The sequence below is a fragment of the Pseudorca crassidens genome, chromosome 10 (assembly GCF_039906515.1).
Source record: "Pseudorca crassidens isolate mPseCra1 chromosome 10, mPseCra1.hap1, whole genome shotgun sequence".
Taxonomy (NCBI): domain Eukaryota; kingdom Metazoa; phylum Chordata; class Mammalia; order Artiodactyla; family Delphinidae; genus Pseudorca; species Pseudorca crassidens.
The window spans coordinates 32,933,693-34,080,461 of record NC_090305.1 but is presented as its reverse complement, the minus strand read 5'-3'; the positions used below and the strand labels follow the sequence as shown (position 1 = coordinate 34,080,461).

At 46.7% G+C, this 1,146,769-nt stretch overlaps 24 protein-coding genes, 3 long non-coding RNA genes and 4 pseudogenes across 91 annotated transcripts; 16 read left to right on the top strand and 15 right to left on the bottom strand.

Annotated features, from left to right (window-relative positions):
* The first annotated feature begins 37,328 nt into the window (after positions 1-37,328).
* On the top strand, positions 37,329-88,342 carry FOXP4 (forkhead box P4). Of its 3 annotated transcripts, none has more exons than XR_010946834.1 (17): positions 37,329-37,806; positions 56,007-56,235; positions 67,816-67,911; positions 73,931-74,053; positions 74,540-74,626; positions 76,197-76,314; positions 76,442-76,652; positions 76,928-77,032; positions 77,789-77,876; positions 78,931-79,014; positions 79,117-79,324; positions 79,405-79,481; positions 80,268-80,369; positions 83,789-83,910; positions 85,318-85,499; positions 85,780-85,949; positions 86,388-86,524. XR_010946834.1 is itself a non-coding variant. In XM_067753013.1 (17 exons), exons 2-17 carry the CDS (start codon positions 56,023-56,025, stop codon positions 86,533-86,535), a joined length of 2,019 nt encoding a protein of 672 aa, XP_067609114.1. In that variant the 5' UTR covers positions 37,334-37,806; positions 56,007-56,022; the 3' UTR covers positions 86,536-88,342. The 3 variants fall into 3 exon arrangements, 2 of the variants coding, with proteins under 2 accessions (XP_067609114.1, XP_067609115.1); XM_067753013.1 differs by having other exon boundaries at positions 37,334-37,806; positions 85,318-85,384; positions 86,388-88,342; XM_067753014.1 differs by having other exon boundaries at positions 37,335-37,806; positions 79,153-79,324; positions 85,318-85,384; positions 86,388-88,342.
* A 33,900-nt stretch (positions 88,343-122,242) lies between these two features.
* MDFI (MyoD family inhibitor) lies at positions 122,243-137,944 on the top strand. 9 transcript variants are annotated; one of them, XM_067753005.1, is made up of 6 exons: positions 122,243-122,494; positions 124,022-124,041; positions 131,197-131,374; positions 133,974-134,139; positions 134,447-134,671; positions 137,204-137,942. In XM_067753005.1, the coding sequence occupies exons 1-6, from the start codon at positions 122,275-122,277 to the stop codon at positions 137,604-137,606; spliced, it is 1,212 nt and encodes a 403-aa protein (XP_067609106.1). In that variant the 5' UTR covers positions 122,243-122,274; the 3' UTR covers positions 137,607-137,942. The 9 variants fall into 9 exon arrangements, with proteins under 9 accessions (XP_067609106.1, XP_067609107.1, XP_067609105.1 ...); XM_067753004.1 differs by having other exon boundaries at positions 122,244-122,494; positions 124,022-124,108; positions 131,192-131,374; positions 137,204-137,940; XM_067753007.1 differs by having other exon boundaries at positions 122,245-122,494; positions 124,022-124,108; positions 131,192-131,374; positions 134,106-134,139; positions 137,204-137,938.
* Positions 137,945-161,752: 23,808 nt separating this feature from the next.
* TFEB (transcription factor EB) lies at positions 161,753-183,232 on the bottom strand. 3 transcript variants are annotated; one of them, XM_067753000.1, is made up of 9 exons: positions 183,088-183,232; positions 167,969-168,191; positions 167,634-167,888; positions 166,980-167,057; positions 165,330-165,450; positions 165,183-165,239; positions 164,600-164,675; positions 163,842-163,989; positions 161,753-162,845 (listed from the first exon to the last, which is right to left on the bottom strand). In XM_067753000.1, exons 2-9 carry the CDS (start codon positions 168,173-168,175, stop codon positions 162,357-162,359), a joined length of 1,431 nt encoding a protein of 476 aa, XP_067609101.1. In that variant the 5' UTR covers positions 168,176-168,191; positions 183,088-183,232; the 3' UTR covers positions 161,753-162,356. The 3 variants fall into 3 exon arrangements, with proteins under 3 accessions (XP_067609101.1, XP_067609102.1, XP_067609104.1); XM_067753001.1 differs by having other exon boundaries at positions 183,067-183,178; XM_067753003.1 differs by lacking the exon at positions 183,088-183,232 and adding an exon at positions 182,916-183,054.
* Positions 183,233-211,232: 28,000 nt separating this feature from the next.
* PGC (progastricsin) lies at positions 211,233-219,800 on the bottom strand. The gene is made up of 9 exons (XM_067755829.1): positions 219,742-219,800; positions 217,676-217,826; positions 217,152-217,269; positions 216,071-216,189; positions 215,236-215,435; positions 213,844-213,966; positions 213,138-213,285; positions 212,255-212,353; positions 211,233-211,522 (listed from the first exon to the last, which is right to left on the bottom strand). The coding sequence occupies exons 1-9, from the start codon at positions 219,798-219,800 to the stop codon at positions 211,367-211,369; spliced, it is 1,173 nt and encodes a 390-aa protein (XP_067611930.1). The 3' UTR covers positions 211,233-211,366.
* Positions 219,801-240,452: 20,652 nt separating this feature from the next.
* FRS3 (fibroblast growth factor receptor substrate 3) lies at positions 240,453-255,254 on the bottom strand. Of its 3 annotated transcripts, none has more exons than XM_067752981.1 (7): positions 255,141-255,254; positions 247,409-247,552; positions 246,296-246,384; positions 245,215-245,401; positions 243,037-243,198; positions 242,046-242,203; positions 240,453-241,763 (listed from the first exon to the last, which is right to left on the bottom strand). In XM_067752981.1, exons 3-7 carry the CDS (start codon positions 246,359-246,361, stop codon positions 240,849-240,851), a joined length of 1,488 nt encoding a protein of 495 aa, XP_067609082.1. In that variant the 5' UTR covers positions 246,362-246,384; positions 247,409-247,552; positions 255,141-255,254; the 3' UTR covers positions 240,453-240,848. The 3 variants fall into 3 exon arrangements, with proteins under 3 accessions (XP_067609082.1, XP_067609081.1, XP_067609083.1); XM_067752980.1 differs by lacking the exon at positions 255,141-255,254 and adding an exon at positions 249,172-249,369; XM_067752982.1 differs by lacking the exons at positions 247,409-247,552; positions 255,141-255,254 and adding an exon at positions 249,172-249,369.
* Positions 249,735-255,812, top strand: PRICKLE4 (prickle planar cell polarity protein 4). Of its 8 annotated transcripts, none has more exons than XM_067752987.1 (8): positions 249,735-250,102; positions 251,191-251,502; positions 252,084-252,230; positions 252,740-252,847; positions 253,546-253,683; positions 253,977-254,180; positions 254,757-254,961; positions 255,434-255,812. In XM_067752987.1, exons 3-8 carry the CDS (start codon positions 252,096-252,098, stop codon positions 255,805-255,807), a joined length of 1,164 nt encoding a protein of 387 aa, XP_067609088.1. In that variant the 5' UTR covers positions 249,735-250,102; positions 251,191-251,502; positions 252,084-252,095; the 3' UTR covers positions 255,808-255,812. The 8 variants fall into 8 exon arrangements, with proteins under 8 accessions (XP_067609088.1, XP_067609086.1, XP_067609091.1 ...); XM_067752986.1 differs by having other exon boundaries at positions 249,736-250,102; positions 251,191-251,647; XM_067752985.1 differs by having other exon boundaries at positions 251,191-252,227.
* A 497-nt stretch (positions 255,813-256,309) lies between these two features.
* TOMM6 (translocase of outer mitochondrial membrane 6) lies at positions 256,310-257,701 on the top strand. Its single transcript, XM_067752999.1, has 3 exons — positions 256,310-256,518; positions 257,062-257,166; positions 257,385-257,701. The coding sequence occupies exons 1-2, from the start codon at positions 256,310-256,312 to the stop codon at positions 257,156-257,158; spliced, it is 306 nt and encodes a 101-aa protein (XP_067609100.1). The 3' UTR covers positions 257,159-257,166; positions 257,385-257,701.
* Positions 257,702-298,935, bottom strand: USP49 (ubiquitin specific peptidase 49). The gene is made up of 6 exons (XM_067752979.1): positions 298,860-298,935; positions 270,365-271,747; positions 268,832-269,036; positions 265,807-265,915; positions 265,045-265,250; positions 257,702-264,105 (listed from the first exon to the last, which is right to left on the bottom strand). The coding sequence occupies exons 2-6, from the start codon at positions 271,700-271,702 to the stop codon at positions 263,915-263,917; spliced, it is 2,049 nt and encodes a 682-aa protein (XP_067609080.1). The 5' UTR covers positions 271,703-271,747; positions 298,860-298,935; the 3' UTR covers positions 257,702-263,914.
* Positions 291,815-296,650, top strand: LOC137231999 (uncharacterized). The gene is made up of 3 exons (XR_010946833.1): positions 291,815-292,146; positions 294,728-294,812; positions 295,269-296,650. It is a non-coding gene; the product is annotated as an uncharacterized lncRNA (long non-coding RNA).
* Positions 298,860-342,042, bottom strand: MED20 (mediator complex subunit 20). 3 transcript variants are annotated; one of them, XR_010946832.1, is made up of 5 exons: positions 341,886-342,042; positions 338,667-338,821; positions 334,622-334,875; positions 332,601-332,871; positions 298,860-298,933 (listed from the first exon to the last, which is right to left on the bottom strand). XR_010946832.1 is itself a non-coding variant. In XM_067752997.1 (4 exons), exons 1-4 carry the CDS (start codon positions 341,897-341,899, stop codon positions 332,656-332,658), a joined length of 639 nt encoding a protein of 212 aa, XP_067609098.1. In that variant the 5' UTR covers positions 341,900-342,042; the 3' UTR covers positions 330,910-332,655. The 3 variants fall into 3 exon arrangements, 2 of the variants coding, with proteins under 2 accessions (XP_067609098.1, XP_067609099.1); XM_067752997.1 differs by lacking the exon at positions 298,860-298,933 and having other exon boundaries at positions 330,910-332,871; XM_067752998.1 differs by lacking the exons at positions 298,860-298,933; positions 341,886-342,042 and adding an exon at positions 341,607-341,858 and having other exon boundaries at positions 330,910-332,871.
* Positions 342,043-342,109: 67 nt separating this feature from the next.
* BYSL (bystin like) lies at positions 342,110-352,119 on the top strand. Its single transcript, XM_067752983.1, has 7 exons — positions 342,110-342,712; positions 345,916-346,066; positions 348,658-348,796; positions 349,124-349,257; positions 349,846-350,006; positions 350,112-350,214; positions 350,711-352,119. Exons 1-7 carry the CDS (start codon positions 342,445-342,447, stop codon positions 351,054-351,056), a joined length of 1,302 nt encoding a protein of 433 aa, XP_067609084.1. The 5' UTR covers positions 342,110-342,444; the 3' UTR covers positions 351,057-352,119.
* Positions 352,120-352,718: 599 nt separating this feature from the next.
* On the bottom strand, positions 352,719-433,924 carry CCND3 (cyclin D3). 4 transcript variants are annotated; one of them, XM_067752995.1, is made up of 5 exons: positions 433,718-433,924; positions 358,596-358,811; positions 355,131-355,290; positions 354,399-354,535; positions 352,719-353,929 (listed from the first exon to the last, which is right to left on the bottom strand). In XM_067752995.1, the coding sequence occupies exons 2-5, from the start codon at positions 358,764-358,766 to the stop codon at positions 353,762-353,764; spliced, it is 636 nt and encodes a 211-aa protein (XP_067609096.1). In that variant the 5' UTR covers positions 358,767-358,811; positions 433,718-433,924; the 3' UTR covers positions 352,719-353,761. The 4 variants fall into 4 exon arrangements, with proteins under 4 accessions (XP_067609096.1, XP_067609093.1, XP_067609094.1 ...); XM_067752992.1 differs by lacking the exon at positions 433,718-433,924 and adding an exon at positions 359,682-360,027; XM_067752993.1 differs by lacking the exon at positions 433,718-433,924 and adding an exon at positions 358,944-359,108.
* Positions 433,925-435,022: 1,098 nt separating this feature from the next.
* TAF8 (TATA-box binding protein associated factor 8) lies at positions 435,023-453,812 on the top strand. Of its 3 annotated transcripts, none has more exons than XM_067752975.1 (9): positions 435,023-435,149; positions 435,927-436,083; positions 438,414-438,512; positions 438,859-438,921; positions 440,295-440,419; positions 442,700-442,847; positions 444,296-444,438; positions 451,355-451,494; positions 452,254-453,812. In XM_067752975.1, the coding sequence occupies exons 1-9, from the start codon at positions 435,105-435,107 to the stop codon at positions 452,312-452,314; spliced, it is 981 nt and encodes a 326-aa protein (XP_067609076.1). In that variant the 5' UTR covers positions 435,023-435,104; the 3' UTR covers positions 452,315-453,812. The 3 variants fall into 3 exon arrangements, with proteins under 3 accessions (XP_067609076.1, XP_067609077.1, XP_067609075.1); XM_067752976.1 differs by having other exon boundaries at positions 451,799-453,812; XM_067752974.1 differs by lacking the exons at positions 451,355-451,494; positions 452,254-453,812 and adding an exon at positions 446,304-450,371.
* A 14,674-nt stretch (positions 453,813-468,486) lies between these two features.
* On the bottom strand, positions 468,487-493,800 carry C10H6orf132 (chromosome 10 C6orf132 homolog). Of its 2 annotated transcripts, XM_067752972.1 has the most exons (6): positions 493,656-493,800; positions 484,480-484,563; positions 483,763-483,869; positions 476,186-476,261; positions 470,988-474,129; positions 468,487-470,356 (listed from the first exon to the last, which is right to left on the bottom strand). In XM_067752972.1, exons 1-6 carry the CDS (start codon positions 493,798-493,800, stop codon positions 470,239-470,241), a joined length of 3,672 nt encoding a protein of 1,223 aa, XP_067609073.1. In that variant the 3' UTR covers positions 468,487-470,238. The 2 variants fall into 2 exon arrangements, with proteins under 2 accessions (XP_067609073.1, XP_067609074.1); XM_067752973.1 differs by lacking the exon at positions 484,480-484,563.
* Positions 493,801-493,861: 61 nt separating this feature from the next.
* Positions 493,862-514,881, top strand: CIMIP3 (ciliary microtubule inner protein 3). 2 transcript variants are annotated; one of them, XM_067752977.1, is made up of 2 exons: positions 493,862-493,992; positions 510,934-514,881. In XM_067752977.1, the coding sequence occupies exons 1-2, from the start codon at positions 493,903-493,905 to the stop codon at positions 511,261-511,263; spliced, it is 420 nt and encodes a 139-aa protein (XP_067609078.1). In that variant the 5' UTR covers positions 493,862-493,902; the 3' UTR covers positions 511,264-514,881. The 2 variants fall into 2 exon arrangements, with proteins under 2 accessions (XP_067609078.1, XP_067609079.1); XM_067752978.1 differs by lacking the exon at positions 493,862-493,992 and adding an exon at positions 509,258-510,053.
* A 3,740-nt stretch (positions 514,882-518,621) lies between these two features.
* GUCA1A (guanylate cyclase activator 1A) lies at positions 518,622-524,870 on the top strand. The gene is made up of 4 exons (XM_067755828.1): positions 518,622-518,963; positions 523,666-523,815; positions 524,179-524,272; positions 524,589-524,870. The coding sequence occupies exons 1-4, from the start codon at positions 518,763-518,765 to the stop codon at positions 524,759-524,761; spliced, it is 618 nt and encodes a 205-aa protein (XP_067611929.1). The 5' UTR covers positions 518,622-518,762; the 3' UTR covers positions 524,762-524,870.
* A 523-nt stretch (positions 524,871-525,393) lies between these two features.
* Positions 525,394-544,783, bottom strand: GUCA1B (guanylate cyclase activator 1B). Of its 2 annotated transcripts, XM_067752971.1 has the most exons (6): positions 544,307-544,783; positions 537,198-537,528; positions 530,463-530,612; positions 528,948-529,068; positions 528,066-528,239; positions 525,394-527,364 (listed from the first exon to the last, which is right to left on the bottom strand). In XM_067752971.1, the coding sequence occupies exons 2-5, from the start codon at positions 537,402-537,404 to the stop codon at positions 528,112-528,114; spliced, it is 606 nt and encodes a 201-aa protein (XP_067609072.1). In that variant the 5' UTR covers positions 537,405-537,528; positions 544,307-544,783; the 3' UTR covers positions 525,394-527,364; positions 528,066-528,111. The 2 variants fall into 2 exon arrangements, with proteins under 2 accessions (XP_067609072.1, XP_067609071.1); XM_067752970.1 differs by having other exon boundaries at positions 525,394-528,239.
* A 145-nt stretch (positions 544,784-544,928) lies between these two features.
* MRPS10 (mitochondrial ribosomal protein S10) lies at positions 544,929-555,223 on the bottom strand. 3 transcript variants are annotated; one of them, XM_067752968.1, is made up of 7 exons: positions 555,102-555,223; positions 552,330-552,394; positions 552,169-552,241; positions 550,085-550,221; positions 549,001-549,109; positions 547,786-547,875; positions 544,929-547,319 (listed from the first exon to the last, which is right to left on the bottom strand). In XM_067752968.1, the coding sequence occupies exons 1-7, from the start codon at positions 555,147-555,149 to the stop codon at positions 547,236-547,238; spliced, it is 606 nt and encodes a 201-aa protein (XP_067609069.1). In that variant the 5' UTR covers positions 555,150-555,223; the 3' UTR covers positions 544,929-547,235. The 3 variants fall into 3 exon arrangements, with proteins under 3 accessions (XP_067609069.1, XP_067609070.1, XP_067609067.1); XM_067752969.1 differs by having other exon boundaries at positions 552,169-552,238; XM_067752966.1 differs by having other exon boundaries at positions 552,330-552,983; positions 555,102-555,182.
* Positions 555,224-561,252: 6,029 nt separating this feature from the next.
* Positions 561,253-856,749, bottom strand: TRERF1 (transcriptional regulating factor 1). 19 transcript variants are annotated; one of them, XM_067752932.1, is made up of 19 exons: positions 856,504-856,749; positions 839,191-839,382; positions 788,267-788,336; positions 679,698-679,780; positions 624,342-624,456; positions 597,541-599,202; positions 596,066-596,112; positions 595,021-595,171; positions 593,667-593,969; positions 589,871-590,255; positions 588,385-588,451; positions 587,200-587,339; positions 586,962-587,065; positions 585,377-585,452; positions 577,667-577,755; positions 575,531-575,644; positions 568,305-568,508; positions 565,368-565,615; positions 561,253-561,797 (listed from the first exon to the last, which is right to left on the bottom strand). In XM_067752932.1, exons 6-19 carry the CDS (start codon positions 598,942-598,944, stop codon positions 561,473-561,475), a joined length of 3,657 nt encoding a protein of 1,218 aa, XP_067609033.1. In that variant the 5' UTR covers positions 598,945-599,202; positions 624,342-624,456; positions 679,698-679,780; positions 788,267-788,336; positions 839,191-839,382; positions 856,504-856,749; the 3' UTR covers positions 561,253-561,472. The 19 variants fall into 19 exon arrangements, with proteins under 19 accessions (XP_067609033.1, XP_067609034.1, XP_067609035.1 ...); XM_067752933.1 differs by lacking the exons at positions 788,267-788,336; positions 839,191-839,382; positions 856,504-856,749 and adding exons at positions 708,375-708,484; positions 762,099-762,184; positions 762,604-762,994; XM_067752934.1 differs by lacking the exons at positions 788,267-788,336; positions 839,191-839,382; positions 856,504-856,749 and adding exons at positions 708,375-708,484; positions 762,099-762,184; positions 762,812-762,994.
* LOC137231982 (uncharacterized) lies at positions 662,602-667,225 on the top strand. Its single transcript, XR_010946830.1, has 3 exons — positions 662,602-662,746; positions 665,006-665,072; positions 667,075-667,225. It is a non-coding gene; the product is annotated as an uncharacterized lncRNA (long non-coding RNA).
* Positions 777,837-780,027, top strand: LOC137232901 (small ribosomal subunit protein uS3-like; annotated as a pseudogene).
* A 21-nt stretch (positions 856,750-856,770) lies between the features above and the next one.
* Positions 856,771-972,676, top strand: UBR2 (ubiquitin protein ligase E3 component n-recognin 2). Of its 6 annotated transcripts, none has more exons than XM_067752922.1 (47): positions 856,774-857,152; positions 866,484-866,743; positions 891,484-891,562; positions 893,632-893,745; positions 900,299-900,429; positions 902,377-902,515; positions 903,246-903,308; positions 907,559-907,679; positions 909,471-909,578; positions 909,924-910,012; positions 911,112-911,210; positions 916,373-916,536; positions 916,626-916,725; positions 918,770-918,898; positions 921,606-921,789; positions 922,905-922,966; positions 923,840-923,950; positions 925,032-925,097; positions 926,395-926,517; positions 926,655-926,718; positions 927,663-927,787; positions 930,061-930,113; positions 931,004-931,106; positions 932,339-932,387; positions 933,160-933,314; positions 935,031-935,133; positions 938,172-938,281; positions 938,388-938,468; positions 938,811-938,989; positions 939,723-939,922; positions 941,940-942,033; positions 942,840-943,001; positions 944,517-944,617; positions 945,322-945,400; positions 948,234-948,382; positions 948,793-948,848; positions 952,279-952,375; positions 952,633-952,700; positions 953,938-954,073; positions 954,487-954,577; positions 955,940-956,070; positions 962,997-963,105; positions 965,268-965,324; positions 965,646-965,723; positions 966,442-966,612; positions 968,889-968,990; positions 970,442-972,676. In XM_067752922.1, the coding sequence occupies exons 1-47, from the start codon at positions 857,075-857,077 to the stop codon at positions 970,581-970,583; spliced, it is 5,265 nt and encodes a 1,754-aa protein (XP_067609023.1). In that variant the 5' UTR covers positions 856,774-857,074; the 3' UTR covers positions 970,584-972,676. The 6 variants fall into 6 exon arrangements, 5 of the variants coding, with proteins under 5 accessions (XP_067609025.1, XP_067609023.1, XP_067609022.1 ...); XM_067752921.1 differs by lacking the exon at positions 911,112-911,210 and adding an exon at positions 910,943-911,041 and having other exon boundaries at positions 944,514-944,617; XM_067752920.1 differs by having other exon boundaries at positions 856,775-857,152; positions 944,514-944,617.
* Positions 972,677-977,059: 4,383 nt separating this feature from the next.
* On the bottom strand, positions 977,060-991,137 carry PRPH2 (peripherin 2). The gene is made up of 3 exons (XM_067752961.1): positions 990,557-991,137; positions 980,122-980,368; positions 977,060-977,272 (listed from the first exon to the last, which is right to left on the bottom strand). The coding sequence occupies exons 1-3, from the start codon at positions 991,135-991,137 to the stop codon at positions 977,060-977,062; spliced, it is 1,041 nt and encodes a 346-aa protein (XP_067609062.1).
* An 18,177-nt stretch (positions 991,138-1,009,314) lies between these two features.
* TBCC (tubulin folding cofactor C) lies at positions 1,009,315-1,011,697 on the bottom strand. 2 transcript variants are annotated; one of them, XM_067752958.1, is made up of 2 exons: positions 1,011,380-1,011,697; positions 1,009,315-1,010,763 (listed from the first exon to the last, which is right to left on the bottom strand). In XM_067752958.1, the coding sequence occupies exon 2, from the start codon at positions 1,010,686-1,010,688 to the stop codon at positions 1,009,657-1,009,659; it is 1,032 nt and encodes a 343-aa protein (XP_067609059.1). In that variant the 5' UTR covers positions 1,010,689-1,010,763; positions 1,011,380-1,011,697; the 3' UTR covers positions 1,009,315-1,009,656. The 2 variants fall into 2 exon arrangements, with proteins under 2 accessions (XP_067609059.1, XP_067609061.1); XM_067752960.1 differs by lacking the exon at positions 1,011,380-1,011,697 and having other exon boundaries at positions 1,009,315-1,010,976.
* BICRAL (BICRA like chromatin remodeling complex associated protein) lies at positions 1,010,927-1,116,199 on the top strand. Of its 7 annotated transcripts, none has more exons than XM_067752948.1 (13): positions 1,012,244-1,012,990; positions 1,034,129-1,034,390; positions 1,082,243-1,082,288; positions 1,082,703-1,082,751; positions 1,082,840-1,082,908; positions 1,086,404-1,088,083; positions 1,102,460-1,102,565; positions 1,103,409-1,103,509; positions 1,104,573-1,104,634; positions 1,106,139-1,106,284; positions 1,107,376-1,107,470; positions 1,110,193-1,110,295; positions 1,112,365-1,116,199. In XM_067752948.1, the coding sequence occupies exons 3-13, from the start codon at positions 1,082,248-1,082,250 to the stop codon at positions 1,113,150-1,113,152; spliced, it is 3,240 nt and encodes a 1,079-aa protein (XP_067609049.1). In that variant the 5' UTR covers positions 1,012,244-1,012,990; positions 1,034,129-1,034,390; positions 1,082,243-1,082,247; the 3' UTR covers positions 1,113,153-1,116,199. The 7 variants fall into 7 exon arrangements, with proteins under 7 accessions (XP_067609051.1, XP_067609049.1, XP_067609054.1 ...); XM_067752951.1 differs by lacking the exon at positions 1,012,244-1,012,990 and adding an exon at positions 1,064,190-1,064,250 and having other exon boundaries at positions 1,034,351-1,034,390; XM_067752950.1 differs by lacking the exons at positions 1,012,244-1,012,990; positions 1,034,129-1,034,390 and adding an exon at positions 1,010,927-1,010,975.
* Positions 1,056,485-1,081,574, bottom strand: LOC137231983 (uncharacterized). Its single transcript, XR_010946831.1, has 3 exons — positions 1,081,058-1,081,574; positions 1,069,751-1,069,828; positions 1,056,485-1,056,759 (listed from the first exon to the last, which is right to left on the bottom strand). It is a non-coding gene; the product is annotated as an uncharacterized lncRNA (long non-coding RNA).
* LOC137231978 (mitochondrial inner membrane protease subunit 1 pseudogene) lies at positions 1,066,453-1,067,235 on the bottom strand (annotated as a pseudogene).
* LOC137231979 (histone-binding protein RBBP4 pseudogene) lies at positions 1,104,662-1,106,132 on the top strand (annotated as a pseudogene).
* A 5,789-nt stretch (positions 1,116,200-1,121,988) lies between the features above and the next one.
* Positions 1,121,989-1,127,090, top strand: RPL7L1 (ribosomal protein L7 like 1). 2 transcript variants are annotated; one of them, XM_067752964.1, is made up of 7 exons: positions 1,121,989-1,122,310; positions 1,122,920-1,123,028; positions 1,123,703-1,123,863; positions 1,124,978-1,125,115; positions 1,125,787-1,125,896; positions 1,126,030-1,126,244; positions 1,126,667-1,127,090. In XM_067752964.1, exons 1-6 carry the CDS (start codon positions 1,122,270-1,122,272, stop codon positions 1,126,236-1,126,238), a joined length of 768 nt encoding a protein of 255 aa, XP_067609065.1. In that variant the 5' UTR covers positions 1,121,989-1,122,269; the 3' UTR covers positions 1,126,239-1,126,244; positions 1,126,667-1,127,090. The 2 variants fall into 2 exon arrangements, with proteins under 2 accessions (XP_067609065.1, XP_067609064.1); XM_067752963.1 differs by having other exon boundaries at positions 1,121,992-1,122,310; positions 1,123,700-1,123,863.
* C10H6orf226 (chromosome 10 C6orf226 homolog) lies at positions 1,126,584-1,143,529 on the bottom strand. The gene is made up of 4 exons (XM_067752965.1): positions 1,142,817-1,143,529; positions 1,134,622-1,142,614; positions 1,130,592-1,132,193; positions 1,126,584-1,127,542 (listed from the first exon to the last, which is right to left on the bottom strand). Exon 1 carries the CDS (start codon positions 1,143,486-1,143,488, stop codon positions 1,143,156-1,143,158), a length of 333 nt encoding a protein of 110 aa, XP_067609066.1. The 5' UTR covers positions 1,143,489-1,143,529; the 3' UTR covers positions 1,126,584-1,127,542; positions 1,130,592-1,132,193; positions 1,134,622-1,142,614; positions 1,142,817-1,143,155.
* On the top strand, positions 1,134,790-1,139,744 carry LOC137232899 (mitotic checkpoint serine/threonine-protein kinase BUB1 beta pseudogene; annotated as a pseudogene).
* Positions 1,143,530-1,146,769: the final 3,240 nt, after the last annotated feature.

The following is a 1,146,769-nucleotide window of genomic DNA, read 5'->3' as shown; positions in this document are numbered from 1 at the left end:
TAACCGATCCACACAGCCCCATGGGGTTAGGGACCTTGGGCTTCTTCGGCTCCATATGTGTCACCTGGCAGTTCACGTCCCCTGTCTTGGCCTCAGTGTCTTCCCCCTTTGACATGGGAGATCTGGGGTAGAGCAAATCTACTCTCCTTGGGTCAGACTCCTTTGAGAATTTACTGGAAGTTCCAGAGCACCGGCGTAGAGCAGTTCATGTGCCTATACTCACACACTCCATTTCACAAGTGTTTTCAATAGATTTAGCAACTCCTAAAACTTATCCATGGGCGTCTTAGGGATTCCAAGACCCCCCAAGTGAAGACCTTCTGCCCTAAATGGTTTCTACATTCACCAGCCATTGGTAAACCCACCTGGTGACCTAGAAATGAGGAACCACAGAGCATCCCTTTGGACCCCCTTGGCTCCCTTTGGGGGTTTTCTGTTTTTTTGTTTTCTGATTTTTTTGCGGTACGCGGGCCTCTCACTGTTGTGGCCTCTCCCTTTGCAGAGCACAGGCTCCGGACGTGCGGGCTCAGCGGCCATGGCTCACGGGCCCAGCCGCTCTGCGGCATGTGGGATCCTCCCAGACCAGGGCACGAACCTGTGTCCCCTGCATCGGCAGGCGGACTCTCAACCACTGCGCCGCCAGGGAAGCCCCTTTGGGTTTTTTTTTTTTTCCACAGAGGAGTCAGGAATTCAAAGTCCTTTGGTCTTTTCTTTCTTGATCCTTTATATCTGGAGTTGTCACAGGCTAGGAAGAGACAGGAGGCATCCCAGTAGGGCCAGGGGAACACACCTGTGTGCTCTGACCATAGAGTATGTGTGAATAACATGCCACTGGACACCTCTGACTTGGATTGGGGAACCTCCCCTATCCCACATCATCATCATCATCATAAGAATCATAAGCCGCACCTTTCCTGTTCTGAGCAGCCCCCAGAGACCATTCCAGCTCATCACAGCAGGACTATAGGCTAAGCGGAGAATGGGGCCACGTCACAGAAGGAGCAGATTGGGGCCCAGAGTGGTCCTGTGCCTTGCTCAGCATACACACTGAGTAAAAAACTGAAAAGTGGGGAGATTCCAGGTTTTCCCATCCCTTAGCCCAAACCTCCTTTTGGTCCATAAATAATTATGGTGTGCCTGCTGTGTGCAAAATACTGTGCTGGAGGCTGTAGGGGTAGAAAAGTGGAGAATTCAGCAGAGGATGCCTTTGGTACCTCGCCCCGTATCCCCTAGGCCTGCCTCTTAGTTCATCTGAAGCTGTGGTGACAAGGGGACAGTGAGCCTGGAATTGTCCAACCCAAGGAAGCTTTCTGCTTCTCACCTGCACAGTTTCTGCTGTGCAGGGCCCACTCGAGGTTTACTCAGCCCACAGGACAGCTGGGAAATGCCAGGGACAACTTTCACTAATGAGGGGCAGGAGTGGGTGGAAAAATACCCCAGCTGCCCCGACCTGTGTAGGACAATGCTGTGAGGTATCGTCACCGTGCTTTAGCAAGCCCCCACTCTTCCTTAACCACCCCGCCCTTCATTGGCTCTTCCCCCTCCCCAGCCTGTCTCACCTCCCCTTTCCCCACCTCCGGCCTCCAGGGACCACCTTCCAAATAAACCACCTGCACTCAAGTTTTTGTCTCAGAGTCTGTTTTCAGGGGACCCAAACTAAGACAGACAGACACACACAAACACACATGCTTACACGCACATGCACATATGCACGTCTCAGTGAAAAGACAGGGCACAGGGAAGTGTGCTGTCCAGTGTGGGTAGCACCAGTAATAAACGCTGACACGGCGCTCTTGGACTGTGCCCCTCATGCCCCTCACTTTATAAGCACATACTATACTCACCTCACTTACTCCTCACAACTGTGCCATAATTATACCTATTTTACAGAGTAAGAAACTGAGGCTGGCACATTAACCTGCCCCAGGTCCCTCTGCTCAGCGGTAAAGCCCAGCTGTACTGTACACCCAGACCTGTCCACCTCCGGTAATGACCGCGCTGGGCAGCTCCCAGTGGGCAAGGCTGTAGGAATGAGCCCGGAGAGGTCCAGGAGGACTAGGGCCGGGGAGACTTCCTGGAGGAGGTGGGGCTTGGCTTGGGCTTGAAAGATAGGGTAGGCTTCAAACTGACCGGATGGAAAGGAAGGAAAGTTCTGGGCAGGGGGTGAAGAACTTTGGAAACAACAGAGAGGAGCCGGGTCTGGTTGCCCCGGGATGTGTGTCTGGGGATTGGAGCAGGTTGAGGCCGGGCTGTGAAGGCAGCCTCTTCCTCCCCACTCCCCACAGCTGGCCTGTGTCAAAGGGAGCTCACCCCGAGCTCTCTCCAGGAGCAGGGGCAGAGGAGGTAGGGGACTGGCCAGAGGAGGCCTGCTCAGGTGTGGGGCACAGAGGGTTCCCACCTGGCCCAACCCTGTTTCGTGGCCAAGCACTCCTGGACTCAGGCATCCCCCCGCCCCGTTTCCAAGTAGTAAATAGATGTAAGAGCAACCATTTCCATTTAAAGCTCTAAAGACGGTGGGGAGGAGGGCCTGCAGGCCATCTGGGCCCTTGTTTGGCAATGTTTGTGCTCACAACAAACCTGACGGATTTATCGCCGTTTTCATTAGCTGGGGGTGGTTTGGTTTGCTGCCTTTCCACCACGGCCCCCACCCCACCCCATACACGCACCCTCCAGAGTTACAGATTTATGGTGAGTGACGGGCCAGGGGCTCCAGGAGAGGGGAGGGAAGAGGCTGGGAGCGAGGTGTGGGCTTGGGGCAAGGGTGGGAAGGAAATCGGGGGCACTGGAGGGTGGGATGGCCAGGAGCAAACCAGCAACAGAGAAAGGAATGAGGAAGGGAACGTGTGTGCGTGTGTATCAGGGAGTGGCCAGACACCTGCGGCTACGCTCCCTACCCTACGCGTGCACACGTGCGTGCGCACACATGTCGCAGAATCACCATCATGGGCGAGCACTGAAGCTAGAGAAATTCTAAGCCATCACTACTCTAAGCCATCACTACCAATGCTAGGTCAGAGGTCAGGAAAGATGCACAACTTTGGCGACCTCAGGGTCCTCCCCGGTCTGACCATATTTAACAAAGTCTCACGCAACATTCCCCATGTGCCAGACACAGCTCCGTACACTAACTCATTTCACCCTCTGAACGACGCTCTGAAGTAGATACCATTGTTATTACTACTTCCTGGATGCTGGTTCTTACCCTTCCCCTGGCAGCAGGGTATACCCCACCCTTCTGTAGGAAGGAACCTGGACGTGTGTTCCCAGTTGTGGCAGAAATCATCTTTACCCCTTGATGCACCTGTGAAGTTCCCATGGATGCCACCTGGGAACCTCTTTCTTAGGCGGCGCTTTTCACCTCCTTTCATGTATATCTCCTCCATTCCAGCCAGGCTGGTCGCACCTGTGTCAACCTTGCCCTTCCCTGTCTCTGCATCTTTTCTCACATCCTGCCTCCTGCCTGGTGTGCCCTTCGCACACCTCCACCCATCAGAATCCTTCTAGCCTTCAAGTCCACCTGACTTCCTTCATGAGGCTGTTCCTGAGGTTTCTCAATGTGGTTCAGGCCTTACCATCAGAGACACTTAGAGCTGCCCTGGAAAAGAAGAGAAAGAAGATAGAGTGTGGTTTCCCTACCTCTCAGAAGCAGAGGAGCTCTGCTGTTCGCACCAGAGTCCAGTGCTGAATGGCATTAGAACTCCAGGTCCCATGGTTAAAAGGAAAAAAAAGGTTTCACCCAGTGATCAATACTAACTTTCTCATTTTATGGATGAGAAACCAAGATCAGAGAGGGCAAGTGACTTGCCCAAGGTCACACAGTAGGCTCACATCAGGGCCAGATGGCAGGCCTCAGCTGGTGCTCTTTCCATGTGAAGCTCCCGCAGTGTGTGTATCCATCGTCCTATGAGATTGTAAGCTCTTGAGGGCAGGGGCCAGAATCAAATGTCGCTGTCTCCACTTGACAAGCAAGTGATGGCTGAGTATCGCTTCATGGGCTTTTGCTCCCCAAATTGGGCAGCTTTCCAAGGAGCCCAAGTCACCAGGGTTGTAGAGGAGAAGGAGCAGCTCCTTGTCCCTATAGAATCCCCTCTAACTAGAAACCGTACTGCCCCAAAAAACCTCTGTCTCAGAATTTCCAAAACACAAAGTACCTTCCTTTCCAGACCCACCCATAGCCCTTGTCCCTTGAAAAGAGAGGGTTATTTTGTTTGCTTGTTTTTTGCCTGGAAAGTCCTCAACTATAATCTGAAGGAAAACAAAAGAACTTCCTCTCCCTGACAAACCAGATCTTAACCCCGCCATCAGCCTGCTAAGTGCCTGCAATCCTCCCATCTTCAAAGTGTCTCTATTGGGACAGGGCGTTGTCTCCAGAGGGTCTAAACTCTATTCCGCAGGAGTATCACAGGAGCTCCAAATAAGGCTGGATTCCTCCTGGGAAAGAGAGTGGACTCCAGCCACTCGTTCTTAGTTGCTGGTCCTGGCTCTGTAACTTATTTGCTGAGAAATCCTGACCCAGTTACTTAACCTCTCTCTGCCCCAGTCTCCCCATGTACAAAATAGGGATCCTAACATCTGGAACAGAGTTTCTAGGATTATCTAAAAGGATTAAATGAGATGGTGAGTTTAGGGCACTCAGCAGAGTGCTGGGCCCATTCTCGCCCACTGACATCTTCCTGTGAACTACAGCCTCAAGGATTTGCAAGTGCGGTGTTCCCTGGTGGCCTAGTGGTTAGGATTCCGGGGTTCCACTGAGATCCCGCAAGATGTGTGCAAGTGAATTTCTTGGCCAGGCTTCCAGGGAATGGGAGGATGGAGAAGGTGGAGCTTGAAGAAATAGCAGATAGCTTTTGTGGGGGGTCGCTAGAGGGGGTTAGGGGGAGGCACAGCCCGATCACTGAGTGACTCCGCATGGGGAACTTCGAAAGTGGGAAGAAAAAGATCTGGCACGAAAACCAACTTTGACTCCTTCCTTGATGTGCCAGGAGCTGCCCCTTAGCTTGGCTTAAAAGTTCCCTCAAAGGGACCATTTTATGTGATAGTAATAACAAATGTTTTACAGCACTAACTACACGCCAGATGCTCACTGCATCTTCCCCGAATACCCTGTGAGGTGGGGGTAATTAGGGATCATCTTCATTATCCTGTCCTACACGAACCACGCAATCCTAAAGAGCAGAGGTGGGCTGTGAACGGGGCCATCTGTGCCTGGAGTCCCTTCTCCTAACCCCTGGGCCCCAGTCCGTGTCCTCCCCAATCCCTGCCCAGGCCACACCATCCAAAGGCCTCTGCAGTTGCCTGACCAACCTTTCCCCCCTGGGGCCACAGCAAGCCCACATATCTCACTATCAGGCCGGGATCTGATTCTCTTTCCAGTTGGATGGAAATTACCAAGGCCCAGGGGCCCGGGGATGGGGGACGGAGGAGGGAGGGTGAACAAGGCAAATAAGACATAATCCTGGCCCTGGGGAGTTTTCCACTCACCCCTCCTGGACCAGGCAAAAGTACAAGTGGAGGCCCACATTCCATATGTCTAAATATTTAAAAGTTATAAATCAAGTTAACAAACTGTTAAATAAAATATGTTCTATTCTCCCAGGCTGACACATATACTTTCTAAAGATCTGGAAGGCCAGGTTGAAATTTAGAGTTCCCAGGCTTCTTGGAGTTCTGTTCAGGACAGGGCAGGGAGATTGGGCCTCCGTGCTCCCCCAGCCCCCGCCCCCAGCCAGCCTCCCCTCCCTTCCCATCCTCAGCTTCACCTTCAGCTGGGAAGGGCTTTGGGAGCATCACTCGGCCACCCCAGTCTGCAGGTCCAAGCTCTGTGTAATCCCCCATGCAGCCTGCAGCCCCGGCACCTTCACCCTGGAGGGTGGACCTGGGGAGGCAGCCTGCACAGACCCTGCACGTGAGAATTTAGGGGGCCTGGGTATCTGGAGAGTGATCTGGAAGGAGGGCGGTCCCGGTGGGCTCTATAGACTTCTTGCCCTGTGAGGAGGGCCTTAAGTGAGGGGGCCCTCATCCCAGTCTAAGGGCACGGGAGCTGATCAAGGATCACTCTTTGTTCTTCGTTTTCTATGCCTTTTTATCCTATCAGCCATCGCCTGAACATCCTGGCAACTTTCCATCCGGGCTCCTGTGGTCCAGGCCACTCCCATCTGTCACCAGGTCAGCCTCCTAACTGGCCTCCCAGCCCCCAGTCCTGCCCCTCCCCGCCCTCCATATTCAGAGTGACCTTTGTCCAGCACAAATTGGATGGGGAAGCGGTCAGGCTTGACACCCTTGGTGGCTTCCTGCCGCCCGCTGAAGGAAGCCCAAACTTTTCAACTAGGCTCTCACCCTTGGTATCCAGCTCTTCATCCTCTCCAGCTCTCCAGCCCCAGGCTACACCACTCCCTGACTCTAAATGATGCTCTGGCCTGTCTACCTGCTCCCAGCTCTTCACAACGTGTGAAGCTAGCACCTCAGCACTTCCTGTCCCCTCTAGCCTATCTCCCATCTCTTGTCTGGACCAATTCCTCCTCATTTAAGATTCAGCTCTGTGATCAAACCTCTAGCGATCCTTGACTTGTGCTCTCATAACAGAGTGTCTACACTGTATTATAATGATCTCTAATCTGACTACTTCCCAATACCCCAACCATCACCAGCTCTTGCTGGACTATTGCAGTAGCCTCCTAACTAGTCTCCCTACTTCTCCTACTGCCTCCACTCCAGGCTGCTCTCCATCAGCAGCCAAAGTGAGCCTTTTAAAACATATACTTGGACTTCCCTGGTGGCGCAGTGGTTGAGAGTCCGCCTGCCGATGCAGGGGACGCGGGTTCGTGCCCCGGTCCGGGAAGATCCCACATGCCGCGGAGTGGCTGGGCCCGTGAGCCATGGCTGCTGAGCCCGCACGTCCGGAGCCTGTGCTCTGCAACGGGAGAGGCCACAACAGTGAGAGGCCCGCGTACCGCAAAAATCAAAAAAAAAACATATTTGTTCATATTACTCCCCGCTCAATATCCCCAATGGTCCCATCTCATTCTAGAATCCAAAGTCCTTGCTGAATCTACAGCCCCTGTCATGATCCGGCCCCTGTTCCCTCTGATTCATCTCATCTCTTTCCCTCACTCATTCTTTTTTTTTTTTTTTTAATTTTTATAGGAGTATAGTTGATTTACAATGTTGTGTTCATTTCAGGTATACAGCAAAGTGAATCAGTTACACATATACATACACCCACTCTGTTTTTACATTCTTTCCCATTTAGGCTATTACAGAGTATTGAGTAGAGTGCTATACAGTAGGGCCTTATTTGCTATCTATTTTATATATAGTATTGTGTGTATGTCAGTCCCAATCTCCCAGTTTATCTCTCCCTGCCACCCCTCACTCATTCTTCTCCAGTTACACTGGCCTCTTGCTCCTCCTTGAACACACGGACAGCAGCCCTGCCTCAGGAACTTTGCACAAGCTGCTCCCTCCCTCCACTCAGGTCTCTGCTCAAATGGCCCCACCTCCAAGATCCTTCTCTTCCCCCTGTTTTGTTTCCCTTCACTCAGGAATCTCCATCCCGCAGTTTACATATCTCTCTGCTTACACGTTGCTGCTGTTTCTTCTTCCACCGTATAAGGTCCGTGAGAATGGGAACTTTATCTGTTTTGTTTGTGTCCCTAGAGCCTAGGGCAGCATCTGGCACATAGTAGGACCTCAACAAATTTTTGGCAAAGAAATTCATCTGTTCGTATTTCTATGTTCTACCTAGAATGTGTCATCCTGAAAGCGGGGCCCATGACTTATTCGTCCCAGCGTCCCCACTGCTGAGCCTGATGATGGGCACGTAAATAGATGTCTCCGTTGGATGGCGGAGGAGTGCAGGGCAAGAGCACAGCATGTGAAAAGGCACAGGGGTGGGATGGCATTAAGGTGATGTGGGCCAAATTATGCGGGCGCAAAGGCTGCAGGGAATATTTGACCCTATCTGATATGGAGCATTGTGGGATCTTGAGCCAGAGAGAAGAATTTTGTATAAAAACCAGAATCTGGGGGAAGAGTAATCAGAAAAGCGTGGAGAGGTGGAACTGACTTAGAGGTTGCAAAAGCCCCTCGTGCCCCTATAGCAGAAGATCCCAGAGGAACAGCATCAGCTTTGAGTCAGATACCCCCAGAGTTGTTGTCTGACCCTTCTGGGCCTCCTTACCTTGGGTTAGTCTGAACTCTGAAAATTGGTCATAAACACACCTGCCCTGCTGGGATTTGCATGAGAAGGTGTGTGAGAGAAGGATTAGATGTGAGGAGTTCCCTGGAGGCAAGGGCTGGGGAAAGGACAGGGAAATTTCAGTTGCTCTGCTACCTGGGGACAATCGAAGGTCCCTTTTCGGCCTCACCCCTGCTGCAGACCTTGCTCGCCAAGAAAGGCCTGGGAAGCAAGGCGACAGAGTGTCTCGCGTCTCCCCTCCCCCCTGCCCACTCCCCAGGCTTTACTCTGGGTCAGTTGGAGCCTGAAGTGGCTTTTAAGCAATTAGACTGAGTGCTGGGCACTTGCAAATCTAATTGTTTCAAAAGCCCTTGAAGGGTTTGAGTCTGAGCTCTTAAAATGCCAGAGAAGAGGGAAACCAGTGATGGCGGGAGGTGTAGGGACCCTGGCTTCTCTTCCCCTACCCGGTTTTCTGCTCCCCATCTTCTGGGGGGTGGGGAAGGGTCCAGTTCAGGACAGTAAGGACCCTCCTCACAAGCTCTAAAGGCTGTCCCTCCCCCACCCTAATTCAGTTCTCCATGTAACCGTCTAATCAAACTCAAGGCCTTCCCCAGCTGACTTGATGAGAACTAGGGCTGTCCAGTAGGCAGACCCTCCCACAACCATGGGCAAAGCGTCTCACCTTCACCCCAGAAAACATGTCACCAGCTTCAGTGTGACTGCACACCTACTCACGGGCTGGATGCTTGAAATGAAAGACGCCCTGACCTCAGAGAGCTCAACGGTCTGGTGAAGGAGAAAAGACCTGCTTCACGAGCAGAAATGCAAGGGAAGTTGACCCTAAGAGAGGTGCAAAAGCAGCCGGCTCTGGGAACACCGACGGGGCTGGGCGTGGAGCCAGAACTGCGTGAGAGAATTGGGGCCTGCCCCGTGAGGAAGTGGCCTTTGAGCTGAGGCTGGCGGCAGGTGGGATTTTGCAGGCCAAGTTGGAAAGGAAAACACATCATGATTTAGGGAAAGAACGCGAACCCAAAGCAGACCATGGAGGTGGAGGACTCTCATTAGGGGCCACCGTCTTCCCCGTCATGCTCTGACTCAGTTTACTTGTCTGTAACATGGATCACTGAACTAGCTCAGTGGATTCTATTGGGTTGGCCAAAAAGTTCAGATGAGTTTTTCCATAACATCTTATGGAAAAACGCCGAATGAATTTTTGGCCAACCCAATATATGTGTACTTCAAGCTTTGGGACTCCACGGGGGACCTTTGGACCACTGAAAAGGTAATTGGGGAAACAGAGTATGTAGGATCCAGCTTCCCACTTCAACTAGAGCTACAACTCCTAGTTGTTTTATATTTGGGGTTTCAGCGTAAATTAAGTTTATTAAAAGGCTGTACTACTTTTAAGCCACTCTAGCTTCTATAAACTAGACTAGAGGATTCTTTGGGTCCCTTCCAGCTCTGAGCTCAGAGTCTTCTCCTAATAGCTCACAGTCAGCTCTTTCTCTCCTGAGGACAGAGAGAGAAAAACGAATCCAGAGCCCTGATCGACAGTGGCCCCCTTTGGAAATTCCATCCAGGGTCTGATGTCCTGGATGGGCTCCTGCCCAACTGCCCTAAGAAACTCAGCGCAACGACCAAACTAAATAGACTGATTGGTTGATACCTGGAAATGTCCTATTAAAGCACCATCCTTTTTCTTTTTAATTGAAGAATAGTTGATTTACAATGTTTTGTTAGTTTCAGGTATACAGCAAAGTGATTCATTTATATAGATAGATAGACAGACAGATAGATAGATAGATAGATAGATAGATAGATAGATAGATAGATAGATAGAGATAGAGATATATGTTCTTTTACAGACTCTTTTCCCTTACAGGTTATTACAAAATATTGAGTATAATTCCCTGTGCTATATGTCCTTGTTGGTTATCTATTTTTTATATAGTAATGTGTATATGTTAATCCCAAACCCCTAATTTACCCCTCCCCCTCTTTCCTGTTTGGTAACTATAAGTTTGTTTTCTATGTCTATGAGTCTATTTCGATTTTGTAAATAAGTTCATTTGCATCTTTTTTTTTAGTTTCCACATACAAGCAATATCATATGATATTTCTCTGTCTGCCTTATTTCACTTAGTATGATAATCTCTAGTTCCATCCACGTTGCTGCAAATGGCATTATTTCATTCCTTTTTATGGCTGAGTAATATTCCATTATATATATATATATATATATATATATATCACATCTTCTTTATCTATTCATCTGTCAATGGACATTAACTTTGCTTCCATGTCTTGGCTATTATAAATAGTGCTGCAATGAACGTTGGGGTAAAGCACCACCTTGTTTATTTAAAGCAAAGTCCCCCAAACTTTTTTCCGTGAGAGTGAATTACCTTTACTTTCACTGTATTGTGAAAAAGAGAGCTTGGGTTTCTGCCAATATACCTAGATGTTGTATAAGAGGGTAGGGGTGTCATTACTGGCAAAGCCCAAACTTGGACAGTAGCCCACCAAACAGCTCAGAGATGGCCCAGATAAGGCTTTCAGATGGGATGGAGGGTCCCCAGGAATGTCCAAGGAAATTGTTGAGTAAATCAGAGAATGAATGGACAAAGAGGCCGTTGCCCAAATGCACTTCTCTCTCGAAAGGGTGGCTGTGGAAGCTGCTCTCGATCACGTTTACCTTGCTGTGAATGACGTATCTTAAGAGCAAGAATTGCTAGGTGGGGAGGGAAGGTTTTAGAGACTGGGTGTCCCAATATAAAAAAATAATACAAAAAGAAAGGTGATGAGTGCAAGACAGTCACATAACTTTGTCCTAGCTTGGACTACCCCCTACCTCCTCATCTTACCTCACCCCACCTCTAACCTCCCCATCACATTCTCCCCCTTTCTTCCCTGGAAGCCCAGCCCAGGACAAGGCTCAGGTGCTGAAAAGTACTTTCAGGGTGCTGGGAAAGGCTTTTGGCTCAGAGCAGGCGGATGAGGGAAGGGGTGTCAGTCTGTGCCATCCTGAGGGGTGTGGCCCGTCAAGTGTAAACACGGAGGAGGGGCAGTGGCTTCCGGCCTGAGCGCAGGCCCGGGAAGGAGTGGAAATTCCTACCTGCGTTCCCGTCCCCACCTGCCGCAATAGCCCCTTCACTTCACAAACAAAGCACAGACGGAAGTCAGCCGAGTCTTTGCAATGACATCCGCCCCTGCCCAGGGCCTCTGCCCTGGCCCACTTCCCTGGCCCCATTCTCCTCTTAGGAGCAGCTTCTATCTACAAAAGCCCAGGTAGGTTTAAAAACAAAAACAAAAACAAGAAAACCTCCCATGGGTCTTTCACATTTACAGGCTGAGAAGTCAGGTGTGTAACTTACAAGGCCACTCAGTCTTTCTTCTTCAGTGGACAAAATAAATGTGAAGACAGCTTGAAAAGTATAAAGCACCTTTCAAGGGTCAGGAATACATATTAGGCCATTTAATTGTGGATTCAAATCCACAGTTTGAATTTGGTCTTAGGCAAGTTAGTAAATTCCTGGTGCCTCTGTTTTCTCATCAGAGGTGCTCACAAGATGTGTCTCAAAGCTTTGGGAAGTAGAGTAATGAGAAAATGTATGCAACCCACCCAGCCCGTGCCCACAGGTGGTAGAGATTCGTTCTCTATTTCTATACTTTCTCAAACCTAAGATTGTAAGATGCACCATTACTTTATGTTCCACTAAAAAATATTGCTGTCAGTGGATTGTGAGACATATCTCAGACGTCAAAGATGTGTGTACCTTAGAATTGATGAAATGCTATGCTACTGGGAAGACGAGGAGGGGGCAAGGAGTACGTCCATCTCTATAACGGTAGCTCTCTGCTCGGGATATATTTTAGAATATGTTGCCCGGACTGCACCCCTATTAAACCAAAACCTCTGGGGTGTGGCTCAGTAATCCTCTGTGCCTTGGTTTCCCCATCTGCAAAACTAGGATAATTACAGGATCTACTTCTAGGCCTGCTGTAGTTAATGAGTTAATTCAGCTAAGCAATTTAGAACAGCGCCAGGCCGACAGAAATGCTGAGGTAGAGGTTAACGATTACTCAACTCTGTAAGCCCAGGTCCCAGCACACACTAGGTGCTTCCTAAATGTTGGTCGAATACAAGATTAAATATTGTCATGTGACTGCTGCCCTGCGTCCCTGCCCTCACCTCCTCCAACTAGGGGAGGCCCACTCGGGCCTCTGTCCGGGGCTGGGGGCCCCAGAAGAGGCTCACCTGCCCAAGGGCCTTCCGTCCAAAGTTCAAGGGAGCCCCACCCTGCCGGGCGCCGCACCCTGCCCCCTCGGGCTGCAGTGTGATGGGTGCTGCGGTACTAGATCTGCCATGGCCTCCTGGAGTCAAAGACAAGAACCAAACTTCTCCCTCAGTCTCTACCCCTCCCCTTTCCTGCTTTTCCTATTTTCTTTTCCATAAAGATTAGTCTGTGTTGCTCGTCTATCAAGGCCTGGAGGATAACACGTGGTCCGGAGGATAAACCACGTGCCTCCACCCCAGTAGCATAAACCCAGAGCTTTTAAGCAAGGAATGGTTTTCAGTAAATCTCTCCTATCAGCAGAAACCTCTGAAAGAGTTTGTTTAAAGGCCAGGGAGATAAACAGCAAGGAGAAGTGTTTGTTTAAGATGTATGTTCTGTGTGGCCACTCTGGGGCCCAGATTCACATCCCAGGGAGAGGAGCCACTCAGAGACCAGAATGGGGGCCTCCCAGGGGCGCCCAGGGGTGCCCAGGGCCCCTGGGTGTGGACTCCAGGCCAGGCAGGGACCAGTTCTCAGGGGAGGGAATCCAGTCAGACTGCACCTGCAAACCCCTCCCCGGCTGGGGCTTGGGAGAGGTGCTGAAAGGAGCCGCAGGAAGAGGAAGGAGGGAAGGGGGACCCAGAAGGACCCGCTGGTGGGCGTGCAGGCAGAAATCCCCCAGGAAACCAGCTGCTCTCCCCCCTGCCCACCAGGCCCGACTTAGAGCCCCATACTCAGCAGTCCCAAATGAATGAGGGCTTGGATCTAGGTACCACCAGCTCTGTGACCTTGGACAAGCCACGTAACCCATAATTAGAGCCCTAGTTCCTCTTCGTTGTAAAACTAACACGCCTGGCTTTTAAGTATTCCCCCCACCCATTTGACAAATACGCATCAGTCACCTGCTTTTTACCAGGCAGGGTTCTAAGTGCTGGGACACAACAGTAAACAAAATAAACAAAGTTGCTGCCCTTTGGGAGGTGAAAGTGGAGGAAAATAGGCAACGAGCCTAATGATGAACAAATTATATACTGTGTTAAAAGGTGATAGGAACTGTGGGAAGAGACGGAGCGGGGTACAAGGAACTGGGAAAGGATGGTTAGGGCTGGCATCACTGAGAAGGTGGTCTTGAAGGAGACACAGATCTCAGAGGGGAGAGGGGTCCAGGTAGAACCTGCAGCCAGGGAGAATGCCTGGGGAATTGAATGAAATGCCCTCCTTTAGAACATTACAAGCTCTGGAGCGTGGTCCTGCGGTCGTAAATAATTGCTGGTGCTGTCATTAAAGCAGTTACTGAGGGCAGGGGAGCTTTCCGGGAGGAAGCAGGACTCGAGATGGATTTCCCCTGGAATTCCTTCTCCCTGCCAAGGAGAGAGGAGAGAAGGCATCCCTGGAGCGAAGCATCTTGGAGGTGGGGAGACAGGCAGAGCAATGACAGAGTTCGGGGTGCTTGCTGGGGCTGGGGGCAAAGGCAGCTGGATGCTCAAAGAAAGCCTCACCGGGATCAGGAGTCTGGGTTCCCATCGTGGCTCTGCCCCTCTGCCACTGGGTCATCTGGGGCGAGTGACTTGCAGCTTCCTGGGTCTTTTTTTTCTTCTACAGTAAAATGGGAATAACATATCCTCTCCTCACTAGACAGGATGAAGGGAAGTGCGGTGGGTGTTTGTGCCTGGAAAGTAGTAGATGCTCAGTAAACGCTGGACTAGTGTTTCAGGTCTTCCTTCGTCCTTTGAGATTCCTTTTCGGCTCTTCCATGGGAGGGTGAGCTGGATGGTGATGGGCCCACTGGGTCCCAGAAGCGAAGGAGAAGGTGTTGGGCATTGTGTCCATGTAGCTAAAGGCTGCCCCACTGGAGAAAGTTTAGATTCGTCCCTCCGCTCCAAGGGGAGATAGGAAACAGATTTTCACTCTACTCAGGAGGAATTTTCCAGGAGTCGGTGGTGTTTAGTGCAGAATGGACCTCTCTAGAGTTGGAGAGAAGTGGAGCAGAGGGGACCCCTGCACTGAGAGGAGTTTGGATCTGCTGGTTTGGGGATCCCTCCCAGCTAGGAGATTTGGGGATCTATTTCCATTCCTTCCCTGGCTTTACAGTCTATAGCGATCTGCCCACAAAGCGGACTTTCTCTATTACCTTGTGAAAACTTGCCTGACCTGCGTCCTTAGGGTTTAGGGTTCTACCATGTGACAGGCCAGCATGTGTGACAGATAAATCCATGCTAAATTTGGAGTGGTCACAGATTAGCATATTAGTCCTGCCAAGTAAATAACCCAGGGGCAGTTTAACAGGATCTAGGATGTATTAACTCAAAGATAGGAGGAATAGAGGAAATTCAGGCCCCAGGAGAGAGAGCAAGGGACAGATAGATGTGTTTGGGGAAACACGTGTGGGTGGTTTAGTGAATAAATTGTAGTATCCTCTAAACCCTAACCTACAATAAGATTAACTTTAGCGAAGATCACAGACCACGCACGGCTCAGAGATTTAAAGGGCCGAAGTGTCCACTCTAACACCCCCTCGGGACCAGCGGAAGTACAGGGGGAATCTCTGGACATCTCTCCCTGCCCCACAATGCCTTGCCTAGGAGAACCCACTCTCCTGGCAGCTGGAAGCCAGCACTTTTCTTTTCAAAGCCTCTGTATCTCCTTCCCCTCCTCCTCCTTCCTTCCCGCCTCCGCCCCCCAAAAAAGGAGGATGCCCCTTCTGTTGAGTACACAGCCTGTAATTTTACTGTCAGATCTCAGCCAGGAGGTCAGTGTTGTGACTGACTGTGTAAGGATCGCTCCCTTAAGGGTAATTACACTCAATTCCCCTCTGAAGGACAGCTCTCTCTGGATAGAATACAAGAAAACCCCGCATCCCCCATTCACAGAAATTCATGATTTCTGTTGCTGTCACTGGCACCCTGGCAGCGAGGCACTTCCAGGCACTGTAACTACTTAGAGCTGAGTCTGCAAGGAGGCAGGACCCAGGCGAGGGGAGGGCGTGGTAATGGATGGCCCAGCAGCAAGGGGAGGGGCATCCAGAGGGGCCCCACTGGGACCTGGGGCCCTGAGTGGCCAGTGGGAACTGGACCAGAGCCAGGAGCATCTCCACACTGAGCTGGGAAATTCACAGCCTGAACTGGGGAAGCAGGAAGGGCCCCCGCTGACATCTACCCCAGGAAAGGAGACCCCTCGACCTTCACTTTGTTTTCACAGGCTGGCTTTGAGCACACATCACCTGCCCTGCGCCGCACTAGGCACTGAAAGGGGATGCCAAGATGGGCAGCAGCCCCCTCCGGAAAGAGCTAGAGGGCCCTCGGGCAAACCAAAGCACTCACACGTGGGAGGCAAATCACTATCCAAGTTCCCCACCCGAGACCCAGACCCCGCCAGAGGGGCGATGCCCTGAGCCTTGCCCCCATCCACCCCAAGGGAAGATGGCAGAAATGACCAAGACCTTCAGATCCAGCATCCGTACCTCGGTAGCCCCTGCGCTGGAACTTCTCCGCACCCCAGGGAGACCCTGAGAGAGTTGGGGAGTCACTCACCCACGACAAACAGTTAAAAGGAAGAAAGCGGGTCTGGCGATATCAATGCACTTTGATAACAATAAACTCTGCTTTTAATTTATGCTAATGTGTAGGGCTGTGGTGACAGTAAGAACTAAATTACAGAGTGGCTTTCGAGCTGGTAATTATCCCTCCATTTTTCGCTGCTCTGGAAGATGGACACACAATTATGCTCTCTTGCTGTATATTAATACAGATTCTTGACATCTTCAGCAGACCTGGAGCTGTCATCGAGCTTTTTGTCTCCTTTAATTGAAAATTAATGGTTACTGGGTTGCCACGGAAACAGAGGCCACAGACGCCAATGGCGCTCACGTCTCACCAAGGGACTGGCGGCGTCAGGAGTCCGGAATGACCTTGAAAGTTAAAAGAAAAAAAAACTTAAAAAAGAAGGGGAGAGGAGGGGAAATGAGGACAGGAGGGTGGGAGAGAGTGTCGGAGCTGAAAGAGAGAAGAGAGAAAGGGGGAAGAGGGAGAAAAAGAAGAGGGAGGGAAAGAGAAAATAAAAAAGAGAAAACTGCAGGAGGTTGGGGGCATGGACGCTTGAGGGGGGAAATTAAATTAGTAAGTTTTATCTCTCCATTTTTGTCTCTTACCTCTCATTCATTTTAAAGACCCATTGAGAAATGGGGATCTGGGTGTCAGCTCCAAAATCCATAATTCTACAAATCTGTACTAGGAAGAATGACAGCATCTGCCCAGAGCCAGCGGGGTGGAAGAGACAAAGGCTCCTTGGTGCCTCGGGAGGTGGCGGGCAGAGCAGGGGGCAGGGTTGAGGTGTGCCCTGTGGGCACTTCCCAGGGGCCAAGGGGCTGTGCTGTGAGAAATGGGGGCCAGAGAGGGGGCTGCTTCATGGGGAGCCCAGCAAGTTACCACATTACTCCAGTAGTAATGAGCAGGTGAAAGGGCTCTGTCGGCTAGGCCTTCAGCTTGAAGACACAACAAAAGGACTCAAATGAGTCAGATGTAGGGGGGTGTGCAGGGCGAGGCAAGTTAGGTTTGCCCAGGAAGATAAAGGGAGGCAGTTCAGCGAGGCTCCGGGATGGACAGTGGCTCTGGGCTCGGAAATGATTTTTTTCCTAGAAGTTGGCGGACCCAACATAGGGCGCTGGGGAGCCCTGAGTGTTCTAGCAGGGAAGGTGGGCTCCCTCTTGATCAGCCCACCATCCCAGTCCCTCAGTCCAGAGCACAAGCTCCAGAAATGCAATGCAATTCAACAATTACTGGATGTCTACGAGGAACCGGGAGTGAGGTTTGCGAATAGGATGCAGAGCCGGCCCTGGAAAGTCTCACACTCTGGCCTGAGGGGAGACAGACCAATAAACAATTGCAGAGTTAGCCACCCCCTCAAGAATTTCTCTACAATGATGTTTGTTGCAGTGTTGCTTATAATAGCAAACATCTAGAAACATTCTGGATGACCAAAATTTGAGGATGGATGGAAGTATATGCCTTACAACACACTCAGGAGATGGAGCACTGTGCGGTCATTTTATTTTTTAAATAAACTTATTTATTTGTTTTTTGGCTGTGTTGGGTCTTCGTTGCTGCGTGCGGGCTTCCTCTAGTTGCGGCGAGAGGGGGCTACTCTTCATTGCCATGTGCAGGCTTCTCATTGCTGTAGCTTCTCTTGTTGCGGAGCACGGGCTCTAGGCTCACAGGCTTCAGTAGTTGCAGCGCATGGGTTCAGTAGTTGTGGCGGGCAGGCTTCACTAGTTGTGGCTCGCGGGATCTTAGAGCGCAGGCTCAGTAGTTGTGGTGCAAGGGCTTAGTGGCTCCAAGGCATGTGGGATCTTCCTGGACCAGGGCTCGAACTCATGTCCCCTGCGTTGGCAGGCAGATACTTAACCTCTGTGCCACCAGGGAAGTCCTGTGCAGTCATTTTATTTATTTTATTTAATTTATTTATTTATTATTTATTTATTTATTTGCAGTACACGGGCCTCTCACTGTTGTGGCCCCTCCCATTGCGGAGCACAGGCTCCGGACACGCAGGCTCAGCGGCCATGGCTCACGGGCCCAGCCGCTCCACGGCATGTGGGATCCTCCCAGACCGGGGCACGAACCTGCGTCTCCTGCATCGGCAGGCGGACTCTCAATCACTGCGCCACCAGGGAAGCCCTATGTGCAGTCATTTTAAAGGATGCTGCAGGAGAATATTCAATGACATGGGGGAAAGTTTCTCAATATTTTATTTAATGAAGAAACCAGTTTTACGAAACTGTATTTCGCAAATGTATTCATGATTCCCTGATGCATTTCTACATTTTTTGAGATATAGGTACATCAAGTGCATTATGCTATAATAAATACACATGTGTGTAAACGTGTGAGTGTGTGAATACGTGTGTGAGTATACGAGTGTGAATAGATGTGTAAATGTTCATGAGTGTGTGTGAAAGTGTGTGTGTGTACTTTAAAAAACTAGGAGATACTGGAAAATCTTACCACGGTTATTTCTGAGTGGTGGGATTATGGTTGAACTTTATCTCCTGTTTTATGCTTTTCTGTATTTTCCAAATTTTCTACAATAAATATACATAAATTTTATTGACAGGTTGTTTTTTTTAAAAAAAGAAGTTTTTGAAATTACGTTCTCCAGAAACCAGTCCCCTAGAGATAAAATCCCCAACCTGGAGCACCCCACCCAGCCCTGCAGAGACCAGGCCGCCTGGCCCAGTGCTTTCCCCCAGAGCTCAGACTCAGCAGACCCTTTCCTCAATTACTGGTACCCATCCCAAGCTCTCACTCCTACCCAGACACTTCTCTACACCCAGCCTGCAGCCAGGGCGCCCAGAGATGGGGAGAGGGGCTGAGGAACCCCAAGAGGAACTGCAGCGTGGGGCAGCGTGGGCCCTGTCTTTGAAGCCCTGGAGGAGGCCAGGAACGAGCCCTCCTGTCTTCCTGTGTGAATCTTTATCCCGTGTCACAGACCAGCCCAGAGAGGCTAATTGACTTGCTCCAAGTCACACAGTTGGTCAGTGGCAGAGCTGGAACCCAACCCACTGGGACCATCTGCCACCAGGTTTGTAGTCTCTGCATGTTTCTCTATTTGTCTTGTCCCTCACCAGGTCCAGAGAACACAGGTACAACTGGAAACTTCTCTGAATGGCTTGGGTTTCTGAAATATGCCCCATTCTGGAAAGGTCACGGTGATCAACAGCGTCTTTTCATGGTCTTTGCACCCCAGGTTCGCCCTTGGCAGGACTGGGAGAGAGTAGTCATGTTACCCCTAGTTAGAGCAAGAACTTTGGAGAAAGACTGGCCAGGAGTGGGTCTCCCGGAAAACAAGCCCTTTCTACCTCTCTCCAGACACATCCTTAAATCCCCGCCCCCCTCAGGCCCCATACTCGCCAGGCAAACAGGGGCTCTGTCCCTCACCCCCAATTCACTCGTCCGTTCACTCCTTGTCAAGCCTCAGCCTCCGAAATCAGAGTACACAGTCCCTTCCTCCAGGAAACTTTTGGGTGATTGACTTTGGATTATCACTATTATTCCTGTCCTCTGCCCCCAAAATAAATGCGACTGCCCTTATCACATCCATCCCCTGTGGCAGGCCCTACCCCAAGCACTGCTCGTGTGTTCACTCCCTTCATCTTAACAGCCTTAGGAGGGGACGCTACCATTTTCTGCCACCAAGGCGTAGAGAGTTTAGCTGATGGTCACACAGCAAATCAGTGGCAGAGCCGCAATTCAAACCCATGCCATCTGAGACCAGAGGCCACGCTCTTAACCCCGCCAGTGACAAGGCAAGGGTCTGAGGCTTCACTAGAATTCTGTTGCAGTGGCTGACCCGGAACTCAGTAGCCCATTTGGCCAGGCTCTCGTGACAGTTCAGTGACGAGGCAGGTCGGAGTGAAGGCCTTTCCGTAGAACAGAGAGCTTGCATTTGTAGGCAGGTGGAAACAGGCCTGTCCCCTTTCTGGAGGCTGTATCACATCTGCCATGTTGGCCTGGGAGCCTCTCTCAGAGTAAGAACAATTCTGTCCTCGCGGGTCCTGCCACCAACACTCAGGACAGGCTCTGCACACGGGGGAGGGTTAACAGGGCAGCTGCTGGCTGCCCCAGGACCAACTGGGGACAATCGGCAGGGAAGGGTCCCAGGCGAGGACCACCATGTCTCTGCCCAGCCCTTCACTGAGTCCTGACGACCAGAGAATAGTCGCCTCCTGTCCCCTGCCTACCCGTCTCCACCTCTCCCCCTGTCCTCCCCCCCCCACCTCCCTGCCTCACCCCTGCCCACTTCCCTCTCCACCCACTTTCCCAGAGAACAAGCAAGAAGACAAACCCAGCAGCGGAGGAGGCCGCGGTGGCAGCAGGAAGGGGAGCGGGGAACTTGCCTTCATTTCCCTGGCTTCCCTGATCCCGACCTTAATCCCCGCTCAGCATCCTGTCAGCCAGGTTGTTCTCAAGCTGACGTTGCTGCAGGCGCCTTCTTGGCAGCCTTTCCTCAGATCTGCCTCCTCCGGGGACTCCTAAAGGGAAGCCCGAGGTTTCTCTGTTACAGCCGGCTTCTCTCGCTGCCCTCAAGCAAAGCCCGGGCTCCCAGGGGGCCGTGGGAAGAGGGGGCTGCAGGGGGGCAGTGCCAGGCCTGCCGCTTCCGAGGAAGAGGGGAGGGTGGAGGCGGCCGGAGGCTTCCAGAGTGAGGGGCAGACCTGGGGCAGGGCTGGCGGTCTCCTCAAAGCAGGGGGAGCCTTGCTCAGGATTGTGGACCTGAGAGGCAGAGGGAAACTGAGTCTGGAACCCAGGGAATTCAGGCTGGTGCTAGTTCTGGCTGTAGCAGAAGCAGAGGGGTCTGCGATTTTCTGAGTTTGCCATGAGATCACAGCTCAGGGTGGGTTTGGAGAAAGGGGCAGCTGGGGCCTGTGCTGACTGTGTGTGAAAGAAAACCCACGTAGGCACATGAATGGGTTGACTTCCTGAATGCGAACTCGGTGCCAGGTGCTGGGAGAGAAACAGGAATGGCAGCCCGGCAATAGGGAGGAAGCATCCGAATCCCAGTCCTGCTCTGTCACATACTGGCTGTGTGGCCTCAGGCCAGTCACTTGGCTTTTCTGAGCCCCGTTTTTCTCATGTCTAAGGTTAGGGGGTGGTTATAATAAAAGCTTCCTTGCAGGATCAATGTGAAGTTTAGAGACAAGGTGTGCAGAGCCTGTGGGGTTTAGGTTGATTTTTACTATTTATGTCACTGTCCACAGGGGACATCAGAGGCCAGAGCTTTGTCTGGGTCTTCATGAAAAGGGGCCCTGAGTGCAGTGGAATCACCTGAGAGCATGTGTGTGTGCAGGTGAATGTTTGTGGGGGGCGGTCTGGGCAGGACCCCTGGGAAACTGCCGTGAGTCCCTAAGTTTGAAATCAAGATTCGCCTGCAGCCTGAACACACGCCCAGGGCAGGGGCTCTGGCCAGCCCTGCCCCTACCCGACACTCCCCCTCTCTAGCTTGTGACACACCCATCCTGCCAGGGAGACAGGGATGCACAGGGCTCCTGGAAACCTAGGCAGGGGTGCTCCTTGAGCCCCCCTCACATGGCCCCTCTCTCCTGGGACCCCCTCAGAACCTCAAGTGCTCCCAGGACTAAATACCAGAGCCCCCGGGGGCCTTAGCTTCCTGTCCTGGGCATTTGCCTGCAGGCAGAAAGCTCTGAGGCTGGGATGCAGGCTGGGTGGGCTTTGTGAGGGTCCATAGGGCCCCAAAGGCAAGGACTTGCAGGAGTAGCAGAGAGGTCACCTCCCCATTCCTCCGGGGGGAGGGGGAGGGAGAGGGGGGAGGGAGGGAGTCTTGGAGAGAGGGCTGCAAAGCAGGTTCTGGATTAAGTTACTCTAGCTCCCCAACAGGAGTCCTCCCCAGAGCAGTGAAAAGACCACTAACTCTTCCTATGGCCAGGATTTGCATAGCTGGGTGGCCTTAGATAAGTCTCTGAGCCTTGATGTCCTCCTCAGTAAAATGGGAATATTATTGCCTGTCAGGGCTGTGGTGCCGTAAATATCAAACTACATATATAAAGCATTTAAAACTGCCTGCTCTGTAGTGTGTGCTCAAAGGTGTGCAAACTGCTTGGCTGATACGAAAAGTTTTGACTCAGGGTAAGGTGGGTGTTTCTGTGTCAGCATTACCTGGTAATAAGAATAAAATGTTGACAGTGTTTTAGGTTTCAGACATGGGTATAGATGTCAAAAAGTCAAAGCAGACAGATCCAATTGTCATATAACTGTGTTTGGTACCTAACTGGTGTGGGTAAATTCTCATTTCCCTTCTTCCTTCCTTCCTCCCTCCCTCCCTCCCTTCCTCTCTCCCTTTTTCCAACCAAACCAATTTTATCATTCTTCTGACCAGTTTATTCCCACTCTTTGGGGAAAGTCAGATTTCCTCCTGACCATAATGCTTCCTTCTCATTTTGGGGGGCAGGGGGGTGCCTCCGGAGCCCACTGAGGGCTCTACTGTCTCCAAGCCTTTGGGAAACCACCCGTCTCAGAATTCCCAAGACCTTGTCAACCATGCCGATTCCTGGATGCTCTCCACCTGTTGAATTAACACCCAAGGGCAAGCCTAGGCATCAGCATTTGATAAGCTCCCTTGTGACTCTGACACCCATTAAATTTGAAAACCACCTCCTTCGTGCTTTTTCTCTTTTTCACTGAGTCTTCACTGTGTCTTCTTTTTTTTTTCCACACACACACACACACACACACACTGTATTTTATTTTTGCAAGAGATAAACTGACACCAGGCATTGTAAATGGATGACCACGACAAAAGCAGCAATGATTGTAATTACCAAACATGAAACACACTCATACTATGTCATAATATTGACATTCAGTCCAGTAATCCTCCACTGTTCACTGTGTCTTCTTATGCTTGTCAGACAGTGTTCAAAAGTCCTTGTCTTAGGAATGTGTCCGCTTCTCCCACCAGCCAGGAGATCCCTGTGGGACAGTCCCCGAAAGAATCCCTGAGGCCACCAGGCAGGACTGATCCCATGTCACCTGTACACACACACAGGCAGAGTCTGCTGGAGTTGGGGGCTTCCCAGTCCATCCTCCACAGTAGACTCTGCCTTCCTTAGAGGTTGGTGCCTCGGGGGTTTCCTCAGCAGGTGACCTGGGACCCTACTGAGGCTGCATGTCAAACAAGGCATGGGCTCCCTGCCCCGGCAAGAGACAGGCTCCAAGGGGACAGGTTGTCTTTAAACTTCCCAAGGCCCTCTTTGCACTGGGGGTTGGGAAGCAGGACCACTTCCTGCTGCTTCTTCCCCCCATGGAGCGTCCCTCAAAGGATGCCCACCTTAGTGTTGGGGGAAGGACAGGAGGGGGGCCCTCTCACTTCTCTGACAACTCATATCCCCTGCATTCCAAGTCCCCACACCCTTGTAACTACTCCCACCTGCCTTAGTGTATGTTAAGTTGACCAGAACTCCTCTGAGGGAGGCGCCCTGGGAGAGGAGGGACAGTGGGATGGGTGAGTTTGAAGTCCTGGCTCTTCACAACCAGCTGAGCAGACCAAAGCCAGTCCCCCCGATCCCTGTTCCTCAATCTCGCACCTGGGAAGGAACAGCTGAGACCACGGACGCGAAAGTGCTACGTGGACACAAGGCGTGGATCTATTATTCATATTTTATAGAAGGAATCCCTTTGCTCCCTCCCGCCTTACAGGTGCAGGCTACCTGGGAAGCCCCTTGTTGCACCTACTCCTCTCAGGGAGTCCTGGCCTCGAGCTGTGAGGCTCTTAAAACAAGCCCCTCTGTTTGAGGGGTTTCACAGGCAGCTGGGAGGGGGCCCCAACCACCCCGACTCCTTCGAGATCGGTGGAGTCAGAAAACCCGGTTCTAAGGCAGCCTTGAACTGTGATGTCTGCCCCAGAGCTGTCGCTGTCGGGGGGAGCCAGGGAGGGGAGGCACCAGAGGAAGAGGACTCTGGGAACCAGATCCCGAAACTCCCATGGGCGTGAGATCAGAAACCCAAACCCCGGCCCCCCACCCCGCCTCCCAAGCCACTGTCCGGAAAAAATAAACTGTTTCCTGCAACCAGCTCCGAAACAAAGTCTGTGAGTGAGCTGTGACACATGTTACATAAATAGAAGCCACAGAGGGGAAAAGCCTGTTTTCTCTTTCATTATTTATCACTCTCTAACCATATCCAGCTGGGTGAGTAAACAGGCGCATTGGCCCATAATGAGGAACAGACTGCTGCCGTGGGGCTGCCAGAGGGGCGCGGGGGTGAGCGTGAGAGCGCGTGTGCATGTGTCCATCTGTCTGTCCGCCGCAGGGAAGGAAGAGTGGGAGTCTACGATGGAGAAGGCTTGTGGGAGGCGCCTCATCCCAGCCATCAAGGGGCTCTTCACCTGGTGCCACGGCTGGGGTGGGGCAGGGTGCCCTCCAGGCTGGCTGCTGCCTCCCCGCCCTGAGGGTAGCTTGGGCATCCGGTGGGCTGGATGGAGAAGGAGTCAGAAGGGGAGGGACTGTGGGTGGAGAGGGTGTGAGAGGTACAAGCCAAGTGTGGGCCTCGAGCATGACCCTCACGGGGTGGGCTCTGAGCGTGGCAGGGGTGAGGGGGACGATGTGTGGGAGACAGGCTGGGGCACGCGGGCATGTGAAGGAGTCACTGTGACGGGTGCGGTGCCGTGCGTAAGACGGGGAGACGGAAGGAGAGGGAGTGTCTGTGAGCGTGCGTGTGGGTGTGGGTGTGTGATCCTGGTGGCATATGTCGGTATGTGCGATTTTGTGACTACAAGAACGTGTGAACATGTGTCTGTGTGACTTTGAGTGTATACATCTGCGTGTCACTGTGGGAGTATGATAGGCACATGTGAGATTTTTATGGCCATAAGGTGTTGTCAAGGGTCAAATGTGTCCCTGCCCAAAAAGATACACTGAAGTCCTAACTCCCAGTACCACAGAATATGACCTTACTTGGACATAGGGTCATTGCACGTGTAATCAGTTCAGATGAGGCTGTACTGGAGTAAGCTGGCCCCTCACACAATGACTAGTGTCCTGATAAAAAGATGTCCGTATGGAAGACACAGACGTGGAGAATGGACTTGAGGACGTGGGGAGGGGGAAGGCCAAGCTGGGATGAAGTGAGAGAGTGGCGTGGACATATATACACCACCAAATGTAAAACAGACAGCTAGTGGGAAGCAGCCGCATAGCACAGGGAGATCAGCTCGGTGCTTTGTGTCCACCTGGAGGGGTGGGATAGCGAGGGTGGGAGGGAGACGCAAGAGGGAGGGGACATGGGGATATATGTATATGTATGGCTGATTCACTTTGTTATACGGCAGAAACTAATACACCATTGTAAAGCAATTATACCCCAATAAAGAGGTTTTAAAAAAAAGAAAAAAAAAGATGTCCATGTGGAAACACAGAAACACATGTCCACGTGAAGATGGAGGCAGAGATTGGAGCGAGGCACCTTCAAGCCAAGGAATGCCTGAGGCTGTCAGAAGTTAGCAGGTAGCAAGGAAGGATCCACCCTACAGGTCTCAGACAGAACCTTGGTTTTGCGCCTCTAGACTCCCAAACAGTGAGACAATAACCAAGTTCTGTTGTTTTCAACCACCCAGTGTGTGGCACTTTGTTACAGCAGCCCTAGGAAACTAATACTGGTGTGTATGAACGTGGGGTGTGAGCTTGGGTGTGTGTAAGTAAGTGTAGGAAACCATTGGAGTGTGTGTGTGTATGTGAGATCCTGGTAGTGAAGATAGGCGTAGGTGTGACCATCTGCCTATGGGAGTGCGTAAATCAGTCTGTGAGATCAGTGTGTGTGTGTTTGTACCTGCGCTCACACACTTGGTATCCCTATATCATCATCCTGGAAAAGACCCCAGCAACCATCCTTCACCTCTGGCTGCCTCTGCCCACCCCCAGACCCTTCTGTGACCTTGGGCAGCCCTGCCTGAGGCCAGGTCAGCCCTGGAGGAGGGGTGAGACAGTCCTGCTGAGGGCTGCCCACAACCTGCCCCCACCCTGGGGTCATCCCAACATCAAAGTTTAAACTCCACCCTAGGGATTTCCTGGGATGTCCAGTGGTTAAGACTGTGCTTCCAATGCAGGGGGCGCAGGTTCGATCCCTGGTCAGGGAACTAAGATCCCACATCCTCTGTAGTACGGCCAAAACCAAAATCTATAAACCCCACCCTGGCCCGCAGGATGAGAGCGCTCATCAGGGACTGAGATGAGGCCAGACCTGGAGGCTGGAGGCCATAAGGTGAGGGGTCAAATTCGTTGTTTGTGTCCCGGGCATTCTTACCTGAAGCCTAGCTCAGGGGTACTGAGCTGGTACCACCTGTCCTGCTTGGGAGACAGACCTAAGCCCAGATGTTCTTGAAACAGAGCTGGGTTCCTGAGCACCTGTGTTGACCACGCCCATCCCAGTGGACCACTGGATATCACAGAGCCTGCCACAGACCTAGCCTCCTAGGACATGTCCAGACCAGCCTTTACTCCTGCTGGCCCAGCCTCTGCCCTCCAACCAGGGGATGCCAAAACTGTTCAATTACTCACTCAGCAAAGCACACGTCCCAAAGCCCATGCCTTAGAATATCCTCAAACATATCCCAGAGAGGCCTTGCTGGGAAACCTCAGACAAGTCACTTTTCTCTGAGCCTCTTTTCCCCTCTGTAAAAAGGGTACAACCACCCTTGCCCTGCCTATGTTACAGGGATGGCGTCAGGATTAGGAGGCCTAATGGACGTGAGTTTGTCTTATAAAGACATGTCTGATAAAATGCCCCCACAGCCTGACTCTGAATGGTGTGTCACAAAGGCAGCTCCACATCCAAGGCCCTCTGGAACTGATATCATCTCCACCATCAGGGTGGTTTGCCGTCTCCTTCTCCAGCTTCCCACAGTCTCTTCCCTTAGCTTGATAATGGTTTGATATAATTCAGGGGAGGAGTCTGCAAACTATGGCCCCCGGACCAAATCCTGCCTGTTATTGTATGGTCTGTGAACTAAGAATAATTTTTTAAAGATATTTATTTATTTATTTCGGCTGTACCAAGACGCAGGATCTTCATTGCGGCATGGGGGTCATTAGTTGCGGCATGCGGACTTCTGAGTTGCAGCATGAGGACTCTCAGTTGGGCTTCTTAACTGCAGCATGCGTGAGGGATCTCGTTCCCCGACCAGGGATCAAACCCAGGCCCCCTGCATTGGGAACGCAGAGTCTTAACCACTGGACCACCAGGAAGTGCCAAGAATAATTTTATTTTTTTTAAGAATAATTTTTATAGATGAACATTTGTCATCGATCTGATGGCAAGGAGCATTAACTTTGAACTCCAATTAAGCAAAATGTTATCCCTCCCACCCTTACCAAAAAAATCCCATTCTTCTCATTAGTAGACCTTTTATTACCAAAAAAAAAAGTACTCAATTATTATTGTAATTCCATCAATAAAAATTTTGTGGAAATTTGTTTTCTGTCTTGTTATGCATAATATCTCTTGTCGCTACATAATATCCTTGATCTTGCCTCAGCCCAGAAAGCCTAAAACATGTACTATCTATCCCTTTACAAAACAAGTTTGCTGGTCTTTTGCCTCCACTACTGAACTCTGCCATTACAGAAATAAGTTGGCCAGAGTTTGCCAACTGCTGAAGTAAAACGTCCTAAGCCTTTGGACATTCTGATTGGTCTGGAGAGGGGCAAGCAAATCCCTAGACAGGTCCCAACAAGCCAGCATTTGCTTGAACAGTTCATTGGACTGAACTGGGCAGAATGTGAGTCTGAAGCTATAGGACTGCCTCCAAGGACTCTGAAGTCCACCCAGGGTAAGGCAGAGTTAGCAATGCAGAGACCGCAACGGCATCATTTTTTTAAGCCCCTAGATCACACATCACCTGTAGCAAGCCCTACCCCTTGATGTTTCAGTTACACAAGTCAATCTATTACTATTGTTATTTAAGTCCATTTGCAGTGAATTTTTTGATGCTTGCACCAATACAAGAGCACAAAAGAAGAGTGCCTAACCCAGCTCGGAACATTCAAGGAAAACTTCTGAGGAGAGGTGTCATCTAAGCTGGGTCTTCGAGTCAACTGTGAAAGCAAGTGGAAGAACAGGTATTCCAAGCAGAGGACACCGCATGAGAGGAAAAAGCACAGCACACACCAAAAGACGGAAGCGGCAGAGCTGGGAGTGGCCAGGGATGGAATCGAAGGTTCAAGAAAGGATACCTTGTGCTCTGTGTACCAGACCAGCATACTTGAAATTGGCCCTGTGGGAATGGGTCTTGAACAAAGCATGACAAGTTCAAGTTGGCACTGTAGGTGGAACTCTTTGACCACTGTGGAGGATGGACTGGAAGGAGGTACGGGGAGGGGATCAGGTTGGAAATGGGAGTCAGTTAGGAGGCTACTGGAATAACCCGGGTAGAAGATGATGCGGGTCCAGCCAACGGCAGTAGGAATGGGGATGGAGAGGAGGGAATAACTGAGAAATATTTTAGAAACCACATCCACGGGACTTGGTGACTGATTGGATGTGAAAGAAAGGGCTAGGGAGAGTCAAGGGCGACTTCCAATAGTTTCTACATGACTGGGTGGATCGTGATGCCACACTGAGGAGAAAGGGCAGAGCTGGGGCACATCTTTGGATACAGATGATATTGAATGACTTGGGTCTGGGACATGTTAGCTATGCCATCACTGGAGGGTCAGAGACATGGGGGTGGGAGCGAGGTCCAAGAAAGTGATGGTACTTGGACCAACTCACAGATGCCAGTTAAACCCATGAGAGTACATGGGATTGTCCAAGAGGACATGTAGCTTGAGGAGAGCCATGGGTCAAGGCTGAAGGCTTGGGAACCCGAAGCGTTTAAGAGGGAGATGACACAAGCTCACAAGGGCACGTGGAAAGGAGAAGTCAAGGAGGACGGCAGAGTGTGGCAGGTGCTGGCGTTCTGCCTATGCCTCTCGGCACTTACCTCCAAACGGAGAAGGCTGCTTACTGCCAACACCTACCCTTTGCCTGAGGGTTCTTTTTTTTTTCTTTTTCTTTTTTTTTTTTTCCTCTGGCCATGGAGATGCCCTTGGCTAGACTCAGGACAAGCTGGAAGCGCTGGAGAGTTAATGTGCCTGGAAGCAGCCCTCCACCAATGGCAAAGAGGGAGTTGGTGGATAAATACCCCAGCTTCCTTGCCCCCATCATATGGACAACTTGAGGCATGCCTCAAACATATTCCGGGGTTCGCCAGCAGGCCTGCGCCCCTCTCACTCACAGTACATGCTAACACTCCCTATGTGGGCCTCCCGCCCACCCACACCCCCGCCCAGCCCCCCACTTTCCCACTCCCAACTCATGCTTGAATCCTTGCGTCAGAGTCTGCTTCTGAGAGAACATAAACTAAGTCAAGGATGTCGTGAAAACCAACCAAGTAGAAAATGGCAAGATGTTCTCTCCGTGTAACTTTTGTCTTTGAGGGGGTCAGGTCATCCCCACGCTGTGCCCACCTCCACACTCATAGAAGACGCTGGCCGATTTCTCCCCTGGGCCTGAGGTTCCCAGAAGGGGACTTTCCAGAGCCCAAGTCTGAGCAAACTCCACTATCAAGAAATCCTCTCCTAGCTCTCGCCCTGGCTGCACGCGGGGAAGTCTGATCACAGGCCCTCGTATAACGCAAAGGCTTGGAGAGCTTCCTCAGCCCCAAGTCCATCCCTCCGGGTACCCCTGACTCTGTCCTCTCCTTCTCCAGCACTCCGAGTAGCATTCACTTTTTTCTGTTCATCCTATGTCCAGTCCTGTGGGTGGTCATTGCTTCTCTTTCTGTCTGAGATCCAAGAACTGGCTCTGACTCCTGGCCTGGGACCCACGGGGAGGCGGGGAGAGCTGGGTGACCTGTAAACACTCCCCACTTCCGGCCAGTGTACGCCCGACCCACCCTGCTCTTCATCTCTCACCTCTCAAGGCAGGAAACCAGGGGCAATGGCCTTGAACAAGACTCTGGGGGCAGAGGGGGAAGGGCCTTCGAGAAGGCGTCCGGGAGAGCGATGAAGTGGACATTCTGCTGTCTAACAAGCCAGGGTGTGAATGCAGGTACTTCGCTTACATAATTGTGGAACTGTGTGTGAGTTTCAACGTCCCGGAGCTTTGGTCTTGTCATCTGTAAAATGAGGATGAGAACGGTACCCACCTGACTTAGGCTGGGTTCCTCCAGAAGCAGGCCCTGAGACAACGATTCCAGTACACATGGTTGATGGAGGAGGTAAAGGAAACACCAGGAGAGAAGTGGGGAAATAAGATAAGGGAAGGAAGGAAAGCGATCGAGTTGGTTATCAAGCTGGCCCTTGGGTGGCTCAGTCCTGCTGGGGAAACCCTGTGAGCGCATGGAGAGCACACACCTCAATTATTTACACACCAATGCTCATCAGTCATGGGTGCGGGGCTCTCCTGGATGGTGTTAATTCCCCAGCACTTCTGGTCTCCCAATAGTGACAAAGCAGAGTCCAATGCCCAGAGGAAGCCCCCAGGCAAAGATAGGCAGGTAGGTGATTGGAAGCCTTAGGGGTATAAGTGGTCAGGTTGAGGGCACACAGACAGGGCACTCACAGCATCTGCTATATCATCTCAGAGGGCTGGTGGGAGGTGAAATGACGTCATGAAATGACGTCATGAATGAAGAGTGCTTAACAGTTGGTTCTTCTCTAATCAAGATCCAGCCTCACTCCAGCCTTCAGATGCCTGGTTCCAGGGACTTCCTGCTACCCAGCAACCATGAGAGAGGTCTTTGGGGCTGGAGGGCCAGGGGTCAAGGGCACAGGGATCTGGAAGAGAGAAGGCCAGAAAGAAGAGAGGGTGCAGGAGAACTGGGAAGGAGGTGGGCGCTGGAGTCCAGGCCCAGCACGGAACGGACTCAAACCAGTGTGAAGGAGCCCAGGAAATGTGTGAGCCCCACTCCACAGGCCTTGCCAGACACCACACACAATCAGAGACACATAAAGACTCTCTCTTCTCTCCCCTTATATCCACCCTACCTCGATTGCCTCTGCCATTTCGGGCACTGCCTTCTCTTTAAAAATAAACAAACAAAAGAATCAAACATTAGGACTACTGTGGAGATCAGAGATACATATGAGAAGTGCCTGGTATACAGCAGGTGCTCAATAGGTGGTAGCTATTTCCAGTGTGAGGCCACCTTGGCTTTGACTTTCCTCCTTCACATCCCACCTCACCCTCCAGTGCCACTGGCCGAGACCCCAAAACGCAGGCCTTCCAGGTTCCCTGAGGAAGGAACGCTTCCCTTGTTGAGCGCAGAGCTCTGAAGGTATCCCCCGTGGACAAGCAGAAAACGTGCAGGGAGCAGTCATGAGAAGAATGGGGGGCACAGCCCTCTGGCAGGAGGCGGCAGCCCCGAGGGAGTGAGGGTGCTGCCTTGTCCCATTTTCCATCCAAGTCCCCACCTTGACCCCCAGCTCTTTCCCTCCAATCACTGAAGACACAGTTTTACTGCATAGCTCCTAAAACTCCGCACTCCGCCCCCCCAGCCCCCCTCACTGTTACCTGCAGGGCACCAACTTGCCCTGAGGTGTCAGGCTATTTTTTTTAACTAAGCATCAAATTACAATCAAACCGATTCAACATGCATTTACTGTGCAAAGCACACTGGGCTGCAAGAGGAAATCCCAAAATGACTAAAATCATGGGCCCCGACTTCAGTTTATTATCTAGTTAAAGAGATGAGGCATACGTGGTTAAACAGTGAACAAACAATACAATGTATTAAAAGTGACTTGGCGCTTATGAAATAAAAGTTAGCCAACAACACATTGTAAAATCAACACCAGCCAGCTAAGAAGGAGCCGGAAAGAGGTGGAAGTGGGCTGGAGCATCAAGAGATAATGATCATGGCTCTGAGCTAGGAGATGCCTCGCCAGGGGAAGAACCCTACAGGTGTTACACTCACTCACTCACCACCTCTGCTGGACCCTCATCTTTCTCCCTCTTCTGCCATTGAAGAAACTGAGATTAAGCCCTCCTGCTTCAGGGTTTCAAGCTAGAAAGCGACAGAACTGGGATTTAAATCCAAGCGTGTTTCTGAGGAAGGATGACTTCGGGTAGCTCTTGAAGGCTGAACCGCATGAAGGGAGAAGGGGCGCTCCTCTCTGTGCCCCTGCTTGGCCTTTCCTTGTCCCTGGGCACGGCCTCCCCCTGCCCCCTCGGTGAATGGCTGGGTGTGATGCATGGGATAGGGAAAGGGTGCCGAGTCTGCTCTCTTGGCCTATCCCAGCCTGTGTCCTGCTCTCTCCTTGCTCGGAAATCCCTCCACGGAGGGGGTCTCATTTTACCCAAAGACACTGTGTTCTAATGGATGGAAAATTGTTCACTGCTTGTCAGGTTAGTGTTCATTTCCCGATCCTTAATGAATGATTTTCCACCAATCAGCCTGGAGTCCCATGCCCACCACCCCGTGGACAAGGCCTGAGTCTCTGAGGCCCTAAAAGTGAGGTCTGTAAACATCTCCCAGGGCCCAGCCCCTGCCACCAAGAGGGGTAACCAGGCCCCACCCCCAGGCCTGGGTGCCCTCCCCTCCTCCACAGTCCCCAGGGACAGCTCTCCACACTGCATGGTCCTCTACTCAGGGCAATATGGTAAACTGATAAGCCTCCCCTCAAGAGTAGGAGCCCCCCTTAAAAAGGGGGAGAGTCTGGAGAGTGCCTTAGAGGTTCCTGGCACAGTTCATTAAGATACCAACCCTTAATGAAATATTTCTTTGTTAAAATCGTCATTTATCTTGGAGAACAGGGGCCTTTGTGGCAAAGAAAGAGGCTACCCCCTTCCATCCCTCCCCCACCTCCACCCAGCACAGATCCTCGGTCTTTCTGAGTCAGAAAGGTTGGGAAGCAGGGTGGGGAGGGGCAGCTGGGAGATGGGGAGGAGAGAAGATGCCAGAGTGGAGGAACCACAAAAGGAAAGGGGGTCAGCTTGACTGGTCAGGAGGCAAAGGAGGAGAGAGAAGCAGAAGGCCCTGGGTGGCTGGGTGGAGAGACGCTGCTCAGAAGGAAGCCCACTGCCGTGTGACCACAATAGCCAAACATTGGAAACAACCCAACCGTCCATCACTGGGAGGCTGGGTCAAGAAATGGCAGTGAACTGATGTGACAGAACGCAAGCCTTTTCAATGAATGACCTAGAGATGCACATAGCAAACCTGATTAATGTCAGCAACATGAAATTTAGTAAATGATACCACCAATAAATCGTGAAAGCAAGGAGCAGAAGGATAGTTTTTATTTAAAATTTCGAGACCCCCGAGCCACACTAAATGTTTAAGAGCGTAAAACTTACTTGGGAAGGCTACCTCCCAGCTTCTGGAAACTGGCTACCTCTGGCAAAGGAAGGATGGAGAAAGGGAGGGAAGGATATGGAAGGTTCTTGACTTTATCAGCAACAATTTGTAGGCTTTTTTTTTTTGAAAGCATAAAGAAAGGTGCACAGATCATAAGGGTACGCCAGCTCAATTGTCACAAAGTGAACACACCCACATAACCAAATCCCCAATTCAAAAACTACAGAACATTCCCAGTCCCCCAACAACCCCTACTTACTCGCCTGCCTAGAGTAGCCACTCTCCGGAGTTCTAACACCTCGATTTTATTCGACCGATTTTTGAATTTCAGATAGGTGGAATTTCTCTCTCACGACTGGCTTTTATGCTCAACATTCTGTTTGTGCGACTTCTCTCTGTTGCTGTGTGGCAATGGCCTGTTCATTCTCATTACCAAGCACTAGCCCATGCATGAGAATACCAGCATTTATTCACCCATTCCACTGTTGATGGTTATTTGTGGAATGGCCGCTAAGACCATTCTAGTGTCTGTCTTTTGGTGAACACATTATGCATTTCTGTTAGTATATACTTAGGTGTTGAGACACTACATCATGCTGGAAAAGTTTTATTCCTTAATTAACTAAAAAACGGTTTGGTTTTTTTGACTTTTTTTTTTTTTTTGGCCACGCCACGGGGCTTGTGGAGTCTTAGTTTCCCGACCAGGGATGGAACCAGGCCCATGGCAGTGAAAGCACTGAGTCTTAACCACTGGACCACCAGGGAATTCCCTTAAAAAACGGTTTTGAAGAGGGAAAAGAAGTAAAATTCAAGCAATCGGATGACTGGAAACATAAAATACCTGGGTCTAGATGTGTTGGGACTGTGAGAATAAAAGGACTGACGAATGTTTCTGGACATACACACACACCCCGTGCCAGGCCTGGTACTAAGAACAAGCTCACCCACTAACCCACTGCATCCCCACAACAGGGAGGCAGCTGACCCTGGGAAAGGGCAACTCTTCAGAGCAGGAAGACCTGTGAGTTAGTCCTTGCTGTACCATCTTCTAGCTGTGTGACCTGGGGCAAGTTGCCTCACCTCTCTGAGCTTGAGTACCTCACTGTAAAATGAGAAAAGCCTCTATGCCAGGGGCGATGCAGCCAAATAGCACGTGAATCAAGTACCTGACACACCGCAGGCGCTTACTAAGTATCAGCTGCAGATGTATGTATGCTTTGCAGTTTTGTGAAGTCGGTATTCTCACTTTTAGGTGAGGAAACTGGAGCTCACAAAACGGAAAATGAGTGTTTATGGAAAGTATCTGATGAACAGGTCACAGAGCTAGATGCTTTGCCCAGGCTTTTTCATGTCACCCTCCCAACCCCCCAGGAGGCATTCTCCCAATGTCGTGGATGAGGAGACTGGCTCCATCCTGTAACTTGCCCGGATCACACACACAGTTGGTAAGTGACAGACACTGAAGTTCAACCCTAGGCTGTCTCACTCCAGTCTCTGTGCTCTCAACCACGGCCTCCATAGTAGGACAGGCCATGGGTCCCGGTTCTTGCCACACCACAGCCTAGACCTTTTGAAGGAACAAGGACAGAAAGAGGACCCTCCTGCCTGTTCCCAGGCACTCTGGTTCAGGAGCCAAGGGCCACTTTTTTGAACCTTTTCCTAGAGGTCCTGCATCAGAAGGAAGGGCTTTGGACTGGCTGCTTTAATTTTGGGGTGTGTGCTCTGTATCTTTCTTTGGTTTTATGCTCAACATTCTGTTTGTGAGACTTCTCCCCGTTGAGGCTTTGCTTCCTCATTAAAATGCCCTTTAGGTGAGGCCCAGACAGGATCCTTTGCCTCCCTTGGGCCCCCCACTGTGACTCACAGGGTGCTGGGAACTGAACTGGCCTGGAGATGAGGGTAAGCTGAAATGAAAGCCAAAGGATTTCCTAGGGAAATCCCTTTGGGCACGTGAATCCACGTGTGAGGTATGGAGGGCTGCCGCAGGAAGGTGATGGTAAAGGATGCAGTGGGCATGACAGCCAGCCAGAGAAGCCCACTGGAGGTCACCTCATTCCTTCCTTTGTATTGAAAGTCCCTAGTTCTCACCTGACCTGAAGCCTCTGTAGGATGGATGGAAAGGAGACCTGAGGGGCATGGCGTGGTCATAATCCAGCCGGGCTTACACAAGAACCTGCCAACTCCAGGCCATGCCCAGGCCTGTCCACACACCCTGACTCCCACCAGCGCTGACTCTCCATAGAAAATAAATAGAGTCACACCACCAAAGGCTTCCTTTCTCCCAAACTATACTCCTCAGGTCACCCACAAGCAGGCAGTACTGCTTTAAAGGCCTCACAGAAGTAGCTCTGGTTGAAATCCTGCTTCATCACTTACCAGCCGGGTAAGCCTGGACAGTGACTTAACCTTTTTGGAAAATGGAGGTAATAGTACTATCTACTTATAGGGTTACTGTGAAGATGAAATGAGTCCTATGCCTGGCATGTGGTACGACTCAAAGGTTAGCTGTGGTTATTTTATTCTTATTGCTTCTGCTCTGGCTACACTAGAAAGGACCCTGTGGTATCCACATAAATGGTGCTTAGGGTCCTCCTCCCAACAATTTGACACTAGCTATTTGAAATACTCCAGCAGAAGCTGAATATGCCCGTCACACCTGCCCTGTGTAGGGCAATACATAGGATCTAGACCTGGACAGATAGCACTGACATTACAGCTCCTTCTGGCTATTTGTACCCACAGAAAAGGGATGGAATAAGGGATGGAGAACCCGAGGGGGAGCCTCCTCTCTTTTTCTTCCAAGCCCCATTGGAGAGGCTTCTCCTCCAAGAAATCCTCTCTCCCCAGGCCACAGCCCTGGCATACCCTAAGCTCCGATCCCTAAAGCACCCCCAGCCCACATTCCACAGGATCATCCTGTGTCTGCCCGTCTCCACCTGCCTCGGGTGATTTGGGGCAGGAGAGCCTTCTAGAGCCACGGCCTTCCTGCCCAACCCCACAGCTGGGTCCTCCCTTGGTCATGGGCACTCCTTGACAACCCCTGAGGTGTCCCTCACCCCTCCCCACTGCAACAGACCGGAGATGTTTTGGGGGGTGGAAGGCGGGGGAAGGATTTATTCAGGCTTCCACGGGTCTCTGAGTGGGGCGCCTGCTACCAGCACAGCCCTCCCCCCTTGGATCTGGGGCCTTTCCTCATCAGACTTCCCCCTCCCGACCCAAATACACACCTTGGCTACCGCCACAATCCCTCCGATTCCTCCCCGCACCCTACCCCGCCCTCAGGCAAAAGACGTTGAGTTTTGTTTACAATCTAATTTGTCTGGATAATTGCTTCTACTTTGCACTCCGCTCTGCCCGCGTGGGTCCAGCTTTGGGCCCTTTCTTCACCGGTTCGCAGAGCACTTTATGGGAAATTCCCCTTCCGGAGAGGGAGGCGGCGCGCGCCCGGGGTGACCGTTCACAAAGCCCAGAAGGAGCCTTCCCACCTCCCCCACCCCCCGGTTCAAGAGCCCACCCCCAGCCCCACGCAGTGGGGCGCAGAAGGGAGAGGAGGAAGGACACCGGCTCCGGGCTCTGGGCCCCCCGGCCACTCCCTGCATAGGGCGCAGCCCGCCGGGAACCAATGAACCGTGTGGGAGCAGGGCTTGGCCGTACCTCCAGACTCCAGGGAAAAGCTGGAGTTTGCAAAGCGCGCCAAGGGATTCGCAAGGCCAGTGTGAATCCCTGGGGTCTCTCCACCTCCCCCCCCCTTTTTACAGGATCGCAGCCCTACGTCTTCTCCCCAGATCCCCATCTTTTCTTCCCCTAAAGTTTGGTCCACGTGGTCTCCTCTCGCTCACGACTTGGCTGCCGGGCAGGGTGAAAGTTGCTGCACCTGCTTTAGGTGAATTATGGTAGCGCTAGAAGTTGGTCTCCCTCCCTCCGCTGCTCGCTCGCTCGCTCCCTCCTCCTTCGCTCTCCGCGCGCTCCCTCCGTCCCCCTCCTCCCCGCCCCCTCCCGCCCCGCCCGCGCGCCGCCCGCTCGCAGCCACTCGCTGCCCGGGCTCAGTCGCAGCCCCTCGGAGTCCGGAGCCGGCCGCCCCTGCGGACCGGACTGTGCGGCCGGCGGCCGGGACGTAGCCCCCAGCCCGCGAGGAGGGCGCGGCGCAGGCGGCGGCGGCGCAGCGGGGAGGAGCCCGGGCCGGAACCAGGGCTGGGCCGGGGGCGGGGACGCCGGGGTCCCGGAGCCCCGGCGCCCGAGCGAGCGAACAAGCGTCGCGGGAGGATCGGGAAGGAGGAGCACAGCCGGAGCAAGCCGAGCTGCCCCCAAAGTGCGATGCCCCGGCGAGGGTAGGGCGCGCGGCGGCCGGCCGGCGCGGCGCGGAGGGAGGACGCCCGGGAGCTGCGCGGCGCCGAGCGGCGCGGAGGGGCAGTCCCAGCGGGCGGCGGCGGGCCCGGGCGGCGACCGGAGCGAGCCCCATGCCCCGCGCGGGTTGACGGGCCGGAGCCCGCACGGAGCGGCCGGGCCGGACAGGTAGGTGGCTGGCCGAGCTCGGGGACGCGGGTGGGGGCTGGGCCGGCGACCAGACCAACTCCCTCGCTCGCGCACTCTCTCGCCCGCTCACTGGCTCACTTTGTGTTTGCAAACTGCCCGCGGGAGACGCGCCGGGAGGAGCCGGGCCCAGGCCGGCGCACTTTGTTCCAGCCGGGGCCGGCTGCGGCGCCCTGACCCAGCGCAGCCGCGACACCCACCCCGCCCTGGCTCAGGCCCCCGTGGGCCGGAGCTGCCTGGGGAACAGGTGGGGGCTACGGCGCGGCGCCGGGGGGGCGGGCAGAGGAGGTCGGCAGGGGTTGGGGGGGCTGGAAAGGCTACTAAGGCCCGCCCTCCCCCCAAGAAGCTAGGACCGGCCTCCTCCTGGCCTGGCCGCGAGGAATGGGGTGTCTGGGGGCGCGACCACCCCCCCGCCCCGAGTCAGACAAAGAGTACTTCCCAGCCCGGACTTTCCTGAGCCGGGGAGGGAAGTGGTGAAGTGGGCTCCCCCAACCCCAGTCTGTCCAGGACTCCCCAAGACGCGCCGGAGGCAGATAGATTGGGGGGGGGCACCGCGGTCCTATCCAACGCGTCGCCTTAGGTGAGGAGGGGACTTGGTTTGCCTGGGGTCGCACCTCGGAGGTTCCGGGGCCAGTCAGCGCCTTTCCGCCATACCTGGGTCGGCTGGGAGATAGAGCGGAAAACTTCTTGGGGACTTGAGAGCGTCTGGAAACGGCCCCTTGTGATTTTGTGCGCCGGTGCTGGCGGGTGGGGGGTTGACCCGGCCGATACCTTCATTCACCCCATTTGGGGAGAGCCCCGCCTCACCATGTAGTGGGGAGAGAAGGCGGCAGCAGGGTTCGGAGGCCGCCAGGGACGAGTGCCCCAGGATAACCAAGCAAGACCCCCCTCAGATCCAGGACTGTGGCCTCTCCCCTGGACAGCCTCCTGGCAGACACCTCTCTTTGAGAGGCGGTCACCTCGGCAGCTCTCGAGTCTTGCGCTCCCCATCAACGCCAAACTAACTAACTTGAGCTGAGCCCAGCTACAGCTCGAGGCGCTAGAATGCGGGGCGCCCTGAGCGACCTGGGGTCCCGGCGTCCGCGGCAAAGGACTCTGCGATTTCGCGGGAGGCGGATTCTGAGTCAGAGGCCCTGACGGCTGCGGATTCCTTCTTTCCAACTGGGGCGACCTCGTGAACACATCGGCGTCTCACCCGGACTGTCTAGGTTAGGGGAAGAGGATACGGGAGCGCAGAGACCCTGAGCCCGTAGAACACCCGGCTCGTCCCTTTGCACCGCGGGCCTCTCTTGCCATCCCCCGCCTGACTGATTTCCTCGCTCACTCCGTGCCTGGGGTTTAAAACAGGCGTCTGGAGATCACCGCGTGTCTCGCACCCCAGCGCCGGGTCTCCCTGCTGATTGACCTCGGAGCCTGGAGCAGGGGTTGGAGGTGGGGTACCCGGAGGAGAAAACCCAAGTCTGAAGCTGTCATCCCCGTGGTGGCTGAGAAAGCCCAGGAGCATTTTGGCCAATGCGGGTTTTCACTTGAACTTCAGCATGTTCATCCCGTGTTAAAGCGGACGCCTGGATTGTCCCAGGGCGAACTGTGCTGGGTCTGGGATTGAGGGCCTTGGGAGCGCAGTTTGAGAGGCAGCTAGGGTCGGAGCTGGAGGCTCACCTGGGTGCCCCCTTCTCCCACCCAGAAGGAAGGAGCTGTGGGATCATCTGTACCGCCAGTAGCCATGGGAGGGTCTGACCGGTCCCATTGTGGAGCACAGTGGGTAATGGAGACCTCGACACCAAGAATTTGAACCCAATAGCTCACTTCTGGGACGGAGCGCTGCTGGCGCTGGGCATTTCAAGCCGATGACCCTCCTGGTGAGCTAGCGGGTGGGTGCAGGGGCCGAAGGCCCAACAAGCGGGCCAGGCCCCAGCTGCCCTAAGGAGACCCCCCCACCTCAGACAGCCTTGCCCCAGACAACCCCTGCCCAACCTGGCAGAAAACCGCTGCAGGGGATGGGAGATCCACAGGCTTATTTTGTTTTCATTTTTGTTTTAACTTTGTCTTGCCTGGGTTCTGGGGCTCTTTGTCACCTGGCAGGAGGGAGGGAGGGCCCTGAGACTGTGCTGCGGGCACCTGGCCAGCTTGCTCACTCTGGCACCCTTAGATCTGAGGCTCTCAGAAGCAGGGCTATGTCTCGTGGGGCTCCCCATTTGGCGTCACTCCCCCCTCTCATCAGTGGGGCAACGTGGCAGGGGAGGAGGTGGCTCTAGAGAGTGTTCCCCGCCACCTCAGGACCGCTGTAAGATGTGAATCTCTCCTGGATCCCCCCCCCACTACCTTAGCCCCATCGCAGTCTTGACACTAAACTGGGGGGAACCATGGGAACCTTCTCTCCTGGCACTAAGTGCTGGGCCCCTGGGTGGGGTTTTCTGTCCTTCTCCCAGTCCTGGGCAGGTTTTGCAGGAGTTATGGAGTTGGTGAACCCGTGAGCCCTGCGGGGAGAAAGGCCTGACACCAGTGCTGGGGGGTGGGGGGAGGGCAGGTTGGGCCTAACTTGAAAAAGGACCTGTCCCTGTCCCTTTCTGTGTAGGTACACTTCTCACACCTAGACATCCCTACCCCAACCTCCTTCCCTGTGCCTTTAGCCAGAAACTTCCTTTCTGGCTGCTGGCAGGTAGATCCCTTCTTGCCAGGAATGTGCATATCCTGCTGGGCCCCTACTCCAAACACACCTCTTCCTTAGGGGCAGGAAAGGAGGGGGGAATCCTTTCATCCATTAATTCCCCAAAGGTTTGCTGAGCCCCTATTCTGTCTGGGCAGGTCCCAGGCTGGGCACTGGTGTGCCCAAGCAGTGAAGGCTGGGGTCTGCACATTGTCAGGGTAGGAGAGGCAGATAAGATATCACATTAGAGAGAGGAGGGTGGGAGCAGCGTGTCTGTTTCAGAGGAAAGGTATGAGGTGCAAGGGGGGAAGGGCCATCTCCCCAAGAAAGCTTCCCTGATCTTCCACACCTGGAGTAGCTGCACCCTCCTTCCCTACATCCTAATCCTTTGCTGCCCCACTGCCTTGGTGGCTTTCCTGTCTCTCCAGCTGAAATACAGACCCCTCCGTGCCCATCCCAAGCAGGCACAATGTCTTTACTTTTCTAATAACCCAAACTGTGCAAAGTAATAATTTCTTCCATCCAAGGAGCTCCGCACAGTTTCCTTTCAAAATCTCCCAGCTTCCCAGACCAAGGCAGGGCAGGCACTGTTTCTGACAGGATTCTGAGGCTCCGATGGCTGAAATGACTTCCTATGACTTGGTTCCAGAACCCTGGAACCCAGGGCAAGGAACTCAGGCCTCCCCAGGGCAGAACATGGGTCACAGGGGAAAAGCCTTTGGAACTTGCCAGTGGTGGTGGGTCTCTGGAGAACTTAGTTAAGCTATTGGAACCTCAGTTTTCTTATGTGTAAGGTAGGTCAGTGATAACCGTTTACAGCCTGGTTGGGAGCAGGACGGAAGAGCAGACGTAAAGTACCTAGCATAGTGCCTGGCGCAGGGTAGTACTGACCAAGGGGTGGCTTTTATTATTAGATTCCCAGCACCGCCAGGCCACATGCTGGACTGAATACTGGAAATTAATCTCCATTTTAGGGGTTTGGAAAATGAAGCCCAGAGAGAAGAAGCAACTTGTCTGAGGTCACACAGTTAGTTAGTGGTAGGGCTGGGACTAACATGTGGGGCTCCTAGGACTCCCAGTGTAACCGGTAGGGCTTGAGCCTCTGCTGTGGGGAAGGGAGAAAGGAGGGGATGGGAGGGCCTGCCACTCCCCATCCCTTCTTCAAAAGCTCAGGCCTGCGTCCCCCTCAGCCCTCCGACGAGAGGGCTGGGTTTCCTCCTCCTGTCTTCCCTTCAAGGGAAGGTCTGGGCTCAGAACTTGACATTTCCCACCTGCACGTGACCCTGGAAGGTCCAGTCATCCCCCCTCCCCACAACATCCTAAGGTGCTCATGGAAGCAGAAATGGGAGGGATGGTTCCCTAGAACACAGAGGAGGAAACATGGCCAGCACCACCTTTCTCCAAAAAGGGAGACTTTTTATGGTTTGGAACCCTGGCTTATGCAGCGTTATGGAAGACAAGCTTGGCAGGCAGTCTCAGATCAATCTGGGACCTACTCCTGGATGGATCATCTTAAAGAAGCAAAAAGAAACTTCCCTTGAGTGTGAAGTTTCCGCCTCTTTCAACATTGCCTCCCTGGATTCTCCATGAAAATGCACACCTTCACCCACGGCCAGTTCTGCCCTGCTGGGGTTACAGCAGGAACCCTCTACTCCAAACCCTGAGGCTTGCAGACGCAGTGGTCTTGTGAGACGGCGTTTCGTGGGCCCTGTGCAGAGCCTGGACTCGGGGCATGCCTGCCTGAGCTGGAAATGAAGAGCTCCTAGCACAAAAGGTGCCCAGAGCATCTGGTCCCTCAAAGGAGTGAGCCACTCAAGCCTGGGCCGGGCTGATGCCCTTCCTTCCTTTGTGCCTTGTCCCAGGATGACTCCTCCCAGGATCTTTACCTGGCTGTCCCTTGCTCCAGTGCAGCCCGGTGCCTTTCTTCTCCCCAGCCCTGGTCATAGCCATGCAGCCTGTTCCCCAAATCCCAGCAGCTCTGCCCACCTCCCCAGGCCCCATCCTCTGCCCAGCTGAAGCCTCCCAAGCTGGGGGGACCTGAGGGTGCGTGGAGTCGTTGGTGGTGCAGGGCATGGGGAACGTCCTCTCTCCTACTTGGAGTTTTCTCATGGCACCTGACCTGGGCTACGGTGCAAATGGGAGGGAGGGGAGGGGAGATGGTTTTTCCTCAGACAGTGACAAAGTGAGGTGTGTAGACCAGTGACCCTCTGCATGTGTTCAAGGTAGGCAGGGTCAGCGGGTGGAAATTACCCAGAATTCCCCCCGGCAACGAGGGAGGAACAAATGGTGGTGACAGGAGGGCAGGGTGGATCCGGGCATGGAGACCGGGACTCCTGCTCTCCATTCCACAAACATGGTGGAGCCATCGCTGTGTGCAGTGGCCCGCAGGAGTCTAGGTGAAGAGGTTTAATAAGAGGGGACTCGCTTACAACTTGGAAAATCAGAAATGGAGCAAGTGCCCCAGGGAGGATCTTTCCCACAGGTTCTGGTGACTGGAGGCAGGCTCCGGTCCTCACACTCCACAGCCGGCACAGGATGCAGGTGCTGGCCCTGAGAGCCTCCAGGAGGGCTGAGCTGTGTGAAGGGAAACTGGCTCGTGGGCTGGTGAAGGGGCTTCTGTTCTTGTTTCTTCAACCGGGCGTGCTGGAGGGCGGACTCCCTGGGATTCATTTTCCCAGCTCTGGAGCTCAGGCTTCCAGGAGACCCAGGCCGAAAGAACTTGGTCCAAAAGAGGGTAGCATATACTTCCTCCTTTCACTCCTTCAGGGGGTTCTTTGGGCAGATGTGTATCACACCCTGAAAGAAAAGGGCGGGCACAGCTGAGGAGAATTTGGGGGAGAGATGGGAGCTCAGGATTTGCAGGAGACCGAGGGAGCGGCGGCTACTGTAAGTGGTTGGGCGCAGTGCTCTCTGGAGTCGTCCACATCTCTGGGTTGGAGCCGGAGGCACAGAGGCACTTGTGAAGGTCAGATGCTGAGGGTGCACAGTTGGTCCACTTGGGAGAATCCTTCCTTTAGGAAGCCTCCGGGGTTCTCAGGAGAGCCAGGGCTCCCGGTCCTTGCCCCCCAGCTGCGGGCACTCACTCTGGGTTACTAGCCTGGCCAGTGTTACCCTGAGCCTCCGCGAGCACATCTTTGCGAGGTGCGGGGAAGCGCACATGCCGGATGTCTTCGGTCCTAAGATGCTGGGGTTTGGGGGTCCAGGGAACTCTGGAAGAGGGAGCGGGTGGCCTCTTTTAGCTACAGGGAGGGTCTCCCACGCTGCGTGCTGACCTCCTTGAGCTTGGGGATGACTTCGCCCATCTGGGTCGCGTGGGTCTGGGACTCACCCTTGAGGGGCACCAGTAAGCGCACTGCTACCAGCTTCCTCATTCCCTCTGTGACCTTAGGCATGACAGTCTTCTCTCTGGGCTCTGGTTTTCATAACTGTGCAGTTGGTGAGGGAGCACCCACACTCAACTCTCCCTGCCCCCGCCCTTCCCTGCAGCTGTGGGCTGGTGGCGGGGAGGAGGGAGTTGGGCGTTGGGTGAGAGGAGACTGGCCCGCTTTGTTCCACGCATCCGGAGCTCACTGCCTCCGCGTGTCCTGCCCGAAAGGGGCGCTGTGGAGCGTGGGGCAGACGACCAAGCGGCCCAGGCAAGTCTCCTTCTCCCCAATTAGGCAGCGGAGCCTGATTAGAGGGGGCGCTGCCCGCCGCCTCCCACCCGATCCCCATCTACGAGATTTCCCTTCATCAGAATCTCACATCCTCCAGAAATTAATTTGATGCCTCTTGTTATCAATTAATTGAATCTCGTTGGGAGAGAGAGCTCAGCGAGGCGGGCTGCAGCTTGGCCCACTTGTACCACCATTCCGCCCTCCCCCTCGCACCAGGACAGCCTCACCCCTTCCCCATTTATCTTTTTCTGCTTTGCTTTAAATTTCACTTGTTTTCTAAAATAAAACCACTGCTATGGGCCCTTTAGACCAATTTGGTTTGGATGGATACCCATGGACTGGGCACTGCCTGAGATTCACCCTTTTGAGCTGGGCACTGGGGGGTGGGGGCGGGGGTTTCCTTTCCCCTGGGCACTGGTTGATCCCTCGGTAAATCAGCAGAACCAAACCCTTTGGGAATTTGGCCATGACCCTGACTCTGTGCTGCGGGGGCTGCTGGTGAGAAACTTGGAGAGGAGAACTGGGGGAAGGAGAGCTGTGGACAGAGCCACATACACAGACACACACATATACACACCCTAGTTGGGGGAGGGGGACACTGAAGGACCAGGCTAGGGACCTGTCAGTCATCAAGATTTTGTTCTTGTGAAAGTTCTGTCTTTTTTAGAAGAGGCATTTAAGATCTGTTGCACCCACCAGGGCTAATCCGTTAAATGTAGGGCAGAGAGCATAGGTGTGTACCTCCTAGCTGCCCAGCTGCCACGTCAGGCATTTGTAGGAACAAGCCCTCAGCATTGCCAAGGACACCTGGAAGCCCAGACTCTGCCTTCTGCATGGAAGATGGAGGAAGAAGGTTCTAGAAGACATCCGAAGTCTGGGAAGGGATTATGGCAGGTACAGAGTAGAACTAGGTGGTCACCAGACCCTGACTGAGGAACTGTGCTTTGCCATTTCACATACCTCCTTGTTCTTGTTTGACAGGTGAGGTCCCCAGGCCCAGAGAGGTGATGTAACTTGTCCAGGGTCACACAGCTGACTGGAACCTGCCTGTCTAGAATGCTGACCATAAGGGCTGAGGTCACAAATGGACTGACTTCACCCCTTATGTGTTTTGTTGGCTCACACAAAGTTTATTACGGTGGTAAATTTCACATAAATATCCCCACTTGGCTGCTTTTGAAAAACCCAAACCCTATCAAACACGGAGCCTGCATTTCTGTGGGGTAAAGATAGACAGGGATTGAGTACCCTCCACTTCCCACTTGGCCCGCTTGGGGACCCGCCTAGCCCCTGAGGGCGTTTCAGTTAGCAACTTTTTTTTTTTTTTTTTTTTAGCGGTGCGGGCTGTGGCCTCTCCCGCGGCGGAGCACAGGCTCCGGACGCACAGGCTCAGCGGCCATGGCTCACGGGCCCAGTCGCTCCGCGGCATGTGGGATCCTCCCAGACCGGGGCACGAACCCGTGTCCCCTGCATCGGCAGGCGGACCCTCAGCCACTGCGCCACCAGGGAAGCCCTCAGTTGGCAACTTTTTCATGGAGATTTTGCCCATCCTCAGTATTCTAGGAAGAGCTGGGGGGGTGGGCAGGTGTCTGAAGGACTTTGCAGGGTCTGTACGAGAGCTCAGAGAAGACCTTTAGGACACCCTGACCCAAATCTAATTCTTGCATAGCTGCTTAAGAACTGATGGTGGTGGGTGATTTCTTTTCCCCTTCCTTCTACCACGGAGGGAATTACAGGGTCTTGTGTTTTGAGGGGTCTGTTCCAAGCTGAAATCAGCCCATCCCTGCCCAGGTGAGCCCCTTTGTGAAAGTCATCACGCTCTTACCTGCCCCCCCCCCCGAAATGTATGTACTTTTTGTTGGGGATGGGGAGACTTTCTTCCGAGAATGGCACCACAGGTGGGGATTAGAGAAGCACTGGGAGCAATCACCTTTCCAGAATTTATCTTGGAACAGGGAGAGGGATGTGGAAGGATGCTGAATCTTGCAATTCGAATATGGGTGTGTTTTTTGGATGCCCCTGAGTTGGTACCCAAGATCCCTGTGAATGCCACCCCTAGATATCATCAGGAGAGACAAAGGAAGGGGCCAGGGCATGTCAGAGGCGGGCTGGGCAGAACAGCCAGGGCCCCAGAGAAGGCCAGACTACTGGTCTGTCCCAGCCCAGCTGGAGCCCCCTGGTGCCAAGGGCACTACCAGAACCAGGCTCCAGATGGCCACTTGGGCCCGGGATGAGTACCCCACCTCTTAACCAGCGGGCCCCCCACGAAAGACGGCACTATTTAATTAGCCGTCTCTGATTAACCAAACTTGGCATTCGGCTCCTTTTGCCCTCATCTTTCCCAGCTCCGAATCAATGGCTTTGATATGCTAATTAGGGAGTAATTTAATTTCAAAAGGCCGCAATTAACAAGGGTGTTGTGGACATGCTGTAGTTAAGCGGAGTAATCTAATTTGCATTAGTAACAAGCAGGGACTAATTAGAAGCTTAATTAGACACTTAGATGGCTCTTATGTTTACTTTCTTAATGAGATGGAGTGGGATCTTTGGTTCTCTTTTTTTCTTTTTTTTTTTTTTTTCTTTTTGTTAGTTCTTCCTTTTGGTCATGGTACTTGGAAGGCGTGTAGAGGGAGGCCACCTTGCAAGGGCCTGCTGGGAGCATTTTGGGGCCAGAGCCAGTGAAAGTGCGCTGGGGTGTGGTGATGGTGGTGGGGAAAGGTTCAGATTCCAGGGAAATTCCAGAGTGACCGCCCTCTGGGCCTAGCCACGTCTGAGGTGGAATTCTGGGGAAGAGCACTGGTTTGGGAGTCAGAAGAGCTATAGGGTTTCAGTTTGGCTCAACCTCCTAGCAGCCAAGTGACCTTGACACATCACTAAACATCTTTGAAGTATGGGTTCCTTCATCTGTCAGAGTGCAGGTTGTGTGTGACAGGGTATGGGAAAGAACTTTCAAGGACTCTGAGTGGAATGGTTGTTATTAAAATATATTCACAAATTGTGTGCCCAGGCTTCACTTCCATAAAACTCAGCTCAGAAGTCACCTCCTACAGGAAGCCTTCCCGGAGCACCCCCACTCCCTCTAGGCACCCATAGCTAGCAACCACGCCACCCCCCAGTATCTACTTAACATTTGTAAAGTTGTGTGTGTTTTGTAGGGCAGAGGTTCTCAACCCTGGCTGTACTTGAAGTTTAGAATACTTGGAAGAACTTTTTAAATTATCCATGCCTGGATCCCAGATAATCCAATTAAATTGATCTGGGGTGGAACCTAGGTATGTTTTTTTTTAATTTTTGGCCCCACTGCATGGCATGTGGGATCTTAGCTCCCTGTCAGGGGATTGAGCCCACGCCCCCTGCAGTGGAAACTCAGAGTCTTAACCACTGAACCGCCAGGGAAGTCCCAGTATGGGTATTTTTAAATGCGTGTGTTCGTCTGTATGTCTTCCTTTCTCCACCAAACTATAACCCACCCCCTCCAAAGCAAGGGCTGTGTTTTATCCCCCTCTGTGTGTCCAAATGCCAGTACCCACTGTGCCCAGTGTCAGTTGCAGGCAGAGGCCCATCACCCAGCTATGTGCCCAGATTTGACAGGGTCGGTAGTGTTGGGTTCTCAATACCATAAGCAGAATCTGAGGATCCTCTGAAGAAGGAGCTGAGGAGAATGGAGGAAGATAGCTTAAAAAAAAAAGGCTTGTGAGTCCTCTGGGACAGGGGTGCATTGCTGAAGGTAGGGCAAAGTCAGCACACATTGTATGGACATCAAGGAATAGATGTATCAAGAGCCTTAAAAACATGCAATTCCACCTAAACCTGTATCCTAAGCAACTAGAAATGGAGAATATTCTGTTCACGTGAGGGTGTTTATTAGTGTCATAGTGAAAACATAGGCAGCAGCCTGGATATCCAGCTTTAGGGGATTTGCTAAATAAATTCTGGAACACACAGCCCATTCAAACGACTCTGTGACCACTGAAAACTGTTAATTAAAATATTTGATGTCATGTGGAAATGGTTATGACCATAAGTGGTGAGTGGGAAAACAGAAAAATTCAAACCATGTACAGATTATGAGCCCAAGCTCACGTTTTACATGTTTATATGCCCAAAGAGGGCGAAAATGGATGAGACTGGAAGGGGTGGATCCCAAAAGGATCTTATAAGGTACTTATAAGTCTCCTTACTTTTTCTTCATACTTTTCTACCAGGACGTCTTACTTTTATGATTAGAAAATAAAGTTATTGAAATTTGGGGGAGAGGACTTCCCTGGTGGCACAGTGGCTAAGAATCCGCCTGCCAACGCAGGGGACACGGGTTCGATCCCTGGTCCAGGAAGATCCCACATGCCGCAGAGCAACTAAGCCTGTGTGCCACAACTACTGAACCTGTGCTCTAGAGCCCACAAGCCACAACTACTGAAGCCCACGCACCTAGAGCCCTTGCTCCGCAGCAAGAGAAGCCACTGCCATGAGAAACCCGCGCACCGCAACGAAGACCCAACGCAGCCATAAATAAATAAACAAACAAACTTGGGGGCGAACCTGGAACAGACAGCCCAGGATGGTGGGTCCCCTTCCACATCAGAGGTTGCTGCAGCCTTTTAGAGATGTGTCCTCACCCTGCCACGTGCACTAGCTCCTTGGGCTTGGAAGTTTTGTGCCAAGAAGAGGCCTTGAATGGTCCCTAAAGTTGGACCAGATAGCTCCTAGTGTGTCATTTAGGGAGACTCTCAGGCTGAAGTGGGAGTCTTAGGGAGAAAACCGAGGGTGCCAGCCTCTGACCCACACAAGGGAGAGTCCCCGAGTACAGGGAGGGCATGGGCCTGGAGAGGGTTTGAGCTTGTTCTGGAACTCTGACAGCCCCATCTGCTTGAGGAGAGACACTGCCGGGCTGATCAGAGAACCAAGCGGTCATGTGACTCACATCACCTGCTCTGGTGTGGGGACCCATTTTGGGGCTACAGAGACATTCTAACCCTTGGGTTCTGTCTCACTTTCCTCAAATGCCAAACCCTAAGGCTAGGATGAGGGGATGGGATCTGGACTTGCTGGGTCCCCATAACTGTAGTTAATACCCTTCTCTGAACACCTTCTCTGGCAGTGTATTTTATTTGATACCACAGCAACCCTGAAAGGAAGGGTTATTGGTATTAGCTTCGTATGGTAAACAGGGAAACCAAGGCTCAGAATGGTGACCTCACTGCTCATGTTCTAATTACAGAGGTAATAAGAGATCAGAGCAGGGTCAGCAGGTAGGATGCCAAATGAGGGGCTGATAAGAAAGGCTGAGGCCCAAAGTGGCTCCTGCCTGAGCCCTCCCTCACCTGGTGGCCTGAAGCCAGTGGGCCTTTGGGGCCTGAGCTGAATGGGGAAGGGGATCCCTGGGTCTTGGGATGACAGATTGGGAAGTATCCCAAGTTACTTGAAATGCCAGTGCTCATTGCTCTGAAAAGCCCTCTGCTTTACGTCCCTTGACACAAGTAAGAGCTGATAGCAGGACAGCTAGAAAGAAAGGAAAAGAAAGAGAAAGAAGGAAATAAAGAGCATCCGCATGCTCTGTTCTGTGTGGTACCCACTTAGGTGTCTTTTTATATAATCTAGAAATGTGTCCATTTCAAAGACGTTTTGCTCCGAAGAAAGTCTGAAACCAGTGACTTCTCTTGTAAAATAAGGGCGTTTGCATATGCTGGTCCCCTGCATTCAGTGTACACTTTACCTGACCCGTACCTGCTCATTCTTTTCTAAGTATAGATGCCATTTTAAAAGGAAGCCTTCCCTGTCCCCGTGTAAATTAGATCCCCCTGTTTATTCCCTGCACTCATATTTGATAGAATTTATTTTATTTGAGCTTATCTGTTTGTGTCCTTATTTATCATCTGCCTCACCTCCTGGGAACATTAGCTCCAGGAGAGCAGGGCCTGTGCCCTGTTCTCTTCAGGTCTGCACACACACAGCCTGGCACATGGGTAAGTGCTTAAATATTCGTTGAACCAATGAATGGATGAAGGGTCATTGCCGGTGAAATATTCTCCTGGCCAGCGTCAGAGGAGAGAGAAGAATGACTTTGTTCATGACCATAACTCCACTAGTGGCTAAACTTTCGAAAAGGCAAATGCCAGATTTACCCAGGAAAAAAAGGGAGGGGGAATAGGACCTCCATTATTACCAGTTGCCCTCAAAGCAGCCAGGACACCTGTACTGGCTTGTTTGTGTTTTGTAAGCCTGTAGGGGTCCAGGACCGAATTTCAGTTTCCTGCAGATAGGTCTTCAGTGCTTAGCTTAATGGGGCACTAAATCCATGTTGAATGAATTAATGGTCTTGGAGGTAGATCATCTCGTTTTGGCCACCAGGAAGCTCATAACCGAAAGCCAGTGCTCATCGTTGAAGCCCTGTTGTATTGGACAGACAGCATCAGCATCACCTGGGAACTTTTTAGAAATGAATTCTCAGGCTCATTCCAGAGACCTAAAATCAGAAGCTCCAGGCCTGGGGCCCAGGAATCTGTATTTTAACAAGCCCTCCAAGGTGATTCTGATGCACTCAAGTGTGAGATCCTCTGGCTTAAGATCTTGGCCTATTTATTCTCCCTTCCTACTACCCCATGATACTATATTTTAAGTAGCTTTATCTTTTATTGCAGTCTGCTTCCCAGTCTTTCTTGGAAGTTGATAGGGGTGTGCATTATAAATTGGTAGTTACATCTAGTCTAGTTTCCCCCATCATACAGAGAAGAAAAGGGGAGAACTAACTTGGCCCAAGTCGCACAGCAAGTTGGTGATAGAGCTGGGGCTAGAAGCCAGTTTCCCAACTTCTAGTCTCAGGCTTTCAGCTGTCTCTCCAACTAGGTTCTAGGTTTCCAAAAGGGCTGTGCCTGCTATTTCAACTCAAATCACCACTATTGCTCTGGGTACAGGTTACCTGTGGTCACGCCCCCACCCGCCGTGCTCCCCTAAGAGCTGGGGGTGCGCCCCATCTCAGGCCGAGCGCATGCACGTGTGCGCCCTGCGGGACGCGCGCCGGGAGAGAGAGCGCGCTGGGGACTGCCCCGCCCCTTCCCTCCTTCCCTTCCTCCCTCCCTCGCGGGTAAACTCCGGGCATCCATCAGTCTGTTAATTGCACTAATTAGAGATCGCGGAGGTGTTAATTGGAAAACCCTGGTATTGTGCCTGTTTGGGGAAGAAAACGTCAATAAAAATTAATTGATGAGTTGGCAGGGCGGGCGGCGCGGGTTCGCAACGAGGCGTAGGGTGTCGTGGCAAATGTTACGGCTCAGATTAAGCGATTGTTAATTAAAAAGCTACGGTAATTAATACTCCGTACACCATATGGGCCCGCGGAAAAGGCACAAAAAGTTTCTACGCGTGTGGGGCTCCCCCGTCCTTTTCCCCTCCCCCGAGAGCACCCTAGCCCTTGGGTCCTCCCTTTGGCCCCAAGGTAGGTGGAACTCGTCACTTCCGGCCAGGGAGGGGACAGAGGCGGACCCGGGCGCGTTCTGAGGCGGCCCTCGTTGCGAGCCCGCGTTCTTCGAAGGGCCAGGAGCCTCGGGAAGTGGGACCCCCACACACACCCTCCCCCCCGGCGGCCCGCAGACTCCCCCGGAGCGGAAGAGGCGGCTGTGGCTTTGACCCTGCTTGCTTGCTTGCTTCCTTTCTTCCTCCCTCCCTCCCTCCCTCCCTTCCTCCCTCCCTTCCTTCCTTCCTTTCGACGGCGTCGTCTGCGGGAGCGTCGGGGTACTGGCCAAAGGCTCCGAGGTGCCCTGGCTCCCCAAGGGAACCCTGATAGACCGAAGACCAGGACCTACCCAAGGACAGGACCAAGCGCCCCAGACAAAAAATCCTAGAGCACAGGAAATGACTCGGCCTCTGCCCCCAGCGCAGCGTAGGAGAGGGTGCAGGGAAGGCTGGGGTGGGCCTCAATTTTAGCAAATCCTGGAAAGGCCTTCTAATTTCCTCTCCTTACTTGCTGGTATGAGCCCAGTGACTTGCCCAAGGTCACACAGCTGGCCCTTGAAACCTGATGGTCTCATTCCCAGAGCGCCTCTCCACTTCTGCTGGTAGTCAGCAGCTCTTTGCTGAATAAATGGGTGCCTGGGGCGGGAGCGCGGATTGGCAGGATAGGAGTGTGTGGAGAGAGGCGGAAGGGTGGGAATGAATGGAGGAGGGGGCTCTTGGAGGGTCCCCCTCGGTACCAGAGCAGGCAGCCCCGGTCCCCATTGGGAAATTTGAGGCATACATTTCCCTTTGGGAAAGGGACAGCTGTGATTCAAGTGGAACCTCGGTGGCTCTCACCAGCCGCTAGAACACGGGGGCTTCTTGTGTACATACTGACTAGGGGTTTTTCCTCCTCGAGCTTCCAAGTCAGAAGAGACCTTCAAGACCACTTCTCCATGTAGGGATGGGGAAATGGAGGCCCAGAGAAGGAGGAGGACAGAGAAGTCACAGCTGGTTGTGACTGAGCTCAGGCCCCCTGACACCCAGTCCCCTGCCTTCTCTAGCCAGAGTCCAGGCTCCCACGGACTCTGCCTTTCCCCCCTCCAGCCCGCACCCTTGTGGTGGGTGCAGGGCACGGATATCAAGGCCTGCCTCCAGTACCCCACTCCACCCCACCCCATCCCTACGTGGCCGGGCGCCAGGCACGCAGAGCCTGCTCACCCACAGTGCAGGGAGCACCGTGGTGCTGTTGCAACACCTGCAGAGAGACAGGCAAGGAGGCTTGAGGCTGCCGCTGTGCTCCTCCTCAGGAGGACAGGTGTCTCAGGACAGAGGTGAGGAGAGTCCTGGGAGCACCCACCTGCAGATTTGGATTGGTATTGGTGGACAGGCAGGCGCGAGCCTGGAAGGAGGTGAAGGCCCCGGGAGGGGGCAGAGCAGTGCGCCACGTGGGAATTAATGCCGTTCCGTTCGTACAGCCTGCGGAAATGACTTTTCAAATGCATATAATCCCGAGCATGCAGATGAGAGGCTGGCTTCACCCTGTTTAATATGAATGATCCGGCCCTTGAATAGCTGTTATTACAGCCACATTGCAGCAATTACGTTGTTCACTGGGTGTCGCTCTGTCGCCCCCCCCCCCCCAAATAAAAAGAAAAGAAAAGGGCACCTCTGTTTGCGTCCTCCTTCCTTTTTTCTCCCTTTTCCAAACTTGCTGTCTGAGCAACTTTATGGTGTGTGTGAATGTTGGAAGGGGGCACTCTCCCTTACCCCAAGAAGAAACTGCTGGATTCTCTCTCCTTTCTCCTGTGCACACACACCCCTGAGGCTCTGGTCTTTGTCCCCTGGGGCCCAGGAGTTTTCAGATCTCAGGGAAGTAGACTTGGAATCGGGGCAGGCAGCTGCTCTCCACCCCCAGCAGGGCCAGGGTCAGGCAGAGGGAGAGAAGAGCGGCCCCTGCTGTCTCCCCATCCCCCTCGTGTAGCTGGGGCCCAGGCCTGAGTGAGGGAAGGTGCTCTGTGGGCTGCTGGGAGGGGTCCGGGTGGGCGGTTGTGGGGAGGGGCTGGAGCCCTGTGCTCTGGCGGATGGAGGACGGTGCCCACCCCATCCATCATTTGGTAGCTACTGGCCCTGGAGCTGACACGACCATTAAGGCCAGAGACCAAGTGCTCAGTCTCTTCTGAACCGTTGCCCCCAACCTTGCTCTTGCCCCTAGCCCAGCTCCTCGCAGAACCCAGGATTGGGAACAGCAACTGGCGGGTGGGGGAGCAACAAGCCCTTGGGAACACAGAGAAATGCACAAACTCCAGCAGCACAGGGTCACCCAGGAGGCCACACAGGTCCACTGGGACAGACACCTAGAGTCACAAGAGCAGGGCAATATGGCATACACGTGAACTAGTGGCCTCCCCACGGGCCTTTCACAGCGCTCTGTCCCCCCAACCCCCCACGCACACCTAGATACTCTCGCTATCTTCCCCACTCTGCTGACAGCAGGGACAAAAACAGCAAGTGACCCAACAGAGTGAGGAGAAAGAGTTCTTCAAGAGTGAAGGAGAATTGGGGAGCTGCCACCTCGGAGAAGGAACTCGGGAAATAATCCTTCCAGCAGTTTCTCTATTAAGGCCCTCCTGCACCTATTTATTGGGTCAGGGACACCGTGTGGTTGTGGGGTCTGCCAAGGCCGAAAGGTAATCAAGAAGGAAGGAAAGAACGCTGGCTGGCTTCCAGCCCGATCGCTGTGTGATCTGGGCCAAGTCTTTGACCTCTCTGAGCCCAGGGTGTTCACCCTTACAAATAGGGCAGGTGAAGAAGGGACACATCATTATTGGCGCTTACTCTGCCAGGTGGTTTGCATGTGCTATTTTATTTACTCCTCACAGGATCTGAGAGGCTTGGAGTAATTACTTATACAAACAAAGAAACTGAGGTTTAGGGAGTTTAAGACTTCTGTCAAAGCTCCGTGGGGAGTACCAACTGTGTCCTGTTTGGCTGAAACTTTTGTTCCTCTCAGGGGGCTGTGAATCTGACGATAGCTGGAGACCCCAGACTTTGAGAACAGCTCTGCATGCTGAAGTCCCCCATCTGCTTCGTAGTCTGTGTACGAGCCCCTGAGATAGTACAGCCTCCGTGAGTTGTAGAAGGAAACCCAAGCCTCCTCCTCGCTAAGCATAACCATCCCAGTCATACCCTCCCTCTTTCTGAGCATGTTTCAGCCACTCTTGAGAGGCAGTTGGGGGAGATGGGGGAAGATACAGGATTCAGGCCTTGACTCTGCCTTGGGTAAATCCTCTGTCTGGACCCTCAGTTTCCCATCTGTAAAATCAAGATGATAATAACCATCTCCCGGGACTTCCCTGGTGGCGCAGTGGCTAAGAATCCACCTGCCAATGCAGGGGACACAGGTTTGAGCCCTGGTCCAGGAAGATCCCACACGCCGTGGAGCAACTAAGCCTGTGCACCACAACTACTGAGCCCACGTGCCACAACTACTGAAGCCCGCACACTTAGAGCCCGTGCTCCGCAGCAAGAAGCCACTGCAATGAGAAGCCTGCGCACCGCAACAAAGAGTAGCCCCAACTCTCCGCAACTAGAGAAAGCCCTTGTGCAGTAACGAAGACCCAACGCAGCCAAAAATAAATACATTTTTTAAAACCCCCAAAAAACTATTCTCCCACAATTCTTGTGAGAAGGGATCTTGCTGCCTGTAGAGACAGTAAATATTGAGTGTCTGCTTTGGGCCAGGTGCTGGTCTGAAGGCCTTAGAATGGAAGGTCAGAGAAGTCGGACCACCAGCTGCCTTCGCTCCACAGCTCCAGGCCCAGCAGAGGGTCTGGCACCCAATAGTTGCTGGGAAAATGGCAGCGGCTTTTGCTGTGTGTGTTGGGGGGGGGGGGCGTGCGGGAAGGAGGCCCTGCTCTTGGGGAACTCCCCATCTAGCGGGGGAACTCCCCATCTAGGGGGGGAACAAACACAAAGGCCATCACAGGTGCATATGGGTGGGGGCGGGTCGGGGAGGGGGGCAATATGGTGGTTCTGGGGACTAGCTCACCTGCTTTCAAGTCCTTGCAGGACCCCCACCCCCACCCCCGCTCTGCCCTACACACTAGCCTGGAGGGAGAGGCCTGAACCGGTTTGGGTGTGGGGGGGGTTGGGGGGGTAGCGCCTCCTCGAGGAAATGTGGGGGAGGGGGGCAACGGGGCGGCCTCCAATTCAGTCTGGAGCTGCCCTTGCCTGGGGCGGAGGGTGACCTTAGGAGGGAGGGTCTGCACCGCAACAGGGGTCCCAGGATCAGCCTCCAGGAAGCTGAGAGGGAGAAGCCGCCCCAGGACTTGGTGGGGGTTGTGTCGTTTGGGGATGGGGTGTTGAGGGGCACCGCCTGCTTCCCCGGGTGGAACCCGCCCTGCCTGTCCAGCCTCAGCCCCTCCCCCGTGTCTCTCCTCCCCCTCCAGGTCCCGCTAGAGCGACATGATGGTGGAATCCGCCTCGGAGACAATCAGGTCGGCTCCGTCTGGTCAGAACGGCGTGGGCAGCCTCTCCGGGCAGGTGGATGGCGGCGGCGGCGGCGGCAGTGGTGGCGGGGCCCCCGCCGGAGGCAGCGCAGGCAGGGATGCGGCCGCGGGCCCAGACAGCAACGGCGAGATGAGCCCTGCGGAGCTGCTCCACTTCCAGCAGCAACAGGTAGGCGCTGGTGCCTCTTCCCAGCAACCCAGGAGAGGGGAGAGGGGCGCCAGGCCTCTTCCCACTACACCCTGGCCACCTGGGGGCCACCGCTCCCTGCCACGCAGCCTCACTTTAACATTCTTGAGAAGGTCCAGCCTGCAGGGACCCCCTGTGTGCGCTCCCATTCGAGTGGTCACTAAGGCAGGGGGAGAGCAGCCCTCCCAGAAAGAGAAGTGGGGCTGGGTGCCCTGAGATCATGGACCTTAGAACAGCCTCAGAAATGCCCACAAGGGCAGACAGACGCCTGGGCAGCAGGCTTGAGGGTGTGCGTCTTGCGTGGGTGGGCGCCTGGGCTCTCCTCCCGCACCCCTGCCAAGTTAACAAACAGGGTTGGGGTAGGGAGACCCTGCTCTAGGTGTGTGCTCTTTGGGGGAGGGGGGCTGTGCACAGTGGTATCTTCATTTTATTTGTATTATGAAATGTTCCCCACCTCCACCTCTGCCTGGGCCCCTGATGCAGGCTAGCTGTGAGATTAAACTTCCAGGCACCAAGGGTCAAGGCAGCTGGGAAAAGGTCCAGAGCAGTAGGCAGAGGCAGGCCTCCATTTTCAGTGCTCAGACTGGAAGCCCTGTCTGCGTCCCCCGCCCTCTTCCCCTTCATCATTCCCACCCTAAACTGCAGAGTTCAGGAGTCCAAGACCAGCCTCTCTGAGGATCCAGAGGCCTTAGGGGGTGGGGAAGCCTAGCTGGCTTATGACAGAGCAGGGGCCCCAGGTCCTGTCCCCACCCCGGGGAAAAAGGGAGAATCGTGCTTGACAAGTTCAGGAGAACCGGCCCAGCCAGCCCTGGCCTTGGGATGCTCCTCTTATTTGACTTTGCTCCTTGAATCACTGCTGGTGGCATTGCCCCTTGGGGGCTCTGCTGGGAATGTGGAAAATTCGGGTACTGCATGTTCCTCCCTGCCCGTACCCCACCCCCGCCTCGTGCACACAGGTGTGTGTACCCACATCGCCCTCATGCTCTCTCCCAGGTTTGCCCTGGGGCTCCTTCCCCGACTCCATAGCCCCTAAGGGGCCCTTTACCACCACACTTCTTGAAGCTAGAGGTCAGACTGGAAGCAGCACCGTCAGAAGCCCAGCCCCGCGCTCTGCGCTGGGCTGGTCAGCCAGCACTGATGCAGGAACTGAACAAACCCAGGTTAAGCCCCAGCCTGCCCCTTCCCAGCTGTCAACCTTGGCGAGTCCTGGGCTCCCCTTACCTCTTGGCACCTAAAGTACAGGGGTTGTTAGGATCAGATGCAGTTTGGGTGTAAAATCCCTGGTCAGTACGGATGTGAACAGAATTGAGGACTTTAGAAAATTCCTTCCTCTTGCAAACAGTGGGAACTTGAGCAGTAAGGGCCTGTCTCCTTTCTCTAGGGAGATGGTCTTTGGGAGTTTGCTGGTATCTCCCAAGCCCTCCTAAACAGGTTCTCTGGGGAAGAGACCCACAGAATCTGTCCCACCTGCGGGGGACAGAGGGTCAAAGGGCAGAACCCTGCCCTTCATCAAAATAATAACAGAACACACCCCACCAGAAATCTCTAAGGCCACCCATTTTGTATGGGTGAAAACTCTTCCCCTCCTGCACCTCTATGCAGACAGAGCTGTGAAAAATTTTGACTGTCGGGGGAGGGCTGGGAGGAATACTGAAACTGGAAAGTTTCTTGAAAAAAATTATTTAAAGAGAAGACTGAACACAGATATCAGGATAAGTGGGGAGAGGTGTGGGGTGGGGAGGGACAGAACTGTCTGTACCGATCAGGTTTCTCTGTTCTGCGTTGCGCTCAGGCCACGTTCTACCATCTATATTCCACGTTCCAGTTATCCCTGTTTGTTTTGGTGAATATCCCAAAGTCCTGGAAAATCCTGTATCTGTTTCACAAATAAACTGGGGTGGAGATTTGGAGGCGGGCGGAGGGAGGGCTGTTTTATCCATTTGGGCTCACTATGGGCGTAGTGCCTGGGGCCAAGGAAAATATTTGAGACTTAAAAAAGGTTTTCTTGGCTCCAAACTATGAAAAGAACCCTGCAAAATTAAAATTACAAAATTTTCAATTAAAAGGAAACAGCCTGTGGGCTGTCCTTCTCCCTCCAATATATGAGCGAGGCTTTGGGGGGAGCTTGAGGGTAACACTTTCTGGTCCCCCCCCCAACAAGTGTCTCTGACTGTTTGTGGGGTAGAGTGAATGTAGGAAAGAGGGCCGTGGCCCAGCGAGTGCCCCCTCCTCCTCGACCCCCACCAGGAAGTCCTTTGAGGACAAACAAACACCTTACCTCTGTTTGATGCTTTGGGTCTTTACTTGCTTCACCATCCTGGGGAGATGGGTGTTATTATTCCCATATCACAATGAGGGGGCAGCCAGAGGTAGCACTGACTTGTCCAGGTGACACGGGAAAGGCTAGATCTCAGGTCTCCCGGTTCTTAGTGCAGGGCTCAGCTCCCACCACACTCACAGTCCCCTGAGGGAAATGGAGGCAGCAAGGCCTGGCGCCTAGTAGGTGCTAAATTAACCACTGCTGGTGAGTGAGTGAGAGCACTCCACTCCCAATCTAAAAGCGCTCTTAAAACAAACCAACAAAAGCAGCAATGGCCCCTGGCTCTAAGTGGCCACTCCAGAGGCAGAGGGTGTGAGTGGGTCTTCGGGCAGCGCCCGGGTCCCCCCTCCTCGTGCCTCCGCGGCTCCTCTTTGTCCGTCTGTCGGTTGGTCTGTTAGTCCCTGCCCCTCTGCTCTGGATAAACAAGCCCTGGAAATGCAGTCTTGGCCTTTGGGAGTAATGAGTTGACAAAGGAGAGAGAGAGATAAACAGGGCGAGTCAGAAGTCAGGCTGGTGACAGGACTTTAGGCTGAAACAAACAGTGCTGAAGAGGGCAGCCACGTCACTTTGGAACAAGAGCAGGCGCCTGTTTCCATGCAACAGCAGGCCGGGAGCTTGTTTAAACAGAGGCGGGGTAGGGGAGACAGGGCTCAGCTGCCAGGCTCTGTCTGACTGGAGAGAGGGTCCCCCTCTGGCTGCCCCATTTCAGCAGTCAAGGCCCCAGCTTCCCGCTCCCTCCTCCCAGCCCTCTTTTTGGTGAGTGACAGAGCCACACCGCCTCCACTCTGTCCTTGGGGCTTTCATCTGGTCTCCAGTCTCCTGGAGACTCACCCCTGAGAAGGAAGCGTGGAGAGGAGAGCGCTGTGGGCCCTGGAGCGTGCATTCACTCAGCAAACACGCATCGAACCTTATTTTGCACCTGGCACCCTGCTGGCCCGCTGGAGTTGGTGATCCCCAGCTGCTGTTAAAGAATGCCTTGAACCGAACAGGCGTGCCAGCTGCCCGCCAACCCCCTCCCTTCCTTCACCAAGACAAAGTCTCCTTCCTCAGTGGCCCCCGACCGCACATTTCCCCTCTAGGATGGCTTTTTTCTTTGAAGGGCGGCCCTGCATTTTCTCCTAATCTAATTTCACCTGTATGAAAATGTTCCCAGTGTGTAGGGCTTTCCCCATAGACTCCACAAATATCCGTAATGGGGGGCAGCCAGGGCTGGGAGAAGTGTGTGCCAGCTCGGGGGAGGTGAGGGCCTGGGGAGGTTTTGGGGACCAGGCTGGATGCTCGCCGGACTTGGGGCCAGGAGGACTGGGCCAGACAGTGAGGGCGGGCAGGGCTGCCGGCTCTGCGGCTGAGCTGAAAGGCGTCCTGGGCCTCCGGAGCCTGCACTCCTATTGTCTTCTGGTTGCGGGGGTGACAGGTCAGCGGGGGTCACAGGAGGGTTGCCTAGCGTCTGGGAACTCCCACCGCAGTTGCCTTGGCAACTGGGGCCAAATCCCACCCTGTTCACATCCTGTGAGGAGATTCAAAATGGTTTGGGGGCTCTGCACATTCATGGGCTTTTAACTCACCCCCCTCCATAGAGATGGAGCGAGGGGAGTGTCAGGGAGCTGGGGAAAGAATGGAAGAGATTTTTGTTCTCCTCCCCCATCTGGCTCTCCTCTAGGGGGATGGGGTGGAAAGGGGAGGCTTCAGAGGTGAATTAGCCCAGACACCTCACACACGCGTTTCGTCTTCGGGTCTGGGGCCCATTTCTTCAGTCTTTGGGACTCCCACCCTGCTGCCCCAGATTCTGCTCCTTCATCTCTAGTCCTACACCCTCCAAACTCCCCTCTTCTTTCCGTAGAATGAGCCCCTTCCCAGGAAGTACTGGGGGCCTGGAGGGAGAGCTGGGACCCGAACTCCTCAGAGGCGAGACTTAGAAAGTTCCCGTGGGTGAGGTCCCTGACCCGGGACAGTCGTGGGGTAGTGTTAGAAACGACCGACCTCTCCCTCCTGCTTGGGAACAGAGCAGGTGAGAGGTGGGCCCAGGTAGTAAGGTGACAGGCAGGGTCCTGAGAGGATGCCTCAGGGGAGAGGACCTAACCCCCCCTTCTCTCTCTCTTTTTTTTTTTTGTGGTACGTGGGACTCTCACTGCTGTGGCCTCTCCCGCTGCAGAGCACAGGCTCCGGATGCGCAGGCCCAGCGGCCATGGCCCACGGGCCCAGCCGCTCCGCGGCATGTGGGATCCTCCCAGATCGGGGCACGAACCTGCGTCCCCTGCATCGGCAGACGGACTCTCAACCACTGCGCCCCAACCACTCTCAACCGTAACCCCCCTTCTCTTACCCTTCCTGGGTTACTAAACCAAAGGCCACCCTGTTTTGTGTGTCTGCCCCCTAGTCCAACAAAAAAGGAAGTTTCCCTAAGAGGGGAGAGAAAGGTCAAGGAGAGGGCCTAGGGCCTGGGAAAGGGCTGCTCAGGCCCCTGTTTCCTTGGGACTAGGGAAGAGCAAGTCCACTGTGCTCCCAGGTTTCCCTTCTGCTGTGGAATTCTGACACCCCCTCTTTTTTCCCCCTCTCACCCCCTTTTTATTACCAGAGTTCTTGTACTTACTGATAGGAGTTTGGGGACTGGGGAGAATTGGGGAAAGGGGGTGAGTGTTTCCGCAGGTGAGCTAGGTTTTCTCCTACTGGAGCCCCTTCATTCTGAGGAGCCCCTGTGGGAGTCAGTGGGGAGGGAACTGCATGCCCCCACAGTCCCCACTCTAAACCCCACACTTACAGCCCCTGCGGAACAGCTAGCGTGAGGGTGGCGCTGAACCCAGGCCTGGGAATAGAACTCCTTCTGGAGAACTCCAGTTACTGGGACGCATCTGGGAGGAGTCTCTCTGAGGGGAAGCACCACCATCCCGCGACTGCCCCGCACTATTTCAGCTCCTTCCCGGATGCCACTGCTGGACCTTTCTGGTGGAGCCGGTTTGGGCCCAGAGGGGCTGGATGGGCCTGGGGCTGCTCCCCACTGGGGGCCCGAAGGGAGGGAAGGAAGGAGCCTCTGGGGAGGGCCTTGCCCTTTGGGGCACTGTTGGGTTCATTTGTTAATTCTGTTCTGTGGAGAGGAGGCATTCTCAAGACGCTCGCTTGGCGGTGAAGGGGTCCTAAAACCGGTCTGTGCATCTCCCACCCACGTGGGCCTGTCTGTATCTGCGCGTTGCTGGTTTTCATTTTAATGGTTCTAATTTGAGAATGCGCCGATGTCATTTTTACGAGGTTGGTGTAAAAAAAATTTACAGCCTTTTCCAAAAAGCTTTTTTTTTTTTTCCAAGGGAAGAAGGTGTAGAATCACTTCGGGGGGTTTATGATCTCCTCTCCCCCATCCTCCTGGCCCCCCTTCTCTGTGTAATTTCATTTTTATGTCTCTTTGCTGGAGGATAGAGCCTGGCTGGTGGAGAACCTGGATCTCCCCAGGTCAGCACCCTTAGTGGGGGGGGCCCCTGACCCCTGACCCTTCTCCCTGCACCCCTTCCCTCCACACTCTGGTCCCAGAGGACTTGTATTTCAAGGGGTAGATGGAGAGACATTTCCTGTTTAATTCAAGTCAACAAATACTTATTAGGTACCTACTGTTTACTAGCAGTGGGTTAGGTATCTCCTCTCAAGAGATTGTATCCATTCCTGCTTAAAATCCTCCAGCAATTTTTCCTTGAGTGTAGAAGGCAATAAAAAGCCATCGTCCCAGTGATGTGGCCGCTGCTGACCCCTGGGACTTCTTCTCAGGCCGCTCAGCTTGGCCACACTGGCCTTTTTGGTTCGTGATGCTCCAACCTTATATGCCCACCTCCGGGCTCTGGCACCAGCTCCTTCCAACCGTGACTACCCTCCCCTGAAAGAGTAGCCCCCTCATCCGAAATGCGTCCTCGGAGAGGCCTTCCCTGGCCACACAACCTAAGTAACCAGCCAGCCGTCCTCTGCGTAACGCTGGCCACCATCTCACAGCTCGCTTCGCTTCGTTGTAGGGTCTGTCTCATCCCATTAGAACGTGAGCTCCATTAATGCAAATACGCCATGGCCCCAGTGTCTAGGACCGTGTGAGTGCCCTGTGGGGCTTCACAAATACTCGCTGAATTATAGATAAATGAATCAAAAGTCCTATTCCGGGGGGGGGGTGGGGGGCAGGTGATGGGCCTTCCTGGGAGGGCTTTTCAGGTTTGGGGTGGGCCGGCCCACCACACACCCTTCTAGGGCCCCTTCCCCTAAATGGAGCCAGCTCCCAGTTGAAATTATCAAGACAGTTGAGATCCCAGTTTTGCCAAAATTAGCGAGATGCAGACAAAAGAAGTTTGGGTTTTGTTTATTTTGGTTCCTCTTCACCACCATCGGGATTAGACCAGAGTTTGCTGGGGCGGGGGTTCCTCCATCCTGTCTGCCCAGCTCCTGGCTCCTCGTCCCTGTGCAGAGCCCCGTGTCAGGCCCAGGGGGACTCAGGTTCTGCTTCTGCGGCTGTGTGACTTTGGGGCGCTTTACTGCCCCTCTTCGGATCTCCGTTTCCTTATCGATAAAGTGAACTAGATAAGTGTTTCACAGACCTTTTTGCTGGAGATCTGCCGTAAGCAATGCCTTTTATTTGGAGTGGCAGCACACAAGAGTTTCACGAAACAATGCTATGCTTACCTAGTAACTCTGATGTTTTCGTGTGTGTGTGTGTGTTTGTGTGTGTGTATTTTTTCCTATTTTTTTTGACCTTCTAAATTGATATTGTATGACCCACCATTAGCTCACGACCAGCAATTGGGAAAACACTAGACTAGATACCCTCTAACACTCCAGCTCACCAGGTCTGTGACCTGCGTGACTCTGCTTCTCTGTTTTCAAAGTTCAGCCCTTCGTCTTGTCTCTCCCTGAGCACCACGTCCCCGCCCTCCCAGACGCACAGAGTAAGGCTGGGACCCCGACACAGACCTGGAATCCTCCAGCCTGGAGAAAGAACCAGTAAACAGCCCTGCACCTGGCCTCCACAGAGAGGATGCTGGTCCTCCCCCAAATTCTCCAAGACAGAAATGAGGGTGTAGTCTCATCCTGCAGATGAGAGATGCATCTGCCCCAAGACTTGTTTTTCTTTTCGTAGCAGCTCCCTGTTGCCCTCAAAGCACTAGCTTCATTCCCCTCCAACCCTGCCGCCCTCCCTGGATGCCATCCGTTATAAGCCATTTGTTCCTAATTGTGAAGCTCCTGCTAATGACTTCTGAATGGGCGGTTGGGGGAGGAGAGTTCGGCTTCATTAGCGAGACTGAGTTCTTAGGCTTGAGGGGGAATGGGGGTGGGTGTAGATGGAAAAGGGCTTGGTTAACAAGTCCTTCTGGGTGGCACTGGACAAATGATCAGGAGCTGCCTGGGCAGGTGAAAGATCAGTAATCACAATCACAAGAGTTAATGTCCATCCAGGACCCACTGCCAGCACTGTGCTGGGTACTCCGTGTACACTGTCACATGTGTTCTTCACAGCAAACCTGTGAGCTGACTACAGGGTTATTCCCATTTTACACAGGAAGAAACTGAGGCTCAGAGCAGTGATGTGACTTACCCAAGGTCACTCAGTATTTGGTGGAGCCAGGATTTGGACCCAGATCCCTTTGGCCAGGGTCCAGGCCCTGAATGGACCAGTACTGCTTCCTTTAGAGGAAAACTAGACTTCATTCCCCAAACCACAGAGCTGGGCATTTGGTTTTCAGTCTGAGGGGTGGAGGGAGCAGGAAAATATGGTATAAAAGGCCAAATGGCTCCCAATTTCCCATTCTGCCCTGAGCACCCCCATGCCTTCTCCCCGGTGGGATTCTCAATGCCTCTTCCTACTCAAAGCTGTATCTGGCCCACAAGGAAGAGAAACTGAACCCCGTGTATCAGGCCCCAGCCACGGCAGGCAGTGCAGACACATGCCTGGTGTGCCAGAGCGGCGACTGTGACTCGGGGCTTTAGAAAGTCTTAGATCTACCTGATCCCTTGGGTGACCACCCTGGAGGAGGACATCCTAGGCCAGAGGGCCTCCCCCGCCCCTCCTCCCAGAGCACCATCCCTGGCTAGGGGTCCAGATGGGGGTGGGGGATGGCGTAGCATTACAGGGCACTGAGCAGTCAGTGACATGTCCAGGCCATCTGGGGAGGGGAGATTGGGCCCCAAACCCAGGGTCTGCCCATCACCCTCACCCCTGGGCACCTATAGGGTGATCTTTAGGTGGTACCAAGTCCCTAATTGGGTCAAGGCTGGGCTGTAAGCAAAGTCCATGAAATGAGCGTGTGCTGCCCACTGTCACCTCCCCTTCTTCTCCAAGCCAGTTTGAGGTGGGTGGCCATGAAAGTGAATGAAGGAATGAGTGAAGGATGAATGAATGAAGTGCCTAGAGGAGCAGACCCCTTGGGCTCCTCCAGCCTCTCTGGCTACTGACCTCCAACACAGCTCAATTTTCTGTCCCTGCAAGTGGTTTCCAGGCCCCCAGACTCACCGGCTATTTCAGTCGTCTGTGGTATGAGGGTCGCTGCGCCTGGAACGCCCTGAACCCTTCACCCTTCTGTCCACTTGGTGAGCCTGCCCTTCCAGCCTCCAGTCAGTGTTGCCACCTCGTCTGGGCCCTGGTGCTGGTGTCCATCTCCATCCACCTCAGTCTGTGACGGGCATCTCATCACAGCACAGGCCCTGAGCCCTGGGGCAGGGCCAAGTTCTGTTTCTCTGTGTCCCCAGCACCTAGCACCGTCCCTGGCACGTAGGAAGCGGAAGGAAGGAGTGTGGGGGGAAGGGTGGGAGGTCAGAGGAGGTGACAACCTGGCCAGGCCTAGAGTCGCACCTGATCCCGTCACCTGGCCTAACGGGGGAGGAAAGGCTCAGAGTGATGGGAGGGGTGGGGCCTGTCGCAGGGAGGTCTCACAGGAATGAGATTGCAAGGCCCTGTCATTTTTTTCCTGTAAATCTTGTAATTTCATGCTCCAGGGGACCACCAAGTAAGTGAGTCAGTGGGGAGAGAATCCAGCCCCCCAGGCCACTCCCCCCACCAGGAGACTGCTCGGGACTCCCTCCAACTTCCCCTGGAAAACCCTCCCCTGTGGCTCCCCTCTTCCCACCAGGGATTGGGTGGGGGGGGCTTCCTCCCCCCACCCTGACCAGCATCCCCTCTGGGTCACCTGAGCTGCCCGCCCCTCTGAGCCATCCTCTTCACCCACCTTGCCCCCTGATCTCTGACCCCTCTACCCCATCTCTACCTTTGGAGGACAGAGAGCATCTGTCCAGCCCGTGTCATTAGACCTGGGTGGGGGGGGGGTCCCTAAAAACGAGGCACATAGAGGCAGGGCCCCTTCCGGATGAGCAGCTGGCCACCTCCTTCCCCTTCTTCACCCTGCACCTCCTCCCACAGCCTCTCAGAGCCCTTGACTCAGGTCAGATTTCTACTTTCTGATGTGAATCTTGAAGAGAAGCAACCGCGGGCCACTCCTCCCAGTGTGAGGTCCCGGGGAGGAGGGGTGTGGAGGAGGCCTGGGATCTGGGGCGCTGGTGAGGGGCACGCCAATCTGGACGCCAGGTCTGCCCGGGACACGCTCCCATAGATACACCGGGGGTGTTTAGGTACTGTCCTAAGGTAAACTAGGTTTAGGCCTCAGGGGGGCTCAGCTATTCAGTGAAAGGGCTGCGAAGGGGGTGTGTATATAAGCTTGGTGTACAGTGGGCGCCCCCTAAGTGTTTGCTGAGGGGCGGGGTGGGGGGCTATGAGTGCATCCGTGTCCCACCTTATAGGTCTGCCTTGGTGGTGCTCGCGGTGGGTAGGAGAGTGGAAGTCCACGTGAGGACAGACAAGTGTGTGTGGATTGATGTGCGAGGAAGCCGCAGGTGGCCTGTTGCTTTTAATAGGTGCGCTGGGGAGAGGCTGGAGGAGGTGAGAGATTCAGGATACGGGAGGGAAGGAAGCCGTTGCTCCTCGAATGCCGACCAAGTGCCAAGCATTGGTCCTTTAACACCCCACCCCCACCCGCACGTATTTCAGAGTTAGGTAGTGGCCCAGTTTTGCAGAGCAGACTGGAACACAAAGATAGGGGATAACTTGCCCAAGGTCACACTACCGGTAGGCGGCACAACTGGGCTTCAAACCCAGGTCTGCCTGATGCCAGGCCCCCCTGTCAAAAGCCTGGACACAACTGCTCTGGCCCCCAAGGAAATCTTTGAGGAACCTGGGTATATTTTGTGCTCCTGAAATGTGGATTCAGGACAGGTCCCCACATCCCCTGCCTCTGAGCCCCTTACTGACCTGGAGTGGCCGGGGATGGAGGGCTTGCTTGGCTGACCTTACAGAGAACTTCCTGGCCTCTGTCTCCTACCTGACCTCTCCTGCTCAACCTCTCACTGCTCGTCCGCCCACCTCCTAGGCCCACTGCCTGGCCGGAGAGGCTGCTCCTGCAGACTCCATGCATCTCCCATTCTCATGATCCCACCAGCTGAGAGCCCAGTCTGAGCCACCGTGGCCTCCAAGCCCCGACCACTACAGTCAGTGTAACTCACTGATAGCTCACACACTCCCTTCAGGACTTGATCCAATTCCCCCAGTGCCACAAGGCCCTGCTCCCAGACCTCCTGCCCTGACTCATAAAGCCACGTAGGGCTCAGACCCTGAGACTCCACCCTCATCCCTCCAACCGTGTGCTCTGACTCCAAGTGAACGCTACTCCCATAGCCCCCAGACCGACCACCTAGTAAGGCAGATGGCCTTGGAGCCAGGCTTCTTGGCCTCAAATCCTGGCTCTGGCGCTTCCTAGCTGTGTGACCTTGGGCGTATTACTTATCTTCCGTTTCCTCATCTGCAAAATGGGACTGATAATCCCTACCTCACACCCTCCCAGGAGAGGATTAAATGACATCTTGCCTGTAAAGTGCCTGACACATGTAGATGCTCGACAAACTGGACCTACTATTAATAGGCTGAGTCCACCGCTGTACTTTCTCCTGGGTCCTTGTTTTGACCACTGACCCATTAGCTGACCCCATTGAGTCCCAACAAAACCTCACCAGGTCCCTACAGGTTCTGATCCCCAAAGCCTGGCAGCTTCTCTCAGTGACTCCTACCTCTATCCTTATCCCCTAGCCCAGGTGGACCCTGTGACCCTCTCACTCATCCCCAAGACCTTCTACATGACCCTGACCTCCTCCCCTTTATTCTCTCCAAACGCTCCCTGAATCCAGGATCCTGCACTGACCCTTGCCCTCCCACGGAGCACTGATTCCTCCCTGTCTTGCAGGCTCTTCAAGTGGCCCGGCAGTTCCTGCTGCAGCAGGCCTCGGGCCTGAGCTCCCCAGGGAACAATGACAGCAAGCAGTCGGCCTCTGCCGTGCAGGTGAGGAGGATGCCCTGCTGTACTGGGCTGGGCTGGGGCCGGGTCGGAGGGTGGGCTTGGCACCGAGGGAGGGGAAGGACCGGCTGGGGAATTGCTCTGGCCCCATCCCCAGTGCCAGGGAGGGGGCGGCTCTCCAGAGGGGATTGCAGTCACTGCAGGGGCAGGAGAAGAAACACCACCTTCTCATCTGCACCTGACCGCCCAGCCCTTCCTCTACCAAGCCTCACATCTGTCGCTCAGAGTTTGAGTCTGCTTGAGCCCTCTGTCTCTGTACCTGTCTGCCTGCCTCCTCTTCCCTGGCTCTGCGCCCAGGGCCTCTCCCTGGCACTTCCGGGTCACTGGGCCCGTCCCTCTCTGCTCCCCTCCAGGCTGTCTCACTTGCTGAGACCACCACGCCCTCCCCCCACCTCCTCGTCTCTCACCCACCAGCTCTCTCTGTCTCCCCACGTTTCCTGTCTCTTGGTGTCTCTGTGTCTCTTTTGTTTTCCTTTGCACAGTCTGCCCTTTTTGTCCCCCTCTCCCTTCCCCGCAGCGTGCCGGCCCATCTGGCTGGCTGGGGGAGGGGAGGGGAGATGGGGTTGGGGGCGGGGGGGGGGGGTAAGCCAGGCCTTCTGTTTACCTTTTGTGTCACAAAGAACTTGGGAGAATTGCCGTCTGAGTCGGGGTGGGTCACAGCTCCGCCGGCAGCCCGCTCCCCTCCCCCTAGCTCCCCTCCCTCCCTGGCTCCCCTCCCCCTCCCACCCCCCACAGCCGGGCTTCCTCGCTCTCCCCACCCCTCTTGGGGGGGGGCGGGGGGGAGAGGGGTGGTGGCTCCAAATTGGGGAGGGGACTAAGCGGGGCTTTGGAAGGAAGTTTATCTAAGGGAGGAAGGGTGAGCACGATCCGATCCGCAAAGCGCTGAAGCCTGAAGGGTGGGGTGCTGAGGGAGTGGGGCGACGAGAGGAGCAGGGCAGGGAGGGGGTACAGGGTGGCCGGAGAAGGACCCGGGACTGGGTTTGTCCTGGGGCAGATTCCAGTGCTCTGTGGCTCCACGGGCACATCTGGGTTTTCTGTGAAACAAGCTTACATTCCGAAGGTACTTTCCAGAAGTTGAAGGTGCTGGACAGGACAGTTGTGGGGCCTGAGCAGTGACCCTCTTTTAAAAGTCTCCAACCTAATGAGACAGCCCTCAGGGGGAGGAGTTGGGCAAAGAGGGGTAGTGGCCTGGGCGGGGAAGGGGAGGACAGTTCGGATAAGCCACTAACGGGAATGAGGTAGTAGGTTCTCATGCCCCCGTAGTGTCAGGACTGGGTCTCTTTGAATTCGGGAGCCCCCCATATACTCCCTGGGTCTGAAGTGGCCCTCGGGCTACTGTTCTGAATCTGTTCTGAATTTTCTACCCTGGGCCCAGCCTAGTACCTGCTTCTAAGAACAGGGAAGGGTAGGCTGGGGAACAGTAGGAATGTTCCCCAGCCCAGAGAGGATCTCCAGACCCAAGTAAGAGGGAGGGAGCTGGATGGTGGTTGGAGGGACTGAGGTCAGACATCAAGAAGGACTTTGCAGCAGGGTAAGAAGGGTAGGATCTGAAATAATTAAGAAAGGAAAGGAGGCTGTGGAATCTTCCTTCGGAGATCACCCCCACCCCCAAAAAACGAGAGGGGTCGCTCAACAAACACTTACTCAGTACTTCCTAAACTGACAACGTTTGCAGAGTGCTTACCATGTATGATGGGCTGGGAGGAGCAGGGATGGTACCTGACACGGAGGAAGCTTATTTCGAGGCTGAGGGTTGGGATGGATACAATTTGGTGCCAGCATCAAGGACCCAAACTCAACCTCTTAAGTATGGGGATCGGGGTCCCTGGGTGTGTGGGGAGACTAGGCCAGAGCTTAGTTTAGGTTCAACTCCCTTGCAAATGACCAGAAGGTAGTCCTCAGTCCTGGCTGGAGCTGCAGCAAGAAAGATCGTGGTGAGACACCAAGAAGAACTTCTAGAAATGGCAAGGGGGCTGAGAAGATGAGACGAAGACTGGGCACAGCTAAGGGGCCTGCCCTAGCCAACCTTCTGCCCAAACTCCCAGCTACCTGTGCTGCCTTCTGTGACTGAGCTCTCCCTGCCCGGGGCCCAGGCGCCAGGGACAAACCAGGCAGTCTCCAGGCTGGAGCTGGAGACCTAATATGGTTTTAGAAACTCTTCTGAAGCTGGCTCTAAGAGAGGGGTGGTGAACATGGCTGGGAGGTGAGTGGGCAGGCAATCCTGCCTTGAGTTGGGGACCACTGGGAAAGAGGCTGCCATCGATCTGCATTACCCACTTGATTCAGGCCCCAGATCAACAAAATATGCTCTCCCCTCTCCCACCACCAGCCTTGAGTTCTTAGAAAAGCTATTTCTAGGCCCGGGACCCCATACGGGGTCAGAAGCCCCACTTCCTTGGAGATTATGAACCTGAGGGTGGGGATGAGAGGCAAGGAAGGTATCCAGGGTTGGGGCTCCAGGCTCCTGGAGAAGTTCAGACATGGCCCCAAGAACCCCCATCTCCCCAAGCCCGGAGAACCATCGGGCCAGGGCTCTGTACTGGGGACTGCAGTTCACTACTATGCTAAGCACGCGGCAGCCTCACAGTGTATGCAGGAAGGTGTGAGTTCTGGAGCTGGTTGTTTGGGTTAAAATCCTGGCTCTGCCCCTTGTCAGCTGTGTGACTTTGGACAAGTTTCTTAACCTTTCTGGGCCTGAGTTGCCTCATCTGCAAAATGGGGCTAATAACAGCATCTATCCCCTAGGATGGTGAGGATAAAACGAGATGATTTTGTAAATGACCTAGTGTCTGCCCCACGGTGATGATTTACATGGTGGTCGGAGGGCTCCAGGCCTGAGCAGGGTCCCCGAGGGAGGGGCTGGAGGCAGCTGTCGGCATTTTGCCCGGGGCTCACACTGCCAGGGCTTTTGTAAGCATTTAGCTGCCCTGGCCGCCCTCCAGATGGTGACTCACGGGCCTCGCTGGGCTGACTAGCTGACGGTGCCCATCCTGACACATCCCAGCCTGGTGAGGGGTCAGTGGGGACACCAGGGGAGCTCCAGCTCACTCCTCAGAACCCCCAGGGATGTGAGGGGAAGGGATGGGCTCAGCCAGCTCGGGAGATAGCAGGCAGCCGCCACCTCACTGACCTTTCTTGACCCTGCTGGGCCACCTTCAAGACAAGTACACACAAGGTAATCCATCCAGATTACCGCAGCCGCCTCTCCAGCCTGCAGCTCAGCCAACTGGCAGGAGCAGCAGGGGCCAGGGAGGCCTTCCAAGGTCATCTCTTCCATTCCCCTGCCTCCAAGTAGGAAAGCCCCAAGGAAGGAAATACCGCATCCTTTCCTGCAGGCCACTCGCGGTGACTCACACCCCTGGTGCCTGGAAAGACCTCCTGGGTGTCTAGGCTCAGTCTCCTCGGCTGGGGGCCCTGTCCATCTCCTCTAGTTCAGTTCTCACAGCCGTGAGCATGGGAGGCCCAGAGCTTTTGCCCAAAGTGACCCTTGCCACGTAACGGCCCTGGGGCCGGAACGTTGGGGCCCTGGCGCGCCTAAGGTGCACTCGTGGAGGAGGGGAGGGAAAGAAGGGGAAAGGAAAATCCAGAATGTTTTAAAAAGTAATTTTCTTTACATTTGTGTAGAATTTCATGGCCATACAAATCACTTTCACTTACTTCTTCCCCCACTGTCCCTCTAGGCCTCGGTTTTCTCACCTCTAAAATGGTGACGATGATGGTACCCTCCTCCCAGGGCTGCGGTGAGGATTCGGGGAGATAATACACATAAAAGGCTTAGCCAGGCACCTGGCACGCCTGGCATGTAGTCAGCCGCCACCAACATGATCTTGAGTAGTCCTGTGGAGCGGGGAGGGCAGCTGTGCCAAAGCCCAGTTAGCAGATGCAGAAAGTGAGGCAATTTCAAAAGATAGTCAGTGTCGGGGACAAGAACCTGGGTCATCTGACTCAGAAATCCAGGGCTCTGAGCTCCACCATGTTGGGGGCCCCCGTGTCAAAGGACAGGCAGCTGCCTCGGGGGCACCCAGCAAAGGATACAGGCTGGCTCTGCAAGGGGGGGCTGGATGTGTGCCACGGCCTGCCCCTCCGAGAGTGGGAACCAGAGGAGCCCTGCAGCCTGGCTTTCCCGAGCCTCCCCAGGAGACAGTTGTAAAGAGAGGTTGGCCCTTGGGATCTCTAGCCTCATCGAACCCTTGAGCTCCCTGGATGGTTCCATTTCCACACACTCTCCTAACCCTTCTCAAGACCTGCTCTGAGCGGCGGGGGGACAGGCGGTGTGGGATGTGGGAACATAGGGAACTGCAGAGCACACAGACCTGCACCTGAGTCCCAACGCTGCCGCTTAAGGCTCGTCGTTAGAGGCCCCTCAGAGCCTTCATTCACACGGTGTGGCCGTGGCTAAAAAGCTAGGTGCCCCTTCCAGGGATGTTTGCACAGAGATGGCTGCAATAAAGGAGGGGAGCCCAGGGCTGGGGCTCAGCCACTAGTGAAGGGGGGGCAAGAAGAGGTGGGGGCAGTGAGACTTACCGATGTCCCTGGAGCCACTGCACTTCCCCCCGTTGCTCCTCTGCCTGGGGATGCCCTCACTGGTGGCTTGAGGCTGAGCCTTGCCCCTGCCAGGGATCCTGAATGGAACCAACTCCTCCTCTTCTGCCCCGCCTGTGGGGCTGGGGGAAGGTGAAAGGGCCCAGGAATCCACTGGGGACATAACCTGTGCTGTCCTGACCAGGACAAGTCTCTGCAAGACACTCCCCCTGGACTGGCCCACCGGCACCCCTCCCTCCCTGCCCCAGGGTTGATCTGCCAAGAAGGTAACTCAACTCAGGGGAGCACACACTTGGTGAGTGCCTGCCATGTGCCAGCTCTGCTAGGGCTGGGGAGTGAGACGGGAGATTACAGACTTGTGCACACGGAGCTTGAAGCGCGATGGGGGTGGCCGATCGCCCTGTCAGGACACCTGTCCTGCTAAAACAGGGCATCAAGACAGTGCTGCAGCTTGGACCACCCAGGCTATGACTGCACAGGCTAGGGGTTTCAGGGGAGGTGGGAACTGGGAAAAGAATGATGATACTGCTTTTCCCTGAACCTTTTGCCTGTAGCTAGATTCTCTGGGCCTCCTACAGAGGCCTCACCCAGGGCAGGGGGCAGACAGCTGCCCTACTATGAGAATCCTGCAAGTTCCTGCTGGAAGGAGGCATCTCTGTTTTATGGTGGAGGAAACTGACACCTCAGAGACAGCCAGTGAATGGCTGGAGGTCACTTGGCAAGTTCATTGCAGAGCGAGGAGGAGCAGCCCGCCTCTCCCCGCGTCTCTGCATGGCGTTCTTTCCACCCCACTGGGACCTAGTTAGGTGATGACACGTACACACTCACACAGGGTGGCCCTCACGGTGCTCCCTGGGCGTCAGCTCCCGGTCACTGTGTGTGCCGTCTAGACAGGTGTGCTGGAGCACGTGACACGCATGTGAGAGGGGCCAAAGTCCAGGTCCTCATGCCATGTGGGCTACAGTTTGAAACCTTCCCATCCATGGCTGCAGGCTGCCCTCCTGGCCAGGCCCACCTTGTGGGTCGTGTTCTCAGAACAGACTGAGCTGGAGTGAGCAGTGGCTAGGTGCTGCCCCTCCCCATCACTGGGGGAGAAACCCTGCAAAGCATGGGTTCTACTAACCAGTGTCGCTGGGGTCTAATCTTTGTGCACCAAAGACAGCACATCCTGCAATAATGTCCAACCGCTTGCAGGCTCTGTTCTAAGTACTAACTCATTAGCCCTCGTGATGACCTTAAGAGGCAGGCACTATCGCTACTTCCATTTCAGAGACGAGAAAACCAAGAACAAGGGAGGTGAGTCACTTGTCCAGAGACGCACAGCTAGCAGGTGGCAGAGCCAGAATGTGAGCCCAGGCAGCTCACTGCGGAGCTGCTCTGCCCTGCTGTGGGCAGGGGCTTGGGCGCGGACCCTCCCCGGGGTGGGGCAGAGGTGAGGGGCTGACGCGGCCGAATCTCACAGGTGCCCGTGTCGGTGGCCATGATGTCGCCGCAGATGCTCACCCCCCAGCAGATGCAGCAGATCCTGTCGCCCCCACAGCTGCAGGCCTTGCTCCAGCAGCAGCAGGCGCTCATGCTGCAGCAGGTGAGTCTGGCCCCGGGGCCGCCCAGGAGATAAGGGAGAGGAGGGTGAGGTGTTCCAGGCACTGGCCTCCCCACTCCCACCCTGTTTACTACCAACATCACCAAAGGCCAAAGCAGTGGCAGAAACCAGAGAGACCGCTCCGGCCGGACTGACCTGCATTCCTCCAGGACAGCTGGGGAGGGGTCAGAGGTCAGGCCTCGCCCACACACCCCCATACGGCCTCACAGCGCCCCACCTGTATCTCCAAACCCCAGGGGAGGACAGAGAACATGCTGGTACTTCATCCTCACCCACCAAGGGAGGGGGAGGCTCCCCTCTCCCCTCTCCGTCCAGGCTCTGCTCTGGGAGAGCCTCTCTCGGAGCAGACATCTCCCTGCTGGACCATCTGTTTCACAGCAGCCCAGTCACGAGAGGGTTGGCCGTTGCTTTGGGGTCAGCAGTCCCCCGCCTGTGCTAACCCACTCCCACCCTGCTGTCGACCCCCAGCTGCAGGAATATTACAAGAAGCAGCAAGAGCAGCTCCACTTACAACTCCTCACGCAGCAGCAGGCTGGGAAGCAGCAACCCAAAGAGGTAAGGGGCTCGGGCAGGGCTGGATGTGCCCCTCAAAGGACCCCCGCCCCTCGCCTGCAGCGCCAGCCCTCTCCTAGCCAGGGGCTGGGAGTCCCAAAGTGGTCAGGACAGAATGGTCTTGTGGGGATAGTAGAAAAACCAGGAAAGGCTGGGGGACCGGATGGGGGGATGGAGGCCCACATTCCACCACCTCCCCTCAACCCCATTCAGACCTCCTCTCCTCGCTCTGTGTTGTTGGATTAGGAGAGCAGAAGGGCTGAGCCCTGTGTTACCTGAGCACATACGCGTAGACGGGTATGTGAGTGTTGGATGGTCCGCACTCATGACCGGCTGCCTCGTGGTCATGCCCTCTTCCTGCCTGCTTGTCTGTTAGTGACCCAGCACCTCAGCCCTCTAGCCTGGTTCTGAAAATCTTTCAGTCCCTCCCCTCAGCCCTGCCCCAACTTCTGTTGCTTCTTGTAACATCCTGCCCTGCATCTCCAGAGAACTCCCCAGCCTGCACCCCCTGCCCCGTCTGGGCCACAGTGCCTTCTGAGCTTCCATACCAGGCCCTGCAGTGCCCCCCACCCCGTGTCCCAGACACGCACTTCCCTCCTGCTGGCCAAACCACAGCCAAGTTCGAGTTGCCTCTTCCCAGGAGGCTGCCCTGCTGACCCCCAGTCATTCCCTCCCGCCCTCAGCCTCCCCCTCAAAGGTCTCCTCTTTGCTTCCTTCTCTGCATTGTCTCTAGGCTGAATAGCCAGCCCACCACCCCACCTCCAGGGCAGGTGGGCTGAGCCATCCCTGCCTCCAGAGCCCGGGACAGGCTCAGCTCCTGGGGCTCAGAAAAGGCTTGCTGACAGACTGACTGCCAGTGCTTGTGTGAAGTACTGAATCTGGGGGTGGGGGGGCGGGGGGAGCAGGGCCAGAGCAGGAGAGAGGGAGCCACTAAGAGCAGAGTGAGCAAGTGCGGGCAGGCGGCGGGCACCTGGGCAGCAGTGATGTGACTGTTCCCTAGCCTGGGTCCTGATGACCTGTCGATGCTGATCTTTGAAAGTCCCGTCAGACGCCTTGATTCTCTGTATCTAAGAAGCAAGAGAGGAGAGGAGCTGGAGGGGAGAAGGCCCCCTCCTCAGAGCGGAAGGGGGGCACCCCGGGCATGTGGGAAGGGTGCCCGCCAGGCGGGAGTGGCCCCTGGAGTCTGACAGGCTCATCCATCATTGTGATGAGAGCCCCCCGCGCCCCCCAGGCGAGCACAGCTGTGGTGCGGGAGCCGAAGCAGCGGAAGGAGGGAGGCGGGAGCGGGGAGGGCGTCGTGCTGCGTGTCTGGGTCTGGCCGTGTGTGTCTGCGCGCGTGCGTGCGTGCGTGCGTGCGTGTGTGTGTGTGTGTGTGCGTGCGTGTTTCCTGCGAGGAGGCATGCAGCCCTATGGAAGCTGGGCCGGGAGCAGGGAGGCTGCAGCTGCGGACACCACCACGACAGCTCCGGGGGCCGACAGGCCCTGGGAGGGGGCGGCCGCAGGGTGGGGGCCAGATGGCACGCCTGAGGCTGATGGTACCCCTCTCTGCCCGCCCCCTCGGGCCCCCCACCAGGCCCTGGGGAACAAGCAGCTGGCCTTCCAGCAGCAGCTCCTGCAAATGCAACAGCTGCAGCAACAGCACCTGCTCAACCTGCAGAGACAGGGGCTGGTCAGCCTGCAGCCCGGCCAAGGTGAGTGCCCGCCCCTCAGCCAGCCCCAGCCCCACACCCTCGCTGTCCCCGCTCCCGGGAGTGAGGTGGGGGCCCCGTGCGTTCCTGGGGCCCGGCCAGCCTCCCCTCTCTCTCCCTCCCATCGCAGCCGTGTGCCCGACGGACCTGCCCCAGCTGTGGAAGGGCGAGGGTGCCCCCGGGCAGCCCGCCGAGGACAGCGTTAAGCAGGAGGGGCTGGACCTCACCGGCACGGCCACCACCGCTACCTCGTTCGCCGCCCCCCCCAAAGTCTCACCCCCCCTCTCCCACCACACCCTGCCCAACGGACAGCCCACCGTGCTCACACCTCGGAGAGACAGGTATGGGGCTCCGGCTGGGAGGAGGTGCTGCAGACCTGCCCGGGGACTGGCCTTGACCCTGAGGGCTAGCACCTGTGGTAGAGGCTGGGGTGGGGTTGTGGAGCTCAGGGATGGGCAGGTTTGCCTCTCCCGGGGCACGCACAACTGTGCCTGGCCTCTGGGGAACCTGTATTAGGGACAGAAACGTCATCAGTAGGAGAGCTGGGACTGGGCGGGACCCAGGGCTGCCAGGGTCTTCAGGGTCCCTGACCACCATCTCCCTCCTGCCCTCCCAGCTCCTCCCACGAGGAGACGCCCGGCTCCCACCCCCTCTACGGACACGGAGAGTGCAAGTGGCCAGGCTGTGAGACCCTGTGTGAAGACCTGGGCCAGTTTATCAAGTAGGTGTCAGCCCCACTCTCCTTTGCCCCCCAGCCTGCCTCCCCTAACAGGGCCCCTCATCCCCCAGCCTGCCACCCAGCTTGTCACTTCTTGCGCCTTCAGCCACCAGCTGTCCTGCCATCCTCACCCCGGGGGGGGGGCCTCGTTCCTTCTCTGCCCCCCATCAACTCCCCGGTCACTCCTACCCCGTCTGCGGTCTGTATTTCCTGGGCCAGCAGCCTCCCCACCCCAACCCCAGGCTGCTGAGCCCAGCAGGTTGGGGGTGTGAGGAGAAGGAGAAGACTTCCCCCACTGCCCTCCCCGGCTTCCCCCAGCCCCAGCCCCGGAGAGCGACGGCCTAGTGACGGCCTTCGGGCCTGGCGGACAGGCGGCTGGCAGCAGGCAGCCAGCTGCCGTAGCCGTGCCAGGCTCTGTCACTGACTGATTAACTCCACTGTCTCCCAGACCCTCGCAGCATCAGGGTCAAACAAATTGTTTTCACGCTTCGTCAGAGGTTTACTTAATTAGTTCATTTGCAGTTAGATCTCTCTGTAGCTGGGGTTTTAGCAAAGACATCAAAGGAGGCTGACGAGAAGGCGGCTTCCTCCGATGCCCCGTTTTTGTTTTTGTTTTTTTCCCCATCCCTTTCCCTTCTTTGTATCTCTTGGTCTGTCTGCTTTCCAGGCTGTGGGCGGGATTAGAGGGTGGGTTGGGGTGGGTGGTGACAGCAGAACCAGGGCCAACTTTCTCTTCTCCACCCCCTCCTCCCCCGGAAGACACCTCAACACAGAGCACGCCCTGGACGACCGGAGCACAGCCCAGTGCCGCGTGCAGATGCAGGTGGTGCAGCAGCTGGAGATCCAGGTGTGGCCTCCGGCTGCGGGAGAGGGGCGTGGGGGGCTCCCACCCCTGCCTCACCCACAGCACTGACTTTCCAGGAGGGACTTAGGGGGTCTCATGGAAGGGTCATCGAATGCTTTCTAGGTCCTCGTTACCATGGTTGTAAGGTGAGGGCAGCCAGATTCTGAGGGGGAAACCAGGGCTGGGGGCCTCTCTGATGCGAGGTCCTGAAGAGACTCATACTAACACAAACAACAAAAATGGTGTGCATAGCTAACATACTGAGCCCTTACCTTGTGCTCTACTAAATACCTATGTGACTCAAGGGATCCTCTGAACAACCTTATATGGTTGGTAGCTGCTATTATTATGCCCAATTTACAGATACAGAACACAGAGGCATAGAGAGGTGAAGTAACTTGCCTCTGATCACTCAGCCAGTGGGTGGCAGAGCTGGGATTGGAACCAGGGCAGTCTGGCCCCGGAGTCTACACTCTGCAGCACGGGATACTCAGGAGGCTGCTCAGGACAGGCCATCAGGCAGCCGATCGATGTTTACCCCTGTCCCTCTGGCACCTCGCAGAGCTCCCTGCGTGAGAGGGTGGTTGTAAAAGATCTATTGAATTTATGAATGGGGGTGAATGAATCATTCATCCATTCCTGCCTCTCCATTCAGTGCGTGAGGGCACCCTCACACACAGGTGCCACTGAACTTGGGCGTTGTTCAGCCACAGCCTCTGCTCTTGATCGGGAGGCAAGGCGTGTGCTGTTGGGAAGAAGGGCCCCCAGAGTGCAGCGGCTGTGCGGGGGTCTAGGCTGGGGACACACAGTCTGGAGAAGCGGGGAGGGCTTCATGGAGCAGGCAGCCCCCAGTCCTGGCTTTGCGGGTGTGAGGGGCCAGAGGGGCAGGGAGAAGCCGAGGTCTTCCAGGAGCAAGGGACGGAGGGAGCTGGGGTACCAAGGGCGGGGGCGCATGGTGGTGACGGGCTTGGTATGTGGAGGAGGAGGGCCCGACTGCCCCCCTCGCCCCCTCCCCGCCACCAGGCACAATCCCTGCTCACCTCCCGCCTCTCCACAGCTCGCCAAGGAGAGCGAGCGGCTGCAGGCCATGATGGCCCATCTGCACATGCGGCCCTCGGAGCCCAAGCCCTTCAGTCAGCCAGTGAGTGACTCTCCCCTCCCTGCGGCCCTCCAAGAACCCGCCCCACCACGGGACCCCTCATCCTGTCGGCACTGGTCTCAGCATCCTCCCCGTTGCTCACAGCTGAACCCAGTCCCCGGCTCCTCCTCATTCTCCAAGGTGACCGTCTCCGCAGCGGACTCGTTCCCAGATGGTCTCGTACACCCCCCCACCTCGGCCGCTGCCCCTGTCACCCCCCTACGGCCCCCTGGCCTCGGCTCTGCCTCCCTGCACAGTGGGGGACCCGCCCGGCGGAGGACCAGCGACAAGTTCTGCTCCCCCATCTCCTCAGGTAAGGGCCGTGGGGAGGGGTGTCTTTCCCCACGCTGGACCCCACTTCTGGCTACCTCAGCCTCTGCCTGTCTCCCCCAGAGCTGGCCCAGAATCATGAGTTCTACAAGAACGCCGACGTCCGGCCCCCCTTCACCTACGCCTCTCTCATCCGCCAGGTGAGCGTGGGAAGGTAGACGGAGTCCGGGGGGTGGGGGTGGGGGTGGGAGGCACACAGTCTGCACCCTTCCCTCAGGGTCCCGGGACCAGAGAACGTAACTTTCCATCTCACACTTGTCTTCTCCCACTCACACCTGCGTTTTCCTTCTCAGCCAGACGGCCCCTCACATGGGCTTCAGCTGAGCCATCCTGCTGGTCACGCAGGCCTGTCTGTGGGAGCACACACACTGTTGATGCCACTTACACCCCCCGTGTCATCCATACCCTCATTTCCACGTACACACACTCCCATGAGACAATTTTCTGATAGACTTATGGTCACTTGTAGTCTGTCTCCTTTTCTCTGTCTCTCTCAGATGCGCGCGCACACACACACACACATCCACATGCCATCTCATGTTTAGGGTGCCCTTTACAAAAACCAGGATAAATTCCAAACAGTCCCCACCCCCGGACCTCTTTCTCCCAAGAATACTGCTTTCCTTCCCAGTCTAGGGCAGGGGCCCTTGGAGCCATTTTCCCTGCAGCAGAAGTTCACGTGCTCCTCGCACAAGTGCACGGCCCTCGAGGCTCGTGTTCCCTTTGGCCTCTGGCTGGGCCGTAACCAGCCTGCCCCTCTCGGGACCATGAAGCACCCCCAGTCTTGTCCACATGCTTCCGCAGCGGGTCTTCTCTGCTCTCAGATGAGTTAAGGGCCAGGCTGAGGGGAGCTGGGGCAGAGCACACAGGCCTGTGGCCCTTGCAGGCCCAGACTGAGAGTCTCTGTACTTCTTCCTTGTCCACAGGCCATCCTGGAAACCCCCGACAGGCAGCTGACCCTGAATGAGATCTATAACTGGTTCACCAGGATGTTCGCCTATTTCCGGAGAAACACGGCCACCTGGAAGGTGAGGCATGCCCGTTCCTCCTTGCCAGGGCCCCAGGCGGCCTTGGACATCTCCAGATCCCTTTGAGACCAAGGCTGCCTAACAGTCCCCTCAGGGTGGCAGTTCTATAGACGTGGCCCCACCAGGCCCCAGGCTGGGCCCTGGGCCCCTCCACCTCCACCTCTCTGGAGCGCTCCCCCCATGGGCCCAAAAACCCTAGCCCCCTGAAGTAGGGCCTGCGGGAGTCGGTAGTGCCTGAGCCTGGTAGGGAGGCCTGGGTTACATTCACAGGAGACCCTCAGGGTTCAGAGTCCTCGGCTAAAGGCGCATGCTCTGAAGCCCAGGATGGGTGGACGGAGGGGGCTCGCAGGCCTGGACACGTGGGTGGACCGAGATCCTGGACTGTAATACACTGGGGCACAAACACAAACGCTCACACTCTCCCCAGCTCTGCCATCAGTACCAGGAAGATAATTGTCTTCATCCAATTAGTCATTTTAACACCTTCAGCCATAAGAGTTTTCCTGGGGGATCAGAAACAGACAAGGGAGGGAACCTAGGAAAATGGGACACAAGAGTTGTGGGCTGGGACGCTAAGCCATTTTGTTTTTCTAGAGCCAGCATGGGGGGTACGAGTCTGGCTGTCTGATGGGTGAGAATATTAGGTTCTGTGCAGCAGGGTGGGAGGGGGTGAGGGGAAGGAGAAGGGAGTGTGGGTGCCCTGTGGGAAAGGACGGACACCCGGGAAGGAGTCCCCCACATCTCAGGACCTGAGTTGGATCCCTGGCTCTTGAGTCCCTCTGCTGGCCAGTGCAGAAGCTGCAGTTAAACAGCCTACCTCCCCGATCCCACCAGGTTTCAACAAGTGTCACTAGGGCCCCCTCCCTACCAGTGACCAGGACAAGGTGGGGTCTGTACAGGGCCCAGCCTTCTCTGCCTTCTCTGTGCTAAGTGCAGCAGGAGAGACTGCTCCGTGGCCTTCTGTATCCCCGTGCCCAATTCCCAAAGCTTGGCAAAGAGGCTGCAAGGCTGGGACAGCTGCTGTGATTGGCTGCGAGTGATGTCATTTCCTGCCAACCACAGTCCTGCCCTCTCTCTGAGCCCTCAGGGCCTTCTTGGAGCCACCTGGTTCAGTCTCCAACCTGCAGGCCAGTTTGGATACCACGTTTCGTAAATGATAGAGTCCTGTACAAACTTTAGGGATCATTACAATTGTTATGTAATGTTTACTTTAATATTGTATATTAATCCTCTACCTTTAGGGGAGTCAATGTGGAGCCTCACTGCCCTAGACAACCTCCTCCTTGGGGGCAGAGTGCCTCTCATCCACCTACCCTCCTTTCTCGTTCTCTCTTAACTGCATCACCCTCTGCAATCTCTACTTCTCTCCTTTCTTGAGGTCGGGAGGAGCTAGTTTAGGTGACTTTCTTAAACCCCTCGATGACCATCATGAAGCCACCTCTCCTGTAGCCCAGCCCCCTTGGGCCTTCATACCACCTTCGACTGGTGGCCCAGCCTTGGTCATCTCAGCGGCGTGTCTCCCTCCCAGGTCTTCACCTCCATCTCCCCTCCCCTAGTCTAGGTCCCAGCAAGCAGCCAGCTCATTGAGTGACCTTCCCATTTAACTGTGCTCTGCTGTTGCTTCTGTCACTGGGGGCACTGCCTGCGCCCTCCCTGTGGCCCAGCAGAATCCACCTCAGCTTGCGGTCCACTCTGACCTTCAGGATTTTTTGCCGCCAAGCTTCCATTCACGTCACTTGGGAAATGCACCCTGTGTACTCCCAATTCTATTTTCTTTTCCACCCCCACTTCCGACCCGTTTATCTGCCCCTTGAGGTCCCTCCTCTTCTCCTCAACTATTTCAGCTTCCTTTCCTTCCTCCTCCTTTACTCTCTTGGGCCCCCACCCTGGGATGCTGTCCACTCCAGACCAGGGCAGAAGGGTTGGGAGCTGGCGTGGGCCAGGCCAGCTGCCGTTCATCCGGGGACAGAGCTGCCATCTGCCAAGCTGATGGTACTCGCCAGCCCTCCCCCCGTGTCTGTCCCCTCCCAGGGCCCATGTTGTGGGCCTGTCCTTTTGTTTACGCAGCCCCTGCCAGACCCCTTAAATTGCCGTTAATGTTTCAGCGTAACGAATTAGTCTCTCATCACGAATCAGGCTTCGAAATGAGGGAAAAAAGCCCCAGTGAGGCCATCCTCGGAAATTGGGGTCATTCTCATTTGCAAAGCAGAGGATCGGAGCCCCGTAATGCGGGCAAATTTATTCCAAGGCAGGAGCCCCGGCGTGATTAGGCCCTTTGTAATTATCGCTCCAAGAGATTCCACTCCAGCCGCCCGCCTCCCTCGTGGATTAGCAAGCGAGTCGGAAAAATACACAGGATTTAATTAGAGGCAAATTAAAATTGGTAATGAAATCGGGCCAGTTGCAAGTGGCAAGAGTTGGAAGGGAGAAAGGGAGAGGGGATCGATCTCCAGGGGCATGGGCTGCCTGCCCAGCCTGCTTTCCTCCCCGTTTAGAAATGTAAAGAGGAGACAAGGATGGAGATGAGGTGCGGGAGGCTGAGGGGGGACAGGTAACAGGGACAGGGACGGCTGGGGCTGTGAAGTTGAGAGAGGAGAGCGTGGGGACAGAGTGAGGCACATGGTGGGCGGTGGTGGGGTGGATTAGGGCCCTAGCCCAGGTTCCCGGGGTGCGGGGGGAATTGGGCCAAGCACCCCTGCCCCCACCCAAGTGTCCTACAAACCGGATGACCTCAATTCCTGAAGTTATCCTGCTGGGAGGAGGCGGGACCGACAAGGTGACTTGTCCCTCCTCTTCTTGCTGTACAGTCACTAAACCCAGGCTCTCCTTCCTCTCAGCTTCCTTATGTTAACAAGTATGTACTAGGCCTCTGCTGTATACCTCATGCTCTCAGTAAGCCGTCTGTTCTGAGCCACGGCCCAAAGTCAAGGCTCCCACGCTCCAAGGTCAAGGAAGGTTGCAGTGAGGCTTCCTGAGTTATTCCCAAAACTTTCAAAGGCTTAATGGGAACTCTGTGTGCACCTGAGGTAAGGTGTCCCAGGCTCACTGAGGTGCCAGGACCTGAGTGTGGTCTCGTGCCGCTCAGAAGCCCTAACAGCTACGTGCATCGGACTAACGATGTTGAGAAAACAGATTATCGCTAACGAGGTATCATTCACTTGGTAGACAAGAGTTTTCCAACACGTGGCAGGGAGAAGGGAGCAGACAATACAAAGGGCTGGCGGTGGTGAGGATGCCGGAGCCCCTGGCTCTAAGGGCCCAGAGGGGTCTTCCCTCGGCTCCAGCGGCATCTTCTCCTGCCCAGCCCTCCCCTGGCTTGTTGCTGGGGAAGGTGGGACTTGAGGACCCTCCTGTCTGTGCTCCCCCGAGTGGAGGAGGGGCCACCTCTGAGCGTCTGCTTCTTGTCACTGCGCCCCCAGAATGCAGTGCGACACAACCTCAGCCTGCACAAGTGCTTCGTGCGCGTGGAGAACGTCAAGGGCGCCGTGTGGACTGTGGACGAGCGGGAGTACCAGAAGCGGAGACCACCAAAGATGACGGGGTACGTGGGCCCACCCCCCCCAGACCTCTCCAGGGTACCTCTCTGCCCCGGATCCTTCCCACTGTGGGGTCGGGGGTCGGGGGAGGAAAGGGGTGAAGGAGCCCAGGAGAGCCTGGGATCTCAGATGATTAGGAAGAGGGCATTTCTGTTTTTTGCTTCTGACTGAGGGAAGGAGCTGAGGGGAACCTGGCACCAGAGAGAGACAGAAGCCCAAAGTAGCCCCGGCCGGAGCCGAGGCGTGGGCAGGTGGCCGCCAGTGTGGCCGTTGGGGAGGGGGCTGCCATCCCCAGGGCCACTCTCCCCCATCTTATTGCAGGATGAGCCAGTCTGTGAGATCTCCAGGCCCCCCCCCTCTTCATTTTACAGGGAGAGGAGGCCCAGAGAGGACAAGGGGCTGGAGGGTGGTCACACAGCAGATTCCTGGCAGAGCTGGGTCTCTGACCTCTACCATGTAGCACTTCCAGTGGAAACTGAGGAACCTGGGGGAGGTTTCCTCTTTCAGCCTCCCTTCCAGCACCACCACCTCCCCGCACCGAGCACCCCACATGGGCTTGCCTGCGCATCTTGGGCCTCTGAAGCAAGTTAGATGGCTCTCTGTGGGCGCCTGTGCCCCTCAAAGATTCCTTCACCCCAGACAAGAGCCTCTCTACCCTCAGACAGCTGTGGGTGCTGGGGCAGGGCTGGGACCCGAAAAGGAAAGCCATTCCCTTCTGAGTGTCCCCACGTGCCAGGCACAATGGTTGGAATCTTCCTGTCCCCTTATCAGCTTGGAATCAGAAGACCTGGGTTCGAATTACACCTCTGCTTCTCACCAGCTGTGTGACCTCGGGCCAGTTCCTTAACCTCTCTGAGACACTCTCTAAACTGGGGATAGTCACTGTGGAAGGATGGCCTTAAGCCATTGCTTTTCCTGACCCAACTCCTAATCACTTTTTTGTGCAGAAAAGCCTTTGGTGTGGAGCATGTGGGGACAGGCTGAGCACACAGCTTATTGGATGTCCCAAAATTCAGGATGGCAAGAAAGTGGATTTTATAGTAGGGGACTATGGAGGTTATCACTCGGACCTTGCCAGACATCGGGAAATCTAGACTGGAGCGAAAATACTGGGCCACCTGACGTGGAGACAGACACTGGGAGGGGTCTGGGTCCTACTTCTCAGCCCTGAGACCCTGGGCACATTCCAGGGCCCCTAGGAGCCCCGGCAGCTCACCTGTGAAGGGGGCTTTCAGTCCCAGATGTGCCAGGTCAGTGGGAGGATTGAATAAGATGGGGCACAGCCGACTCTGGCCTCCCAGGATTCATGAATGGGACAGTCCCTGGCATAGAGCACGCCCTCAGTTAGGGTCCAGACCTGAGTGAGGAACAAGCGAATGAATGAAGCAGACGCTGCCGCCTTTCTCCTCCAGGAGCCCCACGCTGGTGAAGAACATGATTTCGGGCCTCAGTTATGGAGCACTTAACGCCAGCTACCAGGTAGTGGACTGGTCCCTGCCCAGTGTCCTCCCACCCCCTCACGTTCCCTCCAGCACACTGGTCTTCAGAAGAGACATTCCCCCACCCTCCCTGGCAGAGACGGGGCACAGAGCGGGTAGGTTGGCATAGCCAGTGGTGATCCCTTCGCTGGCTTACAGATCTGGGGTGGCAGCGGGGGCAGGGGGTGGGGGTCCTCTGTCTCCCAGGAAGGGAAGAAGTCAGGCCCAGGTTCTCAGGAAAGCTGGGAGGCAGCTCAGCTTCGGAGCGCTGGCCTTGGGAGGGGGTGCCAGAGATCTGCCAGCCCGTGGACACACGGGAGGCTCTCTAGGGCTGGGGAAGGGACAGTACTTGACTGGGTGGAGCCCGCTGACAGGCCCCAACTCTGTGCCCTCCAGGCTGCCCTGGCCGAGAGCAGCTTCCCCCTCCTCAACAGCCCTGGCATGCTGAACCCTGGCTCCGCCAGCAGCCTCCTGCCTCTCAGCCATGACGACATGGGCGCCCCCATGGAGCCGCTGCCCAGCAACGGCAGCAGCAGCCCCCCTCGCCTCTCCCCACCCCAGTACAGGTGAGCCCATGGCATGGACCCCAGCCCACAGCCGTGCCCCCCGCAAGCATCAGGAAGGCAGAATCTTCTCCCCCTGCAGCTGGGATCCCCATCTTGTCGCCTTCAGCACAGCTCTCTTCCCAGGGCAGGTGGCCCCTCTCTTCCTTCTCATTGCTCCCCTCCCCGCCCTACACTCTTTATTTCCCTCCCTTCTCCATCCTCTGTCATCTCCCTTCCTCTCTCCTTCCCAACCAAAGGCAATCTCTGTTCATCCCAAGACCTCCTTTCCTTTGAAGGGAGACCAGACCTGAAACGTCAGGCCTCAGCGGCTCAGAGATGAGGGGGTCCTGGGGAGGCAAACTCTGGACACATCCCTGCGCCCCCAGATCCTGGATGCATTTTGGGCTGGGCCGGCAGGAGAGGACCTCCAGGGTGTCCACATTATCCCTTCTGTCACAGCCACCAGGTGCAGGTGAAAGAGGAGCCAGCTGAGGCGGAGGAAGACAGGCGGCCGGGACCCCCCCTGGGGCCCCCTAACCCCAGCACCTCGGGGCCTCCAGAAGACAGGGACCTGGAGGAGGAGCTGCCGGGAGAGGAACTGTCCTAAGGGCCTCTAGGAGCAGGCAGGGCAGGGGTGAGACCCCTCCCTCCCCCGGAAGCCAGGCCCCACCTACCCCGACTCCTCGCCCCGCCCAACTTCAAGGCACTTCCAGGACTCAGATGGGGGGGCTGGGCCAGCAACTCCCAAGGTGACCTGACCTACGACGACGCTCGCTCGGAGTGGGGGGGGCAGGGACCGGCCGCCCCCGAGGGGACACAGAACCCCTGGTCTGGGACTGGCAGAGGACACGGAGGGCCCAGACCCCTCCTCAGACTCCCCCGCCCACATCCGAATCCCGCCTCCGCCGCCCCCCAACCACCAGCAGCAGCAGCAGGGCCCTCCTCCCCCACCAGCTCGCCCCCGCAGGGCCCCTCAGTGCCATGGAGACCCGCAGGCGGGGCTGAGCCACCCTCTCACACCCAGGGCCCCCCCATCTTGCTCTGGCAGTACTCTCTGGCCAGAGGCCCCCGTTTCCCTAATTTGTGCTCCCTTCCACCTTCTTGTCCTTACTGTGAAGAAGTAGCTCACCCCCCGCTCCTACCCCTGCCCTGGCCTGGGTTGGGGGCAGCTAAAGTCTCAGAGCAGCCCCAGAAAAAACCTGCCCCTCAGCTGTGCCCGATCAAGAGGCACAGCTGGCGAGGGGGGACAAGTGGAGTGCCCTGGGGGCTCCGTGGGAGCAGGGCTGCCTGGTTCCAGGTCCCCCCCAGGCCGAACTGGGCCTCCACTCCCGTTTGCTGGGTGCTGCCCCCCAGGCCAGGGAGCATAGGAAAGTGGCCCGGTGCCCACCTCCTCCACAGAGGCCTGTACCCGGTGCACTCGTAGAGGTGGACCCGCTGAAGGCGGCCGAGCTGCCCTTGAGGCTGGAGTTGGGGCCCCAGGTGGCGCCAGGACTGCGGGAAGCACCTGCCTGTGTCCTGGGAAAGGCCAGGCTGAAAGCAGGCTTGAGGGGCGGGTGGGATGAACACGGCGGCTGCTGTGACCCGACAGGACTCCCACCCCAGCCTTCAGGTGCCCCGTCGCAGTCTTCCCTCACCCGCCCTCAGCACCCCTTCCCTGCGCCCCCACCCCCCAGTTACACAGATGACCAAAGACCTTTCTTATGCCGGAAGCAAAAACCAAAACTTTTTGTTGGCTTTTTCCTTTGTCGCCTCCCGTACCCCCTGCTCATCCCGCTTCCCATCCCGGCCCCAGGCTGGAAGCCCTCCCCAACTTAAGTTATTGTTTTAAACCAAAGTTTACAGTGTCTGTTGGTGGCCAAGACCCTCTCTCTCCAGCCTCCCTCCACCCCACCCTGAGGACCCTGGGACTCAGTAGAGGTTGGCGGCCCTGCTCACCTCCCCTCTGCTCTTGCCCGGCCCGGGGGAAGAAAAGCAGGCAGAGGGGAGGAGGTGGGCAGCCCTTGGCACCCCGCGGGGTTCTTGGCCCCTTGGGCGGTGGGCACGGGAGCCCTCTTCCCAACCCTGGGCTGCTCACTGGGGGCTCTCCAGACCCCTCTCTCCAGGACCAAGTCCCCCATCACACTGGGAGTGTGGATTCCAGCGAAGGAGCTGGAAGAAAAGTGAGACTCTCCACAGACCCCCTATGGGGGACCCCAACTTAAGGCCAAGGACTGGGTGTATTTGATGCTTATGACACCCCAGGCCAGGCCCCTTTGCTGAGAAGACTCCTTGGACTATTTCCCAAGAATCCCCCACATACACCCCTTCACAAGGCACCCCTCCCAAGAGGCAGGGGGCCCTCCGCCCCCTCCCCTATGTACTCCCCACCTGTGTTCTGTTTGACCAGCACAGAAATATTAAACGTCCTCTATTCACAGGGCCCTGCGTGTGTCAGCAAGGGGAGGGAGGGCAGGGGCGTGAAAGCACAAGGATGGCTCTGGACAGCTGGGGGCTCCTGAAAGGGCACTTCCTGCAAGTACGGGAGTGGGCTTGAGCCCCGGGCACCGACACCTCCACGTTCATCCCAGCCAGGGCTCTGGCTCCTCTCTGCTCCGCCTGGCCCCCTTTTCCATCCGTCATCTTAGCATTCTCGGAAATTTCAAACCAGGTCTCTCCATCTTTCTCCTGTTTTCTCTCAAAGTCACAGCTCCTTGCCCCGGTTCCTTCGTGGGTTTGAAATCCAGGTTCCTGGCCTGGATGTTTTCATCAGGGAGTAGATTTCCTCTGGGGATGGAGAGAGTTCCTGCTGCAGGACCGCATGCCCAGGTGTCCTCTGGGCCCATCACCGGTGCCTTCCTGGGGGCTACCTGGATAGGTGTGTGTGTGGGGCATTGAAATGCTCGCCCACCCCTGTGTGCAGCGTCATAGCACTGGTGGGCTCAGGTCGAAAAAGGTTATTCTAGCCCATGCAGTCTGGACCCCGACAGCTGGGGGAGGAAAAGGGGCAGGCTGTTAAAGGGGTAGGGTGGGGGGCATCACCACACCAGCCCACATTAAGTCCTGGCTCCCCATCTGCTGCCCCACCCCAACAAGGGAGCCCCCTCCGCCTTCCTCAGACCCCAGTGCCATTACTGGGTTATCGGCCAGTCCCCTACTCCGCGCACTGTGTTCACCTTCCAGACACTCCCTCGTCCAGAGCAGGGCGCAGGAAGGAGTGTGTGTACTTGGCGGAAGTGCGGAGAGAGGGGGGAAGACGTTGAGAAAGTAGCAGAACTGGAATCAGTAACCCCACACATCACCAAACTGCTGGAACTTTCCGAAAGCCAAGCTTGAGGGAAGTAGAGCAGAAAAGAGCCAGCAGGAGCTGGAGATGGAGTCTCCGCTGACTTATGGGTCTCAGGCCTTTCCTACTCCTTTCAGCCATCATCTGTGTCCTGTCTCACTCTCCCCACTTTCTGTCCACCCTGCCTCCTCCCCCTGCTCTAATCCTCTGGACATTGTTGGAGAGCCCAGGGTGAATCCCCTGTCCCTCCTTTCAGAGGGCATCTCAGGAGGGGCCCGGCTGGGTCAGGCCGGGGAGCTCAGCCTGGGGGCTCAGAATCCCCACCGTCCACCCACCAGCTCGCCCACCAGACGCTATGAGCAAGTGGCACTGATAATAATCTGCCCCACCTTGCCCTCCGTGGAGGCCGCCAGGGCTCTGTACGGTAGAACTATAATTGGTGTGGACGACGGCATTCTCTACAACGCCATAAAGCAGTCACCCTCAGCTTCACTGCAGCCGCCGCTTCCCCTCCCCCCCTTCCCCTTGGAACCCACCAGCCTTCTAGAAAATCCAGAGGTGTTGGCTGCCAAACTCCCTACTCCACCCACGGAAGAAGATTTGTTTTCTAGGCTGGCCCTGGGAGCATCCTTCCCACATGGGAGACTCTAGAGGGACAAGGATACACCCAGCCTCACTTCCAGGACAGTCCTTCCAGTGATCTAACTCCTGCTTCAAACTTGAGTCCATTGTTTTGATTCCGTCCCACAGGGATCCGGCAAATGTCTGGTCAGTACATTTGGACATGGGGTGAAGATCTAACCCAGGTGTTGGCAGAGAAGAAGGTCTTACGATCTGAGAAACAGGAGGCTGCTGTGGGCCTCCGTCTTCTGAGTACAGACTCCATAATTATTTCCTTTCTGATCTGACAGATCCCACGCGGGACACTCCTCCCCATCATTACCTCGTTACCTTCTTCTAAATAAGCACCACCTCCCACATCCCGACCCCGATCATGTTTTGCTGTCAGGAAGTTCTGCATGCTGTCTAGCTGCTCTCCTTCCTCCTCTTCTGTGCAGCTGTTGGGGGGCAGGTGGTTAGCTCTGGCTGGCTGCTTGCCCTGGTCTATTTCAGCATTTACCAGGGGAGAGAGAAGCTGTTTTTGGAAACTGTTCTCAGGCTGGTTAAAAAAAAAAAAAAAATACTCCAAGCCAGGCATTTTGAGGGTGAGAAGGCGGCACTGTGGGCTGTGCATCGGACAGAAGTCCCCTTCCCTTCGCATTCAGAAGGCTCTGCTCTCTCCCAACCTTCTATTTAACTCGTTGCCCTTGACCAAGGCCTTCGCCGATGGCCAGCAGAGGGCGCTTCAGACAAAGCCGAGCTTCTGCTCCTCTTTGGGCAAACTTGCCGTCCAGGGGAGGATGGGAGGTGGGGGTGTGGGGAGAGGGCGCTCAACTTCCTGTGACAACCACGGCCCTACCACCTCATGTCCCCGAGAGCAGTCTCTAACCTAGGGCAGAAAAGCGTTCCTCCTGCTGTTTGGGAGCTTCCAGACCCCCTCCAACTTGTGACGTATGAAGCACCCTGAGCAGAAACAGGAGAAGAGAGATGAGCGGGATCTGGAGAGATGACGCCTCTGGAGCCTAGTACACTGCGCGCCACAGTGGACTCAGTAAAGATTTTTAATGGTAACAATAATGACTAACAATGTTCTTATCGCATACCACACACTATTCTAGAAGCCCTATATTCTGTGTAATCCTAACAACAGCTCTGAGTTAGATGTTGTTATTATCCCCATTTGACAGATGAGGAAACTGAGACTCAGGGACTCAGAGGCTAACAGATGAAGCATTATGAGTGAGGAATCTGGTTTGCAGTGGAGGAAGGGAAGACAGCGGCTCCGTGCCTTAGTCTCAGCTTTCTAGCGACGCTGTACACTTTGGCTTGCCTCCCACCCCTTGTTGGAGGCTCCCAAAGGGGAAACTGAGGTACAGAGTGCCTCAGAGCCAGGAATCAGGCCCTGAATTCAGAGTTCCCCAGATGCTGTTCTTCTCTAGGCAGAATGAGGTAAGTTGGGGCTTGGAATGTCACTAAGGGACAGAGGGAACCAGAGAAAGAAGGCTGAAACGCTCTATAAAACTAATCAGGCTGGTAGGGGGGTACTGGGGGGCCTTCTGCTGGAAAACGGAGTGAGTCTGAGCAGTGAAGGCAAAGAGGCCCCTGGGCAGGGGTGGGAGTGGGTGCAGAGTCACAAGGTGCGCGCGCGCGCACACACACACACGCACACGCACACACGCACACGCACACACACACACGCACACACACGCTGCTAATTAGCTAGCTACGTTTACACCAAGAGGTCCCTTCCATCTTGAAAGCCTGCAATTATCCTGTGGCCAGCCAGGGCAGGGACACATACCACACGGTAGTCACAGTGACATCCCATCACACAGGCCCAGGTCCCCTCCACGCCTGCGGTCTGCCTCCACCTCAGGTTCAAAAGTTTAGAAAAACAGCCCCTCCCAAGAAGGGGGTCACGGTGGCAGCCACGGCTGAAAGGCCCTCTGTCCTACCCAAGAGGGGCCACTGGCCACCTTTGGGAGATGGGTCAAATTAGCAAGATGGGTGCAGGGTGGGGCGGGCATTCTGGGGCTCCTGGCCCTGAGTAGAAGGCTTCTACCCCTGCTAGGGGTCAGGGCCCTTCCTGCTCTCAGACCTGGAACTCAGACTGTCTCCATAGGGCACCGCCTGGGCTCAGGAGCAGGCCAAACGCAGGAACACGGGTGGGCAGACGCCAGAGGCGCACGGGACTCGGCTCTCAGAGGGCTGGTTCTCTGGCTGGGAAACTGACGGTGGTCAGCCAAGTGCCGAGGACGGCAGGGGAGAAAACTCAGGGCCTGCAGGGGTTCAGATCCTGCCTCTGCTACTTGCTGACTCTGTGGCCTTGGGAAAACGTCTTGACCTCTCTGGGCTTCAGTTTCCTCGTCTGTAGACTGGTGTGGGGCGATCATCACTGGCTTGTTGAGAAGACTAATTATACAGCATATCAAAACATGTCTAGTGCATAGTAGGCCCACAGCACATAATAGCTGTTAACAAAATGTGGTCTTGGATGCCAGTCACCATGGGGGTGAGGGGACCGGTGCGCTCCTGGAGGACTCCCTGGAAGAGAGGCTGCAGCTGGGAGGGGGAAACTTGGGTAGGAAGCGGGGAGAGAAGAAACGTTCTAAGCTTGTAGGTAGACCTAGATGGAGCTTTGGGAAGGTTCACGTGGCAGAAAACAAAGGGCTGAGTGAGGAGAGAAAGGCAGGGGCAGAGAAGCCAGTGGACTGGCAGAAACCCAGCCCACCGCTGTCATTGCCGCCCCACACTCACCTCCTCTGGCACTGGGCTAGACCCCCGGCACGTGAACTGTGGTGCAGTGTCCTTATCTATAAAGTGGTCATCAGAATCCCTGACTCCTCAGGAGATCGAGGGGAGAATTAAATGGAATCGTGGATGTGAAGCACGCAGACGGGCCCACGCCTCCTGATACGCTGTCAGCAGCGATGCTGATGAAGATTCAAACTTGTGGCCCGTGTCACCGAGGAGCTTACATCAGAGGGGGACAGTCTGGTACTTCAATAAATACATAAGTGAGCTTGGCAGGGGCGAAATCCGTGATTCCATCACGCCATGCTGTGGCCTGCAGAGGTGTTCAGAGGAGGCTTCTCAGAGAGGACACGGCACTGTAGTAGCCTCGAGGGAAAGATAAGGCTCAGCAGGAGAGCCTGGCAAGCGGGGCAACCACCTAGAGAAAGCAGGGGCGGGATGGGTTAGGGCATTTAGGGGAGAGTCAAGAAGGCCAGAGAGGCTGCAGGACTGGGAGATGATACTGGAAAGCCAGTGGGAGTGACTGACTGTTGGAGGGTCCAAAGGCAAGCTGGGAGTCCAGGCTGGGGGCCAGGGGCAGCGCTCAGGAGAGGGTTTAGAGCAGAGGGGAACCGACTGACATCAGGTGCGGGGAGAAAGTAGCTGTGGGGCGAGTGGGCTAAGCTGGGGCTGCGGGGGCCATTAGGTGGCTACTGGGGTTGTCCAGGTGATGGGCGAAGGAGTCCCAGATAGGGAGGTTGCTTTGGAAAATGACATCAGGAAGCTTTTTGAACAACAGAGTAGAAACTGGGACCAGGTGACTGCACGAGAGAAGAGAGGCCCAGAATGACCTCAGCTGAGTGTTATCTGAAATGTCTATTCACAGGATGGGGAGACGTCAAGTGTGGCACATTTTCACAATGGAATATTAGACTGCGGAGAAAAGGGATACAGCAGAGCTACTTGTCAGCAGCAGGGTACATTTGAAGGGGAGAAGATGGAAGAAAGATACATAGTGCTGCCATTTACATAATGCTTAAAGCCATGCATATGAGAGCTATATATCATGTAAGGCACATGCACATGTAGCGAACATTTAAAGAATTTGTAGGAATGATAAATAACAAATTCAGGATGGTGGCTGCCTCTTTGGGACAGGGGAGATGCGATGAGGAGGGGCGCTCAAGGGGCTTCAAGTGTATCGATAATGGTTTATTCCTGAGCCAGCTGCTGGGAACACAGGGGTACTTTCCATTATTCCCTGTACCTTTGTGTGGCTGGAATATTTCATTTAAAAACAAAAGAGGAATGATTCCAAGGTTTGGGTCCTGGGCCAGAGGAAGAAATCTCATGCTTTCAGCCCCTCTGGGCTCAAGACAAAGCCAAGGAAGAGGTTCGATGTTCAACTGGGCCTGCAGGGAGGGGCAGGATGGCCAGCTGGCCCTGTGCAGAGGGGCTGGAGAGGTGGACCTTGGTGAAGCACATCTGGACCCACATCTGGTCATGGGGCAAGAGGCGTGGCTGTGAAGGAAGACAGAGATGGTCAGGGGGCAAGGAGGGAGGAGAGCTGGTGAGAGGGGGTCCCGAGGCCAAGGCAGGGGCTCTGCAGGGGCGGGGCTGCAGTGCTCACGGAAGGCAAGGCCAGGGACAGCTTCGGTCTCCATGCCACCGACACCAACGTGGACTGGGCAACAGGAGGCCCCTGGCACCCTAGGACAGCATAGTTTCCGAGGAGAGGAAGAGCACAGGAGAGCTGCATGAAGGAGTCCCTGTGTGGAGCAGAAACAGAGGCGAGGGGGGAATCTCTCTCTCACTGAGTTTAGCAGCAAAGGGAGAAAGAGAAGAAGGACCCCAGAGGTGGAGGGGAGGAGACACCGCCATGGAATGTCAAGAAAAGGTTTTGCTATCAGTTTTCTCGGCTGTAATGATTTTGTGTTTTCTGATACTTATTTAAGCGGGGTGGGGAGAGGGCAGCAGAGGTTCAGGTTGATTCTCCCATGAGTGCCTGTGAGTGGACCCTCCTTGCTCCATCAGTTTAGGTGTTTCTCACATCTCCTTTCTCAGTATCTCCCCCAGGACTCGACCACAGCTGCTCAGGAAGAGGGGTGGGGCCCCCTTTGGGAGGGAGAGTCTGGAATTGGTCATGGGACTCACCAGGGGAGGGAGGGAGGGGAGGGGAGGAGGGAGCAGGGAAGATTCAGCAGCAATGAAGTTGAAGGTGGCTCTGATGCCCACACTACAAAGTGGGGCTACGGAGGCGAACGGGAGGCAGGGGAGTGGGGGGACCGGGGCTGGTCAGCCCCTAGAGTGAAGAAATTGCCCTGAGGCCTTGAGCCTGGAGGCCTTCCCACCCACTTAGCTCCTCCCCCATTGCACTGGCCACCTCCCACCCCACTGCCACTCGCTTCACACACATTCCTCTCCTCCCTCCTTCCTCATCTCCCTCTTCTCCCTGCTTCCTAAAGAACACTTGGCTGTGATGGGCTGTTCCCAGATGCCTTCTCCCATGGTCCACACTGGTCCTTGCCATCTCCCTCCTCCCAGGCCTGACCCAGGCCCAGCTGGGCTTCCCGATTTCGCTTCCACATCAGAGAGTCACGCCAGACTGGCCCACTTATCCTCCCCGACCTCAGAGCACACGCGGTCCATCTACAAATCTTCTCTGAGCCCCTACTCTCTACCTAGGCTGGTGCTCGGTGCTATGGAAAATGCTGGAAGGAAGAGCTAGGCACAGGCCCTGCCCTCGGGAGGCTTACAGAGCAGCTGGAGAAAGAACACGGAGATGTAAAGAAGTTAAATAATAAATGAAGCTAGGCAACACGCAGAAAGAACATACTCTCTTCCCTTTTGCTGTGAACAATCTTTGGTACAAAGAAGGTCCTTCTAATGACACTTGCAGGGAGTTTAATTATTAAAACGATCTTCCTATCAAAGGGTTATTAATATGGTGATAATGAAGGCAGCAGCATAGAAAAGAATAGACACAAATAATGCAGTGTAACTATAAAGTCGATCATTCATACATTCAACGTTTATTGAGAACTCAATGTATACCAGGCACCAAGCTAAGCCCTGAATGTACAAGATGGATAAGACACAGTCCCTCCCCTCAGAGAACCCCAAAGACAAACAGATATGTAAGCCGAAAAATGGCAATACAGGACTCCCCTGGTGGTCCAGTGGGTAAGGCTCCGCGTTCCCAATGCATGGGGCCCGGGTTCGATCCCTGGTCAGGGAACTAGATCCCACGTACATGCCGTCGCTAAGAGTCCGCATGCCTAATTAAAGATCCCGCATGCCGCAACTAAGACCCGGTGCAGCCAAAATAAATAAATTAATTTAAAAAAAAAAGAAAAAAAAATGGCACTAGGACATTCGACTTGAGGTTGGGAACACAGAAGAGGGTGTTGGCAACTTCCCCGGGATAACTTGTGAAGCTTTGTGTCAGAGGCAGCATTTAAGCTGAGTCTTGAAAGGTGTGCAGGCAGAGGGAACAGAGTCAGGAAGGGCCAGTGTGTTCAGAGTGACCGTAACCATGCCCAGCGGTCCTAGCAGGACTATGAGGCCAGGAGAGGCAGATAGGAGTCATATTGTAGAAACTCCCCTACCTAACTCAGAAATTGGCACTTTTTGCTCTAGACAAAATATTTTTGAGCCGTGAATGACATGACCATGGCAAGTTTGTTTGAAGACATTTCGTAGGTTAAACGTGAAGGGAGGATGCTTGGAGATCAGTAACAGGCCGTTCCTTCAGGCCTGGGTGTGAGACGCTGGATCTGGCCACCTCTGTGAACAGAGGAGGGGAAATGGGAAGGACACCAGAGGGGAGACTAGTTTCATGAACAGGAGGCAAGGGACGCACGGGTGCGGAGAGGACCCTATGGTGTTAAGCCTTAGGTAACAGAGCAGCGGAAGCCACTGGCAGAAATCAGAACCTACTAAGAATCTCCTAAGAGAAGGAGCTTATTTTGCAGGAGAAGATGGGGCGGGTGGGGGAGGGGTGTCTGGGTCAAGTTGAATTGGAGGTGACAACAGAAAATCCAGCTGGAGCAGCTTCTAATTAAAGGTGGCCAGTTGAGCTCATGCGTTTCCCTTCCAGCCATCTGAAGCCCCACTAAACTACAGCAGAGGGACTTGTTTTAGGGTGTAGACTCATAGAAACGAATAGAATAGAACAAGGGAGGGAATTCCCTGGCAGTCCAGTGGTGAGGCCTCTGCTTTCACTGCAAGATCCCTGGGTTCGATCCCTGGTTGGGGAACTAAGATCCCCGCAAGATGCACGGCACAGCAAAAAAAAAAAAAAAAAAAAAAGAACAAGGGAGAAGACAACAGCAAGTTTCAGAAGCTGGAGAGAGGATGGGCAGAGAAAGCTGAGTCCTCAGCCAGTGAAGAGGGCAGCTGAGAGGCAATCTCCCTGCCTCCCCCCGCTCCACACTCAGGGCCCAGAGCTCAGGGCAGGATTGGCATGGGTTACCTTGGTTACCTCTAGAGCTAGGGATAAAGGTGCTTTTTTTTTTTTTTTTTTTTTGCGGTACGTGGGCCTCTCACTGCTGTGGCCTCTCCCGTTGCGGAGCGCAGGCTCAGCGGCCATGGCTCACGGGCCCAGCCACTCCGTGGCATGTGGGATCCTCCCGGACTGGGGCACGAACTCGTGTCCCCTGCATCGGCAGGTGGACTCTCAACCACTGCGCCACCGGGGAAGCCCTAAAGGTGAATTTTAAAAAGTAAAATGTAGGTGGTTGCCAGGGGCCGGGAAGAGGGAGGGATGAATAGATGGAACACAGGATTTTTAGGGCAGTGAAAATACTCGTTGTGAGACTGTATGGTTGATACTTGTCTTTATACATTGGTCCCAACCCAATGGGACCATGGAATGTTCAACGCCAAGGGTGAACCCTGCACGTAAACTATGGACTTTTGGGGACAATGATATGTCCCTGTAGGTCCATCAGTTGTAACAAATGTCCCCTGGGCTGACGATGTGGATGACGGGGGAGACTGGGTATGTGTGGGGCAGGGGGTATATGGGAACTCTCTATACTTTCTACCCAATTTTGCTGTGAACCTAAAACTTCCCTAAAAAATAAAGTCTATTAAAAAAAAAAAAGCAAACTAGTTGAAAGTCAGTTTAAGGAGCAGTTAGTCCTCCAGATCCCTCCCCTACTCTGTGCAGGCAGCTCCCTTCCCCTCCCTGTAGCACTGTAGATGATGGGAGATGCATATTCTGGAGTGAGTAAAATGGAGGGCCTTTGGGCTGGAGGAAACACTGATGTAGGAGAGGCAGGACCACTACAGGGGACTGGGTGAAGGACTCGGACATCAAGGGTTTCTAAGTTGCAAAGCTTTTAGAGTTCCATGCTTCAGCAGAAACACAGGGACTTCCCTGGTGGCGCAGTGGTTAAGAATCCGCCTGCCAATGCAGGGGACATGGGTTCAAGCCCTGGTCCGGGAAGATCCCACATGCTGTGGAGCAACTAAGCCCGTGCGCCACAACTACTGCTCTCTAGAGCCCGCGAGCCACAACTACTGAAGCCTACAAGCCCTAGGGCCCGTGTGCCGCAACTACTGAGCCTACGTGCTGCAAGTACTGAAGCCCATGTACCTAGAGCCCATGCTCCACAACAAGAGAAGCCACCACACCGCAACATGGAGTGGCCCCCACTCGCTGCAACTAGAGAAAGCCTGCGTGCGGCAACAAAGACCCAACACAGCCAAAAATAAATAAATAAACTAAAAAAAAATCCAGAAACCCAAAGATTCACAGACATATAAGGAAAGCATCTAATGTGAAAAACAGAGGTCAAAACAGATGAAAGCAACTTGGAGGAAATTGTTATGCAGACAGAAAGAAACTTTTAAAAAAATTATTTATTCTCAGAGAAATGTGATATTGCATCCATGAAATAAGAATAAGATGCTATAAAAATGAACGTTCAGAGAACAAAATGAGGTCTCAGCAGTTTAAAACGTAAGAGGAATGAAAATTAAACAGGAAGACTGGCAGTTAAAGATATCCTCCCAAACTGTAGCAAGCAAAGAAAGAAACAAAAACAAAGAAGGAAAACAGAAAAAACAGAGGAGAGAAAATCCCTTAAAAAGTGCTTCAAGAACATTTCCCAGAATTGATGAACATGAGTTCCAAACGGAACAGGCCAATGAGCATATAAAAATGTACCCTCACCAAAGCACAGCATCATGGAATTTCAGAACTGGAGACACAGATGCTACAAACTTCTAGAGAGAAAATGAGTCACATAAAAGGATCAGGATTCAAAACACCACTGGTTATTCAACAGCACAGTCATAGAAGATGATGGAGCATTGCCATAGAAGTTCTAAGAGATTTTTTTCCAACCTAAAATTCCATACCCTGCTAAACTATTAATTTGTAAAATAAAAACATGTTGAGACATGCAAATTCTCCCCAAACTGCAACTCTCATTTACCGTTTCTCACAGCGGGAGGGTGGAGGATGTGTTCCCTCTCCCAAACACAAGAAAAAGAAAGCAGAAAATCAACATAAGAGAGAGGTTAGGATCCGTGCCAGGAGGAGAGAGCAAGCAGGTCCTCCTGGAGAAGTGAAAGGGCTCTGGGAGAGATTTTTTCAAGAAGATGACATGCACAGAATGCCTAAAATTTGGACATATTGAGATGAGATCCACACTCCCAGGGAAGATTTAGAGATTGAATCACTAATATGTATGAGGAAAACTAAGCAAATAAAAAAGGGCAGCTCACTCTAGAGAGAAAAAAATGTTGAAATAGTAATAATATACTAACTACATGGTTTAGCTATAAATAACATTCAGTCATAAAAATGAAGACACTGAGATCGCATTTAACCAAGAGGATGATGTAACCATATTGGGAGAATGGGGAGACGAGAAGGGGTTCTTGGGGAAGGTTATAATGGGGAGGGTGGATAAAAGGGAATTTAATCTACATCTTATAAAGTGAGAACTTCATTGGCACTTAAAACTGAAAAGTCGGGCTTCCCGGGTGGCGCGGTGGTTGGGAGTCTGCCTGCCGATGCAGGGGACGCGGGTTCGTGCCCCGGTCTGGGAGGATCCCGCGTGCCGCGGAGCGGCTGGGCCCGTGGGCCATGGCCGCTGAGCCTGCGCATAACGGGAGAGGCCACAGCAGTGAGAGGCCCGTGTACCACAAAAAAAAAAGAAAACAAAAAAACAAAAACTGAAAAGTCAAAAAGTAGCGATGCAAGTCTCTTTTCTACAGATATGTATGATGCTAAAACTCAAAGCAATCATCTAAAAGAATTGAGAGTGGGGGGACTGGGGGTGGGGTGGAGGGGTGGAGGTGGGGGGCAGGGAGCCAGGACACTGATGTTTTCTTCACAAGACTGGTAGAGCTCTATTCTTTCAACCACGGCACAGCACATAGCCCTCTATGGTTTAATTCCGTGCTTATTCACCTGCCTGTCTTCTAGAAGGTGAGCTCTGCAAAAACCAGGCCCCATTCATCTTGTTGCCCCAGCACCCAGCCCAGTACCTGTCAGACAGCAGACCCTCAATTACGTGTTTGTAGAATGGATCATCGTAGGTTCAAGCTGGGAGGGAACTTTCATTTCAACCCTATCATTTTACAGGTTAGAAAACCAAGGCCCACAAAAGAAAGGGCGTGTTCCCCAGGGCTCAGGTGGTGAGTGACAGCTCCAAGGCTACACTGTCAACGTCTGGATTCTTTGTCCATCCTCCTGCAAGCCCAGGGGCACCTTTGAATGTACAGAATAAGTGACAGTTTGGAAACTGAGCTGCTCTCATGGGGAGAGGATTGAAAGAGGGAGGAGAGGTAATAAGAAGAGAGAAGACAAGCGTCCAGGCAGAGGGAGGTGTGGCTCCTACCAGAAAGGTGTGGCCCTGCCCAAGTCAGGAGAACGACCTCTCCCAGGAGAGGAGGTGACTACCTGGGACCCACCAGGGACTTCTCCCTCTGAGGCCCCACTGGAGCACAGAGTTCAAGATCACACCCCATGGCTGCCATCCAGGGATCAGGAAGCTACTACTGCTTCTGCCAAACCGGCCTCTCAACACCCAGGAAGCTACAGAATGGCCCCTGGGAGGCTGCAGCAGAAAAATGGCCCATTTCCTGCACGTTTCCTGGGAGCCAAAGCAGCCCAAAAGGGCATTCACTGCTGCTTCCAAATACCACCCAGTAAACCTACATTAGGGGGAAACTAATTTGCACCCGGACCCCTATTGCCAGCGAGGTCTGAGAAATGTGGCTTTCAGCTCTCTGACGTCTCCAGAGAAGGGTGGACTGGAGGTTGAGAGCGACACTCCACAGTCCCCTCTGTTGATTTCACATCACTCTTCTCCTGTCTCGCTCTGTCCCAGGCTATGGCACCAGAAACATCCCTTCTCTTCCCAGGCCTCCAAGGAATGCCCACCTGTCTGTTAGTAAATTCATGCAAACGGATGCCTGGAGGGACCCCTGGGCACCCAGCTCTGAATCACAGTGCGGGCTCTACGGGCCTGAGGAGATACTAGTGTCGTTAATGTCCCCTCTCGGCCATATAAACATCCAGGATCAAGGGGGGGAGGGGAATTTCAGGTTTAGTTTGTGACATGAAAAGATTATTTGGCAGGATGCCAGCAGACAGGCAGGCGGGACCTCTGTGCCAGGGAAATGCCCACAGTGGGCAGCCCCGTATCCATCACAGCATGGGCACTGGGTAGCAGGAGGCTGGCCACGTGGGTCCCGGGGTTGGCAAGCTGGACAACCAGGAGACTGTCTCAGAGATAGTATCCAATTGGGACCATGTGAAGTCTGGTGGTGTCCCAGGCAGCGTGGGGGGCTAGGATCCATCTGAGTCAAAGAGTTCCTGGTCACGGAGCCTCTTTCTCCCCACGTTAACCCCCAGTGCAGAACCTGGCCTCCTGTTCCATCTTGCAGTGCCCCCCTCAGCTGGCTGCACTCTGGCCAGGGCACCAGAACGGTCCTGGACGAGAGCAAGTTGGGCGGCACCTCTTTCTCCCTCCTGGCATGGGAACACAGGTTCTCCCCCGGTCTCCCAGCCAGCCCCTTGTCCTGCCCATCTTGGAGTTGGACAGACTAGGTCCAGCCTACACTCCAGCACTTTCTAGTTGTGAGACCGCGGGCATGGTGATGTCACCCTCCTGAGCCTGGGTTTTCCCATCCGTAAAATGGAGCGAAAGGTAACATTTCTCCCAGGGATGCTGGAAGGATTAATAACATGTGTAAGGCTGTTGGCGGTGCTTGGCATATGGCCAGTTGCCCACTGTTGTGTAAAAACTGCTCCAAAACATAGTGACTTAAAAGAACAGCTATTTACTTCTCATGATTCTGGGGGCTCAGCTGGGCAGCACCTGTGCTCCTTGTGGCGGTAGTGGGGCACTCATTTGGTTACATTCAGCTGCAAGTTCAACTGTGGTGGCTGGACCTCCTTCTCCAGCAAAGTGGGCTTCTCGCATGGCAGCCCAGGGCCCCAAGGAGTCCAGGCAGAAGCCGTCAGTTCATGCCTGGGCTAGAACTGGCACACTTTGCTTCTGGTGCATTCTGTTGTTCAAGGTGAGTCCCAAGGCCAGCTCAGACTCACGGGAGTGGAGATAGCCTCTGTCTCCTGGTAGGAGGAGCGACATGGCACAGAGATGGGAGAGATTGTTGGGGGCGGTCTTTGGAGACAAGGTACCAGCACATAACGTTAGGTCAGTGGTAGATGGGGAAGTCTGGCTTGACCACTCGGCTTTGCACCCTCAGGAGTCTGGCCCAGAGCAATGTTTCCCAGACGATGCGGGCTGTATCACTGGTGTCCCAGAGATGATTTGATGGCAAAAAGTAACTTTTCTTGGGACTTCCCTGGTGGCGCAGTGGTTAAGAATCCGCCTGCCAATGCAAGGGACAAAGGTTCAATCCCTAGTCCAGGAAAATCCCACATGCCGCAGAGCAACTAAACCTGTGTGCCACAACTACTGAAGCACGAGCGCCACAACTACTGAAGCCCACGCACCTAGAGCCCATGCTCTGCAACAAGAGAAGCCACCACAACAAGAAGCCCACACACCACAACAAAGAGTAGCCCCCTCTTGCTGCAACTAGAGAAAGCCCACACACACAGCCAAAATAAAATAAACAAACATAGCCAAAAATAAATTAATTAAAATATATTTTAAAAAGTAACTTTGCACTTTGAGTCTTTTTTAATCCTTTTGATACCATCAAAGAGAAAGCTGTTGGCTTACTGCTAGCCTGTGTCTAACACGCTCTACAGCTAGCTATTGCTGGCCCGGCATTAGTGGTATCTGGCGGGCAAAGTATCTTGCCAGAACGTAGTATGTTGCTTTGTTTCTCATGCATTTATTTATTTATTTTAATAAATTATTTATTTTTTTGCTGCATTGGGTCTTCGTTGCTGCGAGCAGGGACTATTCTTCGTTGCAGTGCACAGGCTTCTCATTGCGGTGGCTTCTCTTGTTGCGGAGCATGGACTCTGGGCGTGTGGGCTTCAGTAGTTGTAGCACGTGGGCTCAGTAGTTATGGCTCACGGCTTTAGAGTGCAGGCTTAGTAGTTATGGGCTTAGTTGCTCCACGGCATGTGGGATCTCCCCGGGCCAGGGCTCAAGCCCCTGTCCCCTGCATTGGCAAGCGGATTCCCAACCACTGCGCCACCAGGGAAGGAAGCCCTCATACATTTATCTTTACAATCATCAAGTGAACTGGCTTTCCACTCCTGAGGGTAATAGAACATTGGCTGAAGTAAGGAGAATCATCTCAACAGAGTGGTCAGAACCCAATTGCTTTCCAGCTCCAGGCTACAAGCTCTCTCCTGATAACCCTACTTCCAGTGAGTCTGTTGTCCCCAGAAGAAAAGCCCTCAGCATCCCCACCGCCCTTACCTCCTTCACCCATTAAACTTTCCTCCTGTACATTAAATTCCACTCCCACAGACATTCCTTGGCATCTTTACAGACCTTTTTCAGAAACTCCTCTGTGTTTTATTCTTTTTTCCACCCTACTGAAATATAGTGGGAATCGATTTATTTATTTATTTTTGAATACAGTATTTTGTTTATTTATTTATTTTAATTTTTTTTCCTTTTGGCCATGCCTCACGGCACGCGGGATCCCAGTTCCCCAGCCAGGGATCGAACCCATGTCCCCTGCAGTGGAAGTGCGGATTCTCAACCACTGGACCACCAGGGAAGTCCCATTATTTTATTTATTTTTTAAATTAATTTTATTGGAGTATAGTTGATTTACAGTGTTGTGTTACTTTCTGCTGTACAGCAAAGTGAATCAGTTATACATATACATATATCTACTCTCTTTTAGATTCTTTTCCCACTTGGTCTTTACAGAGTATTGAGTAGAGTTCCCTGTGCTATAGAGTTGTGCTTTACTCTTCCCCAATACTCTCCCCGTTCTCTACTAGCAGGCAGTATGGTGCAGTGGGGAGCACTTGGGGTCAGACCACTTTGGTGAGGTCTGGGGTCTATCACCTCCTAGACACAGCCCCACATTTCATGTTTGCAGCCCAGGGCAAGAGTGCAGAGGAGACTCCCCAGTTCCATAACTTGAGAGTTAAAAGCTGCAAATAAAGCTAACAAACCATTACATTAAAAAAGTTCTAGCTTCCCAGGTTGACAAATACATCTTCCTTAAAACCAAAAACGCGTAAGCGTGTGTACACAGAGCTATGCTTTTTCTACGATGACAGACAGAAAAATATAAAAGTCACTGAATTTTGTGTAATTTTATAATAAGTCTTGAAATCAGTATAAGTCTTCCTACTTCTTTTCAAATTTGCTTTGACTATTCCAGATCCCAGTTTTTCTAGGTCTGAGAAAGTCTAGGTAGGTTGCCTTCATTTTGAAAGATATTTTTACTAAGTATAGAATTCTAGGTTGATGGTTTCTTTCTTTTCTTTCATTTTTTTTTTTTTTTTTTTTAGTACTTTAAGGATGTCTCTCCATTGTCCTATGGCTCGCACAGGTTCTCACGAGAAATATGCTGTCACTCTTTTTCTTTGTTCCTCTGTCTGAGATGTGTTCTTTTCCCTCTGGCTGCTTTTACAGTTTTCCCTTTCTCACCGGTTTTCAGCAATCTGATTATGATGTCTTCTTATGTGGTTTTCTTTGTTTCTTCCGCCTGGGTTCATTGAGCCACTTGGCTCTGTTGTTTTTAGTTTTCATCAAACCTGAAAATTTTTTTATCATTATTTCTCCTTTGGAGAAATATATATTTTTTATTTCCCTGCCCCAATCTGGGTCTCCAATTTCTCATACGTTAGATGACTTGGTAGTATCTCAAATGTCACTGATGTTCTATTTATGTTTTTTTCCCCCTCTTCTTTTTGTGATTTTTATTGCTGTAACTGCATATTCACTGATCATTTCTTCTACAGTGTCTAATCTGTTCTTAATCACATCCAGTGTATTTTTTTGTTTAAGATATTATATATTTCACTTCTGGACATTACAACTGGATTTTTTTTATAACTTCTGTTTCTCTCCTGATCATGTTCATGTTTCTCTACCTTCTTGAATACATGAGACATATGAGTGAGGCACAATTATATTATCTCAGTGTCTTCCTCTGCTAATTACTTCATCTCTTCATTTCTAAATCTGTTTCTACTGATTGATTTTTCTCCTGATTGTGGGTCATACCTTTCTACTTGTTAGCATGTCCTTTTGTTGTTGTTGTTTGTTTCTAGTTGTTGTTGTTGTTTTTGCCCCTCTGCACAGCTTGTGGGATCTTAGTTCCCCTGACCAGGGATTGAACCCAGGGCCATGGCAGTGAGAGCACCGAGTCCTAACCACTGGACCACCAGGGAATTCCCTGTTTCTAGATGTTCTTTATCAGACTGAGGAACTTTCCCTTTTATTCCTAGTCTTCTGAAAGTTTTTAACAGGAATGGATGTTGGATTTTGTCAGTTTTTCTACATCTATTAAAATGATCCTATGGTTTCCCTTTCTTCATTTGTTAATATGGCGAGTTCAATTGATTGGTTTTCAAACATTAAACCAACTTTGCATTCCTGAGATAAACCCCACTTTGTCATGATGTATTATTACCCTTTTTATATATTGTTGGATTTCTTCTTTTTTTTTTTTTTTTTTTGCGGTGGTACGTGGGCGTCTCACTGTTGTGGCCTCTCCCGTTGCGGAGCACAGGCTCTGGACGCGCAGGCTCAGCGGCCATGGCTCACGGGCTCAGCCGCTCCGCAGCATGTGGGATCTTCCCGGACCGGGGCACGAACCCGTGTCCCCTGCATCGGCAGGCGGACTCTCAACCACTGCGCCACCAGGGAAGCCCCCATATTGTTGGATCTGATTTGCTAAAGTTTTGTTTCGAATTTTTGCATCTATGTTCGTGAGGGCCATTGGTCTGAAGTTTGATTAGATGCTGGACATCGTGAATTTTCCATTGTTTGGTGTAGGAGTTTGTTGCATTCCTTTAAGCAGGGTTGGGCTTTGTTCTGGCACATAGCTAACATACTTGAAGTAAGATGTATACTTTTGAGGCTTGCTTTTAAGATTTTTAGGACAGATACAGAGTAGCTGTTGGTCGAAGGTTCATTTAGACCTCTGCTAAGGGGATACGCTTCTGAGGACTGTATTCAATACCCCGTGTATTATGAGGTCTTTCCACTCTGCCTGATGGGAACACAAACTAATCCCTGCCCTGTGTGAGCTCCAGGCATTGCTCTGCCTTCAGTGGCTCTTTTCCTAGCCTTTCCTTTCATGTGTGTGCAAATCAGTGCTCAGCCAGACCCAGGGAGACACCTCTGCAGATCGCTGGATATATGTTCAGCTCCACTTCCCTGGGACTCTGGCCTGTGAATTTCTAGCACCTTTCTAAATCTGTCTTCTCAATCAGCAAGACATCCAAGCTCTGTTTGCATTCCCTCCTCCCTGCACTGAAGCCTGGAAGCTGCCTGGGGCGGGGAGCTGGGCTAATTACAGGGCTCACCTCATTTGTTTCCCTCTCCCCAGGGACCAGTCCCGTGTTGCCTTTGTCCAAAGTCTGAAAATCATTTTTTCAGCTATTTTGTCTGTAGTCCTAGTTTTTTAGGGCAGGAGAGTAAACCTAGCCCCTGTCACTTCATGATGGCCAGAGGCTGAAGTCTCATTCTGTTAGTAAATTTCTTTTCCCACGTGGCTGTGACATGCAGAGCCTTCGAAACTGCAGATCCCTGGTCGGAGGCCCCTTTGCCTAAGTCTGAGATCACTAGTAACTAGATGTGTTACTTTGGGCCAGTTACTAGTCCTCCTGGTGCCCCCATTCTCATTATGGTCAGATGGAGGGGACAATAATTGTATTGACTCTGAGGACTGTTGTGAGACATGGGTAAGATCTTATATGCTTAGCACCCCTAAAACAGTGCCTGACACATAGTGAATGGGTGTTTAATAAATGTGGATTATTTCAGGGACAATCTAGACCCCCCAGCTAGGGCTCCCTCAATCTCTCAATCTCCTCCCACCATCTTCACTCAGAGAAAGAGGAATCCTTCCTTTTTTTTTTTTTTTTTAAGGCCATCATATCCCCTGTCTGATGAGTTAAAAAGATCCTTCCTGGACATATTTTCTCCTGATTTCCCAGCCTGTCTCTCTTTCCACAGACTCTTTTTCCTCCGACTAAAACATATTCCTGTCTACTGCCTTCTAAACACCAAGGAACACAAACGTTCCCTCTCGTCTCCCTCCCCCTCACGCTCCCTTCCTCCGGCTTTATTTCCTTTCTCTGCCAAATTTCTTGAAAGAGAGCTCTGTGCTCTCTGCCTCCCATCCCTCACCTCACACTCACCCCACATCTCTGCACACCCCGCCCTACACAGACTCCGCTCTCACCAAGCCCAGGGCCACCTTCTCGGGCAGTGGCCTTTTCTTAATCCTGTTCACTCAACCTCCCTGGAGAATGTGACATCGGAGGAAACCTCTTCTTAGGGCTTCCATAATTGTCTGCAAAATGACCTTTAGACCCAGACAACCAGAGTCCTTGACAGAATAAGGAGTTCATGAGGCCAAAGAGCATGCCCCCCGCCCCCGCCCGGAGCACGTGACTTGTCTTCTAGGCCACGCTCCAGGTACCCAATATTTGGGCATCTTTGCCCAAACAGCTCAAGGCCCACTTCTAGAGCCTGCAAGGGCTTCCTGCCTTGGTTTGTCCTCTTGAGGGTGAAGCATGACGGGTGCGTGTGCCCAGGCCCTGAGGGGCAATTACAGGCAGCTGTTTGCAGGTGGAGAGCACGGACGGAGCTGGGGTTTATGGTTGGAATGTGCATGCATTCCATTAATAGGAGACCCTCACTCTGCAGGACAAGCTGAAAGTGTGAAAAGAAAGGGGGAGGGGCAGGCTGGGAGCCAGGAGCCATTTGCATTTCCCAGGCCCTGCAAATGTCAGGGGTGGGCTTGATTTTGCCCCCTTGGCTCTCCTGCAAGCTCTCTGACCACCTTGCCCTGTCTCCTTCGCTGACTTTGCTCCATCTCCCATCCTCCTGGAAAAGGTTTCCCAGGAGCCGGCCTTTGGCCTCCACACTCCCTCCTCTGCCCATCTCTCAGGTGCTCACTGTACAGCAAGGGGATTCAGCATCTGCATGTCTGCCTTCTCCAGATGGGAGCTCCTCGAGTCCCCTTGTTTCCCCTAACCCAGAGCTGGCACCCAGTTGGTGCTCCATCCATGTTTGTTGAATGACCAAGGGAATGGATAAATGAAGCTCACTCATTCTCGCCCATGAGCGTCTGCACTCACCCTGCTAAGCTTGCATTTCCCCAGCAGACGTGATGAAAAGACCAAAAACAGGAGCTCTGGAGTCAGACTGCCAGGCTGCAAACACCCCTCTCACCACTTGTAAGCTCGGTGTGTTCCAGGGCAAGTCATTTAACTGCTCTCTACCTCAGTTTATTCTTCTGCAAAGTGGGGATAATAATAGTACCTACTCCATGGGCACCCTGTGAGGAGTAAAAGGTCTAACCCACAGCCTCCACTTCTCTTCCTCTATGCCTTTGCTGGTGCTTTTTGTCCTACCTGGAATGCCACTGGCATCATCTCTGCTTAGTGAAGCCTACTTATTCTTCAAGACCCAACTTAAATGTGCCACCTCCTTGCAGCCTTCCTGGATTCCCACATCCTGGTGCCTCCTCCCCAGTTAAACACCTATGACATGCTTCCTGAAGGCCACAGTCCTACTCTGCCCAGGTTACAATTATGCCAGTCCAAGGCCCACTCTCCCTCATCGGGCTGGAGCTTCTAGAGGGCAGGGGATACTTGGTGCTTAATGGATACTTATTGAATGAATGAATGAATGCCTGCAGGATATTCCAGATGCTCTGGCAATGTCTGATACATCTACCAGGACCCTGAACCAAGGCCTGTAAGATAGCAAACACATCTCCTCTAATTGACCCCTTGGATTGAAAGGGACTTTGACTTACTGAAAATCCACTTCCAACTTGTAAAGAGTTAATTATTAGCAGGGAGCTGACCCAGGAATGAAGAAGGGCAGAAGATCCTTGCATCTGTCTGTTCTGTAAATTTGGAGACAGCATGGTGCGGTGTGAAGATTAAACGACACAGTGTTCTAAAAGCCCCAGCAGAGTGCCTGGGGCGCAGCTGGCCCCCAAGAAATGGCAGCATCAGCACCAATGTTTTTTTGGTGGTTGTTGTTATTGTTCTGGAAGAACTGAGTTCACAGGGTAAGAGGGCCAGAAAGCTGATTCGTTTGCAGTTAGTAAGCAGCAATTTCTGCTCGAGGACTATATTTCCACTTCCAACCCCGTGCTTGTCGGTACACGTATTAGTTTCCTATCGCCGTCTTGACCAACGTCAGCAGCTTTAAATACTGTAGGTGTATCACCTCATGGTTCTGTAGATAGGAGGTCCAACACGGGTCTCATGGGGCTAAACTCCAGGCGTTGGCAGGGCTGCACGCCTTCCTGGGGTCTGGAGCCCTTCCCTCCACCTTCAAAACTGGCAACAGTAGGTCAAGTGCTTATGCTGCCATCTCTCTGACCCTCTGCCGTCCATGTCACAAGCCACTGACCTTGTGTACCTTCTCTCTGTACTTTTATTTTTTAATAAATTTATTTATTTATTTTTGGTTGTGTTGGGTCTTCGTGGCTGCGCACGGGCCCTCTCCATTTGTGGCGAGCGGGGGCTACTCCCCGCCGTGGTGTGTGGGCTTCTCATTGCGGTGGCCCCCCTGGTTGCGGAGCACGGGCTCCAGGCGCGCGGGCCTCAATAGTTGCAGCACGCTGGCTCAGTAGTTGTGGCTCGTGGGCTCCAGAGCACTGGCTCAGCAGTTGCGGCACACGGGTTTAGATGCTCCGCGGCATGTGGGATCCTCCCGGACCAGGACTCGAACCTGTGTCCCCTGCATTGGCAGGCGGATTCTCAACCGCTGCGCCACCAGGGAAGCCCTTCTCTCTGTACTTTTAGCCAGGAAAGCTTCTCCACTTTTAAGGATCTATGTGATTAGATTGGCTCCCCTGGATGATCCAGTTTAATCTCCCCATCTCAAGGTCCATACCTTTAATCACATCTGCAAAATCCCTTTTGCTATGTAAGGCAACGTATTCATAAATTCCTGGGACATCTTTGGAGGGTAGGGGGTCATTATTCTGCCTAACCCAGCATACCGTCTTCCAAGTTGCCCTGAGTATGTTTTCTGTGGGGGGACCATCCAATCTCCTCTTCAGAGGGTCTCCCTATCGTCATCATAACAGCAAATCGTTCAGAAGAGTTACCCCATGCCAGGCACTGTTCTGAGGAGCATGTATTTCTGCACTGATTCAGTCTTCACAAATTCCTTATGAGGTTCCCCACTCCTTAAGCGTGGACTGGGCACAGCCACTTCCTTCCCAAGAGCACAGCCAGGAGAGAGGGAGGGACTTCACAGCAGAGAAAGCTGACAGCCACCACCTCAGCCAGGTGGTCAGTCATAAGTCATGTTGATAGGATGTAGTATTGAGACAACACGATGAGAAGGGTGCTTTACCCCTGTGACCTTCTCCTCCTCAAATCTAGAATCCCAGTCCAATCACGAGAAAAAGTCAGACACATTCCAGTAAAAGGGCATCCTGCAATATACCTGACTAGTACTCCTAAAAACTGTCAAGGTCATCACAAGCAAGAAAAGTCTGAAGGCTTCCCTGGTGGCACAGTGGTTAAGAATCCGCCTGCCAATGCAGGGGCACGGTTCGAGACCTGTTCTGGGAAGATCCCAGATGCTGCGGAACAACTAAGCCCGTGCGCCACAACTACTGAGCCTGCGCTCTAGAGCCCGTGAGCCACAACTACTGAAGCCCACGTGCCGCAAGTACTGAAGCCCATGCACCTAAAGTCCGTGCTCCACAAGAGAAGCCACCGCAATGAGAAGCCTGCGCACCGCAATGAAGAGTAGCCCCCACTCGCCATAGCTACAGAAAGCCCGTGCGCAGCAACAAAGACCCAACACAGCCATAAATAAATAAATTTATAAAAAAAGAAAAGTCTGAGAAACTGTCACAACCAAGAAGAGCCTAAGGAGCCATGACAACAAAATATACTGAGCTGTCCCGGATGGGATCCTGGAACAGAAAAAAGACCGCAGGTAAAACTAAGGAAATCCGAATAAACTATGGGCTTTAGTTAATAATAAAAAGTATCAGTGTTGGGTTATTAATTATAACAAATGTTAATAACAGAGAAAACTGGCATGAGATATACGGGAACTCTGTACTAGCTTCTCAATTTTTCTGTAAACCTAAAACTTTTCTAAAAAATAAAGTCGATCATAAAAACAAATAAATAATAAATAAATAATTTTACAGAACTCTACAACATAGGTGCCATCATTATCCCCATCATACAAATAAGGAAACTGAGGCTCAAAGAGGTAACTTATCCTATTAATGGTGGAGCCAGGATTTGAATACTGGATTCTGGCTTCAAAGTTCAATGCTCTTAACCACCATGTTTTCCTGTTTCTCTAGGGGCTGTCTAATCTCCCCCATTAGACCAGAAGTTCCCCAGGGTCAGGATCTGTCTCTTCCCTCAGACTAGGGCCAGTATTGTGCCTCCCTCCTCAAGGGGCAGGACTATATTTCTGCCAGACTGGGCACCATCTCCTGGCCACTGGCCATGTCCAGGGTAGAGATACAACCTGAGTTTTGGGGATAGACCATTGCTTTTTTTTTTTTTTTTGGCTGCGTCGCACAGAATCCTATTATCTGGTCAGGGATGGAACCCGGGCCCTTGGCAGTGAGAGCATGGAGTCCTAACCACTGGACTGCCAGGGAATTCTGACCATTGCTTTTCAACTGGAGCGCTTCCCTCTACCCTGCCCTGGGGACACTTGGCAATGTCTGGAGACATTTTCAGTTGTCGCAACTTGAGGAATGCATCTAGTGGGTAGAAGTCAGGGATGTTGCTAAACATCCTACAGTGCCCAGGACAGCCCCAAAACAAAGAATCCTCTGGCCCCCAAGTGTCAAGAGTGCCAAGACTGAGAAACCCTGAGACAGACCCTATTTCTAACACTCTCTCCCATTTTCCTCATAAAGACAGTCATATGTGTCTAACCACATGTACCAATTTTTGGTTTGGGAAATCTTGTCCCTTTAAGTATAGCAGAGACTCTGCGATGGAGAGCTCCACCCTGGGGAACAGAGGAGGGAGGGTCCCACGCAGGGTCCCGCTCCTGCCTCTTCCAGCCCCTGTCTCCATTGACTAGCCTACCTGACTTCCAGCGTGGCCCGTTTGGCAGAGAGGTGCCAGGATGCCCTATTTCCTGGGGCAGGAGGAAGTTCCCAGCCCTGAGGAGGTCACAGCTGAGTCAGCCCTTCTTGGCTTCAGCTCTGAGAGCACTTGTAGACCTGAAAGAGACATCCACATCACAGCTTGCTCTGGGCAGCCAGACCGGAAGGCGTGGCGGGCAGTGGGGCGCCGACAACTGCCAAGTCAGGCCTGTCCTCGCCCAAAACCTTCCCGAGACTTGTCGGACAGGCATGTCATGGCAGCTGGGTCTCTTTGGGCAAGTCATGACTTTCTGGACCTTGCCTCCTTTATACACTGAAAGCGGAGAACACTCACTCTGTCTCCGTGGGAGGATAAAATGGTCAGGGAAAACAGCTTTATGGAGCACTGACTCAGGTACCCCATTCAAGGTGCTGGAGAAAGTGTGGTGGACAAACAGCACCCTGTCTTTAAGGAGGGCACCCCAGGGGAGGGGAGACAGAAAATTCAGTGGTCCACATGGGTCTGTTTCTGGCGGAGTCTGCAATGGCTGCTGTGACTTGCTGGTGCTCTGTTGGCTCCCAGCTTCATGTCCTCCCTTCTGTGTTCTGCAGGTGCTGGAAGCTAGCAAACTACATTTCCCAAACTCCAGTTAGGTTCTGCGAATGGGAGGGACCGGTGAGAGATGGGAAGGCACGAGGGAGGGAGAAGCAGAGTTCTCTGCTTCCGCAGGTTACTTCTGAATTGGCAGCAGCAGCGTGGGCACCTGGGGTAGGCACTTCCTTAGCATCAGTGGGCAAGAAGGGTCCCTGCTTGCTGCTCAGTGGCAGCTGTTCCAGTGGCAACACTTCCAGCTACTCAACCCCGAGTGTGGGTTCCAACCCAGGGATGGTAGCAGCTTCCTAGCCTCTGAGCATCACCTCCTCCCTTCTAAGACATTTGTGACCAATTCCCAGTATTAAACCCCCTTCTGCTAAAAGCACCTAGAATGGTTTCTGTTTTCCTGTTTGGACACTAATTGATACGAATGGCAATAAGTGAGATGATAGTGAGAATGTGAAAATGGCTTGCTTCTTATTACTGCAAGGTCCAAAACAGAAAGGAAACCCAAATGCAAACTCGCCGTGATTTTCCCCTTAGTGAGAATCTGACATTATCCCACCCATCAGCTTGGCGACTTTAAGCCAGACTGTCTATCACCCCAGTGGGAGTCCATGGGCATCTTCAGAGGCCAGGATACACAACCCCCCACCCAACAACCTCCCTTCCACTCCTACCACCACCTTCATCACCTGCAGTTCTGTTTTATTCTCTCGGCTCTTCAGAAGCACTTTCTGATTATTGGATGCAACTCCAATCTCCATATATTTTGCTTTGTTTGTTCTCTTCAGCAATGTCAGGCTATCCTAAAAAACCCATAGACTCAGAAACAGGGCTGCGGAGGTGAATAAAATTCTTTCTCCCCACCTTCAAATGTCACTTTATGCAGATATCTGAAATTCCACCGCTGAAGCAGTCCTTCAGATTAAGGCAAGTCATCTTAAATGAGGCTTTCTGGGCTTCTGTGGATCTCCCAAACTTGTATTGGAAATGCTATGTTTATTGGAGGGAAGTTTTTTTTGGAGAGTGCCCATAATTTTCATCAGATCGTCAAAGAAATATGAGATCCTGAGAAAGTTACAACCAGGAGGTTAAGGCAAGGCCGTCTGTCAATCACATATATTCTTTCAGGAAGAGCGGTACCTCATTGTCTCCAAAACGGGATTCACGAAGAAACGCTTATTTATATTTACTTCATTTATGTTGGATTCATTCCTATTTACGCCTTGTCTCACCCTTTCACTTTTAAGCATATTTATTATGTACACTATATATAACACAATAGCACAGGTATATAATTTATAAGTAAATGACACACATGGGGATTGATGGGCAATTTTATTTTGTTTTGTTTTGTTTTGTTTTGCGGTACACGGGCTACTCACTGTGGTGGCCTCTCCCGTTGCAGAGCACAGGCTCCGGACGCGCAGGCTCAGCGGCCATGGCTCACGGGCCCAGCCGCTTCGCGGCATGTGGGATCTTCCCGGACCGGGGCACGAACCCGTGTCCCCTGCATCGGCAATTTTAAAAACTTGATATAGGTGCACTGTCAAAATACTTAAGAGGAAGCAGGGCTTGAACACTAATGTTCATTGTAGCATTATTCAGAGTAGCCAAAAGATGGAAACAACCCAAGTGTCCATCAACATATAAATGGATAAAAAAAAAATGTGGCATATCCATACAATGGACTATTTATTCACCCATAAAAAGGAATGAAGTTCTGATCCATGCTACAACATAGATGAACCTTGAAAATATTATGCTAAGTGAAATAAGCCAGACACAAAAGGACAAGTATTTTATCCCACTTATCTAGGATAAGCAAATTCATAGAGACAGAAAGTAGATTACAGAGTGCCAGGGGCTGGGGGAAGGGAGGAATGGGGAGCATTACGGGTTACATTATGCCCCCCACGAAAGATACATTGAAGTCTTAACCCCCAGTACCTCAGAATGTGATGTTATTTGGAAATAGAGTCTGTGCAAATTGAACAAGGTTAAGATGAGGTCATTTTAGAACTGGCCCTGATCCAGTATGACTGGTGTCCTTTGGACACAGAGACAGACATACACAGAGGGAAGGTGATGTGAAGACACAGGGAGAGGATGGCCATGTGACTGGAGTGATGAATCTACAAGCCAAGGAACTCCAAGGATTGCCAGCAAACCCTAGAAGCTAGAGGAAGCAAGGAAGAATTCTCCCCTAAAGCCGTCAGCGAGAGCATGACTCTGCTGACACCTTGACCTCAGACTCCTATCCTCCAGAACCGTGAGACAAGACATTGCTACTGCTTTAAGCCATCTAGCTTTTGGTATTTTGTCATGGCCAAGCTAAGAAACTAGGGAGTCACTGCTTAGCAGTTGCAAATTTCTATTTAGAGTGATGAAAAAGATTTGGAAATAGATAGTGGTGATGGAGGCACAACATTTTGAATGTAATTACTGCCACTGACTTGTACACTTAAAATTACTAAAATGGAAAAATGTATGTTATAAATGTTTTACCATAATTTAAAACAATTAGTAATGTAATATACCAAAACCTACTAAATCGTACACTTTAAATGGGTAAATTGTATGGTATGTGAATTATATCTTCATAAAGCCGTTAAAAAATGGTTTGTATATGGAGGGGTGAAAGACCCAGAGTACCCAACACATTATTGAAGAAAAACAAAGTTGAATAACTGACACTACCCAACATTAAGACTCACTATAAAGCTACAGTAATCAAGAAAGTGTGGTATTGGCAAAGAATAGAAAAATAGATCATTAGAACAGAATAGAGAGCCCAGAAATACATAAATAGAGTCAATTGATCTTTGACCAAGGAGCAAAGGCAATCCAATGGAGCAAAGACACTTTTTTCAACGAATGGTGCTGGAACAATTGGACATCCACACACAAAAAAATAAAAATAATCTAGACACAGACCTTACAGTCCTCACAAAAATTAACTGAAAGTGGATCACAGACCTAAATGTAAACACAAAACTATAAAATTCCTAGAAAATGATGTAAGAGAAAACTAGATGACCTGGCAGTTGTCCATGACTTTTTAGATATAATACAAAAGGCCGGGCCCATGAAAGAAATAATTGATAAGCTGGACTTAAAATTTAAAACTTTTGCTCTGCAAAAAGCACTTTGAAGAGAATGAATAAACAAGCCACAAACTGGGAGAAAATATTTGCAAAAGACATATCTTTTTTTTAATTTTAAATTTAAGTTTTTTATTTTTTAAAAATTAATTTATTATTTTTTGGGGGCTGCGCTGGGTCTTCATTGCAATGTGTGAGCTTCTCATTGTGATTGGCTTCTCTTGTTGCAGAGCACGGGCTTTAGGCATACAGGCTTCAGTAGCTGCAGCACGCGGGCTCAGTAGTCATGGCGCAAATGTTTAGTTGCTCCACGGCATGTGGGATCTTCCCGGACTAGGGATCGAACCCATGTCCCCTGCATTGGCAGGCTGATTCTTAACCAGTGAGCCACCAGGGAAGTCCCACAAAAGATGTATCTGATAAAGGACTGTCACCCAAAATATACAGAGAACTCTTAGAATTCAACAATAAGAATATGAACCACCCAATTTAAAAATGGGCAAAAGGGGCTTCCCTGGTGGCGCAGTAGTTGAGAGTCCGCCTGCCAATGCAGGGACATGGGTTCGTGCCACATGCCGCGGAGCGGCTGGGCCCGTGAGCCATGGCCGCTGAGCCTGCGCGTCCAGAGCCTGTGCTCTGCAACAGGAGAGGCCACAACAGTGAGAGGCCCGCATACCGCAAAAAAAAAAAAAAAAAAAAAAAGGGCAAAAGACCTGAACAGACACGTCACTGAAGATGATATACAGGTACAAACAAGCATATGAAAAGATGCTCAGCTTCATATATCATTAGGGAAATGCAGTTTAAAGCAACAATGAGATACTACTACACACCTATCAGAATGACGAGAATCCAAAACACTGACAACGTCAATGCTATTGACGTCAAGGATATGGAGCAACAGGAACTCTCATTCACGGCTGGTGGGAATGCAAACTGGTACGGCCTCTTTGGAAGACAGTTTGGAACTTTCTCAGAAAATTAAACATACTCTTACTATATAATCCAGCAATCATGCTCCTAGGTATTTACCCAAATGAGCTGAAAACTTACGTCCAACAAAAACCTGCATACAGATGTTTATAGCAGCTTTATTCATAATTGTCAAAACTTGGAAGCAACCAAGATACCCTTCAATTAAAAAAATGGATAAAGAAACTGTGGTACATTCAGATAATGGAATATTATTCAGTGATAAAAAGAAATGGGCTATCAAGCCATGAAAAGACCCGGAGGAACATTAAATATATATTATTAAGTGAAAGAAGCCAATCTGAAAAGGCTACATAATGTATGATTCCAACTACACAACATTCTGGAAAAGGTAAAACTATGGAGACAGTTAAAAATATCAGTGGTTGGGACTTCCCTGGTGGTATAGTGGTTAAGAATCCTCCTGCCAATGCAGGGGACATGGGTTCGATCCCTGGTCCAGGAAGATCCCACATGCCGCGGAGCAACTAAGCCCGTGCGCCACAGCTACGGAGTCTGCGCTCTAGAGCCCGTGAGCCACAACTACTGAGCCTACATACCGCAACTACTGAAGCCTGCGTGCCTAGAGTCCGTGCTCCGCAAGAAGAGAAGCCACCACAGAGAAGGCCGCGCACAGCAAAGAAGAGTAGCCCCCACTCGCCACAACTAGAGAAAGCCCGAGAAAGCCCACGCACAGCAACGAAGACCCAATGCAGCCCAAAAAAAAAAAAAAAAAAAAAAAAATCGGTGGTTGTCAGAGGTTAGGGGGAGGGAAGGATGAATAGGTGGGGCACAGAGGATTTTTAGGGCAGTGAAAATACTCTGTACGATACTATAGTGGTAGATGCATGTCGTTATATGTTTGTCAAAACCCACAGAATGTACAATGCCAAGAATGAGCCTGAATGTCAGCTATGGACTTTGAGTGATAATGATGGGACAGAGCAGATCCATCAGTTGTAACAAATGTAGCACTCTGGTGGGCATGTGGGTGATGGGGGAGGCTGGGTATGTGTGGGGCAGGGGGTGCACGGGAACTCTCTATACTTTCCACTCAATTTTGCTGTGAACATAAATCTGCTCTAAAAAATAAGTCTTTTTTTTCCTTTAAGACTGGCACTGTCCAGAAAATTTTAAGAGGTTTACTTATAATTGTTATAAAGTTGAATTACTTAAAAAAAAAAAAGTTTGGAGGCCAGTGCATAAGGGCATTTATACTTGATTAACAGCAGCTCAGAATTCATTAACTTCCCTGGGGGATGGAGAGGATCTATCCAGTAGAGGATCAGCCCTGAGACCCCTCCCTCCCCCCAGGGAAGATGGTGCTGAAGGGAAGGCTGTGAGGCTTAAGCAAGTTGCTGAACCTCTCTGTGCTTCTGTTTCCTCACCTGTGAAATGGGGGAAATATTGGTACTTAATATTAATTGATATTTAATGTTGTGACTATTAAACTGGTTAATTCGTGTAAAGTGCTGTGAACTGTGCCTGTCGCACAGTGAGCACCAGGTAAGGTGCTGGACACATGCCGTGTGAGGCTGCCCTTGCTTGCTGCTGGGTAAGCGTCAGGGAGGGCAGACCCGGGCAAGGGAGCTACCATTTACTGAAGCCTCTGGTGTTGTACCAGGTGCTCACTTAATTTCTCCCAATTGTGAAGTGGGAACCATCCTCCTGGGTTTACACAACAGAACTGGAAGCTCAGAGAGTTCAAATGACTTGCCCCAAATCACAGACCCAGGTAGAAGTGAGTGAGCCAGGATGCAAACGGGGTCTCCACGATACCAAACCAAGCCCCACTCTTTCTACGCTGCCAATTACCGATGAGACAGAGGAGGGGGGCCAGGGCCATGCCTCCATCTCCAGCAGCCAGCTTGGAGGTGGGGGACACATCCCGAAGAATATCACAGTTCTCTCTCTGTGCTAAAGGCCATGTCAGGGATTGGAATGAGCACTGCAGTGGGCTTCAGAAATGTGGTACAAGGGACTTCCCTGGCGGTCCAGTGGTTGAGACTCCGCGCTTCCACTGCAGGGGGCATGGGTTCAATCGCTGGTCAGGGAACTAAGATCCTGCAAGCCACACAGCACAGCCAAACAAATAAAAAAAGAAATGTGATACAAGTCCCAGCTGCAACCCATACTAGTTGTGTGGCCATGGGCAAGTCACTTCACCTCACTGCGCCTCAGCTTCCTCACCTGTAAAATGAGGATAATAGCTTTCCGGACTGTGTGGGTATTAAAGGAAGCAACATGGGAGGGAGACGCAAGAGGGAGGGGATATGGGGATATAAGTATATGTATAGCTGATTCACTTTGTTATACAGCAGAAACTAACACAACATTGTAAAGCAATTATACTCCAATAAAGATGTTTAAAAAAGTAAATTTTAAAAAAAGAAAAGAAAGGAAGCAACAAATCTAGAACTATCCAACAAGGGGCTGGCATATAGAACATACCCAACTCATGTGCACTGAATGTGACACACCACCGTCTTCTGATCACCAAGAATAGAAGAAAAGAAGAGAATCAGGCCTGGGGCCCAGAGCTGCCCTCCCACGGTCGCATGCCATGTCCTTGAGGAAGGGGGGATTACAGCCCCATTCTCCACTCTGCTCATTATGGAGGGTGTTCCTATCTAGTTGTTCAGTTCCTATCCAGCATCCCCCTCCCCCCACTAGACACAAACACACCCCCTTCAACACAGCCCTCTGCAGGGAGGTCGCGCCACAATGGCCTGCTCCCCATTCTCCAGGGTATGGAGACCAAAGCTATGGTCCAGCTGCGGAACCCAGCCCAGCCACTGACCAGCCCTGTGCCACAGACAGGAAGCCAGGAAGAGCTGTGCCTGCCTGTTGGACACTGGAGAGGGGTGGACGCCGGGGACTGGAGCCTGGCCAGGCTCTGTAATCACATTGTGTGGAAGGGAGCGTACAGGAGAGCTGTGCAGGGTCACCCTTCGCTGTCTGGAGGGCTGTGGGGGTAGGGGGTGAGGATAAGCCCCAGGAGGCAGGAAACAGCACTGAGCTGGGAGCCTGGAACCATGGGATTTAGTAAGCTTTTGCCACCAACTCACTGCGTGACTTGCTAATGCCCCTTCCCCTCTCTGGCCCCTTGTTTTCCATCTGTGAAACGAAATATTTATTGAGCTCTCTGGGTCAGACCCAATTCTAGAGAATACCCTAGCAGACAAAGCAAAGTCTCCTCTCTCCTGGAGCTTTCATTCTACTAATCAACAAGAGGTGAAAGGTTTATGAAGAATAATCAAGTGGTGGGAAGGGACAGAGAGTGAACGGTCTGGGATGCCCTCTCTGAGAAGGTGACATAAGTAGAGGAAACAAGGAAGGGGGCCAAGTGAATATCTAGGGGAAGCACATTCTGGGCAGAGGGAAGAGCAAGTGCAAAGGCCCTGAGGCAAGCACATGGGGCAATTTGAAAAAACAAACTCAGGGAGCAGCAAGCTGGAAGGAAATGAGTGAGGGGAGATGAAGGCGAAGGCAGGTCGAGCCCAGCTCTTGGAGCCTGAAGGCCATTGCAAGGACTTTGCATTTGACTCTGAACTGATCAGTGGGCCCCAGGAAAGCTGGGCCTGGGCTTGAATGCAGAGCCTACCTGGCGTTGAGGGGGGTGGTGAGGGGGATGGAAGCATCTTCAGCCTCCCGCTCATTTACTCTGGGATCCTAGCCAGGTCCTTCAGGAGAAGACAGTAATAGGCCAGGGACAACGGCGAGGTGTGTAAGGCCTAGAGTGAGTGAGGCTCAGGTGCAAAACCTAAGGGAGCATCAGAAAACTCGGTAATTACAATTACTCGGTAATTACTCGGTAAACAATATTTTCCTGCAATATATCTAAAAATCAAAATTAATGCAAAAAAATCTATAATGAACAAAATGCCAATATTTTAAATAAAGACAGGATCTACCCCTGAACTTGCATGATCCCACCTCACTGGCTTCACCCTAATCCTGTCCCTGTTTCCAATAAAACTTTATTTATAAAAATAGGCAGCTGGGGAATTCCCTGGTGGTCCAGTGGTTAGGACTCGGAGCTTTCATTGCTGAGGGCCTGGGTTCAATCCCTGGTTCCATCCTTGGTCAGGGAACTAAGATTTCACAAGCTGGGACTTCCTTGGTGGCACAGTGGTTAAGAATCCGCCTGCCAATGCAGGCGACACGGGTTCGAGCCCCGGTCCAGGAAGATCCCACACGCCGCGGAGCAACTAAGCCCGTGCGCCACAACTACTGAGCCTGCGTGCCACAACTACTAAAGCCCACGTACCTAGACCCCGTGCTCCGCAACAAGAGAAACCACCGCAATGAGAAGCCCGTGCACCGCAACAAAGAGTAGCCCCCGCTCACCACAACTAGAGAAAGCCCGCGCACAGCAACGAAGACCCAATGCAGCCAAAAATAAATAAATTAAATTAAATTAAATTAAAAAAACAAAAACGATTTCACAAGCTGTGAGGCACAGCCAATAAATAAATAAAAATAGGCAGCTGGCTGGCAGGGCTGTAATTTGCTGATTTGGCTTTTTAAAAATATTGAATTAAAACATTTTTTCATCTTGGCATCTTCCTAAATTTTGCACCCCAGAGGAACGCCCCACTTACCTCACCCTAGTCCTGGTCCTGGATAACAATGAAACTATTAGGTTCCACACGGAGGGCCCCAATGTTCATCTCTCTTGAGGCTCAGAGAGGTAAAGGGACTTCTCCAAGGAAACACGTGGACGGTGGAGTTGGGATCTGGAGCTGGAGTCCCTTGCCTGGTCATCACACCATACTGTGTTTTGCCCTAGAATGTTGATTTTAATGAGTGCTGATTTTTTAAAACATTTTATTCAAGTATGATAGTCATATAAAAAAGGGTATGTACCTTAAATGTTCAGCTTGCTGGATTTTCACAAACTGAGCACACCTGTATAACTGGTATGTGGGATTAAATGTAACTATTTTACATTTCCAACAAACCAGACATATTAATTAGTGTTGGGCCAGATTCCGAGGACTTTGGATCCCAAGCAGCTGATTTCGGACAGTAAGGCTGGGAGACTGGGCCGATCCAGAGTTTAGGGGCCCTGGATAGAGACTGAGAAGCAGGGGGGCGGCGGGGCGGGTTAGTGGTGTAGGGCTAGGGTCTGTGGTTAGGGAGGGGGCCCCACATTCAGGAGAGGACGGAGAGCGACGGTGGGGACTGCACTGGGGACCATGTCCACCACCCCGCCCCCTTACGCCCTTCCACTTCCACTCCTGGCGGCGGATGAGGCCAAGCTCGCGGACCCAGGTAAGCTGGTCAGAATGCTGCAGTCGCCAAGCCCCGTGGGCGCGTCCCAGTGACTCAGCCCTTGCCGGGAAGGGGGAGTCCTCACCGCTCCCCAGAATTTCCATGCAACAGACTGATCCGGGCTGGCTCCCGGAGTTCCAGGCCGGGCCCCGCACCAGGCTGCGCGGCCGCGGGAGCCGGACCCCTTCTTCCCGGCCCGGGGGCCCCCCACTTCCGGCCGAAGCCACCTGGCCTCATCGCGGGGACGCGGCCTCGGGTGGCGAAAGCCCTGGGGACCACGGCGGTCCTGGCCTCGACGGCGCCGCGAGGACCTTCGAGCGTCGTAAGTAGCGACTGCGGGGACTGGGGGACACCAAGGAGAGGCCCCGAGTCCCTAGCTCGGCCCCCGCGTCCCAGCCCCAGCTTCAAGCCCGGGCTGGAAGGCGGGACCGGGAGAACAGGCCTGGCGCCACCGTCGCCTCCCTAATTGCTCACGGCCCCTCGTGGTGGGGAGCCCATACTCGGCTCCGAGGAGTCCTTGGTCTAGCTGTCACCACAGCGGGCGGTCCCACCTGATCATCCCACGGGCCCGCCCACCCCCACCCAGCGGGCCGCAGGCTCCATGCCCTCCCCCATCCTCGGGGACCTGCTCCCTGGGCGACGCTGAGGGTCCCTGAACTCCCCTCACCCCGACTCTCTGGCCATGGCTCCTTCCTAACCCCGGCCCTGAGGAGGGACCCAGCTCACAATTCCAGATGTGTCACCGCGCTGCCCCCGCCGGGAGGGGCTCCCTGTCTCCCCTTTCCCGAGCGCCCGTAATTTGGAAGGCCTCGGATTCCAGTCTGGAGCCAAAAGAAAGGCTGAACTCGAGAACCTCTCTTTGCCTCCAAAGTTGGGTTTCTGACCAAATTCCCACGCACGGCTGGTGGAGGTGGGGGAATTAGGGCTGCTCTAGGACACGGGATGCTAGGTGGTCACTAACCGGATTTCCCGGAGGGACAACTTCTGGTCTGTGCCCAGGCTTAGGACCCCGGGGCAGAGACCAAGGGGGTGGGCAAAGGGTGCCTGAGAAACTTGATTACTCCCACCTTTGGGACAACGAGATTTGGGGGCCACAAATATTCAGACAATTGGCTCGAGGTGGTTGTGGTCACCATGGTTTCTCTCTCTCTCCCTCGTTCTCTTGCTTTTTCAAAAACTTTCGCAGAGTTTAGGACAGGCGAAGGGGAACGCGCGCGGCCCCTTTTGCACGCCCCCCGGGGCGCTGGGCCTGGGAGGGGGGCGGGGATCTGGGGAGACTGGGCCCAGCTCCGAGAGCGCGGAGGAAACGCGCGGAGCCGGCTTCCTGTGGGGGGTCCAGCCGCAGCGCCCCGCGGACAGACGTGTCCCGCCCAGGCAGCGCCAAGCCCGGCGCGGGGGAAGGGACGTGGGGGGGGGGGGCGCCTGGGAAGGCGAGGAGGGGGCGGGGAGAGGGTGGGCCGGGGAGGAGGGGAGGGAAGAGGAGAGGCAAGCAGGGGAGGAGCGAGGGGGCTACAGGGAAAGGAGGCAGAAGGAAGCGGGCCAGCGGCGCGCGCTGGCGCCGAAATGGGAGAAAGGAGCGAGTGAGAGGGAGGGGCGCGGAGCGAGCGCAGTGGCGCCGAGTTGCCCCTGGGCTGGGGCGCTCGCGGCCGTCGTGCATGGCAGGCCCAGCGCAGTGATCCCCGCGGCGCGAGAGAGCGGCGCGCAGCTCGCACGAGTAAGTCGGTCGGGGGCCGGACTGGGAAGGGATGGGCGCATGGCTGCCGCTGGATCGCCCTCTGCCCGGCCCCCTTTTCCCCTTTCGCGCGCGCGGGGACCTTCCGCTCCGCCCGCTGAGCCCTGTTTCCCGCAGGTCCCGGGCCGATGTCCCAGGTGAGTGGCCAACGCCCCCCTCACTGCGACGCGCCCCATGGAGCCCCCAGCGCAGCCCCCGGCCCAGGTAGGACCGGGGATGGAGAGCTAGACTGGACGAGAGACGGGTAGGGGGTTGGGGGCGGTGGTCATTCTGCCCCCTCCTCCCTGAGAAGCGGGGAGAGGGTTCGGGGAAGCTTGAGTGGAGGTGGAGGCGAGGAATCTGGGTATCGGGGACCGGGTCCAAGGAGAGTGGAGGGCTGAGGCGATGGGGGTAGGGCCCGAACGGAGGCGGTGGCCGCGCCAAGTTGGCTCCAACTCCCCACTCCCAACACCAGACACACACACACCGCAGTGTCTGTCTGTCCGTCTGGGATTTGTGTCCCAGCCTTTTCTGCCCAGTGTGTAAATATTTATGGGGGCCTCAGGCGGGGTGGGGGTGTCTGAGTCTTTCTCTCCTTCCCTTCCCCCAACCCAACCAGAGCCTAGTGCTTCCAGAAAACTTTTGTCCGACAGGACCCGGCCCCTCCCCTCCTTGCCAGTTCGTCTCGCTCGTCTTCCTCCCCACCGGGGCCCGGCCAGTCCCCACCACCCCTACCCTGCAGGGACGCGCGCGCGCGTGTGCGCGCACACACACACACGTTTTATCTCCTTCTTCGCCTCTCTCTTTCTCTCTCTCTCCCTCTCTCTCATTCACTCACCCCAATCAAGTGCTCACCACCCGAGTGAAACACCCCTTACCTCAACTCACAGGGTCTGTAACCTCCCTGGGATTCCTGCAGGAGCCTCCCAACCCGGGAGGGTTTGTGACTTCCTGAGGGGGTCCAAGGAGGGGGCAGAGGGGAGTCCTGGGGCTGTGGCTCTCAGTCAATCCCCTCACCATACACATGTGAGCTGAGGCTCACAATGGACCACAGGGACAGGGAGAAGTCAGGAACATCTGGGATTTGTTGCGGGGGGCTGGAGGGGTTGCATGCAGGAGTACAGGCCCAGATTTCATGCCTTTAATCCCAGCTCTAAGTTAGTCTAATCTTCTGCCTTCCTCTCACCCAGCCCCATTCGCCCTTTCTCCCCTCTTTGAGTCTCTGAATAACGGAGGTCTGGTCCTGGACCTCTGACACTAACTCCCTGCATGGCCTTGGACAAGTTCCTTCCCCTCTCTGGCCTCAGTCTCCGTATCCGCCCATGGGAGCTGGTCTGCCCGTTTGGAGAGGCCCAGGTCTACCTGGTGTGGATGCTGGCCCTTTGGAGACCCAGGGCTGTGAAGGTGCGGGGTGAGGCTGGGGGTCTCCTAGAGTGAGGACAAGTGGGAGACGTTTGGTCAGGGGCCGGCATGTACGTGAGACTAGTGTGTCTGCTCTGCATCCCACCAGCCCTCAGATTCCCCCCTCTGTGGGGACCCTGGAGTAGGGACTTCTGGGGAATAAACTCCGCCAAGAGCTGGGCTCCTGCAGCCTGGAGAGAGGGCTAGGGGCAGAGGCCTGGGAAGGCTCTTTCTCTGTCCCTCGCCCCTCCTCTCTTTCTCAGCCTCCTGCTTCTCTCCAACTCTCCCATTCTTCCCCTGCTTATCCATTTTCTCTGCTCTTGCCTCCACTCCTTCCTTCCAAGATCCTCGCCCCTGTGTGACCCATTTCGAGCCCCAGTAGGGAAAGAAGGGGCTGAATGTGCTCGGGGCAGGGGCAAGGGCCAGGGTGGGCCACTGGGAGGGTTAAGCCCTGGGCTGTAACTTGAGGCCCCCCAGTGCCCCAGCGAGCCCCCTCCCCAGCCTGGGCTGGGCCAGACAATGTGGCTTTCATAACACGAGGAGGCCTGGCTCTGCTGCCTTGGGAGAATGAGCCTGCTGCCCAGGAAGCCCAAACCGCAAGAGACCGAGCCAAAACCCCACAGACGCCTAAATCGGAGCCCAGAATCCCCCACGCTCCCTGCTGAGCGCTGACAGAACAGCACGGCTGAGGCCCTGCTGGCAAGCTAGCCAGGGAGCAAGTCAGCCCCTCCCGCAGCCACCCAAGATGCAGACAGGGGTGCAAGGGGACCCAGGGCAGCTCTGGTAGGGGAAGGTGGCCAGGCCCGCGCACCCTTGGCTCCCCCAGTGGCCTCTTCCCCATCCAGCCCCGAATGCCCCAGGAGCCTGGCTCCCTAACCCACAGATTTCTGTCCAGCACTGTGGCGTCACGTTCCTGCTCTTGGTTCTAAATTGAATTTCCTGGGGAATTGGAGCCTTCAGACCTAAAATAAAACCAACTGGACCCAGCCTAACTGGCCATCTCAGGCCCTCACAAGTCCTTAGCCTGGTGACCTGAGCCTGTGACCTGTGTGTCACAAGTGTGTATCAAGCGAGTCCACATTCTTGCCTTCTTGGTGCTGGGCGCCAACCCTAATTCTCACCTTCTCGTTCTCTCTCCTCCTGACCTGGGGCTCCAGGCCCCAGAACTCAATCCTCAGCAACAGACATTTGCTAAGCAACTCCTAGGGGTGCAGAGACAGACCGGGGCTGCAGTCTGATTGAGGACCCACACTTCACTCCCTAGTTACAGTTCACAGCAGGGAACCCTGGATACTGAGTTCTCAGTAAGTGGCCACTCCGAGGAGAGACTATTGGCTCGAGGGTCAGGGAAGGCTTTCTGGAGGAAGAAGTGAAACTCCAGCTGGGTCACGAAGGATGAGCTGGATTTGGGGAGAGGGGAGAGGTAGGACATTCTGATCAAGGGGAACAAGATAAGCTTCCCCTTGATGGGGAAGCTTGGATGGATGGAGCAGAAGTCCCTGTGGTGGCCTGGGGCCATGGAGAGGTCGGCCGGCCTGGAACATAGGATCCTGGTCCATTGAGTAGGCTGAAGATATAGACCAAGGCCTTGGATACCAGGCCAAGGATAGATTGGAATGTGGGGCTTTGGTCACTACTCTCTGAGCAGATCAGATCCTGGCCCTCTCTCTGCAGAGATGGTCGGAGCTCCAAAGGGGAAGGCTGGGTCCACTGTCCACGAAGACACGAGAGGGCTGGGCAGGAGGCACCAGGCACTGGAGCTTGGGGACGAGGGCCCTGTGGACACTTTCCAGGCTTGGAATGAACGCTTCCCACCTGGAAGAGGTCCCCCGAACTCCTTCTCCATCCAGGAACAGCAGGCAGAGGGAGCGCACAGGGTCTGGCTGAAGTTTGAGTCTCTCTGCTTCGCTCTCGGGCTTATGGATTTAAACGTGACTTTTCCACCCTAGAACTCAGGGCATTGACCTGAACCTTATCCCGTGTTAGGGATGAGAATATGTCGAGGCACACGGGCTCTTGCCTTTCTGTGTTTCCCCCTTGGAGATGGGGACTCTTGAGAGAAGTGCAGGGCTAGGGCTTCTGCTCAGAGACGCCACCAGCGTGGCTGGCCCGCTGTGCACGTTATTATTTTTTTAAGTTTATTTATTTAGTTAGTTTTGGCTGCACCGTGCTGCATGCAGGATCTTAGTTCCCCAATCAGGGATCGAACCCGTGTCCCCTGCAGTGGAAGCGCGGAGTCCTAACCACTGGACCGCCAGGGAATTACCCCCTGTGCACATTAGAAAAAGGTGGCTCTGGTGGGGCCCCAGCCAGGGACTCCAGCCCCACCCCCACCCGGGGCAGATGCCTTCACACACAACTTGCGTTTCTTGTCCACACAGTGGCCCTTGTCCTTTGCTGGCCTCCCATCCTCCTGGAGTTTCTCCTCAGAGATGTTCTCCTCTCTGTGGCTGGGCAGGGGTCTCCTGGTCGCAAGAAGGAAAGCTGGGCTCTTTCTGTCTTCTGATGGTTGAGCACGTGGGCTCCGCCTCTAGTCTGGTTTTTCGGCTCCGTGTGCTGCAGGGAGAGCCATTTCTTCTCCAGCATCTTGGCGTCGGGGCCCCTGGGCAGCATGTCACCCGCAGACCAGGTCCTCCTGCCACTTCTTGCTCCTTCTCTGCCTGCTCCCACATCTCTGGGCCCTCAGCACAGTTTCCCCTTCTGCCCTCAGCGCTGCTCCCCCAGTGTCTGCTGGGTCCCCTCCGCAGCCCTTCCGGCTCCAGGAGGTCTGTCCCTCAGTGTTTCCAGGTCAAGATGACTGGACTGGACCTGGTTTCCTTCCAAGGTCTGATGCTCACCCCAGAATGGCAGGTTTCCTGCAGGAGGGGCCTCCTCGGGACTTTGTCTGTGCTCTCTGTAATTTCCTGTTCCCACCAGATTCAAGGTCACCAGCCCTGTAGGTGACTTAGGAGAGACTACCCAGAGAGTGGCAGGCCACACAGGGGTAGGAGGGCCCAGGTGAAGACCAGTCTCCTGACTCCTAACCTTCCTCCCTCTTCAACCCTGGGGGCCAAGACGCTACAATCCTGGCTCCTTCCACTGCAGGACTGACAGTGTCACCTCTGTGTGCCCTGGTGACCCCAGGAGAAAGCCTGGGAAGTGACCACAAGGCCCACCGTGCCTCAGTGATCATTCTAGTCTCCCCTCGTTCATGCCGTAGCTGTTCACACTGGGCTCTTGGCTTCTGCTGGTTTTCTCGAAAGGTCCTCTTCCCCTTCTTTGCTGACTGATTGATTATTTAATACCCAGCGTAGGCATTGCCTTCTCCAAGCAGCCTCCTAGACACACACACACACACACACACACACACACACACACACACACACACACACACACACACACACACACACACACACACACCCTGGGGTAAGTGTCCACCTTCTGTGCTCCCACAGTTCTTAGATGCCCCTGCTGTAACTCTTGCCCTGCGGTGTATGTGACCGACCCCAACCCCGACAGAGAACTCCTGGGGGAGTGACCAGGTTTTCTCATTTTGGTCCACCCAGTGCTTGACGTATTGGGAGGTGCGTCGTAGCTGTTACACCAAACAGCACAGAAAGGAAGGAGGAAAGGAAGGAAGGGAGAGCAGGGAGGGCAGGCAGGGGGATGGGCAGGTGGAAGGGTATGTGAGTGGCCCACTGCATGCCACGCTCTGCTGAGCGTTTCATTTACTCTTTGAAACCCTGAGGGACGAGCATGGTGAGCCCCCTTTCACACACGGTGACCCAGTTCCTGGTAACTCGCCCAAGCTGGTATCTGGTAAAAACCAGGGCTTGGGTCTTCCAGCTGCTGGCTCAGGCCTTTGTCACTACACCACCTGGGAGAGCCAGCACTCCGCTTCAGGGCTTTGGCAAGACGCCTCTAGGGCCAGAGGCTGGAGCTGGGCAGCCCCCTCCCTTTCTGGGAATTAGGACTCAAGCCGTGAGCCTCCCTCTCCAGGCCAGGTTGGTCGTGGCCCTCCACTGTCCTGTCCCGTCTGTGCTGCTGTAGACCAGGCTCTGGGCTGGGAGAGGCGCCATGGAGCAGGTGGCCTGGATCCCCCTTGGGGGTCATCTCTGCTTCCCTGCTCCCCCTCGTCCGAGCCCTGCGATCTTCCCAAAGCCATTTGACCTCTCATTAACGCACAGAGCTCTCAATAGGCCCAAGGAATGGATGGGGCTGGAGGGACCTGCCCCCTGCCTCCCTGGGCACCAGGAGGGGTTCCCAGCACAGAACTGCCACCGTTCAGGAGTGGTGGGAGCCCCAGCCCTCCCTGCACCCTGTCCCAGCTCCAGGCAGGGTCAATGGTTTCCCTGGGCAGGTGGGAGCATGCCGGCTGCTCTCTGTACCACCCACGTGGGGTCCCTGGGGCCTCGGTCCCCCTGGCCGTGGGGGACCAGGGTCTTTGGAACGAGGATTGTTCAGGGGTCTCTGAGCCCCTGGATCGTCCCCTCCCCTCAGGATGCTCCCATCCCCCAGACCTACTTGCCCAACCTGCATTGGTCCCTCTAATGGTCTCCTTCCCTACCCCTCCGCCCCCATTTGGAGACGGCTCAGGGAAGGAACCCCTGTGTAAGGCCCTCTGCTCTGATTCGTTCTGTTACTGTTTCCAAGACCAGCTCTCGTCTCTCTCTGTCGCTGTGGGCGTGTCTCGTGATTTCTGTGTGTGGTGTGTACGGGTGGGCGCTGACCTGTTACTCTCTGGGTTTCATCACCCTTTCTCTTCATCTTTCTCTGTGGCTCCCTGTGTCGCTCTCCTCTCCCTGGGCCCTTTGGTCTCTGTGTCTCTCTGAGTCTCTCATTTCTGTCTCCCCTGCTCCCAGTGCGGCTTGGGGGAGGGGCACCCTCTTGAGGCCCCTGTCATTCCCACTGCACGACCTGGGGGCTGATGGGAGGCCCAGGCTGCACCCTGTCATTGCCCAGCCTGGCCCCTGGCCCCATGACCCTGGGCTTCACCCTTCCCGTCCACCCTCAGGCCTTCCCACGCCCAGTCACCTTTCTGCCACCCTGCCCCACCTCTCAGCCCCCAGAACTTTCCTCCCCTGGGCCCAGGGGCCCCTAGTCCTGCTGCTCAGGAACCGTAGGTGGCTCCATTTCTGCCTTCCGCCCACCCTGCACAGAGGGGCCGAGCCATTCACTGTAATTACATGTGGCTGCCGTAGGCCTCTTCCAGCCCTCTTGGGCCGTCTCCCCGTCTCTCTTCCTGCCCGGAGCCCCTCCGCCTCACCCCCCAGGGTTCTCTGACTCTTTCTCTTGCTATCATCCTCTTTCTCGGCCCCAGTTGCTCGCTGTCTGTCTCCCTCTTGCTCTGTCTGTAGCCCACTCCCTCTCCATTGCCTCTGCCTCTGATCTCACCTTTATCTTTCTCTCCATCGCTGACTTTCGCTCAATTGCTGAGTCTCCTGCCTGTCCCGGGCTGTCTGTCACTGGGCGTCTGGGGCGCCCTCCTCCGCGCCCAATCTCCCACGTTCTGATGCACTGTCTGTCTTTGCTTCTACCTTCCACTGTGCCTTCGATTCTTTCTCTCTCCATGTCACTCTGGATGCCTGTCCCTGTCTCCCCATCACTGCCTGTCTCTTCTCTCCTGCGCTGTGTTTCTGCCTCCCCCCACTTCCCTTATACCATGCATCTCGGGCCCCACTCCCTGACGGTGCACACACACACACACACACATGCACACGTACACACCCTTGGTTGTTCACGGGCTGTGGTTTGGGAACTTTCTATTCTAGACTCTGTCACTGTTGCCAGATAGGGTAAGGGCTGTGTAACTGGTACTGAGTCCGAGAATGAGGGCTCACGGCATTCTGGGCCATGGGAAGGGGACCAGGGCTGGGCAAACAGGAGGGCACCAGGAAAATGTCCTTCAGTCGTCTTCTTTTTCCCTAGCTCAGACCCTATCCCTCCTGCCTGGGCTGGAGGTAGTGACAGGATCCGCTCAACCTGCGGAGTCAGCGCTAGAGGAGGGCTCCCTGGAGGAGGCGGCACCCTTGATGCCCCAAAGCAATGGCCCTGGGGCCTCCCAGGCCCTGGACAGCACTGACCTCGACATCCCCACAGAAGCTGTGACACGTGAGTCCTAGGGGTCAGGGGATTGGGATGGCAACATGTACGGGTTGCTCTAGGGAATCCAATGCAGAGGGGCTGGCAGAAATGCCGTGGGTGCCTGTGGGAGCCTAGCGGTGGGCCAGGACCTTGAGGTGTGGGCACGTTGCCCTTTCTGTCTAGGAAGAAGACCTCCACGTACCAAATGATTCGGATACATTAGTTCAAAATGAGTGTGGACAGGCTCCAGGCAATGTGGTGCAGGACAAAAGAGCGTGAGGCCAGGGCCAGTGAGCCAGAGCCTGAGGCAGCCCAGCCTTCAGCGTGTCAAGAGCAAACCGGCAGGAGAGACACCCGCAGTTGCTCTCTGCAGAAAGGAGCAAAACTCAGCTCTATTCCCAGGTTTAGCTCAGTGTCTCCAAGGAAGTCCTGGAGGGGGAGAATTCGCCACTGTCACCCTCAGAAGCAGGGGAAGGGACACCCAGAATCATTTTGTGATTACCAGTAAGATCCGCAAGATCTACGGACGCATCGGCACTTCCCAGCTTTCTTTCCCTGCGTGATCTCACGCACTTTCCAAATTGGCCTGTATTGAGGCAGCAGGATAGCTCTTGCCAAGCGCGTTTTACAGATGAGGAAACTGAGGCACAGAGACCCACTCTCCCTGAACACAGGCTGCGGAGCTCAGGTCTCCTGGCCCAGTGCTCTTTCCTACGCCTGCCTGCCCAGCTGGCATGGCCGAGGGTGGAGCCGCCTTCAGCCAGGGCATCTGGGGTAAGTCAGGGTTACTAAATCCTGCTAGTGCACTGCCCTCCAGACACACCCACCAGCAGAACTGAGAGAAAGAGGTGAATGCCGTGGTCACGGAGGAGGGGGCCTGGATGGGAGCTGGACAGACACCCCTGTGTCTATGGGCCCTGAGTGTTTGCTTTGTGACTCAGCCACCACGACCACTGCCACGGCCATGGCCACAGGCGAGCTCTGTGTCTGCCCCAACTTCCTGGGCCCTTAGCTCACCACACGCTCCCGCCCTCTGGTCACTGTGCCCATGTTTAGGCAGCAGGGCAGGGGGCACTGAAGCTGGCCAAGGACTCAGCCCAGTCACTCACCATGGGGCCAGGAGGTGGGGGCAGGATGATTCAGGCCTGGCCACTTCCCCTGGCCTTACCCCTGTTTACCCAGATGCAGGTCAGCCACTGCTCAGGGCCAGAGGCTCCCAGCGCGGTCCTCCCCAGAGCCCTGTCTCCCATTGTATCCCTGACTCCCCAGCTTGTCCTCAGCTCCTTTCTCCCAATCTCCATCCCCTCCCCCCTCCATTTCCTAGCTGTGGAACCTCTGGCAAGTTTTACCCTTTCTGGGCCTCAGTTTTTCCATTTGCAAAATGGGTTAGTAATAGTACATCTGTTTGATGCTTAAGGAAGTTACTACTGGGAATTCCTGGTGGTCCAGTGGTTAGGACCCAGCACTTTCACTGCCATTGCCCAGGTTCAATCCCTGGTCAGGGAACTAAGATCCCACAAGCCACTCGGTGTGGCCAAAAAAAAAAAAAGCACATAAGGAAGTAGTTACTACACTTAGAGCTCTTAACACTGTGTGTGTCTGGCACCTAGTCACAGCTCAAACCATGTCAGCTACTAGTTATAAGAGTAGTGATCCCGGCTCCTTGCCTCTCTGCTCTCGGAGTCCCAGCTTTTAGCCTCCAGGCTGGTCCCACCTCTGACCCTTCGCTGTGTGACCTTGGACAAGTTACTGTACTTCCCTGGGACTCGATTTCCTCATCTGTAAAAGGAGGATACTGCCCTCTAGAGATACCGAGAACAATTTGCATGCCAAATGCTCCGAACAGTGCCCGGCACGCACTGCGTGCCCAGCAGTGTACTCCCACCATTACTAAAAGGCCCAGCTCTCTCAGTTAGGGGCAGCGCTGAGGCCCCCTTCCGCTCTCCTCAGCCTCCAGCTCCTGCCCCAGACACCCACTCCTGCCACAATCCAAACCCAGAGACCTGGCCCAGAGGGAGCTGGGGATCTAGACCACAGGGCCTGAGAGATGTAAGTGCCCCACGTTCACGTTTACTGAGGGTCCTCAGGGCCAGAGGGTCCCGCCCAGGAGTCAGGGGCCCTGAGCAGAGGGATCCTCGAACTCTTGTGACCCCTTCTCAGACTTCTCCACACACACACACACACACACACACACACACACACCCCTGCCCTCATCTCTTGAGACACACACACACACACACACACACACACACACACACACACACACACCCCTGCCCTCATCTCTTGAGAACAGAACCATGCCATTCAGGTGGGCAAACCTGAGGGAAGGAATGGGGTGTTTGGGGGGATCTCCAGGGCCAGCCTCCCCACAGCCCACTGATAAAGCTGTTTTGTTTCCTCAGCCTGGGATGGGGACCCAGGGTTCCCAGCTTCTGGGGTCTCCCTGCTTGGCCTCCCTTTTCCCTTCTCCCCCTCCTCAGACCCAAGGGGCCCCTCAGCAAGCCCTTTCTGCAGGTGCCCCACAGAGGCTGGATGGGGCGGGGAGCTGGAGGTGGAAGAAGCGGGAGATAGGGGGCTGCTCTGAGGAGCCCCTGATTCCAGGGCCAGGGCATTCATCTCCAAACAGATGTTTCCAATCAATCACCTGGCACACGAAGGGCAAAAGCAGCAGGGGGCTTGGCAGGGGCCGAGGTGACGCTTAACTGCTTCCCTGCTGCCCCTCCACCCCCAACTGCCACTGCTCTCGCCAAAATCCCAGGACCCCAAGAGCAGGAGAGTGGATTTCACGTCGGGTAAGAAGGTGGGGTCCAGGGCCCTGAGCCTCTCCCTTTGCCTTGCACCTCTGTCTTTTCTGGAATGAGCATGGACCTGGGAGTCAGGAGCCAGGCTCGACTCTGTGGCTGTTTCATGATGTGCCACTGGGCAAGTCAGTTTCCCTGGGCCTCAGTTTCCCCATCTGCAAAATACAGATCAGCTAGATGACCTGTGGTGTACTAGGAACAAAGCAGGTGGGATTCAAGCAGAGCCCCGGGAGGCTGTGCGGGGACCCCCCCCACCAGCTTCCCCTTCCCCCATTGCCCTTTCTCATCATCTTCCTAGGCCAGCCTCAGGGGAACCCCTTGGGCTGCACCCCACTGGTGGCGAATGGCTCTGGCCACCCCTCGGAGCTGGGCGGCACCAGGCGGACAGGGAACGGTGCCCTGGGTGGCCCCAAGGTCCACCGGAAGTTGCAGACACACCCATCTCTAGCCAGCCAAGGCAGCAAGAAAAGCAAGGGCAGCACCAAGTCTGCTGCCTCCCAGATCCCTCTCCAGGCGCAGGAAGGTAAGCACCCCATCTCGTCTCCCTCTGGGAGAAGCCTCCAAAGCTGGCTTCCTCGAAGTCTGATGCAGGGGCCAGCGGCAGCATCTTTGCAAGGTTGCCGGTTAGAAGTGCAGTATCTCAGCCCCACGCCAGGTCCACCAGATCTGAACCTCTGGGTGGGGCCCGGGAGTCTGGGTTTTAACAAGCCCTCCAGGGAGTCTGATGCAAGACTCAAATCAGAGAACCTTGCAGAGGACACATGTTGGGTAAGGTAAGGCACGTGTGAGTTCTCAAGGCCAACCCCTTCTCATCCCTACTCTCCCAGAGTTGCTCTAACAAGAAATGGAGCCATCTGGGCTCGTCCAGCTTAAGCCACCTCATTTCTGGAAACAGAAATTTTCCTTGAGGAATGGACCATCTGTTGAGTGAGAGCACAGCACTTAGCGTAATAAAGTGACGCACCATCAGATGCTTAATTGGGGGTGGGATGGGGGCTGCAAGGTTCAGTGGGAGGTCAGAGCACCCAGATATACCAGCCATTGTTCCTGCCACACAGAGGTCCTCTGAGGGACTGACCTGGGCAGCCAGGTCCCCCTCCCCACCAGGCATCAGTTCGGCAGGGGTGACGGCTACCTGTAGCCCAGGGATGCTTGACCTTCACCCCAGAACGTTTAAGTAATTTCTGCCGATGCTGGGGGACTCTGGCTGGTCCTCTGCAAACAGGATTCAGTGTACACATTTGCACACAATGTGTTCATGACTTTCATCCCCCAGAGCACATTCTGCCCAGCAGGCTTGTTTATGAAGGGGGTATTCATGCATCTGAAGTAAACTGGGCATCTGCTGTGAGCCAGGCACTGTGCTGTGTGCTGGGTACCCAGGCCATGGCCTCATAAAGCTCTCATCAGAGAGAACCAAACAGGTCATCACTCTGTGATGTGATACAAGATAAATGATGAGTGATGACGTGAACTCAGGGGGACACCCACACCAGCCCAGAAAGCTGGGGAAGGCTCTGCAGGTGTCTGAGCAAGCCTTAAAGGATCCGTAGGAGGATCTAGCCGGGGTGCCTTAGCACAGAGCTGAGAGCTGGCTAGTGTGGCTAGATTATGAAGTTCCAGGTGAGGAATGGTGGGAGGTGAGACTCCAAGCAGACCGGGACTCCCGCGGTGGAGGGTACATACTAAGCTGGATAGTGGGTCTAGACTTCATCTGGAAGACAGTAGGGAGCTTCGAAGGGTTTTAAGCAAGGTGGTGACCTCATCAGATTTGCACCTGAAGAGAACTTCCTTATCCAGTTTGCCGATAGATGGCAGGGGTTCCAGCTGTGCGAGCCCCCATTCCCTGTACACAGGACTGGGTGGGGGCGTCAGAGCCTGCATAGTGATGTGAGACTCCCACAGGACCAGTAGCCTCGAGCCAGGGGCCCGCCTGGTCAGGGGAACTGGACACTGCCCATGGCCTGACCCCTGCCAGCCCAGCATCTTGGCAGCACGCCAGCGGTTCAGAACACCGGCTGCTGAGCCAGCACCACCGCGTACCAGCTGGGTGCCCAAGGCAGGATCGTGTGTTAATTCGCTTCCTGTGTATTTACTCAGCACCCACGATGTGCCAGGCACCGGTCTAGGGACCGTAACAGCCAAAGACGCCGGCCCCTGCGGTGCTTGCCCTGTAGTAGGCGGGGAGAGCTGTGTAAGCCGCGGGAGGTGCTAAGTCCTGGGCGGGGAGGCAGAGCAGGCGCCGGCAAGGGGGTGGGGCTGGGGCCCGGCAGTATTGAAGAGGGTGCTCCCGGAAAGCCTCCCCGAGAGGGGACATTTGGGCAAAGACGGAGGGGACAGAATGAGCAGAGCACGTATCTGGGGCTGGAGCACCGGGGGGACAGGGGGCAGTGCCTGCATGACCAGGAGTAGCCAGTGCGGCCACAGCAGAGGGGTCTGGGGAGGGGCCGTCGGGGCTACTGGGAGCGCTTGGGCTTTTCCTCCTGTTGAGGCGGAAGCCACTAGAGGGTTCTGAGGGCAGGAGGGGTGGAATGCAACAGAGGTTTTTCAAGGGTCCTTCCAGCCTCCATGGGCGGAGTAGGTGCGTGCGGGCCGGCAGCAGTAGTCAAAGGCAGGGAGTGGGGAGACCAGCGAGGATGCAGTTGCTGTCACCAGGCAAGAGCTGAGCAGAGTGGTAGGATTCTGGAGAGATTTTGAAGTGACTTCTCTGTGCCTCAGTTTCTTCATCTGTAGAGAGGGGCTAATACAGCCCCACCTCAAGGAGTTGTTGCAAGTTTAAATGAGTTTAATTCGTGCACACTTAGAACAGTGCCTGGAACACGTCATCCCTCCGTGTTCGTTAAATAAATGACCGAAGGTGGTCAAAGCAGGGACTCGGGATCCAGGCTGCCGGGGCTCAGACCCTCACTCCACGTAACTCTCCGTGTCTCGGGGTCACCTGGATGGTGGGTCCCCGTTTCACGGAGCCGGGGGAGGGCTGCACGAGCGTTATCTCTGCATTCAGTGAGCCTGCCGCCCGCGGCTGGTCCCCGGCCCCTGGCCATCTCGCCTGCAGATTGCTGCGTCCACTGCATCCTGTCCTGCCTGTTCTGCGAGTTCCTGACGCTGTGCAACATCGTCCTGGACTGCGCCACGTGCGGCTCCTGCAGCTCCGAGGACTCGTGCCTCTGCTGCTGCTGCTGCGGCTCCGGCGAGTGCGCCGACTGCGACCTGCCCTGCGACCTGGACTGCGGCATCCTGGACGCCTGCTGCGAGTCGGCCGACTGCCTGGAGATCTGCATGGAGTGCTGTGGGCTTTGCTTCTCCTCCTGACCCGCGGTGTCCCCGGCTGTCACACGAGGCTGGACCGCCCCCTCCCCCGGGCCTCTCCCACCCTCCCCGAGCCCTCTCGGAACCCCAGCCCGGTGAGAGGGCGGTGCTGGTCCTCCTTGCTGGTTTCCCTGGACAACAGCACCTAAGACCTGGGGGGAGGGGGGACCGTTCCTGGCTCAGCTGCCAGGGCTGCAGAACACTGTGAAAGTTGGGGGAGGGGGCCGGGACATGGGGGAGGCTGGGGTGCTGGGGCTGTGCGCTTTTCTACCTCTCACTGCCCCTGTGCCTGCCTCCCCCCTCCCCTGCCCCCAGGCTTAGAGGACAACAAAATGTGAAAAGAGACACCCCACCTGACCTCAGCTAAGCCCCTCCCCGGTCTCCCCTCCTGTGGGGCCTGACCCATACAGTGACCCCAGAGGGCAGGGCTGGGCTTGGGCCCAGGGTGGGGTGGGAGGGGGGAAAGGTATAGAAAAGACTGGAAGGGGAGAGGGAGGGAATGGAGGGAAGGTCTGTTCTATTTGTTGCTGTAAATAAAGATATGGGTCCATCTCACATTTCCTCAGGACTCATGAGTGATGGCCATGGACCACGACTCTGAAAACCAAACACTCCCACAACCCCCTACAAAGTCCCGAGACGGATGGGGCTTTCCTGGCCTCCGAGGTCCCCTCCCTTGTTTCATGTTCCCCCCTGAGGGAGGGAAGGAAGACGGGTACACACGCCCCACCTTTATTTCCTTCCCTGCCGAAGGGACAGAGAAGCCCAGAAAGGGAAGAGTTAACCCTTGGCATAGAATTAATTAACAGCAGATGTGTTCAGGTTTTGATTAATTAATCTCCTGCTGACTCCTGCTTCTCGAAGCCATGGTGGCTCCAAGGCATAGGGTGACGCCTATGTCAGTGGCAGAGCAGGGCCTGGGGAGGGGGCAACCCTGGGCCCCCGCACAGCCAGGGCTGCACTGGGAGGCAAGTTTGGCCTGAATGGAGGTCACGTGGCCCAGCCTCCGTTGTCCCCCTGATTTCCAGGGGCCCTGAGATAGAAGAAAACTGTCAGGGCTGGCGGGAGCCTCAGAGGTCAGGTGTCCAGAGCCCTTGGGTGCAGGAAGGAGGGGCAGACCAGAGCACTGAGGCCGACAGCGGGGAGGGCTGTGTGGACCAAACCCCTCTCCACCCCATCCTGGACCTGGAGGAAGCCAGGAGGGGTCCAGGGTGAGTGAGAGGACAGCTCATGGTTGGACTTGGATTGTCCTGAGGAGAAGACATGGCTGAAGAAGGCCTTGAAAAGTGGAGACCTCATGGGAAACCGGTGGGCTGCTGCTTCCAGGAACAAAGGGTGGAGTGGCCCTGACGGATTCTGGAGGGGAGGAGGGAGCTCAGGAAGAGAGCCAGATGAAATCCGAGCTCTCTTAAGGAATGCCACATTAGGGAACAGCCCATGGCCTTGGGCGTGGGTTGCAGTGTCAGCAGAAGGAGGTGACAAGAGATGGTGAGAGGGACCCCACCCCCCTCCCCTGCAGCCCCTCCCCTCATACACGTGTACACAGGCCTCACTTTGCCAACACCAAGGTTTTCCAGCTTCTGGGACCACATAGGAAACTCAGGACACAGAGAGGAAGTGACCTCCCCAGGGTCACATAGTCAAGATCAAAGCCAGGAGAGAAGCCCCATTTTCTTGGCCCCCTCCATGTTCGTCTGTCTCAAGGGTTTTTTTTTGTGTTTTTTTGTTTTTGCTTAGTTATTGTATGCTCAAAGTACAAAAGGTTCAAAAGTCTCATCAAAAGTGCATACACAAGCATTTACCCATATCATTTTTCTTTTTTTTTACAAAATGTCAGAATCCCATGCACGTTGCACCATTTTTATCACTTGACCATTTGTTTTGGGGCTCTTCCTTACCAGCACTTTGAAGAGCGGCCTGGAGCTTCACGGAGGGATGAGCCACACATGACCCAGCTGCCCAGCTCCTGCTTAATCCCTTCCATTAATTTCTCTGTTATAAACAAGGTTGCGTGAGCATGTCCTTTTGCACAAATGAGCTGTATCTGTAGAATATTCCTGAAGGTGGGATCACTGGGCCTCAGGGTGTGTGTGTTTGTGACTCTGACCTCGATGAGGGGATGCCAGTCTGCCCCCGTGGCTGCGGGGAGCGTCCACGTTTCTGCTACACTCCTTTGTCCACAGGAGGATGGATGACGGTGGGAGGGCCTCCGTTCAGTCCCCGCTCAACCCAGCTTCTCCCCAAGGCTGAGGTTCGAGGGACGTTAGGGAGGACCAGCGTGGGGGGTTCGCCTGACCAGCTCAAGGTCTGGTCCAGGTGGGCAGGAAGGCCCCTTCCCGGCCCTCTCCCCTCCGTGGCGGCCGCTGCAGGAAGAGGCACCTCTGAAGTCCAAACAGCGGTTTCCTGCAGGACAGGGGCTGAAACCCGAGAGGCTGAGCTGGGTAGGGGTGAGACAGAGGCGGGATTCAGCCGCACACACACACACACACACTCTCCTTACAGCCACATACTCACATACATTCCACAAAGACACACACATACCGCACACACACACCCCAGACATAGACACACACACGTGCTCACACAGTGCACATTTCAGAACCTGCAACGCCACCGGCCCATTCAGCCTGATCCTTGTGTCTGCTACCCGCCCCCCTGCATCCCACGCCTTCTCCACCTTCCCCAGCCCCCGCGTCCTTGCCCAGGTGGCCTCATCTCTGCCGGGAAGCAGACGGCATTTATCTTAGAGGCCACTGACCCACCCAGCTCTGCCCACGTGTCCTTCCAGGGCAAGCCCTGGTTCAGGACCGTTCCCCTCCACACCGTGGCCCTTCTCTGTTGTCTCCCAGTCTCTGCTTTCTGACCAGCTGATCTGAGCCGGTTTCTGCTGTAGGTCCTGGGGAAGAGGCCCTTTCACTCTCGGGGCTTCAGTCTCCTTGTGTGTACCATGGAGCAGCGAGGAGGCTCTGGAAATCGAATGGCGGCCACAGCGTCCAGGGAAGTCGCCTGCTTCTCTGGTTTTCTTTCAACCCTGGAGCAGCAGATCAGCACCCCCCTTTGCCCAGGAGACTTCCTGAGGGCCACTCTCCTGCCCTGGGTCGTCTAACTCAAGACAGGCGTTACCACATTTGTGGGAAGACAAGGTGGTGAGGCCAGGCTGAGCTGTCCCTGGCCAGGACCACCCATGACCCCTGGGTGACCTGGTGTGTTTGCCCTGTACCGAGCAGGCGGCTGAGCCAGGGGCTGGCTTGTGTGGGGAGGGGTGCTCTGCCCGCCACGCCCCGGCCTCCTGCGCCCGCATCAGCTTCTCCCCATTCTTTGGCACACTTAGTCGGCATTCTCTGTGCTTGTACTCAGAGCTGGGCCAACTCCAACCCGGCTTCGGGCCTAGACACCCCATGTCTCCGGGGCAAGGAGGGGACACCTTGAAGCGGCCCCAAGGCTGGACTGCCTGCAGCCAGCCATGCCCTGGGGCCTTCACCAGCTCCCCGGGCAGAGGAGGCAGTGGTGGGGGACTGAGGGCTGGTCCCCAAGGCTCAGGACAGCTGCTGCAGACACTCCCCGTTGCTGAGCGGGGGCAGCAGAGAGGACAGAGATCATAGACCTGGCCCCTTGTCACTTCCGTGTTTATGCTCCTTTCCACATTCTGACTTTCCTAGAATGATACGGAGACAGGCATGGGATGGTACCTCCCACAGCCCCAGCCCTCCCCTCCCCCCCACCTCCTCCAGAGAAAAGCCCCTCCCAGCCTTCCTTGCCCCGCACCTGGTTTTCCTATCTTTCCCCGACCCTGTAGCGGCCTCTGTACCCCACAATTCCTACCATCCCTGGGTTACAGCCTCATTCCCTTGTGATGCGGACAAGTGTCCAGGGGTGCTCGGAGGCGGGAAAGAGAGGTGCGTTCACGTGCTGTGTCTCAGGCATTTCTCAGTCTTGCCACCTCAGGGGGCCCGGGGAAGGCAGTAAGGCCCATCCCTGGACCAGTCACCACGTCAGGGGACAGAGGGCTACAACGAGCCAGGCCTTTGTGGCCAGAGACGGTGGGTTACGTGGCTGCCCTTCCAGAATCAGGTGGGCACATTTCCCAAAGAAATAGGGGTGCTGTGACAAAAAGTGGGGGGAGGATGGCAGGTTAAAACAACAGAGGTCGCTATAGGTGGATCGAGAGGAGGCACCTGGGCTGGGGAGGCCTGGCTGGAAACCTCGAGCTGCACAGGGCATCTGGCTGGAGAGGGAAAGACGATGACAAAGGCTTTCAAAAACCTGCAGCCTGGGAGGAGAGTGAGGTTCAGTCTCGGGGCTCCAGTGGCAGAGGTAAGACCCAGAGGCAGAGGTGATGACACGGGGAGAGAGATCCCAGCCCCAGGCAAGAGAGAGAACTGCCCCAAGGAGAGCGCACTGCAGCAGTGGTAGGGGGACCTCCCGCTTCCAAAGACTGTTCCAGGGGAGGGGGTGTCCAAGGGGTCCCCGCCCTGGTGTTGACTGTTGGCAGGGAGGCCAGATGGAGGAGGGTGGTTCCAGGTGGCGCCCACAATTCCTGCTAAGTCAGACCTTCTGCGGCTCAACCATGCAGCCAGTGACCGCCTGGTAAGAGAGAAACAGAGACTGAAGGTAGACAGACCGGAGATGGAGTGAGATGCAGAGGAGGGGAGGAGACAGCGAGGCAGACGGGACAGTGCAGACGAAGCCTCCCCAAGCCCTGGAGACAGAAAAGCGAAGCAGGGAGGCTGCGGGCATGCGTCCCTCGGCTGCTCCCAAGGTCACCCGCCACCGGGGCTTTGGGGGCAGTGGCGCCCCTCCTTTTGGTCCCGGGTCCCTCCCGTGCCCGGAGCCTCTACAACGCTGGGCAGCTTGGCATTAATTAGGGGCCTGGCTAATGGCTCGGAAGATTGGCCCGTTCCAGGGACGCTGCTGGGTAGAGACCTCGGTGAGATTTATTCCTAATTATCTCATTTGTCTCCCCCCATTACTCTTTACGGCTGGGATTTATGGGGCCATTAATGGGGCCTGGCCAGGCCGGGATGAGTGTGAGCCTTGAGACGCTTCATAATAATAACAATAACAACTCTCACCCTGGCCAGATTAATGGGTTCTTGCCCTCCCCACCCCCTGTCCTGGGGACCCCAGCTACCTGCTGCCTAGAAGTCCCTCTCGCTTCTGGGACCCCTGGCCCTCAGCCACCTGTGGAGTTTGAGCCCATGGCCCCTCCTCCGCCCCCCTGCACCCCAAGCCTGTGTCTTAGTCCTTCTCTGGTGTCACTAATTGGGAGCTTCAAGGTGGTAGCAGGAGTGTCGAGTCCAACGGTAACACCTCTGGGACAAGGCCTGTATCAGCAATTGATGAGCTCGGCGGCAAGCAGCAGAAAACCCAGCTGAAGGTGGCTTAGTCTGTAAGGACATGCACTGTGTCCTTAACAAAAGTGCAGAGGCAGGTGATCCCAAGCTGATTGGGAGACTCAAAGATGCTGTCGAGGAAGCTGGCTTCCATCCTTTCACTCTGTCATCCTCATCGTGCGGTCCAGGTCTCCCCTCCTTGTCACAAAGTGGCTACCGCAGCCCCAGGCATCAAGCTCACACAGCATCCACACAGAACAAAAACAGCTGAGCGGGAAAGAGAGACCTTCTCCTCCTACGCCTTTCACCAGAGGGGGGAAAAGCACTTCCAGAAGCTTCTAACAGGTCTACTTACATTTTTGTCCAGACTGGGTCACATGTGGTCTTAGGTTAGCTCCCCCAGAAGCAGGCCCTAGACAAGGCTTCAAGTGCAAGTAGGTTTGTTCAAGAGGGGATTCCAGGAAACATCAGTAGGGGAGGAGGGGAGTGAGACTGGGAGGGAAGGCAGACAATAAAGGGTGTGTTATCAAATTGGTTACCACTGTGGGTGGATAGCACTCGGTCCTGCCTCTGAGGGAGCTGAGGTGTTTATACACCAAACCCACCATCACTGGTTGAAGGCTCTTCCCAATGGAGCGTCAGTTTTCTGGTGCTTGCTGTCTGGTTGGGCTGCTGAAGGAAGCCCTCTGGCAAAGGGGCAGAGCTGCAGAGAGGCAGAGGTTGGCCAGAGAGCTCTTCACTGGTAATGCCTGAGGGGACAGGCAGCCCCATCACCTGCAATGCGTGTGCAGTGACTAACAGACAGACCAACCTGGTCCACCGCTGGGCAGGGAGAAGGGGGCCGGCTGTTGAGATCACCACAGGGTCTGCCACAGCCTTCGCCCCGTCTCTCCAGGGCTGAGACTCTGCCACCAGAGGCCAGTCACAGGGGCTGAGCAATTTCCACATCAGTGTGAGGGGCCAACCCCACAGAGAGGAGGTGAGTTTCAGCCCCGGTGCTGTTGGAATGTGGAGCTGTCACCTCAGCCTCCTCTACCTGCTTAGCTCACGAGGAGACCAAGAGACGGCCCTTCCAGACCCTTCCGTGGCCACCCTCCCTACAGGCTGCCAGTCCCCCTCCATCCCCATTCCCGGGTGTGGTTGCCCCCGCCTTCCCACTGCCACCCACTCTCAGGATGGAGAAGTCCAGCTTTTTCCATCCAGGCACCAGCTTCCCCCCATTTTGCTGTAGGTAGAGACTGTCTTACCTCATGTTTCAGCACCAAGAACCCTTGTACACAACCGCTGGCAGTGCATCTCCTTTGGCAAAATAGACATACATGAGCCATTCAACCCAGCGATTCAATTCCCTTCTGGTGGCATATGAGAAAGGTCTAGGTACACACACGCTCCAAAAGGCACAGACTAGAATGTTCACCACAACACTATTCAGAGTGACCCCCAAATGGAAACCCAATTGTCCAGTAATGGTAGAATGGAAAAACAAACTCTGGTGCAGTCACCTGATGGAATTTTGCACAGCAGTGAGAATGAACAAACCCGACTCAAGGGAAGAAAGCCAGACACAAAAGAGCAGACTATGTGATTATTTTTACATAAAGTACAAAGACAGTGGAATCAATCCGTGGTGTTGGAAGTCAATTACTCTTTCCCATTGTTTCTTCCTTCTCTGTTTGCTGTACCTATATGAGATGATGGGTGTTAGCTGAACCTATTGTGATAATCATTTCACAATATATATTAAACAATCGTGCCATACACCTTAAACTTATATATATCTCAATGATTTCTTGATAAAACTGAAAAAGAAAACATACTGACTGGGCTTCCCTGGTGGCACAGTGGTTAAGAATCCGCCTGCCAATGCAGGGGACACGGGTTCGAGCCCTGGTCCAGGAAGATCCCACATGCCATGGAGCAACTAAGCCCGTGCGCCACGACTACTGAGCCTACGCTCTAGAGCCCTCGAGCCACAACTACTGAGCCCGTGTGACACAACTACTGAAGCCCACGTGCCTAGAACCCATGCTCTGCAACAAGAGAAACCACCGCAGTGAGAAGCCCATGCACCACAACGAAGAACAGCCCCTTCCATTGACAGATGAATGGATAAAGATGTGGTACATATATACAATGGAATATTAGCCATAAAGAGAAATGAAACTGAGTTATCTGTAGTGAGGTGTATGGATCTAGAGTCTGTCATACAGAGTGAAGTAAGTCAGAAACAGAAAAACAAATACCGTATGCTAACACATATATATGGAATCTAAAAAAAATAAAACAAAAAATGGTTATGAAGAACCTAGGGTCAGGACGGGAATAAAGACGCAGACGTAGAGAATGGACTTGAGGACACGGGGAGGGGGAAGGGTAAGCTGGGACAAAGTGAGAGAGTGGCATATACACACTACCAAATGTAAAATAGCTAGCTAGTGGGAAGCAGCCGCATAGCACAGGGAGATCAGCTAGATGCTTTGTGACCACCTAGAGGGGTAGGATAGGGAGGGTGGGAGGGAGGGAGACGCAAGAGGGAGGAGATATGGGAACATATGTATATGTATAGCTGATTCACTTTGTTATAAAGCAGAAACTAACACACCATTGTAAAGCAATTATACTCCAATAAAGATGTAAAAAAAAAAAAAAAGAGAATCCCCTGCTCACTGCAGCTAGAGAAAGCCCACGCGCACCAACGAAGACCCAATGCAGCCCAAAATAAATGAATAAAAATAAATTTTAAAAAAAAGAAAACATACTGACTGATCTACTTCCCGTCTTGTGACATTAGTTGCTCTGTGAGAGGAATGAAGAGTTTGCCCCAAAGTCTTACTTTCCTGGCGAGGAATCCAGAGAGCTCTGCATCTACCATGCCGGTGACAGAAATCCTATGCAAACCAACTTAAACAAAAAAGGAATTTATTGGCTCTCATTGCTGGAAGGAACATTCTGGTATTTGAAAAATTAAAGAAAGATCTTCAGCGGTCGGTGGGAGCTGGGGACCGAATGCCACCAGGATTCTGTCTCTCTCCTTCCCTCTGTCTCAGGTCTGTGACCCCCTGAATGTCGGCCTCAGCGTCTCCTGTTGCAGACACATCTCCTCCATGTTGGTGGAGGGGGAGAGAGCAAGGCGGATAGAAGCTAGAGATGCCAAGAACCCCAGTGAGGAAAAGAACTCTAATCCTAGGATAGGACTCAGGATGGCTCTCTGGGATCACATGTCCATCCTCTGGTTGGATCACTGTTGCCAGAAGCATTGGCTACACTAATTGATGGGCCTGGATCATCTGTTTACTCCTGTTGGGGAAGGGGCTTTGGTAATTGAGAGCCTCATCAGAGCCCCAAGGAGGGGAAGAGGAGCAGTTCCCCAAAGCAGGGACATTATTTTAGAAGAAGGAGAGAAAGGTTGCTGGGAAGACAAAAGAAGAGTAGATGCTTAAGACACATCCACCTGCCCAAGGAGAGAAGCCCCCTCTAAGGGGTTCTTTCTACTAAAATTTGCCCTGCATCTCGCTGGTACATTGAAACCAACCCCACTGCCCAGAGAAGTACTTCCCATTGAAATCCTCCAGGGGCCACTGACCCCTGTGAATGGTGCCTCTTAAAGCCAGACAGTGTGTGGCAGCCCCGAACTTGACCATGTCTGGTTGGACCAGGGATGGCTGGCTGAGCCATGAAGGAAGCATTGAAAACGATGAAATACTTAGTGATAAACCTGACCAAAAATGTGCAAGACTGGTTCACTGAAAACTTAAAATATTCAATACATTGTTGAGAGAAATAAAAGAAGAAATGGGTAGACGGTGTACATGGATCAGAAAACCCAATATTGTTAACATATCAATTCTTCCCCAAACTGATCTATAGATTCAGTGCAATCCCAATCAAAATTCCAGCGGGCCTTTACGTGGATATTGACAAGCTGGTTCTAAAATTCATATAAAGAGACAAATGACATAGAACAGCCAAAACAACTTTTAAAAGGAGCAGCAGTTTGGAGAACTTACACTCTCGGATTTATAAACCTACAGGAATCAGGACAAATTGATGGAACTGACAGATGGACAAATGAATCAATGGAATAGAATAGAAAGTCCAGAAATAGACACATGCATATATGACCAATTTATTTTCAACGAAGTTGCTAAAGGCAATTCAAATCTCAAAGGTGGCCCCTTCCTAGTCCCTGACATACAGTAATTCTATGTCACCAAAACCTGGTGGGATGCTACAAAGGCAAAAATACAGATGACCCCCACATCCCTGTGGTGTCGCCTGATGGTTTCCAACTGGATTGCCAGCTTCTGGAGCTCAGGCAGCAGGACGGGGACACAGACCGGTGGGAGGCATGAGGAGGACCAGGCCTCCGCGGGATATCGAGGGATGCGGGGTTAGAGGCAGGAGAGCTCAGATCATCTAGCTTGTTTTCTGGGCAAAGCCCCCAGGACAGAGAAAACCAAAATGTTCTGATAACATATTCCTTCCCCAGATTTCATCCTGGTAGAATTACTGGCCAGTAATTACCTAGCAAATTAGAGAATCTACCAGAACTGGTCCCTAATTAGAGAAAGTTGTCAAATGGGAACAATTATCTCTGTTCTGTTTCATTTCCTCCCCCCTCAAGCCAAATGTCTCTGCTTCCCCTCCCCCACTGGGCCTTCCTGCTACTCTTGAGACCGGGGGTTGGGGGGGTTGAGGAGGTAGAGGCTCCTGTCTGTCGCCACCACTAGCACCAGCCCGGGAGGTAGTACCAGGGGCCTGTCCTGTGTTCCCAGGAGCCCCATGCCCTCACCACCTTGTTTTCGAAGGGCTTGTCTCTTCTCCCACTAAGCTACCGGCTCCCTGCGGGCATGGGTTCGTCTTAATTCTCTTCCCATCTCCGGATCTAGCCCAGGGCCTGGCTTCCAGCGAAGGCTTAGCAAAGATTGTTGAAAGGACGGCTCTGGGTCCCAGAGTGATAGCCTCCATCCAAGCACAGGGGAGGGGCTGATCGCCTGACCTCAGCTGCTCTGCCATAGCCCAGAAGCACCATCCTGCCCACATCCCGAGGAGGAAGCCTGGCAGGAGGTGTGTGACCTCAGCCAGCCTCCTGCGTTCTGTGTTGCTGTGAAGTTGGAGACAGGCAGGCAGGAAGGAAGGGTGGAGGGAGGGTGGAGGGAGGGACGAGGGAGGAAGGGGGCTGGGCTTGTGATAAACCTTCAAAGACCACCAAGGAGTGTGGGCTGCCTCCCATAAGCCTTGGGAAGCCATCCGGCAAAGACACTCCTGGAAGCTGAATCCAGAGTCCATGCTCACGATGGAAGCAAAAGGAGAAAGATGAGCGGCAGAGAACGGAGGCCAGAGGTGGGGGCAGGGGGGAAAGTACAGGAACTAGAGGAAGGTGGCTGTCACCTGTCATGGGGCAGGGATACCCCCCAACAACTCTGATCAGACAGTGAAGGCAGGAGGGAGTGGGGTGTCAGTTAAACAAAAAGCCTCAGCTTCTGTCCTAGCAATTTCCCTTTCAGGAATTTACTCTGAAGAAACTATTCAACATGTACGTGAAGATCTTGAGTTCCATGATGTCTATCACAGTATTTTTTTATTTTTTATTTTTTTGCAGTACGCGGGCCTCTCACTGTTGTGGCCTCTCCCGTTGTGGAGCACAGGCTCCGGATGCGCAGGCTCAGCGGCCATGGCTCATGGGCCCAGCCGCTCCGCGGCATGTGGGATCTTCCCGGACCGGGGCACGAACCCGTGTCCCCCGCATCGGCAGGCGGACTCTCAACCACTGCGCCACCAGGGAAGCCCTATCACAGTATTATTTAAAATAGTATTAACAAGAGAGGGGAAAACATTATGCTAAATAAAAGAAGCCAGTCACAGAACCCATCTTGTTTGGTCCCATTCATATGAAATGTCCAGAGCTGGCATATCTGTAGAGACAGAAAGCAGATGAATGGTTCCCTAGGGCTGGGGTTGGGGGTGGAGGGTGGATTAGAGGGTGACCGCTAATGGGTACAGGGTTCAGTTTTGGGGGTGATGAAAATGTTCTAAAATTAGATTATGGCAATGATCAGATAACTCCAAATGTACTAAAAGCCACTGCATTGTACATTTAAAATGAATGAACTTTATGGTTTGCAAACTGTACCTCAATAAAGCTGATCAAATTGTTAAACAGCGCAGGGGGATACTGTGTACTGTGAGGAAAGTGGTTTCTGCTCGAAACCGTGGTCAGCCCTGGACCCCAACAGAAAACGAAGCCACCTGCATTAGGAGATGGCGCCCCTCTGGAAGAGAGAGGGACGAGGTAGCGGGGGACGGGAGACCCTCAGGGAAAACAGCTGGCTGGGAGCTGAGGGTGAGAGAAGAACCCGCTGAGTGTGATGCTCCAAAGGTGACTGTTATCCCAAGTCCCTCCCTGTGGACAGCCAAGCAGTTGGGGCCCAGCTGCCATGCTCTACTGCACGGTGGCTCTGCACCCAGCCACCAGGTCAGGTCCTGGCTGAGAAACAGAGGAAGGTGGGGTGCTCAGGTAGGGGCAGAAGAGAGAAAAGCAAGAAAAAAGAACCCAACAGTCTTGGAGTTGAATCCCAGATCTGCCACTTAATTGGCTGTGTGACCTTGAGCAAGTTACTTAACCTCTCTGTGTCCCTGTTTCCTCACCTTCCTCAGAGGAGAGCGGCTGAAGTTACTGGCTTTAGCAGTTGTAGAGAATGGGGTTCAATGCCTTAAGGGCCCCCTGTCATAGGAACTGTGCAGGGGCCTCATCACTCGCTGGAGTGAGCAAACCCTGGTGATGGGGGAGAGCCTCATGAGGTCACCAAACCTCCATGACCAGAGTCAGTGGGGGTGGAGCCAGGGGTCAATAAATCACGAATCCCAGAACTGCAGGGGGCACAACAGGAGGAAGAGGGGCTCCCCTGCAATGCCTGATGTCTCTCCTAGAATCCACCTCCCCACCCCACCACCCCCACCTGCCATTCCAGAAGCTTCCAGCATGAGGGTCTTTCAGGCTTCTCTGAAGAAGACACTAATTAAACCTTAATTGACACAGCACTAATTAGCTTCTTAATTACATGGAACCACACGATTAGCCACTCAGCAGACACTAATTGCTCATTAGGAAGCAGCCTCCCGTCTCCCCCTTCCCTTTTCTAGACCCTACCAACTAAGGCACCTGAGGGGCCCCTGGTAGGCGGTGCCCCCGGAGCCCAGCCCAGCCTCTGGGCCCATCCTGATGGTAGAGGGGGGCAGCTAGACGAGCTCACGCTGCCCTGGCCTGAAGTCAGGTGCCCTTCCGTTATGATCTAAATAATAACAACTTCTACCATTTGAGCATCTCAGATTCAGGAGCCTGTAGCCTTCCTCCTTCAAACCCCTGGCCCCGAATCAGGATGGAACTGTGGACTCTGGAGCCCTGAGTGTTGGCCTCCTTGGGGTGAGGGGAGCCCAGGGCAGGCCCAGCTTGGAGAGCAAGAGGACAGGGACCAGTGTGCCTGAAATACCCACCTTGGGCCAATCAGTCACCTCCCACAGCTTAGTGTCTGGAGCCTGTGACACCCAACAGGACAGTATCTTCTGGACGGGGAGACCGGGGCTCCATGCGCGTGAGAAGTGTACCCGGGGGGTTCACACAGCGAGTAAGCGATGGAGCCAGAGTCAAACACGGGTCTGACTCCAGAGCCGAGCTACTTTCTACTAGTCTTGCTGCTTCCTGCAGAATTTCCCAGATCTCACGACATGCAGAACTGGGAACATCGGCCTCCATCGGCACAGTCTAACTTCTCTGTAAGCCGGGAGCAGGGCCTCAGAGAGCAGGGACGGGCCGCCTGCGTTCAGAGCCCAGGTCTTTCTAAGTTGTGTGGCATTGGGTGAGTTACCCTCCAGCTCTCTGTGCCTCAGCTTTCTCCTTTCTAAAATGGGGATAATAATAGTACCACCCCCACCCCCAAGGCTTGCTGTGAGGATTAGGTGAGTGAATGCATGAAAAGTGCCCAGAAGAGTGTCTGCCTTGCAAAGCCAGTTCTTTATAAGGGCGGTGGTCACTATTTTCTGTAATGGAGGTTGTTGGTACCTCCAGGAGAGCACCTTGGGATTCCCCCACCCCTCCTTCCTACCTCTCAGATCTTCCTCTCCACTGTCTAGCCTTGGAAGCCACTCCCAATAGCTAGGATGTCACCTCCACTTCCTGAGATTCTGCCCCCAGCTGTGACCCTCTCTATATGCTTCCCCGGGTCCAGGTTATGCTGGCTCCTGAGGGCCCCAAGGTGGCCAAGCCTACTGGCCAATGGGGGCACACAGATGCCCCAGCGCATCCTACCAGAGGTGTGGGCAGGAAAGGGAGCAACATCGCATATAGATCTAGTGACCACACATCTTGCATATCCCAGGACAGGCCTACTTTTTGCCTGTTGCCCTGATGTAATTATTCATAGGGCCTCCTTCCACTTTTAAAGGGCCCAGATTTGGACAATAAATGATATGATCCTGGGACTTCCCTGGTGGCGCAGTGGTTAAGAATCTGCCTGCCAGTGTAGGGGACACGGGTTTGATCCCTGGTCCGGGAAGATCCTACATGCCGCAGAGCAACTAAGCCCTTGTGCCACAACTACTGAGCCCTCGTGCCACAACTACTGAAGCCCACACGCCTAGAGCCCATGCTCTGCAACAAGAGAAGCCACCGCAATGAGAAGCCTGCGCACTGCAACGAACAGTAGTCCCCGCTCGCAGCAACTAGAGAAAGCCCACATGCAGCAGCAAAGACCCAACGTGGCCAAAAAATAATTTTTAAAAAATGATATCCTGAAACGGAGCAGGACCCTATGGTCCTTCCTCCCCTCATGCCCTCCACCTGCCTTTTGTCTGTGGAAAAACTTTAGCCAAAGAATAAGTTTAATCAGAGAAGCGAGCAAATGCAAAAACAAAGGAAAACAGTCCAGCAAGACTAAATAATAATAGTGTAGTCATTATGCAGAGTCAAGGACCTTTAGTTCCTCCTCAAGGGCTGTAGATAATATTCTGAGCCATGCCCTGTGAGCTCTTATGGATACTGGAACCCCCAGCAGGTGGAAGAAGTTAACTACATGATGACCAGACGGTAGCCATGATATAAGCTGCCACAATTCTGAGAACTGGCCTCAAGGAAATGGGAACAAACCAACCCTGGAACTGAAGATTAACTGTACCTAAAACAATCAAGATGATGCTAGTTAGACCACCGCATGACCAACTTCAAGATGACTGTCAGAGCTGACTGTGCGGTTTCGGCATGTAACCCCCTCCCTCAGCCTATAAAAGCTCTTGCCCACTGGTTGTACGGGAGGCGGAGGCGGCCTTTGGACAGGCATCTGCCCTCCCCTCCACCCTGGTTGCCGGCGTCCAAAGTAAAGCAAACTTTCCTTTCCACCAACCTTGCCTCTTTATTGCCTTTGGAGCAACGAGCAGCCGGACCCCACTTTCGGTTACAATCCCACAGTGTACACCCCCCCCCCCGCCATCGGCCAGGTGCTGTCCACACCAATGGGCCGGAGGCAGGGCTCACCCATCCCAGGGACTCCTCAACCTGAGGGTAGGGTTGTCGGGACCCCCTCCCCTGACAGAAGAGGCAAAAACAAAAGCGTGAAGATATGGGTGGAGGGCTTCCCCAAATTCCTACCACCAGAAAGGGGAGGAGTTGAGGTGCTAACCCACGACTGGGGGGGCCCCGGAAGCCCACGCCCCTTCTCCTCCCGCCCTGCCACGCTCCCTCTCTGACTTGGCAAGAGGGCACTACGAAAGAAGGGTCGTGTGGGATGAGAAGGTCTAGGGGTACATGTGGGGAGAGTGGCTGGCGCACACTGGGATTTATGAAAAGGAGTTAAAGCAACTCGGCGTCTGGAGGAAAGGCTGCTGGGGGCGGGCAGTTCTGGGGGCGACAGGTAACTGAGCGGATTGGGAGCAGGTGAGAGAGAGGAACCTGGGGACAGGGGCTTAGGCCAACTCTCCAAAGAACCACCCGACCAGGTGAAGCGTATTCCCTCCCTTGTGTTCCGCCACCGGCCTAAGGACTTGAGATACGGGGGTGGGGGGGGGGGCAAAATGCCTGAACCGAGAGCTTCAGGGAGGGTGGGGCACTGGCGTGGGCTGGGTATCGGAAAAGGCACCGCAAGCGGGAAGGGCCTGTGCAAAAACTGGAGAATACACCTCTGATCTCTTCGAGGATGACGAGTGCACCAGCTCGGCAGGCCTGGGACGCTTTAATGGACGTGAAGCCAAAGGGGATATTGTGGCCTGTTGGGGAAAGCTCTGGGTGCCCTGGTGAGCATTTATTCCTTATGGAGGAATCCAAGGGAACCAGCCCCTTGGGTGCGGCCATGCTGGCTTCAGGGTTGTGGGCAGAGATTTGCTCATGGCCCCTCAACACCTCCTCCCATGCCTTCTTGCCCTCCTGAGTCCTCTTCTGGTCCCTTTCCAGAGGGCCAGGCCCGGTCTCCAGGGCCAGGATGCTCAGGACGACTCACCCCTTCCCTAACTGGTCCTTGGTTGCAGGAGGAAGAGGTGAAGATGCCCCAGCATCTTAGGGAAGTGCTGGCCACCCCACCCCCACCCCCACCAGGTCCCTGGTGTGGCTGCAAGAGACACAGCAGTTAGGGGAGAAACCCCTCCAGATGCTGTTACAGTGTATCAAGGAAAGCCCTCTGGGGGCGTTTTCCCATCTGTTGCTCTATTTCTTTCTTTCTTTCTTTTTTTTTTTTTTTGCAGTACGAAGGTCTCTCACTGTTGTGGCCTCTCCCGTTGCGGAGCACAGGCTCCGGACGCACAGGCTCAGCGGCCATGGCTGACGGGCCCAGCCACTCCGCGGCATGTGGGATCTTCCCAGACCGGGGCACGAACCCGTGTCCCCTGCATCGGCAGGCGGACTCTCAACCACTGCGCCACCAGGGAAGCCCATGTTGCTCTATTTCTGACACATGCTGCTCGCCCACCTGGAATTCCCGGGCCCTCCTCTCCTCTCCTCTCAGCCCTTCCTGTCCTTGGACAAGTTACCTAGTCTCTCTGGGTCTTTTTCTCCTCATCTGTAATGTGGACATGACAGTACCCACCTCCTGTGAGCCACAGAAGATTCAAGGGATTAATTCGTACCAAGTGTTTAGTGCAGGGCCCAACATGCAGCCTTTAGACACATTTCTGCACAGACATGATCCACGTGCAATGACCACAATTAGGTTGCTCAATTAATGGTGGCTACAGTTCTTCTCAAGGCCCAGCCCAAAGCCCTCTTCCTCCAGGAAGCCCTCCCTGACCACCCCAGGTTTAAGTGGGCACTCTGTCTTCTGCTTTCCACTGCCCATCCTTCACTGCTTGTCACATTCTGATGTGCACCCTTTGTTGCCGATACACACCTTGCCCCGACATCTATTGGGAGCTTACCATGTGCCAGGCACAAGTGCTTTACATCTGTTAACTCATTTAATACTCACAACATCCCTATCCCATTTTACAGAGGAGGAAAACAAGACACAGAGAGGTTAAGTAACTTGCTTAAGGTCACACAGCAAGTAAAGTGATGGACCCAGGCCAAGAACCCAGGCAGTCAAACTCCAAAGTCCATGCTTTTACCCTCTACTATAATCAGGTTGATGAACATTTGCCCAGGGCGGGGGGGTGGGGGGTGGTAGGATATGCACATGACAAGTACCATGGGTTTTGTGGAGTTTCCGTTTTCACTGCTATGCACACTTGGGGCTCTATACCAGGGCTGTGCATGTGTGGTCATTGCACGTGGATCATGTCTGTGCAGAAATGTGTCTAAAGGCTGCATGTTGTATGCACAGAGAGCTTATACACCACACTTTCAGAGTGCGTGCACATCTGTACGATGTCTGTGTGTGCACCCGGTGTGTATTTCTGCACGGGGGCGGGGGGGGGGCGGATGTTGTAAGAGGGCACGTCACACGCCTTTGTGTAGCTGTCATTCTTCCTTAACAATAGTTAACTACTTGGGAGGGAAGTGGACCAGGACTTACTTCCCGTTCTTTAGAAACTGAGATGCCAGAGCCTGGAGCAGCTGCATGACTAGCACCCTGTGTGCACGTGGAGTATGAACAGCATGTGATCCAAGCACGTACGCACGTGTGTGTAACCGTGTGTGTGCTAAGTACACCCACGCATCTGTGTGTCGACAGTGCCTGGGTGAATGTCCACACAGTACATTGGTAGCCGTATTTGGGTGCACAGAGGTTGTATGTGACCTGGGTGTGATAAATATACGTGCATATGCAGGCGTGCAGGTGTCTGTACTCGGAGAGGTGTATAAGCAGGCACACATGAGAGGAAACGTGGTGGGTGCCGAGACTGCAGAGTGAGACAGACCTGACCTCCGCTCCCGCGTCTGCCGCTGTCCAGCTGTGTGATCTTGGACAAGTTGCTTATCTCCCGAAGCTCAGTGTCTGCCTCATAAAGTGGGACTCAACCTCCCCACTCAGGAGAGTTCGGAGGATGAGAGGCAACAGACCTGAAGCACAGTAGGCACTGAACATACGTGCGCCATTTAAGGACGTGTTTGTGTGCACACGTACGTGTGTGCCACGAAGGTGTGTACGTGGATCTTTGTGTGTTCCCAGGGTACGGAGTATCGGGGGGTGGGGAGCATAATGGGTGAGCACGGTGTGCTGGGCACACGACGGGTGTGTGCTCAGGCTGCGAGGGGCACAGTGGTGTAATTGCAACGCGTGTGACTGTGTGTGCGCTGTTGCACACAGTGTGTGCATGGGGGGGCGGGCCCCAGGCCCCTGCTTTTGGGAGGGGCTAGAGTTGGGGGGCCTGGCGGGGCGTAGGGGGGTATCTCTGGCTGTCAGGCCCGCGGTGGGTGGGGGCGCCCCCGGCGGCGGTGATGGAGCGCCCCGCTCTCCCGCCAGGGCTGCCAAAATACAGCGAGACAGGGTGTAATTACCGGCACTTACCGCGGCCATTACCCCCCTCGCCGCCGCGCGTGACACACGACCCGTCAGCTCGGCGTTCGCACCATTAAGGGGCCTCATTAGCATCCCGGCTCAGAAGCAAAATTACCCTCACTGCTCATTTCAAGATGTCATCAATTTTAATTTAGGGCCCCAAAGATAGTACAAAGGGAAGCCCTCCCTGCCCGCCGCACACGGAAAGGGAGGAGAGGATGGGGGAGGGGCGGGGGGCAGCCAGGCCAAGGTGCGAGGGGAAGGAGGAGAAGGACAGCGGTGGGGCGGGTAGCAGAGGCCCAGCGGGGAAGGGAGGAAAGCGCTGGTCTCCCCCTGCCCCCAGAGAGGTCCCCAGGCTATGGCCTCCGCTGGCGGCCCCTGGGGAGGAAACCGGAATTGCAGGGACAACCAGGGACAGGGCCCTGACCCACCCGCCCCTCGAGGGCCAACTGAAAGTAAGTCTGGACCACACCTTGACCAAGATGCTGTGCCTGGCATTTCCCTTCAGTTATTCCTTTAATTCCCACAACAACCTTGGGAGGTAGAGATGGCAGTCCCCAGTTACAGAAGGGAAACCGAGGCAGAGAAAGTCTCCCCCACTCCCCTTAACACGGCAAGCCGCGGCACAGCCCACATTTCAACACAGGCCCGTTTAGTTCTGCTGCTCCCTGCCTCCTGGACCCAAAACCTGTGCCTCGTGGAATAGTCTTCTGGTCAGTGTCTGGGCCCCCCAGCTTCATCTGCTGCCAGTCTCCCCAGCCCTCTGGTCCACAGGCAGCCTTCGCACACTGTGCCTGGAATGCCCCCTCCATCTCCTTGCCAGCCTGGTCCCTCATGATTCAGTTTAATACCGCCTCTGCCTTCCTGTAACCCCCTTGCTGAATCATCATGGCTGTTCATGTGCCTGTCTCCTCGCCCCCACCTGCCTGGGGACTGGCTCCTAGAGAGTAGGGACTGTCCCGTATCCACCAGGACATCCCCAGCACCCAGCACAGAGCTGGCTCTAAGGAGTGCTCAAGGTTTGCTGAGGGAATGAATAACCACTATCTCGCAGCCCTCAGGTGGAGGCGGGCTGCTGTCTGGGTGGAAAGGGACCACAGACGTCTCCCCAGCCCACCCTCCATCGCTCAGATGAGCACCTGGGGCTCAAGATGTGGTCGGTGGGCCCTCCAGAAGGGCTATTTCAGTCTGTCCGAGATGGCACAAGAGTGGGCATGCCACAGATGTTTGAGTGATTGAATGACTGAACACATGAATGAATGCACAAGTGGGTGAGAGGCGCGCTCCCCAGGGTGCTTTCAGGGCTCTCCAGTGTCAGAAGTCTTAGCTATTTCCTCTCCAGGCCTCACAGCAACTTGACTTATCCGCACTCCTGGGACATTTTCATTTTACAAGCAGAGCCTGGGCACATGCTATGCCCTTAAAGAGCCTCTTTCTTCTGAAAGGGGAACTACACAGGCCAATGGAGATTTTCCAGGAGGCAGGGGGAGCCTTCTTATTATTCCAGCCAGCTCCACCACCCCAGTCTGTCTTAACTCATAATGGGGTTCAGGTCAAGGCCCTGAACCCAGTGGGCCTCGGTTTCTCCAAGTGTAAAGGAGGAGGCCATAACCCACACTGCAGCTTCTCAAGCTATGGCGTGTGGCTCAGCGACCAGGCAGCAGGAGGAGGGCCAGGCTGAGGGCAAAGGGCACTGCCAATCACCGCACCTGCCCCGGCCCAAACCGGGTCCCGCCTGCCTCCCCTGCTACCCACAGCCCCTCCAGCTCCCTGGCCACCTCCAGAGGGAGAGGAGGGGGAAGGATCCCCTTCCTGAGCCCTGAGACAGGGTCCTCGCTTGTGGCAGGTACCACTCCCCGGCCTCACAGAAGACAGATCGCTCCCTTAATCACTCTAGAAAAGAACCCCAAGCCGATATAATATTATAATTAATTAATTCACTAAAAAGGTATTAAATTTCTTTCCCCCCTGAATATTATCTGAATTCATTGACCTTTAGAAAAATCACCCTCTAATTGTAACCAGGTCCAAAAGCATTTGCAGCCCGTCCCTTTTACATTAATAATATCTTCCCGGACTCGGCTCTGGCGGCTTAAATATTGTATAAATTTCACTGCCCCCCTCAGAAAAGAGAGAGCAAAGAAAAAAGATGAGGCTGGAGGAGCCCAAGAGGGGGATGGGGCTGGACCCTGGGAGGTGAAGGTCTCAGGAGGTGAGGGACAGGAGGTGAATTGAAGGAGCTCTTTCTAGCTGCTCCAGCTGGCATGCCAGGTGGCGTGGAGGGGCCCGGGCTCTGAGATGGGGAGGGAGGCATGGGTTGGGAGCGGGAGGGAGGCATGGGTTGGGAGCAGGAGGGTTAAACTTAAGGTTCGTTGTTAGGAGGCTATGTGGGGGGTGATATCCATAGTGTATATGAGACGCTCATCCAAGCCAGTATCTCCAAACAGTGAAGAATCTCCGATTTAAAGGAACGATGGGTGAAAAATCTACAAACAATAAATGCTCGAGAGGGTGTGGAGAAAAGGGAACCCTCTTGCACTGTTGGTGGGAATGTAAATTGATACAGCCGCTTGAAGAATGGTATGGAGTTTCCTTAAAAAACTAAAAATAAAACTACCATACGAACCAGCAATCCCACTCCTGGGCATATACCCTGAGAAACCATAATTCAAAAAGAGTCATGTACCACAATGTTCATTGCAGCTCTATTTACAATAGCCAGGACATGGAAGCAACCTAAGTGTCCATCGACAGATGAATGGATAAAGAAGATGTGGCATATATGTACAATGGAATATTACTCAGCCATAAAAGGAAACGAAATTGAGTTATTCGTAGTGAGGTGGATGGACCTAGAGTCTGTCACACAGAGTGAAGTAAGTCAGAAAGAGAAAAACAAATATCATATGCTAACACATATATATGGAATCTAAAGAAAAAAAAAGGTTATGAAGAACCTACGGGCAGGACAGGAATAAAGACGCAGATATAGAGAATGGACCTGAGGACACGGGGAAGGGGAAGGGTAAGCTGGGACGAAGTGAGAGAGTGGCATGGACATATATACACTACCAAATGTAAACTAGACAGCTAGTGGGAAGCAGCCACATAGCACAGGGAGATCAGCTCGGTGCTTTGTGACCACCTAGAGGGGTGGGATAGGGAGGGTGGGAGGGAGATGCAAGAGGGAGGAGGTATGGGGATATATGTATATGTATAGCTGATTCACTTTGTTATACAGCAGAAACTAACACACCATTGTAAGGCAATTATACTCCAATAAAGATGTTGGGGGAAAAAAAAAAAAAAAGCAACGGTAGGTGATGGAAACTTGAGAAATTCCAAGAAGGACATACTGAGGTCCTGCTTCTCCCCGCTCCATCCCCACCCCAGGCTTCACTCCACTTCTGGCTTCCCAGACAGCCCTGTTCTACAGATGGTGGAGCAGGCCTTGGAGGAGATGCTGTTGGACGTCCAAGACTTCCCCGTGCTGAGGAGGTGGGTATAAGGAGCCGAGAGCCAGCGCCACCCCCGGCCTGTCCTCAGCAGGGCCCGGAGTCCACTCTTGGCCTTCTATCTGAACAAGCAGGGAAACGCTCCACAGACGTCAGGGGTAGAAAGCCACCTTCCTGTGTGTGCACTCCGGTGAGTGTGTCTATTTTCCTTCATGGGCCTCGGATCCCGACTTCCTCCCAGTACAAGAGGTAAGAAGCCAGCAGCTGGTGGGGGAAGGACAGGCAGATACAGGGGGTGGAGCTGGGGATGGCAGGACCCTCACACCCAGTATACCTGCTTGGCTTTGGGGCTCCACAGGGGACCCAAAGGAGCTGCAGCTGCTTGTCCTCCCCCCAACCTGGCTTGGACCCCTTCCCAGACCCCATGACCTTTTCACACTTTGGCTTGTTCTCAAGGCCGTGGGGTTTTCCTCAGTGAAACGAGGGGGTTTCACAGGTGCATCTCTGCCTTCACACCAATCCCTCACCCACTCCACCTTTTCACAAACAGTTTCCCCGTCGTGGACCCGACGTCTGGAAAGGTGTTGTCTACCAAGTAAAGGGTGTGGATGAAGACTGCATCCTCTTCTTACTTAATCAGAGATGTTCATAACCACCGGTTAGAAGCTGGTGGCCGACGCCATTCCAGCCACAGGCTAAGGGTCATGCAGACCAGTCTCAGATGCACGAACACTTTCTGGTGGCTGGCTGAAATTCTGGAGGTAGCCTCTGGGCCTGCTTGAACCAAACCTGCAGGGCCCGCAGGCACACAGCTTGAAAAGCACAATTAAGCTGAGACATCGGCCCCACCCACCCCTGCCAGGGGAGACGGCAGCTGCCCGCTCCTGGCTCTGTGGCACCCTCCTGTGGGCAGAACCGCCCCCCCCCCCACTTACTCCCCAGTGCTGCCCCATGGGCTGGCTATCCAGACCCTTCTTCCCAAGCTGCAGGTGGTGGCCAGGCTGAAGGAACCTCGGGGCAGCAAGCCTGCAGGCAGGTGGAGGGGGGATACCATGGTCTTGAGGGGCTGCTTGAGGAAGCAGGAGGGCAGCTCTCTCCACTCCACTGAGTCAGTCCCCAGGGTGAAGGGGGAGAACAGATGGGGGTAGGAGAGAGCCCTCAATGGCCTGAAGGATGGCCTTCAGATTTCCACACCCCCATGCCTCCCCCATCAGGTATCTCCCAGCCAGAGTCCAGGACCTGCCCCAGGAGGGGCTGAAAGGGAGGTTCCCAGGCTGTGGGCAGGTCCGGGCAGTAGGGTGGCGCCTGGAACTGGAAGGAGGTACCAGCACCTGGGCTGGCTCCAACTCACAAGGTCATCCACGGCTCCATCTGACCTTGAGATTAATCCCCAGCCCAGCCGCCATCAGCACCCACACACCCGGCCCCCTTTCCTTCTCTCCCGCACACATTAATTGTTCCATCGTTGATTCAATCTCCCATTCTGCAAGGAGGAAATTGCCCACTTAGCCATTTTCATCCTGGGATTTTTCTTTTTCTTTTTTTTAAATTAGGCCCCTTTGGCCTCATAGGGCCCCATGAGGGGGAAGCCACTTTGGCCTTTGCCTGAAGAGACTGTGGGAAGTCGAGGGAGAACCAGGGAAAGCCCCCAGAGACCCTGTCCTCCCTCCCTCCCAGGAACCCAGGGCTCAAAAAGCTCCCCCTTCACCCCTCTCTGCCCCAAGCCCGTTTCCGCTTCCTGGGTGAGGTCATGAAGTCCCAGGATCCCCTTCCTGGGTGAGGTCATGAAGTCCCAGGATCCCCTTCCTGGGTGAGGTCATGAAGTCCCAGGACCTTGGCGCAGAGGCCCCAGGAACTATTGAGCAGTGAGGGAGCGTTAGCCCAGAGAGAGAAAAGGGTTAGTGGGGGCCTGGCTGCCTGATGGTTCCAGAGCAGAACCCACGCCCTGGGCACCACCCAGCGTCCTGGGCTCCCACCTCCTCCCAAACTGGTTTACATGGTCCCTCTTTCCTCAAACCCATAGAAGGATGTAGCCCCTCACTTCCTAGGGAGCCTGTCCTGCTAGAGACACTAAGGCAGAGGGCAGAGGGCCTTGTCTGCACAGATCAGGCAGCCCACCTATGGAGGGGAAGGAACTGGGGGTGGGAACAGGAGAAACAGGAGAAACATGCCCCCCGTCCCCGGCCAGGAGTAGCCTGGACCCACAGCGCCCAAGAGCAGCAGTGAGGAGCAGCAGACTTGGTTTACAAGCAACGGGGTCTCCCACATCACCCGGGTCAGCGGTCTCAGGCCACAGCTGGAGGTGTGAGACCAACAGGGCTGTGGCGCCACCTTGTGGCCGCGAGGAGGGACAAGGCCCCCCCGGCAGCTCCCGAGCCACCTAAGTAAGGCTAGATCTCCAGCTTCCCATGGGGCAGGGCTGGGGAGTTGGGGGAAACTAGGTGATGGACTCAGTCCCTCCTGCCTGTATCCCCCTTCCCTGATCCCCATGGGGGCATCTGAACTCTGAATCCAGAAAGGAGCCCACTGGGTTGAATCCTCCCATCTCTGTTGTCCCCAGACCCCCCTCCAAAGAGACAGGACAAACAGGTACAAAGCACAGTGTTTACTGAAGGCACAAGTGGGGAGACTGGAGGGGAGCTGCTCTTCCAGCAGTGACCCCACTCTAACTTGAACCCAGCGCCTCCTCTTCTGGCCACCCCCGCCCTCACACCACTTGGTGGAGAGCTGTTAGCACCAAAGGGGGGTGCGGGGAGTGCCAGGCTGGAGGACGGGCTTGTTGCCATCAGAGTCCAGAAAGGCAGGCCTGGGCACCCCCTGGACCAGTCACTGCCTCCAAGAAGGAACGTCTGGACCCCTGGTTCCAACGAGTCCTCCTTCATCGGTGGGGGGACCAGGCTCAGAAGGTAAGAGCTCGTCTTACCTCCAGCACACCCTGTATCCTCCCTCACCCTCATGATTTCACCTCCGGGAGCCGGGCTGAAGGCCTATCTCTGCCCAGCCCCATCAAGAGGGCTGCCCCTGGGTGGGGGACTTCCAACCCCACGGACTGCCAAGGGCACTAAGCCCAAACAGGGGGCCGACAGGGCGGAGTGAGGCAGGGCAGGGGCTACTTCACACACAAGTACAGGCTGGAGGGTGGGAGGGAGGTGGCCCTGGCTCTCCCCCCCGCAGGCCCACCCCCGTGGCCCCGGTCACAGCACGTCGCCCTCCTCCATGCTGAAGCTGCTCCTGCGGCTGCTGGCTTTGGAGGCCGCGGGGGACATGGTGGAGAAGAGGGGGTCGGAGGCCAGCGGCAGCAGTGAGTCGTCCAGGAGCATGAGGTCCAGATCCTTCTTGGACAGGTTGGGGAACGGGGAGCCATGCTCTGGCCCCAGAGGTTCGGGGTAGCCCGGGGGCCCTTCGTTGCCCCCGCCCCCAAAGCTCAGGCTGTGGCTGAAGTCCAGGTGGTGGAATGGGGACGGTGGCTGGGCTGGCTGGGCTGGCGGGGGCAGCTGGGCCTGGGGGGGCAGAGCCGGCAGTGGCTCAGGGTCGGGGACCTCGGCCCCCAGCAGCAGGGCCTCCCCCGGACCCTCCTCGCTGGGTAGCTCCTGCTTCACCACCTGCTGGGCCAGCTCAGCCATGTTCATGCCCGAGGGTGAGGTGGTGGGGAGGCCGTGCACTCGAGCCTGCATCTCCAGCTCCTGCAGGTGCGGCAGACAGAGGCTGGAGGCGCACACCCGTGGGCACCCGTTGCCCGCCCCCCACCTCCACTGCAGCCCTTGCCCCTCCCTTTGTGGCACCCAAGACCACAAAATGTCTCAGCTGGGAGGAAGCACAGGGTAGCTCTAGAGTCTAGACCAGCGTTTTTTCAAACTACAAGTCGCAACTCATGAGTGGGTTGGGAAACCACTACAGTGAGCCTTAGACCAGCTTTCTATTTTTTTAATTGAAACAGACTTGCCTAGATTAGACTAGACGAGAAACTATCAGAATGCACTTCATCTATTAAGGATGAGGGTTCTTTCATGAAACTTTGGTTTTTCACTTTGAGTATGGCCGTGTGTGCTGGACTGTAATGTGAATTGTATTATCTACCATAAGAAATAGAAGAATTTTAAGCTGTAGTCCAGCTGCCCTTTGTATAGGTGACCAGCCTCAGGTCCAAAGAGAACAGAGGCCTTCAACACAGAGCCAGGATTGGCAGCTCTAGGTGGTAGGATGGACTCTCCCAAGCCTTTGTTCTTTCTCTTGTCCCCTGTGGTGATTCTTAGCATTACCCACCATAAAGTCCCAGCTCTCTGCCTCCCACAGGGGTAGGTTTGCCCTTTCCTGCCCCCTTGACGTTAGGTATAGGCATGTGCTTGCACTGATGGAGGAAATGTGAGCAGAAGGGACAAGTGTCACCCTAAGGGCGACACATGGCTTTAAGAGCCAGCTCTAGATGTGCCTGTCCGTCAGCTTGGGTCCCAGAATGAGGGTCTCACGGAACAGGCCCTCCAACTGACATCTGTTGCTTAAAGCTGCTGGGGATTGTTTGTTACCAAGCTATAACATCCTGACTGATACGTCCTCCCTCCTCATGGGCATCATCCCCATGTCTCCAACTTCAGAAGTATAAGCACTGCCCCTGGGGTCAGGACTCAGGCCAGGGGTCAGGAGTCAGAGCTACCCAAGAAGTCCAAGTTCAGGGGCCAGACCTGGATGCGGAGCCAGAGCTGCTTGTTGGTCATCTCCAGGCGCCGAGAGTGGTTCTCCAGCTCCCGGGACTTCTGCAGGTCCTTCTGCATCCTCCGGATGTAATCAACAGAGGCCTTGAGGATGGTGCCCTTGTTCCAGCGCACATCCCTGTAGGCCAGGTAGAATCAGAGGTGCATGCTCAGGGGAGGGGGCAAGTATTTGCCAGGAGTTTAGTGGGTGGAAGTAAAACCCTGTTCGGAGCTCATGTCGCCTCTCCCAACTTTGCCCCAAATCCCAGATCCAGCCAACCCCTACTTATGAAGGAGGCTGATCTCCATCTGCACAGAACGGCCTTCCCAGGTAACTGTGGTGCTACCACCCACGTCACTAATCCCAGGAACCAAGCAATTTGGAGCAGCCTCCTTCCCCAGGCCTCCCATTCCTGCCACCAAAACCCACACCCACAGTCACCCTTGACTCTCACTACTCCTGTCCCTGGACCACCTCTGCACCAGTCCTGTGGCCTTGCCAAACTTTCCCAGCATGACTCCTCCTTCAGGAAGTACCCCTGACCCCACCCTCACTTCTGGGACGTCTGCTCCTCTAGTCTTGAGCCTTCCTTATTTGGGGGAGGGAGGAATCTTCTTTCCCAAATAGATGATAAGCTCTTTGAGGCAGCAACCAAGGGATTCTCTTCCCATCCCTTCCCCCTGGCGACCAGCAGGTAATACCTGTGAGCTGCTGCCCTCCCTTCCCTTCCTCCAGGAAAGCCACTCACAAGTCGTTGGCCTTGGGGATCAGCATTCCCAGCTCCTTGATGCGGTCGTTGATGTTGAACCTCCGTCTCCTTTCAACTAAAAGTAACAAATTCCAGGAGGGGCCATTAGGGGGATGAGGACCCCACCTGGGACGAAGGGTCCAGCCCAAGCAGGGATGCCTTAGTCCTTCTGGGAAGGAATGGGTGACCAACCAAATGGGATTTCTACGGGGGTGAGGGGGTCGGGGGCAGGTCGGACACAGCTAAGGGGGTCAGGCTGTAGCGGGCGAAGCTGCCTGGGGAAGACTCTCTCTCTCTCCACTGCCCAGAACTCCTTCCCAGACTCCACGTCCTAAAGAAAACAATCTGATAAACTCATTCCCTCTGAAGTGCTGGGAATTTCATGAATATCCCCTCCCTGGAGCGCCTCTCCCACCCCTTCCTAGAAAGGGCTAACGGGAAGAGGGCTGTGCTGAACCCAGTCACACCAAAGCCAGGATTTTAAAGCCTTGGGTAGGGAATCCTTCCTAGAAGCTGTGCAGGTCAGAGAGTGGCTTTTGAGCCAGCCCAGGTGAGGGGAGGAAGAGGGGCTGGGGAAACTCACTGAGGTTGTGATTGTCTTTCTTCTGTCGCTCCTTGGCCAGGGCCCGGCTCTCAGCATCTGGAGAACAGGAGAGGAGAGAGGAGCTGGGAGGGGAAGGGCAGCGGCAGGACTCGGGAGCTGGGGCGCAGGGAAGCAGCGGGCTGGTACCTGTAAGCTCTCGCTTCTGGGTCAGGTCGGCTGGGCAGGAGCTGCTGGTGACGCCCACCAGGGAGGTGGTGACCTGGGGGTCTCCACTGTACACATTTAGGTGACTGCTGGACAGGGGCAGCTGCAGGGTGAGGTGGGGAAGGGTACCCGATGAGCAGCCCCCTGTCTTCGGGGGGCTCTCCCCAGGGCCCATCGTCCCACGATTCCCCGGGACACTGGGGGAGGCTGTGCTGGGGTCACCCAGGGCAGAGTCCAGAGCTGAATAAGAGGCAGCCCCTGCCCTCAAGGAGCAACCAGCCAGCGCTGGGAAGCAGCTGGAGAGAGAGGAGATAGTGGGTGAGAGGATTTCCCCCAGGGCCTTTGGAAGTCAAGGGGAGGGGCACCTAATCTATTCTGGAGTATCTGGAAGGTTTCCAGAGGGCGTGGTGAGGAAGGGCACTATGGGCTGGGGGATGGCTGAGCAGGGAAGCAGCCTGGACACAGCATGAGGTCACAAGCACCTCAAGCCAAAGGAGCGCAGTGGTGGTGGGGGAGTGGGGGGAGATCCTGCCGGACGCCGGAGGGCAGGTTCCACCTGCAGAGACCCTGGGACTTGGTGATGAGCAGCCATTGGGGGTTTAAACGGGCCCCACAGGGACAGGTTTGAGCTCTGGAAAGATCTTCCCAGTTCCTGCCACACATTCACGCAGAGCAAATCACAGGCCCAGAACCCTGCAGGGTACCTTGGCCCCCACTAAAGGGGCCAGACGCTGTGCCCTCCTCCCTGGCCTCCCAGCCCCCGATGCCCCTGCTGGCAGCAGGCTTCCGACCCACTGGCCCCTGCCAACTCCTGATGAGCCCCTGGGCACTGTCACCAGGCAGCGGGGATTGAGGACTGACTCCTTGACTTCCCTCAGCAGCAATGGGCTGGGGCCCAAGGGGGCAGCAGTGAGCAGCTAAGGTTCAGGGATCTCCAAAAAAAAGGGAAGGGGACGCCTGCAATTCCACCTGCTCAGTGTAAGTACCTGTCCCCCTTGTGCAGAGCTAGCCCCCAATTTCTTGCCTTATCTAATTTTCCCACCAGCCCGTGGGTAGAAGGCATCATCCCCAGGGGCTCAGAACACTTAAGGGACTTCCCAGAGTCACAGCCAAAGCCAGAATCGAGGCCTCTTGATTCCAAGCCTGACCCCTTCCCACCTGCCCTGTCACCTCTGCCCAGGAAGCCCAGAGAGCATTAACGCTGCCAGGAGGCTGCCAGAGGGAGGGAACCGAACCAGCCTGAAACCACTTGCCCCTCGGAGTGAGGGACACAGGCCTGTGCTTTCTGGGTCCTGGGCTTGGTAGAAGAGGGTGCCCCATATCTCAGAGAAACTCATCAGCTCCAGGCCTTCCTGGGGCCACACTGCTCCCCTCAGTACCAGTGCCTCCTGCCTCTCCTCCGACCCAGGAAGCCCTCCCCAGCCACCTCTCCCCCCAAGCCCCACCACGCACGCAGGCTAAGGCGCACTCTCTGGATTCACAGCTCTGCGGGACCCTGGGCCCTCGTCACATGATTTGATGGAGGTGACTCTCATCTCTGTAGGAGATATTCTAGTTCTCTCCAGGCTCACAGCCGCTGTAGGGCCACTGCCCCTCCCTCTGACACACCCACCCCGCCCTGGCCAGCAATACCGTATTGGGAATCTGAGTTTCGGGATTGATGAAGCCCAGGACATCGTCCAGACACATAATGTTGTCGATGACATCAAACTGAAAGGGAAAAAATAGTCCATATTGTGGGGTGCCTGCTCGGAGAAAGGCAGGGGAAAGGGGGCACTGGGACAGCCACTGACCTGAAGGGACCTTGGTGCCCACCTCACCCCATCTGCTCACCTGGGGGGAAGGAAACAGACCCAGAGAGAGGATGAGCTGTCCAGATCCCCCAGGCCCCAAGGCCTAGGCCAGGGCTCTTCCCAAGGAGCCAAGCTGGCCAGGCAGATGGCTTTATACACCTGCTGTCAGGACATGGCTTTGCAAGTGTGCTGGGCATTCCTGCATGAGCCTCCTGTTTCTCCCCAGCAGAGGTTTCCAAAGTAGGGGTGTTTCTCCTGGGAGACTGGGGCTCCCTGAGGGCGGGGCCGCATCTCCCCTCAGACCGGGGCTCCCCGAGGGCGGGGCCGTGTCTCCCCTCAGACGGGGGCTCCCCGAGGGCGAGGCCGTGTCTCCCCTCAGACCTGGGCTCCCTGAGGGCAGTATCTTGCCTCTGCCATTAGACTAGGAGTCCCAGGAGCACAGCATGTGGCCCCAGCTCTGCTGGTGGCAGGCACCGGCCAGCTCCTCACTCACCTCCCGCTCAGGGTTGGAGCCGATGTGCAGCATGGCCATGGGGCTGTTGGGAGCACTGTTGCCGGCTGAGGACGACAGCACGTGTCCGGCCCGCACGCCCGGGGAGGCGGTTGGCAGGGGCTTTGGGGAGCCCTGAGCAGGGCTGATGTGGGCAGCAAACTTGTTCCCGTAGGTCTCAGACAGGTACTCCCGCACCTTCTGGTCCCGGGACTGCTGCAGGTGGTAGGAGGTGGGGTTCTCCAGGTAGGACTGCACCTGGAGCGAGGAGGAGGTAAAGGGCTCAGGGCGGGGGCTCCAAGGACCGGGGCGAAGGGACAGGGCGGAGCAGGCCTTACCTTCAGCACCTCCCCAGGCACGGGTGGCGGAGACTGGAAGTGGACGGGGGTGTTGATGGCGGGGGTGGGCGGCGCCCCCAGCTGCTGCTGCTGCTGCTGCTGCTGCATGTAATGCACGACGGCCTGCTGCTGCATGCGCTCCCGCTGCTCCTCCTGCTGCGCCTGCTCGCGCATGAGCTGCATGCGGAGGCCGATGCGTGACGCCATGGTGGCCGCTGGCTCCCTGCGGACGGGAGGGGGCAGTGCTGTGAGGCACGGTCCCCTTCAACGTGCATGGGGTCTTGGGACTTCCCTGGTGGTCCGGTGGCTAGGACTCTGTGCTTCCGCTGCAGGGGGCCCGGGTTCCATCCCTGGTCAGGGAATTAAGATCCCCCAAGCCACGCCGTGCAGCCCAAAACAAACAAACAAACAAAAAACATAACCAAGTGCACGGGGTCTCGGGGAAGGGGCCGGGACAAGGGCAACCACATTTTACAGGAGAGGGGGAGGGATGTGCCCAAGGTCACCAAGCAAGTGGGTGACAGAGACTTAAACCCAAGTCTGCTGGTTCTTGGGCCAGAGATGGAGACACCCTCCAGGTCAGCCTCCCAGACTTGAAGTCAACCTTGACTCCTTTCTCTCTCTCATGCCACCTGGTGAGCCTCCAGAGCTGACCTCAAATACATCCTCCTCTGCCACCGCCTCACTGCCACCAGCGCGAGCCCAGCCTCTGCTCTGCCTTACCTGGCTTCCTGAAGGCGCCTCCTCACGTCACACTCCCTCCTGCTCCCTCCTGCCCCATGACATTCTACTCGCAACTCAGTAATTAGAGGGGTGCTGTTAAAACTAAGTTAGATCCTCTCCCTCCTTCGGCTCAGAACTCTCCATGGCTCCTGCTTCACTCAGTGTAAAAACCAAAGTCCTCACCATAAAAAGCCCTCTATGATCTGTCCCCACCTCATGATCCCTGTGACCCCATTATCTCTTACTCTCCTCCTTGTTCCATCTGCTCCAGCCACACCCAATCCCTCAGACATACCAGGCATGTTTCCTACCTCAGGGCCTTTGCACCTGCGCTTCCCTCCGCCTGAGGTGCCCATCCCCCAGACACCACCATGGCTCATTCCTTCACCTCCACCACTCAAGTGGGTCACCTCCTTACAGAGACCTTCCATGACTACCCTATTTAAAACTGCAAACCCCCCACCAGCCCGCCCCCCACTTTATGCTCCTTCCCTGTTTTGTTTCTCCACGTCACTTACCACCATCTTAAATGTTACACATTTTTGCTTAGTTATTTCAATTCATTCTCTATCTCTTTGTCAATAGGAATGCAAACTCCCCTGAGGGCAGGCATTTTGTCTGTCTTGCTCACTGCTGCGCCTCAGGCTTCTATGAACGTGTGCAGGGAATGGTTACTATTTATGAAGCAGCATTGGCCATACAGCAGCGAGCCAGCTGCAGTCCCTGAGCTCCTGGCATCTACAGGCCAGTAAATGAGAAAGGCAAGTCCTCAGGCCACTGTAACCCTGCGCAGGGAGGGCCACTCAGGGCACCTGGTCCTCCCAGGGCCCAGGGAGAGCTTTCCACCACCCAGCACATCAGCCCTGATCTTTGAAGGGTCTCAGGAGGACAGGGGACTAAGGCCTGTTTGGGAAGGGGGCAGGACAGGACAGAATGAGTGTTGCAGCTGGTCGCACTCTGTCCCTAGCTCACTGAGTGACCCTGGGCACATCCCTCCCCCTCTCTGAGCCTCCATCTCCCCATCCACAAGATGAAAACGTTGGACTGGGTGATTTCTAAGGTCCTTCCCAGCTGGGATGGGCTGAGGCTCTCTGAGAGGTGCAGGGGCCCTGGGGGTGCCCAGATGCCATAAGGTCCTGACAGGGGCTGCAGGGTCCCCTCTCAGCGATATTGCAAGAGGCAGTACAACTTTGTAGTTGAGCAAGTGCTACAAACAGGGCTTGAATCTCAGTTCTGCCACTTCTTTGCTGTGTGACCTTGGGCAAGTCACTTAACTTCTCTGAGCCTCAGTTACCTGACCTGTAAAGAGTTTCAGAAGATTGGTGAGAGCGTTAAATGAAAATAATGTGTCTTCAACAGTGTGCAGCACTTGGTAGGCTAAGCGGGTGAGCGATGGATCAGCACAAGACTGGAGGGTCAGCCACAGCGTAGACCAGACGCCAGAGCTGTGCCCAAGGTCCTAAGGATGAGACCAGACCTCTGGGGGTGGCAAAGGAAAGCAGCACAGGCTGACATGTTCTGTCTAATGCCAGACATCAGACTAAGTCAGCATTAGCGGAAGGTACTGGCATATATTCAGTGAAAATCACCGGATCATGGAAATAATAGTAATTTGCATCTATCTGAGCATTTACTGTGTGCTGGGCACTGTTCCAAGCACTTTAACCTCAAACAGCCCCATCTGGTAGCTTTGGTTATTATTCTCCTTCTACAGATAAGGAGAAACAGAAGCACAGGGAGGTTAGGTCTCGGGCAGCGGGGACAGTGCTGGGACCCAATCCCACATTCTGGCTCCCCGGCTCATGGTGGGTGAGGGTGAAGGGTCTTCACACCATCATGTCTCCATTTAGAGCTGGGAAGGCGTTTGTCCCAGGTTGCACATCTGGTTGACCCAGGGCCGCCCAAGCCACCTGACCCTCGAGCCAGGGCTGCTCCTAGTCACCCTGCAAAGTGGAGCAGCGCTACCCAGCTGGAGGGCTGAGTACCCAGCGGCCCTAACCTTACCTCCCTTCCTCCCTTCTCTGTCCCTGTAGGCCAGGAATTTGTGACGAGGCTGCCTCAGCCCCAGGGGTCTCTCCGCCCAGCTCCCTATGGACAGTTCCCAAGGAGAAAGGAGCAGACACACCCTTTCCCCCCCTCCTCTGTCCTGTAGCAGGGACACATCTGCAGACTCCATCTCTGTCCTGTGCTCCTACAGAGGGGTAGCCTGTCTTTGCCTGCACTGCAGCCCTGCAGACCTCACAGGCTCTGACCCCAGCCCAGCTCACTCCCCTCGCAGCTGCACCCCCTGCCCGCTCACAAATGCAGCGAGCCCCTCCCCCTCAGGAACAATCTAACTTCAGTTGGCCCATGGGGGCAGGGGTGGGGTGAGGGTGCAGACACCGAGCCTGGCAGTGCCAGCCGTCACGGGGAGGACTGAGGGAGAACGAGCCCCTTGTTTCTCTCACAAAGGGCTGGGCGCCCATCCTGTGCTGGGTGAGAACATGGGCTCAGCCTGCTCAGCCTCTCACTGCCTGCGCCAGCCTCAGTTTGCTCACTTGTAAAATGGACGCAGGAATCCCTGCCCCACCACCCAGCCGGGGTCTGTGAGAGCCTCCTGGGGGAGGATATTGAATTATGAACCTCAGCTGTCTGTGTATCAAAGAGTGTCAGAAGCCTTAGCCTGTCCCCGGTCCTCTGACAGAAGGGGACTCTCCCACCCCCAATCCTGTTGTCAAAGTTTTCACCCCCCTCGCAGAGCTGCTGCTACCCGCAGAGTCCCAGCCCCCTGCCCTGGCTCCCAGCCTGGGTTGATCTAAGCGTGGCCAGGTGGGATGCGTGTGGGGTTAAGGGCGGGAGTTGAGGGGTGAGGGGATCCAAGGGCGATGGGGTGGTCCAAGAGAGACCCTGGGGGTGCTAACACCCCCCCAACCCCCAAGCACACCTGCTCACTCAAAGCCTAAGGGCCACTCGCAGCCTCCCCCGGTGCCCAGTCTGGTCAGGAAGGGCTGAGAGGAGGAACACGGGAGATCTAAAATGCCCCAGACCCTCCCCACTGTCTGACGTCAGACCCACCAGGCCTGGAAAGGGTCCACCGTGCATGTACTCGGTAACACCGGGAACTCGAGTGCCCACTACGATGCAGACCCTGGGGCTAGGGTGTTTCCCTGAAGAAACTTCGCCCCTGTCCCCTCCTCCTGAGGGGACCAGGGGGTCTGATGCTCCAGAGAATTCCTGCCCCTGCCCAGTAGCATGGAAAACATAGCAGGGGCTTAAGTTGCAGCTGAGGCCATGAGAGCTGCCCCCATCTGCACCCTCAGAGTCCACAGGTCGCCTCTGCTGAGGCGCCCCCAGAACCTCCCACCTGCCTCTACCTTCCCTAAGCTGTGTCGGGGTTCTAGTTTAGTTGTGACCAAAATGGACTTCACAGTCGACAGAGGTGGCCGAAGTGCCTGCTCTGCCCATACTGGCTGGGTGACTCTGGGAAAGCCGCTTAACCTCTCTGTGCCTTGGTTTCCTCCCCAGTAAAATGGAGCCAGTAATGGCACCTGCCTCTTGGGGTCGTTGTGAGGATTCAAGGAGACGCAGTGAGTGTGCAGAACGCACCTAACAGAACAGCCCTTAGGCGTTGATAACGGGCGGCTCCCGGCTCCCCTCCGAAGCTGTGCCCTCCTCTGGTCAGGGGCCTGAGGTGGTTTCACACCAGCCTCCCTCGTCAGTCATTTACGCCTTAGTATGAACAGGCTGGTCAGAACCTTTTCCAAGGGAAGATGTGGACAGAGGGAGGGGAAAGATGGGGAGAAATCAGTGGACTCCATGAGGAGACGCAAGGAGAAAGAGGGTCCCAGAACAGAAAGGTCTCAGATATAGGAAAGAAGATCTCAGAGATACAGCACTGAGTGGACAAATCAAACTGCAGAATAAAATGTACAGCCGGAGCCCACTTAGGCAGGAAATGAGTAAAAGTGTAGAAAAGACTAGAAGAATCGAGATGCTCTGAATCCGTGCCATGGGTCAGGGCTGGGCTAGGTGCTTTTCAACTATTACCTCATCTGTTCCTCACAACCCCAGGCAGTGACTACTATTATTGCCTTCAATTTTCAGGGAGAAACTGAGGCACAGAGAGGTGAAGTCACTGGCCCTAAGTTACACAGCTGATAAGTGGCAGGAGGGCAGTTTGAACCAGGCAGCCTGGTTCACAGCCCCACGTTTTATCCACTCATCCGGGCACCCCCAACACCCAAACTGTTCACTGTGCTACCTCTGGGGAGAGGCAGTAGAGTGGGGAGGGGGAAAGAGCGGTTTGTATAGTTTCTCATTCCTCTTTCGAAGACTTAGCTCCTAGGATGTGAAGATGCGTTACTTGTGTGATTCTTTTAAAACAAGGGAAGAGGAAGTAGGGCAGCTTCTAGGGGTTTGTGAGGGGCCCAACCTGCTTCCAATCATGTCCGAAGTTGGGTCCCCCCAGCTCCACCTGGAGTCTGGCCCGAGCCCTGCCCTGCTCAGCGCGATGGTTGTGAGGCCCCTGAGGACCCCCGGTGAGGATACCGAGTGGCCTCTGGAGGCACAGGCCAGCGTCGAAGCCACATGCCAGCTGGAGCTGGAGGGCCAGGACCCAGGGCCTAACTCAGTTTCCACTACAGCCCTGACACAAGCCTTCGGAGGGGACATGATTTTCATGGAGGGCCCCCCAAAAAGCCCTGAGCCGAGGCACCTCCCTTCAATTAATTGTGGGGCCTGAACTGCCCTGGGGATTTTTCTGCCTTCCAGATGATTCTTTAAAAATACGAGCAGAGGGCTTCCCTGGTGGCGCAGTGGTTGAGAGTCCGCCTGCCGATGCAGGGGATACGGGTTCGTGCCCCGGTCCGGGAAGATCCCACATGCCACGGAGCGGCTGGGCCCGTGAGCCATGGCCACTGAGCCTGCGCGTCCGGAGCCTGTGCTCCGCAACGGGAGAGGCCACAACAGTGAGAGGCCCGCATACCACAAAAAAAAAAAAAAAAAAAAAATACGAGCAGGAAGCAGAAAATACATAGCCGCCGCCATGAGCCAGCAACTCCCTTCCTAAGTATCTGCCCAGCAGAAAAGCATCCGTGTGGGCACCAGAGGACACAGACCGGAAAGTTCACAGCAGCGCTACACATAGTGGCCAAAACCGGACACCACCCAAACGTCCATCAGCAGGAAGATGGATAAAGAAGTTGTGGTACCTCCATGCCCTGGAACGCTGCTCAGTGATGGAAGTGAACCAACTACTGCTACACACAACTCAGATGACTCCTGCAGACATAACAGCAAACAAAAGAAGGCAAACACGCACACAGCACGATCGATGTACAGACGGTTCAAAAACGGGGGAAACGAATCTTGCGTGTTAGAAGTTAGGATCCTGGTTACTCTTGCAGGGGGAGTGACAGGGAGGTGGCACAGGACAGCCTGGGGTGGGTGTGGGGACTAGGAATGTTCTGTAATATGATGCCAGGGTTGGTGACACGGGAGTGTCCAGTTTATGAAAATACATCCAGATGCTCACTCAATAGTTTGTACACTTTCCTGTAGGTGTGTCCTACTTTCACTAAAATTTTACGTAAGAATGAGGGCAGACCTTAAAGAATGTAAAAGTTGAATGAATTACCCTCTCCCCTCCCCCACCCAAGTGTGGCTACGACTTTAAAATGCCTTTGGTACCAGGCAGCTTCAATGCAACTGCCGGAATGTAGCTTGGGACATCCTCTTTGGAAGAGCAGTTTGGCAATATGTATCAAAGCCTGAAAAAATATCCACTAGCCTGAGGAAGAAATCTCAAATGCAGAAAAGGCTTTTATGCATAAAGATGCCCATCACACTATATAGCGAAAAATAAAAAATAATCTCAATGTCCAGCAATAGGACGGTTAAATTATGTTGTGTTCAGGAATTCCCTGACCATCCGGTGGTTAGGACTCTGCGCTCCCATTGCTGAGGGCCCAGGTTCAATTCCTGGTTGGGGAACTAAGATCCTGCAAGCCACGCAGTCAAAAAACAAAAAACATTATGTTGTGTTCCTCCTCATCAAATGTTGTATTTACAATAAGTAACACAGGGATATGGCAAGTGACAAAAAGTAGGATGCAAAATTGTATATAAAATCTGATCATCATGTACAAATACGTGTAGAAAAACCTCTTGGGAGGAAATATACTAAAATATTGCTGACTTCTTTGGATGATGTAATCATGAGTGATTTTTTTTCTTTTTTGTTTTTTTTTTGTTTTTGCAGTATGCGGGCCTCTCACTGTTGTGGCCTCTCCCGTTGCGGAGCACAGGCTCCGGAGCGCAGGCTCAGCGGCCATGGCTCACGGGCGCAGCCGCTCCGCGGCACGTGGGATCTTCCCGGACCGGGGCACGAATCCGTGTCCCCTGCATCGGCAGGCGGACTCTCAACCACTGCGCCACCAGGGAAGCCCGATTTTTTTTCTTTTTACCTGTGGAATATTCTTCTCTTTCTATAATGAAAATGTATATCTTTCTTTTTTTTAATTAATTAATTTATTTGTTTGGCTGTGTCGGGTCTTAGTTGCGGCGTGTGGGCTTCTCTCTAGCTGTGGCGTGCGGGCTGTAGAGCACGCAGGCTTAGTTTCCCCGAGGCATGTGGGATCTTAGTTCCCCGACCAGGGATCAAACCCACGTCCCCTGCATTGGAAGGCAGATTCTTGACCACTGGACCACCAGGGAAGTCCCTGTATATCTTTCTAATGAGGAAAAATATTTTATACTAATGCTTACGGAGTACTTACTATGCGCCAGGTATGGTTCAAAGCACCTTATTTAATTATCACAATCACTTCATGACATGAGTACCAGTACTGTCCCCCTCACACACACAGATGAGGAAACAGGCACAAAGAGGTTGTCACTTGCCAAAGGTCACAGAGTTAATAAGTGGCGAGGCTGGATGCTGGCAGTCTGGCTCCACCACCCTAGTCCTGGGACTTAAGAGTTTGGCCTTGGTCCTGCACTTGGGACAAGGTAGCCACATTTTATTTTAGGGATTTCCACTGAAGATGCGCCTCTCCCCCCGCCCCCCACCAATCAAAGTGTTTCAGCAGCTGATCTCTTTCATTCCAGCTCAGGGGTCCAGAGGGTGCCCAGGATGAGGGAATGGTCTGGAATCCCCAAACACAAGCAGAAAAAATTCTGCCCTCCCTCAAAGGGCAGAGATGATTTCCTGTATTCCCAGAAAAAAACATATGTCTGGCGGCTGAAACAACAAAGTGTGGAAGCTCAGAGGCCGGGATGCTTGGTTAAGCCATTTATCACATTCTGCACCTCTGTGGTAGGAAGAAGTTTCCTTCTGACCCAGTCTGTTACAAACTACCAGTTGTGTGGGAGCTGCCCAGTCGCGGCCGAGGGGAAATCAAACCAACCACTAAAGGAAGGCCTCCTGAACAGGTGCCGAGGCCCCCGGAAGCAGGGCGAAGGACCCCGAGACCTCCTGGGTGACCTTCCAGCCTTGGGAAGGGAAGAGAGGGGAAGATTCCAGGTCTGGGGTTTGTTTTATCTGCTCTGAGCCCCCTCTGGCCGAGGATGTGGCAAAGGAAGGCCTGATGAACTAGGAAACGGAACGAGAATGTCCACGCAACGCCCGCAACGCCCTCGCCTTAGGACAGGGCCGTTCCAAATTACCAAGGCAGTCACGGGTCCCTGCAGGGCCTGGCGGGCATCAGTCGGGCCAAACCCAAAGAGAGCTAAGGGTAGGGAGGTGTCATGAGATCCCCAGGAGCCAGCATGCCTTCCCACAAGACGCTATGGGAACTTGGCATCAGAAGGCTTGGGGATGAATCCCAGACTTGGGCCTGACTCAGTGTCTGAGCCTAGCCTCAGCCTTTCCAACACTCAAGTGGGGCTTACCAGTGGGGGAACCTCTCCCAGAGAGCTGCTGTGATCTAAGTTGGGATGCTGGGTGATTTCACCTCTGCAAGGGTGAAATCACGGGCAGAAGGGTGATACCATTCGGTCACTGGTTACTCTCGTTTCATCCATGCCCACCGGGGGCATCCCTGGGTGAGTCTCCTCTTTCTATTCTTAAATTTCTTTTGAGAAAAGGGTCCCATCCATTCCCCCATCCATTGACACACACACACACGCACACACACCCCATAACAAGGCCCCAGGTGGGGGGACAGCACTGCCTAGTGATCACCAGCTTCTGTCTCTCCTTACAGACTGGCCAGAAGCAGAAAGGCCTTGGCCAGCTTTTCCCAATACCAGGCACCCTCTTTGTTTCCTCTCGAAAAGCCTTGGGTTTTAAAAGATTTTCTTTTCTAAAGCTTGTATATTATACATAATTCACTGCGGTGCTATGGGAGAGGCAGGTGGGGAACAGTGAGACCCACCTCTCTAAGTTCTAAAGAGAACGCTTAGCACAGGGCTCAGCGCTGCAGACACTTAGTCATGTGGGTCCTTATTATCTTAGCTGATCCGTGGTTCCTTAGGGGTCATGAAAGGCAACAGTGGGCTCTCCGGATGCTTCCAACATTGAAAAAAAGCAACTGGAATTCACACTTGCCCCGGGTAAGTGTGCACCACAGGACGCTGCAGAAGGCCCGGGGGTGGGGGGAGTACAGGCAGGGGCTTGTTTCAGACAAGCCTGAACACAGGCAGGAGGTGGGGAGGAGGGAGAGGAAGGAGAGGGGAGACGAAGGGCAGCCACAGGAGCTCCCGGCCTGCTGAGTGGCCTCCAGGGCCCAGAGCTCAGGCCCATCAGCCTGAGGACCCAGCTCACATCCCACAGGAAAGGGTGGGAGCCGGCACCTCCTGGCTGGCCTGGGGCGAGGCAAGGCAATTGTGCGGCAAGGCGGGTAGCTTCAAAGGCAATCCCAGATCAGAGAGGTGCCTGTCTTGTCCCATAGGGATCAGCTGGACCCTGGCATGAGGCCTATCCCCGGAGGGCTGCCACTGGGCTTTGAAGGATCGGGGGCCAGGGGGACATGTGGCTGAGGGAAGCACGGAGGGAGAAACCAGAAAGGTCCTGGGAGATGTCCACCCTGGGATACGCAGAGACTCAGCCCAGCCACACATGCAGACCCTCTGCTGTCTGTCTGTTTCTGTCTCTCACACACAGATACACACGTTGCAGAATCCCTCGCCCTGCCGCTCAGTGGGCAGCCACCTGTCTCCTGGGTTAGAGTAGGGCAAGGGGGCTGAAACCCCCTTCTTCCCCTTCTCCCCTGCACCCCCAGTCCTGGACACCCCATCCCCTTGAACAGCCTGCCTGTGGCCACACTGCTTTGTTCTCCAGTTGTTTCCTAATCACCTCCAGTCTCCCCAGCTACAAGGAAGCTCCAGAGAAATCAGCTTTCTTCTTTAGAACCTCCACCCGATCCTAGCCGGCAGACTTCCCAGAACAAGGCTCAGGGCCCTGGGAGGCTGCTCATCCAACCCCCGTCACGTGCTCAATTACCACCTGTTCACGCATTCAGCAGACACTCCAAGGCCCCACGATGGACCAGGCACTGCACTCAGCACATGACCTCTATCAGATCTCACCAGTTCCCCACAGACACTTCACGGGACAAACAGAACCTCTGCAGATGAGAAAACCAAGACTCAGAAAGGTTAAGGGCCCTGTGCAAGGCCACACTGCAAGAGCGTAGTGAAGTGTTCCAGGCCAGCCCAGGTCTCCCTCAGGTGTGCGACCACCACCAGCTCCAGTCCCATGAGGTAACCAGGGGTCCACAGGGAAGATCCCCGTAGATAGATGGATTATTGTTCCCGTAAACTCCCAGCCCTGCCTCACCCCCTCACCCCGCGTTGCCCTCAGTGAACCCTCCAGAGGGTCCCAGAGAGGCCTGCACACCCCTCGGCCCTCCTGGATGCCCAGAACACAGGCCAGGCCCCGCCCACCTGCAGGCTCTCCTCTTGCCGAACAGCCAAGACAATCCAGGCCCAGGGCTCAGGAGCCCACATATCTGGACCTCACTGAGGCGGTAACGTGGCCACACGAGGGCCTCAGGGGGAAATTATATCAAACTGGCTGGACAGAAATGCGATTACATGGACCAGAGATCTGGCACTGGACGGCAGCAGAGCTGGACGTGCAGAGGGAGGGGCAGGGTGGGGAGTACAGCCACAGATGGCACCCCAGACAGGAAAGGGGCCTGGAGAGCAAGGGGAGGATTTCCAGACGGGTCTCCGAGGGCTTCAGGCCCCATGTGACCTCCCCCGCCCACCCCAGCCCACCTGATCCCATCCCCCTGCTGAGGGAAGCTCAGCTAAGTTTCGGTGGATGCTAGGTCCACCCATAAGGTCACCGATACCCCCACCAGGGAAGATGAGTCCCAAGGCTCCGCCTGATTGGTCACCGTGTACCATCATGGATCTGGGGCCCGGGAGTTCGGACCCTCTGGAATGAGTCTGTTCCGAAAGGGCAGAGTGGGATCGAAAAACCGCGTCTGGCTATATCACGACCCAGCTGTGTGACCTCAGACACGTCCTGCCCCCTCTCCCAGTTGGACCCCTGGTTGATCACGTGAGGAGGCTGGAAGGGCTGTGGTGGCCCCCTTCCTGCTCTGTCCAGGAAGGTGCAGGGTTTGGGCAGCATGGATGGGTCTGGGGCCGGGTGGCCGGGGAGCCAGCCTACAGGCCCGTGACAGGGAGAGCCGGGCGCTGCTTTCCAACACTCAGGAGCTCCCTCTCCAGAGCTGTGGCAGCATTGGAGACCCAGTTTTCGATCGTCCATCTCCTCAGAAGAGGAGGATGCAGCCCAGGGGCAGCGAGGAGCGGGCAGCCGGCACACGGAGAGGCTTCTGGCTTCCAAACCTGAGCTGCCCCAGGCCGGGCGCCTGGCTCCTAACCCCCGCCCTTGGGGGCTTCCTCTGCTTCCTCCCTGCTGCGAAGGCCTCTCCAATCTCTGCTTGTCCACTGCAATGAACTCCTACTGCTTGGCTTCCTTTTTAAGAATTTAATCTGCCTCTGAGGACTTCAAAAACAACCTCTTTAAAACTGAAGTATCCAGGCTTTGCCTAATAAAAGAAGGCTTTGGAAGACTGCAGGGGAGAAAGAAGGAAGAAAAACACCTAGGAGCCCTGACAACTGCGTTACATTCGCAGAAGGTGGCCTATGGTCTCCGGGAACAAACCAGCAGGCGTTTGTTACTACTGGCACTGAGCGATTCCTATGCACCAGGCGCGGTTCTGAGTTGATACATGTTACTGATGTAATCCTCCGAGCACATACTACTGGGGAAGTAGTAGTATATCCCCCACTTCACAAGGGGACAACTGGGGCAGAGAGGCTGACAACTTGCCCAAGGTTGCACGTTGGTAGGCAGTGGAGCTGGGGAGCCTGGTCTGCGTACACAACCTCCGCAGACACAGGTGAGTGCACAGGGGCACGGCAGCAGGCTGGGTGCCCAGGCGGGGAGTCAGTCCAGAAAGGGCCTGAGGAGGCAGGTAGGGAGTCGTAAGCCCATCAGCGGAGGGGCCCGGGGCTAGGCAGGTGGGGCTGGATGTTCCCTGCAGCTGCGGTCCCACCCCTCACCCACCCCCCCGGCTGCATCTCAGCCTTCTGAGTCCGCTCCCCGGAAGATGGCTGGGTTTAGTGGAATGCTCATGTGCTCTGGACCTGACAGACCAGAGTTCAAGTCTGGTTTTGCCACTTTCCAGCTGTGTGACCTGGGACAGGTACTCAACCTCTCAGAGCCTCAGTTTCCCCATCTGTAAAACAGGATGGCAGTAATGCCACCTCCTTCAGAATAGGTGAGGGGATCAAAGGAGCTGAAGTGCACCTAGCGGGTGGCCCCTGAGGGTTAGTTCCCTGGCCGGATGAGCAGAGTCCATCCGGATGGAGTTTGGATGGAAGAGGGCCATTTAAGCCTTCACCACTCAAAGCAAGAGCCACAGGCATCACATCCCCGAGAGCTGGTTAGAAATGCAGACGCTCAGGCCCCAGCCGAGACCTACTGAGTCCGAATCTGCACTTTAACGTGGGCTCCTAGGACATCTGTGGGCACGTTAAAGTCACTTGACTTGCTGCCTCCTGGGGGCTCGATCACGGGCTGGCTCCAGGTGTGACAGGTGGGCGGGGAGAGCTGGGAGGTGGAGAGAGATCCTTGAAGGGACAGGCACAGGCCTTCTGAGCAGCACAGTGAACCTGAGCAGACAACCCAAACTCTCAGGCAGGCCTAGGAGCCAAGGTGGAGGCGGGAATGCAGGGCCCCAGGCCATCTCTGGACTCGGGCTTACTCGGTGCTGGGGCTCTGGCTCGGGCAGGAGGGGCAACAGTCTGCAGGAACTGACTGGAAGCTGATATGGTTCCCAGTGGGAAAGCAACCCAGACAGGCCGTGTGAGACACACCTACTCACACACGCTCAAGCATCTCCTACACACACACACACCACCCCAGGGCTCAGCTGCCCAGAGAACAGCTCCAGCAGAGAGCAGACAACCTCGAGGACAGGCTGTGTCTGCACGCTGTGCGTGAGGCGTGGGAGACTCTGGGGCCCTGCAGCGGGCCTGGGAGACCACTCTTCCCCCAACACTGCTCTGCCCCTCCCCACCCCGCCTAAGCCCCAAACCCAGCTGAGTGACAAGAAACCCAAGTCCTGCTCACCTGAGCTTAAGAGGGACCCACATTCTAATTGGTCACCTGCAACATGCCTGCTGACAGTCCCCCGCCCCAGTGCATGAAACCCACCACCCCAGGTTGCTGGGGGGTAAATAGCCGGGTGGAGCGCTGACCTCAGGGCCCCCCCGAGAGGCGGCAACACACTGCGGATAGAGGCCGCACCCATCTCCCACGCACACAATCACGCGAGCATAGCAAAGCCCACCCTCTCCCTGACCACACAGCTTCAGGAGTGGCAGGGACCCCCATCCCCCCGGCCCACGGGTGGGTAACACTCTCACCTATACACCCTCATCTTCAGCTCAGAAACACACACCCACTGACCTCTGTCACCTCCGCGGGCTGGACGGCCAGGGGCCCCCAGGCTCACACGGGCTCCAAAGAAATCCTAAAATGTGGGGCCTCAAGCAGGCCTAGATGCCCAAGAAAGAACGATTGACTAGGGGGTCAGTGGGGGCTGCTGCAGGGTGCGTGATGTCACGGGTTCTGGAAAGGCCCTTGGCCCCAAAATACCTCCCCTCCGGGTCTGGAAATCCCTCCCAAACCTGTAAGAGTCACTGCCGGGAGAGGCTCCCACCTGAAGCCCTTGTCAGCTCACAGCCCTGGGAGAGGCAGCTGACAGCTGGCCTGAGAGCAGCGGAGGAGGGGCAGCCACCGACCATCCTTCACCCGGTGTGCTAGCTCCCACCAGGAGGGGGCACCCTGCCCTCCCAACACCCCAGAAGGCCGGTTCCAGAGAAGCCAGCAAATCTTGGCCAGGCAGGAGGGGTCCAGCAAGCAGAGGAGCTTTAAGCAACACACCCACCCCCCGACATATGTGCCAGGGGACATCAAGTCTCGCCCCAACAGTCCCCTCGAGGAAGGCAAAGAGCTGGTGACAAGGAGGTGGGGGGAGCCCTGAGTGATGAGCGCTGGGGGACAGAAGGGGGAATTAACCAGGTTCCAAAATAGCACTGCTGGTTCTGCCTCACTTCACCCTGCGCAATGTCTGCCAGCTTCTGCTTTCGGTCTGACTCATGCCCGGTGGGGGCAGGACGGGGCAGCCGGAGCAGGCAGGGGCCACTGGACAATCACAGACTGACTCCCCTTGCTACCCGCACCCACCCGGTGGCTGGGCCTCCTCCCCAGCCCCAGCCCGGTGTGAGCTGGGCTTCTGGGAATGGTCCGTTGGGGCACAAAATCCAGGGGTCCCTTGCCTGGGTCCTTGCCTAGCCCTCGCTCAGCCCAGGACTTCCCCAGTGGCAGCCGCCCCAGACCCAGAACTCAGCTTCTCGGTTGCCCTGCCCGGGTACCCGGCTGACACCTCTACCCCATCTCCCTCTGGAAGTCAGAGGAGACCTCTCCCCCCAACAAAAGAAATGACCTTGTACAGCAATGTCCCCCCACCCCAGGCACCTGGAGTGAGGGAGCCGCCTCCACCTGCCCCATCCAGCCCCCCCAACACACACAGGTATGAGATGAACCCTACGGTGGTCTCACTCTCAAAACACACACAGCGGCCCACCCACCCCTTTTGCTGTCCTGAAACGCCACAAGAAGCGCTTGCCCTTTGCCGGGCAGGGAGAGGAACCCAGTGCCCTGGCTTTTGTGGGTGTTGGGTGGGGGAGGAGCATCAGTCACTCTGCTCTCCCCACTCACCGTCTCCCCCAACCTGTGTCCTTCTGTCTCCCCAGCTTCCCCCATGGGGGTAAGACTCGGGCAGCCGAGCTGCAGCTGCAACTTCTCCTCCTCCCCCGATCAAAGATGCTTAAGTTCCGTCCTGAGACAAAGCGAAAGCCTCACCCCTCACCGTAAGCGCCCCCTTTCTGACCTCGCGCGAATGTCTCCGATGTCCTCCCAGCCCTCACACCGACACGCCTGCCCCGAATAAGTACAGCCATCTTTCTATCCAAGTGGGGCAGGTACACGATTGACGTTTGCTCTGCCAGCGCTGGCCCTGCCCACGGGGTGGGAAATAGATGCCACGGGTAAGTAGGAGGAGAATGTCAGAGGGAATGAGCTTGGCCAGCCCAGGTCAACACACTCCTGCCCCCGCCGCCCTGGCACACGCGCCCTGACCAAACCTGGTTTGGAAGCGAAAACATCAAGGGGAAAGTCTGTGGGTGGCGGCTGGAGAGATGAGTCAAAGGGACTGGGACTTGGCAGTCCTGCCTGTGGCCCAATACGGAGTTTGGAGCATGTGTTGTGTGTGCTCCCGCCAGGCCCGGCACCTGCCCCAGCCCTGTTGCCTGCCCTCCCCTGCCCCTACAGCAGGCGGCCTTACCTACACACCACCTCCCTTTCTTAACTCTGCCCCCTCCCGGGGCCCTACAAGGCAGGAGAAAGTAGTGGGAGTGCAGTCTGAGGGGTGGGGGCAGGAGTCAAGAAGGAGGAGGCCCCTCTTCAGGAAGCAGGCACCAGGCAGGGCTTTCACCAGGGACAAAGAAGGGTGCCCATGAATAAACTCACCCCCCCCTTCCCCCTGCCACTGCACCGTGAATTGCATCCTGTTCCCCATAGAGACTCGGAGGGAGGGCGCTAGAAGGCTCAGTTCCCGACTGAAGAAGGCAGCCACGTGGCAGCCATGGGGCTAGTGGCCCCATGAGGGAAGAGGCAGGGGCAGCGAGAGAAAGGAAAAGGAAGTCAGAAAAACCGCTACAATCACAGTCTCGACAGAGCCGGGAGGTGACTCAAAGGTGGCCCAAGCTCTGTGGCCACCCAGTCTGTCGGCCCCGCCCCCAGCCTGTTGGCCCCGCCCTCTAGGAGAGAACGTAGAGCTCAGAGATGGGCGGAAAGGGCTGCCGCGTCTGGCGGACCAATGGGAAGGACCTCCTTCACGCTGGATCCCTTTCCTCTGCTGTGAGCATCTAGAGGGATCCTGGCAGCTTCCTCCTCTTATGGTGGCACCCGGCACATAGTAGGTGCTCCTTAAGTATCTGCTGAATGTAATGAATGTGGTACCGGTGACTGGCCCCAGTGGGAAGGGTCTGCCTGGGGTAGAGTGGCGGGCGTGGGGTGGAGTGGCAGCTTCGTGGGCATGGAGAGAGGAGGGCTGTAGGAAGGGGGTTTGGCCAGAGGCACACTCCAAGGGACTGGCCGGGCCACCACACCTGGGTTCGGTGAGCGCGGCAGAGGCTGTCAGGGCCCCTGGACACTCCCAGTCCCTCCTGCCCACCTGAGCACCTCCGACTGCTAGCACCTGCACGCATCTGTGCCAGAGCCAATGGAGGCAGCACCCGCCCTCCCCCGGCCAAAGACCAGGGGGAGCCAGTAATAAACCCCCAATTCCCTCACCCATCCCGCGGCTGGGAAGCTCTAAAGCACGTTCTCCAGAGATCCGCACTGAGACAGCCTGGTGCCCACAGCGGTCACCTGCTCCCGAACACACGTCTCACTGGCTTCCTTCCCCTCTGTGTCTCACTCAGCCTGCTCCACTAGCCATGCTTCCTGGGGTCACTTCCCAAGAAGACTGCCTGCACTCACAGCCCTGTCTCGGCCAATGGGGCCCGAGGAGGCAGTTTCAACCTGAAGTTGTGCAGCTAACTCCACAGCTTAGAAAGAAAGGCCGATAAAGGGGGCAGAGTAAAATGGGGGCTGGGTGTCCTATGGACAAACTGGGAGACAGGTGCCCAAGAGCCCAGTCGCTGGGGGAGACTGGTGGGGCTGAATGCAGTGGCCAAGCACATACCTAGAACTTTCCTACCTGTGGAAGACAGGACTGCCCTCAGAAGCAGAGCTAGCCTGATGAAGAGAAGAAACAGGCACGTGCTGGGTTGCAAGTGACGTGATCAAGAAGCCTCCACTACAGGGGCAGCAATGGCAACACTAGGTTACCAGTAGCAAATGCCAGTACAACTGGAAGCCCAGAATAGCCTCCCACCCCAGGCTGCTCCTAGGATGGAACTATGGAACTCCAGCATTCCAGAACCTGAGCGTGCCCGTCCGTTCATTCAATAGCAAAGCTGTTATGTTCCACGCTCAGAACGAGGCCCTGGGGACACCCAGGGAGGCCATCTGATCCCACACTATGAACATGTGTTTTGAAGCAGGTAGAGCTGAATCCCAGATCACTTACTGGCTGCGTAACCTTCAGCAACTTACTTAACTCACAGCATCCTAGTATCCTCAGGTACAAAATGACGCTAGTGTCCATCTTGGAGAGTTTCTATAAGGATTAAACGTAAAGCATCTAATTTGGTGCTCAGTAAATATCTGGTAGATGCATGGATGGATGCATGGATGAATATAATAAATGAAGTGATGGACAGACAGATGGATGAATGGGTATGATGGATGGATAGACGGATGGATATGATGGACAGATGGATGGATGGATGGATGCATGGATGGACATAATGCATGAAGTGATGGATGGATGGATGGATGGATGGATATAATGGATAGATACATGGATGGATGTTTGAAAGGAGACAGAAGAGACACAGTAGTTTTCTACAGTCTGGTTCCCATGCAGTTCAATATCCTTTTAGGCTAAATTTAATAACAGGAAAATGAAGGCCCATCACTCTCTAATTTATCTGTTAGAGAAATCTGTATCTCCATTCATCAGGTTGACAAATGCTACGTAAATTCTTCCTAAGGAGCCTTAGCCACACTATTGGCTGGGGGTGGGGGTGGGTCGTTCCCTGAAGCGGGTAGCGGGCTATGTCAGAACAGGGTGTCCTGGCTTGGTCACCATCACACGGGTTCCCACCATGTGGTCACACCATGCCTGTATCCCTCTCCCCTCAAGTCCAAGTCCAGCCAACCCCAATCCCAGGGAAGATGGGTCAGGGGCCAGGGAGAGGAAGGGGACAAGAGCAGGCAGGGGGAGCAGGCCGGTACAGCTGAGCAGAGAAGGCCAAGAACGGAGCGTGGATATGTGGGCTGGGGGTGCATAGGGATTGGAGAGAAGGGACTGAAGAGCAGAGAGAGGGTTTATTGTCTTTGGAGAAGTGAAGAACACTTGGACAAAACAAAATGGACTAAGCAACAAAGAAAGGTCATCCCCCTGCTTCATCACCCCCAGTGGCTCCCCACTGTCCACCAGATAAAGTCGTAACTCCCTAGATGGGCCTTTAAGGCATCCAGGATCCCCCTGTCCTCACCAAGTCCTGGGCTCAGGGGGTTTTCTCACTCTCTCCCCAACACAATCGACGCCTCCAGATGTACCCCCTGCCCCATCCTCCATCCACAGATTGTCTAATGCCTGTGCATCTCAGGAAGCCCTACTCTAGGGCCACCTCTTCCAGGCAGCCCACCCTGACTCTACCGTCCTCTGATAACCATTTGAAAACAATTACTTAATCTGCTCCAAGCCAGGCTCTGTGCCCGACGCCAAGATACAGAGATGAGTAAGACAGTCCCTGTCCTCACCGGTACGCACAACCTAGTTTGGAAAAAACAGCATTACCTGACATCATATATTGTACTTCTTCTACTAGAATGACTACTACCACTATGACTACTACCAATAAACCTGAACTGAGCACTTACCATTTGTCAAGAACTGTTCCTAAGGGATTTGCCATGTCTTAATTCATCTGCCCTTCTCAACAACACTGGGAAGTAGGAAATATTAGTGTACCCATTTTATAAATGAGAAACTGAGGCACAGAGAAGTTACTCTGCCTAGTTTTCTCAGCTGTAGTAGAAACTCCCTGAGGGCCGTCCCCAGGCGTTCTCTTTCTTGGCATCTCCCAGGGAGAAGGCACTCAGACATGGCCCTTCTGGGTTTGACGTGCCCTGCTGTGGCCTTGGATGAAGATGTGTTGGCTGTCTTGGGGGACAGCATAATCAGAGTAAGCTGAGCCCAAGCAGACTGGGAAAGCAGACAAGACTCCAGAGTGGGGTGAGAAGGGAGCTGGCCTTGGTGTCCCTTTCCAGCCTCTCTCTTCCCCACCTGTCCCCAAGGCCCAGCCCTGGCACTGCACAACCGTGTGGTCCCTGCAAACTGCCCTGTCCATTTGCTGAGAGGGCTGAGGTGTCACCAAGGGGGAGCCAGGCCTCGTGCCCGCGATGGGCAGGGGACAAGGAGGCTGGGCCGAGAAGAAGGGAGGCGCTTCAGCTCTGCCCAAACCCATGGGGTCGGAGGTCATGAGTGGATAAGCTGAGACCCATGGAAGTTGATTCTGGGCACCCTCCAGCCTGGCCTGAGGGGCCTGGGCGCTAGGCAGAGATGGGACCCCCTCGCAGCCTAGAGCTAGGCTGCCCCCTTGGCAGGCTCTCTGGCCTCAGAGGCCCCTTCAGGCTGGGAAACCTGAGGAGATGGGGCAGCTCAGGACAGACTCTAAGAATAGAAGCAACAGGAGGCCTTGGTCTAGGTTGGGAAAAGGGAACTTCCCAGCCAGCCTATGGAGCATAGGAAAAGGAGATGAGGGTCCAGGTCTCAGCCCTGGCCACACCTCACCTCTACATTCTTACGCCCTGCCAAGAAGCACAGGGGATGTTCAGTGCCGGTGGGGCAGGGAAACTGAGGCACAGAGCCGCCTTCCGACTCTGGAGACTTGCTCTGCCTGTCCAGCCACCAGTATCATCCTTGAAAACCACCACGCTTCTCACGAGCACACGGCTCCAGACCCTACTATTCCAGGGTCCCCTTCCACCCTGGGGACATGTACTTTCCAGAAAGTAGCCTGCCTAGCTCCTCAACGTTGGTCTGGGGAAAGAAGGATCACTGCCTTTCCCCCAGCCCTGACCTGGAGACTGGGTATGTAGCACAGTAAGGGGTGCAGAAAAGACTCTGGACCAAGGTTGCCTGAGCTCGAACCCCGGCTCCATCCCTTGCTAGCTGTGTGCCCTTGGGCAGGCTACTGCAGCCTCTTGGGGTCTTGATGCCCCATGTGAATGGGGGACAGTGCTCCCTGCCCTGTATCCACAGTTGACAAAGAAACAAATGTATGCCTTTGGCTCCTCAGGGCGCCTCAGCTCGGGGCACCCTCACTCACAGCCTAATCGCCAGCCCTCCCTCCTCCTCCCCGGGGGCCCAGTGGCTCGGGCCCTGGCAGGGGGTGCTGAGGAGCTGACGGAGCCACTGCTGTTGATGGAGCTGGTGCCAGGCCCATGGCGGGCACAGGGCCCAGGCGTACAATGGGGCTGTGTGTGCACCCAGCGTTAGCCCGGAGCAGAGCTGGGCAGGCCGGCATCTGGGGCCAGGCCAGGAATTCATTTCCCTGGAGAGGGCCTCCCCACCCCCTCCCAGGCTGCCCAGCGCCCCCCCTCACAGTGGGGGGGGGGTTGTGGGAGGCACCACCCACTCCCCCAGCGAGCCGGGCACTGGAATGGGGACGTGCGCTGGTGGCGGGCACTGGGGAATAGGGACTCCTGAGTCCAGCTGCCAGGCTGGGCCGCTCACTTGTGAGGCATTTGGGCCCCATTATGTAATCTGGGGCTGCGGCAAAGGGAAGGTGAAGTCTGCAGAGGCCAGAGGACACCAGAGAGGTCTGCTGCGACCCCTCCCCGCGCAGAGGGCCTCACTCCTCCCTCCCCAACTTTCTGAGCCTGGGCCGGTGCCCCAGGAGAGGAGCCGGCTCAGTCCCCGGGGGAATGAGTCACAGGCAGTGGCTGCAGCCAGGATGGCCGGAGCCGGGGAGACGGTGGGCAGGTGGAGCCTCTCCTCACCCCTCCCCGCAGGTCTCCTCTGGCTGGAAAACCACTCGGCTGGTGTGGGGTGGTGACCACGGCGTCCCAGGCTGGGCCTCTGAAGGCCACTTCTTCTGCCGCAGGGGCTTAGCTGTGCCGGGCTTGGGGGCGCACTGCCTTCTAGAGCTGCAGGCATGGACCACGCCCCCGCCCCAAATGCCACTGAGAGGAGGGTCAGACTGCAGGTCCGGGCAGCCCCCTACCCCAGAGTGAGATACAGGGTCTGAGGTGAAGGAGGAGGGGGCCATGGGCCTCTGGTGAGTGGGGGCAAAGGAGGAAGCCAGGCCACCCTATACCTCAGGTCGTGGCTAAAGTGGGGAACTGGGGAGGGGCCCCTTTGCATGAATCACTTTCCATTCTCTTCAGAGCCCAGGAAGCTCCCAGCAACAGGAGATAAGTGCCCTCGCTCCCTGGCTGGCTGGATTCACACACCCTTTCACACCCACTCACAAGGACACAAATGTGTCCCTATTTGGCGGCCACCCACACTCGCAGAGGGTCACACACAAAAGTCACGGTGGTGGCCCTGGCCCAGCGGACATGGTAGGTTGCCCACCCTTCCTCTCACACCCACAGCCCCCCACATCCCCACCCCAGCCATGGCCCAGGCACATCGCACCCTGGAGGCCCCAGTGGGAGGCCCCAGTCGGAGCCCCGCGGCATCCCCAGCCTCATCTTGGAACCCAAGGGCCCTGCCTGGTGATGGGGGCTGGCCTTCCCCCGGTGTGCATGTGACCTGCCCTGAGAACAGAGGTCACGACACCGGAGCAGGCCTCCCAAGCCAAGCCCATCATCCTCATTTCACTGATGAACGAAGTGAGGCTCAGGCTGAGGAAGTGTCTTTGCTGAAGCTTATGAGCGAGGCCGAGCCTGCCCCCAGGGCTGGGGTAGCTTAAGGCTGGTCAAGCAAAGCAGAAGAAAGGGAAGGGGGAGTGGAGGGCAAGGAGGAAGGGGAAGAGTGGGGATCTGCCACCCTCTCAGAGGTACCGCTGCCCTGGGATGCGGTGCTGGTGCCCCTTCATTCATTCCTTTCAAATATTTCTTGAGCATTCACTACAAATGCACCTGCACTGTGGCACGCGCCTTTCTGCCCAATCTCAGCCCTCGCTCCTGCCTGTGAGATTTTGCTTGTGGGGCTGAGTATGTCTTCAGGGCACCCACGTCCCACAGTCAGCGAGGCCAGGGCAGCGCTCAAACCTCTCCCCCAGGAGCAGCCTGGAAGCCCCCTCCCTGCCCCCACGCCCCTCGGGGAGTGCCAGCACCCTCTGGGCAACAGTGCCCACGCACAGGTCACCTCCCAGAGTCACTGCCACGTCGGAGGGCACAGACGTCCGACGACAGGAGCCTGGGAAGTCACCCACCAGAGATTCCCAGGCTGTTTTCAACAGCAGAACCCCATTTTCAGACAAATTTTACCTGGAAACTTGATAGTAAAACATGAGAATGAAGCAGCTTTGTGGGGAGGGGGAAGGGCCAGACCACCTGGCCTCCAACTGGGGGCCTCTCCCCCCACCACCCTGTTCTCCTAGTCCTTCCCCGAGGCACCCACAGGGGTTCTGAGAAAGGGTCTGAAAACCAGAGTTTTCTCTGGCCTCTTGGTGTTACAGAAGACCAGGGGAAGCTATGAGTGTTCACATAGCTCACTGAGAGCTAGGACCCCAGCCCCCGCCGTCCAAACCTTCCAGACCCAGGGCACCCTATGTGTCACATGGGAAAGGGACGCAGCAAAAAACAAACGGAAGAAAGTCTCACGGATTCAGGTCCTACCGTGTGCCCAGCACTGGGTAAAATGCTCCACGAACATCAAATGCTTTATTTTCCACCATAACTCTATGGCCTATGTAGTATCATCTCTGTCGTGAAGGTAAAGAAATGGACGTTCAGAAGAGCTAAGTGAGTGGGTGGGAATGTAAGTTGGTGCAGCCACTATGGAAAACAGTGTAGAAGTTCCTCAGAAAACTAAAAATAGAATTACCATAGGATCCAGCCACCCCACTCCTGAGCATGTATCCAGACAAAACTGTAATTCAAAAAGATACACGCACCCCCAGGTTCAAAGCAGCACTGTTCACAACAGCCAAGACATGGAGACAACCTAAATATCCCCTGACAGATGAATGGATAAAGAAGCTGTGGTACATATATGTAATGGAATACTACTCAGCCATAAAAAAGAACAAAATAATGCCATTTGCAGCAACATGGATGCAACTAGAGATTATCACACTAAGTGAAGTAAATCAGAAAGAGAAAGGCAAATACCATATGATATCACTTATATGTGGAATCTAAAATATGGCACAGATGAACCTATCTGCGAAACAGAAACAGACTCACAGACACAGAGAACAGACTTGTGGTTGCCAAGGGGGAGGGGTGTGGGGGAGGGATGGGTTGGGAGTTTTGGCTTAGCAGACGTAAACTATTACATATAGGACGGATAAACAACAAGGTCCTACTGTATAGCACAGGAAACTATATTCAATGTCCTGTGATAAACCATAATGGAAAAGAATATTAAAAAAAAAAAAGAAGAAAAGAAAGAAAAGTGACTCACCCGAACTGTGAAGGGCAAAGCCCACACTCCAACCCACCTGTGTGCCCTTGACCCCTCAGGGAAGGCTGGCAGAAATCACCCCATCATGATGCCTGTGTACAACCACTCCCTTTGAGCCCCATGCCAAGCTCCACCTCACTCAGAGAACAGCCCAGACGCCTCCTCCCCAACTCAGGGCACACACAGAGCTTCTCACTAGTAACAATAACAATAGCAATAATGACAATACCACCAGCTCCCTACTATACAGCACTTACTAGGTAGGCACTTGGTACATTATTATTTTACTGAATCCTTACAACACTCTACTCCCACCCCAACTTCACAGATGAGGAAACTGAGGCGCAGAGAGGTTGATGACTTGCCCAACGTCACACAGCTAGGAAGCAGCAAAGCCAGGACTTGAGCCCAGGCAGTCTGGCCCTGGAGCCTGCACACTCACCACTGAGCACCCTCCTTCCCTGTAATGTCTGCCGGCTCCTCCCATAGCAGTGGCTGTAACAAGTGCCCCAGCTTGGGGCTTGCCCTCCTGCTCTGAGGAGGCCCTTCTCTTCAGGGGTCAGAGGCCGAGTGAATCCCTGAGGGATGGACGTGGGAAAGCCCACCCGATGAGCACCATCAGCTCATGCTCTCCGGCGGGATGGTAACCCCCAGCCCACCTCCCCACCTCCACCGACAGGCGCTGGAAGGATGAGGTCGTGGGGGAGCCAACAGCATTCAAGCACAAATAGGACGCCTACTGCATGCCCAGTTTTAAGCAGTGGCAGGTGCAGGAAGCAGAAGACTCTGCCCTTGCTGTCCTGCCAGAGGCTCTGGTCCCCAGCAATGCCCAAAGGGTCGCCCTGCCACCCCCACCCCCTTCAGTACTGTCTGCACCAGATGTTGGCAATGCTTAGAAACAGGATTAAAAATAGTCTCTATAATGAGTCAGTGCTAAGAATAACCTGGGCAAACAGCCCTCGGGGAGAGGACACTGCCAGGGAGGCACCACCACCTCCCACCTCCCAAGCCAGCCTGGCCCACCCCCCAGCCTTGCACCCGGAGCGCCCCCGCAGCCCGCAGAGAGCCTGGGATATTTATACCCCAACTGCTGAGTGGACAGAGATGTGGGCACGCCCGCACACACTCCCTGCCTGAAGGGGCCGGGAGATCAGAGGAGCGGGCAGATTCTGGAGACCACCATGCTCGAGGCGGAGCCGTACTGAGGCACGGAGACACTTGAGTTTCCTTCCCAGTTGTGACACCAGCTCCCCACAGGACACTGGGAAACCATGCCCCCGGCTCCCCTCCCCTCCCCTGTGAAACGGGTCCCTAGTGTCAGCCGGACCAGCCCACTTCCTAGGTGACCAGGGGAACGGAGACCAGAGAGGGCCAGCAATATACTAAAGGGCAGACATCAAATGTGGGGAGCAAATCGGAACTTGGGAGTCAGAACCAAGCCAGATCCCACGGCCAGGGGCTCCCACATTTCTTCCATGCTCTTCCCTCATCGCCCCCACCCCGAAATGATCAGAATTGCTAGACTCATGGACATCTGGACACGAATTGAAGATTAACAGAGCATATTCACACAAGGTGGCAGAGCTGAACCCCTCAGTACCTGCAGGTGAGAGACAAGGTGATGAGTATCACTCTACAGTTGAAGAGACCGAGGCTCAGAAAACTGAATTAACTTGCTAGGAGCCCCTCAGCTGGGATGAAGCCTTATTGCCATCTACCAGCCCAGAAGCATCTCCCAGGAGCCCGTATGCTGCTCTTCCAGCGACACCCAGAAGGAACAGGACACCCTCTAACGCTGCTGGGAGGCAGAGGGAAGGGGCCAGAAAAAGGTGAGGAGCCTTCAGGAAGGGAGCAGACCACACACGTTGAAGGAGAGCAAGAAGCCGGTGTCCCGGGCAGAGCACGGGCCATGGAGTCAGGAGCCCTGGACTCTAGTCACAGCTCTGTTAGCGATAACTGCATGATCTGGGAAAATCATTTCCTAGGCTTCACTCTAGGTCTCAGTTTCTCCATCTGGAAAATGGAGCTTTGAACACCAGGCCTTTGAAATATCCTGAAGTATACCATGACCACACACTGGAGGTGCATAAAGAGTATTAGCATATCAAAGGCTCTGACAAGTCCTGTAGCAAAGAAATCCATTTTTTTTTTTTTTCAACTCTCCCACTCCTGCTTCATCACCGAACCCTTCCACAGAACACTTCTTGAGAAACTCTGGAGTAGATCTGGGGTCAGCACTTCAAATGCCTCCACGGGCCAGCAGGAAACATGAAAGCTTGAAGCAGGCCCAGACAAAATACATCGGGACCTGCAGTTAGCTCCAAACCCTGAAAAATTCCTGGTAGCTCTGGGGGCTGAAGAGTCTAGCATTTCTGTTCTGTGAAGGCCTCCCCCAGGACCCATCCGGGGTTTTGATCCCATCTGATCCTCAGCAATTCTGTTGAGAAGGGCAGGGAAGGGGTCAGTACCCTGCGTCACACAGCTGAGGAGACTGGGACCCAAGGAGACCAGAGAATGGGCCCCGGGCCACACAATGGTTCCCTGGTACAGACAGGAGAGATGGTGTCCTATGTACCAAGCACTTGACCTCCATAATCTCATGGAATTCTCACAACAACCCTTTGAGGAGGGCACTGAGGTTATACCCATTTCACAGAGCAAGAAACGCATGCGCAAAGAGGTTCGGGCTTTTGTCCAAGGTGGCACAGCTGGCAAGTGCTACTGTCTGGCTTTCAACCCTGGCAGCCTGAATCCAGAACTCATGCCGTCGGCCCAGCTCTGCCACTCACTAGCCAGCGAGAGAGATCTGACCATTCTGAGCCTCAGTTTCCTCACCTAAAAACGGGATGATAAAAAGACCTGCACGTGAGGTTACTGTGAAGGTTCAATTTGCAAATATACAGAAGTGCCTGGCATACAGTAGGTACTCGATATACGTGACCTCTCATTCAATACCACATCCTCCTGTGGGAGCTCATGCCTGAGCCTCTGGGCTCTGGGTCTGGCAGCCTCAAAGCCACCCACAGCTTCCTGAAAATTGACCTCTGCCAAAAGTCCAAGGACACAGACCCTCCACCTGGCATCACAGGCCTCCAAGCTGGGGCTCCTCGGGTACCCCATGTAGGTGGGGGCTCTGGAGGTTGGGTTTCCCAGACCCAGGCCAAATCTGGGTCTCATCCCCTGGGGCCCCTAATGGGCCACCTCCCCCTCAGAGCCGGGGGTATCCCCAGCTCACCATGGGTCACAGGCCTCTCCCCACCCTTGCCCCAGGTCACGGGGTGGGGAGGTGGGGGGGGGCTCTCCAGCGAGGCAGCTGATATCCTCATGACCTGCCCCAGCCCTCCCAGCCTTAGAGACAACAGTTACAACCCACCCAGAGCTCGCCACACTTCCTGTAGCCAGCTCATCCCCGTTAGGTCACAAGGTGGGCATCACCGCCCAGACGGCTGGCTGCTCAGGGATTTGTATGCCCACTTTAGAGATGAAGAAACGGAGACCCCAACTGAGCCCGGGCAGAGATCTAAGTCATAGAAAGGCTTCTGGCTCCTGGACCAGGGCACAGGGCTGAGCCAGGTCCCAGGCCAGGCCCGGCCCATCTGAGCCAGCCGGGTCAGCACAAAGGAGGAGAAGACTCAGGAGACTCCCAGGGGCCAAGGGGAGGAGGGAGAGTATCTGAGCCCTGAGTCCCACCCATCACCACAGATCCTGCAAGTCTTGGGGTGGGCGGAACATCAGTAAACCTGAGTCCTCCTCTACCCCACCGCACCCCAGCCAGGGAAAACGTGCACAGCCCTCACCCAGTGCCTTGAGACAACTCTCACCCTCACCTCTGGCCAGGCCTGGCCCCGCAGCCCTCCACTGACAGGGAGCCCCCACTGGGGGGCTCTCTATCTCCAGACCCCAAGTCAAACACTCATCCCAGGCATCGCCTCCCCTCACTGTCCCCACCCCATGCATGTCATCACCCAGGAAGCCCTCCCTAACCACCCCCTGCCCTCTGTGTCTGCTGACCCCCACCGGGCCCGCTCACCAAGCCACCTTGCTAAGAATTGGGTCCCAACCCCCCAGTCTGCCTCCCACATGTGGAGCTGTGTCTCACCCTGAGCAGGTGCTCCATGAACATCACTGCACGGGAGGGAGATCATCTCTCAGGCGGTGGCCCCAAATATTTTGACCATGACTCACAGAAAAGTATATTTTGTTTGACCCAGGACACACACACACACACACACACACACACGGAGTGCGTGTACACATGCACATGAAACTCCAAAAAAGTTGTACAAAACAACACTTACCAGTACTGTGCAATAATACACTTGGATGTTTCCTATCATTCTTTTCCATTTAATTTATTACTTCCTTTTCATTTCATTTTCATTGAGACCCACTAAGCTGAGTTCATGGCCAGATTAGGGTCCAATCAGTTGCCCCGATCCACAGTTCAAAGAAGGGCCCTCCAAGGGTATCTGCATAGCCCCGCTCCCTGCCTGGCGCACGACTCTCTGTGTAGCAGGTGCCTAAGAGAGGCATCCATGTGGCGGACACTGACTCCGGCCAGGCCTGTGCTAAGCATTCTCTTATGGGATCTCATTTCATCCTCACGATCACTTTAAGAGGAAGGGACCGGGAGGAGTTTTACATGTGAGGAAACTGAGGCCAGGGTCACGGAGTAAACGGCTTGGGCAGGGGTCAGAGCCAGGCTGCCTGAATCTGGAGCCACGTTCATGACCATCCTGCCCCGTCCTGCCCCCCAGGGGAGTGGCCTTCAACTCCTCTCGAAAGTCCACCCACTGGCAGGGAGCTCTGCCCAAGGAAGTCCATTCCCTCCCACTACGAAAAAGCCATTACCTATATCAATGTCATTCTTTATATTTGTTGACTATGTTATTGGAAATTGTACAAAGAGAAGACAGGGCTCCTGGCCGGAGCTGACTGGCCGTGAGGCGGGCCCCCACCCCTCTCACAACACACCCTACTCCCTCCTCTCCACCCGCCCACCTCCAGCCGAACCCCGAGGAGGTCCAGCAGGGCTAAGGCAGACCATCCTGCTGTTCTCCTCACTGACAGCACTGCCCTGGTAAGTCACGCGATGCCTCTGTGCCTCCGTGTCCCCATCTGTGAAATGGGGCTGATGACAGCGCCCACCTCATAGGGTGAGTGTGAGGGTCCAAGGGGCTGGTACAGGTCAAGCATTTGGCCCAGCATCTGACGTGGAGTGAGGCCTGGAAACAGGAGCTCTTATTAGTATCCCCAGGCCCCACTCAAATCCTCGCCATCAGAGATAATCCCCGTGAACCTGGTGTTTTGCTGTTTGCGCACAAACATGCTCACATGCAGGTACGACGTGAACCTGCGCCAGGTGCCGTTCTGAGCGCTCTCCGTGAATTAAGTCTTTTAATCCTCAGAATGAACCCACACGGTGGGCACTGTAACTGTCATCTCCATTTTACAGAAGAGGAGACTGAGGCCCCAGGATCACAGAGCTGCAAAAGCGGCAGGGCCAGGACTTGAACCCAGCTGGCCCGGCAGCGTCTGCTCCCAGTCTTGACGTCAGTGCGTATTTCCTGCAGCCTGGCCGCCGGGCTAAGTGCATCACGCCCATTACCTTCTCACCAGAGGCTCAGACGAGCCCGGGAGAGGAGGAGAGGAAGCAGGGAGCGCGTAGTTACACTGCCCAGGGCTGCACGGCTCCGCAGAGGTGGGACTGGCAGTCTGCTTCTCCTGATTTCACATGCTTTCCACCATCCCATCCCCTCTCTCCCCAGCCCCTCCCTTCACCACCTGCTTCCCCAGCCCTGACTCCGCTCAAAAGATACCACAGACCAGCGCAGCCTGCGGGACCTCATCCCCACTAACTCAGCTCCCCAAAGACATACCCCCACCCCCCCCACCCCCCCCCCCGCCACACGCACGTGCACACATGCCCGCGTAACTGGAGAGGGGAGCGCCCTGGAAGGAGGATCCCAGGAAGGCTCAGCTCTTCGGGGGTCCAGAGCCCAGGGCCGTGCCCCTGGCCCCTGTGCCGGCTCCAGTTTCCTCATTTTCCCCAGGGCTGGTTCTCACCCAGCCCCCCGCACCTTGGCCTGAGAGGAAGTTGCACAATCCCCTGGGAGCTGCAAGTGTGCTGAGGATTACTCACAGTGCAGAGGGAACCACACGCCCGGAAGGCCTCTCACACCCACAACCCTACCCAACGCCGATGGGCTCCCAGCTCCCATCTCGTGGACCCGGGGCTCCAGGCCACCTACAGGGTCCCTCCCTACTCCAGACTGAGCCGATGACAGCCCCACTGCCCACAGAGCCACACAGGGCCCCAGGCCAAGCTGCCCCTGCCCCGAGATGGAGAGGCACAGAGGGGCAAGGATCTGCAGGAATCCTACTAGGTCCCGGGCGGGCCAGACCCTAACCCACACATCCTCCCTGTCCCTCCTGGAGGTGTGTGCCCCCTTAGCCAGAAGCCCCACGGTTCACCACTTTCCTGACTGACCCCACACCTGTGACCTCAGCCTTTGGCCTTCCCAGGGCCTCCAGACACCCAATTCACACTCTCACTCTGGCCCACCTTGAAATGGACCCTGAGACCCAGCACAGTCCTGTGAAGCTCTGGGGAGATCTGAGCCACCACACGATTCTCACTTGTGGGAAGATGCTCTTGCTACACTTGAGGTTTCAGAGGTTCCTCAGCCCCCGAAGCACTTCTCTAACAGCCTGAGACACTTGACATTTCGCTAGTGTTTCTTTCTGGTGGCTAAGGGACTCCCACCTCTGGTAGTTAGATACGGCTTGTCAAGAAAGGCAGGCAGTCACTGAGCTGTCGTTAGTCATCTACACCTCAGGGTGGATGAGTTTACTAGGCCCTTTCACAAGAGTATGTCTCAGGAAGGGATAGTGTGGTGGCGGGGAGGCTAGGCACGCCAAGGCTCCTGAAGACGCAGGGGGTGAGGTGAGCCTCAGAATGGGGAGGTCAAAGAGGCCCAGAGAGCTCTGACCCAGACTCTGACCCAATCCTGGGCCCTCCCTGAGATAGCAAACTCCAGAAGGACACAAAGCTTGGCCTGGGTGTACAAAGCCCCTAAGGATGACCTCTGGCTCCCACGCTTCACCACCGGACTTGAAATGGGGCCTCAGATAAGGAGTATGATAAGCACCTCTTATCACCCCAGACAACCTTGGACTCCCACCCAGCTGAGGACAAAGTCAGAAATGGTTTTTCCTGGGCCCCAGGGCTCCCCAGAGAGCCCCTCATTTCTGCAGCCCTCATCAAAAGGCAGGGGCCCTCGGGGCAGTTCCCCCACAGCCCTCTGAGACCTGGAGTAGCAGGAGGCCCACGGCCATCACCTGATGCCTCCAGCTCACTGGATGGACAGGGAGCACAGTCGAGGGGAAGGGCCGGCGCTGGAAACCCCCCACCCCCTGGAAACAATGGCCATGGGCCCCTCTGCCGGGATGCTCCCCAAGATGCCTACACAGCCACCCTCTCCCCAGTCCTGACAACAACCTATGAAGGGGAGGGGGCAGCAACACTTGCCACCGTCCTTTTGAGATGAGGACACTAGGGCTCAAAGCATTTAGTCACTTCCCTAGGGCCACACAGCGAGGTCATGGCAAATCTCAGGTTCCTGGATCCTTCCCTAGAACAGAGTTTCTCAACCTCAACACGGCTGACACTTGGGGCCGGATAACTCTTTGTTGCTGGGCTGTTCTGAGCATTTTAGACCCTTTAGCAGCGTCTCTGGCCTCTACCCACTAGATGCCAGTAGCATTCCCTGAGTTGTGACAACCAAAAATGTCATCAGACATTGCCAAATGTCCCCTGGGAGACAAAGAGAACTACTGCCCTAAAAGGACCTGAAAGTCGGGCACCTGCCAATTCTAAATTGAAGGGTATCTGCTGGAGCCCTAGATGTGCCAGGCAGGAGGGCCTGAAGGTGCTGGTAAGTACCCTGTCGGCTCAGTACCCTCTGGGCAGAGCTGCCTCCTTGGCAGCCAGTGCCACTTGGGAATCTCGTCCCAAGACCACCTACCCCTCGCCAACCTATAAACCAGCCCCCTCCCTGGCATTCAATATTTCAGTGGTCTTTCAATGATCTTGATCACTCACCCCTGTGAGTAAAAAATTTTGAGCACCCCCAATATTAGTTCCTTTTCTCAGGAATTGCTTATAAATACCAGTGTATTAATATATCATGCCTGTGAGCAAACATACACAAAAATAGATCTATAAAAAAGGTGAGGAGGGAAATATAAATTACACCCATGATGAGATACTGTTACACGCTCACCAGTGGGACGGAACTGAAACGGTCCACCAATACCAAGTGTTAGTGAGGATACAGAGCGATAGGAACTCTTAGGTGTCACCAGTGAGGAGTAAATTGGTGCAACCACTTAACACAGTTTTTACTAAAGTTGAAATACGCATTGCATACCCTGTGCTCTAGCAATTCCGTTCCGGGTTATATGGACTCTGGAGAAGTGTATGCACCAGTGTACCAAGAAGCAAATTCCAGGATGTTCTTACAGCATTGTTCACAGTAGCCAGAAAAGGAAAGCAACCCAAAAGTCCATGAGTGGCGGGATGGATACAAATATGGTAACAAGTTCATACAGGGGATACTATACAGCAGTGAAAATGAACACACCACAGCTACACACAACAATGGTGGACGGATCTCACAACGTGACAAAAGAACATGTTCAGTGTCATTCCAGCTCTAGAAACTCAAAACCAGGCAAAACTAAACTCTCTTGCTAAAGGATGCAGGTACAGGTGGTTACATGATAAAGGAAAGCAAGGAACCGATTATCTTGAAAGTCACAATAGTGGTTTGCTCTGGGGGAGGGGCTTATGACCAAGGTGGGGCACACAAGCTGATTTCAGAACGCAGGTTACATTCTGTTTCTTCATCTGGGTGGTGGTAACCTGGGTGTTCACTTTTGTTTGTTTGTTTGTTTGTGGTACGCGGGCCTCTCACTGTTGTGGCCTCTCGCATTGCGGAGCACAGGCTCCGGACGCTCAGGCTCAGCGGCCATGGCTCACGGGCCCAGCCGCTCCGCGGCATGTGGGATCTTCCCAGACCGGGGCACGAATCCGTGTCCCCTGCATCGGCAGGCGGACTCTCAACCACTGCGCCACCAGGGAAGCCCGGGTGTTCACTTTTATAATTATTTATTACATTATCCATATAGGTTTATGCTCCTTTTGGCAATTATGCTATATTTCACCATAAAAGGAGGGACAAAACGATGAGATAGAAATACATAGAAATAGAAGTTCTAATATTTTCTTCTCTCACCTGGCTTTGAAAACCATTATGATTAGGCCAAACCTACTGGATGAAAAGCTATAGTTAGTCACAGGTCTGGAGGAGCCAGTGACACCCAGGGCTGTCTGTAGAGGGGCTCCTCCAGCTGGCCCAGACTATGGGCTGCCCCTCAGCCCACAGGACCAGGCCCTTTCATCTCCCACCCACCCCGGGGCATCCCAGCCACCACATGCCCCTGGTGGCCACGGGCAGGGGGTTGCATGATGCTGGGCTCCCTCGCACCCACCTCACCCTGCCCTGGGCCATTCCTCTGGGTCCCCGACAGCAGAGCTCAGAGGTCCACACTGGGAAGGCCCTAGGGGAGCAGGGCGGGCCTCACACACCCTCTAAATACACCAAAAGAAGGAGGGAGGCAGAAAAATGAAATGAAGGAGATGAAGCAGGACAGGGAGACACACCTGCATCTAGGCCTGATGTTCCAGATGTCTTGGAACTAGATGAAAGGTCAGAGGGATAGGGATGTGGGGGCAAAGGAAAGAGGGGGAAGAGAGGGATGCTGGAGGTGGGGTGGGGGAGCAGAGGCACTGCTCCGGTTCCAAGCCCAAGTCTTGGGGCTCAGCAACAGGTGTGCCCAAAGATGCCTGAGCTGTTGCACCCAATTTAGCACCGTGTGCCCCAGGGCCCAGAGCTTCAAATGACAGGCGGGTAGCTCAGGAGCCAGCAGCCTCCCTGTGGTTTCACCTCTCACTCAGCAGCCTCTAGGCCTCTGGAAAGAAAGGACCCTGTCCAGGAAGGAAGACTCCTGGGCCTGCCTGCAGAGGTGACCCTCGGGTGGGAGGACCCAGGAATCGAGAGAGCCACCCTTTCTGGAGCTCAAGGGGTGAGAAGGGCTGAGCCAAGGTCTCAGTGCTGGCATGAGCCCTTCTGTAAAAACTCTCTCTGGACCAAGGAAGAACGCCCTTCGGGGGGGAGGGGTAAATTGGGAGATTGGGATTGACATATACACACTACTATATATAAAATAGATAACTAATGAGAACCTACTGTATAGCACAGGGAACACCACTCAATACTCTGTAATGGCCTAGATGGGAATAGAATCTAAAAAAAGAGTGGATATGTGGATATGTATAAACTGATTCACTTTGCTGTACACCTGAAACTAACACAACATTGTAAATCAACTATACTCCAATAAAAATTAATTAAAAAAAAAAAAGGAAGAATGCTCTTCAGACCAAAGGGCCAGGCGTTGACACATTTGTGGTCATTTAGTCCACGGCTCTGTACTATCTCACATCACTCTGCCTTTCACTGTCCTCTGCAGTTACTGAAATTCCCCACCAGGCTATCAGTTTTGGGAGAGGAGCCGTGTCTTTATTCCCACCCACCCTGCTTGGCCGGCACAGTGCCAGGCCCCCACTCAGTCCGTGCCTGCTGACCCCAATGGATGCTGGAGCGGGTCCCCCGCACTCCCTGGATCCCGGTCCCCTCCTCTCGACAACACAGGGGCTGCGCCAGCCGGCCTCTGAGGCCCACAGCCCTGCAGCTCCAATCAGCCCATGGCAAAGCCAGAGGGTGCCTCGCTGGCAGGGGCAGCTGAGAGCACACCTGGCCAGGGCAGGGAGGGGACAGAGGCGGCAGGGGGTGGACAGGATAGTGTGTCACCTCCTGGCCACACTGCACCCCTCAGGGATGTAAGAGCTGGGGCAGGTGCTGTCCCCAAACCAATTGTAAACAAGCAGAGGACAGGCTGTGATTTCCCTAGGCAAACAGGAGAAAACGAACCGGAGCCCCACCCCACAGACCCACTGGTAGAACTGGGGTGGGGGGTGGGGGGGTAGGGGGCAGGGCTGCTGCTGCAAACTCTCCGCGGGGAGGGACAGGCTGCGAGCCCCATGCTAGAGCCAGGCTGGGCCTGGATCACTGTGGGCAGAGGCAGGGAGCTCCTCCTTGTACAAGTTCCTGGGAACCAGTCCCTGGGTCTTAAATGGTGATGTTCCTGCAGGGCAGAGACCACGGGTAAAGCATCTGTGTGTCCTCGCTTCTGAGCACACGACTGGGGCCCGATTCACGCTCGCTCACTCACTTCATAAAGCTATACTGAGCACGCATTACACACCAGCCTCTCTCCAGGCACTGGCGACACTGCATCCTACAGGACAGACCCCACCCCTGTGCTCAGAGTGTGACCTTGGAGCAGTCCATTCATCTGTAGATTGATGGGCTCTGACTCCAGCTCCTCTCACCACCCCCCTGCAGGGCTGGAGGACCTACCGTCACCTCTTCTCACCCCCCAGAAGGCTTCCCTGAAACTCCCCCAGCTTCCAAGGAAGACTCCACCTACACAGGCCTCCCAGTGAAACCCCACTGTCACCCGGCTATCTGCTGCCCTCAAGGCCCAGGACCCCCTGGAAGATGATGGACATCCCTCCTCCGAACAATGCCCCCCCCCCCCCACCACTCCACCGCCTCCAGGCCGGGTGAAGAAAGGAGAAGGAAATGGCTGTTTTTTTTTTTTTTTTGCGGTACGCCGGCCTCTCACTGCTGTGGCCTCTCCCGCTGCGGAGCACAGGCTCCGGACGCGCAGGCTCAGCGGCCATGGCTCACAGGCCCAGCCGCTCCGCGGCATGTGGGATCTTCCCGGACCGGGGCACGAACCCGTGTCCCCTGCATCGGCAGGCGGACTCTCGACCACTGCGCCACCAGGGAAGCCCGGAAATGTCTATTTCTTGCATGTGTATTATCATTTTTATTATTAACCAAAAAATGCAATTCAAACAGTGATCAAACACCCCCCACAGGGCGGGAGAGTAAAATAACATGATGGGTCTTTCTACACCTGCATTTTGGGCTGCTTTGGACACCTCCACCCTGGTGCCAGCAACGCCACCCTGGCTCCAAGCACTTTTACGGGAGCTTCAGACCCCACCGCCCCCAGGTCCCGATGACTCTCGGGGCTGGTGCTGTCCACCTCACCCTGCCTTAAGCAGTAACTATTTCCTGAGCACCTGTCCTGAAGGGTGGGGCTAAGACTGGACCCTGGTCAATTTAATGGGAGGTGAGGGCAGAAAGTCAGGATGGGGGAGGGAGGGCTGACCATACCAGAGACTAGGGGTCACCAAATGGTCTCAGAGTGGTTCCTACCCCTGGGGACCTGGATTCGAAAAGGAGACAGGCCTAAGAGACCCAAAGCAAGCGGAGACCCAGGAAACAGATAGCTCTGGCCTGGGGAGCTGCAAAACAGTAGGTTATCAGAGCGGGGTCCCAGGACCGGAAGCATTAGCATTACCAGCAAACGTGTCAGAATTGCAGATTCTAGACCTATTGGAATTTGCAGACCTACTCAGTTAGAAACCCTGAGAGTGGGGCCCAGTAAACTGTTTGAACAATCCTGCAGTTGATCCTGATGCCCACTCCAATTTGAGAACCACTGTCCTAGAGACAGGGCTTTAGAATCATCAGACAAAATTTTCTTTTTTCTTTTTTTTTAATATTGATGCCTAAGCCCCTCCCTGAAGACTCAGATGCAACAGTTTTTTTTAAAAGAGCTTCCCAGGGCATCACAACATCCAGCTGGAGCTGCAGATGGAGCAGTCCCCTGGTCTCCTGGAAGGGTGTGCCTTTATGGACAGAGGATTTGCCTATAGGGAGGGGAGTAGGGGAGGGGTTGCCAGGAGAAGGGACCAGCATGAACAAGGGCTGGGACGAGGGAATATGGACCATGGGTTTCTGGATGGTCTGTTGGAATTCCTGGATTAATCCCATGGCATCACATTTGATTCTGCGACCCCTCTGTGTGGATAGAAGACAAGAAGGTGGCCTGGCCCCAAGGAAGCTGGACAAGGGTGGGGATGACCAGACCTAATTTCTCTTCCTCCTCATGCCCACACTTAAGAGACAGGAAAGAAAACTGGTGATGACTCTGCCTCTTGCTTCTGCCCTCTCGGCTGCCCTCTGCTCTCACCCACTGCCCCCACTGCCCCATAGCCAGCAAAGCACTTCCTGTGGGCACGGTAAGTTCCACATCCTGCCTTATGGCTGAGATTTTATCTCTACTTTTAGTGGCATTGCAGACAAGGAGATCCGTATCTCTGCTCAGAGTGCAGGAGGGCCAGGCAGCAGGAGGGCAGGGGAAGGGCCTCTGGTCAGGAGTGAGTAGTAAGTGACCAGGCCAGATGCTATCCTAGGAGTCCCAAGGGGCAGGGCAGGGCAGGGGAGGTAGAGATGCTGCAGGCATGGCCAAATCTGCTACCTTGTTAATTGTGGAGACCGAGCAGGGTGTGGGACAACAGGGAGTGGTGGGGACTGTGGCCATGGAGTCTGCAAAGCCCCATATAAGGCATTTTGCTCGAGGCTGCTAGACCCAAGGGAGAGGCCTGTTTGCAACCCATAGGTCTTTATTTCTCCCCTAGAGCTCCCTATGCCTCTGTTTCCTCACCTGGAAATGAGAAATAAAGACATTATAGAAGTTAATTATGATAATTAACATTTTTTGAGCACGGCACTGTTCTAGGTCCTGTACATGCTGCAAGCACCCACACACTTAGCCCTCCCTACAGCACTATTAGGTAGGTGCTACTATAGTCCTCGATTTCTAGGTGTGGAAACAGAGACACAGTGCGGTTTAGCAGCTTGCCCAGGGTCACACAGCTGGTAAGTGGCAGAGCTGGGATTCCAAGCCAGGCAGCCTGGCCCTGGAGCTCATGCTCTAGGGTACACTTAGCCCAGCGCTCAATACATGGTAGCTATGGCTCTGTCCCAAGAAAAACTGGCTGGTCGCTCCACGGGGCCAGGCTTTAGCGAAAGCTCTATTGAGTGGACTTGGGCAGCACCTCCCCCCTCCCCTGCACCCCATACCCAACCCTTTCTGAAGCCTCTCCTGCCTTGGTGCCTTTGCGGAAGATGGATAGAAGGCTCGCGCTGGAGGGGACTCCACAGATGATCTAGGTTCACAGATACGGAAACCGAGGCTGAGAGAGGCAGGCACCGGTCATGGCTACACAGAGGGAGAAAATTTGGGCCACCTTTGCAGTCTACCACACTAATAAAGAGAAATGGGCAGGATGGAGGAGAGGGTTAAATAAGGGTGGGAATGGGCACTAAAATGTGAGGCAGGTCCCAGGTCATGTCAAGGTATATTTTATACAATATCACTATAGGTATTTTGTGATACCACACGGCCTGTCAGCGCGGGGTCTCCTGGGTTCTTCTCACGACTCCCTACTGTCCCCTTCTCACCCAACAGCCCCCCAGCCTTTTCTCCACATCTGATTAAACAAGTGCTTACTAAGGGCTTCACTGTAGGGGAACGTTTGAGGTATCCAAGGAGCCCCAGGAAGCCTTGTCTGAACCCATCTCTTCCCCGGGCCGGGCAGGAGAGTTCTTGCCAGGTGTCCTTCGTCACCTGTGTCAGCAGCTCAGAAGAGCATCCAGGAGACAGGTATGTCCTGGGGCAGGGGCTTCAACAAGTCCCACCCCTGCTCAGAGCAGGAGACCCCGGAGGGGGAAAAGAAGGTTCCTGCACCACGACACACCCTGCCTTTTAAGACAGAACTCCTGGGAAACCCTGAAGTGGTCTTCTGCAGGGATTGAGAACATGGATTTCGGACTCAGTTGGGCCTGGGTTAGAATCCCTACCACTTCCAGGCTATGTGACTTCAGGCAACCTGCTCAACTTCTCTGAATCAGTATAATGAAAATAATAAGTCCTACCTCATTCTGAAGAGTAAATATACAATAAATGTTGAGAACTATTATTATAACTAAATTTTATTACAGTATTGTTCTATTATAGCATAAAGAGAATAGATGCATATTCTATTAATTTAAGTTATCGTTACACTCTCATAGACATGCATATACACAATTCATCTATATACATGTATGTAGACACCTATAACCTCATAACCACAAACTCCCATCAATCACATACACCCCACACTGACATACAGAGCAGCACCCTGGACTCACCATGTACCAGGCACCTGACTCCTTACAGCAGCCTGTGAAGTTTGTACATTTTTATCTCCCTCTTTTCAGATGAGGTTACATATATTATATGCAAAAACACCCACTGTATCCTGGGATGTGGACACTTCTGGCAGCTCTGGGAACTCTGAACTCCCTCCCTCTGTATCAGAGGAGGCCAACCCAATTTCCACTGTCATCTCCAGGGCAGCCCCAAGCTGGGCCCCAAGTGCTGACTGCCCTCCATCCCTAGGACAAAGGCCCAACCTGGCTTTCATGCCAGCTGCGGTTGGGGAAACCCCTGCTGCCTGCAGAAACCAAGTTGACTTTGAAAAGGAAGAGACAGAAGCCAGGGGGTGGCTAGGCCACTCCCTGTGGGGGCAGGTGCTAAGTAACTCTATAAACTCTGGCTAATGATGCAATTACAGCCATAAACAGAGCCCCAGGAGGGATCCAGGCCAGAAGCCAGACCCTCAAAGGGCAGCCAGGCCTGAGAGGTGGGAAGCCCCTCCCACCTGCTTTCCAGCTGAGAGGCTGAAAGGGAGGCCTCACTGGCCCTGGAGGTGAGCACTGGGTACTCCCATCATCCCAGAACCCTGGATGGGCTCCTGCCTGCCCTGGCCCACCCTCCTACCCACCACTGACTGTGAGTTACCAGGCCATCAGCCCACAGAAGCCCAGGGGCTCTCCCTGGATTGAGTGCTCACCTGAGGAGATGTCCTCAATCCCTGCACCCCTTCCATGGGACACAGAACCAGGAGGCCTGGGTTCCCATTTGGCTGCACCTCACAGAGCTGAGCTGAGGACAAAATAGCACTGCAGCTGTAACAGGCCTTGTAAACTGTGAGCAACATTGGCTGCTCTCCCGCACAAGCAGAGCATAGAGTCACCCTAAACAGCCCTTCATTTACACTCTCTGGTTCCCGACTCACATCTAGAAGCCAGAAGGCAGGCAGAATGAAGGGGTCCAAGTAAATTCCACGGCTGGGGAAACTGAGGCAGGGCTCCCAAGGCAGCCAGCCCTTCCCCTCTCCAGCCTCTTCTGGCCTGGCTGTCTCTCTCCCAGACTGCGATCTCCCTGAAGGCAGGGCCTGGGGCCATCTCTCAGGCTGGGAAGAGTGAAGGCCTCAGAGGGCACAAGCCAAGGAACGAAGAACTGCGATCTGACCTGAGGGCACCCACAGCTGGCAGCCTTGGAGGACACCAGAGACCGGCCCCTACCTTCCCCTCCACCGCCAGTTGCCCGAGAGTGCCAGGTCTTGGGCCGGTGGAATCTCAGCTCGCAGGGTCCTGAGCCCACATCCCAGAGGTGTCACTGGGGACCTGAACCGGCCTGTCCCCTTCCCTGCTCACCCAAGCACCCCTCTCTCAGGGTGGGGGGTGGGGTCTGGGCGGCAATTAACTGACACTTCCCCAGAGAACACTAAGCCAAAGAGCTAAAGTTTAGTCCTGAAACTGTTCGCGCAGAACCATCCCCAGAACAGACGGGCGGCAGGAGTGGACGGGGCATCTGAGAAGGCCCCCGCGGTGAGGGGCTGGCCTGGAATGAGGAGGGGGTGGGGGAGCCCTGGGCAATGCGGGCGCTCGCGCAGACGAGCCCCGCCCCAGGCGCCCTCTCCCCCTCCCTCCCTTCCTCCCTCCCCCTGGGCGCTGGGCTGGGGCGCGCCGGGCGGCTTCAGCGCGAACCTGCTCGCGCAACCCTGAGCAGCTCGGGGCAGCCGTGCGTGAAGCCAGAACCCCCGGCGGGAGGGGGCCGAGGGGCGGGGGAGCCGAGCTGGCATCAGCCCGCTCCCTTCGAGGAGGCGAGCGCACTCGCTGCGGCCGAATAGCTGATCGGGGTACCGGGAGGAGGGGAGAAGACTCGGGGGCGGGACAGCCTGAGGTTGGGCGGTGCGGACTCAGGGAATCGGGGGGAAGGAGGCGTGTTTTCCGGGATTCGGGACCGAGAAGAAGGGGGATACTCAGGGGGCGGGCAGATGGTTGGGAGCTCCAGGGAAGGTAGAAAGAGGGGCGTGCAGTGGGTGAGCTCTGGGGTTGGGATTCCCTAAGGTCGTGGAATAATGCAAGGGGGAGAAAAAGACTGCGCTCAGGGATACCGGGGGACTCTGGCAGAGGCGGCTTCTTCAAGAGGCCGAGGGGGAGGAAGGGACGGGAAGGGAGGGAGGGATGGTACTTCCACCCGCCCCCGCCTCAGCTTCCAGCAGCCCGGCCCCCGGGGCGTGGCGCCGCTCCGGCCCTCCCATTCCCCCGGACCATCCAGGCAGGGCCTGGCCCGGCCGGACTCGGCCCCCGCACACCTCCCCTACCTCCGGCGCCCTCCCCTGTGCCACCCGCCCCAGCCGCGTCCGGTGGAGAAGAAGTGGGCGCCGGGCCCACACGCCCTCAAACTTCTTGCAAGTTCACTCCCACGTCTCCCGCCCCTTCGACTCCCAGCTCCCGGGCCGGGAAGGCCCGTGCCCGCCACGGCCCCTCCCGCCTGGTTACATAAGGTCGCAGAGAAGCCGCCCCCCGGCCGTGGCCCGAAGGGAGGGGCTGAAGGGGCTCCCAGGCTCCGCGGGCAGCGCCGCCCCGGCCATTCGCCGGGCGTCCCGGGCTAGACGGACAGCGGGGCGGGTGGCAGCGCGGCGCACACGGTCTCGCTCCCCTTTCCAGTCGACACCCCCACCCACCCACCTGTCTCCCGGACCCACTGGGTCGGAGCAGGGGAGCCTGGGTCGAGGGTTCCGGGCCCTCCGCGCACCCCTTGCCCCCCAGCGCTGCTCACCTAACTATGAAGGTCAATCCGTCCGCCGCCCGCGCCCCGCGGCTCCGGCAACTTGTCCCAAGTTCAGGTGTCCGGCCCGAGAGCTGTGCCGGCCACCCCCTCCCGGGCTCCTCAGGCTCCGCGCCACCAGGGAGGCCCGCCCCTGTCCGCCCTTCCTTCTGCCGTCGGCGCCGCCGCCGCTCCCTACGTCCAGCCGGCGGCCGCCGCCTCCGCTGTCACCGAGCCCCGCGCCCGGCGCCGGGGCTCTTGCTGTCACTCCGCACTCACTTCCCGCCGCGCCCGGCAGAGGGCAGCACCCTACCCCGCGGCCCCGCCCCGCCCGACTCCGCCCCACGTCGGCCTGCCGCGGAGCCCGCTGGGAAGCGTAGTCCTCCCTGCAGCTCGGCTAGGCATGCCGGGATTTGTAGTCCCGCTCTGTGAGTTCAGGCCTGTATAGGGACTTGGCGTTTAATTTGGAAACTTCGTTCCACTTCGTTTCTACCCCTTTTGCAAGTTTTCTCTTTTCAGTAAGTGATGTCCGAACCACACAGATCACCACAATACACCCTGTGGCCTATCTGACCCCAAGGAGAGACTTGCAGCGGGCTGGCTTTCCTGGAGTCTAGGAAAGATGTAGGGTCCCAGATGGTGTGCTGTTGCCATAGAAACCCCTCTGTGTCAAACCTCAGTTTCCCTCCTGGTTTGGAGTGGGGTACCAGACCTGGATCTTGAGCATAAGGGACAAGGTTGGTCAGCATGGTAAAGGAAATATGACTATAAAATAGAGCCCACCTCCCCCCTAATTGTGAATTCTCCATTTATATATACCCCCTCCCCACCTAGACCTCATCAGCCGAGCTTGCAGGTACCCCCCGCTGCCATGTTGCTGGACAGAAATTTCCTGACCTCTTTCGTGTCACCTTCCCCTGCTGGAAGTTACAGGGTGCTGAGCTATCATTCTTTGCCTTTTCCTCCTCCTCCTCCTCCCCCTCCCCATACCGTGTCCCTCCCCCACCCCCACCAGGTTTCGGGTTTTTTGCTGGGAGGGTCCTATGGTGGACAGGAATGAAGTCCAGAAGGACAAGACCTCTTGCTCAGTTGGTTAGAACAAATGGGTTTGATTTTCATGTGATTCAAATAGCTATCCCTCTTGTCCATGGTTGAGAGCCAGCCCTTCTTTAAAGACAAGCCCTGGGACATAGGGGTCTGGGTTAAAATATGATAGGCTTAACTCAGCCCAGATCTTCTGGAGCCCTCCTGGAACCTACTAGGTTCTGGTGGCATCGGGTGATCTCTCCCTAAAGGATCCGTGACTGTTACAAGTGTGTACCGGCATCCAGCCTTACTCTGAAAGCTCCTAGTGGAACTTGATCACAGATAAGGAGGAAGAGGCTAGATTTAGGATACATTGGACCCCTAGTCACACTGCTAGTGCACATGTGTGGGGTCACTCTGGTGGTAGTTTGGTAAATTAGGTCAGCAGAGCATTTTGGATTGCCCATTACAAAGGAATGTCCTGCTTCCATGCCACTACCACAGTCTTCCCTCTCCAGAGAGAAGCTGTGAACAGACTCCAAGCTTTGAGGGATGCAGGGCCCACCCCCAAGCCCTACCCTGTCCCCTATTTCTCTTAGGTTCTCAGTGACCCACTGCAAACCTCCTAGAAACTCAGGCAGAACATGGTGCAGCAGAGGCAAATCTGCCCCTGACTCTCATTGTCCCCATTGTCTGAGACCAGGGGCTGCCTTACAGGCCACAACTGCCCTCTAGAAACAACAGGCTGGTCGATATGGAGAAGAAAGATTTATTGTTAGAGAAAGTCCAGAGTCCAGAGAAGGGAGGCTACATGCAGAGAGGAAATGCAGAGAGAACCCCCTGTAGCCTGGGAGGCCCAGAGGGAGAAGGGAGCCTGGGCGTCCAGGCGCTGAGTCTAGACGGCGGTGGCAAAGCCCACCCTGTTGTTGCCCAAGTCATAGACGGAGTAGTAGGACCTGAGGAAGACGTCCCCAAGGATCCACAGGGGCTGGCCATTCTGGGAGGGCAAGTAGGTGGGCTCGACCCCCAGCGTGCAAAAGCTGTCGTCGTACTGCACAACACAGAAGGGCAACACTCATTCATCCGCTCACACAGTGACGGGGCACTGCTCGGCCCAGAGCCCCAGGCCAGCAGCACAGATGCAGAAACAGGTGAGCCGAAGTTTCTGCCCTTGAGGGCTCACAGGCCAACTGAGCCTCCAGAGCCAGAGTCGGGCTGGTGGGGGATTCTGGCGTGGCCGAGGGCAGGCTGCAAAAGGCCTCCCTCTGCAGGGTCTCCTTGACTCCCTCCTGTTCCTGATTTGGAGCAGGTCAGCCTGGCGGTAAAGTCTTGGAACCAGACCAACTTGGGTTCAAAGCTTAGCTTCACCCTGACTAGCTCTGTGGCCTTGGGCCAGTTACTTAACTCTCTGAACCTCCAAGTTTTTGTTTGTAAAATAGAATCAGTATCTCGCTCATTGAATGTTGTGACGAGTAATCAGGGAAATGTAGACAAAGTGCTTCACTCAGGGGCTGACTCTCATAAGTGATCAACAAAGAGCCAGCGCCCCTCCCCTCTAATTAATAATAATCACTAATAATAGGTGGCACTCTGCTCTTTCATAGCCGCGTTCCAGAGACGGGGGTTTAGAATCAATGGATGGGGAAAAGAAATCAATGCTGCAAGGCATCAGGAAATGGCGCGAGGTAAGGAGACCCAGCGTTTCTGGCTACCCACCCCTTCCTCCCACCCCTCACCCCCATCCCCCATCCCCCACCCTCCCGATGCAGGGGCCAGGACTTACATTGAGGATGTAGGAAGCGGGTGACAGAGGGAACTGCACACCGTTTATGATGAACGTGAGGGTGGGCAGGCTCTGGATGCTGTTACAGTCCACGAGAAACTGCAGAGAGGAACAGGGCCCGGGATGCCTCATCTCCCCCCTGAGAGGACCTGCCAACCCCATCGCCTCAGCCCCTCAGGACCCGGGCCTGAGCCCCAAGCCTGCTTTGGGACTGGAGGCTGCAACACCAATACCGCTCGTGTTACACATGAGGACTCACGTGCAGAGGGTGGGATCTGGGGGGACCTGAGCATCTTTCTCACCCCCAAACATGACTCTTGCTTGAATTTTCCCCATGAGAGAGATTAAATCTACACCCCTTTCTCTGCAAGTGTCCTTTTAAAACACGCAGGTCTGTAGAAAGCATGGCCCATCAGTCCACCAAAGTTAGTGGGAATGCATTAATTAGGCAAACCCTTTGGTGGGCTCAGGAGGGGGCACGGGGCAGAGAGCATGGCCCTGTGGAGGTGAGGGAGCTGTGGACTGAAGGGTTATCCCTTGTCACTCATGGGCTTGACAGCACAGTCTAGTTGTTTTCCTCTTACTGCAAAGCCCGGCAGGTGTGTAACCTGTTTCCGCTAAGGGGCCGAAGCTCAGAGGAAATTCTGCCTAGTAGTGACCTCCCCACACCCTTTTAGCACAAGCATCTGGCTCCCCTGGATCAGCCTTCGGGCCCCCAGCCAGCTCCCAGCCCCAGTCATCCTGGGGCCCCCACCTCCAGTGCCTGGGGGCGGCGAGAAGCACGGAGGCCAAGAATCAAGCTATTCCTGTGCTCCCAGGAAAAACCACAAATGCCCCCTGGCTGGCCTCCCCCAGGGAAGGGGCACACCTCCGCCACACGCACCTGTCCATACTCGTTCTCCTCGGCCCCTGTGGCCTGCAGAAGGGAGCTCACGAACTGCTGGGGCACGGTGAGCAGAGACGTGCCAGTGTCCACGACGGCCTGGCAGCCCTGGGAGCACCAGCCCGTGGCCTGGTCACCAATGAGGAACCTGAACGGTGAGGAGATGGGCGGCCTCAGCACCTCCCAGCTCAGGGCAGCTAGGGGATAGCTGCAACCACAGAATCAAGGTGCACCTCCAGAAGATAAGGGCCCTGCACAGGTCAATCCAGCCATCCTCCTGCCTCATACCAAAGTCTGTCAAAGGCCACCTAAATGGCCTTGGAATCTCTTTCTAAAGAGTTCCAAGGATGGTTCTAGAAACACTGAAGGCCAGGGTTACTGATTCATTGTAAGTACTTTGAGCAAAATAGTCCCTCCCCCTCACACACCCCAGTTTTCTAATGTCTAAGCCCCTAGGGTTGGACTACAGGGTCCAAAATGTCTGGGATTCCCAGTCCTGCCCCTTCCTATGTTGTCCCCACCCCACCCTCCTTCTCCAGGCCGACCTGGGCCTTGAAACCCCAGCTGAGGGCAGCTGTGGCTTTGCAGGCGCAGGTCTCTGGGGTCCTCTGTCCCCCCGCCACCCGGCAGTACCCGTGTGACATGAAGTGCCTCAGAGCCTGCTCTGAGGAAGTACCCACACCCCCAGGGCCCACCACAGACTCACTCCTCAATGCCAATCTGCCAGTACAGCTCCTGGGTGACGGGGGCCCAGTAGATCTGCCCCGTGTACAGGCTGCTGTCCACACCTCCGAAGATGACTGCTCCCCCATCCTGAGAGCCCTGCTGGCTGCAGGACGCAAAGCAAAAGTGAGTCAGGCAGTGGCTGTGGAAAAGGCAGGAAAACAGAGGTCCTGCCCTGGCTCCACACTGGGGCTCCCTGAGGAACGGCTGTGTCTCCCCTCAGACGGGGGCTCCCTGAGGATGGGGCGGCGTCTCTCCTCAGACCGGGGCTCCCTGAGGAACGGTTGTGTCTCCACTCAGACCAGGGCTCCCTGAGGGCGGGGCCGCGTCTCCCCTCGGAATGGGGCTCCCTGAGGGAAGAGGCTGTGTCCAACCCCCCCCCCCACCCCCGGCCTGGAGCTCAGACTTCCCAGTGCCTCAGGCTCCCAGGTGCTCCACCAAGCGCTGCCTCTGGGGAAGCCTCTGGTCGTCTGGCCCCCCACCCTGCCACACACCACGTTCTCCATTCCCTTTCACTTTGTGCTGCTGGTGGAGCGTGTCCACGGGAGCCTGACCCGGGCCCAGCTTGTTATTTTTCTGCTGGGATCGGAGGGAGGTAGGGCCCAGGTGGAGGGGAGGGCAGGGCCTCCCCTGTTAGACAGAAGACGAACCTGAGTGTGGAACTGGGCAGAGCTCCTACGGGCTAAACTCAGAGTACTTGTAAACAGAGGCCAGCAACCGACGTAACAGGATAATGTGGTTGAAAGATTCAGATGACTAAGCCCCAGAGAGTAGATATTGACTATCTCTAGAAGGTAGTTGTCTAATTCTGGAGAGGAAAGAAAGTCCACCCCAGGCGACGCCCCCACCCCCACCCCTCCTACTGCCTGGCACCAGGGCCCATCCACATAAATCACTGAGTTGGCTCGTGTTTGTGGTAAGAATAACAACTTGTTAGGAGTTCATGGTGGACCTAGTCCAGAAGACTCCAGGACCTGGCTAGAACAATAGATCAAAGGAGATGAAGCAATAGATTTCTACACAAAAGAGGTGTCCAGGTAGAAAACATTTGGTCAGAAGGAAATGAGCTAACTGGGGCTCTGGGCAGGAGGTAAGCCCAAGAGGTATGGAGAAAGCAGTAGCAATGCTCAAAGAAGAGCTCAGCCGGAGGAAGGAGAGACACTGTCGTGGCCAAGGAATACAAAGAAGAGGCCGAGTGGGCAGGGACAGATGCAGGGGTTGGGGAGGGGAGGAGGAAGAGTCAGAAGCCCAGGAGGAAAGGCCCTGCCAGATATGCCTGCTGGGAGGCCTTCAAATCCCAAAGTGTTGACCCTCAGCCACCCAGGGCCACGGGGGCAATGGGCTGGGAGCTGGGGACCGCCAGGTGGTTCCTTACCTGCCGAGGTAGAAGCTAAAGACTGGGCTGGTGAGGGCGCCCTCCTGCAGCATGCCCTGCAGGGCGGTGCGGGCCCCGCCCATGGACAGGGCAGGGTAGGCCATGCCCATGATGCCATCGAACTTCGCATAGAGGAAATTGGTCCCCGGCTCTTTCTCACTCAGGCCGAACTCCTGGTTGGGGACCTTGATGCCCTGGACCTGGAGGGGAAAGAGAGGATGGGAGATGACAAGTGTATCTCCACCCACCTCCCCCAGGCTCCCCCTCCTCAGACCCCTCAAGGGTCTGTTCTTCATCCCTCCTTTGCTTCTGCTGCCTCTCTTCTTGTCAGGTTTGCAAAAGCCACTTTCTCTTCCAAGAAGCCATCCCCGACCGCTGCAGCATTCCCCACCCCAACCTTCTTCTTCCCGAGGCTTTAAGTTCCTTAAGGACCAGGTCACCCCAACCATTGTGGTGCCCTCGGTGCCTGGCACATGATGGCCCGCAGTGAGGGTTCAATGAGTGAATGGGTGAGCTTTTTTTTTTTTTTTTTGCCTGCGCCTTGTGGCATGCGGATTCTTAGTTCCCCGACCAGGAATCAAACCCGTGCCCCCTACAGTGGAAGTGTAGAGTCTTAACCGCTGGACCACCAGGGAAGTCCCTGGATGAGCCTTTATTGTACTGATTTTCTGGCCTGTACGGTAGAGCAGTAGGTGTTTCCCATATTTTTCAGGGCCTCCATCTAAGTCTCCCCATCAGACTGTGAGGACTTTGAGGTTAGAATCCAGCTCACAGCCCCGGACTACCTTCCCCACATCTGGGTGTGGGCACGGGGGCAGCCGGCAGTATCACTCACTGTCAGAGTGTCATAGCCGAAGAAGCCGGTGAGGCTGCCGCTGCCGTACTGCAGGGAGAAGGTCTGCCCATTGGTGGAGTAGGTGGAGGACAGGCTGGGGTTGAAGCGGGTGTGGCTGGCTGCAAGGGAAGGAAAATTCGGGAAGTCAGGCTGGCCCACTCTCAGGCCTGCCGGACTGCCCACCTGTCTCCCAGCCTGGGCTCACATCCTGGGGACTCAGCACTCCTCCCACGCCCCACCCCCCACCGGCCACTGAGTCAGGGGGTGGCCAGCTGACATTCCTGGCATTGGAAGACCCACAAGAACTGGCCAGCCTCGATTCCAAAGCCCCCTCTGACCTACAGAACCTTGAGATGCCCTAGGATGGTGACCTCCCTATGGGCAGGTTATATAGAATCTATTCATCTCCCTGACCCCCAGCAGATCTCCTGACACATGGCGAGTGCTGAGAAATTACTCATCGGATGAAGGAGTGAATGAACCTCCAGGGCATCTGTGCATTCCCTGACCCTCACCTCACCCCGAGCAGAAGCTGGCCACGCCAGGATCCTGAGATAGCCTAGGATGGAGCCAATGAGGGACCTTCTGGACTAGAGGCGTCAAGACCCAAACCCCAAGGCTTTGGTAGGGACCAAGGCAGCCCTAGGAAGTGAATATCTCCTGTCCCCAAATACAACTACAGGGAGGGGACCACATCTATATCCTTCTCCCGTGTCCCTTGAGATACTCAGTAAGAACTTAGTAAACCGTGGGGTGGAGTAGCATAGAAAGAGTGTTGTACAGTGGAGTGGGATGGAATGGCATTGCCCAGAGCAAACAGAACGGAGTGGAGTGGGCTGGGCTGGGCTGGAGTAGGTGAAGGGATATGTATTGGTGAGCAGGGAAAGCAGAGGGGCCACCCAGCTCCATGGCCAGCTTCTTCCCTCTGGCTTGGGCATGTGCCACATGACCCTGGACAGGTCCCTGGTCCTCTCCGGGACTGCAGCTCTCCCCAGCAATCTTTATGAAGTGCGGCCCTTCCCCAGAGGGTGTCAGTGCCCTGCCCTGCCAACCGCCCTCCCCTGCCCAACCTAGCACTCACTGCAGGCCTGGCTCTGGCAGTAGACAGAGGGCACCCACAGGTTGGAGGAGCCAGTATCAAAAAGGACCAGGAAGTTCTGTGGTGGGGTCCCGATGCTGATCTCACCAAAGTAGGCAGCCTGGGTGGGAGACGGGGGACATGGACGGGCTGTTAGCTCTGGCGGGATCCAGGGACCATCAGGCCCAGCCTCCTCCACGGACAGAGTGACAGAGTGACCAGCCCCACAGCCTGCACCAGAAGCAGGGGCCTGAGCCTGCCCTCCACGCTCGCCCAGAACCCACAGACCTTCGGTCCAAGCCCACCCGGGGCAGCTGCAAAGGTCTCTGTGGACTCAGCTGCTAGGTCAGCAGGGGCCCCTGAGTGCTCTGCCCGCCAATGAAGTCTCTGGGCTGGCAGGTCTGAGAGATGGGGGCAGGCCCCGGGGGCCGGGTGGGAGGGTGCAGAGAGGAAGGGCGCAGCTCACAGCCCAGGCCTGGCCTTTGGCAGCAGGGAGATGGGGAGCCCCGGGGAGGGTCAGGACTCACGTCCATGTAGTCCATGGGCTCGGAGGCCACGCTGAAGTCACTGAAGTGGTACCTCTGGGCGGGGTCGTACTTGTGGGTCCTCAGGAAGTCCTCCAGTATCCCCTTCTCTTTCATGGTCTCACGGATGGACTTTAATTTCTTCACGGGGACTCTGCGGAAGGGCTGGGGTCAGGGCAGGACCTCCCTCTTTCCTACAGAGGCTCTAATATCCCAATCTCTCTCTCTCTCCATCTCTGTTTGCCTCAGGCTCCCTGCCGCTCTGTCCCCCGGTGTCTGCGGCTTGTACGTGTCTGTGTGTCTCCCTCTTTCTCCATCTCTGTCTCAATCTCTGGTTCTCTCTGGCTTTTTCTCCCTCTGCCTCTCCTTTTCTTCCTCTCTCTTTCTCTTTCTTTCAAAACTCTTCTCAGGACTTGCTCTGAGATTCAGAAAACAACTGACTTCACCCATGCATGCCCCCACCCCATCTCATGGGTCCTCATCCCACCCTGGTCCTCCACTCTCAGATATCCCATAAACACTTTCCCAGGCAGGGGAGAGGAACTTCAGACATTACCCTTTGTAGGATTTGTACATTTTTGTTCTGTTTTTGTTGTTTTGGCTGTGCCGCGTGGCTTGCGGGATCTTAGTTCCCTGACCAGGGATTGAACCCGCGCCCTCAGCAGTGAAAGCGCGGAGTCCTTAACCACTGGACTGCCAGGGAATTCCCAATTTGTGCATTTTTAAAAAAGGTTTCAGAGGGACTTCCCTGGCATCCAGTGGTTAACACTCCGCACTTCCACTGCAGTGGGAGCGGGTTCAATCCCTGGTCAGGGAACTAAGATCCCACATGCTGCACAATGTGGCCAATAAAATAAAATAAAAGTTTCATAGATGGCAAAGTTCACCCCAAAGAAAGTCCTCTGGTACAGTGGCTGTCAGGGACCTGGTGCCGGTTGGCTGTGACAGAGCACAGGACCAGGGGAAGGGCACTAGACTGGGGACTCAGAAGACAGGGTCCTAGTTCTGCCCCTGCAGCGACTTGTCTGGCCTGGATCAGTCACGCTCCTCTCAGGATGCCGGGACAGTGGGGAGGTTGGCCTGGTTGGTCCAGAGCCCAAATCAGCTCTGGAACTGTATGTACTGAATTATGGGTTTCTGCCCATGCCTTCGCAGACCTCCTTGCCGCCATTGCCTAGGGGTCTCTGCGGGTCCACCCAGGCCTTGTTCCAGGCTCCAGAATTCCTGCTGCTTTCACTTCTTTCCCCATCTCTTCCCCATTCCCCCAAGACCCTTCAGCGTCCAGAAATTCTCAGCTAAACCCATTCACCTGGAGCCATGAAGGCTGATGGCTGACTGCGCCCCATCACAGTTACAGAATTTGCATATTCAAAGAAGTTTCTGAGAGGAGCCATCTCTTCGCCAAAAAAATCACTCTTTAGTGGTAGAATAGCAAGCAGAGTGGCGGGCCGGGAGTCCTCCTGATGTCCTGTGAGCTGTGCCGCCTCGTTCCCTATCCCCTGACACCTCCGCGTGTAGAGATTACATGACGGGTGTTTCTGCTTAGATGATTTTGGCATCTACCAAATCAATTGGGGGCCTTAAGGAAAATGCTAGCAAACGTCTCCCTATCTAGAAATAATTGTACCGGCCGTTCAGCACCTGCTTGGGTGATGGTCACCCTTATTCTCCCTGTTTCCTATCCATCTTTTCTCATCAGTGGGGGAAGAGATGGGGCTTCTCCCTTTGACTGGAAGTTCCCTGAAAGCAGAGGCCATATCTCCTCCCACCGCTGAGTCCTGTCCTACACCGATTCAGGGAGCCTTCCCTGTCCAGAAGTCCCAGAGCAGAGGCAGATCATACACAGAGCTTCCTTGTCCCTTCCAACATGTGAGGATAGCAAAAAGATGGGGGTCTATGAACTAGGAAGCAGATTCTCGCCAGACACCAAATCTACAGGCACCTTGATCTTGGACTTCCTAGCCTCTAGAACTTGGAGAAATAAATTTTTGTTGCTTATAAGCCATCCAGTCTATGGTAGTTCATTTAAAAATAAAAAGGCTGCCCCAGCAGCCAGGCCCCAGACTCACTTGATCACGGCCGCCTCCAAGGTCTGGAGGCAGACCAGAGCCACCACCATCCACTTCATGATGCCGATTCCCAGCTGGCCACAGTAGAGAAGCAGCTCAGAGTTGTGGCGTCAGTGGAGTGAAGACCTGAACACTCCTTCCTCCTTTATACCCCGAGGACCGAGCCCAGCCCCTGCCTCCCTGCCCTGCACCAGCATGACCTCAATCCCCGTCATACCCTGGGCTCCACGTATCAGTTATTTCTGTGTGTTTTCCCTTGTGAGGGTGGCTGCAAAGGACTTTTCATCTTATTGACTTTTCAGTACAAGCAGTGGAGGCCAGGAGGTGCGAACGATAAGAAATCAAAGTTGCCGTGAGATGGATTGGCAAATATGACTTCTTGTGCAGGAACCAGAGGTGTGAGGTAAGCCTTTTAGGGTGAGGGCCAGAGGAGGGCAGCGTGAGGGCCGTAGGATCTATAGGCAGGTTTTTCATCCTCAGTACTTCCGACACTTTCAGACAAAACACTCTTTGCTGTGGACACTGTCCTTGGCATTGTAAGATGTTTAGCAGCACCCCTGGCCTCTACTAGATGCCAGCAACAGTCCCCCAGTTGTGACAACCAACAGTGTCTGCAGGCATTGCCACATGTCCCTTTCGGGAGCAAAATTGTTGAGAATCGCTGGTCTATAGGTGATGCACTCAAAGATTCTGACTTAAGTCCTGGTTCCAGCACCCCCAACCCCTTGGGGGAAGCAGTTAGGAGTGTCGGGGGTTGATGGGGTCGGTAGCTAGGAGGATGGTAATGATGATGGTAGTGGTGAGCGTGATGCTGACCGTGGTGATGTTGGCGGTATTGTTAGCACAGATGCAGATGGTGGGGCTGGGTTGCCAGTGGCTGAAGTCAGAGCTATTGGGGGCAGCTTTGGAGGTTTTCCTGGTCAAGTGGGACATTTGGAGCAATTCTCATCATAGTTCAGCAAGCACTCAGGACACACCCACAGAGTAAGCCGCACTGGCTTCTGGTTGTGCCACTGGCACTGATCTGCAGCAACAGGAGGCCTGGGCAGGGGCATGGGAGGAGGGGACATGCCAGCCCCTGCTTCTGTTCTTCGTTGTCTCTCTTCTTCTGTTGCATTGAGACTCCGCCCATGTCTTTTTTTTTTTTGCCTCACTGTGCGACATAAGGGATCTTAGTCCCCCGACCAGGGATCAAAACCATGCCCCCTGCATTGGGAGTACTGAATCTTAACCACTGGACCATCAGGGAAGTCCCTGCCCGTGTCTTTTGTTCTCCTAAAATGCCTGTGTCCCCCATTACCCTCTTCCCCAGCTCTCGTCTGTCCTCGTTCCTGCTCCCGAGCCTGATCTGCCATGTCCTCTGTCCCTCATCTCCGGGTCCTGCCTGCTTCCCAGCTACAAGCTTCTCATTGCCTGAGGTGACCTGGAGCTGGCCCAATGCCTGCCAACCTGGCACTGGAGAATTCTCCATTCTGGGGTGAGTGGAAAAAGTCCCCACGCCAGTACCCTCTCTGCCACCTCACCCCTCACTCAGGGCTCCAAACAGATTTGTCAGGCTCTTGAGCCCCAGGCAGAAGGCCAAGACCAGGCCTGCCAAACACCGATATAATCCAGCCCGTGGGGACTTTCCACTCTGGCCACCTCCACCCACTGCCCGGCCAGAGCCCTGGAGTCTCCCCTGGCCCTGGATGGAGGAGGGGAGGGAGGGCACTAGAGGTCCACCCGGGCCTGGCACAGAGAGGGAGGTACCTGCCTGGTTGTGTCTCAAGGCCAAATCAGCTCCCATTCCTCCCTGCAGTCTCCAGGGACACTGGAGTGGAAGGCAACGTAACGAGGGAGTGCTTTCCCTGGGGTAGGGGAATCCGCAGGTTTGGAAGATCAGGCAAAAGAAAGTCATAGGATCCTTGGAATCTTGCCACATCCTGTGAATATAGCAGAATCCATGGGGTCCCCTAAGTCTTGTGAGGCCAACAAGACTCCACAACATGGCCCTCCAGGGACCCTTTCCTTATCTGGCGGGACCCAAGGAGTCTGATGGCTGTGGGCTAACTGTCCCCAAACCCCAGTCACAGCACATCCCTTCTGAATACCCCTGGCCTACTGCATCGAGCCAGGGTACCCTGCTTGGCAGCCAGGCCCTGGGACTTTACCGCCCCACCTACCCAACCTGACCTGACAGCTCAGTCAGTCCCCTCAGTGTCCCCATACATCCTAAGTCCTTGTCTGCCCTGGCTGCCCCGCCACCACCCAGCCCCCCATTCCTGGAAAGCCCATTTCTCTTCCTTCTACATGTCCAAGTTCTGCCCATCCTTCAGGACCTCTCCTCCTAGAACAGGGATGTACAGAGTCTGGGGACACTTTAGAAGTCATCCAGGGCTACCTCCCACCAAGGACAGGAGCCCCAGTAAGCCTGACCCACTGGCTGCCCACCAAGTTCATCTTCTACCCCTAAACACTGCACACCCAGCTGGTGCCCTCCCCTTAGTGCCGGATCACACACTGTCTAGGATTGGTCTCCAGTTGTCTTCTGGTGTACGTTTCCTCACTCTATAGACTGGAAACTCCTAGAAGGCAGAGACTGTGGCTTCCACCTCCCTGGGCTTGGCCCAGAGCTCAGGAAATCCTGAACACTAGATGGATCCCATGGGATTGTTCTCAATAGGTCTTGGTTATATCTCCCACACCCCATTATCCCAGTGCTCTGATTTCCACCCCACACTCCAAAGGGATCGTGTCAAAATCCAGGGCCTGGCGTCCTCTCATAGTGATGGTTTCCCAGGAAAGAGGCATTATCTCATCACCCTCTGGTGTCCTCTCCCTCTAAGCACCACCTGTCTCAAAACTCATCAAAGACTCCCTGTGGCTAATTAAATAAAATCCAAACTCATCACCCTGACCTTGAGGACACACTCAGGCTGGCCCCTTCCTACATTTCCACACTCATCTTCCACTACTAACCTACACATGCTCTGTGCTCCAGCCATAGCAATCTCCTTGCTTTCTCCCAGGAGACCTGTTATTTTCCAACCACCGTGCCTTTATCCATGCTGTGGTCTCCATCTGCAATACCCTTCCCAGCCTCTCCACCTGCAAAATCTCATCCTTCAAGACCCAGTACAAAGGCCATAAAGCCTTCCCTACTGTGCTCACCTACTCTCAAACTGGTTCCTATTGTGGAGGACTTTGCTTTTCCTCCCCGTATGGTATTTATTTCATACTGTCTTATATCCCAGTGACTTGCCCCAAATCCTATCACTTGTAACTAAAAGAAAAGGTCTTTTCCCTCACCTGGCTCCTTAAACAGCTCATTCACCTTTCAGAGTGACTACAAAAGTGACACTGGTTGCTGGGAGCGTCTCGAGAAGAGATGGCAGCTACTAGCATGCACACTGCCACTGCTAATCCTCCACCCATGGCAGACATCGCTAATCAAACAGATCATTCTCTTTCATGGTGCTGAGACATGGCCTCAGGATCCTTCCCAATCTAGTGTTCATACACCCATTCTCAATTTTGAAATGACAATCCCTGAGTTCCTTAATGGAGGATTTTTTTTTTTTTTTTTAATTCTGGATACTAAATTTCATTTAAATTCTGTACATATACTACTTTTTAAAAAATCAAAATGACATGAAACTACAATTATTTGCACCATTCTAAATTGTAAAATTATATTCTAGCTCCTAATGTACACACTGAGATTTTAATGTAGCTGTAATCAGTGTGTAAATACTACTTCTGTTCTGTTCTTGTTACTGAAGATTACTATATACACACATCCATGAATTGAGATAGGCCACATTCTTATCACTCTTGGTGGCTGTACAGTGCTCTATTATCTTGGTAGTAACATTACTTAGCCCTATTCATTTGGGTTGATTTGAATTTCTCATTTCTATCGATAGTAATTGGGCACAAAATAAACATCAACCAAACGAAGAGAGTAGTGAGCTCCTTGTCATCAGAATCATTCAAACAGAGGCTAAAGGAGCACATTTGGAGGAATCCTGGAAGTGGGGTCTCTTGCAGTGGGTGTGAGATTGGACTAGGGATCTGAGTTTCACTGTGTATTCTAACCCTGAATTAAGTTTGCAGAGCTGAGAGACCTCACCTCAGATCCCAGGACAGGTACTTTATAAACCTTAAGTCTTCGGCAGCTGTCTACATGAATTTTAGTTACGACTTCGGCTATTATCTTGGTTTTTTAGTTTTTTCCTTAAATTTTGTGTGTTTTATACTTACACCATTATATTGGTTTAATCAAACTTATTGGGGGCAAACTGGAATGGAAGATTTTTTTTTCAAGCTCAAGGATTTATGCTTTTTTTTTCTTTTTCTTTTTTTTTTATAAGCAGAGGGCCCAGTGTAAGCTGGATTCGTCTGACTTGGACCTCCACCTCTGGCTCATCCTCTGACCCCGTAGTTTAAAGCTGCCATGTAAGGCCCTGCAGTTGGGGTCCTCCGCAGCGCTCCTTTTCTTTTGATATAATTTTTGAATTACAGAAAAGTTACATAGTACAGAGAGTGCCTGTACACCTTTCATCCAGAATTCCCTAATGTTAACATCTTACATCATAACCATAGTACAATGATCAAATCCAGGAAATTAACCCTGATCTGATACTATTAACCAATTTATAAACCTTATTTGAATTTCACCGGTTTTCCCACTAATGTCCTTTTTCTGATTCAGGATCCAATCTAGGTCCCCACATCACATTAATTTTCATGTCTTAGTCTTCTCCGATCTGTGACAGTTCCTCGGGTTTTTTTTTTGGTCTTTTATGACCTCGCTACTTCTAAAAAGTGCTGAGCAGTTATTTTGTAGAATGTCCCTCAGTTTAGGTTATTCTGATGTTTTCTAATGATGAGATTGATGGCATGCATTTCGGAGCAGAAACCACAGAGGTGATATATCCTCAGTGCATGATATCAGGAGGTATCTGACTGTGGATGGGTCTCATTGCTGGTTATTTAACCTTAATTACTTGGTTAAGGTGAGGTCTACCATGTTTCTCTACTGTACAGGAATTATCTTTCCCTTGATAATTAATAGTATCTTCTGGGGAGACACTTTGAGACTACGCCAGTCTCCTGTTTTTCATCATTCTTCCGCCCACCAATTTTAACATCTATTATTGGTCCTTGCTTGCAACAGTCATTATGGTGGTGCTTGCCTAATGGTGCTTTTCTATGTCCATCATCCCTTCTACATTTATTCATTAGAACTCTGCCGTAAGGAAGAGCTAGGTTCAAGGTTTTGAAATGGACTCTTCCTCCCCTACCAAAATATCCCATCATCGACGTTGTGCCAAGCAGGGTACTTTACATTTGTTGAATCAGGCAACCTCACAGCAACCCCACTAGGTAGCTTACCTTATCCCCATTCAATAGTGGAGTCCATTTTATCTGTCTGTGTCTCAAACAGCTGGAAATCGATCCCTGTGTGTATAAATGGATAGACAGGCTGATTGTTTTTTCTCTGGTCTATTGATTGATGTACCCTTGCTTAAAGACAGCAGCTTGCTTGTCTGCCTTAGGTGGAAAGGGGGATGCATTGGATAGATGGTGAGTCATAGATTGCAACCCAGCTGCAGGAAGAGGAAGGATGGGGCAGAGCCTCGGGGGTCAACTGAAATCTGGGATCCAAACATTATCAGGACCTTTGCTTCTCATTCCTGCTTCACTTTTCTCTCTCTCTCTCTCTCTCTCTCTCTCTCTCACTCACTGTAGGCTGCCTTTCTCCACATAACTGGCCACCAGCACCCGAGTTTTACATTTCCAGAGGAAGCATGAAACCAAAATTCCCGAGAAAGCTCTCTGATTAGCCCATCTTGGGTCAAATGCCCACTCTTGGACCAACCAACTGTGGCCAGCAGGCAGAGCCCTGTAAGAATTTGACGTCTCCCTCAGGAAGCCTTCTGAAGTGTTTAGACAGGAGAAGTCCCCAAAATAAGTAAGGGGATGTTTCTGCTCAAACAATCAGAGATGTCCATGCAGATTTATTGCTGATGACCTATGGACCCTACTTCAAACTCTTCATTCACCTCTCTTCGTATATATTTAAGAATGTGATGCTGATGTGTGATATGGAGTAGACTTTAGGAGACCAATCTCCACCACTTGTTGACCATTTGACCCCGATAACTCACTTACCCTTTCGACCCTGAGTTTCCCTGACTGTAAAACAGGGATAATCATCTGTCCCTCAGGGTTGCTAGAATAATCCAATAAAACCATGGTTATAAAAGCGCTAGCACAGAGCAAGCCCTCAATAGCTATCAGCTGAGTCAGAATCTTTTTCTTTAAAGTGGGCAGGGGGCTGGGGACAGGGGCTGAAGAGGAAAAGGGACCTCTGGTTAGCGCCGATGATGTTCTGCTTCTTGACCTGTGTTCCAGTCACGTGGGTCTGTGAGAAGTCAGTACGGGATACTCATGATACATGCACCTTTCGGTATGTATGTGTATTAAACATCAATTAAAAGTCTTACGTTAAAACAATTTTTTTAAAATTTATTTTACGCTGTGTTGGGTCTTTGTTGCTGCATGCAGGCTTTCTCTAGTTGCGGTGAGCAGAGGCTACTCTTCGTTGCGGTACGTGGGCTTCTCATTGCGATGGCTTCTGTTGTTGCGGAGCACCGGCTCTAGGCGCACGGGCTTCAGTAGTTGTGGTGCGTGGGCTCAGTAGTTGTGGCTCGCGGGCTCCAGAGCGCAGGCTCAGTAGTTGTGGCGCACGGGCTTAGTTGCTCTGCGGCATGTGGGATCTTCCCGGACCAGGGATCGAACCTGTGTCCCCTGCATTGGCAGGCGGATTCTTAACCACTGCACCACCAGGGAAGTCCCTAAAGTCACATTTTAAAAAGAAGGAAGGTAATTCCCTGGTGTCCAGTGGTTAGGACTCTTGCGCTTTCACTGCCAAGGGTTTGGGTTCTATCCCTGGTTGGGGAACCAAGATCCCGCAAGCCTCAAAGAGCAGCCAGAAAGAAAGAAAAAAAAAAAAAAAAGAGGAGGAAGAGAAGGAAAAGGAGCAAGGAGACAGAACACCTGTCCTCAGAGACACCCCCCACCAAAGATGAAGCGGGGAGGCAGCCCCAGCTCAGGGAGTCCTGGGCTGATGTGGGCAGAGCACCTTCACCTGGGCTAACATTGTCCACAAGAGTAGAAAAGCAGAGATGATTTCAGGTGCAACAAGGATGAACATGTCTTTTCCACATAGCTGTGTATTTATTATCATCTATTTTAACACAGATACACATCGGACACATCACACCCATGATTTCACGGACTAGGGGTGTTTGTGACATCCTCCTAACGGAGGAATGTCAGGAAGCAGCAGAATTACAGCCTGAAATCCTTGTCACTGAGGAGTTAGTCTTCTAGGCTGGCCACTGCGGGGAGGGGCAGAGCCTCAGTTACCCGAGGACCCCAGGGCCCCCAGCCCTAGAGTCTAGGTGTTAGATTTCTCCTCTCCCTCCACCTCCCCGGCCCTGGGCCCCATGGCTGGGGACAGTCTCCTAGATGTGAAATCCAGCCAGGAACTCCCAGCCTGTCCCCCCACCAGGGCACTGCTCAGAGGTGGCCCTCTCCATTTGACAGGCAGGACAGCTGTGAGCACAGGGTCAGCCGTCCTGCCAAAGCGGGGGCTCCGTGTCTGTGGCTCTGTCCACACTGCCGGCTCAACGTCCTCCCAAACTACTGTCCCACATCTCCAGAAATGGCACCTTGCACAAGCCAGAGAGCTGGCAGGGAAACCTGACCAGGCCTCTGCCCCACCCCCCTACGCCAGCAGGTTCTAACCGGGGGCCACACTCAGTGCAGAGATCACGAGGGTGGTATTTGAATGATTAGATCTGGGACCCACTGACCTGTATTGAGTGGGCATGAAAGTCGAACTAATCTCACCCCCCTATTTAACTCCCCAGCCACCCACCTTGTTCCCCAAAGCCAGAGCCTACAGCTGCTTTATTTGGGGTCTCCCAGCTCTCAGCCCTGAGGAGCAGAGTTTGGCTAGAGCGAGTGAAAATAGGGGCTCTCCAACTTCCGTGAGACCCAGAGGGTGTGCCTCTGACCAGGAAGATAAGGCAGAGCCGGTCTATACAGCAGCAGCCAGGCCCACCTTGTCATTGCCCACGTCAGAGATGGAGTAGCAGACCCTCAGGAAGACGTTTTCAGGGAGCCATGGGGGCTGGCTGTGCTCTGAAAATAGGAACGTGGGCTGAAACCCCATGAGGCCGTTGCTGCAATGACCCGGAGGAAAAGAAGTGAAGCGGTCAGTAGGCAAGTCTCATGGGTTAAGGAAAGAACCCGAGCTCTGAAATCAGAGAAGCCTGGGGTCAAATCCCAGCCCACCTCTGCCTGGCTTTGTGACATTGGGCAAGTCACTTAACCTCTCTGAGCTTCAGTTTCTCATCAGTTGAGGGAGGGAGATAATATGACCCATTGCTGTGTTCTGCATGATGAATACAAGTTAGGCTGGTGAAGAGAGTGAGAAAAGAACATTTCTGGCAGGCAAAATAGCACCTGCAAAGGGCCTGAGATAGGAAAGAGGAAGTGATGGGGCCAGTGAGGCTGGAGTATAGCAGTGAGAGGGGTCCCCTGAAGGAGGCAGAGGCCCAACCACCAGAGCTGAGGCTTTCAGGCTTTTTTTAAAACCACAACCCCCAGTTAGAAATATATTTTACATCATAACCTTATATACACATACATACAATGTATAATGAAAACAAAAGCTTCACCCCCCCATAAAAATTCTAGTCCATAGTACATGGGATGCACTCAATTTTCCTATTCTATTTGTTTCTAAAATGCTGGTTCCAATCAACTGAACTGATTTCTAACGTGCTGTGAGCTGCGATTGGAAAACACTGACGTCTATGGCATTGAGCACATGTGTGCGCACACACAGTCTTCCACTCTCAGCTGTCATCTGTCACATAAACAATTAATCACAAGTGTTCAGAGAGCAGGGTGGTGTCTCTTCCCTCCTTTGTGTCCCCCGAAGAGGAGGTCCAGAGGATGCTCCACGTATATTTGTTAGTTAGGAGCAGGGTGGAAGGCTGGGAGAGAAGCAGGGCCTGGCCCACCACGTTTGGAGGTTTGAGTAATCCAAAGAGGACCCCGTGACCACCATCCTTGGACAAATGGAATGGGGACCACCCACACGTGGTAAGGGCCAAGTTTCGGGTTTAAGAAGGGGCTGATCACTACCTGTTGGGGTGATAGCGGTACCCACTTCCAGGATTATCAGGAGGATTTGAAGAGCAAATACACACAGAGCCTCGGCTCAGCATCTGAACCAGGAAGAGCCACCAGCACTTACAGGGTGCTCAGCGTGTGCCTGGCCCTCTTCTAATCACTCTAATTCTACCAGTCTGTGTAATCTCACTAGGACATCACTCATAAGGTAAACACTGTATTGTCCCTATTTTACAGATGAGGAAATGGAGGCTCCGAGAAGCTTCGTGACTTGCCCAAGGTCACAAGGCTCCGAAGTGGCAGAACAAGGATCCCGATGCAGACAGACTGGACCTCAACCACTCCACATACGGCATCTCAGAAAGTTCTGGATAAATGGTGGTTCCTGGTATTACGCTTGTGGAAGAAGTTGGTAAGATGATCCTTAAGGTCTTATGCAAATCTGACATCCCAAGAGCTCTACGGGCTCCCCGCCTCCATGCCCAGGTATGAAGGAGAAGCGGGAGAGAGATGGGGAGAGTCGTAGAGATGAGGTGCTGATGGCCCAGCAGAGAAAGTGGATGCCACTGATGGTGAAGGGGCTGGTGAGTGGGCTCTGGCCACTGCTGTAGTTGGTGACAAACTGGAGAAATGATATAAAGGATGCAGAGACAGGTGGTCAGAATCTGCTCCCCCAGGGCTCTGGGGACAGAGGTGGCTGGTCTCACAGCCCGGAAATCCATCCTGCACCCAAATCCTTCCTCCCTGGTCCCTCAACCTCCCAACCTTCCTCTCCCCCACAACTGCAGACATGGCCCCACCCCAGATGATGCCCCAGTGAAGGCACCAAGATGGAGTCCAAGCAGTGGGGCAGAAATACGAGCAAGGGCTGTTGCTAGGGGAGCCTTTGAGGGAGAGGGGGCGGGGAGGGGGCAGGGCAGGGAGATCCCGCTGCACCTGGCATGAAGCAGCGGGCAGGGAAATGACATGCACACCCTCAGGGAATTTGGAAGGAGCGCCTCAGGTGAGTGTCCTTTGACTTCCCAGTGACAGCGGGTTGGGATGCCTCCCTCTCCTTGGCTGTTCCCTGGGATCCCAGTGAGCTGTGTCAGCTGACCACAGATCTGCTCAGGGACAATGATGAGGGAGTTGCCTGTTTCCATGACAACCAGGCAGCCCTGGGAGCACCAGTCAGTGAGCCAGTGCCCTATGGATAACCTGTAGGAATCATTAGAGGTCAGAGGTCATGTCATCCCTCCCCCAGCCTCCATGCAGGCTCTCCCTTAAAGCAGTCCCTGGGTCTGCCTGCGCTGGGAGAAGCCCTACATTTTTCCCAAAGGAAGCCCCCCAGGCCTCCTCCCTTAGTGGGGGGTTAGGATGTGAATCTCCCCACCCGTGGAAGATGATCTGCCAGTAACTTGGGCGACCACAGGGCTCCAGTAGACCTCACCTGTGTACAGCTGGCTCTTCTCACCACCAAAGGTGACTTCTCCCGTGGTGATGTCATCTTGTCAGCTGCAGACCAGAGACATAGACTGTGGAGGAGGCAGCTGTGGGGTGACTGGACCCCCATTTCTGGAGCCTACTCTCTGAGTCAGCCCTCTTGTACCTCCACAGCCCCTGGCTCAGGGTGAGGCTTCCGGCCAGGTCTCCAGAAGCCCCTGTCCAGTACCATCTGCAGAGAGAAGAAGAATCTCCGAGGCAGCGGGGGTCCTCTCGCCTGGTAAGAGAGACGCTGACCACGGGCTCTAGACTCAGGCTCCGTTTGAAAAAGCCATCCATGCCTGTGGTAACCCCACTGCAGAGATGGAAGAGGAGGCCAGGCCCTTTATCCCATCAAAGTGGATGCTTTCAAAGGTGGTGTCCGGCTCCGTCTGGCTTAGGCCAAACCCCTGGTTGGTGATGGCCAAGCCCTGGATCTGCCCCGCCACAGGAGGAGAATGCCCCTGGGGGTGGCCCTCAGGAGGCCAGGGCCCTGCAGCTTCCCTCAGCAGGAAGGAGGCTCTACCCCCAGGACTCGGTGAGAATGCGAGTCCTGTGTGGCACAGAAGCGGTGGCCTCAGCGAGGAGTGTGTCCATGGAGGGCTCACAGAGCCGGAAGTGTGTGTACTTGAGCGTCAGGAACAGGCATGGAGGTCAGGACCTCACTCCTTCCCTCTCTCTGCACTTCCACAGCACCCCATCTGGTCCCTGCAGTGACCTGAACCCCACCTTTTGGCTCCAACAGCTCCCTGCGGGCCTGACTTGGACTCTTATGCATGACTGCCCAATTTTCTTGACTCTTTAAGTATATCCCCCCGGACTGGGGCTCCCCGAGGGCGGGGCCGCGTCTCCCCTCAGACGGGGGCTCCCTGAGGGAAGCGGTTATATCTCGCCCTCTGGGGCGGGCGGGGGCCCCATGGGGGCCGGGACAGGGTCTGTACTGAGTTGTTGGGGGGCGTGGAGACTGGCGAGCCTTCCGGGGAAAGTCTGCAAGGTGGCCCTTGGAGCCAGCGAGCTGGGTGGGGCCCGGGAACCCCTTGCTGGGTGATGCCCTTGTATAAGGAGGCCCTGAGGGCCCCAAGTGTCCTCGTTTGGGATGCCTGAGAGAGGGCAAGGGGCCACCAGGCCTCGCTACGTGTCGCAGGTCATCACCGAGCACCCCCTGTGCAGACCCGCTCAGCAAAGTGCCGTTCAAACCGAGGGTCTCATCCCATTAGCTGATGGTGAAGCCAATCTGGTAGATCCTGAAGAGGGCTCTTTTTTATTTTTATTTTTTTAATAAATTTATTTATTTTAGTTATTTATTTTTGGTTGTGTTGGGTCTTCGTTGCTGCATGCAGGCTTCCTCTAGTTGCGGCGAGCGGAGGCTACTCTTCGTAGCGGTGTGCAGGCTTCTCATTGTGGTGGCTTCTCTTGTTGTGGAGCATGGGCTCTAGGTGCGAGGGCTTCAGTAGTTGTGTCACATGGGCTCAGTAGTTGTGGCTCGAGGGCTCTAGAGCGCAGGCTCAGTAGTTGTGGTGCACGGGCTTAGTTGCTCCGTGGCATGTGGGATCTTCCTGGACCAGGGCTCGAACCCGTGTCCCCTGCATTGGCAGGTGGATACTTAACCACTGCGCCACCAGGGAAGCCCAAGGGTTCTGTTCTAAATGCCACTGACTGGAATAGAATAAATCAGAGTGCATTCAGACAACATGGCTACGCAGTGCTTGTGTGTGTGTGTGTCTGTATCTGTCTGTGTGTGTGTGTCTGTGTGTATGCATGTGTGTCCTGGCTCATGATGCAAGATGCTGAAAGGGTCCCACGCTCACACTGTCTGGGATGTACACATACAAACACACATACATATGCAGGGACACACTTGCCCGTCTCCCTGCTCACATCCAGGCCCGGGCTGCACACGAGCTCCGGCTCCCCCAGAGGCAGCTATGTGTGTCTCCGCGTGTGCCCAGACACACTTTCCTCTAAGCTGGGCAACAAGGAAACTCTCCCATGATCCTCCTCCACCCTGTCCCTTGTCCTCCCCTTCCTTTCCCCCCTTCCCCCTCTTCCTCCACGTGGTCCTCCCTTCTCCTCTTTTTCCCTCCTCCTTCTTGCCTCCCTCCTTCTCCCTGCCCTCCTCCCTGCTTCCCCTCCCAACTGGCCATGTCCCTTCTAAGCCCTTGCTGAGAGGTAAGCCCAGGACTTCCTCTCAGTGCAGCGTCTGGACCAGGGGAAGCCCCCTCCGTGCGACTGCATCTCCTAAGGCGGAAATGAGGACAAGGGGTCTGGCTTTAGTGTAAGACAGTCAACCTCAGGCCAGACTTGACTACCCTGTTCATGGGGTCACCCCATGGATCTGCACCGCCTCCCTCAATTTCTCCCCCAGAGAGAGTGGCTCACTTGACAGGAGGGGCTGGAAACTTCCAGAGACTCCCTGCTGTTCTTGACCAGTCTCCCCTTTAAGTGCCCAGACCTGTCCAAAGGGGCCAGCAACCCGTGCTCCTGTGCCCCATGTCCTCCTGAGATCTTGCGGGGGCGAGGTGAGGGCAGCAGGGTGCTAGGCAGTCCATGGGGAGAGGTTATTTGGATGGAGCTGGCCTTGGCCACAAACCAGGTCTCCGTGGGTGTGGAGTGCTGGGGTTTGGGGATTGGGTAGCAGGAAGGGGAGTCCTGTGTCCCAGATTGAGGCATATCAAAGGCCAGAGAATCTAATCAGCAGGGCCTGGATAAGGAGCAGGAACTGAGTCTGTTCCAAAAGTCCCAAACCAAACACTGATAATGGATCCAGGAAGCGCCGTCACCTCTCCCATCCCACGGCCCCTAAGTGGGCCTCAGACAGACACGGTTATGGTCCCAGGACTGTGGAGCCAGAGCTGGCTCCAGCCCAGATCCCAGCCCATCTAGTTTGGGTTTTGGAGAGGTGGGCCCGCGAGTGGCAGCGTGGAGCCTGCCTGGCCTTTCCCTCTGCTCAGGGATCCTTGTGTGGGACACCTGGGGCAAAGAGGGGGCCAGGAATTCAGGACAGGGAGCTGGGGACAGGCAACCTCGGGCAGGTACCGGCAGCCACCCCAACTCTCCCCCACATCCTGGCATCTGGAGGGCTTGGCTCCGCATGGCCACTGTACAGGGAAAGCCAAAACCTCAGGGGCTCCTCACGCACCCAGCAGGGATGGAGGAGAGAAAGGATCCGGAGGCCTGGACACTCCCCAAAGCCACCCCTATTGCATTCCTGGCTGAACATCCCCTTTTCCAGGTTCTGAGCATGTTTGGAAGGGGTCTGGCTGACCGTGGCCCAGCTTCCTGCCAAGTCCAGGCATACTCCCCACCCCCGGCCCAGATTGTAGGAAGCTGCGACCATGATCCAGAGACTTCAGGAGGATTTCTGGGGGTCTCACCTTTGTCCCTTTGAAGGATAAGGTGTCACCACTGCTCAGTGCTGGCTCCGGCCTCTAGTGGCTTGTCCTCCGGGCTCTGTCTGCCTACATGGGCCACCCTCTGTGTGCTGAGATCCCCCAGGCCTGCTCTGGACAGGAGAGCCCCCTCCCACCTGCATCGTTGCAGCCTCACCTCCCAAAGTCCTGGGGGCGGGGTGGGAGCTCAGCCTCCAGCTCTCCCCTGGTCGCAGGTCTGGCAAAGAAAAGACACAGAATCAGCGGTGCGGGAGCAGCAAGGTGGACCTCTGCAAGGCCTGGCCTGACCCCGGGGGCGCACACAGTGGAGCCCTCAGCTCTGAGTCACGGTGTCTGAGGACCCAACTTCTTAGCCTCTGGCCCCAGTGATGGGTCACTGTATCAAGGGGCGTTCTCGCAGGCCTCCCACTGAAATCTGTCCCTCCTCCCCCCCACATTCCTTTTCCATTCAGTGAAAGGCATCCCTCCCTGTAGGGCCTGGATAAGGAGCAGGTCCCAAACCTCAGAGACCTCCTTTCCCACACCTCGCCCCCTATCATTTCCCTTGTCCCATTGGGTCTACCTCAAAATATATCCCATATCTGTCCTCTTCTCTCCTTTCCCACTGCCACCAGTGGGCTCCAAGCCACTGTCATTTCTCCCCTAGATTACGGCAGTAGCCTCCTTTCAGGTCTCCCCACTTCGGCCCTTTCTACACGCCTCCCCTCCCCCCACCTCCACACCGCAGCCAGAGCCATCCTATTAGACCTCAAGTCAGTCTCTGCTCCCAACCCTCCAATAGCTAATCCAGTCGCCTCCCCTGGCCCATAGAACCCTGCGTGTCCTAGATCCGCCCCCTGATCCTTCCCCCTCCATCACCCCTCTCCAGGTGCACAGGCTTCCTTGGACCCTGTCACTTTTCCTGAGCCCCACAGGGCCTTCGTACTTGCTGTTCCCTTTGTCTGGATCTTCCTTCCCTTAGCTGTTCACTCAGCCTTCTTCAGGCCTCTGCCCCACTGTCACCTCCCCAGCGAGGTCTTCTCTGACATGTGGCCCATTCCTTCCACTCAATCACATTGTCCCTTCTGCAGTTTCTTCAAAGTTATGTCTTTGTTAATCGTCTCACCCTTAGTAGAATGTAAGTTCATGAGGGCAGGGCCTTATTTGTCCTTATGGCTGCCGTGTCCCCACCCACCTCCATGCCTGGCATATAACAGGCACTCAATAACTATCTGTTGAGTGAGTGGACAGGTGAATGCCCACACCTGGTCTGGTCGGAGCCCCACAGCTGCCCCCTCCAATCACATGTGGACACACGGCCTGCTGTTCCAAAGCCCGTCAAGTGCAGTCACCTCCGCCTCCTCCTTCCCTCACCATCTAGCTCCCGCCCCAGCCGCTCCTCTCCTCCCAGCCCCACGCCTCCAGCTTAATTGCTGGGGCCCACACTTCCAATTCCTTCCCCAAATCCTCCCCACCCTTCATGGTCCCCTTTTGGCCAGCTTCCCCACATCACTGGCTGTTGCTATGACAACCATAGCAGAGCAAAACTTGGGCTCTGTGTCAAGCGCCCACTGAGCGCTTTACGTGTATTTTCTTATCTACCACACAACAACATTGGGAGATAGGTGTTATTAGTTTCCCTTAATAAATGAGGAAGCAGGTTCAGAGAGGTTGAGTGATCTGTCTGAGGTCACACAGATTTCAAATGGCAGAGGCATGTGGTCTGTAATCCTGTCTTGTGTGAGCCTCGCTTCTCCAACTAGACAGTGAGATCTGGGGAGGTGGGGCTTTGTCAGGACTCAGCGCCCATGACCCAGATTTTGAAACTTGGACCCACTATGTCTAACGATGGCTTGGGAAATCAAGGTCACTATACTTGCATGACCATGCATGGGGTACCCCACCCCAACCCTGATATAGCAATACATTGATAGATTCCCCAGGCCTTTTCATCCCAAGAGGAAAGGAGCTCAAAAGGAGAGATCTTGGCCAGCACCAGCCCATCTGGGCCAGAGAGGCAAGGTGCCTCAAAGAACACCTGGAAACTTCCCCACTCCCACTCAGCCCGATGCCCGCTACCCCTCCTTCCATGGCCACTCCCATCTCCCTGCAAGCCCTCCTCAGACACAGCTGCCCTACTCTCCCCAGCCCAGGCAGCACACAGTCAAGATTAGAGGTTTCATGGCTTTTACATTCCTCTTCCCCAGAGCCAGAGTCCCCAGTCCCCCATCTCCTCACCCCCAAGTCTTGTCCCAGCCACACTCTTTCTGGGATCTTCTCACCCAGAGGGGAACCGTGCCAGGCTAAAGGAGGGGCAGGTGGAGGGAGGTGACGGGCCCCCCAAGGGGCCAGGCCTCCCCAGCTAAAAGAGCTGACCAGAAGGAGAAAAGACAGCTGAGGAAAGACCCCCGTTAATTAGCAGGCACCAGGTGGGGTTAAGGTGCTTCCTCCCCGCCCCACGCACTGCTCATTAGCTCGGTCATTATATTAATACTCCCTTAAGAATGAGCATAATGACAGAGCACAGCTGGAGCACAAGTGATACTCCCACTCGCCTGACTTCCCCAGCCCCAGTCCACAGGCAGCCACAGGGTCCCTGAGGCAGGAATGTCCATCCCCAGAGAGGCCAAGAGAGGGGTCCACATGGTGAGCAAGGTAAGTGGTAGCAAGGCTCCCTATCAACCATGAGCAGGCAGAGTGAAGCTTCCAGAAGAGCTAGGCTGAGAACCCCACATGGCGCAGCGAGTCCTTGTGACCCACCAACCACAGAGAACTCCCTCCCAGCCCCATTTCTGTCTTCCTGTCACTTCCAGGTTCACCGCGAGGGCTGGTGCCTCTAGATTCCAGGACAGACCCAGACGAACAACAAGAAATGTCAGCTGAATGGATGGAGGGTTCAGACATTGATTTAACAAACCAAGAACTCCAACATCAGGTAGCCGCTGGGGGGCGAGGAACGCTGCAGATGTTTATGTGGAAAGTCCTAGTGGCATGCCAGATCTAAGGTCCCAAGAGCAAGAAGGACCAGTGAAGTGAGTGCTATCTCAGGCAGAAGCATAACGTCTAGAGCGCAGGTCATGCTGGGAAGACATTCTCTTATTTGATCCTCACAATTTCTTTTTTATTTTTGGCCGCAACGTGTGGCTTGTGGGATCTTAGTTCCCTGACCGGGGATTGAACCCACGGCCTTGGCCGTGAAAGCGCGGAGTCCCAACCACTGGACCGCCAGGGAATTCCCTGATCCTCACAATTTCAAGACGGAGGAACTGTTATTGCTCCTGTGTCACAGATGAAGAAACTGAAGCATGAAGAGGTCAAGTTGTTAGCAAGCGGTAATGCTAAGTTTCAAAGTTCAGCTCCCTTAGCAGAGAGACAGCGGTGTGTGGGTCCATGAGCAGAATTAGGACCCACTGAGGGAAAGTTTTAGGGGCATCCTAAGACCCAAGTGGAGGGAGTACTTGTGAGGTTGTGAGCTCCCTGTCTGGGGAGTGTGTGAGCAGACACCTGACCAGCATCTCTAGGAATCCTGTTGAAGGGATCCCCGTATGGGTCCCAGCTTAGCTGACCTACAAGATTCCATCCTGGACTCTGTGATTCCGTAGACACAGAGCCCTGAGGGGTCCACACAGGCCCTCTCACCCCTGCCTCAGCCTCCCATGGCCTTTCTGGGGTCTCGGGGGGTCCCTCATTATAAACCCTCCTCCACCTGTATGACTCCCCTTGAAAGTATTGTCAGAGAACCCGCCAGAGCTCAGGGCCTCTCGTGGGGCTGAGATGCCTGGAGGAGAAGGCAGCGGGGGCAGCGAGGTCAGGCCCCCTCCGGCACACCCACCTACAAAGTGGGAGCCATTCCAAGGCATCGAAAGGGTCCGTGGGTGGGCACTGGGCAAGGCCCTGGCTTGGCATTCAAAGAGATTCCTGAGTGGGAACACTGGGGAATGTGGCCCTTGCTGACACCTGGCCCACTTCTGTCCAGGGCAGCACCCAACACGCTCGCTCTCCCCACAGCCCACCTGAGGGAACTAAGCCCCTTGAGGCCAGGCTGGGAGAAGTGCCTGGGAAAGACACGACTGGCAGGCAGCCCCAGCTCAAGCCACTAATTCACTCCACCTCGTGACCTGCTTCCTCCTCTGCACTGTGGTGATAACAATCCAGCCCAGCGAGCAGAAAGAGATAAATGGTCCGTGAGGCCCCGTGGAAAGCCACCATGTTTATCCCCTTGTAAACTGCTATTATTACCCAGGGGTGGGCTCCGGGAGGGCCCCTCCTGGGCTGACCTGAAATGTCACTCCTGGACAGGATGCTGGCTCCTGTCCTTTCCTGAGGGCCGCCCAGGGGCTGGGTAGGGCCTGATTCTAACTAAGAGAACTGAGCAGTCAGCAAACATTCACCATGTTGGTGGGGATCATTGGACGATGATGGTGATGGAAACAGATTCTGTCCGCACACCACGCCCTGATGTTGGCAGGGCAGGCTCAGACACAGGAGGCTCGGTCGCCCTCCTGGGCATCACTCCCACCCGCCCCTTCCCGCCAGGAAAGCCGTCTGCTCATACCCTACCCGCTCCACCAGAGGAAAATTCCTAGAGTAGACCTTGTGGGTCAGAGGCAGTGACCTGGGGAGGGGACGGGGAAGGTTGGCGGCCACACTGGGCTGGAAGCCAATTCCTGGAACGTGTCCTGGACCCCCACCCAATGCCCCACAAATATGCAGGCTGAAGCGATTACAGCTTGCTCTGGGGGAACCGCCAGGCTCTGACCAAGACCTGGCAACCCCTGAGAGTGCGGCGGAACTGCTCTTCCTTGAGCTGTTCAGCGAAGGAGCAGCAGCGAGCCTGAGGTCAGCCTCAGGGACTGAAGAGTTGTGATGACCAGTGGTTTTTTCCGGGGGAGCAGCTGGGTTAAGACAGCTTGCCCACGTCGGTCTGCTTTCTAAAGTGGTACCACGTTCATCATCTCATTGGCTACTTCTCACAATTAGCTCCGTGTTTTCTAGGGGCAAAAGCCGAGGCCTATTTGGGGTGACCGAATGCTCAAGAGAGCAGAGATAATAGCCAAGTCAGCAGCAGAACCCGGCCTCTTGACTCAAGCCAAGCTCCTGACTCCCCCATGACAGGGTCCACGAATAAGGACGGTCCTGAGCACACCCATGAGTCACTAGCCTAGCCAGGGGCCCTCGGCCTGGTCCTGGCACGACCATGCCTGCCCCCCGTCTTGGTCATGCTGTTTGGGGAGTCCATTGCTCCTGACCGTGGAGGCCAAAAGGAGGAGCAGGGGTAGCGTGGGAGGATGTGGAGAAAGCAGAATTGAGCTGCCTGTCTGGGTGAGCTGCAGAGAGGGGACAGTACTGCCCTACCGCAGTGTGGGGAAAAGTGCATGAATCCAGCCTGCCGCAGGTGATTCCTCTGGTCCAGAGATCAAAAGCATGTAAAGGAGAGAAGGGTTTGGTGCCAGCTGTACCCTGGGACCCTACTGGGCCCCAGGTGAAGGGCCTCTCACATCCTCTGTAGCCGGTCCTCTTTGCCCATTTCCTGAACAGAGTGACAACCAAGGTCGGGGGGGTCTGGAAGCCGGTTGGTCTAATCCCTGCCCAGGGGAAAGGGCGCTCCCAGAATTGAGGCCCAGGCAGTGGTAAGACAGCAGGAGGAGAAGGGAATTGGGTGGGGTGGGTGGGGTGGGCGGGCCCCACCCTGGCCTGTTTCCTTGGTGTGGAGGACAGGTCTGCTCGCTCCACAGGGCAGGGAGCTGGGGTACAAAAGGTGACCAGAGACAAGAAGGCTTGTCCTACTCCTCACCAGGGCCCTGAGTGCCTCATCGCAGACACTGGATTTCCGGGAGATTAACCGTTCAGGGGTTTGAGACCTGGGGGTCTTGAGGCAGGGAGGCTGGTGGGAGGAGGGAGAGAAAAGAGGCAGCCTCCGGACAGGGAAGGGGAGCTTCCACAACCACAGCCCTGGGTGGGTGATGTGTGCAGCCCCGTACAGACCCCGGGCGCCCAGGCAGGCGTTCAGATGTGGTGGCTCTGTCAGGGGACCACCCCTGCAGTAGGTCAGAGGGGCCCCAAAGAGGCCATTCCCGGGGAGTACTTCTCTGGGAAAGACCCACTTTGTAAGTCAGATTATTCACTTACATATTACACTGTTTTTCCCCTTTTGTTTTTTGCTCTTCCTGGGCTTTTATTAAAGCCCTGTTTAAAGGTTCTAATCTTGACCTTGCCATGTTGACGGTGCCGAAAGAGGATCCAGGGCCCACCTTTGGACCAAGGTGGTACAGGAGAGCAGTTAAGTACCCAATGGGACCCACCTGGGGGCAGAAGGGAGACTCAGTGAGGGATTCCAGAGGTGAATCTGGTGTAGGCCCCCCCCCACCCAATTTCCCCCACACATTGCCAACCTCAGAGAGTCAGGGTTTTATCTCATCAGGGTAGCCTTCCTTACAGCTCCCCTTTCTGCCTCTAGGACTCTAGCTGTCCTGTCACTTTACTTTGACAGAGCAGCTACCCCTGGCAACTTTCAGTCTGGGCCACAGCTTCTCAGAGGAGAAAAAGAAATGGTCATGACTTGTCACAAAAACCACAGTCACCCCAAATTTCCCAGAGTGAAACCCCTACCTCTGTTAGGCCTCCCCGACTCCCACCCCAGCACCATGCCAGGAAAGATTCCCTAAGAATTCGACATCATCCACCAAGTCAGAATTTAAAAATAATTATATTAATAATAAATATGTTAAATTACATTTAAAACAATAAATAGAAAAATAAACTGATAAATAAAATCAACAGGTACAAAATGTTTCCAAATTTCAACCAAAAAAACACACAGACGACAGACGAGACAGATGACATAACGAGAGGGTGCGAAATGCAATCACGGGGCCCTTCACAGTTTACGTCGCGGCTCCCTCCTCACCTGGTCACCCTCTTCTGTCCCCCGACTCGGAGAGGAGACCGGGAGACTCAGTGGCTGATACCTTTGGGGACTCCGGCCAGTGCAGGCCCTTCTGCGAAGCAACCCCAACCCCGGGCGTGCGGGTTCGGAGCACAGGAGCGGGAGGCGGAGGCTGCCAGGCGGGTGGAGGGACGTCCCTACAGAGGCAGGTCGGTGCTGTTGTGCCGGGTTTTCCTGGCTGTGCCGTCGTCGCGGGGCAGAGCCCTCTGCAGGTTGGACATGGCCACGGTCTTTTTGAGGTCAATCACAGCATAGGAGTCTGAGCTGCGGGCAGGGTGCGTGGTGGGCACAGGGGCTCGGGGGGCTGAGGGGTTCTGGGACCCCTTGGGGCGGTCTCCACCCCAGCCCTTCAGCTCCACCTGGATGTAGTTGAGCTGCCTGGGGGGCTCGGGGCCCGGCCGGCGGAAATCAAAGTTGAAGACCCTCGGGGAGCCTCGGTGGCGGCTCAGCGGCACAGGAAAGCTGCCGTGGCTGCGGAGGGCAGCCCGGGTGCTGGTGGGCTTCTGCAGTGGGGTCTCGTCCTCCTCGCCTTCAGGGAAGCCGTTGGAGGAGGGTGTGAGCCCGTCCCTCGAGTCCCCGTCATCCCCGGCCTCCTCCCCCAGCTGCTGGGCCTGGCTCTCCCACACGGGGGGCAGGGAGGGCAGGTTCTCGTAGTGCAGCAGCGCGGCCCGGCGCTGGGCGAGGCCATTCCAGCCCGGCTCCTCCAGGCTCAGTCTCCAGCCTGCCCCCAGCCGCAGCCCCCCACTGACGTTCTCGTAGGTGCACTTGGGCCGGGCTGGGCACTCGGAAGGGCCCTCGTTGTTATTGTCATGGTGGAGCGGGTGATGCAGGCTGGGGCAGAGGCCTTGGCACTTGGTCATGTGCCGCCGAGCCGGGGTGGGGCCCAACACGAACTTCACTTGGCCCGGCTGCAGGAACACCTGCGGGTCCCGCTGTTCGGGGCCCCGGGCCTGCGGGGCAAGGGGCACCCGGCCCTCAGGCAGGGGCTGCAGGCAGTGCCGGCTCCTGCGGCGCTCATCCTCACTGGCTGGCGTGTTGACGTAGGTGTGGGACTGGGGGGAAAGAGTCCAAGGGCAGGAGGGTCCGAGGGCAGAGAGGAAGGAGAGAACAGGGGACAGGGTGAGAGAAGAGAAGCACAGGGAGAAGGAGCTGCAGTCTCCTCCTCTTCCTTGTCCTCCTAGCCTTCCAGGGAAGCTGCCTCCCTTTCTTGGGACAGGAAGGGACTCTATCAACTTTCTTCCCTCTCGCGATCCTCACTGGGAGGAGATGCCATATTTCCCGACGCCCAGCCCCACCCAGACCCACAGGAAGACGCCGGGCAGCCACGTGCTCACCTGCTCATCGGAAGCAATGAGGGCATGGGTGGCCTCCTCCCCAAACGAGGGGTGTTGCAGGCTGCTTGTCGAGGGGCGCCGGGGCACTGAGAATCGCAGACCCTCTCCCGGGCAGCCAGGGAAGCCATTGGAGAAGCTGGAGATGGTGTAGCCTAGAGCTGGGCACACAGGAGACAAGGGGGTCCTTAAACCACCTGGCAACTACCTGCAACCGTGTGTGTGGCATCCTGGGACTCCTCCAAGTGGAGGGGAGACACTCCCAAGGCCCCCAGGGGGTCAGCCCCGCTGAACTGGCAGTCCCCCATTATCTTCACCTTGTATCTGTTCTCCAAACCCTGCCCTTTCCCTCACAGCTCCGCTTGAACCCCACTTCCCCATCACAGCCTTATCTGAAACACTTAAGGCACACCTTGTCGTCACTGGACCGACCCTTCACCTCATTCCAGCTCTGCCACTGAGCTCCAGGGAAGCCCCTTGAAATCAAGGACCGTGTTCCTATTTCTTCTGTCCCCCACAGGCCAGCCGATGGAGTGCCAGACACGGAGCAGGTGCTCAGTGTGATTCAGTGAATGAACAAGCAGAAATTGTGGGAACCTCTCCAGACAGCCGTGGGCAGAGGTGCCTGCATAAGCCGTCAGGAAAGGTATATGCGTATGATCCAGTAGCCAGAAGGAAGGAAGCAAAACAGCTCCAGACTGCCGTTTCCATGGAAACCCAATGTCTTCCTGTCTGTTCCCCGACCATCCATCAATACAAGGCCCTGGACTCCCCAGCCTCCGCTTGAGTCACCTGACTGGCCCAGGCCAGGACTTATCCATCCCTAGGAGTCGTCGGATGATGGATGGCGGTCCTGGAAGCCTGGCTCACCCAGCCATCCCCTCGCCTGCCTGCCTGACTCATGCCTACAAGACTGGTGCTTCCTGGGGCTATGCTCGTGCGTGCATGTGCGTGTGCACTGGGGTGTTGAGGCGGTGGGGGGGGGTCTCCTCACCACTGGGAGGCTGGGGGGCCCGAGGGAGGTCGAGCTCAGCCGGGTGGCTGTTGCGGGTGATGATGACTGGCTCTTCCATCACATTGATGCTGTTGCACTGCATCAGATCCTGGAGGAGATTGAAGATTTCCTCGGCCCGGGAACACTTAAATGCAAATATCCCTGAAGAAGGAGAGGAAGAAATGAGGCTCCTCTGACCCTGTGTCCTAAAGGGAAGGACTAGAGAGGCTGAACAGATGCACAGAGCTCAGGACAAGTCCCTGACCTCCAGTCCCAGGCCTGCAGAGGGGTGGGAGAGGCCCTCACACTGGGCATTCTCCCCAGCACCCTCCAAAGTCTAAGAGCCACAGGAGGAGCTGGCCCCAGGCCCCCGCGGCCCACCCTAACACACTCTATCCATTACCACCATCTTAAGATCTAATACTTCAGCTACATTCCTCCGAGGTTAAATCCTTTTCATAAGGATGTGTGTGCACCAGGGTGAAGGGAAGCGAAGTAAAAAATCAAAGCAGAAGGGACAGTGTCAGATGAGTGACCACTCCACCTCACATGCTGCCCCCATCTTCCTCTGCCTGCCGCCCCTTACTCCCCAGAAAAATGAGCTCCGCCAGGGCACCAGCCCTCAGCTCTGTGCCCAACAGCCTCTAAGCTCTTTGAGGGTGGGAGGGTCTGTCCTCTTCACTGCTTATTCACTGCATACTTAGTCCAGTGCCAGGCCAGAGAGTGACTGTCTACTGTGTATAGGCCCCTGGCCTTATGGAGCTTGAAGTCTGGTGCAGAAAGGAAGGGTGGGCTGACTAGCTAAAGGACAAACATGGCAAGGCAACCATGTGGCTCCTCCATGCAGCCAGCCTTACAGCCCCTCAAACTCTAAGGCAGCAACTCACGGTCCTGGCACAGCAGGACTGGGCTGAGCACACACGACTCCGGGGATCCAAAGATGCTCTTGGGGTGTTGGGCCGGCCTGGGATTCTGCACTCCCCCTGTGTAACAGTGGGACCCAGGACTCAGGGGAAGCCACTTGGGATGTACATGGGCACGTTCCAAACAAAGACAAACTAGGTTGGGGTATGAGGTCTGCAGGAATGGGATTAGAAGAATAGAAAGGAGGGGAAGGAATAGGGCTATTCTTTCCTCATTCTATTCTATTTATTATAGCTCATTCCAAGATATGTCAAGAGCTTAGAAAAGGTTAGGAAAGCCTGGAGTTTTAGAAGAACCCTGTGTCGGGGCCTAGGGAGCTCTTCTGGGATCTCCAGTGTGGATTAATCACCACCGGGAGCAGAGAGGCCCCTTCCTCCCCTCTCTCTGCTCAGCCAGCGTTAAGTGCTTCTGCCTCATGAGTTCCAAAGGTAAGGTGCACAGAGGGGAGGGCTCCCCCAGCCAGTACAACCTCAGAGACACACTGTTGTGTTGGTGGCCTCATCAGAGGAGCTTGCTCATTCCATCCCTGCAGTCACACCTCCACACTGCATTGAACACCATCCCTTGTGGGATTCCTTCTAGCAGAGCTTAGGCCTGTGTCCTCAGAGAAGGCCCAGACCATGTGACCCCTTCAAAGAGCCCCGGCTGGCCCCAGCCTTGACTTCATGGAGCAACCCACCCGTCCCTGACCTCTGGCTGCAGGGAGAAAGGGGAAGAAGGCAGAATACATCACACTGCATCACCCACAAGGGACAGGAGACAAAGATTAACCTCGTGGGGGTTACTCTGTATACCATGGACCTCCCCAAATCTATCATTCCCACGCCACACAGCCCCAAGGCAGCCAGAGCTCTTGCCTGACCTTTCATTATACACAGGAACCAGGGTATATGACTTGGGGCTCAGTTTGTTCCTACTTAGGGGGCAAGAGGGACCCTGAAACTAGAGTAAGAGAGGGAGGAGGAATCGCTTGCTTTCCCAGGTCTGGGAGCACTGGCTCCTTCCCATGGGCTGTGCAACAAATGACCTCACAGAGCCACCCAGGCCGGAGTTGCAATGATCGAAGACAAAAAGCACTGGCCTGGGAGTCCACTTAGTTCTGTGTGCTCTTGGCCACAATCCTTCCCTTCTCTGGGCAACACCTGCCAAGTGGACAGACTTCCCCACTGTCCCTCAAGCTACGACTTCCAGCCCCAATACCTGTCCCAGGCGCACAAGCCCCCATCCCAGCGTGAGGCAGGGGCTGGTACTCACCCTGGCCAGTCTGACACCGGCGGCCACTCTCAAAAGAGAAGAGGTTGGAGTCGTAGCCATAGCGCCGCAGGCAGAGGTAAGGCCAGCGGACAGCCTCGCGCCGATGCAGGTGCAGCACCAGCTCGCTCTGCGTCAGCTCCATCACTCCGGAGCCCAGCTCCACCCCCTCATCATCCACATTCGTCACCTGGCAGGGGCAGGGGACAGAAGGGTTAATGGGTGAGTCCAACAAGTGTGTCCAGGTCCGTGAGCCACTGGGAATGCCACACGATTACCGGGACACGGATGAAGCGGTGCCACTGACCCACTACAGTTCCCTAGGCCTTAGTTTTGTCATTTGGGCAGTGAGGGGAGGGGTGGCTAGTCGACCCCCAAGGTCAGATGGTTAGACGTGCAAAGTTAGATGACCCCAAATGGTCCATGACCCCAAATGGTCCAGATGTTAATGGGAGAAGAGGTTCTATTGTAAGTTCAAAATCTTAAGAGTCAAACCCAAGCAGAACAAATATAAAGGCCTCCACCACCTCCCCAACTGCAGGACCTTGCTGAGGGTTCCCTCTCCTGGTGAGCAGGAGAAACCTGGGCCTCAAGATGCCGAGGTGGGGAGGGGGCGCCCCCTACAGGGAGGTGGAAGGAGCAAGGCGGGGGTGCACACAGGTCCACTGGGCCCGGCCTCAGCTTCCCAAAGCAAACAGCAAACACTAATACTGTGCTTAACATGTGTTAAGCACTGTTTGAAATACTTGACACATGTTAATTCACAAATACAGACTTTTGTTGTTTTCTCCGAAAAGTTATAATGTAAAGTTACAAAGATACACTGACAGGAGTGAACATTCTGAAAGCACAATCTCTGCTACTCTATTGCAGCATTTCTTCATTCTTAGTAATACCAAGAGCCACGAAAAAGGCAGTGGCCTGAGCCCGTTTTCCTTGGTGCTGCTCAGAGGTCCTGAGCTTGCGAAGCCCACAACCTCAGCCAGTCATTTCACCTTCTCTAGGGAGGCTGAACAACTCGACAGCTCGGGCCGAGCCCAGGAGGCCGTGCTGGGAATGTGGGAGAGGAGGGGGCTGTGGGTACCTTGAACTTGCTGGGGTGGTTGTCTGGGACGCTGTCTCTGTTCAGGCAGCTGCAGCAGCTCCCCATGGTGTCAGAGCAGCCGGCCCGCCCTAGGGAAAAACACAAGGGACAGGAAGGTCATCGAGGTCAGCTCCCAAAAGCCCTGCTCTGGGGAACACTGGCCGAACCACCTCGTTTTGATCACCTACTCTGTCTAAGACTCACAGTCCCTCCCTCAAGGAATTCACATTCTCAATCCAGGGCCAGACACACACTGGATAAACATTAATTCAAGTTAGGACGCGTTAAGGATTAATGCTGATGGGGGGATGGAGAGAGCTTCATAGGGGCAACTTTTGCTCTGGACCTTGAGAAGTATGTAGGATTCTGACTGATGTAATGATAGGGAAGGGCAGCCTGGGCAGCAGGAAAAGCATGGTTAAAAGTAGGGACCCAGATGAAGTGACCTGCATCAGGAGTTGGGTGCCAGCCCAGTGCCCTCCTCCAGATTCAGTGAAGAAACTGTAGTTGGGAGTCCCAGACACTTTGGCCTGGACCCTTCTCCTTGTTCCTCCTTTTCCACCTCACTCCTCCCACATCATCCAAATCCTCTCTTTTCTTTCCTCACCACCATCCCAACATCCACCTCAAATTTATCTTTTTGATGTTCTCTTCAAATGAGATGTTACGTTATGGTCAAGAGATACACTCAGAAGACTGAACATTTAAAACAGAGCACTACTTTGATAACCTTGAGTTGGTATTTCTTCATTAAAAAAAGAAACGCTGGGTTTGCTCCCCTTTGTCCAAAGGGGAGAACAGAGGCCTTAATATCTGGATTGTTCCTCAAGGATGATGGCACTCAAATTAGAGGTCACAACAGTTGGGCCTGTGCCTAGGATGGAGGTGATACCACCAGGCTCCAGTGACCTAAGGGAGCAAGCAAACACATGGGCCGATTCCCAACCAGAAGTTATGGGTTTGCAACTTTCTGCAAGAAATGAATCAGCAGGATTAGATATCCTTCTAGAACGCCTGCTGAAAGTGTAAAGCCTTGAACAATGCTGACTTGCACCCTCTACTCCTCTCAACTTGGAAAACTCCAGAAAAGTGGCTCCTATACGCAGCTCTCACCTCACCCAGGCCATCGGGGAGCTGACCATGGGAGGGGCATGGGGAAGGACCCCCACTTTATTCCCCCTGTTCTTGGTGGGGTGTCATGGCAAGCAGTCTGCAGAGAAGTCACCTGGATCTCCCTGGGACACACCTGGGGCTCACCTAGCATAGGAGACAGAGACCACAGGTTAGTGGAAACCTTCCATTCTCACCCCCAATTGTTAATGAAACTGACTTGCCGTCAGTCCATCCCACCTGGATATCTGTTCCAGCCCTAATGGGATAGAAACACCAATGAAGGAAGTGAGATCAAGAGCAAAGGGACCACAAATTCTAAGCCCCAGAGGCCCTGAGAGGGACAGACTCCCCTCGCATCAGTGACTTTGAAGTCTGAGGCAGCCCAGGACATTTTAAGTCACCTCTAGACCCCACCTGAATCCTGTTAAAACCGATACCAAGATCACCACCTTACCTTTGCTGAGAACTTGAACTCTACAGAGAGCTTTCTCAAAAGGACACTAAGACGTATTAGAAAGAGCAATGGCTTAAGATTCAGGGAACCAGTAGTCTTTTTTATTGCTACTAAGTATCTGGGAGAGTCTGCCAAGTAGATTCTCCATCACCACCCCCAACTCCCACCCCAAGGCCTTAGTTTTGAAGGGAAACATCTGTCAACTGTGGAACTTCTAGCTTCAATAACCTTTAGAGGTAAGTTTGTAGGACAAACATAGCTAAATCAACATTTTCCTCTTCTAGGACAAGCTCCTTCAATCTCACACGTGGAAGCTTGATAGATTTTCTGTTCTCCAAACTCTGCAAGGCCTAACAGTTAACATAAATGCTAACCATCAATCACAATTTCAGGAATCTGAGCCCTACGTGGACAAGTCGACAAGCCAGTACCCTGGAGATCCTTGAAATCCCACCCTCCTGCTCTGGAAAAACAATGTCATTTCCCAGGGTCCCTGGTGCTCTGCATCCTTGGACACTTCCCAGGTAAAAGGACCCCTACCCTCTTGGTCTGGCTTACTCTCTGGAAGGGGGCAGCAGGATGAGGAAGGTATGCACAGCCTAAAGGCAGACAGCTGGGTAAATACTGGGGCTTGAGCCACCAACAGGGAGTCTGGGGGTGAAGCCAAGAACTACAGGGTGCAAGATGGGGGAGGGTGCTGCACCTCTTCCTGTCCCCTTCACTTCTCTTTAAGATACCAGGACATATCACGACAGCCCAATGAGGGGGGTTACATCGGGTGGGAGGAGGAGGGGTCGCTGGTCTGAGACAGGTGTGGATTGGGGGTGGGAGTTTGAGGTTATAGGGACTCAAAACGTATGAGAGGGATCAGGGAAATGTGGACAAATTTTTTGGACTTGAGCACGGTGCAAGGAGAATGGGGGGCATGAAGACTCAGAGGAATTTCAGGGCGGTGGAAGCATTTGGGGGCATCCAGGAGAGAATGGTGCTCTGTGAGCGTATCAGGGGAATTTGCAGGAGTGAGGGGTTCTGAGGGCTCCAGGACACATGAAGGTGTGTCCGGGGGTGGGGGTGGGGTGGTTCTGGGGGCTTAGAGACAGATTTAGGTAACAGGCGAATTTCTAGATACCGGGAAGGAATAGGGGAGGTCAGGGCCGCCCGTTGTCTCTGGATCCCCGCCCCCAGGCCCGGGTTTCCACCGCCCGCCCGCCCGCCCGGGGCTTCCTTGGGAGGGAGTGGAGACTGCGGCGCGGCGCGGTGCGGCCTCGGCGGAGCCGCCTCGCCCCCGCCCCGCCGCGCCCCGACTCACATCGCCCCGCGGCCCGGGCGGCGCCGGGCCCCGCTCCCGGGTCCCGCTGCAGCAGCCGCCGCCCGCCCGGAGCTAAGGCCTCCCCGCCCCGTGGCGGCGGGGTCAGAGGTCACCGGTAGCACAGACGAGACGCTGCGGGCGGGCGGACCCGATCGGGGGTGACCGGCGCGCAGCCTAGAAGGTCCCTTTGGAGGACTTTGCAGTAGGGCGCAGGGAGCATGCGCAGACGCCAGAGGGCGCTCAGGGCCAGTGACTGAGAGAGCCTGGCGGGGGCGGGGCGGAGCCTGGGGCGGGGGCGGGGCTAGGGGCGGGGCTGAGGGGGACCAGAGGTAGGACCAAAGGTTTCCACTCCCAGGATCAGAAAATGTACCCGAGCGGCGGGCGGGGCGGGGGAGAAACACGAAAGATTGGGGGAGGAGCCTGAAGGGATGGAAGGAAGAAGGGCAGGACTAGGGACCCCAGAAAGGGGCTGGGGACAAGGGGGAGGGAACTAGGTGGGGGTGGGGACACACAGAGAGGGGCGGGGCTAGGAGACCAGAAGGAAGGTCTGGGGGGACCTAAGGGCTCCGAAAGGCGTTCTGTTCCGCGAGTGCTTGAGGACCCGGCATAACGATGGCTCCCGAGGGTCTGCTCCGCGCCCGCCGGGACGCGGTCCCAGTGCTAAGCCCATGGGCACGGAGGCAGTGGAACCTGCACACTTTCCACCCGAGATCCCTCAAATGCTTTCCTTCAGTCGGCAGCTCTAGGCCCCGCCCCCCGTCCGGCTCTACCAGCCCCAGAGGGGCTGGCAGGGCCCGCGGGGGGCGTGGGAGCGGAAGGCGCGCTCCCGGGGCGGGCAGAGGCGGGTATCGAGACCTGAGAGTGGGAACTGGGTGAAGGGCCTGACGGCAGGGTCTGTCCAGAACTGCCCGGACAACAGCGCGCAGCGAGGGTGAGACCCCGGCGGAGTTCCTTCCCTTCCCCTAAACTCCCAGCAGCCAGACTGGGAACCCCAGGTGACTCGGGAGCCACACCGCTTCCCACTTCGGAGGTGGGCCCCACATGCCCAAGAAAAAACTGGGGATCTGTCGAGAGGGCACTTGGCAGGACCAGACACTTCTCTTCTCCTTCTTCCTCTCACTGTCCCGGGAAACCTTCCATCCCTTACACCCTCCCCCTCCCCCGCCACTTCCCAATCCCTAGACTCTGCCCTTCAGGGCAGGGGTGGGTTGGGAAGGTAGAACTCCTGAGACTGGTTACACCTGCGCGGGGGGCGAGGAGGGGGTTCAGTCTTGTCCCTTTTGTAAGGGGGGAGGGGAATTCTGGAAGGAATCCAGCACGTAAGTGGGGTCCAGTGCTAAGTGGACGTGGAGTTATGCCTGGGGGGATGAGGGTGAAGGGTGAAGACTGATTTCTGAGTGTTGTTCCTGTGTGGGATGACTTCATGCAAACTAGAACTAATCTGGAAGAGGGGTGCAAGTTTCCTCTGGGGACCCAGATACCCTGCTTCGATGCCCACCCCCTCCCCCAAGCATCTCTTGCCTCCTGGAGCCCCAGGGGAAGTGGCTACTCCTGGCCCTGGGTGTGAACAGCCCATCCTGGCTGCCTTCCACAGGAAACCTGATCTGAGGGACAGAACAGGAAGGAAGCAGATGGGTGTGGAGCCAGGAAGCAGGGAAGGGTGGCACAGGGCGGGGCTCCGGGCTGGGAAACACTATAATTGTCACAGTCCAAACCCTGTTCCCAGCCCCAAAGCTGGGTCTTATAGAGGCCAGGGATTTGGTGATGCCCTCCTGTGCCCAGCTGCCGTTAGAATCCAGCCCAGCTCTCAAAGGCAACCTCCTCCTCTAAAGCTTCCCTTAGCCTTCTAATGTGACCTCAGGCAAGTTTAACCTGTTTGTTTCAACCGTAAAATGGGATAATAGAAACTACCTCACAGGATTGTTGTGAAGATGGACTATATTATGTAACATGCTGGAAAAGTCCCTGGCACAGGGTAAACATTCTAGAAAAGTTTACTCTGTTTTTTTTTCTTCCTAGGGTGCTGTGTATATCTGCCCAGAACCCTGGCCCCATCCTGCCTGGTTTCATCTGTGCCTTACCCAGTAGACTATGAGCTCCTTGAGGGCAGGGCCCATCCCTTTTCTACTTCAGTAGTCACCTCCTATCCCCAAGATACTGTGGCCATACCAGGGCTTGCCCAGAGGAGGGCTGAAGAGATGCACTTAGAATTATCCAATGAAGTTGCCACTAGAGATAGAAGATAGAAGCACAGGATTTTATCTGTCCTGGGGGAGCTGATAGACTAGATGAGGAGCTGAGAGAGACACAGGGAGCAAAGAGAAACATTAGGTGCTAAATCTTGGGGCACCCACTGTACTTATTTCTGGAGCTCAGGGAAAGGAGAGTTGGTATAGGCTGGATAGGCTGAGAAGGGCCTCCCGGTTAAGTGCTCCTTTCACCCAGCCCAAGCCTACAGTGGGAGAAGCAGGGAGAGGTGAGGAAGTAGGTTCACTGGGTGCTGCTGAGTGCACAGTGAGAAGTGGTGGGAGCTATGGCAGGGGAGGTGGGGAACAAGGGGCCAGTCTACCCAAAGGCTCACCAGAAAGGCAAAATGCCCTCTCCTTCCACTATGGGCCTCCTGCTTCCTCCATCCCAATCTTGGGAGACCCCCGAGTTTGAGCTTCAGAAACTCTGGAGCTGAAAGGTTTGGCCTCAAGCTCTGGCTCTGCCATTTACTAGCTGTGTGACCTTGGGCAGACCATGTACGCCTTCCAAGCCTCAACTGGGCCATCTGTAAAATGGTGATAAGAATACCACCTGATTCACATAGCTGTTGGGAGGACTGAAGGAGATAACGCCCAGAAAGCATTTAGCCTGCCTAGCACACTGTCGTGGCCCAATAAATGGGAGGCGTCTTGTTTTCTGTGCAGACTTTGCCACCAATGTCACTGCTGAACTCTGGCTCGCCCCACCGAGGGGAGAGGCTGACCCCTCCGGAGCCAAATCCACCAGTCAACTCAGACAGCAACCCAGGTCACGTGCCAGAGGAGGACCCTGAGGAAACCTCTGCTCAGGTGGTAGGGGTCCTGCCCTTCCCTCTGAGACCAACATCCCCTCCATCCTTTGGACCTCTTCCCATTTCCACCAAGTGGGAGGTAGTTAGCCTTTGTGCCCAACTTCTTGCAGCCCTTTCTCTTTGCAGGAATCCCTGTCCCTACAGCCCTCTCAGGACACAGGGGTTCAACTTCTTTAAGCTTATCCACATGAATACATGAATACTCTCCTAGGGGGTCTGTGTTGTCAAAGCAGAACCTAGGGACTTTGCCCCTAAGGAGTGAAAGGGGTGATTTCAAGCATAAGAAGGAAGCTGTTTTGCAGTGTGCCCCCCCTGACCTGCCTCAATCAGACCATAAACATGGGAGTGGATCAGTTGTCCTTGTGATCTTGAAGGTGGATCCTCCAAATGGAGGGGGGTGCTTGGATGTTGTTCCAGATTGGTGAAGAGGTGGCAATGAAGAGGGAAGGAAACAAGGGGAAGGAAGGAAAAGCGGAGCTCTGCTTCTCTCCTTTTGCTGCGTTTCCTCAGGATCCTGAAGTCCTGAGCTTGGGGAACCCTGGCCTGGACATCAACCAAGCCCCCAGCTGGCCTGGACTGCGGACCCTCCTGCAGCAGCTCCCTCCGCAGGACAGCGATGTGGGTCTCCCTTTCCCCAGCTTTCCTCTCTCTTGCCTCCCTTTCTTTACTTACCGTGGGAAGAAGTTTGGTCCAAAAGGCAGGGGACACGCATTTAAGGCCTAGCTTTGCCACTAATTGGGGGAAGTCATCCCCCACCCCCAGCCTGAGCTTTCACAACTACATAATGGGTGCAGTAACATCTGCGCTGCCCACCACAATGCTTAGTTGAAGAGCAAATGAGAAAATGGACATGACCAGCTTTTGAAACTGATAATGGAATGTACAAATGTAGAGAGTATGGTGGTTAAGCATTTATTGAGGGCCTCTGTGTGTCCAGTCTAAAGGCTTCCAGTTCAGCTGGGGAGGCGAGGCAGGAGAATATGGAGTAAATAGGGAAAATACAGTGGGAAGTGATATTAAGCTACAGCTCATTGGGAGCCAGGATCTAAATATATGGAGATGGGCTAAGTACTGTAGGGCTGTCAGGACCTGAGTGATCACCATTCCTGGGGTGGGGGGAGTGAGACGGAGGTGGACTTATGCCAGTTCTTTCCCTCCTTCCCTCTCCTCAGTACCCTTCTGTGCTGTTATCTCCTGCACCTCCCTGAGGTTTCACAACCTTCCTTTGACCCAGCAGCTAAACCTCCCCTCTCCAGTCAAACTTCAACCTTGCCTGCTGGGGCTCTCCCGGTCACAGTGGACCTCTGTTTCTGCAGGAGCGCTATTGCCTGGCCCCTGGGGAGGAGGAGCTGGCTGAGCTGCGGCTCTTCTGTGCCCAGCGGAGGCGGGAGGCCCTGGGACAGGGGGTGGCCCGCCTAGTACCTCCCAAGCTTGAAGAATGCACCTGTGAAAAGGTATGTAGCACCCTCCCCCCAATATTCCCCTTCCTCCTCTTTGCCCTCTCACTTCTTCAGAAGGGGCTGGCTTCTGGGACTCTGGAGGGGGAAAAGGGGTTTGGGGATTGACAGTTTGGCAAAGCTTAGGAAAAACGGAAACCAAATTTAGGGGTTCTTCGTGGAGCCTGCAGTGGAGGTGGGCTTGCCAGAATATGGGGAGAACAGTTAGGTTGAGGCTGGGATGGAAGAGCCAGGAGAGAAGGTAGGAGGGTGGTGTGGCCTCTGACCAGCGCAGCACCCGCACCCCGCAGTGCAGGGAGCGGCTGAGGCCAGGGGAGTACGGAGTGTTCACAGCTCGGGCAGGAGAGCAGCGCTGCTGGCACCGGGCTTGCTTTGCCTGCCAGGCCTGTGGCCAGGCCCTGATAAACCTCATCTACTTCTACCACGATGGGCGTCTCTACTGCGGCCGTCATCACGCAGAGCTGCTGCGGCCGCGCTGCCCGGCTTGTGACCAGGTACAGCCTCGAGGGGAGGGGCTGGAGGGGGTCTGCCCAGGGTCCAACGCGGCAGATGCAACGGGACACCTCTTCCAGTAGCACGGAGTGGGGAACAGAGAACTAGGAACCAGCCTGGGAACTTTGTATTCCCTTTGCTCTGACTTGAGCTCTGGGCACCTGGGACTCGTTGCCTTTGTGCCCTCCCTCACCGCAAGCAGAGTCTCCCAAATTTTCTTGGACTGAGAGGATTTCTCCAGAGCGGGAACTCTTAGACAGACGTTCATCTCAGTACGTCGGGTGCCCAGTGCTGGGCCTGCTCCTGCGAGGAACTCCCTCAATGTCCGCACAAGAGGCTGCACGGAACCCTGGGTGGGGCGTCCAGGAGACCCAGGTCGCACTTCTTCAGGCTGTGCCACCTGCTAGCTGGGGGATCCTGGCTAAGCCAATCAGCCCTCCCCGCATCCGAGAGTGGTTGAGTAGATCAAATGGGAATGTCTGTAGACGTGCTTTAGCGTCAACTGGGTATAAGGCGTGGTTACTGGATGAATGAATGAGTGAATGAATGAATGAGCCGTTCCCCTCTCCCTCTCCCAGCTGATCTTCTCCCGCCGCTGCACCGAGGCCGAGGGACGGCGCTGGCACGAGAACCACTTCTGCTGCCAGGACTGCGCCGGGCCCTTGGGCGGGGGACGTTATGCCCTGCTGGGCGGCGGCCCCTGCTGCCCCAGCTGCTTTGAGAGACGCTATTCGGATGCCGGCTCGAGTCCGGCCCCGACAGTGGAAGGCAGGGCGTCCCCGGGTAAGGGAGGAGAAGGTGCAGATCAAAGGGGAAGGGGGCAGCGGCTTGGGCTGGGCTGAGGGGGGGTTCTCCCGGGCTGGGACCCTCGTCCCGGTCCCACGCCGTCCCGCCCCTCCAGCAGCGCCCCCGTCCCCCCCACCGCACCCCCAGACCCGAGCCTCGGGGCCCGCAGCTCTCACCGCGCGTCCCTGGCCGGAGCGCTCCGAGGGCCTCCAGAACCCACCCCGCGCCGCGGTTGAGGCTGCGGCGCGGGACTCGCTCCTGGGCTGGGGCCGCGGCCGCCCTCTGCTGGGCGGAGGCGGGGAGGGGCGAGGAGCCGGGAGAGGACTCACCGCGGCGGCGCGCAAGGCCCGGAGGCGGGGCGGGAGGCTGGGCCCCGACTGGGACTGGCTTCTGGCGGCCGCCCCGCCCGGATCTGGGAGAGGGAGACTCGCGGCTCTGAGATGGGCGTTTCTGACCCGGCCCGGAACAGGGGAGGCGGAGATCGGCGGATTTGAAGATGGGCACCGCGCCCCGCGGAATGCCGCGATCATCTCCCGGGCAGCCCTTCTCGCTACTGCTGCCAGCTCCAGTCTGGAAACCCACAGGGGGATGCTTGGCTTCAGCCCGGAGCAGGAGTGTAGAGCTGGGGACCAGGAGGAGACACCCAAAGGGCAAGAGCAGGGATGCCCAGAGACTCCCCTTGATCCCAAGGAGGACGCTTCCTGCCCCACCTGCTCCTCTTCCTCTGAGTCGGAACCCGAAGGCTTTTTCTTAGGCCAGCGCCTTCCCCGGCCCTGGGAGACCCCCGGCAATCTCCGAGCTGGGGACAGCGACACCTCCAGGAAGCATTGCACCATTTGCTAGTGGCGCGGCCCGGAGAAAGGGTGGCTGGGGAGGTAATCTGTACGGTGAGAGAGCAAAACTCTCCTCCCCCTATAAAAATCCTAGACTGAACACCATCAGGGCCCATGGCTGGGAGAGGCGGCGAAATGACAAATTTGGAGTGCTTCCTTTTAGCCCGCGCATTCTATGACTTTTCATGGAGACTTTTGGGGAGCCCCATTCCTTAAAGCTACGCATCCCCTGCTGAGTGAGACCCTACCCCACCCCCACAGGCTAGGCAGCCCCATCCTCAGCATCCTCCTCCTGAGCCAACGAAGTGATCACTCAGAGACCACCTGTGACTGGCGGTGGGCCAGCCGAAGGCCAGGAGGGAGCCGGAGGTGGAACCCGACCAGGCGAGGTTGGAGCTGGACGGCGCTCCTTGCCCGGCAGATGACGCGGACTCGCAGCCCGGGAGTTCTCGCTCCCGGCGTCTTACCAAGCTTAAGCCACTGCGCCCTCTGTCGGCGAGTAGCCAGCGGAAATGCGAGGCCGGAAGTTGCGTGATCTGCTGGCGCCGACAAGCGGCGTGGTGAGAGACCTTGCGGAGGGTTGGGGTGCTGCTATGGCTTCCAGTGGGGCCGGCGTGATCGCTGCGGGCTCGGCAAATGAAGCTCCCGAAATCCCAGACAACGTGGGAGACTGGCTTCGGGGCGTCTACCGCTTCGCCACCGATAGGAATGACTTCCGCAGGTAACCGAGGCACGGGACCTTGGTCGCTCTCCTGCCCTTCGCGCACGTATACATACCGGCCAGGTTTCCTTCTTCGCCGAGCCTGGGCCCTCCGGATTATTTACACCGCCAATATCTCGGCCTTTTCGTGGCTCTGGCTGTGCTTTGCTGAGGTCCTTGACCGGGAGAGTTCCCGTGCGGCCAGAGCGCTCCTTTCAGTCACCGGGCTCTGTCTAGAGAATCTCACCCTGCCCGCGGAGACCCGGGGAGAGGAGGCGCCAACACGTAAACAGGCTTTTCGGCCCTGGACGAGTACCTAATTGGGTTTTGCATTTGACCCTACTCTTACTAGACGTAGAAACGAACCTTAAATAACCATGTGGGTCTTGGGCAACCTATTATGTAACGATCGATGCTCTTGTGATTCTAAAGTGTTTTTGCCTTGGGAGGGGGCGGTTTCCAGGGTGGTGATGGGAAGCTTCCCCCCACCCCCCAGCCCATCTTTTACTGACCAAAGACACGTGACTCAGTGACCACAGGGTTAAAGGGATGCATTTTTTCCAGGAACTTGATCCTCAATTTGGGACTCTTTGCTGCCGGAGTTTGGCTGGCCAGGAATTTGAGTGACATTGACCTAATGGCACCTCAGCCTGGGGTGTAGCCGTAAAGGTAAGCATTAACCAATGTTCTGCCTGTTTTAGGAGTCCTAGAGACTGGGATAAGAAATAATTTATATCAGCTATTCACAAAATAATAGATGAGACTTGATGTAAAACCCTTGGCTATTCCTAGTTAGATGTGTCTCCAGATGTTCCAAGGGATGAGTCTCTTACCAATTTCCCTCTAGTGATTTTACATTTCTAATGCCACGTGTTGTCTGACTGCAGACACATGGAACCCGTGCTGTACTCGAACCTTCCAAAAACAGAGCCTCCGATCTGTGACCGTCACAAGACTTGCCCTGATGGCGGCTGAAGTTTGATTCAGATGGGCACCTTTCCTTCCCTGCTTGATTTCCTTTTCTTTGCTGGGTCCACTCAGAACACCCTTCTCTGGTCAGCAGGTAGGGTTCAGCTAAAGTGTTGTCCTGTGTTCTGTAAAGTTCTGTACATAGTTCCAAAGTTTCTGCAGGGGATGATCTTTGCTCTTGTCCTGAGGAATATTCTAATGGTATTTTAACAAATAAAGACTGTACACAAAGACAGCCATTTTATTCTTTTAATAAGAAACTTCGGCTTACAAAAACAAGGTGTAAAAAGTCAAGATTTACAAAAATCATAAAAACATGATTTATATTTCACACTCGAGAGAGACAGGAACAAGCCCCAAACATGGATTGTAACAGAGATGGTTTGCTTCATATTAAAAAAGAAAAGGAAACTGTAGCCACCGTTCATTGATGTTAGCATAGGATGAAGCATATTGTTGAGGAATTTCCATTTTTGAGCAGTACTAAGGGAAGAAGTCATTTGGTGTTGCATAGCATTTTAGTGCACTGGGTGGGTTTTCCAGGCACCAGGGAGGCATTGTTGCTGTAGTACAGTGGGATTTGAGGGCAGTGAGGTGCAGGTAGAGGCAAAGGGTAAGTAAGCCTGGGCAGTGGGCACTGAAGTGACACTGCTTGAGGAAGCTGCTTCCTTCACAAGGAAATAGATTATTTTCTGACCCTAAAATTCATGGTAGTGCCACTGTCCAGGAGTGTGGGGTTCTTTGGAAATGGAATATGTAAGGAACTGGCATGGAAAGAATCACATAGGCTTAGCAAGGTGTGGACATAGTGACAGGCTCCCCTTGGCAATTTTTCTAGTTGATTTGCTCTACTAGGCATTTAAAAAAAATACATACTGCTTTTCCGTGCCGAGTCTCTTACGGAACTGGTATGGGATTAAAGGACATGAATTGGAAAGGAGGGTCAGTATAAATGCACCACAGTGGCCTAATTGTTAGTTGACAGGTGTTGTCTCTAGCAATCTGTTCACTAAAGGTAAATAGAATAAAATGGTCCTTCTTGATCCTGCTGGCATAAATGTGGTTAAGAAAGCTGTTAGGGAATTAGATTTTTTATATGTTAAAGAAAAGCACCATTCTCTTATGAGCATTAATCAGGGAGGAGGTCCCATCTCTCAGGAGGAAGGAGTTTGAGCTTGTATGAATTCAGGCCTGTGGCTGGCTTAACATGAAGGCAGGATCCTTTAAGAGTCTACACGGGGACCACAGATGCTCTGACAAGTTCATATCTGGTGAGGAAAGGTAACATACGTAGAGCAAGGCTTAGGTTTAAAGCCATCACCCCCGCAAATGGTGACCAGGAAGGAAACTTTTAAATCCCTTCAGCCTGCATCAGACCACTGTGCTAAGACTAGAAATACGAGCACCTCCTGTTCTTTATAGGAGTGAAACGTACATCCTTGAAGTCTGCTACCTGATCTATTCATAATTGTGAACAGTTCTATTTGATAAAAATTTTCAAAGCTAAAAATCAAAATCTGGCCAAAATTAAAGACATGGCAGCTTCCAAAAGCATAATTCAAGTTTCACTTAAAATTTAATGTTTTAGCTTCAAGTAACAGTGCCACTGTTGGTTTATAAAGCCATAAAGCTGGTAAGGTAAAGTTTCATTTAAACTGCCTTAATTCCCGAAAGTGATAAGAATTTTGCAGATTAAAGCTACCAAATCTACAATTTCCTCAAATTCTGATGAATAATTATTCCATAAATGAAAGTGCTGGTTTTCATCATTTCAACACAACATTTCTCCTCAAGGGAATTGTTTCACATCCTGTCATACGGTGTTTAGCCCAGGCTAGTTAACACCGTGTGACAGGATGTAAACACATAACATAGTATGACAGTACTATGAAAATCTCTTACACAACCTAGTTAGATTTGAAATAGAAACATGCCAGCAGAATTCAGTATGGAGAAAGTCCACAAAAATGACCATTCACTTCAATGCTCTAGTGGCTATGGTGTACTTAGAGCAGTGTTTGGGTTGAGTACACAGTGGTTAAAGTCAAAGCCCTAGACCAAGAAAATGGTGAATTTAAACGTGGAAGATATAAAATAAACTCACAGTCATATTCAGAAGGTGCTTTTCAGCTTAGTGCTAACTTCAAAAAAGAATCTGAACCACCAGGGAGATTCATACTTACCTGGTAAAGAAACTAAGTGGCCATGGGAGGTTTTATTCCAAAGATACAACCCCCTCACCTAATTAGGCTGAGGGATCCAATTATTATATGTGCTTCGAGTGGTAAGCTTTTTAAACACCCTTTGGTGAAGTCTTGGAAACCTTAAGGTGGGAGTAAAAGGAACATGCTGTGTTTATAGCCCTGCAGGTGAGCAGGCTGGGTCTCTTCCCCTTCCACAGCCACTCAGCACCATCCCAGTCAGCAGCTGCCAGGGAGTGGGGCTGGGGAGCTGGGACGGGTTCTTTGAGCCTTCTTTTTTGCATATTACACAGTGCACTGGCTTGCCTTACAATCTAAAGTTTCACATATAGGGGACTGTGTTCTACACTGCTTCCTGAAATTTTGTGCAAAAGAACTTCAGAACTAATGAAGGTACCATTTCAGGAGGAACCGTTTCTGTTTGACTTCTACCATACGTTGCCCAGCATTAGAAAAACTAAAAGACCTTCTTCTGAATATTTGTGCTCTCCCAACCAGCTGGAAAAGCAGCCCTTCCACTTATAAGATATAATCCCAGATAGGAATACAGTATATGTTTAGGAAGGGGTAGCCCTCCCAGCCTGATTTTAAAAAGGCCTGAGCTAATGATTGGAACATAAAATGGGTGGTAAAAAAGAATGGGGTACATAGTCTGCCTTGAAAAGGAGACACTGATGAATAATCAAACACAAAGATTTTGGATATTACAATTAAAATTTCAGAACTTGCTGGTAAGAATAATTTGCTTTTACACACACAAGATATGAAATGCTTTTAAAAAGTCTGACACCAAATGTCCTTTACACTATACAGATCCATTTGCCACTTGAAACGACAAGAAGGAATCCTTTCCCTTAATCTTTTCAATCCCATGCAAACCATAATTGGGTACAAGGCACCAAATTTTATGAATTGTATAAAATTAGTTCACAAAGCTTTATCAGTAAGTAAAACAAACTCCATTTCTCCCTCCCTGTCCACCCACATCCCAACCCCAAACACCCAACCAGGTTTTCATTCTGTACTACTGTTGACCTCTCTTGTGTTTACGCTGGGACCTGGCTAGGGCCATGCTCCACTGCCAGTCAACCCACCTCATTAGTTCTTGCACTCTGATGGAACTGTAAGCATAGCCTGAGCGGGGAACTCATACAATCATTGACTCTAGAAGCCTTGCCATTAAAAACAAAAATAAACTCTGCTATTGAGTCCATAGGACACATTAACACTTCTATAGTTTCCAATTTTATTCATGACATTGTAAGAGACATCTGGAAATTCTTTACAGTGTGGCACTGCCCCCATCAGCCTGAGAGGGACTGGATCAAAGCAGGCAAGAGGTCTGCCCACCTTTAAATAAGAGTTCAGTTCTTGGCCATTGAGGGCATTCCTAATCTTTTTTTTTTTTTTTTTTTAATAAAAAAAAACAAACACTAGCATGGATGCTCTCAGAGGCAACCACAAGTATGAGGGTCAAGCTAGATTGAGGTAAAATCCTTTTTGAGGGGCCAGGGTGCATTCACCTTGGCTGGCTACAGCAAAAAGTAAACACACCAGCCAACTACAAAGGGTTCCTAGAACGGGACTCCAACTACTTGTCTGGGAAAGAAGCAGGCTCGTAAGGTTCAGTTAGGAGATCTTGGGTTTGATTTGGCAGCATCTAGTCAACTTCTACCCGGTTCTTATTTTCTTCTCTTTACAATGTTTCGACTTAAAGTAAGATGCAACTAAGAAATTCATCTACTTCCAGTATGTAAATAAATTAAAGGCAAAGGGACATTTCCCTCACAACAGCCATTGGCTTATGCAGCAGGAAACGCTTTTCTTTAATTAAAATCTCCATAAATACTAACTTCTCAACAGCGTCTAGTGCTGCTGCCTCTGGGTACCTGAGGTGTCTCACTGCAGGGGCACCTTCAAGTGTGTGCAGCTCATTGAGGTATTGGTTTCTATTCCAACTCATTTTAAATGATTTTGTTAATTTGATACAATGTGTGCTCAGCTAATTTAAGCACTTATTTTACAAAGTCCTTTGCTTAATAATCCTTAATACTTGGTATAAAACTATTTTTAAGAATTAAATTTGAAGATCTTTTAATTTTCTATTAGATGTTTATTTTTCTTGTTTTCCCCTGGACAGCCTGAGGGATGAAGTAGATGCTCTATTAGTACTTCTCCATTTGTAAGTTCTCTTTTTCTAGAATAATAAATACAGCATTCAATGGAAGATGAGGCACAATTTATATTTTCCTTCCCTTTTTACTCCCCTTGGGTTTTTTTGAGTTAATGCGCTTTTCTCTTGCCACCAAAAGTCATCACCAATCATGCCAACTTAAAAATATGGATCTAGAGGATACAGCCTCACATCAGAGCCTCTGACAGCATGGGCAGCTGTGACACTTTAAAACAGTGTCCAGGTGAGGGTAAGCCCGGGCCAAGCTTGTACAAAGAAGCCTGCAGTAGACAATATAAACCAAATAGCATAAAAAATGCCATACGCTATCGCTTCCAAATAAAAGCTAAATATTACAGAAACCTCACAGTGTTGGAAAAAGCAAGTTTAATTTAAAATATAGTCACTCCTCTTCCTTATCAGGGTGAGCCATTTTCTGTCTGATTTCCTCCAAGTCTCAGTGCTGTCTGGCAGGTCCTATGGGAGAATTCATCTCAAAAGAGGTCAACAGCAAATGCTACAGATCTGCTTGGGAAATGTGGTTCCTCAACATCGCTAAACCTTTGAATCTCATTCTTCAGCCTTTCTTTTCCCAACTTCCCATCCCTCCCAAACTCCCTTCACATCCATCCTCTTCAGGTGGCAACTGTACTTCTACCTGAATTGAAATGTTAGTATGACATACTCAGTCAAAAGATGAGCATTCAGAGTGACAGGCTGAGGCGGGCTGCAGCACTCCCACAGTGAGAGTTACGGTTTGCATTCACTTTTACTAGTGAGTCTAAGCGAAGGACTGAGAAGGGAAATTCAGTGGTGCCTGATAGGGCAGAGAGTTTCCATCTGGGCAATTTCATGCCACTTAGAAACTGACCCAGTTTAAAAAAGAAAGATATATTTTACTAGCACTGGAGTTAAGGACAGGGCACTCTTGCTTTTTTCTCTGATGGATTGAGTGTGGGTGGGTAAAGAAACAGTAGGGATTAGCAGATTTTGGAGGAAACAGGCCAGGACTGTCAACAATAAACTGTTCAGACATACAGGAGGAGGATTCCTAAGCCTTAGAAAAGCAAAAGCTCCCACATCTTGTGAACAGGAAATAAGCTGCAGGTTAAGAAAAGCTGCATGCTGCACCAGGGTGAAATGGGTGACGGGCATTTAGATAAGCCCTGGGCCACTGGCTATCCCCCACCTCCACCCCCAACTGAGTTCTGAGAAGGCCTCAGACAACTGACCCAAAGACCAATTTAAACCAAACTATGTGCTTGCCCTAGACCTGAACCAGGGATTTGCTACAGAACTAGGTAGCCAGGAGTGCCCTTAGGCTCAGTGTGCCACAGAGAACATGTCATGTACCAGTTTCTTGCTTCCCCATGTGAACTGCTCCTTCTTTAGAATGAAGGCATGTTCATGCCATCTCAGAAGATGTGGTATGATTAAATGACAGCAGCAGCCAGGGAGAGTATGACACATGAAAAACCTCCCATTTCACATGGAGAAATTTCCTCCATGCATCTCATTCCATTCTTCAACTGCTATCCCCTAAAAAAGGAAGTCTGCAGATTTTTAACCCTTGAGGGCTACTTCCTTCGTAGGAAAAAATCCTTAGACTTCACCTTCCGCCTTGGAACCAATCCTATCCAGCAAGCTGCCAGCCCAGGGCCCCTCCTTGCGTGCTCTGTCGAGGGCTGCTCACATCAGGAGGGTTCTGGTGCTGCAAGAGTCCTGATTAGCAGGGGAATCATGTAATAGAAAGAACATGGCTGGATATGACCAATTTACTCCCTCTTTCCTCCACCCAGATCCCTCTATATTCAGAAGCAACTGATGAAAGAGTCTTCATAGAAGTTACTCCTTTTGATTTGTTTTAACGAAGGAGGGAATTTCTAAACCCATTTAAAAGAAAGTTGCTACAAATTTTATGATAGCACACGAGTCACCTGGCACCTTCTGCTCTAGACCCAGTGACGCAAACCTAGTAATCTGTTCCTGCAGTAAACCTTATTTCCTATACGAGGAAAGATGTATAGAAACCAAGAGTTTAAAAGCAAGCCAGTCCTTGATACGTGCCTCCCATTCAGGGGAAGGTCCGTGGTCTGCCCTCATCGTTGTTGCTGGACTGCACCTGAGTTTGGAGTTGGGTTTCTGAGATTCTTGCATTGCCCTGAACTGTTCTTTGAGTGTAAAAAAGGATGTAGGCTTGAGTTTTGCACACTTCCTCGACACTGCATACATTCAGCTTTGAGTCATTGCAGTGGACCCAAAAACCTAGGAAACCAAATGAAAGAAAGAGAGAAAATGACTACCCAACTTATATTTCAGTCATCAGGCAAACAAGGAGATGAGGAAAGGGACAGAGGAGCTCTGAATAGATCCAACCCTTGATTGTTGGTGGTGGACGAAGAGAAAAGTAAATGAAACCAACAGACTTCCCTGAAACCACTGGTTTTAACCCCGCAAGCCCCACCACAATACTGCTTGCAGTATCGACCGACTATAATTTTTGTCCTCATTTCATTTCATTCAGTCTTCTTCACTGCCCATTAGGGTTTTCTACAAAGACAGGAGACTGGGGGCTAAGAGATGGGAAAAGGAGGAGGAAGAGAGGGGGAGTGTAAATAGAAGTGATAAAGGAACACTTAGAAGGAATAAAAAGTTATTTTTTACAGGCTCCCTCTGGCTACCCCAAGGGCTGAGGGGTTCAGGATGGGTACACTACTGAAAACACATTCGCAGCCCACCTGCCTCAGCGCGGTAGCTGGGAGGCTCTGCTCTGAGGGCAAGGACTGAAGGCTCCTTGGGAAGGGCCTTTTTAGTAAGTGCTCAGTAAGTGTCCTCAGCTTTGTTATGAGCTGAGGCTAGTGAGATTCCATGAAGTTAGATGGGTCATATTGTTTCTGCAAAACCAAGAATGAAACTGAAGTCTGCAGCAGAAGTATTAGTAACAACAATAACCTCTAACATTAACTGACCATTACATACTAGACACGGTGCTCAGCACTTTTACATGTTAGTTCCTGTCAATTCTTAGAACAATCAAATGTTGTTACTTAGTGATATATCCAAAATTTGAATCCATCTTTCGTAATTCTTTCCCCTGGATTTTAATGTATGTAATATCCCCCTATAGATTAAATAAAAGGAATGAAATGTGGACAAACCAACCCTTTTTTGTGTCCCCCACCCCACAGAGTAAAGCGCACGCACCTCCCTCTGTGTTGTAGCAATAGGCTGTGTAGTGTCCTGAGCCAAACCCTTTCCCGTGATGCATGACCACTGCGGAGAGATCATAGGCAAAGGTCTCTTTGTCAAGAGAGGAGAGCATGTCCCTGCAGCAGTAAGGTTCCATGGTTAATACCTGGTCAAAGACGACATGGACCCCAATCTTCTCTCGGTGATTACGGCCAGACCACCTAGAACATGGATATAAACTTCTTACTAGTAAGAAATGGCATGTGTGATCAGAGGCAGAGGTAGGTAAAACAGGGAACGGAGAAAATTTAACCTTCTGGATTTGGTTTTCTTTTACAACAAGACAGTGGTAATCAATGTTCACATATATTTCCTGTGAATATTGCATGTTCTCTGAAACTAGAAATCCCTGAACAAGCAATTCAGGCAATACTCTTTTTGTACTTTACCTCCTGCCCTCCTTTTCACAGATTATCTCATACTTTATTCTGAAGATGAATCTATAAAAGCCTAAGCGAGGCTAGGAAATGTTCAAGCACAGACACCCAAGTGCAGGCTAGCTGATTAAATAGGACCATGAGAGCAGAAGCCCAGTCCTGGCCCCCGACATCAGCTTGCTTCACTGGGCATGAACCATACACTCCATGGAAAGCATGAGGCCTCTAGGAAACAGGCTTCTCCTCCCAACACCGAAGAAGACATCTGCCTTTGCCAAAGCCTTTGAAGTAGCTATTCCCACAGCTCACAGCCACCTGGGATGCCCCAGAGCAAGCTCACCTGAATCTTTTAAGGTGCAGCCGGAGGACCTGAGGTAGTCTGTAGATCATTAACTGCTTTCTAGCTTCACTCAGAACAAGGGGTTTTGGATTGGATTTTCGTCGTTTGCCTATATGGTTTGGGAAGGCATAAGACATACATTGTGAGGAGACTCATTCTTTCCGAGCTATGGCAGAGACAGTGACTTGCCACTCGATATGCATTCTTCTTATTTCTCAGTATTAAACCTCAATTATATTTGGGGCAGCAATGTGACCCTCTCTAAGACTGCATTTCCCAGCCTCGCATGCCTGCACGGAGTGGCCATGGAAGTTCTGGTTGAGATGAAAGGAGTGATTGTGTGGCACTCTTGGGATGGCTGCTTAAAGAAGGCTGACTCAGTTGTAAGGTGCATCCTTTGTCCTTCCCACTGTCTGAAAGGAATCTCAGTTTCCTTTCCTGTGAAATGGGGGATAATGCATATATTTCAGCTTTAGGGAAAAGGTAAGAGGACACAGGATTACTAAAGGACAGCGTGTTTAAACAGATTTTTCCCCCATGCTTGTGGCCTATACAAATATTTAGAAAAGAAACTGCTGGTTTTATATTTTTATTGTTTTTTTAAAAAATATTTATTTATTTATTTGACTGCACTGGGTCTTAGTTGTGGCATACATGTGGGATCTAGTTCCCTGACCAGGGATCGAACCTGGGCCCCCTGCATTGGGAGCATGGAGTCTTACCCACTGGACCACCAGGAAAGTCCCTGGTTTTATATTTTTATGCCATACCTATTTTCTGAAACATGTTTCTTGGTAACAGCACACTGCTAGACATGCAGGACAAGGCTGACAGGCTGGCCAAATACACCCAGTCCAAAGCAGAACCAGTGCTTGAGACTCCAATTTTGTTTCTAAAGATACTGAATTGTGGGTGAAATGCGTTTCTAAATTACAGCAAGCAAACAGTGGAAATGAAGTTCTCTTAATTTCCATCAGAAGCCTTCTCTATAACCATTTACTGATGACTGCTCTGTTACTATATTAATTAAATCGGTGAATGGATGGGAATATAAAATTAGTGGTCCACTGTGGTGCCTGCTGATTGTCTTTGAGCTGTTGAAATCATGGTCTCAGTGTCTGAAGAGCTTGGCATCTGATTTCGAAGTCCTGTCTGTACCACTCGTGAAAGGTAGCAAGTCACAGCCAGGTGACGTATCCAGGAGCTTTCTGTGACAATACGATGTGGAGCTGTTGCTTCTCATAATAGACTGCAGCTTTTACTAGGGCTGGTAGTCATGATATGTGAGAGCATGAGCGGAAAGAGAATTCAAAGAGGGGCCTGGCCTTATTTTACATTCCTGTTCACCAGCAGATTTTTGAAAATTACTGCAGCTCTGCCTGGGAATCCTGGCAGTGACTGCTACTCTCAGCAGAGGGAGTAAGTGAGCTAAGATGAAGACAATAATAGAATATGGCTTTGTTTCCCTAAAATGAAATTCACAAAGAAAAAGATATTACTGATTCAATTGAGATTGATCAGTTCTGTCTCCCATTTGATTAAGCTGGCCACACAGAAAGGTGGAAGACTGAAAGTTTTGAAACTTTCACAAGCAACAGATCAATGCATCTCATCCCTTCACCATAGCTTTCCTTCCCTGCTATTTGAACCTGTCTATAGAAATACTGAAAAATGGGCACAAATGGCAACTGGAAAAACAATCCTTTCTTGCAAAAATTAAAAAAAAGTACTTCTTGCATAATCTATCAAGTCCAAGAATGATATAGTTAAGGCTGTTAACATCCTTCTGTTCCTTACAAGTACAAAGCTTTATGAATCACTATTTTAAAAAGAAAAAACAATGTGGCAACCAGAAAAACAATCCTTTCTTGCAAAAGTAAAAAAAAAGTATTTCTTGCATAATCTATCAAGTCCAAGAATGATAGTTAAGGCTGTTAACATCCTTCTGTTCCTTACAAGTATAAAGCTTTATGAATCACTATTTTAAAAAGAAAAAACAATGTTCTAGTAAGATAATTTAAGTCACTGCCTTTATATCTCAATATGGAACAGGATAGGTGAGTTTATGGTTAACCAAATACAGCACTTCAAATTTTGTTTTAAAATGGCAAAATGATAGCAGGTGTGACTTGATTTTTATCCTGATTCTTCACAGAGAACAGGTTTCCCATGGTGTACTACTTTAAAAAACCATGTGCAGAAGTATTAAAAGGGCTACCGTAAAACTGTCGTTCCCAAAACTTGTAGTCCAGACTACAGTATGGCTGCAAATTGATTTCAGATCTCTCAACAATCCATTCATCTTAGTTTCCAAATCTCTATATGCCAGAAACCCAAACATCAGCTTCAAAGTATTTGCTCTGCATTTCCTCTGTCCATGCTGGGTTAGCAAAAGCAGTAAGTGTTAGTGTGGTAAGACATGGGGGTGGGGATGGGGGGTGCATAAGATACTCACAGAGCCATATAGAAAAAATTCCACTTTACAATTAAAGCCATGATAGAGAAATACTTCCTTATGACCCTTCTGAGATGTGAACCTTTCAGGCATGTGACAATAACTATGAAGCTGCCATAGAGCAATGCACCATATGACTTCCTTTCTTGGTTTCATTGTACTTTAAATCTACAAATTCAGGACAAAAGCACACTTTTCTGATACTACAGCCTCAAACAGGCTATGCCACCTGAACTTTAAATAAGAAATGTCAGGGCTTCCCTGGTGGCACAGTGGTTGAGAGTCCGCCTGCCGATGCAGGGGACACGGGTTCGTGCCCCGGTCCGGGAGGATCCCACATACCACGGAGTGGCTGGGCCCGTGAGCCATGGCCGCTGAGCCTGCGCGTCCGGAGCCTGTGCTCCGAAATGGGAGAGGCCACAACAGTGAGAGGCCCGCGTACTGCAAAAAACAAAACAAAACAAAAAAACCCACTCAATATGACAGTGTTACTTTTGACTAAAGTGGCAAGTGAAACACCTTAAACTGATATTCCAGTTACACACACCCACCCCTACCCCTGGCACTCACTGTTACATTGGTCACAAGCGTAGATTCTCCCTTCCAGAGCCTCTGTCTCTGTGAACTTGGCCAGCATCTCAGTGAGCAGGCACTGAGTCTGATTCAAAGGGATAAACCCCTTTTCTATGCAGTGATAGCGTTCAGGGAATTCCAGGGACAGATCCCAAAAGGGCTCGATGGTATTGGATTTGTAATTGCATGATACACATGTGACCTAAAGTGAAAAGATTGGTTTACAGGTTATATAACTTCCAAGCTTCCCACATACATTTTTGCTAGCACATAACAACCAAAACTAAGTGCATAGTTTTCCAAAAACATTTAACTGTAATATTAAAATAATAAACATAACTTTAAGAGAATTAGAGCATATTACTTCTGGTATGTATCTCTAACCATGACGCTAGCTGGAACTGGAAAAGCACACAGCAGTTATTACTACCTACCCCTTTCTCTCTTCTCTCATAAAGCATGCTTTGCCATTCAATGCTGCAGTATTACAGATGGAAGTTACCATGGAGGCAAGGCATCCTCAATCTGAGATGGAGAATTTGCAGATTCCTGTCTGCTTCTCTCATCCTCATACTCTTGTTCTCTCCAGACTTTGCTCCTTCCATCCAGTCCAACTTGCCTCTTTTTGCCCTGTTTCTTGCAGCATCCCTACACTGATCCCTTGTGATTAGACCTCCTCCCCCGCTCAAAGTACCTTGTGATCAGACCTCCTCCCCCGCTGTAACCTTCCCAGATGCACCTTTCTTCCTACAGACCCTCAGAGGGGTAGAGGAAGTGCTGAGAAATAGTCCCCTTTCACACGCTGAAAAATAAAAGCCTAAATAAACTTCCTCTTCCCATCCTACTCATACTCATCATTCTTTTAAAACCCTCAATACCCGGACACAAAACCTCAGTAGGATAGTGTAGAGGTTTTACCTGCATCTCTTTAAGTTGCCCACCTCTTTGCCTCTACAAATTCCTTCTGCATGTTCTCACAAAGCCTTATCTATGAGTCTTCACTCATGTCCTTAGATGGCTAAGGAAATGAAAGGTAACGGGGAACAGGAGGGAGACTTGCTTACCCTTTGGCATCCTCCGAGCCACCTCCCTCCCTTGTATGTAAAGAATGCCTTGGAAGGAAGAGTGCTCTTTCACAACAAGCATGGAACCAAGGTTATAGGCAAACTTCAATTTCCTAAAACTGATCAAAGGATGGCATGCCAACAATGGGTACTTGATTATAACAATGGGAATATTATATTACCTGTATCATCATTAAAGATTAAAGACATTTACTGAAAGTGAAATGATATGGCAAGTTGAACTAAAAATCTGCCTGTTAAGACAGGAGGCAAATTCACCAACAAGGCCGTCGCACAGTATAGTAAAAGGTACAGTGGCCGCCCTCAGCTATGCATAGTTACAGCAAATGTTGGCTACCCTAGTTAGGCCAACAGCCTGGGGGAGCTACGCACGGGAAGCCTAACTACTACATCAACCCGTTTCCAGTGTGGTGGGCAGCTGGGGATGGGCTGGGCACACACCTACCTGGCTGAGTAGCTGCCCGTGAAATATGGTGTTCACCACCTTTAAGACCTGTTTGGTGAGCTTCCTCTGGGAGAAGGGGATGAGGATCCGGCGCTTGGTGCCCTCGGACTCGAGTTCCTGCTGCACTTTGTGCAACAACTCGCAGAGAAACTCCTGCGCGTCCTGTTGGTCGTAGCCGCGGAAGGCGGGGATCAGGCTCCACACCGAGTGAAGCATGGCGAAGGGCGACACCAGAGCCCACCTCCCGGACCACATGACGCGGAAGAGGGTGTGCAGTTCGTGGCAGAGGGAGATGTGCTTCGAGCTGGGCTCCTTGTTCTGGATGAGTTCTAGGCTCCTGCTGAGGGAGGCCCCGCCATTCAAGCAGAGGCCCTCGCGCTTGCAGGCCTCGGCCCCGTGGCTCCTGGGCGACAGCTCGGTGGCTGAGCTGCCGGCCGGCCTGCCCGCGAGAGGGGCCTTGCCGTTGGCGGCCCTGGGAAACAGCTGCTCCGTCTTGGACGGGTCGAGGTTCAGGAAGCACTCACGGAACTTGCGCAGGTGGCTGAGCACCTGGAGGATGGAGTTCATGTAGCAGGTGTTGCCCAGGTTGCGCAAGCCCGTGACGCCCGGCGCCATGGCGGGCGCGCGGCGCGGCGCGGGGCGGGGCCCAGCGGGCGCGCGCGGCGCGGCGGCGCGCGGCGCGGCGGCACGGGGCGCGTGCCGCAGGAGGCGCGCGCTCTTGCGCGGAGGGGAGCTGGCCAGCTCCTCCAGCAGCCGCCGCTTCACCTCGCGCCGCCGCTGCCGCGCCGCCTCCTTCTTGCGCTCCAGCGCCTCCTGCCGCCGCCGCTGCTCCAGCTTGGCCTGGCCCCGCGAGGTCTTCTCGAACCAGAGCCGCAGCGTCCGGGCCAGCAGGCGCTGGCGCCGATACCACAGAGCCGTGAGCATCTGCGGCTGTCCCTGAGGAGCGCGCTGCGGCGGGACGGCGTCCTCGCCCGAGGCCATGGACCGCAGCGTCCGCCCGCGCCTCAGCGGCAGGTCCTGCGTCTGGCCCCTGACCGCCAAGAGGGAGCTTCTCAGCAGCTTGAGGTCCCCTTCGGGGTTGTCGTTGAGCACGTAGTCCTTGCACAGGTAGCAGAACACGTAGAGGTCCCGGACCTCCATGGCTAGCGGGTGTCCAGTCTTTTCGAAGTGTTTGAGGGCGTGGTCTTCGATGTAGCGGCCGCAGGCCACGTGGGAGCACTTGAGACAAGCCCACACGGACTCGGTGGTGGCGCACTCCCGGCAGCACCACTTCTGCGGGTTCAGGATGGAGTGGTCCTGGGCTAGCCGCAACCGCCCTACATGTTTGCATCTATCCATGTCGTATGGAAGTCTTCACTCTTTCAACCTGTCACGATAAGGGCCCTCGAAGAGAGAGAGAGGAAGAGAAAGCTTTCAGCAAAATATTTTCCTAGAAAAAGGCTTGCAACCGGCATTTTCCACTCAGTATTCATTTGTTTTCAATTCAAAACTGGTTCTTTTGGAAGGAAGTTTAAAAAAAGAAAAAGAAAAGCAATTTTGGCATAGACTGGGTATAACAGAAAGACAGTTAAGTTCCTTAAAAAGAATCATAAAATACTAAACGACAGACCTTAGCCCTAATGTGTAAGTTTACATTTTCTAAGGCTGTTTTAATTCTTGAATATCAGCTAATTTTTACGTAAGGCTGATTTGGAAATGTCATTACCCTTATTTCACATTGCACCCAACTGGCCACCAGGGGAAAGAAACTTGTATTCTGAACCATCTCTGAATTGATGATGTCCTGGAAGTGAAAGCCTCTCTGTCTCATACCGACAAGATCCTGGCTGCATGCAAAAAGGAACAGGGCAGAGGAAAGGAGAGGAGAGACATAGACAGCGTTTCACATACCAGTAGGAGAGATGAAGACTCTCAAATAAAAAGGCAATCTTAGGTCGGTTTCACTGTGTTTTTCAAAGTAGAGATAAGAAGATAGGGTAAAAAAGATAAATGGTAAGAAAGAAATTCCTCTGCAGTACAAAGTATTATTTTTATTTTCTTGAGTCCAAAGATCTGGCTAAGTAGGTAGACTGAGCCTCAATCTAACATTTTGTCTTTTGTGGTCTGAATGTTTGCACCCCATTCATATGCTAAAATCTTAACCCTGAAAGGTGATGGTATTAGGAGGTAGGGCCTTTGGGAGGTGCTTAGGTCAAGAATGCGTTGACCCTCATGGGATGAGCCTTCAAGAATGGGATTAGTGCCTTTATAAAAGAGCTCCCTCACCCCTTCCTCCATGTGAGGACACCGTGAAAAGCCAGCCATATGGCTATGAACCAGTTACTCCTTACCAGATAGGGAATCTGGTGCCATGATCTTGGACTTCCCAGCCTCCAGAACTGTGAGAAATAAATGTTTGTTATTCATAAGCCACCTAGTCTATGGCATTTTTGTTACAGCAACCCTGAGGGACTAAGCCAAAGTGTCTTTTTGAAAAGAACATTTACATCTTGTAGAAAGGATGGGAAAACGTTTACCTTCCTTGCTGAAAGTACAGAATGAGACAAATCTGACTTGTAGGACAAGAGGTGTAGTGGCTACTGGTATTACAGTATTTAACCAAACTACCGGGACAAAAGAAAAAAAAGCAAACCTTCTGGATGATATATGTAAAAATACTTTTTATTTTTAAAAACAGTGGTAACATACTGAGCGTTTTTGTTTTTTTTTGTCTTTCTAACATTGCTTCTTCAACACTGTTCACCAGAGAAGCCTAATAAGCCATTTTTCCAAGGGAAAGAGGCTATTTTAAAAGAAAACCTTTTATTCTTTGGAAACTTGACTCCCCCCCCCCAATACCAGTATTTAAATTCCCTAAAGGCAGTTCCTCTTATAAACTGGATTTCCTTCACCCCATTTCTTGCCCACTTTCATTTCTGTGAGCAAATACAGTTCTATGACTATGGGGTCACCCAGAGAAGTTCTAAATCCAAAGCACTCTGAGTAGTGCCTTTAGTTGGTTTTCCAGATGCCTTTTTTGGCTTGGCCCTATTGCTAAAACCCACAAATATACCACAGGACCAAACCAGGGATCCTTCCCAGTTTTAAATTGCCCATTCCAATGGGCAGGGGCCATGTCCCTATATAAGAAATCCTTAAATCATACAAAAGAAAGTAACCTAGATTATCTTCCATCAAGTCAGGTCATGCTTTTCCTTTGAGTACTATCAGGATTTAGTTTCTACTATATTTTTCTAATTATTGACTTGTTGCTAAGTGCCCTTTAAGTCATTTCTGTAGATGTATTTCTCCATTTCCTAACTAGCTATAATCTCCTTCAGAGAGGAGATCATGTGTTATATTTCTTTCTTTCCTTTTTTTTTTTTTTTTTTTTTGCCACACTGTGTGGCTTGCATGATTTTAGTTCCCTGACCAGGGATCCACGAACCCCGGCCCACAGCAGTGAAACCACTGTGTCCTAACCGCTGGACCGCCAGGGAATTCCCTATTTTTCTTTTAAAAAAGAAAATTTTCTTTATAATTCTTTATAATTTCAAGACTTGTGGGTGCTCAACTCTTGAGTGGTCAAAGGTGTTCTGTCAGAATTACCTCTCCACACAGACCAGAACAGTATTGAAATAACCATTTCTGTTTACTTTCTGTAGGGCATAGCCAAATTAAAACAGACATACATTTAAAAGATAAAATGGTAAATAAATGAATTGTCTTTTTGCTACCTATTACCAATCAGGAATTTAAGTTGGATACACATGATGCTTACAACCAATTACTGGAGACACAAAAGAAAGTCAGTAATAAAAGAATGAAAAGGGGAAAAATAAAATCAAAAGATTGGCAATTCCCAAGTTTGTCACTAACTTCATATTTTTCAAAATGTAGTCTCTGAACCACCTACCAGCATCAGAATTCCTTAGGATACCTGTCATATGTACAGATTTCTGGTCATGACTCCAAATGTGATGAATCAGATTTTGGGAGAGGGGTCTAAAATCTCCATTTTAAACAAGCTCTACAGATGATTCATTTGTACATTAAAGCCTTAGAACCACTGTACTAATCAGTAAATTATATAGGGCTGAAGAACTCCTCATAGAAATCAAAGAAATCAAGGGATCAAAAATTTTATTTCTCAAGATCTTTCACTTAGACATTGTTCAATAGAACTTTCTGCAACGATGGAAATATTCTTTATCTGCATTGTCCAATACTGTACTAACTAGCCACATGTGCCTCCTGAGTACCTGAAATGTGGCTAGTGAAACTGAGGGACTGACTTTTAATTTTATTTAATTTTAATTAATTTAAATTTAAATAGCCACATGTGACTGGTGGCTGCAGTATTAGATAGCACAGATTTAAATACACCAGCACATACTATCTTTAGCTCACTTGGGTTTTCTTTTTGTTTTCTTCCCTTTGGAAGATTCACTACTCACTGAATCATGTCTGAATAGCTTCTTCTAACTCAAAACCTGACAAATCCCCATTTTAGCCAAAAGGAACCTTGATGTGTCTTCAGAAATTTAATTGCTACTGAGATCTTATCACATGAAACATAGCACAGCTTCAAATCCTACAAAGAGAGAATATTTCTATGAATAGGAATACAGCAACACAACACCCAAGACATTGATACCTTATGAAATCAACTTCTGTGCTAGAAAAAACATGCTGGAACAACCAAAAGCCAAAATAGAAAACCACTAAAAAACCATTCCACACCCTCTTCATGGAATGCTGTCAAATGGAAAGGGCACTCTGGAAATTCTTTCTTCCAATTTCATTTTCTGATCTATAAATCTGCTGATCACGCACATCCTTTCCTGCACAGCCTTTTTCCCATTACAGATCTGTCGTGGCAACTCACTAACCTGCCATATGGCAGAGTAAATCCATTCAGGAAAACACAGGGCTACTCTGCACCTCACTACACTGATTTAACCTAGGCAGACTAGCTTCTCTAGAGGAAAAACATAGCTGATCATGCAATGGAAATCACTCAAAAGTGACACAAAAGTCAATGCACACAATAGAGAATAAAGAGAATACAATCTTGGGTATACTCAGTTCAAGAAAGACCGTGTATTTCACTCACCCCTCACACATCCTCTGACCATTTTATTTAAGAACAAGGCCTAACACTCACAGGCACAAAGAGGAAATCTATTTTACATTTTTCTGACATGGACCCCTTTTCCTTCATAATTGCTAAAGGTCATAAAAGTCCTAACACTTCCATTTAAAACATATATCATCCAGTGTGACAGGCACCCAGTATCCAAAAGAGAGAAACTTGCAGTGTAACTGGAAATGAACATGATGTGCCTTAATAGTTCTCCATCATTAAGTATATCAGTAACTGTAAAAAAATGTCCTGCTCACCCTGGATCAATCTGCATACAGAGAAAGCAAACCTGACAAAATATTAGCGTTTGCTTCTTTAAGTAATATAGTTTTAATTTAAAAATCTGAATCAACTTGAGCTAAAAACCATAATTAATATTTAAAAGGATTCTACTATAGTTAATATCACCAAATAGTAAAAGAAGGTAATGGAACCTGTTCAATGTTTGCCTTTTGTTCTGATGAGAAACTTCTAGATTTATCACATTATTTTTTAAAGGTCTCTGTATGAGAGAGATGACTGAGCATTACAAAAATCTTTCAAAAACCTATAGCTTGAAAACATGATTCATCTTTTAATTGGACTATTCCAATTATTCTCAAATAGCAGATTTCTTAGCCGATCCGAAATGGATAACAGCATCACCCGAAATAAAATTTCTGGGGAGAAGTTCAACAAAAACAAAATAGGAAAAATTTAAGAGAATCTACTTTAGGGAGATTTCCATTTCTTCTCTCTCATCGTATTGATTTCTTCTCAGTTCTTGACTAAGGATAGTGGAAAAATCCTGCCTGATCTTGGTGAGACCAAGCGGCATAAATTCCAGCTTCAGAGAGAGTAGACACTATGGTAACATGCTGACAGCCTTCATTTACATAAAAGAATACTAATTACGTGGTATCATCAACATCTGCGATTCTGCTCACCGCCATATGCGACAGAGCAGGGTATTTTAACCCTTCAACCTGCTACACATACCCTACATTACATGTCCCATAAAACCTGCAAAGGGTGCTTAAAGACACAATGAACACATTTTTACAAATAACAAGTGTTGAAAATGAATTTTATTTTCAGCTAACAGTTTATTTCTAAGAGATATGGGAAAACATAATTTAGTATCAATATCCAATTAAGACAAAGATTTTTTAAAACAAGGTAGAAATCGCATTAAGATACAGTTAATAACCCAAAAGGGAAAATGCTACATTTTAGAGTATTATTATATAGGGCTTTAAAAGGCTGTATTTTAAGTACAATGAAACTAGCCTTTTGAATTTTTGCATTATGGCTAAAATAAAACAAAGAAATAGATACAAAATAACAAAAACAAAAACTAGGAGCAGAGACTGAGAAGGGTGACGCTAGCCCTTGGCTAAGGGCAGTGTGTAGGCGGGAGCACGCGGTGGGGTGGCGGGGCGGGGAGTGGCGGTGGGGGGGGGAAGATGGCTGAAGGGGTGGAGGGTCCTCACGGCTGCTGCACTTTCCCTTGTTCCCCTTCGTTTCCATTCTCCCTGAATGTGGGGGTGGGTCGGTGGATGGGGGACAGATAACCTGTAGGTCAGAGCGTCCGTCCCTCAGAGACTCCTGCAGAGGCTGAATTCTCTGGGACGAGGTTGGAAGCTCTAACCAAATGTGTTCTTGAGCTCTTAAACCCGAGAGCGGAACGGCCACTTAAGCAGCGGCTCTTGGCCACAGGCGATGGTACGCTAATGCGCTGGGTGCGCCGGGGCCTTGCGAGGTTGGCCATCACTCATCAGTAATCAAGCGCTGATGTTCGAGAATGAGCCTGTTTAATCACGAGTTACAGATTTAAGGTTATGTCTGCACAATAATGTCTCTCTCTCTTGCATTAGGATCTGCTTTCCTCAGTGAGAAAGCAGTAGAGTTCATGTAGAGAGCCAGCCAGCACACAACCGATTGCCACAGCGCAGGGAGATGACAAAGACAGAACGACCAGCACAGTACAGATGCTTTGCTCTGTGCCAAATACCAACTTATCTAACTGTATTAAGAGCCAGAATTGGGTGTAAGCCCTCTGTACCTTCAGTCTCTGCTCTCTTTTGTTTGCCTCCTTCCTCTCCAGCTGCAACATGCCCAAGTCTCTCCTGTCTGAAAAACACACAGACCCAACTTTGCCCTGCCTCTAGACTATCCTTGACACTATTTTTAGGCTCTTTCTCCTTCTGCTTACTTTATTTATGGCAAGAATAATGTGCAGCTTCATCTTTCTCACAACTCACTCCTTCGCACCTTCATTTCATAGCAACTGTTTTCTCAAAGGTCTCTGCAATTTCCTCAGTGCTGAGTTCATCAGCCCTTTCTCAGTCCCCATCCACATCTATTCTGCCCCTGACACTGAATACACACTCACGCCTGCATTTTAGGCTACTGTTCTCTTCCTACGTCTGTAAATACACCTTCTCTGTTTTCATGTGTGTCTCTCTTCCTTGAAATATAGACTCTCCTTAAGATTCTGTTCTCAACTCTCTTCTTGATGATTTCGTCTGTTCCTAGAACGTCAAGTATCATTTCTATTAATTAATGTATTTTAATTCTCACACTTTTAAAAAACCACTTTATTGAGATATAGTTGACATACCATAAAATTCACTCATTTAAACCACACAACTCAATAATTTTTAGTACACTCACAGAGTCCCATAAATACTTTTGCATGTAAAATCTGTCCATTTCCTTACAGAGGCTTGGTCTCAGGTTGGATCTTCACATTCTGATACCGCATTATGGTATACTACTGTTAATGCTATTTGCGGGATGAAGCTTCTGAATATGTTTTGCAACTGTTTGTTTGGTAGCAGTGATGTACTGAGCTATACACACTGAGATCATGTACTGAGTTATACATACTGTTTCATCCAAGGCTCCTGATGATCAAGACATGTAAGACGACAGACAGGGGGTTAAGGAAATGCCATCTGTGGAACAAAGCTAAGCTAGCTGGCCTTCAAAGGATCAGACTTTTTGATTCATTAGCCTACTCTTGCCAAAGAGGTCTGTGCCTAAAACTTAACCCCTTTTCCAGGAGGATAGTGGACTGGGCGCAAGGGGGCCAAGGAAGACTGCTCATATAAAATTCAGAGAAATTCTGAATACACTGGGAGCCTGTGCACGCGCGTGTGCATGCGCACACACACACACACACACAGAAATGTTACCTGTGACTGTGCGGAGAAGTGACAGCCGAGAGTGGAGATAACTAGTTTGGCTGTGTAAGGATTAAACAGGTCTGCTTCAGAGCTTAGTAATTTGTGGCACTTCCAGATCAAACCTGCTGATGCTTTTAGTATGATCTCCCTGACAAGCTAGTGTTAAGGCAAGGTCCAAACTAAAGGCTCCCTCTTCTACTCCACTGCCACATGGAAAAATTCTATTGCTACCGCTGAGAGAATCAGGGTTTACCCTTTAAATATCTGACCGCAGGAATTATGGTTTGTCCCTGCAGTATGCCTCCAAAACACTGTTCTCTACAGCAGCTGGGCAGTCATCGTAAGTGTGTACATATGTGTATACATATGTCAAAGTGTACGTATATGTCAAATTTCTAGAATTGTGCCCTTTAAATACATGCAGTTTATTGTATGTAAATTACATCTCAATACATTTGTTTAAAATTGCATAGACACACACGCACAGACACATATACACACACAAGTGAATAATATACCTCTAATGAAATAATGGATCTAGTCAGTAGCTCCAACCACTAGGTGAAAGCTGACAGGAAACTTTACAATGGGTGGATAAGGCTGACAGCACCTGACTCCAGTGATCAATTTCACATTGAAAATAGGACAAACCAGACATTATATGCTTCCCTGCTATGATGCAATAAGAGGTTCACAGCAGCATCACCTATAAAGTACTCTTGCTAAAAGAACTGAACCTGGGCTTCCCTGGTGGCGCAGTGGTTAAGAATCCGCCTGCCAATGCAGGGAACACGGGTTCAGCCCTGGTCCAGGAAAATCCCACATGCCGCAGAGCAACTAAGCCCGTGCACCACAACTACTGAGCCTGTGCTCTAGAGCCCACGAGCCACAACTACTGAGCCCACATGCCACAACTACTGAAGCCTGCGCACCTAGGGCCTGTGCTACGCAACAAGAAAAGCCACCGCAATGAGAAGCCCGTGCACCGCAACAAAGAGTAGCCCCTGCTCGCCACAACCAGAGAAAGCCCGCGTGCAGCAGCAAAGACCCAACGCAGCCCAAAATAAATAATAAATAAATTATTAAAAAAACCAAAACTGAACCTGAGTCCAATGAAGCCTTTGGATCTAACCAAGTTATAAGAAATGTGGGAGACAGGAACGTGCTACCACAAGGTTGCAATTAGCCAACGGACCAAATCAGAGTGTGGCAAATGCTACAGGATCAGTGATCTGGAGTCTTTAAGAAATAAATGACATGAAGAAAAAAGCGGGGGGATAGATTTGCTACAGATTATAAGAAACCTAAAAACATATCAACCAAATGCAGTGTGTGGTTCTTATTTAGATCCTGATTTGAACAAACCAAATATAAAAATATATTTTTGAGAAAACTGGGAGAAATGTTTTAAAATACTGTTTGCCTCTAGCTATACCACTATATTTTTTAACAGTTTCGTTGAGGTAGAATTGACATACAGTGAACTGTACATATTTAAAGTGTACAACTTGATACATTTTGCATATACTTGTGAAATCAACACAACCAAAATAATGAACACATTGATCACCCCCAAAAGTTTCATGCCCCTTTGTAATCCTTTCCCCCAGCCTCCCTCCCTTAAACTCCCAGTCCAAAACTTGAGAAATTTAAACACAGACTAGGACTGCCCTGGTGGCGCAGTGGTTAAGAATCTGCCTGCCAATGCAGGGGACACGGGTTCGATCCCTGGTCCGAGAAGATTCCACATGCCATGGAGCAACTAAGCCCGTGTGCCACAACTACTGAACCTATGTGCTGCAACTACTGAAGCCTGCACGCCTAGAGCCCGTGCTCCGCAACGATAAGCCACTGCAATGAGAAGCCTGCGCACCGCAACAAAGAGTAGCCCCTGCTCGCTGCAACTAGAGAAAGTCCACGCACAGCAACAAAGACCCAACGCAGCCAAAAAAATAAAAACACAGACTAAGCATTAGCTAATATTAATAATTATTAGTTTAACGTGACAATAGTACTGTGGCTGTATTTTTTCAGTCTTCATATGTTAGAGACACCTCTGAAGTATTTATAGGTGAAATATTACGATGCATGGAATTTGCTTTAAAATACTCTAGTGGCAGGAAGATAGATGAAACAAGATTGTCAAAACGTTCATAATTGTTGAAGCTGATTGATGGGCACATGGAGTTCATTATACTATTCCCTTTATTTTTGTGTATGCTTGAAAAGTTCCAAAAAAATTTTTTTAAAGACAAAAAGCAAACAATATACTCTCTGATAGCAAAAGAAAACCTTGAGATATGAACCATTCACAAATTAGACAAATTATGGGACACCTTTCATCTCTGTCATTTTACCATCATATCTAGTCTTACCTTGAGATGCACCCTCCCTACCCCTCAAGACACACCCAACCAAAGCAGTGCAGTTTTTCTTGGCAGTGTTAGTCACAGAGATTGCTTGCATAGTCCTTTGGTCTGGGCCTCAAGTACACCCTTTAGACTCAGGTAGCAACTTCTTTGCAGCCCCCCAAACTTTCTTTCAAAAACTTCACCAGAATTTTGCCCACAAAAATTTCCTGAGGATGTTTCTCTTTTGGGGGCACAAAGCCACTTTAGTTGAGCTGTTGAAATGTTCGTGCTTAGTGTAATGTTTTCTCTCTTTCTGAAACTTCCTCCTTTATTGGGAAGGAAAATCTCTTTTTTTTTTTTTGGCAATTCTGCTTCTTCCTCACTAACTCTGATTATCCAGGTGGCAAGGAGCTCATCCTATGCCTTTCTGAATTTCACTGTAGTCACAGCAAAAAACAGTAGCACAAAAATTATATTAAAAAAAAATTTTCTGGGGCTTCCCTGGTGGCGCAGTGGTTGAGAGTCCGCCTGCCGATGCAGGGGACGTGGGTTCGTGCCCCGGTCCGGGAGGATCCCACATGCTGCGGAGCGGCTGGGCCCGTGAGCCATGGCCGCTGAGCCTGCACGTCCGGAGCCTGTGCTCCGCAACGGGAGAGGCCACAACAGTGAGAGGGCCGCGTAGCGCAAAAAAAAAAAAAAAAAAAAAAAAAAATTTCTGTTTCTCTGACTCCAGTCAGATAAAGGTTACTCCCAGTCCATGTGATGTCTGGGGAAGCGAAATCTGGCCACAAAGATCCAATACAATATTCACAAACATCAACCAACAGGTTGTTTTCAGCTGAGACTTTGGAATATATTTTCTCATAGAAGCAATGCTACAAATAGCACTTGGTCCAGTTAAAAAGCTATTGAGCCCATCATGTATCCTTGGTGTCGTACCAGAATACTAGTGCTACCACTACGGAAGCTAACTATCAAATGCATTATTCTGAGAAAATTAATGCAAAGTTTCAACTTAAAATGCCAAGAACCGCTTTCCCAGCTGCAGCCCAGGCAATGAAATTGGGAATCTCCCTCCTCCCGCTTTCCCCACATGGCTAAAGAGGGCTTTCCACACATGGCCATTTGTATGGAAGACACATATATATGTTAGGAACTGCCTGCAGAGGAAAAGAAGGAACAATTTCTGTGAACAGAAAATAAATCTGACTAGAATTTACAAATGGATCGTCAGGATTAGTTGGTGATTTCAGTGGCTGCTCTAAGGAAAGGAAACCCCATCTTCCTGATGTCCTGTTTCTTAAAAGGATAGTAGTATATTTAATCCTGTGCCTTCCCCAATAATATACCAAAGCACATCTGTCAGGATGGAGGTCCATCATATTTTGCATAAATGGAGACACAACTTTTAAAAAAATGTATGTATGTACTTATTTATTTTTGGCTGTGTTGGGTCTTTGATGCTGCGCCTGGGTTTTCTCTAGTTGCGGCGAGTGGGGGCTACTCTTCATCACGGGGCGCGGGCTTCTCATTGCAGTGGTTTCTCTTGTTGCGGAGCTCGGGCTCTAGGCGCACGGGCTTCGGTAGTTGTGGCATGCGGGCTCAGTAGTTGTGGCTCGCAGGCTCTAGAGCACAGGTTCAGCACAGGCTTAGTTGCTCTGCGGTATGTGGGATCTTCCCGGAGCAGGGCTTGAACCCATGTCCCCGGCATTGGCAGGTGGATCCTTAACCACTGTGCCACCAGGGAAGTCCCAAGACACAACTTTTCAGCACTTTATTTCAAGAGCAAAGAAGACAGATGTCCAAAGAGAAGGGGCCAAATACAAAGCGGTATTTGTTACATACATACAAAAGGAGAAAACCTGAAGCTACAAAGAAAACACTCAGGCACTTTAATTGAGAAAAGGTTAAATAAATTATAAATTGGCCATATAACTGAAACCACCTGTAGTTTTTTGTTTTGTTTTCTAAAGAGGCAGGCCTCTGTGTACAACAATTCAAAATACAGTATGTGAAAAAGAAAAGGGGTAGAATAGTGTATATAATATGCATCAAGACTAAAAAAACTACACATGCAGAATCTCTCTCTCATGTGCAATTAAGAAGATAAACAAGAAACGGGTAACACCACATGCCCTGTAGTGGCAAACAGGGGGTGGAGATGGAAATGAGAGAGTCATCAACATTTGTACCTTTTGGGGAAAAAAAATCATGTATTATCTATTTTCAAAAAGGATACAGCACTGAGGAAACTGTTTCAATAATCTTAAAAATTCAGGCATCAGCAAGATGGCTGAAGATAAGTGCAGGGCATATATGATTTACTATGCTTTTATTAGAAAATAAGATTTAGGGACAGGCAGTCTGATGATATTTATGGCATATGGAGAACCCAAGGAATTATATTCTAGTAGCACTAATCACTGCAAAAAGAACCCCCCACTTGTTTTTCCACAAGCTTATGACCAGCAAAGTGCAGACCTCTTTGGCTTATTGCAGAGGGGCTTACATAGCACAGCCTCAGTCGGTCGTGTCAATCATTTGAAATTTCATATCAGCCAAGGTACCAAGGTAATTTCTACTCTGCTTCCCCAGAGGCCACACCGAAAATTGTCAGTAGAAGGGAATCCTGTAAGCAGACCCTTCCAACTCTCAAGAGATCTTCATTTCCTTCATGGACAGCTCCTAACACTATTCCAGTGTACCGAGCAGCAAAATCTCTCTCTCAACACACAACCAACCTCTCTGAAGGAGCGTGGGTGTGAGAGTGTGGGTGTGTTTTGGGATGGTGAAGGCAATCAGCTGAATGATGGAGGACCCGCCCACACACAAATCATTCCAAGTATAAAAGTATACTATAAGCCTCAGTTTCTCAAATCTATAAAACCGGAGAACAATAATACCTACACTTCAAAGAATTGTTCTGAGGGAGACTCAAATGAGATGGCCACGTAACTGCGTTCTGAAAGTGACTGACTCTAAACAAAGTACTGGCTGACTTGGCCACCTTGTCACTCATTCCCAAAAAGTTATTTTTGCTTCCACAGGGCTTAGAGTCAGGCTGGCTAATTGAGCAGCTTACAGTAACTGACTATCTGGTCTTGACTTTACCCAGATAGTTTCATCTAATAAGGTCTTCATACTAAAATATTCTTAAATGAGAAATTAGAGGATACTTTTATATTAAAAATGAGAAAAATCACTATCTTTCCAAAACAAATTAAAAGGTTTTATTATTTATTATCTATTTTTCTTAGGTCTTTAAAAATTGTGTTTAATAGCAACACAGAGCAAGGCTAGTAAAAGTCCAATTAAGATGCTAAAAACAAACCCAGAGCACCATAAAATGCTGTTGAATTAAAGAAGCAGAATCAGGCTCAGCTCACACTCGCCAACAGGGGTATGCCCATTGAATACTTACAGGTCCAACAGAATGTGCTGCGTGGCAAAAATATAAAAGGGGCCTTCTTTCAAATAAGGCATAGAAGGCATTTCAAAGACGTGAACTGTGCATGAACCCTCATCTCTCCTTAAGAATAAAGCAGAAGTACTTCTGGGAACTCAACTATAGTGAGCTGGCACAAGAGAATAGAAGGCCAGTGCACACCCAGGCAGCGAACTTCATGTAGTTTAAATCCCACAAGTCCCAGCCACTTCTCCTATTTTAAAGATATCAGCCTCCTGGCCTGCCAGTGAGTCCCACACTTGGATTAAGGGACTGACACTCTCATTAAAGACAAACAGAGAATCTTATAAGGGAAACACATAAAGCCAATCAACTGCTAATAATTAAGCGTAGATTAATTTACCATAGCAGGAAGCAGAAAGCTGGGTGCTAAGGGGCAGGATACTGCATAGCTAAATGCAGTGAGGAAGAAACTAAAGAGGGAAAGAGAAGTATGAATCACTGACTGAGACCCTGTAGAAGGGAGACTTGAGCCTTAAGGAGTATTGGACAGCAAGGAGGGAGATCCCTAAAAAATGGTATGAGAACAAAAAAATAAGCCTCACTGACTTCATCATTTTTTTCCTGCATCCTTCCCATGTTGCCTGTGGTAACTGTGCTGAACGTTGTCCATACCTATCAAGTTATAATATCAGTGAGGTATAATGAAACAAGGTAAATACGTGATTCATTACGTGTAGCTTTAAATACATATGAATAACTAGAAAAGTAATTATTCTAAAGTTAAACCTTTCGTTTCTGAACATGCGCTTCTGAGTCTGACATCTCAGTAAATTTCAGTTTGTTATTTTTAAGTTACTGGTCACTAACAGCCTATAGCCAACGGTAAAGTCCCCATCAAATCACCCAACTCCACTACAACCAATTTATCAAAACATATACATTATCACTATACCTATCACTCACACAAGAACTTACCAGAATTAATAAGAACTAAACTGCTTTGAAGGAACTATCAGGAAAAAAAATCATATCTAATATTGGCAGAAGCAAAATAATAAACATTACATATTCCAAGAGACCAATCAACAGACTTCTAAGGGACCACTTAATACTACTTATTCTAGGAGGCCAGCTTATGAGTCTGCCAGTAAAGGAAATATCTCATAGAATTGTTCCAGATATGACCTAGACTTTAGTGGAAAGTGGGGCAGAACCCATTAAGGTGCTGATGTCATTGAACAGGTTTAAGAAATAAGGAATCCTCACTTTGTGTCTGTACATGTCAATGACATAGAATGTCTCTAAAACTGCAGATGAGGCTTTATCTTCTGAGACTGAAGTTCAAAAGAAGAAAAATGTAGTGGACACAATAATCCATCTGTTAAAAACACCAAAATCCTGAGGTCTGAGTGACTGCAGAGTTCTGGGGACCCCCAAGCCCATTTATGAAAAGCGCATGGTTAACATCATAATGATGAAAACTGAAAGCTTTTCCTCTAAGATCAGGAACAAGGCAAGGATGCCTGCTCTCACCACTTCCGTTTAACATAGTATTAAAAGTCCTAGCCAGAGCAAGTAGGCAAGAAAAAAATCAAAAGGCATCTAAACCAGAAAAGAAGAAGTAAAATGACCTCTGTTCATAGATGACATGATCTTATATGTAGAAAACTCTAAAGGTTACAAACACACACACACACACATACACACACAGAACTAATGAATTCAGCAAAGTTGCAGTACACAAAAGCAACATACAAAAGTCAGTGTGTTCCTATACACTAACAATGAAATCTGAAAAGGAAATTAAGAAAACAATTCCATTTACAATGGAATAAAAAAGAATAAATACTTGGGAATAAACCTTACCAAGGAGGTAAAAGACTTGTATACTGAAAATTACAAAACATTGCTGAAAGAAATTACAGAAAACACAAATACATGAAAAGACATCTCATGTTCATGGATTGGAAAACTTAACGTTGTTAATAAGATGTCCATACTACCCAAAATGATCTACAGGTTCAGTGAAATCCCTACCAAAATTCCAACGGCATTTTTTGCAGAAATAGGAAAATACACCCTAAAATTCATATGGAATCTCAAGGGACTCCAAAGAGCGAAAACAATTTTGAAAAAAAACACAGAAGAACACACTCATACTTTCCGATTTCAAAACCTACCACAAAGCTATAGTACAAAACAGTATGGTACTGGCATAAAGACAAATAGACAAATGGAATAGAACAGACAGTCCTGAAATAAACTCTTATGTATATGGTCAAATGAACTTTAGCAAGGGTGCCAAGACCACTCAGTGAAGAACTGTCTCTTCAACAAATGGTGTTAGGAAAACTGATATCCACATGTAAAGGAATGAAGCTGGACCCTTAACTTATACCATATACAAAAGTTAACCCAAAATGGATTAAAGACCTGACCATAAGACCTAAAACTATATAATTCCTAGAAGAAAACATAGGGGAAAATCTTCATGACATTGGACTTTGCAATGATTTCTTGGATATTATACCAAAAACACAGGCAACAAAAGCAAAAATAGAGAGGTAGACTACATCAAACTTAAAAACTTTTGTGCATCAAAGGACACAATCAACAGAGTGAAAGGCAACCTACAGAGTGGGAAAAGATATTTTCAAATGTATCTCATAAGGGGTTGATATCCAGAATATATAAAGAACTTCTACAACTCAACAACAAAAAAATCAAATAACCCAATTAAAAAATGGGCAAAGGACCTGAACAGACATTTCTCCAAAGATGATATATAAAATGGCTAACATGCATTGAAAAGATGCTCAACATCACTAATCATCAGAGAAATGCCCATCAATGGATGAATAAACAAACTGGTATACACACACACACACACACACACACACACACACACACACAATGGAATATTATTCAGCCTTAAAAAGGAAGGAATTCTGACACATGCTATAACATGATTGAACCTTAAGGACATTATGCTAAATGAAATATGCCAGTCACAAAAAAAGACAAACACTGTTATGATTCCATTTACATGAGGTATCTAAAATAGTCAAATTCCTAGAAACATAAAGTATAATGGTGGTTACCAGTAACTGGGGAGAGGAGAAAAAGGGTATAGAGTTTTAGATTTACAAGATGAAAAAGTTCTGGAGATCCGTTTCACAACAATGTCAATATACTCAACACTACTGAATTGTACACTTAAAAATGGTTAAAATGGTATTTTTTTTACCACATTTTTACCAAAACTGGTTAAGATGTTAATTTTACATGTCTTTTCCTTTTTTTCTTTTTTTTAAAGAAAAAGCATTAAAACATTTGTTCAGCACAAATGAGACCTGTGATCTCAGCATTTTCAATCTCACATGGAAGATGAGAAATAAACACAGAGAACCTGAGTAGGTAATGGCCTCTTATTAGGCTGCCAAAGCAAACACACTAAAAGCTTTACTAAGAAGCAAGGTAAACTACAGTTCAACTAGTATTTTCCTGAATGTGCTTCCAACTGATATGACTGATGCAATCACTTGGGAGTTCATTCTATCCCAAGGTAATTCCTCCTAACCCAAACAGGATGTCCAGATGAAGGCATTCCCCGACTACTCTTCAGACCCATAATTCCACTGGCCAGGGTAAGATTCCTATCTGTTTTGTTCTTGGGAAACACTGTTCTTTGTTAAGATATTGTATCTCTCCATGTTCTTGGTGTTAAGTGCCCTTTCTCTTACGGCGATGATAACAGATAGTAGTTTGGGTTGGCATACATGTGTGCATGCAAGTGTGTATTTTGTTTGTTTGTTTTTGTTTTTTTTGCGGTACGCGGGCCTCTCACTGCTGTGGCCTCTCCCGTTACGGAGCACAGGCTCCGGACGCGCAGGCTCAGCGGCCATGGCTCACAGGCCCAGCCGCTCCGCGGCATGTGGGATCTTCCCGGACCGGGGCACGAACCCGTGTCCCCTGCATCGGCGCATCGGCAGGCGGACTCTCAACCACTGCGCCACCAGGGAAGTCCTGCAAGTGTGTATTTTATAGATCTATGAAATTAAAAAAAAAAAATCTGGGAACCACTGTTGTAGATAAAGTCCTCTTGGACCAAAGCTTTGGAGAGTCTTTTAACCTTATGAATCTATGATTCTAAAGGTCACAGTCCTCAGGACTTCCCTGGTGGCACAGTGGATAAGACTCCATGCTCCCAATGCAGGGGACCCGGGTTTGATCCCTCGTCAGGGAACCAGATCCCACATGCATGCTGCAACTAAGAGTTTGCATGCTGCAACTAAGAAGCCCATGTGCCACAACTAAGGAGCCCACGAGCCGCAAATAAGGAGTCTGCCTGCTGCAACTAAGACCTGGCTCAACCAAATAAATAGATAAATATTTTTAAAAAATAAAAATATATGTCACAGTCCTCTAGAGAAGGGTTTCTCATGGTAATTGCCAACATTGGTGTTGGCTCTTGGCTACAGTTTTCTTTTGCATAGCATTATTTCCTTATTAAAAGTACTTTTATTATTTTATTTTCTGCTTCTTATAACTGTGTAAAATAGTTATGGTACATATTTTTAATGTGTCATTTACAAATAAACTGAGAGGCAGTATAGCATAGTGTGATTAAAAGTTCAAGCCAAGCTGCTGGGTTTGGACTTCTAGCTCTGTCCTTATTAGTTATATATGGTCTTGGAAAAACAATCTCTCTGGGCCTCAGTTTCCTTATCTGTAATATGGGGACAATAATAGTTTTTACCTCATAGCGTTGTTGTGAAAATTAAATGAGTTAACGTATGTAAAACGCTTAGAGCAATGCCCGGCACAAGTCAGAGCTCAAGAAATGATAGTCATTATGTAAAGTGATCCTGTGACTTGCTCCACATCACACACTGACACTGCCAACAAAGTTAGGATTATGACGAGGATTATGCTCTCTGCTGAGATCCTTCAACCTGACCCACACAAACTCTTCTTCCCATTGGTCCAATATTATAAAGGTAATGTACAGGTATTTTGGGGCAAATTATTGCTCTGGGCTCTTCTCAGTCACCTTACATTAGGTTCCTGGGCCCAATTCAACATGTGTGCGTATGGAGGCTTCCCCACACCAACAGGCAATTCCTGGACGCCATCAGGGTGCCTCAGAATTCAACTCAATTCTGACACTACCCAGAGATAGAATCAGATTCCACAGGCTCAGTCCTACAAAACCACCTCCGCTTCAGACACCAGTCGCAAGCCCAGTTTGTTAACTGTGCGTCTGACCAACTGGCTATAAACTAGAGGTTCCCATGACTCCCCCTTTGGGTTCAATTAATTTGCTAGAATGGCTCACAGAACTTAGGAAAACCTGTTTACTAACTAGATTACCAATTTATCACAAAGAATATGAATCAACAACCAGACAAAGAGATACATAGGGTGAACTCCCGAACAAAGGGACCTCTGTTCCCATGGAGCTGGCGGCCCAGCACAGTGGCACATGGAAGCATTCTGGTTCCCCAGCGTGGAAGCTCTCTGAACCTCATCCTTTTGGGTTTTCATGGAGGCTTCATTACATAGGCACAGTTGATTAAATCATTGACCACTGGGGGTTGATTCAACCTCCAGCCCTATTCCCAACCCCAGAGGTCAGGGGGCAAAACTGAAAGTTCCCACCCTCTAATCACATGGTTGACTTCATTGGCAACCAGCTCCCATCCTTAGGTGCTTTCCAAAAGTCACCTCATAAACATAACCAAGGACACCTTTATCATTCAGTACTTAGGAAAGTCCATGGGTTTTGGAGGCTGTGAGCCAGGAACTGTGGACAAAGGCCAGATATATATGAGAAATATATTTTGGTCATCTGAATGATCAAATATTATTTCTTATAAAACACAATATGGCACACCTCTACAAGCAGAATCCGACTGTTGAGTCCCTCACAATCTGACCCTGCCATTTCAATGCTGCAGGTTTGTTTACAATCGAAAACTGTCTTCTTTCAGACATTTTTCAGATGGAAAACGTTTGCACAACTCGAAACTTGACGCACTTAACGCTTTAAGAACTTGTAATATTAATAAGCTCTACCACTTTCAGTAGCCTCTCTCTCAAGCATGCTTTCTGAAATGCTCAGCTTTGCATTCCCAAGTAGCTGCTGTGTGATGAGCTAAACAGAGATAACCCAAGCAGAATAGGAAAAAGAAACACTTTGAAGACACACTAAAGCAAGACTTAAAATGATACAGCACCACTGGGGACTCAGAGAAATCACAGCAGCAGATAAACCTAGGGAGCATTGATGAGCACCTGGAGTATTTCTTTCTGAAGAGAGGATGGCAGGTGCACACAGTGCCAAACTCAGCACATGGAGGCTGCAGCTGCAAATCACAGGCCAGCGTGCACAGCTGGTGGGGACCCGCTGGCTAGATGGTAATTATTGGTCAGTCATCTTCAGCTACAAAGGCTAAGGTGTAGCTCATTACATCTGTATTCTTCAACCGGTTATTTATCTCGGTGCTAAGGTGACAGTTAGCCTAGAGGCATGTTTACCCATCTGCCTAAAAAATAAAAATAGAAAGAATCATACACAAAGGGCTTAATAAAATTTGTATTGAGTCCTATGATAGATTGTCTCTTCTCAATCATCTTTGTACCTTACCATAGAAAAGTCCCTTAAAATCTGAGAGCAAAGTTAGATAAGTTTTTATGAAGTCTGAAAGTAGGGGCTGGTCTTTTTGTTTGTTTGCTTTTACCCTGAGCAGCCACTCTTCCTCGATAGGGCCATGTGCTTCGGGAGAAGCACTAGGTCCAGCGGTGGGTCCTGTGAGGTCTCAGCCAGTTTGTGCACGGCACCCCCTGGCAATGGTCACAAGCCCAGCAGTGGGCATGTGGCCTAGGCTTGCCAATCAAATCGAAGGGAAGGGATAATCCATGTGTAGGGGAGAGGTATTATCTTAGTGTTGGCATCTATTGGTTATCTTTTCCCCATTAGTTGAGTTTTCCTGTAGGTTGAATCATTTTGTACTGTATCCTGCACATTTTTAATATTACAAGATTATGAGTCTTGCTTAAATCCTAAGGAAAATGTTAATATTTGTTTTGGCCAGCAATCAACCTGGTTGGATTCAAATCACAAGTCCCAACCAACCCTTCTGTGAGGTATGGTTTAAGTATCAGTTCCACAGTCAAGCCTTTGCAGAGGTATTAGGATCTGTCTGGCATGAGTGCTACCCAGTGGCCAGTCTAGGCCCCGGACAGAGATTTATCTCATAGTCGATTCTAATAGTTTTTGGTATGCTGTTCAGGATCAGATCCATGCATGTGGCTCTCTGCTGTTGTCATTGCCAGCACCAACATCACAAGATTGCCTGGCAGCTGGGGTCTGAGAGAAGAGAGGGAAATTTTTTAAAGGAGGAAGTTTCTATCCCTCTTTCTCTGAGTGTTAGAAGAGTGTTCTCCTCTCCCACTCAAGTCAAAACTGGAGGGTTTCTCCTGGAGCTCTCTCTGTCCATGCCTGGTGCCCACATCCAGGTGTGGGCTACACTCCGTCCAGGCCAGGGGACACTAATGGCGGTACTTCAAATCCTGGTCTTCTCTAATCCACCTGCTACTATTGACTTTCAGAGTCCTCAAATTGCTGTTCCACGAGTTCTAACCAGGTTTTTAGCTGCATTCAGTGGGAGACACTTGGCCAAGTGTGCTTACTCTGTCTTATGCAGAAATGGAGCTCTCCAGAGGTAAATATTTTTGAACGTAGTAGTCATGTATGATTATAATTGTGTCTTATAGAAGAATAGAAAATCCATAACTCCATCGATATTTTTTAGGGTGAGATTCAAGTAGGCTTTTAGGTTAAAAAAAACAGTAATCTGGTTCACAGAAAAATATTAAGTAACTCTACAGGTGTTACTGGAATGTGGTAAAAATCATGCAGTGGTATACAAATGTCAGAAGTTTGAGAAATACTTATCTACAGGATAGAAGCCACTTTATTTTTAGAACTACTTCTACATAGTTCTATTTTTATAATAGCATTATTATTTTTAATTATAAATAAATATAAACTACATATGAACCTGCTTATATTATTTGTTTTATTAACTGACCTTATAGTTTTGTCCTTCCGGCTATTAATAGTCTACAGAATCCTGGGAAAGAACAAAGAAGGTCATTCAGGGACCTGTAAACAAAGCCTTCCTAGGGAAGATGGGTCTGAGGGATTCCCAAAGGACAGAAGGTAGAAGGGAGTGTTACACACAGATTAGGCAGTAAATGAAGAAGGCATGGATTCAGAAGTTACCTTCTTCTTTTAGAAGTTTGCTGAGGGAGCAGGTGTTGCTCCTAGCCTGGGTTTGGGCCCCAGGCCTCTTAGCCTGGATCTTTGTACCTGAGCCCACCTGGCCAATGCTGTGGCCACCAGGATGTCTGGGCAATTCATGGGCATCAGAGAGGGCCATGGTGACAGATGACAGCAAGGAGCCATGCAATCTACCGCAACTCTTTCACAGCTTGACTGTACATTAATTCAACCTCCCTAACAAAGTCTTCCAAAATATGAATGGACTCTCCTGAGACCACATTCTCCTTCACTAATGTTTTACTTGACAAGGTCCTGCTAAGTGTTATCAGAAAATCTACCCAGTTTCACTATTACTATGACATCTGAGGCTGAAGAAAGTGATGAAACTGTCTAGACTATCCTCAAGTTTACATACAGTGAAAAGTACCCAGATGAGGCATCCCTCTAGGAAATATTCTCCCAGAAAAATCTAGAAGATAATGATGTCTCAGACATTGAAAAGAATTATTAGCATTACAGGCAGAAGAAAACCTTGGTATAGTGATGATCTCTACTTTAGTGACAGCTGTGCAAGAAAAATCAAATGAAATGGCAGATCAAATAAAAACTATAAGAGAAGAAAAAAAGAAACAAAAAGAAAAAGAAGCAGAAGCAGCTGAAAAGCAATTATTTCATGGCACTCCTGTTACAATTGAGAATTCCTTAAGCTGGAAGGCCAAGTTTGATGTAGAACTCTTGGAAATTAAAAATGTTAAAATAATCTTTAGGGACAATTTTTGGCCATTCACATTTTGCATGTCAGTTTCTTTTCCCGTTAATATTCTAATGGTATTCCCAGTCGTCTGCGTTTGGAAATGGCTGAAGTTGTGAGTGATACGAGAGACACCCAGCCGCTGAGCAGGAGTCTGATGGCCACATTTGTTAACCTTCCAGCCATTATTAAATGACTCAATCTAATGAGCCAAGTAATCTCTTCCTGTATAAAAGTCTATTAAACAAATTATAGGGTCTTGGGTGCAACTCACCAGCCAATGAAAATCTCATGCATATATGAACATTTTTCTTCAAATAATAAAAAACAATTAGAATAAATTTAACATCAGTTGGTATTGAATTGTTTTAAAAGTTAAAATTTTTGACAAAAGTGGCACTAACTTTGAAAACAAAATAAGATTAAAACAACCACAACAAGGATAACTGGATAGGCCCACCTTTATTGCTATATTGGGGTTCCAGGTAAGATTTGAAAAATCCCAGACCATTTGGTGCCCTTAAAAAAAAAAAAATCACAAAACGTCAAGCAGTTCCCACTCTATCCTCAGCACTTAGCCATTGAGAGACAGCAGTCAGTGTTCAAGCTCCACAGCAGCTACGCTACCATGAACTCTGAGACTCCCCTGAAGAGGGAGCTGTGACTATGGCAAAAGACTCAAAGGCTGGGATGGAAGCTCTGTGAGGGTAGAGGTTTTTTTGCTTTCATTTTGTTCACTGACTTATTTCCAGCCCTAGCCCCTAGAACAGGATTGGAACATCATAGATGCTCAATTAATATTGAAAAATAAAAGGCTGTCCTGAAAGGTCCTTTTGGTCCTCCCAAAGTTGGGAGCAACCGATACAAAGAACATTCTGAATTTGGTATATATCAGTGGGGTCACTGATTGGCAAGGTTGGACAGTCTTCCTCCTTAAAATCAAACCCTCCTTTCACCTTTAAATGCATATTTCCATAGCTCCTTATAATCTGGAACATACCCTCTAGCACAATTAAGAAAAAGGAACAGAATATTCACTTTTCTAGACTGGGAGACACAGCCGCAACCAATCAGGATGTCACTAGAACCTACAAGGGGGCGCTGTGTGGCAGGCACAGTCCGCCCAGTCACTAGAGAGAGCACCGTGACTTTCTGGCCCACGTTGGGGTCATTGTAATGTTCTAACGTAGAGATAAACCTCAGTAATTCTCATTGTAAATCTAATGAGAAGAGTGGCCTTATTTTACATTTTTACAAATCTTTTTAGTGTCTGGAATAAGGAAGAGAGTCTGAATTCAGTTGATTGTACATCATGAAGTCTTTGGAAAACTCCACCTCATACTCATACACAAGTATGTTTTAATATTGTTATGAAAATAGCTTTGACTCCCAAAAGGGTCTCAGGGGTTCCTGGGCCACAATTTAAGACATTGTTGTAAAAGACTTTGCCTTCCAATGTGGGTTCCATCCCTGGTCGGGGAGCTAAGTTCCCACATGCCTCACGGCCAACTCATGGTCAAAAAACCAAAACATAAAACAGAAGCAGTACTGTAATAAATTCAAAAAAGACTTTAAAAATGTTTCACATCAAAAAAAAAGATACGTACACTAAGAGTACACTAATGTTCATAACTCTGATGCACATTCAGAAGGGATTCTCAAACAAGGAAAGAGAGTTCAAGAAGATGGAGAGAGGAAAACATAACTACCTGTAGCCACACTTTACAGTAAAGCCAAAACATTTTATCAGCATACTCGCTGTTACTTTAAATGATGCTTACTCTTTGTACTTTACCATATTTCAACAGGAAATGAACTGTTATTTGAAGAAAAGAAAAGCCAGTATTTCTCTCTGACAAGACAAACCCCAGAACAAAAACCATGCAGTATAACTCCTTCCAGTTGCTATATAAATGTCGATTGTTAATTTACATTTACTTTTTAGACCATCACTTGTGACATTCTAATTATAAGACCTGTAAGTCACCTTTCTCCTGCCTTTTCTTCTCTTCAACAACTTCCTGCTGACTGTCATTCAAACCAATCAGTTCCAACCTGCTGCACAGTTCAGTCTTCTGTCTGCATGTTTCTACCAATAGAAATTAAATGGTAATCTACAAATCAACTCAGTTCTAAAGATGTACTGTTCCTTAGCTAGATTCAGGTGATTTCTATCTACTACAAACAATTCATAAAGATGTAAAACAGTTGTATTCATTTAAGTACAGTGAAGAAAAAAATAATTATTTATGAATCTCACATCATCTCACATCATTATTTTTCCCAAATTTAAGAAGACACACGATTTCAAATTTTCCTTTCCACAAGCAAGCAGAAACAGTATTATGGTGACTTTTTCAGGCAATATTTGGCTTTATTATCTTATTATTTAAATCCACACCCACCTTAGCAAACCTAAGTTTACTACTAGGCCAGCACCCCACTGATCAACAGCACATGCTCTGGAGCAGAGGACCTGGGTTTGAATCCTGAAGCTGCACTTGCAACGTGACTGAGCAAGTTACTTAATCTGTGCCTCACTTTTCTCAGCTTTTAAAATGAAGATAATAACAGCATCTGCCTCATAAGTGGATGACAGGATTAAATGAGATAATGAATAAATGAGTAAAGCACTTAAAACTCTGCCTAACACATAATAAATAGTCAATGTTAACTTCTGTTTTTGTATATTTGTCTTCTAAAATAGTCACAGCAGGGACTTCCCTGGTGGTCCAGTGGTTATGAACCCACCTTCCAATGCAGGGGACGCAGGTTTGATCCCTGGTCAGAGTACTAAGATCCTACATGCCGCGGGGCAACTAAGCCCGTGTGCTGCAACTACAGAGCCCATGCGCTCTGAAGCCAGTGCACCACAACTAGAGAGAAGCCCGTGCACTGCAACAAAGAGCCCGTATGCCACAACGAAAGATCCCGCATGTTGCAACTAAGACCTGATGCAACCAAAAACGAATAAATGAATTTTTTTTAAAAAAAGAAAGAAAAAAACGTCACAGCAGACAGAATAGTCCATAATAAAGAGCCCCAGAACAATACAGGAGGAAAATATTAAAAAGAGATGGCTGTTTTAGCGTCCTTCCTTTTTTTGAAAAATAAATAAATTGGGGCTTCCCTGGTGGTGCAGTGGTTGAGAGTCTGCCTGCCGATGCAGGGGACACGGGTTTGTGCTCCGGTCCAGGAGGATCCCACATGCCGCAGAGCGACTGGGCCCGTGAGCCATGGCCGCTGAGCCTGCACGTCCGGAGCCTGTGCTCCGCAATGGGAGAGGCCACAACAGTGAGGGGCCCGCATACCGCAAAAAAAATAAAAAAATAAAATAAAATATTTATTTATGTCTGTGTTGGGTAGTTACTGTACACAGGCTTTCTCTAGTTGCAGTGAGCGGGGGCTACTCTTCATTGCGCGTGGGCTTCTCATTGTGGTGGCTTCTCTTGTTGTGGAGCATGGGTTCTAGGTGCACGGGCTTCAGTAGTTGTGGCACGCAGGTTCAGTAGTTGTGGCTCTCGGGCTTAGTTGTTCCGTGGCATGTGGGATCCTCCTGGACCAGGGCTCGAAACCACGTCCCCTGCATTGGCAGGCGGATTCTTAACCACTGAGCCACCAGGGAAGTCCCCTTCCTTCTTAAAGTAGGTAGTTGTCTGTATTACCTAAGAAAGTGCTGACAAGTCATAGAAAAGATAGCAAAGACATTTTCAAAACTATTATGATTCTATGAAGGAAGAAAAAAAGAAACTCAAGAAGACTTGTCCTTCAAAATAAAGGAATCTTTACAGAAAATGTGACATCACTATCTAGAAACAAGAGAATTGTGCATCCTTTTTGACATAGATATACTTTTATGGGTAAGATGAAACTATCATAGTCCAAAGACAGCTGTTTATTCATACATACCTATAAGCATCATTTACACCGTAAGATATGTAGTAAGAGTTGAAGGTGTATAACACTATTCTCACACATAGTCTAGCAGCATACTCTGAGAGAAATGAAACTCAAAGCCAAAAAGAAAACATTCATGAAAAAATTTAAAAATCCTTGCCATCAGGGTTGACCTTATTCAAAATGGTTTAACTCTTGCAGTGTATCAGAAAAAAATTTCATCTGTGGAAGGCTGGTACATAAAAATGCTAACTGGGATACATAAGAAAATTATAGCTAACATTTACTGAACACTCACTATGCTCTGGGCATTATTCCAAGTTTTTATATAGATTAATTAATCTTCAACATCACTATGACATAGGCATTTTATTGTCCCCACTTATACCCAAGGAATTGAGGCACAGAGAAATTAACCTGCCCAAACGTCAAGTTAATAATGGCTAGTCAGGGACTTCCCTGGTGGCACAGTGGTTAAGAATCCGCCTGCCAATGCAGGGGACACAGGTTCGATCCCTGGTCCGGGAAGATTCCACATGCCGCGGAGCAACTAAGTCTTTGCGCCACAACTACTGAGCCTGCGCTCTAGAGCCCACGAGCCACAACTACTGAGCCCACGTGCCACAATTACTGAAGCCTGCTTGCCTAGAGCCCGTGCTCTGCAACAAGAGAAGCCACCGCAATGAGAAGCCCGTGCACTGCAACGAAGAGTAGCTCCCACTCGCTGCAACTAGAGAAAGCCCACGCACGCAGCAACGAAGACCCAATGCAGCCAAAAATAAATAAATATATTAAAAAAAGAAAAAAATAATGCCTAGTCAAAAACAGTCTGGCTCCTAAGCCCAAGTTTTTAACCAGCAGGCAAAGAAGAAGACATAACATACACTTATATTATCTGGGAGGGGCGGCTAAGTTTCAGATAGGCTTTGGTTATCTATAATGTTTGAATTATTGACAATAAGCATGTATGGACTTATGTAATTTAAAATTTTTATATCTCGTAAATTTAGTTACACCTTTTATTGGATTTTCTGTGGAATTCTATTTGATTATCACCTGACACACAATCTGCACTTGGTTAAATGAACAGGATCCCCAGGGTGAGCCTAACATCACAGCAGCTGGCAATATCTGGAGAGCGAGAAGGGGTTGCTAACACTCTTGAGAGGTCATGACAGACACAGTCTCTATCCAACCACCAGTAAGCTTCAAGACGTACCCTAGACTTGTTTCAGTATAGGTGCTGGTCTCCAGGTCCCATCTTTTTCTTCAAATATAGCTGTGTCCCCTCTTAGCTTAAGTAATTCACAGCCCTCAGAAATTCACAAGGGTAAGAAAGGTGGTGAAAGCTCAGAATGGCAGTAAAACAAAGATAGTGACTGATCACTGATCACTCACTCTAATAGTATACCAACCTTGGCCACCTATTACAGACTGGTCATACATAATACTATCGTGAATAGTTTTCATGAATAACTTTTTATTATAGTTTTATTTCTTACTCATTAAACAAGTTTTTTCCATCTTCTTCCATATTATTCCACAGTCATTGGTTAGGTTTCCTCTTCTCTATTACCTACAGTGGAAAAAAAATCTGTAAGGTCGGGCTGATATATAGTAAGAGAAAAGCAATTTCATGAATTTTATTTATAAATTCTAAAACAGGATCAGTGTATTACAATGCCATTTAGTGAAATCCCCACAAGTCCTCAAAATTGAGGTAAAAGAGTAAAAAAAAAAATAGCTGTGATCTTTTTTTCAGCTAAGAGCAACCAGACAGTCATTTATGAAGAGGCTGATGGAAGTACGAAAGGTTTACTTCCTGAGAAATGCACTTCTGCATTTGTTTTAGGTTTTAAAGATTATACACTGTCTTTGCATATAACTTGAAACTGTCAGAAAAACCAAAACAAATTCATGGCAACAAAAATAATTGTGTTTCAAAAGCCAAAATTCTTTTTGTATAAATGAAATATGTTAATAATGAAAGATGCCAGGAGGTGACATCTTTGTGTTAGACGGGTTCATGACTTTTAGGTAAGCAGCATGCATTCTATACGCAAGGACACTGCATTAGTCAAAGTTATCTAGAATGTAGAATTTGGACAAATTACATGTATAATCAATTTTTAGGTTTCTGACACTTTATTGAGGAGGCAGGACTCAATAAGCTTGAGATTAATACACCGTCTGCCACCATGTAACAAGATGAAAAACTCTCTATTTTGCTATCCTAATAACTAACACAAGAATTCCTCTTAGAAGAAGCCTTCTTTGTGAAAATATGTTCCCTCATAGGGTCCCCCACCACTCACGTTCCCTTGGGGTGGACGGTTCCCTGCAGAATGCCTGTCAAGATCCCAGAATGACTGTCAAGAAAGGGAAATTGCTTTACACTAGACAAGGGGAAGAACTTGTTATTTTATTTCTGAAACAGAGAAGGATGATGAGGAGAGGGAAAGGAAGAGGAGAAAAGAATAGTTAGCACAGTGGAGCAAAGCTGGGGTTACGTGGGGGTGAAGTTCTCCAGTCAAGGGAAGTCTGGAACATTTTCAGAACAGGGGTGCCTTAATAGAAGTTGTATTAATGCAATATAGGGCTTACCCACCTCTATTTTGCCTCCTTTCTTCAGTTAGGTGTACTAAAAACACAAATGCCCTCTATGAATAGGGCCTTTCTGAGAATCAGAGAAGGAGCCAAGTATCACATCTGAGGGCACCATGGTGCACATCAGAGGCACAAAGCAAGAAAAATAGGTGCCTAGGAGGCAGAAGCAATTGCAAGATGATAAAACCCAGGAAATGCACAAATATTTTCAGGAAGAGAAGAGCATATAACTTCCACATTCTAGGTTGGGGGTTTGAGGCAACCTCATCCAGGAAGCTAAGCTGACATTGTATGGGTGGGTGTTTTACATCCATAAAATTTCCCTCTTTACCTTTTTTTCTGAGGGGGGGGAAGGGGGCGCGCCACGTGGCTTGTGGGATCTTAGTTCCCAACCAGGGATTGAACCCACACCCTCGGCAGTGAAAGCACAGAGTCCTAACCACTGGACCGCCAGGGAATACCCCTCTTTCCTATCCAAACAGCCTTACTTTCAATATGAGAACACCAAACCATTAAAATTAACTTAATTACTTTTAAATCCAAGTTATTTGAATTAATTCTGGATGTTCTCCAAAAGCTGACCAAAATAATCAGTTCTATACTGAGCACCTAGGATACACTAACTACACAGAAGTTAGGCTTAAAAGCCCTATGAAATAGCTATTAATTTGAAGAGTAATGACTTCAATAATTATGATGGTGATCTTGAAAACTGGGAAATTATAATAGGTCAGCTTAATTCTGCAAACTTAATAAGACTACACACATTCAAATATTTTCCATCTAGGTACCACTTATATTATTTATACTACTGTGATATACTTTTGAATGGGGGGGATGGAAATTCAGATATATAAAACAAATCACTGCAGCAGGAACTAAAAATGTGGATGACATCCCTTTAAACCATCATTAGAAATAAAGTCCCTAACAAGCACATTCCAAGTGTACCTATCATGAGTGAAACTTGCTGAACTCTCAGGCTTTGTGGCATGTGCAATGCAAGAGTATAGGATGTAGAGTAACAGAGACCAGTTATCATCACGGTGGCCATACCAGACCTTTTGCAAGTAATTTAACTTCTCTGAGCCTGTTTTCTCATCTACTTCAGAGCACTGGTGTAAGGATTAAATGAAAATGCAGGTAAAATGCTAGCATGCTGCCTGGCACGTAGCTGATGACTAAAAAATGTTTAGTTTCCTTCCTTTATCTTTCTACCTTTAGTTTAGAGTAATTTTCAGGGATTGAGGAGAAAATCCATTCCTGAAAACTTTACTCAACTTACTTTTATTCTGCCAAATAACGATGATGATGATGGCTGCTGATAACACTTATATAGCCTTTAATGTGAGCCAGACACTCATCTAAGCACTCTAACATATATTAACTCATTCAATTCTCACAATAACTGTGAGTAGGTATTATCTTTATTCCCATTTCACAGACACCGAAACGGAGGTACAAATAAGTTTGACAGCTAATAAGTGGCAGAGCTAGGATTCAAACCCAGGTTTCTGCTCTTAAGAAATACTAGCATCGGGACTTCCCTGGTGGCACAGTGGTTAAGAATCTGCCTGCCAATGCAAGGGACACGGGTTCGAGCCCTGGCCCGAGAAGATCCCACATGCCGCGGAGCAACTAAGCCGGTGCGCTGCAACTACTGAGCCCACGTGCCACAACTACTGAAGCCTGCACGCTCTAGGGCCCGCCTGCTGCAACTAATGAACCCACATGCCTAGAGCCTGTGGTCCACAACGAGAAGCCACCACAATGAGAAGCCTGAGCATTGCAACGAAGAGTAGCCCCCGCTCGCTGCAACTAGAGAAAGCCTGCGTGCAGCAACAAAGACCCATCTCAGCCCCTCCCCCCCCAAAAAGAAAATCTAGCATCAGCGACTAACATCAAGGGGACGGCAGCAATGCCCTTTCTTTAAGAGATCTCTAATATTAATGTAGTCAGGTAGGGAATGTTCAGATGACTTACCAAGTAGAAAAGATCCATATTTTACGTAATTAAGGTTATCTAAAATATATATATTTTATATATAGTTAAAATACAGATTTATATTATATATCTCAAAATATTTTAATATATTACATATTTCATAGTTTTAAAAGTTTAAAAAGTTGAACAAGAGAATATTAATAAATTTAAATCAGATAAAAATTTAACCAAGGGACATCCCTGGTGGTCCAGTGGTTAAGGCTCTGCACTTCTCTGCAGGGGGCACAGGTTCGATCCTTGGTCAGGGAACTAAGATCCCGCATGCCGCATGGCAAAAAAAAAAGAACTTAACCGAGACTGTAGCTTTTTCAGCAAGGTCAGCCATGTGGTACATTCCAAAATATAAACATTTATTATCCTTTGTTGTATCTTGTCTGTAACTGCCTTCCCCATAAGCTCCTGGAGGACAGCAGTAGCATCTTATCTAACTAACTGTGAACAACAGTGATGTCTAAAAAAGTGCCTAGTGCTCACTAGGCGCTCAATATTGATGAAAGAATGAAAAGACTGGATATTAAACAAAGAAAAAGTTTTCAAGTCCATCTGTTATTTCCATTTACATTCTAAGGCACTAACACTCTAGGCTTATTTCCCACCACCCATTCACTCCTTAATTTTCCTACCAGCAAGTCCTTGCTGGATTTAAGTGTTTCCCTTGACCCAGTCACATCTTTGCTCATATTCCAATTTATGAGCTCATGTAACAAAATGTCTTATGACAAAAGGTCTCAAGTATACAATTAACCAGAAGACTCATGCATGAATGCATGCATGCAACATATTGTTATGGCACTTTATGGTTTTCAAAGTGCTTCCCCACATATCTCTCAGATGCCTCAAGACAACCCTGAGAGTAGACAAAGCAGGTGTGATAATCCAGGAAGCTACAGCTAATGCTGATTGTTTTGGAGTGAAAACATATTCTCATTGTCTCTGCCGAACAGCCAGTGGCTCAGAACCTGAGTTAGATGCTTTCTCGGTAATTGGGCAGAAAGTCTATGAAATGACATATTTTTAAGTCATAATGTCATAAATAATTTTTTAAATCAAAAACGATCAGTCATATCTAATTAAAGGAAAAACAGGCCAAAAGGCTTGGAAAATACAAAGGCAGAGGAAACTCACACAACTAAATAAGGCAAAAGTTTACATGCATCCACAACTAAATAAAGAGACCTCATATCGAATTTTAAGAAGAACACAATTAAATCTCTCTTGGCCACGAAGTTAGGAAGCTCAGCATAGACTGGTGGGAAGAGAGAGAGTGAGATTAGGTAGCAGGAAGTCTGGGTCTCAGTCCACACTCTGCCACTGAAGAGCTATGTGATCTCCAGTCCCACTCAAATTTAAAATTCTAAAATTGTGTACATATCACCAGGGTAAGTAATAATGCAAAAAGAAACATAAAACATTGTGCAGTATGGACAGCCCGAACAAGGGCTTAAGATCTGCTGACTTTACTGTTCTGAGATTCTAAGTTATTAGTTTGCCATGGGTTTTACCCATTAATGGCTCTGAATAATGTTTTAAGTTCAAATTCAGGACCTCTGAACAGAAACTGCAAAACAGACAGATTTACGATTTTCTGTGAAACACAAAGGGTGCTAGGACTGCATTTATACACTTTGACCTTGGTTCAGAATAATCTAGGTGGTAAATTCTAAGTTCACTTGCCAAATGAATCTTATAAGCTATTTATTAAAATGCTTTTTCAAAAAAAATGCTTTTTCAGCATTAGACAGAAATGTGGTCCATGGGTTTTTTTTATTTTTTAAATATTTATTTATTTGGTTGCGCTGGGTCTTAACTGTGGCAGACAGGCTCCTTAGTTGCTGCTCACCAGCTCCTTAGTTGCAGCATGTAGGCTCCTTAGTTGCGGCTCCAGGGCTCCTTAGTTGCAGCTCACCGGCTCCTTAGTTGCGGCAGGTGGGTTCCTTAGTTGCTGCTCGCCAGCTCCCTAGTTGCAGCTCACCAGCTCCCTAGTTGCAGCAAATGAGCTCCTTAGTTGTGGCTCACCAACTCCTTAGTTGTAGCAGGCAGGCTCCTTAGCTGTGGCATGTGAACTCTTAATTGCGACATGCATGTGCGATCTAGTTCCCTGACCAGGGATCGAACCCGGGCCCCCTGCATTGGGAGCGCAGAGTCTTATCTACTGTGCCACCAGGTAAGTCTCGGTCCATGGGCTTATGAAGCTGTGTTTTACAAGTGTAAAAGTTCCCTATGTGATCCTCCCTCATGTCCCACCCCAGGTTAAACACTGTCCTGATTATTATCAAGAAAGTTAGAAATTTGCTTCTCTTTATTATGTTTCAAATAACATTCTGGTCTTAATTAACTACTTAATACGGAATAAAGAAAATACAACCTTAGTCAGATTGGGAATTCCTCCTCACCAAAAAATAAAATGACCTAAAAGCAATAGCATAATATGCTTACATTCTCACTTATCCACGATAAATATATACAAACAAAAGCAAGACCGAATCCCATTTAGTTTGTAGAGCAGCAGTGTCAGCCACAAAAATGACCTTCCATATAGCATGTGCTGGAGTTGCTATTTCATCACTGTGCTTAAATATAATCCTGGTTTTTATAATCTCCACATACGATTAATATTACTAATTGGTAGAGTTCAGTCTGCCAGCATTCATTCAAGCCATTTTTAAAGCATTAATTTGGTCATTACCAAGCACATTTTATAAATACCATACAACAATTTTATCAGCACAGAGCAGCAAATTATAATGGGAAGAGAACATTTACAAACATTTATAATACTTTTAGTAGATACCATGCTGTGTGAGGGGTTTTCATATATATTTGCTCAGTTAATTCTCACAATGAGGTAGACATCAGCAGCATTTTACAGATGAAGAATGGATACTCAAATGGTGATTAGATGACTAGTCCAGTATCATACAGCAAGAAAACAGCAGTGCCTAGGCCCAAGATAATCACTTTAAGTTGCCAGTAACTCCACATCAGCGGCAAACAACATGAGGTTTATTTAAGTAAAGTTTTGTGCCATGGTAAAACTTAGTTGGCAGACAGCAATATTCTAAGGCACTTTATATGCCTTGTTCAGGAGCTACTGAGCTGTAAATCTGTACTCCTTCTACAGAAACACTATCTAATTTTAAAATTGAAACATAAAGACTTGTCACTACAGCTAGCTGTTTTTAGAGAAAACACTGTAAAGGAAACATTAATTCACTAAATAGAGTCAGTAACTGTTGTATAAAGAAGCTATCTCTTGGTGACCATATCTAAACAAGCGCCAAAAATTACTTGTGTCTTACAAACATAAAAGTATATTTTAAAAGAATTTTGAAATATTATATTAGAAAATGCTTCCTATAATCAAAGCTCTTCTTTTAAAAATTTAACTCTAAGTGAAATATCACTATTCATTACACTACAGATATAAGTGATATTATTGGTTTTCCCTGAAAATTCCCATAAAAAATAACATTTATAAAATAAACATTTTAGGAATGCTCTGAAATGGACAATACTAAACATATAATAAGATTTAGATAACTTGATGGACTGTATATCTGTGTCAAGCAATGAGAAGATATTTGGTCAAGATCTAACGCCTGCAGAGCTTTCCAACTCTGTATTGTTCTACCTTGTGATCTGGTTAGAGTATTCAAAGATACAAAATAGATGCAGATATTAAAAATATAAAATTGCATCAAATAATAAGACAACACCCTAATTAGGTGTAGTTAAGAGAGCAGGTTTAGGACTCAGATTGGCTGGATTAGAATCCCAGTGGGACCAAATTCCTAGCTCCATGACTCGGTTTCCTCACCTATCTCATACAATTATTAGGGAGTTACAATGTGTACAGAGTTCAGAAAACTCAGTGGCGTGAGGTAGGTGATCAATAAATGTTACCTATTATTTTTCTAGTATTATGTTGTGTAAAACATAAAATATACGGGCTTCCCTGGTGGTACAGTGGTTAAGAATCCGCCTGCCAATGCAGGGGACATGGGTTCGAGCCCTGGTCTGGGAAGAACCCACATGCGGCGCAGCAACTAAGCCTGTGTGCCACAACTACTGAGCCTGCGCTCTAGAGCCCGTGAGCCACAAATACTGAGCCCGCGAGCCTAGAGCCTGTGTTCTGCAACAAGAGAAACCACCGCAATGAGAAGCCCACTCGCGGCAACTAGAGAAAGGCCGTGTGCAGCAATGAAGACCCAATGCAGCCAAAAAAATAAATTAATTAAAAAAAATATATATATATATATACACACATGTAAAAAGACTAAAGACCTTTCATTACTGGGCTATTTTTCAAGTTTAGAAATTTAAAACATAATAAAGAGAAGCAAATTCCTAACTTTCTTGATAATAGTCAGGACAGTGGTTAACCTGCGGTGGGACATGAGGGAGGATGATGTAGGGAACTTTTCCCCTTGTAGGATGTTACTCCAGCTTTTGTTTTACTAGTCTTTAAAATGTACATATGTTTTAAAATGTATTTCACGTATGTCATATTTCACAATTTTAAAAAATTGGAAAAGTAAAAGTTAATACATTTCTAAAGAATAATAATGAGAAAGCATTATTTAACCTTAGGAGAGGATGAGAGGAAAAAAACAACAACAACAAGAAAACAATGCTTTATCATTCTAAGTGTTCCAGGTACTTCAGATTATGTATGCAACAGTTTAGCTCAGTCAAGGAAAGATTTCCATTGGATTCCACTCAATCCTAAGAGACATTTTTCTCTGTGGGTCAGTTGTTTTAAAGGGTGTCATTGATTCACTAGGAGCACCTCTTTATAATCATGAAATCTGGAGAGTGTAAGGAAGCTCAGAGGGCTTCTATTCCAACATGTTCACTTTCCAGTTAAGGAAACATTAGACTCCTTAGCTTCCAAACAGGCTTTCCCCACTCTGCTCCCAGCTGTTATTACTAGTCACCAACGTGACACAAAGCAAGGGGCAAAGCCCATTCTTTCAATCGTCTCCTAATAGTGACTGGAGAAAAGGTGAGTTTTCCCAATCATCAGCACCTGTCAGTGTCCTAATGTGTACCCCAAAGATGCTGGGACCTACAGAGGAACCCAATGCCTCAAAGAAGGCACTCCATAAATATGTGTAGAAGTGAATTTATTCAAAAGTATAAAGCAGGGTTTCTGCCCCCAAGAATTTTACATATAAATAAAAATCACCAAAGAATCCTAGTCAACATACAACGAATTCGGTAGTGTTCTGGGGCAAACGGTGCAAAGTACAAAATATAGGAGGGAAAGAGAAATAAGACAAAAGATTTATGTCATGGGGTAAAATGCAGGAAGGGGTCCTGGAAGAGGAGAATTGAGAATTGAGTTTTGAAAAATTGATAGAGAAAGCATTCTAGGATTTCTCCAAAGAAACTTGACATTTTTACAAGAGTTTCCTTTTTCCACATTATTTAAACATTTTAACAGGGATATTAATTTGTTCTAAATAATTTTATCTGCTATAATTACATTCAGGAAAGAGTTTCTGCCCTCCCTGACAAAGAACTTTTGGAGGCCACTGAAAAGTGAATAGTAGGAAGAAAAAAGAAACCTTTTAAATGCTCAATATAAATTCTTCAAAACAGAAACACCTTTAAAAGGGTAAGACACAACTTTTCTTGAGTTTTAAAGTTCACCCCAATAAAACCAGACCCCAATCTTTAACAGGAAGAAGAACATTAAAAAAAAAAAAATTCCATGACTGCAACCTAAAGCCCACACTAAACTAACAGGACATTTGGGTGATATAAGCCATGATAAAGGGCTCCTATTTCCAGCTACTTTGATGAGAGAAGACAGAACCACATTGGCAAGGAAAAGAACACTGGGGAAGAGACTCAGTTCTAGTTCAGGACAGATAAGTGACCATAGGTAAGCCACCTCTGCTCTCTGGGTCTCAGTTTCCACATCTGAAAAAGGAATATTTAAGTTACTTAATGACCTTAATTTCTATTACACTATCTGCAAACTTCCCGAAGTCATTTAGATGTCATTCTCTTATAGCAAGCTATAGGCTAGGCATTAATCCAAAGGGGTAGCAAAGACCAAATGAATTTATATCTTGTACAATTCTGTTACTGTAGCAAAATTTTTCAACTGCTATAAACCATCTACCTATTAAGTAGTGTTGAAACAGGGCATCAAAGAAATAAATTTGGATCTTCAATGAAAATTGATGCATTGAACACCTTCATTTACCTCTGCTCTCTCCCTAACTCCACTAAAATGGCATTAAAAACATGAAATTCATAAGGACAAAGACTAGGAAAGGAAACAACTACAACAAAGTTTTTGGAAGCTGAAAAGCAGATTGATTAGCTATTTGATTTAGCACAGTAAAGAAAGCAAAAACTAAGAGCATGTTAAGGGGAAGCTCAGAGCAAACTGAATTGTGCTGGGAAACACCAGAAAAGCTCAGAATGATCTGAAAGTGGGAACAGCAGGCAGTGCTGAATAAAGGAGCACAGGGTGAAAGTTCTACTCCAAGGTTCCCACCCTGACTCCAAGCAGCCACTGGTCAGAGGAAGGGAATTTACTCTCTGGAAACTAAAGAGACTCTGGACTTGGGCACAACTAGGGGCAGGCTGACCAGTCTAAAAAGATGGGGATTCAAGGAAGGCTGAGATCCTGAAAGGTAGATATCCCCAGCTCCTTCCCCACTCAGCTCCCCAGATGTTGAAGGCAGGTGTGTAAGCCAATGGTTGGAGCATTCTCTCTGGGGAAAACCTGGCTAAGAGAAAAGAAAAACACCTACAAATACTGACTGGTGGAGGTGACATCCCCCCCCCGCCCCCCCCACACCAAAGTGGGTTCCTGGCTAATCAACTTATAATGAAGACCACCATTTAACTTTTAGAAGCCCCCACTCAGGCAAATTCAGCTTTCAGTTTTTCAGTAGCTCATTCTGGAAAACAAGTAAGATGGCCAAGGCCATACATTTAAGGAAATTCCCTAAAAGAAAGACCGAAACAAGTGATCAAGTAAAGGTACTTTAAGGAAAACAGAGATGATACTGGAGGCTGCAGAAAACTTTTAAAAATTGTAACTAATATAAACAGAGAAGAGTTATTCCATCCACGAAACAAAAATAGAAAACAATAAAAAGCAGCATTCAGAGAAAAACCTCTTGAAAATTAAAAATGATAGAGAAAATATAAAATTAGAAGAGTCTGAAGATGAAGTTCAAAACACATCCCAGAAAGTAGAACAGAGACCAAAAAAATGAGAAATAGAAAAGATGGTAAAATTAAAGGACTCATTAGTCCACAAGTTTCAAACACAAATAAGTGTTCCAGAGAGAAAGAATAGGAAAACAGGGGGCAAGGGGGAGGTTGGTTATAATTTAAGGATTCAAGGGACTTGCCTGGTGGTCAAGTGGTAAAGAATTCACCTTGCAATGCAGGGGACACGGGTTCGAGCCCTGGTCAGGGCAACTAAGCCTGCGTGCCACAACTACTGAGCTGGCGCGCCTCAACAAGAGAGCCCGCGTGCCGCAAACTACAGAGCCCATGTGCCCTGGAGCCCGTGTGCCACAACTAGAGAGAGAAAACCCGCATGCCACAACTAGAGAGAAGCCCACGCGCTGCAACGAAGAGCCCATGCCACAAGGAAAAGATCCCGCATGCTGCAACTAAGACCCGACGCAGCCAAAAGAAAAAGAAAAAGAAAAAAGAATTCAAGGAAATCTCCCAGAACTGAAAAAAAATCTGTTTCCAAACTGAAAAGCCTCTCAGTGTGCCCGGCACAACAGATAAAACAAGTGAGGCAGATTATCACAAAATTTTAGAACATCAGGGACAAAGATCAGATCCTAAAACCAACCAAGGAGGGGGAAAAAAAACAAGAATCAGAACACCACCAGCCTTCTCATAGCAATAATAGAAGCTAGAAATCAATACAGCAATGCCTCTTAAACTCAGAGAAAATATTCTCCAATCTAGAATTCTAGAGCCAGGTAAACTATAAATCAAGTATGAGAGAAAATGAAGACATTTTCATACGTGCAGATTTACATCCCATGCACCCTTTTCTTAGAAAACTTCTGGAGGAATTGCTTAATTAAAATATAAACAATGAAGGGGGAAGATATGGGGTCCAGGAAACAGGGAGTTCCAACATAGGGAGGTGAAGAAAATACCTAGGCTATTCAGGAAGGCAGATCCCATGATGAGAGCTGTTCAGGTCTAGAGAAAACCCTATACAGGTTTTTAAAAACAGCAGCTTAACCTGTTTAGAAAAAATGGCATTAAATACCAAAAGAACTGCTGGAGGAGTAGAAAATGGAGGTCTCTGGAGAGGCAGAATGTTGGGGAGGAGAAAAGCAGGTAGTATACTTTTTATGCTATATTCAGACTTAGCATTGATAAATATTAAATTTTAAAAGATTCTTGAAAAGGTTAAAAAGAACGTTTTAAAATCACATCTAAAAATATAATTTTCCAAGCAAGATTTCTGAGGAAAAAAATAATGAAAGAAAAACAGTAATTTTCAAGGCAGAGCAAAATCAAAGTACTTGGGAAACTCTACATCTTAGCATACAGTGTGGCTTAGTTTGAAAAAAATTAAGAGCAGGAAAAAATGTTTTGCTGATAGAAACTTACTCAAAAGACATAACCACAAAACCAGCAAAAAGAGAAAAAGGAGTAATTTGTTTTAACATATTATGGTATTATTGGGAAAAGTTCATGGTTTATGGCTACGTCAATCATGTCACAAATTAAAATTCCTTTTCCACTCAGTCAGGCAGATGCTAAACCAAAGTCAACATAACGATTTGATTGTATCACATCTTGGTCAGAAATGAAAACACTTAAAAACTGCATTGCTTCCTCAGGAAAGGAAAGTACAAATACTGCGAACCTGTTTGAACAAGGAAAGGGCATTTTATATCAGTCACTCCTCCTTTCCTGAGACCTGAAATTAACAGGAGTGAGATTCACATGCAAATCTGAAATGGCTGCCCAACTTTCTAGAAGACCCTGAGAAGTGGCATCTCAATTAGGAAATATGCTGTTCTCTATCCACAAACACTTTAAAAACCAAAACACCCATATTTTCTATTGCCCTTTCATAGAAAAATGAGGAGTATAATATGGTATCTGTTCATCATTTTTGATATTATCTGCTTATATTCAGTAAGTGCTAAGACGGTTCTCCTCGATCAAGTGCTGGGCTCTTCATGGAAAGGCAAGTTAGAGAAGGTGCTGTCTGCTATTTACCAGTTTCCTGACATCTAGGGAGACTATAAACAGGGAGAAGCAGCTGGATCTGATTTTTTTGATAATCGTGTACTAGTTTTTGACCAGGGGAGATTTTCTTTTTTTAACTAACACAATGAAGCACTTTCCCACCGAATCTACTCTGGCACAAACATTTGCTCTCAATGTTTAGCATACATGAAGGCACTGCGAATAGATCAGTAAGATGCTTTAACTGTAGCATACTTTATAGCTTTTAAGTTGAATACTTAGAAAAAAGTTTGTTTCATCATCTCTTGGGATCAGGAAGAAAAACAATACTTTAAGATTCTGCATAAGGATGATATTCTTCCCTTTTTGAAGCTTGAGAAAATATACTAATATCTTACAAAATACAATGCATAACCGAAAGTTCCTCCAGCTTGAAAAAAGTTAATAAAATACTACGTTCAATCTTTTATGCTTATTTCACAGAAGGGAAATTGCTAACTTGAATATGAAGAAATGCTCAAACTTACTAGTAATTAGAAAATACAAATTAAAATGAGACATTATTAAATGGCCAAAATTAGAAATGTGAACAATACCATGCATTGGGGAGGTGGGGAATGCAACGCCTGTGGGGTGTAAAGTGATACAACCATTCAGCAGCCTGACAATACTTATGCCACAATGCCACTCCTGAGTCTGTATCCCAAAGAAATTCGCAAACGTGTCCATAATGGACATGGACAAGACTGTCTATTGGTAGCATTGTTTGCGGTAGCCTAGGCGTCCATCACTATGGGAATGATACACACCACAGAATACCATGCTGAAGTTAGGAGCAATTAGCTAAAAGTACATCCCAACACGCACAAACAGATCTTAAAGCAGTGCTGACCAAAAAAGTAAAACCTAGAGTAAGATCTACAGCATTTTTACAGGGAGAATTCTATAGCCAAATTCTACGCCAGCGTGGTATAATGAGCAATTTCAGAATTAAAGATACACACACACACACACAAAAACCACTAAGTATCTTATAAAGATGCATATAGAATCAAGGACATATGACAAACACATTTGAGAGGGTGCTTGTGGGGTGGGAGAGGAAAATGGGCATGAAAACGGGAGCTGAACAGAAGGCCTTTATACAGCAATGCTAGGCTGTGCCCAAATCACAGAGTATAAAGTCCAAATTCAGAATATTTTTCATTCATGCATACATTAATTTATTCAATAAAAACTTATTGAACACCTCTTAAGTGCCAAGTGCTGTGCTTAAATATAAACTTTTGTTATTTCAGCTGAAGATTTTTTTAAAAAACAACAAAAAGATATGTTTTAAGATACGTTTTAACTGAAAGTGGAAGGGGAAAATAATTTACATTAGAATATATACTATAAAATGAGAAATTCACCATTCTTAAAACAGTTTTATCAATATTTTTCATCAAATGTAAATATACCTTGAAGTTCTTTAAATAACAAACTTAAATGAAAAATCGAAATACGAAAAGAACTCACTTTAAAGCCGTAAAAAATTATGTCGTCACATCTTAGCCCACAGGTAAAACAACTTTTCTCGTGGTTCGCAGTAGTGAAACAATTTCTTTTTGGTAGAAAATTTTCTTCTACTTTATTTTCCCCCCAAAGATATTTCCACTGCTCAGGAATACTTCTCGCCAGATTTCTGTTTTCTAAAAGATTTCACAAGCAGACTGCTGGCTGCCAATGAAGGTGCTGTAGCTAATATGCTCATTACATTGCATTGCTAACAAAAACTGATTAACACATTCGGTGCAAAGTGACATATCTATTCCATATCCCATGGGCACAGAAAATGATGTTTCCCCCCCAAATTACCTGTTCCCCTCTTTTTACAAGCCCCAAATGTTAGCTAGTATACATGCTAATATTGGTAAACAAACCCAATAGCAACTGGTAGGACATCATATGTCTAAAGCTCTAAAATTGTATTCAGATTTCAGTTTTCAGATTTTGATACTAAGTGTTAGTAGGTGGGAGGATCAAAGGTGAAGACTAGGAATGGTTAGGCCAACCACCAATACTACTGGAAAAAAACCCAAACTACATGTCTGTCAGTGGGGTTAGCAGAATCATCACCACACACAATAAAAGACAACGCATTAATTTATTCTGGTTTACAAAAGATAATGTATTTTCACTCAATAATAATAGCTAACATTGAGCACTTACTATGTGTCACTGTTCTAAATATTTTATATGCATTATTTACTTCAGTCCTCACAATAACCCAGTGGACTAGGTATTATTATCATCTCCATTTTATAGATCATTTTTCAAATCAAATGCAAGCTCTTTATCACTGCCTTTAAAATCTCCACCAAATGTTCTCAACTTCCACTATATCCCCTCTTCTTGCCATTCCAGTCCTCATTTCTTACTTAAAAACTTGACTGATATATCTCATATATCCTTTCTCATATGAAATGAGCAGTTTTCTTCTCTAGCCAGCTTCTTTCTCCTCCCTTACTACCACGGAAGTTTTCTTCATGAAAATGTTCTCACTTAACCCCTTCCTCACATGCTTATTAAAAGTGACCACTATAGAAGTACATAGAGTAAAAAGTGAGTACCTACCCCCAAAAAAGTGAACACCTCAACAGCACTCCTTAACATTTTACAAAAAGACGAATATTCTATATTTATTGTCCTATAACGTGACTTTAAAAAAAGTTAACAATGGACATCTTTCTACATCAGCAAATAAAGATTCATTGCATTCCTAATAGCTTAATGGTATTCCGTTGTATGGACCCACCATACATTACTTAACCAGTCCCTAACTGACAGACATCATTTTTTTGCAGGAACAAACAATGCTATAAAGAAAAACTTTGTACTCATATTTTTCATGCACGTGTATAAATATATCTATAGGTCAAATTTCTAGAAGTGGAATCTCTGGGTCACTGGGTATGCACATTTAAAATTCCAACAGACATTGCAAATTTACCTTCAAGGGAACTTATGTTCCCATCAGTAGTGTGTGAGAATTCCAATTTCCCCACATCCTCATCACTACTAGCTATCATCAACTTGTTTAATCTCTTCATCTAATAGGTAAAAAAGTGGTACTTATGCTTTATGTTATGTTTATTTAAATGAGTAGAATTAGAATTTATAGCTTAAATAGGTTTGGAACTTATTATTAGCTGTAGGCTAAGCTGAATGGCCTATGGAGAAAAAATATAATTCAAGAAGCACATTAACAGTATAACTAGGGAGACTGGTAATGTTTAACCAATTTGGGATTTTAGCATGGAGTGGACAATGACGCCATCACAAATGAGTTTGATCTCTTCACTAAAGCACGATCCTTACCTTTCACTTGAAATTCACTGCTATCAGTTCTTCACATTATGCCATATATTTTTGAAATGTTTCTTTTAAAAGAGTATATTCAACTTCCTAGTCATACATTCACTTTCTTATTTTTACTTTCTCACAACACCCCTGTGTGATCAGGCCACTTTGATATTTTACTTTTTCATATGTTGTTTATTAATCTGACCTTTGACCTCTTTTAGATGTTAAAGCACAAGAGTGTAATCAATATCTAACCATGAACATCCAATATAATTAAGACAATTGATACAGGTGGTTAGAACATAGAAAAAGGAGAGTAAAAAAAGTAAATGTTAGCAATGGCCAACCATAGAAACATTCTACATTCTAGATTATGAAAACAAAACACTAACAGAGCCCCACATACTCAGTGAACGCTAACATAAATGAGATGCCCTCTGTTCATGAACGCTGATTCACTGTCAAAGGCTACATGTCTATGATTACAATGCTACTAGCAACGATGGTTGAACTGAGCTATTCACACATTTTCTCACCTGATTTTCTTTGTGGCCACCTCCAGGTAACAATTTTTGTCAGGGAGACTCTAATTAGCTCTAACAGGGATTTTGACCTTATTATCCCGATAAATTAGTATCCTTAACTGAAAAAATAAGTACCACAAATTATCTAGCATTCTAGAAAGGTTTTGGCTCAGAACTGATAAATCAGTAAACCCCTCTCTGCCCTTCAATTCTCAATTTAAATTTATATTCTTCACAGAACAAACTGATACTTAAGACTTTATTTCAAAGTCAAAAGCTCTTGCTACATTAACATGCCCACATGGCCTATCTGAGTGAACACATGACAGATACTACACATCATCTTTTCCATGTCAGAGACTGAAAGAGACAGAGTGGGGGCAGGAAAGAGCAGAACACCAATGTGACAAAGTGCTAAAGGCAAGCTGTAAATTGTCTTTTGGTCACTCAGGCTGCATTTTGAAAAAGCTGACGGAAAAGTAGGGCCTATCTTTCCTTTGGAGAGAATCAACTGTCATATAAAAGCATCTTCCTAACTCACTAGCAACAGTGCTGCCCTCCCACCCCTCACATAACTTGCCCAGCTAGAGAAGCACTGCTGGTTTCTAAAGACAATGACAAAAAGCTCTGTATTCTGTCGATGGGAGGGAGCAGTGAAGACCAGCTTCCTGGGCTCTAAACTATGCCAGACTGCCCTGCTAATCCCCCCTAAATCCCACAGTGTTGGGGTGGGGGTGGGGGTGAGGGTGGGAGACAGAATAGAAAACAATCCAAAGTTGAATCAAGGGCAGTAGCTCTGGATTATAAGAGGTCATAACATTTCTGTTTGAATGAGGGAGGGAGCGGGGGACGGTGTGGCAGGGGAAGGGCAGATACAAAAGCCTGTATGTTTATAAAAATACAACACAAAAATAAATTTTATCCCTGATCCTTCTGATATGCTAACCAACATCTGTCCCTGATCATTTGCCAGCCCAGGCTGCATAGAAGGCACAGAGTAGCAGGCATTTTCACACAGCGAGGCTGAAAGAGATGTTACTAGAGTGTAAATTACTAATTAGCTCAATAGAAGAAGAGAGAGAAAATACCTGTCACAGAATGCTGTTTACAACTTGACACATAATAAAAACAACCCTGAAAATTTCAGAAGAGTGTCTTACTTTTCAGACTTCTATTAACATGTAAATGGCAAAGGAACACTATTATAGTCTTTAAAAACTGCCCATGTCTCAGGAACAATAACACACGACTGGAAAGAATGCTTTCCAAATAATCTGTAATTTTCTCATCCTATGAGAGCAAAGTGTTTTTCATTATTACAATCAGCTTTAATACAGAGCAATATTTCATAGCTTTGATGATCACCTAACGGAGGAGGGGAGGTGGCTTCAACTGCTGTATTTTACATTTGTCGGAATCCAGTTAATAATCCTTTCACTGAAATCAGACAGGCATCATTCTGCAGGTCATGCCTTTATCAAACAGACAGGCCACCATTTTAATAAAGACCGAGGATGAGCTGGAGGGGCAATGGGAATGGGGGTCAGTGAAATCTCCTTATATCACGACAACTGAAAAGACTCCACAAATTTCTGTTAATTTTGGGGGGAGGTAACAGAATGTTAAGATATTTATATTCGTCTCCTTACCATAAGGCAAACCTACTTGTATTAATTGCAAGCAATATTCCTCAGGCAGTCTACTTTACACTTAGATCTTTTCCAGTTCCTTGAAGCAACATAAGGATCTTTAGGTAAAATATGTATTTTACCTACATATGTCTCAGTCATGGTGTTGAACAGCGCTGTGGCTCCTGTTTTCACATAATAATCACCCATACATCATCAAGAACTAGCATATACTGAGGACCCACTGTGTGTGACCACATCATGCCAGGCGCTAAGGAGGTCCCCTACAAAAGGGCAGACCACGACAGTTTTTGCTAATGAGGGATGTTTTTCAAAATACAGTGAAGACAACAAACTATAAAATGACAAAATCCACTCCAAATCCAACCTCGAGATTCCTTTGCTTCACATGCTTGACTAAAATCAAACATATACCAACTTGCTGATATACTCAAAACAGTCTTCCCTTTTCTTTTTAAAAGTAAGGCCTTGATATCCATTTTTTTTCAAATTTACTTGTTTAAATATATGCACATGAGAGAAAATGATAAAGTAAATGGGGCAAAATAAAAAGCAATTCGTGAATTTGAAGAAGGGTATATAGAAGTTCCTTGTATCATTTTTGCAACTTTTCTATAAGGTTTGAAACATTGTAAAAAAATCCAAAGTCAGAAAAAAATTGAGTAGTAACAAAAAAGCTTTCTGCTAGGGTTGTTATGAGTTTCAAACAATTTACCTACTTAGCTCATGCTGGGCACTTAGAAACCCTAATTATTAGTTATTTTGAAAAATGAGTGGGTTGGGGCTTCTTTGGTGGCACAGTGGTTAAGAACCCACCTGCCAATGCAGGTGAGACGGGTTCAAGCCCTGGTACAGGAAGATCCCACATGTCGTGGAGCAACTAAGCCCGTGCGCCACAACTACTGAGCCTGCGTGCCACAACTACTGACGCCCGCGCACCTAGAGCCTGTGCTCCGCAACGAGAAGCCACCGCAATGAGAAGCCCGCGCACCGCAACGAAGAGTAGCCCCCACTCTCCGCAACTAGAGGAAGCTTGCGCGCAGCAAAGACGACCCAATGCAGCCAAAAATAAATACATTAAAAAAAATAAAAAAAGAGTAGGTCAATTGTAACAAATGAACCACTTCGATGAGGGATGTTGATAACGGGGTGGGGGGAGGCTATGCATGTGTTGGGGCAGGGAAATCTCTGTACCTTCCCTTCAATTTTACTGTGAACCTAAAACTGCTCTAAAAAAATTAAAGTCTTAAAAAAAAAGTGAATCAATTATTTAAGCAAATTAAAGCATGAATAAATAGTATTTAGTATGTTGCTTGCATAGGCACACATAAAGAGAAGATAGAAAAAATCAGCAAGAGTCTGAACAGATTTTGCCTATGGATAGCCACACTGAAATCTGAGTTCCATTTTTTCCTCAATGGGCAATAATCTCTCATCTGCAAACCTGTATGGACTTGTTATATATCATACAGGTTTGCAGATGAGAGACTGTTGCCCACTGAGGAAAAGTCCAGGGCCTTTTTCTAGCTAAAAAGGTAATTCATTAAACTGTGATGCAATTAGGCATTTTATTGATTTGGGGTTGTTTTGTTTTATAAATACAATTTTGCAACAAAAAATTACAAGCATGTAAGAACCGTGATGTAATCTTTGCATGAAATATGGCCCTTATTGGTATCTGTCCCAGGTTCCAATCTAGGAAGGAACTGAGAAACAGTTAATAACAGAACCATAGGGCTAATTTAAGGATTGGCACACAAAACTGGTTAGGGTTAAAATAATGCGGAGAAAAGCATGGTGGGGGATCATTTCACAACAGTCAAGCAGAGGTAATACAGAAGCAGACTGCCCACAAAATGCCAAGGTTCAAATCCCACCCCCACCTTATTCTACTTTATAAACTAAAAAGAAAGATTAAATGTATCATTTAGTTACTACTTGACAAAAAAAAACAGCATTATCTGTACTATAAGATTATCAACTATCAAACAAGTAGCTGTAGAAAGGTCTGAATATAACCCCGGGCAAGTCATTTAATCTCAACGAGCCTGTATTTCAACACATGTAAAATGGGAACAGTAATAGTGCTGGCCTCATTGGATTGCTGTAAGAAGTAAGTGAGTTACAATCTGCAAAGAGCTTACAACAGCGTCTGGCACAAAAGCACTATACATGGGTAGCTACTATTACTGAGTTTACAAAGAAATAGGGTCTTCTTAATACTATAGTAAGCAGGTATTTTTACTCAAAAATCAAGAATGGGGCAAGAGAGAACAAACAAATATTGTACTGTGTTCTGCTTAGACAGAAGACACTGTCCTTATAGAGAAAATAATTAAATGCTGGAAAACAGTACCTACAAAGGTTGCCACATTACCTGTGAAGATTTACACAAATAGGATACATTTTTATCTACCTGGAATGATTTAAGTGGGATACTGACTGAAGTTGAAGGATAAACTAGAGGTCCTTTCAAGGTCTCTTCCCATCCAAAGAATCTACAATTAACCAGAAAAACATTTAATTATGTACAACCTACTTGTTGAATATATAAACTTACAAGTTTTTGGCTTAGGGACTTCTCTGGTGGCACAGTGGTTGAGAATCTGCCTGCCAACGCAGGGGACACAGGTTCAATCCCTGGTCCCAGAAGATCCCACATGCCGCAGAGCAACTAAGCCCGTGCGCCACAACTACTGAGCCTGCATGCCACAACTAGTGAAGCCTACGAGCCTTAGGGCTCACATACCGCAACTACTGAGCCTGCATGCTGCAACTACTGAAGCCCATGCACCTAGAGCCCGTGCTCCGCAACAAGAGAAGCCACCGCAATGAGAAGCCCGCGCACCACAACAAAGAGTAGCCCCCGCTCGCCACCACTTGGGAAAGCCCACGGTCAGCAACGAGGACCCAATGCAGTCGAAGAAAAGTTTTCCGCTTAGCAAATAAGATTGTAGTCAAAATAAAGTAAATTGAGTAGAATTCTACTTGATGAACAAATGAAGATAAAGCTTAAATTTATCACTGGATTCCTTATTGATAAATAGTATTATTTGTACTAAAAGATTGTCCATTTTCAATTTTAGAAATATCAACTGAGGGACTTCCCTGGTGGTGCAGTGGTTAAGACTCCACGCTCCTGGGGCTTCCCTGGTGGCGCAGTGGTTAAGAATCCGCCTGCAAATGCAGGGGATACAGGTTTGAGCCCTGGTCCGGAAAGATCCCACATGCCGCGGAGCAAGTGAGCCCGCGCGCCACAGCTACTGAGCCTGCACTCTAGAGCCCGCGTGCCACAACTACTGAAGCCCACATGCCTAGAGCCCGTGCTCCGCAACAAGAGAAGCCACCGCAATGAGAAGCCCACACACCACAACTAAGAGTAGCCCCCACTCACTGCAACTAGAGAAAGCCCACGTGCAGCAACGAAGACCCAACGCAGCCAAAAGTAAATAAATAAAATAAATAAATTTATATATATATATAAAAAGACTCCACGCTCCCAATGCAGGGGACCCAGGTTCAATCCCTGGTCAGGGAACTAGATCCCACATGCACACTGCAACTAAGGAGCCCATGAGCCACAACTAAGGAGCCCACCTGCCGCAACTAAAGACCCAGCCCAACAAAATAAATAAATACATGAATAAATAAATTTTTTTTAAAAAGAAATATCAACTTAGAAATAACCACTCACAACAAGAAGTGGTGATTTAACACACTATGGCAGCATACAAAAACAATAGATAAGACCCAAATGGACTTTCCCTTTGTTTAGCTTATAGTTTATATTTTCTTCTTCATCATTATCAAATAAGTCTAAAATAATTTATGTAAAGATATCAGGTACAAAACAATTACATTATAAAAATGGCGGGACTTCCCTGGTGGTCCAGTGGGTAAGACTCCACGCTCGCAGTGCAGAGGGTCCAGGTTCAATTCCTGGTTGGGGAACTAGATCCCACATGCATGCCACAACTAAGAAGCCTGCATGCCACAACTAAGAGTCTGCATGCTGCAACAAAGACCTGGTGCAGCCAAAATAAATAAATAAATATTTATAAATAAATAAATATGGCAATACCACACACAGAGCACAACCTATTAGCAATGCCAGACATACCTAGAAATGAAGGGAAAATGCGCACACATCTCACAGAAACAGGTGCCTCATAGCAAAGTTACTCTTCAGCTTGAAAGTTAACATTTCAGACTAATCCTCTTGAAACTTAGAAGGAAAAATAGTAATTTTTTAAAATCCTGTTAAACTGCTAAATCAATCTAGTCACCCTGAACACCTCTCAACAGAATCTAGAATCCATGAACATAGCAGCTGCATCCAGAAAGATTTAAGATCCTAAATTATTAAAATACATTAATAACCAATGTCTCTGATATCCACTAATCAAAATCTAATCTTTGCTAACTATCACAGATGCTATCAACCATTTGATCTTTGCCGTTTATACAAATACCCACAAAACAGCAGCAATCCAAAATTTACACAACTTTGAAGAAAAAGCATCTTTGTGTAACTGAATGTACACTAACGAAATAACCTCAAATAAGTCTCGAGAATAGTTTGCATTTTTTTCTTAAGTACATTATATGCTATCTTTGCCACCATCAAATGCAAATAATCATTCATATTCTTAGCTAAATGTAAAAGCTTCAGGATAAAAATCATCAAAACAAAATACTTGGTTAAGAATAACCTAAATTTTGTCCCAAATTTCTTATCTTCCTTTTAATTTCCAAAAGTGTCTTAAAAATCAAAAGCTTCTTCTAGAAAATATTAATCTTTTTCATTCACAACTACAAAACAGAAGAGGCAGTGGAGCTGTCCAAGGCTCCAGCTTGCATTATCTTAGAGGTTTTTTCATGATAAAAATTACCCATAAACCCATTATTTAACCTAAAAGGTAAGTCCCACTCTAAAATCCTCTACTATTCTAAACCTCCCTTTCTTTATTCTATTTTTGTTAAATGGGTGAGTTCCCTACTACAGTATAAAGAGTCCCACACAAAGCTAAAGGTAGTTTAGGAACTAGGTGTCCTCACTGCCCCGATTTAAATGTCATCCCCGGCAAACTTCCCTGGTTGGCTATTCGCCTTTCTCTGAAATGATTTCTCAATATTCTCCAGCCACCAAAAACAATTAGGCAGAAATCTGGTTGATCAAACAAAACAAAAAGATTTTCATCTTTCTCTATCTCAACAACAGTGTGTTCCCCATTGAAAATGAAAAGGCTATCGATAAAGCACTGCCCAGTGCTTGTCATTTATCACACTGCTACAACACAACACTGTCACACCAGACAGGCACAACCACACTGGAAATACAACCCATTTCCCCATTATCACAACACTGGTGAAATGCAGAGCTTCTCGGCACCCAGTTGATGCTTCATCATTCATACATGAACAAAATCAAATCAAAATGGGTCTCATCTTTTCAAAGTGGACATGAAAAGTCGATTTAAAAAGCCATGAAAGGTGGAAGCAGATTCAAGATTCCCTGAAGAGAGAAAGAGGTTTCTGGAATATCCTACTTTCATGGACAAAAGGACTCACAGTTTCAACACACTCACAGTTCTCTTCTCAACAAAGAATTCCTTTCCTTCACCCCCTACCTCCACTGTTACTTTTTGGTTTTTGCTCCTATCTCTAGGTCTCTTTGCACTCACCATGGTTCCTCCTCTTCTGCACCAAAGGCTCCCTACACTTGATCCTTCACTACAGCGTCTCTGCCCTGATCCACGAGGACCTTCTGGAGCATCTCCCCCAACTGCACACTTAATTCCCACCCCTGTGCAGTCTACCCCAGCTCTACATCCATCAGGCTTCCCCAAGCTGCCCTTAACCCTGTTCTCTTCCCTCACTCCCCATCTCATCCTTTAAATCCTGGGGCCCACCTCTTCCTTGCTCCTCTGCTGGTCCGCTTTACACCCTGTCTCTTAACCTCCCTGTTTGTACCTTGGATCTTGCTGAACCTCGTCAGTTAACACAATTCCCCAGTTATCCTGTCCCAGACCGTCATCACTTCTCACACCCTCACCCTCTTCTCCTTTCAGCTTTCTGGTCCCCGAATTGTCCTACAAACGCCCCATCTCTCATCTCTATTTCCTTTCACCCTTCCACTCCCACCGCACTTATTCCTAACTCCACCTGGTTCTAGCCCAGTGTCTCATTCCCCCTCCCTCACTTTCAAGAATTTACACCCACTGCCCACCCACTAACCCATACCTTTCTCAGAACCTCGCAGTTCCCACCCACCGCCGGTCCTAGACCTTCAGCTCATCTCGCTCTGCACTAGTTCACACCCTTGTCACGTCTGGCTCTTAATCACTCTCTCTCCTCTACTCCCAACTACTACCCCAGCTCTGCCCCTCCTTGCCTTCCACTTGCAACACTTACCCCAGTAACCCTCACCCCACTACCATCCCCTTCAGAGCTTTCCCCTCCAAACCCCTTCTCTCACACCTAAGCCGAGGAGCCGTCTTCCTAGGCTCTGTCTTCCTAACCTCACTCCCGGCCCGGCTTCCTTATCACCCACCCTGGGTTTTGCCTCCTTCCAACCTCCTTGGCTGGCTTTTTCTCACTCCTCTCCCTGCCTTCTAACCCTTTCTCCCCTTAATCCTCCTCGTCTCATTCACAGACCCGTTCCCCCCAACCGTTCCCAAGCCTTCCTTCCCTTCTCCCCTCAAAGCTTTTACCCCAAACCCAGCGGTCGCCCACCCCGCCAAAATAAAGGGCCGACCCTCCCGGACAGCCGGCTCTCGCCTCCCGCCGGCCCTCGCCCCAGGCACCCCCAGCTCGCCGGCGCCGCGGTCCCGCCCCCTGCCGCCGCTCCTCCCGCCCGTGAGGCGCGCGCCGCCTTTGTCGCCCCTCACCCGGTGTGTGAGGTTTTGCTTCTTTAAAGGGGAGGGCCAGTGTGCCGGAGACTCCTGTCCCCGCCTCCGAGTCCCAGAATGGGCTCCCTGGCCGTCGCGCCCTCCCCGGTCCTCGTCCCCCCACCCCCTGGAGCTATCCCCTTTGCTGCCTCCCCACCTCCTCCGCCCCCTCCCCTGACCCCCCTCTATTTACCGCCATCATCAGCACGCGCGAGCTGTCACCAGGGCGCGAGACAACCGAACACGGCCCCGCCCCCTGCCCACCCATTGGCCCGCCCGCCGGAGCCCCGCCCCCGGGCCCCGCATTGCGCCAACGGCGCAGCGCTGGGCCCTGACCCGACACAGACATCCCCTCCGAGGGTTCGCGCCGCGGCTGCCAAGTTTAGGGTTAGCCACCGACGCGCGGCCGATTTGAGCCTGCCGTAAGGGGCGGCGGCGTAGAGGGGCGTTGTGAATCGCGGGTCGAAGTTTGGTTGAAGCACAGGAGGGTAAATAAGGAGGTTTCCAGACAAAGAGACTCTTAAAGGTACAGAGTCTTACGCCTGTCCCTCCTCCTTAAAGGGCCAGAGACTCACCCGAGCCCATCTCCGCCCCCTTCTCCCCAGCCCATTAGCCCGCGGGAACGGTAAAGGAATTTTACGATAGCTCCCCGCACTCCTTTTGGATGGAGCGTCTTTGACATCGCTTCCCAATGCCAAGGGGAAAAGCCTTTCTCATTATCCCGTCTAGGTTTTTGTTTTGTTCTGGTAAAAGACTATTATTTTTCAGTGTCCGAAAGATGCAGCTTCCGAACTGTGGGGTTTCCTGAGGCAGCTTTTGCAAAAGTTACTATTGGCTCCCAGGCGAGTGAGCACGTGTCTGACTTTTGCCACTGATGACCCAGTCGGAATTCAGCTGTTTTATGGAAATCCCCCTAAGAGTTTCGCTGCTGTAAACTGAAGTTCGGCAGATCGTGGGGATGGAGACCCCAGGTAAATAGAACAGCGGTTATTTCTACAAATCTTCTCAGTCTAAGAAAAGGCTTCCTTCCCGAGCAGCCTCTTGGGTGCATTGCCCTGACACAGCTTGGGATGGGGGGGCTTCCTCCAAATAAGACCAACAGTTACATCACCCAACGCAAGGCTAACAAAACAGGTAAAGGCTTACGTTTAAGTACAAGGGCAAGGAAAAGAAATAAACATATGTGTTACCACCTACACTGGCTCAAAGCTACACACCTGTAAATATGAAATAGAGAAGCAACAAAAGCCAAAGAACAACAAATAAAATAAGAAGGGGGAAACAGCATGTGCACGTGTAAGCAAGAATCTACAATGCCCGGAGCCAAACCTGTGAAAACATTTCCAAACTTAGGCTTTTAAGACTTGACGAAAGGAGAAGACCTAGTGGTTGACTGACTGATTTGGTGAGGATTTGCCACGTGGTTCAAGAGCTCAGAGTTAGACCTAAAATTTAGCATTCCCTTTGCTGTCTAACACCTTTAACATAATTTTCTTTAAGGAATTCTTACCTTACATTATAACTCATCTATTTTCTCCTCTTACTCCCCAGCCCCTCGAGAAAATTCTTGGAGAATAAAGATTGGATCTTATTCAATGTTATTTCCCTAACAAAGTACGTGACACCATTATAGGTGCTTTTTTGAGTGAAGTATTTTGGAGCCACTTAAGACTTCTGAAGGAAGGGGTGCTCTCAAAATAGCAATGGGGGTGGTGATTCTCAGTGCTGTATGTATTAGACCAGTGGTTCTCAAAAGTGTGGCCTGCGGAGCCGTGGTAGCTACAGACTTTTTTCAGGAGGGTCCCTGAAATCAAAACTATTTTCATAGTAATAAGATATTACTTGCCTTTGTCACTGTGATGACATTTGCACTAATGATACAAAAGTCACAATGGGTAAAATTGCTGCTGCCTTATCACAAATTAAGCCAATGGCACTAAATTGTACTAGCAGTCAAGGTATTCTTCACTGCCACCCATTCACAGGAAAAAAATAATATCTGTGTCACTTTAAGGAAGTCCTTGATGAAGCACTAAAATAAAAACTATTTGTTTTATGTAAGAACAAATTTTTTCAATAATACTCCTCTATGTGATTAAGTGGCTGTAGGCATAAAGCACTTTTGTTCCTTACAATGTTTTTCTTGAGGAAAAGAACTTGTGCAATTTCTCTGAATTTTGAGCTGAAGTAGCAATTCATGCAATACCATTTTTACTTGGAAGAACAGCTAACAGATAAATTACAGTCATTCAGCCTTGGGTATCCGAAAGATACTTTCTCAAAAATAAACAAATGGAGCCTGACAGCATTGATCAAACTCAAGCTCTCAGGCAAAACTTAGAATTTTCGAAAACATATCTGCCACTGTGGGCTTAACAGCTTCCCAAGACTTTTCTGATGAGATTGGTGGTGATATTAATAGATATGGTTGTTTGATATTGCAAAATGAAATGTGTCCACATTTAAAAGATCTGCAGTATTTCCAAGATGACCAATGCATGATGCTACAAAATTGTGTATGGGTAAAAGATCCCTTCAAAGTGCAAAATAAACCAATGAATGTTAATATAATAGAGTACAAAAAGTTCACTGATAGAATTTGAGGTTCCACATTGCAACTAACCTTCAGCGGAGCTGTGATGTAGTATCAAAAAACATCCACAATTATCGGAAGACGGTATCACTATACTTCTCCCTTTTTCCAACTACACATCTGTGTGAGGTTGGATTTTCTTCATATTCTTCAACCAAACAACAAATTTCAACACACTGACTGCAGAAGCAGATATTAGAAGCCACTGTCTTCTATTATGTCAGACATTCAAGAGATTTGCAAAAATATAAAACAATGCCACTCTTCTAAATTTTTTCTTTGAAAAAAAGTTATTTTTCATTAAAATATTTTCCTTATGTTAACATGTGATGTGTTTATTGTTACTTTTAAGTGAATTAATACTTTCATTTTTCATTATAAATGAGTTTTAATAAGGTAAGTACCAATAGATATAACCTACATAAACAAAAGCTCTCTGGGGTACTCAGTAATTTTTAAGAGCATCAAGGAACCCTGATACCAAAAAGTTTGAGAATTGTGTATCAGATGGAAGCAGAAAGAATAAGAAGCCTATTTTAGATAATTCAAATATGAAAAGGCTGTGCAAGATAGCTAACAAAAAGGTTTTATTGTAGCTTCAGAGTTAAGAGCTTAGGTGGTTCATCAATGAGGAATGGAAAATAGAATCAGGAACACTGAACTTTCTTTAGACACAACTTTCTTCAGTCACCATATACACTGGCACCCAAAAAGCAGTTCAGAAGCAGGCACAACTAAGGCTTAGGGGTTGAGGGGAAACAGGGATGGATGTGTTACACAAAGAAAATATAGTCATTTCTACCCCACTCTTGTTTTTTTTTTTTTTTAAAGCTCAGCTTCTTTTCCGTTAGGTTGTAGGAGAACAAGTAAAATCCCAACACTATGAGTAAATATTAAAAATATATTTCCATGCTCTAGAAATGGTCCCTACAACTGTGCTCACTGATCTCACTGATGACAAAAATACACCTGTATGATAGATACTTTCTCTGGACTCTCTCTCCACATTGCTTCTTCTCTATTACAACTATTTCCTTTGCACTGGAGGAGAATTTTAACCTGCTACCAAGCAGTAATAACCCTATAGCTTCCCATCTCAAACATCCTAACTATACACAATACCTTTAGCACCATTAAAAAGAAGCAAGAGGGCTTCCCTGGTGGCGCAGTGGTTGAGAGTCCGCCTGCCAATGCAGGGGACGCGGGTTCATGCCCCGGTCTGGGAAGATCCCACGTGCTGCGGAGCGGCTGGGCCCGTGAGCCATGGCCGCTGAGCCTGCGCGTCCGGAGCCTGTGCTCCGAAACGGGAGAGGCCACAACAGTGAGAGGCCCACGTACCGCCAAAAAAAAAAAAAAAAAAAAAAAAGAAGCAAAAGCAGAGACAGCATCACCTTGCCTCCAAAGCACTCTTTACATCTATTCTCCCTTGAGCCTCTCAACAAGCTTATGAAGTACAGAAAGAGGGCATCATTACTCCCACTACACAGATGAGATCCAGAAAGGCCAACGTGATTGAAGTTACCTAGCAAGTTAGGGACAGTACTATGGCTAGCACCCAGACATCTGTCTCCTAAAGCAGTGTTCTCTTCCATTTAGTAGGCTGCCTCGAAACACCTGTCACCTCCACATTCCTAGCCTTGCCTTTCCCACACAACAGATGTCCAATATTGACTTCTGCCTTTAGGACAATCTAGGATATACAAATGTGGTCCCTAAATTCTTTTTTAAAGCCTCCAAAGAAAACTCAGTAGAATTCAGATTAACCTTAAAAACAGGTCTATGCCATCTGATGGGACAGGGATATGTTAGGGAATAAAACAGAGACTACAAGAGAATTAGGAATCTTTGCCCCGAGAGTTCCAAGAATCCTTTTTTTTAACTTGCTAATTTCATCACAGAGGCAAGGAACTATTTCTCTGCCTCATCAATCACACCATCCTGAAAAATGAAAACACGCTCATTAAGCAAAATGCCACTACAACAGGATAATTTTCAGATCCCATGGAGTGTGTCATAATGGAAGAGTAACTCCTGGGGCACAAAAGAGTAGTATAAAGATTGCTTCACACATATTTGCTCCTACTCATTTCTGAGAGGTTGTGTGTATGTATATGTAGTGACAAGATGAGAAGCAGGAACCTATAGGAAAGAAAAGAGCAGGAACACAGTTCAGCTTCCCAGAAACTGACTGAAAGGCCTGAAGACCTATAAAATGAAGGAGGGAAATCCCGAGATGGGACCCGAGGTGAGGATTCAGAAGTCAGTGGAAGGTCTCGCTTGCAGTAAGTCAGCCGGATGTATGTCACACCTGATTTATCTTTGTCTTCCTGCTCTTTCCCTTCACAATGTACTCCCTTTAGAGATTCTTTTTTTGGGACCACAGATCTTTGAAATACTCTAATGAACCCTATAAATCCTATTCCCAGAAAACTGCACGTATACACAAAGCCGTGTCCACTTTCAAGGCATCTTAGGCCTCCTGAAGCTCCCCTAAGGGGCTGAGAACCCACAGTGCATTGAAGAGTCATGGCTTGCTCATACTATAGCCCTAACTAATGGTCTACTCCCTCATTAAGTACCACACAGTCTCCACAACCTGCAAGGGAAAGGACAGGTATGCTTTGCTTTGCTTTTTGTCTCAGAGGTAATGACAAAAATGAAATACACGGAGAACAGAGTTCCCTAGATGAGGCCAAGTTAATGCGGCATGATCTCTGGGAGGGAAGGTGTAAAGATGTGAATACTGAATGATGGTCAAACTGTGTGACCTCAAAGGTCCCTTCTAACCCAAGAGACTGATTTTGGAATGCTCTACACAATGGCAGAGTTCTCACCTTGGGGGAAAATCCCCTCCACAAGTGACTGAAGGCCAAAAACAGCAACTCCCCAGGAGAGGACCAAACTTGTAACCCAGCCGGTCGCCATTCCGCACAGCAACTGTGACCGGGGACTGCTGCCCAAGGTTCCCAGACAGCAGCAGATATGGAGAGGGAGGCTGTGGTGAGGGAAAGGCCACACATCATCCTGCCTGGCTCTAAATCCACTGTGAATGTCCTCAAAATGTTCAGCCTAGAGCCCTTCCCATATTTTAAGTCTCAACTTTTGACAGCTGGAGGACACGCTTCTGCTCCCCGCACCCTCCCTCCAGGATTCGGAGAGAAAACTTTTCACTCATCCTGAAGCCTGAGGAATGAACACTGGACACAGCGGGTTGGGGCAGAACTGGTGGTGGGGAGGAGTGGCCAGTCCCTAGGTATTCCCTCAGTGGAGCAGTGACACCAATACACAGTGGGGGACATGTGACAACTTGGTATTCAAGACCTGAGGAAGGCAAGCGGGAGGCAGCGTGGAAACAGGTACAGAGAATCAGAACAGCACAGGAGGAAAGAGCAGGAACTATCAATGGATACACAAAGTGGACGAAACTCAGTGTCTCCCCAAATTCTAGCATCCTCCTTCCTCCTCCAGATTTTGCCTTTTGCAGGTATCACCTGCACTATAACTTAACAGTTCCCTTTAAGCAGACTCTTCTTAAAAACCTTATTTACCCTCATCCTAAGACATGAAGTGCCAGTTATACTTTGCTCTGATGTACATTAGAATACGGCATAAGTACGGAAACAAAAATGTATTCCACATTCCACCTAAGATCACCTGGCACCACACAGAGGTCCAGGCGCCACCCTCTGTCACACGCTGGGAGCCACGAGTCCTGAGTCTGAAGTTTGGTCCTGACTCCAGCCTCACCTCTCAGCATGACCCCCCTGGGAGCCACCGCCTCCCCATCTTACAGTGAAGGAGAACCAGGTAAACTCCAAAGCTGCCCTGCATGGTTCTGACAGTCAAGGTTGGCAGGTTTCTATGTGACTCTGACAAAGGTACCCACCAAGGTGACATGTTAGCAGAATCCCAGAAGTGTCCTGGTTTCTGCTCTTTTGGGGTAGCTACAGACAGGGAGAGGGGTAAGGCATCCGGAAGCAAAGGAAGGAGTGACAGGAAGACAGTCTAGTGTAAAAGGAGGAATGTCAGATTTGAACCCAAAATACAACATCTCCATTTACTAGCTGAGTTTAAGTTTTTTTCATTTTTAGAATGAGGATAACCATGCCTCTTTTCCCTTTATACAAATGCTCCTCAACTTTCATTCAACCTGAACTTTCAAAAACTATACACCGACAACCCTAAACTACTCTTGAAAGCCCCATTCAGACTTACATACAAAAGCTGGATGACATTTGGGCCCTTCCCACTAGTTACCAGTTCAGTTTTGGCAACTTTGCTAGTGGAGTTGAATTTGCTAATTAAAAAATGTATTGCATTACCCGCCTTTTTTAGCAGTAAGTTTTCTTTAACTGACGCAAAGGACAAAGATGGACAAAAAGTGGCAATTCTTAAAGCCTGATCTGGTGTTTACTGGACTTAAATCTTGGTCAAATGTGTGCTCAAAATAAGGGAAAAGAACAAAAGTGAAGTATGCTGGAAATTTATGAGTCAAGATTATGTCTAAAAGGCACAGATAGTTAGGGAGTTTATACTACTTTTTTAGTTTTTAAGGAACCCCTCTTTATAATGCATAAGTCTGGGGTTATATTTACCACACTCAATTTCTATATATTTTCGGGAACACATTATGTTCAAAATGCTATCTCATCTCATAGAAAATTTGAGGCAGCCTACAGAAAAATACAAATAGATTAATCTAGACAAAAGCAAACATAAATCAGAAGGCCAAAAACATAAAAAAATCTCTGCATTTTATTATGTGTAAATAATATCTAAAACATACCTCCATTTAAAAAAGTAAAAACAAAGCAAAGAAACAAACAAGAAGCCAGGGGAAGGTGAGAACAAGAAACACAAATGACAGGTCCTACAGTTAGAAAGTTGAATTGAGCTTCCTGCCAGCCAAAGCTAAAAGGGAAACATGACCACTGCATGATTCTTGTTACAGAGGCTTTAGATCTGAGCACTTAGATCTGAAAACAATTTCTCTTTAGGTGCCTTCAATGAGGAACAGTATCCTTGAGGACAATACTGCAGTATGTACATTAACACATTTCCTAAGACCATCTCTGTGTATCTCAATGCTAGCTGGACTGAACATTCCTGCAGCAGGAGTGCGGTAGGGAGACAATGTAGGTCAAATGAGCAGCTTGGAGGCTCAAATGAGATGAGGAGAAAGAGCTCAGGAAAGCATGAAGCACAGTGTGAGTACGAGGTCAACTGTCTAACCCTAAGCTCTGGGCGCATGAGAACTGGAGAGGTCTTGATGCTGAGACTTAGGCAGGGGGTGTGGAAGTGACTTCCCATGTGACTAATCCAGCTAAAGTGGCTCTCGCATCAGCCCTATCACAGTCCAACTCATAAACGAATGGCTTGCTTACAGGGGTACTCTCTGCAAAGTAACAGCCAAGAACATTCCTGGGCACATCCATTGAGCTCCGTGTAACAGAGGCTACTAACTGGGTCCCCACATCCATTTTCTCCTTCATCTTTTAGTCACAGAACCCCCAGCGTTTTAACTGGGCACAAGACCACCCAAGTAAGAGGCTCTATGTCCCAGAGTTCCTTTCAGCAAGATGTGGCCAGAGTGATTTAAGCAACTCCAGGTCATGTCCTTTAAAAAAGAAACTGCTTTCTCTCTCTCTTTCCCCAGTGGAATGTGGACATGGAGCCAATGTCTACTTTGACTCACCCAAGGACAACACCCTAGGGGTGGCTAAACAAGACAGAAGGAAACCAAGTTCCTGATGACCCTGTGGCGTTCAATCTGCCCTGGACCATTTGATTACCTCTGTACTATTAGAAAAGAGAAAAATAAACTTCTAAGAGCCACTGTACTTTAGGTTCTCCTTGTTACAGCACCTTAGCCTGTGCCTTAATATAATTCACAACAGAATGGAAAGATGTCCAGAGGAAGACTTCAAAGGACTCAGGCAACACCCTAGAAAAGTGAACTCACAATTCACTTCAGCAAACAGGTCAGAAAATGATAACCATCAAGTAAGCTGTGCCTCTTACTCCTTTTCCAGGAGGGGCCCAGCCACATCCTTTGAGCAGAGGGAGAAGCCTTTATTACAGCCCAACCCAAACACAACCTGCAGCCTGTCCACTGTGGGCCTGGACCAAATCCCCAGTAGTTAGCAATACAGACTGCCTTCCCCACCCTCACGAGGCAGGGACACCCCCATCCTATCTTTTCCCCTAAAGCAGGAAAGCTCCAAACTTCTCCACTCTTCGTAATTACTGTTCTTGAGGACAGGCCAAGTCCAGCTGAAACACCTGTCGGGGGGGCTGTGTGTGAGGGTCAGGGGAGGGGAGTCCAGAGCCCCAGAACAGAAGCCACAGCTGGGAACTAGAGAGGGAGGAAAACCTTCCCGTTTGCCCTGGGTTTCTGGGGTCCAGAGGCCTGAGGGTGCAGCACCTGCTCCTCCTGTGGAGTCCCCCTGGCGACAGCTCAGCCGGGCAGCTGCCAGTCACTAACGGATCCCCGCCACCGGCACCTGCTGCTGCTTGCGGATCTTGTTGAAGAGTTCCATGTACTGGACCATGGTGTCTGCTGGGCTGTAGACAGCGTCGTGCCTGTTCCCAAACACAGTGGGAGCCCCTGGGGTGTGGCTGCCTAGAAAGCTCTGCAGGAACTCGAGCAGCAGGCTCCAGCAGTCGCTAGCTACCACACAGGGGCCATACTCCACCTGGAGACCAGAAGAACAGAGACGGAGGGTAAGCGAGGGCCAGGACAGGTCGTCTGCTTCTCGTGCGCCTCTTGCCCCCCGTGCCCCTCTTTCCCAACCCTGAGGCAAAGACACACACCTTCTAGCACAGGGCTGCCCCGCAGGAAATATCCAACCCAAACACCAGGGATTCGACACACCCAGCATAGTTCCCTTTAGGCTCAGATAGTCTCATCTTGGGGTTATCAACCCACAGTCCTACGCACAAGACCCAGAAGCAGATTTAGGACCGTTTGAATTATCTCAGAACTATATAGTCCCAGCTATGCTGGATGCAGATTCATGGAGAGCTCAGGAAAATTCTGAGAGAGAAAATGAAGAGCAGGAGACAGAGTGAGTGTGTATGAGTGTGTGTGTGTGTGTGTGTGTGTGTGTGTGTGTGTGTGTGTGCTGGGGGGATCAGTAGGGGGTAAAGTAGACACATGTGCTCATAAGTCACTTCAAGACCAAACAATACTCCCTAAGTAGATAAAACCTGGGCTCTGACCCTAAGAAATAATTTCCCAACCCATGTGACAGGGGCCAAAGGACACATATCTTAGGCTTTCTCAGTTTCCTCTCCTAATTTTTCACTGGAGAGATGGCCGGGGAAATTACTGGTAACCATAAGGAGAAACAAGTAAAGAAACAGCCAGGCTGTGTTTGTACTCAAAAGTTGGAAACGTGAAGGATAAACAGACTGGGTTTCCAGTGGGTCTCGGCAAATGCAAGGTGTATCACAAATGAAAAGGGTCAGGAAATCTTGGCTCTAGAGGTCCCTGGAGTGTCATAGCAGTAATGACCACTAACGCCCTTTTCTTCACTTGGGGTGCTCCTTAGGGCTGACCTATCCCCGGTTTCTATATTGTAAGTCCCTCCTTAAATGCTACTCCTGCAGGAGGCATCACAATCCCCAAGGTCAGCAGTGCTCTCTTTGGCCTGAACTCCCAGAGCAATCTGTGCCTCTTTTATGGCATTTCTTATAGACTAATTTCAAAAACAGTTTGTGTGTTTGGGCCTTGCTCTTTTACTAAATCGTCAATTTTCAAAAGGCAGGCCCTGTAGCTTACTTATTATTTTGGGGGGGACCATGGTAGATTGCAGACTCTCACTGGTCCCAAAGCCAGCTACTGACACACTCCGCTGACACACTCCGTCTTTGTCATTTTCAGTGTATACGTCAAAGATGAAGTCATCCCACACACCATGAGAGTAGACAGCATGTCAAAGGGAAAGGCACATCTTTGCTTCACAACTTTTTTGGCTGTGGCGGCTTGTGGGATCTTAGTTCCCTGACCAGGGATTGAACCCAGGCCCCAGCAGTAAAAGCACCAAGTCCTAACCACTCGACCACCAGGGAATTCCCATGCTGCACAACTTTTCCACCTCCCAAAAGTTAACTGCACTGAAAGTTGCCCTGGTCTGCTCCAGTCCTTGTGATGGGTGACTGGTCCCTCCACATCAGAATTCACCTGCTCCCACCGCACTCTCCGACCATCCCTCCCCTTCTCCAGCAAGTCAGCCTTCCTAAGCTCTCTACCTGCTGAGAACCCAGCTTGGGTTAGAGAGTCCCTGAGTGATTAAAGAAAGGGTAGAAGACGCAGGGAGAGGAAGCACAGTGGCTCTGTGGACAGGAATCAGGTAGGTAGAAACATCTGTTTGCTCAGGGGCCGTGGAAATCTGCAGAGCCAGCCCCTTCAGCACATATGCTCCTATTTCACCGAGGTCTTACCTCCACGGAGATGCCTCGGGCACTGGGCCCCATTGTAACCGTGCCCACCTTCACTAGGAAGTCACAGTACTGGTAGCGGGTGCCCCGGGTCTCAATCTTGCTGGCCTTGGCACTCTGGAAAAAGCCCTTGAGCTTCACCATGAGCACATCAAAGTTGGTGTCAGCAACAAGGCAAGGGCCGTTCTCAAAGAGGGCGAAGCAGCTCAAAGGGTACTCGGAATTGTGCATCACATACATCAGCTTCCCGGCCTGACCTGCGAGGGACGGAGATGCTACTCAGTATCAAGACCTTCGTCAGCAAACCGCGGAGTAGAGTCCAACGCGCTGAACAAAGCCAGGTGGCAATCGAGCATCACCTCAACCGTCCTGGCGGGCAGTGGAGGGAAGCCCCTCGCCAACAGCCATTTCCAGAGAGGAAGGGAGAGGAAAAGGTGGCATGTGGTATAACCCACTGCTCTACAGAAAAAGGTGAGGGGCAAACGGGGAACTTCGACAGTGGATAATGGTTTAATTCTTAAGTTGAGTAATGGGCTCACAGATGGATGATTAAGGATGATGACTAATAACTCAGAGGATTTACATATGGTCTTTCGTACAGACAGGTATCACATATTAAGGAAAATAAAAGTAACAGCATTTGAGCACACCAAACGAAGCAGCTGCTCTCTTTTCTGTCCATCCCTACCTTCCTTGGCCTCCTCCCTCTTTGAAACATAGGAAGTGGCCCCACAGAAGAGTATCTGAGCACGAGGCTGGAAAGGGAGGTCAGAGCCTTCTCTTCCATGCCCAAGTTCATTTAAAAAAAATTTTTTTTAAACATTTAAAAAAATATATTTATTTGGGGCTTCCCTGGTGGCACAGTGGTTGAGAGTCCGCCTGCCGATGCAGGGGACACGGGTTCGTGCCCCGGTCCGGGAGGATCCCGCATGCCGTGGAGCGGCTGGGCCCGTGAGACATGGCCGCTGAGGCTGCGCTCCACAGCGGGAGAGGCCACAACAGTTAGAGGCCTGCGTACTGCAAAAAAAAAAAAATATATATATACATATATATATATATATATATATATATATTTGTTCTTATTTATTTATTTATTTATTTAGGCTGTGCTGGGTCTTAGTTGAGGCACACGGGATCCAGGATGCGGACTTCTTAGTTGCAGCATGTGGGATCTAGTTCCCCAACCAGGGATCCAACCCACAGCCCCTGCATTGGAAGGCAAAGTCTCAACCACTGGACTGCCAGGGAAGGCCCTGTGCCCAAGTTCAGACTTCACCCTGAAGGCAACGGGGAGCCTTTGGAGTATTTTAAGACATCTAGCCGGCTTGGGAAGCAAGCAGCACAACTACAGCACAAAGAACTCAGGATCTAGAATCACAAGATCCAGTTTCAAATCCCAGCTCACCCATTCCAGTTTCTGAGAAATGAGTTTTCTCACTGATTACTATAGGTTTCCTGCAAGAAGGAAGGGAAGCTGTATAGATTTTTAGTTAAGTAGAAAATGGAAGAAGGCAAAAAATGGGAAGCAAGGTTTGTTCACTACAAGAGTTAATGGACAGACTGCCACAACCCCAAATATTTATTAAGTACTTAAACTATCCCCAACACTGTGCCAGGGTTTAAGAGGCACACAAGCAGAGGGCTTGGCCCCTGGCCTCAAGAAGCTGACAATCTCACTAAAGATAGGTGGAAAACTCTTTAGAAGACCATAAAACGAAAGTGCTTGCCTGGGAGAGACCAGAAGTCTTGAGAAGGAAGGAAAGACTTCAGGGAAGGAAGTGATCAAAGTGGGCAAGAGTCACCAGGAAAAACTTTCATGGAAAAACCAGGTTATGAAGAGAGGGTGGGATTCAGGCAGGGATGAGAGCGCAGCGATGGGAAAGAGTGAGGAGACAGGTGGGGGGCGCTGTGACCTCCACACAGGCCTCCACTGTGCTGCCACTTCCTGAACACACCAGGCTCCACACCAGCCTCCCCCCACGCCCTCCCCACTGCCTGCTGCAAATTCACACCTTTCATCTGAGAAATCCAGTTCAAAACATTTCAACCCTCCAGTAAAAAGACATCCAAAGCCAATCTGGCATTCTGTTCCTGTGCAGACTCACTGTGATTACATGCTTAGTTCATACTACGGGAGTCTGCAGGTGTTCTTACTGTCTCGAAAACAGTCGAAAGGCAACTAAAGATTTGGGTCCCAGATCAGCCGCACCAACCACCACTTGGGAACCTGTTAGAAATGCAAATTCTCCGCCCCACCCCCTACCTACTGGGTCAGAAACTCGTGAGGGGTGGTGGGGGGGGGGTCGATCTGAGGGCCTTCCCACCCTCCAGGTGATGCTAACGCTAGTCAATGTGAGAACTTCTGACCTAAAGACACGGAACCAGTAAAGCAGCAGAACCGGAACTCCAATCCAGGCCTTCTGAGCTCCTTCCATTCTACCCCACTGCCTGCTGAGAATGTGCTGTTTTTCCACCTAGACTGTAGTTCCTTGAAAGTAAAGGTCTGATGAGGAAAACAGAGCCCAGGCCAAAGAGCTTCTCAGAAGTAGCATGCTATCTTATGTCTATATACAAGTGTTTTGTTTTCCAAATGCTTTCATAACCGTTCTCTCTTTTGATTCCTTGTATTCTTCCTATTGCAGTCAAAACAAATGTTAACACTGCAATTTTACTGATGATGAAATTCAGTTCAGTTCTTAGCTACCATTTACTAGACATTTATTCCATGACAACCTTTGTTCTAAGTGCTTTGCATGTATTAACTTATTTAACTAGCACAACAACACTAGGAGGTAAATACTGTGATTATCTTCATTTTGCAGATAAGAGAACTGTATTGGGAAGGGTGCAAAAAACATAGCCCCCACTAGACAGTTTCATTAGAGGGGATTTAATACAGGGAATGAAGTACAGGGGTTGGAATAACTGAAAAATCGAATGGAATGGTGAAGCCACCCAAAGATTAGCAACACAGGGAGCCACTACCATCCCTAAGGCTGGAAGAAAAAAGAGAAGATGTGCTGTTACGAGAGCCAGGAACAAGGGCTGCTGAACAGGAGCTAGAACCAAGGAAGAAACAACAGCCAGAGACACAGCCCAAGGCAGAGGGAGAGGGAGAGAGAGACTGTGGACTCTCTTTCTTCCATCCTCGAATCTTCCCCCGTGCCTCTCACTGGCCAAAGATAACTTACAGGAGGCCTTGCAAATGTAGTTTGCAGGAGAAGTGCAGGGAATGGATCCCTGGGGAAACAGGCAAGTGACCAGCATAAGAACAGTCACAGGTTGCGGGAATAACCTAAAGTTGCAGTTAGTTGTGGCAGAGCCAGGACTCAGCTGTCCGGTTCCATGACCTAGGCTCTTAGTCACTGTGCTATGGAACCGTCCAAAATCAAGTTACTACAGAGCCAAGACTAAGAGAACCCAGGTTCCCTAATTCCTATCCAAAAATCCTCTTTACCTCCCTAACATCACCAACCACAGCCCATCTCACCTTGAAATGCATTTAAAACAAAAGCTGTTTCACTGATCAAGGTTATGCTAAGGAGGTAGCCAAGGCCACTGGCTAGGTGTGGGAAACAGGAAGCCTTTCTACAAAAGTTCCCAAAACTCTAAAGCTCCAAGAGAATCATATGCAAAGCCTTCTGAGCCTCAAAGGAGTCTTTCTCAATTTTAAGGGTGCATGAAGACCATCTGTGGGGCTTATTATAATGTAGATTATGACTGATTACCAGTCAGTCGGTAAGCAGGGGTGGGGTGGGGGGGTGCGCCAGGAACCTGCACCTTTAACAAGTAACCCAGAGGATTTTGAGGCAATTCGTCGGTGACCAACACTCTGAGAAACACTGTTTTAAAAGTGCAAAGTGCAAAAAGACTACAACACAGGCCCAGTCTAAGAGATGAAGCCAAAAATTAATGAATTCAGAAACTCATCTGCCACATGTCCACGAATACCACCCTCAGCAGAAGAGCAGAAAGGTTTCAATGAACATGAATGTCTATTAACTCCACGCCAGGTTCCAGCCATCCCATAGACCAATCTCTCACTGACCTTGGCTGCCAAGGGTAGAGGCAGCCGTGTGGTAGGTCTCACAGTCCACACAAAATGTTCCTTGCTTCTCTGCTCCAAGCATCTCCAATTTCCGGGTGAGGAGCTCCACGGTCTGCTGGACACTCTTGCCCTCGGCCACGGGCATCTGGGACACACTGGAAGGGAGAGGACCAAAATCATCATGCACGTGTACTCATTGAGTCACTCACTCACCCGCAGAATCACAGCTCATCAGGGCCAGTAGTTACCTTAGTCACCATCAACCCAGACCTCCTCATTTTAAAGACAGGGAAACAGAGGCCCACAGTCCCTGAGAGCTTTGCTAAGAACCAGAGCAGGTCTCAGGACTCAGGTCTATGGCAACAGCATTTCCCGAGTGTGGTATGTGTGTCAATGTTCAAGAGAAGATTTTAGGTGGCATACAGACTGAGCATGCAGTAACACTGAATTATACGATGAGAAAGGGATTTCCTCTGCGTTTCTTTCAGCTCTGACTACATCAAAGACAAAGCCTCAACTTGGGGTTATTATGTTTTTACCAACTCTCTAACACTTTGCACGTGGGCTGTCCAGCACAGTAGCCACAAGCCACATGCGGCTATTTACACTTAAGCAAATAAAACAAAGTAAAACTTCAACTCCTCAGCTGCACACTACCCACATTTCAAGTGTTCGACAGCCACACATGACTGGGGGCTAGTGTACTGGGTAGTGCTGACACAGAACATTTCCATTGATGCGGAAAGTTCTAAGGATCCTGGGATCAAAGAGAAAGCAAGCCTCAAGTTTCTAATCTCTGGGAGTGAGAGGCAACAGTACGTACAAGAATTTAACCAAAACAATGAAACAAAAAGTTATTTCCAAGATTTCCTTCTATGGTGAGTGAAACTAGCTTCCCCTTCAGAGCGGTAGGAAACGATCACCAAGCACCAACTATGTGCCAGGCAGTGTCCAAAGGTCTTTAGATAAATTAACTCTTTGAATCTTCACATCAACCTTATAAGATATAATATTATTATCTCTTCATTGTCAATGAGGAAACTGAAGTACAGAGGGGTTGAATAACTCACACAAGGTCACAAAGCTTAGTGTGGGGTGGCGTGACCAAATTTCAAAGCCAGGCGAGCTGGCTTCATATCTGTGCTCTTAACCAGTCTACCAGAATGCTTCCCCAGGAATACAGTTGTCTGTTAAAATACTTCTAAGGAAAAGAAACAGAATCCAAAGAAGACATTAATAAATAATAGTTCAGGGGACTTCCCTGGTGGCACAGTGGTTAAGAATCCGTCTGTCAATGCAGGGGACACGGGTTCGAGTCCTAGTCCGGGCAGATCCCACATGCCGTGGAGCAACTAAGCCCGTGCGCCACAACTACTGAGCCTGCGCTCTAGAGCCTGCGAGCCACAATTACTGAGCCCGCGTGCCACAACTACTGAAGCCCGTGTGCCTACTGACGCCCACGTGCCTAGAGCCCGTGCTCTGCAACAAGAGAAGCCACCACAATGAGAAGCCCGCACAAGGCAATGAAGAGCAGCCCCCGCTCACGGCAACTAGCAAAAGCCCACGCGCAGCAACGAAGACCCAACGCAGCCAAAAAATAAATTAAATAAACAAATAAATAATAGTTCAAGTGCTACATGACTAAATAAAAATCATAAATACAGTCATACGTGGCTGAATTTGGGGAGACACTGCATTGCTTTATGATCAATCATAATCAACTAAATGAAGCTATAAAAACAGAGTCCTACTGTTGCTAAAAAATTGTCACTACTCTCCATCAGAAAAAGCACTAACAAGCAATGATGATGATGCTTATGTGCCTGATTTTGAAATAAAAGAGAACCCCTGGGACTTCCCTGGCAGTCCAATGGTTAAGAATCTGCACTTCCAATGCAGGGGGCGAGGGTTCGATCTTAGTTCTTAGGGGAACTAAGATCCCACATGGCACAGCGGAGGCCAAAAAAAAAAAAGAATCCCTAAGGTAATGCTACCGGGGTCAGAAGTCCTGGAAGGCTGAAAAACTTGAGAAGCATCCCAACCGACAGAGAGCCCTTTCCCTCTGTCTGCCTTCTGCACTGAAAGAACAGGGTTCCATGCCTCTGTGCAGCAAACTTTTTTTTTTGGCTGCGCCCCGCGGCATACCAGATCTTAGTTCCGCGAACGTTCCGCAAACAGGGAGGCGCGGAACTCTTAGTTTCCTGCAGTGGAAGCGTGGAGTCTTAACCACTGGACCGCCAGGGAAGTCCTCAGCAAACTTTTCATTCACGTTCCTCACATCCTTCTTACACTAAAGGACTTCGAAGGAAACTCATGATGTCAACTGCAGGAAGCAAATGTGCAGTCCCTGACAAATCTGCAAGACCTGGGCTACCAGGAGGACGAGTTCCCACAGGCTCTTATATGAAAAGCCTAGAGCCACTGACTTCAGATACCCTGGCCTCTAGCCCTCTCTGACCAGAAGGATGCTCAAGATATATATATATATATATTTTTTAAAGCCCTGAAATCTAGCATTTTGGAACTAATGCCTCCAAGAAAATTAGGCCCATATCTTTCCCTGCCACACTGACTTATAACATGTTAGAGATAATAAGTCCATAGAAACTAAACCAACCATGGAATTAAACATAGTAAGAAACAGGTCCTGAAGAGGTGATGTGCCTGGAATCCCAATCTCCTAATTCCCAATAGCTTCTTTTTTTCCTCTAGACCCAAGATCTTAAAATGGTCAAACTAGGACCATACACAGGCTGGTGTAACCGCATTTAGTGGCTGTAGGGAGGGGCAGGCGAAAACCTTAAAAAGATACTGTCTGCCTGTTGCCTATCCCCCACCATCCAGCCCTGCCTGCAAATGGGTCCTAGTCCCGATATCCTACTTCCGACCCTAAAGTTCCACCCCGGGCAGTACTATGGCCTCACGGGCAGCAAAACGTACCAAGAACAAGGGAAGGAGGTACACGACAATTGATGGGTTCTTAAGATAAAACCTTTTACCTGCCGCCTTCCAGGAGGAAGGGGCGCATCTCCGAGGGAAAAGTCCCGCAGATTCCGCAGCCCTCACGGTGGCCCCCTCACCCACACAACACGAGGACATCTTGCTCAGCTCCCGGGGGGTGGCGGACCCCGGTCCCGATCCTCCTCCCGGGTACACTGGAGGTTCCGAGGGCCTTCAAGACGGCAAGCCCCGCCCCCACAAAATCCCTTGAAGTCCTACCAAGTCACTCCCATGGTGTCGGGCCAGGATGATGGGAGGATCAAACAACTGAAATGCAGTACTCTCCGGCAGCCCACACGAGGTGAAGCAGCCCAACTAACGCAAGCTCCAGAGCAGGGAGACGCTCCGGAAATAACGTAAAAACAGAACGCCGAGTCGTCTAGCTCACGAGGAAAAGGGGCGTGTCTAGGCGCCCCAGTGACGTCACTGCCTGACACCACCACCACACCACCCCCCCCGACTTCCCGTTCGGGGAATTTCCGTTCGACTGGGAACACTGGGCCTAGATCCATGAAGCTAGGAAAGCGTGGCTCGGACTGCCACCACTTAGAGAAGCCAACATTAAATGCAATGAGTTTATTAGGGAATCCAGCTCCAGGACCCGTGAGCTCTTTTAGGCGATAGGGCGGCGCTGGTGGCAGTCCCGGCCTCCCAACGCGAGGGGGCGCTGTGAGCTCCGTGTGGCATCTTGGGCGCTGGGAGGTTACTGCGCAAGCGCATTCAGGGCTTTTTCCTCCATCCACACGTGTGAAACTTCCCGGCAAGGCTCTCGAGAAAAATGCCCAAATTGAAAGCGGCTCGTGGGGCCGGGGGTCAGGAAAAGCATGCGCCCCTGGCCGAGCAAATCCTGGCTAGGGACGCGGTGCGGGCAGGGGCCCGGGAAAAGCGACGGGGTCGTGGAACCGGAGAAGAGGAGGAAGAGTACGTGGGGCCCCGGCTGACCCGACGGATTTTGCAGCAAGCGCGGCAACAGCAAGAGGAGCTCGAGGCCGAGCATGGGACCGGGGGCAGGCCCGCGGCGCCGCGGGAGCGCACCACGCGGCTGGGTGAGTGGCCGGGGTGGGTACGAGGAAGAGGGTGGGTAGCTGGGGTGGATGGCTGAAAGGTTCCGGAAGGGGAATAGCTTGGAATAGAAAAACAGGGGGCCGTATTACACTCTTGCAAAGGTAATGGAATGGGACACCCAGCCCTGAGGCGGAATGAGGGTGGCCAGTGTCCTCCACTCCCACTCCTAGTTTTAGGCACTCGCTTTTAGGCACCCCCAAGGTTAGGCCAACAGGATGTGGTTGCTCACGCCACTAAGTTCTGCTAGTATTTATCCATTTGTTCTGTAAATACTTATGGGATGTCTAGTATGTACATTCCACTGTGCTAGGAGTTTAGATGGTATAGGTAAAAAAGTAAACAAGATAGACGAATACCTGACTTCAGGATCTTACAATCTAGCCCAGAAGAGAGACGATGAAATGGACAATTAGAATAATGCACTCCGTGATAAAGTGTAGTTTCTCTGATAACAATTGCATTAGTCTTGGGGGTCAGGCTTCCCAGATTGCTTGGCCTTTGTGCTAAGACCTGAAAAGTGGGGAGTGCTCTGAGCACAAAGAACAATATTGATTAGGGGCTAAAGAGGGAGAGAGATTAATTAAAAGGTGGTCAATTTTTTTCTTATTAGGCTGGGAGTGTTGACCTCCAAGTTGCTTAATCTGTTTCTCAGCTCTCATCTTTCATTTGTCCTGTGAGCAGTATTCGCAATGGAACACTAGCCTCTTGACTACAGTATCTTTACTTGACTTCTAAGACATCACATACCTGTTTTACAACTTCCTCACCTCTCAGTAGCCTTTGCAGGCTCCTCTTTTGCCACCAACCTCTTGCAGTGGCATAGGGTTCCATCCTTGGACCTCTTGTCTTCACTTCTGTTCACTGCTCTGGTGCTATCATCAGTTTCCAGGTTTAAATACCATGTATTTGGTAACTGCTTCCCAGTTCATATTCTAGCCCTGATCTTTTCCATGAAACCCAGATTCTTATATTTCAGCTACCTCTTCAGCCTCTCCAGTTTGAAGTCTGAGACATCTCAAATTTCACATGTCCAGAACAGAAATCCTGACCATCTTGCCAAACCTCCACCCACAGTCTCCTTCGTCTCAGTTAATGGCATGATGTCCTTCCATTTGCTCCAGACAGAAACCTTGGACTGCTCTCTTCCTCACTCCACGTCTGATCTATTAGGAAGTCCTGTTGACTCTACCTTAAAAATATATCCAGAATCAGATCACTTCTCACCATCTGGGAACAGCATCCTGTTCAAACCACCATGATCTCTCACCTGGATGGTTGCAGTAGCCTGCTAATTAGTATCCCATACCCGCTACAGTCCACTCAGCTCCACAGCTCGAGGATTACAGTGGTCTACAAAGACCTGTGTGATCTATACCTTTTGTCAGTCTGACCTTTTCTGCTTCCCCTAGGCCTGCTCTGAGCACTCCATTAAAAATTGCAACACCCCCACCCCTGTCTCCACACTCCAGCTTCTCTCTTCTGCTACGTTTCTTTTGTCGTGGCATTTGTCTTTTTTAAACGTAATATATGTCATATTAGTTCATCGTCTGTTTCCGCCATTAGAATGTAAGCTCTATAAGGGCAGAATGTTTTTGTTTCTCTTGTTCGCTTATATTCCAGCACCCAGAACAGTGCCTCACTTACAGCAGGCACTCGTTTGCTGAATGAATGATGGTGAGGTAGGTCAGAGCGAGAGCTACAAATGACTTGTAGGCTGCCCTGAAGACAATGGGGAGCTATTGGAGACTATGGGGACCAGTTAGGGGATTGTCGAATTAATCCAGGCAACAGGTGATAACTGACCTAGGCTTTGATGGGGGCGTGAAGGCTTTAAGAGGGATTCTGTGAGGTACAATGGAATAGGACTTGGTAATTGATTGGATGTTTTGAGTGAGGGCAGGGGACAAGGCAGGCCTGCTGCCCAGGCTCTGGCTTAGTATTGGCTGGATGGTGGTGCTATTTACTTAGATGTGGAACACAGTGAGTAGTGTAGACCTAGGAGGGAAAGGGAGTGAGTGTGGTTGATGACAGGTGAAGGTTGAAGTGCCTGTGGGTCATCCATGACCCAGCTCTGCAGGAGGCAGCTGGAGTTAGGGTCTGGAGCAAAGGGAGGTCCACCTACAGGTACAGATTTGGGAGTTAGCATGTGGAGACAAAAGATCTAGTACGTGTTCCCCTCCCCCCTTATTTAGCTTTTATCACACAGTCTCTGTTCTTAATGACCTGTTCATGTGTGGCGTTTTATCTCCCCACTTAGATTATTACCTCCCTTTTCAGACGCCCAGCCAGCTGTAGTCTTCCAATAATCGGTTATTCAGATGGGTTGGTCTGTTGAAATCTGAACTCACTGCCCGGCCTCACTTTACCCATCTAGCCTTATTTCTTGCAACTGTCTACACTCTTGGGTTTTTTTTTTTTTTTTTAAACCATTGATTATACACTTTTAAAGTTTTGTTTATTTATTTATTGGCCGCACCGTGCAGCTTGCAAGATCTTAGTTCCCTGGTCAGGGATTGAACCCTCGCCCTCAGCAGTGAGAGCGCAGAGTGCTAACCACTGGACCACCAGGGAATTCCCAACAGACACTCTTGTAACGAAGCCCTCTTGCCAGTGTTGTTACCCAGGTCTGGAAAACACGCCTTCATTTCCCATATTGCCTATCCAGAGCCTAACCATCCTCTGCACTCATCATCTTCTGGGTGCCTGTGGTATATACCATTTCTGCCACTCATTTTGGCACATAATCAAGCCCTACCATGCGTGTAAAAGAGGTGAAGAATGCACAGTCTAGACCTAGATCGCCTGCCTTAGGCAAGTCCCTTACCTTTCCTGCGCTTCAGCATCCCCATCTGAAACTGGGTATAATCATAGTCCCTATTTCTTGGGTTTATGATGGTTACGTACAGTGTTTAGAAGAGTTTGTGCTATATAACTGAGTATAGCGTGTTAACTGTTATTTACTACTATCACTGTCTCATTGGTTCATATGTGTACATTTTGTTTCTCAAGCAAGATTGTGCGCCACCCAGGGACTGGAAGGTAGCATTTGCATCACCTGTTTCACTTTGCACGTCTGTGTCTATTACAAGCCAGCCCTGGACCATATACATGATGGTTAACCTCTGAATTCCTAAGCCATCGCTTACCTTGCTCACCCATTTCATCTCCCCTCTTCTGAGTCCAGGAGTGCCACAGGATGGATCAGATGACGAGGAGTGGCCCACTCTGGAGAAGGCTGCCACCATGACAGGGCCAGACTACCACGCGGAGGTGGTTGTGGACCCCGAGGATGAGCGGGCCATTGAGATGTTCATGAACAAGAACCCTCCTGCCAGGTAGGGCTGGCACGGCCTGGGATTTGGGAGAGTGGGTCCTGGTAGCAACTTTATAGAGAAGAAACTTTATATGCAGAGAAGCGTGTGTCCTGGCAGTGTTTTGATTCCGCTCCTTTGGGAAGGGCCTGAGCATTGCCAGTTGTGGGGAACCGCCTTGACAAAAGTGGCCCATCCTCAAAGGACTGTTCTTAATGAGAATGACCCAGACTCAAAATACCTCCTCCCCCCTCTGTCTGCCTGCCTTAGAACTGCCTGGATTACCTGGGCAAACAGTTGCAGGCCTTGTTCTCTCTCTGGGTGATCTGTCCCATTGCATTTGGTCTTGGTGTGCTCAGTTTTCTTAGTGGTGAGCTCAGTTTCCTTGGCCACATCTTTTTCATACCCTAAGCTTCATTTTATCCAGGGTTTTCCAGCCCCAGCACTTCTGCATTTTGGGCTGGATAATTCTCTTCTGTGGAGGCTGTCCTGTGCAATTTAGGATGTCTAGCAGCATCCCTGACTTGTATCCACTAGATACCAGTAGTGACCGTCCCCCCAGCTGTAATGACCAAAAATTGTCTCCAGACGTTGCCAGATGTCCCCCAGGGGGCACCCCACAGTTAGAACCACTAACTCATTCTCATCTGTAGTAAATGCTAGGTCCAAAACATGCAGGCTTTCAAGCTCCTGTGTTCAAACTCTGGAGCCCGTGGATTTTGGCCCAGGAGAGGGGAGTCTAGGATAAGGGCCCTCGACCAGTTCATTCTGACCATGTGATGTTAATGTGACATTGTTCTTGGTTCTTCAGGCTCTTGGGTTCATGCATGTCTCATTGCTAGTAATACTGTGGGAAGGCAGGGAGGCTGAATGACAAGTTCCATGGCCGTGTATTTGAGAGGCAGGATGAAGCCGTGAGCCCCTTTCCCAGTGTGATGCGCAGCAGCTGAGGTGGATGTTACAAAGTGCGTGCTGGTCCCACCAGAGAGCCTCTCAGGTTCCCACCCAGCGGCTGTAACTCCTCTTTCGCAGCCCATTCTGACAAGCTTGGCAAGATGGTTTTCCAGCTTGTTGTCAACAGAAAAGTAAAGCTACTAGGAACAGGGGCTCCTGACAGTCTTGAGGGGTGACAGCTGGCATCTTCAGAGAGCAGGCTAGATCCACGTGAGCTCAGCAGTCAGAGGCCATTTAGTTTGGGGGCACATATGTACTGTAAGGTGCCTGACCTTCAGAACCTGAAAGACCAGGCTTTGACTCTTTCCCCTACTCGTGAGCTGTGAGACCTTGGGTGAGTTACTAACCCCTCTGCATATCGGTTCCCATGTCTGAGTAATGGGAATAACAATACCTCGCGTGGGTGTCACACAGACAGTGTGAGGGCACATCTGGGAAGTCCTGCCCTGGGAAGACAGGAGCCATGTTTGTTTTGTTTTAATTAATTTTTATTGGAGTATAGTTGCTTTACAAGGTTGTGTTAATTTCTACTGTACAGCAAAGTGAATCAGCTATATGTGTACATATATCCCCTCTTTTTTGCATTTCCTTCCCATTTAGGTCACCACAGAGCATTGAGTAGAGTTCCGTGTGCTATACAGTAGGTTCTCATTAGTTATCTTTTTTTTTTTTTTTTTTTTTGCGGTACACGGGCCTCTCACTGCTGTGGCGTCTCCTGTTGCGGAGCACAGGCTCCGGACGTGCAGGCTCAGCGGCCATGGCTTACGGGCCCAGCCGCTCCGCGGCATCTGGGATCTTCCCGGACCGGGGCACGAACCCGTGTCCCCTGCATTGGCAGGCGGACTCTCAACCACTGTGCCACCAGGGAAGCCCTAGTTATCTATTTTAAGGAGCCATTTTAAATAGACTTCAGCAGACCCTGGAGACACCTTTATTGCACCAAAGCCCAATGTAATGATAATTCTGAATCATCACGGTCTGATTGTGCTTAAGGAGGCTGGGAAAAAAAGATCTTTCATCTTGGACCTCTTTCCATAAACTTTAATAAATTAAAAGGGGGGTAAGTGTGTGCCATCGTCTCTCCCTAATGGTCCCAGCTACCAGAAATCTTGGTATATAATTGAGGTGTGTCTGGTACTCTGGAGAGGTCAGACCAGGGTTTTATAACTGGAGAGTCCTCAGCACACTGGCAGCATGTGATGGATGTGTTTGAAATAGGAACACTTGTCACAAACTTATTACTACTATCACTGATAGTTCCAGGTAGAGTACGTACGCTAACTTTTTTACTCCTCATGTTAACTTTATGAGAGTAGGTACTGTTATTATCCCTGTTTTACAGGGGAGGGAGCTGAGGCATAGAGAGGCAGAGTAGCATGCCCAGCGTCAGGCAGGGAGCAGAGGAGCCAGGACCTGAACCCAGGCAGGTTGACTTCAGAGGCTAGGTTCCTCGCCTCCACACACGACTGTCAGCTCCATCCTGAGCTGAATGACTGACTGCCAGGTCTTCTGTGCTGGGTTGTTGGGCCCAGAGGGGACTGAGGTCACGTGTCCCAACAAGATTGCAAGTTTATCGGGGCTCTCAAGGGACCGCGTGGGGAGTCAAGAGCTTCCTGGACTGAGAGCACGGCACTCCCACCCATTCCCTCCCTTTCTCCCAGACGCACCCTAGCTGACATCATCATGGAGAAGTTAACTGAGAAGCAGACGGAAGTCGAGACGGTCATGTCCGAGGTGTCAGGCTTCCCTGTGCCCCAGCTGGACCCCCGGGTCCTGGAGGTCTACAGAGGGGTCCGGGAGGTAAGAGCTGAGAGGAGAGCTGTGATGGGACTCCCTCACAGGGGCTTTGGGTGCCCACATCTCTCGTAGAAATAAGGCCTGGTGACTGAGAGCGGGCGCAGGGGTCAGAGTGCACAGCTCCAGGGTCCTGCTCTCCTGCTTACGTGACTCTCTGGTCTCAGTTTCCCCACTGGAAAATGAGGATGATAATAGCACCTCCTCACAGGGTGGTTGTGAGGATTAAGTGAGTTAATGTATGAAATGCACCCAGACAAGTGCCTGGCACCCGGCACCTGGTAAACATCGTGTATGTTAATGACGATGATGATTTTGTTCTCTCATCATCAGGTGTTGTCTAAGTACCGCAGTGGGAAACTGCCCAAGGCATTTAAGATCATCCCTGCCCTCTCCAACTGGGAGCAAATCCTCTACGTCACAGAGCCTGAGGCCTGGACCGCTGCTGCCATGTACCAAGCCACGAGGTAGAGCAGATGGGGGTCAGGGCTGCTTTGGGTCTGTAGGGAAGGGCTGGGTGTGGGAAGGGCAGGCTTCCCTTCCCTTTGCCATTACATCCTAGCTTTGCCCCCACAGCGCTGTCTTATGCTTCTTTATGTCATCATTTTCCCAGCTCTTTCTGTTTCCTGTTTTGGAGCCGAGACCCTGTTAAGAATATCTTGAGATGACTTTCCAGGGGAGAGGCTCAAAACTACCAGGATACAACCCTAGGGTGTCAGGGTGGCCTCAAAAGTCTGTGGCTCCCCAGGCATGCACAAGTCCCTGGTGACAGCAGGACAGAGGGACCCATGATGGAGAGGGGATGGTGAACAGCTGGGTACCTGTCTGCCTGGGAGAGCTCTGGCTCACCCCAAACACAGAGAGTGTTCACCCTGTTTGGGTACATCTCGTAGCCCCTCCTGTTCCCTCTCTAATCTGACCTGGGTGTTGCATGCACCCAGCTCGCTTCACACACCCTCGATCTCTTGCATGTACCATCCACATTGATATTTAAAAGGCGAGCTCCAGACTATCAGGTGACCTGGGATCTCCCCCCTTTCCTCCAAAAACACTAGGATTTTCGCCTCTAACCTAAAGGAACGTATGGCCCAGCGCTTCTATAACCTGGTCCTGCTCCCCCGGGTGCGAGATGACATTGCTGAGTACAAGCGACTCAACTTCCACCTCTACATGGCACTGAAGAAGGCTCTATTCAAGCCTGGAGCCTGGTTTAAAGGTGGGAACCCAGGAGGCACTTACGAAAGGGAGGGGCTGGAGCTCCTGCAGTACCTCCTTTCTCTCACTCTGGGCTTAGAGTGACTGCCCCTCTGCCCCTCCCCAGGCATCCTGATCCCGCTGTGCGAGTCGGGCACCTGTACCCTCCGGGAAGCCATCATCGTGGGCAGCATCATCACCAAGTGCTCCATCCCTGTGTTGCACTCCAGGTAGTGTCGGTGGGGGTGGAGGACCACTGGTTGGCGGATCTCCGCACGGCAGAGTCCCAGGACTGGGGATGGGGGGGGCAGAGTGGGGAAGGAGCTAAGCATAGCCCTGGGTTTGCAGCTCATTTAAGCCAGTGGGTGTATCGTTACTCCACAAGAATGTCAGTCCCACAGGAACAAGGTCCCAGGGCCTGGCACATGGTAGGTGCTCAGTAAATAGTTGAATGAATGAAAGAATGGGGAACATGGGAAGAAAGTAAGTTAGGGGTGGAGATCTCAGGACATTAGGACCTATTCTAGTTGAATACTGAGACAAGCAGTCTGAGCCAGACGTGGGGATTTGGCGTGAGTCAGCGTAGTGCTGGTAACTGGAGTCCAGGGAGTGAGACAGGGGAGGTGAAAAGAATGCCGGAGATTCCCCCTTTAGGGATAGCACAGTGTAAGGGCCAGAAAAGGAGAAGCCTTCCTCCAGCGTTTCCCTACCTCCCTTCCCCACTAGTGCAGCCATGCTGAAAATCGCAGAGATGGAGTACAGCGGTGCCACCAGCATCTTCCTGAGGCTGCTGCTGGATAAGAAGTACGCATTGCCCTACCGGGTGCTGGACGCCTTGGTCTTCCACTTCCTGGGTTTCCGGACGGAGAAGCGTGAGCTGCCCGTGCTCTGGCACCAGTGCCTCCTGACTTTGGTCCAGCGCTACAAGGCTGACCTGGCCACAGAGCAGAAGGAGGCCCTCCTGGAACTGCTTCGGCTGCAGCCCCATCCCCTGCTGTCCCCCGAGATCAGGCGTGAGCTTCAGAGTGCCATCCCCCGAGATGTAGAAGATGTTCCCATCACCATGGAGTGACGGAGCAGTGCTCGTCCTGGTCTGCAGGGCATGGGAGGACACCAGGATCCCTGCTGCTGACTAAAGGTGACACTGAGCCTTTATAGCCGAAGACCCAGTTCAGGGCCACGAGAGGTCACGGGCCTCTGATTCCCCAGTTCCTGACAGGGAGAACTGAGTCTGGCCGGCTCTCTCTTCCATTCTAGGCCTGCATCCCTGCTCAGTTCTGGGACCTGACTTGAAACTCCACAGCCTAACAGTCCCACTTCCCAGCTGGGGGTTGGAGTGGGTACTTTCTCTCAGGCTGTTGTGTCAGTTCACTGGGAGGTAGATAAAAACAAAAGGCAGGTATTTATTGAACTTCAGTGTTTTGATGTGGTGGATGGAGATCTTTCTGCTTTCCCTCTTTTGTGGAGGTGGGCACTGCATCCCTGCTCCTGTGTAGCAGTGGTTTCTTCCCCGGTTTACATGGGAGCCGTGCCCCCCTCAGACAAGTTTGTTTCTCGAGGCTGTACCCACCCTGCCAGCCCCTAGAGGGCACAGCCTTTGCCTTCCCCTGACACAGCCTACTTTGGGAGAATGCCAGCAACCAGGAGGTTGTTCACAAGATGGTCTCAGCTGTGGTTGGAAGAGCTAGGAGAAAGCACCTAGAGGAAAGTGGAGATACAGAGGCGAGAAAGGTCAAGCTCGGGGTCACCGCCAGACCAGTGCCCTAACTTTCTTAGCTAATGAAAGCTTTAGACCAAGGGTTGGCAAACCAGGGTCACATGCCTGTTTCCTTATGGCCCGTGAGCTAAGAAGTTTTACATTTTTGAATGGCTAGGGAAAAAATTGAAAGAAGGGTATTTTGTGATAGGTGAAGATTATATGAAATTCAGATTTCAGTGTCCATAAATAAAGTTTTATTAAGATGCAGCCACACCCATCCATTTCCAGGTTCTCTCTGGCTGCTTTCATGCCACAGCAGCAGAGGCGAGTACAGTCTGGCTAGAACCCTTGTTACGTGCTTTGGAGAATGTGAATTCGTTCCAGCCTAATTACTGTATTTGGGAGGAATTTGATCATAAAGCAAATTTCACATTTATATGCAGTTTTGTCTTTGAGAAACACTAGGTGAAAGCAGAAAACTGTACCCGGCTGAGCTGAGCCAGATGATACACGGAACGCACATACCTCAGACATGTGCGAGCGACACCAGTTCACCTTGCGGGTTGGTACCACACCCACATCTGGTGTTACAACCCGCCTTCCACATCCTTCCGACCTCCACTTCCACAGCAGACTTCAGGTGTTGTTTGTTTTTCAAGATAAAGGGCCATGTTTATTGCAGTATGTGTTTTTAACCATTTAATGGGTAAAAGCACTATCTTTCCTTTTTTTAAAAGACAAGTCTCCCTCATTAAGTATGAGTATAGTGCCTCAAGCCCCATTTTCCCCATAAGCCCTGTGGTTTTTATTGTGCAATTTTGCATGGTGCGGTGATTTTTAGGAATGCATAGATCACGTTATGAAGCAAAACTGACTGTATGTGGGGCAGAGACCATATGGCCCACAAAACCTAAAGTATTTACTCTGGTCCTTTACAGAAAAGGCTTGGCGACCCCTACTTGAGACCACTGATTTCCACCCTCTAGATATAGGCTTTTGCCCACACTGCCATCCAATCCAAGAAGCCAAAGAGAGTTTTATTTCAGAATCTTTATTAAGGTAGCGTGATGGTCCTGGGCCACCAGCCTGGACCTTGTGGCCTCGGGAAAGACCTGTGTCAACAGGGCTTGCCTCCCTCTCCAGACAGGGGGCTTGGTCACCTCCAGGTCATTGCTACTTCATCCCCCAGCCTTGCAGGATGGAGCAGAGGGCCAGAGGGAGAGGAGGGCGTGGCCCCACCCCAGGCTGTAGCAGCTCCTCGGCCATGAAGATCCTCTAGCGGTAGGATAGGGGAGGAATGCAGCAACCACCAGGGTCACCACCACTCAGGGTAGATGGGCCCCACCACACCCTCTTACAGCTGTACTCAAAGCAATTAATAAATTAAAACAACCTCTTCCTTCAGCACTGCCCCTCCACCCCCCAATCACACAGGAGAAGCTGAGCAGAAAGCAAAGCGAGGAGGTTGGTTCCTGCCCCTCAGACAGAGGCCAGGGCCCCTCCCTCTAGGAGCAGCTGAGAGCATGGATTATGCAGGGGCCTCCAAGTGCATTGAGAGGAGATGTCCACTCTTTCTTCTCACATGTGTCTAGAACATGTGAGGATTCTTCAGAAAGACCCCAATCCAAATGCAGTAACTAGGGAATTCCCTGGCAGTCCAGTGGTTAGGACTCCGCGCTTTCACTGCCGAGGGCCCGGGTTCAACTTTGGCAGTTGAGAACACGAGAGCCCCAGAGATAAGGGGGCCCCCAAAAGGAATGCTGGCACATGTATTCTACAGACTTCAATTTCATCTCTGGCCAGCCTGGCCCGCCCCCAGCTAGGACCGGGATGGGGGCTGAGCTGGTCAGATGCAGGGAGGAGGAGGAGCCTGACTGGCCACCCGCCGCAGCTGGCCAGGCCCCTTAGTGCACACTGCAGGGACAGGTAGGACCCGACCCCTTCGGCTTGCGACAGGCAAGTAGGAAGGAGCCCCCTCGGGCTTCAGCTGTGGCATGGTTCGTTCCTGCAGGCAGGGAGGGGGGTGGCAGTGTCCCCTCCTCTGCTGTCGGTGGCCACTCGAGGGGGCCTCGCCAGGGCTACAGGTGGATGGCTGTGACATCTGTGGGAGTGCTGGTCTGGCTGGGCCCCTGGCTGCTGGAGCCCCTGGGGGCTTTGGGCACTGGACTGGGGGAGGTCTGGGCGGCTTCCCTGAGGCTCTCCCTGAGGGCAGCTTCAATCTGCTCCTGACAGGCCCGCAGGCAGTCCTGGGAACAAGGGGGAACGGTGAGGAAGGTCCACGTCCCTCCCCCCATAGCATGTGGCAGCAGGTGCTGGAGGACACCTCCCAGCACACAGGGAAGTCTGGGGAGGTTAGGCCACAGCCCAACCCCAGGAATCAGCTTTCAATTCTCAGAAACTGGCAAGAGGATGTGGCAAGAGGGTGTGAGAGCAGCCCAGCATCTGACACCAAATCCCCCACCCCCACTCCTGCACACCGTTTGGCAAGAAAAGGGTACCCAGGGACAGTGCCCTTCAGCCCGCCCAAGACACTTGCTCTTCTCCAGACCAAGGAAGGAGATAAAAGGCCACAGAAGCCCCAAAAGCAGGGCACTCAAAACCAGGAGTGGAGACGGGGCCGGGGGTGGGGGGGCGACAGCTCCCTCTGCTGGAGGCTCAGGGAATATAGCGCTGCCTCGTGAACTGAGGCCACTTGCCCAGCTGCCCAGCACTCACCACTTCAGTGCCTGTGATCCCTGCCAGCAGCTCTGTGAGCTCATCCCCAGATGTGGAGCAGGCACCCAGGCCTTGCACTGCAGCTCCAATGCTTCCCGTGGCAATCATGGATGGCGGGTACATGGCAAAGGTGTAATCTTGGAAAGAGAGGGGACCATGAGGCAAGGGTGGTTTCAAGGATAACAACCAGCACGCACCTTCTATTACCCAGAAGTGCCAGGCCGTGTGAACAGAGCAGGGGTCTTCTTGAAAACCCCAGCAGCGAGTGGTGTCAGATAGCAGGGGAGAAATGCAGGAAAGGGGCTCTTTACTGGAGAGGGTCGGGTCCAGGGTGGTCTGTAAGTGATCCTGGCCAGGGACCAGGGAGTGAATGAGTCTCTTCCTGGTGTGGACACAAAATCAGGGTTAAGAGACCTGGTTTCTGCTCGCAACTTAGTCACTGTAAGACCCTGGGCAAGTCACTTCTCTCTAAGCTCTCAGTGACCCACCTACATACTTGGGGGGTGGGGGGGTGGTCTCTTGAGATCCCATACAGCTCTGCTGCTTTTCTGTATTGAGACTGGGGGCTCAGAGGGAACAGAATTTTCACAAATAAATTTTGAGAAGAAATTTAAGAAACCAGAAATCTGTTCCAATATTTCAGTTCAAGAAACCAGAATCTCCTGGTTACCGCTCACCCTTCCAAGTCTTCTGATTTCCCCGGCTTGGTAAAAATGTGTTTAGGACCCTTACCTGTAGCACAGAGGGCCAAAAAAGTCTGGGCGTGCTTCTTGACCAAGGCCTGTCGGTCACGGGGCAGAGAGAGCCGGTGCAGAATCAGGGCCAGGAAATCATGGGCAATCACGGCAGCCAGGTCCCACTTGAGCTTCCCCAGGACCAGCACCTCCCAGTCCTGGAGGTTGAGGAAGAGGGTAGGGTCAGTGGCTAAAGAAAGGAAGAGGAGGGAGTAAAGCAGAGGTCTCACAGGGAGGGAAGCGCATCACACTTGAAGGTCAGGACCCCAGTTCTGCTTTTGAATGTAAGGACTGGCACTGTGGCAGGGAAGAGGTGGGGGCACTTGCTTTGAGCCCTATTGATCATTTCCTAGATGCCAGAACTACATGCTTTACAAGAATTATCTCTTTTAATTCTGCTGGGTTATCTTTGGGATCCAGTAATCCAGGCCTTCTCCTGACTTCCTGCAAGGCTCTGAGCACTTCTCCAGCCAGGGCTGAAAGAAAAGACTGCAGCAGCAGATCACCGCCACCATCACCATGAACTTGAGGCTCCTCTGGCACGAAGCAGAAAGATTCTCCATAATCCCAAGGATCTGTGAAAGGGGAGCTCACTAGCCTGCCCCCAACTCAGCATCCCATCCAAGTCCACACCTCTTTGAAGCAACTGGGGTGAGCATGAGGCCACACCTCCTGTGACACAGCTGCTGAGCCAACCCTGAGGTTCCTCAAAGTGGAGGTTGCCCAACCCAACCCACATCCCCTTGGTGGGACATTGGGGTGTAGGGCTGAGATAGAGCACCCCACTCTACCTCTTTGGCTGGAACCCATAGTGCCTAGTGCCATTTGAGTCTTAGGAAGAGAAGTGGAGGCCAAACCAAACAGGATGGGTCCAGATGATCCCTGAGGGATCAAACCATCTCTCTGCCTGCCCTAGCCTCTATACCACTGCTAGGTCCTGGAGGGAGGCTGGGAGCCCCACCCCAATCCACTCATCTGGGGTTCCCAGCCCTGGCCCCACTTCTGAGTTGCACACATGAGGATTTCTTCATTGTTTTATCTCAGGAAGGAACTCATGGGTTTGACCCCTTACTGAGGTAGAAATGGCAACCCCATCCAACCTCTTTTAGGCTCCCAGTCACACTGTCCCTCTCCTGGCCCCACCTAGGTGTCATCCTCTTGAACCTCTCACAGAGCCCCACAGAAAACAGCCCAGCCTGGAGCGGGAAGAAGTTGGGCAGAGAAGCTAGCATTCTACTCCCGGTGCTTGTCCCAGTGGTCAAACTCCTAACTCAGAAGTGAACAGAGGGACTTGCCTGCTGGCACAGTGATTAAGAATCTGCCTGCCAGTGCCGGGGACACAGGTTTGAGCCCGGTCCGGGAAGATCCCACATGCCGCGGAGCAACTAAGCCCATGCACCACAACGACTGAGCCTGCGCTCTAGAGCCTGTGAGCCACAACTACTGAGCCCGCGTGCCTAGAGCCTGTGCTTCGCACCAAGAGAAGCCACCGCAATGAGAAGCCTGTGCACCACAAGGAAGAGTATAACTCCTGCTCGCTGCAACCAGAGAAAGCCCACATGTGGCAACGAAGACCCAATGCAGCCTAATTAATTTTTTTAAAAAAAAGAAACCTTTAGGGGAAAAAAAAGTGAACAGAAAGCACCTAGCATCCAAGGAAACATCTAGAAGGCAACTTGGAGTGGGGCTTTCCCTGTGGGGAGGCATAGGGTCCTGCGTGAGGGAGGGCAGCCACCTTACCCTGTATCAGGGCAGCCCCTGAGAATCTCAGCCCTCACTTGGCCAAGAACACACCCCTGGCAGCTTCCATCACGTCCCTAACCTCTAAGGCCACCTGAGTGCTAGAACATCCAAATTCTCCTCAACCTCAGTGCAATGCTGAGGCAGGACCTTTCTTTCCTTCCTTCTCTGGGCCCCAGCCTTCTCTGTGGCATGAGGATTTGGACTGACTGGAGCTCTCTGAGGTCCCTTCCAACTCTGACCTTCTAGGAAGTCATTGATCGGCATACTCCACCCCCCAGCTCAGGCATGGGGAGGACTTTTGGCCTGTTCTGAAAAACTCTCCTCACATAAAGGCACACACGCCATCCTAATCTTTTCACAAAAAGGAAGTCACCTTCTAGCCTAAACCCCTCCAAACACATCTTGCTCATTAGCCCTGAAAACCAGCTCCACTGGTTTGCCAAAAACTACCAAAAACTAGACTTGCCAAAAACTACCAGATTCATCACAAAGAGCTGTGGGGCCTCCCGGATTCCCAACTCCGGCCTCCTACTCCCATCTCCGAGAGCTACTTGGCAGGAAGAGGAATCCCGTTCCTCGACAAGCAGCACTCGGGGGCCCCAGTACCCTGGCTTCTTGGCCAGCCAATCACAGCAGCCTGCACGCTGCCCTCCTCCCCGGGAGATGGGGCCCAGAGACTCCTCTCCGGGTCAAGAGAAGACTGGGCCGCTGTAGAGCAAGGTGGAGGAAGGTGCCAGCTCACCCGTCTCCCCCCACCCCCGCCCCTCGGGAGACGATCTGCACGCCCTAAATAACCTCTTCCAGATCCAAGCAGCTCCCCCACCTCCTCTCCAGGCTCAGTGGGGAAAGAGAACCGGTGTCTCCCCTGTCCTGCCTCGGGAAGAGCCCAGCCCAAGTTCCCAGCAAGAGGCCCAGGGAGCCACTTCCCAAACCACAGGAGTGACAGCAGCTCCCCACAGTGTTATGAAAGACCTTGGTCAGAGTGGGTGGGCCAGGGGACAGGGCATCATTATCACATCGGAAGCAGCTGCAGCTCAGCCCCAGTCTGTGCCTCAGCTCTGGCCTTTGGCTAAAGAGGAAAAGAAGAGATGATTCCACAGGCCTGAAGCAGCTGCTCAAGTTTCCCAGAGTGAGGCTAGCGAATGGAGAATTAGGAAGGAGCTGTTTCTCCTGGGATATAAAAGGAAGGAAAGAAGGTGGGATGAAACGCCTTGGCCCTTCCTTACAGCAACCCTGGCTATAATCTGCTCTGGGAGGCTTTTCAATCACAAAGTCCACACACTGGGATAAAGACTCAACCAGGGCGGCCCCCCTCCCCCACATGAAGCACATTCCACTCCCCCACTCCAGGGGGGGTGCGTAGGCATGTCCTGCTGCTGCCAATAAATAACTCATGGTGGCTGTGTAAACCCAGAGGCAAAGTACTAGTGAGTGTAGACATGCAGTTTGACTTGTTGCTATCTGGGGGAAAGACCAGGAAGGAGTGGCACCCACTGGAGGTCAGGAGAAGGGGTTTGGTTCACGCTGGCAGTGCAAGCCTGGGCTTGGGGCTACCCTGACTATCACACCACACTGTCCCATCTCTTATCAAAAAAAAAAAAAAAAAAAGCCTCTGCTACCCTCCCCAGGGACAGAAAGCCTCTTGAGGGTCTTAGCTTTCCTTTTCCTGGTAAGTGAGGAGGCAGTGTGTGTTGGGGGGTAGGGAGGATTATGCACGCACCCGCAGCTGGCGGGGAGAGACAGAGTGGTCGGTGTAGATGCAGAGTTTTTCGATGGTCAGGGGCGTAGTCTCGCGCAGCTTGGAGGCCAGCAGCATGCAGACCGCACCCAGGAGCTGCAACTGCGCCTTGCGGGTGGGGACGCAGGACAGGTAGCGATCCAGGTAGTTCATGGCCAGGGGGAAGACTTCCTCCTCACAGCGCTGCTCCTCACACACCTGGGGGAGGGCGCACAGTCACTTCTGGGGCAGAGGCAAAGGAAACGCAGCAGCACTAAAGGGGGGGGGGGGCGGTGAGCTGAAGGGAAGTGGAATAGGGAGCAAGAATCGGGAGGGGGTAGGTGTACTTACAGTGACAAGGACTAATACGCAGGATGCGCCTTCCCCAAGGTGTTGTCCCCCCTCCACTTCCTCTGCGGTGCCTCCTTCCCCCCGGGGGTGGGGGGAAGCGGGGTACGCCAGAGGCTTCCTCCCTTAAGGATTCCAAACTGAGACTGCCCCCACCCCCACCAATACCGAGGGTGAGAGGGGACGGAAGAGTCACCCACGGGAGCCAGAGAACTGGGACCTTAAACCCCATTACCGCCACCCAGTGCACACACCCAAAGGGAAGGGAGGAGACGCCAGCGGCTGCCTCCCGCACTTTTCATTTCCCTGACTGCCGGAACAGCGCGCCACCCCACCGCCTTCCCCGCCAGAACCCCGCGACACACAGGAACCGGCTCTGCGGCGGGGGCGGCCGAGCCCAGGGTTTTCCAGGCGCGCTCTCCCTAGAAGACCGGGCGGGGGAGCGAGGGGGGAGACGCTGAAAGAAGCCGGAGGGGAGAGGGTGGCCCTTGTCCCGCTTTTCCGGCCCGAAGAGAGGGTTACTTGGGGTGCCAAACAACTGGCAGTCAAAGTCAGGGTTGGAGAAGGGAAAGAAAGGGACACCAGGGAGGCAGCCAGGTAGGGTGCACCAGTGAAAGGAGTGAAAGGCCAGGCCCCGAGGATCTGCGCCACAGAAACATCTTGCTGATTGTTGTTGGGACCAGGATGTCCCAAGCCGGGGACGCCGGGGTGGCGGGGGAGGGGAGACCCTCCGGGCGGTACCTCCAGCATCCAGTACGCCAGCATCTTCCGCATGTGCGGCTTGATCTCCCTCTGCACACACTGGAAGTAAGAGGCGCGGGGCACGTAGCGCTCTTCCAGGCGGAGCAAGCTCTGCAGGACACGCTGGTCCCCCAGCAGCCGCGGGTCCGGCCCGGCCCGGGGCGCGTGCCGGGTGCCCTCGCAGCACAGCAGCTCCATACTCGGGCAGCGCACGGGCAGGGCGGGAGTGCGGGCTCGCGAGCCAGAACGCAGGCGGCGGGCCGGAGAGCGCGGGGCGCGGGTCTAGTGCTGGCGCTGGCACTGCGCGGCGGAGCCTCAGCCCGCCCCCGCCGCCGAGCGCGCCGCTTCCCTGACAGGCGCCCCGCCCCTCGCGACCGAGTAGCAACCGTGGAATGCTCGGACGTCGCGACGTTCCAGGGGGCGGGGCCTCCGGCGCCCAGACGGAAAGGGCTGGCGGGCGCTCCCCCTCCCCCCGGGCGACCGCATTGGTCCCCGCGGCGCGGGCCGGCCGGCTTCCGGGCGCTCCGGGTCCTTCTGACCACCCGGTGGAGAGAAGTTCTTTCGAGGTGGGCCACTTCCCCACCTCCGAGCCCTCCCATTTTGCTTCTCTGACTCCAGTCGCCCAGGAAGGACTCCAAAGTTTATTTATTCATTCATTCGTCAAACCGTGCTTCGCCCTTGGCTGCTTGCTCTAGGGAATATAAATAATAATAAAACAGCTAGTTCTTAGTGAAGAGTGTTCTAAGCACTTATTAAATCTTCACGAAAAAGCTAGGAGTTAAGTCATACTGATTCTGCGGTTGAGAAAACTGAAGTACAGTAACTATGATAATAGTTTGTCTGCAGCAGAGCTAGGACTGGGAAGCTGACGATCTGGCTCTAGAATCTGTGCTCTACACCATTGCTACTTAAACTGATCCCCAGACCAGCAACATCTTCATCGCCTGAGGGCTGGTTAGAAATGCAGACCCTCAGGCCCATCCCTGACCTTCTGGATCAAAATCTGCATTTCAACAAGATCCCTGGTGATTCCTGTGCATATTAAAGTGTGAGAAGAGATAGTCTAAATCAGTACATTTTAGAAATACAACAGGGTGGAAAGGCCATGGCTTCAAGGCCTCACCTTGTCATTAAATTGGCTGTGTGGCCTTGGACAAACCCTGAAGTCGGCCTTAGTTTCTGTTTGAGGAAAACATGGGCAGAGAAACTAGCTCCTCTTTTTTTCAATCAATATATATATATTTTTTTACCAGTTTCTTTTATAAAAAATAAATTTATCTATTTTTGGCTGCGTTGGATCTTCGTTGCTGTGCACGGGTTTTCTCTAGTAGCAGCGAGAGGGGGCTGGCTTCTCACTGTGGTGGCTTCTCTTGTTGCGGAGCACAGGCTCTAGGCATGTGGGCTCAGTAGTTGTGGCTCACGGGCTTAGTTGCTCCCCAGCACGTGGGATCTTCCTGGACCAGGGCTCGAACCTGTGTCCCCTGCATGGGCAGGTGGATTCTTAATAACTGCGCCACCATGGAAGTCCAAAACTAGCTCCTTTTTGGAGGAGTTTCTTGCTCAGACTCTATATAAAATCTTCCAGTTGCCATTTCTTCTACCTCCCAAACTTTGGGACTTTGCAGTTTGTCCAAAGCTGGATTCCACATGACCAGGAGGCAAACCACAAGCCTCCAGTAATGCTCCAAATGGGAGGAGGCCTTGGGGATCCCTGCCTCTCCTGGGGTCCTCCAAGGAGAGGAGACGCTAAGGAAGCGAGTTACTAGAGCAATGACACCCTATATAAGAGGCAAGCTCTGCGTTAAGCATTTTCTCAATGAATTGTTCTTTTTTATATAATAATTTTTTGTTGTTTTCATATCATGGAAATATTCATCTGCATTGTAGAAAACAGAAAATACTGATAAGTCACACAAAAAAGGAAATAATAATTACTCACAATTGCACCATCCAGATAACCCTTTAAAATGTCAATGTTTATTTTTCTAAAATTATTCTCTGAATAAACACATATACTTTTAAAAATGAGATCATTCTGCAAAGTTTTGTAAGCTGTTTTTTTTCACTAAAAAGTATACTGTCAACACATTTTCCATCTCATTAAATATTCTTCAACATATTTTTAATGACTTCCTAGTATGCCATTGAGTGAATAGATCATAATGTATTTCACCAAACCTGTACTGTTGGCAATTTAGATAGTTTCTAGTTCTTCTCTATTAGAAATAATACTGTAAAATATTTTTGTGGTAATATCTTTGTGCACACTCATGATTATTTCTAGAAGTGAATTAATTTCTAGAAGTGGAATTTCTCAATCAGAGGTTATGAAACATTCTAAGGCTTTTGATACAGTTCTTATTACCAAATTTCCCTGCTGAAAGGCTGAACCAATCTAATGAACAAACATTAGATATCTACTTAAAAAAAAAAAAGCACCTCTACCAACTGGCGAGATGAAAAGTGGTTTATTAGTAATCTGCATAAATTTTTAAATTCAACAGCTCTTGTTGTGTCAGCGTGAATGTGTGCTGTGTACCTTGTCTGATCTTGCAAGTCGTCTACTCTCTTCAAAAATACAAACAAGAAGTTCCTTTAGTTAACTAATCATTGCATTGCACTCTTTTGTTAAGGACAACAATGAATCTAAAATTATAAAGATCAGATATGAAGTTATGGGGAGGCAAAGATGTTGAAGTGTAAAGGGCTTTTAGGGGGACGAAAAAATGTAGCTTTTGAAGTTAAATACATAACCAGAAACCAGATCTGTCCTGAAGGAAGATGTTTCTTTACTTTCAGAATTATTGAGTAGGACTGTTCAGTTAAGAAGATTGTGCATCTTTGATGAGACAGTAAATCACCAGTATTTTTTACTTTTTTCAGAAGTATATTATTATTTCCCCACATTTTACAGAAAGGGAAACCTGTACTCAGAGTGGCTAAATAATTTGCCCAAGGTCCCAAAGCTAATAAGTGGTAGAGGCATGATTCAACCTAGGGAGTCCGCCTGCAGAATTCATGCTCTTAACTACTTTATTCTACTGCCTCTTGTGCTCCTTCATGAGTGCGAATTGACTTATTAGTTGTTGGTTTACTGAGGAAGGGGAACACCTGCACCCTGTGGAAGGTGGCTCCTGGTGAGCAGGGCCTTTTGAAGGATACTTCTGCCTCGCCCCTAGCTGGGACTGCCATGCCCAGAGCAGAGTCATCCTGGGCCTCCAGGCCAAGGTCAGCTACAAGCCGGCTGTCCTACAAGGAGGTAGGTGAGCTCAACACAGCGCCAAGGCAGAAGAGTTTCTGGAGGGCTGGCTGATCTGCTTGGGAACTTCACCAAGCACCTCCACCTCAAAGAAATAGGGGCTCCCCTTGTATTTTTCATAAAAGAAGAAAAAAAAAGACAAAGCACTGACCAGGGCCAATATGGGGAGGAGTTTCTGCCCAGGTGCATTCAATTAGAAAAAGTTGCTCAATGAAATGGCAAATTAGAGGGGTGGGAATGGAATGTCACAGGCCAGATGAAAAGCCCCAAGGAGGAAGGATGCAATGCTTTCTTCTTCTTCTTCCTTCTCCCACTCCTCTTCCTCTTCAGCATTGAAATGTCCCCATTTGAGAACTGAGGGGGTGGACAAGGTGATGGGTGAGGCCCATCACCCCACAGGCTACATTCTATAGCTGTTACCTTCAGACCCATTGAGATGACAGGTAGAGGCAAGGCAGCCTGAGTGGGGGGCTGGGGCAATGCAGCGGGGTCAGGCTGCTTGTGCTCAAAGCCTGGCTCCACCGTTTGCTCTTTGGTCCAATGAAGATAATAATAGTTTTACCCCGCACAGGGGTTCTGAGGACTAACCAGGCAGAAAGCATCTTGCCTGTGCCTGGCCCATATGAGCATTCAAAGATGGTAGTTTTGCTGTTGTCGTTGTTCCCTCTTTCAAGGAGTACCCTTTCTCCTATGAACATACACCCGGAACCCCTCAGAGAAAAGCAAAATTTGAGGACCAGAAGCCCTCCTTCTGGAATGGCAGCTCCAACAAACTTAGATGATCCAGATCACCGTGTGAAGTACATGGTCAGGGGGCTGGTGGTGAACACTGCAGGGCCCGGGGACACTGCTCTGTCACTCCACCCTCCCTGGCTGTGTGACTTTGGGCAAATTATACCACCTCTCTGTGCCTCAGTTTCCTTTTCTGAAAATGAGAATGATAGTAATGAAACCGTGCTTATGTTGCAGGGTTTTGTTGCTAAGCAAGGCTGCTCGGTTTTGCAACCCTGCTTTCTTAAGTGATTATTAACTTACAGGGGTCTCCCATACTTTTTTCTTTACTTACAATCCTCTAGTGGACTTAACTATCAGTAATACCCCCCCTAAGTGTGGTTGGGAGGATGAAATGCACTCATTCGTGTCAAACACACAGAACAGTGCCTGGCATATGGTGAGCCATTGAAAAAAAAAGTTCATCGTGATTGTGGAATTTACAGGCACAAATTTCTTTATCTATAGGGACTATTTATGATAATAAATGTAATATGATGGATGTGGAGGCACCTGGAAAATATAAAATGCCAGGGATTACTGTAGTGGTGGGAAAGATTTGGCAAATTCTTTGCTTCAGAAGGGATGAAGACGACAAGTGTTCTGGTCAATGAAACAATCCAGTATATGAAAAGCGGTCTAACGTGCCTTTATCGGATTCCTAGTTTTCCGAGAACTGGAGAAACTTATATGAATACTCTTTCCCCCCAAATTTTTACTTGGAAATATTTCAAAACTACAGGAAAGCTACAAGAATAGCACAGTGACCACTAACACACCCTTCACCTAAATTCCTACGTGTATTTTGCTGAACTATTTGAGACCTAATTACAGACATCATGACTCCTTACCCCTACGTTCTTCAGCCTGTGTCTCCTAAGAATGCAACAGTCTCCCAGTAACCATGAAACAATGATCCCAATTAGAAATTGCATACTAATACAATACCACAGACAATCTACATACAAAGGTCCCCAGTTGTTCCAGTAATAGCCTTTCATAGCTTTTTGCTTTCTCAACCCAAGATCCATTCGAGGATTGTGTTTGCATTGTTACCTCTTTAATCTCCTTTACTCTAGAACAGTTCCTCACCCTTTTTTAAAGTCTTTGATGGACTTCCCTGGTGGTCCAATGGTTAAGACTCTGTGTTTCCACTGCAGGGGGCACGGGTTTGATCCCTGATGGGGGAACTAAGATCCCACATGCCATGCGCTGTGGCCAAAAAAAAAAAAAAGTCTGGTAACACTGGTATTTTGGAAAGCCAATTGTTTTAATTAAGCCTTAAACTAAACTGAACAACATTTTTTTTTTTTAGGATTCAGGAGACACTTCAGGGCTTACAGTAATCCAGGTCACTATTTTCAGCATCTGTTTTAAAATATTTCAGATCAGTAATCTCCAAAAGTTTTTGTTCATCTATTCCTCAGTAAAAACTAAGCATACTCTTCCAATGGATACAGAATACTTCATTTATAAACTATGTCCAAACCTGCTACTCTAACATATTATGTACATTACAGAACATACAAAGAAAATGTAAAGAGTAAGACAAAAATACATAGAATAGAATTTTTCACATTTTCTTCCCACTCGACAGTGGAATGTCTTACACCCAGTGTTCGCCATTATTTGTCTATCCAGCTCCCAAGACAGGTTTCACTATTGATCAAGAAACTCTTTCCCACTGAGCCTGAATGGGCCTTAAAAATTTTAACACCGGGGACTTCCCTGGTGGTGAAGTGGTTAAGAATCCGCCTGCCAATGCAGGGGACACAGGTTCGAGCCCTGGTTCGGGAAGATCCCACGTGCCACGGAGCAACTAAGCCCGTGCGCCACAACGACTGAGCCTGTGCTTTAGAGCCTGCGAGCCACAACTACTGAGCCTACGTGCTGCAACTACTGAAGCCCACGCGCCTAGAGCCCGTGTTCTGCAACAAGAGAAGCCACCGCAATGAGAAGCCCGCGCACCGCAACAAAGAGTGGTCCCCGCCGGACGCAGCCAGAGAAAACCCGCGCGCAGCAACAAAGACCCAACGCAGCCAAAAATAAATAAACAAATAAATAAATTTATTTTTTTTAAAAAAAGTGTTAACACCGGGACTTCCCTGGTGGTGCAGTGGTTAAGACTCAGCGCTCCAATGCGTGGGGCTCAGGTTTGATCCCTGGCTGGGAACTGGATCCCACATGCATGCCGCAACTAAGGAGCCCATATGTTGCAACTAAGGAGCCCGCCTGCCGCAACTAAGACCCAGTGCAACCAAATAAATAAATAAATAATTTTTAAAATAATTTTTTAAAAATGTCAACACAGCACTCTGGACAGGGCTACCAAATCAGAGCAGGCACGTGAGTTGACCTGTTTTCTGTTTCTGTTTTACACAGGAGGCTGCCTTCTCGGCAACTCCACACAGATGTCCAATAGGCACCTTCAGACTCAACTTCTCCAAAACGGATATCCTAAGCTTTCCCTCAACAAACCTGCTCCTCGCACCAGCTTCCCCTTATCAGCACATGGCAACTCCATCCTTCCAACTGCTCAGGCCAAAACACTCGGTGTCATTCTTGACTCTGTTCTTTCAAATCCCACATCCATCCATCGGCAGGGCATGGCTCATCTACTTTCAAAATATCTCCAGAATCCACCCTCTTTTCTTCTCTTCCTCTGCTACCTCCCTGGTCCAAATTCAATTCTTTGTCCTAACTGGTCTCCCACATCCAACACATCACCCATTTCTGATTGGTTCTATGTCCAAAACACATCTCCAATCTTTGCCTTTTCTCTATTTCTACGGCTACCACCCTGGCCTCAGCGGCATCATCTGTTGCTTGGATTGGGGTGGTGGCCTCCTGACGGGCATCACTGGTCCACCCTTGCCCCATCCAGTCTAGTCTCAACCCCCCAGGGCTCTCCATTCACTCGTGTGATTATCTCTCACTCACTCTGCTCTGGCCACACTGGTCTCCTTGTTACTCTGGGAACATACCAGGTGTACATGTCCCCTTTGTATTTGCTGTTTCATCTGCCTGCAGTGTTCTGCCCCTTGATGTCCCCAAAGCCCCTCCCTCACTGCCTTTGGGCTTTAACTCAGTCACATTTCTCATATAGCCTTTTCTGGCCATCCTACCCCAACCCTGATTCTCCCTGGGCCCTTTCACCGCTTTATTTTTCTGCTTACCACTAACCACTAACATACACTATACTCTACCTTCATGTTCTGTTTATAGTTTGCCCATTCCCTCACCACCCCACCGAAACCAAATGGTGCCTGGTACACAGTAAGTGTTCAAAACATCTTTTTTGCATGAATGAATGAATGCATGAATGAGACAAGCTGGACGTGAGAAAAACACCAGCACAAGTTTCATGATAAATGGCAACTCACTCGTGGTCAGTGAGGAGCTCTAGAGCACAGGGTCAGTGGGGAGGGGTGGGGCTGGGCACAGTGGACAGCATGTGTTCCCCCCACAAAGCCAGGAGGCTCTGCTTAGCCCCAGCCTTTTGCTACACCGTGGTAAGGAGCCATCCAATTCCTTTAGTTTCCAAGGCACACACATGCTCTATGGGCTGGATCTGATGGGCAGGGAGCAGTTTGCAATCTCTACTCCATACGTTGCTTGTGAAAAGAAACCTCAGGTACTGGCCTGAACCCGTCAAGTCTCTCCTTATCATAAAATGAGAAGACAACCTATATATTCACACATGTGCTTTTTCTCCCTTGTTCTGGCTGCCAGGGTTCTGAATAAATGAGACCTTCCTGTTTGATATTCCTGTTCCACAGCTAAGGGTGAGGTGAGATCTGGGCCTCAGGTTTGGATGGGTAACTTGCTATAGCAAAATACCTGGCAAAGAGAGACTGGTCTTTGGACTTTCAGCTGGGAAGCAAGGAAGCCAGTATTCTTCATTCTAGGCACGAGATAGCCCTGCACCAGCTTAGCATCACGAAAAGTAAGAGAGGCTCTGGAGTTAGGTTGCTGTTTGCCGGTTGTGTGATCTTGGCCAGGTTACTTAACTTCTCTGTCCTAGGCTTCTCATCTGCAAAATGGGGATAGTAATAGCACATACCTCATAGGGTGGGTGCAAGGATGAATACAGAGAAAGTACCTACAACAGCCCCAGGCTCATAGTAAGTGCTCAATAAAGGTAGCAGTGACAGTTAACAATCCACACTTACTGGAACATGCTGGACCCGAGTCAGAGATGAGAAGCCTCCGTTTTAAGAGCTTCCAGTCTGGACTGGATGACTATGGTGATCCTGCATCATGGAGAATCCCAAGATGTCATTAGGACAGAAGACTTATTTACCTGGGCATCTGCAACTCCCATCAGAGGCAGGCAACGTGATCTGTGTGTGATGGGCAGGGTGGGCTGCAGTGGGAGTGGTAGGGGTGGGGTGATCCTGGGCACCTGAATCCCATGAGGCAGCCTACGGTGGAAGAAGTGGGACTGAAGGAGCTCAGAGGGTAGGTGGGGGCATCAGAGGGGAGAGGCAAGAAGGGGGCACCCAGAGAAAGTTTAGCTCCCAACTGTGGGGCACCTACCCACAGTTGGGAATTTTAGGTAGTAATAATAGTAGTACATCCCCCTTGCTAAGCACTTTCTCTTAGCCAGGCACTGAGAGCTTTACCAATTCACTCTAAGAGGCACAGGTGCTCTTATTACCCTCCTATAACAGATGGGAACAGAGAGACACAGGGAAGTTAGGTAACACCCAACACCAGACAGTGAGCAAGTGGTTGTCTTAGTTTGGGCTCCTCAGAAGCCGACTCTGAGACAAGGATTCAAGTGAAGTAATGTACCTGGGAGGTGATTCCAGGAAGCACCTGAAAGAGTGGGGAAATGAGACCCGAGAGGAAGGAAGCCGGTAAAGAATGCATCACTGGGTCAGTTACCACTGTGGGGTAGTGGCACTCAGTCCTTCTGGGAACTCTGGTAGATGATGAAAGGCCCCATGCCTTGGGGGACCTGCTTCTGAGGGGCAGGGCGAGGGAACAGGGACACCTGTCCATCAACTCCTAACAGCCATGGTTGAGGGCTGCTGGGGATGGAGGTGGGTCTGGAATTAAGCACCAGCACTTCCAGCTTTCCTGGGCGGTGGTGGGCATGGCAAGGGGGCTGACAGCCAGAACAGCCGTCAGGCAAAGTCGCAAGGCTGGGGCTTGGAAGGGGGCTGCTGCACCCTAAAATGTGAGGTCCACGGGCATCTGGGTAGAGAGTGTGTGCTACCTCGTCAGAGGTGGGATTCGAACGCAGGCGCCAGGGCAGGAGTTCTAATCCTGAATAACAGTTTTTAACAGTTTTGCGCTCATTCAAAAGTTGTATATGTACCAGAACATCAAACCTGGGGCTTTACCACGCTTCCTTTTTTATTTTTTAAAATTTATTTATGTTATTTATTTGTTTTTGGCTGTGTTCAGTCTTTGCTGCTGTGCGCGGGCTTTCTCTAGTTGCAGTGAGCGGGGGCTACTCGTCGTTGCGGTGCGCGGGCTTCTCATTGCAGTGGTTTCTCTTGTTGCCGAGCATGGGCGCCAGCGCGCGGGCTTCCGTAGTTGCAGCACGCGGGCTCAGTAGTTGTGGCACGTGGGCTCAGTAGTTGTGGCTCGCAGGCTTTAGAGCGCAGGCTCAGTAGTTGTGGCGCACAGGTTTAGTTGCTCCGTGCCATGTGGGATCTTCCCGTACCAGGGCTCGAACCCGTGTCCCCTGCATTGGCAGGTGGATTCTTAACCAGTGCTCCACCAGGGAAGTCCTATCAAGCTTCCTTTTAAGAGACATTATTTAATGAAAAACTGTTAATTTTGAAAATATGAAGTAGACAATAGCAGAGGAGGCACATGGATGTGGCAGCTGTGAGGACAGCATGTAAATGACAGACAGTTGGGAATTCGTGGAAGAGGAATAAAAGGGCAGAGTCTGGGGAATTCCCTGGCAGTCCCGTGGTTAGGACTCCATGCTTCCACTGCAGAGGGCATGCGTTTGATCCCTGGTCAGGGACTAAGATCATGCATGCCTCGTGATGTGGCCAAAAAAAACCCCAAAAGGCAGAGTTTTGAATCTGAAGACCTCAATTTAAGTCCCAGGACCCAGCTCTGTACCAGCTATAAACACAGAACCAAGCAAGCACCTCAACTCTGGGAGCCTGTTTCCCCATCTATAAAAGAGGATAACAAGAGGCCAAACTGCTTAGAGAATGGTTCCGAGACCAGATGTGATAATGCATGAGTTAGAAAGCATGAAGTAAACTGTGAAGTGCTAGGCAAATCTGAGGAGTGATTCCAAGGAATACTGTGGACAACAGTAGGGATGGGGACTCCTACTCTGCCCCTCTTTGTGCCACGCGCAGAGTCCCCACTGTCACCACCCCAACTTCAGCCTCGCAAACAGAACCCAGATTTTGTTGTGGTATCAGATGGTTGTTTCAGGGGAGGCCCGACACTCCCCTGTCTCAGAGGTTGAACCTAAATTCTTCCAAACCAAATCATGATAATTCCACAGCTGGTTTAGGAATGGGCAGTTGTCATATTCTGGCCATAAGGTGTGAAGTAAGTCTAATAAGGGGGCTTCAGTAAGTGGGGTGCAAGAGAAAAATAGATTCATTTCTGCCTCAGGTGAGAATGGAGTAAGATGTGCTAATATTTATTGGATGCTTACTATGTGCACTATTCTAAGAGTTTAAAAAACTAATTCATTTAATCCATATAACATTAAACTTCTGAGGTAAAGCACTGCTATCATTCCATCTGACGGAGAGGTTAAGCGATTTACCCAATGTCAGATAGCTATGGGATCTGAAACCAGGTTTGGCTACAGAACCCACACTCTTAACCATGTTGCCGTGATGCCCAGAGTAGCTGCACCCATCTTGCAATAATGAGAGAAGGAGCTGACACCTGAGAATGACAGCTGAACGATCAGAACAAATTTCCCTCCCTGATGTTGTTGAGCGGCTGAATTAACCAATCTTGGAACCACCTACCTCTGGGCTTTTTGTGATGTGTGAGATAGTATATTTTCCTTATTGCTTTAAGCTACTTTCACTCCCCAAATAAAAGTTCCTTTCTCTACTATCCCACGTGATAGGACAGCCTTTGATAGCAAACAGGCAAAGAACTCCACCAGACATTCAAGAAAACAGTAATTTCAATCTTATACAAACTCTTGCAGAGAATGTAAGAAGAGGGTTCACATCTCAACTCATTTTTAGTGTAACTTTGATTCCAAAACCCAACGAGTACAAAATGAGAAAAGAAAATTACACTTATGAACATGAATGTAAAATCCTAAGCAAGATATTAGCAAACTGACTCCAGCAATATATAAAAAGGGCAATATGTTATTGACTTTATACCAAAAATGCATGGTAGGGGCTTCCCTGGTGGTGCAGTGGTTGAGAATCCGCCTGCCAATGCAGGGGACACGGGTTCTATCCCTGGTCCGGGAAGATCCCACATGCCGCGGAGCAACTAAGCCCGTGCACCACAACTACTGAGCCTACGCTCTAGAGCCTGCGAGCCACAGCCACTGAGCCCATGAGCTGCAGCTACTGAAGGCTGTGCGCCTACAGCCCGTGCTCCACAACAAGAGAAGCCACCACGATGAGAAGCCTGCGCACCTCGACGAAGAGTAGTCCCCACTCGCCGCAACTAGAGAAAGCCCTTGTGCAGCAACGAAGACCCAACACAGCCAAACTAAATAAATAAGGTAAATAAACAAATAGAAAAAATTTTTTTTTAATGCATGGTAGTTTATTTTGAAAACATCGATATAATTCATCACACTAAAAGATTAAAGGGGAAAAAAATCATATGATCACATCAACAGAAGCCAAAAAAGTTTTTGATAAAATTCAACATCCATTTACAATATGAAAAAACTCTTGTCAAAGAAGGGATAGATGGAAACTTTCTTAGTCTGATATAGGGCATCTAATAAAATCTTACAGTAAACATCTTATTTAGTAGTGATACACTAAAAATAAACCAGGCAAAGTGCCAAGCGTGCCAGGCCACTGGACAGAGTTTTGAGGGCCTTAGCAAAGGCAGGGAAAGACCAAGGGTTACTGCTTCCTCCTCCATGGCCATCCTAACCAGTCCTTTGTTCTCAAGGCCACCTGTGCCCAATGTTCTCAAGGCCACCCGTGCCCAATGTTCTCAAGGCAGACCATCATTTCCCACCCCTCTCTTAACTTGTACATTTTTTAATGAATAGCATCACCTTTCTTCAGAGTCCTCAGATATTAAGCCATCTTGGATTTCTTCCTTTCTTGGGTTTCCTATATCCAATTAGTTACCTGGCCCAACAAAACCATTCTCTGAAGCTCACTTAGATCCCACTCTTCCTATTCCTCCAGTAGGCTTTTAACAAATTTCTCAAAATTTTCCACCAAAGTAAACCCCCTTGACAGCAGAGAGAATTCATCTCTCTGAGGAATCTGGTTGCATAATCTAAAATTGCCTTCTGCAAACCTGAAAGTCTAATATTCTGCCTTAAAATTGTATATACATTTTGCATGTGGTCCATCATACAGTCATAACTGTTATAAAAATAATGGTTTAAATTACTTATGGTTAGGAAAATGAAACTCCATGGAACCCATGTGTATCATAAAACTAACCGAAGGAGTCTCAAACCCTCTTTTGAAAGGCTGGGCCTACATTACTATTGCAGAAGCCTCCCTGAGAGGCCCTAGGTCTTCACCCTGCTTCCACACAGATCCAGGATCCGTGGCCCAGAGCCATCAGATTAATCTCTCACAGACATGCCTTTCATCTCCAGTCCAAGGACCTGCTTATCAGGTCAAATTTAAAAGTCAACCAGCCTGGCTTTTAAAGTTCTCCTTCAAGAGGGCCAAGGCACCCCATCCCATTTTATCTTAGCTGGAGCACTCCAGCCCACCTCAGGACCTTATCACCCACCACTGGCATCCTTTCTCCAAATCTAGCTCCTTCCTTCAAGGCCTAGCTCCTGGCCCACCAATTCCAGGAAACTTGCAGGGTTGTAAGATTGAAAGACTCAGGGAAATTTTAAGACAAAAGGATTGTTGATGCCCAAAGAGGGGAAATGACTTGCCCAAGGGCACACAACCAGTGAAAGGTTGTTACAGACTGTTTTCATTGTTTCCCCAAAAACTGGAAACTCCTGGGGGTGGGTACCACATCTTTTTATTCCCCAAATTTATTAACCTCCTGTAGGATAAAGACATGGCTGTGGTTCTGGACTCCCTGCTCAGGCAACTCCCCTGCTTGGAAGGCCTTTCCTCCACCTCTGTTCAGTCATTCACACTTGCAAAATCCAGTTTAAGATCCCTCTAATTGTAGGTTATTCACTTTTTCCTTTTTAAATTGTCATTAGTGTTGTTAAAACACTGAGCAAAAAAATACATTTTTAGAAAAGATCCATCTTTCCCCCAAACTCACAAATCCAAGCCAGGTGACTTTTTCTTTTCTTTTTTTTTTTAACATTCCCTCCAAGAGTGTTTGAATCATTAATTCTCTCATTCATTTATTCCACAGATCTTCATTGACATGCTATCAAATGCCAAGATCCTCCTGGGGCCATGAATACAACGACAAATAAGACAGCTCTTTTCTCTTAAAGAAAATACAGTCTCCTGGGGGAAACAAAATGTACTTTGCTTTCCTTTTTTCTTTTTCTTTTTTTTTTTTTGCTTTCCTTCTTAATAATTTACCTTTGCTTGATTCTTCAATTGACTCAAGTATGTGGGTTTTGGGGCTTTGACTCATCCTGTGGCCAGAAAGTTCCCTGAAATCAGGAATTGAATCTTCTAATCTTTTTGTATCTAAGTAGAATATGTTCCAGTTAGTACTGGTTGTCCTGATATAATTATTAATGGTGCACCCTTTCACTCTCAAAAGTGCCCAGTTTGGAATAACAAGTGTTGGTGAGGATGTGGAGAAATTGGAGCCCTCCTACACTGCTGATGGGAATGTAAAATGGTGCGGCCACTTTGGAAAACAATTCGGCACTTCCTCCAAATGTTAAACAGAGGGACTTCCCCGATGGCGCAGTGGTTAAGAATCCACTTGCCAATGCAGGGGATACGGGTTCGATCCCTGGTCCGAGAAGATCCCACATGCTGCGGAGCAACGAAGCCTGTGCACCGCAACTACTGAGCCTGCGCTCTAGAGCCCGTGAGTCACAACTACTGAGCCTGTGTGCCACAACTACTGAAGCCCACACGCCTAGAGCCCGTGCTCTGCAACAAGAGAAGCAACGCAGTGAGAAGCCCGCGCACCTCAAAGAAGAGTAGCCCCAGCTCGCCGCAACTGGACAAGGCCCACGCGCAGCAATGAAGACCCAATGCAGCCAAAAGTAAATAAATAAATTTTAAAAAGCACTCCAGATTGGATTAATAAATTATATGATCATCTTTTACCTAGGGTGGCCTTAGCATGAATGATTGACAGCATAAGGGCTTTTGAGTTAAACTTGGGCTGAATCCCACCTCTGCCACTGACTTCTTGTGTGACCTGGGAGAAATGATCTGATTCCTCGTCTGCAAAATAGGGTAGTAATATCTGCCTCAGAGGCCTGTTGTAATGTAAGTAAGCTTATGCGTGAAAAGTGCTGGGAGCCCCCCAATCCCATATTCAAAGTACTCAACTTTTAGTAGATGTTTACACTGATCCAGAACAGATGGATGGACCAATGGATGGAGCAAGCCTGAAGCAACTCAAGATTCAGGGAGCAGGTTATACCCACTCCACAAAACGATATGTTCTCCTTAAAAAGGTACTCAAGGAGAAGCAGCAGACCAAGCTCCCCGCTGTCATCCATTCTGCTTGGTCATTCAGCACCCACATCCGGTGCCCTACAGGGTGCAAAGCCCTAGGCTGAGCTTCCTGGAGAATAATGGGGAGAGATCAGGATACCCACTTTCAGAAGTTTCCCCTCAACAGCGGGAGGCTGGGCGTGTGCAGAGGAAGAAGGCAGCCGGCACAAAGGCCACGTAAACAAGTCCAGGCTGACCGGAAGCACCCCTGGTCTGAGTGCCTCTGAGCAGATAACCCCGACTGGGTCAACCGTGTGCTCTCCCTGAGATGTGCCCTCCATCACCTACCATCGAATGCTGAGGTGTGTCAAATAGTCCCAGTGATGCCTTAATCAAAACCCTCATCCACAGCTCCCCTCGCTCCTCCATACTCCATCTGCCTCTAGAACTACAAAAACATCTTCCAGGGCTTAAGCCCAGGCCCTGGTTTTCTCCTCTCACGTACACCTCTGAGACCTCACCCTATTCCTTCAGCCTCAGCTTTCATGTTTCTCCAGCTCTAACCTTCATCCCGAACTCCCAGCCCACACCCCCACCTGGATGTCACACAGACACCTCGAACACAAGATGCTCGAAACCTATCTCTCCTTTTTTTTTGCATTCTGTGTTGGTTAACCATGATCCACTGGGTCACCCAAGATGAAAACGTGGACATTAGTCTTTCTCAGCTCCTCTGGATCCGAGTTTCCACATCAATCTATAAGCAGATCCTGTCACCTCTACTTCCAAAATGTCTCTGGACTCTGGCCCCTCCATTCAAGGCTCCGGTACTCCCAGCTAAGCCTAGCACTGCTGCAATACTCTCTTCCCATGGTCTCTCTACCTCCATTCACCCTCTCCAGCCTGTGTTCCCCAGGATTGCCCAACCACTCTTTCAAAACTTCAGGAATGCACACGTGCTCCCTTTGCTTCTTTAAACCTTAAAATCTCTGTGTCTACAGGGCAAAATCCAGACCACTTATCCGAAATGGACGTGCAAAGTCGGCCATTAAAAAAAAAGGCTGCCATGATCTACCCTAAATTCTCCCTCCAGCTTTATCTCCCCTCCAATCCCCCCACCCCTTCCGACCTATACTCCAGGGCCACTGAGTGTCCAACACGGATGCTCCTACTCAGCCCACACACTGCTTTCTGCCTAAACCCCACATCCCCACCGCTCTTCAAATGCTCCATGTCCTTCAAGGCCAGCTCATATATCACTTCTGCAGAGACGCTCGCCTCAGTTTCTCTGCTGAAGTCTGAAGGGAGCTGTGGGGTGAGATACAGGGTCCACAGAGGCCACCCTGACTACTGACCAGGCAGGAGGAGTGTGCCTTTGCGAAGTCATCATAATTCAGGGTCGGGTCTTCAGCTTTGCAGGAGAAAGTGTGTTTCTTGAGGCTGCCTGTGGAGTAGACACAATCTAATTGTCTCCAATAAAGGCCGTGGAAAGAAACGGAGAGACAAAACAGAAAAACAGAGCCACAGGTGAACCTCAATCCCAGCTGATCCGCCCATGCTGTCATTGACACGGGAAGTCAAAGTCCAACCAGAGTGTGTCATGGTGAACAGAGCAGCCTGTCCTCAGCCAAGGCGCCCACTGTTCCCACAAAAGACCGTGTAGGGACTTCCCTGGTGGCGCAGTGGTTAAGACTCCGCGCTCCCAATGCAGGGGGCCTGGGTTCGATCCCTGGTCAGGGAACTAGATCCCACATGCATGCTGCAACTAAGAATTTGCATGCCATAACTAAGACCTAGCACAAATAAATAAATAAAAAGACCGTGTAGAGCAACGGCCGACATTGTGAGTCAAGAGTTACAGAACTGGCTGGGGGCTTCCTGGTGGCGCAGTGGTTGAGAGTCCGCCTGCCGATGCAGGGGACACGGGTTCGTGCCCCAGTGCGGGAAGATCCCACATGCCGCGGAGCGGCTGGGCCCGTGAGCCATGGCCGCTGAGCCTGCGCGTCCGGAGCCTGAGCTCTGCAACGGGAGAGGCCACAGCAGTGACAGGCCCGCGTACCGCAAAAAAAAAAAAAAAAAAGAGTTACAGAACTGGGGTTTGAAACCCAGCGTGGCCACTTACCCTGTGACTTTGGATGACTTAACCTAGACTCTTGCCTTCCTCATCTGTCAAATGGGGCTAGTGATTCCCTTTGTCCTGGCTATTCCATCTGCCTGGACCACTCTTCCCCTAGATTCCCACACAGCACCCTTCCCCCTTCTCTCATGCCTCTGCTCACTGGTCACCTTCTCAGAGAGGCTTTCCCGGACTTTTTAGATAAAATGGGAGCCACTTCCCCTACCTCTAGAATTCCCATCCTCCTAACCCTGCCACATCCCCAGTGCCTGGACCAGGGCTTGAGGGAAGTGTTCAACAAATGCAGCAGAATGGATGAGTGAAGCAAACGGATCCCACAGAGGTGTGAGGCTGTAAACTGTACAGAACTGTGCATGGCCCACCCCATGCAATGTTACACTTTATTAGGAGAGCCTCCTGCTCTCAGAGATGCCAGGCACCCAGAGATGCCCAAGGGGAGCTGGGGGCTCAGAGTCCTGTTGGAAAAACAGATAGAAACCTCGGGAGAAGGGCTCCAGAGTGTGTGTGTGTGTGTGTGTGTGTGTGTGTGTGTGTGTGTGTGTGTGTGTGTGTGTGTGTGTGTGTGTGTGTGTGTGTGTGTGTTTATGTGGTTTTTCTCCTAGTGAAGACTTAGTGAGGCTTAGTGAGGTGCAAGGACCAGGAATATTTGGTGTGTGGTTCAGCACTGCCAGCAGGTAGGGCGCAAGACAGGATGGTGGCAAGAACGGAGGCCGGACAGAAGGCAGGGCAGATCATGAAGGCCTTTGTGGCAGCAGCAGAATCTGAGCTGTGCCCCCAAGGCAATGGAGAGCTATTAAAGGGTTTTCATCTGCACCAGAACCTGAGTACATAAGCATCTGGAGTTTCAGGAAGAGTAAACTAAGTGAGCAGTTAAGAGGTTCTTGTAATAACTTAGTGAGAAATTCCAAGGGCAGCTTATGATAATAGAAGAAATGCAGGAGACAGAATCACTGGAACTCGGTGGCCGTTTGGATGGTGGTGGGGAGAAGAGTCCAGGCCTACTCTCGGGAGTCTGGCTTCGGCAATTTGGAGGAAGGTGTTTCTGTTTCCTAGGATTAGGAATCTAAGTGGAAGAACAGATTTAGGGGAAAAGATTCTCTGTTTCACAGGTTGCCGTTGAAGTGTCCACATTCAAGTGAAGTCCCACACCGGCCAGACATAATAAATAGGTGTCATTTATAGAGTCCTTACCGTGCGCTTGGAATGCCGAGTCTATTTTCATTCTCACAACAATCATCTAAGGTAGGCATTACTATCCCATTTCACAGGTAAAGAGACTGAGACTAAAAAAATAACCTTTAAGGTCCACAGCCAACATGGGCCCCGCTGGAGTGTGAGCTCTGGCCCTGGCTGCAGACACCCTCCCCTCTCTCCGACCTTGACCTGGATGCCTTGAGCCTGGACGACAGGGGTATGCATGCACCTCTGAAGTCCTCAGCACAGGCAACCCAGCCCCGGACTGGATGCTGCCACCTAGGAAATGTGGGAGAGCAGAATACAGAGATCACCCACATCCAAGGGGTAAGTGGAGAAAGAGGGGCCTCGGGAGGGAACAACAGCCCGAGAGGTGGGGAGAGAAGGGAGAAAGCTGAAGCAAACAGCTGATGTCAGATCACGATGCCGCCAGAGGTCAGCAGCGCCAGGACCCCTCTCTCAGCCCAAGCACCCCCTAGCCCCACTGACGCATTCTTTCTTCAGATACGTTAACAGAGGCCAAGGGTTAAGGTCGAGCCCTCCTTGGCTCTAGAAGCCTCTGTGTCTCTTTAGATCAGTTTGCCTATTTTTACTCTGACCCATTATGTATCGATTTTATAGTTTACCTCAGAGCAGAGGATCTTAATTTCAATTTCTGGGAAGTTTCTTCCAGGCTGACCTCCTGCAGTGTGGAATGTAACAAAAATATTATCTATTAGGCCTGTAAACTCAGATCTAGATTAAAATACAGGCTCTGCTGTGTGACCTTGACCCTCAGCCTTCTCACCTATAAAATGGGGATCATATAAGCTGCTTGTAGGGGTGGTTCTGAGGGAGAGAAATGCACCTCCAACATCCAGTTTATGGTATGTGTTGTAATTATTACGTTGTCTCCATTTACTTGGCTTCATTCCTGATCACTTGGTGAACTGGTGAAGAATCCTTTTTTTTCAGCGGCGCCACGTGGCTTTCAGGATCTCAGTTCCCCAACCAGGGATTGAACCCGGGCCATGGCAGTGAAAGCCTGGAATCTTGACCACTAGGCCCACTAGGCTACCAGGGAACCGCCGAGCTTATGAAGAATTCTGATGCCCCTACTCCACTCCCAGACCGGGAGACCAGAATCTCCAGGCCTGGGGCCCAGGTTCTGTATGTTTATCCCCAGGTGGTTATGAAACACGTCCAGGGCTGAGCCACAAGTCCCACTCCAGCAAGGAATTACTCCCTCCTCCCTATATATCTTCATGCTGAATTTCTCAGTCTATCCGTAAACTACCTCTTAGAAGGAAGGTCTGTCTCTCCTAGGATCGTACATTCTCAGAGGGCCATCCCCTCCCAGGATGAATGTGGTTATTCCCAAACCAACAATCTATTGAGTCATGCCTCCTATCCATTTACAAGAATTTCATTGTCAAAGGGCAACCGGGAGCTTTCTAATTTATTCATATATTCCCTCATTTGCAGTTGCCCCTTGAAGCTCTCTGCAACATGGATAATTGAGAATTCACACACATTCTGGGGTGAGGTTGGAACAAATGGAAAGAGAAGAAGTTTAGCACAAGTTCATCCAAGTCTCCTCCAGGTACGAATATCTGCTTCATAATTAATGATAACAAGAACAACAGAAACAGTTATATATTCTGTGTGTCAGGCATGGTTCTAAATGTGCTACATAAATTAATTATTTTAATCCTCAAATTTATTGTTATCCCCGCTTTACAGAGGAGGAAACTGAGAGGTCCAGGATCTGGAGTTAATGATTTAAGGACAAGCTAAGGAGACATGGACTGGGCAAGCCCCCAGCGGCCTCAAACCAGAGACCACTGAAGAAGAAAAACTGACCTTGTCCCCAGGCCTGGGGAGGATGCAGGAGGAGGAGGGCTGAGTCCCAGGAAACCAGACTTGGGGTCACAGCTGACCACAGGCCAAAGGCTTCCTGGATTCCCTAGCAGAGGAATGAGACACATGAAAGGGAAATTCCTCCAGGAAAAGACAGCATTTTTGAGGGTTTTTTGCCCTCATCTCTGATTTCAGACCCATGGTTTCTTTGCTGAGTCATGGAGGACATTTTGAAAGGGGTGGGGCGGTGGCGGAGTATCAAGTCCCGGCTCCCAAGGCCGGACTCGCTGGGGGCCTCCTGGGCAGCCCAGCTCCCTGCCCCTGGAAGGTTGACACCACCCAGCACCTGTTCTAAAAATAGTTCACCAGGAGGAAGTATATTCTACTCTCTTCTTCCTCATCTTCCCCTGAGTCTCCTCAGTGAATAAATTAAAACACGAATGAATGCTTGAATGAATAATCAAGTCAATAAGTGATGGGACATTTACTGATCCCCTACTGAAGGCTTTGGAATCAGATACCCCTTGGATTCCAGCTCTGCCACTCATGACACTAGGCAGGCAACGGAGCCTCAGTTTCTTCACGTGCAAAATGGGGGTATTTGTTTCAGTCTACAAGCTTGAGGGGAGGGCCAAGGGAGGTAAGAGAGGCAAAACTCTTGGCACCCGGTGGCATTCCATAAATGGTACCTTCTGTGTGCCAGGCACCGAGAGGGGTTGGATATCAAAGAGGAATACACCTGGTTCTCTAGTTCACAGCCCAGTGGGAGGGGAAATAGAGATACAATGAATCAACACAATGGATGAGTGTTAGAAGACAGGCCAGGTCCCAAGGCAAAGGACACAGAAGGGAAAAAGACCAGCTTCCAAGTTGGGATGGGGCACATCTGGGAGTTTCTGCTAAAGTCTCTGGTCCAGGGCTTCTCAGACAATCACCTGCACAGAACCACCCAGGACTTCGTGAAAATGCAGACTACGATTCAGCGGTTCTGGGTGGGGCCTGAGATTCTGCACTTCTAACTAGCTCCCCCAGCAATTCTGAACCAGGGATCACACTTTGAGTCCACAGCAAGGCAGCTGTCAGCTGTCCTCACACCCACAAATTTCTCTATTACTCTTTGTATCCATTTTAGGACACCTGCTCAAAGTGACTTGCAGAACCTGGTAACTGGGCAGCTACCTGAGCCCCTCCCCAGATCCCAGAATCAAAGTCACAGATACACCCTGGTGACTCTGTTGCCCACTAAGGTTCATGTCCTTGAAGGTGGTTATTTATTTGCTTCCTCCAGCCTTCCCCTTTCTAGGCCAGATCATCCAAATGCTTCAAATATTTTCACATCCGGTATTTTGTAATGAATTCCCTTTAAAAGGTCATATATTTAGGAGAAAGGAGTTTAATTATGAGTCTTTTATTAATGTAAACCATCTTCATTCCATATCAAGGGGTAGGAGAGGGGAAACCATTGGAAAAGATTAGAATTTTTTGCTGATTTTGATAAAACAGTGGTTATCAACAAAGATAACATTTAGCTGACAGCAAACAGGGTAAGATGTGTCACCAATTCAAAGATTATTTTAGATAAATCACTGCACCAGAAAACATAACTTGCCCTAAAATCTTACGGTTCACATACGGCAGGAACTTTGACGGAGTTTTCCCCAAATTTGACAACTATCCTAATATTTATATGATATGACCAGTCACTTGTGAAGCTGGAATAAACTTTTCTAAACCATCGATAATTTAAAAAACTTCCAATCAACCATGCTAGATAACACTGGGTTATCTTTTTTATTTTCTCTATGGAAACTGTCATAAGCAGATACAAAAAGGATGCAGCCAAAAGATGTAGGAAAAAAGTATTATAGAGGAGAATCAAGTAGATAACACAAATATTCTGTTATTTTTCTGGATTTGGTGACATTTGTGATATTTTTCATGTTTAACATTTTTCTAATATGTCGTGATTTCATTTCAAAATCTAAATAAATATTCACTTTTGTACCTTTTATATTTGGGATTTTGCAGTGTTTTTCTTAAAGAGGGCCCCCCAGAATTGCCTAAGCTTTAGACCCAACAAAATCCGAATCTATCCTGGGGCAGAGTGGAAAGCTCATGGGCTTTGGTGTCAGTCCTGGGCTGAAATCACAGATATATCCCTTGCTGGCTGTGTGCTGTGTGGCCTTAGACAAGTAACTTAACTTCCCCTGAACCACAGTTTTCTCCTTTATCTAAAATGGGATGTAATATCTAGCTCACAGGCTTGTCTCAAGGATTAAACAAGATGCTGCATGTAAAGTGGCTATTATGTGGCCATCTCAATGACCTTGTGGTAAAGAGAGAATTGAGACAGTGAGAGGTTCATCTGAGGTCACACAGCTGAGGACACGTACTTTAGAAAAAGAAGTCTGGATTTCAAGTTTATATTAACAATCCTCCTTCCTCTCTATCTCCCCCACCCCTTTCAAGACAGGAAGTAAAAAGCAATCCCATGTTATCCGTGAGCCCAACTAACTCTAACCCATTCCTCTTCACCAAAGAGAGGTCACAGAGCCATTTCCCACCGCCAGCACAACCCGCCTCCACGTGGGGAATATGAAACGAGCACCCACCCCGACAGCGCCTGTGAGAAATCATGAATCAGATGAAATTAAGAAATATTTGGCCTTTTGTTGAAATCATATATTTGGTTACCAGTTTTATGTTCTCTTTTTCCCACCAACTCAGACAACCCCAAGTTTCTTCTCTTCTTTCCACAAACTTGTGCCAGTTTCTTTACAAGCATTATCTCATTTCTTTCTTACCGTGGCTCCACACGGTAAGTAGTTATTACCCCCATTTTGTGGATAAAGAAACTGAGGCTCAGAGAGGTGAAGCACCTTGCCTGGATACGAATCCCAGTCTGTCTAATGGCAGAGGCCAGGCTCCTAATCATCAGACAACATTGTCTTCCTGCCAACTGCCCCCTCCTGTGTGTCTCAGGACAGTGGAACTGGAACTCAAGTGTGTGCTGGAGTCAAGAGTGGACAGTGAGAGGACCCTTGTGCCTCCATAGCTCCCCTGAACCCCAGCATTACCCAGCGGTGCCACACTACTCCTACCTCCCCTCAACTTGCCTACTGACGCATCCTTTGGCTCCCAATCCTCCCTGCAGAGTAGAGCTAAGAGCTGCCTGCCTCTGGAGGAGCTATGGGGTGGGCATCAGAAGACTCTGGTTCTAATCTGGTTGGGCCACCATCTCACCCTTAGGCAAGTTGGTGGATCTCTCTAGACCTCATTTGCCACAATTTAAAAATAAGTTAGGGGGGCTTCCCTGGTGGCGCAGTGGTTGAGAGTCCGCCTGCCGATGCAGGGGACATGGGTTCGTGCCCCGGTCCGGGAAGATCCCACATGCCGCGGAGCGGCTGGGCCCGTGAGCCGTGGCCGCTGAGCCTGCGTGTCCGGAGCCTGTGCTCTGCAACGGGAGAGGCCACAGCAGTGAGAGGCCCGTGTACCGCAAAAACAAACAAACAAACAAAAATAAATAAAAATAAGTTAGGAAAACAGACTCCCAGGATCCTTGGCAGTTCTGACATTCTCCAAGTGAGCCCACCTGGAGTACATATATGCAGGTTATTGAACGTGTTCTTGCTGATTTTCTGAAGATTGCCCCCACCCAGAGCTAGAGTGTTCTCTGTTTATAGTGCATCACGAAGGCTGCAAGGTAGATATGGTGGTTAACACGAGGTGGCTGTGGAGTTTAGATTAGCCTTGGCTCTGAATCCTGGCTCGCCCAGACCCTGGCTACATGGTCTTGGGCAAGTCCTTAACCTCCTGAAGTTTCCTTTTCCTCCTCTACAAAATGGTGGTCTCATAGTGATCCCCATCCCATAAAGCTGTTGTGAGGATAAGAGATAGCACTTAGTGCCAGGCTGAGGACTCAACCAAGAAGGCCATTTACGATCATTACCATGTGTGATGTCCTCAGGCTTCCTTGTCTATTTTTTTGCGGGGGGGCTGCATTGGGTCTTTGTTGCTGCGGGCGGGCTTTCTCTAGTTGCGGCGAGCGGGGGCTACTCTTCGTTGTGGTGCGCAGTGGCTTCTCTTGTTGAGCAGCACAGGCTCTAGGCACGCGGGCTTCAGTAGTTGTGGCACGCGGGCTCAGTAGTTGTAGCTCAAGGGCTCTAGAGCGCAGGCTCAGTAGTTGTGGCGCACGGGCTTAGTTGCTCCACGGCATGTGGTCTCTTCCTGAACCAGGGCTCGAACCCGTGTCCCCTGCATTGGCAGGCGGATTCTTAACCACTGTGCCACCAGGGAAGCCCTCCTTGTCTATTTTTGACCTGGTATATAGACACTGAAAGGGGTACCCTGGAAGGAAGACTGAGATGCAGAGGTGCAGAAGAAGCAAGAGACATGGGATGGACAGATGGTGCAACTCCGGATGGCTGCACCTGGCTGATCTGGGAAAGAGAAGGGCCTCACCCTCTGTCCAGCCCCACCCACGTGTGTCTGGGCAACGTCAATGAGATGTTGGGCTGGAAAATGCTGGAGAACATGAAAATATCCAAAGTGGGAATGACAGATATTTCTGAAATGCATTCCAAATTTTCTATCTCAGCAGGCAATGCCAAATCTCTGGGCTCAAGCATAGAATCTGTTCTTTCCTTCTCTCCACATTGGCACCATTCCTAATCAGAATTTCATTCTCCATTCAAGCAGTCAGCTCGAAGCCTCCAACTCTTCCAGCCTCAGAGAGCTCAGCCCATCTGCTCTAAATCCTTTAAAACAAACAAATAAACTGGTAAAACAAACAACATTCCTACCATTTCTCTCTCTTCAAAAAAAAAAATCTTGGCATTTATTTAAAATACTAAAAAATGGAAACAACCTAAATGTCCAACAATAGAGGATTCATTAAATAAATTATAACCTTAAAAAAAATTTAAAAAATTAAAAAAAATAAATTATAACCTTACAATAAAATATTATACTATAATAGAATATTATACTATATTATATATTATGGTTGAATACCATAATATCAACCATGGATATAGAATAGAGTGGTAGTTATCAGTGTGACCCCTGGAGGTGGACTGACCCCATGTCTGCCACGTACCAGCTGTGTGGCCTTGACAAGTCTCTTTCTGCCGTAGGTGTGCATCCGAAACATGACAATAATAATAAAAAGAGCTCTAGACTCTGCAGTCAGACTTCCTGCCTGGTTTAAATCCCAATTCTGTCACGTTCTAATAGCTGTACAATCTTGGACAGGTGAATTAAGCCTTCTGTGCCTCAGTTTCTTCTACTGTAAATGAAATCTACCACGGGGATTTTGGGAGGTGCGAATTCAATGAGCTAACACGTGTAAAACCCTTAGAACAGCTAATCTGATATTATCTTTCCCCACCGCCACCCTGCCTCTAACCCCCCTCCCCCACAAGTGATCTCTAAATATAAATGCACATCCAAGTCACTTGGAACGCACCACCTCGAAAAGGAACACCTGAGCTACTCCAGCTGGGCCTGCAGCCAGCTCAGGTGGGCGCCTTGGCAGGGGCGTCCGTCATCCGTAAGAGCTGGCTGAGCAGGCGCTAACTAACCCTCGTCCCTTCCCCTCTAACGCGAGCAGCTGGGGGTGGCTGGGGCCCACTTTGGTCCGGAAAAACAACAGTCCGAGCTCAGGGTCTGGTGAGCCACGTGATGGGGCACACTGCCCTTGAGCTGAACTGGAAACTCGACGGCTGTCTGCAGCGGGCTCCTGATGGGGGGTCCCAAGCGCCCTCGTTACCCTCAACAACAGCCCAACTCGGCTGTCCGGGGTCACAGGGAGGCAGCCACCTGCTGAACCACAGCACGGTTCAGTTCCCACCTTGGCTCTTCCTCTGCGTAAACCCGGGCCCTGTCATCAATTTAACCCTGAAAAGGGGGCGGGGGGTGGGGGCCAATCTGCTATTTCTCTTGAGCTTAACTGTCTATTCCCCACGGTTCTGGGCTCCCAGCAGAATGACGGTAATTCATATGGCATATTATACTTTTTCAGAGTTTACACACACATGATCCCATTTTAAAATGATCGTCGTTTACGTCTGTACAGTGCTTAACCATGTTAGAAAGTGCTTTCTCCTCCACTAACTGATTTCACCCTTGTTTTTTTTTTTCCGGCCGTGCAGCTTGGCTTGGGGAATCTTAGTTCCTCCACCAGGGATCCAACCCGTACCCTCTGCAGTGGAAGCGCAGAGTCTTAGCCACTGGACCGCCAGGGAAGTCTTGATTTCATCTTCACAGGAACACTGGGAGCTGAACTGGAGAAACCAGAGCGGGGGAAGGGACAGGGCATCGCCTGGGGAGGTGGCTTCAGGGCCACCCGGGCAGCGTGACCTTAGCGAAGGCACCTCATGCCAGACCTACCTCCTCAGCCTCTAAAATCTGACCCGCCAACATGTTCAGAGGGGCCCCCACTCCTGGGGGGACTCCAGGTAACCAGCACCCTAAGACAGCTGCGCACCCCACACAGCCAAGTATTAACCGACAGTGCGAGACACAGCTGCTGAGTGGACAGGACAGAGGCACCCAGGGGCCTCCGGTCAGCACATTTTCTCCCAGTAGGCCCTTCCCCAGGAGGGACCAGAGGGGAATCAGAAGGGGGCTAGGTGGGTATGGGGTTGAACTAAGGGAGGGGCCACAGGGTTCCAGTGTTGGGGGCACAGCCCGAGTGGTGACTCTTTTCACAATAGGGAATAATCACTAGGTCAGGCCCCCTCTCCACTCAGTGACCTCTTTCCTCTTTTAAAAAGTATCCAGGGCTGGGAATTCCCTGGCAGTCCAGTGGTTAGGGCTCTGTGTTTTCAGTGCTGCCCCGGGTTCGATCCCCGGTCAAGGAACTAAGATCCCACAAGCTGCGCAGCATGACCAAAAAAAAAAGTATCCAGGGCTAACGGACCTTTCTTAGAAAGTAGATGGATATGTTAGTTTCCTGGTCCAATGACAATTAGGCCTTGTTGGTCTGGAAGCCATTCTAGTAACTCTGCACCCCTGTGCTCCATCCATTCTCTTTTGACCCCACGTCTACCGCTCAGAGTCTGATTCTGCTTTCCAGCTCTGGATGGAGGTGAGGGAAGCAGGGAGAGATACATCACTGAAGCTGTTAGATTGTATTATTATTCTTCTTATTCTGATTTTATATATGAGGAAACTGAGGCTCTGAGAAGTTGTGAAAACAAAGCTGTCTTCTGCACGTGAAAGATATCAGACTATCAGTTCCTTGGGGTGGAGATCCTGCTGGACTGACCTGGACAACACCTCCTGGCACCGCAGCACAGCACAGCACAGAGCCTCCCCGCCAGAAGCCTTCCTCTTCCACTTGCCAGTTCAAATGCGAGGCTGTGTGCGGCTGTTCCCTGCTCAGGGGCCACAGGGCAGCTGTCCCTAAAATAGTCTGACTCTCTGCCAGGAGGGTATATTCGAGGAACTAGATGACAGTTGTAGTGGCAGAGCTGTGTGGCTCCAATCACATCTTTACCCAATCCCCCCATCTCAAAGCTCACATTTGCAGAATGACTCACTGACATGAGGGGTCCAGCCTGGGCCCTGAAATGAGAGAATCTTAGGGTCAGAAGGGGAGTCAGGGGCACCTCATTGAGCCTAACCAAATTATTCACTTTCCCCACAACTCTAGTTCCCAGAAATTTACATTTCAGAGACCAATAAAATTTCCCCCAAAATTTTGGAGACCAAAAAGTAAGACTGTTGTCAAGTAAGGTTATCAGGGAAAAAACCTAGTCTATATATACCGTATTTCATAAAATAAAGAATACCTGAACACCAAACCCTTTGAGAGGGCTCAGAATAAAGGACAACACCTTTAATGGAATGAATCTAGTTATGTAAAAAACCCAGTACACCCTCTGATGAAAACTAGTTTGCAGTCACAGTCCTGTACCCGCCCCCTTATGATCTATGCAGCACTTGTGGGAACTTCTTCAATGATGGGAACTCACAATTTCTGAGACAGCCCAATCTATTTTCAAAAAAACTTTAACGGACTTCCCTGGTGGCGCAGTGGTTGAGTCTGCCTGCCGATGCAGGGGACACGGGTTCGTGCCCCTGTCTGGGAAGATCCCACATGTCGCGGAGCGGCTGGGCGCGTGAGCCATGGCCGCTGAGCCTGCGCGTCCGAAAACTTTAACTACTAAGATTTCCTTAAACTGTATAATGTACAAATATATTCTTATAAAAATTATATTCTTGGGACTTCCCTGGTGGTGCAGTGGTTGACAATCCACCTGCCAATGCAAGGGACATGGGTTCGATCCCTGGTCCAGGAGGATCCCACATGCCGCGGAGCAACTAAGCCTGTGTGCCACAGCTACTGAAGCCCGTGCACCTACAGCCTGTGCTCTGCAACAAGAGAAGCCACCGCAATGAGAAGCCTGCACACTGCGATGAAGAGTAGCCCCCGCTCGCTGCAACTAGAGAAAGCCTGCACGCAGCAATGAAGACACAACGTGGCCAAAAAATAAATTTAAAAAGTTTTTTAAAAAGTGTAAAGAAGAAGTAGATCTAAACTATTAGGAATAATGCTTCCATAACCTTTGTCTACCCACTCCACTCCAATACATATCCTGCACCCACCTTCAGCCCCAATTCCACTGAGGCCAGGTCCCTGGGAGTAACAAGAATAATAGCTAATATATTGAGTGCCTACTATGAGCTGAACACTGCTCTCTCTAAGTGGCTAATACATATTCACTCAATTACTTCCTAGAACAACTTTATGTGGTAGGAGGTACAATTGTTATTCCTATTTACAGATTGTAAAAAAGCACAGAGAGTAATTTGCCCAAGTAAGTGGCCAAGTTCAGATTCAAACCCCAGCAGCCTGGCCCCAGGGCCCATCCTCTTGACCAGGACACTCGTTTGTGGTAAGGCTTCCTATGTATCCAATTCAAAGGCAAAAAAATACATTTTCCACTTCCCTCCTCTTCCCATGGCCCCTGCCCCAGTTCATCCTCTCCTATCCCTACCTCCATTATCTCCATCCAAAATACTCCTCCAATCCTGGACACGTTTAAGTTGTTAGTTTAAACTTATTCTCACTATAAAATTAGTTATGTTCAATTAAAGAAAACTGGAAAATATAAAGAAGTAGAAAGAAAAGGAAAGAAAACCAATCTATTTATAGTCTTACCAACCACTGAAACCATCTCTATTAAACATTTTGATAATGTTCCTTCCAGTTTCTTTTTTTTTTCATACATGAGCCTTTTGTTTTCAGACATGAGATTAAAAAAAAAAAAACTTGGCTCTAATCATCCTATACCTAAAATTTTAGTGAAAATTATCTCATGGGCATTTTTCATCTTGTTAAACATAGAATTGTCAGTGTAAAGTTAAGCTCTGATCCTATCAGTTATTGCTCAAACATTTCCAATAGTTCCCCCCATGCCTATCAAATAAGTTTCAAATTCCTTAGTTTGGCATTCAAGGCCCTCTATGATCTATTGCAGTGTGTTTTATCTCCTATTTCTTCCATACCCTGGACCCTGCCCCAACACATATTCTTGCCTTTGGGGATCTCCATTGCTTGAACACTTCCCGCACTTTTTCATACCCCCTGGGTCTTTGCTGACACACACGTTCTAGATTTTAGAGGACACTACTCAATGTTGATTGGTCTATGCTTAAATTCAACTCTTTGTTTTGTGTTCGGCTTATAACAATACACATTTATTATCTCATAGTTTCAAGTGAGTCAGGAGTTTAGCTGGGCTTTCTGCTCAGGGTTTCACAAAACTGCAGCCAATGTTTTGGCTGGGCTGCATTCTCATGTGGAGACTCCACTGGGGAAGAATTTGCTTCCAAGCTCATTCAAGTTGGCAGGATTCATGTCTTTGGTGATGTATTAGGCCCTGGCTTCTTACTGGCTGTTGGTTAAACTCAAGTCTTATTTTCCTCCCAAACTTATTTCCACTCCCTACCCCAAACCCAGCTCCATATCATTTGCTCAGGACAAAACTCTTGGAGTCGTCTTTGACTTTTCTCTTTCTCACATATCACATCTAGTCCATCAGCAACTCCAAAGGGCTTTGCCTTGGAATATCTGCTGGGAATCCTGACACTTTTCAGTACCTGCCCCATGACATCTCAAATCCAAGCTGCCTGTATCTGTCACTCATGCTAATGTAATAGCCTATATCTAGACCTTTCTGCTGTACTCTGGCCACCATGCAGACTGTTTCCAATGCAGCAGCCAAACTGTCTTTTAAAAAAGTAAATTAAAGCAAACCATTTCTGGCCTTAAAAGTCACCAATGGCTTTCCATCACATTTAGAATAAAATCCAAAATGCTAGGCCCTGACTATCTCTTGGACCTCATCTATTACCACTCCCCCCATCCTCTACTCCCCTCCAGCCACACCTGCCTCCTAGTTGCACCTCAGACTCAAGAATTTTTCGGGTCTTTTGCTCATAAAGCTCTTCCTCTGTGCTGGCTGATACGGTGGCCACAAGTTTCTACTGAGCACTTGCAATGTGGTTGGTCTAAACTGAGATGCGCTTCTGAATGTAAAATACACACCGGATCTCAAAGACTTAGTACAAAAGATGTCAAATATCACACTAATAACGTTTTATATTGGTTACATGATGAAATAATATTTTCGATGTATTAGATAAATTAAAATTATTAAAATTAATGTCACCTGTTTCTTTTTATTTCTTAAATGAAGCTACTAGAATTTTTAAAATTATATATGTGGTTTGAAATGCATTTCTACTGGACAGAGCTTCCCTAAACCACTGGTTCTCTACCCTAGCTGAACGTTGGAATCACCCAAGGAACTTAAAAAATACTGGTGCCTGGGTTCCATCTCCAGAGATTCATGTTCAGATGGCCTGGAGTGTGGACTGGGATTCTTTTTTTAAACCTCTCCCAGGTGATTTTATGTCCAGCCAGGACTGAGACTCAGAAGGGCTCTAGATTTTCCTATAGCTCCTCACTCAGGTCTCAACTTTAAATGTTACTGCCCTCCCTGACCAGCCCAATTCAAATGGCACCAACATGCCCAGGAAGGCACTCTCCATGTCCAGACCCTGTTTTCTTTTTCTTAATTCTTTCACTGTCAGACATATTACATATTCATTTGTTTAGATGCTTATGGTCTGACTGCCCCATCAGAATGTAAGCTCTCTAAGGGCCGGAAGTTTGCCTTCTCCGTGCAGTATGTTCAGCACCTAGAACAATGCAGAGCAAGAGAAGGCACTCAATCATATTTGTGGAATGAATAAATGAATGTTCAAGCCACGGACCCATAAAGCTGAGGGCGCCAACCTGCTGGAAGGAGCCACCAGCCATCAAGCTGGCCACGTCTCAGCAAAGTCACCATGAATAATGGCCATGTGCTTTCTCCCTCCCTCCTTCCCTCTCACACTCCCTCCCCGCTAAAATATTACCTTTAGAGTGTAAACCTGATATGTTTCTGGAAGACGGTTGGACAATAAGTACCAAACTTTTTTTTTTTTTTTTTGGTTGCACCATGTGGCTTGTGGGATCTTACTTCCCCGACCAGGGATCGAACCCAGGCCCTTGGCAATGAAAGCTCCGAGTCTTAACCACCAGACCGCCAGGGAATTCCCCAAGATATTTTTAAAACACTCATATTCTTCTAGGAATTTGGTCTAAGAAAGCCAGAGAAGGATATAAATATTTACATATACTTGGATAATCATCCCAAGATTATGCAGAATTTTTAAAGATATGGAAAAATATTCACTATATTAAGTCAGAAAAAAAATTGAGTAAAGAAAGAATGTTAAGATGGTTAAAAACAAGAACGAATAAACAAACTTGGCTAGAGAAGATGATTCTGACTATACTAAAGTATCAATGCATGATTGGCGGGGGGAACTGACATGTTCTATCTCTTGATCTGGTGCACTGTGCTTGTCACATGACATCTGTGATTTGTGCTCCTGTTTTATGTCCAGAGAGGAACATTCTAAAACATTACTATTGGGACTTCCCAGGTGGCACAGTGGTTAAGAATCCACCTGCCGATGCAGGGGACTCGGGTTCAATCCCTGGTCTGGGAAGATCCCACATGCCGTGGAGCAGAGCAACTAAGCCCGTGAGCCACAACTACTGAAGCCCTTGCGCCTAGAGCCCATGCTCTGCAACAAGAGAAGCCACCGCAATGAGAAGCCTGCGCACCGAAAGGAAGAGTAGCCCCCGCTCGCCGCAGCTAGAGAAAGCCCGCGCACAGCAACAAAGACCCAAAACGCAGCCAAAAAGAAATAAAATTAAAACATTACTATTGGTCATCTCTACATAGTGGAATTATGGGTGATCTAAATTTTTTCCTTTAAAAATGTTCTTTATTGTCTACAGTAACACGCTCTGTTTCTATACTTAAAAAAAATGGAAAAAAAAATCAAACCTCACTCCAGTTAGAAATGATCACCCCTTATTACAGGTCTTTTAGAAAGCAATTTATCAATAGGTATCAAGGCCTTTCAAAATATTCAAACCAGGCATAGAAAATGTTTGGAAAAATCCACAGCAAGAAATTAATAGTGATCACTTCTGTGGAGTCTTTCTGGTGAAGGGGGTTGTTGGGAAACTTTTACTTCTTTATTTGGTCTATTTCTATCCAGTTTATTTATTTAACAATGAGCATGTACTACTTTCAGAATCACACACACACACACACACACACATCAAACCCATGACCAGGAATCCTACCTTTAGAAATATATCCTTAAAAAAATTACTAAAGGACAATGTAAATAGGCCTATGTATATTAAAGAAACCAAATCAATAACAAATAACCTTCCAAAACAGAACACATCAAGCCCAGATGGGTGTAATTTCTTCTTTCTACCACTTAAAGAAGAAATTAAATTCTCTACAATCTCTTTCAGAAGACAGATACAGAAGGAGTATGTCCTAACTTATTCTGTGAGGCCAGTATTACCCTAATACCAAAACCAGACAAAAGCATTATAAGAAAAGAAAAGCACAGCCCAACTCTCTCATGAAGATAGATGCAAAAATCCTCAACAAAATATTAGCAAATTGAATCCAATAATACAGAATTATACAAAAATTATACACCACGACCAAGTGAGATTTATCACAGGTATGCAAGGCTGGTTCAACATTCAAAAATCAATTAATACAATCCATCCCATCAACAGGCTAAAGAAGAAAAATCACATAATAATATCAATAGATGCAGAAAAAGCATTTGACAAAATCCAAAACCCATTCATGATTTTAAAAAATCTCTCAGTAAACTAGGGATAGAGGGGAACTTGATAAAGAACATCTACCAAAAACCTACAGCCAACATCATATTTCATGGTAAGAAGCTTGAAGTTTTCCCACTAAGATCAGGAAGAAGGCAAGGATGTCCCCTCTCACCACTGTTTTCAACATTGTATTGGAAGTCCTAGCTAATGAAACAAAACAAGAAAATAAAATAAAAGCTATACAGATTGAGAAAGAAGAAATAAAACTGTATTTGTTCACAGATGACATAATTGTCTATACAGAAAATCTGAACGTGTCAACAACAACAAAAACCTCTGGAACTAATAAGTGATTATAGCAAGGCTTCAAGATACAAGGTTAACATACCAAAGCCAACTCCTTTCCTATAAACTAGCAATGAACAAATGGAATTTGAAATTACCATTTACATTAGCACCCCCCCAAAAAAATATTTATTTATTTTGTTAGATGTATACCTAAGTACAAATCTAAATGAGGAAAACTACAAAACTCTGATGAAAGATATCAAAGAAGAACTAAATAGCCAGAGAGATATTCCATGTTTATGGACAGGAATACTCAAGATTATCAAGATGTCTGTTCTTCCCAACTTGACCTAAAGATTGAACACAATTCCAATAAAAATCCCAGCAACTTATTTTGTGGATATTGACAAACTGCTTCTAAAGTTTATATGAAGAGACAAAAGACCCCAAATTGTCAATTCAATATTAAGGAGAAGAACAAAGTCAGAGGACTGAAACTACCCAACTTCAAGACACTGTGGTATTCACAAAAGAATAGACAAATAGGTCAATGGAACAGAACAGAGAGCCCAGAAGTAGACTCAGCATAAATATAATCAACTGATTTGTGACAAAAAAGGAAAGGCAATGCAATGGAGCAAAGATACTCTTTTCAATAAATGGTGCTGGTACAAATGGACATCCATATGCAAATCAATCAATCTAGACATAGACCTACACCCTTCACAAAAATTAACTCAAAATGGATCATAGACCTAAATGTAAAACACAAAACTATAAAACTCCTAGAAGAGAATATAGGAGAGGGACTTCCCTGGTGGCGCGGTGGTTAAGAATCCGCCTGCCAATGCAGGTGACACGGGTTTGAGCCCCGGTCCGGTAAGATCCCACATGCCGCGGAGCAACTAAGCCGGTGCGCCACAACTACTGAGCCTGAGCCTGCACTCTAGAGCCCACGAGCCACAACTACTGAGCCCATGTGCTGCAACTACTGAAGCCCGCGAGCCTAGAGCCCATGCTCCACAAGAGAAGCCCCCACTTGCCGCAACTAGAGAAAGCCTGCATGCAGCAACAAAGACCCAATGCAGCCAAAAATAAAATTAATTAATTTTAAAAAAAATAAAAAGAGGGACTTCCCTGGTGGTTAAGAATCTGCCTGCCAATGCAGGGGACACGGGCTCGATACCTGGTCCAAGAAGGTCCCACATGCCATGGAGCAACTAAGCCCATGTGCCACAACTACTGAGTCTCTGCTCTAGAGCCCATGTACCACAACTACTGAGCCCATGTGCCTAGAGACTGTGCTCCGCAACAAGAGAAGCCACCACAATGAGAAGCCTGCGCACCACAATGAAGAGTAGTCCCCGCTCGCCACAACTAGAGAATGCCCATGCACAGCAATGAAGACCCAATGCAGCCAAAAATAAATAAAATTTATTTTAAAAAATTTTTTTAAAAAGAGAATATAGGAGAAAACCTAAATGATCTTGGGTATGGTGATGTCTTTGTAGATACAACACCAAAAGCATGATCCATGAAAGAAATGATTAATAAGCTAGACTTCTTTAAAATTAAAACTTCTGCTCTGTGAAAGACAATATGAAGAGAATGAGAAGACAATCTACAGACTGAGAAAATATTTGCAAAAGATACATCTGATAAAGGACTGTTATCCAAAGTATACAAAGAACTCTTAAAACTCAACAATATGAAAGTTAACAATTTGATTAAAAAGTGGGCAAAAGTCCTGAACAGATACCTTACCATGAGAAGACATACAGACGGCATATAAATATATGAAAAGATGCCCAACATCGTGTGTCCTTAGGGAATGCAAATTACAACAAAAATGAGATACTACTTGTATAAGAAAAACCTTACAGTCCTCCTCCTGTATGTCTTTCTCCTTTACTCTCACACTATTACCACACCACAACACTTCTGACATGAGATGTGTGTGGTTTTTTTCCCCTAACCCAAGCAATTCTCTGACACCAACTCGGTGTCCTACAATTCAACTCAATTCTGACACTATCTACCTGGAGGTAGCGTCAGATCCCACAGATTAAGGGCTCAGTCTCACAAGACTGCCCCACACTTAAATGCCAATTGCAAGTAGTAGGTCTCCAGGTTACCCACAACTTCTGTCCAACGTGGCTACAAATCAGAGGTTCCCATGACCTCCTCCCTCCTTGGATTCAATTCATTCACTAGAGCAGCTCACAGAACCCAGGGAAACATTTACTTAAGTTTACCAGTTTATTAAAGGATAATGATAAAGGATAACAAATGAACAGCCAGATGAAGAGATACATAGGGTAAGGTCTGGGAGGGTCCCAAGTGGAGGTGGTGTGCATCACCTTCCTGGTACGTGAACATGTTCACCCTCCTGGAAGCTCCCCGCCCCATGCTATTGAGAGTTTTAACGAGGGTTTTCTCATGTAGGCATGATCAATTATTAACTGATTTCCAGCCACTCTCTCCTCTCTAGAGGATGGGGGAACGGGGCTGAAAATTCCAAGCTTCTAATCATGGCGTGATCTTTCTGGTGGCCAACCCATATCCTGAGGCCATCCAGGAGCCCACCCAGAGTTGCCTTATTAGAACAAAAGACTCTCCTATCACCCAGGAAATTCCAAGGGATTTAGGAGCCCTGCATCAGGAACTAGAGTCAAAGACCAAATATTAGAACAAAAGATGCTCCTAGTGCTCTTATCACTTAGGAAATTACAAGGGTTTCCTCTGTGCCAGGAACCCAGGGCAGAAACCAATGTACATTTTTTCTGTTATTTCACACCCTATATACCTATTGGACATCCAGAACACTAACAACACCAAATGCTGGTGAGGATGTGAAGCAACAGGAACTCTCATTCATTGCTGTTGGAAATGCAAAATGGTACAGCTACATTGAGGACAGTTTGGTGGTTTCTTACAAAACTAAACATACTCTTACCATATGATCTAGCAATTGTGCTCCTTGGTATTTACCTAAATGAAATGAAAACTTATGTCCACATAAAAGTCTGCACATGGATGTGTACAGCAGCTTTATTCATAATTGCCCAAACCTAAAACCAACCAAGATGTCCTTCAGTAGGTGGATAGATAAATAAACTGTGGTACATGCAGACAATGGAATATTATTCAGTGCAAAAAAAAAAAAAAGGAATTATCAAGCCATGGAAAGACATTGAGGAATCTTAGATGCATATTACTAAGTGAAAGAAGCCAATCTGAAAAGGCTACATACTGTGTAATTCCAACTATATGACACCTTGGAAAATGCAAAACTATGGGGACAGTAAAAAGATCAGTGGTCGCCAGGGTTCAGCAGGGAGCAAGGGATGAATAGGCAGAGCACGGAGAACTTTCAGGGCAGTGAAACTACTCTGTATGACACTACAGAGGTGGACACATGTCAAAACCTACAGAATGTACAACACCAAGAGTGAACCCTAAGGTAAACTGGACTTTGGGTGAAAATGATGTGACACTGTAGGTTCACTGATGATGACAATGTACCCTCTGGGGGGTGATGTCAAGAGTGGGGTCGGTAGTGGAGGAGGTTGTATACGTGTGAGGACAGGGGTTATACGAGAACTCTGTGCACTTTCCGTTCAGCCTTGCCGTCAACCTAAAAAATAAAGTTTATTGGGCTTCCCTGGTGGCGCAGTGGTCGAGAGTCCTCCTGCCAATGCAGGGGACACGGGATCGTGCCCCGGTCCGGGAAGATCCCACATGCCGCAGAGCGGCTGGGCCCGTGAGCCATGGCCGCTGAGCCTGCGCATCCGGAGCCTATGCTCCGCAACAGGAGAGGCCACAACAGTGAGTGGCCCGCGTACCGCAAAAAATAATAATAATAATAAAGTTTATTGATTTAAAAAAAGGACTTATGCATAGGAATGTACAAGGGCTATTTAGAATAGCAAATTTTTGTAAACAAGCTTACAGTCCAATGGAAGGAAATGACCATATGAATTATATCCACAATCACTCAGTTATATTTACGAAGCATTTATAACAGCAGGGCAAATGCTGAGAAGTTGAAAAGAGCAGGTATATATCATTGTATGAATGGAATGAAAAAATTGTATATGGCAAATAACTAAGAGGATAACACACTGAAAGGTGAGCCTGAGTTGTGTTTGGGTTTTAATTTTTTTGTTTTATGAATGTATATTTTTAAATTGTAAAACTCATGATAGAAAACTTAAAAATACAGAAATGTAGGGCAAACAAAAATCACCTATAACCCCATTATCTGGAGATAACAGAGGTCGCCTTGAATAGTGAGACCGGGGATGATTTTCTTTTCTTTCTGTGCTCTAGTATTTGTAGATTTTCTAGCACTGGTAAAAAATTAAATACACTTTAAAAAAATCCTCTTCATGACTCCATTCTAAGGCTACCATCAGCCTTTTCATGGAATCATCAGGAACCTCCAGTTTGAATGGATCTCTCATCCTTGTCTATACTCTGATTTGTATCTGTGTTAGCATGTGACATAGTTTACTTTGTATGCTTATTAAATGGGTACTTGCATTTGCCTCACTCCTGGAAGGCAGGGACAAGTCTAACCCATTTTTATATCCTGCCCCACCCACTCCAGCACCTATCTCTGTGTCTAGAAATCTTGATTAAAGGTCCCTACCATGTTCCCCTGCCAGGTCTCTGCCAGTATCTTCATCTATCCCCTCCCCAGCCAACAGGATGGAAGCTCGGAGAGGATGTCTTCTTTCAGGGAAGGTTGATGGCCTTAAATCTCTCCAACTTCCCAGCTGGAAAGCTGTCCCACCTCTCCCTCCCACCAACCAGGACACAAAGGGTGGGGCATTTTCTCGAGAAGGGCCCCAGTCATAATACACCTTTGTATGAAGCAGCAACCTTTGCACCATCCCCAGTGAGTACTTTCAGAGCAATCCTTTTATCAGATTAACTAGTTGGCACTGATGTGCACAATGCGATCCTGGGACAGAGATCCAGCAGAACTAAGACGGGGTGGTGAGGGGGTGGCTGAGGGAAGATCTGGGTGGTGGGGAAGAGTGTGAGTGTTCTGGGGTAGAAAAGGCAGACTGGGGGCAAAACAGGCAAGGCGGGGCAGGGATTGGGCTGGGGCAGCCTGGACTTAGGAAGCCATTAAAATAAATGTCACCTACTTTACCAAATAGCTTAGAGCCATGGTGTGAGCTGAAAACCAGAGGCAGCACAAGAATCCAGCTGGACACCAAGAATCACCCACGGTGCTGGGGATTAGACACAGTCCCCGCTAAGGGCCCTTCCAGTCTATCATTTTAGGATTTCTTACGACCACTTCTCTTCTGTCCCTAATGATGACAACATCCACAATTACATAGCGCTTACATGGGGCCAGTCACTGGTCTATGCTTTTTATTACATTAACCTGCTTAATCTAAAAACCAGGGGAGGTAGGTATTATTATCTTCATAGTACAGATGAGGAAACTGGCACAAAAAGATTAAGTAACTTGTCCAGGGTCCCACGGATAGAGGTGGCCAACTAGACTGTGAACCCGTCAGAGTCTGTGCTTGGCCACGCTCTGCGGGCTCCCAAGTGCCAAGAGGGCACAGTGAAAGCTTCCCTTCCAGCTCCAGTCCCTTAGGGCCTCTGCTCAGCCTCGTCACTTTTCCTTTCTGATTCTACGGAAGGAAGCAGCCACGCTGGAAAGCCTCTAGCACTGAGTTGTTTTCATTTGCCTTCAGGAGCAGTTCAGCTGTGACCAGTAAACAACCTCTTAAAAAAAAAAAAAAAAAAAAAAGGAGGTCCTCCCAGCCCTGATTATGAAGCATTCAAAAGCTCCCTCCTCCTTCCCCTCCCCTGTCCCCCTCACCCCCTCACTCCCTCTCTCTCTCCCTCTCTCTCTCTCTCTCTGTCTCTCTCTTAGCCCACCCAAGTGCTCAATTTAATTTACACTTTTAAGTAACCTCCAAGCAATTCCTAGAGCTGAGAGAATTCACACATTTAAAAAATACTTCTTGTATACCTACTATGTGCCAAACACTGGTCCGGGTGCCAAAATAACTTTTTCTCAGCTGGAAGGATTACTGAAGTGTACAAGACGGCAGAAAAAAAGTTGTGGGTCTCATCAAGCTGGGACTGAACACCTGGGATTACTGAGGTGATGGCCCTCTGCTCTGTGGCCCAGGCTTTCACAAGAGCAGCAAATGGAGCAAGTCAGGAGAGGCTGCTGTCAAAGATGTCTCTGAGGCAGCTATGGCTAAGACCGGTTAGAAGCCCACCAATCCCTTTTCCTCTTCCTGGGTACACAGGGAAACTACAATTCCCAGCTTCCCATGCAGTTAGGCTGCAGCCAGCCACTGGGTCTGACCAATTAATGTGGGCAGCGATGATGATGCCTCTTCAGGCACATAGCACACCTAGCACAGCCCTCACTCTCTCATTTAGAGTAGGATGCAGAAGAAGCTAATAAAGGACTTCTAGAACATGAACCCTGTGTCATCAAAAGAAGTAAGAGCCTGGATGCCTGAGTCACTGATTGGAAGTTATGAAATGAAAAGAGCTGTTTAATTTTATGAAAACCAGTCTGTTATATGTTGGCAGAATGATAGACAATGGTTCTGGTATGTTTGGTGGAAATGGGGAAATGGGCTTCCCCTGGTCTGGGAAGCTTTCCCCGACTTGGCCACCCTTGTCCCCACAGGGCTCATCTCTTCTGTAGAGTCTCCTGAAGCACTTTGTATGGATTTCTACAATGGCATTTCTAGCAAATGTTTTAGGGTCAGTCTTCTATTAGGCGGTGAGCTCTTGAAGGATAGGGTTTGACATAAACCCATCACTTTGGTGCTCAAGAAGCTGAGATGATTTGGTGGGGATAAAGGATGGAGAATTTAGCTTTAGACAGAATGCTTCAAAAACACAGGTTTGAGCCCTGGTCCGGGAAGATCCCACATGCCGTGGAGCAACTAAGCCCGTGTGCCGCAACTACTGAGCCTGCACTCTAGAGCCCTCGAGCCACAACTACTGAGTCCACATGCCACAACTACTGAAGCCCGTGTGCCTAGAGCCTGTGTTCCACAACAAGAGAAGCCACCGCAATGAGAAGCCTGCGTACCGCAACGAAGAGTAGCCCCTGCTCACTGCAACTAGAGAAAAGCCCGCATGCCCAGCAACGAAGGCCCAACACAGCCAAAAATTAATTAATTAATTAAAAAAAAAAAAGAACTCTAATAGCAGAAGAGATCCTCAAGATCACGGTAACCAGGCACAGTGCCAAGCTCTTTTCATCATCATTTTACATCATTCTCAGAACAACACTATGAAGTAGTTATTATTATTCTAGCTTCAAAGATGAGGAAGCTGAGGCTTAGAGAGGTTAAGGAATTTGCGTATGGTCATACACTGGTAAGTTGAGGAGCTAGAATTCAGGTAAAAGCAAAAGCAACATCATAATCAAAATCATAAAAATATTGAGTTACTATTTATTGAACACTCACTATGCCCCACATAATTTAGTACTTTTAATACATTTAATCTTTTTTTGAATTTTATTTTTTTATGCAGTAGGTTCTTATTAGTTATTTTATACATATTAATGTATACATGTCAATCCCAATCTCCCAATTCATCCCACCACTACCACCACCACCCCAATACATTTAATCTTGCAACTGCCCTATGAAATAGTATTTGCAAATGCAAAAGCATGACTCTGTTAACCAGCTAAGCTCTTAACCACTATGGCTTTAAGCAAGCTTTTGAGGACGCTCATTGTTAGGTGGCTAGGACAATAATTTGCAGAATACTTTAAAGTCTGCCAAGTGATTTCACATATCTTATCTCATTTGAATCTCACAACACTGGTGAAGGGGAGTGTGCAATGCAAGTATTCTTACACCCAACTGAACGATGAAACTAGAACAGAGGTCTTCTGATTTCTAATCTAGGCCTCATTAAAAGCATTGATAGAAAAGAAATAATAGAGAGAGAGGCTGAAAGTTAAATGATGGAAAAAATATACTAAATAAATACTAACTGAAAGGAAGCTGATGCCAAGTAGTAACATGAGATAAAATAGGTGCTAAGGCAAAAAGCATTGTAAGAGATAGTCACTATAGGGTGACTTGAAAATTTGCTACGATAATATTGTTTACTAGAATGATACATAATAATTCTAAATCTGTACATCCCCAATAACAAAGGTTCAAAATATATAAAGCCAAATTTGACAAAGCTATAAGGAGAAACTGATAAATCCACCATTTATCAATTGGGGTAGGAGATTTTAATATCGATACATCTTTTTTAGTAATTGATAGATCAGACAAAAATCAGAAAGGATTTGGAAGATTTGAACAATGCCATTAACAAGCTTGAGACCTATATCTGTATGTATGTATCTATATATTTGTATATCTATTTATATATGTGTATGTGTGTATATATTATCAAACTTGTTAAATAAATGTATATATGTGTGTATGTGTGAATTGAAAAATACATATTCTTTTCTTTTAATAGTTATTTATTTATTTGCACTGGGTCTTAGTTGTGGCACACGGGATCTTCATTGTGGCATGCAGGATCTTTAGTTGCAGTGTGCGGGCTCTTAGTTACAGCATGCAAACTCTTAGTTGTGGCATGTGGGTTCTTAGTTGCAGCATGCATGTGGGATCTAGTTCCCTGATCAGTGATCAAACCCAGGCCCCCTGCATTGGGACCGTGGAGCCTTAACCAGTGGACCACCAGGGAAGTTCCCATATTCTTTTTAAGCACTGAAATTTACAACATAAGTCATAAAGCAAGTCTCAAAACACTTCAAAAAATGAGTGTTATAAATGCAAAATGCAATTAAGTTAGAAATCATCATCAACAACAAAAAGTCCCACACGTGGAAACTTAAAAACACACTTCCAAATAACTTAAAAGTCAAAGAAAAAATCTTAATGGAAACTTGTTAAGAACCAGAACTAAATGATAATGAAAATATCACACGGTAGAACTTATGGGATGCCTACACTAAGACTCAGCTTCTCTACTTGTAGGTACCTACCCAAGAGAAAGGAAAGCTTTCTCAGATGAGGCAAATATCCTAGATCTTGATCTGGATGACTGTAACGTGCGTGTTTACTGTGCCCAAACTCATAAAACTGTATACTTAAGACCTGTGCATTTTCTGACAAGTATGGTTAATAAAGAAAAAAACTTACAGGATACAACTTAACACTTATAGGGAAATATATAGCCTTAAGTGCATATATTAGAAAAGAAAAAAGAATTCAAAATTGATAAATCAAGGATAGAAGTTAGGAAGTTAAAGAGTAGCAGAATAAATCCTAAGATTTACTAGCCCAGGCAAACCAGAATGCATATGGTTACTTTACATATAGCCATAAACAAAATTTGAATCAGTACTTTAAGATCCTCCTACAACCCAGAAGGTTTTATAGGAAAGCTCTACCAAACACTGAAAAAAAACGATTCCAATTTTATACCACCTTTTCTTAGAAATTTAAAAAGGAAGAGATATTTTCAACTTATTCAATGAGGTTAGTAAAACCTTAATTCCAAGCTAGACAAATATAATATGAGAAAGAAAAGTTACAGCTTAATATCACGTATGAGCATAGATGCGGATATCTTGTTCAAAATATAAGCAAATCAAACCCAGCAGTATATAAAAAAGATAATATATCATGTTCTGATTGAATTTATCCTGGAAATGCAAAGAAAGTTTAACATAAAAATATTAATGTAATTTATAGCATTTATGATGAAAAAGAAAGCCCATAAGATCATTTCAACAGATGTACAAAAAGCATTTCATAAAAACTTTTTTTTTAATTAATTTATTTTTGGCTGCATTGGGTCTTCGTTGCTGCGCGCGAGCTTTCTCTCGTTGTGGCTAGTGGGGGCTCCTCTTCGTTACGGTGCGCAGGATTCCCATTGCGGTGGCTTCTCTTGTGGAGCGTGGACTCTAGGCACGCAGGCTTCAGTAGTTGCATTACGCAGGCTCAGTAGTTGTAGCTTGCGGGCTCTACAGGGCAGACTCAGTAGTTGTGGCGCACAGGCTTAGTTGCTCCGTGGCATGTGGGATCTTCCTGGACCAGGCCTCAAACCATGTCCCAGGCATTGGCAGGCGGATTCTTAACCACTGCGCCACCAGGGAAGCCCTCATAAAATTTAACAATAAACTAGAGATAAAAAGAAACTTCCTTAATCTGTTTAAGAGCATCTGCCAAAAACCTACAGCAATCCTTATTATTAGTGGGAAAACATTAGAATCATTTCCTTTAAATTCAGGAAGAAGTCAAGGATGTCTGCTATTCCTGCTTCTAGATGACAGTGAATTGGATGTCCTAGCAAAAGCAGACACCAAAGGAAAATAAAGGTATAGAACTGGAAGGAAACAATGTTATTGTAGATAGATGATACGTTTGTCTAGCTATAACCCCTTCAAATTTACAACTTATTAAAATTAATTAGGAGAATGATAAAATAAACAAAATTTGGAGTATCTCAGTGGGGTCTGTTAGATGGATTATGCAAAAAGGGGGACACAGGAAGCATTCATGGAATTGGTGATGCTGTATTTCTGCTTTATAATTTATATATATACACACACATATATTCATATATATGCATTCATGTTCTTTCAAATCACATAATTCAATTTAGAAATTTAAAATAAAATGTATTTTTACTTTCTATATTACTCATTTATTAGTGATGTTATTATTTTTACAATGAAAATGTAAAAATGTCTGTATGTGAAAGAAAAAAAGATTAAAGAAAGAAAAAAAACAGGGCTTCCCTGGTGGCGCAGTCCGCCTGCCGATGCAGGGGACACGGGTTCGTGCCCCGGTCCGGGAGGATCCCACATGCCGCGGAGCGGCTGGGCCCGTGAGCCATGGCCGCTGAGCCTGCGCGTGCGGAGCCTGTGCTCCGCAACAGGAGAGGCCACAACAGTGAGAGGCCCGCGTACTGCAAAAAAAAAAACAAAAGAAAAAAACAAAAGCCAATGAAGGGAGGCTGGAATTTCACGAAGGGTTTGATGCATGGGCTGGTGGGTGGCAGTGAGGATGGTTAACAAGGCCAAGTTCAATTAAAGTCAGGACAAGGACTTAGTCAAGGACTGAGAAGAGGCTGGTAGATCTGGAGGGAAGACTGACAGCAGTGACCTTTAAGAGGGCAGTTTTTATAGGCTGGCAGGAGGCGGGGCCCAAAAGAAGGGGGTTAAATCATGAATGAATAAATAGCAAAAAACTGGAAACCACCCAAAGGCCTAACAATCAGGGCCTGGTTAAACAACCATAGTACCATTCAGAGAAGATGATGCTGTGCCCATACACAGACAGGCTTACAAAATTAGGTGACGTAAAACAATTTCAGGACACAAAATAGCATTTGTGCAGATTACAATGATGAAAGGACATGCGGGTGCAGTGAGAAGCAGATAGGACTGGACCAGATCGAGTCCTGTTTGTGGACGCTGTTTTAAGGCTATGAGATTTTTTTTTTTCTTCTTTGGAATGCTGGCCATCGGCAAACAAAAACATGTAATGTTTCTTTAAAATCAAAAGAATGGCTCTTGAAGAAATGGAGGCAGCAAGTGCAGGCCACTCAGTGGAGAAATCTGACGGTGACAGGAAGGAATGAGACGGCACAGCAGCTGGAGGAGTGTGGAGGGCTTGGGGCAGCAGCTGGCGCAGGCGAGCCAGGGGCTGCCAGAAAAAGGGTGGAGGAGAAGGGGAGGCCATCTATTTCCTTTAATGCCTATGTTTCCTTTTTTAATTAAAAAACTAATAATCCTCCTTTTAACAAATTCGAACAGTCCAGTGTGTGTTTGCGTGTGCAGTGAAAGACCCCTCAGCCCTACCTCCTACTTCCTACTGTTAATAGTTCATAGTACAGCTTTCCAGAGCTGTGCCATTGTCTATTATTTGCAGTTCACTGGCTTTTGAAAAAATATTTTAATGTGATTGGAGTATAGTTGATTTACAATGTTGTGTTAGTTTCAGGTGTACAGCCAAGTGATTCAGTTATACATATACATATATCCGTTCTTTTTTAGATTTTCTCATATAGGTTATCACAGCATATTGGGTAGAGTTCCCTGTGCTATACAGTAGGTCACTGGCTTTAAATTAGAGTGAGATAGGCTTGTTAAAATACAGGATTAGAGAATATAAACAGTGAGATCTCCCATGTTCCTGAGCTAATTTCTGTTGGCCGTCTGGAAAGGGTCCTTCCAGACTTTATTTTTGTCTGAATGCCTGTAAATACTTATGTATATATTCATTTATAATTTTATGGTAGGTGGCTTTTTACAAAAGCCAGAATATTTTCTACCTAGAGTTGAGCAGTTTCACTCTACACTAACGATGTCATGGTAGATCATTCCTACGTCACCACATAGAGATTAAATTCATGATTTGAACAGCTGCCTGATATCCCATAGCAGATAGTTGAAGGGTAAGCTTCAGAGAACACAGGGGCATCTCTTTCCCTACAATTGGCAGGGAAGAGGATATGGGAACAAAAGATCCAAGATGGCAGGAGGCATCACTTAGAAGGGGACTGGCCATGGGAGTGAGGAGAAGGCAGACAGACAGGGTCTTCTTTCTGTCCTCTTCTCTTAAGCCACAGTCCCATCCAAATTGAGCTAAATCACACAGAACTGCAAGGGGGGAGGGTTGTGATTTGAGCTTCAGTGATAAGGCCACCGCTGGGGGTCCAACTTCCCTGAGTGACCTGTTCTCCCAGCGGTGGCGAGGCAGAGCCCACTTATCAGAAATCCTAAGGGGAGCCCTAGAACACTGGTTCTCTAAGTGCGGTCCCTGAGCCGGCAGGAGCAGCACCAACTGGGAAACAAATCAGAAATGCAAATTCTCCGGCCCCATCTCAGTCCTGCTGAATCAGAATCTCAGTTTAACTAGCCTTCCAGGGGATGTGGATGTACACTCAACTTCAAGTACCTTTGTTCTAGAATGTGGATATGAGTCTGATTCCCCATCACTACCAGTCTCATTCTTTTAGGAGACAGGGAAGAGTCTGCCCTGAAGGGAACAGGTTGGCCAACTTCAAAATCAGGCTTCTTCAACGCCTTAGAGGCCATAGGTAAAGTCAGCAACCCAGGCCCGGGAACAGCCCTCCCCTCCTTTCCTAAGACACCACTTCCCTCTCTCCACCTTGCCTTCTTAAAAAGACAAAACAAAACCCACCAGAACAGAAAGGGAGGTGGCAGTGCAAACCTACTGCTTTCCACTTTCCCTTAACCATGTCCCCTGCCAGTTAAAGCAACCGCTCCCCAGGGGTTGCTGCCCTTTGATGTATGGAGGGTGGATGCGTAGGGGGAGAAAAGCTTTTGAATGTTGGGGAGGAAACTGGATGTGGCTTCAGGGTGGCTGCGTTGGAGGAGGGAGCTGGAGGGAGAGGAGAAAGGAAAGGAGAGGAAGGCTGTCCTCATTTCACCCAGCTGCTTCTGCCTGCACCTGTTCAGCTAAGGCCAGAGGAAAGACACCAGTAAATGAAACACAGCCCCACCCCGTCTAGAGGGGCCCCTTCCCACACTGCCCTGCGGCCGGGTTAACTGACAGGAAAACTGTGAATGGGTTCAGGTGGCTGAACAGAGGGGCGAGGAAACAGCTGGGCTCCTCTGGGGGTGTGGAGCAACTGTCTCCTGTTACCCCCAGGCTCTTACAGTTTTGGGCAAGGGGTCGGGTGGGGTGGGGTGGGGGGTGGTGGTGTTGGAACCAGGTCAGGGACCTGCCGATTTCCCTCTGATTCTGATGGGACACGCTGCAGAGAGGGAAGTTTGAGTAGAAATAGTCCCTGCCCACCATACACTCTGTTTTTCAGTCCTACAACATTCCACAACATTCTTTAGTTACTCTGTGGGCAATAACGTTCATTAAAAAAAAAAAAAAGAATAGACTTTATTTTTAGAGTAGTTTTAGGTGACAGAAAAATAGATCTGTGAAAATTGGCAGGAAAATCTTAAACTTTCCTCTTGGTCTGTGCCCCATAGAAACACACCTCCGCTGTTCATCCAAGCAGTCAATGGGTCAGTCAATCCATCATTTTATAATCATCCGATGAGGGCTTTCAACAGAAATTCTCAAACTTTTAAGAATCACTGGGAAGTTTATTAAAGAGGCAGGCTCTGGGTCTCCCCACCAAAGATTTTGATTCAGGAGATCTGGAGAGGGGTCCTGGCTTGTGTATTTTTCACACACCCCACAGATGTTGATAAATTTCGTACAATTTCACACACTGGGCCCCACTCTGAGAAACTCAGGCTTGTTTAAGGTACAACGGGCCAGAGGCTCCGGTGGGAAGGGAGGAAACAGTGAACATAAAAGACCCGAATCCCATCCCCCAGCCCCACCAGAGAACTGAGGACCCACAGTATGGATCAGTAATATACTGAGGCGGTGGGGGAAGATGGGCACTCTCAGGCCCTGACCATCTCAGAAAGGGAGGCCACTACCTACCTATCAAAAACATTGACGTCATGAAAGACAAAGAAAAATTAAGGAACCATTTCAGGTTAAAGGAAACTTACAGAGACATAACAACTGAATACAACATGTGATCTGGGACTTTTTTCTTTTTCGGCTATAAGCTTATCATTGGGACCCTTGTGACATTTGAATAAGGTCTGTAGATTAGATACTAGTATTGTATCAGTGTTACTTTCCTGGATTTTATCATTCCATTCAGGTTATGTAAGAGAAGACCTTGTTTTAAGAATACACACTAAAGTGTTTAGGAGTAAAGGGACATTATGTCTTCAGTTTACAGTCAATGCATGTGTGTGTGTGTGTGTGTGTATGAGTTAGAGAGAGAGAATGACAAAACAAATGTAATAAAATGTTAACATCTGGGGAATCTGAGTGGACTATATGAGGATCTTCTGTACAATTCTTGCAACTTTTCTTTATATCTGAAATTATCAAAATAAAATGGTGATGGGGGAAAAGTCCACTGACCAGCCCAAGGCCTTCCTGTTGAACTTTTTTTTTTTTTTAACCCTCCGAAGCTTCTGGAGCTCAGATCTGGACATCAAACTAAAGTGATGAGTGAAAGAGTTTTTGGAACTTCTGATTCCTGCATGTTGAGATTCTACTTATACCATTGGTGGTTGTTGGCTATTGTGGAAATAATATGTGGCTGATGTGGAATTCTCTATGTTACAAGTTATATGCAGACAATCCTTTCTTCTTCTCATGGACAGTATGACCTGGAACTTGAAGGAGCCATATAGATTAAATCCAAGCTTCTACCAGATTCGTTATATCCTCATATATATCCTGAGACAGGTGGATCCAGGCTCTTTTTGAACACTTTTGGAAAATGGACTCTCATCCTCTCTCACAGCCCATTCCATTACTGGTCAGTTCTGATCACTAGAAAATTCCTCAACCTGCTGAGTTGAAACCTACCCTCTGGAACCTCTACCCACTGATTCTGGTCCTGTCTTCTGGATGGTGTTATAGCACCTCTACTCTCACCCCCCCATGATCTTAGCTATTCTACCCTGAATAAGTTCACGTTTGTCAGTGTCCTACTAGAATGTAAATGCAACACTCCAGTTCCGGCTTGACAATCAGAAGCAGGGGGAACACAACCTCTCCAGTGCTGGGCATTCTGTTCACACAGCCGCAGATGGAATTAGGCTTTCTGGCAACTGCATCACACAGTTGACTCAATGAATTTAGATTCAACTTAAACCACAGTTCTCTTGTGAACCATGGTTCACTGCTCTTGGTTTCAGCAGTTATCACCACCCAGTATCACATTACGTCTCTGAGTTTGCTCAGTGTCAGTCTCTACCCACTAGATTGTAAGCTTCATGAAGGCAGGGGCTTTGGCTTGTTCTGAATCCCCAACACCTAGGACAAGTCCAGGCCCACAGCGGACATTCAATAAATACATGCTGAATAAATGAGTATTTATAACATATAAGCCATATCTCACTTATCCTGTACTTGTGTAATTTATCGGTCACACCCAGTCTACTAACAAGAGGGATTTGAGATAACTTGCTTTGCAGAGGCCTTTTTAACCTCAGAGCCAACTTTGTTTTTGTTTATATTTTATTAAATTTGTATCATTAGTTACAGCCTGTTGAGATCTAATTCCTGGCTCTGGAAACCAACATATTGGCTATCCCTCCCAGTGTCCCGCCATTCATTCAAGAATGACCCGTCACTGTGGCCACACTGGTCTTACTATTCCTCAAACACTCTAAGAGGCTCTAGTGCCGGGGTCTTTGCTTTGGCTGTTCCCTCTGCTGTTATACGCCCTCCCCCACCCCAGATAGCTACACTGCCAGTTCTTCACCTTCAAGTCACTGTCTGTTATTTTGTTTTGTTTAGCTTTTGGCCATGCCACTCGGCATGCAGGATCTTAGTTCCCTGACCGGGGATTGAAACCTTGCCCCCTGCAGTGGAAGCATGGAGTCTTAAGCACTGGACCGCCAGGGAAGTCCCTTCAATCACTGTTTGAACGCTTCCTTCTCAGTGAGACTGACACTGTTATCCTATATAAAACTGCAAAATGTCCCCCTCTCCAATACTATCCTCCTTACCCAGCTCCATATTTTTGTTTTGTCCATAATGCTTATCACCTTTTAATGAGCTTTGTAATCTAGCTTATTTATTGCATGTACTGCTTGCTGTCTGCCCTACCAGTCCCACCCCTTGCTATACAAGGGAAGGAATTCTGGCCCGTTTTATTCACTGATGTATCCCAAGTACACAGAACAATGCCTGGCACATAACGGACACGTAATAAATATGTGTGGAATGAATGAATGGACAACTGCTCTGGACCCAGGAATGTATGTGACACCAAGATGAATAAGACACAAAGAGGTCAGCTGATCACATGCCACCTGTGTTATCTCCCAAGTCATTGGTGAAAATATGCAATGGGACAAACCTCCCTCCCTCTAGAACAGTATCAATTTATTAATTAACCTCCTCAGTGCATCGTCTTTCCATCAGTAAAACAAAATGAAACAAAATACCATTAATAACCCTATTTCAAAAAAGATTTTAATGGCATTTAGAAATGCTCATCTTATATACAATCAGGTCAGTGGAGGATATAGTACAGCACGTGGTCAGTAATATAGCCCACGGTTCTAATTATAGGAGGATAGCCGTCTACATAGAAACAAGACTGAGGGACTTCCCTGGCGGTCCAGTGGTTAAGAATCCGCCTTCCAATGCAGGGGACGCAGGTTCCATTCCTGGTCGGGGAACTAAGCTCCCACATGCCGAGGGGCAGCTAAGCCGGCACGCTCTAGAGCCCTCGCGCGACAATTAGAGAGCCCACGCACCACAACTAGAGAGAAGCCCGTGCACCACGATGCAAGATCCTGCATGCCGCAACTAAGACCCGATGCAGCCAAATAAATAAATAAATTGATTGATTAATTAATTTTTAGAAAAATAAACAAGACTGAGAAGAAATATACCAAAATGTTAACAGTGATTATTTGTGAGTAGTGGGATCATAGTTCATTTTCATTTTTTCCTTATATTTTTCAAAGTTTCTACAATAAACAAGTAGTACTTCTTTTTTTTTTTTTTGCGGTACGCGGGCCTCTCACTGCTGTGGCCTCTCGCGTTGCGGAGCACGGGCTCCGGACGCGCAGGCTCAGCGGCCATGGCTCACGGACCCAGCCACTCCGCGGCATGTGGGATCCTCCCGGACCGGGGCACGAACCCGCGTCCCCTGCATCGGCAGGCGGACTCTCAACCACTGCGCCACCAGGGAAGCCCAGCAAGTACTTCTTTTATAGGGAGAAGAATACTGACATACGGCTACCTGTTGTCCTTGTTGTCGTACCATTATCTGGACTACTCAGCCACTCGTATCCTCATCAAGGCAGTGAGAACTCAGGTGACACCTTCCTGAAATTGACCTAGCCCTCAGAAAGTTTCCAGTCTAGTTAGCATCAGTACACACACACACACACACACACACGGTACCATTATCATTTCCATATTATAGATGAAGAAACCGTGGATCAGAGAGATTAAAGTGACTTGCTCAAGGTCACTTACTGGAGTCCGGTCACGGATCTGAGCCTAGATTTTGAACCCACGCAGTCCAGCTCCAGAATGGATGTTCTTAACCACTCTACCATGTTATATAAACTCAAACTAGCACAAACCGAGGAATGATGGTACAGAATGATGGTGCTGAAGGCTCTAATGGGGAGGGTGGGAGTCAACATTCATTGAATGTACCAGGTGCTTGATACGCATTACCTCATTTCGTTCTTGCAGCTACTCTGGGAAAAAGATATTATTTTCATCTCCGTGTTATAAAGGAGGACACTGAGACTCAGACAGGGTGTGAATTTCTGCTGTGACACTTCGAGCTTATTAACCCCTTTGGCCTTCAGTTTCTTCCTCTACTCCATGGGGATAATAATCCCCACCTCACTGACTGTTGGCAAGTATTAAATGAGAAAATAGATTCAAAACACTCATCATAGTGCTCATTACTGTTAAATGCTTCATACATGGCAGCTACTGCTGCTATGATTCTTGATTCCAAAGTTCACACTCTTTCCACTGCAACAGGCTGACTTGCTAAATGAGCAAAGGAGAGGAATCAGTTCTGAGCGCTGTCATCAGGAAATGTGTGATGAATGAATGAAGACAGAGGAGATGCCATCTGAAGGGGCCTTGACGGAGCAGGGTCTCGCCAAGGGGAGGAGGGCAGGGGCACGCCCTGGAAGCACAGAGGGGCACGGTTTGTTCGTTCCTGTCCTTCGCCCTGGCTCTCCCCTGCCCTGCACCCTCTCCTCTCTGGCGTCCTTCCTTCCAGTTCTCCCTCCCCCTCTGCTCTGGGTCCCTTGCCTCAGCTGTTTCCATAATCAGGGCCCTGCAGCCTCTGCAGCAGGGAGTGGGAGCCCCTGGCCCTGGGATGGCCCCTGATAAACAGCTGAAGCCCTTGTTTGCAGAATCTGTCGTGTCCAAGGGAAAAGTAGGAAGAAACCACCGGGGTTGGGAGGATGGCTGATAATAAGTCACGTCACTGCTGGGGCCCCTCCACTCTGTCCTCCAGCCTCTGCATCTGGGACCTCCCACTTGTCCTTCAAGACCCAGCGTAGCCATGTCTCTTCTCCACAAAGCCTCCCTTGACTGCACCCCCAGCCCCGCACCTCTTGCAAGCTTCTATTGCAAGCAGCACAGAATCCAGTCCAGCCATGTATTCATCAAGTGGAAACTGCTCAGGTATTAGGGACCCAACCAGCCTGGGAGCTCCAGAGGGCAGACAGTTTGTCTCATGGGCCTAGCACAGAACTTAGGAAAGGTCTGCGAGAATTCTACGAAGACTGAGTAAAATATGGGTGAACGGTTATTCAAAAATTTACATATTGACATTCAAAAATTTACATATTGGTATTCAAAACTTTACATATTGACATAGAAAAAACTGTTTCTTAAAATGCTACGTAGGTAGAAGTCAAGGTCTGGGAATTTTTAATTTTTCCAAAATAATAATTAACGTTTTATATTTTAGCCATAAAATGTTCACTTGAGAGGCCATTTTCATTTCACTTGAGAGATTTTAGAGTAATAACTTTTTCCTTTAGTTTTATATACCCAAAACAAAATTTAAAAGGTATCTCCCCTTCCTTTTATTTATTTATTTTTTCCTGGCCACGCCGCCTGGCACGCAGCATCCTAGTTCCCTGACCAGGGATCGAACCCGCGCGCCCTACATTGGAAGTGCAGAGTCTTAACCACTGTACCACCAGGGAAATTCCTCCCCTTCCTTTTAAAAAATAGTTTAACTAGATATAAATGTTAAGTTTTAAAAATCATTTTAGGGAATTCCCTGGCAGTCCAGTGGTTAGGACTCCGCACTTTCACTACGCAGGGCCCGGGTTCAATCCCTAGTGGGCGAACTAACATCCCACAAGCCTCGTGGTGCGGCCAAAACAAAACAAAACAACAACAAAAAAATCATTTTGATTAATCAATGGGATATTTCAGCCATGTTCTAAAATGTACAAATGAGATATTCCTGTGTTTTCAGGCAAACTACTCCATATTTTCAAACAGTTGTAAATTACAATCTATAACTGTATCATATGTAATGCATTAAATAGTATGGATTCATTTTGCATAATGTCAGATACTTACGTAAATTTAGATAGCATATAAAAATGCTGTTATAAAAAGGATATGCAACATTGGGCATGCAAAATTACCTTAACTTTGTAAAAAGAAAAATAATTATATATGAACAGTATTCTATGATCTTATTTTAAATGAATAAAATTGAGTGTATATGCACAGGAAAAAAGGTTCAAAAGGACACATACCAGCTCTTAACACTGGTTTTCTCCGGGAGGATGGGGCAGAATTTGCACCTTTATTTTCTTCCTGTCTACAATACGTTTTTACAATGACAAAGTTTGTTTTACTTTCATAATTACATTTCTTACTATTCAATTGAATGAATTTCCCTTAAAAATTAAATATAAAAATTAACAATTATTTAAATAGCTGCTTAAATAATTGCATGACAACTATTTAAATAATAAAGAGAGAAGGCTAGAAGAAGACACACAGAATGTAAACTAAGGCTGTCTTTGGGTGGTAAGAACTATGAACGATTTTTCTAGCTTTTTCCTGTTTTTCTATATTGTCCAAATTTCCTATATTGAGCAAGTATTCATTTTATAATTTTTTTAAACCTTAAAAATAAAGGTTGAATGCATGAATGCATGACTTTCCCAAGCCCTGCTCTGTGCCTGTATCTGACCCAACATGCAGGAGACGTGGCTGTCTCTCTGTCCTCCTTCGCTTCATTACATGGATCAGGTCCTCAGAAGGACCTTGTCCACAGATGTGCATGGTTCAAGCCTCTATCCTCACTGCCCTCCCCAGATCTGGACACCTGCATGATCGTGAGGGCCTGGAGCAAGAATCCCGGAATCAGGTCAAGATGCTCCTGCCCTGCCCTTGCCTCCATCTCCCAACCCTCCAAACTCTACCTGTTCACTCCAGAGACTGCTCAGCTCTTCCGGAAGCCCTCCCCTCACCCCCAGCCTTCCCTGGTCTCCCTCACCTCCGAATGCCCACAGCATAGAGAACTTGTACCCCAAGACTTCATTTGTTGGACCAGCATTTATCGAGAAGGTATCGTATGCAGGGATGGGTACCATTAGAGAAACAAGGACAGGAGCCCAGAGTCATCAGGCACAGCACCCTTCATATGGGCTAAATGAATGAATGAAAGAAGATAGAAGCCAACTAAGATGCAGACCCTGCCCTCAAGGAGCTCACGGTCTAGTAAGGACAAGAAGCTGCACCCATCCACACCCAACATACACTAGGATGTGCTACCCAGGAGGTGGGATATGTGGGGGGAGCAGCTGAGTGTATTTAAACCAGGCCTTAAAGAATGGCCAAGTTTGGACAGGCAGGGGTGGATGAAAGGAGGACAAAGTACATCCCAAGAAAGGGGGACAGTATGAGCCAAGTGATGGAAGCAGGGACACCCCAGGATGTATCAGCACTCCTGTTGGCAGGAATAGAGTGATAGAGGTTGATTGTGGGTAAAAAGGCTGGAAGGGTGGGCTGAGCCCAGATGCTAGGAGAACCGGAGAACCATGACAAGTCGAATGTGATTTCACAGGGCCTGGGAAGGAAGCCTCTAATGGTCTTTGAGCAGTGATGTCATGGAAACACCCAGTAATCCAGGCAAGTCTCACGGAGGCCTGGGGTAGGCAGGCAGCCACAGGAGCAGAGAAGAGGCACACTGGGGAGATTGCAACCCTTGTTCCCAAGTGGAGAGCATGTCCTTAAAAGAAGAAAGTCACACCCACAAGCCAAAGGGCCCTTTCCCCACCTCACTTTCTTCTACACTGTCTTTTACGTTTGCTAGCCTCTGGCACTATGTTGCTTCAGTACACACCAGAATGAGTGAATGAAGAAACGGATGAACAAATGATTGGATCCCAGGCTGGCAAAGAATGCCTCTGGGCACACATTAAAAGGGTGGAGGTGGGGAAGGGATGGGAGTGTAAATGGAACATAAAACAAACAATCGTTTTGTTACCACTTCCTCTGGGGCCGGGCCATGGTTTTTAACGGTGTGCAGCAGGCACACACGGTCTGGCACGCGCAAATCCACACAGACACACAAAGAGCTATTAATTTACTTCCTTTGTGAGGAGTAAATAAAGATCAGGCCAAAACAGGCTCCCCCAAACCGCCAGGGGGTCTCCCCAGGTGTTGGTGCAGCACTTGGCTTAGAGGAGTCACAGGTGGCTGCCTGCTCGTGTCACCCCACCTCCCTTTATGCACGTGTGGGTCTGGTTCACCAGGGAGGCCTCATGTGCAGTGAAGAAGTAGCGGAAGGGGGAGGGTGGCAAGGCAAGGCTTCCTCACCCCTCCTCCAGTGCAGGCCAGGGCAGCAAAATTCACCCACCCACCCAAGAGAGGCAGCAGTGGTACAGCACGGACGCTGGAGGGCCGTGCTGGGCCCAGCAGCCCAGCCTTAGATGCTGAATGCTGCGGGAGAGGGCTGGGCCCGGGGGCATCAGGTATATACCAACCTGTGTGGAGGTACACTCATCCTCATTATTCATGGATTCTCTATTTGTGAATTTGCCTACTCACCAACATTTTTCTGGAACTCCCAAATCAACGCTCCTGCCGCTTTTGCGGTCATTCGAGGACACGCACAGAGCTGTGAAAAATTCAAGTCACCTGACGTGCATGTTCTCAGCTGAGGTCGAACAAGGCGACGCTCTGCCCTCTTGTTTCAGCTCTTGTGCAGTAAACAAGTGTCTTTTTCAGTCTATTCAGTGCCACCTTTTCAGCATGTTTGGCCTTTTTGTTGATTTCACTGTTTAAAATGGCCCCCAAACAGTGCTGATGTGCCAATGATCCTGAGTGCAAGAAGGCTGTGATGTGCATTAGCTAAGCTAACTTCAGGTGTGAGCTATTGTGCCCTGGGCTGTGAGTTCAAGTCAACAACAGATATTAAATAAGGTGTCTTTAAACAGAAACACACATAAAACAAGTACACTGGTTGGCTGATTTAAATGTTGGGACCACAGGCTGGAAGGAACCCAGCCCTGTGTTCCCCTAGGAGCAATGGCTCAGGATTCACTAATTCAGTATTCACAGCGACTTTATAGAACATGACTATATGAATAATGGAAATTGACTGTATTTCAATATTACGATAATCGGGCAGCCATATCTCTGGCTTCCTGTGAATGCCAGTCTGCATCTACTCATCCATTCACCACCCACCACCTACTGAACACCTGCTAAGTGCAAATCTTACATTAAAAGCCAAAAATATATTGGGGCTTCCCTGGTGGCGCAGTGGTTGAGAGTCCGCCTGCCGATGCAGGGGACACGAGTTCGTGCCCCGGTCCGGGAAGATCCCACATGCTGCGGAGCGGCTGGGCCCGTGAGCCATGGCCGCTGAGCCTGCGCGTCCAGAGCCTGTGCTCCGCAACGGGAGAGGCCACAACAGTGAGAGGCCCGCGTACGGCAAAAAAAAAAAAAAGCCAAAAATATGGAATGTAGACAGGACCCCTGTCCTACTGACCATCTTAACTGCAGAGATGGGGGCATGTGACTCTGAAGGTTTTATTTATTTATTTGGCCTAAATCCCTAGGTTTATATACCAGCGTTGGGGCCTCAAACTTTTGCCAAGTAGTAAGCGTGCATGAAGGGACACTGGGAGTCCACTCAGGGTCCAGGCAGGGCCTGAGCAAGGCCATGCCTTAGGGAATAAAATGAGAGAGGCCAACGTGAGCAGGCTGACGGCAGGTCTGGGATGCACTAGGAGAGGAAGCAGCGGGCCAGCCAGCCCTCTGCAGAGGCGAGGGCCTGCGGCCTCTCTTCCTGGACTAGCCGGAAGGACTGCAGGGCCAAGGGGGCCCAGAGAGGAGCTCAGAGACCAAAGGCCCCAGACAGGAAGTGTCCCCACATAGATTTCCACTTCCCACGCCACCCTCTTTCCTGGGATCATAGGTAATGGGAGGAAGGGTCCCACCCAAACTGGAGCACTGGAGGAGGGGCTGAGAGGAGACATGTGCCCCAGGCACAGGAAGAGAAGTCACCAACCTCACCAACTGAGAAGAAGCAAGCCCACACCTAGAATGTGAGAGGGAAGTGGAACCGCCACTCCAATGCCTGCTCTGCCCCCATCCAGCCCCCGCCCAGCTGCCCCAGGACGGCACCCAGGTGAGGCCTGTCATGTGCTTTCAGGGGCTCCCTTTGGGCCTTTCGAGCTCTGAGCCACAAGGGTGGCTCTCAGAGCTGCAATGGCCTGGCCTGGCCTCTATGGGGAGGCAGAAAGGGGACAGGGAACACGGAGGGCTTGTAAGCTCCATGAGGCCAGAGGCTTTGCCTGTCTTGTGCTTTTCTCTTTCACCTGCACTGAACACAGTGCCTGGGGCATTCGAGGCAGGTGCTCACTACAGAGACACTGAATGATGAACGAATGAATGAATGAGCAAGCAAACAATGGGCCCAGAAAACTGTCCGTCAGCATCTAGAGATTCACATCTCCAGAGAGGAGAACCATTTCCCTTGTTTTGGACAAAGCTCAACCTCCTGCCTCAACTCTGTGTACTTTCTGTCTCAGAGACTGAAACATGGCCCTGAGAGCCCTGTAACCCTCCATCTCCTGAGGCTTAAGACGGTCACATCTGATCACTGAGGTGAGGGGACATGATGCTTTTCTACCCCATCTGAGAACAGCAGGGCCACCCAAAGGGGCAAGAGTCGTGTCCTTCAATGAGCCTCACCCCATCCTACAGTGCACCTGGGACAAGGGCTCTGAGGACATCCAGGGGGCTTCTGGTCAGGGCGAAGGAGAGTCAAACCCTCTACCTTTGACTAGAGATAAGGCGGGGGTGCTGGCCCCTCTGCCCTAGGCCTCCCCCAGAGAGAAGTCCATCTTAGAACATTTCTCGCACAGGTTCCATGTAGAAAAGCCATCCTCACACGTGTGACACAGGCTCTCTTGGTCCCTGCCTATCTAGATCCTGGGGCAAAGGTTCCTAATTGTCCCACAGCACCCATTTCCCCTTCTTATACCTTTCATACCAGAAGCTCCACTATGTATGATCCCCAGACTCCCTTGCAGCTAAATGTGGTGGGGGACCAACTTTTGGCTAAAGGGATAAGGGATCTGGCAACTTGGGTGTCATGTCCTGAAAAGGAAGGGTCGTGCCCCCTCCTTCCCTTCTCTCCCTTCCCACTGGCTGGGTCATGGACCCAGGGGATGTGGTGGTGCGCTGTCTTCAACATCAAAGGGCCTGGACAAGCAACAGCCTGGGAGGAGTGTGGGTCCCCAACACACAAGGGGTCCGATCGCCTACCAAGGCTTGTAGTGAGAAATTTCCCTTTTGTTTAGGCGCCTGGTTTGGGGGGTCTCTATTACAGCAGTCTAACCTCTCCCAATGCCTATCACAGTCCCTTCGTTGGTGCCAGGTGCCAATGGGTAAAATGTGTAAGAGGGACTTTCCTCATCAGCATCTTCAGCCCTTCAGCTCCGCATCACCTCACTCCATCAGGTCTGCTTTCCCAAGTGTCAGAGAGGACCTTCCAGGGAGACAGGACACCTCCTGGAATGCCACCCCAGCTAACACAAAGGAGGTGAATGTCTCCCTCACTCACAATACATAATTCATTCCTCCCGCGGACTGACCACTTCTCAAACTCTCTCCTTGGTGAGAAAAGACTCTTCTATGCTCAGGGACCACTGTACCTTATCAGGCCAACTCTGTCCTACAGGGAAGGCAACGAGGAAGGGCAGCAAATCTATGTAATCTTGGACAAATCTCTTAGCCCCTCTGAGCCTCGGTTTCTTCCTTTATAAAATGTGGATAATAATCATTGTTTACAGGTCTGTGGAGAGAACTCAAGTTTATATATCTATAAAGTGCCTAGCAGCGTGGCTGACACAGAGTGGGTGCTCACTAAACCACGGCTGTTACTGCTATGGAGCTAAATATTGAGGACACAGCTGGAGGAGAGCCCTGAGTGACCTCCCCAGTGGAGGGTGGCTGGAAAGGGAGTGAAAGAGAGAGTTGGGGAGAAGAGACCACGGCCGTAAAGAGGAAGAGAGAGGCAGAGGTGGAGGTGCTATCAGCGGAGAGGAGGGGAAAGGGCTCAGTGATGCCCACATTGGACGAGAGGGTGGAGGCCACAGCTGTGGTGTCTATCAGCTGCCTCTAGCTCACACAACCCCTGGGCCCATCTCACACGGTCTCTACCCAGCACTTCTGTCTGGGTTGGCCACCCTCACTGCCACTGCCATTGTTGCCGCACTGTCAGCTGCTGCGTCTTGCCTCATCTTCCTTCCTGTCCCTGATAGGACAGAAGAAGGGGACGGGAAGCAGCTGCCTTGCCCAGCAACCACTCAAGCCCTGTGGGCTGGAGCGGCCCAGGGTGGTTAAGAGCCAAGGCTCTGCAGACAGACAGGCTGGATTCTGTCCCCCACTCTAGCCCCTAAGAGCTGATGACCTCAGCAAGTTATGTGGCTTGTCTAATCCTTCAATTTCCTCGTCTGCACAAAAGGGATAATAGGGCTGCTGAGAGGAAGGAATGAGATCATGCGTGGTGAGCACCCAGCACAGGGTCTGGCACCATAGCAAGTGTTTAATGAATGGTAGCGACCCTCAGGCATGTAACCCACGCAGGCACACAGAGCCCTGCGCTCAGAAAGGTTCCACCCTTGGTTTAATGCTCTCTTGCCACCATCTTGAAATTCTTAATAATTTTTGAACAAGGGGCTCTGAAAATTATGTAGTGGGTCCTGGCTAGTATATACACTGAGTTGGCTGGCTGTGGGTGACTATGCAAGGGGGGGGGGTTGCCCATCAATCTGCTGGAGATGTGGGACATTAGAGGGCTTTGGTGACCTCAAGGGAGTCATTTAAGTGGAGTGATGTGGGATTCTGCCAGGTTGCCTGCAGTTAAGGACTGAGAGGGTGGTGCAACCCCCACGCACACCCTCCCTGGGCATTGTGGTGGGTAGGGGTGCCCTCCCCTCAGGCAGCCAGGCCAATGGGCAGCCTGGGGAGCCCCCCACTACCTTCCTCTTTCAATCATCCTCCCATCAAGTGCAAAGGTGCCCGATGAACGTCAGGGCCAACACCCATCCATCTGCCCCCCTTGGTTTTATCCTTTGTAGGGGAGGACAGAGGCCACGTACAAGCTCAGGAGGATAGGAGTTATGTCCAGAGTCCCTGCATCTTTGGGACATGGAAGTACTACGTGGTGGGAACCAGCGCTAGCCTGAAGCCCCTCAGCGCCCAGGTCCAGCTGAGTCTCACTGTGCAGGTTGGAACTGGAATGGGGGTGACATAGAAGAAGGGTGTTGATGACTCCTGGTGGCCCGAGGGGTTAGCCCAGCCCCAGGAGAGGGAAATATCTGCTCCTTCTAGCTCCTTGATTTTTAAATCCCAGGTTAGCATATCTATCAAGTGGTCTGGGGTAGTAACTTGAAACCTCAGGAGACAGGGAGACTTGCAGGGGGTTCCGTGGAGCTGGGGGTCCCCCTGGGCACTATGATGAGGAATGACCCCCTCAGGCGGCACATCTTGTACTTGCTGTCTGTCTCCCCTACTGCACTGTGAGCTCCTGGAGGGTCGGGCTCACCCACAGTGAGAACCAGATGTTGCAGACCCAGCCATCAAGACCACTGCGTGCCCTCCTCCCATGCACCCCACGCTGCCTCAGGTCCTGCCTCAGCTTCCCCAGACTCGCCACCACTACCACCACCACCCTCTTCTGTTCCTGGGCCTTCCTGGAGTAGCCCACGTGTGAGTCTGAGGGTGGCCCAGGCTGGCAGGTGGAGCCCGGCCCTGGATGAGGCCTCTCTTCATCCGCCTCCGGCCACCTGTCCGGGGCACTCACTCCCTTCCAGACAGCTGGAGAGCGGCCCTGGAGCCTCTGGTTAAGGGAGGGGAGTGAGTGTGGGAAGTTCTAAGGGACCTGAGCCAAGGCTGCGGGGAGGCCCTTCTAGCCGATGGGGATGCTGAGTGTGCATGTGTGGGGTGGGGTGGGCGAAGGCACTCGGGAGAAGTGAGAATTGGGGGTGGGGTCAGAGAATGGAATGTGGAGTTCATTCTCCTGGGGGCACAGCTGTGTATTTTGATCTTCTCCGTCAGCTGCAGCATATTCCTTATCTTGGGGCTCAATCCAGACTCCACCTCCTTCTCTGTTGCTGAGCTGCAGAAGGCAGATACTGTGGGATACAGCCGGCACCCTGCTCACTACCTTAGCTCCCCGCTGCTCCAAGCTGCTAAAAGGGACAAGGAGCGAGCAGCACCCCCGCCCCAAAGAAAGACCTGCTGCCTACTTCAGATCCATCCTGTGCCCGTCCATGGGTAAGTGGATCTTGAAAGTCAGTCATCTCACATTAAGACCCACCCCCAAATGCCAAGACAACCCAAGTTGTCACCCCAGAGTTGCCTGGATATTTCAGCTTTATAGGTGCCATAGAACTTGAAGGGTCGGCAGATAGCGCTGCTCAGCTGGGAACTTGAAGCAGAGGCAGCTGTCACCCTCCCAGGCCACACCAGGCCATCCTCTGGGCCGTCACACTGCATTCCTTGTGCCAACTTTTTACGTGGCACCTAATGTCTCCAATGAGATGCTGTGAAAATAATAAGACTGATTTTCTATATACTTATGGAAACACAACTCATGACTTTTTTTGCATTTCTCTTGTTATTGCAGAACTGGAACATTTAGAAAAGGGGAAAAAGTAGAAAAGAAATCACCCATAGTTCTACTGCCCTCAAAAAACAACTGCTGTTCACATTTTGGTATATTTTCTTCCAGTCTTTTCTCTATGTGTGTATATGTGTGTATGTGTGTAAAACATACAGTTGTAAATGTATTGTATGTATGCTTTTGCATCCTGATTTTTTTCCTTAACATTAACATATAGGTAATTTCTGTGATGCCACATGTTTTTGCAATTGGACGTTTTTAATGGCTACCTAGTATTCCATTTACTGGATATAGTATACCTTGCTTAACCATGCTCTATTGGGAGGCATTTAAGTTGTTCCAATTTTTTGTCACTGTACATAATAACACCCTGATGAAAATCATCATGGACAAAATTTTTTCCTACATTTAGAATTACTTAAATTAGGATAGAGCCTGGAAAGTAGGATTTCTAAAGCAGAGGGTCAGAATATTCTGGAAGCATTTGATTTGATACCTTTAGCCAAACTGCTTTCTGAAGGGAGAATTTACCACATGGCAAGGTCACCAACAGGCAAGAACACAGCCATTTAGGTCTACCATCGTGTAGGGCCACCACTCACTGTTAGGTATCTTTTTATGTGCCTAAGTCGTGCTCCCTTTTGTAGACTATTCTTTTTTGGCTGCTAAATACACGGTCCCCTTTCCAACAGCACTGTCACTTCCTTTCAGGAGGTTACCTCTCCCCTAGTGCAAATCCAGGAGCCAGCCCGCCTGACCTGCAGCTCAGAAACTGGAGCAGCCGGCCCGTCCATTCCCACCATGCTGTCCGTCCTTCTGCCCAGCCCTCAGGCACTTTGTCATTTTCTGCTCATTTCCAGTTTTCCAGCCTTTCTGGTGAGTCTATGGGTTCCCAACCTTCTTCCAATAAATTCCCTTTGCCTTACATTGGACAATCTGTTTGTGTTGCTAACAGAACCTTGAAAATACTGATACTTGGCCAACTTAGCGTTTTTCAAATTGCAAGTCAGGATGCTTTACTGGGTCATGAAGTCATAAAGCTAATCTTGACCAGCATTTAAAAAAAATGAAACAACAGAATAAAAAAGAAAATATCAAAAAGTACATCCTCTGGAGTGAGGGGAAGTATTGCTTAGTGAATGAAACTTGTTTTACGCATGTGTGTTTGTGTGCAATCATATGAAATAGGTTAAAATGAAGACATTTCTAATTTTGAAAAACACTGCCCTAATTGAACTTGAGTTACTTGCAAATAAAGAACAATCAAGACCAATCTGTCCTAGATGTTTTTTATATTTCTCCCCAAATCTTTAGTACCTAGGAAAATGGACTTCTTTGCCAAGAGAACAGTATATTTCAAGGTCCACCCACTATTTTCTCTCTATTAATAGCCTGACATCTCCTCCCACCCTTTACTTGATGATACTTAATGATAATGGACATCTTTTCCTCTTGGTCTTTAAATTTCTCTTAATAGCACCAATATTCTGCCAGCCCCGCAGGCTGAAATATCCTGGAGTAGTCCTTGAATTCGCCTCCATTCATTTACTCACCACCTCCTGTAGCCCAGTAGGAGAGAAGGCGAGCTAGCAGTAAACTGCAATACACGGCAACATACTTCATCTTAGAAGTACACATGGTAGCTAACAGGGGAAGGGCAGGGCCATTTCACAGGGCGGATGACTCTTCATACCTTCCTACCAAATAATTACTAAGTTCTGTTGCTTCTACTTTCAAAATATTTTGCCAAATCGCCCCCTTGTTTCCATTTCTACTGCGTCACCCTAGTTTCAATCTTTTTTATTTTATGTAGACTCTTGCCTACTGCCCTAGAAATCAGTTCTGATCGTGTCGCTTCTTTGCTCAAAAGTCTTCAATGGCTCCCACTACCTCCTAAATAAATCCAAACTCCCCAACCCAACACTGTTGATTTGGCTCCTCCACCATCGCCCCGAAATTTCTTTCCAGCTCCATGTCCCACTATGCCCCTGGAACAGGTCCACAAGGTCCTCTCTTCCCAATCACCTATCTGTGTGAGGCCCGATTTTCTTCATATAAATTGACCAAAACAACATATTGCAACAGACTGAAGTAGAAGCAGATAGGAGAATCCAGCTGTCTTCTATTAGGTCAAGCATTAAAGAGATTTGTGGAAAATGTAAAACAAGGCCACACTTCAATTTTCTTTTCTTTTTTGGAAAATATAGTTATTATCTTATAAAATATATGCTGCTGTGTTAACATGCAATGATTATTTTATTGTTACTTTAAAGGAATTAATAAATATGTTTAAAATTTCTCATTTAACATATTTTTATTAGAAATCAAATGTCAATAGCTACAACTTTGAAAAGTAAAAGCTCTTTGGGATCCTCAATAATTTTTAAGGATGTAAAGTGTTCCTGAGACTAGAAAGTTTGAGAACTACTGCCTGTGATCTAACATGTCAGTTAAAGCAGACACAGGGTCTCTGAAATGCCCCTGCCCTCTCCCCTTTCTCATGTTTTACTTCCCTGCCCCAGTGTGTTGCTGGCGATTTTAAACCATTAAAGAAACAAAAAGTGGTCATATGAAGAATAATTATTCTTTTTTTTTGCGGTCCGCGGGCCTCTCACTGTTGTGGCCTCTCCCGTTGCGGAGCACAGGCTCTGGACGCGCAGCCTCAGCGGCCATGGCTCACAGGCCCAGCCGCTCCGCGGCATGTGGGATGTGGGATCTTCCCGGACCGGGGCACGAACCCGCGTCCCCTGCATCGGCAGGCGGACCCTCAACCACTGCGCCACCGGGGAAGCCCAAGAATAATTATTCTTATAGAAATAATAGTGATTATAGAAGCAGCCGCTAGTTATTTTAGAATAATAGTAATATAAAGAAGAAATAAACCTAGGGAAATCCCTGGCGGTCCAGTGGTTAAGACTCCGCGCTTCCACTGCAGGGGGCCCGGGTTCAATCCCTGGTTGGGGAGCTAAGATCCCACAAGCCATGCAGCACAGCCAAAAAAAAAAAAAAAAAACCAGAATAAATAAGCCAAATAATTGCCATAGAATTAAGAATAGAAGAATGATTACATCTATACGATGGCTTTCAGTAAAAAACCAAACCCTCAGATATTCAGAAAAGTAAAAAGATGCAAAAGCAACCACCATTTAAAATTGCTCCTGAATATTCTCCCATCAAATCCACTCCTTTTTCATTTTCTCAAATGTCACCTCCAGGACTTTCCTGGTGGCGCAGTGGTTAAGAATCCGCTTGCCAGGGGCTTCCCTGGGGGTGCCCCGGTCCGGGAAAATCCCACATGCCACAGAGCGGCTGGGCCTGTGAGCCATGGCCGCTGAGCCTGCGCGTCCGGAGCCTGTGCTCCGCAACGGGAGAGGCCACGACGGTGAGAGGCCCGCGTACTGCAAAAAAAAAAAAAGAATCCGCCTAACAATGCAGGGGACATAGGTTCGATCCCTGGTCTGGGAAGATCCCACATGCCGCGGAGCAACTGAGCCCGTGTGCCACAACTACTGAGCTTGCGCTCTAGAGTCCGCAAGCCACAACTACTGAGCCCACGCACCGCAACTCCTGAAGCCCACGTACCCTAGAGCCGGTGCTCCATAACAAGAGAAGCCACCGCACCGCAACGAAGAGTAGCCCCTGCTCGCCACAACTAGAGAAAGCCCATGTGCAGCAACGAAGACACAACTCGGCCATTAAATAAGTAAAAATGGCATCTCTGAGGAGAAATTCCTGGTTCCATCCACAAGCAACCGCTCCTTCCTTCAGATTCCCACAGTACTGTCACTCAAACCTTTCTCGCAACCCAGGGAGCCCATAAGAGCCCATAAGCGAATGCATACTGAATTCCTAAATGTGCACATTTAACTACCACAAATCCAGTACTATCTCCTGGAGGAGATACGAACCAGCCTCAGAAACTCACGTATTGTTCATACAATGTGGGCCCTTCCCCAAGCTCAGCATAATCTTCCACCAAAGACTGCCACCTGCCCCAATGAAAACTGGCTGTGCTGGAGATCCTTAGAGATGGGAGAGAATGCCCAAGCCATGCATACTGTGTTTTAGGAGCAGTTTAAGGAGACTTAAATAGTAATGTTGACATGTATTTTGTTTTTACACTGTCTGTGAACTCAACACAGCATAAAATGTGGCTCTACTGTAAATGAGGAATGGACAAGACCTCTGGGGCTTATAGATGTTGTTGGAGGGATATGCCAGGTGGGTGAACTCACGAGTCCTACACAGTCCTGTCCTCTGGGCAGGGTGTGTGGCCTCCACCCCGGGCTGGAGCTGCTGCCCATTTTGGGATGGAGTATCTAGAAGGTAAAGGTTGCAGGCCCAGCACCAGGACCCAGCTTAACCACCAACTCCAGAGGTGTGCCCGCAGCCACTGTCCTGGTGGCACACCCCTGCCAAGGAAAGAAAGGAAAGGAAAATGAGCATGGAGGGGGGAGGGGAGGGAGCTGGAGGAAAAGCTTGTTTGCACCATGTTGCAGTTAAGGCAGCTGTGGTCGGGCTGATTCATCCAGGGTGCCCCAGAAAGGTCAGGGCCCCAGCCCCACCTAGCAAAGCTCACATCGCCACCACCCACTCCTGCTTCCTGGGTAGTGTGCAACACCTGACCTGCCTGCTGGGGCAGGGCAGGGCCCTCCTTGCTCCTTCCCTGCCGTCTTGATTGGCTTAGGAGACAAGCCTGCAGCTCCAGCCAGGAGCACTGAGGGATAGAGGAGGCCCCGGGCTTGCCTGGGGGATGCGTATCCACACCATCACACCTCCACACAGATGTGCAGATCATACACAAACACACTGTCACACACAGGCAGTTCGGGGGCCTACCAGCCTGCTCTCCCCGGTCCTGATGCTGTGTTCAGGACATCTCAACAGGGAACTTGGGGTCCCCTCACACTCCCCCTGGTGGGTGGGCACTCCTAAGTGCACGCGCACACACATACACACACACAGAGTGCGCATGAAAAGTCTGACTCCAGTCAGGGTTCTTTCAGCCCTGGGCTCTCAACACTGGCTGTATGACCCTGGGCAAGTTACTTGACCTCTTTGCCTCAGTTTCTCCATCTGCAAAGTGAGGAAACCTCGGAGGATTCTTGTGAGGAGTAAATGAGAAATGAGTTAATAAATATGCATACTTATTATAAACTGATTTACACATGGTATATATTACACGTAGGCACTTTCCACAGTCACCGGCACATGGAAGTACTGTGCAAACATATGCGCTTATTACCCCCAACGTCTTCACTGCCACCTGCCTGTGAAGAAATGAGGGTTCGGAGAAAATCCACACAATAGATTCCTACAAGGAATACCAAAAATGACTCCTAGAAGCTGCGATAGAGGAGAAGCAGGGGAGATGCAAGACTTTTGAGGACCACCCAGGAAGCACCAAGCTCATGTCCAATGGTTGGGAAGAGTTTTGAGTTAGAACCCAAGAGGCTGGGCCCCGGGCAGAAAAAGACTTGGAGACCAAGAGACCCAAGAGGAAAAACTCAGCCTGGTCCTAAAGGTAGAATTCTAAGAAAAGGTGGTGGCTGCCCCTAAGACCAGCAGGTACCAGCTGACTGGAAAGAAAAAGAGAGAGGGCCTGGGAAAACTACTCAAATGTTCTACATCCTGGCCTACGCTCAGCCATCCAGTACATCTGAGAGTTTGTAACCCCAAGATCCTTACTCACTGGGATGAAAATAGATTCCACCTCTGAACAGTCTCCAAGTTTGTGGTTCTGTAGTAGATACTGCTTAGAGAAAAGGGAATAGGGCTGGAAGGAAAGGAAAAAGCAGCCCTGACTCTCAGAGGCCTGGTGTTGGGAGGAAACAGCACTCTTCCCCTCCATAATCCAAAGACAGCTTGTGATATCCACTTGCCAGAGAAGAGTAAATCCTCCCCGGCGTCTTATTCCAAGCTGATTCCTCAGCACCCAGCAGAGTGAGCTTAATAAACCAGAGCTCAGGAAGGAGAGTCTGTGAAGGACAGACAGGGGAAGGCAGCCTCGGGGCCTTCTGTGCCCCATCCTCCCGTCCCCTGGCCAGTCCTCTCCTCCTCCCACAGCCTCTAACACCTCCAGCTGGAGCCCAAGTTGGAGCCCAAGGTCTGCATCTGTCAGAGGCCCTGCTCCGGCTTCCTTTCCCAGAGCTCGGGGCCCCCAGAGGAGGGGCCAGGAGACGCAGCCTGGAGGGAAGAGAACAGAGAACAGAAGGCAGGACGAGCTGCAGCAGACGGCACTGGGGACAGAACTGGGAGTTTCTGTCCCAATTTCAACTATTCTGTCCAGTTGTCTGACCACAGGCCAGAACTGGTGGGTTGATTTTTATTCTAGAAAAGAGGATGAGATGAAGTCATTGGTGGGATGGTGAGGAAAGAAACCAGGGCTGCCCCCTTGTTTTTGGATAGCCCTCCATGCCCAGCCCCGGGAGCTCAGTCTGCGAGATGATCGTGATGGTGATATGATGGCGACAGAGGTATCACATATAAGGGTCTATGACCTGTTTGGCACTTGGCAGGGCTTTGAGTGTATTAACTCCTAAGCCTGGTGCAGAGCGTGGGCCCTGAAGCCTCGGCTCCTTACCCTGTGTATCCACTCTGTGCCTCAGCTTCCTTGTCTGTAGAGACCTAATGATAGTACCTCTCTCACAGAGCTGCTGTGAGGACACAAAAATTTCACACCTGGCAAGGGAATCCCCTGGCAGAGTCCAATGGTTGGGACTCCACGCTTTCATTGCCGAGGGTACGGGTTCAATCCCTGGTCAGGGAACTAAGATCCCACAAGCCACACGGTGCAGCCAAAAAAAAAAAAGAAAAAAAAAATTCTACAGTGAAAAAAGATCACAGCTGGCATATTGGAAGCACTCGACGAATATCAGTACGATTAATCCTCACAACGAGCCAGTGAGGTAGGGACTACAGCTACACCCACTTGACAGGTAAGGAAACCGAGTTTCACACAGCCAGGAAGAAGCCAAGCTAGGACTCAAACCTGGGTGGTTTCTGCACAGAGCACAGGCCCTCTGAGCCACTCCATGAGAGAAAGCACGGATTAGTGGTCATGTGTACAAACTTTACAGCCAAATGGCCACGTCAGACTTCCAGTTCGGCCACTGTCCTTCTGTGTACATGGAAGCCACCTGCTTAACCCTCGGTGCCTTGGTTTGCTCTTCTATAAAACGGGCCTCTTGCCTGACAGGGTTGTTTCTGGCGGGTGGTGGGTAGTGAGTTCCTAAGTGCTTGAAACATGCTGGTTATGGCCTTGCTCTCTGGGCCTGGCCTCTATGGCGCCCTCTGGCCACAGGGCTTGGAACTGCACTCTCTGTCCTCGCACACGCAGGGCCCTGCCTGCTGTGCCCCTGGGGCCCCAATGGCCCTGGGCCTTTCTAAGGGGCGGTGAGGGTTGGAGGGGGGCAGAGAACAGCAAGCAGATCTGAGTCAACAAACGAGGTACCAGGCAAGCCCTCTGCTGCCCCTCCTTCCTAGGGACAACGTCTAGGCCCCTGCTGTCTCTCCTTAGGAGTGGCTGTCCTGGGGTTGTTTAAGCAGGGTGGGAGAACTGGTCAGGCCGCTGAGGGCAAATAGTTTCCGAGAGGTGCGGCTTTCAAGTATCTTAAAAGAGATGACATGACATGGGTGTCATGCCCTCGAATGCTAGGAAAGGCCATGCCCATGAGGGCTGCGGGTCTTACCCTCTGCTCCTGACACGGATCCTTCTATTTCAGAGCAAAGGAAGGTCAAGGAGGGGGAAGCGAAGGAAGGGAGGGAGGGGAACCCTTGACCTAGGGAAGGGAGACTGCCCCAGGGGCGGAGGCCTGCTTGTTCTGGCCTGAGCCCAGAGGAAACCTGAGAGCGCATTTTACAGGGGCTGTGCTGGGTCAAAAGTGGCTCTCTGGCCCCTGGCGTGTAGATTGCTGAGGAAGGGGTGGGGGATAGGCCCCAGGAAACCAGCTGGTGGCTGAAGGACCAGGTGGCGCTCTTCACCCCATCCAGCAGCCCTGGAGCCACACACTGGGCAACAGCTCCACCTGGTGGACAGATGGGGAGGGAAGCTGGTCAATAATCACATGGGAGGCTTAGAGGTGGAAGGGGCTCTGAGGCCTTACTTGTTCACAGAAGCCCCTCCCAGGCATGTGCTCTAGACTCCCCTAGATGAGGAATTCACTTCTGCAGAAGGGGATTAGGCAATTATTTGTTAGAAAGTGCTTATGTTTTTTGGAAATCTGTCTCCACCAGTCCCCTAATTGGGGGCTACCAAAGGCAACCTTTCAAATGTTTGAACACAGCTACAGTATCCCTCCCAAATCTTCTCCCCATTTGCTTCAAAATTCCAGTTTGGCCTTAACCTTTCACCCACTACATCTTCCTTTCCCTTGGGTATCTTTTTTTAATACATTAACTTCCAGAGACTCTCTCTTCCAATTCTATACCCAAACCACTCCCCACACACACTAGTAGCACCATTTTAAAACATCTTTGGATCTCAACCTCCTATTGTGCAGGGTCTGATATGTTGGGGAAGTTGATGCTCTAATTTGAGAATTAAATAGATGTCAAGAGCACAGCCTCTGAAGTCAGATAGACCAGTGTTCAAATCTGGGCTCTGCCACTTACTAGCTGTGTGACCTCAGGCAAGCTTCTAAGCCTTTCTGAGCTTCAGTTTCCTCATCTATAAATTGGGAATAGAGGCATTTACTACCTGGAGTTACGGTGAATATCAAATGAGATAAGGCAGGTAGAACACTTAGGACAGCTCCTGGCAACATCATTCAGCTCCTACGTGGCCATTATAACCACATTTTTCTCGTGTTTGGGGCTGTAGGGAGCGCTTTGGGGAAGAGTAAGGTGAAAGGGCAGAGAGGAGAAAAGAAGACTTTGTGGAGTTAGCCTTTCCCATCTAGCACAAATCCCAGGTGAAATCCAACAAATGAGTACCTTGTTGCAATCCCATTTCCAGGGGTGTCTGACCACCTCCACACCCTCACCGACCCACACATAAACACACACACACACACACACACACACACACACGCATAAACACTGGGCGGGCCTTGACAGTTCTTTGACACTCAGAGGGTTTAAAATTTAAATGTCTTTGAAGGCAAGAAAAACACACCAAAATAAACACACCTCCAGCTCAGCAGAGAAAGGGAAACTTGGCAGGGGCCCCAGAACTTTCCCCACCCCCAGCCCTCCCTAAACTTCCTCTTGTGGTTTCTCAAGAGTACAACCTGTTCTCAACCTAGAGAACAGCGCCTGGGGCAGGGGGCTGGGGCTTGCTGAGGCTTCCATCGCACCCCACCCTATGATGAGAAGGAAGGAGGGTGTCCGTGTAGAGGAGTGGCCTAGAGGTCCACATAGTTCTGACCTTCACATCCTGCTTACCAGTGATATCGGTGTGGCCGCCCTCTACCCTCAACTCCCAGCATCAACACCCATCCCCCCAACCCACACCCCTCCCTCAAAGGCAGAGGCTAGAGGTAGTTTGACTGCAGGCAGAGAAGGACAGCCTCTGGGCCTCCCCAGATCTGTTTAGAGGGCTAATGTGAGAAATCTAGAGTTTCAGAAAAGTAGTGGAAAAATGGCTGGAATCCATGGAACCTCTGCCCTGTGGCCCGGCTGGCATCATGGGCAAGTCCCAGTCTGCCTGGAGGGATGGGGTCAGATGCGTGGATGCAGCTTTGGGATGCAACAGCTGTGAGGAAGTAAGGTGTGCATCTTAAGATTGCTTCTACTCCCTGACCATCTTCCTTTCTCAGCTACAAAGCTGGATTGTTCCCCTTGGAATCTAGAATATGAGGGTCTCTGCTCTTAAAGATTCCCAGCAAAAGAGATATCTTGGTTTCCCATCTCCCCAGATTCTGGCACATCACCTCCATGCATCTTTCTTGCATGAAACCTTGGTTTGTTCCTCTTGGTGACTGAGGCTTACTCAGGAGAAAACACACACACACACACACACACACACACACACACACACACACACACGGCCATTAGGAAAGGATACCAGCTCTGTGTAGTCTCCACAACTCCAGGCCTGCTGGGGCTCCCTGTAAACAGCACCAGTGCCCACACTCAGCTAACAGATTGCTCTCCTCTGTATCTCCCGAGACACAGGACCATAGCCTCCCTTTTGGAAACTCCTAAGCCCCTGGCTCAAGGGCACATTCCATGTGGTCAGTCAAGGAGGCAGGCTAGCCAAATGGTTAAGAACAGGGTCTCCCAAGTCAAGTGACCCGGGTTTAAATCCCAACCCTGTCCTCTTTAGGAAAATTATCTCCTCCATGCCTGAGTTTCCTCATCTATAAGATGGAGATAAGCCTAATGCTTACCTCATAGAACTGTTAGGAGGATTAAATGAGACATTACACCTAAAACATTTAGAAGAGTACCTGACAGTGCTATATAAGCCTTAGCTAGTATTCTGAACCTTTGAAGGAAGGAAATGGGAAAGAAAAGACACTTGGGATCATGGAGATCATGGTCTCAAGGACGGATCCTGCTGGAATTCTCAGATATGCTTTTGCTCCTAAATTCCAGGGGAGCAGAAGCTCTGACTTGTTTGCCATTATATCCCCAATATTTAGCCTGTGCAGACAGTGCAGCCACAGCAAACAGGTGGTGAAAGAATTCACCGTGTCAGCCATCTCTCAAATGAGCCTGGGAATTGAAAGAGCAGAAGAATCTTCAGGAAAGCAATGGTAGATCCAGTTCTTTTCACTCATGTCTAGTTCCAAAGAGAATTGAGGTGGGGGGGCAGAGAGCAAGGATTTGTTAGAAGAAACAGTCCTAGCAACCAGGGATGGGGGGTGGTGCCCCCGGATTGTATGACTGTTCCATCACCCTGGGGTAGACTCTCCCAGCTGCACCTAGCTGGGAATTTCTGGGGTCTTGGGGACCAGCCCAGAAACATGCCTTTCCCTGAATTCATCCAGTTCATTCTTATCTCTTCTTCAGGTCTAGACAGTGGGTTAAAGAGAGCAAGAGCTGTTTCTGGGTCCCTATTGTTTCCCAACTCCCAACACCACAGTCAGGGTTCAGTCCAGCTCTGCAGAATGAGTAAGTTCCCACAAAGACTTCCCCCCACTTCTCTGCCTGGTGACTATTCATCATTCAGAACCAACTCAAATGTCCTCTTCTCTCTGAAGCCTTCCCAGCCACCCCAACGGGACACTTCGTCTCTGTTGTTCTATGACTCAGGGGAGATCACTGTGGATGAATAACATCACTGCACGCTCAGCATCCCATCCAATCCCACACACAGTAGGTGCTCAGTCAATGTTTGCACATGAATACATTAAGGCTCCCTCAGTAACAGCAACCAATTTCTTCAGTTACTCCTCTTGTTGACACATTAAAAGACACAGAAGAGGGTAAGGCCGTCAATTGCGTACCCATCAGACACCAGAGGGACCGCCACTGAGAGGTCCCTCTTTCCAGTCCTGTCCTCTGGCCTCCTCCCTCGGCCCTGGCTGGCAGGATGACCCCAAGGCTCCCTGCCCACACGTCTTCTGCCCTCCTTCCGCCTCCCACCCCATCTCTGAGGTATGAAGAATGACAACAGACAGCCCAGTGAGGTCACTGGGCTTCCAGATCAGCTTGGAGGGTGGCTGTGCAGACACAGAGAAAGCTCAAGGCTTTGGGGGGCTTCCCCGCCCTTCAGCCACGTGCAACTCAGAAAGAAACTGACCCGAGCTTTGAGAGACAACCGGGAGGTGATGAGGACACCATGACCTCCTTAACCCCCCCACCTCAGACCCCCCGCCCAGGTGTCCAGCCTCAGCTTGGAGGCCCCAGCGAAGAGGGCAGACGCTGACACCCATCTGTCTTGGCTTCTCCAGCCCTCGAGCCTACCTCCTCGGCAGGTGAGCCCCCCGGAGCACCGACTGTGGCTGCACACACTCTCTCCCGCCGCCTCTCGCTTCTGTCTTTGGGGACATGGGGAGGGGGTCGCCACCTCCAGCCACGGCGAGGGGCGTGCACCCCTCCCCCAGGCGCCCAAACAGAACCAGTTTCCACCGCCGCAGGCGCGTCGTGTTTACAAAGTCGCCGCCGCGCCGCCAATCCCGAGTTTAAAGCTGGGCAGGAAGTGGGGAAGAGGGGGCGGGGGAGACAAAGGGGCTGGGTGCTCCGCTCAGCTAAGGTTTGGGCCCCGACTCCTCCCGGCGGCTCAGCCTGCGCAGCGACCCCAGCCCGCACATCCCGCTGCACGTTCCCCCGGTGAGGGGCGGGGGTGCCCCCCAGCCGCAGGTGCGCCCCGCGGGCAGGCGCGGCGCAGTTTTCCAGACATCTGCCTGTGAGCGTTTTCCACTCATCCACTCGCCTCTCAGGAAATAAATAACATTAGGCGCTGCTTCTTGACCTCTTACTCTCCGTCTGCACAGTGATAGACCCTTTGAGTGTATTAGCTCATTTTACCCCCTGCTATCCATCCCATCCCAGTTTCGCAAAAGACGAAACCGAGGCACAGTGAGATTAGGTAATGTGCCCGAAATCCCACAGCTGCCGAGTGCTGGGATTCAAACCCAGCTTCTGCGTCCTGCCAGACACCCGCAAACGGAGACGAATGAGGCGTGGTGCACGAAGGACTCCCATCCGGAGAGGCTGACCCGCGAGTGAACCGCAGAAAACCACATGCACCACGTTGACGCAACGGCCTGGGAATAAGGCGGGCAAGGGACAGCCTCTTGCCGCCGGCGCTTCCCGGCTCGCCCGGCAAATACCTACGGATTAATACACGGCGAGAAGGCAGTGGGATGCGTTGGAACACCTGGATTGGGTGGCTGTTGGGATCTAGTTCCAAGTGGGCTGAGGGGCCGCCGGCACAAAACAAGGTTTCCTCAAATTTCCCGCTCAGAAGAATCACCTGGAGGTTTTAAGAATACAGAATCTCAGACCCCTCCCCTAGAGAGTAAATGATGGGGACCCAGCGGGACCCAGGCAGAGGTTGCTATCAGGCACCTTTGGAGTGTTCCAGGGATGTGCTTTTTACGAAAAGCGACTTCATTTCAAAATAGGTGTAAAACCGAGAGCTCATTTTCCTGGCCACTTCCGGGGCTTACTGAACGCACCGCTCACAGAAGGCCAAGTGAGCGGGGTCACCCAACACACCCTCCCGACCCCGCTGGGCCTAGGAAAGCCCAGAGGGGCGCGTGTCGCCCCGCCCCCTAGCCGCTCCTCCCCGCCCGGTGACTACAAGCCCCATCCTGCCCTGCGCTCATGCCCATTACGCCAGAGCAAGATGGCCGACGCGGCGGCCACTGCTGGGGCTGGCAGCTCCGGAACGGTAAGGGCGGGAGGCGCGAGGCCGAAGCCGAGAGAGTCGGGGCATTCTGTAACTTTCCCCTAGCCTGGGCTACAATCTTACACCCAGAAATCCAGCCCCACCATGAGCTCTGAGTGGAGGAGGGTCTTTCAGGTCGTACGTGACCCCCTTCTCGAGACTCGGCGGTTGCCTCCTGAGTTGGTGGACTTGTATACTGATTGGCCCGTTCTCTGTTGGGGGGTTGGGAGCCCGGAACACCTCCTGATTGGTGCAACGAGGCCGCTTTCGCCTTCTTATTGGCTCGCCAAAGTTGGGAGGGATTCCCGTTTCAAAATACTTCCTACTTGTAGGTCCTCTACTTAGCATCAAGTGTTGTTTGTTGTTTTAATTTTCCTCGTTAGCAAAGTGGTGTGGAGGTGGAAGGAACAAGAGAGAGGTCACTTTTTTTCTGGGAGATGGATATGAGTTCAATCCCATCGTGCGTGTTTCTTCAGCTATATATTCTGATAATCTGCTAAAATAGAAAGTAGAAAACAGCCGTTTTGTTATTGGAATTGTAAGTATTAGGTAGGCAGAAAGGCTGTCTCCGAATTTAGAGCTCCCGGGGTGCTCAGTTATTACTCATTTGGCCAAGAGCTGTAAGTCTAAACATCAGGGACTACCACATCTTATTAAGCACTAATAAATAAGTATTTAGCAAAAGAACCTTTGCTTGCCGTTGGCAGTATGTGAACTCTGTGATTGCATCCTTGTCCTCTGGATGAAAACGTTTTCTCTTTCTGGGCTGCTGATTCACAGAGATCAGGAAGTAAACAGTCCACTAACCCTGCTGATAACTACCATCTGGCCCGAAGGCGAACCCTGCAAGTGGTTGTGAGCTCCCTGCTGACAGAGGCAGGGTTTGAGAGTGCTGAGAAAGCATCTGTGGAAACATTGACAGAGATGCTGCAGAGCTGTAAGTACCAGGAAACAATAGGCCTTCCTCGAGTCAACCAAACATCTGTTCTGTGTCCTGCATTGTGATAGTGTTAGAGAGAATTTAAGAAAAAGAAGAACATTGTTAAGTGACTTACAGGCTTTAGAATCAGATAGACCTGGGTGTAGGTCATCACTCTGCCACCTAATAGCTTGGGTTAACCGCTCAACCTCCTGAACCTCAACTGCCTCCTTTGTGAAAAGGAATAATAATTTGTACCTCCTGGAGTTTTGAGTATAAGTGAGATGTATATGTAAAACAGTCAAAGCTGGGAACGTTGTAAGCTCTCGATGACTTGCAGGTGCTGTTATTATTGCTGTTTGTTCTCTATGCTCAAAGAACTTACAGTTTCATTGGAGAGTCAGGATTAATTCCCGTGAAATAGATGCTGCACATTATATAATCAAATGTTATATTATGTGATACAAAGAGTGAGGGTGAATAAGTTTTAGAAAACGGAAAAAAGAAAAAAACACCCTTTTAAAAGGAAGTATCTTGAGGTTTAGGAGCCTGGAACGGTCTCACATAGGCTTGTGCATGTACACTGTATTTCCCTCTTTGGGCCTTTGGAGGGGAGGGGAGGATGGAATGAGGGTTGTGGGTGTTTAAGGTGTTTGAGGGCGGAATCAACCCTATGAATGGAAGTGAGAGAAAGGTTTAGGCAGAGAGAGAAGTTGAGCTGCAGTACAGGCCAAACAAAGAATTGGCCAACTCAGTGGGGTGCTCTGGAGCAACTATTGCCCATCAGAGTATCTGACATCAGTCCCCCAAAGCCCTGCCTTTGTAGTCTGGTCTTGATCAGTCACTAGATGTGGGCTGCCCCAGGAAGGCTGTGATCTGGGTTGAGGTGACGCTCTGCAGCTGATGTTTGGAACTTCAAGATACCAAATGTTTTCCTAAAGCAGCCATCTCAAACCCCATTAGACTCTTAAATATTGAGGACCCCAAGGAATTTTGTATACATGGGCTCTATATAGAGAGATTTTTGTCACATTAGAAAATAAAACTGAGAACATCTTAAAACATAAGAATGCACAAGCACACATTCCATTATCCAGCAGAGCCATGATGTCATCATAGGTGACATAGCCTCCGGAAAACTGCACGAGAGAACGAGACTAAAAAAGTCAAAGGATGTCTCATTTTATTATGAAAATGGTTTTGACCTGTGGACCCATCCCAGAAAAAGTCTCTTTTGTATGTAAAATTCACAATTTCAGAATTTTCCTGGAGCTGCCCATCCACCTCTGAAACCCACTCATGGAGCCCAGCTTCATGCTTCCCCTTTCCCCTGAAGGAGTTTAGCATGGCTGAAAAGAGGTTCAGCTTCAGGTAGAAGAAACAAAAACTTGACAACCAGATAATAAGACCTTTTTTTTTTTGTGGTGGCACAATGTACATATCATAAAATTACCATTTTAATTATTTTTCAGTGTACAATTCAGTAGTGTTAAATATACTCACAATGTTGTACAACCATCAGCATTATCCATTTCCAGAACTTTTTCATCATTCTAAACAGAAACTGTATCCATAAACAGTAACTCCCCATTCCTCGTTCCTCCCAACTCCTGGTAACTCCTAATCAATTTTTTTGTCTCTATGAATTTTTTTTAAAATAAATTTTATTTATTTACCTGCGTTGGGTCTTTGTTTCTGTGCGAGGGCTTTCTCTAGTTGCAGCAAGCGGGGGCCACTCTTCATCGCGGTGCGCGGGGCTCTCACTGTCGTGGCCTCTCCTGTTGCGGAGCACAGGCTCCAGATGCGCAGGCTCAGTAGTTGTGGCTCACGGGCCCAGTTGCTCCGCGGCATGTGGGATCTTCCCAGACCAGGGCTTGAACCCCTGTCCCCTGCATTGGCAGGCAGATTCTCAACCACTGCACCACCAGGGAAGCCCTGAATTTTTTTTTTCTAGATACCTCATATAAGTGGAATCTTAAAATATTTGTCTGGCTTATTTCATTAGCATGATGTTTTCAATGTTTATTCATGTTGTAGCTTGTATCAGAATGTCATTCCTTTTGAAGGCTGAATAATATTCCATTATATGGATAGACCACATTTTATGTTTCCATTCATCTGTGGATGGACACTGGGTTATTTCTACCTTTTGTCTACTGTGAATAGTGCTGCTATGAACATGGATGCACAAGTAGTGCTGCTATGAACATCATGCACTCTGTTTGAGTCCCTGTTTTCCCTTCACTTGGGTGGATATCTAGGAGTGGAATTGCTGGCTCATATGGCAATTCTGTGTTTAACTGTTTGGGAACTGAGAGTAAGACTTTCTGCCTTTGATCCTTTCCTAGACATTTCAGAAATTGGGAGGAGTGCCAAGTCTTACTGTGAGCACACAGCCAGGACGCAGCCCACACTGTCAGATATTGTGGTCACACTTGTCGAGATGGGTGAGTACACCTCCAGTTTCCATTTCTTCAGTGCAGCTGAGTTGGAGGCATGAGAGAGAGAGGGAGAGGAGTCCCCAGGAGGCAGCCCCCTCTGCTGAGCGTTCTTAAATCCCCTCATGAGTCTCCTGGTTTGCTTTTAGCTTGAGAGAGTTATCAAAAGAGGGTTCCTCTGAACCCCTTTAAGAGGCCTCCTAACTCCCTCTTTGGGGATTCTGCTGGAGCTTCTTTTGAGTGTCAGCAAAGCTCTTCTGTTGGGAATTTAAACTATTTCACCACAGTATTACTTCCCCTTCCATGTTCAGTATCCAGTGGTCTGGGCAGTGATTTTTGTTCTCCTGTTTCTTAGGTTTCAATGTGGACACTCTCCCTGCTTATGCAAAACGGTCTCAGAGGATGGTCATCACTGCCCGTAAGTGACTCTGAACTGAGGTACTCAGGAGTGCTCAGTTAATGCTGGTGGAATGAATTGGTTGACTAGGGCAGGGATTGGTGTGTAGCTACTGCCTCGTTGCAGGCTCCCTTCCATTATTTGGGGCTTACCTACCATGTAATCGTTATTTGGGCTAGTCAGATTAGGATGTGAAGTTCAGTCACCAGAAAGGTAAACCAGCTCGATGCTACTTGAAAAATGTGAGAATGCTTGTTCTTCCTTAGATCCAGGGTCAGTAAACTATGGCCTATAGGCCTAACGTGGTCCACCTCCTGTTTTGTAAATAAACTTTTGTTGGTACACAGCCATGTTTACTTATTATCTATGGTTGTTTTCATGCAATAATGGCAGAGTTAAGTAGTTGTGACAGGCTGCACAGCTTGCAAAACCTAAAATATTTATCTCCTGTCCCTTTATACAAAAAGTCTGATGATCTCTGCCTTAGATGCACTGAGTGCCATAAACTGAGTTGATTGGAGTAACTAGTTTGGGTTTGCAGGACCTCGGGAGAATTCACTAGATTTTTTTTTCCATCACCCCTTTCAGGCTGGCATCTTTTCTTTTTTGGCTGTGTTGGGTCTTTGTTATTGTGCACGGGCTTTCTCTAGTTGCGGCGAGCGGGGGCTACTCTTCGTTGTGTTGCACGGGCTTCTCATTGCGGTGGCTTCTCTTGCTGCGGAGCACGGGTTCTACGCGCGCGCGGGCTTCAATAGTTGCAGCACGACACAGGCTCAGTCGTGGCTCGCGGGCTCTAGAGCGCAGGCTCAGTAGTTGTGGTGCCCAGGCTTAGTTGCTCCGCGGCATGTGGGATCTTCCCGGACCAGGGATAGAACCTGCATCCCCTGCATTGGCAGGTGGATTCTTAACCACTGCACCACCAGGGAAGCCCAGCTGACATCGTTTTAAGATGCTCCTCTCAAAGTGGCAGTGAAAGGTGCCATTTTCAACCCCTCTTGCTCTCGTTGGCCCTCGCTTAACTTACCCTGGCTCCATGTCTGTCTTTGTTACCTGGGTTCTTGAAAGTAGTTAGCAGCCCACCTAACTTCCTTAGGTCCTCAGCCTGCTCTTTATGTAGTTAGCTTGTCTCTGCCCCGCACTCCCCACCCTAAGAGGCATGCAGTCAGGATTGTTGTAGATGGGAATGTCACCCCAGGTCATGCCGTGCCGGGCGTTGTTGGGGGGCGGAGGTACCTTTTCAGGTCCTCAGGCCATTAGAGGCCTTTTATTGGTAGAATTACAAAGTGCCTGTCACATAGAACATTGAGGTCCAGGATTTACTTTGAGAAAAGGAGGGTGTGGGTAGAGACGCGAGGCCTTGGGTGGAAGAGTAACCGCCGGTGACTCTGTTGCAGCTCCAGTGACCAATCAGCCGGTGACCCCCAAGGCCCTCACTGCAGGACAGAACCGGCCCCACCCGCCACACATCCCCAGCCATTTTCCCGAGTTCCCCGACCCCCACACCTACATCAAAACTCCGGTGAGTGACAAGGCCACCCTGGGGGCTGTGACTGACGCAAAAGCAGACTCCATTTTCCTGGCTGTCAGGCTGGAGTCAAGAAGTTTGTTGGTCACAGGGTAGTTCAGAACTCACAATGTCGTTCCTTACTGGAAAACAGTTTGGCAAAGGAGAATTATCTTCTCCAGTTTGCTGGCGAAAATATAGTTAATAAATGAACTGAAAGTGGCACCGTTTCGCCTGTCCCACAGAGGAACCTAGCCACGTAGAGAAGAGACACATTCCACAAAATGCTGGTAGTAATTCATGGTGGGATTATAGGTAACTGTTGTTTTGTGTGTGCTTTTCTGGTTTCCCAAATTTTCCATAATAGCTAAGAGTTATTTTTGAAATCAGGGAAAGAGTTACTTAAAACATACTTGGGGGAATTCCCTGGCAGTCCAGTGGTTAGGACTCCGTGCTTTCACTGCTGAGGGCCTGGGTTCAATCCCTGGTCTGGGAACTAAGATCCCACAAGCTGCATGGTGTGGCCCCCCAAAAAAAAACAAAAAATAAAACTTGTAATATGAAATGGAACTTATCATAACTGTGAGCTCTGGGTCTGTGTGGGACAAGTCTAGTTGTCCTCCTTAGTTCAGATGTCCTCTGAACATGTCCTCCGTGTTCCAATTTGCCTTCTAGCGATTTCACCTTCCTTTGGGAAGGTACAGTGTGCATAGGAGTCCCCAGAGGCTCTTCTACTCGCTTCCTGTGTCCCCGCCTCCACACTGCGTCCCGGTGCAAATATGGCCACGATGCAGGGTTGGGGCAAGTCCTCCAGGAGATTTTTCCACACCTCAGGATACGGGGCAAAGGAGCAGGTGGTCAGCCATCATTGCAGCGCAGCCATGCTCTTGACCAGGATTTCCTGTATTAGTGTCCTAGGGCTGCTGTAAAGTGCCACACACTCGGTGCCTTAGAGCAACAGAAGTGTATTATCTTGTAGTTCCAGAGGCTGGAAGTCCAAAATCAAGGTGTCGGCAGGCTCCCTGTGAAACCTTCGCCCAGCCTCAGGTGGTTTCTAGGCAGTTCGTGGTGCCCCTTGGCCTGTAGATGCGTCACTCCAGTCTTCCTCTTCACACGGCCCTCTCTCTGTATCTCCGTCTTCACGTGGCCATTTCTTATAAGGACACCAGTCATATCGGATTCTTACCACCCTACTCATATGACCTCATGTTAACTGATTACATCTTGCAATGACCCTATTTCCAAATGAGATCATATTCTGGGGTCCTGGGGGTTAGGCCTTCCACACGTCTTTTTTTTAGGGGGCTATAATTCAACCCACAGCAGTCTCTAACTCTTTTGTAGCATATGTCTGTCAGTACAGTATTAAGCACATGCTTCAGTATTTGTTTGCTCATTTACGTGAATGTTATAATGTAACACAGTACTAAAACAATGTACGTTGAAAGATCATCTGACCCTTATTAAAGGTTCAGAAAACTGGTGCTCCTTTTTAGTGGCAGCCACGTTATAGCCTCAGCTTTTGTATTTTTTGAAATCTTGGTTTAATACCTGGTGGAATATGAAGCAGGAGGTCTGGTGCTAAGTTCAGTTTATTTTGATACTTTAACAGTTCTCATAGTTGAAAAAGGTACAGTACAAAGATAGGTGGGATCTTAGGCTGCCCTTAATAAATCATAAAACTAATTTTTTTCATTCTCATCTACCAATTATTTGAAGACTTATGTTAAAATTTCCCTATTAAATTTCCAACTTTTTAAATGTCAAACGGTTATCTTAAAAATAATTGTAAGATCTTGCATTTTAATGTTTTTAACCAGCGTGTTCAGAATCCTGTTAAATTCTTCATCTTGGGAAGACTTTAAACATGTCAGAAAGTTCTGTTGTCATGTTACACTGAGGGCCCCTGGGTGGTCCCCGGCAGGGCTTCCCTGGCAGGGCTTCCCCGGCAGGTGTGTGGGGCTGAGAATTGCCACTCTCCCTTCAGGATGTGTCTCTTATGCCTGAGTCCAGCTGTTGCTGGAGCTAAATGAAGGCCCGGGATCACGTAAATGTAAATGTTTGTATATTTCTTAACTTTTAAGATTCAAAGTAAATCTTTTAAGATTCAAAGTAAATGTTAATCATAGTTATATTGTTTCTTTCTGCCCTTCCTCTGCCCTTGGGGATCTCTGCTCTCAGTGACGGTAGGGGTCATTTAAAGGGTGGGAGGACAGAGCAACAGCAAGGCAGGAACCCGAGGAGGGCAGTGTAGTCATTGGTATTTCTCTAGTGTCTTTGCTGTTCTCCCTTTAGACGTACCGTGAGCCTGTGTCGGACTACCAGGTCCTGCGGGAGAAGGCCGCGTCCCAGAGACGAGACGTGGAGCGGGCACTCACCCGTTTTATGGCCAAGACCGGCGAGACCCAGAGTCTTTTCAAAGATGACGTCAGCACGTTTCCCTGTGAGTGTCTCCACTCTGTGGACCCTGGCTTGTCCTTTGAGATCATCGCCCCATCTTCCCTCTCTCTCAGTGTCATTGGAAAAAACGAATAAGCTTTGTCCTTGTCTTGTGGAACTTGTTCTTCATTTCTGGCTCCTTTTTCTAGGTCTTAAGGGCCTGTCCCTAACTGATGACTCCAAAACAGTAATGGCCTCTGTTGGGATTGGGCACTTGAAGTGCATTGAGTTGAGGTTACCTCGAGGGTGACTGAGCCCCAGGCATCAGAGAGGCTCATTTAGCAGAAGGGGCAGCCCTGGTGGTAGAAGGACCCTGGTGGCAGGGGGCAGGACAGTTAAAGAACCTCTGCCAGACTTTGCCTTCACTACGTCCTCTCACAGGACTCACCATATAATTTCTCATCTCAGCACTATCGTTTCACTGTGTGACCAAGTGTCTTCCTCTCCTCAGGCCTCAGGGGAGTGAGGGAGATTGGTTTAGATGATTCATTCAGTCAGCAAGCTCCTGTTGGATTCTCGCTGTGTGCCTTGGCCCGGAACCACAGCGGCTAAGTTATTAAGTCCAGACACTGTGCTACTCACCTTCCCTACGTTATCTCATGAACTCCTCGAGTGAGCCTCTGAGTTAGGAACTGTTACTTCCAGGAGCCAAGGCTTAGAGAGAAGAGAAATGAAGTAATTTGCCCAAGGTCACACGGAGAGTAGATAGCATTCAAACCTAGCTCTTTCTGTCTGCAGAACTCCACATCTGAGCCATGTTAAAAATAACCTTAGAGTGTCTCCTGATAATGACATTCTACCATGGAAGTATGCACAGAGACTTTCTTTTTATTTATTTATTTACTTACTTATTTACTTATTTATTTATTTACTTGCTTACTTTTATTTATTTATTTATTTAGTGATTTCGCCTACTCAGCCTCTGTGCTTTTTGGAGGAATTGGGTCACTCGTGTACCTGAAGCGCCCGCTAGCTCAGTGGATATACTTCCACGCAGAGAGTTCTCAAGTCCGCTGTCGGGACCTGAGTCCTTCAGGTTGAAGGGATCCACATCCCTGCTCTAATAATGAGGCTGGGGGTTAACTGACCTTGGGTATAAGATCACTAAGCTGATGCTTTGCTAGGATTCAGCCCCAGTTCTCTCTGATTTTAGTGGTACTTGGTAAAAGTAGGCTGTGCAGTCATATTGCCCGAGTTCAAATCCCACTCCACCACTTCCGGTGTGCTTGAGGAGGTCATGTAACCTCTCCGGGCCTCAGGTTCCCCATCTGTAAAATGGGGTTGGTAATTGTACTTACTTAATAGGGTGGAGGCGAGAATTAAAGATAACACGTAAAGCCTGTAGGACACTGCCTGGCCTGTGCTAAGCGCTCGAGCGTGTTAGCCATCACTGTCATTCGCTGCTGCTCGCTGATCTGTCACAAGGCTCTCGGCCTCTCTTCCACCCCCCAGTGATTGCTGCCAGGCCTTTCACCATCCCCTACCTGACCGCTCTTCTTCCGTCTGAGCTGGAGATGCAACAAATGGAGGAGACGGATTCCTCGGAGCAGGACGAGCAGACAGACACAGAGAACCTCCCTCTTCACATCAACACGGTGGGTCCTGCCTTCTGCCCGCTTCAGCACGCCCCCCGCCGTAGCCCGTGCTGCTCTCTGCCTATCACCCTGCAGATTGGACAGGACCTACCTCAGGTCTCTGGCCCCATGTTAGGGACTTGCATGATGGGCCTGTGGTGATCCAATTGCGGCACGATCTCTAGCTCGAGGGATAAGTCTGTGTCCTGGGGATCCATTCATTCATTCAACAAATATTGAATGAGCACCTGCCAGAGTCAGGCAGGTGCCAGGTGCTAGGGAATTAGCAGGAGGCAAGATAGACAAAATGTCCTTCCCTAAAGGAGCTAAGGAAAAGTGAGAAATTAGGAGATGGGAGTAGGTACAGGCCTGGGGGATGTGGTATTAGATTGGGTGACTGAGAAGGTGACAGGTGAGTAAAGACCTGAAGGGAACAAGGCTCGCACGTATCTGGGAGTAGAGCGTTCCCCACAGAGGGAACAGCAGATGCGAAGGCCCTGAGGTGGGTGCTGTTGTGCTGAGGAATGGCAAGACCATCAGGGTGGCCAGTGTGGCATGAGCAGAATGGGGGGAGGAGAGCAGGGGACAAGGTCAGAGAGCTCCTGGGGAAGTCAGGTCTTAACGGTACCTAAGCACTTGGGCTTCCTGTCAGTATGATGGGAGCCCCTGGACATACTGAGCAGAGGAGGGTCTCGGGATCGGTGAGGTTGCTGGGTCGAGGGTGGACTACAGAGGGTGAGGGCAGAAGCAGACCGGTCGGGAGGCTGGTGCAAGAAGCTGAGAGATGGTGGTAGAGGTGAAGACACAGGTAGATTATTTGGTCAGATTCTAGATTATTTTCGGAACAGAAGCGACTGATGGAGTGGATGTGAGAGAAAGAGAGTCAAAGATAAATGCAAGGGTTTTTTCCTGAACAACAGGCAAGATGGAAGTTCCCTCAGCCAAGACAGGCGAGACGGTTGGGTGGAACAGGTGTAGGGGGGAAGCCAGGAGCAGAGGTTTACAAGAGGTAAGATTGAGATGCTTATTAGACATACGGGTGGTGGGGTCAGGTAGGAAGGTGGATAGGCGCATTGGAGTTCAAGGAGGTTTTGGGCTCAGGAGATGCAAACCTGGGAGTCCTTGGCGTGTAGATAGTGTTTAAACCACGAGACCAGGTGAGTGCCTAGGGGGCGAGTGAGGATAAAATAGAGAAGAGGTTCCAGGACTGAGCCCTGGGGCTCTGCGCTGTTCAGAGGGTGAGGAGATGAGGAACCGGCCAAGAAGACGGAGAAGGCACAGCGGGAAAGGTGGTGGAACCGGGGAGGGGGTGTATGTGTGGGGGCTGCAGCGTCCCGGAGGCCAAGGGAAGAAAGTGTTTCAGGGAGAAGAGGGTGATCAGCTGTGTCTGAAGCTGCAGTTAGTTCCAGTCATCTGAGGACTGAGATGTTGCCCATTAGATTTGGCAACGGGCATGCAGTTTGTGACCTTGACAATGGCAATTTCAGGAAGAATGAGAGCAAGTGAATTCAAAGAGAAAGAGAAGAGAGGAACTGGAGTCGGTGAGTGTGGACTTGTGTTGTCCGTTACAGTGGCCAGTAGCCACATGTGGCTATTTAAGTCTAAATTGATGTAAATTAAATAAAACAAAAAAATTCAGTTCCTTGGTCACACCAGCCACATTTCAGTGGCCACCTGTGGCTCGTGGCTACCCACTGGGCAGCACAGATATGAACAGTTAAATCATCACAGAAAGTTCCATTAATGTAGACCATGGTTTCAAGGAATTTTGCTGCGAAGGGAAGGAGAGAAAATGGAGCGGTAACTAAAGGGGAAGAATTAAGGAGGTCAGAGAGGTGTTTTGTTTTTTATCTTTATTTTTAAATTTTATGTATTGATTTTTTTAGCCGCACCTTGCAGCTTGGGGGATCTTAGTTCCCCAACCAGGCATCAAACATGGACCCCCCACGGTGAAAACGTGGAGTCCTCACCACCGGACTGCCAGGGATGTCCCTTATTTGTTTTTTAAAATAAAAGAAATAACAGGATGTTTGTATGCTGATGAAAATGATCTGGTAAAGTTGATGCAGGAGAGAAAGAAACATTTTGGAATGATGATCTTTGGTGAGGGAGAGGGCATGGGATTTAGTGCCCAAAAGGAGGGGTTAGCCTTATTGTGGACATTTCAGAGCCAGGATAGGAGATAAAATGTGTGGGCACAGAGCCAAAGGTCGGCGGGGAGGTGTGCTCGTTGAAACTGGTGGGTGTTCTTTTCTGGTTACGCTGTATTGTACTCGGCAAGTAAGGGGATAAGACCCACTCTTGTTCACGCATCAGGGGAGAAAGTGCCAAGTAGAGTCACAGACCTGCTGAAGCTCTGATGCCTTTAAAGCTTCCAGGACCCTAAGAGTCAGGTTACCACATTCATCCATTCTTTAAGGTTGGCCCTGGCTTTTAAGCAAGGGATGGCTCAGTGATTGTAGCTGGACTGAGGGTTCCTCGTGTTCTCTGAGGTGTGAGGCCCCAGGATGCAGGTGCAGAGTGCCAGTGCTGACTCTAGTATTTGCTGAAGGTCTCCCGTGCCTGAACACACATTTCTTTAATGTTGAATTATTCTTTTCAGAATTAGGGCTGGGAGCCCACGGCTCTACATAGAGCAGAGGAGCTTTGTTATTCTACACTTCTGTTTTGGACTCAGTTAATTTGGTCTGAGATATGGTGATTGTGGCACGGACTAAGATGAGGTTCACCTTATGAGAAGGCGGAGTCTTCTAAACAAACATCACTGTCCCTTTATAAGTACAAAGCAGCTAAAGGGCTTGCAGATGTGTTATCTAAAACTCCGGGTAATGTAATGACATAGGTGAGGTCATGGCGGTGAGTGAACTGAGGCTGAAAGGATGCCAGGAACTGCCTGAGGCCAAGCCAGACAGGAAGAGTAGAAAGATCTGAGCCTCAGAGTCAGACTGGCCTGGCCTCAGATCCAGACCAGGGTACTTTCCAGCTCATGACCCAGCATCTGAGTCTGTTTCCTCACAAATGCAAATAGGAGTAGGAACACCTACCTCAAGGGGAAGTGAGGAGCCTGAGATAAAATGAGCTCATCCGTATCAGGTGCCTGGCACATGGCCGCTCATGGTACCCACTGCCCCCCTCCCCCTGCCCCTGCTGTATGACCACATGCTCTTCTGTACAAAATAAATAAATAAAAAGACTTCAAGAGAAGGATTCCAGCAACAATTTATGACAGTCAGTTGGGCTTGTTATTTCGTTGGACTGGCAAATACAATCATATGTTTAAGACTCAGAATGTACGAAAAGATGTATGGTGACAGTCTTTCACCTGTCCTTGTTCCCTGTCATCCATTTTCCCTCCTACAAAGCAACCAGTGTCACCAGTCTCTTGTGAATCCTTCTAGAGATGTTTTTTAATTGTTATTTTAAGCACAAACAGTTCTTTCCCCTTGCTTGCTTTCTTTGTGGCGCTATCTCGGTGGTCGTTGCATGCTGTATGTGAGGAGCTGCTTCATCCCTCCGCATAGCTTCCTCCTGTTGCATTGTGTGGACTTAGTGAGCCAGTCCCCTGTGGATGTTTACGTTGTTTTCTGTCATTAGCATTTACAGACATTGTTACCGGAAGTTCAATAACTGGTGTTTTAAATTGTTCTTTTATCTATCAAGGTCACAGCTGTCAAGGACTGTTGCTAGGTAGTTACTTTGTTTAACTTGGTTCTGGTTACTCCATCTAGGAACATGAAGGGGCTATTCATTTTGTTTATTTATTTATTTATTTATTGGCCACACTGCGCAGCACGTGGGATCTTAGTTCCCTAACCAAGGATCAAACCTGCGCCCCCAGCAGTGGAAGCGTGGAGTCTTAACCACTGGACCGCCAGGGAAGTCCCAGGGCTATTCATTTTAAATTGGCGTATCAGAGGATTTTTTTCTCATACATTTCAACGAGCTGCCTTCTGCAGGCAATCCCAGTGTCTCAACTTTTACTCTTTTCTGAACAATGTACCATTCATGTCCTCAGCAAGTATTTGTTCAGTACCTGGTAAGTGCCAGATACTGTTCTGAGTGCTTGGGACACATCAGTGACCAGAACAAAGACAACAGCTGCATCTCGGGAGCCCGTGTGCTGGCAGTGGGGGAATGACCATAGACATAATACATAAATGCATCACTATATAGTATGTAAAAGATGAAAGTGCTACGGGGGGAAAACTGAGTAGGGGAGGATCCAGGGTAAAGGGTGGAGGTTTCAGTTTTAAATAGGGTGCTCAGGGTACACATCACAGAGAAGGTGACGTCTGAGCAGAGTCTTGAAGGAGGTGAGGGAGTGAGCCATGTGGATATCTGGGGAAGAGTGCCCTGGAAAGGGAACAGCCAGTGCAAAGGCCCTGGGGAATAGCACAAAGGAGAGTAGAGGTGTGACTGAGGAAGGTGGGGCCGGGGGAGGGGAGGGAGAGGTTAGATCAGGCGAGGCCTTGTGAGCAGTTTTAAGAACTGTCTTTTCATTGGATGAAGTGGGAGTCCTGGGAGGGTGTGGAGCAGAGGAGAGGCAGGTCTGAACTTCTCCAAGGAGCACTGGCTGCGCTGGTGAGAATGGGACAGGCAGAGGAGGGACTGTGGCGGGAAGCCAGTTAGGAGGCTGTTGTCCATCCGGGTAAGAGACACTGGTAGGTACTACCATGGGGGTCGCGGAAGAGATAGTGGAAGTGGTCAGATTCTGCCTGTATTTGGAAGATAAGGCCAAGAAGTTTTCCCAACAGATTGGCTGTGGGATGCCAGAGAAAGAAAGCAAGCAGGAGTGACTGCAGAGTTTTGGGCTTGGACAGCTGGGAGGACAGGACGGGAAGACAGTGGGAGAAGCTGTTTGTGCTCGTGGTTTAGTTTTAGGCACGTTGAATTTGAGATGCCTGCTTGCCCGCCACGTGGAGATGGCGGGTGGTTGAGCGACAGTGGCCGTGCAGGCCTGGAGGTCAAGGGAGATGTGAGGGCTGGGGAGGTTCAAGAGGGGGATGCTGCCGTGGAAGTGGTGGTAGAAGCTGTGAGGCTGGATGCAGTCACCCAGGGCGCATGGGGTGCATGAGGGGCGTGCATGAGGAGCGTGCCCTGAGTCTGGCCTTTGCCGGCCCAGGTCGCTCCCGACAGACCTTTCTACTCCCACCTTTTTTTTACAAATCTCAGTCGTTTTAGTACTTTACTTCTTTTGTCTACTCCTCCTGTCCCTCCCCATCTCAAGGCTCCCTGTCCCCAAAGACAGCAAAGAAAGTGGCATTTCCAGAAGCTCTCCTTGGGCATAGAGAAGCCTGTTGTCCCATGACTCGTGCCCCAAGTCCTGGCCTCATGAGGCATAGCGAGCTGAGTGGGAGGAGCCTCCAGCAGTGATCCCAGGGCACCCCTGACTGGGTCCCCTCCACCCTAATCATCTCAGGAAGCACTTAAGGCACAGTTGAACTTCCAGTAACTTTGAAGGTTGGGCGTTTCCTGTAGAGAGATGAGAGGAGGGAGGTAGGGGTGAGCTACTAAATCGAGCTGTTAAGAACTTCAGAAAGGTCAGAGCCTGGTATCCAAGGCAGGTCTGGGTGTGGTCAGACGTTGTGTCCGGCACCTAGTCTGGCACGAGCCAGCCAGGCTGATCTTGGGGTACTCGCTTTCAAGAGAGCCTCCAGGACGTCCACAGTGACTCTGGTGCCGCCGGACTGGGTGTTGGAGAGGGAAGGCACAGGGGCCCTGGATGAACTGGGTCTCTGGGGAGAACAGGGCTGATGGGCAGTGAGAGGGCACGCAGCCGAACCTCAAAGTCATTGCTTTCTTCAGTCTCGTTGAGCCCAGACTGGCGCCGCCGTCCTAGGCCAGTGGTCCCTATGGGAGAACCTTCCATCTGTCCACTGTCCCGCTGTCTTCTGACAGCATAATCTCCTGGTTGAGGTCAAGTCCTCTTTTGCCTCAAGTTACAGAACGGGAATCCCAGTGACAGAACCACTGGTCTGTCACCAGGGGGCGCAGCCCAACCAGCTGCTTCTGGTCCTTATAGCCCCTTGGGCCTGAGCTGCTTCGTGTGATTTTTATCCCCTTCGCCTGCAGCTTCTGCTCATTTTAAAGAACTTGGGAAATAGAAGAGAGTGTAAAAAAGGAAAGGAGAATCAATCACCCATATTTCCAGAAGCCGTTTGTAAAACTTCAACATATTACGGTTTTCTATGTCTACATCCCATTGTGATTTTTAAAAACTCTTTAACTGAGATCACATTGAATATATTCAAACTTACAAGCTTTTCTCCAAAATCACTTTCCTCAAAAAACGCACAGCAGAAGGCCTGATCCCGGGGCTGCGGGTGGAGATTGGGGATGATGTTCCTGTGTGGGTGCCCGCACGTGCTGCTTTGCCCTCGTGGGAGCTCGCAGGGCTTGAGCAGTTTCTGGCCTCTGCTGGGATATGATCATTTGTACCATGTTGCAAGTACCAGATATTTGAGAATTTGCGGGAAAACCAGTTATGATTCACGTGAGTTTTGGTCCGGGGGTGCCCTGTGCACATGATTTGTTTCAGTCCTGTACCTCTCAGTCCTGCAGGGCATCGGGAGGCACTTCTCTTTTTCTTTGACTCCGCACAGGCTGGGCTTCCTCCCTGAAGCGTCTAAATTGTAGCCCCTGACTCTGCCCCTCCCAGTTCTCTGTTCCTTGTAAGTCCTGTCCCTGCCTCTGAAGAGGTTCAGGGTCTGGTGTTCTGTGCTCCACTGTGTCAAAGCTGGTGCTCTCGCCTTCCTCTGATAGCAGCCGCTGCCTGGCCTCCTTTCGTCTGGGGCAGAGAGAGGCACATTAGCCAAAAGGTGGTGCTTGGGCTTCTAATTTCTCAACGAAAGGGATGCTAACAGTAGTTCTTACCGTGGGCATGATCTCTTTCCTTATGCCATTTGGTATTTTGCTTTATTTCGGCTTTTGCTCAAAGGATGATTCTGGAGCTGAGAAGGAGAACACCTCTGTCCTGCAGCAGAACCCTTCCTTGTCGGGGAGCCGGAACGGGGAGGAGAACATCATCGATAACCCCTATCTGCGGCCTGTGAAGAAACCCAAGATCCGCAGGAAGAAGTGAGTTGGAGGCCAGGGTGCAGAGAGGCCTCCCTGGCCAACCGCGGTGGCCTTCTCTGCTCCTTGGCAGAAAAGAGAGGCTCACCGGTGGTTCTGAACCTTGGGGAGAGCTACTCTGGTGAGAGGGGAATGTTTTCCCCTTTCCTCTCCGTCCTCATCTCCCGCATGTACCTTTTGTTGCATGGAGGTTGAGTATCCTGCAGCCCAGGGACCAACCCTCACAGCCCAGCAGTTGTTCCCCCGCAAGAAGGAGAGCAGCTGGGGCCCCCACCAGGCGGGCTGCATGGATTCCTCTTCTTTCTAGGTCCCTCTCATGAGCTGAGAAGGAAGCCTGCCTTGTAGAGAGACGCGGATGCCACCCTCCTGGGGGAGTTAAAGCCACTTGAGGGAAGAAGAGGGTGGCCGCCTCGGGGACAAGCCGAGGCTCTAGGGTGTGACCGGGCATGATTTTAATAGCAAACTCTCTATTAAGATTACCTGTTTTCACTGGATGTTTGGGTTGACGAAGGTACGATGGTAACAATGAGGCTTTTTAAATCAGCCGGGCCATACCGTGGGGCACAGGAGCAGCCAGTGACTTCGTTTATAGTCATGGAACTTGATTCCTTGAAACCTGGGAGACCAGGGAAGGTGGCAGGAAAGAAAGGTCTCTTTGCCTGCTTTGCTCACTGCCGGAAAGACTTTGCTTAGTTTGTAGTTCAGGATATCTTGACCCCTTTTATTGACTGACAGTTTGTGGCGCCTATTTTATCATCCTAGAACCTCCTTCCTTCTCACCTCACCTGGGCTCCACGTGCCCTGTAGGGCTGATCGAAGGTGACTTTCCCTCCTTTAACATGTTGGAAACAGGAGGCCCACCCGTCGCAGCCTCAGTCTGGGGCCGGCAGGAGTCAGGAGGCATAAGCAGATGCGTGTGGAGTAGAATGAAAGGCAGTACTAACTCTCATCAGCATCTGATGAAAGCTCCCTGAAGCAGGGCAGCACCCTCTCCTGAGGGGTTTATCATTTACTGTCCCTCTGTGGACCACGTGCTTGGGAACAACCAAGTTCTGCCCCATCCTGGGAAAAGAGATTTTCTTTGACAAGAGCCTACATCAGTGGATATATTACGCTGTGATTTGATGGAGGAATCACTGGTTTTATGCAGTAGGAAAAGGATTTGCTGGGGGGTGGGAGGTGGCGGGAATGAGATTTTGAAGGCCGGGCTTAGCCTCATGTTCTGAAAGCTGAGAAACCTGTTCGGTCTGCTGGAAGTTGGCATGGATGGAAGGCCACGTGCCCACCTTATGGCAGAAGTGGGCCAAGAAGAGCCTGCAGGTCTGAATCTGTCCAGCCTCTTTGCCTCTTTATCCTTGATGTGCCCTACAAACCAAAAAAGAAAGATGCTGGGCAAGCTGGTACCTTTTGACTGTTCTCCAAAGGAAGAGGTTTTAAAACCAATTTGGAGGAAGAGAAATGCCAGTGACACCTGGAGGTTAACACAGGGTAAAGGAGGAGAATCCTGGGTTAGTGTCCTAAGGTCCATACTGAGCTCTTCTGATACTCAGCTTCCACAGTCATCTCTTAACCTTCCATCCTCTTGGTGAATTTGAAAACTCGAAAATCCTGGTGACTTGACAGCAGGCTCCATGCTCCTCTGGCCTCACTGTTCTCTCAGCATTTCATCCCACTGGCTGGAAGGAAAGTGCTGCTCGTCAGCACCTGAAGAGAGGATACTGAGTGAGAAAATCGGATTCCCCAGCTCTGCGCCAAATAAGAGTTTTTCCGGTTTGTAGTGACCTGAAACTCCTCCTGTTGAAAGTAGTCAGATCGGGCCTCTTCTGACCCCCTCTGAGCTTGTCAGTTGGCTCTTGGTGATTCTTGGCCTGTTGAGTTTAAATATAGCTCCAGGTTTGAGCCATGGCACGTGCAGGGCTGAAACTTTCCCGGCTTGCTGTTCTCACCCGCTCCCGGGAGCAGTCATCCCAGCAATTCCTCCTGCTACTGTCCCAGACAAGCACCTGTTGAGTGCTGTAACACTAAGGGATGAGGTGGGATTTGGAAAAGAATTTCCCTTTCTGCTGTTGAGATTTCAGAGGCCTTGCTGCTGTAATTCAGTTCTGCGTGAGACACTGGGAGATGGTCGGACAACCTGAAACATTGACCTGACTATCGTGTAAAAACTGTGCATAATCCTCAATGGATATTTATAAGTTTTTATTTTTTATAACTTTGGGGGAATCGTGGAGGGAAAAAGTAGTCAACAGAACCAGATTAAGCATGTGATTTATGAGCTCTTAATGAAAGGTCATAATAAAAACTTTGTAAATGAAACAGAATTATAAGCTTTGAACTTAATTTGTATGCAAATGTTATAGCAGTGAGTAAAGCTGTATACCAATAAGTAAGGCTTAGCCCTTATGTTGGACAGAGTACCCTTTTCAACTGTCTAAAACTTTTATTTGGGAAGTCTGCAAACACAAAACTAGGGAGGAAAGTATATATACTTTCCCTATGTATTCTTCACCCAACTTCAACACCTATCAACATCTTTTCTGTTTCATCTATTTCTTCTACTTTTTTCTTTTATTTTTTATTCCTAGAGTATATTTTAAAACAAATCTAAGAGCTATGTCATGTAATCTGTAAATATGTTGTTATGCATCTGATAGACATTTTAAAGTTTTTTTTGAGGTAATTATAGATTGAGGATGTTGCCCAAAAAAAAAATGTTCAGGAAGGTCCCATGTACCCTTCACCCAGTTCCTTCATTGGTAGCATCTTGAATAACTGTAGTATAATACCAAAGCCAGGAAAACGACATTGGTACAATCCACAGGGCTTATTCAGATTCCACCATTTCGTGTGTGTGTGTGTGTGTGTGTGTAGCTCTATGCAATTTTGTCATGTGTAGATTCACAATCAAGGTATAGAACATTGTGAGGGGGAGGGATAAATTGGGAGATTGAGACATATACACACTATACTATATATAAAATAGGTAACTAATTAAGGCCTACTGTATATAGCATAGGGAAGTCTACTCAATATGCTGTAATGACCTATATGGGAAAAGAATCTTAAAAAGAGTGGATATATTTATATGTATAACTGATTCATTTTACAGCAGAAACTAACACAACATTGTAGGGACTTCCCTGGTGATCCAGTGGTTAAGAATCCGCCTTCCAATGCAGGGGATGCGGGTTTGATCCCTGGTCGGGAAACTAGGATCACACACGCTGCAGGGCAACTAAGCGCGCGTGCCACAACTACTGAGCTCACATGCCTCAACAAGAGAGCCTGCGTGCCGCAAACTACAGAGCCCATGCACCCTGGAGCCTGCACGCCACAACTAGAGAGAAGCCTGCACACCACAATGAAGAGCCCGCACCACAATGAAAGATCCCATGTGCTGCAACTAAGACCCGACGCAGTCAAAAAAATAAAGAAAATAAATATTTTTATAAAAGAACAATGTAGCAGATAAACTTATTTAAAAAAAACTAACAACATTGTAACTATACTCCAATAAAAATTAAAATATATATAGAACATTTCCATAACCACAAGGTTCCTTCATGCTGTCTCCTTATAACCACATCCACCTCTCACCTCTTCCCCATCCCTACCCCCTGGCAGCCACTGCTCTGTTCTCCATCTCTATAATTTTATTTAAAAAATATTATATAAATGGAATCAAAGTTTGTGACCTTTTGAAGTTGGCTTTTTTCACTTAGCGTAAGCGAGTGAGAGCCATCCAGGTGGTTGTGTGTGTCAGTAGTTCCTTTCTTTTTATTGCTGAGTAGTATCCCAAGTATGGATGTACCATGTCTGTTTAACCATTCACACAAGGAGGGACATCTAGGCTGTTTCCAGTTTGGGGCTATTACGAATAAAGCAGCTATAGACATCTGTGTATAGGTTTTTATGTAAACATAAGTTTTCATTTCTCTGGAATAAATGCCCAAGAATGCAACTGCTGGGTCCTGTGGTAACTGTATGTTTCATTTTAAAAACTGAAACTCTTTTCCAGAGTGGCCGTACCAGTTTGCGTTCCTGCTAGCAGTGTACGAGTGAGCCAGTTTCTCCACATCTTCGCCAACATTTAGTGTTACCTTTTTTTTATTTTTTAATTTTAGCCATGCTGATAGGTGTGCGGCAATACTCATTGTGATCTTAATTTGCGTTTCCCTAATGGCTAGATGTTAAACATCTTTTTTTCTTGGCTGTGTTGGGTTTTTGTTGCCACACGCGGGCTTTCTCTAATTGCGGCGAGCGGGGGCTACTCTTCCCTGAGGTGCGTGGGCTTCTCATTGTAGTGGCTTCTCATTGCGGTGGCTTCTCGTTGTGGAGCATGGGCCCTAGAGCACACAGGCTTCAGTAGTTGCGGTACGCAGGCTCAGTAGTTGTGGCGCACAGGCTTAGTTGCTCTGCAGTATGTGGGATCTTCCTCAGCCAGGGATCAAACCCATGTCCCTTGCACTGGCAGGCAGATTCTTAACCACTGCACCACCAGTGAAGTCCCTAGATGTTGAACTTCTTTTCATGTGCTTTTTTGCTGTCTGTGTATCCTCTTTGGTTAATTATCCATTTAAATCTTTTGTCCATTTTCTAACTGGCTTGCTTCTTTGTTTTTAGATTTCTTTATATATTCTGGATACAAGAACTTTGTCAGACGTGTGGTTTGCAAATACTTTCTCTACAAGCTGGTCTATTCATTATCTTCACAGGGATCTTTTGCAGAGCAATAGTTTCTAACTTTGATGAAATCCAATTTATTTTTTCTTTTATGGACTGTGTTTTGGGGTTGACCCCTACGTTCTGCAGATCTTTCTCTGTATTTTTTCTAATATTTTTATAGATGTATGTTTTATGTTTTAGGCCTTGATCTAGTTTGAGTAATTTTTTTTTAAGGTTTTTGGGGTTTTTTTGTTTGTTTGGTTTGGTTTGGTTTTTTTTTGGCCAAGCTGCTTGAGGGATCTTAGTTCCCTGACTAGGGATCAAACCGGGGCCCCTGCAGTGGAAGCATGGAGTCCAGGACCACCAGGGAATTCCCTTGAGTAAATTTTTTTATAAGGTTGGGGTTTAGGTTGAGTTCACTATTTTGCCTGAGGATGTCCAATTGATCCAGCACCCTTGATCAAAAGTTACCCTTCTTCCATTGAACGATGTTTGTACCTTTGTCAAAAATTAGGTTTTTGTATGGGGGGCATATTTATGTGGGTTGATTAAGACTTTCTTTTTTTAACATAATCACCATATCAATATCACACTTAACAAATGAACAGTGATTTTATAACATCCCCTAGTATCCAGTTCATATTCGGATTTTTCCAGTTGTCTCAAAGATGTTTTTATTTTATTTTTTAATAATTGGCTGGTTTGAATCAGGATCAAAATAAGATCCACACATTGCACTGGGTTTTCACATCTCCTAAGTGTACAGCAGTCCCTCCCAGCTCCAGCCTGGGGATGAGGATGCCCCTTTCCTTTGTTTCTAACCACGAGGCAGTTAAAAGGTGATGAGTGCAGTTAACTGAAACACCAGTAACGAAGTGGCCTGGCTTTGGGGGCCGGGGGCTGGGGTGGGGGACAAGTGTAAAAGGAACTGGCTTTCCTGGGCTTTGTTTTTGTGGAATCCTGAAGTCGCTCAACTTAGAGGCATGTGGTTCAATAAAACAAGACTCGGTGACATTGGTACTTATGGCCCGACCACAACCTACCAGCTGTGAGATCTAGGGCAAATCCCTAAGCGTCCAAACCAGTTTCCATAAAATGAATACTGATGATACTCATCAGGAGGATTTAATGAGAACGTCTGTACCTGTGCCTTATAAACAACAACGTTATTCCATTGCCAGACTTTCTTTTTTCTTTTCTGTTGTCTTTAAAATCATACACAAGCTAATACTAATTGAGAACTTAACCCTTGCCAGTCGCTGTTCTAAGTGTCTTACACATATTGACTCATTTAATCCTCACGATTACCTCAATGTTCTTACTGTCCCCACTTGCAGTTGAGGACCTGGAGACCCAGGAGTTCAGAAACACCTCGGTCCGCTTGGCTGCTGAGGAGCAGAGCTGCGGTCCTGCCCCCAGGCATCCTGCTCAAGTCCACGCCTTTTACCTTTCACACTCTTGCTTCGAGACCGCATGATTCTGTTCCTCGAAGGCACTGACACTACTGTGTGCAGAGTGGCTTCCACCGCACACCCACACGGTCTCTGGGAAGGGAGCTAGAAACGGAACCAGTTACGGAGAGAGTGATGGTGAGGCTGCTAATCACTGTTATTCATTCCTTGAAGAGTTTTGCGTGGTTTATGAATAATGACTCTGTAACAGTGGCTCATCTTCGTATAAGCTCCACTTTGTCCCCCGACCCCCAGCCCCGCACTAGGACTTGTAGTTCATCCCTACTGCTCTCCACGCAACTTCCAAACTGCCCAACCCGGCTTTCCAGGTCCTCTACCAATTCACTGTTTCTTTTGGATAACTCATATCTTTCCTTCATCTGACAGGTATGGATCTAGTGCCTTCTATGTATGTCAGGAACAGTGCCAAGCTCTAAGGATACCATAGTGAACAAGACAGACATGGCCCCTGCCCCCAGGGAATCCATTCTAGTCGGAAGACACACAAAGAAAACATAGACCAAAATCACCAGACCGTGAAGCGCTAAGAAGGACAGAAACAGGTTTTTATGCCTTGAGGGTAGGCGGCATCCTCATCACCACTGCCTCGTGTGCCTTCATTTGTGCGCTTCCTCCCCATCGCCTCCTAAACTCTTGCCTGTCCTTCCAGCCTCTACATCCTCTCTCCAGATGACCTCAATCCCTCCCTTCTTCATTCACTCATTCGACAAATACTTATTGAGCTACTGTGCGCAGGCGCCGAGTCAGACGTTGGGCTGCAGCAGAGGATAACTGAGCCACTACATTCTCTGACCTTCTGGTCTCTTTGGGGGCCAGACAGCTCACAAACCATAGGCATGTAATGGGTGGTGAATTGGGGGCCTGAAAGAAAAGCCACGGTATATCCAAGCTGGGTAATGTGAGGAAAATTTAATAAAAGGGTCACCTCCAAGGGTGTGGGCCAGGTATAGGGGAGCACAGCATAGGTAGCCAGACCTGGGTGAGTGAGAGGGAGGGGAGGGAGCAGTTACTAGAACCTGGAGAGAAGCCGAGGTGAGACCCTTCTGCTAAGAGCTGAGGCTGTGGCCATTGAGGGGCCAGTGGGCGGCAGCCACCCTGCAGGGAGAGAGCCAGTCCGGGGATTAATGCCCTGGCCTCCTGCCCCCTCCCACCTTCCGGGATCCTGCCTGTTCTCTGCTGAACGGAAGCCAGAGGGCGTGGGGCCTGTCCCTGCAGGCAGAGCGGCCAGCCTCCCAGGGCCCTGCGCAGGGTGGAGAAGTGGTGAGTGGGCAGATCTGGAGGGGCAGGTGAAAGGGGCTGGGTACTGACAGGGTACCATTTTAGAAAGGGTGGGGAAGGAGAGTTGTTGGAGCAGGGCCCTGCGTGCATTGATGGGACCAGCTGCGTGGAAGAGCATTCCAGGGAGAGGGAAGGGCCAGCACAGGAGCTCTGAGGCAGGGTGTGGGCTCCTCGACCCTGGAGAGCGGTGGGAGAGGGGGCCGGGGAGGAGCAGGGCCCAGTCAGTGCAGAGCCTCCTGGGCCTGAGTCAGGGCTTTAGGTGCTCTTCAGAGAGAGATGGGTAGCCAGGGAGTGACAGCAGTTGACTTAGCTTATCAAAGGGTCATTCGGGCTCCTGGGTGGCATTCTGGCCGGAGGGGCACCATTTCTCTTCAGTAATTTTCACGTAGTCTGGCACTTAGCAAACATGATAGAACTGGGGGGAAGTGAGTCTCCTCAGTGAGTTGGAACTGGGGGGAGGTGAGTTTCCTCCTCTCCCCACAGGAGAGCCAACAAGGCCGAGAGTGACTACTCCCTGCAGACTGAGCCCTGTGTCAGTACCAAGGGGAGAGGAGGAAACACAAACACACGGATAACTCCCTCCCCCTGGGGTGTTCGTCAGGGAGACAGATAAACACTGGAACCTGTTTAACACCACTTACCAAGACGGAGGAACCACTGTCAATAGAGGGTCAGTTGAGGACTTGAGGACTTGAGGGATAAAGGCTGTGCTGAGGTCTGAATGGGGAGTGCTGAGCAAGTGAAGCTTCTGAAACAGGTGAGTAAGGACAGGGGAGGGCGGAGATGGCTTGAGGGAAGGCGGGAGGGCAGGTGGCCCAGGGCTGCCCCAGCACAGCCCCTGAGGCCCCTGTGCCCTCCTGTTGCGGTCTGGTCTTCTCTTGTAAGGCTACTTTGGTGTCAGCGGTCGCCAGCCTTCTCCTTTTAAAGATGGTGGAAGCCCCCTCCGTGGTATTGGCCCTCAGACTGAACCCCTGCTGGGCAGGTTGGGTTTTGGAGCGCGTCTGCCGGCTCTGTACCAGGGTTGCCCCAGGAAAGGGGTCATTTGAACTGGTGGGGTCCAGGGCTGAAAGGGGCCCTGGCCCAGCTCCTTTACCCAGGTGAGTTGCTGATGATCTGAGAAGCCTTTAAATAGAAGGGCCTCAGAGGCTCTTAGAAGTGTTTGCATGGGGACAAGAGGAATGACCCGAGCCTTGTCAGTTATTTGTCATCACAAAAGAGCCCTGGGGCCCCAAATTTTAGTGGTATTTCTTTTGGATTTTGTTAGGCGTTCATTTATGAATTTTCTTCAGCCACTGATAGTGGGGTCTATCATTCTTCGTTTTTACCCAGGCTCGTACTGAAACAAGTTTCTAATTCTCTGAATATCACCTGACAGTGCCTGGGTACAAGTGGGGAGCAGCTGGCCTGAGGGTAAAGATTTCCCATGGGCACTCTCACTCCTGGAATCAAGTTCAAGGTATTTTTCTTCCTCTTGGAGCAGGGGGCTCACCGTCATCTCCATTTTATTACGGTTTTTTTTTCCTACTTTACTAAAAAGTTATTTAATTTTGGGCTTCCCTGGTGGCGCAGTGGTTGAGATTCCGCCCACCGATGCAGGGGACACAGGTTCGTGCCCCAGTCCGGGAAGATCCCACATGCCGCGGAGCGGCTGGGCCCGTGAGCCACGGCCGCTGAGCCTGCGCATCCGGAGCCTGTGCTCCGCAACGGGAGAGGCCACAACAGTGAGAGGCCCGCGTACCGCAAAAAAAAAAAAAAAAAAAAAAAGTTATTTAATTTTGAATAGGTAATATATGTACACAGTATAACATTTAAAAGACAGAAAAAGATATAAGTAATAACTAAGCATCCCCTCTCTCCCAGACTCTCAGTTCTCCTCCTTGGAGGCCTCCAGTATGTTGATATCAATATTATCTTATGTATTTTCCCAGAAATAGTCTATGCATTAAACACAAATGCCCGTATATACTTTCTTCCCTTTTCATATAATGGTAGATACTATCCATGTATAAACTATCCATGTTTTTTATTTCCCACTTCTCAGAGTATATTTGGTGATAGTTCCATGCTAATAATAAGAAGCTTCTTCTGTTTTATGGCTGCATCGTGTCCCATTGTATGGCTTTACTGTAGCTTATTTATTTAACCTGCTCCTGGTGGATGGACACTTAGGTAGTGTCCAGCCTTCTGTTCTTTCAAGTGTCGATGCGATGAGTGACTTTGTGCCTCTGTGATTTCACTGCACGTGCCTACTAACTGGACAGATGTGCAAGCAGGTGTGCCTTCCACAGCCATCTCTGACATCTCTGACCACCTTCACCAAAGCCTGCTCCCTAGTAGTCATCACGCTGGGAGTCCTTCAAAGTAAAAGCAGCTGAGGGACCAGGCTCTAAAGCCAGATTACAGGGTTTCTCAACCTCAGGACTACTGACATTTTGGGCTGGCTTTGCTTGTTGTAGGACATTTGGTAGTAATTGTGACCTCCACCTGCGAAATGCCCTTAGGAGCCTCCCAGGTCTGACAAAAAAATGTCTCCAGACATTGCCAAAGGTCCCCACCCCCATAAGAACCACTGAGTTAAAATTAGGCACCAGGGCTGCGTGTTCAGGCACCAGTGAGAGGCCTGTGGAAAAGAATTGGGAATAGTAGAGATTATTTTTCACTCTCAAATCAGAATATATATTCTTCAACTGTTTCCTTTGTTTAATTTCTTCACGGCTAGACCACAGGAATGTTCTAGAAGACCGTGTAACACTTCAGAGCTTGCATAGGAATCCTGGCTGTGCAGCTTGCTAGCTCTGTGACCTTGGGCAAGTTACTTAGCCTTTCCCTCTGTTTTCTCATCCATAAACTGGGGATAATAAAAATACCTACATCCTGGGTTGTTGGGAGGGTTCCTTGAAATTATACGCGTGAATGCTCGGAACAGTGCCTGGTGCAGAACAAGTTGTGGCAGGAGGGGTTCCCGGGAGACTGAGGTTTGTGTGCAGGACGTGTTTGGGGAGAGCCTTCAGGACGCACACCTGCGGGGTAAGGAGGGGAGGCGGCGGGACAGAGTGAGAAGCTGGGCCGCACTGGGGCGCCCTGGAGCTATGAGGCAGCTTCAGAGCTGTCCTGAGTTGGAAGGAGGGACCGTCGGCGAATGTGGGCCACCCCCAGGGAGCAGGCGTGACCTTGGGTGAGCTGGCTGTCTCATGGAAAGAGCAGCTGCATGGGGGCGGGGGGGTGGGATGAATTGGGAGATTGGAACTGACATGTATACACTAATACGTATAAAATGGACAACTAATAAGAACCTGCTGTATAAAAAAATAAAATTCAAAACAAAAGCAGTTGCATGGAAAGGACGGTCCAGGAAAGGACCCAGGTGAGCGCAGTCAGCCGCTGCGGGAGCCACACCTTCAGTCCTGAAAAGGGAGGGGTGTCAGGGCAGCAGCACGGCGTCCACGGTGTGAGCGCTCATTGGCCGGTATTGTGAGGCTAGATTCCAACAGAAGCAATAGTGCTTCTACACTGCGGACACCAGGAGTGACAGCCAGCCTAGCAGCACCCCGTGCCTCCTCTCAGTACCCTGCTTACCCCTACCCTGCTCGCTCCTCTTACTGCCCTCGCAGGAGAGGGGCTCATAGCCACCCCCGCCACCGTGCCCTTGAGGCAGAGGGCAGAGCAGCCCGTGCTGGTTGGCTCTTCCCCATTCTCCAGCTCTGTGGCCTAGGCCAAGTCGCTTGGCCTGTCGGGAATGTAGCTTCTTCACTGGTACCTGGATGCTGCCTGCCCAGAGAGGGGTGGGCTGATTAAATGGGATACTGCACAGCAGCAGTTCTCAAAGTTCGGTCCTTGAGTCATCAGGACTGGCAGCCGCATCTGGGGACTTGTTAGAAATGTGAATTCTGAGGACCCACTGCGAACTCACTGAATCAGGAGCTCTGGGAACGAGACCCAGGGATCTGTGTTTTCAAAAAAGTCCTCCAGTGTTTCTGATGCACGCTCTATTCTGAGAAATACTGGCAGACGGGGCAGCACTTAGCTCCGCGCCAGGATCCTAAGGGGACCCCTGTCAACCTCAGCAGAATCTGAACCTGAACTCCACCTGCTGGGCTTGAGGTCAGGCACCTGTGAGTAGAGTGCCACCTGCTGGTTACAACCTGTCTCGCGTGCACACACGAGATTCACACAAGGGATTCAGGCTAGACCCATGGGGCAAGGACAGCAGTGCTCGACACCAAGGCAAGTGACACAGACGTCCTTTCCTCACTCTCCTCCACTCTCCCTGGAGAAATCAGGTTAAAGTGAATGCCAAGGGCAGATTTAAATGGCCAAGAGGTCACCAAAGATATCAGCAGTGTGTGTGTTTGTGTCAGCAATAACAGGTACCCTTTCCCAAGGGTTTGAGTGTCAGACACTGTAGGAGAAACAGGCAAACAGACAGCAGCCCCCCTTCCTCTGCACGCTTGTGCATGCACTCCCTCCGGGGTCACAGCGCTCAGGGCAGCCTTGATGACCTGGTCACAGGCCAGCAAGGAGGGCCAACCACAGTGCTGAGCCAACAAACGGTGTGTCCCATGTGGTCACCTGCTCTGTTTGACCACCCGGCTCCCCTGGGTGGGAGAGCTTTGAATTCTCCTGCCTTATACTCCAGTTACGTGTGTGTGTGTGTGTGTGTCCTGCACTTGACTGTGAGCCTCTTGCCTGGCTCCTGGCCTTGCACTGGGTGCCCCCCGCCTCACTGAACTGTGGGATTGAATTGATAGAGGTTTGTGCTACCTCAGATATTTGGAACAAATTCTGGAAAGTTTTGAGCCAAAGGGCAGGAAGATCACAGATAGGGTAGGAAAGAGAGAGACAGACAGACAGGAAGCAGGAGACTACCAAACCCTCTCTGAGTGGCTCAGGAAACAAATGACAGTGACAAGAAGTGGCAGGAGATCGACCGCTGCTGTGAGGAAATCTTAAAGGAGACCGGAGGCTCAGTCTGGAGAAGACAAGATTGAAGAAATACAGTTTTCAGGAATGAGAAGGGAGCATCCTGCAGTTCGGGTGCCAGTGGCATCCCACCCCTGAGAGCAGCACTGAACGCGTGCTCCCAGACTAAAGTGGGAGAAATTAAAAACAGCAAGTATGTTGGGTCCCCACTCCGTGCGTAGATCCCTCCTAGGCCCTGAGAACCCTGTGCAGGGAGCTCGCTGTTTAACAACAACAACAAAAACCCCAGGGACTTCCCTGGTGGCGCAGTGGTTAAGAATCCACCTGCCAATGCAGGGGACACGGGTTCGAGCCCTGGTCCGGGAAGATCCCACATGCCACAGAGCAACTCAGCCCGTGCACCACAACTACTGAGCCTGAGCCTGTGCTGTAGAGCCTGTGAGCCACAACTACTGAGCCCGTGTGCCACAACTACTGAGGCCTGAGTGCCTAGAGCCCGTGCTGCGCAACAAGAGAAGCCACTGCAATGAGAAGCCAGCACACCACAACGGAGTAGCCCCCGCTCTCCAAAACTAGAGAAAGCCCGTGGGCAGCAACAAAGACCCAATGCAGCCAAAAAAATTAATTAATTAATTAAGAAAATCCCTAGAACCATAAGGCTTTCTCCTGAGGGAGGGCTCTCCAGGTGGGCGGGACAGTGAACAGGTTGGTCCTAACTGGCTTCTGCCACCCTGGCCCCCAGCGGTGCTGTTCCTTCTCGTTGTGTGCTCCACATTTGACAGAAACATTTCCAGTGGCCCCAGTAGCACAGGAACAGGCTGGAGAGCCCAAGCAGGGTGCTGAGGATGGAAGGAGATCAGAAGAGGAGCAAATGTGGAGTGCAGGTCGCTGGGCTGTCTGGCACTGGCAGCTCCGGGTGGCACAGGGGGAAGTGGACCTGACCTGATGATACGAGGGCTGCCCGAGGCCCCCATGCCTAGTCCTGTAAGGACCAGATGGGCCGCACCTGGTACCATCACTGCGCAGCTCCTTGTGTCTCCCCTTATTATCTTTTTTTGGCCGTACTGAATGGCTTGCGGGATCTTAGTTCCCTGACGAGGGATTGAACCCGGGTCTACGCCAGTGATAGTGCCGAGTCCAAACCACTGGACCTCCAGGGAAGTGCCTCGTGTCTCCCCTAGAGGACATCGAGTCTCAGCCCATCAGGCAGGAGCCTCTTCAAGGCATCTTGACGCCTTTATGATGAAATGCAAGAGGCCCATCCCTAAAACCGTAACTCTGTGTCACACAGGAACCTCAGCATTAGATCAGGTCACACATCTCTAGAAACAAGAGGGTTATGTGGTCACGCGTCCAAGGGAGACATGGCCTTTGCCCTCAAGGAACTTAAATAGTGTGTGACAGCATTTGATTAAATACTAACAGGTGGTCATTCAGCAAACACATATTAGTACCTGCTGGTGCCAGAAGCAGCTCTAGAGGCTGGGGATACTGTGATGAATAAGACAGGCAGCCCATGAGTTGTGGTGCATACAAGCTGCTGAGGAGGGAGATGTGGAGCAAGTAACACCACGCGAGGGGGACTGGGGGCCTTTAACAGGAGCTGATGTGGCAGAGGGGGTGAGGGATGTCCGGTTGCGCCTGAAGGATGGGAAAGAGCCAGCCGCGGTAAGTGGCTGCAGCTGTATGCAGGAGGGAGGGATCTCCAAGCAGCTCAGGGCTGGGGTGGGCTTCCCGCAGGAGCTGATTTATGTTGGGCTTGAAGAGCGAGTCAGCCTTGAGGAAGCAGAGGGGGCAGAGGAGTGAGGCCATCAGTCTGGCTGCTCTGGCCTCAGGATCCTGTGAGAGGGAAGTAAGGGGAGAGGCGAGGCTGAATCTGAGTGGCTGGCAGGGATCCACGTGGAAATGGCCGGGAGGGCACTTTCAAGTTAGAAATGGGGAGCTCAGGTACAGGTGAGACGGGGGTGAAACTCAAGTCTCCTGAAAAGGAAACTATGGAGAAGGAAGACTGGGCGGAGAAAGGGAGCCAGGCTGGAGGACAGGAGACATCAGAGCACGTTCTGTAGAAGCTCAGAGAATGGTTCTCAAGGGGGGGGGGGGGGTGGCTCTTCTGTGCCAAGTGTTAGTGAAGCTCCTAGAGCTCTGAGAATTGGGCAGGGAGCACAGGCTCATCCAGGTCAGAGGGAGCACTCGCAACGCGTTGCCCTGGTCACTGCCCCTCTCCCAGAAGCTTACCGTTTCTCACCTTCCTGGCCAAAAACATCCCCCGAGGCCCCAGCAGCGGGTCTGCAGCAGCCGGCCATCCCTGTGCCGTCAGAGGGAAGAAGCCCAGCTCCTCTGCCTGGAATCAGTGGCCGCCCATCCTGGGCAACTGACTCATGGTGCAAAGCCAGCATCGCCTTCGAGCTGCAGAGATGAAAGCGGCCACAGCCACTGAGGGTAGGCAGGTGGTGGGTGAGCAGGCAGGGGCAGGCCCGCCTGACATCTGAGCACTTAGGAAGCTCCTCCCTTACGCCTCCCAGGTGGAAGGCACCTCTCCCATGCAGCTTCCTGCAGGAGTGGGAGGAAGCCTCTCTGTTTCAATGAAGCCCAGCCCTGGAGAAAGCTGTGCTCCTTTTGGGAGAAGAGGACCCTTCAAGTATTGCTGACTGCAGGCCCCAGGACCTGCCCCCGCTGCTGCTTTGGGCTGGGCCTCAGAGAGGGGTTCTAGCCACTGGGGCTTGGGCCACGTCCAGGGAGCAGTGAGGACGCTCCAGAAACCAAGGTGCAACCAACTTGATCCAGGAATACCTGTGCCACCTACACCCATTAACTTTTTGTATTAGCTTTTCCCTCCTCCCTTCCTGCAGCCCTGCCCTGATAGAAAGGTATAAAGTTCAGGGGCAGTGTGATTGGGAGAGGAATGAATGGGTGGGAATGGATACAGCTAGAAGGGAGGCAGCTGTGAGGAAGCAGAGTTTGGAGTCAGGTGGGCTATTCTTAGCAATTCACCTTTCTTCTTGGAGCCCTAATTTTCTCATCAGCAACATGGAATTAAGAGTATTACAAGGCCAGCACATTTCAGAGGACTGTCGTGAGTAAACGAGGGAAGGAACGAACTTTCCAAACTGTCAAAATTAAGCGTTGGTGGTTACCATGACCACCGTTGCATCAGGAGTGCTCAGTGTGAAGTCCACGGAGCCCAGTTTGGGGGGGGGGGGTCTGTGGAGTGCCTGAAATAATGTGTAAAAATGCATGTGGGGTATCTTTCTGGGGTGAGGATCCATAGCTCTCGTCAGCTTTTTTTTTTTTTTTTTTTTTTTTTGCAGTACACGGGCCTCTCACTGTTGCGGCCTCTCCTGTTGCGGAGCACAGGCTCCGGACGCGCAGGCTCAGCGGCCATGGCTCACAGGCCCAGCCGCTCCGCGGCACGTGGGATCTTCCCGGACCGGGGCACGAACCCGTGTCCCCTGCATCGGCAGGCGGACTCTCAACCACTGCACCACCAGGGAAGCCCTCCCCATCACTTTTGAGATGAGTTAGCCAAGACCCAAGGTCACACAGCTTGTCAGAGGCAAGGCCAGATGTGGGACCCTGATGCCCCAACCCTCCGCTCCCGCTGCCCCTTCCTTGTCAGGCGAGGGGAAAGAAGAGTTAGGAGGGAACAGGGGTGGGGCTGGGGGCAGAGGAGCAGCCAGAGGCAGGGCCCCTGTCCTCACTGTTACCAGATGAGGGCCTCGCAGTACAGGGCAGGGGACGCTGAGAGACAGAACAGGGAGCCCCAGGATGGGAGAGGGAGGCCCCTCCTAGAAGCACAAGTTGCTGAATAAGTGAGTAGTCCTCCCAGCCTCCCTTTCCCAAAAACCCCCCACAAAAGGCTCAGACACAAGAAACACAAGGAACACACTCTCTCCCTCACACTGTCTTGAGATGACCTCTGGTTCTCAGTTTCCTCTTCTGGGAAATTTAAAGATGCCACGTCAAAGCTTTACGGAAAACCGTGAAGGGCCACATGCAAACGTAAGGTAGTCATCACCCAAAGATGCAGTTTCCTGAGCGACTCCTGAGTACCAGACACGTGCTGGGTTCTCGGCCTAAATCGGCATAAACATCACCCCTTCAAGAGGCCTCCCCTGACCAGTCAAAGTAAATCCACCTCTCTCCCACCCTCTAGTTATTCTCATAGTGTCTGTTCCTTCCCTTCCTACCACTTATTATAATAGAGGCTGTTTCTGTGCGTTCCTTCCATCCTCTCTCCTCCACGAGACTACTGTCTTGCCATGGGCAGGAGGCGTGTCAGTGTGTTGATGGCTGTATATCCGTGCTAAGCACAGTGCCTGCCATCTAGTAGTCACTCAAATCCTTGTTAAATGAACGCATGACTGTCTCTAGTCTTCACAACAGCCTTATGAGGTAGGTTATCGCGCTCACTGTACAGAAGAAGAAACTGAGGTTCAGAGAGTCAGAGACTTGCTTAAGGGCACAGTTTGTTATCACCAGACTTCAGCTCTGCTCCTTCGCCTTGAAGGACTTGGAGAATGAGAAGACCTAAGGGTCAGAGAGAGAGTTGGGTCCAGCATAATGGCTCCAGTTCAGCCACCACCCTGTGCTCAGCCTTCCGCTGCTGAGCGCCCCCAACCTCTGATCATATCCCAGTAGCTCCCAGTCATCAATCCATAGCCACAGAGCTGAAGGCCATCCAAACTGGCCTGTTTATTTCCCAAGCCAAGAGCAAATCAGTCCTTCCCTGCCCACCCCAGAGCAAGATACAGTTGGGAATCCACACCCCACCCCTCAAGCCTTAACACAGCAGATAAATTAGTGAACTCTTTTATAAAACATTGTACAGGGAAAATACATACATATATATAGAGCCAGTGCTGGCACTGGGGTGGGGTTCGCTTCTTAGACACAGGTAACCAGACCCTGCCCCATCAGGGTGCCCACCCACCCCTGCAGTCTCTTTCCCTGAAGTGGTCATCTGCTATCCCCACACCCTGGTACCCTGGCTGGTTAGCATAAATCATAGAGGTCCATCATCGTGCCCCCAAAGGGAACTGCTTCCTGGCTGCTCCTACCAGCCTGCTTCTCTGAGGTGGGCACCCCCTGCCCCTCCTCCTTACCCAGGTAGCCTTCCTTGGCCTGGCCCCAGGAATTCGGCCCACCAAGACCTGAAGACAGAAGATTGACCAAAGAATATTGTTTCCTGATATGTCTGGTGAGCATATATTATCTAAACCAGGACTTTTTTGAAAGTGGAAGGGGTTCTCACTCACTGGAAAACAGGCATAAACCCAGACTTCCCAGCAAAGTACAAATGGTCACCCTACCGATAGGGCTCCCCTGCTCTGAACTGGCCCAGTCCTGCCACTCTTGACTTTCCAAACCACGTTCCATACTTGCAGCAAACTCCTCTCAGACCTCTATTCCCATCTCTGTCACCTTCTACTCTACAAGGCCTTCTGGCATCTTGGTTACACATTCTAAGGCCTCAGTAATATTGGAGACCTGTAGTATTGGGGTTGGGAGGGGTGGTTGGGAATGATGCCCCTCCAAATCCCATACAGGGCCTGGCCAGGTAAGGCCTTTGGTGTCAAGCCCCAGGCTTTCTGGCTCCTTGGGCCCGATCCCCCAAATCATGGCTGCCTGGGTCTGAAAAGAAAAGCAAGCCTTAATCCTCTGTCTTCCATCCCAAACCTGCCATGTCTTCTCTCTCTAGGGCTTCCTGTAGCTCAGGGCCAGGGAGAAATGAACCACCAGTACCCCATCCCCACCCTTGGTCAATGCAAAGCACTTTGTTCCAGTACCTTCTCTACATGTATGTATGCATATTCCTGCTCACACCTCAACGTGGCTTCTATGCTAGGAACCCCAGGTGTCGCCTCTGGGAGTGGCAACTGGTGGACTGGTGGACTGGTGGAGGCTGAGGAGGTCAACCTGTAGCACCCTGCACCCCCAACCCAGACAGGGCTGGGCCTCAGCCCCTCATGAGGGCCTGACCAGCAATCACAGCCATCCTGATGGGTTCCCTTCTGAGCAAGCGCTCCAGCCCTTGCTTTTAGAACCTGCTCAGTAGGCTTGCTTGGAAAACTGCTTTCAATAAGCCTTGCTAAAGCAAATAGTACCAGACAGTGAAAACTCAGGCTCCAGCTCCTTAAAGGTCCCTCCTCTCCTCCCTCCTTCCTCCTCTCCTCCCTCCTTCCCCCTCCCACCCCCATCTGCAGACAGTCCACAGCCACACCAGTGCTTTGGGAAACAGAAGTTCAATCTTACTGGGCCCACTGCTTCACTCATTGTCCCCCTGTCTGTCTTTGGGAAATAGACTCCTCTGTGTCTCAGTGAGGCTACTTAACACCTGCTGCGTCCCTCCCACCCCCACAAAAACAAGTGCCTGGATCCGACCCCTTGGAGAGGAACTGAGAAAACCCTGGGCTCAGGATGGGGCCTTCCGATGGGTCCCCGAGTAGGCATAGGAGATGGGATGGTGGGTCCCAGGCCTCACGGTGAATGTGTTGATGGAGCTTCCATAGTGGGGGTTGCTGTGGGGAGACCTGGTGGGGAGCAGGAGAGAGATGAGGTTAATATCTGGCTAACCAACACCCCTTCCATCTCCCCCAGGGCACAAGAGGAAGGACGTGGCTCAGTGTGATGGAGCTACCCCACAAGCTCAGGGCTCACCATCCCCAGAGTAGGACCCCAGTATTGACTCACCAGACACAGGGCTTCCCTCCTGTCTAGACCCTGATGCCAGAGTACATGCCTCATACCCTTCTGCTCAGAACCCGTCCCTCCTAGCCTGGCTCTGGACGCGTCTCTGTGATGGGAAATCCCAGCACCCAAGGACCACTCAGGTCTCCCCCCACCCCGCGCTGGGGCTCCAGGGAGTGGGAGAGAGGAGAGAGAAGAGGGAGCTGGTGGGGAAAGCAGGAGGAGGGGGAAAGAGAAAACAAAGGAGATAACGGGATATAAGGAAGTAGATAAAGGAAGCGTCAAAGGCGCCCTCTCCAGGCGAAGTGTGCCTCCCTCCCCCTTCTCTCTGCCCTGAGAGCCAGAGGGGAGAAAACCAAATGTCCCAGACTGATGGCCGTGGCCTGGCCAGCTCCCCCGTGGTCCAGGGGAGAGCCTCCCTCTCCCCTGGCTTCCCAGCCCAGGCTTCCGCCATCACCCTGGCCCGCAACTCACCTGCGGGTAGCCGGGGCGCAGCCGCAGTCGCCGCCGCCGGGCGCTTTGTACTTGGCCTCTCCGCGGGGTCCGCCCTCCAGGGGCATATTCCGCGCGTGCAGGCCGGCAGGGGGCGCGCGGCCCGTCGAGTTGACGCGCCGCGTCTCCGGGCCTCCGGGCGCTGCGAAGGGCCCTCTGGGATGCGGCCCGAAGCAGCTAGGGGAGGTCGGGCTGCGGCCACTGCCGCCCCGGGGCAGCCTGGGGCTGCGGTGGGTCTCCCCGACGACGTACAGGCGCTTCTTGATAAGCGAACGGCCCCCGCCCGAGAAACGGCCCAGGCCCATGGAGGCCCCGGCGGGGCCCGCACTGGCGGAAAAGCGCGAGGAGCCGCGAGCGGGGCCCGCGTCCGCGAGCTGCCCCAAGTCTGAGAAGTTGTTCTGGGGAGGGGAGCCCCGGCGCCCCAGATACTGCAGGGCGTGGGGCGGGGGCTCAGGGTAATTGCTGAATTCTGGTGGCGGTGGGATGACCTCAAAGTTGAACTCCTCTTCCCTCTTGTGGGAAGGAGAAGGAGGGGAAGAGGAGGACTTGGGCAGCAGGCAGCCCTGGGGGAGGCTGGAGGGCACTGGTCTTTCCCAAGCCACGGGGGCCTGCGGCTCCGTCTTTGTCCAGCTGTACCCGCGGCTGGGCTCCGTGCCCTCTGGGTCTCTGCGGGGCTGGGGCTTCCACTGACTGGGTACCTTGGGCTGTCCTGGCAAGTTTAGCTGGGGGTCCTTCTCAGTCTCCTTGGGTACCTTGGGGACCACTGTGAAGGAGTTGGGCTGGCCGTCGTTGTAGAAGATGGTGTCAGAGCCTGCCCCGGGCTGGCTGTGGCCACGGAGACTCCCTGGCAGGGAGGACTGGCCCAGGGCAGCCCCTCTGGACCTCCCCTTCTGTGCCCTCTGCCTGGCTGCAAGGAGCAGAGCCATCGGGGAGCCCTGCTCCACCACCTGCCCTGTCACTGGATGCCTGAGGAGTTCCTCAGCAGGCTGGGCTGAGGCAGGGGGGTTGGCTGGCAGCCTCCGGGGCTCCTTCACCTCCACAGGCTCCCATGACCCTACCGCCTCTCCTCTGGACAGGGTGGGCGTCACCACGGCCACATCTCTGCTGGGGATGTTCTGGCTGCGATGGGGCTTATAGAGAAACGGCACCTCTTCTCGGCCAGGGGATATCTTTGCGGGGAGGGCTGGAGATGAGAGGGCTCCCTGTGTAGGCTTACTGGTCTCTGAGGAGCGCCCTCCTGCCTCTGGCTTGGAGGGCACTGCAACTTCTTGATGTTCTGGCTTCTCCCACTGTCCAGCTGGGACTAGGTTCTTCTCTGCTATCAGTTGGGATGATGTGGTGGGCAGAGGTGTGGCCTTGAGTGGTGTGACTGGTCCAGGTGTGGCTGGCTCCGGTGTGGCCTTGGGTGGTGTGGCTGGTCCAGGTGTGGCTGGCTCCGGTGTGGCCTTGGGTGGTGTGGCTGGTCCAGGTGTGGCTGGCTCTGGTGTGGCCTTGGGTGGTGTGGCTGGTCCAGGTGTGGCTGGCTCCGGTGTGGCCCTGGGTGGTGTGGCTGGTCCAGGTGTGGCTGGCTCAGGTGTGGCCCTGGGTGGTATGGCTGGTCCAGGCGTGGCCTTGGACTGGAGTGGTGTGGTTGGCAGAGGGGTGGTGGATAGAGGTGGCAGATTCTTGGCCGCGGGCTTGGAGAATTTGCCATTATCAGCCCTGTTTTCAAAGATTCTTACCCCTTCTAGCTGAGGTTTGGGAGGCAGAGACCCTCTGCTGGGCTTGGCTTCCTTCGCTGCTGATGAGGAAAGCTGGGCCTCCAGCTTATCCCGGATCTGCCGGATGCTAGGAGCTGGCGGGTCTTGGGGGATGTAGTCCAAAGGAGGGAGGGTCAGGCTGGCGGCAGCCTTCCTCTCTGGCTGGCTGCAAGGACTCTCCTCAGGAACACTTGGGGGCGCCTCCTTCTCTGGCAGGCTGGGGCCCTTCTGGCTCTCCTTTCCCTGAGAGGATGCAGTTGGGCCTGGTCTATGACTGGCAAACCGGTCCTCTCTCTTGGAGCCACAGAGATAGGCTGACAGCTCGTTCCGCAGCTTTGCCATCTGGCTGGGATCCCACCAGTCCACGGACTCTGAAGAGGCTGTGTCCTCTGGGCTGGGGGGGTCAAGTTTGGGTTTGGGAGCAGGAGAGCTGGACTTGGGTCTTTTCATAACCCCAGCCGGGGGAGGGGCTGCCTTCTCAGCAGATGGCAAAGGAGGGGCAGCTGGGGGCAGGGGGGGGGCCGGGGGAGGGAGTGGGAGTGGAGGAGGGGGTGGGGGAGGGGCTGGAGGTGGAGTCTCGGCTTGTTCGCTTGTCCAGGCCTGGGACTGGCCCGGCCTCGGACGGGCTGGTGCCGTAGCCCTGGGCTCCTCGGGATGGTCTGGTTCAGTGGCCCTGTCGGGGTAGACCTGGGACGCGGGGCGGATGTGGAAGCTGGGAGGCAGTGGGAGTCGACTGGGGGCCTTCTTGGTGGCCTCTCTTTCCTCAGGAAGAGCCCCTTGTGCTTCCTGAGAGGAGATGGATGAAGTCCTGACTGGGGTTGGGGGAGGCACCTTGAGCGAGCTGGGGAAGGTGAGGTGGGTCTCCGGTCCCAGGAGGCTCCCCTTGGGCTCAGCAGGGCTCCCGGGGGGGCTGCCTCTGGGGACCTCTGGCTGCCTGTCACTCAGCGCTACCTCTGATTTCCACTTGGTGACACCCGCAGCGGGGAAGGGGTGAGTCCCCGGTGTACGAGGAGACACTGGAGCTGGGGGAGCTGGGGCTGGCGAAAAGGGTAGGGGGGGCGCAGGGGGAATGAAGTCCGGAGGGGTGGGTGTGGATGGGGAGGGAAGGCGGGGTGCGGTGGATAGGGCCCCCATCACTGGGGGCAGAGGTGGGGCCATGCTGGGCGGGGACGGGGGTTCCGGCAGCAGCGGGGGAGGCGGGGGAGCCGTGGAAGGTGGAGGTGGTGGTGAGGGCTCCTCCTGAGGCTGCGGAGCGTCTGGGGGTGGTGCCGGGGCTGGGCCCGGGGGTGGCGGGGGGATGAGCAAGTCCTGGCCATAGTGCCCAGGCCTCAGGTCCCCCACAGAGCTGTATAATCGGAGGTTGCCATTGATAAGCTTGCTGGTGCCTGCAAGGAGGGAGAGGCAGAGATGAGAAGGGCGAGAAGGCAGCCGGGCTTGCCCATCTCCGAGCGCCCAGGGCAGGGCGGGGTGGGCTCCTGAGGGAGTAGCTGGCCGGTGTCGTGCCTTTCCTTTTGAACAGCACGTGAGGAGCAGCCATGTCTCCTGGGAGTGACCCTCTTCTTTCTGGGGAGGGGCCCCTGCCTGTCCCTGGCACAGCCTCTGGAGCCTGTGCTAAATCTTCTCCACAGGCTCCCAAGGCTCACCCTTCTCTGCCCCACTCACAGTCCTGTATATCATCCCTTTACTAAACTCCCTTCAGTTAGGCCCTTCAACACCAAGTGTTTCTTACAGGTGCCTTGGCTGGTACAAAGCCAGAGAGGCCAGGGTTCAAATCCCGGCTCTTCCGCTTACTAAATGTGCAACCTGAGACACACTCATTAACCTTTTGCTGAGCCTCAGTTTCATCATCTGAAAAATGGGAACGATGTCAGCACTTACCTCATAAAGCTGTTGTGAGGATTAAGCAAGAGAATTCATGCAAATGCATGGCAAGAGCTTACCAGGGGCTAGGCCCATAGTAGGTGCTTAAGGAATGGTAATTGCTTTGACTGCTACCACCTGTGCTTACCTTGTCATTCAGCCGTAAGACAGACAGGGAAGGTGGCAGAGATAGGAAGTCATGGATGGGGGTGGGGGCCTGGAGACCTCAGGAAGGAAGTCTGGGTGAAAGTTTGGGAGGGAGAAATTTGCATGAGCACCTCCTGCTTTCTAAAGATCCTGAATCTACCAAGAACCCAGTTTCCACCTCACAGAGAACTTCTGGAACAGATTCTGGACTGCAGGATGGATGGGGGTCTGTGGAAATGAGGTGACCTGGACGACCGAGGCACCAGAGAGCTGCTGAGCCCCCCTGGCCCCGGCGGCTCACATCCCTCCCTTCTTGGCCCCAGCCCCTGCCCCCTCCCTATCGTCTGCAGGCCACCAGGATGCCCTGATTACTTCTCTCTGAGGGGTACCTGTCCTTCACCTCTCCTCCTCTCAATTTCTAGGGCGGAGAGAAACAAACCTGGGAATGTGCAGCTCTGAAGGGCTCCTCCCAGCTGTCTGACTTCAAAGCAAACGCCAGACAGAGAGTAGGGAGGGGAACCAACATCCATTGAGCACAATGAGTAAAAGACAAACCAAAAAATAGTCAAAATACTGGCTCTCGTGGAGCTTGTGTTTTAATGGGGCAATGAGACAGGCAATAAACATAATATATTAGTAAATTACTACCACATTAGGTGATGAGTAATATGGGGGAAACCCAGGAGGGGTGGTAGGGGTGCAATGTGACTAGGGTGGTCAGGGAAGACCTGGCTGAGAAGGTGACACTGGAGCAAAGAGGAAAAGAGGGAAAGAGGGAGGCGAGATCTATGCACACGTGCAGGCGAAGAACTGTCAGGGCAGTGGGAACTGCAGCGCAAAGACCTGAGGGTGGAAATGTGCCTGGATATTGAAGGAGCAGCAGGGAGACCGGGATGGCAGAGCAGCATGAGACAGGAAAGCCAGCAGGAGATGAGACCAGGTAGGGCCAGATTCTGGCGGTCCTGGCAAGAACCCTTCCACTGGGTGACAAGGGAAGTCACTGGAGGGTTTTGAGCAGGGTATGACAAGAAGTGACTTGCATCCCATCCAGTACTTAGTTTACTCTTCCAGAACTGGAATTGTCTTGCCCGTGGCTCATTGGAAGATACGGAGGTGCAAGGGGTTAAGTGATTTGCCCCAGGGAGCGAAGCTAGTATGCAGGGGAGCTGGGACTCGAAGCCAGGTCTGCCTTACTCCGGGGTTCTCTCTACCACTCACGCTGAACTTGTTCCTGCTCTGGCCTCAGCCCTCACCATCCTTCCCCCACTGGGCCTTAGCCAACCGTGGCTCTCCTCATCTCCCACCCACGACAGCCAGCAGCCAAGAGGCCCGGGGACTCCAGCTTTCTCACCAGCTGGGGAGGGGGGACCAGACGCTTGGGCTTAAGGAGGAAAAAAGAAAGATGGACAAGCCCCAAGCTTAGGGTCCTCTTACCTGTCATTTGTTGGTCTGCAAAGCTGTCTGGGACAGAGGGGGTGGGCACAGCCAGTCCATGGTTCTCCTGGGCATCCTGAAAGAGAGCAGAACGGTTAGGGGACAGGGAAAGACATGGTTCTTAAATCGCTACTCCGTGAGGCCATTTTATTGCTGGAAAATCCACAGTGATGGTTGCACAACCTTGTGAGTCTACTAAAATATAAAAGGGCTCATTTAAAAGGGTGAATTTTATGATATAGTCGAGTCTTGTTATTCACGGTAGTTAGGGTCTATAAAGTTGCTGCAAACACTCAATTAGCAAAAACTGGATCAAAATGCCCGAGGGAAATACAGGGTTAGGTTCCTGTAAACCTTGGTCAAGGCACCTTCATCAGCTGATCAATACATAACTTTGTTTTATGCGTGTTTCTGTTTAAAGAGACCTTATTTAATATCTATTGTTGACTCACTGACACTGAACTCATGGCCAACAGCACCATAACTCACACCTTCGGAGCTTACCTAACGCACGTATTTTCTCTGTTAAGGCGCCTCACCTAGCCTCCTCGCATGTAGGGATGTCAGACGGCACATCAGCCCTATGCTTGGGGACCATTTTAAATAGCAAAATCACCAACAAAAAGCAAAGAAATATGAAAAAACATGGCACTAAATAGAAAAGGATGCTTATTTACCGCACGAGGGCTGAAACAAGAAAGCAAAGTGTCTTGCTCGACCTCAGCAGGGCCCGTGTGCATCAGGTGACTCCAATTTTTCACCTCACAGAGGGGTGCAAACCGGCTCCCCAGCTCAGTCAAGCAGCCCTTTAAAATCCCTCACAGCCTCATATATTGAAAAGTCACCCAGCAATGATTAGCTGGCAGGGAGACTGGGGGCAGAAGTGCTGTTCCAAGAATATTTATATATATCTTCTTCCTTATACTTGTCTCTATTTTCAGTTCTTAACGATGAATTTCTGTTTCCTTCATAATTTAAAGAAGCACACAGTACATAGTTTTGGTTTTTTTTCTTAATTCTTGTAATCAAGAAGAAAGAGCATGGATTTTATAGGCAGGCAGACCAAATTGGCAATTTTTTTTTTTTTTTTAACCACACCGCGTGGCATGTGGGATCTTAGTTCCCACACCGGGGATCAAACCTGTGCCCCCTGCACTGGAAATGTACAGTTTTAACCACTGGACAGCCAGGGAAGTCCCCAGATTGGCAATCTTAATTTAACTCCATCATCTCAAAGACAGAATCGGACACAAGGTCAGTGGTCAGGAAGTGTGCCCCCCTCTCGCCTTTTGAGGCTCAGTTTTCTCATCTGTAAGATGGGGTTGATCCCACCTCCCTTAGGTTTGTTGTGATGCCCCACACCTAAATAGGTCCTGCAGAGAAGCACTCAAGGAAGGGCATTTCCCCGGGCTCCTGGCCCTCAGGCCCTAACAAGGCTCAGTAGGTGAGCAGTGGCCTGAGTCCATGGACACTCTGCCTGGGCACAGCTCCCGGGATGTGTCTGCCCAGCTGGACCTGAAGAGATACATGGGTGCTTCCCCGTAGTCAGGGTCAGGTAGCCGGGAATCTCCTACTGCCCTTTCAACCACAGACATTTCAGAGTTGAAGAGAAGGAGGAAGGAAAGAAGGAAAGAGGAAGGGAGGAAAGCGTTCACTATTCAGGATGAGGTTGTCTCCCCCTTAATGTTACAGGGGGTCAGAGCCCATTGCTAGCCCCCTGCTGCACCACCAAGGGCTCAGGGGACAGCCTTACCCCACCGATGGGCCCAGCCCTGCCCCCTTGGCCTTCCTGGGACTGGGACACACACATCCTCATGCCTGGGATTCTTCAGAACCCAGGCAACCCCCAAGGGTGGGTCACCAGGAGCTTGGCCAATGGGCCACACACGGTTGCCTTGGACACAGGCCAGCTCGGTGCCTTACTGACACATTGTGGAATGCAAACTTCCTCACCAGATTCCTCCAGTAGCCTGGCTGAGGCACCTCAGGGTGAGGTGTGGAGCTGCAGGGGGTGAGGGAGATGACCCTGAGTCAGAGTCAGAGCCAGGCACGGCTGGGGACACTGCTGTAGGCTGGGGGAGCAGGAGGACAGGCCCCCAGAGTGAGAGCCACAGGAAACCCCTCCAGGCACCCAGCGTCCCCAGCGGGGTGAAGCCCAGCCGGTTAGTTGTTTCCTGGCTTTGCGGGGCAGCGTGAGGGTACAGAGTGTGATCCCCACACAGCAGCTTCTCTGAAGCTGGGAACCAGTGAGCGTTAAAAAAGAAGAGCCCCAGGGCTTCCCTGGTGGCGCAGTGGTTGAGAGTCCGCCTGCCGATGCAGGGGACACGGGTTCGTGCCCCGGTCTGGGAAGATCCCACATGCCGCGGAGCGGCTGGGCCCGTGAGCCATGGCCGCTGAGCCTGCGCGTCTGGAGCCTGTGCTCCGCAACGGGAGAGGCCACAACAGTGAGAGGCCTGCATACCGCAAAAAAAAAAAAAAAAAAAAAAAAAAGCCCCATTACTTCCCCGCCCTGCCCTCCACCCTCTGCCACAGCTCATACCCCCTTCCTGGGGAACAGAGAATTCCACCAACAAGGCCGTCTTCCTCTGGACCAGCCTGCCATCCCAGAATTGCTCTTAGACCCTCGTTTCAGGGTCCTGCCCTGGACTCTGAGCTACAGAGGGCCCTGCTCTGGTTCCCTTTAGGGCAAGGAGTCCATGGGATCAAAGGGACATGCCCTAAGAGCCCACAACACCCCGTTCTTGACCCTGCTCCAGGCACCAAGGTCCCTAGAATCCCCCATTTAAATGGCCCTGAGCCCATTTCTAGAGCTTCTTTCCCAGTCAGTCCTGAGGGCAGCCCAAGCTGGGGGTGCACATCCCTGAGCCCAAGGGGTGGCCATGTGTGGATAAGGGTAAGGGTGTGGGTGGAGCTTTGGAGGTTCAGGCTGAGACCTCCACCATGGAGGAGGAGCCAGGTGGGCAGAGGCGGGGGTGGCTACGGTGGGGAGAGGGTGCTCCATCCGTACACTGGCTGCAAGCTTCTGACACCCACCCCCCAGGAACGCATGGAGCTTCCCCCACCTGACAGCCCTCCCAGCTAACGTCAGCCACGCGAATCACTTGAAAGCCAATAAGGACTGCCCTTCCCAGCTCACCCTAAGGAGCTCAAACCCCAACCCCAAAGGGAGCCTGGGCCTTGAGTTCAGAGACGAGCTCCCACGGCGGGGGATGGGGTGGAAAAGTGGGAAGGAGAAATCCGGCTGACTTGGGCTGCATCTTTGCGTTTCAAGGAGGGCAGGGTACAGCCGGGCTTCCTGCCCGGAACCCAGGCTGACACCTCCCCAGGCACTGCCAGGCCTGCCTGACTCAGAGGGTGGGGTGACCCAGGGAGCTCTCACCGCCTGCAGCAGCCCAGGGGACCTGTCCAGCCAGTTTCCCCATATTTGCCACGTTGGCATTTAATTTTTAATTCCTCATATGCATCGCCCTGGAGATGGCTGAGCTCAGACTAGGGTAGGGCAAGAGGCAGCCCCAGAGAAAGTATGACCTTCTTTCCACCAGTTGTTCCACCAGTCAGCTCTCAAAAGCTAGGGACAGGCTCTGGCTTGAGCTCTGGGCCGGTCTCCCCCTTGGAGGTAGAAGGAAGTGGGGAGAAAGGATCCTTCCCCGACTCAGCCCAGGCCCACGTGGTGTAGACAGGACTGAATTGAGAGGAGGAGACCTGGACTTGGGTCCTGTCTCCACCTCCTTTGATCTGTGTGGCCTGGGCAGGACCGTCCCCTCCCTGGGCCTCAGTTTTCTCATCCTGATGAGCACTAAGGTCCGCCCCTACCCCAGCTCTGAAGTTTGCGATTCTAATCCAGTTCCTCAGAGCTTGCAGAGCAGGAAGTGGGGTGGCCCTGGTGACTGAAGCATGTCCTTTTCAGAGGGCCTGGAGTCTCTGGGGGGCTCCAGGGAGCTGACCCCACCTCCTGCCCCTCTGTTAGCAAGTTATTTTAACACAGAAAGTCACAGCTGAGGAGACCCTAGTGGACCATCCAGTATAACCCCCGCTGGTGGGTGAGGAGCCAGCGGCCCTGGGAGAGGAAGGGCCTGGCCCTCAGCCACCCTGCAGCCCAGTGGCACAGCAGGCACTGGTGCCAGTTACCTGAGGATCAATGCAGATCCCATCCCAGTCACTGAGGGATCCCAAGGTCCTCTTCATAATTGGCCTCCAGCTGCCGGCTGCCTGGAAAAGTATTTCTTTGTTCTCTGCACTTTCACCTCAAACAGGGCAAGGAAGCTCCAGGAAGGGGCCAGTAGCACCTGCTGTGGCCCTTCTCTGCCTCATCTTGCCCTCCCCTCTTGCACCAGTCCCTCTGCGGGCTCCTGAGAGGTACTGACAGCGACAGTGCTCCCAGAATACGGTCCGGCCCGGACGGCGCTCAAGGAAGAGCACGGGCCTGTCATGGGCATCGCCGCCTTGAGCCTCCCCTGCCCCAGGGTGGCCTGGCCTGGGAGGTGCCCCCTGAGTGTGGGAAGGGAGGAGAGGGAGGGGCAAGGCCCAGCTGGTTAGGACAGTGTCAGGCAGGGCTTGGCCTCGACCCAGCTCCCCACCCCTGCCCCAACTCGGTGGGGCTGGGGGCCAGGGTGTGCGCACGTGTGTCTACGTGTGAACCCACAGTTCTGTCCTCCTGCCTCTCATTCTCCCGGCCTCCTGCCCCAGCTAGAAGAAAGCAAAGGATCCAGCCCAGAGCCTAAGGGAGAGGAGTCGGACTCCCCTCAACCCAGGAGCTGGTGATGAAGGCTATTGGGCCTGCTTTGTATCTTACAACCTGAGTCAGGAGTAAAACATGTCCCCGGGATACGGGCCACCATGCCCAGGGTTCCTAATCTTAAGATGCATCATAGGTGGGCTTCCAGGGGCCTGAGATCCCTCTGTTGGAATTGTAAGCAAAATTACGTGTACGTGGCTCACAGCCTCATCATGCTCTCAAAGGGGTCTATGACCCTACAGAGGCAGAAGCCCTGGTGCCCAGAAAGCCCTGGCTGCCAGGCAGGGGTTCAGAGAGGCAGACATGGGAGATGCAGGCGGTGCTGCGGGCTGGTGCTGGGAGGGAAGAAAAAAAGCTTCTAGACCGTGGGTGGAGGGGAAGATAGGACGGCCTGAATAGAACTCGGAGCCTGGAGCCCGGCTACAGATCCCAGCTCTGCCACTTACGAGCTGCCTGTCCTTAGGCAAGTTACTGCCCCATCCTGTGCTTCAGTTTCTCTACCTGTAAAATGGGGATTCACAGCAGCATCTTCCCAAGAGGGTGGCTCCAATGACTCTGTTAACACAGGCGAGGCACTTGGGATGGTGCCTGACGCACGGTAAGTGTCCCCCACGTGTCAGCCACGATCTCATGGCCCTGCCACTGGCTAGGACCACACAAGCCACCCAGCCGGCACCGACGGCGTGGAATGACCTTCCCTTTCTGGGTTCAGTTCCTGCCAACGTAAAGTGAGGCTGGTGTGGACCCGACGAGGCCCCTTTCAGTTGTGGGTTCACAGTGTGTTCATTCCCTCGCCTTCACCAGTGAGGGGCCGTGAGTTTGGTGGCGAGAAGCCCCATCTCCTGGGACTGGGTCTGAGGCTTGCCCGGAAGGACTGCTCCCAAGCCAGTACCAGCCAGCAGTCCCTAACCCTGTGCAGCCCCCCCAGTCATGCTCGGCTTGGCCCAGACCAGATCCAAACCAGAGGACCCAAGCCAGAAAGGAGGAGAGCAGAAAGGCAGGGACCTGCCCTGATCACTGAAGGGGCCCAAAGTGGGTGGGTGGGTGGGAGCAGGGATACAGGACGCCGGCCCATCAGAAGAAACTCAGCTGTGCTGCATTAACCCTTTACTTGCTGGTGCAGATCTGAGGGAGGAGCCAGGACAGCAAGCACCACTCAAGGGGAAACAGCCATTTATTTAAATATTTTAACAACCAGAACAGGCACTGGTGTGTCAGCCCTGGGCGCCCACCACTGTAATTCTGAGTATGTGTGCTGGGAGTAGGTGAAGGGAGAGAATCGAATTCACTTCCAGCGACGGAAAATCTCAAAATTATTTCATCTGCATGTATGGGTGCGATAACCCTGTAACAGTTTTATGCATCTCTGGAAACAAAGTTAGGGGTGGACTCATTTGCTTTATACCTTTTTGTTGTTGGTGGTGTACTCTCTCTATTTGTCTGTGATGTCCGTGAATTGCTTTTGTAAGCAGAAAATAAATTACTTAAAGTTGTATTCCCAGAGGTCTGTGTGCTCAGCCCTCCACATACAGGCCTTGGGGTCGCAGCAAGGAGACTGTAAGACTCAGTGCCTCTCACAGAGAATCTCGGGGTCTGGTTGGTGAGCTTGGACAACCCAGAAAAAATCGGTGATGGTGCAAGGGAGATGGTTGTGCTGGACAGAACTTGCGGGTGCCCCAGACTGAGGCGTGGGGTGCCGTGAGGTCTAACAGGCCCCTGAGAACTCAGACCAGGATTAGGTGCCTTGTCCGTCGAGGTATGGGATGCTGTGACCCCCGTGACTGTATTGTCTCAACCGGGACCCAGGTCTCACAGACAGTAGTGAACCTGGAGTTTATGAGGCTGACAGTTTAGGCTCTAAATCTGGGCTGTCGCATATGGTAGCCACTGGCCACAAGTGGCTACTGAGCCCTTGAAATGTTGCTAGTCAGAAGTCAGATGTGTGCTCTCAATGTGGCACACCAGATTTTGAAGCCTTAGTATGAAAGAAAGAATGTAAACTACCTCAGTAGTATTTTCTACATTGATTAAATGTTGAAATGATCATCTTTGGACTAATTTTACCTCTTTCTTTTTCATGTAGCTACTAGAAATTATAAAATTACACATGAGGCTCACATTATACTTCTATTGGATGGCGCTGGTCTAGGCTGTCCCTGAAAACCCAGTCACAGAGCAGTTGTTTTGAGTGTCTTTCCCTTTAGAGAACAAAAGCCCAACCACAGGATCCAGAAGGGAGTTTTTGGTTTCTGGCAGTTTCAGATCCACAAACAAATCGGTCTCAAATGCCCTTCTCCCAAGGGTCACTGCTATTTGACCTCTGAGACAGTTCAGGTGCCACCTCTTCCAGGAAGCTTTCCTTGATCACCACCCTGTAGCTGGATTGGCCACTCCTGCTCTGGCCTATATTCTAATAGTCTGTTTACTGATTCATCCCCTGCACTGGGCAGGGAGTTCCTTGAGCAATGCTGGCTCAATCATCTCTGAATCCCAGAATCCAGTGCAGGGCGTGGCACAGAGCAGTCAGCCATCGGTTATTGTGGAATATGAATCCTGCTGAGCTGGAGGTACCCACTGCTGCATTGCCTCTGCATGCAACTTCCCCATAACCTCTCCTTAGGTTTTGACTCGGAGGAGCTGACACCCCTAATCCCAGCCTTTCTGCCATGAGCCATGCCTCCTCCCAGTAGCCACCCTGGGCTGGCATCAGGACGGAAGGGAATGGACAGAGGGTGAGGCTGATGACCACTCGGGCCAGGGCAGGTGGGGCTTCCTCCTCTATGGCAGCCAAGGTGGCCCATCCACAGCAGACCCACAGACCTCAGGGCGGAACAGTACTCACCAGTGGAAGAAAGGTCAGCAGGGGCCGGACTCTTGGCCGAGCTTTCAGTGTGGCGGTTCCCGACTCACTCACTGTGTCAGCTCGGTTGTCTCCAAAATAGATCCCATCTAGAGGATACAAGTGAGGGGTGACCATGAGCTGGAGATCAAAGGCACAGGGGCCAATGGAGTTTAATCAGGAAAACTGAGTTTAATCAGGCCCCGCAGTGGCCCCTGCTGGACCCAGCCCAGCACCTCTTACATAACAAGATCCTACGGGTGGGGCGTGTGCTTTTGGGACCAAGTGAAGCAGGATTGGGAGGGACTCCAGGGGCGGTTTCTTGGGGTCTCCTGAAGCTTTCAGCCACCAGCAGTCCTCTCTCTCCTCATCCACCCCGTACAGGTCCTAAGCCTTCACTCCCACAACAAGTCCCTCCTTTTGGGGCCCCGAGAGCTTGATCAAGGCCCCAGCTAAAGCTTATCTCTGAGAGAGGGAGGAAAACAAGCTGGCTTTTCGCTTGAGTGTTTGAATTTCTAATCTGGAACAAGCAGAGCAGATTAGGCCACCCAGTGGCCCAGCACCCACCTTCCGGACTCCTCTAACCCAAGATTTCTTTAGCTCCCAAACCATCAATGTTGGGGGCACGGCTCCATCTGACGCACCCTTGAGGACAGAGCAGAAATAGGACAGTAGGGTCCACCTGACTTAGTACAAATCCCAGCTCTGCCACTGACTCACCGTGTGGCTTAACCTCTCGAGGCCTCAGTTTTCCCACCTGTACAATGGGAACAATGACAGTGCCAGCAAATGTGGTCCCGTCCTCTGTAGGAAGACAATACAGGACCTTTCTCTTCCTCTAGTTGCTGGACCTGTGCTCTGGGCTGTTTCTACAATAGTGGGAACTATTGTAGAACATTTTCTCAACCAATCTCCCTCATAACTCTTAAGACACATTGATGAGAATTTCACACACTGTCACCTCTGAGAGGCAGGGGTCACTGTGGACCTCATACCACATGGGCCATGAGCAAGGAGGGCTTTCTCCATTTACTGGGGCCAAGGGACCTTCTCTTCCTCTATAGCCAGAGGGGAAAGAGAAGAAAGGTCAAAATTCCAACTAACCAGAATCCTACTAACTGGAACATTGGATGAATGGTGGTTACTTTGCCTCTTGCACATGACTTTAGGAGAAAAGTGCAAGAGTTTTAAAGATTCCCACATAGAGGGCCTTGACTGTGACATGGAGGCTCCGGGGAGCACCCCAGAAATGGGACACAGAGTCCTTTATGTGCTGCCCTACCTGGCAGAGAGTCGGCTGGCACATTCCAGATTCTCTACCTCTCAAAGGGGCCAAAATGGCGAGCTTTCCCCATGTCTCCAGAAATTCTAGTTCCCAGCGCTGCCCCGTCCCGTCCCGTACACTCTGGGCAAACATGATTCCCCAGTGGTGGCTGCCAGGCTCCATGCCGAAGGCTGGAGACCAAGATGCCAGAGGGTGGGTGGGGAGGGAGAGGGGGGTTGTAAGAGTGCAGATTTGGCACAATCAGAAACAAGAAAAGTAGAAATAACAGGACACCCCCAACAGCTACCACTAAAACCCACCCAATTCTCACTGGCTTCTAAGCGTCTGTGCGTTGACAACAGGATTTCCTGGGACATTCTCTAGATAGTGCTGTTCTGATCACCAAGACGTTATACTGGGGGTGGGGTGGGGACTAACACAGGCACGCTTCCAAGCAGACCTTCTCTCTCATTATTTTATTTAATCTCTGCACCAGTGTTGGGGTCTAGGGAGTATCCTTTCTGCAGCTGAGTTACCACAATATGAATAGTTCCTCTTATTGTGTGCCTAGGAGCTTTAGAAGCAAGCAATCTGGCAGGTTGATCACTATAATAGCAGTAATAATGTAAGACTAGGTAGAATTATTGAACACTTGTAATGGGCTGGGCACCCTTCTAAGCATCTTATACCTTATTAATTCATCTAATTCTCAAAACAGCCCCTTGCAATTGGTATGATCACCATCCCCGTTTTACAGATGAGAAAACTGAGGCACAGAGAGAGATCTAATAACTTGCCCAAAGCCTCAGAGTAAGTGGTGAAGCTGGGGTCTCTGCTCCAGGGCTGACCTCTGAACCACCATACTGTACACACTGCTCCCGAAGTGGGGAATCCTGATCCCGCCATTTATAGGATGTGGATGGGAGGATGGGGGTGTGAGGGGCAGGGGTGCTATTGGAGGGTATGGGAGGCTTGGCTGTAGCCAAGAAGCAGTGCTGGGGAGGGGTGGGAGGTGAAGCAGCGTGCCCAAGGCCCACACGGGTTAGGGCAGAGTCAGATCTGAGCCGGGGCCATCTGACCCCCACATGCTCCCACTCTACACACCTCACAGATTCCACGACTCAGCTCTGATTCTGAGCCACTGTTGTCTCAGTTGGTTTGTGGTTGTTTTGAGCAGGGGAGCCCTTTCTAAGAATACGACTGTTCTCTGGAATACCTGTGGAAGGCGAGCAGCTGTGGTAGAGACAGACGTGGAAGGCCTGGGTGGCTCCCTCCCAAGGGGGCACCTCTTGGAAATGCAATTTGATTTCCCCATTCTAAGAGGTGTGGCTGGGAGTCGGGGAAGGAAATGTGATGAGAGAAGCAGAGTCAAAGTGGTGTGATGTGAGAAAGACTCGGCTGGCCACTGCCGTGTTTGAAGATGGAAGGGGCCACGAGCCAGGGAGTACAGGCAGCCTCTCGAAGCTGGAAAAGGTGAGAAAACATTCTTCCCTAGAACCTCCAGAAAATAACACAGTGTTGCTGACACTTTCATTTTAGCCCAGACAGATCAGTGTCAGACTTCTGACCTACAGAACTGTAAGATAATAAATGTACGTTATTTCAAGAAAAAAAAAAAAAGAGGTGTGTCTAGAACCTGACAGAATTTCCCTGGGCCCCTCATACCTGGGCTCAGTTCCCAGTTGGTCAAGGCACACCAGCAGGTGAGTCAAGTGTGGCCACTACCATAAGCGGGGTTCCCCAAGAGTTCAAGGTCAGGGCTGGGGCTTTCTGAGCCTCACGGTCAAGGTCCAAAACTAAACAGAAAGACAATAGAGTCCAACCTTGGGGATTTTCCTGTGGAAGTAAATGAATGCTGCTAGGATCAGTGTCAGGGATACTAGAATGGGCCTTCCTGGGAAGCAGCCCCCTCCTCAACTGAAGAGATTAAAGGAGGGCCTCTTGGGCTTCCACTGCTGCTGCTGGTGGCGCAGTGGTTGAGAGTCCGCCTGCCGATGCAGGGGACACAGGTTCGTGCCCCGGTCCGGGAGGATCCCACATGCCGCGGAGCGGCTAGGCCCGTGAGCCATGGCCGCTGAGCCTGCGCGTCCGGAGCCTGTGCTCCGCAACGGCAGAGGCCACAACAGTGAGGGGCCCGCATACCTCAAAAAAAAAAAAAAAAAAAGGATGGCCTCTTGAAGAAGGAATGGACAGTGAGGAGATGAAGCCAGAGACAGACAGGAGGCTGGACAACCCTACCCATGGTGGGGAAGCCACTGGGAGGTGGGTGGCCCTTTGCCCTCTTGTCAGGGAGAGCTCTGAGTCTGGACGCTTGGGGCTGCCCCCTTTGCTGATGGGGAGACTGAGGCCCAGAACAGATGGGGCTGGTCCAAGGTCTCAGAGCAGTGGTGGTGGTGCCAGGGCTCAAACGGGGTCCCCAACTTGCAGTTCTGGGCTCCAGGCACAAATAATGGGGTGCCTTACACATGGCGCGTGGCTTGCTGCCTCTCCCCGAACAGGCTGACCTGGTTCTCTCAGTCTGGGGCAGGGTGTGTGTGTGTGTGTGTGTGTGTGTGTGTGTGTGTGTGTGTGTGTTAAGTGGAGGGGGGAACAGCCAGCTTTAGGGGAGCTGAGGGCTGGGCACAAGTGGCTGCCTCACTTCCAGCCCTTCCTTTCTCCTTCTCCCCGAAAGAAGGAAACTCTCATTGGGTCTTTGGCATTCGCTTACATACAAAGGTCAGGGTTGAAAGCCTGATAAAATGCTCTTCTTCCCCCAGCCCAAAAGCTGCCCATGGATCTCCATGGAGGCTGAGCTCTGAGACAGTTATTGAGCTCTTTCCCCAGATCCTAGACAGGTCCAAACTAGAGAGGTAATGAATGATAAAAATGTAACTTTCTGACACCTGATACGCCATATTACGAGCTGGGCACCATTCTAAGTGCTCTTTACATCCCCCTTCACAAACCTGTGCGGGGCTTCCCTGGTGGCGCAGTGGTTCAGAATCCGCCTGCCAATGCAGGGGACACGGGTTCGAGCCATGGTCCGGGAAGATCCCACATGCCGTGGAGCTACTGAGCCCACGCGCCACATCTACTGAAGGCCACGTGCTCTAGAGCCCGTGCTCCACAACAAGCCACCACAATGAGAAGCCCACGCACCACAACGAAGACCTAACACAGCCAATAAGTAAATAAATAAAATTGTTTTAAAAACAACCTGTGCGGGAGGTACTCTTATTATCCTCATCTGGCAGATGAGGAAACTGAGGCTCAGAGAGGTTAAGTCCCCTGCCCAAGGTCCCACAGCTGGTGAGTCAAAGGGGCCAGGATTCAAGCCCAGGCAACCTGACTCTAGAATCCAATTCCCTCTGGTCACAGCCAGGACAGCAAGGAAATCACACAGGGATTCAGCATCTCTTTCCTTGGTCTCCTGTTCTTCCAGAGTGAGACTGGAAAGTTGGTGAGGTCTAGAGGAGACAAATGCATCTTGGAATCAGATCTGGGGTCACAGCCCAGCTCCTCCATGTAGCACCTCAGGCTGGGTTTCCCCACCCGTCAAATGGGGATCATTTTGGGAGAAGCCTCCCAAAATCAAGGGAGACAAAAAAGCTAGCAGAGGTGAGAGGAAGGCTGGGGTAACGGTGTGGGGGTCCCAAATTGCCAGGACCCCCCCCAATGGCCCCAGGAGCACTGGCCACAGGTCTCATCAAATTCCAGGTGCTTAAAAGCGGTGGTGTTCTAGCTTGGGAGAGTTTGCTACCTTGACCAGTGTAACCCAGAACCCAAAAACAGACCCTCACCTCTACCCCAGTGGGTTATCTGATCCTTGGCCACTAGGGGAAGCCCAGCCTTTCAGGGACGCAGCAGGGGGCCCCAGGTGAATGTAACCCACAAATGGCTGATGAGGCCCTTCCTTGCTAATTAAAAGGCCACATGACAGGAACCTGAAAAGGCTGGTCTGTCCCAGCAAGCCCCAGCAGGTCTGACCTGGTGCGCCGGAGAGAGGCCTTTGTCCAAGCGCAGAGGGGACTCCAAAGGTGTTACTGGGCTGGGGCCACAGAGTGCGGGGGCAGGCACAACGGGAGGAGCCTTGGGGTTGGGGACTGGACAGGGGAGGAGTGCAGCAAATAGGCCCTCCACTACGACACGCTGCCCAAAGTATGGCCTGTAGACCTGCCGGACTTCAGCTGGGAACTTTTCAAAGTGCATCTGAATCTGATCTTAACAAGGTCCCAGGTGATTGGATGCACTTTAATTTTTCAGCTGCCTTGAGCTGAAATGCCTTTGAGTCATTCAACCTATCTGAGCCTCTGAGTGTAATTGACAAAACATAGTTTTTAGTATAGTGCCTGTTTCAATAAATAACTGATAATAATAATGATGATGTTATTATTGTTATTAATTTATTGGCTGGGAGAGAAAGGCACCCTGTAGCCAGTCTGCAGTGGTCAAGGGAGGGCCTGGCTTTCTGAGCTGAACTACAGGAACAAGAGGAGCTTATATAATGGGACAGTAGAGGGTGTGTGTGTGTGTGTGTGTGTGTGTGTGTGTGTGTGTGTGTGTGTGTGTGTGTGTGTGTGTGTGTGTGTGTGTGTGTGTGTGTGTGTGTGTGTGTGTGTGTGTGTGTGTGTGTGTGTGTGTGTGAGACAGGAACAAGAGGAGCTTATATAATGGGACAGTAGAGGGTGTGTGTGTGTGTGTGTGTGACAGGAACAAGAGGAGCTTATATAATGGGACAGTAGAGGGTGTGTGTGTGTGTGACAGGAACAAGAGGAGCTTATATAATGGGACAGTAGAGGGTGTGTGTGTGTGTGTGTGTGTGTGTGTTTGCTGAGCTGCAAGCAAACCACAGCACACCTCCAGGGGACGGGAGTAAACAAAAATCTCCTTCACACCCCTGCCATGCACAGGTCAGCTTTCCTTTCGGTAGGCTGGTGCCAGCCTGTCCCTGGCCAGAAATATGTGCTCAGCCCCTGGGGTTCATGGCTTCCTACCTGTTAGCCTGGCCTGAGACACCAGGGCAGGGGACCCCAGAACGAGTAGCCACCTTAGGGAGCACTGGGGTTCTCCTGGATAAGGAGCTGGGACAGTCCCTATACATTTATTTAGAACTGCAAAAAGTCCTCAGGGGAAAGAGAATGGCCCAGCTCCACCTGGGGAAGGAAACCCCAGGATTCTCAAATATTCCCATATAAAAGAATCACCCAGGAGCTGGTGAAAAGTCCAGAATCTGGGTCCTAGTCCAGTGATTCTGACTTCATGTACCCCAGGTGGGCCCCCTGGATCTGCATTTTAAATAAGTGCTCTAGGTGGTTGGGAGGAAGGTGATTTACATTTTGGAGGAACAAGAAAGAAGGGCCCCCAGCGATCAGGGCGTCCTGTGGGTGGGGTGGGGTGGTGGTAGATAAAGAAGCTTGGCTCAACTAACCCAAGAGGCAAGGGAGGAGTCCTGAGCGACTAGCAGCCTTGTCTCAGGCTGCAGCAAGTCCCTTATCCTGAACTTTGTAAAGATCCACATCTCTGCTTTCTCACGTACTTTAAAAGCAGTTGTGCAGCCTTTTAAGACCCTTGTGTGGGCTCACAGGAGGCTTAATTAGGATTGCAATCGCATTAAGTGAAGCCCTTCTAATAGTTACTGGATAAATGTTAGGGAAATCCTGTAAAGAAAAATTTACCTGTCACCACCTTCACATGACTGTTTGCATTTTACCTGCTGCACCCAGCCTACCCTTGTGCAAACAGATTTTTACATGACTGTAGCCACAGAGCAAGTGGTTACTCCTTAATTCCCTTACACACTCCCACACTGATTCTTCCCCCTCCATCCTACCAGCTATTCTCCAAGGGCTGGATACCGCCAGCATCTCAGAGAATTTCACAGACTCAGGGACCCTATGAAACTAATCCCAACCCCTTTGAGCTCTTATCATGGCCTCTACATGCCTCAGCTACAGGAACTGAAGCAGGAAGTGCTCAGAGTTGGAAATGCCCTGATAATAATAAATCATGCAGGAGTCGACAGATTTTTTCTGTAAAGGGCCAGCTAGGAAATATTTTTGGCTTTGTGAGCCATACTGTCTCTGCTGCTGTGACTCAACTCTGCCCTAGTAGCATGAAAGCAACCACAGATGATATGCAAATGATGGGCATGGCTGACTGTGTTCTAATAAAACTTTATTTACAAAAACAGGCCATGGGCCATAATTTGCCAATCCTTGTTTTAGTGTTTTTCCTTTTAATGCTCTTCAAAGCACTGTCATATACCAACCTCAAGCAGTCATTCTGTAAGCAGTCTGGACACCAGCCCCATTTAACAGAAGAAAAAAACTGGCCCAGAGAGTGGCTAGGCCCCCACTTATTGACAGAGGTGGGCTCCAAAACAGGTCTGGGATCTTCATCACATCCCAGAATCCCCAACACTGGTCCTTCCCCTCCCCAACTCCGAGCACATGTCCTGTTCAGCAGGAAGACCTCTGCTACACCCACTGGCACCCTGAGGAACACCCCAGAAACACTGGAGAGCCATCCTGCTGGGTGCACAGTGCTTCCCACCCCTCCATGTGGTGCAACCAGGCTGAGTCAGATGGAGACTTAGCCCTGCCCTGGGGAACGGGAGGAGGTGCCTCCCTGGGCTCCAGCCCCGCTGGTGGAGGCAGCAGTTGGCTAGAGGCGACAGGGCACCATACCTGCCTTTCTCTACTGGAGGGGCTGAACCCCACCTGCAGTCTGTTCAGTGCAGGCAAAAATGCAGAGAAGTATGTAAGGCAAAAATGTACATAAGTGTGTAAGGCATTCCCCTTGGGGAAGGAGTGGGGGGGTGAGGGGGGAGGTGTTCTCAAGCAGATGCCCCTCCAGTCAAATTCCCCCTTGATTACCTTCCACAAAGTCCACTCTGCAAGCCGGCTAACAGTGTGGTCTCTGGAGCCCCACTGCCTGGGTTCAAATATTGGCTGTGCATCATGAGGGAAACTGGGGGGTAATGGAAATGTCCCAAAACTGAATTGCACTGACGGTTACGCAACTTGATAAGTCTACTAAAAAAAATCAGTGAACTGGACACTTGAGAAAACCCTGGCTCTGTCATTTAAAGCTGTGTGATCTTGGGCGTGTTACTTAACCTCGCTGTGCCTTGGTTGCCTCACCTGTCAAACAGGATCATAGGCTAGGATTCAACAAGTCAACAACACAAGGACTTTAGAACGGTACGTTGCACCTAAGAAGGGGTCGACAAACGTTTGGGACCCAGGAGGAGAGGCGTTTAGGCCTCACAGAGTTGTACGTGGCAGGACATGTGTGTTTGTTAAGGTCCTAAACCCTGCCTCCAAGCCACCCTGGCCCTCGTAGGCTTTGCTCCTGCTGTTTGCTCTCGCAGTGCTGGGTGCCCTTCCCTCTCAGCTCACATGCTAGTTCCAATCAGAGGTCATGTCTCTCTGGTCCTTTTGCACTTACTCTTTTATAGCAAAGACTCAGAAAGGGCTAAACAGCATTCGGTCAGCTCTGTTCACCAGCTGGTCTGAGATCCTTGGGCCAGAGAGAGGCAACGTCTTGTTTGCCCTGCTCCTGTCAGGGTGCCTTGTGTCCCAACTGTGACAACTTGGGTGCTGAAGTGAATCCAATAGCAGGGGCTGAGGCTGTAACATCCTCTGTGGGTCCCCACACAGTGGCCATAAAGGTCAGTGAAGGTAATGGGGTGACAATGAAGGCAGGTGAGGTAAAGTAGTGATGGGTGACCCTCCTTGGGCCCAGAAGCTCAGATCATACACAAGAAGTGAATTCCTGTCCCCACCCCCTGGATTCCCCCTCAGTTATATAGGGTACAAACTGCAGAAAGATGCAGTGATAAGGTGACCCACAGGCAGAACCCCTTTAAAGGCAGGGTGGGCATGGTGCTTTCAGATGCCTGCAGACACGCCACCCTGACGCAGGGGCCAGGGGCGGCTGGCAGGCAGGAGGGGCTTCCTCAGCCTCCCCTGTCGGGTCTGGGGCTTCTCCCTCTGACCTGACAAGAGCCTGTGACCCCAGTAAGTGACTTGGTGTCTGGCACAGGCTGGTATCCTGCTAGCAGTGACTCCTGTGGATTTTTCCTGGGCCTCCCCAGGGCAGAGCCAAGTGTGTGGGCACGCAGATAGCAGCTCCCTCTCTGCCTGTGACCCCGGGCCAGGCGAAGCGGGGCTGGGAAATGGGGGTGGGGGGACGGCGGAAGCGGAAAGAGTGGGGGGTTGAAAGGACCACCCTCAAGTCCTCAGATCCAGGGGAACCCTTTGTACTCAACAGTACTGCTGGGGGAAGGGTGAGGGAGGGCACTGCAAACCGCGGGAAGCCTTTCTGGCAACGATAACGCAAATATAACTTCCACAGAGGAGGGAAAATAAACACCTCGGAAGAGGGACTAAGATCAGATGCGGGGACCCCCGCAAAGGTCTCCGACCTCGCTGTGGAAAGGGGCCCCTCCTTCCCTTTCCCAGAGACACCTCTCTCGCCGGAGGCTCCTGCCCGGCCAGCACACAGGTTCAAACGCGTTCCTTCCCCTCTGCGCTGCCGCGTCTCCCGCCCTGGAGGCCGCGGATCGCCCGGAGTCCCGGGAGGGAGGTCGCGCCCGGGGTGGGGGGACCGTCCGGCAGCCCTGCGCCCTCCGGCTCCCGGGCACACTCACCGAAGTCCCGGGTCCCCTCCGACGGGGCCTCCTGGGTGAAAATCCAGGGGGGGTTGGTGGCGTAGAGGGAGGTGGCGGGAGGGTTGGCGTGCTTCTTGCCGAAGAGTTTGCTGAAGGTGCCCTGCACCGTCGGGTTCTTTTTCATGCTGCCGCCGGCCGAGCAGGCGCCGGGGAGGAACGTCCCTCCGCCTCCTGCCCTGCTCCGGACTGGACTCCTCACCGTCTGCCCAGGGGCCTCTACCAGGCCATGCCCTCGCGCCGTCCTCCCCGCCCACGCACCGGGAGACAGGTGCTGCGGGCGCCGCCGCTCGCCGGGAAATGCGAGCTACCCGGACAGGTAAGAGGCTGCGGCTGCGACCCGGCCCCGCCCCGCGGCTGCCGCCGCCGCCGCCGCCGCCCCGCCGGCCCGCCGCCCGACTCCCCCGGCCGCATTCCTGCCGCCTCCTTCCACAACTGGCCATTGTTGGCGGGGGCCCGGTGGGCCCGGGACCTCGCCCAGCCCACGCCCAGCCGCGGAGACGACCCGCCCCCTCCCCCGGGTCGCCTCCCGGCCCCCCTCCTCCACCCCTCGTCCCCCGGGGAAGGGAGGGGGCAGGCCAGTTCCCAGCTTCTCAGGAGGTGCGTGACCACGTCGATCCGGAACTTCGGAAACGACTCTTGCGCCCAGCACTGGGGAAGTGGCTGGACACAGCGCGCGCGCTGAAGGGTTCTAGGGGCCCTCAGAAATGTGGGCCAGGCATCTTCCATGCCTGTAAGGAAATGCCCATAAGAAAAAAAGGTAAAAGCAATAAATAAAAAAACTAAAAAAGCAAAAAACTAGTGTCCCGATCTGATGACTAGGGCGGAAAGTATCCTCATTGACAGAGCTCCAAAGAGCATGTAGGATGACTAAATCTTGGCATTTTTTTTTAAACACCAAATTCATTTTCTTTTCTCTGTGAAGCTAAGTGAATATATATTTTACTAGTCTTTCAGATGTTTCAGGATGAAAAGTTGAAGGGAAAATATCTGGTACAAAGAGCAGTGCCACCCCAACTGTCTGGGAGAAAGAGGAGGAGAAATGCAGCCGGGGTTCTGATTGGGTAGCTCAGGGGAAACACTCTATCTGTGACTTGATCGCCCCCCACCCAGCCTTTCACCCCTGCTGCCCAGAAAGCATCCAAATCTAACTAGAAATATAGTTGAATTACAACATTATATTAGTTTCAGGTGTACAACATAGTGATTTAATATTTTATAGATTATATACCATTTAAAGTTATCATAAAATATTGGCTATATTCCCTGTCCTGCACAATATGTCCTTGTAGATTTTTTATTTTATACATAGTAGTTTGTGCCTCTTAATTCTCTACTCCTATTTTGTCCTTTCCTTCCTTCTCCCACCTCCACTAGTTTGTTCTCTATGAGTCTGTTTCTGTTGTGTTATATTCATTCAGTTTATTTTTTAGATTCCACAAATAAGTGTTAGCAGTCAGTATTTGCTTTCTCTGTCTGACTTATTTTAATAAGAATAATACCCTCTAGGCCCATCCATGTTGTTGCAGATGGTAGGATTTCATTATTTTTATGGCTGAGTAGGATTCCATTGTGTGTGTGTGTATATGTATATACACATTTATATGTATATATGTAAATGAAATATCTTCTGTATCCATTCATCTGTTGATAGACACTTAGCTTGCCTCCATATCTTGGCTATTGTAAATAATGCTGCTGTGAACTTTGGGGTGCATGTATCTTTTGAATTAGTTTTTTCATTTTCTTCGGATATATACCCAGGAGTGGAATTGCTGGATCATATAGTAGTTCTTTTTTTTTTTTTTTGAGGACCCTCCATACTGTTTTCCATAGTGGCTGCACCAGTTTACATTCCCACCAACGGTGTACAAGGGGTCCCTTTCATCCTCTAAGTGGATGTAATTTCTAAAAACTCCAGGTGGGTCAAGCCCACAGAGGTTCAGTTCATTCTCCAGGGAGATGAGCTGTGAACCTTTAAGTTGCTTCAAGTTCTATACTAGCTAGGCTGGGGGTGGCTGTCCACCAGGGGAGGTCCCATCAGATGAGGACCCGGGAGACTGTGTGAAAGATGCAGAGAGTAGGGGAGAGTCAGTCCAAGGGGTTAGATTTGGATGCTTTCTGGGCAGCAGGGGTGAAAGGCTGGGTGGGGGGTGATCAAGTCACAGATAGAGTGTTTCCCCTGAGCTACCCAATCAGAACCCCCGCTGCATTTCTCCTCCTCTTTCTGACAGTTGGGGTGACACTGCTCTTTGTACCAGATATTTTCCCTTCAACTTTTCATCCTGAAACATCTGAAAGACGAGTAAAATGACCACCTGTACTCACACACACACACACCACACACACTTTTCATTTTCTTTTTACTGACAGTTGAAAGGTGTGGATACCATGGCATATCTCCCCACACCCACCACTACTTCAGTATCCACTGCCTAAGAATAAGGACATTCTCCTAAATGACCTCAATATGGTTATCACACTTGATAAATTTAACATCGATACACTAACGTCTGAAATATACTCCACATTAAAAATTTCCCAATTATCCCCCCAAGATGTCATTTTAGTTTTGATTTTTTTCCAGTCCACAGTCCAATCAAGATTCACAGATTGCATTTGCTCGTCATGTTCCTTTAATCTCTTAATTTAGGGAAGTCCCCTGCTTTTGTTCGTTTTTCACGACAGTAACATTTTTGAAAAGTCCCCCCGGTGTCAAGGGACAGGATGAGAAGGGCCCTCAAGTCTTGTGGCTGTGAGGTCATTGTTTTCCCACCAGGAAGGGAGGGACTGAGGAACAGATTGGGGGACAGAGCATCTTTAAAAACACTCGTGTTTCTCAAATGTTCTTGGTTGGTGACACGCCTGTGGTCAACCTTGTCCTACCCCACCCACTCCTGTGGCACTCCTGTTCATTCAAGGAGTATTTGTGGAGGCTGTCCCAGTTGCCTGGTGCCGTGCTCAGGGTTTGTGATAACTGGGGTTAGAAGAGAATTATAGAAGTCTTATTTCTACCACGGAGGATCTTAGGGTCTCATCAGGAAGCTGGGTTTACATGATTCAAGGTGGCGGACCATGATGACCAAGTACAGAACAGTGACTGCTGTCACTAATACACACACAACAGGAATTCGGAGGAGGGGAGTGCTCAAGACACTCAGGCATGAGACAGGGGCTTCCTTCTAGGAGACCTCTGAGGTACGAGGCCCCTCCCACCTTGGGTTGCTCCTGGGCTCTTAACCCTGAACCACCCCAGCAGAGCCACCATCCAGTGGCTCCATTCATGTACAACGTCCACCATATAATTAATATTCTTGAGAACCGCTGTGTGCCCAGCTCTGGGCTGTGAAAGATCCAGAGAAATCAAAGATGGTTTCTGAGTTCAAGTTGCTTTAGTCTATTTGGGGAGACAGGGAGAGACACATGGAGAGATGAAGGGTGGGGAGGCCAATGATGAGGGGGAGACTAACAAAAGGAGGAGCAGTCAGGGTGGGCTGGAGGATCAGGGCGGGGGGGGCATGTAGGAGGAGCAAAAACTTTTGCAGGGACTTAGGATAGTGGAGCTGGGAATTGGGGGATGGGAGAGAGGTCACAGCAAGGTTGGCCAGGGTATGATGGGCTTAAAAAGGCCAGCTGGTAAAATCGGAAACAACCCAGACTGTCCAGCTAACAATGACTGGTTAAATGAATTATGGCATATTCACACAATGGAATAATAATGCAACTCTAAAAATGAATGAGTCAGCCGACTGTGTCCAGTTATCTACAAGATAAACTGATAAACTGTTAACAAAACCGTGTCTGTGTGTGTTTGTGTGTGTGTGTGTGTGTGTGTGTGTGTTACCATTTGGGGCAGGATAAGTGTGATCATATTTGCTTGTATTTGCACAGAGAAACTATGGAAAGATACATAAGAAACTAGTAAAAGTAGTTACTGGGGGGAAGTGGGGGGAACTGGGCAAATGGAGTGGGAGGGAGAATTTTCACTGAACACCTTTTTACAGTTTCTAATTTTCAAACCATGGTAAATATATTTGCTGTTTAAAAATTAAAGAAAAGGGGCTTCCCTGGTGGCACAGTGGTTGGGAGTCCGCCTGCCGATGCAGGGGACGCGGGTTCATGCCCCGGTCCGGGGGGATCCCACATGCCGCGGAGCGGTTGGGCCCGTGAGCCATGGCCGCTGAGCCTGCGCGTCCGGAGCCTGTGCTCCACAGCGGGAGGGGCCGCAGCAGTGAGAGGCCCGCGTACCGCAAAAAAATATATATATATTATAAAAGTAAAAATTAAAGAAAAAAATAACTCAGCAGGAGAGTTTAGTCTAGAAGTGTGGACCACCACGAACCAGCAGCCTCTGCATCATCTGGGATCTTACTAGAAATGTAGGATCTCTGGCTCCATTCCAGACGTTGGGTAACCTCTCTGGGTCTCCTCCTGTTCTTCTGTAAAACAGGCTATTAATTTAAGGCCGTTATGAGATTCAGTGATCTGTTGCATTAAGGTACCCAGCAGAGGATCTGTACTTTAACAAGACCCCCAAGTGATTCAAGAGCATGTGAAGGTTTGAGAAGCTCAGGCCTAGAGTCAGTGGTTACCAGACAATGGAGCAGGCAAGGGTGACTGGTGGTAACAGCTGTGTATAAGGATCATCTAGCAGCTGGATGAAGGGCCAGGAGAAGGAGAAAGTGTAGGCTGAGGGGCTAAGAGAGGCTGAGTAATTGATCGGTTAATTGGTTAATCAGTTGGTATTGATTCAAGCAGGAGGGGATGTGGACACCATGCCGGTGGTAGAAACAGAAAGTAAAGTTGTTAGTTTGTGGGACATTTCTTAGGAAGAAAGGAAGGGCTTGGTAAACAGCTCGCATATAGGGAAGTAGAAAAAACGACAAGAACTCTGACCCTGTTTCCTCATCTGTAACATGGGAGTAATAACAGTACCCCCATCTGAGGGTTGTTAAGAAGATTAAGTGAGATAAAGGATGTGAAGTGCTGGCACAGGGCCTGGCACCCAGGGGCCACTCCCCAAGTGTTTGTTCATTTCTCCTCCTTCTGGTCCCCTTGCTTTTGGGGTTAGTTTTGGTTGGGGATGGAGGGAAGGGGGGAACGAGAGTGACCCACGAACACCAGAAGGGTTGGAGGCTGCTGAGTCCGGACAGCAGGGCTCTCCCTGCCCTTACACCACCCATTTCACCCCGATTCCACTCCCATGTTGGTGCGTGAGGGGTGGGCAGCTTTGGAGGCTGAGTTCTCTGGAGCAGGCTTGGGGCCTGATTCTCTGTCCAGCTCAGCCTCCCAGACCATTGCAGCCCCGCTCCATCTAATGACAACACCTCACACCTGCTCCCCCAGGAAAAGAAACAGCCAAAAGCCCAATCCTGTGATTAAATCTCGGCTCAGCAATGACTTAGTCACCTCCAAGAGCCAACTTCACTGGCCGGCTCTGGAATGTGGGGTGGGATGAGGGCCTGGCAGGTGCAGCCTCCCCAGAGACCCAGCCAGGCCTTTGTTAGAGCTGTGGTCTCTCCTCCAACAAAGCCAAACACTCCTGGCTGGGGGAGTGCACTCTGAGTGGGGGGAAGGCAGGCTGAGAGACCCTGAGAGTCACCTCATTCCCCGACCCATGTCTCTGCGGCTAGCTCTGCCGGGGCAAAAGTCAAACCTCCCGTCATGCCAACTCCCACATGCCACTGAGCTGCAGCTCACCTCGTCCAGCCCCGTGTTCCAGGCTGGAGACACCTTCTACCAGACCAGCTCCTGAAACTGTCCCCTTCAGCCTGCAGGGCAGGGTGGGCTTCAATCCCCCCCAACCTCGGCCTTCCTCTGGGCTGGGCAGGTGCCAGGATATGTGATCAGGCTGAGAGAAAGTCTGGCTGGTGTGGAATCCTACATCCTGAGAAGGGGGTCAGGGTCATTACCTGGTGCCTAAGAGTGTGAGGATCCAAGGTCCAGCCCTGGGTAGGGAGTGGTGTGTTAGGGGGTGCTGGGGAGAGACTCATTTCCCTTTGTAACCGTGGGCTCTGTGGATGGGACCATGGCATAGTGGGAATGACCCTTGCTGGGGAATAGGTTTGAATCCTGACTGTGCCGTTTAGCAAGGGTGTGACCTTGGCTGAGTTACCACCTCCCTCTCTGAGCCTCAGTTTGTTCATCTGTAAAACAGGGGCTATTAATGCAGGTTTTTATGAGATTCAACGAGATAAAGGGTTAAGATGCCCAACAGAGTCTTGACTCATGGTGATTCCTTAGGACCTACGTGCTCCTGCCCTGGTTCCCTACCCTGACTTTGGGCATGGAGATGCTAAACAGAGAAGAGCAAAGACAGAACAGAGGCCCTGAGAGTCTGCACAAGAGCAGTACCAATTCTACAAAGAACCTCAAGAAGGAACATTACACCGGGGCCCAGGAGACAGGGTGGGGCAGGTGTCTACAAGGTTACCTCGAAGGCCAGACCAAAACATCCCACTGTAAAACACATCCCACCATCTGAAATCATGTGTCTATGTTTAAAAAAAAAGATTGTTAAGTACAAAAGCAAAAACCAAATTTCATGTAGATTGTGACTACAGGTAGATAAAGTGTATTTGTGAATGGCCAGGGGTTAGCAGGAAACAAGACTGTGGAGATGGCTCAGGGGGAATGCCAGGATTACCTGTGGGATTTTTACTTTTCAGTAATGTGCTCTGTTGGTAGATCATTTGTTTTAACTTAAAATTCTACAAATAATAAAGAACATAATTTAGCACAGAATACATTTTCTTTTTTAAAAGACCACTGGATGGGGGTGGGGGTGGTGTGTGGAGATGTGGAGTCTAGTGGCTCTTCTGCCCCTAACCTCCCGTGAGACCATGGAGCCTTCCTGAGCCTCAGTCTCTCCATCTGTAAAATGGGATGGCGGGCTCCAATACTCAGGTGTAGTTTCTCATCTCGTTAAAGTGCTCATTGGCTTGCAGAGCAGAGGCAGAACAGCATATGAGGCTGTCTGGCCCTCCTGTATAGGGCGTCTCTGAGGAAAGTGAGGTGAGCACTGGGATACAGGAAGCATTTCCTGGGCATGGCTGTCTCCTCTGCACCAGTCCTGTGCTCTGGTGTGGGAGGTCTAGCCTTCAAGATCAGTCCCTACCCTCTAGGAATCAGCACAGCCCTGCAACACTTTTCACTTGTTCTGGAGACCAACACTTGAACAGGGACTTTGAGCCCTGGGTGCGTTTCCATGCGACCTCTCCTGGGTCCAGCTTTTGTGTGTGTGTGTGTCTGTGTGTGTGTGTGTGTCCCTGAGACCTGGAAGGATCAGCAGCTGCAACTGCCATTCACTGAGCATCTTTTCTGTGTCAGACACGGGGGCCGAGTGTATTACGTGCATTAAGCCACTACCATCAAGTCAGCCCTGCAAGGAAGGGACAATACACCCATTTTATGGATGGAGAAAAGAAGATTTCAAATGACATCTACTCATACTCTATGACCAGTCAATTCTGTCTTAGGAGTAGGCCCCAGAGAAACCTTCACCCTGGTCCATAAAGGGACATGGATGTGATGTCATTGCAATGCTGTTTGTGGGGATGGGGAACTGGAGACACCTGGGTGGAGAAGGGATACACAGCATTTGGAAGCAAGTAACTAGATAGCAACACAGATGGATCTTAAAAAACAGAATGTAGCGATCAAAGTAAACAACAGAATGAGATCTAAAACACACAAAACCACTTACGTAAATGAACACTACTTGCACACAAAACAATATATATTTTGCAAACACATATGAACAAGAAGATACTCATTAAGCACATTTGAATGGTTGCCTCTGGTGGGGGTGGGTGGAGAGCATGGCTGGAGACTGGGGATAAAGAGGGAAAATTAATACAAGAGAGGAGGACTTCATGGACCAGTGGTGATATTGCACCATGAAGTGAGCTGTAGGAATAATTCAGCCACCTGTACTTGAAGTCCAGCAAGGGAAACTCAAGTAAGGATCAGAGAGGTTAAGTAATTTGTCCAAATCACACAGCAGGTAAGGAGGAGTAGAGAGGATGCTTAAATAAGCAGGCTACCTCTAAGTAGCCTGCAAGGCAGTAGCAGGACCCTGAAAACCACATGCCTGCACCTCAACAGCAGAGGTGTGTGTGTGGCAAGGGGTGGGGGTGGTCTCTGGATCTTCCTGGGCTCCACAAGTCAGCCCTGAGTCTCACTAGCTCTCCCCATCCTTCCCAAACACCCACTGAGCGCTGTGGGGTACAGATCACCGTCCTCACCTTCCAGGAATTTTTTTTTTTTTTTGCGGTACGCAGGCCCCTCACTGTTGTGGCCTCTCCCATTGCGGAACACAGGCTCCGGACGCTCAGGCTCAGCGGCCATGGCTCACGGGCCCAGCTGCTCCGCGGCATGTGGGATCTTCCCGGACCGGGGCACGCACCCGTGTTCCCTGCATCGGCAGGCGGACTCTCAACCACTGCGCCACCAGGGAAGCCCACCTTCCGGGAATTTTGATGAGGAATAAAATGATCTCACGCTGGGAGTGCAGCAGAGAAGTCAGAAAGGGTGGGCTTCCAGGAGACAGGACTGATTCCGTGCTGTCTGTGGCTTAGAAATGATGATAACAATATAACTCAGCACCTACCATGCAGCAGGCCCTGCTCCAAGCTCCCGTTCCCTCGTTCCCACCCTCTCCCAAGCAAGATATCATCTGCCCAGAGCCTTGGAGATCCCCGAACAGAGGCTCTGGCAGGGCTGCTCTTCCTCCCCTTCCTCCCTGCCTGCCTCCACTCCTGGCCTCTCCCAGAGTCCTCAGAAATTAGGGGTCATTACCATCAGGGCTCACACCTGATGGTCATTACCTCAGATCGCACAATCTGAGCAGAGCGCACAAGTCATCCACACCTCAACCCCCAATCTGCCTGTGGGTCCCAAAGTCTACCCCGTGCCCGACAGTCAGTGCTATTCCAGGAAGGAAACAAGCCCTGGGCCCAGCCCAAGCCAGTGGGCTGAGGGCAGGAAGTCGCCAGCTTACTTGGCCTCTGCCACCCTGGGCCTCCACCTTTCCTCCCCCACTGACCCAGGGAGAAGCCCAGGGCACTCCTGCATTTCTGACACATTCCTGGAAGGCGCCCACCAAGTCTGGTGTTGGGGAGACGGGACCCTAAGGAGGTGTGTGTGGGGAGGGGTCAGGTTTTGAAGATGGGGAGAGGACAGCCCATTCAGCCATTTACCCCTCAAAGCAATTACCCACCCAAACATAATAAAAACTAATAGTTATTGAGTGTTCACTCTGTGCCAGGTACTGTCTTAAGTGTTCTGCCCAACTCTATTAGTTAGGGACCTTTAGCCCAACCATTCTACAGATGAGCAAACAGAAGTACAGAGAGGTCAATTACTTGCCCAATGTCACACAACTGGTGAAATGGTAGAGCCAGGATTCAAGCTCAGAAAGTCTGGCTCCTGGGCCTGCAATCCCATCCTCTATACCACAGCAACCCACCATCGATCCACTCATTGACCATCTGCCCATCCACTCAGCCATGGCCACCCCACCCAGCCACCTGTCTACTCACCTATCCATCCATCCCTTCATCTCCTAACCCCCTGTTTGAAGTGGTCCAGGAAAGGGAACAGCAAATATTGAATACAAAGGCTTAGAGGGGAGAGAGCAGGGCATTTAAAAAATACATTTATATACACATTTATTTAGGCTGCACCAGGTCTTAGTTGTGGCACGTGGAATCTTCGTTGCGGTACGTGGAATCTTCGTTGCGGTATGCGGGATCTTCAGTTGCCATGCAGGATCTTCTGGTTGTGGCATGTGAACTCTTAGTTGCGGCATGCATGCGGGATCTAGTTCCTCCACTAGGGATTGAACCTGGGCTCCCTGCATTGGGAGCGCAGACTCTTACCCACTGGACCACCAGGGAAGTCCCAGGGCATGTTTAAGAAAGTATCTACTGCATAGAGTGAGGGAAAAGATAACAAGAGATGAGACTAAGAAGGTGACCAGGGCTCCAATCAGGAGGGTCTGCCCATCCACCATCTATCCACCTGCCCACATCCATCCACCTGCCCATCCACTCTCCCACTCCTTTGTCTGTCCATCCATGGGTTCATGTGTCCATCCATCATCCATCCATCCACCCATCCATTCATCCACCCATCCTTCATCTCTGTACTTTTTTTTTGTTTTTTTGCGGTACACGGGCCTCTCACTGTTGTGGCCTCTCCCGTTGTGGAGCACAGGCTCCGGACGCACAGGCTCAGCGGCCATGGCTCATGGGCCCAGCCACTCTGTGGCATGTGGGATCTTCCCGGACCGGGGCACGAACCCGTGTCCCCTGCATTGGCAGGCGGACTCCCAACCACTGCGCCACCAGGGAAGCCCCATCTCTGTACTTTAGAAGGCAGATAGAAAGAGAGGAAGAAAGGGAATGGAGAGTTGGCTGGGTACATTTATTCCCCGTCAGTGATTTCTTGTGAAATTATGAGAAACATGAGGGTTCCTGGAGGAATATTAGGACTGCTGGAGGCACCTGAATAACTAGGATGCTTTCCTCCTCTCTCCACTCACCCCACTACCCACAGCTCAAAGGTCCTGGGAATTGTGGGAAGAAGGAAGTGCAGAGTGAGTCAGTATCAAGGTTGTAAGACCCATCCAGACCTTGAAACTTCAGCCCTCAGCCCTGCCCCTGTATCTCCTTAGGAAGATAGAAGGAATTGTGTTGTCAAAGAGGGGTCACAATGCCCCCAGCCCCATATAATTCTCCCTAACTTGGCATCCCAGTACCCTCTCAAGAGTCCCTGAAAACCTCTGGAGCCCCTGGGCACCAGAAATTCCATCTGTTCACCAAGGAAGGCCCTGGTCAAGGATGTCCCAGGTAGGATGACATCACAGTGTTGGATTAGTGCAGCCCAAGGTCACAAGAAGTTTGATTGGCAGAAAGGAGCATGAAGGCCCCAGCCAGGCCCACCTGTGAGGCTGGGAGCTAAAGGCCTCTTACAAAAGGCTTAGGTGCCAGTGACACTGCCTGACTCTTGTTCCCCAACTGTGGAGCTGTCACTGTCTCCCGGGAGGAGGGGGAGGCAGGCAGGAGTGGGCTACCATCAATTCCTCTGGTTCCTGCCCCTTCACTTCCCCGAGAGGCTTCCTGGACTGTTAGTTTGCACGGCCCCAACTCCTAGGCAAACTTGTGACACGTAATAATGCTGGCAAACGTTTACTGAGTGCTGAAGAGGTCTAGGTACCTTGCTGAGAATATCTCATTAATTCACGGTAACCCTATGAGATAGATTCTCTTGTTATTCCCACTTCATAGATGGGAAAACAGGCACAGGGGGAATTCCCTGGTGGTCCAGTGGTTAAGACTCCATGCTTCCACTGCAGTGGGCACGGGTTCGATCCCTGGTTGGGGAACCAAGATCCTGCACTCTGTGCGGTGTGGCCAAAAAAAAAAAAAAAATTTGCGGAAGAGCTGGTACCCAGTGGGTGGTGGAGCTGGAATTTAAATTCCAGGCCGTCCTGCTACAGGGCCTCCTGAGGGAGCTGAGACCCCCGCTAGGCCTTCCCATTGACTCCCTTCAAAGTCCCCCTTGTCCCCACCGCAGGCAAATATGTGCTCATAAAGGTTCAGGGGAGTGTGTCGACACCTCGGTGTAGGAGCCGGACGAGGCTGATGATAATTACCATTTGCTTTTACAGCTCCCGAGACTCATCACCCCCGCCCCCCGCCACACCACAAGCTGGTGCAGTAGATAGCCTTATTAGCCCCATTTTGCAGATGAGGCAAGTAAAACTCAAAGAGGTTCAGCGACTTGCCCAAGGATGCCTGACCTGTAAGGGCAGAGTCCGGTCCTGAGCTCAGCCTTCAAACTTCAAAGACCAGGCACATTTGCAGTACCGGTGCCCTGGGAGCCTTCACCAGCTGCCTCACCCAATGCTGTTGGCACTTTCTTTTTTTTTTTTTTTTTTGCGGTACGCGGACCTCTCACTGTTGTGGCCTCTCCTGTTGCGGAGCACAGGTTCCAGACGCGCAGGCTCAGCGGCCATGGCTCACGGGCCCAGCCGCTCTGCGGCATGTGGGATCTTCCCGGACCGGGGCACGAAGCCGTGTCCCCTGCGTCGGCAGGCGGACTCTCAACCACTGTGCCACCAGGGAAGTCCTGTTGGCACTTTCACAGGGCACAGGCCTTCCCTGAAAAAGCGAGGTGTTAATGGTGGAGTGTCAGGCATGGGCTAGGCCAGCAGATGGGCAGGGGACCTGAAGTATTTGGGCGGACAGACATATCACAATGAGGTCTTCTTGCCCTATTCAGAAAGTGGCACCCTTGAGTCTCTCTCTTCCCCATTCTACATCCTGGTACAAGGGGAAAACATACACACTGTATATCTAAAAGGCCTTGGTGGAAGTCATAGCGGGAGGGGGTCAGATTCCTTCTTTTGGCTCTAACTCAAAACCCAATTGAAACAGGGTAGTGCGATTCAGAAGGGAGGGAAGGGGCTGGTGGGACCCTCTCCTTACCCTTTAAGCTTCATTGCCCCACCCCCCATCCCCCATAGAACAGGAGGAATGGGAGGCTTAAGGCTGCAGGAAGCAGATAGGGGAGATGGGGATCTTCCTTCAACCTCTAAACCCGTTTTCTCAACCTTGGCACTCACTACTGACCTTGTGAGCCGATCATTCCTTGTGGGGGCAGGGGTGGGGATGTGTGGCTGTGTGCTGACCTGTGCAGTGTGGGATGTTTAGCAGAGTCCTGGCCTCTAGACACCAGTAGCACCCCCCCCCCCGTAGTGACCACCAAAAATGTCTCCCGGCATTGCCAAATGTCCCCTGGGAGGGGGGAATACACCCAGTTTTGAACCACTTCTCTAAGTCACACACACACACACACACACACACACACACACACACACACACTTGACAGGGAGGACCTCCTGAGAGGGGAGGAGATGGTTAAATGAAACCAGATGTTAACCTGGAAAATATGCAGTCTGGCCCCACCCTCCCTCCTGGGCTGGCCGGATGGGGTGTTCTCAGCCCTCTGAGCTTAGTCACCTGGAGCCTGGCTGGGCCCCCAGAAGGGGCAGGGCAAGGCTGGGACTGCCTGGGCCTCCCCCCCCCTCCCTCCCCCTCCCTCCCCCCTCCTCCCCCCTCCCTCCCCCCTCCCCCCATCCACCTCCTCTTCCACTCCCCCTCCACCTCCTCTTCCACTCCCCCTCCTCCTCCTTTCTCTCTTCCTCCTCCCTCTCCCCTTCCCTAGGGCTGTCCCTCTGCCCCGGTTTCTGTGTGGGTCTAGTCCCTGGATGTCCTGGGGGTCCTGGGTCCCCCTAACCAGGGCCCCAAGTGTAGGGGCAGCAGCAGCAGCTGGGGCATAACTGACGGGAGACCCAGGGCCTGGGCTGGGGTAGAGAGGGAGGGGAAGGTTCAAATCCCGGTTCCTGCACTAACTGGTCACTAGTCGTGCGACTTCTTCAAGGTTCTTACACGCCACTCACTAACTGTGTGAACTTAGGCAAAGTTTAGATTCCTCTGAGCCTCAGTTTCTGCATTTGAAATATGGGAGTAACATCTCAAAATGGCTCTTCTGGGTTTTTGCAGAGCTCAGTGGTTAGCACTTGGTAGATTCTCAATCCTGTTAGCAAAGAGCGTTGCCCTTCCCCCTGTAGGAAGATCCCCCCCGACCAACTCTTCTGAAAGCACATGCCTCTGTCACCCCTCACACCAGCTCCCGAGCCTCAGGTGCAGGGTCCAGGTGGCCAAGACTGCTGGGGAGCAGGGGCTGGTAGGGGGTGGGGCCTCTGCAGTTCCTTCACCTCTGTGGCCACAGGATGAGCCTTCCCGGGGTGTCAGGAGGACCAGAACCTCAGAATCATGCTTTTTTTTGGGGTGTGTGTGCTGTGTTGGGTCCTGTTGCTGCGTGCGGGCTTTCTCTAGTTGTGGCGAGTGGGAGCTACTCTTCGTTCTGGTGCACGGTGTTCTCATTGCGGTGGCTTCTCTTGTTTTGGAGCATGGGCTCTAGGCGCGCGGGCTTCAGTAGTTGAAGCATGCAGGCTCAGTAGTTGTGGCGCAGGGGCTTAGTTGCTCCACGGTATGTGGGATCTTCCTGGGTCAGGGCTCGAACCTGTGTCCCCTGCATTGGCAGGCAAATTCTTAACCACTGCGCCACCAGGGAAGTCCCCAGAATCATGCTTAACATGGAAAAAACCCAAGTCACTTCTGTGGCCCAGGTAAGGAAAATTCTGCAGGGCCAGTCCGTCAGCCTCAACACTGAGGATAAAGAAATTGTCATGGACTCTATAGCAGTGATTCTCACTGCCCTCAGGAGGCACTGGCAATGGGAGAGACATTCTTGGCTGTCACAATTGGGAGGGGGGGCTACTGGCATCTAGTGGGAAGAGGCCAGAGCTGATGCTAAACATACTTCATTGAAGGACAGCCCCACAGCAAAGATTTATCCAGCCCAAAGTGTCAGTGGTGCCGAGACCTGGGAACCCTGCTGCCCAGGGTTTCATATTTGTGTTCATGTGTGTAGTGTCTCTGTTACTTCCACACCCAGAGCCTGGTTCACAAGAGGAGCTCAGGAATCGTTTTGCACGAAAGGATGGAGCAACTGCTGTCACATCCTCAGCTGCACTAAGAGCGAATTCATAGAATAAACCTCACATTCGCGGTGTGTCATCCTGTCCGTGCAGGGTCCACAGACCCGGAACCAAAATCCAGCATTCAAAACCCCGAGTGTCCCTGCCAAACTGAGGCGCTGGGCTGCCCTCTCTCACCAGTGAGCCTGAGGGCTGGGGAGGGGCCACCCTGACTGCTCGCCTGCCGCCCAGCACCCCTGGCAAGGGCTCAGCAAGGTGACAGAATGAGGACAGAAATGCATCGGCAGGCCCTGCCCCACAGAGCTGTGGATACGGCAGTACACGCTGTGGAGTACAGGGTGTGGTCCCTGGGGTCAGCCAGGCCTGGGTTCCCGCTGCAGCCTGGCTCCTTACCAGCCACGTGACCCTAAACACGGGAATAACCTCCTTATTTCAGTTTTCTCAATTACAAATGGGGCTAATAATATACCTTCCTTAAAGGGTTAATGTGAGGAGTCACTTAAAGAGTTTGGCGCAGTGCTCATAAATGGCGGTGAAAAACGATCGTTGATTATCACTGTCATACCTCATTTCCGGTGCTTGCCCCTCTGCTTGTAATCCTGCGTCCCAAGGCTGAGCCTGGACGAGTCTGGGAAGACTGCTGATGGCTTGTGCACTCATCCCTCTCTCCAGCTTATCTCTGTGCCAGCACTGGGTTAAGCCCCAGGGACGCAGGTGAATAGGATGTGGTCCTGACCGCTGGGAGCAGTTTACGGGCTGTTGGGACATTAGCAAGAGCCCGGAAGGACCACAATTTGGGATTAAGATGAGGCAAGCACGGCACCTAGGGCGCAAAATATTGTAAGGAAACACCCACCGTGCCCTTGCACGAGTCCGAGTGTGAGTACCTCCTTAAAATGTACACCCTTGCCTCACCCTAGTCCCAGCCCAGCAAAGGACCACATCCCAAGAGGAGGGCCTGACGGCACAGAGGAGGGTGAGATGGGGGCAGAGACTGCAGCACCTGAGGCTTCCTGGAGGAGGTGTCATGAGGGCTGCTGGCTTGGAAGGATAGGGAGAATTTTGAAGTGCAAAGCTGAGGGCATGTATACTGCTGGGTAGGAAATTATGGGAGCAGAGACTGCCTTGGAGAAAAGCCCTGGGCAAGTTTGAGCTGGGCAAGTAGTTTGTAAATTAAATGCGAAAGAATGTACATTATGACTTGGGTATAGGGGGTTTCTTTTGTAAGAAGGCAGGGGTTCAGCTTCTAGTAGCTGTGCAGCTAGGGATTCCCTCCCAGTTCCCTGGGGCCTCAGCAGAGAGAAGATGGGTTCCCCTGAGATTTGTAGCCTGGGGGAGTGGGACAGAGCCGCCTGACACTCAGGCGTCTCATCCTTTGGGTTGGACCGTCACGGCTATGAAGATCCCTAGTGAAGGGTATCCAGTAGCTGGGAGATCGTGTGGGGAGTTCAAAGGTAAGTACGACGATTCGGTCACAGGATGGCCAAGGTGTGTGGTGGACAGAGGAGCCAATAAATGTCAGTACCATGTGATAAAGGTGGCCATGGGGCCCTCCTAGGAGGGTGGACCTCCATACCCAATCAACCGAGAGTGGTTAAGTAGAGCAGGCATTGTTGGGTAGGAGACACACTCTGTAACAATGAGAGGTGTTCTGGAATAGAATGGGCTGGCTGGCTGCTGGGAAGGCCAGCAACCTCTTACTGGAATCCAATTATGTTGAACCAATAGTTATCGAGTGCTCACTCAATGCCTTGGCCTGGAGTACGAGAAGGAATAGGATTTTAGAGGCTGCTATGTCAAGGGTAAGGGTAAGAGAGCACTGCTTTTTAAGGGGCTCAGGGCTGAACAGGAAAGAGTTTCCCTGATGGGTGGGAGTGAGGGCACACTAGTCTGGGGGGACAGCCTGAGCTAAGACGTGACCCCTGGAAGGACCAGATGTGACCAGGAAGTCACAGGCAGACCGTGACTGAATACAGGATTGGGGGAGCCCTGTCCTTACAGGTCTTGCCTTCCAGGGTGGGGGCCTTGGCTTTTACTTTCTGGGCAGCAGAGAGCAAAAGATGCTTTGAGGACAAGCCATACGTTCTGGCCATTAATATAGAAAGATTAATTCGGTGTGAGTGTGAAGTGCAGGCTGAAAAGGCAAGAGATGAGGAAGCAGAAGCCTTGGTAGAAAGCTGGAGTAACCCTGTGGGAGAGGGGATGGATGCCTGATGGAGCGGTGGCAGAGGACAGGGAGAGGAGGATGTGGGGGACATTGATGGACAGACTGGATGCATGGGAAAGGAGTTCCCTGGTGGCCTAGTGGTTGGTTCAATCCCTGGTTGGGGACCTAAGATCCTGCAAGCCTGGCGGTGTAGCCAAAAAACAAAAAACAAAAAACGACTGGATGCAGGGGGAACGGGCAGGGGCTGGGGGCGGTTTGAGGAATAACTCCCAGGTTCACAGCCTCTGAGCTGGCCTATGTCTTTAAGAAGCAAACTGAGGTCTGTAGAAGCAGGGTCAGGTCAGTGGACCTTGAAGGCCTTTCCCTACCTGGAGGTGTCTGGCTCCAGGGCCAGCAGAGCTCCAGGGCGGCTCTGTGGGCTTCTGACCAGTGCCTCTGTCCCCTCCCTCCTGCCTCTGGCCCTCGCGGTCAAAGTCCCGGTGTCCGATGCTCCAGCTCTCCCCTTCTTTCCTTCCTCCCAGGACTCACAGAAACCCTCAGTACTCAGCCATGGGCCGAAGATGCCATCAGGCAAAAAGGTGAAGGCTCCACGCTGTCCCCTGTCCAGGTCGTGGAAGCAGGACCATGAACAGACTCTGGCGGAGGCCTATGTGCCGGTGGTGGTGGACCCCAGGGGGCAGAACCCGAACAAGCTCAGGTTCAATTTCTACACCTCCCAGTACTCCAACACCCTGAACCCCTTCTACACCTTGCAGAAGCCTACCTGCGGCTCCCCGTACCGCCGGGACACCGACCACACCCGCAAGCGCTTCGACGTGCCTCCTGCCAACCCGGTCTTGTGGCGCTCGTAGACCTGTGCCAGTCAGAAGCCCCCTACCCTGCACCCTCACCCCCATGATCCCGGGTCCCAGAGGGGAAGGGCTGCTCCCTCCTGGAGGAGCAGAAAGTGTCTGGGCTAGGACAGCTGTGCCCTGCCCACTGTCAACAATGGCAAAGGAGGTCTCACTTCTCAGCAGCAATTAAAGTTTGTCCTGCCTTTCCCTGGCATCTGAATGGGTGGCCGTGGGTGGGTAGACTGAGGCCACAGGGGTATCGTAAGCAATGTTATGTCCAGAGGTGCCTGAAGACTTGGAAAGACTTGATTCTCATCACCTCACCCCAAGAGTAACCCCAACTCCCCCTCCAGAGCCTGAGTCCCAAGCAAAGTCCATACTGGCCACGCCCTCCCCGTGGCCCAGGCTTGGCAAGCCATCCAACAACAAGAAAGAGATACATCAACTGACCATGACAGGGGGTTGGAGCAGCCCCTGGAGAATGGGGAAGTCCTGTAGGGAGCAAACCCGGTCTCCAGGGGGCCTCCTCTCCAGCCCTAGTTTTACATAAAACCGCCTCTTCTGACTTGTAATTTGTTGGCGAGGGATGGATTTCCCATCTCAAGTCTCACCTCTGGTCCAGCAGAACTGACTCTGAGGTGAGGTAGGCCATGGGCCATGGTTCATGGAGAAGAGGGATGAAGCCAGAGGGCACTTGACTCATGGCCTGACTGAGCTCTGGTCACTGCCACCCAGGCCTGGATCCAATGGCCTGCCGGCACCAGCTCAGACCAGCCTGTGACAGCTGACTGTGGACATCTCCCAACTCCTCAACCAGTGACTTCCTGCTGGTAGCTTGAAATCAGCCGTGGTGGAAGTGTTTACACCACGGAAACCAGCAAACACCTATAAAGTGGGGTTTCTTTTTTTCCAGAGAGTCAGTGGTTAAATTCACCACTGGGTGAATCCAACTGGTTTCATTTCTAGGATTCACATCTCCTTCTAGGTAGCGTGGCGTATTCAGTGGAGCATCCTTCTAGAGCACAAGAGGCTGGGGCTGGTGTGGGGTGAAGGGACAGGATGCTGAGGACCCAGACCAGCAGCCAGTGCTTGGCCAGGCTTCCCTGGATACCCTTCTTAAAAAGAAGATGGTAAGTGGAGAGAAAGGGCGAGAGGGCCTCCTGAATATCGCCTAACAGCGAAGAATCCAGTTTCTTCTGTGTGTTCGAGGTAGGCTGTCTTTCAAGGTAGAAGCTTTCCTCCAATGTCTGGTGATCCTAGGCTGGAAGCAGGCCATTTGACATCTGTGCCAAGTCTCTCCTGCCTGGTTGTCATTCAAGGAACCAGTGTGAGAAGGAGCTTGCGGGGGGGCGGGGGGGGTCTCACTTTTCATCAACAGACTTTCCCTTAACGTCCCGGTTTCCAGAGCGGCTCTTCTCTCTTCCTGAGCTGGACATAGAGGCTAGGGCCTCTCCAGTTCAAAACTCCAGAATAATCTTCCACCAGGGTCAGGAGATAGACGCCTGGAGATGTCAGTTCCGCTGCCTTGAGGAAGGCATCCGGGAAGCCAGTCGCTCCTGACACAAGCTTCCCACCGACCTCCTATTTCCCCCGCACCTGTCCTGCACCCCAGCCCCCAGGGCACCTTCTGCGCCCACCTCGCGGAGCCCGCGAAGCCCTGCGGCAGAAACAGGCTTTGTGTCTGTGCCAGCCTCCACGCCCTCCTGCCCTTGGACAGCACTCGGCTTTCACCTTTGCGCAGTCTGGTAAGACACCACTTGTCCGTCTGCCTTCTCTTGTCCAAAATTTTATTAGACCCTCTCATCTACTGTCTTCTTTTTCTTGGTCTCTGTGGATTTCTTTTGATAGCTTTTAGAAATGTATTGCCATTTCAGGGCGCTTTTGAAAAGAGGCAGAGATAACATGCAAGTTTTCAGTCTACATACAACCAAAAGTTATACCTCCTATCAATCATCCAACAGACACTGGGTGAACACCTAGTGCGGGCTGGGTCCTTGGGCTACAAAGATGAACAAGAATCACCTCTGCCCTCCCAGACCCGACAGCCTCGCTGGGCGGGGGCGGGGCCAGCATCTTCACTCCCCCAGCTGACGCCTCCTCCTCTCTCCTGGAGAAGGTCGTCGCCTTGAGGTTCACCTTGGTAGAGCAGCCTCCATGGACGCTTCCCGGGAACCTTCGGAGAAGCCGGCCCAGGTCCCAGGTCGGTCTGGGCGGAATAGTCCCAGGGGGCCAAGAACCTGTGCTCAGGGCTCTGTTGTGTTTCTGTGGAGGTGGCTAGTGGGCAGACGGGCAGCCTTGGAGGGGTTTGCCACCCCTCCCATCCCTTCTGGGCACGGCTTCTGCCTCTGCCCCTGCCCCACCTGCCTCCTCTCCATGGCATCATTCAGCCCGGTGGATCCTCTGACTCTGGCATGGCATCTGTCCCGGGAAGGAGTCCTGCGGACAGAGCAGCCAGGGGAGGCCACAGACCTCTCTCACGGGGCCACCACATGAGCTGTGTCCGCTCCGCCCCCCTGTGTCCCTCTTGTGTATTCACCTCTTCCTGGATGCCTCGCTGTGGATCCCAATCCTGCATGCCTTTGGGGGAAGGATGGAGAGCAGGACTGCTAAAGTCACCGAGCTCTGGGGTTGGGAAGCCGAGGGATTCCATTCCCATCCTGGGCTGGAGTCCGGAATGGCGCCCCACACCCGACGGGAGTGAGCTCCCTGTTGATGGAATTGCTCTGGGATTGCTCAAGCAGAGGGGCCACAGGGGAAGGTGCTGGACTGAGGGGCTTACAGGGGCCTCTAGCTCCAGTCAGGCTTTCCCCAGAGATTTAAAAACTTAGGCTAAAAGCAAGATGAGGAGGAGGAAAAACTTTGGTACCACCACTTAAAATGTTTGTGAACCTCAGAATGTGATTTTTCTGCCTCTAATTTCTCTCGTCTCCCGTGGAAATAACAACACCCACCCCACAGGGCTGCCATGAGCTTATTCATCGAGCTTAGCATGGTATCTTACACCTAATAGCTCCATCCTACGTTAGCTCTCTGTAATCCTTTCTTTAATCATGCATACATTCATTCATTCAGTAATGTTTTATTGAGCTTAAGCTCGTCAGTCAAATGTTATCTCAAAAAGGTAACTGGGGAGAGTTTAACGAGGGGACTATTCGCAGAGAAGCGGGCACATTAGGGGACTGGTGGTATGCCCAGGGGGTGGCACAGAGGGAGGCCCTTCTTACCCCTAAGCCTGAGGGGTAGAGGGAGGGGTTTTTGTCACAGGAGCTTGGAGACCTTCTGGCAGGAGCTGTAGCTGAAGGTCAAAGAAGACAACTGGGGCCCAAACTGTGACCCAGCAGGGAGGGAGGAGAACAGACACCAGCTTCTGTCTCTTTCCATCCTCCAGTCTCCTTCCAGTACTTCTCAATGGGCGAATCCAGACTGAAGCCAGAGGGCTGGGGAGCCCAGGTGATCCAGTCCACGGGGGTCAGCCTCCTGGCGCTCAGCACAGACCCAGAAAAGTGGAGAAGGAGTGGGGAGGGGCAAACCGAATAACCAGCACACAACCATGTGGAATCCGTGGTACTAGGTGCTGGGAGGTTTTGAGAAATGAGTAAGACAGTCGTCTCTACCCGGGGAACTTGCTGGATTCTTGAGGGCAGGTTGGCAATAAACAGCTGCTTATAATTCCAGAAAGAAATGAGTGTTGTGTCTATGTTATCGTAGAAGTGTGACTGTCATAGACTCTAAGGTGATGTCCAATGATCTCCACCTCCTGTTGGTCCTGCCTTTGTACAATCCCCTCCCTCTGTGACTTGCTTCTACTCTACAGAATATGGCAAAGCTGATGGGTGTCACTCCCTTGATTAGGTTCCATCATATAAAATTCCATTTTAGCAGATTAGAGGGAGATTCCTCTCACTGGCTTGACAAAATAAGCATCTGTGTTGAGGAGCCCATGTAACAAGGAAATGTGGGCAGCTTCTAGAAACTTTAGGCAGCCTCTAGGACCCGAGAGTGCCCTCCAGACAATATCTAGCAGGAAGCCAGGGCCCTCAGTCCTAGAGCCACAGGGAATGAATTCCATCAACGACCTGAATGAGGTGGGAGTGGATTCTTCCCCAGTCAAGCCTTCAGATGAAAACATAGCCCGGACAACACCTTGATTCCAGCCTTGTGAGATCCTGGACAGAGGACCCCGTTGAGCCAGGCTTGGACTCCTGGTCCTCGGAAACTATGAGGTAATAAATGTACATATTTTGAAGATGCTGACTTTGTGGTAGTTTGTTATGTGACACAGAAAACTAATATAACACGTAAGCAAGACGTTAGTGTGCTGAGGCAGGAAAGACGAATTCTGCAGAGATTCAGAAGGCTTCACAGAGGAGCTGGCTTTTGTGCTCACACATAAAGAATAAGGAGGATGTAAATAGGGAGAGATGGAAAGATGAGCTGCCATCTCCTCCTTGACCTCTTCGTTTCAAACCCTGGGCCTGAGAGGACTCTTCAATGACACAGATTCCAGCCTGGGCCCCAAGCAAGTTCAGTGGAGGAGCCCTCCCACCCCCAAGCCAACCACCCCCCCCAAAAAAAACATGTTCTGGAAAACTTGATAAAAGTAGGCAGATCCAAGCCCTCCCCTCCCCTTGCAATGCACCAAAAATTGATCACTTTAGGTAGAAGAGAAGTAAAACAGTCCCATTTGATTCTTTTTTCAAAAATAACTATCCTCTGGTTATGTGAGCAACATATGTTCATAATAAACAATGTTTAAAAATACAGATTTTTTTTAAAAGCAAAGATTAAAAAATCACTGGTGAGGGCTTCCTTGGTGGCACAGTGGTTAAGAATCCGCCTGCCAATGCAGGGGACACGGGTTCGAGCCCTGGTCCGGGAAGATCCCACATGCCACGGAGCAACAAAGCCCGTGAGCCACAACTACTGAGCCCATGTGCCGCAACTACTGAGGCCTGTGCGCCTAGAGTCCGTGCTCTGCAACGGGAGAGGCCACTGCGGTGAGAAGCCCGCGCACCGCAACGAAGAGTAGCCCCTGTTTGCTGCAACTAGAGAAAAGCCCACAGGCAGCAAGGAAGAACCAACATAGCCAATAAATAAATAAATAAATGATTTTTTAAAAAAAATCACTGGTGAGACTTCCCTGGTGGTCCAGTGCGTAAGACTCCACGCTCCCAATGCAGGGGGCCCAGGTTCAACCCCTTGTCGAGGGAACTAGATCCCACATGCGTGCTGCCACAACTAAGAGTCCACATGCCACCATGAAGATTCTGCATGCTGCAACTAAGACCTAGAGCAGCCTAAATAAACAAATAAATAAATAAAAAGAAATCTTTTTAAAAAAAATTAAAAATGACTGGTGATCCCATGACTCAGAGATGAACCTGTTAACGTTTTGGTGGTTTCCTTCTCATCATAGGTATCATGTACACAACAAGTGACAAGGACAACAGTATTAATGTCACTCTTGTCTCAGTCTTTCTTTCTCTCTCTCTGGTCTTCTAAGGAGCATTCTTAGCTCTGGGCCCTTTAGATGAACTTTCTCAGGATAATAGGCAAAAAGAGTTATAAAACTGGAAAGGAGGCCACCTAGTGGTTTCTATGATGGAAAGGAAGAGAACTGCTCCTGGGGGAAGACCAGGTCTGAGAAGGCAGACCCTGCCCAGAGCACATAGCCCCCACCCACACCTCCAGTTATACCTGGCAGATGCCACATAAGACAGGACCAGAGAAGCAGCCCTCCCAGGCTCCTCTAGTTCTCAGGGAACTTTGTCTCATTCCATCTGGAGCACCTTGGTCAAAGAGCGAGATCCCTCTCCAGGTGTCCAGGGTTCTGCTTCCAGTGGTTCCTCTGTGCCCTGAGCTGTTGGAAGGGGGTGTCCACTTGAGGAAGAGCTTCTGGGGCTGAGGAGTATCTAGGCACACTGACCCCATCACTCCGGGCTCCTCCCTCTGCCCAGCCAGTGGTCACAACTATGGATACAGAGGACTGAGCCCTAATGGCTGGAAGGCTGTGACTGCCCTTCCTCTACAGAGCTGGGCCATCTCTCTGAGCTGAACTTCTCCAGGCCCTGGTCCTCCTTCTGTCCAGTTCTCAGGAAATGCTCCTAAGATCAAGAGCCTGACACTCTTCTCACAAAATTGCATAAAAACCACCATCTTCCTGTTGCCTCCATCTCCAAACTGCCTCTGAGGGTTCTAATTTGCTTTTTATTTAGATAAAGATGGGGTGGTCCACATAGCAGAGGAGGGAGGGAAACAGGGAAGGGTCAGGACAGAGCGAGTGCTGGCTCTGAGCTTTCCCAGTAGCATCCAGCTTAAGTGCACTTAAATGTTGGCTCCAGAAAAGAACAAGCTTTAAATTCTATGGCTGGAGAGCATCCCACTAGGGGTCAGAGAAAGATATTGCTGCATAGATGGACCCCTAGGCTTGGCCTGGGAGCTTTCTAGGACCAGCAGGTAGGAGCACACCCGTGCAACTGTGTGCCTGCACTCACACACACACACACACACACACACACACACACCCAGGCCGTTAGGTACACACTCAATGTCCCCTATCCCCATGCCCCTGGGTGCTGATGGTATCAGGTTTAGGGTCAGATGGAGGGCTGAATTCAAGCGTCCCAGGATGGGAAAGATGCAACCTCCAGGAATATGAGAGTGTGGTCAGAACAGGATCTGTGTGTGTGTGTGTGTGTGTGTGTGTGTGTGTGTGTGTGTGTGTGGCTATAGATATTTGTGCAGTTTTATGTAGGAAGGGGTTCCCTTTGGCTACTTAGGACTCATCTTGGAAGCCCACAAGCTCTGCATCACCCAGACACTCTCATATGTTAGCCATCCGTGGTGTGACTTGAACCCCTCGGTTGTGACAGCCAAGCAGTGCACAGCCTGGATAACTATACACAGCAGCCCTACCAAGGGCCCGAATTTGGCCCAGCTCTGGAAGAAAACCCAGCTCTTTCTCATAGGTACCTCAATGCCGTGTCTGAGGGCAGGAACCAGAAACATTGAGGACCCATTCAAAATAGGAGGAGAAGGCAGAGGAAGTGACAGGATCAGAACAGCTGCTGGCTGGCCACCCACTCTGTCCTGGTAAGAAGGGATAAGGAGATTGCATACTGGGTAAGAAAATCCTCTCACCTCCAGCTCAGGGCTGTAATCCTGGGCCGCTGCTCCTCTAAGCTTTGTTCTATTTTCACTCCTCTTCCCAGGGAGTAGGTCTCCATTGGCTGCCAGGATTTAGTGGGGACTTTTAACGCGAGTTCTCCAGCAGCCCCCGGATTTGGGTGTAGGTTTGCACAGCCCCCATTACCTTCTCCCTTCTGCTCGTTTCCTCCTATCATTTCCCTGCACTTTTTGATTCACCAGGCCCTCCCTCGCTCAGATCTGCGGGACTCAGGCCTGTGGGAGAGGAGGGCCCAGTGTTAGGAAGCCCAGGTGCGAGGCCCGGGTGCGAGGAGCAGCAGGGGAAAAAGAACCAGTCCGTCTGGGGCATCAGCCTCCCGTGGGCCTGAGCGATGGGGAACGTTATAGACGGTAAGTCGGTGGAGGAGCTGAGCAGCACCGAGTGCCACCAGTGGTACAAGAAGTTCATGACCGAGTGCCCCTCCGGCCAGCTCACCTTCTACGAGTTCCGCCAGTTCTTCGGCCTCAAGAACCTGAGCCCGTGGGCCAGCCAGTACGTGGAGCAGATGTTTGAGACCTTTGACTTCAACAAAGTGAGCAGGGGTCTGGGTGGGGAGTGCTGGAGGGACGCCCCCCCAGCCAGCATGGGGGTGGGGAGAAGAAGGTGTGAGAATGGCTGGAGGAGTGACTTCATTTATCTGGGAGGTCGAGTGTCGCCATCAGGGATTCCAGTTTTCTAACGTTCATTGAGCGCCTACTGTGCGTCAGGCACTGGGGGTTCAGAAAGGAGTCAGCCATCGTCCCTGCCCTCACTCTCCAGGGGAGACAGAGGCCCCCGATCAGTGCGCCCAGAGGCCAAACCTATTGGCTTCCTCTGCCTCTTCCACATGCACAGTTTATTCCAGAACAAATATGCACACTTACAAGACAGTCATTGAGCACCTATTAAGTGCTTGGCACTGTACGTGGTGCTTCTGCACAGGCCATTAGATGCTCAGGGGATGCAGGAGGAGGAAGGGTGGAGAGCAGAGAGCAGGGTGATGAGCTTCAGCCCAGGCCCGTGTTACTTGGGTCGCCCAACCCATGATGGTCTGTGGACACTAGAACTGGGGACAGTCAGGGTTGCCTGGTCACTGGGGAACCCAGGCTACTCCAACTCCCAAACACCTGGTGACCTCAGTTCATCCTAAGAGGGATTAAAGGTCTGCGCAGCTGTCAAATTATATGTCTCCCCAAGGAATCACCTGGGTGCATTGGGTAAGGACTTCCTGATGAGATAGAGGGGCACTGTGAGTTTGGGCCCCCAGTTTTCATCAGCTGGGTGGCCTGGAGCCCATTTCCCCCGCTCTCCGCCTCAGCTTATTCATCTGTATCTGTCATGGAGGTCGGGAGCATTAGTTAAGGTGTTCCTTGGTGTTTCATAGCAAATCTTCTATTTATCTGGAGCAATTCAGTCAAGATGTAGTGGTAGAAGAACGTAAATCTACACACCCATCTCCCCACCGCTGCTGGTCCCCACCCCGGCTGGTGTTCCCTTGAAGGTGAGGATGTGATGCTGCCATATGTCCAACTGCACACCAGGGAGAGGTCGCCCAGAGCTTTCCCGGCTCCACTCACTGCCCATAGGGGCCCAACATCATTGTAGGCAGGGCTCCTAGGGAAAGCCAGGGTTCAGAGGCTATTTAAAACTCACTAATGTTTAGGATCAAGGGGCCAAAGCAGATTATGGGCTTTGAGTCCCAGCCTCAAGGGCAGCACCATGGTGCCCAAGGGCTTTCCTGAAAGGGATGCAGGGTCAGAGTACTGGAGCCCAAGGTATGGAGACCCAGAGGGATGGCATCATTAGGCTGGTCCCCCAAGATGCTCCAGAAGAAGTGATCTTTCCCGAAAAGGAGGGGGCAGAGTCCACGGTTGAGCTTCAACACCTTGTACCCAAATGCACTGAAATAGCTCAGCTTCTTGCCTGTTAAGGAAACCTTCAGAAGGACCCCCTAAGATTACATGTATGATACCAGGGAGGGGCAACCCATCAACCCTGTATTTGCCTAACCTGAGTCATTCATATGCCATCTCTTGTCACATGTAAGCACCACCTATACTGTCCCAAACCTGACCTCCTCAATTCCACACACATCCCCACCTTCGGGCCTGGGTGCTGCCTGGACTCTCTTCCTCCAGAATTCTGCTTGGCTCACACCTTCCCCTGCTGCAAGACTTGTTCAAATGTCTCCTTCCCACTGACACCTGCCCTGATCTCCTGGTTTCAACCTCATTTAACTAGGACTAGCCCCCACCGTAGCATTTCCTACTCCTCCCCTTTTCCCCCAGAGCATGTCTCATCTTCTAATACATGATACTGAATAACATTTAGTTGCTATGTTTATTGTCAATTTCTCCTGCTGGAATGTGAGCTCCATGAAGGCAGGAATTTCTGTCTTTCCTGTTCTTTGCTGTAGCCTTTGTACCTAGAACAGTGCCTGGAACACAGTAGGTGCTCAATCAATACTTTTATTTGAGTGAATGACTATATGAGAAATTATGAATTTTATGAAATAGTTATATATTATATAACATACACTAATTTAAATACATACCTGCTAATTGTTAAACTGAAGAGCATCTTTGTAACACCTAAAGTGCCTTGTACACACCAATGGGATAAATCACACTTCAGGCAACATTGCTTCCAACCACTGTCGCCAGCATAAAGCAGTAGGGCAGGTTAGTTACGAGATGGGACACAGCACTGGGAAGTTTTGATACAGAGAGAAGTTAAACAGGGCAGTGCAAACAATAGCCCATGGGTCTATTTTTGTAAACGAATTTTTATTATAACACACCACACCCATTATGTTACTGATTGTCAAAACTGAAATATGTGCTATTTGGCCCTTTATAGAAAAAGTTTGCCAGCCCCTGAATTAGAAGAGAGCTGTATCCTAGGGTACTGCACTGGGTGTGCAGGGTTTGGGGGTATAGCTGTGAGTGGGGAGTGTGACCTGGGTAACCGCCATATGCTTCGTTGACTTCAAAGTTTTGCCTGGGCTTGGCTGTACCCGGCAATCACACAGGTGCACAGAAATCAGTGTAAATCTTCCATACCTGCATCTGAGCGCTGGGTGGCATTTAGGAGACTTCAGTTTCTAGGAAAGGCTTTGTCATTCACTAGTGTGTGGCCTAACCTCTTTCAACTTTAGCTTTTCATCTGAAAATGCGGACAGCAATACCCAGGGGTGGTTGCGAGATTAAATGAGTAAAGTGAGTAAAACATCATATGAAGCATGAAAAAAAAGTATCGCTGTAGTCTTATTACTGAATCTAACCCAGACCACAATCTTGAAAAGCGCATACTGTCATTCCCATCTCAGAGCTGAGGAAATGAGACTTGCAGAGGCTACGGGAATTGTCCAAGGTCACACCTCTCCTAAGACATGGTTTAGGTCTTTCTGGCACCAGTGCACATACCTTTCCATTGCCCCTTTTTAGCCACTTTTTTTTAATTACAAAAAATTCCAAAATTAAAAACTATTTTACTTACCAAAACCTTACAGCTCATTGTAAAAGTTTCCAACAATATAGAAAGATAAAAAATGAAAAGCAAAAGTACCCTCACCCTGTGTCCCCTTGCCCAGAGGAAACTTCGATAGCAGTCTTCTTGCTTCTCTGAGCATAGCTGCAGGGGCGCCTGGCTCCATCCTGACGACGATCCTGAAAGGAGGGTTGGGCAAGGACTGATTGAGCTAAGGCATAAGGGAAAGCCCTTAAACACGGGGAAGCACTACGCAAATGTTCACTATGAGTGTGATGCCTACCACGGGGCTCAGGTGGTTAAGGTCTCACCTAAGGCCAAGGGGCAGCACACAATCGGGAGATCTCAGAGGCCTTCATACCCAACCTCTGCCACATCCCTAATAACGTTACCCCAGCCTCTGCTTGCACACTTTCAGTGAAAGGGAGGTCATTACTGCACGAGGCTCATTCCACCACGGCCCTGCCTAAGAGTTCTTGATACCGATTCCAAATCTGCCTCTCAGTAACTTCCTGGTTCCAGAGTCATGGTTGTGAGTAAGTGGAGGAACAGGGACTGGACTCCAAGTCATGTGCTCTGAGTCCAGTGCTCCTTTCCTTACAGTACTCAGCCTCTCTGCATGACAAGGCTTCCCTCTCCCAGCTTCACTTGGCTTGGGGGAGGTGGGCAGAAGCAGGCCTGTGCTCCCTGCTTCTCTGACCGTATTGGTAGGGCTGGCAGGGCCAGGCAGAGGGTCAGCTGCTGAACATTTGGAGGGTCCTGGGGAAATATCCCGCAGGAATGTCTCACACCACCCCAAGACTCAATGCCTCCAAGACTCAATGAGGGCAGCGCCTCCCCCAGGAAGCCTCCCTGCTGCCCTTGCCTGGGTGCTCCCCTATTCTGTGAGTCCATAATGTCCTGTCCAGATGTGGTGTCACTGAATACACATCATGGTGGCACAACGATCTCTTGATAATAATAATAGTAATAATAATAACAGTAATACTATAGTGGTAATAACAATAGCTAACATTTACTGAGCGATTACTATGTGCCAGGCAGTGTTGAGTGCCTTACACTCATGCACTCATTTAAGCCCACAACAATCCCATGCAGGTGGCAGCTGTTATAACTATTACAGATGAGGAAATCGAGGGCCAGAGACATATTGAATCCTTTGTCCCAGATCCCACATATTTGAGAGGGTGAGGCCAGGATTCAAACCTGCGTCCTCAACATTGCGCTCCCATCAGGACAGGGTTCTATCTTGCGGAGTTCTGAATCCTCAGCCTATCACAGCACGTAGTAGGTGCTCGGTAAGTTTCAAAGAATAAAGGGAAGAATGAGAAAGGCGCTCGGTGCCTCCCCATCTACCTGTACCCCTTATCTCGGTTAGTTAGAGCTCATCCAAACCACGCCCCCATCCCTGGGGAGTCCTTGTCTCTCCTCCCACCTACACACTCTTACACCCCACCCCCCAAACTGGAAGGCTGAAGTTTGAGGATCACAGGGAAGCAGCCAGTGACGTCTGGAACCAAAATACCTGTTAAGGGATAGTAGCATAAGCCATTCATACTCTAGGGGGGACTGGTTTATCAAACTTGATAAACCATCCTGCGGCAGGTAGGGTGAGCTATAACGGGCGTCCAGGAGGGCGTAAGCCGGTGGGCGCCAAGGGGGCGGGGCGCGGGTCCGGGCTTGGGCTCAGCGTATCCTGGGGCCCCGGGGGCTCCGAGGGCGGGGCCCAGGCAGAGGGGGCTCAGGCGGCCGTGACCCTCACACAGGACGGCTACATCGACTTCATGGAGTACGTGGCGGCGCTGAGTCTTGTCCTCAAGGGGAAGGTGGAACAGAAGCTGCGCTGGTACTTCAAGCTCTACGACGTGGACGGCAACGGATGCATCGACCGCGACGAGCTTCTCACCATCATCCGGGTAACTCCAGGTGCAGAGGGCCGGGCAGGGGCGGAGGCAGAGCTGAGAGCCTGGGGCTGGGTCTTAAGATGGCGGAATAGCGTGCTAGGAAGGGGACAGGATTGGGACTGACTTCCCCTGGGTGGCTCGGCCTTCACCAGCTGCGTGACCCGGGCCAGGTTTCCTCTGCTCTCTGGGCTTCAGTTTTCTAATCTGTACCAAGATATGTCGAAGCACAGTCCCAGCTCTGCCTGAGGCCTCAGGCACCTTGATCTGTACTCACCTTACACACACACACGCTGTTGGGAGCCTGATGTGCTCGCTCTGCCCCTCTCCTACCGCTGAGACTAATTAGAACGGGTCATCTCACTTCTTCCCTCCCAGGCCATCCGAACCATTAACCCCTGCAGCGACTCGACCATGACCGCAGAGGAGTTCACCGATACAGTGTTCTCCAAGATTGACGTCAATGGGGATGGTGAGGCCGCGCTGGGGGTCCCCAGGGGAGGGGTCACGGGGGGTGTCACCAGGGTCCCCAGGGGAGAGGGCAGAAGGGGAGACGGAGGCACAAAAGGGCCGCTGCTGGCCACCTCCTCTGCCTGCCTCCGCCGCGGCCACAGAGCTGGCTTTTGGGGATGCCTGCACCAGACTTTGGTCTCTGGCTTCTTGGCCAGCCCCATTCACAGCCACTTCCTCTAGCCTTGGTTCTGTCCCCCTTACAAGACTGCAGCTCTGGGCCCCAGACAGCAGATGTGAACACCTCCTGCCCATGATGCCCTTTCTCTCTATCCCAGGGGAACTTTCCCTGGAGGAGTTCATGGAGGGCGTCCAGAAGGACAAGATGCTTTTGGACACGCTAACCCGAAGCCTGGACCTTACCCGCATTGTGCGCAGGCTCCAGAATGGAGAGCAGGATGAGGAGGGAGCTGGTGGCAGGGAAAGTGAGGCAGCGGAAGCAGCCGGCTGAGCCCACCGCCCTGCTGTTTCTGTACTGGGGACGGGTGTGTGGTGGTGCCTGGTGTCTCGTTGTTTTAATACTAGATGGAGTCTTCTGAACTCAGAGGCTCAGCTCACCTGCTTGGGGCACATGGTGGCAGCAGAGGGGCAGGGGTGGGGATTCAGATCAGGGGACAGGGAAGGAGGGTTCCTGAACTCTCTGTGCGACTCAGCTGGTGGTGACCGCTCCCTGCTGGGGGAAGCCTTCAACCTTCCTCAGGCTCCTCCCCAGCCCCTTCTGGCCCCTCCCCCAGCTTTTACCAGCTCTTCCACTGAGCTTCTCCAGTTCCACGCTCTTCTGGACAGAGAAGCTTTGATGCAGAGGTGGGCTTTCCCGGGACTCTAATGGGATCACACAGATCTGGTGGCTGCAGCCTCCATCTGGGTGCTGTATCACACACCCATCCTGCCCCCAGCATCCCAGAGTGTACTTGTGTGGTCTGTGTTGATTCGTTCCTCCCTTCAACAAGCATTTATCGAACACCTACTTTGTATTAATGCTAGATGTTAGACGTGCAAAGAAGATGACAGTTCTCATCTTCAAAGAACTCACAGGCCAAGCATCATTATAATAAAATATGATACTATAGACAGTGCTCCTTTATCCAGAGGAAATCCATATTTATTCAGAAGTGACTGCACAACACCCTCGTTCTTCCCCTGCTGGCCCCTCGGTGGCACATGGGGCCACATGGTTCCCCACAGGATTATGACTCAATTGTTTATGGCAAGTGTCCTGACCATCCCTGATCTAGCCTAAATCCCTCTTGCTGCAGTGACACCTGACAGCCAGTTGGGAAGTGGAACAGTCTGTTATAGGTGGGCTCTATCCCCATTCTTTGCACACCCCAACTTTAGGAACACCTGTCCAAGAACCTGGGGAGAGACATAGGCTGGATCAGTTATGACCATTTTTTCAAAGATGCTCTTTCCTTCTGAACTTTGAGTCTTCGCTTCAGTGGGGTGTGGGGGAAGTTCAGGGAGTAAAAAAAAATCCAGGGGTGGGAAGGAGCAAACAAGCGGAAAGGGGGGTAAATCCCCAGCTTGCAGAGAGCCCCCTGGGCGGGGAGGAGAGGATGTGTTTCGCTCACACCGTCCTGTCCATCACGTGAACCACTTCAGACTGGGAAGTCAGCCGGGGCCGCCAGCCTGAGCACAGACATGGAGGGAAGGTGGAGCTCAATGCCTGGGGCAACCTGGAAAAAAAGGGAGTTGACATTTCTGCTGCTTCTCTTGGTGGCTGCCTCTTGGGAAACCCTGGAGGTCAAAGCTGGGAGGGTATTTGGATAGAACTGGGACATATCCCCAACCTCATTCACATAACATCTTCATGATTTGGGGCATATCTGTGTCCCAGCTGGATTACTATTATTTTTTAATCAACTGTTTTTTTTACCTTACATTTGTTTCTAAAGGAAACTTTATGTGAATATAATGCCCATGAAATCACAGGCTCTACAAGTTAGTTTTATTCTTCATACAACACAGAAACATATCTAGTCACATGAGTTCCTTTTCTGAGTTCCTCGGCACCCCATGCAACCAGAGTGACTGCCTTTTATTTATTTATTTTTGGCTGCGTTGGGTCTTTGTTGCTGCGTGCGGGCTTTCTCTAGTTGTAGCGAGAGGAGGCTACTCTTCGCTGCTCAGTAGTTGTGGCGCACGGGCTTAGTTGCCCCGTGGCATGTGGGATCTTGCCGGACCAAGGCTTGAACCCATGTCCCCTGCATTGGCAGGCGGATTCTTTTTTAAATAAATAAATAAATAAATAAATCTATTTACGGCTGCGTTGGATCTTTGTTGCTGCGTGCGGGTTTTCTCTCGTTGCTGCGCGCAGGCTTTCTCTCGTTACAGCAAGCGGGGACTACTCTTCGTTGCGGTATGCTGGCTTCTCATTGCGGTGGCTTCTCTTGTTGCAGAGCACAGGCTCTAGGCGCGTGGGCTTCAGTAATTGTGGCGTGTGGGCTCAGTAGTTGTGGCTCGTGAGCTCTAGAGTGCAGGCTCAGTAGTTGTGGTGCACGGGTTTAGTTGCTCCACGGCATGTGGGATCTTCCCGGACCAGGGCTCGAACCCGTGTCCCCCTCATTGGCAGGCGGATTCTTAACCACTGCGCCACCAGGGAAGCCCCAGAGTGACTGCCTTTTAATCTAGTTTATGTACTGGGGTTGCACATAGAGTTTGTAAAACAAAAGTAATTCCACGTCTAGAGAATTCCCTCACGGTCCAGTTGTTAGGACTCCACGTTCTCAGTGCCGAGGGCCTGGGTTCAATCCCCGGTCGGGGAACTAAGATCCTACAAGCTGTACAGTGCGGCCAAAAGAATTCCACATCTAAAAAAATAATAATCTGAAAACTGCTTGTCTAGCCCAACCTGCTCACCGTGCAGATGAGACGCCAAGGTTAGGGAAAAGAAATGGCCGTCTTGGGTCACACAGCAGTTGGAGGCAAAGCCTGGCCTAGAACCCAGGTTGGCAGGCCCCAGTTCTCTCCAGAGACAGAGTAAAGTTTTCTCCATCTTTTAAGGAGACATATTTGGCTTGTGGGCCTGTGATGGGGAATTGTGGAGGGTCCATTCTGGGGGCAGGGGTTGGAGAGGTGAGTGTGAGGGATGAGGGGTAGGGAGGGGGAGAGGAGGGTTGGGAGGGGTTGGCAGCAGGGGCTGGGGGAGCAGCACCAGGGCAGTGCTGAAACAGCCCCTTTAAGCACAGCTGACCCCCTCCAAGGGCAGGAAGACCACGGCCTTACTTGTTGCAAGTTTCCCTCCTGACACCCTTGGCAAGGACAACTTGGAGAGGAAGAGGCAAGAGTCCTCCCATGAACATTCCTCAGGATCCTGGGGTGATGTAATTATTATCCATCCCTTCTCCCCGATTCCTACCTTTTCTTCAGAGTCAACAACACCTGCCAGCCCCAGCCTTCTACTAGTCAGTTTCACACTGTGGGCATTCTCATTGCTAATTTCATCTATGGAACCCCTACGCCTCAGTTTTCCCTGCTTCCAGCTATGAACCACGTAGGAGTTTGTGGAAACCCCACAACCACCTAGCCAAGGCCTAGCTTTCCCAGGAGCAGCTGAAGGGGGAGAGGAAGCCTGTTCCCTTCACCACCCTGTGAATCCTCCCAATGGACCGGGTCCTGTTGGCCACTTGAGACCAACGGCCCCTCCCCTCCCCACTCCGCCCCACCCCCTGCACAGGGGATGCCAGGCAGTCCAAGCCAGGATGAGAGTGGGCATAAGCAGGCTGAGCCAGGGACCCTCCCACTGCTCTGGAAACCTGGTGAGCCTGGAGTCTTGGAGGGGCTCCCAGGACGCCGGAGCCCTCAGAACACGGCACTTTTCCGCCTCTGCTGAGAGATCCAGCTACCGGGATTCACGTCCATCTGCAGCATCTTCATCACCCACTTGTCACGACGGGCACCTTCAATGAACTCATTCAGGGACAGTTGGCCTGCACAAGGGGTAGGAGAGACGGTCACAGGGGGAATGGAAGAAGTGGGGTGGGGGTGAGAGGTGAGGCCTTCTCTCCTTGGGTGCGCCTACACCTTGTCCACAGATGAGCCTGCGGCCTCAGGGCCTAAGCTTGGGCCTTGTCGATTCCCTGATTCTCCAGGAGTCACCTGGAACCTTCAAGGGTTTCTTTAAGGGACTTTATTTGCAAGTGAGTTTAAGTTTTACTTCTGCCCGCGGTACCCTCAGAATGCTCTCGAGGGCTCTTCTGGGTGTGTTCCCAGCCAGCTGCCTCCCTGTGCAACCTGGGGCTGGGGCTCTGAGCTACGGCGAGGAGAGCCCAAGTAGCTGGCTCTTAAGTACATGACCCCATTTTTTTCCTTTCAACCGTTCTTAGCCCCATTTTCCAGGTGAGGAAACTGAGACCAGGCTGAGAGGGTAAATGTAGCTCCCTGGTCCGCCCGACTCCAAAGCTTCTCTTCTTCCACTGCGCTTGCCTGGCCTCCATCAGCAACTCCACAGGAGTTTTAATCACTCTTACAAACCTCACATGCTAGTGACACCCTTGTTAGTTTAGGTATTCCCCTCTACACCCATCTCACTGTCAGGAGGTGAAGGGCCTCGCCTAAGTTCACATGGATAGAAAGTGGGGTGATCCAGGATGGGTGCCGTGCCCGCCACCCGCCCCACCATCCTCTCTGCCCATTACCATCTCCGTTCTCATCCACCAGAAGGAAGATCCTGTCCACAACCTCCTCAGGTGTGAGCAGCTTGCCTTGCCACTCAGCCTCCATCTCCACCCTGCAGGCTTTCTTCAGCTTGTAGATGGACTGTGGGAGAGAACCCGGCGGTATCCACAAGACCCTGCACACCCTGCCCTCTCCCCAGGACCCACATCCCTTTGCAGATTGTCCCCAGCGCTGCCCCCCAGTCTGTGCATCTGAGGACCACGGGACCAAATTAAAAGTGACCCGTGGGTCCCATTGTTCCCTCAGGGTCCCATTGGCCTAATTCCAACCGAGGAGTTCCCGGCTTCACACACCGCCTCTGCCCCACGCCTTTGGCATTTCCACTGTGAGTGTCAGAGCTGACACCCAAAACCTTTAAGGAGGGATGTGGACGGCACAGTGATGGTCTAAACTCCACACTACAGAGGAAGAAATGGAGATTCAGAGAGGAAGAGAGATTTTAGTATATTTATAGATGTGTGTGTATGTGTGTGAAATAGGATGACGGGAGAGGGAAAAGCACAGGTGTCTCCCTTGCCCTGTTTCTGGCAATGAGGCAACGTTTGGAAGTGAAACGGGGAAGAGACAGACAAATGTGAGGGTTATCCTTAGTCCTTGGTTAGGGCTCTGAGGACAGAGGTGTGCCTTCTGGGTCCCCCCTGCCCAGTGCAGCGCCTGGCACAAAGCACGGCCCACTAACGGTGCTGGGAGGCTCAGGGGTTACAGGCAGCCCAGCACCTCCTGGTGGATGAACTTGGGCAAACCACACAACCTCCACGGGCCGATTTCCTTATCTGTAAAATGGACCAACAATCCCCTGCTCGGAGTGCAGTTCTGGGGAGTAATAGGCTAATGCAGGTTTCGTGCAGAGTCTGAGCTGTAGTACTTTTTTTTACCCCTTGCTTGTTCTTGCTAGTAGTCAATCAGCTTTGTTAGTCTTTTCAAAGAACCAACTTTTGCTTTTGTTGACTTTCCTTAGGCATTTGTGTTCCGTTTCATTAATTTCTGCTTTTTATTAGTTCTTTCCTTCTGCTTTCTTTGGCCTTAATTTACTCTTTTTTCTAATTTCTTGAGATGACTTCTTGGATCATTGAATTTTCAACCTCTCTTATTTTCTAGTATATACATTTTAAGGCCACCGATGTTTCTGCAAGTCCAGCTTTAGCTGCATTCCACAAGTTTTGTTATGTTTGCATTATTATTCAGTTCACAATACTTTGTGTGTATGTGTGATATTATTGTTTTGATTCACGGAAGTGAATCCACTAGGAAGTGGATTGCCTAATTTCCAAACACATGGGGATTTTCTCATTCTCTTTTTGTAATTGATTTCTAGCTTAATTTCACTGTGGTCGGAAAGCACACTCTGAAGGATTCCAATGCCCCTTCCCACCCCCAGCCCCAGGGGCCCCCACTTCAGCAGCCAGCACTCACAGCCCAGCGGGGCCACATGCCCAGGTGCCTGCCCTGCACCCCCGCCCTGAGTAGACACTGACCTCCACGATGTCCAGCAGCTCCAGGCGGTCAAGGAAGCCATTGCGGTCCTTGTCATAGATCTTGAAGGTCCACTTCAGCTTGTGCTCCAGGGTGCCCCTCAGCACAAGGTTCAGGGCTGCCACATACTCCAGGAAGTCGATGGTGTCGTCCTGCATTGGGAGTGGGAGCTGTGAGGCTCCCTCCTGCCCGCTGCCCTATCTCCCTGGAGCGCAGGTGTGAGCCCTAATCTAGGCCACCATCCCTGTAAACTCAGGGCTTTGCCTCCTCCTTGCATTCCGTGTGCCTCTGCATCTGTGCTTGTGCTATTCTCTGCCCTGGGATCTACTCCCAGTCTCCATGCTCACCCACTCCTATCTGTCCTTCAAGGCTCAACTCAAGGGTCCCCTCCTCCAGGAAGCCTTCCTTCTCACACCACTTCAGCCACAATGATCTCCCTCTCCCTCTTCCGACACTCCCAGCACCCACCATCTATTCTACCCTTAAGTGTTTCGTGTGTCTCATTCTCTAGCTACAGTCTATGCTCCGGGAGAAAGGAGAGGGGGTTTACATTGCTTTTATCCCTTCTCCATGCTTAGCACAATGCCACTTCCACCCAGAGTCTCATAAATATTTATGAATCAATGAAGAAATGATTAAGTCTGAATTTCAGACTAACATAGTTTTGACAGGAAATTAGAAAGCAGGACCTCACGTATTTCAGGGTCAGGATCTCAGCCCTCCAAATCAAAAGTTGGAATTGTCATCTCTCCCAGGAGTGTCTGTCATTCCCATGACTTTGTTTTTTTTTTAATATAAATTTTTTAAAATTTTTATTTATTTTATTTATTTATTTTTGGCTGTGTTGGGTCTTCATTGCTGCGCGCGGGCTTTCTCTCGTTGCGACGAGCAGGGGCTGCTCTTCGTTGAGGTGCGCTGGCTTCTCATTGTGGTGGCTTCTCTTGTTGCGGAGCATGGGCTTTAGGCATGCGGGCTTCAGTAGTTGTGGCACGTGGCTTGCGAGCTCTAGAGCACAGGGTTAGTAGTTGTGGTGCACAGGCTTAGTTGCTCCGTGGCACGTGGGATCTTCCCGCACCAGGGCTCGAACCTGTGTCCCCTGCATTGGCAGGCGGATTCTTAACCACTGTGCCACCAGGGAAGCCCATTCCCATGACTTTGTAATCAGAAATGGCATTGCTGGCCCAGAGCCCCACTGTCCCACTGGGTCAGGTCACTCAGCCCCGGTTCAAGGGGTGCCTGGGTGGGCAAGGTTTGAGCAACAGAAGAACAAGGCCCCAAATGAGGGAAACAGAAAAAGCCTAATGAAAAACCAAGAAAATAAGATAAGCCTGCCTGAAGAGTTTTATTCAACATCCTTTATATAATTCCTTCTGGTCCTCCACACTCCTCACAATGTATTTACCTAATTGAGGTTAGACTGTAGCTATAATTTTAGTTCCTGGATTTTTATTTAAAAATTTCCCATGCCTTCAAAATTATTTTAAATCATACCTTTTCTTCTTCTTTTTCAGAGGAATACTGTGAAGTCCCTCTTGCTGAACATGGTTTTGATATTTTGTGTGACACAATGAACATCTTTGTGCATATGTATTTTTTCTTATGTCTCTGGTAATTTCTGTAGGGTAGATTCTTAGCAGTTGCTGGGTGTTCCTCGCCCCACACCAGTAGTCTTTTTTTTTTTTTTGGCTGCGTTGGGTCTTCGTTGCTGCGCGTGGGCTTTCTCTAGTTGTGGTGAGCAGGGGCTACTGCGGTGGCTTCTCTTGTTGCAGAGCACGGGCTATAAGCGTGCGGCTGCAATAGTTGCAGCACGCGGGCTCAGTAGTTGTGGCGCACAGGCTTCGTTGCTCCATGGCATGTAGGATCTTCCCGGACCAGGGCTCGAACCTGTGTCCCCTGCATTGGCAGGCGAATTCTTAACCACTGCGCCACCAGGGAAGCCCCTCTATGAATTTTTTAATTGAAATATAGTTGATGTACAATATTATATAAATTCCAGGTGTGCAATACAGTGATTCATAATTTTTAAAGATTATGCTCCACTTATTGGAGCATACAGTATTGGCTATATTCCCTGTGTTGTACAGTATATCCTTGTAGCTTATTTCATATGTAATAGTTTGTTCCGCTTAATCCCCTACCCCTGAATTGCCCCTCCCCACTTGTTCTACAAAATTTTATCACGTGTAGATACGAATAACTCTCAACACAAAGAAACTCTCTTGTGTTACCTCTTAAGGGTCTCATCTTTCCCCCAACCGTAACACTTGACAACCACTGATCTGTTCTCCATCACGATAATATTTTCACTTTGAGAATGGTACATAAATAGAATCATATAATGTGTCACTCTTTTTTTCACTCAGCACAATGCCCTGGAGATTCATCTCAGTCACTGCATGCATCAGCAGTTCCTTCCTTTTTATTACTGCATGGTGCACCATTGTATGAATGGTCCCTAGTTTGCTTTCTGTTTGCTCACTGAAGGTTATTTGGCTTGTGTCCAGTTTTTCTTCCCCAGCTCTACTGAGGTAATAATTGCAAAATAGCCTTTTAAGGAACTCTGTGTAAGATTAAGGTGTACAATGTGAAAATTGGTTGTTCTTTAAAAGGCTATTTTCATTAGTAATTACTATTTATTAAGCTTACTAAAAATAGATGTTAGGTTTCTTTTAAAATAAGAATTGGGTAGGAAAATGTGTGCAAAACGGCTGGTAGGGGGCTTCCCTGGTGGCGCAGTGGTTGAGAGTCCGCCTGCCGATGCAGGGGACACAGGTTCGTGCCCTGGTCCGGGAGGATCCCACATGCCGCGGAGCGGCAGGGCCCGTAAGCCATGGCTGCTGAGCCTGCGTGTCCGGGGCCTGTGCTCTGCAACGGGAGAGGCCACCATAGTGAGAGGCCCGCGTACCGCAAAAAAAAAAAAAAAAAAAAAAAAAATGCTGGTAGGGATCATCTGTTTTACATACATCATCTCCCTCAGGTCTGTCATCCCCATGTTATGAATGAGGAAACAGAGACTCAGAGGTTGAATAAGTTGCCCAAGAAATTCCAACCCAGCAAGTGGCAGAGCCTTTCAAGCTACATGCCTTCTCCAGTTCATCAGGTTGGGAGAAATGTCTTACTCCATGCAAGGTCTATTACTGTCTACAAAATGAACCTGGTGTCTAGCACCAAGGGGAGAACAACAAACAAAAAACCACGGACAAATCCCTACTCTCCAGATCTCTAGATTCCCCCACATTCTTTGTCTAGAACCTTCTGTTCTCGTAACATCCTGTCTCACCATGATACGGTTTCCACAAAGACCCCTCGCCTTACCTGAGGCCCACTGTAGAGCAGCCCCTTCCTGACAAGTGATCTCCCCTGCGAGTTTACTTCAAACCCTCCCACCCTAGGGACTTCCCTGGTGGCACAGTGGTTTAGAATCCGCCTGCCAAGGCAAGGAGCATGGGTTCGAATCCTGGTCAGGGAAGATCCCACATGCCACGGAGCAACCAATCCCGTGCGCCAAACTACTGAGCCTGTGCTCTAGAGCCCACGAGCCACAACTACTGAGCCCATGTGCCACAACTACTGAAGCCCACGCGCCTAAAGCCTGTGCTCCGCAACAAGAGAAGCTGCCGCAATGAGAATCCTGCACACCGCAACAAAGAGTAGCCCCTGCTCGCCGCAACTAGAGAAAGCCCGCACGCAACAATGAAGACCCATCACAGCCAAAAATAAATAAATAAAATAAAAATAAAAAAAAAAGAAATAGAAAAAAATTTAAAAAAAAAACACCTACCCCCCCGGACCAGCTCTGGAAAGCTTCCAGCTGGGGCTAATCTCATGAATTGCACACGAGCTCTCATCAGCTTCAATTACTCACAGGGGCCCAAGATGATGGAAATGCCTGTCTACTCAAGAGCTGGAGCAGAAGTGACAGGAACGTGATCTGCTCTGTGGGATTACCTGCGTCGTTTCTCCCTGAACGGGCTGCACTGGTGAACCAACCCTGACCCCCAACACTCCTTACATAAGGATCCCGAAGGACATTTGAGCTTCATCCTCCCTTTTCTTCCATCCAGTGCATCACAGGCAAGCACCAGAGACGAGTGTTACTACCACCACCAGGAGGGGGCGTAGCAGCAGCAGAGACCAGGTAGGTACTCCTACCTCCTTGCCTCCACCAAAACCCTGTTTCCACCACCTCAGATTTTGACGTGTGAGCAAGGTCTATGAGCTCTTTTGATTTTATTTGCCCCAGAAATCTCAGACCAACTGCCTAGAAACAAGACTTGCTGATACAAAGACTGTGCCAAGGTGGAAAGTGGAGTCGGGTGGAGGTTTGGAGACACAAAGTGGGAAAAGAAAAGAAAGAAGGCTCAGTCCCTGACAGAGGAGCTGAAAACACCTGCCTGGAATGCTCTTCCTTACAGCAGGAGGCCAAGTAATAAACAGAGAAGGGACGGTGGAGTTACAAAATTATCAGCTGAGGCCAAACACAGGGGATAAGCACTTGATGAGCAACAGGAAATTTACTTAGTCTCAAAGTATCTCCCTATAAGATGCTTATAAATTACAAAGGAAAAAGAGTCACTTTACAGTGGTGGAACCTGGCAGAACACCATGTATCCAAGTGATCGAAGTGAACCACTCCACTAATGGGACAAACCAACATCATGTGCCCCCTGACATGATGCACTCAGGAGGACACAGCATCTCTTCTGGGGCATTTCTGCCAGAAGTGTAACCTGAATCTCATCACGAGGCAACATGGGACAAACCCAAATCACTGGTCTGCAGTCTTTGAAAATGTCAGAGTCAAATAAGATAAAGAAAAGCTGAGATTAAAGTTTCCAAATTAAAGGCTAAGAAAGAGACAGGACAAGTAAATGCAATGTGTGATCAAACAAAACAAAAAAAAAAAGGTTATAATGGATGTCACCAGGACAATTGACCAAACTTGAATATGGATTGTCGATTAGGTAACAGAATTTATTACTGTTGAATTTCCTGATTTGATCACTTATTAGGTTAAGAGAATGCCCTTGGTCTTAGAAAATACACACTAGAATACTTGGGTAAAAGGTTGTGATGCCTATAATTTTCTCTAAAAAATATGTATGTATATGCACAATATACACATATATGTATATATTATGTGTATGTATATATACATAAATACATAATACATTACACAGAGAGAATGGTAAAGCAAATGAGGCAAAATGTAAACAGTTGGAGAATTTGGATAAATTGTACATGGGAATTAATTGCACTACTATAATTTTTCTGTAAATTTAAAATCATACCAAAATTAAAAGGTTGTTTTAAAAACAATTGATGAATATTATATGCTGATTTATAGGAGGAGATTAGGTATAAGAGGTCAGCCATATTATTCCCAGGGGCTTCATAATCCCTTTGAGATCTTGAATTGTTATTATACTGAATTTTAAATGAATTTGAGGAAGACTGATAAATCTATGATAGTGACTCTTGCTATATATAATCTATTTATTTACTTTTCTTGTGACATTCAACACTTAGAAAAATCATTTTCTCTCTGAAAAAAACCCAACAAACTGCCTTCTGGGCAGGAGCACTTGCCTGGAACTCAGGACCCCTGAGTATATGATCTTGGTCAATCAATTCACTGAATTTGGAATAACAACCTCTGCCTGTTCCCTCCCAGGCCTGCTGCTGCCTCAGAGGCGCCTGTGGAGAGGAGCTTTGAGAAGGCTGAAGCTCACTCTGGGCCCCGAGATAGGGTTCATCTCCAAGGAGGTTTCTGTTGCAGGGAATGACGCTGACCCCGCCCTCCCGCCCCCTACAGGCGACGAGGAGATGTGCACTGACCGGTACCAGGGTCAGTTTGGGACCCGAAGAAGCGTTCCCAGTGACTCTCTCTAGAAAGTGAAGCTCACCCCTACAAAGAAGTGGGATACCCACCGCTTTCTCCAGATTAATTATCTAGGTCCAACCCACCTCCCCCTCAATTTGGGGGACTGAAATAGGTATCTGAGGCAACCTAATGGTTTAAAGTACTGCGGAGGCGCTGGACAGGATGGCCTTAAGTAATGAAGGGATTTCAATGTTTGAATTCAATTCCCAGGTGCGCATTTACAAACTATATTATCTTCTTAGCTCCTGGTGCCATCCAAGGGCTGGAAGAAACCCTGTGGATGGATGATTTCATGACATCTTTTATGGCTTGAAGAGTAGAAAGGGGCTTTTGCAATAATCCGTCCAACTTCCAAGTCCAGGAAGGAGCCTCCTCCAGCTTTCTGGGTGGGAAAAGCTGACCGGTCTCAGTTCGAAGGACCCCAACAGGGGGCGCTCACGACCTGTTCCAAGATAGCTCCGCCCATTTAGGGCAGCTCTGGAGCCCCTTATCTTTACAGCGAGGGGTGCTCTGGTGGGTGCGAAAAACCAGGTCCTCCGGCTACGGAGCCCTGTCCATAAATACACGCAGAGAGGGCTGGGCCGTGCGCCTTTCTGCAGAGTCTCCCCTCAGCTCTCAGGAAGGCCAGTCACATGAGAGCGGAGAGGTGGAGGGGAGGAAGAGAAGACGGAAAGAGGAATGATGGGGAGAAGAGTTTGGGGGAACAGTGAGACAGAAAAGGCGAGAGGGGATGGAGAGAAACGAAGAGCAGAGGAAAAGCAGGAGGACGGGGGAACTGAGCTCCCACTGAGGATGCTCCTTTAGCACTGGGATGAGACTTGAGCCATCAGTCCTCCCCCTCAGGGCGCCTTACCCCGTTCTTGTCGAAAGCTCGGAACATGCCCTCTACATACTGGGAGGCCTCCTCGTTGCCCGCGACCTTGAAGAAGCGCTTAAACTCGTGCAGGAAGAGCGTGCCGCTGGGGCACTCCTCCAGGAACTTCCTGTACCACTCCTGCAGCTCCGCCACGTCCAGCACGCCGTTCTTCTCTGCCTCCTCCCCGCTGAACTGCTGCCCCATCCTGGCTCCCGGGGACGTCAGGGAGCAAGGGTCTATGCTTCCTCCCGGGCTTCTGCCAATGGATTCCTTAGGCGAGGGCCCTCTTCCTCCCTTTCCTCCTCTTAGCCAGGCTCTTCATCACCTCCTAGCCAACAGAACAGGATGGGCAGTGCAGGGGGCTGGCAGCGAGGGGGCGGGACCAGGCCAGCTAAGCGCCCTAAGATCATTAGAAGATTCCCCTGGAAGGTCTGACCTCCAGTCAGCTAAGCTCCCCCAGCCTCACCCCTCCCTTTAGTCTCATCAACCACTCAACTAAGCTGCCGGGCAGATTCTGAAGAGGGAGAAGGGGAGGACACTGAGAGGTAGGCAGATGGAGTGGGAGTTGGGAAGACAGGCTGAGACCCTCCCATCTCACACGTGCTCCCTGTCCCTTTCCGTTGGGCACCATGCTGCTCCAGGGAGGCCCATCTTGGAGATACAGGAGACTCTGAAGTCCAGAGAGGAAGCAAGGCCAACGTCTAGCCCATAAAACAGAATCACTGGTGAGCTGGGGCTTGCCCTTCACTTGGCCTAATGAGAAGCAGCAGGATATATGATGCGAAGGGCTCTGGGTGAGCCCCTCTGTCCCCAGACTAACTCAGTGCCCAGCACGATATCTGAAGCTCCTTTACAGATCACACCCTTGAGTCTTGGAAGTTCTCCATCTCCCAGTTTAAAGTACAAATACTTCCCTCTTACACCCTTCATCCAAGACCTATCAGCAGGGCTCTTCCCACTTTTTCTCCAAAGTATAAACACATGAGAAGGATCTGGGAGCGTGGCTTAACTTATCTCTGAAGGCTCTTACTTTTTTTTTTTTTTTGCGTTATGCGGGCCTCTCACTGTTGTGGCCTCTCCCATTGCGGAGCGCAGGCTCCGGACGCGCAGGCTCCGGACGTGCAGGCTCAGCAGCCCAGCCGCTCCACATGTGGGATCCTCCCGGACCAGGGCACGAACCCGTGTCCCCTGCATCGGCAGGCGGACTCTCAACCACTGCGCCACCAGGGAAGCCCCGGCTCTTACTTTTATATTAAAGGTTCATGCGAATTTGGGTTTGAAAATTATTTTTATTTATTTTGGCCGCGCCGCTAGGCATGCAGGATCCTAGCTCCCCAACCACGGATCGAACCTGCATCCCCTGCGTTAGAAGTGTGGAGTCTTAACCACTGGACCACCAGGAAAGTCCTGCGAATTTATTTTTGAATCAGTTATATACTCATGCTTATGTTAATGGAATATAAAAATGACACCTCCAAGAAATCAGAAAACCTGGAGCACTAATTTTTTTGAGATTTTAGGGGCAGTCCTTCCAGTGTGTCTCATAATCTCAGGCGCAGCACTGCCTGCCTCCCACCGGATGTTCATTCCTGAATTGCTTTGTACATTCCAGTCTCTCTCTCTCTCTCTCTTGCTCGTTCTCGCTCGCTCTCACTCTCAGCTCCCTGCCTCCAGACGTCCCTAATCTCTCAAAGTTCTTCTAATTTCCTTGCTATCCCTGAAGGTGGAACCCCGCTTCCTCTTCATCCTTTCAAGTGCCGATGGGTTTTTCTCCCAAACCCCACGTGCCTCTGGGTCTGGAGGTTAAGGCTGGTCTCCTCCTTGTTCAGCTGTTGCCTCTACCTTTCCTCTTTCCTCTTTTCTCCCTCAGAAATGCCAGCGCCTTCGAGGCCACGTCTGACCCTCCCACCTTGTCCATACTTGTCCATATTGTCATCATTCACTGGTGACGTCACCATTCGTCCCAAAGCATCAGGTGGACAGCTGGTCCCTCCCACTCTGGCCTCAAAGGTTCTTATCTCCCCAGTTCCCAAGAGCTTTTCTTCCACCTCACCTTGGCCCCCATTCACTGTGGTCCCTGGGCCAGCAGCTGCAACATCTGGGCATCTGTTAGAAATGCAGATTCTCAGGCCTTCCTCCCCTAGTGAATCTGGAACTTGGGGTTGCGGGGCCACAGTCTGTGTTTTAAAAAGCTCTCCAGGTGCTTCCACGGCACGTGAAGTCTGAGAATGTCTACCGGAGGCCTTGCTACCATGAATTTCTCTACCGATGGTCTGAAACATTCAAACACCGTCATCGCCTCTCCTTCCACTCACTTACACTAACAGCTTCACTCCAGCAACTCACCAGCACTGCTGAGACGTCCAACCCATCTATCACTATGCTTTTTAACATCTGTCACATTCTCACTTTCTTCCTTATCCTGACGCACGGCCCAGAACTCTTGTCATTTCCTTGCCATGACCTTGACCTTTGCGCCCCTCTCTCCTTCTAACTACTCGCTTGGCAAAACCTGACCCTGGCTACAGCTATCTCCTTAATTAGGCACTAACACTTCATCTGCACCCGAGGCTGAACACAGCTGGAAAAAGTCAGAAAATCACACTGGCCGCACACACTTCAAATAATGCCGGACAGTTGTACTGCACGTTCTCCTCTGCTGACTTGAGTCCCTTCTCCCCGAGATGATTCTTCCACCACGCTTCCTGCCCTCAAAACTTCCCCTTGCTCCCACGTTCAACTGATGACCTTGTCACATCCTTCACTTCACAGAGAAGCAGATGCATCTGACAACCACCTCATCCTCCCATAGCAGACACACCTCTCTGCACCTGTGCTCACATACCCGGCCTCTCTTCCTGGTTCGATGGATGCAGCGTCCCTTTCCCACTTCTCCCCCTGTCAGCTCCTCCACTTGGTTTCTAGATGTCACCTCCCTTTGCCTACTCAAGCACTTCATGTCCACAGTAATCCCTTTCTCTTCTGCACCCTCCATTTATCCTTCTCTAATGGATCATTCCCGTTTGCAGATGTGCTTTAATATCACCTTTATGAAAACAAGATTAAACAAAACAAAAATTCTTCCTTGATCCCACATTCAGGATTCCACTGTGACTTTTTTGGGCCTACCCACATTTGCCTTCATGGGTCACAAGATTAATATTGATAATTAAATATTAAATAAGAAAATATTAAAAGTGCTATTTTATCATTCATTTGTAAAAAGATGAATATAATCCAGTCCAGTCTAGGTTGCATTATATTCTTTCTTCTGGTTTTGAAAATTAAAACACTTAAAAGAAATTAAAAATATTGTGGGCCCGGGGACTTCCCTGGTGGCGCAGTGGTTAAGAATCCGCCTGCCGATGCAGGGGACATGGGTTCGAGCCCTGGTCCGGGAAGATCCCACATGCCACGGAGCAACTAAGCCCATGCACCACAACTACTGAGCCTGCACCCTAGAGCCTGCGAGCCACAACTACTGAGCCCAGTGCCACAACTACTGAAGCCCACGCACCTAGAGCCTGTGCTCCACAAGAGAAGCCACTGCAATGAGAAGCCCACGCACCGCAACGAAGAGTAGCCCCCACTCACTGCAACTAGATAAACGAAGACCCAACGCAGCCAAAAAGAAAATAAAGAAAAATAAATATTGTGGGCCCTAGGTACTGTGCCTACTGGATCCACTGGCCCTGCCGACTCCTACTCCCCTCCAGCCACTGTCCTAACTTTGGCTCCTGTGACAACAAAACCCCTTGTGGAAGATGTTATTTTCCGAAACTGGCACAGCAGTAGGTCTGGTCTTCCATGTTCCTTCCATCAAGGGGAAGAGTCTATTTCTCCCTCTCTTCAAGCTGGATGGGACTTTATGGTACTCAACGAAGAGAATGGGCAGAAGCGACACTATGTGACTTCCGAGACTAGGTCATCAAAGGCGACAGGGTTTGTGGCTGGCTCTCCCTCGGGACTTGCCCGGGGAATGCAGCCACCATATTGTGGGGAAGCCCAGAGCACATGCAGGGCTTCCAGCTGACAGTCAGCCTCAACCACCAGGCTGAGGGAGTCAGTGAACCTGTAGATGCCTCCAGGCCTGGCCTTCCAGCACCCCAGCTGATACCAAATGGAGCAGACAGTGTTCCCAGACTGCAGATCTGCATGCAAAGTAGATGTTGTCATGAAGCCATGAAGTGTCGGGCATTTTTTAAGGTAGCAGTAGATAACTGAACCTGTTTTGCATCCTCTCCATTTCTTATTCTCTCCTCAACTTACTCCAATTGGATACTCATCCCCATCACTCCATGGAGAAGGCTTTACAGTGGTCACCAATGACCTACTTTTCCTACTCAACCTGCCAGCAGATTCAGCACAGCTCACCAAGTGAGTTCTTCCTTCAAACACCTTAGGTTTCAAGGACCCACATGTGTCTGATTTCACTCCAATCTCACTGACTGCACATCTCCTTTGCCAGCACCTCCTCCTTTTAAACAAATCTCTTCATGCTTGGGCTTCCCAGGCTTGTCCTCAGTACCATTCTCCCGTCTACTCACATGCTCTCCCGAGAAAGCTCATTCACCCTCAACATTACATACCATTTGTAGATTCCAGATTCACGAGCCCAGCTGTCTACTGGACAGCTCAACTCAGATCACAAACTTAGCAAGGCCAAAGCCAAAGTACTGATTTCCTTCCCAAACCCCTCCTCAACCCTTCTCAACCTCAGTCACGGCATCACCATTTTATCTAGCTGCCTAGGCCAAAAATGAGGAGTCATCCCTGAGTCCTTTCTTTCTCTTAGATCTCATTTCAATCTATTAGTAGGTCATTCCATCAGCTCCACCTCCAAACTTATTCTGAATCCAACCACTTCCCATCCCCTCCATTTCTGCAGCTCTGGTCCAGGCCACGTCCTCTCACTGGTCCACTGCAGCAGTCCTAACTGGCCTTCCTGCCCCCACCTTCCCATCACCTCCCTCCTTCCAGTCCACACCCAGCAGCCAGAGGAGTGTGTTCTAAAGCGTAAATCAGATCCTATCACTGTCCTGCTCCAAACCCTCCCATGGCTTCCCAATGAAACTCAGGATAAAATCCACACTCCTTCCCATGGCCGTGATGCACTATAGGATCCTCCTACTTCATCTTCATGTTGCTCTGCCCTATCCACAGACACACCACACTCACTGGGCCTTAGCACTGATGGGTCCTGCTGCTTGGAATGCTCTTCCCCAGACCCTCACATGGCTGCCTCCTTCTTGACATTCTCCCCTCCTCAGAGAGAACTTTCCCAACCTCACCTCAAATAGCTACTGAAGTAATTCTGACATTATCCTACTTTATTTGCTTCATAGTGCTTAACTGCTTATGAAATGATCTTACTATTATTTTTTCCCCTAGCATGTCTTCCTCACTAGAATCTAAGGTCCTTGAGGAGAGGGACTTCAACATACACACTGCAGAATTTCCAAAACCTAGAACAGTGCTTGGCACAAACAAGGAATTCTTGGCAGAAACAAGACTTGTTGAGTAACTGAGCAAAATGATTGACACATGGTCAGAGCTGAACTGATGTGTGCTACTCTTAATTTTACAAGACAACAGCTCTTGATTCCTTTGAGAATGCCTGGGTTAGCAGATGTTTTTTTTCCTGTTTTTTTTTTTTTGTTCCTTGGCGACGTTATGCGGCATGCGGGATCTTAGTTCCCCGACCAGGGATGGAACCTGTGCCCCCTGCAGTGGAAGCGCGGAGTCCTAACCGCTGGATCACCAGGGAATTCCCTAGCAGATATCTGTCAATGGGAAAAGATAATGGGATTTTAGCACCGGAAGAGGTCTCCAGTGATTTTTCGAACTTGTCCCCATCTCATCACACCTGAAGACAGCATATGCAATCCACTGCTGTGGGCACCTGTGCTCAAGAGACCGTATGAATGAAACAGAACTTGATTTAGCCTCTGGCAGAGGAATCGAAAATTCAATTGGCTTTTCATGTGGGTCAGTTGCCCATGACCTGCCCTTAAATACTGCTGAGCTGTTGAGATATAAATATATCAGTTTTAAAGAGGATTAAGACCCCACAGAGAACGGTGGCGTGAAGTGAGTAACAATAGTAAGGCTTTAAGGAGGACAGGGTTAGGAATTGAGCAGGGATTTGCAAAGAGGACCCTGGGGATCGCAGGCATTCAGCCATAAGCCTGGCTCCAGGGGTAACGAAATGCGTGTGAGCAAACCAGTGTCTGCAGAGCCTGAGATGGGCCTGGCGCAAAGCCCCAGGGTTAACTGTCTCCATGCCAGGGTTCCTACAACCCAGTAGGCCCCTCCTTGCTGGAGCTTAAACTCTCCTGTTGCTGCCTCAGACAGTCAGGACCAATGTCAGCCTTGAGACCACAGGGATCACGCTGTGGGTTACGCTTCTTGCCTTTATTCATACACATTTACATCTTTTCTTCTTTATTTTCCCCCAGTCAATCTCTTTACTTCTAAGCCTTAGGGGAAATGAGTAGCACACTTTGCTAATGTGCAAGGGGAAATAAATCTGGATTTTAGGTTTGAATAGTCTGCATTTAATGTGTGGGCATTTGAGTACATCCTAGCCTTTAAAAATTAGGTTCTGGGCTTCCCTGGTGGCGCAGTGGTTGAGAATCCGCCTGCCGATGCAGGGGACACGGGTTCGTGCCCCGGTCCGGGAGGATCCCGCATGCCGCGGAGCAGCTGGGCCCGTGAGCCGTGGCCGCTGAGCCTGCGCGTCCGGAGGCTGTGCTCCGCAACGGGAGAGGCCACGACAGTGAGAGGCCCGCATACCACAAAAAAAAAAAAAAAAAATTAGGTTCTGAGGCTCTGTCTTCACTAACCTGAACTCAGACAAATCAGTTTCACCTTTTCGTCTCAGTTTCATCTGTCAACTGAAAGCGCAATTAAGTGGGCAAGTCAAACTTAGTTTTCTCTCCTATAAAATGGGGATAATAGTAACTACTTTATTGGGTTGTTATAAAGATTAAATAAAATAATATCTGTAAATGCTTGGCATAATGTATGGTGGTTATCATAATAAGCATGCTACATGTTTTCTCATCTAAATTAAATTTTGCAACACTGTAAGGTGTTATCCTCACCTTAGAGATACTCTGAAGTCCTTTCCAGCTGGTTTTTAAACAGTACAGCACACAAGCATCTGCTGTATCATCAAATTTGTTCTGCCATCTGGTAATAGCTGTCAACTGAAAAAAAAAAAAGCACAATCTAGAAGTCGAGTTATGTTTTATTTAGTGGACAAAACTGAGGACTTAAGCTCGGGACACAGCATCTCAGATAACTCTGAGAGACTGCTCCGAAGAGGCAAGGGGGAGAGCCAGGATATACAGAGGTTTTTGCAATAAGGACCAGGTATTCGGAACATCAAAAGATTACCAGTAATTAAAGAAAACCAGGTGTCTCGAGTTAAGGAATTCTGCAGTTTTCTAAGTATGGGGAGATGCAAGTTTGGGCTCACTGAAATCATTCCTTTGATATGACTTCAGCTATCTGGGGGCAGTATCCTGTGCTTCTCATCCTGAGTCTCCTCAGGGTGCACTGTCAGGGTGGCTGTAACGTGACGGCTTGATGGCTGCAACATCCTTTGTTTACTGATATGGCAGGCAATGTTCTTCATTCACATAGCTAGTATTTATTGAATGTCTATTATCTGCCTGGTACTGTGTGAGGTGCTTTACAAGTTACCTAATTCAATACTCCAACCTTCATAAGTTTTATTTCTTACATTTTACTAATGAGTAAACTGAAGCTCTGAGAGGGTTAAACACCTTGCCTGTTTATAGCAGTTAGTGGGTTTGAACTCTTATCTGACTCAGGCCTGTTTTCTCTACTCGGTTACTCATGAATGTTGCAGTAAAGCTAATTTAATAGTGTAAGAAAGGAAGAAGGGTAGCTGACAAACAGAAATGTTACAAAAATAGACTGATTTAAAATAATTGCTTTATGTATTTACTGTGGCATATCTAAGTGGCCAAAGGACATATAATTCTCTTGAAAGCATCAAAACTAGGCACTGAATGAGTTTAATCTGTAGAGTCTACCAATAATTTAAAACAGACCTTTACACTATTTTATTTAATATGAAAAGAAACTATACTTCAGATCAGAGAAAATAACAGTGAACTTAGGGCTTCACCTCAATAAAAAACCGTCTCACTTCCTACCTGCCTTCTGCCATCCTGACATCAGGTCTACTTTTCTCACTACCTCCCGTCACCACCATGAACAGAAAGTTGAGACTTGGGCATTAATTCTAATTTTCAGAACATATATTTTACTCAGGAGACCCAATTAAAAAACAAACAAAAAGACGCTTCTCAGTCTATCAGAATAAAGAAATTACCTAGTTTATATCAAGTAGGCTTCAAATATGCCAAGTACTTATGCCAAGGAAATACCATGAATTTTTGTTGTGTGTGTAGTTTATCTCTGTATTTATCTTAAAACAAGATTTTAATATATAATTTGAAGTGCTAAGTAATCTGGTTTAGAGGCTACTTTAGTCTGAAAACAGCTGGAAGTGGATGTACACCTTTAAAAGAGAGCCACTGGAGGCGAGTACGCAGAAGTCATCCTATTATAATAAAGTGATTGACACTGTCTGTAAAAAAAGCACAAAAAAAGGATTAGATGTGGGTCTACATTTTTAAAGAATTATTTCTTTCAAAATGAAAATGAGTCACAATGGCTGCTTTGCTAGATACAGTTAATTTTATACTGCTTTTGATTTATTGACTAGTTCTTAATTCTGAGGCTTATACCTGGGATAAACAGGCTTTAGGCATTTGTGAATGACACACTAGACAACTGAGCTGCAAACAGAATGAGGTCATGGGGCACAAGGCTGTAATTCTTTTCACGTTAATGACAGTAGTGTAAGTCTGATACATGAGCAGTGTGCATTCAGAACACTCATACCTGATAGCAGGTCGGGAAAAGAGAACAGGGACTCTAGTTTAAGGGTGGAAAACTGAGAAGTCATAACTACCCCAAAGATATGAAGGAAACCACAAAAGACATGGGCCGGATTCTGCTGTAAAAAGGAAACGTATCACTCCCTTGGGGTTGATACACCAACAACCTCAGCCCACTGTCATCTTGCCTCTTTCAGAGCTTTTTAACTACTATTTAATTTTATGGAAAAGTAGACATCCCCAAACAAAAAGAGTGCTATTCACCAAAAGAAAGAGGTCTTATCAGCATGGAACTTAATAAGGGAAAAGTATTTATTTGTGCCTTGCACAATTTTTGAAAGCTGTTATTGCTATTCAATTTTTGGTATTTACTATAGTGCTGGGTTCAAAGTCAACAAAAGAAAAGCTTATTGAATAAATGAATTACAGGATGAATGAAACGATATAGTAATTTCTTGACAGCTGAAATTCCATTATAGTGACCCTTCTAGGCGGCCCTGAAAGGGTTCGGGCTACAGAAGAATTCGGCACATGCCACAAATGTGCTTGATCTGCTATAAAGTATATCAATTTTCAAGAATGTAATGCTTTACATGAGGTAAAACCTGGAGGTCACCACCCCCAAACTAGCATATGTCAGCCTGCACTGAGGTAAATATCAAAAACTTTAACTGCTCAGTGTTAAATTAACCAAAGTTTCCCTCTAGGTTCCTCAAAAGAAAGAAATGCGTATGAGGAATATTTGAAACACTTTTAGATGAATGAAATGATACAAATCACAATCAGTGCAAACTAATACTTGAACAACGGTGGAATAACAAAACATGAATCTGACCGTTTTGGTACAGAGTGGTCCAAAGGGTTTGCTCACATTTGTTAAAATCCGAACTGAAACAATGACATGTATAAAAGAATAGATAAAGTGGTTCCTGCACAATAGTCTGGTGTATCGTAAACTTCCAATCCCTGCTTTCTACTGATCAGGCCGTGCGGCCTCAGGAGAGCAGTCAGGGTGACTTGAAACTGTCTTCACTGGAGACTCCCTCCACTTGACATGCTCACTTCACATCCCAGCACAAGTGGTCACTTTGAGACTTTATGACTTGCTTTCTTCTTCCTCCTCTGGTATTGTTTCCCAGATTGGCTTCTTGATGTGTTCTGGTAACTGTTCTAATTTTGTCTAAAGAGAGAAAAGCAAAATTATAATATAATGTGGACTTAACTCTTCAGCCACAAATGGAATTTATTCATTCTGTTCCCTCAGGTCCTCTTGACTTTTTTCTTTTACCCTCTCATCTTGTTGTAGGGCTTTGAAACAGAGAAGAAAACTCGATAGTAGATAAACACTCTCACATACATCATCTATTTGCTCCTCAGTGATCTCCAGGGACCACCAATCAACGTGGAACCCGTGTCTAGACAACTGCTAAGAGGGAGGGAGGCATCAGAGGTGGCTCCAAGAGGACATGGGCTGCGGGGGCAGCATTCTGTTGAGCTGCGCCCTGCACGGCAGATGTAGACCCCCAACCACTGTGGCAACTCTGCCTCCAGGTCCTCCCCTCCACCCAGTGGGCTGGAATCAGGCAGCAATGTATCAACACAACAATACACATCTCCCTCCAAAGAGGCAGAAATTCAAGTCATACCTTTGTAACTTCCATGGCAACTCCTTCAGGTAAGTTTCGCTGAATATATTCCAAGTAGACATCTGCTGTACTCCCAGTGAGATGTTCTAACTAAAATTTCAAACGTGAAATTGATTCATGCTATGCTGGTTAAAGCAGAAATTTTGAGGGTTTTTTTTTTTTTTCTGGTAAAAGCAGTACAGTCTTTTCTTCATCTGTAAAATCTTACAGAATCCCAATTTAAAAGGAAAAAAGTGCAGATCCTCTGGTTGAACTGAATGAGGGGAGCACAGCCGCAATGTCCCCTTTCCTCCTAAATTGCCTTAAAGCCAGGGCTCCACGGAACCCAGCTGGCAAGCATGGTATCAAAACAGTGTAACAGTTTCACAAAACAACTCAAAACAAAAGGAAACAAAAGACTAAATTATAAAATAGAGTTAGTATAAGATTTTGGGTGCTCAATGGCAAGGTGGATACAATTTTGGATTTTTCTTTTTCATTTAAGGGTAGGACTATGTCTTAATATTTGTAACTCTCAACGCCTAGTACAGAGCTTCTCATATAAAACATGCACAAGCACTTGTTTTAGTAACATTTACCAATCATTTACTATGAGATGAAATATTCTAAGTGCTTTAGATAAATATCTCATTTAATCCTCACACTAACTGTATGAAATTGGTACTGTTATTATTTCCAACTTAAAGATGAAGGACTTGAGGCACAGGTCACACAGCTAGTAAATGCCAGTACTTGGACCTGGCTGTCCAACTCCAAAGCCCATGCTTTCCCTTAACCACAAGACTGTGCTGACCTGGGAGGCTGCACAAATGAATGATAATTGACGAATGAAAAACCTTAATTCTGCCCATCATGGACATGGAGAATTCAGTGAGCATGTGAGAAGAATTATTACAGCTGTGTGAAAACGTAGCTAGAATTTTTGAAATATAAGCAAAATTATTCCAATGATAGCTTACTGTATAAAAATTAGTCAACATAATGTGCACTACTGAGTTAAAGTATGAACTACTCTGAAGGATGGCTTTACTTGAGTTTGATTTTCCTATCATGCTGCTTCTATAAACATAAAAAAACACTTACCTTCTCTACCACTATCCGGCATGGGCTGACTGAAAGGAAGTCTACTGGGCAAGGTTAAAGGAAAGTTATGATGTGCTAGTGTGAAATCTGGGGCATTTCAAAAAAATGCCTGAATGTCTGAAATAAACTCACCTCTAAACATCTGTAAAGTGTTCTCATTTCATACTGAACCCTGTGCTTCTTGAAAATATGCACTGATTTGAGAAGAGTAAATCGCTCTATTTTCCTTGGAGGTTCATGTCTGGAAAATAAATGGGCGAAGCAACATACTTAAGCTAAGTGATGTTAGAACCTGAGTCACTGATATCAAAGCATGATTCCACAATATTGCAGGTCAGGCTCACGCCCAATTATAGGCGTTAACTACCATTTTACAGACTTCCATTTGTCAAGACTGTCGTCTCTAACAACTGCTGTCATGAAGCTCCGGCTAAAATAAACCTGCAGACAGCAACAGGAACATTTGCCAGCGACCCAAAAACAAGCCTTGGCATGCAAGTGCACACACACATGCCTCCAGCTTTCACACCCTTGAGGTCTCACACTGACTAAACACATGAACTGTGAGGTGCAGCACCGTGGGCTGGACATGGTTGTAATGTCTGCCATGTATTACAGATACAGTGAAAAGCACAAAACCATGGTCTGTTACGGGAAATGTGTGAGTTCCTTCAGTTTTGCTAGAAGGCAAGACTGGCAAAGCTCCATATGGGCCTCGTTCAACATCAGAGAGAGCAGGTGACAAAACATAGGAGGTGGTTATACTTGACCCTGCAGTGGCTTCAAGGCCATACGAAGCTCGCCTTGCTCATGCATGAAAGTATTGGGTGAACGGTGTTTCTTAAGGCAGATTTGAAACAGTGAATATAATAGCAAAGATACCAAATCCAAGAGGCCTGAAAGAATTGCTTGTTCACCTAATCCACCTCCCTGCCCCATGGAGATCCCAGACACGAGGGATTCTTGGGCCTCCTAAGTCTATGCAGTTTCTAGAGAAAGGATTCCTTCATTTTCCTTGTTCACTCATTCTAGTATTTAAAAATTCTGGTAGACAGGAAGGGATGATCCTGCTTAGAATAATATAACAAACCTAATCTCTCTCCATCATGAGTTTTTATCCCATTTTAAGAGCTCAGACCTAGCTGGGACTGGCAGCATTTTCCTGACTGATGTGTTATAGCAGCTAACAGGTCAGATTAAGAAAGATCATACTTACACTTTAACAGAGATACCAAGTTCTTTAGCGGCAAGCGCCGCAAAATACTCATAACTGTCCAATACAGCCTTATCATGGCCTTTTACTAAAACTGATAGGCGCTTATATAACGTGTCTGGTTCATCAGAAACGGTTATCTGCAATTTTAAAATCAAAAAGAAAAGCTTCAGTCATGGTTCCTCTAATATTTACAACTGGAAAATTTAACGTATTACCCTCACCTGAACAACTTCAGAGTTTACTAATAAGTGGGGAGAAAAATGCTGAGTAACATCTTAACACAGCTTAAATATCTAGATACAACCACATTCAGACTCCACAATGACTCTTAAGAATCAGTTAAAATACAGTTTGAATCAAAAGGATTTTCAAGCAACCTACAAAATCACCAACGGAACCTTCAAGCTTAATAGTTATTAAACCCCAAACATACAACAGGAAAGGATTTGGGGTTCTGTTAATAAAAGTAGCCTGGTCAGAAGACCTGGATTGAGAGTTAAACTCTGCCACTTAAAGCTGAATAACAACGGGCAAGTAATATAATCTCACTGAACTTTAGTTTTCTCACATATAAATAGGACAATACTTGTGCTATACAGCTCATGGTATTTCTGTCGGGAACAAACAAGAGAGCATGGATTTAAGTGCTTATAAGTTATAAAACATTGTTAAACAAAGGCGAGCTATTTCTATTCATATTCTTTTTATTAGGTTTGTCCATGTTTATTTTGCCTGCTATAATAGAAAAATTACTCATTTCTAACTAAAATGTCATGACACTGACTGTACAAATAACTTCTACCTCTTCCACCCTAATACTTAAAGATCTTAGAAATGATGGGTTTGACATTTCTGACTTTCTTCCAAGAGGTGAATTACCTTTACTTCATTCATCCATCAAACCAGTAATTTATATTACTAATCCAATGTTTCAGAGTTAAATTACTTTGCCCTTGAAAGGAGATCTACTTACTAACCAGGAAGCTAGATATTCACTCTCAATTACCCCAAATAGGGTTGTTGGAAGAAGAGAGTACACTGATATCCTCTCTTAAGTTGAGGGACAAGAGAAGGGGAATATAGCCCTAAAATGTATAATCACTGGTCTCTACAGGGTTTTAAAGATAATTCTGAATCTGTTACAAATATTAAAAATCAAAAGATTCTGCACAAATATTTGAATTTCATTTAGTCTGGAAAATTCAGACAATCTGACATCACTAGGTCTAATTTCCCACATGGCAACAACTGGCTACAGTAAGTAGCAGCTGTCTTGCTTATAAAGGGTACAGCCTGTCACTGTGCCCACCCTGTTACCGTTCCTTACAGGCCTGGCCTACGCAGGCATCTGAGCTGGAGACCTGGGGTTTATATATGCTATGAAGTGAAAACACTGAACCAGCAGGCCATTAGGTATAACACAATTCCACTTTGGTGCTCATGGTGTGCACAGATGATTATATACAGACAAAGGTCTAGAAGGATACGTACCAAACTGTTAAAGGGGATTATTTTTGAGGGGTGGGGCTGGAAGCATTTGGAATTTAAAAAACTACAAATTATAGTTTGTAGTTTTAGGATTTAAAAAAACTACAAATAATACAAAAACTGGGTTGATGAAATCATGGCTTTCACTTAAAGGAAACAAGGTTACACAGCTGCTCCTGGATTTTCTCTACTTGTGATAATACTCTCTCTCACAATAAAGCACTGTTCACTGTTCAATAAAGACGTGAAGCCTACCACCACAACCAACAAATTCCATAATATAATACCAAGTATTCAGCATCATTAATTATGACAACGCTGTACACTATGCTGAGCTAAAAGCAAAAGACTACTCATCCCCACAGTTATTTGGGGTAAATACTTTATTCGATTAGCTCTTACCTTAATAGCCTGAAAGCGACCATGAGCACTCAGGGACATCAGTGAATACTTTCCTCAGGTGCACTGTGCACCTGCCAGTATTCCAGAACAAATTTTTTTATTCATAAAGTGTTGGGGAAACAGCCCCAAATGAAATAATGAGGAAAATTTATTGCTAATGTAGCTTCTTATGCCAAGAAATAGGGAGTGCATACCGTAGGCTTGGTCAAATCCTTGGGAACATCAACGTGTAGGTTTGAAAACTGTACCCACTTCATATTGGTGCTGCTATGTGCGGAAACAAAGAGAAGCCTAAGTAAAACAGCACAAGTGCCCATTTTCTTATTCAATTTAGCACATCCAATTATATACTTACAGAAGAAGGCCACCATTTTTGGCTGTACTGCTCCTAGAACTGCATACAGAAAAATTCCTCGAACCCTTAAAAACAGGGGGATGTGTGTTAGAATTAAAATCAATTCCCAAACCATTCACAGTTTCCATTAAAACCCAAAAGATGCAGGATGCTTCAAATAACAGGCTATCTCATTATTTTAGATGAAGATATTGGGGTAACTAAATTGCCAAGTTAGATTTCATTTAAAAAAAAGAGGACAGTGGTAGAGTTGATAATCAGAAAAGACTCTCAAAATACTAGATACTATATTTTTTAAAGCTCAGGAGCAAGAACTTTTTTTTTTTAAATTAATTTATTTATTTTTGGCTGCGTTGGGTCTTTGTTGCTGCACACTGGCTTTCTCTAGTTGCGGCAAGCGAGGGCTACTCTTCGTTGTGGTGGCGGGCTTCTCATTGTGGTGGCTCCTCTTGTTGCGGAGCACGGGCTCTAGGCATGCAGACTCAGTAGTTGTGGCTCGCGGGCTCTAGAGCGCAGGCTCAGTAGTTGTGGCACATGGGCTTAGTTGCTCCGCGGCATGTGGGATCTTCCCAGACCAGGGCTTGAACTCGTGTCCCCTGCACTGGCAGGCAGATTCTTAACCACTGCACCACCACGGAAGCCCAGGAACAAGAACTTTTTTAAAAAAACAATTCTCACATTAACAGCTATGAATTAAATATGCAGACATCAAGGAAGAAAACATGTGACTTCATTTTCCCATTTTTTTTACAGATTAAATATATTTCAACATAATACTTCTTTTACTTAAATATTTTCAAGCATTAAAAAAAAGCGTCTTTATAATTTAATTTATGGAGCTGGAATAAGAATTCTAAAGTACCCTTCTTTGAAGCTTTCATACACCTTTTCCAGCATATTTATTTCTTGGCTTGGGTGAGACAACTAGCTTATAAACGTCTAATTTTATAAGTAAGTTGAAATACACATTGGAATTTACACCCATCTTATATACCACTACTGTGCCTCATACTGCAACAATACAGCGTTTCCAAATCCTTACTGTCAGCTCCCCCTGGTGGAACAAAATTTCTAGTTATAGGAAACCTACGGTACTGTATGTAATACACATTTGCCACCCGTTTTTTTCTTAAGCTTTCCCAAGATTTAAAAGTGTAAACTGAGAAACTGGAAGCTCAACAGGATCCTGAAAAATACTTTAAAGATGAGAATAACAGTTTAGTACAAATGAAACTTAATTAGAACAACAGAGGGTCACCTATGTTTTAAAAAAAAAAAAACTATTCTTAGCTAATTATCCTTCTTCTACTCTTCACCCAAGATGGAAGCAAATCAAAACTTTCACAGTCTCTCTTGGATCAAGGGAGAAAAGCAAAAAGAAGAAAGGAAATCAAGCACAATACAAGGTAGTAAGAGGTATGTGCCATTTTCCACACATAATCACAGAGGAAATTCCCTCCCCACATTTATACCCCTAAGCCCACAATCCAGTTGTGTAGAAGGCCCACAGGTCTAAGGAATATGACACTTCCCAGGCATCTTCTCCCAGTATAAACCCCCTGCTTTTAAAAAGTTGGAGCCTAAAGTGCTATTACACCCACAAACTAACCTTAAGAAGTTCTTAAGTTTTCCTTCCTTTTTTTTGCTTTCTTTTTTTTGAGGGTGTGGAGCCTGTTCTGGGTAAGTGCGTCTTAAAATAGTTCAAAATTCCAACCACTAACAGCGCCTGATTTAATAACGGTGGTTCTCAAAGTGTGGTCTAAGGACTTCTGAGGGGCTCCTGAGACACCTTCAGAAGGGGCCCGGGAGACTAAACTTATTTTCATAATAACAGTAAGGTGTAATTTGCAACTTTCCCACTCTATTCTCTCACCAGTGTACAGTGAAGTTTTCCAGAGCCTGCAGGACGTGTGATATAAAAACAGATTGCAGAAGCAGCTATGAGAGCCAAACTGTCTTCTATTAAGCCAGACATTAAAGAGATTTGCAAAAACGTAAAATATTGCTACACTTCTCTCTCAATTTGTTTGGGAAAATATGGTTGTTTCCCATAAAAACGTTAATTATGTTAACATGTAATGAGTTTATTAGTGTTATTTTTAAGTGAACAAGCACTTTTAAGATTCTCGGTTGTATTTTCTAATAAGCTAAAAATTGATAGCTAAACCCCACAAAAACCAAAGCTCTTCGGAGTCCTCAACCATTTTTAGAGTGTAAAGAAAGGGGTGCTGAGGCCAAATAACTTAACCGCCGCTTAAATTTTTGCTTTTTCTCCAAAGAACCGAGCAGAGGATATCTAACCCACTCCTCTGACTTCAGCGATTCTCATCTAAATCTCAGAAACCCGGGTATCCGTAAAGTATCTCAATCTGGTTCCGTGCGAAGCGTCTAAAATCTCGTGCCACCTAATTTTCGCGAGGTCAACCTTCTTGACTTCTCTGAGCCTCAGTTTATTTCGCAAACGTGAAAGGCAGGGTCTGGAACATTCGCTATTCAATATCCTTTCCAGCCCTGACAGTCTACGATTTTTCTAGTTCCTGTCTTTGCCCTGACTCATTAACTTATGTTTTATCCTATGAGAGAATTCGCGATAAAATCAGCCCTTTTCTCGCCACCTTCCTGCAAACAACGGGCCGTGCGGAATAAATATCGCGGAAAGCTCCAGATGTTAAGAATGACAGGTGGCAGCCAGACGTAATGGTAACTGTCCTTGGGCCAGTTACCCAAGGACCGCCTAGTCCCCCCAGCGCGTCCCCCCAGCGCACCTCATACCTGCCAGAGACGCCGTCCAAGGGGCCCAAACGCCGTCCGCGCCGCCATCTTGCCGATTCCGCTTCCCCGGATCGCTTCCGGGGTCACAGAGGAGTCTGACCATAGAGTTCTGCAAAAGGAGAGAGTGTACCCTTGTGTTCCGGCACCGGAACAACCATAGAGACGCGATTCCACGCGCTCCGAGGGTGGGACTGTGAATGTAGCCGGCTTCCTTCCGGTCGCAACCTGACCTGTACGCCGTCTTGTAATAGCTTCACCTCGTATCTAGTTACCGAGTTCTGTCAGCGCTTTCCTTTTCAAATCGTGTTTGTCCTTTGCGGTTCCTGTTTTGTTGGATGCAAACACAACAAACACATGCTTGGAAAAAATATGAGTAATATATTGACACTGGTTATCTGAGTAGTGGATGAATGGTTGATGTTTTTTCCTATTATAACGGAGCAAAGGGCTTGTGTGCCTGTGGCTCGCAGAAAGCCAAACTGACAGCGGGAGTTCGTATCCGAGTAAGGATTTATTACAGGGCGCCAAGCAAGGGAGTAGGAGAGAAGCCTCAGATCCACTCCAACTTGGTATTTGAGTTAGGGGTTTTTTGTTTGTTTTTTAAAGGAGAAGATCAAAGAGACTGAGATTAATCACCTTGTGACATTTCTGAATTGTAGTTTTGGAAGTCACAGTGTCTCTGTTTTAGGATTCCCTGGCCAGGTGGTCCATGACTCGGGATCTGTTACCTCATCTTGCCCTGGAGAAACAACCTGAGTTTGTACTTGAATGGTGATAGCTATAACAGCAATAGCCTTGGCAGGCTGCCCATGTCCTTTTCAGAATCAGGCTCCCTCTGTCAATTGTGACATTCAGAGTTGGCTGGTCTCTCTTAGCCAGTGGAGTTTTCCTATAGCTCTCCAACTCCGTTGCTGCTTTGAAGCATCAGTCTCTCCTCTGGGATGGCTCCTCAGCCTGCCTCTGCCCCCTTGAGCAGCCTTATCTGGGTGAGGGTTCTGCAGCTGCCAGTGATGGTGACCTTAACAGCTTGCAAACAACTTTTCCCTATGTCACCTAATCTGATCCTCACAAGAAGACGTGTATCTTGTCCTAATTTAATAGGTGAGGATACTGAGGCTCAGAGATGAAATGACTCATTCAAAGTCATATGGATGAGTTAGTTACAGCTGAACCAATAACCATCTTCAAAATCCTAGTTCAGTGACTTTTCCACCCCTGCAGCACCCCTGGTGCTGACTTTGTAATAAGGTCCAGTTCTACTAAGTAGAACTCTTAGTAGTCTCTTTTGGATGTGAGGCATAGGGGTCCCCATTTCCCCACGCTCCTGCAAGAAAAGGAGTTTGTTTTTTATTTTTAAAGACATGTATGGCCTGAACTGCTCCTGCAATTGGAAAAGTGGGCTCAAAGCAGCCTTAGGGACTGGATGCCCTCTCCACCCCTAAGGCCAAACATGGTCTCTTTATTGATGGGCTTTCTCTGCTTACAAATAGTTGGTGCTCCCTCAGAATTCTGCATGCTGCCTTTGGCTCACCAAGTTTCTCCATTCATACTCTCAAATGTGGGAATTGGATTTGGTCCCCTCATTTTCTGGGGCTAAATCATGTCATGTGTCATCAAATGGACTATGGGCCTAATAGCTTGGGGTCAGGTGCTGGCCCTGGTCCAATTAGCTGGGGGTAAGGTGGGAGTCATTGTGAGGGGCAAACTCGGGTTTTGCCAACAGTGGGGCTGTGGACAGAGCCCTTTGGTATGGTGTGTGGGCATGGACAGTGTGGAGGTTTTTTTTGACATGTAAACGTTCTTAGTTTATTAGCCTGGACAGTGTTCTAAAGCTTGGCCAGTCCATTATGGGTCTTTTCCCTACGAACTAAGCCTTCAAACCTCTGAACTAGTGTAAATGAGCCGGAGATCAAGTTGATGCAAGTCCACCTTGCTTTATATCCAGTAAAAATAAAAGTGTGTGCATCAAACATTCCTGAGTTATATCATACTTTGATTGCACCGGTTGTTCTGTTTTTTTTGTTTGTTTTTTGTTTGTTTTTTGCGGTACACGGGCCTCTCACCGTTGTGGCCTCTCCCGCTGCGGAGCAGAGGCTCCGGACGTGCAGGCTCTGCGGCCATGGCTCACGGGCCCAGCCGCTCCGCGGCATGTGGGATCCTCCTGGACCGGGGCACGAATCCGTGTCCCCTGCATCGGCAGGCAGACTCTCAACGGGAGTGGCCACAACAGTGAGAGGCCCGCGTACCGCAAAACAAAACAAACAAACAAAAAAATCCAGCGTGGACTGGATTTTGTTGGTGGTTCCCTGTGAGACAACCTGTGTGTAATACTGAGCTCCCTCAAACTGCATTGTGAGTAGTACGGGTTAGAGGCCATCAACCCTTCAAGTGGCTCATCCACAGCTTGAGAAGCAGAAATATTCATCTTGGCCTCCAGGGTAGAGGTGAGGGCATTTATATGAGCATTAAATCTGATCAGCATGGGCTTCCCTGGTGGCGCACTGGTTAAGAATCTGCCTGCCAATTCAGGGGACACAGGTTCGAGCCCTGGACGGGGAAGATCCCACATGCCACGGGGCAACTAAGCCTGTGTGCCACAACTACTGAGCCTGAGCTCTAGAGCCCGTGTGCCACAACTACTGAAGCCCTCGTGCCACAACTACTGAAGCCCGTGCACCTAGAGCCTGTGCTCTGCAACAAGAGAAGCCTCCACAATGAGAAGCCCGTGCAATGCAACGAAGAGTAGCCCCCTCCTCGCTACAACTAGAGAAAGCCCGCGCACAGTAATGAAGACCCAATGCGCCAAAAATAAATAAATAAATAAATATACAAAAAATCTAATCAGCAGCCCTCTAAACCGGTCTCCAGAAACAAACTAACGGTAAATTAGCATTGAGAAGTCATTTCAGCAGCTAGAAAGAAGGAATGTTTAAGCCAAATGAAACTCAAAAAGATAACATTTTATTTTCAGAGCAGCTGATGCAATATTGAATCAGGTTTTCACAAATAAATATGACAGTGTCTACTTGGTTACATCTCTGTTTGATGAATGCCTATCTGTAAGAACTGTAATAAATTTCTGAGGAGGTTAATGACCGGAACCTTTTAAGTAAAATTCTCCTGTCTTGCTTCTGAAAAAAAGTATTGTGGCAATTAAAATAAAATGCTCATCACTCGGGGAAAACCAATCTAGAATGCCCCAGTTGTTTTTGTTTTTAAGGAATGAACCTTTTGAGGACAAGTCTATAAAACATCTTTATTTATTTGTTACATATGATGTTTAAATATAACTTTGCTTTCAAGCTTCAAACTTTTTTTTTAAACCCCTGGGAAAATAAGACTTTTGGTTCGCCTTAACAAAAACTGACCTAGGAAGAAACACTTTTAGCAAAATGTATTATAAAATTCACTAGAAAATACTGTCCTCTTTTTGCCAAAATGTTACATAAAATCCTTATTAAAAATACACACGTTACAAAAGAAAAAAGTATGAATATGCTATACATAGTGCTTTTGATATGGACCAAGGGACCTGCATTCTGGGGAAAATACAGTGAAGCACATTAGATATTATGATGTCAACTTAAAATAGTGCAAACCAGAATAAATTACATCCTAAAATGGGAAGGCATGCAAGTCATTTCCTACGAATAGAACACAATGAAGCCAGAACAGGAAGCAATCACAACCACTATTTAAAAATGTTTTCCTTTTTATTACATTAATTTTTTTCAAAAATACTTTTCTTTACAATAGAACTCCTAGAAAATATTTACAACCTTCCTCTAATAAAATAGAACAGCAGTTAAATATATTTGAAAATAAGATGGGTTTTTCCATAAAATATATCTTTTAACTTTTTATATACAAGCTTTCTCAAAGAGGTCTAAATTCACTAATGAAAAACTATCTGATAGTAAACAGTAACTGTGTTGAAAACAAACCATTGGGAAGGAAATTTCTTTAGGGTGGGGAGAGATGGGGCGCTGAGGAGCTAAAACACAACACATACATGCAGGCAGAATCACTTCAGGAAAAAAATAAGTGCAATATTTTACTATGAAGTCAATTCTTTAAGTTGATATTGTGAAGAAAAATACTAATTCAGGAAAGTGAACTGTCTCATCAAGGAGGAGTTCTTTGGTTATTTCAAGTCAAAAATCCAAATGCTATACTGCATGGAAAATCAGAATTAAATTGTGCATTATATTTTTGCCTTGGCAACTCAGTTTATTTTAATGTTTTAAACTGGAACAGCCGGGCAAGTCTCCAAACAGAATGAGTACATTTGCTTTATAAACATTTTTCCGGGTGTTTGCTCCTTTGCTAGATAAGCTTTCATAGACCCAATAGCAAAACCATTCCAGAATCCCTCTCAGACACCCACAAGTGGAGGGAAGTAGTCACTGGGACAGATGGGATCAGCCGATATTACAGTTGGAATGGTTCTGGAATAGCTCTGCCACAAAGCTGATGCCCTCCCCAGGCAGTTCTGAACTCAGAACATAGAATAATTTGTCAGAAATGGCAGCAAATGAAAGACTTTTTTTTCCCCCTAAAAAAAGACAAAGGAAATCTTCAAGACCTCTTTTTCTGAAAACCGAATGGTGGCAATGAAAAGAACCTTTGTATTGATCTTCTGTCCATGGCTTTCCTGAGATTCAGAGGACACTGCCTGCGTGGGGCTGCTGGGGGTCTTCAGTGTGTGCTAGAAGCTTTTGCTGAGACAACTTAAAGATGCTCCAGTCCTATCCTCATGCTTCCGCTGACATCCTCTTTAACATCAAACTATTACTGTGCCAGCAAAGTGCCCTGGTAGGACTGCCACACCTGCAGGAGCTGGGGCATCAGAAGCGTCAGCTCTGTGCCGGGGCCGCATCCCAGCCTGAAGGCGCGCGCACTCATTTGCCCTGATGGAGGCCACAGAGGAGTCTGACTCAGCTCAAAAGCCTGAGCTCGATGCCATTTTTGAAGGATTACAGGTTTATTACCTTCAAGTACAAACAGCAACCCTGCCGGCAGGGACAGGAGGAGACATAGCAGGGGTATGTAGCTTGGAGAATTCTAGAAGGGCTTTGGTAAATGACTTTAATGAATTCATTCATGTTTGAATGTAAACACTGTAGCTGAAGTGGTATCTGAAACCATTTTTGTTGGCCTTTAATGCTATTTCCCTTGTATTTGCCATCAGATTTGTTAGACAACCTTTTCCTCAGAGTTAGCGTCAAGGTAAACTTCGGGCCAGCACAGGCGAATGACAGCAGAATCCTAGTGAATGAGGTTTCACAGTACTTCCAAGTGGCACAGCGTAATTTCAGAACTCCACTGACCATTAACAGTGTGGCAAAAAAGAATCAGCTCTTCTGATCTAGTTTTTGGGCCTCTTGGCATTCCAGGGACTTTAATCTGTGCTCTTCCACCATCCTCCCTGAAAACAGCCCTGGCAACTTAATAGTTGCGGTTATTTTCCTCCAGACGGATTTCTAGTCGGCTCAGGCCAACTCGAAAAGAAGCATGTGAAATTTAGAAGATCTGAGTTCTTGGAAATCCAAGGGATCCTGCTAACCCATGAATTGGAGTCAACCGGTCTTCACGGAACTGGGAAGAGGACGCACTTGCTCCAGGAATCACCTTCATAGTAAATCACGGCCAGGGAGGAAAAGCCTGAAATGACACAGCACTCAGTTTTCAGAAACAGGCCGAGTGACAGGCAGGGCAGGAAGAAAAATGACTTTCACGTTTGGTCAACTCTTCAAATGATGTGTGTGCTAGAAGAAAGCTGTGGAACACAGGGCGGCCTTTGCTCACTGGAAAGCTACTTCCTAGTATGGTCTCCCGGCAAAGACGCCAAGTTCACTGCAAACTGCGGAATGAGGTCAGCATAAAAATGACTCTTGGTGGGAAAGGATGGCCCAAGACCCCAGCACAAAGAAAGTAGCCTGCTTCACACACACACACACACACACACACACATACACACACACACACACACACACACACAGACTCTCTCACTCGCTCACTCATGCAAGCTTTGGGATAAAAGGCTACCAGGATGGTTGGCATCTGAAAGCAAAAGAACATGAACGTCAGGTTCATTCCCAACCAGGAATGAGTTCATGGGAATGTAGCCCAGATGAAACACATCTTAAAGTAGGATTGTGCCAATTATTTATTCCCCCCCCAACCTCCCACAAAACAATTGTTTTTAAATAAAAGGAAAAAACCCCGATTTTTTTCTAAACCTGGAAAAAACGACCACTTTTTAAACAGGTAGTTTAAAATGGTTACAAAACAAGCAGGCAGTTCAGCTTTCCTGATGAATGAGGATGGAGACCATGGGTTTTCGCCGTCTCCAAGCGACACACAGGGCTTTAGAGTTCTGTGTCACCCTGAAGCAAAACTGAATCTTGATCATCCAAGAGGAGACCGGTGTCCACGACCTCGGCCTCTTCCATGACGCCTCCTAACTGCTGGACGACGTCGTCGTCGAGGATGTCCACGTCCTTGATGGGTTTGATCAGACTCAGCTGGTCCAGGGGCAGCAGCCCCGGCGGCCCCACCGGCCCCGTAGTCCTCTCAATCGTGGCTGCCATTTCGGCCGCAAAAGCCGCCTTCTGGGCTTTCTGCCTCTGCTGTTCCTCCTGCTGCCTGTGAGTTTTCATGTGTGCATTTCGGCTTTTGATCTTGAAGAAGACTCTATAAAAATGAAGAAAAAGAAGCATGTGAAATTTAGAAGATCTGAGTTCTTGGAAATCCAAGGGATCCTATAGGCAACAGCAGGTGCATGGTCTGCTGTCTGGTTTGGGGTGGCTCTGACAGAGTTCCCATCTCCTTAGCTCCCAAGACCTCCTCCCCTGGTGACCTGTGACCTCTCTTCTCTCCAAGCGTTCCAAGGAAAGGGGATAGGGACAGGAACACATTTACGGTGTGTTGGGCTTTCTCTCTGTGACAACGGAGGATGAATCCTCAAAGCTTTCCTGTCCATCTATGGCCAGGGGCACAAGCGTTTCTTTCCTCCTTATCTTCCCCGTTTCTCTCTCCAACACTGACCAAGCCCTCTCGACCAACCTGAGAATCCCCAAATCATGCTGCCAAGCTCTGTTGGTTCCCACCATAAAACAACCCATCCTTTGCCTCTGGCCTCCTGTCCCTGTCATTCCCATCAAAATTCTAGAGGGTCTGCCTGCACACACGTACACTGCCTCTTGCCTCCACACTCTCCAACTGGACTGTCATCTCCTCCACTTCAGTCCAAGTGCTTGAGTTCGCTAGTGACCGTGTGGCCAAATCCAACAGCCCCTCTTCTGTCTTCATTGTACTGGACTTCTGAGCTGCACTGACCATTCCTCTTCGCCCAAGATCCCGTCTCGTTTTGGCCATCATACATCATAGTTCCCTCCTGCTTGCTTTAGAATGAAATAGTGGTTCTCAGCTAGGGGGGATTCTGCCTCCACAGGGAATATCTGGCAACGTCTGGAGACATTTTTGATGGTCACAGCTGGGTGGTGGTAGTGGTACTTCTGGCATCGAGTGGGTAGATGCCAGGGATGTTGCTGAATACCCTACAATACAGAGGGCAGGCCCTCTTCCCCAAATAAGGAATCATCAGACCCAAAATATCAGTGCCAAGGCTGAGAAATCCTGGGAAAAGGGGTCTGCCAACTATGGTCAGTGGGCCAAATCCTGCCCACTGCCTGCTTTTGTAAATAAAGTTTTACCAGAACGCAGCCACGTTTATTTGTTTATGTATCGTCCATGGCTGCTTTTGCACTAACATGGCACATCTGAGTAGTTGTGACAGAGACAGAATGACCTGCAAAGCCTAAAGTATTTCTTTTTTTTTAAAGTTGAGAATTATGTTTTGTTGTTGTTGTTGTTGTTTCGGCTGCGTTGGGCCTTCGTTGCTGCACGTGGGCTTTCTCTAGTTGTGGCGAGCAGGGGCTACTCTTCGATGCGGTGAGCAGGCTTCTCACTGCAATGGCTTCTCTTGTTGTGGCTGGCGGGCTCTAGAGTGCAGGCTCAGTAGTTGTGGCGCACGGGCTTAGTTGCTCTACGCATGTGGGATCTTCCCAGACCAGGGATCGAACCTGTGTCCCCTGCATTGGCAGGCAGATTCTTAACCACTGTGCCGCCAGGGAAACCCAGCCTAAAATATTTCTATCTGGACCTTTTTCAGAGCAAGTTTGTCCAGATGTGAGACGGCCTGTTTTTAGAGAGGGAGGGTGGCATAAATATTTATTCCTGAGCTCATAAAGGGAAAAAAAAACCCTGATTTCTAAGACCCCTGTCTTAGAACAGAGTTGATGAATCACCACTGGACATATTGAAAACTGTCTAACGTAATGAACATAATTTCAGCAGCTAAAAAAAGGATTCTGCAAACATGTGCCTGATGTTATTCCTCATCTGGAAAACCATACAAAATATTTCTGCCATAAAAATCTTAACTGGAGTTATGGTAGAAAACGGTCCCAAGCAACAATAAAAACAAGACAAGAAAAACATTCTATGGACGTCACTGAAAGACAACCAGAGCTTGAAATGCTTATTTCTGGTTGTTAAAATGTCCTTTGTCGCCACCTAGTGGAATAAGGAGTTGTCGCCTGTTAGAGGGGAGTGAGTGGAGGAAAGATGCTGGTTCCTCTGGGAAGAAACTGGTTGAGACCCTCCTTCCCTGCCTCTCCCACCCCAGGGCAAGTAGGGGGGAGTCCTACTGAGGAGGTTTCCCTATTTCAAGTAAGTAAGCCCGATGATCAATCCAGGGGCTCATTTATTCCTTGCTCACATGAAGATGATATCATGTCCTGGCTCTGAAGGACATTAGAGTCCAGAGGAGGGGACCCACGCCTAAGTCTCTCTCCCCATCTCTGCAGGAAGAGAGTTGCTAGTTCCAACTCACTTTGGCAGGTGCCACTGACCTACGGCTAAGAGCACCTACCTCATCGGGCTTAAGATTAAATTAATCAATACACGTAAACATCCTTTAAAACAGTGCCAGGCAAATACTGAGTAACTGATAAATAACAGAATTATTAAGATGCCTGAAATACACCTGAAATATTCCATGAGGATGAATATTATAAACAGAGGTCCCAGTTGGCCTCATTCATACAACTAGGGATGTTCCCTTGGTAGAGTTTCAGCAGCTACTTCGTGGGCATCTCTCCAGGTAACACTGCACGTTTGAGACACTGGAGGTTACAGGAAGAGAAACTCGGCAAGGCTCCTAAAAGAAGTCACTTATGACAACCCTTCTTGGAGGCAGCCTCACCGAGAAGTAAACTGGAATTCTATACTAGATGCTGTGGGAGGGAACTGTGTGCATCTCGCCATCAGTGATAAATAAATAAGCAAACAAAGCAAACCACTAGGCTGGAACAGTGGTCAGAAGCCCAGGCTCTGTACTTGAACACATAGGGGTTCAAATCTCAGTTCTGCTTTTACTGGGGGTATGACCTGGGGCAAGTAAATTTACCTAATGTTCAGTCCTTATTTGTAAAAACAAGGATAAAACAGTATCTGCGCCACATGGAGGTTCTGTGTGGGGATTAAATGATCTCATCTACATGAAGTATGTAACAAAATTAAGTGCTTAGTAAACGTTATTTAATGCTGTTATTACCACCTACTCTCAGTTTCCCCTTTCCATTGTTTTAAATTACACTTAAAACGGCAGAGATGACAAATAGACTTTACCTCGTGAGTCAACTCTGATCAATTGGTTGTGCCAGCTTGAAGCATTAGCATTTAAAGGATTTGAGTCTTATCTTAATGTGGTAGCAAAAAGTATAGCAATTGATTAGTGATGTCTGCCCTGGGTGCAGGAATGAGCAGTACTGGTAGGAAAGCCATCTCTGCCACAGAGTTCCTGATTAGATGTTTTAGAGCCATTCTCAAATCACTCGGCAGGGATGCAAAGAGAGCAGTCAGTACTAGTGAATATGGTTTGGGTGTGAAGGGAAGAGGTGGGAATCAGAGTTCCATCCATCATTTCTGGAAAAGAGTGAAGTTTTGTCACTAGAGATTTGCTCTCTGATGATGTCCATCCTTATTAGGCTTTAGGACATAGAATGACCATATTCTGAGTCAGAGACAAGGTCCACTCACCATGAGGCACCATGTAGACCCCAAGGATGAAATGAGGAAAAACTGGAGAGTCTGGGTTCTTTTTCTACCTGGAGACACCTCCGACCACCTTGGCCCAGCCCCTACAGAGGCATTATTCATCACACACTTAGATTCAGTCCCTGGCCCAGTTCTACCTACTTGCCACACTCCTTGCAGGGGAAGATGGTGGTGGGGTCTGTCTCGCCGCTGGTGGTGCTGTGAGAGGGTGAGCTCTTCACTGAGCAGTACCCGCTCTGGGCACTGCCAGGCTTCTGCTTTCCAGAGGGAACAGCACCCCGAGCTTTGGCCACCTGGTTGGTGCCACCGTGGATGCGGGCATGGCCGTTCAGTGCCTGTCGGGAGCTGAACACCTGGGGAAGAAAGGGAGTGACATGACATCTACAGTCCTGAAAAGGAAATTAGGGTTATTAGTTACTCATTGGTAGAACATGTGATACTTGAAACAGTGTCTAATGACAAGGCATAGGGGTTTTACATAAGCACACTCTGGGCAAATGCCACAGAAAGTAGAGATCGAACACCACAACCACAAGCGCTGTACCAGTAAGAAACCCATCACTGTTATAACCAAAGACTAGGCTCAATCCACCGCCTCCATCTCACAGGGAGGCCATGGGGCCGTTTCCCCTCTGAACACCTTATTTTTTCCATCTGTAAAATGAGAGGGTTTGGACCAGCTTTCAAACTTTTTAACAGCCAGAAGCTACCTTCCACCCCTTTTTTCTTTTCTTTCTTTTTTCCTTTCCTTTCTTTTCTTTACTTAAAAAAAATCAGGTCTTATTCAAAAGCTCAAAGCAGAGGTACTCTGGCTGAAATAGACAGCCCCCCAAAATTGAATCTATTTGCTCAGCTCTATCTCCCCCCTAGGAAGCCCTCGAACCCCAAGAGACACAGCTTGGAAGACACTGACTAGCTGCTCTGATATATTCTATATGTTATTTCTAAGCCCCAATCAGTAGCCCAGTGTTGAAGCAACGTTTCCGACCCCGACATTGTACTGCAGGATAAAAAAAAGGGGAACGACCTGGTCTTTTGAAGGCTGCCACAATGCACGGTTTCCCAACCTCAGTATTACTGACATTTGAGACTGGATAATTCCTTGCTGTGGGGCTGTCCTGGGCATCACAGGATCTTCAGCAGCAACCCTGGCCTCTCTACCCACCAGATGCCAGGAGCACCTCCCTAGATGTGATAAAAATGTCTCCGGACGTTGCCAAATGTTCATGGGGAACAAAATCATTCCCGGCAGAGATCCACTGCTGTAAAGGGATGTAATCCACACCCCTGAATTCCAAGAGCTCTGACTTCCAGATTGCTAAGTGCATCAGCTAGTGGGAGTACCCACTGAACTGTCCAGACACAGATGGTCACTCTGTGTTAAGTTCATGAGTTCTGTTTATAGTCTTGCAGGGAAAAAAAAAAATCTTTCGCTGATTTAGCAACCGAAACCTCCATGGTTAGGCACCGAATAAAACTAACATGGTTTTTCCCTGTTGTTTTTTAAAGTCACGAAAAAATATTCACCTTGCTGAGCATTTTTGATTGGGTAAAGTAAAAGATGATTTCCCGCTCAGGAAAGAATTTACTGTACACCCAAACTATGAATTGAGGAAGCATCCAATTTCTAAACAAATTCACCAAAGACACTGTCATTTAAAGTCACATCTCATAGCTAGTGGGAAGCAGCCACATAACACAGGGAGATCAGCTCGGTGCTTTGTGACCACCTAGAGGGGTGGGATAGGGAGGGTGGGAGGGAGATGCAAGAGGGAGGAGATATGGGGATATATGTATACGTATAGCTGATTCACTTTGTTATAAAGCAGAAACTAGCACATCATTGTAAAGCAATTCTACTCCAATAAAGATGTGTAAAACATAAATAAAAAGTCACATCTTAATCATCCCCTAAAGGGAGCGCTGTATACAATACGGCAATGATGGAGTGAAGCGTCCAGCTCATTAAACATCAAAGATAGAAACAAGCTAGCAATTTCTTAGGTTCTCTTCAGAGCTAATGCAAAATGTATGTATCATTTAAAAGGAGTTTTTCATTTTTTCTTAAATGTAAGTCAAGTGAATTTCTGCTTTAGGATCTAACTATTTTAAAGACTGTTGCTTTCTTCATCTAAGTGACAGACTCAATAAGCAGCATTCAATGCACTCTGGAAAACAGTATTATCCTGTGTAACACACAAGCAAGGATAAGCACTAACTTGGGGAAAACAGGGCTTCATATGAAAGGAGCAACATTCTAAGTTTTTGCATAATACCTCTAGAGCTTGCCTGCACAGGTGTGCCCAGCTTTTAGAAACTTGATTTGGGAAAAGCTCAACAATTCAGATGAGTGGGGTACCCGGGGGACTGAGAGTCCAAAGTTAACAATTAAAAAAACATATCCATTAAAATACACAGGGAGCCTTAGATCAGGCCAGTACAGATTCTGTAAGGCCATCCTTTAGTGATCAAATGGTGAACTGGTTTTATTTTAGCTAAATGATGCTTCTAATGTACTTGAAAAGTACTAGGTTAGGTAATTACACAGACACCTTTTTAGCCTGTTTACATGAATAATTTGCTTAGTAAATCTTGTTTGCTTCCCCCCAAAAGTACAAAGATAAACTTTAGCTAAATCTTTGTAATTATGCCATAAAAAGACACTCCTTCTCTGTGGGCTCTCCCACTGCATTTAAATGCATGTCTCCAGGACATGACCTGTGTGACACAGCCCAGGAGGAGTAGGGGGGCACCAAGTAACGAGGAGTGTAAGTTCTGGAGGTCAAGGTCCATTGTAGAGCCTGAATCACATTTTCCCTGAGGGCAGGGACGGACCTGTGTCCTCCAAGCACATGCACAGTGCTCAACAGAGAACACACACTCCAGAAATATCTACTGGCTGAATGAATAAGTAAATGGATGAGAGAAAGAAAAGCATGGCCACATGGACTTCCCTCTGCCAAACTTTCACTGCTGAAAGTACACCTTTTGCAAAGTGCATCATCTCTTAAAGCCGGGCACAGCTGTATGTACAGCTCTCAGGAGTCCCAGATCCCTGGAGGGCGCAGAGACACTTACAGCTCCACAGTTGGGCATTTCACAGATGAAGGAGCCTGAGGGCTGGCCCAGGGCTTGCAGGGGCGGCCCCTCTGCGGAAGCCAGGACCGGGCCTGGTGGTGGCTCTGGAGACTTGGGCAATTCACTCTCCTCTTCTCTCATGGATTTCCTGTCTTCTTCTGGGTCTTCCTCCTCCTCCTGTACCTCTTCATCTTCTTCACTCGTCTGGTGTTACGGCAATAAAAGCAAAAGGGGGAAAATCCCCAAATGGCATGTTTAGTGATGAACAGAACCCAGGAGCTAGGAGAGGAGAGAAGGGCTGGACGCTGGGGCTGCATCGGCTTCTTTGTGCATAAGGAAGGGCTGGCAGAGGCCTCTGGGGAGCGATACGGTTTCTGCAAGGTTGGTCATTGGACACTTGGAATTCTGAGGGCAAGAAAGTCCCCCCAGCCCACTTTGGGTTCCCTTATCACTTATAAAAACATATCCTAAGGCAGAGGATATACAGATTTCTGTATGTAGAGTTTCTCCCCCTTTAGTCCCACTGACTAAAACACAGGCAGGATACCCCACTTGCAGCAGCTCTGCCTCCCCAGAGCAGTGAGGAGGGTTTTCAAGCAGTAATGACACTGTGGAGCCCCTCTGGACAGAGACTAAAGACCTATCAGGATTTGTTTTTAAAGGTCTTCTAACACACTTCCTTGCAAGATGCCCGAGATATTGATTTGACCTGTGGAAGGCACATGACCCATGGCATTCTGATGCACTTCTTCTCTGTTCTTGTCAGAAAACAGGATCAGAGACTGAACCACAGTGACTCTGAAAAGGAGCAGAAATGGAAGGGGATATTCCCTTTTATTTATCATGTGCTATATATATATATATATTTTGGTCTCTGATAATGGTCTCTGATCATGGGCCCGCTATAAAAAAGAATAAGAAAAATATTTCTATGAATAATTATCCTCTTTGTGACTGTGTCCCCTCCCTCTGCTTCAGAACAGCAACAAGGTGCAGAATTAAGCAGAAGGTCCTGACCTTCGTCAAGGTTAACAAGACAGTTAATGGAATAGCCTGGAGGAGGTACCTGGGCTGGGTGGGGATGGGGGCCAGGGATCTAGGAGGCCCTTTTAGTGAACTAACTACCTTACTCTGCAATCTCAGTCCTCACGGGGGTGGGGTGGGGGGAGGGTGTGTGTGTAAGGGATGCTTGCTCCTCCGGGCCTAGAAGGACTGAGGACCAGGGATGGGAATTCCGTGTTACGTCAACCTCATTTTAGCGTCTATTTTACAGCACTTCGTGGTGTACAAAGTGTGTTTGCTGTGTCACTGAATAGGCTGTAAACAGTCCTCCTAGTTTACAAATGAAGAAACAAAAGGGATGTCCCGCTGCCTTCCACCCTGATGGGTCATCTGTCTCTGCTGGGCTCTCTGCATACCCACTGCTTAAAGCATGTGGGCCGGGGGACTTCCCTGGTGGCACAGTGGTTAAGAGTCTGCCTGCCAATGCAGGGGGCACGGGTTCGATCCCTGGTCTGGGAAGATTCCACATGCTGCGGAGTGGCAAAGCCTGTGCGTCACAACTACTGAGCCTGGGTTCTAGAGCCCACGAGCCACAACTAGAGTCTGTGTGCCACAACTACTGAAACCCGCACGCCTAGAGCCCATGGTCTGCAACGAGAGAGGCCACCGCCATAAGGGGCCCGTGCACCATGGCGAGGGGTGGCCCCTGCTCGCCGCAACTAGAGAAAGCCCGCGCAGCAACGAAGATCCTACGCAGCCAAAAAAAAAAAAAAACAAAACAAAACATGCACATGGTCTGCAGTTTGGTTTACCCCAGACAGTAACGTAACTCTGGGTTACGTTCTTAGAACCTGGGAGCCAGAATTTCCAAGAACAAAGATTTCTGAGAGTAGCAGTACCCTGGGATCCAGAAACCACCAGCTTTCTCTCTCCAGTTTGGATTGGGGATGGGAGAGAAAGATAATCCCAGTAAATATGGGCATTTAGCACACTGCTCACTGTTTCAGTATTATCCTTATTTAATATGGTATATATGCATATTTGAGACCATGTATTAACAGGGTATACTTAAGAAATGGTCCCAGTTTCCAGTGGGTAAATTAGGATTAATCAGTAATGATTACATTTGCTGAAAGACTTCAACGAATACAGATGTAGGCTTAATACATTTTACAGAGTGATTTATGATATAAGCTTACAGATCTCTTACTAGTATAGAATATACAGGTGGATATCACTTAAATGGCCTTATTCTCATATGAATCAACCACCTTCCAACCTCAGAGAATTTCAGGTAAAATCATGTTACGTCTAACTCCATGGGTTCGCTCCATTCCTTTACAGAACTGGAACTCTGGTCTCAGGTACCAGGATATTAAGCGGACGGAGGCCCACAGCTCACCATTTAAAGTAAATTACATGTAACTTTCAATGGCAATGGCACTTATTCCACAGCAGCTGTTATACAATTTTCAAGTTGTTATACAAATGCATACAATTTTCTCACCATGCTATTGTTTGACAGCTCTTAAAAGTTCCATAGAGCCATTAAATTACAGATCAAATTATACTGTCCTGTGATTATATATGTCTCATGAACGTAGACAGGTTTACTTCGAACAGCAATCTACGCATGTTCACAAAATGATTTATCATCAAGTGAAAGTGCTCACTGATGTGACGAGAGATGCAAAGACAGAGGACAAAACCCTAACGTGTAGAACTCTGTATCAACAAGTTGGCCATTTCGTGATGCATCATGAAAGGAAACATTTGGTATTATTCCAAAATTGGCAGAAAAGTGGGCAAGTACAGAGCAGGGAGATGGTTATGTATTACACAAAGTGCTCAAAACCCTGGGTCCAAATAAGAGTTTCTTGAGGAGATTTTTATTTCTCAGGCCTGCAAATGGCATTTGTATTATGAGAAATTTATAAGTTAAAACACAAATGCTCAACAACCCAAATTTCTTCAACGACACAAATTTGAGTGTTACAGTCACTGATGAATGATGATGGTGATGACAACATACTGAAGGCCTGCTGTGAATCAGGGACTACACACACACACACACACACACACACACACACACACACTGCTAGTTTTCACAAAAATCCTGCACAATATTTTTTTTTCATTAAAAAAAAATTATTTATTTAGGCCACACCATGCAGCTTGCTGGATCTTAGTTCCCTGGCCAGGGATTGAACCTGGGCCCTCAGAACCTCAGCAGTGAAAGCATGGAGTCCTAACCACTGGACCACCAGGGAATTCCCTACAAATTTTTATTTTTTAAACAAATGAGAAATTGGCCAGAGAACGAATTTTCCCCAGAGCACATAGCTGGTAAAGAAATTGAATCGAGATTTAAACCCTGCACCGTCTGCTTCTAAAGCCTCAGCCTTAGCTCCTTGCCTGCCTGCACAGGTCCACAGATGCACATCTGTCCATCTGGACACGGCTTAGGTTTTCAGCTCAAACACAGAGCTAAACCTCTCAAAACCATTGAGAACCAGCCGCCTTTCCGTGTCAGAGGGAAGGAGGATGTTCCCCAGGCCCCTTGTCAGTGGATCACACTGCAGGCAATTCAGGCCTGGGACCATGGGGGAGCTGTGCCCTCGGAGCCTTGACCGCTGTCTTCCAAAGTCAGGTAACTGCCTCAGCTGGTTTCTTTTTCTTTCTTTCTTTTTTTTTTTTTGCGGTACGCGGGCCTCTCACTGTTGTGGCCTCTCCTGTTGCGGAGCACAGGCTCCGGATGCGCAGGCTCAGCGGCCATGGCTCACGGGCCCAGCCACTCCGCGGCACGTGGGATCTTCCCAGACCGGGGCACAGACCCGTGTTCCCCGCATCGGCAGGCGGACTCTCAACCACTGCACCACCAGGGAAGCCCTCCGCTGGTTTCTTGAACTGTGCTGAATTTTGCTCACAGCCAGACCCACAGGTTCGCCTTGAGTGGAAGCAGGAGCCTGGGCAGGGAACAGGAAGCTATGGCCAGCACTTCCCTCTCGCCTCCTCAGCAGAGCCCACCTTGGCCTCCTCTTCGGCCTGCAAGGGTGGAAGGGCCTGTGACGGTCTCAGGCCAGAAGTCAGGTCACCTGCTGGATGAGCTTGTGCTATGCTGACCTCCTGGCCCCTAAAGAGCAGTCACTCCTCACCCTCCTTTCTCCCCCCCCCCCCCGTCTCCCTTGAAAAGTCCCTGAGCTACCCGACTGTGCTCCATATGGGGGGAATATACTCCCTTTAATAAAATATTGAGGAGAGCTACCAAGTGTCCCAGGCAGGCCCAGAGGACAAGAGCAGGACCCCCTCCTAGGACTGTGCCTCCTGCACCTTCCCCGTCCTTGCATGGTCCCAGTTTTTCATGTCCACTTGGCAAACTATCCTCAGAAGGTTGACTGTGTCTTCACAGTGCCCTAAAGGGAGTTGTGAGCTACCACAGTGGCCTTGAATCAAGATTTTCTTGTTTTTGGGGGGGCCTGAGTCATCTCTGCACATTCAGCTCACAGGTCACAAGGTGTGGTTGCACCTGACCCAGCCTAATATCGGCTCCTGGCAAATAAGCCCAAGGAGGTGTGGTGCCTGGGGTGACGTCTTAACCTTTCCTCCTCAGTCTGAGGCTACACGCTGGCTCGGGCCTTTCCACCCACCTGCAAGACACTGCTGGTCCAAGATGGCGCCTGTGCCTAACGTGGTCACACCTTCCTTAGTAGCCCTCCTCCACTCAGAATCTCCTGGTTCACCCCCTCTCTTCCCAGGGAGTTCATAGAGGGATTGTTGCCATGACCCAGAGCGACTCCTACCTGGGAAAAACGTTCACTCATTCATTCAACAAACATTTACTGAGTGCTGATATCGTGTCAGGCACTGTCCTAGGCACTTGGTAACACCCAAGTTGAAGAGACATCAACTTGATTTGGGAAACCATATCCTCTGATTTTGCTCCCTTCCAAAACATGACTCTGACAGATCCCAGAACATTCCAGAATTGGAAGGGACTTTCCAAATCATCTAAACCATCGGCCCCCTTTTACTGGTCAGTAAGCGTAGGGGCCAGGTCCTAGGTCTCCCAGGCCAGTATTCTTTGCGCTTCCTCATTTACTGTCTATTCTGCTCATTCAGAAAGCAATGCTCTGTGTGACCTTGGGCAAGCCCCTTCCCCTCGCTGGGCCTCAACCTTCTGCCTGAGGACTGGTAGAGCTGGATGAGAGAGAGTCCCCAAAGGCCATATCTAAGACTTTCTGGACCTCATCTCATACTACTTTTAAAGACTCTTGGGGTTCACAGTAAACTTTCTCCTTGTGTATGCCACATCTTCCCACCTATAATATATGCTCCTGGGGCAGGGGGCAGAGGCCGGTTTACAGCCCCGGGTCACCCACAGCACTGCAGACATAGTGGGAACTCAATTGTTTTTAGTTGATTGAACCAGAAGAGTCCACGTTGCTTTTTTAAACGTTAGCCACAGGTGAGAAAAAGGCTATTCAGATATAAGATATCACTACTTAAGGCAGTCAAACAAAACTCATCATAGGAAACCCTGAATATAGAATACTGCCATCTCTGATCAAAAGAATGGCGATACCATTCTATTCTACAGATGTCTATTTTTTTTTATATTTGGGTCCAAATATAAATTTATATATGTGTATATATTTCTTAGCTAGGATCAATTCTTAGTTAGGAACTTAGGCTTTGAAGCATTAATGAGTCCAAGTGTTTTTGCACTTCTCTAAGAGGATTTGCATTTGCTTGCTCTTAAGTGTTACACCAGGGAATCAGGCTCAGACAACACACTCACCAGCCTTTTGACCATGGCTAAGTTACCTAGGCTCTGTGCCTCAGTTTCCTACCTCACAGAATTGGTATAAGGAGTAAAAAAGTCAATATGTGTAAAGTGCCTCCTAGTACAATGCCTGGAATGTATGAAGCACTATGTAAACGTCTGTGAAAGAGATTAACCCACATATGTGCTAGTAACACTTACATGGGGGACACAATTGGGAATGAAAGTATAATTACAAATATTCACGATGTTTATGAATTCCAAACACATTCCCTGATGGTTGCAGACGAGAGTTTAGTAATCTGTTGTAAGACGTAATTTTTACACACACATACGTGTTTTCCACAACATGTGAGAAGATTTCCCTTTGGCTGTGGATGCAGAGAAGAGAGTTAACCACAAGGACAAAAGTGGTAGTAATTTCCAAAGCCACACAGAGGCATTCAGAGAAGATTTCGATCTAGTGATGTCTTTTTTTAAAACTTCTTTCTTTCTTTTTTTTTTTTTTAAATTAAGCAACATTTATTTTTGGCTGCGTTGGGCCTTTGTTGCTGCGCGGGCTTTCTCTAGTTGCGGCGAGCGGGGGCTACTCTTTGTTGCAGTGCGGGGGCTTCTCATTGCAGTGGCTTCTCTTGTTGCAGAGCATGGGCTCTAAGTGTGCGGGCTTCAGTAGCTGTGGCACGTGGGCTCAGTAGTTGTGGCTCGGGGGCTCTAGAGCGCAGGCTCAGTAGTTGTGGCGCATGGGCGTAGTTGCTCTGCAGCATATGGGGTCTTCCCAGACCAGGGCTCAAACCCATGTCCCCTGCACTGGCAGGCGGATTCTTAACCACTGTGCCACCAGGGAAGTCCCTAGTGATGTCTTTAGTAGGTTCTTCATCTTAATACGCAGACAACTTTGGATTGTCTGCTAATGAAGGAAATCAGTACCAAGGATAAATGGTGATGTGAGGATCAGAATAATCTACACACTGCTAACTAGTTCCCCAATAACTGAGAGTTCCTGGCGCCATCTAGAGGTCAACGTTGCTCCTTGGGCATGCTTCACAGAAGCTGTGTAAACTCCGAGTGCACTTAGGTCTTTCTAAGGCATGTTAGTTCTCTGGTAAGGAGCATCTGTGACTGTGGAAGGATCAGGAAGTGCTATCCCAGAATGTCGGGGTGCCTCTTATAAGTCACCCACATCAAGGCTGGAACCACCACGGTTTAACTCCCCCGGTGCCTACCTGCCCTGGAACGCGAGCCAGCCCTCATCTCCTGAACTGATCACTGGGCTGCGGGTCAAACCCAAAACTGCCTTCCCTCCGCCTAATTATCCCAGGAAATCAAGGCCTGAATCTCACCTGGGAACTGGCCTGTCACCCACCAGTGCCAGCCACTTAGGGACCTGGGCATGGGGCAGGAGCAGGGCCCGAAGAAACAGCACCCGGGCAGCTTCACTCACCACACAATCGTCGATGATTTCCGAGAGCCGTGTCCGGTGTTTCCTCCCCAGCCTCATGATTTTTTTCCACGTGTAGTAGTACTCCACACACTGAGCCACCGTCTTGGACTTCACCTGCCGGGAAAGGCACCTCAAGATCAGCTCCAGCAGTGGGCAGGGTGCAAAGCAGCAAGCTTTTGTGCAAGTTTAAGTTTGTAATAGGTATTAGGTTTATGCAGTTGAATAAAAACATATACATGGTGAAAAATCTCCTCCCCACACCCGTTCTCCATCCATCCATCCATCCACCTGTTCCCCCCATACCCCTGCAACACAGCTGGCCCCTCTTATTCATGTCTTGGGTGTCATTCCAGAATTTCTTTACATATATACGAACAAACAGGAAAATATATTCCTCCCCACCATTCTGCCTCACAAAAGGTAGCATACTCTATGTACTGCTTTGCATCTTGACTTTTTTTCGCAAGAAAGCTTGGAGATTTTTTTCACATTCGTCCAGAGAGAGCTCGTTCCCTTTTTTAACCCATAAAGCAGCAAATCCTTTTTCAAATGCTTGAATGTATTTGGCTCTCCAACTTGTTGACATTCAAAATCTATTTATGAAAAATGTTCCTTAGTAATCGAACAGGAATATAAGACAAGTTATGACGATAAGAGCTTAGTGTTTGCAGAAAACAAGCCTTGCCCTCTTCTCCCCCAAAGGGGCAAAGATAAATGTGTTTTAAAGAGAAAAACATTCCTTTGTTTAGTTCATAGTGCTCTAAGCTCAAAGTGGGGTTCAATAATGTGGGTTTTCTGGAGGTAGATAAAAAGGCTGGCTGTCCCCTTGGGGGCAGGAACATGGCCACCTGCATAGTGAGAATGAAAAGAGTACCTTCAGAAGTCTGGTCTCCTCAAAGGTGGCCCCTTCATGTCCACCTGATATCATGAATTTCTACATTAGAATCACCCAGGGAGGGAGGATAGAGTCCCAGAGAACCCTTGTTTTAAGTCCTGCATTGCCTGGTGAGCACGACACATAAATCCATCAGGTGCGGGGCCTTTAAGGAATGAGGCTGAGGACAGACCAGTCCCGGGGGGAAGGTGACCCAGGAGAGATGGGAGCCTGGGAGCTGCTGGGATAGAGGGCAGCAAAGAGTCCAGTGGCCTCCAGGGCAGAGTAAGTCGGGTGCGAATTCAGATCTGAAGACGGAGGCAAGTTGGAGAAAAAGTCCACCTATTCTGATTCTCATCCAGTCAAGGCCCAGGATTAAGGACAGGAGACATGAACCCGGGACAACACTGAGGCCCAGCCCAGAGCCAATGGCAGCTGTCACCTGGGACCCTGTTCTCTGTGGACCTGAGCATCTTAATAACTCAGTATGGCTCCATCATTCATCATTTTGCTGAAATACTCTTGAATCATTGTAACTTTTGGTCTAAACCATCTCTCAGCCAATTAAGGCCTATTACGTTTATTATGTGCTGGATAAAGCGCTATTTCATCTTTGTTAAAGAGCTCTACTTTGCTGTGAAATGCTATATATGTAACATGTTATTGTTGTTGTTATTATTATTATGTGGCTGCACCGCACAGCTTTCGGGATCTTAGTTCCCTGACCAGGGATCGAACCTGTGCCCCCTGCAGTGGAAGCTCAGAGTCTTAACCACTGGACCGCCAGGGAAGTCCCTGTAACATATTATTTTTATTAACACTGTCCTTATGATCAGGGGCCCAACACCAGAAACTCTGCTAGGGGGACGGCTCATATTCTCCCTTCTCCAATCCCCCCTCCCCCAATTCTGTCAGAAACACTATAGATCTGTCAAATACACATGAAATAGTTTATATAAATTGTGAACCAGAAGCCTCAGGTCTATTTATTCTGACAGAATGCATGAATTACACATTTTAATTAAGATAAGAATACCCCTCCCCCCCCACTGCCACATCCAAATAATCTATATTCTCCTCCCCCCACATCCCTAACACCAGAGCCAAGCCATCCATAACAAATACCATCCTTTACCAGCAAGAGATGGAAGACATTCTTTTGTTGAGAGTCTTAAGCCAGTAACCAAATAGTTCTATATATCTTTAGGTGTACAACTTCCCAAATTTGGTTTCACGTAAGCAATGGGAAAAAGAATACTTACCATCTTCTGTACAAAAATAAAGTCTTTGTTGTAAGTGGCTAGTGCTTTATTAAACAGTTTTCTTTCTAGGGAGGTCCACTTGTCCGAACCTACAACAAAACACACATTTCATAAAAAAACAGCTCAGTTCTCCTCACTTGTGGTTGCTGGTTCACTTAGTTAAGTTACAAACTACAACTGTTCAGCATGTGACAGAATACATATCACACTCCTTTCTGAACAGGAAGTGCAGTGTAATGGTTAGGAGCCCTGACACCTGGGTTCAGATCTCAGCCGTGGCCTTGACCTTGGCAAGTTATTGAGCCTAAGACTCAGTTTTATTACCTACAAATGGGAATAATTCTGATCGTCTCCACCTCTTAAGATTTCTGTGAAGGTTAAAGAAGGTAATGCCCAAAAAGTGTCTAGCTTAGTAACTGGAAAACCATGAATGCTTAACGGAGTTTAGCTACAGTTTTTTTAATGTAATTAGGATGAGGGCAAGCATTCACGGAGCAAGTGATCCTCACATGTGCTGGATTCAGCAGTCTTCACCCTCAAGATGTTCACAATCTAGTGGGGAGAAAACCAGGAGGCCCTGCATTCAAGGTGATGATTGCGAGGATGAAGGGAGGGGTCGGGTGCCGATAGGGCACAAAGGAGGGACACCACACGCAGGTTAGGGCAGCCGGGAAGGCTTCCAGGTGGAGAGAACACCTGAGCGGGGTTTAAAAAGACACAGAAGCAAGTCAGGCAAGAAGGAGATGGAAGGCAATTCTGGGGAGAGAAAGTGGCATGTGCAAAGTCAGAGGCAAGCAGTGAGAGGACACATTCATTCATTCATCCATTGGGCAGATACTTCTTAGGAGTTTACTACATGCAAGACACAAGGGGAAAAAAACTAATACTTATAAGTGCTTACTATGTGCCAGGCTCTAAAGTACTTCACAGAGAGTAGTCATTTGGTTCAATAGACAATCTGTAAGATTGGTATTACTGCTACCCATTTTACAGATGAGGAAATGGAGGTGTTCAAGAAAGAAGCAGTAATCCAGTACAGCTCGACTACAGGGTTCCAGCAGAGGGAAAGTAGATGAGGCTGGGAGGTGAGAGGGACCAGTTCCTGACGAATCTGCAGACCAGTGAAGAAGAGGCCTTGCAGTGCCGGGCTGGTGCATCTTGCCTTGCTGGCTGAACTTGACATTCTCGTCAAAGCAGGATATGCAGATGTTTACAGAGAATGGTACTGGCCTATTTCCAAGGCAAGTCCTACTTCTGGGGGCTCAGTCACTGTGGCTGGTTTGCAGAAACTCGGCCTCATTCTGATTTTTTGAATTCCCTGTATCTCTGATTCTTTGGATGGTACATGGCTGGGCTTTTGATAAGCCTCTACTTTTCAGAGCTGTAATCCCCCAAACTATAGTATTTTTCCTTCCAACCAGAACAAGCCCAAGTTTTCCATTTTGCTATGCTTGACGGAGGGGCTCAAGTAAGAAAACCTGAATTGCTTCTTCCCTCGAAAGGTTGAGCCCAAATCATTCAAACAAGTGAAACCACGCCTGGCAGGCAGGCAGGAGACAGACAGCCTCGGGTCCTTGAGAAAATATGTGACTCAGTGATGTCAGCTCAGATTTCTGAAATAAACACCTTCTCTGTGCGACTCCCTGATGGGTCCTTAAGCCAAGAGCTCTGGCTCCAGATGTAGGATATGCTCTCCACAGCTGGGCTGCTTCAGGCCTCTATAAAAGTAGGGCCACCACCTGATTTCTTTGGTTTGTTTCTCTCTTTAATTCTAGAAGGAAAGCAGCTTTCTGATTAACCCTCGGAAGAAGGAAGCCTCTTCCACGGGTTCTGGAGACCAGGACATCTCTGGTTGCGCAAACCACCATAACAGGGAGAAGTGGGGCCAGAGGTTCGGAGGGGCTTTGCTAGAGTGGATGTGAGCAGAGCATGTCGGTGGGGTTTGGAGCTCTGGAGCACCGGCATCACCATTCCTCAACTTCTGTCTAACGCTCAAGGGCTTCGGGTCCCAGCTCCCGTTTGCTCCCCTTGCCCAGAGGCAGAGACAGAAAGAGCAAAACAGAAAGGCTGAACCAACAACTGAAAGGCCAAAGAAGAGTCATGGCTCCTTTTAGGTATCCATTGAAACAGCAAAGAGAGATCAGAGAGGCAATGGTGTAAGAGGACCATGATGGGGACATGTCACACTAGCTGAGCCCCTGGACAAGCATATAGGGAGGTTGCTGTGCTGCCCTGATACAGGTCCAGTCTGTGCAGCTCTGGGTTGCACCTCACATAGGAAGTTAGGGAATATTTTGCTGATGAAAACCCCCAATTAGATGAATGAGAATCCTTTCCACCCTCAGCCAGATCCTATGTTTCCCAAGTCAGAGAGCAGCTCGAAACCCCCGTGAGACACTCACAGGGCCACGCAGCCTTCTCAGGCCAGCACCCAGCCTCTATGGTGGACACACTTTCTTCCACCCCACGCCAAGCTTGTCATCTGATTACTGTCCAAACCGCAGTGTTAAGTCCCCAGGTCTGTTTACTTGTGAGAGGTATGTCCCTACACATCCCCAGATGGCCTTCCAGCTGTAACCCCACAGAAGGTGAAGTGACCTCCTGGACCATCTGTTATGGGGGATCCTCAAGCCTCATGGGGGAAGGAGGCCTTCTCTCCATCAACTCTTTGGTGGTGTTTAGGGCTGCTGCTCTGTGATGGGGTCTTTAGTCTTCCCAATCCCAGAGTGTCCACTCGACACCACCAGTCCTGGATTGGAAGTGGGCTACACCCTCGCAATTTCCTCTCTGTGCTGCCCCCGACCTGAGGTGCTCAGATGGTGAGAGATGGCTCCTCTACGTAGTCCTAGGGTCTGCGCTTTAGCACACGCGACTGTGCTGTGCGTGCGTGTCTGTCCAACAAGGGTGTCCACAAACTGAGAGGCAGAGGCAGGGCCAGACAAGTCCATTGGTTCTCACGCTCCATCTTCACTGCACCCTGATCATGGGATTGCCCACAGGACTGAGAATCCACTCCTGGGCTCTTGGGCTGGATTCCCAGGCTGAAGCCGGGTATATAGACATAATATCTGGATGCGCTTGCCCCAAATAATAAAGTCACTGTGCTGTGATAAAAGGGGTGACTTTACGCAGGAGACCACAGGCTGCGAATCTGGTTCTGCCACTCACTCCTTCTGGGGCCCGTGCAAGTTTACTTCTCTGAGTCTCAGTTTCCTCTTTTGTGACTCGGGGATCCTGACGGTCATGCTGTGACTGGCAGTGTTTAGTCCGAAGTATGTGCACAGAGAATGCTTCAGATCTGGCCACTCGGACGGCAGATCCCAAATCAGCCTGCAGCCGTGGGACACACGCTGTCCCCTGCTGACATCTGTGGGCACTCATGAAGCCTGCCGGTCCCTGCAGCATTCCCTGTCGTGTGTGGGCTCACCCACAGCCTTACTCTGGGCTACCTGTAACTTGCAGCCTTCTCCTCCCTGCCCCGAAATCCTCCTGTAATCCAGACAAGGCTCAGCGTCTCTCCTCCTGGGGTCTGTCTGGCAGGAGCATTTTCCTCATTCTTGGACAAGGTTTTCTAAGCCAGCCCTTCTTGGATTCTATTTCTTGAACAAAGTCCAGGATAAAATGCAAAAGCGAGGCAGGGGGCTGCCCCAACTCCTCACCTGCCCTCCCCCTTTGAGATCCCTGCTGTCCACTCAGCATGTCCCTGGGGTTGATGGGCTGATGACACACCCTCCCTCCCCACCCCCATCCATTCTCCCTGGGGATTCCTGGCTAGTGGGCTATTATGAGCAGGGGTCCCTAACAAGACGATTAAGGCTAATTACAAAGAGCCTAATTAACTGGAGGAAACTGGTGCTGGAACAGTATCCAGAGGAAAAATGTTCTGAGCTTCGGTTGCTGGGAAACAGGCTCCGGATGGTGGCGAAATTTGGGGCAATCTATAGCGAATGCAGGCAATTAAAAAGAGACGTGGAGGGGTGAGAGAAAGTTTGGGCACAGTATGTTTTAAAGAGGGGCTTTCTGTCTTCCTTTCAAGCTTTTAAAAACTGTTCTCGATGCTGTTGTTATAGCAGTTACATAAGAAAGACACGTTCATTGTAGAAAAAGGAGGACCTGTTTCTACACCAGATCTTCATTTCCGTGAAAGGTTTTCCATGATGGGTGAAGACTGAGTAATTTTTTTAGGGGTGCAGGTGAATCGGGTAATACCAAAGTTCCCTCTGGAGGCCAAAGGCAGGGAGGCCTTGATCTGAATCCAGAACCTGAGCTTGTCCACTAGCCTCTTCTCCACAAGTGCCACGTCAGGCAAAGCAGCAGAGTGAGTATTAACTCCGTTCCTGCCCTTCAGGGGATCACTCTCCAGCTAGCAACATGGGCTAAGGATGCCTGTGAGATGACTTCACAGCTGCGCTTCTTACAAAGTATTCTCTGGAGAACGTAATTCTGTCTCTTCACCAAACTGGGGCAGCTTCCGAGACAGAGACCAGGCCTCCCCCCGACTGAACGGGTATATTCCCTCCAGGTCTCTCCCATCTCCGGAGTCAGGTCAGGGCTCAGGACCCAGTGAGCGCTTGGGCTATGGTGGGGGCCCACAGTAGCCTCTGCTGAACCCTTGCCAAGACTCCCAGGGCCAGGTCTGACACCCCTCCACTCCGTGCCCATCTGCAGGAACTACTGGCTCAACGGAAAAACCAAAGACGCCGGAAGCTCTCTAATCACAACCAGGCATCCTTGTCACCCTGACAGACCCACACTCAAGCCTTCCCCACCCAACCCAACCGCTGACTGGGAGCCACTGCAAACAACCGCTGCCACTTATGGGCGGAGGGTGTGGAGAGAGGTCTGGACCGGGTGTGAATTAGAGAGCCTGGGGGCCACTGTGACAGCCCCCTTCCTCTGAGGATCTTAACAGGACTCTTCCGGGCTTGCCAAGCTGCCCACCTACAGTGATGTCTCTCCTGGGCCCCAGCACTGGTCGCTCTTTCCTTTTCTCACTGAACTGCTTGGGATGGGATGGGATGGGGTGGAAGGGCAGGTCAGGAGGGAAGTGATTTTTCACAGGCTCCTGTCACTGTCTCCCCCAATTCACAGTCTGCACCCCTGAAACCAGTCTTGCCACCTTCCCTCCAGGGCACAGGCTGGGGAGGTCTGACCTCTCTCTAGACAACTGGAAGCCTGGGGTGCAATTCCAGGGCCGGAGTCGGGCGGGAGTGACACTGGCCACAGCCGCAGAGCTGGAAGCAAAGGAGATTTCAGAAGACAGTGTCCCAGCAAGGCTGGACCTGAGCTGACAGTCCTGCTGGAGAGCAACCCAAACAGGGCTTGGCACGAAGGCCAAGGCAGGACGGGGCCACGGGGGTGGGATTCACTGACACCCGGAACCAGTCAGAGGGTGGGGTGGTTAAAAGGGCGGAAGGCGGTCGCGGCTGTTAGCTGGGGCACGTGACGGGGGTAGACTCTGTGGCCTCCTCTGTGTTCTGGAAGGGAACCGCCAAGGGGATGGAGTCAGGCCAGACTTCAGAGATCTGTGACCTTTGTCCTTTGTGCTCATAATTCTAGAAGATTCTCTGGGACCCAGTCTGTGATCAGTTCCTGGAGAAGAGAGATTACTGGCAGACCTAGGTGAGCACCCTTTTCTTGGGGACACACAGCTAATGGGACACCAACCCTTCACACCGGACAGCTCCACCTCTCTTGTCTCCAAGGGTCAAAAGGATTCTGGAAGCAACAAGAGTGCTTCCTGGTCTGCTTATAGGGAAAGGGCGCAAGGGATGGGCAAAGGATTTCCCAGGAACCCCCAACTCCCGAAGATCACTGAATTTTAGCAGAGTTTAGGGCCTTCTAGTTTCAAAGCTTTTAGTACTATTTTAAGGTTGTTGTTTGGTGTTGTTTGGGGTGGAGGTGGTCTCTAGCCCATAGCTTTCCCGTCTCTTTTATGTCATGATACACACTAAAAAGATCACAATACCTGCTTGGCATGCTGGGAAGAACTGGAGGGAATTTGGGGCCCAGACAAGGCTGCTCACAGCTGGAGATGAGCAGCCCAGAGGCGCCGCCCACCCCAGTCACCCCAGGGGCCGAGGGCAGCCACAGCAGATGCTAGGGAAGTCTCCTCGCTAAGCAGAGAAGCCTGACCCAGGCTCCAGGAGGCTGGACGGCCCGTCAGGGTTTAATGGGCAGCAGATGACGCTGGGAATTAAGAGGACTGAATTGTTTCCATGGCAGATTAGAGAGAACTCCTACATCTTCTACCCACACTTGGGGCAGACACCAAGCAGGAAATGATGGAGACAGTATTAAGAAACTGGCTCCTTGAGGCCATGGGGTTACATGATGGATTTCTTATCCAATGTGTCCATTCTGTGCTTGCCTAGTGCCAGCAGCAGCCTGTGTGCCGGGAGCGATCCACAGGCAGGCATCCCGGGCTTGCTGTGCTCAGGTGAGTGGCTTCTGAGGCCTTTCCACCCTGTGATGACAGGCAAGAGGGCCAACTCGGGAGAGGAGCCCGTTCTGCAAGGCAGACGGTGGTGGGGGTCACAGGGAGCCCCCTGAGAACACGCCGGAATCTGCAGAACAGCCCTCACCTGAGGCCACATCTGGCCGCCTGGACTGAGGACTGGAAAAGGTATTTACTGGGTCCCCAAGGCCACTGAAGTACTTAGCACCCATCTACGCACGGTCCCCCCAGGCACCAGAGACACCTTCAAATGATTAACAACCAAGGGGCATTGGAGGACCCAGCCCTCTCTGAAACAGAGAACCCAGGCAGGTGCGTGGAGACCCCCAGAATGGACAGGGCTACTGGTTAACGGAAATACAAATGTTGACTCCAACTTCATTGTCACCGCAGGTTCCCCAGCCTGTTTCACTCTCTCTGCACGACTCTAACTCCATTCAACTCTCCAAGGTGTGTCCTCTTTCCCTCGTACTGGTGATGCCATCGTTAATCAACCCCCTCCTAAGAGAGACTCGTATGTATATGTACGTGTGTGTGCACGTGTACATGTATCTGTGCGTGCACACATACACATGTGCATGTACACGTCTTTCTCCCGCCATTAGTGATCCGTCATTTAATAACTGCCTACCCCTCAGACTCCAAACTACACAGGACAGGACTCTGTCTACATCTGTCACCGTCACTTCCCCCTCTTAGTGCTAGGCACAGTTTCCTGTACATAGGAAGTGCTCATTAATTGTTCAACCAATGAATAATAAAGCTACTAGACTGTGCCAGGCAGTGGGCTCCATATACTCTCTCAAATCTTCACAAAGTCCTGCAAGGGATGGAGTATGAGCCCCACTTTACAGGTGAGGAAACCAAGGCTGCAGAAGGCCACGGGGTGCAGGCAAGATGTGAACCCACATCTACTGATCCCAAAGCCCAGGGGCCGCTGCGTGCTGTTGCCCCTGTGGTCTACCCCCTGTGGCTCTTCCTCCGGGTGCACCGATCTCACTGCTGCACGTGCGGGCCTTGTCCCCTCGTCCAGCTCTTGGCACACCCATGAGGGGCAGGCCCAGACAGACAAACGCCCGACAGCGACCAGCCAGCCGACACAGCTGCCCCACCACCTACGCCCCAGAGGCCTTGAGAGCACAAGCGGCGCTGAGGACAGAATGGGTGCTATCTGTTATTAAAAGGGGACACGACCAACACGCAGACAGCCCGCTCTCGGGAAGCAAGGGGGCACAGGGCTCCGGGCAACCTACCGGCATAGTGGTAATTTGCTAAAGGGTGACATTTTAACCTGACTGGCTTCCGCAGCAGCAGCATTTCCAGAGCAGCCTGCAGACCCGTGGGAGAGAAAAGGCGAGAGTCAGTCACGGGGCTTGTGTCCTCAGAAGACCATCTGCCTAATGGGGAAAACGAGCCAGCATTGCAGGGCCCGGGGTTGGGGGGCTGGAAGGAAAAACAGAGGAGACTCCCCGATTTGGGGTCTTCCTTCTGGTCAGCACCCAACAGAACTCATCATCCTAATACCTCCTCCGCCCATGCCTGCAGCCAGCTGGTCTTGTCCCAAAAACCCAGGTGGCAGCCAAAACCCACTCCTTCCTTGGTGAGGGCCCCAGCTTCAGAGATACGGTGGAGCCTCCTCTGTTTGGAGGCTGAGTCTCTAAGGAAATGAGTGGGTGACTTGGAACTGTTTTTGCAGAAAAATCACATGTTTCATTACAACTGAACATCAACAGCTATATTAGTAATAACTGTACTACATACTGTCCTTCCAGGGAGCCTTGCTAAATAACCCTTTCAAATCTAAGTCCCTCAGCCTCACTGAGTTTGTTAAAAAAGTGGTGCAGGTGGAGTTGAGCTGTGGATGGTTTGGGGATCTCAAATCTTGCTACTCCAAGTGTCGTCCATGGACCAGCAGCACGGGTATCCCCTGGGAGCAGGTTAGAAATGCAGCACCTTGGGCCCCACCTCCAGAATTGCTGAATAAGAGCCTGCATTTTAATAAGACTCCCTAGGTGATGTGCGTGCACGTTAACAGTTTGAGAAGCACGGCTCTGCGGCACTGATCTTAAAAGGTCAAGGAGAGTTCTCCAACATTCTAGAGAACCCTTGAAGGGTATCAGTAATCTCATGAAAAGGTAGTATTGGGACATTTGTTTACCTTCACATTTTCATAAAATCAAAAAAGCAGGAGGTTAGCTCTGGTATAAGAATCATGTATTTACTAAAGGGGAAGCTGAGGCTAGTGACAAAGTGCTCCAGCCAGGGGTCCAGGTTGAGCAGGCAAATGGTCAGCTCTGATTCTGGGAAAAGGGCACCAAAGTTCTGGTTTGGGGATGCCAGAGAACTGTGCCAAAAGTGGAAGAATGACACCAGATGGTGCACAGCGAACATTTCACTTTGGTTAGGGGAGCAAACGGTTCTATGAACGTCAAACTCTGGCTGATTTCCAGGTAGGGAGGAATGACAAGCAGAGTATGACAGGCTATTTTAGGCCAAGCCTTGCTTCAGGAAGGCCTTCTACTTCCATCACTGCAGACCTGTTCCCCGATGTGAATTACAAGACTGCTGAAAAGAAATTCTAGTTTCCCAAAACACACGTTGCCATCATTATTACTTAGGAACAGATGTGTAAACAGAAATCCAACTGGAGGTTTTCTGCAGGCTTTCAAATCCTGGCCTACTCATTGAGATAAGGAACATGGGAGGCACACCAACTGGCCATCATCTTAAGAGTTGGTTGTGAGGGGCATGAAACAACACAGAAACTTGGTAAAATACTTTTCAGAATTCCGACATGAAGCATATGAACTGGGAAGCCTCCTTTTCACAGTTCCTTACCATCACATCACCTTTGGCCTCAAAGAGAGAGTGCAAAGCAAATTCAGAATTGGTCCCTCCACCTGGCAACGCACTGGAACAGCACAAATTCAGGAGATTCTCCACTGTTGGGAACAAAGAGAGGCCACTGCATCAGAAAGAGCTCAGGGTCACCGGAAAGACAAACCGATCCTGGAGCCAGAGGCCCCCGGGAGAGGATCCAGCCCTTCCTGCCCAGTTCTTCCCCTGCTGCCAATACCTCTTTGCTGGAAGTCGTGGTTTTCCAGCTCTGGCCAGGGCTTCCATACCAGTGTGGCCTTGTGTGTGTCCTGGGCCAGGGCAGAGACATCCTGGAGTTCCGGGATCTCCGCTTGGAATCTCAAGCCAATGTTGATGCGTCTTTAATCACAAGAAGAAAAGCAACAGTGTGGTCTTCAATTTGAGACCAAGGGCAACTGTCAGGGACTTGAAAAAGAAGGAAGCCGGTTCCTTCTGCAAGAAGAATGCAGGGGCACTTCCTCACAGGGTGATCTGAAGATTCCAGGCGTGGCCTTTCCACTGGGATAAGGAATAGCTTTACGATTGGGGAGAGATGCTGTGGGGAGCAAGGGAGAAGCCTGCCTGGGGCTTCAAAGCTCCCTATAACTGGGAGAGGGAGGGTCCTAATTCCAAGGGAACGGCTGCCCAGAGCACGGCCGAGGGTACCACTTAACCCAATGGGACAAATACAAAGTGCTTATTCCATTTTTTAGCCCTTTCAGACCACGTTCACATAAATGATCCCATCTGAACCTCACCAAGACCTGTGATGTAAGCAAGGCAGTGATAATTATTCCTACTCAATAGATGAATTAACTAAAGCTTAGAAAGGTTAACTTGATCAAGATCAAATAACAAAACGGTGCTGGAACCAGGTTTCCTGATTCCTGACTCAATCTACTCACCACTCTACCATCTGGCCTCTTCTGTGCTTATCCATGAAAATAACCAGCTTTCTCTTCCATTATACCCCCCAACTCAATTACTCAACAAGGCCACTTGGAGGATCAGCTAAGAATCTTAGGGAGGGGCTGGGGGATCAAGGGCATTTGGATGGAGCCTTGTGGAGAGCTAGGCGCCCTAAGACAGATGTTTCAATGTCACTGGGGATGTGAAGGCATGCGGCCCCAACCAAACTGGCTCACGGAGCCACAGATGGGGACGCCTGGTTCTCCAAACACAAGGCTCCTTGCTTTTAATGTGTTTAGTCTTTAGAAAAGGCCTTGACATACTGGCAATTACAGGGAAACAACAGTACTTGAGAAATACCACGATCCTACATTTTTTACAACTTCTTGCCCAGTGGCCACTCTGATCCCAGAAGCACTAGCTACACTTCTCAAAGCTCCCCATCCCTTTTCTAGGCTGAGGCTTCTGTTCTAAAGAATAATTGGCTTTTCCTTACGGTTCGACATCAACGGTCTGCTCTCCAGGCCCTGGGGTGACTGTCACGTTGCTGCCATCGATGCTGTCTGAAGCACAAAAACCAGGGGTCACTGGTCAACAGGGAAGGGTACTGAAGAAACTAAATGAGCAGTTACCTAAACAGTCATGACAGGGCCCCTCTCCTACCCAACCCATGCCAGAGTTACCCCAGCAGTCTCCGAGGAGTTGGATGGAATGTGGAGCAACATGGCTTAGCGTTTCCCCACTTCTCACACAGGGTAAGGAGTGGCCAGCTGCCCCACTCTGGTCTGCTAAGCTTTTTATTTATTTATTTTTAAAATTATTTAAAAATAATTTTTGGCTGTGTGTGCGGGGCCTGTGGGAGCCTAGTTCCTCGACCGGGGATTGACCCCAGGCCCTCCGCAGTGAAAGTGTGGAGTCCTAAGCGCTGGGCCGCTAGGGAATTCCCCTGTTAATTTGTCTTATTTCTATGAAACTATTCTTGCTCCAGAAAGAGATCCTGGCTACAGGCCTCTCCTGCTTGATCTTTTTTTTTTTTTTAAATAAATTTATTTTTTATTTATTTTTATTTTTAGCTGCATTGGAGCTTCCCTGTGGTGCATGGGCTTTCTCTAGTCGTTGTGAGCGGGGGCCATTCTTTGATGAAGTGCGCAGGCGGTGGCTTCTCTTGTTGCGGAGCACGGGCTCTAGGCCCGTGGGCTTCAGTAGTTGTGGCACACGGGCTCAGCAACTGTGGTTCGCAGGCTCAGTAGTTGTAGTGCATGGGCTTAGGCGCTCCGCGGCATTTGGGATCTTCCCGGACCTCGGCTCGAACCCGTGTCCCCTGCATTGGCAGGCGGATTCTTAGGCCCTGCCCCACCAGGGAAGCCCTCCTGCTTGATCTTTACACAGCATGCAAAATGTGAAGGTGTGGTCTTGCATATAATCCCATTTGTACATCTACTTAGTACATTTATTTTTTTATTTTATTTTAATTTTTTTGCGGTACGGGGGCCTCTCACTGTTGTGGCCTCTCCCGTCGCGGAGCCCAGGCTCCGGACGCGCAAGCTCAGCGGCCATGACCATGGCTCACGGGCCCAGCCGCTCCGCGGCACGTGGCATCCTCCCAGTCCGGGGCACGAACCCGTGTCCCCTGCATCGGCAGGCGGACTCTCAACCACTGTGCCACCAGGGAAGCCCCTACTTAGTACATTTATTTTGGGTGTCTTACACGGTTATCCACAACACACTTCAACTGTTTTTCCTTATCCCAAAGAAACACTGATTATCGCTCTACGTGTTAGTCTCCGCGGCTAGACTGTGTTTCCCCTGAGAAGTATCCTAATTATTTCTAGCCCCTAGCACATTGCCTGGTACACAGAATCGAGCCACCGCCAAGGTCTGTGGAAAACGAGACGACAGAACGCGAGGCCTCCTGGGGCAGCACCCAGCACAGTCGGGGCGCCGCCCCTGAGGTAGCGGAGGCGGCGACAGGGGCGACTCACTGGGGCGGCAGAGCAGCACGCGAGGCGTGGGCGTGAGGGGCGTGAGGGGCAGCTGCGGATGCGCGCCGGCGCCGTGGCCGGAGATGAGCACGTTGCTGAAGAGCCCCGAACCCTGGCGCACCGGGCTGAGCATGGGCGGGGGCGTGTAGGGGGGCAGCTCGTGGGCGGGGTCGAGGAGCAAGTGGTCGCCCAGGACGCGCGGGGAGCGCAGCTGGCTCTGGTACAGGGTGGCGCCAGAGTGCGAGGCGGCGAGGTTGGGCGTGTAGGAGGGCGGAGGCGGGATGAAGAGCGGCTCCGGCCGGTGCCGGAACTTTTTCTTCTCCGGGGCGATCTTGAGGGCTTCCTCAGCTTTGGCCAAGCCTGGCTGATGCTTCTTGGGAATTTCCTACAACGGGAAGAATGATCCGATTCAAATACTTGGGCTTTTCCCACAGGCCCTTTCCACAGGCTGAGGGAAGGGGGACTGCTGTCCTAACGGGGACCCCTCCCCCCTTCCACTCGTCTGACCCCAGCATCCTCCGCCTTCAGAAACGGCCACATCCACTTCAGACAAGGCGAGATCTGGCGGCTTGATTAGGGAGAAAACTTTGGTTTTGGAGGAAATCCCTCATGTCTGGAGAGGGATGGGGGTGGTAGGAATAGTGGGTGGGCAAGAAAGAATATATTCACATTCTTTATTGCTTATCACTGCATTCCCATCTGGTGAGTGGAATCCAGCTGAGAGGGCCCTTTAATTCCCCACTGCTCCCCGGGGACTGACATCGGGGACAGATAACACATGTTCTGAGGCGGCGACAGAAGAATCTATTCAGGGAAGCTGGACAGAGGCTGTGGGGCAGGAAGAGGGGGTCAGGCCTTGGCCAAGGCTCCCAGGGCCAGTGACCTGCACTGGGCTCTTCTTCAAGGTAACCTTAGGGTTGAGGAGAGCCATCCCGGATCTCTGAGGCCCGTCTCATGTGCTCTCCTAGACGTGGATCTGGTGAGCCTCCCCGCCTCACCACCCCTCATTACTGCTCCCAGCACTGGTGGCTTATCTGTGGCAAACCCTTCTCGTAGGTTGGTTTCCTGTCAGCAGGGTTAGTTTATTTTATTCCAGCAGAACCAAGCATCTTCTGGAAGGAAGATCTGCCACATGGATACAGATATACTAATAAGTAAACACACGCACGGAAAGAGATAAGCAGGGCATGCCAAAGCCAAACACAAACAGTCTTGGTTGTGTGCCAGCATCAGCCCAGAAAACCCGAGAGCTGGGTGCGGCTGGAGAGGCAGCCGTGCGGTTGGGAGGGGCTGTGAGGATACCTGCAGAAAAGTTCTGGGCAGTCTGTGGTCCCCTCCCAGGCCCTGCAGGCCAGTGCTCGTCACAGCTGTGGTCCCTGGCAATCCCTGTGCCCAGGGTGGCGCCTGAGTAGGAGGCAGCAGGGGGTGATGGGAAGGGTCGGCCATGGTCACGTGACCAGCCTCCTCCAGGCCATGTGACCTGCCCCAGTCACCCCTCAGCTCTGGGCTCCTCCCCCTCAGGGCCCCTTCTGCTGCCTTCAGCACTTCAGGCTGCCCCGCGTGTCTCTCCCTCAGCTTCATCATCTTCTGGGGTGCCGTCCCAGCCCCTAGGAGGGGAGTCTAGGGAAGCAGAAAGGTGAGGAAAGGGGAAGGGGCAGCGGGGACCCCCAGGCCCCCGGGGGGCTCTCCTTAGGTCAGAGAGCCCCAACCTGCTTCCTTTCCCCACCAGGGGGCTCCTCACCACCTGAGGCTGAGGTGGAGAGAGGGGTCTGAGGAATGGGAAGAAGGTGCACGTGCCCCCAACTTGGGGAGCCATCCTGACACTTCACATCTGGTTCCTGGGTAACGGATGGGGTCACCTGAGGACCCCGAGTGACTTCAACCCTGCACTGGGATCCAGACCTCTGACCCCAGGGCCAAAGGTCCCTTTCGGGCTCTCTCTACTTGAGCCTCTGCGTTCTGTTACAACAGCTCTATTCTGGGACTTTCCAATCCTCCAGGCAAGGCTCTGAGACCCTGGGCCAGGGAAGGCCCCCGCAATATCAGACCTGGATGTCAGGTGGCAGGAAGCATTTACAGAGTTCCAGCCAAGCTGCAGACAGGGCCAAGCGCTGAGGGGTTTTAAAAGCTCCCCAGAGAGGTGACAGTCACTGAGGAGGCCAACACCACCCCCGCCCCCCAAACCCAGATCAGGGAGAAACTGAAGTTCTGGGAGGGGAAGGGTCTCGGCTGGCTGCATCCCAGATGGCTAGGAGCAGAGTGGGGATTAAAACACAGGGCTCCTACCTGGACATTTTGATTTCTTTGTATTAAGTGTCAGGACCTTGCTCACACTTACTCAAGCCCTACCTACACGCTTCCATATCGGCTTATCTCCTCACAGTCTGTCTCTCACCCTTCCCACAAAACCAAGTTCACCTCTGCCTTGGAACTCCCCTCATGACGATCTTCTGAGCTAACTCACATCAAACTTCCCTTGCCTCATCCCAGTCCCTAATGACCTTAGCTCCCCAGGTATGTCCCCCACCAGCCACACGCAGGGCATTGCTGCCTTGCTCTGTCTTGAACTGGGGCGGGGCTGCTGCCTGGGGCTCTGACCCCTGTGTGACTACGATCCTTACTTTCTCCAGCTTCAGGCTGAGAGTTTCCAAAGGGTAGAAACAGCATCCCTCCCACCAAATGAGGAACTTCCCTGGGCAAAGAGGGGGCTTGGCCGTGTCGTTTCATCTCTCTGCCTGTTGCTGGCCCCCAAGACCTGCCAGCTGATGAGAATCCTCGCCTCCAGAGGTTCTCCACCTGTCTTTCCTCTTTTGAGCCCTGATATTACATAGAAAACCAAAAAGGCTCTTTCTGGATTTTTCTAGTTCTCTTAATTATCCTCCTTATCCCTATTCTGGCCCAACCCCACTCGTGTCTCCTGGAATCCCAGCAGCTGCCTATTCTGTGAGGACAAATGTGACTCAGCAGCTACTCTGTGGGGAGGGGACAAATCTGATGTAGTGAATGGGTTACAGACTCCCCAGGGGAGGGGCGGAGGGAGGGAGAGAGGGGGAGAGGGACAGAGAGAGAGAGAGGGACAGAGAGAGAGAGAGAGAGAGGGACAGAGAGAGGGAAGGAGAGGGAGAGAGCTCTCTGTCCCAGAGCCAAGCTAAGCTGCTTGGGTGATGTGCTCGGAACTTGAGAAAGAGAAGAACGGTGAATAAGAAACACAAATCCCTTTGCTTTCTTGAGATTGGGGGGTGGGTGTCTCAGGGGAATGACTTTGGGAATCTTAATGAATCCGGTCCTCTGAGGGTATTTATTTACACAGGGGTGATACTGAAAATATTAAGCATGTGGTAAGGCTGACTGACCATCAGAATGGATGCCAGCGCTACTGCCTGGAGGACCTGCTGTGCCAGGGGTTGCCTCTTTGGTTGCTGGATCTGGGGAGGTCTGGAGATCCTGGGGGAGGGGCCAGGACCCCGGGCAGTAGCTATTTATTATCTGGGACAGTACTTCCATATTTTAATAACTGTGATCACCAGCTGAGTTATCACCTCTGTTTAATCTAGGAACATCTTTGGGTCTCTCAGAATCTAACCCAGACCATTAGCCTGGTAGAGTGCCAAGTGTTTACTGGGTGGCACGCAGTGCGGACACGGATGGGATTCCCAAGGTGGCCGCGGGGGGCTCAGCCCGGAGAGGCCAAGCCACGTCTGAGCTCAGGCCAGTGGCCCTGGCAGAGCTGTCCCCATCTCCAAGAAAGCAAAGGGATGTCCCCACCCCAGGCAGGCAGGGCAGAGCAGCAACTCACAGCAGGCGGGTGGGGGGCAGCCCCTTGGGGTGAGTGTGGGGGAGAGAGGGTCATCCTCACGAGCACGGGCATCTCGTCGTCCGACATCGAGCTGGCTGGCTTGTCTCTGGCTGAGGGGGCGGCAGCGACGCTGTTGGCGAAGCCCTGAGAGCTGGGCTTGGGCGGGAGAAGCTTGACAGGGACAGACACGGGCATGACCATAGGCGTGAGGCTTTCCGCCTCGGGTGGGAGCTGCGGTGGCGGCGGAGGCGGAGGCGGCAGTGGCGGCTGAGGCGGAGGCGCCGAGGCCTTCTCTCCTTCCTCCTACACAGACAATAAAGGCTTTGATCCTGGGCTGAGAGCAGCTCTCATGGGGGGGATGCACTTTGCTCTTCCTGAAACGTTCCTGGACATCACGCGTGGGTGACAGAGAACCGCTGCAGGGTGGTTTCCTTCCTGCCAGCCTGAGTCCCTCGGCTCCAGTGATGCCCGTCGGCAATGGACAAGGCACTTGATTTTCTACATTAAAAAATCTTGACCGTGTATCACTTGTATATTAAAACAAATAGTGAAGAAAAATTTTTGTGTGGCTGTCATTGCTTTTAAAGAAAAGGACATGGACTTAGAATCAGACCAAAAAAAAAAAAAAAAACACAAGCTCTTGTGCAGGACCTTTTAATTCTATGGGCCTCAGTTTACTCATCTGTCAAATGGAGGAAAAGCTCTTTTAACTGGCATGGTCGGGAGACGGAGTGACCTGGGTCACATCAAAGTTTTTGGTGAACAGAGTTAATCCCATAGACTTAAATTAAGATTAACAGCATTCAAAGAATTGAGAAAGTTCTTTGAATTTTAATCTAACTCTAAAACTGCATGGGTAGTTCACCACAAGGGTATCCTACTTGGATAATCCTAAGGGCATTTAAAGGTCTTCGGACGCTAGAGTCTACCACTAGTGCCCTGGTGAACAGAAAATGCTGGCTGGGAGCCCGATGGTCACACTAGCTTTCCCTGGCCATTGACTATGGATCTGGAAGGCCCAAGGGACCCTGGTCTTGAGTACTTGAAGAAGCGGAAGTTGAAAACAACAGTGCATCAACATGTTTTCTTTGCTGTCTTCTCCAGGAGCTGGAGAGGCTGGGATCCCCTAAAAGGATTTCTACCACCTCAGTTCTGGACTCTTGTTCATGAAGCCAGTGGAAGTGGAGACTGTGTGACCTGGCTGGCTCCCAGCATCAAAGCTTGAGTACTTTCGTTAGGGAAGGGCTATGCCTCCTCAGGTTCCCCGAGTGGGGCTCACATCACTCTCTGATGGCAGCAAAGCAAAGCAAGCAGCACATGGCCTGGGAAGGACCAGGGGCTGACTCCTCCTCACCTGTTTGAGGCTGGGGGAGGCCCTCATCCCCCCGTGGGACCGCATGTGGCCGTTCAGGGCAGGCAGACTCTTGAACTCCTTCAGGCAGATGGAGCATGTCAGCTTGTTCTTGGCATCAAACTGCTCCCCAAACACTCCTTTTGGTTGGCCACTGCTCAAGGGTAGGACCAAGTGGAGAGGACACACACATTGATGACGGGAAACAGTGACTCATCACAAGACCTCACACCCTACAATGAACCCATTTCATTCATCCAGAGCTCCCATGGCCATGGCCCTACTTGTATTACCCCAATTCCCTTCAGAGAACTAAGCCCAATTTGCAGATGGAAAACTGAGGCTCAAGAGTAGGAAAGGGCGTGCTCAAGATCATGCAAGAGTTGAACCAAACGTCTTTCTTCATTCCAGGCCTTCAGGTGCTGTGTTTTTTCCCACCTCTGGCTTATGACCCTTCTAGAATCAGCTTCGGCTCCCCTCTTCCAGAAGTCTTCCCTTAGACACATGGGTCTCAGTCTTCTGGTTCAGCCTCCAGGTTGCATGTCTTAGTTTGTAAGGTTCTGGCTAAGTCTTTATTTACCAAACCCATGAGGGGAGGAAACAAGACTGTACTATTCACTGGGGCATCCTCATAGCTTAGTGCCATGCCTAGCACACAGTAGGTACTAAATAAATACTCACTGAATGGACAGAGGGCAGAACATGGGCTTTGGAGTCTATCCCAGCATCCCTACTTTCTTGATGTGCAACCTTAAGCCCTCTGAGCCTCAGTTTTCTCATTTGTAAAATAATAATGATAATAATAGTTAACAGTGGTTGAGTGCTTACTGTGTGCTAGGCACATGGTAATCACACCAACCCTCTTGGAGCGACTTTTATTACATATGATATAGAGTAATAATAAGCGCTCAAAAACAATAGCTGCTCTTATTATTCTTATAAATTTCTTTGAGGAATTGACTTTGAATTTGGAAATGAATCATGAGACAGTTCAGGGAAACCTTCCAGTCTCCCCAAATGCCAACAAGCCTCCATGCATCCATCCTACCTTGAGTCAGGGGACCCTGGCTGGGCTCTGCCATCAGGTAGGTGCATCTATTTTGAGCCACGCAGGACACCAGAAGAAAGAAGAAAAAAAAAACAAATGTGTTTCTGATGGGAGGAGTCCTTGAGCGGCGGGAACCCCAGGGCCTGCACACTTCTAGGATTCTTTCCGCTTTCTGCCTCACGCTGACTGGGCTCACAGATACACACGCCCTTGCCCTTCCACATCTGAGGCTTCCAGAGTAATTTCCCCTGATGCTCCCTGGCTTGGGGCCACGGCCCCTCACGGAGCCCCACCAGCCACAAGCCCACTGGGACTCAATCCCCTACCTCCTTCCTTCCTGTTCTCCCTGTCCACCTACTCTGTACACAGACAGGCTCCATTCCCGAATGGAGGGCTGGACGACACAGCCTCACGCTGGGAGACCTCAGCTTTGGCCACGTCATCTTATTCTTATATTCACTAAGTCTCTCAGTTACTACAGGCCTGAGTCTTAAACAAAACAGGGTCAAGGGGACTTTATGCCTGGTCTTCAACCTTCATCGGAGCCCTCTCTCCATCTACCCCAGTCCTATTCAAGGTGCCCTCCTCCCCCGACCTTGTTGTCACTTAAGTGTAGCACTTGGGACATGCCAAGGTCTGAACGGTGCCCAGGACACAGTAGGCAGTTTTGTGATCAAATACACTTTGGAAATAATCAAGGGTTAATAACCGTCACCCTCAGGCTGAATCTGGCCTGCAGACATGGTTTGCTTGGCTGGACTGTTTTAAAAAATCCTAAGAATGTCATTAGATGGGACGTCTGCTCTCTAGTCCACACAGTGCTTATCATCTCATACCAGGCCGTTTTGCTTACTGACTTTACCTGCCTGGATCCTGTGGGCAGCTAAGGTTTTCACCTCTGCAACTACACAAGGTATCCCCTTGGGGAGATGTGCAGTGCACTTGAGCTTATTAAAGGCTCTGAGAAGCCCAGCAGCACTGCAGCCTGTTTCACTTTAAGAAACCCCAAATTTGTTTATCCAGAGAACCCATTCCCCTCCTCCCAGCAATACCCATTCAACGTTCTACGGAACTCCTATTCTGGGCATTAGACTTTGAGATAGGCTATCATAATGTGGTCTCCCTCCCAAAAGGGGAACGATTTCATAGGAAATTCCCTAAGGATACAGACTTAAGGGGCACCAGACACGGTGGTGGTCCCTGGGCACCTGATCAGGCCTTGACCATTACATGCATCATTCAGGACCTGATACGGTGTATTGGCCATCTCCTTAGTGAGATTGTAAGCTCTATGGGCAAAGGACTGAGTCAAAATTGCTTTTGTATTCCACAGCGTCTGGCTAACGTTTGTGGAATAAATAAAGAACAGAAGTGTTGGAAGGGTTTGGAGAGCGGACTGGGCACTGCATAGACGCAGCTCTGGCCGGCCCATGGGCACACTGAGAAACCAGGAGAAACAGCCACTGTGAGAATACCTGGGGCCACACGGCACTGGGAGACGGCTGCTGGTGCTGAGGCCCCATGTTGTTGAGGTGGATGCCGCTGGGGGACAGGAGCGGCCGGTGGGGGAGCACACTGCTGACCCGGTTCAGGTCCGAGCTTGCCAGGTCACCCAATCCTGTATCTGGAGGCCCCAGGTCCCCATGGGAGCTCAGCATGGCCTGGGCCTGCCTGTCGCTTGGATAAGTCTTGGGCTGACCGTCCTCAGGCTGCTGGTGCTGGGGCAGGTGGCTCTGCTGGTACATGGGGTGGCCGTAGGGCTGCTGGGGCTCCTGGTAGTAGTACTGGGGCACGGAGCCCAGCTGAATCAGCTGGACAGCGTGCGCCTGCTCCGGGGTGTACTGGTGGGGGTCCCTGTGATAAGAAGGGGGCTGCAGGTGCATCTGTGGCTGCCGCGACTCTGGCAAATGCTGCATCATGGGTGAGGACTGGTAATACTGAGGTATCTGCATCGAACCCTGCCGCTGCTGCAGCTGCTGGGGCTGCGCTGGGCAAATCTGCTGTGGCGGCGGCTGCATTTCTTGCGCTGACATCCGCGGCTGCCCGGCTTGCTGCTGCTGCTGCTGCGGGTAATACTGGTGCTGCTGCAGCTGCTGCATGTGCTGGGACAGCATCTGGGGGGCCTGCAGTGACTGTCCTCCCTGCACTGGCATCTGGGCCAGTGGCTGCTGGTAGTCATAATACGGGTGCCCTTGGCCTGGGTGCGGCCCAACCTGAAGGGCTGGTTTGGACAGCCCGCCAGTGAAACCAGGGTGAGGCTGCTGGGGCACCTGCTGGTAGCGGGAAGGGAGAGCCGGTGCTGGGGGCTCCATGGGCTTCTGGGACAGCAACTGGCGGAGGGCGCTTTCAGGGGCTCCGTCCATCACCGCTGACTGGGTGTGCAGCACCTGGGCCATATTGTTGACCTGAATTCGCAGGTTCTGGTTGGCAAACACCTGGGTGAAAGAGTCTAGCTTGTGCAGGACACCGCTGGTGAGCTTCTGGGTCCGGATCTCGCTGGCCTGGGAGTAGGTGTACTGGTAGCCATCGGTGGGCTCCGCCTGGGCTGGAGATCCCCATATCATGTTCGAGTTGGTCAGGTTGCCACGTAGCTGGACATGGTTTCCAGGCCCTGCATGGCCTGCCCACCCTCCCTGCCTTGAGGTGTCCACTTGGCCAAGCGTTTTGGAGCCAACAGGCAAGCCCAGACCATCCCGAGTGTCTTGAGGGAAGTGGGGGGAGATGGGTGATGCCTGAGGGGCATCCATTCCAGCCCCGGGGACTGTATTCCCATAGTTGTGGTTCAGCCCACCGTGGACGCCAAGTGGTGGCTGTTGGTAGAAAAGGTTCTCACCACCGTGGGCCACGTGATTGGTCTTGTACAGTTGCTGATCCCCCATGGTGCCTGCCTTGATCGTGAACGTCCAGCCACAAAACCATAAAAAATGATCAATGACACAAACCCGAAAGGACTGAAACCCTGAGAAGCAGAGAGAAAGCGTCCACACTACTCCACGGCTGACATGTCCATGACTGTGGCTGGAGCCAGGTGTTCCTGTTGGCCTCTACCACGCATGTGCAGGGCCGGGGGATTTACATCCTCACCCGGGCTGAGGTACGGACCAAACACCACGGTGGTGAAGAGATGCTGCTCACAACTGCAAGACAAGATGCAAAGGACAGGAAAGGATTTACTTGGATGTTTTGCAATGAGCTACTGTATCTACCACAACCCATTACGGAAATAAACACAAAACAGGAGCCTGGGTTAGAAATAGCCAGTTTCATACATGTCACTCCTTTACACTGATTCTGCAGATCCTGACCCCCCACGTGAGATATGAACTCTCTTACTTCCAAGCCATCGCTCCATGGCTCATTAGTTCATTGATTCGTTAATTCATTGTTTTGCTCACTGATTAATTCATCCATTCTTCTGGAACCCTGCTATTGAAAGCCCAGCACTATTCTAGGTCCTGTAGGGGATATAAAGAAGCTTAAGACATTCATGAATCAATTCATCTGGTCAAAAAATACTTACTAGACATAGACATCTACTAAGTGCAAGACACAATGCTAGGAAGTCATTAAGACAAGGGCCATCTCTCAAGGAGCTTACAGCTAGAAAAGGCAATTGGCCACATGAATAACTACAGTACAAGGAGGAAAGAGATGCATGTAATAAAAAGGTAAAAAATAACAGATAAGGAACTCATAGTCTGGAGAGCGTATTTCTAGCAGAAGAACAGAACCGGAGACAGTTTCAAGGAAAAGCAGTACATGTGTCAGTACACAGCTACCTGCCTCCTTGGGGTCCCTGCTCAGGGAAACATCTGTGCACAGTGCTAACCACCTGGTCGGAAGCCTATGATGTGGCCTGACTCAAAAAAATAGGCTGGGCCGATCAGATCCCCTCTCTTAGAAACATGAACTAGGAAATTTTGAGTGACTGGTCTAGTCTGATCTGAAGCCATACAGGTTCCTCTGTGAACTTCAAACTGGGGTATGTCAACCCCAGGGAGTACACGAAGACTTTCCAAGCACTATACACACACATTCAAAGCTTTAAGAGAATCAATTTCCAGATCCTCAACTTCCATAATAACCCTTTTCTAGAACTGATGGGTGACAGAATTGCAGGACATTTGGTCCTGTCCAAAACATCCAAGAGACATTGGGTCTGTAAGATATTTGGTCCACGTCAAAAGGTCCCTGAAATTTGGTCTTATCCAAAATGTCCATAAAGCATATTTGGTCCATGTCAAATGGTTTTGGACAGGACCAGATGTCTGCTAACCAGTGACAGAGGTGCAAGTTGTCCTTTTACACCTGCTCTTTCACAACAGCCCTCCTCCTTTACAAAAGAAAGACAAACTTACTCATTCCATCCCAAATCTTAACTGGGCTTATGCCCCAGGGATAACTCCCCCAGCCGCCACACGAGAGGGCACAGAACATTGAAAGTGAGCAACACTAATAAATAAGTAGTAAATCTTCTTTGCAAGCTGGGTGGTTTCCAATTCTTTTTTTCATTAGGAAGGCCTAATAGAAGTAATTAAAATATAATTGTTAGCCATAGATCACTATGTGATTTTTGGTACATAACTCAGAAGCAGATCAAGAACTGAGTTGACCCTGCTTTAATAAAACTTGTATTTTTATCTATTAGCTTATGTGAATGAGGGTTTTTCAGTGTTTACATCTATATAAATGAAAAATGGAAATACAATCGACACTGATCCTTGTCTCATATCTCATGCAACAGATAGTATTCTTCGATGGATAAATTAAAAAACAGAAGAGATAACCCGGCACAAGCAAGATTTTATCTCTGGACCTGGGTGCTAACTGCATGGTGTGCTCACTCTGTAATAACCTGGGCTGTACACTCAGACCTCGTCACATACATGCATGTATGTTATACGTCAATAAAAAAATTACTTAGCCAAAACATGGAAACAGCCTAAATGCCCATCAACAGATGAATGGATAAAGAAGATGTGGTACATATATACAATGGAATACTACTCAGCCATAAAAAAGCACACCATAATGCCATTTGCAGCAACATGGATACAACTAGAGATTATCATACTTAGTGAAGGAAGTCAGAAAGAGAAAGACAAACACCATACGATATCCATTATATGTGGAATCTAAAATATGGCACAAATGAACCTATCTACAAAACAGAAACAGACTCACAGACATAGAGATCAGACTTGTGGTTGCCAAGGGGGGAGGTGGGGAGAGAGAGGGATGGACTGGGAATTTGGGGTTGGTAGATGCAAACTATTACATTGAGAGTGGATAAACAGCAAGGTCCTACTGTATAGCCCAGGGAACTATATCCAATCTCCTGGGATAAACCATAATGGAAAAGAATATTTTTAAAAGAATGTATATGTGTTTAAAACAGTCACTGCTGTACAGCAGAGATTGGCAAAACACTGTAATTGAATCAACTATACTTCAAACAAACAAACAAACAACCCAAAAAACTCCCAAAAGCAAACAAAAGGAACAATGTATTTACATGAAAAAAAATTACTTTGAAAAGTCTCCAGCATCACCACCTAACATACATTTTCAATGTAATTTTAGTTTTTATGTTTATTATTTATCCAAATTAGAATATATTTTATGTTGTTTTGATTGCCTGCACAGTATTAATAATCATAATTATACCTCAAACACAAAGAAAATTTTAGTATTTAGAACTTCCTGATTTCAGGAAATTTAAAAAGTTTTAACTTCATATGAAATTGTTACAGCGAAATGTGACCGGGAAACAAACGACAGAGTTTTAAGCACAAAAACATATTACATATATTACATTAGGGTAAAATTCCACAGGGGAAGTGAAACAGAAGTAAAATTTCAAGGAGAAAAGGGAACACTGACTATTAACGAAGAGCGTGTTCATGCATTTTTAAAATGGATGATGGTGGGTGTCAAATTCCTATGGTGTTTAGATTCCACTGGATACATTTAAAACAGTGATGCAATCGTTTTACTTAAAAATCTCAGTGTTTACAATATACTGGAAATTGCATCTTTGGCAGACGTATAATAAAAAATGTAGATGTAAACTTAAAAATGTGTGAGAGGGTAAATGGTTTTACAAAATCCTTTTACGGGGGATTTTAAGCAGAAAGTTTGAAGACCACTGCAGTAGGCCTCCTCCAACTGGGAGCAAGCCTGAGTTGGTCTCTGTCCCTTTCGGAATGACAAGAGAAGGAGATGGACGTTCAAGACAGGGGGTTTGGTTTGGTGGAATGAATGCTGGAACAAGGGAAGCAGTGGTATGGGACAAAGGTTGGCCAAAGATGGCTGGAGCAGATCCTGAAGGTGAGGTGATGCGGTGAGCCTTGAGGACTCCCAGTGACCACTCCCAGCTCAGAGGGTCTGAGCTCCTGGTCAGCTGCCTACTCCACAGTTCCACTTTCAGGTTCAAAGCAAACTCATTATCACATCCCCCCAAATGGATGCTCCTCCAAAGTCTTGCCCTTGACTCTTCCTTCTCTCTTAACCAACCACCACAACCCAGCAATTTACTTCCTAATGTTAACTGCACCCATTTTTCTCTGGTTCCACTACTATAGTAAATGCACCCATTTACTTCCTTAACTGCACCCATTTTTCTCTGGTTCCACTACTATAACCCTAGTCCAAGACACCATATCTACCTTCTGCACTCTTCCAACAGCCTTCTGATTGGTCTCCCTGATTTCAGTCGTGTTCATTCTCGAGACAGCAGCAGCAGAATAAACTTTTCCAAACATAACTCTGCCTCCATCAACCCACTGTTTAAAACTCTTCCATGGCATCTTAGCAACCTTAGGTTAAAGACCAAAATCATTAACAAGGCCGACAGGGCTCCGCGGGGTTTGTTCCCAGCGTCACGATGTACCCCTCTTCTCCTTGTTCTCCAACACCTCCCCATCCCCACCCCCCAGCCACTGTGGTCTCTCAGTTCTTTGAACCTGCCAAGCTGCCTCCTACAACAGGACCTTTGCACATGCTGGTCCCCCAATTTGGAGAGCGTTCCCCTTCCCACTCCAATTCCTCATCCAGCCAAGTCTTGGGCAACCTTCAGCTCTCGGCCCAAACTATACTTTCTTGGAAAGTCTATCCTAACACCCACCCCCAAGGCTACATCAGGGTCATTTCTTTTATGTTCTCATAAAACCATATTTCTTTCCTTCAGACCACTCTTCTCAGCCTGTAATTGTACTTTCACCAGTGCAATTATTTGATTAATGATCTTTCTCTCATTAGGGCAGGGACCAAGTCTGTTTTGACCTATGATTCTATTCTCCAAATCTACCGTAATTCTCCAAATCTACCATAATTCCCAGTATATGATAGGCCCTTTGATAAGAATTTGTTGGTGGAATGGTAATATTGTTGAATGAATGAATCAATAAATGAAAAAAAAATAATGATCAAGCGTCCCAATGAACTGATATACAGAAAAAGATATTAAGTGTAGGCTGAGCAGATATTAAATTCTCATGAAGAATAGTTTGATTTTACCTGGATCCTGATGGACAAATAGGGTTTACAGAGGTGAGGGGACCAGGAAGGGTATTTCGGCTGAGGGAACAGCATGCACTAAGGCATGGAGTCAGGTGCAGGGGTCCATGCTGGGGACCATGTCCTTGTCAGGAACTCACTGATGATCAGGATGAATTTGTATGGTCAGGGATAATTGTGAGGCCTTAAAATGATGTCCAGTAGTGTTATCCTGTGGGTATGAGGCCAGGCTGCCTGGCTTAAACCTCGCCACTTAACCTTCCTCGAAAGCTTTGCACCAAGTCACTTCCCCCGGGAAGAATTACTTGTTGAAACTCATCAAACCCTGATGATGATCTGATTCTGCGTTCCTCCCTCATGCCCCTGTGGGGGGAATGGAAGCTAGATAACTTTACTTCTGTTGACCTGTCTGCTTTGTTGTGTTCCCAAACTGCAGGGTAAGAGAGATTCCTTTGTGTTCTGAGTTACAGGAATCTATTCTTTATTTGTTCATATTTTCTGAACTGGGAATGTAGTTTATTTATAAAGAACCCTAGAAAGTAGGGAACCCTAGGAAGTCAGAGGGGAGCTCCCAAAGTGTGGTTCCCAGGCCAGCAGCATATAACATCACCTGGGAACTTGTTGCAAATGCTGACTCTTGAGGCGCACCTAAACCCACTGAATCTGGGGGGTGGGGACCAGCAGTCTGTGTTTTAATGAGCCCTCCTGTTGAGTCTGATGCCCTCTCAAGTTGAAGAGGTCAACTCCCCACATTCAGAGGAACAAGCTGAGGCCCAGAGCTGTAACTGCTGGACCTAGAACAGCACCTGACGCACAGTAGTAGGCAGTCAAGAGTCATATACTCCTGCCCTGCCACAGAGAACGGACTTGAGGACATGGCGGGGGAGTGGGACGCCGGGACAAAGTGAGAGTGGCGTCGATATATATCCACCACCGAATGTAAAACAGCTAGTGGGAAGCAGCAGCACAGCACAGGGAGATCAGCTCGGTGCTTTGTGACCACCTAGAGGGGTGGGAGGGAGGCTCAACAGGGAGGGGATATGGGGATATATGTATGCATATGGCTGATTCACTTTGTTGTACAACAGAAACCAATACTGAAAGAATCATATACTGAATGAGAGGAAAAACGACCTCCCTAGGAAGATGTACGAAGGTAATAGCAAGACCATGTGCTACTTATTTTACATTAAATTTATGTATTTTTTGAATAGGTATTATATTCACATCGTTCAAAATTCAAAAGGTATAAAAGAGCAGACAAAAGGCTGGAAATCATCCTAAATAAATACTTGAAAATAAAGTGAAAAGTTAGAGTGAAAATTTTAAAACAGGTATCTGCCCAAAGTCTTCCTCTCAGTCTTGTCCCCAGATACCCAGCCCCCCTCCTGGGACAGTCACTCAGGTTCCTGTATATTCTAAAGATATTTTATGCTCATACAAGAATGCTTGTACACACCCCCACCCCTACCCCCTTTACACAGGCAGTAGCACACAGTTCAGCATCTTGTCAAAAGGCTGTTTTAAACAAATCATTTTAAACCTGGAAACTGTTCTTCTCGGTGGATTAGTCAATCCCACAGGACTGTTATAATACCAACTCAAGATTCAAGTCTTTGTTATTTTTCTAATAAGGTAACTGCTTTGCTCATTATGTACAACACTTCCCATTGGGTAATTGGCACCAGGAGCTTTTTCATTCATGAACAAATTAACAGAACTACCGCTTTCACATTTCTTGGGTCAAGTCCTCCCTTATTAGAGCAAGGCTCCAGGATTCTGGATTCAGTTCGACAAAAAAATTGTCTGCTCAGAATCTGAGATGCTCTCTCTGATCCCCCTGAAGCATTATAGTCAAACGACCTGCTTCGGAGCCCATCTCCCCACTGTCTGTCCAGTCATTCCAAGGCAGGGACAGCATCCTACACATCTTGGGTCCCCACTGATTGAGACACAGTAGCTGCTCAATAAACACTCATTGAGCTGAAATGCCAAGCCAGACAAATGAGACCCAAAGCACTTCACCCCTAGATTTCCATGCTTCTGACATGGACAAAGGGCCAGAATTTACTATTTTCACAGGGCCCTACAGTGCCAGTTTCATGGAATGCTGTACATAATAATAAGGCTCTACAAAGATGTTTTAGCAAGGGGCTTTTCTGTACAGGGCCAGCTAGTAAATATTTTCAGCTTTGCAGGCTAGCTAGTAAATATTTTCAGCTTTGCAGGCCATACGATGTCTGTCATAACTCTGCAGTTGCAGCGTGAACGCAGCCATAAACCATATATAAATGAATGGATGTGGTCGTGTCCTAATACAACTTTACTTATGGACACTGAAATTTGAATTTTATATAATTTTCACATGTCAAGAAATAGTGTTCTTTGTCTGATTTTTCTTTAACCATTTAAAGATGTAAAAAACCCTTCTGGGCTCACAGGCTGTATAAGGACAGTCAGGGGCTGGATTTGGTCCCAGCCATAGTATGTTGACCCCTGTTCTAGGGCATCAAAGTTCCCCTCCCCTCCCCGCACACCCCCACGGGCACTAGGAGACGGGGCACAGTCTGCAAGGAAGATATCTGTCCAAAAGGACCATCCTTTGAACCAGAGAGAGAGAGAGATGGGTGGGGGGAAGAGAGGAAGTTGACTTTGGCCAACGGCTCGGCAAGACTTGTTTGCTTATAATTCAGAAGGGTTAACACCCTGCTCCCGCCAGACCACCACTGCTTGTTTGAGGAAAAAAAACCAAAAAGATTTTCCTTTTTCTGACACTGGGCCATCCTTCAGAGACTATATACACAATTCCCCAAGTGACTTGGCTTCGGTTTTCGTCAAGACTTCCTCTCAGGTCTGTCAAAGGAGCTTAACTTGGATTCTCCTGGGATTCTGCTCCCCAAAAGAGGCTGAAGCCAAGGGCAGTTCTCCAAGACATGGGTTCATGGTTCATGGTCTCCTTTATAGCAACGTTGTTGTTCTAAATGTTTCTGATTAGTCTTCTAAATAAAGCCAGTGGGTGTTTTATAATCCAGTAACCCAATTACCGTGGATCAGTTCTGCCAATGCCAGAGATTAGTGCCGAAATCATCCTCCATGTAGAGTGACTGGCGCATCCTTGTTCCTTCCCGCCCCACTGCTCCCTGCCCCGGGTCTCACGCTGACTCTCAGCCCCGGGGCGGATTCCCAAGGCTTCCTTTGGACACCAAGAGACATTTATTTCTCCATCTTTCAGTAGCACCCTGTAGCATCCATTGCTTCCTCCGAGCCCCAGGAACCAGGACATGGAGATGGGAGCTATTTCACTTTCTGGTGTGCAGACCCTCACTGTCAGTGCTCTCTCCTCTGGGCCAGCAGTCCTCTACCAGGGAATTAATAACATCGTCTTCCCCCCGTGACTGCCACACCCCGCTTCCCTCCCGCCCTAGCTGGCATGGAGCAGTGTGAACGATGCTGAGGACACAGGAAGAAAAGTAGGGGACTCAGGAGTCTAGGGTGGCTTCCTGGAGGAATGGTCTGAGTGGGCCCTATTGATATATTCCTGGATACAGTTTTTCAAACCACCCACCTTGACAAATGGCTAGGTCTGGGTGGGGAGATTAAGAATATGGGGAAAAAAAAAAAACAAAAAAAGAATATGGGAGTAGCCAGAGGTTGGCAAGAGGTCTGCGGAAAGAAGGGAGGACAACGGAGACACCTGAAGAAGTCACACGTGAGTCCCTGGGTGACCCGAACGCTGACTACTTCATAATCACAAGTTTCTCCTACGGAGTTGCTGCCAGGAGAATTTCAGGAGCAATGTGACCGTATTCTGAAGACCTACTTTGTGCCAGGAGATCTGACTAGGTCATGACGCCTGGCCTCAAAGCCCAGAGACTGGCATCTCTACCCGACCTTATCCTCTATATGCTTTCCTGCAAACTCACAAGGAGGACCTACTGTGCCAGGACTCTGCTAGGGGAGATGAAGACCCGCAAACCTGTGTCTTGAGGCCTATAGTCTTGGGGGGCAGGTGCCAGGCTTCCTAAAGATCCATGACATTTCACAAGGAGGAGGCGGAAGAAGGCCTGGCAGGGGGGCGAGGTCACACCAGCCAGGACTCAGGAGGCACCGTGGGCAAATCCTTGCCGCTGGGGCCTCAGGGAGGGTCTCAGCGGGGTGGCCAGCTGGAGTGGTTTGGGCCAGGGTTGCAGGGAGGATCCTCCACTCCTGCCCCCAAGGACTTGAGGCTCAGACCTTGTGAATCAGCACTTGGAACTACAACCGAGGAAAGGATCACCCTCCCTACAGCTCTCCTGGGCAGGGTAGGGCAGGGCAGGGCTGGGAGGTTGGGAGGCTTCCCTCTGACACAGCCCCAGGGAGTGTGGGGTAAAGACGGAGGGGAAGGGGGTGGTTGGCGGGTAGATCTGGCGTGAGGCTCCAGCCCCAGCATCAGGGCAAATTATAAACCTAAGAAAACACAAGTCAAGCACCGGAGGGCTCTGCTCCTATCACTCAAGCCCCACACCCAGCGCCCTGGGCCGAGCTGAGCTGCCGGGAGGGCCTCCAGCAGGTCAGCAGCACAGACTGGCTTCCTCTGCAGGGGATGGGAGCCGGGTGGCCAGCACTGTGCCCTGGGACCGCATCCCCAGTGCTGCCCAGGATTCCAGCTAGGCTGTGCGGTTAGAGGATCGATTCCCAAATGCAGCAGCTGGCTCGGCTTCGGTCTGTGACCTTGAAGACATTAGACTGTACAAAAAACAAATGCCCCTTCTTTCTGGAAAGCAGCTCACAGTTCACTGGGTAACAAAGTCTGTGATGCTCCCTTGTGTGTGAAATAACTGCATGAAGGTTCTCGTGCTCGGCTGTCTGTCAGTCTCTCTCGGCCCTTCTGTCTGCGGTTCAGATGGGAGGTACCCCAGGTTATGACGTCAGAGCCACACTTGGGCATCCTGTCAACACAGGGCCCCATTCTGGGGCTATGCCAAGGCCCTTCTGGCTCAGGGTTCTAAGACTTTGGGGGGAATTCTGAGAGTCAAGAAACAAGCCAGAAAGGAGGACCTCTGATGCCTGGGGCTGGAGGCCTTCCCACCGGCACGTCTTGAGTCACTCCCTCCTCCAGGCCCCTGTGGACCAGGTTCTGGCGGATCATCCTCACCCTGCCCCCACCTTCCCAGCGGGGGTGAACTCTCCAAGGGCAGCTGGAGGTGCCTCTCGCTCATCTCTGGGACCCAGCCCGTGCCTCACATCTGGCACTACGCTAAGCAAGTGTTTGCTTGAGGGAGCCAGACAGAGGACCTCACAGCTCCCCTCACATCCCCCGTCGCCCTGGAGCCCCTGGACTGAGGTTTGACTCAGTGACTTGGCTGCCCCTGGCGATGTCTCCTTTGTCCTAGTGCCAAGTGAGGGAGGCTGGCCTTCTCAATCAGATGAGAGGGGCACCCTGAGCGAGCTCCCAGGGCCCGTGGGAAGTTGCTGAGGGAGGAGAAGCAAAGGGTGAACAGACCCAGGGATTGAATTGGGAAGACATCCTGCAGGAGACAAGCCGATGGGAGCTGCCGAGACCAGTTTTGTCAGGAAGGTCTTGTTCCAAATGATAGCAAGCGCCAAGATCGAGGAAGAATGCCTGCTTTAATTTACAGATGCTTCTGGGAATTCAAGTATTATTACAGAAGAAAGTTGGAAGTGAACATTCACCTGAGATTCCCGCTGTTGAAGTTCTGCGTGCGATGGTGGGAGGGCCACAGAGCTTGGCTTCCGTCTACCCAACAGCTACTGAGAAGCCTCAGGGAATCAAGAGGGTGTCTTGCCCTTTTCTGGGTTTGCTCCCTCCTCTGGTGATCCTTTATATCCCTCCTGGGAAGCCCCCAAGCCTGTCTGGACTCGCTCAAGACAGATATCCCATTTGTCATTGGCCCTCATCATCTCACTGCCTCAATTTCTTGCCAAATAAGCCTCCTCGGCTGCTATAAGACCAGAGGGCCGAAGTGATGCATCCACCAGGGGCCCCAGCAACTGAAGTGAGCAGGCAGACATGGGGCCCCTGGAGCCTGGGGGCCTCGGGGAAAGTGAGGACCAAGCCCTGGATGAAGGATCTGCAGGCCCAGACACGCATCCTTCTGTTTGTGTGAAACGTCACTCCTCCAGGCCAGTCCTCAACCAGACCAGAACCTTGGGTGTTCTATTTTTCAACCAATGCTAGATTTTAAGTTCTTTAGGAGCAGGACTGTCTTCATACCTCTGCCTTTACATCTCTCTCTCCCTTCTCCACTGTGCCACGAGCAGCGTGTCACTCAAAGCAGACCCACTCGGTGTTTATGGAATGCAGCCAACAAGTTTGTCAAACTTCTCTTTCTCTTTTGCATTCACAGGTCACATCTAATGAACTGATGTATCTAACAGTAACAAGGACAACGGGCACAAGCAGGTTTGGGAACGTAGCTGATGCTCACTCAGCCCCCAACCTCATTTGGGGCAGGGGGTGCTATGTGTGTGGGTGTCTGGGAGAAGGTGGTGAGGTAGAAGTTGGTTAAAGACTCCTGTGTCTGCATGTGAATGTGCCTTGGGAGCTTCAATACACTACAAAAAAGCATGATGTCAAAAAATCTACAAACAATAAATGCTGGAGAGGGTGTGGAGAAAAGGGAACCCTCTTGCACTGCTGGTGGGAATGTAAATTGATACAGCCACTATGGAGAACAGTATGGAGGTTCCTTAAAAAACTACAAATAGAATTACCATATGATCCAGCAATCCCACTACTGGGCATATACCCAGAGAAAACCATAATTCAAAAAGAGTCATGTACCACAATGTTCATTGCAGCACTGTTTACAACAGCCAGGACATGGAAGCAACCTAGGTGTCCCTCGACAGATGAATGGATAAAGAAGATGTGGGACATACATACAGTGGAATATTACTCAGCCCTAAAAAGGAACGAAATTGAGTCATTTGATGAGACGTGGATGGATCTAGAGACTGTCATACAGAGTGAAGCAAGTCAGAAAGAGAAAAACAAATATCGTATATTAACGCATGTATGTGGAACCTAGAATAATGGTATAGATGAACCGGTTTGCAGGGCAGAAGTTGAGACACAGATGTAGAGAACAAACGTATGGACACCAAGGGGGGGAAACCGTGGTGGGGTGGGGATGGTGGTGTGCTGAATTGGGCGATTGGGATTGACATGTATACACTGATGTGTATAAAATTGATGACTGATAAGAACCTGCAGTATAAAAAAACGAACAAACTAAAAAAACAACTAATACTGAACTTTCTTTGGGTTATCTGTATGGAAATATGTTAACATAAATGTTTCAGACACTACATGAAATTTCTAAAAATCTTATATGTTCTGGTATAATGTTATAAGTCATAATTCTAGTTATTACTTTAAAATGTATATCTCAGAAATAAGGAAATTTCCTTGTCAATTGCATTATTATGAACTTTCCTCAAATCTTTAACCATGGTCATTTTTAAGTCTTTTGTCATTCACAGACAGTTCTGGGTGTACTCTGATGCTTTTGAAGGGTTTCATCTTCAAGGAATTCATGGAAAAGACTCTGACAAGTACAGGTTTCTGGTAACTGACTATACTGCTGAACTGAATGAATAAGCATTTTCAGAACTCTAATGGAAAACTGATGGATTCATAAAAGTGCTAACAAAAGATCAAGATGAAAAAAAAATTAATTACATGGGACTGAGGGAACTGATGAGAATGATTATAATTTTTGTGACTTTCTGTTTGAAGTAAAAAAAAGAAAAAATCCCACAAGGACTCAGAGGCAAAAAGTATACAAATCAATTTTCGCTGCAAAGTAAAGGAGCTGTTACAGTGGAGGATTACTGGACTGAATGTCAATATTATGACATAGTATGAGTGTGTTTCGTGTTTGGTAACTGCAATCATTGTTGCTTTTGTTGTGGTCATCCATTTACAATGCTTGGTGTCAGTTTATTTATCTCTTGTAAAAATAAAATACAGTGTGTGTGTGTGTGTGTGTGTGTGTGTGTGTGTGAGAAAAAAAAAAGATGTGGCACATATATACAATGGAATATTACTCAGCCATAAAAAGAAATGAAATTGAGTTATTTGTAGTGAGGTGGATGGACCTAGAATCTGTCATACAGAGTGAAGTAAGTCAGAAAGAGAAAAACAAATATTGTATGCTAACACATATATATGGAATCTAAAAAAAAAAAATTGTTATGAAGAACCTAGGGGCAGGACGGGAATAAAGACACAGACCTACTAGAGAATGGACTTGAGGACATGGGGACGGGGAAGGGTAAGGTGGGACAAAGTGAGAGAGTGGCATGGACATATATACACTACCAAATGTAAAATCGATAGCTAGTAGGAAGCAGCCGCATAGCACAGGGATATCAGCTCGGTGCTTTGTGACAACCTAGAGAGGTGGGATAGGGAGGGTGGGAGGGAGGGAGATGCAAGAGGGAAGAGATATAGGGATATATGTATATGTATAGCTAATTCACTTTGTTATACAGCAGAAACTAACACATCATCGTAAAGCAATTATACTCCAATAAAGATGTTAAAAAAAAAAAGAAAACAAAAGTCATGATGTCGCTGAATGACACCTTCCTGCACTGTTCTCTGTGCATTTCTGCTTTTTTGTTGTTGTTGTTGCGTTGCATCGCTTGCGGGATCTTACTTCCCCGAAGAGGGATAGAACCCGGGCCCAAAGAAGTGAAAGCGCTGAGTCTTAACCACTGGACCGCCAGGGAATTCCGTCTCTGTGCATTTCATGTGTTAGTTATGTGTCTTCAGGTCAGGCACAGACCCTCTGGGGGCCAAGAGCTGGATTCCCCATGGTGCTCAGAGCAGAGCTGGGTGGTGTAGGGCCTCGGTGAACATTTTCGGACATGAGTGGAACTCTTTTTTCCAAAGGCCTTCAAGGTAGGATTTCTGACAAAGCTGACATCTAGACATCACATTTTAGGAAAAGAATGAGGAAAGGCAGGTCTCTAAGATCTCTTTTACGTGCCTGTTTAACCCCCAGAGGAGCTGTTTGGGATAGAAACCGCCAGCCCGAGCCCCCAGCTGCTCCTGGCCGAGCTGAACCCCCCAACAGTTTAGGGGGCATGTAGAACCCACTGCGTGCCAATGGGGGAAGAGGCCAAAGCCTATGACTTGAACCCAAAAAGTGTCTGTCTCAGCAGATAACTCTAATCTCCTTCACAGAGAACACCGGGGGCCTACAGGTATTTACCACCTCCACCTCCTGACCCTCAAACAAATGTCCTTCCCTCCACCTGTGCTCTAACTCCTCTCTCTTCACTCATCTTAAATACTGGGAAACATGGGACCCCCAAGAGCTCACCTCCCCCACTTGCAGTAGGCTATCAATTCCTGTTGCCGCCTCCTCTATAGCATTCCCTGACCATCTCCTCTCATCCCCACTGCCTGGTCCATGGAAGAGCCCTTTATAGCTGGTCCTGCCCCCTCCAGTCTACTGTCCACTCAGCAGCTCTGTCCACGCCACCCTTCTGCTTCAAACCACCCACGTGTCCTCTGCCCACAGGAGAAGCATCCAAAGAGCTCAGGCTGGCACAGGGAGCCCCTCATGATTTGGCCTCACCTCCCTTTCCAATGATTTACCCAATCATTCACCCATATACACTCTGAGCGCCCCCCCCCATGGAGCCACACAGAATCTCCAGAATACTGGTCCCTCTGCCTAAAACCCCCTTTTTCCCATTCTCCATCTTCTCAACCTACTAGTTCCTGTTCAAACTTATCTTTTATGAAGGCTTCCTTGATTCTCAGCCATTCAGTGTAACGAGGTATTTACTGAGTGCCCACTATGTACCAGGGGACACCACGAGGGGGTTGTATGACATGGTGTCAGCTCTTGTGGTGTCAGGGGCTTGCCGTCTGGGGTGGGGGGAGTGTCAGACAACGACAAATCTATGACTGCGATGAGTGGTTATAATAGAGGGCTCAGCAGAAAGGTCAGGGAAGGATCCTCTGTGGAAGTCACAGTGATACTGCAATCTGCAGGATGAGAAGCACTTAAATAAGGAAAATAGAGTGTGGAAAGCTGCCTCCCAGATAAATTCAAGGATAACACAGGCAAAGGCCCTGTGGCAGGTGGGAACACGGTGGACACAGGAACTAAGAGAAGGCCAGAGTGGCCAGGATAGGAGCATGGCAATGAAAATGGAGAGGGGGCAGGGGCCAGACCACCCCAGGTTCTTGAAGGTAAGGAGTTTTATCTTTATACCAAGAGCAATGGGGAACGATTCAAGTGTTTGGATGTGTGTATGTGATGTATGATGTATGTATGTGTGTGTGCATGTACAAGCATGTGTGACTGATCAGATTTCCATTTTGAAAAGGCCACAGGATAGACCAGAGGTCAGCAAACGTTTTCTGTAAAGGGCCAGAAAGTATATATTGCAGGGTTCACAGCCAGGAAGCAAAATCGAGGCTATGATGTAGACGCTTACAGAGTAAGAGAAAAAACAAATTTCTGCAAACTTTTTGAGGCAACTCAAAATATAATAGTAATCGAGTACAATTTAATGTAAATAGATCTACTAATGAGAAGAATGGACTTATTTTTTAGAGGGATAACATTTTTCTTAATTAGGTTCAAAGTCAGTGCCGCGTATCATCAAATGTTTACATGCACAAGCCATGTTTAGCTCATGGGCTCTACAAAATCAGGCAGTGGCTGGGTTTGGCCCATGGACCATAGTTTGTGGACCCCTGGTCAGAACAGACTGGAGGAGGGTGAGTGAGGATATGGGGAGCGGGACTCGACTTAGCGATGGTCCAGGCCAGGCAGCTTGGATGTGGGTGGTGATGGAGGGGCATGTGGGGGTGAAGCTGATAGGACTTAGTGATGAGACGGCCAGGGGGGTGTGGGAGGGAGGAGTGTCAAGATGATGCCTAGATTCACATCTGTGAAGACGGAGCACCACGAAAGCTGTTTCACTGGAGCTGTCACAGAGGCAGCTGGACCGAGGGCTCCAAGGCTCAAGAGAGGTTGGTGAGTCCCCTGACACGGGCAGTAAGTGAAGGCAGGGATGGGAGGAAGAATGCCTGGAGGGCAAGTGAGAATGGCAGGACTCAGGCTGCGTGTCTTTATTACACCCCTTAGAGCACTGGTCCCAGCTGCTTTATCCGCATCCACCATCAAACTGAGACCTCTTCCAAGGAGTGCCTCATCAACTCTGTCTACTGCGGTCAGCATAATACAGGGCACCCACTGGGTGCTAAGGACACAAAAGAGGGAGAGAAAGAGAGAGGAAGGGGAGACCTTTTGCTTCCACAGGCTCACATGGAGAAGACCCCCCCCCACTAAATTCACAATGGAAGCCCACTTCCCATTCCTACCCTAAGGGCTGACCATCTCCCTGGCTAACCTTCCACAGGAGCTGCTTTCCATAGGGGTCATGGGACCTTCCCCAAACACTTAAAATCATTCAAGTGTGTGCGCGCGCACACACGTACACACAAAGCTCCTCCCCACCAACCCTTGCCACATGATTTGTGGTGATGATGTATTGACAACACGCCCATCAGCTGTCAGCTCAACATGTCTGAATATTACGTTCCCTCACCCAGAACACCTTTTTTTTTTTAATTATAAAAAAGTTAAGTGGCAATCCCACTCATAACAAGGAGGGGAGAAAGGGAAAAAAAGCCACAGGTTAAAGAAAATCAATTTTTCTTTTTTTCTCCCTTTCTTTTTGTTCTCTTTCCTTTTCCCGAGCAGAAGAGTGAGAAGCTCATGGCTCCTTTTCTCCAACAGCCCTGGCACGAGGAGGTCAGTGCTGACGTGGAGAGTGACCCGCCCTGGCGGCCGTGGGTGTGTCTGCCTGACGTCAGTGGAGCTCACAGCAGACCCGTCCCCCGGGGCCACAGCCACGAATCCTCTGGCCCACGTGGAGTCTCTGGTAGGGACATTGAGGAGTTCATGGGAGGGGGTGCTTGTTCTCATGGCCAACAGTAACATTCTGGAAAGCACTGGACAAAGCACCGACACCCACTATCTTACTCTGTCCCCACAACAAGCCGGTGAGGTCAGAACTGTTTTCTCCATTTGAAAGATGAGGAAATTCACATGCAGGGGACGATGCACTCAAGCCCACACAATTGTGACGAAGGGTTAAACCTCCAGCCCTCTGATGCCAGGATGAGGCTTCTCTGATACCGTGCGGTGTCCTTCATTCACCCATCGCAGATCTGAGTAGCATGAAGCTACTTCCCCCTAGTTGGACCCCTGCAGCGCTCTCCACGTTCTGAAGGGTCAAGGAGAGCTGGCTTATACCCTGGTATAGACACGTCCTGGCCATCAGCTGCAGGCAGCCTCCAACCCTCTAGCATATAGCCGTGAACTTGGAAGTCTGAGAAAGAATCTGATGCACTTTATACCAAAAACCCTTTCTCTTTCCAGGTTTAAAGGGCTAGCTTCAGCTCTCTGGAAATTTTTTTTTCTTGAACTCATCAGGAACTTTTCTCACTGGAGAGAAACACATGGATTATGTGGCAAGCGTTTTCCTCACAGAAACACCCAAAGTACTGGGCTCTGGAGTCAGAAGACCAGAGTTCAAATCATAATGTTCCACCGGCAAAGTGAGAACCGGGCAGGCTGAGCTAATCTTTTTTGGGTTTTTTGGAGCCTAAGTATTGACATCTGTCAAAGAGGAATAACAACACCTAATTATTCCAGGTTTTTGGTGAAGATTAAACAGGAGAATGTTCAGGACATGCGTGGTGTCCAGGGAGAACCCACAAAGTCTCACCGCCTGGGTGGGGTTTCTGTTGGTTTGTTTTGACTTGAGTACAGTTGACATCAAGGCTCAATGACTCAGTCATGATTGAATACATTTGGTTATTTGTTTCCTGGGCAACCTTCAGCCCTCCCTTTGTTTCAGTGAGCAGCACGGTGCTCAGGGGCAGAAATGGCTAGAAGTGGACACAGGAAGGAAGAGAGAAAACCCACAGTCGTGTGGGCCCTCCTTGACACCCTCTTGAAAGCACCACTGCATCAGAGGACATTCTCCTTTATCCCTAAAGATCCAGCGTCACCGTGGAAAGGCTGATGTGCGTTTAGCATACTGTTCACCAGGCAGAGGAAGAAGCAGGAGGATACAGATGCCCATGTGACATGCTCATGGGGCAGACCTGCTTTCTGGGGCAGGTGGGTCCCTGCGAGAGAGGCCTGTGGATCTCCATGGGTCAGTGAGACTTGGAGGTGCCTAAGAGGGACTCAGTGTGGCCATGAGTCAGGCCAAGCTCTCTAGTGTGGTTACTGGTAATGAAGGGGGTGTTCTGCTCTCTGGGGTCTGGCTCTCAAGCTGCTCAAGACCCCAGGAGAGGGAAAGAGGTGTAATTCTTGAGTGGCCACCTAAAGGTTAGGAATATTTGTGGTTATGATTAAAGCGAGAAGTTGAAAGGTGCTGCCCCAGTTACCCGGAAAGAGACATTTCATTCCCTCCATGATACCAGATAAGGAAATAATCTACTTCCCTTCCTGTTGCAAGGGGGCCCCCAGCTCCCAGACTCCAGGAAATTGGCAGTAACTCTGTCTATATCTGCCGTTTCCTTACTTTCAGTTACAGCCTCCTGGCCTGCTTAAACAACGGCCCCCTTTAAGGAACGTGGGGCACACTGTCTGGCAAGGCTGTACCAAGGCAAGCCTGGGGCGGCCTTGGTGCCCACATCTGCCGCCTGATCTGACGGGCAAACGAGACCCTTCCTGGTGGAAGCTCCGAACCACTCAGTGTCCGTGCCAGCCTCCCAGAAGTTAGGGAGAAGATGAAGCCAACCCTTAACATGTGGGGGGCACCCTCATACCCACTGTCTTTCTGTGAGGCAGCCCAGCAGGAGGCTGTACTCCCATTTTGAGCTAAGCTATGGACGCTCTGAGGGGGGAAGAGATTTCCAAAGGACCACATGTGCCAGGAAGAAGCCAACCTGAGGGAGACAAGAGCAGAGGTCTCCGGTCCTCGGCCAGAGGTACCCCCCAGAACCACAAAGGACCACCACTAAAACAAGAGCCTCCACGTGACTTGAGTGTTCTCCAAAAGCGCAAACAAGAAGGCAACAAGGAAATGCAAAGAAACAAGCCTCTATTTATTTCTATCTCACCTATAAAAACGTCACAAAAACGTCTCTGAATTGCTCCCATTTGCCCTCCTGCTTCTCCCCCTCCACTCTCCATCTTCTGGACCTAAACCAAGCCTCCCCCTCTCCTCTGGATCATGTGCACATAGATTATCTCCCTCTTCATGGGACACTCACAGGAAATTTAAACATTCTCAGACGGGGCTCTTCTAAGCCCACTTCCCCTGCCCTCCACCCCCTACCCAGTTGCTGCGTATTCAGGAAATGCAAACCCAATATAAAGATAACCCGGGCCAAACAGAAAAGGAGACTGGCCCTGCGACCTTGTTGGGCAAATGACTTCCTCTCCCTGCATCTCAGACTCAGCATCTGCAGAATGAGGAGGCTGGACCTGACGGACTGCAAGGAGGTCCCTCTGGCTCTGACCAGCGAGGGCTTAGCTGGGTGAACCTCCCAGACCCTGCCTGTCTCTGGGACACCCAGCAACCTTGAGGCAGGATACTGAGGCAGTATGGTTTTCCACCACTGACAGCCGAGCCCTAAGGACCCTGGTCCCCTGGGGGGAAAGAACACTGGGAATCAGGACACCTGGATGTCCGTCTCGGTTCTGCGGTATTTTGGAAAAGGAACTGAGTGAGTGGGGGAGGTTATCAGGGCAGACTTAAGCTCAGTTAGAGTGTTTTAATTTTTTAAAAATAGAATAATCTATATGACGAGTGTAATAAAGATTATGAAAATGGTTTGAGAAACAGGACCACCTAACAGCAAGAAGGAACAGAGAGTCAGTCTCCAGAGAAGCATCTAAAGACTCAGCTTAGAACCTATTTCTGTTGGATTTTATGAGGCCATGGCAGTATATGAGTCCCGTGCCCGGGGCACCTCCTTGTTTCTCTATTCACAGTAACCCCGGCTCCCCAAACTCCTCACATACTCCCGAACATGATGTGTCCCGACTCCCTAGTTCTGCAAACCATCTCCACATCTGCATCTGGGACAACCCCTTGTTTCACTGCGCAGGACTCAGCTGACAAGGAGAACTCAACCTGGGGTGTCGCCCATGAAGAATATTTAATCTACCAGTTGAGCTCCCCGTGGGCGAGGCCAGTTGGATGGTGTAAGTAATCAATCTTGGCTCACAGCTCTGAGTAACTAGAAAGGAGGAGGGACAGGAAGCATGAATCATTATCTGGAGAGAGGCCGTTAATAGACTTTGAGGTTTGCACGCAGGGTGGGGATGGGGTGGGGTTGGGCCTGGCCCCTCAGCTAGGTCGAGAATGTCGGTGGACATCGTCTTGGGAGTCAGCTCCCTCCCTAGTGCAGCAGCATCAATCTTGAGGCTCCTGCAAAACCCCACCCTTCTAAGTATTAGAGCCACACTTGGAAAAGGAAGACAAGTGGTTGACTTGTCTTTGAAAATTATTTGGAAATAATTTTTTGATCCCCACAGCCTGAATTTTTAAAGAAAGTTGTCAATCCCTGTTTTACAAAAGTGAGTTGGTAGCATTTGCAGGGAGATAAAAAGGCAAATGCAAATCCATTCAAGACCACCATGTTCACTGGCCATGCATGACCAGACACAGTTGGGAAACCTGGGGAAGCACAGTCAAACATGATTGCAGGACTTGTCAGGGCACTTGATATGCTAGTGGAGGTGGCTCTCGAAGAGACACCACAGAGGCCATCTGTGGGGCTAGAAGCACTGCACTGGGTCTCACTAGCTCAAGAGAATGCCCATCTCTAAACCTCAGTTCACACCACTTCGACACCCCCAATGTACAAGGTTCCTTTTCCAGCCACCTCACCCTACCTGCCCCACGGGGCCAGCCCCAGTCTTCTTCCTAGCCTTCCCCAGGAAGTCTTCCCTGAGCACTCGAAGGCACAGTGCTGTCCCCCCTGGAAACCTATTCTGAATACCTGGCACTTAATCTTGTGAAGGAGTTTTATCCTTTATGCATTTCTTGGTCATAAAGTCTTTTTAAGTGAATAGACTTTTTCAGAGTAGTTTTAGGGTCATAGCAACTCTGCATTTTTCATAACACTTGCCCACTGTACAAAGCCCAGAGTCACTACAAATAGCAGGTGCTAAAAAAGTTGTTGCCTGATAGATATCAAATCAGGAAGTGACACAAATCTGAGTGTAATATAAAGTCACTTACTTATGAGCAGGGAGTGTGTGTTTATAAGCAGTCATGTCAGCTTTAAGAATGGAAGTCAAATGGACAGTGGAGACCACCCATCCTGCCCCTTCTGGACACATGTCCAGCAGAGTCGGTGTGCCATTCACTGACCGGGCTGTGGGCACCACAGGGACAACTCCCCAGCGAGTGATGTCATGAGGTTCCAGAGCTCTCATGGTTCTAAGACAGAAGGAACAGCCTGGAGGGAGGGCTGAGATGCTGAGATGCCCCATCTCTAGGGATGAACATTTCTAGAACCCATGGTTTATAGCCTGTGCAAACACTGGCCAGACCAGTGTGTTCTGCTTTCCCTTTGATTATTTTTAAGAACACCCCAGCGGGGCTGGGAATCCCACATTGACCCTAGACTCCTGCCTCCATTTCCATCACATTTCATAAACCAGCTCTGCCAGCATGAGAGCATCACTGAACAAGGGTGCGAGTCTTGAAGGGGTCTGTTCTTAGTCATGATGGTGTTGAGTACCATGGACTGGGTGCTTGTGATGCTCCAAGCTCCTGTTACAAGCTTTACATACATACATCATCTCATTTCAACCGTGAACAGCTTTGCCTGTGGTCCCCATGTTGCAGATGAAGAAATGGAAGCTCAGAGAGACGAAGCTAGTGAGAGGCAGAGCTAGGTTCAAACTCAGCTCTTTCTCCTGCCCCCAAGCTCAAAACGTCTAACCACTGTGCTCTGTGGCCTCCCCTCTGATGAAAGGCACACAGACAGGAGACAGGAAAACTAACAGCAGGAAGGATGGGGTTGGGGGGTGTAGAAAAGAGGCACAAGGGAAGGGAGAAGAAGGAGAGAGAGCATGAGGACAAGAGGAAGTTGGGGTCTTGTCCTCAACCTTGAGGTGCACATGGGATCTGGCTGCAGGTCCAGGAGGTCTTTGCCAAGTGGGAATGAAGCAGGAAGGTTGCTGGGGACCACGGGAGAAACAAACCACAAAATATGCAGAAGCCATTTCCTCTCTCGAGGAAGATAAACAATAGATTCATAAACAAATTTTACAAAGCTGCCCAACTATTTATTTATTCTGGTAGGAACTTATATCCTCTGTGAGCATAAAGCTAATCCCCCCAAAATTGGTTAAGTTATTCTGAGGAGAGCAAAGGTGGGAAAAGGGGATAGGGGAGGGATATACTCCTTGCCGGTCCATCACCTGCTAGCCCCGTGACTGCAGTCAGTTACGTGTCCTTTCTGAGCCTTGGTTCATTCTTCTGTGAACAAGGAATAGTAATTCCTGCCCCATGGGGCTATGGTAGAAAAGAAAGAAAACAGACCTTCTGGCAATATGGCAGATCAGATACCCTACTTGACCTTCCCAACTGAAACAACTTAACATGCTGTTTAAAATTTAAAATAAAAAGACTGTATACACACTGCTGAACTGGTATAAATGGAAGGATTCTTCGAAGACCAAAAACAAAACCAAAAGCAGGAACTTTGGGATGTAAGCTAGCAGCAAACCTGGCTTTTGCCCTGAGGGTTCCTGCCAAACCCTACAGATTCTAAGTTTCCCATGAGAGCTGCAGAGCGTTCAGGAAACAGGAGAAAAAGCTTAGTTCCTTCATAAAATTGGGACTTCAAAAGGCTCCACACTCAATGAATGAGAAATAGACCCCCAACACAAAAGGAGACCACGAGGAAACCTGACCTTGGGCTGCGTAGAAATCTGAACCCATAAGCTGGATCTCACACAGATTTGCAGTTTGAATTCATGCTCCTTATGTAGCCAGAAAAGCTTTGGGTAGAAAATGAATTTAAAGTGATTTTTGATTGGGAGTGCTCCCAGACAACTAGCAGAAGTTAATGCAAAACGTCTCTGGAAAAATTAACTTCAAGCCATACCTCAAATAGTTCACAAAGGTAAAGTTCTAAGGAAAATGAACAGCTCAAAGAAAATAACAACAACAAGGAAACAAGGCATTATGAGTACTAGCCAGCAGAAGCAACAGACGGCAGAATCAGACCTGCAAAGATTTCAGATTCTCAATTACCAGACATGAAATTCTACTATTTCTAAATAGCAATTTCAATATGTTAAAGAAATCAAGAAGTTTGCAAATATAAGCAAGAAATAAGAGAAAATCACCAAGCAGATTTAAAAAATAATGGACCAGAACTTCTAGAAATGATAAATAAAGAAGCTGAAAAGAAAAAATTTCAGTGGATGGATTAAACAGCATTTGAAACACAGAATAAATTAAATGGAAGACAGGTTGGAAGAAATTATTCAGAGTTCAGCACAGAGGGACAAAGAGGTGAGAAATATGGAATGGAGGTTACGAGATACGGAGAACAGAATGAGAAGGTCCACCATATGTCTAACTGGAGTTCCAAAAGGAGCTATTAGAAAGAATGGGAAAGAGTCAATATTCAAAGAATGAAGGGTTAGAATCCTCCAGAACTGTTGAAAGACACTCATCTTTAGCTCTAGGAATCCCAATGAAACCCGAACTGAATAAAGACAGAGAAACTGACACCTAGCTACATGAGAGAGAAGTGGCAGAACACCAAAGAAAGCAGCAACATCTTTAATGTAACTAGAGTGAAATGCCAGGTCACTTATAAAGGAAGACCAACAGCCAACTTCTCAACAGCAACATTCAGAGCCAGAGGTAGTGGAATAATGGTTTCAGTGACCGAAGAGAAAATATCCAGTAAAGCTACCTTTCAAAATTGAGAGCAAAATATAGTGTCAAGCCAACAAAAACCAAACCAAACCAAAGCAAAAACAACTTGAAAGTTTACCACCAACAGACTCTCACTAAAGGATAATGCTAAAGGGGTTTATTTTAGGCAGAAGGATAATGATCTCCAATTCATGAAAGAATGGTGAGAAAAGATATGGATAAGAATGTGGATACAAACACATCATATAAAACAATGATGTCTAAATTGTAGGGAAAAAAACAGGACAGGATGAAAACACAGGATAACAATTGTATATAAATTGGGAGAGGTAGTGGTTAGAATTAAACCAGTTTATGGTTCTTGTGTTTTGGGGGAGGCAGGTAAAGACACTGATTAATTTTAGACTTTGTTAAGTATGCCTGTTAAAATAGATGGGCTAAACATTTGAAAGAACAGATACAGAGCACATAACTTCCAAATAAGAAGACAGAAGATGGAATGAGGAGGGAAAAACATCTCAACCAAAAAGAAGGAGCAGAAAAAAAACAAATATAAACATGGTTGAAATGAATCCCAATTCATCAGTAAGATACACCTGTTCTAACCAAACAGCATTGCCTTAAAATATACAAAATTTTATACATGAGCAAAATTTTGGGCACTACAAGGAGAAATGGACAAATCCAATGGGAGATTTTTAACATGTCTCTCAATAATGTGTTATTGAGAAGATTAGTCAGACAAAAACAGACAAGGACATATTACAGATGATTTGAACAGCACAATGAACTAGCTTATTTTAATGATCATATATAAAAAACTACTATATATCTAATAATTAGAGAGTACACGCTTTTTCCAGCACTCATAAAACATTTAAGAAAAAAGTTGAAAAGATAAAATATTTAAAAGGAGCACACAGAAATGGTTCAATGCTTATTTCAAACTCTCTCCAAGGATCCATACCTATTTTATCTTAAAAAAGAAAAAGACCCTGTTTTTCTTGTTCACTGAGGTATCTCCAGAGTCTAGTACAGTGACTGTCACAAAGGGGTCTCTTAATATGTCCTGAAGAATGAGTGGCGAACGAAGGATTCTCTGTTGAGGATGGTACCGGCTGAGTGAGCACTGAGGACCAACACTGGAGGTGACGAAGCCCTTTCTAACACGGACGGGACAAGAGGACAAGGTGAGTGGTGCCAGTCTCCAGGGAGAATTTATACAAAAAAGAAAATCAGAGTCACGACAGCCATCTCCAAATCCAAAGAGAGGGTCATGTGGAAGAGTCTTTGAAAGCCCAGTCTTTGTGGGTCCATGTGGCAGAGCAGAGGAGAGAAGATAGAAATTTCAGAGAGGAAGAATTTCTCAATATTAGGAAGAATTTTCTAACAATTCGTTGCTCAACATTGGCCGGGAATTGGCCTGGCTTATCCTCTAAGGCCCTTTATGACCCTGTGTGGGACAGGAGACTGTCCAGGGAGTCCCAGACATGAGTGGACCATCCTTCCAATTCTATCCTATCCCAGAGATTCCTTCATCCAAAATTCCCTGGATACCCGATCCCCAAAAGATCTGCCCAAGGTCCCAGATTCAGGAGGTGGTGGAGGAATAATGAGAGCTTCAGTCCCCAGAAACTCAATCCAGTGTCCTTTCTGCTCCACCATCGGCCTCTCCATTAGCCGAAATGAACACGTTTTGCCCCATTAGGCTGACATGTACTTTTTCAGTCTACCCATGTCCCAGTAAACCCCATTTTCCCAGCATATGGCAAGGGATTACAAAAGCATAGAGAATTAGTTCAAATGAAAATGCCGAGACTTTCCAGGAAAAGGGAGGCAAGCTCACCTTGGCCTCCGCAGCAGATGGTCGGGTTGGGGGCCTGGCTCTGGGGGCTTCTCCTGCGGCCGGCCAGTCGTGCTGCTCTCATGCTGCTGGGCAGGTGGGAAGAGGAGGCCTAGTTCTGTGGGAAAAAGAGAAAGAAAGGTCACTTCTTCATCGTCTGCTCTCAGCTCTCCATCACCAGCCTGCCAAGGACACTATCCAGAAGCCGCGGGAGCTCACGAGGCTGGCCTCAGCCACTCTCATGTCATTGGGGAGCAGACAGGCGCAGGACGAATGTTTCCCACGCCCTCCGATGTGCCAGGCAGGGCTCTAAGGAACGAGGCTACAAAGATGAATCAGATGCAGTCCCTGCTTTCAAGCAACAGCCTAGCGAGAGAGAGAGAGAGAGAGAGAGAGAGAGAGAGAGAGAGAGAGAGAGAGAAGAGAGAGAGAGAGAGAGAGAGAGAGAGGGAGAGAGAGAGAAGAGAGAGAGAGACATACACATGTTTCACTACAAGATAATTTGGTAAGTGCTGTGATTTCCCCAAGTTCATTCAACAGCCTACCTGTCCCACAGGGAGCAGAGGCAGCTTACAAGCGCTACAGCACAGGGCTTCTCAAGCTCTTTGTTATGAAGGACCAGTTCTTTGTTTTTAATTTCTGATCCATCACGGATGAACACTTTTTTTTTTTTTTTTTTTGCGATACACGGGCCTCTCACTGTTGTGGCCTCTCCCGTTGCGGAGCACAGGCTGCGGGCGCGCAGGCTCAGCAGCCATGGCTCACGGGCCCAGCCGCTCCGCAGCATGTGGGATCTTCCCGGACCGGGGCACGCACCCGTGTCCCCTGCATCGGCAGGCGGACTCTCAACCACTGCGCCACCAGGGAAGCCCACGGATGAACACATTTATAAAATATAAGAAAAGGAACTGGTAGAAAAATGAAATGACAAAAATATTCATAGAGTACAAGCCTACTTCTTAATGATTCAACAGCTTACTCTGTCAAATTGGCATGAGAGTTTCTAAGCGCTTCCTCTCAATTTCTGTACTGATCTCGTGGACCGGTTAACAGCTTGCAGACCAGCACCATTCCACAAACCACAGCTGAGAAGCATTGCTACAGGAAACGTTTGTAAAGAGTGCAACCTTCCTGAGATGTCTGGCTGAGCTCTTGGTTCAGAGAGGGTGGTTGGAAATAAAAATGATGTCAAATTCACCCTCTGGACTATAGTTCAGACTGTTCAGAGAGTCTCTCTCCAAGAAGGAGAGTTACAGCAGGGACTTTGGGAAAGTGTGGCGGGGGGGGGTGTCTGAGGTGGTGGCACCAACACACTGGGTTCACGGGAACCTGGTCAGAAGTTGTGCCTGGAGCCCTGTCCTGCTCTACCTTGAACTTCCAATTGTAACTATGGCAACCCCAGCCGAAGCTACTGCCCGGAATGGGAAGAACAAAAGTGTCATCTATTAAAATGGACCGGGACGTTTCAAAAAATAAAGCATTTCCAAAATGTCAAGAGGGCTGCTGGCGTTCATTCCTACCATTTAATGTTATAAAAATGATGTTTTTTAAATTGAGAAATCTTTTGTCTGTGACAGCCAGCTCCCAAAAAAGCCTTTAAATGCCTATTGCCTTAATACTTGAGGGAGAGATTACAAGTCATTTTCCCCCATTTGAACGCTTAAGAGAAAGTGCTCATTCCTCTAAACTCTCAGCTTTTATGTAGTTCTTATTTTAAACTCTAGAAGATATCTCTGTAGAAGAAAAAATTCCCTTTTCAAAGTCTTTTTTTTTTTTTAAGTGCGTACACACATACACTCTCACTCGCTGCTTCAAATGCTAAGTCATTTGCAATTTGGGAGTTTGCTGCTCATGAAATTCTAGCGATAAGCACATCATAAACATTCCTATAGCAAGGGAATGCTTTGGAAGCGATGTCTGTGATGTTACCAAGATTGTCTATCATCTCTGAATGTTGGCTAAGTGAAGGTTACAGGAATAACTATTTATGTATAAATAAGTCAACAGAGTAACTGGCAACTTCAATAGCAGATCTTACCAAGAAGCTAAACCATGGCACGAGGTGGGAAGCAGGGATGGACTTCCCTCAGTTTCCATGAGTGTTTCATCCTTATTCTCAACATGGGAAAATAATTCTCCAGGCTCCCCGACAGGAGCAATAGTTCTTGGAATCACTCATGGGCAAGATTAAGCTTAGACCACACAGCCAACTTTTATAGATCAGGTGCTGGGCTAGATTCTAGTGTCCTCAATATGGGTTCTTCTTCAAAGAGACCCAAGGGAGACATATAAACAGGCGATTACAATCCCCCTTTCCTGCAAGAAGAGTATATTGGCTGGAGTTAAGGTAAAGGAAATGAAGTTAACTAGCTCAATCCATCTATCCAACCATCCATTGGTCCATCCATTGTTGACTGAGTGCCTAGTATATAGCAGGCAAGTGCAAACCACTAGGCATACAACAGTTGAGACCAATGTGGTCCCTGCCTTCATGGAGCTTATCCTCTAGTGGGGAAACCAACATTAATAAATTAGAAATAACTATAATAGCGGTGCTCTGAAGAAGTATGATTACTGCTATAATAGCATATGTCAGGGGTAGATCTAGCCACAGGAAAGGGTCAGTGGTGCTTTCCTAAAGAATTAGTCTTTAATCTGAGCCCTAAGAATAAATTAGTGAAACAAAATAGGGTGGGGGCAGGAGGGAAAAGACAGAAAGAAAAGGTGTTGCCAGCACAATGAATAGGCTGTGCAAAGTTCCTGTGACAGAAGGAACACGGCACATTCTAGCGATGAAAGGAGGCTCTCAATAAGGACCGAATCGGTTCTTGACCCACAGCATGCTTCCATTGTGATGGTATCCAGACCATGCATTATAGATGTGCAGGTTTTTCCAAAAGTGCCCAAGAAGTTACTTAAGGCGAACCAGGAAAGTAAGGTGCATGTCAGCTAATTCTCCCTCTTCCTAAGCTGGCACGAGGCATCCAACACAGGGGCCACCTTATCCTCCCTCCCATTTTATAGCAAGTTTTGGGACTCATCTATTTTTTTCTTCAACAGTGGTAACTTGGCCAAATCCAATTTGACCAGTGGTGAAAATGAGTTGGTCAGGGCTTACGTAGACTGACAGTGGATGTGGGTTTTGGGATGTGAACGAGCGTTCTATTATTTTTAATTTTTTTTTGCGGTACGCGGGCCTCTCACTGTTGTGGTCTCTCCCGTTGCGGAGCACAGGCTCCGGACGCGCAGGCCCAGGGGCCATGGCTCACGGGCCCAGCCGCTCCACGGCATGTGGGATCTTCCCGGACCGGGGCACGAACCCGCGTCCCCTGCATTGGCAGGCGGACTCCCAACCACTGCGCCACCAGAGAAGCCCAGCGTTCTATTATTAAATGACTGCTGGAGAAGCCTCGTGGTGAATGTTACTCGACGGAAGGTCATACAATTTCATGCACAGAACATGAGCTTTGGGGCCAAGCAGACCTGGGTTCAAATCTGACCCCGCCCCTCACTGGCCATTTGGCCTGGTTCTTTCATAAAATGGAGTTAGCAGTGCCTTCCTTGCTGTGAGATTAGCAAGAGCACAGGTCCTACACTGAGCACATTTCCTGGCTCCCAGCTGGCCCTGGGTAAGTGTCAGCATTACTATCACACAGCAGTGTGTGGGGACAGCCATACTCCTCCTCAACGTGAAAATCAACAGGAATCCATGAAACAATTTCCCAGCTGGTACTGGGGTGCAGGGGTCCCGATGACTCACAGTTTCTTGGTGTGTGACCTCATGGGTCCCCTGCCACTGTGCTGAGAGTTCCCAGCGGGAAGTCCCCCTGCATCAGGGCTAACGGGCACTGAGTCTCACCTCGGTGGCCCCAGGCCCACCCTCTCTGGATGCCACCCCAGGACTTACAGGGAGCTCTACCCAGGGGCTCCGGGCCGGCAGCCAGCAGACTTGGGTTCTAGTTCCACCACTAACGGCTGGGGTTCCCTTGGACCAACAGCCGAGTTCCAGAAGGGAGAGGAGATGCAACAGCTACCACACCCTGAAGGCCTAAACACAGGCCAGGCCTGGTGCTGGCCTTCCCAAGAAGCACCCGAATAGTCACAACAGTCCTGTGGGGTCACTGTTGGTATCACCATGTTACAAGTGAGGAAACTGAGGCCTGCTGGTTTGTCCCAGACCACAGAACTAAGTGACGGAACCAGAACGGGAAGCCGGAAAGCCCTTCCTCTCTACCATGGCACTGCCTTACGGGCATGGAAATCTTACTTAGGTCTTTCCCACACGACCAGTGAGGACACAGCCCTGGAAGGCTCTGTGATTTTCCAGGGAGCCACAGGCAGCAAGCCACCAGGCAAGGCCAGACTCTGCCCCATGCCCCACATGGCTGTCTGGGTCTCAGTTTCCCTTCTGTACACAGTGGTGACTAATGATGCCTTACAGACCCCACTGCTGTTAGAGTTAAGGGGAGAATGAAGATTTAAGAGTCTTGGGAGGGAAAAACTACTATAGAGACATGAACACTTTAAATGGGTACTGAGAGGCTCAAACCCAAGAGGAAGGGTTCCTGTTGGCCACAGAGCAGTTGAAACAAAAACTGGACAGGAGCAGGGTGGCAGCCGGGGGAGGGGAGGGGACACAGGAGACAAACTGTGGAGCTTCTGAAATGGGAAGCAGGACCCAATGAAGTGTGAAGACTTCCCTCCATGCCACCCACAATAAATTAGAAATTGGCACAGATTTTTAAAAGAAGGAAAAGCAGGAGGGGGAGGAGAAGAAATTGAGGAGGAAGAGGAATTAAATCTGTAGATTTAACCTAAGAACATCTAAGAAACAGGGTGGAGGGTCATCAATGCAATGAGAATCTTAGACTCCAGTCACGTGGGGGCCACTCATTCTGTCAAACAAGTTCTCCTGTACAGAGATGATGATGACACGGAAGAAGATCTAATTTTCAAGGGAGACACATTCTATCAACAGATGGGGAGGCCTGGAAGCTTTTCCAATGTGGTGAAAACTCCCATTCTCTCTCCAACCATCTCTCCTCTTCTGTAGATGCCCCACTCTTACCTCCATGGAGGTTGAGAAAAGAATAATTTATAGGCACTAGAAGAGGGCATTCCTGCTCAGACCATTATGAGAGATAGGTGGCCACTTCATCAGGTCTCCATGCACCTGGTTATTCCAGAACACAGAAGCTGGGGTATTTGACCAATATCACAGCAGCTCAAACACTGAGAGCATATCAGACAGACTTATCATAGGCTGACAATGGATGGCGGACCACCATCCACTCTCCAACCTCCTCAGGCCTCCTATTCCCTTGCTCACAGCTCCAGTCAGCTTGTCTTTCAGGTCTTCACACACTCCAAGCTCTTTCTTACCCCAGGACTTTTGCACATGCTGGTCCCTCTCTGACTGGGATGCTCTTCTCCTAGCTCCCCCCTCATTAACATCTAGTTAGCTTTCAAATACAGCTTCAGTGAGACTCCTTGGACTCTCCAGAAACGCAAGTGTGCAACAGCACTTATCAAAGTTGCAATTAATTAATTATGTGATTAACGAGGGGGCCTCCCCAGTCAGACTGTAAGCTCTCTGAGGGCATGAGCAAGTGTCTGCTTTTTGCACCATCGTGTCCCATGGGTGAGCACAGCAGTTTGTTTGCACATCAAAATCACCTGGGGAGCTTTAAAAAACACAGATGCTTGGGGTTCACCAAAACCCATTAGACAATAGTGCTTAAAGCTGGTCAGGTGTTGTGACATGTGGCCAAGGCTGAGAACCTAAGGAGGCCACGGGTGCTGGGCTTCTGTCCTAGAGCAATCTTGAAGTGGCCCAGGGAGTTACAGTAGGACCTTGCTCCCTTTGCTTGTGGATACAATGCATCGTCTAAATGTTGTTTTCTACCCCAGAGATTATATTCGAGGAAATTCCGGAAGAGGGAAACAAAATCCTCATTGTTAGAGAGGAATACTATTCCTTTCATGAAGCACTCCCACGATAACCCCCTCCCCGACACTCCTCTGCCCGCTAACCCTGGTTTATCACCTTTATCCTCAGAGCCACAGGATTAACCTGATGTGTTCCTGAAATACACTTTAATATTTGGGGGGATAACCCCTAATTTTAAAAATTAAATCAGGCCCAGCTATACTATCTGGTGGAGTGCAAAACTTCACATTAAATTTTATTAAAACAGAAGAATTCAAAGCCAGTTCGTGACGGGACAGGCCCTCCAGGCCAGCCCCAAGCCGCAGGTAGAGGTGCTTTGCAGTAACTTGCCCATGGGGGCACTGGGGTGGGGGAGCTCCCCCGGGTCATCTGCACTGATCTGGCCTTTCCAGCGCAAGCTGAGAACAAGCTGTCCCTATCCTCTCAGTTCCCCTTACTAAAGGGGAGGGAGTAAGTGCTACGTGCTAAGTGTTCTGTCCCTCCCCCACCAATTCATATGCTGAAATCCTAACCCCCAAAGGTGACGCTATTAGTAGGTGGGGGCTCTGGGAGGTGCTTAGGCCATGAGGGTGGAGGTCTCATGAATGGGATTAGTGCCCTTATCAAAGAGATCCCGAGAGCGCCCTCACCCCTTCTGCCATGTGAGGACACAGTGAGAAAGTATTAGCAATGCACCAGGAAGAAAGGGCCCTCACAGAACGCGACCATGCTGGCATGTTGATCTTGGACATCCAGCCTCCAGAAAGGTGTGAAATAAATTTCTGTTGTTTATAAGCCATCCTCTGTGGTTTTTCGTTATGGGCTAAGACAGTAAGATGTGTGAAAAAAAAATCCAACCTCTTAAACACACTCAAATTAACAACTCCAATCCTCTGATGGGTTTCACCAGCCCAACGAAAGCACTGTCTGACTGAGTCCCAAGTCCCATGCCTCTGTGAGACGTAGACCATCACTTAACCCAGTGCAGGGCAAGCTCTCCTGAATACAGCTCTAGCGCCCATAGGGACCACCTGGGGAAGTTAAGAATGAAGCTTCACCTTGCACCCACTATGTTGGTAATAATAAAATAATAACAAGTGTTGGTGAGGATGTGGAGAAATTGGAACCCTTCTGCACTGCCGGCAGGAATGGAAAATGGTGCAGCTGCTTTAGAAAATAGTGTGGCAGTCCCTTAGAGTTATCAATGACCCAGTAACCCTACTCCTAGGTGTAAACCCAAAAGAACTAAAAACAGGCACTCCAACAAAAACGTGTTCACACATGTTCAAAGAAGCTCTGTTAACAATAGCCACAAAAGTGGAAACGACCCAAACGTCCATCAACTGGCTAACAGATAAATCTGGTATCGACATACAATGGAATATTATTCAGCCATAAAAAGAATGAAGTTCTGATACATGCGACAACATGGATGACCCTCGAAAACATTAAAAGAGTCAGACACAAAAGGTCACATATTGAATGATTCCTTTTTTTTTTTTTGGTACACGGGCCTCTCACTGTTGTGGCCCCTCCCGTTGCGGAGTACAGGCTCTGGACGCACAGGCTCAGCGGCCATGGCTCACGGGCCCAGCCGCTCCGTGGCATGTGGGATCTTCCCGGACCAGGGCACGAACCCATGTCCCCTGCATCGGCAGGCGGACTCTCAACCACTGTGCCACCAGGGAAGCCCTGAATGATTCCTTTTATCTGAAATACCCAGAAGGTAGGTAAGTCCATGGAGATATCAAGCAGACCAGTGGTTGCCAGGGGCTGGGGCTGGTAGGAGAATGAGGGGTGACTGCTTAATGGGTATGGGGTTTCCTTTTGGGGTGATGAAAATGCCTTGGAACTAGACAGAGGTGATGGCTGCACAACACTGAGAACGCACTAAATGCCGCTGACCTCTATACTTTAAAATGGTCAGTGGTTAATTTTATGCTGTGCGAATTTTACCTCAGTTAAAAACAACAATAAACAAAGCTTCCAGGGCCCCACCGTGAGAGGCTCTGACTCAGTAGGTGTGGGCTGGGCCCAGGGATCTGCTTTTCCAAAGAACATCTGAGTGATTCTGACATGGGGGTCTCAGGCATGGCCTAAACGTTAAGGGCTGATGTGTGTAAATGATGCCTTTACTTTAGATGAATCAGTAACACCTGCTGCTATTTCCTGAGTGCCCAGTACGGGCCAGGCAGGCACTGGGCTTGGTGCTTTCAAATACAGTGTCTCAGAATCACACTGCAAGCTGGGAATGATCACTGTTTTGTTTTATAGTTGAGGAGACTGAGGCTCAGAGAGGTTAAGTAAGTTGCCCAGGGCACACAGCTGAGTAACAGTGGATTCATACCAGTATCTGTCTGACTCCACAGACCACTGTTTCCCCATCACCCCATACTACACCACAGTGTCTTTTAACAAGCCCTTCCAGGCAGCAGAAATGTCATTTTTGTGTTTATATGCTCTTTAGGTTAGAGACTTAGGTCATCTTACTAAAATGGAGGTCCTTGGTATCTCCTGGGAATTCACTAGAAATGCAGACTCTCAGTCCTCACCCCAGGTTTGCCGAATCAGACTCTGCTCTCCCCAGATGACTTGTGTGACACTAAAGTGTGAGCCGCACAGGTTTCTCTAGAGCTGTGCTCTCCAATATGGTAGCCACTAGCCTATTTAAGTGGCTATTTAAATTAAAACTAATGGGGACTTCCCTGGCAGTCCAGGGGTTAAGACTTCGCCTTCCAATGCAGGGGGTGTGGGTTTGACCCCTGGTCGGGGAGCTAAGATCCCACATGCCTTGGGGCCAAAAAACCAAAACATAAAACAGAGGCAATATTGTAACAAATTCAATAGAGACTAAAAAAAGGGTCCACATAAAAACAATCTTAAAAATAAAATAAAATTAATTAAAATGAAATAAACTTAAAAACTCAGTTCGTCAGTTGTACCAGCCACATCTGAAGTGTTCCACAGCCACATGTGACAAGTGGCTACCACTGGGCAGCAGAAAATAGAACATTCCATCAGTGCTGTGCTACAGCAGGCTCTCTTGAACTTGGCACCACTGACATTTGGGGCTAGATAATTCTTTGTTGCGGGGGGTGGGTGTGGCGAGACTTCCAGCACATGGTAGAGTAGTAGTTTGCAACCTGGGATGATTTCGTCCCTCGAGGGAATGGCAATGTCTGTAGACATTTTTTGGTTGTCATAGCTGGGAGGTTCTATTGGCATCATATGGGTAGAGGCCAGGGATGCTGCTAAACATCTTACATCCTACAGTGCACAGGACAGCACAACAAAGAATTATCCGGTCCAAAGTGTCAGTGGTGCCGAGGTGAGAAGCACCCAGCTAGAGTAATCAAAAATACATGGCCATTCTCAGTAAAACCGGAGGCAGGAGACTCACGACACCAAAGTGCCCACCCCCCTCCTTTGCCAAATTCAGAACCGGAGAAGAGTATCTATTTTCGCCAAGAATGCAGAGTAAGAAGTCCTGGTTTCCAGAATAATCGACGAACTCATTACTAAAATGAGGTCCCTACACTTCAAATCCCAAGGGCTGGGAAATGAAGAAGTTAATTTTTGATGTTTGGAATGTGTGATAAATTCCACAAGAAACCACAATCTGCCTATCGGTCAGGTGTGGACACATCGTTCGTTCGTTAATGTATCTATTTACTTAAAAGTATTTATTGAGCACCTACCATATGTCAGGTACTCTTCCAGCGTTGAAAGCAGAACGGCCAATAAAACAAACCAGGTCCCTGCCCTTGTGGAGCTGGCATCCTAGTGGAGGAGACCAGCAGGACCCAAGTAAACAAATACACCAGCAGTGGAATGGGTATGATCAGTGCTACGAAGGGGAGGGGTGCAGGAGTGATGGGGGATGGGTATCTGAGGTCACCTATCTGAAGTGTCCTGGGGCAACTGAAAAGGTGTCATCTGGCAGAGACCTGAATGAACTGAGATTGTACCAGGTAATTCGAGGAGGGACAAGAGTTCCAAGCAGAGGGAACAGTGGCTGCTGACTCCTCTGGCGAAACAAGCTTTCTGGAGCTGGAAAAGGCCGGCATGTGAGGTTGGCAAGGCAGGAACGGGCCAGGTCACGGGGATAGGAAACCACTGGAGGGCTCAGAGCAGAGGAGAGGTGGGGCTTGATCAGCTTTTCACATAGAGAACAAACTATAGGAGGATAAGAGTGGAAAAGGCCAGACCTGTGACGAGGCTGCTACAGTCTTCCAGGCAAGAGATGGTGATGGCTTATTATTAGTTAATTAATTAATGAAATCATTAATATTAATACTAGCTCTCTACTTGGCCAATGTTATTAATACTCTATCTCAGATATATTACAGGTAGACTCAGCATGATGTTCAAGCTACTTCTATGGAGAAATGCATTCTGAGTTCCAAATGATCAACTTGAAACCTTTTCCATCCACCTGGGTTGTAAGTCGGGGACCGTGTGACCTGGGAGAAGACAGCAAGAAAGGGAGTTGGGGGGTTAGGGAATTTTAGCAGGAGGAAAAAGGGTGTATGCCCCCAAATCCCCCTTTCTCTAGAACCATCAGAGGTGTCTGAGAGGGGCCTTCCAATTCTCCCAAGAGTTGTCGGGTAGCAGATGGGTGAGAACCAGCAATTCTGCTACAGGCAGAACAGAAGGGAAAGGACCAGATCTTCCGGAAGGACAGCACTGCAGCTGTGAGTGAAGGAGGGTGTGGAGTCTTTTCCAAAAGCAAGGGAGTCTCTACTTCTGGGGTTTCTGAGGTTCTAGGGCATCACAGGGTCAGGGCACCAGTCACAGAATCGGCAGATTTAGGGCAGAAGAACCCAGCTGTGCCGGTTACTAACTGCATAGCACCGAGCGTGCTGCTGTTGACCTCCGTGACCCTCTGTAAAAGGAAACGACACCTCTGCCCCTCAGAGTGGTAGTGAGGGGTCAAGTCAGATGATGCCCGCGCCGAGAGTGATGACAACTTCCAGTCCACGTGCCGAGGTCTGGGCACGCCCCTCTTCTGGAGCAGGTGCAGAACCCACCATCCTCCACGGCATGAGGTTCTGTGCTATACACATGCCCAGGTAGTTCAGCTTTACACATAAAAAGGTGCTTCTCTTTCATTAATTCCTTTATTCAACACGCATTCACTGGGTCTTAGCGCCAAACATGGAAGAAACAGAGAGTAAGATGCAGCCTTCACACCCCAAGAACATGGGCAGCGGGGGCGGCTGGAGACATGAGAAGAGGTTTCTCTGATTCTCCTTTTCCCTCAGGGCCTGGTGACCACTGTCCAGGTAGTTTTCATACCTTTAGACTAGAGCCACCAGCCTGCTGGGGCCTTGTCTACCAGCAGCCTGCAGGGCCAACCTTGGGGGCAGTGCCCTCTCTCTTCTCCAGACTGGCAGGCCATCCTGGTCATTTCTGCTGGAGCAGAAAAGGATGGTGAGGAAAAGGCAGGGCTGGCTAGGCAGAGGGAAGCCGGGAGAAGCGCTGGCCTTCAGCAAGGCCTTCCTTCCAGCCCCACTTCCTGCCCCCAGTGGACACAGCTCCAGATGGGTCAGGGGCCTCTCTGACCCCCAGCTCACCTAGGGCGCAGCATCTCTCTGGCGTTTCCCAAGAAACGTCTTCAAGAGAAGGCCCCAGCTCTGAGTCATCTGCAGCAGAGATGAGACCTTGTAAAAATAACTCCAAGTATGAGGCTCCTCCTGTATTCACATTATTCACGATACAAAGAACAAAAAAGCAGGGCAGGAAGCAGAGGAGGAAAAGTGTCGTTCCCATCAGTTTTCTTCACATGACAAGCAGCCAGGGACTCACTTGCTGAGCCCCACTGCGCTCTCTCTCCGCGGAGCGAATTACATAAGCGGGCGAGAGGGGCTTCTTGGCAGCCTTCTGACTCTGCCACCCACCCGTCTTCATCTCTCAACTCCAAATCCGAGGTTGGGTGCCTCGGATAATAGTGCTCATGTAAACATGATGAAGCAACTAGGTTTGCTCCCACAGGGCAGTCAGGAAAAGCCTTGGGGGGGGGGGGGGTGAGAGTTGAGCTGAGGCCCAGATGACCAAGTGAAAATCTGAGTGGAGAACACTGGACATTCAGCAGGGACAGTTGAAGCAATGGCCCCGAGGCAAGGATCAGTGTGCACACGGCAGGCACAGTGGGTGGGACAGAGCAGAGGAGTGGTGGGGGGGCAGGGGGTCCCCGACATGTAGGGTAGTGGTTCTCAGCCTGCAGTGATTTCGTCCTCCAGAGGATATCTGGCAATGTCCGGAGACATAGCTGGTTGTCACAGCTGGGGACATGATACTGGCATCCAGTGGGTAGAGGCCAGGGATGCTGCTAAACATTTTTGAATGCACAGGTCAGCCCCCCTCAACAGAGAATTATCGGGCTCAAACATCAATAGTGCTGAGGCTAAGAAGCCCTGGTATAGGGTCTCTCAAGTCACCGTAAGGAGTCCATGTGCACACACAGGACTAACCGGTGCCTGTGCCTGCCGGAGTGTGGTCCTTACACATGCGCGTACATCACGTGCACGTCCAGGGTATGTGTGTTGAGATGAAAGAGAGGATGCTAGGACCAGATCTCAGAACACAGGAGCCAGGGCGGAGGCAAAGAGCTGGGATAAGGTTCCTCCAACCTAATTGGGAGCTAAGAGGAAGGTCCTGGAACAAGGACAGAGGAGGTTGAATACAGGGAAGCATGGAAGCTATGGGCAAGCAGACGGAGGCCACGGGGAGCTGTTTTCAAGCAGATGATGTCCCTTGAGAGTCAAGACAGGGCCCTGGGTGAAGGGAGAGGGGCCACCCTGTCCTAGTGAAGGGGCTAAGAGCTGGAGAATGCAACAGGTCTGATGAGTGTGGAGGGCACAGGCTGAGGCAGTGTGTAGACAGCCCAGGAATGAAGAACAAAATCACCAGAAGAAACAGCCAAGGGCTGAAGAGAAGGGACTCAGGTGGGCAGGACATGGGTGGAGGCCCCCAAACCCAATCACTCAATACCTGGAAGAGGCAAATGAGGAGCCCAGAGGGTTCCTGGACAGTTACAGGCATTTGGGTATGATCTTGAATTTGGTTACGACTACAGAATGGGTTGTTCTCTGCTCCGTTGGGGGGCAGGGGCACCTGGAGGTCAGGCCACCGGGCTGGTGGTCCAACACAGAGAGCACTTTAGGGTGCAAGTGATTTCATTTCTCCCCAAAGTCAAGTAAGCCCACCGGGGAGAGGCCGAGATGACCAATGCCTGTGACACGCAGTTAACCCCGGGCGCCTCTCCTCCTCACCCTATTGATAATCTAGATGATTCATTCGGAGAGGCTGGTCCCGCCTCAGCGGAAACAGAATCTAGATGAGGTTCTCATCACTTAGAAATGAGAAGAATTTCTCAGTGGAGAAGCAGGCTGGAACCCTTCCACAGTCGCTATGTAAAGAAGCCTTTCTAATTTGGGGGAGGGTGAGCAGGACAGGCTGCCTCAGAGGGACTTGTTCCGACAGAATTGGTGGTGGAATCCTTGGGTCCATGCCTATGCCCACAAGCGGGCAGACGCCCTCATTACCACTCGCACTCAGCGCTGACTCCCTTCCCCTATAGTTTTAAAATAACGCTTATTCTCCTCCACCTAGAAAGCATGCTCACTGTAAAAGTTTTAAACATACGCAAGAGAAAAAGAAAAGCCACTCATAATCCCATCGTTTTGTGAGAATATTTCCTTTTTTTTTTTTTGCTAAACTTTTAAAATACGATGGTTGAGATCATATTGTATATGTAGGTTTCTATTCCGTTTCTAACGTGAGCATATGGCCGTGTTATTAAACTATTAGCTTTTTTTTTTTTTTTTTTTTTTTTTGCGGTACGCGGGCCTCTCACTGCTGTGGCCTCTCCCACTGCGGAGCACAGGCTCCGGACGCGCAGGCCCAGCGGCCATGGCTCACGGGCGCAGCCGCTCCACGGCATGTGGGATCCTCCCAGACCGGGGCACGAACCTGCGTCCCCTGCATCGGCAGGCGGACTCTCAACCACTGCGCCACCAGGGAAGCCCTAAACTATTAGCTTTAATCATTGAAATAATCCACTGAAAATATGGTATAGTTTCTAATGTTACGAGAGGCAGAGCGCAGATCCTCTGAGGACTTATTTCATCTAATGCAGGTATTTTAAGGGACCCCTGAGCATTGAATACAGGAGTTGTCCCCATATTCTGAGCACTTACTACATGTGCCAGGTACTCGGCCTCCTACCGTGTCAGGTAGCAGTGGAGATTAGAGGTGGGGATGGCTTAGTACCATACTGTCACATGCAATATGCATTCCTTGTCTCCAGACTTGGGACCTGTACACTTCACTTGGTTGAGGGTCATACCCCATCCCACTCTTCTCACAGAAAAACTACGGACTCCTCACTCAGTTAAGGGGCAGCTGTAGGTCCCGTCTCGGCACAGGGAATGTAGAAGAACCTGGGTTAGGTCCTGAGAGGCAAGGAAAAGTAGGCAATGGAAAAGCTCTGGAATGGTCATCAGGTGTAGGGATCGGTAGTGGTTGGTCAACCACAGCCTGCAGGCCAGCCAGCCACCTGTTTATGTAAATAAAGCTTTATTGAAACACAGCCACACCTATTCATGTCAATAGTGTCTATGGCTGCTTTGGGCCACAATAAGCAGACTTGAGCAGTTGTGACAGAGACCACATGGCCCGCAAGCCTAAAACATTTACTACTTGGCTCTGTAAGACAAAGTCTGCTGACCCCTGTGTTTGGAGGCCAGCCGTCCTCCAAAATCTGTGTTCCCCCTCATTTAGTTGAGAGTTGTCACTGAGAGGCAGCTGCCTAGCCCAGAGCTACACCTCCCAGCTCCTCCCGTGACAAGGTGGGACCCGTGACTAGAGCTCACCAATGAAATGTGGGCGAAGAGGTCTCTGTCATTTGGGGGCCAAGATTGTTAAGAAGTGGGTGAGCCTTCACCACCTTGTTTTTTCCCTTCCACCTGAACACAGGGTACTCCTAGGCCCGGTAGCAGTGTTTCTCAACCTTCTTTCATCACTGTTGCCCTTGTAAGGAGCGTTTTCAGATACTTTTTTCCTAGATGTCTTCTTCCGCCTAGGAAATTTTAATACACTGTTTATCTGTTTATGTACCAAATGTATATCTGTGATTTATGTATTAAAATGAGATTTTTTTGGCCCCAAGAGCTAATTTTGCCCCCCTAAGCGTGATACTGCCCCAGTTGAGAATGTATCCTCTAAGGTACAGCACAGTCACAAGACGGACGGTGCCTGGGTCCCTGAATTACTTTGTGGAAGAACGCCAGTCATGCCAGGACAGCTGCATTTGACTGTTAGAGCTGCAAGAAATCACTTCAATCGTGGTAAGCCCCTGAGAACTGGGAGATGATTACAACAGCTACCACTGCCTTAACAGTGTTAGTACAAGATCTAAATTTGATAGTTAAAAGAAAATTATGAATTGGATAAACATGTTGATAATCCAAGGAACTTCTAAATCCTAAAAGAGGTAAATTTAGGATTAAAAACACCTACTTTAGATGGTGGACAACAAATTAACTGCATTCATTTACATTCTTTCCATCTAGACACATCATCACCAAGATGAGAGTGAAATAAGTTTTTTTAAGATACAATTTCCAACAACAGAGGGAACAGGTAAGGGCTACTGGAAAAGAGGTTGGGACAACTTTGTGGAAAAGAGACAGAGTATGAAAGATTAGAAACTGATGAGGCAGCCACAGGGAGCCTGACCCTGGAGTAGGCACAGATATTATGAGAGTCCATCAGCCTGGCAGAATGGCCAAGAGGCTCACGACTCAGAGCCGCCAAGGCAGCGGAGGGCAGGAATCAAATGTGAGGATGAAAAGGTGGCGGGGTGGGGGAGGCAGGGATTATATAAAATCTGATGTCAGAACAGTCGAGCCATTGGTACTCATGGGGTAGCCAGGTATCTACTCTCCCAAGCATTAAAAAGAAAAAGGAATTTCCTTCTCTGAAGAAACTGAATGGACCCAAAGAAAAGATGAGATCCAGGAAGCAGCAGAACTAACCTAGTATAACAGTACAGGAAAATCCCAAATGTCAATTGTGTAGCAGGCCTAGACAGCAACCAGGTCAAACTTGAGGAGGATAGAGAACTCTGGGGGGAAGGGAGAACATATAAAATACCCAATTGGCTAGAGAGTTTGGGAGGAAAAAAAATGAGGATATGATAATAGCAATTGGTGGGGGGAAAAAACGAAGGCAATGACATACTCTTGGAAAAATATAAAGCCACATATATAAAGGAAATACATATTATGGACTCCAAAGAGGACAACAGATCAGGCATCAGGGTCACACACTTAAACGCCTTCAGGGTCAGGTAAATAAGTAAATGAACACAGCAGGCTAGGAGTCTGAGCACATGCATACACTGTATGAATAGTAGGGACTGCAGCAAACTGGAGTAGGAAAGCCCATTCTAAAGCGGGCAGCCTCCAGCAGAGTGTTGCCATATGGAACGTCAGACCAGATCTTACAGCCTTTAAAACAATATCCCAAACTCTGAATCTGTTAGGAAAACTCTCCTTATTTTAAAATGTTGGCTGAAACTTTTTTAAAAAATCACTAGGCAAACCAAACAAGTATGTCGGAGGGTTAGACTGTCAATTCACGACTTGTTTCTACATTCACAATCACATAAGCCCTATCTGCTGATTTTTCAGTCTTTAGAGTCAAACTACAGACACAGCACAGTTTTTACTGGCAGTTACAAAATAAAAATGTAAGTGTTATCACCCTTAACAATGTAAAAGTAAAAATAGAGATGACAGAAATTGAAAAGTTGGAAGGCAGTTGGGGTAAGGGCACTGATACCTTCATCTTACTGATTAAGGGAGTCGAGATACTGTTGTTAACAAGCAAGAAATATGATAGTAAAAATATTACTTATAAAGCTAACCAAGTAGAGGAACTATAAATAACGATACAACTATACTGTGAGGATGTGGGGAGGGGAGGTAGGAGGGTGGTATAAGCGAGATAAATCGTCATCTATCATAACAGGAAGTAAGCAGGTAATCTCTAAAATAGGAGTAAAACAAAAGCACATTACTTTTAAATATGGAGGTAAATGTCAGAAAAAGATAATTGAAAGAGTTACAAGAGGTTGCCTCAAGGGAGAGAGACAAGTTAGGGAGGGAAGAAGCCAAGAGACTGTTATTTTTATCATAGGTTCTTCTGAATGTGTGCTCCCCGTTGAAAAAAAAAACCCAAAACCCCCAAACCCTTTTGTAAGAAAATGAAACAGATCAATTCATGGGCTGATAACTAAGCCTGCAAGGTTGACTCTCGGTAATACTATAGATAGCACTCAAAAAGGTTTAAATGGAAATAATTTAATGAATGGACCAGTTAGAGAGGTGTAGGAAGGGTTAAGGGAACCAACAAGATATGGTGCGGCACCCAGAGGCTGAAACCAGCAAGAAGCCTTGATCATCCCTAAGTTAGAAGGGAAAGGGGAGGGAACAACTGTTCCCGGAGCCCAGTGATTCTCCAGTACTGGGAGAGGGGCTGCAGATGGAAAAGAAGCCATTGCCAGAAATCAGGGGGATTAATCCTCCAACCTCTCTCTCCTCCTTGTTCTTGTATCTCCTGCTGGTGTCTCCTACTGGCCAAACCCAGTGAAACCAGAAGGTAAAATAAAGGAGCCCAGCTGATGTAATCCATAGGGGCCAGCCTCCCCAGACACAGCGTGGCAGAAATAGATCGGGGCGGGGGGGCAGATGGAGAATAAATAGCACACATTCTTACACTCTCCATTACCTATCTGAGAGTTAAAAAATGGATTAGATAAACCACACATTTGTCCCAGAGTGGTAATTTCAACCTTGTCTAGTTCAGCAGCAGAACTAAGGGACTGCCAGGAAGAGGTGATAAATAATGTATAATTGGGGCTTCCCTGGTGGCGCAGTGGTTGAGAATCCACCTGCCAATGCAGGGGACACAGGTTCGAGCCCTGGTCTGGGAAGATCCCACATTGCCACGGAGCAACTGGGCCTGTGAGCCACAACTACTAAGCCTGCGCGTCTGGAGCTTGTGCTCCGCAACAAGAGAGGTCTCAACAGTGAGAGGCCCACGCACCGCGATGAAGAGTGGCCCCTGCTCGCCGCAACTAGAGAAAGCCCACGCACAGAAACGAAGACCCAACACAGCCAAAAATAAATAAATAAATTAATTAATTAATTAATTTAAAAATAATGTATAATTTCCCCCAATTTTAATTAGCAAATAGAGATGGTGACTTCCATATGTAGGCCCTTTAGTCACTGAGGAGAACCAAGATATATGAAGCAAGAATCCCATCCACGTGACAAAAGGAAAGTGAGCCAGACACACACAGAAAGGTAACCATACAATGTGGTAGGACGGGCATCCAATGAAAATAGCCATGCTTGCCTCCAGGGCCCAAACCAGGAGGCAACACACCTTCCCAGGCTTTCCTTGCAGGGTGAGTGGAATTAGATGGGAGACGGCAGCATGCAAGACACGTCTGGGAGCAGTGAGTAGGTCTGCTGGTCACAGGACGAGTGAGACACAGGCTGGTCATCAGGCTGGGGCAGCGCAGTAGAGGGATCCAAAAACACCAAGCTCAGGAGCTGGAACTTTACCTTTAGAACAGGATGTTGCCCCAAATTTCAGATCAGGTGACATGCCTGAAGCAGTAAGGGAATTACATGGGTGGGAAATGAACCAATGTCAAAGCGAGGGAAGGTGGGGATACACACAAGGAAGGGACTTGCTCCTAGTAGGTGTTAATATCTGTGGAAGGATGAGAGGCCGGTAGAGACGGAAGGAGGGAGGATGTATATAGGTAAGCACCTAGCTTGTCTTTTTTCCATCGTGGAGCACAGGCTCCGGATGCGCAGGCTCAGTAGCCCAGCCGCTCCGCGGCATGTGGGATCTTCCCAGACTGGGGCACGAACCTGTGTCCCCTGCATCGGCAGGCGGACTCTCAACCACTGCGCCACCAGGGAAGCCCTGCCTTTTCTTGGTAGTGGGAATATAAAGCCCCAACTATGCTAGCGTGAAACACTTCACTGAACTCTCGTACGTCCTGCTATTACTGTATGAATCACTTGAATGCAAGGATGGTGACCTACTCATCTTTACATCCCCAGGCCCTAGCTCAGGGCCTGATCCATAATAAGTGCTCAAAAATAAGAGACCCACTGGATGGGACAGGTGGTTGGATGGATGGATGTCTGGATGGATGGGTGGTTGGATGGATGGATGTCTGGATGGATGGATCGATGGATGGGTGGGTGGATGGATGGATGGACGGATGGGTGGATGGGTGGATGGGTGGATGGGTGGATGGATGGATGGATGGATGGGTGGATGGATGGATGGATGGGTGGATGGATGGATGGATGGATGGACGGACAGGTGGGGGATGGATGGGGCAGGGGCCTACAGTTGGATGGCAACAGTACAAACGAATGAAAGAACAGAGTCAATAGGCTCTGGCACCTGGAAGCTTCCCAGAGTGTGCAGTCCTGATGCCTGTCTCTTTTAGAAAGTGGGAGATTATAACATAATTGCTTTATCACTCTGCAAATATTCCCCAGCTTGTGAGGGCATGTTTGGTTATTAACAGATCATGCAACAAATTAGACACAGGAAAAAAACCATGATGATAGAAAGGCGGGTGAGGCCCAGGGCAAGAACCAGCGACCAAAGCTCCCTCTCACATACTATTTAGGAGGATGGGGTCAGACACGTTGGCCTGCTTTACTTGAAAGGTCTGGTCACCCATTCTTTAAAGTCCATCTCAAGAGGATGACAAGGAGCAAGAATCCCTTTCCACAGGGCTGTTTCCCCATCACATACCAACATCCCGTCCATTATCACGAGCTTGTTTTTAATTAATGGCCTTGGCAAAACCACAGAAACCAAAACAGTGCTCTTGCATTGGCTTCAGAATAACACCAGCTGTTGGAATTAAACAGCCAGGCTGGTAGCCTAATGATGAATAAGAACAACTTCCTTCAAAAAAGTACCATCAGGGCTTCCCTGGTGGCGCAGTGGTTGAGAGCCCGCCTGCCGATGCAGGGGACGCGGGTTCATGCCCTGGTCCGGGAAGATCCCACATGCCGTGGAGCGGCTGGGCTTCTGAGCCATGGCCGCTAAGCCTGTGCGTCAGGGGCCTGTGCTCTGCGGCGGGAGGGGCCACAACAGTGAGAGGCCCGCGTACCGCAAAAAAACAACAACAACAACAACAAAAAGTACCATCGGTAGGCAAGGGATTTTGGGGTCCCTGGAAAATAAAACTCACCACTTTCAATCAGATGGGACAGCTGCCCTACATACCATAATCCTATTGACCAGTTATATAAGTACAACATCTCTTACATCAATGGACCAAAAATTGATTTTGAGATTCTAGCTAGACTCTTTTAGACATTTAAGAATTGCTTGATACCACAAACTGACTGCAAGTAAGGGAAGGGGGTGAAATCTGATAAGGACTTGGTACGACCAAGACAGAGATGAGTGGTGGCTAATTATCTACCTTTCCCTCATCCAGGTAGGAAGAGAGAATATGTTTGCTGTTTCCTAGTTCCAGAGTGAGGATGCCCAATGGCTCCCTGCATCTGCACCACCGTGTGCACGTCTCAAAGTGATTTCACCAACAAATCTTCCAAGAATGCAGAGGACTAGCTGGGGCAGGTTCCTTTATTCCTATTTTACAGATGGGGAAATTAAAGCACATATATCTGTGTAAGCAACTTGCTCCAGGGTCTCAGAGAGGAGCCGCTGGCCCAGCCTGGTCTGGAACACTGGTCTCCTGATGACTTGAATGCAAGGACAATGACTTACTCATTTTTGGATCCCCTAATCCTAGCAGAGAGCCTGGTCCTGGTCCATAATATGTGTTTAATAAATGTTTACTGATTAGAAGACTCCCAGGGCCAAACTATTACATTAACTTCTCTCTGGACTTGATTTCTTTATCTGTAAAATGGGAATAATAATATTCTTCTCATACGCTTAATGTGAGGATCAAATGTATTCATACAAGTAAAGCTCTTATAACTCTGTCTGGCACGTGGTTGGTACTCCCTAATATTAGCTATTACTATCATCATTGATATTGTAACTGCTATGAAGAAAAGAGAATAAGGCAATAGGAGAGAGAATAGCATGATGGGGGCAGGGGTGTGCTACCTTAACTAGGGTTGTGGGGAAGGGCTTTCTGAGAATGCCACATTGAAGCAAGACCTAAATGAAGACAAGGAGTCAACGGTACCAGATCTGGGGGAGGGCAGGTCAGACGGAGGGCGTGGCAGGGGCAAAGGCTTGGAGATGGGAGCGAACTTGGTGTGTCTGAGGAGCAGAAGGAAGTAGCAGTTTTGTAATGATCACAATCCAGCTTCTTACGGTTTTTACATCCCAATTCCTATCCCTAATTTTTAGGAGTCAATGTAGAATTATACGTCTGAATAGCCACCCCATAGTACACAGCATCTTAAAGGCCACTCTGAAGGTTTGGTCAAAGTATCTCAAATAGGTCTGAAGAACTCACTTTGCTGAAAGTTTAAGAAAATCCCTTCAGCACCGTTCACACATTTCTGAAACAGATCTTATTTCTAGCCCATGGGCTAATGGCTGGGGAAAATGAGGCTCCAAGTCCCCTCCATCCTGGAAGTCCCCAGCTTATGCTCTGAATGCAATTTACCAGCATCCGCCCCCCTCGGCCTCCTCCCCAAGCACGTCTCACCAGGGGTAAATCTGGAAAATGCAGAGGCAGGAGGCAAGTTGGTAAGGTAAGCACTGGGGAGAAACACAAATTGGAAGTAAAGCCATCGAAGCAACATTGTCTTGTGTCATCTGAGACTGTTCTATGCTTTTATCACAGAAAGCCTGAGTTGAACCAAATTAATGTGGGCCATTTAAAGCCCTGGTCCCACTTGTCTTGTCCTGACTTCCTCTTAGGCTCAATCAGATCAGATTTGGACAGGAAGAGCCCCTCCTCTTAATCACTGTTCCCAGTGATCAACACCTCTGCCCTGAGGCCAGCTGTTAGTGGCAGGAGGGGCCTACTGAGATTAGCAGCCATGCTTGTCCACATCACATCCATACCCCTCATGACATTCACCCTCTGCCTCTGGATCACCCCAATGTGAGGTGGGTCCTGGAACACTCCTGCCAGCCGCATCCCAGGTCAATAATGTTGGGTCTCAGGCGGGGCTGCCTCTTCCCCAGGACCAACCTCCCACACCTACTGCGGCTAAGCAGTCCCTGGAGAACTGTCCATGGTGACCTTGCCCTCCTTCTGCAGGACCTGAGGACCACGCTGGAACTCAGTCACATTCACATGTGCAGCCAGCCCATCCCTCAGGTGTGGTCAAATGAAGAAATAAAGAACACCCCAGAAGCCCAAGGTTCAGGTACTTCTGGAAGCACACCACAGAGGCAAAAGGCTGATAAACTTTACTGTTTAAAACTGATCAATCGGAGGGACTTCCCTGGTGGCGCAGTGGTTAAGAATCTGCCTGCCAATGCAGGGCACACCGGTTCGAGCCCTGGTCCAGGAAGATCCCACATGCTACAGAGCAACAAGCCTGCAACTACTGAAGTCCGTGCACCTAGAGCCCGTGCTCCACAACAAGAGAAACCACCACAATGAGAAGCCCGCGCACCGCAACGAAAAGTAGCTCCCACTCTCCGCAACTAGAGAAAAGCCCGCACGCAGCAATGAAGACCCAGTGCATCCAAAAATAAATAAAAATTTTCTTAAAATTTAATAATAAAACTTATCAGACTGATAAGAACCTGCAGTACAAACAAACAAACAAAAAAACTAATACTAAACTTTCTTTGGGTTATTTGTATGGAAATATGTTAATATAAATGTTTCAGACATTACATGAAATTTCTAAAAATCTTATATGTCCTGGTATAATGTTATAAGTCATAATTCTACTTATTACTTTAAAATGTATATCTCAGAAATAAAAAAAAGAAAAAAACTTATCAGTTGGATGTGTAAACAAAAAAGGCAAACAAAATGAAATGTCAACAAAATTTTTAAAAAATCTGTCATGTTCATAGCCTTAATATATAAAGAGAGCTTAAAATCAAGAAAATGATAAACACACAAAGAAAAAAATGGGTTACAAGCAGTCCATGAAAGATGAAATACAAATGGCATAAATACATGAAAAATCCTCAACCTCGGGAGAAATCAATAAAATCAACCTATTAAACTGGAAAAGATTTTTATATCATAGTGCAGTGTTGGTAAAAATGTGGAAGAAGCAAGCATGCTCATACACCGATGGTAAGTTGGCTAATGTTTATCCAAACTTTGATGTGCAGGCATTTTGAGCCAGGGATCTATCTCACAGAGTGTTCACATTATATACCCAAACATACATGCTCAAAGACACCCAGTATCAACAAGAGTGTGGAGAAACAAGCACGTTCATCTATGGCTAGTGGGAATGCAAAGTAGTGTCGTATTTATGAAGAGAAATTTAGGAATATGCACCAGTAATACCTTAAAGTTTCACATATCCTTTGACCCAGAAATTCTACTTACAGAAATTCACCCTTAGGAGATCACAATATGCCTAAAGATTTAGCTACAAAGATGCTCATACGCTGTTTTTAATGGACAGGTAGAGGAGGGCGGGCAAAATATAAATTTGTAAAATGCCAAGACAGGGTAAATAGCAGCTATAGAAATAGAGTGGAATTCTAGGAAGTGATTCCAAATTATGCCACGGTCTTCTGGTTAAAAGAACGGTAGATTGAAAACATGTGTTGATCTCCTTTTCCTTCTAAGGCTCCACTAAAATGATAGTAAAGGAATTTTTTAAATTATATAAACTTACAACATTGAAAAGAACAGAAAAGAGGCAATTAGCCCATTACAGGATGACAGCAAATGGACAAGAGGCATAACTGAGATACCAAGACAAATGATCAGAGAAAGATGTGGACAAGAAGGGTGTGATCTGCTCTGTAAACTCCAGAGGGTGAGACAAGCAAGGATGCCAGGCATGGGGAAGGGTGGGGAGTGAGGCTGAAAATGGGGACTAACTGGAAGTAAGAAAACAGAAGACTGACACTTACATACACCCTCTCTCATTCACTCCCTCTCTCCCACGCACAGGCACCTTGCAGGTAGGAGACTGCAGGTCCCCCCTCAGATTAACTGAATGACAAACGGGCCACCCCGACTAGTAACCAGTTCCCCAAGGGTCACTCAGAAAAGCTCCCCAGCGGCTAACCACTAAGCCAGAAGGGGCAAAGGCACAGATGCAGAATGAAGGGCCACTGGGTGCTGTAGGTCCCTGAGCAGAGGAGAGGAAGGGATTCAGAGTCCAGCGTAGGGTCTGACCTCCAGGCCACTCTGAGTCCCAGGTAAAGCCAGACTAGCAGCGCTACCGGAGGCATGTGCTCTACCAACCCACACATCTGCGTGGACAGTCCTGCCCTCAGCCTCCCCGCTTCCCTTGAGCTTTGCCGGAGAGTTGGGAATGGAGACTTTGTTTCCAAAGAAGTCAAATGTGCATCACTAGCCATCCTTTTCCTGCAAAAGTCAAGAGATGGTCTAAACGAGGTGTGACATCTTTGAAAGAAGAGGCCCAGTGAGGTACGGAGTGAGGTGGAGTGTAGGGGCTAAGCCCAAGGAAGCTTTGCTCACTCTGAATTTTCCTGGGATTTCTACACAGAGAACAACAGCTCAGAAAACAGGTGATCCGTGACTGGATTCTCTCAGACGGTCAAGGTGAAGCTCACAGCAGAGCCCCCTTACCTCCTTGGGCTGCAGGTGATACTGAAAAGGGAGCGAGACCTCATGTCGGGGGGTGGGGGTGGGTGGGCAGGAGCATCCCTCCTCAGCCTGGTAGGCAGGTGACAGTGCCAACTCCCCGCCGGGTGGGACAGTCCCGTCTAAAGGCAAGGAGACAGCTCTCGCTCCTTTTCTAGGCCTCCCTCTCCATCACTGAGAACTTGACCTCTGTAAATGTGCTCAAAGGGCTCTCACTTTACTTAGGGCCTGAGGAGGCCCCTTCCACTGGTTTTTAAAGACAGTCAATATTTACCTTCCTGTCACAGTGTCTACTTTCTAAGAATTCCAGAAGGCTGTGTTCTGGCCTTTAAGATTCAGGTCATGCTGGAAAAATACTTCCAGTTGGGTAAGAAGAGGATCTTCCACGGAGCACCCGGCTCAGTGATGCCACGGAGCATTTGGCACATCTTTGTGCCAACCTGAGAGCAAAGGACAGGAAACTGGTCTGCTTTTATGGATCTGGACCTCTGTCGTGTTTCCAACAAAGATATACACATAGAAAGAGAGCGTCCCTGATGTTCCAGGGAGTGTTGGAAGGCAAATGAACCAATCCTTGCCCCCAAGGAGATCCTAGTAAGAGATGGGCTTAGAGGTTCACGTAAAAGTCAGGTGTGCGGGGAGGGAGGGAGACGCAAGAGGGAAGAGATATGGGAACATATGTATATGTATAACTGATTCACTTTGTTATAAAGCAGAAACTAACACACCATTGTAAAGCAATTATACCCCAATAAAGATGTTAAAAAAAAAAAAAAAAAGTCAGGTGTGCGAGCGGCAAAATGAACCGAGCTCTCACAGCCCAGCACAGAAGCGCGCACTCATCGCTTAGGGACTTGTTCCTTAATAGCAATCAATTGTTCGTTGGCTGGTGTTAACTCAGATGGGTCCTGACTCAAATCATCAGCAATGGAAAATGTGTCAATTTTCACAAGCTTATTTCACGTCTTGCTTTTATCATCCTTGGGGTCCTTATAAACTGGGGAGCGAGGTTCAGGCAATATTTTGGGGTGCTCATGACTGCAGTCAAGGTTTAAGGTCTTACTTACATGAGTAAGTTATCATCCTCCTCCTGAGAAGTGAATGGGGCGCCCGAGGGGATGTTTTCCGAAGGTCCTGTAACGTGGTTCTGTCAGGCACCCAACTCCTTCCCTGATGCTGCTCTCGTGGCCTGACACAAACCTGCAGCAGCCACGTCAGAGCCAGCAGCCTCCCTCCACCCTGTGGAGCTAGATAAAGGTTCTTCTCGCCCGAGAACGGACCTGAGTCCCTGGGCAAGGATGCAGGGTTCCCACCACTGTTAAGTAAAAGTACACCCCCATTCCAACGGGCACAAGGGATGGAAAAAAATCACAAGATCCAAAGGGGGCCCTGCTACTGACTTTAGCCTCCATGGGAGGAAAATATAAGAGCCTCCAAGGGCCACATGGGCCCCTCCAGTGCTTACTTAACGTGAGGAGGAAATTGCCCCACAGACACCCACCAACGGATGCAGAGACACGGAGGCCAAGGGCAGTGACGAATCCCAACGGCCACATCCGACCACCTCCGGGCCATAAGGAAATGGAGTATTTCAAGGATACAGCGAAGATATTTTTTCTTTGGGGTCGGTAGTCCTAGATAGGCTTTCAGCTGGGACCACTAAAAAGATAAACAAAACAAAACAACTATACAGACACATGTAGCTCAAAGAGATGTGTGTGTGCGTGTCTGTGTGTGTGCGTGCACTCAAAGGGGTGTATACACACACATACATATGAACGTGTGTGTGATACACAAGCCAAGAAGCCCCAAAGGCTTAAATGTGGAAATCTAAAAACAAAACGAAGAAAACTTCGGAAAAGCAAGTGGAACCCAACGATCTGAAGGTGGTTGAGTCATGGGGGGTTACAGCAAGCCTCAGACAGAGAGCCCAGGAGACCTGGTGGCAGCAATCACTTAACACACTCATTCCTTCCAGAACAGTGATCTCAGCAACTTCCACCATTACTACCCCCTTTCAACTTTTAAAGCAACTCAAGCCCCAACTCTAATATTCTCAACGATTATATTATCTAACGATATTATATAGGCCCATCTCATGCATCACATCTCATTTCAAAAAAGAACTGCTTGGATGGGCCCAGTCATGGTGATGTCTTGACCTGGTTAGAAAAAACGTCTCTTTGGGAATGAATCCTGTGCAGCAAATCCTCTAGCTAGGCCCAAGCATTTAGAGTGGTCACTCTCTGTGCTAAAAATCGCTGGCTCTGCGCTGGCAGCAGGACAGACCTGAGACAGGCCAGTGAAGAAGGTCACGGCTCTGATAATGGCCTCAACTCCCTCACAGGAAAAGAGATTAAACCCTGAAACCCCACCCAGATAAGGGCCACCACGTACCACAGGCCCAGCGGCACCAGAACCAAAAAGGTAAAATGGGAGGGCGGGAGCGCTCCCTCTGATATCTCAAAGCTGCGAGTGATCCATCCGGCCGTGGTAGCTGCACGGCATCAAGACACCCCCTGTGTGCCTGAGTGACACATCGTGGGGGACAGGAACGGGCACTGGGGTTTCAGCCTGATAGAAGTCAGCGAGATGCTTCCACCTCTGGAGTCCTAACACCATAATGATGTGAATCTGACATGTTAGCGTCGGGACTGACCTTGCTGGATTGTATTAGGCTACCTGGCTCACAGGCCATGGAAATGACTACAACTGCTGTGCCTTCTGCATAGCCAAACCAAGCATTTATGGGATCAGTTGGGAGGATTAAAAGCAGAGAGGACAGGACTGGGCAGGGTGGAGAGTGGGGGGCACCAGGATTCAGAACTCTTGGCTCACCTGGAAGTGGGAGCCCAGAGCCCAGAAGCCCTGCTCCCAAGCGCTGGGGCCAGCACCAAGTCGATACTCCTTGATTCTACCAGGAGCTCGAGGCAGGGCAGCCCCCTGCTCACAAGTCACAGGCATGGGGAACAGCAATGATAACAGCCAACAACTCAATAGCGTTTACAGTATACCAGGCACTCCTAGGTGCTTTACAGGTACTGACTCAATTCTCACCACAGCTCTACTGTGTCCGTATTATTTTGCCCATCTTACAGATGAGGAAACTGAGGCACTAAGCGTTTAAGCAAGCAGAGTTGAACCCAGGAGATGTGGCTCCAGAGCCTGTGCTCACCAGGGATAGCCAGGGTCTGTGCTTCCACACAGCTCTGGATTAAACAGTCAACATGCGTGTGCATGGGGAATGACATTTATCGAATGCCGGTGAGCGTGAGTGCCATCCTGAGGCACTTTCACATGCTTGAACTCTGGGATTCTCTCTCCTCCACTCTCCTCCCCAACTTCCCTGCAAGCCTGGTTACCACCTGATCCAACTCCAACTCAACCATCACTTCCTCAAGGAAACTCTGGCTCCCTCTCCACTAGGTTATTCATTGACAAGACTCCCTCTACTAAATCTTTTATCGCTGTCCACAGCTCCACGTTATTTGGTTGTCTGTTTACTTAACGAAGGCTTCTCTCCCTGGCTAGACTCTAAGCCAACGCTGTCCAGTAGAACTTTCTGCAACAGTGGAAATATTTAATATTTGTGCTGTCCAATGTGGTAGCCATAGCTATGTGTGGCTGTTGAGCATTTGAAATCTGGTTGAGGGCTGAGATCCCTGCTTCCTGGACCCGCATCATCATCATCATCTGGCAGCTAAGAAGAAGTGCAGACACTTTGCTGCACAGCAGAAACTAACACAACATTGTAAGGCAACTATACTCCAATAAAACTTAATAAAATAAATTTTCCACTCCCCCCCCGCCCCCAAAAAAGAAGTACATGGGCTTCCCTGGTGGCGCAGTGGTTGAGAGTCCGCCTGCTGATACAGGGGACATGGGTTCGTGCCCCGGTCTGGGAAGATCCTACATGCCGCGGAGCGGCTGGGCCCGTGAGCCATGGCCGCTGAGCCTGCGCGTCCGGAGCCTGTGCTCCGCAACGGGAGAGGCCACAGCAGTGAGAGGCCCCCGTACCGCAAAAAAAAAAAAAAAAAAGAAGAAGTACAGTCTCAGGCCCCACCCTAGACCTCCTGAATCAGAATCTGCCCTTTAACAAGAACCCCAGGTGATTCATGTGCACGTGAAAGTTTGAGAGGCCCTGCTCTACAGTACTAGAGGGAGAGCGAGAAGTTGCATTTAAACCAGCCGACTTCCATTTTTTTGATCAAAGGCACCTGACTCACTGTTATGGGTGAGCGGCAGGCCCCTCAACAATAACCAAATGACCAAAAGCAGCAAGAGCCACAGATCAGAGAGCTGGCCTCTACTGAGCACCGTGGGGAAAGAAGCGCCACCACATGGCACCCATACAGGAAAGAGGAAAGAAACTGGGCAGTGCGGGGCAGGGGAGCCAGTGCTCTGACAAGACGGGGATTCTGTGAGGCAATGAGAAAAACAGATCTGGGCCACAGGGATGTGAATAGAGGGTGCAGCCATGCACACACGTGTGCACACATGCACAGAGGTGTGGAATTCAAAATGGTGCTGAAGGGGTATCAGTCTTTGAGCTACTAACAGAAGCTCAGTGTCCTAAGTTAGATGCATCTATTCATTAAAATGGAATTTACAAAGAAATTAGCAAGCTCCACGGTTAACCTTTGAAAAGCAGCTCTCTTGCTTCTGAGAATCATGGGCTGGAAACTGGAGCAAAGGTAGATCTACAACGGTGCCACCTTGCCTCCTCCCTCCCTATGCTCCATTCCCGCCTAGCAGGACTTCAGACGGCTTTCCCTGAATCCAGCCTGCAGTGCTGCACACACACTTTGGTGGTGATCAGCCTCGTTGCTGGAATGGGACCTACAAGATGCCCTTCCACACCATAACACGCTTGTACTGTACTACCATTCACGTGTAGGAAACTCCTAGGAGCATCTGTTTTTTTTGTGGTGATGATTCAACACATATTTGTTTTTATTTTTATTTGTTCACAGCTGGTCTACGCCCAACGGCTGGCTGGATAACCCTCCAGCCATTCCTAACCCCTCTTGCCCACCTCTACTACCAAGGCTGGAAAAGCTTACTAATCCCTTCACAGCCTCCCTTGCAGCTTTGGGGCAACCACATCTTACTCCCAGAACTGACAAGACAAGAAGTCAAAACACTAAGGAGGGCAAAGCAGAGAAACTGAAAACACTCCTGTCCTTGACGTCATTGTGGAACTGCCAGATCAACACCAGACAACCACTGAGTTCACCCCAACTTCTTGTTTTATGAGAGGATGTGTTACTCAGACCACGATTCATTTGCTTTTCTGTTACTCATAGCCAAAAGCATGCCTGTGGTCTTTTCCTATCCCCAACTCCTCTCCCCCCCATATGCTTCACCTCTTTGCCCACTTACTATTTCCATCTAGTTTTTGCACCAGCCTCCAGACTGCTCCATTTTCCCTTATTCTTTTCCTATTCACATCCTCCACTCCCAGCCCATAATATAACAGGCTCAGATGCCCAACCTCCATTTCTGAAAGGTCAAGTCTGAACGTCCAGTCGTTGGTCCTCATGCAGCAACCTCTTCTGATCTCTGGCAACTTTAGCCTAGCTACAAATTTTACCCAAACCTGAAAGAACAATGAGCAAATTCCATTATTATGTTCCTTTACTTCTTGGGTTACTGTTATGAGCTAATAAAGGTATGTAAGGATATTTCTCAAGTGCATTTATATTGAACAAATCTTGAATTTCATAACAGGTATGCAGACTCAGCCAGCTCATCCAGGCTGACACACCAACTAAGACAGAAGGCCTTGAATAAGGAACATCTGAGAGCAGATGTGTAAACAGAAACACAATGTATGAACTAGCCCAGTGCAGATGACACTGATGTCATCTGGACGCTACTTGGCTGGGCCCTGCAGCCTCCCTCCAGCACTTATCTGGATATGTGATTAGGAAAAATATATTTTAATTTTGATTAAGCTTAAGATTTCCATCTTTCAGTTTACTACTTAATGCACATTCAAACCGACATGTTTTCTGCAACTATGGACACGCCTCAGCCTCCTTCAGGTGGCGAAGTGCTGAAAGGCAGGAACCGGGTCCAAATGGCACTGTGTCCTTCCACGCTGCACCCACCCGGGGCCAGGTCTGATCCCATCCCCCAAAACAACAGCAACCAAGTCAGAATTAGAAATTCTATGGCAGTTGCCAGTCACAACCAGACAGCCATTTCTTACCTGTACCTGCTACAGAAATGAGTCACAGTTTCAGGGCTCCCTCATCTCAAGAATGATTCACAATTTTTTGTGACTCAGACACACCACCCCATTCCTGCTCTAGTTCATCAGGAGTGTGGAGTGAAAGCTTCAAGGGATGGACAAGTACCCCAAGAGTAACCTGGGTGGGGGGCAGGCAGGCAGACCAGAGAGGGATGGGGGTTCACCAGGGTCATCACACAAGGTTGAGCGTATTCTCCAACTGCAATACTTGATCTGCCCAAACAGGAATCTTGCTGCCACGTTCAGATGTATTCATCAGCACGCAGACTGATCTATTTGTTCTTTTACAGTGGGTATTTTCCCCCTTCCTTAGCTTTGTTTCTTCTTCACATACCACACAAAAAGCTTCATAAGGGTCACCTTTCCCCAGCCATAAATGTGAGCCAGAAAGAAAACTCTCTTATCAGATCACATTAAATTAACATTTTGAAGATTCTTCTGAAATGATCAATTTCTTTCTGGAACTTTCTCTGACGAGTACATCACTCTGTCATAACAGAGCCAGCTGACTGGTGTTTAAAGCAGAATCTTTATGCACTGAGCACTTGCCTATGGGTGCTGGGAAATTGCTCAGAACCAATCACCCCAAGGCCCCTGCGGGTTCTAAGGTGCTGAGGGCCCATGGGCGGTGACTGGCTCCCAAGGAGTACCCCGCTTGTGTGCAGGAGTGAGCCCAGCCCGGTGGCTTCCCATCACATCCTTCCAGATTTGGCTACGGGACTTTCATGACCCCAAATCATTTACCAGCAGAGCAGGGGGTGGAAAGAACAAGAGGCTTTATAGATAGAAAGCTCTGGGCATGAACCCAGCTTTGTGTGACCCCAGGCATCTTACTTAACTTCTCCAAGCCTCATTTTCTCATCTGTAAGTTAACACCTGCCCTACAGGGCTGTTTTAAGAAACACAAAGAGTGCGGGAAGTTTCTGGCCCAGCGGGGATGCTCAACACTCCTCGATTACCAATAATTTTCCTCCTTATCACCATAGCAAGGATGCTCCAGAAACACACTCACTCACCTATGTGATGCAGAATCACTTAAGCGCAGGTACTGCCTGGTCTGTGTGTGTAGCCGGTCAGGGTTTTCATTCTCTGGCACGTCCGTGGGTCTGCCTTAGATTCTAAGGCCCCAGGGATGGGAGCGGAGTGAGGGCAGGGCAAGGTCTGGATAACATAGCAGAAGAAGGCACATTCCCTTCGGAGATGAGGTGCCTGTTACTCTTCTGGGAGATGTGGTTTACCATCACAATTCAGTGGGTTAGCCAGCTATCTGAATGATGCAGAGGCCCCAGATCTAACCCTGACTCAGCTACTTCTTCCAAAGCCATGGAGCCCACACCCCTTCCACAGCCAGCTGTTTGATGAATAAAATGATCACCAGTCACAAAAAGCAAGTTACCACAACCTCCTGGCACTACCAGAAGCAAATGAAACATCTGTTCCTCAATCCATCTTGGACGTAATGGGGATAGGAGTTTCAACTTTATTTGTAGGAAGAATGGCATTGAAGTGTTCAATATCAATTCATATGCCAACACCCCTCTTTCCTGCAACCCCAGGCTTTCGTAATTATTAGTGGAGCCATCTGCTCAGACAAATGAAATGTGCAATCTCCTGTACATATAATTAGTGAAGTCATTTTAATTAATTAAACAAATTAATTAATTGCAAGGAGAGTGCAACCATATCTTAGGAACTGCATCCAACTCATTTATTCTGCATGTGTCTAGTGGGCTCCTACGGAGGGCAGAGCCCCACACTCATGGTCTGAGAAGATGAAGATGCTCCTGGCATCTTCACCATCAGTAGAGATGGAATGCAATATGTAGTCGCTGATGACCATCCATTCTGCTTAGGGTGACCAATTCATCCTGGTTTTACTGGGATTGTCTCGGAGTCAAAGTTCAGGTCGGGAGAACCCTGCTGATCCCAAACAAACCAGGTCATCCTGCTTCTACTTGACCTGAGTCCAAGTTCATCACTGGACACTTACCACTGGAAAGACAATGGCTAATATTGGGCATCCTGCAACATGGCCCCCTGCCATAGCAGACAGTGCTAATCGATTAACGAGCTCCTACTTGCTTCCAGACTGAGCCAGCTCCAAAGCCATCTCACCTTTGCTCCAGGCAGCCACTATTAATCACCCTGAATAGGAGGGTCAGAAAATTAATTTTCCATCTATGCCCTAGAATCATAGAAGCTCTAGGCTAGCAAAGACTTTTGAAGTCTAGTAATCACTCATCCAGAACTTAAATCCCCTCTAGAGTATCCTCCACAAGTAACCAGCCAGCCTCTCCTTATATACTTCTAATGACGGGGAACTCACTACCTCTTAAAGCAACTCTTCCTATCTTCAATAGTTTTGGCTGCCAAACTCCTTCCTTAAATTACTAAAGTGTCTCTCTTATCAGTCTCTTTTTGGGGACCACATTATGGTGCTTCAAATAATGAAACACAGTTACTAAATTCCTCCCAAGTCTTCCCTTTTCCAGGCCCAATTTCCTTATATGTTACTCACATGACTTGGTTTAAAGCTGGAGTGCTGTCCCAGTCTTACAACAACCCACCTAAGCCCCTCTTGGGGTGTGGTAGCCAAGGATGCCCCCCATGCCAGTTACCTTGCTCCTGGCAGATTCTCTACTCTGCTATAGCACCTGGCAGCTCCACCAGGCACTGGCTCATACCAACCCCCTGACGCCGTTTCTGAACATGCTACTGTTGAGCCACAGCTCCATCCATCTGCCACAGGACCTCCCGGGAGCTTAGCAGTCCCGCGACAGGAGAAACCCCATGAGATGGTAAGAAAATATCGTATAAATTACCGACTGCCAATTTCCCGGTTACAAACAACTTGCTCTAAAGGTCTGCTTAAAAGTAATTGTTCAGAATCTTGACAGCATGTAGCCACAGAAACCATATTTTAAATGATGGTTAGACTCCCAGGCCAGCCCACAAAAGCCTTCTGAACTCATAATGCACCTGCAGCATAAAACTAACAGTGCTATTTTAACTCCACGCAGCCACCATTTCTATTATGGTTTCCACGGTAACACACTCTGCGCTCCATTTCAGAGAACCAGACACAAAGTAAACCTGGTGTTGCATTTACTCTAGGTTGTCCCTGTGGGTGGCGGGGTGGATGGGGGTGTTGACCTCAGGAGAGAAATGACCCTAGTCACTGGCACCCCAGCTCCGTTCAGACCCACAAGTCCTTTAAAGTGTGTGGTCTTAAAGGTCCAACGGCCTACACACATGAAGGCCTGTCAGGACCAGGTGAGCTGTGAGGCTGCTGCCCGGAGGCCATCGGGAAGGAGGCCAGTGATCATGGTTACGGGGTTTGGTTGTGTTTGTGGTGCTGGTGCTTTTCAACCATCTCCCACAGACACAAGAACGGGGATGGTTCTCAAAATCAGAAATTTAAAACTAGCAAAGTCACTAATGATCGCGTCCCTCTCTAAGTCCTTAAGAGGGATAGTTACAAGCTGGTGTTTACGGCGATTGGAGGGGAGGGAGAAGAAGATGCATTGACACCGAATGGACAGCAGTGGGGATGCCGAGCACAGCTCCTGAGTCTCAGTTCTTCCTTGTGGAAGTTCCACACCCTTCCTTCTTTCCGCCGTGACCAACCAGGTCACCCTCCCTCCCCGCCCCCGGCGACCCCGAGAGCTGCTTCTCTTCTGAGGAGACTATGCAGCAATCAGGAAGGTAGTGGCCATGTCTCTGGGGCATCTGCCTGAAACAGGAGCAGCTGCACCCACCTGGAGGAGGGCAGGGGTTTGCATGGACAGAGCTGGGCCTGGACCTGGAGACCCCGCCACCCACTAGTGCCCTGGACTTGCTAACTACGGAGGCCAACCTCCTCCAGCCTCAGCTTCCTCATCTCTACACTGAGCACAGTGTCCTCCTCGCAGGACTGTCGCGACTAATAAGTGAAAGGCAATAATAATAACAACTGAACTATTTGGTAATAGGTCTTCCCAGCACTGCTCTATATGCACTTGGATGAACTCATTTAAACTGTACGAGAACCCTATTATTTCACAAAGGAGGAAACTGAGGCCCAGAGAGGGTGGGTTATGTGCCCCAAGTTGGGCAGCTAATAAGCAGCAGGACCAGGATAATAGATAAAAAGCTGCCTTGAAACTCTGTCATGTTACCTAAACAGTGGTCATTCTTATCGTTAATGACCGGCACAGGGCCCTGCCTGAATGCCCAAGTCTGGATTTTCCACCACAGGGGACCTGAGTGCGTCCTGCCCTGAGCTCCCAAGGCTCAGCTGGTGTCTCCTCCAGCCCCAGCTATGGACCTCACCCTGGCAGCCTCTCAGTAGTGCACGCTGTTCGCTAAACATTATAGCCCCCGTGCTGGTTCAAAGGCCTCCCCCTCACCTGACCACCCTGTTTAAAACCACGAAATGCACCTTACCCCCTCACTCCCTCTCACCTTCCTTATCTCATTTTTTCCCATAGCACTTATCACCTACTAACCTACTACATATCGTATTTATTTATTGCTGGTCTCCCCAACGAGACCATAGGTTCCAGGAGGGCAAGGAATTTGATCTCTTTTGTTCCACGCTTTACCCCCAGCACTGAGAACAGTGCTAGACACGTGGGCAGGCACTCGGTAAGTATCTGCTGAATGAATGACAAATTCATCTTTATTGACATAGCAAAAATGTCCATAACATTTTGTTAAGCAAAAGAGAGCAGGCCCCTAAATTTTATATAAAACGATCCCACCGGGGCTTCCCTGGTGGCAGAGTGGTTGAGGGTCCGCCTGCCGATGCAGGAGACACGGGTTCGTGCCCCGGTCTGGGAAGATCCCACATGCCGCGAAGCGGCTGGGCCCGTGAGCCATGGCCACTAAGCCTGCACGTCCGGAACCTGTGCTCCGCAACGGGAGAGGCCAGGGCAGTGAGAGGCCCACGTACCGCAAAAAAAACAACAAAACAAAACAAAAAAACCCGATCCCACCTCTGTAAATATATCATGTGTGTGTCTGAGCACATGTGTGAAGACACAGAAAAAAAATCTAGAAAGATACACATGAAAATGTTCATTGTGACTGTTTCTAAGGAGTAGGAGTAAAAACAGTTTTAACTTCCTTCCAAATGTTTTACAAAGACCATGCATTATTCCTATATGTTTCTAAACCTATTTATAGTTGAAAACGAACACACTTGTGTTGCAGCAGAAGCATGCAACTAGTTATTAGCGACTGAAGCAGGAGGTCAGGACTGGTGGCAGCACAGAGTACCCACCTCCCAGATGGTGGGCCACACAGCATCCCCACTCATCCATCAGCAGCGCCGGAAGAAATCACAGGATTAGGTCGACAGGGTCTGGCACTCAGCAGCCCCTCCTTCAGAACTCCTCCCAGATCCAACCCCACTTTCCTGCCTCTCTGGAGCAGTCTCAGAATTGTTTAATCCTGTGATCATTTGTAAATTACACCTGAAGGTTCCAGAACATGTAAAGCAAATCTAAGGCATCAAGTGAGGTATTTTGCAACAAAAAAATTCACTTCGCAGTTAAAAAAAAAAAAAAAAAAAAGCCTCATTCTCTCATGCCTGTGTTAAAGAGGAAGTCAGGAGGGCTGAATTCCACCCAAGACCCTGGGCCTGGCTCGGGCACAGCCTCCGACGTGTTCTGCATACAGGGGCTCACAGGACACCCACCCACGGACTCACACGCTCCGTCACACACAAATCACCGAGGCACTGACCACAACGACACGTGCAAAGTGAGGGCCAGCTGTGGGCCCGCCGCAAGGCCAGGTGCTGTGAGGTGGAAGGAAAGGCAACCTAAGATGAGACGTCTGCCTTCAAGGAAGGGCTAACACACGAGAAAGGCGGAAGAAAACAATCACCCTTAATGGAGCGGCACTTACTAGCCGAGTAGTAAGAGTTCTGAGAACAAAGCGGTAAGTGCGGGAAAGGAGGCTTCGGGGAAGAGGGCAGGCTGCACCCAGGCCTCGCTGAGAGCCGGGCCGTGGTGCGCCCACAAGAGAGGGGCTGAGGGCTGAGGCTGGGCCGAGGCAGGTGGGCCTCAGTGCCCGCCACACGCCCTGCCGCCTCCCCTGCCCTGACTTGCACGCAGAGCCTGCTGCTCTGAGCGCCGCATGTGTGCGGAGAGCCGCCCCCAGAGAGGGCACACGCTCCCCGAGCTAGATGAGTTTTGCCTTGAAGTGACAGAAGCTTTCACAGCTCGGTTGATTTCAGGAGGCAAGTGGAGCCAGAGAGGAAGAGAAGGCAACACTTGCAGCTGTGTCCTGAGCCAGGGACTCTGGTCAACCCACAGTGATTCAGAAAACGGTCTGAAAGGCCTCTGAGATGCAGGCAAGTCTCATGGCTTAGCTTGAAAGAGCTGGGGTAGAAATAGCAGAGGTGGAAAGACAGAAAGAAAGGAGGAAAAAGGCCAAAGCAAGAAACTCAAAAAGGGAAAAGAAATCAAGAGAGCTGGCCAGGGTAGGGAAGGGAGCAAGTGGCATCTAAAGAGACCATCTGTCCTGGTTTGCCAAGGATGGAGGGGTGGCCCAGGACTCAGGACTTCCGGGACGAACACCAGGACAGCCCCAGGCAAACCGGGACGAGTTGGTCAGCCCAGTGGTAGCATGTCACTCGGGGATGCTAAGGGGTTGCTGACCCCTTGGTGCTCTCCCTCCCTCCTTCGTGGACCTGTCACTGCCCACTGGCACCCCCAGGGCAATGGGAAGGATAAGGAGGTCAACATACGGACGTGACCATGTGCCTCTCCTTCTAGCTTGAGTCCTCTCATCTCAACCATGCAAATGTCTGAAAGGGTTCAGGCAGCAGAGAAAATTCTTTACTGTTGTTGTTAAAATAACACCTAGAATCACAGCCACTATCCTTTACTCAACTGTTTCTCAGGCATTGGGCTCACCAGCTGCCCAGCTGGGAGAAGACATGGCGCTCCGCCCTTAGGGAAATGCCACATCTGTACACGGAAATCAGAAGCAGCAGAGGGGCTGTCACACCCAGCTCCTGAACGCACCCCTGTCCAGTCTCCATCTCCCTCTGCCCTCTCAGAGCTTCATTTCCCATCTGCCTCCCCCCAAGGCAGGTCCTGAGGGGTAGAATCCACTCACTCAACAAGGACTTACTGAGCATTTACTGTGTGACAGACACTGTTCGGGACCGTGGAGAACACAAAGAAGTTACGGTTCAGTGGTGTGGGGCAGGGTGGGGCTGGTGTAGAGAAGGGGAGAATCATTCAATAGTCGACACTTAGTCACACTGCCCTTAACAGATGCCAAGAACCGTACTGGGGGAATAGAGACAAGTAACCAGACAACTGCAAAACCATTCTAAGTACAATGATGGGGATGTGGGGGCACCTACTCCAGTTACTGAACCAAACACCAACCCACCTCACTTTAGCCTGGAGGTAAGTGCTATAGAGAAGGAAGGGAGGGAGGGAGGAGGGGGAGGGAGGGAGGGGGGGAGGGAGAGAGGGAGTGGGAGGGAGGGGGGAGGGAGGGAAGGGGGAGGAAGAAGGAAAAGAAAGGAAAGAAAAGAAAGGAAGGGAGGGAGGGAGGGAGGGGGAGGAAGAAGGAAAAGAAAGGAAAGAAAGAAAAGAAAGGAAGGAAGGAAGTGGGGAAGGAGGGGGGAGGGGGAGGGAGGAGGAGGGAAGGAGGGAGGGGGAGCGAGGGGGGAGGGAGGGAAGGGGGAGGAAGAAGGAAAAGAAAGGAAAGAAAGCAAAGAAAGGAAGGAAGGAAGGGAGGGAGGGAGGGGAGGGAGGGAGGGAAGGGGGGAGGAAGAAAGGAAAGAAAGAAAAGAAAGGAAGGAAGGAGGGGAGAAAAGAAGGAAGGAAAAGTAAGGAAAAAAAGAAGAAAGGAAGGAAGATAGGGCAGGAAGACGAAGCACTGACCTGAAAGAGCGAACCAAATGATTCAGGACATAAAACCATACATAAGACACAATTAGTGTACCACAGGATACAGGGCAAAGTGCTAACCTGGAATACAGACTTTCAGCACAAAGAGACACAGAGCTGGAGAAAGTCCACAGCTCCCCAGAGGAAGTACAAGTAAAACCTGAGATGAAAAACTGATGAGGGAGAGTTTGCCAGGCAGGGAGAAGACAATAGGCACTTGTGATTTTTCCCCAAAAATGAAAAAGCAAGTGTATGGTCGTTACTCAAAATGTTTCAAAATGGCACACCTACTCACAGGTGTTTGGTTTAAGTACTTGGGGACCTTGCCAATGGTGACTTCCACAAATGTAATTTACATTTAAGTGGAAAGACAGGCATCAGATCTAATTTCAGCCGTCCGGGCTAAGGAGGCAGGGGATCGAAACATACTTAATTTTGTAATGCAGATCCATGTGCATGCTCCTACACACACACACACCCCTCAGCCCCTCTCTGTATGTCTATCCTCAAGGGATCCAAACTCCATCTTTCTGTTAGAAGAACTTCATAATTCAGGGAAAGGAAAACTGAATTATTAGGGACCATCTACAAATTAATAACTGGGAATCGACCACATTGTTGGTTTGCTGTGATGATATTCACACAGTACGAATAGAAAGGCCACGTGTGGTCTGATGGTGCAGTGGTTGGTCAATAAGAAGTTAACAACTATTGACTGACTGTCTATTTAATGAAGAGCCCTGAGTTGGTATGGGGGGGCGGGGGCGGTGAGGAGGAGACCGTGCACGGGATCAGTAGGACGAAGGCAGGATACAGTGAAAACAAATGGAAGACTCATAAGACACTGAGCCTGGTCCTAGCTCCACCACTGACAAGGCCCTGGGTGAGTTGATCCCACGGTGGACTTCACTTCCTCATCCACAAACATGTACTACCTACCTACTTCTCATTTACTGAAGTGAGAAAACATAAGCCTGAATGCTGGGAAAAGCAGAAGTCTATGCCTCTATAGTGTCGTGGGATTTGGAGGTGCCTCCCCAGCTTCCCTACCCTACTTTCCCAACAGTCCCCTGAGTCCCCCAGGCAGTCATTCATCCCATCCCCTCCACACGGTACTGGTTCAGGAAAGCACAGGATCTAAGTCGAGCCAACCAGGGGCAACTAGACTCAATTACAAGCCTTTGGCTGACCCATCAAGGAAGCTTCTTCTCCCACTGGATGAGAACGGGAGCCTGGGCTGACATCTTGGGGGCAGAAGGGGAGGTCATGCCTGAGAAAGGAACTAGCAATGAAGGAGAGAAACTGTGTCTGAGGCACCTCATTTGAGCCTTTGAGAAAGTCTCACCTGATGCCAGGATGGGCACTCCATCACATCAGCCAATGCATTTTCTGTTTTTGCTTAAACCAGTTTGGACTGGCTTTCAGTTCATCTGTCACCTAACTGACATAAAATGAGAGAAAATATGGCTAATGAACGTTATAAACCTCTCTAGTCCCTCACCAAATCCATAAGCTACCCAGGGATTCGCTTCCTACCTAGTGTCCTCTGTCCTCCTGAGGGGGTGAACACATTCAGGGGGTCACTCAAGGAACAAAAAGAAGAAAGGCAATCATAAGCAGTTGAGTCTTCAGTGATTACTGGGCCTGCCTTTGTTTGCTTCCTGTCCTCTGAGACCAGTGAGGGTCCTAGTGATGGAAGAGATAGAAGGGGGAAAAACCCCTCCATGATAAGCTGAAGAATCAGTTTCCATCTCAGCTCTACTTTTGCAGGCTTCTTCCAGATGTTTACTTATTCTCTTTCATGGTAACCACTGAGGAGCCCAGAGGAACAATACAGGTATCCCACTGATTTATTTTATATCTTAAAAAATTACACAGGGCCTGCAGTACTGAGCTCATGTTCAGATTAAGTTGGCTGGAAATCTAATTTGGGATGAGTAATTTAATTTAGCTACTACAATTAAAAGTGGCACAGTATTTGTGTTTTAGAGGAAAACCGTATTAGATTCATGTAATCTTATTAGGTGAATATCACATTTAGATCACATTATATCTGGAACAGACATATACTGAATTGATTTCTTTCATAAATCACTCGAAAGACCAAAAGAGACTAACCTTCTCCCCGGTCCCCACCCACCCACCTGACACAGGTCAGAGCAGGTGGTAAATGTAAAAGAGGCCTCGTGGAGAACCCCGCTGCAAAGTGCTGGAATTCATGCACCCAGAACACCACCTACAACAAACTCTTGCATTTTGCAGTGGAGTATACTGAGGCATTGATGGACAAGAGACTTGCACAGGGTCGCAGTCAGTGAGTGGCAGAGCTGAGACTACAGCTCAGCTCCCTGACCCCTAGTCTGGGTCCCTGCCACTCTACTACATGTGTTTTTAATAACACCTAACATGAAAAACAGCCAGAGGGCCTTTGAGACTCCACTGCTACTCACTTAGCTAAAACCACGGAGTCGTCAGATACCATCTGACGTCTTCCTGCCTCTCCTAAGTATCCTGGGAAGATACAGAAGTAGGTCTCAGTATCTCCATGGGTGACTTAGACCAGCACCCCAAAGCCTTCTTGTCAAGTCCATTTTCTTGATGACTACTTTCAACCCCCTGACTCCCAGATAACTAAAATTCACATTAAGAACATTCAAACCATATGATGGGTCAGAAGAAAAGAATCTGCATTGCTTTTTTTAAATGGTATTAATCTCAGCAGTACTGCTAACTGGGCATATTCAGCGGGTGTGATATCACACATCAGGGTTCCAAGTATAGAGTTTAATCCAAAAAAATTAGGTTATGAAGCAAAATCGAGGCAAGGAGAAGTTAGATAAAAATATTTGTAACGTATGACAAGTTAACACATACTGCATAAAAATCTCTTATCAGTGACTGAAAAAAGATGGAACACTGCAAAATAAAAATGAAAAAGGATGCAAAGAGGCAATTCACATACACACACACAAAGATTACTAATGGCCTCATGAAAAAATGTTCACACCTATTACTAAGCAAAGCTTTCAAATTCAAACAATGCAATACTGTTCTCAACAAATTGGCAAAAACCAAAACCCAAGTATAATGCCTAGGACAGTCAAGGGTGCTCTGAAATAAGAATCCTCAAACACCACTGACGAGAGTGTAAATTAGTCCACATCTCTGAAGGCCCATCTGGTAAGATGTATCACCAGCCTTAACACTAAGCAAGTATCTTCCCTGAGGAAATGATCAGAGGAATATTCAAAGATATACGTACAAGGGCAGTTACAGCAGCACTATTCATAATAACAAAAATCTAGAAAAACCTAACTACTATATAGAAAAATGGCAAAATGAATTATGATATTATCAATACAAGGAATAATATGTAGACATTAAAACTCATGTTTTTGAAAACTTTAAAGACACAGGGGAATGCTCACAAAATGATGCTAAAATTCAACACCCTTAATAGGATAATTCCATTTTGTAAAGAAAATATATATCACATATTTTATATGCATTATAAATGCAATATATATTTATATGTGTATAATATATACTTATATGCATTATAAATGCAAATTTATTGCACTATAAGTGCGATAAATGGTGGCAGATTCAGCTAAATATCCAACAAATATTCACACTCCTTTTCAGAGTGTAGAGTTTTCACTGGAAAGTGGCTGCCCAGCCAAGGACTTCATTTCCCAGCATCCCTTGTATCCCCATGGCACCATGTTACTATTCCCACCAATGGAATACAGACAGAAGTGATGTGCAGCACCTCCAGGCTAAGGTGATTAGAAAGTGATGTGCCTTCTCCGTGCTTTCTTCCTCCATCTGCCAACTAGATGCAGAGGACCCCAAAGCCCTAGGGAATGAAAGAGCCATAAGATGGAATGAGCCTGGGCCTCTGAATCACTCATTGGAGGGCTGACCACCAATCAGGAGCACCTATGTTGGACTGAGTAAAAAATAAACCTCTACTGTGTTAAGTTATAATTTGGAGTTTTAATTGTTTCTTCAGTAAGTGTTACTCTAACTAATACACACATATAGAAAAATTACTGAAAGGTAAACTACCAAATTTAATCTGATGCACTGTACGACAAAGTATAAGGTAAATTATTTTCAAAAGTGTATTCTTTCCACCACAAACATGTCTTATTTTATAACCAATAAAAATATTAAAAAATAGGGGGCTTCCCTGGTGGTGCAGTGATTGAGAGTCCGCCTGCCGATGCAGGGGATACGGGTTCATGCCCCGGTCCGGGAGGATCCCACGTGCCGCGGAGCGACTGGGCCCATGAGCCATGGCCGCTGAGCAGGCATGTCTGGAGCCTGTGCTCCACAATGGGAGAGGCCACAACAGTGAGAGGTCCACGTACCGCCATTAAAAAAAAAAAAGAAAAAAAAAAAGGGACTTCCCTGAAGGTCCAGCAGTTAAGACGCCATGCTTCCACTGCAGGGGACAAGGGTCCTATCCCTGGCCGGGGAACTAAGATCCTGCATGCCGTGAGGTGTGGCCCCCCCAAAAAATATATTAAAATAAAAAAGCAGACTTTAGAGGGCAATGCTATATAATGAAAACTCTCAATAAAGTACTGAATAAGGTTACAAAAATTAAAATGTAGAAAATTATAAAGACTCAAAGAAAAGAAATCTAGATGTATAACATTTAAAAATCTACTAAAACAATTCCAGACAAATGATTGTTCAAAAATGATCCAAAGTTAAATGAAAACAAACTAGGAAATACTGCAATTTATACAATATATGAATTATTAGTAACCTTTAATATGTAAAGAGCACTTATGAAACAAGTGAGGGATACATACAATAACTGGGGGAAAAGATATAAACACCTAGTCACAAAATAAAAAATACTAACATACACTTATAAAAAGACTTTCAAGCTCACTAATAACCAAATAAATGCAAATTAAGATCATCTTTATCCTTCTATCAGATTGGCAAATATTTAAAGTATTGTGAATATAGCATTCAATGTGGCTGAAATTATGATGAAATGGAGGGAGTTCAAAATGGTATCATATTTTTAACAAATACTTGGGCATGATAGAAAAAGAGCCTTTAAAAAAGACTTTGTCCACATATTTGTCAAAAGAAGTAAACAAGTATGCAGAATCGCTTTAATGGGGAAAAAAGATGAAACAACTTAGATACCATCTGTGAGGTACCTGTTAGATAAATAAATCATGGCATCTGTGTGTATATTCACATATTAGAATAATTTAAAATTATGATGAATATCTAAATGTACTGAAGTACAATGCCCACAATATAAAAAAGCAGTATACAAAACAATACAGATAGTATAATTTCTTAATTGCTTAAAAGTATATATGTATAAGAACTTATGTTGTAAGTGCATAAGGAAAAATATAGAAGGATTTTTATCAAAATGTTGTTCTCTCCAAGGGGTGGAACTATGGGTGACTTTCATTTCCTTTTTTATACTTTTCTATATTTTATATGTTTTCAACCATGAAAATATATAAATTTTATTTCTATGATTTATTATGAAAAAAATAATAAACATATACAAAAGTAGCAAGAATATATTTACCCATTGCCCAGCTCCTATTATCACACATGGCTGACTTTATTTCATCCATACCACTCTACGCCTCCTACCCCTGGATTATTTTAATGTAAATCCTGGATATGTCATATATACATGAGACATAAGGACTTTTTATAGTTAACATACTCAGACTCTCCATTGTATTATTTTAGAGTAAATATCTGATATTTCATTTGCGAATAAATGCTTTAGCATGTATCTTTAAAACATACCCATAATAACAAATCACACGTAAGTATTAGTAATTTCTTAATATCAAATATCCAGTCAGTGTCCCAATTTCCCCAATTATCTCATAAATGCCTTTTTACAGTTGGTTTATTTAAATCAGGATCCAAACAAGATTTACATTTGCACCTGGCTGGTATGTCTTTTGTCTCTTTTAAAGTTTATTATATAGTGCCCCGCCATCCTTTTCCAGGCCATTTTATTTATTGAGAAACATATGGGTCATAGGCCCAAGAACTTCCTGATTGCATCCCCATGGTGTCTTTTACCAGGTTCCTCTATTCCCTGTATTTCATTTCAACTGAGATTTAGTTTTAGTGTCTAATCAACTTCAGGTTCTATTATATTTTTTATAAGATTATTTCAAATCAACTGTATTATTTTTATAAGCAGACAAAACAATAAAGCTTAAAAAAATTTTAAAGGAACTCAAAGAAACACCAGTCTTCCTAATTCATCCATTTTAGCAATTCATTAAAACGCAGTATCCAAAAGTTTTTTTGGAAGGCAGGCTAAACCAATGCTTCTTCACAGGAAGGATGCTCAGTGACTACTGATGGTCTGATTTATTTTCCAAACACACTGCTTTTACAGTTTAAATCCATCTCCCCTTCTGCCTCAGTGCTGAAGTCCACCATCCTCTGAGCAATGGCACACCCTCCACTGGAAGCTTACATCATCCTATAATTGCAATTGTCTTCAATTTTCCTTTCTTTCTTTTAAAAATAATGTAAGGTAAGCACATAATTGAAAATTTGGAAATGAGAGAAAATGAAAGAAGGAACCACTCTTAATTTCACCCCTCTAACAGAGTCATTGTTACCTATACACTCTGTACCATCTTTATTAGGGATAATATTTTGGACCAAATTGTAATCCGTGAATACTGGTTTGAATATCCCTTTCATTAACATTAAATACATTTAAAATATTTGTAGCTTATGTTAAGGGTATAAAAAATAGCAATAATAAATATAGTGTGTCCATAGCGCAGCTTGAGGAAGAGAACTTTACTAATCCCCTACACAGCCTCTATGGCTGCTCCCTCTTCCTAGCCTCGCCTCCCGTCACTATCTTGAATCTTTGTCTATGTTCACGTAGTCTTATAGGTATTGCCACATTGTCTAAAAACTGTATCATTGGTTTTGCATGCATCTGAACCTTATGTAATTGGAATCACACTGCAGCTATTCTACATCTTGCTTTTTTACTTAACGTTATGTTCTTGAGAGCCTTCTGTGTTGTCACAGCTGCTATGGTTCATTCATTTTAACAGCACAGCTAATATAGCTACATTCCACAGTAAGACTATGCCACAGTGTGTACTGCAATTTCTGCACATAAAATTATACTGTAAATATCTTGTCACAATGCTATGTATCTTCAAAATAATTATTCATTATAGTAGAGTATTATGCTGAGAGAAGAACTATTTAATTTTATAGTTACCCAACTGTTGGACATAATGGTGTGAGTGTGTGTGTGTGTGAGTTTGCTTTGTAAATAATGCATCAGGGAAGCATCACTGTCTAAACAGCATATTAAATATTTTGTATTATTTCCTTCATGGAGGGATGTGGGAAGATGGTCCACAGAAGTGGTATTACTGGATCAAATAGATGAATGAATAGCATGATTCTTTATTACACTGTAAAACTGTTTCATAATATTGTAATGACATCAGAATTGGGGATTATCATTAAAAACGGGTTCTTGGGGCTTCCCTGGTGGCGCAATGGTTGAGAGTCCGCCTGCCGATGCAGGGGACACGGGTTCGTGCCGCGGTCCGGGAAGATCCCACATGCCGCGGAATGGCTGGGCCCGTAAGCCATGGCCGCTGAGCCTGCGCGTCCGGAGGCTGTGCTCCGCAACGGGAGAGGCCACAACACTGAGAGGCCCGCGTACCGCAAAAAAAAGAAAAAAAAAAAAAAGGGTTCTTTTGCTAATATGTTAAAATAGTACTTTACTGCTGCTTTAATCGACATACCTCTTATTACAAAATTGAACATTTTCCATATACTTGTTTAGTGTTATTAAATATAATAGTGTTATTAAATATAATGTTATTCAAGTGCTCTACCAAGGTTTTAGTACCTTTCTTTTTAATTTGTTGAGCATTTCACATAACAAAGATTAATTCCGTCATGTTACCGCAAATTTTTTCCCAGGCTATTGTTTCCCCACTGGTTTTTTACGTAAAGAAATCTTTGATTATCCTGTAACTTGATGGACTATTCTTTCCCTTTTTGAGTGTTTTTCTTTTGCTTCCAAGCAATATTCAATTCTACTGATTTCCTATGCATCTACATTTTGCACTTAATTGTTTGATTCATCTGCAATTCATTTTGATGAAGTCAAATGATTTTTTTCCAAATTGCTAGACATCAAAATTATTTATTGAATAATTTTCCTTTCCCCATTGATTTGCGATGCCTTCTTTATGATTTATTACATTATTTCTGCAAGAGTCTATTTCTGAACTGTCCTAGTTCACTTATCTACTTCCTCCTCTTCTGCCGGCCCCACAGTGTTTTAATTACAAAGGCTTCATAATGCATTTTAATATCTGGTAGGACTACATATTTTAATATCCAATAGATCTAATCCCCTTCCCCCCAAAACCATTTTCATAATTCCCCTTGAGGTTCTCATCTACTTATTTTTCCAAACAGACTTAAAACCATCTGGTGAAATTTTTAAAAATCTTGATGGGACTTTGAGAGGAATGGCATTAGACTCATGAACTAATTCCAGAAGTATCCAAATCCTGAATTTTAATCTCACCATTTAGAAATAAGGTCTTCAGTTAATCTCTTTAACTCTTCTTGGTTTACAACTAAGCAATCTGTAGTTAATGATTATTTTATTCTTTTCTTTACAGCATTTATTCTCTAAAGTTACTATTTTTATAACTTTCTGCATTGGCTTTTTGCTTTGATCTCAGTCATATGCAATGATACCTTTATGAGGCTCCAATAAAGTATAATGCCAGTGGACTGTATGAACTCAATCTTCCTTATCAGGTTCAGGAATGGTCATTTTATATATTCCTTTTTAAGTGGTTTGTAGAAGTTAGAAGTTGAATTGATTGAATGCATTTTTTTGTTTGTTAGTTTTGTTTTGTTTTGTTTTTTTGCGGTACACGGGCCTCTCACTGTTGTGGCCTCTCCCGTTGCGGAGCACAGGCTCCGGACGCGCAGGCTCAGAGGCCATGGCTCACGGGCCTAGCCGCTCTGCAGCATGTGGGATCTTCCTGGACCGGGGCACGAACCTGTGTCCCCTGCATCGGCAGGTGGACTCCCAACCACTGCGCCACCAGGGAAGCCCTGAATGCACTTTTGAAATTAATGAGATTATTACATATTTTCACTTAAACCATTTAAAATATTTCATTTGATTCATTATGTGAATCAAATGAAAATATATGTTTATGAAGCCATTACTACATTCCAGGAATACAACCCACTTGGGGATGGTGGAACATTCACATACTCTAGTGTTGAAATCTACTCACTAGAATTTTATCTAATATTTTTACATTCCTAAGCAAGACTGGTATAGAGCCTCCCTTTGGGGACTTGCCAGACTTGTTATCAGGGTCATGTTTGCTTGAAAGTAGGATCTGGAAGTTTTCCATCTTTTTTCTAAATCCTGGAACACTTTACATAACACAGGAATCATTGGTTCTTTGAAAGGTTAAAAAAAATTTTCAAAGTCCTTTTTCTATTTTAAAATATTCCACCTGGCACCTAATGTCCATGTGGACATGACCGTGTTTGTATACATGACACTGTTAAGATATTGATCTCTAATGGAATGGGGAGTAGTTTTATTGTAATTTACTGCCTTTTCTTCCCCAGCTGAAAAGGGAGTAAATGTCCAAGATGATGTAGACCTAGGAAATAACCCATTTTCCCAGGCTTTGGTTCCAAGAGCCTCCTTTTTAGAGACCCATCAAGGAAGGTATACAAGGTGGTCAGAGAATACTGAATGTTACACCATCCAAATTTCATTGAGGCTGACCAAATTTGGCAACCACAAATGTACCACTGACATATGGAACTAAGAAACCTAAGATCTGAAAAGACAAGGGGATCACCAGTCTACCCCAGGTCACCTCTAGTTCTGTGGTAAAGGTATTCCAAATTTCTAGTCCACAGGACCATCTGTTCCAGCTATAGAACACTGCATCTCTTCCACAGCAGTGAAAGCTCCTAACTCTAAGGCTTTCTCTGCTTACGGCAAGGCTCCTGGACCAAAGACCCTGCAAGCACTTCAAGGGGACCATAAATAAAAGATTTAGCATAGCTATGGGCTGAATGTTTGTCCTCACCCCCCAAATTCATATGTTAAAGCCCTAGCCCCCAATCTGATGGTATTAGGAGGTGGGGCCTTTGGAAGTCAATTAAGTTAAAATGAGTCACAAGGGTGGAGCCTCCATGATGGGATTAGTGTCCTTATAAGATGAGGAAGAGACACCAGAGCTTCCTCTCTCCACAAAGAAGAGGTCATGTGACCACACAAGATGGTGGACAAGCCAAGAGAAGAGGTCTCAGCATAAAACTTGCCAGCACCTTAATCTTGGACTTCCTAGCCTCTAGAACCATGAGAAATAAATTTCTATTATTTAAGCCACCCAGTCTATGGTATTTTGTTATGGCAGCCCAAGCTAAGACGAGAGGGTTGTGGTAATGTCTGCCCAAAAGAACGCTGAGCTGTAGCTATGCAGACTGCGTAGCCTGCTGTAGAATGAGATACACCTTAGGAGAAACAAGTGGTACGGAGTTTGAACCAATTACAATTGAGCGTCTACTAGAACATGCAAGGACGGTGCCGTATGAACATATGTGACAATATAAATAGCACTCAAAGAGTGACAATGCCCAGGAATGAGGCTGTGAATAGGGCAGTAACTGCAGATGTAAGCGTGCACAGAACAATCTGCTCTTTCTTGACGAAGACACATTTCAGTTCACGTCCACATTCACAGAGGATCCATGAAACGTTAGAGATCGATGAAATGTTAGGACTGTCGGTCAAGGTGATGAGTGTTAGGATAGTCTGGCAGGAAGACAGGGACCTCAAAACCCTCTTTGGCACTAGGATCCCATGATTCCATTCAGGATTTCACAAATGCAAGCAGTCTTTTTCTCCCCTCAACAAGGGCAGAGATGTTGTTTTCACACCAGTCATGGCCTCACACAGAAGCTTAATCCCTGGCTGGAAGGCAAAACATCTTTGTGGCAAAGCCAAGCAGGAATGTGAAGTGAAGCAGAACGAGAAACATTTTATTGCTGTTTGGGTCTTCATTGCTGTGTGCGGGCTTTCTCTAGCTGTGGTGAGCAGGGGCTACTCTTTGTTGCGGTGCATGGGCTTCTCATTGTGGTGGCTTCTCTTGTTGCGGAGCATGGGCTCTAGGTGCACAGGCTTCAGTAGCTGTGGCATGCGGGCTCAGTATTTGTGGCTCGCAGGCTCTAGAGCACAGGTTCAGTAGTTGTGGCGCACGGGCTTAGCTGCTCTGCGGCAGATGGGATCTTCCCAGACCAGGGCTCAAACCTGTGTCCCCTGCATTGGCAGGCGGATTCTTAACCACTGGGAAGTCCCTGGTTTGGAGGTTTTTTTAATGACTTCAAAAGGCATCTTAAAAAGTCATACTCTTTTGGCAGTTCCAAGATGCAACTGCTGCTACAAGTACTAACACTTACCAGCAACTGACTGATGGACACACTGCTTTTCTCAAAAGTACCCTTTCCCTCCTGTGGCTTTTCAGACCAAACTAAGTTTTTTGTGTGTGAGTGTGTGTGTGTGTGTGTGTGTGTGTGTGTGCGCGCCCATGCACACACAGAGACATAGCACACAACTGAAAGCCAAATGAAATTCAACAAATTTACCATTTTTAGGGTTAAATTGTGGAAAAAGAAAAAACTACTGACATGCCTTTCCATTTGAACTATTTAGATACTGCAAAATTTTCTTCCTACCGGTGGGAAATTAAACTAACAATTCTAAGTTAATGACTTGAGGGTAAACAGTTCCTTCTTTTATAAAATGAATTGGGTTTACCAAGACTTGCGTTTAAGTGAATTTCTCCTGTCCCTTTAAATCAAGTAAAGGCATGATTTCAGTGAATTCCTAGGCTTCATGAGAAGCTTCAAAAGAAATACGATTTTTTGCCCTACAGTTGCACATTAACTCCACATCTCCCCAACACCTGTTATGCACAGATGCAGGGAAGCATCCACCCTTAATGTTGTTTTCACAGGTGATATCAGAAAAATAAGAAGAGTGCAATAAATTATTCCTAAAGCTGAATGTTTTCAATGTGAAGATTTTATTCCTTAGTCTGTCTCCTTCCTACTATTTTAGGATCAAGATGGTCCTTTCTTTCTTTTTTTTTTTTTGCGGTACACGGGCCTCTCACTGTTGTGGCCTCTCCCGTTGCGGAGCACAGGCTCCGGACGCGCAGTCTCAGCGGCCATGGCTCACGGGCCCAGCCGCTCCGCGGCATGTGGGATCTTCCCGGACCGGGGCACGAACCCGTGTCCCCTGCATCGGCAGGCGGACTATCAACCACTGCGCCACCAGGGAAGCCCCAGTCCTTTCTTTTATAAGAACTGTAGTGATAGATGTTAGGTTTTTAAAAACATCCTTCCTTGGCAAAATGAAAACTTGGTAGCCCTAAGCCAATCCCCCCAATTTTGTTTTGGTAGTTTCTTGGTCCAGACAAACTACATTTGAGAACCACTTGTCTACAGCACCCTCTGAACCAAGGAATTCAGGGTCAGGTGTCCAGTTATCACTAGTTCTCATCTACTTATCACAATTGTGACCAGACAGCCTTGGGGGCAACAAACAACCTACAGAAAATTTAAGTCTAATTTTAGTCAATATTCAGGGGAGTGGGGAATGAAAAATTTTATGGTTTATAAATTTGTGGTCTGTAAGTTCCTGGTCACTCTGGAACTTTATCCTCCATCCACAGGCCCCTCGCTGCACCCTATCCACCCCTTATCCTCAAAGTTATCGCCTCCCAGTTTTGAAATCAGCTTCAGGGTGCTGCGCCCACCTTTGCTCTTCCCACCACTAATCTGGGAACCCCAAATCAAGACACTTCACCCTCCTGGGATTTTGAGAAGTCAGCCCTACAGCACCCAAGGCTTTTGAGAATGATTCACAGCGTTTTGTCAGCTAAAATCCCACTGAAATAAACGCCCAAGGCTAGCTTCTCACTGCTGCAGCATCTCACCCAACCCAGGTGATTCTAAAATCCATCCGCCCAGAAAAGTCCCCCTGAGGCTGGCTTGGGAAGCCAAAGCTGAGGAGGGTCACTTGCCCCTCCAGAGCCTCCAAACGGATAACAATGGCAAGAAAATCAGCTAGGATAAGTCATGACAGGCTTTCAACTATTAACAAGACTTTTTCAACCAAGAATACATTAATATGTTACCGTAAAGTTAAAATTCCTTATTTTCCAGGGATTATAACTACTTTTAATTGAAAACTGTGTGCTACTTAAATTTTTCTTTATTTAGGTTTTCCCCAAAATGATTTTTTTTTTTTTTTTTTTGGTACGTGGGCCTCTCACTGTTGTGGCCTCTCCCGTTGCGGAGCACACAGGCTCCGGACATGCAAGCTCAGCGGCCATGGCTCGCGGGCCCAGCCGCTCCACGGCATCTGGGATCTTCCCAGACCGGGGCACGAACCCGTGTCCCCTGCATCGGCAGGCGGACTCTCAACCACTGCGCCACCAGGGAAGCCCCCAAAATGAATTTTTTTAAAAAAACCATTCCAGTAAAAAAAAAAAAATCCATAAACACTAAATATTTTAATATCTTTATTTACCTTGTCTCTAGCTGAGCTAACCAGTGACCTATATTTGTTGTGAAGAGTTAATTTCCTAGAATAAACATGCACATAAACATACAAATGTGACAATATTTTGAGTTATATGAAGCTAATAAAGGTAACATTTATTGGGCCAGCCACTGGGCCACTGGGCACTTTACTTGGATTACCCCAGTTAGTCCTTACAACAGATCTATAAAGCAGGTATTATTCCTAATCCCATTTTATAGATGAGGTTATAAATGAGGAACTTCATTACTGTAATTTAATCTTCAATAACCCAAAATTTGAGTTCAGTGTTTACTCTGGCTATAGAAAGGTTGAATAAGCATATTAGAAATAAAACAGCATTGTAGAAGGCATAGTTAACCTCCCAGAAGGTCCTACATCTTAAGACATACTGAAAAGCAGATGCTAATTGCAAGTCTTCCAACAGGAACTGTTTGGGAAGGTTCTGTCTGAAACTATACTATGTTAAAGCACTTTAAAATTCAGACTTTCACTAGTTAAGAGTGAGTTTTCTCTCACTGTTACCCCAACAATTAGTCCTAATTAGTAAGGTCTCTATATATGATACAGTACAGTGGATGTCCACTGTCACTCTCCCCATGTCCATTTCCCTCCTCCCTCAACAGTACTCACAGCTCTGCTTCCCCCACCCTGGTGCTTTGAGGAAAGCTACACTCACCAGTGTAGAGATAGGCCAATCAGGAAAATCTCCCATCCCTGCCAATCAACAAGAAGGTGTTCACCTAGCCAATATGACTGGCTAAACAATGAGCACATGACTCAGTTCAAGCCAATGAAATGCAGGGTTGGTTTGCTGGGGAGGGGCTTCTGGGAAAGACACTTTCTCAGTCTTTTCAAGAGTTACGGCAAGGGATGTTTCTTTCTTTCCGGCCAGAGGGATGTGCAACAATAAGCCCAGGAACTTCTGTGGCCATTCTGCCTACAGGAGAGAGGCCAGCCTGAGGATGGACTGATACCATGGAAGAGCGGCAGAGAGATGGGAAGAAACTGGACTCCTGATGACAAGTTGAGCTGTTGTCTCACATGCACCCTGTAGTCCGTCCCATCCCTGCTTTTTGCTAGTACAAGCCACTTAATTAATTCCCTGTGCTGTGGGAACCCCTTTAAGTTCAGTTTTATGATATTCACAACCCCCAAGTAATCCAAACTGATAAATTGGAAATAAGCACTCATCCACAGCTTTTTCCTAGCACTTGCTCAGATTCTGCTTGGTCCTGTTTCAAGTGGTTTTGTGCTGTTTTTCTTGAGAAAATATAATGGGCTTTCAATAAACACTTTCATGAATTCATGAGCGGCCTTGGGCAAGTCACTTGATCTCCTTGGGTCTTTTCAACTATAAGAAGGATGAAGTTTGATTAGAGGGTTTCTGGTGCTCCTTCCAGCCCTCACAGCCAATGGTTCTATGGAGCTGACCCAATATTGCAAGTTTCACACTCAAACAAACGAAAAACCCTCTTTTGGTCCTAAAGTAGAAACAACCCTTTTAATATATTCCAAGCGATCTGCACCTCTTGGTCGGTCAGATATTTTCCATTTGTGCCCTGATACCCATCCCCGATGTGTCTCCACTCAGCTTGCGCGCCTAGAGGTTCTGATCTCTGCACAGCTTCAATATGCTCCCTGCCTCCTGGCTTCTGGCTGAGTATGCCTAATGGGAGGCACCGTCAGGAGACGGGAGAACTGACAGGGAGTTCAATGAGGATATCCATTTTCTTGGCTCTTTCCCGGCCATGTTGCTGTAGGTTGACTGCCTCCTACCAGAGACTGCCTTTCTGTACAGCTTCTGATAAACAATCCCTCCCTCTTCTTTTCAGGCCCAGGTATGGGAACAGCTTCCTGACATTGCTAACCCTGGGATGCTTCAACATCCCGTGCTGGTTTCTCTTAACCCTGCTGATGCCACTACAAGCAGTTCCTTCAGTAGAGACTCTTGGACTACTCCATTTGAGTGAACCATCTGTTTCCTACTGGAACCCCAAGACACAGTGGCTTAAGAATTAAATCAAAATCAGGCACAATAAAAAAGAAACAGAAGCAATCAACTGTGAGTCTCACAGAAGAAACAGGAAAAGTGTGGAACTTGCCAAGAAACAAACCTGCACACACTGAAAGAATCAAATTAGACACCACCACCCTCCTTCCCCACCGTCACTAAGAATTTGTGGGAGTCATCTTTTGTGAGAACAGGGTTTAAAACTGAAAAAAAAAAAATTCTCTTTATACACAAACCTATTGACCCTCCAGACAGCTTCTGTGTGAGATCTGGCAGAAGAATCATAGCTATGTGACCATTTTCTAGAGGGACAAACTGAGCCTGGAAAGAGAACACAGGGCCAGAACTGACAAAAACATTAGAAATGCCCCAGGGCCAGTTCAAAGGCTCCTTGGTCCAGGAATCTGCCTCTGACAGGCTCTGTGAAATTTCTCACAGTGGCCTTCTATACCAATTCTCCAGAGATGTTTAATTCTCACTTATAAAAGCTACCATCCATGAACATCTTTTGGATCCTTCACTATCTGCAACAACTCTGCAAAGCCAAGAGAGATGAGACAGGATGCCCTCAGCCCCATGCCAAGTGATGCTGAATTCCAATACGTGAAACCACAAGCGCTGACCGTTTCCCAGACACCTATGGATGTCCAGGCCCAGAGCAGCCAACCTCCCCTCTGTGGGGCATTTTCCACACGACATGGATCAAAGAAACGATTTTATGACCCCTTCATCATAAAGCATTCAAACACCCAGAATGTCGGAGAAGCTACCTGTTTCACGATTAAGAGGCTTAATCTCTCAGGGTCGTCCTGCTTCCGTGTCTTCCTCTTTCAGCATCCTCCAGAGCCGGGGCCTGTAGGGGTGACCCAGAAAGCACATTCAGGATATCTGGCTTCAACATGGGGACAGATCATATATCAATCAGGGAGGGACTAGACAGGCAGCCAAGGATGGAGCCCTGAAGAACCCAGCAGTGGATGGACCTGCCTGGGAGGAGGGCCCTGAAAAGTCCCTGAGGGTGGAGAGGACTTAGGAGAGAAAGACACTCACTTCCAGTCTTCTAGTCACTCAGGCCCCAAACCAGGAGTCATTGTGACTCCCCTGTTTCCTTCACACCCCACGTCCAATCCATCAGCAAATGATGCCCGCTTTATCTGCAAAATGTATCCACCTCCACTGCTACCACTTTGGTCCAAGCAGCCTCTCTCATTAGAATACTGCAATAACCTCCTAGCTGGTCCCCCTACCTCCATCCTTGCCTGTCTATAATCCATGTATCATGCAGGTTGAACTGTGTTATGGGTCAAACTGTGTCTCCCCGCAGTTCCTATGTTGAAGTCCTAACCCCAGGACCTCAGAATATGAACCTATTTGGAAATAGGGTTGAAGCTGATGTAACTAACTATTAAGATGAGCTCATACATCATACATTGAGTAGGGTGGGTCCCTAATCCAATATGACTGGTGTTCTTATAAAAAGGGAAAATTTGGACACAGACACCTACACAGGGAGAGCACCATGTGAAGACTGGACTCACGCTGCCCCAAGCAAAGAAACTACCAGAGCTAAGAGAGAGCTCTGGAACAGATCCTTCCCTAGCACTTTCAGAGGGATCGTGGCCCTGCAGACACCTTGGTCTTGGACTTTTGGCCTCCAGAACTGTGAGATGGTAAATTTTTATTGTTTAAGCCACCATGCTCCCCACACCAGCCTAAAAATCACTCTTCTGCTCAAAACATTCCTATAGCATCTTACATCTCTCAGAGTAAAAGACAAAGTCCTTGAAATGTCCTACATGGCTCCATGACCTGCCCCAGCCTCTTCTCTGACCTCTTCTCCTACTCTGCCCTTCTTCAATTTCCTACAGCCACAATGGCTTCCTCAAGCATCCCAAGCAGGCTCCTGCCTCAGGGCCTTTGCACGTGCTCTTCCCTCTGCCTGGAACACTGTTCCACTAGGCTTCCTTCACTTCCTTCAGGTTTCTGCGATAATATCACCTTCTCAGTGAGACCCTCCTGACAACCCCAGCAGCCTTCCCTGTTGTATTTTTCTTTGTAGTGCTCATCACCACCTGACATTTGTTTATATTTTTATCCCTCTTTCCTCACACTAGACTAGGAACTCCCTGAAAGCAGGGACATGGAATTATGGTATGCCCCAGAGCCCAGCACATAGTAGGTGCTTACGTAATAGTGGCTGAGAGATTTATTTGCGGACTGAAAGAAGCCAAGAGAAAAAGTTGCAAGAAGGAGGAAGTTGTCCACGGTGTCAAAAGTAGCAAAGGGTCCAGAAAGATAAGGACCGAAGTGTCCATTGGGTGTGGTAATATGGAGGCCACAGGTGACCTGAGAGGGGACAGCTCATGTGGAAGCAGGAGCCCCTCACAGCAAACCCAGCAGGTCCCTCCCCTGCGCCAGTCACACCTCCCACGGGCAGAAGCCAACCTGAGCGGGCTGCCTCAGCGAAGGAGCAAAACCCGAGGGCAGATTCTTTCCAGGCGTCTCGTGAGGGAAGGAGAAGAGAGAATGAGAAAAAGAGGGGGTGAAGATTTGAGGAAAGACTACAGCAGAATGACTGGAGCGGGTGACGTCCCGAAGCTGCACGGGCACCCGGGTGCAGGAGGAAGGTTCCATCTGGCCAGGAAGAGGAGGAGGGGTGTGTCCTCCTCTGAGTGGAAGGAAACCATGCTGGGATGAGCCCCGATGGGGATAACTGCACGAGGCGGGGAGGCGAGAACCTGAGTGAGCTCACTGCTGAGCGAGGGGACCTTGTCAGTAATCAGTGAAGGAAGGAGATCTCCTGAGTGACGAAGGGAAGACAGGGAGGGGGGCTGGATGAAGTGGGGACCGTGGGAAACATCCTGCAGGGTCAGCCCTGAAACCGAGTACCTCCTCGAATTCTGTGCCCCACGTACCTCCTCGCCTTGTGAAGTGCGAACCCTGACGGGAGAGAGAGCCAGCCGCTGGCCAGCATCACTGAGGGCTCAGCTGACACAAGAGGCCGTGGGCTCAGACACACACAATCCACGTGGCTATGCGTTTCTGGGACAGGACCTTGGCAGCGTGGATTTAGGAGAAGGGTCTTCCTCCAACTGAAGAATTCCAAGACCCCAAACAGCTCCATCCCTTTTTGTCAGGGCTGCATCACTCACCCAGGCCCCCAGATTCAGCCCTTTGAGCCCCTCTGGGTCCTCACTCTCCACTCCCCTGATTCCTCCCAGTCAGTCACAAATCCTGCCTATTACACTTGTGTGCTGGGTGCGACCCAAGCTAAAACCCTCACACACCAGTCCTGTGAGGTGTTCTGAGTGTCTATTTACAGTTGATAAAACTGAGTTTTGATGAAGTCACCTGCTCAAGGTCACACAGGTAGCAAGTGGCAGAGCTGGGGTCTGAAATCTTCCATCTCTCTTTCCTCTTGTCCATATTCATGCCACCACCCTGGTCCAAGGCCTCAACGTTTCATTCCTAAAATTCAATGTGATGAATGTCTTCTAACTCACCTCCCAGCATTCCCCTGTTACAGGGCACACATCCGAATGAAGCTTCTTACAACACTGTTTTGTTTTCCTGTTCCAATAAAACTTTATTTACAAAAATAGGCACCAGGCCATAGTTGGCCTGTAAGTCACAGTTTTCCAACCACTGATTTATAGTCTTCATGGAATTACGAAAAATTTTGTCCATTATTTGTTCAAATATTTTTCCCTCTCCCCTTTCTCTCTCACTGGGATTTCAATCACACATACGTTAGACCACTTAATGTTGTCCCACAAGTTGTCAATGCTATGTTTTTGTTTTAAATATCTCTGTGCTTCTTTTCGGATAGTTTCTGTTGCTATGTCTTCAAGCTGGCGTCTAATCTGCTTTAATCTCATGCAGTGTGTTTTTTATTTCGAATCTTTCAGCTCTAAAAGTTCCATTGGAATCTTCTACTTCTCTTTTACGATCTCCTCTCCTTGTTGAACATGTGGAGTGTATTTATAATAGTTCACAGCACTGTTTTTACCTATCCCCGTCCCATGCAATTGGAAGGGCTCCTTCTTCAATCTTGCTTCCCACATGCACACTCCACTGCACCCCATCCAGAATGCTCCTCCCCTTTCCATGCACCCCTCACGGCCCAATGCCAGGACATTCCTCCCCACCCCATCCCCATAGCTCCACACCTCTGAGCGCCCTGCTCACGCCCCCGCTTGCTGAGCAATCCCTGCTCGTCTGAGTTCACTGCACTTAGCTTCTCTTGGCAAGTGTTCCACTTGCTAAGTTTCCGTGTAGATGGCACACCCCCTGAAGGTAATTAATATATGCGTTGAATGCTTGGAATTGCCCACTGCTCAACACAGAGTCTACAATGGTAAATGTTACTTGATCTACAAAACAATTCTGATGAAACACAGACGATATACTTCTAGAAGTTTTTCAGAAAATACAAAAGAACTGGGATGGTAACTGGAAGGGACGTAGGGCCTTCTTGAAGTTTTGGAAGTGTAACTATTCTTCCTTTGCAGGAGCACCCAGAGTCTGACACCCTATAACAGCCACTGTAATAAGAGGGAGGGTGGCTGGATGTAGCTCTCCCTTCCTTCCTGCTCCTACATACTCAAGGTCTTGGGATCCCTCCTTAGGTACAGGCTTTCACACACAGAGATATCCTATCTTCCTCCCTCTTTAAAGGAAGAGCTTAAAATGTGAGCAGTCCAAGTCTGGCTGAGTGGAGCTCATGGTGACTAGCAGAACGGCAGAAGGAAGAGAAAGGATACTCCATTTCTGGGAAGCTGGGAGTTGGCTCTAACCAACTTTGACTGTCAGCCAGGGACCATACAATTCTGGGATTCTTGGGGTCACAGAAGGAGGATGGTTGAGAATGGTGAAAGTCAACAAGGCACTCAAGGGTCATCAAATCACACCCCATGCAGACAGAATGGGCAGCACCTGAATAACAAGGGTCTGGGAGGAATCTATGGAGGGGAAGGTGATGCTGCCCACCAGATGCCCAATAGGAAATCAAGATCTCCCCAAGCCAGTGCAACCAAAGGCACAGTGTGGTCCTCGTGACACAGTGGAAATACCAAGACCTCTGGAGTCAAGCCTGGGATCATATCCTGACCTCATCACCCAGTGGCTGTCCAAACTTAGGCCGGTCACTTCCCCTCTCTGAGCCTGGCTCTGCGTGAGCTAATGCGAGGCCTAAATAAAACAAGAGATGTAGGAAAACATCCAGCGCAGTGTCTGGCCTTATATAAGGCGCCCAGTACGTGTGGCTCCCCTCCCTCCTTCAGATCTCACGACTCTCAACCCTCCTTAAGAGGAGCACGTGCAGAAGCTACAGAGCATCTCCCAGGGGGAAGGTCTGCAAAGAAGGATGGCCAAAGTCAGCTAAAGGGAGGAGGGCAAAAGGGCCGCCCCATGGCCACAAAGAGAGAAGCATTGGACCTCTGTAAATGCCAGGGTTTCAAAACACACAAAGCTTCAAGCCTCAGACCAGACCCAAACAGGAAGTTTGTGACAAACTTAGAAAACATGCAGGCACAACTGCAGGAGGCTGACACCACTCCGAAAAGATGAAAATGAGCACTCCTGGGGGTGCGAGGCAGCGTGGAATAAAAGGAGTGTGCTTGGCCGACATTCCAAACACATACAGCTCCTCCCGGTGTCAGGAGCACCTGCCCTGTGCTCCTCTCCTCACCCCACGCACGTGGGCCAATCCCATGTGGCTGCCCTGGTTTTCTGGTTTCCACATGGAGCCTGTCAACACCTCCCCACTCTCTGTCCCTCCCCTCCCTCCCCAGGCATCAAGGGCAGCAGACATTTTGAACAGCTCTCAGGGGCCTGGGGGACTCAGGTGTGTGAGATCATTTTTCAGCTGGGAGAACTTAGCACAGAAAGAGGCAGTGATGTGCGGAGATCCCACAGGGCTCTCGACCAATGTCTTGTTGATCCCAGTGTATGTTTCACGAGGCCCCCTGGTGCTCCACAATGGGGTCTCCAGGCTGCCATGTTTTCTCCTCTGAAATCCTGCCTGGGACTAACATTTTCATTTCTACTGTTCACACTGGTATGGGGCACCATAACCTCAGTTCACTTACTTGTGACGGCAGGGAAATACAGACATGCCTAACCTCCATGATTTGTGTCCCCAACTGGAGTGAAAACTAGAAGGTTCCTTCCCCTTTTTTCTTAATCTCCTAGCACGTGTGGACTGAGCCTTGATACCAGGCTGCAATGTTTGGTGGGTGTGCTCCAGAAAATACTTGGTAAATTAATAAACAATATCAATGCCATTTCTACTACCCTACCCCCCACCAGACTGTGTCCCACTGGTCCTGAACCACCCTCCGCAGGTGGGTCCCTGGTTCCACCCCTCCCAGGTGAACCACCCAACTGTAAACTCAGTCCCCTGATTATCAGCCTCAGTGCCCGCCCCTCCTCGGCACCTCCGGCAGTGGTTTCCCCACCTCCCCAAGTTAGGTTCCTTTTTAAAAAAATGACTCATTTAGGAAGAGACAAAACCCAAAACTTCAATGGTGAAGATAAAACAGCACTGAGTCTCTTTAAACACCTCCTACTCCATGTAGAATTTAGATCCGATAAAGACTCCCTAAACTGGACCGCCTAATTTGGAACTTTACAGTATACCCAATTCTTCTAGCAAAAAACATTTCCAGTAACGTCTTCTCTCTGAACTTTTCAGGGTCTTCCTTAAGAATGCAGGTGGCCTCAAGCCTGCAGTCAGTACCTTTTTTAAAATGTGGGAATGAGAAATTAAAGTCCACACTTGCAAGTCCTGGGTCAAAAATTAATTATTTCATGTTTTACTCCATTTATGATTCTGACTTACTGGACAAAGGACATTGACATTATACCACTGGCCTAATGAGAATTATGGGGAGTTTTTTTTGTTTTTGTTTTTTTGTAAAAAGTAAAATTTCTTCATATGTAAGAAGTTTACAACATTTTGTGCACGGTATTTGAAAGGAACAAAACTGTATGATATGATACACAGAATCATAACATTTTAGGGCTCAAACGTGCAATTAGGACGATCCTAATCCAGGGGTTCTCAACGTTGGCTGCATTAAAAAATCCCCAGGCTCCACCCCCAGAGGTTTGGATACATTTGGACTGTAGCGGGGTTCTGGCATTGGTTTCTTTCCTTTTTTTTTAATAAGTTTCCTGGTGATTTTAATGTGCATCCAGGGTTGAGGACCACTGATCTACTGCAGATAAGAAAACGGGGAGGTCTAAAGAAATTAAGGTGCAGCCCAAGACCACACAGCCAGACACAAAACCAGAACCAAATGTGACATTTACAACTCGCCGTCCAGATCAACAGTCTCGTTCAGATTTTCAATATTCACTGAATTGTTAAAACCTTATTTATTTATTTATTTATTTTGCGGTACGCAGGCCTCACTGTTGTGGCCTCTCCCGTTGCGGCGCACGGGCTCCGGATGCGCAGGCTCAGCGGCCATAGCTCACGGGCCCAGCCGCTCCGCGGCACGTGGGATCTTCCCGGACCGGGGCACGAACCCACGTCCCCTGCATCGGCAGGCGGACTCTCAACCACTGCGCCACCAGGGAAGCCCTTTTTTTTTTTAACTTGGAGGACCAACACAGAGTTGCCGACTTTTTGTTGTGTCAAGCAAGGGTATTTTTATAAATATCTATCAATTACTGTCACTGCTTCCTGTCAAGTCTCATGTTAATGTGCACACCTGCCACCCTCTCCACCCCAACCCTGCCTAGGAGGTAAGATTGGACCATATCTGGCCCCTGCCCACAGTCTCACTCACCTCTACTCACCCTGCCCCTCACCAACACCCACAGGACAAATCCAAACTAAACCCAGGCCTCCAAAATTCTCCATCTCCCCGTTTCCTGAACGTCCACAATACGGATTTCTGAAAGTCCCTTCCCTGACCACAAACTACTTCCTAGTCCCTCCAAACCCACCCTTGGCCTTTCTCCTAACCAACACATGACACCTAATATTTGTACAAGTCACAGCATCCAATATTTACAATTTGTTCTTCCACACACATGATCCCTTCCAAATTTCTCCCTAATCAAAGATGTATAGGAAACTTTTTTTTAATTGGAGTATAGTTGCTGTACAATATTATATAAGTTACAGGTGTGAAATATAGTGATTCACAATCTTTAAAGGTTATACTCCATTTATAGTTATTATAAAATATTGGCTATATCCCCTGTGTTGTACAATATATCCTTGCAGCTTATTTTATACCTAGTAGAGTGTACCTCTTACTCCCCTACCCCTATCTTGCCCATCCCACCTTCCTTCTCCTCACTGGTAACCCCTAGTTTGTTGTTATCTGTACATCTGCTTCCTTTTTGTTATATTCACTAGCTTGTTATATGTTTTTAGATTCTACATATAAGTGATATCATACAGTATTTGTCTTTGTCTGACTTACTTCACTGAGCATAATGCCTTCCAAGATTTACTGGAAACTTCTAAAGAGGGCTACCTCTGAGGAGTAGAATTAGGGGATGGGGTGAGGAGGTGGGAAGGAGGGGTTCTCTTTATACCCTTCAGTTTGAGTTTTGGGCAAGCATATATTTTTTAAATGGGACAAAAATCACACATACAGGGACGTCCCTGGTGACACAGTGGTTAAGAATCCGCCTGCCAATGCAGGGGACACGGGTTTGATCCCTGGTCCGGGAAGATGCCACATGCCACAGAGCAACTAAACCCGTATGCCTCAACTACTGAGCCCACACACCGCAACTACTGAAGCCCCTGTGCCTAGAGCCTGTGCTCCGCAACAAGAGAAGCCACCGCAATGAGAAGCCCGCGCACTGCAACGAAGAGCAGCCCCCGCTCGCCAGAACTAGACAGAAAGCCTGCGCGCAGCGATGAAGACCCAGCTCAGCCAAAAATAAATAAATCAAAAAAAAATCACACATAATAAAACAAGGCAGGTTACAAAATACACCTACGGTTTGTTTCCACTTTGTAAAATACAGAAAATTGGTGGGGAAGTCTCCATACCCAAGTTTTCAATGTAAATGATATCTAGGTGGTGGGATTACGGGTGAGGTTAATTTCACTTCCCTTTCCTCTTTGCTTATCTTTATTATGTTTTATTTATGTAATAAAGGAATAATGAAAGTTTTAAAACCTGAACCAAAGCATTATCTGCTCTCTGAAACGTACACAGTATCAGGAAGCCAAGGCATCAGAGCAGGACCCAGTCTGGTGTGCAGAAACATCTCCTTTTCTGTAAAATGCAAGATTTCTCCCCAGTCAGGCCCTGGCTTCTGCAGCCTGCCCAAGGGTCGAATCTACCACTACAACTGGCCCTAGCCATACACCCAGGCCCTGGCAGTTCCCAAGAATAGATGTAGAAAAGATGCCCTAGCACAGCAGTCAAGTCCCTTATGGGACCCATCTGGCCTCGTCAGCTTCATCTCCTACTGCTCCCTGAGTCTGAGCCACATGGAGCAGTTCTCCTCTCCTGAGTGTCCCCTCTGGTCCCCCCTGCCTGTAAGTTTCTACCCAGGCTGTGTCACCCACCCCTACTTGTTTCCTTCCTGAGTCTCTGACAAAGGCAAGCAGCCACGCCTACTCCAAGCAACATTCAAACCCACAACTTGAAGATCAGGAGCCCAGAAACTCTTGCAATGGAGCGTAAACTGTGGAATTCTCCACAGTCCCCACTGCTCCCCAAGCCTAACGAGGCAAAGCAGAGGGGTGAGGGCATCTTCCAGGCAGCAAGAACCACAAGCTCAAAGGCCCGGAGCTCGTAGGGTGTGTGATGAGTTCGGGGGAGGAAAAGGCATTTGGGATGTCTGGAGCATCTCCTAGCACATCCAAGGCTCAGCAGAAAGAAAAATCCAGAGACACTTAGCAAAATTTACAAGGGCCAGCACAGAGAGGCCCCAAAGCGAAGGGTTCTCAGCCTCTCATCTGCTACTCATCCTTCCAACTGCTTCCCCACAATTCACAATTGAAAGCCCTTCCAGTGTCTAGTTGGGTCGAGGCCAATAGGAGTGGGTGGAAAAATGGGAATAGAGAAAAAAGAAATGAGATTAAGCAACACCACACTGAGAGAGGCTGAGGTCCTCCCTGTGCAACACCACGTGGCCTTGGGTGATGCTTGAGGGGTGCGGGGACACAGTGCATAGCCCTGTCCTTGATGTCAGCCCCAAAGGTGAAGGACATTTGCCAATTATCCAAACTTCCGGGACCCTCCAGAGACATTTCAAAAGAACTGTGAGACTTCAAAACTGCCGAGACACAGACTGGCCATGCTCTACTCCGATGCCTCTGTGGCCTGCGTGAGGCCCTTGGGGAAATCCTCCAGGAGGCCATTGGACTAGCATCACCTCCTGTCCTGTAAGAAGGTAGCCTGCGACAATTCTTTTTTCTTTTTTTTAAAATTTATTTATTTTATTTATTTATTTTTGGCTGTGTTGGGTCTTCGTTGCTGTGTGCGGGCTTTCTCTAGCTGAGGCGAGCAGGGGCTACTCTTCGTTGCAGTGCGTGGGCTTCTCATTGTGGTGGCTTCTCTTGTTGCGGAGCACAGGCTCTAGGCGCGCGGGCTTCAGTAGCTGTGGCGCACGGGCTCGGTAGTTGTTGCTTGTGGGGCTTAGTTGCTCCGCGGCATGTGGGATCTTCCCAGACCTGGGCTCGAACCCGTGTCCCCTGCATTGGCAGGCGGATTCTCTTTTTTTTTTTTTTAACATCTTTATTGGAGGATAATTGCTTTACAATGGTGTGCTAGTTTCTGCTTTATAACAAAGTGAATTAGTTATACATATACATATATCCCCATATCTCTTCCCTCTTGCATCTCCCTCCCTCCCACCCTCCGGCAGGCGGATTCTTGACCACTGCGCCACCAGGGAAGCCCGCCTGCGACAATTCTGGCTCCTCACACGTCCACCTCCATTGGGCTCGACCACCCGGCTGATGACGCGTGCATCTGACCGGGAGAGATATATAGCTCTGTGAAAGCACCGTGCTTGTTTCAGGCAGGGCTACATGCCCATCATCTCTCCTGCAGACACTCAAAGAGACCATATGCTCCTGTGACCTCATCTCTAGCTTATTCTCTTTCCTTTTAAAAAACCCTCCCTATTGGCTCTCAGTGGGCATTTACTAACCAAGTAGAAAACCAATCCTCCAATCCATCATCTCCTATCACGTGGCCCTTCTCCCAGGGCTACAGCCCTCCCTGGGCTCCGCGGCAGCTCCCTCTGAAGAAGTTCCCTCAGGCTCTGGTGTGGTAATGGCATCTCCCCTATGTTGTTGGTCCATAGGCACCATCGCTGTTGGTTCCCTGAACCCTGGAATAATTACTGAAGTCTCTTCAATTAAAACTAGAGTGAGGGAAGAGTTCCAAGAAAACTCAGGACCTAAGATCTGTACGGAAGAAAGTTGGAGTCTTCGTGGAGACTGAGGAGATGTACACACTCAGAACAGCCGATAACACACCCTGAGGGCACGGTGGGCAGTCCCCTGCCACTGCCTGTGACGGGGAGGCCTGGGGGCTGAAATGGCTGGAGAAGGGCTCACGGAGGAAGTGAGATCTGAGTTGGGTCTCGAAAATGGATTCAATTGGGTCAAGTGCAGAGGAAGTGGGAAGACCATCCCAGGCAGTGGGACCAGCACATGCGTGGCACTGACCACAGGGTGGGTAGGGCCCCCCTGCGGAGGAAGGAGAACCAGAGGCAGTGGGGGGTACACGTACGCATTCAGGAGTCAGACAGAATCACTCTGAGCCCACCTGTGCCTCTTGTTAGCTGTGCAACTCCGACGGGGCAACTTACTGACTCTCTCAGTACCGGGATGAAGATGAGGATAATACTGGTACCTACCTGCTGGGGCTATTGTGAAGACTAAACTAGAGGAGGCACGGAAAATGCTTAGGATGCTGGGTGCCTGCCGTCGATGAATGTTATCTGCTACTCTTGCTACAGTCAAAACTACCCAGTGCCCATCCTGCTGATGCAGACAGCATACTTTCTTCTTTAACCTAAGAAATGCAAGAGCCAGCAGGGCACTGGAATGCCCAGGCGGCCAGGGGGTGGTGGGTATTTTCAACCACACACACACACAGTGGCACACACAGTTCTCTGCCCTTATTGGACCACCTACTGCAGCAACTGGGCTCCCTAAGCTTCCAGCTGGAGTGGGCAAAGGGAAAGCATTTATTCCCCTCTTCCTTCTGTTTCACCACAATTCGGTGGCAGTTGTGTCCCTTCAGCATCATGGCTATCGTCAGGGGCCCCACCTCCCCAACTCTAGAGCTCCGCCCTCCTGACCAAGGGGAGGGCACAGCTTCCCACTGTTGCCAACCCCGGCGGTGCCTCCCTTTGGTTTCCCTAACCCTGACCACACTTCTCTAAATACCTCCCCCTCACTAAAGTGTCCCCAGTAAACCCTTCGCATGTGCCAGCCATCTCATGCTGGGACCCTAACGGAGAGAGCCAAGGCCGCATCCATCCACCAGATGCACGGGGTGGAAAGGGCAGCCCTGTCTTACTCTCACTCCCTTCCTCCTCTCAGAGGCAGGGTATGAATGGCAGTGTTTAAGACAGAAGCACCAGTGTGTTTTTCCTATGAGCGATCATTTGGGACTTTAACATCCCTAGGAATCTGGGGAAAACCCAAAAGGCTCAGGGAAAAGCAACTTTCCCAGTCCAGGCAGGGCATATTCAAAAGCCCTGTGCTCCTCCAAATCCACCAACCAAGTGGCAGAATCTAGATGAGTGCCTGGCACACAGTAGACACGATAAATATTTGTTCATGCAGGTCCTTCGGCTAAGGATGGAAGCCTGAAATCCAAGAGCTCTTTCAGGAAAGGATACTCCATGGAAGCAGCTCCTCCACCAGTGGCTCCTGAGATGCCCTGAGCTCATGACGTGAGGCTCTGAGGTGCCCCCATCTCCAGCCCTTCGTATCACAAATGCTCTTTTCTTGTCTCTTATCAAGTCATTCCTGAGGCTTATAATTTCCTCAGCACCTCCCTCTCTGATTTCATTGTTCCCCATTTCCCCACAGGGCCAAACACAGTCTCGGTTTAGTGAAAGCCAGAAGCATTTATTAAGGTCTTACTGTATACAAGTACCGTATCAGGCACTGAAGATCCCAATATGATTAAGATAAAGGTCTCAGGAATCCAAGAGCCAGAGAAAATACGAAGGAAGAGGGCTTAACACTGACTAAAGGGGATTCTAAGAAAGATTGAACTTGGACCACATTAGGTCTTGGAGGACGGGGCTGTGACCGTAGGGAAGGTGGGGGAAGGCAGCAGGAGATGTAAAGAGGGAAGTGGGGGTGGAGGGGCACTGGGTAAGGACAAGTAGTGCTGAATTGTCAGGGACAAGAGCAGAAAAGAGCCAGGCAAAGGGTCTGTCTCAAATCGGACCCACCTGATTCAAGAACCAAGCACATCCACAGAGCAGAAATGAAACCTGACCGGAAGGGTGTTTCCTCCCAGCAGCCCCCCAAAGTCAAAATGCCCCCCTCTCTGGAAAAACGTTGGAGGAATTCTGGGTGGGTCTGGGCAAAGATGATCGTCCTGAAGGGATGCTTCTAAGCCTGCCACTCCCCACCAGCCTGGCCCTGCCTTGGGGCCAGCCGGATGCATGGGTGGAAAGGGGACCTGCCACCCCGGAGCTCCAGAACCACCGAGAGCACTCCACCCTGTGAAAAATAATAACCTTTCACACACACCTGCTCTTACTGGGAATTCTAAAATTAAACGTTTGTTCTTCTCACCTAAAAGCTTTCTCCCTTTAGAAGCTAATATGCAAATGCCTCGGGAGAGCAGCCACATATCTGCTCAGCATGAATACTTCCAAAAGATCTTTCCTGGAAAACGGGCTTTGCGGGAGGGATGCTGGAAAGATTATCTGTGACCAAGGGTGAGGCGGGAAGAAAAGGGATGGGGTTTGTGGAAGGAGAGAACGGCCGCTCCTGCACTGAATCAGCTACATCCACCAAGGGCAGAGGGGTAGAGAGTTAAATGCTGAGCCCCCGAAAGACCTTTTTTTTCCTTCTAGTTTTAAAAAATTGAGGTATAGTTCACAAACCATAACATTTACCCTTTAAGCGGACCAATTCGGTGTTTCTTAGCATATTCACCAAGTTGTATTCCCATCACTGCCACCTCATTTCGGAATATTTTCATCCTCCTCCCAAAAAACCATATCCGTTAGCAGTCAGTCCTTCTCCTCTTCCCTTGGCAACCAATTTCTATCTTATGGACTTGCCCACTCTGGGTAATTCACATAAACGGAACCATACAGTATGTGGCCTTTTGTGTCTGGCTTCTTTCACTTAACATAACGTTTTCAGAGTTCATCCATGTTGTAGCATGTGTCAGTACTTCATACCCTTTTATGGCTGAATAATATTCCAATGTAGAGATAAACCACATTTTGTTCATCCATCAAAAGACTTTTTAAAAGGCAAACAAATGGTGCTCCTACAAGAAAGGAGCCCCCGATAGCCTCGGGGCTGCTTGGGCAATGCAACCACTTGTAAACCATCCTTCTCTGCGCCTCCCATCAGCACCCATGGACACTGTCCAAACCCTCCCCACTGGGCTGGCATGATTTTCCAAACACACAGTGGCTCAGGACAGCAGCCCTGAATCAGACAGGCCATGACAGAAACAACTCAAATTCCTTCTGAGGGAATTTATAATGACTCTTAAAATGTGTTTTATAAGTCTCCATGGCCCTGGTAATGGAAGATGGGAGAGCAGAGCCAGCTTCACAGGCTCACAGGGCCCCCCAGCTTGGTTTAATGCTCTGTTGTCCCCATCTTGAAATTCTTAGTAATTTTTAAACAAGGGGCCCCCCATTTCCATTTTGCACTGGGCCCAGCAAATGTAGCTGGTCCTGGGCAAGGGGCAAGGGTTTGGGACGGGGCTGGAACTCAGACAATCTTCCCAAGCAGATCGCTGCATAACAAACAGCTCACTGAGTCGGGCTGGGGGGCGGGGGGTGGGGTCTGCAGATAAGTGGGGAGAGGGGCCAGGTCTATAGCGATGCTGAAAACCCAGCTTCCAAACTGCCCAAAACCACGTCTTCCTACCTTGAGGCCTGAACAGTTGGCTGATAAGGCCTCCCTGGAACAGCCAGACTAGTTGAAAGTAAATGTGATAAGTCAACGTGATACAGGCTCAGACTGTAAAGCCGGGGAGACTCAAACTGAAACTTGTTTGATCTTGTAATCGCTTACAGGTTAAGACCAAGAAGAAAAAAGGAAAAAAACCCCATACTTACTAAAGTAACCGGCACTGAGAAAATTTTTTAAACATTTACTTTTCTTAAAAAACTGTCACCTTCATTTCCAGCATATCAAGGAAGCCATGGTTTCACCAAGTATCTGGTATTTGATCCAAAGACAGCAGTGAACTTAAATGCAGCCATCTATGCTGATGTCAGTAACTAGAAGGGACCATGGGGACCACATACACATGGATCCCCAGGAGCCTTAAACACATCCCTCCCGCCCCCCACCCAGGGTTGTGGTCCAAGTCTCATTTTATAGATGAGGAAGCTAGGCTGTCAGAGGGGAAGTAAGCCACCAAGGCCACCCACAAAAAGGGGCAGGACCAGAACCCGGGAGCTTGCAGCTTCCCCTTCCTATGTCCCAATTTCATATACAGGGTGTATGCCCCCCACACCCGATTTTCTCCTGGATCCTCAACTCAAATCTGCCAGTGCTTGTCTTTGTCCCTCAGAAGAGGGAGTCTGGTCGTGCAGATAAACGTAAGATTTATACACCCTAAAGAAGAAGATACAGCTTCGTTCCACCAGTGCAATCTCTAGCCCATCACTTGGCGAAGGGCTAGAGAGCTCCGATGCAGCATTCAGAGCCTTTCCACATCCAGGACATTCATAAAACACTCTTTTTCTGGGAAGAGTGAAGTTTAACCTAGTTTTCTGCAGTTATAGGTACAAGGATCACGCAGGGTGGATGGAGCTTGGGGGCAGACAGGAAATGCCGCCAGCCTACCACACCACACAGAAAGGTCCAGATGGCCACTGGAAAGTGATGGATTGCTGCCACCCCAATACATATTACCCTTTTTCTAAATCGAAAACTAATCCAAGGACTTCCCTGGTGGTGCAGTGGTCAAGAATCTGCCTGCCAATGCAGGGGACACGGGTTTGAGCCCAGGTCTGGGAAGATCCCACATGCCACGGAGCAACTAAGCCCGCGAGCCACAACTACTGAGCCTGCGTGCCAGAACTACTGAAGCCCGCACGCCTAGAGCCCGTGCTCCGCAACAAGAGAAGCCACCACAATGAGAAGCCCGCGCCCCGCAACGAAGAGCAGCCCCCGCTCACCGCAACTAGAGAAAGCCAGCGTGCAGCAACGAAGAACCAACACAGCCAAAAAAAAAAAAAAAAATTAATAAATTTTTAAAAAAAGAAAGGAAAAAAAAAAAAGAAAGAAAGACAACTAACCCAATCTAACCATCCTTAACACAAAGTGCCTGGATTTCAATTTGTGTTTCATCCTCCACCCGCCCCCCACCCCCACCTTTACTCTTCTTTTCTTTCCTTGAACAAATAGATGCCGAGCACTTACTACGTGCCAGGCACGTTCTGGTTGCTGGGGACACAGCAGCAAACAAAACAGACCATGTTTTGGTGTTTGTATTCTAAAGGGAGGAAACTAAGAGTTAATAAGTAAATGAATATATACCATGTAAGATGGTGACAAATGCTCTGGAGAAAAGATAAAGCAGGATAAGAGGGATAGAGAAGGGCAGAGAAGGAGAGCATTTTATCTAGGATGGCCAGGTAAGGACTCTCTGAAAAAGGTGAAGGAGTGAGCCACACAGATATCTAAGGGAAGATATTCCAGGCAAAAGGATCAGCAAGTGCAAAGGCCCTGAGGTAGGAATGTCCTAGTGTATTCAAGGAACAACCAGAAGTCTAGAGTGGCATGAATGAGGAAGAAAGTGGCAGGTTACAGAGGCAAGGGGTGGGGAGCCTGATCTGGCTGGCCCTGAAGCCACGATAAGGCCTTTGGTTTTTAACTCCAAGCGGGATGGGAGCATACAGGGCTCTGAGCAGGGGAATCACTGACCTGCCATAAGGTTTAGCAGGACTTGCCTGAAACTATTGTTACTAGGCCTGTGTTGGGGACCAGATTCAGGAACCAGGCCATAAGCCCAGTGTAGCTACTAAGCAGCACTGAGAAAAACACTTCCCTTCTGGCCTCCACATTCTCCTCTGTGAAATGTGAAGGTAAGACTAGATGATGTCTTGGGAATTCCCTGGTGGTCCAGTGGTTAGGACTCAGCGCTTTCACTTCCGGGGCCCGGGTTCGATCCCTAGTCGGGGAACTAAGATCTCGCATGCCATGCGGTGAACACAAATTTAAAAAAAAATTTTTTTTTAATTAGAAAAAGAAGACTACATGATGCCTAATGATATTTCTTTCTACTATATTCTTATTTTCTGACCCTAAGATGGATTGCTCAAAGGGTCTAAAAGTCTCACCCTCTGACTCGGGAGAAGGCATAGAACAGCAGCCCAGTTTTAGAAGTCCCCAATCACTCCCCACTGCCTCCCCCGCCCCGAAACAAATTCTCGCCCTGCGAGAGGCACGGCTCACTAGGGAGAAAGGTCCAGCCCAGGAAGCAGCCACGTCAGCAACGTCCTCTAAAGATTACGAAGGGTGACCACTAAAGATAGCACAGCCCCACACAATGTTTCAGGAGGGTGCTCCGCCAGCAGAGGCCGGGGAAAGTGGCTTCTGCAGTCAAATCAAAGGCCGCTGCTGAACCTGCTTCTACCCCCGGCTGCCGAAGTCTCTCCTATCTCCCCCACTTCCATCATGCGTAAGAAAGAAAGTTATAGAGTTAAGAACTGCTCCATCCCATCCGTTTCCTTGAGGGTTCTGTCTGTGTCTCACATCGTCAAACTGAAGGTCTTGAAAGCAAGACTCAGGTCTCCTCCATTGGGCTGAATTAGCAGACTTGGTCTCTCCCGCATCAGACTGAGAGCTCGCCTAGAATACCAACAACTTCACCCATCAATCGGACTGTGAATTCATCCTATGTCTCCTCCTGGGGGTCCCATGAGGGCTGAGGCTCTATCTCCCCCAACAGATTGGGAGCACCTGATGTGAGGGGCTGTACCACCCCCATTGGATGGAAGCTCCTTGGAGACAGGGCTTACCTGCTCCTTTCCCTCACTGCATCCCATGAGGCTTCTGTATATTTAGGGATGTCTTAAAACAAGGTGCTGATTGAAGCCCTCAAGTTAAACCACCCACCCAGGGATGAGACCCTTGTGAGCCCCGGCCATTAGATGATCCGTGAAAACTATCTGAATATGGACCTCCACACTGAATGAAAAGAAAACAAAATTAAAAGTTGGCTTCACCCAAACAACTTTTGGGTAGACTGTTTATAGGTTCCGGCCAAAGGCTGTCCCCGTTTTATAAATAACCCTTTCTGGTGACGGTGGTGGAGGCCAAGCTGAAATGCCCCTTGGGGACTGAGGGCAGGGAGCCCACCAGCCCAGGCCTGACCAAAGCCAAGTCCTATGTGGGAGGGCGGCCCATGGCCCAGATATGACCGTCCCCTCACCTTCCAACTTGGGCTTTTCCAAGGCAGTCACACCAAATGATGTGGTGGGAAATGGGAAACCGGAATCAGGAGAGTGGGATGAAGAGGAGACCCATCTCAGAGAGGCAGGCCCAGGGGAGATGGAGGAGGTCAGGGTGGGTGGGCAGAGCTGGGGACAGACAGTACAGGGCTGGTGCCTCCTGGGGGAAGCAGAGGCCACCCCAGACGCGGGGAAGGGCACTTCCGTACATGGGGACTCAGGGAAGCCCCCAGGCTCCCCCTGGAATCTAGAATGCTGGCTCATCTCAGCAAAGGGTTTCCACAGAACTGCAGAGGAGGGGCAAGAAAGCTGGAACTTCCTCGGGTTGAAACGATCGCTAGCACTTACAAGCACTGTGCTAAGTACTTTCCATATACTAACTCAGTTAATCTTCATAACTAGGCTAATACTACTCCCCTTTTACAGAGGTGGTGACTGAGGCCTGCCCAAAGTTATGCATAGGTGAGGAATAAAGATTTCAACTGGGTAGTCTGGCTCCCCACCCCACGATCTCAGCCACCTCCGTCTCTGAAAACAAAAAAAGGGGAAAATCCAAGGGTATTTCTGCTGCTTCCTCTGAACCTCTGGGGTTGAAGGCCACCCACAGCAGGCACCCTGCTTGGGAGACGGGGGTGCTGGAGACTCAAGCAGAGACCAGCGGGGTCCCAGCACCATCTTCCCACTGTGCTCAGAGCCTGGATACCCAGAAAATGCCACCCTGCTGGGGCACTGTTGGCCCTCTCCTTTCGGGAGTCTCAGGTTAAGAAAATCCTACCCTTTCTGTATCTAGTGTGTGCACAGGGCAAAGAGCGAAAGCAGTAAGGAGGGGCAGGCGGCAGTGACAGGTCCCTGCTCCCACTGGAAGCCCACAGGGGACCCCCAGACTCAGCAAACATAGGATAGACTTCCTTTAAAACAGTACGCTAGTTACGTTTCCAAATAAAATTCTCAGTATATTTTTCTTCAACCTCCATACCTTTTCAGGTGAAGTTCATCTAACTGTAATAAATCAGTGAGTTCAACTGTGACATTACAGAGTGTCCAAACTGTCTGAAAACTGAAGGAAATAGTGGATCTGTTGTGCTTCCCGCCCCCACCACCGCCCAGATTAACAACTGGACCCCATTGCTTTATATAAGGGTTTTTCATGTATTGACACTTGGCATTTGGGGCTGAAAATTCTTTATTGTGGGGCTGTCCTGCGCATTGTAGGACGTTTAGCAGCATCCCTGGCTTCTACTCACCAGACGCCAGTGACATTCTCCTTCCCCTCCCCTGTGAATGTGACAACCAAAGATGTCTCCAGGCTTTGCCAAATGCCCTGGAGCTGGGGTGGGAGGGAGGGGGAGGGCTCACTCTAGGTTAAGAACCAACACTTTACATTTAGATAAACTTCAACTGAGGTTGAAATAAACATATTGAGCATCGTTCGGAAAATGGAACTGACATACTACTTAAAAATATGTGTATCCTATTTTTCCTGACTTCCCAGACACAATGTATTCGAAATTTTTCAGTGTGGCTGCCATTCTTCTTTCCTGTGAACCTGCTAAATGCAAATACTCAGTGCCCCATCCCCATGCTCCGTTCCTCCTCCCAACCTCGGCTTCCCCAGCCTTGTTCACGTCCATCCCCCAAACCAATCCATCCTCACGTGTTCAACACACCAGCAGGCACTCACTGTCTGCCTGAGTCCGACTGCTGCCCGCTCTGAAGGAGCACAGCTGGGGTGAGACCAGAAACCACTAGGTTCAGGGACTCCAGCTGCCTCAGAGGCAGCAATGGCCACACCCAAGAAAATGGACCCATTTCATCATCCATCTCACTCTCCAAAGCCTCATTTGAACGCACGGTCTGCCTCAGCCTGCAGGACTGAGCTCTGCCAGATAGAAAGGGGCCAAAGAGATATCGAAGCTAATAGACTTGGGAAAGACCAACAACCTGATAGGAAAATGGGTAAAGAATATGAATCGCAAGAAAAGGAAATACAGATGGATCTTACCCTTGTGAAAAAATGCTCAACCGCACTCATAAAAGAAATGCAAATTAAAACAAACTGCGCTACCAATTTTCAACTATCAGACTGGCAAAGATCAAAAAGTTTGATAACTCACTGTGTTGGCGAGGATGTCTCATTCATTGAGGGTGTAAATCGCTACAACCTCCTTGAAAGGATACTTGCAATGTCTACCAATACCAGTGATGTATATATGCTTCTACCAGCAATTCCGCTTCTAAGAATTTATTCTGCAGACATACTCCTACATGTGCAAAATGGTGTGTATAAAAGGATACTCACTGCAGTGTGATTTGTAATGACAAAAGCCTGGAAAGAGCCTCAATATCCACTGTCAGGGGGCTCTTTAATAAATTATGGTTCATCCATGAAATGGAATGCTATGTAGCTGTAAGAAACAGTAAGGGCACTCTGTATGTCATGACACGGGATAATTTTCCATGTATACTGTTAGGTAAGGTAAGTAAGGCACAGACGACATGAATAGTACGCCGGCAGTTGTTCAAAACTACTGTGAGTTCATATATGCATTTATATGCATAGATTAACTTTGAAAAAGATAACCCGAGAGCTAATAACAGGAGTTACCTCTGGAGAGGGGAATCGGGAGACTGGGGCAAGAAGGAGAGGAAGAATTACTATACACCACTTTTGACTCTTTGTGACCTCCAACTTTCATACCCTGTGCACACATTATTCAATAAACAAATAGGAAGAGATCATGAGTAACTGATCTAGCTCTACCATCATGAGGCACCTATACATGCAACAGATATTACAGGTCAGTCTCAATGATAAATTCTCTTCTGTTCCTCTAAGCACCCATATTTGTCAGTTCAAATGTCCCAGATTTTTTTGTTCAAAAGTAGGATGATCAGAAAGAGACTCACAGACGGAGAAAACAAATTTATGGTTACCAAAGGGGAAAGGTGGGAGGGGAGGGATAATTAGGAATTTGGGAGTAACATATACACACTACTATATATAAAATAGAAAAACAACAAGGACCTACTGTATAGCACAGGGAACTATACTCAATATTTTGTAATAACCTATATGGGAAAAGAATCTGAAAAAGAATATATATATATACACACATACATATATATGTATAACTGATTGCTGTACACCTGAAATTAACACAACATTGTAAATCAACTATACTTCAATTTAAAAAAAAAAAAAGTAAGGATTTGAGGAAAAAAAAAAAAGTAGGACAACCACCACATCCAAAACACGAAACTGGCTTCCCTCCTCAATTAGGTTTTGAAAGCATTCATCCTCAAAGCTGCCTTCCTTACCTGAAAAATGTACTGTCATTGACCACTGCTACCCTGAAATTCCATACGTAGGCAAGTGGAATCCTTCAGAAGGTGCACTGCAGCATCAACCGCTAGGGACCCGGGGGCACCCACATTTTTAATAGTGCTTCCAAGTGCTATCAGCTGGGACTGTGCATCACAAAGTGACTTGGACCCCGATTCCCACCAGCAGTGGCAGGTACCCGCAGAAGCCACCGAGAATCCTCCCAGCAGCTCTGCCTGCAGCAATATTTTAATGACATATTACTCAAAGGTGCCACAGCCATCACTTTAACCCTGCCCCCCACCACTGCCACTTCATCATAAAACCCTTATATATTTTAAGCCATAAATCAGTATTCGTCAAGTTCTAAATTGGGTTACAGCAATATTTATTCATCGAAGGATAAATCTTCCCTGCACAGTCATAAAACTGCCTAATAATTTAATATGCTATCATTCTTACCTGAAACTTGTCAAAAAGTGGCCTGAAAGAGGCATGTGTTTTACAGTTGACTGCTGGTAAGTCTATAGTTTATTAAATAGTTCATATTTTTAATTCTCTGTGGGGGAGGGAGAAAATGGCACATGGGACACATCTTATGCAGAAAAGCAATTTGGAGACTCATTAACCTGTTTTAGGGTAGAGAAAAACAGATTCCCCGAAGAGGACCAAGGACTCATCCAATACAGCTTTAAGATGGGTGGTAGAGATAGAAAAGAAAGAAAAATTCCAATTATAGCATTTTGTATGGGGCAGGGGCAAAACGCACTAAGTTAGAGAATTAATGTTGGGGGACAGGTTCACGGAGCAGCAAGATAAGATGGAGAATTGTCAGAAGAAAAGTGTGGGAAAAAAATGACTCTAAGCTGCAAAATTATTACAGCTGGGTCAAGATGCCAATTCCTCGGGACTCTCTCAGATCTTGGGAGCAGTAAGCCTTCCAGACCTGGCGATTCCACTCCAGTAGAAGTGTGCACTTCCCACAGCCCAGGGCCAAGACACTGCTGTGTTGAAGGATGAATGGATAGCAACCAAGTCCCGAGATCGAGGTTTCTCAGCCTCGGCACTACTGACGCTTTGGGCTGATGATTCTTTGTCCTGCGGGCTGTCCTGTGCAGCGTGGGATGTTTAGCAGCACCCCAGGCCTCTACCCTTTAGCCGCCAGTAAGACTCCCCCCTGCCCCCCAAACAGTTGTGACAACCAAAAATGTCTCCAGACATTTTCTTTTCTTTCTTTCTTGTTTTTCTTTTGGCCACCCTGTGGGGTCTTGCGGGATATTAGGTCCCCCGACCAGGGATTGAACCCAGGCCACAGGGGACCACCAGGGAACTTCCGGACGTTTTCAAATGTCCCCTGGGGGCAACACCACCCCTAACTGAGAACCAGTCTCCTAGATGCCTTAAGTCTAACCTGACAGAGGTGGGCTGGTGGAGCTAAAACCACTCCAACAAAAGTAAACCGTGTCCTTCGTGCTGCCTGTTCTATGAAGTTTGAAAATACAAATCTAAGGAAATGCAGAAGGGAGCACATCAGTGTTTAGTTCACACACTGTGAACCTTCTCTCTCTAGCAAAGTCCAAGCCTGCCTAAGGCCAAGGACCCCACAGACTGCGTTCCTTTCTCCTCCATCTGTTCTGCAGCCTCTCCCTCCCCCAGCCCACAACCAGCCTTCACCTTTTACTACTAACTTACCCCCCATTTCCTTTACGTTTTTCCACAACCTTGCGGTTTACTCTGGCACAAGAACACATTTCAGGCTGGCATTCACTGGTGGTTAATGGCAGAAAAGGTGGGTTTCTAAACCACAAGCACTCTTAATTCTAAACTGTTCAAATATATTCTCCCTGTTCACGGGCGAGCTGGGGAGGCAACCCCTCCCCAGTGCTGAACACTGAACTCCTTACAGAGCTTAAACAAATAATCAAAGATAGAGAACCACTTTTTAATTAAAAAAAAAAAAAAAAAAACCCGTTCCCATGTTCACATTCCGGGCCACACTTCCCGCAAGAATTTTACAATCAACAGACCAAGATACTACATTTAATTTGCAAGATTCCACCGGGGAGCTGTCTGGCTCGTAGGGTATTAAAACCAACTGGGAGATAACAGAACATGGGCTGAACTCCAATACATGTTGAAAGATTCCGCTTTGATTTCATCATGGATTTTCTTTTAAAAAGTTAACTTTATTAAGGTTAACTTTATTAAGGAACAGGATGGGAAACATTAAAATGAAGCTGGACCGGAAGTTGAGAATGACTTTTCATCTGTTTATACTCTTCTTTCAGTTGGATGGTGCCCAACGCCCAGCGGCAGAAGAATGAGAAACACTTGAGCAGGGTCCACATACACGACCCTCCACTGACCACAGCCAAGTGGTACAGCTCCCAATCACACAAACCAACCTCTCTGCCTGTCTGATTCATAAAACACTAAAAAACCAGACTGCCGGGACTTCCCTGGTGGCGCAGTGGTTAAGAATCCGCCTGCCAATGCAGGGCACTCGGGTTTGAGCCCCGGTCCGGGAAGATTCCACATGCCGCAGAGCGACTAAGCCCATGTGCCACAGCTACTGAGTCTGCGCTCTAGAGCCCGCGAGCCACAACTACTGAGCCCGTGCGCCACAACTACTGAAGCCTGCGCGCCTAGAGCCCGTGCTCTGCAACAAGAGAAGGCACCGCAATGAGAAGCCCACGCACCGCAACGAAGAGTAGCCCCCGCTCCCCGCAACTAGAGAAAGCCCGCGTGCAGCAGTGAAGACCCAATGCAACCAAAAATAAATAAAATAAATAAATTTATTTTTAAAAATAAATAAATAAATAAAATAAAAACCAGACTGCCACGAGAGCCCTACCTTCCTTCCTCAAGTCTCACCAACTTCAAAAATACCAGCTATTACCACCCCTCCTAGCACGCCTCTACACAGCTCGGTGGCATCACCAGAGTCAGAGACACCATAGGCTTGGGCTCTTCAGAAGGTGGCAACTCTGCTAGCAATTTGCTTAGGACTCCCCAAACAAGCCCATGAATGCCAAGTTTCCACTGGAGGCGATCCTGCTCGGGGTTTTAAAAAACTGTTTCAGCCCCATGTCCTATTCATTCCACTCACTGTGTACAAGTTCTCTGAATTAGCAGACCGTCCAGCTCACTATGCCTTCCATACCTCCAACAAGACTGAAAAACAGACCAACAAAGCAGAAATGAAGCCACAAGAAAGTAAGAAAGTGCCCAAAATCATGTGAAAAGAGCCTGTACCACACAGCCCTTCCCTCAAGACTTGAGCTCAGACACTGAGAGCAGGCCTTACTACAATTTGATCACGGCAAAGCCAAAATGCCATAGACACTGAATAGAATTGGGGATAAGGGTACCTTAAAAAAGAAAAAAAAACTTCAGTTTTTCTTTGGAATAACCTTCACCCTGGCGCATTTCCAATGAAATACAGTTGACACATGAACCTACAAGGCTGCGGAGGGTAGCAAGGTGTACCTGTATCCATGGCAATGCAGCCTATCCACCAACAAAGCTAGTGGAGTCAGGGTCAGGACGTCACCTGGATCAGCAAAATTCCCCCAAAGAGACATTCTATGGTCAGGCCACAGATCACACCCTAAACCCAGCCATTTCAGAAACCAATTGCAGTGAACACAGAGGGCAACACGGGAGACACAAGCTCTGACCCAAGTGAACTTTGGGACAGGACACCTGCTTCATCATTTCGGGTCACTGAGCTTACTGTTCCCAGGCCTCCACTGCCCACCTGTACAGTAGAGTTCCCTCAGCATTAAATAAGATGATACCTATGACCTGGTATCCAAAACTGCGCCAAGAAAGTGGTGGCTTACCATTCCTGTTTCATTATTTCATTATTAATATTACCCAGCCATCACTGAGAGCCTATACTATCTTCCCTCCCAAACTTATAAGCTTAGGAGGAGGGTAATTTGTGGAAAGGCAGGTGAAGCGTCTACAAACACACAGCTCTTATCACACAGCACCGTTATTGCTGGCTGCACCCCACTCAAAGCCCCGACGTAGCTAATTCAACCTGAGCTAACTGGGCTCCAATATCCAAACAGGGAATGCCTACCCATAGCTTCCATCCTCAGGACTGTATTTGCTCTTCAGATGAAAAGCTATTTGTCTAAACTAACAATCGCTCTCTCCATCTGGCCAGCCAGCGATTTGCCCCTGTTCTGTCCCCGCCTGTGTGAAGTGTGCCCTCTCCAGCGGGAGGCACCCTAGGCAGTGACAGCTTGACACGGTCTTGTTAAAGTCAATAGACGGGGCCCTCCCGATACCAGAAACAAACTACTGAATTTGCTTTCTCTCCTTCTTCAATCATCGGTAGAAAATAAGAAACTGAGGGGGAGGCAGAAAAAGAAAAACCATGGGGGCAGAATTCCACTTTCCCCACCGCGTCTTCAATCAAGGTCAAGAAGAGTCCTACAGAGGGAGGTCTAAAAGAAGAGCAATTTAAATAACTTGCCCCAGCCCTTAGTAAAGAAAAGTGGAGTGAAAGGATCAAACAGTCTCGAGAACACCAACCTGACATGAACTTGCATACCTTTTGCCAAGCACGGTGGGGAAAGAGTGGTTTGCATCTTCCCTAAACTTGTTTTACCCCCGCCATGTGCTCTCTCCTTAGGCCTCTCGAGAGGCTGAACCGTTTAAAACAAGAACTTCTACCTCAACCATTGAAGTGAACTATATGATTTTTAAAAGGGGGGGAAAAAAGGTCAACAGCATTCTGAGCACACATCACAAGCTCTGCTCTGCTCACTTCCCCACTTCCTGTTGCTACCTCACCCCGTCACATTTTAGTTTTGAAGCGTATGTGTTTGCTCTGGTATCACTGTAAAGTTTCGGTGGGAGGCCACCGGCGGTACCAGGATGAGGACAGTACGGTTCTGAGACACGAAATCCCAACCGACCAACGGTGAGGAAAGTACACCCAACTTCTCACCCCTGCCCACCAGCAGTGCACCCATTGCTAGGAAAGCACTTGTGGGCGAGTTTTACTTTGTGGGGAACGTTCTATGTGGGCAATGGTCACCTAACCACCAGCCAGTACCAGGTGGCTTAGAACTGGGAACCATGCGGGAAAATACTGGGCACCCACAGACCAAGAAATGCCCTGGAGGAGCACGAGCCAACCCTGAAATCCCTCCCCAAACCCTGTGCTCCAAGGAGTGGTCGCCACCTGGGAAAGGAACTGAAAGACTGAAACGCTTTGGAAGTGGGACGCTGTCTAATCTCCGGCTTAGAAAAAGGGTCAGAGGGCTTCACTGGTGGCGCAGTGGTTGAGAGTCCGCCTGCCGATGCAGGGGACACGGGTTCGTGCCCCGGTCCGGGAGGATCCCACATGCTGTGGAGTGGCTGGGCCCGTGAGCCATGGCCGTTGAGCCTGCGCGTCCGGAGCCTGTGCTCCGCAACGGGAGAGGCCACAACAGTGAGAGGCCCGCGTACCACCAAAAAAAAAAAAAAAAAAAAGGGGGTCAGAGCAAAAAAGAGACATTAAACCATTTGGCCAGGCACCCCCTGTTACAGAGGAAGAAACCAGACCAAGACCTGTCTCCCCCAGCTGACTTAATAACAGCAGAGCGGACCCTAGATCCCAGTTCTCCAACTCCCAGGGCAGGGATTTTCAATACCTTAGCAAATGAACGTGGAGCAGATGCTGAATAAGTGTTGGCTCAGCCACGGTGGACACTGGCTTGTCCGTAACGCATGGGGGTGGGGACGGGAGGGCAGCCTAAAATACTTTTTGTCTCTTACATACCAGGAGGGCCCATCTTCTAGCAGCATGTTTTGGGAGGTACTGCAGCCCATCCTCGTAACCCACTCTGGCTCCTGAATGCCTGGGATTAGGGGGTGCCCTTCAGCAGGTCCCTAAACTAGCTTACTGCACCCATTTGCCATTATTCCCCAACCAGGAATAAAAAAAAAACAAAATCTGGGAGATGGTGGTGTTGCACAAGGCACAGGACTGGGAATGGAACACTGGGCTTCATCCCTTGGTGAACACAAGGGTGGCCTCAGGGGAGCCATCCTGCCCTCCATGCCTTCCTGGGTCTGTGTGTGCCATGAGAACATTGGCCTCCAAGAAGCCGCTAATCCCGTGGGTCTCTGATTCTAAACCCTTGTATCCTCTCCCACCCCCTGAGCCCCACAGAGCTCCTCCTCCCCCGCCTGCATTCACTGCTCTGCCCTCCTGCTGACTCCACCAGCCCAGCACATCCTGGGAGCCCTCAGAACGGAGATCAGTATACTGAAGGGTGCAATGCATATGTGTGCCTGACTTGAGCTGACTGTGTGCTCTCCATGTGCCTTCCTGTATCATCCCCATGGAGGAAGGCTTTGCCCCCCATCACCCAACCAACAACAAGGTGACGGGCTACAGCACACAGGGTGCTCGGCTGGCTACAGGGTAGGCTGTGTTTCAAGGGCAGAGAGTCAGACATCCCCCAGCCCTGCCCCATCAGCCTCTATCTCCTTCCCCTGACTGATTTTCTTCAGAACCTCTGGGGACAGCTGACATTGTAGTATTTGTCAATTTCCATGGTGTAAATACTCTCAGTATGGCCAATCTCAAGCTACCAACATGAGGGCCAGCGGTCATAGAGTCGGGAAGAGATGGGCAGAATCAACTCTCAAGAGCTGGTGCAAGCCAGCTGCGGCACCGCTGGACCAGGCCCTGTGATTATTCTTCAAGGTCAAGCGCCAAGTGATCTTCACTAACAACCAACATCTTTATGGAACTTCAGGTTACAAAGCGGATGCGAGGCCATGACTGTATTTCACCTTCATCCTCTGGTCAGAAAGGTCTTATCACCTTCATTTTGCAGATAAAGAAACAGAGGGTTTAAAAGCTCCCACATTTTTCAGGGGCACTCTGCTAGAGAATGACGTGGTCAGAGCTTGAACTGGGATCTTCTGGGGCAGTCGTGATCTCTCGTTGTTCCCGCTCCCCTAATAACCAGAGGGGAAATTAGTTGAAGGGTGAGCAGTATGTGGAGGACGGGGTGGAAATGCAGAAGAGGTACAGTGCTTACCCAGATGGCGAATTCACTACAAAGCCCAAAGATCTAGGGGAGCGTGGAAGGCGTGAAAACAAACTTGAAACTAATGAAACCGTTTTGTTCAGTGTGCTTCGCCAGAAAATTGCTTTCCTAAAACAGTGATGCAGTTATTAAAATCTGCATTCCCCAATTCACTGCACCATGAGGTGAAGGAGCAAAAGGAACGGAAAGCAATTTAAATGACGAACAATAGGGAGGCTGGTTGAATAAGTTATGGAATATCCGCATAGCGGAATGCTGCGCCTCCACCCAAAGCCGTGTTTTAAAAGAACAGTTTACAACTAGGAAACGCTCACAGAAAATTGTTTAAAAAGCATGTTACATAACAATATGTGCAATATGATTCCAGTTTTGTAAAAATGAACTAGCAGGAAGCACACCCTATGTATACAGGCACAGAAAAAAAAACTGGACGCACAGACCTTAGAATCCTCATGCTGGTTTCTCCCAGAAGGGTGGGATTATGGATGATTTTTATTTTCTTCTCTATGATTTTCTGTCTGCTCCCACTTTTCTATAACATGTTGCTTTTCTAACCAGAGACACAATAAATAGACCATATTTATACATCTGGATTTTCAAAGGTTGAGAAAATTAATTACAAAAATCAGTGAGGTGAACCCCAGGAAGGCAATCCTCTGGGGCAAAGGTCCAGATGTTTAGATCTCTAATATCCCCCCGAGGAGACAAGCCAGCTTCCCCCCAAACGCCAAGTCCTCTACAGACACACACACACACTCCAGCACATGCCTCCACACCACCCCCTCGCCCCTCCTTCAGGAGGCCATCCTCTCAACCTCACCCCCGATCCAGTCCCACCTTGCTGGGGGCAAAGCATGGAAAGCACAGCAGAGGATGGACAACCAGTAATAATTCACGAGTATCCTCCATGTGGCACGCAGCTATGTTGTGGCACAGTTTCCAACATGTGAACTCAGATACACGGCAATTCTAAAACATAGGTATTGATACCAACAATTTACCAAGAGGAAAGTCAAGTTTAGAAATTATAACCAGGGTCACGCAGCCAGCAAGTGCCCAGAATTGGGAACGAAACCCAAGTCTAACCAGAGTTCATCTATAGATGTTTAAGAGGCCCAACCACTGTCCCTGATCATCACGAAATGCAAAATAATAATATTCCAGTTCAACCTACTTTAATTTATACTCAGTCTGAAAGCGAAATGCACCACCAGTCCCGATTCAAGAATATAAAGATTTAATAATTTAAAAAAGAAAGAAAGAAAAGGAAAGGGGAAAAAAGACCCACAGCTCTGTGCTCATCCCTCATTCAGTGAAGTAAAAATAAAAATCGAACCTTCCCCCAACACATTGTGCTTTAATGAAAGCACCAAGCCAATCTTCTTCACTACCACCCACCCCAGCCCACTTCGTTTAAATTTAGGCAACCACCAGGCAAACTGTACCCAACTGCATTATCTGAAATGAAGTCATAAAAAGTCCTCCTCTGAAACACCAGCCCTTGTTCCAAGGAAAGCGGGGCAGGGCACATAGGGCCAGCATCCTGGGGGAGCCTGGGGCTGTGCCTCGGAGGACCCCTTCGAAAAGAGAGTTTCTGTGACCTGGTTCTCTGCGTGGAGCTGTGGGGCCTTGTGGCAGCAGCTTCCCCTCTCTGGGTCTTAGCCACCCCTCTACAAAGTCAGGGGTGGAATGACAAAAGGGATCTTGAAGGCCTATCTCAACGTACAGCTCTATCGTTCCTGGGACCCTGATGTGCAGAGGGTAGCCAAGGGGCAAGGCCCAGACACCCCACTTCCACAGAATGAATGAACGGCAACCCAAGCTGTGGCTGATCAGGGCGAAATGAGTCGGCCCGTCCTGGAGCTGCTGTAGCTCTTAAGCTCCAGCTTTGGAGTATTCAGTTCTCAGTAAATAAATATTTGGCAACAGGAGGGAGAGCGAGGGCTGAGCCTCCTGGATGGCTCTGGGGCTCGTCACCCTCTGTCCTGTCCAGGGGAAGGATTCTGCCCACCAGGACTCAACAAACTCGGTGTCCCTGATCCCTTCTCTCCACACTTGACTTTTTAAACGTGATTGCACCAGAGAAAAGCTAGCTAATGAAAAACTCTCCCCAGTTTTCTGGATGAATCTGAGGCTTTGGGGGCCTACAAGCCAGCTGGATTTTTCTTCCAGCAACCTAGTCCTTGGATTTCTTTTCCAAGTTTCCTTCCAGTGTTTCGTGAGGGCATCTAAGCCCTTACAGTAGGTCTGTATCCACTCCCTCAAGTGGAGACATGGGGCACCCTGGAAAAGGGGAATAAAATTAATATTCACAACTTGAGGAGAAGCATGGCCTTAACAGTAGCATAACTCACAGCTCCATACGGGAGACACCATTAAACAACTTTGTGCCCGATGGGACCCACGGATTGGCTGCACTGTCTCACCAACCTGGGGCTCCAATCTCTACAGTCAGTGGACAGCAATCCAGAGCTGATCAATGGCCCCCCACACATTCCATTTCAGTCCTCCTCAAGCCCTGCCCCCATTCACACCTGGAACCTTCCAAGCAGGTTGTTCCCAGTTCCTCATGGCTGAGCCACGCTCTAACGACTCCATCAGAAATCCAGGGGAAGAACAGAAAGCATCAGAGAAAGATTTAGAGAAAGAGGAGAGCAACCAGCGGCCCAAGTGCTCTGAAGCTCTCAGATGTTGACGTTACTGTCCAGTTTCAGGAGCTGGGAGGTAAGCCTCCCAGACCTCTCCCCTGACCCTGACATTGACGGAACTGAGGACCCCGAGCCTGGGCCCCCAACTCTCCCACCTCAGCCAGACATCCAAAAGCAGTACTTTCAAGGTGAATAAAATTGGGATATACATATTATAGTACTTTACACAGTGCTAAGTTTACCCAGCCCACCTCCCCAGGAGGGGGAAATGACAGAGAATAATAAATAGTTTTGATTGTAGGTTAAAGCACGGCTGATGCATACAGTAGTAAAAAATGATGAATCCTAGGATCAGACCTGGATTCAAATCTAAGCCATTTCACTTACAAACTGGGTAACCTCAAGCAAGTTACTCAACCCCTCTGAGCTTCCTAGTCTGTGAAATGAGTATGACAGGAGAGAGTATATATAACTTGGGACTTACTCATTGAACCCCAAGTTGTTTTCCTCAGCGGGCTGGGATGAAAGGAGGAGAATCATGAGTCCCTGAAGAACTAGAAGGACCCAGGCTCCAGAAGCAGACTAAGAGCAACACACAGGTGCATCGGTCCACGCACCTCCCAACCCCCGCAATACACACAGCAGGAGGTGTAGCCCTCACTCACAAACCCCTTGGGCCGCCCTTGCAGACCAGGAACACTGCAGAAATGCTCTAGACATCTGGTTTTCAAATTTTTTTTAGCAGCAGAATCCCAGACCCCAATATAGAGAACAGAGATAAAAAGCAAGATGCTGTTGGAGAAGCGGATTCTAAGATTAACTGCTCTTCAGCCCTGAAAGAATCTTGCAAACTAAAACTGCACTGTACTGGAGAAGCGGGGGGGGGGGGGGGGGGGGGGGAGGGTAGGAGAGGAAGGAGGCAGAGGGAGTCATCCGTGGAGAGTGGCGACAAGAAATTAGCTGTGTTAACAGGACTGGGATCTCATGGGGACAGCACCTTCCTCTTGTGACAAAACTGACAGCCTCAGGCACCTTCCTCAGACAGTATTTATGGCACAAACCCCTAGTTAGAGGGATCAAGACAGAGGACCATTGAGATATACTCTAGAATGACAATATTTTTTCACAATTACTAAATATTTACTAAGATTCAAGCACCCACCCTGCCCCCAATGACTATCACCTACCTTACCCTCCCACCCCCCGCCATGTCTCGAGACATCCCTTGGAAAATTGGGTCCAACGCCCAGTCTACCGCCTCTGCCCCAGGAAGTCCACCTCGTACTGAGTTGCTGCACCTCAACCCCCTCACTCTCCTTGTTTCTCTCTTAGATTTCATGGGACAGCATTGTCTGTCCAATAAAAACACCATCCCACCTGGCCGATTCTGCCAGGTCAAATGCTTGTATCCATTAACAACCCATTCAAGCACAGAATGTGACTTGTCATCTTGGGCAGGTGAGAGGCCTGAAGATACCTGCTCATCAGAAAGGAATATAAATGGCGATTGTCTGAAACACCAGCCAAACTGCAGCATCACAAGAGAATGGCACCACAGAGGGTCCTCCAGAAAGCATGACTGACGCAGAAATACTCCTTCCACTAACCACAGGAAGTTTGAATGACGTGAGTTAAGACGACAAAATATTTTCGCAAGCATTCCCACCGGCCACTCTACTTTGCAACCTGAATCCCGCTGTTTGGGAATGACTGTTTAGCATTAGCGACTTCCCAGGAGAAGGTGATAAGGCAGTACTATGGGAAGAGTAGGGGCCCTGGAGTCAGAGAGTTCTGAGTTCAAATCTCAGCTCTAGCGCTTGCAAGCTACGTGCCCCTGATTAGATGATGTATGTCAATTGGATAAATGTAAGTAAAACACTCAATAAATACTAGCCCTCTCCTAATGCCAACTTTCCACCTCCAGTCCTAATCCCAAAGTGAAGGAGGCCCAAGCAATTGTGCGAAACCATTATTAGGCAAGTACCACTTAAACCCAGGACCGGATCACCTCTGTATTTGTGCAGTGTGGTATTAAGGAAACGAGAGTGTAGCCATAGCATCATGCCTTTGGTCCTTACTTCTCCAAGTCTGCCCAGCACCAAAATTCTATTCATCCTTCGAAACTCAGCTCCAGCGCCATCTTTGCATCTCTCGGCAAAACTTAACCCCTCTTCCACTACTCCATTTGGCTTGATACTTATCATAGTACTTACTCTGTTGTGCCTGGTATTACAGTTATGGCTCTGTGCCCCAACTCCAAAGAAAAGGCTTTTCAGAAGTGGAGGTTTGACTCTCTCATCCCTCCAACCTTCCAGGACTGGCACATTGCCTCATGCAGAGCAGGTCGAAAAATATTTTGATGGATAGATGAATGGATGGATGGATGGATGGGGAAGGAATCCATTGAAGATTGTCCGGATACCATATAAATGCATGATCCTAACAATTCTTTAGTGAGAGCTCACATTCAGTAAGCCAATGAAACCACAGGAGGGAGGGCTGAGGATACACACTGACAAGGAGAATATCTCGCATCTAATACCAGTGGTCTGGGCGGAAGCATAAGCACCGGCCTGGAACCTAAGCAGTGCAGCCCCGATTCTAGCCCTACTCCAGTGTGGCCTACAATCCACTCCCAGCCTCTCCGTGGGCCTCAGCTTCTCCATGTCAACTACTGCCTGCTCCCCCATCAGACACATGGAGAGGCTCAACCAGATGGTGGGAAGAAGGTGCCGTGGAGGCTAAGTGCTGTGTATTCCCCAGGGTCTGGTTTTATTTTCTAAATGGTTTTGGTTTGTATAGTATGTTGTTTGTGACTTTTCTAAAAGAAAAGTCCAGAGGAAGAGAAATGAAACAGCATGTACAGAATTTTTAAAAATAAAACAAAACTCAAGAGGAAGTGGGTCCCTCTCAGGTTTCTCATTAAACCAAGAGTCAAATTTTACTAATCAGCTTATGTTATGGTTTCCATTACAGCGGAGAGCGTATTAAACCTAAAACGATCAAAGAGAAGGTATAGGCCCCACTGCAACTAGATTCCACATCCAGACCTCCCCTGACAGTGAGGTCTTACCTTTCCCAATTACCAGCTGGGGCCTCTGGGTACCTCAGTACCTCAGGTACCTGCTTGCATGAAAAGAAGGGAAGAAGCACTGCTGAATGGAAGCCGATCCCCAAATGTCAATGCTCAACCAGAAAAGGACCCACACCTTCTGAGTGGCTGCAGCGCTGGGTGCCCGGGAAATGCAAACCTGAATTATACCAGAAACACCGGGACAAGAGAGCTCTTCCAGATGGAAGGCTTTAGAAAAGTAATGTGCATTGCTGTAGACAGTGCCAGGCCTAATGCTGACTGGAAGTAACCAGAAATTGACAATGGGGTCAGAGGGGGAGTGGGGGGAAGAAGAGAGCTCCAGGGGTTGCTGAGACCAGAGCCACGGAGTTCCAGACACATGCAGTAGAACTCAGGGCAACGAGAACAGTAGCCAGCTTCTGTGTCCTGATTCCCATCCCTGGTGGTCAGATACTCTGCAGTGTGGCAGTGAGTGGAGAAAGCCAGTGTTGGTGACCACCGTTTATCACACTCTTTCAGTTCTCCAAGCAGGTAACACAGGACCCAGGGTGGATGGGAATTCCGGTGTTAAGAGCCTTCTAGCATTTTAGGAGTCAGGGTGATGCTGCAGAAGAAACACTGTCTTTGGACTCAGAATGGCATTAGAATCCTGATAATTACATACAAAAGGTCACTCAACCTCTCTGACCCACCCGACATGAGTGGGCTTCCCTCCTCCCACTGGACCCAGTTATGACGAAACAGAGGTCACAGGACCCGCATCTTTAATGCAGAGAAAAATACTCCTGGTCCCAGCCGTGGACTGTCCCCCTTGTCCCAGCCAGCCGCCTCAGAGATGCCACATCATCACTACACCAGGAACAACCAAGCAAAGGGATTTGTGAATCAACGTGATACAACCCAAGTGCCGGCTACACAACCCAGCACACAAACACACACAGAGAAGAAAGAATAACAAATTATAACCACCCTCTTGCTGCAGGGGTGGGAGCAGCACTTTCACCCTGTCTGAATTTTTTTCTCGTTGTGCAGGGCTTTCATCTGGCCCTTCATTCATTCACTCCCTCTCTCAACACTGGCTTATTGAGGGCATGTCCTAGGGATATGCCGCTGCAAACAAGACACAAAGCCTCCCTTACCGCAAGGACTGTACCATGGGAGAGGGCAGTAGACACCGGGCTAAAAGAGGCAACCCTATCACAGTGAGACTGGCAAATTCAGGAAGAAAGTGTGCTCTGCTCTAAGTGAAGAATCTTCCCCTCCAGAAGCTGGGGAGGGGAGAAGGGAGGGACTCAGGAGACACCACCAACGAGGAAGGAGGCGGAAGCCAAGCACAGCCCCTTTATCCTTCACCACAGATAATGTCCAGCTACAGCTACCACTATCCTGAATGTCCCCAAGTTCTCATTTCAAACAGTCCATCACCACTGTCCCCATAAACCTCAGTTCTTCCCAAAGCACCCCGAATTTCAGAATCCAAAACAGATGTCCTCGACAGCCTCTTGCTTCCAGGGGAGGCACAAAAGTCTCTGGGAGACCCCGGGGTCTGACTGGGGCCTTGGGACCACCTCCTCTGACTGGCCAGAGTAAGGTGGGAGGGTGTGAACTACACGGCAGGGGCTCATGGCCATCCTCTAAATACAGCCAGGAAGCATGGTCTGACCAATCACAGGAGAAGCCCAAGAGGAGGGGACGGGCCCTGGAGGATGGGAAAGGGGGTATTCCACACGGGCCAACAGCAAATCCAAGGGGGAGAGGCAGAAACATGTCAAATGAACACAGAGGCCAACCTAAGATACTAAATTAATTACCACCAAAAACCAGGGAGTTGACCACTGCTTACCTAGAAGGAACACCTTAACTCCCCTCTTCTCACCAAAAGGCTCCCTCCACCATCCACGCTCTCAAAATAAGAGACTCACAGCATTTCTCGTAATTACAACGATCATTTTTTGAGCCCTACAATGTACCAGGCCTGTACTAGGTGCCTTAAATATCTCATCGAATCCTTAAAACCACCTGATTGAGAAAAGGGTCAGTATGCCCATTTTACAGAGGACGAAATTGAGGCTGAGAGGTTACATAACTTGCGCAAGGCCCCATGGCACAGATCTCCACACAGACACGCACAAAAAGGCTGTATCTGTTCAATCAGATTTGAAATTCCATGACAGCCCCAGGCCCTGGCCACACGGCTCGCTTGCAGGGAAGCTGGTTCCTAGCATGGAGCCAGGCACGTATAGGGCACTCTGTGGGTGCCTTCCCAGCCACTCACCGCTCCCCACACCCTGCCCCACCCAGCCCCACCTGCAAGAGGGAACACGCTGCGCCTGCCAGTCTTTTCGGTTCTTCACAACTAAGTTCATCCTCAAAGACTGAAATTCCCAAGCCCTGTCTACCACTGGAGACCAAATGGAATTTCACAGGTTCATCTCTTGAAAGGAAAAGAAAACCATCACCTGCAGGCAAAGAGGAGCCAAAGACAGTTCTACTTAAAAGGAAAAAAAAAAAGTTCTTAGGCTTTGAACCACTGCTCTCAGTGGCCGATAATCAAGAAACGGGAGTAGGTCGCTTTAAAAATAAATTAATATTCCACGTAAAACCAAAACCAGACAGAAGCATAAACCTCTAGCTTAGAAGCAAGCAGACGCAAACTTGCACAGACTTATTTAAGTGACTGCAAAACTACGCCTACAGATCAAAATAAAAGTCCAGCAGGAAATCTGGGAAGCAGGAAGCTAAGAGGGCTACGGATCCGCACCCAAGATCTCCCTACCACTTCTCCCTCTTGAGATGCTCGTGGCTGGGGTGCCTGATCGCAGAAGGCACTGTCACTCCAGACTGGCATATGTCTGCCGGGCATCTGAAAGCTTTACAGTAAATGGTGACTCATCTATTGCAGCCACCATAGGTACCGCTAATGTAAAAAGCCAGAGTTTGTTCCATCCACATGAAAGAGAAACGCCGGGTACAGGGCTGTGAGCCTGACTCAAACTGTGACCCCCGTTCACTGTCACTCGTCAGCATTTAGCTGAAACTCAAACTGTAATTACCCAGCTCTTGGAGACCGAGAGCAGAAGGAAGGGGGGCTTCTAAGAGGGTCACATCCATAAACACAGCAGAGTCCCTTCTCATCAAGCTACGTCTCCTCATGCAATCACTTACTCAACAACTATTTTATACAGCACCTACCAAGTCAGACACTGGACCAAGTGCCAGATACACAAGGTGAATTAAAAAAACACGGCAACCACCCTCAAGGAGACCCTAAGTTCCCCACTAGCTGCTTTACATACTTTTTCTCATTTAATTTATTAAATTCTCATTTAATAGCTCCATCTGACAGATGCGGAAACTGAGGCTGAGGTCACATGGTTGGTTAAGCGGAGCCAGGACTCAAATCCACTTCTAGGGCACTCTGGGGCTGGGCTCTCAAATGCCAACTTACCTTGCAGTGAGGAGGGACACCTAAGGCCTGGTCCCTGTCCCAAGGAGCTCAAGCCTGGTGGAGGACATGCGCAATGAAGGGAGTGTTGGGGTGTTCGCAGAGGGGGGAGTTCATGAGACGGAGACAATGAACCTGAGCTAGGGTTGGCTCTGGACATCTTCCCGAAAGGAGGCCATGGTGGTGGGAGGTGGGAATAAGGCCAAAAAAGCAGGAAGAGGCGAGGCCTATACTGTGTTGAATGGTGCCCCCGCCCCCGAAATTCATGACCACCGGCAACCTCAGAATATGATCTGATCAGGAAATAGGGTCTTTGCAGATGTAACTGTTAAGATGAGGTCACAGTCATCTTAAACCTACCCTAATCCAATGACCAGTGCCCTTATAAGGAGAGAAAACAAAGACCCAGACACACATAGGGCCATGTGATGACGGAGGCAGGGATTGGAGTGATGCAGCTACAGGTCAAGGAACGCCAAGGGTTGATGGGAGCCACCAGAAGCTAGGAGAGAGGCGTGAAACAGATTCTCCCGCAGGGCCTCTGGAGGGAACCAACCCTGCCGACACCTTGATATTAAACTTCTGGCCTCCAGAACTCCAGAGAATACATTTCTGTTGTTTTAAGTCCCCCAGCTTTCAGTACGTTGTCACAGCAGCCCTGGGAGGTTAGTACAAGGTCTGCTCTGGACAGGACCTACACATTGGGTTAAGGAGTTTGGACTCCCTGCTGCAGGCCATGGGGCGGATTTTAAGCAGCAGAGAGGGGGTGCATGTAGGGGGGTGTTTTATAAAAACCAGTCTGGAGCTTATACCCTTCCAACCTGCGGCCTCCAGTCCTATCCCTTTAGTGTCCTCCAGGACTCCACCGCCCATCTGCCCACACTCTGCTTGCTGGGCTCATCCACACCTGGGGCTTCAAGAGTCTGTCTGCAAATGGCGCCCACCTTCAGCCAGGACATTGCTCTGACCAGACGCCTCCACCTTCTGTTCTCACAGGTTCTCAAACTCAACATGTCCCACGTCAGCTCTGCATCTTTCCCTTCCACCTTGCTTCTGCTGGGTTCCTCTCAGTCACTGCCCTAAAACTGGGGCTCCCCCTAGTCTCCCCTGCTCTCCTCCACAACCAGGGAGTCACCAACTGGCTGTCCATCCCACACCCTCTTTTCCACCCCGTGACAGGAGCACAGGCGCACCTCCTCTCCCTCCTGGATTTCTCTGTGGCTGCATCATGGGTTTCCATCCCCCTAAGGGGACTCCCCTTTCCTTTCCACCCTCCACCCCAATCCAGCTGTCCCGAATACCACAGCCAAGGCTAACCCCAAGAAGCTCAGCTCTCAGAACACCTGACCTCTGGCCCCCCGGCCCCCAGCCTGGAGGCCTCCGGCTAATCCACGGGCCTCTAGTCGGTCAGGGGCCCCACCCAGCCTCATTTCCCTGTCCTCCCAGCCCAGCAATCCACTCTCCTCCCTCCTCTTGATCCCACTCTCTAACTGCTCTCCCTGCCAACTCCTCCTTCCTGTCCTGGCTAAGCAACCACAGAACCCAAGGCCCCAAGAAGTCAAGGCCTAGGACTGCCTGCTTTCTCATACTAGGAAACGCTCACACCAAGTCTGCTTTGGATTCATCCAAAGTGGAGGTAGGTTCACACTTGCAATGCTCAGCAAACTCCTCTTGCTACGGGCACAAACACAGAGATTTGGAGTTGTCCCTAAAGCATTTACATATTTAATCAAGGCTGTTATATACCCATCCCCCAGGCTAAAGCCAGCAAACAGGTTCCCTTCCCAGGGGGCTGGAGAGAGTCTGAGGCTGCAGACGGGGTGACGGCAGCCACCACTTGCAGCTGTGCTCAGGAGCTTTGGGTATTATCTTATTTAATCTTTACAATCACCCTCCAATTAATTGCTGTTATCACTGTCATGTAACCACAGAAGAGTGAGCACTGAGGGGTTAAATACCTTGACTCAAAGTTAAATCTGGAGGGGGAAAAGGCAGCAATAACGGACACCCCCTGCCCCCGCCCAGTATGTCCCAGTTCACTGACTAGGAAGGGGCAGGGCACTGGGCTCACTAGGGCCCTAAGATACCAGGTCCTGCACCCAGTGCCCATCGGATGTTTGCTCAGAGATTGAGACAGAGTTTGGATCCCCTCCTGTGGACTCTATAAGCCTCTGTTTCCTTATCTGAGAAACAAGAATAATTAACCACCCCCCAAAGAATTACTGGCAGGATTTAAATGCGATAATGTATGTAAATTACAGAACAAAGTGTCTGGCACATAGAAGGTGTTTAATAAAGGTTAGTTGCTTTAAACTGAAAATAAATAGGGGCAGAGAGAGAGAAGCATCTACCTGCCCATGTGAAGTAAAAAGTTACTGACCCACTAGGCATCAAAGCCAACTATTTGTTTCCAAGAGGCACCAATCCTTCATAATTACAAAAAAATGAAATAAAATAATAATAACAATCATCATCATCATAACGGCAGCTACTGCGTATGGAAGACTTACTAAGTGCTAAACACTTTCTGCACATATAAATGAGTTAGTCCTCCCACACCCAGGAGGTAAGCTGAATGGCCCCATTTTACAGAGGGAGGAACTGAGGCTCAGAAGGCTTAATTTACTCGGTCACAGTCATGGCAGTTGTAAAGCTGGGACTGACTCCAGGTCCCACATCCTATCACTGCCTCCCGAAAATCAGTCAGACCCCTTTCATGACCTTCACCTTCTTCTCCACCTCAAAAACCCTCCTGCCCCTTCATCCCCTTCTCCTCAGCCCCTCTCCTCACTCAGAGGGAGAAGTGCCTGGGACTGCTTTTCTTGAGAGGGTGTGTGGTTCAGATGCAAGAGCAGGACAGCGGGCAAGAGGACTCTGTCCTGGGCCCAGTCAGCCCAGGAAGGAGCTCGGATCCCTCAGTCCCTGCAAACCTCAGCGCCCTCACCTCTCAGGTTGCTATAAGGCCCACACGAGGTAACAGCCACAGATGTGTTCAGGACGTCCTATAGGGCTGTTAAATCCATCTCAGGCCTTCGGGAACCTTCTCCCACCAAATACCACCTCTCTCTCGGGCATCCCCACACTCTGCCTCTTAACTAGTCCCTCATCCCTCACCCTGAAGGGTCTGATTTGCCTCATCCTAAAAACACCATCCCTGACCTTGCTGCCTTCTCATGACATACTTTTGTAGGGGTTCATGTAACCTCCCCCGACCCCCAGGCTATACAAGCTCCCCAAAGGCAGGGACGATAATTCAGACGGCTCTGTATTCCCTACGGGATCCAGCGTCGTGCCATTTTTGGCATGCATCCAGGAAAAACCTTGACAAATAGTCACTGAAAGCACAGAGAACATTTAGGCACAACATCCTAAGTCATTCTCACAACAAACTCGGGAGAGGTTATCCTCATTTTTCACAACGAAGAATCTGGGGCTCAGGTTACGAAGTTCAAGGTCACCCAACTCCCAAGGAGAGGAGCTCCACACTAGAATTTACTAGTTAGGCCCCAAAGTGTCCCAAACACACCAGATAAGTGGCTGGCCTCCTTCCCTTCTTGCCTTGTCCACAAGTGAGTCTTCTAAAAAAACGTTCGACAGCATGGTAAATCTGAATCTGCTTACCAGAATGTTCTCTTTTAAGGCTCTGTCTTTTCCCCTTGGGCCACATCACCAGTTCTGAAACAGAAAGGGCCCCTATTTCTTTGCTTAATTTTCCTGGGGGCTGCAGTACCTTCGCAGGGCTATCTGCAACGGTTCTGTTGCCTGCCTAGTTCTGGGGTGTGGTTGTCTGCCTCCCCCTCTCTACTGCCGCCCTAGAAGTGGAGGCGGGCACAAAACGAAGGACAGCAGCCAGGGCCCCCAGCACGCTGCAAAGCTGTTTAATGAAAGAGTGTTTGCCTGGAAGGCAAGAACTCCCGGGATCTCATTGGTGGGTGTCACCATTACCTCCTTCTAGGGGGAAGACAAGGGAAGCTGGAGAAGATGTGTGACTTTCCCCAAACCACATGGCAATGCAGTGACTCAAATCCAGCCCACGTGGACGCCCTGCCCAGGGCTGTCTTCCACCATACGCTGCCCACGTTTCCCCTTTTTACTACCAGAATTATTTCCTCCACTCCTTTCTTCTTTGAAAAACCTGCATTATATATTAACAATATTACCGGTGGGGGGCGGGGCGGGGAACCTGATCGAAAACACATCAAATAAACTCCGCCCTTTTCCAGATTCTTTTCAATGTGTGTGCATAGATTTTTACCAGCTTGCTGTGAGCACGGGTGAGCTACCCCATGCTGCTCTGGATACACATAACTGTAATCCCCAGTCTCTACGTGGGTAAGTATTCCTCCAAACTGCTGTCCGAGTTTACTGAACCTTTCCCGGGTTACCTACAATTGGATGATTCCCAATTTTTTCCCATCTTTGGACAAGTTGGTGTTCTGCCCCTTTGGGATTACTTCTGTGGGACTTATTCCCAGAAGTAAAAATACTGGTCAAAAGGTATAAACAGTGTCACTGCTACTACAGTCCAAAGTCGCCATGCTCTCCGTCTCAGTAATGACGGTGGTACCCTGTTTTCTTTCCCACGGACCTCAACAGTGGGTTTTATAAATTTGATCAATTTGTCACTAATATGATAGGCCAACTGGAGTACTACCTCAGAGTAGTACATATCTTTCGTGTTTAGGAAATTGAACTGTTCTCCACATCTCACTCAACTGGGCCTCATATGAAATTATCTGTTCCTATGTCTTGGTTATTTTACCAATACAGCCCGAATATTACCTTAAAGATCCTGATCTTTAAGTTCTGGGCATACTTTTGACAACATGTTCTCATCCATCATTTTATCACAGTTGTTTCCCTCTTCTATACGGTCCCCTTTATCACAATTACTATGGGGTTTTTTTGGAAAAACAAATCCACTTTACTGAGCCACCCCAGCTGTAAACATGTCACTGTGAGAGCACTACCCCAACCTCAGGCCACATAAGCCCACCATGAAATGACTGGGTATATGGTTATTATTTTTGCTTTATAGATTTTATGCCTTTATAGTTGAACACATCCCATTTCATCAATGATCATTTTTATGGAATTTTCACAAACACATTTGCTCTCCATAGCAAGGATAAATATTCCATCTACTTTCTCTGAGTTTTAAAGAGTTTTTATTTTTATTTTTGTGGCTGCGTTGGGTCTTCGCTGCTACGCATGTGGGCTTTCTCTAGTTGCGGCGAGCAGGGGCTACTCTTTGTTGCGGTGCGCGGGCTGCTCATTGCGGTGGCTTCTCTTGTTGCGGAGCACGGGCTCTAGGCGCGCGGGCTTCAGTAGTTGTGGCATGCGGGCTCAGCTGTTGTGGCTCACGGGCTCTAGAGCGCAGGCTCAGTAGTTGTGGTGCATGGGCTTAGCTGCTCCACGGCATGTGGGATCTTCCCGGACCAGGGCTTGAACCCATGTCCCCTGCATTGGCAGACGGATTCTTTTTCTTTGATGTTTTTTAGCTTTTTTTCTTTTTAACATCTTTATTGGGAGTATAATTGCTTTACAATGTTGTGTTAGTTTCTGCTGTATAACAAGGTGAATCAGCTATACATATACATATATCCCCATATCCCCTCCCTCTTGCGTCTCCCTCCCATCCTCCCTACCCCACCCCTCTAGGTGGTCACAAAGCACCCAGCTGATCTCCCTGTGCCATGCGGCTCCTTCCCACTAGGTATTTTACATTTGGTAGTGTATATATGTCAATGCCACACTCTCACTTTGTCTCAGCTTACCCTTCCCCCTCCCTGTCTCCTCAAGTCTATTCTCTACATCTGGCAGGCGGATTCTTAACCACTGCACCACCAGGAAAGCCCTTTAAAGAGTTTTTAAAACTAAGTTTTAAATACATTTAGAATTTATAAATATAAGACACATGTCTGAGTTCATTTTCTTCATATTGTGATCTAGTTCTTCCCAAGAGCCATTTACTTTAAATAATTTCTTTCACTATTTTCTGCCTTTCCAAATTTGCCATATAGAAGAGGCTTCTATTTATTTAGATCTATTTTATTGTACCCATCTCTCATTTTTCTGTTTTATCCTAATGCTGTACAGTTTTAATAAGTACTGCTTACCTGCCTAGTGTGCTTAGAGGAGCCCACTGCTAAAAGATTTTCAAAACGTCCTTTAGTATGCTTGCCCACCAATTTTTCCTGATTATTATTATGATCATTTTTCATGCTTTATGAAGCATTTCATTGGAATTTTAACTGCCAGAGCATGAAATCGAGGCAAAAACCTGGGATACTGACCCTCCAGTACTGTAACTTCTGACCAGAAGCATCCATGTAGGATTTTGTAATTTTCTTTGAATAGAAATTGTGTCATTTGCAAACAGTGATATTTTTATCTCTTCCTTCCCTATACCAATCCCTCTAGTTTCTTTTTGTTCCTATATTGTTATGACAAGCATCTGTTAAACTATGTTAAATAAGAGTAGCGATAAGTGACATTTTGGTTTAGTTCCTGTTTTGCAGAGCACGCTTCTAGAATTTCTCCACTCCGTACCTGCAGCCCCCATGAAAGGCTTGGTATGTCATTGTACACAGGCAGGCTCTTTATCATATTAGGAGTAAATCCTCTAACACACCTATTTTTAGGTTTACGATGCTTTCTAATGCACATACAATTATTTCCAGTATATTTCTGCATCTACTGAGACTAAATTCATTCATTCATCAGATATTTGTTGAGTATCGATTATATTCTAGGCACTATGTTAAATACTGGCTGTTGTGATTTTTGTGGTTTATTTCTGTTAATATTAGTCTCTTTGTATTGAACCAGGCATATATTTCTGTGATGAGCCACGCTTGGTAATTTTTCAAAACTCATTTTTCAAGGCCCTGTTAAGTGACTATAAAATTTATCTGAAAAAATTAAGAGACAAGGATATGGAGATATCAACCTCCAAGGACCAATTCAAACGTCACCTACTCAGTGAAGCCTTCCCAACCCTTACTTTTTTGAAAGAGAGTTCCCAGCTCCCCCGCTCTGGGCTCCCACAGTCCTCCCGCCCCACTACCACATGTATCACAGGGACTGCAACACAACCCAATGTCCACAGGTCTGCTCCACCCCTCCCCCTAACCCCCACGGGCCTCATGACTCCATCACGGCCCCAGGACAGAAGAATCACCAGGGCTAAGCACCGTGACTAGTGGATGGGAGTTACACAATAAATGTTTCCCAAAGTAGTGAGGCCATTCGTCGGTGAATTTATTCCACTGATGATTTTTGCAGCTGTATTTTTAAGTGAAATTGATTGGTAATTTCCTTCTTGGGATCAGTAGGGCATGGACAAGCCAGCCCAACTCCATGCACACACAAAGGAGCTGTGGTCTGTTGGGCAGGCCTCCTGTCCAAGGAGATACTGGAAAACTCCAGCTAGAGTTTGACCTCACAGTGACTTTGAGGAAGGGAACAGCATAAGATGAGGTTTGAACTGTCCCAACAAGTGGGCAAAGCCCTGTGATGGGGGAGTGGGGGGAACAGATGAACCTCGGCAACACAGGCATCGGGACATCTATGAAGATTACCAAGGCCCCAGCTAGCTGCAGCCAGCAGATCCAACCCCCGGGAGGAGGACTAGTCATGCCAGTTACTGGTTAGCAGCACACACTATGCACCAGACACGGCACACAATTATCTTTCCAAGTCCTCTTTAAAGGTATATTCTATAGTTCCCGTCACCCACGTAAGGATACCGAGGCCAGTCGGGTTACGTAATATACCACAGCCACACAGCCAGCAAGTGGATGAGCTGGAATCCAGATGGATGCCTTCCCACCGCACCTTGCTGTCTCTAGCGAAGCCCACGACAGGATCTCGACCCCAGCACAGGACCTGGATATCAGGCATGTCAGCAGAACAGGAACCAACACAGAAGCCTCTCAGAAGAACCGAGACTTAGAGAAGGAAACAGGACACGGGAACAAGGCAGGAGGCCCTGCCATGTCAAAGCCAGAACAGCGACTGAGCCCAGAATCCTGGCCGGAAGGGATCTGAGTCTCCGCTTCCTCAGGCCAGACGTGACTCTGCGAGCTGAGGGCAAGGTTGAGCCGCAGGAAGTAATGTGTGGGCTGCCCTCCCCCAAAGCGATACAGGCTGAGTCTGGGTGGGTCTGCCCCCGCTCAGCTCAACAGACCACAACAAGGGGAACCAGCATCCAGCCAAGCAGGCCCCCACCACCACAGGGAGCACGGGAGCTGTGCATCGTGTTCCTTATCTTGGGATTCTTCCCCTTAGCAGCACCATTTAAATAAGGGGTCCTTATCTAAATTTACAGACAGGCTTCTGGGTGCTTGAAGCCCATACAAGTGAAAGAAAAATTGGGGTTTCAGTGTCCATAAATGGGGGTGGCATATTTCTGGAGGGGAAGTACGTAGTTTCCATCATATTCCCGCAAAGGTCCATGGACCACCAAAAAGGTTCAGAACAACTGATCCAAATGCACCTAAAAAGTCAGCTAAGTCAGTAGAGTCTAGACAGCTGTGCTGAGCGAAGGCCGTCAGCTCAACCAACCAAATATGCCCTGAGAAATTCTGCAGCCACAAACTCTCTTCTGTCCTTTCAGATCACAGGGTAAGTGTGTGGCTGGTCACACATGAAGCCAGAGAAAGCAACTGGGTGAGTCAGGGCATCCCACCTTCACTGCTTTAAAGGAGAACACTATGAATTTTTTTTTGGACATTCTTAGAAGCATCATGTTTATACAGTTGGTGGGTTTGCTGGATACTGGACACTTGGATACTTGGTGCCCTAAGGTCAGAGGAGAAGCAGGTGCCACTGTTTCCACTTTCTCACTCCTCAGACATCAGCCCCACCTGGAGCTGGTTGGAAGTGTGGAATCTGGGGCCTCACTCCCAGCCTGCTGGATCAGGATCCACATTTAACAGGGGACTCTAGGCCCCAGGTGATTCGTGGGCACCTTAAAATTTGAGAAGCACTGCTATACCTGTCTTGAAGGAAATTCGTGGAAGGCAAAAAGGAAGGAGAAAAAGGAAAAGTGAAAATAGAATTAACAAACAAGAATATGAGCGAATGTCAGGGAAAAGAATAAAAGCCGAAGTTGGCTCTTAGAAAAAATATCTGAGATTACTGAACCATAGGCCCAATTAATTCCAAAAGAATAAGCTGGAAAAGTTAGGAAAGACAAACAAAGACCCAATAAATGAGCCACTGACACACTGTTTAAGGAATTTTATATGCAATCTTAAACTAATAGCTGAAAACCAAAGTTAACAAGCCGATACAAATTTATAAGATACTGAAATTAAGGCTAAAGGAAAGACACAAACTGATCAGTAAAAGAAGATGAGTTAGAAAAACGCAAATCAACAAAGGGAAAAGCACCTGAGTCCTTGCAAAGTCCTTCCATATAATGTGTAAACATTTTTTTGCTCACTTAAATATACAAGTAAAACACTCATGCTTTGCTTTTTACAAATTAAAGGATGTAATTTAAAGCTGAGGCCTCTCTCAATACCACTCCAGTCCCCAGACGGCTTCTCTGATATGAGCCTGGTGCACATATTTCAGGCCTGTTTCGTACAAATACATGATTCCACCAAAAATATACTTTTTCAAAAATGGCATCACATCGTACATATCATTCTGCAGCTTGCTTTTTTTACTCAGCATTACATTTCTGAGATCTATTCTTATCATAAGGTATCAACCTAATATATTCCTTTCAACTACTCTGGCAGTGTTTTTCCAACTTTGTTGACTGAGTTCCACAGTAAGAAATATGTGATCCAGTTCGCACTTGTGAATATGCAAAACTGAAACAAAAATCTCACCCAGTATTTACCCACTCTGTGCAATGCACTCTGTTATTTTCTATTCTTTGTTTCACACTGTGTCAAAACCCACCAAGTTGATTTATTGACGCACTAATGGTCTGAACCGTCTGTTTTATTTTGCCCTTATTAATAAATGAATATTTATTTATCCATCCTACTGATGGACAGTTACATTGTTGTCTCTAATTTTCCACTATGAGAACAATGTTCCATGAACACTGTGCATGTACGTGAATATTTCTCTACAGCAGATACCTAGGAAGAGAACCACTGGGCCCTAAGATATGGGCATTAACAATTCAGATAAAAATCACAAATCGCCTTCCAAAGCAGTGTATCCATTTATTTTCACCAGCAATGTACCAAAGTACCTTTTCTTTACACCCTCACCAACTCAGTTTACTATCAAAAGTTTTGATCTTTTCTAATCTAATAGGTTATAAGTGCCATCTTACTGTAGTTCTGATTTTATGTTTTATTATAAAAGAGTTTGTGCATCTTTTCTTTTTAAGATTCATTTACCCTTCTTTTCCTGTGAATTCCTGTTCCTGTCCTTTGCCCATTCTCCAATTAATTTAATGCTCCTTCTTTATTTCTAAGAGCTCTTTGCATATTAAGAGAATTAGCTCCTTTTATCATATATGCTGCAAATATTTTTTTCCTCAGAGTATCACATACCTTTTGACTTTGTTGATGCTGTTTTTCTCATACAGAAGTTCTCATTTCTATGTTGTCAAATTCATCAATAGTTTATTTTATGTCTTCTGGGATTTGTGTCAAACTTAGAAATGTCTCTCTCTTCCGAGACTGTAGAAAAATTCTTCTAGTACTTCTATACTTTCATTCTTCATTTGAATCTTTGATCTATCTTTGATAGACTTATTTGATCTAAGGCACAAAGTAGGGAGCCTGCCTAATGTGCTTCCCGCAAGGTGGGAATTGGTATGAAGTTACTATCTTTCCCCACAAATTTGAAATACTGCCTTTATCACAAATTATACACACACACACACAACACCACTATTTATTTCAGGGTTCTCTATTCTGTCTCATCATTTGTTCAATCTATTCAGTACCAAGTTATCCTAATCACTATAGCTTTTAAAATATTTCATATCTGTTAGAGCTACCCCCTCCTCTCTTTTTCTTTTTTATATTTTCAGGTATGCTAATTTTCCCATGTGAATTCAGAATCAGTTTTCTACTACCAAAATAATCCTATTGGTAATTTTATTGTGATCACATCTTAAATGTATAGGATTTTTGTAACACTGACTCCTTCTAGCCAGGGTTATATTATCTTCCTGTTTAAGCCTTTTATGTCCCTTAGTAGCATTGAAGTAACAGATAAATATATTTTTTATTAAGCTTATAGCTAGTTTTTTCTCTCTTTTGTTGCTTACGTAAATGGAATTTTTTTTCTTCTGTCATATTTTCTAGTTGAATATTGTTTATGCGGGAGAGTTACTGATTTTTGTGCATTAATTATGCACTCAACTACCTTACTGAATTCTCTTATGGTTTTTTAGTTTGGGCCCCCTCCCTTCTAGTTTTTACACCTCTTATTTCTTTCTCTTATCCAATTATACCAGCTTATCCCTCCAAAACAAGGTTATATAATTATGGTACTTAATCAAGGTTTTAATTGGAATGCATCAACTATGCACTATTTCAGTACTAAGCAAAATTTGGCTACCAGCTTGATTAAGATACATTTTCTCACGATGAGGAGGTATCTAATTATTCCTATATAATGAGTTTTTATTAGAAACAGATGCTTAACTTTTCATAAACGTTTTCAGCATCTTATTTTCTCTTTCGATCCTTTAATATGGGGAGTTTATTAATAGGAATCCTAAAATTAACCTATCCTTGCATTCCTGTTCTGAAACCCACATGCCCATGGAGTTCTTCCAATGGGTTGCTGGATTCTACTTGCTAATTATGTTATTAGGATTTTGCATCGATATTCAAAACTAAGATCACTTTGTAGTTCTGTGTGTGCCCATACCGCTATTTTGTCACGTTTTGTTACACTAGCTTCATAAAAAGAATTTACTCCTTCCTTATTTCTTTGCTCTAGAACGATTTAAATAGCATTAGAATCACCTGCACCTTCAATATTTGAAAAAATTTACCTGTGAAACCGTCTGGTCCTACAACTATTTTAAGGAACAGCTCTTTGATACGTTTCTCAATTTCTTCTATGGTAATTGGTCTGTTTAAATTTTATTCTATTCTAGTTTCAGGGTTTCTTTTTTTTTTTAAGAACACATATTCTCATATTACATAAACTATTTCTAAACATAGAAAAAGATCTTACCAGCATCGCTGTAAGAAGTAAATATAGCCTCTACCACAAACCTTACCAGGACAACACCCAAACGGCCTGGTTCCTAATTTCTGCACCCCCTGTTCCTCACCCCTCCTCGCCCCTCTTCTCTCACCACCAGATTCACATAAAATGAGAATGGACAGGTTTGCAATAAACCAGAAACACGCTGGCACTCCTCCTTCACCTCCAGTACTATCAGGGAAGGACTGGAAGTGAATGGACCAATTCCCTTCACCTCCCCTCAGTGGAGTCTCTTTCACTCTCCCCTGGGCTTCTTTTTGGAGCCCTCACCAGCCCCTACCCCATCACTGAAGCCAGCAGCCTGCCTCACCCCACTCACACCAAATCCTCCTGATGGCTGGCACCAAGCAATCCACAGGTGTTCATTCATCAGGCACCTGCCAGATGCCCAGAGTTCCTGGCATACAAGGGTCTTCCTGCCATCTAAAAGCGTGGATCCTAAGAGTTCCCGTCACAAGGAATAAATTTTTTTTTCTTTTCTTTTCTTATCTATATGAGATGATGGAGGTTCACTAAACTTACTGCAGTAATCATTTCATGATGTATGTAAGTCAAATCATTATGCTGCCCGTATGTCAATTATATCTCAATACAACTAGAAGAAAAAAAAAGTGTGTTATCTGAATGAGGGGTTAAGACCTGCCCACAAGTAACCGCAAGGCCTCAGTAAGCAGCCCAGCACAGCAGAGCAAATCAGGAGGGCTGAGAACAGAGGAATCACTGATGGTCAGGAAGGCAGTGGGAAAGACACTTCAAGCAAGGGACTCAAAGCCAGGCTGGGGGAGGATCAACCCAGTGTGCTAGTGGTGTAGCAAAGGGGGCAGATAAGCCTGGGAGCCCCAGCAAGAGGTCTGGCCATGACACAGCAGGCAGTGGCGTGGGCTCCTGTGCAGGGGAGTAACAGGAAGAAAGTGGTGTTTTGGTCACATGGCCCACATTCTAGGATGCCAGACTTGCATTCAAAGGAATGACTAGCTGGGCCAAGAACTTGGCGAGCTGTGGGGGGCACTGTAAACCACAACCCTATGCTGATGCCACAAGTGACAATGGACACACACACACACACACACACACAAGTCCAGGCTCTAATTAAAGACGCACACTGGGAATCATACTGCCGCACTAGAGTTTAAACAGTTTATTACACGACACGATAAAAACCACACTGCCACAAATCTCTAACCTCAGGGGGCATATGTGCTAGCCCAGCACTTCTCAAACTTAAAGGGCACCCAAATCACCTGAGGATCTTAATGCAGATCCTGATTCTGCAACCATGGGTTCTGCATTTATTTCTAAGAAGTTCCTGGGTGATGCCTGATACCCCTGGTCCTGGGGCTATGCTTTCTTTGAGTAGCAAAGGACTAGATGAGGGCTCCCAGAGGGCTCCCAGGCAGCAGATTAAGGGCATTAACCATAGACAAGAGAAAAAACTGAGGGTTGTCTGGGGTCAACAGCAGAGCACCCAAACTAACCAACTCATTTACTCGAAAAATTCACCACGGGGGTTGGGGGGGGGGTTCAGTAACTGGCAGGGCTCCCGCAAGGCCATTGGTAAATAGAAACCACCCCTGCATTTCACAACTACCATTTAATTACTCTCCCATAACCTTTAACAGCAGCCCTAAGCCAGCTCTTTCAAGGGCGGACGCCACTAATCAAGTCATAAAGCCTTAAAGTGTCATATTATTAGCTTTGATAACAGAGCGTAAAACAAACTCCAGCAACAATTGCATTTGCCTTCCCTCTCAGCTGAGGCCGTCTGGCAGGGTAACGTTTGTATTACATCCCTGGTCAAGGGAACAATGCCTTTGTGAGAATCTCGTACCCAAGCTGGGCCACACAAGAGAAATTTATCAGCTCTCTTATGACCCATCTGAGACGAATCTGAAAACCGATCATGATCTGCCACAGTCCTAGTGACTTCCTTAATGTCCCCATCTCCTGGGGTCACTTGGAAGCCTAGAAGAAGCTTCTGCCTCTCCCTACCGCCTGCTCCTGAGCCCCCTCCCTCGGGTCGCCTACTTAGGCACAGAGTGACCCACTTCAAATCAACCCCATCACAAACCACAGAGCTCCTCGACATGGCTTGATTCTGAAATCAGACAGCCTGTGTTTAAGCTTCACGCGGGTGGTCCATCAGCAGAGTGACAATCAGACTGTTTGAATGTAGACCTAGACCCCACTCCCATGTGACCCACAAACCACTCACACAACACACATCATCAATTCAGTGAATCAGGCATCTAAAGTATGCAGCACCCTACCACACACTGTGGGACTGTGGGGATTCAGAAAACACAATCCCTGAATTTGAGGGGTTGGTCAAAGAGTTGAGACTGCACCTCATGCTCAGGCAACTACCATACTCTTAAGTTCCCCGATGGCTAGCACCCACCAATCTGAAGAACTCCCTATACCTGTGGCCTAAAGTTCTACAGAACATGGCTAAGGGCAACTCCTCTGTGAAGATTAGGCCATTGGCTCTAAAAGGAAATAAGCCCAAGGACATCCTCTGCTGCAGGTGAGTACTCCTGCTGTGTGCTGACTAAGCAATACGTGAGGAAAAAGAATTAATCTGTCCTCCAGCAGTGAGTAAATGATTCACCCAAGATTACACAGTGAGTTTTAAAGCTGGGAACAGAACTTGGGTCGCTCAACTCCCAGGCTGAGGTTCTTCCAACTAAATCACTTTCCCTTCACCTCCAATTTGGAACTCACCTATGAAATTAGAAGGTTTGCCACTTCTTTGCTCTTTATTCCCCCCACAAGCTCAACCAACTTTCAGGACTCCCCTTCTCTTGGGGGAAGCAACATAATATAACCCATCTGAGAGCTGGTCCAGTTCTGCTCCCCATGCAGTGGGTCAAGGGCAAAGCGAAGTCCCATCCCCTAAGAAAAGGACTTAGTTTTCTCTTCTCTAAAACAAAGAGGTTAGTGGAGATGACTTCTAAGATCCTTTCCAGCTTTAAACAGAATCAATGGAAGCTTTACTTTATAGTTGAGAGGGAAAAGGGGCTCCCCCAAGCCATGGTCCCTGCCTCATCCTGCTCTGTGAAGGGAGGGTGGGCTGGTCCAGGCAACTGATGAGAAGCTGCAGTCCATAGAGAACCTATCCACCAATGGCCTCCTGTGGTCCACACACAGCTTCCCCAGCCCACACAAGAGGAGCAGCAAGCTGCCAGCTGTCTTCACAAACTAGCCAGCAAGAATTCTTAATTAAAGTCTTTTGTTGCACTGTAATATTATTTTCTTTTCAATGACTTTTTTAAATTATAAAATTGATTTGTGTTCACTCCAGAAAACATTTCATTTTTAATGACTTTTTACAATCATAAAATAAATGTACATTCATTACAGAAAAATTAGAAAACCTGTTAAAAGAAAAATCCCACCTAAACAGATCTAAATCTATTAATTAAATCACATTCCAATTGATAATCAAAGAAACCCCAGAGTTGGAATTGACCTTAGAGAGGGACAGGTGGCGTCCTGGGCTATGCCATAGAATGTCGGGGGGGGATTATTATGATCCAGTACAATCCCCCTGTCTCCACTGTCCCTGACAGGTGGCCACCCAGCAGAGGCTCCAACAATTCTCACTTTTCCAGCCCTGTTCAAGGCAGCCTGGGCCATTTGAGGGAAGCTCCAATGGTTCTTCTTACAGTGGAGGATGGTCATAATTATATGCACAGGCTTTTTTTTTAAATCAGGTAGGGTTTTATTTCACAGACTTTTTTTTTTAATTAACATATAGTTGATTTACAATATTGGGTTAGTTTCTGGTGTATGGCAAAGCAATTCAGTAATACATATATACATTTTTTTCCCTTTCATATTCTTTTCCATGATTATTTATTATAGGATATTGAATATAGTTCCCTGTGCTACACAGTAGGACCCTGTTGTTCACATTCCATATACAACAGTTTGCATTTGCCACACTCAATCCATCCCTCCCCATCTCTCCTCCCCCTTGGCAACCACAAGTCTGTTCTCTATGTCTGTGAGTCTGTGTCTGTTTCGTAGGTAAGTTTATTTGTGTCATATTTCAGTTTCCACATACAAGTGATATCATATGGTATTTGTCTTTCTCTTTCTGACATATGCACAGGCTTTTAAGAGACCCAGACTCTGGTTCAATTCCAAGCTCAGCCTCTTACGTGCTCCTTGACACTGGGAAAGTCACTTAGCCTCTGTGAACTTGAATTTCCTCATCTCTTAAGACTAGAACAATAATATCTGCTTAAAAGGGTCACTGTAAAATTGAAATGAGAAAATGTATATACAGCACTTAGCAAGGTGCCTGCACAGTGTATGTACTCAATAAATGTAAGTATTATTATTAATTGTAGCTCATAACAATGGCCTTCAAACTTTTCCACCTTACCCCTAGTAAGATATTATACCATAACTCAGAACATAAAATATCGATACATACATATAAATAATATTCATATGAACAAATATTTTCAAGAAACAATGCTGACCCATACACAGCTGATCCACTCAAGATTTTTTTCCTAGTCTATTCTTTCCTTTCTATTCTATTTCATTTGTTTTTTAATTGCTGGTTTAATCCCTAAATTGACCGCACAACCCACTAATGGAAATTGCAGTTTGAAAAACCCTGACCTATACGAAGAGCAAATACCTCCTCCCATAGCTTCCACCTTTCACTTCTAGCTTTACCTTCTGGAACCACACAGAACAACTCTGCTCCATCTTCCACATGTTAAATGTTCAAGCATGTGCGGCATCCCCTGTTCTCTCGAGCAGTCACTGTGTGTGATCCGGCTTCCCAATCCCTCTTCGTCTGCATCCCCTCCTCTGGACTTCTTCCTCCCTCTGCAAGTTTTCCTCCTTCAATTACCGCTGCCCAGGATGCCATGCTCACTTAGCGGCCGTTCTGCTCCTCTGGTGGCTTCTATGTCTCCTCAGGTCAGGTCAAGCAGCCTGACAAGAGCATCTTTTTGAACCTTCCCAACAGATGCGCTCTTCATCCAGAGGAACTCAGCTTGGTCTCCTCCAGCCCATCCCCACCTCCTCTCTGAAAGCTGGTTCTTTCATACAAAGGTGTTCCCTCCTCTGTCCTTCCACAAATGAAGATTAGGATGCCTCAAGGCCCATTGACAAGAAGACGGAAAGTGAGGACGAGTTTCAATATGCCTATTTGAGCCCAAATCTACAGGCAGAAAGTGCTCCCTTCTTACTTACCTCTGAACTAGCTCTACCTGCAAACCCTGGAACCAAGCCGAGAAGGCCTCATCACCCAGCCACATCTGTCCCTTCACGGTGAAAGCGGCCCTGCTACAAGGAGTCTCACACCTGGCTGCAAACACAGCCCTTCAGAGCTGAGATCTCCCAGCACCACCTTGCACACGCAAGAAACGATAGATATTAGATACGGCCACGGTTTCCCATATCCTATCTGCGTTTGTGGTCATCAAAAAAATGCATTCGTAGTGATAAAAAAAGAAATTAAATGCACACACACGCACCTAGTGTCACTACTTTGATGGGTAACATTTTGTAATCTGGGCTTAAAAAAGTTTACAAAGCAATACGTAAAAAAAGTCTACTGTGCCTTCAAAACGAGAGCTGGCTTCTCCTGGCTCCTACCTCTATCCCTGCACTTAGGGATCTCAACACAAACACGTTCAAAAGAGTCTCTCCCAATAGGACGAAGCTTCATGAACCCACCGCCCAACATTTATGGCTTTATTATATCTATCTGCACCCCTAAATAATGTGTTTTAAAATACCTGTTGACTTTAAAACTTATTCCAAAAGTATCATGCCGTATGGAATACTCAGGGTCTTGCTTTTATAAATCCAACCTTAGGAGACTAAGACTCACTCATATCGTTGCATGGAGATGGTGTGCATTCGTGTTGCTGCCAGATAACAGCCCATCGTGTGACCACAGTGTTTTGACCCATTCTCCTGCTGATAAGCAACTGGGTTTCCAGTTTTTTTGCTAGTATCCACTGTGCCACAAGGAACATTCTTAGTACACCCCACCTGTGCCCACATGAATGAGTTTCTCATGACGATTTTACACGCAGAAGTAGAAATGCCAGGTCACGCAGTAGGTGCACTTACAACTTTACAAGATAATATCAAATTGTTTTCCAAAGGGGTTGCATCTGTTTACACACCTACCAGCAGCACATAAGAGGCCACAGTGATCTATATTCTCTCTAATGCTTGCTACTGCACAGCTTCTTAATGTTTGACAATCAAATGGGAATAAAATGGAATCTCACTGTGATTTGTATTCCCTGATTAGTAATGAAATTAAGTGTCTCATAAAAAGAGACAGAGATCCCAACCTAGAGGCCCTGTATTTTTCTTTCACAGCTCTTATCACAGTCTATAATTAAACATTTGTGGGATTACTTGATTAAAGCCCATCGCCATGCCTGTTTTCTTCACCACCGCACACTGTACCAAGGCACAAGGTAGGGCCCCTGTGTGTATGGCGAATGAATGAATGAACGCACGAATGAATGAATGCATAAAGAGCCGAGTAAATGAGACTGTCCAGTTCGTCTTCAGTCTCTGATCTGATTTTGTTAAAAGCCTGGGCTCACCAGTTGGGGTCTGACCTCCACAACTGAGTTATTCAGAGGGGTAGAGGTGATGAGGTGGTACCTCTGAACCTGGACTGAAGGGAGGGAAAGGTCCACCCAGGGCAGAGTCAAGAGGGCAGAGTCAAGTCCAGTCTCCACCCAGGGCCATTAGTGCCTCCTCAATAACAATAACAGTAAAATAACATCTATTGTTGTGAACTGCGGGCCTAACATGGGCCACACACTTCACACCAAATAACAACGATCACACACACAGCGTGCTTATTAGACTCCAGTCACTGTATTATGTGCTTACTAGACTACTCTGATCCTCCCAACATCTCCATGGAATGGATATGACAGCCCCATCTTACAACACAGAAAACTGAGGTTCAGAGAGGCTACGAAAGTGCCCAGTCATAGCATAGAAGGGACAAGAGTCACAGTCAAATCAAGGGCGGTCTGGCCCCAGAACCCATGCCCTTTCCACACACCTGCTGCCAACCTCCCCCCCGCCCCAGGCTTTCTACTTTCTCTGCATGGGCTGCTTTTCCTCCCCATCAGCCCCCACAAAGCTCCTCAGACTCCAAGTTTCGCTCTGCAGCCCACAAATGCTTTCCCTGCACCTGGGGAGCGGTGCTCAAGTAAAAGGTCACTGTGCTATCTGTCACTCAAATGTCTGCTGACGACACACTTACCTGGCAGGTCCCTGGCTCAAAGAGGCTGGGTGTCACCCAGCAGGCTGGTACGAGGAAATCACCCACACCCGGCTCTCCCAGAGTCTCCCAAATTCACAGTTCTCACCAGTGGAGCTTCTGCAGAAACCAGCTCCTTTGCAACTCTGAAAGGGTTTTTACTGCAACTGGAAACAAACATCTAACAAATGCCTACTACACACTCGCCCCCAACCCCCTCACCCCTCCCCCCCAACACATGACATGCCTTACTTACTCAGCAAAAAATACTATGTAGCCACTAAATTATACAATCCAGGCCAATGCATAGAAATATGCAGGCAAAATTAAGTGGGAAAAAGAGCAACTCAAAATAGGATCTACACGCCAAATCAGGTACACACAGTACCCCCAGGCAAGGGGTGGATACTATAAATAGAACTGAGTGTTCCCTAGAAACTTTCTTCACTATGGTTACTTCAGTTTCCAATGCCCCCCAAAAGCTACTTGTCAACTACTTGTCAACACTTGTCAATAACAGGTGTGGTTCCAAAGCAATGTTATTTACAGTAGCAAAGCATTATTCCCAAGTGGAATGAAAGCTCCATGAGGGTCATGATCAGGTCTGGTTTCTTCATAGCTATGCCTCTAACAAAGGGGTTGAAAGAGACAGACTAGGGGTCAGCAACTGTGGCCTGCTACTAAATCCCACCATCTGGTTTTGTAAACACGGTTTGATGGGAACACAGCCACTCACCCACTTACACGTTGTCTGTGGCTGCTCTTATGCTACAGTGGCAGAGCTCAATACTCAGGACAGAGACATGGTCCACGGAGTTGAAATATTAACTCTCTGGCTTTTTTTTTTTTTTTAATACCCTCTGGCTTTTTATAGAAAGTTTGCCAATCCTTGATGTAATGCTTAGCCTGGTATTCTGCATACAGTGAGGATTCAATCATTTTTATTGAATTAATTATTTCAAATAAGCCTAAGTTAAGCTAATACATAAGAACGAAGACCTTACTGACCCAGGGCACACATTAACAAATGCCTAGCAAATGGGAGATATGTTCTTTTATATTACAAAAAAAAGGGGGGGGGTGGTGCCTGACATCCTCAGTAGGAGGTATGCCTTGAAGATGGATCACACCAAGTTATGCACACTGTACAGCTACAGTGAGAGACAGCTGGCAAGGGCTTGGCAGGCCATCTGAGGGCAGAAGTAGGAGTCAAGTCCGGGTAACCAATCAAGACACTGTCATAATCTCCAAGTGGGGCTCAAAGCAGGATTTTGGCCTCCTTAGCCTTACATTCTAAATAAGTAAGCTACAGGCCCAGAACCAACTAGGGTGAAATGATTTATTTCCTATGTAACTTCTGGTTGGGACAACGCATCAGTAGACAACTGTAGACTCAATAATTTCCTCCTTAATTTATCAGTACATCTGCATTATAATGCAACCGTGTATTTTTAGTTCTGTAGACTTGATTATTCAGAGGCTGATGGTTAGGCTGGTGGCTTTTTGATGGTTAGGCTGGTTCATAATGGCCCCAGAACCAGAAGACAGGAGAGAGGAAATGAAAGGAGGTGAAACTCAAATCAGTTGGTGTTGCTACTTTATTAGCAGATAAGATGCTAAGATTGGGGTGGAGGGGTGGTAGAGGGCGAAAGCCCCGTCTGGAGAGCAAAGGCTCCCCGCAGGCATCCTTCACCAGATCTCCACATCTTACATCACTGCATGGTGACAGCCTATCAATAACACTGGCCTATCCCTATCAGGATCCAAGAGTGAGTATTACTCCCTAAGCTCCCTTCCTTTGTTCATATGGAAAACGTAAAAGTCACAAGGAGATTCACAGCTGAATGAAACTCCAAGGCCTAGAACAAACCCTTGGCCCCCTGAAGTCAGAGGACAGGCCTGCCCTGACTCTGAAAAGCCCGAGGATGGATTCATGTAGGGAAATGTTTAGAAAAGAATGCTGGGAGGAGTCGAAGCCACTTCCTCATCAACCGCTGGGGCCTCCTCCCTCCCTTCCACACACATTAATTACTGCCAGCGGACCTTCCCACTTCCCAGGGACCCACAGATCCAGGAGAAGTTCAACAGACTGGCTCTGAGCCACTGGGTTCACCCAAGGTCCCCTGGTAGCACCTCTCCTGCAGCCGCTGAGTCGTGATGGCAGAGCTGACTCCAGCCCAGACCCACAGACCCTTCTAGCCTATCTGTATCCCAGCAGCCTCTCCATGACTACTGACGAACAAAGGTATGACATCCATCTGTCACTTTAAGTGAAAACTAACCATCACTCCAGGAGGTCCACACTCCTGATTTCTCCTTGTGATGTTATTCCTCCAACGGAACCGAACAAAATACGCCTCACTTCCCCCTTCTCTCTCCTCTCCTCTCCAGCCTGCCTCTTTCTTCCTTCCGCCCTGGGTACTGGTGACTGAAGAAAAACCTTCACTGCAGGAAGGCAGGCTTCTCCTCTGGCTGACCACAGACTCTCCCTCGGATGCACCCTGGGAGGTCTGGGACCCCTGCTCCCCTCGACCCCGTGGGCTTCAGGCCGTCCTAAGTGAACCAACCACACGAGAAAACCAAGGACAGAAGGGAATGGAGGAAGCTGCCACCGCCCCCTGTCACTTTCCCCAGGGCCTGAGCTCTGTCAGATTTTGAAGGATAATGAGTTTTGTTTCATAACAGCCTTAAATGAACTGGAAGGGGGAAGGGGATGACAATGATAAAAATCTTAATTAAAAAAAATTCCTACAGGCAGAGACTTACTAGATCCTAAGACGTGATGAAAGTCTCTTGAGCTGGGGGCCCTACAGAGCCCCCCAAGGACCCAGCATTTAACACACACCTATCGAGGGCCTACTATGTGCCTGGCAGGATTCTGGGCGCTCAGGATGCTTCAGGGAACACACAGAGATCCCTGGCTTCTTGGGGTTCCTATTCTAGGAGGAAGGAGACAGGCAATAAAGATAATTAGCAGGTAAGCTATAATGGAATGTTATAAAGTTAAAGGGTTTGGGAAAAAAGAAAAAGTTGAGCAGATAAAGGGGACACGAAATTCAGGGCGTGGTGTTAAATACAGCGGTGAGGAAAGCCTCAATGAGAAAGACAGACATCTGTGTAAACACTTGCAGGAGGAGACAGTGAGCAATGCAGATGGGTATTTGGGTTACAGAAGAGCAATCCAAGCAGAGAGGACAACATGGGCAAAGGTCCTGAGGCAGAAACATGGCAGGTGTGTCCAAGGAAGAGCCAGGGGGTCAATGTGGCTGGAGCGAGCGAGCAGGCAGAGAACAGTAGAAGATAATGTCACAAAAGCAAGCTGGGGGAGAGGGCAGGGTGTCACCAGACCATTCTAAGGACTCGGGCTTTCACTGACTGAGGTGGGGGACCACGGAAGGATGATGAGCAAGGGAGGAACAGATCCCCTGCAATTCTCTGCCACTCTATCATTCTTCCCCAGTGACCTCCTTTGATACATCTAATAAATACGGCTCAAAACCATCTCTCGTGCAAAGCCCTCTTTGGGGACTTCCCTCGTGGCGCAGTGGTTAATACTCCACGCTCCCAATGCAGGGGGCCCGGGTTCAATCCCTGGTCAGGGAACTAGATCCCACATGCCTGCCGCAACTGAGAGTTTGCATGCCACAACTAAGGAGCCCACCTGCCACAACTAAGGAGCCCACGTGCTACAAGTGGGGAGCCGGCGAGCCACAACTGAGAAGCCCGCCTGCCACAACTAAGACCCAGCACAAACAAATAAAATTTTTTTTAAAAAGTTTAAACTAAAATAGCATTAAAAAAAAAAAAGAGCCCTCTCTGATTAATTACTGTAAATTACAAACTCAAACAACTCTAAGAAAACCAGCAAGCCCCACACTTACCTCTCCCTCAAATCAATGTTAGACCCAAAGGGAAGGAAGGTAGGAAGGTAAGAGAGGGGAACGGGTACCAGGAAAATACAACAACAAACAGAGAGAGACAGGGAAACACGTGGGAATGAACAGAAGGCTCCAAAGAGAGGCAGAAAGACAAAGAAACAGGAGCCCAACTGCTCCTAGGGTCCCTTATTCTTCATCCACTCCAACCAGTTTACTAAGTCCAAAGCACTTAAGCTTTCCAATCCCTGCTGCCCTGTGGCTGCCCTGACACTCCAATCAGTGGAGAGCCCTCTCTTTATACCTCCTTACTCTTTATCCTGATGTCAAGGGAGGAAAGAGACAGATTCCTTTACTCTTACTTTCTAAACTACAAAGGCCCAGCGAACACTAGCCTGTCAGGTGGAAGCAGAAACTCCCTTGTCATTAAAGCCACACCAGATCCCCAAGAGATTCACTATAAGCCACTGGGCAACCTCACCTGGCCAATCTATAAAGTAAGCTGCCACCACACTGCCCAGGCCCAACAGCAACTTCTGTCCATGGCACCTCCTCCTCCAAATTGTCCCCACATTCACACTCATCCCCCAGCAACCACACGGAGAAAAAAAATAAATGCCCAATTAAGAAAAAGCTCAGGGGCTTCCCTGGTGGTGCAGTGGTTTAGAGTCTGCCTGCCAATGCAGGGGGCACGGGTTCGAGCCCTGGTCTGGGAGGATCCCACATGCCACAGAGCAACTGGGCCCGTGAGCCACAACTACTGAGCCTGCGCATCTGGAGCCTGTGCTCCGCAACAAGAGAGGCCGCGATAGTCAGAGGCCCGCGCACCGCAATGAAGAGCGGCCCCCCCCTCGCCACAACTAGAGAAAGCCCTCGCACAGAAACGAAGACCCAACACAGCCAAAAATAAATAAATAAATTTATAAAAAAAAAAAAAAAAAAGAAAGGAAAAAAAGCTCAGGGGGACTTCCCTGGCAGTCCACTGGTTAAGACTCTGTGCTTCCAACACAGGGGGCGTGGTTCGATCCCTGGTCAGGAAACTAAGATCCCACATGCTGCGTGGCACAGCCAAAAAATTTAAAAATAAATAAATAAATAAAATTTTTAAAAAGAAAAGGCTGGGGAAGCCCTGGAATAAGCTAAAATTGGTAGAATTATAACAATTAGCTCAAGATGGTATAGTGTAATAGCTAAAAGCGCAAGATCTAGAGCCAGAATGCACGGTCCAGTCCTGCCACTGAAGAGTGCATGACCTTAGACAAGTTACCTGTGAGAACTTGGGTAAGTTACTTACCCTCCCTTGCCCCAGATTCCTCATCATTATCTAGTTCCTGTGTCCTAGGGCTTCAATGAGGAAAATTAAAGTTAGTATTATAAAGCATGTAAAAGAATGTCTGGCACATGGTAAACATTATATGAATCCTTTTGTTGGTTTTTTTTTGCGGTACGTGGGCCTCTCACTGTTGGGGCCTCTCCCATCACGGAGCACAGGCTCCGGACGCACAGGGTCAGCGGCCATGGCTCACAGGCCTAGTAGCCACTCTGCGGCATGGGGGATCTTCCCGGACCGGGGCACGAACCCATGTCCCCTGCATCGGCAAGTGGACTCTCAACCACTGCGCCACCAGGGAAGCCCTATATGAATACTTTTAAAGAAAGAAAAACAGGGAATTCCCTGGCGGTCCAGTGGTTAGGACTCGGCACTTTCACTGCAGAGGGCCCGGGTTCAACCCCTGGTCGGGGAATTAAGATCCCACAAGCAACGAAGCAAGGCCAAAAAAAAAAAAAAAGAAGGAAAAACACTCTTTAAAAAGGATAGCATCTTTCTAAAACACCTGAGAGAAAAAGTCTATATTTTATTTTTGTACGTGACATGTGCATGAAAACAATTACTACTGATAAATATTTTCAACTCCGATAATTCCTATTCCATACTTTTAAAATAGTAATAACGTATTATGGCACAAAGATTGCAGCATTACTTACATAAGAATATTATGGTAAATGACCTAAGTATCTGACAGTAGAATGGTTGAGCAGATTACAAAAGCCATAAGAAGGGGGTTTGTGCAGATATTAAAAATCACCTAATGGGGGCTTCCCTGGTGGCACAGTGGTTGAGAATCTGCCTGCCAATGCAGGGGACACGGGTTCGAGGCCTCGTCTGGGAGGATCCCACATGCCACGAAGCGGCTAGGCCCATGAGCCGCAACTGCTGAGCCTGCGCACCTGGAGCCTGTGCTCCACAACAATAGAGGCCGCGATAGTGAGAGGCCCGTGCACCACGATGAAGAGTGGCCCCCGCTCGCCGCAACTAGAGAAAGCCCTCGCACAGGAATGAAGACCCAACACAGCCAAAAAAAAAAAAAAAAAAATCACCTAATGAAGATTTTCTTAAAGACATGGAAAATACTTATAATGTCAAATAATAAAGGATACAAAAAACTAGACTTCACTTTCAGCTATTATGACATAACTGCTAATAAACTAACCCTCCTGTATAGAACCATAAAAAGTAAATAAAATACAAAATAATAACAATAATAATAACTGTTTTCAGGTATAGGAGTACAATAAGGCAACTAGGACTTGAGAGGCCAAGGTCTTATAGGAAAGGGAAGCTTGTGAGGTATATATTAGTCCTAATGTTTCCCCTCAGGACATTTGCCGATTTGGTAGAAAGAACATTAAGGTGAAACAAAAGGCAGCAAATTAAAGCTTGCAGCAGCTTCCTCCCTGGACTGAGAAGACAAAAACTGGAGCTCAGGGCTATGACAATATCTAGGATTTAAGAGGCCAAGATCCCAGAGAAAAGGAACCACACATAAGTGAGTTCAATATTCAGCAGCAATTTCCGCTGAAGGCATTTGCTGACACCTAACCCATGGGTGTACAAGGCTAGACTCTGGGAATCTAGCAGCAAGAAGCTATTAAAAGACTTAAAAGTTAGCTAGAGATTTTAGTAGTTTCACAAGGGCAGGGAGACAAAATTTGGATATCAGGGCCTATTAAGAAAGGGGGATCCTAATAAACACCCATCCTACAAGTAAGGGCAAACCAGAAAAACCAGCCTTGACTGAATCAAGGTGATACAACATACGAGCCTCTACATTGTCCATGTAAAATGCCCAACATTCAGACAAAAATGACCAAGCATGTCAGGAAAAGGACCAAACCAAGAGAAAAATACAATCATTAAAAACGGTCCAAGACATATTTTATTATAAATATTTACAAACAATAAAAACAAACAAACAAATTAAGAATTAAATAGATGAAACAGTAGAAGAGATGGTGGGTGAATTGGAAGACAGGACAGCAAGAAAAAATATTCATATTAAAGCACAGAAATTACAAAAACAAGCTTCAGCGACACACAGGCTACCATGAAAGGGTCTAACTCATGTGCAGAGGTCTAAGGAGATGAGAGAAATAGTAGACCAAAGCAACCTTTGAAGAGAACTGCCCAAGACTTTTCTAAAACTGACAAAAAACATCAGGCCATGAATTCTAGAAGCTCTCCAAACTCCAAGGGGTTTACATACAAAGAGAACCATACTTATGCACCTCATAGTAACACTGCTAAAAACACAGAGCCAAAGGAAAAAATATATGTTAATTTCAAAGCAATCATAATAAAACTGACAGATGACTTTTAACAGAAATGAAGGAAGGCAGAAGACAATGGAATGATATCTTTAAAGGATTATTAAAAAACAAAAAGCAAGCTAGAATTCTATACCTGGTGAAAATATCCTCCAAATATAAAGGTGAAAAAGACATTTTCAGACACAAGAACTGAGAGAATTGTGACACCAGCAGACACATTACACGCACACGTGCACACACACACACACAAACAATAAGGAGAGACAAAAGAAAATTAATCTGAAAGCATGTACGTGGTTATATAGGGAGAAATGAAGAATACCAAAAAGAGTAAATATGTGGATGAATCTAAAATATTGTTAATTTTTAAAAACAATATCTTAGGGATTAAATTCTTATGATAATTTTATATTCTTATAGTCTCTTATATTTGGATTATATTTTATATTGTATTATGATAATTTTATGGGATAAAAGTTTTGTGAGAATTAAAATCACAACAAGACCGCAAAAGTCAATATGAAGGTATAGGAGGTATAGAAGTCTAAGTGTTCTAAGGAGCTTGCAATGCCCAGGAAATGGTTAAAATACTACTTTAGGGTAGACTCTACAAAAACAAAAATACAAAATCACAGACAAAGCATCCAACTATGCAAAGGTATATATATTGAAAAAAATACTAGAAAGAAACCCCATTTTTTAACACTGCGGTTCTATCAAGATGACTGGTTTTCATTGTCTTTATACTTTTTGGCTTTTCCAGTAGAAAAACTTTTTTCTCAATATTTGGTTTCATATAACACTAGACACTATTTTCTTATACTTGCAGGAGGTGAAAGTAGCCTTCATTTTCTTATAAAGGTTCAAAAAGAAAAAATTCCTAGAAAATTGAACCAAGACCCTGTATTTCTGCAGTCAATTATTAGCAACATTTATTCTAAAAATACTGTTTGTCTACCGATTACAGACCAGCTATCTGACATATCCTGTGCCCTGGGTGCGGAATGACTGGTCACTCACACTGGGTTTCGTGAGAGAGAAAGCACTCCTAAAGTCTTCCTTCTCAATAAGTATGAGGAAATTCTAACTTGGCAGTCGCTTTTGAGAGTAATTCAAGTCATCTGCATGGTCTTTCCACAACAGAAATCCAAAGAGCTTGCTAAATTAATAACAGTCATCAAGGGGCTTCCCTGGTGGCACAGTGCTTAAGAACCCGCTTACCAATGCAGGAGACACGGGTTCGAGCCCGGGTCCAGGAAGATCCCACATGCCACGGAGCAACTAAGCCCATGCGCCACAACTACGGAGCCTGCATGCCACAACTACTGAAGCCTGTACGCCTAGAGCCCGTGCTCTGCAACAAGAGAAGCCACCACAATGAGAAGCCCATGCACCGCAACAAACAGTAGCCCCTGCTCGCCGCAACTAGAGAGAAAGCCCGCGCACAGCACCGAAGACCCAATACAGCCAAAAATAAATAAATAAATTTTTAAAATAAATAAATAATAACATTCATCAAGCAAGAGACGTTTGTACTCCACCTTGCAGCAAGAAAAAAACTGCACCCCAGAAAAGGAATGTATATTGCTTAGAGAGTAATCCATGCTCACAAGAATGACCATTTTTTGAAAATCAATAATATTAGGGCAGATGGGATGAGGTGGGTACTGTCATATGCTGGTAGTGCAAATGAAAATTAGTTTTTTTTTGCAGTACGTGGGCCTCTCACTGTTGTGGCCTCTCCCGTTGCAGAGCACAGGCTCCGGATGCGCAGGCCCAGCGGTCATGGCTCACAGGCCCAGCTGCTCCGCGGCATGTGGGATCTTCCCGGACCGGGGCACGAACCCGCGTCCCCTGCATCGGCAGGCGGACTCTCAACCACTGTGCCACCAGGGAAGCCCGAAAATTAATTTTGAAACTGTGTGAAGAACAATTAGGAAATCTTATCAAGAACCTTAAAAACGCCCACTCTCTTTATCACAGTAATTCTCCTTTCCAGGAATTTAGCCTAAGAAAATAATCTGAGATGTGATCAAAGATCTATGTACATCTATGTTCTATGATCTTTGTTCATCAAAGCACTATTTATAATAATCAAAAATGATAAACAAGCTAAATTTCTTTTTTTTTAATTAATTATTTGTTTTTGGCTGTGTTGGGTCTTCGTTGCTGTGCGCAGGCTTTCTCTAGTTGCGGCGTTATTATTTCCAATAAGTGAAGGATCCTGGATTCAAACCCAAGCAGTCTGATTCCAGAACTTATACTTTTAATCACTAAACTACACTGCCTCAAAAAAATACTGGATGGAAATTATTAAAATGTTAACAGGAAGGAATATAAGATTCTTTTTTTTTTATAAATTTATTTTTATTTTTGGCTGTGTTGGGTTTTCATCGCTGCGCACGCACTTTCTCTAGATACAGCAAGCAGGGGCTACTCTGTTGCGGTGCGCGCGGGCTTCTCGTTGCAGTGGCTTCTCTTGTTGCAGAGCACGGGCTCTAGGCTCGCGGACTCAGTAGCTGTGGCTCGCGGGCTCTAGAGCACAGGCTCAGTAATTGTGGCGCACGGGCTTAGTTGCTCCGCGGCGTGTGGGATCTTCCCGGACCAGGGCTCAAACCCGTGTCCCCTGGAATGGCAGGCGGATTCTTAACCACTGCGCCACCAGGGAAGCCCGGCAGGCGGATCCTTAATCAGTGCGCCACCAGGGAAGCCCACAGGAAGGAATTAAAGACAATTTTTATTTTCTTCCTTAGAACTGTCGATATTTTCTGGATTCCCTATGATCACCATGTACTATTTATAGTCTCCTTCTCCAAAAGAAAGTTCTATGTACTCTTTTCACTTACCATTTACACGATTTCAGTGAAAAAGTCTTAGCTCTAAAGAAGCTTTGAATCATGTCTTCTCCAGGCTTTACAAGCAGGAGAACATTTGTAAATCTGAGCATGACATTCTGACCAGGGAAAGGGGATGAGCCAAGACTATGGACTCTTCCATTCCACAAATACGTGTTACCCTCTGGCTGACAAGGTGCTCATTTTTATGTATATTCTGCCCTTAATCTTCCCAATGACCCATTCAAGTAGATGTGACTATCTCAGGAAACAGAAGTTTAGGAAGGTGAAGTGACTTTCCCGAGGTCATGAACGCCACTCCAGCTCTGGTCAAAGGTCTGCCCACCAACCGTTCCCTCAAATCATGTAGAACAATTGGGGCAGAGCTGAGAGCATGTTCAGGCCCAAATACTACATCCCTCAGTGTCTCCATTTCCTCACTTGTATAATGGCGATAATAATGCCTTCCTCATGGAGTTGCTTTGAGGATTGAACAAGGTAACATATGTAAAATGATGGCATGCTTTTGCACTTACTAGGTAGCTGTTGCGCTCTGAAATGCATCCTATCCCCAAACATGCACAATGCGAGGTCACCACCACCAGAGCACAAAGCCTCACCTTCCGAAAGAAAAGAATCCTCTTATGCTTCTCTGAACTCCACCATCCTGGTTCCTTCTTAACTATCTCAGAGCCACTGGATTGATCTCAGTTACATCCTAGACTCCTTTTCAAAACTCTCTTCTTAAATTTAAGCCCCCAAAAGTGTCCTCAGAGAAGAACCTGGCATGGGTTGTCAAAGACAGAAGGCTGAAACCCCAGCCTCTGTGCTCTGCGCTTGTGCTCAGATCTGATCATAAATTGAGACATGGGACGACCCAGAGTGAGACATTCCCTGGAGGAAAAAGAACAGCTGGGCACAGGGCGGAAGGGGAGGTGGAAAGAGGGCAGCCACCAACAAAGTGGAGAGTGGACAGGGAGGGTTTCCGAGTATGTGGCCGGGGGCCCCAAAAGGGAAAGGGATTGGGGACCCAGAAGAAGTGAAAGGGAACTCTTTTAGCAGTTTCCCTCGGATATGGAAAAGAGCAGCTAATATGGAAAGAGAAATGGTAGGAGGCCCTGACTTGGCAAGATGGTGATGCTATTCTTTTTTTTTTAAAGGACAGCTTTATTTTTTTTAATTTATTTTATTTTATTTATTTATTTATTTTTGGCTGCGTTGGGTCTTCGCCGCTGTGCACGGGCTTTCTCCAGTTGCGGTGAGCAGGGGCTACTCTTCGTTGCAGTGCGCGGGCCTCTCACTGCAGTGGCCTCTCCCGTTGCAGAGCACGGGCTCTAGGCGCATGGGCTCCAGTAGTTGTGGCTCACGGGCTCCAGAGCACAGGCTCAGTAGTTGTAGTGCACAGGTCTAGTTGCTCCGCGGCATGTGGGATCCTCCCGGACCAGGGCTCGAACCTGCATCCCCTGCATCCGCAGGCAGATTCTTAACCACTGCGCCACCAGGGAAGCCCCGATGATGCTATTCTTTAACATCACTGCCACAGACTACGAAGTCCAGACCCTTAGCCCTCTTGCCCCTGTGCTTCTAACACTTTCCTAACTGATCTCTTGGCCTGCAGGCTCAGTCAAGCCAGCCTGTCCTCCACGCCTCTCAGGGTAATCTTTCTAATACGTAATACTGACGTGACCCCATTGTTCCCACACCCCAAACCCTTCAGTGACTCCCCCACGGCCTACAGGGTCAAGACCAAGCTCCATAACGGGGCACTGGCTCCCCCCTGCCCAATCCCTTGCTTACTCCTCCAGCCTCATCACCTGCAAATGCCACTGAGAACTTCCTAGGTGCCGGGCCCCAGCTGGGTGCTGGGGACACAGTGATAAACAAGACATGACACAGATGAACAAAACCTAGTTCATGCCTTTAAGAAGCTGAAGCTGTCACTGTTTGCAGATGACATGATACTATACACAGAGAATCCTAACAATGCTGCTACCAGAAAACTACTAGAGCTAATCAATGAATTTGGTAAAGTAGCAGGATACAAAATTAATGCACAAAAATCTCTGGCATTCTTATACACTAATGATGAAAAATCTGAAAGTGAAATTAAGAAAACACTCCCATTTACCACTGCAACAAAAAGAATAAAATATCTAGGAATAAACCTACCTAAGGAGACAAAAGACCTGTATGCAGAAAATTATAGGACACTGATGAAAGAAATTAAAGATGATACAAATAGATGGAGAGATATACCATGTTCTCAGATTGGAAGAATCAACATTCTGAAAATGACTCTACTACACAAAGCAATCTACAGATTCAATGCAATCCCTATCAAACTACCACTCGCATTTTTCACAGAACTAGAACAAAAAATTTCACAATTTGTATGGAAACACAAAAGACCCCATATAGCCAAAGAAATCTTGAGAACGAAAAATGGAGCTGGAGGAATCAGGCGCCCTGACTTCAGACTATACTACAAAGCTACAGAAATCAAGACAGTATGGTACTGGCAAATAAAAAACAGAAATATAGATCAATGGAACAGGGTAGAAAGCCCAGAGATAAACCCACGCACATGTGGTCACCTTATCTTTGATAAAGGAGGCAAGAATATACAGTGGAGAAAAGACAGCCTCTTCAGTAAGTGGTGCTGGGAAAACTGGACAGCTACATGTAAAAGTATGAGATTAGAACACTCCCTAACACCATACCCAAAAATAAGCTCAAAATGGATTAAAGACCTAAATATAAGGCCAGAAACTATCGAACTCTTAGAGGAAAACATAGGCAGAACACTCTATGACATAAATCACAGCAAGATCCTTTTTGACCCACCTCCTAGAGAAGTGGAAATAAAAACAAAAATAAACAAATGGGACCTAATGAAACTTCAAAGCTTTTGCACAGCAAAGGAAACCATAAACAAGACCAAAAGACAACCCTCAGAATGGGAGAAAATATTTGCAAATGAAGCAACTGACAAAGGATTAATCTCCAAAATTTACAAGCAGCTCATGCAGCTCAATAACAAAAAAACAAACAACCCAATCCAAAAATGGGCAGAAGACTTAAATAGACATTTCTCCAAAGAAGATATACAGATTGCCAACAAACACATGAAAGAATGCTCAACATCATTAATCATTAGAGAAATGCAAGTCAAAACTACAATGAGGGGCTTCCCTGGTGGCGCAGTGGTTGAGAGTCCACCTGCCGATGCAAGGGATGCGGGATTGTGCCCCAGTCCGGGAAGATCCCATATGCCGCGGAGCGGCTGGGCCCGTCAGTCATGGCCGCTGAGCCTACGCGTCTGGAGCCTGTGCTCCGCAACAGGAGAGGCCACAACAGTGAGAGGCCCGTGTACCACAAAAAAAAAAAAACAACTACAAGGAGATATCAACTCACACAGGTCAGAATGGCCATCATCAAAAAATCTAGAAACAAGAAATGCTGGAGAGGGTGTGGAGAAAAGGGAACACTCTTGCACTGTTGGTGGGAATGTAAATTGATACAGCCACTATGGAGAACAGTATGGAGATTCCTTAAGAAAACTACAAATAGAACTACCATATGACCCAGCAATCCCACTACTGGGCATATACCCTGAGCAAACCATAATTCAAAAAGAGTCATGTACCAATATGTTCATTGCAGCTCTATTTATAATACCCAGGACATGGAAGCAACCTAAGTGTCCATCAACAGATGAATGGATAAAGAAGATGTGGCATATATATACAATGGAATATTACTCAGCCATAAAAAGAAACGAAATTGAGTTATTTGTAGTGAGGTGGCTGGACCTAGAGTCTGTCATACAGAGTGAAATAAGTCAGAAAGAGAAAAACAAATACCATATGCTAACACATATATATGGAATCTAAGGGGAAAAAAAAGGTCATGAAGAACCTAGGGGTAAGAGGAGAATAAAGACACAGACCTACTAGAGAATGGACTTGAGGATATGGGGAGGGGGAAGGGTAAGCTGGGACAAAGTGAGAGAGTGGCACGGACATATACACTACCAAACGTAAAATAGATAGCTAGTGGGAAGCAGCCGCATAGCACAGGGAGATCAGCTCGGTGCTTTGTGACCACCTAGAGGGGTGGGTTAAGGAGGGTAGGAGGGAGGAAGACGCAAGAGGGAAGAGATATGGGAATATATGTATATGTATAACTGATTCACTTTGTTATAAAGCAGAAACTAACACACCATTGTAAAGCAATTATACTCCAATAAAGATGTTAAAAAAAAAAAAAAAGAAGCTGAAAGTCATGCTGGGGAGACAGACACAGAAAGGGAGCATTGCAGTCGAGATGGACAGTGGGATGGAAGCCCAGCCGGGCTGTTTAGGGAAGGCCTCTGGAGGAAGTGGGAGTGAGCCAGGTGAGGGACAGTGGAGGGAACATTCCATGCTGAAAAACACCTCAGAGCAAAGTTTGTGAGCAGTGCTATCTGACAGAACTTCTGCACTAATGGAAATGTTCTACATTTACGCGCTCCAATATGGCAGCCACTAGCGGTGTGTGGTTATTGAGCACTTGACACATGGCTAGTGCAACTGGGGAACTGAATTTTTAATTTTATTTATTTTTAAATTCATTTAAATTTAACTCGCCATGAATAGCTAATGGCTACCATGCTGGACGGCACCGTTCTAGAGCATTCAACTGAGGGCGATGGAAAGTGCAACTAGACAGGTAAGCCCTGAAGTTGAAGTGGTGCTGCAGTAAGGCCAGACTGTATGTGGTTTCCTATACTCACCGGGCCATCAGCTGTCTACCTGTAAGCCGCCCGCTGGACCCACACAATCCACCCAGGTACCACCTCTCTCTGAAGACTTTCCTCCTACTTACTATTTCTGAAGTTTTGTCTTTTTCTAGGCAGGCATCACTGTGTATCTTACTTATGTGTCCTCGTAACAGTCCTCCACTAAACTCTGAGCACCTTCTCTTATTTGTCTTAGTACTTCTAGCCACTGGTAAAATCCCAGCACATGGGAGGCAGTCAGTAAACGCCTAGCGAACAAGTGAGTTGTCAGCACAGGGACCATAGCCTGGCAGGGATGGCGGGGGAGGGCATTCACCTCTTCTATCAAAGATGTGAGCCCCTAAACTTGACCTTCCTTAGAATGACGGCTCTGCCCAGGAGCTCGGGAAAGGTTCTCATGACTGTCCTGAGCACTCTACCCTTAACTGTCATTGGCAGGCCTTGGGGTGGCTCTATTTTCCCCAAGTTCCTAGAATCTAGAGACCTATACAAGGAAGGTGACTAGCCAATTTTTAAAGGCAGCATAGCGTAGTGATCAGGAGCCAGGCTGTGGAGTCAGTCCTAGGTCTGGAGACCAGCTGGGCAACGTAGCCCCTGAATGTCCTTAACCGCGTTGCTGAAATGCTCGAAGCCTCGGTTTCCTCAAGTGTAAAGAAGGCACCACGTCTGCCTCTTACAATTGTTGTGCAGATGACATGCCTGACACATCTGCACGAGGCCAGCCACACAGTAAGCTGTCTGTAAGCAGTAGCTACTGCTCCTAAAGCGATGTGGAACCCTCACTTCGGTACCCCAAGGTATATGCAAATTCCCGAGCCCCTAAATCGGCTCTTCGTGATGCTCCCTGGGATGCAAGGGGTATAATCCAATCTGTGACTCACGATGTGTTGCCAAAAATCTCCTCGAGTCCCCAAAGGAAAATTTATTTTAATTCCGTCTAACTTTAAAAATTAAACAGTTCTCACGGCATTTTGGGGTGGCAGGGGTGAGGAAGGAGACCATGAAATCCAACAAGCCGCTTTTAAAAGGTTACAAACTGACTGGAGAAAGAAAAGAGAAGGCAGCTGGAGGGGGTGAGCACTGGGGGATGGGGACAATCCCCTGAGTCTCTGCTATTATTGAATACCCCGACCCTCAAAGCAGCCAAGCAGCCCCCTCCTCCACGTGGGCTAAGCTCCGTTAATGAGAAAGCAGAGCTCTGCCTACATTACCACAATAATGATTTCCCGGTTGCATTTTTACATGCCTGCTGCTTTATCACAGCAGAAGTAGACATATATTTTCAATAAATCCCTTCTCTCCTTCCTCCTCCCCAACTTGAGCTCTCCCAGTAAATGTTGTTCCCTCTGCACCCTCCCCCAACGCAATCCCAACCCCGGAGCACAATGAGTTCCACTAATCAAAACAGAAAGAAAAAGAAAAATGGAAAAATCACAGCTGCTGAAAAACAGCATTCGCTACAAGTCAAAGCCCTCCACATTTTTTCTGCCGGCAGCTTTTACTACTTCAAGGACACATCACCCCTCCCCTATCAGGAATCTTACGTAGAGTTGCTTAAAGGGGAGGGAGGAGGGGATGGGCGAAGGAATCTAATATTCACTCTTTCCTATTTTGACTAAGCCAGCACAGACAGAAATATAGATAAGGCCTTGAATAAGTGATTCAACAAAATGTCACTTATTATAAGAGATGGGGGATGGGGCCACATTTGCATCTGAGTTAAACCACCCCAGCTAAAGGCTGCCAGGCCAGAAAGGCAAGGGAGAAGGAAACATTTCTCCAGTCTGGTCTCCTTCAGCGGCTGCAAGAGCTGACCCTGGTGGCAGAGAGGCCCGGATTTCTCCCTCCTCCAACGAGAACCGATGGGGAGAGAACCAGAGAGGCAAAACCAAAGCAACAAAGGAGCTGTAAGCATTTATACTGTACTAACTAGCGCCAGGCTCTGTACTAGGTGACGGGGGAGCAAAATTGAGTGATGACCCAGTTCTGCCTTCCCAGGGCAGTCTAGAAAGAGTCAAGGACATGCCCAGTGGTCAGGATGACCACAGCCCTGTGAGCCAAGGGCTGCGGGAGCCCAAGGGCATCCCCCCTCTAGCCCACCCCCCAGTCTGGCCCCAGACCAGGCACACAGGGCCCTCAAGAAAGACTTAAGGAATGAGTGTGTGCACAGTGAAATTGCTGGAATTCCATGCTGGTCTCTAAAGCTCAGACTCTTCAAAAGGAAAGAGGCCGCTGAATGTCCTTACCTACCCCGGCTCCCCTTGAAAACCCCTCCTCAGCTCCCGTGTGTTCACCCAATTAAAACAGAGAAGTGAACAAGTCCCAGCACTTGAGAATCAGCTCATTACGGATAGCCTTCAGTTGAATTTTAAGACAGTTTGGTATCTTCCATTGTGATGACCACAGAGGGAACTCATATGACACTCCTATTAAAACTCCTTGGATATGGGGATATATGTATAGGTATAGCTGATCACTTTGTTATACAGCAGAAACTAACACACCCTCGTAAAGCAATTATACTCCAATAAAGATGTTTAAAAAAAAAAGATTAAAAAAAACACAAACAACTCCTTGGGCATCGACTCCATTCTTTTTTCTTTTTCTGTTTTAAAAAGTCCTCCAAAGAAGCTGGGTTGGAGGCTGTTTCCCAAAGATGAGGAGAGGCTCTCAGACCAGCCTCTGTTATACCCTCTGTTACAACAAAGAACCCTAGGGGGCCCTTCAGAAAGCCTCACCCAGGTGGTAAACCTGCTCTAGGTCCCGTGTGTTCAAAGTCAGAGCCTGCAGACTAAAGGCCGCAATCTCTAGAAATGACCACGGAGGCGCTCCACAGAGGGGACAGGGCTGAGAGTAGGAGGCTAATGAAGAATAGCCCCTAGATCTGTTAAAGTCAAGTTTGGGCTTTCATTATGAAGCAGCCTTAAAGCTGTGTGCTCCAGCACAAGCCAGACAATTCAATTTTCTGACAAATGTAATGCCCCAAACATGCTTAAATCATCTGAGTATTTCCAGCTAAGGTCGTTGAGTTCTAAGCCCCAAATTCCCAGATGATCTTCTTGGTCTCCATGATCCTTTGCATATATTCTGTACCACATCTCTTACTGAATACCATACAGCATTATCTGAGAGTGCACAAAACTGGAGACCGTTCAAATTCTGGCATTAAACTAGGGCTTTGAATGCTGGCTGGACATGTGACTCTGGGTTAATCACTTACTTATATTTTTTCAATTCTACTTCTTGAGCCTCACTTTCCTCAGCTGTAAAATGAAAATAATATCTACCTCCTATGGTTGTTGCAAGACAGTTAAAACAAGACATGCCAAAGAGGCTTTGGACCCATAACATGCTATGTAAACACTGGTTATTACAATGACGTCACCCATTTCCTCTCTCGCTCTCTGATTTTTTGTTGATTATTTTCCCTCTCTGTGAAACCAAATTGATATCGGTTCCACTGATCTCTCAAAACTGATAACTTGTGTTTATTTTACAAACACAGGAAGAAGTCCTCTTATCCACAGGTGTGCAAAATCTCACTAACTGCTGAATCTAGGTGATGGGCACAACTGGAGTTCATTATACTAGTCTGTCTGCTTTTGCGCGTGTTTAACGTTTTTTCATAGTAAAAATTAATTTTAATAAGTAAATAAAGCATCACCCTCTTAGGCAGAGGCCAGAAGTCCAATTAGTAAAAAGCACTGGTTGCTTTCTAAAACTAGAAATGACTTTCCAGCATACACAGTAAGACTAAGGGCTAAGGACTGTAAGGTGGACTCAGTTTTACGGAACAGTTCTCATTTGCAAAACAAACTTGGAAGGGAAATGAATCACTGCTATGACCACTGGGCCACAGCTGGGATTCTTGGGTGGGTTCAAGGTTCCCCTGCACCAAGTTCACAAACCAAGTTTATTTGGACCTTTGAATAGGCAGGTCTCAAATTCTATATATGGAATCAGAGTGTGAACCTACACAGACTGGCATTTCACAGCCAGCTTTTCTGATGCCAGTCTTCCAGCAGTAAGACCAGTTTCGCTGAAAGAAATCACAGAGGACTTGAAAACCCCAAACAGAAAGGGGCTACAAGGAGGGAACAAGAGAGAGTAGACACGGTGAAAGGGGTTTTTAGCAGAAGCTTTAGGGAACTGACGGCAGTTTTTCATTGGTTGTCAGGTTTCACATCTAAAAGGCGATCTGGCTGAAGATCACTGGCTGAAGATCACTGCACCTCGCTGCCGCCTGTGTGCGATGCCTCTTACAGTTTACATCGCACTTTGCGTACATTATCTGATTCAGTCCTCACAACTCTCAGAGAAGAGGCGACAGATGGTATCACCCTCTTTTTACAGATGCGGAGACAGACTCGGAGGCTGACTTGTCCAGAGCCATACGACGGAGCTGCACCCCAACCCAGGTCTTCTGACTCTGCTCACCCACTCACCTGCCATACAGACCCCATCGTTGGGGCCACCGGGGCAAGCAGGGCACTCTATGGCCTATTTTTGTGAAAGGCCGCCTGAAGTAGAAGCAGCCCTTTCGCCTTGTTTTTTCCTTGCTCAAAACGTACAACACAGTGCCCACCAACAGGGTTGCAAATCACAGATGTCTTCTGCCAATCATAGTTTTCAAATAAATCTAATGTAAGGCCCAAATTACTTTAACTGAAGACTCTCTTCCCCAAGCGAAAGAATCCGGTCTTTCCTTTGTACTGCTCAGTAATGCAGTCAAATGTTCAGAAAAATGCAGTACAATTTTCTGATGCAGTCTTAACCCTTGTCATCTCTGGCTGGTGTCAAAGCCCGAGCCCAAACCCCTGCCCAAGGCTAGCGCAGCCTCAGCCTGGAGAGACAGAGCACCTGTGCCCCAGCACCGCTCCCCACCCTTCCCTCACCTGCACCTTCACTCTTCCTGGATCTTCCCTCCAGTCATCATGAAGGAAGTGTTCCTCCCCCCCGGCCAAGGCCAGATCTTCCCCACAGACTTTCTCAATGGCTTTTGCTCAGCTGACCCAACCCATTGCTCTTGAACAATCCCTCCCTCTTCACTAGTCTTTCCCATCATCACACACACAGACCAGCAGCACCGCCCCCAAAACCCTTCCCTCTACACACATGTGCTTCCAGCTCCCCCTCCATTTCTCTGCCCCCCTTTCACAGTCAAATTTTGCCCCAAAGTTGTCTCCACATGCTACTCCCAGTTCTTCACTTCCTATTCCCCTCCCAACCCTTCCGATCCTGCTCTCACCCAATCCATTGCTCCATTCAAACTGTTCTTTGCAAAGTTGATAATGGCCTCCATTTTGCCAAATCCAGTGGTGACTTTTCTGACCTTAAACTCATGAAACGTTTAACACTCACTCCGACCCAACACACACACACACACACACACACACACACACACACACACACACAGCCTTTTCTTCTCTCAACAGACTCCGTAGAGCACCTCATCCAGTCTCCTGGATTTAAATACCAGCCCTTAGTTGATGGTTCCCACATTTTTATCTCCTGCCTGGCCATACCTCTGGCACTGGACATTATATCAGACTGCAAGCTTAACATCTCCACCTTGAGTCTAACAGGCATCTCAAACTTAGCGGTGTCCAAACTGAAATCGCTTGATTCTGCTCCCCGAGACTCTTCCTCGCCCCCATCTCAGCAAAGAGCACCACCCATATCTACCCAACTGCTCAGTCAGAAACCTCAGTTATTAGATTCCTCCTCCCCAACCTCCACCAAATCCATCAGCAAGCCCTGCCCATTCTACCTCTAATAAGCATCTCACACCCACCTGCTCCCCTGCATTCACCTCCTGTCACCTCCCCACCTGGCCTGCTCCAAATGTCTTTTTATTGCGCTCCCCAATTCCACACCTGCCCTCTCCACCAATGCCACCCCCTTTAAACACGAGTTAGGGGGTGTCACTTCCCACTGCAAACTTCCAATGGCTTCCCACTACCCTTCAAATGAAACCCAAACCTTTCCAAGGCCCCAAGTCCTGCATGATCATCTCAGGCTGCCCTCTCCCCCTGCCCCCTTGTCCACCTGTGCCTCTTTTTAGTCGTCCCCCGCCCAAGGCCAAAGTCCTTCCACACAGGCCCTCCTCTCTCTGCCTGATGCTCTCTGTCTTCCCCTCACCCCCAATCCTCAGAGAGGCTAGGCTCCTTTAGCTAAGTAACTGTAAGTTACTGCTCCCTGTGGTTTCATCTGAGCATCTACCACATTTTGCAAGATATATTTCTTTACATGTCTGCCTCCCCTCTGGACTATAGGCTAGGCGGTGGAGTGGGGGATGGGGAGAGGAAGATGATTATGTCTTTTAATTATCAGTGTATACCCAGAGCGGTAACACAGTGCTTAGCAAATAGTAGGTGCTCAATAAGTAGCTGCCAGTACGTACGCATGAATAAACCAGATCCAGTCACAGCACGAAAGTAACTGTTAACCTCCCACAAGGCCTTGGTTACCATTTAGGTACACAAGTTCTTTTTCCCCTTCCTGTCTGTCAAAAAAGTAGGTTTTTAATGTTGCTAAACCAACAGCCCAATAGCTCAGTATACTCCACTCATCCCCAGCTTGTTGTCTTCCGTGAGGAAAAAGTAAAAATCATGTTTCTTCAGTAAACCCCAATTAACCAGAAGACCCTACAAGCAGCTGCCTTGAGAACTTAAACATCTTTAGAAAATACCACAGAAGCTTTTTGGTGTGTATTTTCTTTAACCCAGAAGAGAGACATGGGATCAAACTCATGTTACCAGGACTCTGTTATTCCTTATGATGCCACAGTATCCTAGCTGAAAAACATGCCAATATCTGGACTCCAGCTGCTCCTGTGTCCCTCTCCCCGCAAAGGAAATCAACTATGTTTTAGTTTCCCTTTTATTTCATTGGTTCCCCTCCAACAGGCAAATTCAGAAATATTAATCCACAAGATTCCAGCTGATTCTCCTCCCTAAATCACACAGTTTTATGAAGTCAGAAATAAAACCAGCTGAAGTCAACTGCTTTTAGAGCAGTCAGCACCCATCTCTACTGCCTGGGGTCTGAGCCACTTGTCTGGATCCTTACTTCTCATGTCAATGCTCAAAGTCAATAAAAACACCAAGAGCTTTTCCTCCAAAAGTGCCCGTGGTGAAACGTATGATATCCCAGAAGTGACAGTAATACAATATCATTATTTTGAACCTTATCACAAATATACGACCATATCCCAATTACCCACGTGTGAATTCTCCACAGAAAGTGGGTAAAGCCACACTAGGCTTTCTGGTCTCCCACTCCTCCCAAGACTACCTCCCCCTGCTGCCTGGGATTAACAGCTCAATTAACCTTAGACTTGACCAGGCATAATTAGGCAGGTGAACCAGCTGGCTGGAGGGGAAAACTTCCAAGATGAACTGAAATTATTTTTGGTGCCTGGGATTATATGCCCCACTCTCTATTAGCATATATAATTGGGACTCAACCATGCACTTTTTTTTTTCCAAGACGGTGGCAGACTTTCACAAGCATTTTCTTGCATTTGACGGTCAAGATTACCAGGCCACTCAAGAGTCCTTTTTGGAATCCAAGGTGTAAATCCACTCTCTCCATGAGAAGACAAAAAGAGAAGTTAATCAACTCACCCAAGTCCATGAGGCAATTTGGCCGTTGGCCCAGGAAGAGACAGACTGTGGAGATCTCTTGAGACTTTTCTTCACAAGACTGAGTCACAGAATTTCAGATATGAATGGAACTCACGGATCAAACCATGCATTTTTAAGATAAAAACTCTGAAGTCCAGAAATGGCTAGACACTGATACCCTCCCCACTTTTTCTTCCAGTGCCGCTGTGCTCCTGCCTTGAGAATAAAATCACTTTAAAAGTTCTTTGTCATTTTACAAATCCTGTAAACTGAGCCAACTGCTGAACACAATTTTAACATGTTCTGATTAATCAACTTTACGGAGAATCCTCAGACTTTCCCCCCAAAAAACCTCTGATGCTTTCAATTATTATGACCAATCCACCCATCAGAGCAGGAGAAAAAGAATTTTAAGTAAGCTTGTTTCTGTGACCACACATTTTATTATATAAGCAGCAAAGAACACTACAGTCTGTCCCCTCTCTTACAGTGAAAGCTCCCACCTTGACAAAAACCACAGGCCCAAGTGGGTTAATGGATGCAAAACTGAGTACTTTCCACACAGTTCATAGACCAAGTGTTTTCACAGCAAGCTCACATAAATGTTATGTGATATTACCACATGCCTGCTATGTGGAAGCCTGCTTACCAAGCTGTGAAAAGACCCATGCTTACTACGGAACCTGCAAAATTAATCTTCTCAGTGCCCGTAAAGCAGAAGGGAAATGCTCTTTTTTGACAGGTTAAGCTGGCTTCTTAAACAATTCTTTGGCGAAAATGGACATGCCTAAAAGGGCGGAGCCCAAAGAGGTGTGTCACTCCTGGTATCAATTCCTATAAATCAAATCCTGACAATATTTTTAAAAGAATGAATTATGATTCATGGGCCTTCAAACCTTTATTACCACAGAACATTCTCAGAAGAGGGAAAAAAAGCTACTGTGACTTGATTAATGGCCAAAGAAAGACAATAAAATAAATCCCATAAATTAAAAAAAAAAAATACTGAATGACCATAACCACTCTTGGCTTGGAGGGTAGACATGTAAATAATTCCTCTACCTTGGGATAAACACACATAAAGTTTCTGTTTACCTTCCCAGCATATATATCAACCAGAAGCAGATTTTCAGCAGGGGAAAAATAATAGCTAATTTGTTTAACGAATGCCTAGTTAGGAACATTTGATAAGTGGCAATAATATTGAATTCCCAACTAACTCAACTCTCAAGCTGCCAAAAATCAAATTCTCAATCTGGAAATCTGATGACAGAAAGGAAAGAAAAAAAAAAAAAAAAGAAAAACCACTGTCCATGTAAAGAGATCATTTTTTTTAAAACCCATTTTTTCCCCTGCTAGTATTGAGCCTGTCTATAGCACTGCAGAAAGCTTAACTAACTTTAGTTAACCACACTGCCTAGTGTTCACTCCCTGACTCTACTAAACTTGTCTGGGTTTGAATCCCTGGTGCTAAAATTATCCTGGCCAAGTTAAAACTCCTAGCATACTTATGGTGGCGATCATTTCATAATGTATAAAAATATCAAATCACTATGTTATGCAACTGAAACTAACACAATGCTGTTAAGTCAATTATACTTCAATTATAGAAAAAAAAAAAGAAAAAGAAGGAAATAAATAAAGCTCCCAGCCTAATGAAGGTACCTGACAGCTAAGACCTACAACTCATCTGCAGAAACCAGTAGGCTGAGGACCAGGAAAAGAGGCACAGAGAAGCAAAGAGGGCTGGTTAACTAGTTAAGGGCTGAATACTCCTGGCTGTGATCCTTCCAGAGAGCACCAAAACCACATTTTCCATCACCAGACTGCTTTCTTGAGACAGTCCATGATGCAGAAGGTTGGTACCAATTGGGACAACTTAAAACTCCTTTCTTAAAGCTCTGCTCCATGGCCTGCAAAAAAGTGCAAACAGCCGGCATTTTTTTAAAAGAACTCTTCAGCCATCCCTGGATCCGTCATTCTTAAACATCACTTCCATGCACTTCACAAGACAGCCAGGGCCATGCTGTTAGCAACCCGCTTCAACACGTTCACTTGCCAAAGCCGCGTCTAGTGTGGGGAAGAGTTTCCACAAAGCTGGCTCTAACGGGCCAGTCGAAGGCACACAGAGGAACCAGAAGTCATTTTCTTTTAACCTAAGGATGGCAGGCGCACATGCTCCAGCCCAGTGCTGGCCAGAGGCTGCCCGCCAGGTGCTCTCGGCCTCTGCCAGTGAATGAGTGGTTTTATGCTGTTTTTTTAACATCTATTTCTTTAGACCACCGGCAGTAACTTCACAGTCTTCCGAACTGAAGTTGGGGAGTCAAGGGGCAGGTTTACTCCCTTACACATTTCTCCCATCTGGGTGGCCACTTTAACTTCTGGGGAGGACCCAGCCGCCGAAGGGCCCTCAGGAGCGTATACATACACATATGCATCATGTCAAAAACCCCAAAAGGCACATCCCTAGGGTCCTGCGGCTTCTTGGCTGGAATAATGAAGGCTTTATAACAACACAATCTTCAGTTGCAAGCCCCCCCCCTCCTTTAAGCCGGGTCTGCCAATTATAGCGCCCACCTCACCCCTCCCCCCTTTGCTGGGATGCTCTGCAGCGCAGAGAGGGAAGAGGGAAGAAGGGAAGCAGAGAAGGCCCTGCTAACATACTGAAAGTAAAGAAGTGGGGGGAGACTTCTCCTAATCTGTCCCCCTACTTTTCTCTTCCCCTCCCCCGTCTTCTCACGGAGCATCCCCCAACTAATTTTTTAAAAATGAAACTTAATAAGCTTCTTGCCTACCTTGGCTGTTTCTGCAACAAGTGCATGGGCAATCCGACAAGAAGGCCAGTCTTCGCTTGGGGGGTGAGATGGGGGGGCGAGCAGAGCTGATGGAGTAATTTCAATATTAATTTCTGTCAGAGCCGCCTTCTCGAAGCGCTACTCACTTACAGTACTGCCCTCAGCCTGTAAACAAATATCGCTCCGCCAGGAAACATACTCCCCAGATGCAAGCCCCTCTCCCCAGCAGGGAACCTGGCCCTTCACGCCCTCCCCCCAAAATAGCGTGCTCCCCCACCCAGGATAGGAAGCTCCGGGTTTCCAGAGCACCAACCCACCACCTCCGCCACCACCCCAGCAAGAAACTTACTCGGTCCGTCTACGCCTCCACCCTCCCTTCAGGAAATCTACTCTCCATATGCATTCAGCCTCCCCGCAGGAAATCTGCTCCCCCCTCCCCCCTTCTATATACATGCACCCCCTCCCTCTCCTCCTCCCCACGCGCCCTCCCCGGCCAGAAACTTACTAGCGAGAAAGCGTGCAGGCTCTCCCGATCCTGGAAACTTACTCCCAGATATAGCGCCCGCCAGCCCCCTTTCCCGGCCCTGCTCCCCTTCCTGCCCTCCGCCGCAAGCAACTCCAAACTCTCTGCATCCAGCCACTCTCCCTCCCCGGTGGAAATTTGCAGCGCGGGGCCGCGCGCGTGCATCCACCCTCCCCTTCAGGAAACTTACTCCCCATCTGCATGCACCGCCTCTCAGCCATCGCTTAGAGGGAAGGGGGTGTGCTAGGGAGACAGAAATACATATGTATCTCTCGCCCCTCCCCCGGCCGCAGCCCACTCGGGGCCGAGCCGCTGTAACCTGGCCTTACCTTTTGCATTGCTCCCCACCCTCGCCCCCTCCCTTAACCCTCCTTATCCGCTTCCCGGCGCCCCCTTTTTTCACCCATTACCCACCCCTAGCAACCGTTCCCAAGCTCCTCTCGGCCTTTTTTTTTTTTTAATCCAGGATGCAAATTCCTCCCCTGTCAGCAAATCGACTGTCAAATTATTTTCTTGCAAAAGGAGAAAGGCGGGGTGGGGGGGGGGGAGCAGAAGCAAAAAGGAGGGGAGGCGGGGGAAGGGAGAGAGAGGGACAGAGGAGGGGAGAGATATCCCTCCGCAGAGCTGGGTCTGGCCGCGGGCGGGGAAGCAGGAAGTAAGGTGTCCAGCGTCGCGGCCGGCGGGTCCTCCGCCGCGGCCCCCGCCCGCGCCCCCTGTCTCCCGGGGCGCCGCGCTTTGGCCGGCGCGGGCCGCCCGGCGCATTGTTCGCAGCCTCCCTGGCGTGCGCTGCCGACCTTATCTGTGTGCTCTGCCTGTACGTGAGGTTGCACCTTTTGTAGGCTGGCGAGACTCTGGACATGGATGGGGCAGGGGGCGCGGACCAAGTTGCGGCCCCGCGCGGGACCTGTCAGCCCCGGGGTGTGGCCGACTCTCTGGCAAGGCCGGAAAATCGAGGCCCGGGAGAAGGTGGCGTGGTCGGGAAGCTGCCGCCTGAGACCCGGACCAGTGCAGGATTGTTTCCTGCGTAGCCGTCCCGGTTATTGTAACGCGCTTTGCAATCTAACGACTGGGGTTTGGGTTTTATGTTTATTTTTTAAGGGGTTGCAAAGATGCCAAGGTCTAGGTGGGCTTCGGGGAAACGGTCTGCGCCTACCCCCGCTGCATCCCGGCTTCTGTGGGGCTGGGAGAGAGGCTGAGGCTCCCAGGAAGGGGCTTGGAGGTTCGCGAAGCGCGCGGCTCCATCCCTCCGCCCCGATGGGGGCGGGGAGGGGGTGCTGCAAACGGCGCTGGAACTGCATCCCTCTGGGGAGGGGTCTCCATCTCCGCGGCGCTGAAGGCCGGGGAGGGAGGTTGCCTAGGAGAGGGGCCGGAACCGGGCGGCGGAGGGGAGGGGAAGGGGCGCGGGTGCCGCCGCGGCGCGCGCCCGCCCCTCCTCGTGCGCCATGACTGTGGAACGTGGTGCCGGGGAGGAGGGCCGGCCGCCGGGGGCCGCCTGGGGCCGCTCGGCATTGGTGCGGAAACCCGAGCAGGGAGTCGCTCCTCGCGCAGTCTCCTCCTCCTCCTCTGCGGGGGAAACCGCTGCACCTAAACCGAGAGCAGCTGCGAGCAGGGGGCAGGGCGCGGGCTGAAAGGCAAGCCAAGGGTTCAAACCTCGGCGGCGCCATGGGAGCGAGAGCCCAACAGCCTCCTGGTCCCTCGAAGGCGCGGCCGCCCTTCGGTCCAGCCCGGGACGCCAGCACTTCCAGGCGGCTTCTCTGGTCCAAGGAAACGTAAACCAAAGATGGTTGGGCTTAAACAGACTACCTCGGGCCGGGTACGGGGCATCTATCTTAGGGAGGTCCCACAAGACAGCGAGTGTTTTTTGCTCAGGAGAAAGTTAAACCATGTTTTTTTCGGTATGGGAAAATCGTTGTGCCCCTTACCCCAAATCTTCGCGCAGTATAAATAAGGTGCTCCCTCTACCCAGACTTTCGCCACTGTCCCCTCACCCCACCCCCACTCGGGCACCGGGTGTGGACAGGGCGGGGGAAGGCTATATGGGAGCTTAAAGCATGAGGTCATGGACGGAGGAGGCTGCTGCCAAAAGCGGCCGAGGTTTTTGTGTATTTTGAGGGCTAACGGTTCTCCATCTTAAGCAGTGTTAAGTTCTCCCGCAATACCCTACGAATTCTGGGGCACCTGGACCAGAGAGCCCCCGAAAGAAGGGGTGGCTCTGCGCTGTTTGGCTCTTTGAGCTTTTGGCCGGTGCCCTGCCCTTTATGGGGCCCTTCCACATAAGCAAAGAAAGTCGAGGGACAGCGCACAGTGTCGTGGGGTTTGAGAAAGACTCAGATGCTCGGCTCCGCCCCCCAGCGCCACTTTCCTCAGCCCTCGGTCATTTTCCAACCCGATTGCTTTCTACGATAGCCTCCTGCCCCTCTCCGACCCATTCTTCCCAAGTGGCTAGAAGAGTCTTTCTAAAACTCCGGACTACCCTCCTTCAAACCCCTCCCAATTGCTCTTAGAATAAAGCTTTGAAGCCCCCGCGCGATTTCGCCCCTACAGACCTCTCCACTCTCACAGCTCCTCCTCCCATACTGTAAGCCGGGTTGTGCTTTGTTCTGTTGTCTGGGCCTGGGGTAACCCTTCCTCCTCCACCTCTTCTTACTAACTCCTGCTAGACCTTCAGGACTTGACTCAACTCTCACTACCTCCAAGAAGCCTTCCTAAGTATACAATCTCAGCTTTAACTCCCTCAGGGAAAAAAGACCCACCCTCGACCTCCGGGCAGCCGGACTTTGCCCGGAGCTGGCCGCCGTGGCGGCCCTTTTCCAAGCGGAGGAGGCATAGCCAAGCTTGCGCGCCATCACTGACTGGGGGCCCCACCTCCTGGGAGGGAGTCGACTAGGACAAAACCTCCAAACACCCTGCTTCCGCAAGAGACCTAGGAAAAGCAGCGCAGTACCGCCCAGAAACCTCAGCCCCTACACCTCCCACCCCCCAGCACACACCCACACTCGTAATGCAAGGAGAGGTCTTTTCATCTAAAACTCCTCCCTGGGGCAGATAAGAAACCTGAGGCTTGAAGGGAGTAAGTGACTTGACCAGGGTCAATGAGGAAATTGACACCCTGGTCTTTCTTGGTCCTGAACTAGAAGGAAGGATTTGGGGCCTAAAGCCTTGCTGCTGCACAGCCAAGGACGCCTGCATCACCTTCAAAGGACCCCTACATGCTTGGCCCACTGCCAACAGAGAGGTAGTAAGCCTAGTGGTTAGTCGTGCAGGCTCTGACCTTAGGCAAGTTACTTCACCTCACTTGGTTCAGTTTCTTTGCCTGTAAAATCAGAATAATGGTACCTGCAGTGTACTGTTATTGTGAGGTTCTAATGAGTTCGTGTATGTAAAGGCCTTAGAACAGAGGCAAGTTCTTGATTATTTGTGAGTGGGGTTATGTGACCCCTCCCTTCCCAAGGACTCTAGAAAATCAGAGCCCCAGAGTCTTTACTTAGCATCAGAAACAACTTAGGGCCTAATAAACTGGGAAAGCACCCATAAATGTACAGACAGTACATACAAAGACCTTAGTTAGCCCATAGATTCAGCCCTTGACAATGCCTATGCTTGAAGACAACTCCAAATCTGGGAGCACTGGTTCTGGACTCTTAGAATGAGTGTCAGAGGGAGGATAGCTAAAGTTAAAATATTACCTTAGATCTTTGAAATCAGAGTCAAGCTGAAATAGTCTCATCCTGGTGCAAAACCTGACTTATGACCGAAGCCCTCCTAGGGCTGCAAAAATTGTAAGGGGATTATTATTATTACTATTATTATTGTCATTAAATCCTAGTTTTCCCATTCTCAGCACTTACCCCATGGTAAAAGAGGGGTTTTCTTTTTAATGCAATTCATTTTATTGGAATTGGTTTAATGCATTTACATGGTTCCAAATTCAAATAAACATTGAGAAGTCTCCCTCCCACCATGTCTGCTCCCCACCGGTTTTCCCTCTATGGAAGGTCAGAAGACATATTCAACTGTTTTCCAGCTGAGGTCTCGGGAAGAACTCCTTGGATGCCTACTTAAATTTTTATGTCCAGGGCTTCCTTCTCCAATCCAGGCAGAATCAACACCCTACTCCCAGCCTCCCCACCCCTTCAGCCTCAATCCTACACAAGTTGTAGTAACAATGATGAGCCACAATTCCTGAGCTACTGACAAAAGCAAACAACCATTTTGTGATTCTTTCTCCTCCTTTATGCTAGGAATAATAGCTAAGGTTTACTGAGTGCTTTCTATGTGCCAGTCACTGTGCTAAGTACTAGACATGCGTTCTCCTATTTAATCAGCCCCAAACCATCATCATTAACCTTATTTTATAGACGCAGACAGAAGTGCAGGATCAGAGAGATTGTGTAACTTGCTCCAATTTGCACCCAGGCCAACTTGAGCCCAAACCCTCTCTCTTAACCACTAGGCCTCTTGCCTCTCTGCAACACAGGGAAAATTCTGGTAGCCTGAAGGGGAAGGAGTAGAATGGAGTCTTTGGACTTAGGCAGGCCTTTATTCAAGTCCTGGGTCTGGCCCCTACCAACAACGAGAACTTGGGGAGGTTTCTTAACCTCTCTGAGCCCTAGTTCACCCACCTGTGTACTGGGACCATACATTCTTCATTGGTCAAATGAAGTGAAAGTCAAATGTGTGTAAATAATGGTTTTTAAAAGGCGTAGTAAACCAAATGCAATGTTTAGATCCTGTGTGGCTCTGATGTGAATAAACCAATTGTTTAAAAGACTTTGAGATAATCAGGGAAATAAAATGTGGACTTGATACAGACGTTAAGAAATGGGACTTCCCTGGTGGCACAGTGGTTAAGAATCCGCCTGTCAATGCAGGGGACACAGGTTAGAACCCTGGTCTGGGAAGATCCCACATGCTGCGGAGCAACTAAGCCCGTGCGCCACAACTACTGAGCCTGTGCTCTGCAGCCCGCGAGGCACAATTACTGAAGCCCGCACACCTAGAGCCTGTGCTCCACAACAAGAGAAGTCTTGTTGCGTAATGAGAGGCCTGCGCACCGCAACAAAAGAGTAGCCCCCGCTTGCCGCAACTAGAGAAAGCCCGTGTGCAGCAACGAAGACCCAATCCAGCCAAAAATAAAATTAGTTAATTTTTTTAATTAAAAAATAAAAGAAATTATTAATTTTGTTACATGTGATAATGGTATTGCGGTTAAATTTCTTCTTGAGTTCTTATCTATTAGAATGCATAATGGGGAGTCTGGGGTGAAAGTATGTTTAGGATTTATTTTCAAATAATCCAGCCCCCTCCCCAAAAAACAAAAGATAAATAAAACAAGATTAGCAAAGTATGGATAATTGGTGGAGCTATCTGTTATACTGTTCACTCTACTTCTGCTGAATGTTTAAAATGATTCAAAGAAGTCTGAAATAAATTTAAAAGTAAAGTAATTCTATTTTAAAGCACTGAAATTTAAAATGATAAGGCTTATTCAATTACTATGAAATGTTATCAGTAACTATGAAATTTTTTAAGTAGTTTGTTTTTATTGTAATTAGTCTTCATTTTTTATTTCTTAGTTTACACTTTTTCAGTACTGTTAATTAATGAAAACAAACTATTTTATACATTTAAGTGATAACAAACATATGTGCATAGATAAATGTATGTCTATACACATTTTTAGACAGACACACATGGATATATGTATTTGTATGCACATAAAACTTGCCTGTGATCTAATTTGTGATAAATATTTACTATGAAATTTTTTAAATTATTGAATTTAAAAAATACAGTACTGGCTTATAGTAGAGATGCAAAAATGGCAATTTTGTTACTGTGAGACATTCAGAGCAACACTTATGTCTGGCAGGTAAATCAGGAAGGGGGCAGAAATGAACACTGCAGAGAGCAAGGTGGACATATCATTGTTAAGGACACCACTCAGAGGACAATGTACAGGAAGGAAAATGGCAGGACTGGGTGATGGAGGAAGAGGCAAATTAAAATTGGGAGCCAATTTTCCCTGAGAATGTGTCTCCACAGAGCTGCTTCAAAATTGCATGGATTAAGAATCTGATGCACTGGGCAAAATTCTCAACTCTGTGCTTACCAGTTCTGTCACCCAGTCCAGAACTGCTCTGAGTTTCTTCATTTGTAGTTTGGCTATAAGACCTGTCAGGCCCCTTCCAGCCATGCGGACTAGAAGTCTAAGCAATGCTGTTGCTTTTACGGGAGAAGGATCATTTCTGAGACCACACTGGTTATTTGCCTAACTCAAGAACAGATCAAAACTGAATGGAGGGCTTCCCTGGTGGCGCAGTGGTTGAGAGTCCGCCTGCCGATGCAGGGGACACGGCTTCATGCCCCAGTCCGGGAAGATACCACATGCCACGGAGCTGCTGGGCCCGTGAGCCATGGCCGCTGAGCCTGCGAGTCCGGAGCCTGTGCTCCGCAACGGGGGAAGCCATAGCAGGGAGAGGCCCGCGTACGGCAAAAAAAAAAAAAAAAAAAAAACTGAATGGAAATAGAACTGTAGCCAATTCACAACCAAATGAAATGTTTCAGGCCCAGTGAACATTCTGTGTACTGTTCTAGGAATAATTCTTCTGTACTCTGGATTTAAACAGCTGGAATTATTTTTTTCATATGACCCCCTTTTGAAATGCAAGTTTGTCCTCCTTGAGAGAAAATTTGCATTTCAGAGAAAAGATGAGACAGTATATTTGGTAACTCTTCAAAGAAGTGAACCCTTCCGTATAGTACTTTACATTAAAGGTGACTCTTCAGGAGCGCTTCTTAAAAACAGGGAAAACTGGAGGCATGGAGAAATGGGGGAGAAAAGGCATGGAAAGAAAATCCCAACTTTGCTTCCTGTTCTATCCAAGGCTCTGAGAGGCAACGTGACCAAATCAAGGGACTGTGAGGGTAGAAAAAGTCAGTGGGTGCTTTAGAAATGAGTGATGGATGTCACTAATGCAGTTGTTGAAGAAAGCTCAGTGGTCAAGCACCAATAAGTCTGTGGCAAGTGCAAGCAGTGAAACACTATAGTTGTAGAGTATTTCTCAAACTGATGTTTCTTTGCCATCCCTGAATTTGTAACAACCAAAGCAATGAAAGCAAAAAGTCCTGGCACAGAAGAGCTTATGGGACTCCCATTTTGAAACCAATAAGATAGCATCATTTGTTGACTGTCACCTCAACCCCCAAGTCTGTTAAGGACGGTGTTGAGAGAGCAGGCCTTACTCAAGACAGGAGGCCTAACTGGTGTTTGTTTAGTAATACTAAGAGATCACTATCTCAGGCAAGTTTCTAGCCAGAGAGAGAAAGGCTATGAGAAAGCTCTTGGTTTAAGTCTTATTTGGAAGAGAGGGAAAACAAACAAGCAAACTAGGATAGTAGATTCTGTATCCAGTACAAAAATCAAAAAGCAACTCAGTGGTTGAAATCACTGCTAAAACTTCCTGCACCCGCCCAGAAGGCATGCTTGGGAGTCACACATTTCAACTACGGTACCAGCGCATGGTGGGTAGTGCTCAAGGGCTGCGGTGGCCCCCGCTGGTTCCCAAATGAGTGGCTTTGTTCCATGTAAGGGTGAGGAAGACAGAGAATAAGTGAATTTCCTACTGCAGATGCAAATCTATTAAAAAGTTTTAAATTGCAGAGTGTTTAAATCTAAGTATAGATAACAGCTACTTTTCCAGAACCCCTAATGGAGTCACTTTTTTTTTTTTAAATGGGAAGGAGAACCATTAAGACCTTGTATTAGAAAAGATCCTGGCAGGAAATGGGTGGCACACTCAACAGGTAACTGAGGAGCATTTATGGTAAGTACTGTTTACAATAGTGTGCAGTCAGGGCAGACTTCGTGAATGTGCAGCTTGTGTGGTCACACAGGACCCTGCACTTAGAAGGTCCTGCACTGCTTAATGCCTTGCGGTCGCCATCTTGAAATCCATTGTGGTTTTTGAATAAAAAGTTCTGCATTTTCATTTTGCACTGGACCCCACAAACTATGTAGTTAGTCCTTTGTGCAGGGCTAAGGGAAACCAGCAAGGGATGGTATAGGACCAAAGAACTAAAAACAGTGTGGAACCTTTACCACCCATAAGTCAGAAAGGGCAAGAAAGAGAAATACCTGGAATGGAGGAAACGCTGTCTCTGAAGTTATGGCTGTGACTGTAGCTGTAGGAGAGGGTCACACAACACAAGTGACGGCCTTCTGTAAGAACACAACACAGAACACAGCCATAGTCAACCCACAGCCTGCAGAGAGCACAGGCAGGTGAATAGCTACCCCAGCTTCTCTCTGCCCCTGCCCTCTGACCTCCTATATGTGCCTCCCATTGGCTGAACCCTACAGGAAGCCAGGGGCTCTGGGAGCCTGTTGATGAAATCAGTGGAGGGCAGCCTGCCAGGGCATAGGGTACAGTGGAAAAAGGTAAAAGTGAATCTGGAAAGGGCAGAGAATAGCCAGCTCAGGACTTTTACCTGAAATTTTCAGGATCATGGTTAAGAGTAAATAACATGAAAATGGAAAATTCAACCAATGAATTTCGGTAAAGGACTCTGTATTGATTATTAAAGGGTAATCATTTGGTATGCATCACGTACAAGGTTTTACATACTTTCAAAGGAAAAACAAGATGATCCAAGAATTTTCAAGAAAATTAGATGTTTGAAAGAGCCATCATTAAGTGAAGAGAGAAGCCTGGGATTTCAAAATTTTTAGAAACATTCCAGGCCCCAAAGTCAAATTTTGTAGGTAACACCCCACTCCCCTTCACCCTTAGGCCAACATCACAACAAAAAAGTACCTTTGACAGGCACAGCATCCCAAGAATTGCAAGGACCACTAGGGCAACAGCAGCTAAATAGAATGTATTCCAACCAAGGATTTGGCTATAATTAAATATTTGTAGATACCTTTCACACATGAGGAGCATTGAAAAGCTTGTACAGAGGGAGTTCATTATGCTGCTTTGTAACTTTCTTTTCTGACTACTCAATTCCTCTGAACATTTTAATACTATTCAGATCACCTTCCAAAAAGTACGTATCACTTATTAATTCACATGCCACTCAGAGTTCTTAACTATGTACATACGGGCTAAACTATATTTATCCTTTATAATTTCCTTGAAAAATAAAGATTTTTGCTGCAAATGTGAATAAGATTGCAGGACACATTTCATCTTTTTTAAAAAGTTGAGATAAAAGTCACAGAACACAAAATTAATCATTTTAAAGTGCATAATTCAGTATGCACTGAATTGTGTAATTCACAATTCACAATGTTGTATAGTCATCACGTCTATCTAGTTCCAAAACATTTTTATCACCCCAAAGGGAAGCACCATACCCATTAAGCAGTCATTCCCCATTCTTTCCTCCCCCTAGCACCTCACAACCACTTATCTGCCTTCTGTTTTTAGGTTTACCTATTCTGAATATTTCATATAAATAGAATCATAAAATACATGACCTTTTCTGTCTGGCTGCTTTCACTTAGCATAATGTTTTCAAGGTTCATTCATGCTGTAGCATGTGTCAGTACTTCATTCTTTTTTATGGCTGGATAATATCCCCTTGTGTGGATATACAACATTTTTTAAATCAATTCATCAGTTGATGGGCATATGGGTTGCTTCCAGCTTTTGACAATTATAAATAATGCTGCTATGAACATGAGTGTACAGGTACTTATTTGAACACCTATTTTCAGTTCTTTTGGTATACACATAGGAGTGGAATTGCTGGGTCATATGGTAATTCTATGTTTAACTTTTTGAGGAGCTGCCAAATTGTTTACACAGCCTTTTTAAGGGAACTCTGAAATCCTTTTAGAAGCACCCATTTTACAACCACTAGATATCATACCTAGAGTAACTAAGCCCATTCTTGCCTATAAAATAAAACACATTCCAAAAATTTTTCTGTGTGGGAGATACTCTAGTTAGCAATTGACTTGAGTTCTTATAATTTATTTAGGTTATTGGTTTATAAAGTAATACATGCTCATTGGAGAAATTTTTAAAACAACACTAAGTCAAAAAGAAAATACAGATCACTTGTAACCCACTGTGAACTCTTACACACACACACTTTTTTTTTTTTTACAAAAATAGCTTATCAGAGCGCTCATCAATAAATCCAGCCTGAAATAGAAAATGAAATTAAGTCAAAGAAGAAAAACAACACAGTAAACCTGTGAATGGTAACAATTTCACATCAGAAAGCACACTTACCTAGTTTTTTCAGTTCAGCCTGTTGCTGTAATAACCTGAAGCATGATTGTATGGTTGTGTAGGATAATTACCTAGTAAATCAACTCTGACTTTGAGTTACTGAGCCTGCATATAGAAGGTGTGGTTTTGGTTTGTTTATTCTTGTTGTTTTTTTTAATCTATTTATTTGACTTAATAGTATTTGTTTTCTCCCTTGGAATTGAGTTGAGGAACACAGAATTTTGACAAACTGTCTCTTTCAGATGGATTCAGAGGTCCTACCTAGATATAGGCTCTCTTTTCTTTTCTTTACGTAAATTTATTTATTTTATTCATTCATTCTTGGCTGTGTTGGGTCCTCATTGCTGCACGCAGTAGGCTTTCTTTTCTTAAATCAACATATAGTAAGTAAAATTGACGTTTGTGTGTGTACAGTCCTATGTGTAAACATCATCACAATCAAGATGCAGATGGTTCTATCACCTTCACCCTAAAAAATCCCTTTAGAGTTCCGCTCTCCCCCCATTGTAACCCCTGGAAATCACTGGTCTGTTCTCCATTACTCCTTCACTTGGCCTTCTTCCTAAATGTCATAGAAATGGAATCATAAAATATACAGTCTTTTGAGACTGGCTTCTTTGACTCCACATAATGTCTTTGAGACTCATTCATGTTGCTACATGTAATGATAGTATTTCATTCCTTTTTATTGCTCAATAATGTTCATACTCTACTAGCAGTAATATTTATTGCTAAATAGTATCTTTTCTTTTTTTTGCAGTATGCGGGCCTCTCACTGTTGTGGCCTCTCCCAATGCGGAGCACAGGCTCCGGACGCGCAGGCTCAGCGGCCATGGCTCACGGGCCCAGCTGCTCCGCAGCATGTGGGATCTTCCTGGACCGGGGCACGAACCCGTGTCCCCTGCATCGGCAGGCAGACTCTCAACCACTGCGCCACCAGTGAAGCCCCTCTAAATAGTATCTTAATGCTAAAGAGTATGAATGTACTCAATTTATCTGTTCACCCATTGAAGGATCTTGGGGTGGTCTCCACTGTTAGGTGATGATTAGAATAAAGCAGATATAAACATTCATGTGCAGGTTTTAGAGCGAACATAAAATTCATTTCTCTAAGGTAAATACTTAGGAGGGGGATCATACCATATCATATGGTAAGTATGTGTTTAACTTTATAAGAAACAGGCAAATTGTTTACCTGACTACCATTTTATATTCCAAGCAACAAATGAGAGTTCCAGTTGCTTCACAACCTCGCCGTCAGTAGATGCTGTCAGGCTTTTGTTGCTATTGATTTTATTTTCATCCTAATAGCTATGTAGTAGTATCTCATCGTGATTTTAATTTGCATTTTCCTAATAGCTGATTGTATTGACCATCTTTTCACGTGCTATTTTCTCTTTGGTGAACGTACATAGACGTTTAAGTCTTTTGCCCCTCGCCTTTTTTTTTTTCCATCTAGCAAACTACATATTTCACCTATTTATTTTACTTATTGTTTGTCTCTCCTATTAAAATGTAAATTCCATGAGGGCGGGGGTTTTAGTCTGTGTTGTTTTTGCTCTAAGGGCTATAACTGAAAATGCATGTAATTTATCTATCAACTATAACAGTGCTTCATACATTGTAGGAAAACTACAATAATATTTGTTGAATAAATGAGCATTTATTGCATACTTACTATGTGTCAGGGACCATTCTAAAAGCACCCTAATATTTTCAGATTTTGTTAGTGTTGTTGCTATTTTATTATTTCATCAATAATTTTTATTTATTCTTTACAAGTCTTTAATTGTTCAACAAACACACTGAGTCGTTGCTACCTTCCAGTTACTATGCTAGGGCTTAAGAATAAAGTGAAACCTTAGGAGGTTTAACCTTAGGAGACAGGTTAATATTGTAAAATAAGAAAGGTGCTGTGATAAAGATATGCACAGGAACCTGGCAAAGCACAGTGGGGGAATACGGAATTCATATTCTTAAGGGTCAAGGAAAGCTTTCTAAAAGAGCTGATCACTTAAATCAAACTGAAGTGAATAAAATGCTTAGTTTATACTTTTCCTATAATATTAAACAGAATTAATTTTAAACCTCGATTACTTTGTTCCCATCTACAGTAATGTAAATTATCCAGAAAGCACTATATTTTAAAATGGCATTGAAAACAAACAAACAGAAGGCATTGGTCTTTGTTTCGTATCAGGATAGGTACCTTTGTTTTAAGGATTATAACAATTAAACTATAACAAGATGTTCTCATTTTTTATTGGGTTGTTTGTTTTCCTACTATTGAGTTTTAAGAGTTTTTCTAGATACAAGTCCTTTGTTGATATGTGACTTGAAAATATTTTTCCCCAGTCTATAGCTTTTCTTTCTCTTAGTGTCTTTCACAAAGCAAAAGGTTTTCATTTTAATAAAGTCCGATTTGTCAATTTTTTTTCTTTTATGAGTTGTGCTTTTAATATCGAGTCTAAGAAAACTCCCTGATCCCAAGTCATAAACATTTCTACTATTTCTTCTTCTAAAAGTTGTATAGTTTTACATTTTACATCTATGATCTATTTTTGAGTTAATTTTTGTATAAAATGTGAGACTGAGGTCAAGCTTTTTTTGTCTTTAGCTTTTCGTGGCATACTTTTGCATATGCATGTTCAGTTATTCCAACATCACATATTGAAAAGGCTATCCTTTTTCCATTTAATTGCTTTTTTACTTTCGTTAACAACTGACATTTTGTGACTCCATTGCTTGATATATTCTGATCCATTGGTCTATGTCTCTATCCCTCCACCAGTACCACAGTGTCTTAATTATTGTTCCTTTACAGTAAGTTTTAAAATCAGGTAGACTGATTTCTCCCACTTTATCCTTCTTTTTCAAAATTATTATGGCTACTCTGGTCCCTTCAACTTTCCAAATAAATTTTAGAATCAGCTTGTCTATATCTGCAGAAATCTTATTGGACTTTTGATTGGAATTGTATTAAATCTATAGATTTCTTCAGAGAAAATTGACACGTTCAACTAAATTGGATCTTCCAACCCATGAATCCAGTATGTCTCTCCATTTATTTATGTCCTTTGATTTCTCTCCTCGGTGTTTATAGTTGTCAGCATACAGATCCTGCACAAGTTTTGTTCAATTTATACCTAAGTATTTCTCTTTTAAAGATTTTAAATGAAATATATATTTTAATTTTGATTTCCAAATTGTTTAAGCATGTAGAAATATAATCTTCTTTGTGAGTTAGCCTTATCTCTCGCAGTTGTGCTAAACTCATTTATTAAGACTTTTTCGGTAAATTCCTTGGGATTTTCTATGTAGAAAATCATGTCACCTGCAGATAGGTACAGTATTCTTTCTTTCTAATCTGTATGCCTTTACTTTCTTTCTCTGCCTTACTGCACTGACTAGGACTTCCTGTACTATACTGAATAGGAGTGTTGATAGAGGACATCTTTGCTTTGTTCCTGACCTTAGGAGAAAGCATTCAGTGTTTCACCATTAAACATTACATTAACTGTAGGTATTTTGTAGATGGGCTTTATCAAATTAAGGACATTTCCTTCTATTTCTATATTGCTGAGAGTTTCTATCATGAATCGATGCTGGATGTTTTCAAATGCTTTTTCTGCATTGTTTGATATGCTCATGTCATTTTTCCTTTTCAGTTTTTTAATATGGTGAAGTACATTGATTGATTTTTGAATTTGGAGCCAGTCATGCATTTCTAGGATAAACCCCACTTGGTCACGGAGTAGTATTCTATTTATATATTGCTGGATTTGATTTCCTAGTATTTTTTTTTTGAAGATTTTTGTGTACTGTTCATGAGGGACAGTGGTCTATAGTTTTCTCTCCTTGTACTGTCTTTGCCTAGTTTTTTGGTATCAAGGCAATTCTAGCCTCATAAAATGAGTTGGGAAGTGTTCTCTTCCCTTCTATTCTCTGGAAGAGATTGTGTAAAATTGGTGCTATTTGTTCTTTAAAAGTTTGGTAGGGCTTCCCTTGTGGCGCAGTGGTTGAGAGTCCGCCTGCCAATGCAGGGGAGACAGGTTCGTGCCCCGGTCCGGGAAGATCCCACATGCCGCGGAGCAGCTGGGTCCGTGAGCCATGGCCGCTGAGCCTGCGCGTCCGGAGCCTGTGCTCCGCAACGGGAGAGGCCACAGCAGTGAGAGGCCCGCATACCAGAAAAAAAAAAAAAAGTTTGGTAGAATTTACCAGTGAAACCGTTTGGGCCTGGAGGGTTTTTTTTTTTTTTTTTTTTAAGGTTTTCACCTATGGATTCCATTTCTTTAATATATATGTTGCCTATTTCTTCTTTGTGTGAGTTTTGGAAGTTTGTGGCTTTTAAGGAATTGGTCCATTTCATCTAAGTTATTGAATTTATGTGCATAGAGCTGTTCAGAGCACTGCCTTTTAATATCTGTGGGGTCTTTAATGACATTGGTAATTTGTGTCTCTTCTATTTTTTTAAATTTTTAGTATGGCTAAAGTTTATCGATCTCATTGACGTTTTCAGAGAATCAGCTTTTGATTTTATTGATTTTCTTTATTGTTTTTCAGTTTTCAAGGTCATTTTTTCTGCTCTTTATTATTTCCTTCTTTCTGCTTGCATTTGGTTTGTTTTGCTTTCCTTGGTTTCTTAAGATGGACGCTTAGTTGTTGATTTGAGACCTTTCTTCTTCTCTAAGGTAAGCTATTTTATAATGCTATAAATTTTGCTTTAAGAACTGCTTTAATTCACCCCACAAATTTTTATGTGTCCTGCTTCATTTTTGTCCAGGCAAAAATATTTTCTAAGATACATGTATCCCAATGTTCATTGCAGCACTATTTACAATAGCCAAGATGTGGAAGCAACCTAGATGTCTGTCAATAGATGAATGGATAAAGAAGATGTGGTACATATATACAATGGAATATTACTCAGCCATAAAAAAAGAATGAAATAATGCCATTTGTAGCAACATGGATGACCTAGAGAGTATCGTACTAAGTAAGCCAGACAACGACATATATCATATGATATCACTTATATGTGGAATCTAAAAAATAAAAATGATAGAAATGAACTTATTTACAAAACAGAAAGAGATTCACAGACATAGAAAAAAACTTATGGAAAGTGGGGGGAGGGATAAATTAGGAGGTTGGGAGTAACATATACACATTACTATGGATAAAATATATAACCAACAAGGACTTACTCTATAGCACAGGGAACTATACTCAATATCTTGTAGTAACCTATAAGGGAAGAGAATCTGAAAAAGAATATAGCCCCTAGTCCCCTGAGTCTCTTTCCACTAGACCCCCTTTACTTTAGCTTCTCCTCCAGGAAACCCCAAACCTTCCTTTAATTTAGCTACTAGAGAGTTAATGTCTGACACCACAAGGAGTTTACTGGACTTAGCTCCAGTGCTGTGATTGAAACTATTCTGATTGGTCAAGGCCAGTGCCTACCGGTCATTAAATATTTGGAATATCACCTCTGCCAGTACCTTATGTTTGTACAGCATTTTATAGTTTACAAAAGATATTTACATATATTATCTTAGTTAAGCTTCATGCCGGCTCCGTGACAGCAGTACGAATTGTTATTGCCATCATAAAATATTTTAATTATAAAATTAACCATTAAAAAATAATAATAATAAATAAATAAAATTAACACATATTAGTGTGGAAAATGAATGATTATTGGGGACTCTCTGCTCAGAAAAATTATCACTTACCCAAGATCATATGGTTATAGGAGTTTGGGTCTAAACTCCTAACAGCTTCAAGAATTGTCATATCTTAAGTGCTCGGTTTAGGGAAGGAAGATTTCACTCTGCACTGGATAGATCTGGGAAGGCAATTCCAGGAGGGAGGCACTGAGCTTGTATTGAGGAACCAGTGGGATCTGGTTGACAGAGAGGCAGAGCAAGGATATTCTACTCAGGAACAGTGTGAAATGTGGCCCACATGTAGTAAAAGATCCTATTTCCATGATCATTTCAAGACACCTTCTCTGGAGGTGTTGGAACTGAAATTCTCCAATGTTGAGTCTCAAAGAGCACCTGAGGCAAAGCTCTCCTCTCCTACCTTGCTTGTTCAATTCTGGAGCCGACGGAGGAGACAGGGAATGGGCATTCTGAAGCTGCTGAAGCTGAATTGTATTTATTGGGTCATTTTTCTCCTTCACACTTGGGTCCCTCCAGATAGAGCAATTGATGAAAAAGAAAGTGAGGAAGTCTGAAGTATTATTCACAGCCCCTCAGCTGCTGTTACCAAGTCCACACAAAGGCTTATCCAAGGAGAGAATGGTGCTCTAGGCCACCATAGTCCTAAAGTTCTTTGGGTGTTTGTGTTCTGTCTGCAATAGTAGTGGGAACCATTTGCTCACATCACACTCCTTAGGTCATTTAACAGCAGCACTGGGCCATTCCTTAAGGTGCTGCCAGGTGGCAGGATGGCAGTGTCAATTTCCAAGATGTCGCTGATGGCGTCCTCAAGGTTGAACTGAACAAGTGTCTCACTCGGGCGCTGGCCAAAGATGACTACTCTGGAGTTGAAGTCCGATTTACACCAACCAGGACGGAAATCATTATCTTGGCCTCCAGGACGCACAATGTTCTTGGTGAGAAGGGCTGGCGGATCCAGGAATTGACCGCTGTGCTTCAGAAGAGATTTGGCTTCCCTGAGGGCAGTGTAGAGCTTTAGGAGGAAAAGGAATATACGAGAGCTCTGTGCACATCACCCAGGCGGGATCTGCAGTACACACTTCTAGGAGGGCTTGCTGTGGTGTGCTGAAGGTCATCATGGAGAGTGGGGACAAGGGCTGCTAGGTCGTAATCCCTGGGCAACTCCAAGGACAGAGGGTTAAATCCATGAAGTTGTGGATGGCCTGATGACCCACAGTGAGGACCCTGTTAGCTTCTACACAGACACCACCGGGTGCCATGTGCTGCTCAGACAGGGTGTGCTGGGCATCAAAGTGAAGATCATGCTGCCTTGGGACCCAAGTGGAAAGACTGGCCCTTAAGAAGCCCCTGCCTGACCACTGAGCATGGTGGAACCCATAGATGAGACACTGCCCCCTGTCACCTTCCCCATCCCTGAACAGAGGGAGGGAAGCCATAGACGCCTGCCGTGCCAGCAAGTACCCACTGCATAACACAGTCTCCTTGGCAGCTGGATTTAGAGTCTGATGTTGCTCTATAAAGACCTTTAATAAAATCTTTTTTTTTTTTTTTTTTTTTTTTGCGGTACTCGGGCCTCTCACTGTTATGGCCTCTCCTATGGCGGAGCACAGGCGCTGGATTCGCAGGCTCAGCGGCCATGGCTCACGGGCCCAGCCGCTCCGCGGCACATGGGATCTTCCTGGACCGGGGCACGAACCTGTGTCCCCTGCATCGGCAGGCGGACTCTGAACCACTGCGCCACCAGGGAAGCCCTAAAATCTTTTTTTAAAAAAGTAGGGTTGCATCCAGGTTTCATGGAGTCTGAATCTTATACAATCTGGGGCCTCTTTTTTTTTTTAATTTATTTATATTTTTGGCTGCACTGTGTCTTCCTTGCTGTTCGCAGGCTTTCTCTAGTTGCAGCGAGCGGGGGCTACTCTTCGTTGTGTTGCACGGGCTTCTCATTGCAGTGGCTTCTCTTGTTGCAGAGCACAGGTTCTAGGTGCACGGGCTTCAGTAGTTGTGGCACACCACACGGGCTTAGTTGCTCCGCAGCATGTGGGATCTTCCCTGACCAGAATCAAACCCGTGTCCCCTGCCTTGGCAGGTGGATTCTTAACCACTGCGCCACCAGGGAAGTCTGGGGCCTCTTTTTTTAAAAAAGAAAACACAATTACAAACAGAAAATCAGCTATAGAACTTTGGAAAGAACTTGTAAGTGAGGGTCCAGAAGCTTTAAGTTCATTAGCAACCCCGTTGCTTAACATGAATAACAGATCTGAGAAAAAGAAGGGAAATGATTCAATTAAATAGCGCAGGATTATTGTTCTCTGTATATTCACCTCTGCTTAACCATAATTTTTAAAATCTGCTAAAAGAAAGGGAAACTATCCAACTAATGGCACGGGAGTATTTTTTTTGATGGTACCTGTGCTCCCAGGCTTTTTTTTTTCTCTCTCTCTCCAGTACTTTTAAAAAGTTTTATCGAGATATAATTGACACACAAAAACTGCTCATATTTGAAGTATATAGTCTAAGTTTTGAAATATGTAGACCCCTGCGAAAGAATCACCATAATCAAGATAATGAATATATTCATCAGTCTCAAAAGTTTCCTCATGCACCTTTGTAATTCTTCCGTCCAGCCCCTGCTTATACCTCCGCCCCTATTTTTTCATATATTTTAATCTGCTTTTCTAGTTGTTTAAGGCAAAAGGATAAATTTGGACCCTGTTGTTTCATCTTGTCCAGAAGTAGGTGCCTCCAGGCTTTTTTAACACAGAGACACATATAATCCACCCAAACATAAAGAGGTGAAGAGATGCTCCTTTAGGGTAAGTATGGTTTTGAACAGAGGAACTAGAAGACCAGTAAGGTTTTGCACAGAGGATCTACAAGACCAATAAGAACTCCCCCATCTTAATTAAGGGCAAAAGGGGAGGAGAACACACCTAAGAGGTGTCCAGTCCAGATGGGTCTTTCTTTGCAAACCCACAGATGCACTTTTGAGACGTAATCATCAGTGAAGAAATCACATAAAAGAAGATGACATTTTCTCCCATTCTTGACTTGTCATAAACCCACAATGAAATTAATTTTGGTTTCAATTTATGTGTCTTGGGTATGAGCCACTGTTATGCTGAATGTACTTGTGCCTGAGTGAAGTTTCTATATGAGTTCAATAAGTGTTCGATTCTTCAGTGTTCACTGAGCACCTATACGTATACTGGGGATTTGCAGAGACCCTTGCATCCTGCCTCGCCCTCTGCTTATTCTCTGGCAGGTTTATCATCCAAGGCTGGGCCCAAATGCTCCTTCTAGGGCCACTCAGCCTAGTCATCTTTTCCTTCCAAAGTACTTGCCAACTGTACATTTAGTTCTCGGTGAACACTTTCCTGAATAGCTTGTCTTATTGCTAAATGTTTTTCCAATGTAGGTATGAATGAGATCATACAGCTCTTAAAGGCAAGTCCATATCCGTACTACTTCTTAGCACCTGTGCCCGCATCACAGAGCCTAACACTATTTGATATACATTTATTTTACTTTAATATCCTTATTATATAAATAACTCTTGTTCATAATGAAAATGTTCATTATGGAAATGTTAGGTGATGCAGACAAGCAAAAAGATTTAAAAATTAACCATAATTCCAATATCAGAGAATAACTGCTGTTGACATTTTGTATAGGGTGTACAACAAATAGGATGTATAGAGGACCTAAAGTTTTAATGGAAGAAATTGAAAGATACACAACCACAAGTTAGAAGGGGTAAGAGGAGGCAGTGACATTTCTTGAGACGCCAGGAAGATGATGTGCTCTTTGTGGCCCAGGGCGGGCAGCATGAGTGTGCTTTAGAGACCTGGCAGAGCGTGCTGTCCAGAAAATATACTTCTCCCACCAGTTCTTGGAATCCTTATAGCAGGAATAAAGTCCTTCTACAATAGTGTTAAAACAACTTCAGGAGACATGTGGTCCCCGAACCAGCAACATCAGCATCACCTGGGAACTTGTCAGAAATGCAAATTCTCAAGCCTGATCCTAGACTTAACTGAATCAGAAACTCTGGTGGTTGGGTCCAGCAGTCTGTGTTTTAACAAGCCTTCCAGGTGATCCTGATGCACGATAAAGTTTAAGACCCACCATCTGAGACTGGGAGCTATCTTGTTCATTGTTGAGTTCTCTCTCTCAGCACCTGGTGCCTAGAAGGTCATGAAGAATCTGCTAAATCAAGGATACAAATACCCCTTAAAGATGCATCACTTTTAAAAATTATTTTTATTATGGTATTATTTCTCATCGAAATATGTAAAAGATATAATGAGTACCTAGTATATCCAGCACTATCTATAGCAAATTAAATCTTAACAGTTGGCCACATTTCCTTTAGATATTTTTTTGGAGAACAAAATCATTGCAGATACAACTGAGAGCTTTCTGTGTGTCCTCTTCCCAATCTCATACTTTCTCCTTCTTCAGAAATAACCAAGATCATGAATAATTAATCATTCTTATACATGCTTTATGCTTTTACTGCATATTCATGTATCTATAAACAGTATATGGCATTGTTTTGCAGGTTTTTAAACTATTTAAACGGTGTCACACTCTACATACCCTGCAATTAGCTTTTCTTCATTGTTTTTGAGATTTATCATTGTGCAGACACAAAGCTGTGATTCATCATTGTAATTGCTGTATAATATTCCCTTGTATGAATACACAGTGATATATGAATCTGATTTTCCATTAATGGCATTTAAATATTTCCAGCTGATTCAGTTTTTCACTACTAAAAGTAATGCTGCCACAAACATATATATCTTCAGGTACAAACAAATAGTTTTCCTCTAAGGTATAGACTTGAGTCAATTTCCTGTGATGTAGGATTAAGAGCATTTCCAATCTTAATAGATAAAATCAAATTGCTCCCCAAAGTGGCTGTACCAATTTCCCCACTCTTTTCCAACATTTGGTATTGTTGGAGTTTTAGACTTCTGCCAACCTGATGAGTATGAAATATCAATAGTATCTCATTTGTATTATAAATTTCTCACTACCTTAATTTCTGGTGAGGCTGAGCACCTTTTTGTATGCTCATAAACCATTTGGATTTAAGAGATGTACAATTAACACATATTCACACGGAAGTATAAATCGCTAACATATCTCTACTTCTGAAAGTGATTTTTGATAGGGAGAAAGCCTGAGAGGGAAGAATAAGTGGGGAAACCTCTGTAGGGATGGGAGGAGATAGAGTGGGGAGAAGGTAGAGGTATCATTTGCCTTCCTCAAGGTCCTTTCAGGGCTGGTCCTGGCCAATTGTCACATCAGCTGTGTTCCCTTCCCCTAAGAGCTGGAATCCCTGGGAGAGGCTGAAGGAAAGTGGAAGTTGTAGTAAAATCTTCACTGAGGAAGGCCTTTTCTGGTCCTGAGTTTTTCAGGCTTCTTGGATTCAAGACTAGCTAAGCCAGTGGTTGTCAATGAGAGAAATACATCCCTACTAAGGTATGTTGTGGAAATTTGGGGGGATTTTTGATTATCACAATGATCAGGCGTTATTGGCATTAGGAGATTGGGACCAGGGGTGCTATACCTCCTTCCATGTATGAGACAGTACTACCCACCAAACAATTTCCATGAATGTTCCGCACAACTTTCAAAAGCCCATTTATATGGGTGGAAAGCCTGTTCTAATGATCAAGACTAGCACCTAACTCTTTTCCACATAATCACAAAGTGTATTGTGGGTTTACACTGATTTTTCCAGGAATGTAAACTACTATTTAAACTGAGAGAAGATTCTAACTTTCTTTTGCTCAGCATTGACAACTTCATTACGTTTTCTATTATAGTTAGGCCTCTGCATTTTATATAGTTTTATGATAAACAGCTCTTCTTTTCTTTCCCCTTTATATGTGGACATTATAATTATTTAAAAATTTTGTGTGTAGAATGATCATATTACCTATGAATTTCATTTTGGTATAGAAAAAGGACATTACAAAATGTTTTTTGGGAACCAGTGAACTAATAGTTCCTTGTTAAGGAAAGCTAGGCTAAGAGAGTAAAAAAAAAACCCTAACTTACCCCAAGATGCCACAGTTGGTAACTGAGAGACCTACAAGACCCTTATAGGATGAATCTAAAGTGCTTCCAAAACCAGGGGAAAAAAACATTGGTCCAAATCTTTAAATGGGAAATTCTATCATAGAGGACCTTATAACTAAAAAGGAGGCATAGATGAGGCCTGTCCTGGGGTAGACTCAAGGAAAATAATTTCAGAGGATAACTTATAAATAGGTCTTAAAAGAACAATCTCATGCCACCAGGGCCTCTGCAGAAGGTTGTATAGCTGTGCCCTGGCTGAGGGGACAAATGGAGTTGAATTCCACCCTGCATTCTGCTCACCAAGATGTGTGCCCAAATGAAGGGTCTACCTTTTAAAATTTTGCACAAAGGAGGTTATTCACACACGGCCCCATGTGCAACCACCACCATCTCTGCTGGTTCACACTAAAAAATCGGCTAGTTTTCATCTTCAGATCCAAACCATCATTGCTAGCAATATATTCTTTATAACAATATTCCACTGATCTAGAACAAAAGCAATTTAAAAGCCTCAGGCTGTTATAATAGAATTTTCCTCATGTGAAAAAGTAAGCAGTGCTGTTGTATTATTAATGGAGTTTTATTGTTTTTTCCACCAAGTTGACAGTTTTAGGATCATGTTGGTACGATTTATTCCACTAAATAATTAGAATACTTCTGTCACATTTCTATCTTCCTTTTCTAAATTGGAAATATTTGTATTCTTGCTTCAAAGTCCAACATTTAATGAGATTTGAACTTGTTTGCTTTGTGTTGAATGGGATTAACCCCCCCTCCCCCGCCAGAGCCCACTCTCAAGTCTTTGTGTTGGGGAGGCCCTGGTTATGTGGGCAAATGGATGGTTATTCTCAGCAATAAAAATGAGCAAATAACATGAAAGCACCCATACCTCAAAAAGCAGAAGAGTGACCTCTGTTTGACCTTGAGGTCTGTGTGCTGAAAAGTTCCTTAACAGACATAACAAGCTTCGAGCCAGAGAGAAAGAGAAGAAGATTGCTTACTTTCTGATTACTTTGTTTAAACCAACCTCCTTTCTAGTTTATAATCCTTTAGGGGAGCATATTAAGAAGGGGTGGTTTAAGGTCTGTTTAAAGTGGAGGAGCATCATGAAATAAACAATTAATATTTAGGAAAGGGACCCAGAACCCTGTATTTGTAGGATTTTTTCTTCCCCCATTTAATGAATAATAGCCTTGGGCTGTGGTCTTGGGCATCCCATGTATTGATTTTGATTACTGTTGTCATATATTCACTGGTTACACTCTTTGCGTTATTTTGGACAATCCAAAAATTAGGAGAACTCATTAGAGTAAATAATGCGACCATCTCTGCTGGCATGAGTTGTGTATAGAACACAGGAGTGTCAATTCCAGTAACAGGGAAGCAAATTCAGTAGTCACATTTTATCCTGGCCAAGTGGTCTTGGAACTTTTGCCTGGGGTAATTTTTTAAAAATCAGTCCTATTCCTTGCCTTTCAGCCAAAGACTCCATTACATTGCAGCTTAACATTTGGTCTCTGTTGCTCCTACCCGGAGGCTGTTCTGCATTTTCCAGCTTCTAGGCTTCTGCTCAGGTCAGTGCCTCCTGCTGGGATGACCTCCCCAGGCTTTTGTGCCTATTGAATCCTTCTTATCCTCAAAGGGGAGTTCAAATCCCAGTTCTTCCAAGAATCAAACTGCCTTCACACCTGTTCTTCCTCCTCCAAATTTCGGCAACTCATTGCTTAGCCCTTCCCAATATATGTTCCTCGTGCTGCAGCTAAGACCCGACACAGCCAAAAATAAATAAATAAATAATAAATACATCTTAAAAAAAAAAAAAATCATTGTATCACCAGCAGTGCCTGACACAGTACATGATAAATTCTGAACAGCTATCTGTTAAAACTTGAAAATATTTTCCTTCTGACTTATAACAGTTTTCATTGTCATTAATGTTACAATTTCTCTCTTTAAAATCATGCCCATTTGTCTTATGCTCCAGTTTCAAAATCTGGTATTGTTAAAGTTGGTACTGCATAAAAAGTTTTTTATGCTTACAGATGAAGTCACTTAAGAAATAGAAGAGATAGCAAGAAAAAATGGGAGGAGGCCATTATTAGATAACAGAGAGAAGGAGGAATGGCGCAGAGGAGCCCATGTAAAAGATGTCTTTCATTGGTTTAATTTCATCTGACTAATTTTGCTCCATTTCAGGCAAAGGAGAAACAAGGCATTTATATACCTGTACAGTTCCCTGTAGCCCCGCCTTCTTTCATTTACTTGACCTTCTGATAACGACCTACTTGAACCAGCATATGTGATCTATGATAGGGACCCCAGTCACTTAGCAGGAAGTAGTGCTATAGAAGTTTTGAACCATGCTATCCAATGTATCGGTCAGAACCTGGTCAAGAAATCAAAGCCATTCCAGCTCTTACAAGAAAGAAAAGATACTGTTTTTGAGAGTGTGGGATGATGGTCACTTTTTCCCATCTTTCTACTGTCTTATGTCTTCCAAAGTTTCCACAATGATCATGTACTACTTTCAGAATCCGAGAAAGTAAAACAAATTATATTTTAAAGACGACGCTTATTCCAAAGACTTAAGACGATCTTCCCATATTCTTGGAAGAGAAACACATTAAGCCACCGTCAGTGATTAAAATAATCGTCAAACTCTTCCTAGGGATCTGTATGTTGACCTTTGACAAATCACTTAACTTTCCTTTGCAGCCCTTTGGCTGTCTGAAACATTGTCACACGTGTGCCTGTTCTTTCACATAAATGTGGCTGAGATTAATGAGGTCACCATTTCTAAATGTTCTTCAAGATCCTTCCATGGAAAAGCATTTTGCAGGAACAAATGATTATTGCCCTATTTCCTTGAACATCGATGTCTGCCAACCTTGAATAAAATTTTATTTAGAAACACTCTTCCCTATGTCTTTCTCCTGAATATAGTAATTGTTAGGAGTAAATGGAGGAAGAATTCTCTTCCAAAGCTATATAGAATACGTGACAAATCATAGCTTTGTCATTTTAAGGAAAAACAAGTTTAAACCCAAGTTTATAATTTTTCTTTCCATTTACCATGTCCATGCTCTCATCAAACTTATGTACCTTGGGGGCAAAATGAAATGGGAAGCTTAAAATTTTTTTGTGCTCTTGAATTTTAAATATGTAAAAAGCCAGAACTAGAAAAGGACCTTGAAAATGTATCTGATTTTGCATTCTTCCTTCAGATAGATGAACAGGTAAACTATCAAAAACAAGTTTCAGTCCATTCCATTCATAGTCTCTAGGAATCAGGAAATACATTGCTATCCCAGAGAGTCTTCTCCAGAATTTAAAAGTGAATATTATATTCATATTTGACCAGAATATCTACATCTCCAGCCTCACAACTGCCCTAGAAAGCTCCCCTAGAAGAACACCGGTACATGGAATCTTTTATTAGAAGCCCAATTACACATAGTGAAATGGTAGGCATTGTGGAAGGAGAATCTCACAGGTCCCATCTCTGTCTTGCTATAATTTTTGATTGAACATGAACAGGCACACCTGCACACAAATGGTAGAGGTTTTTTAAAAAATCAAATCTATAGCTAAGTGAACAAGGAGGTATTCATGTCTTACCTAAGGAGCCTTCCACTGGCCAGGTAATGGATTCTGTCCAGGAAATTCATTTACAGAGGAGAGCGACTTTCTGTAAAATAAGGGAATATTTTTTTCCAAATATTCTTCCAAAAGGGAGAAGGATTGATGAAAAATTGAGTTGAAATCCAATCTATTTGAAACCCATATATAAAATTTGGTCATTCATCCTCTTTATACCCCAATAATTATACTCATAATTATGATTCAAGCCCCTAGCAAACTCCTTGCTATAAATAACCACACACATCCCCCAATGTGTTTGAGAAGCTTCTTCTTAGTCCACATGTCATGGGTCACCTTTCTCCTGGACCCAGCTCCTTCTGCTGACTGATATTGCTAACCATCTCCATCTAGGGGTTAGGGATTCCACTTTTAGTTGTAATCCTTTGCTCCAAGCCTGGGCACCAGCTCTTTCCTAACTTCTCCCAGCAACACTGAGACTGAGACGTAACATTAATAACATCTCCTGGAGGGAATTCCCTGGTGGTCCAGTGGCTAGGACCATTGCGCTTCCATTGCAGGGGGCACAGGTTCGATTCCTGGTTGGTGAACTAAGATCCTGCAAGCCACATGACACAGCCAATAAATAAATAAATAAATAAATGGTTTAAAAAAAATAACACCTACTGGAGGTTGAGAATAATAGGCAGGTGTACTACTCAAGAACAACTTATAATTACTTCCTAAGTCTAAGCAAGCCCATGGCCATTCTCCTGGCCTGCTCCAAGCAGCTCACCCTCTACCATGGAAGTGGCCAAGTCTTTCCTTTCTATGAAGAATGGTTGTTCCCACCATCAGTCACCATGTAAATAGGTTCATTTTCAGTCGGAATATAAAAAATGGAAGAAGACCCTTAAATGAGAGAGAAAGAGGAAATTTCATTTTCCTTCTGGGGAACTAGAGACCAGTTTTTCCAGGACCTGGAAATGTGGAAAGACCTAGAATGCCAGCTATCTTAATACCAACCTGAGGAGAGGCCAAGTCACAAATAAGTTCAGAGTCAAGAGAAACGCAGGGAAACAGAGCTAGATATACTGGATTGGATCAATCTTAAACCTGCCCTACCTCTGGAAGTTCAGTGATGAGAGCCAATACATTTCCTGACAATCCAAGTCAAACTGAATTAGGGTTATTTTTGTTATTGGAAAGAAAAGGCACTCTGCTGTATTTCCATATTCCTAAATAAGCTTCTACTGCCATTTCTTGGTTTATCAATGTTTGACATTATCTATTTAACCTGTCCTATGATAGGTGAAAAACTCAGCTCATTTTCCAACACCTCCTCTACCTCCCCTTTTAGTTGCTCTATACCTTTATAACTATAAATAACATCCTAACACCTTTAGTTTTGTTTTTTGTTTTTTTTGCGGTACGCGCGCTTCTCACTGTTGAGGCCTCTCCCATTGCAGAGCACAGGCTCTGGACGCGCAGGCTCAGCGGCCCAGCCGCTCCACGGCATGTGGGATCCTCCCGGACTGGGGCACGAACCCGTGTCCCCCACATCGGCAGGCAGACCCTCAACCACTGTGCCACCAGGGAAGCCCCCACCTTTAGTTTTTGTTTCATCAACTATCTTTTTATAGAATTAAGATATTAGCTCCCCAACAAATCCACTCAGTAATTCTACACTTCACTTTGTATCTTCTGTCATCCATACTTGATTTTTGCATTATCAAGTTTATAACTAGGTCTCCTAAGCTTTACCGATAGGTTGGTTATGAACAACTAAAAATCAATTAAAACTGTTTGCTCTTGGCAATAAATGCATTATAATTACAGAGTCAGATACTGTTCAATAGTAGCATTGTCTATCTCCTCTCATTTTAACTCCTGGAAGTCTCTAAAAACTTGACCTGCTGTATAGCTGAGAAATACATAAATATATATATATATATATATATATATATATATATTTGGGGAGAGACAGAGAAAAAGACAGACAGACAGACATTCAGATAGGTAGAGATGATGTGACTGTAAAAGAGCAAGTATATGGTCTGCTTGGGAGTTATATTCTATACATAAATGAGAAAAATTTTACTATGGCATGACTATTTGGGGCATAAAATCCTGGTGAAAATTAAATACTCACATATGTAACGTATATATATATACATCATTCACACACACCTGTGTAGAGTGAGAGAAAGAGGGCCCAAAAAACCCACCTCTTTACATTATTGTGACTGTGAAAATATTATTCATTACAGAAGCAGTGACCATTAGATTTCCTTTCTTACTGCTTTTTGTTTTTCCTGGAGTTTCTATCTGCATTTATTTTATCCTATACTATTTATAATTTTTTATGAATAATGTAAGAAAATTTTCCACATCACTATTTATAGTTTTCCAATAGTTACCTTTTTCAAAACTTTCTCTATGCATTTGTGTGTGTGTGTGTACGTGTGTATGTGTGTGTAAAGAGAGTTTTATTTTGTAGGTTTGTTTTATGTTTTATTACACTGTACACGTGGTTCTTTGACTTGTTTTTGGTTTTTTTTTTGGCCTTGTGGCGTGTGGGATCTTAGTTCCCCCACCAGGGATTGAACCCCATGCCCCCTGTATTGGGAGAGTGGAGTCTTAACCACTGGACCACCAGGGAAGTCCCTTGATTTTGCTTTTTTAACTTCTTTTAATTCTCACCTAAGAACTGGTATGGTTGTATCAGAGTTTTTTTAATTTGTTTGTTTTGTTTTTTGAAAATTGTTAGACCTCAGTTGTACAAATGGATTGACATGATTTGATTATTCATACACCTTAGTTACAGCCAATTTGGGTTTTTATTCCTTTACCCCCACTCTTCCCCCTTCACCATAGGCATCTACTCTCAGATATTTAATGTGTGTCTTTCTAATCCACCTGCCACATTTTTCTTTGATAACATACAGCATTATTTTGTGAGCTTAGAAAAGACAGTCTCTTCAATAAGTAGTGCTGGGAAAACTGGACAGCTACATGTAAAAGAATGAAATTAGAACACTCCCTAACACCGTATACAAAAATAAACTCAAAATGGATTAGAGACCTAAATGTTAAGACCGCACACTATAAAACTCTTAGAGGAAAACATAGGAAGAACACTCTTTGACATAAATCACAGGAAGATCTTTTTTGATCCACCTCTTAGAGTAATGGAAATAAAAACAAAAATAAACAAATGGGACCTAATAAAACTTAAAAGCTTTTGTACAGCAAAGGAAACTATAAACAAGACAAAAAGACAACCCTCAGAATGGGAGAAAATATTTGCAAATGAAGCAACGGATTAATCTCTAAATTATACAAGCAGTTCATGGAGCTTAATATCAAAAAACAAACAACCCAATCAAAAAATGGGTGGAAGACCTAAATAGACGTTTCTCCAAAGATGACATACAGATGGCCAAGCACATGAAAAGCTGTTCAACATCACTAATTATTAGAGAAATGCAAATCAAAACTACAATGAGGTATCATCTCACACCAGTTAGAATGGGCATCATCAGAAAATCTACAAACAATAAATGCTGGACAGAGTGTGGAGAAAAGGGAACCCTCTTGCACTGTTGGTGGGAATGTAAATTGATACAGCCACTATGGAGAACAGTATGGAGGTTCCTTAAAAAACTAAAAATAGAATTACCATATGATCCAGCAATCCCACTGCTGGGCATATACCCAAAGAAAACCATAATTCAAAAAGACACATGCACCCCAATGTTCATTGCAGCACTATTTACAATTGCCAGGTCATGGAAGCAACCTAAATGCCCATCGACAGATGAATGGATAAAGAAGATGTGGTACATATATACAATGGAATATTACTCAGCCATAAAAAGGAATGAAATTGAGTCATTTGTTGAGACGTGGATGGATCTAAAGACTGTCATACGGAGTGAAGTAAGTCAGAAAGAGAAAAACAGATGTATATTAATGCATGTATGTGGAACTTAGAAAAATGGTACAGATGAAACAGTTTGAAGGGCAGAAGTTGAGACACAGATGTAGAGAACAAACGTATGGATACCAAGGGGGGAAAACCGCGGTGGGGTGGGGATGGTGGTGTGCTGAATTGGGAGATTGGGATTGACATGTATACACTGAACTGTATAAAATTGATGACTAATAACCTGCAGTATAAAAAAACGAACAAACAAAAAAAGCAACTAATGCTAAACTTTCTTTGAGTTATTTGTATGGAAATATGTTAACATAAATGTTTCAGACACTACATGAAATTTCTAAAAATCTTATATGTTCTGGTATAATGTTATAAGTCATAATTCTAGTTATTACTTTAAAATGTATAACTCAGAAATAACTAAATTTCCTTGTCAATTGCATTATTATGAACTTTCATCTGATCTTTAACTGTGGTCATTTTTAAGTCTTTTGCCATTTACAGACCGTTCTGGGTGTACTCTGATGCTTTTGCAAAAATGTTCCTATAAAAGGGTTTCATCTTCAAGGAATTCATGGAAAAGACTCTGACAAGTACAGGTTTCTGGTAACTGACTATACTGCTGAACTGAACTAGTAAGCATTTTCAGAACTCTAATGGAAAACTGATGAATTCATAAAAGTGCTAACAAAAGATCAAGATGAAAAAATAATTAATTACATGGGACTAAGTGAACTGATGAGGATGATTATAATTTTTGTGACTTTGTTTGAATTAAAAAAAAAATCCCACAAGGACTCAGAGGCAAAAAATATACAAATCAATTTTCACTGCAAAGTAAAGGAGCTGTTACAGTGGAGAACTACTGGACTGAATATCAACATTATGACATAGAAAAAAATATATATATATATGTCATCTTGGGCATGTTACTTAACTTCTTGTCTCATATGTAAAATGGGATAGTAGTAGTATTGTTGGGAAATTATGTGAGATAGTATATGTAATCTAGAGCACTTAGAATGGTATATGGTTAAACCAAAGACTATATATGTGTCTGCTTTCTTCATGGTATTTTATTATGTATATGCAATATAATTAATTTAGCTAGTTTCCCATTGGAAAAAAAAAGGGTAATAATATGCATCTCCAACACTTGGGAGAAATAAGTAATACAGTAGCTGTAAAAGTACCTGGCACTTGGCCCAGTAGATATTATTTCTCATTACATCTGTTTTTCTTAGCTTCTTGAGGTCTGCAACAAAGTATTGTGTTTCCTATAATTCATCATAGAATATTTATTGAATACTCAAAATACTACTGAATGAGAGAATCTATTCTATGTTAATACTAAAGACAAAAAATGTAAAAAAAAAATATTACAAAAATGGCTTCTTTCTATATGACTCTACGACTTGCTTTTATCATGCAAATTACATTTGCTATCCATCCACATTGATAAACATGTCTGTTTATTCCTTTTAACTGCTACATAGTAATCTATCATATGATTAGACCACACTTTACCCATTCCTTCATCATTATCATTTAAGTTCTTTTTGACTATTTGCTATCACAAATAGTGATGCAATAAACATTATTGTACATGTCTCCTTGTGCACATGTACAATCCATAGATCACTTAACAAATTAAAACAAAATTTATTATTATAGAATAATAATGTCTTAAATTTTTATTATTATAGAATCTCTTTGTCATAAGTGCATATATTCTTACAGTGTATGCTGTGTAAGTAGCATGCTTACATAAAAGGGTATGCATTTTTAGAATTTTGATATCATTAAATTATCTCTAAAAAGATTATATCAATTTAGATCCCCAAATGAAATTAGGAAATCAATTTTCTGCCTATTTGCCTTCACTTGATATAACCAGTATGAAATTCTTGACTACATCATAGTTAACGAACAGTTTCTCATTGTTAAGATTTGCATATCCCTGATTAACTGTAAAAGGGACATATCTTTTAATATCTTTATTGGGTTTTTGTTTTACTTCTTTATAGCCATTGACAATTTTTCTACTGAATTGCTTTTTTTCTTGTTGACTGACTAACAGATTTGTGACAGTAATTTTTTGTTACTGTATATATGATGAAAATCTTTTCTTCTAGGCTCTTGCATATTCTTTCACTTTGGTTTTGATGTTGAAGTAATCAAATTTATCAACTTTTCCTGTAAAGCTCTTTGTGCAAGCATGAGTATGTCTTGCTTTAGAGAATTTCTCTACCCCATGGGTTACAAATATTTGTTACAAATATATTTTCTTATATGAGTGTATGTGTGTTTGACTTAGAGGATCTTTCCTTTTCAGTAGTTATATATATATTTGTCTGTATTTTTATCTAACACTTTTGTAGCTTTGGGTTTTTTTTAATCCATCTGGAATTTAATTCTAAAAGTTGTAGTGGCAAGGATATATACTAAGTTCTTATATAGAGACAGATCTATTTCTATAGTCTCCATTCTGCCTCATTAACCCATTTATCTCTATGCCAAAACCACACAATTTTAATTGCTTTAGTATTATAAAATATTTTGATATTTCATATGGCAAGTCCTAATATCTGTTTCTAGCAATATGGTAGGCCAGATATCCTTAACAGCTTCTTTCTGCAAGACAAGTAAAACTTCTGGACAAAATAGATTTGTTTTCAGTTTTAAGAATAGGTTAGCAATAAAATTACAAAAAGTTACATAGGCCAAATGGGTGAAAGGAGAAATCCAAGTGCAATGCCAGGTGCCTTAAAGTCATCTTTTATGACCTCAAGTTTCTATTTTGACATCCCACCAATGTCTAGAGCATGGAAGTCCTCCCAAAGTGAGGGAGATGGGTAGGAGACCCATGCACAAAGCTAAAATACCAAAAGATGAGCTAGAAAAATCCAGCGTACAGAAAAGTACAGTAAGAAAACTTACGTGCTTCAATCTTGATGGTGGATGGGAGGGAAAATAAAAATATCCTCTGAAAATATAGAACCACAGTTAGGCTTCACGTAGGTACATGGCTTAAATTCACATGGCCCAGGACTTCCCTGGTGGTGCAGTGGATAAGAATCCTCCTGCCAATGCAGGGGACACGGGTTCGATCCCTGGTCTGGGAAGATCCCACATGCCCCGGAGCAACTAAGCCTGTGTGCCACAACTACTGGGCCTGCGCTCTAGAGCCCGCGTGCCACAACTCCTGAAGCCCGTGCACCTAGAGCCCGTGCTCCGCAACAAGAGAAGCCACCACAAGAAGCCCACACACTGCAACGAAAAGTAGCCCCCGTTCACCACAACTAGAGAAACCCTGTGCGCAGCAACGAAGACCCAACACAGCCAAAAATAAATGAAATTAAATTTTTTAAAAAAATTCACAAGGCCCATGTTTTCTGAGAAATCTCGATCTGATTGTTTATTTCTTAATGGTTCCAGAACAAATATAACATTGATATCAAAACCTGGCAAAGATTGCACAAAGAAAGAAAATTACAGACCAGTCTCACTTATAAATATCAACATAAAAACATTAAATAAAATATTAGCAAGCAGAATCAAGGGGTACATTTAAAATAATGATTAAGTGTTGTTTATTCTGTGAATGAAAAGATGGTTTAATATCAGTGATATTTCTATATTAATATACCCGTGGAGAAAAACTATCTCAACTGATGCTAATAAGGATTTGCAAAAAAATAAAAACCCATTCTTGATTTTTAAAAGCACCCCATGAAATATAAATGGATGATTTATTTAACATGATTTATTAAGCCAGAAACGAGAAACAATCTTAATGGAGAACAATGGAAGAACTCATGCTAAGGTAAGAAACAAGCTGAAGATGCTCCCTATCACTATTTAATATTGTCCTGAAGATATTAAGAAATACAATTAGACGAGAGAAAGTGTAATAATTGTAAGAGATGGTAAAACTGTCACTATTTTCAGAAGATATGACTATATATTTAAGAGAACCAACTGAAAATCTACTACTACTAATAAGAGAATGCAGTAAATTGCAGGTTATAAAATTAATATACAGCAATGAATAGTTTTCTCATATAAAACAATACTAGTTTTAAAAATACAATGGAAAAGAAAAGCACATCTGCAACAGCAAATACAACAACAGATAGATAAAACACAAGAATAAACTTAACAAGAAATATACATCTTTATGAGGAAAATTTCAAAACGCTACCGTGGGACACAAAAGCAGAATAGAACAATGGAAATATATGCCTTATACTTTGGTAGAAAAATTCAACATGACAAAAAAGTCTGTTCTCTCTGAGTCAATTTATAAATTTAACCTGATCTTAATAAAATTACCAACTGATTTTTTCCCAAGAAATAGATAAGTATTTTTCTAAATTCGTTCCAAAAAATAAATAAGCAAGAGTAACCAAAAAAACTTGAAAAATGAAGAAAAATGTGCTGGAGCTATCCCAAATGGATATTAAAACATGCTAACAGGTCCCAATAATTGTGCATGACTAAACAGGCTAAAGGAGGAGAATTTAAGTTGCAGAAATAGAGCCAAATACATACAAAAATTTAGTATATGAAAAGATGGTAACTCAAATCAGAGTGGCAAGAAAAAAGTTTCAAATAAATGTTGAGACAACCGAGTAGCCACCTGGAAAAAATAAAGTTGAATCTATTCCTCTCATCATGTACCAGGAAAAAGGCAACTATCTTTAAAGTCTTGATGTTGAAAAATGAAACTATAAAACTATCAGAAGAAAACATGAGTAACTTCTTTACAAGCTAACTATGACTCAAAATGCAGAAGACGCACACAAAAAATAGCAATTTTTACTACATAGAACTTTTTAAAGTACATGGAAAAATATGCCAAAGCAATGTTGAAAGACAAATGATAAACTGGGAAAGATATATTTGCAACCTGCATCTTAGACAAAGTGCTAATTATCCAAATATATGAAGAATTACAATAAATCAATACAAAAAGACCAATAATGATCATTATTGGTGATCAAATAGTGATCAAATTTCTGTTATTTCTGGTTTTTTAAAGAAAAATAAGCAAAGTACGTGAACTGAAAGTTCATAGAAAAAGAGATACAAGTGGCCCTTACACATATAAAAAGAAAGTAAATCTTCTTCAAGTAATAATATGAAAAAAGAAAATTGAAATTAAACTGAGATAACTATTAAATTAGGAAAAACCCAAAAGTTAAGCAGCAGTTTCTGTTAGCAAGGCTGTGGGGAATCAGGTAATCTCAACCATTGCCAGTGGGAGTGAAAAGTGACACAACCATAATAGGAAGCAATTGGCAATATTTCCCAAATTTGCAATACATTTACCCTTTGACCTGACATTTCCATTTCTGGAGATTTTATATGTTTCCTTCCACACTAACAAAATGATGCATGTACAGGATAATTCATCATTGCTTCATTGTCTACAATAGAAAAAGATCAGAGACAACCAAATGCCCATCAATAAGGAACTGGTTAAATAAACTATGCTCTGTTCACACACAAGAACACAATACTACTAAGGTCATAACACTTCTTTTGCAACACCATTAAATTAAAGTTCGGCAGTCCAATGTCACATGGGTTAGACATATATTTAAATTTCCTCACACATTCTGATTTTGGAAATCTGACATCTTCTCTAAATAGTTGCACGTATATTTCAACTTTCACTTTCTCCAGTAAGGATACATGAATCGCCTTCACACATACTAAGGGTAGTCCCTCCTTGCCCCCTGGAAGAAGTTTAATAACTGTCTCACATATACAATAGAGCTCAGAGCCCAGGAATTCTGAATTCATGTGTTATGAAAATTAAATGAGAAAGCACATGTGAAAGCATTCCTTGGCACTTAGCAGGCTCACAAGTAGATGCTGTGAGTTGGACATATCTCTCCATATGGATGGCATCTAAGGTTGATTTTTTTAAATGCAAATTAAATTACCAAATGCATTTGTTTTCAAAGGCATATATATATATATATATTCACATATATATATAATTATATATAGAGAGAGATATATCATTATCTATATATCTATATATATAATTGGCCTGCAAGACTGTGAGTCTGTGTTTCCATTTCTCAGGTGAGACAGTGTAAGCTCTAGGAAGCCAGCAGTGACTTACACTCTATATTCTGAGTCCTACCTTACCAGAGGGCTTTATGCTCCATGTGGCTTCTTTCTATACCCTTGATGATGTTCATAGCTGGCCTTGGCGTATGGGAGTGAACCTCCAGGGCCCTTGGGGAAAATGAAGTTGTTCCCCCTCCCTCCTCCCATGTTACATATCACAGTTAGGCTCACTCAGCTCCGTTCCAACTCCCTTGTAATATGCTTCACTAAGTACTTCAGATAAAAAATGATAGACTATATATTTCCTAAACTCCTTGACAGCGAGAGTTCTGAGTCCATCAAGGAAACACATCTGGGGATTTGGAAGGCAGAAATAAGATACAGGCCACGCTTCTGCTGTTTTCTGTTATTTCTGTTGGCACACATGAAAATAGAGATGGGTTGGGTTCTTCTGTGACAGCAGTGGCAGGAGTCCCAGTGTCTGTTTCTTAGCTCTGTGGGTGTCAGGAGCAATGTGGTCCTAGCACTTCCTGATCCCCCAACTTACTAGTATTGACAGAAGTAACAGCTCCCTTTGTGGGCCACTTCTACCATCTTGTTCTAGGGGTCATTCTTGGAAGCTCAACCTAGGGCTCTTCCGATAACCCTTCAAACAATTTTGTAAGCATATAATTCCCTTATTAAAGGGTTGTTGAAATTAGCCAGAGTGGTTTCTGCTATTTGCAGATGGACCCTGATTGACAGACCCTATAAATATCCCTTCCTCTCACACCCCCACCTTCCCTCAAGGCTGTGGGTTTGTTTGAGTGTTTTAGTCCTATAAGCTTACCAAACATGGGAATATATAACCCTCTGTAGGATATTCTCAACCAATTATAGGTCAGAACAATAAATGTAGAAAATTTATCCCGCTAAAATATATTGAATGCGTGGAGAGAAAAGAAAGAGAAAGAGAGAAGGAAGGAAGGAAGGAAGGAAGGAAGGAAGGGGGGAAGAAAGAAAGGGAAAGAGGGAAAGGAAGGAAGGAAGGAGGAAAGAAAGAAAGAAAGGGAAAGAGGGAAAGGGAGGAAGGGAGGAAGGAAGGAAGGAAGGGAGGGAGGAAGGGAAGAAGGGAAGGAGGGAGGAAGGGAGGGAGGAAGAAAGGGGAAAGGGAAAGAAAGAAAGAAAGAAAGAAGAGAAAGAAAGAAGAAAAAGAAAGAAAGAAAGGAAGGAAGGAAGGAAGAAAGAAAGGAAGGAAAGAGGGAGGGAGGGAGGGTGGGAGGAAAGAGAGAGGAAAGAATACAGGTATATAAGGCAGCTTTGGGGAGTTGACACTGAGCAGGGAGAACCAGATGCTGAACCAGAAGATAAATCTTGCCACACTCACATTTTTATCCCACAGCTTCCCCTGATGATGATGAGTTTGGTTTTAGGGCAGAGTTGACCATCAGGAAAACCAAATAACTGAGAAAGTGGCTAGAGAAGTCACCCATCCCAACCGGCCTCCTTGCCTGGGTCTGCATTCATGATGCAAATTTTCCAAAATGCTCTGGTTAGCAAATAAAAAGCTGGTTGTGCGATCTGAAGAAAAATCCCTGATACTATGTTTGTACCCATCCCAAGTACTCTTTCAGGAGGAGATTTATTTTTTTATTTAAAAGTAAAATGCAGTTATTTTTATTTAAGGTAGTTCCCCATCTTGAACACATTTACATTTTTCTTCCCTCATTTACAGCCTATTTCCTGAAAATGTTGAGAAGATGTAAGAGTCTAATATTTTCCAAGGTCATCTCATGATTCATCAGTTTATTGTTTGTTAAAATATCAGCCTCAAGAAACTGGCTTAAATGGGAATGTTCATCTGGATTTTCTCATCTGATTTACTTCATGGATGACATGAGAATTAATTAAAAGATTAAAAAGTCAACATTGCACCGAGTCTCTTGAATAACAAAGAGGCCCTGCAAGAACCAAATGAGGCTACAACAGGCACCCCTCGTCCTATAATATAGAATCATATATTAATAGATTTATAACCAGGAGGGGCCTTAGACCTGTCACCTTATTTCACAGAGGAAGAAGCCAGGCCCTACAAAAAGGAAATGACTAACTCAGGATCACACCCTCAGCCAGCGGCATAGCTAGGACTAGAGTTCAGGTCTCCTGAGAGTCACCCTCCAGTGCTCTCGGTCTTGCTTATTTTCAAGTGTATCCTTTTTGATCATTCTTCCCTTTCCTGTTCTGCAGCTGTTTCTACTTTACTAGGAGTCAGACACCTTTCTGATTGTCCCTACTTAGGAGAAGTCAAAGGTCATTCAAATAGCTGAGAATTTCCTTCTCATCTAGAGCTCCGTAGAAGTCAGGACCCCCATCCCCATGGTGCAGAGGAGGAAGATAAAGTTCAGAGATGAAGTTGACTTGGCCGAGGCCACACAGCTAAGGCTCAGACTCAGGCCTCCTAACACCCAAGCCAACGTCCTTCCCAGCACATTATAATAGATGGTCTGGTAGCTTCCATGTGCTTTTGTTTTCAGAAGCAGATAGTAAGCAGAATTTGGTCTAATTAAAGGCCATCCAAGGGGGATTAATGAAGTACAAAAAGGACCTTTTAAAAGGAGTTGTCCTCTACAAGGCAAGCCAATGGCAGTTATCCTTCCACAATGAACATTAGAAGAAGCTCTTGTGTAATTTTCCAATCATTTAACTTCAAGATTTCTATCTATATAGTACATGTGGGTCTGCACGTCCCTTTAAGATGGGCTGAATCAAGGATGACTTAGCAGAAAGCTGCTAAAGGTCAATGATCATGAGCTATTACCTTTCTTCATGTATAATTGGTTACCTAATGAAAGTAATATAAGCACATTACAGATCTTTGGAAAATTTAGGAAAGAAAAATATATACCCATAATTCTACCATCCACCATGTTATTGTTATTATTTTGCATATTTCCTTTCTGTCTTTTTCCTAGAAGTGTTTTACATAGTTTTAAGTGGTCTTGCTCTTATTTCCGTAGCATACTTACAACTCTGAATCCTGCTTTCCCCTCTGGTATTAGATCATAAATATTTTTCTTGTAATACATTGTCTTCATGAGCATCATGTTTAATGGCTGCAAAACATTCTACCTCATGAGAACACCATAAAGTGTCTTTTACCTTTTGCAAGGTCCATTAACATTATTCCAGGGAATTCCGGGGAATGTGGAACATTATTCCACATTCAAAGTTGGCAATAGCATTTGTTTGAATTTCAAAAAGTAAAAAGTAGCTCAAGGGCCTCCCTGGTGGCGCAGTGGTTGAGAGTCCACCTGCTGATGCAGGGGACACGGGTTCGTGCCCTGGTCCAGGAAGATCCCACATGCCGCGGAGCGGCTGGGCCTGTGAGCCATGGCCGCTGAGCCTGCGCATCCGGAAGCTGTGCTCGGCAACAGGAGAGGCCACAACAGTGAGAGGCCCACGTACCGCAAAAAAAAAAAAAAAAAAAAAATTCAAGGAAAAGCGACTTCCCTGGTAGCACAGCGGTTAAGAATCTGCCTGCCAATGCAGGAGACATGGGTTCAATCCCTAATCCGGGAAGATCCCACATGCCGTGGAGCAACTAAGCCTGTGAGCCACAACTACTGAGCTTGTGCTCTAGAGCCCGTGAGCCACAACTACTGAAGCCCGCGCACCTACAGCCCACACTCCACAACAAGAGAAGCAGAGAAGCCATGGCAATGAGAAGCCTGCACACCATAATGAAGCGTAGCCCCCACTCGCCACAATTAGAGAAAGCCTGTGCAAAGCAATGAAGACCCAACACGGCCAAAAATAAATAAAATAAATAAATTTTTAAAAAATTCAATCAAGAGCTGGAAAATGGATCCACCCAGTAGTAGTGAGCACCCCTGATACCCAAATAGTGGTCTCTAAACATCATTTACCACTAAAAGGAATTAGGGCTCACTTGAGAAAAGGCTGATTCCAGGTCTGGAGCAGGAAAGGTACAAGATGAGTCTGGAACAAATTGTTATATTAGGGATAAGAAAGCCAAAGGCCACAGAGAGTGTCAAAACCACTTAGGAGTCCTCATATAGCTCAATAACAAAAAACAAACAACCTAGTTGAAAAACGGGCAGAAGACCTAAATAGACTTTTCTCCGAAGAAGACATACAGATGGTCAACAGACACATGAAAAGATGCTCAGTATCACTTATTTAGAGAAATGCAAATCAAAACTACAATGAGGTACCACCTCATCCCAGTCAGAATGGCCATCACTAAAGAGTCTGCAGGGCTTCCCTGGTGGCACAGTGGTTGAGAGTCCGCCTGCCGATGCAGGGGACATGGGTTCGTGCCCCGGTCCAGGAAGTTCCCACGTGCTGTGGAGCAGCTGGGCCCGTGAGCCATGGCTGCTGAGCCTGCACGTCCGGAGCCTGTACTCCGCAAGGGGAGAGGCCACAGCAGTGAGAGGCCCGTGTACCGCAAAAAAAAAAAAAAGAAAAAGAGTCTGCAAATAACGAATGCTGGGGAGGGTGTGTAAGAAAAGGAACCCTCTTACACTGTTGGTGGGAATATAAATTGGTGCAGCCACTGTGGAAAACAGTGTGGAGGGTCCTAAAAAAGCAAAAAGTAGAGTTGCCATATGATCCAGCAATCCCACTCCTGGGCATATATCCAGACAAAACTAGGATTCAAAAAGATACATGCATCCCTATGCTCATAGCAGCACTATCCACAATAGCCAGGACATGGAAACAACCTAAATGTCCATTGACAGATGAATGGATAAAGAAGCTGTGGTACATATATACAATGGAATACTACTCAGCCATAGAAAAGAATGAAATAATGCCATTTGCAGCAACATGGATGGACCTAGAGATTATCATACTAAGTGAAGGAAGTCAGAAAGAGAAAGACAAATACCATATGATAGCCCTTATATGTGGAATCTAAAATATGACACAAATGAACTTGTCTACGAAACAGACTCACAGACATAGAGAACAGACTTGTGGTTGCCAAGGGCGAAAGGGGATGGGGGAGGGATGGACCAACCCTGGTTCACCAGAGAATTCCCTTAGTGTCTTTTTCTAACTTTTAAAAAATTTGTGAGGGAATTCCGTGGCAGTCCAGTAGTTAGGACTCTGTGCTTTCACTGCAGAGGGCCCAGGTTCAATCCCTGGTCAGGGAACTAAGATCTCGCGGGCCGCACAGCACGGCCAAGAAAAAAAGACACTACGCCTAAGAAGTTTAATAGACAACAAGTACTAGTGAACTTTCCAAAAAGAGATAATTTCTATGTTATATACATTATTCTAGTGTTGGAAAGGTATCTAACTTGTTTTGTGCATCCAGCAAAGCACTGACTCCCAAAACTCAGCAAGATTAACCTCACTTGGAACATAGATGCAAAAATCCTATTTAAATTTCAGCAAGGCAAATACAATATATTTTACAATATATTCAAGGGAATATATTATGACAAAGGGAGGTTAATTACAGAAGTCCAAGAATCTAATTTTAACTTAGAAAGTTTATATAATTCACTACATTTACAGATTAAGGCATCTGATGATACCAACAAATGCTGAAAAATAATTGGTAAAATTTAAATCTATTATTGATTTAAAAAGAACCCACAAACCTCTAAGCAGCTAGCTCTAGAAGGGAAATTTCTTATCTTAATAAAACAACTTATGAAAACCTACAGTTATTATAATACTTAGGGGTAATTTTAGAGGTAATCCTATTAAATCAGGAATAAAACAAGGATGCCTGCTTTCATGCTACTATACAGCATTAAACTGGGAGATCTAGTCAGTAAAATGAAATAAGAAAAATGAATGAGAAACCTATAAATGAGGATGTTTTCATCTACAAATTAGAGAAAATCTAATTTGAAATAGCTTATACAATAAATAAATTCTATTATCTCACATAATAAGAAATCCTGAGGTAGGAAGTCTCCAGAGCTGGTTAATTCAGTGGTTTGCTGACCTCATTAAGGACCCAGGTTCTTTCTATTTTTTAACTCTACCATCCCCTGGAGGTCAGATTTGTAAATCTTCCAAGCTTGCCTCTCCCAAGGCAACAAGATGGCTCCCATATTACCAAGCATCCTATATAAATCTGGGATGCAGAAGGGATATCTATTCCTGTTTGTTTCTTTTCAAGAATGGGGAAATGTTTCCCTGAAGCACTGCAGGGTATTTTGTCACGTCGCATTGGACAGAACGAGGTTATGTGCCCATCCCAGAACTATGTAATAGAACTCCCAGTCTGCCAGGATGGACATGTAGTCAGAGAAAGAAAGAACATCTTGGGGGTGAAGACCACTGAGACTTTGGTGTGTTTGTAACTACAATATAACCAAGCCCATCCTGACTTGATCAACAAAACCTAAAGTTAACCAACATCTTTATCCTCCTCTTTGAACAGTAAATCCAGTCACTCTCTTTCTTGATATGCTACCCTTACTCCCCCCTTCTCTCTGTAATTCAGCACTTTTATTAATTTCCTTTAAATACTTCCAAAATGTGTCTATGCAGGTACAAATTCTTGCATAAAAGACAGAAAATTATATATTCTACAACTATTCTACAACTTCCTTTTGTTACTTAAAATAGATCCTGAAGTTCTCTCCATATCAGTACATAAAAAGCTTCCTAATTTTTTTACAGCTATATAGTAAATCCCTGTGAAGCAGCTACTATTATTTTCTTCATTTTACAGATGAGATGTTAGGACATCTGCCCATGGTCACACAGCTGTTAGAGTAGCAGAGCTGGGATTTGAACCCAAGCAGTCTAGCTCTAGAGCACTCGCTATTCATCACTATAAATCAAAAGCAAAAGGACACTATTTAATAAGAACATGCAGATTTTTAAAGTCAAGTTTCTAGAAATGAAAAAGAGTCACTCTTTCATTCATTCACCAAATATTTATTGAGCCCATAGTATGTGCCAGACACAGTTCAAGGCTCTGGGGACATTGCAGTGAACAAAATAGACAAAAAAGCCTAGTCTAATAGAGTTTATATTTTACTAATGAAAATAGATAATAAATATAATATATAGCATATGAGGTAGGGGATAAGTGCTAAGGAGTAAAAATAAAGAAGGGAAAAAGGGTATGAAATGTTAAGACGGAGGGGTTGAAGTTTTAGATAAGGTACCTGGGAAAGCTTCACTGAGCAAGTGGTGTTTATTCAAGACCTGAAGAAGTAAGAGAGCAAACCATATGGATGTGTGGGGAAGAACTTTTCAGGCAGAGGAAACAGCCAGAGCAAAGGCCCTGATGGGGAACCATGCCTGGTATTTTTAAATAACAGCAAGGAACTCGGTGTGCGGGGGTGTGGAGAGAGAGAGAGAGAGCAGTGGGAGATGAGTCCAGGAGGTAACAACAGGCCGGATCATGCAAGGACTTGCAATCACAGTAAGAACTTTGTTTTTGCTCTGAGTGACAAGGGAGTTACTGGTGGGTTCTGAGCAGAGGGAGGCAAGGATTTGACTAACATTTTAACAAGGTCACTCTGCCATGTTGAGAATCGGCTGAAAGCAGACCAGTCAGGAGGCTGTTGCAATAATCCAGGCAGGAAGTATTGGTGACTTGGACCCGGGGCGGGGGGGGGGGGGGGGGGGCAGCAGTGAGGATTATAAGAAGTGGTCTAATTCTGGATCCATTTTTAAGGAAAATCCATAGGATTTGCAGGATTTGCAGTGTGAGCCAAAGAGAGGAAATAAAGATGACTCCAAGATACTACCCTGAATGCCTGTAATAACAGTTACCAATAACTGAGATAGGGAAACCTTTGGGGTTTGGGAATGAAGAACAGGAGCTCAGTTTTTAACTTTCCGAGTGGAGCTGTCTCATAGGCAGCTGGATATGTGGGTCAGGAGTTTAGGGTAGATGTGTGAGCTGGAGATAGAAATTTGGAAGTTATCAGCATATCTATGGTATTTGAAGTCACAAGACTGATGACTTCATCTGGAAAGTGATTTAAACTGTGAAAAAGAGAAGAGTCTCAAGAACTGAGCCCTAGGACTTCATCATTTAGAAGTAGGGACGATGGGGCTTCCCTGGTGGCACAGTGGTTGGGAGTCCGCCTGCCTTTGCAGGGGACACGGGTTCGTGCCCCGGTCCGGGAAGATCCCACATGCTGCGGAGCAGCTGGGCCCGTGAGCCATGGCTGCTGAGCCTGTGTGTCTGGAGCCTGTGCTCCACAACGGGAGAGGTCACAACAGTGAGAGGCCCGCGTACCGCAAAAAAAAAAAAAAAAAAAAAAAAAAAAGAGAGAAATTGAGGATAGAATGAAGAGATTCAAGGTGCATTTAGTGGATGTCCCTGAAGAAAAGAATAGAGAATGTGAAAGGCACTATTTAAAGAGAAATTTTCTATAATTAAATTTGGAAAGACATGAATGTTGTAGGTTCGGTTCCCCGGGAAGTAGACTGAAACAGAGATTAGTGTGCAGGAGGCTTATTATGGAGAGCTCTTGAGATCAATATTAGTGGAAGGGATGGAAGCAGGACTGGGCAGAGTGAGAAGGTGAGGTGTGATGCAGCCTCAACAAAGACTTTGGCCAACTTCATGGGAAGGATGACCAATTGTCCCCGTTTGCCCAGGATCCAGGGGTTTCCCAGGATGCAAGACTGAGGGGTTTTAGAGACATGAGTCCTTGGCAAAGGACTGGTTGATTATCCTACCAAAGGGAGCTCTGACGCTAAGAAGGACCTTTAGAATTGTCCCACATTGAGACAAGAGGGCTGGCTCTTTGTACCCCTGTATTGACGAATCATTGGATGCCGGCTGCCCTTAGGAAGGGGTGTAACCTCTTGAGCAAAACGGCACTATTCAGCTGAGGGCAATTCCTGGAGAAGGCTGACATCTGAGTGTTGTCTTCTGGAAGCACCCCCCAGCTCGTAGCATCTGGGGGATTAGGTCCTTCAGTCCTGAAGAGGGATCCAGGTGGTGCAGGACAGTGTTGAACATAATGAGTCTTTCTAATTAAAGTAGTAAATTGTCTTGAACGGAATAAATAATACAAATCCACACCTAAACACATCATCACACCTGCAGAACAATATAGACAAGAGATAAATCCAGCCAAACTGGAAAGACAGACTGTCTACAAAAGAACAATAATTACTGAGAACAGACTTCTTATCAGATAACAAATGCCAGAAGAAAATGAAACAATATCTTCAATGTATTAAGGAAAGTAAATGTCAACCTGGAATTCTATATTCAGCAAAATCATGTTTTAACACTGAGCACAGAATAAAATAAAGACATTTTCAGACAAACAAAAGACTCAGAGTTCATGTCTCACTAACTCTCAGGGAAAGAATTCAGTAAGATGGTATTATAGTTGAAGGAGTGTGATGCATGAAGCAGTGTGAGCAAATGGGTAATCTAAACCCTAATAAACATTGACTGTTAAAAATTACTAATTTGTTGGGGATGTTTAAAAACAAGATGGAAATACATTTTAGGCCACAGTAATGTGGAATGTGGGAGACAGAGAAAGGAATTAAATCTTTATAAGACCTTGCATTTTTTTAGGGGGGGATGGCAATACCAATTAGCTTTGTACTTTATTATGTCAAGAATGCATATTAAAATTCAGAGCGTAAGCGGCTAGGCCATGAGCCATGGCCGCGGGGCCTGTACTCCGCAACGGGAGAGGCAACAGCAGTGAGAGGCCTGTGTACCACAAAAAAAAAAAAACAATTCAGAGTGTAACTCCTAAAAGAACAAAAATAGAATACATAACTTCCAAACCTGTAGAAATAAAAAGGGGGAGCATAAGAAAAACTATATTAATACAATAGAAAGCAATAAAAGAAAAAATAAAAAGCATAATAAAGGGAAAGCACAAAAAAGGAAATAGAAATAAATCCAAATAGATTACTAACCCTTATAAATTTAAACGATTAAACCCAGTGTTTAAAGGACAAAAATTCTCAGACTAGGAGATAAAGTCCAACTGCTAAGTTCTTTTTAAAGAGACAAACCTGAGACTTAATGATATAAGAAGGCTCAAAGTAAAGAGATGGACGTATAAACACCAGGCAAATACTTCTGGAAAGAAAGCTGGTGTGGCAATACCAGACAAAAATAGATATTAAGGCAAAAAGCGTTACTAGAAATTAAGTAGACCTCAGCTTCCAGCCAAGATGGAGTAACGAGAACTGGGTTTACCCTCTTTGCCTGGAACAGCTAAAAAACTGGACAGAATATTTGAAACAAAGGTCTTTCAGACTTTGGACATCACACAGCACAGTGATCCCTGATAGGGGAAACACATTAGTGAGCCCTACGATTGCTCCAGTTTAGTGCTGGAGAGTTTCTAGCCATAGCCAGGCAGGGGGAACCCAGGCAGATGCAGGGTCTCTGAGTTGAAGGGATAAATCCCGGGAGTCTAAGGAAGCCAAAGCTGTTGGAGTTTGCAGGCACAGTAGTGGAGAGGAGAAATTGCACACAGAGAAAGTCAGTTCCAGAGATCTGCACAGGATCCCCCTTGAGTCCTCAACTGAATGCTCATCAGCCCATGAGTGTGAGAAACCTAGCCACAGCCAGAGAATGAATGACCCAAAAAGAGCAGAGGTAGCAATCCAGGAAGATGACACAGGGCTAGGAAGAACTGGGCTTCCATCAGACAGAGTGGAAGACCCTGTAATTCATAGGGCATTGAGTAACCAGAAGGGTACTGCCTCGGTAGCGAGGAAAAGTCAGCCCTAGACTAAAGTCTACTTGGATTCCGCCTAACAAAGCTTGAAAATAAAAAAGACTTAAAAGGATCAAACTGTTTCCAAGTAATTTAACTGTGTCTCAGAACAAAGCTCAAGAATATTTACAGGCATACAAAGCATCCAGCATTTAACAAGGTAAAATACACAATGTCTGGCAACCAATCAAAACGTACCAGGGATGCAAAGAAGCAGGAAACTCTGACCCACAATGTGGAGAAAAATCTATCAATAGAAACACATCCAGAAACAGCGCAGATGACAGAATTAGTAGATAAGAACATTAAAAGTTATTGTAACTATATTCTATAAATTCAAGAAGGTAGAGGAAAGATTGAGCATGGTAAGATATAAAAAGACCCAAATTGAACCTCTAGAAATGAAAATGAAAATTTTACTGGATGGTGTGAAGATTAGACACTGCAGGAGATAAAAGAGAGAATTCATCAGGAAGTTATAAAAATCCTGAACTGGTGCATCTAACAAAGGAGACTCAAAGTATATTAAGCAAAAATTAACAGATCTAACGGAGAATTTGATGACTTCACGACCATAAATTTTAACATTACTTTATTTAAAAAAAAGACAAAAAGGCAATTAAATTAAATATACCTATAAATTAAAAATATACATTCAAAGTAAATACAAACTGACATTGCAGGTCTTATATCCTCATTCGCTGAGACATTTGTCATCTACTGTGAGCTCTACGAGGACAGGAACTGTGTACTGATCCGGACTGAATCCTCAGAGCCTGGCATGGGACCCGACACATTTTAGGGTATCAATGAGTAAATATTATATTTATAATATTTATAATTCTAAATGAAGTAGCTAAAATATTATAAGGCTATAGAGGACATAAGTGCACAATTAAGCTTAAATTAATGGATACGTATAAAATTGCATATCACAACAAATAGAGCATACATATTTCTTTCAAAAACACCTACAACTGGGCTTCCCTGGTGGCGCAGGGGTTAAGAATCCGTCTGCCAACGGGGGGGACTTGTGTTCGAGCCCTGGTCCCGAAAGATCCCTCATTCAGCAGAGCAGCTAAGCCCGGGCCGCCACAACTACTGAGCCTGCGCTCTAGAGCCTGCGTACCTAGAGTCTGCGCTCCGCACCAAAGAGAAGCCGCCTCAATGAGAAGCCCGCTCATGGCAACCAAGAGTAACCCCCCACACCCCCACCCCCGCTCACTGCAACTAGAGAAAGCCCGCGTGCAGCAACGAAGACCCGATGCAGCCAAAAATAAATAAAATAAAAAACCACCTAAAACATCTACAAAAGTCAACCATTAAGTAGCCATTAGACAATGAAAAATGTGCTATTACACTGCTGCAGGATAGCCTAACTGGAACTTATGTTTTCTATGTAGGTAATGAACTCAGATACTTTTGACAGTTTCTGCAAATATAGTTATGAACATTGTTTTGTTTTCTGGGAAATTGAGGAGGGGGCAATACTGCCCTCATACTGACAAGCTAATATCACGTCATAATTAGAACACAGCAGGTCCCAAAGAGGTGACTCAACAAACCTCACAATCAGAGAATTTAAGAATTCAGACCAAATCTCTGTATTGATCTTCACCTTATTGATAAGAAGAAGCTAAGAATATTAACTGTAAGTTTACACTATATTAACTGTATAATAAATTGTCATTCAGCTCTCCCTTCATATGTTGTTTCTATAAGCTCCCCCATCAAAAAGCCCATTCAACTGCTGTTAGCTATCTGGGTTGATTTAGCCTTATCGGATCATAGGCAAGAGTCTGGTGCCCAAAGCAGTCAAAACAAAATGAACATCAGTCTTATAGGAGATTGACTTTCTTTTTTTGGTAACACCTTTACTGAGATACAATTCACATACCATACAAGTCACCCATTTAAAATGTGCAATTAAATGTTTTTAGTATATTCATGGAGGTTGAAATCATCAACACATTCAATTTTAGAATATTTTCATTATACCAAAAAGTAGTTCTGTACCCATTAACTGTCACTCTCCATTGCTTTCCAGTCCTAGGCAACCACTAATCTACACTCTGTCGCTACAGATTTGCCTGGACATTTCATATAAACAGAATCATACAGTATCTGGTCTTTGTGATTGGCTTCTTTCACTTAACATTTTCAAGGTTCATTCATGCTGTAGCATGTATCCATACTTCATCCCTTTTTATTCCTTTTTATCCATACAATTCCCTGGTATAGATAATACCACATGTTATTTATCCATTCATCAGTTGATGGACATTTGAGCTATTTCCACTTTTCAGCAATTATGAATAATGTTGCTATGCACATTCCTGTACAAGTTTTTATGGGAACATATGTTTTCATTTCTCTTGGGTATATACTTAGTAGTGGAGCTGCTGGGTCCCATGCCAGCTCTATAAGTAACGTTTTGAGGAACTGCCAGGCTGCTTTCTGAGGCAGCTGCACAATTTTACATTCCCATCAGCAGTGTATGAGGGCTCCAACTTCTCCACAGCCCTGTCAGCACTTGTTATTATCTGTCTTTTTGATTGTAGTCATCCTAGTGGTTATAAAGCACTATGTCATTGTGGTTAGAATACTGCTTTAATGAGGCTTATTTCTGATTGGGTGTTTTGCAAGATAAATGAGTGTTTTTAATCACTTTGCTATAATATGCATTTTTATCAACTTTGTTTACCCATAAAAATAATCCGTTTTGCTATATGAATATGAAGTGTTTGGTTATCTATTACTATGTAACAAACCATCCCACAACTTAGGGGCTTAAAATGACAACCAGTTTATTATCTCTCATGATTCTGTAGGTTGGCTAGGCTCAGCTGGGTGGTTCTTCTGTTCTGTGTGATATCAGCTGGGGCTGCAGTCACCTGGAAGTTCAACTACACAGAACATCCAAGATAGCTCAGATACACGTCTGGTGACTTCACAGGGATGGCTGGAAGGCTGAACTCAGATGGAATACTTGAGCAGTTGGGACTCTCCACATCATCCTGGGGTATCTCTCTCTCTCTCTACATGGCCCCTCCAGGATGAGAGTAGTTGGATTGATACATGGCAGCACAGAGCTCCCAAAAGTGCAAAAGTGGAAGCTTTGAGACCTTTCTAAGGCTGATGCTCAGAACTGGCACAGCATCACTCGCATCACACTCCACAGGGCCAGTCTAGATTCTGAGGCATGAGTCCTGGGAGGTGTGGACCCTTAGTGACCATCTATGGAGACTAAATGCTCCAAAAAGAATAGTTTACTCAGGCGATAATAGTAATTTTTCTAATTTACTAACATTACTGATAAATGTTTTCCATTTTTTAAGGCATTTAAGTCATCTATCACTGAGGACCTTTTGAGAGGCAGGAAAGAACTTGAGCTCACAAGAAACCACCAATACTCTCAGAAAGCATCCTCCACCACCTTCCAGATTTCTTATTCACTAAAGCATAAAGGAGATACAAAAAGGGTCATTTTTACCAAAGAAGCTAGAGAAAAAAAGACCTCCAATGTCAGCTAATAAAGATTTTGCTGTATATGGAAACTGTCAGGTCATTCTTATTTTCAAAGCACACCTTTTGATGTCTTTGAATGATTGCCTTGTCCATCATTCCACATGTTAGATTCTTTCTTGACGTGCATGCTTAGATTTTCCAACACAGGCCACCTTCCCCCATGTGCCCCACTTTGAAGAGGGAAAGAAGCAGAGGTCTTCATGCTTCAGAATTTCAGACTCCAGTCCTGAATAGCACACCTGAAGACATTCTGTATTTCACTACATTTGAAAGCACCTTGCCAGCATCCAATCGTAAGGTAAATTGGGGTTTTATATTTGAAAAGCACTCATTAAGTTCAACAACAGAACTGATCCCTGGTGAGGTAGGAAGCTCCCATCCCCAGAAGGGTTCGGACAGAGCTGGGTCACCTGTCAGGGATGCTACCGTAAAGATTCGGGAAAGCTGGAAGAGCCCTAACAAATTCCAGATCTTATTCTTTTAAACCTGTTAAATGTAGACAAAGCATTGCCCACTAATGAGAGGCTCAGTTTCTGAAGTCAGACAGATCTGGGTTTATAACCTAGCTTTGCCATTTACCAGCTGTGGGAGGTTCGACGGGTTTTTCAAACTCTGTCAGCCTGTTTCCTCATCTGTAAAGTGACTATAATAACGTTACCTATATTTCAGGTGTGGAGCTACTGCTGAACCAGAAAGCATGCAGATGCTCCAGCCTTGGAAAAGCCTTGGAACCCTCTTCCATATGAGGTCATGGACTTTTCTGAGAATCTAATGAAAGCTTTGGATCCTCCACATTGCCCCCAACCAATACACATATCATGGAAATTGCTACAAGTTCATGGGGTTCAAAAACCCCTAGTTGTCCATCCGTGGTCCTCGTAGAGAGTTATATAAACCTTTGCTCTAGACTAAACACAGCGGCCACAAGCCCACAAACAGAAGGCAGTGAGTCCTCATGAAAATCACAGCAGCTCTGATGGCAAACACACATTTTGTCTTTTGAGAGTCTTAGTCTGCCTCTGAAGTCACGAAGTGTAATCTGAGACTGAGCGGACCCTACAGAAATTTCCCTTATTTTGTGGTTTAAGAAATATCTTCAGGGACTTCCCTGGTGATCCAGTGGTTAAGACTCTGCACTCCCAATGCAGGGGGCCCCGGGTTCAATCCCTGGTCAGGGAACTAGATCCCACATGCCACAACTAATACCCCGCGCAGCCAAGTAAATACATACATACATACATACATATGTACATAAATAATAAAATTATTTTAAAAAGAAATGTCTTCAGAAGAATAAAGCTGAATGTGCAAACCATGACCATCTTATCTTAAAGGTTTTATACATCTTTCTAGAATCTAAAATTTTCATTTTTGAGACGTTCTCTGAGAAAAACCTAATTTTAATTTTTTCAGAATTTTCCCTGGTTCTCCCACATAAAGACTTGAAGGCCTGAAGAGATTGAGAAGCTGACCTCAGAGGCTACATCTGTGATTCAAAAGGATGAAGGGGAAGTTTGTTCATTTTCAGTATCTCACTCAAGCCCTGCCCTAGAGTACTACTTAGGGACTTATAAATCCTACAAGCGTTTGATGGCGTATCGGTTGGAAATGCTGAGTACCCACTGGGAAAGAAGACCTGGTCCTATAGCAGATGAAGAGAAATATCAGGTTAACCCATCTCAGGACTAGAGCTATTTTTCTCCAAGTCTTTACCCTCCCAGAGGCAGGTTGGTAGGGTCTCTTCGTGAATGAAGAGACATTATGATATCTTTTGAGTGTATTACTGCTAACCATTGATTTTTATCAAGAACAAATGGATACCATCTCTTGTGCTTGAATAAGGAGTTTTTGTGGAGTTTTTCTGTCCCTTACATTACTGTATGCGCCTCCTCTTAGGCTGTTTTAAGCCACAGCTTAATTTTTAATAATTCAGTAATGAATCTGGTTTAATCTCTCTTAATCCTCTTGCCTAATTCTCTTTTCCATTAAGGGATTAAACACAGAAAAGAAGACGTGGCCAAATGATGACTCACTCCTCTTTCAGTGTTGATCCCCAAAGGCAGATAGTCGAGAAGAAACGTCCCAGAAGTGATTGAAACACACAAGTCTAAACTGAGAAATAAATCATCTGAGTCTCAGGCTATTTACTCTAACTTCCCCTTTCTTCCGTGACACAAAAATTAGTCTTAAAAGGTTTGCAAATGCTATTCACTGCAGCACCTTCCACAAGATATTCTCTAATGAAGCTGACATTACTAACTCACCGTCACAAACCATTTGCTTTGAGCTGTTTCTCTAATAACGGGGATGGGCCACACTGAGTCATCCACACTCTTGCCCAGTCCCCTAAGAACCCCGGAGACTCATTAACTTGACAATTGGCCAGGATTAGCAGCACAGGGACTGTGGCTGTGTCATGGAGCCTGGGGCTGGTGAACTGTGGACTTTTGGGGCCCAAGGCAGTATTAGGCTGAGGAGGCTGACAGCAGAGGCTGAGTCTCAAACTGGTTGGAGAGAGCCTGGTCCGGTCAACTTACTCTACAGAACCCAGAAATGGTGCCCTGGTCACATTCTCAGGGCTCTGTGTTGCTCTCACCTACTTGCTGTTTCTGCCCAAGCTGGTGAAGTGTATCATGATGGCGTGGGGCTGGAAGGGTTCCTGTTCTGGGGCCATCTGTGCTTTGCTCCTTCTGAATTAAACCTGGAAGATTCCCCCTTTTCCACTGCATTCTTACAATCTTACATGGCCTTGTGCGGGGGAGAATGAAGTAGGAGCTTCCTATATGCCGTGATTTAGGGGTGCCAGATAAAGCCGCCTCCCTGAAGAGACCTGCCACATGGCTTACCATTCCTACGGGACACCCTCCTTTCAGGCAAGACATTGAAAGTGACTGCTGAAAAGCAAATGAGGTTCCACATATAAGCGATACCATATGATATTTGTCTTTCTCTGACTTACTACTGGGGGAATGCAGAGGGAGGGATAAATTGGGAGATTGGGATTGACATATACACACTACTATATATAAAATAGATAACTAATAAAGACCTACTGTATAGCACAGGGAACTCTACTCAGTACTCTGTAATGACCTATAAGGGAAAATAATCTAAAAAAGAGCAGATATATGCATATGTATAACTGATTCACTTTGCTGTACAGTAGAAACTAACATAACATTGTAAATCAACTATACTCCAATAAAAATCAAATAAAAAAAGCAAATGAGGTTTGGGTGGTCTAACACATAAACCTATTCTTTCCCATTAACACTTTTCAAATTAGTTTAGCAGATTTGCCCATTAGGATATTTGAACTCTGAAAATAGCACCCTGGACTGGTTACTTTTACTGCAACCTGTGGCCCAAACTTTCAAATTCAGAATCCTGTGTATTTCTGCCAATGATCACTCCAGCCGTCACACTGAGACTTTGTGGAGAAAGTATCAAAATATGATGATATCAAACATGAAACAGTCCACACTCTGCCACCACATTCCTCAGCTGGTTTGGAGGCTACTTTCTTCATATTGTAAGAAAGCAAAAGCCAAACCAAGGTTGGGGGAAATGTTTAAATACTGTGACCTCTCAATGATCCAACCCAGGAGAGGAAAGTGAAAAAGATTACAAGGAATGTGCAGCACCAGTTCTCCAGTGTAGAAGTTCATGTCTTTGTATATACTCCCCTGGCAGGCCTGGCTTTCTGACTTCACTTTTGCTTGGGAACCTGCTCTGTGGAGTGCAGGTGTTTTCTGGTCTGTACCCCCAGCCATGTGGTAAGGCAAACAGGACAGCTTCTTTCCCAGCAGGGGTGGAGGATGGCATTTTGGAGGGTTAAGTTCGAAACAGGAGAGTATTAGCAAACCCATTTGACTTCACAACCAAGCCACACCCTCCAATCTAACTTTGCAATGAAACCGACATTTTAATCTCCAAAAATATTTTTATAAAAAAATAAAAATAATACCTAAAAAGGATCCTAAGAATCAAATGGGAAAAGAGACATACTCTTCTGAATTGCCCCACCCCGCATCTAGGATGGCTTTTGGTTCTGTCTCCCCGTTTTCAGGAGTGCGCTGTTGGGGGCTCAGGGCTGGAGGTTCTCTAGGGTATTTGTGACTCAGCCTTTCCCAACAGGCTCACCCAAGTATGTACATGGGCTGTCCACCGTTGTCCCACACTCTCAAGAGACAGTGCCCTCTGCACCTCCCAGAACAGTGAACATAGGAAGTCTTGACACCTACTCAACAAATGCTTCTGCATTGGGTACCAAGAAGGATACTGAGGTTACAAAAATGAAAGGAAAATCCATGAATTCTTTGGATGATCTCATAAACAAGTCATGTCAATGACTATTACACTATATGTTAAATTCTAGAATAGAGGTACATACACAGGGGTTGTGGACACACAGAGGAAGGCATGTTTAACTCTATCTTGGGAAAGGAGGGCTTTGAAGAGAGTACATGTAATTTTTGGCTTCAAGTAATAGAATACAGTGGCCTAAGTAGTAAAGATACTTATCATCTCATATAACAAGAAATACAGAGACAGGAAGTACAGGGTTGGCCTGAATGCCTTTAAGAGCTAGGCTCATTTCATCCTGGGCATGGGGAGAGAAGCTTTCATTTTACTTTAAATCTTCTCCATTGTGGATTTAGTAGAAATATCCCATTCTTATATTCATCATTTCTGATCCAGCAGTTCTGAATTTCTCCGCTAAAGAAGATACATTACAGGATTTTAAAAATTGTAGTAACTCATGCAGGCCAAACATGTTTTCTCTACTTATACGACACACATGAAGAAATACCTTTCAGTTCTGCAACAGTGACTGTATAACCTCGATTGCCGCAAGCATTGGTGAGTGTGCCTTATAACAATCATCTTAGAGCACAATCGGCCCTCCTTATCTGTGGATTCCACATCTGCAGATTCAACCAAACAACAGATCAAAAATATTCAGGGGAAAAAATTCCAGAAAGTTCCCCAAAGCAAAATTTGAACTTGCTGCACACTATTTACATAACATTTACATTGGATTAGGTAATATAGGTAATCTAGAGATGACTTAAAGTGTACAGGAGGACTGTGTAGGTTATATGCAACTACTACACCATTGTATAAAAGAGACTTGCGCATCCATGAACTTTAGTATCCGTGGGAGTCCTGGTACCATTCCCCCAGGATCCTGAAGGACAACTATACTGGAATAATTTCTTTGCCACTCTAGTGAAAATGCCAAACTAGGTCAATTTCTGTTGTCTTTGAAGAGTTTTAGGGAGAAAAAGCAAGGTTGCAATTTTTATTGCATTTCTTTGGTTACACAAGAGTAATACGTGTGTGTCTTAGAAGCTGTGGCCAATGAAGGAGGTTGTGTAAGCTGAAGGTGTGCAGAGGGACAAATGGGGCTCCTGGAGTTGTGCAGTGCACAACCAACGAGATCGTATGTGGCAACCTATTTCTGAACACAGAGCACAGAAAGGAAAAAATTCCCCATGATTCTACCTCCCAGCAACAACATTCTTATTTTGCTACGTTTCCTCCCAGTCTTTCTTCTAGGTATACTGTATTTTTAAATGATATTATAATGTACGCCTGCTCTATAACCTCTTTCATTTAACAGTTAATTATAAACATTTAGAATGTTTAATTATTCTTGAAAACATCATTTCCAATGGCACCCTATTTTATTATTTAACACTTAATATTTTTTTACATGCCAGTCACTATGCTAAACTCGTTAAAAATATTAACTCATGTAATCCTGCACAGATATTTTTGTTTGCCTCTCCAGACCCCTCTACCCTCTTCCACCTTGCTCTGTGCCCCCGGAGGCCAACCTGTACAGACTGCATCACCCGGCTTCTGTGCCCTCTCACTTCCTTGGATTTGGCCAATGACAAGTTGTCACTGGATTATCATTCCCAACTCCACTCTCTTCCTCTCTCCCTTGTTAGGATTTGCCATGGGAGTTTGCCTTCTACTAGAGTATGTGGAATATAAATAGCTCTATTCTATTTACTTTAGTCTCAGTCATGGGACATGCTTTGGCCAATGGAATGTTTGCACACTTGTTGTGAGCAGAGGCCTGAAAGGGACTTGCCTGTTTGGTTTGGCCTCTTGGTGGCTGTTCCCAAAATAAGAGGCCCAGGAAGCTGACCTGAACCCAAACAACCCAAAGCCTGAAGCAGAGCTGCTTCAGTCAACCTGGGAGTGAGAAAAACAAATGTCTGCAGTTTGTAGCCAGTGAGATTTGGGGTTGTTTATATGCACCATTATTGCAGCAGTGGCAGACTTATCACAGATGTCTCAGAAGCCTGGAGGGTGAGGTTAAGGTATGAAGGGTCACTGGGCTTTTCACAAAGAGCACAGCTCCTCCTAGGAACTCTCTCTCTCTCTCCAGGTTCCAATACCTGCCCAATTGCTCCCTATGACTTCCTACTACTACTTGCCCAGAGTACTGCACTATCCTTGGTGGTTTCACTACACCCTGTCCACACCTCTGTAAAGAGTCCTTTTATTAAACTCTACTCAAATTATCTAATTTGAGTGTGTCATCTGTTTCCTGCATGGGCTCTGACTTTAAAATCCTCATAACCATCCAATGATGTAGGTACTATTGTTATCCTCATTTTACTAGAGGAAATTGAAACAGAGAGGTTAAGTAACTTGTGCAAAGTCACAGAGCAAGTAAGTGGTGGAGCTGAGATTTGAATCCAGGCAGGCTGGATTCATGCTGACTTCACTATGCTGCTGTAGGTTCATCTAATGGGCCTGTCATAATTTATCTAGCTCTGTATTGTTTAAATGGTGCTTATATGTTTTTTATCAGGTTTTTGTTTGTTTTTTCTGTTGTAAATACTGCTATGATGAGCAATCTCTGTATAAATATTTACTCATATTCAGGGTTAAGAACTAAAGTTTCTAAAAGCTAAATTGTTGGATTAAAGAGTATGAACTTCTTTGTTCCCCAGCCCTTTTTTTACTTTTTAAAATTGTTTCCTTTTGACTATAAAAATGATCAAATTCAGTAAACAAAATTCAAGCATTACAGAAATATATATCATAGCACACAAACAATTCCATACCCTCAAAAAAAAAAAACACTAACCCAAGATCTAAGTTCTCTTTAACAATAATTAATAGTAATTATTAATTTTTCTTATTAAAAAGTCATTAATGTGTACAGTAGAAATGCAAAAACGTAAAAAGAGAACAAATCATTTGTAATGCACAAGTCATGTTCTGTGTATATGTTTACATATGTGGGTAAACAAACACAGGATCATGCTATGAATACAGCCTAGTAACATACTTTTTTTCACTTAGCAATATACATCATCATGAATATTTTTCATGTCCTTAAATATTCTTCTACAACATTAACTGCAAAGTATATTTGTATAATTGCCTCTCATTCTACTGGAGCAATATTCTGTCATTTATGCAACCAATTCCCTAGAACTAGACATTAAGTTGTTTCTTTCTCTTAACTACAATAAATAAAATTCCCACACACATAGTTATAAAGAGGTATCTGCACATATTTTTTATTATTACTTAAAAATATATATAGTTGTGGAATTGCTGGATCAAAATGAACACAGGTTAATAAGGCTCTAATTCCTATTACAACTGGCCTTACAGGAAGGCTGCTGATTTATTCTCCCATCAGCAAAGGATATTACGGTTTTAATTTTTTTTTCCAATATCATTAGGTAAGATAAAAAATGGAGGGGGAGAACTTTTTGGTTTTTATTTACTTTCATTTGCTTACTAAGGAAATAGAACTTTTAATAATTTGTACTTCCGTGGCAAATTGTGTACTTTGCCATTTTTCTATTAGTATGTTTATCTTTTTCTCAATGATTTGTAAGAATTCTTTCAAATTGTCATATACACAGCAAAGGTTTTTCCCACATTGTCATTTCTATCAAACCTTTTAAAAATTTATTTTTCATGTAGTCAAATTTAATCTGTTTTCACCCTTATGATGTCTGCCTTTCATGTTTTATTTAGAAAGGTTTTCTTCTCCCAAAGATCACATAAACATTCACTGGTTCTTCTTCTGATTCTTTTGCAGCATTATTTTTTTTACATTAAAAGTTAATTTATTTGGGCACTTTGGAAGAGATAGAGCCCTAAATTTTTTTTTTTTTTTTTGCGGTACGCGAGCCTCTCACTGTTGTGGCCTTTCCCGTTGCGGAGCAGAGGCTCCGGACGCACAGGCTCAGCGGCCATGGTTCACGGGCCCAGCCGCTCCGCGGCATGTGGGATCTTCCCGGACCAGGGCACGAACCCGCGTCCCCTGCATCGGCAGGCGGACTCTCAACCACTGCGCCACCAGGGAAGCCCCAGAGCCCTAAATTTTTTTTTTTTTGCCCTAAATTTTTTGCATTTATTTTTTAAAAATATTTATTTATTTGGTTGCACCAGGTCTTAGTTGCAGCAGGCGGGCTCCTTAGTTGCAGCTTCAGGGCTCCTTAGTTGTGGCATGCAAACTCTTAGCTGCAGCATGCATGTGGCATCTAGTTCCCTGACCAGGGATCGAACCAGGGCCTCCCCACATTGGGAGCACAGAGTCCTATCCACTGCACCACCAGGGAAGTCCCTATTTGCATTTAAATGATCGGTCTATTTGCCCAACATCATTTACAAAATAATCATTCCCCATTGACCTGAACCAGCTTTATCATATACCAAATTTCTAAGATGCTTTGGGTTCTCTTTCTGGACTTTTTCATTCCATTGATCAACCGATTCTGTGCTAACACCTCACTGCTTAAAGCACTGTGGTTTAATAACTTTTAAAACCTAGAAGTACAATTACCCCCTTCACAACTGTTCCTTTTCAAAATTTTCTTGAACTCTTCATCAGTGGGTCTTGTAAGCAGACGAACTTAAGAATAATTTTGTCACGTTCTAAGAAAAATCTTGTTGGAATTTTTGTTAAAACTGCATTCAACTTATTAACTAATTTTGGGGAAATAATCTTTATAATATTGAATTGTTCCATTTAGAAAGATGATGATATTCCACGTTCCATTTATGCAAGGCTTTTGGATCTCAAACTACAATTTGTGTTTTTCTTCACAAAAGCCTTGCGCAATTATTTAAAACAATGGAAGCTCCATGGTGGGTATTTTCAAATTCCAGGGAGCCCTGAATAGGAATCAAAAGACCCAATTCATAATTTTGACTACTCACTTAATACCTGGAAAAATTTACAAAACTCTTCTCTGCCTTACTTTTCTCAGCTGGACTAATAACCCCTGCCTTTTCCTGCTTTCAGAGTTTGCCTGAAGATTATACTAACACAGCAGTAGAGAGAGCCATGTTAATACAGGGGTTATTATTTTGTGAATATATAGCTAAAAATGGGTATGCGCCCAGTAGGCATTTTACCATATAAAATAATCCAACTAATCAAATAATAATTAGTGAGTACCCAGAAAGTACCCAGCTGTCTTGCCAGGATTAAGTAGGTTTTCCAGATATGGGACCTTCAGTGCTAAAACCAGGAAAGTCCCAGACAAACCAGGGTGCATTGGTCATCCCAGCTGTCAGGCATCCCCTTCAAACTCTAAAATGCTAGAATTCCAGAGTTCTATACATAAGAGAAAATAGGCCCATGTTCCCAGGTTGTTTCCGGTCTAATAGGGGAAACATAGTGAATGCTTATGAAAAGATGAGGGAATGTGTACGTACTGAATTGTCCCATGAGGACTGGTGGTACAATAGGCATCTCAAAAGGGGATGACTGGCTTGCCCTGGAGGCTCTAGTAGTGGTGCTTGAACTAGACTTTAGAACCAGAAGCATTTGCATGGGATGGGACTCCAGGTGGGGGATGAGCGGAAGGTATGAATCAGAGTTTTTTTGCAAGGAAGAGAAGATTTAACACTCGACCCCCAGCCTGGTACATGGCAGGTACTCAGTGAACACAAGTTCAATCAAGTTCAGGGCACTTGGTAACAGAGAATTGGGATATGCGTGTAGCATCTATTTAGGGTCGCACACTCTGAAGTTCACAAAACAGTTAGAAATGTAGAAAACCACCTAAGAGACTCTCTCATAAAACACTAGATGAAATACTATGAAATTTATACAACCAACATGTTTCTCTTTTTCCTTTGGCTGCCAGAGTTCTAGTGCTAAATTTAGTGCCCAGGGCCACCTCAACGATGTTCCCACTAACTCCTTTCACTTCCTTTAAGCAGGCATTGTTCTTTCATATGCTGAAATATCTTCGTTTGCATTGCTCTAAAAAAATTACTGCCTGAAAAGACATTATGAAAAAATTAGAATATAAGGAAAAATGTAAAGAGGAAAGTTAAAATTCCTGATATTCCCTCTAAAAATAGCCACTGTTAATGTTTTAGTGTTCCCGCCTACACACATACCCTCTGGCTTTTTCTTTCTGGATATTGTACTGTATATGTTTTCTAAATTGCTTTTTTAACTTAATAATACTTCATGAAGATTTTTTCCATTTCAGTACATCACTTCTATACCAGTACTCTTAGCTGTTACATATTTTTTCATTTTATGGCGATACACTAATCTGTTTAGTCTCCTACAAGAATAGGGACATTGAGATTTTTCTAGATCTAGTTGTGTTCTGAATTATGCTGTTGTCTGATCATTTCCTTGAGTAAAGTCCTAGGACTAAAATCACGGGGCAAAGTCTATGTATATTTTATATGATATCATTTAGAGGTTAAGAGGCAGGTTCTAGGGACAGACTGCTTGGGTTCAAATCTTTTATTTTCCAGCTCTGTGGCCATGGGGTTTGTTCTCTAATCCCTCCAGCCCTTGTGTTTCTTTAATCTGAAATTAAGATAATAATTGTACCTGCTGTATCTGATTGTTGTGAGGATTTCAGTGAGATAATGTGTGTGAAGGACTGAGCACAGTGTCTGACACAGAGTGAGCCCTCCATAAATATTTTCTATAATTATATTGCTAAAGTGATCTTCAGAAAGATTATATCACTTTTCATTGACACAAAGGTCAAGCCCTTTCAATTTGTAGAGATGTGGATGGACCTAGAGACTGTCATACAGAGTGAAGTAAGTCAGAAAGAGAAAAACAAATATTGCATATTAATGCATATATGTGGAATCTAGAAAAATGGTACAGATGAACCTGTTTGCAAGGCAGAAATAGAGACACAGATGTAGAGAACAAACGTATGGACACCAAGAGGAGAAAGGGGAGGTGGGAAGAATTGGGAGATTGGGATTGACATATATATACTAATATGTATAAAATAGATAACTAATGAGAACCTGTTGTATAGCACAGGGAACTCCACTTCGCTGTACAGTAGAAACTAACACAACATTGTAAAACAACTGTACCCCAATTTAAAAAAAACCAAAACAAAGGTCAAGCCCTTTCAGCTATAGGATTTAAGTCAAATAAAAGTTAAAAAGTAGCAATACAAGCTGCTCCTTTGCCGACCAGGATGACAGTGCCAATTTACCTCCACTCTAAGGAGTTTCTCCAAGGGACAAAGGCTTATCCTTCTGCAAGTGTTTTAATCCAATCCCCCTAGTGGCCAAGAGACTGAATTTTCAAGATAACTAAACCAACCCCGTTCTTTCAAGATTAATTCACAACACAGAAATAAAGCAACCTCATTTCTTAAAGAAAATATATAACGACCCAAAGAACACCCCTCAATATCATCTAAGGTCTCTGCTTTCTAAAAGTTGCTGGCTTACTTTCCTAGACAGCTGTAGTTTGTTCCCAGGCAGGATGGATTAAAAAATCTGGCTAAAGCCATTGTTCTCAATCTTGGCTGAAACTCGGTATCTTGGAAAATAGAAATTCTCTAGAGATTTTGATTTGATCCGACAGTAGTGTGGCTGAACATCAGGATTTTAAAAAGCTCTCCAGGAAATTTGAAAATTCAGCTGAGGCTGAGAACCAGTACACTAAAGAAAGTTGGCAGGGATGCCCTCAAACTGATTTTAACCTCTTTTCCATCCAATCCTCCATCAGACAGGGAGAGGTTGCTTCCTCTCTCACCTCTTCCTCTGCTCTTAGAAGGGTTCCAAAGAGAATAAACAACAAATAATCCCCCTAGGTCTAACTCCTAGTTGCCTCTGCCTGGCTAGAAATAAAGTATGAACCACAAAAGGCAAGCCACGTAAATAATTTTTAAATTTCTAGTAGCCACATTTAAAAAGGGGAAAAGAAATAGCTGAAATAAAGTTTAATAATATATCTTATTTATCCCCAATACATCCAAAACAATATCACTTCCATGTGTAATTAATATGAAACATTATTAATGAGCTATTTTACAGTTTTTTTCATACTAAGTCTTTGGAATCTGGTGCCTATTTTATGCTCACAGCACATATCAATTCGGGCCAGCCTTGTTTTAAGTGCTCAGTGTGTGGCCAGTGGCTGCCATATTGGCAAGGCTAGGGGTTACATGCAAATTAAGTAACCTCTGTAGGGCTCAGTCTCCCTTAAAATGGGGACATGGTAATGCTGCTCCTCAGCATTATTGCAATGATAATGAAATGCCTATTATGATGCTGGCAGTTAGTGAGCTCTCAGCAACGTTTAGTTTCTTTTATTAAGGGGAAGAGATGCACCAGGTCAGGTGGCAAATGGAATGACTCCTCTTTTTCCTCTAAAACAGGGTTTTTCAACATTTAACCCATGTTCCCTTTCGCTAAACATTAAAAGCTCATGCTTTCTTTGATCGTTTTTATTTCGAAACAGAATTTTAAAAGTTCAATATCATGACTAAAACTAAAAGAAATAGCACAACATATTGCTTTGTTATCACTCTCCCTCCCCCAACCTGGGAGCATGTGCCCTCTACTCCCCTTTCTATGGTGAATCCTGCTCTGAAACATCTTCCTCACTTCAAGGTTGCTGTCTAAACTTCAGATAAGCCTCGCATTCATTTAGGTTCTTTAATTTAAAATAACTTTTTTTATCACTATAAAAATAATGCACGCTTCCTAAACAAAAATCAGAAAATATAGAAAAGCAGAAAGAACAAAATCAGAAGGATGAGGTTGGCACCATCCACAGAATAAGCACTCTAACAGCTGGGGTGTAGTCTCACAGCAGGTGTTTCTGACCCAGGCTGCTCCTCGGCATCACCTGAGTTCCAAGATATACAATGCCCAGTCCCACCCACAGAGACTGCGATTGAATTGGCCCAGGTGCTACCTGGGCATCAGGATTTCTTTTAATGCTCCCCAGGTGAATTCTGATGAGCACCCAATACAAGAGCCAGTGCCCTAGAGCAATGAGTCTCAGACTTGACTCTACACACCAACCAGGTGTTGATCTTGTCCAAAATGCATACTTAGATTGAGTAGGTCTGGAGTGAGGTCCCGGATTCTACATTTCTATGAAGCTCCCAGGTAATGCTAATGCAGCAGGTCTGCCAAACATACTTTTAATATTCCATATGCTTCATTATTCATAAATACCTATATGTACCTTTTCTCTAAAAATTCCTACCCCTGTTTTATAATCTGCCCTTTTTATTCAATGATCCATCATGACCTCCTTTGCATGTTAAAAAAAAAATACACGCCTGCAAGATCGTTTTGACTGGCTACGTGAGATTCCATTTTAAGGATATATTACTGTAGGTCACTTAGTGCAGTGCTTTGGGGGCTGGGGGTTGCAGCTGGTATATAATCTGGGAAGTTCAATCCCTGCCTCCATTCTGGTGACATAGATCAGGGATGGGGCTCCCCAAGCATTTCTGATATACTGTTCCTTTCTCTCTTCCCAGACCTTGAAAACCACTGACTTAACAAGTTCCTATTTGGGGGGCATTAGATTTCCAACTGTTTTTCATAACAAACATAGCACACAAAAAATTCTGGAAAAAAAAAAAAAGAATAGATCACATCAATCTAGTAAGTGTTATTACTGTCTCCATTTTACAGATGAGTGGCTCCTAGAAATTTGAATTTGTAAAAATTTGCCCATGAGAGTCTGCTATTCACTCGGTTTGGGAATCATTGAAATTCTAATTTAACCCTTCTGTGCTCGTGGGAAGGATAACAGCGTTTCCTGAATAAAGCCAAGTTCAGAGTGCTGGGCACAGTCATGGCCCTGCCACATCCCTGTGCAGAGGAGCAAAGCCCCAGACAGAACCACGGATCTTCCACGGCCACAGATGGATGGACCAGAGGTGGGAAACCAACACAGTGAGTGTGGCCCAGCCAGCACGGAGCTATGCTATGAAAACTCCTGCTCATCAGACAGGAGGCAGTATCACGAGGTAGTAGACACCATAGAGGCCCAGAACTCCCGATAAGCAGAAGCTTGGAGAGAACAGAAGCCATGAGGCAGAGAAAAGAAGAGTGAGAGGTAGGTTGGTAGTGACAGAAGTGTGAGAAGCAGAGGCAGAAGGGGGCTGTGTCACTGTCATGCTGGGGAGTGGGCAGTCTCCTGCCCAGGTGGGGACACATCACTGTCCTTAGAGCTCTGGGTCCTGAACCCCCTTCCGGTCTCTGAGCTGTGTTCTAATTCCAATGAAGCCCAGCTGGGAAACTACTGTAGGTGCCTGTAGAGCCCTGATTAATTACCATGTGGACTCCTTGCAATAATTGTGTACCCCACCCTCCCACTGGGGGTAAGGGAATTATTTGTGGTAAACCGAGGAAGACTCCTATTACTAGCAAAAGAGCCCAACACGCACTCCCAGTAATTTGATTCACTTATTAAATTTTGTGAATAGAAGATATAAAATCTGATTTTAATGGGAAGAAGAATGTAAACACAGGGTAACGGAAGGAGATGGGGACTGGGGGATCCCTCGGGGAGCAAGAGGGGACATTGCAGAGAAGGTAGAGTGGGGGGGAGAAGGGAACAAACTTCTTCATCTGTAGCCAGTCTAGGCTATTCCTGGGAACCTAGCTGACCAGTTAGAAAAAGGACTCAACAGGTGGCTGGAGTCAAAGGGAAGGGAAGCTGAGCTGCACAGTGTTATCCAGAAGGTGCGAGGGGACACTGTGATGACCAGAGAAAGCTCAGATGGCGCAGGGAGCAGCGACTCCCCTGAGGTGGCCTTTGTTCTTTTGATGACCAATCAGAAGTAGCAACCAGATTTGCAGACCTAGAGTCCAGTCTCTAGCCGGAAACAAAAGAGTCTGGTCTACATTCAGAGGACAGAACTTAGGCATCCAAAAAGTCTCTGCCATTTTCCCTAAGACAAAAGACTCAGGAGCAAGAAGTGGAGAGTCAGGGATCAGGGTCTTCTGATGGACCACAGGACTGACTGACAGGTCCTCAGCTCCCATCTACTCCCAGATAGGCCTGGATTTTACCAGTATCTCTCCAAAAGCTCCTATTTCGTGATATAAGTATCAGTCTCAGAAGGCTTATAGAATAATATTAACAGCATTAACAATAGCTTCTATATAATAAGTCCTGTAATAAGACACCATGTCAGAAGCCTTATACCCAATATTCATTCCATTTTCACATCAGCCTTATGAAGTAGGTACTAGGACGTCCCCTCTTTATAGATAAGCTGATGCTCTGAGAGGCTCATTAATTTGACCAAGGTCATATAGCTAATTAGAGCAGAAATGGGATTCACACTGTGTCTGTCTGAATCCAGAGTCTATGTTCTTGGTCACTTGAACTCTACTGACTCTCTCATCAATTATGACAGTTAAAGGTAGAGACGATCTAAGTGCAAAGCCCTAATTAAAATACGAAGACATCTTCAAAACATCCCCATGTCATAGAGTTGTGGACATTAGAGAATTACAAGAGTCACCCAGACACCCTGTTCAGCCTCTAGAGGCAGCAACTTCCATTTGCAAACATAGCCAGAAGTTTCTCACTTATAACATACTGAACTCTTTCGAGAACCTTCCACCTCAGCATTTTTCCTGGTGGTAGACAAACTTTGAAAAGCCATTAGGTCTTGAATTAGACAGCCAAGTCAATCTGGTAGAATGTATCAAACACCATCTTTCAGCAGAGAAAGGGATGATCGAGTCCCTAAATCAACACAGAGCTTTTCTGTTTGTCAGCATGTGGCGACCCCAGACCTTGTTCCAGTGGTACAAAGACAGCCTCACATGTTTCCTCTGGGAAAGTTTCTACGAAGGTGACTGGGGAGACCACAGAATAGTGGGCAAAGTCTGAGGACAGTGGAGAAAGGAGTAGTATTATTCCTTTTCCTTTGTCCTATGTTATCAGGCCTGCTGAAGAGAAGCATGGTTCTGCTGAACTAAATTCTTGTCCAAACAATACAATCAACTTCCTCCTCCTCCTTTTCCTTTTCCTTCTCCTCCTTTTCCGGCTCCCTGAAGCTTCCAGAAAGTAAATTTTACATATTTCATTCAATATTACCTCTGTTGTGCCTGCTGATACTACAGCTTATAATATGCATCTGCTTAGAGGTAGGCATCACCCTACAAACGATAATTTGATTTGAAGGATGGTGTAGCACCAATCTGTTCAAGTACTGGACACTATTATTTCTAAAATTTACTCATCAGATAGTTCCAATGTTGTTCAACTGTTCAAAAGCATAAGAGAGAAAGCAAGCTTTCAGACTGTTTTACAAAACCAGTATTACAGTGATACCAAACCCTGAAAAACACAGCAGCCGAAAGAAAACTACAGACAAATTTCACTCATGAATCTGAAAGATTCAACAGTAATTTCTGATAAAAATATCTTAATAGAAATGAGGACTATTTCCTCAACATAATAAATGTATGCAGTCATATCAAAACCAGCATCAGGCTTAATGGTGAAATTCTAAAAGGACACCCAGTAAACCTAGAAAAAGACAAAGATGCCCACATCGCCCCTGCTCTTTCACGTTGTACTGAAGGTATAAGGCAATGCAATTATAGAAGGAAAAGAAATAGAAAGTATAAAAACTGTTAAGGGAAAGAAAATTTTCATTATTTGCAGATGTTGAGATTGTATACTTTGAAGACCTAAGAGTAAGAAAATGCACTACAGTGTCTAACTGTAAAATAAATGTACAAAAATGAACAGCTGTTCTATAAGTAAAGGACTCAGACCTGAGAGAACAGGATTCTAAGGTGGCATTGGGAAAAATAATCAAACCAATTATAGCACAGAATCCCCCAAAGGCTCAGGAATTGGTGGAACTAGTTACATTTGGTGGTTGAAGGAGGGATAAAACAAAGAAAACTGATTGAAATACTGTTTAAGAGGCAGTTAGAGACCTAAATACTCTCCCAACTACCTGTCCCACCACAGCAAAAGACTGCAGGTTTATTCTCTGTAAAGGGAAAACCTGGGGGGCAGGGGGCGGCTCTTCTGGTCTGGAGGACACTAGGCACACTTGAGGGCAGGGGTACCAGAAAACAGGGTTAGGTGTAAGTACTGGATGCTGAAACCTCTACCCTCCTCTGTCTCTGCTCCTAGAAGATGTCAGCCTGCCTTTCACCATTCCACGAGGAGATTGGAGAAGACTTACTTGGGGAATCTGACCAGCTCACAAGGAAAGACATGAAGATATATCAAGGACAGCACCCAACAAATCCTTCTCAGCACCATCAAAGCTTCCAATCAGCTGAAATAGGAGCAGATGACCAAAGATCACCAGGCATCTGAGGAAAACTTCTAACATGAAGCATAGAAACCAAAGTGTGAAAAGAGAAAAAGGAACTTGGAGGAAATGGATTACGGCCATTATGCAAGGAGAGGAAAACAAAAACAAACAAAACAAAAACTATCATTAATATCCTTCAAAAAATGAAAAGCTATTGTGATATTGCATCCATAAAATAAGAATATGCTGCTATAAAGAAAATATATTCAGGGAAAAAGAGTGAGAGAGAGCTCTTGAAATTTAAAGACATGATATCAGAGATTTGTTTTTAATCTACAGAAGGTTTGGAAGATGATATTGAGAAAATCTCCCAGAGTGTACAGCACAGAAACAAAGAGATGGGAAATAAGAGAGAAAAGACAAGAAAAATTAGAAGCCTGGTCCAGGAGGCCCAATACAAAACAATACGAGTTCCAGAAAGAATAAACAGTGAACATAAAAGGGAGGAGACCATTATAGAAGTAATTCAAGAAAATTTCCCAGAACTGGAGAGCATGAGTTTCCAAACTGAAAGCGTTCAGAACAAAGAATTAAAATAGACCTATACTAAGGCATATCATTGCGAAATCTCAGAGCAAAGGGGACAAAGAAAAAAAATCCTCCAAATTTCTAGAGAGGAAAACAAAAGGCCTATATAAAAGATGAAGGATAAAAATGGCTCTGACTTCTATAAGAGAAAGCTAGAAAGCAACAGAACAATGTCTTCAAAATTCTGGAGTAAAGTGGTTTTCAACCTAGAGTACCATGCCTAGCAATTCAAGTATGAGAGTAAGGTAAAGACATTTTTAGTTGTGAAAAAATTTACCTCCAAAGCATCCTTCCTTATGAAGCTATTGAAGGATATGCTTTACTAAAACATGATAGTAAACCAAGAAAAAGGAAGGTCTAATGTCCAAAAATTGGAGCTCTATCACAGGAGAAAGGCCAAGGGAATCCCCAGGACAAATGACAAAGGCAGACAAATATGCACCAGGCATACAGACCAACAAGTCCAGATTTTTTTTCAGGAAGCTAAAACTGATAAAATAATCAATCTTGAGAAGAGCTTTATACACTGGCAAAGAATTTGAAGTGAATTAATGATAAAGACATTAAGAAAAACAACTAAACAAATGCGGGGGCGGTGGTGGCAATAATTAACTCCAGGGAAAACAAATATTGAATACTAAAACACATCACAAATCTTCCTTATTTGAAACAATTTGGTGCTGGTTCAGGAATACACAATTATAACAGATTAAAGAATTCAGGACAAGTCCCATATACAAATGAGAATGTTAAATGTGATATGGGTGGCATTTCAAATCAGTGGGGGAAAAAATAGTTTCTCAATAAATCGTATTGGCTAGTCATTTAGGAGAAAAGAGGTAGATGTCTTTCTTACTTTATTCCCAAGTAAATCCTAGATGGATGTAAATAGATGAAATAAAGCCATAAATGGTACTAGAAGAAAACCTAGGTAGACAGCATATAAACATTGTGAGAAACAACTTTTAAATAAAATACAAAATCCAGTACAACAAAGAAAAATATTAATAACTTTGACTACATAAAAATGTAAAGCATTCCTTCAGGTGAAAAAAATCATTAAAAAGTCAAAAGACCAACAAAAAAAATCAGGGATAATAGTTGCAATATATATAACAGCCAGAGTCATTTTCCTTAATATATAAAGAGTATTAACAAATCAATAAGGAAAAGACCAATAATCTACTTGAAAAATGGGACCAGGGAACTTACTTACAGAAGAACATATTAATGTTTTATAAATTTTTTTATAAATAAAAATATTTATTTATAAAAAATATTTATTTTTTTGTAAATAAAAATATTTATTTATAAAAATATATATATTTGTAAATAAAAAGACTTAAAGTGCTTGGTTTTGCTCATAAATAAGAACTATAAATTAAAACAAAAATGAAATATTATTTTATCTGTAAAATTAGCAAAGATTAAGAAGTGCCACAATCCTCAATGTTGTCAAGAATATGGGGAAACAAACAAAAAAAAGAATATGGAGATACAGTTATTCCCACATACTTTTAGTGGGAATGTCAATTAATACATTATCATAGGAGAGGAAATTGGTTGTATTTATCAAAATTTGTGGTGTACACACCATTTGGACTGGCAGTTCTTTATACTGTAGATATATTCTTATATGTTTACGAAACCATGTAAACAAGATTTGTCGTCTTAGATCCCTTCAGGAGTGACTCCTGTTGTGTAACAGGACTCAGGATAAAGAATAGACATTTAAAGAATGCATATTTTTGCATTCAACTGAGTACACCTAGCATTCCCCCTGAATCAATCTGTAATAAGCAACATTTTTAAAACTTGAGCTTATAAAAATACATTTCTACTAAAAAAAAAAAAAGAAAAAAGAAAAGAAAGAAAAAGAAAAGTCAAGGCCAGCAAGAGAAGGCCTGTGATCCTCATCAACCCATTTGCCCCTGGAGAGGTGTGCTAGGACCAAGCAGTCTACTGTATATGCAATGTGGGTTTGTGTTCCATAGGAGGGACCCCCTTGCCATGAGGGGCTCCCTTCTTTTAGGGCAAGCATGAGAACCACCTTATCAATGAAGCGCAAGCTTGGACATTGTGCCACCTGGATATGGTGCCAGCCAGAGTCTAGACATTAGAGTGAGGCGAGTAAGGCTCTCATCTCTGGTGCAAAATTTAAGAGGGCACCAAAAAACACAGTAATCAAGAGAAATTATATTTTAATAAAATATTTTAAAGTAAAAATTAACATATAATCCAAAAGGACTTGGCATAGCATTATTACTGACCCCGTCTTCATTTAAAATTTTGATATTTTGCTCATCATGGATTTTTTTTTTTTTTTTTGCAATTAACATTAATTTTTAAAAGTATTGCATTAGGGGCTTCCCTGGTGGCGCAGTGGTCGGGAGTCTGCCTGGTCTGGGAGGATCCCACATGCCGCGGAGCGACTGGGCCCGTGAGCCACAACTACTGAGCCTGCGCGTCTGGAGCCCATGCTCTGCAACGGGAGAGGCCGCGATAGTGAGAGGCCCGCGCACCGCGATGAAGAGTGGCCCCCGCTTGCCATAACTAGAGAAAGCCCTCACACAGAAACTAAGACCCAACATAGCAAAGATAAATAAATTAATTAATAAACTCCTACCCCCAACATCTTCTTTAAAAAAAAAAAAAGTATTGCATCAAATGTTATTTTCCTTGATTACTGAGATTTGAGTACCCTCTTAATTTTGCATCCAAGCATCCTAGTCTCAGCCTTTTTGCCATTGTTTACTGTGTTCTCTGGAAAAGCCAACTGCCAGCACCTAGATGAGGGAGCCCGGTTTCCTGTTCCACCGGCAAGGAGTTCAGTTGTAGCCCCGCCCACTAGGAGAAGTAGAGTGGAGGTCAGCTCCAAGTGTGACTGGCTCACTGCCTAGACTACCCAGAAGAAGTGCCTTTGGACAATCCTTGCAGCACAAAGATGTTCACTGAAGCAGTAATCAAATAGAAAAGGGTTGAAAATAAATGACCATCAATAGCAACTAATTAATTTTTAAAAAGGAATTCTATGCATCTGTGAAAAAGAATAAGTAAGATATAGAAGGTGAACAAAAGCAAGGTATAGAACAATTCATATAACATGTCTCCATTTGAATTTTTAAGAATGATATATGATATTAATGATTAATAATTATCATAATTGATAACAGATAATTCAGTGCCTTCTATGTGCCAGACTCATTTAACCCCCATTAACACTCTATAAGGCTGATAATATTATTATTCCCATTTTACAGTTAAGGAAACTAAGATCCAGAGAAACTTGATGCTGGTTATCTCTGCCCAGTGAGATTGAGAATCTAAGTTTTGTTTTGTGTTGCTTTGCTGTGTTTTGTTTTGGCTGTGCTGCGCTGCTTGCAGGATCTTAGTTTTCAGATTGTTTGAACTTTCTTTTTACAGTTAGGGTTGCCAGATAAAATACAGGACACCCACTTAGCACTTGAATTTTAGAAAAAAAAATTGCTTTTCAGTGTGAGTACATCCCATGCAACATTTGGGAGATACTTGCACACACACAAAAAAAATCATTTTTGTTTCTCTGAAATTCAAATGTAACTGGGTGTACCATAGTTTTATTTGCTAAATCTGACAACCTACTTATAATGACCCCTCCTTTGGCAAGGGCAGCAATTCCCTTGGTCCTGCCACAGTGAAATATTAGTTCTCCAGGAGCCACATCTGATAAAGCAGGATTTCAACAGGTGGCCTAGTTAAGATATTGAAGTTACTTGATTAACTTACGACATATTAATTAGGGATGATTCAGAAACAACTGTGCCTGAAGCTCTGTCTTCCCTTGTTTTTTTTGACTGAAAAGGGATGCATTATCCACCAGGAGAAAATGCAGGGGCCCTTAAAGATACAGCTTGGCTATATCTCTGGAGCATAGAGGCATTCACCCGGGACCAGGCAGAGGCTTTTGTTCTTCAAGCGCCTTGCCACTAAAAAGCAGCCATAGATTTTAATGGTCATGTTGGACCCTGGAGACAGACGCCCCACATTTCGGTGTTGTATCAGAATTTGTATAGGGTCTGAACCACACACTGCCTTGGAAGCCTTATAGACAGCTGTACCTGCTGTTCTTCCTCTGGGTCCATATCATCCGTCAGTATAGGAGGTGTGCCTCCTTGGCTAATGGAGGCTAGAGCCTCTTTGGGATTTCTGAGGGAGAGGAAGGAATTGGCCTCAGGCTTCCGGTCCTGAGGATGCAGGACCCCTTTCTCCCTTTGAATGTCAGTTACCAGCTGCTTATTGAATCTAAAACAACAAATGGACATCAAGTATTTCTGCGTCCCAAGCTGTGCAGTGGGAATAGGTCACGTTCAAATAAATGCAAGCTCCATTGTTAAAGAAGAGGAACCCCAGGGATAGGAAAGCCCAGCCCCACCAACGTTCGTCGCTCTTCCCGGTGCTGCAGAGGCCAGCCCTGGGCAAGAGCGCCCCCTGCAGACACCGGCATCATTGCCGAGGAAGCGCTGTCTTCTTAGACCTGCTGCCGGATGTACGGGTGGCTCTGCCACCTCACTTTAAAATCTACACCTAGCCTGGGGGGGGAGGGGGCTGTTTCGAGAGGAGAATGAGGTGGTCTCATCCCACTGCAAGATTAAAGGCAGTCCCATGACATGAAACTGGGCTCTAGAGACAAAAACAGGAAATTCTCTCAGGTATTCAAGTTCCTGGGCAGTGATTAATGTTTAGACCATTGGCTTGGCCGCTTGATTCAACTGACTGGCAATCCCGACAAAATTAAGCTCCTGGTTCTTCTTGTGGATGCCACCAAATCCTTGGTAAGGAATCCTGTTGGAACAAAGCCGGAGACATTCTGACAAGATGAGGGAGGCAGGCAAGTGGACACAAGAGTGATCACACAGTGATCACAGGGAAACGGATGCTGCCTTGGCAAGGGCAAGGGTCTGAAGTATTTAACAACCAACGTGCTACGTTCAACAGCCCTGTGAGGTTGGCCTTCCCCTACCTACTTCTGAGCCTGGAGGTGACGTCCTGCGCATTGCTGAAAGGTAGATCATTTTCCCTGCTGCCCAGCCTATCAAGGCCAAAAGTATGTCCTCAGGAAAATTTATGCTTAACTAGGTAAAAACAGTCATTATGGAATCAACTCTTAGGGAGCTTACTTAGAAAGTTGTGCAGAAATATGACATTCCTGATACCTTATATCTGATGATGCCACCTGTGAAGGAGCCTGAGAAATACAAATAAGGAGTTTTAAACTTAGCTTTGATAAAGCACAAGTGAAGGGTTGAGGCACAGTGGGAAAATAATTATGAATTGGGAAAAATAACAACTAAACATAGGAGTCTAAAATGAAAGTTCCCTCTCCCTTTTGGGTTTTACACAATATGGGCGACCAGTCTGATGATAATTCACTGAGTAATCTGGGACAGGAACTTATGATCTCACAATTCACCAGAAATATTAAAGTAAAATTAAAACTCCTTATAACCAAATGGTAGGTAAATTATAAACTTACTAGCCGGGAATCAAATCAGGAAGGTGAGAAGTAAGGAGGCCCAGGAAACACTGAATATGATCATAATCACAAATTTAGTATCCCCCAAATCATCTGAAAAGTCTTTGATTGAATTTTCCTTTTCTAGTATAGCTCCTCTGATCTTGTATCTTTTCATGATGGCTCCTGCTGGTCAAAGACCAATCCTTGGTATGTGGCATTATTCCCTCCATTGGGAAGCAGCATAACCTTACAGCATGAGGTCGCTTCTTATGCATCAGCTGTGGACAAACTGAACACATAAGAATCTCCCAAACCAGGGTGGGATGTATAATAGAGAACAGCCACTTACTCTAATTAATAATATTCAATTTTACAGTCTTTGCAGACAGAAAGTTATATGGGTGTAAGCTCAGCTATGGAAGAATTCGACTATTGTAACCATTGGCAACAATAAGTAATGGACTGAAACAAATGCCTATAGTAACTGATGTTTACAGACCATAGATGACTGGGTGTGATTTTTAAAAATATATACACACTAGTGCCCTTTTAGCAATAAAAAGTGAACACACCCATCCCTTCTAGTCTACAATGAATTTAACTGACTCAACTTGGGAGGCTGGGAACTCTCTTCCTGCAAGTTCTGATATTGGATGCCATATTGAACTACTCCCTTGACAGTGGGAAAAGATAGCGCCATTTACCATCCAGGCAAGAGAATAAGTGTCTCCTATGAGAAATCTGGCAAGACTAAGAGGAAAGACCTAAAGATATTGACAGCAGAGGTTTCCCAGCAAAACGTCCCAGGCAGATAATCCTACAGCAAGTTTCACAATTGACACACCCTACTCATGCTTTCAGAGCATCTCATCAGATTTTTAGTCTCCCACTCTTAAAAATGAGCCAACAACCACAGATTACAGCCTCTACTATGAGAAATAGAGACCAAAAGTAACAGAAAAGAAGAAACCTGGATAAAACCGAAGCTATACAGGAGGGAAGAAAGCTCCAACAACAAAACAAAACCAAGCCAAAACCATACCTATAACTGATACCCTCAGAGACACACTATTGAAACCATAAAATAAGAACAAGATGTTCTTGTAGAGATGTGGATGAACCTAGAGACTGTCATACAGAGTGAAGTAAGTCAGAAAAACAAATATCGTATATTAATGCATACATGTGGAATCTACAAAAATAGTACAGACGAACTGGTTTGCAAGGCAGAAATAGAGACACAGATGTAGAGAACAAACATATGGACACCAAGGGAGGAAAGAGGCGGGGGGGTACAGGGGCGGAGGGCCAGTGGTGGGATGAAATGGGAGATTGGGATTGACATATATACACTAATATGTATAAAATAGATAACTAATAAGAACCTGCTGTATAAAAAAATAAAATAAAATTTAAAAGAAAAAAAAAGAACAAGATGTTCTTTAAAGGAGTCAATGAATAAAACTGAATTCCTGGAAGTGAAAAATGGGAGGAAGAAGTGAAAAATTCACTAAAAAGACTGAAGATGGGGCTTCCCTGGTGGCGCAGTGGTTGAGAGTCCACCTGCCGATGCAGGGGACACGGGTTCGTGTCCCGGTCCAGGAAGATCCCACATGCTGCGGAGCGGCTGGGCCTGTGAGCCATGGTCGCTGAGCCTGCGCATCCGGAGCCTGTGCTCCACAACGGGAGAGCCCACAACAGTGAGAGGCCCGCGTACGGCAAAAAAAAAAAAAAAAAAAAAAAAAAAGACTGAAGAGGAAATCTCCCAGAAGGAAAAGCAAAGAGGCAAAGAGATGGAAATAAGAGACAAACGATAAGAGAAATAGAAGACTAGTCCAGGAATTACAGGAGGAAAGAAAAACAGGAGAGAACACTATTTTTAAAAATGAATTCTTTAAAATTTCCCAGATGGTAAGGACATGAGTTTTCATACTGAAAGGGTCCTCTTAGTGCTCAGCATTAATGAATGGAAATTGACCCACAGTGAGTCACATCGTTGTGAAATTTCAGAACTCTAGGAATAAAAAGAAGCTCCTTTGTACTTCCAGAGATAGAAAAACTGGTCATAAATAAAGAATCAGAAATCAGAATGGGGACTGCCCCAGTGGCACAATGGTTAAGAATCTGCCTGCCAATGCAGGCGACACAGGTTCGATCCTGGCCCAGGAAGATCCCACATGCCACGGAGCAACTAAGCCCATGCGCCACAACTACTGAGCCTGCACTCTAGAGCCCGCGAGCACAACTACTGAGCCCACGTGCCACAACTACTGAAGCCTGCTCACTGCAACGAAGAGTGCAGCCCCAGCTTGCTGCAACTAGAGAAAGCCCGTGCGCAGCAACGAAGACCCAATGCAGCAAAAAAAAAAAAAAAAAAAAGAAAAGAAATCAGAATACTTTAGATTGCTCAGTAAACATATTGAAAGATAGAAGACAACTGGGAACTGCCTTCAAAATTCTGGAGGAAAATTATTTCCAACCTAGAATTCAATACTCAGACAAACTATCAGTCAAGTTGGAGAATAAAATAAAGATAATTTCATAATTGCAAGGTCCCCAAAATGCATTTCTCATGCAACCTTTCTTTGGAAACTACTGGAATACATGGTCCAAAACGGGGGTGGATTCAAGAATGAAGAAAATAAGAAGACATAGGATCCAGTAAACAGGAGCTTCAACACAGGAAGGATGAAGGGAACCTTAAGGATAATGGAGACGAGATTCCAAAGAGAATGTGAAAAGAGATTTCAGAATGTTGGCTGTGTACCAGACGGGGTAGATCCAGGCTTTGTGGAGCTTGAAGCTAATACAATTTGGGGATCCTCTTCAAGAAAATAAAATACAAAGTTAGGTTTGAAAATGAATATGTAGAATGAGAAAATAAATCATAACAAACTATAAATTTTAAAGAGCTGACAAATACCACAAACATCACACAAATCCAGAAAAATAGAATATTATTTTCATGAGTTACCTACTTGATTCATGTCCCTAATACTTTTTACTCTATATTTTTCAGCTGCATAATTTTTCTCCCAATAATTTATTATAAAAAATTTTAAACCTATGGAAAAACTTACAAGAGGGCTTCCCTGGTGGTGCAGTGGTTGAGAGTCCGCCTGCCGATGCAGGGGACACGCGTTCGTGCCCCGGTCCGGGAAGATCCCACATGCCGCAGAGCGGCTAGGCCCGTGAGCCATGGCCGCTGAGCCTGCGCGTCCAGAGCCTGTGCTCCGCAACGGGAGAGGCCACAACAGTGAGAGGCCCACGGACTGCAAAAAACAAAAAGAAACTTACAAGAACTTTACAATACCATATCCCTACCACCTAAGTTCTACAGTTAACATTTTACTATACTTTATCACAAATCTGTCCATCTATCCAGTTCTCTGTCCATCAATTCATCTTATTTTTTTGATGCATATCAGACCGAACAATTTGCAGATGTCAGTACATTTCCCACCAACTACCTCAGGATGCCTATCCTTAATAGGAGATCAATACTTTTTTTACAATCCTCGCCTTTTTTCCATTTGAGGTAAAATTTACATACAATGAAATGTAAAAATCTTAAGTGTACGCTGTATACTTTTTGGTCATCGCTACATATGACAATGATTTTGTGATATTTTTCTCTAGAGAGAATATGGAGATAATTCAGTCTTTTCTCCACTGTGGTTAATCAAAGTTTGTTTTTATTATCAATAGTAGAGATGTATGAAATAAGCAACTTTTACATATACATAGTACTGTTTGTAATAGTGCTACAGGCTTAAGCAGAATTCTGATAAATTCTATTTATGTGTTTCCCACCAAAGAAGAAAAACTGTACAGTGCAATTATAATTGTATGTGTTGCACTAATCAGTATCTTCCTTATAGGAGAAAACTAAATTGCTGGAAACTGAATCCATCACTTATAATCTCCTACATCTGGTGAATGGAAAAAACTGTTCTACTGACTAGTTTCTGGCTCCTTACATTCAGATCTTGTTTCTCTGCCCCTACACACCTATTTCTGCTGTCCGGCACCATAGGACATGTTCATATCTTGCTATAACCTCTGACCCTGCACTTTCATGTTACAACCCAGGGTGAGTTAGCGCAGTAGAAGGTAGGAATATTCCTATAGCAATTCCTACTGGGATGACTGACAATAACTTAACTTTATACAGATGTGACTTCAAACTACATAAATAAATCCAACTCAATCCAAGTTAAATGGATTTCCAACTTACTTCCCCTTGGTTGGACTCCAAAACTGCAATGTGAGAGAAATTGTGACAGAGGGAAAGCTGGATAGGAAAGAGACAATGTATTTAACCAAAGTTAAAATATCTTGCTTTGCAAATTATACAGAACTCATCATGTGAACACATTGCTAAGGCAAATGAAAGATCTTGAAGCTTAAGCTTCATAGTGTCATGGGAAATCCACTGCTGGCTCTAGGCTGACAGGGCAGCCAGTCCATTTAGGAAGAGGTCAGAAAACTCCAGCAGAGATTTCTACAAGATAAAATTTATAGACAACTGGATGTGACTCAGTATAATGAGAGACTTAGACAATTGGTAGAGAATTAGGGCTTTAACATTCTGGTGTGCTCAGAGAAAATGATGAAAATGAAAAATAAGACAATTATTAACTCAATGGAAAATAAAAAGTTGTTCAGGAAAAGAAAAGTCATCAAACTTTACTGGATGGCTCAGCTATAAATAATTTCTATCAGCCTAATAATGTAAGCTCTGAAAGTTTGCCTATCTAAATTACAATATAACTGCATTAGGAGGGTGGAGGAATATGAAGGGTATAGGTACATGGTGCAGGCAGGGGATGAAAGAGAGTGAAATCCTCATCTTTCCTAACAGGAAGTGCATAAATGATGCCTAAAATGGAAAAAAAAAATCAAGAAGCAGTACAAGGGCGACTTCCCTGGCGGTCCAGTGGTTAAGACTTTGCCTTCCAATGCAGGGGGTGTGCGTTCGATACCTGGCTGGGGAGCTAAGATCCCACATGCCTCGTGGCCAAAAAACCAAAACATAAAATAGAAGCAATATTGCAACAAATAAAGACTTTAAAAATGGTTCACATTAAAAAAAAATCTTTAAAACAAACAAAACAACAAAAAAGAAGCAATACAAGGAAGCTATTTTGAGATGTGGAAGCAGTTAAAATAATTCAGTGTTTGCCTCTGAGAAGGCAGAAGTTGGGGGAAAGGGACTAGGGACTGCTCTGCTTTCTTTTCCTTTATCTTTTCTTTTTTTTTTTTTTTTAATAAACTTTGTAGAACTATATAACTGTTGAAATTTGCACATAAATAATTTTGACAAAAATTAAAAATTAAAATACACTCATATCCTGTAATCTAGGGATTCTAGCTCTAAAATTTTATCTAACCCACAGACATACACATGTGCATAATTACATTTTTACCAGGTCGTTTATTGCCTATGGTCTATGAGAACAAAAGATTGGAAATGATTTAAACATCATCAATAAGGGATTGTTAAATAAATGAAACATCTCCATTGGAATACTAGGTAGCCTATTTAAAAATGAGGCAACTCTATGTATCCTGATATGGAGGAATCTCCTAAATGAAAAGGCAAATGCAGAAAATTTGCATACATGCTACCACTGGTATAAAAACAAAAATAAACACACTTGTAATGTACAGAAACTCTCTAGAAGGACACACAAGGAATGGAAACAGTAGTTGTCTCCAGGAGAGGGAACTTAATGGCTAATGGAAGGGATAGGAAAGTGCCTTACTTTTCCTAACTATATCCTTCTGTACTTTTAAAACTGCAGACCATGTGACATTATCTATTAAAAAAGTAAAATTTAAATTAAAAAACTTTAATACAAAATGGAAAAACACAGAATCAATTAAATGAACCCAAAGACAAGGCAAATGGATATTTGCTAATTAGTAACTGTATCAGTCAGGGTTCTCCCGAGAAACAGAACCAATAGGTACATATCTCCACCACCAAGCTTGATGTCAGTAACAGCCACAGGAAGAGATAGCCTCCAATTCACTTCCAACTTCTAAAGCTCACCAGAGCACATATAATTGATGAAATTTAATTTGTTTCCTGGACTCTAGTTGCAAAGGAGGGTGGGCAGTATGTTTAGCTTACCACACTCTATAGTGAATGAAAACATATCAGGAGATGACATTGTCTGGGGAAGCCAATCCACAGCATTTGCCGCAGTAACTAAACTTGTGAAGGTGGTTTCTGAGACTCTGATATAATAGTACCATACCTGGCAGCCTTCAGCCCTTGTCCCTTTTGGACTCGGTGTCATTAGTTTTCTAATGCCTTTGCAAAGCCAGAAAGGCACCAGAACTTTTCTTTCATTTTGCCTCCCATAATGACCAAGTACAATAATTTACATGCCTTAAAGAATATATTGCACCTGTCAACGAAAAAATAATTATTCCTGACACTTGTTAAAGATGGTAAGGAAGACTTTATTCAAAAGGGGCTACTACAATGGGGTTTTGCAGTTGAGGATAGAAAACGAGCTCAACTCTGAAAACAACAAGGACAAACATATTTATAGCCAAGGAGCAGAGTGGGGTCAATGAGTGGAAAATTACTAAGAGGACATCAGGGCTAGGGAGATTCTTGCTAGACCAGCTCAACAGGATTCTTGCTGAAGGCAGGCCAGGGCGATAAGACAGCAAGGATAGGGGATGAGGAATTTGATCGAATATCAACGTGATCAGACCAAGGGTAGGAGTTTCTTGCTAAACTGACTCAGCAGGATTCTTGCTAAAACTGGACGAAGCAGGCTAAGGACAGAGCCCATTTCGGAGCCAAAAAGAGGACTCAGAGGAACCTGACGAGAAATTGGTCAGGGAGAGAGTCTGTCACACTGCTCAGTACCCAATGGACAGAAATAATTGGGGAGGGGATAGAATGTGCTAGTTGGACAACACTGCCTCAGAACATGCATGTGACAATCCTTCCCACATCTAGAAGAAAGATGGCCTTGACAAGCTGACTTTAAGAAGCAGAAAACCACACTTGGAGGAGATCATTTATATCAGTGACAACAGATACAGAAAATATGAAATATTCTTCAAAATCTTTGCCTATATAATGTATTCATTTGTTTACTTTTTTTCATTGCCTGAGGACTTTTTAGAGACCAGCTGCTTTATAACTTTCCTATTAAAGATTAGAGGAAAAAAAAAAAAAGATTAGAGGAAATCTACTCTTAACCCCCAAAGAGAAAAAAAAAGTTGCAATTTACTGTCATCACGGTCAATTATCTCAGTATGAAAGAGGGAGGTGGATAACCTTGTCCCCAAGAAAAGCAGAGCAGGTATCCACAGACTTAACCGTAGATGGACCTACCTTGGTGTGACTCTCCTGAGATGGGAAGATCTCAGCTCAGTGTTTTGAAACAATTCAAGAACAAAAGTTCTCAACCTTTTACCCATGGCCTTTAAGAAGGGTCAATTAATTATTTTAGGATCTGTCAAGGAAAAAGGAGACTGGATTTTGACATACTATACTTGAGCTTGGTTAAATATTAAAAATAATAATAAATTAATTTCCCTAGAAGTAGGTCCATGGGGGAGCAAAATGGCATGGAAAAAATATGAGCCTTGGAGACCTTGGAACTCAGGAGAGACGTGAGTTCAAACGCCAGCTCTGCTACTAATCGAACTATGTATCCTGAAATGATTAGATATTTCTGCGTATAAAACCACCTCAAAATTCAGTGGCTTAAAACCACAATCATTGAGTTCACAATTCTGCAGGTCAGTTAATTTAGGCCAGTTCTACTGGTCTCCCGGGAGTCCCTCAGGTGCCTGCAGGTACCCACAGGTCAGCTAGGTGGCTCTGCTTCCAGGAGTTGGCTGGCTGTTAAGCTGTGTACTGCTGCTTTCCTTCCTGTGCTCTTATTCTCCAGCAGGTCAGTCCAAATATGTTCTCACAGAGAAAGCAGAGGTCCAAGAGAGAGGGTGGAAGTGTGCAAGACCACATCTAGGGACCTAGGCTTGGAATTGGTATACTGTCACTTTCACCACATTCTGTTCTCTAAAGCAAGTCACAAAGCCAGCCCAGGTTCAAAGGTTGGGAAAATACACCACTCAAAGACTGGCAGAGTCACACAGCCAAGGCAGTAAGTACAGAAAGGCCATTAATTAGGGCCGTAAAACTGAATCAATATCACAGTGACTTTGGGCAAGTTATCTTATCTTCATGAGCCTCAGTTTCATCACATCTTAACTGAAAATAATAACATGTATCTGAAAGGTTGTTTTTTTAATTTTATGTTATTTTTGGCTGCATTGGGTCTTCGTTGCAGTGAGCAGGGGCTATTCTTCATTGCAGTGCATGGGCTTCTCATTTTGGTGGTTTCTCTTGTTGCGGAGCACAGGCTCTAGAAGCCTGGGTTTCAGTAGTTGTAGCACAGGGGCTCAGTAGTTGCGGTGCATGGGCCCAGTAGTTGCGGCACACGGGCTCTAGGGCATGTGGGCTTCAGCAGTTGTGGTGCGCGGGCTTGGTATTTGTGGCTCGTGGGCTCTAGAGTGCAGGCTCAGTAGTTGTGGTACACGGGCTCAGTTGCTCAGCGGCATTGGGGACCTTCCCAGACCAGGGATCAAACCCATGTCCCCTGAATTGGCAGGCGGATCCTTAACCACCGCGCCACCAGGGAAGTCTCTGAAACGGTTTTAGTAAAGAATAGGAATAGGGCTTCCCTGGTGGCGCGGTGGTTGAGAATCCACCTGCCAGTGCAGGGGACGCAGGTTCTATCCCTGGTCTGGGAAAATCCCACATGCCACGGAGCAACTAAGCCCGTGCACCACAACTGCTGAGCCTGCGCTCTAGAGCCCATGAGCCACAACCACTGAGGCCTGCGCACCTAGAGCCTGTGCTCTGCAACAAGAGAAGCCACGTAATGAGAAGTCTGCGCACCGCAACAAAGAGTAGCCCCTGCTCACTGCAACTAGAGAAAAGCCCGTGCGCAGCAACTAAGACCCAACACAGCCAAAAATAAATAAATAAATTTATTAAAAAGAAAAGAATAGAAATAATATAACAGTTACTATTACTAGTGAGCATAGCATTTATCAGTTTATCGGAAAACTTTTTGCCGTAAAGCCATAGCTTTCTTATTGTTCTTGATTTATTCCAAGTCTGTTTCAGCTTCAGGGCCTTTGCACTTGCTCTCTTCTTTGTTTTCAATGCTCTTGTCCCAGATTTTCACATGACTACCTCTGTCTTTTCACTCAGGGCTCAGCACAATTTTCCCTTCCTCAGATATGCCTCCCTGACCAACCTATCTAATAAAATAAATAAAAAATAAATAAAATTTTTTTAAAGTTCTATTTATTGATTGATTTTTGGCTGCACTGGGTCTTTGTTGCTGTGCGTGGGCTTTCTCTAGTTAAGGTGAGTGGGGGCTACTCCTCGTTGCGGTGTGAGGGCTTCTCATTGCAGTGGCTTCTCTTGTTGTGGAGCATGGGCTCTAGGCACCCGGGCTTCAGTAGCTGCAGCACGTGGGCCCAGTAGCTGTGGCTTGCAGGCTCTAGAGTGCAGGCTCAGTAGTTGTAGCGCGCCGGCTTAGTTGCTCTGCAGCATGTGGGATCGTCCCAGACCATGGATCAAAACCGTGTCCCCTGCATTGGCAGGCAGATCCTTAAACACTGAGCCACCAGGGAAGTCCCTAACTTGTTGTATACAGACTTTCAAACAATATTCTTCTTCTTAGCATCATCCTCACCCACTTTCGGAGTAATATGGTGCTTCATTTTTCTAAGTTTTTCAGAGTTTTGGATATGAATTAGCTTGAGTCTGTGTTGCTCTACTGCTGTCTTAGGTTTCAGCATTCACTGATTGCTAAGTCAGTTACTTCTCATCCATGGGCTTTCTATCTTCCAAAAGTTTGGTGCTGTCATCTCCATACCTAGTCTACCTTTCTTTTTTTTCACCTTTTACTGTCATGAGGTATTCAATGTGCCATGTCTAACTGAAAGCTCGAGATTAGGGTTTAATGCCCACATGGGAACAGAAGATAAGACTCTGGACCCAAGAAACATGAATTGAAACCGAGATCCCCACATAAAGCCAGAGTTTTCAAAGGAATGGAATATCAGTGAAAGGATAGACTAGGAAAAAACTCATTGACTGGCAGAGGAAAATGACAAAGAAGCTTTTAAACTGGACTCTGAGTAGGAAAAATAACTCTCCCTTAGGAATTTATAAACAGGAACAATACCACACGATTGAATTAATACTATTAGGGAATCACCAAGCCAAGAAACTGACGTAAAAATTGGTCCTGGGTATATGATACTCCTAGTGTGCCTGGTCCTGAGTATAGGATATTCCTAGAATACCTGGCCTTGTAGAAGCAAAGGGAAAACTTTTTTGAAGATACATGCTCTTAACACAGGCCTCTTAAGATTCCCACAGCTAATGTTAAGTGAAAAGGATCTCAAATTTGATAATCACAAAGCACAAAGGAACAATCAATTAAATGAGGATCCACACAGACACAGAAAGTAAGATTCAATTCGCAAGGTCTTTATAAATACAACAATCTACTGAACACTACTGAATAAGCATTTTCTTAAGTATTAAAGATATAAAAGAAAGATTCAGAGCCATAAATAAATAATAAGATATTATGAAAGAACAGGAATCTTTGAAAATGAATTAAATATAATTTCTAGAAATGAGAAATGAAGTCACTGAAAATAAAAATTCAGTAGATAGTTAATATCAGATTAGACACAGTTGAAGAGAGAATTTGTATGCTAGAAGATAAAACTAGAATGCAAAACAGTTAAAAGTATGGGAAAATGAAAAAGAGATTGAAAGTCATGGAAAATATAAAAGGAAGTCAAACAGAATTCCACAAAGAGGGCTTCCCTGGTGGCTCAGTGGTTAAGAATCTGCCTGCCAATGCAAGGGACACAGGTTCAAGCCCTGGCCTGGGAAGACCCCACATGCCACAGAGCAACTAAGCCCGTGCGCCACAACTACTGAGCCTGAGCTCTACAGCCCACAAGCCACAACTACTGAGCCCACATGCCACAACTACTGAAGCCCGTGTGCCTAGAGCCTGTGCTCCACAACAAGAGAAGTCACTGCAATGAGAAGCCCACGCACTGCAACGAAGAGTAGCCCTCGCTCACCACAAGTAGAGAAACCTGCGCACAGCAATGAAGGCCCAATAGAGCAAAAAATAAAAAATAAAATAAAATAAATAAATTTTAAAAAAGAAAAGAATTCCACAAAGAGGAAATAGAGAGAATGCAAGGAAGGTAATATTTTAAGAAATAATGGCTTTGGAGAGTTACTTGACCATATACCTTAGTCCACAAAGTTAATGTCATCAAATACCAAAGATCTATATCATATAGACCGTGTTCTCTGCCCACAGTACAATACAATGAGAAATCAATAACAAAAGATAACAATGCCAGAGGTGGCCAAGATTGCAAAGAAGGAAAACCCTAAGCTCACCTCCTCCCATGGGCACACCGAAATTACAAACTCCAGAACTATGATAAAATTAAGCAAATATTGATGAAAAAGTTTGGAAGACTAACAGAAAAGATCTTCTTCAACTAAAGATATAAAGAATGAACCACAACAAGACAGGTAGGAGGGGTGGAGACGTGATATAGTCAACACCCATACCCCTGGGTGGGTGACCTACAAACAGGAAGATAACTACACTTGCAGAGGTTCTCCTCAAGGAGCAAGAGGTCGAAGCTCCACATCGCTCCCCAGCTCAGGGGTCCTGCATCAGCAAGACGAGCTCCTAGAATGTTTGGCTTTGAAGGCTAGCAGCACTTACTTTTGGGAGAACCAGAGGTCTGTGGGAAATAGAGACTCCAATCCTAAAGGGTGTGCACAAAATCTCACATGCTCTGGGACCCAGGGAAAAAGCAATAATTTGAAAGAAGCCTGGGTCAGACCCACCTGCTGATCTTGGAGAGTCTCCTGGAGAGGCAGGAGGCAACTGGAGCTCACCCTGGAGACACAGACACTGGTGGTAGCCATTTTGGGGAGCTCATTCTACGCGGACACTGGTGCTGGCAAGGGCCATTTTGGAATCCTCCCTCTAGCTTATTAGAGCTGGGACCTGGCCCCTCCCACCAGCCTGCTGGGACCAGTACTGGGACACCTCAGGGTGAGAAACTAGCTGGGGGATGGGGAACACAGCCCCACCAACTAGCAGGCTGATACTAGACCCAGAACCCTCTTCCCTGCAACCAACCAGCCTGGAACCCAGCTCCACCCATCAGTGTGCCAGCACTAGCCCTGGGACCCACGGGGTTCCACAGTCAGCTGCCTCATGACCCAGCCCCACCCACCAGCAGCTGGCAGCCTCCACACAATGCAGGGCCTCGCAAACAACCAGACAGGGGGACAGCCACACCTATCAGACCACCCACAGTAATCAGCCTGCCACAACAGGAGGACCCATACAGCCCACATAGGGGGTACTCCTAAGGCATATAGCTCTAGCGACCAAAGGGGAGTGCACTGCTGGGATACGTAGGATGCCTCCTAAAAAAGGTCACCTGTCCAAGGTCAGGAAACACAAGCACTTACCAAATGTACTGAAATCAAAACAGCAAATTAGGCAAAAATGAGACAACAGAGGAATATGTCTCAAACAAAGTACAAGATAAAACCCCAGAAGAAGAACGAAGTAAAGTGGAAATAGGCAATCTACTCAATAAAGAATTCAATGTAATCATAAAGATGTTCAAAGAACTCAGGAGAAAACTGGATGAAGAGTATGAGAAGTTGGAAGTTTTTCACAAAGAATTAGAAAATATAAAGAAGAACCAGAGATGAAGAATATCGTAACTGAAATGAAAAATACACTAGAAGGAATCAACAGTAGATTAGATGATACAGAGGAACAGATTAGTGAGCTGGATGGCAGAGTAGTGGAAATCACTGAAGATGAACAACAACAATAAAAAGAATAAAAAGAAATGAGGACAGTTTAAGAGACCTCTGGGACAACATCAAGCATACTAACATTTGCATTATAGTGGTCCCAGAATGAAAAGAAAGAGAGAAAGGGGCAGAGAACATATCTGAAGACATAATAGCTGAAAACTTCCCTAACCTGGGAATGAAAACAGATATCTAGGTTCAGGACTCACAGACAGTCTCAAAGGCTATTATCAGCTGATGTTTCAGCAGAAACTCTGCAGGCCAAAAGGGAGTGACATGATATACTTTAAATGATTAAAGAGGAAAACCTAAAACCAATAACATTCTACCCAATAAGACTTTCATTCAGATTTGATGGAGAGATCAAAAGTTTTACAGACAAGCAAAAGCTACGAGTTCACCACCACCAAACTGCTTTTCTGAGAAATGTTAAACGGACTTCTTAAAGTGGAAAAGAAAAGGCTACAACCAGAAATATGAAAATTAAAAAAGGAAAAATCTCATTAGTAAAGGCAAACATACAGTAAAGATATTAAATCAACTATGTATAAAGCTAGTAGGAACGTTAAAAGACAAAAGTAGTCAAATCAGCCATATCCATACTAAATAGTTAAGGGATACACAAAACAAAAAGATGTAGAATATGATGTCACAAACAGTAAACGTGGGTGGGGGACAGTAAAAATGCAGGGTTCTTAAAATGCATTTCAACTTTAGAGATCAACAACTTAAAATAATCACATATATATAGATTTCTGTATATAAAACTCATGGTAACTGCCAACCAAACATAACACTAAAGATAGTCATCAAATCACAAGAGAAGAGAGCAAAAGAAGAGGAAAGGAACAACAACAAAAAAGAACTACAAAACAACCCCAAAACAAGTACATACCTATAAGTAATTAAATGTAAATGGATTATGTTCCAACCAAAAGACACAAAGTGGCTGAATGGATATGAAAACAAGACCCATCTATACGCTGCTGACAAGACACTACTTCAGATCTAAAGATGCACAGATTGAAAGTGTGAAAATAGAAAAAGTTATTCCATGCAAATGGAAATCAAAAGAAAGCTGGGGTAGCAATGCTTATATCAGACAAAATAGACTTTAAAACAAAGATTGTTACAAGAGACCAAGAAGGACATTATTGGGGCTTCCCTGGTGGTGCAGTGGTTGAGAGTCCGCCTGCCGATGCAGGGGACACGGGTTCGTGCCCCAGTCAGGAGGATCCCACATGCCGCAGAGCGGCTGGGCCTGTGACCCATGGCCACTGAGCCTGTGCATCCGGAGCCTGTGCTCCACAATGGGAGAGGCCACAACAGTGAGAGGCCCGCATACTGCAAAAAAAAAAAAAAAAAAAAGGACATTATTATACATACATAATGATCAAGGGATCAATCCAAGAAAAAGATATAACAATTATAAATATATATGCACCCAACATAGGAGCACATAAAGCAAATATTAATAGACATAAAGGAAATTGATAATAACACAATAATACTAGGGGACTTTAACACCGCACTTACATCAATGGACAGATCATCCAGAAAGAAAATCCATAAGGAAACACTGACCTTAAATGACACATTAAACCAAACAGACTTCACTGATATATATATAGAGCACTCCATCTGAAAGCAGCAGAATACACATTCTTTTCAAGAGCACATGGAATATTCTCCAGGATAGATCACGTGGTAGTCCACAAAACAAGCCTCTGTAGATTTAAGAAAACTGAAATCATATCAAGCATCTTTTCTCACCACAACGTTATGAGACTAGAAATCAACTGCCAGAAAAAAACTGCAAGAAACACAAACACATGGAGGCTAAAAATTATGTTACTAAACAACTAATGGATCACTGAAGAAATCAAAGAGGAAATTTAAAAATACTTAGAGACAAATAAAAATGAAAACATAACAATCAAAAACCTATGTGACACAGCACAAGCAGTTCTAAGAAGGAAGTGTATAGCGATACAAGCTTACCTCAGGAAACAAGACAAATCTCAAATAAGCAACCTAACCTTACACCTAAAGGAACGATAGAAAGAAGAACAAACAAAACCCAAAGTTAGCAGAAGGAAGGAAATCATAAAGATCAGAGCAGAAATAAATGAAATAGAGACTAAAAAAGCCCAATAGAAAAGATCAATGAAACTAAATGCTGGTTCTTTGAAAAGGTAACCAAAATTGATAAATCTTTAGCCAGACTCATCAAAAGAAAAAGCAAGAGGGACCAAATCAATAAAATCTGAAATGAAAAAGGAGAAATTAAATGACCACCACAAAGAGATATGGGAACATATGTATATGTATAACTGATTCACTTTGTTATAAAGCAGAAACTAACACACCATTGTAAAGCAATTATACTCCAATAAGGATGTAAAATATATTAAAAAAAAATGAACACCACAGAAATATAAAGTATCATGAGAGACTACCATGAAAAACTATATGCCAATAAGATGGACAACCTAGAAGAAATGGACAAATTCCTAGAAATGTACAATCTCCCAAGACTGAACCAGGGAGAAATAGAAAATATGAACAGTAATGAAATTGAATGTAATAAAAAAAAACTCCCAACAAAAAGAATTTGAAAAAGACTAGATACACATATATGTGTAAATGAATCACTCTGTTGTACACCTGAAACTAAAACAACATTGTTAATCAAATATACTCCAATATAAAATAAAAATTTAAAAAAAAAATCTCCCAACAAACAAAGGTCCAGGACTAGACGGCTTTACAAGTGAATTATGCCAAACATTCAGAGAGGAGTTAGCACCTATCTTTCTCAAACTATTCCACAAAACTGCAGAGGAAGGAGGGCTTCCAAACTCATTCTATGAAGCCAGCATCACCCTGATACCAAAACCAGACAAAGATAACACAACAAAAAGAAAATTACATGGGCTTCCCTGGTGGCATAGTGGTTAGGAACCCACCTGCCAATGCAGGGGACATGAGTTCAATCCTTGGTCCAGGAAGATCCCATATATCACGGAGCAACTAAGGCCATGCGCCACAGCTACTAAGCCTGCGCTCTGAAGCCCACGCACCTAGAGCCCATGCTCCACAACAAGGGAAGTCACTGCAATGAGAAGCCCATGCACTGCAGCGAGGAGTAGCCCCTACTCGCTGCAACTAGAGCAGCAACGAAGACCCAATGCAGCCAAAAATAAATAAATTTTTAAAAATACTCAACAAAATTTTAGCAAACCAAATTCAACAATACATTAAAAGGACCATGATCAAGTGGGATTTATCCCAGGGATGCAAGGGTGGTTCAATACCTGCAAATCAGTGTGATACATCACATTAACAAATTGAAGAGTAAAAACCATATGATCATGTCAATAGATGCAGAGGAACCTTTGTCAAAATTCAACATCCATTTATGATTAAAATTATCCAGAAAATGGGTATATAGGGAACATACCTCAACGTAACAAAGGCCATATATGATAAGCCCATAACTAACATCATACTCAATGGTGAAAAGCTGAAGGAATTTCCTCTAAGATCAGGAACAAGACAAGGATGTCAACTATCGCCACTTTTATCCAACATAGTATTGGAAGTCCTAGCCACAGCAATCAGACAAGAAAAAGAAACAAAAGGAATCCAAACTGGAAAGGAAGAAGTAAAACTGTCACTGTTTGCAGATGACATGATACTATATGTAGAAAATCCCAAAGATACCACAAAAAACTACCAGAACTTATCAACGAATTCAGTAAAGTTGCAGGATACAAAATTAATATACAGAAATCTGTTGCATATCTATACACTAGCAGTGAACTATCAGAAAGAGAAATTAAGAAAACAATCCCAGTTATAATCCTGTCAAAAAGAATAAAATATCTAGGAATAAATCTAACTAAGGAGGTAAAAGACCTGTACTTGGGAAACTATAAGACACTGATGAGAGAAATTGAAGATGACACAGACGGAAAGATACACTGTGTTCATGGATTGAAAGAATTAATTTTGTTAAAATGACCATACTACCCAAGGCAATCAACAGATTCAATACAATCCCTATCAAAATACCAATGACATTGTTCACAGAACTAGAATACATAATTCTAAAATTTGTATGTAAACACAGAAGACTCCACATAGACAAAACAATCTTGAGAAAGAAGAACAAAGCTGGAGTTATCATGCTCCCTGATTTCAAACTAAACTATCAAACCATTGTGGTACTGGCACAAAAACAGACACACAGATCAATGGAACAGAAAAGATAGCCCAGAAATGAACCCACATTATATGGGCAATTAATCTATGACAAGGAAGGCAAGAATATACAATAGGGAAAAGACAACCTCTTCAGTAAATGGTGTTGGGAAAACTGGACAGCTACATGCAAAAGAACCAAACTGGACTACCCTCTCACATCATGCACAAAAATAAACTGAGAATGGATTAAAGACTTAAATGTAAGACCTGAAACCATAAAACTTCTAGAAGAAAGCATAGGCAGTAAGTTCCTTGACATTGATCTTAGTAATATTTTTTTGGATATGTCTCCTCAGGCAAGAGAAACAAAAGCAAAAAAAAAACAAATCGGACTACCTCAAACTAAAAATCTTTTGCTCAGCAGAGGAAACTATCAACGAAGTGAAAAGGCCACTTACTGAATGGGAGAAGACATTTGCAAGCAGTATATCTGATAAGGGGTTAAAATCTAAAATATAATATACAAAGAACTTATGCAGCTCAACATCTGAAAAACAAACAACTTGATTAAAAAATGGGCAGAGAATCTCAACAGACATTTTTCCAAAGAAGACAAATAGATGGCCAACAGGGACATGAAAAGATGTTCAGCATCACTAACCATCAGGGAAATGCAAATCAAAACCACAATGAGTGGGGCTTCCCTGGTGGCGCAGGGGTTGAGAATCCGCCTGACAGTGCGGGGACATGGGTTTGAGCCCTGGTCCGGGAAGATTCCACATGTCGTGGAGCAACTAAGCTCGTGCACCACAACTACTGAGCCTCTAGAACCCGTGAGCCACAACTACTGAAGCCCGCACGCCACAACTACTGAAGCCTGTGCACCTAGAGCCCATGCTCTGCAACAAGAGAAGCCACCACAATGAGAAGCCTGCTCACCATGACGAAGAGGAGCCCTTGCTTGCCGCAACTAGAGGAAGCCCGTGTGCAGCAAAGAAGACCCAGTGCAGCCAAAAATAAAATTAAAAACAAAAACACAATGAGATAACACCTCTCACCTGTCAGAATGTCTATTATCAAAAAGACAATAAATAACAGGAGGTGGAGAAAAGGGAACTCTCATGCACTGTTGGTGGGAAGGTAAATTGGTGCAGTCACTATGGAAAACAGTATGGAGATTCCTCAAAAAATTAAAAATAGAACTACCATATGATCCAGAAATTCCACTCCTCTGTATTTATCTGAAGAAAATGAAAACACTAATTAGAAAATATATATGCCCTCCTATGTTCATTGCAGCATTATTTACAATAGCCGAGATATGGAAGCAACCTAAGCACCTATCGATAACGGATCAAGAAGATGTGGTACACATATACAATGGAATATTACTCAGCCACAAAAAAGAATGGAATCTTGCCATTTGTGACAACATGGGTGGTCCTAGAGGGTTTTATGCTATGAAAAATATGTCAGACAGAATAAAATAAATACTGCATGATTTCACTTATATGTGCATCTAAAAAGCAAAACAAATGAACAAATATAACAAAACAGAAACAATGCTATAGGTACAGAGAAAAAACAGGTGGTTGCCATAGGGGAGCGGGTGGGAGGAGGAAAGAAAAAAGTGAGGGAGATTAAGAGGTATAACCTTCCAGTTGCAAAATAAATGAGTCATGTATACGAAAAAGAAAAGAAAAGATCACAATGCCATACACATATGAAAAGTTAAGAACATACTAAAGAATGATAATGAAAACACTATATACCCAAATTTGTGTAATGTAATTAAAGCATTATATAATGGAAATGTACTGCGTTAATAAATCTGTGATTCTTGAAGTTGGTCCCCAGGCCCACAGAATGACCAGGAACTTGAGAGAAATGCAATTTCCAGTCTCCACCCAAAATCTATTGAATCAGAAATTCTGAGAGTGGGGTCCAGAAACCTGTATTTTATCAAGACCTCGAGGTAATTCTGATACATGCTCAAGTTTGAAAACCACTGCCTTAGATGTACATACTGAAAAAAAAGAGAATGGTTAATAGCAAACATCCAACTCAAGAATTTCGAAAAAAGGACACTAAAATCAATCCAAAAAAGAATAAAAAATAATAAAAATTTCTTTACAATGTATTTTAATGGCTTTAATTCTATATTAGGACTCTTAAAGAGGCATTATCTTTGCTTCTGGGTTGTAACAACCCCAGTTTTCCTCCAGGTTGACTCTGACTAGGGAGTGCATCAGTGCAAGGAAGTTGGGCAAAGAAGAAAGTAACATATAGTAGAACATTTCAAGATCTCTCATTCTAGATATCTATGCAGATAGATGCATACTTTTTTTCTGGATAGAATCATAAGAAACTATTAAAAAGGCTTTTCTTTGGGGAGAGGGACTTGGGGTAAGAGGCATAGTTTTAATTTTTTTCCTTTAAAAATATTGAATATTTCCATTGAGCTTGAAGTTCTAATCTTATACATATATTAGTTTTTTTTTTTAAAGTGATGACAAGGCTTATTTGGACTGTGGGATGATGGGTAATTTTTATTTCCTTAAAAAAAAAAAACTTGGTTAATATTATAATTTTGTTAACAATAACAACAAAAACATGTCCCAAACCTGGATTGGTTCAGAATTTTTTTTGCCTAATGTAATTCACAATTTCTTTGTGGGAATAAATCAGCATGCCTAATAAAATGTTAAGCAATTTTCTGATAACTCTAAAGGAATTGGAGACTTGTTCTAAGAAATCCACTCACCCAACTATCAGTCAAGAGCCTAATTACCTCTACCCAAACGTAATTTTCTTTTGTATCTAATCTAACAATGATTATTTATTTCTATAAAATGTCCCTATCAAGAGTGAACCTTTGAATTGGCTTGGTAGACTCCTTCTCCTCTGCAGCAAGATTTGTTATAAATTTTAATAAACGGTCATATCTAAATCACTTGGAAACGTTTTCCTTTAACACCATTTTAACATGTTTTAAAACCTTTAAAAACCTGAGAAATGTACACCTCGGTTACCAGTCTAAAGAATGAGGGGTTGATGGATGACAGGGCCTTAGAACAATAGGGATAGAACGTAATTCGTTCATTCGACAAGTATTTGAGTTCGTACATATGCCAGGCTTTGAAAAGTACTCGAGTTCTGCCACGTGCCAGGCACTGTTCTAAGCTCTGGGGATACAAAAATGAACAAAGGGTGTTAAGGGAATAAAACTCAGTACCACACATGATCTCGCGCTTCTCGCCTCTTCCCTGGTGGGCGCCTCTCGCCGCTATGATTCTATGATTCTTGCTGGGCACAAAAGCCCCGCCCGCCCGCTTATCTGCCGTTTGCCCAAGGCTCTTAGGAGGAGATGGACTACAACTCCCACAATGCCATCCTGGGGCCTCCTTGTAAGGGCTCCACCTTTTCCCTGGCCGTGCGGAGGACGACTACAGTTCCCAGAGTGCTCTGCTTCGCCTTTTGGGTGTTGTTGCCCCTTTCCCGGAGCGGGACGCGGTAGAAGCGGGCAAGAGTGCCAGGCCCGGGTTCTCTGTGTCCTTCCACGGGGCAGGGACGAGGCAGTGACTTGACTCTGGGCGCAGAGCCCGCGAGGGAGCGCAGGACGCGCCGTCCCTTCTGCCCGGCTCACCTCACGCTACTCTCCGTCTTTTCCACCGGCGGCCGCCTGGGCGGCTCGGGACCGGCCGCCCGGGGCAGCGGTGGCGGTCTCGGCCGCCGGGGCTGTGGCGAGGCCGCGGCCCTCGGGGCGGCGGTAGCGGCGCCAGCGCTGGGGAGGCGAAGGAGGGAAGATGGCGTCGGAGCTGGAGCCCGAGGTGCAGGGCCTAGACCGGAGTTTGCTGGAATGTTCGGCTGAGGAGACCGCGGGGGTGAGTGCCGGGACCCAGGCGGGGACGTCCGGCCGTCGCAGGCCGCGCCCCGGGGGAGGAACAGATTACTGGAAATCCCGGAGCGGCCGGGCCCTGACTTGGGGTGACGACCGCGCTGGCCCCGTCGGCCTCGCCTTGTGGGTAACGGCCTGGGGAGGCCCCAGATCTTGTCCCTCTCCTTCCTTCTTTATCCACGAGTAGCCCGCAGGGCTGCTGGGTGCACCAGCCACCCTCACGTACCCTTTCGCTCTTCCATTATTTCTGCTTTCCCCCACACTCCCAGTAAGTCCCCAGCACAGGGCCTTTGCCCTTTATGCCAACTCTTAGAAGAGGGGAGGGAAAGACGCTTCCTGTTTTTTTGGGTACTTTGTCTTCCTGATTCATTTGCCTCCTCCTCTGAAACCTGCTACCTTATTTTGTTTCTGGGACCGCCCTAGGCACCAAAGGATGCCAGCGACACTGTTCACCCTCTTTACCTCTTCAGTGCGTTTTCGCACCGGTTTGGTCAGTCTACAACGTTGATGAATGTACGGAAAGTAGTGTCTTGACACGTTAACTGAGTGTGAGAAAGTGGTAGTGGAGACTGGGAGATTAAAACAATAATTTGTCTAGGAGTTGGGGGTAGTTGGAGAACAAACGTTATATGACTTTGAGAGAGCACCTCTCAGTAAATGGAAGCTAATAATGTGAGGTTTGGTCACAGCATAGTGGGAGCAGTTACGCCCCAAACTTAAAGCATTCAGACCTAGTCTTGTACTTAGACTGTAATACGAATATGCTGTATAAGTAGCAGAGTTGTAAAATAATTAATAAAACTCGATGGTATCTTTCCTCAAGGACAGGGAACACCCCCTAGAACAAATTGTCCATAATGATTCTGAATGGGCCAAAACAGCTGAGGCCCCACCTCTAGGGCCTCCAATTTAAAAAGCTGATAGGAAGGGAGTGACCTTTGAGCACAAGTCAACAATCTGAATGTTAGGAGCAAAATTGTAGTGGGGCGCTGTGGGGCTGTTGGTTAGTGAGGAGTTATTTTGGGTGAATTGATGAAGACACTAAACTCATAGTGGAAATAAATGTCAGGAGTAGAGGTGAAAAGTTTAAAGAAATACATTGTTGAATGATGCATCTTTGTTTGTTTGTTTGTTTTTAAACCAACTTGTTTAGTCTAGTTCTGTTTTCATTTACTTTCCGCTTAGTATTGCAACCCAAGGATTTTCCCCATCTGCCTTTTCATTTATCAAGAGGTTGAAAAAGAAAACGAAAGCAGTGTTCAAAGTAAATAGTAAAATGGTAATGACAGCTATTCCCTATCCATGTGATCTTATCAATATCTAGATAGCTAATCTGTTATTTACCTCAAAAATTTTTTTTTACTCCCACCAAATTTTGTCTGTTGACCCAGTGATACAGGCTATGTACTCTGTTTTTCCAATTCTAAAAGTGCAAGCCGCCGTACACCTGAAACTAACACAACATTGTTAATGGACTATACTCCAATATAGAATAAAAATTAAAATAAACAAATAAAAGTGCAAGCTATCAAGTGATTAGAGCTTTTCCAGTTTGTTGAGGTTCCTGAGGAAACTAGTTATAAAACTGGTGCTAGAGAGCAATGCTCCTAGTCCTTGTGTAGTGAAATTCTCAGACGTAGTGGGGGAAATTAAGGAAAATGCAGTCAAAACTTATAAATTTGGACTTAATTCGAGTTTGTGAAGTTCACAGTCTGAGCTACATTTTAGTTTTGCTCTGTTTACTCTTCTTTTTAAAATTATTTATTTATTTATTAGGCTGCGCCAGGTCTTTAGTTGCGGCATGCTTGATCTAATTCCCTGACCAAGGATCAAACCCAGGCCCCCTGCATTGGGAGCACGGAGTCTTAAAGCGCTGGACCACCAGGGAAGTCCCTTTGCTCTGTTTACTTTTAAATGACTTTCTGAAAAATAAGATTAAAAAAAATTTAGTCTGAAGGCCAACAAAATTTCTTAAAGAAGCGTTCATCTAATATTAAAATACAAGATTCTTGCAGCAGTATAATTTGCCCTTACTTTGTGAGGAGTTTATTGTTTGTATTTGATTAAAACAGCATAACACTTTACTGTTCTTTCAGCTTAGGCCCCAGCCCAGCCATTTATCACAAATTAAAATTAATTGGGGGACTTCCCTGGTGGTCCAGTGATTAAGACTCAGCGCTCCCAATGCAGGTGGCCCAGTTTCAATCCCTAGTCAGGGAAGTAGATCCCACATGCTGCAACTAAGAGGTCTCATGCTGCAACTAAATATCCTGCATGCTGCAACAAAGATCCCGTCTACCGCAACTTAGACCCAATACAGCCAAAAAAATAAATAAATATATTTTTTTAAATTAAAATGAATTAATAAAGTTTTCTCCGGTAAAAATAAATTTTAGAGAGGGTAAACAAGCAAAGCAGTTATTAACAGCCTTTAGACCTCTGTTGCTGATAATTTGTTGGGATCACATCCATCTAAAGTTACTTAATAATGACTAGTGGCATTTTTCGCACAATTTATTTACACACTTGCTTTTCTTATTTGTATTATGAGGAGGAAGGACTTTTTGTGATCCCATCTATTCTTACTAGAATGCCTCACAAATAAAAGTATTTAAGTACTACTCACTTCAATAATTTTAAGTTTAGGATATTAAACTGGCCCTCTGTTGTAGTTTTTTCTTTTCCTTGATAGAGTTGATTCTACAAGTATGACTTCCCCAACACTTCTTGACTCTATCTACATTTCATGCTCCACAGATTTGATTATATGTTCCAGTGGATGATTATGATTTAAGAGGTACATATATTGTTTTTCCCCAAATCTGAAAGAAATACATATTCATTATAGAAGTCTTACGTAGAGTATTATACCTATATTGGTTACTTTTTGCCTTAAAATTTTCAACAGTTTTATATAAAATTCACGTATCTTACAATTCAAGTCAGTGGTTTTTAGTATATGCAGAGTTGTGCAGCCCTCACCACAATCAATTTTAGTACATTTTCATCACTGCAAAAAAGAAATCCTATATCCATTAGCTATACACTCCCCATTTTCTCCTAACCTCCCAAACTCTAGGCCCACTGCTGACCTATTTCTTTGTCTCCATAGATTTGTCTATTCTGGAAATTTCATGTAAACAGAATCATGTAATATGTTGTCTTTTGTGACTGGCTTCTTTCACTTAGCATAAGTTTTTAAGGTTCGTCCATGTTGCAGCATGTATCATCAATACTTCATTCCTTTTTACTGCCAAATGATAGTCCATTACGTGGATATACCATATTTTATTTATCCATTCATCCGTTGATGGATGTTTGGATTATTTCTACTTTGTGGATATTATGAATTGTGCTATGGTGAACATTTCTGTACAATTTTTTATGGGGACATATGTTTTCATTTCTCTTGGGCATATACCCAGGAGTGGAATTGCTGGGTCAGGAATTGCTAGACTAAAATGGCTGCATCATTTTACCTTCCCACTAGCAGATGTGAAGTTTTCAGTGGGTTTTTTCACATCCTTGCCAGCACTAGTTAATTGGCTGTCTTTTTGATTATAGCCATTCTGTTAGGTGTAAAGTGGCATCTCCTTGTAGTTTTGATTTGTATCAGTATTTCCCTCGTGACTCATGATGTTGAACATCTTTTCATAAGCTTATTGGCTATTTGTATATCTTCTTTGGAAGTGTCAATTCAGATCTTTTGCCTATTTTTTCATTTTGTCTTCTGTTTTTTGCCTATTTTTAAATTAGATTCTCTTGTTTTTTATTACTGAGTTTCTGTATTATTTTGATTTGTGAATGTTTTTACTTCATTTCTAGAACTCTTAATATGATTTGTTTTAAATTTTTCTTAGTTCTAATTTTTTCTTAGTATAGTCCCGAAAGCTCCATTTTGGCCCTAGCAATTGTTGTTTTAGATTGTTGTTTTGTAGTTAACTTACATGTTGGTTATCCTTGTTCGAAAGCAAAATCAAATGTGCTTAAATAGAGTACAATTTTAATTTGGCATAGAATAATTAGATACTGTGATAAAAGGCTAACCCCTAGGGATTCTTTGATTTTTGTGTTTATTGTACTTGCTCTCTATCCCAAGGCTGAAATTAGCTTTCAAAAAAAGGCGAGCTCCTGCAAACATTGTCATAACATGTTTACTTTAGTGGAATGAGTTGACAGTTTATCTACTTCCGTTATTGAGGACTTCTAATAAGATAGTGCTTATTACTCTGGTGTGCACATTAGTGTGACAGCCACAAGTGTCTGAAATAAGGACAGATTAACATGCAACCAAATTAGAAATATCAATAATTCTTCATGTTGAAGAAACAGTTACAGTTAGCTTATATTACTGAGATCTGATATGAAAAGCTATAGGTTTTCTTTCTTTTGAGAAATACGTGAACCATTATTCTTAAAGGCAGCCAGAAATTTTCTCTTCACAACTTTTTTTTTTTTAATCTATAGTGTCGCTAACCACTAATTCTATATTTCTTGTATAGATTTTTTCATGTAAAGGTGTCTTGCTTTATATATTTAGTGTTTAAATTTAATAAAGTTAAAATCCCAAATCAGGTGGTTTTTTGTTTGATTTTGTTTGTTTTGTTTTGCGAGTGGGCTTTCTCTAGTTGGTGGTGAGCGGGGTCTACTCTTCGTTGTGGTGTGTGGGCTTCTCATTGCGGTGGCTTCTCTTTTTGCAGAGCATGGGCCCTAGACGTGTGGGCTTCAGTAGTTGTGGCACACGGGCTCAGGAGTTGTGGTTCACGGGCTCTAGAGCGCAGGCTCATTAGCTGTGGTGCACTCTATGTGCTCTGTGGCACGTGGGATCTTCCCAGACCAGGGCTTGAACCCGTGTCCCCTGCATTGGCAGGCGGATTCTTAACCACTGTGCCACCAGGGAAGTCCTGTGAGGTGGTTTTATTTTTATTTATTTATTTATTTATTTTTTGTGAGGTGGTTTTAAATGGAGCATATGCCTGCCTTTCTTGAAACAGACTTTTGTGTCTTGTTAATAATTTATAATAATATATAATAAAAGATATTTAGAGTAAAATGCTTGTTTTACTAATGATATATTTTGTATAAGGCAACTGATTTTTTTTTCTTAACCAGAAGCTGATACTAGTTTCTGAATTTTTTGTTTAAGAAATCTGTGAACAGATTTGACCCATCAGTGTTGTTAGAGCCACAAGACAACATAATTTCTTTTAGAAAGCATCACCCTTTATCCTCCCTGGATTAAAATTCTGCAAAAGTGATATTTTAAGAGAAATGGGAACATAAAATATAAAACAAAAAATTGCTGTTAAAATAAAACCTTTAAATGTGTTGTAAATTAAAATTGAAGCATAGTTTTCTAGGATTGTGGAGGTGAATTCTTGAATCTGAATGCTTAATTTTTCATCCATAAACAATAAATTGCTTAGGATAATTTGACTGCATTCATATTTTGAATTAGGGTTTGCTGACAATGGGTGAAAACCCCTTTGATGTGGCCAAAAACATGTTTTTTAGCTCAAAGAATTAGATTTTTGTTTGCTTTTTGGTTGACTCTGTCTTTTACTATTGACTATCTTTTTTTTTTTTCTCGTTTGTTTTATAATTACTGAACTTAATGTGTGTGTGTGTGTATAATTTTGATTTGGAGCCACTTCTCCACTTCTCCTTGTAAGACCTTATACTCTTGTCTTACAGTGTTAGACATCTCTTGAACAATCTTTAAACCTATGGGATTGTCTCACCAGAAGTACTGTTTTAAGAGTAATTTAGTCTCTTTCCTACTTGCATAAAGCAAACACAGCAAAATTAGTAACATTTAGAAAGGATTGTTTCACTTTCAGGGTGAAAAGTTTTTCACTGTTATAAGTTTCCATCCAGCCCCTTAACTTATGAAGAGATTTTTACATTTTTAGGAAAAGTTCTCTAAAATGTGAAATTGACTAGAAAGGTAGTATATATCACCTCATGAATATGTAAAATCTCTCTATATATGTTATTTTTTCAGAGGAAGGAAGTGAGCTGAAGATTGTGCAAGTAATAGTTAAAAAGAAGACCTTATACTCTTGTCTTAACAGTGTTAGACAGCACATAAACGTAAACTTTTTTTTTTTAATTAATTTTTTTTGGAGTATAGCTGCTTTACAATGTTGTGTTAGTTTCTCCTGTACAGCAAAATGAATCAGCTATATATATACATATATCCCCTCTTTTTTGGATTTCCTTCCCATTTAGGTCAACACAGTGCATTAAGTAGAGTTCCCTGTGCTATACAGTATGTTCTCATTAGTTGTCTGTTTTATACATACTATCAATAGTGTATATGTGTCAATCCCAATCTTCATAAACTCTTTTTTAACAAGGATGTAATTTGAAATTTAGGTTGTAATCTATAGGTAAACATTGGACTTATGAGTTAACAGTTAACTGCATTTTTGTAGAAGTGAGTTGTTTCATATTTTCTGACTTCAAATTTTCACTTGGTTTAGAGCCAAAATGAGCAGGTCTTAATGACATAATTTGTAACTAAATAAATAATGTTTATTTGGAGGACAAACACAGATGGAATTGGCATGGGAAGCAGGAATAAATAAATGACAGAATATAGGGGAAAGCCTTAGGACTTAAGGAAATAGAAAGGGAAAAGAAAGGAGGTGGTTTGAAGGATGCCTATATAGGACTTATTTGGTTTGGTTTTTAAGAACCTGCAGGCCTGGATCTGCTTTATTTCTGTGTCCATTGAAGCCACGTTCCATTAAAGCCAAACATCTTTCTGTAATGTCAATGTTAAGTGACAGTCAGTAGTATATACATATTTATAGTCATTCAGTTAACGGATTTTACTAACTGCCCACTGGGGCTTGGTTCTGTTTTAGACATGGGGGATAGGGGAACAGGAGATGGGGGTGAGGAAGAGGCTAAGAAGACGTCTTAGAGAAAGTGAAACATAAACTGAGATCTGAAGAATGAGTAGATAACAGCCCTGTAAAGCAGAGAGAGAGGAGCAATACTGATCAGGAGGAGGAAACTGGAAAGTATGATACAAGGCAAAGGACCTTGTAAACCAGGGGTCCTCAACCCCCGGGCTGAGGACCGGTAGTGGTCCACAGCTTGTCAGGAGCTGGGCTGCACAGCAGGAGGTGAGCAGCAGGCGTGCCAGCGAAGCTTCATCTGCCGCTCCCTATCGCTAGCATTACCGTCTGAACCACCCCCCCCCCCCACCCGCCGTCTGTGGAAAAATTGTCTTCCATTAAACCAGTCCATGGTGCCAAAACGTTTGGGGACCGCTGTTGTAAACCATGTCAGTGGACTTGATTTGATCCTAAATAGAAGGGGAAGCTGAATGACATGATCAGACTGGCATTTTGCAAGAAACACTCTGGTAGTGAGGTTGGAAAAATGGACTGTAGAGGGACCAGACTAGTGGGGATTACTAGTTAGGACACAGTTGCATTAATCCTTGCAAAAGACAGGAGTGGGGAGTTTGGACTAGGGTAGTGGAAGTAGTGCCACCGGAGATGGAGAGAAAGAAATGGATGGATTCAACAGATACTTAGGAGGCCTAATAGACAAGACATGATGACTAATTGGATGTTGGGGTGAGGAAAAAAGATTTCTGAGTTTTTCTGGTTTGGATACCTGGGTAGATGCTGGTGTCTGAAATAGAGAAATGGAGAAAATAGCAGGGTGTTTTTTGTGGTGTGGGAGATCATGAGTTCAATTTTGGACATATTGAGTTGGTGTCTGAAAGGAAAAACTGTTTCTTCCTTTTCTTTTTATTCTCACATCAATACTTCCGGCCGCCAAACGTGTGTGTGTGTGGGGGGGGGGGTGGTGGTTTCCTACACCAGGCAATTCTCTCGTTCTCAGCAGACACCAGTTGGGTGTCCTACAACTCAGTCAGTTCTGACACTGTACACCTGCAGTTAGCATCAGATCCCACAGATTAAGGGCTCAGTCCCACAAGGCTGCCCCGCTTCACAACTGCAGATGCCAATCACAAGCAGTGGGTCCTCAGGTTACCCACAACTTATGTTGCAAATTAGGGGGTTCCCATGACCCCCTCTTTGGGTTCGATAATTTTCTAGAATGGCTCACAAAACTCAGGGAAACAGTTTATTTACTAGATTACTTGTTTATTATAAAATGATACAACTCAGGAACAGCCAGATGGAATAGAGCAAGGTATGTGGGAAGGGGTGTGGAGCTTCCATGCCCTCTCTGGGCGTGCCAGCACCTCTGTTTGTTCATCAACCAAGGAGATCTCTGAACCCCGACATTTTTGGATTTTTATGGAGGCTTTGTGCCTCCATAGGCATGATGATCAAATGATTGGTCATTAGTGCTTAACTCCACCTCCAGCACCTCTCCCTTCCCTGAAGTTGGTTGGGGTGGAGACTGTAAGTTCCACCCTACTAATCATGTGGCTAGTTCCCCTGGCAACTAGCTTCCCATCTTTAGGGGCTTTCCAAAACTCACCTTAGTAATATCAACTCAGGCCTGATTGAAGGGGGCTTGTTATGAATAGCAAAAGACATTCCTTTCACTTTTATCTCACTTATCACTTAGGAAATTGGAAGATTTTTAAGAGCTCTGTGCTAGGAATGAGAAGACCAAATATGTTTTTCTTATCATAATATCACAGTATCTATTAGATATCTAAGTATAATTATCACAGGTAGTAGGACATGAAAGTTTGGGGACAGGGGAAAGTGACTTTTTAAAATGTTTTTAACAGGGAGAGCAAAGCAGAAAGGGCTTATAGAGAGGTTGATCAGGGAATAAAGATATAATCGATAGAACAAACTCTCTTATGGACTGACATTCATAAGAGACTGGCGTGTCCTTTATAATCATTGAGAAATAGAATTAGTGTATTGGCTGTCCTGTTCACTGTATGCTCTTCCTGTCAGCAAACCGACAGGAGAATCCAGATCACAATCAGAATATCATTTGAGCAAAGCATTAGAAATTAGAAAGGAAGTCAGATGGGCTCAATGGCTAGTGTCTTATAAGATGATATGTTGTGGTCATTTTCCTGTATTGCCTACAGAAGGTTGCTTCAAGAGTCATTTTGAGGAGATGGGCTCGTTCCGCTTTACTTTTCACTTTAAGTTGAATTTTAAAATACTGGGCATTTTAGTAAAATTCTAAATTGAGTTTTATCCTTTTTTGGAAAGAAGACATGCAGTGATGAATGTCAATAAAATAATTTATAAGACTCATTATTTTTGCACCTAAAAGAAAATAGAGTATGTTTATTCAAATTAGCAGTTTATTGACCTTGTTTAAAACTATTTTTTCTTTTTTCTTTTTTAAAGAAATGGCTGCAAGCAACTGACCTCACTAGAGAAGTGAACCAGCATTTGGCTCACTATGTACCCAAAATCTACTGCAGGGGTCCCAACCCTTTTCCACAGAAAGAAGACATGTTGGCACACCAAGTTTTGTTGGGACCAATGGAATGGTACCTTTGTGGTGAAGATCCTGAGTTGGGATTTTCAAAACTTGAACAAACAAACAAACCTTCTCATCTTTGTGGTCGTGTTTTTAAAGTGGGAGAACCTACATACTCTTGCAGGTAAGATATTGTCATTTTCTTTCTTTCCTTGTTTTTACTTGACTTTTTTATTCCTGAAACCTTACATTTTTGTTTTCAAATTATGAAATATCAGTATTATATATGTATATATGTGTGTTAGTTTCCACAACAAATAAATGTGTCTTAATAAATTATTATAAACAAACATTATATAATTATTTTCCAGGTCAAGATATAGAACATCACCAGCATTCCAGAAACCCATTGTGTACTTTATTCCTCCCCCATAATTAGCTCCTACCTTGACTCTTGTAATAATCACTTCCTTGCTTTTTTTTTTTAACACGGGCCTCTCACTGTTGTGGTCTCTCCCGTTGCGGAGCACAGGCTCCGGACGCACAGGCTCAGCGGCCGTGGCTCACAGGCCCAGCTGCTCCGCGGCATGTGGGATCCTCCCGGACCGGGAAACGAACCCGCGTCCCCTGCATCGACAGGTGGACTCTCAACCACTGCGCCACCAGGGAAGCCCACTTCCTTGCTTTTCTTGATGGTTACAGTGATTCTTTTTGATGTTCGAATTATCCTACATTTGACCTTTGAGAGCCCCGTTACACTAGCTTCTTTGCCCTTTTCACATGCCTTTATTAGTTTTTGAGTGCCTCTGCTTTCTGGCATAAGATGTCCACACCTCACTTTGTACTTACTCTGATCCATATGTAGAATCAGCCATTTATGCAGGGAATTTCCTTTTAGTTGGGAATGTTAGTTAGAAATCATGATGTGGGTGCTATATGTACTTACTGCTACTAGGTTGAGTTTTTTTTTTTTTTTTTTTTTTTTTTGATTTCTTGTTGAGAATTAAGTATACAAGGGTAGAAGATGGAGAGGAAAGTGCTCTGTCTCCCTTTATGACTATCTACTCCTGTTTCTCAGAACTAATCATTGTTAACATACTTTTATATGTCCTTCCAGAAATTTTCTATGCATGTACATGCCCACATATGGGGCTATCTTAAACATACACATACGCAGACATACATAGAAAAGGGAATACGTTAGCTATACTGGGCTAAATTTTCCTTTCTCTATTTAACAAAATCTTGACATTGACATCTGTCCATATCAGCTGATATAGCTAGGTAATATTCCATTGTTTGGATATACTATTGATAGAGTCATTTTTTTTCTTAAGACGTTTTCCCATACAACTTAAATTTAATAAGCTTAATTTTGGTTAAGACCTCCGGGTGTCTATGGTAATCTTTCTTTATCAGCATGGTTAGAATACTGATAGAGATCTTTTTATATATTGAAAGGCTGTTAGATCTAGTTTTTTGTCTATACAGAAACCTCTTTGAGTCCTTTATTGGTGTTTGGAGCAGTAGATCTAGTTCAGCCTCATGATTTACAGATGAGAAAACTGAGATCCAATTGTTGTAGTACCATCCTTTGTAGCAAAAAGATCCAGTTCCAAAGAAGGCATTTGTATGTCATGTCTTTTAATCGTCAATCTGGAATGTTGCCTCGGTTTTTCTTTGACTTTCATGATCTTGACATTTTGAAGATTACAGGCCATTTATTTTGTAAATGTACATCAATTTGGGTTTGTCTGATACTCTTCATGATTAGAGTCAGGTTGCCTCTTTCACAGAAATATTGCAGAAATCACGTGTTCTCATTGTATCCTATCTAGTAGCATGTGATTTTGGTTTGGTTCAATAACTCTTTAAGTTTGATCACTTGATTAAGCGGATTTCTGCAAGGCTTCTCCACTGTAAAGTTACTCTTTTTCCCTCTTTAATCAGTAAGTATTTGGTGGGGAGATACTTTGAGACTATTAAATATCCTGTTTCTTATCAATGTTCAGTTTTTTAATTTATTTATATCAGTATATGTTCATGGAGCTCCATTATTCTTGTGGTCAAAATTGTTCTAGATTTGACCAGTGGGAGACCCTTCAAGATGTCTTTGTTGTTTTTCATGTCCCCATCATTCTTTGAGCACTTCCTTTTTCTTTCTGACACAAGATATTTTGGACACATCTTGGGCTTTTCCCTACCCCAGCCCTGAAATGAACCATTTCTCTAAGGAGCCTAGTTCTTTTTTAGTAGAGACTAATGTTCAGAAATAAGATACTAAGTGTGCCTGTTGCCATTGGTATGTCACTAATCCCAGGCTCTGTCAGTGGATCTATGTATCTGTAGGTCTCTCTAGTTCCAGTCCAACACCACAGGATTCTTTCTTGTTTTCTTCCTTTGCATATTTTAACTCCCTTCTCTGCTGATGTCATATGTGTCTATGTGTGGGGTCCATCCCAGGGGAGAACAGGTTGGTGCAGGTTTGAATGCTTTGTAGGAAGGCCTTGATTAAATTGACAGAGTTCTGAGAGCTTCCATTACTAGAAGAAGAAGTAGGAAGAATTGTGTTTTCAACAGTGTTCGTGGAATAGGCTTTTGGGAGTTTGGAGGAGTGGAGGTGGGATGACGGGAGGAGGAGTATATCTATTCCCTCAATGAAAGTGGTGCACTGAAAAGCTGTTTGCCTGTACTTGAAGATTAAGTGTGCCTGAAGGATTTGTGGATGAAACCAAGTCAGGGATGATCTCAGCAGAGTTTTCCTGTATGTGCATGGTGGAGTTTGGACTTGGATGTGTCAGTCTGGAGTTTCTTTGAGATATAAAATCATTTCACTAGAGCATGGAGGTATAGGTTAATCCATTCATACCTGTCCTGGGACTCTAACTGTATATTTAGAGGATGTATAGAATTAATGAAAAGGAAGGCACCTTGGGTAAGGGGATTGCCTCATGGTTTGAGGAGAGAACTTTCATTTTCATGACATCATCTAAAGGGTCACAAGGATACATTTATTAAGGATAGGCAACACCAAGAACAGCATTGGCCACTGCTTTTTAAAAATTGACTTGAAAAACTAATATAATAGGCAAAACATGTATTTTGTTGTGTCTCTCAAGAGGTACAAAAGTATATGCCATGAAAGGTACCCTCTCCCACTCATCCCTTAATTTCCCTGTTCCCTTATCCAGAGGTGACCACTGTTACTAGTTTCTTGGGTATTCATCTAGATATCATATGAATATCTAGATCCAAACATTTATACTTTTTTCAGTAAATGCTAGCATACCACATAAACTGTTTTCATCTTGCTTATTTCATTTAAAATTTGTCCGTCAGATTGTTAAATAACATATATAGAGAGAGCTGACTTTGTCTTATCTTTTTAATGGCTGGTTATTATTCTCTTGTATGGATGTTCTGTTCTTTACCTACTTGTCTTCTATTAGTAGACATTTAGGTTGTTTCTGGGACTATAAATAATACTGCATTATTATACTTTGTGTCTTTGTGCACGTGTAGAAGTATATACACAGGATACAATCCTAGAAGTAGAATTTTGGGGTGGAAGGATGCATGCATTTATTTCCTTTTAACAGCCGGTAGCAAAAACTTACAAATGAAAAGGAGATATAATACGCTAGTTGGAGGAGGAAAGGCAGAGTGGAAAACAAACAACAGAAACTGCTATAGTTACGATGGAAGAGATTGGAAAATGTCTTTCAGCCAGCCTTATGAGGGGAAGAAACCAGGGAGCAGAGGATAGGCTGTGGCAGCCAGAAAGAAGAGGCAGATTGGCCAATTCCCTGAACTACTGAAGAAAGAAAGCAGTATCTGGGGACCTGCACTTGGACAGACAAGTAGCCTGGAATGGGGGAGAGGGATATAATATATGACGGCCCCACTAGGACTCAAGTTTGAACCAGACTCTTAGAGGATATTTCTAAACTTTGTTGTGGCTTGAAGTTGGCCGACTCCAGGTTAAGGGCCCAGACTTCCACAAGACTGTCTAAAATACAGCTGCAAGTTTGGGGAACCCCAGAGCCATCCTCAGTTCTCATCAGCTGGCTACAAATTTCAGGCATCTCCATAGACTACTTGAGGTTGCATAATTCACTAGAACAACTCACAACTCAGGAAAATGCTGCACTTATGATTAAAGTTTTATCATAGCAAAAAGACACAAATCAGAACCAGCCAAAGGGCAAGATTTGCAAGTGCTAAGTTTTTGTTGTTCTCGGTGACATGTTATTATCCTCCTGGCACATTAATGCTTGACAACACACAGAGTATTGCCAACCAGGGAAGCTCACCCAAGCTTAGGTGTCCAGAGTTTTTATTGGGTTTCATTATATAGGCATGATTAATTGAATCATTGCCCACATGGCTCAATATCCAGCTCCACTTCCCTTCCCAGAGGTGGGGCTAATATTATGTGCCTGAAAACCCCAGCCCTTTAATTACGTGGTTGATTTTTCTGATATGGCCAACCTCCACTCTGTTATCTCATTAGTATAAACTTTCAGATATGTGGGGGACGGGTGGGAGCATGACTAGCAAAGACACTGCTATCACATGGGAAATTTCGAGGATTTACAGGTTACCTCCTAGGAACCCTAGACAAAGGTCAGCCAAATTCTTTATCACACAGTTGTTGAGAAGGTAAATGAGGTCCTTTGTGTAGTGCTTTCCACAGTACTTGGTACATAGTAAACTCTTAGTAAATGGCCATGCTGGGGTCCTGAGGATGAATGTCTTATGCTAAAAGTAGGTGTTCCCGTGAAACCCAGGACCCTGATAAAATGACAATGGTGTCTGTTACTTGGAAAGATGAAATATGGTTGTTGGAATTCTAGGAGAGTTTGTAAACTGACCCTTCAGGATAAAGGTGACTTATGTCTATAGGGTGGAGGTCGTCTTTAGCCAGAAAAAATGATATTCAGGAGTCTTTTATGTTTAGTACTTAGAAAAGGAGTCTGTGAAGGGAATTAGGTTAATTTTTCTGTTATTTGTTCATTGTTTCTAAAATTGTGTAGGTCCCAAATTATCTCTCTGAAGCCTCTGTGATGTCAGAAAAAGCTGTGTTTTCAGGCAGTGGGCTAATGTTTATATTTGTCTGTACTTAGTTCTCTATTAGGAAAAATGTAATCAAACCTGTCACTTGTTATTTCTTTCTAAATAGAGGTGGTTGTTTTTTTGTGGTTTTTTTTAACATCTTTATTGGAGTATAATTGCTTTACAATGGTGTTAGTTTCTGCTTTATAAAAAAGTGAATCAGCTATACATATACATATATCCCCATATCTCCTCCGTCTTGCCTCTCCCTCCCACCCTCCCTATCCCACCCCTCTAGGTGATCACAAAGCACTGAGCTGATCTCCCTGTGCTATGCAGCTGCTTCCCACTAGCTATCTGTTTTACATTTGGTAGTGTATATATGTCCATGCCACTCTCTCACTTCGTCCCAGCTTACCCTTGCCTCTCCCCACGTCCTCAAGTCCATTCTCTACGTCTGCGTCTTTATCACCCTGTGAGGTGATTGTTATTAGGGGCAGTCATCTTAGTGTTGATGTTGATCATAGCTATGTATATTTTGACATCTCATAACCATTAAGAAAAATAAAATACTAGTAAAATATGAAATCATACTTTGGTGTATGGTTTACATTTTAACTTAAACTAAGCTAGATTTAGTTCCATTGTTTTTGTTGTATAGTTAAATTAAAAACATTCTTTTTTAACATTTAAAAACTTACTGCATGAATGTTATAGATTACCAGAATTTGGGGTTGGGAGTTACGCTGCCACCAGTTAGGAATATTCTTAGCATATGTTTCCAGATAGTACTTTATGATGCTTTATTATAAACTTTATTAAACAGTTTTGCTTGTTTAACTTTTTTTAACTCCAATTCTGTCAATAATGATGGATAAGGTTATGCTAAAAATAACAAACAACCCTACAATCTCAGAGACTTTAAATATCCAAAATACATTTATTATTCAGACTGTGTGACCAATTCAGATCAGTGGGGGTGATGAGTGGAGGGTTCTACTCTAGGTAGTTACTTCATACCATGTAACATCTCCATAAACTTCATGTTTTTAGGGTTCACCACAGCAAGGGAAGAGGAGGGTCTTGCACAGCAGATAAATTGCTCTGGCTCAGAAATGATGACCATGCCTACATCCCTTTAGCTAGAACTAGTTAGAAGGCCTCTGTCCAACTGCAAAACAGGGCAGGGAAGTGTAATTCTCCTATGTCTGTAAGAGATGCAAACTTGGAAGTGGATGAACATTAGAAGTGTTTTCAGTGATCTTCAGGGTTTGGGGGTTATTTTTCCTCCCTCACAGAGTTGTTAGGATAAAATGAGATAATGTGTATAAAAGCACTTGGGGAACTATAAGGAATTTTTTTTTTTTTTTCCCCCCCAGTACGCGGGCCTCTCACTGTTGTGGCCTCTCCCGTTGCGGAGCACAGGCTCCGGACGCCCATGGCTCACGGGCCCAGCCGCTCCACGGCATGTGGGATCTTCCCGGACCGGGATACGAACCCGTGTCCCCTGCATCGGCAGGCGAACTCTCAACCACTGCGCCACCAGGGAAGCCCTATAAGGAATTTTTGTATGTAAGATTTTTTAAGCGCAATACTCAGCCTTAAAATACATTACTGAGCCGTGAGTAATAAATATCTTAAGCAGAGGGATAGAGATGGTTTCATTCCTTTTCTGTTTGGAAATATAAAGCTCTAATATGGAAGAACCACTTATTTCTAGTAAGAAGAGTTGTTTGTTAGTTTCTTGCTTTTTAGAAAACTTGAACACTTGATCTCTTTTTAGGAGACTTCTATTTTAAGACTGGTTTTTTTTTTTGGCTGCATTGGGTCTTCATTGCTGCATGCGGGCTTTCTCTAGTTGCGGCGAGCAGGGGCTACTCTTCGTTGTGGTGCACGGGCTTCTCATTGAGGTGGCTTCTCGTTGCAGAGCACAGGCTCTAGGTGCGCGGGCTTCAGTAGTTGCAGCATGTGGGCTCAGTAGTTGTGGCTCGCGGGCTCTAGAGCGCAGGCTCAGTTGTGGCACACAGGCTTAGCTGCTCTGTGGCATGTGGGATCTTCCCGGACCAGGGCTCGAACCCATGTCCCCTGCATTGGCAGGTGGATTCTTAACCACTGCGCCACCAGGGAAGTTCCTAAGACTGTTTCTTTTTAACATGAATGGTCCAGAGATTGAAATGAATGCTGTGTTAGTTTAAAAAATATTGGTTACCTCTAATTATGGATGTGACACATGAATGAAATTATACTGTATGTATTGTAAATGTGTCTTTTTTTCATGAAACAATTTGTCTTAGAGATCTTTCCCAGTCAGTATATATAAATCTCCATCATTCTTTTAACTGCTGTGTTTCCATAGTAAGGACAGGCCATGATTTATTTGATTGCCCTGTTTATTAATGAAATTAGAAATCGGTATATTTTAGGATTTTTTTTTTTCTGTAGCAAACTGCACCACAAAGAATATTGTGTACCTATTTGTATACTTCTCTTTTTATACCCATTTCAGTATTTTCCAAGGGAGATACCTAGAAATAAAATTTCAATGCTGTATATTATAATCACTGTGGCCTTCAATATATTGGAATTTCCCTTGTCTACCTTGCTGTCTCCAACCTAGGAAAATAACAGGGAGTGGGAAGTTGATATCTCCTGGATAGGTTGGATTCCTGTGGTTGTCTAAAATGAATCTTGTATTCTTGGTTTGGATATTTGTGATCATTTTTATTTATTTATTTTTTATGCACCAGTTTGGTGCAAGATCGAACACAGGAGTATGTGGGGTATAATATCAACTTTACACGTATGCCTTTGTCCAGATGTTAGGAAATAATAGAGGTATGAATAGATTACTGGTAATCCTTTTGGGTAAGGAGACTTGGATTTATATCAACAAAATTTTCCTATTGATACCCTATTTGAGTTCTTTATTTTTTAGGGGAAAATTTATATATTTCAAAAGGCACAAATCTTAATTGTACATTTTTGACAATAGTTAACCTCATGTAACTCACATCCTCCCAAGATAGAGAACATTTTCATCTAACTAGAGATTTCCTTAACAGCTCCAGCCCTTAGGTAACCACTATTCTGATATTTTCACCTTAGATTAGTTTTGTCCATTCTAGAACTTTATCAAAATGAAATCATACTGTTTGGTGCCTGGCTTCTTTTACTCAGCATAATATATATCTGATTCATTCATGATCCTATGATTATTAGAGATTGTTTCCATTTTTATTGCTGAGTAGTTGTCCATTGTATGAGTGTATTGTAATTGCCCATAATCCATTGTACTACTGATGAACATTTGAGTTGTTTCAGTTTGAGGGTATCATAAATAAGGCTTCTATGACTTCTTTTTTATCAGCTCATTCTACTTTTTGGTAGATACTTTAAATATTTAGAGCTAAGGAAAATGGTTTATTTCATGAATCATATCAGCTTATGCCAACATTATATTAAATGCAACATATTAAAGTATTAGGCATTATTATTTTGTACTCGGCTATAAATCTGTGTGTTTAAAATACCAAATAAGGGAATTCCCTGGCGGTCCAGTGGTTGGGACTCCTCACTTCCACCTCAGGGGTCATAGGTTTGGTCCCTGGTTGGGGAACTAGATCCCACATGTTCCACGGCGCAGCCAAACAAAAGATAAGATAAAATACCAGATAATAAATCTTGCACTATTAAAAATCTTCAGCTTTTTATGAAACATTTTAGGAATATTAAGACACCGTTAAAATAGGCTTTCCTAAACTGTTATCTAAGAGAAGGCACCCTTAGCTGGCTACAACCATTTGCAAAACAAGTCTTTTTGTGGACATATATTTAAATATTCATGGATAAATCTCCAGGAGTAGAATTGCTGTGTCAAGGGTCAGGTATATTTGAACTTGACAAGAAACTGCCAAAACTTTTTCTAAAATTTTTTTTTGTTCCCACCAGTAATGTTCCACTTGCTCCATATTCTCACCAACATTTGATGTTGTCAGTCTTTTAAATTTTAGCTGTTCTATATAGTGATATCTCAATTTAATTTATCTTAATTTAATTTAAAATATCTCAGTTTAATTTTCTCTAATGACTAATGATGTTGGTGCAATTTTGCATGTGTTCATTGCCCATTTACCTAATGAAGTTTTTGTTCAAGTCTTTTGTCTGTTTTTTATTGGCTTCTGTATATTTTTTATTACTGAGTTTTGGAGTTCTTTATATGTTCTGTTTCTTTGTGTTTGTGGTGTTTTTTTTCGTCTGTGCTGTGCAGCTTATGGGATTTAGTTCCCCAACCAGGGATTGAATCCGGGGCTTCGGCAGTGAGAGAGCAGAGCCCTCACCACTGGACTGCCGGGAATTCTCTGGAGTTCTTTATGTGTTCTGGATACGAGTCCTTTGTCAGACATGTTTTGTGAATATTTTCTCCCAGTCTGTGACTTGCCTATATGGTGTCTTTTTTTTGGCTACACTGTGTCTTCGTTGCTGTTCGCAGGCTTTCTCTAGTTGCGGCAAGTGGGGGTACTCTTTGTTGTGGTGCGGTGGCTTCTCTTGTTGCAGAGCACGGGCTCTAGGCGTGCGGGCTTCAGTAGCTGTGGCACGCGGGCTCAGTAGTTGTGGTGCACGGGCTTAGTTGTTCCATGATATGTGGGATCTTCCCGAACCAGGGATCGAACCCATGTTCCCTGCATTGGCAGGCGGATTCTTAACTACTGGGCCACCAGGGAAGTCCCTGTACGGTGTCTTCTGATGGCAGGGGTTTTAAATTTTGATGGAGTTTAACTTACCAACTTAAATTTTATGATTGTTTCCTGTGTTAAAGAAATGTCTGCCTTCTCCCAGGTGGCAAGGACATTCTCTCGGTTTTCTTCTATAAACTTTGAAATTTTAGATTTTATTTGTGGGTCTGTGATCTGTCTCAAAACTAATTTTTTTTTGTATGGCTTGAGGTGTAGGGGTTGAGTTTCATTTACTTACTACATGTGGGGATCCAGTTGTTCTAGCACTGTTTATTCTTTTGCCCATTGAATTGCTTTGGTACCTTATCAAAAACCATTTGCCCATATGAGTGTGGGTGTATTTCAGAACACTCTAATCATTCCATTCATTGATATGGCTATTCGTATGCCAATAACCACATTAACTTGATTACTGTAACTTTGTAGTAAACTTTGAGTTGATTCCATTTTTGTTCCTTTAAAGTTTCATTTGTCTGTTTCAGATCCTTTGCATTTTATAAATTTTAGAATTAGCTTGTCAATGTTTATTTTTAAGAAAGACTGCTGAGATTATGATCAGGATTGCATTGAATCTATAGATCAATTTGGGAAGAATTGACGTTTTAACAATATTGAGTTTTCCAATCCATTAACATCTTATGTCTCTCCATTTATTGAGGTCTTCTTTAATCTCTTAACCGTGTTTTATGTTTTTATGTAGAATTTATACATACCTATGAGTATTTTATAATGGTATTCTTTTTTCTTAGTTTTAGTTTCTTAGTTTTTTTTTTTTTTTTTTTTGGTGGTACGCGGGCCTCTCACTGCTGTGGCCTCTCCCATTGCGGAGCACAGGCTCCAGACGCGCAGGCCCAGCCGCTCCGCGGCATGTGGGATCTTCCCGGACCGGGGCACGAACCCGTGTCCCCTGCATCGGCAGGCGGACTCTCAACCACTGCGCCACCAGGGAAGCCCCTAGTTTCTTAGTTTTAATTTCAGTTTTCTTCTGTGAATATAAAGAAATACAGTTGGGTTCTAATATTGATCTTGTGTCCTGTGACGTTGCTAAATTCGCTTAGTAGTTCTAGTAGTTTTTGTTATCTTCTGGGTTTTGTTCCTTAGGATTTTTGCATAATTGTGTCCTCTCTGAATGGACAGTTTTATTTGTTCCTTTACAGTCTTTCTGCCTTTTATTTTTTTGTGCCTTATTGCACTGGCGAAAGTAGGACATCCTTGCCTTGGATGGGAGGTATTCAGTCTTTTACTCTTAAATATGATGTTAGGTATAGTTTTCTGATATACACCCTTTATCTCATTGAGGACTTTCCCTTCTATTCCTAGTTTGCTGAGTGGTGTTTTTGTTTGGTTGTTTTTTGTTTTTTTATAAATGACTGAATGTTGTCAGGTGCTTTTATTACATCTATTGAGATTGTCATAATTTTCCTTTTTTATTCCATTAATGATTGCCTTGACTGATATTTTTCCAAATGGTTTTCATTACTGAGATAAACTCTACTTGATTATCATGTATTGTAACTTTCATATATTGCTGGATTCAGTTTACTAGTGTTATTAAGGTGTTTTTGTGTCTGTACATTTCATGGATTACAGACACAAAAAAACCTTAATAAAACACTGTCACTTATAGCATAAACCTGTCAGAACAGCAAGTGCAGAGATGGGGCAAGCTTTCAGGTTGCTTGATTCAGTGGCTCAATCATATCATTCAGGGCTCAGCTTCCTTCTCCCTGTCCTCTGCCATTCTTTTTTTAAAAAAAATATTTTAGGGGCTTCCCTGGTGGCGCAGTGGTTGAGAGTCTGCCTGCCGATGCAGGGGACACTGGTTCATGCCTCGGTCCGGGAGGATCCCACATGCCGCGGAGCGGCTGGGCCCGTGAGCCATCGCCGCTGAGCCTGCGCGTCCAGAGCTTGTGCTCCGCAACGGGAGAGGCCACAGCAGTGAGAGGCCCACGTACCACAAAAAAATATATATATATTTTAATTTCATTGGAGTATAGTTGATTTACAATGATGTGTTAGTTTCAGGTGTACAGCAAAGTGATTCAGTTATACATACACATACATTTTTTAGATTCTTTTTTCATATAGGTTATCACAGAATATTGAGTAGAGTTCCCTGTGCTATATAGTAGGTCCTTGTTGGTTATCTGTCTTTTATATAGTAGTGTGTGTATGTTCATTCCAAGCTCCTGATTTATCACCACCACCCCCACACACGTTTCCCCTTTGGTAACCGTAAGTTTGTTTTGGATATCTGTAAGTCTGTTTCTGTATTGTAAATAAGTTCATTTGTATGTTTTTTAAAAATTAAAAAAGAAAATAATAATATAAACCTGCACTTTCTTGTAATGTCTTCATCTGGTTTTGGTAGAGCAGAGTTATGCTGGCCTTATAAAATGAATTGAGAAGTATTCCTTTTTCCTATATTTTTGAAGAATTTGTATAAAATTGGTATGAGTTCTTCCTTCAGCATTTGAAGAATTTTCCAGTAAAACAAACCACTAAGGCCTGGTATTTTCTTCAGAGGAAGTTTTTGATAAATTTCTTTGATGCTTACTAGAGTTATTTAGAGCTTCATTTCATCTTGTGCAATTTTGGTACACTGTACTTTTCAGGAAATATGTTTCATTGTATAATGTCAAATTTATTGACATAGAGCTCTGCATATTTCCTTATGCTGTTGATATCTGTGGTATCTGTAGTGAGGTCCCCTCTTCCATTCTGATATTAGTAATTTGTGTTTTCTGTCTTTGAAAAGATTAATAAAACTGATTAAAGAATCAGTTTTTGGCTTTGTTAGTTTTCTTTTTTATCTGTTTTGTTTTTTTGATTTCTACTTTTATTCTTCTTTCTACTTAACTTTTGATTTAATGTGCTCATATTTTATTCTTTAATCCGTGGGTTATTTAGAAGCGCATTGTTTCATTTTCATATATTTGAGACTTTCCTAGATATATTGTAACTGGTTTCTAACACAATTAAAGTTTTGTAAGTTTGCAATCTTTAAATTTATTGAGACTTGTTTTATGACTTAGCAACATGGTCAGTCTTGTACATTCCATATGCACTTGAAAAGAAGGTGTATTTTGCAGTTGCTGGATGAGTAATCTATAAATGTCAATTAGGACAAGGTGGTTGATTGTGCCATTCAGGTCTTCTATACTTACTGATTTTTATGACTAGTTCTTTCAGTTACTGAAAAAGGGGTATGAAAATCTCCAAATGTAATTGTGGATTTGTTTACTTCTTTTAGTTCTATCAGTTTATGTTTCATGTATCTAAAAGCTCTTTTATTAACCACATACATAGATATTTATAATTGCTATATACTGATATATTTTATCATTATGAAATATCAGTGACCTTTATTAATTCTTGTACTTAGTCCTTGTCTTAAGGTCTATTTTATCAGATGTTGATATAGCCACTCCTTTCATAACATATCAGTGTTATATATACTTTTTACCTTTTTCAGTGGTTGCCCTAGAATTTGTGATATATTACAACTAACCCAAGTCCACTTTGCCTGAGAAAGTTTTCCTTTCACCTTCACTTTTGAAGAATAATTTTGTAGGTACAGAATTCTAGGTTGGTAGGCATTTTTTCTTTCAACACTTGAAATATTTCACTCTGCTTTCCTGTTGCTTGCATGGTTTCTGAGGAAAAGTCAGATGTAATTCTTATCTTTGCTCTTCTGTAGGTAAGTTGTTTTTCTCTTCTGGCTTCTTTCAGGATTTTTTCTTTATCTTTGATTTTCTGTAGTTTGAAAATGATATGCCTAGGTACAAGGTTTTTTGGTGTTTATCCCACTTGATGTTCTTTGAACTTCCTGGATTTATGGTTTGGTGCCTGCTATTCATTTAGGGAAATTCTCAATAAATACTGTTTTCAATATTCTGTTCCTTTCTCTCGTTCCTCTCTTTTTTGTATTCCTATTACACATATGTTAAACCTTTTGTAGGTGTCCCATAGTTCGTGGCCATTCTGTTGTGTTTTCCTTCCAGTCTTTTTTCTCTTTGCTTTTCAGCCTTAGAGCTTTCTTTTTTCCCCCAAGACGTATATTTAAAGGTTTGGGTTTTTTTAACTTTTTATTTTATACTTGAGTATAGCAGATTAACAATGTTGTGATTGTTTCAGGTGCACAGCAAAGGGAATCAGCCATACATGTACATGTATCCATTCTCCCCCAAATTCCCCTCCCATACATAAGCCTTAGAGCTTTCTGTTGAGACATCCTTAAGCTCAGAGATTCTTTCCTCGGCTATATCCAATCTACCAATAAGTCCATCAAAGTCTGTCTTCATTTCTGTTTCAGTGTTTTTTGATCTCTGGCATTTCTTTTTGGTTCTTTCTTAGGATTTCAATCTCTGTTTATATTGCCCATCTGTTCTTGCAGGCTGTCTACTGTATCCATTAGAGCCGTTAGCATATTAATCATAATTGTTTTTAATTCCAGGTCTGGTAATTCCAATATCTGAGTCTGATTTTGATGCTTGCTCTGTCTCTTCAAACTGTATTTTTTCGTCTTTTAGTGTGTCTTATAATTTTTTTTGATCGCTAGACATGTGATATACTGGGTAAAAGGGATCTTGTAAATAGTCCAAACATAGAGAACAGACTTGTGGTTGCCAAGGGAGAGGGGGGTGTGAGGGGGGAAGTGTTGGGAGCTTGGGCTTAGCAGATGCAATCCTATTGTATATAGGATGGATAAACAACAGGGTACATTATAACACAGGGAACTATATTCAATATCCTGTGATAAACCATAATGAAAAAGAATATATATATATGTATAACTGAGTCACTTTGCTGTACAGCAGAAATTAACACAACACTGTAAATCAACTATACTTCAATAAAATTTAAAAAAAACAAAAAGCATCTGCTAGAAAATGTGTTACAGGAAAAAAAATAACGTGGTGGTAATGGGTCAGGGAGTAGAAGCATTCCATAGTCGTGTGATTAAGTCTCAGTCTTTTAGTGTGCCTGTACCTCTGAGCTGTGAACTTCACATGTGTTTCTCAATGCCCCTGCATTCCCCCTTTAGTTGGGATAGGATGGCTAGAGTGGGCTGGAATTGGGTATTTCCCTTCTTTCAGGTCAGTTTGACTGATAATACCCCAGCAGGTTAGGCTCTGATTAAATAGTTTCTTCTGCAGGCAGACTTTGTTAAGAATAGAATGCTCTGGAATATTTCAAAGTGGTTCCTTTTACCCATCTTCTGCTGGAAGCACGAGAGAATTTTTCTCTGATATTCACTGTGAGAACCTAGTAGAACTCCAGGAAATTAAAGTCACTAAAGTATGGGACCCCCAATGACCAGGTTGCTGGAAATTTTTTTTTTTTTAATGGCTGTGTTGAGTCTTCATTGCGGTGCACAAGCTTCTCATTGCGGTGGCTTCTCTTGTTGCGGAGCACGGGCTCTAGGCATGCGGGCTTCAGTAGTTGTGGCACACGGACTTCAGTAGTTGTGGCTCACGGGCTTCAGTAGTTGTGGCTCACAGGCTCTAGAGCTCAGGCTCAGTAGTTGTGGTGCACGGGCTTAGTTGCTCCACGACATGTGGGATCTTCCCAGACCAGGATCGAACCCGTGTCCCCTGCATTGGCAGGTGGATTCTTAACCACTGAGCCACCAGGGGAGTCCCCCTGGAATTTTTAATTTTTCAAACTTGATCACACTGAGCCTTCAACAGTTGGTTAATTACAGTTCATGTTTCCCTACCTCAGCACTGGTTCCTGTGGAGGTTTGTGCTAGTGGCTTTCTGCTCTCATAAGTTGTTATTCTCTGTGTTCACCTGTTGGTCTCTCCAATTTTGGGGTTAGCAGTTTGCCCTATGACTTCACTTGTCTTACTTGTCTAAGAAGAGTTGTTGATATTTCAGTTTGTTCAGCTTTTTACTGTTGTTAGGACAGAGTGGCGACCTCCAAACTTCTTACATGCTGGGCTGGAAACCGCAAGTCTGTGCTCATTTTTTTAAAGCATATTTTCCTGAATATAGAATTCTGGGTTGATACTTTCTTTTCCTTTTCAGTGTTTTAAAGATCCTGATCCACTCCTGACCTCTATGGTTTCTGATGATAAGTCAGCTTTTATTAGCATATCTATATTCCCTTATGTGAAATGTGTTGGCTTTCTCTAGCTGCCTTCAAGTGTTTTACTTTATCTTTGAATTTTAACAGTTTGATTATGATACGCCTAGCTATATGTTCTTTGTATTTATCTTCTTGAGGCTCCTTGAGTTTCTTGGATCTGTAAGTTGATGTCTTTAACCAAATTTGGGAAATTTAGGTTACTGTATCTTCAGATATATTTTCTGCCTTGTTTTTGCCGCTCTTGGGACTCCAGTTACAGTATAATTGAGGGACTGTAATTAGTACAGCAGTGCATATGTATAACCTATCAATATAAATTTATTAATATAAATATATATGTAATATGAGTATATTTACATATAGATAGATGGTGTGTGCTCTAAACATTCTAATAAAAGGGATCCATGATCAAGAGAGTTTGGAAATGGGTGCTTTCACCAACCCCCAACTTACCTTTAATATAATGGCATTTAACAACTGGTACAGTAACTATGCACATTTGTCTTTTCTGTTAAATGATGGGCTCCTAGAGGACAAGTCACTGGCTTTACTTTTCTTAATAATTATATAAAAATATAAAGACAATGGTTCTCAGATTTTTAAAAATCCAAAAATGTTATCTGTGAGAGGCAAAGTAAAACAGAAAGTCGCTAAAAATAGGAATAGAAACAGTGGAGAAAAATATACCAGGCAAAAAGTATGATACAAAAGAAAGCTAAAGGGCTTCCCTAGTGGCGCAGTGGTTGAGGGTCCGCCTGCCAATGCAGGGGGCGCGGGTTCGTGCCCCGGTCCGGGAGGATCCCACGTGCCGCGCAGCGGCTGGGCCCGTGAGCCATGGCCGCTGGGCCTGCGCGTCCGGAGCCTGTGCTCCGCAACGGGAGAGGCCACAACAGTGAGAGGCCCGCATACCACAAAAAAAAAAAGAAAGAAAGCTAAAGTAGCAGTTTCCATATTTGACAAATTTAATATTTATGGTAGAAAACGTAAGGGACACAGAAAGACAGCCCAATTAAAAAATGGGCAAAGGATTTGAATAGACATTTCTCTAAATGCTCTGGTTGGTTATAGTTGCACAACCTTGTAAATATATTAAGAACCACTAAGTTGTATACTTTAAGAAGGCGAATTTTATAATACGTGAATTATATCTCAATTGTAAATAAGTGATCTGGGGCTTCCCTGGTGGCGCAGTGGTTGAGAGTCCGCCTGCCGATGCAGAGGACATGGGTTTGTGCCCCAGTCCGGGAAGATCCCACATGCCGCGGAGCGGCTGGGCCCGTGAGCCATGGCCGCTGAGCCTGCGTGTCCGGAGCCTGTGCTCCACAACAGGAGAGGCCACAACAGTGAGAGGCCCGCGTACCGCAAAAATAAATAAATAAATAAAATAAAATAAAATAAAATAAAATAAAATAAAATAAAATAAAATTAAAAAGTGACCTGTATATTTTGTCTTAAAGACCAAACCTCACTTAATTCTCAAGGCTTAGAGCCATGCAGATTGTTCTCCCACTATATTTATTGCAAAAAGAATTAGAAACAAATAACAAAAGAGTAGGTTAAACAAAGTTTGAGAACTAACATTGCTAGAACTAACATTAAGTAATGTTGAGAACTAACATTAGGTAAAAGAAAATCACTGAAAGTACTGAGGAAATTTAGAAACAGAACTGAGTATAAGATTACATGTTGAAATTTGGGGGGCATAGCTAAAGTAGTATTTAGAAGGAAATGTATAACTTTAAAATGTTTGCCCAAAAAAAGAAAGGTTAAAAATAAACTATACAAACATACATTTCCTGGCTGTGTCTGCCTAGAAAAGGGCCTAGAAACAATGAAACTACCATAGCAGTGAGCATACCTGGTACCCAAATACTGGTTTCTAAATACCATTGTCCAATAAAAAGAATCAGAGTTCCATGGAGGAATGATTGATTCCAGGGCTGGGACAAGGAAGATAAAAAATAAGCCTGGAACATGTTATGTTGCCAGAGGTAAGAAAGTCCTCAAAAAGGAACAGGGCCTGTTGAAAGGGCATGGGGACCAAACTGAAAGAGTTCCCAATGGCCATAGCTAAAACAATTTGGGTAATGAAATAAGTAATGATAGTATTAAATTATAACCCATAGAATAAAATAAATATCCATGAGTCCATACTCTTTGAGTAAATAAGCGGGAGAGAAGGGATGTTTTCAGTAGTTTTCCTGTATTGAAGAGTTACAGTTAATAAATAAAACAGAAAATCATCATTAGGCAAGTAACACAGTAATAATTGTAGTCTAGATCCATTGATAGATGCTAAAGCTAGTGGATGAAATTTTGAGGAGAAATAGGAGGATGTTTGCATAGTCACAGAGTATCTCCCCAAATATATTTAATTACAAAAGGAACAATAACAACTTTACAGTGAAGAAATCTGGCAGACACCATCTTAATGAAGTGAGCAAAGGTAACATCACCAGTAATAAAGCATATCAAATCAACACGTGCCCCATGTTATGATGCACTGAGAAAGACACAGCATCATTCCTCTGGTGTTTTTGCCAAAAATGCATAACTCAGTCTAATCATGAAAACATCACAAATGCAAATTGTGGAACATCTGCAAAATAACTAACCAGTACTCTTCAAAAGGGTTATGGTCTCAAAGTCAAGAAAAGACTGGGGAACTGTCAATCTTTTGGAGATTAGAGGAGATTAAGGAGAAATTACATTTAATGTAATGTGGGAGCCTATGTTGGATCCAGAAAAGAAAAAAAGGACCTTAGTGGGAAAACCAATGATATTTGAATAAGGTCTGTAGTTAATGATATTGTACCAATGTTTTTGGTACAATTTCCTTGTCCAATTTCCTTGTACTATGGTTAACATTAAGGAAAGCTTGGTAAGGGTGTAAAGGAACTCTACTATTTTTGCAATTTTTCTATAAATAAAATTATTTCAAAGATAAAAAAGAAAAATAAGGTAAACATTGAGTTCAGGAAGTTTGTAGAAATAGAACAATTGAGCACACTCAAAGGAAAAAGAAGAAAGGAAATAAAAAGATCAGAAAATGAAGCAAAAGTAAAAAGTTGAGATACTTACTCTCTGGAATTATTAAGGTAGTCTTCTGAGAAGACTGAGTAAGAAAAGAGAAGATACACATATATAAAATTCAGAATGAAGATTGAGACGTACACTCACTGCATTCCTTTTAGTGATGTCATTTCTTGCCGAAGCTGGGCCCTCTCCGTTGTTGTGATTAAAAAGCAAATACCTGTGGAATAAGAAATGAGGGTGGCAGTATCCAGTCTGATTCTAAGATTTGAGAAATTGTGCAGTGCCTAACAGGTACTAAGTTCTTTGAGTCTGTTTGATAAATAGAATGATTAGGTGTTTCATTTGGTCTAGTGATACCCTGAAAGAAACTGTTGAGACACTAAAGATGCCATGAACTAAGAAAGTTTGACAACCTCTGAAATATGAGAATTATGAATAAGTAAATGCTAAAAAGAAATTGAAAATGTAGATGAAATGGATAGATTTGTAGGAAAATGATAGGCAACTTGAATATAGTATGAAAACATTGGAATGGTAATCAAAGATCTTCCCTCCCAAAAATCGCATACCTGGATGTCTGTGTATGGGTAAGTTCTATCAAATTTTGAAGGAACAGTTAATTCCTTTCTTAAACAAGTTACTGCAGAAACGAGGGAAAGAGTGAAAACTGCCTAACTCTTTATGCAGCTACTTAATAAGCTTGATTTGAAACCCTGATAAATTCAAGAGGAGATATTATAAAGCCATTTCCCTTATTAATGTAGATGAAAGGGGTCCTAAATAAAATATTAGCTATCTGAATCCAAGAATATACTAAAAGAGTCATGCATCATGATCAAATGGAATTTAGTTTAACAATCCAAAGGTAGTTCATCTTTAAAACAATTATTGATGTAATTCACCATTTTAATAGTTGAGAAAAGAAAAATGTTTTTCTGATTTGATTCAGAAAAGCATTTCATGTATTTCAATTATTGTTTGTGATTTAATTCTTAGCAAACGAAGAATATATAAGGGAACTTTATTGAGTATTTGTATATTAGATTTTTAAAGTTTTTTATTATAGACAGTTTCAAACATAATAAAGGTAGGGTGAGTGGTACAATAGACGTGACAGGTAATCATTGCTCAGCTTCAGCAATTATCAATATATGGCAACTCTTTTTAATCTATATACACACACATACACTCTCATACACTTTTTTCCTGCCCTGCTAGATTATTTGGAAGCATATTCCAGACAACATGCTCTTTTTAATCAATACTGAGTATGTACCTTTTTTCTCTATAACCATTAATATCCTAAAATAATTAACACTAATTCCTTAATATTATCTGCTGTCTAGCAGAGTTGAAATTGTCCTGATTGACTCATAACTGTGAATTTAGAGTTCACACATTGCATTTGGCTGTTATTCTTCGTTTTTTCTTTTAAACTATAATAGCTCTTTTACCTCTTTCCTTCCTTCTTTTTTCCATTATGTTACTAGGAAACCAGGTCATTTGTTCTATGGAATTTTCCACATTCTAGATTTGGCTGATTGTGGCCCCATGGTGTTGCTTAAATGTTTCTTTTTTCCCTGTCTTTCCTCGAAACAGGTAGTTAGGCTTGATTAACTTCTATTATTGGGGGGGGTGGATAATAATTTCATGATTATTGATGCATAACTTTTTTTTAACGAACTTTATTATTATTTTTATTTTTTTTTTGCGGTACGCGGGCCTCTCACTGTTGTGGCCTCTCCCGTTGCGGAGCACAGGCTCCAGATGCGCAGGCTCAGTGGCCATGGCTCACGGGCCTAGCCGCTCTGCGGCATGTGGGATCTTCCCGGACCGGGGCACGAACCCGTGTCCCCTGCATCAGCAGGCTGACTCTCAACCACTGCGCCACCAGGGAAGCCCAACTTTATTATTTTTATTTATTTTTGGCGGCATTCGGTCTTCGTTGCTGCGCGGGCTTTTTCTAGTTGGCAGGGAACAGGGGCCACTCTTCGTTGTGGTGCACGGGCTTCTCTTTACGGTGGCTTCTCTTGTTGTGGAGCACAGGCTCTAGGCACGCGGGCTTCAGTAGTTGTGGCATGTGGGCTCAGTAGTTGTGGCTCAAGGTCTCTAGAGCACAGGCTCAGTAGTTGTGGCGCACGGGCTTAGTTGCTCCACGGCATGTGGGATCTTCCCGGACCAGGGCTCGAACCTGTGTCCCCTGCATTGGCAGGTAGATTCTTAACCACTACGCCACCAAGGAAGCCTGATGCATAACTTCTTAATATCAGGAAGTATATGATGCTTGGCTGCTTTTGTTAAAATTGATCAGTGGGTTTAGGCACCTGGCACAAGTAACCATCGTGAAGGTCTCCAGCAGCCTCTTATTTATTGATGTTTTTTGCCGCGCCCTGTGGCATGTGGGATCTTAGTTCCCCAACCAGGGATTTAACCTGTGCCCCCTGCGTTGGAAGCACGGAGTCTTAACCACTGCCAGGGAAGTCCCTCCATCAGCCTTTTTGCCTAATGTTTTAGCAGTCACTGATGCTTGCTGCCTGGATCGTTATTCATTAGGGGGTAGCAAAATGTTGCTACTCTAATTTATCATCTCTTCTTTGTTTATGAGCTAGTCTTTTATGAAAGAAACAGTCCTCATCGATCCTTCGATAACCCTGAGGCACAGTTTATATAGGAAAGACAAGATAAATGCTTGATTCTTTCTAAAAGAGCACTTTCTTAGTAAACCTACAATGAACATAATACTTAGATGTGTTTACTTTAATACCTAAAGTAAGAAAAGGATGCCTACTATTACTGCTTTTGTTTAACATATTACTAGAAGTCCTTGTCAACAGTATAAGGGAAGAAGAATAACTATTGTAAGGAAAAAGATAAAATTGTCATTATGTACAGACTATACACATTTACTTCAGGGGAATAAAACAGAATCAGCAAACTATTAAAACTGCCTTGAGTTCATCAAGGGTCTTAAAAATCAATACTATTTCTTTTCATCATCCTTAACCAGCTAGAAAATGAAATTTTTAAAAAATGTGTATCATTAAAACAACAAAACCTAGAAAGTACCTAGATATTAGTCTAATCAAGAATACACAGGACTCATTAAGAAAAATTTTAAACTTCAATAAAAGATATAGGAAATAATCATGGACATGATAATTTACTCTTATCAATAAATTCCAAATAATCTCTGTCAAAATTTTAGCTGGGTATTTTCGAGGAACTCTGTAAACTTATTGTGTAGAAGAATAAATAATAATTCATGAATAGTTAAATCAACCTTTAAAAAAGGAGAATAATGGGGAATTTACCCTATCAGATATTAAGATATATCAATACTACAAAAAGCCATAGTAATACCATGTGGAATAGTATAAGAACAAACAAATAGATCACTCTTAGAGAGCTTAGATAATAGACCCAAGGATATATGGGAAACTTAATATGTTATATAGGTGACAGCACAATCAATAGGTAAAAGTTACGTTGTTTAGTAAATGGTTTTAGAAAAAGCAGCTCATTATATATGGAGAAGTAAAACAGTATCTCTATCCTGTGTCATATGCAAAGGTAGATTCCAGATGGATTAAACACCTAAATGGGGAAGGTAAAACCAAAAGGTTTAATAGAAGAAAATTATTTTCTTTAAAAACATATGTATTTTTGTGACCTAGGGTTGGGGAAGGAACTTCTAAAACCTCAAAGCACAAACGAATTTTTGTGTAAATTTAATTGCATCAAAATAGGGAGCTCTATTTAACAAAGGACCCCATGGGCAAAACTAATATACATGTGACAAATGGGAGACAATATTTGCAATGTTTAAATTGCCAAGTGATTAATGTCCTCTATACTAGATTATATAGGAAACTCCTGCAAATAAACAAGATAAAGAAAGCAATCCCAGCAGAAAAATGGGCAAAGGATATAAACAGGCAGTTTATAGAAAAGGAAATCCTCAAAGCAGTAAGCATATGAAGAGTTGCTCAAATGTATTAGCAGTCAGAGAAATACAAATTAAAACAGTAAGATAGGGGCTTCCCTGGTGGCTCAGTGGTTAAGAATCCTCCTGCCAGTGCAGGGGACACGGGTTCGAGCCCTGGCCCAGGAAGATCCCACATGCTGCGGAGCAACTAAACCCATGTGCCACAACTGCTGAGCCTGTGCTCTAGAGCCCGCAAGCCACAACTACTGAGCCTGTGTGCCACAACTACTGAAGCCCGCACACCTAGAGCCTGTGCTCTGCAACAAGAGAAGCCACTGCAATGAGAAGCACATGCACTGCAATGAAGAGTAGCCCCCGCTCGCTGCAACTAGAGAAAGCCCACGTGCAGCAATGAGGACCCAATGCAGCCAAAAAAAAAAACAAAAAAAGACAGTAAGATATTTCATATATGTTAAGCTGGCACATATTAGCAAACGAGATAAAAACCAAATGCTGATGAAGATGCAGGTTATAAAAACTCTTACAAAAAAAAAAAAACTCTTACACACTGCTGGGGCACATGTAGCCACTCTGGACAGTAGCATGGCACTCAGAATTAAAACTCTATATGTATATGACCCAGCAATTCTGCTCTTGCGTTTATATGCCGAAGAAAATCTCAGTCAGATCCATAAGAAAACATTTACAGGGATATTCATTGCAGCATTATTTGGTAGAAAGGCATTAGAGGTAATCCAGGTGTCCGGTGCAGGGATAGTAGAGAGAAAAAATGTTTTGGATACATGCCATGGCATATTATATGCCAATCAGAAACAGCAAATCAAATGTACACATACAAAATGAATGAATTATGTTACAGAATTGAAAAAGAACAGAATGAGATATAACACAGTAAAATTTGCACACATCAAAAATACATGCACTCGGGGCTTCCCTGGTGGCACAGTGGTTGATAGTCCACCTGCCGATGCAGGGGACACGGGTTCATGCCCCGGTCCGGGAAGATCCCACATGCCGCGGAGCGGCTGGGCCCGTGAGACATGGCCGCTGAGCCTGCGCGTCCAGAGCCTGTGCTCTGCAGTGGGAGAGGCCACAGCAGTGGGAGGCCCGCGTACCACAAAAAAAAAATACATGCACTCAGTAAACAATAAGGATTTACTGTATAGCCCAGGAAACTATATTCAGCATCTTGTAATAACCTATAATGGAAAAGAATCTGAAATATATATATATACACACACACATATATATATCCAAATCACTCTGCTGTACACGTGGAACTAATAAAATATTGTAAATCAACTACAATTTTAAAAATAAATTTTTTTTAAATACATGCATTCAAAACATTTTGCAAGAACACATACAAATTAAAGGGCATACAATAGGCATAGTAGGGTGGTTGCCTATGAGGATACAGAAACAAGGATAAGGGGAAATTTAAAGATTTTCATGACACCCCATCTCATTTCATAGAGTCATAGAAATTATTTAAGATATGATCTGTAAATGTATCTAAATGGCAGTATGATAAAAGCAAATGAAATGATCGAAGGCACCACTGTCAACCCCTTCACTTTGTGGAACTCCTACTCCCCCATCAGGATGTCTTATGAACCATAGGTTTGTGTGACCATCAGATATACAGACGGAGTGTGGAGACCCATGTCAGCTTGTATATTGAACACTTAATACGTTATTACCATTTAAATTAGTTAAAATATCTTAAGAATTTATAATATTTAAAATCTATTCCATATACATCTGTATGTTTTAATATAAAATAGAATTTCCCCAAATCTTTAGGGAAAATTGCCATTCTAGTAATATGTGCCTTCTAAGACCCCCTAGTGCACATCCAGTATGAGAAGCAGGTTCTTAAGCTGACTGCATTGATCAAAGATCTGATAGATCTTTGGGAAAAATAATTTCTTTTCTTCTAACACTAAGGCATTTCACTATTCTGGCTCTTCCAAGATGGATTCCAGTTTGAAATGTTATGTGGTAAAATATACAGTTATTTTATGACACTCTGATTTTTTTTTTTCTTTAACTTTACAGAGACTGTGCAGTTGATCCAACTTGTGTTTTATGCATGGAGTGCTTTTTGGGAAGTATTCACAGAGACCATCGATATAGGGTTAGTAATATCCAGATAATAACCACACCTAGTATTGAATTTTATACTCAATACCTTTTCTTCTCAAAATTCCAAGATTTAACACTGAAACAGGGGAGAGTGGTTTAAGAAATGTGTTACTCAAATACCATTAAACATACGATGGCAGTGTAGAGATGAATTATGAATCCAGATTTCATGGAACACATCAAAGACTATAGATAACAGCTATAGTTTAGCTGTTTAAAAGACTATAGATAACAGCTCTTTCAGTATTGGTTTTCAACTAGTTTGTTTTGTTATTTTTTTAATGTTTATTATCTTTATAATTCTAGGTTTATAAAGCAAGTTATCAAAAATTAGAGGATAAAGGTGAGAGTTAAAATGCAAGAGGGAGGTTCTGAAGGGAGATGAGTGAGCAATGAAGTAAAAGTGACAGGATTATACCATTAAGAAATGGTTCTATCTATTGGTCAGCTTCTACAGAATTGTCATTTCTTAATATTAAAGAGGCATCTACTACAATGTAGAAAAGGGCCAAATTCAGAACATAAGACTAATCAATTTTTTTTTAACTGCTATAACGCAATCAGTACTTTTCCAAAAATCAAGTATGTTTGCTTTTAAGTCAGGGATACAAAATACATAGGCAGATTATTGCTAAGCCTGTCCTGGTTCCTCTACTGGAAGCTGAAGACAGAGCTATGAACATTCAAAAATTTAGGGAACTGTTAGTAGCTGGAACTTTTCACCCTAATCTCAAATAAAAATAGAGAAGAAATACTACAGTCTTACTAATTCAAGACTTTTGATTCAGGACTTTTCCTCCTGTTTGTTTTTATTTACTCTACCCGAGTATTGTTAACAGTGAACTAAAACAGCTGCAAAATTGAATTCATATTTTTATATGTTCTTTTTTTTTTTTGCGGTACACGGGCCTTGCACTGTTGTGGCCTCTCCCACTGCGGAGCACAGGCTCTGGACGCGCAGGCTCAGCGGCCATGGCTCATGGGCCCAGCCGTTCCATGACATGTGGGATCTTCCCGGACCGGGGCATGAACCCGTGTCCCCTGCCGATCGGCAGGCGGACTCTCAACCACTGCGCCACCAGGGAAGCCCTATATGTTCTTTTTATTTTCATAAATCAGTAAGAGAATCCTAGTTTCCTTTAAACTGTTCTACCTATCTTTGATTACCAGAACACGCATAAAAGCTATAGGGTGATGTTATCATTTTCCATATGGCTGCCTGCCCGTGTTTCTTGGCATATATCTTTGCAGCCCCTAAGAATAACTGTCATTTGTGAGTTTACATTAATTACCTTGTGATATGTAACACACAAATACTTTGGGAAAAATATGAAAGGCTCTTTCTAAAATTTCCTTCTCATACCCATCCATAAACTCTCACAGTATTTTTTAAAAAAGCAAAATTTCCAGTCTACTAATTATTAAATAATAGGTTTTATCTTGCTAGATTCCTTGAATCATTGCTACATCTTAAGGAAGCATGAATAATTTTGAAGCCCACAGGTGGTAAAAGGTTTTATGACTAGGCACTCCATGTTTCCTTTTCAAAGAATGCTATTTAGAGAGTGTTAGAAAAGAAAAATAAACTATTTCTGTAGTTTTTTTGGTCACTTTCTCTAATGCAGATGCACTCTTATTAGACTTTTGTAGAAGACAGCAGCTATAGGAATCTTTGTCACTCTTGCATCTGTTACGTTTATAACCTGGTAGCATAGATACCAACAGTATACCAATTTAGCCAAAACCTAGCAAGAAAGCCCTTGTTATTTTCCTAATTAGGAAGTCATGCAAGTGGACATATTTTACCTCTTTAAAATAGCTGTAGCTTGCTAGACACTACAGAATAGCTTATTTTATTTTGAAATCACTTAAATTAGCCTATAGGCTTATTTAAAATCAGCTTTAAAACATTGAGAGGTTTGGCATTTTATTTAATTTTATCCCTCCAAAGAAATTAACACTTCAGCAACGTTATTTCCTTAGCACTTGATATTCCTATTTATAATCCAGTAGACCTCAGTAAATACTTATTGACAAGATACTTTACAATTTTTTTTCAAGATGACAACATCAGGAGGTGGAGGTTTCTGTGACTGTGGTGATACTGAAGCTTGGAAAGAGGGTCCTTACTGTCAGAAACATGAACTTAACACCTCTGAAATTGAGGAAGAAGAGGTAAAAACATTTTCACAAAATTGTTCCTAAGGAAATACTGTCTTAACCATGTGTTTGAAATATTTTCAGACATAAGAATTAGGTTATAATATAGCAATGGATAAGTAAAATATCAATAGTCCTCTCACTATTAACAGTGACCAAGTATATACTTCGAAAGTTTTTTGCATTTTATGGATGGCATACCAGTACTAGTAGAACACACTTGAAATTCTAGAAATTTAATTTAATTTGGACTTTTGCATTTGTTTGTTTTATTTTAAGCATATATGAGTTTTTTTAAGTCCTCATTTATTATTAAAGGGATTATTTTTCCTATATATGTAGATCAGTTAACTTAGTTGTTTTTGTTTGTGTTGTGACTAAGACTTTGTAGATCAGATACATTTCTTTTCTGTAGTCCTATATGGCAGCCAATCCTACTCATCATCTCCTGGTAAATCAATGTCATTGGATATGTGATGAGACCAAACACTGGGATGATAGCTCAGTACAAGTTACACTCATTCCAGCTGTAAATATGTGCTTTCTAAAATTGTTGTTGATCCTTTATTATTTTTCTCTAAATGATATTTGTAATGATATAATGGGCTCTCACTAAACAAATACTTGAAACTCTGCTGTTTGTGACAATCTGATGTTTGATTTAAGATCCTTATTTCAGATTTTAATTTTAAATGGCAGAGAGGTGGGGTACATTAAAAGAACTTATGCATTGTTTGTAAGTAGGTCTGATACCAATTTGGGGCAAGTGGACATTAATAGTCCTTCCTAGTGCACATGTCTTCCTGGTCTCAGATATTTTAACAGAACGACCAGAGAACTTATGGTGTAGGACAGTATCTTTTAGACTGTGTTTCACTGTGTTTTAGACAGATGAAAATTTGTGCAGAATGATTCAGTGCTATAGAAAACATATATTTGTGTTTCATTTGCTTTGTGCATGTGCTCTAGGATTTGCTACAGAGAGATGCCAAGTGATCAGGGTTTCAGATTTCTCCACTGCAATTGGAGCAGCTCTGTTTTTATCTCTTACATACTGGGTTGGCATTCTGTATATAAAAATATAAGCAAGGCAAACAAAGACATATTTGGAAAAAATGGTTTTGCTTTTGAAAAAAAATTGAAAGCTAGTGTAAAACTTCAGGACTCTGGGAGAAAATATTTGCAAGTCATATCTGATAAGTGTCTGGTATCCAGAATATATATCTTACAACTCAACAACAAAAAACACAATTAAAAGTGGCCAGAGGACCTGAATAGACATTTCTCCAAAGAAGATATAATACAAGTGACCAACAAACACATGAAAACATGCTCAAGAGTATTAGTCATTAGGGAAATGTAAATCAAAACCACAGTGAGATACCACTTCACACCCACTAGGATGGCTGTAATCAAAAAAGTGGCAAATAGGTGTTGGCGAGGCTATAGAGAAACTGGAACTCTGTACAGTGCTAGTGGGAATGCAAAATGATTTAGCACTGTGGAAAACAGTTTGGCTATTCCTCAAATGTTAAACATTGCCATGTAAGCCTGTAATTTCACTTCTAGGTATATACCCAAAAGAATTAAAAACAAGTATTCAAATAAGTACATGCACACACATTAGTAGCAGCATTATTCATAATAGCCAAAAGGTGGAAACAGTCAAAATGTCTATCAGTATGCGAATGGATAAACATACAGTGTAATATTACTTAGCTGTAAAAAGGAATGAAGTACTGATACATGTTGCAACGTGGATGAACTTTCAAAACATCAGGATAAGTGAAAGAAGCCAGACACAAAGGGTCACATACTGTATTATTCCATTTATGTGAAATATCCAGAATAAATAAATCTGTAGAGAACACAGACTGGTGGTTGCCAGGGAATAGGGAAGGGAAAAATGGAGAAAAACTGCCTAATGGGTAAGGGGTTTTACTTTGTTGAAGTGATAGAAATGTTTTAGAACTAGATAGAGGTGATTGTGGCTCAACATTATGAATGTACTAGATACCACCAGATTGTTCGCTTTAAATTTTCTAAGAAAACTTATGAATCTGCCTGCAGTTACTCTCTTGGCTTTATCCTCATATATTAGCGGGGTAGCTATCAAATAATGAAGACTTTGGTTAGTTTCCTGAATTTTTAGAAGATGCCAGCAAAATAACCTGCCTGGCTGAAATTGTATGGTTCTGCCTGGAGAATATATATTACAGCAACTTGACAGAGAATCGAACCTCCAGACTTTGCCATTTAATTCCTATTTAAGAATTCAGTTAAGAGAAATGAAGTCTTCGAGAAGACTATAAGATATTAAAAAGATAACAGATAACATTATATTTAGCATACCTGGTCCCCACTCACTAAATCCATACATTATCTAGGGTTTTTCTATTTTATGCTTGAAATGGAAGAAAGCTATATAATATTTGAAATGAACCTCTTTAGCCTGTCATAGGATTGTTTTTATTGAATGTAATTTTTTTGTTATACATTCAGCCTACATCTTAAGAAAAAGTTGTAAAAAATTTTATTATATACTTCTGTTGGGGTAGTGTTTAGAAGTTCCACAGGTCTTCTCAACTTGTGGCATTTGGGGTGGGACATTCTTCATTGTACAGGCCAGGGATCAGCAAACCCTGGCCCCACAGGCCGGATCTTGTCTGCAACGTGTTACTGGCACCACCATAATCCAAGAATGGTTTTTATATTTTTAAATAGTTGAAGAAAAATCAATAAGGGTAGTATTTTGTGGCATGTGAAGATTATGTGAAATTCAAATTTCATTATCCATAAATAAAATTTTATTGCAACATAGCCACGCTTAATTGTTCATGTATTATCTATAGCTGCTTTTCCACTACAACAGCAAAACTGAGTAGCTATGACAGAGACCCTGTAGCCTGCAAAAACTGAAATACTTAGTGACTTTTTATAGAAAAACTTTACTGACTCCAGGTATACACTGTCAGAAGCACTGTGTTTATTGTACCTAATTCCCACTCATTAAATGGTAATAGCATCTTCCATCACCGTGACAATAAATGCCCAACTAGTTTTCCAAATGGGCCCTTGAGCATGGGGGGTGAGTACAGAGGCTGGTGGGATGGTACCTTTCCTAGTGTCTCCTTTGTTGATCTTTATAAAAACCGTAAGAAATTTGTCTTAGGTCTCTGCATTAGGAAATGTTACGTTTCTCTTGGTGTGAGTCTCGTAACTGACTGTGTTTCCTTTTGTTGGGGCATCTTGAAAACAGCTTGTCTGTAGTAGCTGTATGGAAATTTATATGATTGGCATTTATAAATAGATGTTATCTTGACTTCAGTTTATTTTACTTCCTTTATTTTCATTTTACCTGCTTTGTATATCTATTTTTTAATACTGTTTTATTACACTGGATGTATTCTAGTTGCTGAAGGGGAATTCCCTGGAGGTCCAGTGGTTAGGACTCCATGTTTTCACTGCCAATAGTGCAGGTTCAATCCCTGGTCGGGCAACTACGATCCCACAAGCTGCACTTGGCCAAAAAAAGTTGCTGTAAATCCTTTTTGGAATGAAATTTAATTCAATAACGTATATTAACTGAATGAACAACCTCAGTGAAAAATTTTTTATCTGAAATTTTCACTTATCAATGCTGCTTTCATCCCATTTGAATACAGATCAGTGGTAACTAGTAGCTGAATATCATACTAAATACGATTCTTGGTTTATATCATTTAATTCTCAGAACAACCCTGTAAGATAAATACTACTGTTACCCATATTTTATAGCTGCGGAAGCTTGAGTCTTAGATTAAGAAACTTGCCTACAGTGTCCCACACAGTAAGTGCTAGAGCTGGGCTTTAAACCTAGGTAGTATAGACAATTCTGACAGTACAGTATACTGGTTTTTGAAAACATTTTTTGGCAGTGGAATTTTTTTAAATAAAATTTTAATTAAGAAATCCCAATAATAAACAGATAAAAGCAGTATTACTAATGAATTTATTTTTTATAAGTTGGAATGTATATTATTTCTTGTTAGAAAGTCGATTCATAACTTTGGTTTCTAGTTTATTTCTAGTTTTAGTTGGGCAGTGTGGAGAAAACCCTCATTCATACCTTATTTGCATATGACAACAGTTAAACTCTATTATAATATGTGCTTACTTTTTTTTCTTTTTTTTTAAGATGGATTGATTTTTTTGGCTGCATTGGGTCTAGTTGCTGCACACGGGACCTTTCGTTGCAGCGCGCAGGCTCTTCATTGTAGTGCGTGGGCTTCTCTCTAGTTGTGGTGGCAGGTTTTCTCTTCTCTAGTTGTGGCATGCAGGCTCCAGAGCGCACGGGCTCCGTAGTTTGTGGCACGCGGGCTCAGTATTGTGGCGCATGGGCTTAGTTGCCCTGCAGCATGTAGATCTTAGTTCCCTGACCAGGTATCAAACCCGCATCCCCTGCATCATAAGGCGGATTCTTTACCACTGGACCACCAGGGAAGTCCCAACCACAGGTAACCTTTTTAACAGCATGCTATTCTTCTAGTTTGGAAGAAGAATAAATCAAAGTTGACTCATGAAGGCTTGCATTCTCTAACATAAATGTCACGAAAAACAATTATTAGTCTTAGATAATACAACATAGGATAAGATGGTTATTTATTTTCTCATTCCAACTGACTTATGCTGTGATACGAGCACTTGGAACAGAAGTCTATTCAAATAACGTTTAATTTACCGTTGTACATGAGTAGGCTTGCACAGCCTAGCATCTCTTCACTTCAGAAATAATGTTTTTTAATCAGTAACCCATTTTCAAGAAGTTAACATGTGCATACAAAGATGGCAGAAGAATCTATATCCATAGGCCATTTAAAAATTTGGATAATCATGGGCTTCCCTGGTGGCGCCAGTGGTTGAGAGTCCGCCTGCCGATGCAGGGGACACGGGTTCGTGCCCCGGTCCGGGAAGATCCCACATGCCGCGGAGCTGCTGGGCCCGTGAGCCATGGCGCTGAGCCTACCCGTCTGGAGCCTGTGCTCTGCAACCAGAGAGGCCACAACAGTGAGAGGCCCGCGTACCGCAAAAAAATAAAAAAATAATTAAAATATGGATAATCATATGTTTTTAAACTGGTGTGTATTTCAAATAGGAAACATCTCTACCAGGCCCTGGGATTTTTAGAACAGAGTTTGGACACTGCTGGCTTGGATTCTCAAGAATTGGCGGTTGTTTCTGTCCCAACACCATTTAATTCTTATATATCCTGTTTATCATAATTCTTCAATCCTCTAAATGTCTTGTATTATGGGATTTAATTGTAAGAAATGGAATGACTGTATAGTGAGATAGTATCACGAAGAAAACTGAGTTTTGGTTCTACTTTCTATTTTAGTACAGTGTGAGGTTCGTATTATGATTAATAGCCACTCTTTTATGAATCGCCAGAAGGTACCAGTTCCAGTACCTTCTTGGTAGCAGGTGGTTTTGCCATGTTAACTTCTAAAGTCTCCATAAGAAATAGTAGCAAACCTTGGTAGCAGTATAAAAAAAATTTTTTTTTGATGGGACATATAAAGCAGTTTATTGAGAAGAGTTGTAGGTAAAAAGTGCTATAAGACTTTGGAAAATCTTTTTCTTACTTCTTACATTCTTTAAGCCCTAGACCCATCTCCTTTAGGAATCTTTGTCTTTTTTCCTTCATCCTTGACATTATTCTCCTTCTCCATTTGTTTTATATCAGTTCCACTAAGCTGATCCTTGGTGAAGATGCACAGAAATGTTCTGTATCCTTATGTATATTTTCAAGAATGTACTGGTTCCCATTCAATGATGTTGGAATATATTGATTTTCTTATTGAGAGATGAATATAACACTATTTAGCCATTAAGCTAAATAACATGTTTAGATTTGATAAAGCATTAAGATTAGATTGTGTAAAACATTTTGCCAACCTTGACTGAAAGATAACCTTAGAGTATGTTTATAGTAATACTTTTTTACGTTAACCTTGAAATTTAGTGACTTACTCACTGTTAAGTCTAATATACAAAGTTCTCTGTTAAATACATACACAGCTTGACTCGCTGAGAGAAAGTGAGTGATTCTTAACAACATCGAGGAGCAGTTTTCTGACCTTGTTGACTTCTCCCCTTTAGAATCCTCAAAATCAGGTTCTCCTTTATACCTATAAAACTAAATATTACTTGTCCATCCTTAGATAACATTCCTTTGTTTATTCTGGAAATTGGGGATTAGAGGGATGTGAAGCTGTAACCATGGTTTGATGTTAGGTTTAAAGATCCTAGAATGCCATTCTAAAATTTTTAGATTTATTTGTTAGGCATTGGAGTGCCGTGGAATATTGTGGTTCATATGATTCAGGATTGTGGATTATTATGAAGAGAATGTTTTAGGAAGTTTGATTTGCTGAGATGTAACGTATGGGATCAAATTGAAGAGAAGCTGAAGCTGGAAGATGTCAGCTTTTTACAGTAGTGTTTTGAGGAGGGAGGCAGAATGGGAAAAAGGAGAATTAATGTACATTTAACATGGTTGCATTTTTTTTTTTTTCTGTTCTTTCAGGATCCTCTTGTGCATTTATCAGAAGATGTGATTGCAAGAACTTATAACATTTTTGCTATTATGTTTCGGTATGCAGTAGAGATATTAACCTGGGAAAAGGAAAGTGAATTGCCACCAGATTTAGAGATGGTGTAAGTACAGCCCGTTTATTCCTTGTATTTGTATTTGCTCACACTCAATTTTAAGCATTTTGATTCTAATTCCTCAAATTAACTTTAATACAGCTAGGATAGAACATAATCGTTTTTAATAATTAGTTTTCAGCATAATAATAACCTTGGTTTTATAGTTTTTAAATATGTGTGAGCCATTTAATTGGTAGAGGTTTTTCCCTGTTGATTTCGCCGATTTATAGCCATATTTTAGCCACATCAAGGCTCTACCACGGTTTCAAGCACAGACATTTTTCTCTTCTTTGTGTGATAAAGCTGTTAAGTTAACTCTACAATTCTTTTTGTTTGTGTATGAGATTTGATTAGGGAATGAGCACTTTGATCTAAGTGAGTTTTCTGGTTTGACTAAATACACAAATTCAATTTTAACCATTTTTGATTCTAAATTTGTATAAAATTTATTCTACACTTTGTGCTTCTTTTAGAGTACATCTAACATTTTTACCATTTGTTCTTAGATTATTGAGGAGATTGCAAATTTGTGACCAGAGAGCTGGATTCTGCTATAGCTGTACTTAAGGTTAAGGGCTTACTTTTCTGCATGAATGTGCTTGCCTCAAGCAGCCTTCTCTTCTACTTTTAATTCTAGCCAAGCTTGTAGGAATTGTATTCACAGTTAAGGTTGAATACAAGTGAGAGTCTAAAGGACATTGGTGGTGTTTCTTTTTTGCTTTCTCAACAGTGTTCCAAATAATTAGGTTGTAGGTTGTTTTTTAGTAAAATGAGGAGTTAGTATTCCTTTTTTGGAAATGTTGATAATGGCTTAGTTACCTCATGACTTTATCTTCATGTATTTTGAGTTGGGGACCAACTAAGATCTAAATCTGAGATCCAAATTTAGACCGTAGAGAATAGAAGAGTTGTGTTTTCATTTTTCTGTTCCATTGTAAGTTTGGGACCACCAGCATGGAAGGGAAAAGAATCTAACTTGCGTCTCTTGTAATGTTTTCCCATCTTAGTAAATGGCATTTCATCTACCCAAAAACCTGAGTCACGCATATCCATTTAGATTTCAGGTCCAGCTGGTTCTCCCTCTCTCAAGTTGTTTACTTCTGTTCATCTCCATTACTACTATCCTAGTCCAAATTGCGTTAATTTCATCCTTGGACAACATGACGTCCCTAACTAGACTGCCATATCCACTCGTGTCTCTCATGATCCATTCTCCACATATAGCCAAAGTGAACTTTAAGACAAATCTGACCATAGCTCCTATTTCACTCTTTCAAATCTTTGATTGCCCTTAGGATGGCAAAATCGAAATCCATTACAAGGTCTTTAAGATTTCTGCCTACCTCCAGACTAATCTCCTCCTTCCTCCCTGTGCTCCAGCTCCCAGTATTTACTTTTGCCACCTCAGGTCCTTTGCTTTCACTTTCTTCTAGCCCATGGTTTCTCAACCTTCGTACTGTTGGCTTTGGGGGCCAGATATTATGGGCTCTAACTGGTGGACTGTAGAATTTTTAGCAGCATCCTTGACCTTTACCCACTGGATGCCAGTGGCACTCCCACCCCAGTCATGACAACCAAAAGTTTCCAGACATTGTCCAGTGGTCATCTATGGAGGGTAGAGGAGAATTGCCCCCAATTGAGCACCACTGATAGCCAATTCTGACTTCGGCTCTCAAATTACTTCTTTGGCAGCTCTCTGAACTCCCATACTGGTTTTATCCCACTCTAGCATCCTATTCTTCTTGATAAAAGCCAATTCACATAGATTATATGTATAGTATCTATCTTTCCCACCATCCGGTAGTGTCATAGAGTGTGGGGACCACAGATGGCTTCATTACAGGTATGTGCCTAGTACCTAGCACGTTCCCTAGAACAAACTGTGCTCTTAATAAATCATCCTGGAGCAAGGTGATAATGCAGATAATATATAATTAATGTTTTATCCCACAGAGAGAAGAGTGACACCTACTATTGCATGCTGTTTAATGATGAGGTTCATACCTATGAACAAGTTATTTATACTCTTCAGAAAGCTGTTAACTGTACACAAAAAGAAGCCATTGGCTTTGCAACTACAGTAGATCGAGATGTAAGTAATTTCATTATATTGATGTCACATAATAAACTTTTAATACAGATAAGTTATCCTAGAAAATTGAGTTAGAGGTATATATATCTAGGCTATTTTTCTTTAATTTCATATGAATATTGACCCAAATATATATTGGGTATAACTGTAAGCTGTTGTCAGAAAGTTTAGGAGGAAACATAGATACAGTTGCTCTCATCCTACACAGTGGTTAGAAATATTCAGTTATGAAAATAGAAATGATAGCAGCCTAGAAGAATAAATGTTGTGTTGTTCAAGGATAACAACTTGAACTTATTAATGGCTTGAAAAATGTTAGGATAGCTTTGAAGGAAAATATTTTAATTTACTTTTTAATTAATGAATAGAATAAACATTGTAGATATTAACAATTGACCAGGGCTTCCCTGGTGGTGCAGTGGTTGAGAGTCCGCCTGCCGATGCAGGGGACACGGGTCCATGCCCCGGTCCGGGAAGATCCCACATGCCGCGGAGCAGCTAGGCCCGTGAGACATGGCCGCTGAGCCTACGTGTCCGGAGCCTGTGCTCTGCAACCAGAGAGGCCACAACAGTGAGAGGCCCGCGTACCGCAAAAAAAAAAAAAAAAAAAAAAAAATTGACCAGAGTTGTTATGTGCTCAGATGACACTGTGTTTGTTTACTGTTTCAAAAGTTATTAATACTGAATATAAATATTTTTACAAGTTAATTTCAAATATCTTTATTTACAGGGACGTAGGTCTGTCCGATATGGAGACTTCCAGTATTGTGAACAAGCAAAATCAGTAATTGTGGTAAGTAATTTAAAAATATGTCTACACTCTTATTTTTTATTAGTATAAAACTAATCCCACATTTTGGTGTGTATGAACACATTTTTCTGCCTTCCTGAATGTAAAGCCACATCAATCAAAAATCATGTTTAGGGGCTTCCCTGGTGGCGCAGTGGTTGAGAGTCCGCCTGCCAATGTAGGGAACACGGGTTTGTGCCCCGGTCCGGGAAGATCCCACATGCCGCGGAGCGGCTAGGCCCGTGAGCCATGGCTGCTGAGCCTGCGCGTCCGGAGCCTGTGCTCCGCAACGGGAGAGGCCACAACAGTGAGAGGCCCGCGTACCGCAAAAAAAAAAAAAATCATGTTTAAATATATGTTACCTGACCATTGCTTATTGCTTTATCTAGTTTTTTTTTAAACTACGTAAGATTGATACAGAAAATGAATGTTTAGATGAGATATATATGTATATATTTCTGTCGTCTTATTTTTTTATCAGAGATGTCTTAGAAAGTTTTTTGCTTTCTGTTTTGTTTTTGATAGGGTTTCACATTACTTTTTAGGAATTAAACTGGCCTTTAGCACCAAGATTAGAATTCAAGGGAAGTTGTTTCTTGGTACATAATAGCAAGGTATGCTGCATATCCTGATAGCATTTAGTGTATAATTTATCTGAAAGAAAACTATTCCCCACATTTAGATTTATTTTTAAAAGTTATAATTTATTGTTTTTAACTATTCCATGTAACTGCGTTTTATGTAAATGTCCTTTTAAAATATAATTTTATATATTGTGAAATATTTTAAATATACAGATGAAAATAGATATAACAGTAAATGCCTGTGTGCTACATTATACCTTATTTTCTTCATAAGTATTTTAAATAAATAAAATAGTATAGAGGCCCTTGTATTATCCCTTCTAAATTCCATTCCCCTTCCTCCTTCCCTAGAGATAACTACTTTCATTAATTTATCTTTCGTTTTCATACATGCCTTTATATTTCATCTGTTAAATATCTATCCATATTATATGTATTGATTTGGAAGTCTTTAAACATTATATAACAAGATTCATACTGAATATATTATATTGCAATTTGCCTTTTCATTTCAGTGTTGTTTATAGATTTATCTGTGTTGATACATGTATCTGTAAGTATTCCATTGATGACTGTACCATAATTTTTCCATTCTCCAGTTGATGGACAATTAGGATATTTCCAATTTTTTTCCTATAACTATCAGTCCTGCTGTGGTCATTTTTTTGTCCTCTTGTTGCATAGAAGCAAAAGTTTCTCTAGGGTATATACCAAGAAATGGAATTTCTGAGTTGTTAGCTTTTGAGCATTTTCAGCTATACTAGATTTTGCCAAGTTAATCTCCAAAATGGTGGTACCAATATACATTCCAGCCAGCATCGAAGTAGAGTTCCCATATCTCTACCGCTTTGTCAAAACTATATATTGTCAGATTTTTAAAATTTTGCCAACCTGATGTGTATGAATGGCATCTCATCAGTTAAATTTGCACTGCCTTGATTACTGAGTATCTTATTTCATATTTATTGTATTGGTCATTTAAGTTTTCTGTGAATTTCTTGTTCATACCCTTTACCCATTTTTTGTTGTTAGGTTACTTGTCTTTTTCTTACTCATTTGTAGGGGCTCTTTATATAATCTGAATCCTGATCTTTTGTTGCAGTATCTTTTCCTAATATGTGACTTATTTTAAACTTATTTGTGATGCTTCTCCTTGAGCAAAAGCTTTAATTTTAATGTAGCAAAATATATTTTTCTCTTCATGAGTTTGTGTCTTATTCAAGAAATTCTTTATTGATAACTGGACGTACCCAATTTAATAATACATCAGAAACTATACTGTGGTTGTATAAAAAGAACATTCCCATTCTTAGGAAATGTATACTGAAGTTTTTAGGGATAAAGGGACATTATGCATATAACTTAACCTTCAGTGGTTTGTTGTTTTTTTTTTTTTTTAATGCTTGTGTGTGTGTGGAGAAAGAAAGATAATGTGCAAATGATAAAGCAGTTGGAATAGAATGTTTACAGTAGATGAATCCAGGTAAAGGAGGTGTTTTTTTTCCCTTTACATTTGTTGCTTCACAGTGTTATTACAGTTTTTCCCTAAAAAATCAGTACTTGTAATCTCTGGTAGTGTCTGTATAGATATACTATATGCATAATATAGAATAGAAAGTCCAGAAATAGATACTAGTATGAGGAAAATCTAGGAAACAAGTACATTCTAAGGGAGGAGGAGAGCTTCTTAACCAAGACTAGAACCCCAGGAGTTAGAAAAGAACTTATCTTTGGCTACATAAAAAATTTGCATAGCAAAATATTATAAAAAATGTCAATAGTAGATTTAGAAAAATTATTTCTAACACAAAGGATAGACATTTAATGTTTATGATAAACAGAGCACTCATAGATTATCAGGTAAGGAGCAAACAACAAAATAGAAAAATGGACATAGGGTATGAAAAGACGATCACAACAGAGAAGATCTAGGTGGTAAATATATGTAAAAAGAGACTCAAACTACCTAGTTTAGTAAAGTGACAGAGATTTCATACCCAACAAGATGGAGAAATTAGAGTGATAAAGTACCTTGCTGGCAGAGATGCAGAGAACAGAAATACTTGTGTAAAAATAAATTGCTACCACATAATTGGAAAACAATCTAGTAGCATCTATAATCTCTCTTAGGAATTTATCCTGTAAAAATATAAACACCAGTTAGTGTGTGTACAGAGATGTTCAGTACTTCGTTTTTTTATAGTCATAGAAGACTGTAAACAAAGAGACTATGAATGCCCTTCTCTAAAGAATGTCTAAATAAATCCACACCACAGAATATTATTGAGTCATTAACAACAACAACAAAAAAACTGTTAACACAAAGATGCGACAGAATATGTGTAGTATCCCATTTTTTGTAAATCAAATAAAAACCTTTATAAATGAGTACATATATAATACATATAGATGGATAAAGTATGCAGAGGTGTACTGTGTTAATGTGGGTTATGGAGATGGGATGAACTGGTGGGTAGAAAGATGATCCAAGCAAAAAAGGAAAAGGGGGGAAAACATGTTAAATTAAAAGCTTTGATAGACTTAAATAGACATTTATCCAAAGATGATATGCAGATTGCCAAAGCACAGGAAAACATGCTCAGTATTACTAATCACTAGGGGAATGCAAGTAAAAACCACAATAAGATACCACCTCATATCCATTTGGATGGCTATTAAAAACAAACAACAACAACAACAAAACAATAACAGAAAATCACAGGTATCAGCAAGGATATGGAAAAATTGGAACCCTCGTTCACTATTGGTAGGAATATAAAATGGTGCGACCACTACGGAAAACAGTATGGTGGTTCCTCTAAAAATTAAAAATAGAATTGCCATATGATCCAGCAGTCTTGCTTCTGGGTATATACACAAAAGAATTGAAAGCAGGGTCTCATGTTCATAACAACATTATTCACAGTAGACAAAAGGTAGAAGAAACTTTAGTGTCTATCAATGGATGAATGGATAAACGAAGTCTATATACATACAATAGAATATTATTTAGCCTTAAAAAGGAAGAAGATTCTGATACATGCTACAGTGTGGATGAACCTTGAGGACATTATGCTAAGTGAAATAAGCTAGTCACAAAAAGATATTATAAATAATGTATGATTCTGCTTGTATGAAGTACCTGGAGTGTTTGATGGGTACAGAGTTTTAGTTTTGCAAGACAGAGAGTTCTGGAGACTGGTTATACAACAATGTGTGCTTTACAGAACTGCACACTTAAAAATGGTTAAGTTGGAAAGTTTTGTGTGTATTTACTACAATCTTTTTAAAGTATTGATAACATCACATTTGTGCAATGAAGTAACTTATTTAAATTAGTGTGTAATTACATTAAAAATTAGTTTAAAGACGTAAAGCCAATTTAAGCATTTAAATAATTTATAATTGGTGGGGCAGATTTTCAAATATAAGACCAAAAATTCAGGTTACTTAAAGCTGTAACTTCTTACTTTTTTGTAAGAATCCTAAGATTCCTTCTAGAAAATTAGAATCTGAGTAAAGCAAGCCACATGGTATTTTTCTTACATACATACATGAAAAACTCCCCTATAATGATGAGAGTGTAGCTATATTAAATAAAAATATTAACTTCTTTCTCTAAAATAGCCTTTTTAAGTTTGTTTTTTCATCCTGCCATTTCTTTTTAAGAGAAATACCAGTAGACAGACAAAGCCACTCAAAGTTCAAGTTATGCATTCGTCCATTGTCGCACATCAGAATTTTGGTTTGAAACTTTTGTCTTGGCTGGGAAGTATTATTGGATATTCAGGTAGGTTCATACTTGTGCTAATTGACTTAAAAATGAGCTCATATGCCTTTGCAAAACTGTTTTGGAAAAAATAGCAAGTGGAACCATTTTTTTGCTTTAGTTTCATGTTTTAAAATACCATCTCATAATATCTTTATATATAGAAAAAAATCTGTTTCCCAATTTTGATCCACGGGATCTTTTTATATGCATACAGAGGAGTCTGTGTTCAAATAAATGCAGGAAACAGTGGGTTAAACAATTGTAAATGACTATAATACGCTAATGAAACCTAAATCTTACCAACTTGATAAAAGAACCTATTTCTTAATGGTGTATCCTGTGGAATTCTCTTCCACAAAGCAAGCTGCATAATGCTGCTGTATATAAAACCTAAATGATTAACTGTTTAAAGGCTGTCTTTGTTTTGACTTCTATGACTTGTGGTTACTAATAATTTGCAACTCTGAAAATTTGCAAATTTGAAGTTACTGTGTATTTGAGTTTTTGTTTTTCCAGTCTACAAATTAGATAATCTTTTAAAAGTAGTGATAAACAGAATTAAGAACCTTCACGTCTAATGCCAAAAATACAAGTTTGTTGTAACACTGAAGAGTAAACTAGGAATAGATTTAAGCTGTCATACTGTTCTTCAGGCAAGAGAGGTGGTTTGAATAATGACATTCCAATGTTTGCTATAAAGAAAATTTCTAAAACGTTTGTATTAAAAGGCTACTAGAAAGAGTATTGCCACACTGTGAATTGACAGGTGAAAATATGGGGGTGTGGAAATTTAGGAGAATGTGTTTGTTTAATCTAAATGTCTTTCCAATTATTTCACTCATCCTCTTTTTTTTTTTTTTTTTTTTTGGCTTTGGTGTTTTCCATTGGATATCTGTATGCCAAGTACTGTGCTACAGCATTAATGAATAGTATCAAGGAATCAGTTTTCTGCTGAAAATTTTCTTTGAGAAAATTTATTTACCATCAACAATTTAAAGACCTTGTCTATTATTTAATTCATATATAAAGTTTTCTCTTTAGCCTTGTAAACAATTTCTAGTTGGTGACTCTTAAATTTTAAAATTACTCTATTTTGGGGGGTTTTTTTCGGATTATTTTGCATGCTTGTAGAAGACTTAAAAACAGTGATTTTAAATATAAAATATGAAACTAGAAGGTATTAAAGTTCTGGTTTTGTTAATGCTTATATATAGTTTTTAAGTTTAGCATTTAGAATATAAAGGAATTTGCCTTCCAAAACCCCTCATATAGTAGGTATACATAAGTACATAGTGTATTTTTGTTTAATGAAGAACATTTTGCATAACGTTAATAAAATGGACTGGTATATGTTAAAGTACAGAGGTAATGTATTCTTTCTTTTAAATGGTAGTACAGTTTTATATTATACGTATCTTCAGTTATCATGGGATATGTAACAATTTTACTGTAACCTGGTTTAATTAGCATAGATGCTTAAAGAACCATATTTATTTCAGTGGCTTTTGGGTTCTTTGTTGTTTATTTAAATTCTTTACAGCATAAGAGGTCATTGCCGTTCCGATACACATGTATTTTGGTATTCTGGAATAAGAGTTGGTGTATAATGCAAGATTTGGAATTTTTCTCCATTTTGTGAACATGTTAATAAAATAGTTAATATGTTTACTTTTTCTGAATAAATTTGACCTTTAGTTAAAAAAAAAGTAAGACTCTATAGTAGATCCATTTGAAAATTTCTACTAATATGTCATTTTATTTTAATATTTGAAGTTACTGTTTCTTGACTACTTTTCTTCTTGTTTTAAGATGGTCTTCGCCGAATTTTATGTCAAGTTGGTTTACAAGAGGGGCCAAATGGTGAAAACTCTTCTCTAGTGGATAGGTTGATGCTTAGTGATTCCAAATTGTGGAAAGGTACGTATCTTAACTACTTTTAAGGTATAGGGGAACTTACACAAGTAATTGGGATGTTAGTTTCTTTTTCATTTGGGAGGTATTTAATAAATATATTTATGGTTTTTAGAATTAACACATGCAGTCTTATTCTTTGGGGAAAAAACAGATTTGGGGATCCATGATCCAAATTAAATCACCTTTATGTTTTGTTTGAAAAATATATTTAGAAAAACTGATTAAGGAACACATGTAGAGTGTTGCTCTTGACACTTAAAATACAGTTGATCATATGAAAACTTTGGAAATGTAATTTTTGGCTTGTTTGATATATCCTTATCTTAACGTCTGCTCTTTTTGTGAAAGGTGCTAGGAGTGTGTATCATCAGTTGTTCATGAGCAGTCTACTTATGGATTTGAAATACAAGAAACTGTTTGCTGTTCGATTTGCAAAGGTAAGTAGTTTCTCACTTTTAAAGATTAACAAAATAGGTTATATACAGAGTAACTGTAGTCCATGATTACATCCAGTGTTTGGAAAATTAACAGCTGATAGTAATATGTCAATGCGTTGATTTTAAATTGTAAGAAACTTCATAAATGATCATTTTATCTTTCATCAGTAGAATAAAATTCTAGCAGTGAGGTTTTTCTTGTTTATCATCTGCCATGATAATGTGAATATCCATCTCTGCAGTGTGTATGATGTGAAATGATAAATGAAGACTTTAAACCTATGTCATTGAATTATGTTATTCCTGTTAAATTTTGTGTAAGAAAAGATAATTTTAGTTGAAATTACCTGTATATTTGGATGTGATTTAAGAATCATAACTCTAGGTTGTTGATATTATTGAATTATGTTCTTCTCCCTTTCAGCAGCATGCGATTAAACTACCTGCTTGGTTTTTTATTCACCTGAATTAGGGGTTATTAACAAAGGAAACATACAAGAATCATTTGGGCAGCTCTTTCAAAATGCATGTGTTTGCGTTCCATTCTCAAACCTACTGAAGCAGATTCACCAAGAATGGGGCCCAAGCATGTATACTTTGAAAGAGCCATCAGGTGACTCTGATAGGCATCCAGAAGTAATGAAAGTGTGGTTTCATCGGAGACAGTGTAAAGCTACTGTGATTTGGCTCCACCCATGTACAGTGACGTCCCAGGATTTTAGTAGCTGTTACTCCTATTTGAGCTCACAAACTGCCATTGTGCTAAAGAAGATTGTATAGTGAATAGATATTTACACAGAGTTTAGTTGGTACATTCCAGTTATCATTCTCATAGAATATCTTATTGACTCCTCCAGCACTGATATTTCATTATAATCCTTAAACATTGGTCATTGTGGATTAGAGGTGAATCTCCCCCTTGTTGTTTAGAATTACCAGCAGTTGCAGAGAGATTTTATGGAGGATGATCACGAGCGAGCAGTGTCCGTGACTGCTCTGTCTGTCCAGTTCTTCACCGCACCTACTCTGGTGAGTAGTGCTTGCCTTTTCTTTGTAACTGATAGTTGGCACTCCTTGCCTTTTTTTGCCTTCTTAATAGAACTATGAGCGTTTGCAGAGTGATTATGTGACAGATGACCACGACAGAGAGTTTTCAATCGCAGACCTCTCGGTTCAGATTTTCACAGTCCCTTCACTTGTAAGTACTAAAAGACTAAGAAGAATTTTCTTGTTTTCCATTAGAAGAAGTAAAGCCTTAAAATAATAGAGAACTGAGATCTGTATATTCCTGAATAGAAAAATATTTTATTAATGGGTGATCAGACTTCAGATGCCTTCAGTCATACTAGAACATGTATCTTTGAATGTGTAATCTGGAGGGGGAAAGTCATTTGAACTTAATCTGTACTTTCTCATAGTACTTCCCCGAGGTTTTGAACTGATGAGTTAAAATTAAATTCATTAGTTTAACAAATTTATCCATTAGAAACAGCATATTGTGGGAATTCCCTGGCCATCCAATGGTTAGGACTCAGTGCTTTCACTGCCTGTAAATTCAGTCCCTGGTCGGGGAACTAAAATCCTGCAAGCTGCATGGCACGGCCAAAAAAAGAAGAAACAGCATATTGTGTATAATCTCACATTCTAAGAAGCCTCCTTTTCCCTGCTAAGGGAAGGGGTAACTAAGGCAGTTGAATCATGATGATTGGGTGATCTTGTACTAAGTTTCACTAGTTGTTCCAGGAGGCATCACTATGTTTTAGTTCTATTGAATAATTTATTAATATTTAATTCATTAAAAAAATTACTGAGCACCTATTATTTATTGGGCACAATTCTAGGTTTTGGGAATGAACGGTGAACAGATATGGGCCTTGCCGTCATGGAATTTACAGTAGGGAGGGAAAGACTCACATAAATGGTAATTAAAATTATAATAAAAACTGAAGAATTCTGTTGTTTTGATAGAGTAGGAGAGATCTGACCTTTTCCCACAGTTCAGAAGAGGATTCTGTAGGGAAGGTAACTTTATGTAGGAGTGTGACGAGAAATCATGCATAGGAATCAACACTTGAGAAAATCCTGAAGTAGGGAAGGGAAGAGAAGGGAAGAAGTACGGTTGAAGATCCTTGAACACGGAGTTAAATGAGACCAGAAACATAGGCAAGGGCCTAATTGTATGGAGTTAAAAGAGTATCCTACAGTTATTTTATTAACAAGGTATTATGTTCCAGCTTCTTTTTTTTAATGACTGTTTTTTCCCCAGATTATTTTTATGTTCAAGGGTATATTCTAGGACAGTTGAAGCTGTCTGAAGTCTATTTAGCCACTAATGAGATATTTGGGGCCAAATTAAGGATTTTGGTTTTTCTCTTAAGAACATTGGAAGGCACTGAAGAGTTTTAGGTGACACTTATATCATCACATTTGTGATTTTTAAAAGATGATGCTGCTTGTAATTTGGAGAACAAATTTGCAGGAGCAGTAGTGGATGTGGGAAACCTGTGGGGATTGTGGCAGCGGGTATAGAAGTTGTGAGAGATATGTAAGTAGTGAAATCTACTGACGGGCCACACGTTGGGTTTGAGGAATATTAGGTTTGGTGAGTGATTGGTTGTTGGGTTTGAGGGGAAAATATAAAGGTGATTTCTGGGTTTCTGACTTTTGTAACCAAGTGGAGAATGAGAACTTATAAAAAAGGAAAGTGTTGCTTTCAGTTGAGTCAGGGATGAGTTTGAGAAGCCTCTGAGACAATCCCATGTGTATTCAAATCTGTTTCTCTCCTCCATTGATCCTTTTGTCCATTTCCATGCCAGTACCGAGTTTTAATAATATTAGCTTACTATTCCATTTTGATATTTTATAGAGCTAAATCTTCTTTCATTATTCTTTTCAAAAAAATTCTTAATTATTTTAGGCTTTTTTTTAGAGAAGAACTAAAATCAGTTTGTCAATTTCAGAAACCACATTAGGGTTTTTGACTGAAAAGATGTTGTATTTATAGATAATATGGGAAGAACTGATATCTTTGCAATATTGAGTATCCCCATCCAGGAACATAACTTGTCCTAAAAGTGTTTATGTTTTATATTTTTGACACTATTGTAAATTATTCACATTTTTAATCTCACTATGGCTAATAAGCAAGAAAACTACTGATTTTTGGGCTTCCCTGGTGGCATGGTGGTTGAGAGTCCACCTGCCGATGCAGGGGACACGGGTTTGTGCCCCAGTCCAGGAAGATCCCACATGCCGCAGAGTGGCTGGGCCCGTGAGCCATGGCCGTTGAGCCTGCGCGTCCGGAGCCTGTGCTCCACAACGGGAGAGGCCACAACAGTGAGAGGCCCGCGTACCGCAAAAAAAAGAGAAAACTACTGATTTTTATATATACATCTTGTATGAGGCTGGTTTTCTTATTAACATTTTCTCCGATATTTTGTGTTGATTCCTTGGAATTTCTGGTAATCTACAAATAATAGTTTTTGTTTTTTTCTGATATTTCAACCTTTTATGTTTCTTGTCTGACTCCTTTAGTTAGAAGCACTAGAAAAATAACATATATTCATTTATTCAGAGCATATTTATTTAGCACCTTTATTAACTAGGCACTGTTTGTGGCTCTGGAGATAAATATAGCAGTAAACAGAAAAGACAAAAGACCCTGTTCCCATGGGATTTATAGTGCAACTGGAGAGAGACAGATGTATGTAATATTTACATATTTATAATAAATCAAGTGTTGAGAAGTGCTGTAAAGTAGGAAAGCGGGTTAAGGGGTTAGAGAGTGACAATGGAAGGGTCATACTTTATACAAGGTTATCAAAAAAGGCCTCTCAGAGAAGTAGTGTTTGGACAGAGACGTGAGGGACTAAGTGATGTGACTAACTGGTGAAAGAGCTTCCTAGGCAGAGGGAACAGCAAGTGCAAAGTTCTGAGATGAATATGCACTTGGCATTTTGGAAGAAAGAACCCAGAACAGGCCCGTGTTGCTAGAGTGAGTGAGGAGGATGATCCATGAGGTCATTGAGTCTGGGGATAAGGGGAACATGGGAGTGGATTAGTGCCAGACCTTGAAGGCCATTGTAATACAAGTACTTATATTTTTTGTCTAAAGAAAGTAGAAAAAGGGAAATAGTAAAGAACAGAAATTAATAAAACAATGTAAATGTACAAAAACCATTTTTCTTTGAAAAAAAGGGATGGGGGTAGATCTCTAGAAAGTTTAATAAGAAAAACAGAAAAAAATTTTATTTAAAAAGGACTACAAAAAACTACAAATCTTACAGATTTTAAATAGAAAATAGGCAATATTAGGATCAAATTAATCAATATAATTGGAAATTTGGATGAAATGAACAAATCCCTAAGAAAAAAACACAGGTCGTTAGAAGAGAAACAAGAAATAGAAAATTTTAATTAATATAAAAATCTTCTCACAAAGAAGTCCCCAGGCCCAAAGGCTATACTGGAGAATTCTTCCAAATATTTAAGAAAAAAATAATACCTGTCTTATATAACTTTTTCTAGAAAATAGAGAAAGAGAATATACTTGCCAATTAAGTCCTCTGTAACCTTGATACCAGAACCCAACAATTACAAGAAAAGAAAATTACCATTTAATTTCTCTCACAAACGAGGTTGCACAGATTGAATCAAGCAATATAGAAAAAGGATAATACATCACAACCAAGTTTGGTTTTATTTCCTTAACGCGAGTAGTATACCATTTGAAAAAAAAATCAACTGGCGTAATTCAACTTATTAACAGACAAAAGGGAGAGAAAAGATCATATTAGATGCTTTTCCTGAATTCATGATTTAAAATGAACGAAAAATACCTCATAGTAAATGAAATAGGAATGAAAGAATTTATTTAATCTGATAAAATACCTGAAGACAAAGCAAAAAGTAAAAACCCAAAGCAAACATTATGCTTGATGGCGAAATAGTAAAAGCTTTTCCCCGAGACCAGAGTTTTTTCTTAGGTCAGTGAAATCACATATAGTCATTTAATTGTCTCAAAATTGACTAATATAGCAAACAAGAAGGAAAATCCTTTTACTTGTCAACACCTCCCCTCCTTCGAACTTGAACTTAGTCTTCACTGTCTAGGAAAATTAACAGAAATTAATCCTATTGACTTTTGAGCTTTTTGGGGCCTAAGTCCTGGCAATGGGATGATGATTTCAGAGTTTTTCAAAGGTATGTTTAACTATATCGATTTTCTCTTTATCTGATGACTTTACAACTTAACCTCTACATTAGAATACAGTTTTACTATATTCTTAGACATCTAACTTCTGCATTCTTTTGTCTTCTTTGAGGGGTTTGGTGATATCAGTCAAAATTTATAATGTATGTACACCTTAACCCAGTAATTCCACTTCTAGGAAATTATCCTATAAATATCCTTGCAACTGTACATAGTAGATATTTGTTGCAGTATCTTTTGTGATAAATAGCATAAGACTGGGAAAAACCCAAATATCTCACCAGTAAGGGCCTGGCTAATAAAGTATGATAGAAAAGAGTACTGGGGATAATTAAAAAGAATGAGGGAATTTATGTGAACTGGTATGGGACAATCTCCAAAATATATCAAGTGAAAAAACCAAGTGCAGAACCGTATTTATAATATGCTGTCCTTTGGGCAGGGGGGGAGATCATTATACATACCCATACTTACATCTACTTAATAACAGTTATCCATGTACTATAAATGTATATATGTGTGTATATATGCATACACGTATAATATACACACCATCTCTGGAAGTATATGCAAGAAAACTGCTAACAGAAATTGCCTTTGCAAGGGGGACTTTGGGAGCTAGGAGACTTAACTTTTTACCTGTTTTTTGTATCATTTAAGTGTATTTGCTTATTCAAAAATATATTAATATGTATATCTATATATAGAAAGAAAAACAAAAAAAATAAATCTCAACTAAGATTAAGAGGAAATATAGTTTCATACTGAGTTCTACAGAATCTGTGATATAAACCTGTGGCTCCTAGAATAATTATACCATACCATTATAGGTGTCTAAATGTCTCAGTTAAGGAAAATTTGCAGCCTGGTTCAGATCCCCCACCCTGAATTGTCTTTGAATAATGAGCCTTGGATCTGTCTCCTTACATTCTGGCATCTTTCTCCGTGATATAATTGTTGCTTCATACACGTGGCAATTGGAGTAAGTAATTGTTATTTAGAAATACACAAAAATGCATTTATGATATTACATAGCTGTGTTGAAAAAGGTCTAAACTGAAAGAGCTAACCAACATTGGTGACTTTTTTTTTTAGCTTTATGGTAAATAGTTTTTTATTACCATGTACTCTGATATACTTTGTCCTAGGCTCGGATGCTCATCACAGAAGAAAACCTAATGACCATTATCATTAAGACTTTCATGGATCATTTGAGACATCGAGATGCGCAGGGCAGGTTTCAGTTTGAACGATATACTGCTTTACAAGCCTTCAAGTTTAGGAGAGTTCAGAGCCTTATTTTAGATCTTAAGTAAGTTTTCGCTTAATTATTGAACGAGTTGCAACTTATAAAAGGTCATTGTTTGTCCATATATTCATTGCTGTTTTTGTGTTGTTCAGGTATGTGTTAATTAGCAAACCAACTGAATGGTCAGATGATCTGAGGCAGAAGTTCCTAGAAGGATTTGATGCCTTTTTGGAATTACTCAGATGTATGCAGGTATGTATAAGCTGACACATTTCAAAAGTGAAACGTTTACTTTTTCCCTTTTTCAGTTCACTGAACTAAATACCTTTCTGTCTGTGCATTTTTTTCATACTGGGCACATTTTTTTTTTTGCGGTACGCGGGCCTCTCACTGCCGTGGCCTCTCCCATTGCGGAGCACAGGCTCTGGCCACGCAGGCTCAGCGGTCATGGCCCACAGGCCCAGCTGCTCCGCGGCATGTGGGATCCTCCCGGACCGGGGCACGAACCTGCGCCCCCTGCATCGGCAGGCGGACTCCCAACCACTGTGCCACCAGGGAAGCCCGATACTGGGCACATTTTTAAAAGAATAATTTGGATAGCTACAATTTGGATCAAGAAGCTCCTCTTAAAAAAAAAAAAGAAGCTCCTCTTAATTGGAAACTCTTAGAAAGGTGTAGAATGCATGAGATCCCAGCAGAGGTTCTGACATCTGCTGTACTTTTGTATTTGGTTATTTTTTTGGTTACCATTAATGTTCTTTCCTTGGGGGTTTCAGATGGTTTTGTTTTGAATATGCTTACATGGAAGTATTGTCAAATTAGTTATTTAGGAAACTATGTCTTCTTAATGTTTCCATATTTTTCTTTCATTGATACCATATTTATATGATATAGTATAGAACTACCCCCCCATTTAATTTTCTTTTTGGAAACACTTCTGTATACAAAATAGAATCTAGAAGCAGAAACTGGTATAGTTAACCAGTTTTTTGTTGTTTTGGTTTTGTTTGTTTGTTTGTTTGAGGCCATGCCTCGAGGCTTGTGGGATTTTAGTTCCCCAGCCAGGAATTAAATCTGGCAGTGAGAGCACAGAGTCCTAACCACTGGACTGCCAGGGAATTCTCCTAACTGTAAAAAGATAGATGACATTTCAGAAAATCTGAGGAATATCATTATGATTCCTTTAGTAGCTGTCTGGCTTTCTTAAGAAAGGAATAAGCAAAGTTAACCTATCATTTTTAGGATATATTCTAGTTCCCATGTTGGTAGTGGTTTCTGGGTGTTTTATTATAGTACTTCTATTTTTTTCCTTGTACCTATAGAAAGAGTATCTACCTTGGTCATTTTGAATACTTGAAGTGTCCTGTATTTTCTATTATTTTTAATCAGTTCCAGTGCACCAGGGTAGTTAGGCTAGTTTCTAAAAAAGTTATATTCTTTTGTGTTAAAAGCTGTTTATCTTTTTCTTGTTTTGCTTTCTTTCGGTCTCTATGAAAACTTTATTTATTGATTGATTGATTGATTGATTGATTGATTGCTGCATTGGGTCTTTGTTGCTGCGCCCGGGCTTTCTCTAGTTGTGACGAGCGGGGGCTACTCTTTGTTGTGGTGCGCGGGCTTCTCATTGTGGTGGCTTCTCTTGTTGCAGAGCACGGACTCTAGTCACGCAGGCTTCAGTAGTTGTGGCTCGCGGGCTCTAGAGCTCGGGCTCTGGAAGACAGGCTCAGTAGTTGTGGCGCACGGGCTTTGTTGCTCCACGGCACGTGGGATCTTCCCAGGTCAGGGCTCAAACCCGTGTCCCCTGCCTTGGCAGGTGGATTCTTAACCACTGCACCACCAGGGAAGCCCTATGAAAACTTTTAGTTACAGATTACAAATAAATATAAAAATTTTATTTTAGTATATTATAAAACATATTTATAAATTCAGTAGCGTTTTAAAAGTCTGCCAAGTTTCTTCTGACAGTTTTTTCTATGGATGATAGAGCTAAAAAGGGATTTGAAGGATTGTTGCAGTGAAGTATATACATTTTATTGTCTAAAACATATAGAAGATTGCCTCTAAAATAAGTTGTTCTATATTTTACTGGGATTTTTAATTTATAAAATTTTAGAGAATGTTATATAAACGTGTTATTTAAGAAGTTGGACTTCTCATACTACTTGAAACTTCCTGTTAGAACTTTTACTTTATATGTTTTTGTAATCAGTATTTCTTCTGCATTATTTCTTAAGTTTTGATGTAAAAGAACGGATGTAATTTTAGTTTATTTAAAAATCTTTTCGTTCCTTTTAAGGGAATGGATCCAGTTACACGTCAAGTAGGACAGCATATTGAAATGGAACCAGAGTGGGAAGCAGCCTTCACACTGCAAATGAAATTAACACATGTCATTTCAATGATGCAGGACTGGTGTGCTTTAGATGTGAGTCTCTTCTGGGGTCAGGGATAGGAGATAAATGGAGGAGAGACAGAGATAAACAATTTCCTAAGTAAAATCTGAGGCAGTTTGGAGAGGATAGTGGTGATATGTTCATAAAACAGCATATTTTCTGCTTTCACTTGTATATTCAGTAAAAGTTCAAATTCTGAAACCTTAGAAGATAGATAAAGGAGGATATAATCCACACTCTCTCTTCTTTTATGTTACTATCTTTTATATATATATATATATATATATATATATATATATATATAATCCTGTCAAGATTTTGAGCATATAAAAAGAAGTTTATAAATTTATCCAAAAATGAAATTTTACTATTGGTACATTTGTCCTATGTCTTAAAATTATTTTGGCCTTCCTTTGGCTATAAAATCTAGATGAGAGCTTGTGTAAGTTGGGAGGTCAGAGAAGGCTTCTATGAGATCTGAACTATGTGTCAGAGTTAACTGATCAAAGAGTAAAGAATATTCCTGACTGAGGGACAGCTGCATCATGCTCTCTGATGAGAACGAGTACGGATCCAGGAGCTGTGAGAAGGCTCTGGTCGGAACAGAGGTTGAAAATAGAGAAGTAAACAGGTGCCTCGCTTTGCAGGACCTTGGAAGCCATGGAAAGAAGTTTGAATTTTATTCTAATTAAAGTGGGATGCCATTCGAGACTCCCAAGCAGAAAAGTGACATGATCCAATTTACATGTTTTTAAAAGTTACTCTGTGTGGAGAATGGATGGAGGAGGGTAAGAGTAGAAGCAGGGAGTTCAGTGGAGACATGTTGGCTTTCCTTTGAGTTACTGGAAATAATCAGTGGTCAGGTTTGAGAGAAATTTAGATGAAATTGCCAGCTTGGTAATAGACTGGACAACCGGGAATGAGGAAAACAGAGAGCCCAGAAATAAACCCACACATTATGGTCAATTAATCCACGACAAAGGAGACAAGAATATGCAATGGAAAAAAGATGGTCTCTTCAGTAAGTGTTGCTGGGAATACTGGACAGCTACATGTAAAAGAATGAAATTAGAACATTTCCTCACACCGTATACAAAAATGAACTCAAATTAGATTAAAGACCTAAATGTAAGACTGAAGCCATAAAGTTTCTAGAAGAAAATATAGGCAGAACACTCTTTGACATAAATCATAGCAACATTTTTTTTTTTGGATCTGTCCCCTAAGGCAAAGGAAGCAAAAGCAAAAAAGAAACAAATGGGACCTAATTAAACTTAAAATCTTTTGCACGACAAAGGAAAGAGACAGCCTACTGAGTGGGAGAAAATATTTGCAAATGATATGCCCAATAAGGGGTTATTATCCAAAATATATAAATAGCTCAATATCAAAAAAACAAACAGCCCAATTAAAAAATGGGCAGAAGACCTGAATGGACATTTTTCCAAAGGAGACATACAGATGGTCAATAGGCACATGAAAAGATGCTCAACACCACTAATCATTGGAGAAATGCAAGTCAAAACCACAGTGAGTTATCACTTCACACCTGTCACAATGGCGGTCGTCAAAAACACCACAAATAATAAATGTTGGCAAGGATGTGGAGAAAAGGAACCCTTGTACACTGTTAGTATGGATGTAAACTGGTGCACTGTGGAAAACAGTATGGAGTTTCTTCAAAAAACTAAAAATAGAACCACCATATAATCCAGTAATTCCACTTCTGGGTATTTCTCTGAAGAAACGGAAACACTAATTCAAAAAGATACATGTACCCCAATGTTCATAGCAGCATTATTTTCTTTCTGACTCACTTCACTGTGTATGATAGTCTCTAGGTCCATCCATGTCTCTACAAGTGACCCAATTTCCTTTTTATGGCTGAGTAATATTCCATTGTATATATGTACCACATCTTCTTTATCCATTCCTCTGTGTGAAGTAAGTCAGAAAGAGAAAAAAAAATTTCGTGTATTAAAGCATTATTTACAATTGCCGAGATATGGAAGCAACCTAAGTGTCCATCAGTAGATGAGTGGATGAAGATGTGGGAGGGTGTGAATGTGTAGGTGTGTGTGATGGAATATTACTCAGCCATAAAAAGGAATGAAATTTTGCCATTCACAACAACATGGTGGACCCTGGAGGGTATTATGCTTAGTGAAATAAGTCAGAGGAAGACAAATCCTGTATGTTATCACTCATATGTGGAATCTAAAAAAAAACAACAACGAGTGAATACAACAAAACAGAAACAGAATCATAGATACAGAGAACAAACTAGTGGTTACCGGTGGGGAGAGGCAAGATAGGGGGGATTAAGAGGTACAAACCACTGTGTATAAAATAAATAAGCTATAAGGATTATGCTATAGCACAAGGAATATAGCTGATATTTTAAAATAGCTGTAAATGGAATATAATCTATAAAAATTTTGAATCACTATCTGTACATCTCTAACTAATGTAATATTGTAAATCAGCTATCCCTCAATTAAAAAAAAAATAGGGAATGAGGGAAAGGAGGACTTTGGAATGACTTCTAGATTTCTACAGCTCTATAAAGATGTCATTTACTGAGACAGGGCCCTGGAAGAGGGAGCAAGTTGGGAAGAAAAGACTAAGTTTAATTTTGCCCATATTGATATTTGAAGTACTTACACATCGTTGAATTTGAGGTGCTTGGTTAATGTTGTAGAAACCTTTGAGTAACTTACAGAAAACCATCTTTTTTAGGAAAAGGTATTAATTGAAGCTTACAAGAAATGCCTTGCTGTATTGACGCAGTGTCATGGTGGTTTTACTGATGGTGAACAGCCAGTCACATTAAGCATCTGTGGACATTCAGTGGAAACTATCAGATACTGTGTTTCCAAAGAAAAAGTTAGCATTCACCTCCCAGTTTCTCGCTTACTTGCAGGTAAAGCATTTCTCCCTAAAAGAGAACCTGAAATTGTCTTTTAAATTGTTGTTTGTGGTTAACATTAATTGAATACCTACACTGCATTTTTCTGAGAGTTTCACATGCATTAACTTATTTAATCATCACAGCCTATGAGGTGGGTATTGTTGTTAGGTTTATCACAAATGGGAAGACTGAGACATGGAGGTGGCTCGCTTAGCGTCACACCGCAACAAGTCAGAGTAGGGATTTTGAGGTAGTTTGGCACCAGAAACCATGTTTGTAATGACCATACCATAATGCCTCTTCAGACTTCTTAACTACATATACCACATGTTTTATTGTTTATCTCAGCCCAGCTTCAAAGTCTGTGTTGTTAGGATTCAAATTGGTCTATCACTTAAGTGATCACTAATAAATTGAAACCACCCTATACTTCCTCTCTCTCTAAGCTGTTTCTTATTTATTGATAACCTTTTAATCAGCAGGTTGGAGTGAGTCCCAAATTGGGGTAATAAGATTGTAAAAAGCATTCTCTGTTTAGACAACAACATAAACAGGACAATTAATTCTTAGTTAACAATTAACTAAGGTTGAGCTATAAAAGAGCCCTTTGCAGTTAGGGACTAAAGAGGCTTTGATCCTAAACTGGAAGTTCTGGGGAACTGAATTCTGAGGTCAGGATCAGTGCAGACCATGAATTCCATGGCCAGTTTCTCTGTTCAGTTGCCAGGAGGATCTCTCACTACTATACTTTAAATGGAACAAACTCCATGATCCAGTGGAATACGACTCTTAAAATTGGTATACTGATTGCTTTGATAGTTATGTAGCTGCTTTTGCTATGTTTGTATGTCTAACATTTACTTCTGTAAAATGTCATCAGTGTATGTTGGTACCTGTAATTAAGACTCCAGTTCAAGTGTGCCTTTAATTCTGAGGTTCATGAGAATAACAATTGAAAAGCTTCATTTATGGGTGCAATTCATTTTATATCTTAATGTGTAACATGATAGGTTCCCAAAGAGAAACAGAAAAGAAGTTAGCTATAAAGTTGAGTGAATATTTATGTTTTTTTTTAATCTGAATTATTTTCACTTATAGAAATACTTTTTTATTTGTTCTCCATGCAGGTTTGCATGTATTGGTAAGCAAAAGTGAAGTGGCATATAAATTTCCAGAGCTCCTACCTCTAGTAAGTAGTGCTGACATTTAAAAGTAGATATCTATTACAAACCTCCAGTTAGATAATAAGTCATGGGAATATAATATCCAGCATAAGGAATACGGTCAATAATATCATAACAACTTTGTATGGAGACGGATGGTTACTAGACTTATCACAGTGATCATTTCATAATGTATGCAAATATCAAATCATTATGTAGTACACCTGAAACTAACATAATACTATACATCAACTATATTTCAGCAATCAACAAACAAATAAATAAAAGTAAATATTTACTATGTTCTACATACTTGAAATCACTTTGAAACAAACTACTAGGGTTCTCCAGAGAAACAGAGCCAATAAAGAGTGAGTGAATGAGTGAGTGAGTGAGTGTGTGTGTGTTTGTGTGTGTGTAGAAGGAGAGAGAGATTGATTTATTGTAGGGAATTGACTCACATAGTCTTGGGGCTTGGCAAGTTTGAAATAAGCCCGGCAACCTGGCAGGCTAAGAGTTTAAGAGTTGATGTCACAGTCTGAAGTCCAAAGGCAATCTGGAAGCAGAATTTCTTCATCCTTGGGGAAGCCTCAGTCTTTTCTCTTAAGGCCTTCAACTAATTGGATGAGGCCCACCCATATCATGGAGAGTAATCTGCTTTACTCAAAGTCTACTGATATAGATACTAATCATATCTACAAAATGCTTTCACAGCAACATCTACATTGGTGTTAATCAAAAATTGGGTACCATGGCCCAGCCAAGTTGACACATAAAATTAACTATCACACAAACATACCTTAAAATAATTTTGACTTGTGTTTTATATAAAGCTTCCATCCCTATAAACCAATCTTCTTTATAGAGTTGAGATTTTTGTGGTTTTTTTGTATACACAGAGTGAACTTAGCCCACCCATGTTGATAGAACACCCTCTTAGATGCCTTGTTTTATGTGCCCAAGTACATGCAGGAATGTGGAGAAGAAATGGTTTCTCTCTTGTAAATCAAGTAAGTGTTTTTTAATTCTACGAAGAGTTTTCAGTCCATTCTTTACCTTCTATGAAGGTTATAATTTTCAATGTACTTAGTCACTGAAAGTCCTCTATATTAAAACTGTTTGTGGCCCCTGGAAACGAACCTTAAAAGAATTTTTTTTAAAAAACTGTTTGACAAAAGAAATGTAACCTTAAACCAAAAGGTTTTTTAGAGCTTTTATTCATATTTTGTTAAGAAACAATATCAAAAGTAGAAATGAGCTTTATTTTCACTTGCAGTCATTTTTAGAACAATGTTGGATATCTTTAAAACATAAAAAGTCTGGATTTCACTTACTTAAATTAAACTGGGTTAAAAGATAAAAGTTCTGTTAGTATAGCTCTGAAATTGAGGTTTTAATTTTTAAACCTCACCAAGGCTTGGTATAGGACTTTTCTGTTTTTCATAGGTATAATAAATCTCACTGAAGGAACTTTATTAGGAGACCCAGAAAGTTGGCTGCAAAATGTGAACCATAGAGTGACTACTATAATCTGGAGATTTCTAATTAAATAGTCTCTACTAAGATAGCATTAACTGCTGGGGAAACCACATTACGTGTGCACATTTGCGTGTTCATGCTCACATGCACAAGAGTCATGTGCTCTTTTTTTAAAAAAAATAAATTTATTTATTTATTTATTTTTGGCTGTGTTGGGTCTTCGTTGCTGCACGTGACCTTTCTCTATTCATGGCGAGCAGAGACTACTTTTTGTTGCTGTGAGTGGGCTTCTCACTGCAGTGGCTTCTCTTGTTGCGGAGCACAGGCTCTAGGTGCTTGGGCTTCAGTAGTTGCGGCACGTGGGCTCAGTAGTTGTGCCTCACGGGCTCCAGAGCACAGGCTCAGTAGTTGTGGCGCACGGGCTTAGTTGCTCTGCACCATGTGGGATCTTCCCGGATCAGGGCTCGAGTCCATGTCTCCTGCATTGGCAGGCGGATTCTTAACCACTGTGCCACCAGGGAAGCCCCCATGTGCTCTTTTGGTGAGTGGGGAGAGGAGGGAACTGCACAAATAAAAACCTGTTTACCCAATATAATTACTTTTTTTTTTTAGATTTATTACTACCACAATGTGAAATGCAGACGTGAAATGTTTGACAAGGATATAGTAATGCTTCAGGTAAAAAGCATTAAATTTAAAGGTTGTGGGGAGTGTTTCTTCTTGTTATTTCCACAGGACCCAGTCATTTATGATCACTCTCAAATCTATAACTGCAGCCTAGCTCTTATCTACTAAGCTCCAAACTCATATGGCTAACAGCTGATAGAACATTTACATCTAGTTTCCTGGACACATCTCACAGTTAACACATTCAAAATAACTCCTCTTGTGTCCTCCATACCTTCTTCCTATCTTTGAGGTTTCCCTACCTTAGTGAATTATTCAACAATCTGTAGTTATTAGAGTCAGAAACCTGAAAGCCATCCTTTCTTCACTGTCGTCTGATTGAAGACCCAAATCCCTCAAACTGATTTTCAAGGGCTTCAGTACTTAGCTATGTTTAAAATTCCATGAATTTGTCATACTCTCCCTTAAGTCTTAAAATCTGCACATTTATTTCTTTTGCTCCCTAGATTGCCCACCCCACCCGCTTCCTTTTCTGTTTACCATGTATAATATTTTCCTGCGTGTCTTTGTGTTTAGAGTCACTTTCTCCAGGAAGCCTTCCCTGACACACTAAAATGTGGCTTTGTGTCCCTTTTGGGAGGGCCCATAGCATGATGCTTATCCCCACCATAGCATTCATAAGTCTGGATTGTAGTTGCCTATTTACTTTTCGTCCCCTACACTAAACTGTGGCAACTCTATCTTGTTCCTTTTTATGTCCATTTTACATAGCACAGTGCTTGTCACAAAGTAGTGTTTCCATATTATTGCTGAATGGATTTAGAAATTATAGAAAAAGTTACAAAATGTAAATTTCAAAAAAAATTATTGGTTCAAGATAAATTAAAATTCAAGTTGATTGAGAAGCTATACAAGATAATATTTAAAAGCTGTCATTTCACTTAGTATAGCATTTATCACTAAAAATTAGTTTGAGTTCTTGATAAGAGTTTAATATGATACATATTTTTTTAAATGCTAGAAGTTTTATTACCATACCACATTTCTGTCTGTACACCTGGCAGTGGTAAGATAGCCCTGACACAAATCTTTGAACTGAATTTATAGGAATTATGACATGTGGGTTTAGCGAGTGTTTTGTTTTGATTTGTTTTACCAGCATAGATCCCTGTCCACACTTGTAGCCACCACAAGTAGAGATTGGGGCTAAATGGGTTTTCATCTTTTATTGGAATTGATGAACGAGTTAGCTGCTTCCTCTTGTGCAAGCCAAAATATCTCTCACTAGTTGTTTAGTAGCCCTTTTGACCTTCCTCTTTTCCTTTATCTCAAACATTTTAAAAAAAAGACAGGTGTCTCCATGATGGATCCAAATCATTTCCTGATGATAATGCTTAGCCGCTTTGAACTTCATCAGATTTTCAGTACTCCAGACTATGGGAAAAAAATTAGTTCTGAGACTACTCATAAGGTAAGAGCATGCTTTATGAGACCACAACACACTGTTAGAGAAGCATCTTTCATTCTTTTTGGTTATTTTGATCATCTGAGGTAATACAGTATTCTTATTATCTGTGAACTTTCTCCCACTATCCCCGATTGTTACAGGATTTAGTTCAGCAGAACAACACTCTAATAGAAGAAATGCTATACCTCATTATAATGCTTGTTGGTAAGTTTGGATCTTTTGGAACATTTATGTATTATATTGACTTTTGTGGTATCAAATAGTTTAGAATCTGAACTGTTTCCTCTGTTTGAGCAGTTACTCAGTTTTAGGGGAAGGAGATGAGGGTGTCTGTTTTTATCTCCCCTCTGGTTACTGTAATGATGAGAGAAACAGCACTGTGGTCCTTTGGAAGGAGAGAGGACAACTGCTAAAGCAGGGTAAACTAGAAGACTGTGTTGGGAATAAAACGGGGGACAGGAGAATTCAGCAAACAAGAATAGGATATTTAGGAGCTATTTACAGTTACTTTATATCTTAGCTATGTTTTTCTCCATGGTTTTGTGGTACAAAAGTGTCCTCTTGACTTCAGATATGAAAATTCCAAGTTAATAGAGACCTATGGCTAATAGACACAGATTTTTTTTTTCTTATTACCTAAATTTTCAGTCCTGTTGCCTCCATCTTTCCTATTCTTTTATCCTTTACTTTCTCCCACCTCCCGTACTATTTCAGTCTCTCTACAGTCCATAGAGCAGAGAATCCTGGCTACTGTCAGGAGGTAATACCAATGAAGAAGGTCTCAGAAGGTGATATCTTATTTGCCACTAGATAAAAGGAAGGCTCTCCCTCCTACCTAGGCTGCTAGTACAGCTACTGCTGTACCAGTTCTTGACTACTTCAAATCCTTTCCCACCTTCTGATCCCATTTTTTCAAAACAGCAACCAGAGTTCTCTCTCTCTTGCTGAAGACTACTCTGACCTGTTGTGTCAGAGACTCACAAAGATGGTTAAGTGCTGCTCTCACCCTACCTTATTGCCAGACCAGTCATTGCTTTCCCATTGCACAGAAAGAAAAATACATTGTGTTGCATGAATTATAAATATATATCACTTATAAATATTATGATTGTTAAGTGTGTGTATATGTACTTATTCACTGTTGACAGGAGAGAGATTTAGTCCTGGAGTTGGACAGGTAAATGCTACAGATGAGATTAAACGAGAGATTATCCATCAGTTGAGCATCAAACCTATGGCTCATAGTGAATTGGTAAAGTCTTTACCTGAAGATGTAAGTACCTGCATTTTAAGAAAAGAAAATTATGGAAATCCTTCCCTACCTACCAATCTAGTATGTATAGATTTACTTCTCTGTACCTTTTCCATAATTGTAAAAACTACAGTTCTAGAATATGTATAACTCTAGTCACTCTCATTAGAAATAATTAGAAAAAGAGAATACTAGGGGCTGGGAGTGGAAAGCAGCCTAGGAATAGAATCATTTACAATGAAGCCTTGAAAGAGGTAAGGATGCTGAATAAAAGAAAACCTGTTCCAGGACTTCCCTGGTTTCATAGTGGTTAAGAATCCACCTGCCAATGCAGGGGACATGGGTTTGAGCCCTGGTCCAGGAAGATCCCACATGCCGTGGAGCAACTAAGCCCCTGCACCACAACTACTGAGCCTGTGCTCTAGAGCCCGTGAGCTACACCTACTGAGCCCACGCACCGCAACTACTGAAGCCTGCGCGCCTAGAGCCTGTGCTCCGCAACAAGAGAAGCCACAGCAATGAGAAGCTTGCGCACCACAACGAAGAGTAACCCCCACTCGCCGCAACTAGAGAAAGCCCACGCACAGCAACGAAGACCCAACGCGGCCAAAAATAAAATTAATTAATTAATTATTTTAAAAAAGAGAAAAAAACCTGTTCCTCAGAACGGAATTTATCCATTAAAGAGGGGTTTTTATAGGGTGTTTAAGTACAAAGTTGCCATGGGTAGAGATAACGCTTTATAACCTAGAAATACCTACTCAGCTGTGTTGACTAAAGTCTGCTAGAGTTTTTTCCTTCTAAAGCATCCAAAGACTATGCTAAGCCATCTCTCTCATTTTAGTGAATGTAAGCTAATATTCATATGGGCATTCATAGATTCAGTTGTAACTATTTTTCCTGCCAGGACCTTAAGTTCCTCTGCCGCCTACTTTTCAGCCCTGGGGCTTTTCAGAAACCCAGATTACAGTTGTGAAAGGACTTTATTTTCATCGAGGCTTTTCAAAATGTTTTCCCGAATTTGAAACATAGATCAAAACTCTTAACCTTAATGTTCATTCTTCTGGGATTTAAACCTTTATTTGTTGCATTGTAATACTTCTCTTAAACTTCGTATTATTTCAAACTTAAAAAACTTGAAACATCTATAGAAATAGAAAACATAGTATAGTGAACCATCTCCAGCTTCAACATATGACCAATCTTATTTTATTTATACCCCAGCCACTGATCTCTACACCCTCACTGGGTTATTTTGTAGAGAATACCAGGTTTACCATTTCATCTATAAATAGAATTGTATATATCTAAAACAGTGGTTCTCAACCAGGGATGATTCCCCCCCACCCCCTGGAGGGGGTGGCATTTGGCAATGTCACTACTCAGGGCAGGGTGTGTGATGCTACTGGCATCTATTCAGCAGAGGCCAGTATACTACTAAACATCCTACAATGCACAGGACAGATTCCCACAACAAAGAACTATCTTGTCCAAATGTCAGTAGTGCCAAGGTTGATCCAAAAGATATGAGCTTTTAGAGAAACCTATGCATATGCCAATTATCACACCTAAAAAAAAATAATGATTTTTTAATATCACTGAATATCTAGTCAGAATAAAAATTACATGTACTTTTTTTTAATAGATCTTTGTTAATGGACTACTTTGCCATTTCTAGTTGTGTATACATGTACTTTTTAATGCAGGAAATGAGGAAACAATTAACAGTTTCATTTAGACCATTGGAATAAGGAAGAAATAAAATTTAAAACAGTATTTTAAAAGTGTAACTGCCTTGTACAAAGTGATGGCATCTATATTTACCAAACATTTTTGACCAGAGAATATTTCACGGAATTCCTATGAACAGCTTGTCGTGAATGGGATATGATTTGGGAAATGATGTTTTAACAAAAATAGATAAGAAATTAGTGTAGCTATTTCTCAAAATACTGCAAATATATAAATTTTAAATATAAAATTTAAACGTTATGTGTACTTTGTGTTTTTACTTTATTCCTTTTGAAAGCTGTCACCTTGATTCCATATGGTAGTAACTTGTTTTTAATTATGTCAATCTGAATGAATGTTAGCTTACCAACTGAATTTCCCCAACTGCCTATTAATCATTATGTTTACTATGGAATCCTCATTTGTAAAAATCAGGAGAATAGTATATCTGCTTTATGCGATTGCTGTATGAAGCTTAATGAGATAAAAGCACAATGCTCAAGAGTGCTAGCAGATATTATTATTAACATGAAACACACTTAATTTGTTTCCTGTACCTTTAGGAGAACAAGGAAACTGGCATGGAGAGTGTAATTGAAGCAGTTGCCCATTTCAAGTGAGTTTATTTTCTGCTTTTTCACATTCAGTTTTATTTTATACATTAATTTTTCTTAGAGTGTTTCCCTTGATGGAACTAAGAATAAAACTGTTGTTTTCAGAGAGTGACAACCACTTTCAAACATATAATTCTGAACTAGATTTCTCACTGACATTTGACTTTTATGATCTAGCCCTGCACTTAGCAACTTGAAGTAGCTTTATGAGAGTTTTCAGTTTTCAGGTGTTCCCTAGCTGATAGTTTCAGATAATTGAAACTAACCTGAGCAGGTGATCTGAGTAAATGCATTGTGCTTTCTTTGTTTCCATTTGAATGTGCCACCTAAGTTGTGGGATAGCCTCTGAATAATGCTTTCTTCCGTGTCCAGTGTGTTGCCCAGTCAGTAAACTATAAGTAGTCTATCCCCTTAAGGTTGTTGAGGCAGTTTCTTAATCCTGCTTTTTCTGTGCTCCTCATTCCAATGGCATTGTCTTTATTTTTGCTGATTTTAAAACAGTACATATTTTTAGGGAAAATATAGAAAAAATTATAGAAAAGATTCTCTAAACCCTAAAATTGCATCTGCTTTTTTTCACTTGGTAGAACTTATCACAGACATCTTTACATGTCAAAGTATACAAGTTAACATCAATTTTAATAGTGTTCAGTTGTTTGGAGATGTCATAATGTGTGTAACCTGTCCTCTGTTGTTAGACTTTAAATTGTTGTCACTGCAGTGACCGTCACATTCACTTGTCCAGTTAGAATAAATTCAAGGTGGACATGCTAGATAAAGTGAACGCACATAAAGCTTTGAATGTAGATGATTAAATGAACCCACAGAAAGTAGTTCCAGCTTACATTCGCCAACAGTATATGAGATTGAAGAATTTTTTTTTCCCCCAAAGGAAACCTGGATTAACAGGACGAGGCATGTATGAACTGAAACCAGAATGTGCCAAAGAGTTCAATTTGTATTTCTATCACTTTTCGAGGGCAGAGCAGTCCAAGGTAATTGAGAAAATTAAAAGTGTACTGAGAAAGGGTTGCTTGGAGTTTTTTTGTTTTTATTTTGTTTTTTCCTAAACAACTTTTACTGCTTTTCACAGATTGAAAAAGGACACATTTTTATTGTAGGAAATTTGGAAAATATGAAAAGGTATAAAGAAGAAAGTACAGATTACCTATACCACCACGTAGCATTTGGGGTTTTCCCTTATTTCGTGCGTACATAAAAAAGGTCTATATAATTATATACATACCCACACATATCTAATTGTATGTATTTTATTAGCTTTTGAAGACATCATCAACGTGTATTCTAATCAGTTAACCTATTTTACACTCATTTCAGAATTGCTAGTACTTAACATGCTTTTCCATGGTGACTTAAGGAATTTTCCTGATCATTCTTAGCGGGTTAAATTTTGCCTTTTAGCAGTCTACTCTTAAAAATAAGTTTTCAATAAATGGCAGTAAATGAAACTTAAACATGAAGCTTTTGTTTATTAGTTTTCTGGGGTTTGTTTTTGTCTTTGCTTTTTTGAAGTATAGTTGATTTACAATGTTGTGTTAGTTTCTGGTGTACAGCACAGTGAAATCAGTCATATATATATATTCTTTCTCAGATCCTTTTCCCTTACAGGTTATTATAGAATATTGAGTATAGTTCCCTGTGCTGTACAGTAGGTCCTTGTTGGTTATCTATTTTATATATAGCAGTGTGTATTAGTGTTTGATGCATGAAATAAAGCTCAAATCAAAAATAAGTTTTTGGTTTTGGCTGGTGCATGTTTCCCCTGCATTTTTTTTTTTTTTTTTTTTTTTGCGGTACGCAGGCCTCTCATTGCTGTGGCCTCTCCCGTTGCGGAGCACAGGCTCCGGACGCACAGGCTCAGCGGCCATGGCTCACGGGCCCAGCCGCTCCGCGGCATGTGGGATCTTCCCAGACCAGGGCACAAACCTGTGTGCCCTGCATCGGCAGGCGGACTCTCAACCACTGCACCACCAGGGAAGCCCTTCCCCTGCATTTTAAATCAAGAAAGAATCCACTTGGGGGGATTCTCTTAGCAGCAGGGGGAAATTAACCTTGATACCAATTTTGGGGGATTTGCAAAACTAAGGATAGAAATCTTCTAAAATCAGAAGTTAGTATGGCAAAGATTAACATATATCAGTAGTTTTGGATATTAAATTGTTTCATGTTACTAATTCCCTGTCCAAATTACATTCATTTTTATTAGGCAGAGGAAGCCCAACGGAAATTGAAAAGGCAAAATAAGGAAGATACAGGTATTTTTAATCTTTCCCAAAATCTCGTTTCAGTCTCTTTTACGTGTTAAACATTGTTTTCTATTGACTATGATGATGATTCTTAATGAAGTGGTAGATTTAAATACAAGCTTTCTGAGTGAGCTTTTTTTTTTGGCTGATTTGGGTCTTAGTTGCGTCACATGGGATCTTCCTTGCAGCACGCGGGATCTTTCATTGTGGCACACGGGCTTCTCTCTAGTTGTGGCGCACGGGCTCCAGAGCGTGTGGGCTCAGTAGTTGTGGCACGCAGGCCCTCTAGTTGTGGTGCCTGGGCTCTAGAGCATGTGGGCTCAGTAGTTGTGGCGCACAGGCTTAGTTGCCCTGCAACATGTGGGATCTTAGTTCCCCACCCAGGGATCGAACCCACGTCCTCTGCATTGGGAGGCGGATTCTTGACCACTGGACGCCAGGGAAGCCCCATGAGTGAACTTTCAAGGGCTAATAAATATGCTAATGTAGACATAGTCTGTACTGAGTCACCTTTGGGTTAATGGTTTTATCTCGGATTGTAAGACATTTCTAGGGAAAAGAAAGGCCTTCTTTTGTACTACTGCTACTTACACAGCTGTTTTTATGCATTTGACTGACCTGAGAAGGTAAAATATAGCTTTAAGATGTGTGTAAATGAATATTCTTTGAAGACTATCAAAAGTATGTAACAAAGGGATAGTTTTTTGCTGTTTTTGTTGTTTGTTCATTTGTTTTTTAAAGGATGTTCTACAAAAGAAGCCAATTATAACTTTATTTTCAGCACTTCCACCTCCAGTTTTGCCCCCATTCTGCCCTCTGTTTGCAAGTCTGGTTAACATTTTGCAGTCAGATGTCATGTTGTTAATCATGAGAACAGTATTGCAATGGACTGTAGAACATAACGGACATGTCTGGTCTGAGTCCATGCTGCAAAGGGTAAGTTTGAAGACATTTATTATTTATATTTTAGTGGTCTTGTAGTAAAATACAAAATACTCCTGTCAATATCTGTACACAGGAAACTTAGGATAAAATGTAGTGTCAACTTAATTCGAAATATAGTATTTTGTTACTGTTTGTGTCTGACCATAAAAATGAGAGCCTGGCAGATTTTTTTACACCACATGGTTGTGGTTACCTTGGTCTTGTTGGCAGATCTGCTCTCATTGATTGGTCCTGATATGTCTTTGTTTATACAGTACTCTGATATTTGTATTATGTGTTATCTTTGCATTTGTTTTTACTTAATTCTCTTTAAAAACCTCTGAGTTCGTTAATACTTATGTTTTGCAGTTGAAGAAATTGAAAGTCAGAGACTTACGTTCCTATAACTAATTAGTGACAAGTCTAGAACCTTGTTTGTATTTTACTTTATAGATTTAATGTAAGTCATTCATAAATTATTATCTCATTAAATTCACGTAATACCCCTATGAGTATCAGTAGATAGTTTTTCCACTGTATAGATGAGGAAGGCAAGTTTCAGTGAGATAGACTTGTCCATGTTACCCAACTAGTAAGTAACATAATAATAATAATACTCAGTTATTAGCCTACTCTGTGCCTTATTCTATGCTAGGCACTTGTATGTACCATATTTGTAACCCTCAAAACTCTAGAGGAAAGCTTTTTTTTTTTATTTTGATTTTGAAGATGATGAAGTTAGGCTTAGTGGGACTTGAAAGCAGTGAAGCCAGAATTCAGATGAAGGTGAGCCTTCCTCCAGAGCCTTCCTTCAAAGTTACTGTTCTTTCCATTGTCTCAGCAGGCTCAAGTATCTCATTGGCTAAGATTTTTGTATATGTATACCCTCCTCCAGTTTACAAACATACACTTAAAATATAAAAGCATGGAGTTGCAGTATACTGGAGACCATCAGTATTAAATGAGCAAAAGATGTGTGGGAAATGATGGAGAAAAGAGGAATGAACATCATTTATCTTATATATACATTTGCTTTATGTCATTCAGGCTGACTTAGTTCTTCCAAGTCTAACAACCACAGTAGCCCTATGTGTAGGGAATGATACAGAGACACCACACACATTATCTCCTTCAAAAATTGGGGAGCAGGATAAAGAACAATAAAAGTGCAAATAGATTAGTGTAGTTATATTCTTAGAAGTCTAGTAAGGAATTTTTCATGAGGTATGCTGAACATCTTTATAAGTGATATGGCATTAGAGACAAAAGTGTGTCTCTTAGATGATTAAGATTTTTAGTCCTTAGAGAAATTGAACTAGGAGTATTATAGATTAGATCATTGCATGATAGATGATTTCAGGTCTAATTATTTGGCCACTGATTCTTAGAATCAGTGATTTTTAAGACTGTAGTGTAGGGATGGAATAAAACTGAAAATTATATGGATTGCTGGTCACAGCTGTTAGTAATTTTAACTTACCCTAAGAATTTGCAATTGAATTTTCTTCCTAGCTGAAATAGAAATTTTTGTTTCCTTGCTGAGAATTCTTTATTAGAAAATGAACTTTAGAGTTTGGATTTCATGAAAATTGGTACTTCGAATTATTTTTTACTGCACTTAGTGTTTAATAGTTTATCTTTTTTCAATAGTGAATTTTTTTTATTTCTTATAAAAATATGTACTTGATTTTTGTTTCACTAAAAGTTACAAAACATACTGTATTTTAGGTGTTACATTTAATTGGAATGGCACTACAAGAAGAAAAAGAGCATTTAGAGAACGTCATGGAGGAGCATGTAGTAACGTTTACCTTCACTCAGAAGATATCGAGTATGTATACAGTTTTTACTAAACTAACTCAACATGTCCATGATTTTTAAATGTAGTATAACCTCTTTTATTTGATCATATAAGTTTTAAGTAGGTTATAATGAATCCAAATTTCTGAGACTGTCTGTATTCACCTGTGTATTATATCAGATCCTGTGTACTGTATCAGATCCTGATACATTTTTATAAAAATACTTAGGGCCTACCCATACTTTAAAAACATAAATTTTAATTCATAAACAGGAGAAATTAATGAGGATTCCTTAGTTTGAAATCAGTATAGGACATAAATTTAAACTCTAGTATATACTTTTAAAAACACAGAGTTTGCTATTAGGATTTCACTTTTAAATTGTTGCTATTATCTTATAAAAAGTAATGAAAATAAGAAAATTAGCTATAGAGGATTACATTTTATATAAAGTAATGTGACTTTTTTTGAGAGGACCAAAGAAATATTTTTTCTTGCTTTTTAATATTAAAATTTCAAACATACAGACAAGTTGGAAGAGTTGTACAGTAAACATCTATATACCTGCCACCTAGATTCAGTAGTTAGTGTTTTGCTATATTTGCTTTATGTTTGAACACTTTTTTGAACCATTTGGTTTTTTGTTTATTTATCTTTTGGCTGTGCTGCACAGCATGCAGGATCTTAGTTCCTCAACCAGGGGTCGAACCCGGGCCCCCTGCAGTGGAAGCACAGAGTCCTAATCACTGGACTGCCAGGGAATTCCCTGAACCATTTGTTTCAGATGTCATAATACTTCATCTCTAAATAAAAACGTTTCCTTTATTAATTTTCAGAATAAGCAGTTCTAATAGGTACCTGAAGTAGTGGCAACTGTGAATCTTTTTGGTTTGCTTACGTTTTTTTGTGGTTCTTTTGTTTTTTAATATTACTCATGGGTTTTTTTTCAGTGTTTTATAGTCAGTTATAATCAATACTCCTTTTGATGCTCAAACTGTGCCACTTCTGGGTAGTGGGAGTCTGTTCAATTGGCTCTGTGTCCTTTTGACCCAACCCCATTAGTATTTGAGCACCACCTTGCTTTCTGGCACAAAAGGTGTCTGAGGCTCATCTTGTGCTTTACCTGCTCCAGACCTGCAATCAGTGATTTGCTGAGATGCTTAAATGAATTTGTGGTGGTATAATAGGAGTTTCTGAATTCCTGATTGCAAGGGAGCATTTCTGTAACTTTGTTTAGTATTGTGTTCTCTGCCATTTCTTCCTAAAAGATAATGACTGTGAGAATACTAGGTTCCACTGGGGGATGAGGAGGAATAGTCCTGGTTGCTGCTAAATCTCTGTTTTTCCCATTTTGCCCACATCCAGGTAAGTGGGAGGAAGAAGGGGAGCTGTCTTTCCCCACTGAAGACTATGTTCTTGGGTGCCAGCCTTTCCCAGCTCTTTTCTCTGCCAGTGTTTCTTTCTATCGATTAACATTAACATTGTATCTGTTGTACATTCTTTATCTGCAGTTTTTTTACTTTGGGATAACCACACAGAAAACTCCCTTATTTCATTTGATCTCAGGTTCTCTTTTGCTTCTTTCTTTTTTTTCAACAATCATCATTTTCTCTAGACAGTCCTCCTATTTCTCTTTAAACATTTTATATAATTAAAACAAACTATTGGAACTTCTGTGGTGGCACAGTGGTTAAGAATCCGCCTACCAGTGCAGGGGACACAGGTTCAAGCCCTGGGCCAGGAAGATCCCACGTGCCATGGAGCAGCTAAGCCCGCGAGCCACAACTACTGAGCCCACGTGCCACAACTACTGAAGCCTGAACGTCTAGAGCCTGTGCTCCGCAACAAGAGAAGCCACCGCAATGAGAAGCCAGCACAGTGCAACGAAAAGTAGCCCCTGCTCGCCGCAACTAGAGAAATCCTGCACACAGAAACAAAGACCCAGTGCAACCATAAATAAATACATGCATACATACATACAAACAAAAGACAAACCATTTAGAGACAGATCCCTAATCCACAGCGACCGAATTTCAGATCTGGAAGAATATTAAAGATCACATAGTTCAGGGAATTCCCTGGCGGTCCAGTTGTTAGGACTCGGAGCTTTCACTGCTGAGGAACTAAGTTCAGTCCCTGATCGGGGAACTGAGATCCCACAAGCCATGTGGCACAGCCAAAAAAATAACAATTAAATTAAATTACATTTTTTTAAAAATATCACATAGTTTGGTCTCTTACCCTCTTAGGAAAGAGTAATATTTTGCCACAAATGTTTCTTAAATCAATAAAATTAATAATTGGATATTTCCAACTATAAAACTAAATTAGCTAATATTGTATTAAATGTACTCCTGACAGTAATAGACTTTTATGTCTTTTTCTCAAAATAAAGTAATCCATAGAGGAAGAAATTTGTTTTATTTTGAATCTAGGTTTTCATTAAAGAAAAGGTCAAAACAAATAGATACATGTTATATACTCATGGACTCCTATAATCCTGATTCATTTTCTTAGACTTGTAAAATCTCAGGTAGACCTTTCAGCTGGGTGTTTTTTTGTTTTTTGTTTTTTGTGTTTTTTTGCGGTACGTGGGCCTCTCACTGTTGTGGCCTCTCCCGTTGCGGAGCACAGGCTCCGGACGTGCAGGCTCAGCGGCCATGGCCCACAGGCCCAGCCACTCCGCGGCATGTGGGATCCTCCCAGACCGGGGCACGGAACCCACATCCCCTGCATCGGCAGGCGGACTTTCAACCACTGCGCCACCAGGGAAGCCCTTCAGCTGGGTTTTTATTTAATTTTGCTAGAGGCTATGTTAAAATAATCATTTGGTGTAAGATGTCAGTTTTGAATGATTAAAGCATTCTAGTTGTTAACAACTTGTTTGTAAAATACAAATATGTCACATTTCGAGAGGTACTGAAAATTTCTAAGTTGAGCTGTAATCAAATGATGGGCAAATGATGGGCAAATGTTATAAGCAACTTCATGTATCTTCTTGTGCACAGTAATAAGCACTATGAAGTCTTAGCTGTTGTTCGTGTGCCCTTTTTTTCTTCTGCCTCAGAACCTGGTGAAGCACCAAACAACTCTCCTAGCATACTAGCTATGCTGGAAACACTACAAAATGCTCCCTACCTAGAAGTCCACAAAGATATGATTAAGTGGATATTAAAGGTAAAATTTCCTGCATCACTCTGCTTTTTGTGAGAAATATTAAATGTTTATCTTTAAATTTTTATAATGTTTCATAGCTTCAGAATAACGATATTTTTTTTCATAGACTTTTAATGCTATTAAGAAGATAAGGGAGAGTTCATCCACCAGTCCTGTGGCAGAGACAGAAGGAACCATAATGGAAGAGGTATAAGATGTAAAGTGTGGTAATGCTGAAAAATTGTGGCAAGCTCACTATAAACAATTAAATTTATCTGCATTAAGTTGGTAGTTGATGTTATTCACAAACATGTAAATCCCAAGAAGTGTGCCACCATTTGTTTATATTTTTGTAGCTGTCTTTTTGGACTGCCTTTTTTTTTTTTCTTTTAACATGTTAGGTTGATTAAGAAATCTTTGCTCTTCGTTTATAAAAGTGAGATTATAGAATAGTTTTTAATTAGTATTTACAATAAAGATGTTTCTGCTTTGGGGGAAAAAAATATGCATTTAGCCTCTAATGGTCTAATTAAATGAAGCGTAATTTCAGAGTTCGAGAGACAAAGACAAAGCTGAGAGGAAGAGAAAAGCCGAGATTGCCAGACTGCGCAGAGAAAAGATCATGGCCCAGATGTCTGAGATGCAGCGGCACTTTATTGATGAGAACAAAGAACTCTTTCAGCAGACATTAGAACTGGATGCCTCTATCTCTGCTGTTCTTGATAATAGGTAAAAATTAATCACAATTTTTGAAACTCTTGACCATGGTTCTCAACTGAGGAAGATGTTTTGTTTTTTTTCTTTATAAGTACACTTAATCATAGAATAACTTAGAAGAGTTGATAAATTTTGTGGCCTTGTAGTTAGAGGACTTAATCTTAGAAATCTGAGTTTATTAGCATATGATTATGAGCATGTCTCTTGACTATAGATAAGAGAATTCATATGTATGCTTAAAATGTAAGTTATACAGAAGACCCTTGAGATTCATAAAAGAATGAATACACTGGGCTCAGTTAACTTCGTGTCTGGCTTATGTGTTGCATATTGGATTGCTATGAGGATTGAAGGAGATGGTTTTGATACATATGAAAGACTTGGGTCTCTCAAATCAAGTCATCAATACTGTGTGTTTTAGGGACTTCCCTGGTGGTCCAGTGGCTAAGACTCTGCGCTCCCAATGCAGGGGGCTTAGGTTCGATCCCTGGTCAGGGAACTAGATCCCACATGCTGCAACCAAGACTTTACATGCCGCAACTAAAGATCCGCACGCCTCAACAAAGATCAAAGATCCCACGTGCTGCAACTAAGACCCGGCACAGCCAAATAAATAAATATTTTTTTAAAAAAACAAAAAACTGCGTGTTTTAAATACGTTTCTACTTACCTAGAATCTACTGTGTTATGATTCTATAGAAACTTCCTAGGCTCATTAATTATACTCCTAACCTTTTTATTCCAGCCCTATGGTTTCAGATATGACTCGTACGGCATTGGGCCCAGCACAGACTCCGGTCCCTGAACAAAGACAATTTGTTACCTGTATATTGTGTCAAGAAGAGCAAGAGGTCAAGGTGGAAAGCAGGGCAATGGTCCTGGCAGCATTTGTTCAGAGATCAACTGTATTATCTAAAAACAGAAGTAAATTCATTCAGGATCCAGGTAAGCCATAGCTATATCCTCATCCTCCCTCTTAATAATGACTGCCACATAGTATGGTAGGTGATATACAGAGATTTTATTAACCTAATAGTAACTGTAGGCTTGGTGGTATCTTGAGCAGGTAACTTAGGAATTCCTCACTTGACAGATGTGGAAACACTCCAGAAGGTTAAGTATTATGCCTGAATTACGCAGCTGATAAATAGCAGGGATTCAAAAGAAAGCTGTTCTTTGTTTCATTAACTACTTTGGTACTTAACAGTCTTTCCCATTCTTCACATTTGTAAAGTCCAATAATTAGTTGACACTTAAATAACAATAACTATTTTATCTCCATAATTATTTTATCTCATGGATAGATCCAGGGTGGAATCCCTTGATCTATCAGTGGAATCCCTTGATCTAACAGTGGTGTGAGTCACCCCTGTGAGAAGCTGTCCTTGAGCCAGATTCTCATTTAGATTATTGAGATAGAGATTACCATGCAGTGCAGGATGTTATTCAAGAGAGTCTTGGGATCAACGTGGAATGGAGGGGAAGGAAGCAGGTTTGGGCAAAGGGAGAAGTTGAGCTATGATGCAGTCCCCAAAAGACCTTAACCAACCCCATGGGATCTCTGGAGCTGAATGGCCCTTCAGAGGTGTCCCAACTTGGGGCAAGGGGGCTAGGTCTTTATACCCTGACACTGATCAGTGACTGGTTGTGGCCTACCTCTGGAAAGAGGTGTGACCTTGATCAAAGTAGTGTGACCCTGAGCAAAGTCCCTTAAAGAGGGATAACAGTTGAGTGCTCTCTTCTAAGAGCTGAGGGAGTAAGTCATTCATTCCTGCAGGGGCTTCTGGGCTGCACCTTATTGTGTCCACCGCAGATACTTTTATGTTTCTACTCTTACATTTGTTTATGTGTGCATATGCCTCAATGATACCAGTAAACTTCTTGAGAGTAGGAACTGTGTTTTAATTTCCAAAGCACTTAATTTAGCCAGTGCTTTTCACATTGTATGATTGGAAGGAGGTGTGAGAGACCACTGGTAAGTTTGCCTTTTCTCTATAATGAAAATCTTCACAGTGTGGCTCTCAAGCACCCTAGTTAAGATACATTGGTCAGCTTCACCTTAAGAAATGATCATTTGTACTAGGCGATTTACAAATTTTATTCCAGGCTGAAGATAAAGATAAAATACCAATTGTATTTAGTACTTGGCTATAAGTGGATTTTTTTAATGCTTTCACAATTTATGTCATAAAAGATTTTCTTTATGCTGTGAAATTTGTACTGTTCTATTATATAAAGCAAATTGAAACTTGAGTAATTTAATGTTAGGGAATTTCCAAGATTATACTAATTTATGTAGAGAATTCAAGAATTCCCAAAGAAGCCAGCTACCCACTTTATGTTTGTCTTCATTTTTCATCTCCTTTAAATATAAAAAATTAGTACCAGAGCAGAAGACTGTCTGAATTGCCTGTTTTTCCCTACTCTGGTCTGGGCTGCTGTCCCAGATATTTTGCTGCAGCTTTGACTCTGGTATAGTAATTATTGCTAGTCTCTGCATGATTGTCTTTAGGCAGATTCTCCTCTACTGCCAGGACATCTTTTTTTGTTAGAGATCATTGTGAACCAGCTGCCCTGAAGGTATTAAAGACCTCTCCCTGAAGAATATCCCTTTTACCTCAGGCTCAGGGCATTTTCGGGGAATAGGAGTCTCTCAGTGCCCTGAAAATATGAAATGTTCAAAAGATTAGATGTACTTAAATATGGGATCCCAGTTTCAGTTAACAATTCAGGGATGTTTCATTAACTTGCTCAGGGTAATGAAAATTAGAGAGTCCTGTATTCTGAATAATCCGGGGTCTTGCATAAATTATTGGTATCTCAAATCAAAGGAATAAACTAGCATATCATTTGAAGTTTACAGGCCCTTAGTAAGGATTTCACAGTTTAAAGTTGTACATTTGTTATAGGAATATTAAATGCTTGGTTTTTCGCTTTGTTTTTTGTTTGTTTTATAATGCAGAAAAATATGATCCATTATTCATGCACCCTGATCTGTCTTGTGGAACACACACTGGTAGCTGTGGGCACATTATGCATGCCCATTGTTGGCAAAGGTAATTTATATTCTTAATATTAGTCAAGAGAAGCTTATCCAAAGGCTCAAAATTAAATTTTTTAATAAAGGAAATTCCATTCTAGAAAAAGGGAGAAAGAACTAAAGATGTTTGAAGAAGAAAACTCCGTATTACTGCCTAATAAATAACAAAATTAATTTGCTTTGTCATTACATTTAAAGGAGTGACTTAGAAACTTCATAGTATATCAAATGTATTTTTTAATGTGGGGATCTAACAGACTAGATGAAGTAAAGGATTTTTACAGTGGTATAAACCCTAGAAATATGTCTTTCTTTGGGTCCAGGGTGAACAACTCTTGATTCTGAAGATGGTAGTGCTTGTCTGGTTAGTTCCTAAGATTGTCATAGCTCCCTGAGCTAAGATGGGATAACTTCAAACTTATTCTACTTTGGTGCTTTCTATGCTTCCGCAAAACCAACAAATCAGTGCTGTTATTCTAGTGCTCTGCTCATTGAGTTGTTATGAACTGCCCCTAGTAAGTAGTCACCAGCACTGGGGGAGTAACCGCAGAGCACTGGGACCAAGAAATATGCTACATTGTGAATGATTGTTTGCAAGGCAGTCTTTTTTTGATTCTCCTGTTTTAGAACTCTTAACCCGTTTTGGTAATTACATCAACTCAAAATTAGAGTATCACTGTTAAAAATAATTCAGGTCATTTCAAGATTTTAATTTTTAGATTTTTTTTGTGGAAACAAATTGTTTAAAATGTTGAAGCTTGTGGCTCTCATTTTTAAAAATTACCATTGTTTTTGATACCTCATGTTTTCTAATTGTTAAAGGTATTTTGATTCCGTTCAAGCTAAAGAACAGCGAAGGCAACAGAGATTACGCTTACATACAAGCTATGATGTAGAAAATGGAGAATTCCTTTGTCCCCTTTGTGAATGCTTGAGTAATACTGTTATTCCTCTGCTGCTTCCTCCAAGAAATATTTTTAATAGGTAAGTTTTGGCTCATAAAACCTTTATATCAAAGAACTAGTTTCCTTTGAAGGTAATGAAATAATAAACAACAGCTGGGTGAGGAGATCACTCTAGGTAAATGCATAATGTTTTCCAGGTACTTTCCAAACTTTTTATTTAGTTATTTCTTCTAGCTGACCTATGAAATATGATTTTGGTTTTTAGAAAGGAACAGGCTAAAATTTAACAGTTTCTTGGTCACCTGTAAGCACTATAAAGGATATAAAGTTCCCATGTGTTCATGAAAACTGTCTCCTTTATTTCTAAGACCCCACTTTAAATATCTCCCTCATACGTTTTAAGAGATGCTCAGTAAATTGATAGGGGGAGAAGGGGCAGCTCAAACGGACATTTTTGAACATACTAACAATTAAATATAATTTTTTGCAATTTACTGGCCAATTCAAAAATTGGGCCAAAAAGTGAAAATCTGTTAGTATATTTAAAATGCAAAGTTTTTGTCATTTCATAATTTTTAGTGCACTTTCAGTTAATAGGAGTATTAGACATACTCATTTCAGATATGAATTTGATAGTGTCTCCTCTTCAAACCTGACCTTTGTTACTCAGTTTATGGTGTCTGTCTTACATTCACAAATACTAATTTGAGTTTTGTGAATATGAATCATCTGTTTATTTCTGTGCTACTATTTGGGTTTAAATAAAGCAGGGTCAGTTTTTTTCTCTTCAATTTTAGGAGTTAAAACCATGGTGTCTTAGTCTATGCTACTACACAGTGTTCTTAAAATACCATTAGATATGCATGTAAGCTCATGCATTTTAATCAGAAAAGCATGTCATGGTGCTGACTTATACCTGCATTTGAACTGGTAAAGAAATTAGTCATTGTTAGATTAAGAATTCTCTGCATGTAAGGAGAAAACAATCACTTTTGTGGTTCAGATTTTGCTTTTTTTCCCAGGAGAGTCAGTTATGGCACATTTGTTAAAAGAACACAGGCTGTGGAGTCTGATATAGCTGGGTTTGAATGCCACATCTGTCCCATATATGGCCTTAGTCAAGTAACATAGCTCTAAACCTCAGTTTCCTCATCTGTAAAATGGGGACAATAATATAACCTATTTCATTAAAGATTCTGAGGATTAAATATAATACTGTAAAATGCTCACAACATAACTAAGGGCTTGCAATATAATAAGCACTCAATAAATAGTGTCCGTGGTGTGGTGATTATGATATTTAAGAAATACTGATAAATTCCAGTACCGAAAAAGTGACGTATTTGACAGATAATTCAATATGGTGCTAATAATTATCAGCATCATATTGACGAATAATGTATTTTCATTTCCATTGGTAAATACTTATTCTGACTTCTTAAAAAGCAACAAATTTTCCCCTAGGTTTTTTTTTTGTTTTTTTAATATTTGAAGTGTGTCTAAAATATACCTGTGATCATTTAAGGAGTCTTTTTTGTATCTTAAACTAAGCAGCAACAGAATACTAAACACTCTCTATAATCTTTTCTAGCAGGTTACATTTTTCAGACCAACCAAATCTGACTCAGTGGATTAGAACAATATCTCAGCAAATAAAAGCATTACAGGTTCTTAGGAAAGAAGAAAATACTCCTAGTAAGTTCTGATAACCTGCTTTCATTTTTCCCTAACGTCTGAAACCATTGGGAAATAGTTTCAGAATAAATTGTTTTAAAATATTTTAAAAATGAAGCCTCTCACTTTAAAATTTGACTTTCTCTAATTTTCTTTGTCTTAATGAACTAAATTTGAATCTGCTACATTACTCCTATTCCTTGAAAACACACAAGCTCATGTGAAGTTTATGATAAATACTTCTCACTTACTCCCCCATTTTATTGAAGAGCTTCTGGGGGTCGGGGAGATGTAACTAAGTATGGAAGAGCTGGCTTTATTCTCTGTGGGCTGACTCACTATATTGTTGGCATTACCAAAGGCTTCCCAAGTTTGATAGACATGCACTGCACTCCCGACCTTGAGGGAAAACAGTCTGAGCAGAATTTATACCATTGGTTTATAAGGAAACAAAACGGCATACTCTTCCTTTTCTTACCTTCCCTAGCTACATTCCAGTGGCTTTACTTTGAGGAGAAGCACAGGTGACTGAAGAAGGTACCTAGGTCATCCAGAGCAATAGTGTTTCTCATGCTTTGAATGTATATTATACTGGTTTTCATTAATGGGAATTTTTCCCATTTTTTAAAATTTCTTTGACCTAAATTTAGAATGAAATTTGTGACTGAAATTTATAGAAATATTGTGGACTAAAGAATAATAGTATAAAATGCTTGTTTCTGTAGATACTGCCTTATCAAAGAATTTAGAAAATGTGGATGAATTGCAGCTCCCTGAAGGATTTAGGCCTGATTTTCATCCTAAGTGAGTATATTATTCCTTTTAAATTTGGCCCACTTGAAATGAAAAATTAAGTCAGCAGTTAGTAAGAATATCGTTTGTCAAGTTAGGGAGCAAAATGTTACAGGACACTGATCTTGAATTCTGAGACTTAAGAATATTTACTGCAGGTGTATTGATAAAAACCTATGAACTACATGGCATGTTTAATTCTCACAGACCTCTCCTAGTCTATGTTCCTGACTCCCTCCTATACCCCTTGATCTGGCTCTCCTTGACGACACCTCATCAGTACATCTAAACCTAAGGTGCTCAGCTCCCCCACCAAAGCCCATGCTTCCTTCTGACTTCTGTTTTCTATTTATGGCCCCATCAACCTCTTAGTAACTCAGGACCAAAACCAGAGTGTTTGCAGCCTAATTTTACCCATAGCCAGTAAGTTACAAGGTATAACCCAGATTCTAGAGCTAGACTGCTTTTGTTCAGTTCCAGCACCACTGCTTATAAGCTGTGCAACTTTGTGCAAATTGCTTGACCTCTCTGTACCTCACTCAGTTTCCTCATTTGTAAAGGGAAGATAATAATATCTACCTCATAAGTGTTATAAAGATAAAGTGACAATACATTTAACGTTACCTGGAAGCTGTGCCTGGCAAATACTAAATTACTCAGTAAAAATACTACTGGAGGGCTTAAACAGAAAGAACATCAGTCCTGTGCCTCTCACATTCCTCCTCCCTATCCCCAGTCCTGTCATTTTGTTTCTTCTGCTACGTACTTCCATATTTCTAATTAAAATGCTTAATCAGCTGTGTCTTGATTTATCATTTTTTTAAACAGTATCTTTCTGTTGACTAGTAATTTAGGATTCAACTTTGACCTCTACCCTATTCACTATTCCTCGCCAGTCTACCTATAGAGTTATTTCACAATTTTTGGTTAAATCATTTGTCAGTTTTTATATTATAATTGTTTCTACTGATAAGTTGTGTGGTAAATTTTCCTTTCTTATACATTTTGTTTTCCTGTGGTTAATAATTACCTTATTTTTTTCATATACTTGGTTTTCTTTGTATATAATACTTTTTTTTCCCCTAAACATTGCAGTAGACCTGTCAGATGCCTAGCAGTAGCTATCAGTGCTCAGATTCATCAGATGATCTTCCTTCCTGGAGCCCTCCTCCCACAGCCTCTGCCCTCCCATGCCAATCAGGACAGGGCACAGCTGTCACCCTAAGACTTCCCCTAGCCCTGCTCCTCTTGTTTGCTGGATCTTGTACTTCTCTCTCTTTTTTTTTGGCCGCACCTGTGGCATGTAGGATTTTAGTTCCCTGACCAGTGATTGAACCCACACCCCCTGCTTTGGGAGTGCGGAATCTTAACCACTGGGGAAGTCCTCTCCTTCCTTTCTTAATTTACTCCCTCATGTTGCATCTCTCAGCAGATTCCTAAGAAAAGGTGCCTGGGTGTTAAATTTTCCATGTCTGAAAATACATTTATTATATCCATATGCTTAATAGATGGTTTGGGTATAGAATTATAGGTTAGAAGTAACTTTACATCTAGATTTTGAAGGCAGTGTTTACTAACTTCTAGCACCCACTGAGAAATTAACACCATTCTGATTCCTGTTCCGTTGTAACTTTATTACTTCTGGAAACTGTTGTGATTGTCTCATTAATTCCCAATGTTCTGAAATTTCTCTGTGATATTCCTTGGTATGTGAGTCTTCATTCATTTCGCCACGTTTTCAACAGGCTCTTTGAAGATTCATATCCTTCAGTTTGGGGAATGTTTTATTTTGTTCCTTAGATAATTTTCTCTTGGTTTTTCCATTCTTTGAGGTAGTCCTACTGTTAGTTCATTCTTGGCCCTCTTGGACTGATCTCCTTATTTATTTATGTAGGTGTGTATGGCTGCATTGGGTCTTCACTGCTGCACACGGGCTTTCTCTAGTTGCGGCAAGCAGGGGCTATTCTTCGTTGCAGTGTGTGGGCCTCTCATTGTGGTGGTTTCTCTTGTTCCGGAGCACAGGCTTTAGGCCCATGGGCTTCAGTAGTTGTGGCACACAGGCTTAGTAGTTGTGGCTCGTGAGCTCTAGAGCACAGGCTCAGTATTTGTGGCACACGGGCTTAGTTGCTCCACAGCATGTGGGATCTTCCTGGACCAGGGATCGAACCTGTGTCCCCTGCGTTGGCAGGCAGATTCTTAACCCCTGCACCACCAGGAAAGTCCCCGAATTTTTTTATAAATTGGTTGTTTTCTACCCTGTCTCCGTTTTCCCTGAGTTCCTTTTTCTGCTTGTTTGTTTTGGTGTTTATGTCTTTGATGTTTGATTCTTTTCTTAAATGTTTATTGGTCCTTGGGTGACTTCAAGAACAAGGCACTAAGAAGCTCACTGGATACCTGGTGGGCAGGTTGGAGCTTGCTGACCTATGAGCCTCACGAGGTGATCAGGCCCTGGCCAGTCTTTCACTTGGGACCCCCAAATGTCAATGTGTAAAAACGGCTTTTCCTGAGAATTCTTCACTGGAGAAACTAAAATCTATGGCAGTAGGTACACATTGCTGATGTTCTTGAGATGGGGAAGAGGTCCAGGATCCAATAGTTCAGTGTGTAGACCTTCACCCTAATAGCTTGTTTTCAGGCCTGTGCGTCACTGCTGCCAACCCAAGTAGAGCATAACCCCTCTCAGGCAGGGACCGTTTGCATGTCTTTCATTCCCCCTTTTCATACAACTATCTTTAGGTAGTTTCAGTGGTTCAATTCCAACATAGAAAATAGCTGTTAAGAAACTGAGCCCTTTGATTGATGTGAGCACATTGTTTTGAGCTAATCCTGTACATGTTCACTTCAGGAATCCTTATTCTGAAAGCATAAAAGAAATGCTAACAACATTTGGAACTGCTACTTATAAGGTGGGACTAAAGGTTCATCCCAATGAAGAGGATCCCCGTGTCCCCATAATGTGCTGGGGTAGTTGTGCGTACACCATCCAAAGCATAGGTAAGAGATTCAGTTGTGTCTTTAAATCTCAAGCATACATTGACATGAGTTGTGTGTAGAATCCTGTATTTAAACAGAGATGTTTAATGTGGGCAACAATATCAAATAATATAAAGACTTTGAAGCAGGAAATGTAGTGTGCTGACAGAATATTAGATTGACGGTTTATAAATTAACCACAGCAACAGAGAACTCATTTTAATGGTGGTTATAGCTTCTTGTCAGTTAAGGGAATATTTCCTCATTTTTACTTCTTATCCAAAGTTAATTCTTGTGAAATGACTTAAAGATTTCAAAACCTGACAATATTGTGCTTTCGGGAGAAAGAATTTTTTTTTACTTTTTTTTTAAACTTGTAATAAAATGTACAAAACATAAAATTTACCATCTTTACCATTTTTAATCCTCAGAAAGAATTTTAAATGATGAAGATAAACCGTTGTTCAGTCCTTTGCCTTGCAGACTGGTAAGTTATCAGTTTACTCAATTCATGGAATGGTGGAGTAGAAATTAGGTTGTTCTGCTTTTTTTAATCCAAAAAACCTGAAGTGGTTATTTAAGCATAGGTTCATTCCTTTTGCGGTAAAACCCACTTTCTGTAACAACACTGGAGACGTAATGTTTCTTATTTAATTTTTCATTATTTTTCTTTTAAATAGACTTCATCTCTTTTGGTTAAACATGTGAAAAAATGGGGGGATGGGGAACTAAAAACAAAGTGCTTGTTCTTGAATGTTTAGTGCCGTAGTTGGAAATAGAGATCAGAACATACCCTCTACCACATTTGACTACCCATTATAAGCAACATGTAAATAAGTACAAATTAATTTCAAAACAGTACATTTAATGCGTAGAAAAGTGAAGCAGTATACAATTAAAGCTTGCTAATTTTTACAATGTAGCTAGTGTCAGCTGCTTCTACTACTTACCATTCAAACTTATAATCATAAAAGTGCATGTAATTTTATTCACGTAGAATCACCTGGGGAGCTTTTAAAAGTGCCTAGGCCCTACTATGGGTCAGTTAAATCAGAGTCTCTGGAGATAGGCCCCAGGCATTAATATTTTTTAAAAAGCTTCCCCCACCCCCGAGGCCAGGATTGAGAACCACTGATGTAAGAGCCCTAACTCTTTGGAGTTTTTAAAAAATACAGATAGCTGGTCACTTTGACTTATTAAATTGGAATATCTAGGAGTAGACCTGGTATTAAAACTGCCCTGAATTGTATCTTTGTGGTAAATCAGCAGAATAGCAGTACCCTGTATTCTTAACTGTGATATATGATGGATTGACTGTGACATTCTTTTGCTACAGTAAATAAGAGTTGATAAGTATGCTGATATTGAAAAGGCAATCACATGTATAGAATAGAGTTTACTTTGGCTTTTAAGGCAGTTCTTACACATTTTCTTGATTTTGTGTACTTCACTCTACCTCTTTGGCACACTGTCGGCTCTTCATCTGTTTTTCTGCTAATATGATTTTGTGTAATCTGTTTATATTGATCGTTAAAGCAACCTTGCATTCCTGAAATAATCCCAACTTGGTCATGTAGAGTATCCTTTTTATATATGATTATATTTGATTTACTAATATTTTATCTAAGTTTTTTTTCTACGTTCATAAGAGAAATTTAATTTTTTTAAGTATATAGCCATTAGGGACGAACTCATTCTATTTTTTTGACTTCTGCTTTTCAAATTTACGTACCTCTCCACTGACCTTTCCCTCCTATATCAGAGGATAAGGGACCTCCGGGTAAAGTAGCTTATCTTTCCATCTATTGTTTGGAATCCATCCCCTCTCCATCAGTTATCCCTTCTACCTCTTTCACTCCTGGCACTTGCCCTGTTCACAAGTGTGCTCCATTATTCCTCTTACTCTTGCCCTCAATATTATCTTCTATCACCCTAGCTTTTTCATTCCTTTTTATGACCAAGCAAGCGATTTTAAAGCATATTTCACTTATTTCACCATGCAATGAAAAATGTTTAAATACAGATAAATAGCACCTACAGTTTTTAATTTCACTTCACATCCTAAGAGAAATTTTATACACAGCGAAACGTCTTTAAACAATAATGTATACTCTGGCTCCAATTTCTTCACTTTTCAACTCCCTGCAGTTTGGCTTCACCACCACCACCCCTCGCCAACACTTTCTCACTTTTCGGAAACACCTCTTGCCAAGTTCACCAAATGATCTCATTATCATTGTGAGTGGGCATTTTTCAGCCCTTATTTGACATTCTATTTACTTAATTCTGATAACTACTTCTTTGTGAAACTCATTTTCTCTCTTGATTTCTGTGACATTCATGGTTTTCTCCCTGCCTTTCTGGCGGCTCCTTCTCAGTCTGCTTTCCCTCCTTTGTGCTGTAAATGTTATTTTAAACCCCCAGAGTTTGGCCCATGACTCAATCATCTGATACTCTTCCCTGGTCAGCCCCATCTATGTCTCTGATTCCAGTTATATCCAAATGATTCCCACCTGTTTATCTCTAAACCAGATCTATTATCTCAGTGCCATTTTTTCACCTGGATCTCCTAAAGATACCTCAAACTGAACAATCCAAATTAATTTTTCTTCCTATATTTAGAGTCTTAGTTAATGTCACCACTGTCCATCGAGGTGACCAGGCCTGCCAGAAAGTTGCAAGTCCTTTTGGATGCATCTTTTGGTCTGGATGTTCATATCCAATTGATCAGCAGAGTTTGTTGAATTTCTCTCCTGCATATTTGTCCTAGTTCTTCCATTCCTACTTCTACTGATTTGGTTCAGCCCCTATATCTTTTCTTGCCTAGATTATTGTAACTGTCTCTACCCTGAATCTCACTCTCTCCTAATATATTATCAGAGAGGTTCTCTAAAAAGTAACCCTGATCATATCTCTTAAATGTTACTTCTCCATTGTCACTCACCTCCTGCCAATCCCCACATCCATGGGCCAGGATTGCAGAATCATTACTGATCCCCAAATGCTAGTCCCAGACTTTTGCCTCTGCCCAAGTGCCCTAAGCAAATGACTCCTCTTTAAGAAATTCTTCAAGCTTTGCCTTCCCTGGGAAATTTCTGAGCCATGAAGTGAGGTATACCTCATCTGTGATACTGCCTCCTTTAGCTCTCCCCTCCCCCCTTTTCTTTTCCTTCCCACCCTCAAGGCTGTGAGCTCCTTGAGAGCAGGGGGTGGGGGGGGTGAGTTTTCATTTTGAGATCTTCAAAACGAAGACTAATGTATGGTAGGTCCTCAATATCTATTGAACCAAACATTACAAAAAATTTAGAAAATAGAGAATTAAGCAGGAAGAAAAAACTTAAATCAATCACCCGTCTTTTTCATTAGCATGTTTATACTTTATTATAATAGATATTTACATGTAGTTTTGTTTCTACTCTGTTCTTCACTTTACATTAAGAGTTTTCTCATTGTTCCTACATAGTCTCCATAACAGTTTTTGATGTTTACAGACACCCTGATTTGTATAACCATCTTCTTGCACGTAGTTTCCCCAGTATTTGAAGTGTTTCCCACATTTTAGAATATTTATAGACTAAATATAAAGAAATACTGCATCACATTCCTGGGAGTCTCTTTTGTTTGCTCTCTGTCTTGACACATGTGTCCTTCTTAACTTTTCCATAGAGAACTAGCAGCATGGTAACAGGAGATAGCCTTGTTTTATTCATCATACAATTAGATGTTCTCCATTCCATGCATTCCATGTTAGAGACATGCCATTAAAGATGTCATAGATTCAGTTCCATACCATCTAGAGATTTCATTGTGCATCCAGCTTTACTTCAACTACCTGTGCTTTGAACTAACATTCCTGAAAGAGGAGAACTACTTCATATGCTGGCTTCTTTGTTAATTTTGTCGTCTCTTTATTTCAGGATGACTGTCTTAGGTCACTAACAAGATTTGCTGCAGCACATTGGACAGTGGCATCACTTTCAGTGGTACAAGGACACTTTTGTAAACTTTTTGCATGTGAGTATTAATACATGTACCATATATGTTATGATAATTTCTCATCTTCTGTAATTTTGTTTTTAGTGGTGAAACTTCCCTCCATTTTGAAAGAAATATTTTGGTAATACTGTTTGTCTTATATACAAGTTCTAGCTCGTGAATTCATATATAGCTTGCAAAAAATAAATTTAAAGTAGATTATATGCATTTTAAAAATAATTTAATACTTACGTTGACATATAATATGTGCTCATGTATTTTTCTTTAAACATTAGCATTGGTGCCTGGTGACAACCACGGAGACCTTCCATGCATATTAGATATCGACATGTTTCATTTATTGGTGGGTATCTTGTAATTTGTGTTTGAAATTTTTATCATATTATATAGCTTTATCTTAGACTTGATGAGTAATGCAGAGGCAGACAAGAGGAATTATCACCTATTATTCTTACTATTTCTGAGTATAATTCTTTCCTGAAGATCCTCAAAAAGAAAATGTTAAGGAATCCAGTTGAGAGACTTGACCTGGGTGTCTAATCCGGTCTCTTATTTTTGCCTTGTGGCTGAGGTCAGTAATGTAACCTCTCTATGCTTTTCACTATAGAGAAGTAAAAAACACTAGTAATGTAAGGGCTGCTGCCAACCCATACGGTGCTTTGGGGCAGATACAGCCCTCTGGTAACACTACTTAGCAACAGTCTGTTTGTGTGATTTAGGGAAAGTGATGTCTTCTGAACAGGTGCAGGTGGTACCAGGTCAGCACTGGCCAGGCAGTGGGTGGCTGAAGTTCAGCCCCACCTCAACCAGGTCCCCTTACTCAGGACACTGAGTGTACTGCCATGCACAGCAGCCCCAAGTGCTGCCCCCTTAATCTCTTTGGGCATCATATTCTGTGCCTGTAAGTTGGTTAATACCTACCTGATATAATTGTGTCAAAACTCAATGGGATAATCAATGTAAAGAGCTTAGAGCAATGTGTCCCTAGTAAATGTCAGCCATTGTTATTGTTCCCATTACCCCTCTGAAAACCACCACCACTGACACCACCATACAGGCAGCAGGAGGTTAACAGAGGAGCTAGCATTTATTGTGTACCTGACTGCTTTCACATTCATCTTCATTTAGTCCTTACATCCTTATTACTGAGGTATTAACAACACGTATATTATCGCCAGCTTACCAGCAGGGAAACTGAGACTCAAAGGAATTGTCTAAAAGGTTCATAAGAGGATCTCGGATTCTTACCTAGATCTTTGTGGGTCCAAACCTCATGCTTTTTCCATTGCTCACTACCTAGAAAGAGTTCAAGTTTTATTTTTGTTATTATTAACAATAAACTATATATAGGGGAATCAGTGGATAAATGAAATAATAATGCCCATCAAATGAAATAATAACGCTCTAAATAATTTTCTTTAGTCAATCCTAGTGGAATTTCTAACATGTGTACCCTTTAAGAACAAAGATTTCTTAAGGGGAGGGACTGAGCTCACAAAGACATCACATTAAGAAAATGGAAACGTGTTCAGCTGTGAAAGGAAAGGTGCTCTGTCTGACCCTCTGTATTTGGTATCCAGGTGGGCTTGGTGCTCGCCTTCCCGGCATTGCAGTGTCAAGATTTTTCAGGGATCAGCCTTGGCACTGGGGACCTTCACATTTTCCATCTGGTTACTATGGCACACATCATACAGATCTTACTTACCTCATGTACAGGTAACTCCTTTTTGTCAGATTCTTGAAGTAAAATCCTGTTTATCCTCATGTGAAAATTTTTGAAACAATTTCCCTTCTGTTAAAAACCTTAGTGATGTGAATGTTTTTACTTATTTTTTTTATTTCATAAGTTTAGTAATATTTGAGTACCACAGGCTGTATATTTAGCAGATTTTACTCACCGCTTGCTGCCTGGCACCCTGAGGCACTTTGGCTTCCTCTCCCTAAGAGGCTCCTTGTTAGGATGGAGATCAATACTGTGTTCCGACCTGAGGGATTAAAGTTCTGTGTGTTTTGTGAGAGTATTTTCATATTACATGTGAGTGTATGAATATATTTGAGTGCTTAAATGGTGTGGTCATCAATCCACTTAGTAGGCAAATACAGAGTACTAATATTGCCTTATCTTTCAGAAGAGAATGGCATGGATCAAGAAAATGCTTCTGGGGAAGAAGAATTAGCAGTTCTTGCTTTGTATAAAACACTTCACCAGTATACAGGAAGGTGAGGTCGTAATCTTTACACGATAGGCAGTTCCCCAAATACTAGGAGGTGGTAGTATGAAAAACGAATTCATTTGTTAAATAAGGGAAGTTGCTGTCTGTTGACATGTTTAAAATAAGAGATGGGGGAGTGACCTGCAGGACTTCTCAACTTTTAATATACTAACATGATTGGAAATCTCTGAGAGAGGAGTAATATACAGCACTTCCCACACATTTTTAAGGTATATCCAGGGCCGGCAGGAGTGACATTCTTAGAACCTCATGTTATTGGAGTCATTGTGATTTGGTTACGACAGTTTCACTTGGCTTTCTTTTTTTTTTTTTAATTTTTGGCTGTGCTGAGTCTTGGTTGCTGCGTGCGGACTTTCTTTAGTTGCAACGAGCAGGGGCTGGTCTTCCTTGTGGTGCGCGGGCTTCTCATTGCAGTGGCTTCTTTTGTTGTGGTGCACTGGTTCTAGTCACACGGGCCTCAGTAGTTGCAGCACATAGGCTTCAGTAGTTGCAGCACGTGGGCTCAGTAGTTGCAGTGCACGGGCTCTAGGGCATGTGGGCTTCAAAAGTTGTGGCGTGCCAGCTCAGTAGTTGTGGCTCACAGGCTCTAGAGCGCTGGCTCAGTAGCTGTGGCACATGGGCTTAGTTGCTCTGCGGCATGTGGGATCTTCCCAGACCAGGGCTTGAACCCGTGTCCCCTGCATTGGCAGGCAGATTCTTAACCACTGTGCCACCAGATAAGTCCCTTCACTTGGCTTTCCAACAGTATATGTCAAGAACCATACTGTTTGTTCTTTGACTAAGTTATCCCATTTCTGAGAATCCACACTAGCAAAATAATCCAACATATAGAAAAACCTACAGACATAAAGATGTACACTGATATTATTTATATTAGCAAAGAATTTGAAGCAATCTAAGAGTTTGCTTACAGGGAAGTAATTTAGTGTAGGTTATGATTTATGTTATCCAGAATCTTAAAATTCTAATAAAATCATGGTTTATGATCTGAAAATCATGTTAATTTTAAATTTTATATGTTACAAGTACAACTGTGTAAGACACATTAGTATGAAAATAGTTTTCCAAAGTAATACTTGCTGATATAAGGTTATAGAATAGTGGATAGTTTTTTTATTTTCCAAATTTTCTCTTTATATAGCTGTATAACTTTTACAAATTTTAATAACAGCATTAGAGGGTATATCACCAATTATACCTGATGTCCTGTAATAGTTAGGGCTACCCATACCTTTTAAGCCAATGTGCTATCAATTCCAAATAGTAGTTGTCTGTTTTCACACTGTGCTATAACTAGAATGACCATTTTTTAATTACATTTCCCAGTTATCATTGTTCTCTTTCACAGTGCCTTGAAAGAAATGCACTCTGGTTGGCATCTGTTGAGGAATGTCAGAGCTGGAATCATGCCTTTCCTGAGGTGTTCTGCTTTGTTTTTCCATTACTTAAATGGAGTTCCTTCCCCACCTGAAATTCAAGGTAATTTCTAATTTCTTTCAAAATGTAGGAAATGTATGTAGTCTTTCACTCTAGCAAGTTAAGAATTAAAGTGCATTGCAAAAATGAAAACTTATTAACAATTTAGGTCACAGCTAATTGACTATGGTGATGTACCGATTATATAATTAGGTGCATATTTATGTAAATATCTGATTTTATTTGGATGTCAGTAAATGTACTGATTTTGTACATGTACAAAAATGTACTTGTTTTGCTTTCAGATGTTAAAATTGTTCAATTGTATATTATTCATAGACTGGGTTCTTCAGATTTTAAAAAGTGAAAAGTGACAAATTCAGGTGTGGTTTTTTGTTGCTTTTTTTTTTTTAACTCTTGACTTTATATTGGAATATAGCCGATTAACAATGTTGTGATAGTTTCAGGTGCACAACAAAGCAACTCAGCCATACATATACATGTATCCAAACTCCCCTCCCATCTAGGCTGCCACATAACATAGAGCAGGGTTCCCTGTGCTATACAGTAGGTCCTTGTTGGTTATCCATTTTAATTATGGCAGTGCGTACATGTCGATCCCAAACTCCCTGACTATCCCTTCCCTCCACCCTTCCCCCCCCCCCGGTAATGGTAAGTTTGTTCTCTAAGTCTATGAGCCTGTTTCTGTTTTGTAAATAAGTTCCTTTGTGTCATTTCTTTTTAGATTCCACATATAAGAGATATCATATGATATTTCTCTTTCTCTGACTGACTTTGCTCAGTATGGCAATCTCTAGGTCCATCCATGTGGCTACAAATGTCATTATTTCATTCTTTTTAATGGCTGAGCAATATTCCATTGTATATATGTACCACATTCGCTTTATCCATTCCTCTGTCGATGGACATTTAGGTTGCTTCCATGTCTTGGCTATCTAAAACAGTGCTGCAATGAACATTGGCGTGCGTGTATCCTTTCGGACCATGTTTTTCTCTGGATATATGCCCAGGAGTGGGATTGCAGGATCAAATGGTAGCTCTATTTTTAGTTTTTTAAGGAGCCTCCATACTGTTCTCCGTAGTGGCTGTACCAATTTACATTCTCACCAACAGTGTAGGAGGGTTCCCTTTTCTCCACACTCTCTCCAGCATTTATTGTTTGTGGATTTTTTTGATGATAGCCATTTTGACTGGTGTGAGGTGATATCTCATTGTACTTTTGATTTGCATTTCTCTAATAATTAGCGATGTTGAACATCTTCTCATCTGTCTTCTTTGGAGAAATGTCTATATAGGTCTTCTGCCCATTTTTTGATTGGGTTGTTCGTTTTGATGATATTAAGCTTCATGAGGTGTTTGTAAATTTTGGAGACTAATCCCTTGTCGGTCACATCATTTGCAAATATTTTCTCCCAATCTGCGGGTTGTCTTTTCGTTTTGTTTATGGTTTCCTTTGCTGTGCAAAAGCTTTTGAGTTTAATTAGGTCCCATTTGTTTATTTTTGTTTTTATTTCCATTATTATGGAAGACAGATAGAAAAGGATATTGCTGCAATTTATGTCAGAGAGTGTTCAGCCCATGTTTTCCTCTCAGGGTTTTATAGTTTCTGTTCTCACATTTAGGTCTTTAATCCATTTTGAGCTTATTTTTGTGTATGGTGTTAAAGAACCATCTAATTTCATTTTTTTACATGTAGCTGACCAGTTTTTCCAGCACCATTTGTTGAAGAGACTAGACGGTCTTTCCACCGTTGTGTAGTCTTGCCTCCTTTGTCGTAGATTAATTGACCATAGGTGTGTGGGTTTATTTCTGGGCTTTCTATCCTGTTACATTGATCTATATATCTATTTTTGTGCCAGTACCATACTGTTTTGATGACTATAGGTAGTATAGTCTGAAGTCAGGGAGCCTGATTCCTCCAGCTCCGTTTTTCTTTCTCAAGATTGCTTTGGCTATTCGGGGACTTTTGTGTCTCCATACAAATTTTAAGATTTTTTGTTCTAATTCTGTGAAAAATGCCATTGGTAATTTTATAGGGATTCCATTGAATCCGTAGATTGCCTTGGGTAGTATAGTCATTTTGACAAATATTGATTCTTCCAATCCACTAACATGGTATATCTTTCCATCTGTTTGTGTCTTCTTTGATTTCTTTCATCAGTGTCTTATAGTTTTTGAGTACAGATCTTTTGTCTCCTTCGGTAGGTTTATTCCTAGGTATTTCATTCTTTTTGATGCAGTGGTAAATGGGATTGTTTCTTGAATTTTCTTTCTGATCTTTCATAGTTTATAGAAATGCAACAGATTTCTGTGTATTAATTTTGTAACCTGCAACTTTACCAAATTCATTGATGAACTCTAGTAGTTTTCTGGTAGCATCTTTAGGATTTTCTATGTATATAGTATCATGTCATCTGCAAACAGTTACGGTTTTACTTCTTCTTTTCCAATTTGGATTCCTTTTATTTCTTTTTCTTCTCTAATTGCCATAGGTAGGACTTCCAAAATTATGTTGAATAAAAGTGGTGAGAGTGGACATCCTTGTCTTGTTCCTAATCTTAGAGGAAATGCTTTCAGCTTTTCACCATTGAGTATGATGTTAGCTATAGGTTTGTTGTATATGGCCTTTATTATGTTGAGGTATGTTTCCTCTGTGCCCACTTTCTGGGGAGCTTTTATCATAAATGGGTGCTGAATGTTGTCAAAAGCTTTTTCTGCATCTTTTGAGATGATCATATGGTTTTTATTCTTCAATTTGTTGATGTAGTATATCACACTGATTGATTTGCAGATACTGAAAAATCCTTGTATCCCTGGGATAAATCCCACTTGATTATGGTGTATGATCCTTTTAATGTATTGTTGGATTCGGATTGCTAGTATTTTGTTGAGGCTTTTTGTGTCTATGTTCATCAGTGATATTGGCCTCTTTCTTTTTTTTTTTTTAATATTTATTTGGTTGTGCCAGGTCTTAGTTGCAGCAGGTGGGCTCCTTAGTTGCAGCTCATCAGCTCCTTAGTTGCAGCATACGGGCTTTTTAGTTGTGGCATGCAAACTCTCAGTTGCAACATGCACGTGGGATCTAGTTCCCTGACCAGGGATCAAACCCGGGCCCTCTGCGTTGGGAGCACGGAGTCTTAACCACTGCGCCACCAGGGAAGTTCCAGCGTGTAATTTTCTTTTTTTGTGTGGTATCTTTGTCTGGTTTTGGTATCAGGGTGATGGTGGCCTCATAGAATGAGTTTGGGAGTTTTCCTTCCTCTGCAATTTTTTGGAACAGTTTCAAAAGGATAGGTGTTAGCTCTTCTCTAAATGTTTGATAAAATTCGCCTGTGAAGTCATCAGGTCCTAGACTTTTGTTTGTCGGAAGATTTTTAATCACAGCTTCAATTTCAGTGCTTATGATTCGTCTGCTCATATTTTCTATTTCTTCCTGGTTCAGTCTTGGGAGACTGTACCTTTCTAAGAATTTGTCCATTTCTTCCAGGTTGTCCATTTTATTGGCATATAGCCACGTGTAGTGTCTTATGATCCTTTGTATTTCTGTGGTGTCTGTTATAACCTCTCCTTTTTCATTTCGAATTTTATTGATTTGAGTCCTCTCCCTTTTTTTCTTGATGAGTTTGGCTAAAGGTTTATCAGTTTTGTTTATCTTTTCAGAGAACCAGCTTTTAGTTTCATTGATCTTTGCTCTTACTTCCTCTGTCTCTATTTCATTTATTTCTGCTCTGATATTTATGACTTCTTTCCTTCTACTAACTTTGGGTTTTGTTTGTTCTTCTTTCTCTAGTTGCTTTAGGTGTAAGGTTGGGTTGTTTATGTGAGATTTTTCTTATTTCCTGAGATAAGATTGTATTGCTATAAACTTCCCTCTTACAACTGCTTTTGCTGCATCCCATAGATTTTGGATTGTTGTGCTTTCATTTGTCTCTAGGTATTTTTTGATTTCCCCTTTTATTTCTTCAGTGATCCATTGGTTCAGTAACATATGGTTTAGCCTCCATGTGTGTGTTTTTTGTAGTTTTTTTCTTATAGTTTATTTTTAATCTCATAACACTGTTATCGGAAGATGCTTGATATGATTTCAGTTTTCTTAAATTTACCGAGGCTCGCCTTGTGGCCTAGCTTGTGGTCAATCCTGGAGAATGTTCTGTGTGCACTTGAGAAGAAAGTGTATTCTGCTGCTTTTGGATGAAATGCTCTATAAATATCAGTTAAGTCCATCTGGTCTAATGTGTCATTTAAGGCCTGTGCTTCTTTACTGATTTTCTGTCTGGATGTTCTGTCCATTGATGACAATGAGGTGTTAAAGTCTCCCAGTATTATTGTGTTACTGTCGATCTCTACCTTTAGCTGTTAGTATTTGCCTTATATATTGAGGTGCTCCTATGTTGGGTGCATATATATTTACAGTTGTTATATCTTCTTCTTTGATTGATCCCTTGATCATTGTGTAGTGTGCTTCTTTGTCTCTTATAACAGTCTTTATTTTAAAGTTTATTTTGTCTGCTATGAATATTGCTACTCCAGCTTTCTTGTGATTTCCATTTGCGTGGAATACCTTCTTCCATCTCACTTTCAGTCTGCATAGGTCCCTAGGTCTGAGGTGGGTCTCCTGTAGACAGTATGTATATGGGTCTTGTTTTTGTATCCACTCAGCCAGTCTGTGTCTTTTGATTGGTGCATTTAATCCATTTACATGTAAGGTAATTATCAATATGTGTATTCCTGTTGCCATTTTCTTAATGGTTTTGGGTTTGTTTTTGTAGGTCTTTTTTCTTCCCTTCTTCTTTTGCTCTCTTCTCTTGTGTTTTGATGACCATCTTTAGTGTTGTGTTTGGGTTGCTTTTTCTTTTTGTATGTGTATCTATCGTAGGTTTTGGTTTTGCTATTCCCATGCAGTCTTTTTGTTGTTGTTGTTGTTGTTTTACTTATTTATTTTCAGCTGCATTGGGTCTTCGTTGCTGCGTGCAGTCTTTCTCTAGTTGCAGCAAGTGGGGGCTACTCTTCATTGCAGTGTGCAGGCTTCTCTTTGTGGTGGCTTCTCTTGTTGCAGAGCATGGGCTCTAGGCGTGCAGGCTTTGGTAGTTGTGGCACATGGGCTCAGTAGTTGTGGCTCGCAGGCTCTAGAACACAGGCTCAGTAGTTGTGGCATACAGGCTTAGTTGCTCCACAGCATGTGGGATCTTCCTGGATCAGGGTTCGAACCCATGTCCTCTGCATTGGCAAGCAGATTCTTAACCACTGCACCACCAGGGAAGCCCTCCCATGCAGTTTTGATACAGCAGTCTATGTATGTACAAGGTTTTTTATTTTTTAAGTTGCTAGTCCCTTTCCCACTTAGAGGAGGAGTTCCTTTAGCATTTGTTGCAAAGCTGGACTGGTAGAGCTGAATTCTCTTAGCTTTTGCATGTCTGTAAAGCTTTTGATTTCTTTGTCAAATCTGAATGACATCCTTGCTGGGTAAAGTATTCTTGGTTGTAGTTTCTTCCCTTACATCACTTAAAATATATTGTGCCACTCCCTCTGGCTTGCAGAGTTTCTGCTGAGAAATCAGCTGATAACCTTATGGGAGTTCCCTTGTATGTTATTTGTCATATTTCCCTTGTTGATTTTTTTCTTTGTCTTTAAGTTTTGTCGATTTGATTACTGTGTGTCTCGGTGTGCTCCTCCTTGGGTTTATCCTGCCTGGGACTCTGTGCGCTTCCTGGACTTCGTTGACTGTTTTCTTTCCTATGTTAGGGAAGTTTTCAGCTATTATCTCTTCAAATATTTTCTTGGGTCCTTTCTCTTCTCCTTCTGGGACCCCTATAATGCAAATGTTGGTGCATTTAATGTTGTCCCAGAGGTCTCTTAGGCTGTCTTCATTTCTTTTCATTCTTTTTTCTTTATTCTGTTCTGCGGTAGTGATTTCCACCATTCTGTCTTCCAGGTCACTTATCCGGTCTACTGCCTCAGTTATTCTGCTATTGATTCCTTCTAGTGTATTTTTCATTTTAATTATTGTATTGTTCATCTCTGTTTGTTTGTTCTTTAGTTCTTCTAGGTCTTTGTTAAACATTTCTTACATCTTCTCAATCTTTGCGTCCATTCTTTTTCCAAGATCTTGGGTCACTTCACTATCATTATTCTGAATTCTTTTTCTGGAAGGTTGCCTGTCTCCACTTCATTTAGTTGTTCTTCTGGGGTTTTTATCTTGTTCCTCCATCTGTGACATAATCCTCTGCCTTTTCATTTTGTCTAACTTTGTGATTGTGGTTTTCGTTCTGCAGGCTGTAGGATTGTAGTTCTTCTTGCTTCTCCTGTCTGCCCCCCTCAGGTATTTTTTAATCTGAAACATGAGGCCTTGAAGTTCAAAATAGCCATAATTACACATAAATCTGATTTTAATGTAGGAATTAAAGGTAGACTTAAATTTACTGTACCTCATAGTGCCTGGCACAAGTCATGGGGTGCCTGCATGTTATGCTGCTTTCTAAAAGTTTGTTGAATAGCATCTCCATTTAGCTAGTTGTCCAGGCACCATTGAGAAAATAATTTACCCTTCCTAATCATTTTCAGTGATGATTAAGTTAGTGTTTAAATCCATCTCTCGGTGATAAAATCATCTTACGTCTCTGTACTGCCTTATACTTTTCCAGAGCTACCCATGTTATTTTTGTCATTTAATGTTCACAACCCCATGAAGTATATCACACAGGTACCCCATTTTGCAGATGGTAAAACTGAAACATCAAGAAATTGTGACCAGTTTGGTAAAGGAGTCGCCTGACTCCACTTTCGGTTATGTCATTTTCTGTGGATCCCTTCCATGTGCCATCTTATTTACTTCCTACAGGTTATGTACCTAGCAAAATTGAACTATTTCATCTCGTGCCTTTTTTGTTTTAAGCTCTGCTGTTGCTTACTCTCCTATAGGATCTACTCTTATTTGTTATATGCAAAACTGTTTTCTTCTCTATTTGCAGCTTCTGGAACAAGCCATTTTGAACATTTATGTAACTATCTTTCCCTGCCAAACAACTTCATTTGCCTTTTTCAAGAAAATAAGGAGATAATGAAGTTACTGATTGAAAGGTAACGATTATACACTTTTCTTCTTTATATTGGAATATATATATATGGAAACAAACTTCAGTTTATCACATACTTTACAAAATTCTCAGATAGCCTGGCAGAATTCAATCCATGTGATTCAAAGTATAATTATTAGGCCTTCTTAGTTAAGGATTTACCTTTATGGTAAGATTTTTGCCAGGCCTACTGAATAGCATAAGCATATTTGCCTGGAAGGAGAGTAGTGGTGGAAATGTTTATTTCCTCATATTAACTTACTTGTTAAATACTATGTTCTGTAGATTTTTGAAACTGAAAGAAACCTTAAGGGTTATCTAGTCTAATATCCTCACTTTATTTTGTTATTTTATTTTATTGCTTGATTAATTGCTGCTTTGGGTCTTCATTGCTGCGTGCGGGCTGTCTCTAGATGCAGTGAGCGGTGGCTACTCTTCATTGCAGTGCACAGGCTCTAGGCGTGCGGGCTTCAGTAGTTGTGGCTCATGGGCTCTAGAGTGCAGGCTTAGTAGTTGTGGTACACGGGCTTAGTTGCTCCATGGCATGTGGGATCTTCCCGGACCAGGGCTCGAACCTGTGTCACCTGCATTGTCAGGCGGATTCTCAACCACTGCACCACCAGGGACACCCTATCCTCAGTTTATATTTGAGAAAACTGAAGTCTAGAGAAATTGACCCGTTAATCATGTCAAGTTAGTGACTAAGTTAAGAATAAAATTTGGCTGATTTACCCACAGAATGGGAGAAAATGTTTGCAAATCATATATCTAATAAGGGAGTAATAGCCAGAATATATACATCTAGATTTCCTACATCTCAGCAACAAAAAAGCAAGCAACCCATTATAAAATGAGCAAAGGACTTCTCCAAAGAAGATATACAAATGGTCAATAAGCAAAGCACATGAAAAAATACTAAACATCACTAGTCATCAAGGAAATGCAAATAAAAATCACAATGAGATACCACTTCATACCCATTAGAACTGCTGTAATGAAAAAGGTAGACATTAATAATACATGTTGGTGAGGATGTCAAGAAACTGGAATCCATGTACACTGTCGGTAGGAATAGAAAATGGTACAGCTGCTCTGGAAAACAGTATGGTGATTCCTCAAAAAGTTAAACAGAATTACTCTATGATCCAGTAGTTTCACTTCTAGGTGTGTATTGCAAAAGAATTGAAAGGAGGAACTCATAGAATTTTGTACACGCATGTTCATAGCAGCGTTATTCACAATAGCCAAGAGGTGGAAACAACCCAAATGTCCATAAACTAATGAATGGATAAACAAAATGTGTTATATACATTCAGTGGAGTATTATTCAGCCTTAAAAAGGTAGGAAATTCTGACACATGCTACAATGTGGATGAAACTTGAAGGCAGCCTAAGTGAAATAAGCCAGTCACAAAAGAACAAACATTACGTTTCTATTTATATGAGGTACCTAGAATAGTGAAATTCATAGAGACAGAAAATAGAATGGTGGTTGCCAGGGGCTGGGGGTAGGGGGAGGAATGGGTTAGTGTTTAACAAGCACAGAATTTCATTTGAGAAAGCTGAAAAAGTTCTGGAGACAGAGGTGGTGATGATTGCCCAACAACGTCAATATACTTAATGCCAAAGAACTGTACACTTAATAATTATTAAAATAGAATATTTTATGTTCTGTGTATTTTACCACAGTTAAAAATTTTTTATTTTATATGAGTGTTCTAGCTCTAGATTATAAGAGCTTCTCATTGATTCAGACTGTTTTGGTTTGGGTTTTGGTTTGGTTTTTTTGGCCACACTGCATGGCTTGCGGGATCTTAGTCCCGTGACCAGGGATTGAACCTGTGCCCTTGGCAGTGAGAGCGCAGAGTCCTAACCATTGGACCACCAGGGAATTCCCCAGACTGGTTTTTCAGAGTGTCCAATTAGTGGGGGTAATAGCAAATTTTAATATGTTAAGCATTGTTGCTTTCAGAAAATCAAAGGTCATATTCTTCTGATTTTAAAATATGGTAAGCAAAGTATGTGGTATTCCTCTAAGCTTCTTATGAAGAGATAAATATAATAAGCCAAGAAAACTGTTTCTCTCTTACTGGATTTAGAGAAGAAAATTTTTTAGTTCTAGCCCTTCAAAAGTAAAAAATTTTTTTTTCTCCATTTACATTAAAGTTGGTGTCATAACATTGAAGTTAAGAGATACCTGGAAGGTGAAAGAGACGCTATAAGGTAAGCTGAAGATTGTCAAAGACTTGGTTGGAGGCAAGAAGTAGGAAGGAAGCAGGACGTAAGTGTACAGGACAGCCCATTGTCCTGATAATTCATCCTGAGTTCTTCAAGTAAAAATGTGAGCCCTGAGGCCCTACGTTATTTAAGCGTGCATTTTAAAGTTCTTACTGTGGCTTTTTGCTGCTGTGGGTAGTGCCCAGTCACTCAGATTCAGGCTTCCTTTATTTATTTTGACTAAGTTAAGAGTTTCCCTGTCATTGTTACAATATGTCCTCATATTAACTGGGTTTTTTATGTGGTTTTTGTTTTGTTTTGTTTTAGCTATCCAAGAGAATCTAACAAATTAATAGACCTTCCAGAGGATTACAGCAGCCTCATTAATCAAGCATCTAATTTCTCGTAAGTTTTTATATTAGCTTATTGAGCACTTCCTACCACTGGAAACACTCACTTCTCTACACAGAACTTGAAGGATTTTGTCATTGTTTTCTTTTGTTTGGGTAGGGAAATCATAACATCAGTAGTACCACCTAACTTGTACTACCAAACTTGTAAAAAGCATGATTCCATGTTTCAGAATAAGGTATGAGAAAGGGGGTGATGAGGGACAAGTTTGATTCATTAGATGTTATCTAAACAATTTGCACTTTAAATAACACATTAACTACAAATGGTTATATTCCTAAGCAGTTATTAGTATTTTGCATATATTATTATTTTAAGCTTTAGAATAGCATTGTACATTATCCTATAGCTTTTTTCACTCAGCATTGTTTGTAAGATTTATTTATACATTTGACACATATAATTTTTAATCCATCAGTTTTCACTGTTGTGTAGTACTTCATTATATGACAGTAGCAGTAATTTTTTTTAATTTACATATTTTTTTCCTCCTATTGATAATTTTATTTCTCTTTTCTCCACTTGTTGATTGTTTCAGTACATGGTATGTGAGATGTTACCTATTCTAGAAATAAATTTGCCTGGTCCATAGTCTGTATGCATCTTCAGCTCTACTTGATATTGCAGAATTTTTTTCCAGGGCAGTTTTACCACCCTCAGCTCTTTAGCCAGTCTTTTAGAGCCTTGACTTGTGCTTTTTTATTTCATGGAGGTGCCCCAAATCAGGTGGTGACAAGAGCAGAGCCCCAACTCTGTGCCTTGTATGTGGAACTCTGCTGTGCTCCCAGAGCTACTGCTGTCAGACGGAGTTGGAAGGGGAGGACGTGGGAGCTTGCACCGCCCACACCTACTCCTGTGGTTCTGGGGTGGGCATCTTCCTGAGGTAAGGCCCTGGAAGGAGCTTTCTAGCTTTGGACCTGCCACAGTAGACATCTGTTGAGGGGTGGAACAAGAAACTACTACATTGCAAAGATTTGAGGCCACTCTTTTATTCATTTGAGGAAAATGGGGAGCCTTGTCTCCACACATCTCATATTTGGCTCATGCTAACTCTGTGCTGTTTTTTCATTATCATTTCCATCCCCATGACAATTCTGTTCTTTCTTTGTGCCTCATTGTAATGTGAAACTTCTAGCTGTGTTTGGTTTTCTACCCAGGCACAGTCAGAATTTCTTCTTTTGTTGTATCCTCATGGTTGGATTCATACATATCACAGGCTGATGTATGTAGTTGTGTACATCCGACAACGTGCAGCAAATACTTATCAGTGACTGTGTAATGGATATTGAGAATGCAGTAGTCAACAAAGCATACGAAAATCTCTGCCCTCATGGAGCTCAGTTTCTAGTGAGGGAGATAGAAAATAAAATAAGAATTTAGAAAGCAATCCATGCAGAAGAGAAAAAATAAACTAGGGAGGGGAATATGAAATGGCAGCTGGAGAGTTGAATTTTAGATAGGGAACCAGGGAAGGTTCCCTGGGAAGGTAACTTGAATAAAGACCTAAAGAGGTGGGGAGAACATTCTAGGCAGGGAGCAGCAAGTACAGAATTGCTGGAGAGTGTGCCTGCCGTGTTCAAGAAAGAGCAAGGACAAAATTCATCTAATTGTCCTGTAAAAATGGATAGGTTTTTAAAAAAAAATTATCCCTCAATAAAATTTATTTTAAAAAAAAAAGGAATTCCCTGGCAGTCCAGTGGTTAGGACTCCATGCTTTCACTGCTGAGGGTGCAGGTTAAATCCCTGGTCGGGGAACTAAGATCCCACAAGCCTCATGGCATGGCCAAAAAATAAAGAAAGAAAAATAAAAAAAGAAAAGAAACAACAAGGAGGCTGCTGCTACTGCAGTAGTGAGCACAAGGGGGAGAGTCATGGGCCTGGTGTGTCCTAGCGAGGTCTCTGAGTGAGATGGAAGCTATCACAGGGTCTGAAGGCGAGAAGTGACATGAGTTTGAGCTCCTCTGGGGCATAGATTATATCCACATCTTAGTCACCTTAGTACCCCCCAGTGCCTGACAATTTCTTGTATATGATAGGTTCTCAATAGATATTGAGATGAGCTGAATTGTTAACACCAGAAAAAGTTAAGCAAACCTCTCAAAGGGATCAGGAGACACATTTTTTTAAAAACCCTTAGGAGAAATGTAAAAGTAGCCTTTTACCTTGTGTGGCACATTTCAGAATTCTTTTAGTCGTGTAGAGTGTTGCCTTGTGTTTCAGGTCAACCTAGTTCGTAATATTTGTGTGCCTTTTTTTTTTTTTAATTTTTGGCTGCATTGGGTCTTCATTGCTGCACAGTCTTTCTCTAGTTGCGGCATGTGAGCTTTCTCTATTTGCAGCGAGTGGAGGCTACTCTTCATTGCAGTGCACGGGCTTCGCATTGCAGTGGCTTCCCTTGTTGTGGAGCACAGGCTCAGTAGTTGTGGCTCGCGGGCTCTAGAGCGCAGGCTCAGTAGCTGTGGTGCATGGCCTTAGTTGCTCCACAGCACGTGGGACCTTCCTAGACCAGGGATCGAACCGTGTCCCCTGCATTGGCAGGCAGATTCTTAACCACTGTGCCACCAGGAAAGCCCTGTGTACAATTTTTTAAATGAATAATTTCCTCATAATAGTGGTTGATACATAAATAACTACCTTATGTTTAGAAGTAGTTAACTTTCTCACACTTAATTTTTTAAATGCCAGTATTATATGAGCTGTCGAATCCTAATCCTAAATGTCCCTCTCCCTCCGTATGTTGGTTACAATACAATCCTTTTAGTTATTTTTAAACTTAGGCAGGGGTGTTGATACTTTTTCAAGTGTCTCTGCTATAAACGCCATTTCTTCTCTTCCAACAGTGGTTTTGTTTGTTTATATTTATTTATTGATATATAGTTGATTTATAATATTGCACTAGTTTCAGGTGTACATCATAATGATCCAGTGTTTTTTTGTTTTGTTTTTTGCAGGTTATATTCCATTATAGGTTATTACAAGTTATTAGGTATAATTCCCTGTGCTATACAGTAAATCCTTGTTGCTTATCTGTTTTATGTATAATAGTTTGTGTCTGTTAACCCCATATTCCCAATGGTTTTGTTTACTTTTATAAGACTTCAGTCCATTTGGAACTGAATCCAAACCTTAGTTACTAATGTATAAATGGTCTCTCTACAGAGTACGGGAATGTCAAGTGCTATTTTTAGCTGGCAAAACCAAAGGCTGTTTTTATTCTCCTCCTTACCTTGATGACTATGGGGAGACTGACCAGGGGCTCAGGTAAGGCCCATCCTGGGGAACTAGGTTGACTGGCTCTGGGCCACCAGAGCCTTCAGCATGGGGTGAACACAATGAACCTTGTGGTCCTGAAGCCTGCCTGCTAACTGCCTGGAGGGTTAGCACAAGTGGCTGTTGTCTGTGGACACTTCCAAGGAGGCTACCCTGGCTGGCTGGTTTGACATTCCCATTCCCAGCCCTCAGAGTGTCACGAAGGCCATCAAGATACATAAGGGGAAAAAATGGGACAGAGTGCAACTTTTTTCCATTTCTTACTCCAGAGAGCTGTTTGAATTGTCCTGTGGCATCCACAGCATCAGAGCACTGCAGGGATAGCTCTTTGTAACTTGTGCAGCTTTGTGGAAAAAATGGGACAGAGTGCAACCTTTTTCCATTTCTTACTCCAGAGAGCTGTTTGAATTGTCCTGTGGCATCCACAGCATCAGAGCACTGCAGGGATAGCTCTTTGTAAATTGTGCAGCTTTGTATGGGAGACCCGGTCCTCTTCGAGTGATATAAAAGAGCAAATCTTGATTGATAAGAGTTGTGCTTATCTTACTACATAAGAATCTGAGAGAACAAAGATTTAGAACATATAGAGCAATACAACAGTATTTGAGGCTTAATCACTTCTACTTTGGTAGCTTCTGTTACATCACAAGCAAAATGCTAACAGCAGTTCCTTCAAGCACTGTTAAAGAACTTTCAGACCATTTCTTTTTGCCCAAATGGGGTAAAAGTCTTAACCTAGATGTAACTTCCCAGCCTTGGGGAGCAGAAGTTGAAGGCCTGGAAACCAAGGCAAGATAAGTAGATGGGTTCCTCAGGCACTTGACTGCAAGGATACAGGCTTGTGCCACCTGTTGATGGTTCTTACCATTGCTCTGAGAAATGTGGGCTCTTAGGAGGAAGAGCTCTGGACGGAGAGTGAGAGGACTGGCACTCTGAGTCAGGAGCCAAGGCCCCAGGCGTGAGCTCACCAGTGCCTGTGCTTTGGTTAAATTAGACCCCAAAGTTATTCACATTTGACTGCTTTGCTTAGACTTTGTAGCTGAAAGACAGTACTTAGAAGAACATTTTCACCCCTGCAATTTTTCCATCCTCTTCCCTGCCCCTCCCTGTTATACGTTTTACCAACAAAATGGATAATAAATGCATAGTTTTAGCCTCTCAGCGTAAACCCTCCTGCTCAACCCCACCCCCAATTCCTCACCCCAGTCTGAGTAGGTGTAGCTTGTGTTCATTTTCCTCTTCTTTTCAGCACTTACTCCCCTTCAGCTGCTTCTAGCAAACCGTCAGAGCTAACACATTAATAGCCACAGGCGCCTGCCAAAGAGAAATTCTGCAGAGGATCTAAAACCAATAACTTGTAACTTTTCCTAAATCAGGAAAGATTGGAGTATAATAGATGAATAAACCGAATGCATCCTGAGTGACATGTGTCTTCTTTCTAGACGGGGAAATCCTTTACATTTGTGCAGAGAGCGATTTAAGAAGATTCAGAAGCTCTGGCACCAGCACAGTATCACAGAGGAAATTGGACATGCACAGGAAGCAAATCAGACACTGGTTGGCATTGACTGGCAACATTTATAATTACTTCACTACCAAATACATAAATTTGGATTTTTGTAACCCAGTTCGCTTTTCAAGAAAGAGAATAGGAAATAGGTTCTACTGAATTTGGAAATAAATTCTTTATTTAAGCTTTTCTTCCCAGTTTTACTTTTATAGTTTCTGGCTCCAGAGACTGATGAAAATCATCTTCGGTCAGCAGATTTTCTTGCATCGTTTGCTGTGTACTTCAAACGTAACTTCTTGAATTTTAGAATCCAGGAAGGAGCTTCTCTTCCTGGGCTGGACTCAACCCCTTTGTGGGCATCTGACTGCATTTGACTGTTCCCAGTAGTCTGAGCCGTGTCACATTACTGAACACAGGGAACTCCAGGCCTGAAGCTGATGCAACAGCAGCAGGAAACAAAGTCTCTGGTCTTTTGGGGTCACACTTCCTGATCCCTCTCAGTGACTCTCAACGTTGGGCCTGGGTCAGTGTCCCCACAGCTGATGGGACCCTACCTCTAAGCAAAACAGTGGATTTCAAAAGTGGCATTCCCTTGTCTCTACCGGCTGTGAGGGGGTTGGGGGACTCTCATGCTGGAGGAACCTGTGGGAAGAAGGAGAGAAGGTGGTGTCTTTGTGTGCTGGGTGATTTTCAGGGCTATACAAGGTGGGATTCCCCCGCCCCCCCCCCCCTTTTTTTTGCAAGACTTTTGGCTTTGAGGAATAAACTCATGTTCAAGGGCTTATTGAAAACTTAAGAGTATCCTAATTTTTCAGATGATATAGTCTCTTATTTCTAAGACTAAGTTGAAAGAGTGTATACATCTAGAATCAAACACTAGCAAAAAAATGAGAATTCAGTGTTTTAAAATTCCTTCACCCCCACCCCTTCCAGCATTTCCTGGAATAGATCAATTGCTGTTTACCTGCTGGCTCATTTAGTACATTTCTGGGACACCTGTGTGCCCAGGCTTTTTATTATTTTTAAACATCATTGTTCTGACTAAGAGGTGCCTTCCTAGAATGATAGCCGCTTAGTAAAATAGTTTATAACCATGACATGCCATGTACCACTCTTGTGTGATGCACATGTGCTGAGAGCTTGGGTACATGGAGAGTGATGGCAGATTTGGTGGAAGAATAAATACAGAGCCTCTCTGAGGTGAGGCTAAGGGATAAATGAATAATTAGAGGCTCTTGGATTTTTTTTAGCCAATGAAAATAACCCTTTCACTCAGTTTTCTTTGAACTCTGCATCTAAAAGTTCCATCCTGCTCAGCCTTGCACACTCCACGGTACACCCAGGAGGAAGGTTGGAAATCCAGACTTTCAGCTAAAGTAAGTGGAGATGTAGAAGCCACACTCAGTGCTTCTCCAGGGTGGTGTGTGAAGAACCCCTTCCTCTGAAAGGATGACCTTGACCCTTCTTGCCTGGGACTGAATCACCCATCTGGGAGACGGCACTTCTCACCCAGGAGGAAGAAAATCTGCTTTAGAACACAGCGCTCACCCCCTTTTCTGGCCTTCCTTCCATTCATAAGATCTGGTGGTATGGGCTGTGGATGGCATCGTGATTTTAATGTTTGTTTTGGCCTTTGTCACATCCTCATTCCTTTAGCTTTTAAGTTCAGCTTCTTTTGGCTTTTCTCCAGTTGTTAACCAAGCTTAAATTTAGAATGATAAGACCAGGTTTCTCCCCCTGTAGTTGAATTTATAAACAAGTTCACCAAATCGTAACAATACTTCAGCTTTCAGAGCTGATTTCATGTAAGCCTGTTGTTAGCAGAGGGTGTCCCTGGGTTCCATTCTCTGAGAATGTCAGGGAGTCTGAGAGAAGATGAGTTTACATGAGATAGCAACACATGTGCCCCTTTATCTTCTGGTGTGTGTATCATTAATCTAATTGTCTTCCCTAACTAACGAATCATCTTAGTCTTATGATTTGTTCCGCATGTATTATGTTTATTGTAGAAATGTTTATATAACATGCTTTCCATATCAGGGAAAATCATATCTGTTTAAAAAATTGGCTATAACTTTATTATCTGTGGACAACTTGTAAAATTTGGAATGTAGCATATGTAAAAAGTTTAAAGATATCCAAATAAATGCTTTAGGTGTTGACATTACTTTGCATCTGCCTACATTTTCTTCCTGTTTTGTTTCACACAGTTAAATGCAGTGGAGGTGTTCCACGTGTCACCTTGCTATAGATAAAGTGGGACACCTGTATTAGCTTGAAATTTAAGATGCTTATATTATTAGTGTCAGTTATGGCTGTTGGCCAAACGATCTTGACCTTCTGAAGAAAGCTTGATCATCATTTCAGCTGATTAAGTTTCATATTCACTGACTGTGACAGCTTGTGACCTTTCTGAACCACTGTGGACCTCAAATCACTGGGAAAACAGGGCACTCAAAGTCTCTCCCAGCTCCAAGTCATTTCCTCCAAGAAGGGTTAAACTCTTCTTGCTTATTCTTACGTAGTGATCTCCAGGTCCCTGTTCTAACACACTCCCCACACACTTCCTGCTTAGAAAAGACACATGTACGAAGGAAGCTACATCCTATATTTGCAAGGGAGTCATTGCCTATGAAAGTTCTGCTGTGCTCTTGAAAATCCTCTTGAAAGCATCAAACTAAAAACACTAGGTTTCTCTGTCTCCTGGTCATTAATGCTGCTCCTAGCTAGCTTACTACCTTCCCTGGTCCTAATGTCATCAGCTCCAGGACTCATTAATTCCCTCTGACATGCTCCTTCCTTGCTTTCTCCCTGCTTTTGTTTTTTGAGTCAGGTTTATTGACGTTTATTTTCCAAATAGTAAAATTCACCCTTTCTAGTGGATGGTTTTATGCATTTTGACAAATGCATACAGTTGTTTTAACAAGCCACACTCAAGAATAGAATAATTCCATCACCCAGGAAGTTCTTTCATGCCCTTTTGTGGGCACCTTCTCCCCGCATCCTGACCCTTGACAACCACTAATTTTTTTCTGTCCCTTTGTCTTGCCTCTTCCAGAATGTTATATAAATATGTCATATATGTAGAGTTTTGAGTCTGGCTTCTCTCTAAGAAGACTGATGCATTTGAGAGCCGTCCACGTTCCTTTTGGTTGCTGAATCAGTTGCTGAATCGTGTTCCATTGTGCAGATGTATACCCACTCACCAGGTAAAAGACATTTGGGCAGTTTTGGGTGGTTATGAATAGAACCATGACAAACAATCCTGTTATGGGTTTTTGTATGGACCTGAGTTTTCATTCCCGTCAGGCAAATAGCTAGGAGTTGACTCATATCTTAATCCACTCTACACCATCCTCACACTTTGACTTTGCTGCTTACTTATACGCATCCTCTGATTTGAAGGACAAGATATAATGCCATCAGGAGTTAAGGGCTGATATTTCCTCCCTTCCAGCCAGTCTCATGTCCTCTGAACACCAAGAGGGCATCTGCTCTCCCCCTGAACCTCCGTGTTATTCCCCCACATTCCTAGTCCTTAACAACGGTGCTGCTGGCTTGCCACACTGACATCAGGAGCCTTTTTTTTTAATGTAGTAGCAGGTCAGAGACCATAATTGTCATAGTGCCCCCCTCCCCACCCCACCCCCCGGCCTCTGGCTAAGCTGCAAACCTGCTGACCTAGCATTATAGGTGCCCAGACGAGGGGAGGCGGGGGAGTGTGCGGAGCAAGCCCCTAATCTTATTAACCTGAATTGAGGTTACTAAGGGTTTATTGGCTGGTGGCTCAGTCCTGGGCTTGAAAATATTGCAAGAGGCTGTGGGCTCTTGAGCTGAGGCTGCAGACACTAGGACACTTATCTTCCTAAATGTTGGGAATAAGTAGCTATTACTACTTCACTATGGAGTAATTGTTTCAGAAATAAAAGTTCTAAGGCACTGTCTTTACCTCTCACCCTTCCCCAGGGCTAGGCTGACAGGACTTGAAAAGCTGGCTGAGTCCCTTGGGAGAAATGAGCCTACATTGGCCCAAAGAAAGACTGAGGTTAGACATAAGGAAAAACCTGGTCCCAGTCTTGCTAGGCACTGGTAGATGACCAAATGAGATGGGCAGCTTCCTCTAGCAACTACCTGGCTACCTGAGAAGACTGTGAGAATGCAGCCCACCCTAAGTCTGTGTAATGAGAAAAGAGCTATTGTGAGTTGCTGCCTGAGCATTTACAGTTTGACAGCCCTGCTCAGGTCATTTAGATAAGGAGCTTAGGTTTCCCGTCCCTGGAATTCCTGCTTTGCTTTTCCCGTCCCTGGAATTCCTGCTTTGCTTTTCCCGAAGCACGTTTCAAAATAACCACTTAGAGTGGAGCCCGTCCCAACCACTTCTTAAGTAATAGGTGCTTGCTACCCTGCTGTCTGTCTCCTGCTCTCGAGACCTGGAATGGAGGACCCCCCTTCCACTGGCTCATTGCACACACACCCCTCGCTTCTGTTCTGGGACCTGCGAGTAATAGACCTTGTGAATTTACTCCCTTTGTATGAGTGCCTTGAAACTGCCTTCGATCGAAACAACCCTGGGGTTTTCACTTCCCCAAAGTGGGAGCTGGGATGCTGAGGGAGCTACCTGCCAACCCTGTGTGGGTGGCTTAGTGCCCCCTCATTCAGCGGGTCATAATCTGCATGTTCTTAATTCAGTACGCCAGCTCCAGGCCCCCTGCACAGTCTGCTCTGAACCAACTGGTGGTGTTTATTGTGGGATCATTTTCCCCTTGATCCTCCCAACAGCTCTCAGATTCTGACCAGAGCAGGGGGGATAGAAAATGGAATTTTTGCTTAAATCACTAAATTAAGATTCCACATACTAAAATATTGAACTCAGCTCTGGTCCAAATTCTAGCAAATGTTGAGATTATTTGGATAACCTAATAGTCCCTGTTCTTGCAGATAAGAGCAAGAGGGAGAGAGGTGACACCCACGCTGTTGAAACAGCTGCCGTGATCATTAGCAGTGCTACCTTTCAGTGTCAGGTTTGGTTTGGTTTTGTTAACAAATGTTAGCAAGAATCAGGGATCCTGTGCTACATACATGTAGCACATACATTTAAGACAGGCACTTAACAAAAGTGATTTTCATACAATATAATTTTTAATGTCTATTGTACAGCTGTCAACAGCATCGTTATACGTGTGGACCTAGAGCAGCATTTTCTTGATGGTTCTCAGCGCTCCTGGGAGGGGAGAGCTCCGGGACCCTCATCAGAGGGGCTGACTCCCTCAGTGTTGTCCATGTGGGTCATTCCTTGGTCTCCACACTCAGAAGTCGAATTGAATTAAACCTGGGACCAAAATCTGACAGAATGTCCAAACATCTTTGATCTGGTCTTAAGCCTGAGAGAATTAGAGCCCCAGAACATACCCCAGGCAGCACCAGAAGTCTTATTTTTTCCACACTGAAAACTCCTAGGACAGCAGTGAAATCATTCCCTCCTTCCCCTGAAAGCTTCCTTTCTCTCTTTTTCCAGAAGGAAGTAAAAACTTCTTTTGCAGTTGCTAGCATGGGAAGATGAGCTGTCTCAAAGAATCTTCTTTAATGCGGAGGCATTCGGGAAATACCGTTTTGCAGGATGGGTATCTGGGGCAAGAAGCAGGACGAAGCTCGCAGAGGACTCTGTCCTCCACTGTAGACAGTGTTGTCCGTGGGGCCTGTCACGGCACCTGTGTGGGCGTCCCAGGAGGTGAGGCCTGGTCTCCAAAGGGTGGACTCTTGTCTGATTGTTGCTCCTCTTCCACAGAAGGGCAGCCGTCTAACCCAGTGCTTCCATAGATGAGCCAAAGGAGGTCACCCGGCAGTTTAGCCAGAACGTGCCTACAACCCAACTCCCTCAGCCCGTGGCTCACTCCTGGCCAAGTGACTGAGGGCTTGTGAAGGTGACACAAAAGCTGTATTTTTGCTGAGGGACATAATCCCCTCTCTCTAAGTTCTCTTGCCTCATGATTGAGAATTCCTCTTTTGAGCCCTCAGTCCTCTGGAGAGACCATTACTCTTAGAAAAGTGTAACTGTCCCTCACCTTCTGTAATTACATAAAATGGCTGATGTGTCAATCTTCGCATTTGAAAAACATGACAGCGTGGCCAGTACATCTTTCAGACTCTTACGCTTATGCATCAGGTGACACTTTGGATATAGAATGAAGCGACTCGGAGCTCAACGTGACAGCCAGCTCATAAAGAGGGAGCAGCCCTCAGGTGTAGCCAGTAGCCTCAGGGTGGAACTGAATTCCTGTGCCATGAGGAGTCATCCACTGAGAGGCCCCCCCGAGTCCACCGCGAGGGTGCGTCCTAGGGCAGTGAGCCTGAGTGGGACTCATTCACTCACACTTTGGACAGTCATTCAGCGGAAGTTTTTAGGGACCCTGAATTTTAAATCCCACCATCCAGAAGAGTCTCTGTGAGACGGCCACCCTCCTTGGGAGATTCATATTGGATCAGGGGGGTATCCGCGTTTCCTGGAGTCCACTACTTTTCAGTGTTCAGAGGGGAGGGGGTCCCGCAACCGTCAGCCAGCCTCTGGGGCCTGGCCTGCATCCACACCCTCGGCTTCCACCTGGTTACCCTTGCCCAGCTTCTTCAGGCTCTCCAGAAAGGCCTTCCAGGTCTCCGGAATGCTCTTCTCCAGAAGCCAGCCCTCACTCTCGCACTCGGGGTCTTCGGGGTTGGCCACGCCTTCCAGCGCCGTGTGCAAATAGCGCAGCCCGATGGTGATGGTCACCTGGTGTGGGGAGAGGAGACTTAGAGGAGATCTGGGAGAAGTAGCTGGGGCAGGGGTTACCAGGAAACCATGGCAGCCACCAGCCTGCTCATCCTGGGAGCCCTTCAAACAAGGTACTGTTGGGGCTGGGTTGGCGAGGCCCTGCCTGCCCCAGCCAGGCCTGGGTGCTCGCGATCTGCCTGTGCTCCAGCCTCATCTCAGACCCCATTCTCCTCCCTTTCCCGTCACCCTGGGTTTCTTTGGATCCTGCCCACACCCAGCCTTTCTCCTCTCCAGTTTTACCATTTGCTGTTTTCTCTACTTAGAACATTATGGGTGCCCCTGCACCTGAATTCTCCCCTCTTTGCCCTCAGGTCTCCCCCTTCCTGGGGGCATTAATCCTGGGCTCCTTCTCTCTGTGTCCACCCCCACTCCCACCCCGTTCCTGGCACGTTGCTAGGCACATAGCAGGTGCTCAGCAACTATTTGCTGGACTATTGTTTCCTTTTCTGCAAACAATAGTGATAATACGTTTTCCCTCTACTTGTGTTATTGTGATACTAGAGCATGAGTGGGTGATCTGTTTGGATTTGCTCACTGGAAGTCACTGCAGCAGTCTCTGGTGCCAGAATGCCTGGGTTCAAACCTCAGCCCTGGCACTTAGCCAGCCATGTGACCAGGAAACCTCAGTTTACTCATCTGGTTTGCAGATTTTCAGATGAAGTACCGCCTGCTCCATGGGCATGCTGTGATGCTTCCATATGTGTAGAGCATGGTACCTGGTGCACAGCAGGGATGAATAGGAATATCAGCTGTAGTTGGTTATTAGTGAGCATGGTAAGTACTGCTTCCACTTTTCTAACCCTGTATTGTGTTAGCCACTTGTTTCTACACAAATTCCTGGTTTGCTGTCTTACACTCTTCCTTTGATGGTATAGCAAACTCTGTGAGAGGCCTAGGCCCACTAATGGAGAACATCCACCCCCTGAGGGCAGGGGTGGCCCTGATGCATCTTGTTCACCTGCTGTCCCAGCCCCTACAACAGCACCCAGTGGTGGTAGGGCCTCAGAAAACGTCTGTTGAATGAATGCTCTGGGAGCATTTTATAACTACAGCAGTAGATGATAATAGTAACGAATAGTTTTAGGTTATTGTTGACTGAAAGTTTAATAAGATATTTTTACAGTGGAAAGACTCACCTCCAGGAAGTCCTCCTGGTGTGCGTGTACCCACTCTGATTCCTTCCTGCTTTCCTCAAGAAGGCCCCCTGTTGCACTATGAATTTTGTGCTAGGTAATGGTCCCTTTGGTTCATGAGTCTGATGTGGACTCATGGATTGTGAGACCCAGGAGGGCAAGGCTGAGGGCAGGATCTTATCAGCCCCCCTTGTGCCCATCACAGAGCTCTGCCCCCTAAAAGACTCAGGGGAAAAGGATTAAAACTCCCTGTTCCCAGTGAACAGTTCCTCTCCTTAAGCGGTCACTAGGTTCCTGGAAAGGTGGGTAAACTGAGAGGCAGCCAATGGAACTCCATTTTCCCACTGACTTCATTTATCCTTTCAGTCTTCTTTTCATGCGTTTTCAAGGAATGCAAACTTCTAACCTTCTAGCAGTAAGCTTCTCTCCTTATTCTACCCACATATTCCCAAGACTCTGCCTCAAGGAGCTGGTGACTAATAAATCATCATGAATATGCTTGCATTTGCCTTAATGTGAAAAGAAGGCCTTCCTCCCCATCTCACCCCCTCAACAGGCAGTACAGTTCTTCTGGTGTGATGTGGTAAGTTAGAAGTGGTGCGTCTCAGCTGAGAGCCCAGCTATGTGTGAATTTCCATAGCACTAAAGATTGACTTATTTAAGGGAACCTTTCAGTGAATCTTCTCTGATGGGCAAAGTTTCCCCACCTAATGTTTCTGGTTTTGTACATTTAGGTTTTGGAGTTTGGGTTTCTGCTGTCAGCTCAAAGCATGAGCCCATGAGTCACACTCTGTGCCACCTTGGTTTACCCCTCGCTGACAGTGGGCTCTCGTTCAGCACCCAGGACAGCGCCCAGTACTCGTAGGTTTTTGAGAAACTATTTCTTCAGTAAATGAATGAATGAGGGCTTGCTATATCCCAAGACCTGCAGCTACAGAGAGGAATTAAACCTAATAGATGAGATAAGATGAACCTACAAATAATTAGAATACCAGGTAAATTGCTACCAGAATCTCAAGAGAAGCACAAGTCATTGACTGAGAACACTTTGATGTGCCTGTATCTCCTGTTGCCTCCCAATAGTTCCAAAGCTAAATGCTGGCAGCCCCCTATAACAGAGATGTTAAGTAACTTTCCGAGTCCTTAGACTCAAAAAGTGGAGACACAGGATAAACCTCTGAAACATGCAAAGTGAAAGAAGCCAGACCTAAAAGGTCACATATTATATGATTCCCTTTATATGAAATGTCCAGAATAGATAAATCCACAAGGACAGAACACAGACTGGTGGTTGCCAGGGGCTTAGGGGGAGGGGAGGAGGGGGACTGACTGCTTAATGGGTATGAGGTTTTTTTGAGGGGGCGATGGAAGTATTTTGGAACAAGGTAGAGGTGGTAGTCACACAACATTGTGATTGTACCAAATGCCACCAAATTGTTCACTTTAAAATGGTTAATTTTATGTGCTGTGAATTTCAACACAACGAATTCTTTTTTTTTAAGTGATGGGACAGAAACAAAAAATAGAGGTGCTGGTATTCAAGCCTGGGCCTGCCTGCACGGCGGGCAGAGGGCTGGTTCCCAGGAGGGAGACCCAGGCCCAGCTCCACCCCATCAAATCCCAATGGGGCAGGTGGCTCCCTCTTGCCCTGCCCCCCACCAGGCAAGGGCCTACCTCAAAAAGCCAGACGAGGAGCGTCACAGCGCCCACGGAATTCATGAGGTTGCTGTAGTAGCTCAGCAGGGCGGCCCTGCAGCCGCGCACCCACAGGTTGAGCTCCTCCGTCTGGTGGTCATAGCTGTAGTGTGCAGAGTTGTTGGTGAGCTGGTACTGGATACAGGGCCGTGGCGAGCTGGGGTTGCAGCAGCTGAAGGGGACTCCATCCACCAGGTACCGCCCATCCACGTTGCTCTTGATGCGACTGGAGGAGAAACAGACGGCTTAAGACCAGCTTCTTGAACTTCTCACCAGGGGCCAGCTCCTCCCATCCCCTTCTGAAAATCTGGAATATTCATTCATTCATTTGCTGTCTTGAGAAATATTTACTGTACACCGACTATGCGCCAGCCACTGTTCTAGGTGCTGAAGATGGAGCAGTGACCCTAGAGAGCCAATGCCCCAGCCTTCCTGGAGCTTATGTTTAGAGGGTTAAGATAGATGATAAACCAAGAGGCAAGTAAATAAGGAACATATGTATTCTAGCCCTTGTGGAGCAATGGAGATTCAACAAAACCTAACAATGACATTTCAAGAATTCTGTGGACCTGCTGATCCTGAAACTGCCTGACGTTTACGTCCTGGAAGCCTCTGAGCAATCTTTGGTAAAACTAAGATCCAGAATGCTGTTCACCTTACTGATTTGCCAGAGGATGGCCTGTTAGAGGTTCAGGATTTCTTCAAGGTCCTGGATAACTAGCGGTATAGATAGTAAAGAAGTCACAAGTTGGGGCATTTAGACAAGAGTGAGTCACACACATGAGAAACGTGTTCATTCTTTTATTGCCCATTGTTTTAACCTGACTGAATACAAGATCGACAAGAGCACTGTACTCCTGGCAATTATTAGGTGTGTTGGAACATGGATGTTGCACTGTAGACAACATTTAACACCAGTCTGTGGAGTACTGCATTGTAAACTGCAAAATAAAGATTTATTTTTAAAAAGAATCAACCACTCTGTGCTGCCAGGCCCTGGCATGCAATGATTTCTTGGGTCCGTGCCAAGCTGGTAGGAAGAGTAGCAGGACAGGTGGTGACTGTTGAGACAAGACTGCCTAGCATTCATGACCATCAACTTCAGCACCCAGCCCCCTCCCCAACCTCATCTCCTCCTTAGAGATCACTGGGGACCAAGGTCCCCTCTGGCCAGATCACTTCTGCTCAACAGATGTTTCCAGAAGGCCTGCTCTGTCCCTGGGCCTTTGCAGGAGCAGAGAATGGGTCTTTGCCCATGGCTTGCTCTCCATACACACTGACCTCTGCCCCCAGCTGGGTGGGAGCTCCGTACTCACCTGAAGGATGCAACTTGCACAATTTTTGCATCTCTCTACTTATACATATATTTGGTTAGAGCACACCATACATTCATGCAGGTTCAAAATTCAAAAGGGGCAGCCATCGTTATAATGAAAATTCACTCCCTCCCCATCAGGCAGGCTGGGTATGTTCCATCTGACCTGTTCGTGGTTACCCAGGCAACTTTACGTGTCAAAATTAATGGAGGGAATTCCCCAGCGGTCCAGTTGTTAGGACTCCGCACTTTCACTGCCAAGGACACAGGTTCAATCCCTGGTCAGGAAACTAAGATCCCACAAGGCACATGGCACGGCCAAAAATTAAAAAAAAAAAAAATTCATGGAGCTGCACACTTAAGATTGCACCCTTGACTGTGTACATGTTATCTTGAGTAAAAAAGGTTTTTTTTAAGTTGCACATGAACAATGCATTACATAATAGCAGCAGACTTTTACAGCACAAGGATAGGGAGCATGTAATTGTTCATAATAGAAATTGTTTCCAACAACGTTCATTGAAATGGTAATTAATTATACTCTTTAAAAAACAGATGTTCGTGTTCAACTTCTAAATAAAATACCCTCAATACAAAAAAGTCTCCCACTCATTCTTGTCCCTTGGCCCCCAAGTTCCCTCACTGTGGCCAGCTCTGTCTGTCCTTTCACAGAAGCTTCAAGCATGGATAAGCAAGCTCAGATTTTGCAGAGTTCTTATTCTTCCTGTATGTTTGTTTGTTTATCCGAATGGTAGCATTATATACACACTGTCTTGAATCATTTTTTTTCCCTTAGCAATACCTTAGAGATTTTTTTTTTTTTTTTTTTTTTTTTTTGCGGTAAGCGGGCCTCTCACTGCTGTGGCCTCTCTCGTTGTGGAGCACAGGCTCCGGACGCGCAGGCTTAGCGGCCATGGCTCACGGGCCTAGCCGCTCCACGGCATGTGGGATCTTCCCGGACCGGGGCACGAACCCGCGTCCCCTGCATCAGCAGGCAGACTCTCAATCACTGCGCCACCAGGGAAGCCCCCGCGAGATCTTTTTATATCTGTCAAATGGAGAGTGTTCTCCAGGTTTTAATGAGGTGCGTGGTGTCCCCCTTGTGCAGATGGCCCATAGGGCCATTTCCTATTGATGGACATTTGGGATTTTCCCAGTGTCTTGTTATTTTTTTTTCTTTTCTCTTTTTTAACTTATTTATTTATTTATTTAATTTTTGGCTGCATTGGGTCTTCGTTGCTGCGTGTGGGCTTTCTCGAGTTGTGGCAAGTGGGGGCTACTCTTCGTTGCGGTGCGTGGGCTTCTCATTGCGGTGGCTTCTCTTGCTGCGGAGCATGGGCTCTAGGCGCGCGGGCTTCAGTAGTTGTGACGTGTGGGCTCAGTAGATGTGGCGCACGGGCTTAGTTGCTCCGTGGCATGTGGGATCTTCCCAGGCCAGGGCTCAAACCCGTGTCCCCTGCATTGGCAGGGGGATTCTTAACCACTGTGTCACCAGGGAAGTCCCCCCAGTGACTTGTTAATACAAACATGGACATGGGTCATTTTGCATATTGGGAGTATATCTAGAGGATCAATTCCTAGGAGAGGCATCTCTGAATCAAAGGGTCCACCTGTGACTGCACCCGAGCTCTGCCATATTTCTCCTCTCGGGGGTTGTACAGTCACACCCACACCAGCCACACCCACATAAGTCCTGTTTTTGATCTTTGCCAACCTGACAGATGAAAAATAATATCTCAGAGTCGTTCTGATTTCTGTTTTTCTCATTGTAAGTGAAGTTAAGTATCTTTTGATGTGTTTAAGATCCATTTGTGGTTTCTTTTCAGTGAACTGTCTGCTGATCGGTATGATTAAGACCTGAGGAAGGCTCTGAAAAACGTGGCCTCCTTGGTTCCAGAGCAGTCCTCGCCTGGGTTATGGCGACCGTATTTCCACACACCCTGTAGTCCCTGCCCTCTGTTTCATGGACAGAGCCCACTGCCCAGAGAACAGCTGGCCCTGGATGCACAGGTGGTCCAGGACCAGGACCACGATAAGAGCAGGACAGCCTGAGTTTACTCCTGGTTCATCCCTCTGGAAAAATTCCTTAACCTCGCCAGGCCTCAGCTTACTAATCTGTAAAATGGAGTTGACATACGAGTTGTATGAAGGGATCCACGTAAAGAGGCTAAGAAGAGTGCTTGGTACGTACTAAGCGTGTAAGACATGTGGACGCCTGGGCTAGGGCTGGGAAGGGTGACAGAGCAAGAGACTTCACGTGAGCTCTGTGTGTCGTCGGGGAGCAGCTGTGACAGTGGAACAGACCACATGACACCGCTGGGTAATAGTCTCTTGTGCGTGGGTGGTGTGGCCTCTGCCAGCTGTGGAGAAGAGTGCCTTCTGTGACCAAGAAGGCAAGGGCAGGGACTTCCCTGGTGGCGCAGTGGTTAAGAATCCACCTGCCGGGCTTCCCTGGTGGCGCAGTGGTTGAGAGTCCGCCTGCCGATGCAGGGGACGTGGGTTCATGCCCCGGTCCGGGAGGATCCCACATGCCGCGGAGCGGCTGGGCCCGTGAGCCACGGCCACTGAGCCTGCGCGTCCGGAGCCTGTGCTCCACAACGGGAGAGGCCACAGCAGTGAGAGGCCCGCGTACCGCAAAAAAAAAAAAAAAGAATCCACCTGCCAATGCAGAGGACGTGGGTTCGAGCCCTGGTCCAGGAAGATCCCACATGCCACGGAGCAACTAAGTCCATGCGCCACAACTACTGAGCCTGTGCTCTAGAGCCCATGAGCCACGACTACTGAGCCCGCATGCCACAACTACTGAAGCCTGTGTGCCTAGAGCCCATGATCCTCAACAAAAGAAGCCACCGCAATGAGAAGCCCGCTCGCCACAACTAGAGAAAACCCACGCACAACAACGAAGACTCAATGCAGCCAAAAATGAATAAATAAAATATTTTTAAAAAAATAATAAAAAAAAAAGACTGCAAGGGCAGAGCTCAATGCCAGCCTGAGGCAGGGGCTGTGAGACATTTGTCCAATGATGGGAGTGGCTGCTGCTGAAGCTGAACTGCACCGAGCGCCATGGGAGCAGCTCTCCCTGCACAGCCCCGCACGGCACCTGGTTCCGCTGGCTGGGGTGGTCCTGGGTGGTCCCAGTGGGAGGACTGGAGCAGAGGCCCTTCAGCTTGGGGCTCCCACCCCCTTCTGAGGGGTGAGCCAGCCCCATCCAGGACTGAGCAGACGTAGTCTCCTACCCCTAGGACCAACCCCAGCAGGCCTGGTCCCCAAATGCAAACACTGTTCGTCCTTCTTCCTGACCTGCAGGCTGTCCCTGGAGCCCGCTTCCACCTGCACAATGTCCCACCTGGGCCATTCCCAGTGTCCCTATGGAACGGAGTGGGTAGAGCACAGAGAGCTGGCCTTTGAGTCTCAAATATGCATTTGTGAGCTGTGGACCTGTGTGAGGTGCGAGCATCACAGCCCCTCTCAGGGGCTGTGGGAGGTTTAAATGAGGCAGTAGGAGGATGCACTTGACACGCCCTATGAGAATGCTGGCTCTTCCCCACTCACGGCCATCTGGGGTGGACCCTACAACCCACCAGGCTGTTCTACAGAGGAGGAAGTGGGGCCCAGAGCAGGGCAGGGCCTCACACAAAGTTACACAGTAAGTGGAAGTCCAGCCCACAGCAGTTGCCCACCCCTCCTCAGAGTTTCCTCAGAGCCTCTCAGGTCCTTCCTGCCTGTTGGCTTTTCTAGCTAAACTTCCTGGGAAAGTGTGAGTTCTCTCCCCTGTTCCCTGTCCCAGGAGCCCTTCCTTGTCCAGCATCATCTCTCCTATGCACTCTCCAGGTGTCCCTAAGGTGGGGTGAAGCCTACAGATCTGCCTCATACTCCCTGAGGCAGGGCTGTGTCTTCCCTCAGACTGGGGACCCTGAGGGTATGCCTGGCTTGGTGGACATTGGGGTTCCCCCAGACCCCCAGCCTAGGACCTCTTGGGGTCCCACATCTCTGAAACTAGCCCTCCCTCTCCATCAGAAGCATTGTCTTGTTGACTTAGCACTTGCCCTGGTTCCAACCACAGATTAAGGCTCCACTCACCCTCTTAAGACAAAGGCAGAGGAGAGCTGCTTAGGTGGTGAGCTGACTATTTATATCAGAGTATTTCCCAGGCTACAAATCTCTGCTCAGGGCTCACCAAGGCTTGTCAGGGTCTTAATTAAGATAAGGCTTTCTTTTAGCCCACTCTGCCATAGCCAAGCTACATATGACTTGGGAAAATCGTCATGTTGGAGTTTTCCTGGAAAAAGCAACATAATTTAGTAGGTGAATCAATAAGGAAAGCCATATGGAAATGAGCAGAGGAGGGAGCCAGGAGTATAACTGATGATGTGTCAATCCCCAACCCGAATGCCAGCTGAGTGACACCTGTGGAATCTTGACAACTCACTTGACTTCTTTCTGTGAGCCTCAGTTTTCTCACCTGAGAAATGACAATATAAGTCTCTGACGGGTGTGATGGTGATTAATTGAGATAATACACATAGAGCACCTGGTATACAACAAGTGCAGTATTAGTATTTCTTTGAAATACTAATAGTATTTCTTTTCTTTTTTGAGTAGTCACTGGATATAAAGAACTGCAGGTGGTGATGGAGGACACAAGAAGGAGGGGACCCAGCCCTGCCCTAAAGAAACCACAGTCTGAAGGGAGACACAGCACTGCTTTCAGGGAGAACCAATCCGACGGGAGATCTAGACGGCAACAGAGTCCTGTCTTATCGGGAGAAATAGACCTGACCTGAGGGAGCCCCAGTCTGAGGAGAGACACAGCCCCGCCCTCGGGGAGCCCCGGTCTGAGGGGAGACGCGGCCCCGTCCTTGGGGAGCCCAGGTCTGAGGGGAGACGCAGCCCCGCCCTCGGGGAGCCCCGGTCTGAAGGGAGGCGCAGCCTCGACATCGGGGAGCCCTGGTCTGAGGCGAGACGCAGCCCCGCCCTCAGGGAGCCCCAGTCTGAGGGGAGAGAGAGCCTCGTCCTCAGGGAGCCCCAGTCTGCAGGGAGACACAGCCCTGCCCTCAGGAATCTCCTAGGCCAAGGTCCAGAATTCTCTAGGTATCTATTAATTGTTTAGGAAGAGGGAACAGGTGTCATGGCCTGTGGGTTCCGTGGGAAGGACAGTAAAGTGAGAGCTTAGTGCCAGCTTCTTTCTCAGACTGAGGGCCCCAGGCCAGGCTTTCCTGGCTGACAGTTCCTTCAGGCTGACAGTGCCAAGACCCCTGAGCTGCTTCATGCTCTGCCTTTCACCCCAAGACACTGAAGCTCAGCTCATCCTGAAAACAGGAGGAAACTTTAAAGGAATTGTTATAAACTGGCTGAAGACCTCAGATGCCTCCTGGTGTGATGCAGTAAGGTACCCATAGCAGCACCCTAGGGGGTGCTTTTGCCAAAACTGAACCTGAATCCAGCCACACCTCAGCCCTGACTACTGGTTTACAGGGAAATACAGAAGAACACGTTAGAAGACAGCAGTTGGCTACAATGGCCCAACCCCAGAATGTGGGAAATTCTGCAGGACAAATGGCCGACTTCCTCCAAGACGCACATGGCATGAAAAGGTAACTATTTAGAGTAAGAGACTTAGGAGACCAAACAATCAAATGCAAAGTCTGGTTTAGATCCTGATTTGAATAAACCACCTGTCAAAGACATCTTGAGACAATCAGAGAATATTGAACACAGGCTGGGTATTAGACGATAGTAATGTCAGTAGGCATTATTAACATTGTGCTTCTGTTAAAAACAAAAAGGCAATAAAGCAAACCCTCTTTATCTGTTAGAAATTCCTCCCAAAGTGTTTACAGGTAAGAGGAAACAATGCCCTGGATTTGCTTCTTAATACTCAGAAGGGGGAAGATGTTATGGGGGAGCGAGGGTACACGGGGATTTGTTATAATCTCTCTACTTTTGTGAATGCATGAAATCTTCCATAATAAAAGTTGAAAATGAAAAAAAAAAAGCAGCTCTGGTGGTTAAGAATCACAAATCTATATCCCGATATCGTGCTCTGAAGACTGAGTCACTGAGAGAGGCGGCATTCCTGGACTCCTCCCTCTGAGGGCCTCCCCCAGTTATAACAGAGTGTCCCCGCCCACCCCCACCCCAGGACCACCAGGCTGGGGAGGGAGTGAGAAGGGAAACCCAGATGCAGGAGGATGGAGCACCGCATGGCTCCACGTGCCACAGCCCACGGAAAGGCTGGGCGGGGGGGGGAGGGGGCAGTTCTGGCTTCTGTGGGGCCTCATGATGATCTGAGACCCTGGCACAGAAGGACCAGAATCCCATCATGATCCACAGGTGTTTGTCGAGCTTGTATCTTATCTGCCCACACCTTCCACTGTCCCTCTGGAGGAGGAAGAAGAGAGCAAGACAGACAGAGGAAGAGGGAAGACCTGAGGCCCCTCCCCACTCCAACACCCCCCAGCTGTCGGAGAACAAGCACTCATCTAACACCGAATCTGTATGAGGCAGAGTGGAAAGAGCAGAATCAAAACCTGGCGCTCCCTACAGTGGGATACCATCCCAAAAGAAGAAGGAATGAGTGCTGATGCCTGCTGCAACACGGATGAAATTGGAAAACGGTATGCTAAACCAAAGAAGCCAGACCCCAAAGGACAAATATTATATGATTCCATTCAAATGAAATGTCCAGAACAGGGAAGCCTATAGAGACAGAAAGTAGAGTAGTGATTACTTGGGCCTGGGGGCAGGGGAGGCCGGAGTGAACACTGAAGGGTGCAGGGTTTCTCTGTGAGGTGGTGAACACATTCTAAAATCAACCTCAGTGTTGGTTGCACAACTCTGTGAATGTACTAAAAACCGTTGAATTGCACACTTGAAATGGGTGAGTTGTATGGTGTGTGGAATATATCTCCATAAAGCTGGTTGGTTGGTTTTTCCAAAAATTTGCCCCACACCCCCAACCCCAGCTTGCCACTTCCTGCTATGAGATTTTAGGAACATCCCTTAAGCTCTCTGAGGTTCAGATTTCTCATCCACAAAATAGAGATTAACAGTAAAAACAACAAAAATACAAACCCCCCAGGAGAGGTTTTGTGCACACCAAATAAGGGCCTTTTTCCTCCCCAAAGACCCAGCAACTTAGCAACAGGGCAGGCTGGGGTGGGGGTGGGGTGCGGTCAAAGGCTTGTAAATTCTTGTAAAAAATCTTGAATTGTTCCCACCTGATCTCCATGTTTAGATCAGGAGCCTTCAGGAACCAGCTGTTGACCTTAAATATTCCCCTGAGAAATCTCCAAAAACCAGCCATCCCTCCATGCTTGTCCAAGCTCACAAGTGCCAGGCTCAGTTAGGATGCTCAGTTCCTCTTAATGTTGTGACCATATTTGTGTGTGTGTGTATGTGTGTGTGTGTGTGTGTGTGTGTGTGTGTAGCAGAGAAAATTTTTTCCAAATCAATGGAGTTAAGATTGTTTCACACCAATAAGTTGGTATGGGGCATTGAGGTAATTTTGATCAAGTTTAATGTTTGCCTGAAAATTTGGATATGCCGACCATTGGGAGTGGAGCAGCCTGGAGCATTTCTCCACCCTGGGACAGAAGGGGATTTGGGGATCACAGAGAGATCTTGTAAGTCTCATCAAGGACTGACTCTGTGCGGAAGACGATCAAGGAAGATGACAGAGGAGAAGATGAGAAGCCCCTTCCCGTCCATCACAAAGGCTAGTTCTACCCTCAGCTTCTGCTTCCCCCACTCTCCCCATCCCCAGGAATCCTGCTTGTCCCTCTTGCCCTCCTAGGGCAACTCGTATAAATCATGCCACTTTGTGCTGTCCCTGCGGATCTGTCCCCTAGGAAGGGCGGAGTGGTTTACAAGCTTCCTTGACAAGGGATTTGTAGCAGTAATCCCCACCCACAGAGAAAATACCATCCCAAGCAGTGACCTTCAGTCTGACTTCGCTTCCATCTGAGGAGCAGCTAAGCTAGCCATCTGGGGTTCACCGGTGTTGTCTGGGCTTCAACCATGTCCTGATGCCAGTGTGCCCAGCGCCCAGGGTGCATGTCCCCTTGGACTCACCAGCCTCACTCAGAGGATAAACCAGCTGGATGAACAATTGAAGCCCTAGCCTCAGGCAGGGAATGGGTAGAGTTGGACAGAAGGAAGAGGTGAGGGAGAGCCACTGGCTCTGGACAGGCTGACATTTCCCTGGAAAACGACTCAAGACCCGCAATGGTGGGTCTCTGGGAAGGGGTATGCTGGGATCAGCACAAAGGGTGAGATTCTCTTTCTCACCAGCACCTCCCTACATCCGCCACTCAGGATTTTATTTTTACACATGCCAAGAACACTTTAGAAACACTTTATCGAGTTGCACTATCATGATTTAAGTAGTAAACACCAGCAGGCATTTATTGAGCACCTGTTGTATGCCAGGCTCTAGACAGAGCTAGGAGGTGACCTCCAAAGTTGTGTATTCTGGTGCCTTCCTTTAAAAGATGGGCAAGCAAAGGCCCAGGGCATCGAATGACTTATCCAAGATCACCATCTAATTAACAACAGAGACAAAACTACAGCCTAGACCCCCTGACTGCCCCATCCTCTGCTCTTTCCACCGTATCCAAGGACAAACACCTTGAGAATGGTTGCTCAGGGTTGAAAGGTTGGAAAACAAGGGAACCAACCCAGAAATTTATGCTTTTAGGACCGAATGCACTCACTTTGAGTGAATGAGACAAGCAGCCAGATGAAGTCTCGGTATATGTGATCCATGAATTCCCTCCTCCCGAATGAAGCAGACACACGGTCCTGGCTGGGTCTCCCCCTGGTGACCCCCATTCAAATAGTTTCTATAACTTGACACTTTCCTCCCATCTTAGCCAAACATTAGGTTGAACCATATGAAGTTGCTATTTTTATCGCTCAAAAATGATAGAATATTGACAATTCCCTATGGTCCAACCCAATACACCCTCACACGCAGTAATAAGTTGTGCACACAGAGCACCCAATGGGGAGGAAAAGGCACTGGACAGGGGGAGTCACAGGCTCGTGTCTCCGTGTCCCCATATCATTCTGACCCCAGGACTGGAGGCTACTCACTCTTTGACTTCTTTGGAGGAAAAGTCCAGATAGCGGTTGCTGATCCACTGAATCTCAAACCAGTCCCGAAAGCCGTTGTTGCCACAGCACTTGAACTCAATTTGCAGCGTGTCGATGGTCTTCTTCATGAAACACCTGCCTGGGGTGTCCGTGTCCCGGTAGAACTTCATGCCATTCTTGAGCCCGTGGGCCAGCGTGCTCTCCAGGGAGCCCCGCAGGAGGAAGCAGCAGAGGGCCACCAGGAAGAGGACAATGTTGAAGAGAACACACACGGCCAGGTATGGCTTCAGCCAGGGCTTCCACTTGGCGTACTTGGCAGGGTCCAAGGCGTCATAGCAGATTTTACCCGCCAGAGAATTGAAGACACAGGACAGCACCCCCATCCCTATCAAGGAATTGGGCACAAAATGGCTCTCGGAATTGTCCATCATATCGCTCCGCTTCCTGAGTTCAATCTTTAGGAACAGCCCTAAGCCGAAGATGATGATACCAGCCAACACGGAGAGCCAGTTCATGAGCCAGAGCCCTTGGGCCAACTTGACCCGCTTCTTCTGGTCAAATTTGACTTTCAGCAAAGCCATACTTGCAGAGTGCAGTCCAGGCAGCCTCTCACTCCTGACCTCAGTAAGCCCGGAGCCTGAAGACTCAGGGCCTTGGGAAGGGTGCAGATGGCCCAAGCTGCAGGGAGCTGCTCTGGGGGCTGCCCATGCTGCGTCCCCTAGCCTGGGACCCCTGTAAACTCACTAGTGGGAGCAGGGGCCTCAGAGTCACAGCTCATGAAGGGGCCAGTCCTCCGCGTGTCGTTTCTGCAGCTCCCTTCCCGGCAGAGGAGGGACAGACTGAAGGCTGCAGATTAAAAGTGGGATCCACAAGACATCTTGCTAATCTCTTTAGCCAGGTTCATCCCATTAGATAAAGCCGTGCGAGTTTCAGAACATGGTCAAGAGGAGCCTCCCTGGACACCCTGGAGCAGAGAGCTCTGGGTTCAGCTTGAAGAATCAGGAGTAAAAAAGACAAGACTAAAAAAAAAAAAAAAAAAAGACAAGACTGGGCTTCCCTGGTGGCGCAGTGGTTGGGAGTCCGCCTGCCGGTGCGGGGGATGCAGGTTTGTGCCCCGGTCCGGGAGGATCCCACATGCCACGGAGCGGCTGGGCCCGTGAGCCATGGCTGCTGGTCCGGAGCCTGTGCTCCGCAGCGGGGGAGGCCGCAGGGGTGAGAGGCCCGCGTACCGCGAAAACAAAACAAAACAAAAAGACAAGACTGGCCAGAGAAATGGGCTTTATCTGGAGGTCTGGCTCAGATCACATCATGTGTCTCCCCAGAGCATGTTTCTGGGCCAAACTCCTTCAAAATTTAAAACTTTCTAATGGGACAAAAGACATCATTATCCAAGTTGAAAAACAAATGACAGATTGTGAGAAAACATTTGCAACATGTAAAAAAAAGAATGAATAAGCAAAAAAAGAAAAAAAAAATTAACTGCCACAGTTCCACATCAAAAAAAAAAAAAAATCATCAACTGGAAAAGCAGGCAAAGGAAAGGAACAGGTGATTTATAACAAGCGAACCTGGAAAGTCCAAGGATCTGGAAAACTTGTCAATCTGAGTAGGACAAAGGGCAATGCAATTAAAACAATAATAAAAGACCAAACTTGCACATCTGTCAAAATTCTGTCACCAATATAAACAAAGGTAGTAGAAATGAGATATACATTCTTGATGAGTCTGTAAATTTATTACTATTTTTAATTTATTTCTTGGAGTAGTTTCAGGTTTACAAAAAAAATTGAACAGAAAGTACAGAGCGTTCCTAAATACTGCTTTCCCCCAACCAATTTCCCTATAATTAACATCTTGCCCTTGTGTGATACATTTATTACAATTGATGAATCAATTTTGATACATTATTAACTAAAGCTCATAGTTTACATTAGGGTTAACTCTTTGTGTTGCATGGTTCTATGGGTTTTGCCAAATGCATAATGTCACGTTTCCACCATTATATCATATAGTATCATACAGAATATTCTCACTGCTCTAGTAACCCCTGTGTTCCACCTGTTCATTCCTCCTCCCCTCCCTGCCCAATCCCAGGCAGCCACTGTCTCTATAGTTTTGTCTTTTCCGTGTCATATTGTTGGAATCATACAGCATATAACCTTTTCAGGCTGGTTTCTTTCCCTTTGCAATATGCACTTAATGTTTCTCCATGTCTTTTTGTGGCTTGATAGCTCATTTCTAGTTATCACTGAATAACATTCCATTAATGTGAATGTACCATTGTGTGTTTATCAATTCACCTATTAAAGGGCATCCTGATTGCTTCCAATTTGGGGCAATTATAAATGAAGCTGCTACCAAAACTCTACTATGGAGGTTTTTGTGTGAACATAAGTTTTCAACTCATTTGGGTAAATACCTAGGAGTGCAATTGCTGGATCATATGGTGAGATTATGTTTAGCTTTGTAAAAACCTGCCAAACTATCTTCCAAAGTGGCTGTATTATTTTGCATTCCCACTAGCAATGAATGAGAGTTCCTGTTGCTCTACGCCCTAGCCAGCATTTGGTATTGTTAGTGCTCTGGATTTTAGCCATTTTAGTAAGTGTGTAGTGGCATCTCACTTGTTTTAATTTGCATTTCCCTAATGGCATACGTTGCAGAGCATCTTTTCATATGCTTATGTGCCATCTGTATATCTTCTTTGGTGAGATGTCTGTCCAGCACTTTTGCCCACTTTTTAATTGGATTATTTTCTTTCGATTATAAGTTTTTACAGCCTTTTGGGAGAGTAATTTATCTATCTCTATTAAAATTTAAAATGCACATGGCCAGTGATCCAGCAATTCCACTTCTCAGAACAGCCTGTGTATAACCAGAAGCCGTTTTAAGAAGAAACCGATCCTGTCCTCAAATTCATGTCCACCAAACACCAAGGAAGTCTTCATGATTAGAATAAGAGGCCCATGAGCTCAAGGCAGTAAGAGGGTCAAATCTCCAACCTGGAATCTCCTTTCTTCCCTATGTGTTTGTTGGGTTCCACTAGATTCACCACCTACACACTCCTCTCTAAGATCTCCAAATCACTAAGTAAAATCGAAGGAGTATTTCTCCACATATAGAGGAGGTGTGAGAACAAAGCAACGGGACCTGATTTTTTTGTCCTCCAGCATAGTCACCTCGGAAAACAAAACACGTATTCCATTGCTGGACCCAAGTCTAAACTCCAATTTGAGAGTGATTTCCAAGGCCAGGTTCTGAGCCATTTGGGGAAATCAGTCTTGTTATTTTTTTGTCAGACCACATTTTGAGTCAAAAACAATATTACCCAGAATGATCACTCTTCTAACAGCCAAGATTCAGCTTCTAAGTACTTTGGACCTTCAAAGGATTTCAACTCTTAATCATCAGAGACATCGAATAGAATGTGCTGCAGTTTCTGAAGTTCCCCCTCCCCGCAAGAGAGGACGTTCAGACAACCAGAAGTACGACCAGATTTGTACCTCATATACACAAAATCTGAGGACAACTGTCCCAAGAGAAAAGGGACATGAATGAGTGTGAAGCTGTCTCAGAGAATCTCTTAGGAGCACACATGCATGTGAGACAATCAGAGGGAAGGAGAAGAAAGATTTGCTGTAGAAAACAGAAACAAAAGTTAAAAATAGTTCTACAGGGATAAACCAATTAGTCAACGACCTCTTTCTCCTCAAATGACCCAGAGGCAGGGTTGAGTCTATGGCAAGTCTGTGGATGCCCCCTGGTGGCCAAAAATATAATGACTTCAGTGGATGGGAAAGGGAGATTTCACCTCTCAGGCTAGCATCTCTGAGGATGTTAAATTATGTAGAAAGGCAAAAGAGAAAGACCAGACACATCAGAAATGTCCCTGGCCAAACTTTTCAAGTAGGAAGTAAGGCAGGATACGCTGAGGAACGAGCCAAGAAAAACAGACTGCAGAGGAAGGAATAATACATCCCTGCTGGAGGATGGGGAAAGCTGGCTGCCTCCCCTGCTGGACCAATGGATGTAAGTCTTGACGCTATAAATCTATTACAAAGATAATAGAATAGGTTAATTGAATTAGGGGTGATTAGTTTTTCTTCCTTAGAATTTCCTTTCATGTTATTATAATAATGGAATGAAAATAATGAAATTGTACATTTAAAACAAAAAAATAAAGGAACCCAAGAGATCATCTCTCTGGACTTCCCACCCAAGGAAGAATGAGGCAAAGGTTGGCTCTTTGAATAATTAACCGACTCTTGCTTTCTTAACCTCTCTCCCTTGTCATCCTGACTTCTCTTTACTCTTTTTCCTTCTTCCTTCCTTCCTTCCTCCCTCCCTCCCTCCTTCCCTCCCTCCCTCTTTCTTTCCTTCTTTCTTTCTTTCTTTCTTTCTTTCTTTTTCTTTCTTTCTTTCTTCCTTTCTTTTTCTTTCTTTCTTTCCTTCATTCTTTCTTCCTTTCCTCTTGTTAAATACATTATACATAAAGAGCATAAAGAATAATGCTCATTAAATAAATAGAGGAAGGAAATGCAAAGCAACAAAAACCTTTTCTCATGAATTTTTGCCCTCCCTCTTTCAGGTATAGTCCTGGTTACTCCTCAGAATGAAGATCAAACAGAGCCATTAGAACCAGTTTAAAATGGAAAATTCCATAATGAACACAAACAAGATCAAGATCAACACATAAGAACAAACAAATCAAGATCATAAGGACTGTTTATGAAAGAATATTTCAGAAAGAGTTAAAGAGCAAGAAAATATCCCTCTGAGTGTCCCTCTGCAACAGCCAGCTAACCCAAAAGCTTGACCTGGAGCTGGCTTGCAGGTATGATGTCCCCGAGCTTTACAGCCAAAATGTAAACATCTCCAAGATAGCAGAGGAGTGCAGTGTTCCTCCCACAGGTGCCAATCTGAGTGGAAGAGTGAGATTACACCACTTGATATCACTTGACACATATTTAATTGTTTGCTGAATTTAGACTAAAGCAGGAAGAAGACAGAAGTGAGAATAGTAACTAAACAGGTTCGTTTTTATGTATCTCAAAGGAGAGTATAAGCATTTGGAAAATAGTCATCTTAAGGAACCAATTATATACAATCTTTGACTAATTAAAATTAATATGAGTAAAAAGAAGTATAATGCTCAAATGAACATTCCCCCTCCCCCATATTCCCTCCCCCAGCATAAAAAATAGAATATCACCAGCTCCATGGAGCAACCTGGGTGCCCCTCCTTCCGTACTCCCAGAGGTAACCTAAATTTGGTAATTATTCTTCTCTTGATTTTCTTTAGTACCTATGCGTGTGTGCTTCAACAATATATTGTTTAGTTTTGCATGATTTTGAACTTGCCATAAATAAAATCATATGGTAAGTATTCTTGTTGCTTTTGTATTTTTCACCCAAACATTACTTTTAAATCTTTTGTACATAGAGGAAAGCCCACATATCATAAATGTACAATCAGCATTAAAATTTTATTTTGAATTTCACTGATATTAATACACACAGCTATAGTTCATTAATTTTTAATCTTTAAATATAATTTTTATGTAAGTTTCAAGTGTACAGCATTATAATTCAACATCTGTATATACTACAAAGAGGTCGCTACAAAGTGGTCTATATAAACTACAAGTCTAGTTACCATCTGTCACCATACAGTTGACCCCCTTTTCCCATTTCACCTACACCCAACCCAGTTCTTTTCTGTTAACCACTAATCTGATCTCTATATCTGTGTTTGTTGGTTTGCTCTTTTTTTAATATATATTCCACATATGAGTCAAATAACACAGTATTTGTCTTTCTCTGATTTATTTCACTTGGCATAATACTGTCAAGGTTCATCCTATTGTCACAAATGGCAGGATTTCATTCTTTTTTATGGCTGAGTAGTGTTCCATTGTGTATATATACCACATCTTCTTTATCCGTTCCTCCACTGATGGACACTTAGGTTGTTTCCATATCTCGGCTATTGTAAATAAAGCTGCAATGAACATTGGGGTGCAATATATCTTTTCAAATTAGTGTTTTTGTGTTCTTGGATAAATACCCAGAAGTGGAATAGCTGGGTCATATGGTGGTTCTATTCTTAATTTTTTTTGAGGAATCTCCATACTGTTTTCCAGAGTGGCTGCACCAATTTATAGTCCCACCAACAGTGTATGAGTGTTCCCTTTTCTCCACATCTTCTCCAACATTTGTTGTTTCTTATCTTTTCAATAACAGCCATTCTAACAGGTATGGGGTGCTATCTCACTGTGGTTTTGATTTGCACTTCCCTAATAATTAGTAATGTTGAACATCTTTTCATGTGCCTGTTGGCCATCTGTATGTCTTCTTTGGAAAAATGTCTGTTCAGATCCTCTGCCCACTTTTAACTGGCATGTTTGGGGGTTTTGTTGTTGAGATGTATGAGTTCTTTATATATTTTAGATATTAACCCTTTATCAGATATATGGTTTGCAAATATTTTCTCCCATTCAGTAGGTTGCCTTTTTGTTTTGATGATGGGTTCCTTTGCTGTGCAGGAGCTTTTTAGTTTGATGTAGTCCTATGTGTTTACTTTTGCTTTGGTTTCCCTTGCCTTTGGAGTCAGATCCACAAAAACTTCACTAAGACAGATGTTGGTGAGGTTACTGCCTATTTTTTCTTCTGAGAATTTTATGGTTTCAGGTCTTACATTTAATCCATTTTGAGTTAATTTTTGTGTATGGTGGAAGATAGGGGTCCAGTTTCATTCTTTTGCATGTGGCTGTACATTTTTCCCAACACCATTTATTAAAGAGACCATTCTTTCTCCATTGTGTTATTTGCTCCTTTGTCATAAATTAATTGTCCATATAAATGTGAGTTTCTTTCTGGTCTCTCAATTCTGTTCCATTGATTTGTGTGTTTGTTTTAGTGCTAGTACCATACTGTTTTTATTACTGTAGCTTTGTAGTATAGTTTAAAATCAGGGAGTGTGATAACTCCAGCTTCGTACTTCTTTCTCAATATTGTTTGGCTACTCAGGATCTTTTGTGGTTCCATACAAATTTTAGAATTATTTGTTCTATTTCTGTGAAATATGCCATTGGAATTTTGATAGGATGCATTGAATCTTAAATATAATTTTTGATATAAAGAATATATGTAACATAAGTTATAAATCATCATAATAAATTAAATATTCACTCATCACACAACTCGAATATCACACGTAACTTGTATCAATATATATGATTCTTCTCATCACATTCTCCTCTGTTCTAGACTCATTGAGTCCCTTCCAAATTCATATGTGGAAGCCCAATGTGACTGTATTTAGAGATAGGACCTATAAGGAGGTAATTAAAGTCAAATGAAGTCATAAGGATGGGGCTGTAATCCGAGAGGACTGGTATCCTTATAAGAAGAGGAGGAGAGGTAATTCCCTGGCAGTCCAGTGGTTAGGACTCTACGCTTTCACTTCTGTGGGCGTGGGTGCTAAGATCCCACAAGCCTCTCAGCCAAAAACAAGGGTGGGGCGGGGGAGAGACCAGGGCTCTCTCTCGGCTCACAGGCACTGAGGAAAGGACATAGCAAGAGGACATGTGAGGGCATAGCAAGAAAGCAGGAAGAGAGTTCTCGCCAGAAAACCAAATCAGCCACTACCTTGATTTTGAACTTGCTGCCTCTAGAACTGTGAGAAAATAAATGTCTGTTGTTTAAGCCACAGTCTGTGTCATTTTGTTATGGCGCCTGAGCTGACTAATACACCTTCCCTCCCACTCAAGATGTAGCCATTATTCTAAATACCTTAGCTTTTCCTTTTCATATAAAAAGCATGTAGTGTTTCCCTACATATATATATTTTTTTGCTTGTTTTTGAGATTTACAAAATTGTATCATAGTCTCCAGTATCTTTTTTTATCCAACATTATGTGTTAAGATTCATGCATGTTGCTGCATGCAGCTTCAGTTTATTATCATATGTTGATCATAACACGTATGATCTATTCTCCTGTAGGTGGATACAGAGATGATTTCTAATGTTGTTTTTTTTGTGGTTCGCGGGCCTCTCAGTGTTGTGGCCTCTCCCGTTGCGGAGCACAGGCCCCGGACACACAGGCCCAGCGGCCACGGCTCACGGGCCCAGCCGCTCTGCAGCACGTGGGATCCTCCCAGACCGGGGCATGAACCCATGTCCCCTGCATGGGCAGGCGGACTCTCAACCACTGCGCCACCAGGGAAGCCCTAATGTTTATTTTTTAATGATTTCTAGTGTTGCTTTTATGAACAGAACTGCTCTCAACATTCTGTACCTGTCTCCCACTGAGCAGAAGTTTCTCTGGGGTGTAGCCAAAAGAGGGGAACTGCTGAGAAGTAGGGTATATGAATCTTCACCTTTATGGAGTGATGCCACATATTATCTAAAGTGATCAAGCCAACTTCTACTCCCACTTGCAGTGAATATTTATCATCCACAATTTCTCCAACTATTACTATTGAGTCAAGACTTCTTAATTTTTTGTTTTCCCTGTTTCGACTGTGGTCTTAATTTGCATTTCCCTGGTTACTAATGAGTTTGTGTACATTGTCATAAATTTACTTGCCATTTGTGTTTCCTCTGCAAAACGTATGTTCTTGTCTTTTGCCCGTTTTTCATATCAGTAGTTAACATTTTTCTGATTGACTTCCTTATATTTTCCATATAATATTTCTTTGGTGTTTATATGTGTTGCAATGATTTTCTCCCAATTTGTGACTTGACTTTTCACTTTCTTTATGGCATCTTTTGAAGATCAGAAGTACTTACTGATATAGTAGAATTTTTCAATCTTTTCCTAGTGCTTGTTTAAGAAATTATTCCTTACCCCATACATAGAAACAAAGGTACTATCCTCCATTGCCTCCTAAAATTTTATACTTTTTCTCTCTTTAAGATTTGAGTGTATCCGTAGTAGATTTGTGTGTATGGTGTGATGAAGGAATATGATTTAATTTTCTTCCATATGCATAACCAGTTGTCCCAGCATACAGTTCATTGAATAATCTCTCCTTTTCCCAATAGTCTTAACTGCCCAGTCGTGAACTAGTTTTCCATATGTGCATGGATCTATTTTTCAGTTCCCTATTCTGTCCCATTAGTCACTTTGTATATTCCTGTGCCATCATCATTTTGCTCTAATTAAATAAGTCTTGCGAGTTCCCTGGTGGCCTAGTGGTTAGGATGCTGGGCTTTCGCTGTCATAGGCCTGGGTTCGATCCATAGTCAGGGAACTAAGATCTTGCAAGCCTCACGGAGTGGCCAAAAAAAAAAAAAAAAGGTCTTCATATTTGATTAGGCAACACACTCACACATACACACACACCTTTTCCTTTTTCATCAAGAATATCTTGGATGTTTATTGCTGATATATAAAAATGTGATGCTCTTATTAGCACTAATAATTGCTCTATAGATTATTTTGGAATTTTTATGCTTATGATCATATAATACACACGGAGTAAGTTTTGTTACATTCTTTTAAGTCCTTATAACTTTCAAATTTTCTCTCTCTTTTTAAAAAATTGATTTCTAACTCAGTTGCATTGTAGTAAAATGATGTAACAATACCAAACCTAGAAAAAAATTTTGAGGTTTGCTTTATGGCCTTGTTTGTAGCCAATTGTCATGTGGTCAATATTCCATGTGTGTTTGAAAAGAATGTGTGTCTTATATAATAGTTGGATGCAATGCTCTTGTTAAAAACTGTTAATGTTGTTTAAATCTTTCATGTTATATTTGAATTTTGTCTACTTATCTGTTAATTACTGAGAGAAGGTTAAAATCCTCCCAGTTGACAATGAATTTGTTGTTTGCTCTTTGCTATTTTGCCAAATTTTGTTTTATACATTTTGAAGCTCTGTAATGGGGCATACAAGCTTAGACCTATTATATCTTCCTGTGAATTGAGCCTTTTTCATCTTATAGGGACCTTTTTTATCCCTAGTAAAGTTATTCTTTACAGTCTGTGTTTTCTGATATTAATAGATCTGTACCAGCTTTCTTTAAAAGTATTTGCCTGATAATTTTTAGCCTTTCACTTTCAACACTTCTCAGTCCATATGTTTAAATCTATCTCTTGAAAACAGTATATAGTTGATTTTTAAAATGCAGACTGACAATCTGTGTTTTAAGTGGAAGCCTTATTCTATTTGCATTTCCTGTGATTACTGATGTATTTGGATTTATTTCTACCAAACTTATTTAGTGTTTTTTCATTGTCCAACTTTTTCTATGCTTCTCTTTTTTCTTCTTCCCTTTATTTTGACTTCTTTAGGATTGGTTAAGGTGTTCTTCCTCATTTAACTTTTCCCTTTTTACCGGTTACAAGTTATACACTTTATTACTATGTTTTAAATAATTATCCTGGAAATTTTTTCATGTGTATTTAATAAAGTCTAAACTTAATAAGTATATTTTCCTTCCTTTAGGATAATACAAGGGTCTTAGAACATGTTTTTAAAGATTAGTGACGCATTGGCAGAATTTTTTTTTAATACAGTAGTTGTTTTTATTTATTTACTTATTTTTGGCTGCATCGGGTCTTGGTTGCGGCAGGTGGGAACTTTCGTTGGGGTGCGGTCGGGGTCCTCGTGTGGCGCACAGGCTTAATTGCCCCACGTTCCCGGACCAGGGATCCAACCTGCCTCCCCCGCATTGGAAGTCGGATTCTTCTTTTTTTTTTTTGCAGTACGCGGACCTCTCACTGTTGTGGCCTCTCCCGTTGCGGAGCACAGGCTCCGGACGCGCAGGCTCAGCGGCCATGGCTCACGGGCCCAGCCGCTCTGCGGCATGTGGGATCTTCCCGGACCAGGGCATGAACCCATGTCGCCTGCATCGGCAGGCGGACTCTCAACCGCTGCGCCACCAGGGAAGCCCGGAAGTCGGATTCTTAACCGCTGGACCACCAGGGAAGTCCTTTGTTATACTTCTTAATCCCCTCCCCACCTTCCCTTTCCCCACTGGTAACCACTAGTTTGTTCTCTGTATCTATGAGTCACAAGCAGCACTTTTTATTAAGCCCCCTGGGGACATATCCCAGTCAGTAGGAGCTACTGTACTGAACAAGTTAATTTGTTCCTTATCGTCAGTTACAAGTCAAGCCACTTCAGGTCTCACCCATATTTCCAGAGCTGGAAACACATTTCCTATCATAAAAATGCCAAAATTGAAAATGAAAAGAAATAAAAGTAAAATATGAATATACAGCAAACATAAACTAAGTATGTATAAGGTCAAAAAGCTGTTGTTGATTTTTTTTTTTGTTTTTTTTGTTTTTTTTGCTGTACGCGGGCCTCTCACTGTTGTGGCCTCTCCCGTTGCGGAGCAACAGGCTCCGGACGCGCAGGCTCAGCGGCCATGGCTCACGGGCACAGCCGCTCCGCGGCATGTGGGATCTTCCCGGACCGGAGCATGAACCCATGTCCCCTGCATTGGCAGGCGGACTCTCAACCACTGCGCCACCAGGGAAGCCCTTGATATTCTTTTTGAGGAAAATTTGTGCACAAGTTGGGTTTGCTAATGTTTCGTAAACTGCAGCTTCAATGAAATGTTCTTGGTGAATGTCCATAAGCCTTCTCATTACTCAGGGACCTTAAAACTCTTTCAACGTTCCAGGCATCTTTCTTGGAAATTTCCATAACCAATGAGATGTGTGTGAATGCCTCTCCCCCTCTCCTCCCTCCTCCATTTCCTTGTCTTCAAAGATTACAGCTAACTTTTGTGTAAGTCTCGGTACGTTTGTATTGGCACTGGAAGCTTCCCTTTTTCCTTTCCTGTAGAGGTCATTCTTTGGTCTTTCTGAGAAGTTATTCCTTTTTCTTTTTTAATTTTATTTTTTATTTTTGGCTGCATTGGGTCTTCATTGCTGCGCGTGGGCTTTCTCTAGTTGTGGGGCTACTCTTCATTGCAGTGTGCGGGCTTCTCATTGCCGTGGCCTCTCTTGTTGTGGAGTACGGGCTCTGGGTGCTCGGGCTTCAGTAGTTGTGCCACGCAGGCTCAGTAGTTGTGACTTGCAGGCTCTCGAGCTCAGGCTCAGTAGTTGTGGCGCACGGGCTTAGTTGCTCTGCAGCATGTGGAATCTTCCCAGACCAGGGATCAAACCCATGTCCCCTGCATTGGCAGGCAGATTCTTAACCACTGCACCACCAGGGAAGTCCCAAGAAGTTTTTCCTTTGATGTCTTATCTTTTCTTAAACTTCTTAAAAGACAATGACTGCTGAAATTATTGCTTAACTCAGAGGCATACCGGATTCTCTGTATCTAATCATGCTGCCAGGCCTTCTAAAGTTCTGCCATCACATGAATGTCGTCTGAATTGGCCTACACGTCTCACTTTCTTCAAATTTTTTTCTTTCCCTCAAAAATTGTCTCTACTGGAGAATGCAACAACTTGGCCTCAGAGACTGGCTCATTCACTTTTCTTTCTTGCTCTTATTGTCTCAAAATATCAGGCTTCGTTCTCAAAGAGACTGAGGGAAATCCCAGAAGACTTCCCAGATTGGCTTTTGCAAAATTTTGGCAAGTGCACATGGACTCAAGCTGTGTGGGAACTGCTTGAGAAAAGACCAGAAAGTATGGCAGAAGGTGTTTGTAGGAAATATCTTCCATTTGTTCCTCCAAATCTATTCTTTACTTTTCTCCACCCTGGAGCTGTCCTGGGAGCTGGCCCATATGGACTGCATCAACAGACTTCCTTGCCCTAAAACTGGGAAACAGACGTCCTTGCCCTAAAATTCTAATTGGGTTCAGCCAACGGAAGGCACAATTGAAGAGAGTTTTGAAATTCCTGTTGCTCTTCGGCCCACAGGTCACAACGGATTGGCTACATCCCTCTACTGAAGGCCACAGCTCCTGCCACGTAGCGTGATCTCTTTCTGGTTTCAGGTAACAGTTTTGTCCCTTCAGCCCTAGGAGTGATAAGAGGTATTGCACTATCTGTTATTGCTTTCCCTAAACTCTGCCCACAGCTTTGTAAATAGCTCCTGTGTTAGGCTTTTCTTAAATTATCCATTTTAAGTGTGCCATCTGTTTCCTGCCAGGTCCCTCACTGATACAGTGTGTTTGATTAATGGGACTTATTTCAGACTAGTTGGAGCATGAAGTGTGTGTGCTGAAACAGCAAAACATCATGTAGGAACAGTAGGCTGAAAGCAGGTGGTGGAGGGACTTGTCTTCCAAGCCAGGGAGTCCAGCGGGCTATGGGAATCTCAGAAGGTTTTAGACCAGGAGTGACATGTTTTAAGAAAACTAATTTGGTAGCTGCATGCAGAACGCTTTAGAAATTGGAGCTGAGGAGACAAGTTAGGAGACAATTACTATTACAGAAAGTTAACATTTTGTAACTCTCAGATTGGCAAAGATCCAAAAATTGGATAGCACAGTATGTCAATAAGGATGTGAAGAAATAGCACTCTCAGTCATTGCTAGTGAGTGTGTAAATTGATAAACCTCCTCAGAAGGCAATTTGATAATATCTATCAACATAATAAATGTTCATAACCTATTGATCCTGCAATTCCACTTCTAGGTACCTAGCCTACCCCTAAGAACCCACTGCACATATGCTAAATAATTCATGTATCAGGATATTCATTGTAGCATTTTTCTACTGGCTAAAGATTGGAAACAACCTAAATGTTCATCAGTTAGAGACTGGTTAAATAAGTATGGCACATTGCATATAACAGAACACTAGGCAGCAGTTAAAGAGAATGAGATGACTCCATACTTATATGGGCAGATCTCCAATATAATGTTAAGGACAAAGGCAAAGTGCCCAAGCGTATACATAGTGTGCTTCTACTGGGGTGGGAGGATAGAAGGATATATTGCACATAAGTTTGTAAATGCATAGACCAGAAGAATACAAAGGAAACAGGTAAAGGGTGGTTGCTCTCCAGAGAAAACTGAATCACTGGGATCAAAGGAAGGAGGGAGATTTTATTTTAATCTTTTTGTACCTGTACATGAATTATCTGTTTTGAAAATCCATTGCGCTATCATCTCAGAATCAAACGTCTACCTTGTTATCAGTTCTAAAAATTAGTTTATGTATAGCTTTCTTGGTGAAATAAACACAACTAAAAGGTACTCAACTAAAAAATATTTTTCAAAATATAATAAATTACTTAAATGCCTGCACAGAATGCTGAGCTTGGTTACCAGGTGAGTAAATGGCCTTGAATTTTTTGCTTGGTCTTGTCAGTTCTTAAAGTTCCGAGTGTAACAGTATCTGAAAATTTGGAAAGCAGGCCTTTGAATAGTAACTACTTCCTTCTGTGAGTGCCGCTGATCTGAGTTCAGCCAGGGAATTCAAACCCTGGGTTGGTGGTTAAAATAGAAGCCTTACTTAAGGTCCCTTCTAACCAGGAGAGGTTATATTGATAATAATAGGGCACTACCCTATCGGAGCTCTCAGGGTTTCTCTCTCATGATTGTTGTTTCATTCATCTGATCTTCAACTAGGCCGTAACCTCCATCAAGGAAGAGCACACGCTTACCTTGTTTACCACTGTGCTCTTAGCACCCAACGTGGAAAAGTTGCATAGTGGATGCTCCGATATTTATTTAGTTGAATTGAACATGGCTTTTGTGTCATATTGTCCCTGCCCTTCTTGAAACTTAAAGCTAGTAAATAACTGACCGTCTAATTGTAATGGCCAACTCATTTATAAGAGAAGAAAATTGTCAAATAGTGCAATTAAGTTTTTGAGTTGGTGGTGAAACATTTGAATTAAATGTAATTTAGCTGTCCAATTTCTGTGGTACTACAGTAATTGCCATGATGTTTATAAAACGTATTGCCATGTAACATTACCCATAGAAAGTTGAATCTTTACATCTTGCTGTTTTTATTTCTGCCTGATTAACACAAATAAAACTAAATTTTTTTTGTTAAACAATGACTCTTGCATTGCAATCAGAAGTTCAGCATTAAAACTTATAATTGACCATTTCTTCTATTCTTATGCAGTTGAGACTAGAGTAACAATTTTTTTAAAAATTTTGCATTATATTGTACATAATGGGTTTTTTATTTTTTTGGCTGCATTGGGTCTTCATTGCTGTGCACAGGTTTTCTCTAGTTGCGGTGAGCGGGGGCTACTCTTTGTTGTGGTGCGCAGGCTTCTCATTGCGGTGGCTTCTCTTGTTGCGGAGCATGGGCTCTAGGTGTGTGGCCTTCAGTAGTTGTGGCATGCGGGCTCAGTAGTTGTGGCTTGCGGGCTCTAGAGTGCAGACCCAGTAGTTGTGGCACACGGGCTTAGTTGCTCCGTGGCAATGTGGGATCTTCCCAGACCAGGGCTCGAACCCGTGTCCCCTGCATTGGCAGGCAGATTCTTAACCACTGCGCCACCCGGGAAGCCCTGGAATGACACTTTTATAATACTCATATAATACTGTACTAAGTTGTATTTAACATACCTGATCATAAATGAAGTTTAATAAACTGATTGCTTGACTAATATGCAATTTTATTGCTTTTCCAGAGTTGATCTTAATGAAAATATATGGTCATTACACTTATTGGTGAATATGCCCTCACTGCAATGACCATTGTCATTAGATTTGCTTGATAAAAACTTACTAAAGTGACTTTAAGTCAATGCTTTTAATTCAGGGGTGTGACTTTAATATAGATTTGTTTTGTCTTGCTGTTGTCTTTGTAAAAAACAAAAAAAAAATCCATCCCAGTTTAAGCGTCGGGAAACATATAGGGTCTATCTTCCTGAAACGGCAGAGAGACTTGAGAGGACAGGATGAATAGGCAAGACCTTCCAGGGAAGGAGCTGACATGATATGGGCATCACTCATCACTTGGGGCATCACTTATTTTAGTTACAAGTTGGCCAGCTCCAGACTGGAGTTGGCAGACTGCAGAAAAAGTTTTGCTTGTCTTATCCAATGTTTTTTAAATGCCTGAATTTGTCTACCACGTTATCTGGTCCCCCACTCCCTAGCGACTTACTCTCAGCAGCCTTACTCATGGACTTCACCTGCCTGGCCCTGGTAAGCATTGGGTGCCTGGAGAAGAGTGACATCCTTAAAATAAACATGGAACTTGGGAGGGAAAGAAGTGAAAATGGAGATTTTAAGAATATATGGAGGGACTTCCCTGGTGGCAAAGTGGTTAAGAATCCGCCTGCCAATGCAGGGGATACGGGTTTGAGCCCTGGTCCGAGAAGATCCCACATGCCGCGGAGCAACTAAACCCGTGTGCCACAACTACTGAGCCCACGCACCTAGAGCCCATGCTCCACAAGAGAAGCCACCGCAACGAGAAGTCCGCACACCGCGACGAAGAGTAGCCCCCGCTCGCGGCAACTAGAGAAAGCCCGCGCACGGCAACAAAGACCCAACGCAGCCAAAAATAAACAAATAAATTAAAAAAAAAAAAAAAAGGATATATGGAATTTGAGGGAATTCCCTGGCAGTCCAGTGGTTAGGACGTGGTGCTTTCACTGCTGTTTGCCCAGGTTCCATCCCTGCTTAGGAAACTAAGAAGATCCTGCAAGCCGCGAGGCGTGGCCAAAAAAAAAAAAAATATATGGAATTTGAAAGGCAGGTGAGCCCAATAAGGGTGGAGGCTAGGGACAGACACAAGACTATGCATATAGGTTGAGAGCTGAGGCTCTGAGAGAATGAATACAAATAAGCTAATGGCAAAACTTTGGGCATCACTCATATTTAAGGGCTACAAATCATCAGAATCCCAATGAAAGGAAGGAAGCTGACATAAGAGAAACAGGTTAGAGAAAGGTTATGGCCAAGGAAAGAGAGAACTTCAAGGATGAGTAAACTGTACCTAAAACAAAGAAACAAACAAAAAAGGGTAAACTGTACCAAGAGTAAAAGGGCTGAGGAGGGCGAGGGGAGGGAGCCGGTAGATTTGGCGATTAGGCCACTAATACCATCAAAGAGCAGTTTCAGCAGAGAAGAGTTAAAATTACAAAGACTGAAAGAGTGAAAAATGTAGGTGTATGTGGACACAGCTATTCTTTTAAGATGTCTGACACACAGGGAAGGAGCTGGAAAATCATTCAGTGACATGTAGGGTGGAGGACCTCAGGATCTGGTGTCTTAAAAGAACAAAGGCCAGTGGAAAGGGAGGCCACAGGAGGTTGGAGGGGATGGGCACGAGCGTAAGAGGAATCTCTGGGCAAGAAGAGATATGCCTCTAGTAAGGAAGAAGACCAGCAAAGATGGAAATGTTTTCAAATATTGAGGGACGTCAGTCAGGGGGAGCTAGTTGGATGGCCTACAACTGGTCGGGTGGTCAGCAGAGTTACAGGTGTAAAATTATGAGCTTTAGTAGAAAAAGGTTGGGAATTCCCTGGTGGTCCAGTGGTTAGGACTCTGCGCTTCCAATTCAAGGGTCCCAGGTTCGATCCCTGGTCGGGAACTAAGATCCTGCAAGCCAGGTGGGGCAACCAAAAAAAAAATCAAGCATGGTTTATTCTTAAGTGCACTTGTGTTAAACTATCAGCCTCTAGGGGCACAGCTTTAGGATACCGGTCAGTTTCTAATGTAAAGATATGGTTGAAAATTTCATTATATGTTGTTTCTTTTTATCATAAGGATTAACGCTCCCAAGTAAACGATTTTCCCTCTTGTTTGTGGATGCTGCGAACTGTGAAATTGATTAGGATCCCTTTTCAAGTTAGCTAATAGTTGAGGGGAAAAGCATCAGGATTCACGTCCAGCTAAGGAATAGGGCTTTGCAGCTTACATTTTTTTTATTGGCTTCATTTCTGCTTCCAATCCGTCATTCTACCCTTGTTCCTCCTTGTCATTTGTTTTTATTATCTTGTTACATTTCACATATCCTAGAAGCCACTTTAAATCCTTTTTCAGAACAAAAGAGAACATATAATATTAAATACATAAATACTTGAGATATTTAAGCACCTTAATACTTGTGGTAATTATTAAATAAAAAGCACATCCATAGTTACAAGGCCACTAGGCCCAGAAAAGCTTTTTGAAAATCTTACAACTTTCCATTTAAGAATAATGAGTGGTAGTATATAGAGCAGAAAGCCAAATTTGTAACAGTAGCGAATAACAGCAAAATGGGTGGAAAAATCAAGACTCAGCCAGATGTTCGCCTCAATTCTTTTTGTATGATAGATATGGAGCGCCATTATGCCTGAGAATTTAAGAAAAGCAATTTTCCCTCTTTACTTTTGGAAGCTTTCTTTCCAACTCAATTAACACTATTCAAAAATCAATATCTAGTAGAGGTTAAGAACGTGGGCTCTGGAGCCAGACTACACGATTTCAAATCCCAGTCCGCCACTTGGGCTGTGTGCCCTTTGGGCAACTTATCTGTTTCCTCACTTGAAAAATGGAGTTAACAGAAACTACCCTCATAATATTTTGAGGACTTATAATAAGTTTACATGAGTAAGGTGTTTACAATGGTGTCGATAACATTTTAAGTGCACAAAAAATTGGCAGCTATAACTATTTTGGCTTTACAGGTGATTAAGACTCATGAGGCTCTTGGGGTCCGTGCCAAAAGTTTGGATCCAAATAAGTCGAAGACTAGCTGGATGCCAAAAACCCAAGCTAACATGTAACTGAAGACCAGAGAGGAATATTTCCATCGCCCCACTGAAAAATACGTATGGAAGTCAAACCTGCAATTCAAAAAAGCTCTTGGTTAATGGCAGTTTGAACACGTTTTGATACCTTACTTCAACATTAACTGGCTCCTACTAGCCCTACTGAATTCGTTTATTAAACAAATATTTATTGAAGGCTTACTTTATTCTGCAATAAGTTTTAAACACCACAAAGCATTAAAAACCACACTCTCTTCCCCTTATGGCTTCAAATTATCACCGTCAAACAAAAGCTCCGAAACATCACCAAAATAGCAAAAATTCTTTAAAGTGCTAGACCTGCCACAAATTTAATGGAAATCGAAAGTAGGAACCTATCACAATCTAAAGCCTTAAAATAATGAAAACAGACAGCGTGACAAGAAATTTTGGGGTCCCATTAGCTGGAGTCAGTCCCACAAGGGAGTGTATTTGGTAGGAGTGAAGAAAAGAGTGACAATTGCTTAGTCTCACTGGATCCTTCGCTCTTCTTCAGGAAGAATACTCCAGTTTGGGGAGGCTACATCACGGGCCAGCCAGTTGAAATCGTCAACGTCGCTCCAGTTATTTTTGCTCCTGTCTAAACCAGAGCCCTCGAAGTCCTTGTCGATCCCCGGGTAGCTCCAGGTGTACGGGGCGAACTGTATCCCGGTGCAGTCCTCCACGATGGCCCTGCTGGTCACCTGCAGGAAGATGCGGGTGTCTTTCGTGGTGTGTACGCGGAGCTGCTGGCAGGCCACGGCCAGCACGCAGTCATTGCAGTTCTCCAGGAACACGGAGGTGGACACCGGGCCGCAGAGCAGCGTGCAGCCTCGAGCCTTGGTCAGCCGCAGGGTGTTGGGATTGCCATACAGTTTGATCGTGCAGTTAATCAGTTGGGTCAAAAGGACGTCCCGCTGGTGCAGCTCCTCGGCTCTTTTCTCCACGACTTGGGACTGCAGATTGGAGAAGCCGCAGATCCAGCTGGAGTCGAAGCCTTCCTCCTCCTTCAAGGGCGGCGGGGAGGCCAGGATGCCTTCCGCTGCCGGGGCGCCGGGAGCCGAATCTACTTTGGTGGCTGAAGCAGCATCCTTCCTGCGGGTCTTGAAAGCGAAACGCTTCTTAGGCTGCAGCTCCTGGCGACGTTTGGCCAGGGCCTCCTGCAGCCGCGCCAACACCTCTTGCCCCTGCCGCAAGTCGTAGGCGGCCAGGAACAAAACCGAGTCGTTGACTAGTTTCTGCAGCCCCTGCAGCCGAGCGGCCGCCTCCTCCAGCTGCTCGACGGACTCCCCGCCTTCCAGAAGCTCTTCCACGGCCAATCGCTCCCGAGAGAAGGCGGCGGCGAAAAAGTCGCTCTTCTCCTCCTCCACCTCCTCGTTCTGCCGCTTTTGCTTCCGCCTTTCCACCTCCAGTTGCCGCTCATGTTCTCGACTCTGAAGCCGCTCAGGCACCAGGCTCCGGCCCCTCTGGGATCCCAAGTCCCTGCTCGCCACAGCAGTAGCAGAGCCACTAGCGTTCTCCATCTTGCCTTCAAGCTTCCTTTCTCCTGCCTTCCTTCCTCCCGGCGCGCCCTCCGCGAGGCCTCCCACCAACGCGCCCTGTGATTGGCCGGACATGCTGACGTCAGACCCCGGCCTTATTTTCTTCACCCATTGGTTCCTCTGCGTTGGAGGGGGCGGGGACATGGGGCGGGGCCGACTGACAGAGTGGGTGGGGAGACAAAGGTCCTTGTGGATGGGTAGGGTGGAAGGCAGGCGGGGGAAGCTTTTTTTCCTCTTAAAGGGGCAGGACTTATATCCGGGATTGTGGGGTGAGTTGCAGCAGCGGCAGCTGCACATGTGGGTTTGTTTATAAGAACAAGGTTAGAAACTCGCAGGCCTCCCCCTCCCCCCAGCTCCTTCCTACTACCCCCTTACAGGCTGCAGATCCGCTACTGGTGGGGGGAATGTGTGCCTGTGGTGGGTGGGTGGGACAGGTAGTGGTGAGAAAGATGGAGGGGGGGAATATTACACCGCCCGGCCCGCGCCGGAGGAAGCGGCAGCTGGAACAGCTACGGAGCCTTTTGCATGCCTCTGTTTTTCTCCTTCTCCCTTCCACTACCCCTTCCTCCCACCCATTCCTGCCGCCCCTAAACCCTCATCCTACCACCCCACCCCACCCCCGCCGCTGCAGTTCCGCGTGGCCTGGGGCTCCAGGATTCCCGCAGTCACTTACGGGGCCGGGAGAAGGCGAGGGGCACCGGAATGGGAGAGACTGGGTTCCTCACTGCAACCAGGTTCAGGGGGCCCTGGGGAAGTCTAAAAACGGCTTATTTTTTTGGCCAATTACTGCAGTCGGAGGGGTGGGGGCGGGGGAGGTGAGATTCCACACCTCCTTCCTCTTCCTCCCACGCCCTCCCCCCACCCCCGACCTTGGCCGTCACTCCCTCCGCAGCTGGGCGCTGCTGGTCTCGCCGGGGTGAGAGCCCGGACCCGGACTCGGCTGCTGTCTGAGGGGCAGTCGGTTGTTAGGAAAGTGATGGGGGAAATGTTACATTATTTCTAGAAGTGGTGGGAGGGATTTGTCACCGGAAGTGAATGAACCTAGCCTAAAGTCAGGACCAGCCAGAGGTGTGAGTGGGCACCCCGGACGGCGCAGTCGCTGGCAAAACCCAGGACAGCTGGCCAGGCCAGAACCAGGGCGCGGTCGGCAGCAGGCGCGGGGCGACCTGGCATGCTCGGTGCAACCCGGCCGAGCGCCGGGGCCTCTGACCCGGCCCACCCTTCCAATCTTCGGTTTCACCTTTATCTCCACCCCCTGTTACCAGACTCCGTCGGGGTATTTAACTGCCCGAGAAACACATTTGAAATTTCTATGATATACCTGCATTTTGATGCAGAGAAGGATGGGAGGAAACAAGAGAATTAAGACTCATTTCCAGTTTTTCACGCCCCACACTCTTCCTTTCCTTCCCATTGAAAGCCAAAACCACAACTAAACATAAATTCCTGTCTTTCTCCGCTGAAAGTCAGCACAAGTCACACTGGCAAATTCCACGGGGGGGGTGGGGTGAGGGTTATTGTGTGTTTGTGTGGGTAGACGTGCACCTGATGGAAACGGGGTTGCTAAAAAAAATCCTGTGCTTGCGCTTGTAGTATATATTCTAAGTTTTTGTTCTCTTTGTTTCATGGGCGAGATAGATGGAGGCTTTTGGTTTTTTATGAGGTATGGTTCCAAGGCTGGTGAATGAAATATAACTGGTTATCTTGTCTTTGGGTAGTCCGGGGGAATGCAGTAGATGCTTTATTTTATAAAGTGTTGATTTACCCAAGGAAGGTTTAGAGAAGATTTATTTTTGCTAGGGAAAAAAATCTGACCTGCCTCCCTTAAATTTTTCAGCAGTTCAATCTGTCCTACTCAAGTTAAGAAAGTCTGTAGCCAAACAAAGTTTATTGGACTTGAGAGTTGCAGCTGGAGTTAGGCAACATTTTTGAATTAGCTATAGTGAACCTATGGGTAGGGGGTAGTGTTGTCTGTATCAGAAGTGGAATGGAAGATCGTTAACCCTCTCAAGAACTTCATTTCTGCCCAACAAGAGGTTTTGGCATAAAGTCCAGTAGACTTTGGAAGTTTCCGAATATTTTAAGTTGGCTAGTTCAAACTTTTATGGGAAGGGAGCAGTAAAGGACAAGAATGGACAGGCTACCCTGCAGACCCAGTGTGTGGGAGGCACCTTCAAAGACTGATGTGAGACCCCATTGGGAATGGACAGGGATCAGGAGTATGGTCATCATGAAGCATTGGTTTGACAGTTCTTGACAGACCCCAGCACAACTGCAGGCCAAGGTAGGTGGTCAAGACATGGGTTTAAAGTTGCATTTCAAAAGCAGTAGGAAGGCATTGCCAGACTGTATTTGCCTGTTCTGATGGAAGGAAAGAGGGTGATACATTACAGTAGAAATGTGGCAAAAGGCAAGCAGCCAGTGAGTGCTGAATCCCACTTTCAAAGATACTTTACAGAGCTTGTGAATCAAAGCACTGCTCTATTGTAGACATCTTGGAAAGTGAAAGAATTCTAAGGTGTTCCAGACTTTAAAAATTATTTAACAAAAATTTAGATACTTTAATGGTTCAGTTTGTTCGTTAGATTTCTTTTTTAACTTTTTGAAAATTTAAAAGTGGAGAGCAGAGTGTTATGTGTACCAACTTCAACAATTCCCCACTGGCAGGCTTGTTCCTTCTACAACCCTAGACCTTCCCCACCCCACCTCACTCTGATTATTTTACAGCAAATCCCAAACCTTATATTATTTGATATTTTACAAACCATAAATATTTCAATATGTATCTCAAAAAGATCAAGACTATCTTTTAAAAACATAGCTGCAATACCATTACCACACTCCAAAAAAGTGCTGATTATTTCCTCATTATCATCAGAGTTTCAGGCTATATTCACATTTCTCTGATTATCCTATAATTTCCTTTTTTATTTATTTATTTTGTGGTACGCGGGCCTCTCACTGTTGTGGTCTCTCCCGTTGCGGAGCACAGGCTCCGGACGCGCAGGCTCAGCGGCCGTGGCTCACGGGCCTAGCCGCTCCGCGGCATGTGGGATCTTCCTGGACCGGGGCACGAACCCGCGTCCCCTGCATCGGCAGGCGGACTCTCAACTACTGCGCCACCAGGGAAGCCCTATAATTTCCTTTTTTAAAAGTTACTATATTTGATTAAGGAGCCAAACAAGTTCTATACAACGTGCCTAGTTAATGTGTCTCTTTAATCACTTTTAAATCCTTCCCCCATCTCCCAAGTGTTTTGCTGGAAAAAAAAAAACAACGGTCATTTGTTTAATAGAGTTTCCCACAGTCTGGATTTTGCTGGTTGCATCTCGGTACTATGTTTCTAATTTTAAATACTTGTCATATTTATTTGGTCTTTTAAAGTCTTTAAGTGAATATTTGTATAGTGATATGCCTGATATATAGATATATAGATATATCACTATATATCTATAGTGATATAGTGATAGGAAATCAATAACCAAGTAGTGAAAGCGTGTAACACAATAAAATAGTCTTTGGGTGTGGTTAGACAGCAAAGAATGAGGCCTTTTGTGTTCTCTGGAGTTTACAGGAACCCTGTGCAGGTGGGACATGCCAGCCACACCTGGGCAAATGAAAAGATCCAGGTCCTGTTTTTTAGTAGCTCGATGCCAGAAGGAGGTGTCCCCTATTCATCTTTCGGCAAATATTGAACATGTAGTGGTTTAAAAGGATTCATTAAGAGTTCTGCGTGTCAAGTATGAACTATTAAGCAAATTTTCCTACCTGAGTTGCTGACTTTTCTGACACAAAGACAGTGAAACGTGTCAGCCGTGAAGGCATGTGCTGTTCTGCAAAAGGCCCCAGATTGGTCTGGGAAGCAGGACAGGAGCTGCCCCTTATTTCCACCTCTGCCCCTGGCTTTCTCCTCCCCCTCAACACCCTTCACTTTCTGGGACGTTTTTCATCATTTTACACGTAATGCCTGGCACAGGGGCTGGTGCCGATTATTTATCTAACATCAGTTTATTAAGCACTGTGCCCGGCGCTGAGCCCAGGAAGCTCTTGGGCTGCCAAGGGGCATCAAGATAGGCAGAGTCCCCTTCCTCCTTGAGGGGGCCTAATCTGGGCAGATAATTACAAAAACATGTAAAATTGTAACAGCAACAATTGACAACTGTTAGGAAGGACAGAGGAACAGTGAGTGCCCCTAATGGGAGGTTTGACCTTGTTGGGAGGTCAGTGAAGCCTTCAGGAGGGAGGGGGAGGGGTTGAGCCCAGGCTGGAAGAAAGAGCAGGAATGAACAAGGAGTCATGAACACTGGAAAGTGTCTTCTAGATGTGTGGGCTCAGGGGTCACTGGTGACTTTGCGGAGAGCCGTGTCCCAGGAGTGCTGTGGGCAGGAGGCACACCGAAGGGGTGAGACGAAGGGGTGGGAGCAGGGTATGGAGTTGATGCTGAACCCAGATAACTCTTTGGAGAAGTTTGACTGTGAGGGAGGAACAGGGAATAAATGGGGGGTATGAGGAGGCCAGTGAGGTGTTTTTGTTTTTTACAGAGAAAGAAGACATAAGGTCCATAATATAAGGGTCCTGGAGGGGATGGGGCCCAAAACACAGGTGTGAGGATTAGCCGTAGATGGAGGGAAGGACAGCTTTCTCCATGGCAGTGTTGTTTTAACTTTTTATTGTGAAAGTTTTCAAACATACACAAACTTTTTTTTTTTTTTTTTTTTTTTTTTTTGTGGTATGCGGGCCTCTCACTGTTGTGGCCTCTTCCGTTGCGGAGCACAGGCTCCGGATGCGAAGGCTCAGCGGCCATGGCTCACGGGCCTAGCCGCTCCGCAGCCTGTGGGATCTTCGCAGACCGGGGCACGAACCCGTGTCCCCTGCGTCGGCAGGCGGACGCTCAACCACTGCGCCACCAGGGAAGCCCACACAAACTTTTTGACCTCAACTCATAGTAACAGATGCATCATAATTGAAACAGAAGCTTTAAGAAACAGTAAATACTCTTAGGATGTACAATAGATGCTGTTTTCTATTCTTTTTATTGTATTTTTAAATGTTGGTCAAGACCCCCTAAGTTCAACGGCAGTTTTAAAATGGTGTATCAGCAGCAGAGGGTGCAGCTGTAGGTAAATTTGCATGTTTGGTAGTTGGCAGATGAGTCTGATGGTGCCTGTGTGCTCTGTAAAGTAGACAGTGGGTGGGGGCGAAAGGGGTGGGGGTGTCTGCAAAGGTGGGGGGAAGGTTTGGAAACCCTGTGGGAAGAGGGAGAGCGTGTTGCCCGGAGAAAATGGGGCTCGTGGTGTGTATGTTCAGCAAATACTTGGAGAGTGAAGAACCTTCCAGGCGGCAGTCTAGACTGACTCAGGGGAAGGAGCTGGGTTTGGGTCAGGCCAGAGGAGAGAAGCTGGTGTGGAGAGCCTGACCCTCAGGCCAGAGGAGAGAAGCTGGTGTGGAGAGCCTGGCCCTCAGAAGGCAGGAATCCCCATAGAGCAGCTTCTGTCGAAGAGTCTGGAGGCTTGACTTCTGTTGCCCCTCATGCATTCCCTACAAAATCTTGAGAAATTTACATCACTCTTCCAAGACCTGCACTGCCTGTCAGCAGATGACCTTACCTACTCTTCTCTGAGAAAAAAAGGCCATAGATGTGAACCTCACCTTGCCTCCATCTCACTAATGACTTCTCCGTGAAGATCCACCCCTTTGCCTCTTGTCCTTCTTCTTCGAAGCCAAGCCCTCCACCTGAACTGTGTCCCTCCCATTTCCTAGGGCCTCGAGCCACTTCCAACCTCTCATTCTTTGTGATCTTTAATGCCTCTTCTTTGGCATCGCCTCTGAGCAAGCAAGTTCCCTCAGCTTAAAACAATTTTCCTTTTGTCCTTTCATCTACCCAAGCGGATGCTCTTTTCTCCTTCTCTTGTCAATAGACTTTTTTTTTAATATTGACATATGTCGTGAATTTTTAAATTTATTTATTTATGGCTGTGTTGGGTCTTCGTTTCTGTGCGAGGGCTTTCTCTAGTTGTGGCAAGCGGGGGCCACTCTTCATCGCGGTGCGCGGGCCTCTCACTATCGCGGCCTCTCTTGTTGCGGAGCACAGGCTGCAGACGCGCAGGCTCAGTAATTGTGGCTCACGGGCCCAGTTGCTCCGCGGCATGTGGGATCGTCCCATACCAGGGCTCGAACCCGTGTGCCCTGCATTGGCAGGCAGATTCTCAACCACTGCGCCACCAGGGAAGCCCCTTGTCAATAGACTTTTTTTTTTTTGCGGTACGTGGGCCTCTCACTGCTGTGGCCTCTCCCGTTGCGGAGCACAGGCTCCGGACGCGCAGGCCCAGCGGCCATGGCTCACGGGCCCAGCCGCTCCGTGGTATGTGGGATCCTCCCGGACTGGGGCACAAACCTGCGTCCCCTGCATCGGCAGGCGGACCCTCAAGCACTGCGCCACCAGGGAAGCCCTAGACTTTTAATTTTATTTATTTTTTGAAAAAATTTTGGGGGGAGGTAATTAGGTTTATTTTTTATAGCTTTGTTGAGCTATAAGTGACATATACCACTGTGTGAGTTTAGGGTACCCATTGTGATGATTTGACATATGTATATATTGTGAAATGATCACCATATAGTTAACACATGCATAATTTCATATAGTTACCTTTGTGTGTGTGTGTGTGTGTGTGTGTGGTAAGAACTTTTAAGATTTTCTCTCTCAGAGACTTTCAGATATACATTACAGTATTGTTTCCAGTAGTCACCGTGATGTATGTTATATCCCCAGAACTTACTCATCTTATAACTGGAAGTTTGTACCCTTTGACTGCCTTAACTCATTTGCATCCAACTCCTCACCTCCCACCCCACCCTTGGCAGCCACCAATCTACTCTCTGTTTCTATGGGTTCAGCAGCACGGCTGGCGGGATCTTAGTTCCCTGACCAGGGATCGAACCCTGCCCCCTGCAGTGGAAGCGTGGAGTCCTGACCACTGGACCACCAGGGAAGCCCCCAGATTCAATAGACTTTTAAAAATAGTCATCTAGGGCTTCCCTGGTGGCGCAGTGGTTGAGAGTCCGCCTGCCAATGCAGGGGACGTGGGTTCGTGCCCTGGTCCGGGAAGATCCCACATGCCACGGAGCGGCTAGGCCCGTGAGCCATGGCCCTGAGCCTGCGCGTCCGGAGCCTGTGCTCCGCAATGGGAGAGGCCACAACAGTGAGGGGCCCGTGTACTGCAAAAACAAAACAAAACAAAAAAAACAAAAATAGTCATCTACATTTGCTATGTTCAGATTCTCAATTTCATTCCTTCCTTAGCCCCTTATCATCTGACTGCTGCCTCTGCTACTTTATTTGAAACTCCCTGTTCCCTCCTAACGTTCAAGTCCATTGTTCTTTGTAGCTCTAAGCACTGGATGACCCCTTTTTCTCAAAGTATGGCTCCCTGGTTCTGTCAGTTCTCTGTCCATCCCTGATCACTGTTCCTTGTCTTCTTCATAAGTTTCTCTCCATCCACCCCTTAAGTATCCACAGGGCCAGATTTCTATCCTGGTACCCCTTTTCTCGTTCCTCGAACCTCCTCTGTTGAGCTCACCTTCCCCTCCCAGGGCACCACGTCCTGTCCTTATGCTGACTGATTCTCGAATCCCTGTCTCCTCCTTCCACTTCTCTCCTGAGCCCAAACTTGAACTTCCAACACCTTTTTTGATATTTCCGTGTCTCCATATTTTTACTGTACAAAATATCTCATATTTTAAGATGGCTTAAAATGAAATCCTTGGGGATTCCCTGGTGGCGCAGTGGTTGAGAGTCCGCCTGCCGATGCAGGGGACAGGGGTTCGTGCCCCGGTCCGGGAAGATCCCACATGCCGCGGAGCGGCTGGGCCCGTGAGCCATGGCCGCTGAGCCTGTGCGTCCGGAGCCTGTGCTCCGCAACGGGAGAGGCCACAACAGTGAGAGGCCCGCGTACCGCAAGAAAACAAACAAAAAAATAAATTGAGGTACAGTTATGTATAATACTATATAAATTTCAGGTGTACAACATAGCGATTCACAATTTTTAAAGATTATACTCCATTTATAGTTATTATAAAAGGTTGGCTATATTCCTTGTGCTGTATAATATATCCTTGTAGCTTATTTATTTTATACATAGTATCAATAGTTTGTACCTCTTACTCCCCTACCCCTATCTTGCCCCTCCCCCCCTTCCCTCTCCCCACTGGTAACCACTAGTTTGTTCTCTATACCTGTGAGTCTGTTTTGTTTTGTTATATTCACTAGTTTTATTTTATTTTATTTTAATTAATTATTTTATATTCATTTTTGGCTGTGTTGGGTCTTCGTTTCTGTGCGAGGGCTTTCACCCGTTGTGGTGAGCGGGGGCCACTCTTCATCGTGGTGCACGGGCCTCTCACTGTCGCGGCCTCTCCCATTGCGGAGCACAGGCTGCAGACGCGCAGGCTCAGTGGTTGTGGCTCACGGGTCTAGCCGCTCCGCAGCGTGTGGGATCTTCCCGGACCGGGACACGAACCCGTGTCCCCTGCATTGGCAGGCAGATTCTTAACCACTACGCCACCAGGGAAGCCCCTAAATAACAACTAGTTTTTTGTTTTTTGTTTTTTGCGGTACGTAGGCCTCTCACTGTTGTGGCCTCTCCCATTGCGGAGCACAGGCTCCTGACGTGCAGGCTCAGCGGCCATGGCTCATGGGTGCAGCCGCTTCGCGGCATGTGGGATCTTCCCGGACCGGGGCATGAACCGTGTCCCCTGCATCGGCAGGCGGACTCTCAACCACTGCGCCACCAGGGAAGCCCTGAATTGTCCTTTGAACATAGTTTCAAATTTCTCTCATGTCAAAAGGCACATAAATCTCTTAAAGCTTTTCTGTATCTGTTCTTTCTCTGATGTCTCTTCCTTCCAGTGAGGTGTGATGTCTTTCTCTGATGTCTCTTCCTTCCAGTGAGATCTGAGTTTAAATTCTGATTACTAGCTGTGTGACATTGGGCATGATATTTAACCTCTCTGAGCTCAGTCACCTCCAACTAAAAAGTGGAGATAAAGAAAAATATATATTTCTCATGGGATAGTTGTGATGTTAAAGTGACGTGTGGGAAAGTACCAAGTTTTGGGCCGGACCTGTAGTAGATCCTCAACAAGTATTCCTTTCTGCCTTCCAATCACCAGGACCTTTGTCCCTTTGCACTTCCCAGAGCTCAGGGTCAAGAATGGAGCCAGAATTTGCTGTATATATTATGACTTTCTCAGAAAGTACCCTGTAATGATTCTCCTAGGAACAGATCTCTGGCCTTGCTGCAATTCTGGGGGATATTTGGTCAGAATTTACATGTAAGTAGTACTGCAAAAGAAAACCAAAGAATCCTACAAAGTCAGAGCTGGGCAAGCCCTGAGGGATTCTTAAATTCCAGGACAAAAACTGGCTTATATAGTAAAAGGGAAAAATAAGGCTATGTAATGATTTTTTTTTTTTTATACTGACAAGTCATTCAGTTTAAAGAATTGTGTTGTGAGATCATATTATTTCTTTTTCTTTTTTTCTCCCCCCCCCCTTTTTTTCAGTTTCTTTTATGAAATCCTTTTTATCTGTGATAGCTTCAGTTTTGAGAACCATTGATCTAATCTTACCTCCCTTTACAGGTAAGGGAGTGTGAAACATTCGCATGCTATGTAACATTAATGGACTGTGAAGTATTTTCACACACTCTAAGCTGTTACTTGACTGTAGGCTCCGTGAGGGCTGTGGTGTGTCTATTTTTTATACCCCATAATCCCTGCACACAGGCGGATCATGCCTGGCATGGAAGGCTCACAGTAATTATCTTTTGGAGGAATAAGTGAAATACTCAACCCAGGCACTCTAGAATCCTAGTTTGTGATGATATTTATTCTTATTGATGGAGCCAGTAAACTCCTTGTGGGATCCTCTGTCCTCCGTTGCCCAGCAGGGTAGGTGTTCAGTGAATGAGCCCCCAGGTCACACAGAGTTCAGGCATGTCCAGGAAAAGATAATCCAAGAACCTGAAAGATAGCAGGAGCCACGTGGCCCTTCTCTCACATTATCTCATTTAATCTTCATGGTAACCTTGCCAGGAGAGTAATAATTTGAAGCAACACAATTTTAAGATTCTTTAAAAGATACAGCCAAATTTTAATTCCCAAACAGATGTGCATTTTTAATACACGTGGTTGGGGGAATACCTTTTCAACCTCAGTTTTTTTCTTCAGTGTAAGGGGAATAGTGACCCACAAAGTTTTGAGATAGGTTTCTGTAGAAATGGCTCATTTATTGAAATCAAGTGCTTTTAAAATGTCCTGGCAGTTGCAAGTTAGAGAAGAAGCAAAAAAGTATTCCTCTTCAACTTTTCTGCCTAAAAGTTGAAAGCTTCTCTTCTTTAGATAGGATTTCATTATTTTCTACAAAACACCACTTATGTGTGAAATACTATATGTTTTCAAACCACAGGTTCCAACCCAATAAGGACATGAAATCCATTTAGTGGGTGGAAGTCTGCATTTTTTTAAAAAATGACGAAATAGAATAGATTTGTCAGAGTGCATTGTACTGCATAAGCAGGTTTATAGTGTACATATACATTTTACATATACATGACTTGCAGGATAAAAATGTATTTCTTCTTATAGGTTATGGTCAAAAAAGTTTGGAAAAAATGGTTTGGTGATTGCTGCCTTGCACATTATGGTGTTCAAACATGCTCATTGACATGGATAACGCGATGTCTTTGTGTCATTATGATGTGATAAGGATAAGGAAATGTGGATGCACAGTGGGAACCCATTTGTGCTGCAGATACTTTCTCCTCCTTCATTTGTCAGGATAATGAACCTTTGCTTGCAAAAAGTGAAAGATGCCAATTTGTTATTTATTTATTTATTTATTTGTAAAAGATGCCAATTTGGTTGTGGGAACAATGGCACATAAAGTTCAGGGATGTGGCTGTGTACGGGAGCTACAGCATAAGGCACGTGTGGCTCTGACAAGTGTGAGTGCCACTCTCTGAGAGGGATCCAGTGGTCCGTGACCTGTCGTAAGTTGAAATTTGCTGGGGCACAAATCTGAGCACATCCTAGAAAGCCTGTGGCTGGGGAGAGACAGTGATTCAGCTCATGAGTGAGCCACGTCCCCTGCCCTCCATCTGCATTTCAACAGAGCATGAGAGTTTTTCTATTCTTTGTCTTAAGAGCACAATTCTCTTACAGTAATAAAAAGTTTGTTTCTGTGTGAATGACCACGAAGTGAAAGGTGAAGTTTGAGTGAAACTTGGGATCTGAAGATAAGCTGAGAAAGATAGCCTCTTGACAGAAGTGTGATTCCCCGGAGAGCCAAAGCTGCTGCGGGTATTCCGGTGTTCTACAAGTTGGTGATTCCTGGTGCTTTGTGTAGGTAGCTCTAGAGGCTGTCAGGGGTCTATGCAATATGCTTTGCTGCGTTTTTAGAACCTGTGGGGTAAGCATTGATTTGAGGCAATATTCATTTAATATATAGCCTCTGGAAGATAGAAATTTAGAATGTAGAAATCTTCACTTTTGTTTAGAAAGAGGAGAAAACATGTGTATGGGTTTGGGGGGGGTTGTTTTTTTGCTTATTAATTCCGATACTTCTTGATCCATTGCTTTGGGAATGACTATGTGACTTTCTCTGCTATTTTCTTTAGGATTCTGGGTTGTTTGTCTCATGTCTTCCCAGAGCTAGTCCTTCCCACAACTCTGGGAGGGAGAGAAGAATTGGGGACAGGACAAGGATTATCAGTGGACAAATCAGGACCAGATTCTGCTTCTTCCTTCACATGTTGATGCTGACTCTTTTGAAAGAGGGGCAATGAAGTCACTTGTGGGTTGACTCACGTGCCCTTCTTCTAGAACATGTAAATTATATAACTGTGGAGGTCACCCCCATTCCCATTCTCCAGTAGTTGTTGACCTAAAGCTTCCATTCTGTAATGTGCCTGTGAGTCATAATTGCAACTGTAGAAAGAGGGGGAAAGAGAAGAAAAGGGGAGCAGCATGTTAGTTTATCAGGATATGAGAAATAGCGCCTCGCTTTTTATTCAAAAAAAAAAAAGTGAGGCTGAGATTCATTCATTCATTGCTGCACCGTGGGTGTCACGAGGAGTCTGACTCTGCTCTCTCACCTCTGCACATGCAGAGGCTAGGTGGGCACCTCACCTGAACATCATCAGGCCCAGGGGAAACTTGTTCTTGCCACCTAACTGACTGTCATCGATTCAGTGGCCATTTGTTGAGTGCCTGCTACTTCCATCACCTGGATACAGAAAACACTCAATGAATGTTAAAGTGTTGATGCAAGATGCCTTATTTGGCCCTGGGACGAGAAAAAGATAAACATGAAAAAAGCTTAGTCCTCGTCTCCTTGAGGCTCACCATACAGGGATAGACAAGAAGACAACTAATTATAAGTCAGGTCGACTGCAGTATGTGTTATAAAGGAGAGAGGAAATTCTGTGGAAGTACAAAGGGAAGAGGGAGGAGGGGCACAGAGAGGAGTGAGGGAAAGTGAGCAGGCAGGGGAGGTACCCAGAGGAAAGGGATGCTAGCGATGGGAAGAACAGGAGCAGAGCAGCGTGGGTACCAGTTGCATTTGAGGAACTTGGAATAATGCCACGTGGCAAGAAGGAGTCAGGAGGAGTGTCGAGGGGTGTGGTGGAAGATAGGGCTGTTACCTGCAGTCATTCCCAAGGCACCGGGGACCATCAGAGGTTTTGAGCAGAGAGCAAGGCATTGGATTCTTTGTGTTTTAGGAAGAGAAGTTGAAGAGGATGGACTGGAGCAGGGCTAGTGCCATGGGAGGCTACTGTAGTGGGTCATTGGATAAATGACAGGGCTTGACCAAGGGCAGTGGAAATGAAATGGAGGTTACTCCAGAATGATTTGTACTTGAAAACCAATCTATGAATTTATAATGGGCATGAACCTACCCAACCACTCGAATGATTAATTCAGCTGGCCAGAACACAGCTTTCTAAATTGAAGTACATTAATAATCACAGGATTATTTGGTGAAAATGGAGTTAAGGCAAAAGGAGTTGGATGGTCTGAAAGGACCTTTTACTCCATCTGTAGCCATTTTTGCATAGCAGTAATAACACAGCTTAGTCTCTGGCCAGTTGTTGCTCTTCTCTGGAGAGATCCTTGGCCTGCCACAGCAGGAGGAGCCACTCCCCTTGCCAGCACTGGGGAGAAGCTGGCCCGAGGCGTATTCGAGGATCTTTTGGTTTCAAGAAAGGGAACTCAGTCATCAATGAGCAAGTAAAATGGGAAATAATTATAAGGAAGGGGAATCTTCCAACCCTAATACCAGAAAGGCAGCCAGACCTCCTGGGACTTAGAATATCTCAGACAGTTTCCCCTCCCCACTTCCCTCTCTCCACGTCCACTGAGAATCTGCTTTCTTCTTCTTCCAGACACATTGGCCTTTCTGTTCCCATCCGTTTGCATGGGCCCCATTATAACTTCTCCAAAATGGTGGCCTTGACCCCTAGTCTTTCCAGACTTACAGTCTGCTTCTCACAGCTGACCCAGTTTCTGTGTCTCAAGTACTAATACTAGAAGAGAGGATCTCATTTGTCCAAGTTGGGTCAGAGGCCTTTTCCTAATCTAGTCAGGCTGAAAACGTGACATGATAGATTCTTAGAGGAAAAAAAAAAAAGGTAGTCAACCCTGGATAAGTCTAGTATACTGGTATTATTGTTCAGCTTTTCTAGACTTCATGAATAATTCACTGTATTTGTTATCTTTTGCTGTATAGCAAAGTACTCCAAAACCTAGCAGCTTAAATAATAAGCATTTATTATGTTATATACCCAGTTCTGTGAGTCCAGAACCCAGGAACCGCTTAGCTGGGTGTTTCTGCCTCAGAGTCGCTCGTGAGGTTGTAGTCAAGCTGTCCCTTGGGACTGTAATCATTTGAAGGGTGGGCTGGGGGATGATTTGCTTCCATGACAGGGAGAAAGCCTCCTTTCCTCGTTGGCTCTTGGCTATTGGAGACCTCAGTTTCTCGCCATATGGGTGTCTCCATAGCCTGGGTATCCTTAGGACATGGCAGCTGGCTTTCCCCAGGGCGAGTGTTCCAGAAAGAGCACCTAAAATGGAAGTTGCAGCCTTTTATAACCTACCCTCAGAAGTGACAGTCACTTCTGCCCTATTCTGTTGGTCACACAGACCAACCCCGGTACGCTGTGGGAGGGGGATACACAAAGGTGGAGATGCCAGGAGATGAGGTTCTTTGGGAATCTTCTTGAACATTAGTTACCATACTCAATCAACATTTATTTAGTGCCTTCTTGTGTGCCAGGTGCTAAGAATTGAGAGCTATGTGACACAGAGTTTCTGTCCTTGAGGAGCTCACTGTCTGGTGGGGGATACCTTTTATTTATTTATTTATTTATTTATTTATATATTTTTTTGGCGGTACGCGGGCCTCTCACTGTTGTGGCCTCTCCCGTTGCAGAGCACAGGCTCCGGACGCGCAGGCTCAGCGGCCATGGTTCACGGGCCCAGCCGCTCCGCGGCATGTGGGATCTTCCTGGACTGGGGCACGAACCCGTGTCTCCTGCATCGGCAGGCGGACTCTCAACCACTGCGCCACCAGGGAAGCCCGGGGGATACCTTTTAAAAACATCACCATGTGTCTCCTGAGCTATCACACTTATCCTCATGAAATTCACATCTGTTCATAGCAGTCTCTTATTTAATCATCCTCCAATGGATCCCTTTCTTGCCCAGATGTTTTGTTTTCTTAAGTTTCAATCACCACCACAGTAAGAAATAACATTTTATATCACAAACCAGTATATACATAGACACATTTATATTGGGAACAAATTTCACAGAAGAGTTTATACCCTCAGTGCCTGCAATATATTCAAATATTTTCTATTCTAGGCAATTTCATTTTTGTGAAAGCTGGTCACAATCTCATGGATTTCACAACCTATTGCATTGTGACCTGCAGAGTGGAAAGTGGCAGCCTAAAGGGTCATACAGACTCTCTGCCATGAGCAGCAAAGCCCCTCACCATCTACCTGTCTGCAGCTCCCCCCCTCATTCATATTTAATAATGACTCCCCCACATAAAGTTCCTCTACCTGGAGCTCTCTCCTCTCTTTCCGCACATGGTTTGGAGAACTCTTATTCATCCTTTAAAACCCAGCTTTAAAGTGACCCTTCCTCCCCTCTCTCCTTGGAAAGACTTGCCTGCTCCATCCTCTGGCCCCCAGAACATTTCACTGACAATTGGTCCCTCCTCCACTTCCAGCCTGTCCTAGGGCCAGCTCCTCCAAGCCCACAATATATTTTCACTGAATCTCAGTACGTTTAGGAGGACATTGAGCAAATTAGCATCACACAAATGACGATGCTGCAAATGAGCGGTGTGCAGAGTTGGGGGGTGTTGCAGGCAGGTTTCCTGTCGATGGAGCCACGTGCTGCAGAAAAAGAATCCCTCCCCCTGCGAGTCCGCTGTCTCCCCCGCGCATCCCTCACAGGTACAGTTCGCACCGGAACTTGCCGCTTAGGTTCATTGCTGTGGTTCATTTTAGCTGGTCTGGTTTCTTTTTGTTTTTTTGGGTTTTTTTCCCTACTTTTTGCATGTGCTTGGGTCGATGGGGACAGCCTAGTGAGACATGGAGCTTTAGGCAGCACAGGTAGAAAGGCCTCTATATCTGCACCCGCCCTGAGGGAGGGGGGTTTCCTTTCTGAAGTGGTACGGAAGGAGGGTTTTGAGGTTTTTGAATATTTGCTTCTAAGTGTCTTAAGTAAGAGATTTGTTTGCCCACATTTGTACTATCTTAGCAAGCTAGCAACCCGACAGAATATTTTCTGGTTGGTTTTGCCTATACGTGGTTTTTATTTTTGAGGGGAAGAAAAATTTACACCTTGGTTAAATTGTACTGAAGTACAAATGGCTGTTTTTTTAAAATTGCTGTTAACTTAAAGGCTTGAAGCTAATATGATTTCCAGGCTCATGGGAATCACTGATAGACTATGCTGTGAACCATAACCAGAAATGGAAAAAAAAAAAAAATTAGACATGAGCAAAAGCAATTAAATTATTCCTTCTTCAATATTCTCATTTCCGCATTTGTCAACGGCTGGGTAACTGCCCAAGGATATGCTGACTTCCTTGTGGTGCTTGCGTGATGGGGGGAGGGAAGTGGAGTGGGAGACAGACTGTAAACAGATCATTATTGTAGAGTGTGATAAACAGTATAATAGAGTACATATCACATGCATAGGGAAGGGGGTCATTTGTTCACTTTCAGCAGTATTTTTCAAATGAATGTTGCCTCCCTTAGTGGATCATGAAATCCATGATGTAGAAGGCGGCCAACAGCATTTTTTAAAATGAGATGATAGGATGAAATAGATCAAGTTACATCCTCCATAGTAAGTTTAGATATTGTTTTCTGAAACCTTCATTTCAGTTATATATCTATTGCATTGGAATGTGAAATCTATTTCTTGAAGTTGAATCTCAGACGATGTTTTGAAGCCACTGATGTAGGGGTGGAGGAAGTCTTCCCAGAGGAGGTAGCATTTGAACTGGACCTTGCAGAACGGTGGGCTTGCCCCAGAAGAAGAAGGATATTCCAGGCAGAGGGAAAAGGATATGCCCAAATGGAGAAAAGTTTGTTCTTGTTCAGGGATAGGTGTTCTCTGTGATTGGACTGCAGGGTACCAGGAGAGGAGCGGCTAGAGATGCTCCTGGGAAGACAGGTGGAGCTAATGAACCACTTGTAAGTACAAATATCAGGGCCTCAGCTCTCCCCAGAAACTCCATTTTTCTGGTGATGGGTTTGGCCTTGAGAATCTGTATTTCTAATAAGCTTCCCCAGGCAGTGAGGTGCTAATGGAGGTGTGACATGAACAACTCTGGGGTTTCAAAAGGTGATTTGGGGTAGTAATTTAGATAGAAGATTAATTGGAGGGACGTAAATCGGGAGGAAGCAAGAGGTAAAGGCCTGAATTTAGGTGAGGCAGTTAGTGGCGAAAAGGGGCTGGATTTGAGGGAGATTTTGGAGGTGGGTTGCATGGGTTAAGGTAGATGAGAGAATAAGAAGAAATCATACATGATCCTAAAATATGTTGAGAGTACATGTCTTTTGCTCTGATTGCCCATCTCTGAACAACCTCCTTGCTGTCTTAGACCTGACTCAAGTTAATCTAACTCACAAGGGACTGATCAGTATACCCAAACTGCTGGTTGATTAGTATGATTTACAGTGAGGGAGGTGTCTAAACCTTTTTGGGTACAAAAGTACTTGTACCTTTGTTCAGTATCAGAGTACCTGGAAAATGGCCCTAGTAATTAGAAGATTTAGGAAAGAGAGAATTGTATGGTCTGAGGGGTATTTCATGGGAGCTCTACAATTGCCTTATTAACTTTACTATGCTCACGTAATGTGATCGAAGTACTTGTGGAGGTGATACAGTGTCTCTACTCCACTGTTTTTCTTCAGCGTTGAGGATATATCTTGGTGCCTGCTTTGTACCTACTTATTTATTTGTATTCGACTTGTTTTTACAAGTCATCTTTTAGGGGTGGTTCTTTCTTCAGATGTCTTACCTCTTACTTTCATTTTCAGAAAGGACACTGACATTTATTTATTGAGCAAGCCCCTTTGCATGCGTATCCTATCTTGAAGGCTGACTTTCTCACCAAATTCTGAGCTTATGAGACCTCTCTTCCACTGCCTCTACAACCCGTCATCCTCCTGGGTGTGGTGGAGTGGAAGGGACGCTCTGTTGAGGAGATGTTGGGAGTTCTGGCATCACAGGGGCCTGGGAGCTGGTGAGAGGCACCTCCAAGGCATGTGTGTGGCATCCTCCTAACCTGATGACTATCCTCCCCCTCACATACTCTGTGGGGAAACAGGCTGGATGTGTAAGACAGCAAGGCCAGTGGGAGTGCCGATGCCTCTATTTTTTTAAACAGTTCTGCTATATTCCTTATCCTTGTACTAGAAGCTTGTAGGAGTTCAGATTTTTTTTTTTAAAGTCTGTCAAGGAAAATAACCAGCTTGAAATGTGTCAGGACTAGAATAGCCTTAGTCTCTACAAAGATGATTTAAAGTGTTTATACTCATGTATTGAATAAAATAATAATGTAGGCAAGTTATTGAAAACATTTGTAATTACTCCAGTAATTTGCTTGTTTACCATTGCTTTGAAAACAGTTCCACGTTACTTCTTTTATTTTTTTAATTTAATTTATTTTTGGCTGTGTTGGGTCTTCGTTGCTGTGCGTGGGCTTTCTCTGTTTGCGGCAAGTGGGGGCTACTCTTCGTTGCGGTGCACGGGCTTCTCATCGCGGTGGCTTCTCTTGTTGCAGAGCATGGGCTCTAGGCATGCGGGCTTCAGTAGTTGTGGCACACGGACTCAGTAGTTGTGGCTTGTGGGCTCTAGAGTGCAGGCTCAGTATGTGTGGCACACGGGCTTAGTTGCTCCACGGCATGTGGGATCTTCCCAGACCAGGGCTCGAACCTGTGTCCCCTGCACTGGCAGGCAGATTCTTAACCACTGAGCCACCAGGGAAGTCCCCACTTACTTCTAATAATACTATTAACAACCACAACAGTAATGGCAACTAATATTGAACGTTTACTGTATACCAGGCACTAAAACAAGGGTTTTGCATCCTAATATCATTGAACTCTCCCTGCTACTGACCCGAGATATACATATTGTCACCTTCACTATACATATGAGTAAACTGAGGTGAGAGAAGTTAAAAAAAAAATAGGCCAAGTTTACATGGCTAAAAAGTGGCAATGATAAAGGTCTACTTGATGAGAGAGGAAGAGAGAGAGAGGGAGAGGAAAAACTTCTAAACCGTTAGGCGATACTGCCTGTGATCAACTGGGCAATGGTTTTATGTGGTTCAGGGAGACTTACTGTATTACCCTCTTAATATATAGGTATCTAGGTAGAAATACACTGATTTCTTGTATTCTTTTTTTTAAATAAATTTATTTATTTATTTTTTTGGCTGTGTTGGGTCCTCGTTGCTGCACAAAGGCTTTCTCTAGTTGCGGCGAGCAGGGGCTACTCTTTGTTGCGGTGCACAGGCTTCTCATTGCAGTGGCTTCTCTTGTTGTAGAGCACGGGCTCTAGGCACACGGACTTCAGTAGTTGTGGTATATGGGCTCAGTAGTTGTGGCTCGCAGGCTCTAGAGCGCAGGCTCAGTAGTTGTGGCACACGAGCTTAGTTGCTCTGCAGCATATGGGATCTTCCAGGACCAGGGCTCGAACCCGTGTCCCCTGCATTGGCAGGCAGATTTTTTTTTTTTAATAAATTTATTTATTTGTTTTATTTTTGGCTGTGTTGGGTCTTCGTTGCTGCGCGCGGACTTTCTCTAGTTGCAGCGAGTGGGGGCTGCTCTTCGTTGTGGTGCACGGGCTTCTCATTGTCGTGGCTTCTCTTGTTGCAGAGCACAGGCTCTAGGCGCACGGGCTTCAGTAGTTGTGGCGTGTGGGCTCAGTAGTTGTGGCTTAGCTGCTCCGAGGCATGTGGGATCTTCCCGGGCCAGGGATCGAACCTGTGTCCCCTGAATTGGCAGGCGGATTCTTAACCACTGAGCCATCAGGGAAGTCCCTGATTTCTTATATTTTTATACATCTTGTGGATTGGGCCTGTTTTTCTTTTATCCCACAAGTACTGATTGAGAGCTAGCTGTATACAAAGTACTCTGCTAGGCCCTTAGAAAATAAAAAGCCTTTGCGGAGCTCCCTATCCTGGACAGAACATGAGAGAGATATGTTAGGTGGAATCATGTGAGATTGCCATTGGAAATTTACATGGGAAGACTTCACATGGTTCAACTCGACACATAACTAAAATGAGGCGATAGAAGATTAGCTGAATATACTGACCTCTCGTTATGTTTCAGGCACCATGCTAAACATTTTATGTGCGCTAGTTCCCGAATCCTTAAAATAACTCTCAGATGTGAGTACTATAATTATCCCGGTTTTATAGATGAGGAAGTTGAAGCTCTGTGGGGTGAAGTGACTTGCCCAGAGCCACACACCTGGTATGTGACAAAGGTGGAATTTGAACTGTAGTCAGTCTCAGTACACAGCCAGTGCCCTTAAGTCTCAGAATATAAGTACCTCAAGAGGTACAAATAAAAGTAACTACCTTATTTATGCACGTTGAGAACTTTTAATTTTTTATGTCACAAACACTGTATAGAGCACTTACTAACTTATCAGGTATATTTCAGATTTCTGTTATCTGGTCACATCTGGACACATCTGGTCATGCATATCACCACTTAATCTCCAGCATTTGCATTCTCCCCCTCTGAGAACAGCCAACCAACCAAGGGGAACATTTGGAGGAAGAACACAGAAAAAGAGGAACATTTCCACTTTTACTTGTTATGTGGACATTGGACCTTTTTATTTAGAGGCCCAAACACATGCTAGAATGTATCAATTATGATTACAACTTTTTTTTTTCTCCTGTGTCCAGTTGCCCTTCTTTCTAGGTCACATACACAGACGAGCATCATAGGAGTGAACATTTAATTGTACATAATTAAATTGTAGGCAATACAATTAAAGTCTTTTGCATATAGTCAAGCCATTTTAAGAACTTTCCTCTTTAGAAGTTTCCTAATCTTACATTCAGATACCAAAATCCTGTCTATATAAATCATAACTTAAAATTTTATGTACGAAGGGATATCCCGTTTTTAAAATGTTACATTTTTTTATTTGCAGGCAAAAAAATTTAAGAAGTTGTTTTTTATTATTAAATGATATCGATTTTCATGTTACCTGGTGAATCTGAGATTCTCCCCACTGCTGTCCCAATATTTTTTGACCCCCCCCTGAAATATTTTAAATTACCTTTGACAACTGGCATTCTCAAAGTAGGTCTTCCCCAATTGGAGGGTGGTCCCCTCTGCCTATACCACACCACTGAACTTGGTTTATATTGAAACATCAAGGACTGCTTGTTCCTAGGATCCTTTTTGGGCCTTGAAGAGAGGGTGAGTTGAGGAATCAACCATGCCTGGGTTCCCCCAGCCCTTATTAGACTGATGACCTCAGGCAAATTACAGAGACCACTGGGAGACTCATCTGCAAAAATCTGGATAATTAAACATTATTCTATCGGTTTGTGTTAAGGTTCATGCAATAATGTATAAGATAAGAATAAAGTATGTAGAATAATGCCTGGCAGCAGTTAGTAGGCCCTCAATAAGTGTTAGTGCTCTTATATTTGGGCATTCATGAAAAAGCCTGCCATGCCCTATCCTCTTCCTGAATTCACCTCTTTGTTAGGTGATCTCTTAAAAGTCAGATTTGTGTTTCTTAGGGGTCTTGGCCTACTTGGGAGAACAGCTTTCTGAAATCCATTAATATTTCATTGGAGCTGTGGAGCAACAGCTGTAAAACTTGCTTGGTGGGCCCTAATTGCAATGAATAATCTATGGACTCTTTTGAAATGTAATTCTTCAAAATGTGTATTATAATTAAAATCCAGCCAATCCAAAGGCACTTTAAAACAGGTTTTAAAATTTCCCAAGCCAATTAGAAAACTGGTTGGTCCAACTGTCAAGTGTAGAGAAATATGCAAATTTATGCAAAGACTACTGTTCCAGGAAGACCTTGGCTGAATGTGAACACAGCACACATCTAAGAAAACACCTCCATGATACTATGTGATACTAAATCACTGACTGTATTTATTGAGGTAGGTCTAAATACAAAGCACACATTGTGAGTGACAGAGTGGCAGTTACTAGAACAAGATATGTTTTGTTTTTTAAGAAGATCTTCTATCTTAAATATGACAACATTGTATGCCAACCTTGACATACTTACCTTGTGCAATAAAATAGCATAGTTACAGTATCCTTCTAAAAGCAAACAAGGTGTGCTACCATTATGTTTTTTAATGCTAAGGGGATATTATTATATTAGAAACTAACGAATTCTACTTAAGTAATTTAAATCTAGGGATAATTGTATTTAGAACTCAACAAATATCTGGGGGATATGGGTTTGAGATTTCCTGTTTATCAGCAGGACGCCATTGCTATATGCATTACAAACTAATTTAAAATAATTTTAGAGGGCTTCCCTGGTGGCGCAGTGGTTGAGGGTCCGCCTGCTCGATGCAGGGGACACGGGTTCGTGCCCCGGTCCGGGAAGATCCCACATGCCGCGGAGCGGCTGGGCCCGTGAGCCATGGCCGCTGAGCCTGCGTGTCCGGAGCCTATGCTCCGCAACGGGAGAGGCCACAACAGTGAGAGGCCCGCGTACCGCAAAATTAATAAATAAATAAATAAATAAAAATAATTTTAGAGTTTTTCTGGTGCTTACGTATGTATTTTTTAAAATCTGAATCACATTTTTGTTCACTTTATCTTTTACCTTGATGTTTATTTAAAATAAAAGGCAACAAAACCCCCACTATATTTTTGTGGGCATTTACAGGAAAAGTAAATGTAATTAACCTAAACCACAAAGGCACCCACTCCCAATCCACAGTCATAATTAACATTTATTTAAATGCTCTGGATGCTGGATGGTTTATGGAAACGTCTCAGTTTGAGATTTGATATTAAAAATGGGTGGTAATTATACTTGGACTACAGAATGTTAAAAGGTTGGGTAGCTCTCTCTTTCTCTTTTTTAACCTATTCTATTTCACTGGATGTTTGGGAAGCTCTCTTTTTAAGACTGGGGATCACGTCATGAAAATTCTACAAATGTGGCCGTACAATTATCTGCAATAAAGAGAAAGCAGTGGGAACTGGATGTTTTGAGAGTGACTTACTTAGCTCCTCACCTTCATCTTGGCTGCTAAAGTTTTTTTGTTGTTGTTTTTGTTTTAATGTTAATATACAGGTTTACAGATAAGGTTTCACTGCATTTTGGAATGGAAAGAGGGTGTTGCAAAGGAAAGCTTAGACTTAAAAGTTGGAATGAATTAGTTATTTGCCAAATAACTAAGTTAAAAGTTATGTTTTCGTTTTTTTGTGTTTTTTTTTTTAAAGCATATGCAAAAAGTATGTACTGGGACATGTTCCAGTTAGAGTTCTAAACAAATATTGTTTTTTGTTTTTAAAACCCCCCCCATCGGCGTCCCCCCCCCAGCTAAAACTGGTGTGTGTGTGTGTGTGTGTGTGTGTGTGTGTGCGCGCGCGTAGGGCGCCTGCGGAGAATAGCACGCATCTTGTAGATCTTCAAAAAAAAAAAAAAAGCCAATAACCCTGTTTCTTGACTAAACCACGGCATTTCTTGAAGTTAAAAAGAATCCCAAAGGAAACAGGAATTATCAGCTTTGGAGCTTGATTTTTCTAAAAAAAAAAAAAAAAAAAAAAAATTTAATTGAAAAAATCCTAATCTTCACATTTTTTGCTAGGCGAGAACCGAAGTTTGGAGGTAGACGAGCAGGCGAGCGGTTTGCCCGGGCGCAGAGCATGAAGGCCGGGCGGGCGCGGGGAGCGGGCGCCCGCCGCCCGGCGCGGGGGTGAGCAAGAGAGAGAGCGGAGCGCGTGTGGCCGGCGCCGCTCGGCCGGGAGCTCCCGCGCCCGCGCCCCGCGCCCCGCGCCCGCCGCCGCCGCCGCCGCCCCTGGTGCGATGGCGCAGAAACCCCGTTGACAAGGCACTGCTTTTTCATGACGGTGAGTTTCCCTTTGAGTGTATTATAATTTTGTGATAAAAATTTCAAGGAGAAAAAAAAAAACACACACAACCTCCTTCCTCTGCCTCTTTCCTTCGGGGAGGGGAAAAGCGAGGGGGGGAGCTGGAGATATATCTCCAGACAGAAAAGAAAGAGGAGCAAATTAAACACCGAGTTGCCAAAACCAGGATATTAGGTTTCAGCCCAGAGAGCTATTGGCTAAGGCTGTGTTTTTTTTTTGGGGGGGGGTGGGTTTGTGGGTGGGTGATGGTGGTGGTGGGTGGATGTTTAATGGACACGGAGAAAAGGGGAATCGAGTGTTTATGCCTTTCCCAGCGATGCCCGGGCCCTGGGAAGACCAAGTTCAGTGTCTCGGGCGAGGGCGCGGGCGGGCAGGGGGCGGCGGGGCCGGGATGGGGGCGCCTAGGCGGGGTGGGGGCCCCGGCGCCTTTTTTTTTTTTTTTTCTTTTCCGCGGATGCAAATTTCTGGAGCGGGGAGAGGGAGAGCCTGGGAAGGGGGATGGCGTGGCTGTTGGTGGTGGGGAGGAGAGGGGAGGGAAGCCGTTTAATGACTCATTGATTGAGCCGGTTTAAAATTAGTTGTGTGTGCGAGTGCGAGTGTTTTCCGCCCCCCCCCCACCCCCCGGAGCCGCCGGGAGCCGGGAAGGAGGGAGCGGGGCTCGGCGAGGGGAGGACGGCGCGGCGGGGCCGTGAGCAGGGGCAGGGAGGGCCAGGAGTGACGGCGAGCGAGGAAGAAAAATAAGCTTTTCCAATCTCCTCCCCTCGGTTTTCCCCCCCTCGTTTCTTCTCTCTCTCGGAAGCTCTTGGGTGTGAATCGCATTTTCTTTCTTCTCGGCAAAATGGACCCCGCGTCTCGAGAGGGGGAGGGGAGCGGGTGGGAGGGAGGCGGCGGCTGCACGGGGTTTATTTTTCATTCTGGCTTCCTCCTTCCCGCTGCTTGTGCGGGCGGCCGCGGCTGGGAGAGCTCGGGGCCGGTCAGCCTCCCCGGCCCGGTTCTCGGAGCGCGCCTGCCGGCAGGACTGGCCCTTCCCCGTCGCTTCGCTGCCTGGGTCCAAAGCACCGCAGACGACCCGCGGCCTGGCCCGGACGAGCCCTTGTGCCGCGCGGAGGACCCTCGGCCCAGCCAGGCGCCTCCTGCGGGGCCTGTGCGGCCGGTCCGAAGACACGAGAGGCTCGGTGGCACTCTTTTGGCCGAGAGTGCGCGGGCCCGACGCGGCTCGCGCCCCGGATCGTCCCGGACGCAGGATCTTGCGGGGGTTGTGCGGGTCGGGGTGGGGGGGTGGTAGCTGGAAGGCGCTAAGATGGCGCTGGGCCTGGCCTGTCGCCAGGGCTGGTGGCGCAGTTGATCCGCGGGCGCCATCTTACCTGGCGGCGCGGGCGGCGCCCTTCGGGGACGCTTTGCCGACCCCAGCGCTGGGCGGTCCGGGGCGTGGGGGCTACGCTCCGGGGGCCGAAATCTGTACTTGGGCCCGGGGCCGAGTAGCCTGGTCCTTCCCAGTGCCCCCAGACCCGAAAGGCGAGGCAGCCGGCTCGGAGCGGGAAGGGGCTGGGGCCGGCGGCATCTTGTTCCTTCTACCACTTGCGTTGAGGAAGGAAGTGGGCCGAGGGTCGGGCCTTGCAGCCGAGGGGTTCCCTCCCTGAACCCGCAGCCCCCTCCGCCCCCGCCCCAGTCAAAATTGGAGGTGAGGGCTTCCCGTCGTCTTCCTACGGCTTGAACCTGGACGGCTTTGCTTTCCCTGGCCCGGCTTCGGGCAGGGCATGGAGGCTTTTCGTTCATCCTCTTCCACTTCATTTTGAGAGTAAAGTCGAGCCAGGTTACAAAATTGCAGAAAAAAGAGTCGAGGACAGTGTCTGCCTGCCTTCTAGTAGCGTGGTTCTGTATAGGTACCCTATGTTAGTTTTTTTAGTTGGTTGTCTTATCACAACCCTGGAGAGACTTTCCTCTAGTTGTCAAATTGTGGGAAGCTGATGGGTTCCAGTGACTTGAAACTTCTTTTTGGCTTTCATATCCCCTATTCCAAATGGTAGTAAATTACGATAGTTTCTTAGAACTCTGATCTGAAAAATTAAACTCGCCTTGAAACACCCCGGAGACTTTTTTCCTTTTCCTTTCTAAAAACAAAAACAAAACAAACAAAAAAGCACTGTGTTTTGGTTCATCTCTTTCTGATCATACAAGACTTCTCAGTTCCCCCACTCATTAAAGTGTTTCCTTAGAAGCATTCATATAAGTATTTATCTGTCCTGTAGTAGCTGTTTATCAAAGTGTGTGTGGGTTTTAACTTTGTTTTCAATTGTTACTGAAAAGATTATTGGGAGGAGGAAAAACATCGGTAAAGCTCTGATCTCTCTAGGAGCCCACAAGGATGGAAAGTAAATAGTTAATTTCTGGTGGATAAAAGTAACATAGTGGCACTATTAGGTGTGTGCTTGTGTTTACAAATACTATAGTGGATGTTTTAGGCCCTATAAGACCTACCATGTGTTGAACACTGTTGTATGCCAGGAATTGTATATATTTACCAGGGGAGGAACTAAAAATGTTTGCCAAGATATTCGAATTGTTCAAGGTCTCGGAAGTTTTAAGTGGTAGAATTGACAGTGGATCCCAAAAGCCATGTTCCTGGCTCTGTATCTGTGGTTTCCAAATCTGAGCATCAGAATCAACTGGGGAGATGTTTTAAAATACAAATTTGTAACATCCATTTGTCAGGGACAGTTGAGGTTTCTTCAAAAGGTCTAATGTGTTAGGCAGTCTCAGTTTTAAGATTCCTGCTTTCAACTTCTCAATGCCCCTAACTCCCTCCAGTTTTGAAATTCTGGCTCATCCAGGATCCCCTGAATATGTAGGATTCTGTGTTATTCCAAAGCTCTCCAGGTGATTCCATTGTGACACAGATACACATTCAAAACATCGCTGTACTACACTATGGACCGTGCTGCTGGCTCTCTTGAATTGGAACATGAGACGAGGTCTATATCATTTTGAGTTTCAGCACAGTTTTTTTCTGTTTTTTTGTTTTTGCGGTACGCGGGCCTCTCGCTGTTGTGGCCTCTCCCGTGGCGGAGCACAGGCTCCGGACGCGCAGGCTCAGCGGCCATGGCTCACGGGCCCAGCCGCTCCGCGGCATGTGGGATGTGGGATCTTCCTGGACCGGGGCACGAACCCGTGTCCCCTGCATCGGCAGGCGGACTCTCAACCACTGCGCCACCAGGGAAGCCCTCAGCACAGTTTTATTGCTCACATTATTTTTATTTTTCTCCTCCGCCATTTATCAAATCTTTGAAATGATTTTCTTACAGAAAGAAAACTTAAGTATTGCAAGCCTTTAAAATCTTAGCATATATTTTAAAGTAGATAATTTCATTCTATTACAAGTTACATAACATACTGGCTTCTAGGTCTAGCCGGGCCATCTAGTTTAGTCAAGACAGCTATGCAACAAAAATATTGATAGAATTGAATCTAGGGTTGATACAGAATTTAGGAATAGGGTAGGAAATACCCTGAAATAAAAACCTAGAGATAAATCCTTGAAAGGAAGGGTTCTTTCTGATTTTGAATTGGGAAGGTATTTTTTGGGGGTTTTGGGAAGTAGGATGGGAAAGTTATTCTAAACATGAGACTTGATAAGAACAGAGTATGCATTAAAGAAACAGAAGGTCAGGAAGAAACATCCAGAGCAGGTAATGAATAGCCAACCAGACCAAAATGAGAACCGAGTCAGTGAGGAAATCATTAACTTCTCTGGAGCAAGGACTATGTGTTTTAGTTATTTTGTGCTTTTCTTTCCTTATTCTAAAATTCTAAGATTTTCTTTATTCTAAAGTGTTTAGTGATTGCTAGGGGGAATGGTTGGAAACTTTGATTTTTGATGCAGATGTCAAAATTATATTATCTTTGTGTATATCCACGTTCCTCTGTCCTTCTACATTTTGAAAAGTTTTATAAGGGGCAAACTGTTGGATACCTGTGTGCAGTCTGTGTCCAGTCTAGACTAGTGAGTGGGTGGAGTCCTAGTATTTGTGTCATGTGGTTTTTCTCCCCTTGTTTTTCATGGTAAATGCCAGAGTAATTATTTTCTTTGACTAAAATCCAATAAAGCTTGAAAGGAGGGGAAATCTAAAATAAACCTGCTCAGAGGGAAAGAGTAGCTTCTTTATTTTAAAGTAGCCTTTAGTGAAATTCAAGACAGACAAGATCTCTGCCCTCATGGACTTTATAGTATAGTGGGAAAAACAGGAAATAAGTAAACACAAACAAGATAATTACAGGTTAAGAAAATTTATAAGAAGTTAATAAGCTGTTGGGTCTAAAAGAGTGTGTTGTAGGGAATGGCTGTTTTGGCTAGTAAGAGTCAAGGAGTGTCCCTTTTGAAAAGGTGACATTTGAGCTGAGACTTGACACATGAGCATGTGCTAGCCATGTGAAAAGCTGGGGAGACATTCTTGGCCTGGGAACAAGTGCAAAGACCTTTAGGCCCAGAGGGTGCGGGTGTTAGAAAAGAGAAAAGCAGGAGGAGAATGCAGTGACCTAGAGAGAGAGAGTGCAGGGCCTCTTTTATTAGGGCTTGTGGGAGTTTTGAGATTTTAATGAAAATGAGAAGCTATTGTAGGACTTTAATTAGGACAGTGATATGTTTTTGTTTTTAAATATCACTGGCTGCTCTGTGGTGCAAGAGAGGAAGCAGAGAGGGCAGTTAGGGGACTATTGCAATGGTCAGCTCAAGGCTGATAGTATCTTAGACAAGTACAGTGGCAGTGGAGATGGAGCAGAGTAGATGGTGGGTTTCAGATATGTTTTGGAGGTTGAATCAGGAGTATTTTCTTCATGGGTTGGCTGTGGAGAGAGAAGGAGGAAGCAAGGATGCCTTCAGATTCCTGGCCTAAGCTTTGGTGGCTGGTGGTGCCAATTGCTTGTAGAGAAGACTAGGAGAGGGAGAGGTGTGAGGGGTGGGTTCTATGTAGAACCTTTTAGGGTTTTGAAAAACTTGTGAGACATCCAAGTGGAAAGTCGAGTAGGCAGTGAATATTCAAGTTGAGCTGAGTGGAGTGGACATAAATTTTGGGAGTCACTATCATAGAGATAGTATGTCGTGGAACTGGTTGAGATCATTTGTGATCATGGAAGACTTAAGATCAAGCCCTTAAAGTTCCAGTGTGTAAAGGTTGGGTAAAGTAGACCGAGAAGGTTAAGCATTAAAGCAGGAGAGCGAATTATCCCTTTCAAGAAAAGAAGGACTGGTCTGCTCTGCCAAATACTGTTGAGAAGTTAAACAGTGAGGATAGAGAAATTCCACTTGGATTTGGCTCTCTTGACAAGTAGTTTCAGTGGCACATGAGGATGGAAGCCAGGTTGGAATGCATTGAGAGAATGGGAGTGAAGTGAATGTAAACTGCTTGTTGGGGAAGTTTTCCCGTAAAGCGAGGACAAACTGCGCAGCAGTGGTTGGAGAGGTGTGATCAAGGAAGCGCATTTTAAGAAATGATGGGAAATAGAAGAGCATTTTCAAGTAGGCTAGCGAGAATATCTAATAGGGAGAGACTAATGCAGAAGAGAAATAGGACTACCAAAGGAGCAAAATTCTTTCTTTCTTTATTTATTTGTTGGCCTCGCTGTGCGGCTTGTGGGATCTTAGTTCCCCAACCAGGGGTTGAACCCAGGCCCCAGCAGTGAAAACGCCGAGTCCTAACCACTGGACCACCAGGGAATTCCTGCCAAAGGAGCAAAATTCTTCAGAAGGAGAAAAGGAATTGAAAACACAAGAAGAGGGTTTCCCTTTGGTGGGGGCAAGATGACTTGCAGTCATCTTGCAGTGTAGCAGGAGAGAAGGCAAAAAATTGGCACAAGTGCAAGGAGGTTTAGGAATTGGAGATAGAATATAGGGCTCTCTGTTCTGGTGGCTTCTGTTTTCTCAGTGAAGTCTGAGGCAGGGCCAGCAACCTAAAGTAAAGGAGGAAAGGGTGTGGATGGTTTGAGATGAGGAGGACACCTCACCTTGGACAGCAGGAAGTGAACTCACTGAGACACCAGATAGGGTGGCTGGGCATTATTGAGTGGCTGGAGGTAGGGGGTAGGTCTGAATTTAAGGTGAAACCAATCGACCCAGTTAGTTGTGTGGTTTTCTGCCACCAACGTTCAGCTATAACAAGGGAAGCAAAAGCAGCCAGGTGATCAGTTCAACCAAGATTGGCGTTTGGCCCCCCAGGTGTGATAGGAAGAGAGGAGCTAGGGAATTGAGGGTGGTTGCAAGGGTGTGATTAGTGATGAACCTTGAGATGTTATTTGGGTAGGAAAGCAAGAGAGGATAATGAGGGTGGGGGGCGAAGAATTTAACCATGAAAATCAGTTTTGGTTAATAAAAAGTGACTTAATGGGTAGAAAATTTCAGCCGGGGATGATGAAAAAGTTCTGGAGCTGGATAGTGACAACAGTTGTACAACAATGTGAATGTACTTAAAGCTAATGAACTGTACACTTAAATGGTGAATCTTATGTATGTTTTACCACAATTTAAAAAAATGCATTCGGGAATTGCCTGGCAGAGCAGTGGTTAGGACTCCGTGCTTTCGCTGAGGAGGGCCCAGGTTCAATCCCTGGTCGGTGAACTAACATCCCACAAGCCACATGGCACGGCCAGAAAAAAGAAAGAAAAAGAATTAACATTTAAAGGTTTGTGGCAGGTACAGATGTTACTTGCACACTGCCTTGGACTATTTGCAAAGTACTATGTTTTCTATGGAAGAAAGGTTTAGAAAGCATATCTCAAATTATTGAGGCTAAAGAGACAGTATCCCCTCTTATCATGGTCCCAAACTTGAGTAGGCATAACAGTCACCTGTAGACACAGAGGTTCTGGCGTAGGACCATGAAATCTTATGTTTCCCTGTTCCCGCACTTATTCTAAGCCTTTAGCATAGCATTTAAAACAAGCTGGGCACTTAGTAACCATTTTCTGGCTAAATACTTAGACAACCCAGGTTAGAGTAGAATGGTGGGAACCAAAGAAAAAAACATTTTTGAGATAGGTAGAAATCAGCAAGGCCTTATAGTACATTGTGATCTCTGTGGGTAAGAGGAAAATCAGATTAAAGGGAGAGAAACAGGGAAAGTCATTTTTTTTTAAATTCAGATAATACCAAGTGGAACTTTGTAGCACTCTCCCTAACCTCCCTTTCTCTTCTTTCCTCAGACTGCTGTCATTCTTTTCATAAGGTTCCTCTGTTCCCCAAATGGCCTACAGAATAAGTAACAGTAAAGTAAAATTAGAGAAGAGGAGAGCAGGGTAGATGATAGGATTCAAAATAGAGGTCTGGGGCTTCCCTGGTGGCGCAGTGGTTGAGAGTCCGCCTGCCGATGCAGGGGACTCGGGTTCGTGCCCCGGTCCGAGAGGATCCCACGTGCCGCGGAGCGGCTGGGCCTGCGCGTCCAGAGCCTGTGCTCCGCGGCGGGAAAGGCCACAGCGGAGAGAGGCCCGCGTACTGCAAAAAAACAAAACAAAACAAAATAGAGGTCTGTGGTCTTTCCTGGGAAGATAGCAAGGTCATTTGTCAGGGGCAGAGGCAAAAGGTTTTGAGTTTGAGGGGAGTAAATTTGTGGAATGTGTCAGATGTGGGGAAGGTGGACGAAAGGAATGGTACTTGGCTGCAGTGAGGCAACATGAATTAAGCAACATACCAGTTCCATCTGCATGGCATGGTTCTCTCGTGATCAATAATGTTCTAGGGTGGAAGTGGAAAATACAGTGGGTGAGGGGGCTAGCAGAAAGCGGGGGGGTGGGGGGTGGATGTTAAATGAATGTGAAGTGGGAGAGCTGACAGAGAAGGAAGGAGGTGTGGACTTGAAAGCCCTAAAAGGGAAACCTTGTAAGTGGTACCTCGCTGAATGGAGATGGGCCCAGGAGGCGGCTCTGCTGGGGTGGCTTGCCCACGTGTAGTGCAGTTCACAAGTGCTCAGGGCTGGCAACATACCCAGTTTGGGAACGTGGAAGAAAGAGGTCTTGGGGAGAGGCAGCCTGATCTTTTTTCCCCCTTACCTCATATGTGCTTCCGCTCAGGAAAAGATCCTGAGACCTCACTGTACCAGATCTGAAACCCAGGTTCCCCTTCCCTGTAATCCTAATCAACTTTATATAGTTGTTATTTAATTATAAATTTCTTTTTAATAAAGTTGGAAAATTGAACATTTTCTGTTTTTGTGGGTTCTTTGGCTTATCTTGCAAACACATTGAACATTCATATTACCTGAAATAAAAATCCTAAATGTGAGGGAATGAGGTATGAACGGTATTGCCTTTCTAGGAAAGGCTTATTTCAGTTCATCTGAAATCCAGGGTGCTTCCTTGTAGCATCAGAAATTAAACATGTGTCACAGGTGTCCCAACCTGTGACTGTAACATTTTCACAAGAAAGAAAATGGGGGAAAGGAGAAAGAATATTGTTAAACCTTAACATTATTTCGGGCCCTGACGGGTGTTTAGTATTATTAAATTCTGACAACACCCTGTAGGTAGGTTTGTTCCATTTTATAAGTAATGAAACTGAGGTTTAGAAATGATAAATAACTTGCCCAAGGTTACATTACTAAGCGGTAGAGCTGGGAGTTGAATATATACTGCATGTCCATGCACGATACATTTTGCCCTTAGTATTAAGCCCATGTATAAGATTTTATCTATAAATGACTGCCTACTAGTTAAACATTTTGAGGTTTTAAAATTAAAATTGGATGACCTTTGTTTCAATAGGACGAATAGGGAAAAGTACTGTTTTATTGATAAATAAAAGTGGTGATCAAAAAACCCAGAATCTTAACCCAGAATCTTATGTCGATAGTCAAATTTTAGGTCAGAGCAGTTATTCTGCTCCTTCTGCAGATAATTCAGTTTTTTATTTGCATAGTGTGGTGAGTCAGACATGCATAGTATTGCTCCCAAGCTCTATACTTGGGAGCAATCAGGGATTATGAATCATATCTTTCACTTAGCAAAAATCCTAATTGGAAAAAAGAACACTTAGAACCTTAATTAAACATGATATGGTACAGCTCAAGTTGTTCCCTTGCTTGGAATGTTGTCAGTGTAATCAAAGTACAGATTTGGATTTAAAACGTACAAAGTGTGATTCGCTTTAAGGAAACATTCTTTTAAAGAGGCCATACTGTAGGTTGAATATAAGGCCAGTAAAATAACGTGTCAGAAGGATTTTTTCCTTTTCTTTTTGACCCTATGAGAAAGCTGAGCCCTGATGGACAACAGTAATAAAAGATGATGAAACATTCTTACTGTGGATTTTTTAGTTCACTGGGGCTGACCTACAGCTCTTGATCGTTAAGTTGGTCCCTGAACAGTCTGAGGTAGTGCATGAGTTCATGCAAGGCTCCCAGAGCTAACCTGAATTTTCCTTCTTTCCCAGTGAGAACCAGCCCTCTCACTATTACTAGTGGTAAGCCTAATTTGGGGAGATGAAGAATTTCATTATCTTGTGGTAAATGTCATATGGGAGAGACTTTCAAAATTTGTTATGTAGACTAAATATTTTGAACATAACTAAGGAATGTTAAGACTGCTGTTGTATGTATTAAAATCACCCATCTTTAACAGTTGCTTGCAGTGATTTCAGATTTTTATTGTAATTTTTTAAAAAAGATAATCAGTTTATTTATCCGATTTCTTGGTTTTTATTGTACAGTTGGTATTCAGCTCTCCTTCGAATAATATTTTACAGTGTTAGGGCCACCACCATCAGTTGATTTTTTTTTTTTTTTGAGGTACGCGGGCCCCTCACTGTTGTGGCCTCTCCCGTTGCGGAGCACAGGCTCCGGACGCGCAGGCTCAGCGGCCATGGCTCACGGGCCCAGCCGCTCAGTGTCATGTGGGATCTTCCCAGACCGGGGCACGAAACTGTGTCCCCTGCATCGGCAGGCGGACTCTCAACCACTGTGCCACCAGGGAAGCCCCATCATTTGATTTTTAGCAATAATTTTTAAAGCCCTAAGCATTTCCCCTGAATTAAAAAAAAAAAAAAAAAGCCATAGTTGTTGAATGTTTAGCTTTAGTGTAATATACACGAAAGTTTTATGAATATAAAATAACTTAGGATAGTTTATAATTATTTTCAGTAGTCATTTCTCAATAAGTAGTAGAGCTGGAGAAACCTGGATGCCATATTGAGAGATTAAATTTAAAATCTTTATATCTGTGTTTGGCAAACAAAGGTATTACATACAAAATTTAAATTACTGTCAAAGAAAGTTTTCTAGAGCAAAGTTTAGTTTTTTAAACTGGACCTAACCTGCGAAGTAGAAAAATAGATTTTTTTTTAATGTGGAGAAATGTCTTCAGATTTAGAAATAACTCATTCCATGTGTAGAGACTGTTATCCACACACACAAAAAAAATCAGATTATTTTCTCCTGATTACTGAGAGTAAAAGTTTTCGATTGTGTGGTTTTAACTTGGAAGTATTTCTCCTAGGATTTAAAATAAAAATGAATGCTGCTACATTTAGATTTTTTAACTCTGATACTTCCTAGAAGTGCAAAGAAATATATTTAGGAATAGGAAGTAAGAATAAACTGACCTATTTGTATTCTGATTCTCCAGATCTGTGAGAATCAGGATTGGAAAGATCATGAGAGTCCAGCCTCTTTTCTCTAGGTGTGATCATACTTAAAAGATGTAGATTTACACCTAGAGATGTTTGGAGCTACCTCTATCCATAAACCTCAGGATCGCTTGCTTGCTTATTTATTTATTTTAGTTTTTTTTTTTCACTTTACTGGTCTAATTTACAAGGTAAAGAATAACTGATTTCTTTTTTTTTGAGCTCACTTCTCCCTCGAGCTACTGCCCTAATTCTTTGCTCCTCTAGCTTTGTTGGGGTTTTTTTTCCCCAAAGTTTTAAAACTATTTTACTTGTTTCTCTTCATTAGTCTGATTTTTATGTCACATGTATACTTAGAATTATTTTCTGTTACAGCATATATTACGTAGGTAAAACAATCTGAAAGTAAATGTCCAAAGAGAATAATCAAAGAAAAATGAAATTTGGTGAACTGTGTTTGAAAAAGAGGAGTGGAGAGGGCCTTAACTTACCTAGAAATGTAAAATGGACATTGTGCCATGTGAAAACCTGTGCATACCGGAGAAGATTTCCTTATCTTTTTAATATATTTTATGAGTACCATATTATTACTGTACATTCTTTTTTCATTTGCACTGTCATGTTAAGGTTCTAAGGTTAAATGAGATAAATAATCAATTAAGAAATCACCATAAGTCTTGCAGGGGTCTGTTTACATGTCTTCCCCACCAATACTCACAAAGAGAATAGTGCATGTGCTATAGTCAAGATGACTGAAAAGATCTGCATCTAATGTTAAAAAGTTGTCTAAACTGTTTTTCAGAAATGTGCACATTGGATATGCAGCACAAAATGAACAATATACAGAGATGTGTTAAAGTCTTCATGTAAACGAATACTTTAGTTCTATACATACATGTAAACTTAAATTGTTTAATAAACACATTTTCATTACAATTAGATGCTCCCCAACTAAAACTGATATTGTGTCAAAAAATGTGACATAAAACCTATTTGACATTAACCTTTTATTTTTGTCACACATTACATAAGTTCTCAACTCATTATTTAAAATATGTTCTATGTTCCAAATTACCTTACTATCCAAATGTTACCTTGAGCTTGACTCTCAAGTATGTCTTCAGGATATAATATACATGAAAGGCACAAAGCAAATAATTTATTTTCAGAACATGACATGGATTTGGTATATGTATATGCGTTGTATGTATATACCTTTAAAATATTTTCCACCCTTTTAAGATTTTTTTTTTTTTTTTTTTTTTTGCGGTGCGCTGGCCTCTCACTGTTGTGGCCTCTCCCGTTGCGGAGCACAGGCTCCGGACGCGCAGGCTCAGCGGCCATGGCTCACGGGCCCAGCCGCTCCGCGGCATGTGGGATCTTCCCAGACCGGGGCACGAACCCGTGTCCCCTGCATCGGCAAGCGGACTTTTAACCACTGCGCCACCAGGGAAGCCCTAAGATTAATTTAAAGTTAAAAATATTCTGGAAATTTTCTGGCAGTCCAGAGGTTAGGACTCGGTGCTCTCACTGCCGAGGGCCTGGGTTCAACTCCTGTTTGGGGAACTAAAATCCCATAAGCCACGTGGTACAGCCAAAAATAAATAAATAAATAAAAATATTCTGGTGTTTTTCTTCCTTTCCAGAATGTTTCTTTTCTAAATGGAATGTCATGTTTTGAAAAGTTATTACTGTAACTATTTGGAAAGAAAAAGGCACTGCACTGATAATTGATCATCAAATATTTATTAAATGCTAATTTTGTGCAGGGCACTTGGAGGGTACAGGAACATGTGATCTAGGTGGGTGGATAATAAGTACATGCAGAAAAGTACACAGCAGCATGTGATAAGTGCCAAATGAGAGAGCAAAGGAGAGAGAGCCTTTGACCGAAGTGTGTGAGCGCGTCCATCCATTCACTCATTCAGCAAATATTATTGAGTACCTAATATGTGCCAGGTGCCATTCTAGGCTCCAAGATGCCTCAATGAGCACGACTCTCATGAGAAGACAGACAGCATACCTAGGTAAACTTGTAAGTTATAGGGAGAAAAATAAAGCAAGACAAGGAAGATGTGGAATGCTGCGGGGATGGGAAGGTGGTCACTGGTAGGTCATGATCCTCGGGGCAGAGAGTTGAAAGAAGTAAGGAGTGAGCCTTATCTTAAAGAATGACATTCCAGGCAGAGAGCAGCCAGTGCAAAGGGCCTGAGGCATGAGCATGACTGGTGAGTTCTAGGCCTGGGAAGTCAGCAAGGGCTAGAATCAGAAAGAAGTCAGAGAGGTTTGGGGGTGGGGGTGGGGGCCATTGTTTACTCAATGGTTATTCACAATTGAACATAGAAAAGGAGTTTGGTTTTTACCATGAGAAAAATGGGGATTCATTGGAGGGTTTTGATTTATGTTTTAAAGGTATTGCTTAGGAGGTTGTGGTGAGAATAGATGCAGGGGGTAAAAGAGGGAGAGCAGAGAGGCCAGATGAGAGGTGATGACGGCTTGGACTAGGGAGGTAGCAGTGGAGGTGGTGTGTGGTTGGATTCTGGATCTGTTTTGAAGGTATAGCCGATGGGATTTCTTGATGGATGGGATGTGGGGCGTGAGAGAGTGAGCAATGAAGGGTCACATAAAAAATTAAATTTGAACTGGAACCTAAGGCATTTGTTGACCAGGAGAAGACGGCAAAGCAGAGGAATTTAGGTGGGAAAGAAAGAAATTAAGTGAGAAGTATATAAGAGGGGCAAGACAGTGGGGAATCTTCGTTGGATGAAGTGAGAAGTTTCTCAAAGACGAGAGAGAAAAGAAGGAAGGCTGGGATGGGACATTGGGATAACAGTTTGTGAACTGCACTCAATGCAAGGCCAAAGTATTTGAATTTTTCTTTACGTACAAAAAAATCATAAAGTTTTTCAAGCAAGGCAGTTATTTGACTAAGAGAGAAAGAAGCATTGTAGTTAATAATAGCCTTGGAACGAGACAGATCTGTGTTCCAATCCTGGCTCTTTTCCTTTCTGTGCTGTCTCCAGTAAATTATGTAACCTCTCTGGGGGCATGTGCCTTAGTTTCTCTGGCTTGAGGATTTGCAGAGGAAGTTTGCCAGGATTAAGTGAGACCATGCATACAAAGAGTTAACAGTGCCTCACTAATTTGGAGCTTAACCATCACTACTTTTTAAAATTATTGTTATAAAAAAATGTTAAAGCAGTGTTTAATTAGACTAGTTTGCTAATAGTGAATGAATGAGTGAATGGCTCCTTTAGAAAATGAAATTGACTTTTTGTCTTAAGTGAATTATTTCTGTCAGTCAGTATTGCTTTCCAAGACTAGGCAATGCCCCTTGAAATTCCTGTTAGTTGTCCAGTGGTATACTTTTATCAGAACAGCAGGGGATGTAATACAGAGCTCTCCCCTCAAACACTTAGAGACCAAATATAACAAATTCCCATCTTGACATTCTCAGTTTAGTATAGAAAAGACTGAGAAATTTAGCAGTAGAAGCCTGATGTCACTCTAAAACCCACTTTCCAAAAATCAGTGTCCTGCTGATCACTGGTCTGCAGAATGGAGGTTTAGAAAATGCTGGGAAAGTGAAAAAAGGCATATGGGCTTTGATTTCGTTTAAATATAAAACATACTTTAAAAAATAAAAATATACTAAAGAAAAAGATTGAAAAAGTATGTTCCAAAGTATTAGCTCAGGCTGCCATAACAGAATACAGATGACCCTTGAACAACATGGGTTTGAACTGCATGGGTCCACTTATGCACGGATTTTTTTTTTTTCACGGAATACCTACTACAGTACTCATGATCCACAGTTGATTGAGTCTGCAGATGCAGAGTAACTGCCTATGTAGAGAACTGACTATAAAGTTATATGTGGATTTTCGACTGCACAGATGGTCAGAGCTCCAACCCTTGAGCTGTTCAAGGGTCAACTGTACCATAGACTGTGTGGTTTAAACAGCAGAAACTTATTTTCTCACAGTTCTGGAGGCTGGGCAGTCCAAGATTGGGGTGCCAGGTAGTTCGTTGGCTGGGGAAGGCCCTTTTCCTGGTTTGCAGATTGCCACCTTCTTGCTGTCCTCACAGGAGCTCTGGACTCTCTTCCTCTTCTTATAAGATCGCCAGCCCTATTGGATTAGGGCTCTACCCTTGTGAACTCATCTAACCTTAATTATTTCCTAGAGACCCTGTCTCTAAATCCAGTCACATTAGAGCTTAGGGTTTCAACATGAGTTTTGTGGGGGACACAATTCAGTCCACAGCAGTTACTGCTATAGGCAGTGGAATCATAAGTGATCTCCATTTTCTTCTTTATGCATTTCTGTACTTTCCAAACTTTCTGCCGTTGAGGCTGTTGGGTGAAACTGGGTTCCACTTATATGAGTTACCTACAGTAGTCAAACTCATAGGGACAGAAAGTAGAATGGTGGTTGCCAAGCGCTGGGGGGAGGGGAAAGGGAGAGTTAGCATATAATGGGTACAGAGTTTCAGGCTTGCAAGATGAAAAGACTTCTGGAGATGGATGGTGGCGATGGTTGCACAACAGTGTGAAGGTACTTAATACCACTGAAGTGTTCAGTTAAAAATGGTTAAGATGATGAATTTTATGTTATGTGTATTTTACCACACATACACACAAAAATTCTCAGCCCCCTCTCCAAGAAAGGCCCCAAAAAACTTCTAAAAAATATATAGCTTTTGGAGTTAGACAGATTGGGTTTAAATACTAGTTCTGTGTTGATGTAGTGGTTCTCAAACATGAGTGTGCCTCAGGATTACCTGGATGGCTTGTTTAACACCCCCTGAATTCCTGGCCTAGTAGGTCTGGGGTGGGCCTGAGAATTTGGATTTTTAACAAGCTCCCAGGTGATTGAGAGCCTACAGCAAGTTCCCTGTTTGTAAAAGTGGGTCTGTTTGTCAGCTGTGAGGCTTATGTGGGAGTACCTGGTTCATGAGCTCTCAGCATCAGTTTTAGTTTCTTTTTAGCAGTGTTTGTTTGCTTTTTCCTCAAATAATTTACTATTGGATCTTTTTCTCATGTATTTAAGATCATTTTACACAAACATGAAGAAATAACTTATTTTAAAAATTTATTTTATTCAAGTATAGTTGATTTACAATATTGTTAATTTCTGCTGTACAGCAAAGTGATTCAGTTATACATATATATATTTTTTCATATTCTTTATCACAGAATATTGAATAGAGTTCCCTGTGCTATAGAAGAAACTTATTTTTAGAAATATATATTAAAGTCTTTAAATATGTAAGAAGCATGTGAAATTAACTTTGCTTCTTAGAGAAGATTAGGATTATTTCAGTCCAATGGCTAGACTAGGGTTATCTTTGGAACTGATACTTAATATTCAACTTTTTTCCTTTTCCAAATTATATCTGTGTGTGTGTGTGTGTGTGTGTGTGTGTGTGTGTGTGTGTGTGTAGGGGGTTGTAATCTGGTGAAAACAAGGGTTATGGCAACTCCCTTCCCTTCATCCTCCCCTTCCATAAAAAAATCCCACAAACAAAACCTCTTGGAAACCATATGTAAATAATTAGGGTAAATATTATTCATACCTCTTTAACTGTTCTTAAATCTTAAAGATTTCCACCTTGTGGCTGTCCATACAGGCTAACAAGGGGAAATGAGCCTCTAGGCCAGTGTTTTTCCTAAACTAAGTTCTATAAAAGTCTCTAGATGGGAGCTGTCCAGTATGGGGGGCACTAACCACAGACGACTATTAGTGCCTGAAATGCGCCAGTTGTGATGTGCTCTAAGTATAAAGTCCACACCAGATTTTGAAGACTTTGTATGAGAAAAAGTATGTAAAATATCTCATTAATTTTATATTAATTACATGTTGAAATGATTAAATAAATACTAAATAAATTTTTTTTTAATTTTTTCCAAAATAGCTTTTGGGTATTCTGGACAAAATAAAACGCAGTTGACCCTTGAACAATGTGACAGTTAGGAGCACCAACCCCCTATGCAGTCAAAAATCCACATATAACTTTTTTTCCCCCCAAAACTTAAATAATAGCCTACTGTTGAACAGAGCCTCACTGATAACATACAGTCAATTAACGTATATTTGGTGTGTTATACTTATTATATACTGAATTCTTACCAAAAAAAGTAAGCAAGAAGAAAGAAAAGGTTTTTAGGAAAATCATACACGGGGGAATTCTCTGGTGGTCCAGTGGTTAGGACTCTGTACTTCCACTGCGGAGGGCTCGGGTTCAATCCCTGATCAGGTAACGCAGCGAGGCAAAAAAAAAAAAAAAGAAAAGAAAAGAAAATCATACAGAAGAGAAAATACATTATTTAGAGTACTATACTGCATATATCCATACCATTAAGTTTATGACGTCTGTTTACAAGATGAATTGTCTTGTCAGTACCTACATCAATATTGTCTTATATAATACAAAACACTATAGATGTTACATGTATCTCTAACACTAGACATCAAAAATGAAAAGATAATGTGAAAAAGAAATTTATATTTATGTATGGGTATAGTGATTCATGCATTGGTAAAGAAAAAGCAGCAATATGATTGCTTTATGGTGGCCTGTACGATTGCTTCACAGTAGCCCAGCCTCTGTGGGCTGAATGAATCATTATATGAATGAATCATTATAAAATGAATGAATGAATGAATCATTCATTATAAAATGTTTATGGCATATAGTATTACAGTCATATTCATAATACAGTATTGGAAACATTGTTATATTTTTCTAAAAAACCACTTACCTATTATGATAGGCTGATATGCAGGTCTCCGATTACGAGAGAAAGAGGCATACTTTACAGTAATGTAATTCCTTTTTTTAAAAAAATTTTTTGGCCTTGCCGCACAGCATGTGGGATCTTAGTTCCCTAACCAGGGATCACACCTGCGCCCTCTGCATTGGCAGCACGGAGCCTTAACCACTGGACCACCAGGGAAGTCCCACAGTAATGTAATTCTTTGAAAGCAAAGTTATAAAACAGTAAGAAAACAAGCACTGTTAATTTTGTATTAAATATCACTCACCTTATGCCTATGTAAGGAGAGGCTATCCACTTCCATACAAGTCTTGCTCATGATGTTCTACATGTATATATTTGTAAATGTATTGGGAAAAAAAAAACCTGTGTATAAGTGGACCCTCGCAGTTCAAACCTACATTGTTCAAGGATTAACTGTATATTACAACAAATTACACTTTAAAAAGTTTAGGGCTTCCCTGGTGGCACAGTGGTTGAGAGTCCGCCTGCCGATGCAGGGGACACGAGTTCGTGCCCTGGTCCGGGTGGATCCCACATGCCGCGGAGCGGCTGGGCCTGTGAGCCATGGCCGCTGAGCCTGTGCGTCCGGAGCCTGTGCTCTGCAACGGGAGAGGCCACAGCAGTAAGAGGCCCGCGTACCGCAAAAAAAAAAAAAAAAAAAAAAAAAAAAAATTTAGCTACTAGAACATTTTGAATCTCATGTGTGGCTCTCACTTGTGACTCATGGTGTTTCTATTGGACAGCTGTGCTGCTCTAGACCCACGGGAGTTAATAGGTGTTGGGAGTGGAGTTGGGAGAGAATGGAGGGTTCTGTGGCAAAGTCAGTGTGGGAAACAGTGACTTTTAAAAAGCAGGAGGTCTGGGGACTTCCCTGGTGGTCCAGTGGTAAAGAATCCGCCTTCCAATGCAGGGGACGCGGGTTAAATCCCTGGTCGGGGAACTAAGATCCCACATGACACGGGGCAGCTAAGCCCGCACGCATCACAACTACTGAGCTGGCATGCCTCAACGAGAGAGCCTGCCTGCTACAAACTACAGAGCCCACGCGCCCTGGAGCCTGCACGCCACAACTACAGAGAGAAACCCCACATGCCACAACTAGAGAGAGGCCTGCACACCACAACAAAGAGCCAAGAAAGAAAGAAAGAAAGGAAGAAAGGAAGGAAGGGAGGAAGGAAGGAAGGAAGGAAGGAAGGGAGGAAGGAAGGAAGGAAGGAAGGAAGGAAGGAAGGACTTTAAAAATAAATAAATAAAAAGCAGGAGGTCTGATGTATATCATGAATTACTGAGACGGGTATGTGATATGTTACGCTTCCCAAAGTTATTTCATTATGGAACCTCTGCCAGCCTTTTTTGTTTAAAGGACTCCTTTCCCTGAAGTCTTACATGGAAAAGACTAAAGTGCTGCTCTCAGCTACGATGCTCCCACAGCTCCTTTTCTCGAAGCCGGTGCCAGTGTATTTCTCCTTACTTATATTTCTCCCTACTTTTTTAATATAATTATTTACTTATTTTATTTATTTATTTTGGCCGCACTGGGTCTTAACTGTGGCACCAGGATCTTCGTTGCATTATGTGGACTTCTTAGTTGTAGCATGAGGCCTCTTAGTTGCGGCATGCATGCATTCACCAACCAGGGCTTGAACCCCGGGCCCCCTGCATTGGGAGTCGGAGTCTCATCCACTGGACCACCAGGGAAATCCCTCCCTACTTTTTATAGTGATAGATTTACAATAATGTGCTTCACTTTTCTCAGCAAAAATACCTTATAATAAGTTGATTTAAAATTTTAGAATTGTAATTGATGGAATAATGAGGTTTTCTGCTGTGGGAGAAAGTGTTTTAAGATTCTCAACTGCTGTTTTTTGGCATGGGAAACATTTACAGAAATCAGACCTTCCAAAAATCCTGTTTCCACCCACAGAGATGAGAAGCATGGGCTTGGGAATTAGAGATTTGAATTCAAACTTCTGTCTCGCTGCTTACAAACTGCAATGTTGGGCAACTGTCTTACATTCTCTCTAAAAATAGGGATAATAATACATACCTGGCAGGATTGTATTAGAAGGATTAGGACTGTGTAAAGTGTGTGGCAGAGGGAAGGCGCTTAGTGAATGTTAGCTGCCACTACAGTTTTTATCATATCATACGCCTTGGTATATTAATAATATTAATTTAATCTATATTTTTAATAGGTAATAGTAATAATAATAGCAAGAATCATTAATTGTAAAAAGGGCTTAATGTTACTGTAAATATCCATGCTAGTATATGTTTATTTTCATGCACATTGATAATGCTTACTACAGTTTGGAAGATTATTTCAGATGTAGCTGTCTTGCCTTTCCAATAAGATTATCAGCTACTTGAGAGCTGGGACATATTACACACTTGTGTGGGGCTTTTTTTTGTGTTTTCTTTAACCCTCTACCCTGCCCTTCCATCACAGGCTTATTTTAATAAATAAATGATCATTGAATCAAGCCCTCATTATCATTCATGAGTATGATAAATTACAGTTCTGCTTAATATATCATGCTTTTTTTTTTTTTTTTTTTTTTTTTTTGCGGTTTGCGGGCCTCTCACTGTTGTGGCCTCTCCTGTTGCGGAGCACAGGCTCCAGACGCGCAGGCTCAGCGGCCATGGCTCACGGGCCCAGCCGCTCCGCGGCATGTGGGATCTTCCCAGACCGGGGCACGAACCCGCGTCCCCTGCATGGGCAGGCGGACTCTCAACCACTGCGCCACCAGGGAAGCCCCATGCTATTTTAATGTAATTTGTTAAAGAAAAATTATGATATTAATGATATGAGACTCATTAACAAAATTTGCAAGCTTTCATTAGAAGTTTAAGAAAAAGTTAAATAATGACAAACCTTCATAGAAAAATAATTTTACTAGGTGAAGCAAAACTGAAGAACTTAAATATTTAGAGAGGTAAATAAGGTGTTCTAAAAGCAAGACTATGAAGACATAATGAAGCAAAAAAAATTTATTCTAATTTGTTCAAAAGAACGATACTGAATAATGGCGGTAATAGAGCTATGGATCTATCCTATTTTAAATGACCCAGAAGTGATAGAAGAGGGTCAAACTAAATGAAAAGTCTTCACCTCTTTCCTAAGGAAAAGGGTTGTGTTGTGGCACAAATCTCTCTGAAGTTGGGACTGTGTTCGAAACCAGTTACGCAGTTTCCCGACATCACTTGCTTCTAGCACATGTGACTGCCACTTCAGAATGATGTGGTTTTAAGTCCAAAAAAATTTTTTTTAATTACACTGAGCTGGCCTTAAAAACGAAACATAGTGTTTTATTCTTAGATCACCAGAGGCTGTTTCTAAGTTACTTGACTCTTATATGAAGGTTCAATAATCTATAGCAGGATAGCCCAGAAGTGAGTATAGAAAAAGGTGTTAATTTACATGTCTGTTCAATTCCAAGCATTCATGTAAAAACTAGAAAAGTAAATGATTATGTGGCTATTTTCTACAGTGGACATTTGGGAGAATAAAGATGTGAATTTTGACTAAGCTTTCCAGAAAGGACTGTTGCATGTTTATCAGATGAAACTTACCTTTGTATCTCACTCTGGTCCAAGGTGGAGAATGTTGATGGGCTTTTCCACTGCAGTGTCAGGTTTTTTTAATTGTAAAATGCATTTCTGTTGCCCTCTACTAAGCTTGCAGAAAACTAGGTTATACTTCACCTTCCTCTCTCAGGGCATTCTTTGGTATCTTTGGTGATAGTGAAGAGTATCTTTTCTGCACTGTTGAAATTGGCAGCTTGCTGCTACCATCCTGTGCATCTGGCAGCACCTTCAGCATCTTTGCATTGCAAAAATGTACATCCAAACAGTGTGTAGAAATGGCCATTGTGTGCTTAGCAAGTTTAAAAATATATTGTGAATTATATTCAGATGTTCAGAATTCCTTTGTTATTTGTTACTGGATTGAGTTTATTTGTTTCACATGTTGAACAACTGTCCTGGACCCCAACAGTACAAGGGCTCCATGGACTGACCCCTAAAGGATCTGTGGTTAGAATTAGGGAGAACTAGGGAGAGGGAGGCCCGTGAACTTGGATATGAAAAAAATTGCATGTTATTTTCACTAGACTCCAATTGAAATTTGTTATTTCCTAAATCTATGAGTGGAGGCCACCAGCCACTGTAGTATTAACAGTGCCTGGGGAATGTTACCAGTAGAAATATTGTTTATCACATTACATTTGCAGGTATCTTGAAAGATTACTATCTCCTAAATGATAGTAGTTACTAGACTCACCACTACATCTAGTATATTAATGCATTGATGAAGAACCACATATATAACTATATTACAATTTTTAAATATTTTTATAACTTTTTAAAAATCTTCCATATACTCTGCATTCTTGAAATATTACTCTGAGAAGGGATCCATAAGCCTCGCCAGACAGACAGAAGGCACAACAGGGTTAAGAACCCTCCTCCTTCCTTTGTGGGATGATTTCTTCCTACATCTGTGCCTCTTGGTAGTTGTGGGGTGATCTGCCTCAGCTTCTTTCACCCCACTGTTTGCTGAGGTTAATTTTAACTGATGTGCCATAGGTCCCTCATTTTCCCTCAGTGAGCATGTGTCCTGAAGCTTCCAGCTTGAGGGAGAGAATACTTTTCCAGAAATAGAAAGATTTTTTTGGGGGGGGGGATTTTTTTTTTTTATTCAAACAAAGTCACAAAAATTATAATCATCCTCATCAGTTCACTCAGTCCCACGTAATTAATTTTTTTTTCATCTTGATCTTTTGTTAGACTTTTATGAATTCATCAGTTTTCCATTAGAGTTCTGAAAATGCTTATTCATTCAGTTGAGCAGTTTAGTCAGTTACCAGAAACCTGTACTTGTCAGAGTATTTTCCATGAATTCCTTGAAGATGAAACCCTTTTATAGGAACATTTTTGCGAAAGCATCAGAGTCCAGAACTGTCTGTAAATGACAAAAGACTTAAAGATGACCACGGTTAAAGATTTGATGAAAGTTCATAATAATGCAATTGACAAGGAAATTTAGTTATTTCTGAGTTACACATTTTAAAGTAATAACTAGAATTATGACTTATAACATTATACCAGAACATATAAGATTTTTAGAAATTTCATGTAATGTCTGAAACATTTATATTAACATATTTCCATACAAATAACCCAAAGAAAGTTTACTATTAGTTTTTGTGTTTGTTTTTTTATACTGCAGGTTCTTATTAGTCATCAGTTTTATACACATCAGTGTATACATGTCAATCCCAATCGCCCAATTCAGCACACCACCATCCCCACCCCACCACGGTTTTTTCCCCCCTTGGTGTCCATACATTTGTTCTCTACATCTGTGTCTCAACTTCTGCCCTGCAAACCAGTTCATCTGTACCATTTTTCTAGGTTCCACATACATGCGTTAATATATGATATTTGTTTTTCTCTTTCTGACTTACTTCACTCTGTATGACAGTCTCTAGATCCATCCACGTCTCAAGAAATGACTCAATTTCATTCCTTTTTATGGCTGAGTAATATTCCATTGTATATATGTACCACATCTTCTTTATCCATTCGTCTGTCGATGGGCATTTAGATTGCTTCCATGACCTGGCAATTGTAAATAGTGCTGCAATGAACATTAGGGTGCATATGTCTTTTTGAATTATGGTTTTCTCTGGGTATGCCCAGTAGTGGGATTGCTGGATCATATGGTAATTCTATTTTTAGTTTTTTAAGGAACCTCCATACTGTTCTCCATAGTGGCTGTATCAATTTACATTCCCACCAACAGTGCAAGAGGGTTCCCTTTTCTCCACACCCTCTGCAGCATTTGTTTGTAGATTTTCCGATGATGCCCATTCTAACTGGTGTGAGGTGATACTTCATTGTAGTTTTGATTTGCATTTCTCTAATAATTAGTGATGTTGAGCAGCTTTTCATGTGCTTCTTGGCCATCTGTATGTCTTCTTTGGAGAAATGTCTATTTAGGTCTTCTGCCCATTTTTGGATTGGGTTGTTTGTTTCTTTAATATTGAGCTGCATGAGCTGTTTATATATTTTGGAGATTAATCCTTTGTCCATTGATTCGGTTGCGAATATTTTCTCTCATTCTGAGGGTTGTCTTTTTGTCTTGTTTATAGTTTCCTTTGCTGTGCAAAAGCTTTTAAGTTTCATTAGGTCCCATTTGTTTATTTTTGTTTTTATTTCCATTACTCTAGGAGGTGGATCAAAAAAGATCTTGCTGTGATTTATGTCAAAGAGTGTTCCTCCTATGTTTTCCTCTAAGAGTTTTATAATGTCCAGTGCTACATTTAGGTCTTGAATCCATTCTGAGTTTATTTTTGTGTATGGTGTTAGGGAGTGTTCTAATTTCATTCTTTTACATGTAGCTGTCCAGTTTTCCCAGCACCACTTATTAAAGAGACTGTCTTTTCTCCATTGTATATCCTTGTCTCCTTTGTCATAGATTAGTTGACCACAGGTGTGTGGGTTTATCTCTGGGCTTTCTATCTTGTTCCATTGATCTATGTTTCTGTTTTTGTGCCAGTACCATACTGTCTTGATTACTGTAGCTTTGTAGTATAGTCTGAAGTCAGGGAGTCTGATTCCTCCAGCTCCGTTTTTTTCCCTCAAGACTGCTTTGGCTATTTGGGGCCTTTTGTGTCTTCATACAAATTTTAAGATGATTTGTTCTAGCTCTGTAATAAATGCCACTGGTAATTTAATAGGAATGCATTGAATCTGTAGATTGCTTTGGGCGGTATAGTCATTTTCACAATATTGATTCTTCCAATCCAAGAACATGGTATAGCTCTCCATCTGTTGGTATCATCTTTAATTTCTTTCATCAGTGTCTTACAGTTTTCTGCATACAGGTCTTTTGTCTCCCTAGGTAGGTTTATTCCTAGGTATTTTATTCTTTTTGTTGCGATGGTAAATGGGAGTGTTTCCATAATTTCTCTTTCAGATTTTTCATCATTAGTGTAGAGGAATGCAAGAGATTTCTGTGCATTAATTTTGTAATCCTGCAACTTTACCAAATTCATTGATTAGCTCTAGTAGTTTTCTGGTGGCATTTTTAGGATTCTCTATGTATAGTATCATGTCATCTGCAAACAGTGACAGTTTTACTTGTTCTTTTCCAGTTTGTATTCCTTTTATTTCTTTTTCTTCTCTGATTGCTGTGGCTAGGACGTCCAAAACTATGCTGAATAATAGTGGTGAGAGTGGACATCCTTGTCTTGTTCCTGATCTTAGAGGAAATGCTTTCAGTTTTTCACCATTGAGAATGATGTTTACTGTGGGTTTGTCATATATGGCCTTTATTATGTTGAGGTAGGTTCCCTCTATGCCCACTTTCTGGAGAGTTTTTATCATAAATGGGTGTTGAATTTTGTCAAAAGCTTTTTCTGCATCTATTGAGATGATCATATGGTTTTTATCCTTCAATTTGTTAATATGGAATATCACATTGATTGATTTGCGTATATTGAAGAATCCTTGCATCCCTGGGATAAATCCCACTTGATCATGGTGTATGATCCTTTTAATGTGTTGTTGGATTCTGTTTGCTGGTATTTTGTTGAGGATTTTGCATCTATATTCATCAGTGATATTGGTCTGTAATTTTCTTTTTTTGTGAAATCTTTGTCTGGTTTTGGTATCAGGGTGATGGTGGCCTCATAGAATGAGTTTGGGAATGTTCCTTCCTCTGCAATTTTTTAAGATTTTTAATCATAGATGTACAGCTAGTTATTTTCAAATAAACCCTTTTGGGTATTTTTTTAAGTCGGAATATTCAGAGATGCTTTCTTCTTTTTTTGTGGTAAAATATACATAACATAAAATTTACCATTTTAGCCATTTTATTTATTTGTTTGTTTATTTATTTAAAAATTTTAGCTGTGTTGGGTCATCGTTGCTGTGCGAGGGCTTTCTCTAGTTGTGGCGAGCAGGGGCTACTCTTCATTGCGGTGCGTGGGCTTCTCATTGTGGTGGCTTCTCTTGTTGCAGAGCATGGGCTGTAGATGTGTGGGCTTCAGTAGTTGTGGTGCACAGGCTCAGTAGTTGTGGTGTGCGGGCTCAGTAATTGTGGCTCGCGGGCTCTAGAGCACAGATTCAGTAGTTGTGGCACACGGGTTTAGTTGCTCTGCGGTCTGTGGGATCTTCTTGGACCAGGACTTGAACCCATGTCTCCTGCATTGGTGGGTGGATTCTCAACCATTGCACCAGCGGGGAAGCCCTTTAGCCATTTTAAGTACAGTTCTGTGGCATTGAGTACATTCACTTTGTTGTATAACCGTCACCACCGTTTTTCCCCAGAACTTTTTCATCTTCCTCAACTGAAACTCTGTATCTTATGGTCTTTTGATAGAAAAAACTATCAATTTAAATTCCAGTCCACATGGCATTTCTTAAAGTTTGTAAAAGATTTCACACTAGATAGAAGTTTATATTTCTTAAACGGAGTTTAGAAGAGTGAGATTAATTCAGCTTCTTTAAAATTTTTGTGGAAACTGGGAAATCTTTCTTGGAGTAATATGCTACATATATATTTGCCCGTATTCTTTCTTAAATCGTTTTTAAGCTTTAAAAGTTTCCTTTTATTTTCTTCTCCTTAAAAAATTGACTCATGCACACATCTTCCTTTTGAGCCTGCTTTTATAAAAGAGAATCCTCAGCATCTCTTCCTTGGTAACATCATTGACTTTGTAAAATGGAATTTTGTTTAATATTGTTAGTTGTTTTTATAGGGCTTGTTTTTCTTGGAACATACCGTAAAACCAAAATATTTTGAATGTTACTCATTGACAGAGAGCAGTGAGAGTCAAGAGTTTGCATGATAACTTTAACCAGATTGCTAATACTAAAGCTCAATAAAAGAAAAAGATTTATTTATAATTACTGCCATTTCCAAGTATTTTTTAAAGCAGTTCCATACATAGAAACAATAACATGTACAAACTGCACTAACACAGAGCAATGGTGTCCTATTGCATTTGAGGAAATATAGAGAAAGATCAGGCAGTTTTTATTTTTTAATAGCTTAGTTATTACCATACTGTACTCTAGTAAATTTTGTGATTGTAAGATGGAAATGCAAACAGCAGTCCTTTTTCTGTTTATGACCGGTATTGTGCAATAATATCCATTGTTTTTAAAAGCAGGAAAAAAACGCATTGGGAGGATTTTTCTTTTACTTCATTTAAAATGCTCTCTAAAAGAAATCCCTTTCAATTAGAAAAAAAACACAAATGACTCATTAAATCTCCATTTAATAAAAGATATCTTTTTTCTGAATGAAACTAAAAATTTAAAAAGTGTCAAGAGCCGTTTGTGTTTAATATTTAGGTAGTTTGTTTTTATGGAGAGGATGCAAGTAAGACTTACTTTTGGCTTTCTAGTTTTTAATTCCTATTCCTAAAATTTTGGCCTAATGTGTTTTTGGTTGATGCATGACCAGGTTCATCTTCATGAGTGTTTATTTCAATGTTGGCATTGCTTCCTTTTGCTAAGTCAGCTTGTCATGGGAGCCAATTCTCTGAATGATTGTTTATTTTTAGTGGAAGAAAGTAATAAATATGGCAATCACTGATTAAAACAGAAACTCACCTTTTATTTGGAAGTATAATACAAGAGTTCTTTGAAATTGAGTAGTGTAACTGAAAAGAACTGACTCATCTTTTTAGTACTTATTATTCTATGTAGTGCAGTATTGTGAATTATCACAAAGATAGTTTTAACTTAATTTTATTTAACATTTAATAGCAATCAGGACAGCAGTATTTCTTGGTCATTTCTCAGTCATTTCCTGTTTACTGTTTTCCATAGTCATTAAAATCTTGTCTCTTATAAAACACAGTAAAGAAATTATGAAAACATTTTTGGCAGAGCATCTGTTTTTCCTGTACTGCAGAGTTTTTTTCTTTTCTTTAAAGGTCTAGTGTTGATGCCCTCACAAAGCCATACATGGCTGTGACAGAGACTTCATCTTAGACTTTTACTTCTGAGTCTTTTGATGAACACAGCTTTTTTTTTTTTTTGGCTGTGTCGGGTCTTAGTTGCAGCACGTGGGATCTTTTCATTAGGGCGTGCAGGCTCTTCCTTGCCGCGCACAGGCTTCTGTCTAGTTGTGACGGGTGGGCTCAGTAGTTGCAGCGCACGGGCTTAGTTGCCCTGCAGCATGTGGGATCTTAGTTCCCCAACCAGGGATCGAACCCGCGTCCCCTTGCATTGGAAGGTGCATTCTTAACCACTGGACCACCAGGGAAGTCCCTGAACACAACTATTATTAATATAAATTACTGCTCAAGATTTTGGGACTCCAGGAGTTATTTTGTGTTTATGTTCAGTGCATAAATCCCTGTTTTAAGGAGGTTTATTAAATATTAATTAGGTTATTATGGAAGGATACACAATTTTTTTGTCATATGGATCTTAAAAAAATGACATTTTCATATGCCTCAGAGAGCTGAACTGTCTGATCAGATGGGGAATCAGTTGACCTTGAAAGCCTTTTTCTCCCTGGCAGGAATGCCTGGCTAAATACATAAGGGCCCAGCATAAGCTGGTGGATCCTGGACAATGGATGACCAGCCTGCATCCGAATCCTGTGTTTTATGATTGTGCTAAAGTGCTCCTGTGTAGCCTAGCTGAATATTCTTGGAAACCAAATGATAAGGAACTGACATCACTCCTGAAAAAGTTAGTTTTAAGACCAAAATTTTACTTAAGTACAGAGTAAAACATGTTTATTTGGCACATTTGTATCAGGCATTGCACTAAACTCTGGTAACATGAAGATGGAACAAAATTGACCCAGCTTTCATGGAACTTGTAAGCTAATGAGGGAGTCAGAAAAGCAAAGTTTTGTCACACACATGTCAGATCTAGTAACATGTCAGACGTGCTCTAGGGATACAAATAAATGAGCAATTAATTTTGCTTCAGGATTTTCTTTAAATTAATTAGTTAATTTTATTTTTGGCTGCATTGGGTCTTCATTGCTGCACGTGGGCTTTCTCTAGTTGTGGCGACTGGGGGCTACTCTTTGTTGCGGTGCGCGGGCTTCTCATTGCAGTGGCTTCTCTTGTTGTGGAGCACAGGCTCTAGGCACGCAGGCTCAGTAGTTGTGGCTCGTGGGCTCTAGAGCACAGGCTCAGTAGTTGTGGGCTCTAGAGTGCAGGTTCAGTAGTTGTGGTGCACGGGCTTAGTTGCTCCACCACTTGTGGGATCTTCCTGGACTAGGGCTCGAACCTGTGTCCCCTGCATTGGCAGGTGGATTATTAACCACTGTGCCACCAGGGAAGTCCCAGGATTTTTTTTAAAAATGAAAGGCAGGGCTTTCCTGGTGGCGCAGTGGTTGAGAGTCCGCCTGCCAATGCAGGGGATACGGGTCGTGTCCCGGTTTGGGAAGATCCCACATGCCGCGGAGCGGCTGGGCCCGTGAGCCATGGACGCTAAGCCTGCGCATCCGGAGCCTGTGCTCCGCAACGGGAGAGGCCACAGCAGTGAGAGGCCCGCGTACCACAAAAAAAAGAAAAAAAAAAAGAAAGGCAAAATCATTTTACTCAAAGTCTTAAAAGATAAGGAGGTCCCAGGATTTTTTTTAAAAATGAAAGGCAAAATCATTTTACTCAAAGCCTTAAAAGATAAGGAGGTATTCTCAGTTGACCACTTGGAGATGGGCGGGAAGATCTTTTGTCTTCTAAGTAAAGGGACAAGTGCAAAGCCAAAGAATAGAAAAAGTGGCATGATAAGTTTGGGGGACATCAAATGGTCAAGATGGCGAAGAAACAAGCGTTCCATATAGGGGAGGGTGAGGTGGGTTAAGGTACAAAATGAGGCCAGAGCCTATTGTAATGGGCCAGAATTTTAAGTTCGCTAATGCCGAAAAGCCATGCAGTCTAAAAGTTGCTTGGCCTTAGGATGGGAGACTTCATTGTACTCTTGTAGCACTTTATACTGTTTTTGTTTAAATTTGGGCTCTGCTTTAGTTGGGTACAGAAGATAGGTATAATGAAGCTAATCACACAGAACAGTGGCTGATCAATGTCAAAAGACATGGTTGGTGCTTTTAGAATTCTCGGTAGAAAATCCAAAAGACAGCCCAAGGTTGTCAGAGAAAGACTCAGAGAGGTAGATTCAAACTAAGTTTTGAATAACGGATGGAATTTCAGTAGATATAGGAGAGAAAGAAGAGCATTTCAGATAAAATTGTCACCTGAACCAGGGCAGATGCTGGGAAAGTGTGCATTGTGTTTGGGGGCTAAGAGAGTGGCAGTTTGGCTAGAATAGTGTGCAGGGGAATAGTGGGAAGTAACTTTAGCACCACTGTATGTTCTAGGTTTAAATATAATTCTTTGTTTTCCACTTTAGATTGCTCTCCCATAGGAATAACCTGGTGTCCAAAGTAAGCATGCTTTCTTGGAAAACTGAAGTAAGTTTCAAGAAAAAGGGAATAAGCACACTTTCCCTGGTATGCCTGATCCTGTTGCAGGTCTTGCCATCATGTGACCAACATATTGGAAAGGGTGATAAGTTCATTTCAAAAAATGTTCATTGACCACAGTGTGATACCGCCTCGCACCTGTTAGAATGGCTATCATCAAAAAGACAAGAGATGACAAGTGTTGGCAAGGATATGGACAAAAGGGAGCCCTTGTGCACTGTTGGTGGGAATGTAAATTGATGCAGCCACTATGGAAAACAGTATGGAGGGTCCTCAAAAAATTAGAAATAGAGCTACCATATGATCCAGTAACCCCACTTCTATATGTATATTTGAAGGAAATTAAATCACTATCTTGAAGAGATATCTGCACCCTCAGATTCATTGCAGCATTATTCACAATAGCCAAGATATGGAAACCACCTAAATGTCTGTTGTTGGATGAATGGATAAAGAAATTGTTATATATAAATACAAATATATAGATAGTTGGATATATACATACGTACAGTGGAATAGTATTCAACCATAAAAAAGAAGGAAATCCTGCTGTTTGTGACTAAATGGATGAAACAGAAGCTAAGTGAAATAAGTTGGACAAAGATAGACAGATACTGTATGATCTCATTTATATGTGGAATCTAAAAAAGTTGAACTTGTAGAAGCAGAGTAGATTGGTAGTTGCCAGGGACTGGGGGGTGGGGGAGATGGGGAGATGTTGGTCAAAGGGTACAAACTTTCAGTTATAAGATGAATAATTTCTGGGGATCTAATGTATAACATGGTGACTATAGTTACCAATACTATATTGTATACCTGGAATTTCTTGAGAGAGTAGATTTTAAATGTACTCACTACACCAAAAAAAAAAAAATTAACTATATGAGGGGATGGATGTGTTTGTGGTAATCATTTCACAATATAGATATATATCAAATCATCAAATTGTACACCTTAAACTTACACAATCTTATTTGTCAATTATATCTCAATAAAACTGGCGGGCATGTTCATTGAGCTCCTGTCACGTGCCAGACACTATTCTGAGGTTCATCGGTGAACAGACAAACCTCTGCCCTGGTGGAGCTGACATCGTAATGTAAATATGAATAAATACAGTACAGAGAGGAAGGGAGAAATAAATTATTTGAGGGGAAGTAGTGGAAAGGGACTGGTACTGAAGGTGGTTGAGAGTGATGAATCCTCAAATAAAGTTTCTCCTACAGCATTTCCTTTAGTCAGATTACCAAGAAGCTACCTTTCCCCTGAGTTTGGAAAGTTGGCAGCCTAGATTTGGGTCTCTGAGCTGACCAGAGGCCATTGTTTGCAGGTCCCATCTGCCTGCAGTTGGGGACAGTTTCCCCAGTTTGCCTGAAATGTGCCCAAGTGTGTGCTGTAACATGGGGGGAGAAAGAGTGACCAACCTCAGGGGGTCAGGGAGAAAACCCCATAGTAACCCCAGATTGCTGGTGAATCAGAATCTCTGGAGGGGGCAGGGGAGACGGATTTCCATGTTTTTAATAACTAACTCCAGTCCATATTATTATTATTATTATATTTCATTTTATTTATTTATTTGCCATGTCACGCAGCTTGCAGAATCTTAGTTCCCCAACCAGGATTCGAACCCATGCCCTTGGCAGTGAAAGCGTGGAGTCCTAACACTGGACCACCAGGGAATTCCCCAGTCCATATTATTTTGAAGCAAATCCCAGACATTGTATTACTTCATTCATACCTATTTCAGTATGGGATCTCTAAAAGATATGAGTTATTTTTAAAAATGTAACCCAAGTTTCATTGTTACACCTTAAAATTTTTTTTTTCTTTTTTGCGGTACGCGGGCCTCTCACTGCTGTGGCCTCTCCCGTTGCGGAGCACAGGCTCCGGACGCGCAGGCTCAGCGGCCATGGCTCACGGGCCCAGCCGCTCCGCGGCATGTGGGATCCTCCTGGACCAGGGCACGAACCCGCGTCCCCTGCATAGGCAGGTGGACTCTCAACCACTGCGCCACCAGGGAAACCCTTAAAAAAAATTTTAACAGAATGTAATAGCAAATTTTCAATGCTGATGGACTTTGGGAAATTATAAATTTCTTTTTCAGGATTAAAGTAGAATTATGTGAGTTTTTAAGGCAAGGCCTTTGGGAACACAATATTTGCATAAAATGCAGCTGCCCTACATTTATTTATTTATTTATTTATTTAGAATAGCAAATAGTTTATTAGCAAGTACGTGGTTTTAGTGACAATAATAAATTCACTTGAACAGAAGACAGTAATCAAATCAAAAGAATAAATGCTTGCCAATCAGAAAATCTGTGGCCATTAGGGCTGTCATGTAGAAATCCAAAATCATTGAGTCCAAATCTTAATGAAGATACATCCTCTTATTAGTCCATATGGAACAGGTCCACAGTACCTGGAATCTGTAGAATTCTATAGATTATCACCTTCTAACCAAACATGACCCGTTGGCACATAACTGTGCTTTTAAATAAACCTGATGGACTATTGATAAGAATTTTGTCTCCTTCCAAACCAATTACTCTTTTACAAATATTTGATTTTGGATCACTCGGGCTTTTTGCAATCACAGTGTCACCTCTTTGGATACCATAAAAATGTCGACTAAAATTTTCTGCAAAGACAATATCTGAATTCTGAATTTTAAGCTCTATTGATGGTTCAGAACACATGACAACACCACCAGAGTATTCAAAAACACAATGAGTTATACAGCCAGACTGAATAATATAACCAACAAGCCGAAAGGTTTTTCCTGGAACACCACGAAGCATGGTTCTATGCAGACTCTGCCACCATTGGCCATATGTCTTTTCAACAATACATTCAATTTTTACGGTAGTTGCAGGGCTTCCAGAAAAAAACATCTAAAGCATGTCTCAAAACATATATAGGTGATCCATGGTTTCAAGATTCCTCTAGCCCCAAAGAACCCTGGAAGGCTCTCGCCCAGCACTCAGGTGGCTCTTTCTCCACAGCTGCCCTACATCTAAACCCGGGATATTTATTAAGTATTTATTATACCTGTTTATGTGCTATTTGCTGGGGATATGAAGATGAATATGACAAGATTCCTACTTTTGATGGTAGCACTGTAATATGTTTTTTACTGTAAGCTTCTAGAAGGTAGTCTGTTAGTAACATTTAGATTTGAAGTCAGTCTTTTAGTCCACTATACTTGAGCCATAACTTAATACCCAGAGTTCTTTACCACCACTAGCTGTGCAGTGGGAGAGAGTAGGCAGTTAAGTGCATCCTTCCACGCTGCAGGGCTTTGTTACTTCCAGAGTTGGGTATCTCTTGAACCACCTCAAAGACTTTTGAGACCCAACCCACAGTCTCTTTTGATGCCATCCTTTGTTTAGACCTCCTCTACCCAGCCTGGCACAGCATTGGCAGTTGAGATTAAAGGAGGATAAAGAGAGACCTGGAAATGTTTTCCCCAGGACCATCTTTGCATCAGTCAGACAATGCATACACAGGTCTTCTGTCAGTAGATTCCCATTAGATCTCAAGATTTTGAGAGGCTTTTAGTAAACATGTTAAGCAGAAATTTTATCAGCCCTGAAAATTTTCAGCATGTGTGTTTCTGGCTGGTTTTAAAATCTGTTGATGTTTCTGCAACTTGAGAACTCAGACCACCCAAGATTACTTCTGCAAATCCCAGTTTGAGAAACACCAATCTGTGTACGATTAATGGTTCTATAGTCAGTAAACTTAGGATCGTTAGCACTATGTTGGAATTTATCTTAAAGAAGTTTGATATATTCATCACTGTTCTCTTGCTAAAATAATCATGAATGTCTTGCTTTCTGTGGATCCTTGTGTTTCCATGTTCAGTTTGACCACCATTAAAGGTCATTCCTTTACAGCACACAACAAATCACTGAGTTCTGGAGTTGGATAAGTTAAATGATTTTCAAACTTTTTTCTCCCAGTTAAGAGTTCTATCACTGAGTTAAAGGGGAGAAGTGGAGCATTACAGTGCCTCTACCACCAACCTTTAGGCCTCCAAGACAGCTCCTGGACCCCTCAGAGAATCCTAGGTCCCCGGGGATCAAAGTTTTTAAATCACTGATGTGGCTATTAATTTCATTTAAAGATGAGAAAACAGGCCCTGAGAGATTGGAATTTGTCAGTAATCACAAGCCTAGTCAATGTCAGTATCCAGAACAAGCCCTTTCCAAATTCCGTGTCCCACCCGCCCCGACCTGTACATGTCCCCAGCCCCTGTAAAGCCTGGCCAGACTTCTTCCTGACCCCCCAAGGTTGGTCACTCTTTCCCCCCATGTTCTAGTGCATTGTTTAGCCAGCTGGATTGCTTAATATATTAGGTTTGTTTCTATTCCACCTCATTCCAAGTTGGAATTAAAGCAGCTTTAAGGCCTGGAATTTTTTTTTTTTTGATTCCTAAGTTTTTCTCCTAATAATGTTCTTAGTTTTTTCCACCTTTCTTCCTTGCTGTTAGTATGCTCTAGCTAGTTACAAAAAGAATGAAGGTCTTGGTTGAATAACAAAGGAAAAACTCAGAGCCCATCTTGTTGAGTTTGACAGCTTCTTTTTCTTACAAATGGGCATAATTGTGAAAATATACTAGTGTTTTCTCCTAGTAAAATGTCATATTATTTCACAAAAAAAATGACCAGCGACTTCACCTGAAAAAGCTTGGGAACCCCCGCCAAAAGCTCTAGCACTTCTTACCTTGCGTTGTGATGAATTGTTGCATCTCTCTCCCCAAAGAAAGGGAGTTCCTTACAATCAGGAACTGTGCCAGGAAGTTTGACACAGCCTTGCAATTACAAAATTTAACAGTCCGGGGACTTTCCTGGTGGTCCAGTGGTTAAGACTCTATGCTTGCACTGCAGGGGGCACAAGTTTGATCCCTGGTTGGTGAACTAAGATTCCGTGTGCTGCACGGTGCAGCCAAAAAATAATAAAAATAAAATTTAACAGTCCATAACAGTGACAATATAGTAAAAGGAATAAGATGAAAATACTTTATATCTTAGATGACGTAAACAGTTACTTGCCCTGGGTAAGTGACTGTTTTATGGTGTAACTTTTTCATCATGACACTTATCAGAATATTGTTTGCTTAAACATAATAATTTACTTCTTGGCCTTGCTTTTACAGTCCTACAAAAATGTTAAGGGTATTTACATTTATTATTGCATTTTATGTCATACTCATTTGATATTCCCAGTCCTTAACAGAGGACCTGGCACATAGTGGGTGCTAAATGTTGTCTAAATGCTTATTCTTTTCAACCACTGAACAAGTTCATTAAAGGTAGTAATTAGTGAAGCGGCTTTCCCCATTCCCTAAGCTATTCTTCAGGGTAGAAAACAGAAGGAGGCAGGGGATAAAACTACAATTTACTGTCCTCCCTTTCTCCTTTCCTCCTTTGAGGATGCTCTGATTCTATAATTCATGCTAATGAACTCATATAAGCTGTTCTTACCTCCTAAAGTGATTTCTTCCAAAACCTTAAAAATCGCTATAGGACCAAGATGCAATGACAGGGATTGGATTGACCTTCCTGCATAAAACAGTTAAAAGTTAGATTAAATATATTAAACAATGGTTTTTAGACATTGAATATCAGGCAGCACAGGACAGGGATTCATGAGAAATAGAAAACAGATAAGGTAAGCCCTGTAACTGCCCCAGCTTCTGTCTGGGGAGTTTTCAGGCCATAGCGCAGGGAAGGGGAATCCAGATGGAGTCTAGTAATCTTCCTGAGTTGAGCTGATGCAGCTGGGGGGTAAAAGTGGCTAAAACTCATTGGGCAGAGCACCAGAGGAGAGAGCTACATGAAGATAAAACCCTGGAGAGCTGCAGAGAGTCTCTCTTGAGTCTTCAGCTGGTAACCTGATCGGTACATGTGTGTGGGGAAACTACCCAAGTCATGGGAAAGAATCAACCAAAAACATTATAGGAAATAACACTTGGAGCTCACACAGGGCAGAGAAGAGTTTGTGTGCCCACCTGCAAGACTGCAAAAATCCTTGTAATTCATGGGACATCAAGTGAAGTACTCGGAAGGGTATTGCCTCACTATAGGGCAAAATTAGCCCTAGACTAAAGACTGACAAAGCTTAAAAGCAGACCTCAAGAGAATCAAACCATTTACACGTAACTTAATTGTGTCCTAGACAAAGTTCAAAAGTATCTATAGGAATACAAAAATATCCAGTACTCAATAATGTAAAATTAGCAATGTCTGGAATCCAATAAAAAAGTACCAGGCATACAAAGGAGAAAAATACCACCCACTATGAGGAGGACAAAAATCAATCAGGAGAAAAAGACCTAGAAATGATATAAATGATAGAATTAGTAGAGAAGGACATTAAAAAGCTGTCACTATTCTGCATAATTTCAAGAAGGTAGAGGAAAGATTGAACATATTAAATAAAGAAATGGAAGATATTAAAAAAAAACCAACTTCTAGAGATGAAAACTACAATGTTTGAAAATAAAAAATACATTGGATGCAATTAACAAGCAGATTAGACACTGCAGAAGAAAAAATTAGTGTGCTTGAAGACATAGCAATAGAAACTATCCTAAATGAAAGCCAGAGAGATAAAAGGACACTTAAAAAAATTTTTTTTAAAGAGCACCAGTGAACTGTGGAACCACTTCAAGCAGCATAATCGTAGGTAATTGGAGTCCCTGAAGGAGGGGTAGGGACACAAAATATATGAAGGAATGGCTGAAATTGTTCTAAATTGGAGGAAAATTATAAACCTACAGATCCTAGAAGTTTAATGAACCCCAAGCACAAGAAGCATGAAGAAAATGATGCCAAGGCATATCAGAATCAGATTGCTTAAAACCAGTGATAAAGAGAAAAAGTTTAAAGCATTGGAGTGGGGGTGGGGTGGGGAGGGGAGACCTATCATGTACAAAAAGACAAAAGTAAGAATGACAGCAGAATTCTATTTGGAAACAATGCAAGCAAGAAACAGTGTAGCAATATCTTTAAAGATCCAAAAGAGAAGAAAAAACTCAGTCTAGAACTATATGTCCCATGAAATACATTTCAAAAATGAAGGCAGAATAAACACTTTTTTTAAAGACATACGAAAACTGAAAGAATTCATCACCAGATCTGTACTACAAAAATATTAAAAGAAATCCTCCAGGGGCTTCCCTCGTGGTACAGTGGTTAAGAATCCCCCTGCCAATGCAGGGGACAAGGGTTTGAGCCCTGGCCTGGGAAGATCCCACATGCTGCGGAGCAGCTAAACCCAGCGTGCTACAACTACTGAAGCCCTCATGCCTAGAGCCCGTGCTCTGCAGCAAAGAGAAGCTACCGCAGTGAGAAGCCCATGCACCACAACGAAGGGTAACTCCCGCTTGCCACAACTAGAGAAAGCCCGCACACAGCAACGAAGACCCAACCCAGCCAAAAATAAATAAATTAATTAATTTTTTTTAAAAAAGAAATCCTTCAGAAGGGAGAAAATGATACCAGATGAAAATTGGATTTACTCAAAGGAACGAACAGCACTGGAACTGGTAAATATGTGGGTAAAAATAAAAGTGACTACAGCTCGTTATACCTTGAATAGCTCAGGCACAGATCACATGAGAACACTGCAACCATTCCACAGCTCATGATTGCTTAAATAAAGTTTCCCAATGATCCCTCTGCTAGCCTCAGCACCTTTTAAAGGTAAATTTGTTTGTAAATGATTGGGAAATTATGGCATATACTGATGCTATACCAAATTAGTGCAAATAAAGCAAATGTCAGTAATTTTTTGTATGTTGGTAAAATAGCCTATTATATTGACTCTTGGTGATCTTTTAAAGTTTTAGCTTCCTAGTCATTTTCACTATGTAATGTTTTTGGAAGAAGAAAAAGAACAGAGAGGCATATAAGGAAGAGAAGAGAATCATTCGTTATAGCAGTCACATACCAAATTTCATTTTGTGAAGTATTTGAAATCCTGTGTATGACTTTAAAAATTTTCTTCTACTGCTGCTAGATTATAATATCTTAAATCAGTAGAATTGATTTGCTTAGCTAGCTTTCCTGAAATAGCTGTTCTTGAAACCAATACATTTCTTGATATGAGAGCTCAGACTGTTCCCACTGTATGAAAAACATTTTAAATAGCCTGTCATCTTCCTTTTTATCCCTGTCTTAGAGGTCTTTAAAATCTTTCTGTGATCTTAATGAAAATCAGACTGTCTGGAAGATATTTCTTACAGATAGCTGATGTAGATTATTCTTGAGGCCACTAGGCTGCTTGAAAATTTTCCAGGTATTTGATCTCTGGTATGCTTACCTAGAGTGAGACTGATTTGAGATTCTTGTGTTTCATGGGTCTCCCCCATCCTCTTTGTTTTATTAATTGTATTTGGTGTGGGGGGCACCGTGTGGCTTGCAGGACCTTAGTTCTCCAACCAGGAATCAAACCCCGGGCCCCAGGCAGTGAAAACCCAGAATCCTAACCACTGGACTGCCAGGAAATTCCCATATTAATTGTATTTATTTCTTAAAATAAGCCTTTCACACATGTGGCATAACATTCAAGAGGTACAAAAGGACATATAAGTGAAGTGTATACCTTCCTCTGTGTTTCCAGCCACCCAGATTCCCTCACAGAAGCAGCTGGTGTTGCTGGTTATTTGTGCCTCATTTCAGGGTCTGAATATTTACAAACACATGTATATATTCTGCCTCCACCCAGCACTTGGGAGCATAAATCATGATTCATGCACACTGGAATATTACACAGCCGTTAAAAATAATGAGACAGACAGTTCTGCAGCCTGTGGAACGAAAAGCACATTCACAGAAAGATAGACAAAATGAAAAGGCAGAGGACTATGTACCAGATGAAGGAAAAAGATAAAACCCCAGAAAAACAACTAACTGAAGTGGAGATAGGCAACCTTCCAGGAAAAGAATTCAGAATAATGACAGTGAAGATGATGCAGGACCTCAAAAGAATAGAGGCAAAGATCAAGAAGATGCAATAAATGCTTAACAAACACCTAGAAGAATTAAAGAACAAACAAACAGAGATGAACAATACAATAACTGAAATGAAAAATACACTAGAAGGAATCAATAGCAGAATAACTGAGGCAGAAGAACGGATAGGTGACATGGAAGACAGAGTGGTGGAATTCACTGCCACAGAACAGAATAAAGAAAAAAAGAATTAAAAGAAATGAAGACAGCCTAAGAGACCTCTGGGACAACATTAAACACAACAACATTCGCATTATAGGGGTCCCAGAAGGAGAAGAGAGAGAGAAAGGACCCAAGAAAATATTTGAAGAGATTATAGTCGAAGACTTCCCTAACATGGGAAAGCAAATAGCCATCCAAGTCCAGGAAGCGCAGAGAGTCCCAGGCAGAATAAACCCAAGGAGAAACATGCCGAGACACATAGTAATCAAACTGACAAAAATTAAAGACAAAGAAAAATTATTCAAAGCAACAAGGGAAAAATGACAAATAACGTACAAGGGAACTCCCATAAGGTTAACAGCTGATTTCTCAGCAGAAACTCTACAAGCCAGAAGGGAGTGGCACGATATATTTAAAGTGATGAAAGGGAAGAACTTACAACCAAGATTACTCTACCTGGCAAGGATCTCATTCAGATTTGATGGAGAAACTAAAAGCTTTACAGACAAGCAAAAGCCGAGAGAATTAAGCACCACCAAACCAGCTGTACAGCAAATGCTAAAGTAACTTCTCTAAGTGGGAAACACAAGAGGAGAAAAGGACCTACAAAAACAAACCCATAACAATTAAGAAAATGGTCATAGGAACATACATATCAATAATTACCTTAAACGTGAATAGATTAAATGCTCCAACCAAAAGACACAGGCTCTCTGAATGGATACAAAAACAAGACCCGTATATATGCTGTCTACAAGAGACCCACTTCAGACCTAGGGACACATACAGACTGAAAGTGAGGGGATGGAAAAAGACATTCCATGCAAATGGAAATCAAAAGAAAGCTGGGGGCTTCCCTGGTGGCGCAGTGGTTGAGCGTCCGCCTGCCGATGCGGGGGACATGGGTTCGTGCCCCGGTCCGGGAGGATCCCACATGCTGCGGAGCGGCTGGGCCCGTGAGCCGTGGCCGCTGAGCCTGCGCGTCCGGAGCCTGTGCTTCGCAGCGGGAGAGGCCACAACAGTGAGAGGCCCACATACCGCAAAAAAAAAAAAGAAAGCTGGAGTAGCAATACTCATATCAGAGAAAATAGACTTTAAAATAAAGAATGTCACAAGAGACAAGGAAGGACACTACATAATGATCAAGGGATCAATCCAAGAAGAAGATACAGCAATTATAAATATATACGCACCCAACATAGGAGCACCTCAATACATAAGGCAACTGCTAACAACTAAAAAGAGGAAATTGACAGTAACACAATAATGGCGGGGGAATTTAACACCTCACTTACACCAATGGACAGATCATCCAGACAGAAAATTAATAAGGAAACACAAGCTTTAAATGACACAATAGACCAGTTAGATTTTATTGATATTTATAGGACATTCCATCCAAAAACAACAGATTATACTTTCCTCTCAAGTGCGCACGGAACATTCTCCAGGATAGATTACATCTTGGGTCCCAAATCAAGCCTCAGTAAATTTAAGAAATATGAAATCATATCAAGCATCTTTTCTGACCACAACACTATGAGATTAGAAATAAATTACAGGGGAAAAAACGTAAAAAACACAAACACATGGAGGCTAAACAATACGTTACTAAATAACCAAGAGATCACTGAAGAAATCAAAGAGGAAATCAAAAAATACTTAGAGACAAATGACGATAAAAACACTACGATCCAAAACCTATGGGATGCAGCAAAAGCAGTTCTAAGAGGGAAGTTTATAGCTATACAAGCCTACCTCAAGAAACAAGAAAAATCTCAAATAAACAATCTAACCTTACACCTAAACAAACTAGAGAAAGAAGAACAAACAAAACCCAAAGTTAGTAGAAGGAAAGAAATCATAAAGATCAGAGCAGAAATAAATGAAATAGAAACAAAGAAAACAATAGCAAAGATCAATAAAACTAAAAGCTGGTTCTTTGAGAAGATAAACAAAATTGATAAACCATTAGGCAGACTCATCAAGAAAAAGAGGGAGAGGACTCAAATCAATACAATTAGAAATGAAAAAGGAGAAGTTACAACAGACACCGTAGAAATACAAAGCATCCTAAGAGACTACTACAAGCAACTCTATGCCAATAAAACAGACAACCTGGAAGAAATGGACAAATTCTTAGAAAGGTATAACCTTCCAGGACTGAACCAGGAAGAAATAGAAAATATGAACAGACCAATCACGAGTAATGAAATTGAAACTGTGATAAAAAATCTTCCAACAAACAAAGTCCAGGACCAGAAGACTTCACAGGTGAATTCTAGCAAACATTTATAGAAGAGCTAACACCCATCCTTCTCAAACTCTTCCCAAAAATTGCAGAGGAAGGAACACTCCCAAACTCATTCTATGAGGCCACCATCACCCTGATACCAAAACCAGACAAAGATACTACAAAAAAAGAAAATTACAGACCAATATCACTGATGAAAATAGATGCAAAAATCCTCAACAAAATACCAGCAAACAGAATCCAACAACACATTAAAAGGATCATACACCATGATCAAGTGGGATTTATCCCAGGGATGCAAGGATTCTTCAATATACGGAAATCAATCAATGTGATATTCCATATTAACAAATTGAAGGATAAAAACCATATGATCATCTCAATAGATGCAGAAAAAGCTTTTGACAAAATTCAACACCCATTTATGATAAAAATTCTCCAGAAAATGGGCATAGAGGGAACCTACCTCAACATAATAAAGGCCATATATGACAAACCCACAGCAAACATCATTCTCAATGGTGAAAAACTGAAAGCATTTCCTCTAAGATCAGGAACAAGACAAGGATGTCCACTCTCACCACTATTATTCAGCATAGTTTTGGACGTCCTAGCCACAGCAATCAGAGAAGAAAAAGAAATAAAAGGAATACAAACTGGAAAAGAACAAGTAAAACTGTCTCTGTTTGCAGATGACATGATACTATACATAGAGAATCCTAAAAATGCCACCAGAAAACTACTAGAGCTAATCAATGAATTTGGTAAAGTTGCAGGATACAAAATTAATGCACAGAAATCTCTTGTATCCCTCTACACTAATGATGAAAAATCTGAAAGAGAAATTAAGGAAACATTCCCATTTACCACTGCAATAAAAAGAATAAAATACCTAGGAATAAACCTACCTAGGGAAACAAAAGACCTGTATGCAGAAAACTGTAAGACACTGATGAAAGAAATTAAAGATGATACCAACAGATGGAGAGCTATACCATGTTCTTGGATTGGAAGAATCAATATTGTGAAAATGACTATACTACCCAAAGCAATCTACAGATTCAATGCAATCCCTATCAAACTACCAATGGCATTTTTTACAGAGCTAGAACAAAAAATCTTAAAATTTGTATGGAGACACAAAGACCCCAAATAGCCAAAGCAGTCTTGAGGGTAAAAAACGGAGCTGGAGGAATCAGACTCCCTGACTTCAGACTATACTACAAAGCTACAGTAATCAAGACAGTATGGTACTGGCACAAAAACAGAAACATAGATCAATAGAACAAGATAGAAAGCCCAGAGATAAACCCACACACCTGTGGTCAACTAAGCTATGACAAAGAAGGCAAGGACGTACAATGGAGAAAAGACAGTCTCTTTAATAAGTGATGCTGGGAAAACTGGACGGCTACATGTAAAAGAATGAAATTAGAACACTCCCTAACACCATACACAAAAATAAACTCAGAATGGATTCAAGACCTAAATGTAAGACTGGACACTATAAAACTCTTAAAGGAAAACATAGGAGGAACACCCTTTGACATAAATCACAGCAAGATCTTTTTTGATCCACCTCCTAGAGTAATGGAAATAAAAACAAAAATAAACAAATGGGACCTAATGAAACTTAAAAGCTTTTGCACAGCAAAGGAAAACATAAACAAGACAAAAAGACAACCCTCAGAATGAGAGAAAATATTCACAACCGAATCAATGGACAAAGAATTAATCTCCAAAATATATAAACAGCTCATGCAGCTCAGTATTAAAGAAACAAACAACCCAATCCTAAAATGGGCAGAAGACCTAAACAGACATTTCTCCAAAGAAGACATACAGATGGCCAAGAAGCACATGAAAAGCTGCTCAACATCACTAATTATTAGAGAAATGCAAATCAAAACTACAATGAGGTATCACCTCACACCAGTTAGAATGGGCATCATCAGAAAATCTAAAAACAAATGCTGCAGAGGGTGTGGAGAAAAGGGAACCCTCTTGCACTGTTGTTGGGAATGTAAATTGATATAGCCACGGTGGAGAACAGTATGGAGGTTCCTTTAAAAAACTAAAAATAGAATTACCATATGATCCAGCAATCCCACTACTGGGCATATACCCAGAGAAAACCATAATTCAAAAAGGCACATGCACCCTAGTGTTCATTGCAGCACTATTTACAATAGCCAGGTCATGGAAGCAACCGAAATGCCTCTCGACAGATGAATGGATAAAGAAGTTGTGGTACATATATACAGTGGAATATTACTCAGCCATAAAAAGGAATGAAATTGGGTCATTTGTAGAGATGTGGATGGATCTAGAGACTGTCATACCGAGTGAAGTAAGTCAGAAAGAGAAAAACAAATATCGTATATTAATGCATATATGTGGAACCTAGAAAAGTGGTACAGATGAACTGGTTTGCAGGGCAGAAATAGAGACACAGATGTAGAAAACAAACATATGGACACCAAGGGGGGGAAAGTGGCGGGGGTGGAGGGTGGTGGTGGGATGAATTGGGAGATTGGGATTGACATGTATACACTAATATGTATAAAACAGATAACTAATAAGAACCTGCAGTGTAAAAAATAAAATACAAAGAAAAATGAGGCATATTTATACAGACTGACTTAGAAAGATACATGATCAAAGGAACAAGAAAGGTACACACCTCTTTCATTATGGACATAGAGTTTTTAAAAATGCTTTAAATAGAATTTAAATACCATAAAATGTACCCTGTAAAGTGTACAATTCAGTGGTTTAATTACACAACATTTCCATCACCTTAAGAAGAAACCCCCTACCCCTGACATCGAGGTTTTTAGTCTTTTGCTAAAACCAATCATGCTGCACTGGATATTCTTATACACATATCATTTCACACATGTAGAAGAATATCTGCGGGACGAGTACCTGGAAATATTTGCTAGGTGAAGTGATTTGTGCCCTTAAAACTTTGAAAGCGACTGCTAAATTGCCCTCTCCAGAGGTCACGTGAGTTTACACTCTCACTACCAGGGTATAAAAGTCCCTATTTCCCATTTCCTGACTAGCATAGTCCTTAACCAAACTTTTTTATCTTTGCCAATCTGACAAATAATAGTATCTCATTGTAACTTTAATTTCATTTCTCTTATTCTAAGTGAGGGTGATTACTTTTACATGTTTAGGAGCTACTTGTCTTTCCTTTTTTTATGAACTGATTTTTCTTACCCTTTGATTTTCTGCAGGGTAGCTGACTTTTTAAAAATAGGAATTATGTATTAAGGAGAAAAGCTGTTTGTGATATGAATTGAAAGTATTTTCCCGTCGTATGTTTTTTGGGGTTTTTTTAGTCTTTGACTTTATTCATGTTTTTTTTTCTTTTATCATGCAGAATTTAAAAATGTTTTGTCATCACATTTGGCAATCTTCTTTTATGACTTCTGCGTCTTGTGACATACTTAGCCTTTCCCTACTCCAAGATTATAAAAACAAAATTCTCCCATATGTTACTCTAGTACTTGAAGCTCTCCTCCTCCCTCCCATTTAACTCTTAGATCCACCTGGAATTTATTTTTGTGTAAGATGTGAGGTACGGCTCCACCTTCTTTTCTCTAGAAGGCTAACATCTTTCCCCCACTGATTGGAAATGTCACTTTCATAGTGCCTCTTGACTAAGAATAGTAAGAGCCATTTTAAATATTAGATTTAACTTTTTGAGAGTGGTAGTCAGGTGTCTGGGGCAGTGATTTCTGATCTCTTGGGGTGCCTATGAGGATTCTGTAAGAACTGCAATCCCCTTCTCTCCCTGACAAATTCTACTGCTGTAAACTGCTATTACTTAGGGGATGTGTCTTGCTCAAGTGTGCTGAACCAAGAAGTAGTTTTTAACCCCTTAGAGGGGGGACTTAACTTTCACACAGCCTTATAGGTTTCACCTGTGGCCAGAGGCCCATCTAGTGAATCCAGGGTTGTTACTTTAATGAGAAAAGAGCCTCAACAAGAGTCCAGAAGTAATGGGCGAATCTTTTCCAAAAAAACTAAGCTCTTCACTTTTGAGTCCGTTTCTGATCCTCAGGCTGTCTTCCCACTTTAGAATCGTAGTCAATTTCTACAGTTTTACTTTGGTAGATTTGCTTTGGTGGGCCGTGTGTCCTCCTGGGAAGGGACTACTGGCTCGGGCTGTAATATGACTGTGTTTTGGCACCCTGTAGAGCTGGGCATGTAGGGATAAGAGTCATCTCTTCTAATTTGAAACTGTTTATAGTCAGAAAAGAGTGCGGCCCTTTAAAAAGCAGAATTCTTGGGGTACCCCTGAGGATAAAGGCTCGTAGAGTTCTACCCAAGGAGGCCTGGAGGAGGAGGTCTGTCTGTTAGGAATGATGCCCCCGAGTAGGGCAGATGTCCCCCAGGAGCGTTTCGTCAAGCATTTGAGCGGTCTGCTTGGTTTGCTGTGGGGGATGTGCAATGGCTTTTAATTTCATTCAGTATTGTAAAATTGTTCTTTTATTTGGGCTACTCAAGGAGTAGCTTGTCACTTTGAGCTTTGGGGTAACAAATGTTCTCTGTGCTTGAAAGTCCCAGTGGCAGTGACACCTCCTCGGAGGAGTGACTGACGCTGCCTCCCTCCCTCAGTGTGTGTTAACCCTTGGGCATCTCATCCACTGGAGGAGCTGGGTACAGGTGTAAAGCAGTGAGGGAAGTGGGAGAGGCATGAAAGTGTTCTGCTTTGGTGTAAGCTATTTTTCACGTACGTTTTTATTAATTAGTTTGTTCCAGAGACTGTTAGACACTTAAAAAAAATAAATTTACAAAGGATACAGTGGAACTCCATTTAAATGGTCACGTTGAAGTAAAGAAATAATATCCACTTTATAGGCTTAATTATACGTCATATTTGGCTAATTTAGTCCATGCGAGTGTGCTGTCTGGGAGATAAGCCCAGGATACTGTAATGAGCAACAACAGCTAGTGCAGTTCTACATATTAACTATCATGATTTAAGGGAAGCTCTTCACACTGATGTCTACATATCTACTTAATGATAGTTTTCCTCTTTCTCTTTCCTGTCCCTTTTCACTCCTCAAAGTCATATTAGTAGAGTCGTCCTCGCATGCCCCTGGGCACCTGGACATCTGAGGGCTAGATGCAGACTTCACTTAGCCTGCTGTGCCTTTCACAGTTTTGGCCATGGATGTTACCTTTTGACAGGCTTTCCCCACTCTGACCTCCTCCTGTCTCACCCATCACCTCTCCTCTCCACTGATGATCCACTCAAATGGATTGTAATCGTCCGGATCATTCAGCAGCTGAACCAATTCTCCCATCAACGGGAAGGTCCCACATGGGGGGATACTTACCCCTTCCAGACCCTTCCTGAAGAGAGCAAGTTTCCTTCCATGTGGCAGGAGTACATTTTATATTTGTTTGGCCTTGTGACTGATAGGATGGGAAGCTGAGGGGAAGTGGAGAGGAGATGGCAGTTTTAACGGAGAAAAAAAACTTAGTAGAAACTCTGCCTCTGCCTTCTTCGGGCGTGTCCCTCTTCTGGGCATCTCTTCAGGATTTCATTCCTCCGTCCAACTGCCGTTCACAACTGCCCTTTCCAACGGCTCCAGAACTCTTGGCCTTGGCATTCCGTGATGTAAATTATTCCACTGCATGGCTCGAAATGGGTGCGAAGCAGTGTTGCCAGGTGTCGGATCACTAGTGTAAGTTTGCTGGATCTCGGGGGGAGGGAGGAGAAAGAAAGGGGGAGAGCTGCTCTTGGAATTTATACAGTTGTTATTGTTTCAGCCAGAGCACAGTGATTGCGCTGGTTAGGCTGGATGCTGTCGATGGCTGGGGAGAGAGAGAGATTTGGGCTTGGAGCTGGGGTGAATTTGGGGTTGAGGGTTTCTACTTTAAAGATTCCAGTGTTGGGATGCAGACTGTTTGGAATTGAACAGTTGGCGTTACTGCTGCAGAGGGAGGAACTTGGGACCTTCAGGGCAGAGCCTGTTGCAGTACTGCCTGGGGCGATGGTGCCTCTTCTGTCTCAAAAAGTAGGGACAACTGACTTTTCTGTTTTCCTAAAGATAGCCAGAATATGGCTAGAAATCCAGATTGCTCACCAGGTTTGGAAATATCCAGTCGCAAAATTCAAAGACCTCTGTATGCATGAGATTTTTTTCTAAAACAAAAATACGATTTCTCCTCTTGTTCACCGTGTACATTTTGAGGAAGTTACTGTTCATGGTTTACCGCCCCTTTGAGGAATCTGTGTGTGAGTGGTTGCTGCCAACTCTCCTTGATTTGTCTAGATTGCTTTTTGACTTGTAAGTTAAGGATTTGTGTTCAATAAAAACAATGTAAATTGAATACTTCATCTCTTGAATGACCACAAAAATTTAAAAGTCACATTCATAATAAGCAATTAGAGGGAAAACTCACATGAATTAGTTATTTATCTAGGAAAGTATAAGGTATATTTTTGTGTTGCATTGATGCTACTGGCTTTAATCTGCTTTGCTGAAACGGTGCTTTCTTATTCCTTTTCTTTATAGTTGTCATGGATGATGATGATGACTCGTGTCTCCTTGATCTTATTGGGTAAGATGCTCATTCCAAAATAAGGGTAAATCAAATGTGTGAGGTTTGCTGTACTAAAACAACCTAATAAGCATATTAAAACCAAGTGGGTTTTTAAAATAAAGATTAAATAATCATCATAGATATAGAAGGGAGACAAAGTGACATGGATTAACATAGGGGTCATAATTAGGTAATCCTTTATTAAATTTATTTTATAAAAAATCCTAGGAGGCAGAAATGAGTGATGATAGGAAATGGAACATCAAAATGAAACAAAACAAAACCAACAAAAAAAACTACTAATAGTTTTAAAACAGGGAGAGGATTTTACTCAAACTAATACATCATTTTCTTTTTCCCCTGTAAAAATGAACCCTAAATATAAGTAATGTATTTATTTGCTGTTTTCTCTTTTTGGCTGTTGTTTTCTAGAGACCCACAGGCATTGAACTATTTTCTACATGGACCTAGTAATAAATCGGTAAGTAATACTCAGACCATCGTAGGCATACATTTTGTTTCTTCCTGAGAGTCAAAGTGATCACTTTTTTGAATTTGTACTTTTGCAGAGCAATGAGGACTTGACTAATGCAGGATATTCTGCAGCCAATTCAAATTCAATTTTCGCCAACTCTAGTGTGAGTATTGGAAACTGAATGCAAAGATCAAATGTTTGTCTCATTGATGCCTAGTGAATTGAAGCTTTAATTGCCTTTGTATCATAATGGGAATCCCTACTTTGTCTTTTGTAATTGACACAAGAGGAAAATCTATTGAATTTTGTTGACATTTTCTACTTTTAACTTAGTCTATTAAGATTTTTACTTTGCCATTTTCCTAAGGTTTCAACTTTCTTTCTAAAATGCCTCAGAAACGTTATAGCCTGAGAAACTTATATTAGAGTCTTTTGAATGTTGTTACATAAGCTTTAAAAAAATCATTCTGTATTGTGGTTACTTTCTAATCATTTTCATCTTAAACAAGGAGAAAGATCATAGTAGCTGACACCTACTGAGCGCTCGGTATGTTCTTGGCACTCAGAGCTTAACACATATTAACCTCGTTAACCTTACAATAATTCCGTGAAGTAGGTTCTATCATTATCCATATTTAAAGATGAGAGAACTAAAGGTTGGTATTTACCCAGTATTACATAGCCAGGAGTCGCAAGCTAGGAATCGAACCCAGGCCACCAGGTTCCAGGGCGCAGGTTCTTAAGCTCTAGGAACATCTAGACAAGAAATCTGACCTGAGGGCAGGGAAGTCCTGCCTGGAAACTATATCCGGATTGTTGTGTTTAAGCCTATGTTACTTTAATCTTTTCAACTGCTTTGTTCTGCCATGGATGGGAGTCCAGAGTCCGACCACCCAAGTTTGAATCCTTGCTCTGCCACTTACTAGCTTTATAACCTTGCATCTATCACTAAATCTCTAAGACTCAGTTTCCTTATTTGTGAATCCAGGAGAATGATAAATCTACCTCATAGGGTGGTTAAGATGAATGGACTAGTCCATGGAAATCAGTTGACACAGTGCTCAGTTAATGTCAACTTATCGTCATCGTCAGGGTCTTTATTTTCTTCGTCCATAAAATGGAATAGTATTCAGAAAGTCCTTGGGAATGCACAATTCTTTAAAGTATTTGAGTATGTGTAAAGTATGTCAGATCATAACATGCAAGACTCCTCCACATGCTAGGGGTGGCTTTAAAGTCACAGCACTGATTTCCTGTAAGGCTTATGAATTAGTAGCAATGCTGAAATTCATTCTGCGTGGGCAATAACTGCATGTGATGCCATTAAACCCATAAAGTAGATACTGAGCCTGTTTGCCAACACTAATGATTTTTACTTACCAGCTCTCCCACTTCCACGTAAGTATTAATTCTAACTCTTCAGGCTGCTTCATTCAGGGTGTATTTATTGTAAACTTGAGTTGCATCATGTCAGTAAAACATTTTAAAAGCTTTTAAAAATATGGAATTTTAAACCTGTGGTCTGTTAATTTGTGCATTGTAAAAACATTAAACTGTGTACCACCACTCAGGAGATAATCCACTGTTGCCTTGATATTTCTCTGCAAAAACAAACAAACCTCCTTGCTTTCAGTTGCTTTTTCCCACTTCCTTTCAAATGACTGTTCAAGTCCTAAGGTGGTGTCCACCTAACTGAGGCCACATTAGTCCCGTTTCAACTGTTGATTGGGTGTCAAGTGAACTAGTCTTGGCTTTTCTACCTGGGTCTTCCCATCATCTAGCCCCCAACACACCTTATTAACCTAGGGCTGAGAATCTGTATAGTTTTGAAAGTTGGACTCTTCATTCTTTTTTTTTTTTTTTTGGCTGCGCCATGCAGCTTGTGGGATCTTAGTTCCCCAACCAGGGATTGAACCCAGGCCCTGGCAGCTAAAGCGCCAAGTTCTAACCACTGGACCCCCAAGAATTCCCTGGACTGTTTTCTTTTTTTTTTTTTTTAATTTTTATTTATTTATTACTTTTGGCTGCGTTGGGTCTTTGTTGCTGCTCACGGGCTTTCTCTAGTTGCGGCAAGTGGGGGCTACTCTTCGTTGCGGTGCACGGGCTTCTCGTTGCGGCGGCTTCTCTTTTCGCGGAGCACGAGCTCTAGGTGCGTGGGCTTCAGTAGTTGCGGCGCGTGGGCTCAGTGGTTGCGGCGCACGGGCTTAGTTGCTCTGCGGCATGTGGGATCTTCCCAGACCAGGGATCAAACCTGTGTCCCCTGCATTGGCAGGCAGATTCTTAACCATTGCACCACCAGGGAAGTCCTGGACTGTTTATACTTGATTGATCTATTTTTGATTTTTTTCTTCATCTTTTTAAAATTTTTAATTGTGTTAAAAATATATATAACAACAAATGTACCATCTTAACCATTTTAAGTGTACAGTTCAGTAGTGTTAAGGATATTCACATTGTCTTCACCTTATGTTAAATAACGACTGATTCCATTTTTTTTTTCTTTTATAATTTTGACGTATCCCATGATAAACTGCTGGCCAGCATCGTGTCTCTTATTTGTCAGTGACTGTGTTCAGTTCCCTTCATTTGCCTGTGTTGTTGTCTCTAGTTGGAATGCGCAGTCCTTAAGGACTCGTTACGGACAGACACAAACGCAGAAGTGAGCGCTTGACAAATGTTGACCAACTTTTACTCTTGAATAGGACATTGAAATGGTTTTTAAAGCATCATAATAAGCTGATAACTTCTAAGAAATCAAATAACTATTCACTCATTTCATATGGGAAGCTTGTTTTTATCCAGGCCGATTTTGCCTGGAGTGGGGCAGGTTAGAACTAGGGGAGTTCCGAGAAACCTTTAAAGTCAAGCCTGGATCTGGGATACCTTCTGGACCTCTAGTAGAACCACACTCGGAACTCTCAAAACTCACATCTACTCCTGTGGTACAAAAAACTAGACACCGCTGTGTCCTGGATACGCACATACCCTAGGCTGAGTCCCACTCAAGCTTTGGACTTGGGAGCAATCCTGAAAAAAATTAAGCCATGCCACTATCTAAAAAATAAAGCTAAACTCCAGGTAGCCATGAGTATGTTGGCATTATTGATCTGTTTCCTATAATAATTTTATCAGAGCAGTGAATGCATATACTTACAAAAACAACATTAAACATCATTCCTAAGGAAATCAAGTATCAGAATAAGGTGAGCAGGGCTTCCCTGGTGGCGCAGTGGTTGAGAATCCGCCTGCCAATGCAGGGGACACAGGTTCGGGCCCTGGTCCGGGAGGATCCCACATGCCGCGGGGCAGCTGGGCCCACGAGCCGCAGCTGCGGAGCCTGTGCGTCTGGAGCCTGTGCTCCGCGACGAGAGAGGCCGCGGCAGTGAGAGGCCTGCGCACAGCGATGAGGAGTGGCCCCCGCTCGCCGCAACTAGAGAAAGCCCGTGCGCAGCAACAAAGACCCAACGCAGCCAAAAGTAATAAATAAATAAAAATAAATTTATTTTAAAAAAAGAGAATGAGGTGAGCAGTTTGGAGAGTTGTGCCTGAAAAGCAGACTGTTATGCTTTATTCATATTCAAAAGTGAGATGAGATTTTTGTTTAAGAATCTCTTTCCAAGGTTAGATATGCCATGTAACATCCTGCTTATTTTTTTAGAATGCTGATCCTAAGTCATCCCTCAAAGCTGTAAGCAGCCAGCTTGGAGAAGGGCCCAGTGATGGACTGCCACTTTCAAGTAGCCTTCAGTTTCTTGAAGATGAACTTGAGTCTTCTCCTCTTCCTGATCTCAGTGAGGACCAACCTTTCGACATTCTTCAGAAATCCTTGCAGGAGGCCAATATCACTGAACAGACATTGGCAGAAGAGGCATATCTGGACGCCAGTATAGGTTCAAGCCAACAGTTTGCACAAGCTCAGCTTCATCCCTCTTCATCAGCATCCTTTACTCAGGCTTCTAATATTTCTAATTACTCAGGTCAGACGCTGCAGCCTATAGGGGTGACTCATGTGCCTGTTGGCACATCGTTTGCAAGCAATACAGTGGGTGTGCACCATGGCTTTATGCACCACGTGGGGATCAGTGTGCCCAGCCAGCATTTGTCTAATAACAGTCAGATTAGTGGTTCTGGTCAAATACAGTTAATTGGGTCATTTGGTAGTCAACCTTCCATGATGACTATTAATAACCTAGATGGATCTCAAATCATATTAAAGGGTAGTGGGCAACAAGCCCCATCAGATGTGAGTGGAGGGCTTCTGGTCCACAGACAGACTCCTAATGGCAGCTCCTTGTTTGGGAGCTCCAGTTCCAGCCCAGCAGCACAGCCTGTTACCGTTCCATTTAATAGCACAAATTTCCAAACATCTTTACCTGTGCATAACATCATCATACAAAGGGGTCTTGCACCAAATTCAAATAAAGTCCCAATTAATATCCAGCCAAAGCCTATCCAAATGGGTCAGCAAAACACATACAATGTGAACAATTTGGGAATACAGCAGCACCATGTTCAGCCAGGGATCTCGTTCGCCTCTGCGAGCTCACCCCAGGGCTCAGTGGTTGGTCCGCACATGTCGGTGAACATTGTAAACCAACAGAACACAAGGAAGCCAGTCACCTCGCAGGCCGTGAGCAGCGCTGGGGGCAGTATCGTTATTCATTCTCCCATGGGCCAGCCTCACACACCCCAGAGTCAGTTCCTCATACCTACAAGCCTTTCCGTCAGTTCCAACTCGGTACACCACGTCCAGACCATAAATGGGCAACTTCTTCAGACTCAACCCTCTCAGCTCATTTCTGGCCAAGTGACCTCAGAGCATGTCATGTTGAACAGAAACTCTTCCAGCATGCTCAGGACCAACCAACCATATTCTGGACAGATGCTGAACAACCAGAATACTGCCGTCCAGTTAGTGTCTGGGCAGACGTTCGCCGCCTCTGGAAGTCCAGTGATAGTCAATCATGCCTCTCCTCAGATCGTTGGTGGGCAGATGCCCTTGCAGCAGGCATCGCCAACCGTCTTGCACCTGTCCCCTGGGCAGAGCAGCGTCTCCCAAGGAAGACCTGGCTTCGCCGCCATGCCCTCGGTGACAAGCATGTCAGGACCTAGTCGGTTCCCTGTTGTCAGCTCATCCAGCACTGCCCATCCTAGTCTTGGGGCTGCGGTTCAGTCTGGTGCATCAGGATCAAACTTTACGGGAGATCAGCTGACCCAGCCAAACAGGACTCCAGTACCGGTCAGTGTGTCTCATCGTCTTCCAGTTCCTTCTTCCAAATCTACTAGCACCTTCAATAACACACCTGGAGCAGGAAGCCAGCAACAGTTCTTCTGTCAGGTAATATTATCAAACAAATGATAATATCAAACAAATGTTTGGTTGATTACGGAATGGAAGAGTGGAATGAGTATCTGATAGAATATAATTTTCATCCTAGGCTCCCAATTTATTATCTTAAGATGTTCAACGTACTATTGATTGCCTTTTTTCTTCTTAACTAAAATGTTTTATCCAGGATAGTGTTGTGGTCTAGAGTGGAGACTCATGGATTTGAATCTAAGCTTAATGACGTGGAGCAAGTCTTACCTTAACTAACCTCTCTAGAGGTTAAGTTTTTTCATCAGTAAAGTGGACATAGTAATACTACTATCCCATGGAATTATTGGGAGAATTAAATGAGATAATCTATATAAAGCACTTAGCAAAGTCCCTGGCAAATGACAAATACTTAATAAGAGCCAATATTAAGACATATACTTGATGGAATGTATTATAGGCATTTAAAAGGAAAGCTTGTTTTGGATGGACTGGGTAGGAAGTCGCAGCTGTTTCTTGGGTGCCAACTGGAAAGGCTCCGGGACTCAGTGAGACTCAGCAGTGGGTAACTGGCCTGCACAGAGGGATGCATATGGAGGGAGGGATCCAGGGCAATGGATTTGACCAAGTACCTGAGCCTACTCTTACCAGAGCATTGTGCCGGTAAATGACTGCAGGCAATCTGTTAAGGATTATGTTTCTGAAAAGCATTTCAAAGGGTCATCAGCTTTGGTCCTTCACCCCATCTGCCGATCTTTGAACTCCTCTGGCTTTTGGTTCTCACTCATTCTTAGCATGTTCTGTAGTTCCAGCTCCATACCCAATTCCCCACCAACCCCCTGCCGGTGGTCTACCCTCCTTACTCCTCCATTTTCCCTGCCTTTCTTCTCCACATTTAGAAGAATTCAGAAACTTCTCTCTACCATGTATATCAATATTTTTAAAACTGTATACCTTTGACTTAGTAATTCCACTAAGAATCCTAAGGAAACAAAGATTATTTATGATCAAGGCTGTTCATTGTATTACTTTTGGTGTTAAAGGTGTGTGTGTGTCTTTGTGTTTTGAAATAACGTCAGGCTTATAGAAAAGTTAAAGTTTCAAGACTAGTGTAAAGAATTCTCATATATCCTTCACCAAGATTCCCCAGATGTTAACTTTTTACCCCATTTGTTTTATCCTTCTCTCTCTCTTTCACACACACACACATACACACACAAACACACACACACACATAGTTTTGAGAGTAAATTGCAGGCATGATGCCTCTTGACCCCTACATACTTCAGACTTCAGTGTGTATCTCTTAAGAACAGGGACATTCCCCTACATAACCACAGTACAGTCATCAAAACCAAGAAAAACAGCATTATTACAGTATTATCATCTAATCTACAGACCTTATTCTGATTTAGTCCATTTTCCCAATAATGTCCCTTATAGCAAGAGAGAATAAATTATATTTTGTTTTGTTTTTATGGTCTAGGATCCAACCCAGGATCACTGCCTAATTCTGTTGTCATGTCTTTAAATTGGAAACAGGTTTTTTTTTCTTTCTTTCTTTTTTTTAATTTTTGGCCACACCGCGCAGCATGCAGGATCTTATTTCCCCAACTAGGGATCGAACCCACGCCCCCTGCAGTGGAAGCGTGGAGTCTTAACCACTGGACCACCAGGGAAGTCCTGGAAACAGTTTCTTCATCTTGCTGTCTTTCATGACCTTGATTATTTATTTATTTATTTATTTATTTATTTATTTATTTATTTATTTTTGGCTGTGTTGGGTCTTCGTTGCTGCGCGCAGGCTTTCTCTAGTTGCAGCAAGTGGGGGCTACTCTTCATTGCGGTGCACAGGCTTCTCACTACAGTGGCTTCTCTTGCTGCGGAGCACAGGCTCTAGGCACGTGAGCTTCAGTAGTTGTGGCATGTGGGCTCAGTAGTTGTGGCTCTCGGGCTCTAGAGCACAGGCTCAGTAGTTGTGGCACACAGGTTTAGTTGCTCCATGGCATGTGGGATCTTCCCGGACCAGGGCTCAAACCCGTGACCCCTGCCTTGGCAGGCAGATTCTTAAGCACTGTACCACCAGGGAAGCCTGACCTTGATTTTTTTTGAAGAGTCAAACCAACTTTTTTGTGGAGTGTCCCTCAATTTGGGTTTCTCTGTTGTTTCCTCATGATTAGATTCAGGTTATACATTTTTGGTAGGATTGCCACAGAGGTGATGGATGTGTCCTCACGATGTGAACTTGTCGCATTCCTGGTGATGTTAACTTTGAACACTTGCTTAAGATGGTGTCTGCTTCATGTGGTGTCTGATGCATAGTTAATAAGTTTCTTCGGGGAGTTACATTGAGATTATGTAGATATCCAATTTCTTGTCAAACTTGAACACACTAGTTTAAGCTTTCATTGATAATTCCTGACTGAATCAGTTATTACTAAATCAGCTGTTACTGTGACAGTCACCAAATAGAGACTTTCTAATTCCATTGTTTATTCTACATTAATTGTTGGCATTCTACTCTAAGGAAGAGTTTTTCTGTCTCCCCCTTTCACTTATGCCAGTATGGACACATAGATTCTTATTTTATTTAATGTGTTAAAAATTGTTACAATCATTTATTTTGATGCTCAAATTGCTTTGATGCCATTGGGCACCCCTCCATATTGGCTGCTGGTCCTTCTGACATGTTTCCATCGTGCTTTGAGCACTTCCTTTAATTTCTGGCAAAACATGATGTTCCACGTTCGTCTTTCACTTTCCCTGCCCCTGCCCTGGAATCAACCACTTGAGGGACCTTGTTCCTTCTAGTGGAGAACAATATTTAGAAGCAAGATCTGAGCACTACATATTCATTGCTACTGAGGTTGTCTCAGCTGGGACTTATATGTATTTACACATACTCAACATCTATAGCTGTCCATCTATCTATATTAAAAACCATGGGTTCATACTGATACTTTCAATTCTAATCCAGTACCACCAGGTTCATTATTCAAGTCTCCTTTTCCATATTTGTAGCTCTCTTTTCTAACAGTGAGAAAGCCTGCCCCACAATATATTTGCTTATTTGCCCAATCCTAGAAAACAAAGAAAATAGTTTTAGAATTGCTAATTCATAGCACTGTGAAAAACAAACCTACTTCAGACCCCAGTATTGGTTTACATTCTGTCTTTAACCTAAAGGTGTATAGTCAAAATACTGTGTTCAACACCTGAAAATACCACAACATTATAAATCAACTATACTCCAATAAAAATTTTTTTAAAAATACTGTATTCAAAAGTTACTAGAGTTAGTACTTTTTTTTTCCTCCCTTGGTATGGTTATGCTATTCTTTTGAACTATACTTTTGCTTGTTTCTGTTTGTGTTTCATTTTAGAATTCTTTTCCCACTACCCTTGTTGATTTTATCTATTTAATTTCTTTTGAATGAGTGAACCATTAGCATGGTCCCAAAAGTCAGGGCTATGCAGAAAGTGTGCCGGGCAGTCTCCCTCCTCCCTGGCCTTTCTCCCTGCTCCCACCCCTCCCTCCATCCTTTCCTGCCAGTTCTCATCCATCCCCTATTTTCAGCAATATCATTAGTTTCTCCTTTTTTTTTTTTTTTTTTTTTTTTGCGGTACGCGGGCTTTTCACTGTCGTGGCCTCTCCCATTGCGGAGCATAGGCTCCGGACGCGCAGGCTCAGCGGCCATGGCTCACGGGCCCAGCTGCTCCGCGGCATGTGGGATCTTCCCGGACCGGGGCACGAACCCGTGTCCCCTGCATCGGCAGGCGGACTCTCAACCACTGAGCCACTAGGGAAGCCCGAGTTTCTCCTTTATTTATCCTCTGTTTTTTTTCACACAGATAAGCAGATACATGTATATTTTCTTATTTCCTTACATATATATTTTCTTATTTCCCCTCCTTTCTTACTCAAATATAGCATATTATAGATAGATATTCTTCTATACTTTGGGTGCAAAAAAGTGTTCTAAACCCAATATAATAATTCTCCAATAGTAGGAGGATTATTGGATATAATGAAGTATTATGGAGCCATTTTAAATGTTTCTGAAAAATAATTAAAGATTTGGGGGAAGGCTTACAAAGTCATTTTAAGTGACATTTTAAATGTGAAATATTTAAAATGCACATTTAACTGTAAAATATTTAATAAGCAATTTGTTTTCTCTTTTAGAAAAATGTTAAAAGACAATATGGTGAACTAGAAAATAGAAAACCCTCTTGCTTACAAAACAACCAGAAACTTGATTAGGAGGAAATGTACTGCTCCCTTAACAGCAGTTCTCTGGGTGGTGGAATTACAGATACTCTTGTTTTCTTCTAGTTTTAAAAACTTACCCCAGGTAGAGGAGGTGATACCTGGACAGCATTTATCAACATAGTGATGCATTTTTCAAAAATAAGTAAAACATGCCATTGGTAATCACTAGAAACAGTTCCAAAATAGTTCAGAATGAAAAGTAAGCCTTCCTCTTCCAGAGGCCACCACTGTTTCTAGGTTCTTTCTCTTGCCCCAGATATGTCCTCTGCATATACAGCACAAACGTCACATATATACTTATCTCTGCAACACACCATACCTGTTTTTACTTAATTATAGAACTTGAGGATTACTTTATATCTATATATATTGATCTGCTTTATGTTTATTTTAATCAATTATACATAATCAGCCACAGCATGGTCATTTCCTTTCTTTTTCCTTTTTTTTTTTTTCAATGAGGGGGAAAAAAAAATCTGTCTTTCTGACTCCCCAAAGTTTCAACTATCCAAGGTAACAAGAAGCCTACACTGGCAGCTCCAAAGTAGTTTTTGTGACTTTGAATGCCAAAGAGTATTGGGAACTAGATCAGTTGCATTATGTCCTGTGTGTTCTGCTGCAGGTTTTCCAGAACAATTAAAGCATCAGGTGTTTTGGAGTAAGGAAGACACAGCCTTGGAGGCAACACAAGTTGGAAAAATAGTGCTGAGGTGTCATCTAACATTTAAACTCCTAGGACATCCAGAGACATTTGCAGTGACTCTTTTTATAATTTCTGTATAAGTTACTTTATAGAACATTGTAATGAACAAAAATACCATTATCAGGGGCCTACAGTGTTTATCTATTTGGAGAAATTTAATATGTCAAGTTTTGATACTATAAAGCATTAATATTAGAGAACAATGAGTTTTTAAATATCAACTTTATTTTTGGTATAGATAATACACTTATTTGGTTCAGAATTCAAAAGGTGCAGAAAGGTGTATACTACAGTGAAAAATTTCCTTCCTCCTGCTCCCCAGGCACGCAGTTGCCTGCAGGCAACCAGTGTAACCAGCTTCTTGAAGAGCGAACTTAAGTCCCCACCCCAAATTTTCCATTATGAAAACTTTCAGAACCACAGAAAAGTTGGAAGAGTACCGTGAACCTATTCACCTAGATTCACCAGTTGTTTATGTTTTGCAACATTTGCTCTGTGTGTGTCTCTGTGTGTCTCTCTCTACACACACACACACACACACACACACACACATACACACACACTCTTTTCTCTGAACCTTTTGAAAGTAACTTGCAAATGGTATGACCCTTGACCCCTAAATTCTTCAGCAGGTATCTCCCAAGAACAAAGACCTTCTTCAACACAATCTCAGTATTACTATCACCGCCAAGAAATTTAACATTAACATAATAACATTATATCACATTTCTTCCAGCTGACCCAGTAATGTCCTTTATGACAATGCCTCCCTCTAGAAGGCAGAGAACACTGATTTCATTTATTGTCACATCTCTTCAGGCTACAGCAGCCTGGACCAGTTGTCTGGTAGGGTGGCCTCAGTGTGTCGTCTGATTGTTTCCTCGTGATTAGATTCTGGCTGAATGGTTGGCACATAATGTCGATTTTTCCCATTATGGGTGATTCCGATGTGAGCACTTGGTTATGGTGGCCCCCTGCCAGGTTTCTCCTCAAGGTATTCAAAGGTATCTTGTTCCCACATAAGGAAGAAATGATCTCTAGGATGGTGCTTTGGGACCACGTGACTCTCCTGTTTCCCGGCCTCTCACCCAGTGATTTGACTCCATTGGTATATATTGCATTAGTGGTTGCAAAATGACTTTCTAGTTATATTATCCTATCTACTGTTATTGCCTGGGGTTTTTCCATAAAAAAAGAGGCTTTTCTTCTCACATTGTGTGTGTGTTTAACACTATGAAATCATAGTTGTTTTTTTGCATTAATTTAAAAACTTTATTACAGGGAATTTTAAACACGAACAAAGACAAGTTAGTATAATGAGCCCCCATGCTCAATCAGCTCCAGTGCTTACCAGCTCATGGCTATTCCTGTTTCATCCATACCCCACTCAGTCTCCCCTCCCCAGTATTACTCTGAAGCTAAACCAGACATATAAGTTCATCTGTAATTTTTTAGTGTATATCTCCAAAAGGCCATGTATTCTCTTTAAAGTTAACATTGCAATTTATTGCTTTCATTATTCTTTTTGATGCTTATATTGTCCCAAGTTTGGTCAGTGGAGGCCTACTTAAGCTGACTTCTACACTTCTGACACATCCCCACCTCCTTTGAGCACTTTGAAGCACAGGATATTGTAGGCATGTCTTGTGATTACCTCGCCACAGACCTAGAATCAGCCGTGTCTCTGAGGAGCCCTGTGAATTTAAACCTCTTAATGCAGGGAGTCATTTCCAGGATTTAAACTCTCTTTTAAATGGATTAACATTTCAAAAGTTAGTGACAAAGAAGGCAGTTTGCAAGAGTTTAGCCTATCAAACAAAAGTAAACAAATTATTTTAAGTCCAAATCTCTTTAGATCACTAAAAGTTTTAGATTTTAAATTCCTTGAGAGCAGCACCTACTGGTGCTTTGCGGCGCTTTGCCGTGTGAGATTTCCAAAGCAATTACCACTGAAGTCTCCAGCCTGCCCTGCCCCTCCCTAATTTTCCCCATCCAGCTCAGCCTGCCTACCTTACTGTGGAGGCACTGTATTTTCAGACGCCCAGACTTCATAATCTAGATGTTCTTGTTTTTTCCTCTTCCTCTCTACCTTTAATAAGTTACAAATCCTACAAATTCTTCTTTGAATGTCTTATATCCATTCTTCCCAATAATAATGAAAATAATGATCATATTATTAACAACTGGTACATGCAGGGGCTATCTGTATTATTTCTAATCCTTTCTTTGGGGCTACAAGTAGCATTACTGTTCCCATTTCACAGTCAAGGAGATGGAGGTTCAGAGCATGGGCAAATTGCTGTAAAGGCAGACTCCACCAGCTAGCTGTCTCTACCACACTGCTTCCCATTTCTCTCTTTTCTACATCTATACCCTGAGCTAGACTTTAAGAGGGACAGCAGTATAATGGGGAAAACAAGAGTTGGAATAGGAGTCAGAGCTCACTTGCAGGTCCTCCTCTGCCAGTGACTGGTTTTGTGATCTAAGTTCCTATCTTACATTCTGAGCCCTAGTTTTCTCTTGAAAGTGAGGAACCCTAGCAATGCAATAGAACCATCTGGGGAGCTTTGGAAAAACATGGATGCTTGGGCCTCACCTTCATAAATTCTGATTTACATGGTCTAGACTAAAGGCTCTAGGCAGCAGCATTTTTCAAAAGCTCCCCAAGTGATTCTGAAGTGTAAACGAGGAAGAATGGACCGCTGGGTAGATGTTTTCCAAGGCCCATTTGTACTGTAATTAGACAGCTGTAACAGTTGTCGGGGTGATTAATCTGCCTTCAGACTCTCCCTAAAGTCTGGCTTCCACCACATTTATCTTCCTAAAACATTTGCTTGGTGACCTGAACCAAATCATCTGGGAGCTTCCCATTGCACGGGAGAAAGTACCAACCCCCAGCCTGGCCGCTAAGGTTCTCAAGCTGAACTGCTGCTCCAGGTTAGCCAGGCAGGACCCCTCATGGCTCCCTGAACAGGCCAGACTCATCGTGAGCCTCAAGCCTTTGCTGATGGGCATTCACTGAATGTCCTTTCCTATCTGGCCTAGATGCTTCTCCTCCCTCAGGGCACCCAAAGCCCCTAAAAGAATGAAGCCTTTTTCGGACCCTCCACTGATCTCCCCTCCGCACTTTTTATTTATACTGCCCACCAGGTACAATATTTCCTTCACTGATTCATTCATTCAACAGTGTATCAGTAGCTGCCGGGGCCAGCCCTGGGCCAAGTCCCAGGGATGCAACAGTCTTTTGCAGAGCAGGAGGCAGCAGATAAGCCGACAGCCACAAGACAGTATTCTAAGTGCTCTGGTGGAAGCAGCCCAGGGCACCAGGCTCCGAAAAGGAGCCTCTCACCAAGATGGGATGGTTTGAGCAGGTTTCCACGAAATAGTGGTTTCTGACTGAGCCCTACTGTAGGAGAAGGAGGTTATCCAGCAAGAGAGGGTCTGAGTAAAGAATGTTCAGGCAGTGGAATCAGCAAGTGCAGAGCCTTGCAGAGAGAAGAGAACGTGGTTCTGCAGGAGAAGGAAAACAAGTTCAAGTGAGATGTGAAGATTTAGGTGGGAAAGGTAAGCGAGCCCTAAACGCTACAGGACGCTGATGCCGGGCGCAGGAGCCAGTGTCGTAACGTAAGCATGAAATAGTGCAGACCCACTTGAGCCTAGTGGCAGAAGAAATGGAGAGAAGTGAATGGATTTGAGGCAGGTTAGATAGAACTTCTGATTGATTGGCTATAGTGGAGGAATAAGGGTGACACAGAAGTTTCTGGCAGTGACACCCAGGTTCACCGAAATAGAGAACATGGGAAGAAATCATGATTTGAAGGGAAGTTCTGAGTTCAATTTAGGTTGTTTGTCAAGGGTGAGGTACCTTTGGGACAACCAAGTTGTATGGGCAACAGCTACATGTGCTGAAGCAGAGAGTGAATTGTGAGCTGAAGTGGGATTGACCAGCATATATATCGTGATGGAAGCGGTGGGAGTGGATGAAACGGATCAGGAAGAGTGTGTCAGGAGAGGAGGAGCAGCCGGGAGAGAACCCCAAAGCACCAACACACTTAGGGGGTGGACACAGAAAGAGGGGTCCACAGGTAAGACTCAGAATATTCCAGAGAGGAGGTGTAAAACCCTTAGCTTTGGAAGCTAAGAAAGGAAAATGAGGCAGACGGGAGGGATGGTGTCCACAGAGTGGAGTGTTGCTGGGAAGTGGGTGGAAGTCAGGATGGGAATGTTTCTGACACATGTAGCAACAATGAGGCAGTTGTTGACCTTGGTAAGATTTGTCTCCATGGAGTGATATGTGCAGAAGCCAGTTGCAATAGATTAAGGGGAGTAGGGGAGTGTGGTGATAAGCACAGACAACTTCCAGAAAAATGACAGTAACTGACACTGCAGTAGCTCCACGGATGTGTGGAGTCAGGGTGTGGTTTTTATAAGATACGGGAAAGGCTTGAGCTCTTTTCCAAGCTCATGAGAAGGAGAAGGATATGAATTCCAGAACGTTGGTGGGATTCTTTTTATAAAAGCATTGGGGGATGCTTCTTCCACTGTAACAGAGAAGCGGGAAGGGATGAATGGGGTTGCAGGTGATGTCGTAGCTTTGGTGGTAGAAAGTTGAATGAATTCTCACCTGGCTTACAGGTTTGAAGATAATGAAATAGGCTTCAGTGGAAAATAAGCAAGGAGCTCGCCAGGGGAAAAAGAGGATTGCTGGTCATGCATGAGGGCCTGAGGTCGGACACCATAATATGGTACACTGTGTTTGGGTGGGCCTGGTTGTTTTCTGGATGGTAAACTTTCAGAGGGCAAAGACTGTGTGTGGTATCCTTCAGCTGCCTTCTCTGTGATTACCATGGTGCTGTGCATACAGTGAACACCCGAATGTCTTAGTCAAGGTACTTCGGGCTGCAGCTCTCTAGAAGCTCACCCTAACACATTTAGCAAAAAGGAGAACGTCTCGTGTAGTGGAGCTTCTTTATAAGAGTCAGAACCAGGCTCTCTGCTCCTCCCTTGGCCTCTTCAAGATAGCATGGCCTCACCTCTCTCCTTCATGGTCCTCTCTCACTCTTCCAAGCATTTAACAGAAACTGGCAAAAACAAAACAAACAAAAAAACAAAAACAGACTGGCAAGTGCAGTGGTTTCCAAAACTTAACAATGTATCAGAATTAACTGGAAAGCTTCTGAAATTTATAGATTCCTAAGCCCCACATTGGATTTCTGAATCGATCTTTGTGGAATGAACCCAGAAACTTTGTCTTTCAGATGCTCCCCCAGGTGATCTTGATGCAATTAGGCTATAAACCTGCATTTGAGAACCGCGGCCCTTAGGTATCCCTCCCCCTCCCCCAATTCTCAGTTCCAAGGAGAGGGAGTCTGATTGGCCCACCCGTGGTTCAGTCACCCTTGACCAGAGGAGCCAGTCGTGGGGAACATGAGGAAGTGGCCACGCAGGGCCTCTATACGGAGCTCTATACATATAGAGCTGATGCTCTATATGGAGCCTTTGTTCAAATTAGGAAAAAGTGCCCCTCTGAGCCAAAATAGAAAAAAGCACCCCTCTGGGTAGAGAAGCTGCTCACTGACAGGCTTGGCACTTTCCATGGGAAGAAAAGGTGCTCGTTCCCTGGATTCTAGCTCTTAATGCCCTCTAGCAGGTAACAGACCTTTGTGTGTCGAACTGTGCTGGCTCCAACCCATTGCTATGGCAGTGGGGCAATTCCCAGAGGAGACTATGGGCTGGGAAGATCCCAGATGGCCTCCTTCACCCAGCAAATGCCTGTCAGTTGACGAATATCATCTTCCTAGTTTGTCGTTGGCTTCTTACAAAGTGTACCACAGAGGGGGATAGGGATATATTGAGTATTCTGATCCATTGGTGGATTTCTGTATATTCACGTGGTATCAAGATAATACAGGGTCTAAAGAGTTAAAATTGTACATTGATATGAGCAGAGTTCTTGGAGCCAAGTTCTCAACAAAATATCCTTAAATAACTTCTCTATTTGTGAAGAAAATATATTTCAAGAGCAAGTCTTCTCTAAGAGGGACTTCCCTGGTGGCACAGTGGATAGGACTCCATGCTCCCAAAGCAGGGGGCCCAGGTTCGATCCCTGTTCAGGGAACTAGATCCCACATGCATGCCGCAACCAAGAGTTCAAATGCCGCAACTAAGGAGCCTGCCTGCCTCAACTAAGACCCGGCGCAATAAATAAATAAAATTTTTTAAAAGTCTTCTCTAAGAGTTCAGAAAAAAAAAAACCTGAATGATATATTTTCTTTCTGGAAAAGATTGTCAGTTCGGGGGCAACCTAAATTTGGGGGGAATGAGAGAAAGTTGCTGGCTCCTGGGCAGGGGCATTGGACTAGGAGGAAGTACAGACCCCTATGACTTAATGCCGCAGTGGAATTCACTCACTTATTTTCATTTAACAATGATTTACTGTGCGCTCACTATGGTGTCAGGCCCTCTTCTGGTGCTGGGGATACAGCAGTGAACCAGACACACAAAAGTCCTGCTCTGAAATCAGGGGACTGGGAGTGACCAGTGACCAGCGAACATCTGGGCACAGAGCAGATCCCTCGGGCAGCAGCGCTTTCCAAACATACAGACCTAGTGAATGGAGGAGATTCCAGTGGGGCCACCAAACCAAGCTCCCAGTGGATTACAATGCTACCACCATCCTGGCCCTACCCGCCCCGCCCAACCTGTGTTACCCTCATAGCATAAGAGGTGGCGAGATCATTCCAGTCCCAAGGGGAGGGACACAGTGAGGGGTACTGGCAGTAGCTGAAAGATGAAAATGCACTGATGCCAGTGTTCAACCCCCACATGGGTGTGGGCAAGGGGACTGTAAAACACTTACACCAAAACCTGCTCAGGACTTCCCCTGGTGGCGCAGTGGTTAAGAATCCTCCTGCCAATGCAGGGGACACGGGTTCAAGCCCTGGTCCGGGAAGATCCCACGAGCCTCAGAGCAACTAAGCGTGTGCACCACAACTACTGAGCCTGCACTCTAGAGCCCACGAGCCACAACTACTGAGCCCGCGTGCCGCAGCTACTGAAGCCCACACGCCTAGAGCCCATGCTTCGCCATAAGAGAAGCCACCACAATGAGAAGCCCGCGCACCGCAACAAAGAGTAGCTCCCCGCTCGCTGCAACTAGAGAAAGACCACCTTGCAGCCAAAAAAAACAAAAAACAAAAAACCTGCTCAAACAAGAGGTGTCCCTACAGTTAGTAACCTTGTTTTCAGACACAACAGTACTTTATACCCTTAAATGATGGCAATTTTTCAAGCTTTGACATTAGATTACATTGTTCAGAGTATTTTTTTCTCTTTACTCTTCTGTATTATGAAGAAACACATAGAAAAATACAGAAAACATAAATGTACAGTTAACAAATAATTATAAAGCAAATACCCATGCAGGTAACCACTCAAGAAATAGATTATCGGTACCCCAGAACGTACCCCCTTCCATGTACCTTCCTAACCTAGCCCCTCTCCTGACTTTTATGGTGATTTCTTCCTTGCTGTTCTTACAGTTTTACTACTTCTGTATGCATGGATTTTGTTTTATCTGTCTGTTCAATAGCTAGGAATCATTCAAGGTGATATCTGATAAATAAGGTGGGAGATCAGGCTGGGTAATGACATTTATTTATTTTAAAAAAAACAAACTTGTGTGCTCTTAAGCAATTAGGATGATACTCTTCTGTTTCATGTGAACTAGGCATATTGAAAGAAATTCCAAAAATGTTATGTCCCGGCAACACTGCTCTGAGGATTTTGGTCATTTGAACATATTCATTCTGGTTCATCTATTCATCTGTTGATCTCGTTATTTCAGAGTCCCATCTAGAATATAGCCTTGCCCTGTTAGACCACGTTCTTCCAACTTTTACCTGTTTGTTTTTTTATTCAAGGTGGCCCTTAGTTTTGTTTTTATTTATTTACTTTTTGGCTGCACCGAGCGGCTTGCGGGATCTCAGTTCCCCGACCAAGGATTGAACCCGGGCCATGGCAGTGAAAGCCCGGAATGCTAACCACTAGGTCAAGGTGGCCCTTAGTGTTCGTCCCTTGGAAATATTTGTGAGGAAGGCCTGTGCTCACTGTTCACCCCAGGCCTCCTCACAACACGGGTGTCCTTCTTGTGAAGAGCTTCCCTACAGTAGGAAAGTGTGGAGTTATCTTCTAGGGCAAATGCTGTGAAGACCGGGAGATTTTCCCCCGTGGTGTTCTCACTAAGAGATGCAGGTCCGACCTTCCCTGCTAATGGAAGGATGAGCAAAGTGACTGTTTCCAACTTTGTAAAGACCTCCTCCAGTCTTTCTTGGTTGATGTCAAATCCATCTCCATTTCTGTATTAGAAAAAAGGACCAAATAGATAATTAATTGTTTAGAATAATTCATTGTTTAGAACAGAAATATTAACATGAGTTTAGTTGACCAATGGCCAGGTATTGCCAAGGTCTGTGTGAGCGGTGACATGTGAATGGTTGGTGGGAACATTTTGCTTAGGCCAAGGTCACAGGAGATGGTTAAACTAGACTCTAAATCACCTGCTGGTATACAAAATATAAAACTGAAGGAAAAACTGAAAACTTACTGCACTGTGAAGTAGTAATGACATAAAGGATTAAAATTTGGGAGTAGTTTAGAAACCCTTTATCATCTTACTCTAAATGCATTATAGAGATAACAGATTTTTTTAGAGCTAAAAGGAATTTGTTAGTCCTTAAACATCATCCAGTTCATCTTCCTTATTTATAGAAAGGAAGCACGCAACAGTTTAAACATTAGATTAAATTTTCTAATAATATTTTGCTCAGACTAATATTCAGTTGAATTTACATTTCCCAATTACATGGCACCTGAGGTTATCATGACATGAACTAGAGACATCCCAGACGGCAGGGGTGAGATTTCCTTTAGATCATCCACACAGTGGACAGCGAATGTTGACAGTAGATTTGGGATTGGTGCTTGGGCCCTGACCGGGTGCTCAGCATCCCTGCAGACCCCACATGGGAACTGATACTCAGGGTCATAATCCTTGCAGGCGTGACATTGCATTACTGAGGATAGAAACTGTTGGGGGTAGAGACTGGTTTCAGGCTCAGCTTTGCATCTGAGCACCATGAACACAGGAGTTCCAGGAGTGAGAAAGCAGAGGCTATCAATCAGCTCAGCTGGGATCAGTCATCCCTCCTGAATGGCGTCAAGAAAATTCAGCAGGCTTGTAGACTTTAAAGGGTACTCTTTGCAGTTCTCCCGATGCGATAGGAGAATAATGTTTTTAAACTTTTGTAAGCTAAACCGAAGGTGATGCGGGAGACTCGTTAACAGACTTGGTTGGCACTTTAAGTGATTAAAGCTTTTATCATGATATTAATTTTTCCATCTTGGCAATGTTTTTTCACAGGCTCAAAAAAAAAGTTTGAATCAGACTTCCCCCATTTCTGCTTCCAAGACTGCAGATGGCCTGAGACAAGCGCCCATCCCAGGCCTCTTGAGCACAGCACTGCCAGGTCAGGAGCCCCTGTTGTGAGCTCTCCTTGGTCTGTCCCAGTCCTCCCAGCACCAGGGCACACTCTTCACGCATCCCTCATCCTGCATCTCTTCCACTCAGCCTCACCTCCGCTCTGATCCTTCCTTCTTTCCGTATCCTTTCCACCCAAATAATGTACCATGTTGCATCTGTAGTATCTTATATACTAATGAGGAAAAGAAAAGCACTTCTGTTTAAATTACAACACATTAAATTATGTGAAAAAAATGTGCTGCTTAGAAACAATGAAACCTAGTATCATACGGCACATGCGACTCTGTGACTATCCTGTATTTGTATATTTAGAATCTCCCCCCCACACTCCCCCACCCCAGCCAAAAACAAAAAATACGGTGGGCCGTGTCTTCCATTTCTTCTAAAGCTTTGAACACCCGCACTGTTCAATAAGTACTAGAAAAGATGACGGCATGAACACTCCTAGCCAGTCTTCTATTTGGGCCTCCCTTTCTTAAGTTGTGAGTATTCGGGGGTTCTGTAATACTGACAGATCACTGCTTTGAGGCCTATTCCTTAGACCTTAGATAATTTGAAACTGTAGCATTGACAGCTTTTATTTATTACCATTTATTTATGTGTTTATTTCTATTTATTACCTAAATAAGCTTTAATAATCCTTACCTCTGTCTTTAGAGCTTTGGTAGATAAGTGTACTTCCTGCTCTCCTTCCTCACAGCCAGCACCCATGATAAACAAATCCCTTTCAGAATGTTCAGTAATCTGTGTACATTGGACTCTAGGGGTTACACAATGGGCCTGATTTACTGTTTCTGTTGAACGTCGTCTCATGTGTTCATTCTAATAGGACAGGATTCTGGAAGCAAAGCTATACCGGTGTCCTTAGGAACCACACAACCACAGCAGGAAAAAGTCGTTGGATCATCTCCTGGCCAGCCAGTTGTGCAGGTAGAAAACAGTTTGCACAGCTTCTTCTCAATGTTCAGCACGACTGACAGAAAATGTGGTCGCGTCGCCTTCTGTTTGCTAGTGGCTGTCTGGCATCACCTGCACAGTCAGCCTTGTCACCCTGTGTGCCCACAAAAGTGCTCACTGAAGACCTTCCCCGAGAGCCATGCCTTGTAATGTTAATGTTTATAGGATGAATGTGTCTGTTCTATTTCTCACATGTTTACAGTTCTTTCATTTCCTCATGAATTAATAGTATACCAGCAGCCAACACATCATAGGCACTCAAAAAATGTAGTTTACTGTTGAATGATAATGATTGTTATCCTATCAAAAGTGAATCTGTTCCTCTTAGTTATACTAGAGATTTTTTTTTTCCTGCAGGAGTGTATGAAGTAGTCAGTCCCTATGGTCTTTTAACCCATACTTGTCTGAAAAAGAAGAAAAAAAATTTTTGTTTTCAGTTTTCTAAGGCCTTAGTCTCTTCTCCATCAAACTTATAATAGCTTAATGAAATCTGTGGTGGTCTGGGCCTGCCTGGAATACTCAGCGAAGGATCTGGTTCAGCTCTCAGGTTCTGATGGAAGGCGTATCTGTTCCTTACCGTGACCCAAGAAATGCCCTCTGCTAGGTCACACACCTGGACTGTATGTGACAGGAGCGCAGACGTGTTTGCTCCCTTATTTACCACTGAGAGGATGAATTAAGGACCGTCTACTGAATTTTCAGATGTTGATGGAGTTGTTACTTAAAATATATTTCTTCAAAAATATAATGAAGCTTTGTAGAGGGAGTTGGGAAATCAGGCTTTAGGGTACAGCTAAGTCCTTCCAAGGAGCTGATAGTACAGCTTTCTATAATCTTGACACAGTGCAACTTCGCTACATGGGTCTGTGGGTTTCTTTGTTTCATTTTTCAACACTGGCAAATTACAGCAAATGCTACATTTAGAGTCTGCTCTTGATAAGGATTTGAAAATATTGGAAACACAGTGACCCTTATGTATAACTGTATTTTGCTTATTCTACAAAAGGGAATAATAAGAGGTGTGTTTTGTCTTTAGGTGGACAGTCATTCGGGAGGACAAAAGAGGCCTGCTGCAAAACAGCTAACGAAAGGAGCTTTGTGAGTTACCTTCGGAAATGACCCATTTTGAACATTTTTCTAGGTTCCTAACCTTCAACAAATATACAACAGTCAGGTTATGATACTACATATTTTTTAAAGTATACTTTGGAAATCTTTCCCTATAGTTTATTTCTGCTAGGAGATATCTATATCTATATCTATATCTATCTCAAATGTAGTTTGAGCCTACCGTTCACCCTTTTGTTCTTAAGGAGAATAGTTCTTTGTCTTTTTTAGCAACCACATACCCTTTGATTGGCCTGAGGGTCTCTGAGGAGAAGCAAGGTTTAATGAAGTCCTATGTCCAACCAAGCCGCGCAGTTGGTACTCACACTGCTGAAGTGAACTGCCTTTCTTTCAGTCCTTCTAGTGAGTTCCTTCTTGCCACAGGATCAGCTGACAAGACTGTTGCCTTGTGGGATCTGAGAAATCCGAAACTTAAGTTGCATTCCTTTGAATCACATAAGGATGAAATATTCCAGGTTCAGTGGTCGCCTCACAATGAGACCATTTTGGCTTGCAGTTATACTGATCACAGGCTGAACGTCTGGGATTTAAGTAAAATTGGAGAGGAACAATCCCAGGATGATGCAGAAGATGGGCCAGCAGAGCTGTTGTTTATTCATGGTGGTCACACTGCCAAGCTATCTGATTTCTCCTGAAATCCCAGTGAACCTTGGATGATTTGTTCTGCATCAGAAGACAATATCATGCAAGCTTGTCCAGTGGCAGAGAACATGGATGATGGTGAAGACCCTGAAGGGAGCGTGGATCCAGAAGGACAGGGATCCTAGGAGATGTCTGCACTTCTTGTGATTTTAGGCTCCCCTTTTCTTCCTCTCAGCCCTGAGATTGATTTAACACTGGTTTTGAGACACAGACTTTGTTTGGTTATTCGTCTATAATAAGTTCTATCAATGATGTTTTTTAGTCCAAAAAATAAAAAAAATAAACTTCTATGTTCAGAACAGAAATATTACCATAAGCTTAGCTGGCCAGTGGTCAGGCATTGCCAAGGTCTGTGTGAGCGCCCACACTTGAATGGCTGGGGGGAACACCATGCTTTTGAGGCCAGGGGCATAGTTTGAGTCCCCTGTGTTGATGGTTAGACTAAACTCTAAACCCACCATGATGTATGAAGTATAAAACTGAGGGGAGGGCTTCCCTGGTGGCGCAGCGGTTGAGAGTCCTCCTGCCGACGCAGGGGACACGGGTTCGTGCCCCGGTCTGGGAAGATCCCACATGCCGCGGAGCAGCTGGGCCCGTGAGCCATGGCCGCTGAGCCTGCGCTTCCGGCGCCTGTGCTCCGCAACGGGAGAGGCCACAACAGTGAGAGGCCCGCGTACCGCAAAAAAACCAAAAAAACTGAGGGGAAAAAAGACCTGCTATACTCTGGATAATAACATTCCTGTGTCTCTCATTGTCTTTGCATGCAAATAACCATCGTGATTAGATTTCTTCACATGACTCAACACTGCCATTGGTGATTTCTCTTTACCAGCATTCTCCAGCAGTTACAGAGGGACCAAACCCACACGGTGACACCTGATAAAAGTCAGTTCCGATCACTCAGTGACGCAGTGCAAAGGCTGCTCTCCTACCATGTGTGCCAGGGCTCCATGCCCACGGAGGAAGACCTGAAGAAAGGTAAGCAGGCTGGACCCCCAGAGTGCCACCTTGACACCAGACACCCTCCTAGGGACGCCCTTCTGGGGACTCACCCCACAGGAGAACCAGAGCCTCGTCACCCCCAGATGGTAGCCAGGTTACTGTTTTTCATTGCAGACCTACCTTCTTCCCAATTTACTTGATTTCCCAGTCCACGTTGAGGGTTGTGACTTATTTTTCTCAGCATTCTTTGGAGGGATACCCAGATGTCCGAATATTTTATGGACGCATTTGAGGGCAGTGAATCCAGAGCACTGTGTGGACGCTGGCTGCAGACAGGACGGCCCTGGACGAGGTGCTGTGCACGGTGATTCAAGCACAGTCCTTGCGTTTAGATAGAATGCATATGTACCCTGAGCTGCTGCTATCACTTTTATGAATTAGATAGATCCTGTAGTTCCCAAAAGGCATTCTTTGAGGTTCCAAAGTGAGTCCAGAGCAGGGTCTCTGAGGGGAGTGCAGCAGTCAATCCACTGTGAGCTTCCCTGGGAGGACCAGGGAAGAGTGTCCACATCCAGCATTAAACAGGGATGTGGAGGTTCTAAGAAGAGTGAAGTGGAAAACGTGAGACCTTTGGAGACAGAGAGACAAAGGACAGAGCCACAGGACCATGACCTGCGAGATGCCACGGACGAGTTGGTGTCGTTACGTGAAACTGGTCTGCCCAGCCCGGACAGTAGGACTTCATTGTCTCAGCGGTTTCAGTTTTTCATGCTGTTGGAAGGAAGTGGAGGCTTAGGTCACCTACTAGTAGATCATTCTCTGTTCATTGATATTTGCTGCTGGTCTGTGTTAACGTGGTTTTCTTTTATAAATGATCTTAATTAAAGGCATTATGTTTTTAGTTTCCTGATTAGAGTGAAAATAAGCTAGTATTAAAATGAGTTTCTGTGATCACATTCCAGTGAATAGTGAGGGACAGGAGTGCAGAAGGATGATGTTTAACCAAGGGAGAACTAAACTAAGAAGAGAAAATGGAGGAATAATTCATTTCAGTCCTAAGGAAAAAAGGACCTAGTGAGTGATTTGCACTCTTACTTTTTTTTTTCTCTCTCTCTCTCTTTTTAAAGTTGACAATGAATTTGAAACAGTTGCCACTCAGCTCCTAAAAAGGACCCAAGCTATGCTTAACAAGTACAGATGCCTGCTCCTGGAAGATGCCATGGTAAAGTTCCACTACCAAGCATGTTTGTTTCTTAAACTCCACAGGTCACAGCTACTAATTCAGAGAGAAAAACTTAAAGAAATTACATTTTGCCAACATAGTTTAAAAGGCACAAATACTTAAAGTTGTAGAAAAACTTACCTTTGACTGAATCTTCTACTAACAGCAGCTATATCTGCTATGCTTTCCATGGTTGATCGCACTGAGTCAGTGCTATTGTTTTCCTGGTTCCAAATGAGGAACTAGGGCTTTGGTTACGTAATTTGCCCAACATCATACAGCCAGTAAGTTTGCAGTGTAATTAGCAGAGCTAGAATACAGACCAGGACCACCTGACCCCCATCCGCACTCCGATGCTGTCCACTGCCTCTCACCAACCAGAAGACGTGGGAGAGGACCAGCAACACTTCTGCTGAATATTGTTCAGAATAATATCTGAAAAGATGAGGTGGTGACAGGTGTTAAAATTAGTTTTGTCTTGGGAATTCCCTGGCTGTCCAGTGGTTAGGACTCTGTGCTCTCACTGCCGAGGACTCGGGTTTTCACCCCGGTCTGGGAACTAAGATCCTGCAAGCCACGTGGTGCAGCCAAAAAAAAAAAAAATGTTAGTTTTGTCTTGTTTTCAATTGAGAGATCACTAGCATGTCATAAAAATCATGCTTAACAGGGAGATCAGCTTGATGCTTTGTGACCACCTAGAGGGGTGGGACAGGGAGGGAGGGAGGGAGGCTCAAGAGGGAGGGGTTATGGGGATGTATGTATACATATAGCTGATTCGCTTCGTAGTACAGCAGAAACTAACACAACAAGCAATTATACTCCAATAACTGTAAAATAAAAAAATAAATAAATATGACTCTTTTGTCATATATTACAATAATAATTTCCCCCCAAAAAAATCACGCTTAATTTTAAAACGTACAACCTGATGGATTTTAGTATGTTCACAAGGCTGTGCAAGCAGCACCACTCGTTAATTCCAGAGCATTTTCAGCACCCCAAATAGAAACGAAAATTAGTTGTTGTTTTTCCCTTTGGCCGCACCGCATGGCTTGCAAGATCTTAGTTCCCCAACCAGGGACTGAACCCCAGCCCACAGCAGTGAAAGCGCTGAGTCCTAACCACTGGACCGCTGAGGAACTCCCCTAAAATTAATTTTAAAACACCAGATAATTAGAGAAAGGAGTAAGGTATCTCAGAAAATGATGGAAAGACCAAACCTAGCTGAGATTTTAGAAGCAGTTCTAAGATCATACAGACTTTAATAAATTGGTCTCTTACCAGTGGCTTTTCATCTGAGATCAGCTTTGAAAATGTACCTTGAGAGATTAGCTGAACTACATTATACACGTACGCAATATAGTATAAATATGTATGTGTGTGTGTTTGTGTTTAACTAACGTGTATATATTTACAGGCATACCTCAGAAACAGTGGGGGTTCAGTTCTAGACCACTCAATAAAGTGAATATCGCAATAAATCAATTCACATGAACTTTTTCGTTTTCTGGTGCAAATAAAAGTTATGTTTACACTATACTGCAGTCTATTAAGTGTGCGGTAGCGTTGTGTCTAAAACAACAATGTGCATAGCTTAATTTTAAAATACTTTATTGCTAAAAAATGCTAACCATCATCTGAGCCTCCAGTGAGTTGTAGTCTTTTTGCTGGTGGAGGGTTTGAAATATTGGGAGAATTACCAAAACGTGACACAGAGACATGAAGTGAGCAAATGTTGTTGGAAAAGTGGTGCCAATAGACTTTCTCGATGCAGGGTTGCTTACAGCCTTCAATGTGTAAAAAAAAAATGCAATACCTGCAAAGCGCAGTGAAATGAGATATGCCTATACTTATGTATATTAAAACTGTGCCACCAAAGTCTGAAATAGTTGTTCTTATATTGACAGTCATTTCTGAAACTAAACTCTGTGATATCAAAAAGACTAACTCTATCATTTGTGAGAAAAGGACCATTTGGACAGACTTGGACAAATGGACTAATTACTTGGACAAATTATATCTGCCATGAATTTTTATGTTAAATAAGACCCAGAAATATAATTTAAGATTTGATTCTGTACAGCAAAAAATAATTCTAAGGAAAGCTTTAATACAAAACATAATTATAGGGAATTCCCTGGAGGTCCAATGGTTAGGACTCTTGTGCTTTCACTGCTGAGGATACGGGTTCAGTCCCTGGTTGGGGAACTAAGATCCCACAAGCCATGCAGCATGGTCAAAACACAACACAATTATAGCATAGCAGAATATAAAGTAAAAGCTTATCCTAATGAAAAGATTTCCCACATATTAAGCAGAGGAGGAAATAAGAAAAGTACAGAACAGTGTGTATAGTTGCTGCCATTTGTGTGCAAGAATAAAGAACGAAGAACGTAAATTTGTGTGTGTGCATAAACTATCTCTGGAAGAGTTTATTAAACTGCTTGGCACGAGGGTTCCTGCAGGGAGGGCCCTGGGTGGGTGAGGAAGGCAGTGCACAGGGGAGGCGAAGAAGGAAGGCTGACTTTCCACATCCCCTCTAGTACCTTCTGAAGTTTGTACCAATGTGGTAAATTACCTTTCCCCAAAAAACACGATTCAAAAAAGTATGTCAAGGATAAACATATTCTCCTTTCTGATTGCTTCCTTTGTCCCCAAAACACAGCGAGCTGTTTGCACTTGTTAAAGGGCATTTGAAATGACTAGGCTTTCTCATTTTCAGCGGATCAATCCCTCCGCTGAGATGGTGATGATCGACAGAATGTTCAACCAAGAGGAAAGAGCTTCTCTGTCCCGGGACAAGCGTCTGGCACTTGTAGACCCCGGTAAGAAACGCCAGAGTAAAAGCAGAGGAGAGCTACCGCCAGGGTTCAGGGACTATGGCTTTGCGGAGACTGTCTGAAGTGACCTTGGAGTTTGAAACCTGAAGGTAGATCCTGAATTCTGGGGAGAAAAAAATCCAGAGTTGAGAGCAGGATATGAATACTCTGAAAAGGTTGTTCTGCAAAATCCAAACTGGAATTTTACATTCAGTTAAGTGATTCTTCTTCCCCATTGTAAACTCAAACTTATCAATCTTTCCCTAGTTTTTGAGAACTAAAGTAAGTCAGAAGCCTTCCCAGAAGCAACTAAACCTCAGCAAATGATTGAGTTTTCTCACTATGTGCAATGCATTGTTGGGGGGGAATCAGTGAAACATGGTCCCTGCCCACAGGCTCTAGTAGATTGTAGTGCTCCTTGTTGGTACTCTTCCCGCACCCCATCAGCTTCCTGCCATTTGCATCTGTGCTAGATTCAACCCACATTCTGCCGTTTAAAAATGAATTCTCTGTACTTCTTTCTAGCGTCTAAAATTTCTTAAATCGAATAACATAACAATTTGTGGAATATCAATTTTTACCCAGACTTTTACCATCCTAGAAAAGGAATGTTTTTATTTCTCCAAGTTTTCTTCCAGTTATGGTTCCCATTTGCATACATCACTTATAATATAATTATAATCATATATCATGTGCTAGATGTGATTTTGTTATTCTAATTTTCTTCCATTTAACACATCTGAAGTTTTTATCCTGTTGCTATAGTCTTCAAAATAATATTTAATAAATTTTTAATATACTAATTCGATAATTTGGCTAATCCATTCCCCTCCTATTGGAATATTATTTTCCTCTGGCTTTACTTCTATTTTTCTAACATCTTTTCTGATACTTAAATATTAAGGTTCAGCCTTGTGTTTGATGTGGCTTAAGAAATTTTCAAAGAGAATACATGATCCTTATACTCAGTGTAAAGGGAGAGTCCTAAGGAATTGCTGTATACCTAGGAGAATCCTCAAATCTTTCCAAAAAACAAGAGAATAATGTGAGATATATTTCTGCCCCTCTTTCTTAGAACGTGAAATCCCCTATTGCCACTGGGTGAATTGGGCTTTGGGGATAAACCCTCCTCTTTTGTCACAGCCCCTCAGGCCTGGTGTCACGTGGGCAGGGGCATGCTCCGTCCTCCTCTGTATTGTACGTGCACAGTGTTTGTTGGGTGGAATCGCCTTTTTTGATTTCAAGGCTGTATCCCCTAGATCTCATATTTTGGGATTTAGTGAACAAATCCACGTTTGTGGCTTTATAGGTATCACCAAAGCTCTATTTCACTTTCATTACTTCCAGAGTGAACACTTTCTTTGCCCTTGCATAACAGCAACCTGCTTCCCTCCCTCCGTACCCCCCACCCGCTAAATCCTCACTAACACTTCTCTCGCCATTCTTGGCTCTTCAAGCCTGGCACAGGTCAGCACTCACCCTCAGACCCGGTTCCTCCATACCCCACCACCCTTCCAAGCAGATGCCATTTAAGGTGCATGTTGATCGTTCGTTTTGTGTTCCTGGCAAAGTGCCACCAGTTATGCCAGGTCCCCTGCCACGCGTTTAGAGGGACTGAAGTGCGATCACCCACAGACAAGTAGTTGTGTCCTCCCCGGCCCCCCGCCAGAGCCTCTGTTCAGGGCCTTCTGCTCCAAGGAAGAAACGAGGCTGATACTAACATCTGATTGCTGTTTTCAGACTGTTTCAAAGCAGTCGTTAATAAAAAACTGATCCAAAACTACAGTGAGAGACCAAGACAAAGTGGAGCTTTTTGCCCATTGGGTTTTCCCATTTGTCATCCAGCAGCTCCTTTTTCAAAGAGGTTTAAGCTCCTCTGGAAGCTGCAGCCCCGCAGCCTCAGTTCCTTTTCAAGGACGCCCCTCAAGTACTGTGCTTCTGCACATTCCTGGCCATGAACAGCTGACTCGGTGTGGTGGGGTAGGGTGGGGTGGGTTTGCACCTGACCCACTGAGGGGCCACTGTCTAGTCCTGTCTCATTCTTTCATTAACGTTCTTTTTGTTCCCATTTCCAGAGGGCTTTCAGGCTGATTTCTGTTGTTCCTTCAAACTCGATAAAGCTGCTCATGAGACGCAGTTTGGCAGGAGTGACCAGCACGGCAGTAAAACAGCCAGTTCCGTGCATCTGACGGCCAAGGCCCAGAGCAGAGACAGAGCCAAAGCAGGCGCGGCAGAACCCACAAATCATGACCAGTTTCATCTAGTGCCTAATCACATCGTGGTCTCCGCAGAAGGAAACATTGCTAAAAAAACCGAATGCCTCGGCAGAGCACTGAAATTTGACAAAATGGGCTCAGTTCAGTACCGGAGTGCGTCTGAAGAGAAAACCAGCCGGAAGGACTCCGTGAAAGGCAGTGAGTGCTCTCCCGGCCCTGAAGGGCACCGGAAGAACTCGTCCAGACCAGATCACGGTCCTGAGAGCAAACTCTCAAGCCTCCTAGTAGATTCGCACCTGGAGATGACGTGTAATAGCTCCTTCCAGGACAAGACTCTGCGGAATTCTCCAAAGAATGAAGTTTTACACACAGACATCATGAAAGGGTCAGCCGAGCCCCAGCCTGATCTCCAGCTCACTAAGAGTTTAGAAACAACGTTTAAGAACATCTTGGAACTCAAAAAGGCGGGGCGGCAGCCCCAGAGTGACCCCACGGTTAGCGGCTCTGTTGAGTTAGATTTCCCCAACTTTTCTCCAATGGCTTCGCAGGAAAACTGCCTGGAAAAGTTCATCCCGGACCACAGTGAAGGCATTGTAGAAACTGACTCCATTTTAGAAGCAGCTGTAAATAGTATCCTAGAGTGTTAATAGCCGCAGTCCTCCCCCACCTGCCCCTGAGACCCTGCCCCGGACAAGTTACATTCTTTCCTGGCAAAAGCAATGGAAATGGTCTCCTGTCTCCAGCCTGCTTGATCTTTCATCACAGCTTATTCTTTCTAATCTCAATCCCATTCTTTGTTTAAGAGCAATACTTGTCGTGGTTACAGGGAGATCCTTCAGTAAAACTGATCCTTGTTAGAAAGCAGTCTGATGGGCCCTACACATTTCAAGTGTTTTGAAAGTGCTTATAGTCATTTTTTTGTTTGTTTTTGTTTATCTGTTTTATTTTTTTTAAACACTGTAACTCAATGAGATCACAGTACACTAGGCCCTGGGTAAAATTCTGACAATCATAAGTCATTTGAAAAGAACAGACTTATTAAAGAAAATCAAACAGGACTGATAGAAGATACTTTCTAAAGAAATCCCACTGCATCTCCAAATTTTGGCTTTGGGGGGTTCTTGGGGTGTCATGGGCCGGGAGACCACATGGCTCTCCCCTTGGCCGCCTCCGAGCAGTTAGTCCTGGCTGCTCTGCCAGGACCCACGGCCCTGGCGTGAGCACCTGTAGCGCACAAGCAGGGCTTCCTGTTCATCGTTCAAGTGCTTTTCTGATGCTCCCGGAGCAAAACCTCACCTCTTCAGCATATCCGCGTTGAGTTTCATCTAGGGAATACTTTGTTTTGAGTTGCGACAGCACGACTTGAGATAATCTCACCAGGCGAAATAAAAGAAAATGGAAACCAGTTAAGTGGCACAGTGTACAGGGGAGGCCAGGATAGAGCCATGAGGTTTATAATATGTATATATGTAAAAGCATATATATGTTAACTATTGAGAAAAAACAAGGGTTTTGCGTTCTATAATTGGATCTAGGCAGCATACAATGTATGTTTTTGTTGGTTGCTGGGTTTTGTTGCATTTAACCTCTCTTTGCACCCCTCCCACAACAAATAGGCAAGCGTCAAAAGTATTTTCATTTGACAACTATGTTGTAATTTTTCAGTTTAAACGTTAAGGGGACTTTGGCCTTGTTTCTGCTTCTTGTTGTCTGAGAACAGTAGTCATCCCTGGCAGCAATCATTACCAAAACACAGACAAACCAAAGGTGACCAGCCAGCCCACCACTGAGAGGAAAGATCTGAGACCCGGGATTCCCACTTGAGAGCCAAAGGACATTCCCTGCCATAGTTTGTGTTTGGCCCACGTTCATGTTCGTGAACGTGATTTATTGCTTTATTTATTTATATTTCTTTTCAGGGAGCTTTCCCCAGTTTCCTTTCTTGTATACCTGCCCCAGGTCATCCTGTTTCTGTTGACACTTTCATTCTCAATGTCATTGTAACCATCAGTATCTCCTAGCATTGGGAAAGCTACATATGGTATTTTGTATGTACCCTCTTACATACATGTGTGCGTGCGTGTGTCTGGGCTGTTCAGATCCAGAGGTCATTTTGGCGACAGTGTGTACACGCTCACCCTCCCTGTTATGTGCACGGGCTCTCATTTATTCTGTCCATCTCTCTGGCTTTAGAGGCACAACCCATGTTGCGCCACTCTAACATGTTGCCAAGATCCGCTTCTGGCCATCCCCAGAATGGGGATGACCCCCCTGTCGTCATGTTGGGCATTTCTCTTCCAGGTTGGCCTGCAATGGAAAGGAAGGCTTCTGATTACTAGAAAACACAGTAACAGAAGACCTAGACTCTCCCTGCTCCTTAGTCCCCCAAACAAAGAAACCCTGTGAGACAGCCAGTCTTCACAAAAGCAAAATACCTTCTCCCCACTCCCACCCCTGAGCCAATAGAAATTGGAAAATCTGGGCCATTTTACGGTGACCATGTTTTCCTTATTTGTGCCAATGTCCAAGTTGCAGATTTCCCCTTCTTCCTGTATTGTAACATATTAGAAAGATAAGTTGGTATTGCCAGTTGGAACTTTCTGTTTGGGTAGCCCTGGGGTAACACCCTGCCCTGAACCCCATGATTTCATAGGCTCTTCTCTTAGGGCTCATGCTCCCCTAATTCCTAGCAAGACTTAAAGATGGTCCCTCCTGATCAAATTCTTCTCATTGTGGAAATTTATACGTAGAAGCCTTCACGGAGGCTACTAATGAGTTACACTAATTACTGAATCAGTGGAATGCTTAAGAGACAAGATAAGCTCCATGTACGTTTGTCACCTCTCTTTCTTCCCTACCCTGCCCTGCTACCCCAGTCCCAACTTTTCGATATACCATCTTAAAGGGTTTTTTAAGCCTTGACACTTGTCTAGAAAACGGAGAGCCTAATTTACCAAAATGAAACTTGTAAATTTTTGTGTCCTTGTATGTAAGTTTACTTTTTATGGAGGAAAGATTCTAGATAATGACAAATGACGATTATGAAATGTATTTTACTCCTGTGATTAGGTCATAACTCGCATGTCGAGGCCCCTCTGGTGGAGGGTGAGAGCTCAGCCTCGGATGGCCAACATTCAGTTGTTCAGATTCATTAGTCAAAGTTAAGTTTTAGAGCTACTCATACTCAGTAACAAAAATCATTTTCTTTTCTTTTTTTTTTTTTTTTCCTGTTGTGGAAAAGTGTGAATTTGTTATTAAGCATTTGATTTTCTGTGTCCTTAAGTACTGCCTAAAGATAAAGCAAATTTTAAACTGGCAATTACGAAAAAGAACTATTTTAGCGCTGAAGAATTTAGCAGACTTTGTTAGATTAGGGAGGCCTTACAGACTGACTTGACTTAAAGAGGACGCGTCACTCACTGTCAGTGTGGTGTGGGCTTTATTTGCTTAAATACCTTCATTTGTATAGTATGTCTCACTTGAAATTGCTTTGTATACATTTTGTAAAAATATTTATAAAATGTTTTGTAAAAAAAAAAGTATAACAAATTGCAGTTTATTTTGTTATGTTGGATAAATACTGTTAAAAGAAACCAGTCAGTAACTATATTGTTAATCCATGGTTAGGAAATGTTTAGTTGGAGATTACAAAATGAAACAACCATTGCAATACAGCCAAAGATTTGGGAAAATGTGCAACTGTGATTGTCTTGATTTTGCAAAGAGGAATGGCTGCTTTTCCCAGAAGAAAAGGGTAAGTAAATGTCCAGTGGGAGTTCTGTTATCAAATACCATTACCAAAGAATACCCCTGCCAGTGAGGGGGTAGGATTTTAACTGATCAGCCTTTCTGAATTACAAGTTAAACAAAATTGGTCAAGGAGAAAGTTTAGTCACGAACATCTCCGCCCTCCCTCCCTGCTCCCCTCACATGGGCCCTTAACTGAGGAAGGAAAAATGAGGTCATTTAAAAGTTAGATAAATGTGCCTCAATCTGCAGGAATTTTTCTTTAATCGTTACATTTCTTTTGTTTCTGCAGGAACGAGAAGGCTAAGGGATAGGTAAGAAATGAAAAAAATAAAAACCTATTTTACATAAAACTTATTCCAGAATTAACATGTTTCTCTTTGGATTCACACGTTTGACCAAATTGTAACCTTATCTGTAAAATCAGCCCCACTGAGCCCGTTTGAGTTCCTGCCCTCACAAGTGTGACTCTACGCAAATTGTTAGGGAAACTAACAGAGGGGTAACTTCCTGGGGTAAGGGTATAAGACTCCTTAAATTTTCCTTCGGGGCCTAGAATTTATACTTAGACTCCCTACTTTATTTTATTTTATTTTATTTTTATTTTTTATTTTTTTATTTTTTATTTTTTTAGACTCCCTACTTTATGGTTTAATTGCTCTCCACTACCACCAATAAGGTAGTAGCAGTCAGGATATCAAGATTCTTCAGTAATGGATACATAAAGTGGAAGTTGTCCTCATATAACTAACAGAAGTTAGAATAATTATGGCTAGAATAATTACATCAGTGGATGGATCCCTTAATGTCTTTTACAGTGGTGTCCTGCTGTCAAGCTTCTCTCCTTGCTAAGGACAGATGTGTGTCCAACATGACACACATTTGTCTCGCCCCTCTTCAGGCCATTTGCAGTGGGTGTGCCCCATGAACAAAGAGTTAGAAGGATCATCTGACCGCTCGATGGGGATCAGAGTCTGTGTGTTCCGCAGAGGCACGCCCAGAGGAAAGACCAGGCACCTTCTCCTAGGATGGTTAAAGCCCTCAGGCCTGTGTACAGGAGGCCATGTCCCAGGAGAGGGGCCCTAGCACTGCCTGGTGTGGAGAGAGTAGCCAGGGTTTTACTGGGGGGAAAGGAATGGGAAAAGAAAGAAACTCCAGTGTCTGGGGGCGCTGAAACAGCATTGCTCAGGCAGGACTCGAGCTCTGCTGTCCTCAGGAGGGCTGAGCCCTGGATCTGGGCTCTGGCTCTGCTTCAGCCTTTGTGCTCTGAGGCGGAGGATTCCTGGGTGTCTGGCATTAAGCACTGAACTATTGAGCAGTTTACAGGCGCTGTGCTAGACACTAGGAGTCTACAGATCATTCAGGTATGATTTCTACTCTCAGCTCAGTCTAGAGAGGAAACAAGCACATAACTAACTACATTTCAAGAGAGAAGAAACTGGGGCTAAAATTCTTCCAGATTGCCAGTTGGTAGAGAGCTGTGACCTCTATTCCTGTGCCCCGCTTAGTTCCATGGTTCTTAGTGAAACTTCCTGAGGTATGTTTGAGAAAAAAAGTATGACACTTTTCACAGGAATGAAGATAGAGGAATTTTATAGTGTTAACTACGTGGAGAAAACTGGTTCAGCGGACACACAAATTGTAGAAGCACATTTGCAGTATAAAGTGGATTCTGTATTGTAAACAGCCTGTATGTACACCGCTGCAGGTAAAAGGCCTGTATGAGTCCCTCATCTATATTCCTTTTAGGCATGTGCTGGAGCCTGGCCTTTGAAAACACTTTCAAAGGTGAGATCCTTAGGGAAAAATCGTGTCTGTGAAGGTCAAGGAAAGCAGTACAATGGGGGGTGGGAGGCGGGCGGGTGCAGAAGGTGCCTTTGGCAGCAGAATCTGGAAACAGGTCCCAGGACTTCACCTAACCCATCATCAGACACCTTTGTGCAAGTTACTCTCAGCCTCAGCTTCCTTGCAGATAAACTAGGAAGACTTGTCCCGACCCTCTACTTCTTAGGGTGTAAAATGAAGTCTTACTGAAGAAGTGTGGAAGGTAGGAAAAGCTAATGTTCCATTATCCCCGAAATAATTGAGAAGAGGTTTGGGTTTTTTCCATTTTGCATTTATTCTTACCTACTGCACACTGTCTCCTTCCTACCCTAGCTCTCCTGTGTCTACCCTCGACCCTCAGAAGGCTGCTGCCCTCCAGCTGTTCTCTCCTTTTCCTTCTCACTTTTGCTCCCTTTGCTCGTTTTGCATCAGGATCAAAAGCTGTTGTCCATGTTGTCTTCCCTGACTCCAGGCTCATCTGGCTGCTCTTCCCACTTGCCTCCTGGTAACCCACATCACTCTCTGAGGAAGCAACAAGGAAAACTTGAAGCAAAACGAAGTCAACTGCAAGAAGGGTCATAATCCAAGAAAGACGTTTGGGGCAGATGGGAAATCGCAAATTGAGCCCCCTTTTCGGTGTGTGGGGTGTGGTGGTTTTGCCTTACCGAGAAGGCATGGATTCCAAATAATCCCCAAATGCAGACAATACTGAAATAACTTATTGTGGGATATGTTAGGAAAGGGATCCTGGAGTCAATTCAAAGAACCACAAAATGTTGGTCCTGAAAGGAGTCTTTAAAAAAAAAGTATAGTCAAGTGGTTTCTAAAACAGGCAAATCACAAGAACCTAATTACCCAGAGAACGCTTTCTTAAACTAATACGTAAGTGATAAACAAAGGCAAAGCACAACTGTAAGTCTTCCTCCCATTCCAGGACCCACTCCCATTTCCCAAAAATAACCCCCATCAACTCTTTCTTGTACATCCTTCCAAAACTGTTATATACAAGTACATCTATAGCCAAGAAACAAAAACAACAAAACAACTGGGAACCACTCTCTTAACACCCTATTCTCTTCTGTATCTTGCGTTTTCAAATGTAACCAAATATCTGCAGTTTTATAGTCAGGATTCTTTGGTTTTAAGCATCAGAGACCAGTCTGCTTGGTTAACCAGCATAAAGGAGTTTTATAGGAAGGATAAAAATTAAAGGGAAGATTGAAGAACTTAAAGGCTTGAGAGGGACTTCCCTGGTGGTCCAGTGGGTAAGAGTCCAAGCTCCCAATGCAGGGTACCCGGGTTTGATCCCTGGTTGGGGAACTAGATCCTGCATGCATGCTGCAACTAAAGATCCCACATGCCACAACAAAGATCCTGCGTGCCACATCTAAGACCCAGCACAGCCTAAATAAATAAATATTAAAAAAAAAAAAAAAAGGGCTTGAGAAAGATAGGAATAAGAAAACTGCAAGAGGTCTTAGTAGGTGGAAATCCTTAAAAGTCTCCTCCTTTGGGCTTCCCTGGTGGCGCAGTAGTTGAGGGTCCGCCTGCCGATGCAGGGGACACGGGTTCGTGCCCCAGTCCGGGAAGATCCCACGTGCCACGGAGCTGCTGGGCCCGTGAGACATGGCCGCTGAGTCTGCGCGTCCGGAGCCTGTGCTCTGCAACGGGAGAGGCCACAACAGTGAGAGGCCCGCATACCACAAAAAAAAAAACAAAACCGAAGTCTCCTCCTCTTCTTCCAACATCACTCTGCTGAAGATTCAAAACCTGGAAGAGAGGGTCTTATGGAGAAGTGGGAGGAGTTGAAAAGATTTTCCAAAGACCCCTTCAGTTTATGTACTGGGAGGGCAAGTGTGTTTGGATTAGATACCCCACCCTCCAAAGACTATTCAATGAGGGAGCGATCAGTCCAAAAGAGAAATGGATGGATGTCGGTGGGCAAAAAAATAAAAAATACTCCCCATCGAGATTTCGGGACACAAAGACCTACCTCACTCCGTATAATTGCATGGTCTTCCATACATTTTTTAACTATTCCCTAATGATGGACAACTGAAATGGTCAAGAAAAAAGAGAACAGAGGCCTATGAGGACAGGCTAAAAAGAATAAGATTCTTGAGGCTGTAAATGGCCCTGCCCCATCCTCATTCAGGAATGTCAGTTAAAAATCTCATGTCTTGCCCAGGGCCCAGGGCATATGCTCAATGATCAGTAAGCATGTTTTCAGTTAGTGAACATGTTTGGGTTCAGGAGGACTCTGTCTCTTTTTTCTTTGGATCAGTCTGGTGGAACGATGGCTTCCACACTGAGAATAAGTGCTCTTCTAGCACCATCTGCTGGCACTGGAAAGCCTTTCCTGAATCCCCGCCTCCGAGTCTTTCAGCCAGGAGTATTGTATTGTTAATACCTCTGAAATACCTTCAGTAGCACAGAACCTACCTTTTATCTGTAGACAGGGAAGTTACAAAATGTTTACTTTTTTTGTTTCTTGTTTACTATTTAATGGACACTTTACAGTTTGCCAACCTTTCTGTTTTTGCCTTTCCACAAAGTAAGACACATGGTGAGGTGCTGAAAGAGCGAGTAAAAATGAGGCTCACGCCATAGCCTGTGACTCTGAAGACTATGTAGACCTTTGACGTTTATTCATCAGCTACTGCGCTCTGCGCAAGGTACTGTCTTTCTGGTTGAACTAATTACATAGCACATACCAATACGATGCCTTGCGCTTAAGATGGTTAACAAGCCCCTGCAGGTGCCCATTGTTGTCAGAGGTGCTGTAGAAGATTCAGAGAAGTATGTGACAACTTCTCAGCCTCCAGAGAAGCCAGTCTAATCAGGAAAAACAAGCCAAACAATACAGGATAAAGTCTGTGGATATGCCTGTAAGCACTGTCAAAATATGACATTGCCTTAGACCTTAAGAGAAATATACATACTGTGCTAGACATTTGGCAATGCCTGGAAACAGTTTTGTTGTCACCACTGGGGTGGGGATGCTACTGGCATGCAGTGGGTAGAAGCTTGGGATGCTGCTAAACATCCTACAATGCACAGGACAGCCTCCGTTACAAAGAATTGTCTCGCCCCAAATGCCAATAGTGCCGAGACTGAAAAACCTGTGCTAGACTCTTAGGATCAGTGATGAGCAAGGCAGGCATGATCTCTGCTCTCCTAGTATCATGGCGAAGAAATGTTAAAAATATAACAACTTGCTGAAGGAATTCAGAAGGATAGAGCCTACTCAAGAACTCTGCTGGTCACAGACGTGAAGTATCCCCATCACTTTGAAGCATGTTTAAAGTGCAGAATAGCGACCCCCGCCCCCTCCTGAATAAAAAATGTGCGTTTTAACAAGATCCTCAGGTTACTCCTATGCACATTAATGCTTGAGACGCGCCTGCTCTAGAGGTTTCAGAAAAACACAGGAGGGGACTTTTCATTGTTTTATGAAGACCGGGAAAGAAGGAAGCATATGGCAGGTGGTTAAGAACTATATGAGGGAAGGTCCTGACTTGGTAAGTTGGAATTTCTAGTTTTCGGTTCAATAATAATTAACAAAGTGTTAACTGCTTACTGCCAGACTTTGTGCTAAACGCTTTATATGGAGTAGCTCATATAACTCGCCTAAGGCTATAGCAAGATCCATCATTATGTCAATTTAATGGGTAAAGGAAACTAAGGGACAGAGGGATTAAAGAACTTGCTCAGGGACCCACTGACGGAGCCAGGCCGACAGAATCAGAGTTGCCTTTTTTCACCGTCCTAGGTAGTCCATACACAGCTCCACCCACACGTGAGAGGCAAAACCATAGCCCCAGCTCTCCCCACCCAGAAAAGGAAACGTGCAGCCCAGCGAGCGGAAATTGGAGGAGCAGCTCCCACCCCCCACCGGAAGTCGGTGCATTGTGGGAAGCGTTTCGTTGTTTGTTTACACTGTGGCCTCCAGCATTATGAGAGTACAGCTGGAATAAAAAAGGCTGTGTTTTGAAGATAACACGACTCTAAAAAGCTTCGAAGCGGTGCGAAGGAAGCTTTGTGCAACTTTTGGCGGGAATCGGGATTAGCAAAACCTCAGCTGTTCACTGCCGCTAAAACGGCCCGGACCGCCCCTCCATGGGCTAGAGTAGACGTCTCTATGGTCGAGTAAACAGAGAAGTTTCTCTCTTCCCCACGCGGTGGGGCTGCGCATGAGCAATAGCCGCAGAGTTGGAAAGATGGCGGAGGAAGAGTAAGTTTTGGGGGTTGTGAGCCGCTGGCTTGGCGTCTCGAGCATCCGGTGCCATCCACAGTGTTTATTTCTCGGTGGCGGAAAATAAGGATAATTGTGGACTGAAGGGAGAGAATAGGAAAGGTTCCAGATTACAGAGGGAGGAGTAAGGAGCCGTAGGGGTTGGGTGGGTGGGCGGGCGGAGGGGGCTGCGGTCGAGTTCGGGTTACCTCAAGGGGAGAGGATTGACTTTTAGGCAGCGGGGCTGGAGAGTGGGTTACTCCAGCCTGGCTTAAGTGTTACCCCTACAGATGGGTCTGCACCCGTCCCAGCCCCACGGGGCCGAATCTCATCGCTGATGGTGTCTGTAAAGCTGTGGCACTAAAAGCTCTGTTGACGTATATGAGGACCAGTGGTTAAGGGGCTCATGACTTTTGAAAAGGTTTTGGAGACGAGGGAATGTGAGAGGTCCATTTTGAAGACTGGAGCCAGAAACCACAGATTTAAGAGGCGCCTCAGTCCTTAGTAATTTGAAGACAGTAATGTTTCCCGAAGCCCAGGATATGTTTCGGAAATCCACTGAAGATTTGTTTACTTAATACTATCGTATGTCTCCATTTTCTGTGTCAGGCCAAGAAAAAAGATCCCTTTGGTTCCAGAAAATCTCCTGAAAAAGAGGAAGGCTTATCAGGCCCTGAAAGCCACCCAGGCAAAGCAGGCGCTTTTGCAAAGGAAGGAGGTAATGGTGGAGAACCAGGTGGAGGGAATTAGAATTTGTATTTGATGAGTTTTATCCAGCATGTGTTGAACTAGATTTGGTACTGACAGTCTCTTCTCCCATCGGTTGGATTATGCAAGGTATAGGGTTCTTGTCTTTGCTTAGCAAATATGTATCACTTTCAGCGAACAAAATACTGGCATAAAGTTGTTAAGGAAAAAGTGAATGGAGAGTTCCAGGTTCATACCAAGTGACTTGAGAGACCAAACATGCTTGTGTACCTGAAAGAAAACTTTTTTAATATACCAAACGATTTTTGCTATTTGCTAAATGTTTTTGGAGAAATACGTATTTTGGAGGCAGGTAACAAAAGAAGTGTGAGCTTTATGATGCCTAACATAGTGTTAGGTTCCATAAACACTTGCTGGTAAACATTGGCTGACAGCACGTAAATTAATTGGGTTTTTGTTTATTTAGCAGGGACTTTTCCCAATAAGTTCCCAAGTTTTCTCAACATCACCTTCACTCGGGTATTTTGGTTTTCCCACTATATAGGAATAGAGAATGTTTGTCTGCGCCCCTTTCCAGAACATAGGGGGAAATAAGCTTTATCAGTAGTGACTAATGAATTACTGTTGTGGAAGTAAAGATGACCAGAGGCATAAAACGGTGATGGTTTGCCTTCTCTGTAGCAGAGGAAAGGAAAAGAGATCAAGTTTAAGCGACTAGAATGGTTCCTACATGATTCCTGGCGGCAACTACGTGACAAGGTGCGACTCAGACGACTAGAAGTGAAACCTCATGGCTTGGAAGTGCCAGATAAACATTCCTTGGCCTTTGTTTTACGCATCGAAAGGTAGGGAACTTGCTGGATTTCATGAGGCTAGGGCAAACTATTGGTTCAGCTTTAGGCCCTTTTTAGAGACATGAGATAGTAGGCCTTAAGCCATTAATGCAAGTTATGCTAGGAATTCAGGGTTGAGCAAAACATAGATTTTGTCTTCAAGATTAGGGAGACTGAGCTTAAGCAAACAGACATGAGAATACACTGACTGCTTTGAGGGTAAAGTGCTGGATGTGGGGACAAGGGGCCCTCGGTGTGGTGTGTCATGGTTTGGGACACTGGGAAGCAGGAACTTGAAGGTGAGACCTACAAACATGAAAGGGTTGGGAGAAGGCTTTCCAGGCACAGATGGAAAAAGTCCTGAAGTGGGGGATCAAGGCATCTTCTAGGAACTGAACCAGGGTCGAGTGGATGGAGCATGTTCAGTGCTGGGGAGAGTACAGAAAGCTTTTTCCACGTTTAGTGATACCTTACTTATTCCTATCAGCACATACAGCTCTGCCTCTGTTTCCCTACCCAGTCACCCGTGGGTTTTAAATATGTATGAGTCTCCTACCACTGCCATAATCTCTTTCCTGGACTATCACATCAGCTTTCTAGCTGGGTTTCCCGGACTCTGGTGTCATGCACTATTTTGTTTTATATGCTCCCTCAGTGATGGCCAAACAAATCTGATCATGTCTCCTTTATTTAAAATCTTCCATAGTTTGGTTTTTTCTGGGTTTTTTTTTTTTTGGCCCTGCTGTGTGGTTTGTAGGATCTTAGTTCCCTGACCAGGACTGAACCCAGACCCTCGGCAGTGAGAGCTTGGAGTCCTAACCACTGGACCACCAGGGAAGTCCTTAAAATCTTCCATAGCTTTTAATGCTCACAGAAGCAAGCCTGGCTTCCTTAGCTTGATGTGTTCAACCCCACACACACACAAATTCAGGGATCATTTCTGTTCCCTTAGCACCTCGGGTATTGCTCCACATAGCATGGAAATGACCTGTTTACATAGCTGCTTCCCATTCAGTTGCACTTTGTAAGTCACAGTCTGTGTCCTACCCTCTGGGTGCCCAGTAGTGGCAGACATTTCATGGGTGCTTGCTGGACAGAGCCTGACTTGCTCTGGTGTTCATTTCAGGATTAATGGGGTGAGTTTACTGGTGCAGAGGACCATCGCAAGACTTCGCCTGAGTAAGATTTTCAGTGGTGTCTTTATGCAAGTAACTCCTCGGACCATAAAAACGCTTCGTATAGTGGAACCTTATGTGACCTGGGGGTGAGTATGGATTTTTGTGTGAATTCACATGTTTGAGAAGGTTGAGAACATTGGGAGGCACAGGGTGCTGTCCTCCAGTGCTCATGTTGCCGTGTCCAGGGGACGTTTTGCTGCGACCACAGTCACCAGGAATCAGCTGCCAGCCTTGAGAGTCTCAGAACACGGGGCGGGTAGAGCGGGGGTTCCCAGAGCGGCTGATAATGGTCTGAACAGGGCTGTGGCAGGGCTTGGTCAGCTGTAGGCTAAGGCTGAATAAGACGAGTAGAGGACAGATTAATTCTTGGAATCTTGAAGCAGAGCTAGGTAGTATTCCTTCAAACAGTAAAACCCAAAAAAGCCTTGGATTTCATTTCAAACTCTTGAATAGGGTCACTTAAGGCCAAAGTCCTAGACGATAAGCCAGGACGTATTTTTGCCTGGAAACTAAATCTTTATTTGGTGAGCGTTTGTATGCATAAATTTTAATTTCTAATTACATAGGGCTGCTTGGGTTTTTCACCTCCTTCAGGTGAATTTCCAGGCATCCCAGCTGCAGCATGTTGCAGGACACGTTGGGGAGGGGGGTTGGTAGAATCCTTAGCCAGGCTGCTGGACTGTGTGGCCAGTTAATACAGAGTGCCTGGTGGCCGTGGGGAGGTGGCTGAGGTTGTATTTTACTCTGCCACACATAGATTTCCAAATTTGAAGTCAGTTCGGGAACTCATCTTGAAACGTGGACAAGCCAAGGTCAAGAATAAAATCATCCCTTTGACAGACAACACGGTGATTGAGGAGCACCTGGGTAAGTGAACACCTTAGGAGTTGGAGCAGAAAGAGTCCCAAGAACCTGCCAGAGTGCCGAGCTCTGGCATATAAGAGCCTCACTGTGTGTGCTGGGAATATGAATAAAGGAATCTGAACTTTATGTTTCTTAGGGAAGTTTGGTGTCATTTGCTTGGAAGACCTCATTCACGAAATTGCCTTTCCGGGGAAGAATTTTCAGGTGATCTCAGGATTCTTGCGCCCTTTCCAACTCTCAGTAGCCCGTCACGCTACCAAGAATAGAGTGGGCTTCCTCAAGGAAGTGGGCTCACCTGGCTATCGAGGTGAACGCATCAATCAGCTCATCCGGCAGCTGAACTAAACCCAGGTAAGGCAGGGCTGAAAACTGCCCTTGGGCTGACTTTGGATGGGCTATGCCTTGCCTCTTAAAAGATCTTTTTGCATTTACGAATGTATGAGAATAACTCGGGGTAGGGGGGCTGGTATTCCCAAGTCTAATGGATGGAGATACTTGGAACAGTGAATGCCTGGCTAGGGCATGGGGTTTTGTGTACCCCAAGAGTTACAGGATAGAAAACACTGACTAACCAGAAAACCTTCTGTGTTGCTGTGGTCATTTAGCTGGAGGTGGAGAGAGAATAATATTGAAAACTAATTTCAAAAAGGACCTGAAGATCTAAATCATCACTTGCTGAAGGAATGTTAATTCTTTGAAATTGCTCTTTATTGTGATTACTCTTAGGTGCCAAGTTGCATTTGAATTAATGAAATTGTGTTTTTCTTCCTCAGCACATCTGAAAGCACAGTGCATTGGAAGCATGTGTTTTTGTTTTATGGAATTGTTACCCAGTATCTTCAAGCAAGATTATTTTCTGCTGTATCTTCAGAAACTGGAGGGGAAGGGTCAGGGAAAAGATGGTGATGTTCAGGGCAGGCACTTTTCATCCCACTTCAGTTCCAAGAAAAAGTTCCTGTGTGTTTTCTGCGAAGACCGCCGTCCACCTCAAACCAGCAAAGGACTTGTGCCATGGAGGAGGGAGTCCAGTTTTATCACACCTATCCTGGGATTTAATGTTGGTGAACGAACAAATACCCACATATGAATACAAGACAGCAGTGGACCAGGCCCAGGGGCATATTGAACCTGGGGTATCCAAGGGCCTTGTTTTAGAAAGAACTTGAAATACAATTAGAAAGAAGCGCACAAAAACAATGCCCTGTTGTCTGCTGTGAGTCTGTGTTCTAACTTCCGTGACGGCTTAGTGAGCTCTCCGACTGTCTGGCTCTGGGTGTATCTGGTAGCTTCCTTATTATCATCTTTGCAGCTGGCTTAGTGCTTTGCTCTAGCTCAGGATTTTAACCGACTCTTGGATCTATGCGAAGGGAAGGACCCTTTCCCCAGGAAAACAAACATGCATACACTCCAGTTTTTTTCTTGGAAGTGTAGGGTGTTGGTAGATCTTTCTCAGGGACCCAGGCATCTTATGTGAAGAAGTCCTGCCCTACCAGGATTGGTCACTTGGGCTCTGACCTTGCTAGTGTCCTCTGGTTCTGTGCCCTGTGGAAGACCAAGGCTTACCAAGGTGGCTTTTTTCCCTTCAAGCCAGTGGGTGTTTCCTATTAACATGGTAGATTGCTGAGCCCCTGTGCCTTTAATCAGTTGATCTAAAAAAGAAACAGAAAATTTTATTCGAGCCAAATTTGAGGATTATAACCCACGAGGAGCATCTCACAAAGCCCTGAGAACTGTTCTGCCCATTAGAAGTCAAGACACAGTTGTATAAGCTTTTTGAGACAGAGGAGGGTTGTACATCAAATGACATATAATTGACAATTTACATAATCCAGACTTGAGCACCATGTGACCCCTTATCAAGAAGGAATTTTACCCTTAAGAAATTGTTGTCTTAGGAGAACGTTTCTCTTTATGGTTGAGTGGAAATTTCTGCTGATGGGGAAGGTTTGGTCAATGCATAATGCAGACAACACAGCACACAGTGGTGGGAGAGAGGAGGCCAAAGGGCACAGATTTGTTGTTTAAATTTTTCTTGTCTTGCCATAAAATGTGTATCTTACAGTTTGCCCCTGTTGATCATTAATCTTTTGACAGAAAGCATTAGGTGACCAAATGTTTGGTCCCTCAAAGCTAGGGGGCTGCTTGCCCGCCTCAGTGTCTATCATGTCCCTTGATGCCGGCTCCTAGTAGCCCGGTTCTCTCTTTTAGAGGGTTATACTGGCAGAATATTTGTCAAGGATTGACAGCCAATTCCAAGTTGTCCAAAAAGGTACTTAAGCCAGTTTTCCTTGCATGTACATTGTGTATGTCCATAATTTTATAGAAAACTATAGATGTGACCTATAGTTCCAAGTCATTCAAACATCATTATCTTAGTAGGAGCAAATGACACAGTGTGAAAGGCAAGAAACTATCACCTTGTAAGTTCCACAAACTCATTTAAATTGGTAGGAGGAGGAACAATGTTATTAGCAAAAGTTCCAGCCAAAATTCTGGACCAAACCATTTTCGTAGTATCAATACTTCCTCTAAACTGGGAGAGAGGGTTGTTCAGAGCAAAAGTTTGACTCCTCATGGGTCATGAGGTGAATTAAATATCACGGCCAAATGGTAGTACCATTGGAAAACTGATAGAAACCAGTGTGCCTGCACTAAAGGCAGACTGACAGCTTGGCAGGAACTATTTCCAAGGCTGCCTGTAAGTAAGTGACCAAGGGAAACCAATTGTGAATCTCCCTACTGGGGACAGCCAAGGTCATAAACTTGTTCCATAAATCCACTGGTTCCCGTTAGGAGCTACCTGATACTCAACATCTAATATAAAGGATTATTTATGGCCAGAACAGGCAGCATTAATTAGCTGGTCAAAGGGGGTCTCACTGGGCTTCCTGGTGATGCAATGGTTAATAATCTACCTGCCAGGGCTTCTCTGGTGGTGCAGTGGTTAAGAATCCGCCTGCCAAAACTGGGGACTCGGGCTCGAGCCCCGGTCCAGGAAGATCCCACATGCCATGGAGCAACTAAGCCCATGCATCACAACTACTGAGCCTGTGCTCTAGAGCCCGTGCTCTGCAACAAGAGAAGCCATCGCAATGAGAAGCCGGCGCACCGCTCTAGCTGTGGCACTCGCCACAGCTAGAGAACGCCCGCGTGTAGCAACGAAGACCCAACGCAGCCAAAAATAAATAAGTAAATGTATTAAAAAGAACAAAAGCGAGTTTCAGTTCATTCAGGAGAGGCCTGATATGGTCCCTTCCAACACGGCTGCAAGGAGTCTTTTTTTTTTTTTTTTTTTGCGGTACGCGGGCCTCTCACCGTTGTGGCCTCTCCCGTTGCGGAGCACAGGCTCCCAACAAGCAGGCTCAGCGGCCACGGTTCACGGGCCCAGCCGCTCCGCGGCATGTGGGATCTTCCCAGACCGGGGCACGAACCCGTGTCCCCTGCATTGGCAGGCGGACTCTCAACCACTGCGTCACCAGGGAAGCCCAAGGAGTCCTTTACCTGATGTCTTTTCCAATATGAATAATGTCCTGGTTGCAGGTCACGGTGGATCTGATCTTCATCCAAAGTTAGAGTACTGTGATAGCCTTCAGAAACAGTGTCCTTTTAATTAAACTTTGCAAGGAGCTATCTGAGAAGTGAGTCTTAGCCAGTAAATGCCTGAATTAACAAAACTAGAATATTCACTGAAACATAATCTTTTTCTTTCTAAAGTTAACCTCATTTCTACCAAATATCTGGTTAACTGACCATATAGCTAGCTATAAATGACAAAAGACTTTAAGAGTCAAGGTTAAAGAACTTGATTACAATGCAATTGAAAAGAAACTTGGTTACTGCTGTGACATACACTAAAATTATGACTGATATCACTTACCAGGACATACCAGAATTTTGGGAGTTCCACTTAATTTCTAGAATGTATATATTAATAATGTTTACACATATGACATAAACTAAAGTTTTATCACCATCTATTTAACTGCTCCCCATTTAACATACCAAATATTCCTCTCTCTGAGATGGAGAGAAAACAAATATTTTGAGGTGCTCCAGGGACCCTTTGGAAAACCTCAAAGTTAGAGGTCAAATGACCTTCATTTAGTATTTGATCTTAGGAAAGTTTGTCAAAAATATCAAAAAGTTATGGGCTTCCCTGGTGGCGCAGTGGTTGAGAGTCCGCCTGCCGATGCTGGGGACACGGGTTCGTGCCCCGGTCTGGGAGGATCCCACGTGCCGCGGAGCCGCTGGGCCCGTGAGCCATGGCCGCTGAGCCTGCGCGTCCGGAGCCTGTGCTCTGCAACGGGAGAGGCCACAACAGTGACAGGCCCGCGTACCGAAAAAAAAAAAGTTTTAAAACATTTGGTCCAATAGAATCACAGGTCACTGTGAAACAATACCAATTCACTTAACCAGCGTGACGATAAAAGTTCTCAATAGCAGGGAATTTCCTGGTGGTTCAGTGATCAAGACTCAGTGCGCACACTGCCAGGGCCCCAGGTTCGATCCCTGGTCGGGGAACTAAAATCCCATGAGCCAAAAGCATGGCCAAAAAAATAAAAAACTTAAAATATCTCAATGGCAAATACAGATCACTTAAACACAAAGAAACTCACAATGTATTACCAAAAGCAGTTCAATATTTTAAGAAAACTTTGTCCTCTTAGAGGACCAAATTCAGGTTTTATACTACTTTACCTTTAAAACATTTCCTTGGGCTTCCCCGGTGGCGCAGTGGTTGAGAGTCCGCCTGCCGATGCAGGGGACACAGGTTCGTGCCCCGGTCCGGGAAGATCCCACGTGCCGCGGAGCGGCTGGGCCCGTGAGCCATGGCCGCTGAGCCATGGCCGCCGAGCCTGTGCTCCGCAACGGGAGAGGCCACAACAGTGAGAGGCCCGCGTACCGCAAAAAAAAAAAAATTTCCTTAATTAAGTTCAATCTTATCTCAGCCAATTTTGACCATGCACAAAACTCTCAGTGTTCCTTTTCCACAAACTTTCCACAACTTTCTGTATCTATTCAGAAACAGCAGCTCTAGGACAAAACCTTTTTTTTTTTTTAAAACCTTTTTTCCTTTAACAAAATGCATTTTCAATCCTCATACCTTCTTTGCTGAAAACACACATCCTACTTCCTTGCATACTGAAATGTTTCCCTTATAATTCTTAACCTTAAAACCTTAATTTTTCTCTGGAATTCCCTGGTGGTCCAGTGGTTAGGACTCCAAGCTTCCACTGCAGGGGGCACGAGTTCAATCCTGGTCAGGGAACTAGATCCTGCATGCCGCACATGGCGCAGCCAAAATAAATAAATAAAAATGGTGTTTGTCATATCAGCATTTCCTGATTGACAAACTTATGCTTATGGTTTAGTTTTCCTCTTCTAAGAACGTAGACCTCCCCAGCAATTAATGTTCCAGAATTTTATCCTGCTTGAAATGACCCAGATAGTGAATGAATTCTCATAATTTACCTTGGTTTAGTTTCAAGTTACCAAAATCTGCAGATACTAACCTTTTTTTTCTGGCTGCACCATGTGGCTTGCTGGATCTTAGTTCCCTGAGCAGGGATTGAACCTGGGCCTCTGGCAGTGAGAGCACAGAGTCCTAACCACTGGACCACCAGGGAATTCCCTGGTTCGACTTCTTTTAGGTGGCTCAGTTTCTCCCAATGACAGCCTAAAACCATCTTGGGTGCTCGGAACACTAGGTGATCAGCCTCTGTCACGCCGCCTGGATGAGCAGTACTTACTTAATGACTGTAATGGGGTTTCCCTATGGGACCGCTACACATCATGAAAATTGATCCTCAGACACTTCCCAGAGATCCTCAGTCATCTGAGGATGGCTTGTGGCTGGAAGGAGCAAAATGTCCCTTTATTCTTTGGCGCTGAATAATTCAGTCTCTGATTTCACTAGCAAAAGTTTTGTTCAGACCATATATCAACTCTTTTTTTTTTTAAGCCAAATTTAACAAAACCCCAGCCACATGTTTCCCTGGGCCTCTTGCCCAGACGCCCTAGGTGCCTAGGAAATGCACCAGTGCCCCTTAAGACTCTAAGTCTTAAGTGAAAACCAGCTCAAATAAAACTTTTAGGATCAACACCCAACAATGAGATCCAAATATCAGGAGAACCCACCAAAAACACCTGGGGAGTGCTGAGAAGCAGGTGGGGCTCAATGGGCCCACGCTGGCACCAAGCACTTGTTCTGCATAGACTCCCGGTAGCCTCTGGCAGGAGTCTCTGATATCCTGCTGACTACACCAAGCATATGTCGATGAAAAATTTTAATCAGTCGATCTAAAAAAGAAATGGAAAATTTTATTCGAGCCAAATTTGAGGATTATAACCCAGGAAGAGCATCTCACAAAGCCCTGAGAATTGTTCCGCCCATTAGAAGTCAAGATACAGTTATATATGCTTTTTGAGACAGAGGAGGGCTGTACAACAAATGACATATTATTGACAATTTACATAATCCACATCTGAGCACCATGTGACCCCTTATCAAGAAGGAATGTTACCTTTAAGGAACTGTCTTAGGAGAATGTTGCTCTTTATGGTTGAGTAGAAATTTCCGCCGATGGTAAAGGTTTGGTCAATGCATAATACAAGATACACAATGCACAGTGGTGGGAGAGAGGAGGCCAAAAGGCAGAGAAGATTGTTTAAATTTTTCTTCTCTTTCCATAAAATATGAATTTTATTTCACAGTTAACTGGCTCAAGAGTGAACCTGCCAGGATGAGATGTTATAGATGTTACTCTTATACTGTAAAGCACTGTGAAGTCAGATTACTTTAAAATGATGTATCAAAAAGTCACGGGAGGGCTTCCCTGGTGGTGCAGTGGTTGAGAGTCCGCCTGCCGATGCAGGGGACACTGGTTTGTGCCCCGGTCCGGGAAGATCCCACATGCCGCGGAGCGGCTGGGCCCGTGAGCCATGGCCGCTGAGCCTGCGCGTCCGGAGCCTGTGCTCCGCAACGGGAGAGGCCACAGCAGTGAGAGGCTCGCGAACTGCAAAAAAAAAAAAAAAGTCACGGGAAAAGAGCAGTTGAGTGTGGAAGCCCCAGGGTTTATATCCCAGATCTGTTGTATACTAAATATGGAAATGTTTCCACTCTTGCCTATAAAATGAGGCTAATATAGCCTAGCCTGTCTGCCTCCCATGGTTAAGAGTATTAAGCAAAACAACAGTTTTTAACTTAGAAATCTATGTAAAGGAAGTTTTAAAAATTATGCTCTTCTGTACTGTGTACCATGTTATATACCATTCCCTGAACAAGTTATGGGACTATCCTTTTTTCTGGGGAAAATTAGTCTTATTAGTGTGTGCTAATGTGGGATCACGACAGTCAGCATAAATACCTGATATGTTCTAGGTGTAGGGAGAACAAAAGACCTAGTTTCAGGAAACAATAGTAGGTGCAGTGAGTCATGCGGCTGATTTAAAGAGACTGACTTTACAAGGTAGTTAAAGCTTTTCCTTGGCTCTAGAGCCTCTAGCCCCTTGCCTGACCCAGCTGGTTCTTAGAGCCTGAGGTTCTAGGGGTTGTTGTTGACTGGCTCTTTTTTATGCTTTGAGATTTCATTCGTTGTCATTCTGGGGCCAAGTTTTTTCATCAAGCCTTGTTTTTCACTGCCTATCTGGAGAATGGCTGTCTGAAATAAAAATGCCACTTGGATCCCAAATTCACTTCCACAACCACCAGAATAAGCTGAATTGGGAGATAAACACTAATTTCTACACTCCTAAGAAATCGTTCCCAGTTGGTCAGAACCGTTTAGTGTGTCCTAAGTAGCAGTTTAAAAATAAAAACACATCTATGCACTGCAAGTAGTAAAGTATGAGATTTGTTTCAATTACATATAAGGACTGAAACAGGATTACATTTTTTTTTCTTTTTTTTAATTGAGGCTCACTGTCTAGAGATACAAATACAAAACAACCACAGCGGGGCTTCCCTGATGGCGCAGTGGCTAAGAATCCACCTGCCAACGCAGAGGAAACAGGTTCGAGCCCTTGCCTGGGAAGATCCCACATACCGCGGAGCAACTAAGCCCGTGTGCCACGACTACTGAGCCTGTGCTCTAGAGCCCGCGAGCCACACCTACTGAAGCCCTCGTGCCTAGAGCCCGTGCTCTACAACAAGAAGCCACTGCAATGAGAAGCCCGCGCACGGCAACAAAGAGTAGCCCCCGCTCACCACAACTAGAGAAAGCCCACGCGCAGCAATGAAGACCCAATGCAGCCAAAAATAATAAATAAATAAATTAAAAAACCACCACCACCACCACAGTGATGCTCCAAGGAGCTTAAGTCCAGCTGACAGGTGGTGGTGAATGCACAAGAGAAACAGCAGTGGCCAGTATCCAGGGTCCTAGTCTAAGCAGGACACAGTCACACCCTCCAGATCTCAGAGTTACATCGACTGAAAGATGCACAACCTAAAAGCTGAGAATTATGTTTTATTTGGTGGACTTTCTGAGCACTCAAGCCTGGGAGGCAGCTTCTCAAGACAGTTCTGAGAGGCCACTCCAAAGAAGTAAGGGAGCAGCCTTTACAGGATATACAGGAGTTCTGCAGCAAAAACCAGGTAGTCAGAACATCAAAAGATGACTGTTAACTAAAGAAAACCAAACATCTCAAGTTAACGAATTTAACACTTTTCTATGTATGAGAAGATGCAAGAGTCTGAGCTTATTGAAATCATTTCTTTGCTATGTACCTTAGCTGTCCAGGGCCAGTATCCTGCTCTTTCCCTCCCTGAGTCCCCTCAGGGTGCGCCCTTCGGGTGGCTGCAGTGGCTGAGGGCTTGGCAGTGGCAGCCCGCTTGTCTCTCCTCGAGTTCCCTCAGGGCTCACCGTCAGGGGCGCTTGTAGTGGCTGATGGCGTGATGGCTGCAGCATCCTTTGTTGATACGGCAGGCAACATTTTTCACCCACAGTGCTTCCCCTTAGTAATAAAATTTGACCAACATTTGGGAGACATTTCATGACCAATTTTGTCCCATGGTGCTAGGAAGGCTCATTCCTAGATCAGGCAAAGATTCTGTTGATAGCCTACTCGATGTGTTAACTCTTTTTGGATTAGGCCCTGTCGATAATGTAAAATCCTCTGGATCACCTGTCTTACTAGTCTATTATGATCCAGGAAATGTTTTCCCTTGTTGCTTCTTCTCATATCTAGAATCACACTGTTACAATTATTGATCTATTTCCTCAAGATGTTTAGCCATCATTAACTTTGTTGGAGACCTGGTTACACACTGGGTAATGCAAGAGACAATCTTATAAACTAGATGGGATACGTAATAAAGCTAGTAACATTAATAAGGTCATAGTACAGCAGAGAGAAACACAAAGCATAAACAATCTGGAAACAAAGAGAACAAATTAAAACAATGATTAGTATAACTAGCTGTAATTTGGTTGTAATAAACCATCAAGTCCACAGGAGACCCAGCTGGAGAAGCCAAATTCTGTAAGGACTAGGTAGAGTGAAGAAGATAAATGATTCATCTTTGTTTATAAAGGTATACTTTATCAACTTTTTGTAGGTCATAGCATAAGAGGAAAGGTTTTTCTAGAAAACAAAGATTAAAAGCCAGGATATTACAGAAAAAGTCATAAAATTATAAATCACGTTTATCAGTTCATTCAGTCCCATGTAATTAATTTCTGATGATCTGGATGAAGTGTTCAGGTTTTCCATTAGTTTTGCAATTTGTTACCTAGTTCAGTGGTATGATCCAAAAGTTATCAGAAACTTATATTTGTCAGAAATCCTTTTTATGAATTTTCTTGAAGATTTCCATTTTATAAAAGCTTCAGAGTAAAACAATGATTGTCTATAAATGACAAGACTTAAATGGCATGGTTAAAGATCTGATTACAAGGCAACTGGCAAGAAACTTGGATATTTCTATGACATGTAACATTTTAAGATAATAACTAGAATTATGACTGATAACACTATACCAGAGCATATCAGAATTTTAGGAATTTCACATAAATTTTGGAATATCTATAACATTTATCCATGCCATATAACTAAGGCTCATCTCCAATCATTTGACAATGTTTCTCAAGTAATTTAACATACCAAATAGGCCTAATTAGTTTAATAATCCTCTCTGAGATGTCTTAGGGTCCCTTTGAAGCATCCCAGAGGTAACCAGAGGTCAAAAGAACTTTTGTTAGAATTTGATATTTGGGATATTTGTCAGAAATATTAACACTTGGTCAAATAGGATCACAGGTCACTGTGAAACAACACTCACTTAACCAAAGTGACAAAAAATTTCAAAAAAAAAAAAAAAAAGATCACTTAAAGGTAAAAAAGCTCACAAAATCTGTTACCAAAAGCAGTATTTCAAGAAAACTTTATTCTCTTAAAAGAGAGAACCAAATCCAGTCTTGCACCAGTCTTTTTTTTTTTTCTTTCTTTTTTTTTTTTTTGCAGTGCGCAGGCCTCTCACTGTTGTGACCTCTCCTGTTGCGGAGCACAGGCTCCGGACGCGCAGGCTCAGCGGCCATGGCTCACGGGGGGTCCAGCCGCTCCACGGCATGTGGGATCCTCCCGGACCGGGGCAGGAACCCGTGTCCCCTGCATCGGCAGGCGGACTCTCAACCGCTGCGCCACCAGGGAAGCCCCAGTCTACTTTTAATAACAAAATCCATTTACGAAATTAAATTTAATCTAATATGAGCCTGACCATGTATAAAACTCCTTTTTCAGGGCTCCCTTTTTACAAATCTTCTACAAGTTTCTGTATTCATATTAATTTGTCCCTTATTTTTTTTAATACAGAAATAACCAGCTCTAGGACAAAATCATTCTTTCCCCTTAACAAAACGTACTTCCATTCCTCATACCTTCTTTTGCTGAAAACACACATCCTACTTTCCTTGCATACTGAAATATTTCCCTTATTATCTTTAGTAGTTCTAATTACATACTACAATTTTAACTGTTAAAAACCTTAATCTCTGGGCTTCCCTGGTGGCACAGTGGTTGAGAGTCCGCCTGCCGATGCAGGGGACACGGGTTCGTGCCCCAGTCCAGGAAGATCCCACATGCCACAGAGTGGCTGGGCCTGTAAGCCATGGCCGCTGAGCCTGAGCGTCCGGAGCCTGTGCTCCGCAACCGGAGAGGCCACAACAGTGAGAGGCCCGCGTACCGCAAAAAAAAGAAACATAAAAAAACTTAATCTCTAGCACAAACCAACAAGCAGCAAGTAATTATAAGCTGTTTGTCATACCAGCATTCCCTGATTGGAGTATCCCATAACCTCTAGAAACATATAAAATAATTTCTTTCCTCAATGTGGTACAAGGTATGTTTGTAATAAACCCAGACATCTTTAGTTTTTCCTTTCCTAAGACGAATAAAGTGATTAACTTTAGACCTGTTTAGCAATTAATGTTTCAGCATTTTATCTCATTTGAAACGACCTGGACATTCAATAAATTCCCATCATTTAACTTAACTTAGCAAAACTCAAGTTACCAAAAATCTAGAGAAACTATTTTAGACAGACATACCCAAGATATAATTATTTCTAAAAGAGTTCACCTGAAAACTCCTATCTCATTTACCTTCATTTTATAACTTATGAAAATATTATCCTACCACATTAATTTGTTGCTGTTGTTGCTGTTGACAAAGTCTGTAACAGAAATAACATGAATGCTGGGCTTCCCTGGTGGCACAGTGGTTAAGAATCCACCTGCCAATGCAGAGGACACGGGTTCAAGTCCTGGTCCGGGAAGATCCCACATGCCGTGGAGCAACTAAGCCCGTGCGCCACAACTACTGAGCCTGCACTCTAGAGCCCACGAGCCACAACTAAGCCTGTGCTCTAGAGCCCACGAGCCACAACTACCAAACACCGTGCGCCTAGAGCCCGTGCTCCACAACAAGAGAAGCCACCACAATGAGAAGCCCGCACACCACCAAGAAGAGTAGCCCCCACTCACCGCAACTAGAGAAGGCCCGCACACAGCAACGAAGACCCAACACAGCCAAAAAAAAAAAAAAAAAAAAGACATGAATGTATTAACCTTTAGTAAACCTAGGTACAATACAGTAAGACATGTCTATATTAAATTAAGTCAGTGAGCTTAAGCTAGCTTTAATACCAGATGTTATACTATATATAAAACAGTTAACCAACAAGGACCTACGTATGGCACAGAGAACTATACTCAATACTTTCTTTTCCTTTACAGGAAAAAAATCTGAAAAAGAAAAAAAGTATATATATAAAACTGAACCACTTTGCTATACACCTGACACTAATACATTGTAAATCAACTATACATCAATAAAAACATACTTTTAAAAATGAAATGTTAATTTAATATTGAATATTTCTTAGATCACATAAACCTGAAATTCATTCTGACCACTGTCTTCTATGTTTAGAAATATTTAGTTTGCAACACCTTACTTTTAAGTTAATTATATAGAGCTTTTTAAATTTCAATTTTGATATTTCTAGAACTACATACTTCTCATAATAATATCTCATAATAATGTACACACAGACACATAAACAGACAAAACTAGAGATCTCATAGCTTCACTTTAAAACTTAGTTATTGGGAGGAACTGCGCAGAAGGGGAGAGGCAGCATGTGGAAAGGAGGGCCTCTGGAGTGTGGAGTTCAGCAGTTTGGGGCCCAATTATTGAAGACAGCTGTGAAGCCACACACTTCTCTGGGTTCTCCGGATCTTCTGCCTCAGTTGCAAGCACCTCCTCCATCAAATGTCTTCAAATTCCTGAGAAACTGGAGCTCACTAGCGAGACTACAGACAGCCCTACTCAGTCACCCTGGTGTTCACAGTACCACAGACAACTGCTAAAATCCCAACCAGAGCTGAGTACCTCTGCAGAGTTTTTCGTAGAAGATAGACCAATGCCTAATTTGGAAATAGAGAAGGAAATTGAATTAGACAATGAGGATTACTGCATTAAACAAGAATACCCGTTATGCGAAGACCATAAATTATTCTGGGTGACGCCACGAAACTCTGCAGAGTTAACCATAATAAAGGTATCTTCTCAACCTGTCCCATGGGACTTTTATATCAACTTCAAGTTAAAGGAACGTTTAAATAAGGAGTGTGACAATTTGTGTCGCTGGTATCAATACCAAGATGGCTGTATCGTTTGGCACCAATATATAAACTGCTTCACCCTTCAGGATCTTCTTCAATACAGTGACTTTATGACCCATGAAATGACAGTGTTGATTATTTATAACCTCTTGACAATGGTGGAGAAACTACACAAAGCAGAAATAGTCCATGGTGACTTGAGTCCAAGGAGTCTGATTCTTAGAAACAGAATCCACGATCCCTATGATTGTAATAAGAACAATCAAGCTCTGAAGATAGTGGACTTTTCCTACAGTGTTGACCTTAGGGCACAGCTAGACGTTTTGAACCTCAGCGGCTTTCAGACTGTACAGACCCTGGAAGGACAAAAGATCCCGGCTAACTGTTCTTCTCCCTGTTTGGTGTAGCAGATTTAGCACATTTACTATTGTTCAAGGAACACCTGCAGGTCTTCTGGGATGGGTCCCTCTGGAAACTTAGCCAAAATATTTCTGAGCTAAAAGGTGGTGAACTGTGGAATAAATTCTTTGTGCGGATTCTGAATGCCAGGGATGAGTCCACAGTGTCTGTTCTGCGGGAACTTGCGGCAGAAATGAATAGGGTGTTTGACACCACATTCCAAAGTCACCTGAACAAAGCTTTATGGAAGGTAGGGAAGTTAATCAGTCCTGGGGCTTTCCTCTTCCAGCAAGATATGCAGTCAAGTTTCTCACAGATTCCTGCCTAAAACCAATGGCTGTACTGTGGAACACTGGACCTGTATATGCTATGATTTAATATAGGTACACTACTAACACTTTTCTACTTTTTGATAGAAGTATATTTCTAGGTAACTGGCATTTTCTACTCAGCAAGGTACCTCCTCTTGGCCTTGTCTAACAAAGAACTGTTTTATTCTAAATGGATTCCGTATTAATGGGTACCTTGTTGTCATTTTTTAAACATCTTTATTGGAGTATATTTGCTTTACAATGGTGTGTTAGTTTCTGCTGTATAACGAAGTGAATCAGCTATACATACACATACATCCCCATATCTCCTCCCTCTTGCATCTCCCTCCCACTCTCCCTATCCCACCCCTCTAGGTGAACACAACCTTGTTGTCATTTAACGCATTTTTCTCAACTTTTCCCTGTGCTTTTCCCGTTTGTAATTTGTGACCTGTACCCTTAAGACCACTATGTATTTTGTAAAGAATAAAATAGTATTTGTTAAAAAAAAAATTTAGTTATTGGGAGTTCCCTGTTGGTCCAGTGGTTTAAGACTCCAAGCTTCCACTGCAAGGGACGCGGGTTTGATCCCTGGTTGCGGAATTAAGCTCCCACATGCTGTGTGCGACAGCCAAAAAAAAAAAAACCTTAGTTATGAATCAGTTATTACAATATAAACTTACTAGTTTATAAATAACACTTGGAATGAATTAAATTTGCTTGCTCAGATTACTAAGCCTTTACTATTTATGGAAAAGACTTAAGATTTCTATTTGTCCTTGATAAACCTTTAAGGAGGCTATGAATTAGATTTTGGCTGAGGGAGACTTCCACCTGTTTGAGTTTAAAAAGGCCACTTTTTCCTTTTTTTCTTCCTTAGTTTCAGGTTCTTTCTGATTGAGTTAATTAGGCTCAGTCTCAGGTTTCTGTGGGCTGTATTTACATTTCTGTTGTCAAGATTTGCAAGACAGGGACTCCCCTGGTGGTCCAGTGGGCTCCAAGGAATTCAGGCGTTTTTGTCAATCTTTTAAGCTGATTAATTGGCCTGTTGCCCCAAGTAATTGTTGGTCAAGTATCTCAGTGTAATTCTTTCCAGCCCTTTAAATATATATTTTTAAACTGGGGTAAGTAGAGCAGACTTGTTTGGGGCCCTTTAATGTTGGGAACCAATAGTGCGTCCCTTTGGCCCATCCAACCTTAGGTAGTTTTGTATCAAACCTTTAATTTAATTCCATTAACATCTGTTTTATTTATTCCATTTTTAAGTAACCACCTGAAAATTTCCAACTTGTTGGGAAAAAGTCCCTAGACTTTCCCTTCACCTTTTTCTTGTTTTCCTGTTAATCAACCTAATTTAAATTAATTATTCTGTTTTTATTGTTATCCGTAAGACCCATTGAGGGGAAGGAGAGACCACAATAAGGCTTCCCAAACCACTTTTTTGGGGGTGGGGGGTTGTTTTAAACTAAGGGAGTTCTTAGGTTAACCATTACATATATTTTTCCCACCTTTTTTTTTTTCCTCATAGGTACTAATAAAACAGCTAGTTATAATGAGAGCTCCCTAAAACTTTACCAATTCAGAGTTTTCCCAATTTAAAGGCTCCATCATCTGGCCATTAATAAGATGTATCTTAATAGTGACTCAAACCAATAAGATGCAAGAGGCATTCCCCACAAGAGTGTGTGAAGGCTGCTGCCTAAACAAGATCCAGAAAGTTTATTCCCAAAAATAGTCTAAGAAAGTAAAGGCCTTTGTTGTACAGGCTGACGCAATGAAGGTTAAGATGGCAAAAAATCCCCGAGAGTTGGTACAGCTAGACAAAAGACTGCTCAGAATCCCAGTCTATTTGATTGGCTGCCAAATGTACACCATATGTGCACCTTTTGGATGGCAGAGACCAAGTTCTCAAAAGCCACACACGCAAAAGGCTGGAAGAAGATCAAGTAGAACATTTACATCTCAAAGACACAGGAAGAGAAATGAAACTTCCCCCGGAAGGGCTTTTATTTGTTTTTGTTTTTTTAAGGTCAGAATTTTGAAAAGATGTTTTTATCAAGCCGGCTTTTTCTAACTTAACTGCGTATTCAATAAATGAGCCCAATCTGAGTCATTTTCAGGGTGAGATTTCCTCTGACTCCCAATTAAGTAGGTACTTGCAAGTATGAGCTCAGTACATTCATGACTCTGGCTGGAGTGTTAATCGGAGGTTGGTTTTCTGATGCCCTTCGTTTTTGTTTGAGAGAATCTATTTCCCGTTTTAAAGCTGAATTCGTCGGGGATAAAATTTACTATTGCACTTTTATCCTGACAAAGTCTTATTAAGGTAGCCAATTTGATGAAAACATCGGGTCACCCTCTTATCTAAACATTCAGCCCAGACTGCTCAGTACTTTTTTTTTTTATTTGTCCGCGCGGTGTGGCATCTTAGTTCCCTGACCAGGGATGGAACCCGTGCCCCCCGCAGCGGAAACGCAGAGGCTTAACCACCAGACCACCAGGGAAGTCCCCAAATATCTTTTCAACTGAGCAAATCCAAGTGTCTTTCAACCAGGTTCCCCCCAGTATCCTTCAGCTGGGGGGCATTTTCTTCCAGTGTCTTTCACAACTGGGCTCCCCTAGTATCTTTCAACTAGGGAGGTCACTCCCCAATGTCTTTCAACTGGGGAGCCAGGCATCTGCTAGACACTGCCAAATAAAACTCAGGATAATCAACCAATAATCAGGAGATCCAAGAACCAGGAGAGACTCACCCAAGTTCGTATGAACTCTCCAAGGAGGCGGATGGGCACAAGAGCCTCTGCCAGTACCAAGGGTCCGGTTCCTCGTAGAGTTCAGGCGAAGAGAAGTCTGCTCTGGTTCCCTCCATGGTCACCAAAACTGTAGACTGAAAAAGAAAAAAAAAAAGCAAAACCTCAAAGTTGAGAATTATTTTATTTGGCAGACTTTCTGAGGACGCAAGCCCAGGAGGCAGCCTCTCAGATAGCTCTGAGAGACTGCTCTGAAGGATAGATAGGAGTTCTGCGACAAAATCAGGTAGTCAGAACATCAAAAGATTACTGTTAATTAAAGAAAACCCGACATCTCACGTTAGTGAATTGAGCTTTTTTCTGTGAACAGGTAGATGCAAGAGTCTGGGCTCACTGACACCTTGCCTTTGATATGCGCCTTAGCTATCCAAGGCCAGTATCCTGTTCTTTCCCATCTTGAGCCCCCTCAGGGTGCGCCGTTGGTAGTGTCTGCAGTGGCTGAGGGCTTGGCAGCCGGCGGCCCATCTGTCTCCATCCTCGGTTCCCTAGGGCTCGCCGACGGGGCCGCAGCACTGGCTGACGGCTAGATGGCTGCAGCGTCCTTTGCGGATAGGGCAGCAACATTTTTCATTCACAGCTGCAAAGGACCTCGAGCCTCAGGAACCCACTATGTGCCATCTAGGAAGGCGCTGTCGCAGTCTCCCCGGAGCCAGGCTCTTCCAGGAGGGTCCTCTGCCCATAGGGAGGGTCGTCGGGCCTGTGGCCCCGGGTCTGGAAGGGCGGCGCGAGGGCGTCGGCGGAGCCCGAGGCCTCCCAGGGCTTGGGCCTCCGCGGGAGCCGGGACGCCGTGGGTTCGCCGAGGGTCGCCACGACGTGGCGTCTCTCCAGGCCGGGGAGTCCCCGGCCCTGCTGGACCAGCTGCAGGAGCTGCGCCAGGGTCACCGAAGCTGAGGCTGAGTCCCCGGGTTCAGGAGCCGCGCCACTCCCGCTCTGACTGCCGGACGGCTCCATGGCTGACGTGGAGCCTGAGCGCTTCCGGGAGGGATGGGTGCAACCACCGTCGGAGGAAGTGAAGGGGGGCGTAGACCGTACCAAGCGGCCCAGAGAGCGGGGAGCACTGGAAAACACGCTCTGCGCGGAAACGCTTCACCTACACATACACCACTTAACCCGCCCCAGAGCCTCCAACATGGAATGCTTTAGAACACGGGAAGGTTTGCACAGAATGGAACGTGCCTGCCGACACGCCGATGCAGGCAAAAAGACCTGAGTTTGCACACTCGCCCGGGCACCGCGCACACACCTGCGTTCATGCATGCGCTGAGACTACTGCATAGCCACGTGGTGGGGGGAGGGTGGGGGAGATAACCTCCATCCCAGGCTCCAGAGCACCAGACAGAAAATAATGGAGGAAATGTCTCCAGTGGTCTCAGGAAAACTGGAACAAAGGACACCACTGCAGAGCCTCGCCACTCTCTCCCCATTTCCTGCCGTCAGGACTATACCAGACTTTCCCAGAGGGGAGAAGAGAAGATGAAGGCGGGCCAGGAGTGCTACATTCCCTCCAGCTGCTTGGGAAGCCAATGCCAATAAAACCCAGGTTTCTAAGTTTATCGAAAGCTAGCCTGATCTGGCACAGGCCGCCTTAATCAAGTAAGCAAAGCTTAATTACGACTAATCGGACAAACTGGCAGCATCTGCCTCCTGAAGTGATGCACTGCAGGGACACTACAGGTGCAGGGACACTGCGTCTCCTCTGTAGTGTTCCTGCCAAAAGTGTTCGCTCGGAATCTAAACTGGAGGAAATGAGCAGACAAACCAAAGTTAGAGACATTCTGCAAAATGACTGGCCTGGATGCTTTATAGATGTTGATACCATAAAAGACAAAGACAGAAAGAAAAAGACAAGATTGAGGAACTATGTCAGACTAAAGGAGATGTGAAAAATCCAAACTGTGATCCTGTATTGGAGCAAAATGAGGGGAAAATCAGTTACAAAGGACATTTTACCCTTGGGAAATTTTGCATATACTCTGTATATTAGATGACAGTGTTACATCAATGTTAAATTAGGTGCAGTAACTGTGCTTTGGTTATGTGGGAGAATGACCTTGTTCATAGGAGAAACATGCTGAAGTATTTATGGGTGAAATGTCATGAGAGAGAGAGGAAGAGAGAGCGAGCAAGCAAATGTGGCAAAATTGCTAAGAGCTGGTGAATCTAAATGGTTTGAAATTTCTCAAGATACTTCAAAAACAAACATATGGTTACCAAAGGGTGGGGTGGGGAGAGATAAATTAGGAGTTTGGGATTAACATATACACACTACTATATATAAAATAATCAACAGGACCTACTGTATAGCGCAGGGAACTATAGTCAATATTCTGTAATAACCTATATGGGAAAAGAACCTGAAAAAGAATGGATATATGTATAACTGAATCACTTAGCTGTACACCTGAAACTAACACAACATTGTAAATCAACTATACTCCAATATAAAAGAAAAATAAAAAATAACTTAAAAAAATTTGTCAAGATGAAAAGTTGGAAGGGGTGAGCTTGAGAAGCCAGTCTGGAGGAAACTGACCAAACTAAGTGTTGTACATAACAAAGAATTTGACTGGCCTTTGTCCCTGGTTCCTTATGGGGAGACTAAATCCTTGGAATTTCCCAAGTATTAGAAGTGATATTCATGGTGGGCCTTGATAATTTATGCCAAGGAGGTGACTCATGGTGGCCCCTAAATGGTTTCAGGACTGGGGCTGGCCAGTTATGGGAAGAGGGTTGGGGCTTTGAGCCATGGGGAGGGAGGTCCAGGAAGGGGGCCTGGAGATTGAGTTCAGCCTCCAGCCAATGATTTAATCACCCATGCCGACATAATGAAACCCCTATAACAACTCTGGACACAAAGCTCAATGGAGCTTCCCGGTTGGTGAACTCTTCAATGTGTCAGTAGGGTGATGTACCATGGTTCCACGAGGAGATAACACAGAAGCCCTGCATGCCGGACCTTCTCAGACCTTGCCCTATGTGCCTCTTCATTTGTCTGGTCCTGCGGATTTGTATCTTCTCTATAAAACTGTAATCCTAAGAATAGCACTTTCCTGAGCTGTGTGTTCTGTGAGTAGTTCTAGTGAATTCTTGAAACTGAAGGGGGTTGTGGGATCCCCCAAACTGTACCCAGTGAATCAGAAGTGCCTGTGGCCTGGGACCCCTCTGAACTTGCAGCTGGCACCTGAACTAAGAGCAGTCTTGTTGGGGATTGTGCTCTTGAACTTGTGGGATCTGCGCTAACTACGGGTGCTTAGCACTAGAGCTGAATGGCAGCACTCCATTTGGGGTTTTTAACCGAACGCTGAATGAAGGAAGAACTCACCTTTCTCTCTGTAGCCTGCATCAGTTTCTGGACTCCCTCCTTAATCACCAGGTTCCCATTCTCAGATGCCCTTGGCCCCAGTTCCACTCCCAACATCCTACCTGGGGGACTCTGGCTTTCTGCTCCACCATTCCGACCAGCCAAGGGCAAGATGAAGACATCTTTATGAGATTAAGACCAACCTTGGGTGTCCTCCCAGGCTCAGTAAGGACCAAATTTCCTCAGAATTAGGGACAGTAATATGTATGTGTTTGGGAGGGCTTCCCTGGTGATGCAGTGGTTGAGAGTCCGCCTGCCGATGCAGGGGACACGGGTTCGTGCCCCGGTCCGGGAAGATCCCACATGCCACGGAGCGGCTGGGCCCGTGAGCCACGGCCGCTGAGCCTGCGCGTCCGGAGCCTGTGCTCCGCAACGGGAGAGGCCACAGCAGTGAGAGGCCCACGTACCGCAAAAAAAAACCAAACAACAACAAAAAAATATGTATGTGTTTGGGAAGTGGGGAGTTGTCTCAGTGTCATCGTTTTTCTTCCCCGCATTCTTTCATCTCCTGAGCACAAGTCTGTCGTATGGACAAGACAAGTCTAGGAAGCAGGGGCTGTCAGGAGGGACCTCACACATCACTGAGCATAACCCTCTTATATACAGAGAGGTAAACCGAGCCTGTGAAAAGGAGTAACAGGGCTGGGGTGGGAACCTGAGCCCGCTGACTCGTAACCCAGGCTGCCTCCCCTTGATGGGGCACAGAGGCCCCTGCCCCTGTGGGCAGCCATTCTGAGTCTGTGCCCTGCCACAGATGTGCATGCAGAAGGCAGGGAGGCAAAAGAAGGAAAATCAAGTAAGCCCACAGGCCGGGGAAGACACTTCCCATCCAGGCCCGTCCACAGCCTTCATCAGCGAGGACCTCAGAAGA

Bases quoted from the DNA above. Each gene is read 5' to 3' on its own strand.
- FOXP4 (XM_067753013.1), top strand. From the start codon at position 56,023: ATGATGGTGGAATCCGCCTCGGAGACAATCAGGTCGGCTCCGTCTGGT. The intron at 79,325-79,404 runs GTAAGGGCCGTG...TGTCTCCCCCAG, and splicing joins CTGCTCCCCCATCTCCTCAG to AGCTGGCCCAGAATCATGAG. The intron at 85,385-85,779 runs GTAGTGGACTGG...TGTGCCCTCCAG, and splicing joins CACTTAACGCCAGCTACCAG to GCTGCCCTGGCCGAGAGCAG.
- MDFI (XM_067753004.1), top strand. From the start codon at position 122,275: ATGCAACAGACTGATCCGGGCTGGCTCCCGGAGTTCCAGGCCGGGCCC. The intron at 122,495-124,021 runs GTAAGTAGCGAC...TGTTTCCCGCAG, and splicing joins CGCGAGGACCTTCGAGCGTC to GTCCCGGGCCGATGTCCCAG. The intron at 131,375-133,973 runs GTGAGTCCTAGG...ATCTCCAAACAG, and splicing joins CCCCACAGAAGCTGTGACAC to ATGTTTCCAATCAATCACCT.
- TFEB (XM_067753000.1), bottom strand. From the start codon at position 168,175: ATGGCGTCACGCATCGGCCTCCGCATGCAGCTCATGCGCGAGCAGGCG. The intron at 165,451-166,979 runs GTATTGCTGGCC...CTCACCCTGCAG, and splicing joins AAACTCAGATTCCCAATACG to CTGCCCCTGTCCAGCAGTCA. The intron at 164,676-165,182 runs GTGAGTTTCCCC...TGTTACTTTTAG, and splicing joins GAAAGACAATCACAACCTCA to TTGAAAGGAGACGGAGGTTC.
- PGC (XM_067755829.1), bottom strand. From the start codon at position 219,800: ATGAAGTGGATGGTGGTGGCTCTGGTCTGCCTCCAGACCTTGGAGGCG. The intron at 217,270-217,675 runs GTGAGTCCTGAC...TCTCCCACCCAG, and splicing joins AGCCCATGGACTACATGGAC to GCTGCCTACTTTGGTGAGAT. The intron at 212,354-213,137 runs GTGCGTGTGGCG...TCCTCTCTGCAG, and splicing joins AGGAGAACGAGTATGGACAG to TTTCTCGTGGACTGTAACAG.
- FRS3 (XM_067752981.1), bottom strand. From the start codon at position 246,361: ATGGGGAGCTGCTGCAGCTGCCTGAACAGAGACAGCGTCCCAGACAAC. The intron at 245,402-246,295 runs GTACCCACAGCC...TGCCCCTGCCAG, and splicing joins ACCACCCCAGCAAGTTCAAG to GTGACGAATGTGGATGATGA. The intron at 242,204-243,036 runs GTGAGGAGACCC...CTGTGTGCCCAG, and splicing joins GGCCCCCCAGCCTCCCAGTG to CTCTAGGCTACACCATCTCC.
- PRICKLE4 (XM_067752984.1), top strand. From the start codon at position 252,057: ATGGGAGGCGTCTTGTTTTCTGTGCAGACTTTGCCACCAATGTCACTG. The intron at 253,684-253,976 runs GTATGTAGCACC...CGCACCCCGCAG, and splicing joins AAGAATGCACCTGTGAAAAG to TGCAGGGAGCGGCTGAGGCC. The intron at 254,181-254,756 runs GTACAGCCTCGA...TCCCTCTCCCAG, and splicing joins GCTGCCCGGCTTGTGACCAG to CTGATCTTCTCCCGCCGCTG.
- TOMM6 (XM_067752999.1), top strand. From the start codon at position 256,310: ATGCGAGGCCGGAAGTTGCGTGATCTGCTGGCGCCGACAAGCGGCGTG. The intron at 256,519-257,061 runs GTAACCGAGGCA...CATTTTTTCCAG, and splicing joins GATAGGAATGACTTCCGCAG to GAACTTGATCCTCAATTTGG.
- USP49 (XM_067752979.1), bottom strand. From the start codon at position 271,702: ATGGATAGATGCAAACATGTAGGGCGGTTGCGGCTAGCCCAGGACCAC. The intron at 265,916-268,831 runs GTGAGTGCCAGG...CAAACCATATAG, and splicing joins CGCTTGTGACCAATGTAACA to GCAAACGACGAAAATCCAAT. The intron at 264,106-265,044 runs GTGCGTGCGCTT...TTGGTTTCCTAG, and splicing joins TTGCTACAACACAGAGGGAG to GTTTTTGGGTCCACTGCAAT.
- MED20 (XM_067752997.1), bottom strand. The intron at 334,876-338,666 runs GTCAGTGAGAGA...CGTCCCTCGCAG, and splicing joins CTCTACCCTTGGCAGCCAAG to GTCAGGCCGGGAAGCTGATG. The intron at 332,872-334,621 runs GTAAGACCTCGG...TCTGGTCTCCAG, and splicing joins CCCGAGGCATCTCCGTGGAG to GTGGAGTATGGCCCCTGTGT.
- BYSL (XM_067752983.1), top strand. From the start codon at position 342,445: ATGCCCAAATTGAAAGCGGCTCGTGGGGCCGGGGGTCAGGAAAAGCAT. The intron at 346,067-348,657 runs GTAGGGCTGGCA...CCTTTCTCCCAG, and splicing joins AACAAGAACCCTCCTGCCAG to ACGCACCCTAGCTGACATCA. The intron at 350,007-350,111 runs GTGGGAACCCAG...GCCCCTCCCCAG, and splicing joins GCCTGGAGCCTGGTTTAAAG to GCATCCTGATCCCGCTGTGC.
- CCND3 (XM_067752992.1), bottom strand. From the start codon at position 359,879: ATGGAGCTGCTGTGCTGCGAGGGCACCCGGCACGCGCCCCGGGCCGGG. The intron at 355,291-358,595 runs GTGCGTGCATAA...CTCAACCTCCAG, and splicing joins TCTCTCCCCGCCAGCTGCGG to GACTGGGAGGTGCTGGTCCT. The intron at 354,536-355,130 runs GTAAGGGTCCTA...TCTCTTTCCAAG, and splicing joins TTTGGCCCTCTGTGCTACAG to ATTACACCTTTGCCATGTAC.
- TAF8 (XM_067752974.1), top strand. From the start codon at position 435,105: ATGGCCGACGCGGCGGCCACTGCTGGGGCTGGCAGCTCCGGAACG. The intron at 440,420-442,699 runs GTGAGTGACAAG...TTCTCCCTTTAG, and splicing joins ACACCTACATCAAAACTCCG to ACGTACCGTGAGCCTGTGTC. The intron at 444,439-446,303 runs GTGGGTCCTGCC...TGATTTTTTTAG, and splicing joins TCCCTCTTCACATCAACACG to CCGCACCTTGCAGCTTGGGG.
- C10H6orf132 (XM_067752972.1), bottom strand. From the start codon at position 493,800: ATGAAAAAGAACCCGACGGTGCAGGGCACCTTCAGCAAACTCTTCGGC. The intron at 484,564-493,655 runs GTGAGTGTGCCC...GTCTTCCTACAG, and splicing joins GGAGGGGACCCGGGACTTCG to AGGACGGGACCACATTTGCT. The intron at 474,130-476,185 runs GTAAGAGGACCC...CCCTCCTTGCAG, and splicing joins TGCAGACCAACAAATGACAG to GCACCAGCAAGCTTATCAAT.
- CIMIP3 (XM_067752978.1), top strand. From the start codon at position 509,907: ATGGGCTGGCTGGCTGCTGGGAAGGCCAGCAACCTCTTACTGGAATCC. The intron at 510,054-510,933 runs GTAAGAGAGCAC...CCTTCCTCCCAG, and splicing joins CTGCTATGTCAAGGGTAAGG to GACTCACAGAAACCCTCAGT.
- GUCA1A (XM_067755828.1), top strand. From the start codon at position 518,763: ATGGGGAACGTTATAGACGGTAAGTCGGTGGAGGAGCTGAGCAGCACC. The intron at 518,964-523,665 runs GTGAGCAGGGGT...ACCCTCACACAG, and splicing joins AGACCTTTGACTTCAACAAA to GACGGCTACATCGACTTCAT. The intron at 524,273-524,588 runs GTGAGGCCGCGC...TCTCTATCCCAG, and splicing joins GATTGACGTCAATGGGGATG to GGGAACTTTCCCTGGAGGAG.
- GUCA1B (XM_067752970.1), bottom strand. From the start codon at position 537,404: ATGGGGCAGCAGTTCAGCGGGGAGGAGGCAGAGAAGAACGGCGTGCTG. The intron at 529,069-530,462 runs GTCAGTGTCTAC...TCTCTCCCACAG, and splicing joins AGCTGCTGGACATCGTGGAG to TCCATCTACAAGCTGAAGAA. The intron at 528,240-528,947 runs GTAATGGGCAGA...CCCCTTGTGCAG, and splicing joins GGTGGATGAGAACGGAGATG to GCCAACTGTCCCTGAATGAG.
- MRPS10 (XM_067752966.1), bottom strand. From the start codon at position 552,457: ATGGAAACTGTGAATGGTTTGGGAATTGATTTTAATTCTAACACACAT. The intron at 552,242-552,329 runs GTAAGTATATAA...TTCCGCACATAG, and splicing joins AAAAATGGTGGCCTTCTTCT to CAGCACCAATATGAAGTGGG. The intron at 549,110-550,084 runs GTAAGTATGATC...TTTATTTTCCAG, and splicing joins CTTGGTATCTCTGTTAAAGT to ACATGAACCTCCAAGGAAAA.
- TRERF1 (XM_067752932.1), bottom strand. From the start codon at position 598,944: ATGGGGGATCAGCAACTGTACAAGACCAATCACGTGGCCCACGGTGGT. The intron at 587,340-588,384 runs GTAAGGAAAAGC...TTGTGATTAAAG, and splicing joins CAGACCGTTGATGTCGAACC to ACGCATCAACATTGGCTTGA. The intron at 585,453-586,961 runs GTAAGGAACTGT...ACGGGTCTGCAG, and splicing joins AGGCCAAAGGTGATGTGATG to GCTGCTCTGGAAATGCTGCT.
- UBR2 (XM_067752921.1), top strand. From the start codon at position 857,075: ATGGCGTCGGAGCTGGAGCCCGAGGTGCAGGGCCTAGACCGGAGTTTG. The intron at 900,430-902,376 runs GTAAGTACAGCC...TTTATCCCACAG, and splicing joins CCACCAGATTTAGAGATGGT to AGAGAAGAGTGACACCTACT. The intron at 954,578-955,939 runs GTGAGGTCGTAA...TCTCTTTCACAG, and splicing joins CTTCACCAGTATACAGGAAG to TGCCTTGAAAGAAATGCACT.
- PRPH2 (XM_067752961.1), bottom strand. From the start codon at position 991,137: ATGGCTTTGCTGAAAGTCAAATTTGACCAGAAGAAGCGGGTCAAGTTG. The intron at 980,369-990,556 runs GTGAGTAGCCTC...TTTCTCCTCCAG, and splicing joins TCCTCCAAAGAAGTCAAAGA to TCGCATCAAGAGCAACGTGG. The intron at 977,273-980,121 runs GTAGGCCCTTGC...TCCCCACACCAG, and splicing joins TCCTCGTCTGGCTTTTTGAG to GTGACCATCACCATCGGGCT.
- TBCC (XM_067752960.1), bottom strand. From the start codon at position 1,010,850: ATGTCCCCGCCCCCTCCAACGCAGAGGAACCAATGGGTGAAGAAAATA.
- BICRAL (XM_067752950.1), top strand. From the start codon at position 1,082,248: ATGGATGATGATGATGACTCGTGTCTCCTTGATCTTATTGG. The intron at 1,082,752-1,082,839 runs GTAAGTAATACT...GTACTTTTGCAG, and splicing joins ATGGACCTAGTAATAAATCG to AGCAATGAGGACTTGACTAA. The intron at 1,106,285-1,107,375 runs GTAAGCAGGCTG...CTCTTTTTAAAG, and splicing joins GGAGGAAGACCTGAAGAAAG to TTGACAATGAATTTGAAACA.
- RPL7L1 (XM_067752963.1), top strand. From the start codon at position 1,122,270: ATGAGCAATAGCCGCAGAGTTGGAAAGATGGCGGAGGAAGA. The intron at 1,122,311-1,122,919 runs GTAAGTTTTGGG...TTTCTGTGTCAG, and splicing joins GGAAAGATGGCGGAGGAAGA to GCCAAGAAAAAAGATCCCTT. The intron at 1,125,116-1,125,786 runs GTGAGTATGGAT...TGCCACACATAG, and splicing joins GAACCTTATGTGACCTGGGG to ATTTCCAAATTTGAAGTCAG.
- C10H6orf226 (XM_067752965.1), bottom strand. From the start codon at position 1,143,488: ATGGAGCCGTCCGGCAGTCAGAGCGGGAGTGGCGCGGCTCCTGAACCC.